This window comes from Nerophis ophidion, linkage group LG24, assembly GCF_033978795.1.
Source record: "Nerophis ophidion isolate RoL-2023_Sa linkage group LG24, RoL_Noph_v1.0, whole genome shotgun sequence".
In the NCBI taxonomy this organism is placed as follows: Eukaryota; Metazoa; Chordata; class Actinopteri; order Syngnathiformes; family Syngnathidae; genus Nerophis; species Nerophis ophidion.
This window is the reverse complement of record NC_084634.1, coordinates 4,893,085-5,760,584: the sequence shown is the minus strand read 5'-3', so window position 1 is coordinate 5,760,584 and position 867,500 is coordinate 4,893,085. Positions and strand designations below refer to the sequence as shown.

The window sequence follows — 867,500 nt, the reverse complement described above, 5'->3', positions numbered from 1 at the left end:
TTTTGCAAATAATAATTAACTTAGAATTTCATGGCTGCAACACGTGCCAAAGTAGTTGGGAAAGGGCATGTTCACCACTGTGTTACATCACCTTTTCTTTTAACAACACTCAAGAATGGGAACTGAGGAAACTAATTGTTGAAGCTTTGAAAGTGGAATTCTTTCCCATTCTTGTTTTATGTCGAGCTTCAGTCGTTCAACAGTCCGGGGTCTCCGCTGTCGTATTTTATGCTTCATAAAGCACCACACATTTTCCATGGGAGACAGGTCTGGACTGCAGGTGGGCCAGGGAAGTACCCGCATTTTTTTTTTTTTTACGAAGCCACACTGTTGTAATGCTTGTCTTGCTGAAATAAGCAGGGGCGTCCATGATAACGTTGCTTGGATGACAACATATGTTGCTCCAAAAACCTGTATGGACCTTTCAGCATTAATGGTGCCTTCACAGATGTGTAAGTTACCCATGCCTTGGGCACTAATACACCCCCATACCATCACACATGCTGGCTTTTCAACTTTGCGCCTATAACAATCCGAATGGTTATTTTCCTCTTTGTTCTGAAGGACACCACGTCCTCTGTTTCCAAATATAATTTGAAATGTGGACTTGTCAGACCACAGAACACCTTTCCACTTTGCATCAGTCCATCTTAGATGAGCTCGGGCCCAGCCAAGCCGGCAGCATTTTGGGATATTGTTGATAAATGGGTTTTGCTTTGCATAGTAGAGTTTTAACTTGCACTTACAGATGTAGCGACCAACTTTAGTCACTGACAGTGGTTTTATGGAGTGTTCCTGAGCCCTTGTGGTGATATCCTTTACACACTGTTGGTTTTTGATGCCGTACCGCCTGAGAGATCAAAAGTCCGTAATATCATCGCTTACGTGCAGTGATTTCCCCTGATTTTCTGAACTTTTTGATAATTTTACAGACCATAGATGGTAAAATCCCTAAATTCCTTGCAATAGCTCGTTGAGAAATGTTGTTCTAAAACTGATCGACAATTTGTTTACAAAGTGGTGATCCTCGCCCCATCCTTGTTTGTGAATTACTTAGCATTTCACGGAAGCTGCTTTTATACCCAATCATGGCACCCACCTGTTCCCAATTAGCCTGCACACCTGTGGGATGTTCCATTCTGTCAGACCTGGACATGGATTGTTTGTGCTCCTTCGACGCAGAGGGATTACAGGACGAGCCAGGCGTGAATTCAGGTACATGTTTGTTTTTATTTACACTCAAAATACAAAAAAAAGGCAAAACCAAAAGCACGGCGGATAATAATCTATACTAAAACTTAGAACAAAAACAGCACAATGGCAATACTATCTACAAACAAACAAAAGATACTATCAAAGGCATAAATACAAACAAAAACTTACCTGGCGTGGATGAATCGAAAAGCATGGCATGAAGTATGAAAGGCAATGAAAGCGAAGTTCCCAGACTGATGAACAGAAAGAAAGTGACTTAAATGCTGGCTGTGATAATCAGGAACAGGTGCGGGACTGAGGGCAGGGGCGTGACAAGGTGGGAACTAATGCGTTGACAAAGGCAAACCAGGAAGTGCAAAATGGAACAAGAGTCCAGAAAACAAAACAAAACATGAACATAAAACCAGATTTATAGGCGTGACACATTCAAGTGTTTGATGAGCATTCCTCAACTTTATCAGTATTTATTGCCACTTTTCTCAACTTCTTTGTCACGTGTTGCTGGCATCAAATTCTAAAGTTAATGATTATTTGCAAAAAAAATAAATGTTTATCAGTTTTAACATCAAATATGTTGTCTTTGTAGCATATTCAACTGAATATGGGTTGAAAAAGATTTGCAAATCATTGTATTCCGTTTATATTTACATCTAACACAATTTCCCAACTCATATGGAAACGGGGTTCGTACTTGACTGAAATAAACGCACTAATCTGAAGTGTCTAATCTATAAATGTTAGAATCATATTAACAAGATTGTGTTACACACACAACAATGATGTCACACATGTTATATGTGCTGATGTTGTTAGAAAGTCAAAGTTCAAGTTTTGACAGTTTATTTCAAATCCTGCATCTTCATTTGCTGCTGCTGTTCTCACCAGCACACTTGTGTTTCTTACACTGGTACTTAGAAGGGAATCTTTCACCACACACACTGCAACTCAACACTTTCTCACCTGTGTGTGTTCTCATGTGTACTTTAATAGATCTAAGGTGACATAAGCTTTTGTTGCAGCTTGAACAGGAGTATGGTTTTTCACCAGAGTGCGTTCTCTCGTGTGATTTTAATCGCTGTCTTTCCATATAACTTTGACCACACACTGAACATATAAAAGGTTTTTCACCAGTGTGTGTTCTCATGTGTACTTTTAATCTTTGATTTACCACAAAACTTTTACCACATTCTGAGCAGGAAAAAGGTTTTTCTCCTGTGTGTATTCTCATGTGTATTTTTAACCTTTGATTTGTTTCAAAGTTTTTGCCACATTCGGAGCAGGAATGAGCTTTTTCTCCAGTGTGTATTCTCATGTGTGTTTTGAAATATTGCCTTCTAGTAAAATCTTTATTGCAGATTGAACATGAAAAAGGTTTTTCCCCTGTGTGTGTTCTCATGTGTGTTTTCAAAGTTTGCCTTCGAGTAAAATCTGTACCACAGATTGAACATGAAAAAGGTTTTTCTCCAGTATGTGTGCTCATGTGTCCTTTGAAATGGTGCTTTTGAGCAAAACATTTGCCGCAGATTGAACATGAAAAAGGTTTTTCTCCTGTGTGTGTTCTCATGTGTGTTTTCAAATTTTGCCTTCGCGTAAAATCTGTACCGCAGATTGAACATGAAAAAGGTTTTTCTCCAGTGTGCGATCTCATGTGTCTTTTCAAATAACTATGGTATTTAAACGTTTTGTCGCAGTGAGAACATGTGAAGTGTGTGTTGTCAGTGTGACATGTCTTATCATCTTTAGAGTCTTCATCATCAGTGTCAGGAGAGTGTGACGTTGTGTCCTCACTATCTGATAGTGGAGCTAAGAGCTTGTCTGCTTGTGATCCTCCACAGTGGTCTCCATCAGCTTCTGTTGTCATGTGTTGAGTTGAGCTGCTGCTTGGAGGCTCCCCCCCTCCCCTCTCCTCACTCTCACCTTTGACCTCATCATCTTCACTCTTCACAATCACATGGAACTCCTCCAACCATTGCTGACTGATGCTGTGTTCCTCCTCTTCCTCTTTAAAATGGGAGGTCAGTGGGTTATTTTCTTCCCTTTGCATTTGCAATGTATGTGGCGCCTCTTCTTCCTCCTTAATGTGGAAGGGCTGTGGCTCCTCCTTGCTCATCTTGAAGCTCCGCTTCTGTTGCTTAGAGAGAAGATGTTCTTCACAGACGTCTGCAGGACACAAGAAGACAAACATGCTTGAGAGGAATCCATCTTTGTTAAGTCACATGTTAGGAGCGATATCGATAAGATTTGACCAATTCAGGTTTCATTTTCAATTCTGCTTTACGATTTGGTTCTTTGTGGACTCACTTTTGCTTTCAAATTTGGTAAAAAGGAGAAGAAACAGGTCAATTAGCACCAACAGTGAGGTTTTAAGAGGCCCAGACCTTACGGTTACCGAATGGGTGCCAGAAGGCTCTAAGCCCAATATTCTGCTTTGAGAGTATCCATAAAATAAAAATTTTTTGGCTATAAATCAACAAGACACTACACGTTATTTTTTTGTATTTCACATAACTTTCCTCCAGAAGGTATTTTCTTTTTCCATGTGAGGTCAGATGAAACTCAAATCGAGCTTTTTGGCCACAATACCCAGTAATATGATTGGAGGAGAAAAGGTGAGGCCTTTAATCCCAGGAACACCATTACCACCGTCAAGCATGGTGGTGGTAGTATTATGCTCTGGGCCTGTTTTGCTGCCAATGGAACTGGTGCTTTAAATGGGACAATGAAAAAGGAGGATTACCTCCAAATTCTTCAGGACAACCTAAAATCATCAGCCCGGAGGTTGGGTCTTGGGCGCAGTTGGGTGTTCCAACAGGACAATGACCACAAACTAGAGATGTCCGATAATATCGGCCGATAAATGTTTTAAAATGTAATATTGGAAATGATCGATATCGGTTTCAAAATTTTTGGTATTGGTTTCAAAAAGTAAAATGTACGACTTTTTAAAACGCCGCCGAGTACACGGACGTAGGGAGAAGTACAGAGCCCCAATTAACCTTAAAGGCACTGCATTTGCGTGCCGGCCCAATCACATGATATCTACGGCTTTTCACACACACAAGTGAATGCAATGCATGTTTGGTCAACAGCCATACAGGTCACACTGAGGGTGGCCGTATAAACAACTTTAACACTGTCAGAAATATGCGCCACACTGTGAACCCACACCAAACAAGAATGACTAACCTATCGGGAGAACATCCGCACTATAACACAACATGAACAAATACCCAGAACCCTTTGCAGCACTAACTCTTCCGAGATGCTAAAATATACACCCCCCGAATTAAGGTTTTAGAAAGGCCTTCCCAAAGTACCGACATAAACGTATGGACAATGCTAAAGAAACAAGTCCATGTCAGAAAACCAGAAGCTTGTGGATGGCTACCAAAAGTGCCTTATTGCAGTGAAACTTGCCAAGGGACATGTAAGCAAATATTAACATTGCTGTATGTATACTTTTGACCCAGCACATTTGCTCACATTTTCATAAAAGAACCAAACTTCTGTGATGAGGTGGCGACTTATCCACCCAAATGCAGCTAAGATACATACATCGCGCTTCCGACTAGATCCTGTTCTTTCTCGAGTTAACAAGAAAAGGAGAAAGCAATATCTGCGTCATTTCATTTTTCTCAAAATACTTTCCACTGTGTTTGTTAGAAAGTTCCACAACTGTTCACGTTATTCCAGGCTTGTGCTACAGCACTCATCTCATTGTGCAACATGTGAATGTTTGAAGTGGAACTAAACCTGATCTCTGAAATTATTTCCCAAGCAGGGCCCCCATCCACATATACAATACTAGAACATATCTGATGAAAACCAACATTATTTTGTTATTTTAATTATAAGTGGCCCATACCACCTATTAGGGTTGTTTAGTATAGTACAAAATGAATCGTTCTTAGTACTATGCCGTCATTGAAACGTACCCCCCTTTCCCACGTCAAAGTGACGTTGTGACATTGCTGGTTTACGAGCAGACGAGCATGTTCGGCAGCACACAATCAAAGAGTACTTACAAGCAGACACAGTGTGGAGACAGAAAAGGGGAGAATGGATGCATTTTGGCTAAAAAACTAACAATAAGGGTGAAGTTCAATCAATCAATGAATCAATGTTTACTTATATAGCCCTAAATCACTAGTGTCTCAAAGGGCTGCACAAACCACTACGACATCCTCGGTAGGCCCACATAAGGGCAAGGAAAACTCACACCCAGTGGGACGTCGGTGACAATGATGACTATGAGAACATGATACTGTGAAAGATCAATCCATAATGGATCCAACACAGTCGCGAGAGTCCAGTCCAAAGCGGATCCAACACAGCAGCGAGAGTCCCGTTCACAGCGGAGCCAGCAGGAAACCATCCCAAGAGGAGGCTGATCAGCAGCGCAGAGATGTCCCCAGCCGATACACAGGCGAGCAGTACATGGCCACCGGATCGGACCGGACTCCCTCCACAAAGGAGAGTGGGACATAGAAGAAAAAGAAAAGAAACGGCAGATCAACTGGTCTAAAAAGGGAGTCTATTTGAAGGCTAGAGTATACAAATGAGTTTTAAGGTGAGACTTAAATGCTTCTACTGAGGTAGCATCTCGAACTGTTACCGGGAGGGCATTCCAGAGTACTGGAGCCCGAAATGAAAACGCTCTACAGCCCGCAGACTTTTTTTGGGCTTTGGGGATCACTAATAAGCCGGAGTCCTTTGAAGGCAGATTTCTTGCCGGGACATATGGTACAATACAATCGGCAAGATAGGATGGAGCTAGACCGTGTAGTATTTTATACGTAAGTAGTAAAACCTTAAAGTCACATCTTAAGTGCACAGTTATAACACTGAAACACCCTCAGGAAGGGGTGCTTTAAGACATGGCTAGCTAGCTAGCGGCTAACGTCCATCCGCCGTCGGCAGTGTTTTAGCTAAATCTAAATCACTAATCCTGGTCTCCATGGCGACAGATAAAGTAAGTTTCTTACAAGTAACATTATCACTGCAGGACGAAGAACAGCTAAAGATTCTTCACTACACACCGTAGCTCACCGGCTTCAAAATGTAAACAAACGCCAAGTAGTCGATACTACTATGATTATGTCTATTTTTTGGCATCACAACGTCTTTTGTTTTTTAAAATGTATATTCTATTTATAAACTTAGGAATTATGTCCCTGGACACATGAGGACTTTGAATACGACCAATGTATGATCCTGTAACTACTTGGTATCGAATTGATACCCACATTTTTGTGGTATCACCAAAAACTAATGTAAAGTATCAAAACAACAGAAGAATAAGTGATTAGTACATTTTCACAGAAGTGTAGACTGAATATTAACAGTAAATGAACAAGTAGATTAATAATTCAACATATGTTGCTCCAAAACCTGTATGGACTATTCAGCATTAATGGTGCCTTCACAGATGTGTAAGTTACCCATGCCTTGGGCACTAATACACCCCCATACCATCACACATGCTGGCTTTTCAACTTTGCGCCTATAACAATCCGGGTGGTTATTTTCCTCTTTATTCCGGAGGACACCACGTCCACAGTTTCCAAATCTAATTTTAAAGGTGGGCTCCTCAGACCACAGAACACTTTTCCACTTTGCATCAGTCCATCTTAGATGAGCTCGGGCCGAGCTAAGCCAGCGGCGTTCCTTGGTGTTGTTAATAAATAGGTTTTGCTTTGCACAGCAGAGTTTTAACTTGCGCTTACAGATGTAGCAACAGACTGTAGTTACTGACAGTGGTTTTATGAAGTGTTCCTGAGCCCATGTGGTGATATCCTTTACACACTGATGTCGGTTTTTGATGCAGTACCGCCTGAGGGTTCAAAGGTCCGTAATATCATCGCTTACGTGCAGTGATTTCTCCAGATTCTCTGAACTTTTTGATGATTTTACGGACCGTAGATGGTAAAATCCCTAAATAGTTTGCAATAGCTTGTTGAGAAATGTTGTTCTAAAACTGTTCCAGTTTGCTTACAAAGTGGTGACCCTCACCCCATCCTTGTTTGTGAATTACTTAGCATTTTTTGGGAAGCTGCTTTTATACCCAATCATGGCACCCACCTGTTCCCAATTAGCCTGCACACCTGTGGGATGTTCCAAATAAGTGTTTGATGAGGACTCCTCAACTTTATCAGTATTTATTGCCACCTTTCCCAACATCTTTGTCACGTGTTGCTGGCATCAAAATCTAAAGTTAATGATTATTTGCAACAAAAAAACAAACATTTATGAGTTTGAACATCAAATATGTCGTCTTTGTAGCATATTCAACTGAATATGGGTTGAAAAGGATTTGCAAATCATTGTATTCCGTTTATATTTACACTAAACACAATTTCCCAACTCATATGGAAACGGGGTTTGTACTATTAAAATAAACAAAAACATAACAAAAGCGAAATAGAAAAGCTCGAAGGTTAAATGTAATTTAGCAAAAGTTGCAATGTTGACTAATAAAACAAAGCTGTTTTGTTTTCTTTCAAACTGTCATTGCTCAAAACCTAATATTGAATCAAAATCAATGTTATTATGAATTATTGACCTATCCAAGGTTCCCATTACTTCACACCAAATATTCCACTAAGAAAAATATTTTTGGTGGAAGATTTTGCAAATTTGGTAAATAAATAACCAAAAAAAATTGCTCTGCCTCAGTTATTAAGATTACTTTATTTAGTGTGTTTTATTTCCGAGTCATTTCAGTTGGTTGTGTTAAGTGAGCTGTACCTTTTTAAGAAACACGTGGGTAGGTCACGTGTTTAGACTCCGGTGCACACAACTCCGCTTTACTCCTCGTGTTTCAGCAAACAATCATCACATCTTATGCTGTTCGAGGCATCGTTGGCATGTACCCATCTTTAATGTTTGTAGTATACAATGAATCATATTTAGCTGTGAAATGTGCGTGTTTTATGATGTTAGACGATCTCTGATTACATCGCTTGTCCACTAACTTTCATTTGTTATCTGCCGCCATCTAGTGGACGTTTGTTGTACTGTTACTTAAGACAATTTAAACGGTTGAAGGCTCATCTGTCACTGGTATTATTAATCATAACAACACATACAGTGGTGTGTGACAAAGTTAAACTTACAAGTGGGTATGGAAAGTATTCAGACCCCCTTATTTTTTTACTCTTTGTTAAATAGCAGCCATGTGCTAAAATCATTTAAGTTAATTTTTTTCCCTTTTAATGTACACACAGCACCCCATATTGACAGAAAAACATAGAATTGTAGACATTTTTACGGATTTATTAAAAAAGAAAAACTGAAATATCACATGGACATAAGTATTCAGACCCTTTCTGTGACACTTCTTATATTTATCTCAGGTACTGTCCATTTCTTCTGATCATCCATGAGATGGTTCTACACTTTCATTGGAGACCAGCTGTGTTTAATTCTAATGATTGGACTTGATTAAGGAAGCCACACACCTGTCTATATAAGACCTTACAGCTCACAGTGCATGTCAGAGCAGATGAGAATCGTGAGGTCGAAGGAACTGCCTGAAGAGCTCAGAGACAGAATTGTGGCAAGGCACAGATCTGGCCATGGATGCAAAAAAAAATTCTGCTGCACTTTAAGTTCCCGAGAGCACAGTGGCCTCCATAATCCTTAAATGGAAGACCTATGGGATGACAAGAACTCTTCCAAGAGCTGGCCGTCCAACCAAACTGAGCAATCGGGGGAGAAGAGCCTTGGTGAGAGAGGTAAAGAAGAACCCAATGATCACAGTGGCTGAACTCCAGAGATGCAGTGAGGAGATGGGAGAAAGTTCAAGAAAGTCAACCATCACTGCAGCCCTCCACCAGTCAGGGCTTTATGGCAGAGTGGCCCGACGGAAGACTCTCCTCAGAGTAAGACACATAAAAGCCCACATAGAATTTGCCAAAAAACACATGAAGGACTCCCAGACTATGATAAATAAAATTCTCTGGTCTGATGAGACAAAGATAGAACTTTTTGTCCTTAATTCTGAGCGGTATGTGTGGAGAAAACCAGGCACCGCTCATCACCTGCCCAACACCATACCTACTGTCAAGTGTGGTGGTGGCAGCATCATGCTGTGGGGGTGTTTTGCAGCTGCAGGGACACGACGACTGCTTGCAATTGAAGGAACGATGAATGTGGCCAAGTACAGAGATATCCTGGACGAAAACCTTTTCCAGAGTGCTATGGACCTCAGACTGGGCCGACGGTTCACCTTCCAACAAGACAATGACGAAGGAGTGGCTTCGGAACAACTCTGTGACTGTTCTTGAATGGCCCAGCCGGAGCCCTGACTTGAACCCAATTGAGCATCCCTGGAGAGACCTCAAAATGGCTGACCACCAACGTTCACCATCCAACCTGACAGAACTGGAGAGGATCTGCAAGGAGGAATGGCAGAGGATCTCCAAATCCAGGTGTGAAAAACTAGTTGCATCATTCCCAGGAAAACTCACGGCTGTATTAGCTCAAAAAGGTGCTTCCACTCTATACCGAGCAAAGGGTCTGAATACTTATGTCCATGTGATATTTCAGTTTTTCTTTTTTATTAAATCTGTAAAAATGTCTGCAATTCTGTGTTTTTCTGTCATTATGGGGTGCTGTGTGTACTTTAATGAGGAATAAAATTAACTTAAATGATTTTAGCACATGGCTGCAATTTAACAAAGAGTAAAAAATTTAAGGGGGTCTGAATACTTCCCGTACCCATTGTAGATTTAATTCAAACAGAATACTTGATCATCTGTGGTCTGTGATATGACATTAAGCTCATTTAATTCATCCATCCATCCATCCATCTTCCGCTTATCCGAGGTCGGGTCGCGGGGGCAACAGCCTAAGCAGGGAAACCCAGACTTCCCTCTCCCCGGCCACTTCGTCTAGCTCTTCCCGGGGGATCTCGAGGCGTTCCCAGGCCAGCCGGGAGACATAGTCTTCCCAACGTGTCCTGGGTCTTCCCCGTGGCCTCCTACCGGTTGGACGTGCCCTAAACACCTCCCTAGGGAGGCGTTCGGGTGGCATCCTGATCAGATGCCCGAACCACCTCATCTGGCTCCTCTCGATGTGAAGGAGCAGTGGCTTTACTTTGAGTTCCTCCTGGATGGCCGAGCTTCTCACCCCGGCCAACCCGGCGGAGGAAACTCATTTCGGCCGCTTGTACCCGTGATCTTATCCTTTCGGTCATGACCCAAAGCTCATGACCATAGGTGAGGATGGGAACGTAGATCGACCGGTAAATTGAGAGCTTTGCCTTCCGGCTCAGCTCCTTCTTCACCACAACGGATCGGTACAACGTCCGCATTACTGAAGACGCCGCACCGATCCGCCTGTCGATCATTTAATTCATGCATTTACATTTACAATGTTTGTGTCCTACAGTTTCACCCTTGCAATTTTCAATAAATCTAACCTCCATCAGTCAACTTGGTGTTCAGAGTTTTGATGAGCGGAAGGTGTTGAATTTACTGCCTTCGTGTACAAGTGTGCTTAAGCAAGGCAGGATAAAAAAAATTATATTTTGTTTTCTTACTGTACCAAAAATAAACCGAACCGTGGCCTCTAAACCGAGGTACGTACCAAACCGAAATTTGTGTACCGTTACACCCCTAACCGGTAGCAAAATATTAGTATTGTTACAACACTTAATTTCCCCTCGGGGATTATTAAAGTATTTCTGATTCTGATTGCGTATTTATTGGCCGTCTTCAAAGTAATGAACTTTCCGGAACAATTTCTTACATTTTGATTCACAGAAAGTTTCATCAGTCAAAAATAGTTTGCACTCGGACAACTTTACCAGGAGGGGGCTGACAAAATAAAGACTTTAGAAAGACAAGAAAACTTTGCTAATTAGTACTAATAAAATAGATTAATTGAGACATTGCTGGACAGCAGAAAAGTAACTAAATCCAAACAAACGTTGAATATATTTTTTTAAGATATCTGGCTTGTATCTTCAGTAGGGATATAAATCGTTGGGAATTTATCGATATGATACCCTAATCGATACTCCTTATCGATACCGGCAGTTATCGGTACTACATGTCATTTGTGGGAATAAAAAAGTGGAAAAAAGGCATTTTAAATAGCATTCCTATTAGCAGAAGAGGTTGAACACCTCCAACATGATGTTCTGTAACATCTCAGAGCAGGGAAGTCTTTTATCAGCAGCTGTTTATTTGAAGTCTTAAAGAAGTCAACTATGTGTGCAGTGCAAGGTGAAATGTAGTTATGTCATCTTCTTCTCAATAACACACACATCAAACTTGTGCGTGTGGTTGCTTCCTTATTTGTCATTATTCAAAGCTGATTTTAATGTGTATCGGGGGCAGCTGAACTCAATGTGACAACGTGTCATAGTTATGTCAGTCAGCTGGAATTAAAAATACAAATAGTTGTGTCGTTAGTCCAGAATCTTCACGGTCCTCATGGACGACATAATTAGGAACCAGTACTAAAAAAAAAAAAAATGTTCTTGGTATACATCTCTTATCTTAACCACTAAACTTTTGAAATATGCTGACATATGTGCTGCTAAAGGTAAATAAACAGTAGCCATATTGAATGTTTGCCTTCATTTGACCAGGTGAGGTAAGGAGGACGGCCTCTAGGTCACATGGTTACACCCCAGCAATTACACTGTTGATGATTGATGAGCATTCATTTTTAAATGGTGGTGTTAAAAAGCAAATATATCTCCATCTTTAGTGATAAATGTGGCCCCCGGATGAACATGTGTCACAAACATTGTATTAGATGATATGTGGATGTTGTGCTTACTTGGACTGTGATGAAGCTGTGAGGACTCAGGTGGTTTGTCTTCATGCTCTTCAGTCTTCACAGAGACAACAGTCAGTGGAAACTTGCTGAGATCAGCCTCCTCCTGCCCTACAGGACACTCTCCCTCCTCTTCCTCTTTAAAATAAGATGGTTGTGGATCCTCCTTGTCCCCTTCAAAATATGAGGGCTGTGGATACTCTGAAGTGAAACTGTCCCCCTGCAGATGAGGGAGACATTCTTCTTGGTGTCCAATCAGCTGATGGATGTCTACAGGACACAAACAAAACACATTTTAGCTCATACATACTAAATATTAAATTGTACATGAAATATAGGGCTGTGGCTATTGACAATTTTATCAATCAAGTGTTCAACTGGAAATATTTTCGATTAGTCGAGTAACTAGATAAAACATAGTGTTGCTTGGTTGAAGAAAAATTTAAGCGACTTTAAGACATTTCACTTAATAATGAACGGCCAATTGGTTTGAGATGGTATGAGATCAAGATGTCATCTTTAGATCAGGCTTTGTTTTTTGTCGAAAAGGTTAAAGTATCAATGACTGTCACACACACACTAGGTGTGGTGGGATTATTCCCTGCATTTGACCCATCACCCTTGATCACCACCTGGGAGGTGAGGGGAGCAGTGAGCAGCAGCAGTTGCCACGCCCGGGAATATTTTTTATGGTGATTTAACCCCCAATATTAACTCTTGATGCTCAGTGCCAAGCAGGGGGTAATGGGTCCCATTTTTATAGTCTTTGGTATGACTGGATCTGGGTTTGAAATCACAACCTACCGATCTCAGGGCGGACACTCTAACCACTAGGCCACTGAGTAGGTGGATGTAGTAGGTTAATGGCTGCACCAATGTGAAGGAAATAACAGGTCAGTATAGCTTTTACACACATATACAACTTGTCAAACCTGCCAGCTAGCAGGCTAGGTTTAGGGTCAGTTACCATGGTAACTGACTCTGACTTTGTCTTACCTCTCTTATTTGTGCAGGTAAAACTCATGAGCTTTACATGCTCAAGACTTTGCACTTAACCTGCTCTCTGGAATATTCCCCCGCTGACTGTGTGAGTTTTGTGTAAACATGTTGATACACATTGTTACAAACTGAGAGGAACATCAACCTCTCATAAATATTGTGTGTCTGACACTGTCTCGATTTTATGAACAATGTAAAACAATCAGTGCATCATCCTCACATGACAATTAATCTTCCTATAGACAATATATTAGAGAATAGCGTTAATAATAAATATAAAGTTAGTAAAGATGTGAGAGTAAGAAGTAAACAAACCTGTTCTGTGTAACACAACTTGATGTTTTTGATGTTGTCGCTCCTTCTCCTCTTTTGTTGGACAAAGTTCCTCCTCGTACTCTGCTATGGTTCTTTCGCACATTGTCACACAATCACAACACTTTACACTCACACTTGATCTCTGCTTAGCGATGTGTTTTGATCACTTCCGCCTCTCTTTGTTAGCAGCTAACAAGCTAAGCTAACTAGCAAGCTAAGCTAGCTGGAGAAGCATCAAAGTGCGCTCAGACTAATATAACCGGATGCAAACAGTTATGTTTACTCTATTTACTAGAGTGTAATAAAGGACATATATGTGTACATGGAGGCACAGATTAAGAACACTGAACTGTGACGACTGCAATAACGTCTTCACCGTCAGACGCCATCTTGCTTTATCCTCGCCGTGTTTGGTTCGCGCGCAGTGTTGTCAGATCTCGCGAGAGAAACAAGTAAGAAGCTCTTTTCCAAATCTCGCGAGAGGAATAAGCACAACCAGCTTTTCTAATTTATTATATACTATTTACTTATTCTGAAAATGAAGTCAACTCCTCCATTAAAAATTTACAAAAAAAGGCAAAAAACCTATTTCTGTAAATATATTCAACTATTTAACAATGTATTGAAACAACAGTAGCAGAATGTAGGTGCACATGTTTCTTTATGCATCTCTAATAACCTGAGATCCCTCAACACGTTTTCACCCAATCGCATCCAGGACCTTGGTAATAGACTCGGCCAATCAGCGACTCGCTGGCTGGCGGACTGGCGAATGAGAGGAGAGGAGGGGCGGGACAAGAGGAGAGCGGGAAAAAAAGAGAAAGAAACGAGAGATGGCGGCACCGGAAGAGCTCCGAGGCTGACGGAGATTTGCGGTAGAAGTAACGGTAAATAACAGTTTAGCTCTTAGTTACCGCGTGTGTGACAAAGTAATCTGGGCTACGGAACTGTTAAGGGTTGATTGGCGTGTGTAAGAGCGGAAGACTCCATGTTAAGGACGCTGAAGACATCGTCCGCCATTATACATAGTTCTCACCATCCCATGATGCTTTGCGGGCGGCCATTTTGAGAGGCAAGCTTTTATCGTTTACTCTCTTTGCTGCATTCCACTGCACAAAACCGCTTCTAATATCTAATATCAGTAATCTTACAAAACCAACGCAGATAGGCAGTAAACCACCAAAGAAGCGGTACAGAGATGGTTTGGATAAACAAACGAGACAAAGATACGACACCAAGACAGAATGCATCGGTATCGATCCGTACGAAGTTTGTAAAACTAAAATGACTTCTGACCACAAATGCCTTCCTGCTATAACATACATAGTCTTTCTAAATTATCTGGTTTGTTCCAAGAGTGATAATACTATGGAAGAGTTAAAGGGGAACATCATCACAATTTCAAAAGGGTTAAAAACAATAAAAATCAGTTCCCAGTGGCTTGTTGTATTTTTTGAAGTTTTTTTCAAAATTTTGCCGCTCCCCGAATAGCCCTAAAAAAAGCTTTAAAGTGCTTGATTTTCGTTATTTGCGATGCGACCATCCATTTCCCTGTGACGTCATACAGTGCTGCCAATGTAAACAAACAATAGCAAATACCACAGCAAGATATAGCGACATTAGCTTGGATTTCAGCGGTTTAAGCGATTCAACAGATTATGCATGTATTGAAACGGATGGTTGGGGGTATGAAAGTATTGAAGAAGAAACTGAAGCTATTGAGCGAATAGCTATTGACGCTATTCATAGCCATAGCATGGCCGAATAGCTACGTTAGCATCGCCGGTAAAATGTGCGGACCGAACGGTAAGGACTTTCGCATCTCTTGACACTGGAGCAACTTAAATCCGTCGATTGGTAAGTGATTTTTTCGCATTAAATATGGGTGGAAAGAAACGTGATATAGTTGCAAATGCATCTGCAGGTTATCCATACATCTCTGTGCCATGTCTGCTTTAGCACCGTCGGTAAATAGCATGTTAGCATCGATTAGCGTAGCATCTTAGCATCGATTAGCATAGCATTTTAGCATCAATTAGCTGGCAGTCAACATCAACAAAACTCACCTTTGCGATTTAGTTGACTTTATAGTTGCAAATGCATCTGCAGGTTATCCATACATGTCTGTGCCATGTCTGCTTCAGCACCGCCGGTAAATAGCATGTTAGCATCGATTGGCGTAGCATGTTAGCATCGATTAGCTGGCAGTCACGCCGCTACCAAATATGCCTGATTAGCACATAAGTCAACATCAACAAAAGTCACCTTTGTGATTTAGTTGATTTTATCGTTGCAAATGCATCTGTAGGTTATCCATACATCTCTGTGCCATGTCTGCCTTAGCATCGCCGGTAAAATGTGGAGACACTTTGGTACATTCAATGGGGGTCTGGCGGCAGACACTTTCGCATCTTCGGGCCAGTGGTGCAACTTGAATCCCTCCCTGTTAGTGTTGTTACACCCTCCGACAACACACCGACGAGGCATGATGTCTCCAAAGTTCCAAAAAATAGTCAATAAAACGGAAAATAACAGAGCTGAGACCCGGTGTTTGTAATGTGTTGAAAATGAAAATGGCTGGTGTGTTACCTCGGCGATGTCACATTCTGACGTCATCACCACATGAGTGGTAAACAGAAAGGCGTTTAATTCGCCAAAATTCACCCATTTAGAGTTCGGAAATCGGTTAAAAATATATATGGTCTTTTTTCTGCACCATCAAGGTATATATTGACGCTTACATAGGTCTGGTGATAATGTTCCCCTTTAAAGGCTTTCAAATCACTCGAGGCGTACAACCAGTTCGTGAATGGTTGGGTGAAAGATGTGTACAGCATGACGACGAATGGGAAAGTCTTGGTGACAGGCAGGGTATTTAAATCTATACCGTATTTATTTTAACTAGTAAGAAAGGCAATTTATACTCATTACTGTATTACAAATTCTTTCCTAGTACTGTGTATACTAGAGATGCGCGGTTTGCGGTCTCATCCGCGGAGTCTGCGGATAAACCGCGGGTCCGGCAGGTGACATGACGAATAAATAGATTTTAAATAGATTCGGGCAGGTGGCGGTTGAACCATTCGGGAATATTTAATATACATAATTAAGGGATCGGCAACCTTTATCACTCAAAGAGCCATTTTGACCCGTGTCTCAAAGTAGAGAAGACAATAGGAGCCGCATAACATTCTCGCGAATATCTGCTGGTGGTCACCAGGTTAACGAGAATAAGGGCGTGCTATGAAGCCACTGTTTTTGACACCTTCTACAACATGTTGTAAGTAGCCTCCGCAGACACACGCACACGACTGCAAGGCGTACTGGATAACACAGAGTACACTGAAGGTTGTGATATAAACAATTTTAACACTCTTACTAATATGCACCACACTGTGAAGCCACACCAAACAAGAATGACAAACACATTTCGGCAGAACATCCTCACAGTAACACAACATAAACGCAACATAACAATTACCCAGAATCCTTTGCATCCATGACCCCAATAAGTTTTTCAACTTGTTTAAGTCGGATTCGACGTGTGACGGTCACGTGACCACCTGGCTCTGTTTGATTGGTCCAACGTCACCAGTGACTGCATTTGGTTGGTGAAACTTTGGCATGCGTAGATCCTACTTTGAATGCGTGTCTGACAAAATCAAAACAAACAAAGCGTGCATTAACAGATCGATAAAAAAAAGTAGCGAGTAGCGAGCTGAATGTAGATAAATGGAGCGGAGTAAAAGTAGCGTTTCTTCTCTATAAATATACTCAAGTAAAAGTATGTTGCATAAAAACTACTCTTAGAAGTACAATTTATCCCAAAAGTTTCTCAAGTAGATGTAACGGAGTAAATGTAGCGCGTTACTACCCACCTCTGCACATAACTCCACCATTTGGACCAGACATTTTTGGTTTTTAACGGTCGTCACAAACGGAACGCTGCGTTGGATGACCCAACCCAAAGGGAACTTTGAACTGAATGTGAACAATGAGAGGACATTGTATACTGTGAAAACTGTGTGAGACTGTTTTTGGGTTTGCTATTAATAGCAAGGTTACTGTGTGTGCATTGTGTTCACAAGCATACAACTGCTATTTGCTATGTGGGATTTTTGCTGGGGTTTTTGTGTGTTATTGTGCCACTCTAGTGAAGTGAAGGTGAACACGTTTTGAGTTTCTTATAGTGGTTACAGATTATTATAGAAATCAATACTATAAGTCTATATCTTGTTTATATATATTTTTCGACTTTTCTCCCTTATTTAGTATTGGAGTACTAATACTAGTTTAAAGGCCTACTGAAAGCCACTACTACCGACCACGCAGTCTGATAGTTTATATATCAATGATGAAATATTAACATTGCAACACATGCCAATACGGCTTTTTTGGTTTACTAAATTACAATTTTAAATTTCCCGGGAGTTTCGTCTTAAAACGTCGCGTAATGATGACGTGTACGCAAGACGTCACGCGTTTTTAGGAAGTATGAGCGCTACGCACACACACACAGCTAAAAGTCGTCTGCTTTAACGGCATGATTACACAGTATTTTGGAGATCTGTGTTGCTGAATCTTTTGCAATTTGTTCAATTAATATTGGAGAAGTCACAATAGAAAGATGGATTTGGGAAGCTTCAGCCTTTAGCCACACAAACACACGGTGATTCCTTGTTTAAAATTCCCAGAGCTGAAACTTTCCTATGGATCAGAGCGCGGTCAAGCAGACATGGATCTCAACCGAATGTCAAACAGCAGGTTTCGGTGAGAAAATGGTGTTTAAAAAGTCTGTTTTTACCGGAGAAAAGCTGAGCTTGTGCCGTCCATGAAGCTGCCGTCGACTTCCCTGAGACACTGCGTGTCAAGACACCCGTGGAGACACACCTCTGACTATCAGGTACTATTTAACTCACTAAAACACTAGCAACACAATAGAAAGATAAGGGATTTTCCAGAATTATCCTAGTAAATGTGTCTAAAAACATCGGAACCCGTCCCAATGCTATCGCGGGTTGTTTTTTTTAACTCTTTTTTTTTTTTTTTCTTTTTTTTTCTAGTTCGTCTCTATCAATATCCTCAAACACAAATCTTTCATCCTCGCTCAAATTAATGGGGAAATTGTCGTTTTCTCGGTCCGAATAGCACTTTTTGTTGGAGGCTCCCATTAGAAACAATGTGAATATGTGAGGAGCCATCAAACATGTGAGGTCATCGTCTGCGACTTCCGGTAAAGGCAGGGCTTTTCTCTTAAAAGGGAACATTATCACAATTTCAAAAGGGTTAAAAACAATAAAAATCAGTTCCCAGTGGCTTGTTGTATTTTTTGAAGTTTTTTTCAAAATTTTACCAGTCTCGGAATATCCCTAAATAAAGCTTTAAAGTGCCTTATTTTCGCTCTCTGTGAAGACACTGGCCATTTCCCTGTGACGTCATACAGTGCTGCCAATGTAAACAAACAATGGGAATACCACAGCAAGATTTAGTGACATTAGCTCGGATTCAGACTCGGATTTCAGCGACTTAAGCGATTCAACAGATTACGCATGTATTGAAACAGATGGTTGGAGTATGAAAATATTGAAGAAGAAACTGAAGCTTTTGAGCGAATAGCTATTGACGCTATTCATAGATTTTTAAAAACAAAACTATCCTTCACAACCTTCCACATATAATGTTCAATCAATCAATGTTTATTTATATAGCCCCAAATCACAAATGTCTCAAAGGACTGCACAAATCATTACGACTACAACATCCTCGGAAGAACCCACAAAAGGGCAAGGAAAACTCACACCCAGTGGGCAGGGAGAATTCACATCCAGTGGGACGCCAGTGACAATGCTGACTATGAGAAACCTTGGAGAGGACCTCAGATGTGGGCAACCCCCCCCCTCTAGGGGACCGAAAGCAATGGATGTCGAGCGGGTCTAACATGATACTGTGAAAGTTCAATCCATAGTGGCTCCAAGACAGCAGCGAGAGTCCCGTCCACAGGAAACCATCTCAAGCGGATCAGCAGCGTAGAGATGTCCCCAACCGATACAGGCGAGCGGTCCATCCTGGGTCCCGACGAGCGGTCCATCCTGGGTCTTGACTCTGGACAGCCAGTACTTCATCCATGGTCATCGGACCGGACCCCCTCCACAAGGGAGGGGGGGGACATAGGAAAAAGAAAAGAAGCGGCAGATCAACTGGTCTAAAAAGGAGGTCTATTTAAAGGCTAGAGTATACAGATGAGTTTTAAGGTGAGACTTAAATGCTTCTACTGAGGTAGCATCTCGAACTGTTACCGGGAGGGCATTCCAGAGTACTGGAGCCCGAACGGAAAACGCTCTATAGCCCGCAGACTTTTTTTGGGCTCTAGGAATCACTAATAAGCCGGAGTCTTTTGAACGCAGATTTCTTGCCGGGACATATGGTACAATACAATCGGCAAGATAGGATGGAGCTAGACCGTGTAGTATTTTATACATAAGTAGTAAAACCTTAAAGTCACACCTTAAGTGCACAGGAAGCCAGTGCAGGTGAGCCAGTATAGGTATATATGTATGTATATATGTATATAAAGGTATATACAGTATAGGTATATATGTATGTACATATGTATATAAAGGTATATACAGTACAGGTGTAATGTGATCAAACTTTCTTGTTCTTGTCAAAAGTCTAGCAGCCGCATTTTGTACCAACTGTAATCTTTTAATGCTAGACATGGGGAGACCCGAAAATAATACGTTACAGTAATCGAGACGAGACGTAACAAACGCATGGATAATGATCTCGGCGTCTTTAGTGGACAAAATGGAGCGAATGTTGCCATTTTCTCTCATCTACAAATTGCATAAAGGGGACATACATATAAAACAATATTCATATAACAAAAGAGAGTAATAAAGGTAATTAAAAGAATGGATTATTGTGACCAAACAAAAGTCACACATTTTAAAAGTAAATGATCTTGTATAAAAGACAACTGTTCAAATGATGTATAAAGTAAATAATAATATGCTTCCAGAAGTGGTCCAGAAGATGTTTCAGATGTGAACCAGTAAATATGAACTAAGAGGGATTTATGTGTACTCAAAAGCAAAGGTATGAACACATGTAAAACAAATATGTACATCATATAAAGGAGTTCATATATACATCATTAAAAATGTAAAATGATTTCTGAATATCTCTATACACATAAAAAGTATTTGTAACATGTTTTGTCCTGTTTATTCTCACCTTTACAGGCAAAGTGTTGTGTTCATTTTTAAATAAAAGTACACCATGTTGTATATTGATTGAAATATTTATTTCAAACCTGCACAATACAACAAAACACTTTTATTTATTTATTTTTTTTACACTTTGGAAGAGATAAGGGGTTGGATGAAGCAGATGCTTATAATATCCCAACCCCTCTCACTCATTCCACATTTAGCATGAACAATATAATACAAGAACAATACTATATGAACAAAAACAAGAAAAAAACTCTTGTACACTAACAATACGATAGTACCACTGTTACTATGAAACAAGACAAGACGAGGCAAAACACACACACACACACTCTCTGACCATTTACCTCTCTCCCATGGCTCTGTGCTGAGGGCATCACTCTCTTTCCTCCTCGTACTTCTTCAGTACTTCTTTCTTAAACAGTGTTTTAAATTGAATCATGCTAGAACACGTCTTTAACTCGTCCCCTAAGTTGTTCCACAGACTGACTCCACACACTGAAATGCACATTGATTAAACATGTACTTGACTGAAAATAGCAATAAACTAAAATATGTAATCTATTGTTTGAATCTATGTGCTGGTGTTGTTAGAAAGTTCAAGTTTTGACAGTTTATTTCAAATCCTGCATCTTCATTTGCTGCTGCTGTTCTCACCAGCACACTTGTGTTTCTTACACTGGGACTTAGAAGAGAATCTTTCACCACACACACTGCAACTTTACACCTTCTCTCCTGTGTGTGTTTTAATGTGTCTTTTCAAATGCGTACTTTGTATAAAACTTTTACAACATACTGAACATGTATAAGGTTTTTCTCCAGTGTGTGTACTCATGTGTGATTTGAAATAGTCCCTTCGAGTAAAATCTTTACCACAGATTGAACATGAAAAAGGTTTTTCTCCAGTGTGTATTCTCATGTGTGTTTTGAAATGCTCACTTCGAGTAAACTCTTTACCGCAGATTGAACATGAAAAAGGTTTTTCTCCAGTGTGTGTTCTCATGTGTGTTTTGAAATGCTCCCTTCGAGAAAACTCTTTACTGCAGATTGAACAAGAAAAAGGCTTTTCTCCAGTGTGTGTTCTCATGTGTACTTTCAAATGTGGCCTATGAGTAAAATCCTTACCGCAGATTGAACATGAAAAAGGTTTTTCTCCAGTGTGTGTTCTCATGTGTACTTTTAAACTTTGATTTATGATGTAACTTTTACCACATTCTGAGCAAGAAAAAGGTTTTTCTCCAGTGTGTATCCTCATGTGTACTTTCAAATGTTGCCTATGAGTTAAACCTTTACCGCAGATTGAACATGAAAAAGGTTTTTCTCCAGTGTGTGTTCCCATGTGTGCTTTTAAAGTTTGATTTGTTACAAAACTTTTACCACATTCTGAGCAGGAAAAAGGTTTTTCTCCAGTGTGTATTCTCATGTGTATTTTCAAATCCTGCCTATGAGTAAAATCTTTACCGCAGATTGAACATGAACAAGTTTTTTCTCCAGTGTGTGTTCTCATGTGTCTTTTCAAATAACTAGGATATTTAAAAGTTTTGTCACAGAGAGAACATGTGAAGTGTGTGTTGTCAGTGTGACATGTCTTATCATCTTTAGAGTCTTCATCATCAGTGTCAGGAGAGTGTGACGTTGTGTCCTCACTATCTGATAGTGGAGCTAAGAGCTTGTCTGCTTGTGATCCTCCACAGTGGTCTCCATCAGCTTCTGTTGTCATGTGTTGAGTTGAGCTGCTGCTTGGAGGCTCCCCCCCTCCCCTCTCCTCACTCTCACCTTTGACCTCATCATCTTCACTCTTCACAACCACACTAATCACTGCGAACTCCTCCTGTCCTACAAGATGCTCTCCCTGCTGACTGATGCTGTGTTCCTCCTCTTCCTCTTTAATGTGAGGGCTCAATGGGTCCTCCTCTTCATCCTTAATGTGAGGGATTAGTGGATCCACCGCTTCCTCTTTAAAATGGGGTGTCAGTGGGTCCTTCTCTTCCTTTTTAAAGCGGGGGATCAGTGAGTATTCCTCTTCCTTAATGTGGGAGGGCTGTGGCTCCTCCATCGGCATCCTGAAGCTCCACTTCTGTTGCTCAGGGTGAAGATGTTCTTCACAGACGTCTGCAAGACAAACACACCATCTCTGCTCAGTCACACAATGCATTCAGTACTTTTACATGCACTTAGGAAAAACAAGTTATCGTATGAACTGTCTTGAAATCTCAGTGACGCACAAACACGCTGCTCTTTACAACATTATTCACAGGAAAAGAAAAAAAACCAGGACGACACGACTTTTCTACTATGGATAGACGATATGGTTTAAAATAAGATTTTGCGATATATTATTTCATACAGAGTTACTAATAGAACCATTTTAAAACAGACTGTACAGGCTCCTAATTTAGTTGCTGAGAGATCCAGTAAAATATTACATAATTTCCAGTATTATATTTTCAGTTAAAGTAACCAGATATTAACAGTAAATAAACAAGTACATTAATAATAATTGTTTCGACAAAATAATACAATTAGAAATGACACAATATGTTACTGCATATGTCAGCTGCCAAATTAGGAGCTTTTGTAACCCGCTTTGAGATTATTCTATTACCAATAATATACAAAATGATATATCGTGACATATATTGTTATTAGGATATAGATCTTAGGTCATATCGCCCATACCAAACATTGGATCGCCGAGTTCTTTTGTTTGGCCCACCAAATATATTTATTTTTATAATCTTCAGATGTGTGTGTATGTTTAAAATGTTAGAATATAATATCTGTATTGTCATTGCATAACAAAATTGCGAGCAAACTATTTTAGTGCAAATTCATAATAACACAGAAACATAAGAACATGGTACTCAGATAAATAGATAAAACTACATAAAAATACCAAGCACACAGCTCACATGCACAGTCATTCTTTTTCATGCTTTGTGTTCAGCGACACTATTGCTCTCGGGTAAAAAGTGTTCTTAAATCAGTTTGTCCGGCATTTTATTGTCCTGTTTCTCCTGCCTGAGGCCAACAGTTCAAAAAGTTTATGTCCGGGGTAAAATGGGTCCCTTATGATGGGCCTTTTTGAGGCACCTGGCACTAGGGATGATACTCGAATCCGGTTTTCCCGGTTGTTCGATAAGAAAAGAACCGAGTCCTCGGACTCGAACCCCTTTTTGATAACCGGTACCAGTTATCGAGACCACTATAGTAAAGAAAAAGAGTTGGTTCTTTATTCGAATCCGTCCCGACCAGAAATGCTCCGTGAGACATCACAAGAAAGGACGTCACGTAGCTCAGTCATTAGGCGCAGATAACGAAAGCAGGAAAACAACGGACGGGAAAAAGCGCTCCAAGGTGTAATAAAGTTCAAAACAAAAGACATAATCCAATGAATAACTTTACTGAGAGATTTGAGCAGGGTACAAACACATGAGCAACACTTTTACCACCAACCAGGGTAGCAACGCACCTTCTTTACGGCAACTGTGGCAACCTTCTTAAAGGGGAACATTATCAGCAGACCTATGTAAGCGTCAATATATACCTTGATGGTGCAGAAAAAAGACCATGTATTTTTTTAACCGATTTCCGAACTCTAAATGGGTGAATTTTGGCAAATTAAACGCCTTTCTGTTTATCGGTCTTTTATAGATGACGTCAGAACGTGACGCCACCGAGGTAACACACCCGCCATTTTCATTTTCACATTACAAACACCGGGTCTCAGCTCTGTTATTTTCCGTTTTTTCGACTATTTTTTGGAACCTTGGAGACATCATGCCTCGTCGGTGTGTTGTCGGAGGGTGTAACAACACTAACAGGGAGGGATTCAAGTTGCACCACTGGCAAGAAATCTGCCGCCAGACCCCCATTGAATGTACCAGAGTGTCTTCACATTTGACCGGCGATGCTAAAGCAGACATGGCACAGAGATGTATGGATAACCTGCAGATGCATTTGCAACGATTAAGTCAACGAAATCACAAAGGTGAGTTTTGTTGATGTTGTTGACTTATGTGCTAATCAAACATATTTGGTCAAGGCTAATCGATGCTAAAATGCTATGCTAATTGATGCTAACATGCTATTTACGCTAGCTGTATGTACATTTGAAACTAGATACCCACATTTAATGCCAAACAAACACTTACCAATCGACGGATTTAAGTTGCTCCAGTGTCACAAGATGCGAAAGTCCTGATCGTTTGGTCCGCACATTTTTCCGGCGATGCTAATAAGGCACCCATGCTATGGGCCACTTCATTAGGTACACCCATGCTATGGCCGAATAGCGTCAATAGCTATTCGCTCAATAGCTTCAATTTCTTCTTCAATTTCGTTTTCGCCATCTGCCTCCATACTCCGACCATCTGTTTCAATACATGCGTAATCTGTTGAATCGCTTAAGTCGCTGAAATCCGAGTCTGAATCCGAGCTAATGTCGCTATATCTTGCTGTGGTAACCGCCATGTTGTTTGTATTGGCAGCCCTGTATGACGTCACAGGGAAATGGACAGTCGCATCGCAAATAGTGAAACTCAAGAACTTTATGTAAACAGCCGTTAGCATGACAACATTAAACTCCCGTGGAAGGTAGATGGGTCTGCATTTCATAGTAACGTACTCCAAATCTGATGAGCAGTGACTGGTAACAGTCTTGGTGTTGGTGCACCAGCTGTTGTTGACGTAGATGCATAGCGCCCCTCCTCTGCTCTTACCAGAGTCTTTGCTTCTGTCATGCCGATGTGCTCGATAGCCGTGTCCGGGATGAGCAGAATGCAGCTGTCCCCGTCCATTTTATTTGTCACAATCTACAGCTTCAGCTCGTCCAGCTTGTTGCTAAATGAGCATCTTGCCGTGTCTTCCTAGCGACGTCTTTGGGTTTAAGGGGAACATTATCACAATTTCAAAAGGGTTAAAAACAATAAAAATCAGTTCCCAGTGGCTTGTTGTATTTTTTGAAGTTTTTTTCAAAATTTTACCGGTCCCGGAATATCCCTAAATAAACCTTTAAAGTGCCGTATTTTCGCTATCTTCGAAACCAATATCCATTTCCCTGTGACGTCATACGGGGCTGCCAATGTAAACAAACAATGGGAATACCAGAGCAAGATATAGCGACATTAGCCCGGATTCAGACTCGGATTTCAGCGGCTTAGGCGATTCAACAGATTACGCATGTATTGAAACGGATGGTTGGAGTATGGAGGCAGATCGCGAAAACGAAATTGAAGAAGAAATTGAAGCTATTGAGCGAATAGCTATTGACGCTATTTGGCCATAGCGTGGGTGTACCTAATGAAGTGGCCCATAGCATGGCTGCCTTATTAGCATCGCCGGTAAAATATGCGGACCAAACGATCAGGACTTTCGCATCTTAGTGATTTAGGGCTATATAAGTAAACATTGATTGATTGATTGATTGATTGATTGTGACACTGGAGCAACTTAAATCTGTCGATTGGTAAGTGTTTGTTTCGCATTAAATGTGGGTATCTAGTTTCAAATGTACATACAGCTAGCGTAAATAGCATGTTAGCATCGATTAGCTGGCAGTCATGCAGTGACCAAATATTTCTGATTAGCACACAAGTCAACAACATCAACAAAACTCACCTTTGTGATTTTGTTGACTTAATCGTTGCAAATGCATCTGCAGGTTATCCATACATCTCTGTGCCATGTCTGTCTTAGCATCACCGGTCAAATGTGAAGACACTCTGGTACATTCAATGAGGGTCTGGCGGCAGATTTCTTGCCAGTGGTGCAACTTGAATCCCTCCCTGTTAGTGTTGTTACACCCTCCGACAACACACCGACGAGGCATGATGTCTCCAAGGTTCCAAAAAATAGTCGAAAAAACGGAAAATAACAGAGCTGAGACCTGGTGTTTGTAATGTGAAAATGAATATGGCGAGTGTGTTACCTCGGTGACGTCGCTAAATGACCGATAAACAGAAAGGCGTTAATTTGCCAAAATTCACCCATTTAGAGTTCGGAAATCGGTTTAAAAAAAATACATGGTCTTTTTTTCTGCAACATCAAGGTATATATTGACGCTTACATAGGTTTGGTGATAATGTTCCCCTTTAAAACTAATTTGACCATTTTCTCGGTGTGCTATTAGACAATCAACTGTCATGGTCCGATCATATCGATAGTATTTGAATGAGAATGGGAAGAGGTTTAGCCATGGTCAGAAAGTGCTCCACCTTCTTGACATCCTCAACAATGGGTCAAGTTATACAGTCCTTGGTTTTCTGTCATCTTCATTACTGTCCTATAATATGGTCCGCTACAACTAAGTCTGACCTGAACAGACTTCAACTCGTTCAAAACCGAGCGGCTAGACCAGGGGTAGGGAACCTATGGCTCTAGAGCCAGATGTGGCTCTTTTGATGACTGCATCTGGCTCTCAGATAAATCTTAGCTGGCATTGCTTAACACGATAAGTCAGTGTTTTTCAACCTTTTTTGAGCCAAAACACATTTTTTTCATTGAAAAAATTCTGAGTCGCACCACCAGCAGAAAACATTAAAAAAATTAAACCCAGTAGCCGATATTGACAAAAAAAAATTGTTCATGCAATAGCTCTTGTCTCTATGTAGGTGTACTGTCAAGCCGTAACTTATTTTGAGTTTTTTCGGTGTTTTCCTGTGTGAGTTGCGCTCCTATTTAGGTGGCTTTTCTTCTTTTGTTGGTATTTTCCTGTAGCAGTTTCATGTCCTCCTTGAATGCTATTCATCGCACCTGCTTTGTTTTTACAATCAAGACTATTTAAGTTGTGCGGACGCACTCCTTCTTTGTGTGGACATTGTTGATTGTCATTCCATGTACGGATGTACTTTGTGGACGCCGTCTGCTCCCCACACTGTAAGTCTTTGCTGTCGTCCAGCATTCTGTTTTTGTTTACTTTGCAGCCAGTTCAGTTCTAGTTTTGTTTTGCTTCAATGCCTTTTCTTAGCGGCACTCGCCTTTTGTTTATTTTTAGTTTAAGTGTTGGATACCTTTTTACCTACATGCTGCCTCCCGCATATTGTGATCACGACATACCATGTTCCCGACATCTACAAAAGCAATTAGCTACCTGCTGCCACCTACTGATATGGAAGAGTATTACAAGCTTACTCTGCCGAGCTCTAGACAGCACAGACACTCAATAACAGCACATTTTTTAATTATAGTTACAGGTTTGCAAAAAATATTATCAACCCAACTAGGTGACATTACATAATCTCTCCCACGACACAGCACAGTGGTTGAAAAACACAGCGATAAGTAATGAATAATTCCGCTGGTAATCACAGTGTTAAAAATAACGTTCAAAATATAAAACATTCTCATGCATTTTAATCCATCCATCCGCTTTCTACCGTTCCTGTTCAAGAAGTCGCATTAATGGTAAGAACTATTTTATTCATTAGCTTCAGAATAACAATGTTATTAAAAAAGAAGAAGATACTTATTATATTCTTAAAATGTTGGTCTTACTTAAAAATGCACACATTTATTTGTATTCAGTGTTAAAAATTATTATATGGCTCGGAAATACATTTTATAATATTTTGCTTTCATGGCTCTCTCAGCCAAAAAGGTTCCTGACCCCTGGGCAAGACTTTTACTTAAATGTTCATTGCGCACTAATATTTCATTTATGCATCAGGGTATCTGCAGGTTTCAGCAAGTCAAATCTAAGACTTTTTAAGACCTTTTTAATGCCACCTTGAATGAAATTTAAGACAGAAAAAAATCTATAAATATAAGCGATGGTTGGGGATCCCACTGTACTACAACCTCAATGACAATCAGTCAAGTTTACTTTTGGTATGTTTATTAATAAACCAACTGATAAGCACCACTCTGCCAAACAGCTTATCAAAAATATTGAGGGATCCAAAAACTTTGACATCCAAAACAAACAAACCCACACCAACGCCAGTAAAAACATAATAACCGAGGTGAGGGTAAAAATAAATTACATTCGGTCAATAATAGTGCAAAATAGTATTATAACATCAACAACAAAACACTGAACACACACTCTAATGAGCTTCAGTTGAGCTTCAGCTGGCTCTTCTCATTCACAAGTTCTGCCTCAATTTTTTTCAGCTCACTTATTTTTTATTTATATCTCTAGAAGAGATACAAAGTAAAAAAATAAGTGAGCTGAAATCACTCACTTTTACTCAAAGACGTACCGTAACTTTTACTCAAAGACGTGCCCCGAAAAAAAACCCAAAAAACTGGCCGGACAATTTAAGACCATTGAGTACTGAATTTAAGACCATTTTAGGAATTTCTAATAAACGTAATACTTTGTGAAGTGAAGTGAATTATATTTATATAGCGCTTTTTCTCTAGTGACTCAAAGCGCTTTATATCAACCCAATATCTATTTTTTTTTACATTTAAACCAGTGTGGGTAGGTAAAGTGTCTTGCCCAAGGACACAACGGCAGTGACTAGGATGGCGGAAGCGGGGGATCGAACCTGCAACCCTCACCCTGCCGGCACGGCTGCTCTACCAACCGAGCTATATATACTAATTAAGGCCTTAATTTTAGATACATGAATTTAAGACTTTTTAAGGATCCGCGGATACCCTGTGCATTCACGCCTGTCCTGGTTGTCTGTTGAACAAAAGATGTAGTGTAGTCTCCTTATGTTCTTTAGAACTATCGTTTTAGATCAATCACCAGATTACTTTTACAAACAGTTTTTAATATCAACTAACACACATACTTATGACACTAGGAATGCCAGCAATGGCTATTTGTCACTTCCTGCTCCCAGGACCAATCTCCTTAAAGGGGAACATTATCACAATTTCAAAAGGGTTCAAAACAATTAAAATCAGTTCCCAGTGGCTTGTTGTATTTTTTGAAGTTTTTTTCAAAATGTTACCGGTCTCGGAATATCCCTAAATAAAGCTTTAAAGTGCCTTATTTTCGGCTCTCTGCGAAGACACTGGCCATTTCCCTGTGACGTCACACAGTGCTGCCAATGTAAACAAACAATGGGAATACCACAGCAAGATATAGCGACATTAGCTCGGATTCAAACTCGGATTTCAGCGATTTAAGCGATTCAACAGATTACGCATGTATTGAAACAGATGGTTCTCATAGTCATCATTGTCACCGATGTCCCACTGGGTGTGAGTTTTCCTTGCCCTCATGTGGGCCTACCGAGGATGTCGTGGTGGTTTGTGCAGCCCTTTGAGACACTAGTGATTTAGGGCTATATAAGTAAACATTGATTGATTGATTGATTGATGGTTGGAGTATGAAAGTACTGAAGACGAAACTGAAGCTATTGAGCGAATAGCTATTGACGCTATTCATAGCCATAGCATGGCCGAATAGCTGCGTTAGCATTGCCGGTAAAATGTGCGGACCAAACGATCAGGACTTTCGCATCTTGTGACACTGGAGCAACTTAAATCCGTCGATTGGTAAGTGTTTGTTTCGCATTAAATGTGGGTGGAAGGAAACGTAATATAGTTGCAAATGCATCTACAGGTTATCCATACATCGATTTGCGTAGCATGTTAGCATCGATTAGCTGGCAGTCAACATCAACAAAACTCACCTTTGTGATTTCGTTGACTATCGTTGCAAATGCATCTGCAGGTTATCCATACATCTCTGTGCCATGTCTGTCTTAGCATCGCCGGTCAAATGTGGAGACACTCTGGCACATTCAATGGGGGTCTGGCGGCAGACACTTTGGCATCTTCGGGCCAGTGGTGCAACTTGAATCCCTCCCTGTTAGTGTTGTTACACCCTCCGACAACACACCGACGAGGCATGATGTCTCCAAGGTTCCAAAAAATAGTCGAAAAAACGGAAAATAACAGAGCTGAGACCCGGTGTTTGTAATGTGTTGAAAATGAAAATGGCGGGTGTGTTACCTCGGCGACGTCACATTCTGACGTCATCGCCTCCAGCGCGATTAACAGAAAGGCGTTTAATTCGCCAAAATTCACCCATTTAGAGTTCGGAAATCGGTTAAAAAAAAAAAGATGGTCTTTTTTCTGCACCATCAAGGCATATATTGACGCTTACATAGGTCTGGTGACAATGTTCCCCTTTAAACATGCAGTCATGTATAGATGTATGTCATTCTGGAATATATTGCCATCACACATTAATCTCTCACAAAGTAAATTGTCATTCAAGACAGCTTTGAAGATACACCTACTGCAGCTGCCCACATGACGTGAAATTGTAATACTAGTTTTAACTAGCTTTTTTTTAATCTCATGTTGTCTTTTTCCATTGTATAATGTTTGGTAATGCATGTATTCTTTGTATTTCGATTTTGTATGCTCTTATATGGACCCCAGGAAGACTAGCAGTCGCCTTGGCGTCAGCTAATGGGGATCCATTCAATAAGCGTGAGGCATGATTTATAAATCGAGAACAAACTTTTACCAACTCAGAGGCGATGCAGCAAGGAGAAGTTTGACTGAAAGTAGTTCCTCGAAGTTAGCTTTTACAATTACAATGCTGCTAATACTTGGTTAATATACAGGTCACTACAAGTAAATGGAGTAATGTTGGTGGTTTTAAAGGGGCTTTAAAGGCACAATAGAGGACTACCATTACCTATAATGTTAGCCGCCTTGTACTAGCAGTTTTTTACTATTTAGCATACATATTGGATGACATCAGTATGTTGTGCTTACTTGGACTGTGATGAAGCTGTGAGGACTCAGGTGGTTTGTCTTCATGCTCTTCAGTCTTCACAGAGACAACAGTCAGTGGAAACTTGCTGAGATCCGCCTCCTCCTGCCCTGGAAGAAACTCTTCCTCCTGAGTAACCCAGAGATCCTCCTCTTCCTCTTTAATGTGGGGGGGCTGTGGATCCTCCTGCTGCTGAAGGGGACGTTCTTCTTGACCAGCGTTCATCTGTTGGACGTCCGCAAGAAAACTTCAGCTCAGATGTGCCAAATATTTTTTAGTCTATCAAATACAATATTTTCCAAGTGGACTGACAGCACTTTGTGGTGATGTTCTTCTACACATGGAATAATCATCAGTTATTGATTATTAGGAATTGTGTGATTGCTCTTGTTTTCTGCATTTACATTAATTATTGATAAAAAGTAACAACTTATAGAAAACCTCCTGCTGGGATTTTAATACCGTCATGACTGCATGAAGTCAGTCTGCACGTATAAAAGTTTCATTGTGCTGCAGCATCAAGTGACGCCAACTGGCTCCTCCCACTACCAACCTACCAGCAAACCTTGACGTGCACCTCCAAAATAGTCCCACCTCACGTCAACGGTGACCAGGACTACAGAGCTGTGATTAGTTGGCTTTACTTTTACGTGCAATATGCTCTCCTCGTTCTTCCTCCTGCGAAAGCAAAATTTTAAACCAACAGAAAACAAACAGAAGTGCAGCGCAGCACGAGTGTGGCCGTGGGTTGAACCTCACTCTAACCTTAAGAAATGTGCTGGCGTGAGAATATATATATATATATATATATATATATATATATCCATCCATCCATTTTCTACCGCTTATTCCCTTTTGGGGTCACGGGGGGCGCTGGCGCCTATCTCAGCTACAATCGGGCGGAAGGCGGGGTGCACCCTGGACAAGTCGCCACTTCATCGCAGGGCCAACACAGATAGACAGACAACTTTCACACTCACATTCACACACTAGGGCCAATTTAGTGTTGCCAATCAACCTATCCCCATGTGCATGTCTTTGGAAGTGGGAGGAAGCCGGAGTACCCGGAGGGAACCCACGCATTCACGGGGAGAACATGCAAACTCCACACAGAAAGATCCCGAGCCTGGATTTGAACCCAGGACTGTTGGAACTTCGTATTGTGAGGCAGACGCACTAACCCCTCTGCCACCGTGAAGCCCATATATAATATATATATATATATATATATATATATATATATATATATATATATATATATATATATATATATATATATATATATATATATATATATACACATATATACATATATGTATATATATATATATATATATATATATATATATATATATATATACACACATATATACATATATGTATATATGTATATATATATATATATATATATATATATATATATATATATATATATATACATATATGTATATATATATATACGGGCGGCATAGCTCGGTTGGTAGAGTGGCCGTGCCAGCAACTTGAGGGTTGCAGGTTCGATTCCCGCTTCCGCCATCCTAGTCACCGCTGTTGTGTCCTTGGGCAAGGCACTTTACCCACCTGCTCCCAGTGCCACCCACATTGGTTTAAATGTAACTTAGATATTGGGTTTCACTATGTAAAGCGCTTTGAGTCACTAGAGAAAAGCGCTATATAAATATAATTCACATATATATGCATCTATATTTTTTCTTAATAGAATAATTGGGTACGTCATGATTCGAGTACAAACAAAATATTGATGCATATTCAATTTGTGTTCAGTATATTAAAGCCATTTTTCATAATCAACATTTATTTCGTTAAATATTTTAGTCAGACTGAATAAGCATTAATCGCTTACAATTGTGCAAATACTGTACTCGTAATAAAAAAAAAAAAACATCAGTTGATGTAATTTCCATGATATGTCTGCCCGAATGCAGCTGAGATAGGCTACATCCCCTCCCCCCCACCCCGCAAACCCAAATAAGGACAAGCGGTACAAAATGGATGGATGTTATCAAGGTAAAAGAAGTGCGTGCAAACATCATTTGTATTTATTGCTAATAACGTTGACACCAACACAAAGCAGATCACTGTAATAATACATTATATTACACTGTCATTACAGTAACAATAATAATTGTATTTGATTTTTATCTTGTAAAGCATCTTTGAGTACACTGAAAAGTGCTATACCAAATAAAATGTATTATTATTATTATTATACCATGTGACTTATTCCAGACTTAAATTACGAGACGTTCGTTCCTTTCGAGTAAAAAATATTTAATGATGTTAAGCGTGACTGTAATATACAGCAAAAACATTGTTAAAGTATTAAATAAGTCGATATAATTCTCATAGAGAACATATAAAATACACTCCTCCAAAAAAAAACGCTCGCATTTGCTACAAAGGCCTGCTAGCGGGCTAACGCTAGCACGTTAGCTTGGAACAACATATCAGGTAAATAAGATAAATAATATGAAAATATATAATGTATATTACCTCATAAGCCGCGTGTACAAGAGAGGAGTGGAATATATTCTTCCTATTGTTACACCAGCAACTCTTTTTGTTGTTCTGTGGCCGGGCGAAGGAAGTGTGCACCACTCACTATTGTCCCACTGAAACACGTGTTTGGCCAACATTTGTTCCGCGGTGGAGAACACTTCAATGACGTCACACAGGAGGAAGAACAAAACAAGATGGCGTCTGGCGGAGAATACGTTGTTTTGGTTATTATGGTTTCTAGGTCTTAATTACGACGTACATGTGCACATGTGTGTCGCTTAACAGAGTAAACGTCGTTATTAATTGTTTGTATGCGGATACATTAGTCTGAGTGCACTTATACGTGCTAGCCTAGCTTAGCTTGTTAGCTGCTAACAAAGAGAGGCGGAAGTGATCGACACATCAAAGCAGAGATCCAATGTAAGTGTAAAGTGTTTTTATTGTGTGAACATGTCTACATTACAAATGATGTGAGTGTTGCTGACTCAGCGACTAACTGCTGCCGAAAATAAATATTTGTGATGTTAGAAAAAAACAAAAAACGATAGCAGAGTACGAGGAGGAACTTTGTCCGACAAAAGAGGAGAAGGAGCGACAACATCAACGACTGGACGCTGTTTTCAAGAAACATAAAATTGTGTTACACTTCCATCCTTCCATCCATCTTCTTCTGCTGATCTGAGGTCGGGTCGTGGGGGGAACAGCCTAAGCAGGGAAGCCCAGCCTTTACTCTCCCCAGCCGCTTTGTTCAGCTCTTCCCGGGGGATCCCGAGGTGTTCCCAGGCCCGCCGGGAGACATAGTTTACCCGACCTGTCCTGGGTCTTCCCCGTGGCCTCCTACCGGTTGGACGTGCCCTAAACACCTCCCTGGGGAGGCGTTTGGGTGGCATCCTGACTAAATGCCCGAACCACCTCATCTGGCTCCTCTCCATGTGGAGGAGCAGCGGCTTTACTTTGAGCTCCTCCCGGATGACAGAGCTTCTCACCCTATCTCTAAGTAGAGCCTTATTTCGGCCGCTTGTACCCGTGATCTTGTCCTTTCAGTCATGACCCAAAGCTCATGACCATAGGTGAGGATGGGAACGTAGATCGGCCTTCCAGCTCAGCTCCTTCTTTACTGCAACGGATCGATACAGCGTCCGCATTACTGCACCAATCCGCCTGTCGATCTCACAATCCACTCTTCACTCACTCGTGAACAAGACTCCGAGGTACTTGAACTCCTCCACTTGGGGCAGGGCACTCCACCCTTTTCCGGACGAGAACTTTGGACTCGGACTTGGAGGTGCTGATTCTCATCATAGTCGCCTCACACTCAGCTGCAAACCAATCCAGTGAGAGCTGAAGATCCTGGCTAGTTGAAAAGATCAGGACCACATCATCTGCAAAAAGCAGAAACCTAATCCTGTAGCCACCAAACCGGATCCCCTCTACGCCCTGACTGCGCCTACAAATTCTGTCCATAAAAATTGCAAACCCCATTTCCATATGAGTTGGGAAATTGTGTTAGATGTAAATATCAACGGAATAAAATTATTTGTGAATAATTTTCAACCCATATTCAGTTGAATATGCTACAAAGACAACATATTTGATGTTAAAACTGGTAAACATTTTTTTTGTTTCAAATAATCATTAACTTTAGAATTTAATGCCAGCAACACGTGACAAAGAAGTTGGGAAAGTGGCAATAAATACTGATAAAGTTAAGAAATGCTCATCAACACTTATTTGGAACATCCCACATGTGTGAAGGCTAATTGGGAACAGGTGGGTGCCATGATTGGGTATAAAAGCAGCTTCCATGAAATGCTAAGTAATTCACAAACAAGGATAGGGTGAGGGTCACCAATTTGTAAGCAAATTGTTTGAACAGTTTTAGAACAACATTTCTCAACGAGCTATTGCAAGGAATTTAGGGGTTTTACCATCTACGGTCCGTAAAATCATCAAAAGGTTCAGAGAATCTGAAGAAATCACTGCACGTAAGCGAGGATATTACGGACCTTTGACCCCTCAGGCGGTACTGCATTAAAAAGCGACATCAGTGTGTAAAGGATATCACCACATGGGCTCAGGAACACTTCATAAAACCACTGTCAGTAACGTCGCTACATCTGTAAGTGCAAGTTAAAACTCTACTATGCAAAACAAAAGCCATTCATCAACAACACCCAGGAACGCCGCTGGCTTCGCTGGGCCCGAGGTCATCTAAGATGGACTGATGCAAAGTGGAAACGTGTTCTGTGGTCTGACGAGTCCACATTTTAAATTATATTTGGAAACTGTGGACATGGTGTCCTCCAAATCAAAGAGGAAAATAACCATCTGGATTGTTATAGGCGCAAAGTTCAAAAGCCAGCATGTGTGGTGGTATGGGGGTGTATTAGTGCCCAAGATATGGGTAACTTACACATCTGTGAAGGCACCATTAATGCTGAAAGGTCCATACAGGTTTTGGAGCAACATATGTTGTCATCCAAGCAACTTTATCATGGACGCCCCTTCTTATTTCAGCAAAACAATGCCAAGCCACGAGTTACAACAGGGTGGATTCGTAGTAAAAGAGTGTGGGTACTTTCCTGGCCCGCCTGAAGTCCAGACATGTCTCCCATTGTAAATGTGTCGCGTATTATGAAGCGTAAAATACGACAACAAGTCCCCGGACTGTTGAACAACTTAAAGGGGAACATTATCACAATTTCAAAAGGGTTAAAAACAATAAAAATCAGTTCCCAGTGGCTTGTTTTAATTTTTCGAAGTTTTTTTTCAAAATGTTACCTTATTATCCCGAAAAACTGCTTCAAAGTGACTGATTTTTACCATCGCTATATCCACCCGTCCATTTCCCTGTGACGTCATACAGGGCTGCCAATACAAACAACATGGCGGTTACCACAGCAAGATATAGCGACATTAGCTCGGATTCAGACTCGGATTTCAGCGGCTTAAGCGATTCAACAGATTATGCATGTATTGAAACAGATGGTCGGAGTATGGAGGCAGATAGCGAAAACGAAATTGAGGAAGAATTTAAGCTATTGAGCGAATAGCTATTGACGCTATTCGGCCAAAGCATGGGTGTACCTAATGAAGTGGCTCATAGCATGGCTGCCTTATTAGCATCGGCGGTAAAATGTGCAGACCAAACGATCAGGACTTTCGAATCTTGTGACACTGGAGCAACTTAAATCCGTCGATTGGTAAGTGTTTGTTTCGCATTAAATGTGGGCATCTAGTTTCAAATGTACATACAGCTAGCGTAAATAGCATGTTAGCATCGATTAGCATAGCATGTTAGCATCAATTAGCTGGCAGTCATGCCTTGACGAAATATGTCTGATTAGCATAAGTCAACAACATCAACAAAACTCACCTTTGTGATTTCGTTGACTTAATCGTTGCAAATGCATCTGCAGGTTATCCATACATCTCTGTGCCATGTCTGTCTTAGCATCGCCGGTCAAATGTGAAGACACTCTTGGAACATTCAATTTGTGGTCTGGCGGCAGATTTCTTGCCAGTGGTGCAACTTGAATCCCTCCCTGTTAGTGTTGTTACACCCTCCGACAACACACCGACGAGGCATGATGTCTCCTAGGTTCCAAAAAATAGTCGAAAAAACGGAAAATAACAGAGCTGAGACCCGGTGTTTGTAATGTGAAAATGAAAATGGCGGGTGTGTTACCTCGGTGACGTCACGTTTTGACGTCATCGCTGAAAGACCGATAAACAGAAAGGCGTTTAATTTGCCAAAATTCACCCATTTCGAGATCGGAAATTGGTTAAAAAAATAGATGGTCTTTTTTCTGCACCATCAAGGTATATATTGACGCTTACATAGGTTTGGTGATAATGTTCTCCTTTAAGCTCTACATCAAGCAAGAATGGTAAAGAAATCCACTTTCAAAGCTTCAACAATTAGTTTCCTCAGTTCCCAAACGTTTATTGAGTGTTGTTAAAAGAAAATGGGATGTTCCACAGTTCCACAGTTCCACGACCAGGACGAAAACCACACTGTTCCTCCTGAATCCGAGGTTCGACTATGCGGCATAAACTCCTCTCCAGTACATCTGAATAGACCTTCCCGGGAAGGCTGAGGATGATTATACATATTGACACAAATATAAAAAACACACTGTCCTTATAACGGATGCTTTTGCAATAGTTTGATTTGATCTTTCACAACACCTAGTGGCCACAATAATTCATGAAGTCAAGCTCATGGCAAAGAACGTTGAATGATGCGGACACGTTTGTTACTGGATACTTTCTATCAGACTTCTGTTTTGGAGACTTTGTGTACGTAATAAGCAACTATAATTATTTGATATGCTTAAATGTGCTGTTTTAGCTTAGCTGTTGTGTAGCTGCTAGCTCCTGGTGTGTCCAAAGTGCAGCCCATAGCTATGTTTTTTAAATGGGGAGTGTTGAAAATGTGGGATTTGTGTGTCTGTCCAATCAGCGGCAGCTACGCCCTGTTTTGTCATTGGACCTAAGTCTTTGGTTTGGTAGGCAGTACAGAGAGCAAGGGAACAATGTGAGACAGCAATGCTGTCCATCTCACACCATGCTAGTTGTTGCAATGAAAGGTCAACATGATCAGCCACACCCTGAGTTCCAACATATATAGGAGTCAAAGGATGAGTCGTCTGACTGGTGATCAGGTCGGGTGGCGGTACATACGGACACAGCTCAGTCAGCCAGGGTTCCACTGATGGAACAGTTGGAGCAGTCCTTGTCCTTCACTCCTTCAGGCTGTGGTACGAGCATGGAGGAGCCTTTGCAGTGGTGTCGCAGCTTGGTGGTCGTGCCGTCAGGTAACTCCAGGAAGGTTCCTTCTGTGCGATATTGACTGGTGCTCCGACTTCATATCTGGTGTTGTCCTTCAGACCTCGGCCAAGAAGCCAGGTAAACAGTGGCAAGAATGTGGGCGATAAGAGTGTATGTGCGTGGGCATGAACTTGCACCCACTTTCAACTGGAACTCAGGACATATGATTAGTTGCACGGCCTATTCTAATCTATATTAAACATTTCTTAATCACTTCATCCTTCATTATATTAATTATATCCCAACTTTAGCTACCTGTAAAAATTAGTGAGTCATCCTAGTCCATTTGTAAATAAATTATTTTCCTAAATTATAGTCTCCTCACTTTAACCAGACAGTCATTAGGACAAAAGACCCTGCGAGGACTTTGCCCTTTAAAGGGGAAAGCCCCAAAAAGGACAGTATTAAGATGAATTTGTCACATTTGCTATGAGGCATTTTATTATTAAAATATTCTGTTCTTATTTTTTGGGGTGGTATAGCTTGATTGGTAGAGTGGCCGTGCCAGCAACTTGATGGTTCCTGGTTCGATCCTAGCTTCTGCCATCCTCACCACTGTCAATGTGTCCTTGGGCAAGACACTTTACCCACCTGCTCCCAGTGCCGCCCACATTGGTTTAAATGTAACTTAGATATTGGGTTTCACTATGTAAAGCGCTTTGAGTCACTAGAGAAAAGCGCTATATAAATATAATTCACTTCACATGATATCTTGTTGTTCTATTTTCTCATTTCAAGGGGAATTGCACTTTTTGGAATCATTCACAGTCTCTATGTAAGATAAAGTTAAGGTCCCAACGGTAGTCACACACTAGGTGTGGTGAAATGATCCTCTGCATTTGACCCATCCCCAAGTTCACCCCCTGGGAGGTGAGGGCAGCGGAGGCCGCGCTCGGGAATCATTTGGTGATTTAACCCCCAACCCTTGATGCTGAGTGCCAAGCAATGAGGCAATGGGTCCCGTTTTTATAGTCTTTGGTATCACTCTGCCAGGATTTGAACTCACGACTTTCCAGTCTCAGGGCAGACACTCTAACCACAAGGCCACTGAGCAGGTCGATGGTTAATGCATCCTCAATAGAAAATAAACCTTAGCAAAAGTTAGCTAACAATTGAGTCACTGGTAGCCGCTCTATTCTGCCTATAAAGTGCTCTAAATAACATCCTAAAACCCCCTTCAACATTTTAAATACACACTGTAAGTATATATGTAATGTAGTAACATTCTTAATAACATCAATCAATCAATCAATGATTATTTATATAGCCTTAAATCACTAGTATCTCAAAGGGCTGCACAAACCACAACGACATCCTCGGTAGAGCCCACATAAGGGCAAGGAAAACTTGACAATGATGACTATGAGAAACCTTGGAGAGGACCCTATATGTGGGCATTCCCCCCCTAGAATGCACTACAAAGACAAGATATGTGATGTTCAAACTCATAAACATATTTTTTTTGCAAATAATAATTAACTTAGAATTTCATGGCTGCAACACGTGCCAAAGTAGTTGGGAAAGGGCATGTTCACCACTGTGTTACATCACCTTTTCTTTTAACAACACTCAATAAACGTTTGGGAACTGAGAAAACTAATTGTTGAAACTTTGAAATCTTCCCCATTCTTGTTTTAAGTAGAGCTTCAGTCGTTCAACAGTCCGGGGTCTCCGCTGTCGTATTTTACGCTTCATAATGCGCCACACATTTTCGATGGGAGACAGGTCTGGACTGCAGGCGGGCCAGGAAAGTACCCACACTCTTTTTTTTTTTACGAAGCCACGCGGTTGTAACACGTGCTGAATGTGGCTCGGCATTGTCTTGCTGAAATAAGCAGGGGCGTCCATGAAAAAGACGGTGCTTAGATGGCAGCATATGTTGTACCTAAACCTGTATTTACCTTTCAGCATTAATGGTGCCTTCACAGATGTGTAAGTTACCCATGCTTTGGGCACTATTGCACCCCCATACCATCACAGATGCTGGCTTTTGACCTTTGCGTCAATAACAGTCTGGATGGTTTGCTTCCACTTTGGTCCTGATGACACAGTCGAATATTTCCAAAAACAATTTGAAATGTGGACTCGTCAGACCACAGAGCACTTTTCCACTTTGCATCAGTCCATCTTAGATCATCTCGGGCCCAGAGAAGGTGGCGGCGTTTCTGGATGTTGTTGATAAATGGCTTTCGCTTTGCAAAGTAGAGCTTTAAGTTGCACTTACAGATGTAGCGACGAACTGTACAGGTGCTGTTCATATTATTAGAATATCATGAAAAAGTGGATTTATTTCAGTAATTATATTCAGAACGTGAAACTTACATATTATATCAATTCATGACACACATAGTGATATATATTTGAAATGTTTATTTCTTTAAATTTTAATGATTAGTACTGACAATTACTGAAAATCCCAAATTCAGTATCTCAGAAAATTAGAATATTAGTTACGACTAGTACCAAAAAATATTTTTTAGAAATGTGGGCCAACTGAAAAGTATGAACATGGAAACTTTCAGCATGTACAGCAATCAATATTTAGTTGCAGCTCCTTTTTGCCTGAATTGCTGCAGCAATACGGCGTGGTATGAAGTCCACCAGTCTGTTGCACTCCTCAGGTCTTATGAGAGCCCAGCTTGCTTATGCCCGGTTGGTAGAGCGTCGTGCCAGCAACTTGAGTGTTGCAGGTTCGATCCCCGCTTGTACCATCCTAGTCACTGCCGTTGTGTCCTTGGGCAAGACACTTTACCCACCTGCTCCCAGTGCCACCCACACTGGTTTTAAATGTAACTTAGATATTGGGGTTTCACTATGTAAAGCACTTTGAGTCACTTGAGAAAAGCGCTATATAAATATAATTCACTTCACAATTCACTTTAATAGTGGCCTTCAGCTCTTCAGCATTGTTGGGTCTGGCATCTGGCATCTTCCGCTTCACAATACCCCATAGCTTTTCTATGGGGTTAAGGTCAGGTGAGTTTGCAGGCCAATCAAGAACAGGGAGACCATGGTCCTTAAACCAGGTACTGGTAGATTTGGCACTGTGTGCAGGTGCCAAGTCATGTTGGAAAATGAAATCTTCACCTCCATAAAATTGGTCCGCGGCAGGCAGCATAAAGTGTTCTAAAACCTCCTGGTAGACTGCTGCATTGACCCTAGACCTCAGGAAACACAGTGGACCAACACCAGCAGAGGACATGGCACCCCAGACCATTACCCATTGTGGAAATTTGACACTGGACTTCAGGCAACGTGGATTCTGTGCCTCTCTTGTCTTCCTCCAGACTCTGGGACCTTGATTTCCAAAGAAGATACAAAATTTACTTTCATCTGAAAACATAACTTTGGACCACTCAGCAGCAGTCCAGTCCTTTTTGTCTTGAGCCCAGGCGAGACGCTTTTGACGTTGTCTCTTATTCAAGACTGGCCTTACACAAGGAATGCGACAGCTGAAGCCCATATCTTGCATACGTCGGTGCGTGGTGGTTCTTGAAGCACTGACTCCAGCTGCAGTCCACTCTTTGTGGATCTCCCCCACATTTTTGAATTGGTTTTGTTTGACAATCCTCTCCAGGGCGCGGTTATCCCTCCTGTTTGTACACTTTTTTCTACCACATCTTTGTCTTCCCTTGGCCTCTCTATTAATGTGCTTGGACACAGAGCTCTGGGAACATCCAACCTCTTTGGCAATGACATTTTGTGTCTTGCCCTCCTTCTTTAAAGTATCAATGGTCATCTTTTGGACAGTTGTCAAGTCAGCAGTCTTCCCAGGATTGTGTGTCATACAGAATCAAAACGAGAGACCATTTAAAGGCTTTTCCAGGTGTTTGGAGTTAGTTAGCTAATTAGATTGTGGCACCAGGTGTCTTCAATATCTGACCTTTTCACCATATTCTAATTTTCTGAGATGTTGAATTTAGGGTTTTCATTGGTTGTCAGCTATAATCATCTCCTTTTTGTCAAAAAGAACACTTGAAATGTATCAGTCTGTTTGGAATGAATGTATACATTCTACAAGTTTGCCTTTCTAAATGGAATTAATGAAATAAATCCACTTTTTCATGATATTCTAATAATATGACCAGCACCTGTATTTAGTGACAGTGGTTTTCTGAAGTGTTCCTGAGCCCATGTGGTGATATCTTTTAGAGCTTGATGTCGGTTTTTGAAACAGCGCCGTCTGAGGGATGGAAGGTCACGGTCATTTAATGTTGGTTTCCGGCCATACCGCTTACGTGGAGTGATCTTTCCAGATTTTCTGAACCTTTTGACGATATTATGGACTGTAGATGTTGAAATCCCTAAATTTCTTGCCATTGCACTTTGAGAAATGTTGTTCTTAAACTGTTTGACTATTTGCTCACGCAGTTTTTTTCTGCACCATCAAGGTATATATTGACGCTTACATAGGTCTGCTGATAATGTTCCCCTTTAAACACATAACTGGGTATTGTGGCCAAACAGTTAAATTTTTGTTTCATATGACATCACATGGACAAAGACAAGACGTTCTGGAGGAAAGTTTAGTGTAATACCACAAAAATAACGTGTAGTATTTTATTAACTTGTAGCCAAAACTATTTTTTTATTGATATTTTCAAAGCAGACGATTGTCCTTAGGGCCCTCTGGCCCCCCATGGGGTAACCATAAGGTCTGGGCCTCTTATGACCTCACTGTTGGTGCTAATCGACCTGTTTCTTCTCCTTTTTACTGAATTTGAAAGCAAAAGTGAATCCACAAATAACAGAATCTTAAAGCAGAATTGAAAAGGAAATCTGAATTGGTAAAATCTTATCTATATCGCTCCTAACATGTGACTGAACAAAGATGGATTCCTCTCGAGCATGTTTGTCTTCTTGTGTCCTGCAGACTTCTGTGAAGAACATCTTCTCTCTGAGTAACAGAATTGGAGCTTCAGGATGGACAAGGAGGAGCCACAGCCCTTCCACATTAAGGAGGAAGAAGAGGCGCCACATACATTGCAAATGCAAAGGGAAGAAAATAACCCACTGACCTCCCATTTTAAAGAGGAAGAGGAGGAACACAGCATCAGTCAAGAATGGTTGGAGGAGTTCCATGTGATTGTGAAGAGTGAAGATGATGAGGTCAACAGTGAAAGTGAGGAGAGGGGTGGGGGGGAGCCTCCAAGCAGCAGCTCAACTCAACACATGACAACAGAAGCTGATGGAGACCACTGTGGAGGATCACAAGCAGACAAGCTCTTAGCTCCACTATCAGATAGTGAGGACACAACGTCACACTCTCCTGACACTGATGATGAAGACTCTAAAGATGATAAGACATGTCACACTGACAACACACACTTCACATGTTCTCTCTGTGACAAAACTTTTCAATATCCTAGTAAATTGAAAAGACACATGAGAACACACACTGGGGAAAAACCTTTTTCATGTTCAATCTGTGGTAAAGATTTTACTCAGAGGCACGATTTAAAAAGACACATGAGATCACACACTGGAGAAAAACCGTTTACATGTTCAATCTGTTGTAAAGATTTTACTCGAAGGGCCTATTTCAAAGTACACATGAAAATACACACCGGAGAAAAACCCTTTACGTGCTCAATTTGCGGTAAAAGATACACCCAACAAAAGTATTTGGAAAGACACACAAAAATTCACTCTGGTGAAAAACCTTTTATCTGTTCAGAATGTGGTAAAGCGTTTTCGCTAAGTGTCTATTTGAAAGTACACATGAGAATACACACTGGAGAAAAACCTCTGTCATGTTCAGTCTGTCATAAAGGTTTTATACAACGTGGTGAGTTGAAAAGGCACATGAGAACACACACTGGTGAAAAACCTTTTACATGTTCAGTATGTTGTAAAAGTTTTATACAAAGACAGCATTTGAAAGTACACATGATAACACACACGGGTGAGAAAGTGTGGAGTTGCAGTGTGTGTGGTGAACGTTTCTCTTATAAGTCCCAGTGTAAGAAACACAAGTGTGTTGGTGAGAACAGCAGCAGCAAATAAAGATGCAGGATTTGAAATAAACTGTCAAAACTTAACTTTGACCTTCTGACATCAGCACATAGATTCTAACATTTATAGATTAGATATAGATTATTACTTTTTCAGTCAAGTACATGTTTCAATATACAACATTGTGTACTTTTATTTAAAAATGAACACAACACTTTGACTGTAAAGGTGAGAATAAACAGGACAAAACATGTTACAAATACTTTTTGTGTCTTCAGAGATTTTCAGAAATAATTTGTAATATTAATGATGTTATAGATGATTTTCTTTATATGATGTACATATTTGTTTTACATGTGTTCATACATTTTCTATTGAGTACACATAAATCCCTCTTAGTTCATATTTACTGGTTCACATCTGAAACATCTTCTGGACCACTTCTGGAAGCATATTATTATTTACTTTATACATCATGTGAACAGTTGTCTTTTATACAAGATCATTTACTTTTGAAATGTGTGACTTTATGAATCATTTGTTGGGTCTCAATAATCCATTCTTTTAATTATCTTTATTACTCTCTTTTGTAATATGAACATTGTTTTATATGTATGTCCCCTTTATGCAATATGTAGATGAGAGAAAAATGGCAACATTATATGTGGAAAGTTATGAAGGATTGTTTTGTTTTTAATAATCTACATTTCTTATTAAAAAACTACACATGACAATTTTCTTTCAAAGTTTATGATTTTTTTTCACCCTTTTTAAAATACCTCAAACATTATCAATTTCAGAAAACATAAAACACTTTGGAATGTTAGGGAAAAGTCAATAATGTACATCATCCCACAGAGCTTTACTGTACATCCATCCATTTTTTTTACCACTTGTCCCTTTCATTTTATATGTATAGCCTTTAATCACAAACTTGTCCGCCAAGGGGTGTTGCGTTTTGGAGAAACTCCTTCTGTCAGAGTGCTGTTCAACACAGAGGAATCCAAGGATGCACAGGATGCTGAGTAAAACACTTCTTTTACTGCGGAAATCTACTCACAAAAACAATCCAAACAGGAAGTAACAAAAATCAACGGTGCGAAAAAGAGAAGACAAAATGTGCATCGTGGAAAAAAGAACAAAAGCTACTTATATACACAAATAAACTTAACTTAGTTTGGAGTTACAATATGTGCACACTACAAAACAACACCAAGATGGATGGCACTGGGAACGGCCAAGGTAGCAAAATACTGGAAGCACAGAATCAACTGGCGTGGAGTGGAATCGCCGAGTGCCATCCAGCTGTCAAGGTGCTGCTTAAGTAGCACCAGGGTCAATTGGAAGCAGCTGTGCACGTCCCACAACTCCGCCCACAAGGGCAACACAGGGACTCTAGGAAGAAGGAGAAATGTAAGAACAAGGTCAACTGCACCAAAAGAGGAAAACTGACAATACAAACCACAAGGTGGCAGCAGGCGGTGACAACTTCCCTCAAATTAATTTGGAAAAAATTGGACTGAGCATAAGAGATAAATCATCACAAATAAAGTTCTATCATTCAAAAAGTTTAACTTTGTAACTAACTTCTATCCAAATTCATCCAGGATGTTTCTCCAGAATTTTCCGTTGGAGAATGCTGTCAAACTGTTATGTCTACTAGGAAAATGTAAACCAAATATTTTTTGGTTAATTTCTGTCACAATATATATATATATATATATATATATATATATATATATATATATATATATATATATATATATATATGTATATGTGATGCCAAAGGAAATTTAAGGCAAGGCAACTTTGTTTAGCACTTTTCATACACAAGGCAGACTCAAAGTGCTTTACAGACAACAAAGTGAAATGAAAGAGTATAAAAGCAAAATTAAAATGCGGACAATAAAAATAAAAACCGTGCGGACGTTAAAGTTAAAAGTTTGGGGAGTTCCAGTGACGTCATCAAGCTGAATGGCAGCTTAGAGTAACATCTCCCTCGTGAGAAAAGTTATTTCTCCCCGTGAGCGGAGGCGTGGTTTGGGGGCGTGGTTGGGGTGGGGGGCGTGGTTAAGAGGGGAATAATATATTTACATCTACAATTCACCAACTCGAGTATTTCATATATATATATATATATATATATATATATATATGAAATACTTGACTTTCAGTGAATTCTAGCTATATATATATTTGTTTTATTATATATATAAATATAATAAATAGTTAAATTTCAAACGGCACGTACCTATCAAATACACAGTAATAAAAACACAGTTGTTCTACTAACTGTACTGTGCTTGCTGGTTACTAAAAAAAAAACACTTACCTTTCACTATTTGAGTAACCTTTGTTCTGCCATTTATTTCTTCATTTTGCTCGTTGACGGTGTAATATATTGGGTTGGAGTCCATAACCAGGTGAGGTGATGAAGTTATGTCTCTTTACTGTGGGCTTCGGAACAGACTCCCTCACTTGCCGTCAGGTGCCCAGCACCCAGTAAATCGTTGGCCAATCAAAAAGCAACCCCATAACACTATAGCCAACATTCACCAGGAGATGGCAACAGACAACAAAGAATCACTCTATTACAGACCTCGTCTGGCTGTAACTTCCTCGTTCTTCTGCTTCATCTCCTTGTGTGTGCAGTTTTTTATTCAAATCCATAGATGTTGTAACGTGATTGGGCAGGCAAGCTGTTTATATAGTGGGAAAGCGGACGTGAAAAGAGACTGTCCCCACTCATGTCCGCAAGGAGCTGGAGGGGGCGTGGCCTCCAGCTCCGGCTGAATTTCGGGTTATTTTCGGGAGAAATTTTTTTCCGGGAGGTTTTCGGGAGAGGCGCTGAATTTCGGGAGTCTCCCGGAAAATCCGGGAGGGTTGGCAAGTATGCCGAAGGAGCCGAGGGGCCGTCCATGCCAGAGTTTGTGGAAAAACTGCTGCGGGACATGTTGGAGATTCCTGTAGCTACGCATCTCGACATCGAAAGAGCGCACGGCGCGTTGGCGCCAAGACCCGCCGGAGACGGAGAAGACAATAGTCAATAATAGTCAAATTCCTCCACTACAAAATGAAAGAAGAGGTCATGCGCAAAGCCTGGGGAAAGAAGAAGATTTTCTTAGATGGTAGACTGATATACTTTGACCAGGATTACCCCCCAGCAGTCCTGCAAAAGAGGAAAGAATATACTGAAGCGAAGCGAGTGTTAAAGCAAAGAAATATTCGCTTCCAGACTACGTTCCTGGCAAAACTACGAGTGTTTTATGAGAACGGCACACAGTTGTACTGGACAGCAGAGGAGGTGACAAGAGACATGAAGGACAGAGGACTACAGAGGAGGTGACAAGAGACATGAAGGGCAGAGGACTACAGAGGAGGTGACAAGAGACATGAAGGACAGAGGACTACAGAGGAGGTGACAGGAGACGTGAAGGACAGAGGACTACAGAGGAGGTGACAGGAGACGTGAAGGACAGAGGACTACAGAGGAGGTGACAAGAGACGTGAAGGACAGAGGACTACAGAGGAGGTGACAAGAGACATGAAGGACAGAGGACTACAGAGGAGGTGACAAGAGACATGAAGGACAGAGGACTACAGAGGAGGTGACACGAGACGTGAAGGACAGAGGACTACAGAGGAGGTGACAAGAGACATGAAGGACAGAGGACTACAGAGGAGGTGACAAGAGACATGAAGGACAGAGGACTACAGAGGAGGCGACAAGAAACATGAAGGACAGAGGACTACAGAGGAGGCGACAAGAGACATGAAGGACAGAGGACTACAGAGGAGGTGACAAGAGACATGAAGGACAGAGGACTACAGAGGAGGTGACAAGAGACATGAAGGACAGAGGACTACAGAGGAGGTGACAAGAGACGTGAAGGACAGAGGACTACAGAGGAGGTGACAAGAGACATGAAGGACAGAGGACTACAGAGGAGGTGACAAGAGACATGAAGGACAGAGGACTACAGAGGAGGTGACAAGAGACATGAAGGACAGAGGACTACAGAGGAGGTGACAAGAGACATGAAGGACAGAGGACTACAGAGGAGGTGACAAGAGACATGAAGGACAGAGGAGGCGACAAGAGACATGAAGGACAGAGGAGGCGACAAGAGACATGAAGGACAGAGGACTACAGAGGAGGCGACAAGAGACATGAAGGACAGAGGACTACAGAGGAGGTGACAAGAGACATGAAGGACAGAGGACTACAGAGGAGGTGACAAGAGACATGAAGGACAGAGGACTACAGAGGAGGTGACAAGAGACGTGAAGGACAGAGGACTACAGAGGAGGTGACAAGAGACATGAAGGACAGAGGACTACAGAGGAGGTGACAAGAGACGTGAAGGATAGAGGACTACAGAGGAGGTGACAAGAGACATGAAGGACAGAGGACTACAGAGGAGGTAACAAGAGACATGAAGGGCAGAGGACTACAGAGGAGGTGACAAGAGACATGAAGGACAGAGGACTACAGAGGAGGTGACAAGAGACGTGAAGGACAGAGGACTACAGAGGAGGTGACAAGAGACATGAAGGACAGAGGACTACAGAGGAAGTGACAAGAGACGTGAAGGATAGAGGACTACAGAGGAGGTGACAAGAGACATGAAGGACAGAGGACTACAGAGGAGGTGACAAGAGACATGAAGGACAGAGGACTACAGAGGAGGTGACAAGAGACATGAAGGACAGAGGACTACAGAGGAGGTGACAAGAGACGTGAAGGACAGAGGACTACAGAGGAGGTGACAAGAGACATGAAGGACAGAGGACTACAGAGGAGGTGACAAGAGACATGAAGGACAGAGGACTACAGAGGAGGTGACAAGAGACATGAAGGACAGAGGACTGCAGAGGAGGTGACAAGAGACATGAAGGACAGAGGACTACAGAGGAGGTGACAAGAGACATGAAGGACAGAGGACTACAGAGGAGGTGACAAGAGACATGAAGGACAGAGGACTACAGAGGAGGTGACAAGAGACATGAAGGACAGAGGACTGCCAGTCAGCGTGATTACGCCAAGGAAGAGCCTGCCTGATCAGCTGTCCTGTTTCGCCTGGAAGACCACGGGAGGAAGGAGCCAGGAGGGGACAGTTGAGGAGCCAGAGAAAAGCACCATGGAGAGACTACAAGCTTTCAGAAGATAAACATCGCCTTCTCCAGAGGACCTGTTAATCTTAACTGACTTCTTAAAGGGAACATTATCACCAGACCTATGTAAGCGTCAATATATACCTTGATGGTGCAGAAAAAAGACCATATATTTTTTTAACCGATTTCCGAACTCTAAATGGGTGAATTTTGGCGAATTAAACGCCTTTCTGTTTATCGCTCATGTGGTGATGACGTCAGAACGTGACGTCGCCGAGGTAACACAGCCGCCATTTTCATTTTCAACACATTACAAACACCGGGTCTCAGCTCTGTTATTTTCCGTTTTTTCGACTATTTTTTGGAACCTTGGAGACATCATGCCTCGTCGGTGTGTTGTCGAAGGGTTTAACAACACTAACAAGGAGGGATTCAAGTTGCACCACTGGCCCCAAGATGCCAAAGTGTCTGCCGCCAGACCCCCATTGAATGTGCCAGAGTGTCTCCACATTTGACCGGCGATGCTAAGACAGACATGGCACAGAGATGTATGGATAACCTGCAGATGCATTTGCGACGATAAAGTCAACAAAATCACAAAAGTGAGTTTTGTTGATGTTGACTGCCAGCTAATCGATGCTAACATGCTACGCTAATCGATGCTAACATGCTATTTACCGGCCGTGCTAAGGCAGACATGGCACAGAGATGTATGGATAACCTGTAGATGCATTTGCAACTATATTACGTTTCCTTCCACCCACATTTAATGCGAAAAAAACACTTACCAATCGACAGATTTAAGTTGCTCCAGTGTCACAAGATGTGAAAGTCCTGATCGTTTGGTCCGCACATTTTACCGGCGATGCTAACGCAGCTATTCGGCCATGCTATGGCTATGAATAGCGTCAATAGCTATTCGCTCAATAGCTTCAGTTTCTTCTTCAATATTTTCATACTCCAACCATCTGTTTCAATACATGCGTAATCTGTTGAATCGCTTAAGTCGCTGAAATCCGAGTCTGAATCCGAGCTAATGATAAATGATAAATGGGTTGTACTTGTATAGCGCTTTTCTACCTTCAAGGCACTCAGAGCGCTTTGACACTACTTCCACATTTACCCATTCACACACATATTCACACACTGATGGAGGGAGCTGGCATGCAAGGCGCCAACCAGCACCCATCAGGAGCAAGGGTGAAGTGTCTTGCTCAGGACACAACAGACGTGACGAGGTTGGTACTAGGTGGGGATTAAACCAGGGTACCCTCAGATTGCGCACGGCGACTCTTCCAATGCGCCACGCCGTCCCTAATGTCGCTATATCTTGCTGTGCTATTCACCATTGTTTGTTTACATTGGCAGCACTGTGTGACGTCACAGGGAAATATAAATTGGTTTCGAAGGGAGCGAAATAAGGCACTTTAAAGCTTTATTTAGGGATATTCCGAGACCGGTAAAATTTGGAAAAAAAACTTCCGAAAATACAACAAGCCACTGGGAACTGATTTTTATTGTTTTTAACCCTTTTGAAATTGTGATAATGTTCCCCTTTAAGTGTCCAAAGCCTAATCAGCTCTGTTATTTTTCCGTTTTTTCCACTGTTTTCCGGTACTTTGGAGACATCATGCCTCGTCGCTGTGTTGTCGGAGGGTGTAACAACACCAACAGAGACGGATTCAAGTTGCACCAGTGGTCAAAAGACGCGAAAGTCCCTCGTTTGTTCCGCACACTTTACCGACGACAGCTATGCTACGACAGAGATGGCAAGAATGTGTGGATATCCTGCGACACTCAAAGCAGAAGCATTTCCAACGATAAAGTCAACGAAATCACAAAGGTGAGTTTTTTTAATGTTATTGATTTATGTGGAGTGTGCTAATCAGACATATTTGGTCACGGCATGACTGTAAGCTAATCGATGCTAACATGCTATTTAGGCTAGCTGAATGTACTTGTTGCATCATCATGCCTCATTTGTAGCTATATTTGCATCCAGCCTTTCCCTCCACCCACATTTAATGCCAAACAAACACATACCGATCGTTGGTTGGAAGGCGATCGCCGAATTCGTCCGCGCTTCCTCCCGTGCCGCGCTGTCTGTCGTGATATGGCTCAAAAGCTTCTTTTTCTTCTTTAATTTCATTTTCGCTACCTGCCTCCACACTCCAACCATCCGTTTCAATACATGCGTAATCTGTTGAATCGCTTACGGCGCTGAAATCCGAGTCTGAATCTGAGCTAATATCGCTATACCTTTCTGTACTATTTGCCATGTTTGTTTCTGTGTGGTCACGCTGTGACATCACAGGATAATTAACAAGTGGATATAACGACGGTTAAATGAGGCACTTTGAAGCCATTTTTCGGGATATTGCGTGTTGGGTAAAATTTTGAGAAAAACTTCGATAAAAAAATAGGGCCACTGGGAACTGATTTTTATTGGTTTCAACCCTTCAGAAATTGTGATAATGTTCCCATTTAAATGTAACTCATCTCAACAATATGCAGAGTTGTGGTATTTCAATTAACTGGAATCCAGTGTGCTTTGGGGCCCTATTCTAGTGAATCACACATTGGAAAGTTATCTTGCCGTCTGAGAAGTGTTGTATCCCAAATAGCTGCAATGGCTTTCTATTAAAGGGGAACATTATCAGCAGACCTATGTAAGCGTCAATATATACCTTGATGTTGCAGAAAAAAAGACCATCTATTTTTTTAACCGATTTCCGAACTCTAAATGGGTGACAGTCTCAGCGTTGTCCACCGCGTCGTTGAACAGTGCGAGTTTTCACTGTAACTCCCTCCAAATAGCACAGAAACAATGGCTTTCTTGAACTGATTTATTCGAAGGCTTCCTTTCCTTTCAAATTCACCGTGAAAACTGTAATAAATAAAGCACGTTACAAATGTAAAAATAACAACATGCACAGCATGTGGATCAAACATTTTACCGCGGTAAAATACCAACAAATGACAAACAAATACCTTGATGGCCTGCATGCTTCTTTTAGGAGGGAATTGTGATCTTCTGGCTCTTATAGCCCGAATGCTGAAAGGCCTTGTGACACTTTTTAGTCTTTGTTATGATCAGTCGCTCTCTTTCTCCCTTCTCATTGCATCAAAAAATGTTTTCTCCTACCCGGAAGTAACTTCCCTACATCCGACGACAGACCAAACAAGACCAAACTTAAGAAAAAGGCATGAAAGGACATTTTTAACCACAGTAACTAAATAAAGCCTTCTTATGAACTTTTATGCATTTGATTTGAATTCCCTTTTATGAACTTAACTTATCCTGTTTTTAGAGAAATAAAACAAATTATAATAATTATTTTAGCAACAGTTACAAAATATGTACATCATATAAAGGAGTTCATCTATACAATTAATAGTTAAAGTGATTTCTGAATATCTCTATACACAAATAAAATTATTTGCAACATGTTTTTCCTGTTTATTCTCACCTTTACAGTAAAAGTGTTGTCTTTATTTTTAAATAAAAGTACACAATGTTGTATGTTAAAACATGTACGTGACTGAAAAAAGCAAAACTCTATATCTAATCCATAAATGTTAGACTCTATGTGCTGATGTTGCTAGAAGGTCAAAGTTCAAGTTTTGACAGTTTATTTCAAATCCTGCATCTTCATTTGTTGCTGCTGTTCTCACCAGCACACTTGTGTTTCTTACACTGGGACTTAGAAGAGAATCTTTCACCACACACACTGCAACTCAACACTTTCTCACCTGTGTGTGTTCTCATGTGTCTTTTCAAATGCTGTCTTTGTATACAACTTTTACGACATACTGAAGAAGTATGAAGTTTTTCTCCAGTGTGTGTTTCTCATGTGTTTTTTTAAATAGCCCCTTCTGGTAAAATCTTTACCGCAGATTGAACATGAAAAAGGTTTTTCTCCAGTGTGTGTTCTCATGTGTCTTTTCAAATGTGGACTATGAGTAAAATCTTTACTGCAGATTGAACATATGAAAGATTTTTCTCCAGTGTGTGTTCTCATGTGTGCTTTTAAACTTTGATTCCTTACAAAACTTTTACCACACTCTGAGCAGGAAAAAGGTTTTTCTCCAGTGTGTGTTCTCATGTGCATTTTAAATCGTGCCTTTGAGTAAAATCTTTACCGCAGATTGAACATGAAAAAGGTTTTTCACCAGTGTGTGTTCTCACGTGTTCTTTTAAACTTTGATTTCTTACAAAACTTTTACCACATTCTGAGCAGGAAAAAGGTTTTTCTCCAGTGTGTATTCTCATGTGTATTTTCAAATCCTGCCTCTGAGTACTACCTTTACCGCATATTGAACATGAAAAAGGTTTTTCTCCAGTGTGTGTTCTCATGTGTCTTTTCAACTTACTAGGATATTTAAAAGTTTTGTCACAGTGAGAACACGTCAAGAGTTTGTTGTCAGTGTGACATGTCTTATCATCTTTAGAGTCTTCATCATCAGTGTCAGGAGAGTGTGACGTTGTGTCCTCACTATCTGATAGTGGAGCTAAGAGCTTGTCTGCTTGTGATCCTCCACAGTGGTCTCCATCAGCTTCTGTTGTCATGTGTTGAGTTGAGCTGCTGCTTGGAGGCTCCCCCCCTCCCCTCTCCTCACTCTCACCTTTGACCTCATCATCTTCACTCTTCACAGGGACACCAGTCACTGGCATCTTGGTGACATCAACCTCCTCCAGTCCTTCAAGATGCTCTCCCTGCTGACTGATGCTGTGTTCCTCCTCTTCTTCCTTAATGTGAGGTTTCAGTGGGTCCTCCTCTTCCTCCTTTATGTGAGGGATCAGTGGATCTACCGCTTCCTCTTTAAAATGGGGTGTCAATGTGTCCTCCTCTTCCTTTTAAAATGGGGGATCAGTGGGTATTCCTCTTCCTTCTTTATGAGGTTGTGCTGTGGCTTCTCCGTCTGCATTCTGAAGCTCCACTTCTGTTGCTCAGGGTGAAGATGTTCTTCACAGACGTCTGCAAGACAAACACACCATCTCTGCTCAGTCACACAATGCATTCAGTACTTTTACATGCACTTAGGAAAAACAAGTTATCTTATGAACTGTCTTGAAATCTCAGTGATGCACAAACACGCTGCTCTTTACAACATTATTCACAGGAAAATAAAAACCAACCAGGACAACAGGACTTGTTACTATGAATAGAGGATATGGTTGAAAATTGATTTTACGATATATTATTTCGTATTGAATTACTAATAGAACCATTTTAAAACAGGCTACACAGGTTCCTAATTTAGTTGCTGAAATATTACATCATTTCCAGTATTATTTTCTCAAATAAAGTAACGATAACCAGATAATAACAGTAAATAAACAAGTACATTAATAATAATTGTTTCGACTAAATAATACAATAACAAATGACACAATATGTTACTGCATATGTCAGCTGCCGAATTAGGAGCTTTTGTAACCCGCTTTAAAATTATTCTATAATCAATCATATACCAAATGATATATCGTGACATATATTGTTATTAGGATATAGATTATAGGTCATATCGCCCATACCAAACATTGGTTCGCCGAGTCGTTTTGTTTGGCCCACCAAATATATTTGTTTGATATTCTTCAGATGTGTGTGTATGTTTAAAATGTTGTACTCCTGTTCTACATCACGTGGAAGTGTCATGTCATGGGGATGGTGTGCTTTTAACTAAGGGTGTGACGATACGGTCAGCTCACCAAAGGATACTCGATATTGGCTTTAGGAGAACGAGACAATATTTTGGTGGTTAACATGATTCTTACACATATGTGTACTTCATGTGTATATGAATGTACTTTCCCTTGTGTGCTTAGTTTTACTGTAACTTCATAGTGGATAATATCTATAAACAACCTCACTTGTTTTACATCTTTAATTTGAAGGACTGTTTACTTATTTGACAAATTCAAAGGAAACTGCACTTTTTTTAAAATGTCGCCTATCTTTCACAATACTTTTGTAAGACATATGTTTTTAATTTTCATGAATTTTATTTCGTAAATAAATGTGAGCAAAAGTCAGCTAATATTGGAGTCAATGGGAGCTCCTCTATTAGACCCACAAAGTCCTCCAAAAAAACATCCGGAAGCTGCCAACAATACTCCATTTACATTTTGTGACCTGAATATTAACCAAGTATTAGCGATATTGTTATTATAAGTGCTAACGCTAAGGACCTACTTTTAGCGCCGCATTGATCACAGAAGTAACTAGCTTATGCTGCTATATTGACATACTGAGCTGCTTTCTCGCCTCTAAGATGGTGAAAGCTAATTCTAGATTATAAATCATGCTTCTCACTTATGTAGTAGAAGGTTGTGGACATAAACAGAGAACTTGGTCAACTTTGACTTCCAACTTAGACCTGGAGATGGCAAGAAAGATACGATAATAAGCTCTTTTGCACCCACCCTTTTTAACCCTTTGCAAGGATTAATTCTTCATCCAAACGGGAAGATATGAACATCCCATCAGTCGGCATCCCAGTGAGAGCAGACATTGTATGCTTAAAATGAGCAAGATATGTAAATATGACATGTTATTAAGAATGTTACTACATTACATATATACTTACAGTGTGTATTTAAAATGTTGAAGGGGGTTTTAGGATGTTATTTAGAGCAGTGGTCCCCAACCACCCGATTGGTATCGGGCCGCAGAAGAATTTTTAATTCATTTTTATATTAAAAAATTTTTTTAAAAAAAGTTTAATTAAATCAACATAAAAAACACAATATACACTTACACTTATTGCACCAACCGCAAAAACCTCCCTTTTTCATAACAAAGAAAAAAAAAAAAAAGTTCATGCCCACGAACATACACTCTTATCGCCCACATTCTTGCCACTGTTTACCTGGCTTCTTGGCCGAGGTCTGAAGGACAACACCAGGTATGAAGTCGAAGTCCAGGGAGAAAAAAAGCACCTGTCAATATCGCACAGAAGGAACCTTCCTGGTGTTACCTGACGGCACGACCACTAAGCTGCGACACCACTACAAAGGCTCCTCCATGCTCGTGCTGGTACCACCTGGCTTGGTAGGCTCGTACCCGCCTACCAAGTCAAAGACTTAGGTCCAAAGATGAAACAGGGCGTAGCTGCCGCTGATTGGACAGACATGCAAATACCAGATATTCAGGTGTACTGGAGAGGAGTTTATGCCGGATAGTCGAACCTCGGATTCAGGAGGAACAGTGTGGTTTTCGTCCTGGTCGTGGAACTGTGGACGAGGTCTATACTCTCGGCAGGGTCCTTGAGGGTGCATGGGAGGTTGCCCAACCAGTCTACATGTGCTTTGTGGATTTGGAGAAGGCATTCGACCGTGTCCCTCGGGAAGTCCTGTGGGGAGTGCTCAGAGAGTATGGGGTATCGGACTGTCTTATTGTGGCGGTCCGCTCCCTGTATGATCAGTGTCAGAACTTGGTCCGCATTGCCGGCAGTAAGTCGGACACTTTTCCAGTGAGGGTTGGACTCTATCAAGGCGCCGATTCTGTTCATAAATTTTATGGACAGAATTTCTAGGCGCAGTCAAGGTGTTGAGGGGATCCGGTTTGGTGGCTGCAGGATTAGGTCTCTGCTTTTTGCAGATGATGTGGTCCTGATGGCTTCAACCGGCCAGTATCTTTAGTTCTCACTGGATTGGTTCGCAGCCAATTGTGAATCGACTTGGATGAGAATCAGCACCTCCAAATCCGAGTTCAAGAGAAGGGTGGAGTGCCCTGCCCCAAGTGGAGGAGTTCAAGTACCTCGGAGTCTCGTTCACGAGTGAAGGAAGAGTGGATTGTGAGATCAACAGGCGGATCGGTGCGGCGTCTGCAGTAATGCGGACGCTGTATCGATCCATTGTGGTAAAGAAGGAGCTGAGCCGGAAGGTAAAGCTCTCAGTTTACCGGTCGATCTACGTTCCCATCCTCACCTATGGTCATGAGCTTTGGGTTATGACTGAAAGGACAAGATCACGGGTACAAGCGGCCAAAATAAGGCTCCACTTAGAGATAGGGTGAGAAGCTCTGTCATCCGAGCTCAAAGTAAAGCCGCTGCTCCTCCACATGGAGAGGAGCCGGATGAGGTCGTTCAGGCATTTAGTCAGGATGCCACCCAAACGCCTCCCGAGGGAGGTGTTTAGGGCATGTCTGACCGGTAGGAAGCCACGGGAAAGACCCAGGACACGTTGGGTAGACTATGTCTCCCGGCTGGCCTGGGAACGCCTCGGGATCCCCCGGTAAGTGAGCTGGACGAAGTGGCTGGGGAGAGGAAAGTCTGGCCTTCCCTGCTTAGGCTGCTGCCCCCGCGACCTAACTTCAGATAAGCAGAAGAAGATGGATAGAAGGATGGATGTGTAACACAACTTGATGTTTCTTGAAAACAGCGTCCAGTAGTTGATGTTGTCGCTCCTTCTCCTCTTTTGTTGGACAAAGTTCCTCCTTGTACTCTGCTATGTTTTTTTTTTTTCTCTAACATCACAAATATTTCTTCTATGGCAGCAGTTAGTCGCTGATTCAGCAACACTCACATCATTTGTAATGTAGACATGTTCACACAATAAAAACACTTTACACTTACATTGGATCTCTGCTTTGATGTGTCGATCACTTCCGCCTCTCTTTGTTAGCAGCTAACAAGCTAAGCTAACCAGCAGGCTAGGCTAGCACGTATAAGTGCACTCAGACTAATGTATCCGCATACAAACAATTAATAACGACGTTTACTCTGTTAAACGACACACATGTGCACATGTACGTTGTAATTAAGACCTAGAAACCATAATAACCAAAACAACGTATTCTCCGCCAGACGCCATCTTGTTTTGTTCTTCCTCCTGTGTGACGTCATCGAGGTGTTCTCCACCGCGGAACAAATGTTGGCCAAACACGTGTTTCACTGGGACAATAGTGAGTGGTGCACACTTCCTTCGCCCGGCCACAGAACAACAAAAAGAGTTGCTGGTGTAACAATAGGAAGAATATATTCCACTCCTCTCTTGTACACGCGGCTTATGAGGTAATATACATTATATATTTTCATATTATTTATCTTATTTACCTGATATGTTGTTCGAAGCTAACGTGCTAGCGTTAGCCCGCTAGCAGGCTTTTGTAGCAAATGCGAGCTTTTTTTTGAGGAGTGTATTTTATATGTTCTCCAGAGGTGGGTAGAGTAGCCAGAAATTGTACTCAAGTAAGAGTACAGTTACTTTATAGATTTATTACTCAAGTAAAAGTAAGGAGTAGTCACCCAAATATTTACTTGAGTAAAAGTAAAAAGTATGTTGTGAAAAACTACTCAAGTACTGAGTAACTGATGAGTAACCTGTTTGTTTAATGATTACGGCAACAAATAATGCACAAAAACATAAAAATAGCAATGAGCAAATTCAGAGCCAGGAATATCTCTTAAACAACTAAAACAATATTATATATTAAATAATAATACATTGAAATTAATAAAAAATTAAGGCAAATTGAGCCACAATAACTTAACAGCACCATAGGCTCAGTAGGCATTCATTGATTGATTGATTGATTGAAACTTGTATTAGTAGATTGCACAGTACAGTACATATTCTGTACAATTGACCACTAAATGGTAACACCCCAATAAGTTTTTCAACGTTAATCAATTACTTAATAAATGACCAAGTCGAGGTGATCTACCTCATATATATATATCGTATATAATTTATAGTTATTTATTTGCCGCTTTTGTTGACATGTTAAAGGTGTTTTAATGAATATACATGCATTTTTAACATATAGATTCCTATCTTTCATGAAGACAAGAATATAAATTGGTGTATTACCTGATTCTGATGACTTGCATTGATTGGAATCAGACAGTATAGTGCTGATAACGTCCACGTTTTCAATTGGAGGACAACAAAAGTTCCTCCTTCCTGTCTAATACCACATGAAAGTCGTTGGTTTTTGGCATCTTATTTGTCCAGCTTCCATATTCGTTTTTATACACTTTACAAGAAATACATTGGCGGCAAACTCCGTAGCTTGCTAGCTTGTTTGCGCTGGCTTTCGGAGACTCTTATTTTGTTAGCGCAGGCGCGATGGAGCGGCACTTTTATTGTGAAGACAGGAACTGTGCGATCAGTCTTTCGGCTTTTGACGGGAAGTACGGTTGAAATAAAAAGTGTCTTTTTTCCTTTACACTTTTGATTGATTGATTGAAACTTTTATTAGTAGATAGCACAGTACAGTACATATTCCGCACAATTGACCACTAAATGGTAACACCCCAATAAGTTTTTCAACTCTTTTTGGTCGGATTCGACGTGTGACGGTCACGTGACCGCCTGGTTTTGTTTGATTGGTCCAACGTCACCAGTGACTGCATTTGATTGGTGAAACGCAGGCATGCGTAGATCCTACTTAGAATGCGTGTCTGACAAAATCAAAACAAACAAAGCGTGCATGAACAGATCGATTAAAAAAAAGTAGCGAGTAACGAGCTGATTGTAGATAAATGGAACGGAGTAAAAGTAGCGTTTCTTCTCTATAAATATACTCAAGTAAAAGTAAAAGTATGTTGCATAAAAACTACTCTTAGAAGTACAATTTATCCCTAAAGTTACTCAAGTAGATGTAACGGAGTAAATGTAGCGCGTTATGTTCTCTATGAGAATTATATTGACTTATTTCATACTTTAACTGTTTTTTTGTAGTATATTACAGTCACGCTTAACATCATTAAATATTTGTTACTAAAAAGGAACAAACTTTATCGTAATTTAAGTCTGGAATAAGTCACATGGTATAATAATAATAATAATACATTTGGTATAGCGCTTTTCAGTGTACTCAAATACGCTTTACAGGATAAAAAATATAATTATTAAAATTATTATTATATTCACCCATCTTTTTCCTACCGCTTATTCCTTTTTGGGGTGCTGGAGCCTTACTCAGCTGCATTCGGGCGGACATATCATGGAATAAATCAACTCCATCCATTTTTCCATCCATTCTCTACCGCTTATTCCCTTTCGGGGTCGCGGGGGGCGCTGGCGCCTATCAGCTACAATCGGGCGGAACGGGTGTTTACAAAACTTTTATTTTGAAGGGGTAATTTTTAACTTCCTGTTGATTTTTCTGCAGGATTTCAAATATCAAATTGTAGGTCTAAGTGAGACCTACATAGCGGTTTTTGTTTCATGTCTGTCCGACATTCCTACTGGAAGTTACAAGCAGTTTTGTCTGTTTTCTCTTCCTAGGAGCAGTTTTTTCTGTGTTTTACCCCCTTAATAAATAATAAATAAATACAGATAGACAGACAACATTCACACTCACATTCACACACTAGGGACCATTTAGTGTTGCCAATCAACCTATCCCCAGGTGCATGTCTTTGGAGGTGGGAGGAAGCCGGAGTACCTGGAGGGAACCCACGCATTCACGGGGAGAACATGCAAACTCCACACAGAAAGATCCCGAGTCTGGATTTGAACCCAGGACTGCAGGAACTTCGTATTGTGAGGCAGACGCACTAACCCCTCTGCCACCGTGAAGCCCAGGAATAAATAAATAATAAATAAATCAACTGATGCTTGTTATTACGAATACACTATTTTCACAATTGTAAGCGATTAATGCTTATTCAGTCAGACTAAAATAAATATTTAATGAAATAAATGTTAAATATGAAAAATGGCTTTAATACACTGAACACAAATTGGACTTGCGTCAATATTTTGCAGAAAACAAGAGCAATTACAGAATTCATTATAATCAATAACTGATGATTATTCCATGTGTAGAAGAACATCACCACAAAGTGCTGTCATTCCACTTGGAAAATATTATATTTGATAGACTAAAAAATATTTGACACATCTGAGCTGAAGTTTGTTTGTGTTGTCTTGCGGACGTCCAACAGATGAACGCTGGTCAAGAAGAACGTCCCCTTCAGCAGCAGGAGGATCCACAGCCCCCCCACATTAAAGAGGAAGAGGAGGATCTCTGGGTTACTCAGGAGGAAGAGTTTCTTCCAGGGCAGGAGGAGGCTGATCTCAGCAAGTTTCCACTGACTGTTGTCTCTGTGAAGACTGAAGAGCATGAAGACAAACCACCTGAGTCCTCACAGCTTCATCACAGTCCAAGTAAGCACAACATCCTGATGTCATCCAATATGTATGCTAAATAGTAAAAAACTGCTAGTACAAGGCGGCTAACATTATAGGTAATGGTAATCCTCTATTGTGCCTTTAAAGCCCCTTTAAAATCACCAACATTACTGTATTTACTTGTAGTGACCTGTATATTAACCAAGTATTAGCACAGGGGTCGGGAACATTTTTGGCTGAGAGAGCCATGAAAGCCAAATATTTTTAAATGTATTTCTGTGAGAGCCATATAATATTTTTCAACACTGAACAAAACTAAATCCGTGCATTTTAAAGTAAGACCAACATTTTTAGAGTATAATAAGTCTCTTATTCTTTTTAATAACATTGTAATTCTGAAGCTAATCAAGAATAAATTAAATACTTCTTCTTGAACAGGTGGGGTAGAAAACAGATGGATGGATTAAAATGCATGGGTGTTTTATATTTTGAACGTTATTTTTAACACTATCACTACCAGCGGAATTATTCATTACTTATCGTGTTAAGCAATGTCAGCTAAGGTTTATCAGATGATACAAATGTATATTGTTCAGGAGAAGACTTGAAGGAAGTGTTGAGGATAAAAGAGGTTGAGTTAATTCAGCTAAAAAAATGGTTTGATATTATTAAGTTATCATTAAATGATAAGACAACTAAATGTATGGTGTTTAGTGGTGCAAGGACAAATTCTGAAGCAAAATTAAAATTAAATCAAGTGGAAATTGATAGAGTATATGAAACTAAATTCTTGGGAATAATAATTGATCATAAACTATGTTGGAAACCGCATATTGAATATAGAGAAGGAAAAATACCCAAATTTATTGCTATTCTTTATAAAGTAAGACACATGCTGAATAAGACATGCCTGCATATGTTGTATTATTATTTTATTTTTCCATATTTAACGTATTGTGTTGAAATTTGGGGAAATGTTTATAAAACAAACATAGACCCAATCATAAAACTTCAAAAAAGGGTCATTAGAATAATACACAAAGCCTGCTACTATGAACATACCAATCCATTATTTATGAGTTCAAATGTGTTAAAATTTTCAGACATTGTGTTTTTAAAAACAATGGAAATTATGTTTGGAGTAAAGAACAACAGCCTTCCAGCTTGTATTCACAGGCTATTTCATTTAAGAGGAGAAAACTGTAATTTACGGGGGATATCGATTTTTGAAATGGGTAAAGCGAGAACGAATATAAAATACAAATGTATTACAGTTTTAGGAGTTAAATGGTGGAAGAAGCTTGAAAGGTGAAATAATTGAAAATGATAAAATATAGTAAAAATTACTTTCATCCCATTATTTTTTTATTTTTTTGTTTTTTTATGTTGATGTTCCAGACAATCTAATCTTCTGTGAAGGTATAGGATAGGCAAATATAAGCTTTGGCTTCAGCTTATTCCTTTTTTGGTCATTCTTTTTCTTTTCTTTCGTGTGTAAATGTGCATTATTGTATACATATAACATGGACTGTAAAACTGATCACACAAAATGGTTGATTGATTTGATTGATTATATGACCGAAATAAACTTATTTCATTCATTCATTCATACCTGGGATCTGAACTGAGGATGTTGTTGTGGCTTGTGCAGCCCTTTGAGACACTTGTGATTTAAGGCTATACAAATAAACATTGATTGATTGATTGATTGATTATCAGAGAGCCAGATGCAGTCATCAAAAGAGCCACATCTGGCTCGAGAGCCATAGGTTCCCTACCCCTGTATTAGCAGCATTGTAACTGTAAGAGCTAACTTCGAGGAACTACTTTTAGTCAAACGGCTGCTTGCTCGCAGAGAGGTGGACTAGCTACTGCAGGGGTGCCCATTACGTCGATCGCGAGCTACCAGTCGACCGCGGGGGGTGTGTCAGTCGATCTCGAGCCGGGCTTTTAAAAAAAATAGACCTAAAAATGAGTGATCATCAATCTTCACCAAGACGTCACTTAAATGACATTCACGGTACCGGAGGGTCTTGTGAGATGACGCTGGCTGCTGCAAGATCATTATTAGGAAAATATGACCGAGAGGAAGGCGAGAAACACTTTTTATTTCAACAGACTTTCGCGCCGTCCCTTCCGTCAAAACTCTAAAGGCCGACTGCACATTTCCTATCTTCACAATAAAAGCTCTGCTTCATGCTGCCTGCGCTAACAAAATAAGAGTCTCGGAAAACTGGCGTGCACAAGCGATCCCTCAGAAGGTGTGCACATCAGGGATGTGCACGCCGAGACTCCGAGACTCTTATTTTGTTAGCGCAGGCAGCATGAAGCAGGGCTTTTATTGTGGAGATAGGAAATGTGCAGTCGGTCTTTAGAGTTTTGACGGAAGGGACGGCGCGAAAGTCTGTTGAAATAAAAAGTGTTTCTCGCCTTCCTCTCTGTCATTTTTTCATAATAATGAACTGGCAGCTGCCAGCGTCATCTCACAAGACCCTCGGGTGCCGTGAATGTCAATCAAGCAAGCTACGGAATTTGCCGCCAATGTTTTTCTTGTAAAGTGTATGGAAGCTGGATGAATTAGATGCCAAAAACCTACCACTTTCATGTGGTATTGTACAGAAAGGACAACTTTTTTTCTCCTCCATTTGAAAATGTGGGCGTTATCATCATTACTGTCTGATTCCAATCAATGCAAGTCATCAGAATCAGGTAATACACCAACTTATATTCTTGTCTTCGTGAAAGAAAGACATCTATATGTGTTACACATGCTTGTATTATCATTAAACACATTTAACTTGTTTACAAAAATGTCTCTTTCATAAATAAATAAATATAAATGATATATATAAATGAGGTAGATCCCCTCGAGTTGGTCAATTGAAAAGTAGCTCGCCTGCAGAAAAAGTGTGGGCACCCCTGAGCTACTGAGCTGCTGCTGCATCGCCTCCGAGTTGGTAAAAGTTTGTTCTGGATTATAAATCATGCCTCACGCTTGTATCGGCGAAGGTCGTGGTCATACACCGAGAAGTTGGTCGAATTAGTTTTAAACCCAAAGACGTCGCTAGGAAGACATGGCAAGATGCTCATTTAGCAACAAGCTGGACGAGCTGAAGCTGCAGATTGCGACAAATAAGATGGGTCGGGGACAGCTGCATTCTGCTCATCCCGGACACGGCTATCGAGCTAGCGGGCCGCACAACACATCGGCATGACAGAAGCAAAGTCTCCGGTAAGAGCAGAGGAGGGGGGCTATGCATCTACGTCAACAACAGCTGGTGCACCAACACCAAGACTGTTACCAGTCACTGCTCATCAGATTTGGAGTACGTTACTGCGAAATGCAGACCCATCTACCTTCCACGGGAGTTTAATGTTGTCATGCTAACGGCTGTTTACATACTAGCACGGCCCTCAGGGTGTTACATGACTCCATTAGCAGTCAACAAAGCGCGTAATACCCATCATTGCTGGGAACTTTAGTCATGCAGAATTGAAAACTGTGCTCCCTAAAATCCACCAGAAGCCTCACCAAACATGAGCGTTCGGCCGCCCATATTTAAAGCTAGATTGCGCTAAAAATGTTTGGGATGAGGAGGATAGACTTGGCTTTGGATGAACAGCGGCGACTCAACATCAGTGTCCACAATGCTAAGGTAAAAGAGAACCGAGAGATTTGAAAAGATGTCATCAACGCGACCTGCTTCCTCGCCAAACAGCAGTTCGCATTTCGTGGAAACGAGAGTAGGAGCTCTGCTAATCGCGGCAACTATGTTGAACTCTTATAAGACTTTTAAAACTGAAGGAAGTGAAGGAGGACTTTTACCAGAAAGTGACGGCTATTTTTATCCAGAAGGATATTTATAAAGGTAAGACGGCGTTAACATTATTTTTGTTTCGTTTTTAAGGAAATGCACATTTTGTGGCGACAGTTTGCATGTGTAAAGAATGCGGAAATGAAACATAACCCGTAAACTGCTGCACATCAAATTGAAAATAATCAGCGCAGAGCACATACTGTATATTTGTAAATCTGAGTCTGATTATGTCAGTTCCTCACCAGCTATGAACCTCACCACACGTCACTGAGTTGAAGCACACATTGTTTATTGCAGGGGTAGGGAACCTAAGGCTCTAGAGCCAGATGTGGCTCTTTTGATGACTGCAACTGGTTCTCAGATAAATCTTAGCTGACATTGCTTAACACGATAAGTAATGAGTAATTTTGCTGGTAATCAGTGTTAAAAATAACGTTCATAATGTAAAATAATCTCATGCATCTTAATCCATCAAACCGTTTTCTTCCGCACGTGTTCATTAGAAGTATTTTATTTATTATTGGTTAACTTCAGAATAACAATGTTATTAAAAAGAATAAGAGACTTATTATACGCAAAAAATGTTGGTCTTACTTAAAAATGCACACATTTAGTTGTAGTCAGTGTTATAAAATATTGTACGGCTCCACGGAAATACATTTTAAGATATTTGGCTTTCATGGCTCTCTCAGCCAAAAAGGTTCCCGACCCTTGGTTTATTGCATAAAGGTCTGGGGACATACATATAAAACAATCACAAAACAATATTCATATTACAAAAGAGAGTAAAAGACAACTGTTCAAATGATGTATAAAGTAAATAATAATATGCTTCCAGAAGTGGTCCAGAAGATGTTTCAGATGTGAACCAGTAAATATGAACTAAGAGGGATTTATGTGTACTCAAAAGCAAAGGTATGAACACATGTAAAACAAATATGTACATCATATAAAGGAGTTCATCTATGGAAATCATCCACAATTAGAAAATAAAATATGTAACATTTCATTATTTCAAAAACATACATAAGACACTAATATGAATAAGTATACAAGTGAATTATGAATATCTACAAATATGTAACATGTTATGTACTGTTTATTCACACCTTCTCAAACAAATTGTTCCGTTCATATTAAAAAATACACAAATGTGTATATTAACTCATGTACTTGACTGAAATAAAAGCACTAATCTGAAGTGTCTAATCTATAAATGTTAGAATCATCAAAACAATGATGTCACACATGTTATATGTGCTGATGTTGTTGGAAAGTTTGTTTCAAATCCTGCATCTTCATTTGCTGCTGCTGTTCTCACCAGCACACTTGTGTTTCTTACACTGGGACTTAGAAGAGAATCTTTCACCACACACACTGCAACTCCACACTTTCTCACCTGTGTGTGTTCTCATGTGTACATTCAAATGATGTCTTAGTTTAAAACTTTTACAACACACTGAACATGAAAAAGGTTTTTCTCCAGTGTGTGTTCTCATGTGTACTTTCAAACCCTGATTTACTACAAAACTTTTACCACATTCTGAGCAGGAGAATGGTTTTTCTCCAGTGTGTATTCTCATGTGTACTTTCAAATGTTGCCTATGAGTTAAACCTTTACCGCAGATTGAACATGAAAAAGGTTTTTCTCCAGTGTGTGTTGCCATGTGTGCTATTAAGTTGTGATTTGTTACAAAAATTTTACCACATTCTGAGCAGGAAAAAGGTTTTTCTCCAGTGTGTATTCTCATGTGTAATTTCAAATTGTTCCTTTGGGTAAAATCTTTACCGCAGATTGAACATGAAAAAGGGGTTTCACCGGTGTGTGTTCTCATGTGTACTTTTAAACTATGATTTATTGCAAAACTTTTATCACATTCTGAGCAGGAAAAAGGTTTTTCTCCAGTGTGTATTCTCATGTGTACTTTCAAATGTTGCCTATGAGTTAAACCTTTACCGCAGACTGAACATGAAAAAGGTTTTTCTCCGGTGTGTGTTGCCATGTGTGTTATTAAGGTATGATTTGTTGCAAAACTTCTACCACATTCTGAGCAGGAAAAAGGTTTTTCTCCAGTGTGTGTTCTCATGTGTACTTTCAAATATTTCCTTTGAGTAAAATCTTTACAACAGATTGCGCATGAAAAGACTTTTCCTCCAGTGTGTGTTCTCATGTGTCTTTTCAAATTACCAGGAGATTTAAGAGTTTTGCCACAGAGAGAACATGTGAAGTGTGTGTTGTCAGTGTGACATGTCTTATCATCTTTAGAGTCTTCATCATCAGTGTCAGGAGAGTGTGACGTTGTGTCCTCACTATCTGATAGTGGAGCTAAGAGCTTGTCTGCTTGTGATCCTCCACAGTGGTCTCCATCAGCTTCTGTCGTCATGTGTTGAGTTGAGCTGCTGCTTGGAGGCTCCCCCCCTCCCCTCTCCTCACTCTCACCTTTGACCTCATCATCTTCACTCTTCACAGGGACAACAATGACTGGGAACTCCTCCAACCAATCAAGATGCTCTCCCTCCTGACTGATGCTGTGTTCCTCCTCTTCCTCTTTAATGTGAGGGCTCAGTTGATCCACTGCTTCCTCTTTAAAACGTGGTGTCAGTGGATCCTCCTCTTCTTTTTTTAAATGGGGGCTCAGTGGGTCCTCATCTTCCTCTTTGATGTCAGTGGTCCGTGGGTCATCCTCTTCCTCTTTAAAATGGGGGATCAGTGGGTGTTCCTCTTCTTTTTTAATGTGGGAGGGCTGTGGCTCCATCCTGAAATTCCACTTCTGTTGCTCAGGGAGAAGATGTTCTTCACAGACGTCTGCAGGACACAAGAAGACATACACGTTTTAGAAAAATCCATCCCTGCTCAGTCACACAATGCATTCAGTACTTTAACATAAACAAAACCTGTTTCCATGAGTTGGGAAATTGTGTTAGATGTAAATATAAACGGAAAACAATGATTTGCATTTTCAAGCCATATTCAGTTGAATATGCTACAAAGACAACATATTTGATGTTCAAACTGATAAACATTTTTTTTTTTTGCAAATTATCATTAACTTTAGAATTTGATAATAGCAACACGTGACAAAGAAGTTGGGAAAGGTGGCAATAAATTCAGATAAAGTTGAAGAATGCTCATCAAAGCATTCCTCCATGCTCGTGCTGGTACCACCTGGCTTGGTAGGCTCGTACCCGCCGACAAAGCCAAAGACTTAGGTCCAAAGACAAAACAGGGCGTAGCTGCCACTGATTGGACCGACACGCAAATACCACATGTTCAACACTCCCCGTTGTCGGTTAAAAACATAGCTATGGGCTGCACTTTGGACACACCTGCTGTCGGCTATGAGGAGCTAGCAGCTACACAACAGCTAAGCTGAAACAGCACATTTAAGCATATCAAATAATTTTAGTTGCTTAATACGTACACAAAGTCTCCAAAACAGAAGTCTGATATAAAGTATCCAGTAACAAACGTGTCCGCATCATTCAACGTTCTTTGTCATGATCTTGACTTCATGAATTATTGTGGCCACTAGGTGTTGTGAAAGATCAAATCAAACAATTGCAAAAGCAGCCGTCATAAGGATAGTGTTTTTTTTATATTTGTGTCAATATGTATAAGCATCCTCAGCCTTCCCGGGAAGGTCTATTCAGGTGTACTGGAGAGGAGTTTATGCCGCATAGTCGAACCTCGGATTAGGGAGGAACAGTGTGGTTTTCGTCCTGGTCGTAGAACTGTGGACCAGGTCTATACTCTCGGCAGGGTCCTTGAGGGTGCATGGGAGGTTGCCCAACCAGTCTACATGTGCTTTGTGGACTTGGAGAAGGCATTCGACCGTGTCCCTCGGGAAGTCCTGTGGGGAGTGCTCAGAGAGTATGGGGTATCGGACTGTCTGATTGTGGCGGTCCGCTCCCTGTATGATCAGTGTCAGAGCTTGGTCCGCATTGCTGGCAGTAAGTCGGACACTTTTCCAGTGAGGGTTGGACTCCACCAAGGCACCGATTCTGTTCATAACTTTTATGGACAGAATTTTGAGGCGCAGTCAAGGCGTTGAGGGGATCTGGTTTGGTGACTGCAGGATTAGGTCTCTACTTTTTGCAGATGATGTGTTCCTGATGGTTTCAACCGGCCAGGATCTTCAGCTCTCACTGGATCGGTTCGCAGCCGAGTGTGAAGCGACTGGGATGAGAATCAGCACCTCAAAGTCTGAGTCCAAGGTTCTTGTCCGGAGAAGGGTGGAGTGCCCTGCCCCAAGTGGAGGAGTTCAAGTACCTCGGAGTCTTGTTCATGAGTGAGTGAAGAGTGGATCGTGAGATTGACAGGCGGATCGGTGCGGCGTCTTCAGTAATGCGGACGTTGTATCGATCCGTTGCGGTGAAAAAGGAGCTGAGCCGGAAGACAAAGCTCTCAGATTATCAGTCGATCAATGTTCCCATCCTCACCTATGGTCATGAGCTTTGGGTTATGACCAGAAGGACAAGATCACGGGTACAAGCGGCCAAAATGAGGCTCTACTTAGAGATACGGTGAGAAACTTTGTCATCCGAGAGGAGCTCAAAGTAAAGCCGCAGCTACTCCACATTGAGAGGAGCCAGATGAGGTGGTTCGGGCATTTAGTCAGGATGCCACGTCCGACCGGTAGGAGGCCACGGGGAAGACGCAGGACACGTTGGGTAAACTATGTCTCCCTGGGAACGCCTCGGGATCCCCCGGGAAGAGCTGGACGAAGTGGCTGGGGAGTAGAAAGTCTGGGCTTCTTTGCTTAGGCTGCTGCCCCCGTGACCCGACCTCAGATAAGCAGAAGAAGATGGCTGGAAGGATGGATGTGTAACACAACTTGATGTTTCTTGAAAACAGCGTCCAGTAGTTGATGTTGTCGCTCCTTCTCCTCTTTTGTTGGACAATATTCCTCCTCGTACTCTGCTATCGTTTTTTTTTTTTTTCCTAACATCACAAATATTTCTTCAACGGCAGCAGTTAGTCGCTGATTCAGCAACACTCACATCATTTGTAATGTAGACATGTTCACACAATAAAAACACTTTACACTTACATTGGATCTCTGCTTTGATGTGTCGATCACTTCCGCCTCTCTTTGTTAGCAGCTAACAAGCTAAGCTAACCAGCAGGCTAGGCTAGCACGTATAAGTGCACTCAGACTAATGTATCCGCATACAAACAATTAATAACGACGTTTACTCTGTTAAACGACACACATGTGCACATGTACGTTGTAATTAAGACCTAGAAACCATAATAACCAAAACAACGTATTCTCCGTCAGACGCCATCTTGTTTTGTTCTTCCTCCTGTGTGACGTCATCCACCGCGGAAAAAATGTTGTCCCAACACGTGTTTCACTGGGACAATAGTGAGTGGTGCACACTTCCTTCGCCCGGCCACAGAACACCAAAAAGAGTTGCTGGTGTAACAATAGGAAGAATATATTCCACTCCTCTCTTGTACACGCGGCTTATGAGGTAATATACATTATATATTTTCATATTATTTATCTTATTTACCTGATATGTTGTTCCAAGCTAACGTGCTAGCGTTAGCCCGCTAGCAGGCCTTTGTAGCAAATGCGAGCGTTTTTTTTGAGGAGTGTATTTTATATGTTCTCTATGAGAATTATATCGACTTATTTAATACTTTAACAATCTTTTTGTTGTATATTACAGTCACGCTTAACATCATTAAATATTTGTTACTAGAAAGGAACGAACGTCTCGTAATTTAAGTCTGGAATAAGTCACATGGTATAAAAATAATAATAATACATTTTATTAAGTAAAGTGCTTTTCAGTGTACTCAAAGACGCTTTACAGGATAAAAAATACAGATATTTAAATTATTATTATATCCACCCATCTTTTTTCTACCGTTTGTTCCTTTTTGCACAATTGTAAGCGATTAATGCTTATTCAGTCAGACTAAATACAGATTTAATGAAATAAATGTTAAATATTAAAAATGGCTATAATATATTGTACACAAATTGAACATGCATCAATATTTTGTTTGTAATCGAATCATGAGGTACCCAAATATTGTAAAATATATACATATCTATTTGTTTGTATATATATATATATATATATATATATATATATATATATATATTCTCAACCAACATACTATCACACGGCCACACTCGCTGGCACTTGTTACACGTGCTTCGCTGCACTTCTGTTTGTTTTCTGTTGGGTTAAAAATGTTGCTTTCTCAGAAGGAAGAACAAGAAGAGGATATTGCGTGTAAAAGTAAAGCCAACTAATCACAGCTCTGTAGTCCTGGTCACCGTTGACGTGAGGTGGGACTATTTTGGAGGTGCACGTCAAGGTTGGCTGGTAGGTTGGTAGTGGGAGGAGCCAGTTGGCGTCACTTGATGCTGCAGCACAATGAAACTTTTATACGTGCAGACTGACTTCATGCAGTCATGACGGTATTAAAATCCCAGCAGGAGCTTTTCTATAAGTTGTTACTTTTTTATATGCAGAAAACAAGATCAATTACACAATTCATAATAATCAATAACTGATGATTATTCCATGTGTAGAAGAACATCACCACAAAGTGCTGTCAGTCCACTTGGAAAATATTATATTTGATAGACTAAAAAATATTTGACACATCTGAGCTGAAGTTTGTTTGTGTTGTCTTGCGGACGTCCAACAGATGAACGCTGGTCAAGAAGAACGTCCCCTTCAGCAGCAGGAGGATCCACAGCCCCCCCACATTAAAGAGGAAGAGGAGGATCTCTGGGTTACTCAGGAGGAAGAGTTTCTTCCAGGGCAGGAGGAGGCGGATCTCAGCAAGTTTCCACTGACTGTTGTCTCTGTGAAGACTGAAGAGCATGAAGACAAACCACCTGAGTCCTCACAGCTTCATCACAGTCCAAGTAAGCACAACATCCACATATCATCTAATATGCTGTCGTCCAGCATTCGGTTTTTGTTTACTTTGGTGCCCGTTCATTTTTAGTTTCATTCTGCATTGCCTTCCTTCAATGCCTTTTCTTAGGGGCACTCACCTTTTGTTTGTTTTTGCTTTAAGCATTAGACACCTTTTTACCGCCTGCCACCTACTGATATGGAAGAGTATTACACGGTTACTCTGCCGAGCTCTAGACAGCACCGACACTCAACAACAACACATCATTTACAGACAATAATTACTGGTTTGGAAAAAACTTTTTTTTACCCCAAATAGGTGAAATTAGATCATCTCCCACAGCACAGCAGACTGTATCTCACAGCACACTCACCAAGTGTGCCGTGAGATACAGTGGTTGAAAAATACTGTTACTGGACGCTATCGGTGAGAGAGATACATACTGTAGCAAAGATACTTTATTAGGGATGTCCCGATCAAGGTTTTTGCACTTCCGATCCGATACCGATGTTGTTTTTGCACTTTCGATCCGATACCGATTCTGGCCGTATATCCATCCATTTTCTACCGCTTATTCCCTTTCGGAGTCGCGGGGGGCGCTGGCGCCCATCTCAGCTACAATCGGGCGGAAGGCAGGGTACACCCTGGACAAGTCGCCACCTCATCGCAGGGCCAACACAGATAGACAGACAACATTCACACACTAGGGCCAATTTAGTGTTGCCAATCAACCTATCCCCAGGTGCATGTCTTTGGAGGTGGGAGGAAGCCGGAGTACCCGGAGGGAACCCACGCATTCACGGGGAGAACATGCAAACTCCACACAGAAAGATCCCGAGCCTGGATTTGAACCCAGGACTGCAGGAACTTCGTATTGTGAGGCAGACGCACTAACCCCTCTGCCACCGTGAAGCCCTCTGGCCGTATATGTTAAAGTTTAAAGTTATTTAGCCTACTTAGTTGTCACATTCATGTTGAAAATGGTTTTAGTACTCTTGATAACAACTAGCGGGCTTCACGGTGGCAGAGGGGTTAGTGCGTCTGCCTCACAATACGAAGTTCCTGCAGTCCTGGGTTCAAATCCAGGCTCGGGATCTTTCTGTGTGGAGTTTGCATGTTCTCCCCGTGAATGCGTGGGTTCCCTCCGGGTACTCCGGCTTCCTCCCACTTCCAAAGACATGCACCTGGGGATAGGTTGATTGGCAACACTAAATGGTCCCTAATGTGTGAATGTGAGTGTGAATGTTGTCTGTCTATCTGTGTTGGCCCTGCGATGAGGTGGCGACTTGTCCAGGGTGTACCCCGCCTTCCGCCCGATTGTAGCTGAGATAGGCGCCAGCGCCCCCCGCGACCCCAAAAGGGAATAAGCGGTAGCAAATGGATGGATGGATAACAACTAGCCAGCTGAATTAGGTGAGTTTGAATAATACACAATGGTTGGTTACAAGAAACTGACCTGTTTATTCAGGGATAAACACAAAATTATACATGACAAACAGAAATGACATTGAACAGTGAAAAAGTGAACAGTATAAAGTGCAAATAATGCTGTAAACATTATTTAAAAACAGCAAAAACACACAAACAACCTGAGTGGGATATAATGTCTGTAACTCATCGTCAATACTTTCTCTTGAACAAGTGTAAACTTAAAGGGGAACATTATCAGCAGACCTATGTAAGCGTCAATATATACCAAAGTGTCTGCCACCAGACCCCCATTGAATGTGCCAGAGTGTCTCCACATTTGACCGGCGATGCTAAAGCAGACATGGCACAGAGATGTATGGATAACCTGCAGATGCATTTGCAACGATAAAGTCAACAAAATCACAAAGGTGAGTTTTGTTGATGTTGACTGCCAGCTAATCGATGCTAACATGCTGCGCTAATCGATGCTAACATGCTATTTACCGACGGTGCTAAAGCAGACATGGCACAGAGATGTATGGATAACCTGTAGATGCATTTGCAACGATTAAGTCAACAAAATCACAAAGGTGAGTTTTGTTGATGTTGACTGCCAGCTAATTGATGCTAACATGCTACGCTAATCGATGCTAACATGCTATTTACCGACGGTGCTAAAGCAGACATGGCACAGAGATGTATGGATAACCTGTAGATGCATTTGCAACTATATTACGTTTCCTTCCACCCACATTTAATGCGGAAAAAACACTTACCAATCGACGGATTTAAGTTGCTCCAGTGTCACAAGATGCGAAAGTCCTGATCGTTTGGTCCGCACATTTTACCGGCGATGCTAACGCAGCTATTCGGCCATGCTATGGCTATGAATAGCGTCAATAGCTATTCGCTCAATAGCTTCAGTTTCTTCTTCAATACTTTCATACTCCAACCATCTGTTTCAATACATGCGTAATCTGTTGAATCGCTTAAAGGGGAACATTATCACAATTTCAAAAGGGTCAAAAACAATACAAATCAGTTCCCAGTGGCTTGTTGTATATTTTGAATTTTTTTTCAAAATTTTACCAGTCCCGGAACATCCCTAAATAAAGCTTTAAAGTGCCTTATTTTCGCTATCTTCCAAACCACTATCCATTTCCCTGTGACGTCATACAGTGCTGCCAATATAAACAACATGGCGGTTACCACAGTAAGATATAGCGACATTAGCTCGGATTCAGACTCGGATTTCAGTGGCTTAAGCAATTCAACAGATTACGCATGTATTGAAACAGATGGTCGGAGTATGGAGGCAGATAGCGAAAACGAAATTGAAGAAGAAACTGAAGCTATTGAGCGAATAGCTATTGACGCTATTCGGCCATAGCATGGGTGTACCTAATGAAGTGGCCCATAGCATGGCTGCCTTATTAGCATCGCCGGTAAAATGTGCGGACCAAACAATCAGGACTTTCGCATCTTGTGACACTGGAGCAACTTAGGTCCGTCGATTGGTAAGTGTTTGTTTCGCATTAAATGTGGGTATGTAGTTTCAAATGTACATACAGCTAGCGTAAATAGCATGTTAGCATCGATTAGCGTAGCATGTTAGCATCAATTAGCTGGCAGTCACGCCGTGACCAAATATGTCTGATTAGCACATAAGTCAATAACAGCAACAAAACTCACCTTTGGGATTTCGTTGACTATCGTTGCAAATGCATCTGCAGGTTATCCATACATCTCTGTGCCATGTCTGTCTTAGCATCGCCGGTCAAATGTGAAGACACTCTGGTACATTCAATGGGGGTCTGGCGGCAGATTTCTTGCCAGTGGTGCAACTTGAATCCCTCCCTGTTAGTGTTGTTACACCCTCCGACAACACACCGACGAGGCATGATGTCTCCAAGGTTCCAAAAAATAGTCGAAAAAACGGAAAATAACAGAGCTGAGACCCGGTGTTTGTAATGTGAAAATGAAAATGGTGGGTGTGTTACCTCGGTGACGTCACAATCTGACGTCATCGTTACAAGACCGATAAACAGAAAGGTGTTTAATTCGCCAAAATTCGCCGATTTAGAGTTCGGAAATTGGTTTAAACAATACATGGTCTTTTTTCTGCACCATCAAGGTATATATTGACGCTTACATAGGTCTGCTGATAATGTTCCCCTTTAAATGGCAAAAGAGCTCTCTGCAGTGTTGTCATATTTCATTGGCAAACTTTGAAATACTTGAGAGGTGTTCTCTGATATGTGTAAGACTAGACCTCTCATGTATCAACACTGTTGTTGTACACTAGGACCAAAAGTGCACTTAGAGCGGCATAGCTCGGTTGGTATAGCGGCCGTGCCAGCAACTTGAGGGTTACAAGTTCGATCCCCGCTTCCGCCATCCTAGTCACTGCCTTTGTGTCCTTGGGCAAGGCACTTTACCCACCTGCTCCCAGTGCCACCCACACTGGTTTAAATGTAACTTAAATATTGGGTTTCACTATGTAAAGCGCTTTGAGTCACTAGAGAAAAGCGCTATATACATATAATTTACTTCACTTCACTTCTTATGGCCATCATGTGCCATCTTGCACATTTATTTGTATTTATTGATGTTTTTTTAGTTTCTGCCGTATTACTTTGTGCTTTCATATGCACATTTAATTTCCACTGGAGTTACATGTGATGTTATCTACAGTAATGTTTCTTCTACAAAGTACATTGTTTTGAATGTGTTATTTTTAAAGGGGAACATTATCAGCAGACCTTTGTAAGCGTCAATATATACCTTGATGGTGCAGAAAAAATATCATTTATTTTTTTAACCGATTTCCGAACTCTAAATGGGTGAATTTTGGCGAATTAAACGCCTCTCTGTCTATCGCGCTGGAGGCGATGACGTCAGAATGTGACGTCACCGAGGTAACACACCCACCATTTTCATTTTCAACACAGTACAAAAACCGGGTCTCAGCTCTGTTATTTTTCGTTTTTTTGACTATTTTTTGGAACCTTGGAGACATCATGCCTCGTCGGTGTGTTGTCGGAGGGTGTAACAACACTAACAGGGAGGGATTCAAGTTGCACCACTGGCAAGAAATCTGCCGCCAGACCCCCATTGAATGTGCCAGAGTGTCTCCACATTTGACCGGCGATGCTAAGACAGACATGGCACAGAGATGTATGGATAACCTGCAGATGCATTTGCAACGATAGTCAACGAAATCACAAAGGTGAGTTTTGTTGATGTTGACTGCCAGCTAATCGATGCTAACATGCTACGCAAATCGATGCTAACATGCTATTTACCGGCGGTGCTAAAGCAGACATGGCACAGAGATGTATGGATAACCTGCAGATGCATTTGCAACTATATTACGTTTCCTTCCACCCACATTTAATGCGAAACAAACACTTACCAATTGACGGATTTAAGTTGCTCCAGTGTCAAAAGATGCGAGAGTCCTGATCGTTTGGTCCGCACATTTTACCGACGATGCTAACGCAGCTATTCGGCCATGCTATGGCTATGAATAGCGTCAATAGCTATTCGCTCAATAGCTTCAGTTTCTTCTTCAATACTTTCATACTCCAACCATCTGTTTCAATACATGCGTAATCTGTTGAATCGCTTAAATCGCTGAAATCCGAGTTTGAATCCGAGCTAATGTCACTATATCTTGCTGTGGTATTCCCATTGTTTGTTTACATTGGCAGCACTGTGTGACGTCACAGGGAAATGGCCAGTGTCTTCGCAGAGAGCGAAAATAAGGCACTTTAAAGCTTTATTTAGGGATATTCCGAGACCGGTAAAATTTTGAAAAAAACTTAAAAAAATACAACAAGCCACTGGGAACTGATTTTTATTGTTTTTAACCCTTTTGAAATTGTGATAATGTTCCCCTTTAAATAAAACTTGTTAAAAAAAGTACTTTTAGTTTGAAAATATCACGATAATAATGAGAACCGGAATAAGAAATGTTCATAATGTGACATCCCTAGTGTCTATGTTTGTGTGGGTGTATATGTATGTATGTATGTATAGTAGCGATCAAAAGTTTACATACACTTGTAAAGGACATAATGTCATGGCTGTCTTGAGTTTCCAATCCTTTTTACAACTCTTGTTTTTTTGTGATAGAGTGATTGGAGCACATACTTGTTGGTCACTACAAACATTCTTGATGTTTGCTTCTTTTGTGAATTTATTATGGCTCTACTGAACATGTGAACAAATGTGCTGGGTCAAAAGTATACATACAGCAATGTTCATATTTGCTTACATGTCCCTTGGCAAGTTTCACTGCAATAAGGCACTTTTGGTAGCCATCCACAAGCTTCTGGTTGGATTTTTGACCACTCCTCTTGACACAATTGGTGCAGTTCAGCTAAATTTGTGGTTTTTCTTTTGACGTGGACTTTTTTCTTCAGCATTGTCCACACAATTAAGTCAGGACTTTGGGAAGGCCATTCTAAAATCTTGATTTAGCCATTCCTTCACCACTTTTGATGTGTGTTTGTGGTCATTGTCCTGTTGGAACACCCAACTGTGCCCAAGACCCAACCTCCGGGCTGATGATTTTAGGTTGTCCTGAAGAATTTGGAGGTAATCCTCCTTTTTCATTGTCCCATTAAAAGCACCAGTTCCATTGGCAGCAAAACAGGCCCAGAGGATAATACTACCACCACCATGCTTGATGGTGTGGATGGTGTTCCTGGGATTAAAGGCCTCACCTTTTCTCTTCCAAACATATTACTGGGTATTGTGGCCAAACAGCTCCATTTTAGTTTCATCTGACATGGACGAAGCTAAGACCTTCTGGAGGAAAGCTCTGTGAAATACCACAAAATAACTTGTAGTGTCTTTTTAATTTATAGCCAAAAATATTTTTATTTTATAGATATTCTCAAAGCAGAATATTGTCCTTGGGGGCCTCTGGCACCCCATAGGGTAACCGTAAGGTCTGGGCCTCTTAAAGGGGAACATTATCACCAGACCTATGCAAGCGTCAATATATACCTTGATGGTGCAGAAAAAAGACCATGTATTTTTTCAACCGATTTCCGAACTCTAAATGGGTGAATTTTGGCGAATTAAAAGCCTTTCTCTTATTTGCTCTCGGAGCGATGACGTCAAAACGGGACGTCACCTAGGCAGTCAGTCCGCCATTTTCTCAAACACATTAGAAGCACCAAGTCAAATCAGCTCTGTTATTTTCCGTGTTTTCGACTGTTTTCCCGTACCTTGGAGACATCATGCCTCCTCGGTGTGTTGTCGGAGGGTGTAACAACACGATCAGGGATGGATTCAAGTTAAACTACGTAGAATGTGCATCGATTAGCACAGCATGCTAATCGATGCTAACATGCTATTTAGGCTAGCTGTATGTACATATTGCATCGTTATGCCTCATTTGTAGCTATATTTGCATCCAGCCTTTCCCTCCATCCACATTTAATGCCAAACAAACACTTACCAATCGACGGATTTAAGTTGCTCCAGTGTCAAGAGATGCGAAAGTCCCTCGTTTGGTCCGCACATTTTACCGGCGATGCTACGACAGACATGGCACGGAGATGAATGGATACCCTGCGACACTCAAAGCAGATGCATATCCAACGATAAAGTCAACGAAATCACAGAGGTGAGTTTTGTTGATGTTATTGACTTATGTGCTAATCAGACATATTTGGTCGCGGCATGACTGCCAGCTAATCGATGCTAACATGCTATTTAGGCCAGCTGTATGTACATTTGTAGCTGTATTTGCATCCAGCGTTTCTCTCCACCCACATTTAATGCCAAACAAACACTTACCAATCGACAGATTTAAGTTGCTCCAGTGTCACAAGATGCGGAAGTCCCGATCATTTGGTCTGCACATTTTTACCGGCGATGCTAAAGCAAACATGGCCGAATAGCGTCAATAGCTCGTCGCTCAATAGCTTCAGTTTCTTCTTCAATTTCGTTTTCGCTATCTGCCTCCATACTCCGACCATCTGTTTCAATACATGCGTAATCTGTTGAATCGCTTAAGCCGCTGAAATCCGAGTCTGAATCCGAGCTAATGTCGCTATATCTTGCTGTGGTAACCGCCATGTTGTTTGTATTGGCAGCACTGTATGACGTCACAGGGAAATGCACGTTGGCTTCGCAGATAGCGAAAATCAGGCACTTTAAAGCCATTTTTTGGGATATTCCGGGACGGGTAAAATTTTGAAAAAAACTTCAAAAAATAAAATAAGCCACTGGGAACTGATTTTTATTGGTTTTAACCCTTCTGAAATTGTGATAATGTTCCCCATTAAGACCTCACTGTTGGTGCTAATCGACCTGTTTCTTCTCATTTTTACCGAATTTGAAAGCAAAAGCGAGTCCACAAATAACCGTATCAAAAAGCAGAATTGAAAATGTAATCTGAGTTGGAAAAATCTTATCAATATCGCTCCTAACATGTGACTGAACAAATATGGACTCTTCTCGAGCATGTTTGTCTTCTTGTGTCCTGCAGACGTCTGTGAAGAACATCTTCTCTCTGACCCAAAGAAGTGGAGCTTCAGAATGGACAAGGAGGAGCCACAGCCCTTCCACATTAAGGAGGAAGAAGAGGCGCCACATACATTGCAAATGCAAAGGGAAGAAAATAACCCACTGAAATCCCATTTTAAAGAGGAAGAGGAGGAACACAGCATCAGTCAAGAATGGTTGGAGGAGTTCCATGTGATTGTGAAGAGTGAAGATGATGAGGTCAAAGGTGAGAGTGAGGAGAGGGGAGGGGGGGAGCCTCCAAGCAGCAGCTCAACTCAACACATGACAACAGAAGCTGATGGAGACCACTGTGGAGGATCACAAGCAGACAAGCTCTTAGCTCCACTATCAGATAGTGAGGACACAACGTCACACTCTCCTGACACTGATGATGAAGACTCTAAAGATGATAAGACATGTCACACTGACAACACACACTTCACATGTTCTCACTGTGACAAAACTTTTAAATATCGTAGTTATTGGGAAGTACACGTGAGAACACACACTGGAGAAAAACCTTTTTCATGTTCAATCTGTGGTAAAGATTTTACTCAAAGGCCAAATTTGAAAGTACACATGAGAACACACACTGGAGAAAAACCTTTTTCATGCTTAATCTGCCGTAAAGATTATACTGGAAGGCAATATTTCAAAGCGCACATGAAAATACACACTGGAGAAAACCATTTTTCCTGCTCAGAATGTGGAAAAAGCTTTGTAACAAATCAAAGGTTAAAAATACACACGAGAATACACACTGGAGAAAAACCTTTTTCCTGCTCAGAATGTGGAAAAAGCTTTGTAACAAATCATAGTTTAAAAATACACATGAGATCACACACTGGTGAAAAACCTTTTTCATGTTCAATCTGCGGTAAAGATTTTACTCATAGGCCCCCTTTCAAATCTCACATGAGGACGCACTCTGATGAAAAACCATACTCCTGTTCAAGATGCAACAAAAGCTTTTGTCACCGACAATCTTTTACAGTACACATGAGAACACACACAAGAGAGAAAATGTTGAGTTGCAGTGTGTGTGGTGAAAGATTCTCTTCTAAGTCCCAGTGTAAGAAACACAAGTGTGCTGGTGAGAACAGCAGCAGCAAATGAAGATGCAGGATTTGAAATATACTGTCAAAACTTGAACTTTGACTTTCTAACAACATCAGCACATATAACATGTGTGACATTATTGTTGTGTGTATAACACAATCTTGTTAATATGATTCTAACATTTATAGATTAGACACTTCAGATTGGTGTGTTTATTTCAGTCAAGTACATGAGTTAATATACACATTTGTGTACTTTAAAATGAACACAACAATTTGACTGAAAAGGTGAGAATAAACAGTACATAAAATATGTTACATTCAATAAACATTGTATGTGTAGTTATCGATAATTCACTTTTATACTTATTCATAATAGTGTTTTATATGTTTTTTGAATAATGAAGTTTTTCTAATAGTAGATGATTCCATAGATGAACTCCTTTATATGATGTACATATTTGTTTTACATGTGTTCATACCTTTGCTTTTGAGTACACATAAATCCCTCTTAGTTCATATTTACTGGTTCACATCTGAAACATCTTCTGGACCACTTCTGGAAGCATATTATTATTTACTTTATACATCATTTGAACAGTTGTCTTTTATACAAGATCATTTACTTTTAAAATGTATGACTTTATGAATCATTTGTTGGGTCTCTATGATCCATTCTACTAATTATCTTTATTACTCTCTTGTGTGATATGAATATTGTTTTATATGTATGTCCCCAGACCTTTATGCAATAAACAATGTATGCTTCAACTAAAGTTGGTTACAATAATTGTAGTTAAAGGCCTACTAAAATGAGATTTTCTTATTTAAACGGGGATAGCAGGTCCATTCTATGTGTAATACTTGATCATTTCGCGATATTGCCATAATTTTGCTGAAAGGATTTAGTAGAGAACATCCACGATAAAGTTCGCAACTTTTGGTCGCCAATAAAAAAGCCCTGCCTGTACCGGAAGTAGCAGACGATGTGCGTGTGACATCACAGGTTGTGGAGCTCCTCACATCCTCACATTGTTTACAATCATGGCCACCAGCAGCAAGAGTGATTCGGACCGAGAAAGCGACGATTTCCCCATTAATTTGAGCGAGGATGAAAGATTTGTGGATGAGGAAAGTGAGAGTGAAGGACTAGAAAAAAGAAAAGGCGAGGGCAGTGGGAGCGTTTCAGATGTTATTGGACTCATTTACTAGGATAATTCTGGAAAATCCCTTATCTGCTTGTTGTGTTACTAGTGTTTTATTGAGATTATATGGTCGTACTTGTAGAACCTGAAAGTCGGAGGGGTGTGGCCACAGGTGTGGTGACCACCAGTGTCTCAGAGGGAAGCCACGTTTCTTCTACGAGGCTGAGAGTTTTTTGAGACACTAGTGATTTAGGGCTATATAAGTAAACATTGATTGATTGATTTTCTTCCCCCTCCTCCACGTTGTAAGCATCCGACGGTCGGGGGCAGTTGGTGGGAGGAGGCAAGAGAGTCAGCAGCCGCAAGAGGAACGACGCAAGCTCTCCGCTCATGTCTACGGTAAGAGCCGACTTAATACCACCATTTTCTCACCGAAATCTGCCTGTTGACATGTAGTAGGGAACCATGTTCGCTTGACTGCTCTGTTCCATAGTAAAGCGTCACCGTCATCTTTCAGGAATGTAAACAAGGAAACACCGGCTGTGTTTGTGTCGCTAAAGGCGGCCACAATACACCGCTTCCCACCTACATCTTTCTTCTTTGACGTCTCCATTATTAATTGAACAAATTGCAAAAGATTCAGCAACACAGATGTCCATATTACTGTGGAATTATGCGATAAAAATAGACGGCTTGTAGCTGTGAACGGTGCTGGAATAAAATGTCCTCTACAATGTGTGACGTCACGCGCACACGTCATCATACCGCGACATTTTAGCAGGATACTTCCGCGCTAAATTTAAAATTGTAATTTAGTAAACTAAAAAGGCCGTATTGGCATGTGTTGCAATGTTAATATTTCATCATTGATATATAAACTATCAGACTGTGTGGTGGGTAGTAGTGGCTTTCAGTAGGCCTTTAATATTTGTATGTATGTTTTTTATTCTATTTAGTATTGCACTCCATTTTTTTATTGTTTTCTTTATATGATTTATGTGTAGTGTCCAGCTTACTTCATCATCCACAAACCCCGTTTCCATATAAGTTGGGAAATTGCGTTAGATGTAAATATAAACGGAATACAATGATTTGCAAACCCCTTTCAACCCATATTCAGTTGCATGCACTACAAAGACAAGATATTTGATGTTCAAACTCATAAACTTTATTTTTTTTTTTTTCGAATTTCATGGCTGCAACACGTGCCAAAGTAGTTGGGAAAGGGCATGTTCACCACTGTGTTACATCACCTTTTCTTTTAACAACACTCAAAAAATGTTTGGGAACTGAGGAAACTAATTGTTGAAGCTTTGAAAGTGGAATTCTTTCTCATTCTTGTTTTATGTAGAGCTTCAGTCCTTCAACAGTCCGGGGTCTCCGCTGTCGTATTTTACGCTTGATAATGGCCCACACATTTTCCATGGGAGACAGGTCTGGACTGCAAGCGGGCCAGGAAAGTACCCGCACTCTTTTTTTACGAAGCCACGCTGTTGTAAGACTTGTCTTGCTGAAATAAGCAGGGGCGTCCATGATAACGTTGCTTGGATGACAACATATGTTGCTCCAAAACCTGTATGGACCTTTCAGCATTAATGGTGCCTTCACAGGTGTGCAAGTTACCCATGCCTTGGGCACTAATACACCCCCATACCATCACAGATGCTGGCTTTTCAACTTTGCGCATATAACAATTTGAATGGTTATTTTCATCTTTGTTCCGGAGGACACCATGTCCTCTGTTTCCAAATATAATTTGAAATGTGGACTCGTCAGACCACAGAACACCTTTCCACTTTGGATCAGTCCATCTTAGGCGAGCCCGAGCTCACCTAAGATGGTCGTTCCACGACCAGGACGAAAACCACACTGTTCCTCCTGAATCCGAGGTTCGACTATCCGGCGTATCCTCCTCTCCAGTACACCTGAATAAACCTTACCGGGAAGGCTGAGGAGTGTGATCCCACGCTAGTGGGAACACACCCTCCGGTCCCCCTTCTTAAAGAGAGGAACCACCACCCCGGTCTGCCAATCCAGAGGTACCGCCCCCGATGTCCACCAAGGGGTTTTAGGATTGCCGCCCCGACAGGCACCAACTACCTTGCGGCCACAGCTCCGATCTGCCGCCTCGACAATAGAGGTGCGGAACATGGTCCACTCGGACTCAATGTCCAGCACCTCCCTCGTGACATGTTCGAAGTTCTTCCGGAGGTGGGAATTGAAACTTTGTCTGACAGGAGACTCTGCCAGACGTTCCCAGCAGACCCTCACAATGCGTTTGGGCCTGCCAGGTCTGTCCGGCATCCTCCCCCACCATCGCAGCCAACTCCCCACCAGGTGGTGATCGGTAGAAAGCTCCGCCCCTTTCTTCACCCGAGTGTCCAAAACATGAGGCCGCAAATCCAATGACACAACTACAAAGTCGATCATGGAACTGCGGCCTAGGGTGTCCTGGTGCCAAGTGCACATATGGACACCCTTATGTTTGAACATGGTGTTTGTTATGGACAATCTGTGACAAGCACAAAAGTCAAATAACAAAACACCACTCGGGTTCAGATCCGGGCGGCCATTCTTCCCAATCACGCCTCTCCAGGTTTCACTGTCGTTGCCAACGTGAGCGTTGAAGTCCCCCAGTAGGACAAGGGAATCACTTTCCAGTACTCCCTCGAGTGTACCCAAAAAGGGTGGGTACTCTGAACTGCTGTTTGGTGCGTAAGCACAAACAACAGTCAGGACCCGTCCCCCCACCCGAAGGCGGAGGGAAGCTACCCTTTCGTCCACCGGGTTGAACTCCAACGTGCAGGCTTTGAGCCGGGGAGAAACCAGAATTGCCACCCCAGCCCATCGCCTCTCACTGTCGGCAACGCCAGAGTGGAAGAGGGTCCAATCCCTCTCGGGAGAACTGGTTCCAGAGCCCTCGCTGTGCGTCGAAGTGAGTCCGACTATATCCAGCCGGAACTTCTCCCCCTCGCGCACTAGCTCAGGCTCTTTCCCCCCAGTGAGGTGACGTTCCATGTCCCAAGAGCTAGCTTCTGTAGCCGAGGATCGGACCGCCAAGTGCTCTGCCTTCGGCTGCCGCCCAGCTCACATCGCACCCGACCTCTATGGCCCCTGCTATGGGTGGTGAGCCCATTGGAGGGGGGACCCACGTTGCCTCTTCGGGCTGTGCCCGGCCGGGCCCCATGGGAACAGGCCCGGCCACCAGGCGCTCGCCATCGTGCCCCAACTCCGGGCCTGGCTCCAGAGGGGGGCCCCGGTGACCCGCGTCCATGTTTTGTCTTCTTCATAGAGGTCTTCGAGCTGCTCTTTGCCTGATCCCTTACCTAGAACCTGTTTGCCTTGGGAGACCCTACCGGGGGGCATAAAGCCCCCGGACAACATAGCTCCTAGGATCATGGGGACACGCAAACTCCTCTACCACGGTAAGGTGGCAGCTCAGAGAGGAGGCTCTGTGGGATGATGTACATTATTGACTTTTCCCTAACATTCCAAACTTTCCCATGTTTTCTGATGTTGATGTTTGAGGGATTTTATAAAAGAGGAAAAAAAAACATATTTGGACAAGAATTGTCATGTAGTGTTTTAATAAAAAATGTTGATTATTAAAAACAAAACTATCCTTCACAACCTTCCACATATAATGTTGCCATTTTCTCTCATCTACATATTGCATAAAGGGGACATACATATAAAACAATATTCATATTACAAAAGAGCGTAATAAAGATAATTAAAAGAATGGAATATAGAGACCCAACAAATGATTCAGAAAGTCACACATTTTAAAAGTAAATGATCTTGTATAAAAGACAACTGTTCAAATGATGTATAAAGTAAATAATAATATGCTTCCAGAAGTGGTCCAGAAGATGTTTCAGATGTGAACCAGTAAATATGAACTAAGAGGGATTTATGTGTACTCAAAAGCAAAGGTATGAACACATGTAAAACAAATATGTACATCATATAAAGGAGTTCATTTATTGCATCATTACTAATAAAAAATGATTTCTGAATATCTCTATACACAAAAAAGTATTTGCAACATGTTTTGTCCTGTTTATTCTCACCTTTACTGTCAAAGTGTTGTGTTAATTTTTAAATAAAAGTAAGTTTAATAATAAAACATGTACCTGACTGAACAAAACAATAATCTATATCTAATCTATAAATGTTAGAAACTATGTGCTGATGTTGCTAGAAGGTCAAAGTCAAGTTTTGACAGTTTATTTCAAATCCTGCATCTTCATTTGCTGCTGCTGTTCTCACCAGCACACTTGTGTTTCTTACACTGGGACTTAGAAGAGAATCTTTCACCACACACACTGCAACTCAACACTTTCTCTCATGTGTGTGTTCTCATGTGTCTTTTCAAATATGTCGTTTGTATAAAACTTTTACAACATACTGAACACGTGTAAGGTTTTTCTCCAGTGTGTATTCTCATGTGTGTTTTGAAATAGTCCCTTCGATTAAAATCTTTACCACAAATTGAACATAAAAAAGGTTTTTCTCCAGTGTGTATTCTCATGTGTGTTTTGAAATTCTCACTTCGAGTAAAATCTTTACCGCAGATTGAACAAGAAAAAGTTTTTTCCCCGGTGTGTGTACTCATGTGTGTTTTGAAATAGTACCTTCGAGTGAAATCTTTACCACAGACTAAACATAAATAAGGTTTTTCTTCTTTGTGTGTTTCCATGTGGGCTTTTAAGGTTTGATTTGTTATAAAACTTTTATCACATTCTGAGCAGGAAAAAGGCTTTTCTCCGGTGTGTATTCTCATGTGTACGTTCAAATTGTACCTTTGAATAAAACCTTTACCGCATTCCGAGCAGGAAAAAGGTTTTTCTCCAGTGTGTATTCTAATGTGTATTTTCAAATCGTGCCTATGAGTAAAATCTTTACCGCAAATTGAACACGAAAAAGGTTTTTCTCCAGTGTGTGTTCTCATGTGTGTTTTGAAATAGTACCTTCGAGTAAAACCTTTACCACAGATTGAACATAAAAACGGTTTTTCTTCAGTGTGTGTTCCCATATGTGCTTTTAAGGTTTTATTCGTTACAAAACTTTTACCACATTCTGAGCAGGAAAAAGGTTTTTCTCCAGTGTGTGTTCTCATGTGTATTTTCAAATCGTGCCTATCAGTAAAATCTTTACCGCATATTGAACATGAAAAAGTTTTTCCTGCAGTGTGTGTTCTCATGTGTATTTTCAATTTACTAGGATATTTAAAAGTTTTGTCGCAGTGAGAACATGTGAGGTGTGTGTTGTCAGTGTGACATGTCTTATCATCTTTAGAGTCTTCATCATCAGTGTCAGGAGAGTGTGACGTTGTGTCCTCACTATCTGATAGTGGAGCTAAGAGCTTGTCTGCTTGTGATCCTCCACAGTGGTCTCCATCAGCTTCTGTTGTCATGTGTTGAGTTGAGCTGCTGCTTGGAGGCTCCGCCCCTCCCCTCTCCTCACTCTCACCTTTGACCTCATCATCTTCACTCTTCACAGGGACAACAATGACTGGGAACTCCTCCAACCAATCAAGATGCTCACCCTCCTGACTGATGCTGTGTTCCTCCTCTTCCTCTTTAATGTGAGGGCTCAGTGGGTCTTCCTCTTTAATGTGAGGGCTCAGTGGGTCCTCCTCTTCCTCCTTAATGTGAGGACTCAGTTGATCCACTACTTCCTCTTTAAAACGGGGTGTCAGTGGGTCCTCCTCTACCTTTTTGATGTCAGTGGTCTGTGGGTCATCCTCTTCCTCTTTAAAATGGGGGATCAGTGGGTGTTCCTCTTCTTTTTTATCGTGGGAGGGCTGTGGCTCCGTCCTGAAATTCCACTTCTGTTGCTCAGGGAGAAGAAGTTCTTCACAGACATCTGCAGGACACAAGAAGACAAACACGTTTTAGAAAAGTCCATCCCTGCTCAAATATAAGGTTTACAAAAAACAAATTGATAACAATAATGAGACAAGCTAAAAAAGAATATTACAATAACTTATTAGACAAAAATAAAAACAATATTAAAGGAACTTGGAATATTCTGAACAAGGTAATAGGAAAAACATCGGGGCCTACAAACCCACCAAGCTATTTTATCAATGAGGATAATAAGATGATAACAAATATGAAAGAAGTGGCAAATGGATTCAATTCTTTTTTTGTGAATGCTGGACCCAAATTGGCAGAGAGTATTGAAGAATATAAAGATATACAGAATGGATGGAGAGGGAGAAGAAAATTGCTACAGTCCATGCTTTTAGGAGAAATACTATCGGTAGTAACCAAACAGAAAAATAAGGCATCAACAGACAGTGATGGTATTGACATGATAATTGTAAAAAAAGACTATTGACTGTATCATCAAACCTCTATGTTATGTTTTTAATCCCTCTTTTCAAACAGGGACTTTTCCAAATAGAATGAAGGTAGCAAAGGTAAGTCCACTCTATAAAACGGGAGATAAACATATATTTACTAATTACAGACCAGTGTCACTGCTGTCACTATTTTCTAAAATAATTGAAAAGATATTTGTAGAAAAATTTGACAGTTTTATTGAGAAGAACGTGCTGCTGAGTGAGAGGCAGTATGGATTCCGAACTAATAGATCCACTGCTTCAGCTGTAATGAATATAATGGAGGATATAACAACAGTAACTGATAATTGGTAATACACTATCGGGGTGTTTATCGATCTTAAAAAAGCATTTGACACTATAGATCAGGGGTGTCAAACTCAAATACAGAGTGGGCCAAAATTATAAACGGAACAAAGCCGCGGGCCAAGGTTGAACAAATTAACCTTTTAATAGGGACCCAAACAAGTTTTGCAATAAATATTGAACAAGCAAGGCTTATATAACTTTAGTGACATGCAAAATCCAGTTTCAAATAATAATGATAATAATTAAAAAAATATCAAATAAAATTTAAATAAAAAATGTATGCCTTTTTTTCTATTTGCAATCTTCTGAGGTTAAAATTAAATTTTTTCCACAGGCTAGTAATACATTTGAAAATAAAATAACAATATTGAATGAACCAAACATTCAAGCCTTGAAGTAGCAAGAGAAAATGCATGAATAAAACGTTAATTATTGGTCAGTTTGCTGGAAGTTTCCCTGAAGAGATAGTGCTGCAAGGGGTTCTGGGTATTTATTCTGTTGTGTTACGGTGCGGATGTTCACCCGAAATGTGTTTGTCATTCTTGTTTGGTGTGGGTTCACAGTGTGGCGCATATTTGTAACAGTGCTAAAGTTGTTTATACGGCCACCCTCAGTGTGACCTGTATGGCTGTTGACCAAGTATGCCTTGCATTCACTTGTGCATGTGTAAAAGCCACAAATATTATGTGACACGCTGTTAGTATGGAGGAAAAGCAGACGTGACAACAGGTTCTAGAGAACGCTAAAGGCAGTGCCTTAAATGCACGCCCCCAATATAGTTGTCCAGGTGGAAACCGGTAGAAATTCGGGAGAATGGTTGCCCCGGGAGATTTTCGGAAGGGGCACTGAACTTCGGGAGTCTACCAGGAAAATTAGGAGGGTTGGCAAGTATGAGTATTAGCGGTGAATGCGGTGTTACAGCAGCACCGGGCCAGCTCTAATGCTAAATTGATATTGCCTCAAGGGCCAAATTAAATTACACGGCGGGCCAGATTTGGCCCGCGGGCCAGAGTTTGACACCCATGCTATAGATCATTCTATATTATTGTCCAAGTTGCATTCACTTGGTGTGAGAGGAATAGTTTTAGAATGGCTAAGAAGTTATTTAGATAAAAGACAAGAGTTTGTGGATTTTTTGGGTAATACATCTGAACAAATGAGGATTGAATGTGGAATTCCACAAGGTTCGGTTTTGGGACCTAAATTGTTTATCTTGTATATTAAAGATATATGTGAGGAATCAAAGTTATTGAAATTTGTTTTATTTGCGGAAGACACCAAGTTTTATAGTTCGGGACATGATTTAAAAGCGTTATCAATCCTTATTGAACAGGAAATGATTAAACTGAAAGGGGAACATTATCACCAGACCTATGTAAGCGTCAATATATACCTTGATGGTGCAGAAAAAAGACCACGTATTTTTTTAACCGATTTCCGAACCCTAAATGGGTGAATTTTGGCAAATTAAACGCCTTTCTTTTTATCGCTCTTTTAGCGATGACGTCAGAACGTGACGTCACCGAGGTAACACACCCGCCATATTCATTTTCACATTACAAACACCGGGTCTCAGCTCTGTTATTTTCCGTTTTTTCGACTATTTTTTGGAACCTTGGAGACATCATGCCTCGTCGGTGTGTTGTCGGAGGGTGTAACAACACTAACAGGGAGGGATTCAAGTTGCACCACTGGCCCGAAGATGCCAAAGTGGCAAGAAATCTGCCGCCAGACCCCCATTGGGGCGGCATAGCTCGGTTGGTAGAGTGGCCGTGCCAGCAACTTGAGGGTTACAGGTTCGATTCCCTCTTGTGCCATCCTAGTTACTGCCGTTGTGTCCTTGGGCAAGACACCCACCTGCTCCCAGTGCCACCCACACTGGTTTAAATGTAACTTAGATATTGGGTGTCACTATGTAAAAAGCGCTTTGAGTCACTTGAGAAAAGCGCTATATAAATATCACGATACGATTGAATGTGCCAGAGTGTCCCCACATTTTACCGGCGATGACAGACATGGCACAGAGATGTATGGATAACCTGCAGATGCATTTGCAACTATAAAGTCAACGAAATCACAAAGGTGAGTTTTGTTGATGTTGACTTAAGTGCTAATCAGACATAATTGGTTGCGGCGTGACTGCCAGTTAATCGATGCTAACTTTCTACGCTAATCGATGCTAACATGCTATTTACCGGCGATGACAGACATGGCACAGAGATGTATGGATAACCTGCAGATGCATTTGCAACGATAAAGTCAACGAAATCACAAAGGTGAGTTTTGTTGATGTTGACTGCCAGCTAATCGAGGCTAACATGCAGATGCATTTGCAACTATATTACGTTTCCTTCCACCCACATTTAATGTGAAAAAAACACTTACCAATCGACGGATTTAAGTTGCTCCAGTGTCACGAGATGCGAAAGTCCTGATCGTTTGGTCCGCACATTTTACCGGCGATGCTAACGCAGCTATTTGGCCATGCTGTGGCTATGAATAGCGTCAATAGCTATTCGCTCAATAGCTTCAGTTTCTTCTTCAATACTTTCATACTCCAACCATCCGTTTCAATACATGCGTAATCAGTTGAATCGCTTAAACCGCTGAAATCCGAGTCTGAATCCGAGCTAATGTCGCTATATCTTGCTGTGGTATTCCCATTGTTTGTTTACATTGGCAGCACTGTATGACGTCACAGGGAAATGGATAGTTGCATCGCAAATAGCGAAAATCAAGCACTTTAAAGCTTTGAAATTGTGATAATGTTCCCCTTTAAGAGATGGTTTGATGTCAACAAATTATCATTAAATGTAAAAAAAACAAAGTTTATGATTTTTGGTAAGAAGAAAAGAAAGGACACCATCAAACTGTCAATAGATGGAATTGATATTGAAAGGGTTTCTGAACTTAGATTTTTAGGAGTGATACTGGATGACGGTCTGACATGGAAATCTCATATTACACATGGACGAAAAAAGATGTCGAAGAGTATTTTTGTATTAAACAAGGTAAAATATGTGTTACAATGTATTGTGCACTTATATTGCCATATATCAGCTACTGTGTGGAAGTGTGGGGGAACACTTATAAGAGGAACATAAAGGCATTTTATCAACCACATAAAAGAGCTATAAGGATTATTCATAAAGTAGATTACTTAGAACACACTAACATATTATTTATTAACTCTGGACTATTGGAACTACAGGAGCTAGTAAAGCTACAGACATTGTGTGTCATGTTTAAGGCTAGAAGTAAAACATTACCAGCACATTTACAAAAAATGTTTGTCATCACTTCCGAGAATACAGAGCATAGAAGAAAAGGTCATTTCAAACAACAATATTCAAGGACAACTTTAAAGCAAATGTGTACATCAGTGGTGGGGGTAAAATTGTGGAATTCTCTTTACAACGAGATAAAAAACTTTAAAAATATATTCCAATTGAAAAAAATATATAAAGATAGAACAATAAGATCAAATGGACAACCATAAGTGTTTACATTTTGCTTTTTATTTATTATTCTACTTATTTTTTTGTCTGGTTTTGTATTTGCTCTGTATCATTCCGTGAGGTATATATTATTATTATTATTATTATTATTTTCTCTGTTTGGTTTATACTTTATGAAGTTTTGCACTCGTTGTGTTTTTCTTGTGTTTTTTTTTTTGATTGTTTCATTACGTGTCGGTTTAAATGATATTCATGAAGTAAGATAATGTATCATGTCAAAGGGGGCAAAAAATTATAAGATTTTCTTCATCCTGCTCCTTCTCAGGCATTGTTGTGTGAATTTAAATGGTATAATTGAGGTATAATTATGCATCGTTCAAAATGCACATCAATGAAGGAGATAAATAAAAAATGAATGAATGAAAATGAACATGAATTACATGAATTAGTCAATTTATCATGAAGTGATTAACGTGGACCCCGACTTAAACAAGTTGAAAAACTTATTGGGGTGTTACCATTTAGTGGTCAATTGTACGGAATATGTACTGTACTGTGCAATCTACTAATAAAAGTTTCAATCATTCAATCAATCAAAACAACGTTTCTCAAAGTGCAATTGCAAGAAATTTAGGGATGTCAACATCTACGGTCCATAATGTCATCAAAAGGTTCAGAGAATCTGGAGAAATCACTCCACGTAAGCAGCATGGCCCGAAACCAACATTGAATGACCGTAATCTCAGATCCCTCAGATGGCACTGTATTAAACACCGACATTAATCTCTAAAGGATATCACCACATGGGCTCAGGAACACTTCAGAAAACCATTGTCACTAAATACAGTTTGTCGCTACATCTGTAAGTGCAAGTTAAAGCTCTACTATGCAACGCGAAAGCCATTTATCAACAACATCCAGAAACGCCACCGGCTTCTCTGGGTCCGAGATTATCTAAAATGGACTGATGCAAAGTGGAAAAGTGTTCTGTGGTCTGATGTGTCCACATTTCAAAGTGTTTTTGGAAATATTCGACATCGTGTCATCCGGACCAAAGGTGGTTGGGGCGGGGGGCGTGGTTAAGAGGGGAGGAGTATAATTTACCAACTCGAGTATTTCATATATATATATAAATATGTATGAAGTACTTGACTTTCAGTGAATTCTAGCTATATATATTTATTTTATTATATATATAAATAAAAGAAATAGTTGAATTTACAACGGCACCTATCAAATACACAGTTCTTCTACTAACTGTACTGTGCTTGCTGGTTACTAAAAAAAACCCAAAAAACAACATTTACCTTTCACTATTTGAGTAACCTCTGTTCTGCCATTTGCGTATTGGCGAGCGATCTCCGAATCCGGGAACATATCTTTCACGGATTTGTTGATAGCTTCCAGCTATCAGCATAGCCATCTTTGTCTCAGCATAAGTTACACCATCGGGTTTCCATTTTGCGAGGTGGGCCATAATACTGGGTTGTGAACGATGCTGCGCTGCGGACGCTTTGTGCTTCGCGGACCGTTCATGGCTGAGTATATCCGTTCGGCCGCCGTGTTCAATGGAGAAGTCTGTTCTACAAAATTTACAGGCAACATACCCCTTCGAACTCTCCTGGATAAACTGAAATTCTTGTTTCCAATCGTTCTGGAACTTGCAAGCGTATTTCTTCATTTTGCTCATCGATGGTGTAATATATTGGGTTGGAGTCAATAACCAGGCGACGTGATGAAGTTACGTCTCTTTACTGTGGGTTTCAGAACAGACTCCCTAATGCATATGTTCCTTGACTGCACTTAAATGTAGAGTATATTTACATTCTATTCTATTGTATGGACAGTTGATGGCAGTATTGTCCTGTTTAAGAGGGTCACAACATTGCTGTTTGTCCCAGGGGGTTTTCGACAGAGGCGCTGAATTTCGGGAGCCTCCCGGAAAATCCGGGAGGATTGGCAAGTATCCGCTGCCCTCACCTCCCAGGGGGTGAACTTGGGGATGGGTCAAATGCAGAGGATCATTTCACCACACCTAGTGTGTGACTACCGTTGGGACCTTAACTTTAACTTACATAGGGACTGTGAATGATTCCAAAAAGTGCAGTTCCCCTTGAAATTAGAAAATAGAACAACAAGATACCATGTGAAGTGAAGTGAATTATATTTATATAGCCCCTTTCTCTAGTGACTCAAAGCGCTTTACATAGTGAAACCCAATATCTAAGTTACATTTAAACCAATGTGGGTGGCACTGGGAGCAGGTGGGTAAAGTGTCTTGCTCAAGGACACAATGGCAGTGACTAGGATGGCAGAAGCTGGGATTGAACCTGGAACCCTGAACTTGCTGGCACGGCCACTCCCCCAACCGCGCCACGCTGTCCCCTAAATGAAATCCAAATAAACGTTCAAATTATTTTGTTAAGATAAATGGCTTGTATCTTCAGTATGGAAATAAATCGTTAAGAATTTATCGATATGATACCCTAATCAATACTAGATACTACATCTAATTTGAGGAAATAAAAATGTAAAAAAAAAAAAGGCATTTTAAATAGCATTCCTATTAGCAGAAGAGGTTGAACACCTCCAACATGATGTTCTGTAACATCTCAGAGCAGGGAAGTCTTTTATCAGCAGCTGTTTATTTGAAGTCTTAAAGGGGAACATTATCACAATTTCAAAAGGGTTAAAAACAATAAAAATCAGTTCCCAGTGGCTTGTTGTATTTTTCGAAGTTTTTTTCAAAGTGTTACACCTCCCGGAATATCCCTAAAAAAAGCTTTAAAGTTCTTGATTTTCGCTATTTGCGATGCGACTGTCCATTTCCCTGTGACGTCATACAGGGCTTCCAATGTAAACAACATGGCGGTTACCACAGCAAGATATAGCGACATTAGCTCGGATTCAGACTTGGATTTCGCAACTTAAGTGTTTCAACAGATTACGCATGTATTGAAACAGATGGTCGGAGTATGGAGGCAGATAGCGAAAACGAAATTGAAGAAGAAATTGAAGCTATTGAGCGAATAGCTATTGACGCTATTCGGCCATAGCATGGGTGTACCTAATGAAGTGGCCCATAGCATGGCTGCCTTATTAGCATCGCTGGTAAAAATCTGCGCACCAAACGATCAGGACTTTCGCATCTTGTGACACTGGAGCAACTTAAATCTGTCGATTGGTAAGTGTTTGTTTCGCATTAAATGTGGGTATCTAGTTTCAAATGTACATACAGCTAGCGTAAATAGTATGTTAGCATCGATTAGCGTAGCTTAGCTGGCAGTCATGCCGTGACCAAATATGTCTGATTAGTACATAAGTCAACAACATCAACAAAACTCACCTTTGTGATTTCGTTGACTTAATCGTTGCAAATGCATCTGCAGGTTATCCATACATCTCTGTGTCATGTCTGTGTTAGCATCGCCGGTAAAATGTGGAGACACTCTGGCAAATTCAATGGGGGTCTGGCGGCAGATTTCTTGCCAGTGGTGCAACTTGAATCCCTCCCTGTTAGTGTTGTTACACCCTCCGACAACACACCGACGAGGCATGATGTCTCCAAGGTTCCAAAAAATAGTCGAAAAAACGGAAAATAACAGGGCTGAGACCCGCTGTTTGTAATGTGAAAATGAAAATGGCGGGTGTGTTACCTCGGTGACGTCATCGCTAAAAGACCGATAAACAGAAAGGCGTTTAATTTGCCAAAATTCAACCATTTAGAGATCGGAAATCGGTTAAAAAAATACATGGTCTTTTTTCTGCAACATCAAGGTATATATTGACGCTTGCATAGGTCTGCTGATAATGTTCCCCTTTAAGGAAGTCAACCATGTGTGCAGTGCAAGGTGAAATGCAGTTATGTCCTCTTCTTGTCAATAACACACACATCAAACTTGTGCGTGTTGTTGCTTCCTTATTTGTAGGGGTGTAACGGTACACAAAAATTTCGGTTCGGTACGTACCTCGGTTCAGTTCATTTTCGGTACAGTAAGAAAACAACAAAATCTACAATTTTTGATTATTTATTTAACACATTTGCTAAATCCTGCACCAAAAATAGTAATCGGAAACTTGGATAGGTCAATAATTCATAATAACATTGATTTTGATTCATTATTATGTTCTGAGCAATGACAGTTTGAAGGAAAAAAAACAGCTTTGTTTTATTAGTCAACGTTGCAACTTTTTCTAAATTACATTTAGCCTTAAAGCTTTTTTATTTCACTTTTGTTTATGTTTTTGTTTTTATTTTAATAGTGTTTATAGAATGTGCCGTGGGCCTTTAAAACATTAGCTGTGGGCCGCAAATGAACTCCGGGGCACACTTTTGCTATAAATAATAAAAAGTAAAATCTGATAAATCTATGAGTAAAAAGCAGAGCCTGGCGACGCATGCGCGTTTATCATAACTCTCTCGCTCTCTCTGTCTCTGCCCCTTCCTCACGAATGTTGCTGCGTGCAGCACTTTTTTTATTTTTAACCCCTTCTTAACCTTGAACGTACATTGAAAATACACGCAACCATAACTCAAAATGCCGGACATTCGAGGCATTTAAGAAACTCCACCTGGACGGCTCCGCAAAGACGACATAACCCGTGAAAAGAGGAGGTGTTGTCAGTCTATCAAAGCCCAGTCGTTGCTAGCATGCCCCGCGTTGTTTTTAGATTGATTGAAACTTTTATTAGTAGATTGCACAGTACAGTACATACTCCGTACAATTGACCACTAAATGGTAACACTCCAATAAGTTTTTCAACGTGTTTAAGTCAGGGTCCACGTAAATCAATTCATGGTGCCTCGGTGTGCATTGTTTACACAACATGCGCTACTTAATATGTCCGTGTCGTTCGGTACACATCTGAACCGAACCGAAACCCCCGTAACGAAACGGTTCAATACAAATACACGTACCGTTACACCCCTCCTTATTTGTCATTATTCAAAGCTGATTTTAATGTGTAGCAGCGGCAGCTGAACTCAATGTGACAACGTGTCATAGTTACGTCAGTCAGCTGGAATTAAAAATACAAATAGTTGTGTCGTTAGTCCAGAATCTTCACGGTCCTCATGGACGACATAATTAGGAACCAGTACTAAAGAAAGAAAGTCTCTTATCTTCACCACTAAACCTTTGAAATATGCTGACATATGTGCTGCTAAAAGTAAATAAACAGTAGCCATATTGAATGTTTGCCTTCATTTGACCAGGTGAGGTAAGGAGGACGGCCTCTAGGTCACATGGTTACACCCCAGCAATTACACTGTTGATGATTGATGAGCATTCATTTTTAAATGGTGGTGTTAAAAAGCAAATATATCTCCATCTTTAGTGATAAATGTGGCCCCCGGATGAACATGTGTCACAAACATTGTATTAGATGATATGTGGATGTTGTGCTTACTTGGACTGTGATGAAGCTGTGAGGACTCAGGTGGTTTGTCTTCATGCTCTTCAGTCTTCACAGAGACAACAGTCAGTGGAAACTTGCTGAGGTCAGCCTCCTCCTGCCCTACAGGACACTCTCCCTCCTCTTCCTCTTTAAAATAAGAGGGCTGTGGATACTCTGAAGTGAAACTGTCCCCCTGCAGATGAGGGAGACATTCTTCTTGGTGTCCAATCAGCTGATGGATGTCTACAGGACACAAACAAAACACATTTTAACTACTACATGCTAAATATTAACTTATACATGAAATATAGATAGGGCTATGGCTATTGAAAAATTTTATTAATCGAGTGTTCTACTGGAAATGTTATCGATTAATCGAGTAACTGGATAAAACATAGCGTTGCTTGGTTGAAGAAAAATTTAAGCGACTATAAGACATTTCACTTAATAATGAATGGCCAATTGGTTTGAGATGGTATGAGATCAAGATGTCATCTTTAGATCAGGCTTTGTTTTTTCGACAATCAGTGCCATATTAAAAAGTTAAAGTACCAATGATTGACTCACACACACTAGGTGTGGCGAGACAAACTGAGAGGAACATCAACCTTTCATAAATTGTGTGTGTCTGAAACGGTTTCTTTTTTATGAACAATGTAAAACTGTGGTCCCCAACCACCGGGCCGATTGGTACCGGGCCGCAGAAGAATTTTTAATGAATTTTTATTTAAATTTTTTTTTTTTTTTTAATTAGATCAACATAAAAAACACAATATACACTTACAATTAGTGCACCAACCACAAAAACGTCCCTTTTCATGACAAAGAAAAACAATAAAAATAAATAAATACATAAAAAAGGACCCCCCCTGGGCCGCGGGACAAATTATTAAGCGTTGACCGGTCCACGAATACAAAAAGGTTAGGGACCACTGATGTAAAACAATCAGTGCATCATCCTCACATGATAATTCATCTTCCTATAGACAATCTATTCAAGAATAGTGTTAATAATAAATATAAAGTGAGTAAAGATGTGAGAGTAAGAAGTAAACAAACCTGTTCTGTGTAACACAACTTGATGTTTTTGATGTTGTCGCTCCTTCTCCTCTTTTGTTGGACAAAGTTCCTCCTCGTACTCTGCTATGGTTCTTTCGCACATTTTCACACAATCACAACACTTTACACTCACACTTGATCTCTGCTTAGCGATGTGTTTTGATCACTTCCGCCTCTCTTTGTTAGCAGCTAACAAGCTAAGCTAACTAGCAAGCTAAGCTAGCTGGAGAAGCATCAAAGTGCGCTAAGTTATTAACGATGTTTACTCTATTTACTAGAGTGTAATAAAGGACATATATGTGTACATGGAGGCACAGATTAAGAACACTGAACTGTGACGACTGCAATAACGTCTTCACCGTCAGACGCCATCTTGCTTTATCCTCGCCGTGTTTGGTTCGCGCGCAGTGTTGTCAGATCTCGCGAGAGAAACAAGCAAGCAGCTCTCTCTTCCAGATCTCGCGAGAGAAACATGAACCCTGCTCTTTCCCCTCCCACCCACGATACAACTATTTCAACATTCTAAAAATAAAAGTAAAATTGTCCATTTTACATTTTCAAAACAAAGACATACAACTTGTTTCTGTAAACGTATTCAAATATTTAACAAAGTATTGAAACGGCAGTAGCATAAGGAAATAAAAAAAATAAAAATAAAACTATTACATGCATGATATTATTTTTGTGTTTGATGCTAATCGGTTTTATAATGTATTTTAGAATGGGGGAGGTTTTCATGTTATTTTTAAATTTCCTTTGGCATTATGTATATTATATCTATATCTATAGATACAAATACATATATATATATATATATATATATATATATATATGTATATATATATATATATATATATTTTTTTTTTTTTTCTTTGATTAGCCATCCATCCATCCATTTACTACCGCCTGTCCCTTTTGGGGTCACAGGGGGTTGCTGGAGCCTATCTCAGCTGCATTTCGGAGGAAGGTGGTTTACACCCTGGACAAGACGTCAAGACAGTGTCAGACACACAATATTTAAGGAGAGGTTGATGTTCCTCTCAGTTTGTAACAATGTGTATCAACATGTTTACACAAAAGTCCCACAGTCACCGGGGGAATATTCCAGAGAGCAGGTTAAGTGCAAATTCCTGAGTATGCAAAATGAAGTGTTTTAATGAACTCATATCATGTTCTACACTTGGTGAATGTTGACATTCATCTCGGAGAAAGCAAAGCATCAGGTTTGAGTAAACAGTGGTATTTCAGTTTGAGCACATGATAAGATAAGGTCCCTTAGTTTGATATTGGCAGGTGAATTGGATCACTTCTCGTAGGAAAAGAGGCCCTAATTGGGACTTCTGAATGCAAAAGTGACAACAATATCCTTGAAAGGAGACTACCTGTCCAGCTCAAACGGCAACCTTGAAGTCCTGACTTAAAGCAGTTGTTTTACAGACACTTACACACCAACATTTCCTTCCGTGGTCAGGTGGTGCTGTTTAGCTTTAGTGCACACCCAGACAGTGAAAGAAGGAATATATAAAACCATGGTTTGGTTTCTCCGGGAGAGGAGTCCTCCATATTTGACCTGACCCCCTCCCAGGAACTGCAGTCCTGTGTAAATGACACTCGCTGGTAATAAAGCGACATCTCTTTTGATCCAGCCGCACTGCCGTGTCGCCCTTCTGTCCGGACCAGGATGACAAGACCAGAAATACACTTCAAAAGCTCCAGAGTTTTACCTCCAAAAATAGAGAGGTAAGTGTAACGCAGGTGTCAAATACATTTGCGGAGACTATTAGGCTCTTGCCTTTCTATTTACTCTTTGAGCACTTCCTAGTCACGTGACCGCCACAGTCCAATCAGCTGTAGTTATATACCTGTAGCCGAAAGTGACTGGTATGCTCTTGCTGTAGTTAATCTTCGGCAACTCGGCGCACGCCTCCTTTGTCACGTGACCGCCGTGGTCCAATTAGTGGTGCTTATAAGCCGATAGCAGGAAGTAGCCAGGAGACAGGACATGAGAGATCGATTGCATTTCTGCTCGAGGTAGGTTTTAAACCTTGTTTACACCTGAAATATTGTGCTGACGGTTTTTTAAACTACATGCTTATTTTGTCATTAAGCTGTGTTTGACTGTAGAAGCTGAGTTGGTGAGTCCATATTTATGACAATAGCATTTTAAGCATTAATCTTTCTTCATTGCAACAGTCAGTGTGGCATATTCTCAATCCTCCATATAAAAGGTTTATGCTTTGAACTAATGATTACATTTGTGTATTGAATGTACTTTTGTGTTTAGATCATAAGCACATTTAGTGCACTGACTGCTTTGTATAGCTCATAATTATGCTCATAGTTTAGCATTTTATTGCATATTGTGATTCTGATTTTTATTGAGTTATATTGTACAATATTGAGGAAAGAACTAGAAATTATTGAATATTTGTTATGAATACTTGATAATATATTATTGAATATTATGAATACTTGATGGTATATTGTTGGATAATATATTATGAATACTAGATAGCACATTTTAGTGTTATTTAATGAAGATTTGTGTACACATGGATTTATAAGAATGGTTCTGGCTCTTACACAGACCAGGCTTCTCTTTTTGATGGCGAACTAAGGAAAATAATCACCTAGTCCAAGGATGGGTTTTGGAAGATTCCAGCCGGGAAGCTCACCACCTCCTCTGTCTGGGCTGGTAGGAGGCTTTTCAGCCAACCCTTTACAATTCTCACGTTACTTGCAACACATGGACTGTACTGCCATCCTTTTCCCCCCAAGAACAACTATTTGAACTGCGATTCAAACAAGATCCAGAAACACCGATTTAGTTAAATGGAATTGTATATAGTACTTGTGTTTTTCTCTTTAAATTACTTTCATGTTGAATGGCCGTTCAGCTCATTGTGTGTATATATCTGCTGTCTATCACTAATTCTCTAATACACGGTGTCAACCAAACTACAATTCAAGCCATGCCTCTCTCTACGAGTTGAAACTAGTCTTCTGTTCCTAGCCCAAAACACCCCATATATATATTTATTGCATTGCTTTGTAGCACGTATAGGTTACATAATTAGTGGCGAGCTAGAAGATTCTAGGTTTGACTCCTGGCTAGGTCAATAGAAAGACAAGAGCCTAATAGTCTCCGCAAATGTATTTGACACCTGCATTACATAAGACAAAGTCAGAGTCAGCTGCACAAAACACTGAAAGGGATTGGCAAGGTTGGGAGAGTGGCCGTGCCAGCAACCTGAGGGTTCCTGGTTCGATCCCCACCTTCTACCAACCTCGTTGTGTCCTTGGGCAAGACACGTCACCTTTGATCCTGATGAGTGGTGGTTATTGCCTTGCATGGCAGCTCCCGGCATCAGTGTGTGAATGTGTGTGTGAATGTGGAAATAGTGTCAAAGCCCTTTGAGTACCTTGAAGGTATAGCAGTATGAACCTTTCAAGTCATGGCTGCAAACTGCCAGTAAGAAGAAGAAGTAATAGAGCTGGTTGCTTGTTTCTCTGGCCAGATCTGACAACATGTTTAAATAGAACAATTGACAGCTTGACAACATCCAAACAAACCAAGTCATCTCCAATACATCTCAACATTACACACATCCTCCAGGCTGAGTTAGTCTTGATGATGAATTAGGCTGGAAACTAAATCTAAGATGTATAAAGAAAACATTTAAAACATTGACTGTGATGATAAAATACAAACCCACAAATATTAACTACATTTATTGTACCAAACTTTAGTTGAAGCATACATTGTTTATTGCATAAATGTCTGGGGACATACATATAAAACAATCACACAACAATATTCATATTACACAAGAAAGTAATAAAGACAATTAATAGAATGGACCATTGAGACCCAATAAATGATTCATGAAGTCACACATTTTAAAATTGTATAATAGAATAGATAGAATAGAAAGTACTTTATTGATCCCTGGGGGAAATTCAGCACCACAAAGACAACTGTTCAAATGATGTATAAAGTAAATAATAATATGCTTCCAGAAGTGGTCCAGAAGATGTTTCAGATGTGAACCAGTAAATATGAACTAAGAGGGATTTATGTGTACTCAAAAGCAAAGGTATGAACACATGTAAAACAAATATGTACATCATATAAAGGAGTTCATCTATGGAATCATCTACAATTAGAAAATAAAATATGTAACACTTCATTATGAATAAGTATAAAAGTGAATTGTGAATATCTACACATAAAATGTTTATTGTATGTAACATATTTTATGTACTGTTTATTCTAACCTTGTTCTGTTCATTTTAAAGTACACAAATGTGTATATTAACTCATGTACTTGACTGAAATAAAAGCACTAATCTGAAGTGTCTAATCTATAAATGTTAGAATCATATTAACAAGATTGTGTTACACACACAACAATGATGTCACACATGTTATATGTGCTGATGTTGTTAGAAAGTCAAAGTTCAAGTTTTGACCGTTTATTTCAAATCCTGCATCTTCATTTGCTGCTGCTGTTCTCACCAGCACACTTGTGTTTCTTACACTGGTACTTAGAAGAGAATCTTTCACCACACACACTGCAACTCAACACTTTCTCACCTGTGTGTGTTCTCATGTGTACTGTAAGTAGGGGTGTGGGAAAAAAATCGGTTCGAATACGAATCAGAATCGATTCTCTCTCTTTTTTTAATCAATCCAACAAAACAATACACAGCAATACCATAACAATGCAATCCAATTCCAATACCAAACCTGACCCAGCAACACTCAGAACTGCAATAAACAGAGCAATTGAGAGGAGACACAAACACCACACAGAACAAACCAAAAGTAGTGAAACAAAAATGAATATTATCAACAACAGTATCAATATTAGTTATAATTTCAGCAGAGCAGTGACTAAAAATCCCTCACTGACATTATCATTAGACATTTATAACATTTTTGAAATAGAACAAGAGTGTCACAGTGGCTTACACTTGCATGGCATCTCATAAGCTGGACAACACACTGTGTCCAATGTTTTCACAAAGATAAAATAAGTCATATTTTTGGTTTGTTTAATAGTTCAAACGAACATTATTGCAATCAGTTGACAAAACATTGTCCTTTACAATTATAAAAGCTTTTTTTTTTAAATCTACTACTCTGCTAGCATGTCAGCAGACTGGGGTAGATCCTGCTGAAATCCTGTGTATTGAATGAATACAGAATCCTTTTGAATCGGAAAAATATCGTTTTTGAATAGAGAATCGCATTGAATCGAAAAAATAGATATATTATCGAATCGTGACCCCAAGAATCGATATTGAATCGAATCGTGGGACACCCAAAGATTCGCATCCCTAACTGTAAGTGTAGGTGACAAAATCTTTGGTTGCAGCTCGAACGGGAGTCTGTTTTTCCACCAGAGTGCGTTCTCATGTGTGATTTTAATTGCAGACTTTCTATTTAACTTTTAACACATACTGGACATATAAAAGGTTTTCCACCAATGTGTGTTTTCATGTGTACGTTTAACCTTTGACGAGTTACAAAACCTTTACCGCATTCTAAACAGGAAAAATTTATTTCTCCAGTGTGTATTTTTATGTGTGTTTTGAAAGGGTCCCTTCGAGAAAAATCTTTACCGCAGATTGGACACGAAAAAAGTTTTTCTCCAGTGTGTGTTATCATGCGTAATTTTAAACTTTGAGTTAATACAAAACTTTTACCACATTCTGAGCAGGAAAAAGGTTGTTCTCCGATGTGTCTTCTCATGTGTTTTTTCATCTCTCGATTTTCAATAAAACCTTTACTACAGATTGAACACGAAAAAGGTTTTTCTCCAGTGTGTCTTTTCATGTGTACTTTCAAATAACCAGAATATTTAAAAGTTTTGTCACAGACAGAACATGTGAAGCGTCTGTTGTCAGTGTGACATGTCTTATCGTCTTTAGAGTCTTCATCATCAGTGTCAGGAGGGTGTGACATTGTGTCCTCACTATCTGATAGTGGAGCTAAGGGCTTGTCTGCTTGTGATCCTCCACAGTGGTCTCCATCAGCTTCTGTTGTCATGTGTTGAGTTGAGCTGCTGCTTGGAGGCTCCGCCTCTCTCTCACCTTTGACCTCATCATCTTCATTCTTCACAGGGACACCAGTCACTGGCATCTTGGTGACATCAACCTCCTCCAGTCCTTCAAGATGCTCTCCCTGCTGACTGATGCTGTGTTCCTCCTCTTCCTCTTTAATGTGAGGGATCAGTAGGTTCCCCCCTTCCTCTTTGAAATGGGTTATGAGTGGCTTCTCCTCTTCCTTTTTAAAATGGGGGGTCAACTGGTCCTCCTCTTCCTCTTTAATGTGAGAGATCAGTAGGTTCCCCTCTTCCTCTTTGAAATGGGTTATGAGTGGTGTCTCCTCTTCCTCTTTAAAATGGGGGATCAACTGGTCCTCCTCTTCCTCTTTAATGTGAGGGCTCAGTAGGTCCCCCTCTTCCTCTTTGAAATGGGTTAAGAGTGGCTTCTCCTCTTCCTTTTTAAAATGGGGGGTCAACTGGTCCTCTTCTTCCTCTTTAATGTGAGGGATCAGTAGGTTCCCCTCTTCCTCTTTGAAATGGGTTATGAGTGGTGTCTCCTCTTCCTCTTTAAAATGGGGGATCAACTGGTCCTCCTTTTCCTCTTTAATGTGAGGGCTCAGTGTATTCACCGCTTTCTCTTTAAAATGAGGTGTGAGTGGATCTTCCTCCTCCTCTTTAAAATGGGGGATCCGTTGGTGTTCCTCTTCATTTTTGAAATTGGGGATCAGTGGGTATTCCTCTTCCTTCTTAATGAGGTTGTGCTGTGGCTCCTCCATCTGCATCCTGAAGCTCCACTTCTGTTGCTCAGGGTGAAAATGTTCTTCACAGACGTCTGCAAGACAAACACACCATCTCTGCTCAGTCACACAATGCATTCAGTACTTTGACATGCACTTAGGAAAACAAGTTATCGTATGAACTGTCTTGAAATCTCAGTGACGCACAAACACACTGCTCTTTACAACATTATTCACAGGAAAATAAAAACCAACCAGGACAACAGGACTTTTTACTATGGATAGACGATATGGTTTAAAATTGATTTTACGATATATTATTTCGTATTGAGTTACTGATAGAACCATTTTAAAACAGGCTACACAGGCTCCTAATTTAGTTGCTGAAATATGCAGTAAAATATTACATCATTTCCAGTATTATTTTCTCAAATAAAGTAACCAGATATTAACAGTAAATAAACAAGTACATTATTAATAATTGTTTCGACAAAATAATAAAATTAGAAACGACACAATATGTTACTGCATATGTCAGCTGCCAAATTAGGAGCTTTTGTACCCAGTTTTGAAATTATTCTGTTATCAATCATATATTATCGTGACATATATTATTAGGATATAGATTTGAGGTCATATCGCCCATACCAAACATTGGTTCGTCGAGTCGTGTTGTTTGGCCCACCAAATATATTTATTTTTTAATATTCTTCAGATGTGTGTGTATGTTTAAAATGTTGTACTCCTGTTCTACATCACGTGGAAGTGTCATGTCATGGGGATGGTGTGCTTTTAACTAAGGGTGTGACGATACGGTCAGCTCACCAAAAGATACTCGATATTGGCTTTAGAAGTGCTGGGAGCCGGTGGGTAAATTGTCTTCCCCAAAGACAGATCGGATGTGACTAGGATGGCGGAAGCTGGGATCGAACCAAGAACCCTAAAGTTGCTGGCAAGCCCACTCTACCAACTGAGCTATACCGCCCCAAGTAACAGGAACATAATATAATAATAATAAAATGCCTCATAGCAAATGTGATGAATTAATCTTACTGTACTTTTCCTGGCTGCCAGCTAATCGATGCTAACATGCTATTTAGGCTAGCTGTATGTACATTAGAAAATATATTTGCATCCAGCGTTTCCCTCCACCCACATTTAATGCCAAACAAACACTTACCAATCGACGGATTTAAGCTGATCCAGTGTAACAAGATGCGACACTTCCGATCGTTGGTCTGCACATTTTATCGGCGATGCTAAGGCAAACATGGCTGAATAGCGTCAATAGCTATTCGCTCAATAGCTTCAGTTTCTACTTCAACTTCGTTTTCGCTATCTGCCTCCATGCTCCAACCATCCGTTTCAATACATGCGTAATCTGTTGAATCGCTTAAACCGCTGAAATCCGAGTCTGAATCTGAGCTAATGTCGCTATATCTTGCTGTGCTATCCGTATTGGCATCACTGGAAGACGTCACAGGAAAATGGACGATGGCTTCACAGATAGCGAAAATCAGGCTCTTTAAAACTTTTTTTAGGGATATTCCGGGATGGGTAAAATTTGGAAAAAAACTTCAAAAAATAAAATAAGCCACGGGGAACTGATTTGTATTGGTTTTAACCCTTCTGAAATTGTGCTAATGTTCCCCTTTAAGCTGCTGCCCCCGTGACCAGACCTCAGATAAGCAGAAAAAGATGGATGAATGTGTAACACAGCTTGGTGTTTTTTTGAAAACAGCGTCCAGTAGTTGATGTTGTCGCTCCTTCTCCTCTTTTGTTGGACAAAGTTCCTCCTCGTACTCTGCTAACGTTTTTTTTTTTTTTTTTTTTCCAACATCACAAATATTTCTTCAACGGCAGCAGTTAGTCGCTGATTCAGCAACACTCACATCATTTGTAATGTAGACATGTTCACACAATAAAAACACTTTACACTTACATTGGATCTCTGCTTTGATGTGTCGATCACTTCCGCCTCTCTTTGTTAGCAGCTAACAAGCTAAGCTAACCAGCAGGCTAGGCTAGCACGTATAAGTGCACTCAGACTAATGTATCCGCATACAAACAATTAATAACGACGTTTACTCTGTTAAACGACACACATGTGCACATGTACGTTGTAATTAAGACCTAGAAACCATAATAACCAAAACCACGCATTCTCCGCCAGACGCCATCTTGTTTAGTTCTTCCTCCTGTGTGACGTCTTCGAGAAGTTCTCAACCGCGGAACAAATGTTGGCCAAACACGTGTTTCACTGGGACAATAGTGAGTGGTGCACACTTCTCTTCCCTTGTACACGTGGCTTATGAGGTAATATACATTATATATTTTCATATTATTTCTCTTATTTACCTGATATGTTGTTCGAAGCTAACGTGCTAGCGTTTTTTTTAGGAGTGTGTTCTATATGTTCTCTATGAGAATTATATTGACTTATTTAATACTTTAAAGGTTTTTTTGTTGTATATTACAGTCACACTAAACATCATTAAATATTTGTTACCAGAAAGGAACGAACGTCTCGTATTTTAAGTCTGGAATAAGTCACATGGTATAATAATAATAATGATAATAATAATAATACATTTAATTTGGTACAGCGCTTTTCAGTGTACTCAAAAACGCTTTAGAGCAGGGGTCCCCCACCACTTTTTTTTTTTTTTTTTTATTAAATCAACATAAAGAACACAATATACAAATAGTGCACCAACCACAAAAAAAACCTCCCTTTTTCATGACAAAAACGTCCCTTTTTCATGACAAAGAAGAAAGAAAAAAAAAAGGACACCCCCCCCCCCCCCCCCCCCCCCCCCACCGGGCCGCGGGACAAATTATTAAGCGTTGACCGGTCCGCGGATACCAAAAGGTTTTACAAACAGTAAAACAGTGGAGTGTTGTAAGTCTCGTCTTAAGACCCACTTTTATTCTTTGGCTTTTAACACTACGTGAGTTGTGTGGTCCTCTGTCCTCTGTTGTCCTCTGTGTTTTTTATACACTTTGAATTCTATTTTACTGTTTTAATTGATTTTACCCTTTAAAATAGTTTTTAATCATATTTGTTTTTATATTGTTTTTATTGGTTTTGTATTTATTTTTTATTTTTTTTATTCAGTCATTGGTGGAGCATAATATATATATATACTTTTTTTATTTGATTTTATTTATTTATTTATTATTATTTTTTTTTACAATTGTTTTTAACATGGCTGTGCAGCACTTTGGAAACGTTATTGTTGTTTAAATGTGCTATATAAATAAAGTGGATTGATTGATTACAAGATACAAATGAAAAGGTTCAACCAACATACTATCACACGGCCACACCCGCTGGCACTTGTGATAGAACTGGGGCGGTTTAGCTCGGTTGGTAGAGTGGCCGTGCCAGCAACTTGAGGGTTGCAGGTTCGATTCCCGCTTCTGTCATCTTAGTCACTGCCGTTGTGTCCTTGGGCAAGACACTTTACCCACCTGCTCCCAGTGCCACCCACACTGCTTTAAATGTAACTTAGATATTGGGTTTCACTATGTAAAGCGCTTTGAGTCACTAGAGAAAAAGAGCTATATAAATATAATTCACTTCACTTCACACGTGCTTCGCTGCACTTCTGTTTGTTTTCTGTTGGGTTAAAAATGTTGCTTTCGCAGAAGGAAGAACGAGGAGAGGATATTGCACGTAAAAGTAAAGCCAACTAATCACAGCTCTGTAGTCCTGGTCACCGTTGACGTGAGGTGAGACTATTTTGGAGGTGCACGTCAAGGTTGGCTGGTAGGTTGGCGTCACTTGATGCTGCAGCACAATGAAACCTTTAAAGGCCTACTGAAATGAGATGTTCTTATTCAAACGGGGATAGCAGGTCCATTCTATGTGTCGTACTTGATCATTTCGTGATATTGCCATATTTTTGCTGAAAGGATTTAGTAGAGAACATCCACGATAAAGTTCGCAACTTTCGGTGCTAAGAGAAAAGCCCTGCCTCTACCGGAAGTAGCAGACGATGACGTCACATGTTTGATGGCTCCTCACATATTCACATTGTTTTTAATGGGAGCCTCCAACAAAAAGTGCTATTCGGACCGAGAAAACGACAATTTCCCCATTAATTTGAGCGAGGATGAAAGATTCGTGTTTGAGGATATTGATAGCGACGGACTAGTGAAGTGAAGTGAATTATATTTATATAGCGCTTTTCTCTAGTGACTCAAAGCGCTTTACATAGTGAAACCCAATATCTAAGTTACATTTAAACCAATGTGGGTGGCACTGGGAGCAGGTGGGTAAAGTGCCTTGCCCAAGGACACAACGGCAGTGACTAGAATGGCGGAAGCGGGAATCGAACTCGCAACCCTCAAGTTGCAACCCACTCTACCAACCGAGCTATGCCGCCCCACTAGAAAAAAAGAAAAAGAAAACGCGATTGCATTGGGACGAATTCCGATGTTTTTAGACACATTTAGTAGGTTAATTCTGGAAAATGCCTTATCTTTCTATTGTGTTACTAGTGTTTTAGTGAGTTTAATAGTACCTGATAGTCGGAAGGATGTCTCCACGGGTGTGTTCACGCCAATGTCTCAGAGAAGTCCACGGCAGCTATGGACGGCACAAGCTCAGCTTTTATCCGGTAAGAACTGACTTTTTAACCACAATTTTCTCACCGAAACCTGCTGGTTGACATGTGGTCGGGATCCATGTCTCTTTTGACCGCGCTCTGATCCATAGGAAAGTTTTACCTCCAGGAATTTTAAACAAGGAATCACCGTGTGTTTGTGTGGCTAAAGGCTAAAGCTTCCCAACTCCATCTTTCTACTGTGACTTCTCCAATATTAATTGAACAAATTTCAAAAGATTCAGCAACACAGATGTCCAAAATACTGTGTAATTATGCCGTTAAAGCAGCCGACATTTAGCTGTGTGTGTGTGCAGCGTTCATACTTCCTAAAAACCTGTGACGTCTTGCGTACACGTCATCATTACACGACGTTTTGAAGACAAAACTCCCGGGAAATTTAAAATTGTAATTTAGTAAACTAAAGCGGCCGTATTGGCATGTGTTGCAATGTTAATATTTCATCATTGATATATAAACTATCAGACTGCGTGGTCGGTAGTAGTGGCTTTCAGTAGGCCTTTAATAAATCAGAAACTGATGACATAGTGCTGTATTTTAGTTCTTTATCTCTTTTTTTTCAGCCAAAAATGCTTTGCTCTGATTAGGGGGTACTTGAATTAAAAACATTTTCACAGAGGGTACATCGCTGAAAAAATGTTCAGAATTACTGCCCTAAAGAGTATCTTATTCACCATTTGATTGGCAGCAGTTAAGGGGTTATGTTTAAAGGGGAACATTATCACAATTTCAAAAGGGTTAAAAACAATAAAAATCAGTTCCCAGTGGCTTGTTTTATTTTTCGAAGTTTTCTTTTTTTTTAATTTTACACCTCCCGGAATATCCCTAAATAAAGCTTAAAAGTTCTTGATTTTCCCTATTTGCGATGCGACTGTCCATTTCCCTGTGACGTCATACAGTGCTGCCAATACAAACAACATGGCGGTTACCACAGCAAGATATAGCGACATTAGCTCGGATTCGGACTCAGATTTCAGCGGCTTAAGCGATTCAACAGATTATGCATGTATTGAAACAGATGGTCGGAGTATGGAGGCAGATAGCGAAAACGAAATTGAAGAAGAAATTGAAGCTATTGAGCGAATAGCTATTGACGCTATTCGGCCATAGCATGGGTGTACCTAATGAAGTGGCCCATAGCATGGCTGCCTTATTAGCATCGCCGGTAAAATGTGCGGACCAAACGATCAGGACTTTCGCATCTTGTGACACTGGAGCAACTTAAATCCGTCGACTGGTAAGTGTTTGTTTCGCATTAAATGTGGGTATCTAGTTTCAAATGTACATACAGCTAGCGTAAATAGCATGTTAGCATCGATTAGCGTACCATGTTAGCATCGATTAGCTGGCAGTCATGCCGTGACCAAATATGTCTGATTAGCACATAAGTCAACAACATCAACAAAAGTCACCTTTGTGATTTCGTTGACTTAATCGTTGCAAATGCATCTGCAGGTTATCCATACATCTCTGTGCCATGTCTGTCTTAGCATCGCCGGTCAAATGTGCAGACACTGGCAAATTCAATGGGGGTCTGGCGGCACATTTCTTGCCAGTGGTGCAACTTGAATCCCTCCCTGTTAGTGTTGTTACACCCTCCGACAACACACCGACGAGGCATGATGTCTCCAAGGTTCCAAAAAATAGTCGAAAAAACGGAATATAACAGAGCTGAGACCCAATGTTTACAATGTGTTGAAAATGAAAATGGCGGCTGTATTACCTCAGTGACGTAACGTTCTGACGTCATCGCAAAAAGAGCGATAAACAGAAAGGCGTTTAATTTGCCAAAATTCACCCATTTAGAGTTCGGAAATCGGTTAAAAAAATACATGGTCTTTTTTCTGCAACATCAAGGCATATATTGACGCTTGCATAGGTTTGGTGATAATGTTCCCCTTTAAAAGCTCATATCAGCATTCTTTACACTTACAAACTGTAGCACACAAAAAAAGCACATTTAATAAAAAAAAACGTTATTATGGTCTTACCTTTACTTATAAATGAAGTCCATATTCCGCTCCTTCTGAACAAAAACATCGATAACTTGTTTATAGAAGTATTCCTTATCTTTTTTCGGTTTTAAAAGTCTCTCTGTCTTGATGGAGATCACTGTCTTAAGCAAACCTTTTAGCTCCCGTGTTGGTCTTTAATTATTACCTCCGGCTTCGATTGAAAGTCCAGTTTAGAAAACTGTTTTTTTTTTAGATATGGACTCATCCATGTTAAAAGAGGACAAAATAAGCGATCGCTAACTGTAGTTTGTCACTTCCTCTGAAGCCTATAGTATTCGCAAGAATGATCTCTGGGATCACTACCGCCCTCCACCACCAGGGGGCGGGATTACTGCGAGCCTCACAAAGTACGTCTTCGCAGGCGTTTTATGATTGCCTGGCACAAGAAATACGTTACACACATACAGTTGTTGACAAAATACACTGTACATTATTTACTTCAGCTAACTCAACTATGGAAATGTATAATATAATTCATATAGCAATAGGTCTCACTGCACAGCAGCCAGCAGTTAGCCGAGTCATGTTGCCATGGTGACCGGGAGGCTCAACTGGCTGCTGATTCACCGCAAGTAATGCTCAGGTTTTGAACAGCAAATGTGAAAATTCGGCGATTTTGAATGAAAATAGTCTAAATCTGGTGAAGTTAAATGGAAAATAACTTTATAAAGTATAATCACTGGATACATGTGTCACACCCCGCCTCGGTTGGAGGATCGTTTGAGCTCAGGAGTTTTTAAAGCAGTCACTTTTGTCCACAGTGTATTCAGGTTTAGACAACACAACTTTCAAATGTCCCTCAGCAACACCCAGCTCCTGACAAACATGGTTTGGCCCAAATTAGGCCTAATTAGTCAAAGCAGGTGTGCTCAGCTACATAAAGCCTTCAGCCCCACCCTGACTCTTTTAGCCAGACATGCAGAGCCATGGTGAGTGACAGCTTACAATTTGTTTGTTGAGCATGTTTTCCACTGACTAAAAAAAAATGTGCATGGTTTGAGAGGAAGACAAAGGTCAAACAGTGACAGTGTGGGGTCAAACTGTCCCATTTTGTGTGAATGGGTGAATGTGGAAATAGTGTCAAAGCCCTTTGAGTACCTTGAAGGTATAGCAGTATGAACCTTTCAAGTCATGGCTGCAAACTGCCAGTAAGAAGAAGAAGTAATAGAGCTGGTTGCTTGTTTCTCTGGCCAGATCTGACAACATGTTTAAATAGAACAATTGACAGGTTGACAACATCCAAACAAACCAAGTCATCTCCAATACATCTCAACATTACACACATCCTCCAGGCTGAGTTAGTCTAGATCAGGGGTGTCAAACTCAAATACAGAGTGGGCCAAAATTCTAAACTGAACAAAGCCGCGGGCCAAAGTTGAACAACTTAACCTTTTAATAGGGACCCAAACAAGTTTTGCATTGAATATTAAACAAGCAAGGCTTATATAACTTTAGAGTGACATGCAAAATTGAGTTTTCTTGGTAGCGGGGGTGTATATTGTAGCGTCCCGAAAGAGTTAGTGCTGCAAGGGGTTCTGTGTATTTGTTCTGTTGTGTTTATGTTGTGTTACGGTGCGGATGTTCTCCCGAAATGTGTTTGTCATTCTTGTTTGGTGTGGGTTCACAGTGTGGTGTAACAGTGTTAAAGTTGTTTATACGGCCACCTTCAGTGTGACCTGTATGGCTGTTGACAAAGTATGCATTGCATTCACTTGTGTGTGTGTAGAAGCCGCATACATTACGTGACTGGGCCGGCACGCTGTTTGTATGGAGGAAAAGCGGACGTGGCGACAGGTTGTAGAGGATGCTAAAAGCAGTACCTTTAAGGAACGCCCCCAATATTGTTGTCCGGGTGGAAATTCAGGAGAAGATTAGATAGTACTTTATTTATGGTTGCCCCGGGAGATTTTCAGGGGGGTGGGGGGGCACTGAAATTCGTGATTCTCCTGGAAAGATCGGGAGGGTTGGCAAGTATGAGAATTAGCGTTGAATGCGGTGATACAGCGGCACCGCCACTGTATAATACCGGCGGGCCAGCTCTAATTTTAATTTATTATTGCCTCAAGGGCCAAATGAAATTACACGGCGGGCCAGAGTTTGACACCCATGGTTTAGATGATGAATTAAGCTGGAAACTACATCTAAGTCATATAAAGAAAACATTTAAAAAATTGACTGTGATAATAAATAAAATAAAATACAAACCCACAAATATTAACTACATTTATTGTACCCAACTTTATTTGATGCATACATTGTTTATTGCATAAAGATCTGAGGACATACATATAAGACAATCACACAAAAATTTTCATATTACATAAGAGAATAATAAAGACAATTAATAGAATAGACTATAGAGACCCAATAAATGATTCATAAAGTCACACATTTTAAAATTGTAAAAAAGACAACTTTTTAAATTATGTATAAAGTAAATAATAATATGCTTCCAAAAGTGGCCCAGAAGATGTTTCAGATGTGAACCAGTAAATATGAACTAAGAGGGATTTATGTGTACTCAAAAGCAAAGGTCTGAACACATGTAAAACAAATATGTACATCATATAAAGGAGTTCATCTATGAATCATCTACAATTACAAAATAAAATATGTAACGCTTCATTATTTCAAAAAGCATATATAAAACACTATTATGAATAATTATAAAAGTAAATTATGAATGTCTACACATAGAAAGTTTATTGTATTTAACATATTTTATTTATTGTTTATTCTCACCTTTTCAGTCAAATTGTTCTGTTCATTTTAAAGGCCTACTGAAATGAGATTTTCTTATTCAAACGGGAATAGCAGGTCCATTCTATGTGTCATACTTGATCATTTCGCGATATTTCCACATATTTGCTGAGGATTTAGTAGAGAACATCGACGATAAAGTTCGCAACTTTTGGTCGCTAATAAAAAAGCCTTGCCTGTACCGGAAGTAGCAGACGATGTGCGCGTGATGTCATTGGTTGTAGAGCTCCTCACATCCTTACATTTTTTACAATAATGGCCACCAGCAGCGAAAGCGATTCGGACCGAAAAAAGGGACGATTTCCCCATTAATTTGAGCGAGGATGAAAGATTCGTAGGGCTTCACGGTGGCAGAGGGGTTATTGCGTCTGCCTCACAATACGAAGTTCCTGCAGTCCTGGGTTCAAATCCAGGCTCGGGATCTTTCTGTGTGGAGTTTGCATGTTCTCCCTGTGAATAAGTGGGTTCCCTCCGGGTACTCCGGCTTCCTCCCACTTCCAAAAACATGCACCTGGGGATAGGTTGATTGGCAACACTAAATTGGCCTTAGTGTTTGAATGTGAGTGCGAATGTTGTCTGTCTATCTGTGTTGGCCCTGCGATGAGGTGGCGACTTGTCCAGGGTGTGCCCCGCCTTCCGCCCGATTGTAGCTGAGATAGGCGCCAGCGCCCCCAGTGACCCCAAAAGGGAATAAGCGGTAGAAAATGGATGGATGAAAGATTCGTGGATGAGGATACTGAGAGTGAAGGACTAGAAAGAAAAAAAAAAAGACAGGGCAGTGGGAGCGATTCAGATGTTATTAGACACATTTACTAGGATAATTCTGGGAAATCCCTTATCTGCTTACTAGTGTTTTAGTGGGATTATATATTTGTACCTGAAAGTCTGAGGGGTGTGGCCACGGGTGTGGTGACCGCCAGTGTCTCAGAGGGAAGCCACGTTTCTCAACGAGGCAAAGCGAAGGCAGCCGGTCGGGCCGGGCTGAGCTTTTTTTGCCCTTCCTCCACGGTGGAAGCATCCCACGTTCAGGGGCGGCCGGTCGGGTGAGGCAAGAGAGTCCGTAGCTGCCTATTTGACAGGTGCACGAGGAACGACACAAGTTCTGCTCATGTCTACGGTAAGAGCCGACTTATTACCACAACTTTGTAACCTAAACCTGCCGGTTGACATCTGGTAGAGAACCATGTTCGCTTGACCGCTCTGTTCCATAGTAAAGCTTCACCTTCGGGAATGTAAACAAAGAAACACCGGCTGTGTTTGTGTTGCTAAAGGCAGCTGCAATACACCGCTTCCCACTGACATCTTTCTTCTTTGACGTCTCCATTATTAATTGAACAGATTGCAAAAGATTCAGCAACACAGATGTCCAGAATATTGTGTAATTATGCGATTAAAGCAGACGACTTATAGCTGGTATCGGTGCTGGAACAAAATGTCCGCTACAATCCATGACGTCACGCGCACGCATCATCATACCGCGACGTTTTCAACAGGATACTTCGCGCGAAATTTAAAATTGCAATTTAGTAAACTAAAAAGGCCGTATTGGCATGTGTTGCAATGTTAATATTTCATCATTGATATATAAACTATCAGACTGCGAGGTTAGTAGTAGTGGCTTTCAGTAGGCCTTTAAAGGGGAACATTATCACAATTACAAAAGGGTTAAAAAAAAAATTAAAATCAGGTCGCAGTGGGTTGTATTTTTTTTGTTTTAAAAATGTTACCGGTCCCGGAATATCCCTAAATAAAGCTTTAAAATGCCTTATTTTCGCTATCTACAAAACCACTATCCATTTCCCTGTGACGTCATACAGTGCTGCCAATGTAAACAAATAATTGCGAATACCACAGCAAGATATAGCGACATTAGCTTGGATTCAGACCCGGATTTCAGCGGCTTAAGCGATTCAACGGATTATGCATGTATTGAAACAGGTGGTTGGAGTATGAAAGTATTGAAGAAGAAACTGAAGGTATTGAGCGGATAGCTATTGACGCTATTCATAGCCATAGCATGGCCGAATAGCTGCGTTAGCATCGCCGGTAAAATGTGCGGACCAAACGATCAGGACTTTTGCATCTCTTGACACTGGAGCAACTTAAATCTGTCGATTGGTAAGTGTTTTTTTCGCATTAAATGTGGGTGGAAGGAAACGTAATATGGTTGCAAATGCATCTGCAGGTTATCCATACATCTCTGTGCCATGTCTGCTTTAGCACCGCCGGTAAATAGCATGATAGCATCGGTTAGCGTAGCATGTTAGCATCGATTAGCCGGCAGACACGCCCCAACCAAATATGTCTGATTAGCACATAAGTCAACAACAAAACTCACCTTTGTGATTTAGTTGACGTTATCGTTGCAAATGCATCTGCAGGTTATCCATACATCTCTCTGCCATGTCTGTCATCGCCGGTAAAATGTGGAGACACTCTGCCACATTCAATGGGGGTCTGGCGGCAGACACTTTCGCATCTTCGGGCCAGTGGTGCAACTTGAATCCCTCCCTGTTAGTGTTGTTACACCCTCCGACAACACACCGACGAGGCATGATGTCTCCAAGGTTCCAAAAAATATTCGAAAAAACGGAAAATAACAGAGCTGAGACTCGTGTGTGTAATGTGTAGAAAATGAAAATGGCTGCTGTATTACCTCGGTGACGTCACATTCTGACGTCATCGCCACCAGAGCAATAAACAGAAAGGCGTTTAATTCGCCAAAATTAACCCATTTAGAGTTCGGAAATCGGTTAAAAAAATAAAAATTTGTCTTTTTTCTGCACCATCAAGGTATATATTGACGCTTACATATACCTTGATGTTGCAGAAAAAAGACCATATGTTTTTTTAACCGATTTCCGAACTCTAAAAGGGTGAATTTGGCGATTTAAACGCCTTTCAATTGATAGCTGTCACGTCTGTAAATCTGGTTTTATGTTTGATCATGTTTTGTTTTGTTTTCCGTACTCTTGTTCCGTTTTTTCACTTCCTGGTTTGTTTTGTTTCCATGACAACTCATTGCTTTTCACCTTGCCCTCCTAGTCACGCCCATGCCCTCAGTCCCGCACCCGTTCCTAATTATTCACAGCCACTATTTAAGTCAATTTCTTCCTGTCCATCAGTCTGGGAACATCAACTTTCATTACCCATGCCGTTCTAACTTTCATTGTACTCTACGACCTTGCTGCTCATTCTCCACGCCCACGATCACCTGCCACGCACCTTGCTATTCTTGCCTCCTGTTTTTGTTGTCACAGTAAGTGTTTTGTTTTAGTTGTTTATAGTCATGCCATCGTGCTCTTTTTGTTCATAGTTCATTCATGCTATTGTGCAAGTGTTTTTGTTTCCTGTTTATATTTTGTAGCCAAGTTTTATACCTCCTTGTGAGCGCCCTTAGTTTGTTTATTTTTGTATTTAGAATTCCAAATAAAACATCATGTACCTTAATTCACGCCTGGCTCGTCCTGTAATCCCGCTGCGTCGAAGGAGCACACACAATCCATGTCCAAGCCTGACAATAGCCTGTCGACCCGTGACGTCACAACATGAAGCAAGCCGCCATTTTCTCAATCTCATTACACGCACCAAGTCAAATCAGCTCCGTTATTTTCCGTTTTTTCGACTGTTTTCCCGTACCTTGGAGACATCATGCCTCGTCGGTGTGTTGTCGGAGGGTGTATCAACACCAACAGAGACGGATTCAAGTTGCACCACTGGCCAAAAGATGCGACAGTCCCTCGTTTGTTCCGCACACTTTACCGACGACAGCTATGCTACGACAGAGATGGCAAGAATGTGTGGATATCCTGCGACACTCAAAGCAGATGCATTTCCAACAATAAAGTCAAAGAAATCTGCAATATTGGAAAATAGACCACTACTGAATCTAACGGAGTACGTGAGCTATTCAGGGACGACGGCCGTCTGTTCCCGCAGACAAGCGAGGTAAACCCCCTGGATGTCTTGGCTAAGACGTGATTTATGCCACTTCTTTTTGTCTCATTTTGTTCACCAAATTTATAACGTGCATGAATGCACAAAGGTGAGTTTTGTTGATGTTATTGACTTATGTGGAGTGTGCTAATCAGACATATTTGGTCACGACATGACTGCAAGCTAATCGATGCTAACATGCTATTTAGGCTAGCTGTATGTACATATGGGGATGCAAAACAATAACAGTGCAATACGTTTTCATAACATGGTCACTACTGCTTACTTTGTCTTGTTATATTCTTATTTTACTGTTATATTTTTATTCCCATTGTTGCTTTTTATTTTTTATTCTTATTGTAATATTTCTCTATTTTGTTTCCATTTAAACCCCCATTATTTACTTTTATTTAAATTGATCTCAACTCTGTACACTGCTGCTGGAATTTAAATTTTCCTAAAGGAACTCTCCTGAAGGAATCAATAAAGTACTATCTATCTATCTATCTATCTATTTTGCATCATTATGCCTCATTTGTAGCTATATTTGCATCCAGCCTTTCCCTCCACCCACATTTAATGCCAAACAAACACATACCAATCGTTGGTTAGAAGGCGATCGCCGAATTCGTCCTCACTTCCTCCCGAGCCGCTGTCTGTCGTGATATGGCTCAAAAGCTTCAGTTTCTTCTTCAATTTCGTTTTGGCTACCTGCCTCCACACTCCAACCATCCGTTTCAATACATGCGTAATCTGTTGAATCGCTTACGGCGCTGAAATCTCAGTCTGAATCCGAGCTAGTATGCTATACCTTTCTGTGCTATCCGCCATGTTTGCTTCTGGTGGTATACGCAGTGACGTCACAGGATAATGATAATGGACGGGTGGATATACCGATGGTGAAAATCAGGCACTTTTAAACCCTTTTTCGGGATATAGCGCGATGGGTAAAATTTCGAGAAAAACTACGAAAAATAAAATAAGCCACTGGGAACTGATTTGTATTGGTTTTAACCCTTCTGAAATTGTGATAATGTTCCCCTTTAACCTGGGTTCGATCGAACCCTAGGGCAGTGGTTCTCAAGTGGGGTTACGCGTACCCCTGGGGGTACTTCAAGGTATGCCAAGGGTTACGTGAGATTTTTTTAAAATAACAAGTCAAAAATCCTTTATAAATATATTTATTGAATAATAGTTCAAGAAAATATGAATGTAAGTTCATAAACTGAAAAAAAATACAACAATGCAATATTCAGTGTTGACAGCTAGATTTTTTTGTGAACATGTTACATAAATATTGATGTTTCTTTTTTTGTGAAGAAATGTTTAGAATTAAGTTGAAGAATCCAAATGGATCTCTATTACAATCCCCAAAGAGAGCACTTTAAGTTGATGATTACTTCTATGTGTAGAAATCTTTATTTATAATTGAAGCACTTGTTTATTTTTCAACAAGTTTTTAGTTATTTTCATATCTTTTTTTCCAAATAGTTCAAGAAAGACCACTACAAATGAGCAATATTTTGCACTGTTATACAATATAATAAATCAGAAACTGATGACATAGTGCTGTATTTTACTTCTTTATCTCTGTTTTTCAACCAAAAATGCTTTGCTCTGATTAGGGGGTACTTGAATTAAAAAAAATGTTCACAGGGGGTACAGCACTGAAAAAAGGTTGAGAACCACTGCCCTAGGGGTTCAGTGAGTCGGCCTCAGGGGTTCGGCGGAGCCTCCGCCGCAGAGTTCAACACACACCCGACTCATTGTGTAAATAAAAACTTCTCCCTATCGGCGTATAATAGATACCTTCAAACAATGTTCCCCCTATGCGTGAGCAAACGCAAAAACTCCTTGAGCATTCAGTGGAGCACATGTAAGCACACCTATCCCAAACCTGACTAAATAACAAATTAAATGTTTTATTATTATAATCAAATAACAGCTGTCATTTCCATGTGATTATTTTCTAATCTAAGTTGTTTGGCCCACTAACAATGACAATAACAACAAATATTGTTTTTCATGAGCTGTGTACTAGCAGGGTTTCCCACACATTCATTTATTTGTGGCGGCCCGCCACAAAAGAATTACGGCCGCCACAAAAAATAAAACATTTATTTGTATTTCTTTTCAGCTTTTGACTCGCTCGACCGCTCATAAAAACAATGGGGCTCTGTCTGTGAATGGAGCTTGTAGTTACATATTATATAAATATGTACATAAAGTGTTGTAATTATATTCCAACTCCCTGTTCTTCTTGGTCATCGCCACCCCCAGCCCCGCCGCTCGACCACACCACCACAAATAGATGTGCCTGACCTGTGGGAAACACTGACTACTAGTATTGTATGTCTGGGTGGAAAACGAAGAAAAGGAACAGACTTTGCTGTGAAAATGAATACATGATTTTATTTGCCGGGGTGAAGTCACGGATATCTGAACTGGTCTCTCAAAGGCAACAGCAGAAGTCACACTGATTTGCAGGTGTGTTATTTGTTGTGAGTTCATACACTGTGTTGGTTTTGTTCTTTGAACAAAGTGATGTTCATGCACGGTTCATTTTGTGCACAAGTAAAAAACATTGAACTTTGCCTTGAATTTGAAAACATTTGTATTTGTATTTTTCACTACAGAAGGGTTCGGGAAATGCGCATATGAAACTGGTGGGGTTCGGTACCTGCAACAAGGTCAAGAACCACTGGTGTAGATGATGAATTAAGAGGTAAACTACATATCTAAGTCATATAAAGAAAATATTTTAAAAATGGACTGTGATAATAAATAGAATAAAATACAAACCCACAAGTATTAACTACATTTATTGTACCCAACGTTAATTGAAGCAAATATTGTTTTTTTGCAAAAAGGTCTGAGGACATACATATAAAACAATCACACAAAAATTGTCATACTACATTAGAGAGTAATAGAGACCTTTAATAGAATGGACTAGAGAGACCCAACAAATGATTCGTGAAGTCACACATTTTAAAATTGTAAACAAGACATCTGCTCAAATGATGTATAAAGTAAATAATAATATGCTTCCAGAAGTGGTCCAGAAGATGTTTCACATGTGAACCAGTAAATATGAACTAAGAGGGATTTATGTGTACTCAAAAGCAAAGGTATGAACAAATGTAAAACAAATATGGACATCAAATCCTGCATCTTCATTTGCTGCTGCTGTTCTCACCAGCACACTTGTGTTTCTTACACTGGGACTTAGAAGAGAATCTTTCACCACACACACTGCAACTCAACATTTTTTCACCTGTGTGTGTTCTCATGTGTACTGTACAAGATTGTCGGTGACGAAAGCTTTTGTTGCAGCTCGAACAGGAGTATGGTTTTTCACCGGAGTGCGTTCTCATGTGTACTTTTAAATTTTTATTTATTACAAAACTTTTACCGCATTCTGAGCAGGTAAAAGGTTTTTTTCCGGTGTGTATTTTCATGTGTGCTTTGACATTGTGCTTTTGACTAAAATCTTTACCGCATATTGAACATGAAAAAGGTTTTTCTCCAGTGTGTGTTCTCATGTGTATTTTTAAACTTCGGTTTATTGCAAAACTTTTAAAACATTCTGAGCAGGAAAAAGGTTTTTCACCAGTGTGTATTCTCATGTGTGCATTCAAATCCTGCCTTTGAGTAAAATCTTTACTACAGATTGAACAAGAAAAGGGTTTTTCACCAGTGTGTATTCTCATGTGTACTTTCAAATTCTGACTTTCTGTAAACCCTTTACCACAGATTGAACATGAAAAAGGTTTTTCACCAGTGTGCGTTCTCATGTGCACTTTCAAATTGTTACTTTGTGCAAAACCTTTACTACAGATTGAACAGGTAAAAGGTTTGTCTCTAGTGTGTCTTCTCATGTGTGTTTTCAAATAACTATGGTATTTAAAAGTTTTGTCACAGACAGAACACGTCAAGCGTGTGTTGTCAGTGTGACATGTCTTATCATCTTTAGAGTCTTCATCATCAGTGTCAGGAGAGTGTGACGTTGTGTCCTCACTATCTGATAGTGGAGCTAAGAGCTTGTCTGCTTGTGATCCTCCACAGTGGTCTCCATCAGCTTCTGTTGTCATGTGTTGAGTTGAGCTGCTGCTTGGAGGCTCCCCCCCTCCCCTCTCCTCACTCTCACCTTTGACCTCATCATCTTCACTCTTCACAGGGACACCAGTCACTGGCATCTTGGTGACATCAACCTCCTCCAGTCCTTCAAGATGCTCTCCCTGCTGACTGATGCTGTGTTCCTCCTCTTCCTCTTTGATGTGAAAGGTCAGTGGGTCTTCCTCTTTGATGTGAAAAGTCAGTGGGTCTTCCTCTTTGATGTGAGGGCTCAGTGGATCCACCGCTTCCTCTTTAAAATGGGGTGTCAGAGGGTCTTCCTCCTCCTCTTTAAAATGGGGGATCCGTTGGTATTGCTCTTCATTTTTGAAATTGGGGATCAGTGGGTATTCCTCTTCCTTCTTAATGTGGGAGGGCTGTGGCTCCTCCGTCCGCATCCTGAAGCTCCACTTCTGTTGCTCAGGGTGAAGATGTTCTTCACAGACGTCTGCAAGACAAACACAAGTTTGAGAAACATCCATCTCTGCTCATTCACACAATGCATTCAGTACTTTTACATGCACTTAGTAAAAACAAGTTATCGTATGAACTGTCTTGAAATCTCAGTGACGCACAGACACACTGCTCTTTACAACATTATTCACAGGAAAATAAAAACCAACGAGGACAGCAGGACTTGTTACTATGCATAGAGGATATGGTTTAAAATTGATTTTACCATATATTATTTCGTATTGAATTACTAATAAAACCATTTTAAAACAGGCTTCACAGGCTCCTAATTTAGTTGCTGAAATATGCAGTAAAATATTACATAATTTCTAGTATTATTTTCTTAAATAAAGTACCGGTAACCAGATAATAACAGTAAATAAACAAGTACATTAATAAGAATTGTTTGACGAAATAATACGATAACAAATTAGACAATATGTTACTGCATATGTCAGCTGCCAAATTAGGAGCTTTTGTAACCACTTTGAAATGATTCTATTATCAATCATATACCAAATTGTATATTATTATTATTATTATCTGACAAATTCAAAGGAAACTGCACTTTTTTAAACTGTTGCCTATCATTCACAATCCTTATGTAAGACAAATGTTTAGAATTTTTATGAATTTTATTTCCTAATTAAATGTGAGCAAAAATCAGCTAATATTGTAGTCAATGGGAGCTCCTCTATTAGACCCACAAAGTCCTCCAAATAACCATTCAAAAACTGGCAAAAATACTCCATTTACATTTTGTGACCTGAATATTAACCAAGTATTAGTGATATTGTTATTATAAGTGCTAACGTTAAGGACCTACTTTTAGTGGCGCATTGATCACAGAAGTAACTAGCTTATGCTGCTATATTGACATACTGAGCTGCTTTCTTGCCTCTAAGATGGTGAAAGCTAATTCTAGATTATAAATCATGCTTCTCACTTATGTAGTAGAAGGTTGTGGACATAAACCGAGAACTTGGTCAACTCCGACATCCAACTTAGACCTGGAGATGGCAAGAAAGACAAGAAAATACGCTCTTTTGCACCCACCCTTTTTTTTAACCCTTTGCGAGGATTAATTCTTCATCTAAACGGGAAGATATGAACATCCCATCAGTCGGCATCCCAGTGAGAGCAGACATTGTATGCTTAAAATGTGCAAGATATGTAAATATGAAATGTTATTAAGAACATTACTACATTACATATATACTTACCGCTAAACTTCCCTGATACCGAAGTACTGTACATGTCAAACTACTTCCTTAATGAACACCATAACCACAACACCAGGGGGAGCTCCACAAACCACGTTAAACCCAGATTCCGATCCAACAAAGGTCTTAACTCATTCTCTTTCTATGCCACATCAATGTGGAATGCACTCCAATCAGGTATAAAAGTAAGTGCATCTCTATATTCCTTCAAAAGCGCTCTAAAACAACACCTCCAGGCAACTTCAACCCTTTACTAATACCCTCCTCCATTCACATCCCATGTCCCAGGATTATAAATACCTAATGTAAAAAATCTAATTTACTTCTAATGTAGATACTTGTTCTTATGCTCTGTGAACTCACTATGTTCTCTGCTGGCTGTACATATCCTGCTAAGTAAGACCTACACTGTTTCAATGTCCATTTCTCTGTTGATGCAATTGTTGATGACTGAAGTACTGATATCAACCAAAGCTCCTCATCCCACCCCCCGGATTGTAAATAATGTAAATAATTCAATGTATATACTTTGATGATTAACCTGTGTGATGACTGTATTATGCTGATAGTATATATTTGTACCAGGAATTGATTAACGTGGACCCCGACTTAAACAAGTTGAAAAAACTTATTGGGGTGTTACCATTTAGTGGTCAATTGTACGGAATATGTACTGAACTGTGCAATCTACTAATACAAGTATCAATCAAAAAAATCAATTAATCAAAAACAGTGTGTATTTAAAATGTTGAAGGGGGTTTTAGGATGTTATTTAGAGCACTTTATAGGCAGAATAGAGCGGCTACCAATGACTCAATTGTTAGTTCACTTTTGCTAAGGTTTATTTTCTATTGAGGATGCATTAACCATCGACCTGCTCAGTGGCCTTGTGGTTAGAGTGTCTGCCCTGAGACTGGAAAGTCGTTAGTTCAAACCCGGGGCCGAGTCATACCAAAGACTATAAAAACGGGACCCATTGCGTCCTTGCTTGGCACTCAGCATCAAGGGTTGGGGGTTAAATCACCAAATGATTCCCTACAGTTGGGACCTTAACTTTAACTTACATAGGGACTGTGAATGATTCCAAAAAGTGCAGTTCCCCTTGAAATTAGAAAATAGAACAACAAGTGAATTATATTTATATAGCGATTTTCTCTAGTGGGCTTCACGGTGGAAGAGGGGTTAGTGCGTCTGCCTCACAATACGAAGTTCCTGCAGTCCTGGGTTTAATCCCAGGCTCGGCATCTTTCTGTGTGGAGTTTGCATGTTCTCCCCGTGAATGCGTGGGTTCTGTCACGCCAAATTTCTTCTCCCTACAACCCCCCACTCACTTCCGGGGTCATGATTAATACAGACGTTTTGTTAACGCTATATTATAAAAAAAATTTAATAACAATTTACAAACACAAGCTATGGGATGACATAAGAGGAAACGTGACCCCGGAAGTAAATGCGTCATCCCATAGCTTGTGTTTGTAAATTGTTTTTTAATTTTTTTTTATAATATAGCGTTAACAAAACGTCTGTATTTTTATAATATAACGTTAACAAAACGTCTGTATTAATCATGACGCCGGAAGTAAATGGGGGGGGAAGGTTTTTGTAGGGGGGAAGAAATTTGGCGTGACAGTACTCCGGCTTCCTCCCACCTCCAAAAACATGCACCTGGGGATAGGTTGATTGGCAACACTAAATTGGCCCTAGTGTGTGAATGTTGTCTGTCTATCTGTGTTGGCCCTGCGATGAGGTGGCGACTTGTCCAGGGTGTACACCGCCTTCCGCCCGATTGTAGCTGAGAAAGGCGCCAGCGCCCCCCGCGACCCCAAAAGGGGAATAAGTGGTAGAAAATGGATGGATGGATGGATGGATTTTCTCTAGTGACTCAAAGCGCTTTATATAGTGAAACCCAATATCTAAGTTACATTTAAAACAATGTGTGTGGAACTGGGAGCAGGTGGGTAAAGTGTCTTGCCCAAGGACACAATGGCAGTGACGAGGACGGCAGAACCTGGGATCGAACCTGGAACCCTCGACTTGCTGGCACGGCCACTCTCCCAAACGCACCACGCCGTCCCCTAAATTAAAGCCAAATAAACATTGAAATTATTTTGTTAAGATATCCGGCTTGTATCTTCAGTAGGGATATAAATCGTTAAGAAATTATCGATATGATACCCTAATCAATATTCCTTATCGATACCAGTATTTATCGGTACTACATGTAATTTGTGGAAGTAAAAAAGGCATTTTAAATAGCATTCCTATTAGCAGAAGAGGTTGAACACCTCCAACATGATGTTCTGTAACATCTCAGAGCAGGGAAGTCTTTTATCAGCAGCTGTTTATTTGAAGTCTTAAAGAAGTCAACTATGTGTGCAGTGCAAGGGGAAATGCAGTTACCGTATTTCCTTGAATAGCTACCGGACATGTAATATGCGCCTGCCTGGAATTACGGTCGGGCAACACTCGCTCCCCAAATTAATAAGCGCAAGCTTACTTTTACCGCCGGGTCAAATTTGTGACGTCACAAGTGACCCTTCCCTTTCCGTCATTACAAAACGGCAGAGGAGTTTTTTTGCAATTACTGTATGTAAACCAGGGGTCTTGTTCCACAGCCATACAGATCACACTAACGGTTGTGATATAAAACAACTTCAACACTCTTAATAATATGCGCCACACTCTGTGAACCTGCACCAAACAAATTTCTGGAGAACATAGGCCCTGCAAAACACCACAAACGCAACACAACACCTACCCACAATGCACTGCATCCACGACACCTGGCTACAACGTCCTTACCCCCCCAGTGCGCTGGTTGAGGTGGGTGGGGTTGGGGGCTCGTGTAAAATAGCCCAGAGTCACGGATACACGGCATTATGGGTAATCCCTATGCTGCGTTTTTAACGTGGCACAGAGCCTACGCTCTCCGGAAATGTGCTTGGTGGGGGTTTACAGAGTGTGGCGCATATTAGTAAGAGTTTTACAGTTGTTTATATCACAAACATCTGTGTAAAAGGTATGGCTGTTGACCAAGTATGCATTGCAATCTCGCCTAAGATGCAGCGAAATGCACGTGTCCGGCCGGCACGCAGACAGCATGGTGTAAAAGTGGGCGCGAAGACATGCTGTAGAGCAGTGGTCCCCAAACACCGGGCCGCGGACGCAGAATATGTATATATTTTTTTATCACACTCAATTTTTTTACTGCATGCCATTGGTAAGCGCAGGGGTGAGAAGAGGTTTTAAAATTATTAGCGGCTGCTTACTTTTACCGCATGCTTTGAATAAGCGCAGGAGTGAGAAGAGGTTTTAAATTAATTAGCGCCCCGGCGGCTATTCAAGGAAATACGGTACGTCATCTTCTTGTCAATAACACACACATCAATCTTTCACATGTTGTTGCTTCCTTATTTGTCATTATTTAATGCTGATTTTAATGTGTAGCAGCGGCAGCTGAACTCAATGTGACAACGTGTCATAGTTACGTCTGTCAGCTGGAATTAAAAATACAAATAGTTGTGTCGTTAGTCCAGAATCTTCACGGTCCTCATGGACGACATAATTAGGAACCAGTACTAAAAAAAATGGTACTTGGTATACATCTCTTATCTTCCCCACTAAACCTTTGAAATATGCTGACATATGTGCTGCTAAAGGTAAATAAACAGTAGCCATATTGAATGTTTGCCTTCATTTGACCAGGTGAGGTAAGGAGGACGGCCTCTAGGTCACATGGTTACACCCCAGCAATTACACTGTTGATGATTGATGAGCATTCATTTTTAAATGGTGGTGTTAAAAAGCAAATATATCTCCATCTTTAGTCCTAAATGTGGCCCCCGGATGAACATGTGTCACAAACATTGTATTAGATCAGCGGTCACCAACCTTTTTAAAACCAAGAGCTACTTCTTGGGTACTGATTAATGCGAAAGGCTACCAGTTTGATACACACTTAAATAAATTGCCAGAAATAGCCAATTTGCTCAATTTACCTTTAATAAATAAATCTATACATATATAAAAAATGGGTATTTCGTATTTTTTTTTTTCCTTTTATGGAAGGTTTTTTGTAGAGAATAAATGATGAAAAAAAACTTAATTGAACGGTTTAAAAGAGGAGAAAACACACAAAAAAATTTAATTTAATTTTGAAACAGTTTATCTTCAATTACGACTCTTTAAAATTCTAAATTAAATCGAAAAAAATAAAGAAAAAAACTAGTTAATTCGAATATTTTTAAAAAAAAATAAAACATTTTATGGATTATCATTAGTAATTTTTCCTGATTAAGATTAATTTTAGAATTTTGATGATATATTTTACATAGGTTAAAATCCAATATGCACTTTGTTATAATATATAACAAATCGGACCAAGCTATATTTCTAACAAGGACAAATCATTACGTCTTCTAGATTTTCCAGAACAAAAATTTAAAAATAAATACTAAAGACTTTAAAATAAGATTTAAATTTGATTCTACAGATTTTCTAGATTTGCCAGAATATTTTTTTTGAATTTTAATCATAATAAGTTTGAAGAAGCTAAAATTAAGAATTAAATTAAAATGTACGTATTATTGTTTACAGTAGTAAAAAAACCCAATACTTAAACATTGATTTAAATTGTCAGGAAAGAAGAGGAAGGAATTTAAAAGGTAAAAAGGTATATGTGTTTGAAAATCCTAAAATCATTTTTAAAGTTGTATTTTTCTCTAAAATTGTCTTTCTGAAAGTTATATGAAACAAATTTAAGCGACTATAAGACATTTCACTTAATAATGAGCGGGCGATTGGTTTGAGATGGTATGAGATCAAGATGTCATCTTTAGATCAGGCTTTGTTTTTTCGACAATCACTGCCACGTTAAAAAGTTAAAGTACCAATGATTGTCACACACACACTAAGTGTGGCGAGACAAACAGAGGAACATCAACCTCTCATAAATATTGTGTGTTTGAAACTGTCTCGTTTTTATGAACAACATAAACAATCAGTGCATCATCCTCACATGACAATTCATCTTCCTATAGACATTATACTTAAGAATAGTGTTAATAATGAAATATAAAGTCAGTAAACATGTGAGAGTAAGAAGTAAACAAACCTGTTCTGTGTAACACAACTTGATGTTTTTGATGTTGTCGCTCCTTCTGTTGTTATTTTTGTTCCATTTGTATATCACTCTGCGGTTTGACATACTTAGTTCCTGTTTTGTTCGTTTCCATGGTCACTCATTAGTTTCAGCTGCTACTCTCTTTTCCAGCACACCTGACTTTACTAATCACCACCTGTTTATAAGCCAGCGTTTTCTGTTCACTGATTGTCGGATCTTAGTTTGTTCACATACATCTGTTTATGACTTGTCTCTCACTCTCGGTTTCGCTAGCTCTCACGCTAAGCTTTATTTTATTCCTAGCTTTCACGCTAGTTGTTTTGTGTTTCCTTTTGTGTGCCTTTGTGCTTCGGTTTGTTTGTCCTAGCTTTCCATGCTAGCGCTTTTATTTGCCTTTTCTATTAGCATCAGTGTTTTTGTTCATAGCTCCTTTTGTTTAATAAATCCCTTAGTTCTTATCTTTTTGCTGTGTTCTTGCTGACGCATCCACGGAGGACCGAATCCGGCATTACAATGCCACACAAGCGTAACACCTTCTCCTCTTTTGTTGGACAAAGTTCCTCCTCGTACTCTGCTATGGTTCTTTCGCACATTTTCACACAATCACAACACTTTACACTCACACTTGATCCCTGCTTAGCGATGTGTTTTGATCACTTCCGCCTCTCTTTGTTAGCAGCTAACAAGCTAAGCTAACTAGCAAGCTAAGCTAGCTGGAGAAGCATCAAAGTGCGCTCAGACTAATATAACCGGATGCAAACAGTTATTAACGATGTTTACTCTATTTACTAGAGTGTAATAAAGGACATATATGTGTACATGGAGGCACAGATTAAGAACACTGAACTGTGACGACTGCAATAACGTCTTCACCGTCAGACGCAGTGACGTGCGGTGATGTTCATGGCTGGTGAGGCACTGACGTGACTCACCATTCTCTAGAATGACTACCGGCAGTCACCCAGATAATAAGTATTAGGGCGTGCTATGAAGTCATTGACTTTGTCGCCTACTACAACATGTACTATCTGCTTGTCAGTCCACCAACATGTTGTGTGTGGCTTCCGCGGCAACACGCACATGACTGCAAAGCATACTGGGTGACACAGAGTACACTAATGGGTGTGATATAAACAATTTTAACACTCTTAGTAATATGCGCCACGCTGTGAAGCCACACCAAACAAGATTGACAAACACATTTCGGGAGGACATCCTCCACGCACACAACCTAAACACAACACAAATACCCAGAATCCTTTGTATCCATGGTACCCCTGACTATTTTATTCATTGGATTATGTCTTTTTTTTTTAATACTACCACCACCATGCTTGACGGTAGGCATAATGTTCCTGGGATTAAAGACCTCACCTTTTCTCCTCCAAACATATCGCTGGGTTTTGTTGCCTAACAGCTCCATTTCCGTTTCATCCGACCACAGAACTTTCCTCCAGAAGGTCTTATCTTTGTCCTTGTTATGTCAGATGAAACAAAATTTGAGCTGTTTGGCCGCAAAACTGTGTTTGTTATCAAGTTCCACAACTGTTCATGTTATCCCACGCTTCATGTGTCGAAGTCACGTTGTGACATTGGTGGTTTACAAGAAGACGAGCATGTTCGGCGGCACAAAATCACGGAGTACTTACAAGCAGATACAGTGTGTAGACAGAAAAAGGGAGAACGGACGCATTTTGGTGTAAAAACTAAAAATAAAGGTGAAGTTATGACACAAACTCCCTCAGGAAGAGGTGCGTTAAGACATGGCTAGCTAGCGGCTAATGTCCATCCACCGTCGGCAGTATCTAGTCGATACTACTATGATTACGTCGTTATTTTTTGGCATCACATCTTCTTTTTTTTTTTTTAAATGTATATTATGTTTATAAACTCAGGAAATATGTCCCTGGACACGTGAGGACTTTGCAGATGACCAATGTATGATCCTGTAACTACTTGGTATCGGATTGATACCCAAATGTGTGGTATCATCCACAAACTAATGTAAAGAATCAAACAACAGAAGAATAAGTGACTATTACATATTAACAAAAGTGTAAATAGAACATATTAAAAGAGAAAGTAAGCAGATATTAACAGTAAATGAATAAGTAGATTAATAATTCATTTTCTACCACTTGTCCTTAATAATGTGTACAAAATAATAGCTGTATAAATGACACAATATGTTACTGCATATGTCAGCAGACTAATTAGGAGTCTTTGTTTGTTTACTTACTACTAAAAGACAAGTTTTCTAATATGTTCACTATTTTAATTAAGGACTTAACTGCAATAATAAGAGGAGGCTTGTCTAACACTCAGAGGTAGGTCGTTCCAGAGCTTGGGAGCAGCAGCAGCGAAAGCTCTGTCACCTCTAAGCTTCAGCCTTGTGTCAGGGACCGTCATTAGCAGCTGATGGGCCAATAATGCCATTTTTGTGGTCCACTTTATTGAGAAAAGTACCAAACATTTTTTAGTACCGGTACTAAAATATTGGTATGGTAACACTACCACCTATATTTGAATATTGTCTAATGGAAATGACTGCTGTCTGATAATCACATTAATAACCAGTGTTGGCGATAACACACTTTTTATGTCTTTTTACGCATTGAAATCAAAAAGGACGTGCATTTCCGTAAATCGTGTCCCTGGTATGCAGAGTTTTAGTTTTTTTTAACCGACCTGCCTTCTCCGGGTCAAAACTCCAATTTGCTTGTTTTTTTTAATCTATTATTGCTTTCCGCCGGTGTTTTGTGTTGTTTGTTGTGACGGTGCGCTCTTATCACGCCGTCACTTGAGGACCGACACGTCAGCGGGAGCAAGCGTGCTGTCGGTTGGTATAGTGGCCGTGCCAGCAACTTGAGGGTTCCAGGTTCGATCCCCGCTTCCACCATCCTAGTCACTGCCGTTGTGTCCTTGGGCAAAACACTTTACCCACCTGCTCCCAGTGCCACCCACACTGCTTTAAATGTCACTTAGATATTGGGGTTCACTATGTAAAAACGCTTTGAGTCACTTCAGAAAAGCGCTATATAAATATAATTCAGTTCCCTAATTCACACGATTGATGAGCATTCATTTTTAAATGGTGGTGTTAAAAAGCAAGTATATCTCCATCTTTAGTGATAAATGTGGCCCCCGGATGAACATGTGTCACAAACATACATATTAGATGATATGTGGATGTTGTGCTTACTTGGACTGTGATGAAGCTGTGAGGACTCAGGTGGTTTGTCTTCATGCTCTTCAGTCTTCACAGAGACAACAGTCAGTGGAAACTTGCTGAGATCCGCCTCCTCCTGCCCTGGAAGAAACTCTTCCTCCTGAGTAACCCAGAGATCCTCCTCTTCCTCTTTAATGTGGGGGGGCTGTGGATCCTCCTGCTGCTGAAGGGGACGTTCTTCTTGACCAGCGTTCATCTGTTGGACGTCCGCAAGACAACACAGACAAACTTCAGCTCAGACGTGTCAAATATTTTTTAGTCTATCAAATATAATATTTTCCAAGTGGACTGACAGCACTTTGTGGTGATGTTCTTCTACACATGGAATAATAATCAGTTATTGATTATTAGGAATTGTGTAATTGATCTTGTTTTCTGCATTTACATTAATTATTGATAAAAAGTAACAACTTATAGAAAACCTCCTGCTGGGATTTTAATACCGTCATGACTGCATGAAGTCAGTCTGCACGTATAAAAGTTTCATTGTGCTGCAGCATCAAGTGACGCCAACTGGCTCCTCCCACTACCAACCTACCAGCCAACCTTGACGTGCACCTCCAAAATAGTCCCACCTCACATCAACGGTGACCAGGACTACAGAGCTGTGATTAGTTGGCTTTACTTTTACGCGCAATATTCCTCTCCTTGATCTTCCTTCTGCGAAAGCAACATTTTTAACCCAACAGAAAACAAACAGAAGTGCAGCGAAGCACGTGTAACAAGTGCCAGCGAGTGTGGCCGTGTGATAGTATGTTGCTTGAACCTCACTCACACCTTAAGAAATGTGCTGGTGTGAGAATATATGTACACTATATTGCCAAAAAGAATTTGGCCAACCATCCAAATGACGAGAATCAGGTGTTCTAATCACTTATAAAATCAAGCACTTAGGCATGGAGACTGTTTCTACAAACATTTTGTGAAAGAATGGGCCGCTCTCAGTGATTTTCAGCGTGGAACTGTCATAGGATGCCACCTGTGCAACAAATCCAGTCGTGAAATGTCCTCGCTCCTAAATATTCCAAAGTCAACTTTATTATAAGAAAAGTGAAGAGTTTGGGAACAACAGCAACTCAGCCACCAAGTGGTAGGCCACGTAAACGGACAGAGAGGAGTCAGCGGATGCTGAAGTGCATAGTGCAAAGACTTTCTGCACAGTCAGTTGCTACAGAGCTCCAAACTTCATGTGACCTACCAGTTAGCCCACGTACAGTACGCAGAGAGCTTCATGGAATGGCTTTCCATGGCCGTTCAGCTGCATCTAAGCCATACATCACCAAGTCTAATGCAAAGCGTGGGATGCAGTGGTGTAAAGCACGTCGCCACTGGACTCTAGAGCAGTGGAGACACCTTCTCTGGACTGAGGAGTCACGCTTTTTCCTTCTGGCAATCTGATGGACCAGTCTGGGTTTGGAGGTTGCCAGGAGAACGGTACATTTCCGACTGCATTGTGCAGAGTTTGAAATTAGGTGGAGAAGGAATTATGGTGTTGGGTTGGATTTTCAAGAAATGGGCTTGGCCCCTTTGTTCCAGTGAAAGGAACTTTGAATGATCCGGTATACCAAAACATTTTGGACTATATATATATATATATATATATATATATATATATATATATATATATATATATATATATATATATATATATATATATATATATAATATTTGGGTACATCATGCTTTGATTACAAACTAAATATTGATGCATGTTCAATTTGTGTGCAGTATATTAAAACCATTTTTAATATTTAAAATGTATTTCATTTTTGCACAATTGCTTACAATTGTGCAAATAGTGTGTTCGTAATAATAACCATCAGTTGATTAACACTTCACCCTTGCTCCTGATGGGTGCTGGTTAGCGCCTTGCATGGCAGCTCCCTCCATCAGTGTGTGAATGTGTGTGTGAATGGGTAAATGTGGAAGTAGTGTCGAAGCGCTTTGAGTACCTTGAAGGTAGAAAAGCGCTATACAAGTACAACCCATTTATTTATTTAATTTCCATGATATGTCTGGCCGAATGCAGCTGAGATAGGCTCCAGCACCCCCCCCCCCCCCTCCCCCTCAACCCCAAAAAGGGACAAGCAGTAGCAACCTGGATGGGTGGATGTCATCAGGGTAATAGAAGTGCGTGCAAACAACATTATTTGTATTTATTGCGAATAAAGTTAGCACCAACACAAAGTAGACTACTGCAGTGTATGTGTAATACATTATATTACACTGTCATAAAAAGTTATATTTTATTTTTTATCCTGTAAAACGTTTTTGAGTACACTGAAAAGTGCTATGCCAAATAAAATTTATTATTATTATTATTATTATTATTAATATACCATGTGACTTATTCCAGACTTAAATTACGGAACATTCGTTCCTTTCTGGTAACAAATATTTAATTATGTTAAGCGTGACTGTAATTTACAAAAATAAACAAACAGTAAAAGTATTAAATGAGTCACTATAATTCTCATAGAGAAGATATGAAATACACTCCTCCAAAAAAAAAAAAAACGTTCGCATTTCCAACAAAAGCTAGCATGTTAGCTTGGAACAACATATCAGGTAAATAAGATAAATAATATGAAAATATATAATGTATATTACCTCATAAGCCGCGTGTACAAGAGAGGAGTGGAATATATTCTTCCTATTGTTACACCAGCAACTCTTTTTGTTGTTCTGTGGCCGGGCGAAGGAAGTGTGCACCACTCACTATTGTCCCAGTGAAACACGTGTTTGGCCAACATTGTTCCGCGGTGGAGAACACTTCAATCACGTCACACAGGAGGAAGAACAACACAAGATGGCGTCTGACGGAGAATACGTTGTTTTGGTTATTATGGTTTCTAGGTCTTAATTACAACGTACATGTGCACATGTGTGTCGTTTAACAGAGTAAACGTCGTTATTAATTGTTTGTATGCGGATACATTAGTCTGAGTGCACTTATACGTGCTAGCCTAGCCTGCTGGTTAGCTTAGCTTGTTAGCTGCTAACAAAGAGAGGCGGAAGTGATCGACACATCAAAGCAGAGATCCAATGTAAGTGTAAAGTGTTTTTATTGTGTGAACATGTCTACATTACTAATGATGTGAGTGTTGCTGAATCAGTGACTAACTGCTGCCGTAGTAGAAATATCTGTGATGTTAGAAAAAAAAAAAACGATAGCAGAGTACAAGGAGGAACATTGTCCAACAAAAGAGGAGAAGGAGCGACAAAATCAACGACTGGACGCTGTTTTCAAGAAACATAAAATTGTGTTACACTTCCATCCTTCCATCCATCTTCTTCTGCTTATCTGAGGTTGGGTCGCGGGGGCAGCAGCCTAAGCAGGGAAGCCCAGCCTTTCCTCTCCCCAGCCGCTTCGTCCAGCTCTTCCCGGGGGGTTCCCGAGGCGTTCCCAGGCCCCCCGGGAGACATAGTCTACCCAACGTGTTCTGCGTCTTCCACGTGGCCTCCTACCGGTTGGACGCGCCCTAAACACCTCCATAGAGAGGCATTTGGGTGGCATCCTGACTAAATGCCCGAACCACCTCACCTGGCTCCTCATTTCAATGTGGAGGAGCTGCGGCTTTACTTTGAGCTCCTCCCGGATGACAGAGCTTCTCACCCGATCTTTAAGGGAGAGCCCTATTTCAGCCACTTTTACCGGTGATCTTGTCCTTTTGATCATAACCCAAAGCTCATGACCATAGGTGAGGATGGTAACGTAGATCGACCGATAAACTGAGAGCTTTGCCTTCCGGCTCAGCTCCTTCTTAACCGCAACGGATCGATACAGCGTCCGCATTACTGCAGACGCCACACCGATCCGCCTGTCGATCTCACAATCCACTCTTCCCTCACTCGTGAACAAGACTCACTTGGGGCAGGGCACTCCACCCTTTTCCGGACGAGAACCTTTGACTCAGGTGCTGATTCTCATCCCAGTCGATTCACACTTGGCTGCGAACCAATCCGGTGAGAACTAAAGATACTGGCCGGTTGAAGCCATCAGGACCACATCATCTGCAAAAAGCAGAGACCTAATCCTGCAGCCACCAAACCAGATCCCCTAAACGCCTTGACTGCGCCTAGAAATTCTGTCCATAAAAGTTATGAACAGAATCGGCGCCTTGGCAGAGTCCAACCCTCACTGGAAAAGTGTCCGACTTACTGCCGGCAATGCGGACCAAGCTCTGACACTGATCATACAGGGAGCGGACCGCCACAATCAGACAGTCCGATACCCCATACTCCCTGAGCACTCCCCACAGGACCTCCCGGGGTACGCGGTCGGATGCCTGATCCAAGTCTACAAAGCACATGTAGACTGGTTGGGCAACCTCCCATGCACCCTCAAGAACCCTGCCGAGAGTATAGACCTGGTCCACAGTTCCATGACCAGGACGCAAACCACACTGTTCCTCCCTAATCCGAGGTTCGACTATCCGGTGTAAACTCCTCTCCAGTACACCTGAATAGACCTTCCCGGGAAGGCTGAGGATGCTTATACATATTGACACAAATATAAAAAAAACACTAAACTTATGACGGATGCTTTTGCAATTGTTTGATTTGATCTTTCACAACACCTAGTGGCCACAATAATTCATTAAGTCAAGCTCATGGTGCAGAACGTTGAATGATGCGGACACGTTTGTTACTGGATATTTTCTATCAGACTTCTGTTTTGGAGACTTTGTGTACGTAGTAAGCAACTATAATTATTTGATATGCTTAAATGTGCTGTTTTAGCTTAGCTGTTGTGTAGCTGCTAGCTCCTGGTGTGTCCAAAGTGCAACATAGCTATGTTTTTAAAACGGGGAGTGTTGAAAATGTGGGATTTGCATGTCGGTCCAGGCAGTGGCAGCTACGCCCTGTTTCGTCATTGGACCTAAGTCTTTGGCTTGGTCGGTGGGACAGACAGCAAGGGAACAATGTGGGACAGCAATGCTCTCCATTTTATACCATTGTACGGGAGCCTATAAAGGACTGTATTTTTACCTTAGGGCGGATGTTCGGATTATTCAGTATTTACGTAAGAATCTAATCTTAAAAGAGAGTGAGAGGAGACGGCTTATACAGTTTAACAATTTACTATACAATAACCAGATAAACATACAATAATCAGACATTAATTACACTCATACAGTCTTCCCCACTCACACGTTACCTCCCCAATAGAACAACCCACATTAAACCAATCACACAACACACACACACAGTCCAACCTGGGCCCCTTGACTGGGCCAGAAGATTGTCTGTTGCGGTCCTGATGAATTGGTGGTGCACTTAGGGGTGGGGGGGTGAGTTGAAACTGCTGGTTACAAAGGGGGCGTTGGAGAGGGGGTCACGTCCCGTTGTGGAGTAGAGATGGGGGGGGGGGATAGCACGGGCGTGCTTCCTTTACCACGCCTCAGGAGGTCCAGTCTGGAGCGAGAGAAGAACCAGCCTCGTCCTGGGTCACCTTTCTGTCGACTAGTCCGTGAGCGCGTGCAATGGACACGCCAACCTCGCGCTGTCCACGTCCCTCGCAGCAACTTAGCAACCGTAACCCATAACTAACTCTCTAAATTGTCCCACACTCGCTCTCCAAATTATACAGTCACCGGGGAGAGGGTCTATATAACGAACTTAAGTCAAACGTGACTAAACCTGCCGTTGGTGAAGTCACGCAAGTCCGAGCTGCTGTTGTTAGCTTACTAAGCGGAGCCTAAATGCCTCTGTTATCAACAACTACAGACCAATTTCAAATCTACCATTCATAAGTAAAATAATTGAGAAAGTTGTCCTCCAACAACTAAATCAATCAATCAATGTTTACTTATATAGCCGTAAATCACTTCTTGGCTTCTACTGGCTGCCACAACAACTTCCAGTCAGGATTTCGACCTCTTCACAGCACAGAGACGGCCCTTCTTAAAGTTCTAAATGACATCCGTCTAAACACAGACTCTGGCAAAACTTCAGTATTAATGTTATTGGACCTCAGTGCTGCATTTGACACTGTCGACCACTCTATACTTTTGGACAGGTTGGAAAACTGGGTGGGGATCTCAGGCACAGTTTTAAGCTGGTTCAAGTCATATCTACAAGATAGAAACTATTTTGTTTCCATTGGTGACTTTGTATCAGAACCAACCATTGTAACATGTGGAGTCCCCCAAGGTTCAATCTTGGGGCCGACTTTATTTAACATCTATATGCTCCCACTAGGACAAATCGTGCAAAATAATAAAATTGACCCTCATTGCTATGCCGATGACACCCAAATCTATGTAGCGCTGTCACCAAATGACTCTCGCCCCATAGATCTTCTGTGCCAGTGCATTGAGCAAGTCAAACACTGGATGTGTCAAAATGTCCTACAACTAAATGAAGATAAAACTGAGATAATTGTTTTTGGTGCTAAAAAAGAAAGGTTTAAAGTAATCTAACACCTTCAATCACTGTCCCTGAAAACCTCAAATAAAGCCAGAAATCTTGGGATTATTTTAGATTCTGGTTTAAATTTCGACAGTCACATCAAATCAGTAACAAAATCGGCCTACTATCACCTCAAAAATGTAACAAGACTTAGAGGGCTCATGTCAGCTCATGACTTAGAAAAACTTGTACATGCCTTTATTACCAGTAGGCTGGACTATTGTAATGGTCTCCTTGCAGGTCTTCCCAAAAAAACTGTCAGGCAGCTACAGCTTGTTCAGAACGCTGCTGCTAGTATAGAATAGTTGTAGTGAAAAACAAATGCTATAAATGAACTCGGGATCATTAAAAAAACCTAGTTTGACCCCTCACAAGTTACTTAAGGCCTAATTAAGCATTTTCAAATTTTCAAAAATCGGTTATTGGTACCCCGACTTTGTGCAGTTTTTTATGAGGTTTCCCCCAGGAGTTGAGTTTCAACTTTTTAGGACATGTTATTAGACACCTTTAGAAACCCATTGGTGAAGAGATTTCTTGGTAACAATTTAGTTCCCAGATTTTCAGATGCTTCCCTCACTATAGAGTTGTAACAAAGACCAAAAAATGTGAGCACATTACACCAATTCTTAAAGGGGAACATTATCACACTTTCAAAAGGGTTAAAAACAATAAAAATCAGTTCCCAGTGGCTTGTTGTATTTTTTGATTTTTTTTTTCAAAATTTTACCGGCCTCGGAATATCCCTAAATAAAGCTTTAAAGTGCCTTATTTTCGCTCTCTGCGAAGACACTGGCCATTTCCCTGTGACGTCACACAGTGCTGCCAATGTAAACAAACAATGGGAATACCACAGCAAGATATAGTAACATTAGCTCAGATTCAAACTCGGATTTCAGCGACTTAAGCGATTCAACAGATTACGCATGTATTGAAACAGATGGTTGGAGTATGAAAATATTGAAGAAGAAACTGAAGCTATTGAGCGAATAGCTATTGATGCTATTCATAGCCATAGCATGGCCGAATAGCTGCGTTGGCATCGCCAGTGAAATGTGCGGACCAAACGATCAGGACTTTCGCATCTTTTGACACTGGAGAAACTTAAATCCGTCGATTGGTAAGTGTTTTTTTTCACATTAAATGTGGATGGAAGGAAACGTAATATAGTTGCAAATGCATCTGCAGGTTATCCATACATCTCTGTGTCATGTCTGCTTTAGCACCGCCGGTAAAATGTGCAGACACTCTGGCAAATTCAATGGGGGTCTGGTGGCAGATTTCTTGCCACTTTCGCATCTTCGGGCCAGTGGTGCAACTTGAATCCCTCCCTGTTAGTGTTGTTACACCCTCCGACAACACACCGACGAGGCATGATGTCTCCAAGGTTCCAAAAAATGGTCGAAAAAACGGAAAATAACAGAGCTGAGACCCGGTGTTTGTAATGTGAAAATGAAAATGGCGGGTGTGTTACCTCGGCGACGTCACATTCTGACGTCATCGCCTCCAGAGCGATAAACAGAAAGGCGTTTAATTCGCCAAAATTCACCCATTTAGAGTTCGGAAATCGGTTAAAAAAATAGATGGTCTTTTTTCTGCACCATCAAGGTATATATTGACGCTTACATAGGTTTGGTGATAATGTTCCCCTTTAAACAAAATAAACACATTACAATTTATTCTGTAGGATTTTGCAACGCAACTCTATGAGTGACAAGTGACACAGTTCAATTATCGTCTGTCGAGACACTTTACGGACAGGAATTCCATCAATCACTTTATTGAGCAAAACTGTTTGTAACCACACCAAAAACATGAGTAAAAAAAACTTTTATCCATTAAAACTGGTAATTTTCTGCCATACAAACCAGGCTTAAAGGGGAACATTATCACCAGACCTATGTAAGCGTCAATATATACCTTGATGTTGCAGAAAAAAGACCATCTATTTTTTTAACCGATTTCCGAACTCTTAAAGAGTGAATTTGGCGATTTGAACGGCTTACAATTGATAGCATTTCAGAGCGATGACTTTTTGACCCGTGACGTCGCAATCTCATTACACGCGCCAAGTCAAATCAGCTCTGTTATTTTCCGCTTTTTCGACTGTTTTCCCGTACCTTGGAGACATCATGCCTCGTCGGTGTGTTGTCGGAGGGTGTAACAACACCAACAGGGAGGGATTCAAGTTGCACCACTGGCAAAAAGATGCGAAAGTGGCAAGAAATTGGACGAAATTTGTTCAAAATACGAGGGTGTGGGGAAAGCAGACGAAATGGTCCCTCGTTTGTTCCGCACACTTTACCGACGACAGCTATGCTATGACAGAAATTGCAAAAATGTGTGGATATCCTGCGACACTCAAAGCAGATGCATTTCCAACGATAAAGTAAAAAAAATCTGCTATATTGGAAAATAGACCACCACTGAATTTGCCGGAGTGCGAGTTATTCAGGGACGACAGACCTCGGAAGCACAGCAAGCACTTTTTTTTTCAATCATTCGAGTACATTCGGGTAGTCTTGTGTAATGCAGTATTTTGTGTCTAACGTGATAAGAGACTATGGAAAATAAAGTCAACCCGATAATCGTACATTGCGGATATCACCCAGAGCCCAGTTTTCAACACCAGATCATCCCACAAAAATGCGCAGAAAACCGAAGCAAACAAATTACAAAGAATGTAAACCTAGTTCATAGTTGTTAGTTTGTTTCCTTTAATGCCAAACAAACCCATACCAATCGTTGGTTAGAAGGCAATGGCTGAATTCGTCCTCGCTTCCTCCCGTATCGCTGTCTTTCGTGTCGTTTTTGTCGTTTTCGCTTGTATACGGTTCAAAGCGATATGGCTTAATAGCTTCAGTTTCTTCTTCAATTTCGTTTTCGCTAACTGCCGCGACAATCTAACTATTCATTTCAATACATGCGTAATCTGTTGATTCGCTTACGCCTACTATCGCTATACCTTTCAGTGTTATCCGCCATGTTTGTTTCTGGTGGTTTCACGCTGTGAAGTCACAGGATAATTAAAGGGGAACATTATCACCAAACCTATGCAAGCGTCAATATATACCTTGATGTTGCAGAAAAAAGACCATGTATTTTTTTAACCGATTTCCGAACTCTAAATGGGTGAATTTTGGCAAATTAAACGCCTTTCTGTTTATCGCTCTTTTAGCGATGACATCAGAACGTGACGTCACCGAGGTAACACACCCACCATTTTCATTTTCACATCACAAACACCGGGTCTCAGCTCTGGTATTTTCCATTTTTTCAACTATTTTTTGGAACCTTGCAGACATCATGCCTCGACGGTGTGTTGTCGGAGGGTGTAACAACACTAACAGGGAGGGATTCAAGTTGCACCACTGGCAAGAAATCTGCCGCCAGACCCCCATTGAATTTCCCAGAGTGTCTGCACATTTTACCGGCGATGCTAAGACAGACATGGCACAGAGATGTATGGATAACCTGCAGATGCATTTGCAACGATTAAGTCAACGAAATCACAACGATGAGTTTTGTTGATGTTGTTGACTTATGTGCTAATTAGAAATATTTGGTTGCAGCATGACTGCCAGCTAATCGATGCTAAAATGCTACGCTAATCGATGCTAACATGCTATTTACGCTAGCTGTACGTACATTTGAAACTAGATACCCACATTTAATGCGAAACAAACACTTACCAATCGACAGATTTAAGTTGCTCCAATGTCACACGATGCGAAAGTCCTGATCGTTTGGTCCGCACATTTTACCGGCGATGCTAATAAGGCAGCCATGCTATGGGCCACTTCATTAGGTACACCCATGCTATGGCCGAATAGCGTCAATAGCTATTCGCTCAATAGCTTCAATTTCTTCCTCAATTTCGTTTTCGCTATCTGCCTCCATACTCCGACCATCTGTTTCAATACATGCGTAATCTGTTGAATCGCTTAAGCCGCTGAAATCCGTGTCTGAATCCGAGCTAATGTCGCTATATCTTGCTGTGGTAACCGCCATGTTGTTTGTATTGGCAGCACTGTATGACGTCACAGGGAAATGGATAGTGGTTTCGAAGATAGCGAAAATAAGGCACTTTAAAGGGGAACATTATCACAATTTCAAAAGGGGTAAAAACAATAAAAATCAGTTCCCAGTGGCTTGTTGTATTTTTTGAAGTTTTTTTCAAAATTTTACCAGTCTCGGAATATCCCTAAGTAAAGCTTTAAAGTGCCTTATTTTCGCTCTCTGCGAAGACACTGGCCATTTCCCTGTGACGTCACACAGTGCTGCCAATGTAAACAAACAATGGGAATACCACAGCAAGATATAGCGACATTAGCTCGGATTCAAACTCGGATTTCAGCGACTTAAGCGATTCAACAGATTACGCATGTATTGAAACAGATGGTTGGAGTATGAAAGTATTGAAGAAGAAACTGAAGCTATTGAGCGAATAGCTATTGACGCTATTCATAGCCATAGCATGGCCAAATAGCTGCGTTAGCATCGCCAGTAAAATGTGCGGACCAAACGATCAGGACTTTCGGATCTTTTGACACTGGAGCAACTTAAATCCGTCGATTGGTAAGTGTTTTTTTCGCATTAAATGTGGGTGGAAGGAAACGTAATATAGTTGCAAATGCATCTGCAGGTTATCCATACATCTCTGTGCCATGTCTGCTTTAGCACCGCCGGTAATTAGCATGTTAGCATCGATTAGCGTAGCATGTTAGCATCGATTAGCTGGCAGTCAACATCAACAAAACTCACCTTTGTGATTTCGTTGACTATCGTTGCAAATGCATTTGCAGGTTATCCATACATCTCTGTGCCATGTCTGCTTTAGCACCGCCGGTAAATAGCATGTTAGCATCGATTAGCATAGCATGTTAGCATCGATTAGCTAGCAGTTACACCGGGACCAAATATATATCTGATTAGCACATAAGTCAACATCAACAAACTCACCTTTGTGATTTAGTTGACTTTATCGTTGCAAATGCATCTGCAGGTTATCCATACATCTCTGTGCCATGTCTGTCTTAGCATCGCTGGTCAAATGTGGAGACACTCTGGCACATTCAATGGGGGTCTGGCGGCAGACACTTTGGCATCTTCGGGCCAGTGGTGCAACTTGAATCCCTCCCTGTTAGTGTTGTTACACCTTCCGACAACACACCGACGAGGCATGATGTCTCCAAGGTTCCAAAAAATAGTCGAAAAAACGGAAAACAACAGAGCTGAGACCCAATGTTTACAATGTGTTGAAAATGAAAATGGCGGCTGTGTTACCTCGGTGACGTCACGTTCTGACGTCATCGCCAAAAGAGCGATAAACAGAAAGGCGTTTAATTCGCCAAAATTCACCCATTTAGAGTTTGGAAATCGGTTAAAAAATATATATGGTCTTTTTTCTGCAACATCAAGGTATATATTGACGCTTACATAGGTCTGCTGATAATGTTCCCCTTTAAAGCTTTTTTTAGGGATATTCCGGGACTGGTAAAATTTTGAAAAAAACTTCAAAACATAAAACAAGCCACTGGGAACTGATTTTTATTGTTTTTAACCCTTTTGAAATTGTGATAATGTTCCCCTTTAACTGGTTGATATACTGATGGTGAAAATCAGGCACTTTGAAGTCGTTTTTCGGGATATCGCGTGATGGGTAAAATTTTGAGAAAAACTTGGAAAAATAAAATATGCCACTGGGAACTGATTTTTATTGGTTTTAACCCTTCAGAAATTGTGATAATGTTCCCCTTTACACCAACTTTGTCATCCGTCGTTTCAACAGAAGCCGCTCGCTCTCTCACCAACACAAGCACTCATGGCACTTAGCCAGTGTTGCGTTTATGGCCAGACAAAAAGTCGGATAACCCCAGCGCCACACAATGTGGGAATGCCAGGTTGTAACACTCTGACTCCTCAATCAGATGTGTCCTTATTTTACTCCCATTTATTAAGAATGTTAATCTAAGGATATTATTCATGAAATATTGTCACTAGATTTCATAAATGCTAATAAAAAGATGTATTTTACAGACCGAAAGTTACAGGAACTAAAGGTAATCTCTGAAAGGGGTAACATTTCTTTTAAAGGCAGGACCAGCAGCCAGACATACAATACTAGCACATAGTTCATGAAAAACATGTTTTTTTGTTATTGTCATTGTAAGAGGGCAAGATCACTTATATCAGAAAATTATTTTAATAAAACTTTGAAATTGTTATGATGTCATGTTTGGGACTGGTGTGACACTGGTGTGCACGTCTAATGTTGCTCACATGTGCTCCACTGAATGTTCAGGGAGTTTGTGCGTTTGCTAACACACATGAAAAATTAGAGGGAACATTGGTCCTTAGCGTTAGCACTTATAATAACAATATTAAAGATGGCGGCGCCCGGACGGGCTGCGACACTGCGGTGCTCTTGCTAAAGATGGAACATTTGGCGGAAATGCCGGACAGTTCTGCATACTTCATGGCTGGCTCGCATCGTGGTCACTCCGTGATCACGTACGACCGCCAGACACTTCTGGATATGGACATATTGGGCCGTTTTGGACTGATAGACGCGGGCGTGCTAAACATGCTAACTAGCATGGGGATACATCGGCGGCTACATCCAGCGGCCTGTGAAGCAGGGGAGTCTAGTAGCAGCGGGGGCCGTCTACGGAGCAGACGCCAGCGGTGTGATCGGAAACGCGGATGTCGAGCGGGGCTAAAAACAAAGCAGAAGGCTAATCCCCACAGTACACCACTTCCCTCCACCCTGAAGACGGATTTAGATGGAAAGTGCGAGACTACTGGTCTGGGTAAGGAGTCTGTTAAATTAGAACAAGTTTTTTCTGCTTTGAGTGTTTCAGAGTTGGACATGTGTTTTACTGAGGTGGCTAACTATGATGCGTGCAGTTTATCAAAGCAACAAACAAACAATCGGAAAATCCCCGTTACTGAGGAGGCTAACTATGATGCGTGCAGTTTATCAAAGCAACAAACAAACAATCGGAACATCCCCGTTACTGAGGTGGCTAACCATGATGCGTGCAGTTTATCAAAGCAACAATCAAACAATCGGAACATTCCCGTCGTATCAATTCCTAGATATGGTCGTAATTATACTGAATGCACTGGGCATAATAAACACAACATTATTAATATTGCTACTACGGATAATTTGATCAAAAATTCCCTAAAACAGCCCACTACCTATAATGTAGGTTTTTTAAACATAAGATCATTGTCTCCCAAAACGTTGTTAGTTAATGATATTATCAGAGACAACAATCTTAACGTCATCGGTCTCAGCGAAACCTGGCTTAAACCAAACGACTTTTTTGCGCTAAATGAGGCATGTCCTCCTAACTTTACACATGCGCATATTGCCCGTCCGCTTAAAAGGGGTGGAGGGGTCGCACTAATATACAACGAAAACTTTAACCTTAGTCCTAACATAAATAATAAATATAAATCGTTTGAGGTGCTTACTATGAGGTCTGTCACACCGCTGCCTCTACACCTGGCTGTTATCTACCGCCCCCCAGGGCCCTGTTCGGACTTCATCAATGAATTCTCAGAGTTCGTTGCTGATCTAGTGACACACGCCGATAATATAATCATAATGGGGGACTTTAATATCCACATGAATACCCCATCGGACCCACCGTGCGTAGCGCTCCAGAGTATAATTGATAGCTGTGGTCTCACACAAATAATAAATGAACCCACGCATCGCAACGGTAATACGATAGACCTAGTGCTTGTCAAGGGGATCACCGCTTCCAAAGTTACGATACTCCCGTATACTAAAGTATTGTCCGATCATTACCTTATAAAATTCGAGGTTCAGACGCATGTTCGTCAAACTAATAATAAAAATAACTGCTATAGCAGCCGCAACATTAATACGGCCACAACGACAACTCTTGCTGACCTACTGCCCTCGGTAATGGCACCATTCCCAAAGTATGTGGGCTCTATTGATAACCTCACTAACAATTTTAACGACGCCCTGCGCGAAACCATTGATAACATAGCACCGCTAAAGTTAAAAAAGGCTCCAAAAAAGCGCACCCCGTGGTTTACAGAAGAAACTAGAGCTCAGAAATTATTATGCAGAAAGCTGGAACGCAAATGGCGCACGACTAAACTTGAGGTGCACCATCAAGCATTTAGTGATGGTTTAATAACTTATAAACGCATGCTTACCTTAGCTAAAGCTAATTATTACTCAAATCTCATCCACCGTAATAAAAACGATCCTAAATTTTTGTTTAGTACGGTAGCATCGCTAACCCAACAAGGGACTCCTTCCAGTAGCTCCACCCACTCAGCTGATGACTTTATGCAATTCTTTAGTAAGAAAATTGAAGTCATTAGAAAGGAGATTAAAGACAATGCGTCCCAGCTACAACGGGGTTCTATTAACACTGACACGATTGTATATACGGCGGATACTGCCCTCCAAAATAGTTTCTCTCGTTTTGAGGAAATAACATTAGAGGAATTGTTACAACGTGTAAATGGAATAAAACAAACAACATGTTTACTTGACCCTCTTCCTGGGAAACTGATCAAGGAGCTCTTTGTATTATTAGGTCCATCAGTGCTAAATATTATAAACTTATCACTTTCCTCGGGCACTGTTCCCCTAGCATTCAAAAAAGCGGTTATTCATCCTCTCCTTAAAAGACCTAACCTCGATCCTGACCTCATGGTAAACTACCGACCGGTGTCTCACCTTCCCTTCATTTCAAAAATCCTCGAAAAAATTGTTGCGGAGCAGTTAAATGAACACTTAGCGTCTAACAATCTATGTGAAACCTTTCAATCCGGTTTCAGGGCAAATCACTCGACGGAGACAGCCCTCGCAAAAATGACTAATGATCTATTGCTAACGATGGATTCTGATGCGTCATCTATGTTGCTGCTCCTCGATCTTAGCGCTGCTTTCGATACCGTCGATCATAATATTTTATTAGAACGTATCAAAACACGAATCGGTATGTCAGACTTAGCCCTGTCTTGGTTTAACTCTTATCTTACTGATAGGATGCAGTGTGTCTCCCATAACAATGTGACCTCGGACTACGTTAAGGTAACGTGTGGAGTTCCCCAGGGTTCGGTCCTTGGCCCTGCACTCTTCAGCATCTACATGCTGCCGCTAGGTGACATCATACGCAAATACGGTGTTAGCTTTCACTGTTATGCTGATGACACCCAACTCTACATGCCCCTAAAGCTGACCAACACGCCGGATTGTAGTCAGCTGGAGGCGTGTCTTAATGAAATTAAACAATGGATGTCCGCTAACTTTTTGCAACTCAACGCCAAAAAAACGGAAATGCTGATTATTGGTCCTGCTAGACACCGAACTCTATTTAATAATACAACTCTAACATTTGACAACCAAACAATTAAACAAGGCGACACGGTAAAGAATCTGGGTATTATCTTCGACCCAACTCTCTCCTTTGAGGCACACATTAAAAGCGTTACTAAAACGGCCTTCTTTCATCTCCGTAATATCGCTAAAATTCGCTCCATTCTGTCCACTAAAGACGCTGAGATCATTATCCATGCGTTTGTTACGTCTCGCCTCGACTACTGTAACGTATTATTTTCGGGTCTCCCCATGTCTAGCATTAAAAGATTACAGCTGGTACAAAATGCGGCTGCTAGACTTTTGACAAGAACAAGAAAGTTTGATCACATTACGCCTGTACTGGCTCACCTGCACTGGCTTCCTGTGCACTTAAGATGTGACTTTAAGGTTTTACTACTTACGTATAAAATACTACACGGTCTAGCTCCATCCTATCTTGCCGATTGTATTGTACCATATGTCCCGGCAAGAAATCTGCGTTCAAAGGACTCCGGCTTATTAGTGATTCCCAAAGCCCAAAAAAAGTCTGCGGGCTATAGAGCGTTTTCCGTTCGGGCTCCAGTACTCTGGAATGCCCTCCCGGTAACAGTTCGAGATGCCACCTCAGTAGAAGCATTTAAGTCTCACCTTAAAACTCATTTGTATACTGTAGCCTTTAAATAGACTCCCTTTTTAGACCAGTTGATCTGCTGTTTCTTTTCTTTTTCTTCTATGTCCCACTCTCCCTTGTGGAAGGGGTCCGGTCCGATCCGGTGGCCATATACTGCTTGCCTGTGTATCGGCTGGGGACATCTCTGCGCTGCTGATCCGCCTCCGCTTGGGATGGTTTCCTGGTGGCTCCGCTGTGAACGGGACTCTCTCTGCTGAGTTGGACCCGCTTTGGACTGGACTCTTGCGACTGTGTTGGATCCATTGTGGATTGAACTTTCACAGTATCATGTTAGACCCGCTCGACATCCATTGCTTTCCTCCTCTCTAAGGTTCTCATAGTCATTATTGTCACCGACGTCCCACTGGGTGTGAGTTTTCCTTGCCCTTATGTGGGCCTACCGAGGATGTCGTGGTGGTTTGTGCAGCCCTTTGAGACACTAGTGATTTAGGGCTATATAAGTAAACATTGATTGATTGATTGAATATCGCTAATACTTGGTTAATATTCAGGTCACAAAATGTAAATGGAGTATTGTTGGCAGTTTTTGGATGTTTTTTTGGAGGACTTTGTGGGTCTAATAGAGGAGCTCCCATTGACTCCAATATTAGCTGATTTGTGCTCACGTTTATTTACTAATTAAGATTCATAAGAGTTTAAAACATATGTCTTACATAAGGATTGTGAATGATAGGCGACATTTTAAAAAAGTGCAGTTTCCTTTGAATTTGTCAGATAAGTAAACAGTCCATCAAATTAAAGATGAAAAACAATTGAGGTTGTTTATAGATATTATCCACTATGAAGTTACAGTAAAACTAAGCACACAAGGGAAAGTACATTCATATACACATGAAGTACACATATGTGTAAGAATCATGTTAACCACCAAAATATTGTCTCCTTCTCCTAAAGCCAATATCGAGTATCCTTTGGTGAGCTGACCGTATCGTCACACCCTTAGTTAAAAGCACACCATCCCCATGACATGACACTTCCACGTGATGTAGAACAGGAGTACAACATTTTAAACATACACACACATCTGAAGAATATAAAACAATTAATATATTTGGTGGGCCAAACAAAATGACTCGGCGAACCAATGTTTGGTATGGGCGATATGACCTCAAATCTATATCCCAATAACAATATATTGTCACGATTAACAGTGGGGCAAAAAAGTATTTAGTCAGCCACCGATTGTGCAAGTTCTCCCACTTAAAATGATGACAGAGGTCTGTAATTTTCATCATGGGTACACTTCAACTGTGAAAGACAGAATGTGAAAAAAACATCCAGGAATTCACATTGTAGGAAGATTTTTTTTGTAAATTATGGTGGAAAATAAGTGTTTGGTCAACCATTCAGAGCTCTCACTGATGGAAGGAGCTTTTGGCTCAAAATCTCACGATACATGGCCCCATTCATTCTTTCCTTAACACGGATCAATCGTCCTGTCCCCTTAGCAGAAAAACAGCCCCAAAGCATGATGTTTCCACCCCCATGCTTCACAGTAGGTATGGTGTTCTTGGGATGCAACTCAGTATTCTTCTTCCTCCAAACACGACGAGTTGAGTTTATACTAAAAAGTTCTATTTTGGTTCCATCTGACCACATGACATTCTTCCAATCCTCTGCTGTATCATCCATGTGCTCTCTGGCAAACTTCAGACGGGCCTGGACATGCACTGGCTTAAGCAGGGGGACACGTCTGGCACTGGAGGATTTGATTCCCTGTCGGCGCAGTGTGTTACTGATGGTAACATTTGTTACTTTGGTCCCAGCTCTCTGCAGGTCATTCACCAGGTCCCCCCGTGTGGGTCTGGGATTTTTGCTCACTGTTTTCATGATCATTTTGACCCTACGGGATGAGATCTTGCGTGGAGCCCCAGATCGAGGGAGATTATCAATGGTCTTGTATGTCTTCCATTTTCTGATAATTGCTCCCACAGTGGATTTTTTTTCACACCAAGCTGCTTGCCTATTGTAGATCCACTCTTCCCCAGCTGGTGCAGGTCTACAATTATTTTCTTGGTGTCTTTTGACAGCTCTTTGGTCTTGGCCATAGTGGAGTTTGGAGTCTGACTGTTTGAGGCTGTGGACAGGTGTCTTTTATACAGATAACGAGTTCAAACAGGTTCCATTAATACAGGTAACGAGTGGAGGACAGAAGAGCTTCTTAAAGAAGAAGTTACAGGTCTGTGAGAGCCAGAGATCTTCCTTGTTTGAAGTGACCAAATACTTATTTTCCACCGTAATTTACAAATAAATTCTTTAAAATTCCTACAATGTGAATTCCTAAATTTTTTTTTCACATTCTGTCTCTCACAGTTGAAGTGTACCTATGATGACAATTACAGACCTCTGTCATCATTTTAAGTGGGACAACTTGCACAATCGGTGGTTGACTAAATACTTTTTTGCCCCACTGTATTTATATATTTGGTATAGGATTGATAATAGAATAATTTCAAAACTGTTTACAAAAGCTCCTAATTTGGCAGCTGACATATGCAGTGTTGGTACTTTTAATTTAACATATTGTGCCATTTCTGATTGTATTATTTTGTCGAAACAATTATGATTAATATATGATATATATCACGATATATCATTTGGTATATGATTGATAATAGAAGAATTTCAAAACTGTTTACAAAAGCTCCTAATTTGGCAGCTGACATATGCAGTAACATATTCTAATCATTTCTTATTTTATTATTTTGTCGAAACAATTATTATTACTGCACTTGTTTATTTACTGTTAATATCTGGTTACTTTATTTGAGAAAATAATACTGGAAATGATGTAATATTTGACTGCATATTTCAGCAACTAAATTAGGAGCCTGTGTAGTCTGTTTTAAAATGGTTCTAGCTGTAATTCTATATGAAATAATATATCGCAAAATCCCTTTTAAACCATATCGTCCATCCATAGTACAAAGTCCTGTCGTCCTGTTTTTTTAAATTGTCCTGTGAATAATGTAAAGAGCAGCGTGTGTGTACGTCACTGAAATTTCAAGACAGTTCATACGATAACTTTTTTTTCCTAAGTGCATGTTAAAGTACTGAATGCATTGTGTGACTGAGCAGAGATGGATGTTTCTCAAACTTGTGTTTGTCTTGCAGACGTCTGTGAAGAACATCTTCACCCTGAGCAACAGAAGTGGAGCTTCAGGATGTGGACGGAGGAGCCACAGCCCTCCCACATTAAGAAGGAAGAGGGACACCCACGTATCCCCCATTTTAAAAAGGAAGAGGAGGACACACTGACACCCCTTTTTAAAGAAAAATCGGTGGATCCACTGACCCCTCACAGTCAAGAGGAAGAGGTGGATCCACTGACCCCTCACATTAAAGAGGAAGAGGAGGAACACAGCATCAGTCAAGAATGGTTGGAGATGTTCCATGTGATTGTGAAGAGTGAAGATGATGAGGTCAAAGGTGAGAGTGAGGAGAGGGGAGGGGGGGAGCCTCCAAGCAGCAGCTCAACTCAACACATGACAACAGAAGCTGATGGAGACCACTGTGGAGGATCACAAGCAGACAAGCTCTTAGCTCCACTATCAGATAGTGAGGACACAACGTCACACTCTCCTGACACTGATGATGAAGACTCTAAAGATGATAAGACATGTCACACTGACAACACACACTTTACATGTTCTCTCTGCGACAAAACTTTTAAATCTCCTAGTAAATTGAAAAGACACATGAGAACACACACTGCAGAAAAACCCTTTTCATGCTCAGAATATGGTACAGATTTTAGACTTAAACAAATGATGAAAGACCACATGAGAATGCACACTGGAGAAAAACCTTTTTCATGTTTAATCTGTGGTAAAAAATTTACTCTTAGGCAAAATTTGAAAACACACATGACAATACACACTGGAGAAAAACCTTTTTCATGTTCAATCTGCGGTAAAGGTTTGACTCATAGACAACATTTGAAAGTACACATGAGAGTACACACTGGAGAAAAACCTTTTTCCTGCTCAGAATGTGGTAAAAGTTTTGTATTGAATGAACATTTAAAAGTACACATGAGAACACACACTGGAGAAAGACCTTTTACCTGCTCGGAATGTGGTAAAAGTTTTGCAATAAATCAAACGTTAAAAGCACACATGAGAATACACACTGGAGAAAAACCCTTTTCCTGCTTAGAATGTGGCAAAAGTTTTGTAATAAATGAAAGTTTAAAAGTACACATGAGAACACACACTGGTGATAAACCTTTTACATGTTCAGTGTGTGGTAAAGGTTGTATAGAAAGCCGACAATTAAAATTACACATGATAAAGCACTCTGGTGAAAAACCATACTCTTGTTCAAGCTGCAACAAAAGCTTTCTTCATCGACAATCGTGTACAGTACACATGAGAACACACACAGGTGAGAAAATGTTGAGTTGCAGTGTGTGTGGTGAAAGATTCTCTTCTAAGTACCAGTGTAAGAAACACAAGTGTGCTGGTGAGAACAGCAGCAGCAAATGAAGATGCAGGATTTGAAATAAACTGTCAAAACTTGAACTTTGACTTTCTAACAACATCAGCACATATAACATGTGTGACATCATTGTTGTGTGTGTAACACAATCTTGTTAATATGATTCTAACATTTATAGATTAGACACTTCAGATTAGTGCTTTTATTTCAGTCAAGTACATGAGTTAATATACACATTTGTGTACTTTAAAATGAACACAACAATTTGACTGAAAAGGTGAGAATAAACAATACATAAAATATGTTACATACAATAAACATTTTAGGTGTAGATATTTATAATTCACTTTTATACTTATTCATAAGTGTTTTGTATATGTTTTTTCGAACAATGAAGTGTTACATATTTTGTTTTCTCATTGTAGATGATTCCGTGGATGAACTCCTTTATATGATGTACATATTTGTTTTACATGCGTTCATATCTTTGCTTTTGAGTACACATAAATCCCTCTTAGTTCATATTTACTGGTTCACATCTGAAACATCTTCTGGACCACTTCTGGAAGCATATTATTATTTACTTTATACATCATTTGAACAGTTGTCTTTTATACAAGATCATTTACTTTTATAATGTGTGACTTTATGAATCATTTGTTGGGTCGCTATAATTCATTCTTTTAATTACATTTATTACTCTCTTGTGTAATATGAATATTGTTGTGTGATTGTTTTATATGTATGTCCCCAGACCTTTATGCAATAAACAATGTATGCTTCAACTAAAGTTGGGTACAATAATTGTAGTTAATATTTGTACGTATGTATTTTATTCTATTTAGTATTGCACTCCATTTTTTTTATGTTTCTTAATAACATTTACTGTAGTGTCCAGCTTACTTCATCATCTATATTAACTCCTAAAAATGTGATTACCTTTATTCCTTTCATTTCAATATTATCCCTCATTATTTGTATTTTACATTTTTACAATCTCCAAATATGATATATTTAGTTTTATTGAAGTTTAGTGACAGTTTATTGATGTGCAGCCAACATTTTTATGGTCAAGTTCTCTCTGGATAAAATAAGATGAGAGTTAAATCAAGCGGTAATGAAGGTGAAGAATGGAAGATTATTATATACATAATTATATATAATTACACTCAGTAGTGACAATTAAAGACACTTTCATCCTGTTCATTTGAGCAAAGAAATAGTAAAGTTTAATATTCCAAACAATAGAAGAATATTAATATCAGCAGTCAATATTCCAACATTGTGAAGCTGAGCTATGGTTAAAAAAAAAACATTCAGCTTTAAAGGCTTTATGAGAGTGATGTAATTATCAGAATCAGAAATACTTTATTAATCCCCGAGGGGAAATTAAAATGTTCAGCACTGTTATAAACCTGTGAATATTCAATGTAATAAAGTATGATATTAATACCATAATAAAGTGGTACGTTTGGGGATGTGTAATATTGTTTGTATGAACATCCTGAATGTTTTTATGGTAGAACAGTTTTAATTAGTAGAGAGTGAAAAACAAATGAGGCAGTAATGATAATAATGGTTTGTTTTAGATTAGATGAGATTAGATAGTACTTTATTCATCAAAGCCTGTTTATGAATAATTAAAGATAATTAAAATACCAAAATGGAGCTTACATCCTCAGTGAGCTGAACTCCAGCAGTAAAGATGAGATAAACAATGTGGAAAGGTCAGAAGTCAAATGTTTCTTCAGGTAATACATGAAGCCTCTGCTGCCACCCAGCGGCCGTTGGAAAGAATGCATGCATTTTGTTTTCCATCCATCCATTTTCTACCGCTTATTCCCTTTCGGGGTTTTGATGTCCTTAAAGCTGCTTTTTACTTTCTGTCCTGTTTTTGTCCAAGTCTGTAGTGTGGGACATAGGACAGAAGGAGGACATTTTGTTAATAGCCTGTGGAAGGCAGCAATACACCTAAGATGTTCTACTAGTCTGCTGGAAATAGAAAGAAGAAGAAGAAGGAGGAGGAAAAAACAAGATGGCGTTTGAAAGAGAAAGTCTAAACGTGGGCATTATAGTTCTGTATTTTTAATCAGTGCATACATGTGCACATATATGTCCTTTAATAGAGTAAACAACAATAATTGTTTGTATCTGAATACACTTCATATTTATTTATTACCACCATTCTTAAATATGTTGTATGTAAGAATGTGGGTGTTGTTGATAAGATGATGCAGGTGTTCGGTCAAATTTACCTATCTGTAAAAATGTGCCACTTATTCTAGTCTATTTGTAAAATAAATGGTTTTCCTATATTATAGTCTCCTCACTTTATCCAGACAGTCATTAGGACAAAAGACCCTGGGAGGAATTTGCCCTTTAAAAGGGAAACCTATTCACTGTGGCAGGACAGTATCAAGATGAATTGATCACATTTGTATAATCGGCTATGAGGCATTTTATTCTCATTGTCCAGCCCTTACCTTTGGGCTGATACTGAGGGCGACTGTGTTGACCAGTTTGACGCCTGCAAATGATTGAATGTCCAGTACTGTAGAAATGTGTTTGGATATGACAATCCCTTTATTCCAAGCTATCAAAATGAAATGAAATGTAGCTTCTAGAACATGATGTATGCTGACCTTGAATGGCACATTGTCACAGCAGTGAGACCTGACCACACACCACACCACACGCTCCAAAACTGTTTGTCCTCCATGCAATCGCCCCCCGAGTCTTCCCAGCTGAACACAATTAAAGGAGGCTACCATGGCAACCGCACCATAGCAACAGTCCCATACCTGTCCACACTTCCTTGTTCTCATCGGGGAAGTGGGCGGAGCAATCTGCTGAAAGAGAAATTCAGCATGAACTGAAGCCAGCAATCAATTAGAGAAAACAAAATTAAAAACAAAATAAACAAGATAGGAAATTTGGCTCCAACAGTCAGTTTTCCTCTTTTGGTGCAGTTGACCTTGTTCTTACATTTCTCCTTCCTCCTAGAGTCCCTGTGTGTCCGCAACATGCACAGCTGCTTCCAATTGACCCTGGTGCTACTTAAGCAGCACCTTGACAGCTGGATGGCACTCGGCGATTCCACTTTACTATAGTTGACTCTATGCTTTGAGTATTTTGCTACCTTGGCCATTCCCAGTGCCATCCATCTTGGTGTTGTTTTGTCGTGTGCACGTCTTGTAACTCCAAACCAAGTTGAGTTTATTTTTGTATGTGAGTAGCTTTTGTTTTTTTTTCCCGCAATGCACATTTTGTCTTCTCTCTTTCGCACCGTCGCTTTTTGTTACTTCCTGTTTGGATTGTTTTGGTGAGTAGATTTCCGCAGTAAAAGAAGTGTTTTACTCAGCGTCCTGCGCATCCTTGGGTTCCTTTACTGTGTTGAACAGCACTCTGACAGAAGGAGTTTCTCCAAAACTCTGACAAGTTTGTGATTAAAGGCTATACGTATAAAATGAAAGGGACAAGCGGTAGAAAATGGATGGATGTACAGTAAAAGTCTGTGGGATGATGTACATTATTGACTTTTCCCTGAAATTCCAAACTTTCCCATGTTTTTTGATATTGATAATGTTTGAGGGATTCTAAAAAAAAGGGGGGAAAACTACTATAAAAAACAATTGTCATGTGTAGTTTTTTAATAAGAAATGTAGATTATTAAAACAAAACTATCCTTCATAACCTTCCACATATAATGTTGCCTTTTTCTCTAATCTACATGTAGGAGCCTAAATACTGTTTAAGTTAATTTACATTTTATGGAAGGTGCTTTATGTTTATTCAGCCAAAAAGGTACTATTTACTTTATTTGCATGATAAGAAAATTGATATATTGAATGCTTAGAGTAATTATATAAAGCTCACTTTAATTGTAATTATTACATTTGTCAAAATTTGATAAATGTAATATTTACAAATAAAGTGAGATTTATATAATTACTGTCAAAATGATTTGATGGCTTCATGGTGGCAGAGGGGTTAGTGCGTCTGCCTCACAATACGAAGTTCCTGCAGTCCTGGGTTCAAATCCAGGCTCGGGATCTTTCTGTGTGGAGTTTGCATGTTCTCCCCGTGAATGCGTGGGTTCCCTGAGTACTCCGGCTTCCTCCCACCTCCAAAAACATGCACCTGGGGATAGGTTGATTGGCAACACTAAATGGGCCCTAGTGTGTGAATGTTGTCTGTCTATCTGTGTTGGCCCTGCGATGAGGTGGCGACTTGTCCAGGGTGTACCCCGCCTTCCGCCCGATTGTAGCTGAGATAGGCGCCAGCGCCCCCCCGCCACCCCAAAAGGGAATAAGCGGTAGAAAATGGATGGAAATGATTTGATGACGTAACTGTTTTAAGTGCATATATGGCGGAAGGATCTGGGGGGTAAGGGGGTTTTTGGACGTAAGGTGTTATGGGTAATTGCTGTCAGGTGCGGTGGAATCGAGCCACACAGTTTTTTTTACCTCAGTCATACTTATTCTCATTCATACTTTTTCTAACTCGTACTGCAACAAACTCTCTTTATTTTGTCATTCATTTGTTCCCACACCCAGATTGTTATATGTTTTGAATTATTAATATCACAAGTAAACCATACAAACCAAGAAGAACGTCTGGAGTTTTGTTTTGTTGTTGCCGCAAGAAGCGGAGTGAATGTGATAATAGAGGAGCGTCTTTAGGAATCCATCCATCCATCCATTTTCTACCGCTTATTCCCTTTCGGCGTCACGGGGGGCGCTGGCGCCTATCTCAGCTACAATCGGGCGAAAGGCAGGGTACACCCCTGGACAAGTCGCCACCTCATCGCAGGGCCAACACAGATAGACAGACAACATTCACACACTAGGGCCCATTTAGTGTTGCCAATCAACCTATCCCCAGGTGCATGTCTTTGGAAGTGGGAGGAAGCCGGAGTACCCGGAGGGAACCCACGCATTCACGGGGAGAACATGCAAACTCCACACAGAAAGATCCCGAGCCTGGATTTGAACCCAGGACTGCAGGAACTTCGTATTGTGAGGCAGACGCACTAACACTCTACACTACATATTGCATAAAGGGGACATACTTATAAAACAATATTCATATTACACAAGAGAGTAATAAAGACAATTAAAGGAATGGATTCTAGAGGCCCAACAAAGGATTCATAAAGTCACACACTTTAAAAGTAAATGATCTTGTATAAAAGACAACTGCTGAAATGATGTATAAAGTAAATAATAATATGCTTCCAGAAGTGGTCCAGAAGATGTTTCAGATGTGAACCAGTAAATATGAACTAAGAGGGATTTATGTGTACTCAAAAGCAAAGGTATGAACACATGTAAAACAAATATGTACATCATGTAAAGGAGTTCATCTATAACATCATTATTATTACAAATTATTTCTGAATATCTCTAAAGACACAAAAAAGTATTTGTAACATGTTTTGTCCTGTTTATTCTCATCTTTATGTAACCCACAATGTCACTGCCTCTCGACACACCCTTGGACTGTGCGTTGTGTTTTTAGTGTTTATAAGGTGGGTTGTTGTGCGGAGAGATTGGACACTGGACACAGTGGTTCTGGATTGTGGATGAGACCTTGTGGCATTTATTTGCTCACAGTAGTGGTCCTCTCTGGCTCTGGTCATTAAGCTTTTCAGTGGAAAAGAAAAACATTCTCCTTTACAAATGTGTCTCAATGCAAAAGAACACATTAACATATGTCAACAAAAATATATAAATCTTTCTCATATTCAATATGCCCAAATGCTAAATAACAATAAATCACAAATCAGTAGTTCAAACACAGTGACCAGAATAGACATGTAAAAAAGCCATCCTTCACAACCCCATTCAATTCAGACTCTACTAATTGTTAATCACACTGGCCAACTTACATCAAACATTTAAGTACAAAAACGGAATTGCACATTTCTTCAAAACACATCAAAATGTAAGTAAACACCTTAGCTAACACTGTATTGCAACAAATTCGCTGGATGGGCATTTTTAACTCTAATATCTTATAAAGTGTTCAGACAGTCATAAAACAAGTCTCCCCTTTTCAGTGGAAAAAAAAAACATTGTCAAAGATGGCGCCTAGACTATGGTGTCCACTGAGGGACAAAAAGGTGAGGTGTGCTGAACCCACAGGTAAAAATCAACAGAATAGCGACATCCAGTGCTCATAAAGAGGTACTGTCTTATACATTAACAGGCTACTGCCTTACATTTACAGTCGAAGTGTTGTGTTCATTGTTAAATAAAAGTACACAATGTTGTATATTAAAACATGTTTTGTTTGTGGGTTTGTTTATGTGTTTTAGATCGGATGCTAAGTTTAAATAAAACTGAGTTGAGGATCAGCAGTCTAAAACCGAAGTGTCTCTTTAAGAGAGGCCCAGCTGATCGGCGTCAGGACTGTTAAAAATGGCGTCGCAGTTCATTCAGTCTCGGTAAGTTCCCGTTTGCTTTGTTTTATGTTGTCACCATGCTCATCTGTATTATGTTGTGTCCGCTGCTTTTTAAACTCCACTATAACGCTCTTGTAGCTCCGGGCGCTTAGATAAATGTTTGTTTATCGCGGCACCTGTCTTAGCGTAGGTATCGCTACTTCCTGGTTTGCCGTGGTGCATTTTGGGAGTTGTAGTCATTTACTAAAATGCACTTTACAGAGGCTTGTAAATGGTAAATAGAATGTTTGATAGATGAAACGTGCTCATGAATGATATCCCTTTATTATAATTGTATTGTATATGATCAACATGAGTTTATAAATGGTTGATATTTATTATAGATATTGATTAGTATTATTATTATTATTTATTAGTAAGGGCATTGATTTTGGTACGAAAATGATGCACTGAATTCTTCCTTACAGATTTATTACCTAACTAACTGATTGACCAAAACTAACTAACCAACTAAGAACCAGCCACCAAATAATAACAACTACTGCTGCTGTTCTCCTGCTTGGAAAATAAATAAATGAAAAATATACACACTGGAAATCTTGAGTAATAATCTGTGCACACTTGGTTGCCCTTTCCGTGGGGAAAACGGAACACCTGTAGTTGCCTGAAAAAAAGCAATCATTTGAAATATGTAATCTATAAATGTTAGAATATATGTGCTGATGTTGTTAGAAGTTTTGACAGTTTATTTCAAATCCTGCATCTTCATTTGCTGCTGCTGTTCTCACCAGCACACTTGTGTTTCTTACACTGGGACTTAGAAGAGAATCTTTCACCACACACATTGCAACTCAACACTTTCTCACCTGTAAGTGTTCTCAAAATACGGACTTTGTATAAAACTGTTGCAACTTACTGGACATGTTTAAGGGTTTTCTCCAGTGTGTGTACCCATGTGTGCTTTGAAATGGTGCTTTTGAGTAAAATCTTTACCGCAGATTGAACATGGAAAAGGTTTTTCTCCAGTGTGTGTTATCATGTGTCTTTTCAAATGCTGTCTTTGTATAAAACTTTTACAACATACTGAACATTTATAAGGCTTTTCTCCAGTGTGTGTACTCATGTGTGTTTTGAAATGGTCCCTTCGAGTAAAATCTTTACCGCAGATAGAACATGAAAAAGGTTTTTCTCCAGTGTGTGTTCTCATGTGTGCATTTAAATGTTGACTTCTTACAAAACTTTTAGCACATTCTGAGCAGGAAAAAGGTTTTTCACCAGTGTGTATTCTCATGTGTGCATTCAAATCCTGCCTTTGAGTAAAATCTTTACCACAGATTGAACAAGAAAAGGGTTTTTCACCAGTGTGTATTCTCATGTGTACTTTCAAATTCTGACTTTCTGTAAACCCTTTACCACAGATTGAACATGAAAAAGGTTTTTCACCAGTGTGTGTTCTCATGTGCACTTTCAAATTGTTACTTTGTGCAAAAGCTTTACTACAGATTGAACAGGTAAAAGGTTTGTCTCTAGTGTGTCTTCTCATGTGTGTTTTCAGATCACTATGGTATTTAAACGTTTTGTCACAGAGAGAACATGTGAAGTGTGTGTTGTCAGTGTGACATGTCTTATTATCTTTAGAGTCTTCATCATCAGTGTCAGGAGAGTGTGACGTTGTGTCCTCACTATCTGATAGTGGAGCTAAGAGCTTGTCTGCTTGTGATCCTCCACAGTGGTCTCCATCAGCTTCTGTTGTCATGTGTTGAGTTGAGCTGCTGCTTGGAGGCTCCCCCCCTCCCCTCTCCTCACTCTCACCTTTGACCTCATCATCTTCACTCTTCACAATCACACTAATCACTGCGAACTCCTCCAGTCCTACAAGATGCTCTCCCTGCTGACTGATGCTGTGTTCCTCCTCTTCCTCTTTAATGTGAGGGCTCAGTGGGTCCTCATCTTCCTCCTTTATGTGAGGGATCAGTTGATCCACCTCTTCCTCTTTAAAATGGGGTGTCAATGTGTCCTCCTCTTTCTCTTTAAATTGGGGGATCAGTGAGTGTTCCACTTCCTTCTTTATGTGTGGGGGCTGTAGCTCCTCCGCCCGCATCCTGAAGCTCCACTTCTGTTGCTCAGGGTGAAGATGTTCTTCACAGATGTCTGCAAGACAAACACACCATCTCTGCTCAGTCACACAATGCATTCAGTACTTTTACATGCACTTAGGATAAACAAGTTATTGTAGGAAATGTCTTGAAATCTCAGTGACGCACAAACACGCTGCTCTTTACAACATTATTCACAGGAAAATAAAAACCAACCAGGACGACAGGACTTTTTACTACGGCTGGACGATATGGTTTAAAATTGATTTTGTGATACATTATTTCATACAGATTTACTAATAGAACCATTTTAAAACAGGCCACACAGACTCCTAATTTAGTTGCTGAAATATGCAGTAAAATATTACATCACTTCCAGTATTATTTTGCCAAATAAATAAACCAGATATAAACAGTAAATAAACAAGTACATTAATAATAATTGTTTTGACAAAATAATACAATAACAAATGACACAATATGTTACTGCATATGTCAGCTGCCAAATTAGGAGCTTTTGTAACCCGCTTTGAAATTATTCTGTTATCAATCATATACCAAAATATATATCGTGACATATATTGTTATTAGGATATAGATTTGAGATCATATCGCCCATACCAAACATTGGTTCGCCGAGTCATTTTGTTTGGCCCACCAATTATATTTGTTTAATATTCTTCAGATGTGTGTGTATGTTTAAAATGTTGTACTCCTGTTCTACATCACGTGGAAGTGTCATGTCATGGGGATGGTGTGCTTTTAACTAAGGGTGTGACGATACGGTCAGCTCACCAAAGGATACTCGATATTGGCTTTAGGAGAAGGAGACAATATTTTGGTGGTTAACATGATTCTTACACATATGTGTACTTCATGTGTATATGAATGTACTTTCCCTTGTGTGCTTAGTTTTACTGTAACTTCATAGTGGATAATATCTATAAACAACCTCAATTGTTTTTCATCTTTAATTTGAAAGACTGTTTACTTCTCTGACAAATTCAAAGGAAAATGCACTTTATAAAAATGTCGCCTGTCATTCACAATCCTTATGTAAGACATATATATAAATTCTTTATGAATACAAATTAGTAAATAAACGTCAGCAAAAATCAGCTAACATTGGAGTCAATGGGAGCTCCTCTATTAGACCCACAAAGTCCTCCAAAAAAACATCCAAAAACTGCCAACAATACTCCATTTACATTTTGTGACCTGAATATTAACCAAGTATTAGTGATATTGTTATTATAAGCGCTAACGTTAAGGACCTACTTTTAGCGGCGCATTGATCACAGAAGTAACTAGCTTATGCTGCTATATTGACATACTGAGCTGCTTTCTCGCCTCTAAGATGGTGAAAGCTAATTCTAGATTATAAATCATGCTTCTCACTTATGTAGTAGAAGGTTGTGGACATAAACCGAGAACTTGGTCAACTTTGACTTCCAACTTAGACTTGGAGATGGAAAGAAAGACAAAAAAATACGCTCTTTTGCACCCACCTATTTTTAACCCTTTGTGAGGATTAATTCTTCATCTAAACGGGAAGATATGAACATCCCATCAGTTGGCATCCCAGTGAGAGCAGACATTGTATGCTTAAAGGCCTACCGAAACTCACTACTAGCGACCACGCAGTCTGATAGTTTATATATCAATGATGAACTATTAACATTGCAATACATGCCAATACGGCCTTTTTAGTTTACTAAATTGCGATTTAAAATTTTGCGCAAAGTATCCTGTTGAAAACGTCGCGGTATGACGACGCGTATAATGACGCGTACGCGTGACATCACGTATTGTAGCAGACATTTTGTTTCAGCCCCGATCCACGTGAGGTAAGGAGGACGGCCTCTAGGTCACATGGTTACACCCCAGCAATTACACTGTTGATGATTGATGAGCATCCATCCATCCATCCATCCATTTTCTACCGCTTATTCCCTTTCGGGGTCGCGGGGGGCGCTGGCGCCTATCTCAGCTACAATCGGGCGGAAGGCGGGGTACACCCTGGACAAGTCGCCACCTCATCGCAGGGCCAACACAGATAGACAGACAACATTCACACTCACATTCACACACTAGGGCCAATTTAGTGTTGCCAATCAACCTATCCCCAGGTGCATGTCTTTGGAAGTGGGAGCATTCATTTTTAAATGGTGGTGTTAAAAAGCAAATATATCTCCATCTTTAGTGATAAATGTGGCCCCCGGATGAACATGTGTCACAAACATTGTATTAGATGATATGTGGATGTTGTGCTTACTTGGACTGTGATGAAGCTGTGAGGACTCAGGTGGTTTGTCTTCATGCTCTTCAGTCTTCACAGAGACAACAGTCAGTGGAAACTTGCTGAGATCAGCCTCCTCCTGCCCTACAGGACACTCTCCCTCCTCTTCCTCTTTAAAATAAGATGGCTGCGGATCCTCCTTGTTCCCTTTAAGATGTGAGGGCTGTGGATACTCTGAAGTGAAACTGTCCCCCTGCAGATGAGGGAGACATTCTTCTTGGTGTCCAATCAGCTGATGGATGTCTACAGGACACAAAAAAAACACATTTTAACTCCTACATGCTAAATATTAAATCGTACATGGAATTTAGGGCTGTAGCTATTGAACACTTTATTAATCAAGTGTTCTACTGGAAATATTTCCGATTAGTTCAGTGACTGGATATAACATAGTGTTGCTTGGTTAAAGACACATTTAAGCGACTATAAGACATTTCACTTAATAATGAACGGCCAATTGGTTTGAGATGGTATGAGATCAAGATGTCATCTTTACATCAGGCTTTGTTTTTCGACAATCACTGCCAAGTTAAAGTACCAATGATTCTCACAAATGACACACACACTAGTTGTGGCGAGATTATTCTCTACATTTGACCCATCGCCCTTGATCACCCCCTGGGAGGTGAGGGGGGCAGTGAGCAGCACTGGTGATTTAACCCTCAATTCCAACCCTTGATGCTGAGAGCCAAACAGGGGGTAATGGGTACCATTTTAATAGTCTATATGTCTATTTGAAGGAAATAACAGGTCAGTACAGCTTTTACACACATATATAACTTGTCAAACCTGCCAGCTTGCAGGCTAGGTTTACAGCGTCAGTTACCATGGTAACTGACTCTGACTTTGTCTTACCTCTCAATTTTTGGAGGTACAACTCTCAAGTTTTACATTCTCAGGACTTTGCACTTAACCTGCTCTCTGGAATATTCCCCCAGTGACTGTGTGAGTTTTGTGTAAACATGTTGATACACATTGTTACAAACTGAGAGGAACATCAACCTCTCATAAAAATTGTGTGTCTGAAACTGTCTCGTTTTTATGAACAACATAAAACAATCAGTGCATCATCCTCACATGACAATTCATCTTCCTATAGACAATCTATTCAAGAATAGTGTTAATAATAAATATAAAGTGAGTAAAGATGTGAGAGTAAGAAGTAAACAAACCTGTTCTGTGTAACACAACTTGATGTTTTTGATGTTGTCGCTCCTTCTCCTCTTTTGTTGGACAAAGTTCCTCCTCGTACTCTGCTATGGTTCTTTCGCACATTTTCACACAATCACAACACTTTACACTCACACTTGATCTCTGCTTAGCGATGTGTTTTGATCACTTCCGCCTCTCTTTTTTAGCAGCTAACTAGCTAAGCTAACTAGCAAGCTAAGCTAGCTGGATAAGCATCAAAGTGCGCTCAGACTAATATAACCGGATGCAAACAGTTATTAACGATGTTTACTCTATTTACTAGAGTGTAATAAAGGACATATATGTGTACATGGAGGCACAGATTAAGAACACTGAACTGTCTTCACCGTCAGACGCCATCTTGCTTTATCCTCGCCGTGTTTGGTTCGCGCGCAGTGTTGTCAGATCCCGCGAGAGAAACAAGTAAGCAGCGCTTTTCCAAATCTCGCGAGAGGAATAAGTACAACCAATTTTCCACAAACTATTTTATTATATACTATTTACTTGTTGTGAAAATGAAAGTAAACTTGTCCATTTCAAAATTTCAAAACAAAGACATAAAACGTATTTCTGTAAAAAGACTTCTACTGGAACAGCTGAGACCCCTGGTGGCTCCTTCCCTGGATCCTCTACAGCAGGGGTCGGGAACCTTTTTGGCTGAGAGAGCCGAGAAAGCCAAATATTTTAAAATGTATTTCCGTAAGAGCCATATAATTGTTTTTTTTAGCACTGAACACAACTAAACGTGTGCATTTTTAAGTAAGACCAATGTTTCTAGAGTATAATAGGTCTCTTATTCTTTGTCATAACATTGTTATTTCTGAAGCTAACCGTGGAGGGGCGTGGCCTGCGGGCCTGCAGCGAAGCAGGGAGTTGCCAGAACCGGCCTCGAAATCAGCGACAGGTGCGTAGATCGCCCACCTGCGCCTTGTTATCTAATTCACTGTCGCTCTGTTATAAGCAGCAGCCAGGAGGAGAGACGGGGTTGGGGCTGGAGCCAAAGTGTGAGCAAGAACAAAAGAGAAATATACAATTGCTGGAAAGCAACTGAGAGACTTATTGAAAAATAAAACAATATTGTAACCCTGAAACAGGCTCTCATGTCGGTGCTTGGTGGTCTGAAGAACCCCCAGGAGGGCAAGCCCCACACTAACCAATAATAAATAAGTATCTTCTTACCATTAACGCAACTTCTTGAACATAAAAAAGCATGAGAATGTTTTATATTTTAAACGTTATTTTTAACAAGTGGAATTATTCATTATTTATCGTGTCAAGCGATGTCAGCTCAGATTTATCCGAGAGCCAGATGCAGTCATCAAAAGAGCCACAACTGGCTCGCGAGCCATAGGTTCCCTACCCCTGCTCTACAGTTTGCGTATCAGCCCCATGTTGGAGCGGATGGTGCTGCATCGTGCTCACTCTCACCTGGATGGTGGGAAGGGAACTGTGAGGATCATGTTCTTTGATGTCTCCAGTGCCTTTAACACCATTCAGCCAATTCTGATGAGTGACAAGTTGCTCAGGATCGGTGTCAGTTCATCCATTGTCTCCTGGATCACTGATTACTTGTCTGACGGGCCCCAGTTTGTGCGACTGGGGAGCTCCCTGTCAGATACTGTGGTCAGTGGTGTAGGTGCTCCACAGGGAACTGTCCTGTTCACCCTGTACACCTCAGACTTCCAGTACAGTTCCAGGTTCTGCCACCTGCAGAAATATTCTGATGACTCTGCTGTGTGTCAGAGAGGGACCGGAATTGGAGTATAGGACACTGATTGCTGACTTTGTGGAGTGGTCTCAGGCGAACCATCTGGTCCTTAACGTGGACAAGACCAAGGAGCTGGTCATCGACTTCAGGAAGTGTATGACCCCAGTGGAGCCCATCAAGATCCAGGGCCGAGAGGTGGCAGTGGTGGGGCAATATAAGTACCTGGGAGTTAATTTGAACAGCAGACTGGACTGGAAGGACAACTGCAATGCTGTTTACAGGAAGGGAACGAGCAGACTCTTTTTCCTGAGGAAGCTTAGGTCCTTTAATGTGTGCAGCAAGCTGTTGGAGATCTTCTATCAGTCTGTTGTGGCCAGTGCCCTTCACTTCGCTGTGGTTTGTTGGGGGAGCAGCACCAGCAGAAGGGACTCAAACCGGATTGATAAACTGATACGGAAAGCCGGTCAAACTATTGGCTCGCAGTTGGAGGCGTTTGTGTCAGTGAGGGACAAGAGGACAAACTGCTGGCCATCATGGACAATCCTTCCCACCCACTCCACCAGACAATTTAGGGACAGCGGAGTTCATACTCCAACAGGCTCCTTCAGCTTCCTTCCCGCACTCCATCCAGCTGTATAATCACTCCCCATACAGCAACAGATAATATCCGCCTATTACCTGACACCTTCTATGTCAGCTACTTCTTGTTTTTTTTAATGTCTATATTCTATTTTCTGCTGGACTTACTCTCTTTTTAATGCTGGGGCTGCCAAATATACTGTGATAGTGTACATAGCATTTGGTGTATATTGTGTATATGTTATAGACATATTATATCTGTATATATAATATACTGTACACATATTAAGTATACATTGTATATATTCGCAGATATGTTATATTTTACATTGCTATACCTAGTCTATTTATGCCTGCATTGTCCTTTCCGTCCTTACACTTTCCATCATTGTAACCAAGCTACTGTGTTGAACAATTTCCCCTTGTGGATCATTAAAGTTTGTCTATTTAGTTTTTAGTATCTGAATGTATTTTGTGTGTACGCTCTAGAAAATTGACTGGTCCTGCCCTTGTTGTACAGGCTATGTTGGATGGCGAGCTAGAGCCTGAACTAGAGTCTGAAGCTTTATGCCTGGAACCGAACCAACCGAACTGAATCCACCCAACCGAGCCCCGGGCGGGTAGGAGGCTCCTCAGCAGCCGCTCTGTTTTTTCCCTTTGTCTACCATAACGCAATGTGTTCATTTCTGTCCTCCTGAACTTTCACATTTACCCCGTTACCTGGACTAAAACCCCTCTGGACACTGCCACCACAACGTGAACTTTATCCATACATCTCTGTGCCATGTCTGCCTTAGCATCGCCGGTGAAATGTGGAGACACTCCGGCACATTCAATGGGGGTCTGGCGGCAGACACTTTGGCATCTTCGGGCCAGTGGTGCAACTTGAATCCCTCCCTGATAGTGTTGTTACACCCTCCGACAACACACCGACGAGGCATGATGTCTCCAAGGTTCCAAAAAATAGTCGAAAAAACGGAAAATAACAGAGCTGAGACCCGGTGTTTGTAATGTGTTGAAAATGAAAATGGCGGGTGTGTTACCTCGGCGACGTCACATTCTGACGTCATCGCCTCCAGCGCGATAAACAGAAAGGCGTTTAATTCGCCAAAATTCACCCATTTAGAGTTATGAAATCGGTTAAAAAAATACATTGTCTTTTTTCTGCACCATCAAGGTATATATTGACGCTTACATAGGTCTGGTGATAATGTTCCCTTTTAATGAACTGTCCTGTTGCGCTTATACCCTCTTTGGTAAAAAACAAGGACTGAATCAAGTACTGTATCACATTGTAAATATTGAACGTTCTGTAACTTATGTTGAAAATGTGAATGGCCATTCGAATTTATATGTCTGTTTATTTTTCCTATAATTCTTTAATATAATTTGGTACCATCTAAAATTAAAACCTGTGTTCAGTCTTCATTACTTTCCATTCCTAGAGCTGAATTTAGTTTCTTCTGATCTAGCCCAGTTATATAATTAATCGTTTACTTAGTACTTGTACAGTGCTTTACTTAAGTAACATACAGGATATATATATATATATATATATATATAAAAATGTTTTGTTAATATATTTGGTTCACATTTTCCTCGTAGACCGTTGGACAGCATTCTACAATGGAATATTCTGGAAAAACATCCTGGATGAATTTAGATCGAAGTTAGTTACAAAGGTAAACTTTTTGAATGATTTGACTTTATTTGTGATGATTTATCTCTTATGCTCAGTCCATCCATCCATCCATTCATCCATTTTCTACCGCTTATTCCCTTTTGGGGTCGCGGGGGGCGCTGGCGCCTATCTCAGCTACAATCGGGCGGAAGGCGGGGTACACCCTGGACAAGTCGCCACCTCATCGCAGGGCCAACACAGATAGACAGACAACATTCACACACTAGGGCCCATTTAGTGTTGCCAATCAACCTATCCCCAGGTGCATGTCTTTGGAAGTGGGAGGAAGCCGGAGTACCCGGAGGGAACCCACGCATTCACGGGGAGAACATGCTCAGTCCATTTTTTTGCAAATAAATTTGAGGGAAGTTGTCACCTCCCTGCTGCCACCTTGTGGTTTGTATTGTCAGTTTTCCTCTTTTGGTGAAGTTGACCAGCGCCCCCCGTGACCCCGAAAGGGAATAAGCGGTAGAAAATGGATGGATGGATGGACCTTTTTTTTTAAAATTAAATCAACATAAAATAGACAATATCTTTCAATTAGTGATTCAACCCCCCCCCCCCCCACCCCCCCCAAAAGAAAAAAAAACTCCCTCCCCCATTCACACTCATCCACACCCACTCACACAAAAAGGAGTTGTTTCTTTCTGCTACCAAAATTCTGGTTCCCACAACATATATAACACAGTCTGCAAGGGACACAGTCCCTGAAACACACATGATTGTGTGTGCCACTAACATTATCATTAATTACTATTTTTTATGTAATTGTTTTTATATTATTTTACTTTGTTTTTTATCCAAGAAAATGTATTTATTTATTTATTTATCTTATTTTATTTTATTTTATTTATAAAATAAAAAAAGGACCTTATCTTCACCAGACCAGGTTGTTAATGAAATTAGACTTGTCTAAAAGGTTTTTAAAACCAGGTCCAGTCCAGAAAATGTCCAAGTTGGGCTCAGCAACACACACCCTCATCCATGTACAACAAAAAATTAGGGGAAACAACAGATTGCATATAATTTATAAACAAAATTACATTTTCATAAAAAGCATTTGTGTATAGTCCACATTATGTCCAAGTCAGACTCAACACACACATTCATTTTGTACACTCAAAAATAGGGAACACAACAACAGATAGCATATATGTTGATGTTGTTGCATATTTATACACATTCTTACATTTTCACAATAAGCCTTTAAGGATTTCCCATCTTTTGAATGGAATAATATTCGACAAAACAGACTTAAGTGGTGTAGCCAAACATTTTGCCAGTATCTTAGCATCATAACACTGAAGTGTTATCGGTCTCCAATTTTTTAGATGAACTGGGTCTTTATGCTGACCATTTATTTCCTGTTTTAACAATAAAGAAATACTACCTTCTGTTTGAGTGTTAGACAAAGAACCTATTTTATATGAGTAATTAAAACTTGAAAGAAATAGTTTCTTAATCTCTTCATAAAATACTTGATAAACCTCAATAGGTATTGCATCTAATCCTGGGGTTTTCCCTGGATGAAAAGATTTAACAGCTTCCACAAGTTCTTCCTCTCTAATGAGGCCTTCACATAAATGGCTTTCTTCTGGATTCAATTTTCTTTCATAATGTTCTGGAAAAAAATGTGTCGTTTCAGGAAGAATTACCGGATTAGAAAAACTATTTTTAAAGTAAAGTTCCATTTCTTTCAACAACTTGGTGTGTGTATCCAATACCTTTCCATTTGTTTTAATAAGCTTGGAAATGTTCTTTTTAGAACGATTTTTTGTTTGGATATTTAAGAAGAATTTTGAACACTTCTCACCTTTTTTCATCCAGATTGCTCTGTTGCAGTCATGACTTTTCAATAATTATTTTTTCAACTAAGTCTTCTTATTTGGCTGTAAAGGAATTTAGTTGCTCACTAGTTGGATCATCATTACTATCTATATATTTTTTTTAAATCCTCCATTTCTTTTTTTAATTCCTGTTCTGCCATTTTAAGTTGTTTTTTTCCACTAAGAGTACGACATTGCATATCCCCTAAAACAGAGGTTCTCAAATGGGGGCACGTGTACCTCTGGGGGTACTTGAAGGTATGCCAAGGGGGTACGGGAGATTTTTAAAAGAATATTCTAAAAAATAGCAGCAATTAAAAAAAAATCATAAATATATTTATTGAATATTACTTTAACAAAATATCAATGATTATTTATATAGCCCTAAATCACTAGTGTCTCAAATGGTTGCACAAAACAAAACACAAACCACAACAAAATCCTCGGTAGAGCCCACATATGAATGTAAGTTCATAAAGTGTGAAAAGAAATGCAATATTCAGTGTTGACAGCTAGATTTTTTGTGGACATGTTCCATAAATATTGATGTTAAAGATGACTTTTTTTGTGAAGAAATGTGTAGAATCCAGATGGATCTCTATTACAATCCCCAAAGAGGGCACTTTAAGTTGATGATTACTTCTACGTGTAGAAATTTTAATTTATAATTGAATCACTTGGTTATTTTTTAACAACTTTTTAGTTCAAGAAAGACCACTACAAATGGGCAATATTTTGCACTGTCATACAATTTAATAAAACAGAAACTGATGACATGGTGCTGTATTTTGCATCTTTATCTCTTTTTTTTTCAACCAAAAATACACTGCTCTGATTAGGGGGTACTTGAATTAAAAGAATGTCCACAGGGGGCACATCACTGAAGAAAGGTTGAGAACCACTGCGCAACAACATTTGAAAACTTCCCAAACGTTTTGCAGATTTGATGACCCTACATTATTTAAAAAAAAGTCAATAATAAATTGCTTTGTTTTTTCAAGAAATGTATTAACCTGTAGAAGCATCCGATTAAAGAGCTGGTAAATTGTTTCTCTCGCGAGATCTCGAAAAGACCTGTTGTTTCTCTCGCGAGATCTGACAACACTGCGCGCGAACCGAACACGGCCGGGATAAAGCAAGATGGCGTCTGACGGTGAAGACGTTATTGCAGTCGTCACAGTTCAGTGTTCTTAATCTGTGCCTCCATGTACACATATATGTCCTTTATTACACTCTAGTAAATAGAGTAAACATCGTTAATAACTGTTTGCATCCGGTTATATTAGTCTGAGCGCACTTTGATGCTTCTCCAGCTAGCTTAGCTTGCTAGTTAGCTTAGCTTGTTAGCTGCTAACAAAGAGAGGCGGAAGTGATCAAAACACATCGCTAAGCAGAGATCAAGTGTGAGTGTAAAGTGTTGTGATTGTGTGAAAATGTGCGAAAGAACCATAGCAGAGTACGAGGAGGAACTTTGTCCAACAAAAGAGGAGAAGGAGCGACAACATCAAAAACATCAAGTTGTGTTACACAGAACAGGTTTGTTTACTTCTTACTCTCACATCTTTACTCACTTTATATTTATTATTAACACTATTCTTGAATATATTGTCAATAGGAAGATGAATTGTCATGTGAGGATGATGCACTGATTGTTTTACATTGCTCATAAAAAGGAGACAGTTTCAGACACACAATATTTATGAGAGGTTGATGTTCCTCTCAGTTTGTAACAATGTGTATCAACATGTTTACACAAAACTCACACAGTCACCGGGGGAATATTCCAGAGAGCAGGTTAAGTGCAAACTCCTGAGTATGTAAAGTTCGAGAGTTTTACCTCCAAAAATAAAAAAGGTAAGACAAATTTAGAGCCAGTTACCATGGAAACTGATGCTGTAAATCTAGCCTGCTAGCTGGCAGGTTTGACAGGTTATTTATGTGTGTAAAAGCTATACTGACCTGTTATTTCTTTCATATCAACGTTCGTTGGTGCAGCCATCAATGTGGCAGTGATTGTCGAAAACAAAAAGCCTGATCTAAAGATGACATCTTGATCTCATACCATCTCAAACCAATCGGCCGTTCATTAATAAGTGAAATGTCTTATAGTCACTTAAAATGGTGTTTAGCCAAGCAACACTATGTTTTATCCAGTTATTCAATTAATCAAAAATATTTCCAGTAGAACACTTGATTAATATTATTTCCAATAGCCACAGCCCATTATTTCATGTACGATTTAATATTTAGCATGTAGGAGTTAAAATGTGTTTTGTTTGTGTCCTGTAGACATCCATCAGCTGATTGGACACCTAGAAGAATGTCTCCCTCATCTGCAGGGGGACAGTTTCACACATCCACAGCCCCCCTTTTTCAAAGAGGAAGAGGAGGGAGAGTGTCCTGTAGGGCAGGAGGAGGCTGATCTCAGCAAGTTTCCACTGACTGTTGTTGTCTCTGTGAAGACTGAAGAGCATGAAGACAAACCACCTGAGTCCTCACAGCTTCATCACAGTCCAAGTAAGCACAACATCCACATATCATCTAATACAATGTTTGTGACACATGTTCATCCGGGGGCCACATTTATCACTAAAGATGGAGATATATTTGCTTTTTAACTCCAGCATTTAAAAATGAATGCTCATCAATCATCAACAGTGTAATTGCTGGGGTGTAACCATGTGACCTAGAGGCCGTCCTCCTTACCTCACCTGGTCAAATGAAGGCAAACATTCAATATGGCTACTGTTTATTTACCTTTAGCAGCACATATGTCAGCATATTTCAAAGGTTTAGTGGTGAAGATAAGAGATGTACACCAAGTACCATTTTTTTAGTACTGGTTCGTAGTTATGTCGTCCATGAGGACCGTGAAGATTCTGGACTAACGACACAACTATTTGTATTTTTAATTCCAGCTGACTGACGTAACTATGACACGTTGTCACATTGAGTTCAGCTGCCGCTGCTACACATTAAAATCAGCGTTGAATAATGACAAATAAGGAAGCAACCACACGCAAAAGTTTGATGTGTGTGTTATTGAGAAGAAGATGACATAACTGCATTTCACCTTGCACTGCACACATAGTTGACTTCTTTAAGACTTCAAATAAACAGCTGCTGATAAAAGACTTCCCTGCTCTGAGATGTTACAGAACATCATGTTGGAGGTGTTCAACCTTTAGTGCTAATAAAGATTCTAATGAAATTGCTTTTTTTTTCAATTTATATTTCCACAAATTACATATAGTACCAATAAATACTGGTATTGATAAGGAATATCAATTGGGGTATCATATCGATAAAATCTTAACAATTTACGTCCCTACTTGAAGATACAAGCCAGAAATCTTAAAAAAATTATATCATTGTTTATTTGGATTTAGTTACTTCTCTGCGGTCCAGCAATGTCTCAACACCTATGAGAGATGAATTAATGTAGTTTATTTTTACCAATTAGCCATGTTTTCTTAATATTAAACATTGCAGCATACAAGCTACAACAACACACAAATCCATTGTAAGTGAAAGTTTCCTAAAGGAAACTGTTGATATGTAAATAAGTTGAGTAAGTAAATCATAAACAGGATTTTACAGTTTGAATGCAAATGTCGATGCTCCTCTTAGACACGCGTAAAAATGGTGTTTGTGAAATCCCCTGATGTCTTTTTGGTGCTAAATTAACCAAAACATTAGCGCCGCATAAAACACCATGTTGCTATTGGTTCGACATTTCAGGAAAACAAGTAAAAAAAAAATACTTTGTAGCCTTATCCAGCTATTTACTGATGTAAACTAGTCATGTTTACCCAAATTCTAAAAGAAAATGTGCAGTCCCCCTTTAAAGTCCTACTGAAAGCCACTACTAGCGACCACGCAGTCTGATAGTTTATATATCAATGATGAAATATTAACATTGCAACACATGCCAATACGGCCTTTTTAGTTTACTAAATTGCAATTTAAATTTTCCCGGGAGTTTCTAGTTGAAAACGTCGCGTAATGATGACGTGTACGCGTGACGTCACGGACTGTAAGGAAATATTAGCGCAGCGCACACACACAGCTAAAAGTTGTCTGCTTTAACGGCATAATTACACAGTATTTTAGACATCTGTGTTGCTGAATCTTTTGCAATTTGTTCAATTAATATTGGAGAAGTCAAAGTAGAAAGATGGAGTTGGGAAGCTTTAGCCTTTAGCCACACAAACACACTGTGATTCCTTGTTTAAAATTCACGGAGGTGAAGCTTTCCTATGGATCAGAGCGGTCAAGCGAACATGGATCCCCACCAAATGTCAACCAGCAGTTTTCGGTGAGAAAATTGTGGTAAAAAGTCGCCTCTTACCGGAGATCAGCTGAGCTTGTGCCGTCCATACAGCTTCCGTCGACTTACCTCAGACACTGGCCTCAAGACACCCGTGGACACACCCCTCCGACTATCAGGTACTATTTAACTCACTAAAACACTAGCAACACAAAAGAAAGATAAGGGATTTCCCAGAATTATCCTAGTAAATGTGTCTAAAAACATCTGGATCCGTCCCAATGCAATCGCCTTTTTTTTGTTTTAACTTGATTTTTTTTTTTTCTAGCCCTTCGCTTTCAAAATCCTCAAACACGAATCTTTCATCCTCGCTCAAATTAATGGGGAAATTGTCGTTTTCTCGGTCCGAATAGCTCTTTTTGTTGGAGGCTTCTATTAAAAACAATGTGAGGAGCCCTCACACGGGTGACGTCCTCGTCTGCTACTTCCGGTACAGGCAAGGCTTTTCTATTAACGACCAAAAGTTGCGAACTTTATCGTGGATGTTCTCTACTAGATCTTTTCATCAAAAATATGCCAATATCGCGAAATGATCAAGTATGACACATAGAATGGACCTGCTATCCCCGTTTAAATAAGAAAATCTCATTTCAGTAGGCCTTTAAACTAACACAGAACTAATGCAAACAGGTCCCACTTCAGTGGCGCCATTAATACAAACGGCTACAAAAGTATAACACAAGTTAAACACGTAAATGTGGCAAATATAAACATTTGCTTGTGAACCACTATCACAAACATATTTGAGCCAGGCCTCAGGTTTCTGAAAAGCAGGTTTTTTTTTTTTTTTAGTCCTGTTCTTTGTTGTCTTTTGGGTATACAAGCAGCTGTCTTGTTTGTATGTATGTGTTTTACTGCTGATGGCCGCCGTGAGCAACGTGAGCTGAGACCGTCTCTACACAAGTCCCAGTATGTAATGTTATAAATACCAAACGTGCCAGTGACACAAGATTTTGAAGTCTGTATCGAAGAAGGAAAATGCGGTATTGGCATTTTTTTGGATCTGTCCAAGGCCTTTGACACAATAGACTTTGAGATCTTATTGTATAAGCTATATCACTATGGTGTCAGAGGGGTACCTCTCGATTGGTTCCGTTCTTACCTTTATGAAAAGCAACAATGTGTATTCGTCAATGATCACAACTCACCCTGTACGACCTTAAAGTATGGGGTTCCCCAGGGATCTATCTCTGGGCCTCTCCTTTTTATTCTATACATAAATGATTTCGTTAACTCCTCCGAAACTTTTCATAAAATAATTTTTGCTGGTGACACAAATTTGTTTACTTCACACAGGAGCCTACACGATCTACAAGAAACTGTCAATTCAGAGCTTGTGAAAGTAGATTCCCGGTTCAAATGCAATAAGCTCTCACTTAATGTAAATAAAACAAATTTTATTCTATTTCGTTCTGATAAAAAACGGACAAATACTGAGCACTGCCATATCAACATTAACGGGCAGGAAATACAGAGAGTATACTCCACAAAATTCCTGGGGGTCATCCTTGACGAATACCTCAATTTTAAATGTGAAGTGAAGTGAAGTGAATTATATTTATATAGCGCTTTTCTCAAGTGACTCAAAGCGCTTTACATAGTGACACCCAATATCTAAGTTACATTTAAACCAGTGTGGGTGGCACTGGGAGCAGGTGGGTAAAGTGTCTTGCCCAAGGACACAACGGCAGTAACTAGGATGGCACAAGCGGGAATCGAACCTGCAACCCTCAAGTTGCTGACACGGCCACTCTACCAACCGAGCTATGCCGGCCCCAGATGGCTAATGTCACGTTAGCCATCTGTTAAACAAATTATCCAAATATGTTGGCCTGTTCTTTCACCTTCGTCATTATCTTCCTCTTTATGCTCTACTTACCTTATACAAAACTCTCTTTGAACCACATCTTAACTACTAGGGACGGCGTGGCGCAGTGGGGAGAGTGGCTGTGCGCAACCCGAGCGTCCCTGGTTCAATTCCCACCTAGTACCAACCTTGTCACGTCCGTTGTGTCCTGAGCAAGACACTTCACCCTTGCTCCTGATGGGTGCTAGTTGGCGCCTTGCATGGCAGCTCCCTCCATCAGTGTGTGAATGTGTGTGTGAATGGGTGAATGTGGAAGTAGTGTCAAAGCGCTTTGAGTACCTTGAAGGTAGAAAAGCGCTATACAAGTACAACCCATTTATTTACTGTAATATCATCTGGTGTAACACCTTCCCTACCTACCTTCACAAATTAGAATCCATGCAAAAGAAAATTATACGGCCCCTGTCATGCTGTTCACGAGTGAGGGAAGAGTGGATCGTGAGATCGACAGGCGGATCGGTGCGGCGTCTTCAGTAATGCGGACGTTATACCGATCCGTTGTGGTGAAAAAGGAGCTGAGCCGGAAGGCAAAGCTCTCAATTTACCGGTCGATCTACGTTCCCATCCTCACCTATGGTCATGAGCTTTGGGTCATGACCGAAAGGATAAGATTACGGGTACAAGCGGCCGAAATGAGTTTCCTCCGCCGTGTGGCGGGGCTCTCCCTTAGAGATAGGGTGAGAAGCTCTGCCATCCGGGAGGAACTCAAAGTAAAGCCGCTGCTCCTTCACATCGAGAGGAGCCAGATGAGGTGGTTCGGGCATCTGGTCAGGATGCCACCCGAACGCCTCCCTAGGGAGGTGTTTACGGCACGTCCAACCGGTAGGAGGCCACGGGGAAGACCCAGGACACGTTGGGAAGACTATGTCTCCGGGCTGGCCTGGGAACGAGCTAGACGAAGTGGCTGGGGAGAGGGAAGTCTGGGTTTCCCTGCTTAGGCTGTTGCCCCCGTGACCCGACCTCGGATAAGCGGAAGATGATGGATGGATGGATGGACGTCATGGTCCAAGTTTAATGCCCCAACACGTCATCTATTTCATAAATATCATCTCTTAAGACTGACAGAGTTCAATATTTATCAAAAAGCTTGTTTCACCTATCAAGTCATTTACAGGCTGAATCTTAGGCTCTGTAGTTTGGTTCCTATTTACCATCCTCAGCATGTCCACAACACTCCTAACTTAGATCTGATAACAGGTAAACATCGTTTACTGGCTTGTTCCGCTCACAGTGTCGTATGCAGGGGACCAAAGATTTGGAACCCGCTTAATGAGAGCCTCAAGATGCTGTATCCATTCTCCAACCTCAAAAAGAAACTGAAAACTTGCCTTTTAACCACATATCTTTAATGCCCCATGTGGGGTAGACTACTGTTGGGTTTTGCATGGTTGAATGAATGAATGTATGTATGTATGTGTATGCTTGCTTTAGTACTATTATCTTGTGTTTATCATATAGCGTTGTTGTTGTTTTGTTTTTGTTGTTGTGCTTGCTACCATGTTTCATCTTTCCATGTACATATTGTCCTTTGGACCCCCTGTTAAAATCTTCTTCTAGCTTATTTGGGGGACCCTCTCACGTACCAACATCTTTAAATGATGATATTCACCATTATTGTATTTGTTATATTGTATTGTGAATAAACTTGTAAACTTGAAACTTATTACTGACTTTTTTAAAAACAATGTAGGATCATCAAATCCCCAAATAGTTTGGGAAGCCTTCAAATGTTGTTTTAGGGGGTATTCAATTGCGTATTCTTCATGGAAAACAACTTAAAATGGCAGAACAGGAATTAAAGAAAGAAATTGAGGATTTACAAAAAAATATAGATCGTATTGATAATCCAACTAGTGAGCAATTAAATTCCTTTACAGCCAAACAAGAAGAGTTAGCAGACTTAGTTGAAAAAAAAATATTGAAAAGTCATGACTGCAACAGAGCAATCTGGATGAAAAAAGGTGAGAAGTGTTCAAAATTCTTCTTAAATATCCAAACAAAAAAATTGTTCTAAAAATAACATTTCCAAGCTTATTAGAACAAATGGAAAGGTATTGGATACACACACCACATTGTTGAAAGAAATGGAACATTACTTTAAAAATATTTTTTCTAATCCGGTAATTCTTCCTGAAACGACACATTTTTTTCCAGAACATTATGAAAGAAAATTGAATCCAGAAGAAAGCCATTTATGTGAAGGCCTCATTAGAGAGGAAGAACTTGTGGATGCTGTTAAATCTTTTCATCCAGAGAAAACCCCAGGATTAGATGGAATACCTATTGAGGTTTATAAAGTATTTTATGAAGAGATTAAGAAACCATTGCTTTCTAGTTTTAATTACTCATATAAAATAGGTTATTTGTCTAACACTCAAGCAGAAGGTATTATTTCTTTATTGTTGAAACAGGAAATAAATGGTCAGTATAAAGACCCAGTTTATCTTAAAAATTGGAGACCAATAACACTTCAGTGTTATGATGCTAAGATACTAGCAAAATGTTTGGCTACACTACTTAAGTCTGTTTTGTCAAATATTATTCACCAAATCAATCAGGTTTCCTACAAGGAAGAAACATAGGAAAAAATATTAGACAGTTATTAGAAATTATAGAAAATTATAATACGGAAAATAAAAGAGGATTCATTTTTGTAGGAGAAGGCTTTTGACAAAATTACCGTGGCTTAGATGTTATTTGTAAAAACTTAATTTTTTTTCAATTTTGGCAACTCTCAAGACGCTATATAATAAAACTAACTGTAGATTTATCAATAATGGATACATCTCTGGGACAATACCTCTATTAAGAGGTCTAAAACAAGGGTTGTCACGCTTTGGTAAAAGGATTTGGACTCAGATGCAGATTTGGGACTTTAGACAGGCTTTTATTTTGACAATTTCCTTTTACCTCCCGAGTCAAGAAAAAACATCTATAATCACAAAAATAAACTACTCGGCGAAAAGGTTCCAGAAAAAGAAGGAACAACCAAAAATCACTCCGAACGGAGGAAAACACAAAAGTAAAGACGAACTATAAACAGTATTTAACAAAAAGCGCTCCAACAGGAGGACCAAAACAACATCTATGAAAATTTCTACACTAACTAATCTAATAAAGTATTTAACAAAAATAGTCACTCAAAAAGTTGAGGTACGAATGAAAAACTTAACTGAAACTTACCACTGCGGCTGATTCACTAAATAATCAAAAATCACTCTGCTGAGGAGGAAGAAAGGAAAACTCAAAATATTCATAAAGGGGTTCAGGATCAAGGGACATAGGCACAAGACAAGGCAAGGCATGGACAAAGACATGAATAAACGAGACGATCTGGCACAGAACAAAGGAAGGAGTGAGCTTATAAACACATGCAGGTAATAGGGAACAGCTGGAAACAATCAGAGAACAGGGATGACGTCAGACTGATGACACAAAAGGAAGGGCAAGTGACCTGAAACGAGAGGAGAGTTACTTTTCAAATTAAAACCATAAGACAAAAAACCCAAAACAAGACATCCCTCACTGCGGTGTGACAAGGGTGCCCTTTGTCTCCATACTTATTTATTATTGCTATGGAAATATTAGCGATTAAAGTTAGATTCTTTGGACTGGACTCTCGCGACTGTGTTGGATCCATCTTTCACAGTATCATGTTTTCATATGTTCTCATAGTCATCAGTATCATCAGTATCATGTTCTCATAGTCATCATTGTCACCGACGTCCCACTGGGTGTGAGTTTTCCTTGCCCTTATGTGGGCCTACCGAGGATGTCGTAGTGGTTTGTGCAGCCCTTTGAGACACTAGTGATTTAGGGCTATATAAGTAAACATTGATTGATTCAATAGAAATATTGAAGGGCTCAGCAATAATAATATTGAAAGTAAGATAATAGATAGATAGATAGATAGATAGATATATGGATAGTACTTTATTGATTCCTTCAGGAGAGTTCCTTCAGGAGAATTAAAATTCCAGCAGCAGTGTACAGAGTTGAGATCAATTTTTAAAAAAGTAAAAAGTAAATAATGGGGGTTTAAAAGGAAACAAAATAGAGAAATATTACAAAAAGAATAAAAACAATGGGAATAACAATACAACAGTAAAATAAGAATATAACAAGACAAAGTAGGCAGTAGTGACCATGTTATGAAAACGTATTGCACTGTTATTGTTTTGCATCCCCTGTCATCCTAATAACCCCCGTCCCCCGCCCCAGAGAGGAGTTGTACAGTCTAATGGTGTGTGGGACAAAGGAGTTCTTGAGTCTATTAGTCCTGCACTTGGGATGAAGCAGTCTAGCACTGAACAATGATAACAATGTATGCAGACGATACAAGCTTCTTTATCAGCACCAATCCTCATTGATTGCGGAACCTCTTTGATCTTTTGGATATATTTTCACAACAATCTGGGCTTTAGCTTAATTATGATAAATGTGAAATTTTAAGGATCGGAAATCTAAAGGGAACGTCCTTCCGAATGGAATGCAAAGTGCCTGTTTTGTGGACAGACGGACCAGTTAACATACTTGATGTTGTTGAACCAGAGAATCTGGAAGATCTATGCTCAGTAAATTATGATAATCAACTAAGAAAGCTGGACAAAATTTTGCAATTATGGAAAGGGAAATCCTTAACCTTGTATGGTAAAATATCTATTATCAACTCGTTAATTGTTCCTCAGTTTATTTATTTGTTTTTGTCATTACAAGTTCCATCACAAAACTTTTTTAAGATTTATGAACGGAGGGTCTTCGATTTTGTCCGGGACGGCAAACCAGGAAAGATTAAAAGAAAGGTTTTTGTAGATTGAGTATGAAAATGGGGGCCTGAAACTTCTCAGCCTTGAAGCTATGTGTCTATCGTTAAAAGCATCAATTGTTCCAAAGATGTATTTAAACACTGAGTGGTACACAAGTGTGCTGTTGGACAGAAAACATGTACTGTATCAAAAGAAATTGTATCCGTTTTTACAAGTGATCCCCTCCCATTTTTTTTTTTATGTAGAGAGTCTGCTGGGAAACATGGAGGGATTCATAAAGGGAACAGTCCACTCATGGTGGTGTTTAAAATGTTATGTGCCAAAAAAAAGAGACGATATTTTGCAGCAGATAACATGGATGAACTATAATATTTTAATAGATGGAAAGCCCTTCTTTTGGAAAGATATATATGAAAGAGGAATCATTTTTGTCAATGATATCAATGAGAATGGTAAAATTACGAAGTATGATGAATTTGGATTTATGTATGGTGATGTTTGTTCAAGCTTTTCTTTTAATCAACTAATTGGAGTAATTAGGAAAAGATATGGAAACAATTAATTATGGAACTACTAAATTACTAGTTTGTAAACCTCTAATAAGAAATTATATTTGGCAAAAAGGAACTAAAATAAATTAAAGTAAATATAATTTTTATTTAATAAAGAAATCTTTGAAGGCTGTCCCATACAACACATATGGAAAATGGGAGGACTTTTTTGACTGCCCGTTGCCGTGGGATACCATATTCAAACTAATCTACAAAACTACCATCGATGTGCAAAATTGTTATTTTCAAATTTAAATTATTTATAACTTCTTACCCACGGGGAAAATGTTAAAACTATGGAATATGACTGAGTCAGACGATTGCCGCATTTTTTTGTCAGGAATCTGAATCCACCCTGCATTTGTTTTGGTATTGTCATATTGTGTCTTCTTTTTGGGTGGGAGTTGACAAAATGTGTTCAAGGATTGGTTTGTTTATGAAGCTTGATGTAGTTTCTGTTATTTTAGGAGAGTTCATTGACAATTATAGTACTCGGTAAAAGGTTTATTTTTAAACCAAAAATAGATATTACTTTCTTTAAAACATTTATTCAGTATTTTTTAACTTTAGAAAGATACATAATTGACAACGATAATGATGCCAAAAAACATGAAAAAAGATGGGAAATCCTTAAAGGCTTATTGTGAAATTGTAATAATGTTTGTAGATATGCAACAACAGCAACATGTATGCTATCTGTTGTTGTGTTCCCTATTTTTGAGTGTAGAAAATGAAGGTGTGTGTTGAGTCTGACTTGGACATAATGTGGACTATACACAAATGCTTTTTATGAAAATGTAATTTTGTTTATAAATTATATGCAATCTGTTGTTTACCTATTTTTTTTTTTTTTTTGTACATGGATGAGGGTGTGTGTTGCTGAGCCTGACTTGGACATTATCTGGACTGGACCTGGTTTTAAAGGGGAACATTATCACCAAACCTATGTAAGCGTCAATATGATGGTGCAGAAAAAAGACCATGTATTTTTTTAACCGATTTCCGAACTTTAAATGGGTGAGTTTTGGCAAATAAACGCCTTTCTGTTTATCGGTCTTTTAACGATGACGTCAGAACGTGACGTCACCGAGGTAATAAACCCGCCATTTTCATTTTCACATTACAAACACCGGGTCTCAGCTCTGTTATTTTCCGTTTTTTCGACTATTTTTTGGAACCTTGGAGACATCATGCCTCGTCGGTGTGTTGTCGGAGGGTGTAACAACACTAACAGGGAGGGATTCAAGTTGCACCACTGGCAAGAAATCTGCCACCAGACCCCCATTAAATTTGCCAGAGTGTCTGTAAATTTTACCGGCGATGCTAAGACAGACATGGCACAGAGATGTATGGATAACCTGCAGATGCATTTGCAACGATTAAGTCAACTAAATCACAAAGGTGAGTTTTGTTGATGTTGTTGACTTATGTGCTAATCAGACATATTTGGTTGCAGCATGACTGCCAGCTAATCGATGCTAACATGCTACGCTAATCAATGCTAACATGTTATTTAAGCTAGCTGTATGTACATTTGAAACTAAATACCCACATTAAATGCGATGCTAATAAGGCAGCCATTCTATGGGTCACTTCATTAGGTACACCCATGCTATGGCCCAATAGCGTCAATAGCTATTTGTTCAATAGCCTCAATTTCTTCTTCAATTTCGTTTTTGCTATCTGCCTCCATACTCCGACCATCTGTTTCAATACATGCGTAATCTGTTGAATCGCTTAAGCCGCTGAAATCCGAGTCTGAATCCGAGCTAATGTCGCTATATCTTGCTGTGGTAACCGCCATGTTGTTTGTATTGGCAGCACTGTATGACGTCACAGGGAAATGGATAGTCGTACCGCAAATAGGGAAAATCAAAAACTTTAAAGCTTTTTTTAGGGATATTCGGGGAGGTGTAAAATTTTGAAAAAAACTTCGAAAAATACAACAAGCCACTGGGAACTGATTTTTGTTGTTTTTAACGCTTTTGAAATTGTGATAATGTTCCCCTTTAAAAACCTTTAGACAAGTCTAATTTCATTAACAACCTGGTCTGGTGAAGATAAGGTCCTTTTTTTATTTTATAAATAAAATAAAATAAGATGACTAAAAAAAAGAAATAAATAAAAAATTCTTGGATAAAAAAAGAAAGTAAAATAATAGGGCGGTATAGCCCGGTTGGTAGAGTGGCCGTGCCAGCAACTTGAGGGTTGCAGGTTCGATTCCCGCTTCCGCCATCCTAGTCACTGCCGTTGTGTCTTTGGGCAAGACACTTTACCCACCTGCTCCCAGTGCCACCCACACTGGTTTAAATGTAACTTAGATATTGGGTTTCACTATGTAAAGCGTTTTGAGTCACTCGAGAAAAGCGCTATATAAATATAATTCACTTCACTTCACAATAGAAAAACAATTACATAAAAAATAGTAATTAATGATAATGTTAGTGGACCGGCGGCACACACAATCATGTGTGTTGCAGGGACTGTGTCCCCTGCAGACTGTGTTATATATGTTGTGGGAACCAGAATTTTGGTAGCAGAAAGAAAAAACCCTTTTTTGTGTGAGTGGGTGTGGATGAGTGTGAATGGTGGAGGGAGGGGTTTTTATGGGGAGGGGTTTAATAAAAAAAAAAAGTGTTTTACTGCAGTTTTTTTTTTCATGAGTTTTTTTTTTTACTGCTTCCCTTATGTACGGTATGGTTTTTGACATCTTGAAAGTCAACGTGGTGACTGATGAGATCCTCAGAGACATTATCAGAACATATAATGGTGCAGGACAATGTGTCATGTGACTGGGTAAATCTGGACTTTTCTAAAGCATTTGTTTGTATAAGTTGTGTATTGAAGAACATCTCTCTGAGCAGCAAGAGCCGACCTCAAGGATGGGGGAGAATCAGTCACAACCCCCCTATATTAAAAGGAAAAGGAGGAGCTCCAGTCCAGATTGAAGAGGAGTCAAAGCAACCCCACATTAAAGTGAAGGAGGAGCCACATACCTCTCACATTAAGGAGAAAAATGAATCCCAGCCCTCTACAGAGAAAGAGGAGTCACAGCTCCGCTCACAAAAAAGAGGAAGATGAGGACCCACTGACCCCCAATTTCGCAGGGCCAACACAGACAGACAGACAGACAACATTCACACTCACATTCACACACTAAGGCCAATTTAGTGTTGCCAATCAACCTATCCCCAGGTGCATGTCTTTGGAAGTGGGAGGAAGCCGGATTACCCGGAGGGAACCCACGCATTCACGGGGAGAACATGCAAACTCCACACAGAAAGATCCCGAGCCTGGATTTGAACCCAGGACTGCAGGAACTTTGTATTGTGAGGCAGACGCACTAACCCCTCTTCCACCGTGAAGCCCCTATGCTCAACTCATCATGCTTTATTTATTACAGTATTTGATAAGCCTGTAGTTGATTTTTATTATGTAATTGTTATATTGTTATCAACATGTGATAGCAGGGACCCTGCCATTCAAAACTAAGCTGCTACATTACTAATGATTAATGTAACATTAGCTGAAAAAATAGTACAATAGCAATAGTTCATGTAGGCTTTATGATGCAGTTACATTATTATATCAACTAACAGAGACAGAAGTTCTTCATTTAACACAATGTCCTTTTTTGCTGCTTCAACACAGAAAAAGGTTAAGTGAAATAACTTAGATGTTAACTGTAGGTCAATAATGCTTGTCTTTCTCTCAGACAGACAGGGCTTTGCTGTCCATAACACATGCACACATTGCAAAATGAGCCAACGTTACGCTAAAAGCTAATTAGCGTTCACCTCAAGGACTGTGAGCGAGCTGAGCTGCCGCTTATATTTCTGGAACATTAACGGTTCTTACAGTGATGTTACAAGTAGTTGACTGGGAGGTGTTTATTATAATTGGGGGAGTGTCCGCTGCCTTATGCTCACGTGCTAAACACCTTTCTGCTAACTTGCACTGTCTCCCCTCTCTGCCTGCCTTTGCCTCCATGCGCTCTAAATACGCACTCCTGATTGGCTGTTATCGCTCTGCGTGTAACCAATCAGATGGTTGTGTGGGTGGGACAATCCTGGGTGCTGCAGAGACGTAGTGACAGAGGCAGTACGAAGCGGAGCAGCTTGTTAAAAGCCTACTGAAATGAGATTTTCTTATTTAAACGGGGATAGCAGGTCCATTCTATGTGTCATACTTGATCATTTCGTTATATTGCCATATTTTTGCTGAAAGGATTTAGTAGAGAACATCGACGATAAAGTTCGCAATTTTTAGTCGCTAATAGAAAAGCCCTGCCTTTACCGGAAGTATGTGCGCGTGACGTCACGAGTTGCAGGGCTCCACACATATTCACATTGTTTATAATGGGAGCCACCAGCAGTAAGAGCAATTCGGACCGAGAAAGCGACAATTTCCACATTAATTTGAGCGAGGATGAGAGATTCGTGAATTAGGATATTGATAGTGAAGGACTAGGTAAAAAAAAAGCGACGGCTCCGGGCGGCGGCAGTGGTAGCGTTTCAGATGTAATTAGACACATTTACTAGGATCATTCTGGAAGATCCCTTATCTGCTTATTGTTTTATTAGTGTTTTAGTGAGATTTTAAAGATTGTAAAAGATTGTAAAGACATACCTCGAGGTCAGATGGCTGCGGTGAACACGCAGTGTCTCAGAGAGAAGCCGAGGAGCCAAGCTCACAGCTGCCTTTTTTGACAGCTGCTGCAGTACGACGAATAATCCACTGATGTCTCTGGTAAGATATATATCACAATTTCCCCATCCAAAAACATGCTGGTTGACGTAGAGAAAACATGTTCGCTTGACCGCTCTGTGTTAAAGCTTCACAACAAACAAAGAAACACCGGCTGTGTCTCGGTGCTAAAGACAGCTGCAATCCACCGCTTTCCACCAACAGCATTCTTCTTTGACGTCTCCATTATTAAATGAACAAATTGCAAAAGATTCAGCAACACAGATGTCCAAAATACTGTGTAATTATGCCGTTAAAGCAGACGACTTTTAGCCGTAACTGGTGCTGAGCTAATATTTCCTGACAGTCCGTGACATCACGCGTAGTTTTCAACAAGAAACTCGCAGGAAATTTAAAATTGCAATTTAGTAAACTAAAGCGGCCGTATTGGCATGTGTTGCAATGTTAATATTTCATCATTGATATATAATCTATCAGACTGCGTGGTCGCTAGTAGTGGCTTTCAGTAGGCCTTTAAGACTTTAGTTTAGCACCAAATGATAATATCAATACATTTAATAAAGTCAAATACAAATATGGCAAAAAGAGAAGTATCCTACACTTCTTCAATTATATGATTTGCCTGAGAAGCTGGACAGGACAAAAAAAATTTAAAATTGTATTTAGTTTATGCGGTGGGTAATGTGTTGGTGTTTTTAAGGTAGGCCTAGCGGTATAGCTCGGTTGGTAGAGTGGCCGTGCCAGCAACTTGAGGGGTTCCAGGTTTGATCCCAGCTTCTGCCATCCGAGCCGTTGTGTCTTTGGGCAAGACACTTTACCCACCTGCTCCCAGTGCCACCCACAATGGTTTAAATGTACACTTCCATGTGATGTAGAACAGTAGTCCCACATTTTAAACATACACACACATCCGAAGAATATATAAAACAAATATATTTGGTGGCCCAAACAAAACGACTCGGCGAACCAATGTTTGGTATGGGCGATATGACCTCAGATCTATATCCTAATAACAATATATGTCACGATATATCATTTTGTATATGATTGATTATAGAAGAATTTCAAAGCGGGTTACAAAAGCTCCTAATTTGGCAGCTGACATATGCAGTAACATATTGTGTCCTTTCTAATTGTATTATTTTGTCGAAACAATTATTATTAATGTACTTGTTTATTTACTCTTAATATCTGGTTACTTTATTTGAGAAAATACTAGAAATGATGAAATATTTTACCGCATATTTCATCAACTAAATTAGTAACTTGTGTAGCCTGTTTTAAAATGGTTCTATTAGTAATTCTATATGAAATAATACATCACAAAATCAATTTTAAACCATCAACCGTCTATTTATAGTATAAAGTCATGTCGTCCTGGTTTGTTTTTCTTTTCCTGTGAATAATGTTGTAAAGAGCAGTGTGTTTGTGCGTCACTTTCATACGATAACTTGTTTTTCCTAAGTACATATAATAGTACTGAATGCATTGTGTGACTGAGCAGAGATGGAATTTTTTAAAACGTGTTTGTCTTCTTGTGGCCTGCAGACGTCTGTGAAGAACATCTTCTCCCTGAGCAACAGAAGTGGAGCTTCAGGATGAAGCCACAGCCCTCCCACATTAAAAAGGAAGAGGAACACCCACTGACCCCCCATTTTAAAGCGGAAGAGGGTGACCCACTGACCACTCACATCAAAGAGGAAGAGGAGGACCTATTGACCCCCCATTTTAAAAAGGAAGAGGAGGAGCCACTGATAACCCATTTCAAAGAGGAAGAGGGGCACCCACTGAGCCCTCACATTAAAGAGGAAGAGGAGGAACACAGCATCAGTCAGCAGGGAGGACATCTTGAAGGACTGGAGGAGGTTGATGTCACCAAGATGCCAGTGACTGGTGTCCCTGTGAAGAGTGAAGGTGATGAGGTCAAAGGTGAGAGTGAGGAGAGGGGAGGGGGGGAGCCTCCAAGCAGCAGCTCAACCCAACACATGAAAACAGAAGGTGATGGAGACCACTGTGGAGGATCACAAGCAGACAAGCTCTTAGCTCCACTATCAGATAGTGAGGACACAACGTCACACTCTCCTGACACTGATGATGAAGACTCTAAAGATGATAAGACATGTCACACTGACAACACACACTTCACATGTTCTCACTGCGACAAAACTTTTAAAGACGGTCGCAATATGAAAAGACACATGAGAACACACTTTGAAGAAAAACCTTTTTCATGTTCAATCTGCAGTAAAGATTTTACTCAAAGGGGCCATTTCAAGGCACACATTAGAACACACACAGGAGAAAAACCTTTTTCGTGCTCAATCTGTAGTAAAGGTTTTGTTGTAAGTCAACAGTTGAAAGTACACATGAGAAGACACACTGGAGAAAAACCTTTCTCCTGCTCCGAATGTGATAAAAGTTTTGTATTAAATCACAGTTTAAAATTACACATGAGAACACATACTGGAGAAAAACTTTTTTCATGTTCAATCTGCGGTAAAGATTTTGCTCTAAAGGTCTATTTCAAGGCACACATGAGAAGACACACTGGAGAAAAACCTTTTTCGTGTTCGATCTGTAGTGAAAGTTTTGTTGTAAATCAACAGTTGAAAATACACATGAGAAGACACACTGGAGAAAAACCTTTCTCCTGCTCAGAATGTGATAAAAGTTTTGTATTAAATCAAAGTTTAAAATTACACATGAGAACACACACTGGAGAAAAACCTTTTTCATGTTCAATCTGCGGTAAAGATTTTACTCGAGGGTACCATTTCAAAACACACATGAGAATACACACTGGGGAAAAAAAATTTCCCTGTTCAGAATGTGGTAAAAGTTTTCTAAGAAATCAAAGTTTAAAAGAACACATGAGAATACACACTGGAGAAACAACTTTTTCCTGTTTAGAATGTGGTAAAAGTTTTGTAAGAAATCACAATTTAAAAGTACACATGAAAACACACAATAGAGCAAAACCTTTTTCATGTTCAATCTGCGGTAAAGATTTTACTCGAAAGGACCATTTCAAAAAACACATGAGAATACACACTGGAGACAAAACTTCTTCCTGCTAAGAATGTGGTAAACGTGTTGTAATAAATCAAAGTTTAAAAGTACACATGAGAACACAAACTGGCGAAAAACCTTTTGTATGTTCAGTATGTGGTAAACATTAAATAGAAAGACAGCAATTAAAATCACACGTGAGAACGCACTCTGGTGAAAAGCCAGAGTGCAACAAAAGCTTTGGTCACCTAAACACTCTTACAGTACACATGAGAACACACACAGGTGAGAAAGTGTTGAGTTGCAGTGTGTGTGGTGAAAGATTCTCTTCTAAGTCCCAGTGTAAGAAACACAAGTGTGCTGGTGAGAACAGCAGCAGCAAATGAAGATGCAGGATTTGAAATAAACTGTCAAAACTTTGACTTTCTAACAACATCAGCACATATAACATGTGTGACATCATTGTTGTGTGTGTAACACAATCTTGTTAATATGATTCTAACATTTATAGATTAGACACTTCAGATTAGTGCTTTTATTTCAGTCAAGTACATGAGTTAATATACACATTTGTGTACTTTAAAATGAACAGAACTATTTGACTGAAAAGGTGAGAACAAACAGTACATAAAATATGTTACATACAATAAACATTTAATATGTAGATATTCATAATTCACTTTTATACTTACTCATAATGCTTTATATATGTTTTTTGAATAATGAAGTGGTACATATTTTATTTTGTAATTGTAGATGATTCCATAGATGAACTCCTTTATATGATGTACATATTTGTTTTACATGTGTTCATACCTTTGCTTTTGAGTACACATAAATCCCTCTTAGTTCATATTTACTGGTTCACATCTGAAACATCTTCTGGACCACTTCTGGAAGCATATTATTATTTACTTTATACATCATTTGAACAGTTGTCTTTTATACAATTTTAAAATGTGTAACTTTCTGAATCATTTGTTGGGTCTCTATAATCCATTCTATTATCTTTATTACTCTCTTTTGTAATATGAATATTGTTTTTTGAGTGTTTTATATGTATGTCCCCAGACCTTTATGCAATACACAATGTATGCTTCAACTAAAGTTGGGTACAATAAATGTAGTTAATATTTGTGAGTATGTATTTTATTTTATTTTGTATTGCACACAATTTCTGAAATGTTTTCTTTATATGATTTTTATGTAGTTTCCAGCTTAGTTTTTATGTTGTATTCCAAAAATGTGATTAACTTTACTCTTTTCATAATTTTTGTTTGACATTTTTATAAGATCCAAAAATGACCTATTTAGTTTTATTGGAGTTTAGAGATAGTTTATTGATGTGCAGCCATCTTTTTATGGTCTAGTTCTCTCCGGATAAAATTAGATGTGAGTTAAATCAAGCAGTGAAGAATGGAAGGTTATTATATACATAATTATATATAATTACACTCAGTAGTGACAATTAAAGACACTTTCATCCTGTTCATTTGAGCAAATAAAAAGAGTAAAATGTAATGTTATAAACAATAGAAGAATATTAATATCAGCAGTCAATATTCCAACATTGTGAAGCTGAGCTATCTTGATGGAGGAAAGATGACAGCACATGTACCAGAGCAGCAAAAGCATTAAGAGGAAACATTTCAAATGTACTTCTAGAAATGTCAATGAAGTGAAAAAAAAGAGTAAAGTGTGACAATCAAAGACTTCAGACTAATAGAGGAGTGAAAACATGTATTAAATAATGTTATGTGTTCGATAAAACAATGGCTGCTGAGCTGTGAATGTGATGTATGAATTACAAAGTGAGGGAATATATCCCACAACCACTACGCTGTTTTCTCTCTGCTGACTTTCTGGATAAATCTGCCAACTTTTAAGAACTACCGAATCAACAGAAGATAGTTGATTTCCAGTTTGAATCAAACTTATTTTTGAACCACTTTTGATTTCTATGGATTATGTTGGATTTATTATGTGTATTTGTTATGTTTATATTTATTTATGGCGGGCTTGCTTGGGAGTTTTAAGATGGGCGTGGCTACCACTGTCAGGTGTCTACTTAGGTAGCTTTTAAAAATGGCGTCATTGTTCGTTTGGTAAAAAACAGCGTGCTTCGTCACCGGCATACTTCACTGGTAAGATCATTTTATGTCCGCTTTTCTTGGTTAGATTAACTGAAATATTGTTTAAAATCCATGTTTGCTCGCTTTTTTTCTTTTTTGTTTGTTGTGTGTTCGCTAAGTCCGCGGCTGGCTGGCTGTTTGACAGCCAGAGCAAACACGCGCTGTTTTAGCTTTTCAACGACGTGGGCAAAATGATTAAGTTAAAAAGCTACAACTGCAGTAATGTGCGGATTGAAAAGTGTTGTATTAGTGTGTTGTCACTTTGTGTGTTTCCGGCTGAATTTAAGTGATCGTAGGTTTATTCTTGGCTTGAGTTCGAAAATACCGGCACTTTACTTCCTGGTTTGGCTGATGGGATTTGTAGTTCTCTAATGTAGTTCTGCTTAAATGTATAATGTGTGGCTCAAACAGAGCACCTGTGTTTATGTTTTGTTTTAGTCTGCTTGTCCATGAATCATGGCGACATTAGAAATGATTCTGATCACATTTAAAATAAAATAGATACATTGTTTTGTTGTGTTCATGTTTACTTTTAGCTGCTGCTGCTTCTATTGCTACTACTGCTGCTGCTATTGTTACTGCTGCTATTGCTATTGCTATTGCTGCAGCTGCTACTGCTGCTACTATTGTTACTGCTGCTATTGTTACTGCTGCTATTTTAGCTGCTGCTGCTTCTATTGCTACTACTGCTGCTGCTATTGCTACTGCTACTATTGCTACTGCTGCAGCTGCTACTGCTGCTATTGTTACTGCTGCTATTGCTATTGCTACTGCTGCTATTGCTACTGCTGCTGCTATTGCTACTACTGCTACTATTGCTACTGCAGCTACTATTGCTGCAGCTGCTATTGCTACTGCTGCTATTGCTACTGCAGCTGCTATTGCTACTGCTGCAGCTGCTACTATTGCTACTGCTACTATTGCTACTGCTGCTGCTATTGCTACTATTGCTACTGCAGCTACTATTGCTGCAGCTGCTATTGCTACTGCTGCTATTGCTACTGCTGCTGCTGCTATTGCTACTACTGCTACTATTGCTACTGCAGCTGCTATTGCTACTGCTGCTATTGCTGCAGCTGCTACTGCTGCTACTATTGCTACTGCTACTATTGCTACTGCTGCTATTGCAACTGCAGCTGCTATTGCTACTGCTGCTATTGCTACTGCAGCTGCTATTGCTACTGCTGCAGCTGCTACTATTGCTACTGCTACTATTGCTACTGCTGCTGCTATTGCTACTATTGCTACTGCAGCTACTATTGCTGCAGCTGCTATTGCTACTGCTGCTATTGCTACTGCTGCTGCTGCTATTGCTACTACTGCTACTATTGCTACTGCAGCTGCTATTGCTACTGCTGCTATTGCTGCAGCTGCTACTGCTGCTACTATTGCTACTGCTACTATTGCTACTGCTGCTATTGCAACTGCTGCTGCTATTGCTACTACTGCTACTATTGCTGCAGCTGCTATTGCTACTGCTGCTGCTGCTATTGCTACTACTGCTACTATTGCTACTGCAGCTGCTATTGCTACTGCTGCTATTGCTGCAGCTGCTACTGCTGCTACTATTGCTACTGCTACTATTGCTACTGCTGCTATTGCAACTGCTGCTGCTATTGCTACTACTGCTACTATTGCTACTGCTGCTATTGCAACTGCTGCTGCTATTGCTACTGCTGCTACTATTGCTACTGCAGCTGCTATTGCTACTATTGCTACTGCTGCTATTGCTGCTGCTGCTATTGCTACTGCTGCTGCTATTGCTACTGCAGCTACTATTGCTGCAGCTGCTATTGCTACTGCTGCTATTGCTACTGCTGCTGCTGCTATTGCTACTGCTGCTACTATTGCTACTGCAGCTACTATTGCTACTGTAGCTACAATTGCTGCAGCTGCTATTGCTACTGCTGCTGCTGCTATTGCTACTACTGCTACTGCTGCTACTATTGCTACTGCTGCTATTGCTACTGCTGCTGCTATTGCTACTACTATTGCTACTGCAGCTACTATTGCTACTGCTGCTGCTATTGCTACTGCTGCTGCTGCTATTGCTACTGCAGCTACTATTGCTGCAGCTGCTATTGCTACAGCTGCTATTGCTGCAGCTGCTATTGCTACTACTGCTGCTATTGCTACTACTGCTGCTATTGCTACTGCTGCTGCTATTGCTACTATTGCTACTGCTGCTACTATTGCTACTGCTGCAATTGATGCAGCTGCTATTGCTACTGCTGCTATTGCTACTACTGCTGCTATTGCTACTGCTGCTGCTATTGCTACTGCTGTTATTGCTACTGCTGTTGCTATTGCTGCTACTGCTGTTGCTACTGCTGTTATTGCTACTGCTCCTATTGCTACTACTGCTACTATTTATACTGCAGCTACTATTGCTGCAGCTACTATTGCTACTAGTGCTGCTGCTGCTATTGCTACTATTGCTACTGCTGCTATTGCTATTGCTGCAGCTGCAGCTGCTATTACTACTGCTGCTATTGCTACTACTGCTACTGTAACTGTTGCTGCAATAGTACCAAATAAAACAAGTGCACAGCGAGTAATTCCTTTTATGCTGAGTGACGACCCCTATTCAGAGGGCCAATACGGAACTAACTGTACAGTAATAACCAGCGAGGTATGCCGGTGACGAAGCACGCTGTATTTTCCCAAACGAACAATGACACCATTTTTAAAAGCTACCCAAGTAGTCACCTGACAGTGGTAGCCACGCCCATCTTAAAACTCCCAAGCAAGCCCGCCATAAATACATATAAACATAACAAACACACATAATAAATCCAACAGATTATGTAAACCAGGCGATGTCGTCTTCTAGGACAGCCAATAGCTGCGTTCCTTACTGAGGAGTTGGCAACACTGATGGACCTCTACTTATATATCCTCTAGAAAACTGGGATTGTCTTTAAAGGGGAACATTATCAGCAGACCTATGTAAGCGTCAATATATACCTTGATGGTGCCGAAAAAAGACCATATGTTTTCTTAGCCGATTTCCGAAGTCTAAAAAGGCGAATTTGGCGATTTAAACGCCTTTCAATTGATAGCCTGTCAGAGCGATGACCTTTGACCCGTGACATATGACAACGTGAAGCGATCCGCCATTTTCTCAATCTCATTACACGCACCAAGTCAAATCAGTTCTGTTATTTTCCATTTTTTCGACTGTTTTCCTGTACCTTGGAGACATCATGCCTCGTCGGTGTGTTGTCGGAGGGTGTAACAACACCAACAGACGGATTCAAGTTGCACCACTGGCCAAAAGGTGCGAAAGTCCCTCGTTTGTTCCGCACACTTTACCGACGACAGCTATGCTACGACAGAGATGGCAAGAATGTGTGGATATCCTGCGACACTCAAAGCAGATGCATTTCCAACGATAAAGTCAAAGAAATCTGCAATATTGGAAAATAGACCACCGCTGAATCTGCCGGAGTGTGCGAGCTATTCAGGGACGACGGCCGTCTGTTCCCGCAGACAAGCGAGGTAAACCCCCGGGATATGATTTATGCCACTTCTTTTTCTGTCTCATTTTGTCCACCAAACTTATTATGCTGTGCATGAATGATTTATGACTTATGTGGAGTGTGCTAATCAGACATATTTGGTCACGGCATGACTGCAAGCTAATTGATGCTAACATGCTATTTAGACTACCTGTATGTACATATTGCATCATTATGCCTCATTTGTAGCTATATTTGAGCTCATTTAGTTTCCTTTAAAGGGGAACATTATCACAATTTCAAAAGGGTTGAAAACAATAAAAATCAGTTCCCAGTGGCCTGTTGTATTTTTTGACATTTTTTTCAAAATTTTACCGGTCCCTGAATATCCCTGAAAAAAACTATAAAGTGCTTGATTTTCGCTATTTCGACTATCCATTTCCATGTGACGTCATTCAGTGCTGCCAAAGTAAACAAACAAAGGCGAATACCACAGCAAGATATAGCGACATTAGCTCGGATTCAGACTCGGATTTCAGCGGCGTAAACGATTCAACAGATTACGCATGTATTGAAACAGATGGTTGGAGTATGAAAGTATTGAAGAAGAAACTGAAGCTATTGAGCGAATAGCTATTGACGCTATTCATAGCCATAGCATGGCCGAATAGCTGCGTTAGCATCGCCGGTAAAATGTGCGGACCAAACGATCAAGACTTTCGCATCTCGTGACACTGGAGCAACTTAAGTACTTTGATTGGTAAGTGTTTGTTTCGCATTAAATGTGGGTGGAAGGAAACGTAATATAGTTGCAAATGCATCTACAGGTTATCCATACATCTCTGTGCCATGTCTGCTTTAGCACCGCCGGTAAATAGCATGTTAGCATCAATTAGCATATCATGTTAGTATCGATTAGCTGGCAGTCAACATTAACAAAACTCACCTTTGTGATTTAGTTGACTTTATAGTTGCAAATGCATCTACAGGTTATCCATACATCTCTGTGCCGTGTCTGTCTTAGCACCGCCGGTAAATAGCATGTTAGCGTCGATTAGCGTAGCATGTTAGCATCGATTAGCTGGCAGTCAACATTAACAAAACGCACCTTTGTGATTTAGTTGACTTTATAGTTGCAAATGCATCTGCAGGTTATCCATACCTCTCTGTGCCATGTCTGCTTTAGCACCACCGGTAAATAGCATGTTAGCCTCGATTAGCTGGCAGTCACGCCGCAACCAAATATGTCTGATTAGCACATAAGTCAACAACATCAACAAAACTCACCTTTGTGATTTCGTTGACTTTATCGTTGCAAATGCATCTGCAGGTTATCCATACATCTCTGTGCCATGTCTGTCATCGCCGGTAAAATGTGGAGACACTCCCGCACATTCAATAGGGGTCTGGCGGCAGATTTCTTGCCTGTGGTGCAACTTGAATCCCTCCCTGTTAGTGTTGTTACACCCTCCGACAACACACCGACGAGGCATGATGTCTCCAAAGTTCCCAAAAATAGTCGAAAAAACGGAAAATAACAGAGCTGAGACCCGGTGTTTGTAATGTGTTGAAAATGAAAATGGCGGGTGTGTTACCTCGGTGACGTCACGTTCTGACGTCATCGCAAAAAGAGCGATGAACAGAAAGGCGTTTAATTTGCCAAAATTCACCCATTTAGAGTTCGGAAATCGGTTAAAAAAGTAGATGGTCTTTTTTCTGCACCATCAAGGTATATATTGACGCTTACATAGGTCTGGTGATAATGTTCCCCTTTAAGTGGGAACCTCTTACCGCACATTGAACAACTCAATGGTTTTCCTCCAGTGTGTGTTTTCATGTGTTGAGTTAATTTTCTCTTGACACATAAGCTTTTGCCACAAACTGAACAACTAAATGGTTTTTAACCTGTGTGTGTTCTCATGTGTTTAGACAAAATGCTATTCCGAGAAAATCTGTCACCACAAACTGAACAATTATATGGCTTTTCTCCTGTGTGTGTTCTCAGGTGTACGGTCAAAACGCTATTTCGAGAAAAACTTTTGCCACAAACTGAACAATTACATGGTTTTCCTCCTTTGTGTGTTTTCATGTGTTGACTCAAAGAGCTTTTTTGAGAAAAGCTGTTGCCACAAACTGAACAATAGAACGGTTTTTCACCTGTGTGTGTTCTCATGTGTTGAGTCAAATAGCTATTTCTGGAAAAGCTTTTGCCACAAACTGAACACGTAAATGTTTTTTCACCTGTGTGTGTTCTCACGTGTCGAGTCAAAGAGCTATTTCGAAAAAACCTTTTGCCACAAACTGAACACTTAAATAGATTTTCACCTGTGTGTGTTCTCATGTGTTGAATCAAATAGCTACCTAGAGAAAAGCTTTTGCCACAAACTGAACAATTAAATGTTTTTTCTCCTGTGTGTAATCTCTTGTGTTCAGTCAAAGAGCTATTTCGAGAAAAGCTTTTGCCACAAACTGAACACTTAAATGTTCTTTCTCCTGTGTGTGTTCTCATGTGTTCAGCCAAATGGCTATTTTGAGAAAAGCTTTTGCCACACAACGAACAATTACATGGTTTTTCTCCTGTGTGTGTTCTCATGTGTACAGTCAAAATGCTAATTCGAGAATAGCTTTTGCCACAAACTGAACAGTTAAATTTTTTCTCTCCTGTGTGTGTTGTCATGTGTCGAGTCAAAGAGCCATTTTGAGAAAAGCTGTTGCCACAAACTGAACACTTGAATGGTTTTTCACCTGTGTGTGTCCTCGTGTGTTGAGTCAAAGAGCTCATTTGAGAAAAGCTTTTTCCACAAACTGAACAATTGAAAGGTTTTTCTTCTGTGTGTGTTCTCATGTGTTCAGTCAAATGGCTCATTTTAGTAAAACTTTGAACACAAACTGAGCAGCTCAAACATTTTTTACCTCTCTTCTTTGTTGAGCATTCAGAGTGTTTGTTGTCAGTGTGAGTCCTTATATCGCCTTCAAAGTCTGTATCGCTGCTCAAAGTTACTTCAACCTCGTCTTCAGCCTCACTATCGGATAGTGGAGCTAAGAGGTTGCCTACTTGTGGTTTCTCTTCATCATCTTCAGTCTTCACAGAGAGAATCCTCAGTGGAAACTTGGTGTAATCAGCTTCCTCTCGTCCTAGAAGAAACTCTCCCTCCTGAGTGAGGCAGAATTCCTCCTCTTCCTTTTTAATGCAGGGTGGTTGTGGAGTCTCCTGCTTCAAAGTGGAGCTCCCCCCTGACTGAGGGGAAACTCCATCTGGATTACCCATCAGCAGCTGGACGTCTGCAGGACACAAACAACAAAAACACACTTTATTCTATGTACTGTACGTGTGTGTAGTGGGGTTGTACAGTCTACTGCTACTAATAAAGTATCGTGGTACTAATCAATTGAAATCGGTACTATACCACCTTTGAAAAGTACTGGTACCGTTCTACTGCTTTAAAACATGCCTCGCCATATGTGGTGATTAGTATTACCACCTTTGCTTCAGACTTAGGTCAACATTTAATTAATAAGCATTCAGATTTGCACAAGGAGTTTAAATAGTGACAGGTATAATGTAGTTGTTACACCTGTCCTGCTCCTCTCTCTCTACTCGCCCGCTCACTCACAATGACAACACGTGGACATTGTCACAAACACACATAGTACTCTCAGAAGTTAACCAGCTCCCCTGCTGTGCACATGTACAAACCCCGTTTCCATATGAGTTGGGAAATTGTGTTGTATGTAAATATAAACGGAATACAATGATTTGCAAATCATTTTCAACCCATATTCAGTTAAATATGCTACAAAGACAATATATTTAGGGTCCGATTTTTTCTGCAGGATGTCAATTATTAAAATGTAGGTCTAAGTGAGACCTACATAGAGGTATTTGTTTCATGTCTGTCCGGCATTACTACTGGAAGTTACAAGCAGTTTTGTCTGTTTTCTCTTCCTAGAAGCATTTTTTTCTGTGTTTTATTCAAGGATCCAAGGACCCTATTGAAACTGTAAGGTTTTATTATTATTCCGCTCATTCGCACCCTAATTTGACCCCCTTAACATACGTCAAAACTCACCAAATTTGACACACACGTCGGTGTGGCAAACCTTCCCAACTTATTAAGTAACCAAACCCAAAAAATGAAAATTGCGCTCTAGCGCCCCCTAGAAAAAAAAACAAAAAACAGACTGTTCGTAACTTCCGTTAGGAATGTCGTAGAGACATGGAACAAAAACCTCTATGTAGGGCTGACAGACCTAGATTTCATAATTGTATCTTCTAGGGCAAAAATCAACAAAATTTTGCAAAAACCCATTCAAAGCAAAATTTTTGCTAAAAAAATGCTATTTTTGCCTCTTTGAGCTGTTATTTGACCCCCTTAAAATGCTTCAAAACTCACCAAACTTGGCACATACATCAGGACTGGCAAAAATTGCGATTTAATGAAAAAACTAAACCCGGAAATTAAAAAATGTGCTCTAGCGCATTTTTTGAATAAAACACAGAAAAAACTGCTTCCAGGAAGAGAAAACACACAAAACTGCTTGTAACTTCCAGTAGGAATGCCGGACAGACATGAAACAAATACCTCTATGTAGGTCTCACTTAGACCTACATTTTAATAATTGACATTCTGCAGAAAAAAATCAACAGGAAGTTGGCAATTACCCCTTCAAAATAAAAGTTTTGTAAAAACCCGTCACCTTTTTCAAACGTAAACTCCTCCGAGTGCGTTTGTCGTTTCGGCTTCAAACTCGCATAGAAGAGAGATTGAACCCTTTTGATTAAAACTGTCCAACAAAGTTTTGATTACTGCTCCGGTTTTGATTTTATGACCCTTCAAAGAACCACTGCGCTGATGTTGTCTCAAGATGGCTGCTTAAAAGCAGGAAGCACTAACGTGCCCACACATTGCATAGAAGGCAGGTACACAAGACAAAAGTATTGGGACACTTAGGTCTACCACTGTACCAAAGTATTGGGACACTTAAGACTAACACTAGGCAAAAGTATTGGGACACTTAAGACTAACACTAGGCAAAAGTATTGGGACACTTACGACTATCACTGGGCAAAAATATTGGGACACGTACGACTTACACTAGGCAAAAGTATTGGGACACTTAGGACTAACAGTAGACGATGTGAAATGGAATTAATTCTTTTTTTGTCCTCAAAATTCTACACACAATACCTTATAATAATAGTAGCTACTATCCATCCATCTTCTAACGCTTATCGGAGTTTGGGTCGCGGGGGCAGCAGCCAAAGGCGGACCCGACCAACGCTGCTTGCAGCTTTAATTGATGTTCAAACTGATAAAAAAAATGTTTTTGCCAATAATCATTAACTTTAGAATTTGATGCCAGGAACACGTGACAAAGAAGTTGGGAAAGGTGGCAATAAATACTGATAAAATTGAGGAATGCTCATCCAGGGTATCTGCAGGTTACAGCAAGTCAAATTTAAGACTTTTTAAGAACTTTTTAATGCCACCTTGAGTGAAATTTAAGACCGAAAAAAATAAAACATCTATAAATATAAGCGATGGTTGGGGATCCCACTGTACTACAACCTCAATGACAATCAGTCAAGTTTACTTTTGGTATGTTTATTAATAAACAAACTGATAAGCACCACTCTGCAAAACAGCTTATCAAAAATCTTGAGGGATCCAAAAACTTTGACATCCAAAACAAACAAACCAACACCCACGCCAGTAAAAACATAATAACCGAGGTGAGGGTAAAAAATAAATGACATTTGGTCAATAATAGTGCAAAACAGTATTATAACATCAACAACAAAACACTGAAAACACACTCTAATGAGCCTCAGTTCTCATTCACGAGTTCTCCCCCCTATTTTTTTCAGCTCACTCATATTTTCTTTATATCTCATCCTGAGGAGGTTTGACTTTGTTACGAGCTGTGCCATCAATGTGCCAGACTTCTCTTCCGCTTGCTCAGCAAACATGTCTGCATCTTTCTCCAGACTCTCACATACATCCAGGAGAGTTTTCTTCTTTTTTTTTAAGCTCAGAGATGTGGTGTTCTGCAGCTTTTCTCTTCTGCATTTGTTCAGCGCTCTGCCTCTTCCTCCTCTCCGGGTCAAGGTGTTCTCTGTATCTTGATCTTGCTGATCCCACTGAGGTCAGCAGCTCCTTAGTGAGAGGGATATGGGCAACCCGCCCATAAACAGCAACATAGTCACATACCAGTCTCTGGGCGATGAGCGTGTCCTCCTGAAGGTTAAAGGGGAACATCATCACAATTTCAAAAGGGTTAAAAACAATATTAATCAGTTCCCAGTGGCTTGTTGTATTTTTTGAAGTTTTTTTCAAAATTTTACCGGTCTCGGAATATCCCTAAATAAAGCTTTAAAGTGCCTTATTTTCGCTCTCTGCGAAGACACTGTCCATTTCCCTGTGACGTCATACAGTGCTGCCAATGTAAACAAACAATGGGAATACCACAGCAAGATATAGCGACATTAGCTCGGATTAAAACTCGGATTCAACAGATTACGCATGTATTGAAACAGATGGTTGGAGTATGAAAGTATTCAAGAAGAAACTGAAGCTATTGAGCGAATAGCTATTGACGCTATTCATAGCCATTGCATGGCCGAATAGCTGCGTTAGCATCGCCGGTAAAATGTGCGGACCAAACGATCAGGACTTTCGCATCTTTTGACACTGGAGCAACTTAAATCCCTCGATTGGTAAGTGTTTGTTTCGCATTAAATGTGGGTGGAAGGAAATGTAATATAGTTGCAAATGCATCTGCAGGTTATCCATACGTCTTTGTTCCATGTCTGCTTTAGCACCGCCGGCAAATAGCATGTTAGCATCGATTAGCGTAGCATGTTAGCATCGATTAGCTGGCAGTCAAAATAAAAAAAACTCACCTTTGTGATTTCGTTGACTATCGTTGCAAATGCATCTGCAGGTTATCCATACATCTCTGTGCCATGTCTGTCTTAGCACCGCCGGTAAAATGTGGAGACACTCCAGCACATCCAATGGGGGTCTGGCGGCAGACACTTTGGCATCTTCGGGCCAGTGGTGCAACTTGAATCCCTCCCTGTTAGTGTTGTTACACCCTCCGACAACACACCGACGAGGCATGATGTCTCCAAGGTTCCAAAAAAAAGTCGAAAAAATGGATAATAACAGAGCTGAGACCCAATGTTTACAATGTGTTGAAAATGAAAATGGCGGGTGTGTTACCTCGGCGACGTCACATTCTGACGTCATCCCCTCCAGAGCTATAAACAGAAAGGCGTTTAATTCGCCAAAATTCACCCATTTAGAGTTCGGAAATCGGTTAAAAAAATAGATGGTCTTTTTTCTGCACCATCAAGGTATATATTGACGCTTACATAGGTCTGGTGATAATGTTCCCCTTTAATGGGAAGACCGAGGACTTGGTGATGGCGAAGTCATCCCTCCTTGCTGGTGCACAGTAGAAAAGGAAGTGCATCGCCCTCAGCACCTAGGTGGGAGAGAGGATCATTTGTTACTCATTTATGATGGAGAATGACTTTTACCCATCCATGCAAAATACTGATGGCCCTTTTGTGAAAAAGCTCCTTCACTAGAAGCATGTAAAGGAGCAATATTGTAGACCAGACACATTGACACATTAGCAGAGCTTGACAGAACAACTGAACTTATGTGTAAACAGTGTGAAACATCTTTAATAATTGAAATCAAATCCATGCTCCCCTTTTAACCACTGTCAACTGTCCACTTACTGTAATATTCCAATTTCCCTTGTGGGACTAATTAAAGATTACTTTTCTTAAGTTTTAATTATCTTACCTTCTCCACTTGCCACAGTGTGAAGGCCACAGCTACCCACAACCATACTGCTCAGCGTGCTCTTGCTGTAGAAGCTCAAAGAACTTCCAATTCACATCGGGCCCATCCATGGAGATGGACACCATATCCCTGAGGTTCAGTTTCTGCGCACACTCCTGAGAATGACATGGATATGAACATAATTGCTCGACTGTCAAATAGTTCAGTGTAATTTAACATTCTGTCCGCACGCATTTCTCAGATTACGTTTAAGTTTCTTTCTTCCTCGCTCATCTAGTCCAGGGGCCGGCAACCTTTACCACTCAAAGAGCCATTTCGACCCGTTTCACAAAATGAGGAAGACAATGGGAGCCGCAACTATTCTCGCTAATATCTGCTGGTGGTCACCCAGATGACAAGAATAAGGGCGTGCTATGAAGCCAATCGCCTTAAACACCTTTTACAACATGTACAAACTGCTTGCCAGTCCAGCAACATGTTGTGAGAGGCTTCCGCAGACGCACGCACATGACTGGAAGGCAGAGTACACTGACGGTTGTGATATAAACAACTTTAACACCTACTAATATGCGCCACATTGTGAACCCACACAAAAGAAGAATGACAAACACAGTTCGGGAGAAAATCCTCACAGTAACACAACGTAAACGCAACACAACAAATACCCAGAATCCTTTGCATCCATAACACGTGGGCGACATAGCTCGGTTGGTAGCAACTTGAGGATTGCAGGTTCGATTCCCGCTTCCACCATTCTAGTCACTGCCGTTGTGTCCTTGGGCAAGGCACTTTACCCACCTGCTCCCAGTGCCACCCACACTGGTTTAAATGTAACTTTGATATTGGGTTTCACTATGTAAAGCGCTTTGAGTCACTAGAGAAAAGCGCTATATAAATTCACTTCACATCCTGACTATGTTATACACCCCGCGAGCACCAAACCCCGCCCACCTCAACCAGGCAGGGAAGGGGGGAGTGGGGTTTGGTGCTCACAGGTGTATAACATAGTCAGGATGTGTCATGGAAGCAAAGGATTCTGGGTATTTGTTGTGTTGCGTTTAAGTTGTGTTACTGTGAGGATTTTCTCCCGAAATGTGTTTGTCAATCTTCTTTTGTGTGGGCTCACAATGTGGCGCATATTAGTAGGAGTGTTAAAGTTGTTTATATCACAACCGTCAGTGTACTCTGTGTCACCCAGTATGCCTCGCAATCTCATACATGTGCCGATAGAAGCAGCGAAATGCATGTGTCCGGTCGGCACGCAAATGGCATTCCGTGAATGGCGTGCGTGATGAGGTTCAAGAGGACGCAAATAGCATTCCGTGAATGGCGGGCGCGATGACGTTCAAGAGGACGTTAAGGGTAATATCATCACGGCACGCCCTTGATATTGTAGTCCGAGTGAAAATTGGAGAACGTTGACTCCGGGTGATGTCCGGGAGAGGCATTGAATTCCGGAATCTCCCCGCAACAATCTGGGGGGGTCGGCGATTGTGCAGCTGAGTCGCATCAGAGTTGCCAAAGAGCTGCATGCGGCTCCGGAGCCGCGGGTTGCCGACCCCCGATCTAGTCCCTCCATCTCCCCACCTGCTCCTGCTCTCCTGTTTCACCCCTCTCTATGGCTCTCTATATTGATCACTAATCACAGGAGGGAGTAATATGTATAAATAACATGTTTATTTACTATACCTATGCACTGTTCACTGAGTATTGACGAGAGTATGCTTGTCTGAGATGCAAAGCTTAAACATCAATGACCACTAAAGGGTGTTCATACCACAGAAATATTTGTTTGTGACCGACGGATTAAAAAAAACAACAACTTTATTGTCCGTCACAGAGTGACAGGGCTCAACACAAACACCATACAGACGTAAAAGCACACTTAAACCAATCAGATTTGGATTTTTCACAATTCACAATATATTGTGTAATATTAAATATAGCCTATTACTTACTTTGAAGTGGTGCCGTAAATCTTTGCCTGTTGAATTTCCCAGGAATTGAGAATCCAGGTAACGGGAAAGTACTTGATCTCCAACCCAATATCGAACATTGACATCCAGTTGTTTCTTCTTCGTGCTGGGATTCAGTGTTTCATCGAACATTAACACATACCGAGACCCGTTGACTTGGTCGAAGAGCAGGTTTTGGATGAGAGGTGCTAATCCATGTCTCGTAATATATGCTGTTTTTTCCGCAGGAAAATGTATTAGCAACCTGAGAATCAGGGAACATCACACGAAAAAGATCGCCAATGAGGTGTAAAATTGATGTTTCACCACAGTGTGCAAGATCCATAACACCTCAGATTTTAATGTTACTGTCCCGCCGAAGATTAGTGTCAGGTCAGTGCTGCTAGCGGCAGTTGTTGCTAGCTGGGGGTGCGTTGGCGCTGGACCTACGCAGAACTGGGAGATGCCTGGTGTTTGTTTTTGGCTCTCTGCCGCGATTTTATGCTTACCGCACTGCATGTGCGATTTGACTGCTCTAATTCCCATGATGCCAAGTTTGAAATCCCTCTAACAAAGTATGCACCTGGCCTCCTTGGGATTGGCAACAGGCTTAAACCAGCTTTTAAACCGGCTGTCCTGTCGATATTTTTTGGCCACACAACGTCTTATTTCGTTTTTTTAAATGTATATTATATTTATAAACTCAGGAAATATGTCCCTGGACACGTGAGGACTTTGAATACGACCAATGTATGATCCTGTAACTACTTGGTATCGGATTGATACCCAAACTTGTGGTATCATCCAAAAACTAATGTAAAGTATCAAAGAAGAGAAGAATAAGTGATTGTCACATTTTAACAGAAGTGTAGATATAATATGTTAAAAGAGAAAGTAAGCAGATATTAGCAGTAAATGAACAAGTAGATTAATAATTCATTTTCTACCACTTGTCCTTAATAATGGTGAGAAAATAATAGGTGTATAAATGACAGAATATGTTACTGCATATGTCAGCAGACTAATTAGGAGTCTTTGTTTGTTTACTTACTACTAAAATAAAAGTTGTCTAGTATGTTCAACATTTTATTTAAGGGCTTAACTCCAATTATAAACATATGTTTAATGTACCCTAAGTTTTTTTGTTAAAATAAAGCCAATAATGCCATTTTTGTGGTCTCCTTTATTTAGAAAAGTACCAAAATAATTTTAGTACCGATACCAAAATATTGGTATCGTTACCACACTTAATTTCCCCTCTGGGATTATTAAAGTATTTCTGATTCTGATTGCGTTTTTATTGGCAGTCTTCAAAGTAATGAACTTTCCGGAACAATTTCTTCAATTTTGATTCACCGAAAGTGTTATCAGTCACAAATGGTTCACACTCAGACAACTTTACCATGAGGGGGCTGACAAAATAAAGAATTTTGAAAGACAAGAAAACTTTGCTAATTAGTACTAATAAAATAGATTGATTGAGACATTGCTGGACAGCAGAGAAGTAACTAAATCCAAACAAACCTTGAAATAATTTTTTAAAGATATCTGGCTTGTATCTTCAGTAGGGACATAAATCATTAGGAATTTATGGATATGATACCCTGAACGATTCTCCTTATTGATACCAGTATTTATCGGTACTCTTATCGGTACTACATGTCATTTGTGGAGACAAAAAAGTGGAAAAAAAGGCATTTTAAATAGCATTCCTACTAGCAGAAGAGGTTGAACACCTCAGACATGATGTTCTGTAACATCTCAGAGCAGGGAAGTCTTTTATCAGCAGCTGTTTATTTGAAGTCTTAAAGAAGTCAACTATGTGTGCAGTGCAAGGTGAAATGCAGTTATGTCATCTTCTTCTCAATAACACACACATCAAACTTGTGCGTGTGGTTGCTTCCTTATTTGTCATTATTCAAAGCTGATTTTAATGTGTAGCAGCGGCAGCTGAACTCAATGTGACAACGTGTCATAGTTACGTCAGTCAACTGGAATTAAAAATACAAATAGTTGTGTCGTTAGTCCAGAATCTTCACGGTCCTCATGGACGACATAATTAGGAACCACTAATAAAAAAATGGTACTTGGTATACATCTCTTATCTTCACCACTAAACCTTTGAAATATGCTGACATATGTGCTGCTAAAGGTAAATAAACAGTAGCCATATTGAATGTTTGCCTTCATTTGACCAGGTGAGGTAAGGAGGACGGCCTCTAGGTCACATGGTTACACCCCAGCAATTACACTGTTGATGATTGATGAGCATTCATTTTTAAATGGTGGTGTTAAAAAGCAAGTACCGTATTTTCCGCACTATAAGGCGCACCTAAAAACCTCAAATTTTCTCAAACGCTGGCAGTGCACTTTATAATCCGGGGCGCCTTATATATGGACCAATATTGAGCCACAATAAGCGGTACAAAGGGATGGATGGAGGTCTTGCAAACTACAGTAAGCAGCCGCCAACTTCATTTTCCCCTGTAGAAGAAAAAGTGCGCTTCTTCTTCTACGCTGCTTCTTCTTCTTCTACAGCTGCCGAGCATATTTTCCCCCGTAAAAGGAAGAAGCGCGCGGTGCATGCTGGGATATATGACCGCTGGAGGCGTGCCGTTTCTGTGTGTAAAGACCCCAAAATGGCTCCTACGACGCAGAGTTTAAAGGCCTACTGAAAGCCACTACTACCCACCACACAGTCTGATAGTTTATATATCAATGATGAAATATTAACATTGCAACACATGCCAATACGGCCTTTTTAGTTTACTAAATTGCAATTTTAAATTTCCCAGGAGTTTTGTCTTGAAAACGTCCTGTAATGATGACGTGTACATAAGACGTCACGGGTTTTTAGGAAGTATGAGCGCTACGCACACACACAGCTAAATGTAGTCTGCTTTAACGGCATAATTACACAGTATTTTGGACATCTGTGTTGCTGAATCTTTTGCAATTTGTTCAATTAATATTGGAGAAGTCAAAGTAGCAAGATGGAGTTGGGAAGCTTTAGCCTTTAGCCACACAAACACACGGTGATTCCTTGTTTAAAATTCAGGGAGTTGAAACTTTGCTATGGATCACAGCGGACATGGATCCCGACCACTTGTCAACCAACAGGTTTCGGTGAGAAAATTGTGTTTAAAAAGTCGCCACTTACCGGACTTACCGGATATCAGCTGAGCTTGCGCCTCCCGTACAGCTGCCGTCGACTTCCCTGAGACACTGCGCGTCAACACCCGGCCGTGGACGTACACTTCCGACTATCAGGTACTGTTAAACTCACTAAAACACTAGCAAGACAATAGAAAGATAAGGGATTTCCCAGAATTATCCTAGTAAATGTGTCTAAAAACATATTAATCCGTCTTAATGCAACGCGATTGCAATCGCGTTTTTTTTTTCCCTAGTCTGTCGCTATCAATATCCTCAAACAGGAATATTTCATCCTCGCTCAAATTAATGGTGAAATCGTCGCTTTCTCGGTCCGAATAGCACTTTTTGTTGGAGGCTCCCATTAAAAACAATGTGAATATGTGAGGAGCCCCCACACTTGCGACGTCATCGTCTGGGACTTCCAGTAGAGGCAGGGCTTTTATCTGTTGCGAACTTTATCGTGGATGTTCTCTACTAAATCCTTCCAGCAAAAATATGGCAATAACGCAAAATGATCAAGTATTACACATAGAATGGACCTGATATCCCCGTTTAAATAAGAAAATCTCATTTCAGTAGGCCTTTAAACTCAAGGCGATCAGTCACACAGTAGAAGACGGGAATAGAGCAGCAGCGAGAGAATTGAACATTAACAGCAGCGACTCTGACTCTTTTAGTGACGACTTGGACGAGCCGGACATGTTGGATGCCGTATTCGCCCAACTGTTTGATTCGAACACTGAAGAAGAAGAATTTGAGAGATTCGTGGATGAGGAATAACTTAATTAAGTGAGCTTTACATGTTTATTTTGTGTGTTGTGTTACATTATCGTTTGAGCAACGTTGAGTTACTGATATATTATTGCTCTGCACTATTTCCAGTGTTACTATATTGTAATTGCACTAACGTTTGATTTACCGTAACAGTATCAGACTGTTTTTTAACGTGTTTATTGAATCGGGGAAAATAATAAAACAGCTGTTTATTCATTTTGGGAGTGAACGGAGTTGTCAGAACGCTGGTTTGTAATCTATTAATAAAGTTTGACTGACTGTTTTGTTGACATTCCCTGTAACGCAGCTCCATCTAAAGGATGCATGACGTAACCCCAGCCTCTACTGTAGCATCTATTCTACGCGCCTTATAATGCGGTGCGGCTTATATATGAACAAAGTTTTAAAATAGGCCATCCATTGACGGTGCGCCTTATAGTGCGGAAAATACGGCATATCTCCATCTTTAGTGATAAATGTGGCCCCCGGATGAACATGTGTCACAAACATTGTATTAGATGATATGTGGATGTTGTGCTTACTTGGACTGTGATGAAGCTGTGAGGACTCAGGTGGTTTGTCTTCATGCTCTTCAGTCTTCACAGAGACAACAGTCAGTGGAAACTTGCTGAGATCAGCCTCCTCCTGCCCTGGAAGAAACTCTTCCTCCTGAGTAACCCAGAGATCCTCCTCTTCCTCTTTAATGTGGGGGGGCTGTGGATCCTCCTGCTGCTGAAGGGGACGTTCTTCTTGACCAGCGTTCATCTGTTGGACGTCCGCAAGACAACACAAAAAAAAAACCTCAGCTCAGATGTGTCAAATATTTTTTAGTCTATCAAATATAATATTTTCCAAGTGGACTGACAGCACTTTGTGGTGATGTTCTTCTACACATGGAATAATCATCAGTTATTGATTATTATGAATTGTGTAATTGATCTTGTTTTCTGCATTTACATTAATTATTGATAAAAAGTAACAACTTATAGAAAACCTCCTGCTGGGATTTTAATACCGTCATGACTGCATGAAGTCAGTCTGCACGTATAAAAGTTTCATTGTGCTGCAGCATCAAGTGACGCCAACTGGCTCCTCCCACTACCTACCTACCAGCCAACCTTGACGTGCACCTCCAAAATAGTCCCACCTCACGTCAACGGTGACCAGGACTACAGAGCTGTGATTAGTTGGCTTTACTTTTACACGCAATATCCTCTCCTTGATCTTCCTTCTGCAAAAGCAACATTTTTAACCCAACAGAAAACAAACAGAAGTGCAGCGAAGCACGTGTAACAAGTGCCAGCGAGTGTGGCCGTGTGATAGTATGTTGGTTGAACCTCACTCACACCTTAAGAAATGTGCTGGCGTGAGAACATATATATATATATATATATATATATATATATATATATATATATATATATATATACACAAATACATATATATACACACATATACATATATATATCCATTTTCTACCGCTTATTCCCTTTTTTGGGGTAGCAGGGGGCGCTGGCACCTATCTCAGCTACAATCGGGCGGAAGGCAGTGTACACCCTGGACAAGTCGCCACCTCATCGCAGGGCCAACACAGGTAGACGGACAACATTCACACTCACATTCACACACTAGGGCCAATTTAGTGTTGCCAATCAACCTATCCCCAGGTGCATGTCTTAAATATATATATATATATATATATATATATATATATATATATATATATATATATATATATATATATATATATATATATATATATATATATATACATATATACATACATATATATATATATACATACATATATATATATAATTTTTAGAATATTTGGGTACCTCATGATTCGATTACAAACAAAATATTGGTGCATATTCAATTTGTGATCAGTAAATTAAAGCCATTTTTAATATGTAACATTTATTTCATGAAATATTTATTTCAGTCTGACTGAATAAGCATTAATCGCTTACAATTGTGCAAATAGTGTCTTCATAATAACAAGCCTTAGTTGATTTAAATTCCATGATATGTCAGCCCGAATGCAGCTGAGATAGGCTCCAGCACACCCTCCACCCCTTGCAACCACAAAAAGGGACAAGCGGTAGAAAAATTTATGTATGGATTATATCAAGGTAATAGAAGTGCGTGCAAACAACATAATTTGTATTTATTGCGAATATAGTTAGCACCAATCCAAAGTAGACTACTGCAATGTATGTGCAATACATTATATTACACTGTCATAAAAAGTTATATTTTATCTTTCATCCTGCAAAGCGTTTTTGAGTACACTGAAAAGTGCTATGCCAAATAAAATGTATTATTATTATTATTATAACATGTGACTTATTCCAGACTTAAATTACGAGACGTTCGTTCCTTTCTAGTAACAAATATTTAATGATGTTAAGTGTGACTGTAATATACAACAAAAACATTGTTAAAGTATTAAATAAGTCAATATAATTCTCATAGAGAACATATAAAATACACTCCTCAAAAAAAAAACGCTCGCATTTGCTACAAAGGCCTGCTAGCGGGCTAACGCTAGCAGGTTAGCTTGGAACAACATATCAGGTAAATAAGATAAATAATATGAAAATATATAATGTATATTACCTCATAAGCCGCGTGTACAAGAGAGGAGTGGAATATATTCTTCCTATTGTTACACCAGCAACTCTTTTTGTTGTTCTGTGGCCGGGCGAAGGAAGTGTGCACCACTCACTATTGTCCCAGTGAAACACGTGTTTGGCCAACAATTGTTCCGCGGTTGACAACATTTCGATGACGTCACACAGGAGGAAGAACAAAACAAGATGGCGTCTGGCGGAGAATACGTTGTTTTGGTTATTATGGTTTCTAGGTCTTAATTACAACGTACATGTGCACATGTGTGTCGTTTAACAGAGTAAACGTCGTTATTAATTGTTTGTATGCGGATACATTAGTCTGAGTGCACTTATACGTGCTAGCCTAGCCTGCTGGTTAGCTTAGCTTGTTAGCTGCTAACAAAGAGAGGCGGAAGTGATCGACACATCAAAGCAGAGATCCAATGTAAGTGTAAAGTGTTTTTATTGTGTGAACATGTCTACATTACAAATGATGTGAGTGTTGCTGAATCAGCGACTAACTGCTGCCGTAGAAGAAATATTTGTGATGTTAGAAAAAAAAAAACGATAGCAGAATACGAGGAGGAATTTGTCCAACAAAAGAGGAGAAATAGCGACAATATCAACGACTGGACGCTGTTTTCAAGTTGTGGTACACATCCATCCTTCCATCCATCTTCTTCTGCTTATTCGAGAGCGGGTCACAGGGGCAGCAGCATAAGAAGGGAAGCCCAGACTTTCCTCTCCCCAGCCACTTCGTCCAGCTCTCCTACCGGGGGATCACGAGGCGTTCCCAGGCCCGCCAGGAGACATAGTCTAGCCAACGTGTCCTGGGTCTTCCCTGTGGCCTCCTAACGGTCGGACGTGCCCTAAACACCTCCCTGGGTTCGCCTTTGGGTGGCATCCTGACTAAATGCCCGAACCAATTCATCTGGCTCCTTTCCATGTGAAGGAGCAGCGGCTTTACTTTGAGCTCCTCCCGGATGACAGAGCTTCTCACCCTATCTCTAAGTAGAGCCTTATTTTGGCCGCTTGTACCCGTGGTCTTGTCCTTTCGGTCATAACCCAAAGCCCATGACCGTGGGTGAGGATGGAAATGTAGATCGACCGGTAAACTGAGAGCTTTGCCTTCCGGCTCAGCTCCTTCTTCACCGCAACGGATCAATACACAGTCCACATTACTGAAGACGCCGCACCGATCCACCTGTCAATCTCACAATCCACTCTTCCCACGTCACCTGGGGCCTAGCAGACACTCCGGAGTACCTCGTGAACAAGACTCCGAGGTACTTGAACTCCTCCACTTGGGGCAGGGCACTCCACCCTTTTCTGGATGAGAACCTTGGACTCGGACTTGGAGGCGCTGATTCTCATCACAGATGCTTCACACTCGGCTGCGAACCGATCCAGTGAGAGCTGAAGATCCTGCCCAGTTGAAATCATCAGGACCACATCGTCTGCAAAAAGCAGAGACCTAATCCTGCAGCCACCAAACCAGATCCCCTCAACGCCTTGACTGCGCCTACAAATTCTGTCCATAAAAGTTATGAAAAGAATCATTGCCTTGACAGAGTCCAACCCTCACTGGAAAAGTGTCCGACTTACTGCCGACAATGTGGACCAAGCTCTGACACTGATCATACAGGGAGCGGACCGCCACAATCAGACAGTCCGATACCCCATACTCTCTGAGCTCTCCCCACAGGACTTCCCGAGGGACACGGTCGAATGCCTTCTCCAAGTCCACAAAGCACATGTAGACTGGTTGGGCAACCTCCCATGCACCCTCAAGGACCCTGCCGAGAGTATAGAGCTGATCCACAGTTCTACGACCAGGACGAAAACCACACTGTTCCTCCCTAATCCGAGGTTCAACTATCCGGCATAAACTCCTCTCCAGTACACCTGAATAGACCTTCCCGGGAAGGCTGAGGATGCTTATACATATTGACACAAATATAAAAAAAACAGTAAACTTATGACGGATGCTTTTGCAATTGATGGATTTGATCTTTCACAACACCTAGTGGCCACAATAATTCATGAAGTCAAGCTCACGGCAAAGAACGTTGAACGATGCGGACACGTTTGTTACTGGATACTTTTTTATCAGACTTCTGTTTTGGAGACTTTGTGTACGTATTAAGCAACTATAATTATTTGATATGCTTAAATGTGCTGTTTTAGCTTAGCTGTTGTGTAGCTGCTCGCTCCTCGTATCCTACAGCAGGTGTGTCCAAAGTGCAGCCCATAGCTATGTTTTTAACCGACAACGGGGAGTGTTGAACATGTGGTATTTGCGGCATCTATGCCCTGTTTTGTCTTTGGACCTAAGTCTTTGGCTTGGTCGGCGGGTACGAGCCTACCAAGCCAGGTGGTACCAGCACGAGCATAAAGGAGCCTTTGCAGTGGTGTCGCAGCTTGGTAGTTATTGACTGATGCTTTTTTTCTTCCCTGGGCTCCGACTTCATATCTGGTGTTGTCCTTCAGACCTCGGCCAAGAAGCCAGGTAAACAGTGGCAAGAATGTGGGCGATAAGAGTGTATGTGCGTGGGCATGAACTTGCACCCACTTTCAACTGGAACTCAGGACATATTAGTTGCACGACCTATTCTAATCTATATTAAACATTTCTTAATCACTTCATCCTTCATTATATTAATTATATCCCAACTTTAGCTACCTGTAAAAATGAGTAACTTTTTCTAGTCCATTTGTAAATAAAATGTTTTCCTAAATTATAGTCTCCTCACTTTAACCGGACAAAAAAGACAGTATTAAGATGAATTCATCGCATTTGCTATGAGGCATTTTATTATTGATATATTATGTTCTTATTACTTGGGGCGGTATAGCTCCGTTGGTAGAGTGGCCGTGCCAGCAACTTGAGGGTTGTAGGTTTGATCCCAGCTTCTGCCATCCAAGTCACTGCTGTTGTGTCCTTGGGCAAGACACTTTACCCACCTGCTCCCAGTGCCACCCACATTGTTTTAAATGTAACTTAGATATTGGGTTTCACTATGTAAAGTGCTTTGAGTCACTAGAAAAAAGCGCTATATAAATATAATTCACTTCACATGATATCTTGTTATTCTAATTTCAAGGGGAACTGCACTTTTTGGAATCATTCACAGTCCCTATGTAAGTTAAAGTTAAGGTCCCAACGGTAGTCACACACTAGGTGTGGTGAAATGATCCTCTGCATTTGACCCATCCCCAAGTTCACCCCCTGGGAGGTGAGGGCAGCGGAGGCCGTGCTCGGGAATCATTTGGTGATTTAACCCCAAACCCTTGATGCTGAGTGCCAAGCAAGGAGGCAATGGGTCCCGTTTTTATAGTCTTTGGTATCACTCTGCCAGGATTTAAACTCCCAACTTTCCAGTCTCAGGGCAGACACTCTAACCACAAGGCCACTGAGCAGGTCGATGGTTAATGCATCCTCAATAGAAAATAAACCTTAGCAAAAGTTAGCTAACAATTGAGTCATTGGTAGCCGCTCTATTCTGCCTATAAAGTGCTCTAAATAACATCCTAAAACCTTCTTCAACATTTTAAATACACACTGTAAGTATATATGTAATGTAGTAACATTCTTAATAACATGTCATATTTACATATCTTGCTCATTTTAAGCATACAATGTCTGCTCTCACTGGGATGCCGACTGATGGGATGTTCATATCTTCCCGTTTAGATGAAGAATTAATCCTTGCAAAGGGTTAAAAAAGGATGGGTGCAAAAGAGCGTAATTTCGTGTCTTTCTTGCCATCTCCAGGTCTAAGTTGGATGTAAAAGTTGACCAAGTACTTGGTTTGTATCCACAACCTTCTACTACATAAGTGAGAAGCATGATTTATAATCTAGAATTACAAACCATATGAGTTGGTAAATTGTGTTAGGTTTAAATATAAACGGAATTCAATGATTTGCAAATCCCTTTCAACCCATATTCCATTGAATGTACTACAAAGACAAGATATTTGATGTTCAAACTCATAATTTTTTTTTTTTTTTTTGCAAATAATAATTATCTTTGAATTTCATGGCTGCAACACGGGCCAAAGTAGTTGGGAAAGGGCATGTTCACCACTGTGTTACACCACCTTTTCCTTTAACAACACTCAAAAAACGTTTGGGAACTGAGGAAACTAATTGCTGAAGCTTTGAAAGTGGAAATCTTTCCCGTTCTTGTTTTATGTAGAGCTTCAGTCGTTCAACAGTCCGAGGTCTCCACTGTCGTATTTTACGCTTCATAATGCGCCACACATTTTCGATGGGAGACAGGTCTGGACTGCAGGCTGGCCATGAAAGTACCCGCACTCTTTTTTTACGAAGCCACGCGGTTGTAACACGTGCAGAATGTGCTTGGCATTGTCTTACTGAAATAAGCAAGGGCGTCCATGAAAAAGACGGTGCTTAGATGGCAGTATATGTTGTACCAAAACCTGTATGTACCTTTCAGCATTAATGGTGGCTTTACAGATGTGTAAGTTACCCATGCCTTGGGCACTATTGCACCCCCATACAGCCAGCATCTGTGATGACAGATGCTGGCTTTTGAACTTTGCATCGATAACAGTCTGGATGGTTCGCTTCCCCTTTGATCCTGATGACACAATGTCGAATATATCCAAAAACAATTTGAAATGTGGACTCGTCAGACCACATAACACTTTTCCACTTTGGATCAGTCCATCTTAGATGATCTCGGGCCCAGAGAAGCCGCCGGCATTTCTGGATGTTGTTGATAAATGGCTTTCGATTTGCATAGTAAAGCTTTAACTTGCACTTACAGATGTAGCGACACACTGTATTGAGTGACAGTGGTTTTCTGGAGTGTTCCTGAGCCCATGTGGTGATATCCTTTAGAGATTGATGTCTGTTTTTGAAACAGTGCCGTCTGAGGGATCGAAGGTCACGGTCATTCAATGTTGGTTTCCGGCCATACCGCTTACGTGGAGTGATTTCTCCAGATTCTCTGAACCTTTTGATGATGTTATGGAGCGTAGATGTTGAAATCCCTAAATTTCTTGCAATTGCATTTTGAGAAATGTTATTCTTAAACTGTTTGACTATTTGCTCACACAGTTGTGGACAAAGGGGTGTACCTCGCCCCATCCTTTCTTGTGAAAGACTGAGCATTTTTTGGGAAACTGTTTTTATACCCAATCATGGCACCCACCTGTTCCCAATTAGCCTGCACACCTGTGGGATGTTCCAAATAAGTATTTGATGAGCATTCCTCAACTTTGTCAGTATTTATTGCCACCTTTCCCAACTTCTTTGTCACGTGTTGCTGGCATCAAATTCTAAAGTTAATGATAATTTGCAAAAAAACAAGTGTTTTATCAGTTTGAACATCAAATATGTTGTCTTTGTAGCATATTCAACTGAATATGGGTTGAAAAGGATTTGCAAATCATTGTATTCCGTTTATATTTACATCTAACACAATTTCCCAACTCATATAGAAAAGGGGCTTGTAGTTTACAACATCACTACGTCAGTTTTTGTCAACCTTCTTTCACCTTTCACCAAGTGCCACCTCAGAAAATACTTGGATCTCCAAGTACCACCTCACTGAACTGTCAGGTTCAAACATCGATGACATCCATTAAAACAGACAAGAAGCAAAGAATCAAACAGAGACAGAATTCAATCTGGTTCAGTGAGGAGAAAGATGTACAGTACATCTGTACCTTTGTGCAGTGTCATTATCCCATCCATCCATTTTCTACCGCTTATTGCCCTTTGGGGTCGCGGGGGGCGCTGGTGCCTATCTCAGCTACAATCAGGCGGAAGGCGGCGTACACCCTGGACAAGTCGCCACCTCATCGGAGGGCCAGTGTCATTATGCTCTAACAAAAAAGGTTTACGTCTCCTCCTTTATTTGGATTCTCCCTGTTTACATAACAACAGCTGTTCCTAAAGGAATGGGGGGTTATGTAAACAGCCATTGTTTTCGGTCACATTAACACAAAAGAAAATGATGCCTCGGGCTTGGACTGGTCCTGGATCGAGCTTGGGCAGGTCTTGGATGACATTGGAAAACCCCTCCCGTTTTAATGGAGGTCCAGAAGCAAAAGTACTTGTTGTCAATGACATCAAGGACCTGGACAAATTATAAATTTACACAGCTTCCACAAACAAAATGATAATGGACTCTAACAGAAAACAAGCACCTAAATTCAACATCAACACGACTATGCTCCAAGGGACGACTAAAAAAGAAGACCAAAATTCAGGAATGCATCCACCTACACTTATAGAGATTATTGAAACAACATCAAAGATTGGTGAACAAGAAAATATGGAACTAAACATTTTCTGCAACAAAGATCACAAAAACCAGGATTTGGAAAACGATATAGATCCAGATACAATTTTTTTCTCCCACATCAGTAATATCTGTTTTTATTACACAGATGAGCAATACAATAGCATCATTAGAAGTGATAACAAATTGTCAATTATTCATTTTAACAGCAGAAGCTTGTATGCAAACTACAACAACATTAAAGGGGAACATTATCTTAATTTCAAAAGGGTTAAAAACAATAAAAATCAGTTCCCAGTTGCTTGTTTTATGTTTCAAAGTTTTTTTCAAAATTTTACACCTCCCGTAATATCCTGAAAAACTGCTTCAAAGTGCCTGATTTTCACCATCGCTATATCCACCCGTCCATTTCCCTGTGACGTCATACAGTGCTGCCAATACAAACAACATGGCGGTTACAACAGCAAGATATAGCGACATTAGCTCGGATTCAGACTCGGATTTCAGCGGCTTAAGCGATTCAACAGATTACGCATGTATTGAAACAGATGGTCGGAGTATGGAGGCAGATAGCGAAAACGAAATTGAAGCTATTGAGCGAATAGCTATTGACGCTATTCGGCCATAGCATGGGTGTACCTAATGAAGTGGCCCATAGCATGGCTGCCTTATTAGCATCGCCGGTAAAATGTGCGGACCAAACGATCAGGACTTTCGCATCTTGAGACACTGGAGCAACTTAAATCCGTCGATTGGTAAGTGTTTGTTTCGCATTAAATGTGGGTATCTAGTTTCAAATGTACATACAGCTAGCGTAAATAGCATGTTCGCATCGATTAGCGTAGCATGTTAGCATCGATTAGCTGGTAGTCATGCCGTGACCAAATATGTCTGATTAGCACATAAGTCAACAACATCAACAAAACTCACCTTTGTGATTTCGTTGACTTAATCGTTGCAAATGCATCTGCAGGTTATCCATACATCTCTGTGCCATGTCTGTCTTAGCATCGTCGGTCAAATGTGAAGACACTCTGGCAAATTCAATGGGGGTCTGGTGGCAGATTTCTTGCCAGTGGTGCAACTTGAATCCCTCCCTGTTAGTGTTGTTACACCCTCCGACAACACACCGACGAGGCATGATGTCTCCAAGGTTCCAAAAAATAGTCGAAAAAACGGAAAATAACAGAGCTGAGACCCGGTGTTTGTAATGTGAAAATGAAAATGGCGGCTGTATTACCTCGGTGACGTCACGTTCTGACGTCATCGCTAAAAGACCGATAAACAGAAAGGCGTTTAATTTGCCAAAATTCACCCATTTAGAGTTCGGAAATCGGTTAAAAAAAATCTATGGTCTTTTTTCTGCAACATCAAGGTACATATTGACGCTTGCATAGGTTTGGTGATAATGTTCCCCTTTAAGAACTTTTAGGAACACATCAACGAACCCTTCAAAGTGATCACCGTCACAGAAACATGGATTGATGATAAAAAAGGAATAGATTTTGATCCGGAAGGATATGAACTAAACTACATCAACAGAACTAACAAAAATGGAGGAGGAGTCGCTGTGTATGTGATGAAGAACCTGAACTACAAAGTGGTAAAAAACATGTCATTTGCTATAGATAATATCTTAGAATGTATTGCCATTGAAATATGTCAGGCAAAAAAGCCAAAACATGTTCATCAGTTGTATATACAGATCACCTAAGTCAAGTATAGAAACATTTGAAGAATGGATTAAGGCAACTTTCATGGACAATGGTAAAAAAAAATAATTTTCTTATGCGGTGACTTTAATATTGACTTATTGAACCTTAACAAGCAAACGTCTACAATGTACAGCATCAGTTTATATCCTAAAATCACAAAGCCAAGCAGAATCACAAGACACTGTGCCACGCTTATTGATAATATTTTTACCAATGACTGTGATAATAACACTACAAGTGGTCTGCTTATAACCGACGTTAGTGATCATCTGCCAGTTTTTACAATATATGATGGAAACTGCAAAAAGAACATGGAAGACAAAAGGACATTTCCAAGACTGTGCACAGAGAAGAGGATGATTGCTTTCAAAATTGAGCTACAAAAGCAAGATTGGGACAATGGGTACAATGAAGAAGAGGTTGATGAAGCATATGAGCATTTCTTAAACAAGTTCATAATACTTTATTACAAACATTGTCCATGGACACAACTCAGTAGTAAGCAGAAAAAGAATAATCAACCATGGATGACAAAATTATTTAAAAATGCTTGTAAGAAGAAGAATACACTATATAGAAAATTTATAGCACAAAGAACTGCAGAGGCAGAAGTTAAGTATAAAAAGAAGTTAACAAATATACTACGATCATGTAGAAAAGAATATTACAGTGAATTATTGGACAGGAACAAAAATAATATGAGAGCAACATTAATAGCATTATTAAAAATGGCACTAAGAGGGATTACCCTCAATACTTCTTAGACGGAAACAAACATAATGACAACATAAAGGAAGTTGTTGAAAGCTTTAATAGTTACTTTGTAAATATTGGACCAAAATTGGAAGAAAGGATTCCAGACCCAGTTTCAATTGAGGACTATAATGAAACCATAGAGCAAAATCCCAACTCCATGTTCCTCAGAAATGTGACACAGGAGGAAATAGTAACAATCGTGAAAAAATGTCAATCTAAGACTTCAACTGATTGTAACGGAATTGATACGTATATTAGTAACCTATCATTTCAAACAGGTACATTTCCAAACAAAATGAAAATAGCTGAAGTTGCACCAATTTATAAGACTGGAGACTAACACCAATTGACAAATTATAGACCTGTTTCTTTACTTCCCCAATTTTCTAAAATCATTGAAAAACTGTTCAATAACAGATTAGAGTTTCATAAATAAATATACAATACTCAAAGAGAACCAATATGGATACAGAGCTAATGTTTCAACTTCAATGGCTTTAATTGAAATTACAGAAGAAATTACCAATGCAATAGATAGTAAAAAAAATGTGTGGCAGCAGTGTTTATGGATCTAACTAAAGCCCATCCATCCATCTTCTTCCGCTTATCCGAGGTCGGGTCGCGGGGGCAGCAGCCTAAGCAGGGAAGCCCGGACTTCCCTCTCCCCAGCCACTTCGTCTAGCTCTTCCCGGGGGATCCCGAGGCGTTCCCAGGCCAGCCGGGAGACATAGTCTTCCCAACGTGTCCTGGGTCTTCCCCGTGGCCTCCTACCGGTTGGACGTGGCCTAAACACCTCCCTCGGGAGGCGTTCGGGTGGCATCCTGACCAGATGCCCGAACCACCTCATCTGGCTCCTCTCGATGTGGAGGAGCAGCGGCTTTACTTTGAGTTCCTCCCGGATGACAGAGCTTCTCACCCTATCTCTAAGGGAGAGACCTGCCACACGGCGGAGGAAACTCATTTCGGCCGCTTGTACATGTGATCTTATCCTTTCGGTCATTACCCAAAGCTCATGACCATAGGTGAGGATGGGAACGTAGATCGACCGGTAAATTGAGAGCTTTGCCTTCCGGCTCAGCTCCTTCTTCACCACAACAGATCGGTACAACGTCCGCATTACTGAAGACGCCGCACCGATCCGCCTGTCGATCTCACGATCCACTCTTCCCCCACTCGTGAACAAGACTCCTTGGTACTTGAACTCCTCCACTTTGGGCAGGGTCTCCTCCCCAACCCGGAGATGGCACTCCACCCTTTTCCGGGAGAGAACTATGGACTCGGATTTGGAGGTGCTGATTCTCATTCCGGCCGCTTCACACTCGGCTGCGAACCGATCCAGTGAGAGCTGAAGATCCCGGCCAGATGAAGCCAACAGGACCACATCGTCTGCAAAAAGCAGAGACCTAATCCCGCGGCCACCAAACCGGAACCCCTCAATGCCTTGGCTGCGCCTAGAAATTCTAAAGCATTTGACACAATTAATCACAATATTTTAATCCAAAAACTAGAACGATATGGCATCAGAGGGTTAGTCTTAAACTGGATAAGAAGTTATTGTCAGTCTTGGACATGGATTGTGTGTGCTCCTTCGACGCAGCGGGATTACAGGACGAGCCAGGCGTGAATTCAGGTACATGATTTATTAAATAAACAAACACACTACAAAAAGGCAAACCAAGGACGCACTCTGTGGCGGATAATAATCTATACTAAACTTAAGAAACAAAACAGCACAATGGCATGACTATATACAAACAAAACAAAACTAGCACTGTGGCATAAATACACAAATTTACACGGCATGGAACTGTGGACGAGGATGTGAAGGTTTGAACAGCATGGGTAGGGTGCGTGCGAGTGTGTGGATCCCAGAATGATGAACAGAAAGAAAATTACTTAAATACTGGCTGTGATAAATCAGGAACAGGTGTGGGACTGAGGACAGGCGCGTGACAAGGTGGGAACTAATGCGTTGGCATGGAAACAAACAAAACCAGGAAGTGAAAAACGTGACTGAATGTCCAAAAACTAAACATAGCATGACCAAAACCAAAACATAACTTACAGGCGTGACAGTTATCTAACGAACAAAAACAATACGTGAAACTAGGAGAACAAACTTCTACAACGCTAAAAATAACCTGTGGTGTACCTCAGGGATCAATACTAGGACTTAAATTATTCAATCTCTATATAAATGACATTTGTAAAGTTACAAAAGATTTAAATTAGTATTATTTGTGGATGATACAACAGTGTTTTGTTCAGGAGAGAACATCCAGAAGATAATACAAATAATAACAGAAGAAATTAACAAATTGAAAAAATGGTTTGACAAAAACAGACTATCATTGATTCTCAGTAAAAATAAAATAATGCTATTTGGTAATAGTAGAAGAGAAAGTCAAACACAAATACAAATAGACGGAATAGAAATTGAAAGAGTAAAGGAAACCAAATTTCTAGGAATAATGACTGATGATAAATTGAACTGGAAATCTCATGTAAAAAATATACAATATAAAGTAGCAAGAAACATCAATAATGAACAAAGCCAAATATGTCCTAGACCCAAAATCACTTCATATTCTCTACTGCTTACTAGTGTTACCATATCTGAGTTGTTGTGCAGAAATATGGGGAAATAATTACAAAAGTACACTTCATTCACCAACAGTGTTACAAAAAAGATCAGTTAGAATAATACATAATGTTGGATATAGAGAACATACAAATCCTTTATTTATTGAATCCATCCATCCATCTATCCATCATCTTCCGCTTATCTGAGGTCTGGTCGCGGGGGCAGCAACCTAAGCAGGGAAGCCCAGACTTCCTTCTCTCCAGCCAAAGATACTGAAATTCCACAACATAGTGAATTTGCAAACAGCTATAATTATACACAAAACAAACTATAACCTGCTACCCAAGAATATTCAACAATTCTTCTCAACAAAAGAGGAGAAATATATTCTTAGAGAAAAATGTAACTTAAAACATTTGTTTGCACGTACAACACTTAAGACCTTCAGTGTATCAGGATGTGGAATTAAACTATGGAATTGTTCAAGCAAAGCAATCAAACAATGTACTAATATGATCCACTTCCAGAAACTCTTCAAACTTAAAGTGTTTACAAAGTACAAAAAAGAAGAACCATGATAAACATTCTGAATTTATTCACCCATTCATTCTCAAAATAATCTTACTTATCTCATCGTATGGAATAAAATTTACTTCAACAATTATTTATTTATTTTTATTGTGATTACTTATGGAGTATATTGTGAAGACCTTGAGAACAGGAAGTGAACAAAAGTTTAGCAACTGTTATGTAAAAGAAAAGGAGTAGGATTAAATAAGCTCTGCTTCTGCATACTCCTTTTCAAACTTGTTGAAAAGAGAAACCGGAATTTGTGATGTATTATGTTGTATGCTTGCATGTTCCAAATAAACTCAAACTTAACTCAACTGTTGGTGCTAATCGACCTGTTTCTTCTCCTTTTTACTGAATTTGAAAGCAAAAGTGAATCCACAAATAACAGAATCGTAAAGCAGAATTGAAAATGAAATCTGAATTGGTGAAATCTTATCTATATCGCTCCTAACATGTGACTGAACAAAGATGGACTCCTCTCGAGCATGTTTGTCTTCTTGTGTCCTGCAGACGTCTGTGAAGAACATCTCTCTGAGCAACAGAAGTGGAGCTTCAGGATGGACGAGGAGGAGCCACAGCCCTTCCACATTAAGGAGGAAGAAGAGGCGCCACATGCATTGCAAATGCAAAGGGAAGAAAATACCCCACTGACCTCCCATTTTAAAGAGGAAGAGGAGGAACACAGCATCAGTCAAGAATGGTTGGAGGAGTTCCATGTGATTGTGAAGAGTGAAGATGATGAGGTCAAAGGTGAGAGTGAGGAGTGGGGAGGGGGGGAGCCTCCAAGCAGCAGCTCAACTCAACACATGACAACAGAAGCTGATGGAGACCACTGTGGAGGATCACAAGCAGACAAGCTCTTAGCTCCACTATCAGATAGTGAGGACACAACGTCACACTCTCCTGACACTGATGATGAAGACTCTAAAGATGATAAGACATGTCACACTGACAACACACACCTGACATGTTCTCACTGTGACAAAACTTTTCAATATCCTAGTAAATTCAAAAGACACATGAGAACACACACTGGAGAAAAACCTTTTTCATGTTCAATCTGCTGTAAAGATTTTACTCAGAGGCACGATCTGAAAAGACACATGAGAACACACACTGGAGAAAAACCATTTACATGTTCAGTCTGTGGTAAAGATTTTACTCGAAAGTACTATTTCAAAGTACACATGAAAATACACACCGGAGAAAAACCCTTTACGTGCTCAATTTGCGGTAAAAGATACACCGCAGAAAAGTATTTGGAAAGACACACAAGAATACACACCGGTGAAAAACCTTTTATCTGTTCAGAATGTGGTAAAGGGTTTTCACTAAGTGTCTATTTGAAAGTACACATGAGAACACACACTGGAGAAAAACTTTTGTCTTGTACAGTCTGTCATAAAAGTTTTATACAACGTGGTGAGTTGAAAAGGCACATGAGAACACACACTGGTGAAAAACCTTATACATGTTCAGTATGTTGTAAAAGTTTTATACAAAGACAGCATTTGAAAGTACACATGATAACACACACAGGTGAGAAAGTGTGGAGTTGCAGTGTGTGTGGTGAACGTTTCTCTTATAAGTCCCAGTGTAAGAAACACAAGTGTGCTGGTGAGAACAGCAGCAGCAAATGAAGATGCAGGATTTGAAATAAACTGTCAAAACTTAACTTTGACCTCTGACATCAGCACATATATTCTAACATTTATAGATTAGATATAGATTGACTTTTTCAGTCAAGTACATGTTTTAATACACAACATTGTGTACTTTTGTTTAAAATGAACACAACACTTTGACTGTAAAGGTGAGAATAAACAGGACAAAACATGTTACAAATACTTTTTGTGTCTTTAGAGATATTCAGAAATAATTTTTTTAATATTAATGATGTTATAGATGAACTCCTTTATATGATGTACATATTTGTTTTACATGTGTTCATACCTTTGCTTTTCAATCAATCAATGTTTATTTATATAGCCCCAAATCACAAATGTCTCAAAGGACTGCACAAATCATTACGACTACAACATCCTCGGAAGAACCCACAAAAGGGCAAGGAAAACTCACACCCAGTGGGCAGGGAGAATTCACATTCAGTGGGACGCCAGCGACAATGCTGACTATGAGAAACCTTGGAGAGGACCTCAGATGTGGGCAACCCCCCCCCTCTAGGGGACCGAAAGCAATGGATGTCGAGCGGGTCCAACATGATACTGCGAAAGTTCAATCCACAGTGGCTCCAAGACAGCAGCGAGAGTCCCGTCCACAGGAAACCATCTCGAGCGGATCAGCAGCGTAGAGATGTCCCCAACCGATACAGGCGAGCGGTCCATCCTGGGTCCCGACGAGCGGTCCATCCTGGGTCTCGACTCTGGACAGCCAGTACTTCATCCATGGTCATCGGACCGGACCCCCTCCACAAGGGAGGGGGGGACATAGGAGAAAGAAAAGAAGCGGCAGATCAACTGGTCTAAAAAGGAGGTCTATTTAAAGGCTAGAGTATACAGATGAGTTTTAAGATGAGACTTAAATGCTTCTACTGAGGTAGCATCTCGAACTGTTACCGGGAGGGCATTCCAGAGTACTGGAGCCCGAACGGAAAACGCTCTATAGCCCGCAGACTTTTTTTGAGCTCTAGGAATCACTAATAAGCCGGAGTCTTTTGAACGCAGATTTCTTGCCGGGACATACGGTACAATACAATCGGCAAGATAGGCTGGAGCTAGACCGTGTAGTATTTTATACGTAAGTAGTAAAACCTTAAAGTCACATCTTAAGTGCACAGGAAGCCAGTGCAGGTGAGCCAGTATAGGTATATATGTATGTATATATGTATATAAAGGTATATACAGTACAGGCGTAATATGATCAAACTTTCTTGTTCTTGTCAAAAGTCTAGCAGCCGCATTTTGTACCAACTGTAATCTTTTAATGCTAGACATTGGGAGACCCGAAAATAATACGTTACAGTAATCGAGACGAGACGTAACAAACGCATGGATAATGATCTCGGCGTCTTTAGTGGACAAAATGGAGCGAATTTTAGCGATATTACGGAGATGAAAGAAGGCCGTTTTAGTAACGCTTTTAATGTGTGACTCAAAGGAGAGAGTTGGGTCGAAGATAATACCCAGATTTTTTGAGTACACATAAATCCCTCTTAGTTCATATTTACTGGTTCACATCTGAAACATCTTCTGGACCACTTCTGGAAGCATATTATTTACTTTATACATCATGTGAACAGTTGTCTTTAATACAAGATCATTTACTTTTAAAATGTGTGACTTTATGAATCATTTGTTGGGTCTCTAGAATCCATTATTTTAATTATCTTTATCATTCTTTTGTAATATAAATATTGTTTTATATGTATGTCCCCTTTATGCAAAATGTAGATTAGAGAAAATGGCAACATATGTGGAAGGTTATGAAGGATTGTTTTGTTTTTAATTATCTACATTTCTTATTAAAAAACTAAACATGACAATTTTTTCTCAGTTTATGATTTTTTTTTCACCCTTTTTAGAATACCTCAAACAATATCAATTTCAGAAAACATGGGAAAGTTTGGAATGTTAGGGAAAAGTCAATAATGTACATCATCCCACAGAGCTTTACTGTACATCCATCCATTTTTCCACCACTTGTCCCTTTCATTTTATATGTAAACCCTATCATCACAAACTTGTCCACCAAAGGGTGTTGTGTTTTGGAGAAACTCCTTCTGTCAGAGTGCTGTTCAACACAGTAGAGGAACCCAAGGATGCACAGGACCCTGAGTAATACACTTCTTTTACTGCGGAAATCTACTCACAAAAACTATCCAAACGGGAGGTAAAAAAAACTAACGGTGCGAAAAAGAGAAGACAAAATGTGCAGCGTGGAAAAATGAACAAAAGCTACTTATATACACAAATAAACTTAACTTAGTTTGGAGTTACAAGACGTGCACACTACAAAACAACACTGTGACGTGTCTCCTGCCTTCACTGTGTGGGTTGCAGTGCCGATTGATAAAAGACGCATCGTAGCAGGTTTGACTCTGATTTATTATTTCAATAATCATGTCTTCTGGCCATTTGGTCGCGCCACTTTCTAGCACGTGGGCTCTTCCTGCTGGTCGCGGTGTCCAGTGTCTGCGTCTGCTGCGGGGGCTGATCTCGCTCTGGGTCTCGCTCGTCATTCTCGTGGTCGTTGGTTGCCGTGGTTTCCTCATGTACTTCTGCGCCGATCGTTCCTCCCTCTCCCCTTTTATACTGCAGCAGGAGATTAAAAGATTGAGCGCAGGTGTGTCGTGTACGCACCTGACTTGGATGGCTGCAGCGTCGCTCCGAGTGCGTCCCGCCTCTTCTCTCCGCCACATGCCCCGCCTCCTGGCCGCCATCTCGGGTAGGACCGGCGTTTGTCCTATCCCGCTGTCGGCTCCGTCCCTCCACAAACACCAAGATGGATGGCAAAGGGAGCAAAATACTCAAAACATAGAATCAACTGGCATGGAGTGGAATCGCCGAGTGCCATCCAGCTGTCAAGGTGCTGCTTAAGTAGCACCAGGGTCAATTGGAAGCAGCTGTGCACGTCCCACAACTCCGCCCACAAGGGCAACACAGGGACTCTAGGAAGAAGGAGAAATGTAAGAACAAGGTCAACTGCACCAAAAGAGGAAAACTGACAATACAAACCACAAGGTGGCAGCAGGCGGTGACAACTTCCCTCAAATCAATTTGGAGAAAAATGGACTGAGCATAAGAGATAAATCATCACAAATAAAGTTAAATCATTCAAAAAGTTTATCTTTGGAACTCACTACGATCCAAATTCATCCAGGAATTTTCTCCGGAATCTTCCGTTGGAGAATGCTGTCAAACTGTTATGTCTACTTGGAAAAATCATCCATCCATTTTCTACCGCTTATTCCCTTTTGGGGTCGCGGGGGGCGCTAACACCTATCTCAGCTACAATCAGGCAGAAGGCGGGGTACGCCCTGGACAAGTCGCCACCTCATCACAGGGCCAACACAGATAGACAGACAACATTCACACACTAGGGCCAATTTAGTGTTGCCAATCAACCTATCCCCAGGTGCATGTCTTTGGAAGTGGGAGGAAGCCGGAGTACCCGGAGGGAATCCACACATTCACGGGGAGAACATGCAAACTCCACACAGAAAGATTCCGAGCCTGGGCTTGAACCCAAGACTGCAGGAACTTTGTATTGTGAGGCAGACGCACTAACCCCTCTGCCACCGTGAAGCCCTACTAGGAAAATGTAAACCAAATATTTTTTTGTTAAATTCTGTCACGCGATATATATATATATATATATATATCTCCTACGTGTCTGTGTCCGTGACGTAAACAAGTTGACAGATAGTTAACGTGAAGATCCCAAGGAAATGGAAGAAAGAGTCCAGGCCTTTTATCTTTAAGAAGCTTTAGTGGTTTTTACAGAGAATGCACTTTTCCTTTCTTCTTGTCTAATTGGTCATTTCTTTTTTTGATTTCTCTTTTCCTTGTATTGATTTGTTTTCGTTTTTGTTTTTCTTTTGTTTTTAAAACTGTATAAAGAGACACAAACTATATGTCAAATAAACACTACTAAGTAACAACATGTCCATAAATGTTTGCTGCATAACATGTTTTCACACACACACACACAGCCCATAAACAGTGCTCATAAATGTATGTAAATAGTCTTAACACTCAAAGCCACACATGGATGAGATTTACATATGGAATGCTTGTAAACAACACAGGATAACATACATTATATACTGAAGAGGAGAGACACAAACATTGCACCCTCCTTTAGAGGATTGAGCTAGCGAGCAAAGAAGCTAAATGCTAAGTAGCAACAAGCTAAAACAGGAGAACAAGCTATCTTCACACAATACTATTTTTTTTACATTTACACGCACACACAACGTCTTCATGTTACTCGTAAAACTGACACAAGACTTCCAGACAATGTTTCCAAGGCACTTCGTGGGAAGAAACTACAAACTTTGAGCGCTGAAATAAGTAAATACGTCTCGTGTGTAAAGAAGTGAGCATCAGACTGTCAAGATAAAAGTCCTTTCTTAATACCGAATAATGTTACATCATATATATATATATATATATATATATATATATATATATATATATATATATATATATGTATATATATATATATGTATATATATGTATATATATATATATGTATATAGGGCTTCACGGTGGAAGAGGGGTTAGTGCGTCTGCCTCACAATACAAAGTTCCTGCAGTCCCGGGTTCAAATCCAGGCTCGGGATCTTTCTGTGTGGAGTTTGCATGTTCTCCCCGTGAATGCGTGGGTTCCCTCCGGGTACTCCGCCTTCCTCCCACTTCCAAAGACATGCACCTGGGGATAGGTTGATTGGCAACACTAAAATTGGCCCTAGTGTGTGAATGTGAGTGTGAATGTTGTCTGTCTATATGTGTTGGCCCTGCGATGAGGAGGCGATTTGTCCAGGGTGTACCCCGCCTTCCGCCCGATTGTAGCTGAGATAGGCGCCAGCGCCCCCCGCGACCCCGAAAGGGAATAAGCGGTTGAAAATGGATGGATGGATATATGTATATATTGGGAGGGTGGGAAAAAGTCAATTCGAATACGTTGTGCGATTCAGAATCGATTGTCACTTGTAAAAAAATCGATTTATTTTTTCTTTTGTATTTTTTATTTTGTATTTTTTTATTTTTTTTATCAATCCAACAAAACAATACACAGCAATACCATAACAATGCAATCCAATTCCAAAACCAAACCTGACCCAGCAACACTCAGAACTGCAATAAACAGAGCAATTGAGAGGAGACACAAACACCACACAATACAAAACAAAAGTAACAAAAATGAATGTTATCAACAACAGTATCAATATTAGTTATCATTTCAGCATAGCAGTGATTAAAAATCCCTCATTGACATTATCATTAGACATTTATAAAAATAATAAAAAAAAGAACAATAGTGTCACAGTGGCTTACACTTGCATCGCATCTCAAGCTTGACAACACACTGTGTCCAATGTTTTCACAAAGATAAAATAAGTCGTATTTTGGGTTTGTTTAATAGTTAAAACAAATTTACATTATTGCAATCTGTGTGAGGACTCTTCTTCGGCATGGTAATGCCGGTGTGGTTCTTCCAAGGATGCGTCGAAGCAGAACACAGCAAAGGTAAGATAGAAGATAGAAGGCTAGGAACAAAAACACTGGTGTAAAGAGAAGGCAAACAAAAGACGCTAGCGTGAAAGCTAGGATAACACTATGAAACTAAAACTTGGCTCGAGAGCACAAACGAGAAAACAAATCATCAGTATGAAAACTGGAATAAACAAGTGGCATAGCATGAGAGCTAGCGAGAAAATACATACAGTAGAAGGATGAGAGTCGTCACGGTTGCACGTAGGCTAATTAGGATCCGAGGAAGACTGAACAGAAAAGGCTGGCTTAAGAAGGAGGGTGATTGGCTGAAGCAGGTGTGCGGGACCGAGTGTAGCAGGTGACCTAATGAGTAACCATAGTGATGAACAAAACAGGAAATAAACAGGTCAGACCGAGAATGAAAACGCAGATGGAAAAATAAACAACATGGGAAGATCCGAGTCATGGATCGCAACAATCAGTTGATAAAACATTGTCCTTTACAATTATAAAAGCTTTGTTTTAAAAAAATCTACTACTCTGCTAGCATGTCAGCAGACTGGGGTAGATCCTGCTGAAATCCTATGTATTGAATGAATACAGTATCGTTTTGAATCGGAAAAATATCGTTTTTGAATCGAGAATCAAATCGAATTCAAAAAATCGATATATTATCGAATCGTGACCCCCAAGGATCGATATTGAATCGAATCGTGGGACACCCAAACATTCACAGCCCTAATATATATATATACATCCTATATATATATATATATATATATATATATATATATATATATATATATATATATATATATATATATATATATATATATATGTATACATAGCAAACATTGATTGATTGATTGATATATATATATATATGTATACATATATATATATGTGTATATATATATGTATATACATATATATATATATGTATACATATATGTATGTATGTCTGTATATATACATATAAATCATACATATATATAAGTAAAGGCATTTTAAAAATAACATGAAAACCTCCCAAATTCAAAAATACATTAAAAAAAAGGATTAACATCAACGACAAAAATAATATCATGAGTGTAATATTTATTTATTTTCTTTTTTTTCTGTCCTTATGCTACTGTTGTTTCAATACATTGTTAAACATTTGAATATTTTTACGAAAATAAGTTTTATGTCTTTGTTTTGAAAATTTGAAATGGAAAAGTTTACTTTTATTTTCACAATAAGTAAATAGTATATGATAAAATAGTTTTACCGGGCTTGGAAAGCTGGTTTACTTATTCCTCTTGCGAGATTTAGAAAAGAGTTTCTTACTTGTTTCTCTCGCGAGATCTGACAACACTGCGCGCGAACCAAACACGGCGAGGATAAAGCAAGATGGCGTCTGACGGTGAAGACAGTTCAGTGTTCTTAATCTGTGCCTCCATGTACACATATATGTCCTTTATTACACTCTAGTAAATAGAGTAAACATCGTTAATAACTGTTTGCATCCGGTTATATTAGTCTGAGCGCACGTTGATGCTTCTCCAGCTAGCTTAGCTTGCTAGTTAGCTTAGCTTGTTAGCTGCTAACAAAGAGAGGCGGAAGTGATCAAAACACATCGCTAAGCAGAGATCAAGTGTGAGTGTAAAGTGTTGTGATTGTGTGAAAATGTGCGAAAGAACCATAGCAGAGTACGAGGAGGAACTTTGTCCAACAAAAGAGGAGAAGGAGCGACAACATCAAAAACATCAAGTTGTGTTACACAGAACAGGTTTGTTTACTTCTTACTCTCACATCTTTACTCACTTTATATTTTATTATTAACACTATTCTTGAATAGATTGTCTATAGGAAGATGAATTGTCATGTGAGGATGATGCACTGATTGTTTATGTTGTTCATAAAAACGAGACAGTGTCAGACACAATATTTATGAGAGGTTGATGTTCCTCTGTTTGTAACAATGTGTATCAACATGTTTACACAAAAGTCACACAGTCACCGGGGGAATATTCCAGAGAGCAGGTTAAGTGCAAACTCCTGAGTATGTAAAGCTTGAGAGTTTTACCTCTAAAAATAAGAGAGGTAAGACAAAGTCAGAGTCAGTTACCATGGTAACTGATGTTGTAAACCTAGCCTGCTAGCTGGCAGATTTGACAGGTTATATATGTGTGTAAAAGCTATACTGACCTTTTATTTACTTCATGTCGGCGTTCGTTGGGGCAGCCATTAATGAGGCAGTGATTGTCGAAAAAACAAAGCCTGATCTAAAGAGGACATCTTGATCTCATACATCTCAAAACAATTGCCTGTTCATTTTTAAGTGAAATGTCTTATAGTTGCTTAAATTTGTCTTTAAAGGAGAACATTATCAGCAGACCTATGTAAGCGTCAATATATACCTCGATGGTGCAGAAAAAATACCATATATTTTTTAACCCATTTCTGAACTCTAAATGAGTGAATTTTGGAGAACTAAACGCCTTTCTGTTTATTGTTCTGGTGGCGATGACGTCAGAACGTGACGTCACCGAGGTAATACAGCCGCCATTTTCATTTTCTACACATTACACACACGGGTCTCAGCTCTGTTATTTTCCGTTTTTTCAACTATTTTTTGGAACCTTGGAGACATCATGCCTCGTCGGTGTGTTGTCGGAGGGTGTAACAACACTAACAGGGAGGGATTCAAGTTGCACTGAAGATGCGAAAGTGTCTGCCGCCAGACCCCCATTGAATGTGCGGGAGTGTCTCCACATTTGACCGGCGATGACAGACATGGCACAGAGATGTATGGATAACCTGCAAATGCAATTGCAACGATAAAAGTAAAAAAAATCACAAAGGTGAGTTTTGTTGTTGACTTATGTGCTAATCAGACATATTTGGTCACGGCGTGACTGCCAGCTAATCGATGCTAACATGCTACGCTAATCGATGCTAACATGCTACCTACCGGCGATGACAGACATGGCACAGAGATGTATGGATAACCTGCAGATTTATTTAAATTGATAAAGTCAACGAAATCACAAAGGTGAGTTTTGTTGATGTTGACTTATGTGCTAATCAGACATATTTGGTCGCGGCGTGACTGCCAGCTAATCGATGCTAACATGCTATTTACCGGCGGTGCTAAAGCAGACATGGCACAGAGATGTATGGATAACCTGCAGATGCATTTGCAACTAAATTACGTTTCCTTCCACCCACATTTAATGCGAAAAAAAACTTAACAATTGAAGGATTTAAGTTGCTCCATTATCACAAAATGCGAAAGTCCTGATCGTTTGGTCTGCACATTTTACCGGCGATGCTAATGTAGCTATTCGGCTAGCTATGGCTATGAATAGCGTCAAAAGCTATTCGCTCAATAGCTTCAGTTTCTTCTTCAATACTTTCATACTCCAACCATCTGTTTCAATACATGCGTAATCTGTTGAATCGCTTAAGCCACTGAAATCCGAGTTTGAATCCGAGCTAATGTCGCTATATCTTGCTGTGGTATTCCCATTGTTTGTTTACATTGGCAGCACTGTATGACGTCACAGGAAAAGGGATAGTGGTTTCGAAGATAGCGAAAATAAGGCACTTTAAAGCTCTATTTACGGATATTCTGGGACCGGTAAAATTTTGAAAAAAAATTCAAAAAATACAACATGCCACTCGGAGCTGATTTTTGTTGTTTTTAACCCTTTTGAAATTGTGATAATGTTCCACTTTAACCAAGCAACAATGTTGTTTCCAGTTTTTCAACTAATCGGAAACATTTCCAGTAGAACACATGATTAATAAAATGTTCAATAGCTGCAGCCGTAAATTCCATATACGATTTAATATTTAGAATAGAATAGAATAGAACAGAAAGTACTTTATTGATCCCTGGGGGAAATTCAGCACCACAGTTCACTCACAATAAACAATAATAATAATAAATAATATATAACATTTATTATATGAATAATATAAATATATTCTACATATATTCTACATTTAAGTGCAGTCAAGAAGGAACATATGCATTATACAGTCTGATGGCTGTCGGTATGAAGGACCTCCTGTGTCGTTCCGTGTTACATTTTGGGAGTCTGAGTCTTCCACTGAACGTGCTCATTCTCTCCGCAAGGTCCGAGTGTAGTGGGGGAGGTGTTCGCCATAATGGCTAGGAGTTTTGCTAGACTTCTCCTCTCTGACACCACCGCCAGAGAGTCTAGCTCCACTCCCACCACGTTACTGGCCTTCTCTACCAACTTGTCCAGTCTGTATGCGTCCTTTGCTCTCAGCCACGGCCCCAGCAAGCCACGGCGTACAGGAGCTTGTCGGAGCCACTGTGTCAAACCTGTTAAAGAACTGGTTTAGCTCATTGGCCCTCTCTTTGTCTCCGTTCACCCCCCTACCCCCCGACGGTTTGAGGCCGGTGATGGTCTGCATGCCTCTCCAAACCGCCTTCATGTTATTGTCCTTCATCTTCCCTTCCAGCTTCCTCCTGTAGTTCTCTTTGGCCTCCTTTAGTTTGGTCTTCAGCAGCACCTGAACTCTTTTCACCTCCTCCCTGTTACCAGCATTGAATGCCCTCTTCTTCTCATTCAGTATGGCTTTGGTCACCCACGGCTTATTGTTTGGGTAGAAGGAGATGGGACATTGGAGTCAACACAGAAGTTGATATAGTCTGTGGTGCACTCTGTGAGCCCGTCAATGTCCTCACCATGAGGCTCCATGAGCACCTGCCAGTCAGCTACCTCAAAACAGCCTTGTAGTGTCTCTTGGACCCCTTCTGACCACCTTCTCATAGTTTTTTTGGTTACAGGCAGTCTTTTGACCAGAGGTACATAACAGGGGTTGAGGTAAACAAGGTTGGGGTCTGACCGGCCAAGCTCTGGGAGTGCTATGGAGCTATATGCATCTTTGATGTTTGCGTACAGCAGGCCCAGGATCTTATTTCCCCTGGTGTGGCAGTTGACATACTGAGTGAAGTTGGGTAGTGATTTGTCCATAGTAACATGGTTAAAATCCCCTGAGATGAGGATGAAAGCTTTCGGGTGCTGGGTTTGTAGTCTGACTATGGCGCTGTGGATGACGTCACTGGCAGCTGCAGCGTTAGCAGAGGGGGGGATGTATACTGCCATCACGATAACAAGCGGAATCTCCCTGGGCAAATAATATGGTCTGAGTCCTACAGCTAACCTCTCTATAGTCGGGTCACAGTGACGCTCTTTTATTGTAATATGACCGGGATGACAATATTTCTTATCAACAAACAAAGCCAGCCCCCCTCCTTTCCGCTTGCCGTCGGTTCGGTCCCGGTCAGCGCGCATAATTTCTAAGCCGTTTATAGAGACGTTACTATCCGGAACATCCTCGTGCAGCCACGTCTCAGTAAAACAAATAAGGCTACACTCACAATATTATTTCTGACTACCGGCAAGCACCGGTAACTCATCCATTTTTTTTGCCAAAGAGCGCACGTTACCTATGATGACGGAAGAAATATATATATATATATATATATATATATATATATATATATATATATATATATATATATATATATGTATATATGTATATATATATATATATATATATATATATATATATATTATATATATATCAATCAATCAAACAATGTTTTTTTATATAGCCCTAAATCACAAGTGTCTCAAAGGGCTGCACAAACGACTACGAAATCCTCGGAAGAACCCACATAAGGGCAAGGAAAACTCACACCCAGTAGACATTTATAAAAATTAAAAAAAGAACAATAGTGTCACAGTGGCTTACACTTGCATCGCATGTCATAAGCTTGACAACACACTGTGTCCAATATTTTCACAAAGATAAAATAAGTCATATTTTTGGTTCGTTTAATAATTAAAATAAATTTACATTATTGCAATCAGTTGATAAAACATTGTCCTTTACAATTATAAAAGCTTTTTTTTTTATAAATCTACCACTCTGCTAGCATGTCAGCAGACTGGGGTAAATCCTGCTGAAATCCTATTTGTTGAATGAATACAGAATCGTTTTGAATCGGAAAACTATCGTTTTTGAATCGAGAATCGTGTTGAATCGAAAAAATTGATTTATAATCGGATCGCGACCCAAGAATCGATATTGAATCGAATCGTGGGACACCCAAAGATTCGCAGCCCTAACATACATATATATGTATATATATATATATATATATATATATATATATATATATATATATATATATATATATACATGTATATATATATATATATATATATATATATACATGTATATGTATGTATATATATATATATATATATACATACATATATATATGTGTACGTATATTTTATAAATATACATATGTATCTATATATATATATTATATATATATATATATATATATATATATATAAATAGATAGATAGATATAATATATATTATGCCAAAGGAAATTTAAAAAGAACATGAAAACCTCCCACATTCTAAAATACATTATAAAAACGATTAACATCAAAGACAATAATATTATAATGAGTGTAATATTTATTTTGTTTCTTTTTTTTTCTTTCCTTATGCTGTACTGTTGTTTCAATACATTGTTAAATGTTTGAATATTTTTACGAAAATAAGTTTTATGTCTTTGTTTTGAAAATTTGAAATGGACAAGTTTACTTTTATTTTCACAACAAGTAAATAGTATATAATAAAATAGTTTTACCGGGGTTGGAAAGCTGGTTTTACTTATTCCTCTTGCGAGATTTGGATAAGTGCTGCTTACTTGTTTCTCTCGCGAGATTTGACAACACTGCGCGCGAACCAAACACGGCGAGGATAAAGCAAGATGGCGTCTGACGGTGAAGACGTTATTGCAGTCGTCACAGTTCAGTGTTCTTAATCTGTGCCTCCATGTACACATATATGTCCTTTATTACACTCTAGTAAATAGAGTAAACATCGTTAATAACTGCTTGCATCCGGTTATATTAGTCTGAGCGCACTTTGATGCTTTTTGAGCTAGCTTAGCTTGCCAGTTAGCTTAGCTTGTTAGCTGCTAACAAAGAGAGGCGGAAGTGATCAAAACACATCGCTAAGCAGAGATCAAGTGTGAGTGTAAAGTGTTGTGATTGTGTGAAAATGTGCGAAAGAACCATAGCAGAGTACGAGGAGGAACTTTGTCCAACAAAAGAGGAGAAGGAGCGACAACATCAAAAACATCAAGTTGTGTTACACAGAACAGGTTTGTTTACTTCTTACTCTCACATCTTTAGTCACTTTATATTTATTATTAACACTATTCTTGAATATAGATTGTTTATAGGAAGATGACTTGTCATGTGAGGATGATGCACTGATTGTTTTATGTTGTTCATAAAAACGAGACAGTTTCAGACACACAATATTTATGAGAGGTTGATGTTCCTCACAGTTTCCTCTGAGTATGTAAAGCTCAAGAGTTTTACCTCCAAAAACAAGAGAGGTAAGACAAAGTCAGAGTCAGTTACCACGAGGCTGTAAACCTAGTCTGCTAGCTGGCAGGTTTGACAAGTTATTTATGTGTGCAAAAGCTATATGATGATGATTTAATTATCCAGCATGATCCGGCACCTGCCCACAGGGCCAAAACCACCAGTAACTGGTATTGTAGAACAACGCAGAAACGAATGAGTATAACAATAGCAGGGGTTAAAATATGGAACTGTTTAAAGGATGAAATAAAACACAGCACCAACATAAACCAGTTTAAAAAGCTTTTTAAATCATTTATCATTAGTAAATATAAGAAAGAAGAGCAAACATTGTTTTAGAAAGACAATAATATATAATATGTATATAAATACAATACATATAGGTTATATTAAGTGTACAAATGTATATATTTGATTTAAATGTTAAACTGTGTATATGAGACGTGTGCTACATATATGTTGCTTATATATTGTTTAAAAAAAAGTAATATAAGTGAAGCATATTTTAGATTTAATATATATTTTGAACCTTGTTCTTGTTGTGATGGGGTAGGTTTATATAAGCGTTGTTTCAATCTACACCCTTTCAGCTCAATCATTGCTCAAATTAGTATTTTTTTTTTCTTTTTTCTTTTTTTGTTGTTGTTCTTTGTTTTGTGTGAAGATTGCCAAAATAAATTAAAAAAAAATACTGACCATGGCATTACTGTCCTCGATTGGCCTCCCAACTCCCCTGACCTGAACTCCATAGAGCAGGGGTCACCAACCTTTTTGAAACCAAGAGCTGCTTCTTGGGTACTGATTAATGCGAAGGGCTACCAGTTTGATACACACTTATAAAAATTGCCAGAAATAGCCAATTTTCTCAATTTACCTTTAACTCTATGTTATTATTAATAATTAATGATATTTGTCTTTGTGGAAACTTAATGATTTCTCACAATTAATGTATATTTTTGATGACATGTTTTCAATAGGTTAAAATCCAATCTGCACTTTGTTAGAAAATATAACAAATTGGACCAAGCTGTATTTCTAACAAAGAGAAATCATTATTTCTTCTAGATTTTCCAGAGCTAAAATTTTAAAAGAAATTCAGAAGACTTTAAAAATAATATTTAAATTTGATTCCACAGATTTTCTAGATTTGCTAGAATATTTTTTTTTAATTTTAATCATAAATTTGAAGAAATATTTCAAATATTCTTCATTGAAAAAACAGAAACTAAAATGAAGAATTTAATTAAAATGTATTTATTATTCCTTATAAAAATAAAAAAAAACTTGAACATTGATTTAAATTTTCTGGAAAGAAAAGGAAGGGATTTAAAAGGTAAAAAGATATATGTGTTTAAAAATCCTAAAATAATTTTTAAGGTTGTATTTTTTCTCTAAAATTGTGTTTCTGAAAGTTATAAGAAGCAAAGTAAAAAAATAAATACATTTATTTAAACAAGTGAAGACCAAGTCTTTAAAATATTTTCTTGGATTTTCAAATTCTATTTGAGTTTTGTCTCTCTTAGAATGAAAAATGTCGAGCAAAGCGAGACCAGCTTGCTAGTAAATAAATACAATTCGAAAAATAGAGGCAGCTCACGGGTAAGTGCTGCTATTTGAGCTATTTTTAGAACAGGCCACCGGGCTACTCATCTGGTCCTCACGGGCACCGCGTTGGTGACCCCTGCCATAGAGAATGTTTGGGGTATTGTGAAGAAGAAGCTGAAAGACACCAGACCCAATAATGCAAATAAGCTGAAAGTTGCTATTGAAGCATCCTGAGCATCCATAACACCTCAGCAATGCCACAGGCTGATTGATGCAGTAATCCATCTGTTCACAAGGATTCCCAACCAAGTACTGAGTACATTAATTGATATTTTCAAATGTTTGATTTTGTTTTGCTCTTATTTTTTTTACTTGGTTTGAGGAAATATTTTACTTTTTTGAGATAGGATTTTTGAGTTTTTTTTAAGTTGTATGCCATTATCAGCAATATTAAAATAATAAAAGGCTCGCAATATTTCAGTTGGTGTGTAATGAATCCAGAATGTATGACATGTTCATGTTTTTAGTTGCATTAAAGAAAAAAAAGAACTTCATCACAATATTCCAATTTTCTGAGACAGTCTGTAGTAGTTAAAATGTGTTTTGTTTGTGTCCTGTAGACATCCATCAGCGGATTGAACACCGAGAAGAATGTCTCCCTCATCTGCAGGGGGACAGTTTCACACGTCCACAGCCCTCACATTTTAAAGAGGAAGAGGAGGGAGAGTGTCCTGTAGGGCAGGAGGAGGCTGATCTCAGCAAGTTTCCACTGACTGTTGTCTCTGTGAAGACTAAAGAGCATGAAGACAAGCCACCTGAGTCCTCACAGCTTCATCACAGTCCAAGTAAGCACAACATCCACATATCATCTAATACAATGTTTGTGACACATGTTCATCCGGGGGCCACATTTATCACTAAAGATGGAGATATATCTACTTTTTAACACGGCCATTTAAAAATGAAAGCACCTCTTCCTGAGGGTGTTTCAGTGTTATTACTTCACCTTTATTGTGAGTTTTTAAGCCAAAATGCGTCCGTTCTCCCTTTTCTGTCTCCACACTCTGTCTGCTTGTAAGTACTCCGTGATTGTGTGCCGCCGAACATGCTCGTCTGCTCGTAAACCAGCAATGTCACAACGTGACTTCGATGCGGGAGAGGGGGGTGCGGGGCCGGTACGTTTCAGAGATGGCATAGTACCGAAAGTTAATCATTAGCGGTACTATAGCGGTATACTGTACAACCCTAATAGGTGGTATGGCCCCTATTTATAATTAAAATAACAAAAAAATGTTAGATTTCATCAGATATGTTCTAGTATTGTATATGTGGATGGGGGCCCTGCTTGGGAAATAACTTCAGAGATCAGGTTTAGTTCCACTTCAAACATTCACATGTTGCACAATGAGATGAGTGCTGTAGCACAAGCCTGGGATAACGTGAACAGTTGTGGAACTTTCTAACAAACACAGTGGAAAGTATTTTGAGAAAAATGAAATGACGCAGATATTGCTTTCTCCTTTTCCTGTTAACTCGAGAAAAAACAGGATCTTGTCGGAAGCGCGATGTATGTATCTCAGCTGCATTTGGGTGGATAAGTTGCCACCTCATCACAGAAGTTTGGTTCTTTTATGACTTTATTATGGGTCTACTGAAAATGTGAGCAAATGTGCTGGGTCAAAGTATACATACAGCAATGTTAATATTTGCTTACATGTCCCTTGGCAAGTTTCACTGCAATAAAGCGCTTTTGGTAGCCATCCACAAGCTTCTGGTTTTTTGACATAGACTTGTTTCTTTAGCATTGTCCATACGTTTATGTCGGGACTTTGGGAAGGCCATTCTAAAACCTTAATTCGGGGGGTGTATATTTTAGCATCTCGGAAGAGTTCCTGCCGCAAGGGGTTCTGGGTATTTGTTTTGTTGTGTTTATGTTGTGTTACGGTGCGGATGTTCTCCCGAAATGTTAGTCATTCTTGTTTGGTGTGGGTTCACAGTGTGGCGCATATTTGTGACAGTGTTAAAGTTGTTTAAACGGCCACCCTCAGTGTGACCTGTATGGCTGTTGACCAAGTAGGCGTTGCATTCACTTGTGTGTGGGAAAAGTCGTAGATATCATGTGATTGGGCCGGCACGCAAAGGCAGTGCCTTTAAGGTTTATTGGCGTGCTGTACTTCTCCCTACGTCCGTGTACACAGCGGCATTTTAAAAAAATCGTACTGTGGAGAGACGGAGCCGACGAGCCGACAGCGGGCTCGGACAAACGATGGCGGTGAGAGGGCGGAGCGTGGGGCGAAGCGGAGAGGTGGGGCGCGCCTGGAGCGAGACTGCAGCCATCGGCGTCAGGTGCGTACACCACACCTGCGCTCAATCGCTACATCTTCTGCTGCAGCACAAAAAGGGCGAGGGAGGAACGATCAGGGGAGAAGTAGGAGAGGAACCATCCGATCACAACAACCACGATAGCGACGAGCGAGACCAAGAGAAAGATGAGCCCCCGCGGCAGACGCAACCGCCGGCCACCGAAAGGTGCGCCGCCGCGACCAGCAGAAAAAGCCGGCGCGCTAGCAATTGGCGCGACAGACAGGCAAGAAGACAAATGTGTCATGCACCGAGTGTCACTGCAAGCCACACGGGGACGGCTGGTGTCCCGTCACACATACATTTTACTATTTGAAACTGATACCAATAATTTAGAAACCGATACCGTTCATTTCCGATATTACATTTTAAAGCATTTATCTGCGGATAATATCAGCAGTCCGATATTAGCGGACATCTATAGTTTGTGGTCATTGTCCTGTTGGAACACCCAAATGCGCCCAAAACCCAACCTCCGGACTGATGATTTTAGGTTGTCCTGAAGAATTGGGAGGAAATCCTCCTCTTTCATTGTCCCATTTGAAGCACCAGTTCTATTGGCAGCAAAACATGCCCAGAGCATAATACCACCACCACCATGCTTGACGGTGGGGATGGTGTTCCTGTGATTAAAGTCCTCACCTTTTCTCCTCCAATTATATTACTGGGTATTGTGGCCAAACAGCTCAATTTTTGTTTTATCTGACATCACATGGACAAAGAAAGACTTCTTCTGTAGGAAAGTTGTGTGAAATACCCAAAAATAACGTGTAGTGTGTTGTTAATTTATAGCCAAAAATATTTTTATTTTAAAGAAATTTTCAAAGCAGAATAGTCTCCTTAGGGCCTTCTGGCACCCCATGGGGTAACCGTAAGGTCTGGGCCTCTTAAAGGGGAACATTGAAGAAGAAGAATAATCATTTTTATTTGTCCGTTCCAACATGTACAAGACACATCAGAACTGAAATTACATTTTCGGCACAGTCCCGATAAGAGCAGACGCACGTTACAGGGGGGGGGGGGGACAAGACGAGACCGCCGACGGATCAGCCGGTTACAGCGCTCCTTAAAAAGATAAGAAAAGGGTGACATTAGGAAAGGGGGGCTGAGTAAAAAAATATCAGTCCAAGGCTAGACCCTCAGCAGAGGTCTAGTCTGAGTCCAAGGAAAAAACCTCACATAGCATGGCACACATTAAACATACATATATCACACCAACTTGCAACAGAGGGAGGGGGTGGGTTTGCGCAGGCCCGCTGTTCGCTCTGTAGCGCCGCTCAGCCATTTCACAACCCCATGGGAAATAAGCGTTGGTGAGGGTGTTGATTTAAGGGTCATGTGTGTGCGTATGCCCAATTAACTCGGGAGAGGTGAAGTGTTTTTGTATGGCTGAGGCCGATAAAGTTCGGCTACAGATGTTGTTGACAAAAAGGAAGGTCAAAAGCGTCTCTCTTTGAGAAGTCTTCGGGAGATTTTCTTCAGAACAGCCTGCTCCATGCCAAGGCCATTCAAGAAGTCCAAATCGTAGATAAAAAGTTGTTTTGTTGTTGTCTTCTTAACTGTCTATGCGACGTCAAGGCTTGGTTAGCCCAGAATTTTTTAATAATGAATGAGGGAAAAACGGAAATTGTAGTTTTTGGTCCGGCCCTCACTGACTTGGGACCATTGCAAAATTATGTGCGTCCCAAAGTCACCAGCCTATAGACAGCCATTTTAAACTAGACAAACAAGTCAATGGCGTTTTAAAATCGTGTTTTTATCACCTTCGTCTTTTAGTAAAGGTTAAACCGTTTTTATCTTTTAACCTTTTTGAACAAGTGGTGCATGCTTTTATTTCAAGTGGCCTGGACTACTGCAATGCACTTTATGCTGGCATTAGCCAAAAAGCTCTCTCCCGGTTGCAGTTAGTCCAGAACGCGGCAGCAGGACTTTTAACAGGGGCCAGGAAACGCCAGCATATAACCCCAATTCTTCAGAGTTTGCACTGGCTCCCTGTTCATTTTAGAATTGATTTTAAAACATTGCTGTTTGTTTTTAAATCTTTACATGGACTGGCACCTCAATATATCTCGGACCTCATCCAAATTTACATTCCTGCGCGCGCTCTGAGGTCCGAGAGCCAGCTCCAGCTCGTGGTGCCCAAGACCAGACTTAAGACCAGGGGAGACAGGGCCTTCTCTGTGGTCGGCCCTAAGCTCTGGAACAATCCATGTCCAAACTGCTTCCACAGTGGAATGTTTTAAGTTTCGTCTTAAGACCCACTTTTATTCTTTGGCTTTTAACACTACGTGAGTTGTGGGGTCCTCTGTTGTCCTCTGTGTTTTTTTATACACTTTGATTTCAATTTTACTGTTTTAATTGATTTTACCCTTTAAAATAGTTTTTAATCATATTTGTTTTTATATTGTTTTTATTGGTTTTATATTTATTTTTTGTTTTTATTCAGTCATTGGTGGAGCATAATATATATGTATATGTTTTTATTTTTTTTATTTTTTATTTTTTTACAATTGTTTTTAACATGGCTGTGCAGCACTTTGGAAACGTTATTGTTGTTTAAATGTGCTATATAAATAAAATGGATTGGATTGGATTACAGATGTTGTTGACAAAAAGGAAGGTCAAAAGCGTCTATCTTTGAGGAGTCTTCGGGAGATTCTCTTCAGAACAGCCTGCTCCATGGCAAGACCATTCAGGGAGTCCAAATCGTAGATAAAAAGTTGTTTTCCTTCGAGAAGACAAAATATTAACTTGTCTTCTCTGCTTGTCCATGCTGCACCTCTTTTAGTTCCAATTAATTATTCCTTCTCCGCAAACTTTTCTAAGATGAGATCCATTTGCGATTCAACTCAGAAATCACACAAGTCTGTGTTCCCACAGCCCGACCCAATCCTTCCATTGCGTTGAACAGCCGTTGGGCCCCTTGAGTGGCTGCCATCGTCTTCAGAATTTGTCGATACACCAGAGCAATGCCCAGCCCAATCAGCAAGTGCCCCGTGATCACAGCTCCAAATAGGTAGATGTCTTCGACGTCCTCGATGGAAAGAGCTGAGAGGCACATGATCCTCCATGAGTTCCAGGAGTCCCGCACGTAACCTGCAGCGATGGTTCTATCAGGGCAGCCAGGCTCCCCAGAACCTCTTTTTCTTGTCGAAAAAACTGTGTTAATAGCGTCAAGAGTCCAGCTGATCATATTCATAATGAAATTTGGATTAGAGGACAGCGCAAAGAAAGAGGCATTATCAGCAGACCTATGTTAGCGTCAATAAATACCTTGATGTTGCAAAAAAAAGACCATATGTTTTTTTAACCGATTTCCGAACTCTAATAGGGTGAATTTTGCGATGTAAACGCCTTTCTATTGATAGCCTGTCGGAGCGATGACCTTTCACCCGTGACGTCACAACGTGAAGCGATCCGCCATTTTCTCAAACACATTACACGCACTAAGTCAAATCAGCTCTGTTATTTTCCATTTTTTCGACTGTTTTCCCGTACCTTGCAGACATCATGCCTCGTCGGTGTGTTGTCGGAGGGTGTAACAACACCAACAGAAACGGATTCAAGTTGCAACAGTGGCCAAAAGATACGAAAGACCCTCGTTGGTTCCGCACACTTTACCGACGACCGCTATGCTACGACAGAGATGGCAAGAAAGTGTGGATATCCTGCGACACTCAAAGCAGATGCATTTCCAACGATAAAGTCAAAGAAAATCTGCAATATTGGAAAATAGACCACCACTGAATCTGCCGGAGTGTGCGAGCTATTCAGGGAAGACGGCAGTCTGTTCCCGCAGACGAGCGAGGTAAATCCCCTGGATGTCTTGGCTAAGACGTGAATTATGCCACTTCTTTTTCTGTCTCATTTTGTCCACCAAACTTATAACGTTGTGGATGAATGCACAAAGGTGAGTGCGTAGCGATCCAGACTATAATGGATAGCTGTGGTCTTACACAAATAATAAATGAACCCACGCATCGGTAATACGATAAACCTAGTGCTTGTCAGGGGTATCACCGTTTCCAAAGTTATGATACTCCCGTATACTAAAGAAATTTGTCCAATCATTACCTTACAAAATTCGAGGTTCAGACTCATGTTCGTCAAACTAATAATAATAACTGCTATAGCAGCCGCACCATTAATGCTGCCACAACAACAACTCTTGCTGGCCTACTGCCCTCGGTAATGGCACCATTCCCAAAGTATGTGGGCTCTATCGATAACTTCACTAACAACTTTAACGACGCCCTGCGCAAAACCATTGATAGTATAGCACCGCTGAAGTTAAAAAAGGCTCCAAAAAGGCGTACCCCATGGTTTACAGAAGAAACTAGAGCTCAGAAATTATGTAGAAAGCTGGGACGCAAATGGCACACGACTAAACTTGAGGTGCACCATCAAACATGGAGTGATAGTTTAATAACTTATAAACGCATGCTTACCTTAGCTAAAGCTAAATATTACTCAAATCTCATCCACCTTAAATAAAACAATCCCAAATTTATGTTTAGTACGGTAGCATCGCTAACCCAACCAGGGACCCCTTCCAGTAGCTCCACCCACTCAGCTGATGACTTTATGCAATTCTTTAGTAAGAAAATTGAAGTCATTAGAAAGGAGATTAAAGACAATGCGTCCCAGCTACAACTGGGTTCTATTAACACTGACACGATGGTATATACGGCGGATACTGCCCTCCAAAATAGTTTCTCTTGTTTTGAGGAAATAACATTAGAAGAATTGTTACAACGTGTAAATGGAATAAAACAAACAACATGTTTACTTGACCCACTTCCTGGGAAACTTATCAAGGAGCTCTTTGTATTATTAGGTCCATCAGTGCTAAATATTATAAACTTATCACTTTCCTCGGGCACTGTTCCCCCAGCATTCAAAAAAGCGGTTATTCATCCTCTTCTTAAAAGACCTAACCTCGATCCTGACCACATGGTAAACTACCGACCGGTGTCTCACCTTCCCTTTATTTAAAAAATTCTCGAAAATATTGTTGCAGAGCAGCTAAATGAACACTTAGCGTCTAACAATCTATGTGAAACCTTTTAATCCGGTTTCAGGGCAAATCACTCCACGGAGACAGCCCTCGCAAAAATGACTAATGATCTATTGCTAACGATGGATTCTGATGCGTCATCTATGTTGCTGCTCCTTGATCTTAGCGCTGCTTTCGATACCTCGATCATAATATTTTATTAGAACGTATCAGAACACGAATTGGTATGTCAGACTTAGCCCTGTCTTGGTTTAACTCTTATCTTACTGACAGGGTGCAGTGCGTCTCCCATAACAATGTGACCTCGGATTATGTTAAGGTAACGTGTGGAGTTCCCCAGGGTTCGGTCCTTGGCCCTGCACTCTTCAGCATCTACATGCTGCCGCTGGGTGACGTCATACGCAAATACGGTGTTAGCTTTCACTGTTATGCTGATGACACCCAACTCTACATGCCCCTAAAGCTGACCAACACGCCGGACTGTAGTCAGCTGGAGGCGTGTCTTCATGAAATTAAACAATGGATGTCCGCTAACTTTTTGCAACTCAACGCCAAAAAAACGGAAATGCTGATTATCGGTCCTGCTGGACACCGACCTCTATTTAATAATACAACTTTAACATTTGACAACCAAACAATTAAACAAGGCGACTCGGTAAAGAATCTGGGTATTATCTTCGACCCAACTCTCTCCTTTGAGTCACACATTAAAAGCGTTACTAAAACGGCCTTCTTTCATCTCTGTAATATCGCTAAAATTCGCTCCATTTTGTCCACTAAAGACGCTGAGATCATTATCCATGCGTTTGTTACGTCTCGCCTCGATTACTGTAACGTATTATTTTCGGGTCTCCCCATGTCTAGCATTAAAAGATTACAGTTGGTACAAAATGCTGCTGCTAGACTTTTGACAAGAACAAGAAAGTTTGATCACATTACGCCTATACTGTATATACCTTTATATACATATATACATACATATATACCTATACTGTATATACCTTTACATACATATATACATACATATATCCCTATACTGTATATACCTTTATATACATATATACATACATACCTATACTGTATATACCTTTATATACATATATACATACATATATCCCTATACTGTATATACCTTTATATACATATATACATACATACCTATACTGTATATACCTTTATATACATATATACATACATATATACCTATACTGGCTCACCTGCACTGGCTTCCTGTGCACTTAAGATGTGACTTTAAGGTTTTACTACTTACGTATAAAATACTACACGGTCTAGCTCCATCCTATCTTGCCGATTGTATTGTACCATATGTCCCGGCAAGAAATCTACGTTAAAGGGACTCCGGCTTATTAATGATTCCTAAATCCCCCCAAAAAAGTCTGCGGGCTACAGAGCGTTTTCCGTTCGGGCTCCAGTACTCTGGAATGCCCTCCCGGTAACAGTTCGAGATGCTACCTCAGTAGAAGCATTTAAGTGTCACCTTAAAACTCATTTGTATACTCTAGCCTTTAAATAGACTCCCTTTTTAGACCAGTTGATCTGCCGTTTCTTTTCTTTTTCTCCTCTGTCCCACTAGAGGGGGTCTGGTCCGGTGGCCATGGATGAAGTGCTGGCTGTCCTGAGTCGGGACCCAGGATGGACTGTTCGTCCGGAATCGGGACCCAGGATTGACCGCTCGTCTGTGTATCGGCTGGGACGTCTCTGTGCTGCTGACCCGCCTCCGCTTGGGATGTTTTCCTGCTAGCTCCACTGTGGACGGGACTCTCTCTGCTGTGTTGGATCCACTTTGGACTGGACTCTCACGGTTGTGCTGGATCCACTATGGATTGAACTTTCACAGTATCATGTTAGACCCGCTCGACATCCATTGCTTTCGGTTCCCCTAGAGAGGGGGGGTTGCCCACATATGCAGTCCTCTCCAAGGTTTCTCATAGCCCTCATTGTCACCGACGTCCCACTGGGTGTGAGTTTTCCTTGCCCTTATGTGGGTTCTACCGAGGATGTCGTGGTTTGTGCAGCCCTTTGAAACACTAGTGATTTAGGGCTATATACAGTAAATAATCATTGATTGATTGATTTTGTTGATGTTATTGACTTATGTGGAGTTTGCTAATCAGACTTATTTGGTCACGGCATGACTGCAAGCTAATTGATGCTAACATGCTATTTAGGCTAGCTGTATGTACATATTGCATCATTATGCCTCATTTGTAGCTATATTTGCATCCAGCCTTTCCCTCCACCCACATTTAATGCCAAACAAACACATACCAATCGTTGGTTAGAAGGCGATCGCCGAATTCGTCCTCGCTTCCTCCCGTGCCGCTGTCTGTCGTGATATGGCTCAATAGCTTCAGTTTCTTCTTCAATTTCGTTTTCGCTACCTGCCTCCACACTCCAACCATGCGTTTCAATACATGCGTAATCTGTTGAATCGCTTACGCCGCTGAAATCCGATACTGAATCTAAGCTACTATCGCTATACCTTTCTGTGCTATCCGCCATGTTTGTTTATGGTGGTTTCACGCTGTGAAGTCACAGGATAATGGACGGCTGGATATACTGATGGTGAAAATCAGGCACTTTGAAGCCGTTTTTCGGGATATTGCGTGATGGGTAAAATTTTGAGAAAAACTTCTAAAAAATGAAATAAGTCACTGGGAACTGATTTGTATTGGTTTTAACCCTTCAGAAATTGTGATAATGTTCCCCTTTAAGACCTCACTGTTGGTGCTATTTTCTATTTCTATTTTTTTCTCCTTTTTACCGAATTTGAAAGCAAAAGTGAGTCCACAAATAATTGTAAAGCAGAATTGAAAAGGAAATCTGAATCGGTAAAATCTTACCTATATCGCTCCTAACATGTGACTGAAAAAAAGATGGACTCCTCAAGCATGTTTGTCTTTGTGTGTCCTGCAGACGTCTGTGCAGAACATCTTCTCTCTGAGCAACAGAAGTGGAGCTTCAGGATGGACAAGGAGGAGCCACAGCCCTTCCACATTAAGGAGGAAGAAGAGGCGCCACATACATTGCAAATGCAAAGGGAAGAAAATAACCCACTGACCTCCCATTTTAAAGAGGAAGAGGAGGAACACAGCATCAGTCAAGAATGGTTGGAGGCGTTCCATGTGGTTGTGAAGAGTGAAGATGATGAGGTCAAAGGTGAGAGTGAGGAGAGGGGAGGGGGGGAGCCTCCAAGCAGCAGCTCAACTCAACACATGACAACAGAAGCTGATGGAGACCACTGTGGAGGATCACAAGCAGACAAGCTCTTAGCTCCACTATCAGATAGTGAGGACACAACGTCACACTCTCCTGACACTGATGATGAAGACTCTAAAGATGATAAGACATGTCACACTGACAACACACACTTCACATGTTCTGTCTGTGACAAAACTTTTAATCACCGTCGCAATATGAAAAGACACATGAGTACACACACTGAAGAAAAACCCTTTTCATGTTCAGTCTGCGGTAAATATTTTACTTATAGGCACGATATGAAAAGACACATGAGAACACACACTGGAGAAAAACCCTTTTCATGTTCAATCTGCGGTAAATATTTTACTCGAAGGCCAAATTTGAAATCACACATGAGAACACACACAGGAGAAAAACCTTTTTCATGTTCAATCTGTGGCAAATATTTTAATCAAAGGAACCATTTCAAAGGACACATGATCTTACACACTGGAGAAAAACCTTTTTCATGTTCAATCTGTGGTAAATATTTTAATCAAAAGAACCATTTCCAAGGACACATGAGCATACACACTGGAGAAAAACCTTTTTCATGTTCAATCTGTGGTACAGATTTTACTCGAAGGCAAAATTTGAAAACACATATGAGAACACACACAGGAGAAAAGCCTTTTTCATGTTCAATCTGCAGTAAAGATTTTACTATAAGGAAATATTTCAAAAAACACATGAGAATACACACTGGAGAAAAACCTTTTTCCTGCTCAGAATGTGGTAAAAGTTTTGCAGTAAATGAAAGTTTAAAAATACACATGAGAATACACACTGGAGAAAAACCTTTTTCCTGCTCAGAATGTGATAAAAGTTTTGCAATAAATCAAAGTTTAAAAATACACATGAGAACACACACTGGTGAAAAACCTTTTTCATGTTCAATCTGCGGTAAAGATTTTACTCATAGGCCCCCTTTCAAATCTCACATGAGAACGCACTCTGATGAAAAACCATACTCCTGTTCAAGATGCAACAAAAGCTTTTGTCACCGACAATCTTTTACAGTACACATGAGAACACACACAAGAGAGAAAATGTTGAGTTGCAGTGTGTGTGGTGAAAGATTCTCTTCTAAGTCCCAGTGTAAGAAACACAAGTGTGCTGGTGAGAACAGCAGCAGCAAATGAAGATGCAGGATTTGAAATAAACTGTCAAAACTTGAACTTTGACTTTCTAACAACATCAGCACATATAACATGTGTGACATCATTGTTGTGTGTGTAACACAATCTTGTTAATATGATTCTAACATTTATAGATTAGACACTTCAGATTAGTGCTTTTATTTCAGTCAAGTACATGAGTTAATATACACATTTGTGTACTTTAAAATGAACACAACAATTTGACTGAAAAGGTGAGAATAAACAGTACATAAAATATGTTACATACAATAAACATATTAAGTGTAGATATTCCTAATTCACTTTTATACTTATTCATAAGTGTTTTGTATATGTTTTTTTGAACAATGAAGTGTTACATATTTTATTTTGTAATTGTAGATGATTCCATAGATGAACTCCTTTATTTGATGTACATATTTGTTTTACATGTGTTCATACCTTTGCTTTTGAGTACACATAAATCCCTCTTAGTTCATATTTACTGGTTCACATCTGAAACATCTTCTGGACCACTTCTGGAAGCATATTATTATTTACTTTATACATCATTTGAACAGTTGTCTTTTTTACAATTTTAAAATGTGTGACTTTATGAATCATTTGTTGGGTCTCTATAATCCATTCTCTTAATTACCTTTATTACTCTCTTGTGTAATATGAATATTGTTGTGTGTTTGTTTTATATGTATGTCCCCAGACCTTTATGCAATAAACAATGTATGCTTCAACTAAAGTGGGGGTACAATAATTGTAGTTAATATTTGTACGTATGTATTCTATTCGATTTTGTATTACACCCCATTTTTTTCATGTTTCTTAATAACATGTACATGTAGTGTCCAGCTTACTTCATCATCTATATTAACTCCTAAAACTGTGATTACCTTTATTCCTTTCATTTCAATATTATCCATTATTATTTGTGTTTTAAATTTTTACAACCTCCAAATATGATATATTTAGTTTTATTGAAGTTTAGTGACAGTTGATTGATGTGCAGCCAACTTTTTTATGGTCAAGTTCTCTCTGGATAAAATAAGATGAGAGTTAAATCAAGCGGTAATGAAGGTGAAGAATGGAAGATTATTATATACATAATTATATATAGTTACACTCAGTAGTGACAATTAAAGACACTTTTTTGTTGTTCATTTGAGCAAAGAAAAAGTAAAGTAATATTCTAAACAACAGAAGAATATTAATATCAGCAGTCAATATTCCAACATTGTGAAGCTGAGCTATGGTAAAAAACATATTCAGCTTTAAAGGCTTTATGAGAGTGATGTTATTATCAGAATCAGAAATACTCGAGGGGAAATAAGAAATTTCAGCACTATTATAAATATGTGAATATTAAGTGTAATAATGTATGATATTAATACAATAATAAAATGGTACGTTTGGGAATCTTTAATATAGTTTGTATGAACATCCTGGGTGTTTCCATGCTAGAATAGTTTTAATTAGTAAAGAGTGAAAAACAAATGAGGCAGTAATGATAATAATGGTTTGTTTTAAGCCTGTTTATGAATAATTAAAGATAAATAAAATATCAAAATGGAGCTTACATCCTCAGTGAGCTGAAATCCAGCAGTAAAGATGAGCTAAATAATGTGGAAAGGTCAGAAGTCAAATGTTTCTTCAGGTAATACATGGAGCCTCTGCTGCCACCCAGCGGCCGTTGGAAAGAATGCATACATTTTGTTTTGACGTCCTTAAAGCTGCTTTTAACTTTCTGTCCTGTTTGTGTCCAAGTCTGTAGTGTGGGACATAGGACAGAAGGAGGACATTTTGTTAATAGCCTGTGGAGGGCAGCAATACACCTAAGATGTTCTACTAGTCTGCTGGAAATAGAAAGAAAACTTATGTAATAAACTGTACAGAACAGGCAAGAAATAAGAGTGAGAAGATCAAAAATAATCGTCAAAGCAGCAGCAAAATTTTTAAATGTAAAAGAACTATCTTGGGAACAGGTGCAAGGTGAACTACAGAGAGGAGACGAAACAGAGTCATGTGACCACAATCCAACACCATGTTGATTGTTCAGTGGAATGTCAGAAGTCTAATAGCAAACAGACGGGAACTAAAATGATATGTTGGAGCCAACTTTCCTTATTTGTTTATATTGTTTTTATTTTGTTTTCTCTGATTGATTGCTGGCATCAGTTTATTCTGAATTTCCCTTTCAGCAGATTGCTCCGCCCACTTCCTGTTGAGAACCGGAAAGTGTTGACAGGGATGGGGCTGTTGCCATGGTAGCCTCCTTTAATTGGGTTCAGCTGGGAAGACTTGCATGGAGGACAAACAGTTTTGGAGCGTGTGGTGTGGTGTGTGGTCAGGTCTCGCTGCTGTGACAATGTGCCATTCAAGGTCAGCATACATCATGTTCTAGAAGCTACATTTCATTTCATTTTGATAGCTTGGAATAAAGGGATTGTCATATCCAAACACATTTCTACAGTACTGGACATTCAATCATTTGCAGGCGTCAAACTGGTCAACACAGTCGCCCAAAGGTAAGGGCTGGACAATGAGAATAAAATGCCTCAAATGTGATGAATTCATCTTGATACTGTCCTGCCACAGTGAATAGGTTTCCCTTTTAAAGGACAAAATCCTCCCAGGGTCTTTTGTCCTTAATGACTGTCTGGATAAAGTGAGGAGACTATAATTCAGGAAAACAATTTATTTTACAAATGGACCAGAATAAATAACACATTTTTACTGGTAGATAATAAATTCGACATTCAATAAAACTAAATATATCATATTTGGAGATTGTAAAAATGTAAAACACAAATTATGATGGATAATATTGAAATGAAAGGAATAAAGGTCATCACATTTTTAGGAGTTAATATAGATGATGAAGTAAGCTGGACACTACATGTAAGTCATATAAAGAAAATAATAAAAAAATGGAGTGCAATACTAAATAGAATAAAATACGTACTTACAAATATTAACTACAATTATTGTACCCAACTTCAGTTGAAGCATAGATTGTTTATTACATAAAGGTCTGGGGACATACATATAAAACAATCACAAAACAATATTCATATTACACAAGAAAGTAATAAAGGTAATTAAAATAATGGATTATAGAGACCCAACAAATGAGTCATAAAGTCACACATTTTAAAAGTAAATGATCTTGTATAAAAGACAAGTGTTCAAATGATGTATAAAGTAAATAATAATATGCTTCCAGAAGTGGTCCAGAAGATGTTTCAGATGTGAACCAGTAAATATGAACTAAGAGGGATTTATGTGTACTCAAAAGCAAAGGTATGAACACATGTAAAACAAATATGTACATCATATAAAGGAGTTCATCCATGGAATCATCTACAATTACAAAATAAAATAGGTAACACTTCATTAATTCAAAAAACATATATAAAACATTGTTATGAATAAGTATAAAAAGTGAATTAGGAATATCTACACATTGTTTTTTGTATGTAACATATTTTATGTACTGTTTATTCTCACCTTTTCAGTCAAATTGTTGTGTTCATTTTAAAGTACACAAATGTGTATATTAACTCATGTACTTGACTGAAATAAAAGCACTAATCTGAAGTGTCTAATCTATAAATGTTAGAATCATATTAACAAGATTGTGTTACACACACAACAATGATGTCACACATGTTATATGTGCTGATGTTGTTAGAAAGTCAAAGTTCAAGTTTTGACTTTATTTGAACCAGGAACCCTCAAGTTGCTGGCACGCCTACTCTACCAACCGAGTTACACCTGTTGCGATCCGTGACTCGGATCTTCACATATTATTGTTTGTTTTTCCATCTTTGTTCTCATTCTCCGTTTGTTCCGTGTATTTCCCGTTTAGTCCATCACCATGGTTACTTATTAGTTTCAGCTGTTACTTCCGGTTCCTGCACACCTGTTCTCTGTTAATCACCTTCCCTTTATAAGCCGTCCTCTTTTCATTTTTCTGCCTGGGACTCGAGTTTGTTTTCACACAACGGTACGTCTGCTTTGCACTTTTGCTTGCATGCAATTCCTGTATTATTCTCGCGAGGTCTCACGCTGCGCAATTTTATTCATTTTTAGCTCTCATGCTAAATGTTTTGTTTTCCCCTTTGTGTGCCTTAGTGCCAGTTTAGTTTACTATTTGTTTATCCTAGCTTTCATGCTAGCGTCTTTTGTTTGCCTTTTCTTAGCTCCAGTATTTTTGTTTTGTGGCACCTTTTGTTATTCAAATAAATAGTTAAACCTTACCTTTGCTGTGTACAATTTCGATGCATCCTCGAGGGAATCGAACCCGGCACCACGATGCCGAACAGACGTAACAATACCGCCCCAAGTAACCGGAACAGAATATAATAATAATAAAATGCCTCATAGCAAATGTGATGAATTCATCTCAATACTGTCCTTTTTTGGAGATTTCCCTTTTAAAGGGCAAAGTCCTCGCAGGGTCTTTTGTCCTAATGACTGTCTGGTTCAAGTGAGGAGACTATAATTTAGGAAAACTATTTATTTACAAATGGACTAGAATAAGTCACACATTTTTACAGATAGCTAAAGTTGGGACATAATTAAGATAATGAAGGATGAAGTGATTAAGAAATGTTTAATACAGATTAGAATAGTCCGTGCAACTAATCATATGTCCTGAGTTCCAGTTGAAAGTGGGTGCAAGTTCATGCCCACGCACATACACTCTTATCGCCCACATTCTTGCCACTGTTTACCTGGCTTCTTGGCCAAGGTCTGAAGGACAACACCAGATATGAAGTCAGAGTCCAGGATAAAAAGCACTAGTCAATATCGCACAGAAGGAACCTTCCTGGTGTTACCTGACGGCACGACCACCAAGCTGCGACACCACTACAAAGGCAATGGCTGACATCTACTGGGTACGCCTCCTCCTGGGTAGGAGTGAAGGACAAGGACTGCTCCAACTGTTTCATCAGTGGAACCCTGGCTGACTGAGCTGTGTCCGTATGTACCGCCACCCGACCTGATCACCAGTCAGACGACTCATACCAGGAGGCCTTTGACTCCTATATATGTTGGAACTCAGGGTGTGGCTGGAAGGTTGCCCAACCAGTCTACATGTGCTGTCCTGTGGGGAGTGCTCAGAGAGTATGGGGTATCGGACTGTCTGATTGTGGCGGTCCACTCCCTGTATGATCAGTGTCAGAGCTTATGTAGAATAAATATATTCTACATATATTCTACATTTAAGTGCAGACAAGGAACATATGGATTAGGGAGTCTGTTCTGAAGCCCACAGTAAAGAGACGTAACTTCATCACCTCGCCTGGTTATTGACTCCAACCCAATATATTACACCGTCAACGAGCAAAATTAAGAAATAAATGGCAGAACAAAGGTTACTCAAATAGTGAAAGGTAAGGTTTTTTTTTTTTTAGTAACCAGCAAGCATAGTACAGTTAGTAGAACAACTGTGTTTTTATTACTGTGTATTTGATAGGTGCCGTCGGAAATTCAATTAGTTATTTTATTTATATATATAATAAAATAAATATATAGAGCTAGTATTTTATACATATGTATATATATATATGTGTATATATATATATATATGTTAAATATATATGAAATACTCCATCCATCCATCCATCCATCCATTTTCTACCACTGGCGCCTATATCAGCTACAATTGGGCGGAAGGCGGGGTACACCCTGGACAAGTCGCCACCTCATCGCAGGGCCAACACAGATAGACAGACAACATTCACACTCACATTCACACACTAGGGACCATTTAGTGTTGCCAATCAACCTATCCCCAGGTGCATGTCTTTGGAGGTGGGAGGAAGCCGGAGTACCCGGAGGGAACCCACGCATTCACGGGGAGAACATGCAAACTCCACACAGAAAGATCCCAAGCCTGGGATTGAACCCAAGACTGCAGGACCTTCGTATTGTGAGGCAGACGCACTAACCCCTCCACCACCGTGAAGCCCATTATATATATATCCATCCATCCATTTTCTACCGCTTATTCCCTTTTGGGGTCGCGGGGGGCGCTGGCGCCTATCTCATCTATATACATATATATATATATATATATATATATATATATATATATATATATATATATATATATTTATATATATATATATATATGTTATGTATATATAAGTGGCAGCAGAGGCTCCATGTATTACCTGAAGAAACATTTGACTTCTGACCTTTCCACATTATTTATCTCATCTTTACTGCTGGAGTTAACCTCACTAAGCATACAAGCTCTGTTTTTATATTTTAATTATCTTTAATTATTCATAAACAGGCTAAAAATAATCCATCATTATCAGTACTTCCTCATTTGTTTCACTCTCTACTAATTAAAACTATTCCAGCATGAAAACAGTCAGGATGTTCATACAAACAATATTACACATCCCCAAACGTACCACTAACCCCTCTGCCACCGTGAAGACTTGTAGATGTAAATATATTCCTCCCCTCTTAACCACGCCCCCGTTTAAACCACGCCCCCAATCACGCCTCCACCCCACCCTCGACCGCGCTCCCCACTCCCGACACCCTCCACCTATGGTGCACTCAGACTAATGTATCCGCATACAAACAATTAATAACGACGTTTACTCTGTTAAACGACACACATGTGCACATGTACGTTGTAATTAAGACCTAGAAACCATAATAACCAAAACAACGTATTCTCCGCCAGACGCCATCTTGTTTTGTTCTTCCTCCTGTGTGACGTCATCGAGGTGTTCTCCACCGCGGAACAAATGTTGGCCAAACACGTGTTTCACTGGGACAATAGTGAGTGGTGCACACTTCCTTCTACCAGCCACATAAAAAAAAACAAGTCCCATTTAAGAGTTGCTGGTGTAACAATAGGAAGAATATATTCCACTCCTCTCTTGTACACGCGGCTTATGAGGTAATATACATTATATATTTTCATATTATTTATCTTATTTACCTGATATGTTGTTTCAAGCTAACGTGCTAGCGTTAGCCCGCTAGCAGGCCTTTGTAGCAAATGCGAGCGTTTTTTTTTGAGGAGTGTATTTTATATGTTCTCTATGAGAATTATATTGACTTATTTCATACTTTAACTTTTTTTTTGTATATTATAGTCACGCTCAACATCATTAAATATTTGTTACCAGAAAGGAACGAACGTCCCGTAATTCAAGTCTGGAATAAGTCACATGGTATAATAATAATAATAATACATTTTATTTGGTGTAGCACTTTTCAGTGTACTCAAAAACGCTTTACAGGATACAAATTAAACGGTTCAAGCAACATACTATCACACGGCCACACTCGCTGGCACTTGTTACACGTGCTTCACTGCACTTCTGTTTGTTTTCTGTTGGGTTAAAAATGTTGCTTTCGCAGAAGGAAGAATAAGGAGAGGATATTGCACGTAAAAGTAAAGCCAACCGACCACAGCTCTGTAGTCCTGGTCACCGTTGACGTGAGGTGGGACTATTTTGGAGGTGCACGTCAAGGTTGGCTGGTAGGTTGGTAGTGGGAGGAGCCAGTTGGCGTCACTTGATGCTGCAGCACAATGAAACTTTTATACCTGCAGACTGACTTCATGCAGTCATGACGGTATTAAAATCCCAGCAGGAGGTTTTCTAAAAGTTGTTACTTTTTATCAATAATTAATGTAAATGCAGAAAACAAGATCAATTACACAATTCCTAATAATCAATAACTGATGATTATTCCATGTGTAGAAGAACATCACCACAAAGTGCTGTCAGTCCACTTGGAAAATATTATATTTGATAAACTAAAAAATATTTGGCACATCTGAGCTGAAGTTTGTTTGTGTTGTCTTGCGGACGTCCAACAGATGAACGCTGGTCAAGAAGAACGCCCCCTTCAGCAGCAGGAGGATCCACAGCCCCCCCACATTAAAGAGGAAGAGGAGGATCTCTGGGTTACTCAGGAGGAAGAGTTTCTTCCAGGGCAGGAGGAGGCGGATCTCAGCAAGTTTCCACTGACTGTTGTCTCTGTGAAGACTGAAGAGCATGAAGACAAACCACCTGAGTCCTCACAGCTTCATCACAGTCCAAGTAAGCACAACATCCACATATCATCTAATACAATGTTTGTGACACATGTTCATCCGGGGGCCACATTTATCACTAAAGATGGAGATATACTTGCTTTTTAACACCACCACTTAAAAATGAATGTTCAGCAATCTTGTGAATTAGGGGAAGTGAATTATATTTATGTAGCGCTCTTCTCTTGTGACTCAATGCGTTTTTACATAGTGAAACCCAATATCTAAGTGGGAGCAGGTGGGTAAAGTAACTTGCCCAAAGACACAACGGCAGTGACTAAGATGGTGGAAGCAGGGATCGAACCTGGAACCCTCAAGTTGCTGGCACGGCCACTCTACCAACCGCGCTTGCTCCCGCTGACGTGTCGGTCCTCAAGTGACGGCGTGATAAGAGCGCACCGTCACAATAAACAAAACAAAACACCGGCGGAAAGCGATAAATCCATAAAACAAACAAGCAATCTGGAGTTTTGACCCGGAGAAGGCAGGTCGGTTAAAAAAAAAAAAAACTCCGCATCCCAGAGACGCGCGGACTTACGGAAATGCACGTCCTTTTCTATTTCAATGCGTAAAAAGACATAAAAAGTGTGTTAACGCCAACACTGGTTATTAATGTGATTATCAGACAGCAGTCATTTCCATTAAACAATATTCAAATATAGGTGGTAGTGTTGTAACCATACCAATATTTTGCTACCGGTACTAAAATTATTTTGGTACTTTTCTAAATAAAGGGGACCACAAAAATGGCATTATTGGCTTTATTTTAACAAAAAAAAACTTAGGGTACATTAAACAAATGCAGTTAAGTCCTTAAATAAAATAGTGAACATACTAGACAACTTGTCTTTTAGTAGTAAGTAAACAAACAAAGACTCCTAATTAGTCTGCTGACATATGCAGTAACATATTGTGTCATTTATACACCTATTATTGTGTACACATTATTAAGGACAAGTGGTAGAAAATGAATTATTAATCTACTTATTAATATACTGTTAATATTTGCTTACTTTCTCTTTTAACATGTTCTATCTACACATATGTTAAAATGTAATAATCACTTATTCTTCTCTTCTTTGATACTTTACATCAGTTTTTGGGTGATACCAAAAATTTGGGTATCAATCCGATACCAAGTAGTTACAGGATCATACATTGGTCGTATTCAAAGTCCTCATGTGTCCAGGGACATATTTCCAGGGTTTATAAACATAATATACTTTTTTTTTTAAATGAAAGAAGATGTTGTGATACCAAAAAATATCTACGTAATCATAGCAGTATCGGCTAGATACGTGGCGTTTGTTTACATTTTGATGCCGGTGAGCTACGGTGTGTAGTGAAGCATGTTTAGCTGTTCCACTTCCTGCAGTGATGATACTTGTAAGAAACATACTTTATTTGTCGCCATGTAGACCAGGATTAGTGATTTAGAAGTAGCTAAAACACTGCCGAGGGCGGATGGATGTTAGCCGCTAGCTAGCTAGCCATGTCTTAAAGGGGAACATTATCACCAAACCTATGCAAGTGTCAATATATACCTTGATGTTGTTGAAAAAAGACCATGTATTTTTTTAACCGATTTCCGAACTCTAAATGGGTGAATTTTGGCAAATTAAACGCCTTTCTGTTTATCTGTCTTTTAGCGATGATGTCAGAACGTGACGTCACCGAGGTAACACACCCACCATTTTCATTTTCACATTACAAACACCGGGTCTCAGCTCTGTTATTTTCCGTTTTTTCGACTATTTTTTGGAACCTTGGAGACATCATGCCTCGTCGGTGTGTTGTCGGAGGGTGTAACAACACTAACAGGGAGGGATTCAAGTTGCACCACTGGCAAGAAATCTGCCGCCAGACCCCCATTGAATGTACCAGAGTGTCTTCACATTTTAGCGGCGATGCTAAGACAGACATGGCACAGAGATGTATGGATAACCTGCAGATGCATTTGCAACCATTAAGTCAACGAAATCACAAAGGTGAGTTTTGTTGATGTTGTTGACTTATGTGCTAATCAGACATATTTGGTCACGGCATGACTGCCAGCTAATCGATGTTAACATGCTATGCTAATCGATGCTAACATGCTATCTACTCTAGCTGTATGTACATTTGAAACTAGATACCCACATTTAATGCTAAACAAACACTTACCAATCGACGGATTTAAGTTGCTCCAGTGTGACAAGATGCGAAAGTCCTGATCGTTTGGTCCGCACATTTTACCGGCGATGCTAATAAGGCAGCCATGCTATGGGCCACTTCATTAGGTACACCCACGCTATGGCCGAATAGCGTCAATAGCTATTCGCTCAATAGCTTCAATTTCTTCTTCAACTTCGTTTTCGCTATCTGCCTCCATACTCTGACCATCTGTTTCAATACATGCGCAATCTGTTGAATCGCTTAAGCCGCTGAAATCCGAGTCTGAATCCAAGCTAATGTCGCTATATCTTGCTGTGGTAGACGCCATGTTGTTTGTATTGGCAGCACTGTATGACGTCACAGGGAAATGGATAGTGGTTTTGAAGATAGCGAAAGTAAGGCACTTTAAAGTTTTATTTAGGGATATTCCGGGACTGGTAAAATTTGGAAAAAAACTTCAAAAAATTCAACAAGCCACTGGGAACTGATTTTTATTGTTTTTAACGCTTTTGAAATTGTGATAATGTTCCCCTTTAAAGCACCTCTTCCTGAGGGTGTTTCAGTTTTATTGTTATTGTTAGTTTTTAAGCCAAAATGCGTCCGTTCTCCCTTTTCTGTCTCCACACTGTGTCTGCTTGTAAGTACCGTATTTTCCGCGCTATAAGCCGACCCGTGTTATAAGCCGCACCTTCAATGAATGGCATATTTAAAAACTTTGTTCACCTATAAGCCGCACCGGGTCATAAGCCGCGCCTACGCTGCGCTAAAGGGAATGTCAAAAAAACAGTCAGATGGATCAGTCAAACTTTAATAATACAAACCAGTGTGCAAATGTGCAATCACAACAATAGTAACACTCCAAATATTGCAGAGCAATAGCAACATCAATAACTCAACGTTGCGCGAACATTAATCAATCAATCAATCAATCAATCAATGTTTATTTATATAACCCTAAATCACAAATGTCTCAAAGGACTGCACAAACCATTACGACTACAACATCCTCGGAAGAACCCACAAAAGGGCAAGGAAAACTCACACCCAGTGGGCAGGGAGAATTCACATCCAGTGGGACGCCAGTGACAATGATGACTATGAAAAACCTTGGAGGGGACCTCAGAAGTGGGCAACCCCCCCCCCCTCTAGGGGACCGAAAGCAATGGATGTCGAGCGGGTCTAACATGATACTGTGAAAGTTCAATCCATAGTGGATCCAACACAGCCGCGAGAGTTCAGTTCAAAGCGGATCCAAGACAGCAGCGAGAGTCCCGTCCACAGGAAACCATCGCAAGCGGAATCGGATCGGCATCGTAGAGATGTCCCCAACCAATACACAGGCGAGCGGTCCATCCTGGGTCTCGACTCTGGACAGCCAGTACTTCATCCATGGTCATCGGACCGGACCCCCTCCACAAGGGAGAGTTAGACATAGGAGAAAAAGGCAAGAAGCGGCAGATCCACTGGTCTAAAAAGGAGGTCTATTTAAAGGCTAGAGTATCCAGATGAGTTTTAAGGTGAGACTTAAATGCTTCTACTGAGGTGGCATCTCGAACTGTTACCGGGAGGGCATTCCAGAGTACTGGAGCCCGAACGGAAAACGCTCTATAGCCCGCAGACTTTTTTTGGGCTCTAGGAATCACTAATAAGCCGGAGTCTTTTGAAGGCAGATTTCTTGCCGGGACATATGGTACAATACAATCGGCAAGATAGGATGCAGCTAGACCGTGTAGTATTTTATACGTAAGTAGTAAAACTTTAAAGTCACATCTTAAGTGCACAGGAAGCCAGTGCAGGTGAGCCAGTATAGGTATATATGTATGTATATATGTATATAAAGGTATATACAGTATAGGTATATATGTATGTATATATGTATATAAAGGTATATACAGTATAGGTATATATGTATGTATATATGTATATAAAGGTATATACAGTATAGGTATATATGTATGTATATATGTATATAAAGGTATATACAGTATAGGCGTAATGTGATCAAACTTTCTTGTTCTTGTCAAAAGTCTAGCAGCCGCATTTTGTACCAACTGTAATCTTTTAATGCTAGACATGGGGAGACCCGAAATAATACGTTACAGTAATCGAGACGAGACGTAACAAACGCATGGATAGTGATCTCGGCGTGTCACAGCACACAAAATAAACATTTAAAGCTCACTTTCAGAAGTTATTCCTCATCCATAAATCCCTCAAATTCTTCTTCTTCGGTGTCTGAATTAAAAAATTGGGCGAATACGGCATCCAAAATGGCGGGCTCCGTCTCGTCGAAGTCATCAGAGTCAGTGTCGCTGTTGTTGTCCGGCAGTTCCATGATTTTTTTTTTTTTTTGTGAATTTTATTTATATGGCGCTTTTCTCGAGTGACTCAAATAACTTCACATAGTGAAACCCAATATCTAAGTTACATTTAAACCAGTGTGGGTGGCACTGGGAGCAGGTGAGTAAAGTAACTTGCCCAAGGACACAACGGCAGTGACTAGGATGGTGGAAGCGGGGATCGAACCTGCAACCCTCGAGTTGCTGGCACGGCCATTCTACAAACCGAGCTATGCCTTCCTGGCCGAATCTTTTTTTCAGCTAACTTGTTTTTACAATATGCGCGGAAAGTAGCCAGCTTTTCTTGAAAGTCTTTTGGCAGTTGCTGTGAAATAGTAGTCCGTGTGCGGATGGAGAGATTCAACCGGAAACACCAAGAAGCAGCACCTTTTAAAGGGGAACATTATCACAATTTCAAAAGGGTTGAAAACAATAAAAATCAGTTCCTAGTGGCTTGTTGTATTTTTTGAAGTTTTTTTTCAAAATTTTACCGGTCACGGAATATCCCTAAAAAAAGCTTTAAAGTGCCTTATTTTCGCTATCTTTGAAACCACTATCCATTTCCCTGTGACGTCATACAGGGCTGCCAATACAAACAACATGGCGGTTACCACAGCAAGATATAACGACATTAGCTCGGATTCAGACTCGGATTTCAGCGGTTTAAGCGATTCAACAGATTACGCATGTATTGAAACAGATGGTCGGAGTATGGAGGCAGATAGCGAAAACGAAATTGAAGAAGAAATTGAAGCTATTGAGTGAATAGCTATTGACGCTATTCGGCCATAGCGTGGGTGTACCTAATGAAGTGGCCCATAGCATGGCTGCCTTATTAGCATCGCCGGTAAAATGTGCGGACCAAACGATCAGGACTTTCGCATCTTGTGACACGAGCAACTTAAATCCGTCGATTGGTAAGTGTTTGTTTTGCATTAAATGTGGGTATCTAGTTTCAAATGTACATACAGCTAGCGTAAATAGTATGTTAGCATCGATTAGCATAGCATGTTAGCATCGATTAGTTGGCAGTCATGCTGCGACCAAATATGTCTGATTAGCACATAAGTCAAAAACATCAACAAAACTCACCTTTGTGATTTCGTTGACTTAATGGTTGCAAATGCATCTGCAGGTTATCCATACATCTCTGTGCCATGTCTGTCTTAGCATCGCCGGTCAAATGTGAAGACACTTTGGTTCATTCAATGGGGGTCTGGCGGCAGATTTCTTGCCAGTGGTGCAACTTGAATCCCTCCCTGTTAGTGTTGTTACACCCTCCGACAACACACCGACGAGGCATGATGTCTGCAAGGTTCCAAAAAATAGTCGAAAAAACGGAAAATAACAGAGCTGAGACCCAATGTTTGTAATGTGAAAATGAAAATGACAGCTGTATTACCTCGGTGACGTCACGTTCTGACGTCATCGCTAAAAGAGCGATAAACAGAAAGGCGTTTAATTTGCCAAAATTCACCCATTTAGAGTTCGGAAATCGGTTAAAAAAATACATGGTCTTTTTTCTGCACCATCAAGGTATATATTGACGCTTACATAGGTCTGGTGATAATGTTCCCCTTTAAAGGGTGTATTACCTTTTCAACTTTCCCTTGAGGTACTTGTCTTCTATCGGTCTCGTGCCGGTATTTAGCCTTAGATGGAGTTTACCATCTAAGGCTAAACTACCCTTTAAAGGGGAACATTATCACCACACCTATGTAAGCGTCAATATATACCTTGATGTTGCAGAAAAAAGACCATATATTTTTTTAACCGATTTCCGAACTCTAAATGGGTGAATTTTGGTGAAATAAACGCCTTTCTATTTATCGCTCTCGGAGCGATGACGTCAGAACGTGACGTCACCTAGGTAGTCAATCTGCCATTTTGTCAAACACATTACACACATTGAGTAGAATCAATTCAATTATTTTCTATTTTTTCGACTGTTTTCCGTACGTTGGAGACATCATGCCTCGTCGGTGTGTTGTCGGAGGGTGTAACAACACGATCAGGGACGGATTCAAATTGATTTACGTAGAATGTGCATCGATTAGCACGGCATGCTAATCGATGCTAACATGCTATTTACCGGCGGTGTTAAGGCAGACATGGCTCAGAGATGTATGGAAAACCTGCAGATGCATTTGCAACAATAAAGTCAACGAAATCACAAAGGTGAGTTTTGTTGATGTTGACTGCCAGCTAATTGATGCTAACATGCTACGCTTATCGATGCTAACATGCTATTTACTGGCGGTGCTAAAGCAGACGTGGCACAGAGATGTATGGATAACCTGTAGATGCATTTGCAACTATAAAGTCAACTAAATCACAAAGGTGAGTTTTGTTGATGTTGTTGACATATGTGCTAATCAGACATATTTGGTGGCGGCATGACTGCCAGCTAATCGATGCGAACATGCTATTTAGGCTACGTTTGAAACTATATTTACATCCAGCGTTTCCTTCCACCCACATTTAATGCCAAACAAACACATACCAATCGACGGATTTAAGTTGATCCAGTGTCATAAGATGCGAAAGTCCTGATCGTTTGGTCCGCACATTTTACTGGCGATGCTAAGGAAAACATGGTCGAGTAGCGTCAATTGCTTATTCGCTCAATAGCTTCAGTTTCTTCTTCAATTTCGTTTTTGCTATCTGCTTCCATACTCCAACCATCCGTTTCAATACATGCGTAATCCGTTGAATCGCTTAAAGGGGAACATTATCACAATTGCAAAAGGGTTAAAAATAATAAAAATCAGTTTCCAGTGGCTTGTTGTATTTTTTGAAATTTTTTTTCAAAATTTTACCGGTGCCGGAATATCCCTAAAAAAAGCTTTAAAGTGCTTGATTCTTGCTATTTGCGATGCGACTATCCATTTCCCTGTGACGTCATACAGTGCTGCCAATGTAAACAAACAATGGCGAATACCACAGCAAGATATAGTGACATTAGCTCGGATTCAGACTCTGATTTCAGCAGTTTAAGCAATTCAACAGATTATGCATGTTTTGAAACAGATGGTTGGAGTATGAAAATATTGAAGAAGAAACTGAAGCTATTGAGCGAATAGCTATTGACGCTATTCATAGCCATAGCATGGCCGAATAGCTGCGTTAGCATCGCCGGTAAAATGTGCGGACCAAACGATCAGGACTTTCGCATCTTTTGACACTGGAGCAACTTGAATCCGTCGATTGGTAAGTGTTTGTTTCGCATTAAATGTGGGTGGAAGGAAACTTAATATAGTTGCAAATGCATCTGCAGGTTATCCATACATCTCTGTACCATGTCTGCCTTAGCACCACCGTTAATTAGCATGTTAGCATCGATTAGCATAGCATGTTAGCATCGATTGGCTGGCAGTCACGCCGCAACCAAATATGTCTGATTAGCACATAAGTCAACATCAACAAAACTCACCTTTGTGATTTTGTTGACTTTATCGTTGCAAATGCATCTGCAGGTTATCCATACATCTCTGTGCCATGTCGTCGGTAAAATGTGGAGACACTCTGGCACATTCAATGGGGGTCTGGCGGCAGACACTTTGGCATCTTCGGGCCAGTGGTGCAACTTGAATCCCTCCCTGTTAGTGTTGTTACACCCTCCGACAACACACCGACGAGGCATGATGTCTCCAAGGTTCCAAAAAATAGTCAAAAAAAACGGAAAATAACAAAGCTGAGACCCAATGTTTGCAATGTGTTGAAAATGAAAATGGCAGCTGTGTTACCTCGGAGACGTCACATTCATTGCCACCAGAGCGATAAACAGAAAGGCGTTTAATTGGCCAAAATTCACCTATTTAGAGTTCGGAAATTGGTTAAAAAGATATATGGTCTTTTTTCTGCACCATCAAGGTATATATTGACGCTTACATAGGTCTGGTGATAATGTTCCCCTTTAAGCCGCTGAAATCCGAGTCTGAATCCGAACTAATGTCGCTATATCTTGCTGTGGTAATTGCCACGTTGTTTGTATTGGCATCGCTATGTGACGTCACAGGAAAATGGACAGTGTCTTCGCAGATAGCGAAATCAGGCACTTTAAAGGTTTTTTTAGGGATATTCAGGCGGGTAAAATTTTGAAAAAAAATAAAATAAGCCACTTGGAACTGATTTTTATGGGTTTTAACCCTTTTGAAATAGTGATAATGTTCCCCTTTAATTCGGGGGGTGTATATTGTAGTGTCTCGGTAGAATTAGTGCTGCAAAGGGTTCTGGGTATTTGTTCTGTTGTGTTTATCTTGTGTTATGGTGCGGAAATGTTTGTCATTCTTGTTTAGTGTGGGTTCACAGTGTGGCGCATATTTGTAACAGTGTTAAAGTTGTTTATACGGCCACCCTCAGTGTGACCTGTATGGCTGTTGACCAAGTAGGCCTTGCACTCACTTGTCTGTGTGAAAAGCCGTAGATATTATGTGATTGGGCCGACACGCAAAGGCAGTGCCTTTTAAGGTTTATTGGCACTCTGCACTTCTCCCTACGTCCGTGTACACAGCGGCGTTTAAAAAAAATCATACATTTTTACTTTTTGAAACAGATACCAAAAATTTAGAAACCGATACCAATAATTTCCGATATTACATTTTAAAGCATTTATCTGCAGATAATATCGGCAATTTGATATTATCGGACATCTCTAGTTTGTGGTCATTGTCCTGTTGGAACACCCAACTGCGCCCAAGACCCAACCTTCGGGCTGATGATTTTAGGTTGTCCTGAAGAATTTGGAGGTAATCGTCCTTTTTCATTGTCCCATTTAAAGCAGCAGTTCCATTGGCAGCAAAACAGGCCCAGAGCATAATACTACCACCACCATGCTTGACGGTGGGAATGGTGTTCCTGAGATTAAAGACCTCACCTTTTCTCCTCCAATCATATTACTGGGTATTGTGGCCAAACAGCTCCATTTGAGTTTCATCTGACATCACATGGACAAAGAAAAGACCTTCTGGGGGAAAGTTCTGTGAAATACCCAAAAAATAATGTGTAGTGTGTTGTTAATCTATAGCCAAAAAGATTTTTATTTTTATAGATATTTTCAAAGCAGAATATTGTCCTTAGGGCCCTCTGACACCCCATGGGGTAACCGTAAGGTCTGGGCCTCTTAAGACCTCACTGTTGGTGCTAATCGACCTGTTTCTTCTCCTTTTTACTGAATTTGAAAGCAAAAGTGAGTCCACAAATAACTGAATCGTAAAGCAGAGTTGAAAATTAAATCTGAATTGGTAAAATCGTATTAATATCTCTACTAACATGTGACTGAACAAATATGGACTCCTCTCAAGCATGTTTGTCTTCTTGTGTCCTGCAGACGTCTGTGAAGAACATCTCTCTGAGCAACAGAAGTGGAGCTTCAAGATGAGCAAGGAGGAGCCACAGCCCTTCCACATTAAGGAGGAAGGAGAGGCGCCACATACATTGCAAATGCAAAGGGAAGAAAATACCCCACTGACCTCCCATTTTAAAGAGGAAGAGGAGGAACACAGCATCAGTCAAGAATGGTTGGAGGAGTTCCATGTGATTGTGAAGAGTGAAGATGATGAGGTCAAAGGTGAGAGTGAGGAGAGGGGTGGGGGGGAGCCTCCAAGCAGCAGCTCAACTCAACACATGACAACAGAAGCTGATGGAGACCACTGTGGAGGATCACAAGCAGACAAGCTCTTAGCTCCACTATCAGATAGTGAGGACACAACGTCACACTCTCCTGACACTGATGATGAAGACTCTAAAGATGATAAGACATGTCACACTGACAACACACACTTCACATGTTCCCTCTGTGACAAAACTTTTAAACCTCTTAGTAAATTGAAAAGACACATGAGAACACACACGGGAGAAAAACCTTTTTCATGTTCACTCTGCGGTATAGATTTTAGTCATAGGCACCATTTGAAAGAACACGTCAGAATACACACTGGAGAAAAACCTTTTTCATGTTCAATCTGCGGTAAACATTTTACTAAAAGACAAAATTTGAAGGCACACATCAGAACACACACTGGAGAAAAACCTTTTTCATGTTCAATCTGTGGTGCAGATTTTAATCAAAGGCAAAATTTGAAAACACACATGCGAACACACACAGGAGAAAAACCTTTTTCATGTTCAATCTGCAGTAAAGATTTTACTGGAAGCCAATATTTTAAAACACACATGAGAATACACTCTGGTGAAAAACCTTTTTCCTGCTCAGAATGTGGCAAAAGTTTTGTAACAAACCAAAGGTTAAAAGTACACATGAGAACACACACTGGTGAAAAACCTTTTTCATGTTAAATCTACAGTAAATAGTTTACTCTAAGGCCCCATTTCAAATCACACATGAGAACACACTGGGGAAAAACCATACTCCTTTTCAAGATAAAACAAAAGCTTTCGTCACCGACAGTCTTTCACAATACACATGAGAACACACACAGGGGAGAAAGTGTTGAGTTGCAGTGTGTGTGGTGAAAGATTCTCTTCTAAGTCCCAGTGTAAGAAACACAAGTGTGCTGGTGAGAACAGCAGCAGCAAATGAAGATGCAGGATTTGAAATAAACTGTCAAAACTTGAACTTTGACTTTCTAACAACATCAGCACATATAACATGTGTGACATCATTGTTGTGTGTGTAACACAATCTTGTTAATATGATTCTAACATTTATAGATTAGACACTTCAGATTAGTGCTTTTATTTCAGTCAAGTACATGAGTTAATATACACATTTGTGTACTTTAAAATGAACAGAACAATTTGACTGAAAAGGTGAGAATAAACAGTACATAAAATATGTTACATACAATAAACTTTTAATATGTAGATATTCATAATTCACTTTTATACTTACTCATAATGCTTTATATATGTTTTTTGAATAATGAAGCGTTACATATTTTATTTTCTAATAGTAGATGATTCCATAGATGAACTCCTTTATATGATGTACATATTTGTTTTACATGTGTTCATACCTTTGCTTTTGAGTACACATAAATCCCTCTTAGTTCATATTTACTGGTTCACATCTGAAACATCTTCTGGACCACTTCTGGAAGCATATTATTATTTACTTTATACATCATTTGAACAGTTGTCTTTTATACAAGATCATTTACTTTTAAAATGTGTGACTTTATGAATCATTTGTTTGGTCTCTATAATCCATTTTATTATCTTTATTACTCTCTTTTGTAATATGAATATTGGTTTATATGTATGTCCCCAGACCTTTATGCAATAAACAATGTATGCTTCAACTAAAGTTGGGTACAATAATTATAGTTAATATTCGTATATATGTATTTTATTACATTTTGTATTGCACTTAATTTTTGTATGTTTTCTTTATATGACTTACATTTAGTGTCCAGCTTACTTCATCATCTATATTAACTCCTAAAAATGTGATTACCTTTATTTCTTACATTTCAATATTATCCATCATAATTTGTGTTTTACATTTTTACAACCTCCAAATATGATGTATTTATTATTATATATATTGTGAAGCTAAGCTACGGTAAAAAAAAAAAAACATTTTCAGCTTTAAAGGCTTTATGAGAGTGATGTAATTATCAGAATCAGAAATACTTTATTAATCCCTGAGTGGAAATAAACATTTTCATTAACATGTGAATATTCAATGTAATAATGTATGATATTAAAACCATAATAAAGTAGTACTTTTGGGGATGTGTAATATTGTAATAATGTTTTTGTGCTAGTATATTTGTAATTAGTAGAGTGGAAAACGGTATAGCTCGGTTGGTAGAGCGGCCGTGCTACCAACTTGAGGGTTGCAGGTTCGAACCCCGATTCCGCCATTCTAGTCAATGCCGTTGTGTCCTTGGGCAAGACACTTTACCCACCTGCTCCCAGTGCCACCCACACTGCTTTAAATGTAACTTAGATGTTGGGTTTCACTATGTAAAGCGCTTTGAGTCACTAGAGAAAAGCGCTATATAAATATAATTCACTTCAAAACAAATGAGGCAGTAATAATAATAATGATTTGTTCTAAGCCTGTTTATGCATTTAATTAAAATACCAAAACGGAGCTTACATCCTCAGTGAGCTGAACTCCTGCAGTAAAGATGAGATAAATCATGTGGAAAGGTCAGAAGTCAAATGTTTCTTCAGGTAATACATGGAGACTCTGCTGCCACCCAGCGGCCGTTGGAAAGAATGCATACATTTTGTTTTGACGTCCTTAAAGACCTACTGAAAGCCACTACTACCCACCACGCAGTCTGATAGTTTATATATCAATGATGAAATATTAACATTGCAACACATGCCAATACAGCCTTTTTAGTTTACTAAATTGCAGTTTTAAATTTCCCGCGAGTTTCTTGTTGAAAACGTCGCGTAATGATGAGGCGTACGCGCGACGTCACGAACTGTCAGGAAATATTAGCTCAGCACCACTAGCGGCTAAAAGTCGTCTGCTTTAACCGCATAATTACACAGTATTTTGGACATCTGTGTTGCTGAATCTTTTGCAATTTGTTCATTTAATAATGGAGACTATAAAGAAGAATGCTGTTGGTGGAAAGCGGTGGATTGCAGCTGTCTTTAGCACCGAGACACAGTCTTTGTTTGTTGTGAAGCTTTAACACAGAGCGGTCAAGCGAACATGTTTTCTCTACGTCAACCAGCATGTTTTTGGATGGAGAAATTGTGATATATATATCTTACCGGAGACATCATTGGATTATTCGTCGTCCCGCAACAGCTGTTTAAAAGGCAGCTGTGAGCTTGGCTCCTCGGCTTCTCTCTGAGACACTGCGTGTTCTACCGCAGCCATCCGACCTCAAGTGATGTCTTTACAATCTTTAAAATCTCACTAAAACACTATTAAAACAAGAAGCAGATAAGGGATCTTCCAGAATTATCCTAGTAAATGTGTCTAATTACATCTGAAAAGCTCACACTGCCGTCGCCCAGAGCCGTCACTTTTTTTTTTTCTTTTTACATTTGTTTACTATCAATATCCTAATTCACGAATCTTTCATCCTCGCTCAAATTAATGGGGAAATTGTCGCTTTCTCGGTCCGAATTGCTCTTACTGCTGGTGGTTCCCATTATAAACAATGTGAATATGTGTGGAGCCCTGCAACTCGTGATGTCACACGCACATACTTCCGGTAAAGGCAAGGCTTTTTCTATTAGCGACCAAAATGAGCGAACTTTATTGTCGATGTTCTCTACTAAATCCTTTCAGCAAAAATATGGCAATATCGCGAAATGATCAAGTAGGACACATAGAATGGACCTGCTATCCCCGTTTAAACAAGAACATCTCATTTCAGTAGGCTTTTAAAGCTGTTTTTTACTTTCTGTCCTGTTTGTGTCCAAGTCTGTAGTGTGGGACATAGGACAGAAGTAGGACATTTTGTTAATAGCCTCTGGAGGGTGTATTGGCAAAATTACTTATACTCATTTAAATAGATGATGTTCTTTGATTTGGGTACCAAAAGTTGTTTATTGGGCTCAGGAATGTGACACTAAACAAGAGATCTCTTATCTGATCAAGCTCTGTCTCCTGTGTCTTTGATGTGACACGTGGACTATAGTTGACCTGGGCATGTGTGTTTCCTCTTCCTGACCCCCAACAGAGCTAAATTGTTCCCCTTTCCTGAGCGACCCCCTCCCCCCCTGGGCAAACGACACCCTCTTCCCTTCACAGGACTTTGGGTATTCATCCCACTGGTGTACTGTATGTAAATGAGCATGGAGGCTGGGACTTCTGAGCATGTATAATTGTCATGTCAAATTCTAAAGGGGTTAGAACAAGCTGGAACGAACGGATGTGTCGGTCTGGTTTGGTCTCGCTTTGCAAAGCTTGTTATTATTTGTTTGTTACTTTAATAAATAATTTTGAAGCTATTTGTCACTAAAGGATCGTCTTTAAGAAATGTCCACGACAAGGGCAGCAATACACCTAAGATGTTCTACTAGTCTGCTGGAAATAGAAAGAAGAAGGAGGGGAAAGCAAGATGGCGTTTGATGGAGAGAGTCTAAACGTGGGCATTATAGTTCTGTATTTTTAATCCGTGCATACATGTGCACATATATGTCCTTTAATAGAGTAAACATCAACAATAATTGTTTGTCTCTGAATACACTTCATATTTATTTATTACCACCATTCTTAAATATGTTGTATGTAAGAAAGTGGGTGTTGTTGATAAGATGATGCAGGTGTTCTGTCGAATTTAGCTACCTGTAAAAATGTGTTACTTATTCTAGTCCATTTTTAAAACAAATTGTTTTCCTATATCATAGTTTCCTCACTTTATCCAGACAGTCATTAGGACAAAAGACCCTGGGAGGACTTTGCTCTTTAAAAGTGAAACCTATTCACTGTCAGGCAGTCATTAGCACAAAAGACCCTGGGAGGACTTTGCTCTTTAAAAGTGAAACCTATTCACTGTAGCAGGACAGTATCAAGATGAATTCATCCCATTTGAGGCATTTTATTCTCATTGTCCAGCCCTTACCTTTGGGCTGATACTGAGGGCGACTGTGTTGACCAGTTTGACGCCTGCAAATGATTGAATGTCCAGTACTGTAGAAATGTGTTTGGATATGACAATCCCTTTATTCCAAGCTATCAAAATGAAATGAAATGTAGCTTCTAGAACATGATGTATGCTGACCTTGAATGGCACATTGTCACAGCAGCGAGACCTGACCACACACCACACCACACGCTCCAAAACTGTTTGTCCTCCATGCAATCGCCCCCCGAGTCTTCCCAGCTGAACCCAATTAGAGGAGGCTACCATGGCAACCGCACCATGGCAACAGTCCCATCCCTGTCCACACTTCCTGGTTCTCAACAGGAAGTGGGCGGAGCAATCTGCTGAAAGGTAAACTCAGCATGAACCGAAGCCAGCAATCAATCAGAGAAAACTAAATTAAAACAATACAAACAAATAAGGACATTTGGCTCCAACAGTCAGTTTTCCTCTTTTGGTGCAGTTGACCTTGTTCTTACATTTCTCCTTCCTCCTAGAGTTCCTGTGTTGCCCTTGTGGGCGGAGTTGTGGGACGTGCACAGCTGCTTCCAATTGACCCTGGTGCTACTTAAGCAGCACCTTGACAGCTGGATGGCACTCGGTGATTCCACTCCAGTTGGTTCCGTGCTTCCAGTATTTTGCTAGGTAAATGCCTATATCAAAGTACATGTGTGTAACAGCAAGGTACATGCCTATATCAAAGTACATGTGTGTAACAGTAAGGTACATGCCTATATCAAAGTACATGTGTGTAACAGCAAGGTACATGCCTATATCAAAGTACATGTGTGTAACAGCAAGGTACATGCCTATATCAAAGTACATGTGTGTAACATCAAGGTACATGCCTATATCAAAGTACATGTGTGTAACAGCAAGGTACATGCCTGTATCAAAGTACATGTGTGTAACAGCAAGGTACATGCCTATATCAAAGTACATGTGTATAAGAGCAAGGTACATGCCTATATCAAAGTACATGTGTGTAACAGCAAGGTACATGCCTATATCAAAGTCTGTTTATAATGCAAGGTACATGCCTATATCAAAGTCTATGTTTAAAATGCAAGGTACATGCCTATATCAAAGTACATGTGTGTAACAGCAAGGTACATGCCTATATCAAAGTACATGTGTGTAACAGCAAGGTACATGCTTATAGCAAAGTACATGTGTGTTACATCAAGGTACATGCCTATATCAAAGTACATGTGTGTAACAGCAAGGTACATGCCTATAGCAAAGTACATGTGTGTTACATCAAGGTACATGCCTATATCAAAGTACATGTGTGTAACAGCAAGGTACATGCCTATATCAAAGTACATGTGTGTAACAGCAAGGTACATGCCTATATCAAAGTACATGTGTGTAACAGCAAGGTACATGCCTATATCAAAGTACATGTGTGTAACAGCAAGGTACATGCCTATATCAAAGTACATGTGTGTAACAGCAAGGTACATGCCTATATCAAAGTACATGTGTTTAACAGCAAGGTACATGCCTATATCAAAGTACATGTGTGTAACAGCAAGGTACATGCCTATATCAAAGTACATGTGTGTAAGAGCAAGGTACAGGCCTATATCAAAGTACATGTGTGTAACAGCAAGGTACATGCCTATATCAAAGTACATGTGTTTAACAGCAAGGTAAATGCTTATATCAAAGTACATGTGTGTAACAGCAAGGTGCATGCCTATATCAAAGTACATGTGTAACAGCAAGGTACATGCCTATATCAAAGTACATGTGTGTAACAGCAAGGTACATGCCTATATCAAAGTACATGTGTGTAACAGCAAGGTACATGCCTATATCAAAGTACATGTGTGTAACAGCAAAGTACATGCCTATATCAAAGTACATGTGTGTAACAGCAAGGTACATGCCTATATCAAAGTACATCTGTGTAACAGCAAGGTACATGCCTATATCAAAGTACATCTGTGTAACAGCAAGGTACATGCCTATATCAAAGTACATCTGTGTAACAGCAAGGTACATGCCTATATCAAAGTACATGTTTATCATGCAAGGTGCATGCCTATATCAAAGTACATGTGTGTAACAGCAAGGTACATGCCTATATCAAAGTACATGTGTGTAACAGCAAGGTACATGCCTATAGCAAAGTACATGTGTGTTACATCAAGGTACATGCCTATATCAAAGTGCATGTGTGTAACAGCAAGGTACATGCCTATATCAAAGTACATGTGTGTAACAGCAAGGTACATGCCTATATCAAAGTCTATGTTTATCATGCAAGGTACATGCCTATAGCAAAGTACATGTTTATCATGCAAGGTGCCTTCAGGACCAGTGAACTTTAAAGACAATCCCAGTTTTATACAGGATATATAAGTAGAGGTCCATCAGTGTGGGCGGTATAGCTCGGCCAGCAACTTGAGGGTTGTAGGTTCGATCCCCGCTTCTGCCATCCTAGTCACTGCCGTTGTGTCCTTGGGCAAGACACTTTACCCACCTGCTCCCAGTGCCACCCACACTGCTTTAATTGTAAAAATTAGATATTGGCTTTCACTATGTAAGGCGCTTTGAGTCACTTTGAGAAAAAGCGCTATATAAATATAATTCACTTCACTTCACTTCACTTCAGTGTTGCCAACTCCTCAGTAAGCAACGCAGCTATTGGCTGTCCTAGAAGACCACATGGCCTGGTTTACATAATCCATTACAATGGCGGCTGGAGGAGAGAAGAATAATGTCACCCGAGAGATCAAAAGTGGTTGAAAAATAAGTTTGATTCAAACTGGAAATCAACTATCTTCTGTTGATTCGGTAGTTCTTAAAAGTTGGCAGATTTATCCAGAAAGTCAGCAGAGAGAAAACAGCGTAGTGGTTGTGGGATATATTCCCTCACTTTGTAATTCATACATCACATTCACAGCTCAGCAGCCATTGTTTGATCAAACACATAACATTATTTAATACATGTTTTCACTCCTCTATTAGTCTGAAGTCTTTGATTGTCACACTTTACTCTTGTTTTTTCCACTTCATTGACATTTCTAGAAGTACATTTGAAATGTTTCCTCTTAATGCTTTTGCTGCTCTGGTACATGTGCTGTCATCTTTCCTCCATCAAGATAGCTCAGCTTCACAATGTTGGAATATTGACTGCTGATATTAATATTCTTCTATTATTTATAACATTACATTTTACTCTTTTTATTTGCTGAAATGAACAGGATGAAAGTGTCTTTAATTGTCACTACTGAGTGTAATTATATATAATTATGTATCTAATAACCTTCCATTCTTCACTGCTTGATTTAACTCTCATTTAATTTTATCCAGAGAGAACTTGACCATAAAAAGATGGCTGCACATCAATAAACTGTCACTAAACTTCAATAAAACTAAATATGTCATTTTTGGATCTTATAATAATGTCAAACACAAATTATGAAAAGAGTAAAGGTAATCACATTAGTGGAATATAACATAAAAACTAAGCTGGAAACTACATATAAATCATATAAAGAAAACATTTCAGAAATTGTGTGCAATACTAAATAGAATAAATTACATACTCACAAATATTAACTACATTTATTGTACCCAACTTTAGTTGAAGCATACATTGTTTATTGCATAAGGTCTGGGGACATACATATAAAACACTCAAAAAAAGATATTCATATTGCAAAAGAGAGTAATAAAGATAGTAGAATGGATTATAGGGACCCAACAAATGAGTCATAAAGTCACACATTTTAAAAGTAAATGATCTTGTATAAAAGACAACTGTTCAAATGATGTATAAAGTAAATAATAATATGCTTCCAGAAGTGGTCCAGAAGATGTTTCAGATGTGAACCAGTAAATATGAACTAAGAGGGATTTATGTGTACTCAAAAGCAAAGGTATGAACACATGTAAAACAAATATGTACATCATATAAAGGAGTTCATCTATGGAATCGTCTACAATTAGAAAAAAAAAATGTACCAGTTGAGTAATTCAAAAAACCTATACAAAAACACTATTATGAATAAGTGAAGAGTTCATACGCAAAAACCGATAAACGCCATTTTGATAAAGTTTAGCCCAGCCTCGGTAATATATAGTCCACCACTTCTATTGTGGTATACCAAAATCAATTTGTTTGCAAATGCAGACAAATGCCGCTTTTAACGTCATTTAGTTCAGCGATTTATTGCAAAGGCCGATAAGCGCCATGGATCATTTATCACAAAAGCCGATATATCCGTTTGCCCAACCAGCGCTGCAGTACGGGATCACGTGACAAACAAAATGGCAGCGCTCGGACTCACTCAGTGTTGTTATCCACGCATGAATCATTTGGAAGCTTCTCCTGTGAACACTGTTAAGCCAGCGAAAAAAACTGACGTGTTGAAGTTATTATTTGATGTTGGCGCTAGCACGTGTGTCCGTGAGTTTTACACCGCTGCGTTAAACGATGTTGTCGAGCATGGAGCTAATGTCGATAGCGATGATGAGTGAGCTGTTATCTGCACAGGAGTGTTTTTGATGGGCAAACCAGGTTGAGCATTTGTGCTTGTTTTTATTAATAAAACATTGTCTTCATTGCAACACTGTTTTTTTGTTTTTTCATTTTGTGCTGAAAAGCACGAGGTAAATATGTGAGGTCACAGTTCCAAAAAAGCATGTCCGGTTAGCAAGTATGAAAAAACAATGTTCGCAGGGACAGCTAGATTTATACCTACCAAGGGATCGAAACTGTTAAATAATGAAGTAAAGAAATGTGAACAGTTGTTACCTTGAAATGTGGCTTTCGATAAATTTCACGTTCTGTTTTTCTCTCTATCTTTATCTTGAATATTATGCGAAATAACGACCGCAAAGAAAACGATTTTGGAGATATCTGTTTTTGCAACATATCATAATTTGGATATATCTGCTTTTGACGTAAAACCACATCAAACACTCTTATTTGAAAGCCATTCATTACATCAGCATTTCTTAAAAGTTTAGGCTTTCATGACTTGCTTATGTTGATATTAAATAAACCATTGTATGCTTGTATATGTACCGGCAACACCAGCAGGCAGAAAATCGTTAATATACAGAATCGGTCAAAATGGATTTATCTGCTTTTGCATATGAACTCTTCAAGTATAAAAGTGAATTATGAATATCTACACATTAAATGTTTATTGAATGTAACATATTTTATGTACTGTTTATTCTCACCTTTTCAGTCAAATTGTTGTGTTCATTTTAAAGTACACAAATGTGTATATTAACTCATGTACTTGACTGAAATAAAAGCACTAATCTGAAGTGTCTAATCTATAAATGTTAGAATCATATTAACAAGATTGTGTTACACACACAACAATGATGTCACACATGTTATATGTGCTGATGTTGTTAGAAAGTCAAAGTTCAAGTTTTGACAGTTTATTTCAAATCCTGCATCTTCATTTGCTGCTGCTGTTCTCACCAGCACACTTGTGTTTCTTACACTGGGACTTAGAAGAGAATCTTTCACCACACACACTGCAACTCAATACTTTCTCACCTGTGTGTGTTCTCATGTGTACTGTGAGAGCTTTTAATGCAGTTCAAACGGGAGTATGGTTTTTCACCAGCGTGCGTTCTCGTGTGTGATTTTAATTGCTGTCTTTCTATTAAATTTTTACCACATACTGAACATATAAATGGTTTTTCATCAGTGTGTTCTCATGTGTACTTTTAAACTACAATTTACTGAAACACGTTTACCACATTCTTAGCAGGAAAACGTTTTTTCTCCAGTGTGTATTCTCATGTGTTTTTTGAAATGGTCCCTTCGAGTAAAATCTTTACCGCAGAAAGAACATGAAAAAGTTTTTTTTCCGGTGTGTGTTCTCATGTGTACTTTTAAATTGTGATTTCTTACAAAACTTTTACCACATTCTGAGCAGGAAAAAGTTTTTTCTCCAGTGTGTATTGCCATGTGTGTTTTCAAATATTGCCTTTGAGTAAAATTTTTACCACAGATTGAACATGAAAAAGGTTTTTCTCCAGTGTGTATTCTCATGTGTTTTTTGAAATCGTCCCTTCGAGTAAAATCTTTACCGCAGATTGAACATGAAAAAGGTTTTTCTCCAGTGTGTGTTCTCATGTGTACTTTTAAATTGTGATTTCTTACAAAACTTTTACCACATTCTAAACAGGAAAAAGTTTTTACTCCAGTGTGTATTCGCATGTGTTCTATTAAACTTTGATTTCTTATAAAACTTTTACCACATTCTGAGCAGGAAAAACTGTTTTCTCCAGTGTGTATTGTCATGTGTGTTTTCAAACATTGCCTTTGAGTAAAATTTTTACCACAGATTGAACATGAAAAAGGTTTTTCTCCAGTGTGTGTTCTCATGTGTACTTTTAAATTTGGCCTGTGAGTAAAATTTTTACTACAGAATGAACATGAAAAAGGCTTTTCTCCAGTGTGTGTTCTCATGTGTACTTTTAAATTTGGCCTTTGAGTAAAATCTTTACCGCAGATTGAACATGAAAAAGGTTTTTCTCCAGTGTGTATTCTCATGTGATCTTTCAGCATTTGTTTTAGTCTAAAATCTCTACCACATTCTGAGCAGGAAAAAGGTTTCTCTGCGGTGTGTGTACTCATGTGTGCTTTAAAATTGTGCTTTTGAGTAAAATCTTTACCACAAACTGAACATGAAAAAGGTTTTTCTCCAGTGTGTGTTCTCATGTGTCTTTTCATATTGCGACGGTGATTACAAGTTTTGCCACAGTGAGAACATGTGAAGTGTGTGTCGTCAGTGTGACATGTCTTATCATCTTTAGAGTCTTCATCATCAGTGTCAGGAGAGTGTGACGTTGTGTCCTCACTATCTGATAGTGGAGCTAAGAGCTTGTCTGCTTGTGATCCTCCACAGTGGTCTCCATCAGCTTCTGTTGTCATGTGTTGAGTTGAGCTGCTGCTTGGAGGCTCCCCCCCTCCCCTCTCCTCACTCTCACCTTTGACCTCATCACCTTCACTTTTCACAATCACATGGAACTCCTCCAACCATTCTTGACTGATGCTGTGTTCCTCCTCTTCCTCTTTAATGTGAGGGGTCAAGGGAGTAATCGCTTCCTCTTCAAAATGGGGTGTCAGTGGGTCCTCCTCTTTAAAATGGGGGATCCGTTGGTGTTCCTCCTTATTTTCAAAATGGGGAATCATCGGGTATTCCTCTTCCTTCTTAATGTGGGAGGGCTGTGGCTCCTCCGTCCGGATCCTGAAGCTCCACTTCTGTTGCTCAGGGTGAAGATGTTCTTCACAGACGTCTGCAAGACAAACACACCATCTCTGCTCAGTCACACAATGCATTCAGTACTTTTACATGCACTTAGGAAAAACAAGTTATCGTATGAACTGTTTTTCACTATCAATATCCTAATTCACACATTTTTCATCCTCGCTCAAATTAATGGGGAAATTGTCGCTTTCTCGGTCCGAATTGCTCTTACTGCCGGTGGCTCCCATTATAAACAATGTGAATATGTGTGGAGCCCTGCAACTTGTGACGTCAGGTAAAGGCAGGGCTTTTTATTAGCGACCTGAAGTTGCAAACTTTATCGTAGATGTTCTCTACTAAATCCTTTCAGCAAAAATATGGCAATATCGCCAAATGATCAAGTATGACACAGAATGGACCTGCTATCCCCGTTTAAATAAGAAAATCTCATTTCAGTAGGCCTTTAAGGACCTACTTTTAGCGGCGCATTGATCACAGAAGTAACTAGCTTATGCTGCTATATTTCAGTTCAGTTCAGTTTATTTTCAGTCTAACAAAAACATATTCAAACATAGATCACGATTCAAAAATGAATAACATGACTGAAACAGGCAGAAGCAAAAAAGCTTATATGCCCAACATAACATTTTTTACATTCAATTAAGTTACCTTTTCTAATAATTCTGCAACACAAAAAGAAATATAGTCATTCAGCATCCACATTCAGGCTGCCCCCCAACAAATAATACAAAAATATGTACTTACACACATGCACTTTTTTGTAAATAGACAAACATACATACCTTCTAAATACAACATTTAACCAAACAAACATAAATTTCTAGTTCACATAACTTTTAAAAATACATTGTGACATGTTCTTTTTGAAATTAAATACTGAGTCACTCATTTTTATTTCTTTACCAACAGAATTCCCCAAATTAACGCCGAGAACAGATAAACATCGACGTTTAACAACTAATCTTGCTTTTGGTCAAATAAACTTAGATTCATCTCTTAGATTGTATTTGCTGGTCTGTAGAGAGAAGTATTTTTGAATTCCTTCTGGAAGAGGATTTATTTTTGCTTTGAACATTATCTGTGTTATTTTATAATAAACAATATCTTGAAATTTCATAAGTTTTGATTTGACAAATAATGGATGGGTATGGTCATAATATCCTGCTTTGTTTATTAGCCGTACAGCTTTTTTTTTTTTGCAGCAAAACAATATCATTAGTTATGGTTTTAAAAGTGGTTCCCCAGAGTTCTACACAGTATGGAAGTATCAAAGTATAATAAATTGTTAACAAAGAATTATAATTAAGTAATTCTTTAGTTTTATACAAAACACCAAGTGTTTTTGATATTTTTGTTTTTATATCATTTCCATGTTGTCTCCATGATAATTTATAGTCAATTAAAACTCCCAAAAACTTAGTATCAAAGACACGCTCAATTTTATCTCCATTTATTTTAATATTTACTTCCTTAGATACCTCAGTTTTGGTACCAAATATCATAAATTTAGTTTTAGCAATATTAAGTGATAATTTATTCATATCAAACCAGTTTTTAAGCACTGTCATTTCTTGTTCTATTTTTACCAAAAGTTCATTAAAATTTTTTCCAGAACAAAGGATGGTTGTATCATCAGCAAACATAAAAAATGTTAAGAAACTTGATGCATTACAAAAATCATTAATGAACATTGTAAATAACTTAGGGCCAATTATAGAACCCTGAGGAATTCCACAAACTATATTTTTAAATCCATATATTGTATTATCCACCTCAACACATTGTTTTCTATTTTCTAGATAGCTCTTGATCCAGGACAGAGCTGGCCCTCGGATGCCGTACTTATCCAACTTATTTATTAACTGTCTGTGGTCAATGGTATCGAAGGCCTTTTTTAAGTCAATATAGATGGCTATTGTAAATTCATCATTATCCATAGCAGTACTAACCTCCTCTAGCATATGCATTACTGCATACGTAGTTGTTCGATTTTCCCTAAAACCATACTGCTGCTGCTTAAGCAAGGTGTTTTTTTTCCAGAAAATTATTTAACTGTTTTGTAAAAAGCTTTTCTAAAATTTTTGAAAATTGAGTGAGTATTGAGATCGGTCAATAATTTTCCATAAGATGCTTATTTCCGTTTTTAAAAACAGGAATAACCTTTGCTATCTTCATATCATCTGGGAAGTATCCACACTGGAATGATTGATTACGTATGTGAGCCAATGGCTTAGCAATTAAATGAATACATTCTTTAATAATGACCATATCTATGTGATGTATGTCTGTAGATGTTTTACTTTTAAAGGCTCTTACTGTTTGAATTATATCCACTTCTGTTACTCCACTCAAAAACATTGATTTTAAATGAGGGTTTATTGTGTTTTTAGTCAAGCCTGTGTCCTCATAAACAGGTATTTTTTCTGCAAGTGCAAGGCCCATATTAACAAAATAGTCATTAAATTCTTCCACTATCATTTCTTTTTTGTTTAGTTTTATATTATTATCATTTATAAAGTAGCTCGGAGTCTCATAATTTTTACATCTATTACCTAAAACCTGGTTGATTGTGTTCCACGTTTGTTTAATATTATTTTTGCTATCTTCAAATTTCTCGTTATAATAACTTTTCTTTTGCTTTCGTAGAATAGAAGTCAACTTATTTTTATAAATTTTATACTCCCTTTCATTTTGTTCAGTTTTATTTTTTAAGTAACTATCATACAGAACATTTTTTCTATTGGAGGCCATTACTAGACCCTTCGTCATCCAAGGCTTATTTTTACTCACTTTCTTTAGTGTGGACTTCACGACTGGACAGCAGGAATTATAAAGTTCTAACCATTTAAACAGAAATGCCCTGTATGAATCATTACAATTTTCAACATACACCCCTTCCCAGAAACATTTTGAAAGCTCATTCTTAAATGCTTGTATTCTTTCAGGTGTCCTTAATCTTGTTAATTTGAACAATGTTTTTTGTGCTATATTATTTACAATCATACTTTGAATATTCACAAACACTGGAAAATGATCTGTGATGTCACTAAGGAGTATTCCACCTGTAGTTATGTCATGGATATTTGTAAAAATATTGTCAATGAGGGTAGCAGATTCTCGCGTTATTCTGCTTGGTTTATCAATTATTGGTTGCAAACCATAAGTAAACATTTCGTTCATAAAGTCATTAGTTGGTTTATGGGTTCTCCATTTTAATAAATCAAAATTGAAATCTCCACACACAAAGACACATTTCTTGTTAGCTAGTTTTCCAAGTACTTTTAGTAGGCTGTCATGGAAAAGCTCCACATGTGACCCAGGTGTCCTATAAATACAACTCAAATATGCACTACGTTCGTTGTTTATTTGTATTTTTATAGTCATACTCTCCATAACATCATCTATAACTAGACTGTCGATAATTTCACAGTAATATTTTTTTTGTAAATAGAACGCAACACCACCTCCTTTTTTATTTTTTCTATTTATATTATAAAAATCATAACCTTCTAATATAAACATATCATTAATTTCATCTGTCAACCATGTCTCTGAGATGGCAATTGCTTGGAATGTTGATTTTAAAGATTCCAAACACTCTTGTATCTTCTCAAAATTAGCCCTGAGACTTCTACTATTAAAATGAATAAGCGAAAAACCCTTTAAATCCACATTTTTAAAACTATCCACTGAGTAATATGAAACATTTATGTTATGTAATCCACGTAAATTAATTTCTGGATCAATGTCATTACAAAATTCTCCTACTTTATCATCATTCATTTTTAAACAACTTAAATTTAGTTCCTTACAGCTTATCCTGTCTTGAATATCTTCTTGCCCAGCTATACTGCTTTTTTCCTCATCAGAAATATAAAAGTCAAACTCCTTATTAGTCATCCTCCAAAGAAGTTTAACCAAAATATCAATAATGTACTAAAATGTACGATATAACTTAAAAAAACACACATTATCCATAATCCTAATGTCCATATACCATGTGTACCATACATTTTCATTGTCCACATACCATTTGTTGTCCTGATTCAACAAGTTATTTAAATTGTTCCAAGTCTTTCACGTTTTTAATCCATATTGGCTTCATTTGATCCGATTCATTTGGCTTTATGTAGACTTTGCCATGTCTCGTCCATGTAGATTGAATCTTATTTTCTTTCCTGAGAATGCGGCCACTTCTTGCAATTTCACCATTTTTCTTTGTCAGGTGCTCATTCAGATAAATTCCAGTGCCCTTTAGCTTTTTGGACTGTCTCAGCAGCTCCATTTTGTGTTTCTGGTTAACCATCTGCATCACTATTATTGGTCTTGCTTTAACATTCTTGTTTGGAAATGAATAGCATGTTGATATGTTTTGTTTCTCAACGATGATGTTTTTACCTCTGAAAAAGTCCAGGAGTTTTTGCTCAAGAGTTTCTCCGTAGGAGCATCTTCACCTTGGTTCAGCCCAGCTGTAACTCGAGCATAACTGCGGTGTTTCAGCTCTAGTCCTGTGACCACAATGTCATTGACAAGTGATTGTTGCTCCAAATCCTCACATCTCTGCTCCAAAAGTTCAATCCTTTTGTCTCTCTGGATCACATTCTCCTTCAGCTCCTTCACTTCCTCCATGAGGCCCATGATGTTTCCTTGTTGCTTTAGAACCTTGGCAATCTCTTCACTAATGAAGTTTAGAGATTTCTTTATCTCTTCAAGTTACTCTGACAACTTTTTAATTGTTATTGTCATCTTTTCAAGTAATTTTACACAGGTATTTTAGGTAACTTGATGAGCTGCACTGAAGTTTTCAGAAGGCCTGTTTGGGCCTTGATTTGATACTCTTAAAATACCTTTTTCAGAGTCCAATGTTGTTGCAATATCCCCAAAGTAGTGAAGTAAAGTATTCCTTCACCATCAGCAATGGAGCATTTCAAGATATTTGTCTCAGATTCCAGATATATTTGATGAATTGTAGAGAGACTCTGAGCAGGGAGAAGCATTGGCAGCCATCTTTTTTTTTTTTTTTTTTTTTTTTTTTTATATTGACATACTGAGCTGCTTTCTCGCCTCTAAGATGGTGAAAGCTAATTCTAGATTATAAATCATGCCTCTCACTTATGTAGTAGAAGGTTGTGGACATAAACCGAGAACTTGGTCAACTTTGACTTCCAACTTAGACCTGGAGATGGCAAGAAAGACACAAAAATACGCTCTTTTGCACCCACCCTTTTTTAACCCTTTGCGAGGATTAATTCTTCATCTAAACGGGAAGATATGAACATCCCATCAGTCGGCATCCCAGTGAGAGCAGACATTGTATGCTTAAAATGAGCAAGATATGTAAATATGACATGTTATTAAGAATGTTACTACATTACATATATACTTACAGTGTGTATTTAAAATGTTGAAGGGGGTTTTAGGATGTTATTTAGAGCACTTTATAGGCAGAATACAGCGGCTACCAATGACTCAATTTTTTGCTAACGTTTGCTAAGGTTTATTTTCTATTGAGGATGCATTAACCATCGACCTGATCACTGGCCTTGTGGTTAGAGTGTCTGCCCTGAGACTGGAAAGTCATGAGTTCAAACCCTGGCCGAGTCATACCAAAGACTATAAAAACGGGACCCATTGCCTCCTTGCTTGGCACTCAGCATCAAGGGTTGGGGGTTAAATCTCCAAATGATTCCCGAGCGCGGCCTCTGCTGCCCTCACCTCCCAGGGGGTGAACTTGGGGATGGGTCAAATGCAGAGGATCATTTCACCACACCTAGTGTGGGACTACCGTTGGGACCTTAACTTTAACTTACATAGGGACTGTGAATGATTCCAAAAAGTGCAGTTCCCCTTTAAATTAGAAAATAGAACAACAAGATATCATGTGAAGTGAATTATATTTATATAGCGCTTTTCTCTAGTGACTCAAAGCACTTTACATAGTGAAACCCAATACCTAAGTTACATTTAAACCAATGTGGGTGGCACTGGGAGCAGGTGGATAAAGTGTCTTGCCCAAGGACACAATCGCAGTGACTAGGATGGCAGAAGCTGGGATCGAACCTGTAACCCTCAGGTTGCTGGCACGGCCACTCTCCCAACCCCACCACGCCGTCCCCTAAATTAAATCCAAATAAACATTGAAATTATTTTGTTAAAGTATCTGGCTTGTATCTTCAGTATGGAAATAAATTGTTAAGAATTTATCAATATGATACTTGATACTTTTATTAGTAGTACAGTACATATTCCGTACAATTGACCACTAAATGGTAACACCCCAATAAGTTTTTCAACTTGTTTAAGTCCACGTTAATCAATTCATGGTAAATATTCCTTATTGATACTTGTATTTATCAGTATTACATGTAATTTGTGGAAATTGTTGCCCTCTGAGTTTTAAAATTGTGATTTGTATTTACTGTTTTAATTGGTTTCACCCTTAAAATCGTTTTTAATCATATTTATTTTATATTGTTTTTGTATTGGTTTTATTTTTATTTATTTTTTTCAGTCATTGGTGGAGCTCAGGAGAGTTTTTAAATGTTGTTTTTAATATTATTGTGCAGCACTTTGGAAACGTTTTGTTGTTTAAATGTGCTATATAAATAAAGTGGATTAGATTGGATTGGATTGAAATAAAAAAAGGCTGTTTTGTCTTGTTTGTTGAATTAATAGATAGTATATGTAAAGTCAGTGTTTTTAAAGGGGAACATTACTACAATTTCTGAAGGGTAGAAACCAATAAAAATCAGTTCCCAGTGACTTATTTTATTTTTCAAAGTTTTTCTCAAAATTTTACCCATCACGCAAAATCCCGAAAAACGGCTTCAAAGTGCCTGATTTTCACGATCAGTATATCCAACTGTCCATTATCCTGTGACGTCACAGCGTGAAACCACCATAAACAAACATGGCGGATAGCACAGAAAGGTATAGCGATAGTAGCTCGGATTCAGACTCGGATTTCAGCGGCGTAAGCGATCCAACAGATTACGCATGTATTGAAACGGATGGTTGGAGTATGGAGGCAGGTAGCGAAAACGAAATTGAAGAAGAAACTGAAGCTATTGAGCCATATCACGACAGACAGCGGCACGGGAAGAAGCGAGGACAAATCCGGCAATCGCCTTCTAACCAACGATTGGTATGTGTTTGTTTGGCATTAAATGTGGGTGGAAGAAAAGGCTGGATGCAAATATAGCTTCAAATGTGGCATAATGATACAATATGTACATACAGCTAGCCTAAATAGCATGTTAGCATCAATTAGCTTGCAGTCATGCCGTGACCAAATATGTCCGATTAGCACACTCCACATAAGTCAATAACATCAACAAAACTCACCTTTGCGCATTGACGCACAACATTAAAAGTTCGGTGCATCTGCTTTGAGTATCGCAGGATATCCACACATTTTTGCCATCTCTGTCGTAGCACAGCTGTCGTCGGTAAAGTGCGCGGAACAAACGAGGGACTTTCGCATCTTTTGGCCAGTGGTGCAACTTGAATCCGTCTCTGTTGGTGTTGTTACACCCTCCGACAACACACCGACGAGGCATGATGTCTCCAAAGTACCGGAAAACAGTCGAAAAAACGGAAAATAACGGAGCTGATTTGACTCGGTGCGTGTAATGAGATTGAGAAAATGGCGGATTGCTTCATGTTGTGACGTCACGGGTGAAAGGTCATCACTCGACAGGCAATCAATTGGAAGGCGTTTGAATCGCCAAATTCACCTTTTTAGACTTCGGAAATCGGTTAAAAAAATATGGTCTTTTTTCTGGAACATCAATGCATATATTGACGCTTACATAGGTCTGCTGATAATGTTCCCCTTTATCACCAAACCTATGTAAGCGTCAATATATACCTTGATGTTGCAGAAAAAAGACCATGTATTTTTTCAACCGATTTCCGAACTCTAAATGGGTGAATTTTGGCAAATCAAACGCCTTTCTGTTTATCGGTCTTTTAGCGATGACGTCACCGAGGTAACACACCCGCCATATTCGTTTTCACATTACAAACACCGGGTCTCAGCTCTGTTATTTTCCGTTTTTTCGACTATTTTTTGGAACCTTGGAGACATCATGCCTCGTCGGTGTGTTGTCAGAGGTTGTAACAACACTAACAGGGAGGGATTCAAGTTGCACCACTGGCAAGAAATCTGCCGCCAGACCCCTATTGAATGTACCAAAGTGTCTCCACATTTGACCGGCGATGCTAAGACAGACATGGCACAGAGATGTATGGATAACCTGCAGATGCATTTTCAACGATTAAGTCAACGAAATCACAAAGGTGAGTTTTGTTGATGTTTTTGACTTATGTGCTAATCAGACATATTTGGTCACGGCATGACTGCCAGCTAATCGATACTAACATGCTACGCTAATCGATGCTAACATGATATTTACGTTAGCTGTATGTACATTTGAAACTAGATACCCACATTTAATGGGAAACAAACACTTACCAATCGACGGATTTAAGTTGCTCCAGTGTCACAAGATGCGAAAGTCCTGATCGTCTGGTCCGCACATTTTACCGGCGATGCTAATAAGGCAGCCATGCTATGGGCCACTTCATTAGGTACACCCACGCTATGGCCGAATAGCGTCAATAGCTATTCGCTCAATAGCTTCAATTTCTTCTTCAAATTCGTTTTCGCTATCTGCCTCCATACTCCGACCATCTGTTTCAATACATGCGTAATCTGTTGAATCGCTTAAGCTGCTGAAATCCGAGTCTGAATCCGAGCTAATGTCGCTATATCTTGCTGTGGTAACCGCCATGTTGTTTGTATTGGCAGCCCTGTATGACGTCACAGGGAAATGGATAGTGGTTTTGAAGATAGTGAAAATAAGGCACTTTAAAGCTTTATTTAGGGATATTCCGGGACCGGTAACATTTTGAAAAAAATTACAAAAAATACAACAAGCCTCTGGGAACTGATTTTTATTGTTTTTAACCCTTTTGAAATTGTGATAATGTTCCCCCTTTAACTTCGCTTTGGAATTCAAGATTGAGGTGCACTTCCTCCTTTAGACAGCAAGGGGGCAGCATTGCTTAGTTTACAGTAATGTCCATGTTAACAGGAGACAACAAGGAGTTCCTTTCAAGTCTACCTTTCAAGCTAGCTCGGTGACGATTGCAAACGTGTTCTTCTGCTCGAATCTCATGCCAAACAAAGTATCTTCGCTATGTATCATTGAGTAGTATGTTAATATTTGATTGAGTTGTATTATTTGTTGGCTGTGATGTAATTTGGGACGTTTTATGGCCAAAAGTCAGTCTTGCTAATTTTCGTAATTTATACAGTGAAGAGAATGTTAGCATAGTAAAATAGATTGCTGTAGAGCACTTAGATTACATCTTTTGTGGCGTTTATCTATCTATTTAAGTTCATTACACAGCATATTTAATGCTTTATTGTAGCATGCTTGTGTGTTTAAGTGGCTGTGTGTGCATGTTTATAATATAAGCATCCTTTCTGCTTGTATGCTTTCAGTTTGACCCTTTTTAAGGTCAATAAACCTGTGGACTAGAAGACGTATTTCAGAGTGTTTGATCAAGAAAAGGTGTTAGGGTAAAGCCAAGATTTTTGTATTTATCGAGGGCTGCACAAAGGCATTTTAAATAGCATTCCTATTAGCAGAAGAGGTTGAACACCTCCAACATGATGTTCTGTAACATCTCAGAGCAGGGAAGTCTTTTATCAGCAGCTGTTTATTTGAAGTCTTAAAGAAGTCAACTATGTGTGCAGTGCAAGGTGAAATGCAGTTATGTCATCTTCTTCTCAATAACACACACATTAAACTTTCACGTGTGGTTGCTTCCTTATTTGTCATCATTCAAAGCTGATTTTAATGTGTAGCAGCGGCAGCTGAACTCAATGTGACAACGTGTCATAGTTACGTCAGTCAGCTGGAATTAAAAATACAAATAGTTGTGTCGTTAGTCCAGAATATTATCGGTCTTCATGGACGACATAATTAGGAACCAGTACTAAAAAAAATGGTACTTGGTATACATCTCTTATCTTCACCACTAAACCTTTGAAATATGCTGACATATGTGCTGCTAAAGGTAAATAAACAGTAGCCATATTGAATGTTTGCCTTCATTTGACCAGGTGAGGTAAGGAGGACGGCCTCTAGGTCACATGGTTACACCCCAGCAATTACACTGTTGATGATTGATGAGCATTCATTTTTAAATGGTGGTGTTAAAAAAGCAAATATATCTCCATCTTTAGTGATAAATGTGGCCCCCGGATGAACATGTGTCACAAACATTGTATTAGATGATATGTGGATGTTGTGCTTACTTGGACTGTGATGAAGCTGTGAGGACTCAGGTGGTTTGTCTTCATGCTCTTCAGTCTTCACAGAGACAACAGTCAGTGGAAACTTGCTGAGATCAGCCTCCTCCTGCCCTACAGGACACTCTCCCTCCTCTTCCTCTTTAAAATAAGATGGCTGTGGATCCATCTTGTCCCCTTCAAAATGTGAGGGCTGTTGATACTTTAAAGTGAAACTGTCCCCCTGCAGTTTAGGGAGACATTCTTCTTGGTGTCCAATCAGCTGATGGATGTCTACAGGACACAAACAAAACTCATTTTAACTCCTACATGCTAAATATTAAATCGTACATGAAATATAGGGCTGTGGCTATTGAAAATTGTATTAATCAAGTGTTTTACTGGATATGTTTTCGATTAATCGAGTAACTGGATAAAACAGTGTTGCTTGGTTAAAGACACATTTAAGCGACTATAAGACATTTCACTTAATAATGAACGGCCAGTTGGTTTGAGATGGTATGAGATCAAGATGTCATCTTTAGATCAGGCTTTGTTTTTTCGACAATCACTGCCACATTGATGGCTGCACCAACGAACGCCGACATGAAGGAAATAACAGGTCAGTACAGCTTTTACACACATATATAACTTGTCAAACCTGCCAGCTAGCAGGCTAGGTTTACAGCATCAGTTACCATGGTAACTGTCTCCAACTTTGTCTAACCTCTCTTATTTCTGGAGGTAAAACTCTTGAGCTTTACATACTCAGGACTTTGTACTTAGCCTGCTCTCTGGAATATTCCCCCGGTGACTGTGTGACTTTTGTGTAAACATGTTGATACACATTGTTACAAACTGAGAGGAACATCAACCTCGCATAAATATTGTGTGTCTGATACTGTCTCGTTTTTATGAAGAACATAATCAGTGCATCATCCTCACATGACAATTCATCTTCCTATAGACAATCTATTCAAGAATAGTGTTAATAATAAATATAAAGTTAGTAAAGATGTGAGAGTAAGAAGTAAACAAACCTGTTCTGTGTAACACAACTTGATGTTTTTGATGTTGTCGCTCCTTCTCCTCTTTTGTTGGACAAAGTTCCTCCTCGTACTCTGCTATGGTTCTTTCGCACATTTTCACACAATCACAACACTTTACACTCACACTTGATCTCTGCTTAGCGATGTGTTTTGATCACTTCCGCCTCTCTTTGTTAGCAGCTAACAAGCTAAGCTAACTAGCAAGCGAAGCTAGCGCTCAGACTAATATAACCGGATGCAAACAGTTATTAACGATGTTTACTCTATTTACTAGAGTGTAATAAAGGACATATATGTGTACATGGAGGCACAGATTAAGAACACTGAACTGTGACGACTGCAATAACGTCTTCACCGTCAGACGCCATCTTGCTTTGTCCTCGCCGTGTTTGGTTCGCGCGCAGTGTTGTCAGATCTCGCGAGAGAATAAAACAACCAGCTCTTTTCCAAATCTTTTCTTTTCTTAGTTTATTTCGAACATGACATACATACAACATTATACATCAGGTAATTTCATAATTTTTGCAATACACATCATGTCCAAAAAGGAGTAGGAAGAAGCAAAGCTTATTTAATCCTACTCCTTTTCCACTTCAGAGCACCCACAAATATTCACTGACCTTCTTTACAGCAAAATATCAAAATAGCAAAATGACATCTGTGAGTGAGTAACACAGCAGTTTTATAACCTGTCCCTAATTATTTCAGTCATTATTAACATACTAAGATGAAGAATATATTTTTTTCAATAAGTTTGAAAGTGTTTCTCATAATACTTCTTCTTTGTACTTTGTAAGCACTATTAATTTAAACATCCTCTTAAAGTGGGTCATATCAGTACAATGTTTAACTTCTTTACTTAATCCATTCCATAATTTAATTCCACATACTTATATGCTAAAAGTTTTAAGTGTTGTACGGGCATACAAATGAAGCATATGATACATTCCTGGATATATTTCTGACACTTTATGACCATCATTGTCCATTGAGAGAATATAAGCAAAATACTAAAACGAGGGGAAAACCATGGATAACAAGGGGTTTAGTAAAAGCCTGTAAAAAAAAAAAAATAGACTTTACAAGGAATTTATTAAGAATCGAACAAAGGAAAATGAGGAAAAATATAAAAAGTATAAAAACAGATTGACATCTATCATGAGGCTGCAACAAAAAAACTATTATGAACAATTGCTGCATAAACATAAAAATAATATCATTGAAACCTGGCATGTGCTTAATACTATGATTAAAAAATCTAGCAATAAGGATTTTACAGCATATCTGGTAAAAGATGACAACTCAATTATTGAAAATATAGAAGAAATAGCTGAGGAATTCAATAAGTTTTTTGTGAATGTTGGCCCAAATTTGGCAAAAAATATTAATTTAAAAATCAAGCATGAGAAAAAGTTAAAGCCTATATCTCACATAAACAATTCAATGTTTCTTGGTGGAGTTTGTGAAAGTGATGTGTCAGAAGTGGTCAGAAAGTTTAAAAATAAAAAATATGTGGATGGTAACAACGTGGATATGTCACTTGTTAAGGAAGTGATGGATTGTGTCCTGAAGCCATTTACTTATATATGCAATAAATCTTTATCAACTGGAATTTTTCCTGACAAAATGAAAATCGCAAAAGTTATTCCAATTTATAAAAATGGTGATAAACATATGGTCTCAAATTACAGACCTGTGTCCTTACTACCTCAATTTGCAAAAATTCTTGAGAAATTATTTGTAAATAGACTTGATAAGTTTATTGACAAACATGAGCTATTGAATGACCATCAGTATGGGTTCAGGAGTAATCCATTTACATCTCTAGCGGTGATTGACTTTGTAGAAAACATAGCTACAGCAATAGAAAAAAAGCAACACACCGTTGGAGTATTTATGGACTTATGTAAAGCTTTTGACACAATCCATCATTCCTTACTTCTGCAGAAATAGGAAAAATATGGCATAAGAGGTGTTTCGCAACAGTGGTTAAGTAGTTTTTTAAGTAACAGATCTCAATATGTGGAAATTAATAAGATTAAATCACAGCCAAGAAGAGTAACTTGTGGGGTTCCACAAGGCTCGGTATTGGGACCTAAGTTATTTATACTCTACCTAAATGATATTTGTTCAGTATCTAATAAATTGAAATTTATTATGTTTGCAGATGATACAAATGTATATTGTTCAGGAGAAGACTTGAAGGAAGTGTTGAGGATAAAAGAGGTTGAGTTAATTCAACTAAAAAAATGGTTTGATATTAATAAGTTATCATTAAATGATAAGAAAACTAAATTTATGGTGTTTAGTGGTGCAAGGACAAATTGTGAAGCAAAATTAAAGTTAAATCATGTGGAAATTGATAGAGTATATGAAACTAAATTCTTGGGAATAATAATTGATCATAAACTGTGTTGGAAACCGCATATTGAATATAGAGAAGGAAAAATATCCAAATTTATTGCTATTCTTTATAAAGTAAGACACATGCTGAATAAGACATGCCTGCATATGTTGTATTATTCTTTTATTTTTCCATATTTAACGTATTGTGTTGAAATTTGGGGAAATGTTTATAAAACAAACATAGACCCAATCATAAAACTTCAAAAAAGGGTCATTAGAATAATACACAAAGCCTGCTACTATGAACATACCAATCCATTATTTATGAGTGCAAATGTATTAAAATTTTCCGACATTGTGTTTTTAAAAAGAATGGGAATTATGTTTGGAGTAAAAAACAACGGCCTTCCAGCTTGTCTTCTTAGGTTATTTCATTTAAGAGGAGAAAACTATAATTTACGGGGGAAATCGATTTTTGAAACAGGTAAAGCGAGAACAAATATAAAATACAAATGTATTTCAGTTTTAGGAGTTAAATGGTGGAAGAAGCTCAGGGATGAACTGAAGACATGAACTTCTTTGGTAAGGTTTAAGAAAACATTGATAGGTGAAATAATTGAAAATTATAAAATATAGTAACAATTACTTTCATCCCATTGATTTTTTATTTTTTTAATGTTGATTTTCCAGGCAATCTAATCTTCTGTGAAGGTTTAGGATAAGCAAATATAAGCTTTGGCTTCAGCTTATTCCTTTTTTGGTCATTCTTTTTCTTTTCTTTCGTGTGTAAATGTGCATTATTGTATACATATAACATGGACTGTAAAACTGATCACACAAAATGGTTGATTGATTTGATTGATTATATGACCGAAATAAACTTATTTCATTCAGTCATTCATTAATTTTCCTCTAAGGTTATATTTCTCCTCTTTAGTTGAGAAGAATTGTTGTACATTCCTTGGTAGCAGGTTATAATTTACTTTGTACATCAATTTAGCTGTTTGCAATTTTATCAAGTCATCGAGCTTTAATATTTTTGACTCAATAAATAAAGGGTTTGTATGTTCTCTATATCCAACATTGTGTATTATTGTAATCGATCTTTTTTGTAACACAGTTAACAAATTTAGCGCACATTTGTAGTTGTTTCCCCATATTTCTGCACAATAACTCAGATATGGTAACACTAGCGAGCAGTAGAGAATATAAAGTGATTTTTGGCCCAGGACGTATTCTGCTCTATTCATTATTGAAATGTTTTTTGCCACTTTATGTTGTATGTTTTGTATATGAGATTTCCAGTTCATTTTGTCATCTATTAAAGGGGAACATTATCACAATTTCAAAAGGGTTAAAAACAATAAAATCAGTTCCCAGTGGCTTGTTATATTTTTTGAAGTTTTTTTTCAAAATTTTACCGGTCTCGGAATATCCCTGAATAAAGCTTTAAAGTGCCTTATTTTCAGCTCTCTGCGAAGACACTGGCCATTTCCCTGTGACGTCACACAGTGCTGCCAATGTAAACAAACAATGGGAATACCACAGCAAGATATAGCGACATTAGCTCGGATTCAAACTCGGATTTCAGCGACTTAAGCGATTCAGCAGATTACGCATGTATTGAAACGGATGGTTGGAGTATGAAAATATTGAAGAAGAAACTGAAGCTATTGAGCGAATAGCTATTGACGCTATTCATAGCCATAGCATAGCCGAATAGCTGCGTTAGCATCGCCGCTAAAATGTGCGGACCAAACGATCAGGACTTTCGCATCTTTTGACACTGGAGCAACTTAAATCCGTCGATTGGTAAGTGTTTTTTTCGCATTAAATGTGGGTGGAAGGAAACGTAATATAGTTGCAAATGCATCTGCAGGTTATCCATACATCTCTGTGCCATGTCTGATTTAGCACCGCCGGTAAATAGCATGTTAGCATCGATTAACTGGCAGTCAACATCAACAAAACTCACCTTTGTGATTTCCTTGACTTTATCGTTACAAATGCATCTGCAGGTTATCCATACATCTCTGTGCCATGTCTGCTTTAGCACCACCGATAAATAGCAGGTTAGTGTCGATTAGCGTAGCATGTTAGCATCGATTAGCTGACAGTCACGCCTCAACCAAATATGTCTGATTAGCACATAAGTCAACATCAACAAAACTCACCTTTGTGATTTCCTTGACTTTAACGTTGCAAATGCATCTGCAGGTTATCCATACATCTCTGTGCCATGTCTGCTTTAGCACCGCCGGTAAATAGCATGTTAGCATCGATTAACTGGCAGTCAACATCAACAAAACTCACCTTTGTGATTTCCTTGACTTTATCGTTACAAATGCATCTGCAGGTTATCCATACATCTCTGTGCCATGTCTGCTTTAGCACCACCGATAAAGAGCAGGTTAGTGTCGATTAGCGTAGCATGTTAGCATCGATTAGCTGACAGTCACGCCTCGGCCAAATATGTCCGATTAGCACATAAGTCAACATCAACAAAACTCACCTTTGTGATTTCGTTGACTTTATCGTTGCAAATGCATCTGCAGGTTATCCATACATCTCTGTGCCATGTCTGTCATCGCCGGTAAAATGTGGAGACACTCTGGCACATTCAATGGGGGTCTGGCGGCAGACACTTTGGCATCTTCGGGCCAGTGGTGCAACTTGAATCCCTCCCTGTTAGTGTCGTTACACCCTCCGACAACACACCGACGAGGCATGATGTCTCCCAGGTTCCAAAAAATAGTCGAAAAAACGGAAAATAACAGAGCTGAGACCCAATGTTTACAATGGGTTGAAAATGAAAATGGCGGGTGTGTTACCTCAGCGACGTCACATTCTGACGTCATCCCCTCCAGAGCGATAAACAGAAAGGCGTTTAATTCGGCAAAATTCACCCATTTAGAGTTCGGAAATCGGTTAAAAAAATATATGGTCTTTTTTCTGCACCATCAAGGTATATATTGACGCTTACATAGGTCTGCTGATAATGTTCCCCATAGCTATGGGCTGCAATTTGGACACTCGTGCTGTAGGCTACGAGGAGCCAGCAGCTACACAACAGTTGAGCTAAAATGAGCTGAAATAACATATTTAAGCATATCAAATAATCATAGTTGCTTATTACATACACAAAGTCGCTTAGAGACAGAAGTCCGCCAGAAAGTATTCAGTAACAAACGTGTCCACATCATTCAACTTCCTACAACAGGAACCATGCTGAAGAAATCCAGCAGTTACTGTCAGACTCTAATCTGGGGTACCTTTGTCTATCAGAGACATGCATAAAACCTGCAACACTTTTTGTTCTAATTAATGTCAAGATTACAGAAAAAAAAAATAGCTCAAGTGACAAAGGGGGGAGGAGTTATGATTTATGTAAGGGATAAAGTTAAAAGTCAACAAATAACCCTTCCAGTAGATCATCTTGAGTGTGTTGGAATTAAAATCACATTTTCCTCCGAAATGTATTTGAAGGTAATCATAGCATACCGACCACCCACAGCTTAAGACATTTTTCTCAATTAATTTTTAGACATCCTCAAACAGCACAGTATGAAAGAGTTGGAAGTTATGGGGGACGTTAATCTTGACTGATTAAATAAGACACGTAGAAAGAAACTTAAGGATATTTTAAACGGCTTCTGCATGACACAAATGATAAGCAGCCCCTACTAGAATTACATTGGATACAAAAATCAAAGAGATCATCTGTAAATACACTAAAACAAAACACAGAAAGAAAAGTGCTAAAATAAAAATACCTTGGATTAATGAAACAATTTTGGATTCTGATGAAAAATCGGGACTCAACTCTCAAAAGAGCAATTAAAACAGGTCTGAATACGGATCGTATGATTTTTAAAAGTTTGAGGCACAAAGTTACAATGCTTATGCGGAAGTTCAGGGCTGACTTTCACTTAGAATTAATCAAAGCTGCTCACACGGTCAATAAGGTGGACATAATGTGTATTATATTTATCCATGAGAGCATTTTTGTTGTAAATTGTGAGGTATGTCTGTTAAAATCATGGTTGTTTTTACAAATGATGACAGATGTGAACAAGAGCATGTATTGTCTTTGTGTGATGATGTAAATAAGGTGTGGTTGTATTGAATATTAAGTATGTGTCCATGAAAGGGCATTTTATGACTTCTTAATTTGATTACATGCTATACTATAATTATGATTAATTACTGTAGTGTCGTAATTTTATTGCATGATTGTGTATTCCTTTAATTTAGGTAGCCAGGGACTGCAGATGGAAAGTAGCTATTTAGATATAATCTGGCACAGAACATCTTTGTTTTTGAACTTAATCTTTCTGTAGATTGTCCTATCATATAAAGACTAAATTAAATAAACCACTGAGTGAATTATTGAGGCCACAATAATTCACTATGTGTTGTAAAATATCAAATTACTATTGCAAAAGCAAACTTTGTGTTAAGATCCGTACTCCGATCTTCCCATATTATGGTTTGTTGCATTTTTATTCACTCTGTCGTTCTACCCTCATACTTCCTGTTTAGTATGTTTTGTGGGTTCTTCCGAGGATGTTGTAGTCGTAATGATTTGTGCAGTCCTTTGAGACATTTGTGATTTGGGGCTATATAAATAAACATTGATTGTTGATTAGTCATTACCATGGTCACTCATCAGTTCACCTGCTGCTCACGGCCCCGCACACCTGCTACAGATAATCACCGTCACTTTATAAGCCGTCCTCTTTTGTTTGTTCAGCCTGGGTTCATAGTTTGTTTTCTCGCAACGTAACGTCAGGTATGCTTTTCTCGCTAGCTCATTAGCTCAGCCACCTAGTCATCTTTAGCTCACATGCTAATCATCTTTTTTTTAACTTTTTATGCCTTCATGTCAAGTCTTAGTTCTTTATATTTCCTAGCTTTCACGCTAGCGTCTTTTGTTTCCCTTTTTATTAGCTCCAGTGTTTTTGTTCAGAGCTCACCTTTTGTTAATAAATTTGTTAGATCCTACCTTTGTTGTGTTCTTCGTTTGACGCATCCACGAGGGAATCGAACCCGGTACCACGATGCCGAACCGGCGTAACACATTGACCTCAAACATGACCTGTATTCCGCCTCTGCTCTTGCTGCGCTTGACTATCAGCTGCCTTTTCTTTTTCTTGGATGTTTCTGAAAGTGCTACTACTACCACTACTACTACTATGACTAACATTGTCCCTTTTTCAAGGATAGAGGGGTTGAGTTGGGATTGTGTCAAGTTTGAGCGCATCGAGGTTTTATTTAATTGATAATTACAGTGGTTGGCGGAAGCAACCCCAACCTCAAAGGACGATGGCAATTCAGTAATTAAATGTTTTTACCCCGACATGGTTTCCCCAAAAAGATTAGGTCAAACAACGGCACCCATTTTAAGAAAGCAGGTTCATCCTCAGTCCCAAGGTTATGTTGAAAAGGATGAACCAGAACATCAAAACAAACTGGCCAAAATCTGTGCACAGACCAAATTGAATTTGATTGACAAGTTTCCATTAGCATTAATGATCATTTAAATGTCCCTGAATACAACTGTTTTTGCGCTTTTGAATTTTTCATCCTGTAAGCTACGTACATACAGATCGGCCTTTCCCAGGACCAGCAGACCCCTTGAAAGGAGGAATCAGCATGAGACCAAAAAGGTATTTATACAATAAAAAAGATGCAGAATTTGTGTGTCAGTTCCTCTGTGCAGATTTGAGGATGACAGCCCGCCACTCCAGATTCCCTTCCACCCACCGAGAGGGTTAAGGTCAAAGCCGGATCCCAGACCTCTTCCCGAGACCAGAGAAGAGAAAACAACTTGCCAGCGATGACGAGAACGACTAAGGTTGCCAGCCACGATGTGTCCGTCGGACCTCCAGCAGCTGTGGAAGGAGGCGTCGGGAGTACCAAACGGCGAGGAGGCCTTGAAGCAAGCCGAGGACCTGGACTTGAGCACCAACAGCTCCAACTCCCCCCTCAGCCTTCCCCATACACTGTGCCACTGCACAGTCTGCCCAATGGACAGAGCCACGCCCCAAAGAGAGACAGAGCCGGACTGTTTGAGTGGATCTCCTTCTCCACCAAGGCAGCCAAGGGCTACCAAGGAATCTACACGAGTATGGACTCATACGAAATTCAGTTTTTGTTCAAAATCAATCACATAACAATCATATTGGTAACTACATTCATTGCAAATGCCGGAGAAAGAATTCTGCAACAGCTTACAGTCATAAGTTTATATTCATTTTTAAACATATTTTGTTTGATTGATCATTAATATGAAATACATCTGAATAAGCATATACATATATATATATATATATTCATCTAATTATGTTCATGATCAAAGTATTCTGTTATTCCATTGTACTAAATTGTGTTCCGTGAGATGGTTTTACTGCAGGCTGATAACAGAGATCGCTCAGTGAGGGTCATAGAGGAATTTTCGCCCCGCATAATAACATTGGGGTTTTCCCCTCTATCTGTGGTAGAGATTTTATGTAAGTGGCCTAGGTCAGAAATCATTATGGTCCAGGGTTCTAGAACCCTGGAAGGGGTTATGTAGTGGAATTTCTGACCTTTTGGACCATATTTGGTGTCTGTCGAAGTCCGAAAAGAAAGTCTGTCAAAAAGCCTTAAAGGGGAACATTATCACAATTTCAAAAGGGTTAAAAACAACAAAAATTAGTTCCCAGTGGCTTGTTGTATTTTTTTGTTTTTTAAATTTCTCCAAATTTTACCGGTCCCGGAATATCCCTAAATAAAGCTTTAAAGTGCCTTATTTTCGCTATCTTCGAAACCACTATCCATTTCCCTGTGACGTCATACAGGGCTGCCAATACAAACAACATGGCGGTTACCACAGCAAGATATAGCGACATTAGCTCGGATTCAGACTCGGATTTCAGCGGCTTAAGCGATTCAACAGATTACGCATGTATTGAAACAGATGGTCGGAGTATGGAGGCATATAGCGAAAATGAAATTGAAGAAGAAATTGAAGCTATTGAGCAAATAGCTATTGACGCTATTCGGCCATAGCGTGGGTGTACCTAATGAAGTGGCCCATAGCATGGCTGCCTTATTAGCATCGCCGGTAAAATGTGCGGACCAAACGATCAGGACTTTCGCATCTTGTGACACTGGAGCAACTTAAATCCGTCGATTGGTAAGTGTTTGTTTCACATTAAATGTGGGTATCTAGTTTCAAATGTACATACAGCTAGCGTAAATAGCATGTTAGCATCGATTAGTGTAGCATGTTAACATCGATTAGCTGGCAGTCATGCCGTGACCAAATATGTCTGATTAGCACATAAGTCAACAACATCAACAAAACTCACCTTTGTGATTTAGTTGATTTAATCGTTGCAAATGCATCTGCAGGTTATCCATACATCTCTGTGCCATGTCTGTCTTAGCATCGCCGGTAAAATGTGAAGACACTCTGGTACATTCAATGGGGGTCTGGCGGCAGATTTCTTGCCAGTGGTGCAACTTGAATCCCTCCCTGTTAGTGTTGTTACACCCTCCGACAACACACCGACGAGGCATGATGTCTGCAAAGTTCCTAAAAATAGTCGAAAAAACGGAAAATAACAGAGCTGAGACCCGGTGTATGTAATGTGAAAATGAATATGGCGGCTGTGTTACCTCGGTGACGTCACGTTCTGACGTCATCGCTAAAAGACCGATAAACAGAAAGGCGTTTAATTTGCCAAAATTCACCCATTTAGAGTTCGGAAATCGGTTAAAAAAATACATGGTCTTTTTTCTGCGACATCAAGGTATATATTGACGCTTACATAGGTTTGGTGATAATGTTCCTCTTTAAGAATGTCTGCTCGTTTCTTTTTTTTATTCTGAACCACTGGAAGAGCATACGTGGGTTAAAGTTGAATTTGTGGTCGGTCTGACCATTCTACAAAATGTTTTGTCTATTATGGCTAAAGGATTCAAGGATGGTGCAGAACAAACAGGTCCAAAACAACGGGACCTTGACACATGAAGAAAACATATAAATGGCTAGTAGACCAATGCTGCGTGTGAGTCGCATGATTCCCGATTCATCCAACGCCTCCGGAGGACGTTGTCCGTCTGCATGGGCAATTCAATCCAACTATGTACTTTTTGATTAAGGGTAAAAAAAAAACTTTGTACTAAATTCACTTTGTTTGCTGTTTAAGCTTCGGACACTCCACCACAATGTAACACTTCATTATTTCAAAAGCATACATAAAACACTATTATGATTAAGTTTAAAAGTGAATTATGAAGACTTGAAATGTTTATTGTATGTAACATATCTCATGTACTGTTTATTCTCACCTTTTCAGTCAAATTGTTCTGTTCATTTTAAAGTACACAAATGTGTATATTAACTCATGTACTTGACTGAAATAAAAGCACTAATCTGAAGTGTCTAATCTATAAATGTTAGAATCATTTTAACAAGATTGTGTTACACACAACAATGATGTCACACATGTTATATGTGCTGATGTTGTTAGAAAGTCAAAGTTTACAAAGTTTTGACAGTTTATTTCAAATCCTGCATCTTCATTTGCTGCTGCTGTTCTCACCAGCACACTTGTGTTTCTTACACTGGTACTTAAAAGAGAATCTTTCACCACACACACTGCAACTCAACACTTTCTCTCCTGGGTGTGTGCTCATGTGTGTATTCAAATGATGTCTTTGAATAAAACCTTTACCGCAGATTGAACATGTAAAAGGTTTTTCTCCAGTGTGTGTTCTCATGTGTACATTCAAATTTTGAATTATTGCAAAACTTTTATCACATTCTGAGCAGGAAAAAGGTTTTTCTCCAGTGTGTATTCTCATGTGTGCTTTGATTTGGTGCGAATGATTAAAATCTTTACCGCAGATTGAACATGAAAAAGGTTTTTCTCCAGTGTGTGTTCGCATGTGTGCTTTTAAGTTTTGATTTCTTACAAAACTTTTACCACATTCTGAGCAGGAAAAAGGTTTTTCTCCAGTATGTATTCTCATGTGTATTTTAAAATCCTTTCTATGAGAAAAATCTTTACCACAGATAGAACATGAAAAAGGTTTTTCTCCAGTATGTGTTCTCATGTGTTCTTTCATCATATCTTTTAGTCTAAAATCTCTACCGCATTCTGAGCATGAAAATGGTTTCTCTCCAGTGTGTATTCTCATGTGTCTTTTCAATTCACTAGGGTATTTAAAAGTTTTGTCACAGTGAGAACATGTGAGGTGTGTGTTGTCAGTGTGACATGTCTTATCATCTTTAGAGTCTTCATCATCAGTGTCAGGAGAGTGTGACGTTGTGTCCTCACTATCTGATAGTGGAGCTAAGAGCTTGTCTGCTTGTGATCCTCCACAGTGGTCTCCATCAGCTTCTGTTGTCATGTGTTGAGTTGAGCTGCTGCTTGGAGGCTCCCCCCCTCCCCTCTCCTCACTCTCACCTTTGACCTCATCACCTTCACTCTTCACAGGGACACCAGTCACTGGGAACTCATCCAACCATTCAATATGCTTACCCTCCTGACTGATGCTGTGTTCCTCCTCTTCCTCTTTAATTTGAGGGGTCAGTGGGTCCTCCTCTTCCTCTTTAAAATGGGGTGACAATCGGTCCCCCTCTTCCTTTTTAAAGTGGGGGATCAAGGGGTATTCCTCTTCCTTCTTAATGTCTTCCTCCGTCTGCATCCTGAAGCTCCACTTCTGTTGCTCAGGGTGAAGATGTTCTTCACAGACGTCTGCAAGACAAACACACCATCTCTGCTCAGTCACACAATGCATTCAGTACTTTTACATGCACTTAAGAAAACAAGTTATCGTATGAAACGTCTTGAAATCTCAGTGACGCACAAACACGCTGCTCTTTACAACATTATTCACCGGAAAAGATAAAAGACAAGGACGACAGGACTTTTTACTACGGATGGACGATTCGGTTTAAAATTTAATTAGCGATATATTATTTCATACAGAATTACTAATAGAACCATTTTCAAACAGACTGTACAGGCTCCTAATTTAGTTGCTAAAAGATGCAGTAAAATATTACATCATTTCAAGTATTATTTTCTCAAATAAAGTAACCAGATATTAACAGTAAATAAACAAGTACATTAATAATAATTGTTTCGACAAAATAACACAATTAGAAATGACACAATATGTTACTGCATATGTCAGCTGCCAAATTAGGAACTTTGAGATTATTCTATTATCAATAATATACCAAATGGTATATCGTGACATATATTGGTTCATTGGTTCGCCGAGTCATTTTGTTTGGTCCACCAAATATATTTATTATCTTCTTCAGATGTGTATGTTTAAAATGTTAGAATATAGAATATAATATATCTTTTTTGTCATTGTACAACAAAACTGAAAGCAAACTAATTTAGTACAAATTCATAATAACACATAGAAACATAAGAAAATGGTACTCAGATAAATAGATAAAAAAAATATAAAATACATAAAACACCAAGCACACAGCTCACATGCACAGTCGTTCTTTTTCATGCTTTGTGTTAAGCGACACTATTGCTCTCGGGTAAAAAGTGTTCTTAAATCAGTTTGTCTGGCTTTTTATTGTCCTGTATCTCCTGCCCGAGGGCAGCAGTTCAAAAAGTTTATGTCCGGGGCAAAATGGGTCCCTTATGATGGGCCTTTTTGAGGCACCTGGCACTGTACAGTTCATCTAGGGAGGGGAGAGAGCAGCCAGTGATCTTCATGGCAGTTTTTATGAGCCTCTGAAGTGTGTTTCTCTCTGCCGCCGTGCAGCTGGCATACCACACACACATGCAGTATGTCAGCACACTCTCTATTGAGCAGCGATAGAAAGACAAGCAGTTTTTGTGACAGGTGGTTCTTTTTGAGGAGTCTCAGAAAGTAAAGTCTCTGCTATGCCTTTTTGATGCTCACTGAGGTGTTCGCACTCCACGGCAGGTCTTCCTCGATCTGGATGCCCAGGAACCTGAAGTTAGAGACCCTTTCCACATAGTCACCATTGATGTACAGTGGTTGGATGTTTATCGTTTTTTACTTCCAGAAGTTCATGATCAGCTCCATCGTCTTGGTGGTGTTAAAGGCCTACTGAAAGCCACTACTACCGACCACACAGTCTGATAGTTTATATATCAATGATGAAATATTAACATTGCAACACATGCCAATACGGCCTTTTTAGTTGACTAAATTACAATTTTAGATTTCCCAGGAGTTTCGTCTTAAAAATGTCGTGTAATGATGACGAGTACGCAAGACGTCACGCGTTTTTAGGAAGTATGAGCGCTACGCACACACACAGCTAAAAGTCGTTTGCTTTAACGGCATAATTACACAGTATTTTGGACATCTGTGTTGCTGAATCTTTTGCAATTTGTTCAATTAATATTGGAGAAGTCAGAGTAGAAAGAAGAAGTTGGGAAGCTTTAGCCTTTAGCCACACAAACACACTGTGATTCCTTGTTTAAAATTCCATCCATCCATCCATCCTTCCACCCATCTTCTTCCACTTATCCAAGGTCGGGTCGCGGGGGCAGCAGCTTAAGCAGGGGAGCCAAGACTTCCCTCTCCCCAGCCACTTCGTCTTCGAGGCGTTCCCAGGCCAGCCGGGAGACATAGTCTTCCCAACGTGTCCTGGGTCTTCCCCCTGGCCTCCTACCGGTTGGACGTGCCCTAAACACCTCCCTAGGGAGGCGTTCGGGTGGCATCCTGAGCAGATGCCCGAACCACCTCATCTGGCTCCTCTCCATGTGGAGGAGCAGCGGCTTTACTTTGAGTTCCTCCCGGATGGCAGAGCTTCTCACCCTATCTCTAAGGGAGAGACCCACCACACGGCGGAGGAAACTCATTTTGGCCGCTTGTACCCGTGATCTTATCCTTTCGGTCATGACCCAAAGCTCATGACCATAGGTGAGGATGGGAACGTAGATCGACCAGTAAATTGAGAGCTTTGCCTTCCGGCTCAGCTCCTTCTTCACCACAACGGATCGGTACAACGTCCGCATTACTGAAGACGCCGCATCGATCCGCCTGTCGATCTCACGATCCTCTCTTCCCCCACCCGTGAACAAGACTCGTAGGTACTTGAACTGCTCCACTTGGAGCAGGGTCTCTTCCCCAACCCGGAAATGGCACTCCACCCTTTTCCGGGCAAGAACCATGGACTCGGACTTGGAGGTGCTGATTCTCATTCCGGTCGCTTCACACTCGGCTGCGAACCGATCCAGTGAGAGCTGAAGATCCCGGTCAGATGAAGCCATCAGGACCACATCATCTGCAAAAAGCAGAGACCTAATCCCGCGGCCACCAAACCGGAACCCCTCAACGCCTTGACTGCGCCTAGAAATTCTGTCCATAAAAGTTATGAACAGAATCTGTGACAAAGGACAGCCTTGGCGGAGTCCAACCCTCACTGGAACAGTGTCCGACTTACTGCCAGCAATGCGGACCAAGCTCTGACACTGATCATACAGGGAGCGGACCGCCACTATCATACAGTCCGATACCCCATACTCTCTGAGCACTCCCCACAGGACTTCTCGAGGGACACGGTCGAATGCCTTCTCCAAGTCCAGAAAGCACATGTAGACTGGTTAGGCAAACTCCCATGCACCCTCAAGAACCCTGCCGAGAGCATAGAGCTGGTCCAAAGTTCCACGACCAGGACGAAAACCACACTGTTCCTCCTGAATCCGAGGTTCGACTATCCGGCGTAGCCTCCTCTCCAGTACACCTGAATAAACCTTACCGGGAAGGCTTTTTAAAATTCGCGGAGGTGAAAATTTACTATGAATCAGAGCGCGGTCAAGCAAACATGAATCAAGACGGAATGTCAACCAGCAGGTTTCGGGGAGAAATTTGTGGTTAAAAAGTTGCTTCTTACCGGAGAAAAGCTGAGCTTGGGCCGTCCATGAAGCTAAAGTGAACTTCCCTTGGACACTGCGCGTCAAGACACCCGTGGAGACACCCTTCCGACTATCAGGTACTATTAAACTCACTAAAACACTAGCAACACAATAGAAAGATAAGGGATTTCCCAGAATTATCCTAGTAAATGTGTCTAAAAACATCGGAATCCGTCCCAATGCATTTGCGTTTTTTTTTTTCGTTTTTTTTGTCTAGTTCGTCGCTATCAATATCCTCAAACACAAATCTTTCATCCTCGCTCAAATTAATGGGGAAATTGTCGTTTTCTCAGTCCGAATAGCACATTTTGTTGGAGGCTCCCATTATAAACAATGTGAATATGTGAGGAGTCCCCACACTTGCGACGTCATCGTCTGCGACTTCCGGTAGAGGCAGGGGATTTTGGCTTAGCACCGACAGTTGAGAACTTTATCGTGGATGTTCTCTACTAAATCCTGGCAATATCAGAAATGATCAAGTATGACACATAGAATGGACCTGCTATCCCCGTTTGAATAAGAAAATCTCATTTCAGTAGGCCTTTAAGGACCAGGTAGTTTTCCCTGCACCACCCAATCAGCCGCTCTACTTCATTGCTGTCGGCAGAATCATCCCTCTCAGAAATGAGTCCCACTACTGTGGTGTCGTCTGCAAATGAAATAGTGGTATTGCTGGCATGAGTGTGGAGGGTGTGGAGTAGGGGGCTTAGCACGCAGCCCTGGGGGGAGCCGGTGCTGATGCTGATGGATGTTTAAAGGTGGGAGCCTACTCTCACCCATCCATCCATCCATCCATTTCTACCGCTTATTCTCTTAGGGGTCGCGGGGGGTGCTGGTGCCTATCTGAGCTACAATCTGACGGAAGGTGGGGTACACCCTGGACAAGTCGCCACCTCATCGCAGGGCCAACACAGATAGACAGACAACATTCACACTCACATTCACACACTAGGGACCATTTAGTGTTGCCAATCAACCTATCCCCAGCTGCATGTCTTTGGAAGTGGGAGGAAGCCCTACTCTCACACTTTGAGAGCAATTCTTTAGGAAGTCCAGGATCCAGTGGCAGATGGAGGAAGACAGTCCCAGCCCCGTCAGTTTGGGCACCAGTCTGTGGGGGAGGATGGTATTGAACGCAGAGCTAAAATCAACAAAGAGTAGCCTTGCATAGCTCCCCTGCTGCTTTAAGCGGCTCAGATCTGTAGATCTGTTGGCCCCCTATGCAAACTGGGAGAGTCCACTACAGGTGGCAGATTTGAGGTGATGTGCCCCCGAACCAGAGTTTCAAAGCACTTCATAATGATTGGTGTAAGTGCCACTGGACGGTAATCATTCAAGCTGTTTACTGCAGTTTTTTTGGCAGTGGGACAATAACAGAGTCCTTTAGACAGGGTGGGACGATGCACTGAGACAAGGACTGGTTGAAAATCCTGGTAAAGGCAACAGCCAGCTGGTCTGCACAGGTCTTTAGTACACGTCCAGGTACGCCATCTGGTCTAGCAGCTTTCCTCGGGTTCACCCTCCTTAGTGTGCGCTGCACCTCATGTTCCTCCAACATGAGGACGTTGTCACGGGTTGAAGGTTGTGATGCGACTGCATGTGGTTGCTTCACCCCGAAGCGAGCAAGATGTTCAGTTCCTCCGCCAGCGAGGCGTCTCCGTCAGCCACAGCGAGGTTGTTGGATTTGTAGCTGGTGATGTGCTGCACCCCCTGCCTGTTGCTGCTGAGGTGTCCCTCTATTTTCTTCTGATAAGATGTCTTGGCCTCTCTAATGCCTCTCCTCAGGCTGGCTCTGGCAGCTCTCTACTGTGCCCCAACACCACACCTACATTCCTTGTTCCTCTCCTTCAGCAGGGTCCTGACCTCACCAGTCATCCAGGGCTTTTGGTTTGGATAGACCCGGATGCGCTTCTCGGTCATAGCAATATCCGTGCAGAACTTGATATAGCTCAGCACGGATAAAGTGTGGTCCTCCAGGTCCTGCTGTTCTAAGATGCCCCAGTTTGTTCTTTAAAGGGGAACATTATCACAATTTCAAAAGGGTTAAAAACAATAAAAAAATCAGTTCCCAGTGGCTTGTAGTATTTTTTGAAGTTTTTAAAAAAATGTTACCGGTCTCGGAATATCCCTAAATAAAGCTTTAAAGTGCCTTATTTTCGCTCTCTGCGAAGACACTGGCCATTTCCCTGTGACGTCACACAGTGCTGCCAATGTAAACAAACAATGGGAATACCACAGCAAGATATAGCGACATTAGCTCGGATTCAAACTCTGATTTCAGCAATTTAAGCGATTCAACAGATTATGCATGTATTTAAACAGATGGTTGGAGTATGAAAATATTGAAGAAGAAACTGAAGCTATTGAACGAATAGCTATTGACGCTATTCATAGCCATAGCATGGCCGAATAGCTGCGTTAGCATCGCCGGTAAAATGTGCGGACCAAACGATCAGGACTTTCGCATCTTTTGACACTGGAGCAACTTAAATCCGTCGATTGGTAAGTGTTTTTTTCGCATTAAATGTGGGTGGAAGGAAACGTAATATAGTTGCAAATGCTTCTACAGGTTATCCATACATCTCTGTGCCATGTCTGCTTTAGCACCGCCGGTAAATAGCATGTTAGCATCGATTAGCGTAGCATGTTAGCATCGATTAGCTGGCAGTCAACATCAACAAAACTCACCTTTGTGATTTCGTTGACTATAGTTGCAAATGCATCTGCAGGTTATCCATACATCTCTGTGCCATGTCTGCCTTAGCATCGCCGGTCAAATGTGGAGACACTCTGGCACATTCAATGGGGGTCTGGCGGCAGACACTTTGGCATCTTCGGGCCAGTGGTGCAACTTGAATCCCTCCCTGTTAGTGTTGTTACACCCTCCGACAACACACCGACGAGGCATGATGTCTCCAAGGTTCCAAAAAATAGTCAAAAAAACGGAAAATAACAGAGCTGAGACCCAGTGTTTGTAATGTGTTGAAAATGAAAAGGGCGGGTGTGTTACCTCGGCGACGTCACGTTCTGACGTCATCCCTTCCAGCGCGATAAACAGAAAGGCGTTTAATTCGCCAAAATTCACCCATTTAGAGTTCGGAAATCGAATCGGTTAAAAAAATAGATGGTCTTTTTTCTGCACCATCAAGGTATATATTGACGCTTACATAGGTCTGCTGATAATGTTCCCCTTTAAAATCAATCCTGGAGCTGCTGAGAGGCGCCCTCAGGCCAGATTTTAACAGTCTTAGTTGTCGGGGGAGCACTTTTCCTGAGGGGTGTGTATGCCGGGATTAACAACACTGACAGGTGGTCAGACTGGCCCAAGTGTGGTGGTGACTTAGCCCTGTAGCTACTCTTAATATTAGAGTATGCCTTGTCCAGAGTGTTTTTTTCCCCCTAGTTGCACATTTAATGTGTTGGTGGAATTTAGGGAACACAGTTTTCAATTCTGTGTGATTAAAGTCCCCAGCAATGATGTGCACCGCCTCAGCGTACGCGCTTTGTTGACTGCTAATGGAGTCATGTAACACCCTGAGGGCCGTGCTAGTACAAACCCTGTTTCCATATGAGTTGGGAAATTGTGTTAGATGTAAATACAATGATTTGAAAATAATTTTCAACCCATATTCAGTTGAATATGCTACAAAGACAACATATTTGATGTTCAAACTGATACTTTTTTTTTTTTTTTTTGCAAATAATCATTAACTTTAGAATTTGATGCCAGCAACATGTGACAAAGAAGTTGGGAAAGGTGGCAATAAATACTGATCAAGTTGACGAATGCTCATCAAACACTTATATGGAACATCCCACAGGTGTGCAGGCTAATTGGGAACAGGTGGGTGCCATGATTGGGTATAAAAGCAGCTTCCAAGAAATGCTAAGTAATTCACAAACAAGGATGGGGTGAGGGTCACCACTTTGTAAGCAAATTGTCGAACAGTTTTAGAACAACATTTCTCAACCAGCTATTGCAAGGAATTTAGGGATTTTACCATCTATGGTCCATAAAATAATCAAAAAGTTCAGAGAAGCTGGAGAAATCACTGCACGTAAGCGATGATATTACGGACTTTTGATCCCTCAGGCGGTACTGCATCAAAAACCAACAGTGTGTAAAGGATATCACCAAATGGGCTCAGGAACACTTCATAGAACCACTGTCAGTAACTACAGTTGGTCGCTACATCTGTAAGTGCAAGTTAAAACTCTACTATGCAAAGCCAAAACCGTTTATCAACAATATCCTGAAACACCGCCGGCTTGGCTGGGCCCGAGCTCAACTAAGATGGACTGATGCAAAGTGGAAAAGTGTTCTGTGGTCTGACGAGTCCACATTTCAAATTATATTTGGAAACAAAGGACGTGGTGTCCTCCAGAACAAAGAGGAAAATAACCATCCGGATTGTTATAGGCGCAAAGTTGAAAAGCCAGCATCTGTGATGGTATGGGGGTGTATTAGTGCCCAAGGTATGGGTAACTTACACATCTGTGAAGGCACCATTAATGCTGAAAGGTCCATACAGGTTTTGGAGCAACATATTTTGTCATCCAAGCAACGTTATCATGGACGCCCCTGCTTATTTCAGCAATACAAGTGTTACAACTGCGTGGCTTTGTAGTAAAAGAGTGCAGATACTTTCCTGGCCCGCCTGCAGTCCAGACCTGTCTCCCATCGAAAATGTGTGGGGCATTATGAAGATACGACAGCGGAGACTACAGGACTGAAGGACTGAAGCTCTACATAAAACAAGAATGGTAAAGAATTCCACTTTCAAAGCTTCAACAATTAGTTTCCTCAGTTCCTAAACATTTATTGAGTGTTGTTAAAAGAAAAGGTGATGTAACACAGTGGTGAACATGCCCTTTCCCAACTACTTTGGCACGTGTTGCAGCCATGAAATTGTAAGTTAATTATTATTTGCAAAAAAAAAAAAAAAAAGTTTATGAGTTTGAACATCAAATATCTTGTCTTTGTAGTGCATTCAATTGAATATGGGTTGAAAAGGATTTCTAAATCATTCTATTCCGTTTATGTTTACATTTAACACAATTTCCCAACTCATATGGAAACGGGGTTTGTATGTAAACAGCCGTTAGCATGACAACATTAAACTCCCGTGGAAGGTAGATGGGTCTGCATTTCACAGTAACGTACTCCAAATCTGATGAGCACTGACTGGTAACAGTCTTGGTGTTGGTGCACCAGCTGTTGTTGACGTAGATGCATAGCCCCCCTACTCTGCTCTTACCGGAGACTTTGCTTCTGTCATGCCGATGTGTTGTGCGGCCCGCTAGCTCGATAGCCGTGTCCGGGATGAGCGGGTGAAGCCACGTCTCGGTGATGAGCAGAATGCAGCTGTCCCCGACCATCTTATTTGTCGCAGTCTGCAGCTTCAGCTCGTCCAGCTTGTTGCTAAATGAACATCTTGCCGTGTCTTCCTAGCGAAGTCTTTGGGTTTAAAACTAATTTGACCAACTTCTCGGTGTATGGCCACAACCTTTGCCGATACAAGCGTGAGGCATGATTTATAACCGAGAACAAACTTTTACCAACTCAGAGGCGATGCAGCAGCAGCTCAGTATCTAGTCTACCTCTCTGTGAGCAAGGAGCCGTTCGACAAAAAGTAGTTCCTTGAAGTTAGCTCTTACAATTACAATGCTGCTAATACTTGGTTAATATACAGGTCACTACAAGTAAATGGAGTAATGTTGGTGATTTTAAAGGGGCTTTAAAGGCACAATAGAGGACTACCATTACCTATAATGTTAACCACCTTGTACTAGCAGTTGTTTATTATTTAGCATACATATTGGATGACATCAGGATGTTGTGCTTACTTGGACTGTGATGAAGCTGTGAGGACTCAGGTGGTTTGTCTTCATGCTCTTCAGTCTTCACAGAGACAACAGTCAGTGGAAACTTGCTGAGATCCGCCTCCTCCTGCCCTGGAAGAAACTCTTCCTCCTGAGTAACCCCGAGATCCTCCTCTTCCTCTTTCATGTGGGGGGACTGTGGATCCTCCTGCTGCTGAAGGGGACATTCTTCTTGAGGAGCGTTCATCTGTTGGACGTCCGCAAGACAACACAAACAAACTTCAGCTCAGACGTGTCAAATATTTTTTTGTCTATCAAATATAATATTTTCCAAGTGGACTGACAGCACTTTGTGGTGATGTTCTTCTACACATGGAATAATCATCAGTTATTGAATATTATGAATTGTGTAATTGATCTTGTTTTCTGCATTTACATTAATTATTGATAAAAAGTAACAACTTATACAAAACCTCCTGCTGGGAATTTAATATCGTCATGACTGCATGAAGTCAGTCTGCACGTATAAAAGTTTCATTGTGCTGCAGCATCAAGTGACGCCAACTGGCTCCTCCCACTACCAACCTACCAGCCAACCTTGACGTGCACCTCCAAAATAGTCCCACCTCACGTCAACGGTGACCAGGACTACAGAGCTGTGATCAGTTGGCTTTACTTTTACGCGCAATATCCTCTCCTTGTTCTTCCTTCTGCGAAAGCAACATTTTTAACCCAACAGAAAACAAACAGAAGTGCAGCGAAGCACGTGTAACAAGTGCCAGCGAGTGTGGCCGTGTGATAGTATGTTGGTTGAACCTCACTGACACCTTAAGAAATGTGCTGGTGTGAGAATATATATACACTATATTGCCAAAAAGAATTTGGCCAACCATCCAAATGACGAGAATCAGGTGTTCTAATCACTTATAAAATCAAGCACTTAGGCATGGAGACTGTTTCTACAAACATTTTGTGAAAGAATGGGCCGCTCTCAGTGATTTCCAGCGTGGAACTGTCATAAGATGCTGCCTGTGCAACAAATCCAGTCGTGAAATGTCCTCGCTCCTAAATATTCCAAAGTCAACTTTATGATATGAAAAGTGAAGAGTTTGGGAACAACAGCAACTCAGCCACCAAGTGGTAGGCCACGTAAACGGACAGAGAGGAGTATGTGGATGCTGAAGTGTATAGTGCAAAGACTTTCTGCACAGTCAGTTGCTCCAGAGCTCCAAACTTCATGTGACCTTCCAGTTAGCCCACATACAGTATGCAGAGAGTTAATGGAATGGCATTTCATGGCCGTGCAGCTGACTCTAAGCCATACATCACCAAGTCCAATGCAAAGCGTGGGATGCAGTGGTGTAAAGCACGTCGCCACTGGACTCTAGAGCAGTGGAGACACCTTCTCTGGACTGATGAGTCACACTTTTTCCATCTGGCAATCTGATGGACCAGTCTGGGTTTGGAGGTTGCCAGGAAAACGGTAAATTTCCGACTGCATTGTACCGAGTGTGAAATTTGGTGGAGGAGGAATTATGGTGTTGGGTTGGATTTTCAGCAGTTGGACTTGGCCCCTTTGTTCCAGTGAAAGGAACTTTGAATGCTCCTGGATACCAACACATTTTGGACTAATATATATATATATATATATATATATATATATATATAAGAATATTTGGGTACCTCATGCTTTGATTACAAACAAAATAATGATGCATGTTCAATTTGTGTGCAGTATATTAAAGCCTTTTTATATATTTAACATTCATTTCATTAAATATTTATTTTTGTCTAACTGAATGAGCATTAATTGCTCACAATTGTGCAAATAGTGTATTCGTAATAATAAGCATCAGTTGATTTAATTTCCATGATATGTCTGGCCGAATGCAGCTGAGATAGGCTCCAGTACCCCCTGCAACCCCAAAAAGGGACAAGCGGTAGGAACCTGGATGGGTGGATGTCATCAAGGTAATAGAAGTGCGTGCAAACAACATCATAAAGTTAGCACCAATCCAAAGTAACTACTGCAATGTATGTGTAATACATTATATTACACTGTCATAAAAAGTTATATTTTAATCTTTATGATGTAAAGCGTTTTTTAGTACACTGACAAGCGCTATACCAAATAAAATGTATTATTATTATTATTATTATACCATGTGACTTATTCCAGACTTAAATTACGGGACGTTCGTTCCTTTCTAGTAACAAATATTTAATGATGTTAAGCATGAGTGTAATATACAACAAAAAAACATTGTTAAAGTATTAAATAAGGCAATATAATTCTCATAGAGAACATATAAAATACACTCCTCAAAAAAAAAACGCTCGCATTTGCTACAAAGGCCTGCTAGCGGGCTAACGCCAGCACGTTAGCTTGGAACAACATATCAGGTAAATAAGATAAATAATATGAAAATATATAATGTATATTACCTCATAAGCCGCGTGTACAAGAGAGGAGTGGAATATATTCTTCCTATTGTTACACCAGCAACTCTTTTTGTTGTTCTGTGGCCGGGCGAAGGAAGTGTGCACCACTCACTATTGTCCCAGTGAAACACGTGTTTGGCCAACATTTATTCCGCGGTGGAGAACACCTCGATGAGGTCACCCAGGTGTTGTCCTTCAGACCTCGGCCAAGAAGCCAGGTAAACAGTGGCAAGAATGTGGGCGATAAGAGTGTATGTGCGTGGGCATGAACTTGCACCCACTTTCAACTGGAACTCAGGACATATGATTAGTTGCACGGCCTATTCTAATCTATATTAAACATTTCTTAATCACTTCATCCTTCATTATATTAATTATATCCCAACTTTAGCTACCTGTAAAAATGATTAACTTATTCTAGTCCATTTGTAATTAAAATGTTTTCCTAAATTATAGTCTCCTCACTTGAACCAGACAGTCATTAGGACAAAAGACCCTGCGAGGACTTTGCACTTTAAAAGGGAAAGCCCAAAAAAGGACAGTATTAAGATGAATTCATCACATTTGCTATGAGGCATTTTATTATTTATATATTCTGTTCTTGTTACTTGGGGCGGTATAGCTCGGTTGGTAGAGTGGCCGTGCCAGCAACTTGAGGGTTCCAAGTTCGATCCCATCTTCTGCCATCCGAGCAGTTGTGTCCTTGGGCAAGACACTTTACCCACCTGCTCCCAGTGCCACCCACATTGGTTTAAATGTAACTTACATATTGGGTTTCACTCTGTAAAGCGCTTTGAGTCATTAGAGAAAAGCGCTATATAAATATAATTCACTTCACATGATATCTTGTTGTTCTATTTTCAAATTTCAAGGGGAACTGCACTTTTTGGAATCATTCACAGTCCCTATGTAAGTTAAAGTTAAGGTCCCAACGGTAGTCACACACTAGGTGTGGTGAAATGATCCTCTGCATTTGACCCATCCCCAAGTTCACCCCCTGGGAGGTGAGGGCAGCGGAGGCCGTGCTTGGGAATCATTTGGTAATTTAACCCCCAACCCTTAATGCTGAATGCCAAGGAAGGAGGCCATGGGTCCCATTTTTATAGTCTTTGGTATGACTCGGCCAGGATTTAAAATCACGACTTTCCAGTCTCAGGGCAGACACTCTAACCACAAGGCCACTGAGCAGGTCGATGGTTAATGCATCCTCAATAGAAAATAAACCTTTGCAAAAGTGAGCTAACAATTGAGTCATTGGTAGCCGCTCTATTCTGCCTATAAAGTGCTCTAAATAACATCCTAAAACCCCCTTCAACATTTTAAATACACACTGTAAGTATATATGTAATGTAGTAACATTCTTAATAACATGTCATATTTACATATCTTGCTCATTTTAAGCATACAATGTCTGCTCTCATTCGGATGCCAACTGATGGGATGTTCATATCTTCCCGTTTAGATGAAGAATTAATCATGAGAAAAAGGGTTAAAAAAGGGTAGGTGCAAAAGAGTGTATTTTTGTGTCTTTCTTACCATCTCGTGGTCTAAATTGGATGTCAAAGTTGAGCAAGTTCTCGGTTTATGTCCACAACCTTCTACTACATAAGTGAGAATCATGATTTATAATCTAGAATTAGCTTTCACCATTTTAGAGGCGGGAATGCAGCTCAGTATGTCAATATAGCAGCATAAGCTAGTTACTTCTGTGATCAATGCGCCGCTAAAAGTAGGTCCTTAGCGTTAGCGCTTATAATAACAATATCACTAATACTTGGTTAATATTCAGGTCACAAAATGTAAATGGAGTATTGTTGGCAGGTTTTGGATGTTTTTTGGAGGACTTTGTGGGTCTAATAGAGGAGCTCCCATTGACTCCAATGTTAGCTGATTTTTGCTCACGTTTATTTACTAATTAAAATTCATAAAAGTTTAAAACATATGTCTTACATAAGGATTGTGAATGATAGGCAACATTTTAAAAAAGTGCGGTTTCCTTTGAATTTGTCAGATAAGTAAACAGTCCTTCAAATTAAAGATGAAAAACAATTGAGGTTGTTTATAGATATTATCCACTATGAAGTTACAGTAAAACTAAGCACACAAGGGAAAGTACATTCATATACACATGAAGTACACATATGTGTACGAATCATGTTAACCACCAAAATATTGTCTTGTTCTCCTAAAGCCAATATCGAGTATCCTTTGGTGAGCTGACCGTATCGTCACACCCTTAGTTAAAAGCACACCATCCCCATGACATGACACTTCCACGTGATGTAGAACAGGAGTACAACATTTTAAACATACACACACATCTGAAGAATATAAAACAAATATATTTGGTGGGCCAAACAAAATTACACGGTGAAACAATGTTTGGTATGGGCGATACGACCTCAAATCTATATCCTAATAACAATATATGTCACGATATATCATTTGGTATATGATTGATTATAGAATAATTTTAAAGCGGGTTACAAAAGCTCCTAATTTGGCAGCTGACATATGCAGTAACATCATTGTTGTGTGTGTAACACAATCTTGTTAATATGATTCTAACATTCATAGATTAGACGCCTCAGATTAGTGCTTTTATTTCAGTCAAGTACATGAGTTGATATACACATTTGTGTACTTTAAAATGAACAGAACCATTTGACTAATAAGGACTGTTGAACGACTGAAGATCTACATAAAACAAGAATGGGAAATAATACCACTTTTAAAGCTTCAACAACTAGTTTCCTCAGTTCCCAAACGTTTCTTGAGTGTTGTTAAAAGAAAAGGTGATGTAACTCAGTGGTGAACATGCCCTTTCCCAACTACTTTGGCACATGTTGCAGCTATGAAATTCTAAGTGAATCAATATTTGCAAAAAAAAAAAAAAGTTTATGAGTTTGAACATCAAATATCTTGTCTTTGTAGTGCATTCAACTAAATATGTGTTGAAAAGGATTTGCAAATCATTGTATTCTGTTTATATTTACATCTAACACAATTTCCCCAACTCATATGGAAACGGGGTTTGTATGTGGAAGGTTATGAAGGATAGTTTTTTTTTTTATAATCTACATTTCTTATTAAATAGCTACACTTGACAAGTATTTTTTAAAGTTGTTGATGATTTTTTCCCCCCCTTTTTTAGAATCCCTCAAACATCAATGTCAGAAAACATGGGAAAGTTTGGAATGTTAGGGACAAGTCCATAATGTACATCATCCCATAGAGTTTTACTGTACATCCATCCATTTGTTCCACCACTTGTCCCTTTCATTTTATATGTATAGCCTTTATCACAAACTTGTCCACCAAAGGGTGTTGCGTTTTGGAGAAACTCCTTCTGTCAGAGTGCTGTTCAACACAGTAAAGAGGAACCCAAGGATGCACAGTAAAACACTTCTTTTACTGCGGAAATCAACTCACAAAAACCATCCAAACAGGAGGTAACAAAAAGCGACGGTGCGAAAAAGAAAAGACAACATTTGCATTGCGGAAAAAAGAACAAAAGCTACTTATATTCAAACTATATATTTCAACTTGGTTTGGAGTTACAAGACGTGCACACTACAAAACAACACCAAGATGGATGGCACTGGGACTGGCCAAGGTAGCAAAATACTCAAAGCATGTAATCAACTGGCGTGGAGTGGAATCACCGAGTGCCATCCAGCTGTCAAGGTGCTGCTTAAGTAGCACCAGGGTCAATTGGAAGCAGCTGTGCACGTCCCACAACTCCGCCCACAAGGGCAACACAGGAAAGGAGAACTGTAAGAACAAGGTCAACTGCACCAAAAGAGGAAAACTGACAATACAAACCACAAGGTGGCAGCAGGCGGTGACAACTTCCCTCAAATTAAATTTGGAAAAAAAAATGCACTGAGCATAAGAGATAAATCATCACAAATAAAGTTAATTCATTCAAAAAGTTTACCTTTGTAACTCACTTCTATCCAAATTCATCCAGGATGTTCCATTGGAGAATGATGTCAAACTAGTATGTCTACTAGGAAAATGTAAACCAAATATTTTTTATATATATAAGTGTTTCCCACACACTGATTTATTAGTGGCGGCACGCCACGGAAGAATTACAGCCGCCACAAATAAAATAAAAAAATAAAAAATTATTTGTATATATATTGTATATATATTTGTATATATATAGGGACGGCGTGGCGCAGTGGGAGAGTGGCCGAACGCAACCCGAGGGTCACTGGTTCAAATCCCACCTAGAACCAACCTCGTCACGTCCGTTGTGTCCTGAGCAAGACACTTCACCCTTGCTCCTGATGGGTGCTGGTTGGCGCCTTGCATGGCAGCTCCCTCCATCAGTGTGTGAATGTGTGTGTGAATGGGTGAATGTGGAAGTAGTGTCAAAGCGCTTTGAGTACCTTGAAGGTAGAAAAGCGCTATACAAGTACAACCCATTTATCATTTATTATTTATATATTTTTTTCTGACTTTTGACTCGCTCGACCACTCATAAAAGCCATTTGACTCTGTCTGTGAATGGAGCTTGTAGTTACATATTATGTACATATGTAAATATTATATAAATATGTATATGGATATGTACATAAAGTGTTGTAATTATATTCCAACTCCGCGTTCTTCTTGGTCATCGCCGCCGAAGCATACATTGTTTATTGCATAAAGGTCTGGTGACATACATAAAAAACAATCACACAACAATATTCATATTACACAAGAAAGTAATAAAGACAATTAAATGAATGGATTATAGAGACCCAACAAATGATTCATAAAGTCACACATTTTAAAATCGTGTACAAGACAACTGTTCAAATGATGTATAAAGTAAATAATAATATGCTTCCAGAAGTGGTCCAGAAGATGTTTCAGATGTGAACCAGTAAATATGAACTAAGAGGGATTTATGTGTACTCAAAAGCAAAGGTATGAACACATGTAAAACAAATATGTACATCTTATAAAGGAGTTCATCTATGGAATCATCTACTATTAGAAAATAAAATATGCAACACTTCATTGTTCCAAACACATATGAATAAGTATAAAAGTGAATTATGAACACTTAAAATGTTTATTGTATGTAACATATTTTATGTACTGTTTATTCTCACCTTTTCAGTCAAATTGTTCTGTTCATTTTAAAGTACACAAATGTGTATATTAACTCATGTACTTGACTGAAATAAAAGCACTAATCGGAAGTGTCTAATCTATAAATGTTAGAATCATATTAACAAGATTGTGTTACACACTAGAGATGCGCGGTTTGCGGTCACAACTGTGGAGTCCGCGGATAAACTGCAGGTCGGGCGGGTGACATGACGAAAAAATTGATTTTAAATAGAGTCAGGCAGGTGGCGGTTGAACCAATTCGGAAATATATATTGTAATAATCCCAGGAATGTAGGCTCATAAAACTTCTTGGTTTGTCTTGTCTTTATTGCACAAGATGTAATACAACCACACAGCAGCTCTCATATCTTTAACGCTTTTACCGGGACAACTCGAACTCTCACTTCCTGCAGTCAACGTCACTTACCTATCTATCCCGGAAGTCCCGCCCCCCAGCCAAAGTCATTGGCTAACACCCCGTAGCCAGCCGCTACATTATACGTAGTTAAATGTTATGTTGAAGAGGTTCATTTAGCCTGCTGACGTGTATTTATAAATGGTTGATTTATAGAGGCTAGTACAGGGGTAGGGAACCTATGGCTCTAGAGCCAGATGTGGCTCTTTTGATGACTACAGCTGGCTCTCAGATTATTCTTATTTTACATTGCTTAACACAATAAGTAATGAATAATTCCACTGGTAATCAGTGTTAAAAATAACGTTCAAAATGTAAAAAAAATTCTCATGCATTTTTATCCCTCCATCCGTTTTCTACCGCAGTGTTTTTCAACCTTTTTTGAGCCAAGGCACATTTTTTTGCGTTTAAAAAATCCGGAGGCACACCACCAGCAGAAATGTATTAAAAACGAAACTCAGTTGACGGTAAAAAGTCGTCGTCACAATTGTTGGATACGACTTTAAAGCATAACCAAGCATGCGTCAATATAGCTCTTGTCTCAAAGCAGACGTACTGTCACCATTATTTTGAGTTGTTTGCTGTTTTCCTGTGTGTAGTGTTTTAATTCTTGTCTTGTGCTCCTATTTTGGTTGCTTTTTCTCTTTTTTTTGGTATTTTCCTGTAGTGCTACTTCCCGCATCTACTTTGTTTTAGCATTCAAGAGTATTTCAGTCGTTTTTATCCTTCTTTGTGGGGACATTGTCGGATATACATTGTCTTTGCTCCACAGTAAGTCTTTGCTGTCGTCCAGCATTTTGTTTTTCTGTTTACTTTGTAACCAGTTCATTTTTAGTTTTGCTCTGCATAGCCTTACCTAAGCTTTAATGCCTTTTCTTAGGGGCACTCACCTTTTGTTTATTTATGTTTTAAGCATTAGACACCTTTTTTTTTTTACCTGCACCCTGCCTCCCGCTGTTTCCGACATCTACAAAGCAATTAGCTCTAGACAGCACCGACCACTCAACAACACCACATCGTTTTCAGACTGTAATTATTGGTTTGCAAAAAACTATTTTAACCCATATAGGTGAAGTTAGATAATCTCCCACGGCACACTAGACTGTATGTCACGGCACAGTGGTTGAAAAAGACTGTTCTACCGCACCTGTTCAAGAAGTCAAGAATGGTAAGAAGTATTTTATTCATTATTAGTTAGCTATAGAATAAACATTTTATTAAAAAGAATAACAGATGTTATACCTTAATGTTGGTTTTACATAAAAATGCACACATTTAGTTGTATTCAGTGTTTAAAAAACATTATATGGCTCTCACGGAAATACATTTTAAAATATTTGGCTTCCATGGCTCTCTCAGCCAAAAACGTTCCCGACCCCTGGGCTAGTAGGTAAAGTGTACCTGACAACTCTTGATGGTACAATCCATATATCACGTCACGGACAACGTCACGCTAACATCACGTGACACCTCTGATGAAGGCTGCAGAAGCAAGGTAGCCCAAACTTGTCAGCTGCAACCCTTTACCTTACTAGCCTATAGAAATCAAACATTTATAAATAGTTAAAGGGGAACATTATCACAATTTCAAAAGGGTTAAAAACAATAAAAATCAGTTCCCAGTGGCTTGTTGTATTTTTTCAAAATGTTTTCAAAATTTTACCGGTCCCCGAATAGCCCCAAAAAAAATCTTTAAAGTGCTTGATTTTCGCTATTTGCGATGCGACTATCCATTTCCCTGTGACGTCACACAGTGCTGCCAATGTAAACAAACAATGGGAATACCACAGCAAGATATAGTGACATTAGCTCGGATTCAGACTCGGATTTCAGTGACTTAAGCGATTCAACAGATTACGCATGTATTGAAACAGATGGTTGGAGTATGAAAGTATTGAAGAAGAAACTGAAGCTATTGAGCAAATAGCTATTGACGCTATTCATAGCCATAGCATGGCCGAATAGCTGCGTTAGCATCGCCGGTAAAATGTGCGGACCAAACGATCAGGACTTTCACATCTCTTGACACTGGAGCAACTTAAATCTGTCGATTGGTAAGTGTTTTTTTTTGCATTAAATGTGGGTGGAAGGAAACGTAATATAGTTGCAAATGCATCTACAGGTTATCCATACATCTCTGTGCCATGTCTGCTTTAGCACCGCCGGTAAATAGCATGTTAGCGTCGATTAGCATAGCATGTTAGCATCGATTAGCTGGCAGTCACGCCGCGACCAAATATGTCTGATTAGCACATAAGTCAAGATCAAGAAAACTCACCTTTGTGATTTCCTTGACTTTAACGTTGCAAATGCATCTGCAGGTTATCCATACATCTCTGTGCCATGTCTGTCATCGCCGGTAAAATGTGGAGACACTTTGGTACATTCAACGGGGGTCTGGCGGCAGACACTTTGGCATCTTCGGGCCAGTGGTGCAACTTGAATCCCTCCCTGTTTGTGTTGTTACACCCTCCGACAACACACCGACGAGGCATGATGTCTCCAAGGTTTAAAAAAATATTCGAAAAAACGGAAAATAACAGAGCTGAGACCCGGTGTTTGTAATGTGTTGAAAATGAAAATGGCGGCTGTTACCTCGGAGACGTCACGTTCTGACGTCATCACCACATGAGCGATAAACAGAAAGGCCTATAATTCGCCAAAATTCACCCATTAAGAGTTCGGAAATCGGTTAAAAAAAATATAGGGTCTTTTTTCTGCACCATCAAGGTATATATTGACGCTTACATAGGTCTGCTGATAATGTTCCCCTTTAAATGTTGTTACCCACATACGTAAAACGAGCAGCACTCTTTGAAACAGTATGTGGGCATACTTTTATTTTGACGTGTCTCGTTTGGTCTGTCGACCAAGGGCGTAGAATTGGGTAGGGACTCTAGGGACACGTCCCTACCAATATCCAGCCGCTACTGTGTAGTCACGATCAATACAAGCGCTGCCCGTAATGTTTAGTCAATGATTATGGTACAGAAAGGGTTAAATGTCGGTCTCTGCTAGAAGTCCCGCCTCTAACTTAAATATCGCTCCCTGATTGGTTGCTGGTTTCATGCTAACTTACGTGTGATTGGCTGTCCCCGCTGTCACTCCTTCTGCTTATAAAAGCTAGCCTACATGCTAGTTGCTAGCGACCGCACGAGAGGCGGTGCAACTGTCAGTGTAAGTTGTCAACATGTTCGGCATTTCTTGTTCCTGCCACACGGTAGCTAGATGGATTTTAATATCAGTGCTGTGATTTACATTGTGTTTGTGTCTGTTTGCGTGCGTGTGTGCTGTAGGTTTCGAAGGATGTCATTGAACAGAAAACTGGATATAAGAGACTTCTTTAGGAGTCAAATTGTAAGTTACTTCAAGGGTGTGTAGAGGCTCAACAATATTGAATAATTCAACAATATATCACTCCAGGCACGCCCCTTAGAGTGCTATAATGAGCATATACCATGGACTGGAGTCATATATTGCTTTTATAAAACGGTTATCAATAAAGGCAATATGAAATAGGAATACTCAATCAATTTAATGTAGTTTTATTCAACTAGAAATACATATTATCCAATAAAATAGCCTCACTGTGGAAAAAATAGTCCCACCTATCCAGACGTTAGCTCCAAATTAGCACTGCATCTTGTCTTTTCCTCCGCTTTTTTTTCAGGTGAAAGTCAATGCTCAGTCCCCTCTACCATTGTTAACCCTCCCCGGAGGTGAAAGTTAACCTTAAACATGTGAATTCAACTACTTAAAGGGGAACATTATCACAATTTCAAAAGGGTTAAAAACAATAACAATCAGTTCCCAGTGGCTTGTTGTATTTTTTGAATTTTTTTTCAAAATTTTACCGGTCTCGGAAAATCCCTAATTAAAGCTTTAAAGTGCCTATGTTCGAAACCACCATCCATTTCCCTGTGACGTCATACAGTGCTGCCAATGTAAACAAACAATGGGAATACCACAGCAAGATATAGCGACATTAGCTCGGATTCAGACTCGGATTTCAGCGGCTTAAGCGATTCAACAGATTACGCATGTATTGAAACAGATGGTTGGAGTATGAAAGTATTGAAGAAGAAACTGAAGCTATTGAGCGAATAGCTATTGACGCTATTCATAGCCATAGCATGGCCGAATAGCTGCGTTAGCATCGCCGGTAAAATGTGCGGACCAAACGATCAGGACTTTCGCATCTTTTGACACTGGAGCAACTTAAATCCGTCGATTGGTAAGTGTTTTTTTCGCATTAAATGTGGGTGGAAGGAAACGTAATATAGTTGCAAATGCATCTGCAGGTTATCCATACATCTCTGTGCCATGTCTGCTTTAGCACCGCCGGTAAATAGCATGTTAGCATCGGTGAGCTAGCATGTTAGCATCGATTAGCTGGCAGTCAACATCAACAAAACTCACCTTTGTGATTTCGTTGACTATCGGTGCAAATGCATCTGCAGGTTATCCATACATCTCTGTGCCATGTCTGCCTTAGCATCGCCGGTCAAATGTGGAGAAACTCCAGCACATTCAATGGGGGTCTGGCGGCAGACACTTTGGCATCTTCGGGCCAGTGGTGCAACTTGAATCCCTCCGTTAGTGTTGTTACACCCTCTGACAACACACCGACGAGGCATGATGTCTCCAAGGTTCCAAAAAATAGTCAAAAAAACGGAAAATAACAGAGCTGGGACCCGGTGTTTGTAATGTGTAGAAAATGAAAATGGCGGGTGTGTTACCTCGGCGACGTCACATTCTGACGTCGTCGCCTCCAGCGCGATAAACAGAAAGGCGTTTAATTCGCCAAAATGCACCCATTTAGAGTTCGGAAATCGGTTAAAAAAATAGATGGTGTTTTTTCTGCACCATCAAGGTATATATTGACACTTACATAGGTCTGGTGATAATGTTCCCCTTTAAGTCCGTTTTTTGACATCGTAAAAACATCAGCTGTCTTTTTCTACGGACTGCAACAGTCTGTTGTCATGGATACATGACAACAACTTCCATTCATACCAGTCATGCGTGCCTGAGGCGGAGTGATAGCCTGCGCTGTGATAAGGCTTTAGAATATTTAAACCACGGTTAACAGCCAATCAGATCGCCGTATTTCACCTTTCCGTTTTATTTTTTAATTTTTTTTTAGTTTCATGTAACATATTTACAGTACAAAAGCACCAATAGAAAGAAGTAGATGAAGGGAAATATTGTGAGTGATTTAAACACAAATTGGGGAAAAGATTATTACAGTTCATTTATGTTTATTTACAATGTTGTATTGCATGAATGTATTTTTGATGTTGTTGATGGACAGTAGGCTATGTTGATTGACAGTATGATGCACTACAGCCCTACACTAAAGAGTAAAGATGAGAACTCTTCCAAGTTGTCTCCTTTGCTTTCATTTTAGTTACTTTACCCTATAACAGGGGTAGGGAACCTATGGCTCTAGAGCCAGATGTAGCTCTTTTGATGACTTCATCTGGCTCTCAGATAAATCTTAGCAGACATTGCTTAACACAGGGCTGTCCAAAGCGCGGCCCATGGGTCATTTTTTAACGGCCCCACGGCACATTTTTAGAATACAATAAAAAAAAATGAAAAACATAAAAAGTGGTATAAAAGAGCAAACAGGTGAAATGTAACAAGAAATTGTTGCAATGCTTACTCTTATAACACAAAGCTGCCATGCAGGCTGTTTCTTTCTTTAAAAAAGAATAATGAATCAAAATCAATGTCATTTTGAATTATTGACCTATACAAGGCTTCGATTAGATCACATTAAATATTCCACTTTGAGATATTTTTGCGGGAAAATGTTGCATATTTTGTGTTTTACCAAATAAAAAACTGAGCTGTTTTTTTTTTAAAGAAACAAACAACAACATAAACAACAATAAAACTTAAATTGACGGATATATCTGAAGTTGATCTCGAGATTATTGTGCTAAAAGTAATCAGTAAAAAAAATGTGTAATTTATTGTTTAACACTTTAATAAATAGGACACTTTAGGATCCCCAATTATTTTAGTGTGATTTGTTTTTAAGTGTCATTGCTCAAAAAATAATAATGAATCAAAATCCAAAATTAAGCCTCCAATTATTATATAATCTCAAATATCCCACCTAAAAAAATTATTGGGTGAAAATATTGCATATTTTGTGTTTTTTTTTCTTTTCTTTTTTTTCCTAATGTTGATCTAGAGATTTAAAACTTGCATAATAATAAAAATTATAATACTGAATAATGACACATTTTTAATATTTTTTTTGACCAAAACCCTTTGGGGTCCCCGGGATTATAATTAAGTGGAGGCCTAAATGTATATTTTTTATACATATATTATATTGGTTTTTAAAATAAAAATGATGAAAATGGCCCCCGCTTGCTGATTTTTCAGTGTGCGGTGGACACCCCTGGCTTAACACGATAATTATGAATAATTCCGCTAGTAAGCACAGAGCTAAAAATAACGTTTAAAATACAAAACATTCTCATGCATTTTATCCATCTATCCGTTTTCTACCAGACTTGTTCAAGAAGCCGCATTAATGGTAAGAAGTATTTGATTTATTATTGGTTAACTTCAGAATAAGAATGTTATTAAAACGAATAAGGGATATATTATACTCTAAACATGTTAGTCTTACTTAAAAATGCACACATTTAGTTGTATTCAGTGTTAAAAAATATTATATGGCTCTCATGGAAATACATTTTTAAATATTTGGCTTTCATGGCTCTCTCAGCCAAAAAGGTTCCCGACCCCTGCCCTATAACATCTGCATGACGTGAAATTATGATTGCTAATGTAAAAAAAAAAAAAAAAAAGGAAACTTTCAGAGTGCTGCCTTGGAGCACTTTTGTGTCCCCACCAATCTCAAAATCAAACCTACTCCCTTGCTGTCGACGGATGTAAGGAAGCTACTTCCGGGTATGGCCAACGAGGTATTTGTCATTTGTTGGTATTTTGATCCACATGCTGTGCATGTTATTATTTTTACGTTTGTAACGCGCTTTATTTATTACAGTTTTCACAGTGAATTTGAAGGGAAAGTAAGCCTTCAAATAAATCAGTTCAAAAGAGCCATTTTGTCTGTGCTATTTGGAAGGAGTTACACTTTCTAACCTCGCTAATGCCTTGCATCGTCTATATTAGATATATAACAACGGGCGGGTGTGGCTTTGATGAAATGTTGGTTCGGGTGAGTGGCGGGTGGATGACGACTTTAATCATGCGGTTGCGGATGAGATAATTGCCTATCCGCGCATCTCTATTACACACACAACAATGATATCACACATGTTAAATGTGCGGATGTTGTTAAAAAGTCAAAGTTCAAGTTTTGACAGTTTATTTCAAATCCTGCATCTTCATTTGCTGCTGCTGTTCTCACCAGCACACTTGTGTTTCTTACACTGGTACTTAGAAGAGAATTTTTCACCACACACACTGCAACTCAACACTTTCTCACCTGTGTGTGTTCTCATGTGTACTGTGAAAGATTGTCGGTGACGAAAGCTTTTGTTGCATCTTGAACAAGAGTATGGTTTTTCACCAGTGTGTGTTCTCATGTGTGCTACTAAGGTTTGATTTGTTACAAAACTTCTACCACATTCTGAGCAGGAAAAAGGTTTTTCTCCAGTGTGTATTCTCATGTGTGTCTTCAAATCGTGCCTATGCGTAAAAGCTTTACTGCAGATTGAACATGAAAAAGGTTTTTCTCCTGTGTGTGTTCTCATGTGTCTTTTCAAATTTTGCCTTTGATTAAAATCTGTACCACAGATTGAACATGAAAAAGGTTTTTCTCCAGTGTGTGCTCTCTTGTGCACTTTTAAACTTTGACTTATTACAAAACTTTTACCACATTCTGAACAGGAAAATGGTTTTTCTCCAGTGTGTATTCTCATGTGTACTTTCAAATTTGGCCTATGTGTAAAATCTTGACCGCAGATTGAACATGAAAATTTTTTTTCTCCAGTGTGTATTCTCATGTGTGTTTTCAAATTTTTCCTTTGAGTAAAACCTTTACCACAGATTGCGCATGAAAAGGCTTTTTCTCCAGTGTGTGTTCTCATGTGTCTTTTCAACTTACTAGGATATTTAAAAGTTTTGTCACAGTGAGAACACGTGAAGTGTGTGTTGTCAGTGTGACATGTCTTATCATCTTTAGAGTCTTCATCATCAGTGTCAGGAGAGTGTGACGTTGTGTCCTCACTATCTGATAGTGGAGCTAAGAGCTTGTCTGCTTGTGATCCTCCACAGTGGTCTCCATCAGCTTCTGTTGTCATGTGTTGAGTTGAGCTGCTGCTTGGAGGCTCCCCCCCTCCCCTCTCCTCACGCTCACCTTTGACCTCATCACCTTCACTCTTCACAGGGACACCAGTCACTGGCATCTTGGTGGCATCAACCTCCTCCAGTTCTTCAAGATGCTCTCCCTGCTGACTGATGCTGTGTTCCTCCTGTTCCTCCTTAATGTGAGGGGTTAGTGGGTACTCCTTTTCCTGCTTAATGTGAGGGCTCTGTGGATCCACCTCTTCCTCTTTAAAAGGTGGTGTCAGTGGGTCCTCCTCTTCGTCTTTAAAATGGGGGTTCTGAAGGTATTCCTCTTCCTTCTTAATGTGGGAGGGCTGTGGCTTCTCCAGCCGCATCCTGAAGCTCCACTTCTGTTGCTCAGGTTGAAGATGTTCTTCAAAGACGTCTGCAAGACAAACACACCATCTCTGCTCAGTCACACAATGCATTCGGTCTCATTACATGCACTTAGGAAAAACAAGTTATCGTATGAACTGTCTTGAAATCTCAGTGTCGCACAAACACGCTGCTCTTTACAACATTATTCACAGGAAAATAAAAACCAAACAGGACAACAGAACTTATTAGTATGAATAGACGACATGGTTTAAAATTATTTTGCAATATATGATTTCATATAGAAATACTAATATAACTCTCTTAAAACAGGCTATACAGGCTCCTAATCTAGTAGCTGAAATATGCAGTAAAATATTACATAATTTCCAGTTTTTCTTTCTCAAATAAAGTTACTAGATATTAACAGTAAATAAACAAGTACATTAAAGGCCTACTGGAATGAGATTTTCTTATTTAAACGGGGATAGCAGGTCCATTCTATGTGTCCTACTTGATCATTTCGCGATATTGCCATATTTTTGCTGAAAGGATTTAGTAGAGAACATCCACGATAAAGTTCGCAACTTTCGGTGCTAAGAGAAAAGCCCTGCCTCTACCGGAAGTCGCAGACGATGACGTCACATGTTGATGGCTCCTCACATATTCACATTGTTTATAATGGGAGCCTCCAGCAGAAACAGCTATTCGGATCGAGAAAACGACAATTTCACCATTAATTTGAGCGAGGATGAAAGATTTGTGTTTAAGGATATTGATAGCGTAGGACTAGAAAAAAAAAAAAAAAGAGTTTTAGTGAGTTTAACAGTACCTGATAGACGGAAGTGTACGTCTACGGGTGTGTTGACGCGCAGTGTCCCAGGGAAGTTGACAGCAGCTGTATGGACGGCACAAGCTCAGCTGATCTCCGGTAAGTGGCGACTTTTTACCACAATTTTCTCACCGAAACCTGCTGGTTGACATTCGGTTGGGATCCATGTTCGCTGTGATCATAGGAAAGTTTCACCTCCGTGAATTTTAAACGAGGAATCACAGTGTGTTTGTGTGGCTAAAGGCTAAAACTTCCCAACTTCATTTTTGTACTTTGACTTTTTCAATAATAATTGAACAAATTGCATAAGATTCAGCAACACAGATGTCCAAAATACTGTGTAATTATGCCGTTAAAACAGACGACTTTTAGCTGTGTGTGTGTGCAGCGCTCATACTTCCTAACAGTCCGTGACGTCAAGTGTACACGCCAACATTACGCGACGTTTTCAAGAAAAAACTCCCGGGAAATTTAAAATTGCAATTTAGTAAACTAAAAAGGCCGTATTGGCATGTGTTGCAATGTTAATATTTCATCATTGATATATAAACTATCAGACTGTGTGGTCGCTAGTAGTGGCTTTCAGTAGGCCTTTAATAATAGTGATTGTTTCGGCAAAATAATACAATTAGAAATGACACAATATGTTACTGCATATGTCAGCTGCCAAATTAGGAGCTTTTGTAACCCGCTTTAAAATGATTCTATTATCAATCATATACCAAATGATATATCGTGACAATATTTGTTATTAGGATATAGATTTGAGGTCATATCGCCCATACCAAACATTGGTTCACTGAGTCATTGTGTTTGGCCCACCAATTATATTTATTTTTTAATATTCTTCAGATGTGTGTGTATGTTTAAAATGTTGTACTCCTGTTCTACATCACGTGGAAGTGTCATGTCATGGGGATGGTGTGCTTTTAACTAAGGGTGTGACGATACGGTCAGCTCACCTGAAGATACTCGATATTGGTTTTAGGAGAAGGAGACAATATTTTGGTGGTTAACATGATTCTTACACATATGTGTACTTCATGTGTATATGAATGTACTTTCCCTTGTGTGCTTAGTTTTACTGTAACTTCATAGTGGATAATATCTATAAACAACCTCAATTGTTTTACATCTTTAATTTGAAGGACTGTTTACTTAAAAGGCCTACTGAAATGAGATTTTCTTATTAAAACGGGGATAGCAGGTCCATTCTATGTGTCATACTTGATCATTTCGCGATATTGCCATATTTTTGCTGAAAGGATTTAGTAGAGAACATCCACGATAAAGTTCGCAACTTTTGGTTGGTCGCTAATAAAAAAAGACTTGCCTTTAACGGAAGTAGCAGACGATGTGCGCGTGACGTCACGGGTTGTGGAGCTCCTCACATCCTCACATTGTTTATAAAGTGAGCCTCCAGCAGCAATAGCTATTCGGACCGAGAAAGCGACAATTTCCCCATTAATTTGAGTGAGGATGAAAGATTCGTGGATGAGGAAATTTAAAAGTGACGGACTAGAAAAAAAAAAAGTAAAATAAAGGCGATTGCATTGGGAGCGATTCAGATGTTTTTAGACCAGGGGTGCCCATTACGTCGATCGCGATCGACTGGTCGATCTCGGAGGGTGTGTCAGTCGATGTCAAGCCAGGCATTAAAAAATAGACATAAAAATGAGCAATCATCAATCATACCAAGACTTCACTTTCGTCAGTTGTTTGACATTCTCGGCACCCGAGGATCTTGTGAGATGACGCTGGCTGCTGCGAGCTCATATTTAAGAAAAAAATCACTAACAGGGCGGACGCAGAGAAACACATTTTATTTCTAGAGACTCCGTACCTACTGTCAAAACTCTAAAGACCGACTGCACAGTTCCTGTCTTCACCATAAAAGACCTGTTTCATCCTGCCTGTGCTAACAAAATAAGAGTCTCAGAAAGCTAGCGTGCACAAGCTAGCAAGCTACGGAGTTTGATGCCAATGTATTTCTCCCCCGCCCTCAACGACCACTTTCTCACTTGCTTGCCCACCCGCACACTCACTGACGTCACTCACCTGCTGCCAGACATTAAAGGGCCACACACATATGCTACTCTCATAACACAGTGTTTAAAAAGGAGTATGCAAGTTGGACAAATGAGATGCCAAATCCAACCACTTTCATGTGGTATTGGACAGAAAGGAGGACTTTTTTTTTTCCTCCATTTGAAAATGCGGACGTTATCAGCACCACTGTCTAATTCCAATCAATGCAAGTCATCAGAATCAAATACACCAACTTATATTCTTGTCTTCATGAAAGAAAGGAATCTATGTGTGTTAAACATGCTTGTATTATCATTAAACACCATTAACTTGTTAACAAAAATGTCTCTTTCATAAATAAATAAATATAAATTATAAATAGGAATGAGGTAGATCTCCTCGACTTGGTCAATTGAAAAGTAGCTCACCTGGTTTACAGCCATATCCTATTTAAAAACAACAGGAACTATATATATTGTCACTTTAGTAGGTAGACATATTCACGTTGCACTTTACTGTTGTGTTTTCTTTTCTTTTTGTCTACGCATGGGAGAGTGAGAAACAAAAGTGTGAGCGCCCCTGTTTTAGACACATTTACTAGGATAATTCTGGGAAATCCCTTATCTTTCTACTGTGTTGGTAGTGTTTTAGTGAGTTAAATAGTACCTGATAGCCGGAGGGGGTGTGTCCACTGGTGTCTTGACGCCAGTCTCTGAGGGAATAAATCACGGCAGCTGCAGCACGACAGAAGCTCCGCGTCTCCGGTAAGAGCCGACTTATTACCACCATTTTCTCACCGAAAACTGCCGGTCGACATGTAGTCGTGATCCATGTTCGCTTGACCGCTCTGATCCATAGTAAAGCTTCACCTCCGGGAATTTTAAACAAGGAAACACCGTGTGTTTGTGTGGCTAAAGGCTAAAAGCTTCCCACCTCCATCTTTCTACTTTGTAGTCTCCATTACTAATTGAGCAAATTGCAAAATATTCAGCAACACAGATGTCCAGAATACTAAGTAATTGCGCGATGAACAGAGACGACTATTAGCCGCAAGTGGTGCTGCGCTAATATGTCCCCTCCAACCTGAGACGTCACGCGTACGCGTCATCATTCCGCGACGTTTTCAACAAGAAACTCTGCGGGAAATTAAAAATTGTAATTTAGCAAACTCAACCGGCTGTATTGGCATGTGTTGCAATGTTATAAATAAATGATAAATGGGTTGTACTTGTATAGCGCTTTTCTACCTTCAAGGTACTCAAAGCGCTTTGACACTACTGGGGGGCGGCATAGCTCGGTTGGTAGAGTGGCCGTGCCAGCAACTTGAGGGTTGCAGGTTCGATTCCCGCTTCTGCCATCCTAGTCACTGCCGTTGTGTCCTTGGGCAAGACACTTTACCCACCTGCTCCCAGTGCCACCCACACTGGTTTAAATGTAACTTAGATATTGGGTTTCACTATGTAAAGCGCTTTGAGTCACTTGAGAAAAGCGCTATATAAATATAATTCACTTCACTTCCACATTTACACATTCACACACGCATTCACACACTGATGGAGGAGCTGCCATGCAAGGCGCTAACCAGCACCCATCAGGAGCAAGGGTGAAGTGTCTTGCTCAGGACACAACGGACATGACGAGGTTGGTACTGGGTTGGGATTGAACCAGCGACCCTCGGGTTGCGCACGGTCACTCTCCCTCTGCGCCACACCGTCCCCTGTTAATATTTCATCATTGATATATAAACTATCAGACCGCGTGGTCGGTACTAGTGGGTTTCAGTAGGCCTTTAATTGACAAATTCAAAGGAAACTGCACTTTTTAAAATGTCGCCGATCATTCACAATCCTTATGTAAGACATATGTTTCAAACTTTTACGAATTTTAGTTTGTAAAAAAAAAACATGGCCAAAAAAAATCAGCTAACATTGGAGTCAATGAGAGCTCAAGTGAATGATTCCAAAAAGTGCAGTTCCCTTTGAAATTAGAAAATACAACAACAAGATAGCATGTGAAGTGAATTATATTTATATAGCGCCTTTCTCTAATGACTCAAAGCGCTTTACATAGTGAAACCCAATATCTAAGTTACATTTAAACCAATGTGGGTGGCACTGGGAGCAGGTGGGTAAAATGTCTTGCCCAAGGACACAACGGCAGTGACTAGGATGGCAGAACCTGGGATCGAACCTGGAATCCTCAAGTTGCTGGCACGGCCACTCTCCCAACCGTGCCATGCCGTCCCCTAAATTAAATTTAAATAAACGTTGAAATTATTTTGTTAAGATATCCGACTTGTATCTTCAGTAGGGATATAAATCATTAAGAATTTATCGATATGATACCCTAATCGATATTCCTTGTCTATACCAGTATTTATCAGTACTACATATATCCATCCATCCATCCATTTTCTACCGCTTATTCCCTTTGGGGCAGCGGGGGGGCTGGTGCCTATCTCAGGTACAATCGGGCGGAAGGCAGTGTACACCCTGGACAAATCGCCATCTCACCGCAGGGGTACTACATGTAATTTATTTTCAAATGAAAAAGGCTTTTCAGGCTAATAGCATTCCTATTAGCAGAAGAGGTTGAACACCTCCAACATGATGTTCCGAAACATCTCAGAGCAGGGAAATCTTTTATCAGCAGCTGTTTATTTGAAGTCTTAAAGAAGTCAACTATGTGCGCAGTGCAAGGTGAAATGCAGTTATGTCATCTTCTTCTCAATAACACACACATCAAACTTTCACGTGTGGTTGCTTCCTTATTTGTCATTATTCAAAGCTGATTTTAATGTGTAGCAGCGGCAGCTGAACTCAATGTGACAACGTGTCATAGTTACGTCAGTCAGCTGGAATTAAAAATACAAATAGTTGTGTCGTTAGTCCAGAATCTTCACGGTCCTCATGGACGACATAATTAGGTACTAAAAAAAAATGGTACTTGGTATACATCTCTTATCTTCACCACTAAACCTTTGAAATATGCTGACACATGTGCTGCTAAAGGTAAATAAACAGCAGCCATATTGAATGTTTGGCTTCATTTGACCAGGTGAGGTAAGGAGGACGGCCTCTAGGTCACATGGTTACACCCCAGCAATTACACTGTTGATGATTGATGAGCATTCATTTTTAAATGCTGGTGTTAAAAAGCAAATATATCTCCATCTTTAGTGATAAATGTGGCCCCCGGATGAACATGTGTCACAAACATTGTATTAGATGATATGTGGATGTTGTGCTTACTTGGACTGTGATGAAGCTGTGAGGACTCAGGTGGTTTGTCTTCATGCTCTTCAGTCTTCACAGAGACAACAGTCAGTGGAAACTTGCTGAGATCAGCCTCCTCCTGCCCTACAGGACACTCTCCCTCCTCTTCCTCTTTAAAATAAGAGGGCTGTGGATACTCTGAGTGAAACTGTCCCCCTGCAGATGAGGGAGACATTCTTCTTGGTGTCCAATCAGGTGATGGATGTCTACAGGACACAAACAAAACACATTTTAACTCCTACATGCTAAATATTAAAATGTACAAGAAATAATGGGCTGTGGCTATTGGAAATTTTATTAATCAAGTGTTCTACTGGAAATGTTTTGATTAATCGAATAGCTGGATAAAACATAGTGTTGCTTGGTTGAATACGAGTTTAAGCGACTATAAGACATTTCACTTAATAATGAATGGCCAATTGGTTTGAGATGGTATGAGATCAAGATCTTTAGATCAGGCTTTGTTTTTTCAACAATCACTGCCACATTAAAAAGTTAAAGTACCAAAGATTGTCACACACACTAAGAGTGGCGAGATTATTCTCTGCATTATGCCCATTACCCTTGATCAGCCCATGGGAGGTGAGGGAGCAGTGAGCAGCAGCGGCGACCGCGCCCAAGAATAATTTCTATGGTGATTTAACCCCCAATTCCCACCCTTGATGCTGAGTGCAAAGCAGGGGGTAATGGGTCCCATTTTTATAGTCTTTGGTATGACTGGATCAGGGTTTGAACTCACAACCTACCATTCTCAGGGCGGACACTCTAACCACTAGGCCACTGAGTAGGTCGACGTAGTAGGTGTTGTAGTACTTTAATGGCTGCACCAATATGAAGGATAGGTTAGTATACCTTTTACACACATAGATAACTTGTCAAACCTGCCAGCAAGAGGCTAGGTTTACAGTGTCAGTTACCATGGTAACTGACTCCGACTTTGTCTGGGGGGGGGGGGTTTGCCCACATTTGAGGTCCTCTCCAAGGTTTCTCATAGTCAGCATTGTCACTGACGTCCCACTGGGTGTGAATTCTCCTGCCCACTGGGTGTGAGTTTTCCTTGCCCTTTTGTGGGTTCTTCCGAGGATGTTGTAGTCGTAATGATTTGTACAGTCCTTTGAGATATTTGTGATTTAGGGCTATACGAATAAACATTGATTGGTTGATTGATGAACTTCTCTATTTTTGGAGGTAAAACTTTCAAGCTTAACATACTCAGGACTTTGCACTTAACCTGCTCTCTGGAATATTCCCCCGGTGACTGTGTGAGTTTTGTGTAAACATGTTGATACACATTGTTACAAACTGAGAGGAACATCAACCTCTCATAAATATTGTGTGTCTGAAACTGTCTCGTTTTTATGAACAATGTAAAACAATCAGTGCATCATCCTCACATGACAATTCATCTTCCTATAGACAATATATTCAAAAATAGTGTTATTAATAAATATAAAAGTTAGTAAACATGTGAGAGTAAGAAGTAAACAAACCTGTTCTGTGTAACACAACTTGATGTTTTTGATGTTGTCGCTCCTTCTCCTCTTTTGTTGGACAAAGTTCCTCCTCGTACTCTGCTATGGTTCTTTCGCACATTTTCACACAATCACAACACTTTACACTCACACTTGATCTCTGCTTAGCGATGTGTTTTGATCACTTCCGCCTCTCTTTGTTAGCAGCTAACAAGCTAAGCTAACTAGCAAGCTAAGCTAGCTGGAGAAGCATCAAAGTGCGCTCAGACTAATATAACCGGCTGCAAACAGTTATGTTTACTCTATTTACTAGAGTGTAATAAAGGACATATATGTGTACATGGAGGCACAGATTAAGAACACTGAACTGTGACGACTGCAATAACGTCTTCACCGTCAGACGCCATCTTGCTTTATCCTCGCCGTGTTTGGTTCGCGGGCGTTTTGTCAGATCTCGCGAGAGAAAAAAGTAAGCAGCTCTCTCTTCCAGATCTCGCGAGAGAAGCAACTTACCAGCTCTTCCCCCCCACCCCACGTACAACTATTTCAACATTCTGAAAATAAAAGTAAACTTGTCCATTCAAAATTTTCAAAACAAAGACAGAGACTTTCGTAAAAGAATAATTGACAGGTTGACAACATCCAAGAAAACCAAGTCATCTCCAATACATCTCAACATTACACACATCCTCCAGGCTGAGTTAGTCTATTAAGTAGGCTGGAAACTACATGAAGTCATATTAAGAAAACATTTTAAAAATCGACTGCATTAATAAATAGAGTAAAATATAAACCCACAAATATTTACTACAATTATTGTACCCAACTTTAGTTGAAGCATACATTGTTTATTGCATAAAGGTCTGGGGACATACATATAAAACAATCACACAACAATATTCTTATTACACAAGAGTGTAATAAAGACAATTAATAGAATAGATTATAGAGACCCAACAAATGATTCATAAAGTCACACATTTTAAAAGTAAATGATCTTGTTTAAAAGACAACTGTTCAAATGATGTATAAAGTAAATAATAATATGCTTCCAGAAGTGGTCCAGAAGATGTTTCAGATGTGAACCAGTAAATATGAACTAAGAGGGATTTATGAGTACTTAAAAGCAAAGGTATGAACACATGTAAAACAAATATGTACATCATATAAACCATCTACAATTAGAAAGCAAAATATGTAACACGTCGTTATATCAAAAAACATATAAAACACTATTATGAATAAGTATAAAGTGAATTAGGAATAGCTACAAATAAACTGTTTATTGTATGTAACATATTTTGTGTACTGTTTATTCTCACCCTTTCAGTCGAATTGTTGTGTTCATTTTAAAGTACACAAATGTGTATATTAACTCATGTACTTGACTGAAATAAAAGCACTAATCTGAAGTGTCTAATCTATAAATGTTAGAATCATATTAACAAGATTGTGTTACACACACAACAATGATGTCACACATGTTATATGTGCTGATGTTGTTAGAAAGTCAAAGTTCAAGTTTTGACAGTTTATTTCAAATCCTGCATCTTCATTTGCTGCTGCTGTTCTCACCAGCACACTTGTGTTTCTTACACTGGTACTTAGAAGAGAATCTTTCACCACACACACTGCAACTCAACACTTTCTCTCCTGTGTGTGTTCTCATGTGTAAATTTAAGTGGTCTCTTTTTATATAACTTTTACCACATACTGAACATATAAAAGGTTTTTGTCCAGTGTGTGTTCTCATGTGTGCTTTTAAACTTTGTTTTATGACAAAACTTTTACCACACTCTGAGCAGGAAAAAGGTTTTTCTCCAGTGTGTATTCTCATGTGTATTTTAAAATGGTTCCTTCGAGTAAAATCTTTACCACAGATTGAACATGAAGCATTTTTTTCTCCAGTGTGTATTCTCATGTGTGTTTTGAAATTGTGCTTTTGAGTAAAATCTTTACCGCAGATTGAACATGAAAAAGGCTTTTCTCCGGTGTGTGTTCTGATGTGTACTTTTAAACTTCGATTCGTTACAAAACTTCTACCACATTCTGAGCAGGAAAAAGGTTTTTCTCCAGTGTGTTTTCTCATGTGTGTTTTCAAATGCTCCCTTCGAGTAAAATCTTCACCGCAGATTGAACATGAAAAAGGTTTTGTTCCAGTGTGTGTTCTCATGTGTCTTTTCAAATTGTGCCTCTGAGTAAAATCTTTGCAGCAGATTGAACAGGAAAGTGACGTTGTGTCCTCACTATCTGATAGTGGAGCTAAGAGCTTGTCTGCTTGTGATCCTCCACAGTGGTCTCCATCAGCTTCTGTTGTCATGTGTTGAGTTGAGCTGCTGCTTGGAGGCTCCCCCCCTCCCCTCTCCTCACTCTCACCTTTGACCTCATCACCTTCACTCTTCACAACCACACTAATCACTGCAAAGTCCTCCAGTCCTTCAAGATGCTCTCCCTGCGAACTGATGCTGTGTTCTTCCTCTTCCTCTTTAATGTGAAGGGTCAGTGGGTCATCCTCTTCAACCTTAATGTGAGGGCTCAGTGGATCCACAGCTTCCTCTTTAAAATGAGGTGTCAGTGGGTCTTCTTCTTCCTCTTTAAAATGGCATGTCAGTGAAACCTCCTCTTCCTTTTTAAAGTGGGGAATCAGTGGGTCCTCTTCTTCCTTTTTAAAATGGGGGATCATTGGGGATTCCTCTTCCTTCTTAATGTGGGAGGGCTGTGGCTCCTCCGTCCGCATCCTGAAGCTCCACTTCTGTTGCTCAGGGTGAAGATGTTCTTCACAGACGTCTGCAAGACAAACACACCATCTCTGCTCAGTCACACAATGCATTCAGTACTTTTACATGCACTTAGGAAAAACAAGTTATTGTATGAACTGTCTTGAAATCTCAGTGACGCACAAACACGCTGCTCTTTACAACATTATTCACAGGAAAAGAAAAACAAAACAGGACGCCGGGACTTTTTACTATGGATGGACGATATGGTTAAAAATGGATTTTGCGATATATTATTTCATATAGAATTACTAATAGAACCATTTTATAACAGACTACACAGGCTCCTAATTTAGTTGCTGAAATATGCAGTAAAATATTACATCATTTCCTGTATTATTTTCTCAAATAAAGTAACCAGATAATAACAGTAAATAAACAAGTACATTAATAAAAATTGTTTCTACAAAATAATACAATAACAAATGACACAATATGTTACTGCATATGTCAGCTGCCAAATTAGGAGCTTTTGTAACCAGTTTGAAATTATTCTATTATCAATCATATACCAAATGATATATCGTGACATATATTGTTATTAGGATATAGATTTGAGGTCATATCGCCCATACCAAACATTGGTTCGTCGAGTCGTTTTGTTTGGTCCACCAATTATATTTATTTTTTATATTCTTCAGATGTGTGTGTATGTTTAAAATGTTGTACTCCTGTTCTACATCACGTGGAAGTGTCATGTCATGGGGATGGTGTGCTTTTAACTAAGGGTGTGACGATACGGTCAGCTCAACAAAGGATACTCGATATTGGCTTTAGGAGAACAAGACAATATTTTGGTGGTTAAAATGATTCGTACACATATGTGTACTTCATGTGTATATGAATGTACTTTCCCTTGTGTGCCTAGTTTTACTGTAACTTCATAGTGGATAATATCTATAAACAACCTCAATTGTTTTACATCTTTAATTTAAAGGGTTGTTTAATTATCTGAAAAATTCAAAGGAAACTGCACTTTTTTAAAATGTTGCCTTTCATTCACAATCCTTATGCAAGACATGTTTTAAACTTTTATGAATTTTAATTAGTAAATAAACGTGAGCAAAAATCAGCTAACATTGGAGTCAATGGGAGCTCCTCTATTAGACCCACAAAGTCCTCCAAAAAAACATCCAAAAACTGCCAACAATACTCCATTTACATTTTGTGACCTGAATATTAACCAAGTATTAGTGATATTGTTATTATAAGTGCTAACGTTAAGGACCTACTTAACTACTTATTCTAAAGTTAATGATTATTTGCAAAAAAAAAATGTTTATCAGTTTTAACATCAAATATGTTGTCTTTGTAGCATATTCAACTGAATATGGGTTGAAAATGATTAGCAAATCATTGTATTCCGTTTATATTTACATCTAACACAATTTCCGTACTCATATGGATACGGGGTTTGTAGAATACACTTTTACCAACTCAGAGGCGATGCAGCAGCAGCTCAATATCTAGTCTACCTCTCTGCGAGCAAGGATTCGTTTGAATTAAAGTAGTTCCTCGAAGTTAGCTCTTACAATTACAATGCTGCTAATACTTGGTTAATATACAGGTCACTACAAGTAAATGGAGTAATGTTGGTGATTTTAAAGGGGCTTTAGGTAAAATAGAGGACTACTATTACCTATATTGTCAGCCGCCTTGTACTAGCAGTTTTTTACTATTTAGCATACATATTGGATGACATCAGGATGTTGTGCTTACTTGGACTGTGATGAAGCTGTGAGGACTCAGGTGGTTTGTCTTCATGCTCTTCAGTCTTCACAGAGACAACAGTCAGTGGAAACTTGCTGAGATCCGCCTCCTCCTGCCCAGGAAGAAACTCTTCCTCCTGAGTAACCCAGAGATCCTCCTCTTCCTCTTTAATGTGGGGGGGCTGTGGATCCTCCTGCTGCTGAAGGGGACGTTCTTCTTGACCAGCGTTCATCTGTTGGACGTCCACAAGACAACACAAACAAACTTCAGCTCAGATGTGCCAAATATTTTTTAGTCTATCAAATATAATATTTTCCAAGTGGACTGACAGCACTTTGTGGTGATGTTCTTCTACACATGGAATAATCATCAGTTATTGATTATAAGGAATTGTGTAATTGATCTTGTTTTCTGCATTTACATCAATTATTGATAAAAAGTAACAACTTATAGAAAAGCTCCTGCTGGGATTTTAATACAGTCATGACTGCATGAAGTCAGTCTGCACGTATAAAAGTTTCATTGTGCTGCAGCATCAAGTGACGCCAACTGGCTCCTCCCACTACCAACCTACCAGCCAACCTTGACGTGCACCTCCAAAATAGTCCCACCTCACGTCAACGGTGACCAGGACTACAGAGCTGTGATCAGTTGGCTTTACTTTTACGCGCAATATCCTCTCCTTGTTCTTCCTTCTGCGAAAGCAACATTTTTAACCCAACAGAAAACAAACGGAAGTGCAGCGAAGCTGTCATGATCCACGTCTTGGATCATGGCATATTCTGGTTTTGGTTCTGTTTATCACATTCTGTCAGTAATTGTCTTCCTCGGTTCTTTGTGGCACTTCCTGGTTTTGTTTCCGTTGTCATAGTTACCCATTTAGTGTCACCTGTCTCTGCTTTGATCACACGCACCTGCCCTTGATTATTTATCTCCCTATATATGCCCGCCTCTGTTTGACATTCAGTCTTGGACTCTTGTTTGCTCCCACGCAACAGATGACGTCACATTCCAGCATTGTGGTAACTATTACAACCCATATATTAGCGCTCGATTAGCTTCCACGCTATTTTGTTTGTTCTTTTCCCTAGTTCTCATGCTAGCGCTTTCTCTTCTTCCTAGCTTCCACGCTAGTTCTGTTGTTTTGTTTGTTAGTGCCTTCATGCAAAGTGTTTTGTTTCCTAGTCTGTTTTATAGTGTTCTTTAGTGTGTGAATAATCAATCAATGTTTATTTATACAGCCCTAAATCACAAATGTCTCAAAGGACTACACAAATCCTTACGACTACAACATCCTCGGAAGAACCCACAAAAGGGCAAGGAAAACTCACACCCAGTGGGCAGGGAGAATTCACATCCAGTGGGACGCCAGTGACAATGCTGACTATGAGAAACCTTGGAGAGGACCTCAGATGTGTGGCCGTGTGATAGTATGTTGGTTGAACCTCACTCACACCTTAAGAAATGTGCTGGCGTGAGAATATATATATATATATATACTGTATATATTCAAACAAATAGATATGTATATTTTTTAGAATATTTGGGTACCTCATGATTCGATTACAAACAAAATATTGATGCATGTTCAATTTGTGTACAATATACAATAGCCATTTTTAATATTTAACATTTATTTCATTACATTTTTATTTAGTCTGACTGAATAAGCATTTATTGCTTACAATTGTGCAAATAGTGTACTCGTAATAACAAGCATCAGTGGATTTAGTCCATGATATGTCCGCCCGAATGCAGGTGAGATAGGCTCCAGCACCCCCCCCCCTCCCTAAAAAGAAACAAGCGGTAGAAAAGATGGATGGATGTTGACAAGGTAATAGAAGTGCATGCAAACAACATAATTTGTACTTATTGCTGAGAAAGTTAGCACCAACACAAAGCAGACCACTGCAATGTTTGTGTAATACATTATATTACACTGTCATAATAATAATATTTTAATAATTGTATTTTTTATCCTGTAAAGCGTATTTGAGTACACTGAAAAGCGCTATACCAAATAAAATGTATTATTATTATTATTATTATTATACCATGTGACTTATTCCAGACTTAAATTACGTTCCTTTCTAGTAACAAATATTTAATGACGTTAAGGGTGACTGTAATATAGAACAACAAAAAAACAGTTAAAGTATTAAATAAGTAAATATAATTCTCATAGAGAACATATAAAATACACTCCTAAAAAAAAAACCTCTCGCATTTGCTACGAAGGCCTGCTAGCGGGCTAACGCTAGCACGTTAGCTTGGAACAACATATCAGGTAAATAAGATAAATAATATGAAAATATATAATGTATATTACCTCATAAGCCGCGTGTACAAGAGAGGAGTGGAATATATTCTTCCTATTGTTACACCAGCAACTCTTTTTGGTGTTCTGTGGCCGGGCGAAGGAAGTGTGCACCACTCACTATTGTCCCAGTGAAACACGTGTTTGGCCAACATTTGTTCCGCAGTTGAGAACACCTCGATGACGTCACACAGGAGGAAGAACAAAACAAGATGGCGTCTGGCGGGGAATACGTTGTTTTGGTTATTATGGTTTCTAGGTCTTAATTACAACGTACATGTGCACATGTGTGTCGTTTAACAGAGTAAACGTCGTTATTAATTGTTTGTATGCGGATACATTAGTCTGAGTGCACTTATACGTGCTAGCCTAGCCTGCTGGTTAGCTTAGCTTGTTAGCTGCTAACAAAGAGAGGCGGAAGTGATCGACACATCAAAGCAGAGATCCAATGTAAGTGTAAAGTGTTTTTATTGTGTGAACATGTCTACATTACAAATGATGTGAGTGTTGCTGAATCAGCGACTAACTGTTGCCGTTGAAGGAATATTTCTGATGTTAGAAAAAAAAAAAAAAAACATAGCAGGGTATGGGGATGAACTTTGTCCAACAAAAGAGGAGAAGGAGCGACAACATCAACTACTGGACGCTGTTTTCAAGAAACATCAAGTTGTGTTACACATCCATCCTTCCATCCATCTTCTTCTGCTTGTCCGAGGTCAGGTCGCGGGGGCAACAGCCTAAGCAGGGAAGCCCAGCTTTTTTCCCCAGCCGCTTCATCCAGCTCTTCCCGGGGGATCCCGAGGCGTTCCCAGGCCCGCCGGGAGACAGACTCGGATTTCAGCGGCTTAAGCGATTCAACAGATTACGCATGTATTGAAACGGATGGTTGGAGTGTGGAGGCAGATAGCGAAAACAAAATTGAAGAAGAAACTGAAGCTATTGAGCTATATCACGACGGACAAAGGCAACGCAGACGAATTTGGCGATCGCCTTTTAACCAACGATTGCATCTTTTGACCACTGGTGCAACTTAAATCCGTCGATTGGTATGTGTTTGTTTGGCATTAAATGTGGGTGGAGGGAAAGGCTGGATGCAAATATAGCTACAAATGTACATACAGCTAGCCTAAATAGCATGTTAGCATCGATTAGCTGGCAGTCATGCCGTGCGCAAATATGTCTGATTAGCACATAAGTCAATAACATCAACAAAACTCACCTTTGTGATTTCGTTGACTTTATTGTTGTAAATGCATCTGCTTTGAGTGTCGCAGGATATCCACACATCTCTGTCATAGCATCGCTATCGTCGGTAAAATGTGCAGAACAAACGAGGGACTTTCGCATCTTTTGACACTGGTGCAACTTGAATCCGTCGATTGGTATGTGTTTGTTTGGTCTGAAATGTGGGTGGAAGAAAAGGCTGGATGCAAATATAGCTACACATGCACATACAGCTAGCCTAAATAGCATGTTAGCATCGATTAGCTGGCAGTCATGCCGTGCGCAAATATGTCTGATTAGCACATAAGTCAATAACAACCAAACTCACCTTTGTGATTTCGTTGACTTTATCGTTGGAAATGCATCTGCTTTGAATGTCGCAGGATATCCACACATCTCTGTCGTAGCATCGCTATCGTCGGGAAAATGTGCAGAACAAACGAGGGACTTTCGCATCTTTTGACACTGGTGCAACTTGAATCCGTCGATTGTATGTGTTTGTTTGGCCTGAAATGTGGGTGGAGGAAAAGGCTGGATGTAAATATAGCTACAAATGAGGTATATTGATGCAATATGTACATACAGCTGGCCTAAATAGCTTGTTAGCATCAATTAGCATGCCGTGCTAATCGATGCACCCTTCACGTAAGTTAACTTGAATCCGTCTCTGTTGGTGTTGTTACACCCACCGACAACACAGCGACGAGGCATGATGTCTCCAAGGTACGGAAAAACAGTCGAAAAAACGGAAAATAACAGAGCTGATTTGACTTAGTGTCTGTAATGTGTTTGAGAAAAAGTGCGGATTGCTTCCCTTTGTAACGTCACGGGTGAAAGGTTATTGGTCCGACAGCGAACAATTGAAAGGCGTTTCAATCGCCAAATTCACCTTTTTAAAGTTCGGAAATCGGTTAATAAAACATATGGTCTTTTTTCTGCACCATCAAGGCATATATTGACGCTTACATAGGTCTGCTGATAATGTTCCCCTTTAAGTCAAGTTCATAGCAAAGAACATTGAATGATGCGGACACGTTTGTTACTGGATACTTTCTATCAGACTTCTGTTTTGGAGACTTTGTGTACGTATTAAGCAACTATAATTATTTGATATGCTTAAATGTGCTGTTTTAGCTTAGCTGTTATGTAGCTGCTAGCTCCTCATAGCCTACAGCAGGTGTGTCCAAAGTGCAGCCCATAGCTATGTTTTTAACCGACAACGGGGAGTGTTGAAAATGTGGTATTTGCGTGTCGGTCCAATCAGTGGCAGCTACGCCCTGTTTTGTCTTTGGACCTAAGTCTTTGGCTTGGTAGGCAGGTACGAGCCTACCAAGCCAGGTGGTACCAGCATGGAGAGCCTTTGTAGTGGTGTCGCAGCTTGGTGGTCGTGCCGTCAGGTAACACCAGGAAGGTTCCTTCTGTGCGATATTGACTGCTGCTTTTTTCTCCCTGGACTCTGACTTCATATCTGGTGTTGTCCTTCAGACCTCGGCCAAGAAGCCAGGTAAACAGTGGCAAGAATGTGGGCGATAAGAGTGTATGTGCGTGGGCATGAACTTGCACCCACTTTCAACTGGAACTCAGGACATATGATTAGTTGCACGGACTATTCTAATCTATATTAAACATTTCTTAATCACTTCATCCTTCATTATCTTAATTATATCCAACTTTAGCTATCTGTAAAAATGAGTAACTTATTCTAGCCCATTTGTAATTAAAATGTTTCCTAAATTATAGTCTCCTCACTTGAACCAGACAGTCATTAGGACAAAAGACCCTGCGAGGACTTTGCACTTTAAAATGGAAAGCCCAAAAAAAGGACAGTATTAAGATGAATTCATCACATTTGCTATGAGGCATTTTATTATTAATATATTCTGTTCTTGTTACTGGTTCGATCCAGCTTTTGCCATCCTAGTCACTGCCATTGTGTCCTTGGTCAAGACACTTTACCCACCTGCTCCCAGTGCCACGCACGTTGGTTTAAACGTAACTTAGATATAGGGTTTTACTATGTAAAGTGCTTTGAATCACTAGAGAAAAGCACTACATAAATATAATTCACTTCACATGATATCTTGTTATTCTAATTTCAAGGGGAACTGCACTTTTTGGAATCATTCACAGTCCCTATGTAAGTTAAAGTTAAGGTCCCAACGGTAGTCACACACTAGGTGTGGTGAAATGATCCTCTGCATTTGACCCATCCCCAAGTTCACCCCCTGGGAGGTGAGGGCAGCGGATTTCGCGCCTCGGGAATCATTTGGTGATTTAACCCCCAACACTTGAGGCTGAGTGCCAAGCAAGGAGGCAATGGGTCTGTTTAAAAATGGTTCTATAAGTAATTCTATATGAAATAATATATCGCAAATCAATTTTAAACCATATCATCCATCCATACTAAAAAGTTCTGTTGTCCTGGCTTGTTTTTCTTTTCCTGTGAAAAATGTTGTAAAGAGCAGCGTGTTTGTGCGTCACTGAGATTTTAAAGGGGAACATTATCAGCAGACCTATGTAAGCGTCAATATATACCTTGATGGTGCAGAAAAAAGACCATATATTTTTTTTAACCGATTTCCGAACTCTAAATGGGTGAATTTTGGCGAATTAAACGCTTTTCTGTTAATCGCTCATGTGGCGAGACGTCAGAACTTGACGTCTCCGAGGTAATACAGCCGCCATTTTCATTTTCAACACATTGCAAACACCGGGTGTCAGCTCTGTTATTTTCCGTTTTTTCGACTATTTTTTGGAACCTTGGAGACATCATGCCTCGTCGGTGTGTTGTCGGAGGTGTAACAACACTAACAGGGAGGGATTCAAGTTGCACCACTGGCCCGAAGATGCCAAAGTGTCTGCCGCCAGACCCCCATTGAATGTGCCACAGTGTCTCCACATTTTACCGGCGATGCTAAGGCAGACATGGCACAGAGATGTATGGATAACCTGCAGATGCATTTGCAACGATAAAGTCAACAAAATCACAAAGGTGATTTTTGTTGACGTTGACTTATGTGCTAATCAGAAATATTTGGTCGCGGCGTGACTGCCAGCTAATCAATGCTAACATGCTATGCCAATTGATGCTAACATGCTACGCTAATTGATGCTAACATGCTATTTACCAGCGGTGCTAAAGCAGACGTGGCACAGAGATGTATGGATAACCTGCAGATGCATTTGCAACGATAAAGTCAACGAAATCACAACGGTGAGTTTTGTTGATGTTGACTGCCAGCCAATCGATGCTAACATGCTACGCTAATCGACGCTAACATGCTATTTACCGGCGGTGCTAAGCTGACATGGTACAGAGATGTATGGATAACCTGCAGATGCATTTGCAACTATATTACGTTTCCTCCCACTCACATTTAACGCAAAAAAAACACTTACCAATCGACGGATTTAAGTTGCTCCAGTGTCAAAAGATGCGAAAGTCCTGATCGTTTGGTCCGCACATTTTACCGGCGATGCTAACGCAGCTATTCGGCCATGCTATGGCTATGAATAGCGTCAATAGCTATTTGCTCAATAGCTTCAGTTTCTTCTTAAATAGTTTCATACTCCAACCATCTGTTTCTATACATGCGTAATCTGTTGAATCGCTTAAACCGCTGAAATCCGAGTCTGAATCCGAGCTAATGTCGCTATATCTTGCTGTGGTATCTGCCGTTGTTTGTTTACATTGGCAGCACTGTATGACGTCACGGGGAAATGGATAGTTGCATCGCAAATAGCGAAAATCAAGCACTTTAAAGCTTTTTTTAGGGATATTCCGGGACCGGTAAAATTTTGAAAAAAACTTCAAAAAATACAACAAGCCACTGGGAACTGATTTTTATTGTGTTTAACCCTTTTGAAATTGTGATAGGTTCCCTTTTAAGACAGTTCATACTTTAACTTGTTTTTCCTAAGTGCATGTAAAAGTACTGAATGCATTGTGTGACTGAGCATAGCTGGTGTGTTTGTCTTGCAGACGTCCGTGAAGAACATCCTCACCCTGAGCAACAGAAGTGGAGCTTCAGGATGCAGACGGAGGAGCCACAGCCCTCTCACATTAAGATGGAAGAGGAATACCCACTGATCCTCCATTTTAAAAAGGAAGAGGAACACCTATTGATACCCCATTTTAAAGAGGAAGAAGAGGACCCGCTGACACCCCATTTTAAAGAGGAAGCGCTGGATCCACAGAGCTCTCACATTATGGAGGAAGAGGAGGACCCACTTACCCCTCACATTAACTGGGATAGTGATGTAGGGGAAGAGATTTCAGAAACAGAGGATTTTTCAGAGACAGAGGACATTGTTATTGTTGATCCAGATTGTCAATTTTCCTATGATGAGGAGGATTCAGAGGACGAGTCTGCCGTTGTTCCTCCAACAGATGAAAACCAAGGAATGCAGCAATCATCATGCACAGAGGGGACATGGGCATCTAAGGACGGTAATATAAAATGGTCAACGTCACCACACCCAAGCCGAGGCAGACTATCATCTTCCAACGTGATCCAAATGACTCCCGGTCCCACAAGATTTGCTGTCACACGAGTTGATGAGATTCAATCCGCATTTCAGCTCTTCATATCCCCACCGATAGAGAGGATTATTCTGGAAATGACCAACTTGGAGGGGAGACGTGTGTTTCGAGAGAAATGGAAGCCACTGGATCAGACCGACTGGCATGCTTACATTGGAGTTCTGCTATTAGCTGGAGTGTACAGGTCAAAGGGAGAAGCCACTGCGAGTCTGTGGAATGAAGAGAATGGAAGGCCAATCTTTCGTGCAACAATGTCTCTGGAGACATTCCACATGATATCTCGTGTAATCTGCTTTGACAACCGCGACACCAGAGCTGGTCGTCGTGAAAGAGACAAACTAGCCGCGATCAGAGACGTGTGGGATAAATGGGTTGAGAATTTACCTTTGTTGTACAATCCTGGTCCCCACGTTACCGTAGATGAGCGCCTTGTTCCATTCAGGGGGCGCTGTCCTTTCTTACAGTACATGCCCAAGAAGCCCGCCAAGTACGGCATCAAAATATGGGCAGCCTGTGATGCAAAATCCAGCTATGCATGGAATATGCAAGTATACACCGGAAAGCTACCCGGAGGAACATCTGAGAAGAATCAGGGGATGCGTGTGGTGCTGGAAATGAGTGAAGGGCTGCAAGGTCATAACATCACATGTGACAATTTCTTTACTTCCTACCGCCTTGGAGATGAACTTCAGAAGAGAAGGCTGACCATGTTGGGAACAGTCAGCAGAAATAAGCCGGAACTTCCCACGGAAATTCTGAAGATGCGGGGCAGACCTCTGCATTCCTCAATATTTGCTTTCACTGAGAAAGCAACAATTGTTTCATACTGCCCGAAGAGAGACAAGAATGTTCTTGTAATGAGTACAATGCACACGGAGGCATCTCTGAGCACGAGAGAAGACATGAAGCCACAAATGATCCTGGATTATAACTCCACCAAAGGAGGAGTGGACAATCTGGACCAAGTCACAGCAACATACAGCTGCCAGCGCAAGACAGCCCGTTGGCCTTTGGTGATTTTCTACAACATTGTGGACGTGTCTGCTTACAATGCCTATGTCCTGTGGACTGCAATCGACCAGAAATGGAATGCCGGCAAATTGTACAGACGTCGGCTTTTCCTGGAAGAACTCGGCAAAGCGCTTGTCACTCCCAAGATCCAGACGCGGGCCAGGCCAGCTCGATCCCCGGCGGCTGCAGCTGTCATTGAAAGGGTCAGACTCAGGTCACCCAACCAACATCCAGTGGACACAGGTGGGAAGAAAAGGAAACGATGCCAGGTGTGTCCCACCCGAGTGGACAGTAAAACAAGTACCTCTTGTGTGAAATGCAAGAATTACATCTGCAGAAAGCACACAGTAACATTCTGTCCATCATGTGGAGAGCATTGAAAATTTGGAGAACATTGAAAATGTTGAAGTTCGCTGGGAGGAAGTTAAAGTTAAAGTATTTCTTAAATATAGTGTTGGAATTAAACATTTATTGTATGTCACTTTTTTAAATGTGTATATAACCTAAAATAAAAGTTGTATTTACTCTATTTGTCTTATAAGCATAATAACAAGATTGTGTTACACACACAACAATGATGTCACACATGTTATATGTGCTGATGTTGTTAGAAAGTCAAAGTTCAAGTTTTGACAGTTTATTTCAAATCCTGCATCTTCATTTGCTGCTGCTGTTCTCACCAGCACACTTGTGTTTCTTACACTGGGACTTAGAAGAGAATCTTTCACCACACACACTGCAACTCAACACTTTCTCACCTGTGTGTGTGCTCATGTGTACTGTAAGAGTGTCTAGCTTTTGTTGCATCTTGAACAGGAGTATGGTTTTTCACCAGAGTGCGTTCTCATGTGTGATTTTAATTGCTGACTTTCTGTATAACTTTTACCACATACTGAACATATAAAATGCTTTTCACCAGTGTGTGTTCTCATGTGTACTTTTAAACTACAATTTATTACAACACTTTTGCCACATTCTTAGCAGGAAAAAGTTTTGTCTCCAGTGTGTATTCTCATGTGTTTTTAGAAATGGTCCCTTCGAGTAAAATCTTTACGGCAGATTGAACATGAAAAAGGTTTTTCTCCAGTGTGTGTTTTCATGTGTACTTTTAAATTGTGATTTCTTACAAAACTTTTACCACATTCTAAACAGGAAAAAGTTTTTTCTCCAGTGCGGCCCGCTAGCTCGATAGCCGTGTCCGGGATGAGCGGGTGAAGCCACGTCTCGGTGATGAGCAGAATGCAGCTGTCCCCGACCATCTTATTTGTCGCAATCTGCAGCTTCAGCTCATCCAGCTTGTTGCTAAATGAGCATCTTGCCGTGTCTTCCTAGCGACGTCTTTGGGTTTAAAACTAATTTGACCAACTTCTCGGTGTATGGCCACAACCTTCGCCGATACAAGCATGAGGCATGATATATAACCGAGAACAAACTTTTCCCAACTCAGAGGCGGTGCAGCAGCAGCTCAGTATCTAGTCTACCTCTCTGCGAGCAAGGATTCGTTTGACTAAAAGTAGTTCCTCGAAGTTAGCTCTTACAATTACAATGCTGCTAATACTTGGTTAATATACAGGTCACTACAAGTAAATGGAGTAATGTTGGTGATTTTAAAGGCAAAATAGAGGACTACCATTACCTATAATGTTAGCTGCCTTGTACTAACAGTTTTTTACTATTTAACATACATGTTGGATGACATCAGTATGTTGTGCTTACTTGGACTGTGATGAAGCTGTGAGGACTCAGGTGGTTTGTCTTCATGCTCTTCAGTCTTCACAGAGACAACAGTCAGTGGAAACTTGCTGAGATCAGCCTCCTCCTGCCCTGGAAGAAACTCTTCCTCCTGAGTAACCCAGAGATCCTCCTCTTCCTCTTTAATGTGGGGGGGCTGTGGATCCTCCTGCTGCTGAAGGGGACGTTCTTCTTGACCAGCGTTCATCTGTTGGACGTCCGCAAGACAACACAAACAAACTTCAGCTCAGATGTGTCAAATATTTTTTAGTCTATCAAATATAATATTTTCCAAGTGGACTGACAGCACTTTGTGGTGATGTTCTTCTACACATGGAATAATCATCAGTTATTGATTATTATGAATTGTGTGATCGATCTTGTTTTCTGCATTTACATTAATTATTGATAAAAAGTAACAACTTATAAAAAACCTCCAGCTGGGATTTTAATACCGTCATGACTGCATGAAGTCAGTCTGCACGTATAAAAGTTTCATTGTGCTGCAGCATCAAGTGACGCCAACTGGCTCCTCCCACTACCAACCTACCAGCCAACCTTGACGTGCACCTCCAAAATAGTCCCACCTCACGTCAACGGTGACCAGGACTGCAGAGCTGTGATTAGTTGGTTTTACTTTTATGCGCAATCTCCTCTTCTTATTCTTCCTTCTGCGAAAGCAACATTTTTAACCCAACAGAAAACAAACAGAAGTGCAGCGAAGCACGTGTAACAAGTGCCAGCGAGTGTGGCCGTGTGATAGTATGTTGCTTGAACCTCACTCACACCTTAAGAAAGGTGCTGGTGTGAGAATATATATATATATATATATATATATATATTGCCAAAAAGAATTTGGCCAACCATCCAAATGATGAGAATCAGGTGTTTTAATCACTTATAAAATCCAGCAATTAGGTATGGAGATTGTTTCTACAAACATTTTGTGAAAGAATGGGCCGCTCTCAGTGATTTCCAGCGTGTAACTGTCATAGGATGCCACCTGTGCAACAAATCCAGTCGTGGAATGTCCTCGCTCCTAAATATTCCAAAGTTTGGGAACAACAGTAACTCAGCCACCAAGTGGTAGGCCACGTAAACGGACAGAGAGGAGTCAGCGGATGCTGAAGTGCATAGTGCAAAGACTTTCTGCACAGTCAGTTGCTACAGAGCTCCAAACTTCATGTGACCTTCCAGTTAGCCCACATACAGTACGCAAAGAGCTTCATGGAATGGCTTTCCATGGCCGTGCAGCTGAATCTAAGCCATACATCACCAAGTCCAATGCAAAGCGTGGGATGCAGTGGTGTAAAGCACGTCACCACTGGACTCTAGAGCAGTGGAGACACCTTCTCTGAACTGATGAGTCACGCTTTTTCCATCTGGCAATCTGATGGACCAGTCTGGGTTTGGAGGTTGCCAGGAGAACGGTATATTTCCGAAGGCATTGTGCGGAGTGTGAAATTTGGAGGAGGAATTATGGTGTGGGGTTGGGTTTCCAGGAGTTGGGCTTGGCCCCTTTGTTCCAGTGAAAGGAACTTTGAATGCTCCGGGATACCAAAACATTTTGGACAATTCCATGGGATGGCACTTCAAGTTCATATGTGAGTAAAGGCAGGTGGCCAAATACTTTTGGCACAATAATGTATATATATATATATATCAGAATATTTGGGTACCTCATGCTTTGATTACAAACAAAATATTGATACATGTTGAATTTGTGTGCAGTATATTAAACCCATTTTAAATATTTAACATTTATTTCATTAAACATTTAATTTTGTCTAACTGAATGAGCATTAATTGCTTACAATTGTGCAAATAGTGTATTTGTAATAATAAGCATCAGTTGATTTAATTTCCATGATAAGTCAATCAATCAATCAATGTTTACTTATATAGCCCTAAATCACTAGTGTCTCAAAGGGCTGCACAAACCACTACAACATCCTCGGTAGGCCCACATAAGGGCAAGGAAAACTCACACCCAGTGGGACGTCGGTGACAATGATGACTATGAGAACCTTGGAGAGGAGGAAAGCAATGGATGTCGAGCGGGTCTAACATGATACTGTGAAAGTTCAATCCATAATGGATCCAACACAGTCGCAAGAGTCCAGTCCAAAGCGGATCCAACACAGCAGTGAGAGTCCCGTTCACAGCGGAGCAAGCAGGAAAACATCCCAAGCGGAGGCGGATCAGCAGCGCAGAGATGTCCCCAGCCGATACACAGGCAAGCAGTACATGGCCACCGGATCGGACCGGACCCCCTCCACAAGGGAGAGTGGAACATAGGAGAAAAAAAAAGAAAAGAAACGGCAGATCAACTGGTCTAAAAAGGGAGTCTATTTAAAGGCTAGAGTATACAAATGAGTTTTAAGGTGAGACTTAAATGCTTCTACTGAGGTGGCATCTCGAACTGTTACCGGGAGGGCATTCCAGAGTACTGGAGCCTGAACGGAAAACGCTCTATAGCCTGGCCGAATGCAGCTGAGATAGGCTCAAACACCCCCCCCCCCCCAACCCAAAAAGGGACAAGCGGTAGGAACCTGGATGGGTGGATGTCATCAGGGTAATACAAGTGCGTGCAAACAACATCATTTGTATTTATTGCTAATAAATACAATACTAATAAATAAATAAATAAATAAATAAATAAATAAATACTGCGTGGCGCAGTGGGAGAGTGGCCGTGCGCACCCCGAGTGTCCCTGGTTCAAATCCCACCTGGTACCAACCTCGTCACGTCCGTTGTGTCCTGAACAAGACACTTCACCCTTGCTCCTGATGGGTGCTGGTTGGCGCCTTGCATGGCAGCTCCCTCCATCAGTGTGTGAATGTGTGTGTGAATGGGTAAATGTGGAAGTAGTGTCAAAGCGCTTTGAGTACCTTGAAGGTAGAAAAGCGCTATACAAGTACAACCCATTTATCATTTATTATTTAAAGTTAGCACCAACACAAAGTAGACTACTGCAATGTATGTGTAATACATTATATTACACTGTCATAAAAAGTTATATTTTAATGTTTTATCCTGCAAAGCGTCTTTGAGTACACTGACAAGTGCTATACCAAATAAAATGTATTATTATTATTATTATACCATGTGATTTATTCCAGACTTAAATTACGAGACGTTCGTTCTTTTCTGGTAACAAATATTTAATTATGTTAAGTGTGACTGTAATATACAGTTAAAGTATTAAATAAGTCAATATAATTCTCATAGAGAACATATAAAATACACTCCTCCAAAAAAAAAAACGCTCGCATTTGCTACAAAGGCCTGCTAGCGGGCTAACGCTAGCACGTTAGCTTGGAACAACATATCAGGTAAATAAGATAAATAATATGAAAATATATAATGTATATTACCTCATAAGCCGCGTGTACAAGAGAGGAGTGGAATATATTCTTCCTATTGTTACACCAGCAACTCTTTTTGGTGTTCTGTGGCCGGGCGAAGGAAGTGTGCACCACTCACTATTGTCCCAGTGAAACACGTGTTTGGCCAACATTTGTTCCGCGGTGGAGAACACTTCAATGACGTCACACAGGAGGAAGAACAACACAAGATGGCGTCTGGCGGAGAATACGTTGTTTTGGTTATTATGGTTTCTAGGTCTTAATTACAACGTACATGTGCACATGTGTGTCGTTTAACAGAGTAAACGTCGTTATTAATTGTTTGTATGCGGATACATTAGTCTGAGTGCACTTATACGTGCTAGCCTAGCCTGCTGGTTAGCTTAGCTTGTTAGCTGCTAACAAAGAGAGGCGGAAGTGATCGACACATCAAAGCAGAGATCCAATGTAAGTGTAAAGTGTTTTTATTGTGTGAACATGTCTACATTACAAATGATGTGAGTGTTGCTGAATCAGCGACTAACTGCTGCCGTTGAAGAAATATTTGTGATGTTAGAAACCACCAAAAGAGGAGAGCAGAGTGCGAGGAGGTAAGAGTATGGTGCGGTGCATTATAAAGATGAGAAGAGTCCTGCTGTGGCTCAGTACCGTGTATTCAGGCTGCATGTAGGAAGTACAACTCAGGTAAACACACCTGACGCAGGGATATGTTATAGGTGCGGGCACCGTGGCTGCCACAGGGTGGCGCAGTATGTCAATACAACCACCCTGTAACACCTCCCTGACTTCTTTCATGAAGTACTTTTTCCTAGCCTCGTCTAGCGTTTTATTTTGTACTTTGTTTTCTCTGTTTCACTTTTACTCATTCCGTATAATCCATTGAATCTCGCGCTTTTGGTTTAGTTTTTGTTATTATTGGTGTAGTTTTTTTCATGGTGTGTTTTTTTGAGCCTCCACCATCGCCTTTGTTTTGGCTCCGTCCACCTTCTACCAAAATAAAAGGATGAACTTTTGTTCTCCTAACAAAAACATCTCTGCATCCTTGGGATCCACCAACCAGTTCCTAACATTCTACACATAGAAGTAATCATCAACTTAAAGTGCCCTCTGTGGGGATTGTAATAGAGATCCATCTGGATTCACCAACTTCATTCTAAACATCTCTTCACAAAAAAAAAAATCTTTAACATCAATATTTATGGAACATATCCACAAATTAATGTAGCTGTCAACACTGAATATTGCATTGTTGCATTTCTTTTCACAGTTTATGAACTTACATTCATATTTTGTTGAAGTATTATTCAATAAATATATTCATAAAGGATTTTTGAATTGTTATTTTTAGAGTGGGCCAAAATTTTAAACGGAAGAAAGCCGCGGGCCAAGGTTGAACAAATTAACCTTTAAATAGGGACCCAAACAAGTTTTGCAATAAATATTGAACAAACAAGGCTTTTATAACTTTAGTGACATGCAAAATCCAGTTTCAAATAATAATAATTAAAAATATATCAATGGCAGTTCAAATAAAATTTAAATAAAAATGTTATGCCTTTTTTTCTATTTGCAATCTTCTGAGGTAAGTATCAATTTGTTTTCCACAGGCTAATAATACATTTGAAAATAAAATAACAATAAAGAATGAACCAAACATTCAAGCCTTGAAGTAGCAAGAGAAAATGCATGAATAAAACGTTAATTATTGGTCAGATTGCTGGAAGTTTGCCGGAAGAGTTAGTGCTGCAAGGGGTTCTGGGTATTTGTTCTGTTGTGTTACGGTGCGGATGTTCACCCGAAATGTGTTTGTCATTCTCGTTTGGTGAGGGTTCACAGTGTGGCGCATATTTGTAACGGTGCTAAAGTTGTTTCTACGGCCACCCTCAGTGTGACCTGTATGGCTGTTGACCAAGTATGACTTGCATTCACTTGTGCGTGCGTGCGTGCGTGCGTGCGTGTGTGTGTGTATGTGTGTGTGTGTGTGTGTGTAAAAGCCACAAATATTATGTGACACGTTGTTAGTATGCGTATTAGCGGTGAATGCAGTGTTACAGCAGCACCGACGCTGTACAACACCGGCGGGCCAGCTCTAATGCTACATTGATATTGCCTCAAGGGCCAAATTAAATTACACGGCCGGCCAGAGTTTGACACCCATGCTTTAGGGCCTACCGAAATGAGATTTTCTTATTCAAACGGGGATAGCAGGTCCATTCTATGTGTCATACTTGATCATTTTGCGATGTTGCCATATTTTTGCTGAAAGGATTTAGTAAAGAACACCGACGATAAAGTTCGCAACTTTTGGTCGCCAATAAAAAAAGCCTTGCCTGTACCGGAAGTAGCAGACAATGTGCACATGACGCGACGGGTTGTAGGGCTCCTCACATCCTCACATTGTTTATAATGTGAGCCTTCAGCAGCAAGAGCTATTTGGACCGAGAAAGCTACGATTTCCCCATTAATTTGAGCGAGGATGAAAGATTCGTGGATGAAAAAAGTTACAGTGAGGCACTAAAAAAAAAAAAAAAAAGCGGCGGCAGTTTGTGCGTTTCAGATGTAATTAGACACATTTACTAGGATAATTCTGGAAAATCCCTTATCTGCTTACTGTGTTAGTATTTTAGTGCGATTACACTGTCATACCTGAAAGTCGGATGGCCAGTGTCTCTGAGAGAAGCCGAGGAGCCACGATCACAGCTGCCTTTTTGACAGCTACAGGAGGAGGTCCCATAGTACACTGAAGTCTCCGGTAAGAGCTGACTTAATATCACAATTTTCCCATCCAAAAACTGGCTGGTTGATGTAGAGAAACATGTTCGCTCTGTGTTAAAGGTTCACAACAAACAAACAAACACCGGCTGTGTCTCGGTGCTAAAGACAGCTGCAATCCACCGCTTTCCACCAACATCATTCTTATTTGACGTCTCCATTATTAATTGAACAAATTGCAAAAGATTCAGCAACACAGATGTCCAAAGTACTGTGTAATTATGCGATGAAAAGAGACGACTTTTAGCCGTAAGTGGTGCTGGGCTAAAATGTCCGCTACAACCCGAGACGTCACAAACACGCGTCATCATTCCGCGACGTTTTCAACAACTTGGACTGTGATGAAGCTGTGAGGACTCAGGTGGTTTGTCTTCATGCTCTTCAGTCTTCACAGAGACAACAGTCAGTGGAAACTTGCTGAGATCCGCCTCCTCCTGCCCTGGAAGAAACTCTTCCTCCTGAGTAACCCAGAGATCCTCCTCTTCCTCTTTAATGTGTGGGGGGCTGTGGATCCTCCTGCTGCTGAAGGGGACGTTCTTTTTGACGAGCGTTCATCTGTTGGACGTCCGCAAGACAACACAAACAAACTTCAGCTCAGACGTGTCAAATATTTTTTTGTCTATCAAATATAATATTTTCCAAGTGGACTGACAGCACTTTGTGGTGATGTTCTTCTACACATGGAATAATCATCAGTTATTGATTATTAGGAATTGTGTAATTGATCTTGTTTTCTGCATTTACATCAATTATTGATAAAAAATAACAACTTATAGAAAACCTCCTGCTGGGATTTTAATACCGTCATGACTGCATGAAGTCAGTCTGCACATATAAAAGTTTCATTGTGCTGCAGCATCAAGTGACGCCAACTGGCTCCTCCCACTACCAACCTACCAGCCAACCTTGACGTGCACCTCCAAAATAGTCCCACCTCACGTCAACGGTGACCAGGACTACAGAGCTGTGATTAGTTGGTTTTACTTTTATGCGCAATCTCCTCTTCTTATTCTTCCTTCTGCGAAAGCAACATTTTTAACCCAACAGAAAACAAACAGAAGTGCAGCGAAGCACGTGTAACAAGTGCCAGCGAGTGTGGCCGTGTGATAGTATGTTGCTTGAAACTCACTCACAACTTAAGAAATGTGCTGGCATGAGAATATATGTACACTATATTGCTAAAAAGTATTTGGCCAACCATCCAAATGATGAGAATCAGGTGTTCTAATCACTTATAAAATCCAGCACTTAGGTATGGAGATTGTTTCTACAAACATTTTGTGAAAGAATGGGCCGCTCTCAGTGATTTCCAGCGTGGAACTGTCATAGGATACCACCTGTGCAACAAATCTAGTCGTGAAATGTCCTTGCTCCAGAATATTCCAAAGTTTGGGAACAACAGCAACTCAGCCACCAAGTGGTGGGCCACGTAAACGGACAGAGAGGAGTCAGCGGATGCTGAAGTGCATAGTGCAAAGACTTTCTGCACAGTCAGTTGCTACAGAGCTCCAAACTTCATGTGACCTTCCAGTTAGCCCACGTACAGTACGCAGAGAGCTTCATGGAATGGCTTTCCATGGCCGTGCAGCTTCATCTAAGCCATACATTACCAAGTCCAATGCAAAGCGTGGGATGCAGTGGTGTAAAGCATGTCGCCACTGGACTCTAGAGCAGTGGAGATGCCTTCTCTGGACTGATGAGTCACGCTTTTTCCATCTGGCAATCTGATGGACCAGTCTGGGTTTGGAGGTTGCCAGGAGAACGGTATATTTCCGAAGGCATTGTGCCGAGTGTGAAATTTGGTGGAGGAGGAATTATGGTGTGGGGTTGGTTTTCCAGGAGTTGGGCTTGGCCCCTTAGTTCCAGTGAAAGGAACTTTGAATGCTCCGGTATACCAAAACATTTTGGACAATTCCATGGGATGGCACTTCAAGTTCATATGTGAGTAAAGGCAGGTGGCCAAATACTTTTGGCATAATAATGTAGATATATATATATATATATATATATATATATATATATATATATATATATATATATATGTCTTGATTGGATTATCCGGAGAATAGTGCTCGATACTGTGGTAGAGCGCAATATGTAGGTGTGGGAAAAAATCACAAGACTACTTCATCTCTACAGATCTGTTTCATGAGGGGTTCCCTCAATCATCAGGAGATTTTCTCCTGATGATTGAGGGGAACCCCTCATGAAACAGATCTGTAGAGATGAAGTAGTCTTGTGATTTTTTCCCACACCTATATATATATATATATATATATATATCAGAATATTTGGGTGCCTCATGCTTTGATTACAAACAAAATATTGATACATGTTGAATTTGTGTGCAGTATATTAAACCCATTTTAAATATTTAACATTTATTTCATTAAACATTTAATTTTGGCTAACTGAATGAGCATTAATTGCTTACAATTGTGCAAATAGTGTATTCGTAATAATAAGCATCAGTTGATTTAATTTCCATGATAAGTCAATCAATCAATCAATGTTTACATATATAGCCCTAAATCACTAGTGTCTCAAAGGGCTGCACAAACCACAACACAAACCACTACGACATCCTCGGTAGGCCCACATAAGGGCAAGGAAAACTCACACCCAGTGGGACGTCGGTGACAATGATGACTATGAGAACCTTGGAGAGGAGGAAAGCAATGGATGTCGAGCGGGTCTAACATGATACTGTGAAAGTTCAATCCATAATGGATCCAACACAGTCGCGAGAGTCCAGTCCAAAGCGGATCCAACACAGCAGCGAGAGTCCCGTTCACAGCGGAGCCAGCAGGAAACCATCCCAAGCGGAGGCGGATCATCAGCGCAGAGATGTCCCCAGCCGATACACAGGCAAGCAGTACATGGCCACCGGATTGGACCGGACCCCCTCCACAAGGGAGAGTGGGACATAGAAGAAAAAGAAACGAAACGGCAGATCAACTGGTCTAAAAAGGGAGTCTATTCAAAGGCTAGAGCATACAAATGAGTTTTAAGGTGAGACTTAAATGCTTCTACTGAGGTGGCATCTCAAACTTTTACCGGGAGGGCATTCCAGAGTACTGGAGCCCGAAATGAAAACGCTCTATAGCCTGGCCGAATGCAGCTGAGATAGGCTCCAGCACCCCCCCGCCCCCCAACCCAAAAAAGGACAAGCGGTAGGAACCTGGATGGGTGGATGTCATCAGGGTAATACAAGTGCGTGCAAAAAACATCATTTGTATTTATTGCTAATAAAGTTAGCACCAACACAAAGTAGACTACTGCAATGTACGTGTAATACATTATTTTACACTTTCATAAAAAGTTATATTTTAATGTTTATCAAGTAAAGCGTTTTTGACTACAGCCCCCCCCCCCGTGATCCCGAAAGGTAATAAGCGGTAGAAATGCCCCCCGTGACCCCGAAAGGGAATAAGCGGTAGAAAATGGATGGATGGATGAAAAGTGCTATACCAAATAATATTTTTTTATTATTATACCATGTGACTTATTCCAGACTTAAATTACGAGACGTTCGTTCCCTTTCTAGTAACAAATATTTAATGATGTTAAGCGTGACTGTAATATAGAACAACAACAAAACAGTTAAAGAATTAAATAAGTCAATATAATTCTCATAGAGAACATATAAAATACACTCCTAAAAAAAAAACGCTCGCATTTGCTACAAAGGCCTGCTAGCGGGCTGACGCTAGCACGTTAGCTTCGAACAACATATCAGGTAAATAAGATAAATAATATGAAAATATATAATGTATATTACCTCATAAGCCGCGTGTACAAGAGAGGAGTGGAATATATTCTTCCTATTGTTACACCAGCAACTCTTTTTGTTGTTCTGTGGCCGGGCGAAGGAAGTGTGCACCACTCACTATTGTCCCAGTGAAACACGTGTTTGGCCAACATTTTGTTCCACCTCGATGACGTCACACAGGAGGAAGAACAAAACAAGATGGCGTCTGGCGGAGAATACGTTGTTTTGGTTATTATGGTTTCTAGGTCTTAATTACAACGTACATGTGCACATGTGTGTCGTTTAACAGAGTAAACGTCGTTATTAATTGTTTGTATGCGGATACATTAGTCTGAGTGCACTTATACGTGCTAGCCTAGCCTGCTGGTTAGCTTAGCTTGTTAGCTGCTAACAAAGAGAGGCGGAAGTGATCGACACATCAAAGCAGAGATCCAATGTAAGTGTAAAGTGTTTTTATTGTGTGAACATGTCTACATTACAAATGATGTGAGTGTTGAAGAAATATTTGTGATGTTAGAAAACACCAAAAGAGGAGAGCAGAGTGCGAGGAGGTAAGAGTATGGTGCGGTGCATTATAAAGATGAGAAGAGTCCTGCTGTGGCTCAGTACCGTGTATTCAGGCTGCATGTAGGAAGTACAACTCAGGTAAACACACCTGACGCAGGTATATGTTATAGGTGCGGGCACCGTGGCTGCCACAGGGTGGCGCAGTATGTCAATACAACCACCCTGTAACATCTCCCTGACTTCTTTCATGAAGTACTTTTTCCTAGCCTCGTCTAGCGTTTTATTTTGTACTTTGTTTTCTCTGTTTCACTTTTACTCATTACGTATAATCCCTTGAATCTCGCGCTTTTGGTTTAGTTTTTGTTATTATTGGTGTAGTTTTTTTCATGGTGTGTTTTTTTGAGCCTCCACCATCGCCTTTGTTTTGCCTACGTCCACCTTCTACCAAAATAAAAGGATGAACTTTTGTTCTCCTAACAAAAACATCTCTGCATCCCTGGGATCCACCAACCAGTTCCTAACATTCTACACATAGAAGTAATCATCAACTTAAAGTGCCCTCTGTGGGGATTGTAATAGAGATCCATCTGGATTCATCAACTTCATTCTAAACATCTCTTCACAAAAAAAGAAATCTTTAACATCAATATTTATGGAACATGTCCACAAATTAATGTAGCTGTCAACACTGAATATTGCATTGTTGCATTTCTTTTCACAGTTTATGAACTTACATTCATATTTTGTTGAAGTATTATTCAATAAATATATTCATAAAGGATTTTTGAATTGTTGTTATTTTTAGAGTGGGCCAAAATTTTAAACGGAACAAAGCCGCGGGCCAAGGTTGAACAAATTAACCTTTTAATAGGGACCCAAACAAGTTTTGCATTAAATATTGAATAAGTAAGTCATTTATAACTTTAGTGAAGTGCAAAATCCAGTTCCAAATAATAACAATAATAATTAAAAAAAATATCAATGGCATATCAAATACAATTTAAATAAAAATGTTATGCCTTTTTTTCTATTTGCAATCTTCTGAGGTAAGTATCAACATTTTTCCACAGGCTAATAACAAATTTGAAAATAAAATAACAATAATGAATGAACCAAACATTCAAGCCTTGAAGTAGCAAGAGAAAATGCATGAATAAAACGTTAATTATTGGTCAGTTTGCTGGAAGTTTCCCGGAAGAGTTAGTGCTGCAAGGGGTTCTGGGTATTTGTTCTGTTGTGTTACGGTGCGGATGTTCACCCGAAATGTGTTTGTCATTCTTGTTTGGTGTGGGTTCACAGTGTGGCGCATATTTGTAACGGTGCTAAAGTTGTTTATACGGCCACCCTCAGTGTGACCTGTATGGCTGTTGACCAAGTATGCTTTGCATTCACTTGTGCGTGTGTGTGTGTGTGTGTGTGTGTGTGTGTGTGTGTGTGTGTGTGTGTGTGTGTGTGTGTGTAAAAGCCACAAATATTATGTGACACGTTGTTAGTATGCGTATTAGCGGTGAATGCAGTGTTACAGCAGCACCGACGCTGTATAACACCGGCGGGCCAGCTCTAATGCTACATTGATATTGCCTCAAGGGCCAAATTAAATTACACGGCGGGCCAGAGTTTGACACCCATGCTTTAGGGCCTACTGAAATGAGATTTTCTTATTCAAACAGGGATAGCATGTCCATTCTATGTGTCATACTTGATCATTTCGCGATATTGCCATATTTTTGCTGAAAGGATTTAGTAGAGAACATCGACGATAAAGTTCGCAACTTTTGGTCGCTAATAAAAAAGCCTTGCCTGTACCGGAAGTAGCAGACGATGTGCATGTGACGTCACGGGTTGTAGGGCTCCTCACATCCTCACATTGTTTATAATGTGAGCCTCCAGCAGCAAGAGCTATTCGGACCGAAAAAGCGACGATTTCCCCATTAATTTGAGCGAGGATGAAAGATTCGTGGGTGAGAAAAGTTACAGTGAGGCTCTAAAAAAAAAAAAAAAAGCGTTGGCAGTTGGTACGTTTCAGATGTAATTAGACACATTTACTAGGATAATTCTGGAAAATCCCTTATCTGCTTATTGTGTTAATAGTATTTTAGTGCGATTACACTGTCATACCTGAATGTTGGATGGCCAGTGTCTCTGAGAGAAGCCGAGGAGCCACGATCACAGCTGCCTTTTTGACAGCTACAGGAGGAGGTCCCATAGTACACTGAAGTCTCCGGTAAGAGCTGACTTAATATCACAATTTTCCCATCCCAAAACTTGCTGGTTGACGTAGAGAAACATGTTCGCTTGACCGCTCTGTGTTAAAGGTTCACAACAAACAAACAAACACCGGCTGTGTCTCGGTGCTAAAGACAGCTGCAATCCACCGCTTTCCACCAACATAATTCTTATTTGACGTCTCCATTATTAATTGAACAAATTGCAAAAGATTCAGCAACACAGATGTCCAAAGTACTGTGTAATTATGCGATGAAAAGAGACGACTTTTAGCCGTAAGTGGTGCTGGGCTAATATGTCCGCTACAACCCGAGACGTCACAAACATGCATCATCATACGCGTCATCATTCCGCGACGTTTTCAACAAGAAACTCCGCGGGAAATTTAAAATTGTAATTTAGTAAACTTAACCGGCCATATTGGCATGTGTTGCAATGTTAATATTTCATCATTGATATATAAACTATCAGACTGTGTGGTCGCTAGTAGTGGATTTCAGTAGGACTTTAAAGTAAAGTATCCAGACTGGAACAATGCTGCCTGTAAATCAACTGTAGACCATCAACATACTAGTAACACCAGATTCAACCTCAGATTGCAATACCTGCTTCAACATCCAGTATCAAATATATAGCAATAGAACGTAACATTACATAGTAGCAGGATAAGAACACACCTGTCATCAAATCACAATCAATCAGAATATCACTTCTTTTTTTTTTCAACAAAATTCACAGTCCATGTGTGTTTGAAAGTGCAAACAGTCCATGCATGTTTATTTGTGTGTGTGTGTGTGCGTGTGTGTGTGTGTGTGTGTGTGTGTGTGTGTGTCATGGTCCATGTGTGACCTAGAGCAGTAGTCCCCAACCACCGGGCCCGGTACTGGGCCGTGGCCCGATTGGTACCGGGCCGCAGAAGAATTTTTTATTAAAAAAATAAATAAAATAAAAAAATTGTAATTAAATCAACATAAAAAAACACAATATACACTTACAATTAGTGCACCAGCCAAAAAAAACATCCCTTTTTCATGACAAAGAAGAAAAAAGAAAAAAAAAGGGCACCTCCCCCGGTCAACGCTAAATAATTTGTCTCGCGGCCCGGGGTGGGGTGTCCTTTTTTCTTCATTTTTTTTTCTTCTTCTTTGACATGAAAAAGGGACGTGTTTGTCATGAAAAAGGGAGTTTTTTTGAGGTTGGTGCACTTTTTGTAAGTGTATATTGTGTTTTTTATGTTGATTTAATAAAACATTTTTTTATTATTATTTTATTTATTTTTTTTTTAAATAAAAAATTCTTCCCAGTACCAATCGCCCAGTGGTTGGTGACCACTGCACTAGACGGTAGTATTGTAATGAGGCTTGGTGTCCACTAGACGGTAGTGTTGTAATGAGGCTTGGTGTCCACTAGACGGTAGTGTTGTAATGAGGCTTGGTGTCCACTAGACGGTAGTGTTGTAATGAGGCTTGGTGTCCACTAGACCAGTGGTCCCCAACCACCGATTGGTACCAGGCCGCAGAAGAATTTTTTATTTAAAAAAAATAAATAAATAAATACAAATATTAAATCAACATAAAAAACACAATATACACTTACAATTAGTGCAAAACCCACAAAAACCTCCCTTTTTCATGACAAAAACGTCCCTTTTTTATGACAAAGAAGAAAAAATGAATACAAAAATAGGCAAATGGGCATGGAAGTAGCAGGTATGGCGAGGTAGTGCCTGGCTAACTTGGCAGTAAGAGGATATGTGGGCTCATTTTTCTTCCACCATAGAAGTGGGTCAAAATCTAGTTTTTAACTCAATATGGTCTTAAGTCTGGGCACGGAAGTAGCAGGTATGGCGAGGTAGTGCCTGGCTAACTTGGCAGTAAGAGGATATGTGGGCTCATTTTTCTTCCACCATAGAAGTGGGTCAAAATCTAGTTTTTAACTCAATATGGTCTTAAGTCTGCTGCTGTAAAAACACCAACGGGATTTGTTATTGCTTTAGCCCTGCCTGAGTCACCGAATACAGTGGGAGCTGTTTTTGTTCGTCTTTCTCTTCGTTGAAGCGATGTTATCCATTGTTGTATCGCACTGCGAAGCCGAAGTGTTCCCAAACGGGCGATGTTAACGAGGCAGGAGAGTCTTCCAGCTCTGGCTTTTACATGTTGTAGTAGCTTGGTCGTTGCTAGCATGCCGTGTGTTGTGCCTCAGTGTGCATTGTTTACACAACGTGCGGTGCGCTACTTAATATGTCCGTGGAGAAACCTAACCGAACCGAAACCCCCGTACCGAAATGGTTCCATACAAATACACGTACCGTTACACCCTTAATACACTCACATCTGTCAATTATAAAAAAATTAAGATATTTGGTGGGCCAAACAAAATTAATCGGCGAACCAATGTTTGTTATGAGCGATATGACCTCAAATCTATATCCTAATAACAATATATGTCTCGATATATAATTGGGTATATGATTGATGATAGTAGAAATTCAAAACTGTTTACAAAGGCTCTTAATTTAGCAGCTGACATATGCAGTAACATATTGTGTCATTTCTAATTGTATTATTTTGTCGAAACAATTATTAATGTAATTGTTTATTTACTGTTAATATCTGGTTACTTTATTTGAGAAAATAATACTGGAAATTATGTAATATTTTACTGCATATTTCAGCAACTAAATAAGAAGCCCGTGTAGTCTGTTTTAAAATGGTTCTATTATTAATTCTATATGAAATAATGTATCACAAAATCAATTTTGAACCATATCGTCTATCCTGTGAAAAATGTTGTAAAGAGCAGCGTGTTTGTGCGTCACTGAGATTAAGACAGTTCATACGATAACTTGTTTTTCCTAAGTGCATGTAAAAGTACTGAATGCATTGTGTGACTGAGCAGAGATGGTGTGTTTGTCTTGCAGACGTCTGTCAAGAACATCTTCAACCTGAGCAACAGAAGTGGAGCTTCAGGATGCAGACGGAGGAGCCACAGCCCTCCCACATTAAGAAGGAAGAGGAATACTTTCAGATCTCCCATTTTAAAAATGAAGTGGAACACCCACTAATCCCTCATTTTAAAGAGGAAGAGGAGGATCCACAGAGCTCTCACATTAAGGAGGAAGAGGAGGAACACAGCATCAGTCAGCATCTTGAAGGACTGGAGGAGTTTGATGTCACCAAGATCCCAGTGACTGGTGTCCCTGTGAAGAGTGAAGATGATGAGGTCAAAGGTGAGAGTGAGGAGAGGGGAGGGGGGGAGCCTCCAAGCAGCAGCTCAACTCAACACATGACAACAGAAGCTGATGGAGACCACTGTGGAGGATCACAAGCAGACAAGCTCTTAGCTCCACTATCAGATAGTGAGGACACAACGTCACACTCTCCTGACACTGATGATGAAGACTCTGAAGATGATAAGACATGTCACACTGACAACACACACTTCACATGTTCTTTCTGTGACAAAAATTTTAAATATTCTGGTGATTTGAAAAGACACATGAGAATACACACTGGAGAGAAACCCTTTTCCTGCTCAGAATGTGGTAAAGATTTTAGACTAATACAAACAATGAAACATCACATGAGAATACACACTGGAGAAAAACCTTTTTCATGTTCAATCTGCGGTAAAGATTTTAAGCAAAGGCCACATTTGAAAGTACACATGAGAATACACACTGGAGAAAAGCCTTTTTCCTGCTCAGAATGTGGTAAAAGATTTGTATTGAATGACAATTTAAAAGTACACATGAGAACACACACCGGAGAAAAGCCTTTTTCATGTTCAATCTGTGGTAAAAATGTTACTCAAAGGCAAAATTTGAAAAAACACATGAGAATACACACTGGAGAAAAAACATTTTCATGTTCAATCTGTGGTAAAAATTTTACTCAAAGGCAATATTTGAATACTCACATGAGAACACACACTGGAGAAACTTTTTCCTGCTCAGAATGTGGTAAAAGTTTTGTAAGAAATCAAAGTTTAAAAGAACATATGAGAAAACACACTGGAGAAAAAACTTTTTCCTGTATAGTATGTGGTAAAATTTTTGTAAGAAGTCACAATTTAAAAGTACACATGAGAACACACACTGGAGAAAAACCTTTTTCATGTTCAATCTGCAGTAAAGATTTTACTCGAAGGGACCATTTCCAAAAACACATGAGAACACACACTGAAGAAAAACCGTTTTCATGCTAAGAATGTGGTAAACGTGTTGTAATAAATTGTAGTTTAAAAGTACACATGAGAACACACACTGGTGAAAAACCCTTTATAAGTTCAGTATGTGGTAAAAGTTAAATAGAAAGACAGCAATTAAAATCACACATGGGAACACACTCGTGTGAAAAACCATACTCCTGTTCAAGCTGCAACAAAAGCTTTTGTCACCGAAAATCTTGTAGAATACACATGAGAACACACACAGGTGAGAAAGTGTGGAGTTGCAGTGTGTGTGGTGAAAGATTCTCTTCTAAGTACCAGTGTAAGAAACACAAGTGTGCTGGTGAGAACAGCAGCAGCAAATGAAGATGCAGGATTTGAAATAAACTGTCAAAACTTGAACTTTGACTTTCTAACAACATCAGCACATATAACATGTGTGACATCATTGTTGTGTGTGTAACACAATCTTGTTAATATGATTCTAACATTTATAGATTAGACACTTCAGATTAGTGCTTTTATTTCAGTCAAGTACATGAGTTAATATACACATTTGTGTACTTTAAAATGAACAGAACAATTTGACTGAAAAGGTGAGAATAAACAGTACATAAAATATGTTACATACAATAAACATTTAATGTGTAGATATTCATAGATCACTTTTTATAATTATTCATAAGTGTTGTATATATGTTTTTTGAATAATGAAGTGTTACATATTTTATTTTCTAATTGTAGATGATTCCATAGATGAACTCCTTTATATGATGTACATATTTGTTTTACATGTGTTCATACCTTTGCTTTTGAGTACACATAAATCCCTCTTAGTTCATATTTACTGGTTCACATCTGAAACATCTTCTGGACCACTTCTGGAAGCATATTATTATTTACTTTATACATCATTTGAACAGTTGTCTTTTATACAAGATCATTTACTTTTAAAATGTGTGACTTTGTGAAACATGTGTTGGGTCTCTATAATCCATTCTATTAATTATCTGTATTACTCTCTTTTGTAATATGAATATTGTTTTTTGAGTGTTTTATATGTATGTCCCCAGACCTTTATGCAATAAACAATGTATGCTTCAACTAAAGTTGGGTACAATAAATGTAGTTAATATTTGTGAGTATGTATTTTATTCTATTTCGTATTGCACACAATTTCTGAGATGTTTTCTTTATATGATTTATATGTAGTTTCCAGCTTAGTTTTTATGTTATATTCTAGAAATGTGATGACCTTTACTCTTTTCATAATTTGTGTTTGACATTTTAATCAGTTCCAGAAAGGACATGTTTAGTTTTATTGGAGTTTAGTGACAGTTTATTGATGTGCAAACATCTTTTTATGGTCAAGTTCTCTCTGGATAAAATAAGATGAGAGTTAAATCAAGCAGTGAAGAATGGAAGGTTATTAGATACATAATTATATATAATTACACTCAGTAGTGACAATTAAAGACACTTTCATCCTGTTCATTTGAGCAAACAAAAAGAGTAAAGTTTAATATTCTAAACAATAGAAGAATATTAATATCAGCAGTAAATATGCTTGACTCTGTGTCCAAAGAACTTTCCACTTCCACGTGTACGCCTCTTATCGTCAAGCAAGTAAAAATGAGGCCATGCCTCTTTACTATGGTCCTGATCCTTTTCATTTCAGATGGACCGAAGTAGTCCACGGGGGGGAGCATCTGGCTCATCTTCAATTCCTTCTTCATCTTCTTCATCTCCATCCTCTTCCAAAATGTTTTCAATTATTTCTTCTTCTTTAACATAAATTGTATCCTCATCATAATCTTCCTCATTGTCATAATCTTCATCCTCTTCCAAAATTTCTTCAATTATTTCTTCTTCTTTAAAGGGGAACATTATCAGCAGACCTATGTAAGCGTCAATATATACCTTGATGTTGCAGAAAAAAGACCATCTATTTTTTTAACCGATTTCCGAACTCTAAATGGGTGAATTTTGGCAAATTAAACTCCTTTCTGTTTATAGGTCTTTTAGCGATGACATCAGAACGTGACGTCACCGAGGTAACACACCCGCCATTTTCATTTCCACATTACAAACACCGGGTCTCAGCTCTGTTATTTTTCGTTTTTTGGACTATTTTTTGGAACCTTGGAGACATCATGCCTCGTCGGTGTGTTGTCGGAGGGTGTAACAACACTAACAGGGAGGGATTCAAGTTGCACCACTGGCAAGAAATCTGCCGCCAGACCCCCATTGAATGTACCAGAGTGTCTCCACATTTTACCGGCGATGCTAAGACAGACATGGCACAGAGATGTATGGATAACCTGCAGATGCATTTGCAACGATAGTCAACGAAATCACAAAGGTGAGTTTTGTTGATGTTGTTGACTTATGTGCTAATCAGACATATTTGGTCACGGCATGACTGCCAGCTAATCGATGCTAACATGCTACGCCAATCGATGCTAACATGCTATTTACGCTAGCTGTATGTACATTTGAAACTAGATACCCACATTTAATGTGAAACAAACACTTACCAATCGACGGATTTAAGTTGCTCCAGTGTCACAAGATGCGAAAGTCCTGATCGTTTGGTCCGCACATTTTACCGGCGATGCTAATAAGGCAGCCATGCTATGGGCCACTTCATTAGGTACACCCAAGCTATGGCCGAATAGCGTCAATAGCTATTTGCTCAATAGCTTCAATTTCTTCTTCAATTTTGTTTTCGCTATCTGCCTCCATACTCCGACCATCTGTTTCAATACATGCGTAATCTGTTGAATCGCTTAAGCCGCTGAAATCCGAGCTAATGTCGCTATATCTTGCTATGGTAACCGCCATGTTGTTTGTATTGGCAGCCCTGTATGACGTCACAGGGAAATGGATAGTGGTTTCGAAGATAGCGAAAATAAGGCACTTTAAAGCTTTATTTAGGGATATTCCAGGACCGGTAAAATTTTGAAAAAAACTTTTAATTGTTTTTAACCCTTTTGAAATTGTGATAACGTTCCCCTTTAACATAACTTTTATCCTCATCGTAATCTTCTTCATCTTCATAATCTTAATCCTCTTCCAGAATTTCTTCAATTATTTTTTCTTCTTTAACATAAATGTTATGCTCATCATCATAATCTTCATCGTCAATGTAAATTTCCTCCTCAAAATTAACTCCTTCAACGCAATTTCTTTATCATAAACTTCTTCTTCCTCTTCATCCATCTTGTCCACTACATCTTCCAGCTTCTTGTTTTCTGGTTCTTCCTTATTGGCTACTTTCTCTGCTGCCTTTTTATTGTCAGCAGGTGGCGCCTCTTCTGCTTTGCCGTTCTTACTGTCTGGCCGGGCGCCTTCATCCTCTCTCTTCTTGGCCCACAGATCGCCTTGGTGGCCTGCGGATGCTACCGCCGTCTGCCCGGCTCCGCCCCCGAGGCGGAGGGTCTTCATTCCGTCTTCATCGACTTCTTCTTCGGCAGGGCACTCGTCCTCCTTGCTCTGGTGGTCGGCCTGCTCCAACAGCCCTTCCAGTCTCTGAGTCTCCTGGCGCTTCTCTTCGAGCAGTCTGGTGTAACTCGCCACGAGAACCCAGATGACGTCATCGTCCTCCGCTTCCAATGATGTCTCCCAGTTGGGCGCCAATGTGACGGACTTCCTACCTTCCGTGTGTGGGTTGCTGTGACATTGGATACACGACACATCGTAGCAGGTTTGATTCTGATTTATTGTTTCAATAAACCTCTCTTCTGGCCAGTCGGGCGCGCCCATTTCTAGTGCGCCGGCACCAGAGGTGGGTAGAATAGCCAGAAATTGTACTCAAGTAAGAGTACTGTTACTTTAGAGATTTATTACTCCAGTAAAAGTAAGGAGTAGTCACCCAAATATTTACTTGAGTAAAAGTAAAAAGTATATGTTGTGAAAAAAATACTCAAGTACTGAGTAACTGATGAGTAACCTGTTTGTTTAATGATTACGGCAACAAATAATGCACAAAAACATAAAAATAGCAATGAACAAATTCAGAGCCAGGAATATCTCTTAAGCAACTAAAACAATAATATATATTAAATAATAATACATTAAAATAAAAAGAAATTAAGGCAAATTGAGCCACAATAACTTAACAGCACCATAGGCTCAGTAGGCATTGATTGATTGATTGATTGATTGAAACTTGTATTAGTAGATTGCACAGTACAGTACATATTCCGTACAATTGACCACTAAATGGTAACACCCCAATAAGTTTTTCAACGTTAATCAATTATTTAATAAATGACCAAGTCGAGGTGATCTACCTCATATATACATACACACACATATCATATATATATACATTTATATATACAGTATATAATTTATATTTATTTATTTTGCCGTTTTTGTTGACATGTTAAAGGTATTTTAATAAATATACATGCATGTTTAACATATAGATTCCTATCTTTCATGAAGACAAGAATATAAGTTGGTGTATTACCTGATTCTGATGACTTGCATTGATTGGAATCAGACAGTATAGTGCTGATAACGTCCACGTTTTCAAATGGAGGAGAAAAAAGTTCCTCCTTCCTGTCTAATACCACATGAAAGTCGTTAGTTTTTGGCATCTTATTTGTCCAGCTTCTATATTAGTTTTTATACACTTTACAAGAAATACATTGGCGGCAAACTCCGTAGCTTGCTAGCTTGTTTTCGCGTGCTTTCGGAGACTCTTATTTTGTTAGCGCAGGCGCGATGGAGCAACACTTTTATTGTGAAGACAGGAACTGTGCGATCAGTCTTTAGGCTTTTGACGGGAAGTACGGTTGAAATAAAAAGTGTCCTTTACACTTTTGATTGATTGATTGATACTTTTATTAGTAGATTGCACAGTACAGTACATATTTTGTACAATTGACCACTAAAAGGTAACACCCCAATAAGTTTTTCAACTTTTTAAATCGGATTTGACATGTGACGGTCACGTGACCGCCTGGTTCTGTTTGATTGGTCCAACGTCACCAGTGACTGCATTTGATTGGTGAAACGCAGGCATGCGTAGATCCTACTTTGAATGTGTGTCTGACAAAATCAAAACAAACAAAGCGTGCATTAACAGATTGATTGAAAAAAAGTAGCGAGTAGCGAGCTGAATGTAGATAAATGGAGCGGAGTAAAAGTAGCGTTTTTTCTCTATAAATATACTCAAGTAAAGGTAAAAGTATGTTGCATAAAAACTACTCTCAGAAGTACAATTTATCCCAAAAGTTACTCAAGTAGATGTAACGGAGTAAATGTAGCGTGTTACTACCCACCTCTGGCCGGCACCTCCTGCTGGTCGCGGTACACCTTTCGGTGTTCGCTTGCTGCGTCTGTGGCGGGGACTCATCTTTGGTCTGGTGTCTTTCATCGCTCTCGTGGTCGTTCGTGCCGGGTTGTTCCTCTCCTACCTCTGCCACCATAGTTCCTCCTTCGCCCCTTTTATGCAGCAGGAGAAGATGCAGGGATTGAGCACAGGTCTGTCGTGTACGCACCTGACTCTGATTACTGCAGTCTCGCTCCAGGCGTGCCCCACCTCTCCGTCTCGCTGCACGCTCCGCTCTCTCGCCACCATCTTGGTCCGGACCATCATTTGTCCGAGCCCGCTGTCAGCTCATCGGCTCAGTCTCTCCACAATCACACATTATAAAAGTAAACTATTTTGTATAAAAGACAACTGTTCAAATGATGTATAAAGTAAATAATAATATGATTCCAGAAGTGGTCCAGAAGATGTTTCAGATGTGAACCAGTAAATATGAACTAAGAGGGATTTATGTGTACTCAAAAGCAAAGGTATGAACACATGTAAAACAAATATGTACATCACATAAAGGAGTTCATCTATGGAATCATCTACAATTAGAAAATAAAATATGTAACAGGTCATTATTTCAAAAACATAAATAAAACACTATAATGAAAAAGTATAAAAGTGAATTATGAATATATACACATTAAATGTTTATTGTATGTAACATATTTTATGTACTGTTTATTCTCACATTTTCAGTCAAATTGTTGTGTTCATTTTAAAGTACACAAATGTGTATATTAACTCATGTACTTGACTGAAATAAAAGCACTAATCTGAAGTGTCTAATCTATAAATGTTAGAATCATATTAACAAGATTGTGTTACACACACAACAATGATGTCACACATGTTATATGTGCCGATGTTGTTAGAAAGTCAAAGTTCAAGTTTTGACAGTTTATTTCAAATCCTGCATCTTCATTTGCTGCTGCTGTTCTCACCAGCACACTTGTGTTTCTTACACTGGGACTTAGAAGAGAATCTTTCACCACACACACTGCAACTCAACACTTTCTCACCTGTGTGTGTTCTTATGTGTACTGTAAGAGTGTTTATGTGACCGAAGCTTTCGTTGCAGCTGGAACAAGAGTATGTTTTTTCACCAGTTTGTTCTCATGTGTAATTTTAATTGCTGTCTTTCTATACAACTTTTACCACATACTGAACATAAAAAATGTTTGTCACCAGTGTATATTCTCATGTTTACTTTTAAACTTTGTATTATGACAAAACTTTTATCACATTATGAGCAGGAAAAAGTTTTTTCTTCAGTGTGTATTCTCATGTGTGTTTTCAAAAGGACCTTTCGAGTAAAATTTTCTGCGCAGATTGGACATGAAAAGGGTTTTTCTCCGGTGTGTATTCTCATGTGTGCTTTGAAATGCTCCCTTTGAGTAAAATCTTTACCACAGATTGAACATGAAAAAGGTTTTTCTCCAGTGTGTGTTCTCATATGTACTTTTAAACTTTGATTTGTTGCAAAACTTTTACCACATTCTGGGCAGGAAAAAGGTTTTTCTCCAGTGTGTATTCTTATGTGTACTTTCAAATAGTGACTATGAGTAAAATCTTTACCGCAGATTGAACACGAAAAAGGTTTTTTTCCAGTGTGTGTTCTCATGTGTGTTTTCAAATGGTGCTTTTGAGTAAAATCTTTACCGCAGATTGAACATAAAAAAGGTTTTTCTCCAGTGTGTGTTCTCATGTGTACTTTCAGCATGTGTTTTAGTCTAAACTCTCTACCACATTCTGAGCAGGAAAAAGGTTTCTCTCCGGTGTGTGTACTTATGTGCCTTTTCAGATTACTATGGTCTTTAAACGTTTTGTCACAGAGAGAACATGTGAAGTGTGTGTTGTCAGTGTGACATGTCTTATCATCTTTAGAGTCTTCATCATCAGTGTCAGGAGAGTGTGACGTTGTGTCCTCACTATCTGATAGTGGAGCTAAGAGCTTGTCTGCTTGTGATCCTCCACAGTGGTCTCCATCAGCTTCTGTTGTCATGTGTTGAGTTGAGCTGCTGCTTGGAGGCTCCGCCCCTCTCTTCTCCTCACTCTCACCTTTGACCTCATCATCTTCACTCTTCACACTGATGAGGTGTCTCTTGTCTTCCTCTATAAAGTGGGGGGACAGCCGCAGTTTTTCTTCATCTTTAAAGTGAGGGGGCTGTGGCTCCTTTTCTTTCACGTGGAGGCGCTGTGACCTCTTCTGCTCCATAGTGGAGGAACCCTCCCGCTGCTCAGGTGGACGATGTTTTTCACAGACGTCTGCAGGACACAAGAAGACAAACACATGCTGGGATGGAAATAGATAATATTTTACCAATTCAGATTTAATTTTCGATTCTGCTTTACGATTCGCTTATCTGTGGACTCACTTTTGCTTTCACATTCTGTAAAAGGAGAAGAAACAGGTCGTGTCAGAAAGTGATTTAGTCTTATCTTATTCTGACGCAGTTTTGAGATGTTAGATTTCCTGGGCTCTTAATTCGGCGATCTAGTCTGAGACATCATTTCCTGTAGCGTTTCTGCATAGTATGGGCTATTGCAGGGGTAGGGAACCTATGGCTCTAGAGCCAGATGTGGCTCTTTTGATGACTGCATCTGGCTCTCGGATAAATCTGAGCTGACATTGCTTAACACGATAAGTAATAAATAATTCCACTTGTAATCACAGTGTTAAAAACAACGTTCAAAATATAAAACATTCTCATGCATTTTTATGTTCAAGAAGTTGCGTTAATGGTAAGAAGTAATTTATTTCTTATTGGTTAGTGTGGGGCTTGCCCTCCTGGGGGTTCTTCAGACCACCAAGAGCCTGTTTTAGGGTTACAATATTGTTTTATTTTATTTTTCTCTCAGTTGCTTTACAGCAATTGTCTTTTTCTCTTTCGTCCTCACTCGCGCTCTGGCTCCAGCCCCAACCCTGTCTTTTCTACTGGCTGCAGCTTATAACAGAGCGACAGGTGATTAGATAAAAAGGCCCAGGTGGGCCATCTACGCATATGTCGCTGATTTTGAGGCCGGTCTTGGCAACATCCCGCTTTGCTGCAGGCCACGCCCCCTCCACAGTTAGCTTCAGAATAACAATGTTATTACAAAGAATAAGAGACTTATTATACTCTGGAAATGTTGGGCTTACTTAAAAATGCACGCGTTTGGTTGTGTTCAGTGTTAAAAAAAATATATTATAAGACTCTTAGTGAAATACATTTTAAAATATTTGGCTTCTTGGCTCTCTCAGCCAAAAAGGTTCCCGACCCCTGGGCTATTGGGTGATTGTGTAAACAGCATTGTGTGCGTTCCTGACTAAAATATAAGTATTCATCGAATATAGCACGGTTATCAATGCTAAAATGCCTATAATGTGTTAAATGTAGCCTTAAAGGCCTACTGAAATTAGATTTTCTTATTTAAACGGGGATAGCAGGTCCATTCTATGTGTCATACTTGATCATTTCGCGATATTGCCATATTTTTGCTGAAAGGATTTAGTAGAGAACATCCACGATAAAGTTCGCAACTTTTGGTCGCTAATAAAAAACCGGAAGTAGCAGACGATGACATCACAAGTGTGACATCACATTGTTTATAATGGGAGCCTCCAGCAGCAAGAGCTATTCGGGCCGAGAAAACGACAATTTCCCCATTAATTTGAGCGAGGATGAAAAATTTGTGGATGGCGATATTGATAGCGAAGGACTAGAAAAAATAAATAAATAAAGTTTTTAAAAAAAGGCGATTGCATTGGGACAGATTCAGATGTTTTTAGACACATTTACTAGGATAATTCTTAGAAATCCCTTATCTTTCTATTGTGTTGCTAGTGTTTTAGTGAGATTAAATAGTACCTGATAGTCGGAGAGGTGTGTCCACGGGTGTGTTGACGCCAGTCTCTGAGGGAAGTCGACGGCAGCTGCATGGACGGCGCAAGCTCTGCTGATCTCCGGTAAGAGGCGACTTTTTACCACGATTTTGTCACTGAAACCTGCCGGTTGACAAGTGGTCGGGATCCATGTTCGCTTGACTGCTCTGATCCATAGTAAAGATTCACCTCCGGGAATTTTAAACAAGGAATCACCGTGTGTTTGTGTGGCTAAAGGCTAAAGCTTCCCACCTCCATCTTTCTACTTTGACTTCTCCATTATTAATTGAACAAATTGCAAAAGATTCAGCAACACAAATGTCCAGAATACTGTGTAATTGCGCGATGAAAAGAGACGACATTTAGCCGTAAGTGGTGCTGCGCTAATATGTCCCCTCCAACCTGAGGCGTCACGCGCTCGCGTCATCATTCTGCGACGTTTTCAACGAGAAACTCCGCGGGAAATTTAAAATTGCAATTTAGTAAACTAAAGCGGCCGTATTGGCATGTGTTGCAATGTTAATATTTCATCATTGATATATAAACTATCAGACTGCGTGGTGGGTAGTAAGTAGTGGCTTTCAGTAGGCCTTTAATACTTCTTGTTACACAGTAGTTACCCTATCCTACCACTAGAGGGAGACACAGACCACGTTTAAAGCACTGTCTAAATGAACAGTGCTTATTTTCCATTCATCTCCATTGGACTGCTTTAATAGTCTATGTACATTTATTTGTATATTTGTTTTATAAGACATTGCAGAGTATATTATATTAGATATAATATTATACATAGCCTGTTATATTATTGCATATGATAGTGCCTAAATGTATCCTAATCATTCTTTGTATGTGTTCCCTTTAAACCACACATACACACACGCACACATACCTACACACACATAAATCACACTTGACAACTTCACCATTAAATAGTGCCCGAAAGCATCTCTGTGGCCTACTCTCTGACCGGAGTCCTTGTCCGAAGAAGATATTTTAGACCAGCATTCCACATCCAGAGTAACCTACTCTATCACAGGTCGATTAGCATCAACTTTGACTAGTTGAGAAGTAACATGAGCGTACAAAGCTTGACATTCCGTCGCGATTCATGTTGGCTTGACCACGCTCTGATCCATATTAAAGTTTCACCTCCAGGAATTTTAAAGGGGAACATTATCACAATTTCAAAAGGGTTAAAAACAATAAAAATCAGTTCCCAGTGGCTTGTTGTATTTTTTGAAGTTTTAAAAAAAATGTGACCGGTCTCGGAATAACCCTAAATAAAATAAAGCTTTAAACTGCCTTATTTTTGATCTCTGCGAAGACACTGGCCATTTCCCTGTGACGTCACACAGTGCTGCCAAAGTAAACAAACAATGGGAATACCACAGCAAGATATAGCGACATTAGCTCGGATTCAAACTCAGATTTCAGCGACTTAAGCGATTCAACAGATTACGCATGTATTGAAACAGATGGTTGGAGTATGAAAATATTGAAGAAGAAACTGAAGCTATTGAGCGAATAGCTATTGACGCTATTCATAGCCATAGCATGGCCGAATAGCTGCGTTAGCATCGCCGGTAAAATGTGCGGACCAAACGATCAGGACTTTCGCATCTTTTGACACTGGAGCAACTTAAATCCGTCGATTGGTAAGTGTTTGTTTCGCATTAAATGTGGGTGGAAGGAAACGTAATATAGTTGCAAATGCATCTGCAGGTTATCCATACATCTCTGTGCCATGTCTGCTTTAGCACCGCCGGTAAATAGCATGTTAGCATCGATTAGCTGGCAGTCAACATCAACAAAACTCACCTTTGTGATTTCGTTGACTTTATAGTTGCAAATGCATCTGCAGGTTAGCCATACATCTCTGTTCCATGTCTGCTTTAGCACCACCGGTAAATAGCATGTTAGCATCGATTAGCATAGCATGTTAGCATCGATTAGCTGGCAGTCAACATCAACAAAACTCACCTTTGTGATTTCGTTGACTATCGTTGCAAATGCATCTGCAGGTTATCCATACATCTCTGTGCCATGTCTGCCTTAGCATCGCCGGTCAAATGTGGAGACACTCTGGCACATTCAATGGGGGTCTGGCGGCAGACACTTTGGCATCTTGGGGCCAGTGGTGCAACTTGAATCCCTCCCTGTTAGTGTTGTTACACCCTCCGACAACACACCGACGAGGCATGATGTCTCCAAGGTTCCAAAAAATAGTTAAAAAAACGGAAAATAACAGAGCTGAGACCCGGTGTTTGTAATGTGTTGAAAATGAAAATGGTGGGTGTGTTACCTCGGCGACGTCACATTCTGACGTCATCGCTTCCAGCGCGATAAACAGAAAGGCGTTTAATTCGCCAAAATTCACCCATTTAGAGTTCGGAAATCGGTTAAAAAAATAGATGGTCTTTTTTCTGCACCATCAAGGTATATATTGACGCTTACATAGGTCTGCTGATAATGTTCCCCTTTAAACAAGGAATCACCGTGTGTTTGTGTGGCTAAAGGCTAAAGTTTCCCAACTCCATCTTTCTACTTTGACTTCTCCATTATTAATTGAACAAATTGCAAAAGACTCAGCAACACAGATGTCCAAAAAACTGTATAATTATGCCGTTAAAGCAGACGACATTTAGCTGTGTGTGTGCAGCGCTCATACTTCCTAAAAACCCGTGACATCACGCGTACACGTCATCATTACACGACGTTTTCAAGACGAAACTCCCGCGAAATTTAACATTGCAATTTAGTAAACTAAAAAGCCGTATTGGCATGTGTTGCAATGTTAATATTTCATCATTGATATATAAACTATCAGACTGCGTGGTGGGTAGTAGTGGCTTTCAGTAGGCCTTTAAGGACTTAACTGCAATAATAAACATATGTTTAATGTACCCTTATTTTTTTTTTGTTAAAATGAAGCCAAAAATGCCATTTTCTGTGGTCCCCTTTATTTAGAAAAGTACCAAAATAATTTTAGTACCGGTAGCAAAATATTGGTATGGTTACAACACTACCACTTATATTTGAATATTGTTTAATGGAAATGAGTGCTGTCTGATAATCACATTAATAACCAGTGTTGGCGTTAACACACTTTTTATGTCTTTTTACGCATTGAAATCAAAAAGGACGTGCATTTCCTTAAGTCCGCGCGTCTCTGGGATGCAGAGGTTTGGTTTTTTTTAACCGACCTGCCTTCTCCGGGTCAAAACTCCAGATTGCTTGTTTGTTTTATGGATTATTGCTTTCCGCCGGTGTTTTGTTTTGTTTATTGTGACGGTGCGCTCTTATCACGCCGTCACTTGAGGACCGACACGTCAGCGGGAGCAAGCGCGGTTGGTAGAGTGGCGGTGCAAGCAACTTGAGGGTTCCAGGTTCGATACCTGCTCCCACCATTCTAGTCACTGCCGTTGTGTCCTTGGGCAAGACACTTTACCCACCTGCTCCCAGTGCCACCCACACTGGTTTAAATGTCACTTAGATATTGGGTTTCACTAAGTAAAAACGCTTTGAGTCACTAGAGGAAAAACGCTATATAAATCTAATTCACTTCCCTAATTCACATGATTGATGAGCATTCATTTTTAAGTGGTGGTGTTAAAAAGCAAGTATATCTCCATCTTTAGTGATAAATGTGGCCCCCGGATGAACATGTGTCACAAACATTGTATTAGATGATATGTGGATGTTGTGCTTACTTGGACTGTGATGAAGCTGTGAGGACTCAGGTGGTTTGTCTTCATGCTCTTCAGTCTTCACAGAGACAACAGTCAGTGGAAACTTGCTGAGATCCGCCTCCTCCTGCCCTGGAAGAAACTCTTCCTCCTGAGTAACCCAGAGATCCTCCTCTTCCTCTTTAATGTGGGGGGGCTGTGGATCCTCCTGCTGCTGAAGGGGACGTTCTTCTTGACCAGCGTTCATCTGTTGGACGTCCGCAAGACAACACAAACAAACTTCAGCTCAGATGTGTCAAATATTTTTTAGTCCATCAAATATAATATTTTCCAAGTGGACTGACAGCACTTTGTGGTGATGTTCTTCTACACATGGAATAATCATCAGGTATTGATTATTAGGAATTGTGTAATTGATCTTGTTTTCTGCATCTAAATAGTAACAACTTTTAGAAAACCTCCTGCTGGGATTTTAATACCATCATGACTGCATGAAGTCAGTCTGCACGTATAAAAGTTTCATTGTGCTGCAGCATCAAGTGACGCCAACTGGCTCCTCCCACTACCAACCTACCAGCCAACCTTGACGTGCACCTCCAAAATAAAATAAAAAAATAAAATAAAATAAAAAAGGCAGTGAATAGGTATATATATGTATACACATATATATATATATATATATATATATATATATATATAAATATATATATATATATATATATACACATATATATATATATAAATACGTACACATATATATATACAAACATAAATGTATACATACAAATGTATATATATACATATACATACATATATATATATATATATATATACATATATATACACATATGCATACATATATATACATACATAAATGTATATATATACATACATATATACACACACACACACATATATACATATACACACATATATATATATATATATATATATATATATATATATATAGATATATATATATATATATATATATATATATATCCCCGTGAATGCGTGGGTTCCCTCCGGGTACTCCGGCTTCCTCCCACCTCCAAAGACATGCACCTGGGGATAGGTTGATTGGCAACACTAAATGGTCCCTAGTGTGTGAATGTGAGTGTGAATGTTGTCTGTCTATCTGTGTTGGCCCTGCGATGAGGGGGCAACTTGTCCAGGGTGTAACCTGCCTTCCGCCCGATTGTAGCTGAGATAGGTACCAGTGCCCCCCGCGACCCCAAAGGGAATAAGCGGTTTAAAAAAATTTATATATATATATATATTTTCTTTTTTTTTTTTGAATATTTGGGTACTCCATGAATTGATTACAAACAAAATATTGATCCATCCATCCATTCATTTTCCGGAATTGAACCCAAGACTACTCACGACCTTCGTATTGTGAGTCAGACGCACTAACCCCTCTTCCACCGTGAAGCCCCAAAATATTGATGCATATCTAATTTGTGTACAGTATATTGAAGCCATTTCTCATATTTAACATGCATTTCATTAAATATTTATTTTAGTCTGACTGAATAAGAATGAATCGCTTACAATTGTGCAAATAGTGTCTTCGTGATAACAAACATCAGTTGATTTAATTTCCATGATATGTCCGCCTGAATGCAGCTGAGATAGGCTCCAGCACCTCCTGCGCCACCCCAAATAGGGAAAAGCGGTAGGAACATGGATGGATGGATGTTATCAAGGGAATAGAAGTGCGTGCAATCATCATTTGTATTTATTGCTAATAAAGTTGACACCAACAAAAAATAGACCACTGCAATAAGACATTATATTCCACTGCCATTATAATAATAATAATATTGTTAATTATTAGTTTAATCCTGTACACTGAAAAGCGCTATACCAAATAAAATGTGTCAATATTATTATTATTATACCATGTGACTTATTCCAGATTTAAATTACGAGACGTTTGTTCCTTTTTAGTAACAAATATATAATGATGTTAAGCGCAACTGTAATATACATAAAAAACAGTTAAAGTATTAAATAAGTCAATATAATTCTCACAGAGAACATATAAAATACACTACTCAAAAAAAAAAACGCTCGCATTTGCTACAAAGGCCTGCTAGCGGGCTAACGCTAGCACGTTAGCTTGGAACAACATATCAGGTAAATAAGATAAATAATATGAAAATATATAATGTATATTACCTCATAAGCCGCGTGTACAAGAGAGGAGTGGAATATATTCTTCCTATTGTTACACCAGCAACTCTTTTTGATGTTCTGTGGCCGGGCGAAGGAAGTGTGCACCACTCACTATTGTCCCACTGAAACACGTGTTTGGTCAACATTTGTTCCGCGGTTGAGAACACCTCGATGACGTCACACAGGAGGAAGAACAAAACAAGATGGCGTCTGGCGGAGAATACGTTGTTTTGGTTATTATGGTTTCTAGGTCTTAATTACAACGTACATGTGCACATGTGTGTCGTTTAACAGAGTAAACGTCGTTATTAATTGTTTGCATGCGGATCAAAAGTCATTCAAAAATGAATTTGATTCAAACTGTAAATAAACTATCTTCTGTTGATTCGGTAGTTCTTAAAAGTTGGCAGATTTATCCAGAAAGTCAGCAGAGAGAAAACAGCGTAGTGGTTGTGGGATATATTCCCTCACTTTGTAATTCATACATCAGATTCACAGCTCAGCAGCCATTGTTTTATCAAACACACAACATTATTTAATACATGTTTTCACTCCTCTATTAGTCTGAAGTCTTTGATTGTCACACTTTACTCTTTTTTTTCCACTTCATTAATATTTCCAGAAGTACATTTGATGAGTATGTATTTTATTCTATTTAGTATTGCACACAATTTCTGAAATGTTTTCTTTATATGATTTATATGTAGTTTCCAGCTTAGTTTTTATGTTATATTCCACTAATGTGATGACCTTTACTCTTTTCATATTTTGTGTTTGACATTTTTACCAGTTCCAGAAAGGACATGTTTAGTTTTATTGAAGTTTAGTGACAGTTTATTGATGTGCAGCCATCTTTTTATGGTCAAGTTCTCTCTGGATAAAATTAGATGAGAGTTAAATCAAGCAGTGAAGAATGGAAGGTTATTATATACATAATTATATATAATTACACTCAGTAGTGACAATTAAAGACACTTTCATCCTGTTCATTTCAGCAAATAAGAGTAAAGTGTAACATTCTAAACAATAGAAGAATATTAATATCAGCAGTCAATATTCCAACATTGTGAAGCTGAGCTATCTTGATGGAGGAAAGATGACAGCACATGTACCAGGAGCAGCAAAAGCATTAAAAAAATGTATTGTACCCAACTTTTGTTGAAGCATACATTGTTTGTTGCATAACGTACTGGGGACATACATATAAAACAATCAAAAAACAATATTCATATTACAAAAGAGAGTAATTTAGATAATAAAATGGATTATAGAGACCCAACACATGATTAAAAGTAAATGATCTTGTATAAAAGACAACTGTTCAAATGATGTATAAAGTAAATAATAATAAGCTTCCAGAAGTGGTCCAGAAGATGTTTCAGATGTGAACCAGTAAATATGAACTAAGAGGGATTTATGTGTACTCAAAAGCAAAGGTATGAACACATGTAAAACAAATATGTACATCATATAAAGGAGTTCATCTATGGAATCATCTAGAATTCGAAAATAAAATATGTAACGCTTCAGTATTAAAAAAAAAACATATACAAAACACTATTATGAGTAAGTATAAAAATGAATTATGAATATCTGCCCTTAAAATGTTAATTCTATGTAACATATTTTATGTATTGTTTATTCTCACCTTTTCAGTCAAATTGTTGTGTTCATTTTAAAGTACACAAATGTGTATATTAACTCATGTACTTGACTGAAATAAAAGCACTAATCTGAAGTGTCTAATCTATAAATGTTAGAATCATATTAACAAGATTGTGTTACACACACAACAATGATGTCACACATGTTATATGTGCTGATGTTGTTAGAAAGTCAAAGTTCAAGTTTTGACAGTTTATTTCAAATCCTGCATCTTCATTTGCTGCTGCTGTTCTCACCAGCACACTTGTGTTTCTTACACTGGTACTTAGAAGAGAATCTTTCACCACACACACTGCAACTCAACACTTACTCTCCGTTGTGTGTTCTAATGTGTGCTTTAAGAGTTTTTAGGTAACGAAAGCTTTTGTTGCAGGTTGAACAGGAGTATGGTTTTTCACCAGAGTGTATTCTCATGTGTTCTTTTAAACTTTGATTTATTGCAAAACTTTTACCACATTCTAAGCAGGAAAAAGGTTTTTCCCCAGTGTGTATTCTCATGTGTGTTTTGATGTAATGCCTTCGACTAAAATCTTTACCGCAGATTGAACATGAAAAAGGTTTTTCTCCAGTGTGTGTTCTCATGTGTACTGTAAGATTGTTTTGGTGACGAAAGCTTTTGTTGCAGCACGAACAGGAGTATGTTTTTTCACCAGAGTGCATTCTCATGTGTGAGTTTAATTGCTGTCTTTCTATATATCTTTTACCACATACTGAACATATAAAAGGTTTTTCTCCAGTGTGTGTTCTCATGTGTACTTTGAAATGGTCCCTTTGAGTAAAAGCTTTACCGCAGATTGAACATGAAAAAGGTTTTTCTCCAGTGTGTACTATCATGTGTCGTTTCAAATGGTGCCTTTGATTAAAATCTTTACCACAGATTGAACATGAAAAATGTTTTTCTCCAGTGTGTATTCGCATGTGTCTTTTCACGTTGCCACGGTCTTTAAAAGCTTTGTCACAGACAGAACATGTGAAGTGAGTGTTGTCAGTGTGACATGTCTTATCATCTTTAGAGTCTTCATCATCAGTGTCAGGAGAGTGTGACGTTGTGTCCTCACTATCTGATAGTGGAGCTAAGAGCTTGTCTGCTTGTGATCCTCCACAGTGGTCTCCATCAGCTTCTGTTGTCATGTGTTGAGTTGAGCTGCTGCTTGGAGGCTCCCCCCCTCCCCTCTCCTCACTCTCACCTTTGACCTCATCATCTTCACTCTTCACAGGGACACCAGTCACTGGCATCTTGGTGACATCAACCTCCTCCAGTCCTTCAAGATGCTCTCTCTGCTTACTGATGCTGTGTTCCTCCTCTTCCTCTTTGATGTGAGGGGTATGTGACTCCTCTTCTTCCTCTTTAATGTTACGGGTCTGTGGGTCCTCCTCTTCCTCTTTAATGTGAGTGGTCAGTGAGTCATCCTCTTCCTCTTTAAAATGGGGGATCAGTGGGCATTCCTCTTCATTTTTAATGTGGGAGGGCTGTGGCTCCATCCTGAAGCTCCACTTCTGTTGCTCAGGGTGAAGATGTTCTTCACAGACGTCTGCAAGACAAACACACCATCTCTGCTCAGTCACACAATGCATTCAGTACTTTTACATGCACTTGGGGAAAAAAAAAGTTATCGCAGGAACTGTCTTGAAATTTCCGTGACGCACAAACAAGATGTTCTTTACAACATTATTCACAGGAAAAGAAAAACAAAACAGGACAACAGGACTTTTTACTATGGATGAACGACATGGTTTAAAATACATTGTGTAATATATTATTTCATATAGAAATACTAATAGAACCATTTTAAAACAGGCTCCTAATTTAGTTGCTGAAATATGCAGTAAAATATTACATCATTTGCAGTATTATTTTCTCAAATAAAGTAATTATATATTAACAGTAAATAAAAAAGTACATTTATAACAATTGTTTGACAAAATAGTACAATTAGAAATGACACAGTATGTTACTGCAACTGTCAGCTGCCAAATTAAAAGCCTTTGTAACCCATTTTGAAGTTCTTCTATTATCATTCATATACAGCGGAGTTTGCGAAAAACTGAAAATTCTGTAAAACGATTGTCAGTCTGAAGGATGGCGGAGTCCGCAAAAACTGAAAATTTCGTAAAACGAGAGTGCGAGTCCGAAGGGAAGTGAAGTGAAGTGAATTATATTTATATAGCGCTTTTCTCTAGTGACTCAAAGCGCTTTACATAGTGAAACCCAATATCTAAGTTACATTTTTTAAACCAGTGTGGGTGGCACTGGGAGCAGGTGGGTAAAGTGTCTTGCCCAAGGACACAACGGCAGTGGCTAGGGTGGCAGAAGCGGGAATCGAACCCGCAACCCTCAAGTTGCTGGCACGGCCACTCTACCAGGACGGTGGAGTCAGCAAAAACTGAATTTTCCGTAAAACGAGTGTGAAAGTGGTGAACATGGGAGTGTGTGGGAGTGATCGCTAATAGGCTATCACTCCATACTAAAAGTTTTGCGAAACAAATAGTGGGTTATTGTGGAAGATCTAGGCAAAACACCTACCCTGTGGGGCGGCATAGCTCGGTTGGTAGAGCGGCCGTGCCAGCAACTTGAGGGTTGCAGGTTCGATCCCCGCTTCCGCCATCCTAGTCACTGCCGTTGTGTCCTTGGGCAAGACACTTTACCCACCTGCTCCCAGTGCCACCCACACTGGTTTAAATGTAACTTAGATATTGGGTTTGACTATGTAAAGCGCTTTGAGTCACTGGAGAAAAAGCGCTATATAAATATCATTCACTTCACTTCACTGGTGGGCAACAACCAGTAGAAGCGACGTGTACGGCAATAATACATTCAACCACTACCTTACAACAAAGACAAAAGTAATCCTTATGTGTTCGGCTCTGTATGGGATCAATCATCAATCAATGTTTACTTATATAGCCCTAAATCACTAGTGTCTCAAAGGGCTGCACAAACCACCACGACATCCTCGGTAGGCCCACATAAGGGCAAGGAAAACTCACACCCAGTGGGACATCGGTGACAATAATGACCCAGAGGGACGTCGGTGACAATAATGACTATGAGAACCTTGGAGAGGAGGAAAGCAATGGATGTCGAGCGGGTCTAACATGATACTGTGAAAGTTCAATCCACAATGGATCCAACACAGTCGCGAGAGTCCAGTCCAAAGCGGATCCAACACAGCAGCGAGAGTCCCGTTCACAGCGGAGCCAGCAGGAAACCATCCCAAGCGGAGGCGGATCAGCAGCGCAGAGATGTCCCCAGCCGATACACAGGCAAGCAGTACATGGCCACCGGATCGGACCGGACCCCCTCCACAGGGGAGAGTGGGACATAGAAGAAAAAGAAAAGAAACAGCAGATCAACTGGTCTAAAAAGGGAGTCTATTTAAAGGCTAGAGTATACAAATGAGTTTTAAGGTGAGACTTAAATGCTTCTACTGATGGTGAATTACTCTATACACTCAAAACGGGAAGAGAGACAAGTAAACCAAAGGTTCGTCCAAAAGATGAGTTAAAATGTAAAGACTGGAAAGCAGTAGAAAAAACAAACCCAGACTTGCTGAAATTTCTCGATGACTTAATCTCAAAACATGAGTTTACTGGATGCCTCAAAGTAGGTGATGTACTAAAACTGCGGGAATAAATTGTACAAAAATGTGGGAACAACAGTAAGAAACTTGCCAGAATGGGGTGGGATCAGACTGAGTGCTTGATGAGGATGGCTCAAAGTAGAGAAGACGAGGAACGAAAGAAAAGAAAGGAAGAACAGGAAGAAAGGGAAAGAAACAGAGAAGGAGAGGAAAAAAGAAAGGGCGATGAGAGACAAAAAGCGTATGCTTCATAGAGCAGAAGATGATGAGACAGGCCCAGTTAGGAGAATAAATAGGCAAGTTGTAAGGGAAGACGGTGAGGAAGAGTCAAGTGAGGAAGAAGTACGGACAGAAGCCTCCACACCCAGCGCTCCAACAACAACAAAAAAACCTAGATCAGCGTTTTTGTTTTTTTTTGTTTTTTTCCCAAGATGGCGCTGCTGTAGTGGCTGCTGTTGGCAGGAGCTCTGTGCTCTTGTGTCATCCTTTTGTGTTTCCCTCTTGTTTTCATGTGGTATTATATTTTTTTGCATTTTGGTCCGGGACCCTTTGGGACTGTGTGACAAGGGGTGGCACTTTCGTGACCTCTGTGGTGCTTTTTTTGTGGACTTCTGGATCTGCCTCCCGGGAGCCTTTTGGCCATGGAGACCAGCTGCAGGGTCTCTGCTACACCAGAGTCTGTTTGGATGTACTGGAGGAGATGCGGATGAGGGGACAGGACTGCGGAGCTGGCACTGAGCGCTGGGACGGAGAGGCTTCGCGGTAACTTGACTGGGCGAGCAGGTGTCGGACACCTCAGTCACCTTGGACGTATCCTCGCTCATCCATGCGGACTGGACACTGGCCGAGAGTGGAGTCGGCTGTCTTGGTTGCTTTGTTGGGTCTGCTCCTGTCTCTGGCCATGCTCCCTCCACCCCAGCAGACGATGGCGTGGAACACCGCAGAGGCCACCACAGTGGATATGTTTCTTTTACTTTTTATTCATAGCTGTATGTAGAAGTGTCTGCTTGTATCTGCTGCTTTAATGTCTTTAATGTCCTCTGTGTTCTTTGATGTTTGATGTCTCCCTCTTACACACATGGAAGAGGGATGTGTAGTATGGCTATGAGTTGTTGTTGGTTTTTGGTTTTTTTTCCCTTGGCCTCAGTCTGCACCTCCACTCCAGGGCCTAGGCTAAGACCGATTTTTTTAATTTTATTTTAATCTTCTATTTTTTCTCCCCCCCCTGTTTACCTGTATGTCATCTTTTTTGTAAGGGGCGCTGGAAGCCGGCAGACCCGTCAGCGATCCTGTTCTGTCTCCCTGTAATGTTTGTCTGATCTTGAATGGGATTGTGCTGAAAATTGTAATTTTCCTGAAGGAACTCTCCTGACGGAATAAATAAAGTACTATCTATCTATCTATTTATCTATCTATCTATCTATCTATCTATATCCAGACCTAAACAAATTACAAAATCCCCTGCCATACAATGAAAGTGTATCGGAACAACCAACAGTAAGATCAAAAAGGGACCCAAAAAACTCAAGACCTAAAATGGTCCAGAAAGCAAGGGGTAGTGTGTTCGCCCAAAACTAAAACGCCAACTCGAAACTACAATCCTGACAACGGAGAATTATATCCATTAATTGAAGTGGCTAATCCACATGCAGGAGAACAAGGACAAGACCCAAGACTGTTAGTACACAGGACACGGACATTGGTAGATGTTTAAAAAAGCATTAGAAGAGATAACACCATACACCGAGGACATAACACAGTTCCTGGAGGGAATGGAAAAACCTCTGCATATCCTATCACCTTTACGGGAGAGAAACACAGAATACCTGTTTGACTGCAATGGGGCCGACATGGCAACAAGTATCAATCAATCAATCAATCAATGTTTACTTATATAGCCCTAAATCACTAGTGTCTCAAAGGGCTGCACAAACCACAACACAAACCACTACGACATCCTCGGTAGGCCCACATAAGGGCAAGGAAAACTCACACCCAGTGGGACGTCGGTGACAATGATGACTATGAGAACCTTGGAGAGGAGGAAAGCAATGGATGTAGAGCGGGTCTAACATGATACTGTGAAAGTTCAATCCATAATGGATCCAACACAGTCGCGAGAGTCCAGTCCAAAGCGGATCCAACACAGCAGCGAGAGTCCCGTTCACAGCGGAGCCAGTAGGAAACCATCCCAAGCGGAGGCGGATCAGCAGCGCAGAGATGTCCCCAGCCGATACACAGGCAAGCAGTACATGGCTACCGGATCGGACCGGACCCCCTCCACAAGGGAAGGGGGGACATAGGAGAAAACGGCAGATCAACTGGTCTAAAAAGGGACAATTGGGTCCCCATGGTTCTAGACATGCAAGACGGAAGAAGAATACCATTAGAGCATGACCGTGACAAACTAAGAAATAGAGTGCTGGACGCAATGGCACGAGTTGAAGAAAGGTTCCAAAAGAGTGCGAATTACACTAAATTGGGAAGAACAAAACAAAAAGATGAAAAAACATTTGAAGAATATAAACTAAGACTGGAAAAAACTTTTAAACAACACAGTGGACTAAATGAAAGTTCTACCAACAACAACTAAAACACGTTCTGCATGCAAACTCCAGACAAGCCATACAGTTGTGATCAGAATTATTCAACCCCCACACAATTTTGGTGTTTTAGCAAGTTGGACATTTATTCCGTATTTTGTTTATAGTCATATCAAATAAAGATGTGTCAAATCGACAAATGCAACTTAAATTGTAACACCGTATTTTACAAAATACCAAAAAAGGACATTTTTGTTAATATTTCATTGACAAAATGATTCAACCCCCTAGTTCCATGCATCTTTAGTACTTAGTAGAACACCCTTTGGCAGTAATGACATCCTTCAAAGGTGATACATAAGCTTCTTGCAAGCATCTGCAGGTATTTTAGCCCATTCCTCTTGGGCAAAGGCCTCCAGTTCCTTCATATTCTTGGGCTTGTGTGCTGCAACTGCCTTCTTCAAGTCCCACCACAGCTTTTCTAGTGGATTTAGGTCTGGCGACTGTGAAGGCCACTCCAGAGTCTTCCAACCCTTCTTCTGCAACCACTCTGATGTTGATTTGGAGGTATGCTTGGGATCCTTGTCCTGTTGGAAGGTCCAACGTCTCCCAAGCCTCAGCTTCCTCACTGACTTCATGACATTTGCAGCTAATATATCCTGCTAGGAAATAGAATTCATAATGCCTTGAACGCGCTGGAGATTCCCGGTACCTGAGGCAGAGAAACAGTCCCAGAGCATGATTGACCCCCCACCATGCTTAACAGTAGGAAAGGTGTTCTTCTCTTTGTAAGCTTAATTTTTTCTCCTCCAGACATAACGTTGATTCAAAGGACCAAAGAGTTCCAGTTTTGTCTCATCACTCTATAGAACAGTTTCCCAAACCTTTGGAGTTTTTTCCAGATGATTTTTGGCATACTGGAGTCAATTTTTTTTCTTGTGCCTGGTAGTCAGAAGTGGGGTGCGCCTGGGAGTTCTGGCATGGAGGCCTTCATCTCGTAATGCGCGCCTTATTGTCTGGGACGAAACCTGCGTTCCCCCCTCTGCAATGTCCTGTTGTAGTTCCTCAGCTGTTACCCGGGAGTTTTTCACCACTGTACGCAAACAGCATCCTCTTTCTACCACGCCCAGGTAGTTTTTCCACTGTGCCTTTAGCTTTAAACTTGTGAATTATGCTCCCAACTGTGTGTCTTGGAATGTGTAATGTCTTTGCTATTTTCTTATATCCATATCCTTTCTTATGAAGAGAAATGACCTCCTCTCCTGACTTCTTTGACCACTCCCTGGACTTCACCATGTTGCAAACACACCATTGACCATCTACAAGAAGCTGAGCGTCACAGTCTTTTTCAATCAGTTTAATTGTTGCTCGTTTTGGTTCTAATCACATCTACAGGTGTTGTCAACACCTGATTGAAAAGCCCTTATTCAAATTTTGTTCTTAAGAGTTGTGATCTTCAAGAGGTTGAATAATTTTGTCAATGAGATATTAAGAGAAATGACACTGTTTGGTATGTTACAAAATATAATGTTGTAATTCAAGTTGCATTTGTCTATTTAATGCATCTTTATTTGATATGACTATAAACAAAATACGGAATAAATGTCCTACTTGCTAAAACACCAAAATTGTGTGGGGGTTGAATAATTTTGATCACAACTGTACATGAGTGGGTGGACAAAAATGACATTGGTTTCCCCACAGGAACATCGGATGAATACATAAATCATGCATTACATGCAGAAAAAGTTTCAAATAGAAAGAAAGCCAAAGCAGGCACTGACACATTCTACCACAAGCAGGAAAATAGTGAAATATATTACAACCAAAATAGAGGACGCGGTAGAGGATAGTTTAGAGGACGAGGACAACCAGGTCGAGTTGGAAGACACTTAGATAGAGGACAACAACAACAACAACAGTTACACTACACTGCAGGTTGGTGCTGCAGCAAAGAAGGACATTTCGCACGAGACTGTCCTTAAAGGGGAACATTATCAGCAGACCTATGTAAGCGTCAATATATACCTTGATGGTGCAGAAAAAAGACCATATATTTTTTTAACCGATTTCCGAACTCTAAATGGGTGAATTTTGACGAATTAAACGCCTTTCTGTTTATTGCTCTTTTTGCGATGACGTCAGAACGTGACGTCGCCGAGGTAACACACCCGCCATTTTCATTTTCTACACATTACAAACACCGGGTCTCAGCTCTGTTATTTTCCGTTTTTTGGACTATTTTTTGGAACCTTGGAGACATCATGCCTCGTCGGTGTGTTGTCGGAGGGTGTAACAACACTAACAGGGAGGGATTCAAGTTGCACCACTGGCCCGAAGATGCCAAAGTGTCTGCCGCCAGACCCCCATTGAATGTGCCAGAGTGTCTCCACATTTTACCGGCGATGCTAAGACAGACATGGCACAGAGATGTATGGATAACCTGCAGATGCATTTGCAACGATAGTCAACGAAATCACAAAGGTGAGTTTTGTTGATGTTGACTGCCAGCTAATTGATGCCAACATGCTATGCTAATCGATGCTAACATGCTATTTACCGGCGGTGCTAAAGCAGACATGGTACAGAGATGTATGGATAACCTGTAGATGCATTTGCAACTATATTACGTTTCCTTCCACCCACATTTAATGGGAAAGAAACACTTACCAATCGACGGATTTGAGTTGCTCCAGTGTCAAAAGATGCGAAAGTCCTGATCGTTTGGTCCGCACATTTTTCCGGCGATGCTAACGCAGCTATTCAGCCATGCTATGGCTATGAATAGCGTCAATAGATATTTGCTCAATAGCTTCTCTTTCTTCTTCAATACTTTCATACTCCAACCATTCGTTTCAAAACATGCGTAATCTTTTGAATCGCTTAAGTCGCTGAAATCCGAGTTTGAATCCGAGCTAATGTCGCTATATCTTGCTGTGGTATTCCCATTGTTTGTTTACATTGGCACCACTGTATGACGTCACAGGGAAATGGATAGTGGTTTCGAAGAGAGCGAAAATAAGGCACTTTAAAGCTTTTTTTAGGGATATTCCGGAAGGTGTAAAATTTTGAAAAAAAATTCGAAAAATAAAATAAGCCACTGGGAACTGATTTGTATTGTTTTTAACCCTTTTGAAATTGTGATAATGTTCCCCTTTAATAAAGTGTAACTAAAAGAATGTTTAAACTGATTTTAATAATAATAATGGCTTCGATTTTATATAGCGCTTTTCTATTATTAGATACTCAAAGCGCTCACAGAAAAGTGAGAACCCATCATTCATTCACACCTGGTGGTGGTAAGCTACATCTGTAGCCACAGCAGCCCTGGGGTAGACTGACGGAAGCGAAGCTGACAGTTTGCGCCTACGGCCTCTCCCACCACCACCTATTCATTCGCCAGTGTGAGCGGCACCGAGGGCAAGGGTGAAGTGTCCTGCCCAAGGACACAACGGCAGCGATTTGGCTGTCAAGAGGCCGGGAGCGAACCTGCAACCCTCAGGGTTTTGGCACGGCAGCTCTACCCACTACCCCAGGGGTGTCAAACTCAAAGACAGAGTGGGCCAAAATTTTAAACGGAACAAAGCCGCGGGCCATGGTTGAACAAATTAACCTTTTAATAGGGACCCAAACAAATTTTACATGAAATATTGATCAAGTAAGGCTTATATAACTTTAGTGACATGCAAAATCCAGTTTCAAATAATAAAAATAATAATTAAAAAAAATATCAATGGCATATCAAATAAAACTTAAATAAAAATGTTATGCCTTTTTTTTACTATTTGCAATCTTCTGAGGTAAATAGCAATTTTTTTCCACAGGCTAATAATACATTTGAAAATAAAATAACAATAATGAATGAACCGAACATTCAAGCTTTGAAGTAACAAGAGAAAATGCATGAATAAAACGTTAATTATTGGTCAGTTTGCTGGAAGTTTCCCGGAAGAGTTAGTGCTGCAAGGGGTTCTGGGTATTTATTCTGTTGTGTTACGGTGCGGATGTTCACCCGAAATGTGTTTGTCATTCTTGTTTGGTGTGGGTTCACAGTGTGGCGCATATTTGTAACAGCTAAAGTTGCTTATATGGCCACCCTCAGTGTGACCTGTATGACTGTTGACCAAGTATGCCTTGCATTCACTTGTGTGTGTGTGTGTGTGTGTGTGTGTGTGTGTGTGTGTGTGTGTGTGAAAGCCACAAATATTATGTGAGACGCTGTTAGTATGGAGGAAAAGCGGACGTGACGACAGGTTGTAGAGAACGCTAAAGGCACGCCCCCAATATAGTTGTCCAGGTGGGAATCGGTAGAAATTCAGGAGAATGGTTGACCCGGGAGATTTTTGGGAGGGGCACTGAACTTCGGGAGTCTACCAGGAAAATTAGGAGGGTTGGCAAGTATGAGTATTAGCGGTGAATGCAGTATAACACCGGCTGGCCAGCTCTAATGCTAAATTGATATTGACTCAAGGACCAAATTAAATTAAACGGCGGGCCAGATTTTGACACCCATGCACTACGCCATGCCGCCCCTAAACGATGACATGTTCATTTTCGCCGCTGTAGAGGCTGCTGGTGGCATGAGCTCTGTGCTCTTGTGTCATTCTTTTGTGTTCCGGATGTTTCCCTCTTGTTTTCATGAGGGTTTTTTTGCCTTTTGGTTGGGGACCCTTTGGGACTGTGTGACAAGGGGTGGCACTTTGGTGACTTCTGCAGAGCTTTTTTGTGAACTTCTGGATATGCCTCCCGGAAACCTTTCGGCCATGGAGACCAGCTGCTGGGTCTCTGGCACACCAGAGTCCGTTTGGAGAGACTGGAGGAGATGCGGATGAAGAGACAGGACTGCGGAGCTGGCGCTGAGAGCCGGGACTGACAAGCTTCACAGTGTCTTGGCTGAATGAGCAGGTATCGGACACCTCGGTCTCTTTGGACGTATCCATGCGGACTGGACACTGGCCGGGAGTTGGTGGGCGGCCGAGGGTGGAGTTGGCTCTCTTGGTACTTGGTATACATCTCTTATCTTCACCACTAAACCTTTGAAATATGCTGACATATGTGCTGCTAAAGGTAAATAAACAGTAGCCATATTGAATGTTTGCCTTCATTTGACCACGTGAGGTAAGGATGACGGCCTCTAGGTCACATGGTTACAGCCAAGCAATTACACTGTTGATGATTTGACCGGGCCGGTATAGCTCGGTTGGTATTGTGGCCGTGCCAGCAACTTGAGGGTTCCAAGTTCGATCCCCGCTTCCCCCATCCTTGCCACTTCCGCAAGGCACTTTACCCACCTGCTCCCAGTGCCACCCACACTGGTTAAAATGTAACTTAGATATTGGATTTCACCATGTAAAAGAGCTTTGAGTCACTACAGAAAAGCGCTATATAAATATAAATATAATTCACATCACTAATTCACATGATTGATGAGCATTCATTTTTAAATGGTGGTGTTAAAAAGCAAATATATCTCCATCTTTAGTGATAAATGTGGCCCCCGGATGAACATGTGTCACAAACATTGTATTAGATGATATGTGGATGTTGTGCTTACTTGGACTGTGATGAAGCTGTGAGGACTCAGGTGGTTTGTCTTCATGCTCTTCAGTCTTCACAGAGACAACAGTCAGTGGAAACTTGCTGAGATCAGCCTCCTTCTGCCCTACAGGACACTCTCCCTCCTCTTCCTCTTTAAAATGTAAGGGGTGTGGATACTCTGAAGTGAAACTGTTCCCCTGCAGATGAGGGAGACATTCTTCTTGGTGTCCAATCAGCTGATGGATGTCTACAGGACACAAACAAAACACAATTTAACTCCTACATGCGAAAAATCAATCGTACATTAAATAATGGGCTGTGGCTATTGAACATTGTATTAATCAAGTGTTCTATTGGAAATGTTTTCAATTAATCAAATAACTGGATAAAACATAGTGTTGCTTGGTTAAAGACAAATTTAAGCGACTATAAGACATTTCATTTAATAATGAATTGGTTTGAGATGGTATGAAAAAGGTTAAAGTACCAATGATTGTCATACACACACTGGGTTTGGCGAAATTATTCCCTGGATTTGACCCATCACCCTTGATCACCCCCTGGGAGGTGAGGGGAGCAGTGAGCAGCAGCGGTGAGCACGCCCGGGGATAATGTTTATGGTGATTTAACCCCAAATTCCCACCCTTGGTGCTGAGTGCCAAGCAGGGGGTAATGGGTCCCATTTTTATAGTCTTTGGTATGACTCAGTAAGGGTTTGAACTCACAACCTACCGATCTCAGGGCGGACACTCTAACCACTAGGCCACTGAGTAGGTCGATGTAGTAGGTGTAGTAGTAGGTTAATGGCTGCACCATTATGCAGAAAAAACAGGTCAGTACAGCTTTTACACACATATATAACTTGTCATACCTGCCAGCTAGCAATGGTAACTGACGCTGACTTTGTCTTACCTCTCTTATTTGTGCACGTAAAACTCTCAAGCTTTACATACTCAGGAGTTTGCACTTAACCTGCTCTCTGGAATATTCCCCCGGTGACTGTGTGAGTTTTGTGTAAACATGTTGATACACATTGTTACAAACTGTGAGGAACATCAACCTCTCATAAATATTGTGTGTCTGATACTTTCTCCTTTTTATAAACAATGTAAAACAATCAGTGCATCATCCTCACGTGACAATTCATCTTCCTATAAACAATCTATTCAAGAATAGTGTTAATAATAAATATAAAGTTAGTAAACATGTAAGAGAAAGAAGTAAAAAAACCTGTTCTGTGTAACACAACTTGATGTTTTTGATGTTGTCGCTCCTTCTCCTCTTTTGTTGGACAAAGTTCCCCCTCGTACTCTGCTATGGTTCTTTCGCACATTTTCACACAATCACAACACTTTACACTCACACTTGATCTCTGCTTAGCGATGTGTTTTGATCACTTCCGCCTCTCTTTGTTAGCAGCTAACAAGCTAAGCTAACTAGCAAGCTAAGCTAGCCGGAGAAGCATCAAAGTGCGCTCAGACTAATATAACCGGATGCAAACAGTTATTAACGATGTTTACTCTATTTACTAGAGTGTAATAAAGGACATATATGTGTACATGGAGGCACAGATTAAGAACACTGAACTGGGACGACTGCAATAACGTCCTCACCGTCAGACGCCATCTTGCTTTATCCTCGCCGTGTTTCGTTCGCGCGCAGCGTTGTCAGATCTCGCGAGAGAAACAAATAACCAGCTCTTTTCCAAATCTCGCGAGAGAAAATGGTAAAATCAGCTTTCCACCACCGGTAAAACTACTTTATTATATACTATTTACTTATTGTGAAAATAAAAGTAAACTTGTCCATTTCAAATTTTCAAAACAAAGACATAAAACTTATTTTCGTAAAAATACTCTAATATTTAACAATGTATTGAAACAACAGTAGCATAAGGAAAGAAAAAAATAAGAAACAAAATAAATATTACACTCATGATATTGTTTTTGTCTTTGATGTTAATTGTTTTTATAATGTATTTTAGAATGAGGGAGGTTTTCATGTTCTTTTAAAATTTCCTTTGGCATTATAATATCTATATATATATATATATATATATATATATATATAGATTATGTATATATAAGTGGCAGCAAAGGCTCCATGTATTACCTGAAGAAACATTTGACTTCTGCCCTTTTCACATTATTTATCTCATCTTTACTGCTAGAGTTCAACTCACTGAGGATATAAGCTCTGTTTTTGTATCTTTAATCATTCATAAACAGGCTAAAAATAAACCATCATTATCAGTACTTCCTGATTTGTTTCACTCTCCACTAATTGAAACTATTCCAGCATGAAAACATCCAGGATGTTCATACAAACAATATTTCACATCCCCAAACGTACCACTTTATTATGGTTTTAATATCATACATTATTATATTGAATATTCACATGATTAAAACAGTGCTAAAAATGTTAATTTTCCCTCAGGGATTAATAAATTATTTCTGATTCTGGTAATTACATCACTCTCATAAAGCCTTTGAAGCTGAATGTTTTTTTTACCATAACTCAGCTTCACAATGTTGGAATATTACACTTTACTCTTTTTCTTTGCTCAAATGAACAGTGTCTTTAATTGTGACTACTGAGTATAACTATATATAATTATGTATATAATAATCTTCCATTTTTCCCCTTCATTACTGCTTGATTTAACTCTCATCTTATTTTATCCAGAGAGAACTTGACCATAAAAAGATGGCTACACATCAATAAACAGTCACTAAACTTCAATAAAAACTAAATATACCATATTTAGATAGTACTTTATTTATTCCGTCAGGAAAATTAAAATTTTCAGCACAATCCCATTCAAGATAAGACAAACATTACAGGGAGACAGAACAGGATTGCTGACGGGTATGCCGGCTTCCAGCGCCCCTTACAAAAAAGATGAGATACTGGTAAACAAGGGGGAAATTGAAGATTAAAATAAAATTAAAAAATCGGTCTTAGTCTGGGCCCCGGAGAGGGGGTGCAGACTGAGGCCAAGGGAGAAAAAAAACAACAACTCATAGCCATAGAACACATCCCTCTTACATGTGTGTAAGAGGGAAACATCAAACATCAAATACATTAAAGCAGCAGATACAACCAGACACTTCTACATACAGCTATGAATAAAAAGTAAAAGAAACATCCATTTGGAGGTTGTAAAAATGTAAAACACAAATTATGATGGATAATATTGAAATGAAAGGAATAAACGTCATCACATTTTTAGGAGTTAATATAGATGATGAAGTAAGCTGGACACTACATGGAAATATTATAAAGAAAACATTAAAAAATGGAGTGCAATACGAAATAGAATAAAATACATACTTACAAATATTAACTATAACTATTTTACCCAACTTCAGTTGAAGCATACATTTTTATTACATAAAGGTCTGGGGACATACATATAAAACAATCACACAACAATATTCATATTCAAGAGTGTAAAAAGGACAATTAATAGAATGGATTATAGAGACCCAAAAAATGATTCATAAAGTCACACCTTTTAAATGTAAATGATCTTGTATAAAAAACAATTGTTCAAATGATGTATAAAGTAAATAATAATATGCTTCCAGAAGTGGTCCAGAAGATGTTTCAGATGTGAACCAGTAAATATGAACTAAGAGGGATTTATGTGTACTCAAAAGCAAAGGTATGAACACATGTAAAACAAATATGTACATCATATAAAGGAGAGTTAATCCATGGAATCATCTACAATTAGAAAAAAATATATGTAACTCTTCATTATTACAAAAAACATATATGAAACACTATTATGAATAAGTATTCAAGTGAATTATGGATATCTACACCTAAAATGTGTACTGTAAGTAACATATTTTATGTACTGTTTAATCTCACCTTTTCAGTCAAATTGTTTCTTTTCATTTTAAAGTACACAAATGTGTATATTAACTCATGTACTTGACTGAAATAAAAGCACTAATCTGAAGTGTCTAATCTATAAATGTTAGAATCATATTAACAAGATTGTGTTACACACACAACAATGATGTCACACATGTTATATGTGCTGATGTTGTTAGAAAGTCAAAGTTCAAGTTTTGACAGTTTATTTCAAATCCTGCATCTTCATTTTCTGCTGCTTTTCTCACCAGCACACTTGTGTTTCTTACACTGGGACTTAGAAGAGAATCTTTCACCACACACACTGCAACTCAACACTTTCTCTCCTGTGTGTGTTCTCATGTGTACTGTAAGAGTGTTTAGGTGACAAAAGCTTTTGTTGCAGCTTGAACAGGAGTATGTTTTTTTTTTTTACCAGAGTGCGTTCTCATGTGTGATTTTAATTGCTGACTTTCTATTTAACTTTTAACACACACTGGACATATAAAAGGTTTTTCACCAATGTGTGTTCTCATGTGTACTTTTAAAGTTTGATTACTTACAAAACCTTTACCACATTCTAAACAGGAAAAAGGTATTTCTCCAGTGTGTATTCTCACGTGTGTTTTGAAAGTGTCCCTTCGAGTAAAATCTTTACCGCAGATTGAACACGAAAAAACTTTATCTCCGGTGTGTGTTCTCATGCGTAATTTTAAACTTTGATTTAATACAAAACATTTACCACATTCTGAGCAGGAAAGAGGTTTTTCTCCAATGTGTCTTCTCATGTGTATTTTCAACTGTCGATTTACAACAAAACATTTACTACAGATTGAACACGAAAAAGGTTTTTCTCCAGTGTGTATTTTCATGTGTCTTTTCATATTGCAACGGTTACTGAAAGTTTTGTCGCAGAAAGAACATGTGAAGTGTGTGTTGTCAGTGTGACATGTCTTATCATCTTTAGAGTCTTCATCATCAGTGTCAGGAGAGTGTGACGTTGTGTCCTCACTATCTGATAGTGGAGCTAAGAGCTTGTCTGCTTGTGATCCTCCACAGTGGTCTCCATCAGCTTCTGTTGTCATGTGTTGAGTTGAGCTGCTGCTTGGAGGCTCCCCCCCTCCCCTCTCCTCACTCTCACCTTTGACCTCATCATCTTCACTCTTCACAACCACATGGAACTTCTCCAGCCATTCTTGACTGATGCTGTGTTCCTCCTCTTCCTCTTTAAAATGGGAGGTCAGTGGGTTATTATCTTCCCTTTGCATTTGCAATGTATGTGGCGCCTCTTCTTCCTCCTTAATGTGGAAGGGCTGTGGCTCCTCCTTGTCCATCCTGAAGTTTCACTTCTGTTGCTCAGAGAGAAGATGTTCTTCGCAGACGTCTGCAGGACACAAGAAGACAAACATGGTTGAAAGGAGTCCATATTTGTTCAGTCACCTGTTAGGAGCGATATTGATAAGATTTTACCAATTCAGATTAAATTTTCAATTCTGCTTTACGATTCAGTTATTTGTTGACTCACTTTTGCTTTCAAATTCGGTAAAAAGGAGAAGAAACAGGTCAATTAGCACCAACAGTGAGGTCTTAAGAGGCCCAGACCTTACCGTTACCCCATGGGGTGCCAGATGGCCCTAAGGACATTATTCTGCTTTGTGAATATGTATAAAATAAAAATATTTTTGGCTATAAATTAACAAGACACTACAAGTTAGTTTGTGGTATTTCACAGAACTTTCCTCCAGAAGGTCTTAGCTTTGCCCATGTCTGATGAAACTAAAATTGAGCTGTGTGGCCACGATCCCCAGCAATATGTTTGGAGGAGAAAAGGTGAGGCTGTCTCACGCTGCTGGTAGGGTGGGCTTGCAACAGTTTCATTGCTTGTGGCTGGTGAGACTCTCACTACACAGTAGCAGGAGTTGACTGGGCTTGACGTGCCGAGACAGCTTGTACATTAGATGGATTAGATTAGATAGTACTTTATTTATTCCGTCAGGAGAGTTCCTTCAGGAAAATTGAAATTTTCAGCACAATCCCATTCAAGATCAGACAAACATTACAGGGAGACAGAACAGGATCGCTGACGGGTCTGCCGGCTTCCAGCGCCCCTTACAAAAAAGATGAGATACAGGTAAATAAGGGGGGGGGAATGGGAGAAAAAAATAAAAGATTAAAATAAAATAAAAAATATCAGTCTTAGCCTGGGCCCTGGAGAGGGGGTGCAGACTGAGGCCAAGGGAAAAAAACAACAACTCATAGCCATAGAACACATCCCTCTTACATGTGTGTAAGAGGGAAACATCAAACATCAAAGAACACAGAGGACATTAAAGACATTAAAGCAGCAGATACAACCAGACACTTCTACATACAGCTATGAATAAAAAGTAAAAGAAACATATCCACTGTGGTGGCCTCTGCGGTGTTCCACGCCATCGTCCACTGGGGTGGAGGGAACATGGCCAGAGACAGGAGCAGACCCAACAAAGCAACCAAGACAGCCGACTCCACTCTCGGCCAGTGTCCAGTCCGCATGGATGAGCGAGGATACGTCCAAGGTGACTGAGGTGTCCCAACACCTGCTCACCCAGCCAAGACACCGCGAAGACTCTCCATCCCAGCGCTCAGTGCTAGCTCCGCAGCCCTGTCCCCTCATCCGCATCTCCTCCAGTCCCTCCAAACCTACTCCGGTGTGGCAGAGACCCTGCAGCTGGTCTCCATGGCCAAACGGCTCCCGGGAGGCAGATCCAGAAGTCCACAAAAAAGCACCACAGAGGTCACGAAAGTGCCACCCCTTGTCACACAGTCCCAAAGGGTCCCGGACCAAAAGGCAAGAAAAAATAATAACACATGAAAACAAGAGGGAAACACAAAAGGATGACACAAGAGCACAGAGCTCCTGCCTACGGCAGCCACTACAGCAGCGCCATCTTGGAAAAAAAACACGACCCTATTACCTGGAAGACAATAGACAAGGCGAGGGGACTAACAAGTCAACTCCACAAGTTCCCGAAACCAGAAATGGTGGAAGGTTAGGCTTGGGGCTAGCAAGCCCAACCCATAAAAACTCCTTGCTACAGAAACGTTGACGAAAACCAAAAAATCCAAAAGTCTTGGAAAGAAAGTCTCTTCAGTTACACAAACCAAAGAGAAAATGTCGACGCACACGGAAAACCGTAAGGAGACGGTGCGTCCGATTCTTCTGACCCCTAGACACTCCACTAACATCGCAACATGGAACTTCAGGACCATGTATCAATCAATCAATGTTTATTCATATAGCCCTAAAACACAAGTGTCTCAAAGGGCTGCACAAGCCACAACGACATCCTTGGTTCAGAGCCCACAAAAGGGCAAGGAAAAACTCACAATCCGATGGGACGTCAATGTGAATGACTGTGAGAAACTTTCACTAATGTGAAAGTCCAGTCCATAGTGAATCTAACATAATAGTGAGAGTCCAGTCCATGGTCTTCCTGATTGGCCTTGCCTATAATAACAGCTGATAGGCACCGGGTCACAGTGGTCGGGTCTGAAGAAGACATGTTAGGCAAAAATTCCATCTAACATACCAAAACAAATTGTTCGATTACAAGAACATTTAAAAAGTAGCCAACATTCTACCTCTGGGGTGTCAAACTCACAAGGGCTGGACTATTAAAATAATGGCATTATAATTAAAAAAAATATCTTTAGCTTGTTGTCTTTGTCTTACTTTGGCCAAAAATAGAACAAACACTTTTTGAAAATATTACAAAAAAAAAAAAAATCCAGGAATTTACATTGTAGGAATTTTAAAGAATTTATTTGTAAATTATGGTGGAAAATAAGTATTTGGTCAATAACAAAAATTCAACTCAATACTTTGTGATATAATCTTTGTTGACAATAACAGAGGTCAAACGATTACTATAGGTCTTTACCAGGTTTGCACATACCGTAGCTAGTATTTTGGCCCATTCCTCTATGCAGATCTTCTCGAGAGCAGTGATGTTTTGGGGCTGTCGCCGAGCAACACAGACTTTCAACTCCCTCCACAGATTTTCTATGGAGTTAAGGTCTGGAGACTGGCTAGGCCACTCCAGGACTTTCAAATGCTTCTTACGGAGCCACTCCTTCTTGCCCGGGCGGTGTGTCTGGGGTCATTGTCATGCTGGAAGACCCAGCCAAGTTTCATCTTCAAAGCTCTCACTGATGGAAGGAGGTTTTGGCTCAAAATCTCACGATACATGGCCCCATTCATTCCTTCCTTAACACGGATCAGTCGTCCTGTCCCCTTAGCAGAAAAACAGCCCCAAAGCATGATGTTTCCACCCCCATGCTTCACAGTAGGTATGGTGTTCTTGGGATGCAACTCAGTATTCTAATTCCTCCAAACACGATGAGTTGAGTATATACCAAAAAGTTCTATTTTGGTTTCATCTGACCACATGACATTCTCCCAATCCTCTGCTGTATCATCCATGTGCTCTCTGGCAAACTTCAGACAGGCCTGGACATGAACTGGCTTTTGCAGGGGGACACGTCTGGCACTGCAGGATTTGATTCCCTGTCGGCGTAGTGTGTTACTGATGGTAACCTTTGTTACTTTGGTCTCAGCTCTCTGCAGGTCATTCACCAGGTCCCCCCGTGTGGTTCTGGGATGTTTGCTCACCGTTCTCATGATCATTTTGACCCCACGGGATGAGATCTTGTGTGGCGCCCCAGATCGAGGGAGATTATCAGTGGTCTTGTATGTCTTCCATTTTCTGATAATTGCTCCCACAGTTGATTTTTTTCACACCAAGCTGCTTGCTTATTGTAGATTCACTCTTCCCAGTCTGGTACAGGTCTACAATTCTTTTCCTGGTGTCCTTCGACAGCTCTTTGGTCTTGGCCATATTGGAGTTTGGAGTCTGACTGTTTGAGGCTGTGGACGGGTGTCTTTTATACAGATAACGAGTTCAAACAGGTTCCATTAATACAGGTAAAGAGTGAAGGACAGAAGAGCTTATTAAAGAAGAAGTTACAGGTCTGTGAGAGCCAGAGATTTTCATTGTTTGAAGAGACCAAATACTTATTTTCCACCATAATTTACAAATAAGTTCTTTAAAATTCCTACAATGTGAATTCCTGATTTTTTTAGTTTTTTTTTTTACATTCTGTCTCTCACAGTTGAAATTACAGACCTGTGTCATAATTTTAAGTGGGAGAATATGCGCAATTGGTGGCTGACTAAATACTTTTTGCCCCACTGTATTAACTGTGTTAGATGTAAATATAAACGGAAAACAATGATTTGCAAATCTTTTTCAACCCATATTCAGTTGAATATGCTACAAAGACAAAATATTTGATGTTCAAACTGATAAACTTTTTTTTTTTTTTCAAATAATCATTAACTTTAGAATTTGAGGCCAGCAATTTGCAACAAAGAAGTTGGGAAAAGTGGCAATAAATACTGATAAAGTTAAGGAATGCTCATCAAACTCTTATTTGGAACATCGCACAGGTGTGCAGGCTAATTGGGAACAGGTGGGTGCCATGATTGGGTATAAAAACAGCTTCCCAAAAAAATGCTCAGTCTTTCACAAGAAAGGATGGGGCAAAGTACACCTCTTTATCCACAACTGCGAGAGCAAATAGTCAAACAGTTTAAGAACAACGTTTCTCACAGTGCAATTGCCAGAAATTTAGGGATTTTAACATCTACGGTCCATAATATCATCAAAAGGTTCAGAGAATCTGGAGAAATCACTCCACGTAAGCGACATGGCAGGAAACCAACATTGAATGACCGTGACCTTCGATCCCCTAGACGGCACTCTATCAAAAAACCAACATCCATCTCTAAAGGGGCTCAGGAACACTTCAGAAAACCACTGTCACTAAATACAGTTCGTTGCTACATCTGTAAGTGCAAGTTAAAGCTCTACTATGCAAAGCGAAAGCCATTTATCAACAACACCCAGAAACGCCACCGGCTTTTTCTGGGCCTGAGATCATCTAAGATGGACTGATGCAAAATGGAAAAGTGTTCTGTGGTCTGACGAGTCCACATTTCAAATTGTTTTAGGAAATATTCGACATTGTGTCATCCGGACCAAAGGCAAAGCGAACCACCCAGACTGTTATCGACGCAAAGTTCAAAAGCCAGCATCTGTGATGGCATGGGGGTGCATTAGTGCCCAAGGCATGGGTAACTTACACATCTGTGAAGGCACCATTAATGCTGAAAGGTACATACAGGCTTTGGAACAACATATGCTGCCATCCAAGCACCATCTTTTTCATGGACGCCCCTGCTTATTTCAGCAAGACAATGCCAGGCCACGTTACAACAGCGTGGCTTCATAAAAAAAAAGAGTGCGGGTACCTTCCTGGCCCTCCTGCAGTCCAGAACTGTCTCCCATCGAACATGTGTGGCGCATTATGAAGCGTAAAATACGACAGCGGAGACCTCGGACTGCTGAACGACTGAAGCTCTACATAAAACAAAAATGGGAAATAATTCCACTTCAACAATTAGTTTCCTCAGTTCCCAAACATTTATTGAGTGTTGTTAAAAGAAAATGTGATGTAACACTGTGGTGAACATGCCCTTTCCCAACTACTTTGGCACGTGTTGCAGCCATGAAATTCTAAGTTATTTATTATTTGCAAAAAAAAAAAAATAAGTTTATGAGTTTGAACATCAAATATCTTGTCTTTGTAGTGCATTCAATTGAATATGGGTTAAAAATGATTTGCAAATCATTGTATTCCGTTTATATTTACATCTAACACAATTTTCCAACTCATATGGAAATAGGGTTTGTGTATTTGAGGTCATATCGCCCATACCAAACATTGGTTTGTCGAGTCATTTTGTTTGGCCCACCAAATATATTTATTTTTTAATATTCTTCGGATGAGTGTGTATATTTAAAATGTTGTACTCCTGTTCTACATCACGTGGAAGTGTCATGTCATGGGGATGGTGTGCTTTTAACTAAGGGTGTGACGATACTGATGAGCGCTATACCAAATAAAATGTATTATTATTATTATTATTATTATTATACCATGTGACTTATTCCAGACTTCAATTACGAGACGTTCGTTCCTTTCTAGTAACACATATTTAATGACGTTAAGCGTGACTGTAATATAAAAAAAACAACAGTTAAAGTATGAAATAAGTCAATATAATTCTCATAGAGAACATATAAAATACACTCCTCAAAAAACAAAAACGCTCGAATTTGCTACAAAGGCCTGCTAGCGGGCTAACGCTAGCACGTTAGCTTGGAACAACATATCAGGTAAATAAGATAAATAATATGAAAATATATAATGTATATTACCTCATAAGCCGCGTGTACAAGAGAGGAGTGGAATATATTCTTCCTATTGTTACACCAGCAACTCTTTTTGGTGTTCTGTGGCCGGGCGAAGGAAGTGTGCACCACTCACTATTGTCCCAGTGAAACACGTGTTTGGCCAACATTTGTTCCGCGGTTGAGCACACCTCGATGACGTCACACAGGAGGAAGAACAAAACAAGATGGCGTCTGGCGGAGAATACGTTGTTTTGGTTATTATGGTTTCTCTGTCTTAATTACAACGTACATGTGCACATGTGTGTCGTTTAACAGAGTAAACGTCGTATTAATTGTATGCGGATACATTAGTTTGTATCTGTATCAACTACTGGACGCTGTTTTCAAGAAACATCAAGTTGTGTTGCACATGCATCCTTCCATCCATCCTTCCATCCAACCATGCGTCCATCTTCTTCTGCTTATCTGAGGTTGGGTCGCGGGGGCGGAAGCCTAAGTAGGGAAGCCCAGCCTTTCCTTTCCCCAGCCGCTTCGTACGAATATATATATATATATATATATATATATATATATATATATATATATATATATATATATATATATATATATATATATATATATATATATATATATATATATATATATATATATATATATTAGCGGTGGGCAAATGAATGCGTTAATTACGAGTTAACTCATCAATCTATTAACGTCGACAATTATTTTATCGCACATTTGCGTATGTTGTTTACATGCTTTTATTTTGTTAACGCCTTTTCTTAACAAGATGGCGTCGTGGGAGAATATTCCAATAAAGGTGCACTACACACTACTTTTGAATTCATTATTGGGCTTCGTGTATACAATGCAGTTAATCGCGATTAATCTGAGAAATAGTGCGATTAACTTTGATTAAAATGTTTAATCGTTGCCCAGCCCTAATATATATATATATATATATATATATATATATATATATATATATATATATACCCACCCATATATATATATCCACCCATCTATAAATATATAGGCGCTAGTGCCTATATATATATATATATATATATATATATATATATATATATATAACCTCCCACATTCTAAAATACATTATAAAACTGAATAGCATCAAAGAAACAAATAATAACATAGGTGTAATATTTATTTAGTTTCGTGTTTTTCTTTCCTTAGGCTACTGTTGTTTCAATACATTGTTAAATATTAGAATATTTTTACGAAAATAAGTTTTATGTCTTTGTTTTGAAAATTTGAAATGGACAAGTTTACTTTTATTTTCACAATAAGTAAATAGTATATAATAAAACTGTTTTACCGGTGGTGGAAAGCTGATTTTACTTTTTTCTCTCGCGAGATTTGGAAAAGAGCTGGCAATATGTTTCTCTCGCGAGATCTGACATCACTGCGCGCGAACCAAACACGGCGAGGATAAAGCAAGATGGCGTCTGACGGTGAAGACGTTATTGCAGTCGTCACAGTTCAGTGTTCTTAATCTGTGCCTCCATGTACACATATATGTCCTTTATTACACTCTAGTAAATAGAGTAAACATCCTTAATAACTGTTTGCATCCGGTTGTATTAGTCTGAGCGCACTTTGATGCTTCTCCAGCTAGCTTAGCTTGCTAGTTAGCTTAGCTTGTTAGCTGCTAACAAAGAGAGGCGGAAGTGATCAAAACACATCGCTAAGCAGAGATCAAGTGTGAGTGTAAAGTGTTGTGATTGTGTGAAAATGTGCGAAAGAACCATAGCAGAGTACGAGGAGGAACTTTGTCCAACAAAAGAGGAGAAGGAGCGACAACATCAAAAACATCAAGTTGTGTTACACAGAACGGGTTTGTTTACTTCTTACTCTCACATCTTTACTCACTTTATATTTATTAGTAACACTATTCTTGAATAGATTGTCTATAGGAAGATAAATTGTCATGTGAGGATGATGCACTGATTGTTTTACATTGTTCATAAAAACGAGACAGTTTCAGACACACAATATTTATGAGAGGTTGATGTTCCTCTCAGTTTGTAACAATGTGTATCAACATGTTTACACAAAACTCACACAAAGAGCAGGTTAAGTGCAAAGTCTTGGATACGTAAAGCTCGATAGTTGTACCTCACAAAATAAGAAAGATAAGACAAATTTAGAGTCAGTTACCATGGTAACTGATGCTGTAAACCTAGCCTGCTAGCTGGCAGATTTGACAAGTTATATATGTGTGTAAAAGCTATACTGACCTGTTATTTCTTTCATATCGGCGTTCGTTGGTGCAGCCATCAATGTGGCAGTGATTGTCGAAAAACAAAGTCTGTTCTGAAGATGACATCTCTATCTCATACCATCTCAAACCAATTGGTCGTTCATTATTAAGTGAAATGTCTTATACTCGCTTACATGTGTCTTTAACCAAGCAACACTATGTTTTATCCAGTTACTCGATTAATCGAAAACATTACCAGTAGAACACTTGATTAACAACCTTTTCAATAGCCACAGCCCATTATTTCATGTACGATTTAATATTTAGCATGTAGGAGTTAAAATGTGTTTTGTTTGTGTCCTGTAGACATCTATCAGCTGATTGGACACCAAGAAGAATGTCTCCCTCATCTGCAGGGGGACAGTTTCACTTCAGAGTATCCACAGCCCTCACATTTTAAAGGGGACAAGGAGGATCCACAGCCCTCTTATTTTAAAGAGGAAGAGGAGGGAGAGTGTCCTGTAGGGCAGGAGGAGGCTGATCTCAGCAAGTTTCCACTGACTGTTGTCTCTGTGAAGACTGAAGAGCATGAAGACAAACCACCTGAGTCCTCACAGCTTCATCACAGTCCAAGTAAGCACAACATCCACATATCATCTAATACAATGTTTGTGACACATGTTCATCCGGGGGCCACATTTATCACTAAAGATGGAGATATATTTGCTTTTTAACACCACCACTTAAAAATGAATGCTCATCAATCATCAACAGTGTAATTGCTGGGGTGTAACCATGTGACCTAGAGGCCGTCCTCCTTACCTCACGTGGTCGACATTTTAAAAAAGTGCATTTTCCTTTGAATTTGTCAGATAGTTAAACAGTCCTTCAAATTAAAGATGAAAAACAATTGAGGTTGTTTATAGATATTATCCACTATAAAGTTACAGTAAAACTAAGCACACAAGGGAAAGTACATTCATATACACATGAAGTACACATATGTGTACGAATCATGTTAACCACCAAAATATTGTCTCGTTCTCCTAAAGCTAATATTGAGTATCCTTTGGTGAGCGGACCGTATCGTCACACCCTTAGTTAAAAGCACACCATCCCCATGACATGACACTTCCACGTGATGTAGAACAGGAGTACAACATTTTAAACATACACACACATCTGAAGAATATAAAACAAATATATAATTGGTGGGCCAAACAAAATGACTCCGTGAACCAATGTTTGGTATGGGCGATATGACCTCAAATCTATATCCTAATAACAAATATTGTCACGATATATATCATTTGGTATATGATTGATAATAGCGTACTTTCAAAACTGGTTACAAAAGCTCCTAATTTGGCAGCTGACATATGCAGTAACATATTGTGTCATTTGTTATTGTATTAAAATATTATTAATGTACTTGTTTATTTACTGTTATTATCTGGTTACTTTACTTGAGAAAATAATACTGGAAATTATGTAATATTTTACTGCATATTTGAGCCACTAAATTAGGAGCCTGTGTAGTCTGTTTTAAAATGGTTCTTTAGTAATTCAATACGAAATAATATATCGTAAAATAAATTTTTAACAATATCGTTTATCCATAGTAAAAAGTTCTGTCGTCCTGGTTTGTTTTTATTTTCCTGTGAATAATGTTGTATAGAGCAGCGTGTTTGTGCGTCACTGAGATTTCAAGACGGTTCATACGATAACTTGTTTTTTCAAAGTACAAACCCTGTTTCCATATGAGTTGGGAAATTGTGTTAGATGTAAATATAAACGGAATACAATTAATTGACAATCCTTTTCAACCCATATTCAATTGAATGCACTACAAATACAAGATAATTGATGTTCAAACTCATAAACTTCATTTTTTTTTTTTGCAAATAATAATTAACTTAGAATTTCATGGCTGAAAAACGTGACAAAGTAGTTGGGAAAGGGCATGTTCACCACTGTGTTACATCACCTTTTCTTTTAACAACACTCAATAAACGTTTGGGAACTGAGGAAACTAATTGTTGAAGCTTTGAAAGTGGAATTCTTACCCATTCTTGTTTTATGTAGAGCTTCAGTCGTTCAACAGTCCGGGGTCTCTGCTGTCGTATTTTACGCTTCATAATGCGCCACACATTTTCGATGGAAGACAGGTCTGGACTGCAGGCGGGCCAGGAAAGTACCCACACTCTTTTTTTTATAAAGCCATGCCGTTGTAACACATGCTCAATGTGGCTTGGCATTGTCTTGCTGAAATAAGCAGGGGCGTCCATGAAAAAGACGGCACTTAGATGGCAGCATATGTTGTTCCAAAACCTGTATGTACCTTTCAGCATTAATGGTGCCTTCACAGATGTGTAAGTTACCCATGCTTTGGGCACTAATGCACCCCCATACCATCACACATGCTGGCTTTTCAGCTTTGCGTCGATAACAGTCTCGATGGTTCACTTTCCCTTTGGTCCAGATGACACGATGTCGAATATTTCCAAAAACAAATTTGAAATGTGGACTCGTCAGACCACAGAACACTTTTCCACTTTGCATCAGTCCATCTTAGATGATCTCGGGCCCAGAGAAGCCGGCGAGTTTCTGGATGTGGCTGATAAATGGCTTTCGCTTTGCATAGTAGAGCTTTAACTTGCACTTACAGATGTAGCGACCAACTGTATTTAGTGACAGTGGTTTTCTGAAATATTCGTGAGCCCATGTGGTGATATCCTTTATAGATTGATGTCGGTTTTTGATACAGTGTCGTCTGAGGGATGGAAGGTCATGGTCATTCAATGTTGGTTTCCGGCCATGCCGCTTACGTTGAGTGATTTTTCCAGATTATCTGAACCTTTTGATGATATTATGGAGCGTAGATGTTGAAATACCGAAATTTCTTGCAATTGCACTTTTAGAAACTTTGTTCTTAAACTGTTTGACTATTTGCTCACGCACTTGTGGACAAAGGGGTGTACCTCGCCCCATCCTTTCTTGTGAAAGACTGAGCAAGTTTTTCATAAGCTGTTTTTATACCCAATCATGGCACCCACCTGTTCCCAATTAGCCTGCACACCTGTGGGATGTTCCAAATAAGTGTTTGATGAGCATTCCGCAACATTATCAGTATCTATTGCCACCTTTCCCAACTTCTTTGTCGCGTGTTGCTGGCATCAAATTCTAAAGTTAATGATTATTTGCACAAAAAAAAACATGTTTATCAGTTTGAACATCAAATATGTTCTCTTTGTAGCATATTCAACTGAATATGGGTTGAAAAGGATTTGCAAATTATTGTATTCCATTCATATTTTGTTAATTTCTTGCCAAAAATACTTTTACTTAATAGATATTTTCAAAGCAAAATATTGTCCTTGGGCCCTGTGGCCCCCCCATGGGGGACCTGTAAAATATGTGTCCCTTAAGACTTTAATGGTGGCTTTGTATGCTCATGTTATTTCTCAACTAGTCAAAGTTGATGCTAATCAACCTGTTTCTTGTCTTTTTTACAGAATGTGAAAGCAAAATGTAAAAGCAGAATTGAAAATGAAATCTGAATTGGTAAAATCTTATCTACTTTCTTATCTTCTTGTGTCCTGCAGACGTCTGTGAAAAATATCGTCCACCTGAGCAGCAGGAAGGGTCCTCCAGTATGGAACAGAAGAAGTCACAGCACTTCCACGTGAAAGAAGAGGAGCCACAGCCCCCCCACTTTAAAGATGAAGAAAAACAGCGGCTGTCCCCCCACTTCATAGAGGAAGACAAGAGACACCTCATCAGTGTGAAGAGTAAAGATGATGAGGTCAAAGGTGAGAGTGAGGAGAAGTGGAGCTTCAGGATGCTGACGGAGGAGCCACAGCCCTCCCACATTAAGAAGGAAGAGGAACACCCACTGACACCCTATTTTAAAGAGGAAGAGGAGGATCCACTGAGCCCTCACATTAAAGAGGAAGAGGAGGAACACAGCATCAGTCAGCAGGGAGAGCATCTTGAAGGACTGGAGGAGTTTACAGTGATTAGTGTGATTGTGAAGAGTGAAGGTGATGAGGTCAAAGGTGAGAGTGAGGAGAGGGGAGGGGGGGAGCCTCCAAGCAGCAGCTCAACTCAACACATGACAACAGAAGCTGATGGAGACCACTGTGGAGGATCACAAGCAGACAAGCTCTTAGCTCCACTATCAGATAGTGAGGACACAACGTCACACTCTCCTGACACTGATGATGAAGACTCTAAAGATGATAAGACATGTCACACTGACAACACACACCTCACATGTTCTCTCTGTGACAGTACTTTTAAATACCATTGTCATCTGAAAGTACACATGAGAACACACACTGGAGAAAAACCCTTTTCATGTTCAATCTGCGGGAAAGGTTTTGTTATAAGTCAGTGTTTAAAAGTACACATGAGAATACACACTGGAGAAAAACCTTTTTCATGTTCAATCTGCGGTAAAGATTTTACTCAAAATCACCATTTCAAAGTACACATGAGCATACACACTGGAAAAAAACCTTTTTCCTGCTCAGAATGTGGTAAAAGTTTTGTAAAAAATCAAAGTTTAAAAGTGCACATGAGAACACACACTGGAGAAAAACCTTTTTCATGTTCAATCTGCGGTAAGGATTTCACTCAAAGGCACAGTTTAAAAGTACACATGAGAACACATACTGGAGAAAAACCTTTTTCATGTTCAAACTGCAATAAATATTTCACTCATAGGCCAGATTTAAAAGTACACATGAGAACACACACTGGAGAAAAACGTTTTTCATGTCCTATCTGCGGTAAAGATTTTACTCAGAGGCCACATTTGAAAGTACACATGAGAACACACACTGGAGAAAAACCTTATACATGTTCAGTATGTGGTAAAGGTTTTATACAAAAACAGCATTTGAATGTACACATGAGAACGCACACAGGTGAGAAAGCGTTAAGTTGCAGTGTGTGTGGTGAAAGATTCTCTTCTAAGTCCCAGTGTAAGAAACACAAGTGTGCTGGTGAGAACAGCAGCAGCAAATGAAGATGCAGGATTTGAAATAAACTGTCAAAACTTGAACTTTGACTTTCTAACAACATCAGCACATATAACATGTGTGACATCATTGTTGTGTGTGTAACACAATCTTGTTAATATGATTCTAACATTTATAGATTAGACACTTCAGATTAGTGCTTTTATTTCAGTCAAGTACATGAGTTAATATACACATTTGTGTGCTTTAAAATGAACACAACAATTTGACTGAAATGGTGAGAATAAACAGTACATAAAATATGTTACATACAATAAACATTTTAAGTGTAGATATTCATAATTAACTTCCATACTTAATCACAAAAGTGTTTTTGTATAGGTTTTTCGAAATAATCAACTTACATATTTTACTGAACAGGTGAGAAAAAACAGTATATAAAATATGTTACATACAATAAACATTTTATGTTTAGATAGTCATAATTCACTTTTATACTTATTCATAATAGTGTTTTATATATGCTTTCTGAAATAATGAAGTGTTACATTTTTTATTGTCTAATAGTAGATGATTCATAGATGAACTCCTTTATATGATGTACATATTTGTTTTACATGTGTTCATACCTTTGCTTTTGAGTACACATAAATCCCTCTTAGTTCATATTTACTGGTTCACATCTGAAACATCTTCTGGACCACTTCTGGAAGCATATTATTATTTACTTTATACATCATTTGAACAGTTGTCTTTTATACAAGATAATTTTCTTTTATAATGTGTGACTTTATGAATCATTTGTTGGGTCTCTATAATCCATTCTATTAATTATCTTTATTACTCTCTTGTGTAATATGAATATTGTTGTGTGATTGTTTTATATGTATGTCCCCAGACCTTTATGCAATAAACAATGTATGCTTCAACTAAAGTTGGATACAATAATTGTAGTTAATATTTGTAAGTATGTATTTTATTCTATTTAGTATTGCACTCCATTTTTTTATGTTTTCTTTATATGACTTACATGTAGTGTCCAGCTTACTTCATCATCTATATTAACTCCTAAACATGTGATTACCTTTATTCCTATAATTTCAATATTATCCCTCGTAATTTGTGTAAAAAACATACTTTTGTTCAAGCTGCAACAAAAGCTTTTGTCACCTAAACACTCTTACAGCCCACATGAGAACACACACAGGAGAGAAAGTGTTGAGTTGCAGTGTGTGTGGTGAAAGATTCTCTTCTAAGTACCAGTGTAAGAAACACAAGTGTGCTGGTGAGAACAGCAGCAGCAAATGAAGATGCAGGATTTGAAATAAACTGTCAAAACTTGAACTTTGACTTTCCAACAACATCAGCACATATAACATGTGTGACATCATTGTTGTGTGTGTAACACAATCTTGTTAATATGATTCTAAATTGATTGCACGGATATGGTGTTGTTTCTGCTGGGCAAGTATGCCTGACTTGCCTTGGGTCAGCTGCAGGCTCATCAGCCGGGGACCACCGCTCATTGGCGGTTTAGCTCGGTTGGTAGAGTGGCCGTGCCAGCAACTTGAGGGTTGCAGGTTCGATTCCCGCTTCTGCCATCCTAGTCACTGCCGTTGTGTCCTTGGGCAAGACACTTTACCCACCTGCTCCCAGTGCCACCCACACTGGTTTGAATGTAACTTAGATATTGGGTTTCACTATGTAAAGCGCTTTGAGTCACTAGAGAAAAAGCGCTATATAAATATAATTCACTTCACTTCACTTCACTCTTTAACCCCAGAACGCCTCCTGGTGCCGGAGCGGTGGCAGGGACGTCTCCCTGCCCCCCCCCTGCAGCTGACCCATCTTATTGCCTCGACCCCCAGTACTTATCCCTCCTCCTCAGCCACAACCAGAAACTTCCCTTTTCTGCTTCCTCAGCAAGGGCCCTTGTTTCCCTTTGGAGCTTAGCCCCAGTCAATCCCACATCTCGGAACAGCCTTATGGTTGAAGTACCGACGAAGCTCCGACAGCCTACTTCCACAGGGTAGATGGTATTGGACCAGCCTGCCTCTCTGCACTCAGCAGCCAGATCTGCATACTTGGCTGCTTCTGCGCTCGTAGGCTGCCTGGATTCCCTCCTCCCAGGGGATGGTAAGCTCAACCAGCATGGCAGACTTGGTAACAGCAGACCACAGCACAATGTCTGGGTGGAGTGAAGTGGTGGTGATCTCACGGGGGAATTGCCAATGTCAGCCCTCATACTCCAGTCCCTTGCCAGAGAGAGGACACTGCGGGGGCCTCTTCGGCTGGTTTCATGACAGGAAGTTGCTTGGCTATGGGTTGGCTGTTGGCTTCTCGTCTACTGCTCTCCGGGATTTCTGCCAGTTTCAACAGGACTTGATCATGCCGCCATCTGAAGCGACCCTGTGTCAGCGCATTCTTGCAGCCTGATAGCAAGTGCTGCAGGCTGGCTTTGGGAGCACCACACAGGGGACAGCTCTCCTCCTGGCCGTACCACTGGTGGAGGTTTCTGGGGCATGGCAAGGTGTCATTACTTGACCTGAGTAGGAAGCTGAGTCTGGCTTGTGGCATCTTCCATAGGTCGGCCCAGCTGATGGGTCTGCTGATGGTACCTTCCCAAGTGGTCCGTCTTCCTTGACGACCTTGAGACACGGCCTTGATAGTATATTGCTCCTGGTTTGCCCTTGAGACCTCCTCCACAACCATGGCTCTGCATTCCCTCTTTGTGGCCTTGGACCAGAGGCGTGGAGAATCTCCCCAGCCAAGCCCCGCTCTTCCTACTTGCACCCTGCCAACTATCTCCTGGTGTTGGAGCCTGCCAATGGTCTTGGCAACCTCTGGCCCTGCTTGGATTGGTACATGTGCATTCCTCACTGTAGGATCTGAGGATTCTTCCAGCTCGAGAACCAGTCTGGCCTTCTCCTGCTTGTAGCCCAGGGCGATGGACTGAATCGGCAGATGCAGTAAAGTTGCCCCAAATAAGCCGGTGTCGGAGAAGCAACGCGGTAGGCCCAGCCACTTTCGGATGTAGGAGTTGGCTAATCCATCCAACCCGTTGGCTGTTGAGGATGGAATCTCGCACATCTTCAGTGGCCACATAACCCTTTGGTACAGTGTGAAGTTGTAGCACCACAACTTGTACTTTCCGGGGAGCTGGATCTTGTTGATACTCGCTGGGCCTTCTGAGAGTTGTTTCCGTGCTGCCTTGCCTGCGTGCTTGTCCGACAGGTCCGCATTCTACTGATGGAGTGGTTGACCAGTAGAGGGATTTGCTCACCTCCTGCAACAAAGATGGTTTTGTCGTTACTGGTGCCTTTGCGCAAGGAGAGGCTTCGTGACTTGGAGGGTTTCATCTTCATCCGTACTCTCTTCAGACACCTTCTCATGCAAGGGGCTGTTTGCAGTACCACAGTGACGTCGTCCGTGTAGCTTCGGAGTGGTGGAAGCCTCTGCCCTGTCTGCAGCCTCATCCCACCTACAGACTGGCGGGCTCCGCGGAGGATGATTTCAAAAGCTGCGACACAGAGGACTGGGGGAGATGGAACACTCCATGGCTATACCTACTTCCAGACGCTACCATCCTGTTGTAAAATCTTGGTGGCTAAAACACATCTGGAAGTCCCTGAAGTAGCTGGTTACCAGGTTGATGATGGAAACAGGGACGTGGAAGAATTCCAATGCAAACTGGATGAGTTTGTGAGGGACAGAACCATAAGCGTTGGCAAGGTCAAGCCACACCACATGGAGGTCGTTCTTCTCCTGCTTGGCCCTCTGGATCTGTGCCCAAATCATAGAAGAATGCTCCACGCATCCTGGAAAACCTGGGACTCCTGCTTTCTGGCAGCTGGTGTCAATATAGCCTTTCGCTGTGAGATAAGATGTTAGTCTCTTGGCCATGACTGCAAAGAAGATCTTTCCCTCGACATTCAACAGAGCAACGCTCCTGAATTGATTGAAGTTATGGGACTCCTGTTCCTTCGGAATAAACACCGCCACAGCTCTCTGCCACTCGGACGGAATGAGTAGTTTCTTCCATGCTGTGCTCATTAGCTTCCACAAGCATTTCAGCACTTGGGGGCAGTTCTTGTATAGCTTGTAGGGGATTCCGTTAGGCCCAGGAGCTGATGCTGACCTCGCTTTCTTGACCACTGCTCTTACCTCGCTCAGTCGAGGAGGGAAGCTGTCAAACCGCGTGGTTGGAGGTGGAGGAGGAGGGACGTATCCTGGTTGAACCTAACGGATCGTTCCTCTTTGAGTCGCTGAATTGGCCCCTGATGTACTGCTCAAGCTCCTCCTTGGTGGCTTCCAGTTTCCCGTTTCTTTTCTCCTCCAGAAGCTGGCGGGCATGCTTGAAAGGATTCCTCATGAAGCTAGACCCTTCTTTCTCCTTTCTTTTCTTGCGTCTGCGAATACGCTCTGCTCTTCGCCTGCTGCCCAGCTTCTGTCTCACCTCGTCCCATAACACCTTCAGGCCTTCTTTCTCCTCTGCAGTTGCTTTCCTCCATCTCCTGCGGAGCTGGCGCCGATCTTGCACCAGGGCGTCGATCTCAGCCTCCCTCCTGCCCTTTCTTGGGTGGAGATTGTTCTGCATCTTGGTGAGGCTACCGAATCTAGCTTTGCACTCCTCGTACAGGATGTTCCCAAGAAGGTTGAGTTTCTTGTCCACTTTACCACGTAGTGCGTTCTCCAGCAGTAGACTGAGGTCTGAGTCCAGTTTCTGCCATGTCTTCACATCACTTGCCCTAGGCCACTTGATGGTGCCCTTCCTTCCTGGTTCCCTCTTTTCTGTTTGCTGGGTGACTGGCGGGTCTACCTTCAGCATGCTCACATGCCAGGGGGGTACTGCTCCGCTCGGGGGGTTCTTCCTCTACCGTCCGCATATCAACAATGTTTGGACCCTCGGCTCTGTGGTTCTCTCCCCGGCTGGGGGTCCTGCTTGTCTTATCTGCCGGAGCAGTGCAAGAACAAGAAAGTTTGATCATATTACGCCTGTACTGGCTCACCTGCACTGGCTTCCTGTGCACTTAAGATGTGACTTTAAGGTTTTACTACTTACGTAGAAAATACTACACGGTCTAGCTCCATCCTATCTTGCCGATTGTATTGTACCATATGTCCCGGCAAGAAATCTGCGTTCAAAAGACTCCGGCTTATTAGTGATTCCTAGAGCTCAAAAAAAGTCTGCGGGCTATAGAGCGTTTTCCGTTCGGGCTCCAGTACTCTGGAATGCCCTCCCGGTAACAGTTCGAGATGCTACCTCAGTAGAAGCATTTAAGTCTCATCTTAAAACTCATCTGTATACTCTAGCCTTTAAATAGACCTCCTTTTTAGACCAGTTGATCTGCCGCTTCTTTTCTTTCTCCTATGTCCCCCCCTCCCTTGTGGAGGGGGTCCGGTCCGATGACCATGGATGAAGTACTGACTGTCCAGAGTCGAGACCCAGGATGGACCGCTCGTCGGGACCCAGGATGGACCGTTCGCCTGTATCGGTTGGGGACATCTCGACGCTGCTGATCCGCTTGAGATGGTTTACTGTGGACGGGACTCTCACTGCTGTCTTGGAGCCACTATGGATTGAACTTTCACAGTATCATGTTAGACCCGCTCGACATCCATTGCTTTCGGTCCCCTAGAGGGGGGGGGGGGGGGGGGGGGGGGGTGCCCACATCTGAGGTCCTCTCCAAGGTTTCTCATAGTCAGCATTGTCACTGGCGTCCCACTGGGTGTGAATTCTCCCTGCCCACTGGGTGTGAGTTTTCCTTGCCCTTTTGTGGGTTCTTCCGAGGATGTTGTAGTCGTAATGATTTGTGCAGTCCTTTGAGACATTTGTGATTTGGGGCTATATAAATAAACATTGATTGATTGATTGATGTTGCATGCCTTTCTTCTCGCTCTCCTTTTTCTTCCTCCCCTGATGAATCCGTAAGCCCCTGTATGTGGTCACTTCCCCCCCATCCACACCTGCACAATCGGAAGGTCTTCATCTCGTTGTCCATGTCGGTTCCAGTCGTTACCGAGGAGTCAGTCCTGTTAGGCCCATCTTCCACCCCGCCTCTCGGAGGGCCTTCGGGTTGTTTTTCCTTATTCGTTTTCGTGGTTAAAGGTTGGGTGTCTCCTGGCTAGGAGGTTTTGGCTCAAAATCTCACGATACGCGGCCCCATTCATTCTTCCCTTAACACGGATCAATGGGGCGGTATAGCTCGGTTGGTAGAGTGGCCGTGCCAGCAACGTGAGGGTTGCAGGTTCGATTCCCACTTCCGCCATCCTAGTCACTGCCGTTGTGTCCTTGGGCAAGACACTTTACCCATGTGCTCCCAGTGCCACCCACACTGGTTTAAATGTAACTTAGATATTGGGTTTCACTGTGTAAAGCGGTTTGAGTCACTAGAGAAAAGCGCTATAGAAAAAATTAATAAAATATAAAAATATAATTCACATCCTGTCCCCTTAGCAGAAAAACAGCCTCAAAGCATGATGTTTCCACCCCCATGCTTCACAGTAGGTATGGTGTTCTTGGGATGCAACTCACTATTCTTCTTCCTCCAAACACGACGAGTTGAGTTTATACCAAAATGGATACATGGATGATACAGCAGAGGATTGGGAGAATGTCATGTGGTCAGATGAAACCAAAATAGAACTTTTTGGTATAAACTCAACTTGTCGTGTTTGGAGGAAGAAGAATAGTAGACTTGAAAGGAACTCCTTGTTGTCCCCTGTTAACATGGACATTACTGTAAACTAGGCAATGCTGCCTCCTGCTGTCTAAAGGAGGAAGTGCACCTCACTGTTGAATTCCAAAATGAAACCTAAAACACTGGTTTTACATATAAATTCAACAAACAAGACAGAACACCGCTATCCATCCAGTAATTCAAACTGACAACATGTTTAAATAGAACAATTGACAGGTTGACAACATCCAAACAAACCAAGTCATCTCCAATACATCTCAACATTACACACATCCTCCAGGCTGAGTTAGTCTAGATGATGAAGTAAAATGGAAACTACATATAAGTCATATAAAAGAAAACATTTAAGGATTGACCACGATAATAAATAGAATAAAATACATACCCACCAATATTAACTACATGTATTGTACCCAACTTTAGTTGAAGCATACATTGTTTATTGCATAAAGGTCTGGGGACATACATATAAAACAATCACACAACAATATTCATATTACACAAGAGAGTAATAAAGACAATTCATAGAATGGACTATAGAGACCCTATAAATGATTCATAAAGTCACACATTTTAAAATTGTATAAAAGACAACTGCTCGAATGACGTATAAAGTAAATAATAATATGCTTCCAGAAGTGGTCCAGAAGATGTTTCAGATGTGAACCAGTAAATATGAGCTAAGAGGGATTTATGTGTACTCAAAAGCAAAAGTATGAACACATGTAAAACAAATATGTACATCATATAAAGGAGTTCATCTATGGAATCATCTACAATTAGAAAACAAAATATGTAACACTTCATTGTTTCAAAAAACATATAAAACACTATTATGAATAAGTATTAAAGTGAATTGTGAATACCTCCACTTAAAATGTTTATTGTATGTAACATATTTTATGTATTGTTTATTCTCACCTTTTCAGTCAAATTGTTCTGTTCATTTTAAAGTACATAAATGTGTATATTAACTCATGTACTTGACTGAAATAAAAGCACTAATCTGAAGTGTCTAATCTATAAATGTTAGAATCATATTAACAAGATTGTGTTACACACACAACAATGATGTCACACATGTTATATGTGCTGATGTTGTTAGAAAGTCAAAGTTCAAGTTTTGACAGTTTATTTCAAATCCTGCATCTTCATTTGCTGCTGCTGTTCTCACCAGCACACTTGTGTTTCTTACACTGGTACTTAGAAGAGAATCTTTCACCACACACACTGCAACTCAACACTTTCTCTCCTGGGTGTCTTTTCATGTGTACTGTGAAAGATTGTCGGTGACGAAAGCTTTTGTTGCATCTTGAACAGGAGTATGGTTTTTCATCAGAGTGCGTTCTCATGTGTGATTTGAAATGCGGCCTTAGAGTAAAATCTTTACCGCAGATTGAACATGAAAAAGGTTTTTCACCAGTGTGTGTTCTCATGTGTCTTTTTAAACTTTGATTTATTGCAAAACTTTTATTACATTCTGAGCAGGAAAAAGGTTTTTCTCCTGTGTGTATTCTCATGTGTGCTTTTAAACTTTGACTTATTACAAAACTTTTGCCACATTCTGAGCAGGAAAAAGGTTTTTCTCCAGTGTGTATTCTCATGTGTGTTTTGAAATATTGCCTTCCAGTAAAATCTTTACCGCAGATTGAACATGAAAAAGCTTTTTCTCCAGTGTGTGTTCTCATGTGTTCTTTTAAACATTGATTTCTTACAAAACTTCTGCCACATTCTGAGCAGGAAAAAGGTTTTTCTCCAGTGTGTATTTTCATGTGTGCTTTCAAATCGTGCCTACGCGTAAAATCATTACCGCAGATTGAACATGAAAAAGGTTTTTCTCCAGTGTGTGTTCTCATGTGTATTTTCAATTTACTAGGATATTTAAAAGTTTTGTCACAGTGAGAACACGTGAAGTGTGTGTTGTCAGTGTGACATGTCTTATCATCTTTAGAGTCTTCATCATCAGTGTCAGGAGAGTGTGACGTTGTGTCCTCACTATCTGATAGTGGAGCTAAGAGCTTGTCTGCTTGTGATCCTCCACAGTGGTCTCCATCAGCTTCTGTTGTCATGTGTTGAGTTGAGCTGCTGCTTGGAGGCTCCCCCCCTCCCCTCTCCTCACTCTCACCTTTGACCTCATCACCTTCACTCTTCACAGGGACACCAGTCACTGGCATCTTGGTGACATCAACCTCCTCCAGTCCTTCAAGATGCTCTCCCTGCTGACTGATGCTGTGTTCCTCCTCTTCCTCTTTAATGTGAGGGCTCAGTGGATCCACCGCTTCCTCTTTAAAATGGGGTGTCAGTGGGTCTTCCTCTTCCCGTTTAAAATGGGGTGTCAGTGAATCCATCTCTTCCTCCTTAATGTGAGGGCTCAGTGGATCCACCGCTTCCTCTTTAAAATGAGGTGTCAGTGGGTCCTCCTCTTTCTTTTTAAAATGGGGGATCATTGGGGATTCCTCTTCATTCTTAATGTGGGAGGGCTGTGGCTCCACCGTCCACATCCTGAAGCTCCACTTCTGTTGCTCAGGGTGAAGATGTTCTTCACAGACGCCTGCAAGACAAACACACCATCTCTGCTCAGTCACACAATGCATTCAGTACTTTTACATGCACTTAGGAAAAACAAGTTATTGTATGAACTGTCTTGAAATCTCAGTGACGCACAAACACGCTGCTCTTTACAACATTATTCACAGGAATATAAAAACAAAACAGGACGACAGGACTTTTTACTATGGATGAACGATATGGTTTGAAATGGATTTTGCGATATATTATTTCATATAGAATTACAGCTAGAACCATTTTAAAACAGGCTACACAGGCTCCTAATTTAGTTGCTGAAATATGCAGTAAAATATTACACCATTTCCTGTATTATTTTCTCAAATAAAGTAACCAGATATTAACAGTAAATAAACAAGTGCATTAATAATAATTATTTCGACAAAATAATACAATTAGAAATGACACAATATGTTACTTCATATGTCAGCTGCCAAATTAGGAGCTTTTGTAAAGTGTTTGGAAATTCTTCAATTATCAATCATATACCAAATATATAAATATATCGTGACAATATTTGTTATTAGAATATACAAACCCTGTTTCCATATGAGTGGGGAAATTATGTTAGATGTAAATATAAACAGAATACAATGATTTGCAAATAATTTTCAAGCCACATTCAGTTGAATATGCTACAAAAGACAACATCTTTGATGTTCAAACTGATAAAACTTTTTTTTTGTTGCAAATAATCATTAACTTTAGAATTTGATGCTAGAAACATGTTACAAAAGAAGTTGGGAAAGGTGGCAATAAATACTGATAAAGTTGAGGAATGCTTATCAAACACTTATTTTGAACATCCTACAGGTGTGCAGGCTAATTGGGAACAGGTGGGTGCCATGATTGGGTATAAAAGCAGAGTCCATGAAATGCTAAGTAATTCACAAACAAGGATGGGGTGAGGGTCACCACTTTGTAAGGAAATTGTCTAACAGTTTGAGAACATTTGTCAACGAGCTATTGCAAGGAATTTAGGGATTTTACCATTTATGGTCTGTAAAATCCTCAAAAGGTTCAGAGAATCTGGAGAAATCACTGCATGTAAGCGGTGATATTACAGACCTTTGATCCCTCAGGCGGTTCTGCATCAAAAACCAACCTCAAAGTGTAAAGGATATCATCACATGGGCTCAGGAACACTTCAGAAAACCACTGTCAGTAACTACAGTTGGTCGCTACATCTGTAAGTGCAAGTTAAAACTCTACTATGCAAAGCAAAACCCATTTATCAACAACACCTAGAAACGCCGCCGGCTTCGCTTGGCCCGAGCTCATCTAAGATGGACTGATGCAAAGTGGAAAAGTGTTCTGTGGTCTGATTGCTATGGCTTTGGTTGCTATGGTTTCCGGTTGCTATGGTTACGGGCAGTTCCGTTTCCGCCGGCAGGTAGAAAAAAAGTGTTAAAAGAGCTGCGGCAGCAACGCAGCGTCGGTAATACTACACGGGAGATAGTTCACCACGATTGCAGATCGGAGAAATAACCACAGTAAGCTTCCTATTTCAGTGTGTTATAAGTGACAGTTTATAAGTTGCACTAGTTAAAGTTTAGGACGTTTGGGCGCTCCACGTTGCCAGTATATGTATTAATTGGCGTGTTAATTGCACGCGCTCACGGACTAGTCGACAGAGAGGTGACCCAGGACGAGGCTGGTTCTCCTCTCGCTCCAGACTGGACTCCTGAGGCGTGCTAAAAGAAGCACGGCCGTGCTCCTCCCACCCCCCCATCTCTACTCCACAACGAGAGGTGTCCCCCCTCTCCAACGCCCACTTTGTATCCAGAAGTTTCAACTCACCACCCCACCCCTAAGTGCACCACCGATTCAGCAGGACCACAACGGACAATCTTCTGGCCCAGCCAAGGGGTCCAGGTTGGACTGTGTGTGTGTGTTGTGTGATTGGTTTAGTGCGGGTTGTTCTATTGGGGAGGTAACGTGTGAGTGGGGAAGAGTGTAATTAATGTCTGGTTATTGTATGTTTATGTGGTGTATATAGTAAATTGTTAAAGGGGAACATTATCACCAGACCTATGTAGGCGTCAATATATACCTTGATGGTGCAGAAAAAAGACCATCTATTTTTTTAACCGATTTCCGAACTCTAAAGTGGTGAATTTTGGCGAATTAAACGCCTTTCTGTTTATCGCGCTGGAGGCGATGACGTCAGAATGTGACGTCGCCGAGGTAACACACCCACCATTTTCATTTTCAACACATTACAAACACCGGGTCTCAGCTCTGTTATTTTCCGTTTTTTTGACTATTTTTTGGAACCTTGGAGACATCATGCCTCGTCGGTGTGTTGTCGGAGGGTGTAACAACACTAACAGGGAGGGATTCAAGTTGCACCACTGGCCCCAAGATGCCAAAGTGTTTGCCGCCAGACCCCCATTGAATGTGCCAGAGTGTCTTCATATTTGACCGGCGATGCTAAGACAGACATGGCACAGAGATGTATGGATAACCTGCAGATGCATTTGCAACGATTAAGTCAACGAAATCACAAAGGTGAGTTTTGTTGATGTTGACTGCCAGCTAATCGATGCTAACATGCTACGCTAATCGATGCTAACATGCTATTTACCGGCGATGCTAAATCAGACATGGAACAGAGATGTATGGATAACCTGTAGATGCATTTGCAACTATATTACGTTTCCTTCCACCCACATTTAATGCGAAACAAACACTTACCAATCGACGGATTTAAGTTGCTCCAGTGTCACGAGATGCGAAAGTCCTGATCGTTTGGTCCGCACATTTTACCGGCGATGCTAACGCAGCTATTCGGCCATGCTATGGCTATGAATAGCGTCAATAGCTATTCGCTCAATAGCTTCAGTTTCTTCTTCAATCTGTTGAATCGCTTAAGTCGCTGAAATCCGAGTTTGAATCCGAGCTAATGTCACTATATCTTGCTGTGGTATTCCCATTGTTTGTTTACATTGGCAGCACTGTGTGACGTCACAGGGAAATGGCCAGTGTCTTCGCAGAGAGCGAAAATAAGGCACTTTAAAGCTTTATTTAGGGATATTCCGAGACCGGTAAAATTTTGAAAAAAACTTCAAAAAATACAACAAGCCACTGGGAACTGATTTTTATTGTTTTTAACCCTTTTGAAATTGTGATAATGTTCCCCTTTAACTCTATAAGCCGTCTCCTCTCACTCTCTCTTAAGTTAGATTTATTGCGTGAATAGTGAATAATTCGAGCATCCCCCCCCCCCCAAGGTAAAATACATTCCTTTACAGGCTCACGTACAGTGTGTGTGTGTGTGTGTGTGTGTGTGTGTATGTATATAATAATATTTGGGTACCTCATGATTTGATTACACACAAAATATTGATGCATGTTCAATTGTGTGCAGTATATTGAACCCATTTTTAATATTTAACATTTATTTCATTAAATATTTATTTTTGTCTAACTGAATGAGCATTAATTGCTTACAATTGTGCAAATAGTCCATCCATCCATCCATCCATCCTTATTCCCTTTTGGGGTTGCGGGGGGCGCTGGCGCCTATCTCAGCTACAATCGGGCGGAAGGCGGGGTACACCCTGGACAAGTCGCCACCTCAGTGTATTCGTAATAATAAGCATCAGTTGATTTAATTTCCATGATATGTCTGGCCGAATGCAGCTGAGATAGGCTCCAGGGAATACAAAACAAAAAAACAGTTAAAGTATTAAATAAGTCAATACAGTTCTCATAGAGAAAATATAAAATACACTTCTAAAAAAAAAACGGTCGCATTTGCTACAAATGCCTGCTAGCGGGCTAACGCTAGCACGTTAGCTTGGAACAACATATCAGGTAAATAAGATAAATAATATGAAAATATATAATGTATATTACCTCATAAGCCGCGTGTACAAGAGAGGAGTGGAATATATTCTTCCTATTGTTACACCAGCAACTCTTTTTGTTGTTCTGTGGCCGGGCGAAGGAAGTGTGCACCACTCACTATTGTCCCACTGAAACACGTGTTTGGCCAACATTTGTTCCGCGGTTGAGAACACATCGAAGACGTCACACAGGAGGAAGAACAAAACAAGATGGCGTCTGACGGAGAATACTTTTTTTGGGTTATTATGGTTTCTAGGTCTTAATTACAACGTACATGTGCACATGTGTGTCGTTTAACAGAGTAAACGTCGTTATTAATTGTTTGTATGCGGATACATTAGTCTGAGTGCACTTATACGTGCTAGCCTAGCCTGCTGGTTAGCTTAGCTTGTTAGCTGCTAACAAAGAGAGGCGGAAGTGATCGACACATCAAAGCAGAGATCCAATGTAAGTGTAAAGTGTTTTTATTGTGTGAACATGTCTACATTACTAATGATGTGAGTGTTGCTGAATCAGCGACTAACTGCTGCCGTTGAAGAAATATTTGTGTTGTTAGAAAAAGAAAAAAAACGATTGAGTACAAGGAGGAATTTTGTCCAACAAAAGAGGAGATTGAGCGACAACATCAACTACTGGACCAGGGGTCGGCAACCCAAAATGTCAAAAGAGCCATGTTGGACCAAAAATACAAAAACAAATCTGTCTGTAGCAGCAAAAAATTAAAAGCCACATTATAAAAAGGGTGGAGTGCCATCTCCGGGTTGGGGAGGAGACCCTGCCCCAAGTGGAGGAGTTCAAGTACCTAGGAGTCTTGTTCACGAGTGAGGGAAGAGTGGCTCGTGAGATCGACAGGCGGATCGGTGCGGCGTCTTCAGTAATGCGAACGTTGTTGTATCGATCCGTTGTGGTGAAGAAGGAGCTGAGCCGGAAGGCAAAGCTCTCAATTTACCGGTCGATCTACGTTCCCATCCTCACCTATGGTCATGAACTGTGGGTTATGACCGAAAGGATAAGATCACGGGTACAAGCGGCCGAAATGAGTTTCCTCCGTCGTGTGGCGGGGCTCTCCCTTAGAGATAGGGTGAGAAGCTCTGCCATCCGGGAGGAACTCAAAGTAAAGCCGCTGCTTCTCCACATCGAGAGGAGCCAGATGAGGTGGTTCGGGCATCTGGTCAGGATGCCACCCGAACACCTCCCTAGGGAAGTGTTTAGGGCACGTCCAGCCGGTAGGAGGCCACGGGGAAGACCCAGGACACGTTGAGAAGACTATGTCTCCCGGCTGGCCTGGGAACGCCTCGGGATCCCCCGGGAAGAGCTAGACGAAGTGGCTGGGGAGAGGGAAGTCTGGGCTTCCCTGCTTAGGCTGTTGCCCCCGCGACCCGACCTCGGATAAGTGGAAGATGATGGATGGATGGATGGATTATAAACAGATAGTGTGTCAAGAGATATGTATTGAATAAAGATGACTTAAAGGAGGAAACTAAATGAGCTCAAATATAGCTACAAATGAGGTTCAATGATGCAATATGTACACATAGTTAGCCTAAATAGCATGTTAGCATCAATTAGCTCGCAGTCATGCAGGGACCAAACATGTCTGATAAGCACTCCACACAAGTCAATAACGTCAACAAAACTCACCCTTGTGCCTTCACGCACAACGTTAAACGTTTGGTGGACAAAATGTAACAGAAGAAGAAGTGGTATAAAACATGTCCGAGAAAGTTGTACGTTTAAACAAGCTACGGTGAGTTCAAGGACCGCCAAAGTTAGTAGGACAAAACAGCGCTCGCCAAATACTCAAATCAGTGAAGCATGTTTAATATAAACAGTGTGCTTTATAACAGTTAGGGAGCTTTGTGTCATGTTTGTCCTCCTACAGAAACCATATTAAAACAAAACATCTATTTTTGGTGGGGCGGTTTAGCTCGGTTGGTAGAGTGGCCGTGCCAGCAACTTGAGGGTTGCAGGTTCGATTCCCGCTTCCGCCATCCTAGTCACTGCCGTCGTGTCCTTGGGCAAGACACTTTACCCACCTCCTCCCAGTGCCACCCACACTGGTTTGAATGTAACTTAGATATTAGGTTTCACTATGTAAAGCGCTTTGAGTCACTAGAGAAAAAGCGCTATATAATTCACTTCACAATTTTTTTTTCCCCATTTTTCATATATTTTTGAAAAAGCTCCAGAGAGCCACTAGGGCGGCGCTAAAGAACAGCATGCGGCTCTAGAGCGTACTGGACGCTGTTTTCCAGAAACATCAAGTTGTGCTACACATCCATCCATCCATCTTCTTCTGCTTATCTGAGGTCGGGTCGCGGGGGCAGCAGCCTAAGCAGGGAAGCCCAGACTTTCCTCTCCTCAGCCGCTTCGTCCAGCTCTTCCCGGGGGATCCCGAGGCGTTCCCAACGTGTCCTGGGTCTTCCCCGTGGCCTCCTAACGGTCGGACGTGCCCTAAACACCTCCCTAGGGAGGCGTTTGGGTGGCATCCTGACTAAATGCCCGAACCACCTCCCCCTGGCTCCTCTCGATGTGGAGGAGCAGCGGCTTTACTTTGAGTTCCTCTCGGATGACAGAGCTTCTCACCCTAAGTAGAGCCTTATTTCCATTCTGAGTTGTTCCTGTTGTTTTTGCGAATCCTGTTTTTTTCTCCAATGCAGCATGAATTGAATAAACGTGGACCCCGACTTAAGTTGAAAAACGTATTCGGGTGTTACCATTTAGTGGTCAATTGTACGGAATATGTACTGAACTGTGCAATCTACTAATAAAAGTATCAATCAATCAATCAAAAGCAGCCTCTGCCGTGAGAGCAGCCTTTTCAGCCTGGGCTCGAATGCGAGCAGATGAGGTAGAAGAGGTTCTAGACCAGGGGTAGGGAACCTATGGCTCTAGAGCCAGATGTGGCTCTTTTGATGACTGCATCTGGCTCTCGGATAAATCTGAGCTGACATTGCTTAACACGATAAGTAATGAATAATTCCACTTGTAATCACAGTGTTAAAAATAACGTTCAAAATATAAAACATTCTCATGCATTTTTATTCCATCCATCCGTTTTCTACCGCACCTGTTCAAAAAGTTGCGTAATGGTAAGAAGTTATTTATTTAATATTGGTTAGTGTGGGGCTTGCCCTCTGGGGGTTCTTCAGACCACCAAGCAACGAAATGAGAGCCTGTTTCGGGGTTACAATATTGTTTTAATTTGTAATAAGTCTCTCAGTTGCTGTCCAGCAATTGTATTTTTGTCTTTCGTTCTTGCTCGCGCTCTGGCTCCAGCTCCAAACCCCGTCTCTCCTACTGGCTGCTGCTTATAACAGAGCGACAGGTGATTAGATACCAAGGCCCAGGTGGACCATGTACCCACCTGTCGCTGATTTCGAGGCCTGTCCTGGCACACCCCAGTTCGCTGCAGGCCCGCAGGCCACGCCCACACACACAGTTAGCTTCAGAATAACAATATTATTACAAAGAATAAGAGACCTCTTATACCCTAGAATAGTTGAGCTTACTTAAAAATGCACACGTTTAGTTGTGTTCAGTGTTAAGAAAAATATTATATGGCTCTTACGGAAATACTTTTTGACATATTTGGCTTTTTGGCTCTCTCAGCCAAAAAGGTTCCTGTCCCCTGTTCTAGATTTTATGATAATGTTCCACTTTAACAAACTGGCAGGGTGAATGAAAACATACCAGGGATTATTGCAGTGATATTGTGTTCTATGTTCTCCTGCCTGTTGCTGTCTGCAGTTGGTAAGAACGGTTTGTGCTCCCACACCTGAGTCCTTTTTAATCAGCTCACCTGTGCTCCTATATATGCCTTCCCCCCTGCACTGCTCAGCCAAAAAGCCCGCCACCTAGTGACTAGGGCTGGGTATCATCAGGTACCTGGCGATACGATAATATCACGATATTTTGAACTTCTATGTAATCATGGACACATCAGTGCTTAACAATTCAAATCAAATTGTTTTATGAAAACTGGCACTTCACTGTATATAAAAAAATAAACATTTTCAGTCAGTGCATTACATCATCAACTACTGGGTGGTCTCATGAAAACCTGAGAACACATTTTAAGATACTATATGGTCTAAGATCTTTACAAATTAAGCAAACAATGGACTTTGTAATGCTGGCAGCCCTGGGGGATGCAGAAGGGAGCTTTGCTCTAAATACGGTGTTGATTGTAGCCTGGCTAACAGAAACGTTAGCATTAGCGTCGCTACTCGCCCTTTCCTCCGTGGCAAGCTCAGGATGATGGCGGACAAGATGGTTGTGGATGTTCGTTGTGTCGCCCGTGTACTTGACCTTCGCGAGACAGTTGTTGCAGATTGCAAACTCTTTATCAAGTGTTGTTCCATTGTCTGTAGGGTAAAAGCCGAAGTGGGCCCAGACTTTAGATTTAAAATTCGCCGGTGCATCTTTCACATGTTTTTCTTTGCTATTCGCTCCTCCGCTTTGCGCCATTCCCTCCATCTGCTGCTGCTGCTTCTTCTTCTTCTTTCCTTTCAAAGAGTACTCTACTAGAGTACTGCGCTAGAGCGCCATAATGTGGAGGCTCGAAGTAGTGACTCCATAAATCAAACAGGTTTTTGTGGGCGAATCTGTTTAAAACGGCTGTATCCATCCATCCATTTTCTACCGCTTATTCCCTTTGACAGGTTGACAACATCCAAACAAACCAAGTCATCTCCAACACATCTCAACATTACACACATCCTCCAGGCTGAGTTAGTCTAGATCAGGGGTCGGGAACCTTTTTGGCTGAGAGAGCCCTGAAAGCCAGATATTTTAAAATGTATTTCTGTGAGAGCCATGTCATATTTTTTAACACTGAATAGAATACAATAGAATACAATAGAATATACTTGATTGTCATTATATTTGCATATAACGAGATTAAAGACTCCAATTTAAGGTGCGGTTGTGGGAACAAATATGGGGTAAAATAACACGAGGTAATAATAAAGGAAAACTAACAATTGAAATAAACAGACTACTATCTATTAAAAATAACAAGCAATCCTGTACAATATAAAAAACACTATAAAAATACAAAATACTGTACAATATACAGAAAAAGACAAGAGTGCCAAAGTAATAATACAACTAAATGCGTGCATTTTTAAAGTAAGACCAACATTTTTAGAGAATAATAAGTCTCTCATTCTTTTTTAATAACATTGTTATTGCTTGAACAGGTGCGGTAGAAACGTTATTTTTAACATCGTGAATTACTCATTACTTATCGTGTTAAGCAATGTCAGCTAAGGTTTATCTGAGAGCCAGATGCGGTCATCAAAAGAGCCACATCTGGCTCTAGAGCCATAGGTTCCCTACCCCTGGTCTAGATGATGAAGTAAGCTGGAAACTACATGTAAGTCATATAAAGAAAATACTTACAAATTTGACTGCGATACTTAATACAATAAAATACATACACACAAATATTAACTACATTTATTGTACCCAACTTTAGTTGAAGCATACATTGTTTATTGCATAAAGGTCTGGGGACATACATATAAAACAATCACACAACAATATTCTTATTACACAAGAGAGTCCATCCATCCATTTTCTACCGTTTATTCCCTTGTGGAGTCGCGGGGGGCGCTGGCGCCTATCTCAGCTACAATCGGGCGGAAGGCGGGGTACACCCTGGACAAGTCGCAGAAAACGGCTGTATGTTTGTGTTAATAAATATCGATATTTGACGCATGTGTATCGATAACGTGCCGCAAGAGGAAATATCGCGATATATCGTAGTATCGATGTTTTGGCACACCCCTACTGGTGACAAAAGAAAGTAATGCCAACTCAAAATAAGGATGCCTAAAATCTCTTTTGTAAAGTAAATCTGAACATGCGATATGGGCAACTACATCAACTATATGATTTGCCTGAGAAGCTGGACTGGACAAAAAAAAAAAAAAAAAATGTTGGTTTTTTTTTTTAAGACTTTAGTTTAAGCGGTGGGTAATGTGTTGGTGTTTTTAACGCGGCCTGGCGGTATAACTCGGTTGGTAGAGAGTCCGTGCCAGCAAATTGAGGGTTCCAGGTTCTATCCCAGCTTTTGCCATCCAAGTTGTTGTGTCCTTGGGCAAGACACTTTACTACCCACCTGCTCCCAGTGCCACCCACATTGATTTTAATGTACACTTCCACGTGATGTAGAACAGAAGTACCACATGTTAAACATACACACACATCTAAAGAATATAAATAATAAATATATTTGGTGGGCCAAACAAAATGACTCGGCGAACCAATGTTTGGTATGGGCGATATGACCTCAAATCTATATCCTAATAACAATATATGTCACGATATATCATTTGGTATTTGATTGATAATAGAATAATTACAAAACGGGTTACAAAAGCTCCTAATTTGGCAGCTGACATATGCAGTAACATATTGTGTCATTTCTAATTGTATTATTATTAATGTACTTGTTTATTTACTGTTAATATCTGGTTTATTTATTTGAGAAAATAATACTGGAAATTATGTAATATTTTAGTGCATATTTCAGCAACTAAATTAGGAGTCTGTGTGGCCTGTTTTAAAATGGTTCTATTAGTAAATCTTTATTAAATATTATATCACAAAATCTATTTTAAACCATATCGTCCATCCGTAGTGAAAAGTCCGGTCGTCCTGGTTTGCTTTTCTTTTCCTGTGATTAATGTTGTAAAGAGCAGCGTGTTTGTGCGTCACTGAGATTTCAAGGCAGTTCATACGATAACTTGTTTTTCCTAAGTGCATGTAAAAGTACTGAATGCATTGTGTGACTGAGCAGAGATGGTGTGTTTGTCTTGCAGACATCTGTGAAGAACATCTTCACCCTGAGCAACAGAAGTGGAATTTCAGGATGGAGCAACAGACCTCCCACATTACAAAAGAAGAGGAACACCCACTGATCCCCCATTTTAAGGAGGAAGAAGATGACCCACACACCACTGACATCAAAGAGGAAGAGGAGGACCAGCTGAGCCCCCATTTTAAAAAAGAAGAGGAGGACCCACTGACACCCCATTTTAAAGAGGAAGAGGAAGACCCACTGACACCTCGTTTTAAAGAGGAAGCATTATATCAACTGAGCCCTCACATTAAGGAGGAAGTGGATGAACCACTGACCCATCACATTAAAGAGGAAGAGGAGGACCCACTGACCCCTCCCATTAAAGAGGAAGAGGAGGAACACAGCATCAGTCAGCAGGGAGAGCATCTTGAAGGACTGGAGGAGTTTACAGTGATTAGTGTGATTGTGAAGAGTGAAGGTGATGAGGTCAAAGGTGAGAGTGAGGAGAGGGGAGGGGGGGAGCCTCCAAGCAGCAGCTCAACTCAACACATGACAACAGAAGCTGATGGAGACCACTGTGGAGGATCACAAGCAGACAAGCTCTTAGCTCCACTATCAGATAGTGAGGACACAACGTCACACTCTCCTGACACTGATGATGAAGACTCTAAAGATGATAAGACATGTCACACTGACAACACACACTTCACATGTTCTCTCTGCGACAAAACTTTTAATGACCGTCGCAATATGAAAAGACACATGAGAATACACACTGGAGAAAAACCTTTTTCATGTTCAGTCTGCGGTAAAGGTTTTACTCTAAGTGACCATTTCAAAGCACACATGAGAAGACACACTGGAGAAAAACCTTTTTCGTGTTCAATCTGTAGTAAAGGTTTTGTTCTAAATCAACAGTTGAAAGTACACATGAGAAGACACACTGGAGAAAAACCTTTTTCCTGCTCAGAATGTGGTAAAAGTTTTGTATTAAATCAAAGTTTAAAATTACACATGAGAACACACACTGGAGAAAAACTTTTTTCATGTTCATGCTGCGGTAAAGATTTTACTCGAAAGGACCATTTCAATATACACATGAGAATACACACTGGAGAAAAAACGTTTTCCTGCTCAGAATGTGGTAAAAGTTTTGTAAGAAATCAAAGTTTAAAAGAACACATGAGAATACACACTGGAGAAAAAACATTTTCCTGTTTAAAATGTGGTAAAAGTTTTGTAAGAAATCAAAATTTAAAAGTACACATGAAAACACACACTGGAGAAAAACCTTTTTCATGTTCAATCTGTGGTAAAGATTTTACTCGAAGGGACCATTTCAAAAAACACATGAGAATACACACTGGAGACAAAACTTTTTCCTGCTAAGAATGTGGTATAAGTGTTGTAATAAATTGTAGTTTAAAAGTACACATGAGAACACACACTGGTGAAAAACCTTTTATATGTTCAGTATGTGGTAAAAGTTAAATAGAAAGGCAGGAATTAAAACCACACATGAGAATGCACTCTAGTAAAAAAAACATACTCCTGTTCAAGCTGCAACAAAAGCTTATGTCACTTAGACACTCTTACGGTACACATGAGAACACACACAGGTGAGAAAGTGTTGAGTTGCAGTGTGTGTGGTGAAAGATTCTCTTCTAAGTCCCAGTGTAAGAAACACAAGTGTGCTGGTGAGAACAGCAGCAGCAAATGAAGATGCAGGATTTGAAATAAACTGTCAAAACTTGAACTTTGACTTTCTAACAACATCAGCACATATAACATGTGTGACATCATTGTTGTGTGTGTAACACAATCTTGTTAATATGATTATAGATTAGACACTTCAGATTAGTGCTTTTATTTCAGTCAAGTACATGAGTTAATATACACATTTGTGTACTTTAAAATGAACACAACAATTTGACTGAAAAGGTGAGAATAAACAATACATAAAATATGTTACATACAGTGTAGATATTCATAATTCACTTTTATACTTATTCATAATAGTGTTCCATATATGTTTTTGTAATAATGAAGAGTTACATTTTTATTTTCTAATTGTAGATGATTCCATAGATGAACTCCTTTATATGATGTACATATTTGTTTTACATGTGTTCATACCTTTGCTTTTGAGTACACATAAATCCCTCTTAGTTCATATTTACTGGTTCACATCTGAAACATCTTCTGGACCACTTCTGGAAGCATATTATTATTTACTTTATACATCATTTGAGCAGTTGTCTTGTTCACAATTTTAAAATGTGTGACTTTATGAATTATTTGTTGGGTCTCTTTAATCAATTCTTTAAAATTTTCTTTATTACTCTCTTGTGTAATATGAATATTGTTGTGATTTTTTTTATATGTATGTCCCCAGACCTTTATGCAATAAACAATGTATGCTTCAACTGAAGTTGGGTACAATAAATGTAGTTAATATTTGGGGGTATGTATTTTTATTCTATTTTTTATCACAGTATATTTTGTAAATATTTTCTTTATATGACTTACATGTAGTTTCCAGTTTACGTCATCATCTAGACCAGTGGTTCCCAAATGTGGGTACTTGAAAGTATGCCAAGGGGTACGTGAGATCTTTTTAAAATATTGTAAAAATAGCAACAATTCAAAAATCCTTTATAGATATATTTATTGAATAATACTTCAACAAAATATGAATAAAAGTTCATAAACTGTGAAAAGAAATGCAACAATGCAATATTCAGTGTTGACGGCTACATTTTTTTGTGGACATAGCAAAAGAAAATATTAGGTTAGCAGTGGAAGATATATTAGGATTGCATTCAGAACACATAGGATATAAAGCAATAAACACATATTTAAAAAACACTGGGTTAAATAAAAGAATATACAGTAGGTGGCGGTAATGCGCACCAGAAGGTTGCTTGCCAACAGCCATAAAAAAAAAAATTAAAAAAAAGAAGAAGAAAAGTGCAGTTGTCGACCGGAAGTTGCACACTTCTGGCGCATGCGCAAACACATCGAACAGTAGCAAAGCGGAAAATCCAAGATGGCGGACTAAGCGGCGTGGCTTTCTGGAGAAGTTTCACATTTACGATCTTATAGATTCAAAAATAGCATCAAATACCTCAACTATTCACTTTTTCTTAAGCGCACCGCGCGGACTTTGAGTGCGGAGCGACGGCGTGTTACCCGAAGTGAAGATTGAAGACGTGATAGAAGATGGACGACTACTGCTATGCTAAGATGGCGACGTCACGTCAAAGAGAAAGTGAAAGAGAATCAGCGCCACCAACGGGGAACAATCTGAAAAGCGAAGATGAAGGTGATTGTGTTGCGTTCCCTACTTTGAAAGTTATTTGAATTCCAAGCCTTTAAAGTAGAAATTAACCGACTTTGTTGAACAATGTAAACAACGAACCTCGATCCAAAATGGCGGAAATGTCTGTTTGAAGGTACCGCAGTAGTAAACAGTAGGCAACACATGGGTGTGGGTAAAAAAATCGATTCGAATACGAATAGTGATTCTCACGTTGTGCGATTCAGAATTGATTCTCATTTTTAATAAAATCACTTTTTTTTTAATCCAACAAAACAATACACAGCAATACCATAACAATGCAATCCAATTCCAAACCCAAACCTGACCCAGCAACACTCAGAACTGCAATAAACAGAGCAATTGAGAGGAAACACAAACACCACACAGAACAAACCAAAAATTGTGAAAAAAAAATCAATCAATCAATGTTTACTTATATAGCCTTAAATCACTAGTGTCTCAAAGGGCTGCACAAACCACAACACAAACCACTACGACATCCTTGGTAGGCCGACATAGGGCAAGGAAAACTCACACCCAGTGGGACGTCGGTGACAGTGATGACTATGAGAACCTTGGAGAGGAGGAAAGCAATGGATGTCGAGCGGGTCTAACATGATACTGTGAAAGTTCAATCCACAATGGATCCAACACAGTCGCGAGAGTCCAGTCCAAAGCGGATCCAACACAGCAGCGAGAGTCCCGTTCACAGCGGAGCCAGCAGGAAACATCCCAAGCGGAGGCGGATCAGCAGCGCAGAGATGTCCCCAGCCGATACACAGGCAAGCAGTACATGGCCACCGGATCGGACCGGACCCCCTCCACAAGGGAGAGTGGGACATAGAAGAAAAAGAAAAGAAACGGCAGATCAACTGGTCTAAAAAGGGAGTCTATTTAAAGGCTAGAGTATACAAATGAGTTTTAAGGTGAGACTTAAATGCTTCTACTGAGGTGGCATCTCAAACTGTTACCGGGAGGGCATTCCAGAGTACTGGAGCCCGAAATGAAAACGCTCTATAGCCCGCAGACTTTTTTGGGGCTTTGGGAATCACTAATAAGCCGGAGTCCTTTGAAGGCAGATTTCTTGCCGGGACATATGGTACAATACAATCGGCAAGATAGGATGGAGCTAGACCGTGTAGTATTTTATACGTAAGTAGTAAAACCTTAAAGTCACATCTTAAGTGCACAGGAAGCCAGTGCAGGTGAGCCAGTATAGGTATATATGTATGTATATATGTATATAAAGGTATATACAGTATAGGTATATATGTATGTATATATGTATATAAAGGTATATACAGTATAGGTATATATGTATGTATATATGTATATAAAGGTATATACAGTATAGGTATATATGTATGTATATATGTATATAAAGGTATATACAGTATAGGTATATATGTATGTATATATGTATATAAAGGTATATACAGTATAGGTATATATGTATGTATATATGTATATAAAGGTATATACAGTATAGGTATATATGTATGTATATATGTATATAAAGGTATATACAGTATAGGTATATATGTATATAAAGGTATATACAGTATAGGTATATATGTATATAAAGGTATATACAGTATAGATATATATGTATGTATATATGTATATAAAGGTATATACAGTATAGATATATATGTATGTATATATGTATATAAAGGTATATACAGTATAGGTATATATGTATGTATATATGTATATAAAGGTATATACAGTATAGGTATATATGTATATAAAGGTATATACAGTATAGGTATATATGTATGTATATATGTATATAAAGGTATATACAGTATAGGTATATATGTATGTATATATGTATATAAAGGTATATACAGTACAGGCGTAATGTGATCAAACTTTCTTGTTCTTGTCAAAAGTCTAGCAGCCGCATTTTGTACCAACTGTAATCTTTTAATGCTAGACATGGGGAGACCCGAAAATAATACGTTACAGTAATCGAGGCGAGACGTAACAAACGCATGGATAATGATCTCGGCGTCTTTAGTGGACAGAATGGAGCGAATTTTTATGATATTACGGAGATGAAATCGATTCGAATACAAATCGTGATTCTCACGTTGTGCAATTCAGAATCGATTCTTTTTTTTTTTTTTTTTTTAATCCCACAAACCACTACACAGCAATACCATAACAATGCAATCCAATTCCAAAACCAAACCTGACCCAGCAACACTCAGAACTGCAATAAACAGAGCAATTGAGAGGAGACACAAACACCACACAGAACAAACCAAAAATAGTGAAACAAAAATGAATATTATCAACAGAATCAATATAATTTCAGCATAGCAGTGATTAAAAATCCCTTATTGACATTATCATTAGACATTTATTAAAAAATTTAATAAAAAGAACAATAATGTCACAGTGGCTTACAATTGCATCGCATCTCATAAGCTTGACAACACACTGTGTCCAATGTTTTCAAAAAAGATAAAATAAGTCATATTTTTGGTTCGTTTAATAGTTAAAACAAATTTACATTATTGCAATCAGTTGATAAAACATTGTCCTTTACAATTATAAAAGGTTTAAAAAAAAAAAATCTACTACTCTGCTAGCATGTCAGCAGACTGCGGTAGATCCTGCTGAAATCTATGTATTGAATGAATACAGAATCCTTTTGAATCGGAAAAATATCGTTTTTGAATCGAGAATCGCGTTGAATCGAAACAGTGGTAAATGCTAAATGGGTTGTACTTGTATAGCGCTTTTCTACCTTCAAGGTACTCAAAGCGCTTTGACACTACTTCCACATTCACCCATTCACACACACATTCACACACTGATGGCGGGAGCTGCCATGCAAGGCCCTAACCACGAACCATCAGGAGCAAGGGTGAAGTGTCTTGCTCAAGGACACAACAGGCGTGACGAGGTTGGTAGAAGGTGGGGATTGAACCAGGAACCCTCAGGTTGCTGGCACGGCCACTCTCCCAACTGCGCCACGCCGTCCCCAATCAATATATAATCGAATCGCGACCCCAAAATATTCGACACAATGTCGAATATTTCCAAAAACAATTTGAAATGTGGACTCGTCAGACCACAGAACACTTTTTCACTTTGCATCAGTCCATCTTAGATGATCTCGGACCCAGAGAAGCCGGCGGCGTTTCTGGATGTTGTTGATAAATGGCTTTCGCTTTGCATAGTAGAGCTTTAACTTGCACTTACAGATGTAGCGACCAACTGTATTTAGTGACAGTGGTTTTCGGAAGTGTTCCTGAGCCCATGTGGTGATATCCTTTAGAGATTGATGTCGGTTTTTGATACAGTGCCGTCTGAGGGATCGAAGGTCACGGTCATTCATTGTTGATTTCTCCAGATTCTCTAAAACCTTTTGATATTATGGACCGTAGATGTTGGAATCCCTTAATTTCTTGCAATTGCACTTTGAGAAATGTTGTTCTTAAACTGTTTGACTATTTGCTCACACACTTGTGGACAAAGGGGTGTACCTCGCCCCATCCTTTCTTGTGAAAGACTGAGCATTTTTTGGGAAGCTGTTTTTATACCCAATCAAGGCACCCACATGTTCCCAATTAGCCTGCACACCTGTGGGATGTTCCAAATAAGTGTTTGATAAGCATTCCTCAACTTTAGCAGTATTTATTGCCACCTTTCCCAACTTCTTTGTCACGTGTTGCTGGCATCAAATTCTAAAGTTAATGATTATTTGCAAAAAAAAATGTTTATCAGTTTGAACATCAAATATGTTGTCTTTGTAGCATATTCAACTGAATATGGGTTGAAAATGATTTGAAAATCATTGTATTCCGTTTATATTTGCATCTAACACAATTTCCCAACCCATATGGAAACATGGTTTGTATCTGGTTACCGGTACTTTATTTGAGAAAATAATGCTGGAAATGAAGTAGTATTTTACTGCATATTTCAGCAACTAAATTAGGAGCCTGTGTAGCCTGTTTTAAAATAGTTCTATTAGTAATTCAATACGAAATAATATATCGTAAAATCAATTTTAAACCGTATCGTCTATCCATAGTAAAAAGTCCTGCTGTCCTGGTTGGTTTTTATTTTCCTGTGAATAATGTTGTAAAGAGCAGCGTGTTTGTGCGTCACTGAGATTTCAAGACAGTTCATACGATAACTTGTTTTTCCTAAGTGCATGTAAAAGTACTGAATGCATTGTGTGACTGAGCAGAGATGGTGTGTTTGTCTTGCAGACGTCTGTGAAGAACATCTTCACCCTGAGCAACAGAAGTGGAGCTTCAGGATGCGGACGGAGGAGCCACAGCCCTCCCACATTAAGAAGGAAGAGGAATACCCACTGATCCCCCATTTTAAAGAGGAAGAGGCGGATCCACTGAGCTCTCACATTAAGGAGGAAGAGGAGGAACGCAGCATCAGTCAGCAGGGAGAGCATCTTGAAGGACTGGAGGAGGTTGATGTCACCAAGATGCCAGTGACTGGTGTCCCTGTGAAGAGTGAAGATGATGAGGTCAAAGGTGAGAGTGAGGAGAGGGGAGGGGGGGAGCCTCCAAGCAGCAGCTCAACTCAACACATGACAACAGAAGCTGATGGAGACCACTGTGGAGGATCACAAGCAGACAAGCTCTTAGCTCCACTATCAGATGGTGAGGACACAACGTCACACTCTCCTGACACTGATGATGAAGACTCTAAAGATGATAAGACATGTCACACTGACAACACACACTTCACATGTTCTCACTGCGACAAAACTTTTAAATATCCTAGCGATTTGAAAAGACACATAAGAACACACACCGGAGAAAAAACTTGGACATGCTCAATCTGTGGTAAAGGTTTTATACTAAGTGGTTATTTGAAAACACACATGGGAACACACACTGGAGAAAAAACTTTTTCCTGCTCAGAATGTGGTAAAGGTTTTGTAAGAAATCAAAGTTTAAAAGTACACATGAGAACACACACTGGAGAAAAACCTTTTTCATGTTCGATCTGTGGTAAAGATTTTACTCAAAAGCACAGTTTCAAAGCACACATGAGAGTACACACTGGAGAAAAACCCTTTTCCTGTTCAGAATGTTGTAAAACTTTTGTACTACATCAAAGTTTAAAAGTACACATGAGAACACACACTGGAGAAAAACCTTTTATTTGTTCAGTATGTTATAAAGGTTTTATAGAAAAACAGCAATTGAAATTACACATGAGAAGGCACTCTGATGAAAAACCATACTCCTGTTCAAGCTGCAACAAAAGCTTTCTTCATCGACAATCTTGTACAGCACACATGAGAACACACACAAGTGAGAACGTGTTGAGTTGCAGTGTGTGTGGTGAAAGATTCTCTTCTAAGTACCAGTGTAAGAAACACAAGTGTGCTGGTGAGAACAGCAGCAGCAAATGAAGATGCAGGATTTGAAATAAACTGTCAAAACTTGAACTTTGACTTTCTAACAACATCAGCACATATAACATGTGTGACATCATTGTTGTGTGTGTAACACAATCTTGTTAATATGATTCTAACATTTATAGATTAGACACTTCAGATTAGTGCTTTTATTTCAGTCAAGTACATGAGTTAATATACACATTTGTGTACTTTAAAATGAACAGAACAATTCGACTGAAAGGGTGAGAATAAACAGTACATAAAATATGTTACGTATTACAATGAACATTTTAAGTGTAGATATTCATAATTCACTTTTATACTTTTTCATTATAGTGTTTTATTTATGTTTTTGAAATAATGACATGTTACATATTTTATTTTCGAATTCTAGATGATTCTATAGATGAACTCCTTTATATGATGTACATATTTGTTTTACATGTGTTCATACCTTTGCTTTTGAGTACACATAAATCCCTCTTAGTTCATATTTACTGGTTCACATCTGAAACATCTTCTGGACCACTTCTGGAAGCATATTATTATTTACTTTATACATCATTTGAGCAGTTGTCTTTTATACAATTTTACAATGTGTGACTTTATGAATCATTTGTTGGGTGTCTATAATCCACTCTATGAATTGTCTTTATTACTCTCTTGTGTGGCTTCACGGTGCCAGAAGGGTTAGTGCGTCTGCCGCAGTCCTGGGTTCAATCCCATGCTCGGGATCTTTCTGTGTGGAGTTTGCATGTTCTCCCCGTGAATGCGTGGGTTCCCTCCGGGTACTCCGGCTTCCTCCCACTTCCAAAGACATGCACCTGGGGATAGGTTGATTGGCAACACTAAAATTGGCCCTAGTGTGTGAATGTGAGTGTGAATGTTGTCTGTCTATCTGTGTTGGCCCTGTGATGAGGTGGGGACTTGTCTAGGGTGTACCCCGCCTTCCGCCCGATTGTAGCTGAGATAGGCGCCAGTGCCCCCCGCGACTCCACAAGGGAATAAGCGGTAGGAAATGGATGGATGGACTCTCTTGTGTAATATGAATATTGTTGTGTGATTGTTTTATATGTATGTCCCCAGACCTTTTTGCAATAAACAATGTATGCTTCAACTAAAGTTGGGTACAATAAATGTAGTTACTATTTGTGGGTGTATATTTTATTGTATTAAGTATCACAGTCAAATTTGTAAGTATTTTCTTTATATGACTTAAATGTAGTTTCCAGCTTACTTCATCATCTAGACCAGTGGTGTCAAACTCAAACACAGAGTGGGCCAAAATTTAAAACTGAACAAAGCCGCGGGCCAAGGTTGAACAAATTAACCTTTCAATAGGGACCCAAACAAGTTTTGCATTGAATATTGAACAAGCAAGGCTTATATAACTTTATTGTGACATGCAAAATCCAGTTTCAAATAATAATAATAATTGAAAAATGTCAATGGCAAATCAAATAAAATTATACTAAAAATTGTATGCCTCTTTTCTATTTGCAGCCCTCTGACATAAAGATCAAAATAAACTTTTTCAACAGGCTAATAATAAATTTGAAAATAAAATAATGAATGAATCAAACATTCAAGCCTTGAAGTAGCAAAAGAAAGTGCATGAATAAAACGTTAATTATTGCTCAGTTTGCTACACTGATTTGCTTTAACACTGAATATGGAACAAGCAGCGCGTATATAACTTAATTGTGCAAAATCAACTTTCAAAAAACAAACGAAAAAATATCAATGGCAGAATAAAGAAAATTTAAATTAAAAAATGAATGCCTCTTTTCTATTTGCAGCCTTCTGAGGTAAATATCAACATTAACTTTTTCCACAGGCTAATACATTTTGAAATAAAATTGTTGTTTTGTTGGTATTTTGTGGTGTCCTGGAAGAGTTAGTGCTGCAAGGGATTCTGGGTATTTGTTCTGTCGTGTTTATGTTGTGTCACGGCGCGGATGTTCTTCCGAAATGTGTTTGTCATTCTTGTTTGGTGTGGGTTCACAGTGTGGCGCACACTTGTAACAGTGTTAAAGGTGTTTATAAGGCCACCCTCAGTGTGACCTGTATGGCTGTTGACCAAGTATGCTTTGCATTCACTTGTGTGTGTGAAAAGCCGCATATATTACGTGACTCGGCCGGCACGCTGTTTGTAAGGAGGAAAAGCGGACGTGATGACAGGTTGTAGAGGACGCTGAAGGCAGTGCCTTTAAGGCACGCCCCCAATATTGTTGTCTTGGTGGAAATCGGGAGAAATTCGGAAGGGGCACTGAAAAAAACGTGAGTCTACTGGGAAAATTGGGAGGGTTGGGAAGTATGAGTATTAGCGATGAATGCGGTGTTACAGCGGCACTAACCTAACCCTAACCCTAACCCAAATTTGGCCCGCGGGCCAGAGTTTGACACCCATGATCTAGAGTAACTCAGCCGGGAGGATGTGTGTAATGTTGAGATGTGTTGGAGATGACTTCAATCAATCAATCAATCAATCAATGTTTATTTATATAGCCCCAAATCACAAATGTCTCAAAGGACTGCACAAATCATTACGACTACAACATCCTCGGAAGAACCCACAAAAGGGCAAGGAAAACTCACACCCAGTGGGCAGGGAGAATTCACATCCAGTGGGACGCCAGTGACAATGCTGACTATGAGAAACTTTGGAGAGGACCTCAGATGTGGGCAACCCCCCCTCTAGGGGACCGAAAGCAATGGATGTCGAGCGGGTCTAACATGATACTGTGAAAGTTCAATCCATAGTGGATCCAACACAGCCGCGAGAGTTCAGTCCAAAGCGGATCCAAGACAGCAGCGAGAGTCCCGTCCACAGGAGACCATCTCAAGCGGAGAGATGTCCCCAACCGATACACAGGCGAACGGTCCATCCTGGGTCTCGACTCTGAACAGCCAGTACTTCATCCATGGTCATCGGACCGGACCCCCTCCACAAGGGAGGGGGGGACATAGGAGAAAGAAAAGAAGCGGCAGATCAACTGGTCTAAAAAGGAGGTCTATTTAAAGGCTAGAGTATACAGATGAGTTTTAAGGTGAGACTTAAATGCTTCTACTGACTTGGTTTGTTTGGATGTTGTCAACCTGTCAATTGTTCTATTTAAACATCAATCAATCAATCAATCAATGTTTACTATTATAGCCCTAAATCACTAGTGTCTCAAAGGGCTGCACAAACCACTACGACATCCTGGGTAGGCCCACATAAGGGCAAGGAAAACTCACACCCAGTGGGACATCGGTGACAATAATGACCCAGTGGTACGTCGGTGACAATGATGACTATGAGAACATGATACTGATGATACTGATGACTATGAGAACATATGAGAACATGATACTGTGAAAGATCAATCCATAATGGATCCAACACAGTCGCGAGAGTCCAGTCCAAAGCGGATCCAACACAGCAGCGAGAGTCCCGTGCACAGCGGAGCCAGTAGGAAACCATCCCAAGCGGAGGCTGATCAGCAGCGCAGAGATGTCCCCAGCCGATACACAGGCGAGCAGCACATGGCCACCGGATCGGACCGGACTCCCTCCACAAAGGAGAGTGGGACATAGAAGAAAAAGAAGAGAAACGGCAGATCAACTGGTCTAAAAAGGGAGTCTATTTAAAGGCTAGAGTATACAAATGAGTTTTAAGGTGAGACTTAAATGCTTCTACTGAGGTGGCATCTCGAACTGTTACCGGGAGGGCATTCCAGAGTACTGGAGTCCGAAATGAAAAAGCTCTACAGCCCGCAGACTTTTTTTGGGCTTTGGGGATCACCAGATCTCGCGAGAGAAGCAAGAAATAAACTATTACTTCTTCTTCTTACTGGCAGTTTGCAGCACTTGAAAGGTTCATACTGCCACCTACCGGACTGAAGAGTGTAGTGTGGGCCGTAGGACAGAAGGAGGAAATCCTATTAAGAACCTGTGGAGGGCAGCAATACACCTAAGATGTTCTACTAGCCTGCTGGAAATAGAAAGAAGAAGAAGAAGGAGGGGAAAGCACAATGGGGTTTGATGAAGAAAGTCTAAACGTGGGCATTATAGTTCTGTATTTTTAATCAGTGCATACACATATATGTCCTTTTATATAGGCTACCTTTTATTTTGTTTCCAGAGTATCCTGGTTCCTTGAATTTTGTAAATAAAAATAATCTTCAATCTCGCTGCTTGATGAGTTTGAATTACTAGATGGATAGCGGGAAAAGGAACAATATGTGACAAGGAAGGCTGTGCATGTTACTGTTGTGTTTTTGTTATTTCCCCATCTTCTCTGTGTTGCTTTTCGTGTCAGTTTCTTCTCTTTTCATTAGTGCCAGCGAGGCACACCTGCTACTAATCAGTACCCGGCAATATATAAGTTCATCACAGCCAGCTGCACCTTGCCGGTTAATGACACCTGTGCTCTACACTCGCTCATGCCTGCCTTGCATCCAGAATACTCGGTCCGTACTTTCTCTTTTTATCATCATTCCTGACTTCTGGTGTTTTTTTGTTCCCTAGTTCCTCAGTAATTGAGAGAAGCTTTCTTTGGAACCTTTTGCTGACTCCGAGAGTTCCCCTTCTGTTTAGTTCTTTCCATGGAGTGCACTTTTGCCCCATCGCCTTGAGTTATACCTTTTGTACTTATTAAAGACTATCTATCTTTGTGATTCAACCTTGCCTCCCATCTCTGCATCCTGGGGTCAAATCCCAGCTCAAGGCTTAACAATGATATTAATATTATTCTTTTGTTTAGAATATTATACTTTAGTCTTTTTCTTTGCTCAAATGAACAGGATGAAAGTGTCTTTAATTGTCACTACTGAGTGTAACTATATATAAACATGTATATAATGATCTTCCATTCTTCACCTTTATTACCGCTTGATTTAACTCTCATCTTATTTTATCCAGAGAAAACTTGACCATAAAATCGATGGCTGCACCTCAATAAAATTTCACTGAACTTCAATAAAACTAAATATATCATATTTGGAGATTTCTAAAAATGTAAAACACTAATTATGATGGATAATATTGAAATGTAAGGAATAAAGGTAATCAAATGTTTAGGAGTTAATATACAAACCCCGTTTCCATATGAGTTGAGAAATTGTGTTAGATGTAAATATAAACGGAATACAATGATTTGCAAATCATTTTCAACCCATATTCAGTTGAATATGCTACAAAGACAACATATTTGATGTTCAAACTGATTAATATTTTTTATTTTGCAAATAATCATTAACTTTAGAATTTGATGCCAGCAACACGTGGCAAAAAAGTTGGGAAAGGTGGCAATAAATACTGATGAAGTTGAGGAATGCTCATCAAACACTTATATGGAACATCTCACAGGTGTGCAGGCCAATTGGGAACAGGTGGGTGCCATGATTGGGTATAAACGCAGCTTCCATGAAATGCTAAGTAATTCACAAATAAGGATGGGGTGAGGGTCACCACTTTGTAAGCAAATTGTCGGAACAGTTTTAGAACAACATTTCTCAACGAGCTATTGCTAGGAATCTCATCTACGGTCCGTAAAATCATCAAAAGGTTCAGAGAATCTGGAGAAATCACTGCACATAAGCGATGATAATACGGACCTTTGATCCCTCATCAAAAACCGCCATCAGTGTGTAAAGGATATCACCACATGGGCTCAGGAACACTTCATAAAACCACTGTCAGCAACTACAGTTGGTTGTTACATCTGTAAGTGCAAGTTAAAACTCTACTATGCAAAGCCAAACCCATTTATAAACAGTATCCTGAAACGCTGCCGGCTTCACTGGGCCCGAACTCACCTAAGATGGACTGACGCAAAGTGGAAAAGTGTTCTGTGGTCTGACAAGTCCACGTTCAAAATAATATTTGGAAACAGAGGACGTGGTGTCCTCCGTAACAAAGAGGAAAATAACCATCCGGATTGTTATAGGCGCAAAGTTGAAAAGGCAGCATCTGTGATGGTATGGGGGTGCATTAGTGCCCAAGGCATGGGTAACTTACACATCTGTGAAGGCACCATTAATGCTGAATGGTCCATTAAGGTTTTGGAGCAACATATGTTGTCATCCAAGCAACGTTATCATGGACGCCCCTGCTTATTTCAGCAAGACAATGCCAAGCCACGTTACAACAGTGTGGCTTCATAGTAAAAGAGTGCGAGTACTTTCCTGGCCCGCCTTCAGTCCAGACCTGTCTCCCATCGAAAATGTGTGGCGCAATACGACAAGACCCCGGACTGTTGAACGACTTAAGCTGTACTTATAACAAGAATGGTAAAGAATTGCACTTTTAAATCTTCAACAATTAGTTTCCTCAGTTCCCAAACATTTATTGAGTGTTGTTAAAAGAAAAGGTGATGTAACACAGTGGTGAACATGCAGCCATGAAATTCGAAGTTAATTATTATTTGCAAAAAAAAAAAAAGTTTATGAGTTTGAACATCAACTATGTTGTCTTTGTAGTGCATTCAACTGAATATGGGTTGAAAATGATTTGCAAATCATTGTATTCTGTTTATATTTACATCTAACACAATTTCCCAACTCATATGGAAACGGGGTTTGTAGATGATGAAGTAACCTGGACACTACATGTAGGTCATATTAAGAAAACATAAAACAAATGGAGTGAAATACTAAATAGAATAAAATACATACTTACAAATATTATTTGCAATTATTGTACCCAACTTTAGTTGAAGCATACATTGTGTATTGCATAAAGGTCTGGGGACATACATATAAAACACTCACACAACAATATTCATATTACACAAGAGAGTAATAAAGATAATTAATAGAATGGATTATAGAGACCCAACACATGATTCACAAAGTCACACATTTTAAAAGTAAATGATATTGTATAAAAGACAACTGTTCAAATGATGTATAAAGTAAATAATAATATGCTTCCAGAAGTGGTCCAGAAGATGTTTCAGATGTGAACCAGTAAATATGAACTAAGAGGGATTTATGTGTACTCAAAAGCAAAGGTATGAACACATGTAAAACAAATATGTACATCATATAAAGGAGTTCATCTATGGAATCATCTACAATTACAAAATAAAATATGTAACACTTCATTATTTCAAAATCATATATAAAACACTATTATGAATAAGTATAAAAGTGAAATATGAATATCTACACATAAAATGTTTATTGTATGTAACATATTTTATGTACTGTTTATTCTCACCCTTTTCAGTCAAATAGTTCTGTTCATTTTAAAGTACACAAATGTGTATATTAACTCATGTACTTGACTGAAATAAAAGCACTAATCTGAAGTGTCTAATCTACCACATTCTTAGCAGGAAAAAGTTTTTTCTCCAGTGTGTATTCTCATGTGTTTTTTGAAATGGTCCCTTCGAGTAAAATCTTTACCGCAGATTGAACATAAAAAGGTTTTTCTCCAGTGTGTTTTCATGTGTACTTTTAATTGTGATTTCTTACAAAACTTTTACCACATTCTAAACAGGAAAAAGTTTTTACTTCAGTGTGTATTCTCATGTGTTCTTTTAAACGTTGATTTCTTACAAAAGTTTTACCACATTCTGAGCAGGATAAGGTTTTTCTCCAGTGTGTACTGTCATGTGTGTTTTCAAACTTTACCTTTTAGTAAATTTTTTACCACAGATTGAACATGAAAAACGCTTTTCGCCAGTGTGTGTTCTCATGTGTACTTTTAAATTTGGCCTTTGAGTAAAATCTTTACCGCAGATTGAACATGAAAAAGGCCAAAACACCAGTGTGTGTTCTCATGTGTGCTTTTAAGTTTTTATTTATTACAAAACTTTTACCACATTCTGAGCAGGTAAAAGGTTTTTCTCCAGTGTGTATGCTCATGTGTTTTTTGAAATCCTCTCTTCGAGTAAAATCTTTACCGCAGATTGAACATGAAAAAGGTTTTTTCCAGTGTGTATTCTCATGTGTACTTTTAAATTGTAATTTCTTACAAAAATGTTACCACATTCTAAACAGCAAAACGTGTTGTTACTACAGTGTGTATTCTCATGTGTTCTTTTAAACTTTGATTTCTTACCAAACATTTACCACATTCTGAGCAGGAAAAAGTGTTTTCTGTAGTGTGTATTGTCATGTGTGTTTTCAAATGTTGCCTTTGCGTAAAATTTTTACCACAGATGGAACATGAAAAAGGTTTTTCTCCAGTGTGTGTTCTCATGTGTCTTTTCATATTGTGACAGTGATTAAACGTTTTGTCACAGAGAGAACATGTGAAGTGTGTGTTGTCAGTGTGACATGTCTTATCATCTTTAGAGTCTTCATCATCAGTGTCAGGAGAGTGTGACGTTGTGTCCTCACTATCTGATAGTGGAGCTAAGAGCTTGTCTGCTTGTGATCCTCCACAGTGGTCTCCATCAGCTTCTGTTGTCATGTGTTGAGTTGAGCTGCTGCTTGGAGGCTCCCCCCCTCCCCTCTCCTCACTCTCACCTTTGACCTCATCATCTTCAGTCTTCACAGGGACACCAGTCACTGGGAACTCATCCAACAATTCAATATGCTCACCCTCCTGACTGATGCTGTGTTCCTCCTCTTCCTTCTTAATGTGAAGGCTCAGTGAGTCCTCCTCTTCCGTTTTAAAATGGGGGATCAGTGGGTATTCCTCTCCCTTTTTAATGAGGTTGTTTTGTGGCTCTTTCGTCTGCATCCTGAAGCTCCACTTCTGTTGCTCAGGGTGAAAATGTTCTTCACAGACGTCTGCAAAACAAACACAAGTTTGAGAAACATCCATCCGTGCTCAGTCACACAATGCATTCAGTACTTTGACATGCGCTTTGTAAAAACAAGTTATTGTATGAACTGTCTTGAAATCTCAGTGATGCACAAACACGCTGCTCTTTACAACATTATTCACAGGAAAAGAAACACAAACCAGGACGACAGGATATGGATAGACGATATGGTTTAAAATTGATTTTACGATATATTATTTCGTATTGAATTACTAACAGAACCATTTTATAACAGGTTACACAGGCTCCTAATTTAGTTGCTGAAATATGCAGTAAAATATTACACCATTTCCAGTATTATTTTCTCAAATAAAGTAACTAGATAATAACAGTAAATAAACAAGTACATTAATAAGAATTGTTTTCAATTGCTTTCACCTTCGTCATTATCTTCCTCTTTATGCTCTACTTACCTTATACAAAACTCTCTTTGAACCACATCTAAACTACTGTAATATCATCTGGTGTAACACCTTTCCTACCTACCTTCACAAATTAGAATCCATGCAAAAGAAACGTATACGGGCCCTGTCAGGGTCCAAGTTTAATGCCCCCACTCGTCATCTATTTCATAAATATCATCTCTTAAAGGGGAACATTATCAGCAGACCTATGTAAGCGTCAATATATACCTTGATGGTGCAGAAAAAAGACCATCTATTTTTTTAACCTATTTCCAAACTCTAAATGGGTGAATTTTGGCGAATTAAATGCCTTTCTGTTTATCCCGCTGGAGACGATGACGTCAGAATGTGACGTCGCCAAGGTAACACACCCACCATTTTCATTTTCAACACATTACAAACACCGGGTCTCAGCTCTGTTATTTTCCGTTTTTTTGACAATTTTTAGGAACCTTGGAGACATCATGCCTCGTCGGTGTGTTGTCGGAGGGTGTAACAACACTAACAGGGAGAGATTCAAGTTGCACCACTGGCAAGAAGATGCCAAAGTGTCTGCCGCCAGACCCCCATTGAATGTGCCAGAGTGTCTCCACATTTGACCGGCGATGCTAAGACAGACATGGCACAGGTGATGTATGGATAACCTGCAAATGCATTTGCAACGATAGTCAACGAAATCACAAAGGTGAGTTTTGTTGATGTTGACTGCCAGCTAATCGATGCTAACATGCTACGCTAATCAATGCTAACATGCTATTTACCGGCGGTGCTAAAGCAGACATGGCCCAGAGATGTATGGATAACCTGCAGATGCATTTGCAACTATATTACGTTTCCTTCCACCCACATTTAATGCAAAAAAAACCACTTACCAATCGATGGATTTAAGTTGCTCCAGTGTCAGGAGATGCGAAAGTCCTGATCGTTTGGTCTGCACATTTTACCGGCGATGCTAACGCAGCTATTCGGCCATGCTATGGCTATGAATAGCGTCAATAGCTGTTCGCTCAATAGCTTCAGTTTCTTCTTCAATACTTTCATACTCCAACCATCTGTTTCAATACATGCGTAATCTGTTGAATCGCTTAAGCCGCTGAAATCCGAGTCTGAATCCGAGCTAATGTCACTATATCTTGCTGTGGTATTCCCATTGTTTGTTTACATTGGCAGCACTGTGTGACGTCACAGGGAAATGGATAGTCGTATCGCAAATAGCGAAAATCAAGCACTTTAAAGCTTTTTTTTGGGGCTATTCGGGGACCGGTAAAATTTTGAAAAAAATTTCAAAAAATAAAACAAGCCACTGGGAACTGATTTTTATTGTTTTTAACCCTTTTGAAATTGTGATAATGTTCCCCTTTAAGACTGAAAGAGTTCAATATTTATAAAAATGCTTGTTTCACCTATCAAGTCATTTATAGGCTGAATCTTAGGCTCTGTAGTTTGGTTCCTATTTACCATCCCCAGCATGCCCACAACACTCCTAACTTAGATCTGATAACAGGTAAACATCATTTACTGGCTTGTACCGCTCGCAGTGTCGTATGCAGGGGACCAAAGATTTGGAACCAGCTTAATGAGAGCCTCAAGATGCTGTATCCATTCTCCAACTTCAAAAAGAAACTGAAAAATGACCTATTAACCACATATCTTTAATGCCTCATGTGGGGTGGACTACTGTTGGGTTTTGCATGGTTGAATGTATGTATGTATGTGTATGCTTGCTTTAGTACTATTATCTTGTGTTTCTCATATAGCATTGTTGTTTTGTTTTTGTTTTTTGTTGTTGTGCTTGCTACCATGTTTCATCTTTCCATGTATATATTGTCCTTTGGACCCCCTGTCAAAAGCTTCTTCTAGCTTATTTGGGGGACTCTTTCACGTACCAACATCTTTAAATGATGATATTCACCACTATTGTAAATGTTATATTGTATTGTGAATAAACTTGTAAACTTGAAACTTGACGAAATAATACAATTAGAAATGACACAATATGTTACTGCATATGTCAGCTGCCAAATTAGGAGCTTTTGTAACCCGCTTTAAAATTATTCTATAATCAATCATATACCAAATGATATATCGTGACATATATTGTTATTAGGATATAGATTTGAGGTCATATCGCCCATACCAAACATTGGTTCGCCGAGTCATTTTGTTTGGCCCACCAATTATATTTGTTATATTCTTCAGATGTGTGTGTATGTTTAAAATGTTGTACTCCTGTTCTACATCACGTGGAAGTGTCATGTCATGGGGATGGTGTGCTTTTAACTAAGGGTGTGACGATACGGTCAGCTCACCAAAGGATACTCGATATTGGCTTTAGGAGAAGGAGACAATATTTTGGTGGTTAACATGATTCGTACACATATGTGTACTTCATGTGTATATGAATGTACTTTCCCTTGTGTGCTTAGTTTTACTGTAACTTCATAGTGGATAATATCTATAAACAACCCCACTTGTTTTTCATCTTTAACTTGATGGACTGTTTACTTATCTGACAAATTCAAAGGAAACTGCACTTTTTTAAAATGTTCCCTATCATTCATAAGTCTTATGTTTTTAATTTTTATGAACTTTATTTCATAAATACATGTGAGCAAAACTCAGCTAACATTGGAGTCAATGGGAGCTCCTCTATTAGACCCACAAAGTCCTCCAAAAAAACATCCAAAAACTGCCAACAATACTCCATTTACATTTTGTGACCTGAATATTAACCAAGTATTAGTGATATTGTTATTATAAGCGCTAACGCTAAGGACCTACTTTTAGCGGCGCATTGATCACAGAAGTAACTAGCTTATGCTGCTATATTGACATACTGAGCTGCTTTCTCGCCTCTAAGATGGTGAAAGCTAGTTCTAGATTATAAAGCATGCCTCTCACCTATGTATTAGAAGGTTGTGGACATAAGCCGGGAACTTGGTCAACTTTGACTTCCAACTTAGACCTGGAGATGGCAAGAAAGACACAAAAATAAGCTCTTTTGCACCCACCCTTTTTAACCCTTTGCAAGGATTAATTCTTCATCTAAACGGGATGATATGAACATCCCATCAGTCGGCATCCCAGTGAGAGCAGACATTGTATGCTTAAAATGAGCAAGATATGTAAATATGACACTAATCGATGCTAACATGCTATTTACCGACGGTGCTAAAGCAGACATGGCACAAGATGTATGGATAACCTGCAGATGCATTTGCAACTATATTACGTTTCCTTCCACCCACATTTAATGCGAAAAAAACACTTACCAATCGACGGATTTAAGTTGCTCCAGTGTCAAAAGATGTGAAAGTCCTAAACGTTTGGTCCGCACATTTTACCGGCGATGCTAACGCAGCTATTCGGCCATGCTATGGCTATGAACAGCGTCAATAGCAATTCGCTCAATAGCTTCAGTTTCTTCTTCAATATTTTCATACTCCAACAATCTGTTTCAATACATGCGTAATCTGTTGAATCGCTTAAGTTGCTAAAATCCGAGTTTGAATCCGAGCTAATGTCACTATATCTTGCTGTGGTATTCCCATTGTTTGTTTACATTGGCAGCACTGTGTGACGTCACAGGGAAATGGCCAGTGTCTTCGCAGAGAGCCGAAAATAAGGCACTTTAAAGCTTTATTTAGGGATATTCCGAGACCGGTAAAATTTTGAAAGAAACTTCAAAAAATACAACAAGCCACTGGGAACTGATTTTTATTGTTTTTAACCCTTTTGAAAATTGTGATAATGTTCCCCTTTAAAAGTCTTCCTCCACTCCACTGTATTATCCTGAATCAGATGCACCTGTGTGAGGTCGTTGGCTGCATAAAGACACCTGTCCACCCCATACAATCAGTAAGACCCAAACATTCAGCATGGCTAAGTGCAAAGAGCTGTCCAAAGACTCCAGAGACAAAATTGTACAACTCCATAAGGATGGAAAGGGTTACGGAGAAATTGCCAAGCAGCTTGGTGAAAAAAAAATCCACTGTTGGAGCAATCATTAGAAAATAGAAAAAGCTAAACATGACTATCAATCTCAATCGGAGTGGAGCCCCATGTAAGATATCACCTCGTGGGGTTTTAATGATGCTAAGAAAGGTGAGGAATCACCCCAGGACTACACGGCAGGACTTGGTCAATGACCTAACAAGAGCTGAGAACCACTGTTTCCATGGTCACTGTTGCAAATACACTAAGACGTCATGGTTTGAAATCTCGCATGGCACGGAAGGTTCCCCTGCTTAAACCAGCACATGTTAAGGCCCGTCTTAAGTTTGCCAATGACCATTTAGATCAGGGGTCGGGAACCTTTTTGGCTGAAAGAGCCATGACAGCCAGATATTTCAAAATGTATTTCCGTGAGAGCCATATAGGCGGCGACTTGTCCAGGGTGTACTCCACCGTCTGCCCTATTGTAGCTGAGATAGGCACCAGCGCTCCCCACAACCCCAAAGGGAATAAGCGGTAGAAAATGAATGAATGGATGGATGAATACAACTAAATGCGAGCATTTTTAAGTAAGACCAACATTTTTAGAGTAGAATAAGTCTCTTATTCTTTTTAATAACATTGTTATTCTTAAGTTAACCAATAATAAATACAATACTTCTTACCATTAATGTAACTTCTTGAACATGTGCGATAGAAAATGGATGGTTGGATTAAAATGCATGAGAATGTTTTATCATTTCAACGTTATTTTTAACACTGTGATTACCAGCAGAATTATTAATTACTTATCGTGTTAAGCAATGTCAGCTAAGATTTATCTGACAACCAGATGCAGTCATCAAAAGAGCCACATCTGGCTCTAGAGCCATAGGTTCCCTACCCCTGATTTAGATGATCCAGAGGAGTCATGGGAGAAAGTTTTGTGGACAGATGAGACCAAAATTGACCTTTTTGGTCATAATTCCACTATGCGTGTATGGAGGAAAAAGAATGATGCGGACCATCCCAAGAACACCATCCCTACTGTGAAGCAAGGAGGTGGTAGCATCATGATTTGGGGGTGTTTTTCTGCTCATGGTACAGGACGACTGCACTGTATTAAGGAGAGGATGACTGCAGTCATGTATTGTGAGATTTTGAGCCAAAAACCTAATTCCCTCAGTCAGATCATTGAAGATGAGTCGTGGCTGGATCTTCCAACATGACAATGACCCAAAGCACACAGCCAGGAAAACCAAGAAGTGGCTTCGTAAGAACAATATCAAGGTTCTGGAGTGGCCTAGCCAGTCTCCAGACCTAAATCCAATTGAACATCTTTGAAGGCAGCTGAAAGTCTGTGTTACTCAGCGACAGCCCCGAAACCTGACTGATCTAGAGAAGATCTGTGTGGAGGAGTGGGCCAAAATCCCTCCTATAGTCTGTGCAAACTTGGTGAAGAACTACAGGAAACATTTGACCTCTGTATTTGCAAACAAAGGCTACTGTACTGTTCATGGCGAAGTTGGTAGAGTGGCTGTGCCAGTCATCTGAGGGTTACTAGTTCAATCCCCACCTTCTACCATCCTAGTCACATCCGTTGTGTCCTTGGGCAAGAAACTTCACCCTTGCTCCTGATGAGCGCCTTGCATGGCAGCTCCCGCCGTCAGTGTGTGAATGTGTGTGTGAATGGGCGAATGTGGAAATACTGTCAAAGTGCTCTGGGCTCCTTAAAGCGCTATACAAGTACAACCCATTTACCATTTTTCAAATACTTATTTTCAGCTTTATCACACAAATAAATTGTTAAAAAAATGGTAGATTGTGATTTCTGGATTTTTTCTTTTTAGGTTCTCTCTCATACAGTGGTCATGCACCTACCGTGAAAATTTCAGACCCCTCCATGATTTCTAAGTGGGAGTACTTGCAAAATAGCAGGTTGTTCAAATACTATATATATATATATATATATATATATATATATATATATATATATATATATATATATTTTTTTTTTTTTTTTATATATATATATTTTCAATATTTGGGTACCTCATGATTCCATTACAAACAAAAATGTATGCATATTCAATTTGTGTGCAGCATATTAAAGCCATTTTTCATATTTAATATTTATTTCATTAAATTTTTATTTTAGTCAAACTGAATAAGCATTAATCGCTTACAAGTGTGCAAATAGTGTATTCGTAATAACAAGCATCAGTTGATTGATTTAAGTTCCATGATATGTCCACCCGAATGCAGCTGAGATAGGCTCCAGCACCCCCCCCCCCCAAGGGTGGATATAATAATAATTTTAATAATTGTATTTCTTATCCTGTAAAGCGTCTTTGAGTACACTGAAAAGCGCTATACCAAATAAAATGTATTATTATTATTATTATTATACCATGTGACTCGGTTGGTAGAGCGGCCGTGCCAACAACTTGAGGGTTGCAGGTTCGATTCCCGCTTCCGCCATCCTAGTCACTCCCGTTGTGCCCTTGGGCAAGACACTTTACCCACCTGCTCCCAGTGCCACCCACACTGGTTTAAATGTAACTTAGATATTGGGTTTCACTATGTAAAGCGCTTTGAGTCACTAGAGAAAAGCGCTATATAAATATAATTCACTAATTCACATTACAGAATTAAATCACGAGACTTTCGTTCCTTTCTAGTAACAAATATATAATGATGTTAAGCGTGACTGTAATATAAAAAACAACAGTTAAAGTATTAAATAAGTCAATATAATTCTCATAGAGAACATATAAAATACACTCCTAAAAAAGAACGTCGCATTTGCAACAAATACCTGCTAGTGGGCTAACGCTAGCAAGTTAGCTTGGAACAACATATCAGGTAAATAAGATAAATAATATGAAAATATATAATGTATATTACCTCATAAGCCGCGTGTACAAGAGAGGAGTGGAATATATTCTTCCTATTGTTACACCAGCAACTCTTTTTGTTGTTCTGTGGCCGGGCGAAGGAAGTGTGCACCACTCACTATTGTCCTAGTGAAACACGTGTTTGGCCAACATTTTTTCCGCGGTGGAGAACACCTCGATGACGTCACACAGGAGGAAGAACAAAACAAGATGGCGTCTAGCGGAGAATACGTTGTTTTGGTTATTATGGTTTCTAGGTCTTAATTACAACGTACATGTGCACATGTGTGTCGTTTAACAGAGTAAACGTCGTTATTAATTGTTTGTATGCGGATACATTAGTCTGAGTGCACTTATACGTGCTAGCCTAGCCTGCTGGTTAGTTTAGCTTGTTAGCTGCTAACAAAGAGAGGCGGAAGTGATCGACACATCAAAGCAGAGATCCAATGTAAGTGTAAAGTGTTTTTATTGTGTGAACATGTCTACATTACAAATGATGTGAGTGTTGCTGAATCAGCGACTAACTGCTGCCGTTGAAGAAATATTTGTGATGTTAGAAAAAAACGACAGGAGAGTACGAGGAGGGACTTTGTCATGACCATAGGTGAGGATGGGAACGTAGATCGACCGGTTAACTGAGAGCTTTGCCTTCCGGCTCAGCTCCTTCTTCACCGCAACGGATCGATACAGCGTCCGCATTACTGAAGACGCTGCACCGATCCGCCTGTCGATCTCACAATCCACTCTTCACTCACTCGTGAACCAGACTGTGAGGTACTGGAACTCCTCCACTTGGGGCAGGGAACTCTACCCTTTTCCGGACGAGAACCTTGGACTCGGACTTGGAGGTGCTGATTCTCATCACAGATGCTTCACACTCCGCTGCGAAACGATCCAGTGAGAGCTGAAGATCCTGGCCAGTTGAAACCATCAGGACCACATCATCTGCAAAAAGCAGAGACCTAATCCTGCAGCCACCAAACCAGATCCCCTCAACGCCTTGACTCCGCCTAGAAATTCTGTCCATAAAAGTTATGAACAGAATCTGCGCCTTGGTGGAGTCCAACCCTCACAGGAAAAGTGTCCGACTTACTGCCGACAATGCGGACCAAGCTCTGGCACTGATCATACAGGGAGTGGACCGCCACAATCAGACAGTCCGATACCCCATACTGTCTGAGCACTCCCCACAGGACTTCCCGAGGGACACGGTCGAATGCCTTCTCCAAGTCCACAAAGCACATGTAGACTGGTTCGGCAACCTCCCATGCACCCTCAAGAACCCTGCCGAGAGTATAGACCTGGTCCACAGTTCCATGACCAGGACAAAAACCACACTGTTCCTCCTGAATCCGAGGTTCGACTATGCAGCGTAAACTCCTCTCCAGTACACCTGAATAGACCTTCCCGGGAAGGCTGAGGATGTTTATACATATTGACACAAATACAAAAAAAAAAACTATCCTTATAACGGATGCTTTTGCAATAGTTCGATTTGATCTTTCACAACACCTAGTGGCCACAATAATTCATGAAGTCAAGATCATGGCGCAGAACGTTGAATGATGCGGACACGTTTGTTACTGGATACTTTCTATCTGACTTCTGTTTTGGAGACTTTGTGTATGTATTAAGCAACTATAATTATTTGATATGCTTAAATGTGCTGTTTTAGATAAATGATAAATGGGTTGTACTTGTATAGCGCTTTTCTAACTTTAGCTTAGCTGTTGTGTAGCTGCTAGCTCCTGGTGTGTCCAAAGTACTGCCCATAGCTATGTTTTCAAAACGGTGAGTGTTGAAAATGTGGTATTTGCTTGTCGGTCCAGGCAGCGGCAGCTACGCCCTGTTTCGTCATTGGACCTACGTCTTTGGTTTGGTAGGCAAGACACAGAGCAAGGGAACAATGTGGGACAGCAATGGTGTCCAAATCTTATACCATGCTGGTTGTTGCAATGAAAGAGTAGAGAATAGAATAGAATAGAAAGTACTTTATTGATCCCTGGGGGAAATTCAGCACCACGGTTCGCTCACAATAGACAATAATAATAATAAATAATATATAGCATATATTATTTATATAATATATAATATATGAATAGTATAAATATTCCACATACCGTATTTCCTTGAATAGCCGCCGGGCATGTAATATGCGCCTGCTTTGAATTACTGCCGGGTCAAACTCGCTTACCAAATGCATCATGCTTACTTTTACCGCCCGGTCAAATTCGTGACGTCACGAGTGACGCTTCCCCTGTCATCATTTTCAAAATGGCGGAGGAGTTTGTTTTTGCTTTTACTATGTGTAAACCAGGGGTCTTGTTTCACAGCCATAAAGATCACACTGATGGTAGTGATAGAAAACAACTTTAACACTCTTACTAATGTGCGCCACACTCTGCGAACCCACACCAAACAAGAATAACAAACATTTCGGTAGAACATCGGCTCTGTAACACATTCTAAACGCAACATAAGAATTACCCAGAATGCCATGTCCAAAATAATGTGTAATTACGCCATGAACAGAGACGACTTTTAGCCGCGTTTGTTGCTACGCTAATATGTTCCCTCCAACACGTGACATCACGCGAATGCGTCATCATTCCGCAACATTTTCAACAAGAAACTCGCGGGAAATTTAAAATTGCAATTTAGTAAACTAAAAAGGCCGTATTGGCATGTGTTGCAATGTTAATATTTCATCATTGATATATAAACTATCAGACTGCGTGGTGGGTAGGGTTGGGTATCGTTTGAATTCGAACGATTCCGATTCTTTGTTTCAATTCCGATTCCTGATGATTCTCGATTCCGATTCTTCTTGTATCATGCCGGGATCAATGTGTTTTCCAGGTAGTCCCTGGAAGGTGGTATGTATTTTGGGTTAAGAGTTTTCACCATATCCCTGCAAACATAAACACACATGTAATGTTGTTGTTACTGTTTAGCCCAGTATCAATTAGCTTAGCTCTAACGTTATTGCTTAACTAACCTAAATGTTGGAGATTCCACCTCTGAAAAGGGATGCAGTCTTTTAACTGTGTGTGCAGTGACCTTTCTGTGGCACTCTTCCATCTGTGGCACCGACATCTTCCCCATTGCCGCTACGGTGAACGGAGTACGCTGAGCACATGGCGGAGCCTGGCTAGCAGGTTGTAAATTGTCTATGAAAAAATACGCAAGCTAATTTGTTCGCTGCCTCAACGTTGGCGCAAAACACATTATTTATTGCATATATATATATATTGTTTTACTTCCCGGATTCGGACTGCAGTGCAGTCTCCGAGGTGCCAGGCTGGGCGTCGGAGCCAGAGCCAGAGGAAGAGGCAGAGGAGGACGGTCGGCGCAGCTCGTCGAAAACGAGACACGCATTTATTTGTACTCCATGAACTCGGAGGTGCTTCATCATGTTCGACGTGCACGCACCTAAGCACGAAACAGTCCTGTCACACGTGTTATATTTCGCCGATATTTAATTTTTTTTAGTAAAATAAAGCCACACTTTTGACCGCCGACGCCCGCTATCCATGCTTGACTGACTCATAGGCTCGGCTATGCTAACACTTTCCGCGGTGGGCGCTTCTTCGTTGGTGTTCAGCGGCTTCTTCTTCCGGTCGGCAGACTTATTCTTTTTATCCGGTCGGCGGACTGGGTATCGAAACTAGGAATCGAAATTACAACTTTTGAACGATTCCGGTAGAATCGGAAAGTTAGTCCCGGTTCCGATCGATACTCGATACTCAATGCCCAACCCTAGTAGTGGGTTTCAGTAGGCCTTTAAGTGAAATGTCTTATAGTCGCTTTAATTTGTCTTTAACCAAGCAACATTGTTTTATCCAGTTACTCGATTATTTGAAATCATTTACATTAGAACACTTGATTAATAATATTTTCAAAAGCCACAGTCCTATATCTCATGTATAATTTAATATTTAGCATGTAGGAGTTAAAATGTGTTATGTTTGTGTCCTGTAGACATCCATCAGCTGATGGAACACCAAGAAGAATGTCTCCCTCATCTGCAGGGGGACAGTTTCACTTCAGAGTATCCACAGCCCTCACATTTTAAAGGGGACAAGGAGGATCCACAGCCCCCCTATTGTAAAGAGGAAGAGGAGGGAGAGTGTCCTGTAGGGCAGGAGGAGGCTGATCTCAGCAAGTTTCCACTGACTGTTGTCTCTGTGAAGACTGAAGAGCATGAAGACAAACCACCTGAGTCCTCACAGCTTCATCACAGTCCAAGTAAGCACAACATCCACATATCATCTAATACAATGTTTGTGACATTGTATTAGATGAGTTAGTGATGCAAGGGGTTCTGGGTATTTGTTCTGTTGTGTTTATGTTTTGTTACGGTGCGGATGTTCTCCCGAAATGTGTTTGTCATTCTTTTTTTGGTGTGGGTTCACAGTGTGGCATATATTTGTGACAGTGTTAAAGGCCTACTGAAATGAGATGTTCTTGTTTGAACGGGGATAGCAGGTCCATTCTGTGTCATACTTGATCATTTCGCGATACTGCCAGATTTTTGCTGAAAGGATTTAGTAGAGAACATCCACGATAAAGTTTCGCAACTTTTGGTCGCTAATAGAAAAAGCCTTGCCTTTACCGGAAGTATGTGTGCGTGACATCACGAGTTGCAGGGCTCCACACATATTCACATTGTTTGTTATGGGAGCCACCAGCAGTAAGAGCAATTTAGACCGCGAAAGCGACAATTTCCCCATTAATTTGAGCGAGGATGAAACATTTGTGAATTAGGATATTGATAGTGAAGGACAAGAAAAAAAGCGGCAGCAGTGTGAGTGTTTCAGATGTAATTAGACACATTTACAAGGATAATTCTGGAAGATGTCTCATCTGCTTATTGTTTTAATAGTGTTTTAGTGAGATTTTAAAGATTGTAAAGGCATACAACAAGGCCGGATGGCTGCGGTGCACACGCAGTGTCTCAGAGAGAAGCCGAGGAGCTGCAGGACGAAGAATAATCCACTGATGTCTCCGGTAAGATATATATATCACAATTTCCCCATCCAAAAACATGCTGGTTGACGTAGAGAAAACATGTTCGCTTGACCGCTCTGTGTTAAAGCTTCACAACAAACAAAGAAACATCGGCTGTGTCTCGGTGCTAAAGACAGCTGCAATCCACCGCTTTCCAACAACAGCATTCTTCTTTATAGTCTCCATTATTAAATGAACAAATTGCAAAAGATTCAGCAACACAGATGTCCAAAATACTGTGTAATTATGCGGTTAAAGCAGACGACTTTTAGCCGCTAGTGGTGCAGCGCTAATATTTCCTGACAGTCCGTGACATCACGCGTACGCGTCATCATTACGCGACGTTTTCAAAAAGAAACTCGCAGGAAATTTAAAATTGCAATTTAGTAAACTAAAAAGGCCGTATTGGCATGTGTTGCAATGTTAATATTTCATCATTGATATATAAACTATCAAACTGCGTGGTGGGCAGTAGTGGCTTTCAGTAGGCCTTTAAGTGCTCTACAGCAAACTAGCTTACTATGCTAACATTCACTTCACTGTATGATTTATGAAAATGAGCATGACTGACTTTTGGCCATAAAACGTCCCAAATTACATCACAGCCAACAAATATTACAGCTCAATAAAATATTAACATACTACTCAACGATAGATACTTTGTTGAAAAGATGAACACGTTTGCAATCATCACCGAACTAGCTCAAAGTAGACTTGAAAGGAACTTCTTGTTGTGCCTTGTTAATATGGACATTACTAGGCAATGCTGCCTCCCGCTGTCTAAAGGGGGAAGTGCACCTCAATGTTAAATTCCAAAATGAACTTAAAGGGGAACATTATCAGCAGACCTATGTAAGCGTCAATATATCCCTTGATGGTGCAGAAAAAAGACCATGTATTTTTTTAACCGATTTCCGAACTCTAAATGGGTGAATTTTGGCGAATTAAACGCCTTTCTGTTTATCTCTCTTTTTGCGATGACGTCAGAACGTGACGTCGCCGAGGTAATACAGCCGCCATTTTCATTTCCTCGAACACATTGCAAACACCAGGTCTCAGCTCTGTTATTTTCCGTTTTTTCAACTATTTTTTGGAACCTTGGAGACATCATGCCTCGTCGGTGTGTTGTCGGAGGGTGTAGCAACACTAACAGGGAGAGATTCAAGTTGCACCACTGGCCCGAAGATGCTAAAGTGTCTGCCGCCAGACCCCCATTGAATGTGCTGAAGTGTCTGCACATTTTACCGGCGATGACAGACATGGCACAGAGATGTATGGATAACCTGCAGATGCATTTGCAACGATAAAGTCAACGAAATCACAAAGGTGAGTTTTGTTGATGTTGACTTATGTGCTAATCAGACATATTTGGTTGCGGCGTGACTGCTAGCTAATCGATGCTAACATGCTATTTACCGGCGATGACAGACATGGCACAGAGATGTATGGATAACCTGCAGATGCATTTGCAACTATAAAGTCAACGAAATCACAAAGGTGAGTTTTGTTGATGTTGACTGCCAGCTAATCGATGCTAACATGCTATATACCGGTGGTGCTAAAGCAGACATGGCACAGAGATGTATGGATAACCTGCAGATGCATTTGCAACTATATTACGTTTCCTTCCACCCACATTTAATGCGAAAAAAACACTTACCAATCGACGGATTTAAGTTGCTCCAGTGTCAAAAGATGCAAAATTCCTGATCGTTTGGTCCGCACATTTTACCGGCGATGCTAACGCAGCTATTCGGCCATGCTATGGCTATGAATAGCGTCAATAGCTATTCGCTCAATAGCTTCAGTTTCTTCTTCAATATTTTCATACTCCAACCATCCGTTTCAATACATGCGTAATCTGTTGAATCGCTTAAACCGCTGAGATCTGAGTCTGAATCCGAGCTAATGTCACTATATCTTGTTGTGCTATTCGCCATTGTTTGTTTACATTGGCAGCACTGTGTGACGTCACAGGGAAATGGATAGTGTCTTCGCAGAGAGCGAAAAAAAGGCACTTTAAAGATTTTTTTAGGGATATTCCGGGACCGGTAAAATTTTGAAAAAAACTTCAAAAAATACAACAAGCCACTGGAAACTGATTTTTATTGTTTTTAACCCTTTTGAAATTGTGATAATGTTCCCCTTTAAAGGCCTACTGAAACCAACTACTACTGACCACGCAGTCTGATAGTTTATATATTTTATTATTATTTTATATGATATTATTATTATTTATTATATAGGAACGGCTTCAAGGTACTCAAAGCGCTTTGACACTACTTCCACATTTACCCATTCACACACACATTCACACACTGATAGAGGGAGCTGCCATGCAAGGCGCCAACCAGCACCCATCAGGAGCAAGGGTGAAGTGTCTTGCTCAGGACACAACGGACGTGTCGAGGTTGGTACTAGGTGGGAATTGAACCAGGGACCCTCGGATTGCGCACGGCCACTCTCCCAAAAGCGCTATACAAGTACAACCCATTTATCATTTATATATCAATGATGAAATATTAACATTGCAACACATGCCAATACGGCCTTTTTAGTTTACTAAATTGCAATTTTAAATTTTCCGGGAGTTTCGTCTTGAAAACGTTGTGTAATGATGACGTGTACGCAAGACGTCACGGGTTTTTAGGAAGCATGAGCTCTGCACACACACACAGCTAAAAGTCGTCTGCTTTAACGGCATAATTATACAGTATTTTGGAGATCTGTGTTGCTGAATCTTTTGCAATTTGTTCAATTAATATTGGAGAAGTCATAGTAGAAAGATGGAGATGAGAAGCTTTAGCCTTTAGCCACACAAACACACGGTGATTCCTTGTTTAAAATTCCTGGAAGTGAAACATTTACTATGGATCACAGCGCGATCAAGCGAACATGAATCGCGACGGAATGTCAACCAGCAGGTTCTGGTGAGAAAATTGTGGTAAAAAGTCGCTTCTTACCAGAGAAAAGTTGAGCTTGTGCCGTCCATAGCTGCCGTCGACTCCCCTGAGACACTGCGCGTCAGGACACCCGTGGAGACACCCTTCCGACTATCAGGTGCTATTTAACTCACTAAAACACTAGCAACACAATAGAAAGATAAGGGATTTCCCAGAATTATCCTACTAAATGTGTCTAAAAACATCGGAATCCGTCCCAATGCAATCGCGTTTTTTTTTGTTTGTTTTTTCTAGTCCGTCGCTATCAATATCCTCAAACACAAATCTTTCATCCTCGCTCAAATTAATGGGGAAATTGTCGTTTTCTCAGTCCGAATAGCTCTTTTTGTTGGAGGCTCCCATTAGAAACAATGTGAATATGTGAGGAGCCATCAAACATGTGACGTCATCGTCTGCTACTTCCGGTACAGGCAAGGCTTTTCTCTTAGCACCGAAAGTTGCAAACTTTATCGTGGATGTTCTCTACTAAATCCTTTCAGCAAAAATATGGCAATATCGCGAAATGATCAAGCATGACACATAGAATGGACCTGCTATCCCCGTTTAAATTAGGAACATCTCATTTCAGTAGGCCCTTAAAGGCCTACTGAAAGCCACTACTATCGACCACACAGTCTGATAGTTTATATATCAATGATGAAATATTAACATTGCAACACATGCCAATACGGCCTTTTTAGTTTACTAAATTACAATTTTAAATTTCCCGCGGAGTTTCTTGTTGAAAACGTCGCGGAAAAAGATGACGTGTGTTTGTGACGTTATTGGTTGGAGGGGACATTCTAGCTCAGCACCACTTACGGCTAAAAGTTGTCTATTTTCATCACATAATTACACAGTAATTTGGACATCTGTGTTGCTGAATCTTTTGCAATTTGTTCAATAATTAATGGAGACTATAAAGAACAATGCTGTTGGTGGAAAGCGGTGTATTGCAGCTGTCTTTAGCACCGAGACACAGCCGGTGTTTCTTTGTTTGTTCTGAAGCTTTAACACAGAGCGGTCTCTACGTCAACCAGCATGTTTTCGGTTGGGAAAATTGTGATATATATATCTTACCGGAGACATCAGTGGATTATTCATCCTCCTGCAGTAGCTGTCAAAAAAGGCAGATGTGAGCTTGGCTCCTCGGCTTCTCTCTGAGACACCGGCGTGTTCACCGCAGCCATCCGACTTTGAGGTATGTCTTTACAATCTCACTAAAACACTATTAAAACAATAAGCAGATAAGGGATCTTCCAGAATTATCCTAGTAAATGTGCCTAATTACATCTGAAACGCTCACACTGCTGCCGCCCGGAGACGTCGCTTTTTATTTTATCTGATATATTTTTTTCTTTCTAGTCCTTCACTATCAATATCCTCATCCACGAATCTTTCATCCTCGCTCAAATTAATGGGGAAATTTTTGCTTTCTCGGTCCGAATTGCTCTTACTGCTGGTGGCTCCCATTATAAACAATGTGAATATGTGTGGAGCCCTGCAACTCGTGATGTCACGCACACATACTTCAGGTAAAGGCAAGGCTTTTCTATTGGAGACCAAAAGTTGCAAACTTTATCGTCGATGTTCTCTACTAAATCCTTTCAGCAAAAATATGGCAATATCGCAAAATGATCAAGTATGACCCATAGAATGGACCTGCTATCCCCGTTTAAATAAGAAAATCTCATTTCAGTTGGCCTTTAAACACTGGTTTTACATATACTAGCTATAAATCCAACAAACAAGACAGAACAATATATATATATATATATATATATATATATATATATATATATATATATATATATATATATATATACACACACACACACACACATACAGTCGTGAACATAATGTCATGGCTGTCTTGAGTTTCCAATCATTCCTACAACTTTTACTTTTTGTGATAGAGTGATTGGAGCACATACTTGTTGGTCACAAAAAACATTCATGAAGTTTGCTTCTTTTATGAATGTATTATGGCTCTACTGAACATGTGAACAAATGTGCTGGGTCAAAAGTATACATACAGCAATGTCAATATTTGCTTACATGTCCCTTGGCAAGTTTCACTGCAATAAGGCACTTTTGGTAGCCATCCACAAACTTCTGCTTGAATATTTTGACTACTCCTCTTGACAAAATTGGTGCAGTTCAGCTCAATTTGTTGTTTTTTTTTTACGTGGACTTGTTTCTTCAGCATTGTCCACACGTTTAAGTCAGGACTTTGGGAAGGCCATTCTAAAACTTTGATTTAACCATTCCTTCACCACTTTTGACGTGTGTTTGTGGTCATTGTCCTGTTGGAACACCCAACCGCGCCCAAGACCCAACCTCCGGGCTGATGATTTTAGGTTGTCCTGAAGAATTTGGAGGTAATCCTTCTTTTTCATTGTCCCATTTAAAGGGCCATTTCCATTGGCAGCAAAACAGGCCCACAGCATCATACTACCACCACCATGCTTGACGGTGGGAATGGTGTGCCTGGGATTAAAGGCCTCACCTTTTCTCCTCCAAACATATTAATGGGTATTGTGTCCGAACAGCTCCATTTTAGTTTCATCTGACATGGACGAAGCTAAGACCTTCTGGAGGAAAGTTCTGTGAAATACCACAAAATAACTTGTAGTGTCTTTTTAATTTATAGCCAAAAATATTTTTATTTTATAGATATTTTCAAAGCAGAATATAGTCCTTAGGGCCCTCTTGCACCCCATTAGGTAACCGTAAGATCTGGGTCTCTTAAGAACTCACTGTTGGTGCTAATTGACCTGTTTCTTCTCCTTTTTACCGAATTCGAAAGCAAAAGTGAGTGCACACATAACCGAATCGTAAAGCAGAATTGAAAATTAAATCTGAATTGGTAAAATCTCATCAATATCGCTCCTAACATGTGACTGAACAAATATGGACTCCTCTCAAGCATGTTTGTCTTCTTGTGTCCTTCAGACGTCTGTGCAGAACATCTTCTCTCTGAGCAACAGAAGTGGAGCTTCAGGATGGACAAGGAGGAGCCACAGCCCTTACACATTAAGGAGGAAGAAGAGGCGCCACATACATTGCAAATGCAAAGTGAAAAAAATAACCCACTGACCTCCCTTTTTAAAGAGGAAGAGGAGGAACACAGCATCAGTCAAGAATGGTTGGAGGAGTTCCATGTGATTGTGAAGAGTGAAGATGATGAGGTCAAAGGTGAGAGTGAGGAGAGGGGAGGGGGGGAGCCTCCAAGCAGCAGCTCAACTCAACACATGACAACAGAAGCTGATGGAGACCACTGTGGAGGATCACAAGCAGACAAGCTCTTAGCTCCACTATCAGATAGTGAGGACACAACGTCACACTCTCCTGACACTGATGATGAAGACTCTAAAGATGATAAGACATGTCACACTGACAACACACACCTCACATGTTCTCACTGCGACAAAACCTTTAAATATCCTAGTGCCTTGGAAAGACACATGAGAACACACACTGGAGAAAAACCTTTTTCATGTTCAATCTGCGGTAAAGATTTTACTCAAAAGTACCATTTCAAAGCACACATGAGAATACACACTGGAGAAAAAGCTTTTTCCTGTTCAGAATGTGGTGAAAGTTTTATAAGAAATCAAAATTTAAAAGAACACATGAGAGTACACACTGGAGAAAATCCTTTTTCATGTTCAATCTGCGGTAAAAATTATACTCGAAGCCAATATTTCAAAACACACATGAGAATACACACTGGAGAAAAGCCTTTTTCCTGCTCAGAATGTGGTAAAAGTTTTATAATTAGTCAAATTTTAAAAGTACACATGAGAACACACACCGGAGAAAAACCTTTTTCATGTTCAATCTGCGGTAAAGATTTTACTCAAAAGTACCATTTCAAAGCACACATGAGAATACACACTGGAGAAAAACCTTTTTCCTGCACAGAATGTGGTAAAAGCTTTGTAAAAAATGAACATTTAAAAGAACACATGAGAAGACACACTGGAGAAAAACCTTTTTCATGTTCAATATGCGGTAAAGATTTTTCTCAAAAGCGCAATTTCAAAACACACATGAGAATACACACTGGAGAGAAACCTTTTTCCTGCTCAGAATGTGGTAAAAGTTTTGTAAGAAATCTAACTTTAAAAGAACACATGAGAACACACACTGGAGAAAAACCTTTTATATGTTCCGTATGTGGTAAAGGTTACATAAAAAAAAGCTGCTTAAATTTACACATGAGAACACACACTGGTGAAAAACCATTCTCCTGTTTAAGCTGCAACAAAAGCTTTCGTCACCAACAATCTTGTAAAGTGCACATGAGAACACACACAGGAGAGAAAGTGTTGAGTTGCAGTGTGTGTGGTGAAAGATTTTCTTATAAGTACCAGTGTAAGAAACACAAGTGTGCTGGTGAGAACAGCAGCAGCAAATGAAGATGCAGGATTTGAAATAAACTGTCAAAACTTGAACTTTGACTTTCTAACAACATCAGCACATATAACATGTGTGACGTTGTTGTGTGTGTAACACAATCTTGTTAATATGATTCTAACATTTATATAGATTAGACACTTCAGATTGGTGATTTTATTTCTGTCAAGTACATGAGTTAATATACACATTTGTGTACTTTAAATGGAACAAAAAAATAATTTGACTGAAAAGGTGAAAATAAACACTACATAAAATATGTCACATACAATAAACATTTTCATTTTAGGTATTCATAATTCACTTTTATATTTATTCATAATAGTGTTTTTTTAAATAATGATATGTTGCATATTTTGTTTTCTAATTGTAGATTCCATAGATGAACTCCTTTATATGATGTACATATTTGTTTTACATGTGTTCATACCTTTGCTTTTGAGTACACACAACTCACCTACTCAGTGGCCTAGTGGTTAGAGTGTCCGCCCTGATATCGGTAGGTTGGGAGTTCAAACCCCGGCCGAGTCATACCAAACACTATAAAAATGGGACCTATTGCCTCCCTGCTTGGCACTCAGCAGCAAGGGCTGGAATTGGGGGTTAAATCACCATACATGATTCCCGGACGCGGCATTGCTGCTGCCCACTGCTCCCCTCACTTCCCAGGGGGTGATCTAAGGGATGGGTCAAATAAAGAGGACAAATTTCACCACACCTAGTGTGTGTTTGACAGTCATTGTGACAATCATCGATTCCATAGATGAACTCCTTTATATGATGTACATATTTGTTTTACATGTGTTCATACCTTTGCTTTTGAGTACACATAAATCCCTCTTAGTTCATATTTACTGGTTCACATCTGAAACATCTTCTGGACCACTTCTGGAAGCATATTATTATTTACTTTATACATCGTTTGAACAGTTGTCTTATGCAATTTTAAAATGTGTGACTTTATCAATCATTTGTTTGGTCTCCTTAGTCCATTCTATTAATTGTGTTTATTACTCTCTTGTGTAATATGAATATTGTAGTGTGATTGTTTTATATGTATGTCCCCAGACCTTTATGCAATAAACAATGTATGCTTCAACTAAAGTTAGGTACAATAAATGTAGTTAATATTAATACACTTCATTTTACATACTCAGGAGTTTGCACTTAACCTGCTCTCTGGAATATTCCCCCGGTGACTGTGTGACTTTTGTGTAAACATGTTGATACACATTGTTACAAACTGAGAGGAACATCAACCTCTCATATAAATATTGTGCGTCTGAAACGGTCTTGGCGGCCTGCTGATAATATCGGCCGATAAATGCTTTAAAATGTAACATAGAAATTTATCGGTATCGGTTTCAAAAAGTAAAGTTAATGACTTTTTAAAACGCCGCCGTACCTATCGGTACATATCCAGTAAAACACGGTTGCAGGGAATGTTTGCCATATCGGGAACTTGCCAACCCTCCCAATTTTCACGGGAGACCCCAGAATTTCAGTGCCCCACACGAAAATCTCCCCGGGTAACCATTCTCCCGAATTTCTACAGATTTCCACCGGAATATACCGGCGGGGTGCCTTAAAGGCACTGCCTTTAGCGTTGCCTACAACCTGTTTCCTCCATACAATAAGCGTGCTGGCCCAGTCACATAGTACATGCATTCTTACACACACTTAAGTGAATGTAAGGCATACTTGGTCAACAGCCATACAGGTCACACTGAGGGTGGCCGTATAAACATCTTTAAAGGCCTACTGAAACCCACTACTAACGACCATGCAGTCTGATAGTTTATATATCAATGATGAAATATTAACATTGCAACACATGCCAATACGGCCTTTTTAGTTTACTAAATTGCTATTTTAAATTTCCTGCGAGTTTCTTGTTGAAAACTGTCAGGAAATATTAGCGCTGCACCACTTGAGGCTAAAAGTCGTCTGCTTTAACCGCATAATTACACAGTATTTTGGACATCTGTGTTGCTGAATTTTTTGCAATTTGTTCATTTAATAATGGAGACGTCAAAGAAGAATGCTGTTGGTGGAAAGCGGTGGATTGCAGCTGTCTTTAGCACCGAGACACAGCCGGTGTTTCTTTGTTTGTTGTGAAGCTTTAACACAGAGCGGTCAAGCGAACATGTTTTCTCTACATCAACCAGCATGTTTTTGGATGGGGAAATTGTGATATATATCTTACCGGAGACATCGGTAGATTATTCGTCGTACTGCAGTAGTTGTCAAAAAAGGCAGCTGTGAGCTTGGCTTCTCTCTGAGACACTGCGTGTTCACCGCAGCCATCCGACCTCGAGGTATGTCTTTACAATCTTTAAAATCTCACTAAAACAATATTAAAACAATAAGCAGATAAGGGATCTTCCAGAATTATCCTAGTAAATGTGTCTAATTAGAACTAAAACGCTCACACTGCCGCCACCCGTCGCTTTTTTATTTTTTTCCTAGTACTTCACTATCAATATCCTAATTCACGAATCTTTCATCCTCGCTCAAATTAGTTGGGGAAATTGTCGCTTTCTCGGTCCAAATTGCTCTTACTGCTGGTGGCTCCCATTATAAACAATGTGAATATGTGTGGAGCCCTGCAACTCGTGACCTCACGCGCACATACTTCCGGTAAAGGCAGGGCTTTTCTATTAGCGACCAAAAGTTGCAAACTTTATCGTCAATGTTCCCTACTAAATCCTTTATGCAAAAATATGGCAATATCGCGAAATGATCAAGTATGACACCTAGAATGGACCTCTACTAAATCATTTCAGCTAAAGTATGCCAATATTGCAAAATGATCAAGTATGACAGCTAGAATGGACCTGCTATTCCCGTTTAAATGAGAAAATCTCATTTCAGTAGGCCTTTAACACTGTCACAAATATGTGCCACACTGTGAACCCACACCACAACAAAAATGACAAACACATTTCGGGAGAACATCCGCACCGGTGGCAGAGGGGTTAGTGCGTCTGAATACGAAGGTCCTGCAATCCTGGGTTCAAATCCAGGCTCGGGATCTTTCTGTGTGGAGTTTGCATGTTCTCCCTGTGAATGCGTGGGTTCCCTCCGGGTACTCCGGCTTCCTCCCACTTCCAAAGACATGCACCTGGGGATAGGTTGATTGGCAACACTAAATTGGCCCTAGTGTGTGAATGTGAGTGTGAATGTTGTCTGTCTATCTGTGTTGGCCCTGCGATGAGGTGGCGACTTGTCCAGGGTGTACCCCGCCTTCCACCCGATTGTAGCTGAGATAGGCGCCAGCGCCCCCCGCGACCCCAAAAGGGTATAAGCGGGTAGAAAATGGATGGATGGATGGATGGATCCGCACCGTAACAAAACATAAACACAACAGAACAAATACCCAGAAGCCCTTGCAGCACTAACTCTTCGGGGACGCTACACAATGCTCCCCTGCTGCAACCCTATCCCTATATCCCGAAGTTGGAGGTCTCAAGTTTGGCAAGTATGCTCTAGTATACTTTGGAATGAAGCTGTGTGCCTTTATTGTTTTTGTAGCTGTTGTTTTGAGGCATTCTAAAAAAATAATAATAATAAAAAGAATGCACTTTGTGAAAGTCAAAGTATAGTATTTCCCATAGTTGTAATGGCTATTAGGATTATCTCAGGGAGAGCATGTCCCAAATTCCAAGCTGCTGTTGAGGCATCCATCCATCCATTTTCTACCGCTTATTCCCTTTGGGGCCGCGGGGGGCGCTGGTGCCTATCTCAGATACAATCGGGCGGAAGGCGGGGTACACCCTGGACAAGTCGCTACCTCACTGCAGGGCCAACACAGATAGACAGACAACATTCACACACTAGGGCCAATTTAGTGTTGCCAATCAACCTATCCCCAGGTGCATGTCTTTGGAAGTGGGAGGGGCCTATCCCCAGGTGCATGTCTTTGGAAGTGGGAGTGGCCTATCCCCAGGTGCATGTCTTCGGAGGTGGGAGGAAGCCGGAGTACCCGGAGAGACACTAACCCCTCTGCCACTGTGAAGCCAATAATATATATATATATATATATATATATAATGCCAGAGGAAATGTAAAAAGATCATGAAAACCTCCCACATTCTAAAAACGATTAGCATCAAAGACAAAAATAATATCATGAGTGTAATATTTTTATTTATTTGTTTTTCTTTCATTATGCTACTGTTGTTTCAATACATTGTTAAATATTTGAATACTTTTACATAAATAAGTTGTATGTCTTTGTTTTGAAAATGTAAAATGGACAAGTTTACTTTTATTTTCAGAATAAGTAAATAGTATATTATAAAATAGTAGTACCGGGGGTGGGGAACTGGTTGTACTTATTTTTCACGCGAGATCTGGAAAAGAGCTGCTTACTTGTTTCTCTCGCGAGATCTGACAACACTGCGCGCGAACCAAACACGGCGAGGATAAAGCAAGATGGCGTCTGACGGTGAAGACGTTATTGCAGTCATCACAGTTCAGTGTTCTTAATCTGTGCCTCCATGTACACATATATGTCCTTTTTTACACTCTAGTAAATAGAGTAAACATCGTTAATAACTGTTTGCATCCGGTTATATTAGTCTGAGCGCACTTTGATGCTTCTCCAGCTAGCTTAGCTTGCTAGTTAGCTTAGCTTGTTAGCTGCTAACAAAGAGAGGCGGAAGTGATCAAAACACATCGCTAAGCAGAGATCAAGTGTGAGTGTAAAGTGTTGTGATTGTGTGAAAATGTGCGAAAGAACCATAGCAGAGTACGAGGAGGAGCTTTGTCCAACAAAAGAGGAGAAGGAGCGACAACATCAAAAACATCAAGTTGTGTTACACAGAACAGGTTTGTTTACTTCTTACTCTCACATCTTTACTCACTTTATATTTATTATTAACACTATTCCTAAATAGATTGTCTATAGGAAGATGAATTGTCATGTGAGGATGATGCACTGATTGTTTTACATTGTTCATAAAAACGAGACAGTTTCAGACACACAATATTTATGAGAGGTTGATGTTCCTCTGTTTGTCTCGCCACACCTAGTGTGTGTGTGACAATCATTGCTACTTTAACTTTTTAACGTGGCAGTGATTGTCGAAAAAACAAATCCTGATCTAAAGATGACATCTTGATCTCATACCATCTCAAACCAATCACCCGCTTATTATTAAGTGAAATGTCTTATAGTCGCTTAAATTTGTCTTTAGTCAAGCAACACTATGTTTTATCCAGTTACTCGATTAATCGAAAACATTTCCAGTAGAACACTTGATTAGTAACATTTTCAATAGCCACAGCCCTATATTTCATGTACGATTTAATATTTAGGATGTAGGAGTTAAAATGTGTTTTGTTTGTGTCCTGTAGACATCCATCAGCTGATTGGACACCAAGAAGAATGTCTCCCTCATCTGCAGGGGGACAGTTTCACTTCAGAGTATCCACAGCCCTCACATTTTAAAGGGGACAAGGAGGATCCGCATTCATCTTATTTTAAAGAGGAAGAGGAGGGAGAGTGTCCTGTAGGGCAGGAGGAGGCTGATCTCAGCAAGTTTCCACTGACTGTTGTCTCTGTGAAGACTGAAGAGCATGAAGACAAACCACCTGAGTCCTCACAGCTTCATCACAGTCCAAGTAAGCACAACATCCACATATCATCTAATACAATGTTTGTGACACATGTTCATCCGGGGGCCACATTTATCACTAAAGATGGAGATATACTTGCTTTTTAACACCACCATTTAAAAATGAATGCTCATCAATCATCAACAGTGTAATTCTGGACTAACGACACAACTATTTGTATTTTTAATTCCAGCTGACTGACGTAACTATGACACGTTGTCACATTGAGTTCAGCTGCCGCTGCTACACATTAAGATCAGCTTTGAATAATGACAAATAAGGAAGCAACCACACACAAAAGTTTGATGTGTGTGTTATTGAGAAGAAGATGACATAACTGCATTTCACCTTGCACTGCACACATAGTTGACTTCTTTAAGACTTCAAATAAACAGCTGCTGATAAAATCAATCAATCAATCAATGTTTATTTATATAGCCCCAAATCACAAATGTCTCAAAGGACCGCACAAATCATTACGACTACAACATCCTCGGAAGAACCCACAAAAGGGCAAGGAAAACTCACACTCAGTGGGCAGGGAGAATTCACATCCAAGGGACGCCAGTGACAATGCTGACTATGAGAAACCTTGGAGAGGACCTCAGATGTGGGCAACCCCCCCCCCCCCCCCCTCTAGGGGACAACATCAAAGACTTCCCTGCTCTGAGATGTTACAGAACATCATGTTGGAGGTGTTCAACCTCTTCCACTAATAGGAATGCTATTTAAAATGCCTTTTTTCTACTTTTTTGTTTCCACAAATGACATGTAGTACTGATAAGAGTACCGATAAATACTGGTATCGATTAGGGTATCATATCGATAAATTCTTAACGATTTATATCCCTACTGAAGATACAAGCCAGATATATTAAAAAAAAATAATTTCAACGTTTGTTTGGATTTAGTTACTTCTCAGCTGTCCAACAATGTCTCAATCAATCTATTTTATTAGTACTAAATAGCAAATGTTCTTGTCTTTCTAAAGTCTTTCTTTTGTCAGCCCCCTCGCGGTAAAGTTGTCCGAGTGTAAACTATTTGTGACTAATAAAACTTTCGGTGAACCAAAATTGAAGAAACTGTTCCGGAAAGTTAATTACTTTGAAGACGGCCAATAAAAACTCAATCAGAATCAGAAATACTTTAATAATCCCCGAGGGGAAATTAAGTGTTGTAACCATACCGACATTTTGCACCGGTACTAAAATTATTTTGGTACTTTTCTAAATAAAGGGGACCACAAAAATGGCATTATTGGCTTTATTTTGAGAAAAAAACTTAGGGTACATTAAACAAATGCAGTTAAGTCCTTAAATAAAATAGTGAACATACTAGACAACTCGTCTTTTAGTAGTAAGTAAACAAACAAAGACTCCTAATTAGTCTGCTGACATATGCAGTAACATATTGTGTCGTTTATACACCTATTATTTTGTACACATTATTAAGGACAAGTGGTAGAAAATGAATTATTAATCTACTTGTTCATTTACTGTTAATATCTGCTGACTTTCTCTTTTAACATGTTCTGTCTACACTTCTGTTAAAATGTGACAATCACTTATTCTTCTGTTGTTTGATACTTTACATTAGTTTTTGGATGATACAACAAGTTTGGGTATCAATCCGATACCAAGTAGTTACAGGATCATACATTGGTCGTATTCAAAGTCCTCATGTGTCCAGGGACATATTTCCTGAGTTTATAAACATAATATACATTTAAAAAAAACGAAAGAAGACGTTGTGATGCCAAAACATATCGATGTAATCATAGTAGTATCGGTTAGATATGTGGCGTTTGTTTACATTTTGATGCCAGTGAGCTACAGTGTGTAGTGAAGCATGTTTAGCTGTTCCACGTCCTGCAGTGATAATGTTACTTGTAAGAAACTTACTTTATCTGTCGCCATGGAGACCAGGATTAGTGATTTAGAAGTAGCTAAAACACTGCCGATGGACGTCAGCCGCTAGCTAGCTAGCTAGCCATGTCTTAAAGCACCTCTTCCTGAGGGTGTTTCAGTGTTACAACTTCACTTTTATTGTGAGTTTTTAAGCCAAAATGCATCCGTTCTCCCTTTTCTGTCTCCACACTGAGTCTGCTTGTAAGTACTCGGTGATTGTGTGCCGCCGAACATGCTCGTCTGCTCGTAAACCAGCAATGTCACGACGTGACTTTGACGCGGGAGAGGGGGGGGGGACCGGTACGTTTCAGAGATGGTATAGTACCGAAAATGATTCATTAGAGGTACTATACTAATACTGGTATACTGTACAACCCTAATAGGTGGTATGGCCCACTTATAATTAAAATAACAAAATAATGTTTTTCATCAGATATGTTCTAGTATTGTATATGTGGATGGGGGCCCTGCTTTGGAAATAACTTCAGAGATCAGGTTTAGTTCCACTTCAAACATTCACATGTTGCACAATGAGATGAGTGCTGTAGCACAAGCCTGGGATAACGTGAACAGTTGTGGAACTTTCTAACAAACACAGTGGAAAGTATTTTGAGAAAAATGAAATGACACCGATATTGCTTTCTCCTTTTCCTGTTAACTCGAGAAAAAAACAGGATCTCGTTGGAAACGCAATGTTTGTATCTCAGCTGCATTCGGGCGGACAAGTTGCCACCTCATCACAGAAGTTTGGTTCTTTTATGACTTTATTATGGGTCTACTGAAAATGTGAGCAAATGTGCTGGGTCAAAAGTATACATACAGCAATGTTAATATTTGCTTACATGTCCCTTGGCAAGTTTCACTGCAATAAAGCGCTTTTGGTAGCCATCCACAAGCTTCTGGTTTTCTGACATGGACTTGTTTCTTTAGCATTGTCCATACTTTTAAGTCGGGACTTTGGGAAGGCCATTCTAAAACCTTAATTCGGCGGGTGTATATTTTAGCGTTATGTTGTGTTACAGTGCGGATGTTCTCCCGAAATGTTTGTCATTCTTGTTTGGTGTGGGTTCACTGTGTGGCGCATATTTGTAACAGTGTTAAAGTTGTTTAAACAGCCACCCTCAGTGTGACCTGTATGGCTGTTGACCAAGTAGGCCTTGCATTCACTTGTGTGTGAAAAGCCGTAGATGTCATGTGATTGGGCTGGCACGCAAAGTCAGTGCCTTTAAGGTTAATTGGGGCTCTGTACTTTCTCCTTACGTCCGTGTACACAGCGGCATTTAAAAAAATCTTACATTTTAGTTTTTAAAACCGATACCAATAATTTGGAAACAGATACCGATAATTTCCGATATTACATTTTAAAGCATTTATCTGCCGATAATATCGGCAGTCCGATATTATCGGACATCTCTAGTTTGTGGTCATTGTCCTGTTGGAACACCCAACTGCGCCCAAGACCCAACCTCCGGGCTGATGATTTTAGGTTGTCCTGAAGAATTTGGAGGTAATCCTCCTTTTTCATTGTCCCATTTAAAGCACCAGTTCCATTGGCAGCAAAACAGGCCCAGAGCATAATACTACCACCACCATGCCTGACGGTTGGCTTGGTGTTCCTGGGATTAAAGACCTCACCTTTTCTCCTCCAAACATATTACTGGGTATTGTGGCCAAACAGCTCGATTTTTGTTTCATCTGACATCACATGGACAAAGATAAAACCTTCTGGGGGAAAGTTTTGTGTAATACCACAAAAATAACGTGTAGTATCTAATTAATTTATAGCCAAAAATATTTTTTATAGATATTTTCAAAGCAGAATATAGTCATTAGGGCCCTCTGGCACCCCATGGGGTAACCGTAAGGTCTGGGCCTCTTAAGACCTCACTGTTGGTGCTAATTGACCTGTTTCTTCTCCTTTTAACCGAATTTGAAAGCAAAAGTGAGTCCACAAATAACTGAATTGTAAAGCAGAATTGAAAAGGAAATCTGAATTGGTAAAATCTTATCAATATCGCTCCTAACATGTGACTGAAAAAAAGATGCACTCCTCTCGAGCATTTTTGTCTTCTTGTGTCCTGCAGACGTCTGTGAAGAACATCTTCACTCTGAGCAACAGAAGTGGAGCTTCAAGATGGACAAGGAGGAGCCACAGCCCTTCCACATTAAGGAGGAAGAAGAGGCGCCACATACATTGCAAATGCAAAGGGAAGAAAATAACCCACTGACCTCCCATTTTAAAGAGGAAGAGGAGGAACACAGCATCTGTCAGGAGGGAGAGCATCTTCAATGGTTGGAGGAGTTCCCAGTGACTGGTGTCCCTGTGAAGAGTGAAGATGATGAGGTCAAAGGTGAGAGTGAGGAGAGGGGAGGGGGGGAGCCTCCAAGCAGCAGCTCAACTCAACACATGACAACAGAAGCTGATGGAGACCACTGTGGAGGATCACAAGCAGACAAGCTCTTAGCTCCACTATCAGATAGTGAGGACACAACGTCACACTCTCCTGACACTGACAACACACGATTCAAATGTTCTTTCTGTGACAAACCTTTTAAATACCATTGTCGTCTAAAAACACACATGAGAATACACACTGGAGAAAAACCTATTTCATGTTCAATCTGTGGTAAAGATTTTACTCGAAGGGACCATTTCAAAACACACATGAGAATGCACACTGGAGAAAAACCTTTTTCCTGCTCAGAATGCGGTAAAAGTTTTGTAATAAATCAAAGTTTAAAAGAACACATGACAACACACACTGGAGAAAAACCATTTTCGTGTTCAATCTGCGGTAAAGATTTTACTCGAAAGGACCATTTCAAAGCACACGTGAGATTACACACTGGAGAAAAACCTTTTTCCTGCTCAGAATGTGGTAAAAGTTATGTAATACATCGAAGTTTAAAAGTACACATGAGAACACACATTGGAGAAAAACCTTTTTCCTGCTAAGAATGTGGTGAAAGTTTTGTAATAAATCAAAGTTTAAAGCACACATGAGAACACACACTGGTGAAAACCCTTTTATATGTTCAGTATGTGGTAAAAGTTATATTAGAAAGTCAGCAATTAAAATCACAAATAAGAATGCACTTTGGTTAAAGAAAAAAAAACATGCTCCTGTTCAAGCTGCAACAAAAGCTTTTGTCACCTAAACACTCTTACAGTACACGAGAACACACACATGAGAGAAAGTGTTGAGTTGCAGTGTGTGTGGTGAAAGATTCTCTTCTAAGTACCAGTGTAAGAAACACAAGTGTGCTGGTGAGAACAGCAGCAGCAAATGAAGATGCAGGATTTGAAATAAACTGTCAAAACTTGAACTTTGACTTTCTAACAACATCAGCACATATAACATGTGTGACATCATTGTTGTGTGTGTAACACAATCTTGTTAATATGATTCTAACATTTATAGATTAGACACTTCAGATTAGTGCTTTTATTTCAGTCAAGTACATGAGTTAATATACACATTTGTGTACTTTAAAATGAACACAACAATTTGACTGAAAAGGTGAGAATAAACAGTACATAAAATATGTTACATACAATAAACATTTTATGTGTAGATATTCATATTTCACTTTTATACTTATTCATAATAGTGTTTTATATATGATTTTGAAATAATGAAGTGTTACATATTTTATTTTCTAATTGTAGATGATTCCATAGATGAACTCCTTTATATGATGTACATATTTGTTTTACATGTGTTCATACCTTTGCTTTTGAGTACACATAAATCCCTCTTAGTTCATATTTACTGGTTCACATCTGAAACATCTTCTGGACCACTTCTGGAAGCATATTATTATTTACTTTATACATCATTTGAACAGTTGTCTTTAATACAATTTTAAAATGTGTGACTTTATGAATCATTTGTTGGGTCTCTATAATCCATTCTATTAGTTATATTTAATTACTCTCTTGTGTAATATGAATATTGTTGTGTGATTGTTTTATATGTATGTCCCCAGACCTTTATGCAATAAACAATGTATGCTTCAACTAAAGTTGGGTACAATAATTGTAGTTAATATTTTATAAGTATGTATTTTATTATAATCTATTTTTATGCACTCCATTTTTTTTATGTTTTCTTTATAATATTTACATGTAGTGTCCAGCTTACTTCATCATCTATATTAACTCCTAAAAATGTGATGACCTTTATTCCTTTCATTTCAATATTATCCAACATAATTTGTTTTTTATTTTTACAATCTCCAAATATGATATATTTAGTTTTATTGAAGTTTAGTGACAGTTTATTGATGTGCAGCCATCTTTTTATGGTCAAGTTCTCTCTGGATAAAATAAGATGAGAGTTAAATCAAGCGGTAATGAAGGTGAAGAATGGAAGATTATTATATACATAATTATATATAATTACACTCAGTAGTGACAATTAAAGACACGTTCATCCTGTTCATTTGAGCAAAAAAAAAGAGTAAAGTGTAATATTCTAAACAATAGAAGAATATTAATATCAGCAGTCAATATTCCAACATTGTGAAGCTGAGCTATGGTAAAAAAACATATTCAGCTTTAAAGGCTTTATGAGAGTGATGTAATTATCAGAATCAGAAATACTTTATTAATCCCTGAGTGGAAATAAACATTTTCATTAACATGTGAATATTCAATGTAATAATGTATGATATTAAAACCATAATAAAGTGGTACGTTTGGGGATGTGTAATATTGTTTGTATGAACATCCTGGATGTTTTTGTGCTAGAATTGTTTTAATAAGTAGACAGTGGAAATAATGAGGCAGTAATGATAATAATGGTTTGTTTTAAGCCTGTTTGTGAATAATTAAAGATAAATAAAATACAAAAATGGAGCTTACATCCTCAGTGAGCTGAACTCCAGCAGTAAAGATGAGATAAATCATGTGGAAAGGTCAGAAGTCAAATGTTTCTTCAGGTAATACATGGAGCCTCTGCTGCCACCCAGCGGCCGTTGGAAAGAATGCATACATTTTGTTTTGACGTCCTTAAAACTGCTTTTTATTTTCTGTCAACGCGGATTAAGAAGACAACATTAGTGATCAACACATCGCTTAGTTAGGATCAAGTGTGAGTGTAAAGTGTTGTGATTGTGTGAAAATGTGCGAAAGAACCATAGCACAGTACGAGGAGGAACTTTGTCCAACAAAAGAGGAGAAGGAGCGACAACATCAAAAACATCAAGTTGTGTTACACAGAACAAGTTTGTTTACTTCTTAATCCAATTTTTTTACTAACTTTATATTTTTTTGTTACCACCATTCTTAAATATGTTGTATGTAAGAATGTGGGTGTTGTTGAGAAGATGATGCAGGTGTTCTGTCGAATTTAGCTACCAGTAAAAATGTGTTATTTATTCCCGTCTATTTGTAGAATAATTTGTTTTCCTGAATTATAATCTCCTCACTTTATCCAGACAGTCATTAGGACAAAAGACCCTGGGAGGAATTTGCCCTTTAAAAGGGAAACCTATTCACTGTGGCAGGACAGTATCAAGATGAATTCATCACATTTGTATATTTTGGGAAGAGTGGATTGTGAGATCGACAGGCGGATCGGTGCGGCGTCTTCAGTAATGCGGACGTTGTACCGATCCGTTGTGGTGAAGAAGGAGCTGAGCCGGAAGGCAAAGCTCTCAATTTACCGGTCGATCTACGTTCCCATCCTCACCTATGGTCATGAGCTTTGGGTCATGACCGAAAGGATAAGATCACGGGTACAAGCGGCCGAAATGAGTTTCCTCCGCCGTGTGGCGGGGCTCTCCCTTAGAGATAGGGTGAGAAGCTCTGCCATCCGGGAGGGACTCAAAGTAAAGCCGCTGCTCCTTCACATCGAGAGGAGCCAGATGAGGTGGTTCGGGCATCTGGTCAGGATGCCACCCGAACGCCTCCCTAGGGATGTGTTTAGGGCACGTCCAGCTGGTAGGAGGCCACGGGGAAGACCCAGGACACGTTGGAAAGACTATGTCTCCCGGCTGGCCTGGGAACGCCTCGGGATCCCCCGGGAAGAGCTAGACGAAGTGGCTGGAGATAGGGAAGTCTGGGCTTCCCTGCTTAGGCTGCTGCCCCCGCGACCCGACCTCGGATAAGCGGAAGATGATGGATGGATGGATGGATGTATATTTTGTTGTTGTCAATATATTCTCTTCTTGTTACATTTTATCTGTTTTCTAAGTTTAACAGGAACTGCACTTTTTTTGGACATGATTAGTTGCACGGCTTATTTTAATCTTGTTACGACTTGGAATTTCAGCTTTTTTTTGTGCTGACTTCCATTAAATAGAGGGACTTTTTTCATGTTTCTTAACCGGGTGTTGATCCAAGGCCGGTGGGCCTTCTGGAAGCGACACCCTCCTTGACACTCTGTCATATTTTCAGCTTTTTTGTGCTAATAATGAGAGGACCCAGATGCAGACAGGAAGTTCCAAAAAACACAGCTTTTATATTGAAATAACTTTTTACCTCCGCCAAAAGTATATCACAAGAATTAAAGCGACGCATTAAAGCGAGGATAACCAAGTAAATCAAAATCACTCCAAAATAATAGGAGGAATGCTATTTCTAGGAAAAAACTAACAAAAAAATAGAATAGCAATATGAGTAACAAAAGGCGCTCCAACAGGAGGAAAACAACTAATGATCTATATATATATATATATATATATATATATATATATACACTAACTATGAATAAACAAAAATCACACAATCCATGAGGCAATAAAACGAAATTTGGTCGACGAAAAATAACATTCTCATTGTCCGGCCCTTACCTTTGGGCTGATACTGAGGGCGACTGTGTTGACCAGTTTGACGCCTGCAAATGATTGAATGTCCAGTACTGTAGGAATGTGTTTGGATATGACAATCCCTTTATTCCAAGCTATCAAAATGAAATGAAATGTAGCTTCTAGAACATGATGTATGCTGACCTTGAATGGCACATTGTCACAGCAGCGAGACCTGACCACACACCACACCACACGCTCCAAAACTGTTTGTCCTCCATGCAAGTCTTCCCAGCTGAACCCAATTAAAGGAGGCTACCATGGCAAGGTGCGGTTTACCATGAATTGATTAACGTGGACCCCGACTTAAACACGTTGAAAAACTTATTCGGGTGTTACCATTTAGTGGTCAATTGTACGGAATATGTACTGTACTGTGCAATCTACTAATAAAAGTATCAATCAATCAATCAATCAATCAATCAACCATAGCAACAGTCCCGTACCTGTCCACACTTCCTGGCTCTCAACAGGAAGTGGGCGGAGCAATCTGCAGAAAGGGAAATGCAGCATGAACTGAAGCCAGCAATCAATCAGAGAAAACAAAATAAAAACAATATAAAAAAATAAGGAAATTTGTCTCCAACATATCATTTTTTTGTGCAAATATATTTTATTAGATTTTACAGTTAAAATGACAAACAGTCACATCCACTCATACACACACACATACACACTTGAGGAGAGAGGTGCACATGAACTTTAACAACTCAAGGTTTACAGTACAGACATTATTAGAAAATATACCCATATATTGTATATATATATACATACACACACACACATATATATCCATACATATATATATATACATATATATCCATCCATCCCGCTGCGGCTCACGATCAGCAGGCTATCGAGATCACAGCAAAATAGATGAACATACCTCGGCATCAAGGATCCTCAGGAAGTGTTCACAAGATCACCTCCCGAGGGCCTGTCCACCGTACACACTTAGAGGGGAAAAAAGGAAAAGTTACAGGGCTTGATCAATACAAAACAATAATCACAAAAAAAAAAAAAAACAGAACAAAAAAGCAAGTAAACCATGACAAAACCATATCAGAAGTGACACAAGAAAAACAAATGTAGTGTTGAATCAGTACAAAAGATAATAACAATAAAAATAAAAAATAAAAAAGGAATACAACTACAAAAAAATGGCAGTTTAGTTTTCCTTTAAATGTCTATAAGTTATGCTTCAATATATGTCAGTAAAGGTTTCCAGGTTAATTCCCATTTATTCATATTTGTAGAGTTTATAAATCTTATTTTTTCAAGAGTCATTACATTCACAAGTTCATTTAACCAGTTCCTGAAGTTGGGTGCAGATAGAGTATAGCAACAGTCCCATACCTGTCCACACTTCCTGGTTCTCAAAAGGAAGTGGGCGGAGCAATCTGTCGAATAGGAAATTCAGCATGAACTGAAGCCAGCAATCAATCAGAGAAAACAAAATAAAAACAATATAAAAAAATAAGGAAATTTGGCTCCAACATATCATTTTAGTTCCTGTCTGTTTGCTATTAGACTTCTGGCATTCCACTGAACAATCAACATGGCGTTGGATTGTGGTCACATGACTCTGTTTCGTTCACCTTGCACCTGTTCCCAAGATAGTTCTTTTACATTTAAAAACTTTCCTGTTGCTTTGACGATTATTTTGATCTTCTCACTCTTATTTCTTGCCTGTTCTGTACAGTTTATTACGTATGTCTTCTTTCTAGTTCCAGCAGACTAGTAGAACATCTTAGGTGTATTGCTGCCCTCCACAAATTGCAAAAGATTCAGCAACACAGATCTCCAAAATACTGTGTGATTATGCCGTTAAAGCAGACGACTTTTAGCTGTGTGTGCAGCGCTCATATTTCCTAAAAACCTATGACGTCACGCGTACCGTCATCATTACGCAACGTTTTCAAGAAAAAACTCCCGGGAAATTTAAAATTGCAATTAGTAACAGAATGTCCTCCTTCTGTCCTATGTCCCACACTACAGACTTGGACACAAACAGGACAGGAAGTAAAAAAAAACTGCTTTTAGGACGTCAAAACAAAATGTATGCATTCTTTCCAACGGCCGCTGGGTGGCAGCAGAGGCTCCATGTATTACCTGAAGAAACATAAGAGGGGACGTTAGGGACATTATTCAGAATTACCTCTTACATACACTACTGAAATGCTCTCAAATATTTAACTGAAATGTTTTTCTCTCACACACACTACTGAAACACTCTTATACACACTACTGAAATGCTCTCACATACAAACCCCGTTTCCATATGAGTTGGGAAATTGTGTTAGATGTAAATATAAACGGAATACAATTATTTGCAAATCCTTTTTCAACCCATATTCAGTTGAATATGCTACAAAGACAACATATTTGATGTTCAAACTCATAAACTTTTTTTTTTTCAAATAATCATTAACTTTAGAATGTGATGCCAGCAATAAAGGTGGCAATAAATACTGATAAAGTTGAAAAATGCTCATCAAACACTTATTTGGAACATCCCACAGGTGTGCAGGCTAATTGGGAACAGGTGGGTGCCATGATTGGGTATAAAAGCAGCTTTCATGAAATGCTAAGTAATTCACAAACAAGGATGGGGCGATGGTCACCATTTTGTCAACAAATGTGTGAGCAAATTGTTGAAAATTTTAAGAAAAACCTTTCTCAACGAGCCATTGCAAGGAATTTAGGGATTTTAGCATCTGCGGTCCGTAAAATCATCAAAAGGTTCAGAGAATCTGGAGAAATCACTGCACATAAGCGATGATATTACGGACTTTTGATCCCTCGGGCGGTACTGCATCAAAAACCGACATAAGTGTGTAAAGGATATCACCACATGGGCTCAGGAACACTTCATAAACTCACTGTCAGTAACTACAGTTGGTTGCTACATCTGTAAGTGCAAGTTAAAACTCTACTATGCAAAGCCAAACCCATTTATCAACAACACCAAGGAACGCCGCTGGCTTATCTGGGCCCGAGCTCATCTAAGATGGACTGATGCAAAGTGGAAAAGTGTTCTGTGGTCTGACGAGTCCACATTTCAAGTTATATTTGGAAACTGTAGACGTGGTGTCCTCCGGAATAAAGAGGAAAATAACCATCCGGATTGTTATAGGCACAAAGTTCAAAAGCCAGCATGTGTGATGGTATGGGGGTGTATTAGTGCCCAAGGCATGGGTAACTTACACATCTGTGAAGGCACCATTAATGCTGAAAGGTCCATACAGGTTTTGGAACAACATATGTTGTCATCCAAGCCACGTTATTATGGACGCCCCTGCTTATTTCAGCAAGACATGGCCAAGCCACGTGTTACAACAGCGTGGTTTCGTAGTAAAAGTGTGCAGGTACTTTCCTGGCCCACCTGCAGTCCAGACCTGTCTCCCATGGAAAATGTGTGAAGCGTAAAATCCGACAGCGGAGACCCCGGACTGTTGAAGGACTGAAGCTCTACATAAAACAAGAATGGGAAAGAATTCCACTTTCAAAGCTTCAACAATTAGTTTCCTCAGTTCCCAAACGTTTATTGAGTGTTGTTAAAAGAAAAGGTGATGTAACACAGTGGTGAACATGCCCTTTCCCAACTACTTTGGCACGTGTTGCAGCCATGAAAGTCTAAGTTAATTATTATTTGCAAAAAAGCTTATGAGTTTGAACATCAAATATGTTGTCTTTGTAGTGCATTCAACTGAATATGGGTTGAAAATGATTTGCAAATCATTGTATTCTGTTTATATTTACATCTAACACAATTTCCCAACTCATATAGAAACTGGGTTTGTAGTTCTGTATTTTTAATCAGTGAATACATGTACACATTTATGTCGTTTAATAGAGTAAACATCGTCAATAATTGTTTGTATCTGGAAACATTAGTCGGAGCGCATTTTGACGTTTTTTTCGCTTGTTAGCTGCTAACAAAGACGCGACACATTCATACAACTACGCGTGGATTAAGAACACAAAATTAATGATCAAAACACAGCGCTGAGCAGGGATCAAGTGTGAGTGTAAAGTGTTGTGATTTTGTGAAAATGTGCGAAAGAACCATAGCAGAGTACGAGGAGGAACTTTGTCCAACAAAAGAGGAGAAGGAGCGACAACATCAAAAACATCAAGTTGTGTTACACAGAACAGGTTTGTTTACTTCTTATGCTCACATGTTTACTAACTTTATATTTATTATTAACACTATTCTTGAATGGATTGTCTACAGCAGGGGTCGGGAACCTTTTTGGCTGAGAGAGCCATGAAAGCCAAATATTTCAAAATGTATTTCCGTGAGAGCCATATCATATTTTTTAACACTGAATACAACTAAATGCGTGCATTTTTGAGTAAGATCAACATTCTTAGAGTATAATAAGTCTCTTATTATTTTTCATAACATTGTTATTCTGAAGCTAACCAATAATGAATAAAATGTCATGTCTGTTGATCATGTTTTTGTTTGGCCATGTGCTGTTTGTCCTTTGGACTCTTTAAGTTCCTGTTTTTTTTCCACTCCCTTGTCTGGTTTCCTTGGTTACTCATTTTGTCCACCTGTCTCTGGTGGACAAAATCCCCGCTCACCTGCTTCCCGAGCACTAATCAGAGGTAGTATTTAAGCTCGTCTTTGCCAGTCAGTCGCCCTGTGCTGACTTGTTTCATGCCTTGCCATAGTTTCGTGCTTCATGCCATGCCAAGTAAGTTCTGTTTGATTCATGTTCTTAGTCTGTTTATGCGTTAGCTGTGTTCTTTAGCCCAAGTTATGCCTCCACTGTGAGCGATTTTTGTTTGTATATTTTTTTTAGTTAAAATTAAATCATGTTTTTACCTAAATGCCATGTCCCGAGTAGTCCGTCTGCCTTCCTGGGAGAACGACCCCGCAGCAAGCTGCAACCCACCCCCCCCATCGTGACATAAAATACTTCTTACCATTAATGCGACTTCTTGAACAGGTGCGGTAGAAAACGGATGGATGGATATAAATGCATGAGAATGTTTTATATTTTGCAGGTTATTTTTAGCACTGTGATTACTAGCGAAATTATTCATAATTATCGCGTTAAGCAATGTCAGCTAAGATTTACCCGAGAGCCAGATGCAGTCATCAAAAGAGCCACATCTGGCTCTAGAACCATGGGTTTCTTACCCCTGGTCTACAGCATGGGTCTCAAACTCAATGTACCTAACGGGCCACTGGATGCAAAGACTGGGTGAGGTTGGGCTGCAAGAAAAGATTTCTTAAAAAAAATATTTTTTAAACGTCTTTATTTTTATTTTCAACACAAAAAAAATCTAAATATAAAAACGAACAAAATGAGAATTAAGTAAATAAATCAGTCATAAGTAGTAATAATATTAATTCAATTTCTCCACGTCTTAATTTCCCCCTCGTTCTTCTTTTTTCTTTCTATTTCCAGCAGACTAGTAGAACATCTTAGGTGTATTGCTGCCCTCCACAGGCTATTAACAAAATGTCCTCCTTCTGTCCTATGTCCCACACTACATTCTACAGTCCGGTAGGTGGCAGTATGAACCTTTCAAGTCATGGCTGCAAACAGAATCAGCTACAATTAGAAAATAAAATATGTAACACTTCATTATTCAAAAAAACATATATAAAACACTAGTATGAATAAGTATAAATGTGAATTATGAATATCTACACATTAAATGTTTATTGTATGTAACATATTTTATGTACTATTTATTCTCACCTTTTCAGTCAAATTGTTGTGTTCATTTTAAAGTACACAAATGTGTATATTAACTCATGTACTTGATTGAAATAAAAGCACTAATCTGAAGTGTCTAATCTATAAATGTTAGAATCATATTAAAAAGATTGTGTTACACACACAACAATGATGTCACACATGTTATATGTGCTGATGTTGTTAGAAAGTCAAAGTTCAAGTTTTGACAGTTTATTTCAAATCCTAGATCTTCATTTGCTGCTGCTGTTCTCACCAGCACACTTGTGTTTCTTACACTGGTACTTGGACAAAATATTTTTATCCTGTGTGTGTTCTCATGTGTCTTTTCAATTGTGTCGTAAAAGTAAAATCTTTGCCGCAGATTGAACATAAAAAAGGTTTTTCTCCAGAGTGTGTTCTCATATGTACGTTTAAACTGTGATTTCTTACAAAACTTTTACCACATTCTGAGCAGGAAAAAGGTTTTTCTCCAGTGTGTATTCTCATGTGTATTTTCAAAACGTGCCTATGAGTACAATCTTTACCACAGATTGAACATGAAAAAGGCTTTTCTCCAGTGTGTACTTTCATATGTGTTTTAAAATGTTGCCTATGAGTAAAATCTTCACCGCAGATTGAACATGAAAAAGTTTTTTCTCCAGTGTGTGTTCTCATGTGTTTTTTCAGTTGTGGGGTATAAGTAAAATCTTTACCGCAGATTGAACATATAAAAGGTTTTTCTCCAGTGTGTGTTCTCATGTGTATATTCAAATGATATCCTTGTATAAAACTTTTACAACATACTGAACATGTAAAAGGTTTTTCTCCAGTATGTGTTCTCATGTGTACTTTTAAACTTTGATTTGTTACAAAACTTTTACCACATTCTGAGCAGGGAAAAGGTTTTTCTCCAGTGTGTATTCTCATGTGTACTTTCAAATCATGCCTATGAGTACAACTTTTACCGCAGATTGAACATGAAAAAGGTTTTTCTCCAGTGTGTGTTCTCATGTGTCTTTTCAATTTACTAGAATATTTAAAAGTTTTGTCACAGAGAGAACATGTGAAGTGTGTGTTGTCAGTGTGACATGTCTTATCATCTTTAGAGTCTTCATCATCAGTGTCAGGAGAGTGTGACGTTGTGTCCTCACTATCTGATAGTGGAGCTAAGAGCTTGTCTGCTTGTGATCCTCCACAGTGGTCTCCATCAGCTTCTGTTGTCATGTGTTGAGTTGAGCTGCTGCTTGGAGGCTCCCCCCCTCCCCTCTCCTCACTCTCACCTTTGACCTCATCATCTTCACTCTTCACAATCACATGGAAGTCCTCCAACCATTCTTGACTGATGCTGTGTTCCTCCTCTTCCTCTTTAATGTGAGGGGTCAGTGGGTCCTCCTCTTCGTCTTTAATGTGAGAGGTCAGTGGATCCACCGCTTCTTCCTCTTTAAAATGGGGTGTCAGTAGGTATTCCTCTTCCTTCTTAATGTGAGAGGGCTGTGGCTGCTCTGTCCGCATCCTGAAGCTCCACTTCTGTTCACTCTCACCTTTGACCTCATCATCTTCACTCTTCACACTGATCAGGTGTCTCTTGTCTTCCTCTATGAAGTGGGGGGACAGCCGCTGTTTTTCTTCATCTTTAAAGTGGGGGGGCTGTGGCTCCTCTTCTTTCACGTGGAGGTGCTGTGACCTCTTCTGCTCCATACTGGAGGAACCGTCCTGCTGCTCAGGCGGACGATATTTTTCACAGACGTCTGCAGGACACAAGAAGACAAACACATGCTGGGATGAAAATAGATAAGATTTTACCAATTCAAATTTCATTTTCGATTCTGCTTTACGATTCGGTTATCTGTGGACTCAATTTTGCCTTCACAATCAGTAAAAAGGAGAAGAATCAGGTCGATTAGCATCAACTTTGACAAGTTGAGAAGTAACATAAGTGTACAAAGCCAATACTGAGGTCTTAAGATGCACAGATTTTATAGGTCCCCCATGAGGTGCCAGAGGGCCCTAAGGACAATATTCTGCTTTGTAAATATCTATAAAATAAAAATATTTTTGACAAGAAATTAACAAAATACTACACGTTATTTTGTGGCATTTACAAAAGAATGTTCAGCACAATTCTCAGGGCATTCAATCAATCACAACTGGACTGTTAAACTGAACATATATACATATATATATACATATATATATATATATATATATATATATATGTATATATAGTATATATACATAAATACACCCTAGGCCGCAGTTCCATGATCGACTTTGTAGTTGTGTCATCGGATTTGCGGCCTCATGTTTTGGACACTCGGGTGAAGAGAGGGGCGGAGCTTTCTACCGATCACCACCTGGTGGTGAGTTGGCTGCGATGGTGGGGGAGGATGCCGGACAGACCTGGCAGGCCCAAACGCATTGTGAGGGTCTGCTGGGAACGTCTGGCAGAGTCTCCTGTCAGAGAGAGTTTCAATTCGCACCTCCGGAAGAACTTTGAACATGTCACGAGGGAGGTGCTGGACATTGAGTCCGAGTGGACCATGTTCCGCACCTCTATTGTCGAGGCGGCTGATTGGAGCTGTGGCCGCAAGGTTGTTGGTGCCTGTCGTGGCGGTAATCCCAGAACCCGTTGGTGGACACCAGCAGTGAGGGATGCCGTCAAGCTGAAGAAGGAGTCCTATCTGATTCTTTTGGCTCATAGGACCCCGGAGGCAGTGGACCGGTACCGACGGGCCAAGCGGTGTGCAGCTTCAGCGGTCGCGGAGGCAAAAACTCGGACATGGGAAGAGTTCGGGGAAGCCATGGAAAACGACTTCCGGACGGCTTCGAAGCGATTCTGGACCACCATACGGCGCCTCAGGAAGGGGAAGCAGTGCACTATCAACACCGTGTATGGTGCGGATGGTGTTCTGCTGACCTCAACTGCGGATGTTGTGATTAGGTGGAAGGAATACTTCGAAGACCTCCTCAATCCCACCAACACATCTTCCTATGAGGAAGCAGTGCCTGGGGAATCTGTGGTGGTCTCTCCTATTTCTGGGGCTGAGGTTGCTGAGGTAGTTAAAACGCTTCTCGGAGTTCCTTAAGGTTCTGGATGCTGTTGGCCTGTCTTGGTTGACAAGACTCTGCATTATCGCGTGGGCATCGGGGGCGATACCTCTGGATTGGCAGACCGGGGTGGTGGTCCCCCTCTTTAAGAAGGGGGACCGGAAGGTGTGTTCCAACTATCGTGGGATCACACTCCTCAGCCTTCCCGGTAAGGTTTATTCAGGTGTACTGGAGAGGAGGCTACGCCGGATAGTCGAACCTCGGATTCAGGAGGAACAGTGTGGTTTTCGTCCTGGTCGTGGACGAAATCCCTCCCTGTTAGTGTTGTTACACCCTCCGACAACACACCGACGAGGCATGATGTCTCCAAGGTTCCAAAAAATAGTCAAAAATAACGGAAAATAACAGAGCTGAGACCCGGTGTTTGTAATGTGTTGAAAATGAAAATGGCGGGTGTGTTACCTCGGCGACGTCACATTCTGACGTCATCGCTTCCAGCGCGATAAACAGAAAGGCGTTTAATCCTCCAAAATTCACCCATTTAGAGTTCGGAAATTGGTTAAAAAAATAGATGGTCTTTTTTCTGCACCATCGAGGTATATATTGACGCTTACATAGGTCTGCTGATAATGTTCCCCTTTAAACATTGTAAACACTGCCTGGACTGTGCTGTCCATTCCTGTGATCCAGAAGAACCCAAGCACGAGCATTGCTACAGTGGCACCCAACTTAAACAGATCACGTAAGGATGTCGGCACCAACCCCCCCTGGAAGCGCTGGGCCAAGTCTTGGCTGAAGTGTCCGCGGCAAGCCGACAGCAGACCCAGCTACTACAGGCCTTGATGAACCGAGCAGAGACAGCGGGTGGGTCATCCTCCATGAAGCGCATGGTGGAGGTGGAGGACCCAAAAACTTTCCTGGATGTCTTCGAGGCCACGGCGACGTCATGCAAGTGGCCGGAGGAAGAATGGGGCACGAGGCTTCTGCCGCTCCTGGTGGGGGAGGCGCAGCGGGCGGCGTTGAGTCTCCCGGCGTCGGCCCGCACGCACTACGCCAACCAACGGCGTGCCATCCTGGACCGGGAAGGCAGTAGCCCCGAAGATCACCGCCGACAGTTCTGGGCCATGAAGCTGGTGTTCTCACACCGGCTGAGGGATGCGGCGACCCGGTGGCTCCAACCCGACGGGCAGGACCCCAAAATGTTGGAATCAATCGTGTCGGAGCAGTTCCTGGACGGCATCCCGGCGAGGACCTCCACGTGGGTGCGATACAACAGTCCGCCGGACGTGAAGACAGCGGTGAGACTGGCGGAGGAGCACTTGGCGGTTCACCGGTAGGCAACAACGGCAACAGTCGGGAAAACCGCCCCGGCACCCCGACGAGGACTCGCCCCGCTATGGGGTTTGGGGAACAAGACATCCCTCGAGACGCAAAGAAACATGGCCCAACTACCGGGGGCCAACGAGCAGGTTTCCCACACAAACAGCCAACAGCACAACACACACACACACACCCAGACATAAACATCACGGGGGATAATGTGATGTCTTCCTGTGTATTCCAGGGTCCCGGCGCTGCTGAGAGTGGTCTTCCCTCACTGAGTACACCTCAAGTACCAGGGCCGCTGTGCTGGGGGTGCGGACAACCTGGGCACATACGCCGGGAGTGCCCTGTGATGGAGGTGGGGGAGGTGTTGTGGGTTGTCGGGCCTCCAGCACCCGCCCCCCGATCTGGGAGAGACGTACTGCATACCGGTAAGGATACAAGGAAATACATACCGGGCGATGGTGGATTCGGGCTGCAGGCAGTCCATGATCCACCCAAACCTGGTTCGACCCGGGGCTTTGGGGCATGCAACACGAATAAAAATTAGGTGTGTCCATGGGGATATAAACGAATATCCGACTGTGTCAGGGGAAATTTCTATATGAAATCCAAAAGTATAAAGTTAAGGTTGCCGTAAGCGCGCAACTTACGCACCTTATAATTTTGGGAAGAAATTGGCCGGGATTCAATCCTTTGGTGACACAATGTGTGGGGGTGTGTTCACGGACAGTAGGCAGGGGAGTATCCGCGCCGTTCTCATCTGGGAGTGCAGTACCGGTCTAGCGTTATTATGACGCCATCAAGCCAGTCACCATACAGAGCGACTCCAGTCAGACAGGCCTGGGCTGCTGTCTGCTACAGGAAGGGCAGCCTGTCAATTTTGCCTCCCGCGCCCTGACCCACAGGGAAGAAAATTACGCACGGATAGAAAAGGAGTGCCTGAGCATCGTGTTCGCCTGTCAACGCTTCCATGGGGTGATGTGACAGCAGAGACCGACCACCGCCATTTAGTGTCCATCCTCAGTAAGCCCAAGCGCCTACACAGCATGCTCCTGACACTTCAGCCTTACAGTGGTGTACAAGCCAGGCACTGAAATGTACATAAGTGACACACTTAGTAGAGCCACCACCCGCCACGGAAAACAGACACTCTGTACCAACGAGAAATGGTCTGCAGCAAGCAACAGGAGCAGTGTGACGCAGCGGCCATTCAGCAGGCAGACTACCTCAATGTCAGCAGCCAACGCTTGGCACAGATCCGAGCACACACAGAGGAGGATGCGTGTCTCCAAACGCTCAAGGCAGTCGTACTGCAGGGATCAATCAATCAATCAATCAATGTTTATTTATATAGCCCCAAATCACAAATGTCTCAAAGGACTGCACAAATCATTACGACTACAACATCCTCGGAAGAACCCACAAAAGGGCAAGGAAAACTCACACCCAGGGGGCAGGGAGAATTCACATCCAGTGGGACGCCAGTGACAATGCTGACTATGAGAAACCTTGGAGAGGACCTCAGATGTGGGCAACCCCCCCCCCTCTAGGGGACCGAAAGCAATGGATGTCGAGCGGGTCTAACATGATACTGTGAAAGTTCAATCCATAGTGGCTCCAAGACAGCAGTGAGAGTCCCGTCCACAGGAAACCATCTCAAGCGGATCAGCAGCGTAGAGATGTCCCCAACCGATACAGGCGAGCGGTCCATCCTGGGCCAGAACACAAAGAGGAGGCCCCCGTATTCATCAGGGACTACTGGGCCATCAGAGATGAAATAAGCGCACAGGATGGCGTGCTTTTCAGCGGCCAGCGCGTCATTATTCCGAAAGCCATACGTCCGGAAATGCTGAGGAGGATCCACTACAACCATGTGGGTGGTGAAGCATGTTACAGACATGCCCGCGATACATTGTACTGGCCCGGCATGCAAGGGGAAGTCAAAGACTATGTACAGCAGTGCTCTGTGTGTAACGAGTATGCGCACGAACAACAAAAAGAGACTATGATGTCACACCCGCTCCCACACGTCCATGGCAGCTGGTAAGCATGGACTTGTACAGCTACGCAGGAAATAACTTTTTGCTCGTGGTGGACCACTACTCCGACTTCTGGGAGATAGACCTGCTCCCTGACTTGTCGGCCGACACCACAATCCGACGAATCAAGGCACAGTTTCCACGTTATGGCGTCCCGGACAGAGCCATCTCGGATGGGGGAAGCCAGTTTGCGAGCAGTGAATTCCGGGCATTTGCAAGGGAGTGGGGCTTCGAACATGTCATGTCCTCACTGCGGCACCCAAAAGCTAATGGCAAAGCAGAGTCAGCAGTAAAGATTGTGAAAGGCTTATTCAAAAAGTGCCAAAGAGGACCCCTGGAAGGCCAATCTGCGTTGGCGAAACACGCCCACTGAGGGCATACATTGCAGCCCAGCACAGCGTCTCATGTCACGAAGGCTGAGAACACTTCTTCTAGTGACCGACCAGCTCCTTGCACCTCTACTTTCCTGACAATTTAAATCATTGTTCAACTACATCTATTTTTTTTATTGTAAATTAAAATAAATACATTTTAATTTAATTCTTCATTTTAGCTTCTGTTTTTTCAACGAAGAATATTTGTGAAATATTTCTTCGAACTTATGATTAAAATTCAAAAAAAATTATTCTGGCAAATCTAGAAAATATGTAAAATCAAATTTAAATCTTATTACAAAGTATTTTGAATTTCCTTAAAAAAAATTGTTCTGAAAAATCTAGAAGAAATAATGAGTTGTCTTTGATAGAAATATAGCTTGGTCCAATTTGTTATTTCTAACAAAGTGCAGATTGGATTTTAATCTATTTAAAACATGTCATCAAAAATATATATTTATTGTGAGAAATCATTAAAGGGGAATATTATCACCAGACCTATGTAAGCGTCAATATATACCTTGATGGTGCAGAAAAAACACCATCTATTTTTTAACCGATTTCCGAAATGGGTGAATTTTGGCGAATTAAACGCCTTTTTGTTTATCGCTCTGGAGGCGATGACGTCAGAATGTGACGTCGCCGAGGTAACACACCCGCCATTTTCATTTTCAACACATTACAAACACCGGGTCTCAGCTCTGTTATTTTCCGTTTTTTTGACTATTTTTTGGAACCTTGGAGACATCATGCCTCGTCGGTGTGTTGTCGGAGGGTGTAACAACACTAACAGGGAGGGATTCAAGTTGCACCACTGGCAAGAAGATGCCAAAGTGTCTGCCGCCAGACCCCCATTGAATGTGCCAGAGTGTCTCCACATTTGACCGGCGATGCTAAGACAGACATGGCACAGAGATGTATGGATAACCTGCAGATGCATTTGCAACGATAGTCAACGAAATCACAAAGGTGAGTTTTGTTGATGTTGATTGCCAGCTAATCGATGCTAACATGCTACGCTAATCGATGCTAACATGCTATTTACCGGCGGTGCTAAAGCAGACATGGCACAGAGATGTATGGATAACCTGTAGATGCATTTGCAACTATATTACGTTTCCTTCCACCCACATTTAATGCGAAAAAAACACTTACCAATCGACGGATTTAGGTTGCTCCAGTGTCAAAAGATGCGAAAGTCCTGATCGTTTGGTCCGGACGCACATTTTACCGGCGATGCTAACGCAGCTATTCGGCCATGCTATGGCTATGAATAGCATCAATAGCTATTCGCTCAATAGCTTCAGTTTCTTCTTCAATATTTTCATATTCCAACCATCTGTTTCAATACATGCGTAATCTGTTGAATCGCTTAAGTCGCTGAAATCCGAGTTTGAATCCGAGCTAATGTCACTATATCTTGCTGTGGTATTCCCATTGTTTGTTTACATTGGCAGCACTGTGTGACGTCACAGGGAAATGGCCAGTGTCTTCGCAGAGAGCCGAAAATAAGGCACTTTAAAGCTTTATTTAGGGATATTCCGAGACCGGTAAAATTTTGAAAAAAACTTCAGAAAATACAACAAGCCACTGGGAACTGATTTTTATTGTTTTTAACCCTTTTGAAATTGTGATAATGTTCCCCTTTAAGTTGATCAGTGTTTCCACAAAGATAAATATAATCAATTATTAATAATAACGGAGTTAAAGGTAAATTGAGCAAATTGGCTATTTCTTGCAATTTATTTAAGTGTGTATCAAACTGGTAGCCCTTCGCATTAATCAGTACCCAAAAAGTAGCTCTTGGTTTCAAAAAGCTTGGTGACCCCTGCTGTATTGACATACTGCGCCACCCTGTGGCAGCCACGGTGCCCGCACCTATAACATATCCCTGCGTCAGGTGTGTTTACCTGAGTTGTACTTCCTACATGCAGCCTGAATACACGGTACTGAGCCACAGCAGGACTCTTCTCATCTTTATAATGCACCGCACCATACTCTTACCTCCTCGCACTCTGCTCTCCTCTTTTGGTGTTTTCTAACATCACAAATATTTCTTCAACACTCACATCATTTGTAATGTAGACATGTTCACACAATAAAAACACTTTACACTTACATTGGATCTCTGCTTTGATGTGTCGATCACTTCCGCCTCTCTTTGTTAGCAGCTAACAAGCTAAGCTAACCAGCAGGCTAGGCTAGCACGTATAAGTGCACTCAGACTAATGTATCCGCATACAAACAATTAATAACGACGTTTACTCTGTTAAACGACACACATGTGCACATGTACGTTGTAATTAAGACCTAGAAACCATAATAACCAAAACAACGTATTCTCCGCCAGACGCCATCTTGTTTTGTTCTTCCTCCTGTGTGACCTCATCGAGGTGTTCTCCACCGCGGAACAAATGTTGGCCAAACACGTGTTTCACTGGGACAATAGCGAGTGGTGCACACTTCCTTCCACAAGCCACATAACAAAAAAACAAGTCCCATTTAAGAGTTGCTGGTGTAACAATAGGAAGAATATATTCCACTCCTCTCTTGTACACGCGGCTTATGAGGTAATATACATTATATATTTTGATTTTATTTCTCTTATTTACCTGATATGTTGTTCGAAGCTAACGTGCTAGCGTTAGCCCGCTAGCAGGCCTTTGAAGCAAATGCGACGTTTTTTTTTGAGGAGTGTATTTTATATGTTCTCTATGAAAATTATATTGACTTATTTAATACTGTAACTGTTTTTTGTTGTATATTACAGTCAGGCTTAACATCATTAAATATTTGTTACTAGAAAGGAACGAACGTCTCGTAATTTAAGTCTGGAATAAGTCACATTGTATAATAATAATAATTATAAAACATTTGATTTGGTATAGCGCAGGGGTAGGGAACCTATGGCTCTAGAGCCAGATGTGGCTCTTTTGATGACTGCAGCTGGCTCTCAGATAAATCTTAGCTGACATTGCTAAACACGGTAAGTAATGAATAATTCTGCCGGCAATCACAGTGTCAAAAATAACGTTCAAAATATAAAAGATTCTCATGCATTTTAATCCATCCATCCGGTCTCTACCGCACCTGTTGAAAAAGTCGCATTAATGGTAAGAAGTATTTTATTTATTGTTGGTTAGCTTCAGAATAACAATGTTATTAAAAAGAATAAGAGACTTATTATACTCTAAAAATGTTGGACTTACTTAAAAAAGCATGCATCATCATCATTTGTTATTATTCCTTTCATGAAAAAGCATATATACAAGCCACGTACAATTGACACTTTCATTGTTTTTTTTTTGTTTCTTATACATTTCCATGATCAGAAAGGAGCAGATGGAAGAATAATATTCTTTTATTTATCTGCCCCCTTTTTAACACTAATTATATTCGATGACTTTATAACTGTTCCCTCCAACAACACCCGAACTCCAACATACTTTTCAATTTTCCTTTAAGCATTTTCACAATGACACGTCCAATCTAAATCAAAACTCAGTTTGATATAATTTCAGTTTTCTCTTTTTATAACTCTTTTTAAATACAAATATATTCTTACAGCTTTTTAAGTCTTTGTTTAGAGAATTCCATGCTTTCACACCAACAACAGACAAGCACATTTGTTTCAAATTTGTTGGCACTCTTGGATGTTTGAAGTCATACGGCCTTCTGTGGTTCTCATCTTCAGATGTGAACACAAATAACTTTTGTATGTCCTTCGGAAGAGTTGTATTTCTCGCTTTGAACATCATTAATAGAGTATTCAATTCTACAATGTCTTTTAGTTTTAGTAATCCTGACCTAATGAAGAGTGGATTTGTGTGGTCTCTATATCGTACTTTAAAAATGATACAAATTGCTCTTTTTTGTGAAATAAAGGCATTATGTTGCTATGATATGTATTTCCCAATATTTCTGCACAATAATTGAAATAAGATAGAATAATAGTTGTATTCAGTCTTAAAAATATATTCTAATATTTTAAAATATTTGGCTTGTATGGCTCTCTCAGCTAAAAAGGTTCCCGACACCTGGTATAGCGCTTTTCAGTGCACTCAAAGATGCTTTACAGGATAAACATTTAAATATACATTTAATATATAAAATTTAAATGTCCATTTTTATGACTGTAATACAGTGGTTCTTAACCCGAGTTTGATCGAACCCTAGGGGGTTCGGTCACAAACCTGACTAAATAACAAGTTCAATGTTTTATCATTTCCATGAGATTATTTTCTAATATAAGTGTTTTGGCACACTTACAATGACAAAAAACAACGACATAGTTTTTCATGAGCTCTGTACAAGGTGGGGTTGGAGATAATTTGTACCCCTTTCAGTTGTCGCATTTAGGTCCCACTAAAACATTCACATGTTGCACAATGAGATGTAAACATGGGATCATGTGTACTTTCCTGTAACTTTCTGTTTGTAAGCTATATCTTTATTAGTATTTCTTTAATATAATAACATCATTAATTTAAGAAAAAACATTTTATTTTACACTAAAGAAGGGTTCTGTGAATGCGCACATGAAACTGCCGGGGTTCGGTACCTCCAACAAGGTTAAGAACCACTCCTGTAATATAATGTATTACACGTACATTGCAGTAGTCTACTTTGTGTTGGTGCTAACTCTATTAGCGATAAATACAAATTATGTTGTTTGCACGCACTTTTAGTACCTTGATGAAATCCACCCATCCGTGTTCATACCGCTCGTCCCTTTTTGGGTGTCAGCTGCATTCTGGCGCACATATCCTGGAAATTAAATCAACTGATGCTTGTTATTACTATTTGTACAATTGTAAGCAATTAATGCTCATTCAATCAGACAAAAATAAATATTTAATGAAATAAATGTTAGATATTAAAAATGGCTTTAATATACTCCACACAAATTGAACATGCATCAATATTTTGTTTATAATCGAAGCATGAGGTACCCAAATATTATTTAAAAAAAATTATATATATATATATATTTTATATTGCCAAAAGTATTTGGCCACCTGCCTTTGCTCACATATGAACTTGAAGTGCAAGATCAATTACACAATTCATAATAATCAATAACTGATGATTATTCCATGTGTAGAAGAACATCACCACAAAGTGCTGTCAGTCCACTTGGAAAATATTATATTTGATAGACTAAAAAATATTTGACACATCTGAGCTGAAGTTTGTTTGTGTTGTCTTGCGGACGTCCAACAGATGAACGCTGGTCAAGAAGAACGTCCCCTTCAGCAGCAGGAGGATCCACAGCCCCCCCACATTAAAGAGGAAGAGGAGGATCTCTGGGTTACTCAGGAGGAAGAGTTTCTTCCAGGGCAGGAGGAGGCGGATCTCAGCAAGTTTCCACTGACTGTTGTCTCTGTGAAGACTGAAGAGCGTGAAGACAAACCACCTGAGTCCTCACAGCTTCATCACAGTCCAAGTAAGCACAACATCCACATATCATCTAATATGTATGCTAAATAGTGAAAAACTGCTAGTACAAGGCGGCTAACATTATAGGTAATGGTAGTCCTCTATTGTGCCTTTAAAGCTCCTTTAAAATCACCAACATTACTCCATTTACTTGTAGTGACCTGTATATTAACCAAGTATTAGCAGCATTGTAATTGTAAGAGCTAACTTCGAGGAACTACTTTTAGTCAAACGGCTCCTTGCTCGCGGAGAGGTGGACTAGCTACTGCGGTTCTGCTGCATCGCCTCCGAGTTGGTAAAAGTTTGTTCTAGATTATAAATCATGCCTCACGCTTGTATCGGCACGAGAAGTTGGTCAAATTAGTTTTAAACCCAAAGATGTCGCTAGGAAGACACGGCCAGATGCTCATTTAGCAACAAGCTGGACGAGCTGAAGCTGCAGATTGCGACAAATAAGATGGTCGGGGACAGCTGCATTCTGCTCATCACGGAGACGTGGCTTCACCCGCTCATCACGGACACGGCTATCGAGCTAGCGGGCCGCACAACACATCGGCATGACAGAAGCAAAGTCTCCGGTAAGAGCAGAGGAGGGGGGCTATGCATCTACGTCAACAACAGCTGGTGCACCAACACCAAGACTGTTACCAGTCACTGCTCATCAGATTTGGAGTACGTTACTGTGAAATGCAGACCCATCTACCTTCCACGGGAGTTTAGTGTTGTCATGCTAACGGCTGTTTACATACTAGCACGGCCCTCAGGGTGTTACATGACTCCATTAGCAGTCAACAAAGCGCGTACGCTGAGGACTTTAATCATGCAGAATTGAAAACTGTGCTCCCTAAATTCCACCAACACATTAAATGTGCAACTAGGGGAAAAAACACTCTGGACAAGGCATACTCTAATATTAAGAGTAGCTACAGGGCTAAGTCACCACCACACTTGGGCCAGTCTGACCACCTGTCAGTGTTGTTCATCCCAGCATACACACCCCTCAGGAAAAGTGCTCCCCCGACAACTAAGACTGTTAAAATCTGGCCCGAGGGCGCCTCTCAGCAGCTCCAGGATTGATTTTAAAGAACAAACTGGGGCATCTTTGAACAGCAGGACCTGGAGGACTACACTTTATCTGTGCTGAGCTATATCAAGTTCTGAGAGGCATTAGAGAGGCCAAGACAGCTTATCAGAAGAAAATAGAGGGACACCTCAGCAGCAACAGGTAGGGGGTACAGCACATCACCAGCTACAAATCCAACAACCTCGCTGTGGCTGACGGAGACGCCTCGCTGGCGGAGGAACTGAACATCTTCCTCGCTCGCTTCGAGGTGAAGCAACCACATGCAGTCACATCACAACCTTCAACCCGTGACAACGTCCTCATGTTGGAGGAACATGAGGTGCAGCGCACACTAAGGAGGGTGAACCCGAGGAAAGCTGCTAGACCAGATGGCGTACCTGGACGTGTACTAAAGACCTGTGCAGACCAGCTGGCTGTTGTCTTTACCAGGATTTTCAACCAGTCCTTGTCCCAGTGCATCGTCCCACCCTGTCCAAAGGACTCTGTTATTGTCCCACTGCCAAAAAAACTGCAGTAAACAGCTTGAATGATTACCGTCCAGTGGCACTTACACCAATCATTATGAAGTGCTTTGAAACTCTGGTTCGGGGGCACATCACCTCAAATCTGCCACCTGTATTGGACTCTCCAGTTTGCGTACAGGGCCAACAGATCTACAGAAGATGCTGTCGCAACAGCCCTCCACACTGCTCTGAGCCAGGGGAGCTATGCAAGGCTACTCTTTGTTGATTTTAGCTCTGCGTTCAATACCATCCTCCCCCACAGACTGGTGCCCAAACTGACGGGGTTGGGACTGTCTTCCTCTATCTGCCACTGGATCCTGGACTTCCTGACAAATTGCTCTCAGAGGGTGAGAGTAGGCTCCCACCTTTAAACATCCATCAGCACCGGCTCCCCCCAGGGCTGCGTGCTAAGCCCCCTACTCTACACCCTCCACACTCATGCCACCAATACCACTATTAAATTTGCAGACGACACCACGGTAGTGGGACTCATTTCTGGGAGGGATGATTCTGCCTACAGAAATGAAGTAGTGCGGCTGACTGGGTGGTGCAGGGAAAACAACCTGGTCCTTAACACCACCAAGACGTTGGAGCTGATCATGGACTTCCGGAAGTAAAAAAACGATAAACATCGAACAACTGTACATCAATGGTGACTATGTGGAAAGGGTCTCTAACTTCAGGTTCCTGGGCATCCAGATCGAGGAAGACCTGCCTCAGTGACCATCAAAAAAGCATAGCAGAGACTTTACTTTCTGAGACTCCTCAAAAAGAACCACCTGTCACAAAAACTGCTTGTCTTTCTATCGCTGCTCAATAGAGAGTGTGCTGACATACTGCATGTGTGTGTGGTATGCCAGCTGCACGGCGGCAGAGAGAAACACACTTCAGAGGGTCATAAAAACTGCCATGAAGATCACTGGCTGCTCTCTCCCCTCCCTAGATGAACTGTACAGTGCCAGGTGCCTCAAAAAGGCCCATCATAAAGGACCCATCTCACCCCAGACATAAACTTTTTGAACTGCTGCCCTCGGGCAGGAGACACAGGACAATAAAATGCCGGACAAACTGATTTAAAAACACTTTTTACCCGAGAGCAATAGTGTCGCTGAACACAAAGCATGAAAAAGAATGACTGTGCATGTGAGCTGTGTGCTTGGTATTTTATGTATTTTATTTATTTATCTGAGTACCATGTTCTTATGTTTTTATGTGTTATTATGAATTTGCAGTAAATTAGTTTGCTTGCATTTTGTTGTACAATGACAATAAAGATATTATATTCTAACATTTTAAACATACACACACATCTAAAGAATATAACAATAAATATATTTGGTGGGCCAAACAAAATGACTCGGCTAACCAATGTTTGGTATGGGCGATATGACCTCAAATCTATATCCTAATAACAATATATGTCACGATATATCATTTGGTATATGATTGATAATAGAAGAATTTTAAAGCGGGTTACAAAAGCTCCTAATTTGGCAGCTGACATATGCAGTAACATATTGTGTCATTTCTAATTGTATTATTTTGTAGAAACAATTATTATTAATATACTTGTTTATTCACTGTTAATATCTAGTTACTTTATTTGAGAATAAAATACTGGAAACAATGTAATATAGCAGCCAAATTAGGAGCCTGTACAGTTTGTTTTAAAATGGTTCTATTAGTAATTCTATATGAAATGATATATCGCAAAATCAATTTTAAAACATATTGTCCATTCATAGTAAAAACTTGTGTCGTCCTGGTTTGTTTTTCTTTTCCTGTGACTAATGTTGTAAAGAGCAGTGTGTTTGTGCGTCAGATATTTCAAGACACTTCATACGATAACTTGTTTTTCCTAAATGCATGTAAAAGTACTGAATGCAATGTGTGACTGAGCAGAGATGGTGTGTTTGTCTTGCAGACGTCTGTGAAGAATATCTTCACCTTGAGCAACAGAAGTGGAGCTTCAAGATGCAAACAGAGGTGCGACAGCCCTCCCACATTAATAAGGAAGAGGAATACCCACTGATCCCCCATTTTAAAAAGGAAGAGGAGGACCGACTGACACCCCATTTTAAAGAGGAAGCGGTGGATCCACTGAGCCCTCACATTAAAGAGGAAGAGGAGGAACACAGCATCAGTCAGCAGGGAGAGCATCTTGAAGGAATGGAGGAGTTTACAGTGATTAGTGTGATTGTGAAGAGTGAAGGTGATGAGGTCAAAGGTGAGAGTGAGGAGAGGGGAGGGGGGGAGCCTCCAAGCAGCAGCTCAACTCAACACATGACAACAGAAGCTGATGGAGACCACTGTGGAGGATCACAAGCAGACAAGCTCTTAGCTCCACTATCAGATAGTGAGGACACAACGTCACACTCTCCTGACACTGATGATGAAGACTCTAAAGATGATAAGACATGTCACACTGACAACACACACATCACATGTTCTCTCTGTGACAAAACTTTTAAATATCCTAGTTATTTGAAAAGACACATGAGAACACACACTGGAGAAAAAACTTGTTCATGTTCAATCTGCGGTAAAAATTTTACTCAAAAGCACAACTTCAAAGTACACATGAAAACACACACTGGCGAAAAACTTTTTTCATGTTCAATCTGCTGTAAAGATTTTACTCGAAGGTACCATTTGAAAATACACATGAGGATGCACACTGGCGAAAAACCTTTTTCATGTTCAATCTGCGGTAAAAATTTTGCTCAAAAGCACAATTTCCAAACACACATGAGAACACACACTGGAGAAAAATGTTCATGTTCAATCTGCGGCAAAGATTTTACCCGAAGGGACCATTTAGAAACACACATGAGAATACACACTGGAGAAAAACCTTTTTCCTGCTCAGAATGTGGTAAAAAATTTGGAGTAAATCAAAGTTTAAAAGTACACATGAGAACGCACACTGGCGAAAAACCATTTTCATGTTCAATCTGCGGTAAAAATTTTACTCAAAATTACTATTTCAAAAGACACATGAGAACACACACTGAAGAAAAACAATGTTAATGTACAATCTGCGGTAAAGATATTACTCGAAGGGACCATTTCAAAACACACATGACAATATACACCTCAAACCTTTTTCCTGCTCAGATTGTGGTAAATGTTTAATAAGAAATCAAAATCTGAAAGTACACATTAGAACACACACTGGTGAAAAACATTTTCAATGTTCAGTATGTGGTAAAAGTTATATAAAAAGACGGCAATTAAAATCACACATGAGAACACACTCTGGTGAAAAACCATACTTCTGTTCAAGCTGCAACAAAAGCTTTCGTCGCCGTCAATCTTGTAAAGTGCACATGAGAACACACACAGGAGAGAAAGTGTTGAGTTGCAGTGTGTGTGGTGAAAGATTCTCTTCTAAGTCCCAGTGTAAGAAACACAAGTGTGCTGGTGAGAACAGCAGCAGCAAATGAAGATGCAGGATTTGAAATAAAGTTTCTAACAACATCAGCACAAATAACATGTGTGACATCAGTGTTAATTTTGACAGCAAAATTTTATTTAGTTTTAGTCATAGTCTTTCGACTAAAATGTAATTTAGTTTTAGTCATAATTCAATTATTTAAATTGTTTTAGTTTTAGTTGATGAAATATAAGATTATAGTCGACGAAAACTACAGTAGATTTAGTCGACTAAAGGGTAATATGTAAACTTTCCCTTCAATTTCTGAAAGTCATTACATTCACCTAGACTAAATGAAACCTCTATGAATGTGTTAAGGAATGTTATGAATGTGTTAGGGAATGTAAAAGTACTGCAATTTATACACAGACACAGATTAACTTATTTGCAACAAACATTTATTTACCTGTAATACTGTAAAATCAGCAGTGCCATTTGTGCAAAAATAAACAAACATGTAGGAAAAGTGCATAGGCTATAACGCCATCAGGCCTGCTCTCTCCAAATCAGTGTAACTGAACTATTAAAAAGACGAAAAAATGGTTCAGCTCACCGTTAAATACTCAGATTTCACTTCAAATCACATCAGGATTTAAACCTATTAACAGGAAAGAAAAACATTCAAAAGTGCTATCAGTGGCAGGAACTGCAACCATTCCATTATAACATTTTCAACTTCAAAATAACAAGCAAACGAATGAATAAACGGAGCTATACCATAGATAACAGAAAAACTCAAATCTGTACCATAAATTGTGCATACAAGCATTGTCAGTAGACCACAGATTTATTTGGGCCGATTCATTTTAAGGAAAGCCCTTCGTGCCAGCATGACCCTTCTTGCTGTGTTGCGCTTGCCTCTGGTGAGGTCACCTGTGACGCTGAAAACCCTTTCTGCGAAAGCTTGAGAAGCTGGAATAGCCAATAAGTCTAACGCGAAAGGTTTTAAACTGTGATTAAAAAGTGTCACAGCAGAAAAATCACCGATACAAGTCGTATTTTGATGAAAATCATGTCTCAAATTTAGTATTTCACGAGTAAGCCGTGTATTACTGTAACGTATTATTTTTGGGTCTCCCCATGTCTAGCATTAAAAGATTACAGTTGGTACAAAATGCGGCTGCTAGACTTTTGACAAGAACAAGAAAGTTTGATCACATTACGCCTGTACTGTATATCAATCAATCAATGTTTACTTATATAGCCCTAAATCACTAGTGTCTCAAAGGGCTGCAAAAAACCACTACGACATCCTCGGTAGGCCCACATAAGGGCAAAGACAACTCCCAGTCAGTACCCAAGAAGTAGCTCTTGGTTTCAAAAAGCTTGGTGACCCCTGCTGTATTGACATACTGCGCCACCCTGTGGCAGCCACGGTGCCCGCACCTATAACATATCCCTGCGTCAGGTGTGTTTACCTGAGTTGTACTTCCTACATGCAGCCTGAATACACGGTACTGAGCCACAGCAGGACTCTTCTCATCTTTATAATGCACCGCACCATACTCTTACCTCCTCGCACTCTGCTCTCCTCTTTTGGTGTTTTCTAACATCACAAATATTTCTTCAATGGCAGCAGTTAGTCGCTGATTCAGCAACACTCACATCATTTGTAATGTAGACATGTTCACACAATAAAAACACTTTACACTTACATTGGATCTCTGCTTTGATGTGTCGATCACTTCCGCCTCTCTTTGTTAGCAGCTAACAAGCTAAGCTAACCAGCAGGCTAGGCTAGCACGTATAAGTGCACTCAGACTAATGTATCCGCATACAAACAATTAATAACGACGTTTACTCTGTTAAACGACACACATGTGCACATGTACGTTGTAAGTAAGACCTAGAAACCATAATAACCAAAACAACGTATTCTCTGTCAGACGCCATCTTGTTTTGTTCTTCCTCCTGTGTGACGTCATCGAGGTGGAACAAATGTTGGCCAAACACGTGTTTCACTGGGACAATAGTGAGTGGTGCACACTTCCTTCGCCCGGCCACAGAACACCAAAAAGAGTTGCTGGTGTAACAATAGGAAGAATATATTCCACTCCTCTCTTGTACACGCGGCTTATGAGGTAATATACATTATATATTTTCATATTATTTATCTTATTTACCTGATATGTTGTTCCAAGCTAACGTGCTAGCGTTAGCCCGCTAGCAGGCCTTTGTAGCAAATGCGAGCGTTTTTTTTTTGAGGAGTGTATTTTATATGTTCTCTATGAGAATTATATTGACCTATTTAATACTTTAACTGTTTTTGTTCTATATTACAGTCAGGCTTAACATCATTAAATATTTGTTACTAGAAACGAACGAACGTCTCGTAATTTAAGTCTGGAATAAGTCACATGGTATAATAATAATAATAATAATAATAATAATAATAGGAGGCCACGGGGAAGACCCAGGACACGTTGGGAAGACTATGTCTCCCGGCTGGCCTGGGAACGCCTCGGGATCCCCCGGGAAGAGCTAGACGAAGTGGCTGGAGATAGGGAAGTCTGGGCTTCCCTGCTTAGGCTGCTGCCCCCGCGACCCGACCTCGGATAAGCGGAAGATGATGGATGGATGGATGGATAAAAATAATAATACATTTTATTTGGTATAGCGCTTTTCAGTGCAATCAAATATGCTTTACAGGATAAGAATTTAAATATACATTTTTATATAAAATTTAAATGTACTATTCTACTAAATGACTATAATACAGTGGTTCTTAACCTGAGTTCGACCGAACCCCCTAGGGTTCGGTCACAAACCTGACTAAATAAGTTCAATATTTTATTATTATAATCAAATGACAGCAATCATTTCCATGAGATTATTTTCTAATATAAGTGTTTTGGCACACTTACAATGACAAAAAACAACAACATAGTTTTTCATGAGCTCTGTACAAGTTGGGGTTGGAGATAATTTGTACCCCTTTCAGTTGTCGCATTTAGGTCCCACTAAAACATTCACATGTTGCACAATGAGATGTAAACATGGGATCATGTGTACTTTCCTGTAACTTTCTGTTTGTAAGATATATCTTTATTGGTATTTCTTTAATATAGTAACATCATTAAATTAAGAAAAAACATTGTATTTTACACAAAAGAAGGGTTCGGTGAATGCGCACATGAAACTGCCGGGGTTCGGTACCTCCAACAAGGTTAAGAACCACTCCTGTAATATAATGTATTACACGTACTATTGCAGTAGTCTACTTTGTGTTGGTGCTAACTCTATTAGCAATAAATACAAATTATGTTGTTTGCACGCACTTTTAGTACCTTGATGAAATCCACCCATCCGTGTTCATACCGCTCGTCCCTTTTAGGGTGTCAGCTGCATTCGGGCGCACATATCCTGGAAATTAAATCAACTGATGCTTGTTATTACTATTTGTACAATTGTAAGCAATTAATGCTCATTCAATCAGACAAAAATACATATTTAATTAAATAAATGTTAAATATAAAAAATGGCTTTAATATACTCCAAACAAATTGAACATGCATCAATATTTTGTTTGTAATCGAAGCATGAGGTACCCAAATATTATTTAAAAAAATTTGTATATATATATATATATAGCCAAAAGTATTTGGCCACCTGCCTTTGCTCACATATGAACTTGAAGTGCAATCCCATTGAATTGTCCAAAATGTTTTGGTATACCGGAGCATTCAAAGTTCCTTTCACTGGAACAAAGGGGCCAAGCCCAACTCCTGAAAAACCAACCCCACACCATAATTCCTCCTCCACCAAAATTTCACACTCGGCACAATGCCGTCGGAAATGTGCCGTTCTCCTGGCAACCTCCAAACCCAGATGCCAGATGGAAAAAGCGGGACTCATGAGTCCAGAGAAGGTGTCTCCACTGCTCTAGAGTCCAGTGGCGACGTGCTTTACACCACTGCATCCCACGCTTTGTATTGGACTTGGGAATGTATGGCTTATATAAAGCTGCACGGCCACGGAAAGCCATTCCATGAAGCTCTCTGCGTACTGTACGTGGGCTAACTGGAAGGTCACATGAAGTTTGGAGCTCTGTAGCAACTGACTGTGCAGAAAGTCTTTGCACTATGCACTTCAGCATCCGCTGACTCCTCTCTGTCCCTTTACGTGGCCTACCACTTGGTGGCTGAGTTGCTGTTGTTCCCAAACTTTGGAATAAGGAGTGAGGACATTTCACGACTAGATTTGTTGCACAGGTGGCATCCTTTGGCAGTTCCACGCTGGAAATCATTGATAACGGCCCATTCTTTCACAAAATGTTTGTAGAAACAGTCTCCATGCCTAAGTGCTTGATTTTATAAGTGATTAGAACACCTGATTGTCATCATTTGGATGGTTGGCCAAATACTTTTTGGCAATATAGTGTATATATATTCTCATGCCAGCACATTTCTTAAGGTGTGAGTGAGATTCAAGCAACATACTATCACACGGCCACACTCGCTGGCACTTGTTACACGTGCTTCGCTGCACTTCTGTTTGTTTTCTGTTGGGTTAAAAATGTTGCTTTCGCAGAAGGAAGAACAAGGAGAGGATATTGCGTGTAAAAGTAAAGCCAACTAATCCCAGCTCTGTAGTCCTGGTCACCGTTGACGTGAGGTGGGACTATTTTGGAGGTGCACGTCAAGGTTGATTGATTGATACTTTTATTAGTAGATTGCACAGTTCAGTACATATTCCGTACAATTGACCACTAAATGGTAACACCCCAATAAGTTTTTCAACTCGTTTAAGTCGGGGTCCACGTGACTGGCTGGTAGGTTGGTAGTGGGAGGAGCCAGTTGGCGTCACTTGATGCTGCAGCACAATGAAACTTTTATACGTGCAGACTGACTTCATGCAGTCATGACGGTATTAAAATCCCAGCAGGAGGTTTTCTATAAGTTGTTACTTTTTATCAATAATTAATGTAAATGCAGAAAACATGATCAATTACACAATTCATAATAATCAATAACTGATGATTATTCCATGTGTAGAAGAACATCACCACAAAGTGCTGTCAGTCCACTTGGAAAATATTATATTTGATAGACTAAAAAACATTTGACACATCTGAGCTGAAATTTGTTTGTGTTGTCTTGCGGACGTCCAACAGATGAATGCTGGTCAAGAAGAACGTCCCCTTCAGCAGCAGGAGGATCCACAGCCCCCCCACATTAAAGAGGAAGAGGAGGATCTCTGGGTTACTCAGGAGGGAGAGTGTCCTGTAGGGCAGGAGGAGGCGGATCTCAGCAAGTTTCCACTGACTGTTGTCTCTGTGAAGACTGAAGAGCATGAAGACAAACCACCTGAGTCCTCACAGCTTCATCACAGTCCAAGTAAGCACAACATCCACATATCATCCAATATGTATGCTAAATGGTAAAAAAACTGCTAGTACAAGGCAGCTAACATTATAGGTAATGGTAGTCCTCTATTGTGCCTTTAAAGCCCCTTTAAAATCACCAACATTACTCCATTTACTTGTAGTGACCTGTATATTAACCAAGTATTAGCAGCATTGTAATTGTAAGAGCTAACTTCGATGAACTATTTTAAGTCAAACGAATCCTTGCTCACAGAGAGGTAGACTAGATACTGAGCTGCTGCTGCATCGCCTCTGAGTTGGTAAAAGTTTGTTCTCGGTTATAAATCATGCCTCACGCTTGTATCGTCAAAGGTCGTGGCCATACACCGAGAAGTTGGTCAAATTAGTTATAAACCCAAAAACGTCGCTAGGAAGACACGGCAAGATGCTCATTTAGCAACAAGCTGGACGAGCTGAAGCTGCACACTGCGACTAATAAGATTGTCGGGGACAGCTGCATTCTGCTCATCACGGAGACGTGGCTTCACCCGCTCCTGTGGCACTGACATCCATCATCGTGAAAAGCTTCGAACGGTTGGTCATGTCACATATCAAATCCATCCTTCCCCCCCACCTTGGACCCATTCCAGTTTGCATACCGAGCCAGATGATCTACAGAGGATGCAATCTGCTCTGCCCTCCACCCAGCCCTCACCCACCTGGATCAGAAACACTCATATGTGAGAATGCTGTTGATCAATCAATCAATGTTTATTTATATAGCCCCAAATCACAAATGTCTCAAAGGACTGCACAAATCATTACGACTACAACATCCTCGGAAGAACCCACAAAAGGGCAAGGAAAACTCACACCCAGTGGGCAGGGAGAATTCACACCCAGTGGGACGCCAGTGACAATGCTGACTATGAGAAACCTTGGAGAGGACCTCAGATGTGGGCAACCCCCCCCCCTCTAGAGGACCGAAAGCAATGGATGTCGAGCGGGTCTAACATGATACTGTGAAAGTTCAATCCGTAGTGGTTCCAACACAGCCGCGAGAGTTCAGTTCAAAGCGGATCCAAGACAGCAGCGAGAGTCCCGTCCACAGGAGACCATCTCAAGCGGAGGCGGGTCAGCAGCGTAGAGATGTCCCCAACCGATACAGGCGAGCGGTCCATCCTGGGTCCCGACGAGCGGTCCATCCTGGGTCTCGACTCTGGACAGCCAGTACTTCATCCATGGTTATCGGACCGGACCCCCTCCACAAGGGAGGGGGGGACATAGGAGAAAGAAAAGAAGCGGCAGATCAACTGGTCTAAAAAGGAGGTCTATTTAAAGGCTAGCGTATATACAGATGAGTTTTAAGGTGAGACTTAAATGCTTCTACTGAGGTAGCATCTCGAACTGTTACCGGGAGGGCATTCCAGAGTACTGGAACCCGAACGGAAAACGCTCTATAGCCCGCAGACTTTTTTTGGGCTCTAGGAATCACTAATAAGCCGGAGTCTTTTGAAGGCAGATTTCTTGCCGGGACATATGGTACAATACAATCGGCAAGATAGGATGGAGCTAGACCGTGTAGTATTTTATACATAATTAGTAAAACCTTAAAGTCACATCTTAAGTGATAGATTTCAGTTCAGCATTCAACACCATAATACCACAACAACTCACCTGCAAACTTGGAAAACTGGGCCTCAGCATCTCACTCTGCAATCGGCTGCTCGACTTCCTTAGTCAGAGGCCACAAGCAGTACGTGTTGGTAACAACACCTCAAGCACCATCCCCCGGAGCACAGGGGCCCCACAAGGCTGTGTGCTCAGTCCTCTGCTCTTCACTCTACTGACACATGACTGCACACCAACCTACAGCTCCAACCACCTCGTCAAGTTTGCGGACGACACAACTCTGGTGAGTCTCGTCACCAAGGGGGACGAGACTCACTACAGGAAAGAGGTGGACCTCCTGACCAGGTGTTATCTCTGGCTGAATGTCAGCAAGACAAAAGAGATTGTTGTCAATTTCCAGAGAGGCCACACTCAACACCTGCCACTGACCATCGGTGGTGCTGCAGTGGAGAGAGTAAGGGACACCAAATTCCTGGGGGTGCACATCAGTGAGGACCTGTCATGGACCACCAACACCGCATCACTGGTGAAGAAGGCCCAACGGCGCCTTTACTTCCTGCGAAAACTAAAGCGGGCAAGTGCTCCACTTTTTACAGAGGCACCATTGAAAGCATCCTTTCTAGCTGCATCACTGTGTGGGGCGGGAGCTACACTCAACACAACAGAAGAGACCTGCAGCGCGTCGTGAAAACAGCCGGGAAAATCATTGGTGCGCCACCCCCGTCTCTTCAGGACTCATACACCACCTGCAGAGCACTCACAATTGTGAGTGACGCAAGCCACCCTGCACACAACCTGTTCAGCCTCCTTCCCTCTGGAAGAAGATACAAGAGCCTCCGCTCTCGCACCACCAGACTCACCAACAGCTTTTACCACCAGGCTGTTAGGCTGCTGAACTCTCTCCCCCCCCTGCGCCACCCCCTCAATCCTCAGCCCGCTCCAACAGGCTGTCAGGACTTTGAAATCCCCCTCCCCGGAACAACCTGAACTCTAAACCCCATGACCCACAGAAAAATGACTATGCAAAATTGCACACATCTGCTGCGAAGTATATCAAGAGTATATCGATTGGGGACATCTCTACACTGCTGATCCGCCTCCGCTTGAGATGGTCTCCTGTGGACGGGACTCTCGCTGCTGTCTTGGATCCGCTTTGGACTGAACTCTCGCGGCTGTGTTGGAGCCACTATGGATTGAACTTTCACAGTATCATGTTAGACCCGCTCGACATCCATTGCTTTCGGTCCCCTAGAGGGGGGTGGGTGCCCACATCTGAGGTCCTCTCCAAGGTTTCTCATAGTCAGCATTGTCCCTGGCGTCCCACTAGATGTGAATTCTCCCTGCCCACTGGGTGTGAGTTTTCCTTGCCCTTTTGTGGGTTCTTCCGATGTTGTAGTCGTAATGATTTGTGCAGTCCTTTGAGACATTTGTGATTTGGGGCTATATAAATAAACATTGATTGATTGAAGAGTATTTGCACTACTGATGAAACACTCATTGTTTACAGCAGGGGTGGGCATTGCGTCGATCGCGATCGACTGGTCGATCTCGGAGGGTGTGTCAGTCGATCTCAAGCCAGGCATTAAAAAATAGACATAAAAATGAGCAATCATCAATCATACCAAGACTTCACTTTCGTCAGTTGTTTGACATTCTCGGCACCCGAGGATCTTGTGAGATGACGCTGGCTGCTGCGAGCTCATATTTAAGAAAAAAATCACTAACAGGGCGGACGCAGAGAAACACATTTTATTTCTAGAGACTCCGTACCTACTGTCAAAACTCTAAAGACCGACTGCACAGTTCCTGTCTTCACCATAAAAGACCTGTTTCATCCTGCCTGTGCTAACAAAATAAGAGTCTCAGAAAGCTAGCGTGCACAAGCTAGCAAGCTACGGAGTTTGATGCCAATGTATTTCTCCCCCGCCCTCAGCGACCGCTTTCTCACTTGCTTGCCCACCCGCACAGTCACTGACGTCACTCACCTGCTGCCAGACATTAAAGGGCCACACACATATGCTACTCTCCTAACAAAGTGTTTAAAAACGAGGATGCAAGTTGGACAAATGAGATGCCAAATCCAACCACTTTCATGTGGTATTGGACAGAAAGGAGGACTTTTTTTTTTCCTCCATTTGAAAATGCGGACGTTATCAGCACCACTGTCTAATTCCAATCAATGCAAGTCATCAGAATCAGGTAATACACCAACTTATATTCTTGTCTTCATGAAAGAAAGGAATCTATGTGTGTTAAACATGCTTGTATTATCATTAAACACCATTAACTTGTTAACGAAAATGTCTCTTTCATAAATAAATAAATATAAATTATAAATAGGAATGAGGTAGATCTCCTCGACTTGGTCAATTGAAAAGTAGCTCACCTGCAGAAAAAGTGTGAGCGCCCCTGGTTTACAGCCATATCCTATTTAAAAACAACAGGAACTATATATATTGTCACTTTAGTAGGTAGACATATTCACGTTGCACTTTACTGTTGTGTTTTCTTTTCTTTTTGTCTACGCATGGGAGAGTGAGAAACAAAATTTCGATTCCTTTGTATGTCTTTACATTTTAATAAATTGACAAATAAAGCTGACTTGACTTGACTTGACTCATCCCGGACACGGCTATCCAGCTAGCGGGCCGCACAACACATCGGCATGACAGAAGCAAAGTCTCCGGTAAGAGCAGAGGAGGGGGGCTATGCATCTACGTCAACAACAGCTGGTGCACCAACACCAAGACTGTTACCAGTCACTGCTCATCAGATTTGGAGTACGTTACTGTGAAATGCAGACCCATCTACCTTCCACGGGAGTTTAATGTTGTCATGCTAACGGCTGTTTACATACTAGTACGGCCCTCAGGGTGTTACATGACTCCATTAGCAGTCAACAAAGCGCGTACCCTGAGGCGGTGCACATTATTGCTGGGGACTTTAATCATGCAGAATTGAAAACTGTGCTCCCTAAATTCCACCAACACATTAAATGTGCAACTAGGGGAAAAAAACACTCTGGACAAGGCATACTCTAATACCAAGAGTAGCTACAGGGCTAAGTCACCACCACACTTGGGCCAGTCTGACCACCTGTCAGTGTTGTTAATCCCAGCATACACACCCCTCAGGAAAAGTGCTCCCCCGACAACTAAGACTGTTAAAATCTGGCCTGAGGGCGCCTCTCAGCAGCTCCAGGAATGATTTTAAAGAACAAACTGGGGCATCTTTGAACAGCAGGACCTGGAGGACTACACTTTATCTGTGCTGAGCTATATCAAGTTCTGAGAGGCATTAGAAAGAGCCAAGACAGTTTATCAGAAGAAAATAGAGGGACACCACAGCAGCAACAGGCAGGGGGTGCAGCACATCACCGGCTACAAATCCAACAACCTCGCTGTGGCTGACGGAGAAAAAGAATGACTGTGCATGTGAGCTGTGTGCTTGGTATTTTTTATGTATTTTTATGTATTTATCAGAGTACCATCTTCTTATGTTTTTATGTGTTATTATGAATTTGCATTAAATTAGTTTGCTTGCAATTTGGTTGTACAATGACAATAAAGATATTATATTCTAACATTTTAAACATACACACACATCTAAAGAATATAACTATAAATATATTTGGTGGGCCAAACAAAATGACTCGGCTAACCAATGTTTGGTATGGGCGATATGACCTAAGATCTATATCCTAATAAAAATATATGTCACGATATATCCTTTGGTATATGATTGATAATAGAATAATCTCGAAGGGGGTTACAAAAGCTCCTAATTTGGGAGCTGACATCTGCAGTAACATATTGTGTCATTTCTAATTGTATTATTTTGTCGAAACAATTATTATTAATGTACTTGTTTATTTATTGTTAATATCTGGTTACTTTATTTGAGAATAAAATACTGGAAATGATGTAATATTTTACTGCATCTTTCAGCAACTAAATTAGGAGCCTGTACAGTTTGTTTTAAAATGGTTCAATTAGTAATTATGTATGAAATAATATATCGCAAAATCAATTTTAAACCTTGTTGTCCGTCCATAGAAAAAAACTCCTCTCGTTCTGGTTTGTGTTTCTTTTCCTGTGAATAATGTTGTAAAGAGCAGCGTGTTTGTGTGTCACTGAGATTTCAAGACAGTTCATACGATAACTTGTTTTTCCTTCGTGCATGTAAAAGTACTGAATGCAATGTGTGACTGAGCAGAGATGGTGTGTTTGTCTTGCAGACGTCTGTGAAGAACATCTTCACCCTGAGCAACAGAAGTGGAGCTTCAGGATGCAAACAGAGGTGCCACAGCCCTCCCACATTAAGAAGAAAGAGGAATACCCACTAATCCCCCATTTTAAAGACCCACTGACACGCCATTTTAAAGAGGAAGTGGTGGATCCACTGAGCCCTCACATTAAAGAGGAAGAGGAGGAACACAGCATCAGTCAGCAGGGAGAGCATCTTGAAGGACTGGAGGAGTTTACAGTGATTAGTGTGATTGTGAAGAGTGAAGGTGATGAGGTCAAAGGTGAGAGTGAGGAGAGGGGAGGGGGGGAGCCTCCAAGCAGCAGCTCAACTCAACACATGACAACAGAAGCTGATGGAGACCACTGTGGAGGATCACAAGCAGACAAGCTCTTAGCTCCACTATCAGATAGTGAGGACACAACGTCACACTCTCCTGACACTGATGATGAAGACTCTAAAGATGATAAGACATGTCACACTGACAACACACACATCACATGTTCTCTCTGTGACAAAACTTTTAAACACCATTGTCGTCTGGTAAGACACATGAGAACACATACTGGAGAAAAACCTTTTTTATGTTCAATCTGCGGTAAAAATTTTACTCAAAAGCACAATTTCAAAACACACATGAAAACACACACTGGCGAAAAACTTTTTTCATGTTCAGTCTGCAGTAAAGATTTTACTCGAAGGTACCATTTGAAAATACACATGAGAATGCACACCGGCGAAAAACCTTTTTCATGTTCAATCTGCGGTAAAGATTTTACTCAAAAGCACAATTTCCAAACACACATGAGAACACACACTGGAGAAAAAAAATGTTCATGTTCAATCTGCGGTAAAGATTTTACCCGAAGGGACCATTTAGATACACACATGAGAATACACACTGGAGAAAAACCTTTTTCCTGCTCAGAATGTGGTAAAAAATTTGTAATAAATCAAAGTTTAAAAGTACACATGAGAATGCACACTGGCGAAAAACCTTTTTCATGTTCAATCTGCGGTAAAAATTTTACTCAAAAGCACAATTTCAAACGACACATGAGAACACACACTGAAGAAAAAAAATGTTAATCCGCGGTAAAGATATTACTCGAAGGGACCATTTCAAAACACACGAGAATACACACCTCAAACCTTTTTCCTGCTCAGATTGTGGTAAAAGTTTTGTAACAAATCAAAATTTAAAAGTACCCAGAACACACACTGGAGAAAAACATTTTCAATGTTCAGTATGTGGTAAAAGTTATATAAAGTATGGTGAAAAACCATACTTCTGTTCAAGCTGCAACAAAAGCTTTCGTCGCAGTCAATCTTGTAAAGTACACATGAGAACACACACAGGTGAGAAAGTGTTGAGTTGCAGTGTGTGTGGTGAAAGATCCTCTTCTAAGTCCCAGTGTAAGAAACACAAGTGTGCTGGTGAGAACAGCAGCAGCAAATGAAGATGCAGGATTTGAAATAAACTGTCAAAACTTTTAATTTTGACTTTCTAACAACATCAGCACATATAACATGTGTGACATCAGTGTTAATTTTGACAGCAAAATTTGATTTAGTTTTAGTCATAGTCTTTTGACTAAAATGTAATTTACTTTTAGTCATAATTTAGTTATTTAAATTGTTTTAGTTGACGAAATATAAGATTATAGTCGACGAAAACTAAAGTAGATTTAGTCGACTAAAGGGTAATATGTAAACTTTCCCTTCAATTTCTGAAAGTCATTACATTCACCTAGACTAAATGAAACCTCTATGAATGTGTTAAGGAATGTTATGAATGTGTTAGGGAATTTAAAAGTACTGCAATTTATACACAGACACGGATTAACTTATTTGCAACTTTTGACAAGAACAAGAAAGTTTGATCACATTGCGCCTGTACTGTATATACCTTTATATACATATATACATACATATATACCTATACTGTATATACCTTTATATACATATATACATACATATATACCTATACTGTATATACCTTTATATACATATATACATACATATATACCTATACTGTATATACCTTTATATACATATATACATACATATATACCTCTACTGTATATACCTTTATATACATATATACATACATATATACCTATACTGTATATACCTTTATATACATATATACATACATATATACCTATACTGTATATACCTTTATATACATATATACATACATATATACCTATACTGGCTCACCTGCACTGGCTTCCTGTGCACTTAAGATGTGACTTTAAGGTTTTACTACTTACGTCTAAAATACTACACGGTCTAGCTCCATCCTATCTTGCCGATTGTATTGTACCATATGTCCCGGCAAGAAATCTGCGTTCAAAGGACTCCGGCTTATTAGTGATTCCCAAAGCCCAAAAAAAGTCTGCGGGCTATAGAGCGTTTTCATTTCAGGCTCCAGTACTCTGGAATGCCCTCCCGGTAACAGTTCGAGATGCCACCTCAGTAGAAGCATTTAAGTCTCACCTTAAAACTCATTTGTATACTCTAGCCTTTAAATAGACTCCCTTTTTAGACCAGTTGATCTGCCGTTTCTTTTCTTTTTCTCCTATGTCCCACTCTCCCTTGTGGAGGGGGTCCGGTCCGATCCGGTGGCCATGTACTGCTTGCCTGTGTATCGGCTGGGGACATCCCTGCGCTGCTGATCCGCCTCCGCTTGGGATGGTTTCCTGCTGGCTCCGCTGTGGACGGGACTCTCACTGCTGCGTTGGATCCGCTTTGGACTGGACTTTCGCGGCCGTGTTAGATCCACTATGGATTGAACTTTCACAGTATCATGTTAGACCCGCTCGACATCCATTGCTTTCGGTCCCCTAGAGGTGGGGGGAGGGGGGGGGGGTTGCCCACATATGTGGTCCTCTCTAAGGTTCTCATAGTCATCATTGTCACCGACGTCCCGCTGGGTGTGAGTTTTCCTTGCCCTTATGTGGGCCTACCGAGGATGTCGTAGTGGTTTGTGCAGCCCTTTGAGACACTAGTGATTTAGGGCTATATAAATAATCATTGATTGATAGTTCATATTTACTGGTTCACATCTGAAACATCTTCTGGACCACTTCTGGAAGCATATTATTGTTTACTTTATACATCATTTGAACAGTTGTCTTTTATACAATTTTAAAATGTGTGACTTTATGGATAATTTGTTGGGTCTCTATAATCTATTCTATGAATTATCTTTATTACTCTCTTGTGTAATATGAATATTGTTGTGTGATTGTTTTATATGTATGTCCCCAGACCTTTAGGTAATAAAAAAAGTATGCTTCAACTAAAGTTGGGTACAATAAATGGAGTTAATATTTTGGGGTTTGTATTTTATTGTATTGAGTATCGCTGTCAATTTTGTAAATGTTTTCTTTATATGACTTACATGTAGTTTACAGCTTACTTCATTATCTAGACCAGGGGTGTCAAACGTGAGGCCCGCGGGCCGGATCTGGCCCTAGAACAGGTTTTATCCGGCCCGCGGGATGATTTTGCTGAGTATAAAAATAAGGCCAAATTTTTGAATGAAAGAAACTGCCGTTCTAAATGTGTCCACTAGATTTCAAAATAGCAATTCTTTGTATCTTTGTATATGATGCTACATACCGTATTTTTCGCACCATAAGTGCCAGTTTTTTTTCATAATTTGGCCAGGGGTGCAACTTATACTCAGGAGCGACTTATGTGTGAATTTATTAACACATTTCCGCAAAATATCAAACAGTCACTTAAGAGACTAGACGTATAAGATTTCATGGGATTTAGACAGATTATTTGGTAAAGGTATAGCATGTTCTATATGTTATAGTTATTTGAATGACTCTTACCATAATATGTTAGGTTAACATACCAGGCACCTTCTCAGTTGGTTATTTATGTGTTATATAATGTACACCAGGGGTCACCAACCGTTTTGAAAGCAAGAGCTACTTCTTGGGTACTGATTAATGCGAAGGGCTACCATTTTGATACACACTTAAATAAATTGCCAGAAATAGCCAATTTGCTGAATTTACCTTTAATAAATAAATCTATATATGTCTAAAAATGGATATTTCTGTCTGTCATTCCGTCGTAAATTTTTTTCCTTTTACGGAAGGTTTTTTGTTGAGAATAAATGATGAAAAATACACTTAATTGAACGGTTTAAAAGAGGAGAAAACGCGAAAAAAATGAAAATGCAATTTTCAAACATAGTTTATCTTCAATTTCGACTCTTTAAAATTCAAAATTATACCGAAAAAAATTACAAGAAAAATTAGCTAATTTGAATCTTTTTGAAAAAAATTATTTATGGAACATCATTACTAATTTTTCCTGATTAAGATTAATTTTACAATTTTGATGACATGTTTTAAATCCAATCTGCACTTTGTTAGAATATATAACAAACTGGACCAAGCTTTATTACTAACAAAGACAAATAATTATTTCTTCTAGATTTTCCAGAACAAAAATTTTAAAATAAATTCAAAAGACTTTGAAATAAGATTTGAATTTAATTCTACAGATTTTCTAGATATGCCAGAATATATATTTTTTAATTTTAATCATAAGTTTGAAGAAATATTTCACAAATAGTCTTCGTCAAAAAAACTTAAGCTAAAATGAAGAATTAAATTAAAATTACTTTATTATTCTTAAAGAAAAGAAAGGAATTTAAAAGACAAAAAGGTATATGTGTTTAAAAATCCTATAATCATTTTTAAGGTTGCATTTTTTTCTCTAAAATTGTCTTTCTGAAAGTTATAAGAAGCAAAGTAAAAAAAACAAATGGAGACAGAGTCTTTAAAATATTTTCTTGGATTTTCAAATTCTATTTGAGTTTTGTCTCTCTTAGAATTAAAAATGTCGAGCAAAGCGAGACAAGCTTGCTAGTAAATAAAAAAATTTTAAAAAAATAGAGGCAGCTCACTGGTAAGTGCTGCTATTTGAGCTATTTTTAGAACAGGCCCGCGGGCGACTCGTTGGTGACCCCTGACGTAGACTTATTCAGCCTGTTGTTCACTATTTTTAATTTATTTTAAACTGCCTTTCAAATGTCTATTCTTGGTGTTGAGTTTTGGCAAATAAATTTCCCCCAAAAATGCGACTTATCCTCCAGTGCGACTTTTATATGTTTTTTTTCCCTTCTTTATTATGCATTTTCGGCAGGTGCGACTTATACTCTGGAGCGACTTACACTCCGAAAAATACGGTGTGTTAAAAAAGGTTTCTCATAATCATCATTGTCACTGGGTGTGAGTTTTCCTTGCCCTTGTGTGGGTTCTTCCGAGGATGTCGTAGTCGTAGTGATTTGTACAGTCCTTTGAGACATTTGTGATTTAGGGCTATATAAATAAAAATTGACTGATTGATTAATAATGTACATGTTTATTTACTATTATTGAATATTTGGTTACTATATTTGAGAAAATAATACTGGAAATGATGTAATATTTTTGTCACACCTATGGATCATGTTTTGTTTTGTCATGTTATGTTTTGATTTTGGACATTCAGTCACGTTTTGCACTTCCTGGTTTTGTTTGTTTCCATGCCAACGCATTAGTTCCCACCTTGTCACGCCCTTGCCCTCAGTCCCGCACCTGTTCCTGATTATCACAGCCAGTATTTAAGTAATTTTCTTTCTGTTCATCATTCTGGGATCTTCACACTCGCACGCACCCTACCCATGCTGTTCCAACCTTCACGCCCTCGTCCACAGTTCCATGCCGAGTAAGTTTGTGTATTCATGCCACAGTGCTAGTTTTGTTTTGTTTGTATATAGTCATGCCATTTGGCTGTTTTGTTTTGAGTTTAGTATAGATTATTATCCGCCACAGAACGCGTCCTTGGTTTGCCTTTTTGTAGTTTGTTTGTTTATTTAATAAATATCATGTACCTGAATTCACGCCTGGCTCGTCCTGTAATCCCTCTGCGTCGAAGGAGGACACACGATCCATGTCCAGGTCTGACAATTTTACTGCATATTTCGGCAACTAAATTAGGAGCCTTTGTAGCCTGTTTTAAAATGGTTGTATTAGTAATTCTATATGAAATAATATATTGCAAAATCTATTTGAAACCATATTGTCCATCCATAGTAAAAAGCCCTGTCGTCCTGGTTTGTTTTTATTGTCCTGTGAATAATGTTGTAAAGAGCAGCGTGTTTGTGCGTCACTGAGATTTCAAGACAGTTCATACGATAACTTGTTTTTACTAAGTGCATGTAAAAGTACTGAATGCATTGTGTGACTGAGCAGAGATGTGAATTAGTGAATTATATTTATATAGCGCTTTTCTCAAGTGACTCAAAGCGCGTTACATAGTGACACCCAATATCTAAGTTACATTTAAACCAGTGTGGGTGGCACTGGGAGCAGGTGGGTAAAGTGTCTTGCCCAAGGACACAACGGCAGTAACTAGGATGGCACAAGCGGGAATCGAACCTGCAACTCTCAAGTTGCTGGCACGGCCACTCTACCAACCGAGCTATGCCGCCCCATGTTGGATGTTTCTCAAACGTGTGTTTGTCTTGCAGACGTCTGTGAAAAAACTCTTCACCCTGAGCATCAAAAGTGGAGCTCCAGGTTGCCGTCAGAGGAGCCATAGCCCTCCCACATTAAGAAGGAAGAGGAATACCCACTGATCCACCATTTTAAAAAGGAAGAGGAGGACTCACTGACCCCTCACATTAAAGAGGGAAAGGAGGAACACAGCATCAGTCAGCAGGGAGAGCATCTTGAAGGACTGGAGGAGGTTGATGTCACCAAGATGCCAGTGACTGGTGTCCCTGTGAAGAGTGAAGATGATGAGGTCAAAGGTGAGAGTGAGGAGAGGGGAGGGGGGGAGCCTCCAAGCAGCAGCTCAACTCAACACATGACAACAGAAGCTGATGGAGACCACTGTGGAGGATCACAAGCAGACAAGCTCTTAGCTCCACTATCAGATAGTGAGGACACAACGTCACACTCTCCTGACACCGATGATGAAGACTCTAAAGATGATAAGACATGTCACACTGACAACACAAAACTTTTAAACACCCTAGTAATCTGAAGAGACACATGAGAACACACACCGGAGAGAAACCTGGTTTGCTCTAAGCCTGTTTATGAATAATTAAAAATAATTAAAATACCAAAATGGAGTTTACATCCTCAGTGAGCTGAACTCCAGCAGTAAAGATGAGATAAATAATGTGCAAAGGTCAGAAGTCAAATGTTTCTTCAGGTACATGGAGCCTCTGCTGCCACCCAGCGGCCGTTGGAAAGAATGCATACATTTTGTTTTGACGTCCTTATAAGCTGCTTTTTACTTTCTGTCCTGTTTCTGTAGTGTAGGACATAGGACAGAAGGAGGACATTTTGTTACTAAATTGCAATTTTAAATTTCCCGGGAGTTTTTTCTTGAAAACGTTGCGTAATGATGACGTGTTACAAACTGTTACATTGTTACAAATTGAGAGGAACATAAAACCCTCGATCACTATGGCAGGGCATCTGTCGCTTCATCCTGGACAATATTTATGACAAATTTGTGCTTTACTTTAAAGATGTGATTTTTGGTTTTACACAGTATGAACAAAAATTTGAAAAGGAATTCTACCTTTGCAACCTCATTATTTTATTGGCTAAGTTTTATATTCATAAATGTAAGTTTCTTAATACCCGACCTATCTTTTGTGCCTTTAAAAAAGATCTGGAACTTTACATTAAAACGCTCTCTACCTCTAACAACAAAAAAGCTGTGAAAACGATGATGCTGTGTTCCAAATTTGAGTTTTTTGATGGATCTGAATAAGCCTACGGCTTTGCATTTTGTTTATTATATATACATATATATTTTTGTATTCTATATTTATTATTTTGAACTTACAACCCCCTGGCGCTGTTTTGTACTGTGTTCATAATGTTTCATAATGTTGTATATTGTTGTTTGTCTTACTGTTTGTAATTGTTGAAATTTATAAATAAACATTTAAAAAAATATATATAAGAAAAAATAAAAAAAGAGGAACATCAACCTCTCATAATTATTGTGTGTCTGACACTGTCTCGTTTTTATGAACAATGTTAATAACAAAGTATAAACAGTGTTAATGATGAAATATAAAGTGAGTAAAGATGTGAGAGTAAGAAGCAAACAAACCTGTTCTGTGTAACACAACTTGATGTTTTTGATGTTGTCGCTCCTTCTCCTCTTTTGTTGGACAAAGTTCCTCCTCGTACTCTGCTATGGTTCTTTCGCACATTTTCACACAATCACAACACTTTACACTCACACTTGATCTCTGCTTAGCGATGTGTTTTGATCACTTCCGCCTCTCTTTGTTAGCAGCTAACAAGCTAAGCTAACTAGCAAGCTAAGCTAGCTGGAGAAGCATCAAAGTGCGCTCAGACTAATATAACCGGATGCAAACAGTTATTAACGATGTTTACTCTATTTACTAGAGTGTAATAAAGGACATATATGTGTACATGGAGGCACAGATTAAGAACACTGAACTGTCTTCACCGTCAGACGCCATCTTGCTTTATCCTCGCCGTGTTTGGTTCGCGCGCAGTGTTGTCAGATCTCGCGAGAGAAACAAGTAACCAGCTCTTTTCCAGATCTCGCGAGAGAAACAAGTAACCAGCTCTTTTCCAAATCTCGTGAGAGAAATAATTACAATCAGACGGTTGACAGTATCTTATCATAACTATTTACTTATTCTAAAAATAAAAGTACGCTTTTCAATTCCAAATTTTCAAAAGAAAGACATACAGTTTTATTTTCGTAAAAATATTCAAATATTTATCAATGTTATGAAAAGATCTCTTTTGAAACAATTGCTTTCCTTATGTTACTGTCGACAGTAACATAAGGAAAAAAAACATGTTTTTATGTTTATTAATTCCGTTTTTATAATGTATTTTAGAATGTGGAAGGTTTTTAAATTTCCTTTTGGCATTATATATATATATATATATATATATATATATATATATATATATATATATATATATATATATATATATATATATATATATAGATATATATATATATAGATATATACATATATATATATGTATATATATATATATATATATATATGCATCCATTATATATATGCATCCATTATATATATATATATATATATATATATATATGTATATATATATATATATATATATATATATATATATATATATATATATATAAATAGATATATACATATATATATATGTATATATATATATATATATATATATATATATATATATATATATATATAAATTCACCCCATATTCTAAAATACATTCTAAAAACTATTAGCATCAAAGAAAAAAAATATCATGTGTGTAATACTTATTTTGTTTCTTTTAAATATATATATATATATGTATATATATATATATATATATATATATATATATATATATATATATATATATATATATATATATATACACATATATATGGTGGAAGAGGGGTTAGTGCGTCTGCCTCACAATACGAAGGTCCTGCAGTCCTGGGTTCAATCCCAGGCTCGGGATCTTTCTGTTTGGAGTTTGCATGTTCTCCCTGTGAATGCGTGGGTTCCCTCCGGGTACTCCGGCTTCCTCCAAAGACATGCACCTGGGGATAAGCCCCTCCCACTTCCAAAGACATGCACCCGGGGATAGGTTGATTGGCAACACTAAATGGGCCCTAGTGTGTGAATGTGAGTGTGAATGTTGTCTGTCTATCTGTGTTGGCCCTGCGATGAGGTGGCAACTTGTCCAGGGTGTACCCTGCCTTCCGCCCGATTGTAGCTGAGATAGGCGCCAGCGCCCCCCGCGACCCCGAAAGGGAATAAGCAGTAGAAAATGGATGGATGGATGGAAGTAAACGTAAGGAAGAAGACACAAGCGCTGTTTTAATCCCCTGCGCATCCACTCAGCGCAGACGTGATCCCATACACAAATATAGCGACATGCTAATTTAGCCACTATTACTGCTGATTTAATTTCAACAATTAAAAATACGAACTTGATAGTAATTAAAACCCACATTTCCACGGTTGGATGCTGTTTTCAACCGTGTTGATGATGTTTTAATGTTTAGGGACGTGCTTTGATGAAATAAATAAAATATTCTGGTGGTGGTCAATGTCACTACTCGATAGGTACCGGAAGACTACGTCACTTCCTGGGCTTACAATTGTTTTTACAAAGGTGATTTTGAAACCTCACATTCTGTGATATTTGAATATTTTATCAATGTTTGCTAAAAATCTAGCTTACCTAGGAGTAAAAGGGAACATTATTATAAACATGAACAAGGAGTGGATTTAAAAAAATCAGGGAGTATTATGGCCACAATTCCAATCACTTTCACTCTTCTGTCATTGCAATGAATGACGCAAGGGGGCGCCACTGACTCCCATCATGTCATTTATTTTTTTAAATGTTGATTTTTTTTTTTTTAAACAAGCCACTTACTAATTTTTAAATGATCAGTATGTCATCTTTTATATGACATTGTTATTCAAATAAAGATTACAAAAAAGCAAACAATGGCAGTGACAACATGCAGGAACAAAACTGACGTAAAACAAGTAAAAAGGAAGTGACGTTGTTTTTGCGCACGGGTGCATTGATCATGTCTTCCTGAACCGATCGTGCAGGGAATTAAAAACTGCGGTACTTGTACCACTAGTGGTACAGGGGCATCACATAGATATACGCCAAATATTTCATTATTTAAGTATAGTGTTTTATTTTCCTACATGCAAACACAGTGTTACTGTTCAAACTGTGTGTAATGCTACATTAACTAAAAATATTAAATATACTTGTTAAATAACATGTCCTCCTTGCTTTTTATGAATAATTAAGGCCTACTATGCTACTGTATTTTAAAGGGGAACATTATCACAATTTCAAAAGGGTTGGAAACAATAAAAATCAGTCCCCAGAGGCTTGTTGTATTTTTTGAATTTTTTTTCAGAATTTTACCGGTCTCGGGTTATCCCTAAATAAAGCTTTAAAGTGCCTTATTTTCGCTCTCTGTGAAGACACTGGCCATTTCCCTGTGACGTCACACAGTGCTGCCAATGTAAACAAACAATGGAAATACCACAGCAAGATATAGCGACATTAGCTCGGATTCAAACTCGGATTTCAGCGATTTAAGCGATTGAACAGATTACGCATGTATTGAAACAGATGGTTGGAGTATGAAAATATTGAAGAAGAAACTGAAGCTATTGAGCGGATAGCTATTGACGCTATTCATAGCCATAGCATGGCCGAATAGCTGCGTTAGCATCGCCGGTAAAATGTGCGGACCAAACGATCAGGACTTTCGCATCTTTTGACACTGGAGCAACTAAAATCCTTCGATTGGTAAGTGTTTTTTTCGCATTAAATGTGGGTAGAAGCAAACGTAATATAGTTGCAAATGCATCTACAGGTTATCCATACATCTCTGTTCGATGTCTGCTTTAGCACCGTCGGTAAATAGCATGTTAGCATCGATTAGCGTAGCATGTTAGCATCGATTAGCTGGCAGTCAAAATCAACAAAACTCACCTTTGTGATTTCGTTGACTATCGTTGCAAATGCACCTGCAGGTTATCCATACATCTCTGTGCCATGTCTGCCTTAGCATCGCCGGTCAAATGTGGAGACACTCTGGTACATTCAATGGGGGTCTGGCGGCAGATTTCTTGCCAGTGGTGCAACTTGAATCCCTCCCTGTTAGTGTTGTTACACCCTCCGACAACACACCGACGAGGCATGATGTCTCCAAGGTTCCAAAAAATAGTCAAAAAAACGGAAAATAACAGAACTGAGACCCGGTGTTTGTAATGTGTTGAAAATGAAAATGGCGGGTGTGTTACCTCGGCGACGTCACATTCTGACGTCATCGCCTCCAGCGCGATAAACATAAAGGCGTTTAATTCGCCAAAAATCACCCATTTAGAGTTCGGAAATCGGTTAAAAAAATATATGGTATTTTTTCTGCACCATCAAGGTATATATTGACGCTTGCATCGGTCTGGTGATAATGTTCCCCTTTAATGCTGTTCATGATGGGGGTACTTGGTGATCCAAGTATTTTCTGAGGTGCTACTTGGTGAAAAAAGTTTGACAACTACTAACGTAGTGACATTATAAACAACATTGGCAGACACCATTTTGTTATACCCAAACGGCGTCTGCTCATACATCGCACTTCTAACGAGATCCCGTTTTTTCCCCGAGTTAGAAAGTTCCACAACTGTTCACGTTACACCATCTCATCTCAATGTGGATCATGTGAATGTTTGAAGTGGAACTAAATGTGATCTCTGAAAGGGGTACACATTATTTCCAAAGCAGGGCTCCCATCCACATATACAATACTACTACATATCTGATGAAAAACAACACTATTTTTTGTTATTTTAATTATAAGTGTGCCAAATCAGCTATATTTGAACACTATCTAATGGAAATGACTGCTGTTTGATAATCACATTAATAACACAATAACAATCATGTGTCTGACTACACCAATTAATCAAAATTAATCTAACACGTCATGTTCTTGTTAATGATGAGATATAAAGTTAGTAAACATGTGAGAGTAAGAAGTAAACAAACCTGTTCTGTGTAACACAACTTGCGGTTTCTTGAAAACAGCGTCCAGTAGTTGATGTTGTCGCTCCTTCTCCTCTTTTGTCCGAGAAAGTTCCTCCTCGTACTCTGCTATCGTTCTTTCGCACATTTTCACAAAATCAAAACACTTAACACTCACACTTCATCTCAACTAAGCGATGTGTTGATCAAATCAACACATCGCTTAGTTCAACACATAAAGTTTGCAACATTTGGTCGCTAATAAAAAAGCCTTGCCTGTACCGGAAGTAGCAGACAATGTGGGCGTGACGTCACGGGTTGTAGGGATCCTCACATCCTCACATTGTTTACAATCATGGCCACCATCAGCAAGAGCGATTCGGACCGAGAAACCGACGATTTCCCTATTAATTTGAGCGAGGATGAAAGATTCGTGGATGAGGAAAGTGAGAGTGAAGGACTAGAAAGAAAAAAGACGAGGGCAGTGGAAGCGATTCAGATGTTATTAGACATATTTACTGGGATAATTCTTGAAAATCCCTTATCAGTCAATCAATCAATCAATGTTTACTTATATAGCCCTGAATCACTAGTGTCTCAAAGGGCTGCACAAACCACAACACAAACTACTACGACATCCTCGGTAGGCCCACATAAGGGCAAGGAAAACTCACACCCAGCGGGACGTCGGTGACAATGATGACTATGAGAACCTTGGAGAGGACGAAAGCAATGGATGTCGAGCGGGTCTAACATGATACTGTGAAAGTTAGATCCATAATGGATCCAACACAGTCGCGAGAGTCCACTCCAAAGCGGATCCAACACAGCAGCGAGAGTCCCGTTCACAGCGGAGCCAGCAGGAAAACATCCCAAGCGGAGGCGGATCAGCAGCGCAGAGATGTCCCCAGCCGACACACAGGCTGCTTATTGTGTTACTAGTATTTTAGTGAGATTATAAGGTCATACCTAAAAGTCGGATGGGTGTGCTGACCGCCAGTGTCTCTGAGGGAAGCCATGGAGGAGCAGAGAAAGTCGCAGCTGCCTCTTTGACAGCTGCAGGAAGAACGACACAAGCTCCGCTCATGTTTACGGTGAGAGCCGACTTATTACCACAATTTTCCCACCGAAACCTGCCAGTTGACATGTGGTAGAGAAACATGTCCGCTCGACCGCTCTGTTCCATATTAAAGCTTCACAACAAACAAAGAAACACCGGCTGTGTTTCGGTGCTAAAGACAGCTATAATCCACCGCTTTCCACCAACAGCATTCTTCTTTGACGTCTCCATTATTAATTGAACAAGTTGCAAAAGGTTCAGCAACACAGATGTCCAGAATACTGTGTAATTATGCGATTAAATCAGACCACTTTTAGCCGTGAGTTTGGCTGGGATAAAATGTCCGCTCCAACCAATAACGTCACAAACATGCGTCTGTCTATGGATCATGTTTTGTTTTGTCATGTTATGTTTTTGATTTTGGACAATCAGTCACGTTTTGCACTTCCTGGTTTTGTTTGTTTCCATGCCAACCTCATTAGTTTCCACCTGTCACGTCCCTGTTCTCAGCCTCACCTGTTTTCACTAATCATCACAGCTATTTAAGTCACTCTTTTTCTTGTCTTCGTCCTGGAATCTTCACACTCGCACGCACCCTACCCACGCTTTTCAAATCTTCACGTCTTAATCCACCGTTCCATCCATCCATCCATTTTCTACCGGGGTGCGGGGGGCGCTGGCGCCTATCTCAGCTACAATCGGGCGGAAGGCGGGGTACACCCTGGACAAGTCGCCACCTCATCACAGGGCCAACACAGATAGACAGACAACATTCACACTCACATTCACACACTAGGGCCAATTTAGTGTTGCCAATCAACCTATCCCCAGGTGCATGTCTTTGGAAGTGGGAGGAAGCCGGAGTACCCGGAGGGAACCCACGCATTCACGGGGAGAACATGCAAACTCCACACAGAAAGATCCCGAGCCTGGGATTGAACCCAGGACTGCAGGACCTTCGTATTGTGAGGCAGACGCACTGACCCGTCTTCCACCGTGAAGCTTATACTTACAAATATTAACAACAATTATTGTACCCAACTTTAGTTGAAGCATACATTGTTTATTGCATAAAGGTCTGGGGACATACATATAAAACAATCACAAAACAATATTCATATTACACAAGAGAGTAATAAAGATAATTACAAAAATGGATTATAGAGACCCAACAAATGATTCATTAAGTCACACATCTTAAAAGTAAATTATCTTGTGTATAAGACCTATGCTAAAATGACGTATAAAGTAAATAATAATATGCTTCCAGAAGTGGTCCAGAAGATGTTTCAGATGTGAACCAGTAAATATGAACTAAGAGGGATTTATGTGTACTCAAAAGCAAAGGTATGAACAAATGTAAAACAAATATGTACATCATATAAAGGAGTTCATCTAGAATTACAAAATAAAATAAGTAACACTTCATTATTCAAAAAAACATATAAAACTATTATGAATTAGTATAAACGTGAATTATGAATACCTACAGATTAAATGTTCATTGTATGTAACATATTTGTAATTTATTGATTCTCACATTTTCAGTCCAAATTTTCTGTTCATTTTAAAGTACACAAATGTGTATATTAACTCATGTACTTGACTGAAATAAAAGCACTAATCTGAAGTGTCTAATCTATAAATGTTAGAATCATATTAACAAGATTGTGTTACACACACAACAATGATGTCACACATGTTATATGTGCTGATGTTGTTAGAAGGTCAAAGTTCAAGTTTTGACAGTTTATTTCAAATCCTGCATCTTCATTTGCTGCTGCTGTTCTCACCAGCACACTTGTGTTTCTTACACTGGTACTTATAGGAGAATCTTTCACCACACACACTGCAACTCAACGCTTTCTCACTTGTGTGTGTTTTCATGTGTACTGTATAAGCTTGTCGGTCATGAAAGCTTTTGTTGCATCTTGAACAGGAGTATGGTTTTTCACCAGAGTGCATTTTCATATGTGATTTGAATTGGGGCATATAAGTAAAATATTTACCGCAGATTAAACATGAAAAAGGTTTTTCACCAGTGTGTGTTCTCATGTGTATTTTTAAACTTTGATTCATTGTAAAACTTTTACCACATTCTGAGCAGGAAAAAGGTTTTTCTCCAGTGTGTATTCTCATGTGTATGTTTAACCTTTGATTTGTCTCAAAGCTTTTTCCACATTCTGAGCAGGAAAAAGGTTTTTCTCCAGTGTGTATTCTCATGTGTCTTTTGAAATATTGCCTTGCGGTAAAATCTCTACCGCAGATTGAACATGAAAAAGGTTTTTCTCCTGTGTGTGTTCTCGTGTGTGTTTTCAAACTTTGCCTTTGAGTAAACTCTGTACCACAGATTGAACATGAAAAAGGTTTTACTCCAGCGTGCATTCTCATGTGTCCTTTGAAATGGTGCTTTAGAGTAAAACGTTTATTACAGATTGAACATGAAAAAGGTTTTTCTCCAGTGTGTGTTCTCATGTGTCTTTTCAAGGCACTAGGATATTTAAAAGTTTTGTCGCAGTGAGAACATGTGCGGTGTGTGTTGTCAGTGTGACATGTCTTATCATCTTTAGAGTCTTCATCATCAGTGTCAGGAGAGTGTGACGTTGTGTCCTCACTATCTGATAGTGGAGCTAAGAGCTTGTCTGCTTGTGATCCTCCACAGTGGTCTCCATCAGCTTCTGTTGTCATGTGTTGAGTTGAGCTGCTGCTTGGAGGCTCCCCCCCTCCCCTCTCCTCACTCTCACCTTTGACCTCATCATCTTCACTCTTCACAATCACATGGAACTCCTCCAACCATTCTCGACTGATGCTGTGTTCCTCCTCTTCCTCTTTAAAATGGGAGGTCAGTGGGTTATTTTCTTCCCTTTGCATTTGCAATGTATGTGGCGCCTCTTCTTCCTCCTTAATGTGGAAGGGCTGTGGCTCCTCCTTGTCCATCCTGAAACTCCACTTCTGTTGCTCAGAGAGAAGATGTTCTTCACAGACGTCTGCAGGACACAAGAAGACAAACATGCTCGAGAGGAGTCCATCTTTTTTTCAGTCACATGTTAGGAGTGATATTGATAAGATTTTACCAATTCAGATTTCCTTTTCAATTCTGCTTTACAATTCAGTTATTTGTGGACTCACTTTTGCTTTCAAATTCGGTAAAAAAAAACAGGTCGATTAGCACCAACAGTAAGGCCTAAAGGGGAACATTATCACAATTTCAGAAGGGTTAAAACCAATAAAAATCCGTTCCCAGCGGCTTATTTTTTTTTTTTCCAAAATTTTACCCATCCCGGAACATCTCTAAAGAAAGCGTTAAAGTGCTTGATTTTAGCTATGTGCGAAGCCACCGTTCATTTTCCTGTGACGTCACACAGTGCTGCCAATACAAACAACATGGCGGTTACCACAGCAAGATATAGCGACATTAGCTCGGATTCAGCCTCGGATTTCAGTGGCTTTAGTGATTCAACAGATTACGCATGTATTGAAACAGATGGTTGGAGTATGGGGACAGATAGGGAAAACGAAATTGAAGAAGGAACTGAAGCAATTGAGCGAATAGCTATTGACGCTATTCGGCGATGTCTGCGTTAGCATCGCCGGTAAAATGTGCAGACCAAACAATCAGGACTTTCGCAACTTGTGACACTGGAGCAACTTAAATCTGTCGATTGGTAAGTGTTTGTTTGGCATTAAATGTGGGTGGAAGGAAACGCTGAATGTAAATATGGTTTCAAATGTACATACAGCTAGCCTAAATAGCATGTTAGCATCGATTAGCTGGCAGTCATGCCGCGACCAAATATGTCTGATTAGCACATAAGTCAATAAAATCAACAACACTCACCTTTGTGATTTTGTTGACTTTATCGTTGGAAATGCATCTGCTTTGAGTGTCGCAGGATATCCAGACTTTCTTGCCATCTCTGTCGTAGCATCACCGGTAAAAACCAAACGAGGGACTTTCGCATCTCTTGACGCTGGAGCAACTTAAATCCATCGATTGGTAAGTGTTTGTTTGGCATTAAATGTGAGAGCGATAAACAGAAAGGCGTTTAATTTGCCAAAATTCACCCATTTAGAGTTCGGAAATCGGTTGAAAAAATATATGGTCTTTTTTCTGCACCATCAAGGTATATATTGACGCTTACATAGGTCTGATGATAATGTTCCCCTTTAAGGACAATATTCTGCTTTGAAAATATCTATAAAATAAAAAATATTTTTGGCTATAAATTAACAACACACTACACATTATTTTTTGGTATTTCACAGAACTTTCCTTCAGAAGGTCTTTTCTTTGTCCATGTAATGTCAGATGAAACAAAAATTGAGCTGTCTGGCCACAATACCCAGTAATATGATTGGAGGAAAAAAGGAACACCATACCCACCGTCAAGCATGGTGGTGGTCGTATGATGCTCTGGGCCTGTTTTGCTGCCAATAAAACTGGTGCTTCAAATGGGACAATGACAAAAGAGGATTACCTCCAAATTCTTCAGGACAACCTAAAATCATCAGCCCGGAGGTTGGGTCTTGGGCACAGTTGGGTGTTCCAACAGGACAACGACCACAAACTAGAGATGTCCGATAATATCGGACTGCCGATACCATCAGCCGATAAATGTTTTAAAATATCGGAAATTATCGGTATCAGTTTCTAAATTTTAGGTATCGGTTTCAAAAAGTAAAATGTACGACCTTTTAAAACGCCGCTGTGTACACGGATGTAGGGAGAAGTGCAGAGCGCCAATAAACCTTAAAGGCACTGCCTTTGTGTGCCGGCCCAATCACATGATATCTACGGCTTTTCACACACACACACAAGTGAATGCAACGCATACTTGGTCAACAGCCATAAAGTTCACACTGAGGTTGGTCGTATAAACAACTTTAACACCGTTACAAATATGCGCCATACTGTGAACCCACACCAAACAAGATTGACTAACATTTCGGGAGAACATCCGCACCTTAACACAACATTAACACACAGAACCCCTTGCAGCACAAACTCTTCCGAGACGCTAAAATATACACCCGCTAAATTAAGGATTTAGGGGAATAAAAATAGAAGATTAAAATAATAATAAAAAAAATCGGTCTTAGCCTGGGCCCTGGAGAGGGGGTGCAGACTGATACCCAAATGTGTGGTTTCATCCAAAAACTAATGTAAAGTATCAAACAACAGAAGAATAAGTGATTATTACATTTTAACAGAAGTGTAGATAGAACATGTTAAAAGAGAAAGTAAGCAGATGTTAACAGTAAACGAACAAGTAGATTAATAATTCATTTTCTACCACTTGTCCTTAATAATGTGTACAAAATAATAGGTGTATAAATGACACAATATGTTACTGCATATGTCAGCAGACTAATTAGGAGTCTTTGTTTGTTTACTTACTACTAAAAGACAAGTTGTCTAGTATGTTCACTATTTTATTTAAGGACTTAAATGCAATAATAAACATTTGTTTAATGCACCCTAAGTTTTTTTGTTAAAATAAAGCCAATAATGCCATTTTTTGTGGTCCCCTTTATTTAGAAAAGTACCAAAATAATTTTAGTACCGGTACCAAAATATTGGTATGGTTACAACACTACCACCTATATTTGAATATTGACTAATGGAAATGACTGCTGTCTGATAATCACATTAATAACCAGTGTTGGCGTTAACACACTGATGACCGGGCGGTTTAGCTCCGTTGGTAGAGTGGCCGTGCCAGCAACTTGAGGGTTGCAGGTTCGATTCCCGCTTCCGTCATCCTAGTCACTGCCGTTGTGTCCTTGGGCAAGACACTTTACCCACCTGCTCCCAGTGCCACCCACACTGGTTTGAATGTAACTTAGATATTGGGTTTCACTATGTAAAGCACTTTGAGTCACTAGAGAAAAAGCGCTATATAAATATAATTCACTTCACTTCACTTTTTATTTCTTTTTACGCATTGAAATCAAAAAGGACGTGCATTTCCGTAAGTAAGCGTGTTTCTGGGATGAAGAGTTTTTGTTTTTTTAACCGACCTGCCTTCTCAAAACTCCAGTTCGCTTGTTTTTTTTTTATGGATCATTGTTTTCCGCCGGTGTTTTGTTTTGTTTATTGTGACGGTGCGCTCTTATCACGCCGTCACTTAAGGACCGACACGTCAGCGGGAGCAAGCGCGCTGTCGGTTGGTTGAGTGGCCGTGCCAGCAACTTGAGGGTTCCAGGTTCGATCCTCGCCACCGCCATCCTAGTCACTGCCGTTGTGTCCTTGGGCAAGTTACTTTACCCACCTGCTCCCAGTGCCACCAACACTGCTTTAAATGTCACTTAGATATTGGGTTTCACTATGTAAAAACGCTTTGAGTCACTAGAGAAAAGCGTTATTTAAATCTAATTCACTTCATTAATTCACACGAATGATGAGCATTCATTTTTAAATGGTGGTGTTAAAAAGCAAGTATATCTCCATCTTTAGTGATAAATGTGGCCCCCGGATGAACATGTGTCACAAACATTGTATTAGATGATATGTGGATGTTGTGCTTACTTGGACTGTGATGAAGCTGTGAGGACTCAGGTGGTTTGTCTTCATGCTCTTCAGTCTTCACAGAGACAACAGTCAGTGGAAACTTGCTGAGATCCGCCTCCTCCTGCCCTGGAAGAAACTCTTCCTCCTGAGTAACCCAGAGATCCTCCTCTTCCTCTTTCATGTGGGGGGGCTGTGGATCCTCCTGCTGCTGAAGGGGACGTTCTTCTTGACCAGCGTTCATCTGTTGGACGTCCGCAAGACAACACAAACAAACTTCAGCTCAGACGTGTCAAATATTTTTTAGTCTATGAAATATAATATTTTCCAAGTGGACTGACAGCACTTTGTGGTGATGTTCTTCTACACATGGAATAATCATCAGTTATTGATTATTATGAATTGTGTAATTGATCTTGTTTTCTGCATTTACATTAATTATGGATAAAAAGTAACAACTTATAGAAAACCTCCTGCTGGGATTTTAATACCGTCATGACTGCATGAAGTCAGTCTTTTTTTTTTTTAAATGTTTATTTATAAATGTCAACAATTACAAACAGTAAGTCAAACAACAATATAAAACATTAGCAAACATTATGAAAACAGTACAAAACAGCGCCAGGGGGTTGTTAATTCAAAATAACAAAAATAGAATACAATATATATATATATATATATATATATATATATATATATATATATATATATAATAAACAAAGTGCAAAGCCATAGGCTCACTCAGATTCATTAAATAAATTAAATTTGGAACACAGCATCATCATCACAGCTTTTTTGTTGTTAGAGGTAGAGAGTGTTTTAATGTAAAGGTCAAAGTCTTTTTTAAAGGCACAAAAGATAGGTCGGGTATTGAGAAACTTACATTTATGAATATAAAACTTAGCCAATAGAATAATGAGGTTGCAAAGGTAGAATTCCTTTTCAAATTTTCAAACCCAAAAATCACATCTTTAAAACAAAGCCCAAATTTGTCATGAATATTGTCCAGGATGAAGCAACAGATGCCCTGGCTTAGTGATCGAGTGTTTTCACAAGTCCAAAACAAGTGGTTAAAGACCTACTGAAAGCCACTACTACCCACCACGCAGTCTGATAGTTTATATATCAATGATGAAATATTAACATTGCAACACATGCCAATACGGCCGCTTTAGTTTACTAAATTGCAATTTTAAATTTCCCGTGACTTTTTTCTTGAAAACGTCGTGTAATGACGACATGTACACGTGACGTCATGGGCTGTTATGAATATGAGCGCTGCACACACACACATCTAAAAGTCGTCTGCTTTAACGGCATAATTACACAGTATTTTGGAGATCTGTGTTGCTGAATCTTTTGCAGTTTGTTCAATTAATATTGGAGAAGTCAAAGTAGAAAGATGGAGTTGGGAAGCTATAGCCTTTAGCCACACAAGCACATGGTGATTCCTTGTTTAAAGGGGAACATTATCAGCAGACCTATGTAACCGTCAATATATACCTTGATGGTCCAGAAAAAAGACCATCTATTTTTTTAACCGATTTCCGAACTCTAAATGGGTGAATTTTGGCGAATTAAACGCCTTTCTGTTTATCGCGCTGGAAGCGATGACGTCAGAATGTGACGTCGCCGAGGTAACACACCCACCATTTTCATTTTCAACACATTACAAACACCGGGTCTCAGCTCTGTTTTTTTCCGTTTTTTCGACTATTTTTTGGAACCTTGGAGACATCATGCCTCGTCGGTGTGTTGTCGGAGGGTGTAACAACACTAACAGGGAGGGATTCAAGTTGCACCACTGGCCCGAAGATGCCAAAGTGTCTGCCGCCAGACCCCCATTGAATGTGCCAGAGTGCCTCCACATTTGACCGGCGATGCTAAGACAGACATGGCACAGAGATGTATGGATAACCTGCAGATGCATTTGCAACGATAGTCAACGAAATCACAAAGGTGAGTTTTGTTGATGTTGACTGTCAGCTAATCGATGCTAACATGCTATTTACCGGCGGTGCTAAAGCAGACATGGAACAGAGATGTATGGATAACCTGCAGATGCATTTGCAACTATATTACGTTTCCTTCCACCCACATTTAATGCGAAACAAACACTTACCAATCGACGGATTTAAGTTGCTCCAGTGTCAAAAGATGCGAAAGTCCTGATCGTTTGGTCCGCACATTTTACCGGCGATGCTAACGCAGCTATTCGGCCATGCTATGGCTATGAATAGCGTCAATAGCTATTCGCTCAATAGCTTCAGTTTCTTCTTCAATACTTTCATACTCCAACCATCTGTTTCAATACATGCGTAATCTGTTGAATCGCTTAAGTCGCTGAAATCCGAGTTTGAATCCGAGCTAATGTCACTATATCTTGCTGTGGTATTCCCATTGTTTGTTTACATTGGCAGCACTGTATGACGTCACAGGGAAATGGCCAGTGTCTTCGCAGAGAGCCGAAAATAAGGCACTTTGAAGCTTTATTTAGGGATATTCCAAGACCGGTAAAATTTGGGAAAAAATTTCAAAAAATACAACAAGCCACTGGGAACTGATTTTTTTATTGTTTTTAACCCTTTTAAAATTGTGATAATGTTCCCCTTTATAATTCCCGGAGGTGAAACTTTAGTATGGATCACAGCCGACATGGATCCCGACTACAAGTCAACCAGCAGGTTTTGGCGAGAAAATTGTGGTTAAAAAGTTGACACTTGCCGGATATCAGCTGAGCTTCTGCCTCCCGTACAACTGCCGTCGACTTCCCCGAGACACTGCGCGTCAACACCCGGCCGTGGACGTACACTTCCGACTATCAGGTACTGTTAAACTCACTAAAACACTAGCAAAACAATAGAAAGATAAGGGATTTCCCAGAATTATCCTAGTAAATGTCTCTAAAAACATCCGTCTCAATGCAACGCGATTGCAATCGCGTTTTTATTTTTTTAACTTGTTTTTTTTTCTAGTCCGTCACTATCAATATCCTCAAACACGAATCTTTCATCCTCGCTCAAATTAACGGGGAAATTGACGTTTTCTCGGTCGGAATGGCTGTTTTTGTTGGAGGCTCCCATTAAAAACAATGTGAATATATGAGTAGCCATCAACTTGTGACGTCATCGTCTGCGACTTCCAGTAGAAGCAGGGCTATTCTCCAGTTGCGAACTTTATCGTGGATGTTCTCTACTAAATCCTTTCAGCAAAAATATGGCAATATCGCGAAATGATCAAGTATGACACATAGAATGGACCTGCAATCCCCGTTTAAATAAGAAAATCTAATTTCAGTAGGCCTTTAACAGTCTGTGGACGCATGTTGCAAAAGGTGCAGGTAACATCAATGTCCTTCTTGTATCTAACCATTACAGTCTTTACAGGGTAAGAACGATGAATGATTTTAAAAGATATCTCTTTGACTTTGTTAGTAAGTAAATACCTGTTAGGAAGGGACCACGTTTTGACCCAACAGATGTCCTTTACAACATTATTCCGGAGGGCAATTACATAGGAGACAGACACACTATAATTTTGGAATAAGCTGCAGATTTTTCTGTTATTTTTCTGATCAAAGCAAAGTTTCCCCACAGGAGTGTCAAGTGGGTCATTCACAATTTTTACAGCAGAAAGAGGAGGTGTGTAAGCCCTGTACAACATAATAACACCTGTTGGAATGGCATCAAATACAATGGCAAATTGTTTGGGGTTCACAGGTATTTTAAAGGGGAACATTATCACAATTTCAAAAGGGTTAAAAACAACAAAAATCAATTCCCAGTGGCTTGTTGTATTTTTTGAAGTTTTTTTCAAAATTTTACCGGTCCCGGAATATCCCTGAATAAAGCTATAAAGTGCCTTATTTTCGCTATCTTCGAAACCACTATCCATTTCCCTGTGACGTCATACAGTGCTGTCAATGTAAACAACATGGCGGTTACCACAGCAAGATATAGCGACATTAGCTCGGATTCAGACTCGGATTTCAGCGGCTTAAGCGATTCAACAGATTACGCATGTATTGAAACAGATGGTCGGAGTATGGAGGCAGATAGCGAAAACGAAATTGAAGAAGAAATTGAAGCTATTGAGCGAATAGCTATTGAGGCTATTCGGCCATAGCGTGGGTGTACCTAATGAAGTGGCCCATAGCACGGCTGCCTTATTAGCATCGCCGGTAAAATGTGCAGACCAAACGATCAGAACTTTCGCATCTTGTGACACTGGAGCAACTTAAATCCGTCGATTGGTAAGTGTTTGTTTCGCATTAAATGTGGGTATCTAGTTTCAAATGTACATACAGCCAGCGTAAATAGCATGTTAGCATCGATTAGCGTAGTATGTTAGCATCGATTAGCTGGCAGTCGTGCCGTGACCAAATATGTCTGATTAGCACATAAGTCAACAACATCAACAAAACTCACATTTGTGATTTCGTTGACATAATCCAGGGCTGTCAAACTCAAATACAGAGTGGGCCAAAATTTAAAACCGAACAAAGCCACGGGCCGAGGTTGAACAAATTAACCTTTTAATAGGGACCCAAACAAGTTCAGCATTGAATCTTGAACAAGCAAAGCTTACAGTATATAACTTTATAGTGACATGCAAAATCGAATTTCAAATAATAATAATTCAAAAATATCAATGGCATATCAAATAAAATTTAAAGAAAAATGGAATGCCTCCTTTTGGCGGCGAGGTTGAGATGGATGGGGTTTGGTAATAGCGGGGGGTGTATATTGTAGCGTCCCGGAAGAGTTAGTGCTGCAAGGGCTTATGGGTATTTGTTCTGTTGTGTTTATGTTGTGTGACGGTGCGGACGTTCTCCCGAAATGTGTCATTCTTGTTTGGTGTGGGTTCACAGTGTGACGCATATTTGTAACGGTGTTAAAGTTGTTTATACGGCCACCCTCAGTGTGACCTGTATGGCTGTTGACCAAGTATGCGTTGCATTCACTTGTGTGTGTGTATAAGCCGCATATATTATGTGACTGGGCCGGCACGCTGTTTATATGGAGGAAAAGCGGACGTGGCGACAGGTTGTAGAGAACGCCAAAGGCAATGCCTTTAAGGCCCACCCCCAATATTGTTGTCCGGGATGAAATTTGGGAGGCGCACTGTACTTTGGGAGTCTTCCGGGAAAATTGGGAGGGTTAGCAAGTAAAAGCATTAGCGGTGTTACAGCGGCGGGCCAGCTCTAATGTTAATTTGACATTGCCTCAAGGGCCAAATTAAATTACACGGCGGGCCAGAGTTTTACACCCATGACTTAATCGTTGCAAATGCATCTGCAGGTTATCCATACATCTCTGTGCCATGTCTGCATTAGCATCGCCGGTCAAATGTGGAGACACTCTGGCACATTCAATGGGGGTCTGGCGGCAGATTTCTTGCCAGTGGTGCAACTTGAATCCCTCCCTGTTAGTGTTGTTACACCCTCCGACAACACACCGTCGAGGCATGATGTCTCCAAGGTTCCAAAAAATAGTCGAAAAAACGGAAAATAACAGAGCTGAGACCCGGTGTTTGTAATGTGAAAATGAAAATGGCGGGTGTGTTACCTCGGTGACGTCACGTTCTGACGTCATCGCTAAAAGACCGATAAACAGAAAGGCGTTTAATTTGCCAAAATTCACCCATTTGGAGGTCGGAAATTGGTTAAAAAAAATAGATGGTCTTTTTTCTGCAACATCAAGGTATATATTGACGCTTACATAGGTTTGGTGATAATGTTCCCCTTTAAAATGGCTGAGAAATTTGTGGTAATTAAAAAGTTGACCTTCCTCATTGAAAAGCTGACTCACTAAAATAATGTTATTGTTGAACCAATCGTTGAGGAAAAGAGATTTCCTTTTGTAACATATGTCTTAAAGGTTTCATTGTGCTGCAGCATCAAGTGACGCCAACTGGCTCCTCCCACTACCAACCTACCAGCCAACCTTGACGTGCACCTCCAAAATAGTCCCACCTCACGTCAACGGTGACCAGGACTACAGAGCTGTGATCAGTTGGCTTTACTTTTACGCGCAATATCCTCTCCTTGTTCTTTCTTCTGCGAAAGCAACATTTTTAACCCAACAGAAAACAAACAGAAGTGCAGCGAGTGTGGCCGTGTGATAGTATGTTGGTAGAACCTTTTCATTGTTATCCTGTAAAGCGTTTTTGAGTACACTCAAAAGCGCTATACCAAATAAAATGTATTATTATTATACCATGTGACTTATTCCAGAGCTACATTACGAGACGTTCGTTCCTTTCTAGTAACAAATATTTAATGATGTTAAGCGTGACTGTAATATACAACAAAAAAACAGTTAAAGTATTAAATAAGTCAATATAATTCTCATAGAGAACATATAAAATACACTCCTCAAAAAAAAACGCTCGCATTTGCTACAAAGGCCTGCTAGCGGGCTAACGCTAGCACGTTAGCTTGGAACAACATATCAGGTAAATAAGATAAATAATATGAAAATATATAATGTATATTACCTCATAAGCCGCGTGTACAAGAGAGGAGTGGAATATATTCTTCCTATTGTTACACCAGCAACTCTTTTTGGTGTTCTGTGGCCGGGCGAAGGAAGTGTGCACCACTCACTATTGTCCCTGTGAAACACGTGTTTGGCCAACATTTGTTCCGCGGTGGAGAACACCTCGATGACGTCACACAGGAGGAAGAACAAAACAAGATGGCGTCTGGCGGAGAATACGTTGTTTCGGTTGTTATGGTTTCTAGGTCTTAATTACAACGTACATGTGCACATGTGTGTCGTTTAACAGAGTAAACGTCGTTATTGTTTGTATGTGCATACATTAGTCACATTAGTGTGTGAATGGGTGAATGTGGAAATAGTGTCAAAGCCCTTTGAGTACCTTGAAGGTATAGCAGTATGAACCTTTCAAGTCATGGCTGCAAACTGCCAGTAAGAAGAAGAAGTAATAGAGCTGGTTGCTTGTTTCTCTCGCCAGATCTGACATGTTTAAATAGAACAATTGACAGGTTGACAACATCCAAACAAACCAAGTCATCTCCAATACATCTCAACATTACACACATCCTCCAGGCTGAGTTAGTCTAGAAAGTAAGCTGGAAACTACATGTAAGTCATATAAAGAAAACATTTACAAAATTGACCGCGATACTTAATACAATAAAATACATACGTACAAATATTAACTACATTTATTGTACCCAACTTTAGCTGAAGCATACATTGTTTATTGCATAAAGGTCTGGGGACATACATATAAAACAATCACACAACAATATTCATATTACACAAGAGAGTAATAAAGACAATTCATAGAATAGATTATAGAGACCCAACAAATGATTCATAAAGTTACACATTTTAAAATTGTATTAAAGACAACTGCTCAAATGATGTATAAAGTAAATAATAATATGCTTCCAGAAGTGGTCCAGAAGATGTTTCAGATGTGAACCAGTAAATATGAACTAAGAGGGATTTATGTGTACTCAAAAGCAAAGGTATGAACACATGTAAAACAAATATGTACATCATATAAAGGAGTTCATCTATGGAATCATCTACAATTAGAAAATAAAAATGTAACACGTCATTATTTCAAAAAACGTATATAAAAAACTATTATAAATAAGTATAAAAATGAATTATGAATAACTACACTTAAAATGTTTATTGTATGTAACATATTTTATGTACTGTTTATTCTCACCTTTTCAGTCAAATTGTTGTGTTCATTTTAAAGTACACAAATGTGTATATTAACTCATGTACTTGACTGAAATAAAAGCACTAATCTGAAGTGTCTAATCTATAAATGTTAGAATCATATTAACAAGATTGTGTTACACACACAACAATGATGTCACACATGTTATATGTGCTGATGTTGTTAGAAAGTCAAAGTTCAAGTTTTGACAGTTTATTTCAAATCCTGCATCTTCATTTGCTGCTGCTGTTCTCACCAGCACACTTGTGTTTCTTACACTGGGACTTAGAAGAGAATCTTTCACCACACACACTGCAACTCAACACTTTCTCACCTGTGTGTGTTCTCACGTGTATTGTACAAGATTTTCGGTGACGAAAGCTTTTGCTGCAGCTTGAACAGGAGTATGGTTTTTCACCAGTGTGCGTTCTCATGTGTACATTTAAGTAGTCTCTTTTTATATAACTTTTACCACATTCTGAACATACAAAAGGTTTTTCTCCAGTGTGTGTTCTCATGTGTACTTTTAAACTTCGTTTTATGACAAAACTTTTACCACATTGTGAGCAGGAAAAAGGTTTTTCTCCAGTGTGTGTTCCCATGTGTACTTTCAAATGTGGCCTCTGAGTAAAATCTTTACCGCAGATAGAACATGAAAAAGGTGTTTCTCCAGTGTGTATTCTCATGTGTCTTTTCAAATGGTGCTTTTCAGTAAAATCTTTACAGCAGATTAAACATGAAAAACTTTTTTCTCCACTGTGTCTTCTCATGTGTCTTTTCATATTTGGCCTTTGAGTAAAATCTTTACCACAGATTGAACATGAAAAAGGTTTTTCTCCAGTGTGTGTTATCATGTGTCTTTCCAATTTACTAGGAGATTTAAAAGTTTTGTCACAGAGAGAACATGTCAGGTGTGTGTTATCAGTGTGACATGTCTTATCATCTTTAGAGTCTTCATCATCAGTGTCAGGAGAGTGTGACGTTGTGTCCTCACTATCTGATAGTGGAGCTAAGAGCTTGTCTGCTTGTGATCCTCCACAGTGGTCTCCATCAGCTTCTGTTGTCATGTGTTGAGTTGAGCTGCTGCTTGGAGGCTCCCCCCCTCCCCTCTCCTCACTCTCACCTTTGACCTCATCATCTTCACTCTTCACAATCACATGGAACTCCTCCAACCATTCTTGACTGATGCTGTGTTCCTCCTCTTCCTCTTTAAAATGGGAGGTCAGTGGGTTATTTTCTTCCCTTTGCATTTGCAATGTATGTGGCGCCTCTTCTTCCTCCTTAATGTGGAAGGGCTGTGGCTCCTCCTTGTCCATCCTGAAGCTCCACTTCTGTTGCTCAGAGAGAAGATGTTCTTCACAGACGTCTGCAGGACACAAGAAGACAAACATGCTTGAGAGGAGTCCATATTTGTTCAGTCACATGTTAGGAGCGATATTGATAAGATTTGACCAATTTAGATTTAATTTTCAAGTCTGCTTTACAATTCCGTTATTTGTGGACTCACTTTTGCTTTCGAATTCGGTGAAAAGGAGAAGAAACAGGTCGATTAGCACCAACAGTGAGGTCTTAAGAGGCCCAGATCTTACGGTTACCCCATGGGGTGCCAGAGGGCCCTAAGGACAATATTCTGCTTTGAAAATATCTACTGTATAAAATAAAAATATTTTTGGCTATAAATAACAAGCCACTACATGTAATTTGGTGGTATTTCACAGAACTTTCCTCCAGAAGGTCTTATCTTTGTCCATGTGATGTCAAATTAAAAATTGAGCTGTTTGGCCACAATACCCAGTAATATGTTTGGAGGAGAAAAGGTGAGGCCTTTAATCCCAGGAACACCATTCCCACCGTCAAGCCTGGTGGTGGTAGTATTATGATCTGGGCCTGTTTTTCTGCCAATGGAACTGGTGCTTTAAATGAGATAATGAAAAAGAAGGACAACCTAAAATCATCAGCCCGGAGGTTGGGTCTTGGGCACAGTTGGGTGTTCCAACAGGACAATGACCCCAAACTAGAGATGTCCGATAACATCCGACTGCCGATATTATCGGCCGATAAATGTTTTAAAATATAATATTGGTTTCAAAATTTTGGGTATGCTTTCAAAAAGTAAAATGTATGACTTTTTAAAACGTTGCTGTGTACACGGACGTAGGGAGAAGTGCAGAGCGCCAATAAACCTTAAAGGCACTGCCTTTGCGTGCCGGCTCAATCACATGATATCTACGGCTTTCCACACACACAAGTGAATGCAAAGCATACTTGGTCAACAGCCATACAGGTCACACTGAAGGTGGCCGTATAAACAACTTTAACACTGCCAGAAATATGCGCCACACTGTGAACCCACACCAAACAAGATTGACTAACATTTCGGGAGAACATCCGCACCGTAACACAACATAAACACAACAGAACCAATACCCAGAACCCTTTGCAGCACTAACTCTTCCAAGACGCTACAGTATACACCCCCCGAATTAAGGTTTTAGAAAGGCCTTCCCAAAGTCCCGACATAAACGTGTAGACAATGCTGCAGAAACAAGTCCATGTCAGAAAACCAGAAGCTTGTGAATGGCTACCAAAAGCACCTTATTGCAGTGAAACTTGCCAAGGGACATGTAAGCAAATATTAACATTGCTGTAAGTATACTTTTGACCCAGCACATTTGCTCACATTTTCAGTGGTTGCAGTTGGTTGTGTTAAGTGAGCTGTACCTTTAAGAAACACGTGGGTAGGTCACGTGTTTGGACTCCGGTGCACACAACTCCGCTTTACTCCTCGTGTTTCAGCAAACAATTATCACATCTTATGCTGTTCGTGGCATCGTTGGCATGTACCCATCTTTAATGTTTATAGTACACAATGAATCATGTTTAGCTGTGAAATGTGTGTGTTTTATTATGTTAGATTCTCTGATTACATCACTTGTCCACTAACTTTCATTTGTTGTCATCTGCCACCATCTAGTGGACGTTTGTTGTACTGTTACTTAAGACAATTTAAAAGGTAGAAGGCTCATCTGTCACTGGTATTATTAATCATAACAACACATACAGTGTTGTGTGACAAAGTTAAACTTAGATTTAATTCAAACGGAATACTTGATCATCTGATGTCTGTGATATGACATTATTAAGTTCATTTAATTCATTAAATTTACATTTACCATGTTTGTGTCCGACAGCTTCACCCTTGCAATTGTCAGTAAATCTAACCTCCATCAGTCAACTTGGTGTTCAGAGTTTTGATGAGCGGAAGGTGTTGAACTTACTGCCTTCGTGTACAAGTGTGCTTAAGGAAGGCAGGATAAAAATGATATTTTGTTGTTTTCTTACTGTACCGAAAATAAACCGAACCGTGGCCTCTAAACCGAGGTACGTACCGAACCGAAATTTTTGTGTACCGTTACACCCCTGACCGGTGGCAAAATATTGGTATTGTTACAACACTTAATTTCCCCTCGGGATTACTAAAGTATTTCTGATTCTGATTGGCCGTCTTCAAAGTAATGAACTTTCCGGAACAATTTCTTAAATTTTGATTCACCGAAAGTTTCATCAGTCACAAATAGTTTGCATTCGGACAACTTTACCACGAGGGGGCTGACAAAATAAAGACTTTAGAAGGACAAGAAAACTTTGCTAATTAGTACTAATAAAATAGATTACTTGAGACATTGCTGGACAGCAGAGAAGTAACTAAATCCAAACAAACGTTGAAATTATTTTTTAAAGATATCTGGCTTGTAGCTTCAGTAGGGATATAAATCTTTAGGAATTTATCAATATGATACCCTAAACAATACTCCTTATCGATACCAGTATTTATCGGTACACTTATCGGTACTACATGTCATTTGTGGGAATAGAAAAATGGAAAAAAAGGCATTTTAAATAGCATTCCTATTAGCAGAAGAGGTTGAACACCTCCAACATGATGTTCTGTAACATCTCAGAGCAGGGAAGTCTTTTATCAGCAGCTGTTTATTTGAACTCTAAAAGAAGTCAACTATGTGTGCAATGCAAGGTGAAATGCAGTTATGTCATCTTCTTCTCAATAACACACACATCAAACTTTCACGTGTGGTTGCTTCCTTATTTGTCATTATTCAAAGCTGATTTTAATGTGTAGCAGCGGCAGCTGAACTCAATGTGACAACGTGTCATAGTTACGTCAGTCAGCTGGAATTAAAAATACAAATAGTTGTGTCGTTAGTCCAGAATCTTCACGGTCCTCATGGACGACATAATTAGAAACCAGTATTAATAAAAAAATGGTACTTGGCATACATCCCTAATCTTCACCACTAAACTTTTGAAATATGCTGACATATGTGCTGCTAAAGGTAAATAAACAGTAGCCATATTGAATGTTTGCCTTCATTTGACCAGGTGAGGTAAGGAGGACGGCCTCTAGGTCACATGGTTACACCCCAGCAATTACACTGTTGATGATTGATGAGCATTCATTTTTAAAATGGTGGTGTTAAAAAGCAAGTATATCTCCATCTTTAGTGATAAATGTGTCACAAACATTGTATTAGATGATATGTGGATGTTGTGCTTACTTGGACTGTGATGAAGCTGTGAGGACTCAGGTGGTTTGTCTTCATGCTCTTCAGTCTTCACAGAGACAACAGTCAGTGGAAACTTGCTGAGATCAGCCTCCTCCTGCCCTGGAAGACACTCTCTCTCCTCTTCCTCCTTGTCCCCTTCAAAATGTGAGGGCTGTGGATACTCTGAAGTGAAACTGTCCCCCTGCAGATGAGGGAGACATTCTTCTTGGTGTCCAATCAGCTGATGGATGTCTACAGGACACAAACAAAACACATTTTAACTCCTACATGCTAAATATTAAATCGTACATGAAATAATGGGCTGGTGCTAATGAAAATTTGATTAATCAAGTGTTCTACTGGAAATGTTTTCGATGAATCGAATAACTGGATAAAACATACTGTTCCTTGGTTGAAGACAAATTTAAGCAACTATAAGACATTTCACTTAATAAAGAACGGCCAATTGGTTTGAGATGGTATGAGATCAAGATGTCATCTTTAGATCTGGCTTTGTTTTTTCGACAATCACTGCCACATTAATGGCTGCACCAACGAATGCGGATATGAAGGAAATAACAGGTCAGTACAGCTTTTACACACATATATAACTTGTCAAACCTGCCAGCTAGCAGGCTACGTTTACAGCATCAGTTACCATGGTAACTGACTCGGACTTGGTCTTACCTCTCTTATTTTTGGAGGTACAACTCTCAAGCTTTACATACTCAGGACTTTGCACTTAACCTGCTCTCTGGAATATTCCCCCGGTGACTGTGTGAGTTTTGTGTAAACATGTTGATACACATTGTTACAAACTGAGAGGAACATCAACCTCTCATAAATATTGTGTGTCTGAAACTGTCTCGTTTATATAAACAATGTAAAACAATCAGTGCATCATCCTCACATGATAATTCATCTTCCTATAGACAATCTATTCAAGAATAGTGTTAATAATAAATATAAAGTGAGTAAATATGTGAGAGTAAGAAGTAAACAAACCTGTTCTGTGTAACACAACTTGATGTTTTTGATGTTGTCGCTCCTTCTCCTCTTTTGTTGGACAAAGTTCCTCCTCGTACTCTGCTATGGTTCTTTCGCACATTTTCACACAATCACAACACTTTACACTCACACTTGATCTCTGCTTAGCGATGTGTTTTGATCACTTCCGCCTCTCTTTGTTAGCAGCTAACAAGCTAAGCTAACTAGCAAGCTAAGCTAGCTAGAGAAGCATCAAAGTGCGCTCAGACTAATATAACCGGATGCAAACAGTTATTAACGATGTTTACTCTATTTACTAGAGTGTAATAAAGGACATATATGTGTACATGGAGGCACAGATTAAGAACACTGAACTGTGACGACTGCAATAACGTCTTCACCGTCAGACGCCATCTTGCTTTATCCTCGCCGTGTTTGGTTCGCGCGCAGTGTTGTCAGATCTCGCGAGAGAAACAAGTTACCAACTCTCCCCCCGGTACAACTATTTCAACATTCTGAAAATAAAAGTAAACTTGTCCATTTAAAATTTTCAAAACAAAGACAAACAACTAGTTTTCGTAAAAGTATTCAAATATTTAACAATATATTGAAACAACTAACGAAAGAAAAAAAAAATATTAGACTCATGATATTATTTTGTCTTTGATGATAATCGTTTTTATATATATATATATATATATATATATATATATATATATATATATATATATATATATATATATATATATATATATATATATATATATATATATATATATATATATGCACATATAGATATAAATATAATATAGATAACGCCAAAGGAAATTTAAAAAGAACATGAAAACCTCCCACATTCTAAAACACATTATGTGTTTTAAAAGAAGTCAACTATGTATATATATATATATATATATATATATATATATATATATATATATATATATATATATATATATATATATATATATATATATATATATATATATATATATATATATATATATATATATATATATATATATATATATATATATATATATATACACACACACACACACACACACACGGCGTGGCGCAGTGTGAGAGTGGCCATGTGCAACCCGAGGGTCCCTGGTTCGATCCCCACCTAGTACCGACCTCGTCGCGTCGGTTGTGTCCTGATGGGTGCTGGTTAGCGCCTTGCATGGCAGCTCCCTCCATCAGTGTGTGAATGTGTGTGTGAATGGGTGAATGTGGAAGTAGTGTCAAAGCGCTTTGAGTACCTTGAAGGTAGAAAAGCGATATACAAGTACAACCTTTTTTTGTAACCGCCATGTTGTTTGTATTGGCAGCCCTGTATGACATCACAGGGAAATGGACAGTCACATCGCAAATAGCGAAAATCAAGAACTTTAAAGCTTTTTTAGGGATATTCCGGGAGGTGTAAAATTTTGAAAACATTTTCGAAAAATAAAACAAGCCACTGGGAACTGATTTTTATTGTTTTCAACTAGGGACGCACCGAAATGAAAATTTGTGGCCGAAGCCGAAGCCGAATAAAATTTAAATGCTTGGCCGAAGGCCGAATACCCTAATAATGAATGCAGTTTTTCACAATTTTTTAAATATTGCATAAATAGCCTAGAATAAATATTTAGACATGTTTTTCAAATAAAGTAATTTTTTATTGAATATTGACATTGTTTTAATATTCCAGTAGTCTTTGCTTTTCAAAAAAAGCACAAAGTTTTTCATTTATATTAGGCCTTCAAACAAAACATGCATTCCAAAAAAAAAAAATAAAGTGCATTAAAGTGGATAAACCCACAACAAATGAATTATTGTCCTTTTGGCAAAAGTCTGCTTAGCCACAGTAGATATGCTAATAATGTAAACAGAAGGCTCAAGTAAATCTCAATTAAGTGTGTGCTTGTAACCTCATACACTTATACAGGTAGCCTACACAACAGGCTAATAATGTAAACAGAAGGCTTAAGTAAATCTCAATAAGTGTGTGCTTGTAACCTCATACACTTATACAGGTAACCTACAAAACATGCTAATAATGTAAACAGAAGGCTCAAGTAAATCTCAATTAAGTGTGTGCTTGTAACCTCATACACTTATACAGGTAGCCTACACAACAGGCTAATAATGTAAACAGAGGCCCCACTAAATCTCAATAAGTGTGTGCTTGTAACCTCATACACTTATACAGGTAGCCTACACAACAGGCTAATAATGTAAACAGAAGGCCCAAGTAAATCTCAATTAAGTGTGTGCTTGTAACCTCATACACTTATACAGGTACACAACATATCCCAACGTCACTGCACGTTGGTTGATTGCGTCACCGCGTCAAAAAATTGCGTCACACGCCACTATTCGGCCTTGTTTTTAACTCATTCCACCGAAGGCCGAATGTGGCTTTTTTTTGCCATATTTGGCCGAATATGTTCGGTTACCGATTAATCGGTGCATCCCTATTTTTAACCCTTTTGAAATTGTGATAATGTTCCCCTTTAATGCTGGAATTACAACAAAATTAACTCCCTATATTACAAATAACGGTGCTCTACGGTTGCCATTCAACAATACACATATTTAAGTTGCGGATATAAAATGACATAGGAATATAACTCCACTACATACAATCACTGAATTATACTACTAACTAAATTTACATCCCATCACACTAGCAGCTACACAACAGCTAAGCTAAAACAGCACATTTAACCATATCAAATAATTATAGTTGCTTAATACGTACATAAAGTCTCCAAAACAGAAGTCTGATAGAAAGTATCCAGTAACAAACGTGTCCGCATCATTCAACGTTCTTTGCCGTGAGCTTGACTTCATGAATTATTGTGGCCACTAGGTGTTGTGAAAGATCAAATCAAACTATTGCAAAAGCATCCGCCATAAAATTAGTGTTTTATTAATATTTGTGTCAATATGTATAAGCATCCTCAGCCTTCCCGGGAAGGTCTATTCAGGTGTACTGGAGAGGAGTTTACGCCGGATAGTCGAACCTCGGATTCAGGAGGAACAGTGTGGTTTTCATCCTGGTCATGGAACTGTGGACCAGGTCTATACTCTCGGCAGGGTTCTTGAGGGTACATGGGAGGTTGCCCAACCAGTCTACATGTGCTTTGTGGACTTGGAGAAGGCATTTGACCGTGTCCCTCGGGAAGTCCTGTGGGGAGTGCTCAGAGAGTATGGGGTATCGGACTGTCTGGTTGTGGTGGTCCGCTCCCTGTATGATCAGTGTCAGAGCTTGGTCCGCATTGTCGGCAGTAAGTCGGACACGTTTCCAGTGAGGGTTGGACTCCACCAAGGCGCCGATTCTGTTCATAACTTTTATGGACAGAATTTCTAAGCGCAGTCAAGGCGTTGAGGGGATCCGGTTTGGTGGCTGCAGGATTAGGTCTCTGCTTTTTGTAGATGATGTGGTCCTGATGGCTTCAACTGACCAAGATCTTCAGCTCTCACTGGATCGGTTCGCAGCCAAGTGTGAAGCGGCTGTTTTGAGAATCAGCACCTCCAAGTCCGGGTCCAAGGTTCTCGTCCAGAAAAGGGTGGAATGCTCTGCCCCAAGTGGAGGAGTTCAAGTACCTCGGAGTCTTGTTCACGAGTGAGGGAAGAGTGGATTGAGAGATCAACAGGCGGATCGGTGCGGCGTCTTCAGTAATGCGGACGCTGTATCGATCCGTTGCGGTGAAGAAGGAGCTGAGCCGGATGGCAAAGCTTTCAATTTACCGGTCGATTTACGTTCCCATCCTCACCTATGGTCATGAGCTTTGGGTTGTGACCGAAAGGACAAGATCACGGGTACAAGCGGCCAAAAAAAGGCTCTCCCTTAGAGATAGGGTGAGAAGCTCTGTCATCCGGGAGGAGCTCAAAGTAAAGCCGCTGCTCCTCCACATGGAGAGGAGCCAGATGAGGTGGTTCGGGCATTTAGTCAGGATGCCACCCAAACGCCTCCCTAGGGAGGTGTTTAGGGCACGTCCGACCGGTAGGAGGCCACAGGGAAGACACAGGACACGTTGGGTAGACTATGTCTCCTGGCGGGCCTGGGAACGCCTCAGGATCCCCCAGTAAGAGCTGGACGAAGTGGCTGGGGAGAGGAAAGTCTGGGCTTCCCTGCTTAGGCTGTTGCCCCCGCAACCCGACCTCAGATAAGCAGAAGAAGATGGATGGATGGATGTGTAACACAACTTGATGTTTCTTGAAAACAGCGTCCAGTAGTTGATGTTGTCGCTCCTTCTCCTCTTTTGTTGGACAAAATTGCTCCTTGTACTCTGCTATCATTTTTTTTTTTCTAACAACACAAATATTTCTTCAACGGCAGCAGTTAGTCGCTGATTCAGCAACACTCACATCATTTGTAATGTAGACATGTTCACACAATAAAAACACTTTACACTTACATTGGATCTCTGCTTTGATGTGTCGATCACTTCCGCCTCTCTTTGTTAGCAGCTAACAAGCTAAGCTAACCAGCAGGCTAGGCTAGCACGTATAAGTGCACTCAGACTAATGTATCCGCATACAAACAATTAATAACGACGTTTACTCTGTTAAACGACACACATGTGCACATGTACGTTGTAATTAAGACCTAGAAACCATAATAACTAAAACGTGTGACGTCATGGAGGTGTTCTCAACCGCGGAACAAATGTTGGCCAAACACGTGTTTCACTGGGACAATAGTGAGTGGTGCACACTTCCTTCGCCCGGCCACAGAACAACAAAAAGAGTTGCTGGTGTAACAATAGGAAGAATATATTCCACTCCTCTCTTGTACACGCGGCTTATGAGGTAATATACATTATATATTTTCATATTATTTATCTTATTTACCTGATATGTTGTTCCAAGCTAACGTGCTAGCGTTAGCCCGCTAGCAGGCCTTTGTAGCAAATGCGAGCGTTTTTGTTTTTTTTGAGGACTGTATTTTATATGTTCTCTGTGAGAATTATATCGACTTATTTCATACTTTAACTGTTTTTTTGCTGTATATTACAGTCACGCTTAACATCATTAGATATTTGTTACTAAAAAGGAACGAACGTCTCGTAATTTAAGTCTGGAATAAGTCACATGGTATAATAATAATACATTGTATTTGGTTATTTGGTATAGAGCTTTTCAGTGTACTCAAAGATACTTTACAGGATGAAAGAAAAATATATTATTATTATTGTAATGACAGTGTAATATAATGTATTATTGCAGTGGTCTGCTTTGTGTTGGTGTCAACTTTATTAGCAATAAATACAAATTGTCTAATAAATACAAATAGTCTAATCACAAATTGTGTTTGCACGCACTTCTATTACCTTGATAACATCCATCCATTTTCTACCGCTTGTCCCTATTTGGGGTTGCGGGGGGTGGGGGGTGTTGGAGCCTATCAGCTGCATTCGGGATAGACATATCATGGAAAATAAATCAACTGACGTTTGTTATTACGAATACATTATTTGAACAATTGTAAGCGATTAATGCTTATTCAGTCAGACTAAAATAAATATTTAATGAAATACATGTTAAATATGAAAAATGGCTTTATTATACTGTACACAAATTGAATATGCATCAATATTTTGTTTGTACTCAAATCATGAGGTACCTTAATATTCTAGTATATATATATATATATATATATATATATATATATATATATATATATTCTCATGCCAGCACATTTCTTAAGGTGTGAGTGAGGTTCAACCAACATACTATCACACGGCCACACTCGCTGGCACTTGTTACATGTGCTTTGCTGCACTTCTGTTTGTTTTCTGTTGGGCTAAAAATGTTGCTTTTGCAGAAGGAAGAACAAGGAGAGGATATTGCGCGTAAAAGTAAAGCCAACTAATCACAGCTCTGTAGTCCTGGTCACCGTTGACGTGAGGTGGGACTATTTTGGAGGTGCACGTCAAGGTTGGCTGGTAGGTTGGTAGTGGGAGGAGCCAGTTGGCGTCACTTGATGCTGCAGCACAATGAAACTTTTATACGTGCAGACTGACTTCATGCAGTCATGACGGTATTAAAATCCCAGCAGGAGGTTTTCTATAAGTTGTTACTTTTTAATCAATAATTGATGTAAATGCAGAAAACAGGATCAATTACACAATTCATAATAATCAATAACTGATGATTATTCCATGTGTAGAAGAACATCACCACAAAGTGCTGTCAGTCCACTTGGAAAATATTATATTTGATAGACTAAAAAATATTTGACACATCTGAGCTGAAGTTTGTTTGTGTTGTCTTGCGGACGTCCAACAGATGAACGCTGGTCAAGAAGAACGTCCCCTTCAGCAGCAGGAGGATCCACAGCCCCCCCACATTAAAGAGGAAGAGGAGGATCTCTGGGTTACCCAGGAGGAAGAGTTTCTTCCAGGGCAGGAGGAGGCGGATCTCAGCAAGTTTCCACTGACTGTTGTCTCTGTGAAGACTGAAGAGCATGAAGACAAACCACCTGAGTCCTCACAGCTTCATCACAGTCCAAGTAAGCACAACATCCACATGTCATCTAATATGTATGCTAAATAGTAAAAGTACAAGGCGGCTAGCATTATAGGTCATCGTAGTCCTCTATTTGTTGCGATCTGCTACTTGGATCACCACATATAGTTTATACTTCCAGTTGTTGTATCACTGTTGTTCTACACTCTTACTTCCTGTTTAGTCAGTCACCATGGTTGCTCATTGATCCCACCTGATAATCACGGTTTCTGCACACCTGTCCCTTTTTGATTACTCCCCTATTTAAGCCCGTCCCTTTTCGTTATTCTTTCTGGGACTTTAATTTGCCTTCGAGCAACATTCACGACTGTCTACTACCCGTATGTATCTTCTCGCTAGCTCTTACGCTATGCCACTCGATATTCCAGCTTTCATGCTGAATGTTTTTGTTTACTCTTTTGTGTGCTTCGTCACAAGTATAGTTTTTGTATTTTCTATTCCTAGCTTTCATGCTAGCGCCCTTGGTTTATTTTTGTCTGTTAGCTCCAGTGTTTTTATTCATAGTCTGTTTTTGTTAAGTGTAATAAATCATTCAAACTTACCGTTGCTGTGTTCATGCCGACGCATACACGAAGGGACCAATTTGGCATCACTATGCCAACCAGTCGTAACACTATTGAGCCTTTAAAGCTCCTTTAAAATCACCATTTTTACTCCATTTACTTGTAGTGACCTGTATATTAACCAAGTATTAGCAGCATTGTAATTGTAAGAGCTAACTTAGAGGAACTACTTTTAGTCGAACGGCAGATACTGAGCTGCTGCTGCATCGCCTCAGAGTTGGTAAAAGTTTGTTCTCGATTATAAATCATGCCTCACGCTTGTATCGGCGAAGGTCGTGGTCATACACCGAGAAGTTGGTCAAATTAGTTTTAAACCCAAAGACGTCGCTAGGAAGACACGGCAAGATGTTCATTTAGCAACAAGCTGGACGAGCTGAAGATGCAGACTGCGACAAATAAGATGGTTGGGGACAGCTGCATTCTGCTCTTCACCCGCTCATCCCGGACACGGCTATCCAGCTAGCGGGCCGCACAACAGATCGGCATGACAGAAGCAAAGTCTCCGGTAAGAGCAGAGGAGGGGGGCTATGCATCTACGTCAACAACAGCTGGTGCACCAACACCAAGACTGTTACCAGTCACTGCTCATCAGATTTGGAGTACGTTACTGTGAAATGCAGACCCATCTACCTTCCACGGGAGTTTAATGTTGTCATGCTAACGGCTGTTTACATACTAGTACGGCCCTCAGGGTGTTACATGACTCCATTAGCAGTCAACAAAGCGCGTACATCATTGCTGGGGACTTTAATCATGCAGAATTGAAAACTGTGCTCCCTAAATTCCACCAACACATTAAATGTGCAACTAGGGGGAAAAAACACTCTAGACAAGGCATACTCTAATATTAAGAGTAGCTACAGGGCTAAGTCACCACCACACTTGGGCCAGTCTGACCACCTGTCAGTGTTGTTAATCCCAGCATACACACCCCTCAGGAAAATTTCTGCAACACAAATGCAACACAACACCTACCCACAATGCAATGCATCCACGACTCCTGGCTACACCGTCCATAATAGCCATGCGTCACGGATACACGGCACTATGGGTAATCCCTATGCTACGTTTAGAATGTGCCACAGAGCCAATGCTCTCCAGAAATGTGCTTGGTGTGGGTTCACAGAGTGTGCCGCACACTAGTAAGAGCCCCAAAGCCGTCCACATCACAAACAGTGTAAAAGGTACGGCTGTTGACCAAGTATGCATTGCAATCTCCTATGAGAAGCAGCGAAATGCATGAGTCAGGCCGGCACGCAGACATCATGCTGTAAAAGTGAGCGCAATGACAATCTGTAGAGCAGTGGTCCCCAACCACCGGGCTGCGGACGCAGAATAATTTATTTCTTTTTTCTTTTTTTTTCCCCACACTCAATTTTTTGCTGCATGGCATTGGTAAGCGCAGAGGTGAGATAAGATTTTAAAATGATTAGCGTCTGCTTACCTTTACCGCATGCTTTGAATAAGCGCAGGAGTGAGAAGAGGTTTAAAGGGGAACATTATCACCAGACCTATGTAAGCGTCAATATATACCTTAATGGTGCAGAAAAAAGGCCATCTATTTTTTTAACCGATTTCCGAACTCTAAATGGGTGAATTTTGGCGAATTAAACGCCTTTCTGTTTATTGCGCTGGAGGCGATGACGTCAGAATGTGACGTGGCCGAGGTAACACACCCGCCATTTTCATTTTCAACACATTCCAAACACCGGGTCTCAGCTCTGTTATTTTCCGTTTTTTGGACTATTTTTTGGAACCTTGGAGACATCATGCCTCGTCGGTGTGTTGTCAGAGGGTGTAACAACACTAACAGGGAGGGATTCAAGTTGCACCACTGGCCCGAAGATGCCAAAATGTCTTCCGCCAGAGCCCTATTGAATGTGTCCGGGTGTCTCCACATTTTACCGGCGATGGTAAGACAGACATGGCACGGAGATGTATGGATAACCTGCAGATGCATTTGCAACGATAGTCAACAAAATCACAAAGGTGAGTTTTGTTGATGTTGACTGCCAGCTAATCGATGCTAATCGATGCTAACATGCTATTTACTGGCGGTGCTAAAGCAGACATGGCACAGAGATGTATGGATAACCTGTAGATGCATTTGCAACTATATTACGTTTACTTCCACCCACATTTAATGCGAAACAAACACTTACCAATCGACGGATTTAAGTTGCTCCAGTGTCAAGAGATGCGAAAGTCCTGATCGTTTGGTCCGCACATTTTACCGGCGATGCTAACGCAGCTATTCGGCCATGCTATGGCTATGAATAGCATCAATAGCTATTCGCTCAATAGCTTCAGTTTCTTCTTCAATACTTTCATACTCCAACCATCTGTTTCAATACATGCATAATCTGTTGAATCGCTTAAATCACTGAAATCCGAGTTTGAATCCGAGCTAATGTCGCTATATCTTGCTGTGGTATTCCCATTGTTTGTTTACATTGGCAGCACTGTGTGACGTCACAGGGAAATGGCCAGTGTCTTCGCAGAGAGAGAAAATAAGGCACTTTAAAGCTTTATTTAGGGATATTCCGAGACCGGTAAAATTTTGAAAGAAACTTAAAAAAATACAACAAGCCACTGGGAACTGATTTTTATTGTTTTTAACCCTTTTGAAATTGTGATAATGTTCCCATTTTAAATTAATTAGCGCCCCTTCGGCTATTCAAGGAAATGCGGTATTTGATGTATTTTGATGTATTTATCTGAGTACCATGTTCTTATGTTTTTATGTGTTATTATGAATTTGCACTAAATTAGTTTGCGTGCAATTTCGTTGTACAATGACAATAAAGGTATTATATCCCAACATTTTAAACATACACACACATCTGAAGAATATAACAATAAATATATTTGGTGGGCCAAACAAAAGGACTCGGCTAACCAATGTTTGGTATGGGCGACATGACCTCAAATCTATATCCTAATAACAATATATGTCACGATATATAATTCGGTAAATGATAGATAATAGAAGAATTTCAAAGCGGGTTACAAAAGCTTCTAATTTGGCAGCTGACATATGCAGTAACATATTGTGTCATTTTTTTATTGTATTATTTTGTAGAAACCATTATTATTAATGTACTTGTTTATTTACTGTTAATATCTGGTTACTTTATTTGAGAATACCGGAAATTGTGTAATATTTTACTGTATTTTTCAGCAACTAAATTAGAGAGCCTGTCCAGTCTTTTTTTAAATGGTTTTATTAGTAATTCAATACAAAATAATATATTGTAAAAGAAATGTTAAACCGCATCGTACATCCATAGTAAAAAGACATGTCGTCCTCGTTAGTTTTTTTCTTTTCCTGTGAATAATGTTGTAAAGAGCAGCGTGTTTGTGTGTCACTGAGCTTTCAAGACAGTTCATACGATAACTTGTTTTTACTAAGTGCATGTAAAAGTACTGAATGCATTGTGTGACTGAGCAGAGATGGTGTGTTTGTCTTGCAGACGTCTGTGAAGAACATCTTCACCCTGAGCAACAGAAGTGGAGCTTCAGGATGCAGACGGAGGAGCCACAGCCCTCCCACATTAAGAAGGGAGAGGAATACCCACTGATCCCCCATTTTAAAGAGGAAGACGAGGACTCACTGACACCCCATTTTAAAGAGGAAGCGGTGGATCCACTGAGCCCTCACATTAAAGAGGAAGAGGAGGAACACAGCATCAGTCAGCAGGGAGAGCATCTTGAAGGACTGGAGGAGTTTACAGTGATTAGTGTGATTGTGAAGAGTGAAGGTGATGAGGTCAAAGGTGAGAGTGAGGAGAGGGGAGGGGGGGAGCCTCCAAGCAGCAGCTCAACTCAACACATGACAACAGAAGCTGATGGAGACCACTGTGGAGGATCACAAGCAGACAAGCTCTTAGCTCCACTATCAGATAGTGAGGACACAACGTCACACTCTCCTGACACTGATGATGAAGACTCTAAAGATGATAAGACATGTCACACTGACAACACACACTTCACATGTTCTCTCTGTGACAAAACTTTTAAATATCGTAGTAAATTGAAAAGACACATGAGAACACACACTGGAGAAAAATCCTTTTCATGCTCAATCTGCGGGAAAGGTTTTATACTAAGTGGTTATTTGAAAAAACACATGAGAACACACACTGGTGAAAAACCTTTTATTTGTTCAATCTGTGGTAAAGGTTTTACAGAAAGTCAGAATTTGAAAAGACACATGAGAATACACACTGGTGAAAAACCTTTTATTTGTTCAATCTGTGGTAAAGATTTTACTCAAAGGCAGGATTTGAAAACACACATGAGAATACACACTGGTGAAAAACCTTTTTCTTGCTCAGAATGTGCGAAAAGTTTTGTAAGAAATCAACGTTTAAATGTACACATGAGAACACACACTGGAGAAAAACCTTTTTCATGTTCAATCTGCGGTAAAGATTTTTCTCGAAGGGACCATTTCAAAACACACATGAGTACACACACGGGAGGAAAACCTTATACATGTTCAGTATGTTGTAAAAGTTTTATACAAACTAGGTATTTGAAAAGACACATGAAAACACACACAGCAGAGACAGTGTTGAGTTGCAGTGTGTGTGGTGAAAGATTCTCTTCTAAGTCCCAGTGTAAGAAACACAAGTGTGCTGGTGAGAACAGCAGCAGCAAATGAAGATGCAGGATTTGAAATAAACTGTCAAAACTTGCACTTTGACTTTCTAACATCAGCACATATAGTCTTACATTTATAGATTAGATATAGATTTTTGCTTTTTTCAGTCAAGTACATGTTTTAATATAAAACATTGTGTACTTTTATTTAAAGATCAACACAACACTTTGACGGTGGATGAGCTGGGAAGGAGTCGAGAGGAGAAAGCTCTCATGGAGGGAGCTGTTGGGCATGGAGGCAGGTCACATCAGCTTCATCTTACGCTCCACTTATGATGTCCTTCCCTCTCCCTCCAACCTCAAACTGTGGTATGGAGAGGACCCTACATGCCCCCTCTGTCCATCTCCAGCTAACCTCAAACACATTCTCGTTGGCTGCAAGACAAGTCTGTCACAAGGGCGGCACAACCAGGTTCTGAAGTGCCTAGCAGCCACGTTAGAGGCCAGAAGAGCGAAGATCAATGCCCTGCCCCCGCCAAAAGTACATCCTACAGCCACAAGAGAGTTCATCCGAGAAGGTGCAGAGTCCACCAAAGGCCATATACCAGACATAGGCCAGCTCGGAAGGGCTCGGTGGATCTTGATCAAAAGCTCTGCTTTCCTTCAGAGATAGCCATGTCAAACCTCAGACCAGACATTGTGCTCTGGTCCTCCTCACTGCGTATTGTGTATATAATAGAACTCACGGTTCCCTGGGAGGCTGCTGTGGAGGAGGCATTCGAACGCAAAAGCCTTAAGTACACCGAACTGGCAGCTGGTGCTGAGCAGAATGGATGGAAAGCCAAGGTCTGCCCAGTGGAAGTTGGCTGCAGAGGTTTTGTGGGCCAGACAACAATCAGGCTGCTTAAGGACATCGGAGTTTGAGGCCAAATCCTGCGAAACACCATCAAAGCCTTCTCAGGAGCAGCAGAGACAGCCAGTCGGTGAAGAGGAGAGACACATTCTGTGGATGTAGTAAGACCTACATCACATAATGGTTAAAAGCAGAGGGGGGCTCACCTGGGACGCCAGGTGTTGCCGATGAGCCCTCTGGAGGTGTCATTGAAACGCCGGTGAAGGAGGGTGCCCACCTGATGACCCCAATGAAGCTAACAACCATTATAGTGATTCCCAAAGCCCAAAAAAAGTCTGCGGGCTATAGAGCATTTTCCGTTCGGGCTCCAGTACTCTGGAATGCCCTCCCGGTAACAGTTCGCGATGCCACCTCAGTAGAAGCATTTAAGTCTCACCTTAAGACTCATTTGTATATTCTAGCCTTTAAATAGACTCCCTTTTTAGACCAGTTGATCTGCCGTTTCTTTTCTTTTTCTTCTATGTCCCACTCTCCCGTGTGGAGGGGGTCCGGTCCGATCCGGTGGCCATGTACTGCTCGCCTGTGTATCGGCTGGGGACATCTCTGCGCTGCTGGTCCGCCTACGCTTGGGATGGTTTCCTGCTGGCTCCGCTGTGAACGGGACTCTTGCTGCTGTGTCTTGGATCCTCTTTGGACTGGACTCTCGCGACTGTGTTGTATCCATTGTGGATTGAACTTTCACAGTATCATGTTAGACCCGCTCGACATCCATTGCTTTCCTCCTCTCTAAGGTTCTCATAGTCATCATTGTCACTGACGTCCCACTGGGTGTGAGTTTTCCTTGCCCTTATGTGGGCCTACCGAGGATGTCGTGGTGGTTTGTGCAGCCCTTTGAGACACTAGTGATTTAGGGCTATATAAGTAAACATTGATTGATTGATTGATTAACCTTCCTCCTCTCTGCCCCCCATCTTGCAATCCCACCCAACCAGGTCCAACACCACAACCGCTCTGAGGCAGCGCTGAAGGAGGTAGCCTATTATTTCCACTCTACTCAGGTTATTTTGTATAATGGGATTGTTCTATCTTGTCCTAAAATTGAACTGACTGTAAAGGTGAGAATAAACAGGACAAAACATGTTGCAAATACTTCTTATGTGTCTAGCGATATTCAGAAATCATTATTGATTATTAATGATGTTACAGATGAACTCCTTTATATGATGTACATATTTGTTTTACATGTGTTCATACCTTTGCTTTTGAGGGCACATAAATCCCTCTTAGTTCATATTTACTGGTTCACATCTGAAACATCTTCTGGACCACTTCTGGAAGCATATTATTATTTACTTTATACATCATTTGAACAGTTGTCTTTTATACAAGATAATTTACTTTTAAAATGTGTGACTTAATGAAGGTTTTTTTGGGTCTTAATAATCCATTCTTTTAATTATCTATATTACTCTCTTTTGTAATATGAATATTGTTTTATATGTATGTCCCCTTTATGCAATATGTAGATGAGAGAAAATGGCAACATTATATGTGGAAGGTTATGAAGGATAGTTTTGTTTTTAATAATCTACATTTCTTATTAAAAAACTACATGAAAATTGCTTTTTAAAGTTGTTCATGATCCCCCCCCCCCCCCCTTTTTTTTAGAATACCTCAAACATTATCAATTTCAGAAAACATGGCAGAGTTTGGAATTTTAGGGAAAAAATCAATAATGTACATCATCCCACAGAGCTTTACTGTACATCCATCCATTTTTTTTTTGCCACTTGTCCCTTTCATTTTAAACGTATAGCCTTTAATCACAAACTTGTCCACCAAACGGTGTTGCGTTTTGGAGAAACTCCTTCTGTCAGAGTGCTGTTCAACACAGAAGAACCCAAAGATGCAGAGGACGAGTAAAACACTTCTTTTACTGCGGAAATCTACTGAGAAAAACAATCCAAACACGAGGAAACAAAAAGCGACGGTGGGAAAGAGAGAACACAAAATGTGCATCGTGGACAAAAAACAAAAGATACTTATATACAAAAATAAACTCAACTTGATTTGGAGTTACAAGACGTGCACACTACAAAACAACACCAAGATGGATGGCACTGGGAATGGCCGAAGTAGCAAAATACTGGAAGCATAGAATCAACTGGCATGGAGTGGAATCACCGAGTGCCATCCAGCTGTCAAAGTGCTGCTTAAGTAGCACCAGGGTCAATTAGAAGCAGCTGTGCACGTCCCACAACTCCGCCCACAAAGGCAACACAGGAACTCGAGGAGGAAGGAGGAATGTAAGAACAAGGTCAACTGCACCAAAAGAGGAAAACTGACAATACAAACCACAAGGTGGCAGCAGGCGGTGACAACTTCCCTCAAATTAAATTTGGAAAAAAACTGACTGAGCATAAGAGATAAATCATCACAAATAAAGTTAAATCATTCAAAAAGTTTACCTTTGTAACTCACTTCTATCCAAATTCATTCAGGATGTTCCATTGGAGAATGATGTCAAACTGAACTGTTATATCTACTAGTGTAAACCAAATATGTTTTGTTAAATTCTGTCATTTAATATATATACATATATATATATATAAATATATATATATGTTTGGGAAAAATCACAAGACTACTTCATCTCTACAGAACTGTTTCATGAGGGGTTCCCTCGATCATCAGGAGATTTTAATGGAAGCATTCACATACAATGGTTTATATAGGGCACAGAGTGGGTGGGTACAGGCAGGTGTAGGGTGTGGTGATTGGCTCATGTGTTACCTGGGAGGTGTTTCTGTCTGTGACGGCATGTTGACATGATTTCACTGGGCTTGTTGAGGGATGACAGGTCTGGATGATGTATAATAAACAGTTTCTATTTTCAGCATAGGTTGCATCTTTTATTACCACTGTTGTAAGGTGTGCTGGATGCAAGAATTTGCCATGTTATTGAATATTCAACATTATTGTCTTTGAGGTTCCAAATGTGCTTACTGAGTTCTGTAGAATTCCGCAAGGTCTGGTTTCTAAAGGAGGCCTTGTGGTTATTCCATCTTGTTTTGAACGCTCTTTCGGTTAATCCTACGTACGTGTTGGATGTGCTAATGTCCTTGAGTGTTACCTTTGCTTGGTGATGTATTTGACCTGACCTCCTCCCAGGAACTGCAGTCCTGTGTAAATGACACTCGCGGGTAATAGGGCAACTTTTGTTTCAGTAGGTTGACGGCCCTGCGATGAGCTGGCGACTTGACCAGGGTGTACACCGCTTTCCGCCCGATTGTAGCTTAGATAGGCACCAGCGCCCCCCGCGACCCCAAACGGAATAAGCGGTAGAAAATGGACGGATGGATGACAGGCCCTTATGAGGGCCTACCGAGGATGTTGTAGTGGTTTGTGTTGTGGTTTGTGCAGCCCTTTGAGACACTAGTGATTTAGGGCTATATAAGTAAACATTGATTGATTGATCTCCAATACATCTCGACAATACACACCTCCAGACTGAGTTAGTCTAGATCAGGGGTCACCAGTGTGGTGCCCACGGGCACCAGGTCGCCCGTAAGGACCAGATGAGTCCTCGCTGGCCTATTCTAAAAATAGCTCAAATAGCAGCACCTACCAGTGAGCTGCCTCTATTTTTTAAAATTGTATTTATCGACTAGCAAGCTGGTCTCGCTTTGCTGGACATTTTTAATTCTAAGAGAGACAAAACTCAAATAGAATCTGAAAATCCAAGAAAATATTTTAAAGACTTGGTCTCCATTTGTTTTTTTTACATTGCTTCTTAGAACTTTCAGAAAGACAAGTTTTGAGAAAAAATAAGACCTTAAAAATGATTTTAGAATTTTTAAACACAAATACCTTTTTACCTTTTAAATATCTTCCTCTTCTTTCCTGACAATTTAAATAAATGTTCAAGTACATTTGTTTTTATTGTAAAGAACAATAAATAGATTTTAATTTAATTCTTCATTTTAGCTTCTGTTTTTTCGACGAAGAATATTTGTGAAATATTTCTTCAAACTTATTATGAATAAAATTCCCCAAAAATATTCTGGTAAATCTAGAAAATCTGTAGAATCAAATTAAAATCTTATTTCAAACTCTTGAATTTATTTTAACATTTTTGTTCTGGAAAATCTAGAAGAAATAATGATTTGTCTTTGTTAGAAATATAGCTTGGTCCAATTTGTTATATATTCTAACAAAGTGCAGAATGGATTTTAACCTATTTAAAACATGTCATTAAAAATATATATTTATTCCACAAAGATAAATAGCAGTAATTATTAATAATAACATAGAGTTAAAGGTAAATTGAGCAAATTGGCTATTTCTGGCAATTTATTGAAGTGTGTATCAAACTGGTAGCCCTTCGCATTAATCAGTACCCAAGAAGTAGCTTTGGGTTCAAAAAGGTTGGTGACCCCTGGTCTAGATGATGAAGTAAGCTGGACACTAAATGTAAATCATATAAAGAAAACATTTAAAACATTGACTGTGATAATAAATAGAATAAAATACATACTTACAAATATTAACTACAATTATTGTACCCAACTTTAGTTGAAGCATACATTGTTTATTGCATAAAAGTCTGGGGACATACATATAAAACAATCACACTACAATATTCATATTACACAAGAGAGTAATAAAGACAATTCATAGAATGGATTATAGAGACCCAACAAATGATTCTTAAAGTCACACATTTTAAAATTGTATAAAAGACAACTGCTCAAATGATGTATAAAGTAAATAATAATATGCTTCCAGAAGTGGTCCAGAATATATTTCAGATGTGAACCAGTAAATATGAACTAAGAGGGATTTATGTGTACTCAAACGCAAAGGTATGAACACATGTAAAACAAATATGTACATCATATAAAGGAGTTCATCTATGGAATCATCTACAATTAGAAAATAAAATATGCAACATTTCATTTTTCAAAACACATATATAAACACTAATGATGTTAATTCTATGTAACATATTTTATGTACTGTTTATTCTCACCTTTTCAGTCAAATTGTTCCGTTCATATTAAAAAGTACACAAATGTGTATATTAACTCATGTACTTGACTGAAACAAAAGCACTAATCTGAAGTGTCTAATCTATAAATGTTAGAATCATATTAACAAGATTGTGTTACACACACAACAATGATGTCACACATGTTATATGTGCTGATGTTGTTAGAAAGTCAAAGTTCAAGTTTTGACAGTTTATTTCAAATCCTGCATCTTCATTTGCTGCTGCTGTTCTCACCAGCACACTTGTGTTTCTTACACTGGGACTTAGAAGAGAATCTTTCACCACACACACTGCAACTCAACATTTTCTCTCCTGTGTGTGTTCTCACATGTACTTTAAAAGATTTTGGGTTACGAAAGCTTTTGTGGCAGCTTGAACAGGAGTATGAATTTTCGCCAGAGTGCGTATTCATGTGTAATTTTAATTGGTGTCTTTCTGTATAACTTTTATCACATACTGAACATATAAAAGGTTTTTCTCCAGTGTGTGTCCGCATGTGGACTTTTAATCTTTGATTTAATACAAAGCTTTTACCACATTCTGAGCAGGAAAAAGGTTTTTCTCCAGTGTGTATTCTCATGTGTATTTTGAAATGGGATCTTTGATTAAAATCTTTACCGCAGATTGAACATGAAAATGGTTTTTCTCCAGTGTGTATTCTCATGTGTGTTTTGAACTGGGATCTTTGAGTAAAATCTTTAATGCATATTAAACATGAATAAGGTTTTTCTCCAGTGTGTATTCTCATGTGTGCTGTGAGATGGTGCCTTCGATTAAAATCTTTACCGCAGATTGAACATGAAAAAGGTTTTTCACCAGTGTGTGTTCTCATGTGTACTTTTAAACTTTGATTTCTTTCAAAACTTTTACCACAGTCTGAGCAGGAAAAATGTTTTTCTCCAGTGTGCATTCTCATGTGTCCTTTGAAATGGGACCTTTGAGTAAACTCGTTACCGCAGATTGAACATGAAAAATGTTTTACTCCAGTGTGTGTTTTCATGTGTTCTTTCAGCATGTGTTTTAGTCTAAAATCTCTACTACATTCTGAGCAGGAAAAAGGTTTCTCTCCTGTGTGTGTACTCATGTGTCTTACCAGACGACAATGGTATTTAAAAGTTTTGTCACAGAGAGAACATGTGAAGTGTGTGTTGTCAGTGTGACATGTCTTATCATCTTTAGAGTCTTCATCATCAGTGTCAGGAGAGTGTGACGTTGTGTCCTCACTATCTGATAGTGGAGCTAAGAGCTTGTCTGCTTGTGATCCTCCACAGTGGTCTCCATCAGCTTCTGTTGTCATGTGTTGAGTTGAGCTGCTGCTTGGAGGCTCCCCCCCTCCCCTCTCCTCACTCTCACCTTTGACCTCATCATCTTCACTCTTCACAGGGACACCAGTCGCTGGCATCTTGGTGACATCAACCTCCTCCAGTCCTTCAAGATGCTCTCCCTGCTGACTGATGCTGTGTTCCTCCTCTTCCTCTTTGATGTGAGGGCTCAGTGGGTCCTCCTCTTCATCCTTAACGTCAGGTGTCAGTGGAGCCACTTCTTCCTCTTTAAATCGGGGTGTCAGTGGGTCCTTCTCTTCCTTTTTAAAATGGAGGATCAGTGGGTATTCCTCTTCCTTCTTAATGTGGGAGGGCTGTGGCTCCTCCGTCCGCATCCTGAAGCTCCAGTTCTGTTGCTCAGGGTGAAGATGTTCTTCACAGACGTCTGCTAGATAAACACACCATCTCTGCTCAGTCACACAATGCATTCAGTACTTTTACTTGTACTTAGGAAGTTATCGTATGAACTGTCTTGAAATCTCAGTGACGCACAAACACGCTGCTCTTTACAACATTATTCACAGGAAAAGAAAAAAACAAACCAGGACGACAGGACTTTTTACTATGGATTGACGATATGGTTGATTTTGCGATACATTATTTCATACAGAATTACTAATAGAACCATTTTAAAACAGACTACAAAGGCTCCTAATTTAGTTGCTGAAATACGCAGTAAAATATTACATCATTTCCAGTATTATTTTCTCAAATAAAGTAACCAGATATTAACAGTAAATAAACAAGTACATTAATAATAATCATTTCGACAAAATAATACAATTAGAAATGACACAACATGTTACTGCATATGTCAGCTGACAAATTAAAAGCCTTTGTAAACAGTTTTGAAATTCTTCTGTCATCAATCATATACCAAATGATATATGGTGACATATATTGTTATTAGGATATAGATTTGAGGTCATATCGCCCATACCAAACATTGGTCCGCCGAGTCATTTTGTTTGGCCCACCAAATATATATATATTTTTTTATAATCTACAGATGTGAGTGTATTAAGGGTGTAACGGTACGTGTATTTGTATTGAACCGTTTCGGTACAGGGGTTTCGGTTCGGTTAGGAGGTGTACCGAACAAGTTTCCACATGGACATATTAAGTAGCGCACCGCACATTGTGTAAACAATGCACACTGACGCACAACACACGGCATGCTTGCAACTACAACATGTAAAAGCCAGAGCTGGTAGACACTCCTGCCTCATTAAAATATCCTGTTTGGGAACACTTCGGCTTCGCAGTGCGATACAACAATGGATAACATCGCTTCAAAGAAGAGAAAGACAAACACTGCATTCAAGCAGCTTCTCCTCGGTGAGTCAGGCAGGGCTTAAGCAATAAAAATGCCGTTGGTGTTTTTATAGCAGCAGATTTAAGACCATATTGCATTAAAAACTAGAATTTGACCCACTTCTATGGTGGAAGAACAATGAGCCCACATATCCTCTTACTAACAAGTTGGCCAGGCACTACCTCGCCATACCTGTTACTTCCGTGCCCAGCGAAAGGGTATTTTTCACAGCTGGAGACATTGTAACTGCAAGCAGGTCTGCTCTTTCTGCAGACAATGTGGATAGACTGATTTTTCTGGCAAAAAACATGAGGATTGAGTGAAAGTCACCAGGGTTAAAGGGTGGGGAGGGGGGGGGGGGGGGAGTTAATCTGAGGCTGAGTTGACCTGAAACTGTTGCACTTTTTGTATGTAGAAGAAAAGTTTTGTCATTTTATTTAATCTGAGCAACAACTTGAGGCCGTTTAATGTTGCACTTTATATGTGGAAATGTTGCACTTGGTATGTAGATAGGGTTTGTTAAGAAACCAATTCTGAGCCTTATCTTATTTAGTTTTTATTGTGCATATATATATATATCTGCCCAGAGTCGGGACCTGGGGTGAACCGTCCGCTTGTGCTTCGGTTGGGGACATCTCTGTGTTGCTGACCTGTCTCCACTCGGGATGGTCTATGGACTGGACTCTCACTATTATGTTAGAAACTGGCTGGCCTGGGAACGCCTCTGGATCCCCCAGGAAGAGCTAACGAAGCGGCTGGGGAAAGGCAAGGCTGGGCTTCCCTACTTAGGCTGCTGCCCCCGCGACCCGACCTCAGATAAGCAGAAGAAGATGGACGGATGGTTGGATGGATAGATGGAAGGATGGATGTGTAACACAACTTGATGTTTCTTGAAAACAGTGTCCAGTAGTTGATGTTGTCGCTCCTTCTCCTCTTTTGTTGGACAAATATCCTCCTCTTACTCTGCTGTTGTTGTTGTTTTTTTTGTAACATCACAAATATTTCTTCAACGGCAGCAGTTAGTCGCTGATTCAGCAACACTCACATCATTTGTAATGTAGACATGTTCACACAATAAAAACACTTTACACTTACATTGGATCTCTGCTTTGATGTGTCGATCACTTCCGCCTCTCTTTGTTAGCAGCTAACAAGCTAAGCTAACCAGCAGGCTAGGCTAGCACGTATAAGTGCACTCAGACTAATGTATCCGCATACAAACAATTAATAACGACGTTTACTCTGTTAAACGACACACATGTGCACATGTACGTTGTAATTAAGACCAAGAAACCATAATAACCAAAACAACGTATTCTCCGTCAGACGCCATCTTGTTTTGTTCTTCCTCCTGTGTGACGTCATCGAAGTGTTCCCCACCGCGGAACAAATGTTGGCCAAACACGTGTTTCACTGGGACAATAGTGAGTGGTGCACACTTCCTTCGCCCGGCCACAGAACAACAAAAAGAGTTGCTGGTGTAACAATAGGAAGAATATATTCCACTCCTCTCTTGTACACGCGGCTTATGAGGTAATATACATTATATATTTTCATATTATTTATCTTATTTACCTGATATGTTGACATGACATTTACATGTAGTGTCCAGCTTACTTCATCATCTATATTAACTCCTAAAAATATGATTACCTTTATTCCTATCATTTCAATATTATCCATCATAATTTGTGTTTTACATTTTTACAATCTCCAAATATGATATATTTAGTTTTATTGAAGTTTAGTGACAGTTTATTGATGTGCAGCCAACTTTTTATGGTCAAGTTCTCTTTGGATAAAATAAGATGAGTTAAATCAAGCGGTAATGAAGGTGAAGAATGGAAGATTATTATATACATAATTATATATAGTTACACTCAGTAGTGACAATTAAAGACACTTTCATCCTGTTCATTTGAACAAGGAAAAAGAGTAAAGTGTAATATTCTAAACAATAAAAGAATATTAATATCAGCAGTCAATATTCCAACATTGTGAAGCTGAGCTATGGTAAAAAACATATTCAGCTTTAAAGGCTTTATGAGAGTGATGTAATTATCAGAAACAGAAATACTTTATTAATCCCTGAGTGGTAATTAAAATTTTCAGCCCTGTTATAAACATGTGAATATTCAATGTAATAATGTATGATATTAAAACCATAATAAAGTGGTCTGTTTGGGAATGTGTAATATTGTTTGTATGAACATCCTGAATGTTTTTGTGCTAGAATTGTTTTAATTAGTAGACAGTGAAAAAAAAAAGAGTTCAGTAATGTTAATAATGGTTTGTTTTAACCCTGTTTATGAGTAATTAAATATAATTAAAATACCAAAATGGAGCTTACATCCTCAGTGAACTGAACTCCAGCAGTAGAGATGAGATAAATAATGTGGAAAGGTCAGAAGTCAAATGTTTCTTCAGGTAATACATGGAGCCTCTGCTGCCACCCAGCGGCCGTTGGAAAGAATGCATACATTTTGTTTTTACTTTCTGTCAACGCGGATTAAGAACACAACATTAGTGATCAAAACATCGCTTCTTTAAGATCAAGTGTGAGTGTAAAGTGTTGTGATTGTGCGAAAATGTGTGAAGGAACGATAGCAGAGTACGAGGAGGAACTTTGTCCAACAAAAGAGGAGAAGGAGCGAAAACATCAACTACTGATTGATTGATTGATACTTTTATTAGTAGATTGCACAGTACAGTACATATTCCGTACAATTGACCACTAAATGGTAACACCCCAATAAGTTTTTCAACTTGTTTAAGTCGGGGTCCACGTTAATCACTTAATGGTACATAAATATACTATCAGCATAATACAGTCATCACACAGGTAATCATCATAGTATATAAATTGAATTATTTACATTATTTACAATCCGGGGGGTGGGATGAGGAGCTTTGGTTGATATCAGTACTTCAGTCATCAACAATTGCATCAACAGAGAAATGTGGACATTGAAACAGTGTAGGTCTTATTTAGTAGGATATGTACAGCCAGCAGAGAACATAGTGAGTTCACATAGCATAAGAACAAGTATATACATTAGAAGTACATTTGAGTTGTTTATAATCCGGGGAGATGGGATGTGAATGGAGGAGGGTATTAGTAAAGTGTTGAAGTTGCCTGGAGGTGTTGTTTTAGTGCGGCTTTAAAGAAGGATAGAGATGCACTTTCTTTTACACCTGTTGGGAGTGCATTCCACATTGATGTGGCATAGAAGGAGAATGAGTTAAGAGCTTTTTTAGATCGGAATATGGGTTTAACGTGGTTTGTGGAGCTCCCCCTGGTGTTGTGGTTATGGTGGTCATTTACGTTACGGAAGTAGTTTGACATGTACTTCGGTATCAGGGAGGTATAGTGGATTTTATAGACTAGGCTCAGTGCAAGCTGTTTTACTCTGTCCTCCACCCTGAGCCAGCCCACTTTGGAGAAGTGGGTTGGAGTGAGGAGTGATCTGGGGTGGAGGTCTAAAAGTAACCGGACTAGCTTGTTCTGGGATGTTTGGAGTCTAGATTTGAGGGTTTTGGAGGTGCTGGAGTACCAAGAGGTGCAAGCGTTATCGAAAAAGGGTTGAATGAGAGTTCCTGCTAGTTGACCAGAGAGGAGATTCTGTAGAGGAATCTCGTTCTTTGGTTGATCTTTTTGATTTCCTTGGTTGCCATTTTATCACAGGAAAGATTGGCCTCTAGAATGGAACCTAGGTAGGTGATCTCATCTTTCCTGGTGATAACAATGTCACCCACTTTTATAGTAAAGTCACTGACTTTCCTAAGGTTTATGTGGGACCCAAGTAGGATGGATTCCGTTTTAGCAAAGTGTATGGATAGCTTATTGTCAGCGAGCCAGGTGCAAATTCTACAGAATTCAGCACTGAGGATTTTTTCCACCTGTGATTTGTCCTTGCCGGATACCAGCAGGGCCGAGTCATCCGCAAACAGGAACAATTCACAGTGGCATGCTGATGACATTTCGTTTACATTTATTAGGAACAGTTAAGGCCCTAATATACTGCCTTGGGGGACTCCACTGCTTACCTGTTCCCTTCCCTCCAAGTAAGAATGCATCCAGCTCAATGAGGTTTTATCAAATTCGATTGCTTTAAAGGCTAACATTATCACAATTTCAGAGGGGTTAAAACCAATAAAAATCAGTTCCCAGTGGCTTATTTTTTTATTTTACCCACGGGGCCACGGGGAAGACCCAGGACACGTTGGGAAGACTATGTCTCCCGGCTGGCCTGGGAACGCCTCGGGATCCCCCGGGAAGAGCTTGACGAAGTGGCCGGGGAGAGGGAAGTCTGGGCTTCCCTGCTTAGGCTGCTGCCCCCGCGGCCCGACCTCGGATAAGCGGAAGAAGATGGATGGGATGGATGGAAATTTTACCCATCCCGGAACATCCCTAAAAAAAGTTTTAAAGTGCCTGATTTTCGCTATCTGTGAAGCCATCGTCCATTTTCCTGTGACGTCATCCAGTGATCCCAATACGGATAGCACAGCAAGATATAGCGACATTAGCTCAGATTCAGACTCGGATTTCAGCGGTTTAAGCGATTCAACAGATTACGCATGTATTGAAACGGATGGTTGGAGTATGGAGGCAGATAGCGAAAACGAAATTGAAGAAGAAACTGAAGCTATTGAGCGAATAGCTATTGACGGTATTCGGCCATGTTTGCCTTCGCATCGCCAGTGAAATGTGCAGACCGACAATCGGAAGTTCTGCATCTTGTGACACTGGATCAACTTAAATCCATCAATTGGTAAGTGTTTGTTTGGCAATAAATGTGGGTGGAGGGAAACGCTGGATGTACATATAGTTTCAAACGTACATACAGCTAGCCTAAATAGCATGTTAGCATCGATTAGCTGGCAGTCATGCCGTGACCAAATATGTCTGATTAACACATAAGTCAACAACATCAACAAAACTCACTTTTGTGATTTTGTTGACTATCGTTGCAAATGCATCTGCAGGTTATCCATACATCTCTGTGTCATGTCTGTCTTAGCATCGCCGCTAAAATGTGAAGACACTCTGGTACATTCAATGGGGGTCTGGCGGCAGATTTCTTTGACTTTATCGTTGGAAATGCATCTGCTTTGAGTGTCGCAGGATATCCACACAATCTTGCCATCTCTGTATTAGCATAGCTTTCGTCGGTAAAGTGTGCGGGACAAACGACAGCATTTTGTCGGCTTTCCCCACATCCTCGTATTTTGAACAAATTTCGTCCAATTTCTTGCCACGTTCGCATCTTCGGGCCAGTGGTGCAACTTGAATCCCTCCCTGTTAGTGTTGTTACACCCTCCGACAACACACCGACGAGGCATGATGTCTCCAAGGTTCCAAAAAATAGTCGAAAAAAAAACGGAAAATAAGAGACGCGGTGTTTGTAATGTGTTTGAGAAAATGGCGGGTGTGTTACCTAGGTGACGTCACGTTCTGACGTCATCGCCTCCAGCGCGATAAACAGAAAGGCGTTTAATTTGCCAAAATTCACCCATTTAGAGTTCGGAAATCGGTTAAAAAAATAGATGGTCTTCTTTCTGCAACATCAAGGTATATATTGACGTTTACATAGGTCTGCTGATAATGTTCCCCTTTAAGCTTAACCAACATTATAGCGTGGTTTTAGGTGTCAAAGGCCTTCTGAATGTCCAGCATGACCATACCGCAGTATTTGCCCGCATCCACCTCATGTTTGATGTGGTCGCTCAGATACAGAAGGCATGTGTCAGTGGAGTGGTTAGTTCTGAAGCCGGATTGGAATTTGTACCTGAGTTTTTTAGTGGCAAGGTAGCTATTGACCTGTTCATAAACAATTTTATCCTTTACTTTCGAAATGGAACTGAGAATAGAAACAGGTCGGTTGTTACCAGGTTCTAATTTGCGTCCTTTTTTAAAAAGGGGAGTTAATAACAATATATGTCACGATATATCATTTGGTATAATAATTGATTATAAAATAATTTCAAAGCAGGTTAAAAAAGCTCCTAATTTGGCAGCTGACATATGCAGTAACATATTGTGTCATTTCTAATTGTATTATTTTGTCGAAACAATTATTATTAATGTACTTGTTTATTTACTGTTAAAGGGGAACATTATCACCAAACCTATGTAAGCGTCAATATATACCTTGATGTTGCAGAAAAAAGACCATCTATTTTTTTAACCGATTTCCGAACTCTAAATGGGTGAATTTTGGCAAATTAAACGTCTTTCTGTTTATCGGTCTTTTAGCGATGACGTCAGAACGTGACGTCACCGAGGTAACACACCCGCCATTTTCATTTTCACATTACAAACACCGGATCTCAGCTGTTATTTTCCGTTTTTTCGACTATTTTTTGGAACCTTGGAGACCTCATGCCTCGTCGGTGTGTTGTCGGAGGGTGTAACAACACTAACAGGGAGGGATTCAAGTTGCACCACTGGCAAAAAATCTGCCGCCAGACCCCCATTGAATGTACCAGAGTGTCTCCACATTTGACCGGCGATGCTAAGACAGACATGGCACAGAGATGTATGGATAACCTGCAGATGCATTTGCAACGATTAAGTCAACAAAATCACAAAGGTGAGTTTTGTTGATGTTGTTGACTTATGTGCTAATCAGACATATTTGGTCACGGCATGACTGCCAGCTAATCGATGCTAACATGCTACGCTAATAGATGCTAACATGCTATTTACGCTAGCTGTATGTACATTTGAAACTAGATACCCACATTTAATGCGAAACAAACACTTACCAATCGACGGATTTAAGTTGCTGCAGTGTCACAAGATGCGAAAGTCCTGATCGTTTGGTCCGCACATTTTACCGGCGATGCTAATAAGGCAGCCATGCTATGGGCCACTTCATTAGGTACACCCACGCTATGGCCGAATAGCGTCAATAGCTATTCGCTCAATAGCTTCAATTTCGTTTTCGCTATCTGCCTCCATACTCCGACCATCTGTTTCAATACATGCGTAATCTGTTGAATCGCTTAAACCGCTGAAATCCGAGTCTGAATCCGCGCTAATGTCGCTATATCTTGCTGTGGTAACCGCCATGTTGTTTGTATTGGCAGCCCTGTATGACGTCACAGGGAAATGGATAGTGGTTTCGAAGATAGCGAAAATAAGGCACTTTAAAGCTTTATTGAGGGATATTCCAGGACCGGTAAAATTCTGAAAAAAACTTCAAAAAATACAACAAGCCACTGGGAACTGATTTGTATTGTTTTTAACCCTTTTGAAATTACGATAATGTTCCCCTTTAATATCTGGTTTATTTATTTGAGAAAATAATAGTGGGAATGATCTAATATTTTACTGCATATTTCAACAACTAAAATAGGAGCTTGTGTAGCCTGTTTTAAAGTCCTACTGAAAGCCACTACTACCGACCACGCAGTCTGATAGTTTATATATCAATGATGAAATATTAACATTGCAACATATGCAAATAGGGCCTTTTTAGTTGACTAAATTACAATTTTAAATTTCCGCGGAGTTTCTTGTTGAAAACGTCGCGGAATGATGACGCGTGAGGGTGACGTCCCGGGTTGGAGGGGACATATTAGCGCAGCACCATTTGCGGCTAAAAGTCGTCTCTTTTCATCGCATAATTACACAGTATTCTGGACATGTGTTGCTGAATCTTTTGCAATTTGTTCAATTAATAATGGAGAAGTCAAAGTAGAAAGATGGAGGTGGGAAGCTTTAGCCTTTAGCCACATAAACACACGGTGTTTCCTTGTTTAAAATTCCCGGAGGTGAAGCTTTACTATGGATCAGAGTGGTCAAGCGAACATGGATCCCGACTCCATGTCAACCGGCAGGTTTCCGTGAGAAAATTGTGGTAAAAAGTCGCCTCTTACCGGAGATCAGCGGAGCTTGCGCCGTCCATGCAGCTGCCGTTGACTTTCCTCAGAGAGTGGCGTCAACACACCTGTGGACACACCCCTCCAAATATCAGGTACTATTTAATCTCACTAAAACACTAGCAACACAATAGAAAGATAAGGGATTTCCCAGAATTATCCTAGTAAATGTGTCTAAAAACATCTGAATTTTTTTATTTATTTTTTTATTCTAGTCCTTCGCTATCAATTTCATCATCCACAAATCTTTCATCCTCGCTCAAATTAGTGGGGAAATTGTCGTTTTCTCGGTCCGAATAGCTCTTGCTGCTGGAGGCTCCCATTATAAACAATGTGAGGAAGGGAGGAACCCTCTCACACCGGTGACGTCATCGTCTGCTACTTCCGGTACAGACAAGGCTTTTTTATTAGCGACCAAAAGTTGCAAACTTTATCGTCAATGTTCTCTACTTAATCCTTTCAGCAAAAATATTGCGATATTGCGAAATGATCAAGTATGACTAGGTGTACTGGAGAGGAGAGTACGCCGGATAGTCGAACCTCAGATTCAGGAGGAACAGTGTGGTTTTTGTCCTGGTCTCTGAACTGTGGACCAGGTCTATACTCTCGGCAGGGTCCTTGAGGGTGCATGGGAGTTTGCCCAACCAGTCTACAAGTGCTTTGTAGACTTGGAGAAGGCATTTGATCGTGTCCCTCGGGAAGTCCTGTGGGGAGTGCTCAGAGAGTATGGGGTATCGGACTGTCTGATTGTGGCGGTCCGCTCCCTGCATGATCAGTGTCAGAGCTTGGTCCGCATTGCCGGCAGTAAGTCGGTTACTTTTCCAGTGAGGGTTGGACTCTGCCAAGGCACCGATTCTGTTCATAACTTTTATGGACAGAATTTCTAGGCGCAGTCAAGGGGTTGAGGGGATCCGGTTTGGTGACTGCAGGATTAGGTCTCTGCTTTTTGCAGATGATGTGGTCCTGATGGCTTCAATCAGCCAGTATCTTTAGTTCTCACTGGATTGGATCGCAGCCAAGTGTGAATCGACTGGGATGAGAATCAGCACCTCCAAGTCTGAGTCCAAGGTTTTCGTCCAGAAAAGGTTGGAGTACCATCTCCGGGTTAGGGAGGAGACCCTGCCCCAAGTGGAAGAGTTCAAGTACCTCTGAGTCTTGATCACGAGTGAGGGAAGAGTGGATTTTGAGATCGACAGGCGGATCGGTGCGGCGTCTTCAGTAATGCGGACGCTGTATCGATCCGTTGTAGTGAAGAAGGAGCTGAGCCGGAAGGCAAAGCTCTCAATTTACCGGTCGATCTACGTTCCCATCCTCACCTATGGTCATGAGCTTTGGGTTATGACCGAAAGGACAAGATCACGTGTACAAGTGGCCGAAGCAGTCTGTTTATTTCAATTGTTAGTTTTCCCTTATTACTTCTTGTGTTATTTATTTTACCCCATATTTGTTCCCACTACCGCACCTTAAGTTGGAGTCTTTAATTTCGTCACATGCAAATATAATGACAATAAAGTCTATTCTATTGTATTCTATTCCATATGAGATTCCTCCGTCGGATGGTGGGTCTCTCCCTTACAGATAGGGTGAGAAGCTCTGTCATCCGGGAGGAGCTCAAAGTAAAGCCGCTGCTCCACCACATCGAGAGGAGCCAGATGAGGTGGTTCGGGCATTTAGTCAGGATGCCACCCAAACGCCTCCCTAGGGAGGTGTTTAGGGCACGTCCGACCGGTAGGAGGAAACGGGGAAGATCCAGGACACTTTGGGTAGACTATGTCTCCCGGCGGGACTGGGAACGCCTCGGGATCCCCCAGGAAGAGCTGGATGAAGCGGCTGGAGATGAGGGAAGTCTGGGCTTCCCTGCTTAGGCTGCTGCCCCCGCGACCCGACCTCGGATAAGCAGTAAAAGATAGCTGGAAGGATGGATGTGTAACACAACTTGATGTTTATTGAAAACAGCGTCCAGTAGTTGATGTTGTCGCTCCTTCTCCTCTTTTGTTGGACAACATTCCTCCTTGTACTTTGCTATTGTTTTTTTCTAACATCACAAATATTTCTTCAACGGCAGCAGTTAGTCGCTGATTCAGCAACACTCACATCATTTGTAATGTAGACATGTTCACACAATAAAAACACTTTACACTTACATTGGATCTCTGCTTTGATGTGTCGATCACTTCCGCCTCTCTTTGTTAGCAGCTAACAAGCTAAGCTAACCAGCAGGCTAGGCTAGCACGTATAAGTGCACTCAGACTAATGTATCCGCATACAAACAATTAATAACGACGTTTACTCTGTTAAACGACACACATGTGCACATGTACGTTGTAATTAAGACCTAGAAACCATAATAACCAAAACAACGTATTCTCCGCCAGGCGCCATCTTGTTTTGTTCTTCCTCCTGTGTGACGTCATCGAGGTGTTCTCCACCGCGGAAAATATGTTGGCCAAACACGTGTTTCACTGGGACAATAGTGAGTGGTGCACACTTCCTTCTACCAGCCACAGAACAAAAAAACAAGTCCCATTTAAGAGTTGCTGGTGTAACAATAGGAAGAATATATTCCACTCCTCTCTTGTACACGCGGCTTATGAGGTAATATACATTATATATTTTGATTTTATTTCTCTTATTTACCTGATATGTTGTTCCAAGCTAACGTGCTAGCGTTAGCCCGCTAGCAGGCCTTTGAAGCAAATGCGACGTTTTTTTTGAGGAGTGTATTTTATATGTTCTCTATGAAAATTATATTGACTTATTTAATACTTTAACTGTTTTTTTGTTGTATATTACAGTCACCCTTAACATCATTAAATATTTGTTACTAGAAATGAACGAATGTCTCGTAATTTAAAGGCCTACTGAAATGAGATGTTCTTATTTAAACGGGGATAGCAGGTCCATTCTATGTGTCATACTTGATCATTTCGCGATATTGCCATATTTTTGCTGAAAGGATTTAGTAGAGAACATCGACGATAAAGTTCGCAACTTTTGGTCGCTAATAAAAAAGCCTTGCCTGTACCGGAAGTAGCAGATGTAGTTCCTCACATCCTCACATTGTTTATAATAGGAGCTTCCAACAAAAAGAGCGATTCAGACCGAGAAAACGACAAGTTCCCCATTAATTTGAACGAGGATGAAAGATTTTTGGCTGAGGATATTGATAGCAAAGGATTATAAAAATTAATAATAATAAAATAAAGTTTTTAAAAAAAGGGTGATTGCATTGGGAGCGATTCAGATGTTTTTAGACACATTTACTAGGATACATATGGGAAATCCCTTATCTTTATATTGTGTTGCTAGTGTTTTAGTGAGTTAAATAGTACCTGATAGTTGGAGGGGTGTGTTGACGCCAGTATCTGAGGGAAGTCACGGCAGCTGCATGGACGGCGCAAGCTCCGCAGATCTCCGGTAAGAGGCGACTTTTTACCACAATTTTCTCACCGAAACCTGCCGGTTGACAAGAGATTGGGATCAATGTTCGCTTGACCGCTCTGATCCATAGTAAAGCTTCACCACTGGGAATTTTAAACAAGGAAACGCCGTGTGTTTGTGTGGCTAAAGGCTAAAGCTTCCCACCTCCATCTTTCTACTTTGACTTCTCCATTATTAATTGAACAAATTGCAAAAGATTCAGCAACACAGATATCCAGAATACTGTGTAATTGCGCGATGAAAAGAGACGACTTTTAGCCGCAAATGGTGCTGCGCTAATACGTCCCCTCCAACTTGAGACGTCACGCGGACGCGTCATCATTCTGCAACTTTTTCAATAAGAAACTCCGCGGGAAATTTTAAATTGCAATTTAGTAAACTAAAGCGGCCGTATTGGCATGTGTTGCAATGTTAATATTTCATCATTGATATTTAAACTATCAGACTGTGTGGTCGCTAGTAGTGGCTTTCTGTAGGCCTTTAAGTCTGCAATAATTTACATGGTATAATAATAATAGATTTTATTTGGTATAGCGCTTTTCAGTGTACTCAAAGATGCTTTACATGATAAAAATTAAAATATAACTTTTTATGACAGTGTAATATAATGTATTACACATAGATTGCAGTAGTCTACTTTGTGTTGGTGCTAACTCTACTAGCAATAAATACAAATTATGTTGTTTGCACGCACTTCTATTACCCTGATGACATCCACCCATCCGTTTTCCTACCGCTTGTCCCTTTTTGGGGTTGCAAGTGGGGGGTGGGGGTGCCGGAGCCTATCTCAGCTGCAAATCTCAGCTGCATTCGGGCAGACATATAATGGAAATTAAATCAACTGATGTTTGTTATTACGAATACACTATTTGCACAATTGTAAGCAATTAATGCTCATTCAGTTAGACAAAGATAAATATTTAATTGAATAAATGTTAAATATGAAAAATGACTTTAATATATTGTACACAAATTGAATATGCATCAATATTTCTGTTTGTAATCAAATCATGAGGTACCCAAATATTCTAAAATATATGTATATATTTATTTTTGGGTTATTGTTGGGTTAAAAATGTTGCTTTCGCAGAAGGAAGAACAAGGAGAGGATATTGCGCGTAAAAGTAAAGCCAACTAATCACAGCTCTGTAGTCCTGGTCACCGTTGATGTGAGGTGGGACTATTTTGGAGGTGCACTTCAAGGTTGGCTGGTAGGTTGGTAGTGGGAGGAGCCAGTTGGCGTCACTTGATGCTGCAGCACAATGAAACTTTTATACGTGCAGACTGACTTCATGCAGTCATGACGGTATTAAAATCCCAGCAGGAGGTTTTCTATAAGTTGTTATTTTTTATCCATAATTAATGTAAATGCAGAAAACAAGATCAATTACACAATTCATAATAATCAATAACTGATGATTATTCCATGTGTAGAAGAACATCACCACAAAGTGCTGTCAGTCCACTTGGAAAATATTATATTTGATAGACTAAAAAATATTTGACACATCTGAGCTGAGGTTTTTTTTTTGTGTTGTCTTGCGGACGTCCAACAGATGAACGCTGGTCAAGAAGAACGTCCCCTTCAGCAGCAGGAGGATCCACAGCCCCCCCACATTAAAGAGGAAGAGGAGGATCTCTGGGTTACTCAGGAGGAAGAGTTTCTTCCAGGGCAGGAGGAGGCTGATCTCAGCAAGTTTCCACTGACTGTTGTCTCTGTGAAGACTGAAGAGCATGAAGACAAACCACCTGAGTCCTCACAGCTTCATCACAGTCCAAGTAAGCACAACATCCACATATCATCTAATACAATGTTTGTGACACATGTTCATCCGGGGGCCACATTTATCACTAAAGATGGAGATATACTTGCTTTTTAACACCACCATTTAAAAATGAATGCTCATCAATCATCAACAGTGTAATTGCTGGGGTGTAACCATGTGACCTAGAGGCCGTCCTCCTTACCTCACCTGGTCAAATGAAGGCAAACATTCAATATGGCTACTGTTTATTTACCTTTAGCAGCACATATGTCAGCATATTTCAAAGGTTTAGTGGTGAAGATAAGAGATGTATACCAAGTACCATCTTTTTTATTAGTACTGCTTCCTAATTATGTCGTCCATAAGGACCGTGAAGATTCTGGACTAACGACACAACTATTTGTATTTTTAATTCCAGCTGACTGACGTAACTATGACACGTTGTCACATTGAGTTCAGCTGCCGCTGCTACACATTAAAATCAGCTTTGAATAATGACAAATAAGGAAGCAACCACACGCAAAAGTTTGATGTGTGTGTTATTGAGAAGAAGATGACATAACTGCATTTCACCTTGCACTGCACACATAGTTGACTTCTTTAAGACTTCAAATAAACAGCTGCTGATAAAAGACTTCCCTGCTCTGAGATGTTACAGAACATCATGTCGGAGGTGTTCAACCTCTTCTGCTAACAGGAATGCTATTTAAAATGCCTTTTTTCCACTTTTTTGTTTCCACACATGACATGTAGTACCGCTAAATACTGGTATCAAAAAGGAGTATCGATTAGGGTATCATATCGATAAATTGTTAACGATTTATATCCCTACTGAAGATACAAGCCAGATATATATATTTTTTTTAAATGTCAATGTTTGTTTGGATTTAGTTACTTCTCTGCTGTCCAACAATGTCTCAATCAATCTAGTTTATTACCACTAAATAGCAAAGTTTTCTTGTCTTTCTAAAGTCTTTCTTTTGGTAAAGTTGTCCGAGTGCAAACTATTTGTGACTGATAACAATTTCGGTGAATCAAAATTGAAGAAATTGTTCCGGAAAGTTCATTACTTTGAAGATGGCCAATAAAAATGCAATCAGAATCAGAAATGCTTTAATAATCCCAGAGGGGAAATTAAGTGTTGTAACGATACCAATATTTTGGTACCGGTACTAAAATTATTTTGGTAATTTCCTCGATAAAGGGGACCACAAAAATGGCATTATTGGCTTTATTTTAACAACAAACTTAGGGTACATTAAACATATGTTTATTATTGCATTTAAGTCCTTAAATAAAATGTTGAACATACTAGACAACTTGTCTTTTAGTAGTAAGTAAACAAACAAAGACTCCTAATTAGTCTGCTGACATATGCAGTAACATATTGTGTCATTTATACACCTATTATTTTGTACACATTATTAAGGACAAGTGGTAGAAAATGAATTATTAATCTACTTGTTCATTTACTGTTAATATCTGCTTACTTTCTCTTTTAATATGTTCTATCTACACTTCTGTTAAAATGTAATAATCACTTATTCTTCTCTTCTTTGATACTTTACATTAGTTTTTGGATGATACCACAAATTTGGGTATCAATCCGATACCAAGTGCTTACAGGATCATACATTGGTCGTATTCAAAGTCCTCATGTGTCCAGGGACACATTTCCTGGGTTTATAAACATAATATACATTTGAAAAAACACAAGAAGACGTTGTGATGCCAAAAAATATCGACGTAATCATAGTAGTGTTGACTAGATACGTGGCGTTTGTTTACATTATTTGTCGCCATGGAGGCGAGGATTAGTGATTTAGAAGTAGCTAAAACACTGCAGACGGCGGATGGACGTTAGCCGCTAGCTAGCTAGCCATGTCTTAAAGCATCTCTTACTGAGGGTGTTTCAGTGTTATAACTTCACCTTTATTGTTTGTTTTTTAGCCAAAATGCGTCCATTCTCCCTTTTCTGTCTCCACACTGTGTCTGCTTGTAAGTACTCTGTGATTGTGTGCTGCCAAACATGCTCGTCTGCTCGTAAACCAGCAATGTCACGACGTGACTTTGATGCGGGAGAAGGGGGGTACGTTTCAGAGAACGGTATAGTACCGAAAATGATTCATTCGTATCGCGGTACTATGCTAATACTACTCAAAATGTGAGCAAATGTGCTGGGTCAAAAGTATACATACAGCAATGTTAATATTTGCTTACATGTCAGACAAGTTTCACTGCAATAAGGCACTTTTTGGTAGCCATCCACAAGCTTCTGGTTTTCTGACATGGACTTGTTTCTTTAGCATTGTCCATACGTTTAAGTCAGGACTTAAGGAAGGCCATTCTAAAATGGGGTGTATATTGTAGCGTCTCGGAAGAGTTAGTGCTGCAAAAGGTTCTGGGTATTTGTTCTGTTGTGTTTATGTTGTGCTACAGTGGGGATGTTCTCCCGAAATGTTAGTCAATCTTGTGTGGTGTGGGTTCACAGTGTGGCGCATATTTGTAACAGTGGTAATGTTGTTCATACGGCCACCCTCAGTGTGACATGTATGGCTGTTGACCAAGTTTGCATTGCATTCAACAGTGTGTATGAAAAGCAGTAGATATTATGTGATTGGGCCGGCACACAAAGGCAGTGCCTTTAAGGTTCATTGGCGCTCTGCACTTCTCCATACGACCGTGGACACAGCGGCGTTTTAAAAAATCATTTTAATTTTTGAAACTGATCCCTAAAATTTTGAAACCAATACCAATAATTTCCGATATTACATTTTAAAGCATTTATCGGCCGATAATATCGGACTGCCGATTTTATCGGACATCTCTAGTTTGTGGTCATTGTCCTGTTGGAACGACCAACTGTGCCCAACACCCAACCGGGCTAATGAAGAATTTGGAGGTAATCATCCTTTTTCATTGTCCCGTTTAAAGCACCAGTTCCATTGGCAGCAAAACAGGCCCAGAGCATAATACTACCACCACCATGCTTGACGGTGGGAATGGTGTTCCTGGGATTAAAGGCTTCACCTTTTCTCCTCCAAACATATTACTGGGTATTGTGGCCAAACAGCTCAGTTTTTGTTTCATCTGACATCACATGGACAAAGATAAGACCTTCTGGAGGAAAGTTTTGTGTAATACCTAAAAAATAACGTGTAGTATCTTCTTAATTTATAGCCAAACATATTTTTTTATAGATATTTTCAAAGCAGAATATTGTCCTTAGGGCCCTCTGACACCCCATGGGGTAACCGTAAGGTCTGGGCCTCTTAAGACCTCACTGTTGGTGCTAATCGACCTTTTTCTTCTCCTTTTTACTGAACTTGAAAGCAAAAGTGAGTCCACAAATTGTAAAGCAGAATTGAAAAGGAAATCTGAATTGGTAAAATTTTATATATATCGCTCCTAACATGTGACTGAAAAAAAGATGGACTCCTCTCGAGCATGTTTGTCTTCTTGTGTCCTGCAGACGTCTGTGCAGAACATCTTCTCTCTGAGCAACAGAAGTGGAGCTTCAAGATGGACAAGGAGGAGCCACAGCCCTTCCACATTAAAGAGGAAGAAGAGGCGCCACATACATTGCAAATGCAAAGGGAAGAAAATAACCCACTGACCTCCCATTTTAAAGAGGAAGAGGAGGAACACAGCATCAGTCAAGAATGGTTGGAGGAGTTCCATGTGATTGTGAAGAGTGAAGATGATGAGGTCAAAGGTGAGAGAGAGGCGGAGCCTCCAAGCAGCAGCTCAACTCAACACATGACAACAGAAGCTGATGGAGACCACTGTGGAGGATCACAAGCAGACAAGCTCTTAGCTCCACTATCAGATAGTGAGGACACAACGTCACACTCTCCTGACACTGATGATGAAGACTCTAAAGATGATAAGACATGTCACACTGACAACACACACTTCACGTGTTCTCACTGCGACAAAACTTTTAATCACCGTCGCAATATGAAAAGACACATGAGAACACACACTGGAGAAAAACCTTTTTCATGTTCAATCTGTGGTAAAGATTTCACTCAAAAGCACAATTTCAAAGCACACATGAGTACACACACCGCCGAGAAACCTTTCTCCTGCTCAGAATGTGGTAGAGCTTTTAGACTCAAACAAATGATGAAGGATCACATGAGAATACACACTGGAGAAAAACCTTTTTCATGTTCAATCTGCTGTAAAGATTTTACTCAAAGGCCACATTTGAAAGTACACATGAGAATACACACTGGAGAACAACCTTTTTCCTGCTCAGAATGTGGTAAAAGATTTGTATTGAATGACAATTTAAAAGTACACATGAGAACACACACTGGAGAAAAGCCTTTTTCATGTTCAATCTGTGGTAAAAATTTCACCCAAAGGCAAAATTTGAAAACACACATGACAATACACACTGGAGAAAAACCTTTTTCATGTTCAATCTGTGGTAAAAATTTTACTCAACGGCAATATTTGAAAACACACATGACAATACACACTGGAGAAAAAACTTTTTCCTGCTCAGAATGTGGTAAAAGTTTTGTCAGAAATCAAAGTTTAAAAGAACACATGAGAATACACACCGGAGAACAAACTTTTTCCTGTTTAGAATGTGGTAAAAGTTTTGTAAGAAATCACAATTTAAAAGTACACATGAGAACACACACTGGAGAAAAGCTTTTTTCATGTTCAATCTGCGGCAAAGATTTTACTCGAAGGGACCATTTCCAAAAACACATGAGAACACACACTGGAGAAAAGACTTTTTCCTGCTAAGAATGTGGTAAACATGTTGTAATAAATTGTAGTTTAAAAATACCCATGAGAACACACTTGTGAAAAATCTTTTATATGTTCAGTCTGTGGTAAAAGTTAAATAGAAAGACAGCAATTAAAATCACACATGAGAACGCACTCTGGTGAAAAACCATACTTGTGTTCGAGCTGCAACAAAAGCTTTGTTCACCTAAACACTCTTACAGTACACATAAGAAAAAGTGCCTATTTTTTAACTAACACAACTACGAAGCAAGTTATACAATCTCTTATATTGTCACATACTGACTACTGCCCAGCAATCTGGTCTAATGCATCTAAACAAGATCTAAATAAAATCCAGCTTACCCAAAACAGAGCTGCCAGACTAGCTCTCCATTGCTTCTTTTAGGACCGGCATTGAGATCACGCATCATGAATTGTCATGAATGAAAGACTAGCGTGTAGTTTGATTCTATTTTTAAAAAAAAACATCTATACACACCATAAAGCTTCATATCTGTATTCTCAGTTGCTTGCCAGTGACTTGACAGTCACAACTACGGTACCAGGCTAGTCCTAAGAGGTGCTCTCACACCTCTTAAACCCAAACGTGATGTTTTGAAAAAGACTGTAATGTATCAGGGAATCACTTACTGGAATCCACTTCCACAATATCTGCTATCAATCACCAGCATTGTGGGCTTTAAGAATAGACTAAGAGGAGAAGTATTGTGGAAAGAGATTATTCTAGATCAGGGGTCGGGAACCTTTTTGGCTGAAAGAGCCATGAAAGCCAAAATGTATTTCCGTGAGAGCCATAAAATATTTTTTTAACACTGAACACAACTAAACGCGTGCATTTTAAGTAAGACCAGCATTTTTGGAGTATAATAAGTCTCTTATTCTTTTTAATAACATTGTTATTCTGAAGCTAGTAATAAATAGTAATAGTAAATAGTAAACCAGTAATAAATCAAATAATTCTACAATTAATGCAACTTTTTGAACAGGTGCGGTAGAAAACGGATGAATGGATTAAAATGCATGAGAATGTTTAATATTTTGAACGTTATTTATATTTTGAGCGTAATTATTCATTACTTATCGTGTTAAGCAATGTCAGCTAAGATTTATCTGAGAGCCAGATGCAGTTAAAAAAAGAGCCACATCTGGCTCTAGAGCCATAGGTTCCCTACCCCTGTTCTAGATTGTACCTAAAGTCATGACTGTTTTTATTGACTATTGACTATTTTATTGATTATGGGATAAGTAGTAGAAAATGAATGGATGGTACTTTTTCGTCACTTGTTGATTGTCTTTGGTACATTAATGTGCATATTTTAGGCCATTGGTTCTTTGTTTTATTTTGGTAAAAAAAATCAATCAATCAATCATTCAATGTTTACTTATATAGCCCTAAATCACTAGTGTCTCAAAGGGCTGCACAAACCACAACAACATCCTCGGTAGGCCCACATAAGGGCAAGGAAAACTCACACCCAGTGGGACATCGGTGACAATAATGACTATGAGAACCTTGGAGAGGAGGAAAGCAATGGATGTCGAGCGGATATATACATATCTATTTTTATATTGCTATTTTTATCTTTGGTATGAAAATTATGTACCATAAGTTATTTTATTTTATTATTGGATCATGTTGTACTGCATTTTAATCTTTTGTTTTGTGATTGTGTGATGTTTTTTGCCTGGATCCCAGGAAGAATAGTCTCCACTGCGGTGTAGATTAATAAACTAAACTACACATGAGAACACACACAAGTGAGAAAGTGTTGAGTTGCAGTGTGTGTGGTGAAAGATTCTCTTCTAAGTCCCAGTGTAAGAAACACAAGTGTGCTGGTGAGAACAGCAGCAGCAAATGAAGATGCAGGATTTGAAATAAACTGTCAAAAGTTGAACTTTGACTTTCTAACAACATCAGCACATATAACATGTGTGACATCATTGTTGTGTGTGTAACACAATCTTGTTAATATGATTCTAACATTTATAGATTAGACACTTCAGATTAGTGCTTTTATTTCAGTCAAGTACATGAGTTAATATACACATTTGTGTACTTTAAAATGAACACAACAATTTGACTGAAAAGGTGAGAATAAACAGTACATAAAATATGTTACATACAGTGTAGATATTCATAATTCACTTTTATACTTTTTCATTAGTGTTTTATTTCTGTTTTTTGAAATAATGACTTGTTACATATTTTGAGTTCTAATTGTAGATGATTCCATAGATGAACTCCTTTATATGATGTACATATTTGTTTTACATGTGTTCATACCTTTGCTTTTGAGTACACATAAATCCCTCTTAGTTCATATTTACTGGTTCACATCTGAAACATCTTCTGGACCACTTCTGGAAGCATATTATTATTTACTTTATACATCATTTGAACAGTTGTATTTTATACAATTTTAAAATGTGTGACTATGAATCATTTGTTGGGTCTCTATAATCCATTCTATTAATTGTCTTTATTACTCTCTTGTGTAATAAGAATATTGTTGTGTGATTGTTTTATATGTATGTCCCCAGACCTTTATGCAATAAACAATGTATGCTTCAACTAAAGTTGGGTACAATAAATGTAGTTAATATTTGTAAGTATGTGTTTTATTCTATTTAGTATTGCACTCCATTTTTTTTTATGTTTTCTTTGTATGACTTACATGAAGTGTCCAGCTTACTTCATCATCTATATTAACTCCTAAAAATGTGATTACCTTTATTCCTTTCATTTCAACATTAGCCATCAAAATATGTGTTTTACATTTTTGTACAGTGGCCTACTGGTTAGAGTGTCCGCCCTGAGATCGGTAGGTTGTGAGTTCAAATCCCGGCCAAATCATACCAAAGACTATAAAAATGGGACCCATTGCCTCCCTGCTTGGCACTCAGCATTAAGGGTTAGAATTTGGGGTTAAATCACCATAAATGATTCCTGGGCGTGGCACCGCTGCTGCCCACTGCTCCCCTCACCTCCCAGGGGGTGATCAAGGGTGATGGGTCAAATGCAGAGAATAATTTCGCCACATCTAGTGAGTGTGTGATAATCATTGGTACTTTAACTTTAAAATCTCCAAATATGATATTTTTTGTTTTATTGAGGGGGGGTTGGAGGTCTGGTAGCCCCCGAGGGGAAAAACAAGTGCTGGTGAAGGCGTGGGGTGGGGGAGGGGTTGTGTGTGCCCAATTGTTTTGGGTGTGATGGTGTAATGTTTTTGTAGACTGAGGCCGATCTGAAAAAGTTCAACTCCAGGTGTTGTTGAGAAAGGAGGCAGGTTAAAAGCGTCCATCATTGAGTTGTCCTCGGGGATGCTTTTCAGAACAGCCTGGTCCTAGCGTCAAGGCCATTCGGGGGAGTCAATTTGTAGATTAGGATGTTTGTTTTTCGAGAACAGACCAAACAATGACTCGTCTGTTCTTAGTCCACGGCTCTCTCAAATTCAATTCAATCATCCTTTTCAGCAAACTTCTTCATGATGTGATCCATCTAGCGATTTAGTTCAGAAATCGCCACAGTCTGTGTTCCCACAGCCCTGCCCAAACCATCCATTGCGACGAACAGCCTTGGGGCTCCTTGAGTGGCTGCCATTGTCTTACGAATTTGACGATACACCAGAGCAATGCCCAGCCCAATCAACAGGTGCCCCACGATCACGGTTCCAAATAGGTAGATGTTTTCCACGTCCTTGATGGAAAGGACTGAGAGGCACATAATTCTCCATTTATCCCAGGAGTCTCTCACGTACCCCACAGCAATGGTTCCATCCGGGCAGCCAGAATACCCCGAACTTCTTTTCCTTGTCGAAAAGACTTTGTCAATTGCATCGAGAGTCCAGCTGATCAAATCCATGTCTGATATTTAGATTTGAGGACAGCGCAAAGAAAGAGGCTTCAAAAAAGTTTAGACAAGACAAAAACAAAGAGAACAAGCTGGGAAAGGAAGGAGCGGAGAAAAATGCGACCACCCTCACCAGAGGCAAGACAGAAAAAAAAATATATATATACATACTTACATATATATTGAAGAAATATAAAATTATTCTGGTCCATTTGTAAAATAAATTGTTTCCCTGAATTAAAGTCTCCTCACTTTATCCAGACAGTCATTAGGACAAAAGATCCTGGTAGGAATTTTCTCTTTAAAAGGGAAACCTATTCACTGTGGCAGGACAGTATCAAGATGAATTGATCACATTTGTATAATCGGCTATGAGGCATTTTATTCTCATTGTCCAGCCCTTACCTTTGGGCTGATACTGAGGGCGACTGTGTTGACCAGTTTGACGCCTGCAAATGATTGAATGTCCAGTACTGTAGAAATGTGTTTGGATATGACAATCCCTTTATTCCAAGCTATCAAAATGAAATGAAATGTAGCTTCTAGAACATGATGTATGCTGACCTTGAATGGCACATTGTCACAGCAGCGAGACCTGACCACACACCACACCACACGCTCCAAAACTGTTTGTCCTCCATGCAATCGGCCCCCCGAGTCTTACCAGCTGAACCTAATTAAATGACATTACCATGGCAACCGCACCATAGCAACAGTCCCAACCCTGTCCACACTTCCTGGTTCTCAACAGGAAGTGGGCGGAGGAATCTGCCGAAAGGGAAACTCAGCATGAACTGAAGCCAGCAATCAATTAGAAAAAACTAAATTAAAGCAATACAAACAAATAAGGAAATTTGGCTCCAACAGTCAGTTTTCCTCTTTTGGTGCAGTTGACCTTGTTCTTACATTTCTCCTTCCTCCTAGAGTTCCTGTGTTGCCTTTGTGGGCGGAGTTGTGGGACGTGCACAGCTGCTTCCAATTGACCCTGGTGCTACTTAAGCAGCACCTTGGCAACTGGATGGCACTCGGTGATTCCACTCCACGCCAGTTGATTCTATGCTTCCAGTATTTTGCTACTTCGGCCATTCCCAGTGCCATCCATCTTGGTGTTGTTTTGTAGTGTGCACGTCTTGTAACTCCAAATCAAGTTGAGTTTATTTTTGTATATAAGTAGCTTTAGTTCTTTTTTCCACAATGCACATTTTGTTTACTCTTTTTGCACCGTCGCTTTTGGTTACCTCCTGTTTGGATTGTTTTTGTGAGAAGATTCCCGCAGGAAAATAAGTGTTTTTTTCAGCGTCCTGCGCATCCTTGGGTTCCTTTTTACTGTGTTGAACAGCACTCTGACAGAAGGAGTTTCTCCAAAACGCGACACCCTTTGGTGGACAAGTTTGTGATTAAAGGCTATACATATAAAATGAAAGGGACAAGTGGTAGAAAAAAATGGATGGATGTACAGTAAAGCTCTGTGGGATGATGTACATTATGGACTTTTCCCTAAAATTCCAAACGTTCCCATGTTTTCTGAAATTGATGTTGTTTGAGGGATTCTAAAAAAGGGTGGAACAAAAAACTTTAAAAACAATTGTCATGTGTTGTTTTATAATAAGTGTAGATAATGTTGCTATTTTCTCTCATCTACATATTGCATAAAGGAGACATACATATAAAATAATATTCATATTACAAAAGAGAGTAACAAAGACAATTAAAAGAATGGATTATTGAGACCAAACAAATGATTCTTTAAGTCACACATTTTAAAAGTAAATGATCTTGTACAAAACACAACCGCTCAAATGACGTATAAAGTAAATAATAATATGCTTCCAGAAGTGGTCCAGAAGATGTTTCAGATGTGAACCAGTAAATATGAACTAAGAGGGATTTATGTGTACTCAAAAGCAAAAGTATGAACAAATGTAAATCAAATATGTACATCTATAACATCATTAATAATTACAAATTATTTCTGAATATCTCTATAGACACAAAAAATATTTGTAACATGTTGTGTCCTGTTTACGCTCACCTTTACAGTCAAAGTGTTGTGTTGATTTTTAAATAAAAGTACAAAATGTTTTATATTAAAACATGTACTTGACTGAAAAAAAGCAATAATCTAAAACATCTACCCTATAAATGTTAGAATCTATGTGCTGATAGTGTTAGAAAGTCAAAGTTCAAGTTTTGACCGTTTATTTCAAATCCTGCATCTTCATTTGCTGCTGTTGTTCTCACCAGCACACTTGTGTTTCTTACACTGGGACTTAGAAGAGAATCTTTCACCACACACGCTGCAACTCAACACTTTCTCACCTGTGTGTGTTAGCATGTGTTTTTTCAAATGTGGGCTTTGTATAAAACTTTTACAACATACTGAACATGTATAAGGTTTTTCTCCAGTGTGTGTTCTCATGTGTACTTTCAAAGGGGTTTTTTGAACAAAACCTTTACCACATTCTGAGCAGGAGAAAGGTTTTTCTCCAGTGTGTGTTCTCATGTGTACTTGGACATTTTGCCTTTGAGTAAAATCTTTACCGCAGATTGAACATGAAAAAGGTTTTTCTCCAGTGTGTGTTCTCATGTGTTCTATCATCATTTGTTTTAGTCTAAAATCTCTACCACATTCTGAGCATGAAAAGAGTTTTTCTCCAGTGTGCGTTCTCATGTGTATTTTCAAATAACTAGGATATTTAAAAGTTTTGTCGCAGTGAGAACATGTGAAGTGTGTGTTGTCAGTGTGACATGTCTTATCATCTTTAGAGTCTTCATCATCAGTGTCAGGAGAGTGTGACGTTGTGTCCTCACTATCTGATAGTGGAGCTAAGAGCTTGTCTGCTTGTGATCCTCCACAGTGGTCTCCATCAGCTTCTGTTGTCATGTGTTGAGTTGAGCTGCTGCTTGGAGGCTCCCCCCCTCCCCTCTCCTCACTCTCACCTTTGACCTCATCATCTTCACTCTTCACAATCACATGGAACTCCTCCAACCATTCTTGACTGATGCTGTGTTCCTCCTCTTCCTCTTTAATGTGAGGGCTCAGTGGATCCACCGCTTCCTCTTTAAAATAAGGTGTCAGTGAGTCCTCCTCTTCCTTTTTACAATGGGGGATCAGAGGGTATTCCTCTTCCTTCTTAATGTGGGAGGACTCCGTCGGCATCCTGAAGCTCCACTTCTGTTGCTCAGGGTGAAGATGTTCTTCACAGACGTCTGCAAGACATATACATCCTCTGTGCTCAGTCACACAATATATTCAGTACTTTTACATGCACTAAGGCAAGGGTCCGCAACCTTTACCACTCAAAGAGGCATTTTGACCCGTTTCATATAATAAAGAAGACAATGGGAGCCGCAACCATTCTTGCGAATATCTGTTGATGGTCACCCAGATAACAAAAATAAGGGCGTACTACGAAGCCATTGCCTTTGACGCCTTCTACAACATGTACAAATAGTTTGCCAGACTTCCGCATATACACGTATACGACTGCAAGGCATAGTTGTTCAACAGCCATACAGTTTACACTGAAGGTTGAAATATAAATTGTTCAACCCATCCTTCTGTACTGTTCAACATGTTTTTTCACCATGCTTTCTGTAACCAACCGGACTAAACTCACACGCATTACAAACATTGCAGCTAAAATCATCGGCCTACCCACACCCAACATTTCAGACTTAAACCACAGGTCCATCACTCGACTGGCAAACACAATAGTCCAGGATATCAGTCACCCACTACACAAATACATCAATCAATCAATCAATGTTTATTTATTTAGCCCCAAATCACAAATGTCTCAAAGGACTGCACAAATCATTACGACTACAACATCCTCGGAAGAACCCACAAAAGTGCAAGGAAAACTCACACCCAGTGGGCAGGGAGAATTCACATCCAGTGGGACGCCAGTGACAATGCTGACTATGAGAAACCTTGGAGAGGACCTCAGATGTGGGCAACCCCCCCCCTCTAGGGGACCGAAAGCAATGGATGTCGAGCGGGTCTAACATGATACTGTGAAAGTTCAATCCATAGTGGCTCCAACACAGCCGCGAGAGTTCAGTTCAAGCGGATCCAAGACAGCAGCGATTGTCCCGTCCACAGGAAACCATCTCAAGCGGAGGCGGATCAGCAGCGTAGAGATGTCCCCAACCGATACAGACGAGCGGTCCATCCTGGGTCTCGACTCTGGACAGCCATAATCTCACTACCATCAGGGCGCAGGTACTATGGATGAACGATACGGTTTAAAGTTGATTTTGCGATACATTCTTTTTTTTATAGAATTACTAATAGAAACATTTTAAAACAGGCCACACAGGCTCCTAATTTAGTTGCTGAAATATGCAGTAAAATATTACAACATTTCCAGTATTATTTTCTCAAAGAAAGTAACCAGATATTAACAGTAAATAAACAAGTATATTATTAATAACTGATTCGGAAAAAAAATACAATTAGAAATGACACAATATGTTACTGCATATGTCAGCTGCCAGATTAGGAGCTTTTGTAACTAGTTTTGAAATTATTCTATTATCAATCATATATCAAATTTTAAAGTGTGACATAGTTTTATTAGGATATAGATTTGAGGTCATATCGCCCATACCAAACATTGGTTCGTCGAGTCGTTTTGTTTGGCCCACCAAATATATTTATTTTTTAATATTCTTCAGATGTGTGTGTATGTTTAAAATGTTGTACTCCTGTTCTACATCACGTGGAAGTGTCATGTCATGGGGATGGTGTGCTTTTAACTAAGGGTGTGACGATACGGTCAGCTCACCAAAGGATACTTGATATTGGCTTTAGGAGAACTGTTGCGATCCGTTACTTGGATCTTCACATGTTGTTGTTTATTTTTCCATCTGTGTTTTCATTCTACGTCTGACCCGCTTACTTCCCGTTTAGTCCATCACCATGGTTACCTATTAGTTTCAGCTGCTACTCCCGGTCCACGCACACCTGTTTTTCTAATCACCTTCACTATATAAGCCTGCCCCTTCTGTTCTTTCTTCCTGGGTTCATAGCTTACTTTTACGCAACATTACGTCTGGTATGTATTGTTTCTCGCTAGCTCTTACGCTAAGCCATCTTGTCATCTTTAGCTCCCATGCTAATCATCTTTGTTTTTACATTTATGTGCCCACGTGCCAAGTCTTTGTATTTTTGTATATCCTCACTCTCACACTAGCATCTTTTGTTTCCCTTTTATTAGCTCCAGTGTTTTTGTTTCATAGATCCCTTTTGTTAAATAAATTTGTTAAAATCTTACCTTTGTTGTGTTCACATGTTGACACATCCTCGAGGGAATTGAATCCGGCACCACGATGCCAAACAGGCGTAATAAGAACGAGAGAATATTTTGGTGGTTAACATGATTCTTACACATATGTGTACTTCATGTGTATATGAATGTACTTTCCCTTGTGTGCTTAGTTTTACTGTAACTTCATAGTGGATAATATCTATAAACAACCTCACTTGTTTTACATCTTTAATTTGAAGGACTATTTACTTATCTGACAAATTCAAAGAAAACTGCACTTTTTAAAAATGTTGCCTGTCATTCACAATCCTTATGTAAGACATGTTTTAAACTTTTATTAATTTTAATTGGCAAGTAAACGTGAGCAAAAATCAACTAACATTGGAGTCAATGGGAGCTCCTCTATTAGACCCACAAAGTCCTCCAAAATAATATCCAAAAACTGCCAACAATACTCCATTTACATTTTGTGACCTGAATATTAACCAAGTATTAGTGATATTGTTATTATAAGTGCTAACGCTAAGGACCTACTTTTAGCGGCGGATTGATCACAGAAGTAACTAGCTTATGCTGCTATATTGACATACTGAGCTGCTTTCTCGCCTCTAAGATGGTGAAAGCTAATTCTAGATTATAAATCATGCTTCTCACTTATGTAGTAGAAGGTTGTGGACACAAACAGAGAATTTGGGTCAACTTTGACATCCAACTTAGACCTGGAGATGGCAAGAAAGACACAAAAATACGCTCTTTTGCACCCACCCTTTTTTAACCCTTTGCAAGGAATAATTCTTCATCTAAACGGAAAGATATGAACATCCCATCAGTCGGCATCCCAGTGAGAGGAGACATTGTATGCTTAAAATGAGCAAGATATGTAAATATGACATGTTATTAAGAATGTTACTACATTACAAATATACTTACAGTGTGTATTTAAAATGTTGAAGGGGGTTTTAGGATGTTATTTAGAGCACTTTATAGGCAGAATAGAGCGGCTACCAATGACTCAATTGTTAGCTCACTTTTGCTAAGGTTTATTTTCTATTGAGGATGCATTAACCATCGACTTGCTCAGTGGCCTTGTGGTTAGAGTGTCTGCCCTGAGACTGGAAAGTTGTGAGTTCAAACCCTGGCCGAGTCATACCAAAGACTATAAAAACGGGACCCATTGCCTCCTTGCTTGGCACTCAGCATCAAGGGTTGGGGGTTAAATCACCAAATGATTCCCGAGCGCGGCCTCCACTGCCCTCACCTCCCAGGGGGTGAACTTGGGGATGGGTCAAATGCAGAGGATCATTTCACCACACCTAGTGTGTGACTACCGTTGGGACCTTAACTTTAACTTACATAGGGACTGTGAATGATTCCAAAAAGTGCAGTTCCCCTTGAAATTAGAAAATAGGACAACAAGATATCATGTGAAGTGAATTATATTTATATAGCGCTCTTCTCTAATGACTCAATGCGCTTTACATAGTGAAAGCCAATATCTAAGTTATATTTAAACCAATGTGGGTGGCACTGGGAGCATGTGAGTAAGGTGTTTTACCCAAGGACACAATGGCAGTGACTAAGATGGCAGAAGCTGGGATCGAACCTGGAACCCTCAAGTTGCTGGCACGGCCACTCACCCAACTTCGCCACGCCGTCCCCTAAATTAAATCCAAATACACGTTGAAATCATTTTGTTAAGATATCTGGCTTGTATCTTCAGTAGAGATATAAATCGATAAGAATATATCGATATGATACCCTAATGGATATTCCTTACCGATACCAGTATTTATCGGTACTACATATAATTTTTGGAAATAAAAAAGGCATTTTAAATAGCATTCCTATTAGCAGAAGAGGTTGAACACCTCCAACATGATGTTCTGTAACATCTCAGAGCAGGGAAGTCTTTTATCAGCAGCTGTTTATTTGAAGTCTTAAAGAAGTCAACTATGTGTGCAGTGCAAGGTGAAATGCAGTTATGTCATCTTCTTCTCAATAACACACACATCAAACTTTTGTTGCTTCCTTATTTGTCATTATTCAAAGCTGATTTTAATGTGTAGCAGCGGCAGCTGAACTCAATGTGACAACGTGTCATAGTTACGTCAGTCAGCTGGAATTAAAAATACAAATAGTTGTGTCGTTAGTCCAGAATCTTCACGGTCCTCATGGACGACATAATTAGGAACCAGTACTAAAAAAATGGTACTTGGTATACATCTCTTATCTTCACCACTAAACCTTTGAAATATGCTGACATATGTGCTGCTAAAGGTAAATAAACAGTAGCCATATTGAATGTTTGCCTTCATTTGACCACGTGAGGTAAGGAGGACGGCCTCTAGGTCACATGGTTACACCCCAGCAATTACACTGTTGATGATTGATGAGCATTCATTTTTAAATGGTGGTGTTAAAAAGCAAGTATATCTCCATCTTTAGTGATAAATGTGGCCCCCGGATGAACATGTGTCACAAACATTGTATTAGATGATATGTGGATGTTGTGCTTACTTGGACTGTGATGAAGCTGTGAGGACTCAGGTGGTTTGTCTTTATGCTCTTCAGTCTTCACAGAGACAACAGTCAGTGGAAACTTACTGAGATCAGCCTCCTCCTGCCCTACAGGACACTCTCTCTCCTTGTCCCCTTTAAAATGTGAGGGCTGTGGATACTCTGAAGTGAAACTGTCCCCCTGCAGATGAGGGAGACATTCTTCTTGGTGTCCAATCAGCTGATGGATGTCTACAGGACACAAAAAATACACGTTTGAACTCCTACATGCTAAATATTAAAATGTACAAGAAATATAGGGCTGTGGCTATTGAAAATGTTATTAATCGAGTGTTCTACTGGAAATGTTTTAGACGAATTTAAGCGACTATAAGACATTTCACTTAATAATGAACGGCCAATTGGTTTGAGATGGTATGAGATCAAGATGTCATCTTTAAATCAGGCTTTGTTTTTTCGACAATCACTGCCACGTTAAAAAGTTAAAGTACCAATGATTGTCTCACACACTCACCAGATGTGGAGAGATTATTCTCTATATTTGACCAGTCATCCTGGGAGGTAAGGGGACAAAGAGGAATCATTTGTATGGTAATTTAACCACCCAATTGCAACCTGAAGTGCTAAGCAGGAAGGTAAAGGGTCTCATTTGTATAGTCTTTGGTATGACTGAGTCAGGGTTTGTTTAACCTCTCTTATTTTTGGAGGTAAAACTCTCAAGCTTTACATAATCAGGACTTTGCACTTAACCTGCTCTCTGGAATATTCCCCCGGTGACTGTGTGAGTTTTGTGTAAACATGTTGATACACATTGTTACAAACTGAGAGGAACATCAACCTCGCATAAATATTGTGTGTCTGACACTGTCTCGTTTTTATGAACAATGTAAAACAATCAGTGCATCATCCTCACATGACAATTCATCTTCCTATTTTCATCTTCCTATTGACAATCTAGTCAAGAATAGTGTTAATAATAAATATAAAGTGAGTAAAGATGTGTGAGTAAGAAGTAAACAAACCTGTTCTGTGTAACACAACTTGATGTTTTTGATGTTGTCGCTCCTTCTCCTCTTTTGTTGGACAAAGTTCCTCCTCGTACTCTGCTATGGTTCTTTCGCACATTTTCACACAATCACAACACTTTACACTCACACTTGATCTCTGCTTAGCGATGTGTTTTGATCACTTCCGCCTCTCTTTGTTAGCAGCTAACAAGCTAAGCTAACTAGCAAGCTAAGCTAGCTGGAGAAGCATCAAAGTGCGCTCAGACTAATATAACCGGATGCAAACAGTTATTAACGATGTTTACTCTATTTACTAGAGTGTAATAAAGGACATATATGTGTACATGGAGGCACAGATTAAGAACACTGAACTGTCTTCACCGTCAGACGCCATCTTGCTTTATCCTCGCCGTGTATGGTTCGCGCGCAGTGTTGTCAGATCTCGCGAGAGAAACAAGTAACCAGCTCTTTTCCAAATCTCGTGAGAGAAATAAGTACAACCAGCTCCCACCTCCGGTACAACTATTTTATTATATACTATATACTCATTCAGAAAATAAAAGTAAACTTGTCCATTTCAAATTTTCAAAACAAAGACATAAAACTTATTTTCGTAAAAAAAATTCAAATATTTAACAATATATTGAAATTGAAATTTCCTAGTAGACATAATAGTTTGACATCATTCTCCAATGGAACATCCTGGATTTATTTGGATAGAAGTGAGTTACAAAGGTAAACTTTTTGAATGATTTAACTTCATTTGAGATGATTTATTTCTTATGCTCAGTCTTTTTTAATTTGAGGGAAGTTGTCACCGCCTGCTGCCACCTTGTGGTTTGTATTGTCAGTTTTCCTCTTTTGGTGCAGTTGACCTAGTTCTTACATTTCTCCTTCCTCCTAGAGTTCCTGTGTTGCCCTTGTGGGCGGAGTTGTGGGACGTGCACAGCTGCTTCCAATTGACCCTGGTGCTACTTAAGCAGCACCTTGACAGCTGGATGGCGCTCGGTGATTCCACTCCACGCCAGTTGATTCTATGTTTCGAGTATTTTGCTACCTTGGCCATTCCCGGTGCCATCCATCTTGGTGTTGTTTTGTAGTGTGCACGTCTTGGAACTCCAAACCAAGTTAAGTTTGTGTATATAAGTAGCTTTTGTTCTTTTTTCCACGATGCACATTTTGTAACTGTTGCTACGACTAGTAATTATTATAATTTGCTTTATTCCTCTAAAAACAGAGTAAGGAATATAAATCAAAATGCATAAAAGTTCATAAGAAGGCTTTATTTAAGTTAATATGGTTAAAATGTCATTTCATGCCCTTTTGTTAAGATTGTGGGCATATTTTTATTTTGAAGTGTCTCGTTTGGTCTGTCACGGATATAAGGAAGCTACTTCCGGGTATGAGTGAACATTTGTTTGATGCAATGAGAAGGGAGAAAGAGAGCGACTGATCATAACAAAGACTAGATAAGTGTCACAAGGACTTTCAGCGTTTGGGCTATAAGAGCCAAAAGATCACAATTTCCTCCGAAAAGAAAAATGCAGGCCAACGAGGTATTTGTCATTCCTGTTTGTATTTTACTTCGGTAAAATGTTTGATTCACATGCTGTGCATGTTATTTTTACGTTTGTAACATGCTTTATTTTATTAAAGGGGAACATTATCACCAGACCTATGTAAGCGTCAATATATACCTTGATGGTGCAGATAAAAGACCATCTATTTTTTTAACCGATTTCCGAACTCTAAATGGGTGAATTTTGGCGAATTAAACGCCTTTCTGTTTATCGCGCTGGAGACGATGACGTCAGAATGTGACGTCGCCGAGGTAACACACCCGCCATTTTCATTTTCACATTACAAACACCGGGTCTCAGCTCTGTTATTTTCCGTTTTTCTGACTATTTTTTGGAACCTTGGAGACATCATGCCTCGACGGTGTGTTGTCGGAGGGTGTAACAACACTAACAGGGAGGGATTCAAGTTGCACCACTGGCCCGAAGATGCCAAAGTGTCTGCCGCCAGACCCCCATTGAATGTGCCAGAGTGTCTCCACATTTGACCGGCGGTGCTAAGGCAGACATGGCACAGAGATGTATGGATAACCTGCAAATGCATTTGCAACTATAAAGTCAACGAAATCACAAAGGTGAGTTTTGTTGATGTTGACTGCCAGCTAATGGATGCTAACATGCTACGCTAATCGATGCTAACATGCTATTTACCGGCGGTGCTAAAGCAGACATGGGACAGAGATGTATGGATAACCTGTAGATGCATTTGCAACTATATTACGTTTCCTTCCACCCACATTTAATGCGAAACAAACACTTACCAATTGATGGATTTAAGTTGCTCCAGTGTCAAAAGATGCGAAAGTCCTGATCGTTTGGTCCGCACATTTTAGCGGCGATGCTAACGCAGCTATTCGGCCATGCTATGGCTATGAATAGCGTCAATAGCTATTCGCTCAATAGCGTCAGTTTCTTCTTCAATATTTTCATACTCCAACCATCTGTTTCAATGCATGCGTAATCTGTTGAATCGCTGAAATCCGAGTTTGAATCCGAGCTAATGTCACTATATCTTGTTGTGGTATTCCCATTGTTTGTTTACATTGGCAGCACTGTATGACGTCACAGGGAAATGGCCAGTGTCTTCGCAGAGAGTCAAAAATAAGGCACTTTAAAGCTTTATTTAGGGATATTCCGAGACCGGTAAAATTTTGAAAACAATTTCAAAAAATACAACAAGCCACTGGGAACTGATTTTTATTGTTTTTAACCCTTTTGAAATTGTGATAATGTTCCCCTTTAACAGTTTTCATGGTGTATTGAAGGGAAAGAAAGCATTCAATAAATCAGTTCAAGAAAGCCATTGTGTCAGTGCTATTTGGAGGGAGTTACACATTTTGTCTTCTCTTTTTCGCTCCGTTGATTTTTGTTACCTCATGTTTGGATTGTTTTTGTAAGTAATTTTCAGCAATAAAAGAAGTGTTTTACTCAGCATTCTGCGCATCCTTGGGTTCCTCTTTACTGTGTTGAACAGCACTCTGACTGAAGGAGTTTCTCCAAAACGCAACACCCTTTGGCGGACAAGTTTGGGATTAAAGGCTATACATAAAAATGAAAGGGACAAGTGGTAGAAAAAAGTGGATGGATTTACAGTAAAGCTCTGTGGGATGATGTACATTATTGACTTTTCCCTAACATTCCAAACTTTCCCATGTTTTCTGAAATTGATAATGTTTGAGGTATTCTAAAAAGGGTGAAAAAAAATCATAAACTTTAAAAAAGATTGTCATGTGTGTTTTTTTAATAAGAAATGTAGATTATTAAAAACAAAACTATCCTTCATAACCTTCCACATATAATGTTGCCATTTTCTCTAATCTACATATTGCATAAGAGGGACATTCATATACGACTTTATTCATATTACAAAAGAGAGTAATAAAGGTAATTAAAATAAAGGATTATTGAGACCCAACTAATGACTCATAAAGTCACACATTTTAAAAGTAAATGATCTTGTATAAAAGACAACTGATGTATCAAGTAAATAATAATATGCTTCCAGAAGTGTGATGTGAACCAGTAAATATGAACTAAGAGGGATTTATGTGTACTCAAAAGCAAAGGTATGAACACATGTAAAACAAATATGTACATCATATAAAGGAGTTCATCTATAACATCATTAATATTACAAATTATTTCTGAATATCTCTAAAGACATAAAAAGTATTTGTAACATGTTTTGTCCTGTTTATTCTCACCTTTACAGTCAAAGTGTTGTGTTAATTTTTAAATAAAAGTACACAATGTTGTATATTAGAACATGTACTCGACTGAAAAAGCAATAATCTATATCTAATCTATAAATGTTAGAATCTATGTGCTGATGTTGTTAGAAAGTCAAAGTTAAGATTTGACAGTTTATTTCAAATCCTGCATCTTCATTTGCTGCTGCTGTTCTCACCAGCACACTTGTGTTTCTTACACTGGGACTTATAAGAGAAACTTTCACCACACACACTGCAACTCCACACTTTCTCACCTGTGTGTGTTATCATGTGTACTTTCAAATGCTGTCTTTGTATAAAACTTTTACAACATACTGAACATGTATAAGGTTTTTCGCCAGTGTGTGTACTCATGTGTTTTTTGAAATGGTCCCTTCGAGTAAAATCTTTACCACAGATTGAACATGTAAAAGGTTTTTCTCCAGTGTGTGTTCTCATGTGTCTTTTCAAATCGTGCCTCTGAGTAAAATCTTTACAGCAGATTGAACATGAAAAAGGTTTTTCTCCAGTGTGTGTTCTCATGTGTCTTTTCAATTTACTAAGATGTTTAAAATTGTTGTCGCAGTGAGAACATGTGAAGTGTGTGTTGTCAGTGTGACATGTCTTATCATCTTTAGAGTCTTCATCATCAGTGTCAGGAGAGTGTGACGTTGTGTCCTCACTATCTGATAGTGGAGCTAAGAGCTTGTCTGCTTGTGATCCTCCACAGTGGTCTCCATCAGCTTCTGTTGTCATGTGTTGAGTTGAGCTGCTGCTTGGAGGCTCCCCCCCTCCCCTCTCCTCACTCTCACCTTTGACCTCATCATCTTCACTCTTCACAATCACATGGAACTCCTCCAACCATTCTTGACTGATGCTGTGTTCCTCCTCTTCCTCTTTAAAATGGGAGGTCAGTTGGTTGTTTTCTTCCCTCTGCATTTGCAATGTATGTGGCGCCTCTTCTTCCTCCTTAATGTGGAAGGGCTGTGGCTCCTCCTTGTCCATCTTGAAGCTCCACTTCTGTTGTTCAGAGAGAAGATGTTCTTCACAGACGTCTGCAGGACACAAGAAGACAAACGTGTTCGAGAGGAGTCCATATTTGTTCGGTCACATGTTAGGAGCCATATAGATAAGATTTTACCAATTCAGATTTCATTTTCAATTCTGCATTACGATTGGGTTATTTGTGGACTTACTTTTGCTTTCAAATTCGGTAAAAAGGAGAAGAAACAGGTCGATTAGCACCAACAGTGAGGTTTTAAAAGGCCCAGACCTTACGGTTACCCCATGGAGTGCCAGAGGGCCCTAAGGACAATATTCTGCTTTGAAAATATCTATAAAAAAATATTTTTGCTATAAATTAATAAGATACTACACGTTATTTTTGTGGTATTACACAAAACTTTCCTCCAGGAGGTCTTATCTTTGTCCATGTGATGTCAAATGAAACACAAATTGAACTTTTTGGCCACAATACCCAGTAATATGTTTGGAGGAGAAAAGGTGAGGTCTTTAATCCCAGGAACATCATGCTAACCGTCAGGCATGGTGGTTGTAGTATTATGCTCTGGGTCTGTTTTGCTGCCAATGGAACTGCTGCTTTAAATGGGACAATGAAAAAGGAGGATTACCTCCAAATTCTTCAGGACAAACTAAAATCATCAGCCTGGAGGTTGGGTCTTGGGCGCAGTTGGGTGTTCCAACAGGACAATGACCTCAAACAAACGTCAAAAGTGGTCAAGGAATGTCTAAATCAGGCTACAATTAAGGTTTTAGAATGGCCTTCCCAAAGTCCCGACATAAACGTGTGGACAATGCTGAAGAAACAAGTCCATGTCCGAAAACCAACAAATTTAGCTGAACTGCACCAATTTTGTCAAGAGGAGTGGTCAAAAATTCAAGCAGAAGCTTGCTGATGGCTACCAAAAGCGCCTTATTGCAGTGAAACTTACCAAGGGACATGTAAGCAAATATTAACATTGCTGTAAGTATACTTTTGACCCAGCACATTTGCTCACATGTTCAGTAGAGCCACAATAAATTCATAAAAATAAAAAAAACTTCATGAATATTTTTAGTGACCAACAAGTATGTGCTCCAATCACTCTATCACAAAAAAAAAAATAAGACTTGTAGAAGTGATTGGAAACTCAAGACAGCCATGACATTATGTCCTTTACATTATATACTGTATATATATATATATATATATATATATATATGCACACACACACACAACTGATGTAAGTGTACCACTAGTGATACACCAAATATTGGTTCATTATTTAAGTACAGTGTTTTATTTTCCTATATTCAAACACAATGTTACTTTTTAAACTGTGTGTCATAAAACAGTGACTAAAATATTAAATTTACTTGTTAAATAAAGTGCCCTCCTTGTTTTTAATGAATAATTAAGGCCTACTATGCTCCTTTATTTTAATAGTGTCCATGTCAGAAAAATTGTATGCAAACTATCAAAAATATTTCTGTTCTCCGAGTTCCCAGTGAACAGACAAAAGCTGTCTTATTTGCACCAACCCAAAGGCTTGGAAAATTACGCTTTGTACAATGGGAAGAGATGGGAGGGGTTATACTTTGTCACCCAAGACCTGCCCAAGCTCGATCCAGGACCAGTCCAAGCCATCTTTTTCTTGTGTTAATGTGACCAAAAACAATGGATGTTTACATACCCCTCCCCCCATTCCTTTAGAAACAGCTGTTGTTATGTAAACCGGGAATATCCAAATAAAGGAGGAGACGTGAACCTTTTTAGTTAGAGCACAATGACACTGTACAAGGGTACAGATGTACATGTTTCTCCTCACTGAGCCAAATTGAATTCTGTCTCTCTTTGATTCTTTGCTTCTTGTCTTTTTTAATAGATATCGTCGATTATTGAACCTGAGAGTTCATTGAGGTGGTACTTGGAGCTCCAAGTACTTTCTGAGGTGGTACTTGGTGAAAGGTGAAAAAAGGTTGACAACAACTGATTTAGTGACGTTGTAAATTACAAACCCCATTTCTATATGAGTTGGGAAATTGTGTTAGATGTAAATATAAACAGAATACAATGATTTGCAAATCCTTTTCAACCCATATTCAGTTGAATATGCTACAAAGACAACATATTTGATGTTCAAACGCATACATTTTATTATTATTATTTTCAAATAATAATTAACTTAGAATTTCATGGCTGCAACACATGCCAAAGTAGTTGGGAAAGGGCATGTTCACCACTGTGTTACATCACCTTTTCTTTTAACAACACTCAATAAACGTTTGGGAACTGAGGAAACTAATTGTTGAAGCTTTGAAAGTGGAATTCTTTCCCATTCTTGTTTTATGTGGAGCTTCAGTCGTTCAACAGTCTCCGCAGTCGTATTTTATGCTTCAAAATGCGCCACACATTTTCGATAAGAGACAGGTCTGGACTGCAGGCAGGCCAGGAAAGTACCCACACTCTTTTTTTATGAAGCCACGCTGTTGTAACACGTGCTGAAGGTGGCTTGGCATTGTCTTGCTGAAATAAGAAGGGGCGTCCATGAAAAACACGGCGCTTAGATGGCAGCATATGTTGTTTCAAAGCCTGTATGTACCTTTCAGCATAAATGGTGCCTTCACAGATGTGTAAGTTACCCATGCCTTGGGCACTATTGCACCCCCATACCATCACAGATGCTGGCTTTTGAACTTTGCGTGGAGAACAGTCTGGATGGTTCGCTTCCCCTTTGGTCCGGATGACACGATGTCGAATATTTCCAAAAACTATTTGAAATGTGGACTCGTCAGACCACAGAACATTTTTCCACTTTGCATCAGTCCATCTTAGATGATTTCGGGCCCAGAGAAGCCGGCGGCGTTTCTGGATGTTGTTGATAAATGGCTTTTGCTTTGCATAGTAGAGCTTTAACTTGCACTTACAGATGTAGCGACAAACTGTATTTAGTGACAGTGATTTTCTGAAGTGTTCCTGAGCCCATGTGGTGATATCCTCTAGAGATTGATGTCGGTTTTTGGTACAGTGCCGTCTGAGGGATCGAAGGTCACTGTCATTCAATGTTGGTTTCCGGCCATGTTGCTTACGTGGAGTGATTTTTTTTAGATTCTCTGAACCTTTTGATGATATTATGGACAGTAGATGTTGAAATCCCTAAATTTCTTGCAATTGCACTGAGAAACGTTGTTCTTAAAGGCCTACTGAAATTAGATTTTCTTATTTAAACGGCTATAGCAGGTCCGTTCTATGTGTCATACTTGATCAATTCGCGATATTGCCATATTTTTGCTGAAAGGATTTAGTAGAGAACATCGACAATAAAGTTCGCAACTTTAGGTCGCTGATAAAAAAGCCGTGCCTTTACCGGAAGTAGCAGACGATGTGCACGTGATGTCACGGGTTGTAGGGCTCCTCACATCCTCACAGTGTTTATAATCATAGCCAGCAGCAGCTAGAGCTATTCAGACCGAGAAAGCGACATTTTCCCCTCTAATTTGAGCGAGGATGAAAGATTCGTGGATGAGGAAATTTAGAGTGATGGCCTAGAAAAAAAAAAGGCGAGGGCAGTTAGAGCGATTCAGATGTTTTTAGACACATTTACTAGGATAATTCTGAGAAATCCCTTATCTGCCTATTGTATTGCTAGTGTTTTAGTGAGTTAAATAGTACCTTAGAGTCGAAAGGGTGTGGCCATGGGTGTGTTGACGCCAGAGTCTCTGAGAGAAGTCACGGCAGCTGCAGGAGGACACTGGCTCCGCTGATCTCCGGTAAGAGGCGACTTATTTCCACAATTTTCCCACCGATAACTGCCGGTTGACATGGAGTCGGGATCCATGTTCGCTTGACCGCTCTGATCCATAGTAAAGCTTCACCTCCGGGAATTTTAAACAAGGAATCACCGTGTGTTTGTGTGGCTAAAGGCTAAAGCTTCCCACCTCCATCTTTCTACTTTGACTTCTCCATTATTAATTGAACAAATTGCAAAAGATTCAGCAACACAGATGTCCAAAATACTGTGTAATTGTGCGATGAAAAGAGACGACTTTTAGCCGTAAGTGGTGCTGGGCTAATATGTCCCCTCCAACCAATAACGTCACAAACACGTGTCATCATTCCGCGACGTTTTCAACAGGAAACTCTGCGGGAAATTTAAAATTGTAATTTAGTAAACTAAAAAGGCCGTATTGGCATGTGTTGCAATGTTAATATTTCATTATTGTTATATAAACTATCAGACTGCGTGGTCGCTAGTAGTGGCTTTCAGTAGGCCTTTAAAGGGGAACATTATCACAATTTCAAAAGGGTTAAAAACAATAAAAAATCAGTTCCTAGTGGCTTGTTGTATTTTTTGAAGTTTTTTTCAAAATTTTACCGGTCTCGGAATATCCCTAAATAAAGCTTTAAAGTGCCTTATTTTCGGCTCTCTGCGAAGACACTGGCCATTTCCCTGTGACGTCATACAGTGCTGCCAATGTAAACAAACAATGGGAATACCACAGCAAGATATAGCGACATTAGCTCGGATTCAAACTCGGATTTCAGCGACTTAAGCGATTCAACAGATTACGCATGTATTGAAACAGATGGTTGGAGTATGAAAGTGTTGAAGAAGAAAGAGATGCTATTGAGCAAATAGCTATTGACGCTATTCATAGCCATAGCATGGCCGAATAGCTGCGTTAGCATCGCCGGTAAAATGTGCAAACCAAACGATCAGGACTTTCGCATCTTTTGACACTGGAGCAACTTAAATCCGTCGATTGGTAAGTGTTTTTATTGCATTAAATGTGGGTGGAAGGAAACGTAATATAGTTGCAAATGCATCTGCAGGTTATCCATACATCTCTGTTCCATGTCTGCTTTAGCATCGCCAGTAAATAGCATGTTAGCATCGATTAGCGTAGCATATTAGCATCGATTAGCTGGCAGTCAACATCAACAAAACTCACCCTTGTGATTTCGTTGACTATCGTTGCAAATGCATCTGCAGGTTATCCATACATCTCTGTGCCATGTCTGCCTTAGCATCGCCGGTCAAATGTGGAGACACTCTGGCACATTCAATGGGGGTCTGGCGGCAGACACTTTGGCATCTTCGGGCCAGTGGTGCAACTTGAATCCCTCCCTGTTAGTGTTGTTACACCCTCCGACAACACACCGACGAGGCATGATGTCTCCAAGGTTCCAAAAAATAGTAAAAAAAACGGAAAATAACAGAGCTGAGACCCGGTGTTTGTAATGTGTTGAAAATGAAAATGGCGGGTGTGTTACCTCGGCGACGTCACATTCTGATGTCATCGCTTCCAGCGCGATAAACAGAAAGGCGTTTAATTAAGTTTGGAAATCGGTTAAAAAAATAGATGGTCTTTTTTCTGCACCATCAAGGTATATATTGACGCTTACATAGGTCTGCTGATAATGTTCCCCTTTAAGCATTACACACCTTTTTACCTTCACATTGCCTCACGCTGTGGCCTGCATATTTTGATCATCACAAACCTTTGTTCCTGACATCTACAAAACAATTAGCTACGTGCTGCCACCTACACATATGGAAGAGTATTGCACAGTTATACTGCCGAGCTCTAGACAGCACAGACACTCAACAACGGTACATTATTGGCAGACTATAATTACTGGTTTGCAGAAAATATTTTTAACTCAATTACGTGAAACTACATAATTTCCCACGGCACACTAGTGTGCTGCGGCACAGTGGTTGAAAAACACTGCTCTAACCACTCGGCCACTGAGTAGATGGATGTAGTAGGTGTTGTAGTAGGTTAATGGCTGCACCAATATGAAGGAAATAACAGGTCAGTATAGCTTTTACACACATAGATAACTTGTCAAACCTGCCAGCTTGCAGACTAGGTTTAGTGTCAGTTACCATGGTAACTGACTCTGTCTTAGTCTTACCTCTCTTGTTTTTTTGAAGGTACAACTCTCGAGCTTTGCATAATCAGGACTTTGCACTTAACCTGCTCTCTGGAATATTCCCCCGGTGACTGTGTGAGTTTTGTGTAAACATGTTGATACACATTGTTACAAACTGAGAAGAACATCAACCTCTCATAAATATTGTGTGTCTGACACTGTCTCGTTTTTATGAACAATGTAAAACAATCAGTGCATCATCCTCACATGACAATTCATCTTCCTATTGACAATATATTCAAGAATAGTGTTAATAATAAATATAAAGTGAGTAAAGATGTGAGAGTAAGAAGTAAACAAACCTGTTCTGTGTAACACAACTTGATGTTTTTGATGTTGTCGCTCCTTCTCCTCTTTTGTTGGACAAAGTTCCTCCTCGTACTCTGCTATGGTTCTTTCGCACATTTTCACACAATCACAACACTTTACACTCACACTTGATCTCTGCTTAGCGATGTGTTTTGATCACTTCCGCCTCTCTTTGTTAGCAGCTAACAAGCTAAGCTAACTAGCAAGCGAAGCTAGCGCTCAGACTAATATAACCGGATGCAAACAGTTATTAACGATGTTTACTCTATTTACTAGAGTGTAATAAAGGACATATATGTGTACATGGAGGCACAGATTAAGAACACTGAACTGTGACGACTGCAATAACGTCTTCACCGTCAGACGCCATCTTGCTTTATCCTCGCCGTGTTTGGTTCGCGCGCAGTGTTGTCAGATCTCGCGAGAGAAACAAGTAACCAGCTCTTTTCCAAATCTCGCGAGAGGAATAAGTACACCAAACTTTCCACCCCCGGTAAAACTATTTTATTATATACTTTTTACTTATTGTGAAAATAAAAGTAAACTTGTCCATTTCAAAATTTCAAAACAAAAACATACAATTCATTTTCGTAAAGATATTCAAATATTTAACAATGTATTGGAACAACAGTAGCATAAGGAAAGAAAAAAATCATCAAAATAAATACTACACTCATGATATTATTTTTGTCCTTGATGCTAATCGTTTTTTTAATTGATTTTAAAATGTGGGAGGGTTTCTTGTTCTTTTTAAATTTCCTTTGGCATTTTATATATGATGCCATATAAGTCTGGGACCCTGGAGAGGGGGTCCAGACTGACACCGAGGGGGAAAAAAACAACTCATAGCCATAGCACACATCCCTCTTACATGTGTGTAAGAGGGAAACATCAAAGAACACAATGGACATTAAATACATTAAAAGAGAACTGATGCAACCAGCTACTTCTACATATACATATATATATGTATATATATATGTGTATATATATATATATATATATATATATATATATATATGTATATATATATATGTATATATATATATATACTTAGAAGACACTAGTGTTGCAGAGGAATTAAAAATATATGTTGTACTTTTTTAAAAACACTTTTATTTCTTCAATTAGTAGAACTGTAGAGGCAGGGATTCGTTTCTCACTTGTCACCTGGGGTGGTGTGTGTGGGCGGAGTGTGAGTGTGTGTGGGCGGAGTGTGAGTGTGTGTGGGATTGTTGAATGAAAATCACCTGCACTTGTCTGGGAATTGTTTGGCTTGTATGGAGAGAGTGTGAACCTGGGTGCCGTTACTTCTGTTGGCCGCAAAAGGACTGCAAAGGAACAACAAAGGAACAACAAACCATCTGAATTTAATCAATCAATCAATCAATGTTTATTTATATAGCCCTAAATCACAAATGTCTTAAAGGGCTGCACAAACCACTACGACTACAACATCCTCGGTAGAACCCACATAAGGGCAAGGAAAACTCACACCCAGTGGGCAGGGAGAATTCACATCCAGTGGGACGCCAGTGACAATGCTGACTATGAGAAACCTTGGAGAAGACCTCAGATGTGGGCAACCCAAACCCAAGCAATGGATGTCGAGCGGGTCTAACATGATACTGTGAAAGTTCAATCCATAGTGGATCCAACACAGTCGCAAGAGTCCAGTCCAAAGCGGATCCAACACAGCAGCGAGAGTCCCGTTCACAGGAAACCATCCCAAGCGGATTCGAATCAGCAGCGTAGAGATGTCCCCAACCGATACACAGGCGAGTGGTCCATCCTGGGTCTCGACTCTGGACAGCCAGTACTTCATCCATGGTCATCGGACCGGACCCCCTCCACAAGGGAGGGTGTGACCGAGGAGAAAAAGAAAAGAAGCGGCAGATCAACAGGTCTAAGAAGGAGGTCTATTTATACAAATGAGTTTTAAGGTGAGACTTACATGTTTTTACTAAGGTAGCATCTCGAACTGTTACCGGGAGGGCATTCCAGAGTACTGGAGCCCGAAAATGAAAACGCTCTATAGCCCGCAGACTTTTTTTGGGCTTTGGGAATCACTAATAAGCCGGAGTCTTTTGAACGCAGATTTCTTGCCGGGACATATGGTACAATACAATCGGCAAGATAGTATGGAGCTAGACCGTGTAGTATTTTATACGTAAGTAGTAAAAGCTTAAAGTCACATCTTAAGTGCACAGGAAGCCAGTGCAGGTGAGCCAGTATAGGTATATATGTATGTATATATGTATATAAAGGTATATACAGTATAGGTATATATGTATGTATATATGTATATAAAGGTATATACAGTATAGGTATATATGTATGTATATATGTATATAAAGGTATATACAGTATAGGTATATATGTATGTATATATGTATATAAAGGTATATACAGTATAGGTATATATGTATGTATATATGTATATAAAGGAATATACAGTATAGACGGAATGTGATCAAACTTTCTTGTTCTTGTCAAAAGTCTAGCAGCCGCATTTTGTACCAACTGTAATCTTTTAATGCTAGAAATGGGGAGACCCCAAAATAATACGTTACAGTAGTCGAGATGAGACGTAACAAACGCATGGATAATGATCTCTGCATCGTTAGTGGACAAAATGGAGCGAATTTTAGCGATATTACGGAGATGAAAGAAGGCCGTTTTAGTAATGCTTTTAATGTGTGCCTCAAAGGAGAGAGTTGGGTCGAAGATAATACCCAGATTCTTTACCGAGTCGCCTTGTTTAATTGTTTGGTTGTCAAATGTTAAAGTTGTATTATTAAATAGAGGTCGGTGTCTAGCAGGACCGATAATCAGCATTTCCGTTTTTTTGGGGTTGAGTTGCAAAAAGTTAGCAGACATCCATTGTTTAATTTCATTAAGACACGCCTCCAGCTGACTACAATCCGGCGTGTTGGTCAGCTTTAGGGGCATGTAGAGTTGGCTGTCATCAGCATAACAGTGAAAGCTAACACCGTATTTGCGTATGATGTCACCTAGCGGCAGCATGTAGATGCTGAAGAGTGCAGGGCCAAGGACCGAACCCTGGGGAACTCCACACGTTACCTTAACGTAGTCCGAGGTCACATTGTTATGGGAGACACACTGCATCCTATCAGTAAGATAAGAGTTAAACCAAGACAGGGCAAAGTCTGACATACCAATTTGTGTTTTGATACGTTCTAATAAAATATTATGATCGACGGTATCGAAAGCAGCGCTAAGATCGAGGAGCAGCAACATAGATGACGCATCAGAATCCATCGTTAGCAATAGATCATTAGTCATTTTTGCGAGGGCTGTCTCTGTAGAGTGATTTGCATAGATTTCACATAGATTGTTAGACACTAAGTGTTCATTTAGTGGTGCGGTTAGCCTGTCGTACGTATTTTCTTGGCCTGTTGCGAGTTAGCTCCCTAAGATTAGCTTCAATGTCAAGTGCTCTGGCCCCGGGAATACACTTAATAGTGGCTGGTTTGCTAAGCTTTATGTTTCGGGTGATGGAGTCCCCTATGACTAAAGTGTGATGCCCGGTAGACTGGGGTGTAGGACTAGCTAAAGGGCTAAATCTATTATGCGTCTCAACCGGTACACCGTAGCTTGTAGGCCGCTTAGGGCTGCTACAAGCTGGGCTAGTTAGCTCGCCACAGCTAATGCTAGCAGATGTGTCCGCAACATCTAAAGTTACAAAATTACACTGCTCTAACTGGCCTTCCTCCTAGAGTCCCTGTGTTGCCCTTGTGGGCGGAGTTGTGGGACGTGCACAGCTGCTTCCAATTGACCCTGGTGCTACTTAAGCAGCACCTTGACAGCTGGATGGCACTCGGTGATTCCACTCCACGCCAGTTGATTCTAGGCTTGGAGTATTTTGCCACCTTGGCCATTCCCAGTGTCATCCATCTTGGTGTTGTTTTGTAGTATGCACGTCTTGTAACTCCAAACCAAGTTGAGTTCATTTTTGTTTATAAGAACTTGTTCTTTTGTCCACGATGCACATTTTGTCTTCTCTCTTTCGCACCGTCGCTTTTTGTTTCCTCCTGCGTCCTGCGTATCCTTGGTTTCCTCTTTACTGTGTTGAACAGCACTCTGACTGAAGGAAATTATCGAAAAAACATCCTTTGGCGGACAAGTTTGTGATTAAAGGCGATACTGTTACGATTTGGTGGGCGCATTGTGATGCGCGGAGGTGTCGGCCCCAAGATGCCAAAGACGGGAGCAAGCAGGAGTGGAGGTAGGAACCAGATTTAATAATAAAACACAACAAAACACTTGACAAAGGAAAAGAAAAGGCGTGTCACCGCACGGAAAGCTAAATGCTACAAGGGTAGAGTTCAAAAGTCCATAAGCAACGCGAGCCGAGCGCGCGGAAAACTAAGCTAAAACTTAGCAGAGTAAAAACAATGAAGAATAACAGATCGTAACTTGTTGCGTGAGCAAACAAAACAGCCAGGCTGAACTAAGGTAACAGGTGGGCCTAAATACAGAGAACGTAATAACAAACCGGTGTGTGGACGGAGCGTGCAGGAGGAGCAAATTAAGTTGTCATGGTGATGAATGTAAATAAGGAAGTGCGCTAACAAACGGGATCGGTAGAGTCCAAAACATGATCAAAACATAGTAGGACAATACAAAAAAGACAAACATGCTAGAGATGTGTGATCCGGAAGCCGGATCACAACAGATACATATAAAATGAAAGGGACAAGGGGTAGAAAAAAATGGATGGCTGTACAGTAAAGCTCTGTGGGATGATGTACATTATTGACTTTTCCCTAACATTCCAAATTAACGTTCCAAATTTTCCCATGTTTTCTGAAATTGCTCATGTTTGAGGGATTCTAAAAAAAAGGGGGGGGGGGGGGGGATCATGAACCACTTTAAAAAAAGTCTTTAATAAGAAATGTAGATTAGTAAAAACAAAACTATCCTTCATAACCTTCCATGTTTAATGTTGCTATTTTCTCTCATCTACATATTGCATAAAGGGGACAAATACAAAACAATATTCATATTACAAAAGAGAGTAATAAAGGTAATTAAAAGAATGGATTATTGAGACCCAACAAATGATTCATAAAGTCACACATTTTAAAAGTAAATGATCTTGTATGAAACACAACTGCTGAAACGATGTATAAAGTAAATAATAATATGCTTCCAAAAGTGGCCCAGAAGATGTTTCAGATGTGAACCAGTAAATATGAACTAAGAGGGATTTATGTGTACTCAAAAGCAAAGGTATCAATCAATCAATGTTTATTTATATAGCCCTAAATCACAAATATCTCAAAGGATTGTACAAACCACTACGACTACGACATCCTTGGAAGAACCCACATAAGGGCAAAGAAAACTCATACCCAGTTTGACGCCAGTGACAATGACTATGAGAACCTTGGAGAGGACCTCATATGTGGGCAACCCCCCATGAACAAATGTAAAACAAATATGTACATCATATAAAGGAGTTCCCTATAACATCATTAATAATTAAAAACGATTTCTGAATGTCTCTATACACATAAAAAGCATTTGCAACATGTTTTGTCCTGTTTATACTCACCTGTTTATGCTCGGATTCCAGAAAACACAGAGTGAGATGTTCTACCTCTTATGCGAAACACAAATGCATAAAATGACATAACACATTAAAGGGGAACATTATCAGCAGACCTATGCAAGCGTCAATATATACCTTGATGTTGCAGAAAAAAAGACCATGTATTTTTTTAACCGATTTCTGAACTCTAAATGGGTGAATTTTGGCGAATTAAACGCCTTTCTGTTTATCGCTCATGTGGTGAGGACGTCAGAACGTGACGTCTCCGAGGTAACACACCCGCCATTTTCATTTTCAACACATTACAAACACCGGGTCTCAGCTCTGTTATTTTACGTTTTTTCGACTATTTTTTGGAACCTTGGAGACATCATGCCTCGTCGGTGTGTTGTCGGAGGGTGTAACAACACTAACAGGGAGGGATTCAAGTTGCACCACTGGCAAGAAATCTGCCGCCAGACCCCCATTGAATGTACCAGAGTGTCTTCACATTTGACCGGCGATGCTAAGACAGACATGGCACAGAGATGTATGGATAACCTGCAGATGCATTTGCAACGATTAAGTCAACGAAATCACAAAGGTGAGTTTTGTTGATGTTGTTGACTTATGTGCTAATCAGACATATTTGGGTGCAGCGTGACTGCCAGCTAATCGATGCTAACATGCTACGCTAATCGATGCTAACATGCTATTTACGCAAGCTGTATGTACATTTGAAACTAGATACCCAGATTTAATGCGAAACAAACACTTACCAATCGACGGATTGAAGTTGCTCCAGTGTCACAAGATGCGAAAATCCTGATCGTTTGGTCCGCACATTTTACCGGCGATGCTAATAAGGCAGCCATGCTATGGGCCACTTCATTAGGTACATCCATGCTATGGCCGAATAGCGTCAATAGCTATTAGCTTCAATAGCTTTAATTTCTTCTTCAATTTCGTTTTCGCTATCTGCCTCCATACTCCAACCATCTGTTTCAATACATGCGTAATCTGTTGAATCGCTTAAGCCGCTGAAATCCGAGTCTGAATCCTAGCTGATGTCACTATATCTTGCTGTGGTAACCGCCATGTTGTTTGTATTGGCAGCACTGTATGACGTCACAGGGAAATGGATAGTGGTTTCGAAGATAGTGAGAATAAGGCACTTTAAAGATTTATTCAGGGATATTCCGAGACCGGTAAAATTAAAAATAAAAAATAAAAAAAATACAACAAGCCACTGGGAACTGATTTTTATTGTTTTTAACCCTTTTGAAATTGTGAAAATGATGATGTTCCCCTTTAAAATGAGTACTAAAACATTTAAAACACCACAAACAACTTCCAAAACATTAAAAATGACTCTAAAACACATAAAATGACTCCTAAGAGATGCACATTTAAAACATAAATTACTCCTGAAACACGTAACAAGACTCCTAAAACACAAAAGACTCCTAAACCATGCAAAAAAAAAAAAAACTCCTAAAACACTTAAAATTAAAGACAGAATGAGCTGTTTGCATCCTTTGCTAGCACATACACTTGGTGGCCTTGTAGGTGAACAGCGAACGTGAATGGAAGACCTGAAGGATAAAATAATTTACCGATGCGCATCATCAGTGGTTTTCTTCTGGGTCAGGGGTAGGGAACCTAGGGCTCTAGAGCCAGATGTGGCTCTTTTGATGACTACACCTGGCTCTCAGATAAATCTTAGCGGACATTGCTTAACACGATAATTATGAATGATTTCGCTGGTAATCACAGTGCTAAAAATAACGTGCAAAATATAAAACATTCTCATGCATTTAAATCCATCCATCCGTTTTCTACCGCACCTGTTCAAGAAGTCGCACTAATGCTAAGAAGTATTTTATGTCACGATGGGGGGGGGCGGGGGGAGTCGCAGTCCCAGAAAGGCAGACGGACTACTCGGGACATAGCATTTAGGTAAAAACCTGATTTAATTTAAACTAAAAAAAATATACAAACAAAAATTGCTCACAGTGGAGGCACAACTTGGGCTAAAGAACAAAGGTAACGCATAAACAGACTATGAACATGAATCAAGCAAAACTTACTTGGCATGGCATGAAGCACGAAACTATGGCAAGGCAAGTTAGCATGGAGCAAGAAAAGATCACATTGAGGCCAGGGCGACTGACTGGCAAAGACGAGCTTAAATACTGCCTCTGATTAGTGCTCGGGAAGCAGGTGAGCGGGGATTTTGTCCACCAATAAGTAACCAAGGAAACCAGACAAAAAAAACAGGAACTTAAAGAGTCCAAAGGACAAACAGCACATGGCAAACAAAAACATGATCAACAGACATGACATTGTATTTATTATTGGTTAGCTTCAGAATAACAATGTTATTAAAAATAATAAAATACTTATTATACTCTAAAAATGTTGGTCTTACTTAAAAATGCACACATTTAGTTGTATTCAGTGTTAAAAAATATGATATGGCTCTCACTGAAATAAATTTTGGCTTTCATGGCTCTCTCAACCAAAAAGGTTCCCGACCCCTGCTCTGGGTCATTGGGTGTTTCAGCCTTTAACACTATACACCCTCTCCAGAGGCGGCCAGCTTGCGACCCAAGCCCAATTAGCCAAGAGTCAACGTGTTGTGTTCATTTTAAAATAAAAGTACACAATGTATATTAAAACATGTACTTAACTAAAAAAAGCAATAATCTAAAATATCTAATCTATAGATGTTAGACTCTATATGCTGATGTTGTTAGAAGGTCAAAGTCAAGTTTTGATAGTTTATTTCAAATCCTGCATCTTCATTTGCTGCTGCTGTTCTCACCAGCACACTTGTGTTTCTTACACTGGGACTTAGAAGAGAATCTTTCACCACACACACTGCAACTCAACACTTTCTCTCCTGTGTGTGTTCTCATGTGTGCTTTCAGAATGCTACTTCGTACAAAAGCCTTACCACATTCTGAGCAGGAAAAAGGTTTTTCTCCAGTGTGTGTAATCATGTGTCTTTTCAAAGTGCCTCTTCGTAGAAAAGCGTCACCACATTCTGAGCAGGAAAAAGGTTTTTCTCCAGTGTGTGTACTCATGTGTCTTTTCAAAGTGCCTCTTTGTACAAAAGCTTTACCACATTCTGAGCAGGAAAAAGGTTTTTCTCCAGTGTGTGTACTCATGTGTTTTTTTAAATGTTCCCTGCGAGTAAAATCTTTACTGCAGATTGAACATGAAAAAGGTTGTTCTCCAGTGTGAATTCTCATGTGTGTTTTGAAATGGTTCCTTCGAGTAAAATCTTTACCACAGATTGAACATGAAAAAGGTTGTTCTCCAGTGTGTGTTCTCATGTGTGCTTTGAAATGCTCCCTTCGAGAAAACTCTTTACTGCAGATTGAACATGAAAAAGGTTTTTCTCCAGTGTGTGTTCTCATGTGTACTTTCAAATGTGGCCTCTGAGTAAAATCTTTACCGCAGATTGAACATAAAAAAGGTTTTTCTCCAGTGTGTGTTCTCATGTGGTCTTTTAAAGTTAGATTTCTTACAAAACTTTTACCACATTCTGAGCAGGAAAAAGGGTTTTCTCCAGTGTGTATTCTCTTGTGTATTTCCAAATGCTCCCTTCGAGTAAAATCTTTACCGCAGATTGAACATGAAAAAGGTTTTTCTCCAGTGTGTGTTCTCATGTGTGCTTTTAAACTTAGACTTTTTACAAAACTTTTACCACATTCTGAGCAGGGAAAAGGTTTTTCTCCAGTGTGCATTCTTATGTGTATTTTCAAATGACCACTTTGTTTAAAACCTTTACCACAGATTGAGCATGAAAAGGGGTTTTCTCCCGTGTGTGTTCTCATGTGTCTTTTCAAAGAATCACTTTGTATAAAACCTTTATCACAGATTGTGCATGAAAAGGGTTTTTCTCCAGTGTGTGTTCTCATGTGTCTTTTCAAATCACTAGGATACTTAAAAGTTTTGTCGCAGTGAGAACATGCAAAGTGTGTGTTGTCAGTGTGACATGTCTTATCATCTTTAGAGTCTTCATCATCAGTGTCAGGAGAGTGTGACGTTGTGTCCTCACTATCTGATAGTGGAGCTAAGAGCTTGTCTGCTTGTGATCCTCCACAGTGGTCTCCATCAGCTTCTGTTGTCATGTGTTGAGTTGAGCTGCTGCTTGGAGGCTCCCCCCCTCCCCTCTCCTCACTCTCACCTTTGACCTCATCATCTTCACTCTTCACAGGGGACACCAGTCACTGGCATCTTGGTGACATCAACCTCCTCCAGTCCTTCAGATGCTCTCCCTGCTGACTGATGCTGTGTTCCTCCTCTTCCTCTTTAATGTGAGGGGTCAGTGGGTCCTCCTCTTCATCCTTAATGTGAGAGCTCAGTGGATCCACCTCTTCCTCCTTAATGTGAGGGCTCAGTGGATCCACCTCTTCCTCTTAAATCTGGGTGTCAGTGGGTCCTCATCTTCCTCTTTAAAATGGGGGATCAGTGGGTATTCCTCTTCCTTCTTAATGTGGGAGGGCTGTGGCTCCTCCGTCCGCATCCTGAAGCTCCACTTCTGTTGCTCAGGGTGAAGATGTTCTTCACAGACGTCTGCAAGACAAACACACCATCTCTGCTCAGTCACACAATGCATTCAGTACTTTTACATGCACTTAGGAAAACCAAGTTATCGTATGAACTATCTTGAAATCTCAGTGACGCACAAACACGCTGCTCTTTACAACATTACTAACAGGAATAGAAAAACAAACCAGGACGACGGGACTTTTTACTACGGATAGAAGATATGGTTTAAAATTAAATTTGCGATACATTATTTCATATAGAATTACTAATAAAACCATTTTAAAACAGGCTACATGTCAGGTTCAAACACTGATGACATCTATTAAACAAGACAAGAAGCAAAGAATCAAACAGAGACATAATTCAATTTGGATTCAATTGTGGAGAAACGTGTCGACCTGGAACCTCTTACAGTGTCACCCACGCTCCGGCGAAAGATTGTACTTCCCCCCTTCTTTCTTTTACTTTCTCCGACCACATGACCACAGCTGCTTTGAGAGGGAAGTGGGTCGTAAACAGCGTTGCATTTGGTTATGGAACAGTTTAAAAGAAAAAGTCGTAATCACTTCACAAAAAAGGTTGTAAATGAGTTCAAAAAGAGGTTCGTGAAACAATTCAAAAAGACGTCCGTAAAACAGTTGAAAAAGGAGGTTTAAAAAGAGGTCGCCTGGAGTGGAGACTGGTCCTGCTTCCTCTTCGCTTTTGTAGTACTTGGGTCAGACCATAGCTTTCTGTTTGATTATAATACATGAAAGAAAACAGGAACACCTTCATCTTGCTTCCCCCTACACAGTGGAGTTTTACGAGGCTTACTCTTGGTAGGTTTCAAAGACAGCTTTTGCTTCTCAGCCGTCACTCAATGCAACACAAAGTTTTTGTGATAACTTAGAAACAATTATTCTAACACTACATAGGCTCCTAATTTAGTTGCTGAAATATGCAGTAAAATATTACATAATTTCCAGTATTATTTTCTCAAATAAATAAACCAGTTTTTAACAGTAAATAAACAAGTACAATAATAATAATTGTTTCGACAAAATAATACGATTAGAAATGACACAATATGTTACTGCATATGTCAGCTGCCAAATTAGGAGCTTTTGTAAACAGTTTTGAAAATCTTCTATAATCAATCATATACCAAATGATATATCGTGACATATATTGTTATTAGGATATAGATTTGAGGTCATATCGCCCATACCAAACATTGGTTCGCCGAGTCGTTTTGTTTGGCCCACCAAATATATCGATTTTTTTATAATCTTCAGATGTGTGTGTATTAAGGTTGTAACGGTACGTGTATTTGTATTGAACCATTTCGGTACAGGGGTTTCGGTTCGGAGGTGAATCGAACGAGTTTCCACACGGACATATTAAAGGGGAACATTATCACCAGACCTATGCAAGCGTCAATATATACCTTGATGTTGCAGAAAAAAGACCTCATATTTTTTTAACCGATTTCCGAACTCTATATGGGTGAATTTTGGCGAATTAAACGCCTTTCTGTTTACCGCTCTTTTTGCGATGACGTCAGAATGTGACGTCGCCGAGGTAACACAGCCGCCATTTTCATTTCCTCGAACACATTGGAAACACCGGGTCTCAGCTCTGTTATTTTCCGTTTTTTCGACTATTTTTTGGAACCTTGGAGACATCATGCCTCGTCGGTGTGTTGTCGGAGGGTGTAACAACACTAACAGGGAGGGATTCAAGTTGCACCACTGGCCCGAAGATGCCAAAATGTCTGCCGCCAGACCCCCATTGAATGTGCCAGAGTGTCTCCACATTTGACCGGCGATGCTAAGACAGACATGGCACAGAGATGTATGGATAACCTGCAGATGCATTTGCAACTATATTACGTTTCCTTCCACCCACATTTAATGCGAAAAAAAAACACTTATCAATCGACGGATTTAAGTTGCTCCAGTGTCAAGAGATGCGAAAGTTCTGATCGTTTGGTCCGCACATTTTACCGGCGATGCTAACGCAGCTATTCGGCCATGCTATGGCTATGAATAGCGTCAATAGCTATTCGCTCAATAGCTTCAGTTTCTTCTTCAATATTTTCATACTCCAACCATCTGTTTCAATACATGCGTAATCTGTTGAATCGCTGAAATCCGAGTTTGAATCCGAGCTAATGTCGCTATATCTTACTGTGGTATTCCCATTGTTTGTTTACATTAGCAGCACTGTGTGACGTCACAGGGAAATGGCCAGTGTCTTCGCAGAGAGCCGGAAATAAGGCACTTTAAAGCTTTATTTAGGGATATTCCGAGACCGGTAAAATTTTGAAAAAAACTTCAAAAAATACAACAAGCCACTGGGAACTGACTTTTATTGTTTTTAACCCTTTTGAAATTGTGAAATGTTCCCCTTTAATGGACACCTGGAAGAAGAAATCTACATGGAGCAGCCAGAGGGCTACATCAAACCAGGACAGGAACATCTGGTATGCAAACTAAAAAAAAATCAATCTATGGACTGAAGCAGTCTCATCGCTGCTGGAGCAAACCTTTCACAGAGTTCATGATGGAAATCGGATTCAAGCAGAGCACATCAGATCCCAAAAGGAGCTTGAGATACTCGCAGTTTACGTCGATGATTTGATTCTGATAACAGAGTCAACTGAGAGCATGAACGAGCTCAAAGTGGCTCTGAAGGAGCGCAACAAGATGGAAAGACATGGGAGGGCTGTCCTATATCCTGGGCATCTCTGTGATCCAAGATAAAGAGAATAAACGTGTAATTCTTCATCAGAAGCATTACATTGAAGCCATACTTCAGAAATATGGAATGGATAATGCAAACTCCTGCTGATGCCAATGTCAAATCGAGAGAGAGCGATGGTGTCAGTAAGCAAGTGGACCAGAATACCTATCAATCAATAGTGGGAAGTCTACTTTATGCTGCAATGGCTACACGACCAGACATAGCTCAAGCGGTGAGAGCTGTGTCAAAGTTCAACGCAAATCCAGATGCCGCACATCTGACCGCTGTGAAGAGGATATTTCGATACTTGAAAGGGGAAAGTGAACCTTGCTCTCAAGTATGAGCAATCAGACTCTGGAGCTTCGATTGGATTCTCAGATGCTGACTGGGCTGGAGATCAGGATGACCGACGCTCAACAACAGGCAACGTTTTTCTACTGAGTGGAGAAACAAGCAACAGTTGCACTTTCAACATCCCACTCAGTCAAGCCGCTCAAGAAGGAATCTGGCTGAAAAGATTACTGAGTGATCTCGGAGTGAAAACTGCATCCACAGTGATCCTGGAAGACAACCAACGAGCCATCGCAATCGCGAAGAATCCTGTGAACCACTCCAGAACCAAACACATAGACATCCGCTATCACTACATCCGTGAAGATGTGTGCAGAACGGACAAATATAACTGCAATATTTCTTACGTCTGTTCGGCATTGTGGTGCCGGGTTCGATTCCCTCGAGGATGCGTCGAAATAGAACACAGCAAAGGTAAGGTTTAACTATTTATTTGAATAACAAAAGGTGCTAGAAAACAAAAAATACTGGAGCTAAGGAAAGCAAACAAAAGAGGCTAGCATTAAAGCAATGGTTCCCAAACTTTTGCAGGCTGGCGCCCCCTTGGCTCCCCAGTGAATTCCTAGCGCCACCCCCCCCCCCCCCCACCCCCCCCTCCCCCCCCCCCCCAGACGCATATGGAAACAAACACCTCTTTCTTGATATTTGGTATGCTGCAATTTGAAAAGAGAAAGGTTAAACACAAATGTGTATTTCACAAATAAAACACAATTAGTAAACCAATTTATTTTTTAGCAGTTTTAACTGTTTCAGCAACATAGAATGGTAAATAAACATTCCACCAGTAACCTTCATTGTCTCACACTTAATATTAATGGGATGGATGTGCTTGGTGCAGGGACATAAGCTTCTCAACATCAGGCTGGAACTCACTAAGAAGAAGTCGTAGATCCCCATCCATCCATCCATCATCTTCCGCTTATCCGAGGTCGGGTCGCGGGGGGGCAGCAGCCTAAGCAGGGAAGCCCAGACTTCCCTATCTCCAGCCACTTCGTCTAGCTCTTCCCGGGGGATCCCGAGGCGTTCCCAGGCCAGCCGGGAGACATAGTCTTTCCAACGTGTCCTGGGTCTTCCCCGTGGCCTACTACCAGCTGGACGTGCCTAAACACCTCCCTAGGGAGGCGTTCGGGTGGCATCCTGACCAGATGCCCGAACCACCTCATCTGGCTCCTCTCGATGTGGAGGAGCAGCGGCTTTGCGTTGAGCTCCTCCCGGATGGCAGAGCTTCTCACCCTATCTCTAAGGGAGAGACCTGGAAACTCATTTGGGCCGCTTGTACCCGTGATCTTATCCTTTCGGTCATGACCCAAAGCTCATGACCATAGGTGAGGATGGGAACGTAGATCGACCGGTAAATTGAGAGCTTTGCCTTCCGGCTCAGCTCCTTCTTCACCACAACGGATCGATACAACGTCCGCATTACTGAAGACGCCGCACCGATCCGCCTGTCGATCTCACCATCCACTCTTCCCCACTCGTGAACAAGACTCCTAGGTACTTGAACTCCTCCACTTGGGGCAGGGTCTCCTCCCCAACCGGAGATGGCACTCCACCCTTTTCCGGGCGTAGAATCCCCGCGGTCAGTAATTTTCAGTCGGTTTCTTTGCTTGGAAAGAAGCAAGGCGCCTGCACCGAAGCCCCGTTCTACTAAATATGATGTTGGGAAGGCAATAAAGTACATCTTGACCCTGTTCCACAGCATTTGATAGCAGTCAGAGATTTTTTTTGTAACCAAAAATCTTGATACGACTTTTTGAAAATTCTGAACATTACAAGCTTGAAATTACAAACCTGAGCTTTTGCTTTTGTAGTCTATGCTGTCGGATCTGACTGGGCCGGAGCGGCGTGTGGTAACCGGACCCTGATGCGTCGTCCACTGACTCGTCCTGCTGCACGTGTTGTGTACAAATCGTCAAACAAACGTTCGAACTTCTGACTTCGACTTCGGACTGCCGCCCCCCTACCGCCCCCTTCTTCCTCACCGCCCCCCCCAGATATTTCCACCGCCCCCAGGGGGGCAGTACCGCCCACTTTGGGAACCACTGCATTAAAGCTAGGATAAACAAATAGTAAACTAAACTGGCACTAAGGCACACAAAGGGGAAAACAAAACATTTAGCATGAGAGCTAAGAATAAATAAAATTGCGCAGCGTGAGAGCTCGCGGGAATAATACAGGAATTGCATGTAAGCAAAAGTGCAAAGCAGGCGTACCGTTGTGTGAAAACAAACTCGAGTCCCAGGCAGAAGAATGAAAAGAGGACGGCTTAACAGAACAGGTGTGCAGGAACCGGGAGTAACGGCTGAAACTAATAAGTAACCATGGTGATGGACTAAACGGGAAATAAACGGATCAAACGGAGAATAAGAACAAAGATGGAAAAATAAACAATAAAATGCGAAGATCCGAGTCACGGATCGCAACAATATTGTCCAACAAATGGCATGAAAGCGGATATCTTTACCAAACCACAGCCTAGACAGAAGTTTGAATATCTCAGGGGTGAGATTGGACTTTTCCCCCTTTAGATAAAATGGTTAGTTGTGGTTGACAGGAGTACGCCGGACGCTGCCTGATCAAAGCAAGTCAAAAAAGTGTGTGAAATCTGAAAGAGTTTCAGTGAAATTATTGTAAACAAAGTAAAAGAGTTCCTGTGAAAACAATGTAATAAAACAAAAAAATATTTTGTTGTTGTTGTTTGACATATCGTGAAGGAGAGCACGGCTCTGTAATATTATTTAAAGGGACTTGGATGTTTTTGAAAAACTAAATGGGAGTGTTGTAATGCAGTAGTTTTTCCAATAGATGGCACTGTTGTACTGTTTATATTTTTTCATTCCACTTTGTGTGTGGACTTGCTGCTCTGCTGTTAGTTAATAAAAAAAAAACTCTGCCAAAGAACAATAACACCCCATACCTAAATATTGCATTGATTTGTATCACCTATAGGTTACACAGCACTTACCAGTGAGCTGCCTGTGAGCAAGCTGGTCTTGCTTGGCTTGACCTTTTTAATTCAAAGAGAGACAAAACTCAAATAGAATTTGGAAAATCCAAGAAAATATTTTAAAGACTTGGTCTTCATTTGTTTGATTGAATTCATTAATTTTTTTTTACTTTGCTTCTTATAACTTTCAGAAAGACAATTTTAGAGAAAAAATACAACCTTTAAAAATGATTTTAGGATTTTTAAACACATTTACCTTTTTTTCCTCTACTTTCCTGACAATTTAAATCAATGTTCAAGTACTTTTTTTTTTTTTGTTGGGGCGGCATAGCTCGGTTGGTAGAGTTGCCGTGCCAGCAACTTGAGGGTTGCAGGTTCGATTCCCGCTTGTGCCATCCTAGTTACTGCCGTTGTGTCCTTGGGCAAGACACTTTACACACCTGCTCCCAGTGCCACCCACACTGGTTTAAATGTGACTTAGATATTGGGTTTCACTATGTAAAGCACTTTGAGTCACTTGAGAAAAGCGCTATATAAATATAATTCACTTCACTTATTGTAAAGAAAAACAAATACATTTTAATGGTATTCTACATTTTAGCTTCTGTTTTTTCGACGAAGAATATTTGTGAAATATTTCTTCAAACTTATGATTAAAATTCAAAAAATGTATTCTGGCAAATTCTAGAAAATCTGTAGAATCATATTTAAATCTTATTTCAAAAAGTCTTTTGAATTTCTTTAAATGGGTTGTACTTGTATAGCGCTTTTCTACCTTCAAGGTACTCAAAGCGCTTTGACACTACTACCACATTTACCCATTCACACACACATTCACACACTGATGGAGGGAGCTGCCATGCAAGGCGCCAACCAGCACCCATCAGGAGCAAGGGTGAAGTGTCTTGTTCAGGACACAACGGACGTGACGAGGTTGGTACTAGGTGGGATTTGAAGCAGGGACCCTCGGGTTGCGTACGGCCACTCGCCCACTGCGCCACGCCGTCCCTTAAAAAAAATTCTTCTGAAAAATCTAGACGAAATAAGGAGTTGTCTTTGAAAGAAATATAGCTTGGTCCATTTTTGTTATTTCTAACAAAGTGCGGATTGGATTTTAACCTATTTAAAACATGTCATCAAAAATATATATTTATTGTGAGAAATCATTAAGTTGATCAGTGTTTCCACAAAGATAAATATCATTAATTATTAATAATAACAGAGTTAAAGGTAAATTGAGCAAATTGGCTATTTCTTGCAATTTATTCAAGTGTGTATCAAACTGGTAGCCCTTCGCATTAATCAGTAGCTCTTGGTTTCAAAAAGGTTGGTGACCCCTGCTGTATTGACATACTGCGCCACCCTGTGGCAGCCACGGTGTCCGCACCTATAACATATCCCTGCGTCAGGTGTGTTTACCTGAGTTGTACTTCCTACATGCAGCCTGAATACACGGTACTGAGCCACAGCAGGACTCTTCTCATCTTTATAATGCACCGCACCATACTCTTACCTCCTCGCACTCTGCTCTCCTCTTTTGGTGTTTTCTAACATCACAAATATTTCTTCAACGGCAGCAGTTAGTCGCTGATTCAGCAACACTCACATCATTTGTAATGTAGACATGTTCACACAATAAAAACACTTTACACTTACATTGGATCTCTGCTTTGATGTGTCGATCACTTCCGCCTCTCTTTGTTAGCAGCTAACAAGCTAAGCTAACCAGCAGGCTAGGCTAGCACGTATAAGTGCACTCAGACTAATGTATCCGCATACAAACAATTAATAACGACGTTTACTCTGTTAAACGACACACATGTGCACATGTACGTTGTAATTAAGACCTAGAAACCATAATAACCAAAACCACGCATTCTCCGCCAGACGCCATCTTGTGTTGTTCTTCCTCCTGTGTGACGTCATCCACCGCGGAACAAATGTTGGCCAAACACGTGTTTCACTGGGACAATAGTGAGTGGTGCACACTTCCTTCGCCCGGCCACAGAACAACAAAAAGAGTTGCTGGTGTAACAATAGGAAGAATATATTCCACTCCTCTCTTGTACACGCGGCTTATGAGGTAATATACATTATATATTTTCATATTATTTATCTTATTTACCTGATATGTTGTTCCAAGCTAACGTGCTAGCGGTAGCCCGCTAGCAGGCCTTTGAGGAGTGTATTTTATATGTTCTCTATGAGAATTATATTGACTTATTTGATACTTTAACTGCTTTTGTTGTTGTATATTACAGTCAGGCTTAACGTCATTAAATATTTGTTACTAGACAGAAACGAACGTCTCGTAATTTAAGTCTCGAATAATTCACTAATAATAATAATACATTTTATTTTGGTATAGCGCTTTTTAGTGCACTCAAAGACTCTTTAAAGGATTAAAAAATACAATTATTAAAATATTATTATTATGACAGTGTAATATAATGTATTACACGTACATTGCAGTAGTCTACTTTGTGTTGGTTCTGACTTTATTAGCAATAAATACAAATGATGTTGTTTGCATGCACTTCTATCACCTTGATAACATCCATCCATTTTCCTACTGCTTGTCCCTATTTGGGGATGTGTGTGTGTGTGTGTGTGTGGGGGGGGGGGGGGATGGGTGCTTGAGCCTATCTCAGCTGCATTCGGGTGGACATATCATGGAAATTAAATCAACTGATGCTTGTTATTACGAATACACTATTTGCACAATTGTAAGTGATTAATGCTTATTCAGTCAGACTAAAATAAATATGTAATGAAATAAATGTTAAATATGAAAAATGGCTTTAATATACTGTACACAAATTGAATATGCATCAATGTTTTGTTTGTAATCAAATCATGAAGTACGCAAATATTCTAATATATATATATATATATATTCCTGCAGTTCTGGGTTCAAATCCAGGCTCGGGATCTTTCTGTGTGGAGTTTGCATGTTCTCCCCGTGAATGCGTGGGTTCCCTCCGGGTACTCCGGCTTCCTCCCACTTCCAAAGACATGCACCTGGGGATAGGTTGATTGGCAACACTAAATTGGCCCTAGTGTGTGAACGTGAGTGTGAATGTTGTCTGTCTGTGTTGGCCCTGCGATGAGGTGGCGACTTGTCCAGGGTGTACCCTGCCTTCCGCCCGATTGTAGCTGAGATAGGCGCCAGCGCCCCCCGCGACCCCGAAAGGGAATAAGCGGTAGAAAATGGATGGATATATATATATATATATATATATATATATATATATGCACACACACACACATATTCACAGGCCAGCACATTTCTTAAAGGGGAACATTATCACAATTTCAAAAGGGTTAAAAACAATAAAAATCAGTTCCCAGTGGCTTTTTGTATTTTTTGAAGTTTTTTTCAAAATGTTACCGGTCCCTGAATATCCCTAAAAAAAGCTATAAAGTGCTTTATTTTCGCTATTTGCAGTGCGACTATCCCTTTCCCTGTGACGTCACACAGTGCTGCCAATGTAAACAAACAACGGCGAATACCACAGCAAGATATAGCGACATTAGCTCGGATTCAGACTCGAATTTCAGCGCCTTAAGCGATTTAACAGATTACGCATGTATTGAAACAGATGGTTGGAGTATGAAAATATTGAAGAAGAAACTGAAGCTATTGAGCGAATAGCTATTGACGCTATTCATAGCCATAGCATGGCCGAATAGCTGCGTTAGCATCGCCGGTAAAATGTGCGGACCAAACGATCAGGACTCTCGCATCTTGTGACACTGGAGCAACTTAAATCTGTCGATTGGTAAGTGTTTTTTTCGCATTAAATGTGGGTGGAAGGAAACGTAATATAGTTGCAAATGCATCTGCAGGTTATCCATACATCTCTGTTCCATGTCTGCTTTAGCACCACCGGTAAATAGCATGTTAGCATCGATTAGCGTAGCATGTTAGCATCGATTAGCTGGCAGTCAACATCAACGAAACTCACCTTTGTGATTTCGTTGACTTTATCGTTGCAAATGCATCTGCAGGTTATCCATACATCTCTGTGCCATGTCTGTCTTAGCATCGCCGGTCAAATGTGGAGACACTCTGGCACATTCAATGGGGGTCTGGCGGCAGACACTTTGGCATCTTCGGGCCAGTGGTGCAACTTGAATCCCTCCCTGTTAGTGTTGTTACACCCTCCGACAACACACCGACGAGGCATGATGTCTGCAAGGTTCTAAAAAATAGTCGAAAAAACAGAAAATAACAGAGCTGAGACTCGGTGTTTGTAATGGGCTGAAAATGAAAATGGCGGCTGTATTACCTTGGAGACGTCACGTTCTGACGTCATTAAAAAAGAGCGATTAATAGAAAGGCGTTTAATTCGCCAAAATTCACCCATTTAGAGTTCAAAAATCGGTTAAAAAAATATATGGTCTTTTTTCTGCACCATCAAGGTATATATTGACGCTTACATAGGTCTGCTGATAATGTTCCCCTTTAAGGTGTGAGTGAGGTTCAAGCAACATACTATCACACGGCCACACTCGCTGGCACTTGTTACACGCGCTTCGTTGCACTTCTTTTTTCTTTTCTGTTGGGCTCAAAATTTTGCTTTCGCAGAAGGAAGAACAAGGAGAGGATATTGCGTGTAAAAGTAAAGCTAACTGATCACAGCTCTGTAGTCCTGGTCACCGTTGACGTGAGGTGGGACTATTTTGGAGGTGCACGTCAAGGTTGGCTGGTAGGTTGGTAGTGGGAGGAGCCAGTTGGCGTCACTTGATGCTGCAGCACAATGAAACTTTTATACGTGCAGACTGACTTCATGCAGTCATGACGGTATTAAAATCCCAGCAGGAGGTTTTCTATAAGTTGTTACTTTTTATCCATAATTAATGTAAATGCAGAAAACAAGATCAATTACACAATTCATAATAATCAATAACTGATGATTATTCCATGTGTAGAAGAACATCACCACAAAGTGCTGTCAGTCCACTTGGAAAATATTATATCTGATAGACTAAAAAATATTTGACACGTCTGAGCTGAAGTTTGTTTGTGTTGTCTATTGTCTTTAGGGTTGGGTATCGTTTGAATTCGAACGATTCCGATTCCTTGTTTCGATTCCGATAAATGACGATTCCGATTATTTTAAGAGGCAGGGTCAAAAAAAAGTTTAGGATATTTTAAATGAGCTAGCTAACCTACAGTCTTTCTGAATGAAATGGTCTGACATTCTCCATCAATTTTAATTCTATTAACTTTTTATGAACTTTACTATAAATTCCTCACAGGGCTGTTTTCAACTAGAATATAAATATCAATGCTATCAACATGAAATTTATGAACGGGCTTCACGGTGGCAGAGGGGTTAGTGCGTCTGCCTCACAATACGAAGTTCCTGCGGTCCTGGGTTCAAATCCAGGCTCGGGATCTTTCTGTGTGGAGTTTGCATGTTCTCCCCGTGACTGCGTGGGTTCCCTCCGGGTATTCCGGCTTCCTCCCACTTCCAAAGACATGCACCTGGGGATAGGTTGATTGGCAACACTAAAATGGGCCCTAGTGTGTGAAGGTTGTCTGTCTATCTGTGTTGGCCCAGCGATGGGGTGGCAACTTGTCCAGGTTGTGCCCCGCCTTCCGCCCGATTGTGACTGAGATAGGCGCCAGCGACCCCAAAAGGGAATAAGCGGTAGGAAATGGATGGAAGGATGGACATTTATGAACTTGAATATAAATATTATAAATTATGAATACATTTTCATAGGGGTACACTTTCCTCAAGAGAGCTTTATTTTTGAAAACCTCATGAAAACACATTTACACACACAAGTGTATGACGCTGCAGGAAACTTCATGAAAACACATTTACACACACAAGTGTATGATGCTGCAGGTACTTAAACATGTTACCGTGCTCCCACTGATGGTCTAACCTCGTGCAGAAAAGCAAATAAACAATAAGAAACAACTTGCAAAACCCAGTCCTGATTAGCAGCAGGTACAGTATAAAATCAGAGACAGTTCTTGTTTAGGAAAATGAGCATATCCGCCTTCTCAGACAGGATGCGTGAGCGTTCTGGACAGATAGTGTCTCCTGTCCAAGAGGGGACACGCATTTATTTGTACTCCATGAACTCGGAGGTGCTTCATCATGTTCGACGTGCACGAAACAGTCCTGTCGCACGTGTTACATTTCGCCGATATTTCATTTTTTTTAGTAAAATAAAGCCACACTTTCGACCGCCGATCCATACTTGACTGATTCGCTCGGCTACATATGCTAACACTTCCGGCAGTGGGCGCTTCTTCGTTGGTGTTCTTTTTTTACGGTCGGCGGACTGGGTATCGAAACTAGGAATCGAAATGTAAACTTTTGAACGATTCCGGGAGAATCGGAAAGTTAGTCCCGGTTCCAATCGATACTCGATACCTAACCCTTGTTGTCTTGCGGACGTCCAACAGATGAACGCTGGTCAAGAAGAACGTCCCCTTCAGCAGCAGGAGGATCCACAGCCCCCCCACATTAAAGAGGAAGAGGAGGATCTCTGGGTTACTCAGGAGGAAGAGTTTCTTCCAGGGCAGGAGGAGGCGGATCTCAGCAAGTTTCCACTGACTGTTGTCTCTGTGAAGACTGAAGAGCATGAAGACAAACCACCTGAGTCCTCACAGCTTCATCACAGTCCAAGTAAGCACAACATCCTGATGTCATCCAATATGTATGCTAAATAGTTAAAAACTGCTAGTACAAGGCGGCTAACATTATAGGTAATGGTAGTCCTCTATTGTGCCTTTAAAGCTCCTTTAAAATCACCAACATTACTCCATTTACTTGTAGTGACCTGTATATTAACCAAGTATTAGCAGCATTGTAATTGTAAGAGCTAACTTCGAGGAACTACTTTTAGTGAAATGGCTCCTTGCTTGCAGAGAGGTGGACTAGCTACTGCGCTGCTGCTGCATCGCCCCTGAGTTCATAAAAGTTTGTTCTAGATTATAAATCATGCCTCACGTTGGTCAAATTAGTTTTAAACCCAAAAACGTCGCTAGGAAGACACGGCAAGATGCTCATTTAGCAACAAGCTGGACGAGCTGAAGCTGCAGACTGCGACAAATAAGATGGTCGGGGACAGCTGCATTCTGCTCATCACCGAGATGTGGCTTCACCCACGGCTATCTATATGTATTATGGATTTATTTATCTGAGTATCATGTTTTTATGTGTTATTATGAATTTGCACTAAATTAGTTTGCTTGCAATGACAATAATGATATATTACATTCTATATTCTAACATTTTAAACATACACACACATCTGAAGAATATAAAAATAAATATATTTGGTGGACCAAACAAAATAACTCGGCTAACCAATGTTTGGTATGGGCGATATGACCTCAAATCTATATCCTAATAACAATATATGTCACGATATATCATTTGGTATATGATTGATTATAGAATCATTTCAAAGCGGGTTACAAAAGCTCCTAATTTGGCAGCTGACATATGCAGTAACATATTGTGTCATTTGTTATTGTATTATTTTGTCGAAACAATTATTATTAATGTACTTGTTTATTTACTGTTAATATCTGGTTACTTTATTTGAGAAAATAATACTGGAAATGATGTAATATTTTAATGCATATTTCAGCAACTAAATTAGGAGCCTGTGTAGCCTGTTTTGTGAATTATATTTATATAGCGCTTTTCTCTAGTGACTCAAAGCGCTTTACATAGTGAAACCCAACATCAAAGTTACATTTAAACCAGTGTGGGTGGCACTGGGAGCAGGTGGGTAAAGTGTCTTGCCCAAGGACACAACGGCATTTACTAGAATGGTGGAAGTGGGGATCGAACCTGCAACCCTCAAGTTGCTGGCACGGCCGCTCTACCAACCGAGCTATGCCGAGCTATATAAAATGGTTCTATTAGTAATTCTGTATGAAATAATGTATCGCAAAATCAGAGGTGGGTAGTAACGCGCTACATTTACTCCGTTACATCTACTTGAGTAACTTTTGGGATAATTTGTACTTCTAAGAGTAGTTTTTATGCAACATACTTTTACTTGAGTATATTTATAGAGAAGAAACGCTACTTTTACTCCGCTCCATTTATCTACATTCAGCTCACTACACGCTACTTTTTTTTTAATCGATCCATTAATGTTTGTTTTGGTTTTTCAAAGAAAGATCTACACATGCCTGCGTTTCACCAATCAAATGCAGTCACTGCTGACGTTGGACCAATCAAACAGAGCCAGGCGGTCACATGACCGTCACACGTAAAACCCGACTTAAACAAGTTGAGGTGTTACCATTTAGTGGTCAATTGTACGGAATATGTACTGTACTGTGCAATCTACTAATAAAAGTTTCAATCAATCAATCAATCAAAAGTGTAAAGGACACTTTTTATTTCAACCGTACTTTCCGCCAAAAGCCTAAAGACTGACCGCACAGTTCCTGTCTTCACAATAAAAGTGCCGCTCCATCGCGCCTGCGCTAACAAAATAAGAGTCTCCGAAAGCCAGCGCAAACAAGCTAGCAAGCTACGGAGTTTGCCGCCAATGTATTTCTTGTAAAGTGTATAAAAACGAATATGGAAGCTGGACAAATAAGATGCCAAAAACCAACGACTTTCATGTGGTATTAGACAGGAAGGAGGAACTTTTCTGTCTAATACGGCAAAACGTGGACGTTATCAGCACTACTGTCTGATTCCAATCAATGCAAGTCATCAGAATCAGGTAATACACCAACTTATATTCTTGTCTTCATGAAAGATAGGAATCTATGTGTTAAACATGCATGTATATTCATTAAAACACCTTTAACATGTCAACAAAAACGGCTAAATAAATAAATATAAATTATATACTGTATATATAAGGGTATGTATATTATATATATGATATGTGTGTATGTATAGATGTATATATGAGGTAGATCCCCTCGACTTGGTCATTTATTAAGTAATTGATTAACGTTGAAATACTTATTGGGGTGTTACCATTTAGTGGTCAATTGTACGGAATATGTACTGTACTGTGCAATCTACTAATAAAAGTTTCAATCCATCAACCAATCAATCAAAAGTGTAAAGGAAAAAAGACACTTTTTATTTCAACCGTACTTCCCGTCCTAAGCCTAAAGACTGATCGCACAGTTCCTGTCTTCACAATAAAAGTGCCGCTCCATTGCGCCTGCGCTAACAAAATAAGAGTCTCCGAAAGCCAGCGCAAACAAGCTAGCAAGCTACGGAGTTTGCCGCCAATGTATTTCTTGTAAAGTGTATAAAAACGAATATGGAAGCTGGACAAATAAGATGCCAAAAACCAACGACTTTAATGATGTATTAGACAGGAAGGAGGAACTTTTTTTCTCCTCCATTTGAAAACGTGGACGTTATCAGCACTATACTGTCTGATTCCAATCAATGCAAGTCATCAGAATCAGGTAATACACCAACTTATATTCTTGTCTTCATGAAAGATAGGAATCTATATGTTAAACATGCATGTATATTCATTAAAACACCTTTAACATGTCAACAAAAACGGCTAAATAAATAAATATAAATTATATACTGTATATATAAAGGTATGTATATATATGATATGTGTGTATGTATATATGAGGTAGATCACCTCGACTTGGTCATTTATTAAGTCATTGATTAACGTTGAAAAACTTATTGGGGTGTTACCATTTAGTGGTCAATTGTACGGAATATGTACTGTACTGTGCAATCTACTAATAAAAGTTTCAATCCATCAACCAATCAATCAAAAGTGTAAAGGAAAAAAGACACTTTTTATTTCAACCGTACTTCCCGTCCTAAGCCTAAAGACTGATTGCACAGTTCCTGTCTTCACAATAAAAGTGCCGCTCCATCGCGCCTGTGCTAACAAAATAAGAGTCTCCGAAAGCCAGCGCAAACAAGCTAGCAAACTACGGAGTTTGCCGCCAATGTATTTCTTGTAAAGTGTATAAAAATAAATATGGAAGCTGGACAAATAAGATGCCAAAAACCAAAGACTTTCATGTGGTATTAGACAGGAAGGAGGAACTTTTTTTCTCCTCCATTTGAAAACGTGGATGTTATCAGCACTATACTGTCTGATTCCAATCAATGCAAGTCATCAGAATCAGGTAATACACCAACTTATATTCTTGTCTTCATGAAAGATGGGAATCTATGTGTTAAACATGCATGTATATTCATTAAAACACCTTTAACATGTCAACAAAAACGGCAAAATAAATAACTATAAATTATATACTGTATATATATGTATGTGTATATATATATACACATATATATATATATATGTGTATGTTATGTGTATGTTATGTGTATGTATGTGTATGTATAGATGTATATATGAGGTAGATTACCTCGACTTGGTCATTTATTAAGTCATTGATTAACGTTGAAAAACTTATTGGGGTGTTACCATTTAGTGGTCAATTGTACGGAATATGTACTGAACTGTGCAATCTACTAATACAAGTTTCAATCAATCAATCAATCAATCAATCAATCAATGCCTACTGAGGCTATGGTGCTGTAAAGTTATTGTGGCTCAATGTGCCTTAATTTTTATTTTATTTTAATGTACTATTATTTAATATATATTATTGTTTTAGTTGCTTAAGAGATATTCCTGGCTCTGAATTTACTCATTGCTATTTTTATGTTTTTTTTGCATTATTTGTTGCCGTAATCATTAAACAATCAAGTTACTCATCAGTTACTCAGTACTTGAGTAGTTTTTTCACAACATACTTTTTACTTTTACTCAAGTAAATATTAGGGTGACTACTCCTTACTTTTACTTGAGTAATAAATCTGTAAAGTAACTGTACTCTTACTTGAGTACAATTTCTGGCTACTCTACCCACCTCTGCGCAAAATCAATATTAAACCATATCGTCCATCTATAGTAAAAATTTGTGTCGTCCTGTTTTTTTTTCTTTTCCTGTGAATAATGTTGTAAAGAGCAGCGTGTTTGTGCGTCACTGAGATTTCAAGACATTTCATACGATAACTTGTTTTTCCTAAGTGCATGTAAAAGTACTGAATGCATTGTGTGACTGAGCAGAGATGGTGTGTTTGTCTTGCAGACGTCTGTGAAGAACATCTTCAACCTGAGCAACAGAAGTGGAGCTTCAGGATGCAGACGGAGGAGCCACAGCCCTCCCACATTAAGAAGGAAGAGGAATTCCCACTGATCCCCCACTTTAAAAAGGAAGAGGAGGACCGACTGACCCCTCAAATTAAAGAGGAAGAGGAGGAACACAGCATCAGTCAGGAGGGTGAGCATATTGAATGGTTGGAGGAGTTCCCAGTGACTGGTGTCCCTGTGAAGAGTGAAGATGATGAGGTCAAAGGTGAGAGTGAGGAGAGGGGAGGGGGGGAGCCTCCAAGCAGCAGCTCAACTCAACACATGACAACAGAAGCTGATGGAGACCACTGTGGAGGATCACAAGCAGACAAGCTCTTAGCTCCACTATCAGATAGTGAGGACACAACGTCACACTCTCCTGACACTGATGATGAAGACTCTAAAGATGATAAGACATGTCACACTGACAACACACACTTCACGTGTTCTCTCTGTGGCAAAATGTTTAAATATCCTAGTAAAATGAAAAGACACATGAGAACACACACTGGAGAAAAACCTTTTTCATGCTCAATCTGCTGTAAAGATTTTACTCAGAGGCACAATTTGAAAAGACACATGAGAACGCACACTGGAGAAAAACCTTTTTCATGTTCAATCTGTGGTAAAGATTGTGCTCAAAGGCAAAATTTGAAAACACACATGAGCATACACACTGGAGAAAAACATTTTTCTTGCTCAGAATGTGGTAAAAGTTTTGGCCTAAAACAAAGTTTAAAAGTACACATGAGAACACACACTGGAGAAAAGCCTTTTATATGTTCAATATGTGGTAAAAGTTACATAAAAAGAGACCGCTTAAATTTACACATGAGAACGCACACTGGTGAAAAGCCATACTCCTGTTCAAGCTGCAACAAAAGCTTTCTTCACCCAAAATCTTTTACAGTACACATGAGAACACACACAGGAGAGAAAGTGTTGAGTTGCAGTGTGTGTGGTGAAAGATTCTCCTATAAGTACCAGTGTAAGAAACACAAGTGTGCTGGTGAGAACAGCAGCAGCAAATGAAGATGCAGGATTTGAAATAAACTGTCAAAACTTTGTAAACTTTGACTTTCTAACAACATCAGCACATATAACATGTGTGACATCATTGTTGTGTGTGTAACACAATCTTGTTAATATGATTCTAACATTTATAGATTAGAGCAGGGGTCACCAACCTTTTTGAAAGTAAGAGCTACTTCTTGGGTACTGATTAATGCGAAGGGCTACCAGTTTGATACACACTTAAATAAATTGCCAGAAATAGCCAAATTGCTCCATTTACCTTTAATAAATATATATATATATATATATATATATATATATATATATATATATATATATATATATATATATATTTTAAAAAAGGGTATTTCTGTCTGTCATTCCGTTCTACATTTTTTTTCCTTTTACGGAAGTTTTTTTGTAGAGAATAAATGATGAAAAAAAGCATTTAAAGGGAAACATTATCACAATTTCAAAAGGGTTAAAGCCAATAAATATCAGTTCCCAGTGGCTTATTTTATTTTTTGAAGTTTTTTTCCAAATGTTACCCGTCCCGGAATATCCCTGAAAAAAGCTTTAAAGTGCCTTATTTTCGCTATCTGCAAAGACACTATTGGTATCGCTATGTGACGTCACAGGAAAATGGACAAACAACGTGGCGGTTGCCACAGTAAGATATAGCGACATTAGCTCGGATTCAGACTCGGATTTCAGCGGCTTAAGCGATTGAACATATTACGCGTGTATTGAAACGGATGGTCGGAGTATGGAGGCAGATAGCGAAAACGAAATTGAAGAAGAAACTGAAACTATTGAGCGAATAGCTATTGACGCTATTCGACCATGTTTGGTTTAGCATCGTCGGTAAAATGTGCGGACCAACGATCGGAAGTTTCGCATCTTGTGACACTGGATCAACTTAAATCCGTCGATTGGTAAGTGTTTGTTTGGCATTAAATGTGGGTAGAGGGAAACGCTGGATGCAAATATAGCTACAAATGAGGCATAATGACAGCTAGCCTAAACAGCATGTTAGCATCGATTAGCTGGCAGTCACGCCGCGACCAAATATGTCTGATTAGCACATAAGTCAACAACATCAACAACACTCACCTTTGTGATTTCGTTGACTTAATGGTTGCAAATGCATCTGCAGGTTATCCATACATCTCTGTGCCATGTCTGTCTTAGCATCGCCGTTCAAATGTGGAGACACTCTGGTACATTCAATGGGGGTCTGGCGGCAGATTTCTTGCCAGTGGCGCAACTTGAATCCCTCCCTGTTAGTGTTGTTACACCCTCCGACAACACACCGACGAGGCATGATGTCTCCAAGGTACGGAAAACAGTCGAAAAAATGGAAAATAACAGAGCTGATTTGACTCGATGTGTATAATGTGTTTGACAAAATGGCCGATTGACTACCTGGGTGACGTCACGTTCTGACGTCATCACTCCGAGAGCAAATAATAGAAAGGCGTTTATTTCGCCAAAATTCACCCATTTAGAGTTCGGAAATCGGTTAAAAAAATATATGGTCTTTTTTCTGCACCATCAAGGTATATATTGACGCTTACATGGGTCTGCTGATAATGTTCCCCTTTAATTGAACGGTTTAAAAGAGGAGAAAACAGGAAAAAAAATGAAAATTAAATTTTTAAACATAGTTTATCTTCAATTTCGACTCTTTGAAATTCAAAATTCCACCGAAAAAAAGAAGAGAAAAATTAATTAATTCGAATCTTTTTGAAAAAATAAAAGAAAATAATTTAATGAACATCATTAGTAATTTTTCCTGATTAAGAATAATTTTTGAATTTTGATGACATGTTTTAAATAGGTTAAAATACAATTTGCACTTTGTTAGAATATATAACAAATTGGACCAAGCTATATTTCTTCTAGATTTTCCAGAACAAAAATTTAAAAAGAAATTCAAAAGACTTTGAATTAAGATTTAAATTTGATTCTAAAGATTTTCTAGATTTGCCATAATAATTATTTTTAATTTTCATCATAATAAGTTTGACGAAATATTTCACAAATATTCTTTTTCGAAAAAACAGAAGCTAAAATGAAGAATTACATTAAAATTGATTTATTATTCTTTACAATAAAAAAAAAATTACTTGAACATTGATTTAAATTGTCAGGAAAGAAGAGGAAGGAATTTAAAAGATAAAAATGTATATGTGTTTAAAAATCCTAAAATCATTTTTCAAGATGGCATTTTTTCTCTAAAATTGTCTTTCTGAAAGTTATAAGAAGCCAAGTTAAAAAATAAATAAATTTATTTAAACAAGTGAAGAACAAGTCTTTGAAATATTTTCTTGGATTTTCAAATTCTATTTGAGTTTTGTCTCTCTTAGAATTAAAAATGTCCAGCAAAGCGAGACCAGCTTGTTAGTAAATTAATTCAATTTTTAAAAAAATTGAGGCAGCTCACTGGTAAGTGCTGCTATTTGAGCTATTTTTAGAACAGGCCAGCGGGCGACTCATCTGGTGACCCCTGGATTAGACACTTCAGATTAGTGCTTTTATTTCAGTCAAGTACATGAGTTAATATACACATTTGTGTACTTTAAAATGAACACAACAATTTGACTGAAAAGGTGAGAATAAACAGTACATAAAATATGTTACATACAATAAACATTTTATGTGTAGATATTCATAATTCACTTTTATACTTATTCATTATAGTGTTTTGTATATATATTTTTTTTAATAATGAAGGGTTACATATTTTATTTTGTAATTGTAGATGATTCCATAGATGAACTCCTTTATATGATGTACATATTTGTTTTACATGTGTTCATACCTTTGCTTTTGAGTACACATAAATCCCTCTTAGTTCATATTTACTGGTTCACATCTGAAACATCTTCTGGACCACTTCTGGAAGCATATTATTATTTACTTTATACATCATTTGAACAGTTGTCTTTTATACAAGATCATTTACTTTTAAAATGTGTGACTTTATGAATCATTTGTTGGGTCTCTATAATCCATTCTATTAATTATCTTTATTACTCTCTTGTGTAATATGAATATTGTTGTGTGATTGTTTTATATGTATGTCCCCAGACATTTATGCAATAAACAATGTATGCTTCAACTAAAGTTGGGTACAATAATTGTAGTTAATATTTGTAAGTATGTATTTTATTCTATTTAGTATTGCACTCCATTTTTTAATTGTTTTCTTTACATGACTTACATGTAGTGTCCAGCTTACTTCATCATCTATATTAACTCCTAAAAATGTGATTACCTTTATTCCTTTCATTTCAATATTATCCATCATATTTTGTGTTTTACATTTTTACAATCTCCAAATATGATATATTTAGTTTTATTGACTGTCGAATTTATTAGCTACCAGTAAAAATGTGTTACTTATTCCAGTCTATTCGTAAAATAAATAGTTTTCCTATATTATAGTCTCCTTACTTTGTCCAGACAGTCATTAGGACAAAAGACCCTGGGAGGAATTTGCCCTTTTAAAAGGGAAACCTATTCACTGTGGCAGGACAGTATCAAGATGAATTCATCCCATTTGTCTAATCGGCTATGAGGCATTTTATTCTCATTGTCCAGCCCTTACCTTTGGGCTGATACTGAGGGCGACTGTGTTGACCAGTTTGACGCCTGCAAATGATTGAATGTCCAGTACTGTAGAAATGTGTTTGGATATGACAATCCCTTTATTCCAAGCTATCAAAATGAAATGAAATGTAGCTTCTAGAACATGATGTATGCTGACCTTGAATGGCACATTGTCACAGCAGCGAGACCTGACCACACACCACACCACACGCTCCAAAACTGTTTGTCCTCCATGCAAGTCTTCCCAGCTGAACCCAATTAAAGGAGGCTACCATGGCAACCGCACCATAGCAACAGTCCCATACCTGTCCACACTTCCTGGTTCTCAACAGGAAGTGGGCGGAGCAATCTGCCGAAAGGGAAATTCAGCATGAACTGAAGCCAGCAATCAATCAGAGAAAACAAAATAAAAACAATACAAACAAATAAGGAAATTTGGCTCCAACATATCCTTTTAGTTCCTGTCTGTTTGCTATTAGACTTCTGGCATCCCACTGAACAATCAACATGGTGTTGGATTGTGGTCACATGACTCTGTTTCGTTCACCTTGCACCTGTTCCCAAGATAGTTCTTTTACATTTAAAAACTTCCCCGTTGCTTTGACGATTATTTTGATCTTCTCACTCTTATTTCTTGCCTGTTCTGTACAGTTTATTACGTATGTTTTCTTTCTATTTCCAGCAGACTAGTAGAACATCTTAGGTGTGTTGCTGCCCTCCACAGGCTATTAACAAAATGTCCTCCTTCTGTCCTATGTCCCACACTACAGACTTGGACACAAACAGGACAGAAAGTCAAAAAAAGTAGCTTTAAGGACGTCAAAACAAAATGTATGCATTCTTTCCAACGGCCGCTGGGTGGCAGCAGAGGCTCCATGTATTACCTGAAGAAACATTTGACTTCTGACCTTTCCACATGATTTATCTCATCTTTACTGCTGGAGTTCAGCTCACTGAGGATGTAAGCTCCATTTTGGTATTTTATTTATCTTTAATTATTCATAGAACAAACCATTATTATCACCACTGCCTCATTTTTTTCACTATCTAATACTTAAAACAATTCTAGCACAACAACATTCAGGATGTTCATACAAACAATATTACACATCCCCAAACGTACCACTTTATTATGGTTTTAATATCATACATTATTACACTGAATATTCACATATTAATGAAAATGTTTATTTCCCCTCGGGGATTAATAAAGTATTTCTGATTCTGATAATTACATCACTCTCATAAAGCCTTTAAAGCTGAATATGTTTTTTACCATAACTCAGCTTCACAATGTTGGAATATTGACTGCTGATATTAATATTCTTCTATTGTTTAGAATATTACACTTTACTCTTTTTCTTTGTTAAAATGAACAGGATGAAAGTGTCTTTAATTGTCACTACTGAGTGTAACTATATATAATTATGTATATAATAATCTTCCATTCTTCACCTTCATTACCGCTTGATTTAACTCTCATCTTATTTTATCCAGAGAGAACTTGACCATAAAAAGATGGCTGCACATCAATAAACTGTCACTAAACCTCAATAAAAATAAATATATCATATTTGGAGATTGTAAAAATGTAAAACACAAATTATGATGGATAATATTGAAATGAAAGAAATAAAGGTAATCACATTTTTAGGAGTTAATATAGATGATGAAGTAAGCTGGACACTACATGCAAGTCATGTAAAGAAAACAATTAAAAAATGGAGTGCAATACAAAATTGAATAAAATACATACTTACAAATATTAATTACAATTATTGTACCCAACTTTAGTTGAAGCATACATTGTTTATTGCATAAAGGTCTGGGGACATACATATAAAACAATCACAAAACAATATTCATATTACACAAGAGAGTATCAAAGACAATTAAAATAATGGATTATAGAGACCCAACAAATGATTCATAAAGTCACACATTTTAAAAGTAAATGATATTTTATAAAAGACAGCTGCTCAAATGATGTATAAACTAAATAATAATAAGCTTCCAGAAGTGGCCCAGAAGATGTTTCAGATGTGAACCAGTAAATATGAACTAAGAGGGATTTATGTGTACTCAAAAGCAAAGGTATGAACACATGTAAAACAAATATGTACATCTTATAAAGGAGTTCATCTATGGAATCATCTACAAGTAGAAAATAAAATATATAACACTTCATTATTCAAAAAACATATATAATACACTATTATGAATAAGTATAAAAGTGAATTATGAATATCTACACATTAAAAGTTTATTGTATGTAACATATTTTATGTACTGTTTATTCTCACCTTTTCAGTCAAATTGTTGTGTTCATTTTAAAGTACACAAATGTGTATATTAACTCATGTACTTGACTGAAATAAAAGCACTAATCTGAAGTGTCTAATCTATAAATGTTAGAATCATATTAACAAGATTGTGTTACACACACAACAATGATGTCACACATGTTATATGTGCTGATGTTGTTAAAAAGTCAAAGTTCAAGTTTTGACAGTTTATTTCAAATCCTGCATCTTCATTTGCTGCTGCTGTTCTCACCAGCACACTTGTGTTTCTTACACTGGTACTTATAGGAGAATCTTTCACCACACACACTGCAACTCAACACTTTCTCTCTTGTGTGTGTTCTCATGTGTACTGTGAAAGATTGTCGGTGACGAAAGCTTTTGTTGCATCTTGAACAGGAGTATGGTTTTTCAACAGAGTGTGTTTTCATGTGTGATTTTAAAAGGGGCCTTAGAGTAAAATCTTTACCGCAGATTGAACATGAAAAAGGTTTTTCACCAGTGTGTGTTCTCATGTGTGCTTTTAAGGGTCGATTTGTTGCAAAACTTTTACCACATTCTGAGCAGGAAAACGGTTTTTCTCCAGTGTGTATTCTCATGTGTACTTTTAACCTTTGATTTGTTACAAAACGTTTGCCACATTCTGAGCAGGAAAAAGGTTTTTCACCAGTGTGCATTCTCATGTGGGTCTTCAAATCGTGCCTCTGCGTAAAATCTTTACTGCAGATTGAACATGAAAAAGGTTTTTCTCCTGTGTGTGTTCTCATGTGTGTATTCAAATTTTGCCTTACATTAAAATCTGTACCACAGATTGAACATGAAAAAGGTTTTTCTCCAGTGTGTGTTCTCATGTGTACTTTTAACCTTTGATTTATTACAAAACCTTTGCCACATTCTGAGCATGAAAAAGGTTTTTCACCAGTGTGTTTTCTCATGTGTGTCTTCAAATCGTGTCCATGGATAAAATCTTTACTGCAGATTGAACATGAAAACGTTTTTTCTCCAGTGTGTAATTTCATGTGTGCTTTGAAATTGGGCTTTTGAGTAAAATCTTTACCGCAGATCGAACATGAAAAAGGTTTTTCTCCAGTGTGTGTTCTCATGTGCACTTTTAAACTTTGATTTATTACAAACCTTTTACCACATTCTGAGCAGGAAAAGGGTTTTTCTCCAGTGTGTATTCTCATGTGTACTTTCAAATTTGGCCTATGTGTAAAATCTTTCCCGCAGATTGAACATGAAAAAGGTTTTTCTCCAAAGTGTATTCTCATGTGTGCTTTGAAAGAGGGCCTTCGAGTAAAATCTTTACCACAGATTGCGCATGAAAAGGCTTTTTCTCCAGTGTGTGTTCTCATGTGTACTTTCAATTTACTAGGAGATTTAAAAGTTTTGTCACAGAGAGAACATGTGAAGTGTGTGTTGTCAGTGTGACATGTCTTATCATCTTTAGAGTCTTCATCATCAGTGTCAGGAGAGTGTGACGTTGTGTCCTCACTATCTGATAGTGGAGCTAAGAGCTTGTCTGCTTGTGATCCTCCACAGTGGTCTCCATCAGCTTCTGTTGTCATGTGTTGAGTTGAGCTGCTGCTTGGAGGCTCCCCCCCTCCCCTCTCCTCACTCTCACCTTTGACCTCATCCTCTTCACTCTTCACAGGGACACCAATGACGGGGGACTCCTCCAACCAATCAGTATGCTCACCCTGCTGACTGATGCTGTGTTCCTCCTCTTCCTCCTTAATGTGAGGGCTCAGTTGATCCACCTCTTCCTCTTTAAAATGGGGTGTCAGTGGATCCACCTTTTCCTCCTTAACGTAAGGACTTAGTGGATCCACTGTTTCCTCTTTAAAATGCGGTGACAGTGGGTCATCCTCTTCCTCTTTAAAATGGAGGATCAGTGGGTATTCCTCTTCCTTCTTAATGTCTTCCTCCGTCTGCATCCTGAAGCTCCACTTCTGTTGCTCAGGGTGAAGATGTTCTTCACAGACGTCTGCAAGACAAACACACCATCTCTGCTCAGTCAGTACTTTGACATGCTCTTAGTAAAAACAAGTTATCGTATGAACTGTCTTGAAATCTCAGTGACGCACAAACACGCTGCTCTTTACAACATTATTCACAGGAAAAGAAACACAAACCAGGACGACAGGAGTTTATATGGATAGACGATATGGTTTAAAATTGATTTTGCGATATATTATTTCGTATTGAATTACTAATAGAACCATTTTAAAACAGGCTACACAGGCTCCTAATTTAGTTGCTGAAATATGCAGTAAAATATTACATCATTTCCAGTATTATTTTGTCAAATAAACCAGTAAATAAACAAGTAAATTGATAAGAATTGTTTGACGAAATAATACAATAACAAATGACACAATATGTTACTGCATATGTCAGCTGCCAAATTAGGAGCTTTTGTAACCCGCTTTAAAATTATTCTATAATCAATCATATACCAAATGATACATCGTGACATATATTGTTATTAGGATATAGATTTGAGGTCATATCGCCCATACCAAACATTGGTTCGCCGAGTCATTTTGTTTGGTCCACCAATTATATTTGTTTTATATTCTTCAGATGTGTGTGTATGTTTGAAATGTTGTACTCCTGTTCTACATCACGTGGAAGTGTCATGTCATGGGGATGGTGTGCTTTTAACTAAGGGTGTGACGATACGGTCAGCTCAACAAAGGATACTCGATATTGGCTTTAGGAGAACGAGACAATATTTTGGTGGTTAACATGATTCGTACACATATGTGTACTTCATGTGTATATGAATGTACTTTCCCTTGTGTGCTTAGTTTTACTGTAACTTCATAGTGGATAATATCTATAAACAACCTCAATTGTTTTTCATCTTTAATTTGAAGGACTGTTTACTTATCTGACAAATTCAAAGGAAACTGCACTTTTTTAAAATGTTGCCTATCATTCACAATCCTTATGTAAGACATGTTTTAAACTTTTATGAATTTTAATTGGCAAATAAACGTGAGCAAAACTCAGCTAACATTGGAGTCAATGGGAGCTCCTCTATTAGACCCACAAAGTCCTCCAAAAAAACATCCAAAAACTGCCAAAAATACTCCATTTACATTTTGTGACCTGAATATTAACCAAGTATTAGTGATATTGTTATTATAAGCGCTAACGTTAAGGACCTACTTTTAGCAGCGCATTGATCACAGAAGTAACTAGCTTACGCTGCTATATTGACATACTGAGCTGCTTTCTCACCTCTAAGATGGTGAAAGCTAATTCTAGATTATAAATCATGCTTCGCACTTATGTAGTAGAAGGTTGTGGACATAAACCGAGAACTTGGTCAACTTTGACATCCAACTTAGACCTGGAGATGGCAAGAAAGATATGATAATACGCTCTTTTGCACCCACCCTTTTTAACCATTTGTGAGGATTAATTCTTCATCTAAACGGGAAGATATGAACATCCCATCAGTCGGCATCCCAGTGAGAGCAGACATTGTATGCTTAAAATGAGCAAGATATGTAAATATGACATGTTATTAAGAATGTTACTACATTACATATATACTTACAGTGTGTATTTAAAATGTTGAAGGGGGTTTTAGGATGTTATTTAGAGCACTTTATAGGCAGAATAGAGCGGCTACCAATGACTCAATTGTTAGCTAACTTTTGCTAAGGTTTATTTTCTATTGAGGATGCATTAACCATCGACCTGCTCAGTGGCCTTGTGGTTAGAGTGTCTGCCCTGAGACTGGAAAGTCGTGATTTTAAATCCTGGCAGAGTGATACCAAAGACTATAAAAACGGGACCCATTGCCTCCTTGCTTGGCACTCAGCATCAAGGGTTAGGGGTTAAATCACCAAATGATTCCCGAGCACGGCCTCCACTGCCCTCACCTCCCAGGGGGTGAACTTGGGGATGGGTCAAATGCAGAGGATCATTTCACCACACCTAGTGTGTGACTACCGTTGGGACCTTAACTTTAACTTACATAGGGACTGTGAATGATTCCCAAAAGTGCAGTTCCCCTTGAAATTAGAAAATAGAACAACAACATATCATGTGAAGTGAATTATATTTATATAGCGCTTTTCTCTAGTAACTTAATGCGCTTTACATAGTGAAACCCAATATCTAAGTTACATTTAAACCAATGTGGGCGGCACTGGGAGCAGGTGGGTAAAGTGTCTTGCCCAAGGACACAACTGCTAGGATGGCAGAAGCTGGGATCGAACCAGGAACCCTCAAATTGCTGGCACGGCCACTCTAACAACCGAGCTATACCGCCCCAAGAAACAAGAACAGAATATATTAATGATAAAGTTCGTCATGGCAAATGTGATGAATTCATCTCAATACCGTGCTTTTTTGGGATTTCCCTTTTAAAGTGCAAAGTCCTCGCAGGGTCTTTTGTCCTAATGACTGTCTGGTTCAAGTGAGGAGACTAGAATTTAGAAAAACTATTTATTAAAAAATGGACAAGGATAAGTCACTCATTTTTACAGGTAGCTAAAGTTGGGATACAATTAAGATATTGAAGGATGAAGTGATTAAGAAATGTTTAATATAGATTAGAATAGGCCGTGCAACTAATCATATGTCCTGAGTTCCAGTTGAAAGTGGGTGCAAGTTCATGCCCACGCACATACACTCTTATCGCCCACATTCTTGCCACTGTTTACCTGGCTTCTTGGCCGAGGTCTGAAGGACAACACCAGATATGAAGTCGGAGTCCAGGGAGAAAAAAAGCAGCAGTCAATATCGCACAGAAGGAACCTTCCTGGTGTTACCTGACGGCACGACCACCAAGCTGCGACACCACTACAAAGGCTCCTCCATGCTCGTACCACAGCCTGAAGGAGTGAAGGACAAGGACTGCTCCAACTGTTCCATCAGTGGAACCCTGGCTGACTGAGCTGCGTCCGTATGTACCGCCACCCGACCTGATCACCAGTCAGACGACTCATCCTTTGACTCCTATATATGTTGGAACTCAGGGTGTGGCTGATCATGTTGACCTTTCATTGCAACAACTAGCATGGTGTAAAATGGACACCATTGCTGTCCCACGTTGTTCACTTGCTCTCTGTCCCGCCTACCAAGCCAAAGACTTAGGTCCAATGACGAAACAGGGCGTGGCTGCCGCTGCCTGGACCGACATGCAAATCCCACATTTTCAACACTCCCCGTTTTGAAAACATAGCTATGGGCTGTACTTTGCACCTCCTGGTACCCCAGCACCTCCAAAACCCTCAAATCTAGACTCCAAACATCCCAGAATAAGCTAGTCCGGTTACTTTTAGACCTCCACCCCAGATCACACCTCAATCCAACCCACTTCTCCAAAGTGGGCTGGCTCAGGGTGGAGGACAGAGTCAAACAACTTGCACTGAGCCTAGTCTATAAAATCCGCTACACATCCTTGATAACGAAGTACATGTCAAACTACTTCCTTAACGTAAATGACCACCATAACCAAAACACCAGGGGGAGCTCCACAAACCACGTTAAACCCAGATTCCGATCTAACAAAGGTCTTAACGCATTCTCTTTCTATGCCACATCTATGTGGAATGCACTCCCAACAGGTATAAAAGTAAGTGCATCTCTATATTCCTTCAAAAGCGCTCTAAAACAACACCTCCAGGCAACTTCAACACTTTACTGATACCCTCCTCCATTCACATCCCATCTCCCCGGATTATAAACAACTCAAATGTACTTCTAATGTATATACTTGTTCTTATGCTATGTGAACTCACTATGTTCTCTGCTGGCTGTACATATCCTACTAAATAAGACCTACACTGTTTCAATGTCCACATTTCTCTGTTGATGCAATTGTTGATGACTGAAGTTCTGATATCAACCAAAGCTCCTCATCCCACCCCCCGGATTGTAAATAATGTAAATAATTCAATGTATATACTATGATGATTAACTTGTGTGATGACTGTATTATGTTGATAGTATATATTTGTACCATGAATTGATTAACGTGGACCCCGACTTAAACAAGTTGAAAAACTTATTGGGGTGTTACCATTTAGTGGTCAATTGTACGGAATATGTACTGTACTGTGCAATCTACTAATAAAAGTATCAATCAATCAATCAATCACACCAGGAGCTAGCAGCTACACAACAGCTAAGCTAAAACGGCACATTTAAGCGAATCAAATATTCATAGTTGCTTAAAGGGGAACATTATTACAATTTCAAAAGGGTTAAAAACAATAATAATCAGTTCCCAGTGGCTTGTTGTATTTTTTGAAGTTTTTTTCAAAATTTTACCGGTCCCGGAATATCCCTAAATAAAGCTTTAAAGTGCCTTATTTTCGCTATCTTCGAAACCACTATCCATTTCCCTGTGACGTCATACAGTGCTGCCAATACAAACAACATGGCGGTTACCACAGCAAGATATAGCGACATTAGCTCGGATTCAGACTCGGATTTCAGCGGTTTAAGCGATTCAACAGATTACGCATGTATTGAAACAGATGGTCGGAGTATGGAGGCAGATAGCGAAAACGAAATTGAAGAAGAAATTGAAGCTATTGAGCGAATAGCTATTGACGCTATCGGTAAGTGTTTGTTTTGCATTAAATTTGGGTATCTAGTTTCAAATGTACATACAGCTAGCGTAAATAGCTATTGACGCCATTCGGCCATAGCATGGATGTACCTAATGAAGTGGCCCATAGCATGGCTGCCTTATTAGCATCGCCGGTAAAATGTGCGGACCAAACGATCAGGACTTCCGCATCTTGTGACACTGGAGCAACTTAAATCCGTCGATTGGTAAGTTTTTGTTTCGCATTAAATGTGGGTATCTAGTTTCAAATGTATGTACAGCTAGCGTAATAGCATGTTAGCATCGATTAGCGTAGCATGTTAGCATCGATTAGCTGGCAGTCATAACGTGACCAAATATTTCTGATAAGCACATAAGTCAACAACATCAACAAAACTCACCTTTGTGATTTCGTTGACTTAATCGTTTCAAATGCATCTGCAGGTTATCCATACATCTCTGTGCCATGTCTGTCTTAGCATCGCCGGTCAAATGTGCAGACACTTTGGTACATTCAATGGGGGTCTGGCGGCAGATTTCTTGCCAGTGGTGCAACTTGAATCCCTCCCTGTTAGTGTTGTTACATCCTCCGACAACACACCGACGAGGCATGATGTCTCCAAGGTTCCAAAAAATAGTCGAAAAAACGGAAAATAACAGAGCTGAGCCACTGTGTTTGTAATGTGAAAATGAAAATGGCGGGTGTGTTACCTCGGTGACGTCACGTTCTGACGTCATCGCCACATGAGTGATAAACAGAAAGGCGTTTAATTTGCCAAAATTCACCCATTTAGAGTTCGGAAATCGGTGAAAAAAATACATGGTCTTTTTTCTGCAACATCAAGGTATATATTGACGCTTACATAGGTTTGGTGATAATGTTCCCCTTTAATACGTACACAAAGTCTCCAAAACAGAAGTCTGATAGAAAGTATCCAGTAACAAACGTGTCCGCATCATTCAACGTTCTGCGCATGATCTTGACTTCATGAATTATTGTGGCCACTAGGTGTTGTGAAAGATCAAATCGAACAATTGCAAAAACATCCGTCATAAAATTAGTGTTTTATTAATATTTGTGTCAATATGTATAAGCAACTTCAGGACAAGATCACGGGTACGAAATAAGGCTCCCCCTTAGAGATAGGGTGAGAAGCTCTGTCATCCGGGAGGAACTCAAAGTAAAGCCACTGCTCCTCCACATGGAGAGGAGCCAGATGAGGTGGTTCGGGCATTTAGTCAGGATGCCACCCAAACGCCTCCATAGGGAGGTGTTTAGGGCACGTCCAACCGGTAGGAGGCCATGGGGAAGACCCAGGACACACGTTGGGTAGACTATGTCTCCCAGCCGACCTGGGAAGAGCTGGACGAAGCTGCTGGGGAGAGGAAAGTCTGGGCTTCCCTGCTTAGGCTGCTGCCCCCGCTACCCAACCTCGGATAAGCAGAAGAAGATGGATGGATGGCTAGATGGATAAATGTGTGACACAACTTGATGTTTCTTGAAAATAGCGTCCAGTAGTTGATGTTGTCGCTCCTTCTCCTCTTTTGTTGGACAAAGATCCTCCTCTTACTCTGCTGTTGTTGTTTTTTTCTAACATCACAAATATTTCTTCAACGGCAGCAGTTAGTCGCTGATTCAGCAACACTCACATCATTTGTAATGTAGACATGTTCACATAATAAAAACACTTTACACTTACATTGGATCTCTGCTTTGATGTGTCGATCACTTCCGCCTCTCTTTGTTAGCAGCTAACAAGCTAAGCTAACCAGCAGGCTAGGCTAGCGCGTATAAGTGCACTCAGACTAATGTATCCGCATACAAACAATTAATAACGACGTTTACTCTGTTAAACGACACACATGTGCACATGTACGTTGTAATTAAGACCTAGAAACCATAATAACCAAAACAACGTATTCTCCGCCAGACGCCATCTTGTTTTGTTCTTCCTCCTGTGTGACGTCATCGAGGTGTTCTCAACCGCGGAACAAATGTTGTCCAAACACGTGTTTCACTGGGACAATAGTGAGTGGTGCACACTTCCTTCGCCCGGCCACAGAACAACAAAAAGAGTTGCTGGTGTAACAATAGGAAGAATATATTCCACTCCTCTCTTGTACACGCGGCTTATGAGGTAATATACATTATATATTTTCATATTATTTATCTTATTTACCTGATATGTTGTTCGAAATAAAGTGGTAGCGTTAGCCCGCTAGCAGGCCTTTGTAGCAAATGCGAGTGTTTTTTTTTAGGAGTGTATTTTATATGTTCTCTATGAGAATTATATTGACTTATTTAATACTTTAACTGTTTTTTTATTTATATTACAGTCACGCTTAACGTAATTTAATATTTTTTACTAAAAAGGAACGAACGTCTCGTAATTTAAGTCTGGAATAAGTCACATGGTATAATAATAATAATAATAATAATACATTTTATTTGGGGCTTCACGGTGGCAGAGGGGTTAGTGCGTCTGCCTCACAATAAGAAGTTCCTGCAGTCCTGGGTTCAAATCCAGGCTCGGGATCTTTCTGTGTGGAGTTTGCATGTTCTCCCCGTGAATGCGTGGGTTCCCTCCGGGTACTCCGGCTTCCTCCCACTTCCAAAGACATGCACCTGGGGATAGGTTGATTGGCAACACTAAATGGTCCCTAGTGTGTGAATGTGAGTGTGAGTGTTGTCTGTCTATCTGTGTTGGCCCTGCGATGAGGTGGCGACTTGTCCAGGGTGTACCCTGCCTTCCGCCCGATTGTGGCTGAGATAGGCGCCAGCGCCCCCCGCGACCCCGAAAGGGAATAAGCGGTAGAAAATGGATGGAAAAATGGACATTTTATTTGGTATAGCGCTTTTCAGTGTACTCAAAAACGCTTTACAGGATATAAAATACAATTTTTTAAATTATTATTATATCCACCCATCTTTTTTCTACCGCTTGTTCCTTTTTGTAGGGGGGGTGGGTGCTGGAGCCTATCTCAGCTGCATTTGGGCGGACATATCATGAAAATTAAATCAACTGATGTTTGTTATTACAAATACACTATTTGCACGATTGTAAGCGATTATTGCTTATTCAGATTTAGGTTTATTGTAATAATAATAATAATAATGGATTAGATTTATATCCCTCTTTTCTATTGTTAGATACTCAAAGCGCTCACAGAGAAGTGGGAACCCATCATTCATTTACACCTGGTGGTGGTAAGCTACATCAGTAGCCACAGCTGCCCTGGGGTAGACTGACGGAAGCGTGGCTGCCACTTTGCGCCTCCGACCACCACCAATCATTCATTCATTCATCATTCATTCACCAGTGTGAGCGGCACCGGGGGCAAAGGGGGAAGTGTCCTGCCCAAGGACACAACGGCAGCGATTTTTTTGGGATGTTAATAGGTGGGAAGCGAACCTGCAACCCTCAGGTTTCTGGCACGGCCGCTCTACCCACCACGCCATGCCGCCCCTATTGGTCCCCGTTGGGGAAATTCATTTTCACTGCCGTACATTTAAGCATATAGACATTACACATCACAAAACAAAAATAACAAAAAGACATCATACATGACCAACACATTTACAGGCTTTATCAGACGGGTCGGCCGGGCCTGCTGTTAAGGGTGGCTTTAGCTGCAGGGGTAAGGCTTTTCCTGAGGCGGGCCCTCCGGAATTTGATGGTTCTGTACCTGAGCCCTGATGGTGGTGGGATTATGTATTTGTGTAGTGGGTGACTGATATCCTGGACCAGGGGTCGGGAACCTTTTTGGCTGAGAGAGCCAAGAAGCCAAATATTTTAAAATGTATTTCCATAAGAGCCATATAGTGAAGTGTGAAGTGAATTATATTTATATAGCGCTTTTCTCTAATGACTCAAAGCGCTTTACATAGTGAAACCCAATATCTAAGTTACATTTAAAGCAGTGTGGGTGGCACTGGGAGCAGGTGGGTAAAGTGTCTTGCCCAAGGACACAACGGCAGTGACTAGGATGGCGGAAGCGGGAATCGAACCTGCAACCCTCAAATTGCTGGCACGGCCACTCTACCAACCGAGCTATTTTTTTTTTACACTGAACACAACTAATCACATGCATTTTTAAGTAAAAACAACATTTATAGAGTATAATAAGTCTGTTATTCTCTGTAATAACATTGTTATTCTGAAGCTAACTGTGGAGGGGATGTGGCCTGCGGGCCTGCAGCGAAGCTGGGTGTTGCCAGGACCGGCCTTGAAATAAGCGACAGGTGCGTAGATGGCCCACCTGGGCCTTGTTATCTAATCACCTGTCGCTATGTTATAAGCAGCAGCCAGGAGGAGAGACGGGGCTGGGGCTGGAGAAAGAGTGCAATCGAGAACGAAAGAGAAAAAGACAATTGCTGGAAAGCAACTGAGAGACTTATTGAAAAATAAAACAATATTGTAACCCTGAAACAGGCTCTCATGTCGGTGCTTGGTAGTCTGAAGAATCCCCAGGAGGGCAAGCCCCACACTAACCAATAATAAATAAATAACTCTTTACCATTAACGCAACTTCTTGAACAGGTGCGCTAGAAAACGGATGGATGGATTAAATAGACTCCCTTTTTAGACCAGTTGATCTGCTGTTTCTTTTCTTTTTCTTCTATGTCCCACTCTCCCCTGTGGAGGGGGTCCGGTCCGATCCGGTGGCCATGTACTGCTTGCCTGTGTATCGGCTGGGGACATCTCTGCGTTGCTGATCCGCCTCCGCTTGGGATGGTTTCCTGCTGGCTCCGCTGTGAACGGGACTCTCGCTGCTGTGTTGGATCCGCTTTGGACTGGACTCTCGCGACTGTGTTGGATCCATTATGGATTGAACTTTCACAGTATCATGTTAGACCCGCTCGACATCCATTGCTTTCCTCCTCTCCAAGGTTCTCATAGTCATCATTGTCACCGATGTCCCACTGGGTGTGAGTTTTCCTTGCCCTTATGTGGGCCTACCGAGGATGTCGTGGTGGTTTGTGCAGCCCTTTGAGACACTAGTGATTTAGGGCTATATAAGTAAACATTGATTGATTGATTGATTGATTAAAATGCACGAGAATGTTTTATATTCTGAATGTTATTTTTAACACTGTGATTACAAGCGGAATTATCCATTACTTATCGTGTTAAGCAATGTCAGCTCGGATTTATCTGAGAGCCAGATGCAGTCATCAAAAGACCCACATCCGGCTCTAGAGCCATAGGTTCCCTACCCCTGTCCTGGACTATTGTGTTTGCCAGTTGAGTGATGGACCTGTGGTTTGAATCTGAAATGTTGGGTGTGGGTAGGCCGAGTATTTTAGCTGCTTTGTTTGTAATGCGTGTTGGTTACAGAAAGCATGGTGAAAAAACATGTGGAACAGTACAGAAGGATGGGTTGAACAATGCTTTGGTACAGTTATAGGAGATGAGGTCCTTTGAGTTTCCGGATGGCTGACAGTCTTTGTTGACACGCCAGCACATTTCTTAAGGTGTGAGTGAGGTTCAAGCAACATACTATCACACGGCCACACTCGCTGGCACTTGTTACACGTGCTTCGCTGCACTTCTGTTTGTTTTCTGTTGGGTTAAAAATGTTGCTTTCGCAGAAGGAAGAACAAGGAGAGGATATTGCGCGTAAAAGTAAAGCCAACTGACCACAGCTCTGTAGTCCTGGTCACCGTTGACGTGAAGGGGGACTATTTTGGAGGTGCACGTCAAGGTTGGCTGGTAGGTTGGTAGTGGGAGGAGCCAGTTGGCGTCACAAGGAAACGTTTATACGTGCAGACTGACTTCATGCAGTCATGACGGTATTAAAATCCCAGCAGGAGGTTTTCTATACGTTGTTACTTTTTATCAATAATTAATGCAGAAAACAATATCAATTACACAATTCATAATAATCAATAACTGATGATTATTCCATGTGTAGAAGAACATCACCACAAAGTGCTGTCAGTCCACTTGGAAAATATTATAGTTGATAGACTAAAAAATATTTGACACATCTGAGCTGAAGTTTGTGTTGTCTTGCGGACGTCCAACAGATGAACGCTGGTCAAGAAGAACGTCCCCTTCAGCAGCAGGAGGATCCACAGCCCCCCCACATTAAAGAGGAAGAGGAGGATCTCTGGGAAGAGTTTCTTCCAGGGCAGGAGGAGGCTGATCTCAGCAAGTTTCCACTGACTGTTGTCTCTGTGAAGACTGAAGAGCATGAAGACAAACCACCTGAGTCCTCACAGCTTCATCACAGTCCAAGTAAGCACAACATCCACATATCATCTAATACAATGTTTGTGACACATGTTCATCCGGGGGCCACATTTATCACTAAAGATGGAGATATACTTGCTTTTTAACACCACCACTTAAAAATGAATGCTCATCAATCGTGTGAATTAGGGAAGTGAATTATATTTATATAGCGCTTATCTCTAGTGACTCAAAGCGTTTTTACATAATGAAACACAATATCTAAGTTACATTTAAACCAATGTGGGTGGCACTGGGAGCAGGTGGGTAAAGTGTCTTGCCCAAGGACACAACGGCAGTGACTAGGATGGTGGAAGCGGGCATCGAACCTGGAACCCTCTACCAACCGAGCTATAAAGCCCCAGGCAAATCATCCACAGTGTAATTGCTGAGGTGTAACCATGTGACCTAGAGGCCATCCTCCTTACCTCACGTGGTCAAATGAAGGCAAACATTCAATATGGCTACTGTTTATTTACCTTTAGCAGCACATATGTCAGCATATTCCAAAGGTTTAGTGGTGAAGATAAGAGATGTATACCAAGTACTAGGGATGCACCGATTAATCGGTAACCGAACATATTCGGCCGAATATGGCAAAAAAAAGCCACATTCGGCCTTCGGTGGAATGAGTTAAAAACAAGGCCGAATAGTGGCGTGTGACGCAATTTTTTGACGCGGTGACGCAATCAACCAACGTGCAGTGACGTTGGGATATGTTGTGTACCTGTATAAGTGTATGAGGTTACAAGCACACACTTATTGAGATTTAGTGGGGCCTCTGTTTACATTATTAGCCTGTTGTGTAGGCTACCTGTATAAGTGTATGAGGTTACAAGCACACACTTAATTGAGATTTGCTTGAGCCTTCTGTTTACGGGCGGTTTAGCTCGTTTGGTAGAGTGGTTGTGCCAGCAACTTGAGGGTTGCAGGTTCGATTCCCGCTTCCGCCATCCTAGTCACTGCCGTTGTGTCCTTGGGCAAGACACTTTACCCGCCTGCTCCCAGTGCCACCCACGCTGGTTTGAATGTAACTTAGATATTGGGTTTCACTATGTAAAGCACTTTGAGTCACTAGAGAAAATGTGCTATATAAATATAATTCACTTCACTTCACATTATTAGCATATCTACTGTGGCTAAGCAGACTTTTGCCAAAAAGGACAATAATTCATTTGTTGTGGGTTTATCCACTTTAATGCACTTTATTTTTTTTTGGAATGCATGTTTTGTTTGAAGGCCTAATATAAATGAATAACTTTGTGCTTTTTTTTGAAAAGCAAAGGCTACTGGAATATTGAAAAAATGTCAATATTCAATAAAAAAATTACTTTATTTGAAAAATAAGCTATTTATGCAATATTTAAAAAATTGTGAAAAACTGCATTCATTATTCGATATTCGGCCTTCGGCCATGCTTTTAAATTTTATTCGGCTTCGGCCACAAATTTTCATTTCGGTGCATCCCTACCAAGTACCAAGAGAGCCAACTCCACCCTCGGCCGCCCACCAACTCCCGGCCAGTCTCCAGTCCGCACGGATAAGCGAGGATACGTCCAAGGAGACCGAGGTGTCCGATACCGGCTCATTCAGCCAAGACACTGTGAAGCTTGTCCGTCCCGGCTCTCAGCGCCAGCTCCGCAGTCCTGTCTCTTCATCCGCATCTCCTCCAGTCTCTCCAAACGGACCCTGGTGTGGCAGAGACCCAGCAGCTGGTCTCCAAGGCCAAAAGGCTCCCGGGAGGCAGATCCAGAAGTCCACAAAAAAACTCTGCAGAAGTCACACAGTCCTAAAGGGTCCTCAACCAAAAGAAAAAAAAAACCCGCATGAAAACAAGAAGGAAACATCCGGAACCCAAAAGGATGACACAAGAGCACAGAGCTCCTGCCACCAGCAGCCACTACAGCGGCGCCATGTTGGGGAGAAAAAAAACCGGGGACGGAAATTTGACCCGGTTATCTAAGAGCGCACCGTCACAATAAACAAAACAAAACACCGGCGGAAAGCAATGATCCATAAAATAAACCAAGCAAACTGGAGTTTTGACCCAGAGAAGGCAGGTCGGTCACAAAACCCAAAAACTCTGCAACCCAGGAACGCGCTTACTTACGGAAATGCACGTCCTTTTTGATTCCAATGCGTAAAAAGACATAAAAAGTGTGTTAACGCCAACACTGGTTATTAATGTGATTATCAGACAGCACTCATTTCCATTAGACAATATTCAAATATAGGTGGTAGTGTGGTAACCCTACCAATTAAGGCTGTTTTTTTAAATATCGCAATATTTTTAGGCCATATCGTGATATACGATATATATTACGATATTTTGCCTTGGCCTTGAATGAACACTTGATGCATATAATCACAGCAGTATGATGATTATACGTGTCTACACTAAAACATTCTTCTTCATACTGCATTAATATATGCTACTTTTAAACTTTCATGTAGAGAAGGAAATCACAACTAAGTCAATTAACCAAAAATGTATTTATTAAAGTTTTTAAGCAATGGCACAAACATTCGAGTCATTTCCAAAACATAAAGTGCAAGATTGTCAGAGACATTTTAAGTGTCAAATAAAAATGAGCTGCATAATAGGAAATCAAATAGTATCCGTCCTTCACTATGTGGTGTTTTACTAAGGTTATGAAATTCTCTTCATTCTCTGGCGAGTGACTTTTCAAATGATGCTACAATGCTTCAACATTTTAAATACACACTGTAAGTATATATGTAATGTAGTAACATTCTTAATAACATGTCAGATTTACATATTTTGCTCATTTTAAGCATACAATGTCTGCTCTCACTGGGATGCCGACTGATGGGATGTTCATATCTTCCCGTTTAGATGAAGAATTAATCCTCGCAAAGGGTTAAAAAGGGTGGATGCAAAAGAGCGTATTTTCTTGTTTTTCTTGCCATCTCCAGGTCTAAGTTGGATGTCAAAGTAGACCAAGTTCTCGGTTTATGTCCACAACCTTCTACTACATAAGTGAGAAGCATGATTTATAATCTAGAATTAGCTTTCACCATCTTAGAGGCGAGAAAGCAGCTCAGTATGTCAATATAGCAGCATAAGCTAGTTACTTCTGTGTAGGGATGATGTTTGATAAGAAATTATTGAGTTTGAGCCTATTATCGAACCGATTCCTTATCGATTCACTTATCGAGTCCAGATAGGTTGTTGTACATGGGAAAAAAAACAATATTTGGTTTAACAAAAGCTCACTTTTATTATAAAAGAAAAACATAAAATCTAACAAATATTGACTGTTACCCCCCCTAAAAAAAAAATCCATCCATCCATCCATTTTCTACCGCTTATTCCCTTTCGGGGTCGCGGGGGGCACTGGCGCCTATCTCAGCTACAATCGGGCGGAAGGCGGGGTACACCCTGGACAAGTCGCCACCTCATCGCAGGGCCTAAAAAAATAAAATAAAATAAAAAAAGATTGACTGTTGTTACCCAAAGTATATTAAGTGGGATTTTTCAGAAAAACAAATATATACAGTAACACAAAAACAACCTGTCTCTGTGATCACTATAGGTGTATAAATAATAATATAGTCTTAAATAAAATCAGTCCCTTGGGCACAAAACTGAAAATAATACAGCTCTCCAAAAAGTGCACTTCTGCTACTATTTGACATGACTGTTTGTTATGATGCTTTGACATTTTTGCACTTTATTTCTTGATTGAAAGAAAATTCTATGAAGAGAAAAGTTGTTTGCAAATGTGGTTACAATGCTAAAATATGAAAAGTTAAAGCTAAAAAAAGAAATACACTTCTTTGAGTTAACATTATTTCTTTATGAGCTAGGGCAGGGGTCGGGAACCTTTTTGGCCGAGAGAGCCAAAAAGCCAAATATTTCAAAAAGTATTTCCGTAAGAGCCATATAATATTTTTCTTAACACTGAACACAACTAAACGTGTGCATTTTTAAGTAAGATCAACTATTCTAGGGTATAAGAGGTCTCTTATTCTTTGTAATAATATTGTTATTGTGGAGGGGGCGTGGCCTGCGGGCCTGCAATGAACTGGGGTGTGCCAGGACAGGCCTCGAAATCAGCGACAGGTGCGTAGATGGTCCAGCTGGGCCTTGATATCTAATCACCTGTCGCTCTGTTATAAGCAGCAGCCAGTAGGGGAGGCGGGGTTGGGGCTGGAGCCAGAGCGCGAGCAAGAACGAAAGACCAAAATAAAATTGCTGGACACCAACCGAGAGACTTATTAAAAAACAAAACAATATTGTAACCCTGAAACAGGCTCTCATTTCGGTGCTTGGTGGTCTGAAGAACCCCCAGAGGGGCAAGCCCCACGCTAACCAATATTAAATAAATAACTTCTTAACATTACGCAACTTTTTGAACAGGTGCGGTAGAAAACGGATGGACGGAATACAAATGCATGAGAATGTTTTATATTTTGAACGTTATTTTTAACACTGTGATTACAAGTGGAATTATTCATTACTTATCGTGTTAAGCAACGTCAGCTCAGATTTATCCGAGAGCCAGATGCAGTCATCAAAAGAGCCACAGGTTCCCTACCCCTGAGCTAGGAAATATAACAACTAAACTACCCAGCATGCAACGGGAGTGACGAGCATGCGCGGTAGCCCCGAAAAGTGTTGTTGCATGTCGTCACCCGGCAGTAAACATCAAGAAGTCATTCAACACGCCTTGTCTGCATTATTTATAATTAGACTGACAACACATATACAGTGTGATTTTGCTTTGTTTACAAGGAAAGAAAAACAAAAGTAAAAAAAGTGGGATATGTTGTATTTATATGTATGTGCTGCGGTTGCTTTAAAGGGGAACATTATCACCAAACCTATGTAAGCGTCAATATATACCTTGATGGGGCAGAAAAAAGACCATATTATTTTTTCAACCGATTTCTGAACTCTAAATGGGTGACTTTTGGCGACTTAAACGCCTTTCTGTTTATCGCTCTTTTTGCGATGACGTCAGAATGTGACGTCGCCGAGGTAATACACCCGCCATTTTCATTTTTACATTACAAACACCGGGTCTCAGCTCTGTTATTTTCCGTTTTTTCGACTATTTTTTGGAACCTTGGAGACATCATGCCTCGTCGGTGTGTTGTCGGAGGGTGTAACAACACTAACAGGGAGGGATTCAAGTTGCACCACTGGCCCGAAGATGCCAAAGTGTCTGCCGCCAGACCCCCATTGAATGTGCCAGACTGTCTCCACATTTTACCGGCGATGACAGACATGGCACAGAGATGTATGGATAACCTGCAGATGCATTTGCAACGATAAAGTCAACGAAATCACAAAGGTGAGTTTTGTTGATGTATACTTATGTGCTAATCAGACATATTTGGTTGCGGCGTGACTGCCAGCTAATCGATGCTAACATGCTACGCTAATCGATGCTAAAATGCTATGTACCGGCGGTGCTAAAGCAGACATGGCACAGAGATGTATGGATAACTTGCAGATGCATTTGCAACTATAAAATCAACAAATTCACAAAGGTGAGTTTTGTTGATGTTGACTGCCACCCAATCGATGCTAACATGCTGCGCTAATTGATGCTAACATGCTACGCTAATCGACGCTAACATGCTATTTACCGGCGGTGCTAAAGCAGACATGGCACAGAGATGTATGGATAACCTGAAGATGCATTTGCAACTATAAAATCAACAAATTCACAAAGGTGAGTTTTGTTGATGTTGACTGCCAGCTAATCGATGCTAACATGCTATGCTAATCGATGCTAACATGCTACGCTAATCGACGCTAACATGCTATTTACCGGCGATGCTAAAGCAGACATGGCACAGAGATGTATGGATAACCTGCAGATGCATTTGCAACTATATTACGTTTCCTTCCACCCACATTTAATGCAAAAAAACACTTACCAATTGACGAATTTAAGTTGCTCCATTATCACAAAATGCGAAAGTCCTGATCGTTTGGTCCGCACATTTTACCGGCAATGCTAACGCAGCTATTCGGCCATGCTATGGCTATGAATAGCGTCAATAGCTATTCGCTCAATACCTTCAGTTTCTTCTTCAATACTTTCATACTCCAACCATCTGTTTCAATACATGCGTAATCTGTTGAATGGCTTGAGTCGCTGAAATCCGAGTTTGAATCCGAGCTAATGTCGCTATATCTTGCTGTGGTATTCCCATTGTTTGTTTACATTGGCAGCACTGTGTGACGTCACAGGGAAATGGCCAGTGTCTTCGCAGAGAGCCGAACATAAGGCACTTTAAAGCTTTATTTAGGGATATTCCGAGACCGGTAAAATTTTGAAAAAAAATACAAGCCACTGGGAACTGATTTTTATTGTTTTTAACCCTTTTGAAATTGTGATAATGTTCCCCATTAAGAACGTTGCGACAGCTGCCGTAAAGGAGGTGCGTTGCTAGCCTGGTTGCTATGTTTCCGGTTGGTGGTAAAAGTCTTGCTCATGTGTTTGTACCCTGCTCAAATCTCTCAGTAAAGTTATTCATTAGATTATGTCTTTTGTTTTGAACTTTATTACACCTTGGAGCGCTTTTTCCCGTCCGTTGTTTTCCTGCTTTCGCTATCTGCGCCTAATGACTGAGCTACGTGACGTCCTTTCTTGTGATGTCTCACAAAGCATTTCTGGTCGGGACGGATTCGAATAAAGAACCAACTCTTTTTCTTTACTATAGCGGTCTCGATAACAGGTACCGGTTATCAAAAAGGGGTTCGAGTGTGAAAACTCGGTTCTTTTCTTATCGAACAACCGGGAAAACCGGTTTCGAGTATCATCCCTACTTCTGTGATCAATGCGCCACTAAAAGTAGGTCCTTAACGTTAGAGCTTAAAATAACAATATCACTAATACTTGGTTAATATTCAGGTCACAAAATGTAAATGGAGTATTGTTGGCAGTTTTTGGATGTTTTTTTGGAGGACTTTGTGGGTCTAATAGAGGAGCTCCCATTGACTCCAATGTTAGCTGATTTTTGCTTACATTTATTTACGGAATAAAATTCATACAAATTAAAAACATATGTCTTACATAAGGATTGTGATAGATAGGCCACATTTTTAAAAGTGCAGTTTCCTTTGATTTTGTCAGATAAGTAAACGGTCCTTCAAATTAAAGATGAAAAACAATTGAGGTTGTTTATAGATATTATCCACTATGAAGTTACAGTAAAACTAAGCACACAAGGGAAAGTACATACATATACACATGAAGTACACATATGTGTACGAATCATGTTAACCACCAAAATATTTTCTCCTTCTCCAAAAGCCAATATCAAGTATCCTTTGTTGAGCTGACCGTATCGTCACACCCTTAGTTAAAAGCACACCATCCCCATGACATGACACTTCCACGTGATGTAGAACAGGAGTACAACATTTTAAACATACACACACATCTGAAGAATATTAAAAAATAAATATATTTGGTGGGCCAAACAAAATGACTCGGCGAACCAATGTTTGGTATGGGCGATATGACCTCAAATCTATATCCTAATAACAAATATTGTCACGATGTATCATTTGGTATATGATTGATTATAGAATAATTTTAAAACTGGTTACAAAAGCTTCTAATTTGGCAGCTGACGTATGCAGTAACATATTGTGTCGTTTGTTATTGTATTATTTCGTCAATAAATTCTTATTAATTTACTTGTTTATTTACTGTTATTATCTGGTTACCGTTACTTTATTTGAGAAAATAATACTGGAATCGATGTAATATTTTACTGCATATTTCAGCAACTAAATTAGGAGCCTGTGTAGCCTGTTTTAAAATGGTTCTATTAGTAATTCAATAGGAAATAATATATCGTAAAATCAATTTTAAACCATATCGTCTATCCATAGTAAAAAGTCCTGCTGCCCTGGTTGGTTTTTATTTTCCTGTGAATAATTTAAAGAGCAGCGTGTTTGTGCGTCACTGAGATTTCAAGACAGTTCATACGATAACTTGTTTTTCCTAAGTGCATGTAAAAGTACTGAATGCATTGTGTGACTGAGCAGAGATGGTGTGTTTGTCTTGCAGACGTCTGTGAAGAACATCTTCACCCTGAGCAACAGAAGTGGAGCTTCAGGATGCGGACAGAGGAGCCACAGCCCTCCCACATTAGGAAGGAAGAGGAATACCCACTGACATGCCATTTTAAAGAGGAAGAGGAGGACTCACTGATACCACAATTTAAAAAGGAAGTGGTGGATCCACTGACCTCTCACATTAAGGATGAAGAGGAGAAACACAGCATCAGTCAGCAGGGAGAGCATCTTGAAGGACTGGAGGAGTTTACAGTGATTAGTGTGATTGTGAAGAGTGAAGATGATGAGGTCAAAGGTGAGAGTGAGGAGAGGGGAGGGGGGGAGCCTCCAAGCAGCAGCTCAACTCAACACATGACAACAGAAGCTGATGGAGACCACTGTGGAGGATCACAAGCAGACAAGCTCTTAGCTCCACTATCAGATAGTGAGGACACAACGTCACACTCTCCTGACACTGATGATGAAGACTCTAAAGATGATGAGACATGTCACACTGACAACACACACTTCACATGTTCTCTCTGCGACAAAACTTTCAAATACCATTGTCGTCTGGTAGGACACATGAGAACACACACTGGAGAAAAACCTTTTTCATGTTCAATCTGCAGTAAAGATTTTACTGGAAGGCAATATTTCAAAACACACATGAGAATACACACTGGAGATAAACCTTTTTCCTGCTCCGAATGTGGTAAAAGTTTTTTAAGAAATCAAAGTTTGAAAGAGCACATGAGAATACACACTGGAGAAAAAACTTTTTCCTGTTTAGAATGTGGTAAAAGTTTTGTAAGAAATCACAATTTAAAAGTGCACATGAGAACACACACCGGAGAAAAAGTTTTTTCATGTTCAATCTGCGGTAAAGATTTTGCTCGAAGGGACCTTTTTAAAACACACATGAGAACACACACCGGAGAAAAACCTTTTTCCTGCTCAGAATGTGGTAAACGTTTTGTAATAAATCGAAGTTTAAAAGTACACAAGAGAACACACACTGGTGAAAAACCTTTTATATGTTCAGTATGTGGTAAAAGTTTTATAGAAAGACGACAATTAAAATTACACATGATAAAGCACTCTGGTGAAAAACCATACTCCTGTTCAAGCTGCAACAAAAGCTTTGGTCACCTAAACACTCTTACAGTACACATGAGAACACACACAGGTGAGAAAGTGTTGAGTTGCAGTTAGGGACGATACTCGAAACCGGTTTTCCCGGTTGTTCGATAAGAAAAGAACCGAGTCCTTGGACTCGAACCCCTTTTTGATAACCGGCACCCGTTATCGAGACCGCTATAGTAAAAGAAAAAGAGTTGGTTCTTTATTCGAATCCGTCCCGACCAGAAATGCTCCACAACGGACGGGAAAAAGCGCTCCAAGGTGTAATAAAGTTCAAAACAAAAGACATAATCCAATGAATAACTCAACTGAGAGATTTGAGCGGGGTGCAAACACGACCAAGCAGGCTCGCAACGCACCTCCTTTACGGCACCCCCAAGGGAGTAGGTTTGATTTTGAGATTGGTGGGGACACAAAAGTGCTCCTAGGCAGCACTCTGAAAGTTTACTTTTTTTTTTTTTTTACATTAGCAATCATAATTTCACATCATGCAGATGTTATAGAGCAGGGGTGTCAAACTCAAATACAGAGTGGACCAAAATTTAAAACTGAACAAAGGTTGAACAATTTGACCTTTTAAATAGGGACCCAAACAAGTTTTGCAATGAATATTGAACAAGCAAGGCTTAAATAGGTTCAGCACGGTGGACCAGAGGTTAGTGCATCTGCCTGACAATACGAAGGTCCTGAGTAATCCTGGGTTCAATCCCGGACTCGGGATCTTTCTGTGTGGAGTTTGCATGTTCTCCCCGTGACTGTGTGGGTTCCCTCCGGGTACTCCGGCTTCCTCCCATGGAACAGGCAGAGCTTATATAACGTAATAGTGCAAAATCAACTTTCAAAAAAACAAACGAAAAAACATCAGCGGTATATTAAATAAAATGTAATTAACAAAATGAATGCCTCTTTTCCATTGGCAGCCTTCTGAGGTAAATATCAACATTAACTTTTTCCACAGGCTAATAAATTGGAAAATAAAATAAAATATTAGGTGGGCGGGCTTTGGTGTATATTGTAGCATTCCGGAAGAGTTAGTGCTGCAAGGGGATCTGGGTATTTGTTCTGTTGTGTTATGGTGCGGGTGTTCTCCCGAAATGGGTTTTGTCATTCTTGTTTGGTGTGGGTTCACATTGTGGCGCATATTTTTTAACAATGTTAAAGTTGTTTATACGGCCACCCTCAGTGTGACCTGTATGGCTGTTGACCAAGTATGTGTGTGTGTGAAAGCCGCATATATTATGTGACTTGGCCAGCACGCTGTTTATATGGCGGAAAAAAGGACGTGACGACATGTTGTAAAGGACCGTGCTCCCAATATTGTTGTCCGGGTGGAAATCAGGAGAATGGTTGCCCAGGGAGATTTTCGGGAAGGGCGCTAAACTTCGGGAGTCTCCCGGGAAAATCGGGAGGGTTTGAACTTGTAAGTGTAGAATGTAGGCTAGCTTTTAAAAGCAGAATGAGTGACAGTGGGGACAGCCAATCACACGTAAATTAGCATGAAAGCGGCAACCAATCAGGGAGCGATATTTAGGTTAGAGGCGGGACTTCTAGCAGAGACCGACATTGAACCCTTTCTGTGCCATAATCATTGACTAAACATTACGGGCAGCGCTTGTATTGATGGTGACTACACAGTAGCGGCTGGATATTGGTAGGGAAGTGTCCCTAGCGTCCCTACCCAATTCTACGCCCTTGAACATATCCCCCTTTTTTAACTTTTGTTTGTCTTTCCTTGTAAACAAAGCAAAATCAAACTGTATATGTGTTGTCAGTCTAATTATAATGCAGAGGAGGCGTGTTGGCTGACTTCTTGAGGTTTACTGCCGGGTGACGACATGCAACAACACTTTGCATGCTCGTCACTCCCGTTGCATGCTGGGTAGTGTAGTCGTTATATTCCCTAGCTCATAAAGAAATAATGTTAACTCAAAGAAGTGTATTTCTTTTTTTAGCTTTAACTTTTCATATTTTAGCATTGTAACCACATTTGCAAACAACTTTTCTCTTCATAGAATTTTCTTTCAATCAAGAAATAAAGTGCAAAAATGTCAAAGCATCATAACAAACAGTCATGTCAAATAGTAGCAGAAGTGCACTTTTTGGAGAACTGCATTATTTTCAGTTTTGTGCCCAGGGGACTGATTTTATTTAACACTATATTATTATTTATACACCTATAGTGATCACAGAGACAGGTTGTTTTTGTCTTACTGTATATATTTGTTTTTCTGAAAAATCCCACTTAATATACTTTGGATAACAACAGTTAATATTTATCTATTTTATTTTTTTTTTTTAGGGGGGTAACAGTCAATATTTATTAGATTATATGTTTTTCTTATATAATAAAAGTGAGCTTTTGTTAAACCAAATATTGTTTTTTTTCCCATGTACAACAACCTATCTGGACTCGATAAGTGAATCGATTCGATAAGAGGATTCGATAATAGGCTCGAACTCAATAATTTCTTATCAAACATCATCCCTACACAGAAATATCTAGCTTATGCTGCTATATTGACATACTGAGCTGCTTTCTCGCCTCTAAGATGGTGAAAGCTAATTCTAGATTATAAATCATGCTTCTCACTTATGTAGTAGAAGGTTGTGGACATAAACAGAGAACTTGGGTCAACTTTGACTTCCAACTTAGACCTGGAGATGGCAAGAAAGACACAAAAATACGCTCTTTTGCACCCACCCTTTTTTAACCCTTTGTGAGGATTAATTCTTCATCTAAACGGGAAGATACGAACATCCCATCATCCCTAGTTGCAGTGTGTGTGGTGAAAGATTCTCTTCTAAGTCCCAGTGCTTCCCAGTCCCACACTTGTGTTTCTTCACAAGTGTGCTGGTGAGAACAGCAGCAGCAAATGAAGATGCAGGATTTGAAATAAACTGTCAAAACTTGAACTTTGACTTTCTAACAACATCAGCACATATAACATGTGTGACATCATTGTTGTGTGTGTAACACAATCTTGTTAATATGATTCTAACATTTATAGATTAGACACTTCAGATTAGTGCTTTTATTTCAGTCAAGTACATGAGTTAATATACACATTTGTGTACTTTAAAATGAACACAACAATTTGACTGAAAAGGGGAGAATAAACAGTACATAAAATATGTTACATACAATAAACATTTTATGTGTAGATATTCATAATTTAATTTTATACTTAATCATAATAGTGTTTTTATATAGGTTTTATTACTCAACTGGTACATATTTTATTTTGTAATTTTCCAATATATGATGTACATATTTGTTTTACATGTGTTCATACCTTTGCTTTTGAGTATACATAAATCCCTCTTAGTTCATATTTACTGGTTCACATCTGAAACATCTTCTGGACCACTTCTGGAAGCATATTATTATTTACTTTATACGTCATTTCAGCAGCAAGATCATTTACTTTTAAATATATGTGACTTTATGTATCATTTGTTGGGTCTCTATAATCCATTCTATAATCTTTATTACTTTCTTTGTGTAATATGAATATTGTTGTGTGATTGTTTTATATGTATGTCCCCAGACCTTTATGCAATAAACAATGTATGCTTCAACTAAAGTTGGGTACAATAATTGTAGTTAATATTTGTAAGTATGTATTTTATTCTATTTAGTATTGCACACAATTTCTGAAATGTTTTCTTTACATGTAGTGTCCAGCTTACTTCATCATCTATATTAACTCCTAAAAATGTGATGACCTTTATTCCTTTCATTTCAATATTATCCATCTTAATTTGTGTTTTACATTTTTACAATCTCCAAATATGATATATTTAGTTTTATTGAAGTTTAGTGACAGTTTATTGATGTGCAGCCATCTTTTTATGGTCAAGTTCTCTCTGGATAAAATAAGATGAGAGTTAAATCTGTCACGCCTGTAATTTATGTTTTGGTCATGCGATGTTTAGTTTTTGGACAATCAGTCACGTTTTGCCCTTCCTGGTTTTTTTTTGTTTCCATGTCAACGCATTAGTTTTCACCTTGTCACGTCCCTGTTCTCAGCCTCACACCTGTTTTCACTAATGATCATAGCTATTTCAGTCACTCTTTTTCTTGTCTTCGTCCTGGGATCTTCTCACACACTCGCACGCACCCTACCCATGCTGTTCAAACCTTCACGTCCTCGTCCACAGTTCCATGCCGAGTAAGTTTGTATATAGTCATGCCATTGTGCTGTTTTGTTTTAAGTATAGTATAGATTATTATCCGCCACAGAGCGCGTCCTTGATTTGCCTTTTTGTAGTTTGTTTGTTTATTTAATAAATCATGTACCTGAATTCACGCCTGGCTCGTCCTGTAATCCCGCTGCGTCGAAGGAGGACACACAATCCATGTCCAGGTCTGACAAAATCAAGCGGTAATAAAGGTGAAGAATGGAAGATTATTATATACATAATTATATATAGTTACACTCAGTAGTGACAATTAAAGACACTTTCATCCTGTTCATTTGAGCAAAGAAAAAGAGTAAAATGTAATATTCTAAACAATAGAAGAATATTAATATCAGCTGTCAATATTCCAACATTGTGAAGCTGAGCTATGGTAAAAAAAAACATATTCAGCTTTAAAGGCTTTATGAGAGTGATGTAATTATCAGAATCAGAAATACTTTATTAATCCCCGAGTGGAAATAAACATTTTCATTAACATGTGAATATTCAATGTAATAATGTATGATATTAAAACCATAATAAAGTGGTACGTTTGGGGATGTGTAATATTGTTTGTATGAACATCCTGGATGTTTTTGTTCTAGAATTGTTTTAATAAGTAGACAGTGAAAAAAATGAGGCAGTTTGTTTTAAGCCTGTTTATGAATAAATAAAGATAATTAAAATACCAAAATGGAGCTTACATCCTCAGTGATCTGAACTCCAGCAGTAAAGATGAGATAAATAATGTGGAAAGGTCAGAAGTCAAATGTTTCTTCAGGTAATACATGGAGCCTCTGCTGCCACCCAGCGGCCGTTGGAAAGAATGCATACATTTTGTTTTGACGTCCTTAAAGCTACTTTTTTTACTTTCTGTCCTGTTTGTGTCCAAGTCTGTAGTGTGGGACATAGGACAGAAGGAGGACATTTTGTTAATAGCCCGTGGAGGGCAGCAATACACCTAAGATGTTCTTCTAGTCCGCTGGAAATAGAAAGAAGAAGAAGGAGGAAAAAACAAGATGGCGTTTGATGGAGAAAGTCTAAACGTGGGCATTATAGTTCTGTATTTTTAATCAGTGCATACATGTGCACATATATGTCCTTTAATAGAGTAAACTTCAACAATAATTGTTTGTATCAGAACACACTTTGTATTTAACACCACGACCATTCTTAAATATGTTGTAAGAATGTGGGTGTTGTTGAGACGATGATGCAGGTGTTCCGTCAAATTTAGCTACCTGAAAAAATGTGTTACTTATTCTAGTTTATTCGTAAAATAAATTGTCTTCCTAAATTAAAGTCTCCTTATTTTATCCAGACAGTCATTAGAACAAAAGACCCTGGGAGGACTTTGCCCTTTAAAAGGGAAACCTATTCACTGTGGCAGGACAGTATCAAGATGAATTCATCACATTTGTATAATGGGCTATGAGGCATTTTATTCTCATTGTCCAGCCCTTACCTTTGGGCTGATACTGAGGGCGACTGTGTTGACCAGTTTGACGCCTGCAAATGATTGAATGTCCAGTATCAATCAATCAATCAATGTTTACTTATATAGCCCTAAATCACTAGTGTCTCAAAGGGCTGCACAAACCACTACGACATCCTCGGTAGGCCCACATAAGGGCAAGGAAAACTCACACCCAGTGGGACATCGGTGACAATGATGACTATGAGAACCTTGGAGAGGAGGAAAGCAATGGATGTCGAGCGGGTCTAACATGATACTGTGAAAGTTCAATCCATAATGGATCCAACACAGTCGCGAGAGTCCAGTCCAAAGCGGATCCAACACAGCAGCGAGAGTCCCGTTCACAGCGGAGCCAGCAGGAAACCATCCCAAGCGGAGGCGGATCAGCAGCGCAGAGATGTCCCCAGCCGATACACAGGCAAGCAGTACATGGCCACCGGATCGGACCGGACTCCCTCCACAAAGGAGAGTGGGACATAGGAGAAAAAGAAAAGAAACGGCAGATCAACTGGTCTAAAAAGGGATTCTATTTAAAGGCTAGAGAATACAAATGAGTTTTAAGGTGAGACTTAAATGCTTCTACTGAGGTAGCATCTCGAACTGTTACCGGGAGGGCATTCCAGAGTACTGGAGCCCGAAATGAAAAAGCTCTACAGCCCGCAGACTTTTTTTGGGCTTTGGGAATCACTAATAAGCCGGAGTCCTTTGAAGGCAGATTTCTTGCCGGGACATATGGTACAATACAATCGGCAAGATAGGATGGAGCTAGACCGTGTAGTATTTAATAATAAGTAGTAAAACCTTAAAGTCACATCTTAAGTGCACAGGAAGCCAGTGCAGGTGAGCCAGTATAGGTGTATATGTATGTATATATGTATATAAAGGTATATACAGTATAGGTATATATATGTATATAAAGGTATATACAGTATAGGTATATATGTATGTATATATATATATATATAAATAAAGGTATATACAGTACAGGTATATATGTATGTATATATGTATATAAAGGTATATACAGTACAGGTATATATGTATGTATATATATATATAAAGGTATATACAGTACAGGTATATATGTATGTATATATGTATATAAAGGTATATACAGTATAGGTATATATGTATGTATATATGTATATAAAGGTATATACAGTACAGGCGTAATGTGATCAAACTTTCTTGTTCTTGTCAAAAGTCTAGCAGCCGCATTTTGTACCAACTGTAATCTTTTAATGCTAGACATGGGGAGACCCGAAAATAATACGTTACAGTAATCGAGACGAGACGTAACAAACGCATGGATAATGATCTCAGCGTCTTTAGTGGACAGAATGGAGAGAATTTTAGCGATATTGCGGAGATGAAAGAAGGCCGTTTTAGTGACGCTTTTAATGTGTGCCTCAAAGGAGAGAGTTGGGTGGAAGATAATACCCAGATTCTTTACCGTGTCGCCTTGTTTAATTGTTTGGTTGTCAAATGTTAGAGTTGTATTATTAAATAGAGTTCGGTGTCTAGCAGGACCGATAATCAGCATTTCCGTTTTTTTGGCGTTGAGTTGCAAAAAGTTAGCGTACTGTAGAAATGTGTTTGGATATGACAATCCCTTTATTCCAAGCTATCAAAATGAAATGAAATGTAGCTTCTAGAACATGATGTATGCTGACCTTGAATGGCACATTGTCACAGCAGCGAGACCTGACCACACACCACACCACACGCTCCAAAACTGTTTGTCCTCCATGCAATCGCCCCCCGAGTCTTCCCAGCTGAACACAATTAAAGGAGGCTACCATGGCAACCGCACCATAGCAACAGTCCCATACCTGTCCACACTTCCTGTTTCACAAAAGTAAAGTGGGCAGAGCAATCTGCTGAAAGGGAAATTCTGCATAAAGTGATGCCAGCAATCAATCAGAGAAAACTAAATAAAAACAATACAAACAAATAAGGAAATTTGGCTCCAACAGTCAGTTTTCCTCTTTTGGTGCAGTTGACCTTGTTCTTACATTTCTCCTTCCTCCTAGAGTTCCTGTGTTGCCCTTGTGGGCGGAGTTGTGGGACGTGCACAGCTGCTTCCAAGTGACCCTGGTGCTACTTAAGCAGCACCTTGACAGCTGGATGGCACTCGGTGGTTCCACTCCACGCCAGTTGATTCCGTGCTTCCAGTATTTTGCTACCTTGGCCATTCCCAGTGCCATCCATCTTGGTGTTGTTTTGTAGTGTGCACGTCTTGTAACTCCAAACCAACCTGAGTTTATTTTTGTACACAAGTAGCTTTTTTTTCCCCCACAATGCACATTTTGTCTTCTCTCTTTCGCACCGTCGCTTTTTGTTTCTTCCTGTTTGGATTGTTTTGGTGAGTAAATTTCCGCAGTAAAAGAAGTGTTTTACTCAGCGTCCTGTGCATCCTTGGGTTCCTCTACTGTGTTGAACAGCACTCTGACTGAAGGAGTTTCTCCAAAACGCAACACCCTTTGGTGGACAAGTTTGTGATGAAAGGCTATACATATAAAATGAAAGGGACAAGTGGTAGAACAAATGGATGGATGTACAGTTAAGATCTGTGGGATGATGTACATTAATGACTTTTCCCTAACATTCCAAACTTTCCCATGTTTTCTGAAATTGATGTTTGAGGGGTTCTAAAAAAAGGGGGGGGGGACACTTTAGAAAACAATTGTCATGTGTAGTTTTTTAATAAGATATGTAGATTATTAAAAACAAAACTATCCTTCATAACTTTCCACATATAATGTTGCCATTTTCTCTAATCTACATATTGCATAAAGGGGACATACATATAAAACTTTATTCATATTACAAAAGAGAGTAATAAAGACAATTAAAACAATGGATTATTGAGACCCAACAAATGATTCATAAAGTCCAACATTTGAAAAGTAAATTACTTTGTAAAAAAGATAACTGCTCAAATGATGTATAAAGTAAATAATAATATGCTTCCAGAAGTGGTCCAGAAGATGTTTCAGATGTGAACCAGTAAATATGAACTAAGAGGGATTTATGTGTACTCAAAAGCAAAGGTATGAACACATGTAAAACAAATATGTACATCATATAAAGGAGTTCATCTATAACATCATTAAAAATTAAAAATGATTTCTGAATACCTCTATACACAAAAAGAGTATTTGTAACATGTTTTTTCCTGTTTATTCTCACCTTTACAGTCAAAGTGATGTGTTTATTTTTAAATAAAAGTACACAATGTTGTATATTAAAACATGTACTTGACTGAAAAAAGCAATAATCTAAACTACATAATCTATAAATGTTAGAATCTATGTGCTGATGTTGTTAGAAAGTCAAAGTTAAGATTTGACAGTTTATTTCAAATCCTGCATCTTCATTTGCTGCTGCTGTTCTCACCAGCACACTTGTGTTTCTTACACTGGTACTTAGAAGAGAATCTTTCACCACACACACTGCAACTCCACACTTTCTCACCTGTGTGTGTTCTCATGTGTCTTTTCAAATGCTGTCTTTGTATAAAACTTTTACAACATACCGAACATGTTTAAGGTTTGTCTCCAGTGTGTGTTCTCATGTGTCTTTTCATATGCGCAATTTGTATAAAACTTTTACAACATACCGAACATGAAAAAGGTTTTTCTCCAGTGTGTGTTCTCATGTGTACATTTAAAAGTTGATGTCTTACAAAACTTTTACCACACTCTGAGCAGGAAAAAGGTTTTTCTCCAGTGTGTCTTCGCATGTGTCTTTTCAAATCATTCTGATGCGTAAAACTTTGACCACATTCTGAGCAGGAAAAAGGTTTTTCTCCAGTGTGTGTTCTCATGTGTGTTTTCAAATAGTCTCTTCGAGTAAAAGCTTTACCACAGATTGCGCATGAAAAGGCTTTTTCTCTGGTGTGTGTTCTCATGTGTCTTTTCAAATCGTGGTTATGCGTAAAACTTTTGCCACATTCTAAGCAGGAAAAAAGTTTTTCTTCAGTGTGTATTCTCATGTGTATTTTCAAATAGTCACTTCGAGTAAAGCCTTTACCACAGATTACACATGAGAAAGCTTTTTCTCCAGTGTGTATTCTCATGTGTCTTTTCAAATCGCTAGGATATTTAAAAGTTTTGCCGCAGAGAGAACACGTGATGTGTGTGTTGTCAGTGTGACATGTCTTATCATCTTTAGAGTCTTCATCATCAGTGTCAGGAGAGTGTGACGTTGTGTCCTCACTATCTGATAGTGGAGCTAAGAGCTTGTCTGCTTGTGATCCTCCACAGTGGTCTCCATCAGCTTCTGTTGTCATGTGTTGAGTTGAGCTGCTGCTTGGAGGCTCCCCCCCTCCCCTCTCCTCACTCTCACCTTTGACCTCATCATCTTCACTCTTCACAGGGACACCAGTCACTGGCATCTTGGTGACATCAACCTCCTCCAGTCCTTCAAGATGCTCTCCCTGCTGACTGATGCTGTGTTCCTCCTCTTCCTCTTTGATGTAAGAGGTCAGTAGATCCACCTCTTCCTCTTTAAAATGGGGGATCAGTGGGTATTCCTCTTCCTTCTTAATGTGGGGGGGCTGTGGCTCCTCTGTCCGCATCCTGAAGCTCCACTTCTGTTGCTTAGGGTGAAGATGTTCTTCACAGACGTCTGCAAGACAAACACACCATCTCTGCTCAGTCACACAATGCATTCAGTACTTTTACATGCACTTAGGAAAAACAAGTTATCGTATGAACTGTCTTGAAATCTCAGTGACGCTGCCGGGAGACATAGTCTTCCCAACGTGTCCTGGGTCTTCCCTGTGGCCTCCTACCGGTTGGACGTGCCCTAAACACCTCCCTAGGGAAGCAATCAGGTGGCATCCTGACCAGATGCCCGAGCCACCTCATCTGGCTCCTCTCCATGTGGAGGAGCAGCGGCTTTACTTTGAGTTCCTCCCGGATGGCAGAGCTTCTCACCCTATCTCTAAGGGAGAGACCCGCCACCCGGCGGAGGAAACTCATTTCGGCCGCTTGTACCCCTGATCTTATCCTTTCGGTCATGACCCAAAGCTCATGACCATAGGTGAGGGTGGGAACGTAAAACAACCGGTAAATTGAGAGCTTTGCCTTCCGGCTCAGCTCCTTCTTCACCACAACGGATCTGTACAACGTCCGCATTACTGAAGACGCCGCACCGATCCGCCTGTCGATCTCACAATCCACTCTTCCCTCACTTGTGAACAAGACTCCTAGGTACTTGAACTCCTCCACCTGTAGTAGAAGGTTGTGGACATAAACCGAGAACTTGGTCAACTTTGACTTCCAACTTAGACCTGGAGATGGCAAGAAAGACACAAAAATACACTCTTTTGCACCCACCCTTTTTAACACATCGTGAGCATTAATTCTTCATCTAAACGGGAAGATATGAACATCCCATCAGTCGGCATCCCAGTGAGAGCAGACATTGTATGCTTAAAATGAGCAAGATATGTAAATATGACATGTTATTAAGAATGTTACTGCATTACATATATACTTACAGTGTGTATTTAAAATGTTGAAGGGGGTTTTAGGATGTTATTTAGAGCACTTTATAGGCAGAATAGAGCGGCTACCAATGACTCAATTGTTAGCTAACTTTTGCTAAGGTTTATTTTCTATTGATGATGCATTAACCATCGACCTGCTCAGTGGCCTTGTGGTTAGAGTGTCTGCCCTGAGACTGGAAAGTCAGGAGTTCAAACCCGGACCAAGTTATACCAAAGACTATAAAAACGGACCCCATTGTGTGCTTGCTTGGCACTCAGCATCAAGGGTTGGGGGTTAAATCACCAAATGATTCCCGAGCGCGGCCTCCACTGCCCTCACCTCCCAGGGGGTGAACTTGGGGATGGGTCAAATGCAGAGGATCATTTCACCACACCTGGTGTGTGACTACCGTTGGGACCTTAACTTTAACTTACATAGGGACTGTGAATGATTCCAAAAAGTGCAGTTCCCCTTGAAATGAGAAAATAGAACAACAAGATATCCTCTGAAGTGAATTATATTTATGTAGCGCTTTTCTCTAGTGACTCAAAGGGCTATACATAGTGAAACCCAATATCTAAGTTACATTTAAACCAATGTGGGTGGCACTGGGAGCAGGTGGGTAAAGTGTCTTGCCCAAGGACACAATGGCAGTGACGAGGATGGCAGAAGCTGGGATCGAACCTGGAACCCTCAGGTTGCTGGCACGGCCACTCTCCCAACCGCGCCACGTCATCCCCTAAATTAAATCCAAATAAACGTTTAAATTATTTTGTTAAGATATCTGGCTTGTATCTTCAGTATGGAAATAAATCGTTATGAATTTATCTATATGATAACCTAATCGATATTCCTTACCAGTATTTATCGGTACTACATGTAATTTGTGGAAATAAAAAAGGCTGATTTGTCTTGTTTGTTGAATTTATACACAATATATGTAAAACCAATGTTTAAAGGGGAACATTATCACAATTTCAAAAGGGTTAAAAACAATAAAAATCAGTTCCCAGTGGCTTGTTGTATTTTTTTAAGTTTTTTTCAAAATGTTACCGGTCTCGGAATATCCCTAAAAAAAGCTTTAAAGTGCTTGATTTTCGCTATTTGCGATGCGACTATCCATTTCCCTGTGACGTCACACAGTGCTGCCAATGTAAAATAAACAACGGCGAATACCACAGCAAGATATAGCGATATTAGCTCGGATTCAGACTCGGATTTCAGCAGCTTAAGCGATTCAACAGATTACGCATGTATGAAACAGATGGTTGGAGTATGAAAGTATTGAAGAAGAAACTTAAACTATTGAGCGAATAGCTATTGACGCTATTCATAGCCATAGCATGGCCGAATAGCTGCGTTAGCATCGCCGGTAAAATGTGCGGACCAAACGATCAGGACTTTCGCATCTCTTGACACTGGAGCAACTTAAATCCTTCGATTGGTAAGTGTTTTTTTCGCATTAAATGTGGGTGGAAGGAAACGTAAAATAGTTGCAAATGCACCTGCAGGTTATCCATACATCTCTGTACCATGTCTGCTTTAGCACCGCCGGTAAATAGCATGTTAGCATCGATTAGCATAGCATGTTAGTATCGATTAGCTGGCAGTCAACATCAACAGAACTCACCTTTGTGAATTCGTTGACTTTATAGTTGCAAATGCATCTGCAGGTTGTCCATACATCTCTGTGCCATGTCTGCTTTAGCACCGCCGGTAAATAGCATGTTAGCGTCGATTAGTGTAGCATGTTAGCATTGATTAGCTGGCAGTCACGCCGCAACCAAATATGTCTGATTAGCACATGTCAACTTCAACAAAACTCACCTTTGTGATTTTGTTTAATTTATCCTTGCAAATGCATCTGCAGGTTATCCATACATCTCTGTGCCATGTCTGTCATCGCCGGTAAAATGTGGAGACACTCTGGCACATTCAATGGGGGTCTGGCGGCAGACACTTTGGCATCTTCAGGCCAGTGGTGCAACTTGAATCCCTCCCTGTTAGTGTTGTTACACCCTCCGACAACACACCGACGTGGCGTGATGTCTCCAAGGTTCCAAAAAATAGTCGAAAAAACGGAAAATAACAGAGCTGAGACCCGGTGTTTGTAATGTGTTGAAAATGAAAATGGCGGCTGTATTACCTCGGAGACGTCACATTCTGACGTCATCGCCTCCAGCGAGATAAACAGAAAGGCGTTTAATTCGCCAAAAATCACCCATTTAGAGTTCAGAAATCGGTTGAAAAAATATATGGTCTTTTTTCTGCACCATCAAGGTATATATTGACACTTACATAGGTCTGATGATAATGTTCCCCTTTAAGTTCACTTTGGAATTCAACTGTGAGGTGCACTTCCTCCTTTAGACAGCAAGGGGGCAGCATTGCTTAGTTTACAGTAATGTCCATGTTAACAAGAGACAACAAGGAGTTCCTTTCAAGACTACTTTACAAGCTAGCTCGGTGAGGATTGCAAATGTGTTCATCTGCTCGAATCTCGTGCCAAACAAAGTATCATCGCTATGTATCATTGGGTAGTATGTTAATATTTGATTGAGTTGCATTATTTGTTGGCTGTGATGTAATTTGGGACGTTTATGGCCAAAAGTCAGTCATGCTCATTTTCGTAATTTATACAGTGAAGTGAATGTTAGCATAGTAAGCTAGTTTGCTGTAGAGCACTTAAATTACATATTTTGTGGCGTTTAAGTTCATTACACAGCATAATTCATGTTTTATTGGAGCATGCTTGTGTGTGTAAGTGGCTGTGTGTGCATGTCTGTAATGTAAGCATCCTTTCTGCTTGTATGCTTTCAGTTTGACCCTTTTTAAGGTCAATAAACCCGTGGACTAGAAGACGTATTTCAGAGTGTTTGATCAAGCCAATATTTTTATACACAACGAGGGCGGCACAAAGGCATTTTAAATAGTGTTAAATATTAACACTATTGAAGAATAATGTTAATAATAAATATAAAGTGAGTAAATATGTGAGAGTAAGAAGTAAACAAACCTGTTCTGTGTAACACAACTTGATGTTTTTGATGTTGTCGCTCCTTCTCCTCTTTTGTTGGACAAAGTTCCTCCTCGTACTCTGCTATGTTTCTTTCGCACATTTTCACACAATCACAACACTTTACACTCACACTTGATCTCTGCTTAGCGATGTGTTTTGATCACTTCCGCCTCTCTTTGTTAGCAGCTAACAAGCTAAGCTAACAAGCTAAGCTAAGCTAGCTGGAGAAGCATCAAAGTGCGCTCAGGCTAATATAACCGGATGCAAACAGTTATTAACGATGTTTACTCTATTTACTAGAGTGTAATAAAGGACATATATGTGTACATGGAGGCACAGATTAAGAACACTGAACTGTGACGACTGCAATAACGTCTTCACCGTCAGACGCCATCTTGCTTTATCCTCGCCGTGTTTGGTTCGCGCGCAGTTTTGTCAGATCTCGCGAGAGAAACAAGTAAGCAGCTCTCTCTTCAAGATCTCGCGAGAGAAACAAGTAACTTTCCCCCACTACCCCGGTACAACTATTTCAACAGTCTGAAAATTTCTTCTTTCAAGAGAAAAAGCACTATATAAATATAATTCACGATAAAAAAAAATTAAAAATTTGTTTTTATTAAATCAACATAAAAAACACAATATACACTTAGAAATAGTGCACCAACCACAAAAAACTGCCTTTTTCATGACAAAAACGTCCCTTTTTCATGACAAAGAAGAAAAGAAAAAAAAAGGACACCCCCCCCCCCGGGCCGCGGGACAAATTATTAAGCTTTGACCGGTCCGCGGATACAAAAAGGTTGGGGACCACTGCTCTAAACAACAACAAGAAAGGCTAAAACAACAACATTCCAATCAAACCGTTTAAATTATGAGACTGTATTGTCTTCACTATATATCAACATTGACATCAACATAAAAATGTTTTGACCTGTGGATCGGACTGGTCGGCGGATGACATCTTGTTAGCATTGAAGCCTGTTGGTCCGATGGATCAAGTTCGATTGCTTCTGTCTGAGCACAAGTACTACACACTCCACTCGATATTAGCCAAAAAAAGGCCGATAATGACCTCGTGGGTCATTCATTGAAGACACTTTCACTGTACTACATATTATTTAAATATGTTTACTTTAAACTGATTAATATGTAAACATATATACTGATATACGTGTTCTTTGGATACAGTTTAAGTCGAGTTCCGTGTTTACAACTACATTACCCGTCGTTCCTTTCGCCACCGTTGTTTCGTATTTGAAACTGCTAAACCGCAAAAGACCAACCAGGATTCGCCTTGCCTTCTTCTGTGTTGTCTTGTTAAAAATAACATTTTACTCCTTATTACCATCAAACTATCTACGTATTCGTCGGATACAGTTTGAGAGTTCCGGTCGCAGTGTCCGCAAGGTGAAATACACCACTTCACGGGGCTACCGCGCATGCTCGTCACTACTGTTGCATGCTGGGTAGTGTAGTTCTTATGCTCCCTAGCTCAAACCATCACAAGTATGACTCTTTGGCCGCCCATAAGTACGCATGCGTGGAGGACATGTGCTCTACAGCAAAGTCGTCCTTTACTCCACACACACTTCTAAGCCTCGGCACATCTCCTAACTACACTTTATTCCTCCTCCGTGTCAGGATAAACTCCTCTCGTCTCAGCCAACTTTGGAGATTATTTGGCCCGCTTAGCTTGCTAGTTTGTTTTAGCGCGCTAGTTAGCTTAGCATGCTAGTTAGCTTAGCTTGTTAGCCGCTAACAAAGAGACGCAGATTTGATCAACACGTCGCTTAGTTAAGATCAAGTGTGAGTGCAAAGTGTTGCGATTGTGTGAAAATGTGCGAAAGAACCATAGCAGAGAACAAAGACGAACTTTCTCGGGCAAAAGAAAAGAACAAGAGACTATGTCAACTATTGGAGGCTGTTTTCAAGAAACCTCAAGTTGTGTTACACAGAACAGGTTTGTTTACTTCGCACTCTCACATCTTTACTAACTTTATATTTCATCATGAACATGACGTGTTTTCAGCAGTCATTTCCATTAGATCAGGGGTGTCCAAACTTTTTCCACAGAGGGCCAAACACGGAAAAATTTAAGCATGCGGGGCCATTTGGATATTTTTTTTTTACATTTTCAAACCATAACAAAATATATGGATTTTTTTAATCCTTAAGGCTCCTGGGGAGCATAGAGTCAGTCACTAAAATGTTAAAAAATAAGTCAAATTAATATTTTTTATTTAATGATTACAGTAAATCTCTATATCTACTTGAAGTTGATATAAAGTAAAATAAATAAGGTTTTATGCCTTTTCTGTCAAAGACAACTTTGTTTTTTTATAGTAAAACTGAAATATGCAGTATTTAGAAAGAAAACTTTGTTTTTTATAGTAAAACTGAAATATGCAGTATTTAGATAGATTAGATTCGATTAGATAGTACTTTATTTATTCCATCAGGAGAGTTCCTTCGGAAAAATTAACAATTTCCAGCACAATCCCATAGATATTACTTTATTGATTCCTTCAGAAGAGTTCCTTTATTTAGCAATTAAAGCCCTCAAAGATGAATAATGCAGGACACCATTGATTTTAATTATTTAATATTTTTGGTTAATCACAGTGAAAAGTTAAATAAAATCCTACTAAATATATTTGAGATCCGAAAGGTTCCCCGCTCATAAAGTGATGCATTTTTATTAGATTTTTTTTTTTTTTAACTTTTAACACTTAAATTTCAAGATCAACTTCCGATATATCTGTCGATTTTAAGTTTGAACTATTATTTCGTTTATTTTATGCTCTTTTGTCAAAACTTTGATGTTTTTTAATGGCAACCACACAACATATGCAATATTTTTTTCCACATAAAACATTTTAAAGTGATGATTTATAAGTAATAATTCATTATAACGTAGATTTTTTTCGTCCTTTTTTTTTCTTGAGCAATGGAAAAAAAGAAAATAAAGACAAAAGGGAGAAAAAAAACTGCCTGTATGGCAGCTTTGTGTCAACATTGCCACTTTTTCTCATTAGATTTCACCTCATTTTCCTTTTTTTTAAATGTTTTATTTTTTATTTTTGCAATACTATCAATTTTGCAATTTTTGCAGAATGTGTGGCGGGCCGGTAAACGATTAAATGGCCCCCGGTCCGCACTTTGGACACCCCTGCATTAGATAATGTCCAAATAGAGGTGATTTGGCACACTTATAATTAAAAAAACAAAAATAATGTTGTTTTTCATCAGATATGTACTAGTATTGTATATGTGGATGGGGGCCCTGCTTTGGTAATAATGTGTACCCCTTTCAGAGATCACATTTAGTTCCACTTTAAACATTCACATGATCCACAATGAGATGAGATGGTATAACATAAACAGTTGTGGAACCGTTTGGGTATAACAAAATGGTGTCTGCCAATGTAGTTTACAATGTCACTACGTAAGTACTTTTTTCACCAAGTAGCACCTCAGAAAATACTTGGATTTCCAAGTACCCCCATCATGAACAGCAATGAAATACAGTAGCATAGTAGGCCTTAATTATTCATTAAAAACAAGGAAGACACATTATTTAACGAGTATATTTAATAATTTTAAATACTGTTGCAGTACCCACAGTTTGAACAGTAACACTGTTTGCATGTAGGAAAATAAAATACTGTACTTAAAGGGGAACATTATCACAAATTCAAAAGGGTTAAAAACAATAAAAATCAGTTCCAGTAGCTTGTTGTATTTTTGGAAGTTTTTAAAAAATTGTTACCTGTCCCGGAATATCCCTAAATAAAGCTTTAAAGTGCCTTATTTTCGCTATCTCCGAAACCACTTTCCATTTCCCTGTGACGTCATACAGGGCATCCAATACAAACAAACAATGGGAATACCACAGCAAGATATAGTGACATTAGCTCGGATTCAGACTCGGATTTCAGCGGCTTAAGCGATTCAACAGATTACGCATGTATTGAAACAGATGGTCGGAGTATGGAGGCAGATAGCGAAAACGAAATTGAAGAAGAAATTGAAGCTATTGAGCGAATAGCTATTGACGCTATTCGGCCGTAGCGTGGGTGTACCTAATGAAGTGGCCCATAGCATGGCTGCCTTATTAGCATCGCCGGTAAAATGTGCTGACCAAACGATCAGGACTTTTGCATCTTGTGACACTGGAGCAACTTAAATCCGTCGATTGGTAAGTGTTTGTTTCGCATTAAATGTGGGTATCTAGTTTCAAATGTACATACAGCTAGCGTAAATAGCATGTTAGCATCGATTAGCGTAGCATGTTAGCATCGATTAGCTGGCAGTCATGCCGTGACCAAATATGTCTGATTAGCACATAAGTCAACAACGTCAACAAAACTCACCTTTGTGATTTCGTTGACTTAATGGTTGCAAATGCATCTGCAGGTTATCCATACATCTCTGTGCCATGTCTGTCTTAGTATCGCCGGTAAAATGTGCAGACACTCTGGCACATTCAATAGGGGTCTGGCGGCAGATTTCTTGCCAGTGGTGCAACTTGAATCCCTCCCTGTTAGTGTTGTTACACCCTCCGACAACACACCGACGAGGCATGATGTCTCCAAGGTTCCAAAAAATAGTCGAAAAAACGGAAAATAACAGAGCTGAGACCCGGTGTTTGTAGTGTGAAAATAAAAATGGCGGGTGTATTACCTCGGTGACGTCACGTTCTGACGTCATCGCTAAAAGACCGATAAACAGAAAGGCGTTTAATTTGCCAAAATTCACCCATTTAGAGGTCGGAAATCGGTTAAAAAAATACATGGTCTTTTTTCTGCACCATCAAGGTATATATTGACGCTTGCATAGGTCTGCTGATAATGTTCCCCTTTAAAGGCCTACTGAAATGAGATGTTCTTATTCAAACAGGGATAGCAGGTCCATTCTATGTGTCATACTTGATCATTTCGCGATATTGCCATATTTTTGCTGAAAGGATTTAGTAGAGAACATCGACAATAAATTTCGCAACTTTCGGTCGCTAATAAAAAAGCCTTTGCCTGTACCGGAAGCAGCAGCCAATGTGCGTGTGAGGGCTCCTCACATCCGCACATTGATTACAATCATAGACACCAGCAGCGCGAGCGATTCTGACTGAGAAAGCAACAATTTCCCCATTAATAGCAGCGAGGATGAAAGATTCGTGGATGAGGATAGTGAGAGTGAAGGACTAGAAGAAAAACAAAAATAAAGACGATGGCAGTGGGAGCGATTCAGATGTTATTAGACACATTTACTAGGTTAATTTTGGAAAATCCCTTATCTGATTATTGTGTTACTAGTGTTTTAGTGAGATTATAAAGTCATACCTGAAAGTCGAAGGGGTGTGGTGACCGCCAGTGTCTCTGAGTGAAGCCATGGAGGAGCCAAGAAAGTCGCAGCTGCCTCTTTGACAGCTGCTGCAGGAAGAACGACACAAGCTCCGCTCATGTTTACGGTAAGAGACGACTTATTACCACAATATTTTTTGAACCGAAACCTGCCGGTTGACATGTGGTAGAGAAACATGTTGGCTTGACCGCTCTGTTCCATGTTAAAGCTTCACAACAATCAAAGAAACACCGGCCGCTTTCCACCAACAGCATTCTTCCTTGACGTCTCCATTATTAATTGAACAAGTTGCAAAAGATTCAGCAACACAGATGTCCAAAATACTGTGTAATTTTGCGATTAAACCAGATGACTTTTAGCCGTGAGTGGTGCTGGGATAAAATGTCCGCTACAACCAATAACGTCACAAGCAGGCGTCATAAAAAACGTCATCATTCCGCGACATTTTCAACAGGAAACTTCGCAGGAAATTTAAAATTGCAATTTAGTAAACTAAAGCGGCCGTATTGGCATGTGTTGCAATGTTAATATTTCATCATTGATATATAAACTATCAGACTGTGTGGTGGGTAGTAGTGGCTTTCAGTAGGCCTTTAAATAATATGCAGTGCACACCAGATATATTCTAGGATGCAGCTTCCTCAGTTGACCTCTGACCTGGTCCACAGAGATGACTATTGTCTGGTTGAGGAGGAGTAGGGGGGTGCAGTCATGGCTGGCGGGGAGATCCAGAGGGGGTGACTACGATGAGGAGTGTGAGTGGGGAGGACACATGCTGGTTGAACCGGTTGAAAAATATATTCATCTCATTGGCCTTCTCTATTGTCCCCCCTACTGCTCTGGTCTTTGTCTTGTGGCCTGTGATGGTTTTAACACCTTCCCAGGCCTCCCTCATGTTGTTCTGCTCCAGCTTCTGACTGTAGAAGCAGAGATGAATATATATCTATCTCAGATTATATCTTCTAACTGTAACAACCCCAGAGTTCTGTTCAAAACTATTAACACTGTCATTGATGCTCCCAAGTCTGTTGGTTTTGACGCTTCTTTGGAATTCTGTGAAAATTGTCTCCATTTTTTCACTGACAAAATTGTGTCAACGAGAGCCAGTTTATCCCAGCCTTCATATGAGCCTTCTGTTCCTCTGCATTTATCTTCTGTTTTCCATCAGTTTGAGCCGGTGTCCTTTTCTTTTCTTTCAAAAGACTTTGAAATAAGGTTTAAATTTGATTCTACAGATTTTCTAGATTTGCCATTATAATTTTTCTGAATTTTAATCATAATAAGTTTGAAGAAATATTTCACAAATATTCTTCGTCGAAAAAACAGAAGCTAAAATGAAGAATTAAATTAAAATGTATTTATTATTCTTTACAATAAAAAAAAAATAATTACTTGAACATTGATTTAAATTGTCAGGAAAGAAGAGGAAGGAATTTAAAAGGTAAAAAGGTATATGTGTTTAAAAATACTAAAATCATTCTTAAGGTTGTATTTTTTCTCTAAAATTGTTCATCTCAAAGTTATAAGAAGCAAAGTAAAAAAAAATAAATGAATTTATTTAAACAAGTGAAGACCAAGTCTTTAAAATATTTTCTTGGATTTTCAACTTCTATTTGAGTTTTGTCTCCCTTAGAATTAAAAATGTAGAGCAAAGCGAGACCAGCTTGCTAGTAAATAAATTCAATTTAAAAAAAAATAGAGGCAGCTCACTGGTAAGTGCTGCTATTTGAGCTATTTTTAGAACAGGCCAGCGGGCGACTCATCTGGTCCTTACGGGCGACCTGGGTTGGTGACCCCTGGTTTACATTTTCAGGGACGGCGTGGCGCAGTGGTAGAGTGGCCGTGCGCAACCCGAGGGCCCCTGGTTCAAATCCCACCTAGTACCAACCTCATCATGTCCGTTGTGTCCTGAGCAAGACACTTCACCCTTGCTCCTGATGGGTGCTGGTTAGGGCCTTGCATGGCAGCTCCCCCCATCAGTGTGTGAATGTGTGTGTGAATGGGTAAATGTGGAAGTAGTGTCAAAGCGCTTTGAGTACCTTGAAGGTAGAAAAGCGCTATACAAGTACAACCCAATGTATAATATTGTGTTTTCGAAAAATGCTTTGACATTTTTGTCAGGTTCAAACACCGATGACATCTATTAGACAAGACAAGAAGCACATAAATCAGAGACTGGTTTCAATTTAGCTCATGAGGAGAAACGTCTGGGCTGCAACTTCGTACAGTTTCCCACCACGCTTTGACGAGGGAGTTCCACGCGTCCTCTTTTATTTGGGCCTTTTCTGATTACATAGCTGCAGCTGTTTCTAAAGGGAAGGGGGTCGTAAATAATGTCGCACTCGATCACAAACAGTTCAAAGAAAATGTGCCTGGAGCTGCGTCGGGTCTGCACCCTCTCCGCTTTGTAGATCTCAGGTCAGGAAAGGGTCTTCCTGTGGCTGTCAATAGATCAAAGAAACCGACACCTACATGTCGCATCCCATTGCATACAGTGGAGTTTTACAAGTCTTTTGTTTGATTAGATGAAAGACAGCTTTTGTCTTCTCGCAGGGAACCTGAACTCAAAGGAACACAAAGTTGTGTTATAACTTATATACAATTATTCTGACAATTTTGTTATTATTGTTAATATTATCTGGAATCAATTTTTGGCAGCAGCAAAGTGGCAATTAGGGTAATTTGTAGCTTTAAAATGGGTATTTTAACAAGTAAACAGTACAGAAGGGACTTGATTTATATACAAACCCCGTTTCCATATGAGTTGGGAAATTGTGTTAGATGTAAATATAAACAGAATACAATGATTTGCAAATCCTTTTCAACCCATATTCAGTTGAATGCACTACAAAGACAAAATATTTGATGTTCAAACTCATAAGTTTTTTTAATTTTTTTGCAAATAATAATTAACTTCGAATTTCATGGCTGCAACACGTGCCAAAGTAGTTGGGAAAGGGCATGTTCACCACTGTGTTACATCACTTTTTCTTTTAACAACACTCAATAAATGTTTGGGAACTGAGGAAACTAATTGTTGAAGCTTTGAAAGTGGAATTCTTTACCATTCTTGTTTTATGTAGAGCTTCAGTCCTTCAACAGTCCGGGGTCTCCGCTGTCCTATTTTACGCTTCACACATTTTCCATGGGAGACAGGTCTGGACTGGAGGCAGGCCAGGAAAGTACCCGCACTTTTTTTTTTACGAAGCCACGCTGTTGTAACACTTGTCTTCCTGAAATAGAAATAAGCAGGGGCGTCCATGATAACGTTGCTTGGATGACAACATATGTTGCTCCAAAACCTGTATGTACCTTTCAGCATTAATGGTGCCTTCACAGATGTGTAAGTTACCCATGCCTTGGGCACTAATACACCCCCATACCATCACAGATGCTCACAATGCTAACAATCCGAATGGTTATTTTCCGCTTTGTTCTGGAGAACACCACGTCCTCTGTTTCCAAATATAATTTGGAATGTGGACTCGTCAGACCACAGAACATCTTTCCACTTTGCATTAGTCCATCTTAGGTGAGCTCGGGGCCCGGCGTTTCAGGATATTGTTGATAAATGGGTTTTAACTTGCACTTACAGATGTAGCGACCAACTGTAGTTGCTGACAGTGGTTTTATGAAGTGTTCCTGAGCCCATGTGGTGATATCCTTTACACACTGATGTCTGTTTTTGATGCAGTACCGCCTGAGGGGATCAAAAGTCCGTAATATCATCGCTTACGTGCAGTGATTTCTCCGGATTCTCTGAACTTTTTGATGATTTTACGGACCGAAGATGGTAAAATCCCTAAATTCCTTGCTATAGCTCGTTGAGAAATGTTGTTCTAAAACTGTTCGACAATTTGCTCACAAAGTGGTGACCCTCGCCCCATCCTTGTTTGTGAATTACTTAGCTTTTCATGGAAGCTGCTTTTATACCCAATCATGGAACCCACCTGTTCCCAATTAGCCTGCACACCTGTGGGATGCTCCATATAAGTGTTTGATGAGCATTCCTCAACTTTATCAGTATTCATTGCCACCTTTTCCAACTTTTTTGTCACGTGTTGCTGGCATAGAATTCTGAAGTTAATGATTTTTTGCACAAAAAAATATATTTATCAGTTTGAACATCAAATATGTTGTCTTTGTAGCATATTCAACTGAATATGGGTTGAAAAGGATTTGCAAATCATTGTATTCTGTTTATATTTACATCTAACACAATTTCCCAAGTCATATGGAAACAGGGTTTGTATATACTGCATATTTATGTATACATGTTCAGTTTAACAGTCCAGTTGTGATTGATTGAATGCCCTGAGAATTATACTGGACATTCTTTTGTAAATGCCACAAAAGAAACGTGTAGTGTTTTGTTAATTTCTTTCCAAAAATACTTTTATTTTATAGATATTTTCAAAGCAGAATATTGTCCTTGGGCCCTCTGGCCCCCCATGGGGGACCTGTAAAATATGTGTCTCTTAAGACTTTAATATTGGCTTTATATGCTCATGTTATTTCTCAACTAGTCAAAGTTGATGCTAATCGACCTGTTTCTTCTCTTTTTTGCAGAATGTGAAAGCAAAATGTAAAAGTAGGATCGAAAATGAAATCTGAATTGGTAAAATCTTATCTACTTTCCATCCCAGCATGTGTTTGTCTTCGTTTGTCTTGCAGACGTCTGTGAAAAATATGATCCACCTGAGCAGCAGGAGGGTTCCTCCAGTATGGAGCAGAAGTCACAGAACCTCCACGTGAAAGAAGAGGAGCCACAGTCCCCCCACTTTAAAGATGAAGAAAAACAGTGGGTCATCAGTGTGAAGAGTGAAGATGATGAGGTCAAAGGTGAGAGTGAGGAGAAGTGGAGCTTCAGGATGCGGACGGAGGAGCCACAGCCTTCCCACATTAAGAAGGAAGAGGAAGACCCACTGACACCCCATTTTAAAGAGGAAGCGGTGGATCCACTGAGCCCTCACATTAAAGAGGAAGAGGAGGAACACAGCATCAGTCAGCAGGGAGAGCATCTTGAAGGACTGGAGGAGTTTACAGTGATTAGTGTGATTGTGAAGAGTGAAGATGATGAGGTCAAAGGTGAGAGTGAGGAGAGGGGAGGGGGGGAGCCTCCAAGCAGCAGCTCAACTCAACACATGACAACAGAAGCTGATGGAGACCACTGTGGAGGATCACAAGCAGACAAGCTCTTAGCTCCACTATCAGATAGTGAGGACACAACGTCACACTCTCCTGACACTGATGATGAAGACTCTAAAGATGATAAGACATGTCACACTGACAACACACACTTCACATGTTCTCTCTGTGACAAAACTTATAAATATCCTAGTAGTTTGAAAGTACACATGAGAACACACACTGGAGAAAAAACTTTTTCATGTTCAGTCTGCGGGAAAGGTTGTACTCAGAGGCACAATTTGAAAATACACATGAGAATACACACTGGAGAAAAACCTTTTTCATGCTCAGAATGTGGTAAAAGTTTTGCAAGAAATCAACGTTTAAAAGAACACATGAGAACACACACTGGAGAAAAAACTTTTTCATGTTCAATCTGCAGTAAAGATTTTACCCAAAAGCACAATTTCAAAGTACACATGAGAACGCACACTGGAGAAAAACCTTATACTTGCTCAGAATGTGGTAAAAGTTTTGTAATAAATCAAAGTTTAAAAGTACACATGAGAACACACACTGGAGAAAAACCTTTTATATGTTCAGTATGTGGCAAAAGTTGTAAAGAAAGACAGCAATTAAAATCACACATGAGAACGCACTCTGGGGAAAAAACATACTCCTGTTTAAGCTGCCACAAAAGCTTTTGTCACCTAAAACACTCTTACAGTACACATGAGAACACACACAGGAGAGAAAGTGTTGAGTTGCAGTGTGTGTGGTGAAAGATTCTCTTCTAAGTCCCAGTGTAAGAAACACAAGTGTGCTGGTGAGAACAGCAGCAGCAAATGAAGATGCAGGATTTGAAATAAACTGTCAAAACTTGAACTTTGACCTTTCTAACAACATCAGCACATATAACATGTGTGACATCATTGTTGTGTGTGTAACACAATCTTGTTAATATGATTCTAACATTTATAGATTATCAATCAATCAATCAATGTTTATTTATATAGCCCCAAATCACAAATGTCTCAAAGGACTGCACAAATCATTACGACTACAACATCCTCGGAAGAACCCACAAAAGGGCAAGGAAAACTCACACCCAGTGGGCAGAGAGAATTCACACCCAGTGGGACGCCAGTGACAATGCTGACTATGAGAAACCTTGGAGAGGACCTCAGATGTGGGCAACCCCCCCTCTCTAGGGGACCGAAAGCAATGGATGTCGAGCGGGTCTAACATGATACTGTGAAAGTTCAATCCATAGTGGCTCCAACACAGCCGCGAGAGTTCAGTTCAAAGCGGATCCAAGACAGCAGCGAGAGTCCCGTCCACAGGAAACCATCTCAAGATTAGACACTTCAGATTAGTGCTTTTATTTCAGTCAAGTACATGAGTTAATATACACATTTGTGTGCTTTAAAATGAACAGAACAATTTGACTCAAAGGGTGGGAATAAGCAGTACAAAAAAATATGTTACATACAATAAACATTTGTGAAGTGAAGTGAATTATATTTATATAGCGCTTTTCTCTAGTGACTCAAAGCGCTTTACATAGTGAAACCCAATATCTAAGTTACATTTAAACCAGTGTGGGTGGCACTGGGAGCAGGTGGGTAAAGTGTCTTGCCCAAGGACACAACGGCAGTGACTAGGATGGCGGAAGCGGGAATCGAACCTGCAACCCTCAAGTTGCTGGCACGGCTGCTCTACCAACTTCATTATTCATTTTTATGAATAATGAAGTGTTACATATTTTATTTTGTAATTGTGGATGATTCAATAGATGAAGTCCTTAACAGGTGCTGGTCATATTATTAGAATATCATGAAAAAGTGGATTTATTTCATTAATTCCATTTAGAAAGTCAAACTTGCAGAATGTATACATTCATTCCAAACAGACTGATACATTTAAAGTGTTTTTTGCCAAAAAGGAGATGATTATAGCTGACAACCAATGTTGTGACAGTTTGACCCCACACTTTCACAGTTTGAACTTTGGCTTCCTCTCAAACCATGCACATTTTTTTTTAGTCAGCTCTGCATTTCTTTATGTAGCTGAGCACACCTGCTTTGACTAATTAGGCCTAATTTGGGCCAAACCATGTTTGTCAGGAGCTGGGTGTTGCTGAGGGACATTTGAACCTGAATACACTGTGGACAAAAAGTGACTGCTTTAACAATGCAAAAGTACTATGTGAATACTTTTTAGACATCTGATGGTTACATTTATAAAAAGAAGTGTTTTCTTAATTTCCCCTGTCAAATTGGTCCCAGCTAGTGGGCGGGGCTATGGGCTATTTAAGTGGGGGAAAATGCCATTTTTCTGCCAGTCTGCTGCCTGTCACTGCCAGAGGAGGTTCTCTGTCCTGACCAAGAGTTTCTTGTCGTCATACATCAAACAACTACTGAGGTGATTATTTTGATGATGAGATTATGTTGTGATGTAACCGGTTAAATCAATCAATGTTGACTTATATAGCCCTAAATCACTAGTGTCTCAAAGGGCTGCACAAACCACTACGACATCCTCGGTAGGCCCACATAAGGGCAAGGAAAACTCACACCCAGTGGGACGTCGGTGACAATGATGACTATGAGAAACCTTGGAGAGGAGGAAAGCAATGGATGTCGAGCGGGTCTAACATGATACTGTGAAAGTTCAATCCATAATGGATCCAACGCAGTCGCGAGAGTCCAGTCCAAAGCGGATCCAACACAGCAGCGAGAGTCCCGTTCACAGCGGAGCCAGCAGGAAACCATCCCAAGCGGAGGCGGATCAGCAGCGCAGAGATGTCCCCAGCCGATACACAGGCGAGCAGTACATGGCCACCGGATCGGACCGGACCGGACCCCCTCCACAAGGGAGAGTGGGACATAGGAGAAAAAGGAAAGAAACGGCAGATCAACTGGTCTGAAAAGGGAGTCTATTTAAAGGCTAGAGTATACAATGAATTTTGTTGATTGCTCATTTATTTTGCTAAATCTGTTTTGTCATTTAATTCTTTACTTTGATATGTTTGACCTTTTGATTGTAAATATATGTATTTTGATATAATGGATGGTTTATATTTTGATTATTTTTAATATGCTTATTTTGATTAATTATATATACTGTAGGCCTATTTAACGCACTCAACTTTGAAATATATGTAGAATATAAATGTAATATAATACACGATACTAATATTGCCTTTATTACTGTTACAGATTGTTGGTGCTTTGTCTTCCTGTTTTGTTCACTTTTTGGGATTCAAATAAATGTTTGTAAACTGTTACCAACTGCGTGCCTTGCCATCCCTGATTTAAAGTCCGGTTTGCAAAGGTCACATTACCTTCACCCGAGGTGTGACAATACGGTTTAAAATTGATTTTGCGATATTTCATACGGAATTACTAATAGAAGCATTTTAAAACAGGCTCCTAATTTAGTTGCTGAAAGATGCAATCCAATCCAATCCACTTTAATTATATAGCACATTTAAACAAGAACATTTCCAAAGTGCTGCACAGCCATGTTAAAAACAACATTAAAAACCAAGATTAAGCTCCACCAATGACTGAAAAAAAACAAAAAATAAATAAATATAAAACCAATATAAAAAACCCCAATGCAATTGCAATTTTTTATAAAAATATAACGCTATATTATAAAAAATACAGACGTTTTGTTAACGCTATATTATAAAAAAAAAGTTAAAAAAAACAATTTACAAACACAAGCTATGGCAGGGGTCGGGAACCTTTTTGGCTGAGAGAGCCATGAAAGCCAAATATTTCAAAATGTATTTCCGTGAGAACCATATCATATTTTTTTTAAGACTGACTACAACTAAATGTGTGCATTTTTAAGTATGACCAACATTTTTAGAGTATAATAAGTCTCTTATTCTTTTTAATAACATTGTTATTCTGAAGCTAACCAATAATAAATAAAATGTCATGTCTGTTGATCATGTTTTTGTTTGGCCATGTGCTGTTTGTCCTTTGGACTCTTTAAGTTCCTGTTTTTTTCCACTCCCTTGTCTGGTTTCCTTGTGTTACTCATTTTGTCCACCTGTCTCTGGTGGACAAAATGCCCGCTCACCTGCTTCCCGAGCACTAATCAGAGGCAGTATTTAAGCTCGTCTTTGCCAGTCAGTCGCCCTGTGCTGACTTGTTTCATGCCTTGCCATAGTTTTGTGCTTCATGCCGTGCCAAGTAAGTTTTGTTTGATTTATGTTCTTGGTCTGTTTATGCGTTAGCTTTGTTCTTTAGCCCAAGTTGTGCCTCCGCTGTGAGCGATTTTTGTTTGTATCTTTTTTTAGTTTAAATTAAATCATGTTTTTACCTAAATGCCCGAGTAGTCCGTCTGCCTTCCTGGGAGAACGACCCCGCAGCAAGCTGCGACCCCCCCCCCCCATCGTGACATAAAATACTTCTTACCATTAATGCGACTTCTTGAACAGGTGCGGTAGAAAACGGATGGATGGATATAAATGCATGGGAATGTTTTATATTTTGCACGTTATTTTTAGCACTGTGATTACCGGCGAAATTATTCATAATTATCGCGTTAAGCAATGTCAGCTAAGATTTATCTGAGAGCCAGATGCAGTCATCAAAAGAGCCACATCTGGCTCTAGAGCCATAGGTTCCCTACCCCTGAGCTATGGGATGACGCATTTACTTCCGGGGGTCACGTTTCCTCTTATGTCATCCCATAGCTTGTGTTTGTAAATTGTTTTTTTACATTTTTTTATAATGTAGCGTTAAAAACGTCTGTATTTTTATAATATAGCGTTATATTTTTATAATACAGCGTTAACAAAACGTCTGTATTAATCACGACCCCGGAAGTAAATGAGGGGGTGGGGGGGGGAGTTGTAGGGGGCAGAAATTTGGTGTGACAGAGCCATCAACATGTGACGTCATCGTCTGCGACTTCCGGTACAGGCAAGGCTTTTTTATTAGTGACCAAAAGTTGCAAAAAGTTGTTGAGTAAATGTGATCTCATTGTTATTAATGCTGTTTCTGTGTATCAAGAGAGAGGCTTGCTGTTGTTGTTTTGCGCCTCCAACAGGTTATATAAGGTAGTGCAGGCTCGCCTGTGTTATCATCACGTGATCTCTTCCGGTTCACTTCGCGCGAGAGAATATGAGAGACTCACAGAAAGAAGCGCGATGAAGTTGTGTTCTATTTTCCACAGTTACCGATGTTTTGTTTCCCGGTGCTGTGAGGCATTGTACTGAACCATCCTTAAAATAAGCCATCATCTTTCTTTTATATTCAACTGGAGTATTCATTGAAGATGAGTGAAGAAAGAAGAAACCCAACAATTTTCGATGTTCTCTACTAAATCCTTTCAGCAAAAATATGGCAATATCGCGAAATGATCAAGTATGACAGATAGAATGGACCTGCTATCCCCGTTTAAATAAGAACATCTCATTTCAGTAGGCCTTTAATCAAGTATAAGGAACTTCTGTTTTCTACACCATTACATATATAATGTATATTACCTCATAAGCCGCGTGTACAAGAGAGGAGTGGAATATATTCTTCCTATTGTTACACCAGCAACTCTTTTTGTTGTTCTGTGGCCGGGCGAAGGAAGTGTGCACCACTCACTATTGTCCCAGTGAAACACGTGTTTGGCCAACATTTGTTCCGCGGTGGATGACGTCACACAGGAGGAAGAACAAAACAAGATGGCGTCTGGCGGAGAATACGTTGTTTTGGTTATTATGGTTTCTAGGTCTTAATTACAACGTACATGTGCACATGTGTGTCGTTTAACAGAGTAAACGTCGTTATTAATTGTTTGTATGCGGATACATTAGTCTGAGTGCACTTATACGTGCTAGCCTTAGCTTAGCTTGTTAGCTGCTAACAAAGAGAGGCGGAAGTGATCGACACATCAAAGCAGAGATCCAATGTAAGTGTAAAGTGTTTTTATTGTGTGAACATGTCTACATTACAAATGATGTGAGTGTTGAAGAAACATTTGTGATGTTAGAAAACACCAAAAGAGGAGAGCAGAGTGCGAGGAGGTAAGAGTATGGTGCGGTGCATTATAAAGATGAGAAGAGTCCTGCTGTGGCTCAGTACCGTGTATTCAGGCTGCATGTAGGAAGTACAACTCAGGTAAACACACCTGACGCAGGGATATGTTATAGGTGCGGGCACCGTGGCTGCCACAGGGTGGCGCAGTATGTCAATACAATCACTCTGTAACAAGCTTTGTCCAACAAAGGAGAAGGAGCGACAACATCAACTACTGGACGCTGTTTTCAAGAAACATCAATTTGTGTTACACATCCATCCTTCCATCTTCTTCTGCTTATCCGAGGTCGGGTCGCGGGGGCAGCAGCCTAAGTAGAGAAGCCCAGCCTTTCCTTTCCCCAGCCGCTTCGTACAACTCTTCCCAGGGGATCCCGAGGCGTGCCCAGGCCAGCCAGTTTCTAACACAATAGTGAGAGTCCAGTCCATAGTGGGACCATCCCGAGCTGAGACAGGTCAGTAACGCAGAGATGTCCCCAACAGATGCACAGGCGAGCGGTCCACCCCGGGTCCCGACTCTGGATATATATATATATATATATATATATATATATATATATATATATATGTATATGTATGTATATGGCAGAGGGGGTTAGTGCGTCCGCCTCACAATACGAAGTTCCTGCAGTCCTGGGTTCAAATCCAGGCTCGGGATCTTTCTGTGTGGAGTTTGCATGTTCTCCCCGTGAATGCGTGGGTTCCCTCCGGGTACTCCGGCTTACTCCCACTTCCAAAGACATGCACCTGGGGATAGGTTGATTGGCAACACTAAATTGGCCATAGTGTGTGAATGTGAGTGTGAATGTTGTTTGGCCATGCGATGAGGTGCAGACTTGTCCAGGGTGTAACCCGCCTTCCGCCCGATTGTAGCTGAGATAAGCGCCAGCGCCCCCCGCGACCCCAAAAGGGAATAAGCGGTAGAAAATGGATGGATGGATGGATGTATATATATACATATGTATATGTATATGTATATGTATATATATATATATATATATATATATATATATATATATATATATACACAATAAAAACTAAACAAGATAAGGCTCAGAATTGGTTTCTTAACAAAACCTTTCTACATATAAAGTGCAACATTTCCACATATAAAGTGCAACATTAAACTGCTTCAAGTAGTTGCTCAGATTAAATAAAATGACAAAACTTTTCTTCTACATACAAAAAGTGCAACATTAAACAGTTTCAAGTCAACTCAGCCTCACATTAACTGCCAGAAAAATCAGTTTATCCACATTGTCTGCAGAAAGAGCAGACCTGTGAAAAATACCCTTTCGCTGGGCACGGAGGTAGCAGGGATGGCGAAGTTGTGCCTGGCTAACTTGGCAGTAAGAGGATATATGGGATCATTGTTCTTCCACCATAGAAGTGGGTCAAAATGTAGTTTTTAATGCAATATGGTCTTAAATCTGCTGCTACAAAAACACCAACAGCATTTGTTATTGCTTTAGCCGAGGAGAAGCTGCTTGAATGCAGTGTTTGTTCATTTTTCTGTTCGTTGAAGCGATGTTATCCATTGTTGTATCGCACTGCGAAGCCGAAGTGTTCCCAAACGGGAGATCTTAACGAGGCAGGAGTGTCTTCCAGCTCTGGCTTTTACATGTTGTATTAGCCCGGTCGTTGCAAGCATGCCGTGTGTTGTGCCTCAGTGTGCATTGTTTACACAACGTGCGGTGCGCTACTTAATATGTCCGTGTGGAAACTCGTTCGATACACCTCCGAACCGAAACCTCTGTACAGGAGTACAACATTTTAAACATACACACACATCTGAAGAATACAAAACAAATATAATTGGTGGGCCAAACAAAATGACTCAGCGAACCAATGTTTGGTATGAGCGATATGACCTCAAATCTATATCCTAATAACAATATATGTCACCATATATCATTTGGTATATGATTAATAATAGAAGAATTTCAAAGTGGGTTACAAAAGCTCCTAATTTGGCAGCTGACATATGCAGTAACATATTGTGTCATTTCTAATTGTATTATTTTGTAGAAACAATTATTATTAATGTACTTGTTTATTTACTGTTAATATCTGGTTTGTTTATTTGAGAAAATAATACTGGAAATTATGTAATATTTTACTGCATATTTCAGCAACTAAATTAGGAGCCTGTGTAGTGTTAGAATAATTGTTTCTAAGTTATCACAAAAACTTTGTGTTGCATTGAGTGACCGGTGAGAACCAAAAGCTGTCTTTGAAACCTACAGAGAGTAAGGCTAGTAAAACTCCACTGTGTAGGGGGAAGCAAGATGAAGTTTTCTTTCATGTATTATAAACAAACAGAAAGCTACGGTCTGACCCAAGTACTACAAAAGCGAAGAGGAAGCAGGACCAGTCTCTACTCCAGGTGACATCTTTTTCAACCTCCTTTTTCAACTGTTTTACGAAGTCTTTTTGAACTGTTTTACGAATGTCTTTTTGAACTCGTTCACGACCTTTTCTTTTTAACTTTTCCGTAACCAAAGGCCACGCTGTTTACGACCCACTTCCTTCTCGAAGCAGCTGTGGTCTTGTGGTCGGAGAAAGTAAAATAAAGAAGGGGGAGTAAAATCTTTTGCCAGAGTGTGGGTGACACTGTAAGAGGTTCCAGGTCGACACGTTTCTCCACAATTGAATCCAAATTGAATTATGTCTCTGTTTGATTCTTTGCTTCTTGTCTTGTTTAATCGATGTCGTCAGTGTTTGAACCTGACATGTAGCCGGTTTTAAAATGGTTTTATTAGTAATTCTATATGAAATAATGTATCGCAAAATCAATTTTAAACCATATCGTCTATCCGTAGTAAAAAGTCCTGTCGTCCTGGTTTGTTTTTTCTTTTCCCGTTAATAATGTAAAGAGCAGCGTGTTTGTGCATCACTGAGATTTCAAGACAGTTCATACGATAACTTGTTTTTCCTAAGTGCATGTAAAAGTACTGAATGCATTGTGTGACTGAGCAGAGATGGTGTGTTTGTCTTGCAGACGTCTGTGAAGAACATCTTCACCCTGAGCAACAGAAGTGGAGCTTCAGGATGCAGACGGAGGAGCCACAGCCCTCCCACATTAAGAAGGAAAAGGAATACCCACTGATCCCCCATTTTAAAGAGGAAGAAGAGGACCCACTGACACCACAATTTAAAAAGGAAGCGGTGGATCCACTGAGCCCTCGTATTAAGGATGAAGAGGAAGACCCACTGAGCCCTCACATCAAAGAGGAAGAGGAGGAACACAGCATCAGTCAGCATGTAGAGCATCTAGAAGGACTGGAGGAGGTTGATGTCACCAAAATGCCAGTGACTGGTGTCCCTGTGAAGAGTGAAGGTGATGAGGTCAAAGGTGAGAGTGAGGAGAGGGGAGGGGGGGAGCCTCCAAGCAGCAGCTCAACTCAACACATGACAACAGAAGCTGATGGAGACCACTGTGGAGGATCACAAGCAGACAAGCTCTTAGCTCCACTATCAGATAGTGAGGACACAACGTCACACTCTCCTGACACTGATGATGAAGACTCTAAAGATGATAAGACATGTCACACTGACAACACACACTTCACATGTTCTCTCTGTGACAAAACATTTAAAGACCATAGTAATCTGAAAAGGCACATGAGTACACACACTGGAGATAAAACTTTTTCATGTTCAATTTGCGGTAAAGATTTTACTAATAGGCACGATTTGAAAATACACATGAGAATTCACACTGGAGAAAACCCTTATTCCTGCTCAGAATGTGGTAAAAGTTTTGGAAGAAATCGGAGTTTAAAAGAACACATTAGAACACACACAGGAGAAAAACCTTTCGAATGTTCAATCTGCGGTAAAGATTTTACTCATATTCAACATTTGAAAAGACACATGAGAACACACACTGGTGAAAAACCTTTTTCATGTTCGACCTGCGGTAAAAAGTTTACTCAAAAGCACCATTTCAAAGCACACATGAGAATACACAGTGGAGAACAACCTTTTTCATGCTCAATCTGCGGTAAAGATTTTATGCAGAGGGACCATTTCAAAAAACACATGAAAACACACACTGAAATACCAACTTGTTCATGTTCAATCTGCGGTAAAGATTTTACTCGAAGGGACCATTTCAAAAAACACATGAGTACACACACTGGAGAAAAACCTTATACGTGTTCAGTATGTGGTAAAAGTTTTATACAAAGACAGCATTTGAAAAGACACATGCTAACACACACCGGAGAAAAACCTTTTCCATGTTCAATCTGCGGTAAAGATTTTACTCATAAGCACGATTTGAAAAGACACATGAGAACACACTCTGGTGAAAAGCTTTATGCATGTTCAGTGTGTTGCAAAAGTTTTATACAAAGCCAACATTTGAAAAGACACATGCTAACACACACAGGTGAGAAAGTGTTGAGTTGCAGTGTGTGTGGTGAAAGATTCTCTTCTAAGTCCCAGTGTAAGAAACACAAGTGTGCTGGTGAGAACAGCAGCAGCAAATGAAGATGCAGGATTTGAAATAAACTGTCAAAACTTGAACTTTGACCTTCTAACAACATCAGCACATAGATGAGATATTTTAGATTATTGCTTTTTTCAGTCAAGTACATGTTTTAATATACAACATTGTGTACTTGTATTTAAAAATGAACACAACACTTTGACTGTAAAAGTGAGAATAAACAGGACAAAACATGTTGCAAGTACTATTTATGTGTATAGAGATGTTATAAATCATGGGTGTCAAATTCTGGCCCAAATTTGGCCCGCCGTGTAATTTCATTTGGCCCTTGAGGCAACATCAAAATAACACTGCATTCACCACTGATACTCGTACTTGCCAACCCTCACGATTTTCCCGGGAGACTCCTAAAGTTCAGTGCCCCTCCCAAAAATCTCCCTGGGCAACCATTCTTCCGAACTTCTCCCGATTTCCACCCGGACAACAATATTGGGGGCGTGCCTTGAAGGCACTGCCTTTAGCGTCCTCCGTAGCCTGTCGTCACGTCCGCTTTTCCACCATACGAAAAAACGTGCCGGCCCAGTCACATAATACATGCAGTTTTAACACACGCAAGTGAATACAAACATACTTGATCAACAGCCATAAGGGTCACACTGAGGGTGGCCTTATAAACAACACTTAAAGGGGAACATTATCAGCAGACCTATGTAAGCGTCAATATATACCTTGATGTTGCAGAAAAAAGACCATGTATTTTTTTAACCGATTTCCGAACTCTAAACGGGTGAATTTTGGCAAATTAAACGCCTTTCTGTTTATCGGTCTTTTAGCGATGACGTCAGAACGTGACGTCATCGAGGTAACACACCCGCCATATTCATTTTCACATTACAAACACCGGGTCTCAGCTCTGTTATTTTCCGTTTTTTCGACTATTTTTTGGAACCTTGCAGACATCATGCCTCGTCGGTGTGTTGTCGGAGGGTGTAACAACACTAACAGGGAGGGATTCAAGTTGCACCACTGGCAAGAAATCTGCCGCCAGACCCCCATTGAATGTACCAGAGTGTCTTCACATTTGACCGGCGATGCTAAGACAGACATGGCACAGAGATGTATGGATAACCTGCAGATGATTAAGTCAACGAAATCACAAAGGTGAGTTTTGTTGATGTTGTTGACTTATGTGCTAATCAGACACATTTGGTCACGGCATGACTGCCAGCTAATCAATGCTAACATGCTACGCTAATCGATGCTAACATGCTATTTACGCTAGCTGTACGTACATTTGAAACTAGATACCCACATTTAATGCGAAACAAACACTTACCAATCGACGGATTTAAGTTGCTCCAGTGTCACAAGATGCGAAAGTCCTGATCGTTTGGTCCGCACATTTTACCGGCGATGCTAATAAGGCAGCCATGCTATGGGTCACTTCATTAGGTACACCCACGTTATGGCCGAATAGCGTCAATAGCTATTCGCTCAATAGCTTCAATTTCGTTTTCGCTATCTGCCTCCATACTCCGACCATCTGTTTCAATACATGCGTAATCTGTTGAATCGCTTAAGCCGCTGAAATCCGAGTCTGAATCCGAGCTAATGTCGCTATATCTTGCTGTGGTAACCGCCATGTTGTTTGTATTGGCAGCACTGTATGACGTCACAGGGAAATGGAAAGTGGTTTCGAAGACAGCGAAAATAAGGCACTTTAAAGCTTTATTTAGGGATATTCCGGGACCGGTAACATTTTGAAAAAAACTTCAAAAAATACAACAAGCCACTGGGAACTGATTTTTATTGTTTTTATTGTTTTTAACCCTTTTGAAATTGTGATAATGTTCCTCTTTAAGTAGCACCAGGGTCAATTGGAAGCAGCTGTGCACGTCCCACAACTCCGCCCACAAGGGCAACACAGGGACTCTAGGAGGAAGGAGAAATGTAAGAACAAGGTCAACTGCACCAAAAGAGGAAAACTGACTGTTGGAGCCAAATTTCCTAATTTGTTTATATTGTTTTAATTTAGTTTTCTCTGATTGATCGCTGGCTTCAGTTCATGCTGAGTTTACCTTTCGGCAGATTGCTCCGCCCACTTCCTGTGGAGAACCAGGAAGTGTGGACAGGTATGGGACTGTTGCTATGGTGCGGTTGCCATGGTAGCCTCCTTTAATTGGGTTCAGCTGGGAAGACTTGCATGGAGGACAAACAGTTTTGGAGCGTGTGGTGTGGTGTGTGGTCAGGTCTCGCTGCTGTGACAATGTGCCATTCAAGGTCAGCATACATCATGTTCTAGAAGCTACATTTCATTTCATTTTGATAGCTTGGAATAAAGGGATTGTCATATCCAAACACATTTCTACAGTACTGGACATTCAATCATTTGCAGGCGTCAAACTGGTCAACACAGTCGCCCTCAGTATCAGCCCAAAGGTAAGGGCTGGACTATGAGAATAAAATGCCTCATAGCCGATAATACAAATGTGATTAATTCATCTTGATACTGTCCTGCCACAGTGAATAGGTATTGACGCTATTCGGCCATAGCATGGGTGTACCTAATGAAGTGGCCCATAGCACGGCTGCCTCATTAGCATCGCCGGTGAATGTTTTTTTGTGTTTTTAGGGTTGACATGTATTCTGCAAATCCTTACTAACTTCAAATGTCTATCAAACTTCCCAAAAAAAAGGACTCAAAATTGCCCACTTGAACATCTGTAGTCTGAAAAACAAGGCAATTGAGTTAGGTAAAATCATGTTTGATAATGATCTACATATAGTAGCAATTTCTGAAACTCATTTGGATGATTCAATTGACAATACTGAAATATTTATACAAGGTTACTGTAACAGTTTGCGATGCCACCTCAGTAGAAGCATTTAAGTCTCACCTTAAAACTAATTTGTATACTCTAGCCTTTAAATAGACTCCCTTTTTAGACCAGTTGATCTGCCGTTTCTTTTCTTTTTCTTCTATGTCCCACTCTCCCGTGTGGAGGGGGTCCGGTCCGATCCGGTGGCCATGTACTGCTCGCCTGTGTATCGGCTGGGGACATCTCTGCGCTGCTGGTCCGCCTACGCTTGGGATGGTTTCCTGCTGGCTCCGCTGTGAACGGGACTCTCGCTGCTGTGTCTTGGATCCTCTTTGGACTGGACTCTCGCGACTGTGTTGTATCCATTATGGATTGAACTTTCACAGTATCATGTTAGACCCGCTCGACATCCATTGCTTTCCTCCTCTCTAAGGTTCTCATAGTCATCATTGTCACTGACGTCCCACTGGGTGTGAGTTTTCCTTGCCCTTATGTGGGCCTACCGAGGATGTCGTGGTGGTTTGTGCAGCCCTTTGAGACACTATCAATCAATGCAATCAATCAATGTTTATTTATATAGCCCCAAATCACAAATGTCTCAAAGGACTGCACAAATCATTACGACTACAACATCCTCGGAAGAACCCACAAAAGGGCAAGGAAAACTCACACCCAGTGGGCAGGGAGAATTCACATTCAGTGGGACGCCAGCGACAATGCTGACTATGAGAAACCTTGGAGAGGACCTCAGATGTGGGCAACCCCCCCCCCTCTAGGGGACCGAAAGCAATGGATGTCGAGCGGGTCTAACATGATACTGTGAAAGTTCAATCCATAGTGGCTCCAAGACAGCAGTGAGAGTCCCGTCCACAGGAAACCATCTCAAGCGGATCAGCAGCGTAGAGATGTCCCCAACCGATACAGGCGAGCGGTCCATCCTGGGTCTCGACTCTGGACAGCCAGTACTTCATCCATGGTCATCGGACCGGACCCCCTCCACAAGGGAGGGGGGGACATAGGAGAAAGAAAAGAAGCGGCAGATCAACTGGTCTAAAAAGGAGGTCTATTTAAAGGCTAGAGTATACAGATGAGTTTTAAGATGAGACTTAAATGCTTCTACTGAGGTAGCATCTCGAACTGTTACCGGGAGGGCATTCCAGAGTACTGGAGCCCGAATCACTAGTGATTTAGGGCTATATAAGTAAACATTGATTGATTGATTGATTGAATTAGACTTGATAGAGACAGATACGGGGGAGGAGTAGCCTTTTATGTACAAGACCACATTCCAATAAAGCAAAGAGGAGATGTCAACTTGACAGATGTAGAGGCAATCTGGATCCAGGTTCACTTGCCACATCTAAAGCCATTACTAATCTGCTGCTGCTATAGACCACCTTCCTCTGATGCAGCACATCGTGAAAAAATATGTGCAATGCCTCAGAATGTTTCTGACACAAACAGAGACATTTTTTTCTTAGGAGACTTAAATATTGACTGGCTCTCAAAAAACTGCCCTATGAAAAGAAAGCTTGATGACACTGCTACTGTATGTAACCTAGCTCAAATGATAAATCTACCAACCAGAATGAATATGAACAATTCTGGTGTATTATCTTCAACTTGCATTGATCATCTTTTTACTAATTCAGTAGATAAATGCTCAAAGGTTGTTTCAGTGCCAATTGGATTTAGTGATCATAACATGATTGCAATGGCAGGAAAAGTGAAAGTCCCCAAAGTTGGACCTACAATTATATACAAGAGACTCTACAAACATTTCAGTGATAATGCCTTTATTGAAGATGTACATAACATACAGTGGGACAGTGTATTTGAGTCAAAGCATACTGAAGCAGCTCTGCATGAAGTCATTTTCTTCTGTCTGTGATAAGCATGCACCCATCAAGAAAGTCACCGTCAGATCCGTCAAAGGCTTGACTCTGACCTGAGACACTTGATGAAAGATAAGAGATAAATGGAAAAGAGTTGCTGTAGATTCAGGTAGCTCAGAGGACTGGCTAGCATATCGCTCTTTAAGAAACAAAGTGACCAAATTAAATAAACAGGAAAAAAAAGGGTGTACTACCAATCTAGAATTGAAGAAGTTAAACATGATCAATCAAATCATGGGTAGAGATAAAATGGGAAAAACACCAGCATTTATAGAATCAGGTGAAGGATTTATCACCAAGCCCAAATCCATCCATCCATCCATCATCTTCCGCTTATCCGAGGTCGGGTCGCGGGGGCAGCAGCCTAAGCAGGGAAGCCCAGACTTCCCTATCTCCAGCCACTTCGTCTAGCTCTTCCCGGGGGATCCCGAGGCGTTCCCAGGCCAGCCGGGAGACATAGTCTTTCCAACGTGTCCTGGGTCTTCCCCGTGGCCTCCTACCAGCTGGACGTGCCCTAAACACATCCCTAGGGAGGCGTTCGGGTGGCATCCTGACCAGATGCCCGAACCACCTCATCTGGCTCCTCTCGATGTGGAGGAGCAGCGGCTTTACGTTGAGCTCCTCCCGGATGGCAGAGCTTCTCACCCTATCTCTAAGGGAGAGACCCGCCACCCGGCGGAGGAAACTCATTTCGGCCGCTTGTACCCGTGATCTTATCCTTTCGGTCATGACCCAAAGCTCATGACCATAGGTGAGGATGGGAACGTAGATCGACCGGTAAATTGAGAGCTTTGCCTTCCGGCTCAGCTCCTTCTTCACCACAACGGATCGATACAACGTCCGCATTACTGAAGACGCCGCACCGATCCGCCTGTCGATCTCACGATTCACTCTTCCCCCACTCGTGAACAAGACTCCTAGGTACTTGAACTCCTCCACTTGGGGCAGGGTCTCCTCCCCAACCCGGAGATGGCACTCCACCCTTTTCCGGGCGAGAACCATGGACTCGGACTTGGAGGTGCTGATTCTCATTCCAGTCGCTTCACACTCGGCTGCGAACCGATCCAGTGAGAGCTGAAGATCCCGGCCAGATGAAGCCATCAGGACTACATCATCTGCAAAAAGCAGAGACCTAATCCCGTGGCCACCAAACCGGAACCCCTCAATGCCTTGACTGCGCCTAGAAATTCTGTCCATAAAAGTTATGGACAGAATCGGTGACAAAGGACAGCCTTGGCGGAGTCCAACCTTCACTGGAAATGTGTCCGACTTACTGCCAGCAATGCGGACCAAGCTCTGACACTGATCATACAGGAAGTGGACCGCCACAATAAGACATTCCGATACCCCATACTCTCTGAGCACTCCCCACAGGACTTCCCGAGGGACACGGTCAAATGCCTTCTCCAAGTCCACAAAGCACATGTAGACTGGTTGGGCAAACTCCCATGCACCCTCAAGGACCCTGCCGAGAGTATAGAGCTGGTCCACAGTTCCACGACCAGGACGAAAACCAAGCCCAAAGAAATTGCTAATTACTTCAACAATTATTTCATAAGTAAAGTTGATACTATAAGAAATGGCATGCTGCCTGTAAGCGGTATTCTATCTGAGTCACTTATTAAAAATGATATCATGCAGGACAAAGAATGTACATTTGAATTCTCAGTCACCAAGGTATTGGAAATTGAGAATCTATTGTCTGAATTGAAATCTGACAAACCTTGTGGTCATGATAATATAGATAGTAGACTTTTAAAGTTGTCAGCTGGAATAATAGCCAGTCCGATATGCTATATTTTTAACTTAAGTTTTAAAGAAGGAATCTATCCTCAAGTATGGAAGGTCGCAAGAGTGACTCCTCTACCAAAAAATAGGAAAGAAGCATTCACTGGATTAAATAGTAGGCCCATTAGCATTTTACCAGTATTAGGAAAATTAATGGAAACAATTATATTTAAGCAAATTCAACAGTATTTCTCTATAAATAACATTCATTCAGACTTTCAACATGCATATAAAACTGGCTATTCAACATGCACAGCTCTCACACAAATAACAGAAGACTGGCTAAAACAAATTGACAGTAAATTATTAGTTGGCACAGTGCTACTAGATTTTAGTGCAGCTTTTGATATTATTGATCACAAACTACTACTTATAAAACTGTCTGCTTATGGTTTTAAACTCTCAGCGATTAACTGGATGAAAAGCTACCTAGTCAACAGACAGCAATGTGTCATGTTCAATGGAACCCTTTCAAATATTAAAACATTATATTGTGGTCCACCAACGGGTTCTGGGATCTGCTTTTTGCAGATGATGTGGTCCAGATGGCTTCATCTGGCCGGGATCTTCAGCTCTCACTGGATCGGTTCGCAGCCGAGTGTGAAGCGACCGGAATGAGAATCAGCACCTCCAAGTCCGAGTCCATGGTTCTCTCCCGGAAAAGGGTGGAGTGCCATCTCCGGGTTGGGGAGGAGACCCTGCCCCAAGTACCTAGGAGTCTTGTTCACGAGTGAGGGAAGAGTGGATCGTGAGATCGACAGGCGGATCGGTGCGGCGTCTTCAGTAATGCGGACGCTGTATCGATCCGTTGTGGTGAAGAAGGAGCTGAGCCGGAAGGCAAAGCTCTCAATTTACCGGTCGATCTACGTTCCCATCCTCACCTATGGTCATGAGCTTTGGGTCATGACCGAAAGGATAAGATCACGGGTACAAGCGTTTGGGTCTCTCCCTTAGAGATAGGGTAAAAAGTTCTCCCATCCGGGAGGAACTCAACGTAAAGCCGCTGCTCCTCCACATGGAGAGGAGCCAGATGAGGTGGTTCGGGCATCTGGTCAGGATGCCACCCGAACGCCTCCCTAGGGAGGTGTTTAGGGCACGTCCAGCTGGTAGGAGGCCACGGGGAAGACCCAGAACACGTTGGGAAGACTATGTCTCCCGGCTGGCCTGGGAACGCCTCGGGATCCCCCGGGAAGAGCTAGACGAAGTGGCTGGAGATAGGGAAGTCCGGGCTTCCCTGCTTAGGCTGCTGCCCCCGCGACCCGACCTCGGATAAGCGGAATATGATGGATGGATGGATATATTGTGGTATTCCACAGGGAAGTTGCCCTGGGACCTTTTATTATACTCAATATTTGTAAATGATATGTCATGTATTTTAAAGAACAGTTGCTGTGCAATTTACGCAGATGACACAACAATATATGCACATGCAGATAATTGCACCCACCTGAGCACTATACTACAAGATGAGGTCATGCGGATTTCAAAATGGGTTACAGAAAATAAGATGAAACTTAATATTTCCAAAACAAAATGTCTTGTTATTTGCTCAAAACATGCTCATAGAAAGGAACGCATATTAAATGTTTCTCTGAACGGAGTTCATGTTGAATAAGTTAAAGAGGCCAGGTTGCTGGGAGTTACAATAGATGAAAGACCATCTTGGGCCACTCACATTAAAAACATCAATCAATCAATCAATCAATGTTTATTTATATAGCCCCAAATCACAAATGTCTCAAAGGACTGCACAAATCATTACGACTACAACATCCTCGGAAGAACCCACAAAAGGGCAAGGAAAACTCACACCCAGTGGGCAGGGAGAATTCACATCCAGTGGGACGCCAGCGACAATGCTGACTATGAGAAACCTTGGAGAGGACCTCAGATGTGGGCAACCCCCCCCCCTCTAGGGGACCGAAAGCAATGGATGTCGAGCGGGTCTAACATGATACTGTGAAAGTTCAATCCATAGTGGCTCCAAGACAGCAGTGAGAGTCCCGTCCACAGGAAACCATCTCAAGCGGATCAGCAGCGTAGAGATGTCCCCAACCGATACAGGCGAGCGGTCCATCCTGGGTCTCGACTCTGGACAGTCAGTACTTCATCCATGGTCATCGGACCGGACCCCCTCCACAAGGGAGGGGGGGACATAGGAGAAAGAAAAGAAGCGGCAGATCAACTGGTCTAAAAAGGAGGTCTATTTAAAGGCTAGAGTATACAGATGAGTTTTAAGATGAGACTTAAATGCTTCTAGTAACATAGTAACAAAAATGAGCAGAAGCATTTCAATCATAAGAAGAAGTGCCTATTTTTTAACTAACACAACTACGAAGCAAGTTATACAATCTCTTATATTGTCACATATTGACTACTGCCCAGCAATCTGGTCTAATGCATCTAGACAAGATCTGAATAAAATCCAGCTTACCCAAAACAGAGCTGCCAGACTAGCTCTCCATTGCTTCTTTTAGGACCGGCATTGAGATCACGCATCATGAATTGTCATGAATGAAAGACTAGCGTGTAGTTTGATTCTATTTTAAAAAAAAAACATCTATACAAACAATGAAGCTTCATATCTGTATTCTCAGTTGCTTGCTAGTGACTTGACAGTCACAACTACGGTACCAGGCTAGTCCTAAGAGGTGCTCTCACACCTCTTAAACCCAAAAGTGATGTTTTGAAAAAGACTGTAATGTATCGGGCTATCATTTACTGGAATCCACTTCCACAATATCTGCTATCAATCACCAGCATAGTGGGCTTTAAGAATAGACTAAGAGGAGAAGTATTGTGGAAAGAGATTATTCTAGATTGTACCTAATGTCATGACTGTTTTTATTGACTATTGAGTATTTTATTGATTATGGGATAAGCAGCAGAAAATGGATGGATGATACTTTTTCGTCACTTATTGTTTGTCTTTGGTACACTAATGTGTGTATTTTAGGCCATTGGTTCTTTGTTTTATTTTTGCAAAAATGTATACAGTATATCTATTTTTATATTGCTATTTTTATCTTTGGTATGAAAATTATTATGTAACAACATTTATTAGTATTTTTTGGTTCTTTGTTGTTGCTATTTTTGTATTATGACAATTTATTATTGGATCATGTCGTATTGCATTTTAATCGTTTGTTCTGTGGTTGTGTGATGTTTTTTGCCTGGACCCCAGGAAGAATAGTCTCCACTGCGGTGTAGACTAATGGGGATCCTTAATAAACTAATAAACTAATAGGTTTCATTTTTGAAGACCAAATTCCTCCCAGGGTTTTTTGTCCTAATGACTGTCTGGATAAAGTGAGGTGACTTTAATTTAGGAAAACATTTTATTTTACAAATAGACTGGAATAAGTAACACATTGTTACTGGTAGCTAATAAATTCGACATTCAATAAAAACTAAATATATCATATTTGGAGGTTGTAAAAATGTAAAACTCAAATTATAATGGATATTATTGAAATGAAATAAAGGTAATCACACTTTTAGGAGTTAATATAGATGATGAAGTAAGCTGGACACTACATGTAAGTCATATAAAGAAAACAAAAAAATAGAGTGCAATACTAAATAGACTAAAACACATACTTACAAATATTAACTACAATTATTGTACCCAACTTTAGTTGAAGCATACATTGTTTATTGCATAAAGGTCTGGGGACATACATATAAAACAATCACACAACAATATTCATATTACACAAGAGAGTAATAAATATAATTAAAAGAATGAATTATAGAGACCCAACAAATGATTAATAAAGTCACACATTTCAAAATTGTATAAAAGACAACTGTTCAAATGATGTATAAAGTAAATAATAATATGCTTCCAGAAGTGGTCCAGAAGATGTTTCAGATGTGAACCAGTAAATATGAACTAAGAGGGATTTATGTGTACTCAAAAGCAAAGGTATGAACACATGTAAAACAAATATGTACATCATATATTGGAAAATTTGAAAATAAAATATGTTAAAGTTGATTATTTCGAAAAACCTATACAAAAACACTTTCATAATTAAGTATGAAATTGAATTATGAATATCTACACATAAAATGTAACATATTTTATGTACTGTTTATTCTCACCTTGTTGTGTTCATTTTAAAGTACACAAATGTGTATATTAACTCATGTACTTGACTGAAATAAAAGCACTAATCTGAAGTGTCTAATCTATAAATGTTAGAATCATATTAACAAGATTGTGTTACACACACAACAATGATGTCACACATGTTATATGTGCTGATGTTGTTAGAAAGTCAAAGTTCAAGTTTTGACCGTTTATTTCAAATCCTGCATCTTCATTTGCTGCTGCTGTTCTCACCAGCACACTTGTGTTTCTTACACTGGGACTTAGAAGAGAATCTTTCACCACACACACTGCAACTCAACACTTTCTCACCTGTGTGTGTTCTCATGTGTACTGTAAGAGTGTTTAGGTGACAAAAGCTTTTGTTGCAGCTTGAACAGGAGTATAGTTTTTCACCAGAGTTTGTTCTCATGTGTGATTTAATTGCTGTGTTTCTATACAACTTCTACCACATACTGAACATTTAAAATGTTTTTCACCAGTGTATGTTCTCGTTTACTTTTAACCTTTGTAGCATGACAAAACTTTTACCACATTATGAGCAGGAAAAAGTTTTTTCTCCAGCGTGTATACTCATGTGTGTTTTTACATGGTCCCTTCGAGTAAAATTTTCACCACAGATAGGACATGGAAAGGGTTTTTCTCCGGTGTGTATTCTCATGTGTGCTTTGAAATGCTCCCTTTGAGTAAAATTTTTACCACAGATTGAACACGAGAAAGGTTTTTCTCCAGTGTGTGTTCTCATGTGTACTTTTAAACTTTGATTTATTACAAAACCTTTACCACATTCTGGGCAGGAAAAAGGTTTTTCTCCAGTGTGTATTCTGATGTGTATTTTCAAATAGTGACTATGAGTAAAATCTTTACCGCAGATTGAACACGAAAAAGGTTTTTTTCCAGTGTGTGTTCTCATGTGTGTTTTCAAATGGTGCTTTTGAGTAAAATCTTTACCACAGATTGAACATAAAAAAGGTTTTTCTCCGGTGTGTGTTCTCATGTGTACCTTCAGCATGTGTTTTAGTCTAAAATCTCTACCACATTCTGAGCAGGAAAAAGGTTTCTCTCCGGTGTGTGTACTCATGTGCCTTTTCAGATTACTATGGTCTTTAAACGTTTTGTCACAGAGAGAACACGTGAAGTGTGTGTTGTCAGTGTGACATGTCTTATCATCTTTAGAGTCTTCATCATCAGTGTCAGGAGAGTGTGACGTTGTGTCCTCACTATCTGATAGTGGAGCTAAGAGCTTGTCTGCTTGTGATCCTCCACAGTGGTCTCCATCAGCTTCTGTTGTCATGTGTTGAGTTGAGCTGCTGCTTGGAGGCTCCCCCCCTCCCCTCTCCTCACTCTCACCTTTGACCTCATCATCTTCACTCTTCACACTGATGAGGTGTCTCTTGTCTTCCTCTATGAAGTGGGGGGACAGCCGCTGTTTTTCTTTATCTTTAAAGTGAAGGTGCTGTGACCTCTTCTGCTCCATACTGGAGGAACCCTCCTGCTGCTCAGGTGGACGATAGTTTTCACAGACGTCTGCAGGACACAAGAAGACAAACACATGCTGGGATGGAAATAGATAAGATTTTACCAATTCATAGCTGAGATAGGCGCCAGCGACCCCCGCGACCCCAAAAGGGAATAAGCGGTAGAAAAAGGATGGATGGATGGATTTAATTTTCGATTCTGCTTTACGATTCGGTTATTTTGCTTTCACATTTTGTAAAAAGGAGAAGAAACAGGTCGTGCTCAAAAGTGTTTGGGTCTTATCTTATTTTGACGCAGTTGTGAGATATTATATTTGAGATGCTACCTGAGTAGAAGCATTTAAGTCTCACCTTAAAACTCATCTGTATACTCTAGCCTTTAAATAGACCTCCTCTTTAGACCAGTTGATCTGCCGCTTCTTTTCTTTCTCCTATGCCCCCCCCTCCCTCGTGGAGGGGGTCCGGTCCGATGACCATGGATGAAGTACTGGCTGTCCAGAGTCGAGACCCAGGATGGACCGCTCGCCTGTGTATCGGTTGGGGACATCTCTACGCTGCTGATCCGTCTCCGCTTGAGATGGTTTCCTGTGGACGGGACTCTCGCTGTCGTCTTGGATCCGCTTTGAACTGAACTCTCGCGGCTGTGTTGGAGCCACTATGGATTGAACTTTCATAGTATCATGTTAGACCCGCTCGACATCCATTGCTTTTGGTCCTCTAGAGGGGGGGGGGGTGTTGCCCATATCTGAGGTCCTCTCCAAGGTTTCTCATAGTCAGCATTGTCACTGGCGTCCCACTGGGTGTGAATTCTCCCTGCCCACTGGGTGTGAGTTTTCCTTGCCCTTTTGTGGGTTCTTCCGAGGATGTTGTAGTCGTAATGATTTGTGCAGTCCTTTGAGACATTTGTGATTTGGGGCTATATAAATAAACATTGATTGATTGATTGATATTTCCTGGGCTCTTAATTTGGCGATGTAGTCTGAGACGTCATTTCCTGTTTGTAGCGTTTCTGCGTAGTATGGGTTCTTGGGTGATTGTGTAAACAGCATTGTGTGCGTTCCTGACTAAAATGTAAGTATACATCGAATATAGCACGCTTATCAATGCTAAAATGCCTATAATGTGTTAAATGTAGCCTTAAAGGCCTACTGAAATGAGATGTTCTTATTTAAACGGGGATAGCAGATCCATTCTATGTGTCATACTTGATCATTTCGCGATATTGCCATATTTTTGCTGAAAGGATTTAGTAGAGAACATCCACGATAAAGTTTGCAACTTTTGGTCGCTAATAAAAAAGCCTTTGACTGTACCGGAAGTAGCAGACGATGATGTCACAAGTGTGAGGGCTCCTCACATCCTCACATTGTTTATAATGGGAGCCTCCAAACAACAAATTCCCCGTTAATTTGAGCGAGGATGAAACATTTGTGGATGATGATATTGATAGCGAAGGACTAGAAATAAATAAATAAATAAATAACGGGGGGAGAAAAAAAAAGGCGATTGCATTGGGACGGCGGATTCAGATGTTTTTAGACACATTTACTAGGATAATTCTGGGAAACCCCTTATCTTTCTATTGTGTTGCTAGTGTTTTAGTGAGATTAAATAGTACCTGATAGTCGGAGGGGTGTGTCCACGGGTGTCTTGACGCCAGTCTCTGAGGTAAGATAAGCTCCGCCTATCTTTGGTAGGAGGCGACTTTTTACCACAATTTTCTCACCGAAACCTGCCGGTTGACAAGTGGTCGGGAACCATGTTCGCTTGACCGCTCCGATCCATAGTAAAGCTTCACCTCCGGGGAATTTTAAACAAGGAATCACCGTGTGTTTGTGTGGCTAAAGGCTAAAGCTTCCTACCTCCATCTTTCTACTGTGACTTCTCCATTATTAATTGAACAAATTGCAAAAAGATTCAGCAACACAGATGTCCAAAATACTGTTTAATTGCGCGATGAAAAGAGACGACTTTTAGCTGTGTGTGTGTGCAGCGCTCATACTTCCTAAAAACATGTGACGTCTTGCGTACACGTCACCATTACACGACGTTTTCAAGACGAAACTCCCAGAAAATTTAAAATTGCAATTTAGTAAACTAAAGCGGCCGTATTGGCATGTGTTGCAATGTTAATATTTCATCATTGATATATAAACTATCAGACTGCGTGGTGGGTAGTTGTGGCTTTCATCTGGACTTTAACCGAGTGTTTGTTTGCCACAATGTTTCTGCTTGATGATATAATTCGCCAGCTCAACTTTCGCCCTGTTAATACTTCTTTTTACACGGTAGTTACCCTATCCTGCCACTAGAGGGCGACACAGACCACGTTTAAAGCACTGTCTAAATCAACAGTGCTTATTTTCCATTCATCTCTATTGGACTGCTTTATCGTCCATGTATTTGTATATTTGTTTTATAAGACATTGTAGAGTATCGTATTTTCTTGAATAGCCACCGGGGCACTAATTCATTTAAAACGTCTTAGTAAGCAGGCGCTAAAAATTTTAAAACCTCTTCTCACCCCTGCGCTTACCAATGGCATGCAGTATAAAATTGAGTGTGATGTAAGGATACCATCATGAAAAGCACATTTTTAAAAAAATTATTAAAAATTCTTCTGCAGCTTGGTACCAATCGAGCCGCGGCCCGGTGGTTGAGGACCACTAATCTAAAACATGTCTTCGCGCCCGCCTTTACACCATGCTAACTGAGTGCCGGCTGGACGCATGCATTTCGCTGCTCTTCGTACGAGATTGCAAGGCATACTTGTTCAACAGCCATACTGGTTACACTGAAGGTTGTGATATAAAATAACTTTAACACTCTTACTAATATCCGCCACACTCTGTGAACCCACACCAAACAAGAATGACAAACATTTCTGGAGAACATCGGCTCTGTAACACATTATAAACGCAACATAACAATTACCAAGAATGCCATGCATTCATGAAGTGAAGTGAAGTGATGTGAAACATATTTATGTAGCGCTTTTCTCTAGTGACTCAAAGCGCTTTACATAGTGAAACCCAATATCTAAGTTACATTTAAACCAGTGTGGGTGGCACTGGAAGCAGGTGGGTAAAGTGTCTTGCCCAAGGACACAACGGCAGTGACTAGGATGGCGGAAGCGGGAATCGAACCTGCAACCCTCAAGTTGCTGGCACGGCCACTCTACCAACCGAGCTAAACCGCCCATGACTCTTACCGGCTATAATATACACCCCGCTAGCACCAAACCCCGCCCACCTCAACCGACGCACAGAGGGGGGGTGCTAGCGGGGTGTATAATATAGCCGGTAAGAGTCATGGATGCATGGCAGTCTGGGTAATTGTTATGTTGCGTTTACAATGTGTTACAGAGCCGACGTTCTCCAGAAATGTGTTTGTCATTCTTGTTTGGTGTGGGTTCACAGAGTGTGGCGCATATTAGCAAGAGTGTTAAAGTTGTTTTACATCACAACCTTCAGTGTGATCTGTATGGCTGTTGAACAAGACCCCTGGTTCACACATAGAACAAACAAAAAACTTTCCTCCGCCATTTAGAAAATGACGACAGAGGAAGAGTCACTCGTGACGTCACGATTTCGACCCGCCGGTAATACTAAGCATGCGCTAATAATTTTGGGAAGCGAGTTTGACCCGGCAGTAATTCAAGGCAGGCGCGTATATTATATTATCCATCCATCCATTTTCTACCGCTTATTCCCTTTTGGGGTCGCGGGCGCCTATCTCAGCTACAATCGGGCGGAAGGCGAGGTACACCCTAGACAAGTTGCCACCTCATCGCAGGGCCAACACAAATAGACAGACAACATTCACACTCACATTCACACACTAGGGACTATTTAGTGTTGCCAATCTAACGGTATATTATATTAGATATAATATTATACACATCCTGTTATATTATTGCATATGATATTGCCTAAATGTATCCTTATCATTCTTTGTATGTGTTCCCTTTAGACCACACACACACGCACACATACCTACACACACAAATCACACTTGACAACTTCACCATTAAAGAGTGCCTGAAAGCCTCTCTGTGGCCTACTCTCTGACCGGAGTCCTTGTCCGAAGAAGATATTTTAGACCAGCATTCCACATCCAGAGTAACCTACTCTATCACAGGTCGATTAGCATCAACTTTGACTAGTTGAGAAGTAACATTAGCCTACAAAGCCAACTGTGAGGTCTTAAGAGGCCCAGATTTTACAGGCCAGAGGGCCCTAAGGACAATATTCTGCTTTGAAAATATCTGTAAAATATAAATATTTTTGGCACGAAATTAACAAAATACTACACGTTATTTTGTGGCAATTACAAAATGATGTCCCGTATAATTCTCAGGGCTTTCAATCAATCACAACTGGACTGTTAAACTGAACATATACACACACATATATATATGTGTATATATGGTGTATAATATAGCCAGTAAGAGTCATGGGTGCATGGCATTCTGGGTACTTGTTATGTTGCGTTTACAATGTGTTACAGAGCCGAGTTCTCCCGAAATGGGTTTGCCATTCTTGTTTGGTGTGGGTTCACAGAGTGTGGCGCATATTAGTAAGAGTGTTAAAGTTGTTTTATATCACAACCTTCAGTGTAACCAGTATGGCTGTTGAACAAGTATGCCTTGCAATCTCGTACAAAAACAGCGAAATGCATGCGTCCAGATATAAAACAGTTAGCATGGTGGAAAGGCGGACGCGAAGACATGTTGTAGAGCAGTGGTCCTCAACCACCGGGTCGCGGCTCGATTGGTACCGGGCTGCAAAATAATTTTTTTATCAATTTTTTAAAATTTGCTTTTCATGACGGTATCCTTACATCACACTCAATTTTATACTGCATGCCATTGGTAAGCGCAGGGGTGAGAAGAGGTTTTAAAATTTTTAGCGCCTGCTTACTTTTACCGCATGCCTTGAATAAGCGCAGGAGTGAGAAGAGGTTTTAAATTATATATATATATATATATATATATATACACACATTCCCCACCTTCCACCCGATTGTAGCTGAGACAGGCTCCAGCACCCCCCGCGACTCCGAAAGGGATAAGCGGTAGGAAATGGATGGATGGATATATATACATATATACAGTCAGGATCTAAAGTTTACATACACTTGTAAAGAACATAATGTCATGGCTGTCTTGAGTTTCCAATCATTTCTACAACTCTTAATTTTGTTGAGATGTAGTGATTGGAGCACATACTTGTTGGTCACTAAAAACATTCATGAAGTTTGCTTCTTTTATGAATTTATTGTGGCTCTACTGAAGATGTGAGCAATCAAAAGTATACATACAGCAATGTTAATATTTGCTTACATGTCCCTTGGCAAGTTTCACTGCAATAAGGCACTTTTGGTAGCCATCCACAAGCTTCTGCTTGGATTTTTGACCACTCCTCTTGACAAAATTGGTGCAGCTCAGCTAAATGTGTTGGATTTCTGACATAGACTTGTTTCTTCAACATTGTCCACATGACTTTGGGAAGGCCATGCTAAATTCCTAATTCTAGTCAGATTTAGACATTCCTTGACCACTTTTGATGTGTATTTGGGGTCATTATCCTGTTGGAACACCCAACTGTGCCCAAAACCCAACCTCCGGGCTGATGATTTTAGGTTGTCCTGAAGAATTTGGAGGTAATCCTCCTTTTTCATTGTCTCATTTAAAGCACCAGTTCCATTGGCTGCAAAACAGGCCCAGAGCATAATACGACCACCACCATGTTTGACGGTAGGTATGATGTTCCTAGGATTAAAGACCTCACCTTTCCTCCTTCAAACATATCGCTATATTGTGGCCCAAGAGCTCCATTTTTTTTTCATCTGACCATAGAACTTTCCTCCAGAAGGTCTTATCTTTATCCTTGTGATGTCACATGAAACAAAAATGGAGCTTTTTGGCCACAATACTGTGTTTGTTAGAAAGTTCCACAACTGTTCACGTTATCCCAGGCTTGTGCTACAGCACTCATCTCATTGTGCAACATGTGAATGTTTGAAGTGGAACTAAACCTGATCTCTGAAGTTATTTCCAAAGCAGGGCCCCCATCCACATATACAATACTAGAACATATCTGATGAAAACTAACATTATTTTGTTATTTTAATTATAAGTGGGCCATACCACCTATTAGGGTTGTACAGTATACCAGTATTAGTATAGTACCGCGATACTAATGAATCATTTTCGGTACTACACCGTCTCTGACACATACTGGTCCCGCACCCCCCCTCTCCCACGTCAAAGTCACGTCGTGACATTGCTGGTTTACGAGCAGACGAGCATGTTCGGCGGCACACAATCACCGAGTACTTACAAGCAGACACAGTGTGGAGACAGAAAAGGGAGAAAGGAAGAAAGGACGCATTTTGGGGTAAAAAGTACAGATAAAGTTGAAGTTATAACACTGAAACACCCTCAGGAAGGGATGCTTTAATACATGGCTAGCTAGCTAGCGGCTAACGTCCATCCGCCGTCGGCAGTTATTTAGCTACTTCTAAATCACTAATCTGGGTCTCCATGGTGACAAATAAAGTAAGTTTCTTCCAAGTATCATCACTGCAGGACGAGGAACAGCGAAACATGCTTCACTACACACCGTAAGCTCACCGGCTTCAAAATGTAAACAAACGCCACGTATCTAGCCGATACTACTATGATTATGTCGATATTTTTTGGCATCACATCTTTCGTTTTTTTTTTATTTATATTACGTTTATAAACTCAGGAAATATGTCCCTGGACACATGAGGACTTTGAAGATGACAAATGTATGATCTTGTAACTACTTGGTATCAGATTGATACCCAAAATTTGTGGTATCACCCAAAAACTGAAGTAAAGTATCAAAAAACAGAAGAATAAGGGATTATTACATTTTAATAGAAGTGTAGATAGAACATGTTAAAAGACGATGTAAGCAGATAAATGAACAAGTAGATTAATAATTCATTTTCTACCACTTGTCCTTAATAATGTGTACACAATAATAGGTGTATAAATGACACAATATGTTACTGCATATGTCAGCAGACTAATTAGGAGTCTTGGTTTGTTTACTTACTACTAAAAGACAAGCTGTCTTGTATGTTCAACATTTTATTTAAGGACTTAACTGCAATAATAAACATATGTTTAATGTACCCTTAGTTTTTTTTGTTAAAATAAAGCCAATAATGCCATTTTTGTGGTCCCCTTTATCTAGAAAATTACCTAAATAATTTTAGTACCAGTACCAAAATATTGGTATCGTTACAACTTTTAATTTCCCCTCGGGGATCATTAAAGTATTTCTGATTCTGATTGTGTTTTTATTGGCCGTCTTCAAAGTAATGAACCATTTCTTCAATTTTGATTCACCGAATGTTTTATGAATCACAAATAATTTGCAATCGGACAACTTTACCATGAGGGGGCTGTCAAAAGACAGTTGTCTAGTATGTTCACTATTTTATTTAAGGACTTAACTGCAATAATAAACATATGTTTAATGTACCCTTAGTTTTTTTGTTAAACTAGAGCCAATAATGGCATTTTTGTGGTCCCCTTTATTTAGAAAAGTACTGTCAAGTCAAAAGACAGAGCAGAAAAAACAGCACTGATTTGCAGAGCACACTCCAGGCCTGAAGGGGCAACAGTGAGAGCTGAGGGCTGAACATCTCCACCTGCTTCCACCAGATTGGCTTGATTGAGTTCACCTGTTCACCTGCTCAGAGCACATGCTTAAAAATGTTTGAGCTTCAGTCAGTCACCCTTTTTGACATCCTGCTAAGAGGAAGGAAGACAACTCTTGTGTGGACTCAGAAGACGCAACTGGTGAGAAAACCAAAGAAAAAGTGTTTGTTTGGACTGAGGGGAATGTTTCAAGAAAATAATTTCACTGGGGAAAATGTTTAAAGGAGATAATTTCACTGATGTTTACAAATTGTTTAAGTTGACTGAAAGTAAATTTAAAAGTTATCAGTGATGTTTAAGTTTATTCTTGGTTTGTTTGAATTTGATTTCATTCATATAATTGGAAATATTTAAGTTTATTCTTAAAGCTAGTCCCTATTAGTGGAAATTAATTTTGTTTGGATTGATTTAAAAAGAAAGCAAAGCATGTAAATGGAATAAAACAAACATGTTTACTTGACCCTCTTCCTGGGAAACTGATCAAGGAGCTCTTTGTATTATTAGGTCCATCAGTGCTAAATATTATAAACGTATCACTTTCCTCGGGCACTGTTCCCCTAGCATTCAAAAAAGCGGTTATTCATCCTCTTCTTAAAAGACCTAACCTCGATCCTGACCTCATGGTAAACTACCGACCGGTGTCTCACCTTCCCTTTATTTCAAAAATCCTCGAAAAAATTGTTGCGGAACCGTTAAATGAACACTTGGCGTCTAACAATCTATGTGAAACCTTTCAATCCGGTTTCAGGGCAAATCACTCCACGGAGACAGCCCTCGCAAAAATGACTAATGATCTATTGCTAACGATGGATTCTGATGCGTCATCTATGTTGCTGCTCCTCGATCTTAGCGCTGCTTTCGATACCGTCGATCATAATATTTTATTAGAACGTATCAAAACACGAATTGGTATGTCAGACTTAGCCCTGTCTTGGTTTAATTCTTATCTTACTGATAGGATGCAGTGTGTCTCCCATAACAATGTGACCTCGGACTACGTTAAGGTAACGTGTGGAGTTCCCCAGGGTTCGGTCCTTGGCCCTACACTCTTCAGCATCTATATGCTGCCGCTGGGTGACATCATACGCAAATACGGTGTTAGCTTTCACTGTTATGCTGATGACACCCAACTCTACATGCCCCTAAAGCTGACCAACACGCCGGACTGTAGTCACCTGTAGGCGTGTCTTAATGAAATTAAACAATGGATGTCCGCTAACTTTTTGCAACTCAACGCCAAAAAAACGGAAATGCTGATTATCGGTCCTGCTAGACACCGAACTCTATTTAATAATACAACTCTAACATTTGACAACCAAACAATTAAACAAGGCGACACGGTAAAGAATCTGGGTATTATCTTCGACCCAACTCTCTCCTTTGAGGCACACATTAAAAGCGTTTTCCTTGCCCTTATGTGGGCCTACCGAGGATGTCGTAGTGGTTTGTGCAGCCCTTTGAGATACTAGTGATTTAGGGCTATATAAGTAAACATTGATTGATTGATGTATTTTGATGTATGTTTATGAAACACTGTGTTCTTTTTTTTCTGTTTGATTAAGGTTATCAACCTAATCGCCTATCCTACTATCCCACTAATCGGCTATTCTACAATTCAGCTAATCAACCCACCACTAATCAACTATTCTACTATTTAACTACCGACTATTCGACTATTCATTCATTTCATCCATTCATTTACGCCGATAACCCAGTTTATTTGATTGCTTCAAATCAAATATCAATAAATCACAAGGAAAGACGATTGAGTTGTCCCTTTGTGTCCTTTTTGAGTCCCACTGGCCCTTTCAAGTTTGGGCACAGCTGCGAAAAAACCTGAAGAACTTGACAAGTACCAAAATATTTTTAGTACCGGTACCAAAATATTGTTATGGTTACAACACTACCACTTATATTTGAATATTGTCTAATAGAAATGAGTGCTGTCTGATAATCACATTAATAACCAGTGTTGGCGTTAACACACTTTTTGTCTTTTTACGCATTGGAATCAAAAAGGACGTGCATTTCCGTAAGTAAGCGCGTTTCTGCGATGCAGAGTTTTTTTGTTTTTTTTTAACCGACCTGCTTTCTCCGGGTCAAAACTCCAGTTTGCTTGTTTGTTATTTTTAACGATTATTGCTTTCCGCCGGTGTTTTGTTTATTGTGACGGTGCGCTCTTATCACGCCGACACTTGAGGGAGCAAGCGCGCTGTCGGTTGGTAGTGGCCGTGCCAGCAACTTGAGGGTTCCAGGTTCGATCCCTGCTTCCACTGTCCTAGTCACTGCCGTTGTTTCCTTGGGCAAGACACTTTACCCACCTGCTCCCAGTGCCACCCACACTGCTTTAAATGTCACTTAGATATTGGGTTTCACTATGTAAAAACGCATTGAGTCACTAGAGAAAAGCGCTATATAAATATAACCCACTTCCCTAATTCACACGATTGATGAGCATTCATTTTTAAGTGGTGGTGTTAAAAAGCAAGTATATCTCCATCTTTAGTGATAAATGTGGCCCCCGGATGAACATGTGTCACAAACATTGTATTAGATGATATGTGGATGTTGTGCTTACTTGGACTGTGATGAAGCTGTGAGGACTCAGGTGGTTTGTCTTCATGCTCTTCAGTCTTCACAGAGACAACAGTCGGTGGAAACTTGCTGAGATCCGCCTCCTCCTGCCCTGGAAGAAACTCTTCCTCCTGAGTAACCCAGAGATCCTCCTCTTCCTCTTTAATGTGGGGGGGCTGTGGATCCTCCTGCTGCTGAAGGGGACGTTCTTCTTGACCAGCGTTCATCTGTTGGACGTCCGCAAGACAACACAAACTTCAGCTCAGATGTGTCAAATATGTTTTAGTCTATCAAATATAATATTTTCCAAGTGGACTGACAGCACTTTGTGGTGATGTTCTTCTACACATGGAATAATCATCAGTTATTGATTATTAGGAATTGTGTAATTGATCTTGTTTTCTGCATTAATTATTGATAAAAAGTAACAACTTATAGAAAAGCTCCTGCTGGGATTTTAATACCGTCATGACTGCATGAAGTCAGTCTGCACGTATAAAAGTTTCATTGTGCTGCAGCATCAAGTGACGCCAACTGGCTCCTCCCACTACCAACCTACCAGCCAACCTTGACGTGCACCTCCAAAATAGTCCCACCTCATGTCAACGGTGACCAGGACTACAGAGCTGTGATCAGTTGGCTTTACTTTTACGCGCAATATCCTCTCCTTGTTCTTCCTTCTGCGAAAGCAACATTTTTAACCCAACAGAAAACAAACAGAAGTGCAGCGAAGCACGTGTAACAAGTGCCAGCGAGTGTGGCCGTGTGATAGTATGTTGGTTGAACCTCACTCACACCTTAAGAAATGTACAAACCCCGTTTCCATATGAGTTGGGAAATTGTGTTAGATGTAAATATAAACAGAATACAATGATTTGCAAATCCTTTTCAACCCATATTCAGTTGAATATGCTACAAAGACAACATATTTGATGTTCAAACTCATAAACTTTTTTTTTTTCTTGCAAATAATCACTAACTTTAGAATTTGATGCCAGCAACACGTGACAAAGAAGTTGGGAAAGGTGGCAATAAATACTGATAAAGTTGAAAAATACTCATCAAACACTTATTTGGAACGTCCCACAGGTGTGCAGGCTAATTGGAAAACGGTTGGGTGCCATGATTGGGTATAAAAGCAGATTCCACGAAATGCTAAGTAATTCACAAACAAGGATGGGGTGAGGGTCACCACTTTGTTAGCAAATTGTCGAACAGTTTTAGAACATTTCTCAACGAGCTATTGCAAGGAATTTAGGGATTTTACCATCGACGGTCCGTAAAATCATCAAAAGGTTCAGAGAATCTGGAGAAATCACTGCACGTAAGCGATGATATTACGGACCTTTGAACCCTCAGGCGGTACTGCATCAAAAACCGACATCGGTATGTAAAGGATATCACCACATGGGCTCAGGAACACTTCAGAAAACCACTGTCGGTAACTACAGTTGGTCGCTACGTCTGTAAGTGCAAGTTAAAACTCTACTATGCAAAGCCAAACCCATTTATCAACAACACCGGCTTCGCTGGGCCCGAGCTCATTTAAAATGGACTGATACAAAGTGGAAAAATGTTCCGTGGTCTGACGAGTCGTGGCTTCATGGTGGCAGAGGGGTTAGTGCGTCTGCCTCACAATACAAAGTTCCTGCAGTCCTGGGTTCAAATCCAGGCCCGGGATCTTTCTGTGTGGAGTTTGCATGTTCTCCCCGTGAATGCGTGGGTTCCCTCCGGGTACTCCGGCTTCCTCCCACTTCCAAAGACATGCACCTGGGGATAGGTTGATTGGCAACACTAAATGGTCCCTAGTGTGTGAATGTGAGTGTGAATGTTGTCTGTCTATCTGTGTTGGCCCTGCGATGAGGTGGCGACTTGTCCAGGGTGTACGCCGCCTTCCGCCCGATTGTAGCTGAGATAGGCCCCAGCGCCCCCCGTGAGCCCAAAAGGGAATAAGCGGTAGAAAATGGATGGATGGACTGACGAGTCCACATTTCAAATTATACTTGGAAACTGTGGACGCGGTGTCCTCCAGAACAAAGAGGAAAATAACCATCCGGATTGTTATAAACGCAAAGTTCGAAAACCAGCATGTGTGATGGTATGGGGGTGCATTAGTGCCCAGGGCATGGGTAACTTACACATCTGTGAAGGCACCATTAATGCTGAAAGGTACATACAGGTTTTGGAGCAACATATGTTGTCATCCAAGCAACTTTATCATGGACACCCCTGCTTATTTCAGCAAAACAATGCCAAGCCATGTGTTACAACAGTGCGGCTTTGTAAAAAAAAAGAGTGCGGGTACTTTCCTGGTCCGCCTGCAGTCCAGACCTGTCTCCCATGGAAAATGTGTGAAGCTTAAAATACGACAGCGGAGACCCCGGACTGTTGAACGACTGAAGCTCTACATAAAACAAGAATGGGAAAGAATTCCACTTTCAAAGTTTCAACAATTAGTTTCCTCAGTTCCCAAACGTTTATTTAGTGATGTTTAAAGAAAAGGTGATGTAACACAGTGGTGAACATGCCCTTTCCCAACTACTTTGGCACGTGTTGCAGCCATGAAATTTTAAGTTAATTATTATTTGCCAAACAAAAATAAAGTTTATGTGTTTGAACCTCAAATATCTTGTCTTTGTAGTGCATTCAACTGAATATGGGTTGAATGCAAATCATTGTATTCCGTTTATATTTACATCTAACACAATTTTCCAACTCATATGGAAACAGGGTTTGTATATATATATATATATATATATATATATATATATTAGAATATTTGGGTACCTCATGCTTTGACTACAAACAAAATATTGATGCATGTTCAATTTGTGTATATTAAACTCATTTTTAATATTTAACATTAATTTCATTAAATATTTATTTTAGTCTGACTGAATAAGCATTAATCGCTTACAAGTGTGCAAATAGTGTATTCGTAATAACAAACATCAGTTGATTTATATTCCATGATATGTCCGCCGGAATGCAGCTGAGATAGGCTCCAGCACCCCACTGCAATCCCAAATAGGGACAAGCGGTAGAAAAATGGATGTATGGATGTTATCAAGGTAATAGACGTGCGTGCAAACATCATTTGCGTTCAAAAAACTCCGGCTTATTAGTGATTCCTAAAGCCCAAAAAAAGTCTGCAGGCTATAGAACATTTTCCGTTCGGGCTCCAGTACTCTGGAATGCCCTCCCGGTAACAGTTTGAGATGCTACCTCAGTAGAAGCATTTAAGTCTCACCTTGAAACTCATCTGTATACTCTAGCCTTTAAATAGACCTCCTTTTTAGACCAGTTGATCTGCCGCTTCTTTTCTTCCTCTCCTCCCTTGTGGAGGGGGTCCGGTCCGATGACCATGGATGAAGTACTGGCTGTCCAGAGTCGGGACCCAGGATGGACCGCTCGCCTGTATATGGGTTGGGGACATCTCTACGCTGCTGATCCGACTCCGCTTGGGATGGTTCCCTGTGGACGGGACTCTCGCTGCTGTCTTGGATCCGCTTTGAACTGAACTCTTGCGGCTGTGTTGGAGCCACTATGGATTGAACTTTCACAGTATCATGTTAGACCCGCTCGACATCCATTGCTTTCGGTCCCCTAGAGGGGGGGGTGTTGCCCACATTTGAGGTCCTCTCCAAGGTTTCTCATAGTCAGCATTGTCACTGGCGTCCCACTGGATGTGAATTCTCCTTGCCCTTATGTGGGTTCTTCCGAGGATGTTGTAGTCGTAGTGGTTTGTACAGTCCTTTGACACATTTGTGATTTAGGGCTATATAAATGAACATTGATTGATTGATTTGTATTTATTGCTAATAAAGTTGACACCAACACAAAGCAGACCACTGCAATAATACATTATATTACACTGTCATTACAATAATAACATATATTTTTTTATCCTGTAAAGCGTCTTTGAGTACACTGAAAAGCGCTATACCAAATAAAATGTATTATTATTATTATACCATGTGACTTATTCCAGACTTAAATTACGAGACGTTCGTTCCTTTCTAGTAACAAATGTTTAATTATGTTAAGCCCATCCATCCATCCATTTTCTACCGCTTTCTCCCTTATGGGGTCGCGGGGGGCGCTGGCGCCTATCTCAGCTACAATCGAGCGGAAGGCAGGGTACACCCTGGACAAGTCGCCACCTCATCGCAGGGAATTATGTTAAGCCTGACTGTAATATACAACAAAAAAACAGTTAAAGTATTAAATAAGTCAATATAATTCTCATAGAGAACATATAAAATACACTCCTCAAAAAAAACGCTCGCATTTGCTACAAAGGCCTGCTAGCGGGCTAACGCTAGCACGTTAGCTTGGAACAACATATCAGGTAAATAAGATAAATAATATGAAAATATATAATGTATATTACCTCATAAGCCGCGTGTACAAGAGAGGAGTGGAATATATTCTTCCTATTGTTACACCAGCAACTCTTTTTGGTGTTCTGTGGCCGGGCGAAGGAAGTGTGCACCACTCACTATTGTCCCAGTGAAACACGTGTTTGGCCAACATTTGTTCCGCGGTGGAGAACACTTCGATGACGTCACACAGGAGGAAGAACAAAACAAGATGGCGTCTGGCGGAGAATACGTTGTTTCGGTTATTATGGTTTCTAGGTCTTAATTACAACGTACATGTGCACATGTGTGTCGTTTAACAGAGTAAACGTCGTTATTAATTGTTTGTATGCGGATACATTAGTCTGAGTGCACTTATACGTGCTAGCCTAGCCTGCTGGTTAGCTTAGCTTGTTAGCTGCTAACAAAGAGAGGCGGAAGTGATCGACACATCAAAGCAGAGATCCAATGTAAGTGTAAAGTGTTTTTATTGTGTGAACATGTCTACATTACAAATGATGTGAGTGTTGCTGAATCAGCGACTAACTGCTGCCGTTGAAGAAATATTTGTGATGTTAAGAAAAAAAAAAACGACAGCAGAGTAAGAGGAGGAACTTTGTCCAACAAAAGAGGAGAAGGAGCGACAACATCAACTACTGGACGCTGTTTCAAAGAAACATCAAGGTGTGTTACACATCCATCCATCCATCCGTATTCTGTGGCTTATCTGGGGTCGGGTCGCGGGGGCAGCAGCCTAAGTAGGGAAGCCCAGCCTTTCCTTTCCCCAGCCGCTTCGTCCAGCTCTTCCCAGGGGATCCCGAGGCGTTCCCAGCCCAGCCAGTTTCTAACATAATAGTGAGACCATATAGGGCGGTATAGCTCGGTTGGTAGAGTGGCCGTGCCAGCAACTTGGGGGTTGCAGGTTCGATTCCCACTCCCGCCATCCTAGTCACTGCCGTTGTGTCCTTGGGCAAGACACTTTACCCACCTGCTCCCAGTGCCACCCACACTGGTTTAAATGTAACTTAGATATTGGGTTTCACTATGTAAAGCACTTTGAGTCACTAGAGAAAAGCGCTATATAAAATATAATTCACTTCACCATCCCGAGCGGCGACAGGTCAGTAACGCAGAGATGTCCCCAAACGAGCGGTCCCGGGTCCCGACTCTGGACATATATATATATATATATATATATATATGTATATATATATATATATATATATGTATATATATATATATGTATATATATATATATGTATATATATATATATATTAGGGCTGCAAATCTTTGGGTGTCCCACGATTCGATTCAATATCGATTCTTGGGGTTGCGATTCGATTATGTATCAATTTTTTTCGATTCAACGTGATTCTCGATTCAAAAACGATATTTTTGCGATTCAAAACGATTCTGTATTCATTCGATACATAGGATTTCAGCAGGATCTACCCCAGTCTGCTGACATGCTAGCAGAGTAGTAGATTTTTTTAAAAAGCTTTTATAATTGTAAAGGACAATCTAATTATCAGTGAAGGTTTAGTGTAGGCAAATATAAGCTTTGGCTTCAGCCTATTCCTTTTTCGGTCATTCTTTTTCTTTTCTTTTGTGTGTAAATGTGTATGATTGTTTATGTATAACCTGTACTGTAAAACTGATCACACAAAAAGTATTTGGCCACCTGCCTTTACTCACATATGAACTTGAAGTGCCATCCCATGGAATCGTCCAAAATGTTTTTGTATCCCGGAGCATTCAAAGTTCCTTTCACTGGAACAAAGGGGCCAAGCCCAACTCCTGGAAAACCAACCCTACACCATAATTCCTCCTCCACCAAATTTCCCACTTGTTCAGTCCGAAATGTGCCGTTCTCCTGGCAACCTCCAAACCCAGACTGGTCCATCAAATAGCCAGATGGAAAAAGCGTGACTCCTCAGTCCAGAGAAGGCGTCTCCACTGCTCTAGAGTCCAGTGGCGACGTGCTTTACACCACTGCATCCCACGATTTGCATCAGACTTGGTGATTTATGGCTTAGATGGAGCTGCACGGCCATGGAAAGCCATTCCATGAAGCTCTCTGCCTACTGTACGTGGGCTAACTGGAAGGTCACCTGAAGTTTGGAGCTCTAAGACTGCAGAAAGTCTTTGCACTATGCACTTCAGCATCCGCTGACTCCTCTCTGTCCGTTTACGTGGCCCACCACTTGGTGGCTGGGTTGCTGTTGTTCCCAAAATCTTCACTTTTCTTATAATAAAGTCGACTTTGGAATATTTAGGAGCGAGGGTATTTCACAACTGGATTTGTTGCACAGGTGGCATCCTATGACAGTTCCACGCTGGAAATCACTGAAAGCGGCCCATTCTTTCACAAAATGTTTGTATAAGTGCTTGATTTTATAAGTGATTAGAACACCTGATTCTCATCATTTGGATGGTTGGCCAAATACTTTTCGGCAATATAGTGTATATATATTCTCACGCCAGCACATTTCTTAAGGTGTGAGTGAGGTTCAACCAACATACTATCACACACGTGCTTCGCTGCACTTCTGATTGTTTTCTTTTGGGTTAAAAATGTTGCTTTGGCAGAAGGAAGAACGAGGAGAGGATATTGCGCGTCAAAGTAAAGCCAACCGACCACAGCTCTGCAGTCCTGGTCACCGTTGACGTGAAGTGGGACTATTTTGGAGGTGCACGTCAAGGTTGGCTGGTAGGTTGGTAGTGGGAGGAGCCAGTTGGCGTCACTTGATGCTGCAGCATTAGGGGTGTAACTGTACGCGTATTTGTATTGGAACCGTTTCGGTACAAGGGTTTTGGTTCGGCACGCGGGCATACCGAACGAGTTTGTAAGAATAAGTCTTCACAAGCTGCTCTGCTTTCTGCCTCTGTCTGAGCAGCAAGCATTGTCCCGCCCACACAACCATCTGATTGGTTACATACAAAGCCAATCAGCAGGGTGTATTCAGTGTGATGTAGTCAATGCTTCAGCATTGAGCAGATGTTCGTTTAGCTGGGGAGCAGCGGTTTCTCCCCAAATAATAAAAAAACACTTCCGAGTCACAACTATTACAAACATCACTATGAGCCCGTTGACCTTCTAGAACAGGGGTCGGTAATCTTTTTGGCTGAGAGAGCCAAGAAGCCAAATATTTGAAAATGTATTTCCGTAAGAGCCATATAATATTTTTCTTAACACTGAACACAACTAAACGCGTGCATTTTTAAGTAAGACCAACATTTCATGTCTCTTATTCTTTCTAAAAACGCTAAATGTGGAGGGGGCGCGGCCCGCGGGCCTGCAGCGAGACAGGGTGTTGCCAGGACCGGCCTCGAAATCGGCGACAGGTGCGTAGATGGCCCAGCTGGGCCTTGATATCTAATCACTTGTCGCTCTGTTTATAAGCAGCAGCTAGGAGGAGAGAAGGGGTCGCGGCTGGAGCCGGAGTGCGAGCGAGAACGGAAGAGAAAAATACAAATGCTGGAAAGCAACTGAGAGACTTACTGGAAAATAAAACAATATTGTAACCCTGAAACAGGCTCTCATGTCAGTGCTTGGTGGTCTGAAGAACCCTCAGGAGGGCAAGCCCCACACTAACCAATAATAAATAACTTCCTTCTTACCATTAAGGCAACTTCTTGAACACAAAAATGCATGAGAATGTTTTATATTTTTGAACGTTATTTTTCATTACAAGTGGAATTATTCATTACTTATCGGCGTGGCGCAGTGGGGAGAGTGGCTGTGCGCAACCTGAGGGTCCCTGGTTCAATCCCCACCTAGTACCAATCTCGTCACATCCGTTGTGTCCTGAGCAAGACACTTCACCCTTGCTCCTGATGGGTGCTGGTTAGCGCCTTGCATGGCAGCTCCCTCCATCAGTGTGTGAATGTGTGTGTGAATGGGTAAATGTGGAAGTAGTGTCAAAGCGCTTTGAGTACCTTGAAGGTAGAAAAGCGCTATACAAGTACAACCCATTTATTATTTATTTTATTTATAAGCAGCGTCAGCTCAGATTTATCTGAGAGCCAGATCTGGCTCGCGAGCCATAGGTTCCCTACCCCTGTTCTAGAAACTTAAACTGCAGCTCAGCTCGCTCGCAGTTCTGGCTTAAGGTGAAGGCCAATTAGCTTTTAGCGTAACGCAGGGTCCCTGCTATCACATGTTGATACAAATACAACATTTACATAATAAAAGTCAACTACAGGCTTCCCAAATGCTGTAATAAATTAAGCATGATGAGTGTACTTGAAATTAGCTTTTAGCGTAACGTTAACTCATTTTGCGGTGTGTGTGTGTGTGTGTGTGTGTGTGTGTGTGTGTGTGTGTGTGTGTGTGTGTGTGTGTGTGTGTGTGTGTGTGTGTGTGTGTGTGTGTGTGTGTGTGTGTGTGTTAGGGGCAGCAAAGCCCTGTATGTTATTTCATTGAACTCAATTGTGTTGCTATATTACTATTTTTTCAGCTATAGTTACATGAATCATTAGTAATGTAGCAGCCTAGTTTTGAATAGCAGGGTCCCTGCTATCACATGTTGATACAAATACAACATTTACATAATAAAAGTCAACTACAGGCTTCCCAAATGCTGTAATAAATTAAGCATGATGAGTGTACTTGAAATTAGCTTTTAGCGTAACGTTAACTCATTTTGCGGTGTGTGTGTGTGTGTGTGTGTGTGTGTGTGTGTGTGTGTGTGTGTGTGTGTGTGTGTGTTAGGGGCAGCAAAGCCCTGTCTTGTTATTTCATTGAACTCAATTGTGTTGCTTTATTTCTATTTTTTCAGCCTTAGTTACATGAATCATTAGTAATGTAGCGGCCTAGTTTTGAATGGCAGGGTCCCTGCTATCACATGTTGATACAAATATAACATTTACATAATAAAAGTCAACTACAGGCTTCCCAAATGCTGTAATAAATTAAGCATGATGAGTTGACTTGAAACTGTTAAATGTTGCACTTTTTTTATGTAGAAGAAAGGTTTTGTCATTTGATTTAATCAAAGCAACAACTTGAGGCATTTAATGTGGATTAAAGAAGGCCGAATTATTATAGTGTTCCCAATGTTAAAAGGATAAAGCCGTTGTTTACAAATTTGGTAAATAAATAACCAAAAAATGTATATTTTGTTGTTTTCTTACTGTACCGAAAATGAACCGAACCCTGACCTCTAAACCGAGGTACGTACCAAACCGAAATTTTCGTGTACCGTTACACCCCTATGCAGCAAAATAAAACTTTTATACGTGCAGACTGACTTCATGCAGTCATGACGGTATTAAAATCCCAACAGGAGGTTTTCTATAAGTTGTTACTTTTTATCAATAATTAATGTAAATGCAGAAAACAAGATCAATTACAAAATTAATAATAATCAATAACTGATGATTATTCCATGTGTAGAAGAACATCACCACAAAGTGCTGTCAGTCCACTTGGAAAATATTATATTTGATAGACTAAAAAATATTTGACACATCTGAGCTGAAGTTTGTTTGTGTTGTCTTGCGGACGTCCAACAGATGAACGCTGGTCAAGAAGAACGTCCCCTTCAGCAGCAGGAGGATCCACAGCCCCCCCACATTAAAGAGGAAGAGGAGGATCTCTGGGTTACTCAGGAGGAAGAGTTTCTTCCAGGGCAGGAGGAGGCGGATCTCAGCAAGTTTCCACTGACTGTTGTCTCTGTGAAGACTGAAGAGCGTGAAGACAAACCACCTCAGTCCTCACAGCTTCATCACAGTCCAAGTAAGCACAACATCTAGATGTCATCCAATATGTATGCTAAATAGTTAAAAACTGCTAGTACAAGGCAGCTAATGGTAGTCCTCTATTGTGCCTTTAAAGCTCCTTTAAAATCACCAACATTACTCCATTTACTTGTAGTGACCTGTATATTAACCAAGTATTAGCAGCATTGTAATTGTAAGAGCTAACTTCGAGGAACTACTTTTAGTCAAACGGCTCCTCGTTTGCAGAGAGGTGGACTAGCTACTGAGCTGCTGCTGCATCGCCTCTGAGTTGGTAAAAGTTTGTTCTCGGTTATAAATCATGCCTCACGCTTGTATCGGCGAAGGTTGCGGCCATACACCAAGAAGTTGGTCGAATTAGTTTTAAACCCAAAGACGTCGCTAGGAAGACACGACAAGATGCTCATTTAGCAACAAGCTGGACGAGCTGAAGCTGCACACTGCGACAAATAAGATGGTCGGGGACAGCTGCATTCTGCTCATCCCGGACACGGATATCGAGCTCGCCATGACAGAAGCAAAGTCTCCGGTAAGAGCAGAGGAGGGGGGCTATGCATTTACGTCAACAACAGCTGGTGCACCAACACCAAGACTGTTACCAGTCTCTGCTCATCAGATTTGGAGTACGTTACTGTGAAATGCAGACCCATCTACCTTCCACGGGAGTTTAATGTTGTCATGCTTTGATAAAAGGATTTGGACTCAGATGCAGAGTTGGGACTTTAGACAGGCTTTTATTTTGACGATTTCCTCTTACCTCCCAAGTCAAGAAAAAACATTATCTATAATCACCAAAATAAACTACTCGGCGAAAAGGTTCCAGAAAAAGAAGGAACAACCGAAAATCACTCCGAACGGAGGAAAACACAAAAGTAAAGACGAACTATAAACAGTATTTAACAAAAAGCGCTCCGACAGGAGGACCAAAACAACATCAATGAAAATTTCTACACTAACTAATCTAATAAAGTATTTAACAAAAATAGTCACTCAAAAAGTTGAGGAATGAATGAAAAACTTTTAACTGAAACTTACCACTGCGGCTGAATAACTAAATAATCAAAAATCACTCTGCTGAGGAGGAAGAAAGGAAAACTCAAAATATTCACAGAGGGGTTCAGGATCAAGGGACATAGGCACAAGACAAGGCAAGGCATGGCCAAAGACATGGACGCCAGAGAGCACGAATAAACGAGACAATCTGGCACAGAACAAAGGAAGGACAAGGCAAGGCATGGACAAAGACATGGACGCCAGAGAGCACGAATAAACGAGACAATCTGGCACAGAACAAAGGAAGGACAAGGCAAGGCATGGACAAAGACATGGACCCTGGAGAGCACGAATAAACGAGACAATCCGGCACAGAACAAAGGAAGGACAAGGCATGGACAAAGACATGGACGCCAGAGAGCACGAATAAACGAGACAATCTGGCACAGAACAAAGGAAGGACAAGGCAAGGCATGGACAAAGACATGGACGCTAGAGAGCACGAATAAACGAGACAATCTGGCACAGAACAAAGGAAGGACAAGGCAAGGCATGGACAAAGACATGGACGCTAGAGAGCACGAATACACGAGACAATCTCGCACAGAACAAAGGAAGGACAAGGCAAGGCATGGACCAAGACATGGACGCCAGAGAGCACGAATAAACGAGACAATCTGGCACAGAACAAAGGAAGGACAAGGCAAGGCATGGCCAAAGACATGGACGCTAGAGAGCACGAATAAACGAGACAATCTGGCACAGAACAAAGGAAGGACAAGGCAAGGCATGGCCAAAGACATGGACGCTGGAGAGCACGAATAAACGAGACAATCTGGCACAGAACAAAGGAAGGACAAGGCAAGGCATGGACAAAGACATGGACGCCAGAGAGCACGAATAAACGAGACAATCTGGCACAGAACAAAGGAAGGACAAGGCAAGGCATGGACAAAGACATGGACGCTAGAGAGCACGAATAAACGAGACAATCTGGCACAGAACAAAGGAAGGACAAGGCAAGGCATGGACAAAGACATGGACGCCAGAGAGCACGAATAAACGAGACAATCTGGCACAGAACAAAGGAAGGACAAGGCAAGGCATGGACAAAGACATGGACCCTGGAGAGCACGAATAAACGAGACAATCTGGCACAGAACAAAGGAAGGACAAGGCATGGACAAAGACATGGACGCCAGAGAGCACGAATAAACGAGACAATCTGGCACAGAACAAAGGAAGGACAAGGCAAGGCATGGACAAAGACATGGACGCTAGAGAGCACGAATACACGAGACAATCTGGCACAGAACAAAGGAAGGACAAGGCAAGGCATGGACAAAGACATGGACGCTAGAGAGCACGAATAAACGAGACAATCTGGCACAGAACAAAGGAAGGACAAGGCAAGGCATGGACAAAGACATGGACGCCAGAGAGCACGAATAAACGAGACAATCTGGCACAGAACAAAGGAAGGACAAGGCAAGGCATGGACAAAGACATGGACGCCAGAGAGCACGAATAAACGGGACAATCTCGCACAGAACAAAGGAAGGACAAGGCAAGGCATGGACAAAGACATGGACCCTGGAGAGCACGAATAAACGAGACAATCTGGCACAGAACAAAGGAAGGACAAGGCAAGGCATGGACAAAGACATGGACGCTAGAGAGCACGAATAAACGAGACAATCTGGCACAGAACAAAGGAAGGACAAGGCAAGGCATGGACAAAGACATGGACGCTAGAGAGCACGAATACACGAGACAATCTCGCACAGAACAAAGGAAGGACAAGGCAAGGCATGGACCAAGACATGGACGCCAGAGAGCACGAATAAACGAGACAATCTGGCACAGAACAAAGGAAGGACAAGGCAAGGCATGGCCAAAGACATGGACGCTAGAGAGCACGAATAAACGAGACAATCTGGCACAGAACAAAGGAAGGACAAGGCAAGGCATGGCCAAAGACATGGACGCTGGAGAGCACGAATAAACGAGACAATCTGGCACAGAACAAAGGAAGGACAAGGCAAGGCATGGACAAAGACATGGACGCCAGAGAGCACGAATAAACGAGACAATCTGGCACAGAACAAAGGAAGGACAAGGCAAGGCATGGACAAAGACATGGACGCTAGAGAGCACGAATAAACGAGACAATCTGGCACAGAACAAAGGAAGGACAAGGCAAGGCATGGACAAAGACATGGACGCCAGAGAGCACGAATAAACGAGACAATCTGGCACAGAACAAAGGAAGGACAAGGCAAGGCATGGACAAAGACATGGACCCTGGAGAGCACGAATAAACGAGACAATCTGGCACAGAACAAAGGAAGGACAAGGCATGGACAAAGACATGGACGCCAGAGAGCACGAATAAACGAGACAATCTGGCACAGAACAAAGGAAGGACAAGGCAAGGCATGGACAAAGACATGGACGCTAGAGAGCACGAATACACGAGACAATCTGGCACAGAACAAAGGAAGGACAAGGCAAGGCATGGACAAAGACATGGACGCTAGAGAGCACGAATAAACGAGACAATCTGGCACAGAACAAAGGAAGGACAAGGCAAGGCATGGACAAAGACATGGACGCCAGAGAGCACGAATAAACGAGACAATCTGGCACAGAACAAAGGAAGGACAAGGCAAGGCATGGACAAAGACATGGACGCCAGAGAGCACGAATAAACGGGACAATCTCGCACAGAACAAAGGAAGGACAAGGCAAGGCATGGACAAAGACATGGACCCTGGAGAGCACGAATAAACGAGACAATCTGGCACAGAACAAAGGAAGGAGTGAGCTTATAAACACATGAAGGTAATAGGGAACAGCTGGAAACGATCAGAGAACAGGGATGACGTCAGACTGATGACACAAAAGGAAGGGCAAGTGACCTGAAACGAGAGGAGAGTTACTTTTCAAATTAAAACCATAAGACCAAAAAAACCCAAAACAAGACATCCCTTAATGTTGTCATGCTAACGGCTGTTTACATACTAGCACGGCCCTCAGGGTGTTACATGACTCCATTAGCAGTCAACAAAGTGCGTACCCTGAGGCGGTGCACATCATTGCTGGGGACTTTAATCATGCAGAATTGAAGACTGTGCTCCATAAATTCCACCAACACATTAAATGTGCAACTAGGGGGAAAAAAACACTTTGGACAAGGCATACTCTAATATCAAGAGTAGCTCCAGGGCTAAGTCACCACCACACTTGGGCCAGTCTGACCACCTGTCAGTGTTGTTGATCCCAGCATACACACCCCTCAGGAAAAGTGCTCCCCCAACAACTAAAACTGTTAAAATCTGGCCTGAGGGCGCCTCTCAGCAGCTCCAGGATTGATTTTAAAGAACAAACTAGGGCATCTTTGAACAGCAGGACCTGGAGGACTACACTTTATCTGTGCTGAGCTATATCAAGTTCTACACAACAAGTCAACAACCTGGCCCTGAACACCTCCAAGACCAAGGAGCTGGTCATAGACTTCAGGAGGAAAAAAACGGACATCCTGCCCCTGATCATCAGTGGTGACTGTGTGGAAAGGGTCTCCGACTTCCGCTCCCTGGGAGTCCACCTGGCCGACGACCTATCCTGGAGCACCGACACCACGGCTACCATCAAGAAGGCACACCAGAGACTGCACTTCCTGAGAATACTCAGGAACAACCACCTCTCACAGGAACTGCTGGTGTCCTTCTACCGGTGCTCCATTGAGAGCATCCTGACCTACTGCATCTGCGTGTGGTTCAGCAGCTGCACGGCCGCAGAGAGAACGGCGCTCCAGAGAGTCATAAAGTCCGCCCAGAAGTTAATCGGATGCCCCCTCCTCCCCCCTGGCTGACCTGTACAGCTCCCGCTGTCTCAGGAAAGCACAGATCATCCTGAAAGACCCATTCCACCCCGGGCACAGCCACCTGGAACTGCTACCCTCAGGCAGACGCTACAGGGTGCTAAAAGCGAGCACCAATAGACTAAAAAATAGCTTTTACCCAAGAGCCATAGTAGCACTAAACAGGCCCTGAGTGAGCACAATATGTCCATCATGTCCTCATGTGTAATGTTTAAATGTTTTTCTATTTTTTCGGACTACAATGTGCAATAATGTTTTATGTATGTGTGTATATGTATTCATATGCATCTGCGTGGATACATATACATATACATATACATCTGTCATCTCTATCTTTTTTTTTTTTACTATTTATATTACCATATTGTATATGCACCTTAGGAGGAGCTGCTCCAATTTCGTTGTTCTTTGAACCTGTTCATTGCAATAATGACAATAAAACTATTCTATTCTATTGCTATGACCGAGAAGCGCATCCGGGTCTATCCAAACCAAAAGCCCTGGATGACTGGTGAGGTCAGGACCCTGCTGAAGGAGAGTGTCAGGTCTATTTTACGTTAAGACGGCTGAGATTGCCCCGACTGAATGTTTCTAGCAAGGTAACTCAGGTCAGGCACCCTAAAGGTAAACTAGGAGTCCCCAGGATAGAGTGGATAACCATCTGCAGCTAGGAGAGAATCACCAAAAGAAAAGAGACAGTCAATCAATCAATCAATTTTTTACTTATATAGCCCTAAATCACTAGTGTCTCAAAGGGCTGCACAAACCACCACGACATCCTCGGTAGGCCCACATAAGGGCAAGGAAAACTCACACCCAGTGGGACATTGGTGACAATGATGACTATGAGAACCTTAGAGAGGAGGAAAGCAATGGATGTCGAGCAGGTCTAACATGATACTGTGAAAGTTCAATCCACAATGGATACAACACAGTCGCGAGAGTCCAGTCCAAAGAGGATCCAAGACACAGCAGCAAGAGTCCCGTTCACAGCGGAGCCAGCAGGAAACCATCCCAAGGGTAGCGGACCAGCAGCGCAGAGATGTCCCCAGCCGATACACAGAGGGACATAGAAGAAAAAGAAAAGAAACGGCAGATCAACTGGTCTAAAAAGGGAGTCTATTTAAAGGCTAGAGTATACAAATGAGTTTTAAGGTGAGACTTAAATGCTTCTACTGAGGTAGCATCGCGAACTGTTACCGGGAGGGCATTCCAGAGTACTGGAGCCCGAACGGAAAATGCTCTATAGCCCGCAGACTTTTTTTGGGCTTTGGGAATCACTAATAAGCCGGAGTCCTTTGAACGCAGATTTCTTGCCGGGACATATGGTACAATACAATCGGCAAGATAAGATGGAGCTAGACCGTGTAGTATTTTATACGTAAGTAGTAAAACCTTAAAGTCACATCTTAAGTGCACAGGAAGCCAGTGCAGGTGAGCCAGTACAGGTGTAATGTGATCAAACTTTCTTGTTCTTGTCAAAAGTCTAGCAGCCGCATTTTGTACCAACTGTAATCTTTTAATGCTAGACATGGGGAGACCCGAAAATAATACGTTACAGTAGTCGAGGCGAGACGTAACAAACGCATGGATAATGATCTCAGCGTCTTTAGTGGACAGAATGGAGCGAATTTTAGCGATGTTACGGAGATGAAAAAAGGCCGTTTTAGTAACGCTTTTAATGTGTGCCTCAAAGGAGAGAGTTGGGTCGAAGATAATACCCAGATTCTTTACCGTGTCGCCTTGTTTAATTGTTTGGTTGTCAAATGTTAGAGTTGTATTATTAAATAGAGTTCGGTGTCTAGCAGGACCGATAATCAGCATTTCCGTTTTTTTGGCGTTGAGTTGCAAAAAGTTAGCGGACATCCATTGTTTAATTTCATTAAGACACGCCTCCAGCTGACTACAATCCGCAACAGCAGTCAAGATTCTGTTGGTATGTTCCGAAGAGATGCTTCAGTGGTGGGTATTTATTGAAAGCAGACGCCGCCCACAGGACCTGTCGAAATATGAGCTGGGCGACTCGGTGAAATGGGCTATGTTTTGCAAACACACATTCCTGTAACACAAGGTTGTGTTGTCTTCTTGTATGAGACTTGGTACAGTTGTATGGTCTTCTTGTCAGCCGTCCAAAGGACGTTGGCTCCTTACATTGTTCTAGTGAGTATCGAGGCAGATTACAACGTGAGAACTATTCTAATAAGGTGAGACAAGTCAGCGTGAACTAAAGCATATCTTAGAGAGAGGAACAAGGAATGTAGGTGTGGTGATGGAGCACAGTAGAGAGCTGCCAGAGCCAGCCTGAGGAGAGGCATTAGAGAGGCCGAGACAGCTTATCAGAAGAAAATAGAGGGACACCTCAGCAGCAACAACACAAGGCAGGTGTGGCAGGGGGTGCAGCACATCACCGGCTACAAATCCAACAACCTCGCTGTGGCTGGCGGAGGAACTGAACATCGTCCTCGCTCGGTTTGAGGTGGAGCAACCACATGCAGTCGCATCACGACCCTCAGCCCAAGATGGAGCTGCTGTAGTGGTTGCTGTTGGCAGGAGCTCTGTGCTCTTGTGTCATCATTTTGTGTTTCCCTCTTGTTTTTCATGTGTTGTTATATTTTCTTGCCTTTTGGTCCGGGACCCTTTGGGACTGTGTGACAAGGGGGTGGCACTTTCATGACCACCGTGGTGCTTTTTTTGTGGACTTCTGGATCTGCCTCCCGGGAGCCTTTTTGGCCATGGAGACCGACTGCAGGGTCGGTTTGGAGGGACTGGAGGAGATGCGGATGAGGGGGACAGGGCTGCGGAGCTAGCACTGAGCGCCGGGACGGAGAGGCTTCGCGGTGTCTTGGCTGGGTGAGCAGGTGTCGGACACCTTAGTCACCTTGGACGTATCCTCGCTCATCCATGCGGACTGGACACTGGCCGAGAGTGGAGTCGGCCGTCTTGGTTGCTTTGTTGGGTCTGCTCCTGTCTCTGGCCGTGCTCCCTCCTCCCCAGCGGACGATGGCGTGGAACACCGCAGAGGCCACCACAGTGGATATGTTTCTTTTAGTTGTTATTCATAGCTGTATGTAGAAGCATTTAAGTCTCACCTTAAAACTCATTTGTATACTCTAGCCTTTAAATAGACTCCCTTTTTAGACCAGTTGATCTGCCGTTTCTTTTCTTTTTCTCCTATGTCCCTCTCTCCCTTGTGGAGGGGGTCCGGTCCGATCCGGTGGCCATGTACTGCTTGCCTGTGTATCAGCTGGGGACATCTCTGCGCTGCTGATCCGCCTCCGCTTGGGATGGTTTCCTGCTGGTTCCGCTGTGAACGGGACTCTCGCTGCTGTGTTGGATCCGCTTTGGACTGGACTCTCGCGACTGTGTTGGATCCATTATGGATTGAACTTTCACAGTATCATGTTAGACCCGCTCGACATCCATTGCTTTCCTCCTCTCCAAGGTTCTCATAGTCATCATTGTCACCGACGTCCCGCTGGGTGTGAGTTTTCCTTGCCCTTATGTGGGCCTACCGAGGATGTCGTAGTGGTTTGTGTTGTGGTTTGTGCAGCCCTTTGAGACACTAGTGATGTAGGGCTATATAAGTAAACATTGATTGATTGAAGTGTCTGGTTGTATCTGCTGCTTTAATGTCTTTGATGTCCTCGGTGTTCTTTGATGTTTGATGTTTCCCTCTTACACACATGTAAGAGGGATGTGTTCTATGGTTATGAGTTTTTTTGTAAGGGGTGCTGGAAGCCGGCAGACCCGTCAGCGATCCTGTTCTGTCTCCCTGTAATGTTTGTCTGATCTTGAATGGGATTGTGCTGAAAATTTAAATTTTCCTGACGGAATAAATAAAGTACTATCTAATCTAATCTAATCCAACCCGTGACAACGTCCTCATGTTGGAGGAACATGAGGTGCAGCGCACACTAAGGAGGGTGAACCCGAGGAAAGCTGCTGGACCAGATGGCGTACCTGGACGTGTACTAAAGACCTGTGCAGACCAGCTGGCTGTTGCCTTTACCAGGATTTTCAACCAGTCCTTGTCCCAGTGCATCGTCCCACCCTGTCTAAAGGACTCTGTTATTGTCCCACTGCCAAAAAAACTGCAGTAAACAGCTTGAATGATTACCGTCCAGTGGCACTTACACCAATCATTATGAAGTGCTTTGAAACTCTGGTTCGGGGGCACATCACCTCAAATCTGCCACCTGTATTGGACTCTCACCAGTTTGCATAGAGGACCAACAGATCTACAGATCTGACCCGCTTAGAGCAGCAGGGGAGCTATGCAAGGCTACTCTTTGTTGATTTTAGCTCTGCGTTCAATACCATCCTCCCCCACAGACTGGTGCCCAAACTGACGGGGCTGGGACTGTCTTCCTCCATCTGCCACTGGATCCTGGACTTCCTGACAAATTGCTCTCAGAGGGTGAGAGTAGGCTCCCACCTTTTAAACATCCATCAGCATCAGCACCGGCTCCCCCCAGGGCTGCGTGCTAAGCCCGCTACTCTACACCCTCCACACTCATGCCAGCAATATCACTATTAAATTTGCAGACGACACCACGGTAGTGGGACTCATTTCTGGGAGGGATGATTCTGCCTACAGGAATGAAGTAGGGCGGCTGACTGGGTGGTGCAGGGAAAACAACCTGGTCCTTAACCCCACCAAGACGAAGGATCTGATCATGAACTTCCGGAAGTAAAAAAACATCCAATCACTGTACATCAACGGTGACTATGTGGAAAGGGTCTCTAACTTCAGGTTCCTGGGCATCCAGATCGAGGAAGACCTGCCTTATTGAGCATCAAAAAGGCATAGCAGAGACTTTACTTTCTGAGACTCCTCAAAAAGAACCACCTGTCACAAAAACTGCTTGTCTTTCTATCGCTGCTCAATAGAGAGTGTGCTGACATACTGCATGTGTGTGTGGTATGCCAGCTGCACGGCGGCAGAGAGAAACACACTTCAGAGGCTCATAAAAACTGCCATGAAGATCACTGGCTGCTCTCTCCCCTCCCTAGATGAACTGTACAGTGCCAGGTGCCTCAAAAAGGCCCATCATAAAGGACCCATCTCACCCCGGACATAAACTTTTTGAACTGCTGCCCTCGGGCAGGAGATACAGGACAATAAAATGCCGGACAAAACTGATTTAAGAACACTTTTTACCCGAGAGCAATAGTGTCGCTGAACACAAAGCATGAAAAAGAACGACTGTACATGTGAGCTGTGTGCTTGGTGTTTTTATCAATCAATCAATCAATGATTATTTATATAGCCCTAAATCACTAGTGTCTCAAAGGGCTGCACAAACCACTACGACATCCTCGGTAGGCCCACATAAGGGCAAGGAAAACTCACACCCAGTGGGACGTCGGTGACAATGATGACTATGAGAACCTTGGAGAGGAGGAAAGCAATGGATGTCGAGCGGTTCTAACATGATACTGTGAAAGTTCAATCCAAAGTGGGTCTAACACAACCGTGAGAGTCCAGTCCAAAGTGGATCCAACACAGCAGAGAGAGTCTCGTCCACGGTGGAGCCAGCAGGAGACCATCCCAAGCGGAGGCGGAGCAGCAGCGCAGAGATGTCCCAAGCCGATACACAGGCGAGCGGTCCATCCTGGGCACTGACTCAGGACAGCCGGCACCTCATCCATGGCCACCGGATCGGACCCCTTCCAGTGGGACATAGGAGAAAAAGAAAAGAAGCGGCAGATCAACTGGTCCAAAAAGGAGGTCTATTTAAAGGCTAGAGTATACAAATGAGTTAAATGCTTCTACTGAGGTAGCATCTCGAACTGTTACCGGGAGGGCATTCCAGAGTACTGGAGCCCGAAATGAAAACGCTCTATAGCTCGCAGACTATTTTTGGGCTTTGGGAATCACTAATAAGCCGGAGTCTTTTGAACGCAGATTTCTTGCCGGGACATATGGTACAATACAATCGGCAAGATACTTTATGTATTTTTATCTATTTATCTTAGTACCATGTTCTTATGTTTCTATGTGTTATTATGAATTTTCACTAAATTAGTTTGCTTGCAATTTCGTTGTACAATTAAAATAAAGATATTATATTCTATAATTTTAAACATACACACACATCTGATACACACACGTCTGAAGAATATTAAAAAATAAATATATTTGGTGGGCCAAACAAAATGACTCGGCGAACCAATGTTTTTTATGGGCGATATGAGCTAAGATCTATATCCTAATAACAATATATGTCACGATATATCATTTGGTGTATTATTGATTATAGAATAATCTCAAAGCTCCTAATTTGGCAGCTGACATATTGTGTCATTTCTATTCGTATTATTTTGTCGAAACAATTATTATTAATGTACTTGTTTATTTACTGTTAATATCTGGTTACTTTATTTGAGAGAATAATACTGGAAATTATTTCATATTTTCCTGCATATTTCAGCAACTAAACTCGGAGCCGGTGTAGCCTGCTTTAAAATGGTTCTATTAGTAATTCTGTATGAAATAATGTATCGCAAAATCAATTTTAAACCACATCATCTATCCAAAGTAAAAAGTCCTGTCGTCCTGTTTGGTTTTTATTTCCTGTGAATAATGTTGTAAAGAGCAGCGTGTTTGTGTGTCACTGAGATTTCAAGACAGTTCATACGATAACTTGTTTTTCCTAAGTGCATGTAAAAGTACTGAATGCATTGTGTGACTGAGCAGAGATGGTGTGTTTGTCTTGCAGACGTCTGTGAAGAACATCTTCACCCTGAGCAACAGAAGTGGAGCTTCAGGATGCGGACGGAGGAGCCACAGCCCTCCCACATTAAGAAGGAAGAGGAATACCCACTGATCCCCCATTTTAAAGAGGAAGAGGAGAACCCACTGAACCCCCTTTCTAAAGATGAAGCGGTAAGTCCACTTAAAACTAATTTTAAAGAGGAAGAGGAGGACCCGCTGACACCCCATTTTAAAGAGAAAGCGGTGAATCCACTGAGCCCTCACATTAAAGAGGAAGAGGAGGAACACAGCATCAGTCAGCAGGGAGAGAATCTTGAAGGACTGGAGGAGGTTGATGTCACCAAGATGCCAGTGACTGGTGTCCCTGTGAAGAGTGAAGATGATGAGGTCAAAGGTGAGAGTGAGGAGAGGGGAGGGGGGGAGCCTCCAAGCAGCAGCTCAACTCAACACATGACAACAGAAGCTGATGGAGACCACTGTGGAGGATCACAAGCAGACAAGCTCTTAGCTCCACTATCAGATAGTGAGGACACAACGTCACACTCTCCTGACACTGATGATGAAGACTCTAAAGATGATAAGACATGTCACACTGACAACACACACTTCACATGTTCTCTCTGCGACAAAACTTTTAAATACCATAGTGATCTGAAAACACACATGAGAAGACACACTGGAGAAAAAACGTTCACCTGTTCAATCTGTGGTAAAGGTTTCGCACAAAGTAACAATTTGAAAGTGCACATGAGAACGCACACTGGTGAAAAACCTTTTATCTGTTCAATCTGCGGTAAAGGTTTTACCGAAAGTCAGAATTTGAAAAGACACGAGAGAATACATACCGGTGAAAAACCTTTTTTGTGTTCAATCTGTGGTAAAGATTTTACTCAAAGGCAGGATTTGAAAGTACACTTGAGAATACACACTGGAGAAAAACCCTTTTCCTGCTCAGAATGTGCTAAAAGTTTTGTAAGAAATCAACGTTTAAATGTACACATGAGAATACACACCGGAGAAAAACCTTTTTCATGTTCAATCTGCGGTAAAGATTTTACCAGGAGGGACCATTTCAAAACACACATGATTACACACACTGGGGAAAAACCTTATACATGTTCAGTATGCCGTAAAAGTTTTATACAAAGTGCGTATTTGAAAAGACACATGCTAACACACACAGGTGAGAAAGTGTTGAGTTGCAGTGTGTGTGGTGAAAGATTCTCTTCTAAGTCCCAGTGTAAGAAACACATGTGTGCTGGTGAGAACAGCAGCAGCAAATGAAGATGCAGGATTGGAAATAAACGGTCAAAACTTGAACTTTGACTTTCTAACAACATCAGCACATAGATGAGTTATTTTGGAGTACATGTTTTAATATACAAAATTGTGTACTTGTATTTTTAAAATGAACACAACACTTTGACTGTAAATGTGAGAATAAACAGGACAAAACATGTTACAAATACTTTTTATGTGTATAGAGATATTCAGAAATAATTTTTAATTTTTAACGATGTTCTAGAACAGGGGTAGGGAACCTACGGCTCTAGAGCCAGATGTGGCTCTTTTGATGACTGCACCTGGCTCTCAAATACATCTGAGCTGACATTACTTAACACGATTCGTAATGAATAATTCCGCCAGTAATCGGTGTTAAAAATAACGTTTAACATATAAAACATTCCTATGCATTTTAATCCATCCATCCGCTTTTCAACCGCACCTGTTCAACAAGTCACATCAATGGTAAGAAGTCCATCCATTTATTCTCTACTGCTTGTCCCTTTTGGGGTCGTGGGGGTTGCTGGAGCCTATCTCAGCTGCATTTGGGTGAAGGCGGTGTACACCCTGGACAAGTCGCCACCTCATCACAGGGCCAACACAGACAGACAGACGACATTCACACTCACATTCACACACTAGGGACCATTTAGTGTTGCCAAAGAAGTATTTTATTTATTATTGGTTAGCTTCAGAATAAAAATTATGTAAAATATAAGACTGTAAAAATGTAGGTCTTACTTAAAAAAATGCATGCATTTAGTTGTATTCGCTGTTAAAACATATGATACGGCTCTCATGCTAATACACTTTAAAAAATGTGGCTTTCTTGGCTCTCTCAGCCAAAAAGGTTCCCGACCCTTCTTCTAGATGAACACCTTTATATGACGTGGGAACGGCATGGCTAAGTTGGTAGAGTGGCTGTGCCAGCAATCTGAGGGTTACTGGTTCAATCCCCACCTTCTACCATCCTAGTCACGTCCGTTGTGTCCTTGGGCAAGAAACTTCACCCTTGCTCCTGATGAGTCCTGGTGAGCTCCTTGCATGGCAGCTCCCTCCGTCAGTGTGTGAATGGGTGAATGTGGAAATACTGTCAAAACGCTTTGGGCTCCTTAAAAAGGGGTAGAAAAGCGCTAAACGAATACCATGTACATATTTGTTTTACATGTGTTCATACTTTTGCTTTTGAGTACACATAAATCCCTCTTAGTTCATATTTACTGGTTCACATCTGAAACATCTTCTGGACCACTTCTGGAAGCATATTATTATTTACTTTATACATAATCCTTTACTTCTGCGATGAGGTGGCGACTTGTCCAGGGTGTACCCTGCCTTCCGCCCGATTGTAGCTGAGATAGGCGCCAGCGCCCCCCGCGACCCCGAAAGGGAATAAGCGGTAGAAAATGGATGGATGGATGGATAATCCTTTACTTTTAAAATGTGTGATTTTATGAACCATTTGTTGGGTCTCTATAATCCATTCTATTAATGATCTTTATTACTCCATTTTGTAATATGAATATTGTTTTATATGTATGTCCCCTTTATGCAATATGTAGATTAGTTAAAATGGCAACATTATATGTGGAAGGTTATGAAGGATAGTTTTGTTTTTAATAATCCACATTTCTCATTTAAAAAACTACACAAGTGTTTTTGAAAGTTGTTCATGATTTTTTTCCCCCTTTTTTAGAATCCCTCAAACAATGTCAGAAAACATGGGAAAGTTTGGAATGTTAGGGAAAAGTCAGTAATGTACATCATCCCACAGAGCTTTACTGTACATCCATCCATTTTTTTCTACCACTTCTCCCTTTCATTTTATATGTATAGCCTTTCATCACGAACTTGTCCGCGTTTTGGAGAAACTCCTTCTGTCAGAGTGCTGTTCAACACAGTAAAGAGAAACCCAAGGATGCGCAGGACGCTGAGTAAAACGCTTCTTTTACTGCGGAAATCTACTCACAAAAACAATCCAAACAGGAGATAACAAAAAGCGATGGTGTGAAAAAGAGAAGACAAAATATGCGTTGTGAAAAAAAAGGAACAAAAGCTACCCATAGAAGTGCACACGACAAAACGGCACCAAGATGGACGGCACTGAAAATGGCCAAGGTAGCAAAATAATCAAAGCATGGAATCAACTGGCGTGGAGTGGAATCACCGAGTGCCATCCAGCTGTCAAGGTGCTGCTTAAGTAGCACCAGGGTCAATTGGAAGCAGCTGTGCACGTCCCACAACTCCGCCCACAAGGGCAACACAGGAACTCTAGGAGGAAGGAGAAATGTAAGAACAAGGTCAACTGCACCAAAAGAGGAAAACTGACTGCTGGAGCCAAATTTCCTTATTTGTTTGTATTGTTTTAATTTTGTTTTCTCTGATTGATTGCTGGCTTCAGTTCATGCTGAATTTCCCTTTCGGCAGATTGCTCCGCCCACTTCCTGTTGAGAACCAGGAGGTGTGGACAGGTATGGGGCTGTTGCTATGGTGCGGTTGCCATGGTAATGTCATTTAATTGGGTTCAGCTGGGAAGACTCAGGGGCGATTGCATGGAGGACAAACAGTTTTGGAGCGTGTGGTGTGGTGTGTGGTCAGGTCTCGCTGCTGTGACAATGTGCCATTCAAGGTCAGCATACATCATGTTCTAGAAGCTACATTTCATTTCATTTTGATAGCTTGGAATAAAGGGATTGTCATATCCAAACACATTTCTACAGTACTGGACATTCAATCATTTGCAGGCGTCAAACTGGTCAACACAGTCGCCCTCAGTATCAGCCCAAAGGTAAGGGCTGGACAATGAGAATAAAATGCCTCAAATGTGATGAATTCATCTTGATACTGTCCTGCCACAGTGAATAGGTTTCCCTTTTTGCAGGCCACATTTTATCCTAATGAATGTCTGCTTAAAGTGAGGTGACTATAATGTAGGAAAACAATTCATTTTAAAAAAGGGCCAGAACAAGTAACACATTTTTCCAGGTAGCTAAATTCGAGAGAACACCTGCATCATCTTATCAACAACACCCACATTCTTACATACAACATATTTAAGTGTGTTCTGATACAAACAATTATTGTTGAAGTTTACTCTAATAAAGGACATATATGTGCACATGTATGCACTGATTAAAAATACAGAACTATAATGCCCACGTTTGGACTTCCTCCATCAAACGCCATCTTGCTTTCCCCTCATTCTTCTTTCTATTTCCAGCAGACTAGTAGAACATCTTAGGTGTATTGCTGCCCTCCACAGGCTTTTAACAAAATGTCCTCCTTCTGTCCTATGTCCCACACTACAGACTTGGACACAAACAGGACAGAAAGTAAAAAGCAGCTTTAAGGACGTCAAAACAAAATGTATGCATTCTTTCCAACGGCCGCGGGGTGGCAGCAGAGGCCTGAAGAAACATTTGACTTCTGACCTTTCCACATTATTTATGTCATCTTTACTGCTGGAGTTCAGCTCACTGAGGATGTAAGCTCCATTTTGGTATTTTATTTATCTTTAATTATTCATAAACAGGCTTAAAACAAACCATTATTATCATTACTGCCTCATTCGTTTCACTTTCCACTACTTAAAACTATTCTAGCATGAAAACATTCAGGATGTTCATACAAACAATATTACACATCCCCAAACATACCACTTTATTATGGTTTTAATATCATACATTATTACATTGAATATTCACATGTTAATGAAAATGTTTATTTCCACTCGGGGATTAATAATATTGAAATGAAAGGAATAAAGGTCATCACATTTTTAGGAGTTAATATAAATGATGAAGTAATCATCTTCACTCTTCACAGGGACACCAGTCACTGGCATCTTGGTGACATCAACCTCCTCCAGTCCTTCAAGATGCTCTCCCTGCTGACTGATGCTGTGTTCCTCCTCTTCCTCTTTAATGTGAAAAGTCAGTGGGTCCTCCTCTTCCTTTTTAAAATGGGGGATCGGTGGGTATGCCTCTTCCTTCTTAATGTGGGAGGGCTGTAACATCTCAGAGCAGGGAAGTCTTTTATCAGCAGCTGTTTATTTGAAGTCTTAAAGAAGTCAACTATGTGTGCAGTGCAAGGTGAAATGCAGTTATGTCATCTTCTTCTCAATAACACACACATCAAACTTGTGCGTGTGGTTGCTTCCTTATTTGTCATTATTCAAAGCTGATTTTAATGTGTAGCAGCGGCAGCTGAACTCAATGTGACAACGTGTCATAGTTACGTCAGTCAGCTGGAATTAAAAATACAAATAGTTGTGTCGTTAGTCCAGAATCTTCACGGTCCTCATGGACGACATAATTAGGAATCAGTACTAAAAAAATGGTACTTGGTATACATCTCTTATCTTCACCACTAAACCTTTGAAATATGATGACATATGTGCTGCTAAAGGTAAATAAACAGTAGCCATATTGAATGTTTGCCTTCATTTGACCAGGTGAGGTAAGGAGGACGGCCTCTAGGTCACATGGTTACACCCCAGCAATTACACTGTTGATGATTGATGAGCATTCATTTTTAAATGGTGGTGTTAAAAAGCAACTCCATCTTTAGTGATAAATGTGGCCCCCGGATGAACATGTGTCACAAACATTGTATTAGATGATATGTGGATGTTGTGCTTACTTGGACTGTGATGAAGCTGTGAGGACTCAGGTGGTTTGTCTTCATGCTCTTCAGTCTTCACAGAGACAACAGTCAGTGGAAACTTGCTGAGAGCTTCAGTCGTTCAACAGTCCCGGGTCTCCACTGTCGTATTTTACGCTTCATAATGCGCCACACATTTTCCATGGGAGACAGGTCTGGAATGCAGGCGGGCCAGGAAAGTACCCGCACTCTTTTTTTTAATGAAACCATGCTGTTGTAACACATGCTGAATGTGGCTTGGCATTGTCTTGCTGAAATAAGCAGGGGCGTCCATGAAAAAGACGGCACTTAGATGGCAGCATATGTTGTTCCAAAACCTGTATGTACCTTTCAGCATTAATGTTGCCTTCACAGATGTGTAAGTTACCCATGCCTTGGGCACTAATGCACCCCCATACCATCACACATGCTGGCTTTTACACTTTGCGTTGATAACAGTCTGGATGGTTCGTTTCCCCTTTGGTCCGGATGACACGATGTCTAATATTTCCAACAACAATTTGAAATGTGGACTCGGCAGACCACAGAACACTTTTCCACTTTGCATCAGTCCATCTTAGATGATCTCGGGCCCAGAGAAGCCGGCGAGGTTTCTGGATGTTGTTGATAAACGGTTTTCGCTTTACATAGTAGAGCTTTAACTTGCACTTACAGATGTGGCGACCAACTGTATTTAGTGACAGTGGTTTTCTGAAGTGATCCTGAGCCCATGTGGTGATATCCTTTAGAGATTGATGTCGGTTTGTGGTACAGTGCCGTCTGAGGGATGGAAGGTCACGGTCATTCAATGTTGGTTTCCGGCCATGCCGCTTACGTGGAGTGATTTCTCCAGATTCTCTGAACTTTTTGATGATATTATGGAGCGTAGATGTTGAAATCCCTAAATTTCTTGCAATTACACTTTGAGAAACATTGTTCTTAAACTGTTTGACTATTTGCTCACGCAGTTGTGGACAAAGGGGTGTACCTCGCCCCATCCTTTCTTGTGAAAGACTGAGCATTTTTTTGGGAAGCTTGTTTTTATACCCAATCATGGCACCCACCTGTTCCCAATTAGCCTGCACACCTGTGGGATGTTCCTAATAAGTGTTTGATGAGCATTCCTCAATTTTATCAGTATTTATTGCCACCTTTCCCAACTTCTTTGTCACGCATTGCTGGCATCAAATTCTAAAGTTAATGATTATTTGAAAGTAAAAAAAAAGTTTATGAGTTTGAACATCAAATATGTTGTCTTTGTAGCATATTCAACTGAATATGGCTTGAAAAGGATTTGCAAATCATTGTATTCCGTTGAGGGGCTTCACGGTGGGGGAGGGGGTTAGTGCGTCTGCCTCACAATACAAAGGTCCTGAGTAGTCAGGATTCAATCCCGGGCTCGGGATCTTTCTGTGTGGAGTTTGCATGTTCTCCCCGTGAATGCGTGGGTTCCCTCCGGGTACTCCGGCTTCCTCCCACCTCCAAAGACATGCACCTGGGGATAGGCCCCTCTCACCTCCAAAGACATGCACCTGGGGATAGGCCCCTCCCACCTCCAAAGACATGCACCTGGGGATAGGCCCCTTCCACCTCCAAAGACATGCACCTTGGGATAGGCCCCTTCCACCTCCAAAGACATGCACCTTGGGATAGGCCCCTCCCACCTCCAAAGACATGCACCTGGGGATAGGCCCCTTCCACCTCCAAAGACATGCACCTTGGGATAGGCCCCTTCCACCTCCAAAGACATGCACCTTGGGATAGGCCCCTCCCACCTCCAAAGACATGCACCTGGGGATAGGCCCCTCCCACCTCCAAAGACATGCACATGGGGATAGGCCCCTCCCACCTCCAAAGACATGCACCTGGGGATAGGCCCCTCCCACCTCCAAAGACATGCACCTGGGGATAGGCCCCTCCCACCTCCAAAGACATGCACCTGGGGATAGGCCCCTCCCACCTCCAAAGACATGCACCTGGGGATAGGTTGATTGGCAACACTAAGTGAGTGTGAATGTTGTCTGTCTATCTGTGTTGGCCCTGCGATGAGGTGGCGACTTGTCCAGGGTGTACCCCGCCTTCCGCCCGATTGTAGCTGAGATAGGCACCAGCGACCCCAAAAGGGAATAAGCGGTAGAAAATGGATGGATGGATATATATATTAATTATTTTTTTTTTTTTTGATTAGCCATCCATTTTCTACCGAATACATAATATCATTTTGGGTGGCTTTCCCCCAAAAAAGTTACTTTTTTAAGAAATCTTTTCTCGCGGCCCAGCCTCACCCAGTTTCTGCATCCAGTGGCTCCCAGGTACATTGAGTTTGAGACCCGTGGTCTAGATGATGAATTAAGCGGGAAACTACATCCAAGTCGTATAAAGAAAACATTTTAAAACAATTGACGGCAATAATAAATAGAATAAAACACAAACCCAACTTTAATTGAAATTTATTGCATAAGGTCTGAGGACATACATATAAAACAATCACACAACAATATTCATATTACACAAGAGAGTAATAAAGACAATCAATAGAATGGACGATGAAGACCCAATAAATGATTCATGAAGTCACACATTTTAAAATTGTATAAAAGACAACTGTTCAAATGATGTATAAAGTAAATAATAATATGCTTCCAGAAGTGGTCCAGAAGATGTTTCAGATGTGAACCAGTAAATATGAACTAAGAGGGATTTATGTGTACTCAAAAGCAAAGGTATGAACACATGTAAAACAAATATGTACATCATATAAAGGAGTTCATCTATGGAATCTTCTACAATTACAAAATAAAATATGCAACACTTCATTGTTCAAAACACATATGAATAAGTATAAAAGTGAATTATGAACACTTAAAATGTTTATTGTATGTAACATATTTTATGTACTGTTTATTCTCACCTTTTCAGTCAAATTGTTGTGTTCATTTTAAAGTACACAAATGTGTATATTAACTCATGTACTTGACTGAAATAAAAGCACTAATCTGAAGTGTCTAATCTATAAATGTTAGAATCATATTAACAAGATTGTGTTACACACACAACAATGATGTCACACATGTTATATGTGCTGATGTTGTTAGAAAGTCAAAAGTTCAAGTTTTGACAGTTTATTTCAAATCCTGCATCTTCATTTGCTGCTGCTGTTCTCACCAGCACACTTGTGTTTCTTACACTGGGACTTAGAAGAGAATCTTTCCCCGACACTTTCTCTCATGTGTGTGTTCTCATGTGTACTGTGAAAGATTGTCGGTGACGAAAGCTTTTGTCGCAGCTCGAACAGTAGTATGGTTTTTCACCAGAGTGAATTCTCATGTGTGATTTTAATTGCTGTTTTTCTATATAACTTTTTCCACACACTGAACACTGAAAAGGTTTTTCACCAGTGTGTGTTCTCATGTGTACTTTTAAATTTTCATTTATTACAAAACTTTTGCCACATTCTGAGCAGGTAAAAGGTTTTTCTCCAGTGTGTACCCTAATGTGTGTTTTGAAATGGTCCCTTCGGGTAAAACCTTTACCACAGATTGAACATGAAAAAGCTTTTTCTCCGGTGTGTATTTTCATGTGTGCTTTGAGATTGTGCTTTTGAGTAAAATCTTTACCGCAGATTGAACATGAAAAAGGTTTTTCTCCAGTGTGTGTTCTCATGTGTAATTTTAAAGTTTGATTTTTTACAAAACTTTTGCCACATTCTGAGCAGGAAAAAGGTTTTTCTCCAGTGTGTTTTCTCATGTGTGCTTTGAAATTGTGCTTTTGAGTAAAATCTTTTCCGCAGATTGTACATAAAAAAGGTTTATCTCCAGTGTGTGTTCTCAAATGCTCTTTTAAACTTTGATTTCTTACAAAGCTTTTACCACATTCTGAGCAGGGAAAAGTGTTTTCTCCAGTGTGTATTCTCATGTGTATTTCCAAATGTTGTTTATGAGTAAAATCTTTACCGCAGATTGTACATGAAAAAGGTTTTTCTCCAGTGTGTGTTCTCATGTGTGCTTTTAAATTTTGATTTCTTACAAAACTTTTACCACATTCTGAGCAAGAAAAGGGTTTTTCTCCAGTGTGTATTCTCATGTGTATTTTCAAATCGTGCCTATGAGTTAAACATTTACCGCAGACTGAACATGAAAAAGGTTTTTCTCCGGTGTGTGTTCTCATGTGTCTTTTCAAATTACTAGGAGATTTAAAAGTTTTGTCGCAGAGAGAACATGTGAAGTGTGTGTTGTCAGTGTGACATGTCTTATCATCTTTAGAGTCTTCATCATCAGTGTCAGGAGAGTGTGACGTTGTGTCCTCACTATCTGATAGTGGAGCTAAGAGCTTGTCTGCTTGTGATCCTCCACAGTGGTCTCCATCAGCTTCTGTTGTCATGTGTTGAGTTGAGCTGCTGCTTGGAGGCTCCCCCCCTCCCCTCTCCTCACTCTCACCTTTGACCTCATCATCTTCACTCTTCACAGGGACACCAGTCACTGGCATCTTGGTGACATCAACCTCCTCCAGTCCTTCAAGATGCTCTCCCTGCTGACTGATGCTGTGTTCCTCCTCTTCCTCTTTGATGTGAAAGGTCAGTGGGTCCTCCTCTTCCTTCTTAATGTGGGAGGGCTGTGGCTCCTCCGTCTGCATCCTGAAGCTCCTCTTCTGTTGCTCAGGGTGAAGATGTTCTTCACAGACGTCTGCAAGACAAACACACCATCTCTGCTCAGTCAGTACTTTTACATGCACTTAGTAAAAACAAGTTATCGTATGAACTGTCTTGAAATCTCAGTGACACACAAACACACTGCTCTTTACAACATTATTCACAGGAAAATAAAAACCAACCAGGACCACAGGACTTTTTACTATGGATAGACGATATGGTTTAAAATTGATTTTACGATATATTATTTCCTATTGAATTACTGATAGAACCATTTTAAAACAGGCTACACAGGCTCCTAATTTAGTTGCTGAAATATGCAGTAAAATATTACATCATTTCCAGTATTATTTTCTCAAATAAAGTAACCAGCTAGTAACAGTAAATAAACAAGTACATTATTAATCATTTTTTCAACAAAATAATACAATAACAAATAAAATCACGTGGAAGTGTCATGTCATGGGGATGGTGTGCTTTTAACTAAGGGTGTGACGATACGGTCAGCTCACCAAAGGATACTCGATATTGGCTTTAGGAGAAGGAGACAATATTTTGGTGGTTAACATGATTCGTACACATATGTGTACTTCATGTGTATATGAATGTACTTTCCCTTGTGTGCTTAGTTTTACTGTAACTTCATAGTGGATAATATCTATAAACAACCTCAATTGTTTTACATCTTTAATTTGCAGGACTGTTTACTTATCTGACAAATTCAAAGGAAAATGCACTTTTTTTTAAATGTTGCCTATCATTCACAATCCTTATGTAAGACATATATTTTAATTTTTTATGAATTCTAATTAGTAAATAAACGTGAGCAAAACTCAGCTAACATTGGAGTCAATGGGAGCTCCTCTATTAGACCCACAAAGTCCTCCAAAAAAACATCCAAAAACTGCCAACAATACTCCATTTACATTTTGTGACCTGAATATTAACCAAGTATTAGTGATATTGTTATTATAAGCGCTAACGCTAAGGACCTACTTTTAGCGGCGCATTGATCACAGAAGTAACTAGCTTATGCTGCTATATTGACATACTGAGCTGCTTTCTCGCCTCTAAGATGGTGAAAGCTAATTCTAGATTATAAATCATGCTTCTCACTTATGTAGTAGAAGGTTGTGGACATAAACCCAGAACTTGGTCAACTTTGACTTCCAACTTAGACCTGGAGATGGCAAGAAAGACACAAAAATACGCTCTTTTGCACCCACCCTTTTTAACCCTTTGTGAGTATTAATTCTTCATCTAAACGGGAAGATATGAACATCCCATCAGTCGGCATCCCAGTGAGAGCAGACATTGTATGCTTAAAATGAGCAAGATATGTAAATATGACATGTTATTAAGAATGTTACTACATTACATATATACTTACAGTGTGTATTTAAAATGTTGAAGGGGGTTTTAGGATGTTATTTAGAGCACTTTATTGGCAGAATAGAGCGGCTACCAATGAATCAATTGTTAGCTCACTTTTGCTAAGGTTTATTTTCTATTGAGGATGCATTAACCATCGACCTGCTCAGTGGTTAGAGCAGGAGTCACCAACGCGGTGCCCACGGGCACCAGGTAGCCCTTAAGGACCGGATGAGTCGCCCTCTGGCCTGTTCTAAAAGTAGCTCAAATAGCAGCACTTACCAGTGAGCTGCCTGTATTTTTTAAATTGTATTTATTTACTAGCAAGCTGGTCTCGCTTTGCTGGACATTTTTAATTCCAAGAGAGACAAAACTCAAATAGAATATGAAAATCCAAGAAAATATTTTAAAGACTTGGTCTTCACTTGTTTAAATAAATGCATTTATTTTTTGTACTTTGGTTCTTATAACTTTCAGAAAGACAATTTTAGAGAAAAAATACAACCTTAAAAATGATTTTAGGATTTTTAAACTCATACTGTATTACCTGGAATTGCCGCCGGGGCGCTAATTAATTTAAAACCTCCTCTCACTCCTGCGCTTACCAAAGGCAAGTTGGATTAATGACTTCCTGACGGACCGAAGACAGCACGTGTGAAGTGAAGTGAATTATATTTATATAGCGCTTTTCTCTAGTGACTCAAAGCGCTTTACATAGTGAAACCCAATATCTAAGTGACATTTAAACCAATGTGGGTGGCACTGGGAGCAGGTGGGTAAAGTGTCTTGCCCAAGGACACAACGGCACTGACTAGGATGGCGGAAGCGGGAATCGAACCTGCAACACTCAAGTTGCTGGCACGGCCACTCTACCAACCAAACTTGGATTCAGACTCGGATTTCAGCGGCTTAAGCGATTCAACAGATTACGCATGTATTGAAACGGATGGTTGGAGTATGAAAGTATTGAAGAAGAAAGAGAAGCTATTGAGCGAATAGCTATTGACGCTATTCATAGCCATAGCATGGCCGAATAGCTGCGTTAGCATCGCCGGTAAAATGTGCGGACCAAACGATCAGGAATTTCGTTACTCTTGACACTGGAGCAACTTAAATCCGTCGATTGGTAAGTGTTTGTTTCGCATTAAATGTGGGTGGAAGGAAACGTAATATAGTTGCAAATGCATCTACAGGTTATCCATACATCTCTGTGCCATGTCTGCTTTAGCACCGCCGGTAAATAGCATGTTAGCATCGATTAGCGTAGCATGTTAGCATCGATTAGCTGGCAGTCAACATCAACAAAACTCACCTTTGTGATTTCGTTGACTATCGTTGCAAATGCATCTGCAGGTTATCCATGCATCTCTGTGCCATGTCTGTCTTAGCATCGCCGGTCAAATGTGGAGACAATCCGGCACATTCAATGGGGGTCTGGCGGCAGACACTTTGGCATCTTCGGGCCAGTGGTGCAACTTGAATCCCTCCCTGTTAGTGTTGTTACACCCTCCGACAACACACCGACGAGGCATGATGTCTCCAAGGTTCCAAAAAATAGTCGAAAAAACGGAAAATAACAGAGCTGAGACCTGGTGTTTGTAATGTGTTGAAAATGAAAATGGTGGGTGTGTTACCTCGGCGACGTCACGTTCTGATGTCATCGCTTCCAGAGCGATAAACAGAAAGGCGTTTAATTCGCCAAAATTCACCCATTTAGAGTTCGGAAATCGGTTAAAAAAATATATGGTCTTTTTTCTGCACCATCAAGGTATATATTGACGCTTACATAGGTCTGGTGGTAATGTTCCCCTTTAAGCTAGCTCGGTGACGATTGCAAACGTGTTCATCCGCTCGAATCTCATGCCAAACAAAGTATCATCGCTATGTATCATTGAGTAGTATGTTAATATTTGATTGAGTTGCATTATTTGTTGGCTGTGATGTAATTTGGGACGTTTTATGGCCAAAAGTCAGACATGCTCATTTTCGCAATTCATACAGTGAAGTGAATGTTAGCATAGTAAGCTAGTTTGCTGTAGAGCACTTAGATTTCTTCTTTTGTGGTATTTATTAATCTATTTAAGTTCAATACACAGCATAATTAATGTTTTATTGTAGCATGCTTGTGTGTGTTAGTGGCTGTGTGTGCATGTCTGTAATGTAAGCATCCTTTCTGCTTGTATGCTTTCAGTTTGACCCTTTTTACGGTCAATAAACCTGTGGACTAGAAGACGTTTTTCAGAGTGTTTGATCAAGAAAAGGTGTTAGGGTAAAGCCAAAATATTTCTACATATCGAGGGCGGCACAGTAAAACGATGTCTTTAAAGGGGAACATTATCAGCAGACCTATGTAAGCGTCAATATATACCTTGATGTTGCGGAAAAAAGACCACGTATTTTTTTAACTGATTTCCGAACCCTAAATGGGTGAATTTTGGCAAATTAAACGCCTTCCTGTTTATCGGTCTTTTGGCGATGACGTCAGAACGTGACGTCACCGAGGTAACACACCCGCCATATTCATTTTCACATTACAAACACCGGGTCTCAGCTCTGTTATTTTCCGTTTTTTTGACTATTTTTTGGAACCTTGGAGACATCATGCCTCGTCGGTGTGTTGTCGGAGGGTGTAACAACACTAACAGGGAGGGATTCAAGTTGCACCACTGGCAAGAAATCTGCCGCCAGACCCCCATTGAATGTACCAAAGTGTCTTCACATTTGACCGGCGATGCTAAGACAGACATGGCACAGAGATGTATGGATAACCTGCAGATGCATTTGCAACGATTAAGTCAACGAAAGGTGAGTTTTGTTGATGTTGTTGACTTATGTGCTAATCAGACATATTTGGTCACGGCATGACTGCCAGCTAATCGATGCTAACATGCTACTCTAATCAATGCTAATGCTATTTACGCTAGCTGTATGTACATTTTAAACTAGATACCCACATTTAATGTGAAACAAACACTTACCAATCGATTTAAGTTGCTCCAGTGTCACAAGATGTGAAAGTCCTGATCGTTTGGTCCGCACATTTTACCGGCGATGCTAATAAGGCAGCCATACTATGGGCCACTTCATTAGGTACACCCACGCTATGGCTGAATAGCGTCAATAGCTATTCGCTCAATAGCTTCAATTTCTTCTTCAATTTTGTTTTCGCTATCTGCCTCCATACTCCGACCATCTGTTTCAATACATGCGTAATCTGTTGAATCGCTTAAACCGCTGAAATCCGAGTCTGAATCCGTATTGGCAGCACTGTATGACGTCACAGGGAAATGGATAGTGGTTTCGAAGATAGTGAAAATAAGGCTCTTTTAAAGCTTTATTTAGGGATATTCCGGGACCGGTAACATTTTGAAAAAAACTTCAAAAAATACAACAAGCCACTGGGAACTGATTTTTATTGTTTTTAACCCTTTTGAAAATGTGATAATGTCCATGTTAACAGGGGACAACAAGTAGTTCCTTTGAGTCTACTTTAAGCTAGCTCGGTGACGATTGCAAATGTGTTCATCCGCTCGAATCTCATGCCAAACAAAGTATCATCGCTATGTATCATTGAGTAGTATGTTAATATTTGATTGAGTTGTATTATTTGTTGGTTGTGATGTAATTTGGGACGTTTTATGGCCAAAAGTCAGGCATGCTAATTTTCGAAATGTATACAGTGAAGTGAATGTTAGCATAGTAAGATAGTTTGCTGTAGAACACTTAGATTACATATTTTGTGGCATTTGTTTATCTATTTAAGTAAGTTCAAGTGGCTGTGAGTGCATGTCTGTAATGTAAGCATCATTTCTGCTTGTATGCTTTCAGTTTGACCCTTTTTACGGTCAATAAACCCGTGGACTAGAAGACGTATTTCAGAGTGTTTGATCAAGAAAAGGTGTTAGGGTAAGGCCAAGATTTTTCTCCATAGAGGGCGGCACAGCAGGAGACTACAGTCCATCCAGACCCACACCTCCCGCCACCTGAACAGTTTTTTCCCTTCTGCCATCAAACACATGAAAAATACCAAGATCTGATAGCTCAATTACAGCTCATGTTATTCTATTCTGTGTTATATGTTGTTTATGTTGCACGATTGCGGCAGGTAAAATTCCTAGTTTGTGAACCCGTTCTCAAACAATGGCTATAAAAACTTTTCTGATTCTGATTCTAAAAGTAAGCATGTTCTAATTATTTTAAAAACTCTTCTCACTCCGGCATTTACCAAAGGCATGCGGTAAAAATTTGAGTGTGATGTAAACTTGGAGCTTAAATCCTACTGAATAGCTCTTAAACTTCTTCCCTTTAAAAGGGGAACATTATCACAATTTCAAAAGGGTTAAAAACAATAAAAATCAGTTCCCAGTGGCTTGTTGTATTTTTTGAAGTTTTTTTCAAAATTTTACCGGTCTCGGAATATCCCTAAATAAAGCTTTAAAGTGCCTTATTTTCGGCTCTCTGCGATGCAACTATCCATTTCCCTGTGACGTCACACAGTGCTGCCAATGTAAACAAACAATGGGAATACCACAGCAAGATATAGCGACATTAGCTCGGATTCAAACTCGGATTTCAGCGACTTAAGCGATTCAACAGATTACGCGTGTATTGAAACAGATGGTTGGAGTATGAAAATATTGAAGAAGAAACAAACTATTGAGCGGATAGCTATTGACGCTATTCATAGCCATAGCATGGCCGAATAGCTGCGTTAGCATCGCCGGTAAAATGTGCGGACCAAACGATCAGGACTTTCGCATCTTTTGACACTGGAGCAACTTAAATCCGTCGATTGGTAAGTGTTTGTTTCGCATTAAATGTGGGTGGAAGGAAACGTAATATAGTTGCAAATGCATCTACAGGTTATCCATACATCTCTGTGCCATGTCTGCTTTAGCACCGCCGGTAAATAGCATGTTAGCATCGATTAGCATAGCATGTTAGCATCGATTAGCTGGCAGTCAACATCAACAAAACTCACCTTTGTGATTTCGTTGACTATCGTTGCAAATGCATCTGCAGGTTATCCATAGATCTCTGTGCCATGTCTGTCTTAGCATCGCCGGTCAAATGTGGAGACACTCTGGCACATTCAATGGGGGTCTGGCGGCAGACACTTTGGCATCTTGGGGCCAGTGGTGCAACTTGAATCCCTCCCTGTTAGTGTTGTTACACCCTCCGACAACACACCGACGAGGCATGATGTCTCCAAGGTTCCAAAAAATAGTCAAAATAACGGAAAATAACAGAGCTGAGACCCGGTGTTTGTAATGTGTTGAAAATGAAAATGGCGGGTGTGTTACCTCGGTGACGTCACGTTCTGACGTCATCGCTTCCAGCGCGATAAACAGAAAGGCGTTTAATTCGCCAAAATTCACCCATTTAGAGTTCGGAAATCGGTTAAAAAAATAGATGGTCTTTTTTCTGCACCATCAAGGTATATATTGACGCTTACATAGGTCTGGTGATAATGTTCCCCTTTAAGCGATTTCAAATTACCGGTATTGAAATCAGCCTCCTCCATTTTGAAAATGATGACAGGGGAAGTGACACTCGTGACATCACGAGTTTGACCAGGCGGTAATACTAAGCATGCGCTAATTATTTTGCGAAACCAGTTTGATTCGGCAGTAATTCAAGACAGGTGCATACTATTTGCCCTGCGGCAATTCAAAGAAATACGGTATACCTTTTATATTCCTTCCTCTTCTTTCCTGACAATTTAAATCAATGTTTTGTTTTTTTGTTTTTTCATTTTAAAGAATAATAAATACATTTTAATTTAATTCTTCATTTTAGCTTCTGTTTTTTCAACGAAGAATATTTGTGAAATATTTCTTCAAACTTATTACGATTAAAATTCCCAAAAATTATTCCGGCAAATCTAGAAAATCTGTAGAATCAAATTCAATTTTATTTTAAAGTGGATTTTAACCTATTTAAAACATGTCGTCAAAATTTGAAAATTGACCTTTATCAGGAAAAATTCCTAATGATGTTCCATAAATACTTTTTTAAAATTTTCTCAAAAAGATTCGAATTAGATCGTTTTTCTCTTCTTTTTTTTCGGTTGAATATTGAATTATAAGAGTCGAAATTGACGATAATTTATGTTTCAAAATTTAATTTTCATTTTTTTCGTGTTTTCTCTTCTTTTAAACCGTTCTATTAAAGTCCTACTAAAAACCCACTACTACCGACCACACAGTCTGATAGTTTATATATCAATGATGAAATATTAACATTGCAACACATGCCAATACGGCCGCTTTAGTTTACTAAATTACAATTTTAAATTTCCCGCGGAATTTCCTGTTGAAAACGTCGCGGAATGATGACGTGTGTTTGTGACGTTATTGGTTGGAGGCGACATATTAGCCCAGCACCACTTACGGCTAAAAGTCGTCTCTTTTCATCGCACAATTACACAGTATTCTGGACATCTGTGGTGCTGAATCTTTTGCAATTTGTTCAATTAATAATGGAGACGTCAAAGTAGAAAGATGGAGGTGGGACGCTTTTAGCCTTTAACCACACAAACACACGGTGTTTCCTTGTTTAAAATTCCCGGAGGTGAAGCTTTACTATGGATCAGAGCGGTCAAGCGAACATGGATCCCGACTCCATGTCAACCGGCTGTTTTTGGTGAGAAAATTGTGGAAATAAGTCGCCTCCTAATGGAAATCTGCGGAGCCAGCGTCCTCCTGCTGCCGTGACTTCCCTCAGAGACTCTGGCGACTATTTAACTCACTAAAACACTAGCAACACAATAGACAGATAAGGGATTTCCCAGAATTATCCTGGTAAATGTGTCTAAAAACATCTGAATCACTCTCACTTGCCCTCGCCTTTTTTTTTTTTTTACGTACGTCCACGGGTGTCTTGACGCCAGTGTCTCACGGGTGTCGACGGCAGCTGTACGGACGAAACAAGCTCAGCTGATATCCGGTAAGTGGCGACTTTTTAACCACAATTTTCTCACCGAAAGCTGCTGGTTGACATTTGGTCTGGATTCATGTCTGCTTGACCGCGCTCTGATCCATAGTAAAGTTTCAGCTCCGGGAATTTTAAACAAGGAATCACCGTGTGTTTGTGTGGCTAAAGGCTAAAGCTTCCCAACTCCATCTTATTAATTGTCTTATTAATAATACAACTTTAACATTTGACAACCAAACAGTTAAACAAGGCGACTCGGTAAAGAATCTGGGTATTATCTTCCACCCAACTCTCTCCTTTGAGGCACACATTAAAAGTGTTACTAAAACGGCCTTCTTTCATCTCCGTAATATCGCTAAAATTTGCTCCATTCTGTCCACTAAAGACGCTGAGATCATTATCCATGCGTTTGTTACACCTCGTCTCGATTACTGTAACGTATTATTTTCGGGTCTCCCCATGTCTAGCATTAAAAGATTACAGTTGGTACAAAATGTGGCTGCTAGATTTTTGACAAGAACAAGAAAGTTTGATCACATTACGCCTGTACTGTATATACCTTTATATACATATATACATACATATATACCTATACTGTATATACCTTTATATACATATATACATACATATATACCTGTACTGTATATACCTTTATATACATATATACATACATATATACCTATACTGTATATACCTTTATATACATATATACATACATATATACCTATACTGTATATACCTTTATATACATATATACATACATATATACCTATACTGTATATACCTTTATATACATATATACATACATATATACCTGTACTGTATATACCTTTATATACATATATACATACATATATACCTATACTGTATATACCTTTATATACATATATACATACATATATACCTATTCTGTATATACCTTTATATACATATATACATACATATATACCTATACTGTATATACCTTTATATACATATATACAGACATATATACCTATACTGTATATACCTTTATATACATATATACATACATATATACCTATACTGTATATACCTTTATATACATATATACACACATATATACCTATACTGTATATACCTTTATATACATATATACATACATATATACCTATACTGGCTCACCTGCACTGGCTTCCTGTGCACTTAAGATGTGACTTTAAGGTTTTACTACTTATGTATAAAATACTACACGGTCTAGCTCCATCCTATCTTGCCGATTGTATTGTACCATATGTCCCGGCAAGAAATCTGCCTTCAAAGGACTCCGGCTTATTAGTGATTCCCAAAGCCCAAAAAAAGTCTGCGAGCTATAGAGCGTTTTCATTTCGGGCTCCAGTACTCTGGAATGCCCTCCCGGTAAAAGTTTGAGATGCCACCTCAGTAGAAGCATTTAAGTCTCACCTTAAAACTCATTTGTATACTCTAGCCTTTAAATAGACTCCCTTTTTAGACCAGTTGATCTGCCGTTTCTTTTCTTTTTCTCCTATGTCCCACTCTCCCGTGTGGAGGGGGTCCGGTCCGATCCGGTGGCCATGTACTGCTTGCCTGTGTATCGGCTGGGGACATCTCTGCGCTGCTGATCCGCCTCCGCTTGGGATGTTTTCCTGCTGGCTCCGCTGTGAACGGGACTCTCGCTGCTGTGTTGGATCCGCTTTGGACTGGACTCTCGCGACTGTGTTGGATCCATTATGGATTGAACTTTCACAGTATCATGTTAGACCCGCTCGACAGCCATTGCTTTCCTCCTCTCCAAGGTTCTCATAGTCATCATTGTCACCGATGTCCCACTGGGTGTGAGTTTTCCTTGCCCTTATGTGGGCCTACCGAGGATGTCGTAGTGGTTTGTGCAGCCCTTTGAGACACTAGTGATTTAGGGCTATATAAGTAAACATTGATTGAATGATTGATTGATTGATCTTTCTACTGTGACTTCTCCAATATTAATTGAACATATTGCAAAAGATTCAGCAACACAGATGTCCAAAATACTGTGTAATTATGCCGTTAAAGCAGACGACTTTTAGCTGTGTGTGTGTGCAGCGCTCATACTTCCTAAAAACCCTGTGACGTCCTGCGTACACGTCATCATTACACGACGTTTTCAAGACGAAACTCAGGGGAAATTTTAAAATGTAATTTAGTAAACTAAAAAGGCCGTATTGGCATGTGTTGCAATGTTAATATTTCATCATTGATATATAAACTATCAGACTGCGTGGTGGGTAGTAGTGGCTTTCAGTAGGCCTTTAAGAATGGTGGGATTAAATAAATATAAAGTTAGTAAACATGTGAGAGTAAGAAGTAAACAAACCTGTTCTGTGTAACACAACTTGAAGTTTCTTGAAAACAGCGTCCAGTAGTTGATGTTGTCGCTCCTTCTCCTCTTTTGTTGGACAAAGTCCCTCCTCGTACTCTCCTGTCGTTTTTTTCTAACATCACAAATATTTCTTCAACGGCAGCAGTTAGTCGCTGATTCAGCAACACTCACATCATTAGTAATGTAGACATGTTCACACAACAAAAACACTTTACACTTACATTGGATCTCTGCTTTGATGTGTCGATCACTTCCGCCTCTCTTTGTTAGCAGCTAACAAGCTAAGCTAACCAGCAGGCTAGGCTAGCACGTATAAGTGCACTCAGACTAATGTATCCGCATACAAACAATTAATAACGACGTTTACTCTGTTAAACGACACACATGTGCACATGTACGTTGTAATTAAGACCTAGAAACCATAATAACCAAAACAACGTATTCTCCGCCGGACGCCATCTTGTGTTGTTCTTCCTCCTGTGTGACGTCATCGAAGTGGTCTCCACCGCGGAACAAATGTTGGCCAAACACGTGTTTCACTGGGACAATAGTGAGTGGTGCACACTTCCTTCTACCAGCCACATAACAAAAAAAAACAAGTCCCATTTAAGAGTTGCTGGTGTAACAATAGGAAGAATATATTCCACTCCTCTCTTGTACACGCGGCTTATGAGGTAATATACATTATATATTTTCATATTATTTATCTTATTTACCTGATATGTTGTTCCAAGCTAACGTGCTAGCGTTAGCCCGCTAGCAGGCCTTTGTAGCAAATGCGAGCGTTTTTTTTTTGAGGAGTGTATTTTATATGTTCTCTATGAGAATTATATTGACTTATTTAATACTTTTTTTTTGTTGTATTTTACAGTCACGCTTAACATCATTAAATATTTGTTACTAGAAAGTATTGATGGGTTGATGGGGCTTCATGTATCGTTTCGACACATTGCAAAACTGCATTGATACTGTGTCGATACTGTGTCACTAAATACTGACATCTGCTGGACATTAAAAATCCCTACAGGCAGCCTATGGACCTACTCAACTGACACTGATTTTATGACCTAGTATCTACAATAATAAAAACCAAATCATTGGCGAAAATTGCGATCTAATAAATAAACCAAACTTCAAAACTCAAAATTGCGCTCTAGCGCCCCCTAGGAGTACAACACAGACAAACTGCTCCTAGGAAGAAAAGACAGACAAAACTGCTTGTAACTCCCGGGAGGAATGTCAGAGAGATATGAAAAAAAAATCCTCTATGTAGGTCTCACTTAGACCTACATTTTATTAATTGACATCCTTCAGCAAAAGTAAACAGGAAGTCTGCTATTCCCACTTCAATACAACAACTGCAGTCCTTTCACAATGCATTAGAGTCTCAAAATGGCGGCACCAAGGCGTCCTTATAAAATGCCCAAGCCACTTTATAACTGTTGTTACTATGAGACTGATGTATAACACATGTGTATACAACTGTTTCTCTGTGTAATAATCCATCCATCCATCTCCTACCGCAGGGGTCACCAACCTTTTTGAAAGCAAGAACTACTTCTTGGGTACTGATTAATGCGAAGGGCTACCAGTTTGATACACACTTAAATAAATTGCCAGAAATAGCCAATTTGCTCAATTTACCTTTAATAAATACATTTATATATATAAGAAAAAATGGGTATTTCTGTCCGTCATGCCGTCGTACATTTTTTTGCCTTTTACGGAAGTTTTTTTGTAGAGAATAAATGATGCAAAAACACTAAATTGAACGGTTTAAAAGAGGAGAAAACACGAAAAAAATGAAATTTTAATTTTGAAACATAGTTTATCTTCAATTTCGGCTCTTTAAAATTCAAAATTCAACCGAAAAAAAATGAAGAGAAAAACTAGCTAATTCGAATCTTTTTGAAAAAATTCAAAAAATTATTTATGGAACATCATTAGGAATTTTTCCTGATTAAGATTAATTTTAGAAATTTGATGAGATGTTTTAAATAGGTCAAAATCCAATCTGCAGTTCGTTATAAATTGAACCAAGCTATATTTGACGTGAATTATATTTATATAGCGCTTTTCTCTAGTGACTCAAAGCGCTTTACATAGTGAAACCCAATATCTAAGTGACATTTAAAGCAGTGTGGGTGGCACTGGGAGCAGCTGGGTAAAGTGTCTTGCCCAAGGACACAACGGCAGTGACTAGGATGGTGGAAGCGGGAATTGAACCTGCAACCCTCAAGTTGCTGGCACGGCCGCTCTACCAACCGCTCTACCAAATAATGATTTGTCTTTCTAACAAAGACAAATCATTATTTCTTCAAGATTTTCCAGAACAAAAATTTTAAAAGAAATTCAAAAGACTTTGAAATAAGATTTAAATTTGATTCTACAGATTTTCCAGAATATATTTTGGGAATTTTAATCATAAATTTGAAGAAATATTTCACAAATATTCTTCGTCGAAAAAACAAGCTAAAATGAAGAATTAAATTAAAATGTATTTATTATTCTTTACAATAAAAAAAAAAATACTTGAACATTGATTTAAATTGGCAGGAAAGAAGAGGAAGAAATTTAAAAGGTAAAAAGGTGTTTAAAAATTCTAAAATCATTTTTAAGGTTGTATTTTTTTCTCTAAAATTGTCTTTCTGAAAGTTATAAGAAGCAAAGTCAAATAATAAATGAATTTATCCAAACAAGAGAAGACCAAGTCTTTCAAATATTTTCTTGGATTTTCAAATTCTATTTGAGTTTTGTCTCTCTTAGAATTAAAAATGTCAAGCAAAGCGAGACCAGCTTGCTAGTAAATAAATACAATTTAAAAAATAGAGGCAGCTCACTGGTAAGTGCTGCTATTTGAGCTATTTTTAGAACAGGCTAGCGGGCGACTCATCTGGTCCTTACGGGCGACCTGGTGCCCGTGGGCACCGCGTTGGTGACCCCTGTTCTACCGCTTGTTCACCGGTAAAATGTGCGGACCAAACGATCAGGACTTTCGCATCTCTTGACACTGGAGCAACTTAAATCCGTCGATTGGTAAGTGTTTTTTTCGCATTAAATGTGAGTGGAAGGAAACGTAATATAGTTGCAAATGCATCTGCAGGTTATCCATACATCTCTGTGCCATGTCTGCTTTAGCACCGCCGGTGAATAGCATGTTAGCATCGATTAGCGTAGCATGTTAGCATCGATTAGCTGGCAGTCAACATCAACAGAACTCACCTTTGTGAATCGTTGACTATCGTTTCAAATGCATCTGCAGGTTATCCATACATCTCTGTGCCATGTCTGCTTTAGCACCGCCAGAAAATAGCATGTTAGCGTCGATTAGTGTAGCATGTTAGTATTGGTTAGCTGGCAGTCACGCCACGACCAAATATGTCTGATTAGCACATGAGTCAACATCAACAAAACTCACCTTTGTGATTTCGTTGACTCGTTGCAAATGCATCTGCAGGTTATCCATACATCTCTGTGCCATGTCTGTCTTAGCATCGCCGGTCAAATGTGGAGACACTCTGGTACATTCAATGGGGGTCTGGCGGCAGATTTCTTGCCAGTGGTGCAACTTGAATCCCTCCCTGTTAGTGTTGTTACACCCTCCGACAACACACCAACGAGGCATGATGTCTCCGAGGTTCCAAAAAATAGTCGAAAAAACGGGAAAAAAACAGAGCTGAGACCCAATGTTTACAATGAGTTGAAAATGAAAATGGCGGCTGTGTTACCTCGGCGATGTCACATTCTGACGTCATCGCTTCCAGCGCGATAAACAGAAAGGCGTTTAATTCGCCAAAAATTCACCCATTTAGAGTTGGGAAATCGGTTAAAAAAATAAATGGTCTTTTTTCTGCACCATCAAGGTATATATTGACGCTTACATAGGTCTGCTGATAATGTTCCCCTTTAAATATGAAAAATGGCTTTAATATACTGTACACAAATTGGACTTGCATCAATATTTTTTTTGTAATCGAATCACGAGGTACCCAAATATTCTTAAAAATATATATATATTTATACTCTCACGCCAGCACCTTTCTTAAGGTGTGAGTGAGGTTCAACCAACATACTATCACACGGCCACACTCGCTGGCACTTGTTACACGTGCTTCGCTGCACTTCTGTTTGTTTTCTGTTGGGCTAAAAATGTCGCTTTCTCAGAAGGAAGAACAAGGAGAGGATATTGCGCGTTAAAGTAAAGCCAACTGATCATAGCTCTGTAGTCTTTATACGTGCAGACTGACTTCATGCAGTCATGATGGTATTAAAATCCCAGCAGGAGGTTTTCTATAAGTTGTTACTTTTTATCAATAATTAATGCAGAAAACAAGATCAATTACACAATTCATAATAATCAATAACTGATGATTATTCCATGTGTAGAAGAACATCACCACAAAGTGCTGTCAGTCCACTTGGAAAATATTATATTTGATGGACTAAAAAATATTTGACACATCTGAGCTGAAGTTTGTTTGTGTTGTCTTGCGGACGTCCAACAGATGAACGCTGGTCAAGAAGAACGTCCCCTTCAGCAGCAGGAGGATCCACAGCCCCCCCACATTAAAGAGGAAGAGGAGGATCTCTGGGTTACTCCGGAGGAAGAGTTTCTTCCAGGGCAGGAGGAGGCGGATCTCAGCAAGTTTCCACTGACTGTTGTCTCTGTGAAGACTGAAGAGCATGAAGACAAACCACCTGAGTCCTCACAGCTTCATCACAGTCCAAGTAAGCACAACATCCACATATCATCTAATACAATGTTTGTGACACATGTTCATCCGGGGGCCACATTTATCACTAAAGATGGAGATATACTTGCCTTTTAAAGGCCTACTGAAATGACATTTTCTATTTAAACGGGGATAGCAGGTCCATTCTATGTGTCATACTTGATCATTTGCTGAAAGGATTTAGTAGAGAACATCGATGATAAGGTTCGCAAGTTTTGGTCGCTAATAAAAAAGCCTTGCCTCTACCGGAAGTAGCTGATGATGTGCGCGTGACGTCACGGGTTGTAGGGCTCCTCACATCCTCACATTGTTTATAATCATAGCCACCAGCAGCAATTTCCCCATTAATTTGAGCGAGGATGAAAGATTCGTGGATGAGGAAAGTTAGAGTGAAGCACTAGAAAGAAAGAAAAAAGGCGACGGCAGTGGGAGCAATTCGGATGTTATTAGACACATTTACTAGGATAATTCTGGAAAATCACTTATCTGCTTATTGCGTTACTAGTGTTTTAGTGAGATTATAAAGCCATACCTGAAAGTCGGAGGGCTGCGGTGACCGCCAGTGTCTCTGAGAGAAGCCAATGGAGGAGCCAAGATCACAGCTGCCTTTTTGACGGCTGCTGCAGGAGGACGCTAACTCCGCTCAAGTCTCCCGTAAGGAGGGGCGTCAAACTCAAATACAGAGTGAGCAAAAAAATTTTAACTGAACAAAGCCGCGGGCCAAGGTTGAACAAATTAACCTTTTAATAGGGACCCAAACATGTTTTGCATTGAATATTGAACAAGCGAGACTTATATAACTTTATAGTGACATGCAAAATCGAGTTTCAAATAATACTAATAATTTAAAAATAGCTATGGCATATCAAATCGAATTTAAATAGAAATTAAATGCCTCTTTTCCATTTGCAGCCTTCTCAGGTAAATATCAAAATAAAATTTTCCCACAGGCTAATGATACATTTTTATATTGTAGCGTCCAGGTAGAGGTAGTGCTGCAAGGGGTTCTGCGTATTTGTTCTGTTGTGTTTATGTTGTGTTACAGTGCGGATGTTCTCCCGAAATTTGCTCGTCATTCTCGTTTAGTGTTGGTTCACAGTGTGGCGCATATTTGTAACAGTCTTAACGTTGTTTATACGGCCACCCTCAGTGTGACCTGTATGGCTGTTGACCAAGCTTGCATTGCATTAGCGTGTGTGTGTAAAAGTCACATATATCATGTGACTAGGCCGGCACGCTGTTTCTACGTGGGAAAAGCGGACGTGACGAAAGGTTTTACACACACACACACACGCACAAGTGAATGCAAGCATACTTGGTCAACAGCCATACAGGTCACACTGAGGGTGGCCATATAAACAACTGTTACAAATATGCGCCACACTGTGAACCCACACCAAACAAGAATGACAAACACATTTCGGGTGAACATCCGCACCGTAACACAACAGAACAAATACCCACAAACCTATGCAGTACTAACTCTTCCGGGAAACTTCCGGCAAAATGACGAATAATTAACGTTTTATTCATGCATTTTCTCTTGCTACTATAAGGCTAGAATGTTTGGTTCATTCGTTATTGTTATTTTATTTTCAAATGTATTATTAGCCTGTGGAAAAAATGTGATATTTACCTCAGAAGATTGCACATAGAAAAAAAGGCATAACATTTGTATTTAAATTTTATTTGATATGCCATTGATATTCTTTTAATCATTATTATTATTATTTGAAACTGGATTTTGCATGTCACTAAAGTTATATAAGCCTTGCTTGTTCAATATTTAATGCAAAACTTGTTTTGGTCCCTATTAAAAGGTTAATTTGTTCAACCTTGGCCCGCGGCTTTGTTCCGTTTAAAATTTTTCCCCACTCTGTATTTGAGTTCGACACCCGTGTCTTAAAGCATCTCTTCCTGAGTGTGTTTCAGTGTTACAACCTCACATTTATTCTTAGTGTCGCGGTAAAGTCCTAAACTATTACTGCTACTGGTTGCTGAATATAAATGAAGCCAGAATAGTGTCCATGTTTAACCAAAATATTTATTAACATAAAGTCACATTTATAAAACTCACTCTGTAACACAATAGAAAAAAAAACGGGAGCAAACAATTACTACCTGGGACATTATAAAACTGTTGCCCCTCCACTCAGCAACACCTGAGCAAGATCCAAACTCCTCCCTAAGTCGACTGGCACTTGGCCTTGAGCCAACCCCTTTTTGACGGACAGAAAGAGTATATGACTCTAACACTTACTTTTTTAGCCCAAATGCGTCCGTTCTCCCTTTTCCGTCTCCACACTATCTCTGCTTGTAAGTACCAGTATTAATTTTGACAGCAAAATTTGATTTAGTTTTAGTCATAGTCCTTTGACTAAAATGTAATTTAATTTTAGTCATTGATTGATTGATTGATACTTTTATTAGTAGATTGCACAGTACAGTACATATTCCGTACAATTGACCACTAAATGGTAACACCCCAATAAGTTTTTCAACTTGTTTAAGTCGGGGTCCACGTTAATCAATTCATGGTACAAATATATACTATCAACATAATACAGTCATCACACAAGTTAATCATCATAGTATACATTGAATTATTTACATTATTTACAATCCGGGGGGTGGGATGAGGAGCTTTGGTTGATATCAGAAATTCAGTCATCAACAATTGCATCAACAGAGAAATGTGGACATTGAAACAGTGTAGGTCTTATTTAGTAGGATATGTACAGCCAGCAGAGAACATAGTGAGTTCACATAGCATAAGAACAAGTATATACATTAGACGTACATTTGAGTTGTTTACAATCCGGGGAGATGGGATGTGAATGGAGGAGGGTATTAGTAAAGTGTTGAAGTTGCCTGGAGGTGTTGTTTTAGAGCAGTTTTGAAGGAATATAGAGATGCACTTACTTTTATACCTGTTGGGAGTGCATTCCACATTGATGTGGCATAGAAAGAGAATGACTTAAGACCTTTGTTAGATCGGAATCTGGGTTTAACGTGGTTTGTGGCGCTCCCCCTGGTGTTGTGGTTATGGTGGTCATTTACGTTAAGGAAGTAGTTTGACATCTACTTCGGTATCAGGGAGGTGTAGCGGATTTTATAGACTAGGCTCAGTGCAAGTTGTTTTACTCTGTCCTCCACTCTGAGCCAGCCCACTTTGGAGAAGTGGGTTGGATTGAGGTGGGATCTGGGGTGGAGGTCTAAAAGTAACCGGACTAGCTTGTTCTGGGATGTTTGGAGTCTAGATTGGAGGGTTTTGGAGGTGCTGGAGTACCAGGAGGTGCAAGCGTAATCGAAGAAGGGTTGAATGAGAGTTCCCGCTAGAATCCTCAAGGTGTTTTTGTTGACCAGAGAGGAGATTCTGTAGAGGAATCTTGTGCTTTGGTTGACCTTTTTGATCACCTTGGTTGCCATTTTATCACAGGAAAGATTAGCCTCTAGAATGGAACCTAGGTAGGTGATCTCATCCTTCCTGGTGATAACAATGTCACCCACTTTTATAGTGAAGTCACTGACCTTCTTAAGTTTGATATGGGACCCAAATAGGATGGATTCCGTTTTACCTAAGTGTATGGATAGCTTGTTGTCAGCGAGCCAGGTGCAAATATTGAGGAGTTCAACACTGAGGATTTGTTCCACCTGTGACTTGTCCTTGCCGGATACCAGCAGGGCCGAGTCATCCGCAAACAGGAACAATTCACAGTGGCATGCTCATAATTTAGTTATTTAAATTGTTTTAGTTTTAGTTGACGAAATATCATAAGATTATAATCGACGAAAACTACGGTAGATTTAGTCGACTAAAGGCTAATATGTCAACTTTCCCTTCAATTTCTGAAAGCGGAAAAATCACCGATACAAGTCGTATTTTGATGAAAATCATGTCTCAAATTTAGTATTTGACGAGTAAGCCGTGTGATAAACGGGATAACGTCGAGTGAGTTGTATGTTGTGGAAAATGCTTACCTGGGTGTGGATTTCGGGGTGATTGGACTGTAAATGTCGCTTCAAGTTTGTTGTGTTTTTCCCCGTAATCCTCATTTCTTACACTGCGTATTCCGTCCTACGTGTCTGTGTCCGTGACGTAAGCAAGTTGACAGATAGTTAACATGAAGATCCCGAGGAAATGGAAGAAAGAGTCCAGGCCTTTTATCTTTAAGACGCTATAGTGGTTTTCACAGAGAATGCACTTTTCCTTTCTCCTTGTCTAATTGGTCATTTCTTTCTTTGTTTTCTTGTATTGATTTTGTTTTTGGTTATCTTTTTTGTTGTAAAACTGTATAAAGAGACACAAAATATATGTCAAATAAACACTATTAAGTAAGAACATGTCCATACATTTTTGCTGCATAACATGTTTTCACACATACACACACAGCCCATACAATAGCATGTAAACCAGGGGTGCCCACACTTTTTCTGCAGACGAGCTACTTTTCAATTGACCAACTCGAAGGGATCGAACTCATTTATATATATCATTTATATTTATTTATTTATGAAAGAGACATTTTTGTCAACAAGTTAAATGTGTTTAATGATAATACAAGCATGTGTAACACATATAGATGTCTTTCTTTCACAAAGACAAGAATATAAGTTGGTGTATTACCTGATTCTGATGACTTGCATTGATTGGAATCAGACAGTAATCATGATAACGCCCACATTTTCAAATGGAGGAGAAAAAAAGTTGTCCTTTCTGTACAATACCACATGAAAGTGGTTGGTTTTTGGCATCTAATTCATCCAGCTTCCATACACTTTACAACAAAAACATTGGCGGAGAATTCCGTAGCTTGCTTGATTGACATTCACGGCACCCGAGGGTCTTGTGAGATGACGCTGGCTGCTGCCAGTTCATTATTATGAAAAAATGACAGAGAGGAAGGCGAGAAACACTTTTTATTTCAACAGACTTTCGCGCCGTCCCTTCCGTCAAAACTCTAAAGGCCGACTGCACATTTCCTATCTTCACAATAAAAGCCCTGCTTCATGCTGCCTGCGCTAACAAAATAAGAGTCTCGGAAAGCTGGCGTGCACAAGTGATGTGCACGCCAGCTTTTAGTCAAGTTTAGCCAGTTTTCCGAGACTCTGTATTTATTTTGGCACAGAGATGTATGGATAACCTGCAGATGCATTTGCAACGATTAAGTCAACGAAATCACAAAGGTGAGTTTTGTTGATGTTGACTTATGTGCTAATCAGACATATTTGGTCACGGCATGACTGCCAGCTAATCGATGCTAACATGCTATGCTAATCGATGCTAGCATGCTATTTACGCTAGCTGTTTGTACATTTGAAACTAGATACCCACATTTAATGCAAAACAAACACTTACCAATCGACATATTTAAGTTGCTCCAGTGTCACAAGATGCGAAAGTCCTGATCGTTTGGTCCGCACATTTTACCGGCGATGCTAATAAGGGAGCCATGCTATGGGCCACTTCATTAGGTACACCCACGCTATGGCCGAATAGCGTCAATAGCTATTCACTCAATAGCTTCAATTTCTTCTTCAATTTCGTTTTCGCTATCTGCCTCCATACTCCAACCATCTGTTTCAATACATGCGTAATCTGTTGAATCGCTTAAGCCGCTGAAATCCGAGTCTGAATCCGAGCTAATGTCGCTATATCTTGCTGTGGTAACCGCCATGTTGTTTGTATTGGCAGCACTGTATGACGTCACAGGGAAATGGATAGTGGTTTCGAAGACAACGAAAATAAGGCACTTTAAAGCTTTATTTAGGGATATTCCGGGACCGGTAAAATTTTGAAAAAAACTTCACAAAATACAACAAGCCACTGGGAACTGATTTTTATTGTTTTTAACCCTTTTGAAATTGTGATAATGTTCCCCTTTAAGTTGGAGTCTTTAATCTCGTTATATGCAAATATAATGACAATAAAGTTCATTCTATTCTATTCTATTCTAAAAAAAATTCAAGCAGAAGCTTGTGGATGGCTACTAAAAGCGCCTTATTGCAGTGAAACTTACCAAGGGACATGTAAGCAAATATCAACGTTGCTGTATGTATACTTTTGACCCAGCACATTTGCTCACATTTTCAGTAGAGCAACTTTGACAAGAACAAGAAAGTTTGATCATATTACGCCTATACTGTATATACCTTTATATACATATATACATACATATATACCTGTACTGTATATACCTTTATATACATATATACATACATATATACCTATACTGTATATACCTTTATATACATATATACATACATATATACCTATACTGTATATACCTTTATATACATATATACATACATATATACCTATACTGTATATACCTTTATATACATATATACATACATATATACCTATACTGTATATACCTTTATATACATATATACATACATATATACCTATACTGTATATACCTTTATATACATATATACATACATATATACCTATACTGTATATACCTTTATATACATACATATATACCTATACTGGCTTCCTGTGCACTTAAGATGTGACTTTAAGGTTTTACTACTTGTGTATACTTACGGGGCGGCATAGCTCAGTTGGTAGAGTGGCCGTGCCAGCAACTTGAGGGTTGCAGGTTCGATTCCTGCTTCCGCCATTCTAGTCACTGCCGTTGTGTCCTTGGGCAAGGCACTTTACCCACCTGCTCCCAGTGCCACCCACACTGCTTTAAATGTCACTTAGATATTGTGTTTCACTATGTAAAGTGCTTTGAGTCACTAGAGAAAAGCGCTATATAAATATAATTCACTTCACTTCGCTATAAAATACTACACGGTCCATCCTATCTTGCCGATTGTATTGTACCATATGTCCCGGCAAGAAATCTGCGTTCAAAAGACTCCGGCTTATTAGTGATTCCTAAAGCCCAAAAAAAGTCTGCGGGCTATAGAGCGTTTTCCGTTCGGGCTCCAGTACTCTGGAATGCCCTCCCGGTAACAGTTCGAGATGCTACCTCAGTAGAAACATTTAAGTCTCACCTTAAAACTCATTTGTATACTCTAGCCTTTAAATAGACCTCCTTTTTACACCAGTTGATCTGCCGCTTCTTTTCTTTTTCTCCTCTGTCCCCCCCTCCCTTGTGGAGGGGGTCCGGTCCGATGACCATGGATGAAGTACTGGCTGTCCAGAGTCGGGACCCAGGCTAGACTGCTCGTCGGGACCCAGGATGGACCGCTCGCCTGTGTATCGGTTGGGGACATCTCTACGCTGCTGATCCGCCTCCGCTTGGGATGGTTTCCTGTGGACGGGACTCTCGCTGCTGTCTTGGGTCCGCTTTGAACTGAACTCTCGCGGCTGTGTTGGAGCCACTATGGATTGAACTTTCACAGTATCATGTTAGACCCGCTCGACATCCATTGCTTTCGGTCCCCTAGAGGGGGGGGTTGCCCACATCTGAGGTCCTCTCCAAGGTTTCTCATAGTCAGCATTGTCACTGGCGTCCCACTGGGTGTGAATTCTCCTTGCCCACTGGGTGTGAGTTTTCCTTGCCCTTTTGTGGGTTCTTCTGAGGATGTCGTAGTCGTAATGTACAGTCCTTTGAGACATTTGTGATTTAGGGCTATATAAATAAACATTGATTGATGACAAATTCATAAAAGAACCACAAATAACCGAATCGTAAAGCAGACTCGAAAATGAAATCTGACTTGGCAAAATCTTATCTATTTCGATCCCAGCATGTGTTTGTCTTCTTGTGTCCTGCAGACGTCTGTGAAAAACATCGTCCACCTGAGCAGCAGGAGAGTTCCTCCAGTATGGAGCAGAAGAGGTCACAGCACCTTCACTTTAAAGATGAAGGAAAACAGCGGCTGCCCCCCCACTTCATAGAGGAAGACAAGAGACACCTCATCAGTGTGAAGAGTGAAGATGATGAGGTCAAAGGTGAGAGTGAGGAGAGGGGAGGGGCGGAGCCTCCAAGCAGCAGCTCAACTCAACACATGACAACAGAAGCTGATGGAGACCACTGTGGAGGATCACAAGCAGACAAGCTCTTAGCTCCACTATCAGATAGTGAGGACACAACGTCACACTCTCCTGACACTGATGATGAAGACTCTAAAGACGATAAGACATGTCACACTGACAACACACACTTCACATGTTCTCTCTGCGGCAAAACGTTTGGTAACCGTCGCAATATGAAAAGACACATGAAAATACACACCGGAGAGAAACCTTTCTCGTGTTCAATCTGTAGTAAATGTTTTGTTGTAAATCGACAGTTAAAAATACACATGAGAAGACACATTGGAGAGCAACCTTTTTCCTGCTCAGAATGCGGTGAAAGTTTTGTATTAAATCAAAGTTTAAAACTACGCATGAGAACACACACTGGACAAAAACTTTTTTCGTGTCCAATCTGCGGTAAAGATTTTACTCGAAGGGACCCTTTTAAAACACACATAAGAATACACACTGGAGAAATACATTTTTCCTGTTTAGAATGTGGTAAAGGTTTTATAAGTCATCAAACTTTAAAAGTACACATGAGAACACACATTGGTGAAAAACCTTTTATATGTCCAGTATGTGTTAAAAGTTAAATAGAAAGTCAGCAATTATAATCACACATGAGAACGCACTCTGGTAAAAAAAACATACTCCTGTTCGAGCTGCAACAAAAGCTTATGTCACCTAAAATCTATTAAAGTACACATAAGAACACACACAGGAGAGAAAGTGTTGAGTTGCAGTGTGTGTGGTGAAAGATTCTCTTCTAAGTCCCAGTGTAAGAAACACAAGTGTGCTGGTGAGAACAGCAGCAGCAAATGAAGATGCAGGATTTGAAATAAACTGTCAAAACTTGAACTTTGACTTTCTAACAACATCAGCACATATAACATGTGTGACATCATTGTTGTGTGTGTAACACAATCTTGTTAATATGATTCTAACATTTATAGATTAGACACTTCAGATTAGTGCTTTTATCTCAGTCAAGTACATGAGTTAATATACACATTTGTGTACTTTAAAATGAACACAACAATTTGACTGAAAAGGTGAGAATAAACAGTACATAAAATATGTTACATACAATAAACATTTTAAGTGTAGTTATTCATAATTCATTTTTATACTTATTTATAATAGTGTTTTATATACGTTTTTTGAAATAATGACGTGTTACATTTTTATTTTCTAATTGTAGATGATTCCATAGATGAACTCCTTTATATGATGTACATATTTGTTTTACATGTGTTCATACCTTTGCTTTTGAGTACACATAAATCCCTCTTAGTTCATATTTACTGGTTCACATCTGAAACATCTTCTGGACCACTTCTGGAAGCATATTATTATTTACTTTATACATCATTTGAACAGTTGTCTTTTTTACAAGATCATTTACTTTTAAAATGTGTGACTTAATGAATCATTTGTTGGGTCTCTATAATCCATTCTATTAATTATCTTTAATTACTCTCTTGTGTAATATTAATATTGTAGTGTGATTGTTTTATATGTATGTCCCCAGACCTTTATGTAATAAACAATGTATGCTTTAACTAAAGTTGATACCATAATTATAGTTAATATTTGTAAGAACGTATTTTATTCTATTTCGTATTGCACTCCATTTTTTTAATGTTTTTTTTATATTTACATGTAGTGTCCAGCTTACTTCATCATCTATATTAACTCCTGAAAATGTGATTACTTTTATTCCTTTCATTTCAATATTATCCATCATAATTCGTGTTTTACATTTTTACAATCTCCAAATATGATATATTTAGTTTTATTGAAGTTTAGTGACAGTTTATTGATGTGCAGCCAACTTTTTTATGGTCAAGTTCTCACTTGATAAAATAAAATGAGAGTTAAATCAAGCGGTAATGAAGGTGAAGAATGGAAGATTATTATATACATAATTATATATAGTTACACTCAGTAGTGACAATTAAAGACACTTTCATCCTGTTCATTTGAGCAAATAATAAGAGTAAAGTGTAATATTATAAACAAAAGAAGAATATTAATATCGGCAGTCAATATTCCAACATTGTGAAGCTGAGCTATGGTAAAAAAAAACATTAACTTTAAAGGCTTTATGAGAGTGATGTAATTATCCCAATCAAAAATACTTTTTTAATCCCAGAGTGGAAATAAACATTTCCATTAATAAGAGATAAATAATGTGGAAAGGTCAGAAGTCAAATGTTTCTTTAGGTAGTACATGGAGCCTCTGCTACCACCTATATATACATATATACATACATATTATGTGTGTATATATGTATATATATATATATATATACTGTCAAAGGAACTTTAAAAAGAACAAGAAAGCCTCCCACATTCTAAAATGCATTAAAAAAAAGATTATATCATGAGTGTAATATTTATTTATTTTTTCTTTCCTTATGCTATTGTTGTTTCAATACATTGTTAAATATTTGAATATTTTTACGGAAATAAGTTTTATGTCTTTGTTTTGAAAATTTGAAATGGACAAGTTTACTTTTATTTTCACAATAAGTAAATAGTATATAATAATATAGTTTTACCGGGGTTGGAAAGCTCGTTGTGCTTATTCCTCTCGCGAGATTTGGAAAAGAGCTGGTTACTTGTTTCTCTCGCGAGATCTGACAACACTGCGCGCGAACCAAACACGGCGAGGATAAAGCAAGATGGCGTCTGACGGTGAAGACAGTTCAGTGTTCTTAATCTGTGCCTCCATGTACACATATATGTCCTTTATTACACTCTAGTAAATAGAGTAAACATCGTTAATAACTGTTTGCATCCGGTTATATTAGTCTGAGCGCACTTTGATGCTTCTCCAGCTAGCTTAGCTTGCTAGTTAGCTTAGCTTGTTAGCTGCTAACAAAGAGAGGCGGAAGTGATCAAAACACATCGCTAAGCAGAGATCAAGTGTGAGTGTAAAGTGTTGTGATTGTGTGAAAATGTGCGAAAGAACCATAGCAGAGTACGAGGAGGAACTTTGTCCAACAAAAGAGGAGAAGGAGCGACAACATCAAAAACATCAAGTTGTGTTACACAGAACAGGTTTGTTTACTTCTTACTCTCACATCTCTACTAACTTTATATTTATTATTAACACTATTCTTGAATAGTTTTTCTACAGGAAGATGAATTGTCATGTGAGGAAGATGCACTGATTGTTTTATGTTGTTCATAAAAACGAGACAGTTTCAGACACACAATATTTATGAGAGGTTGATGTTCCTCTTCAGTTTGTAACAATGTGTATCAACATGTTTACACAAAACTCACACAGTCACCGGGGGAATATTCCAGAGAGCAGGTTAAGTGCAAAGTCCTGAGTATGTTAAACTCGAGAGTTTTACCTCCAAAAATAAGAGATGTAAGACAAATTTAGAGTCAGTTACCATGGTAACTGATGCTGTAAAACTAGTCTGCTAGCTGGCAGGTTCGACAAGTTATATATGTGTGTAAAAGCTATTCTGACCTGTTATTTCCTACATATTGGTCCAGCCATTAAACTACTACAACACCTACTCAGTGGCCTAATGGTTAGAGTGTCCGCCCTGAGATCGGTAGGTTGTGAGTTCAAACCCCGACCCAGTCATACCAACGACTATAAAAATGGGACCCATTACCACCCTGCTTGGCACTCAGCATCAAGGGTTGGAATTGGGGGTTAAATCACCATAAGAATTATTCCCGGGTGTGGCCACTGCTGCTGCTCACTGCTCCCCTCACCTCCCAATGGTGGATCAAGGGTGATGGGTCAAATGCAGAGAATAATCTTGCCACACTTAGTGTGTGTGTGACAATCATTGGTACTTTAACTTTCTAATGTGGCAGTGATTGTCGAAATCTAAAGATGACATCTTGATCTCATACCATCTCAAACCAATTGGCCGTTCTTTATTAAGTGAAATGTCTTATAGTCACTTAAATGTGTCTCTAACCAAACAGTATGTTTTATCCAGTTACTCGATTAATCGAAAACATTTCCAGTACAACAATTGATTAATAATTTACGATTTAATATTTAGCATGTAGGAGTTAAAATGTGTTTTGTTTGTGTCCTGTAGACATCCATCAGCTGATTGGACACCAAGAAGAATGTCTCCCTCATCTGCAGGGGGACAGTTTCACTTCAGAGTATCCACAGCCCTCACATTTTAAAGAGGAAGAGGAGGGAGAGTGTCCTGTAGGGCAGGAGGAGGCTGATCTCAGCAAGTTTCCACTGACTGTTGTCTCTGTGAAGACTGAAGAGCATGAAGACAAACCACCTGAGTCCTCACAGCTTCATCACAGTCCAAGTAAGCACAACATCCACATATCATCTAATACAATGTTTGTGACACATGTTCATCCGGGGGCCACATTTATCACTAAAGATGGAGATATACTTGCTTTTTAAAGGGGAACATTATCACCAAACCTATGTAAGAGTCAATATATACCTTGATGGTGCAGAAAAAAGACCATCTATTTTTTTAACTGATTTCCGAACTCTAAATGGGTGAATTTTGGCAAATTAAACGCCTTTCTGTTTATCGGTCTTTTAGCGATGACGTCAGAACGTGACGTCACCGAGGTAACACACCCACCATTTTCATTTTCACATTACAAACACCGGGTCTCAGCTCTGTTATTTTCCGTTTTTTCGACTATTTTTTGGAACCTTGGAGACATCATGCCTCGTCGGTGTGTTGTCGGAGGGTGTAACAACACTAACAGGGAGGGATTCAAGTTGCACCACTGGCAAGAAATCTGCCCCCATTGAATGTACCAAAGTGTCTTCACATTTGACCGGCGATGCTAAGACAGACATGGCACAGAGATGTATGGATAACCTGCAGATGCATTTGCAACGATTAAGTCAACGAAATCACAAAGGTGAGTTTTGTTGATGTTGTTGACTTATGTGCTAATCAGACATATTTGGTCACGGCATGACTGCCAGCTAATCGATGCTAACATGCTACGCTAATCGATGCTAACATGCTATTCACGCTAGCTGTATGTGCATTTGAAACTAGATACCCACATTTAATGCGAAACAAACACTTACCAATCGACGGATTTAAGTTGCTCCAGTGTCACAAGATGCGAAAGTCCTGATGGTTTGGTCCGCACATTTTACCGGCGATGCTAATAAGGCGGCCATGCTATGGGCCACTTCATTAGGTACACCCATGCTATGGCCGAATAGCGTCAATAGCTATTCGCTCAATAGCTTCAATTTGTTCTTCAATTTCGTTTTCGCTATCTGCCTCCATACTCCGACCATCTGTTTCAATCAATCAATCAATGTTTACTTATATAGCCCTAAATCACTAGTGTCTCAAAGGGCTGCACAAACCACTACGACATCCTCGGTAGGCCCACATAAGGGCAAGGAAAACTCACACCCAGTGGGACGTCGGTGACAATGATACATGCGTAATCTGTTGAATCGCTTAAACCGCTAAAATCCGAGTCTGAATCCGAGCTAATGTCGCTATATCTTGCTGTGGTAACCGCCATGTTGTTTGTATTGGCAGCCCTGTATGACGTCACAGGGAAATGGACAGTCGCATCGCAAATAGCGAAAATCAAGAACTTTAAAGCTTTTTTTAGGGATATTCCGGGAGGTGTAAAATTTTGAAAAAAAAATTTGAGAATAAAACAAGCCACTGGGAACTGATTTTTATTGTTTTTAACCCTTTTGAAATTGTGATAATGTTCCTCTTTAACAAAATCATTTCAAAGTTTATTTGGATTTAATTTAGGGGACGGCGCGGCGCGGTTGGGAGAGTGGTCGTGCCAGCAACTTGAGGGTTCCAGGTTCGATCCCAGCTTCTGCCATCCTAGTCACTGCCGTTGTGTCCTTGGGCAAGACACTTTACCCACCTGCTCCCAGTGCCACCCACATTGGTTTAAATGTAACTTAGATATTGGGTGTCACTATGTAAAGCGCTTTGAGTCACTAGAGAAAGGCGCTATATAAATATAATTCACTTCACATGATATCTTGTTGTTCTATTTTCTAATTTCAAGGGGAACTGCACTTTTGGGAATCATTCACAGTCCCTATGTAAGTTAAAGTTAAGGTCCCAACGGTAGTCACACACCAGGTGTGGTGAAATGATCCTCTGCATTTGACCCATCCCCAAGTTCACCCCCTGGGAGGTGAGGGCAGCGGAGGCCGTGCTCGGGAATCATTTGGTGATTTAACCCCCAACCCTTGATGCTGAGTGCCAAGCAAGGACGCAATGGGTCCCGTTTTTATAGTCTTTGGTATGACTCGGCCGGGATTTGAACTCACGTTTTTCCAGTCTCAGGGCAGACACTCTAACCACAAGGCCACTGAGCAGGTCGATGGTTAATGCATCCTCAATAGAAAATAAACCTTAGCAAAAGTTAGCAAACAATGGAGTCATTGGTAGCCGCTCTATTCTGCCTATAAAGTGCTCTAAATAACATCCTAAAACCCCCTTCAACATTTTAAATACACACTGTAAGTATATTTGTAATGTAGTAACATTCTTAATAACATGTCATATTTACATATCTTGCTCATTTTAAGCATACAATGTCTGCTCTCACTGGGATGCCGACTGATGGGATGTTCATATCTTTCCGTTTAGATGAAGAATTAATCCTCACAAAGGGTGGGTGCAAAAGAGCGTAATTTTGTGTCTTTCTTGCCATCTCCAGGTCTAAGTTGGATGTCAAAGTTGACCAAGTTCTGGGTTTATGTCCACAACCTTCTACTACATGAGTGAGAAGCATGATTTATAATCTAGAATTAGCTTTCACCATCTTAGAGGCGAGAAAGCAGCTCAGTATGTCAATACAGCAGCATAAGCTAGTTACTTCTGTGATCAATGCGCCGCTAAAAGTAGGTCCTTAGCGTTACCGCCTATAATAACACGCCTATAATAACAATATCACTAATACTTGGTTAATATTCAGGTCACAAAATGTAAATGGAGTATTGTTGGCAGTTTTTGGATGTTTTTTTGGAGGACTTTGTGGGTCTAATAGAGGAGCTCCCATTGACTCCAATGTTAGCTGAGTTTTGCTCACATTTATTTACGAAATAAAATTCATACAAATTTAAAACATATGTCTTACATAAGGATTGTGAATGACAGGCAACATTTTAAAAAAGTGCAGTTTCCTTTGAATTTGTCAAATAAGTAAACAGTCCTTCAAATTAAAGATGTAAAACAATTGAGGTTGTTTATAGATATTATCCACTATGAAGTTACAGTAAAACTAAGCACACAAGGGAAAGTACATTCATATACACATGAAGTACACATATGTGTACGAATCATGTTAACCACCAAAATATTGTCTCCTTCTCCTAAAGCCAATATCGAGTATCCTTTGGTGAGCTGACCGTATCGTCACACCCTTAGTTAAAAGCACACCATCCCCATGACATGACACTTCCACGTGATGTAGAACAGGAGTACAACATTTTAAACATACACACACATCTGAAGAATATTAACAATAAATATATTTGGTGGGCCAAACAAAATGACTCGGCTAACCAATGTTTGGTATGGGCGATATGACCTCAAATCTATATCCTAATAACAACATATGTCACGATATATCATTTGGTATATGATTGATTATAGAATCATTTTAAGTGGGTTACAAAAACTCCTAATTTGGCAGCTGACATATGCAGTAACATATTGTGTCATTTGTTATTGTATTATTTTGTTGAAAAAATTATTAATAATTTACTTGTATATTTACTGTTAATATCTGGTTACTTTATTTGAGAAAATAATACTGGAAATGATGTAATATTTTACTGCATATTTCAGTAAATAAATTAGGAGCCTGTGTAGCCTGTTTTAAAATGGTTCTATTAGTAATTCAATACAAAATAATATATCGTAAAATCAATTTTAAACCATATCGTCTATCCATAGTAAAAAGTCCTGCTGCCCTGTTTGGTTTTTATTTTCCTGTGAATAATGTTGTAAAGAGCAGCGTGTTTGTGCGTCCCTGAGATTTCAAGACAGTTCATACGATAACTTGTTTTTCCTAAGTGCATGTAAAAGTACTGAATGCATTGTGTGACTGAGCAGAGATGGTGTGTTTGTCTTGCAGACGTCTGTCAAGAACATCTTCACCCTGAGCAACAGAAGTGGAGCTTCAGGATGCGGACGGAGGAGCCACAGCCCTCCCACATTAAGAAGGAAGAGGAATACCCACTGATCCCCCACTTTAAAAAGGAAGAGGAGGACCGACTGACACCCCATTTTAAAGAGGAAGCGGTGGATCCACTAATTCCTCACATTAAGGATGAAGAGGAGGAACACAGCATCAGTCTGCAGGGAGAGCACATGGAATGGTTGGAGGAGTTCCCAGTGACTGGTGTCCCTGTGAAGAGTGAAGATGATGAGGTCAAAGGTGAGAGTGAGGAGAGGGGAGGGGGGGAGCCTCCAAGCAGCAGCTCAACTCAACACATGACAACAGAAGCTGATGGAGACCACTGTGGAGGATCACAAGCAGACAAGCTCTTAGCTCCACTATCAGATAGTGAGGACACAACGTCACACTCTCCTGACACTGATGATGAAGACTCTAAAGATGATAAGACATGTCACACTGACAACACACACTTCACATGTTCTCACTGTGACAAAACTTTTAAATACCCAAGTCTTCTGAAAGAACACATGAGAACACACACTGGAGAAAAACCTTTTTCATGTTCAATCTGCGGTAAAGATTTTACTCAAAGCCACAATTTCAGAGCACACATGAGATCACACACTGGAGAAAAACCTTATTCCTGCTCAGAATGTGGTAAAAGTTTTGTAATAAATCAAAGTTTAAAAGTACACATGAGAACACACACCGGAGAAAAACCTTTTTCATGTTTAATCTGCGGTAAAGATTTTACTCGAAGGTACCATCTCACAACACACATGAGAATACACACTCGAGAAAAACCTTTTTCATGTTCAATCTGCGGGAAAGATTTTACCCGAAGGGACCATTTCAAAACACACATGAGGATGCACAATGGAGAAAAACCTTTTACCTGCTCAGAATGTGGTAAAAGTTTTGTAAGAAATCAAGGTTTAAAAGTACACATGAGAACACACACTGGAGAAAAACCTTTTATTTGTTCAGTATGTGGCAAAAGTTATACAGGAAAAGAACAATTAATATCACACATGAGATTGCACTCTGGCGAAAAACCATACTCCTGTTCGAGCTGCAACAAAAGCTTTCGTCACCGACAATCTTTCACAGCACACGTGAGAACACACACAGGTGAGAAAGTGTTGAGTTGCAGTGTGTGTGGTGAAAGATTCTCTTCTAAGTCCCAGTGTAAGAAACACAAGTGTGCTGGTGAGAACAGCAGCAGCAAATGAAGATGCAGGATTTGAAATAAACTGTCAAAACTTGAACTTTGACTTTCTAACAACATCAGCACATATAACATGTGTGACATCATTGTTGTGTGTGTAACACAATCTTGTTAATATGATTCTAACATTTATAGATTAGACGCCTCAGATTAGTGCTTTTATTTCAGTCAAGTACATGAGTTAATATACACATTTGTGTACTTTAAAATGAACACAACAATTTGACTGAAAAGGTGAGAATAAACAGTACATAAAATATGTTACATACAATAAACATTTTAAGTGTAGATATTCATACTTCACTTTTATACTTATTCATAATAAGGTTTTATTTATGTTTTTTTTAATAAAGAAGTGTAACATGTTTTATTTTCTAATTGTAGATGATTCCATAGATGAACTCCTTTATATGATGTACATATTTGTTTTACATGTGTTCATACCTTTGCTTTTGAGTACACATAAATCCCTCTTAGTTCATATTTACTGGTTCACATCTGAAACATCTTCTGGACCACTTCTGGAAGCTTATTATTATTTACTTTATACATCATTTGAGCAGTTGTCTTTTATACACTTTTAAAATGTGTGACTTCATGAACCATTTATTGGGTCTCTATTGTCCTTTCTATTAAAGGTCTTTATTACTCTCTTATGTAATACGAACATTTTTATGTGTTTTATATGTATGTCCCCAGACTTTTATGCAATAAACAATGTATGCTTCAACTAAAGTTGGGTACAATAATTGTAGTTAATATTTGTAAGTATGTATTTTATTCTATTTATTATCGCAGTCAATTTTTTTAATGCTTTCTTTATACGTCTTAGATGTAGTTTCCCGCTTAATTCATCATCTAGAGCAGGGGTCGGGAACCTTTTTGGCTGAGAGAGCCATGAAAGCCAAATATTTCAAAATGTACTTCCGTGAGAGCCATATCATATTATTTAACACTGAATACAACTAAAAGCGTGCATTTTTAAGTATGACCAAAATTTTTAGAGTATAATAAGTCTTTTATTCTTTGTATTAACATTGTTATTCTGAAGCTAACCAATAATAAATAAAATGTCATGTCTGTTGATCATGTTTTTGTTTGGCCATGTGCTGTTTGTCCTTTGGACTCTTTAAGTTCCTGTTTTTTTCCCACTCCCTTGTCTTGTTTCCTTGGTTACTCATTTTGTCCACCTGTCTCTGGTGGACAAAATGCCCGCTCACCTGCCTGTTTCCTGAGCATTAATCAGAGGCAGTATTTAAGCTCGTCTTTGCCAGTCAGTCGCCCTGTGCTGACTTGTTTCATGCCTTGCCATAGTTTCCTGCTTCATGCCATGCCAAGTAAGTTTTGTTTGATTGAGCGTCATTTACACAGGACTGCAGTTCCCGGGAGGAGGTCAGGTCAAATATGGAGGACTCCTCTCCCGGAGAAACCAAACCATTGTTTTATATATTCCTTCTTTCACTGTCTGGGTGTGCACTAAAGCTAAACAGCACCACCTGACCACGAAAGGAGATGTTGGTGTGTAAGTGTCTGGAAAACAACTGCTTTAAGTCAGGACTTCAAGGTTGGCCTTTGAGCTAGACAGGTAGTCTCCTTTCAAGGATATGGTTGTCACTTTTGCATTCAGAAGTCCCATTTAGGGCCTCTTTTCCTACAAACCCTGTTTCCATATGAGTTGGGGAATTGTGTCAGATGTAAATATAAACGGAATAAAATTATTTGCAAATCCTTTTCAAGCCATATTCAGTTGAATGCACTACAAAGACAACATATTTGATGTTCAAACTCGTAATTGTATTTTATTTTTTGCAAATAATAATTAACTTACAATTTTATGGCTGCAACACGTGCCAAAGTAGTTGGGAAAGGGCATGTTCACCACAGTGTTACATCACCTTTTCTTTTAACAACACTCAATAAACGTTTGGGAACTGAGGAAACTAATTGTTGAAGCTTTGAAAGTGGAATTCTTTCCCATTCTTGTTTTATGTAGAGCTTCAGTCCTTCAACAGTCCGGGGTCTCCCCTGTCGTATTTTACGCTTCACACATTTTCCATGGGAGACAGGTCTGGACTGCAGGCGGGCCAGGAAAGCACCCACACTCTTTTTTTATGAAGCCACGCTGTTGCAACACTTGTCTTGCTGAAATAAGCAGGGGCGTCCATGATAACGTTGCTTGGATGACAACATATGTTGCTCCAAAACCTGAATGTACCTTTTAGCCTTAATGGTGCCTTCACAGATGTGTAAGTTACCCATGCCTTGGGCACTAATACACCTCCATACCATCAAAGATGGCTTTTTAGACCAGTTGATCTGCCGTTTCTTTTCTTTTTCTCCTATGTCCCACTCTCCCTTGTGGAGGGGGTCCGGTCCAATCCGGTGGCCATGTACTGCTTGCCTGTGTATCGGCTGGGGACATCCCTGCGCTGCTGATCCGCCTCCGCTTGGGATGGTTTCCTGCTGGCTCCGCTGTGAACGGGACTCTCGCTGCTGTGTTGGATCCGCTTTGGACTGGACTCTCGCGACTGTGTTGGATCCATTATGGATTGAACTTTCACAGTATCATGTTAGACCCGCTCGACATCCATTGCTTTCCTCCTCTCTAAGGTTCTCATAGTCATCATTGTCACTGACGTCCCACTGGGTGTGAGTTTTCCTTGCCCTTATGTGGGCCTACCGAGGATGTCGTGGTGGTTTGTGCAGCCCTTTGAGACACTAGTGATTTAGGGCTATATAAGTAAACATTGATTGATTGAAAGATGCTGGCTTTTGAACTCTGCACCTCCAACAATCCGGATGGTTATTTTCCTCTTTGTTCCAGAGGACACCATGTCCACAGTTTCCAAATATAATTTGAAATGTGGACTCGTCAGACCACAGAACACTTTTCCACTTTGCATCAGTCCATCTTAGATGAGCTCGGGCCCAGCGAAGCCGGCTGCGTTCCTGGGTGTTGTTGATAAATGCCTTTCGCTTTGCATAGTAGAGTTTTAACTTGCACTTACAGATGTAGCGACCAACTGTAATTACTGACAGTGGTTTTCTGAAGTGTTCCTGAGCCCATGTGGTGATATCCTTGACACACTGATGTCGGTTTTTGATGCAGTACCGCCTGAGGGATCAAAGGTCCGTAATACCATCGCTTACGTGCAGTGATTTCTCCAGATTCTCTGAACCTTTTGATGATTTTAGGGACCATAGATGGTAAAATCCCTAAATTCCTTGCAATAGCTCGTTGAGAAATGTTGTTCTAAAACTGTTCAACAATTTGCTTACAAAGTGGTGACCCTCACCCCATCCTTGTTTGTGAATTACTTAGCATTTCATGGAAGCTGCTTTTATACCCAATCTTGGCACCTGACCCACCTGTTCCCAATTAGCCTGCACACCTGTGGGATGTTCCAAATAAGTGTGTGATGAGCATTCTTCAACTTTATTGCCACCTTTCCCAACTTCTTTGTCACGTGTTGCTGGCATCAAATTCTAAAGTTAATGATTATTTGCAACAAAAAATAAAGTTTATCAGTTTGAACATCAAATATGTTGTCTTTGTAGCATATTCAACTGAATATGGGTTGAAAAGGATTTGCAAATCATTGTATTCTGTTTATATTTACATCTAACACAATTTCCCAACTCATATGGAAACGGGGTTTGAACAAAAAGTGATCCAATTCACCTGCCAATATCAAACTAAGGGACTTTATCTCTAACTGAAATACCACTGTTTACTCAAACCTGATGGTTGGTTTTCTCCGAGATGAATGTGAACATTCACCAAGTGTAAAACACGATATGAGTTCATTAAAACACTTCATTTTACATACTCAGGACTTTGCACTTTACCTGCTCTCTGGAATATTCCCCCGGTGACTGTGTGACTGTGTGAAGTGAAATGAATTATATTTATATAGCGCTTTTCTCTAGTGACTCAAAGCGCTTTTACATAGTGAAACCCAATATCTAAGTTACATTTAAAGCAGTGTGGGTGGCACTGGGAGCAGGTGGGCAAAGTGTCTTGCCCAAGGACACAACGGCAGTGACTGGGATGGCGGAAGCGGGAATCGAACCTGCAACCCTTTAAGTTGCTGGCACGGCCACTCTACCAACCGAGCTATGCCGCCCACATTGTTACAAACTGAGAAGAACATCTACCTCGCATAAATATTGTGTGTCTGAAACTGTCTTGGCGTCTTGTCCAGGGTGTACGCACCCTTCCGCCCGAATGCAGCTGAGATAGGCTCCAGCACCCCCCGTGACCCCAAAAGGGACAGGCGGTAGAAAATGGATGGCTGATCAAAGAAAAATAAATGAATAAATAATGCATATATATATATATATATATATATATATATATATATATATATATATATATATATATGTATGTATGTATATATATATATATATATATATATATATACACATTAAATGACGAGTAAAACATTTACAAACACAACATTCCAAATTCTAAAACATTAAAACCGACTCCAAAACACATCAAATGACTCCGAAGAGATGCACAGTGACATCTAAAACCTAAATTACTCCTAAAACTCATAATAAGACTCCTAAAACACATTAAGACTCCTAAAACACGTTAAAAACTCATAAAACACGGAAAAATATTCCTAAAAACATGTAAAAAAAGACTCCTAAAACAAATTTAAAAACAGATCCTAAAACACGTTAAAAAAAAAACTCATAAAACACGTAAAAATACTCCTAAAAACATTATGAGCATTATATATATATATATATATATATATATATATATATATATATATATATATATATATAAAGGAAATTAAAAAAAAACATGAAAACCTCCCACATTCTAAAATACATTCTAAAAATGATTAGCATCAGAGACAAAAATAATATCATATGTGTAATATATATATATATATATATATATTTTTTTTTTTTCTTTCCTTGTGCTACTGTTGTTTCAATACATTGTTAAATATTAGAATATTTTTTTACGGAAATAAGTTGTATGTCTTTGTTTTGAAATTTTGAAATGGACTAGTTTACTTTTATTTTCACAATAAGTAAATAGTATATAATAAAATAGTTTTACCGGGGGTGGAAAGCTGGGTTTACTTTTTTCTCTCGCGAGATTTGGAAAAGAGCTGGTCACTTTTTTTCTCTCGCGAGATCTGACAACACTGCGCGCGAACCAAACACGGCGAGGATAAAGCAAGATGGCGTCTGACGGTGAAGACAGTTCAGTGTTCTTAATCTGTGCCTCCATGTACACATATATGTCCTTTATTACACTCTAGTAAATAGAGTAAACATCGTTAATAACTGTTTGCATCCGGTTATATTAGTCTGAGCGCACTTTGATGCTTCTCCAGCTAGCTTAGCTTGCTAGTTAGCTTAGCTTGTTAGCTGCTAACAAAGAGAGGCGGAAGTGATCAAAACACATCGCTAAGCAGAGATCAAGTGTGAGTGTAAAGTGTTGTGATTGTGTGAAAATGTGCGAAAGAACCATAGCAGAGTACGAGGAGGAACTTTGTCCAACAAAAGAGGAGAAGGAGCGACAACATCAAAAACATCAAGTTGTGTTACACAGAACAGGTTTGTTTACTTCTTACTCTCACATCTTTACTCACTTTATATTTATTATTAACACTATTCTTGAATAGATTGTCTATAGGAAGATGAATTGTCATGTGAGGATGATGCACTGATTGTTTTACATTGTTCATAAAAACAAGACAGTGTCAGACACACAATATTTATGAGAGGTTGATGTTCCTCTCAGTTTGTAACAATGTGTATCAACATGTTTACACAAAAGTCACACAGTCACCGGGGGAATATTCCAGAGAGCAGGTTAAGTGCAAAGTCCTGAGTATGTAAAGCTCGAGAGTTTTACCTCCAAAAATAAGACAGGTAAGACAAACCCCGACTCAGTCATACCAAAGACTATATAAATGAGACCCATTGCCTCCCTGCTTAGCACTTCAGGTTGGAATTTGGGGGTTAAATCACCATAAAAATGAACCCCCTTTGTCCCCTTACCTCCCAGGACGACTGGTCAAATGTAGAGAATAATCTCGCCACACCTGGTGTGTATGAGACAATCATTGGTACTTTAACTTTTTAATGTGAATGAATGAAAAAAGTTTATTTCGGTCATATAATCAATCAACCATTTTGGGTGATCAGTTTTACAGTCCATGTTATATGTGTACAATAATGCACATTTACACACGAAAGAAAAGAAAAAGAATGACCAAAAAAGGAATAAGCTGAAGCCAAAGCTCATATTTGCTTATCCTAAACCTTCACAGAAGATTAGATTGCCTGGAACATCAACATTAAAAAAAAAAAAAATCAATGGGATGAAAGTAATTGTTACTATATTTTATAATTTTCAATTATTTCACCTTTCAAGGTTTTCTTGAACCTTACCAAAGAAGTTCATGTCTTCAGTTCATCCCTGAGCTTCTTCCACCATTTAACTCCTAAAACTGAAATACATTTGTATTTTATATTTGTTCTCGCTTTACCTGTTTCAAAAATCGATTTCCCCCGTAAATTATAGTTTTCTCCTCTTAAATGAAATAGCCTGTGAATACAAGCTGGAAGGCTGTTGTTTTTTACTCCAAACATAATTCCCATTGTTTTTAAAAACACAATGTCTGAACATTTTAATACATTTGAACTCATAAATAATGGATTGGTATGTTCATAGTAGCACACTTTGTGTATTATTATAATGACCCTTTTTTGAAGTTTTATTATTGGGTCTATGTTTGTTTTGTAAACATTTCCCCAAATTTCAACACGATACGTTAAATATGGAAAAATAAAAGAATAATACAACATATGCAGGCATTTCCTATTCAGCATGTGTCTTACTTTATAAAGAATAGTAATAAATCTGGATATTTTTCCTTTTATATATTCAATATGCGGTTTCCAACACAGTTTATGATCAATTATTATTCCCAAGAATTTAGTTTCATATACTCTATCAATTTCCACTTGATTTAATTTTGCTTCAGAATTTGTCCTTGCACCACTAAACACCATAAATTTAGTTTTCTTATCATTTAATGATAACTTATTAATATCAAACCATTTTTTTAGCTGAATTAACTCAACCTCTATTATCCTCAACACTTCCTTCAAGTCTTCTCCTGAACAATATACATTTGTATCATCTGCAAACATAATACATTTCAATTTATTAGATACTGAACAAATATCATTTAGGTAAAGTATAAATAACTTAGGTCCCAATACCGAGCCTTGTGGAACCCCACAAGTTACTCTTCTTGGTTGTGATTTAATCTTATTAATTTCCACATATTGAGATCTGTTACTTAAATAACTACTTAACCACTGTTGCAAAACACCTCTTATGCCATATTTTTCCAATTTCTGCAGAAGTAAGGAATGATGGATTGTGTCGACGAAAACTCAAAAAGGTTTTAGTCTAGTTTTAGTCCCCAAAAAAAGAATAAAAAGTATAATATAAGTATATAAGTATAGTCTTTTAACAAATTAATTTAGGTCAGTAAGTATTGGAGATTGCTGTTGGGCCGTGTCACACAGCTGATCTAGAAGTTCAACCCAATTTTAAGCTTGAAGATCTGCTATTTTCACAAATAACAACAATAAAGGGATGGTTTTAGACATGTAAGGTTTCCACCCAACAGCAAATTTCTGATCCAAAGATTGTGTATTACACACAGATAAAGTGGTAACGGGGGAATCAACGTTCATTACTCCCAAAAAGCCCCAAAAAACTAAAACATTCTACTTCAGCAATTGTGGCTTTATTTCTCAGAATTTGTTAAAGTACAATGAACATAAACATGCCCAAAATATGAGTGATGGATGAGGAAGACATGCTCAACTTGGCTTTCGTCATCAGAGAGACATGTTTATCTCGTCACCGTCTCGTTATCGTCATGAAAAAAAGTGGCGTCAACTAAATTATTTTGTCATCGTCATCGTTGACGAAAACAACACTGGTTATTAGACACATTAATAAGATAATCCTGGAAAATCCCTTATCTGCTTATTGTGTTAATAGTGTTTTAGTGAGATTATAAAGTCATACCTGAAAGTCGGAGGGCTGCGGTGACCGCCAGTGTCTCTGTTTATCGCGCTGGAGGCGATGACGTCAGAATGTGACGTCACCGAGGTAACACACCCACCATTTTCATTTTCAACACATTACAAACACCGGGTCCCAGCTCTGTTATTTTCCGTTTTTTTGACTATTTTTTGGAACCTTGGAGACATCATGCCTCGTCGGTGTGTTGTCGGAGGGTGTAACAACACTAACAGGGAGGGATTCAAGTTGCACCACTGGCCCGAAGATGCCAAAGTGTCTGCCGCCAGACCCCCATTGAATGTGCCAGAGTGTCTTCATATTTGACCGGCGATGCTAAGGCAGACATGGCACAGAGATGTATGGATAACCTGCAGATGCATTTGCAACGATAGTCAACAAAATCACAAAGGTGAGTTTTGTTGATGTCGACTGCCAGCTAATCGATGCTAACATGCTATTTACCGGCGGTGCTAAAGCAGACATGGTACAGAGATGTATGGATAACCTGTAGATGCATTTGCAACTATATTACGTTTCCTTCCACCCACATTTAATGCGAAACAAACACTTACCAATCGACGGATTTAAGTTGCTCCAGTGTCAAAAGATGCGAAAGTCCTGATCGTTTGGTCCGCACATTTTACCGGCGATGCTAACGCAGCTATTCGGCCATGCTATGACTATGAATAACGTCAATAGCTATTCGCTCAATAGCTTCAGTTTCTTCTTCAATACTTTCATACTCCAATCATCTGTTTCAATACATGCGTAATCTGTTGAATCGCTTAAGTCGCTGAAATCCGAGTTTGAATCCGAGCTAATGTCGCTATATCTTGCTGTGGTATTCCCATTGTTTGTTTACATTGGCAGCACTGTGTGACGTCACAGTGAAATGTCTTCGCAGAGAGCAAAAATAAGGCACTTTAAAGCTTTATTTAGGGATATTCCGAGACCGGTACAATTTTGAAAAAGACTTCAAAAAATACAACAAGCCATTGGGAATTGATTTTTATTGTTTTCAACCCTTTTGAAATTGTGATAATGTTCCCCTTTAAGTCTTCAGAGAGGAAGTGCCGCAGTGCTAACCAGCGACGCATTCCAGCCCCCTCATACTCTCCTGGTCAACAAGTTCTACTACGGGCCAAAGATCTTCATATCGAGGTACCATCCCGTAAACTCGCACCCCGATTTGTTGGTCCATACACTATAGAGGCCGTAATTAACCCAGTGGCAGTAAGACTGTCTCTACCCCGCTTTGTTTCTCAAATTAAGCCTGTTGCTAGCTCTCCACTCTCTTAACTACAATTATTGTACCCAACTTTAGTTGAAGCATACATTGTTTATTGCAGGGGTGCCCATTACGTCGATCGCGAGCTACCAGTCGACCGCGGGGGGTGTGTCAGTCGATCTCGAGCCAGGCTTTAAAAAAAAATAGACCTAAAAATTAGTGATTATCAATCTTCACCAAGACGTCACTTAAATGACATTCACGGTACCGGAGGGTCTTGTGAGATGACGCTGGCTGCTGCAAGATCATTATTATGAAAATATGACCGAGAGGAAGGCGAGAAACACTTTTTATTTCAACAGACTCTTGCGCCGTACCTACCTTCCGTCAAAACTCTAAAGGCCGACTGCACATTTCCTATCTTCACAATAAAAGCCCTGCTTCATGCTGCCTGCGCTAACTAAATACAGAGTCTCGGAAAACTGGCGTGCACAAGCGATCCCTCAGAAAGCTGGTGTGCATAAGTGACACTTATTTTGTTAGTGCAGGCAGCATGAAGCAGGGCTTTTATTGTGAAGATAGGAAATGTGCAGTCGGCCTTTAGAGTTTTGACGGAAGGGACGGCGCGAAAGTCTGTTGAAATAAAAAGTGTTTTTCTCGCCTTCCTCTCTGTCATTTTTTCATAATAATGAACTGGCAGCAGCCAGCGTCATCTCACAAGACCCTCGGGTGCCGTGAATGTCAATCAAGCAAGCTACAGAATTTGCCGCCAATGTTTTTCTTGTAAAGTGTATGGAAGCTGGATGAATTAGATGCCAAAAACCAACCACTTTCATGTGGTATTGTACAGAAAGGACAACTTTTTTTCTCCTCCATTTGAAAATGTGGAGGTTATCATCACTACTGTCTGATTCCAATCAATGCAAGTCATCAGAATCAGGTAATACACCAACTTATATTCTTGTCTTTGTGAAAGAAAGACATCTATATGTGTTACACATGCTTGTATTATCATTAAACACATTTAACTTGTTTACAAAAATGTCTCTTTCATAAATAAATAAATATAAATGATATATATAAATGAGGTAGATCCCCTCGAGTTGGTCAATTGAAAAGTAGCTCGCCTGCAGAAAAAGTGTGGGCACCCCTGGTTTATTGCATAAAGGTCTGGGGACATACATATAAAACAATCACACAACAATATTCATGTTACACAAGAGAGTAATAAAGATAATAGAATGGATTATAGAGACCCAACAAATGATTCATAAATTCACACATAATAAAAGTAAATGATCTCGTATAAAAGACAACTGCTCAAATGATGTGTAAAGTAAATAATAATATGCTTCCAGAAGTGGTCCAGAAGATGTTTCAGATGTGAACCAGTAAATATGAACTAAGAGGGATTTATGTGTACTCAAAAGCAAAGGTATGAACACATGTAAAACAAATATGTATGTTACGTAATTGGAGAGTGGATCCCAGAGACGTAGTTTGGTTATAGTTAAGTTCTTCCTTTATTTTGGTGGAAGTGGTACGTAGCCAAAACAAAAGGCGATGGTGGAAATACATGAAGAATAACTATATCAAACAACCAAAAATAGAACGGAAAACGCTAGACAAAGCTAGGAACAATACAGGCTGGGGAAAATACAAAACAGGAGTACAAAGTACAAAATAAGGATGCTAGACGAAGCTAGGATAATTTACTTCAAAAACGAAGTAAAACAAAGAAACAAAATGTTAACTAAAGGCGCTAGACAAGGCTAGGGTATAAATAGGCAAACCTGAGAGGTGCACAAGACGGGACTAGAAAGACTGCGAGTGTGAAGGAGGCCAAGGCACATGCGAGTGAACTTGCAGTGGACACAAAGTTCTGGCACTGACAGGCCGTCAGTACCCAGACTAAATAGGCCACCTTAATCAACTTTCAGGTGTGCGACTGTGGGCGAGAGCGAGAGTAAACATGACGTGCAAACCAACACAGAAAAAACTAGGAAAATTCAGTTCACCACAGTGTACATCATATAAAGGAGTTCATCTATGGAATCATCTACAATTAAAGCTGCAAGCAGCGTTGGTCGGGTCCGCCTTTGGCTGCTGCCGCTGCTACTCAAGCCCTGTTCTAAGTCAGACCAACATAGAGGTTTTAATTTCATGTCTCTACGACATTTCTAACAGAAGTTACATGCAGTTTTGTCTAGGTTTTTTCCTAGGGGGCGCTAGAGAGCAATTTAAATTTTTAGGGTTTGGTTTTTTTATTAGATGGCAATTTTCGCCAGTCCTGATGTGTGAGTAAAATTTGGTGAGTTTTAAAGCATGGTAAGGGGGTCAAATTACAGATCGGCGTTTCTGGATGTTGTCGATAAATGGCTTTCGCTTTGTATAGTAGAGCTTTAACTTGCACTTTGAAGCATTTTAAAGGAGTCAAATTACAGCTCAAAGAGGCAAAAATGACATTTTTTAGGTAACTTTGCGCAGGGGTTCTTTGAAGGCATGTTAAGGGGGTCAAATTACAGCGCATAGGCGAGTATAGGTGCGGAAGAAAGAAAGAATAATAAAACGCACCAGTTTCAATAGGGTCCTTGGCCCATTGCAAAGGACTCCTTTTCAATGGGCCTGCGGACCCTAAATATGTAATAGTTGATTATTTCGGGGGGAAAAAAAACCTATACAAAAACACTATTATGATTAAGTATGAAAGTGAATTATGTATATCTAAACATAAAATGTCTACTGTAACACTTTTTATGTACTGTTTATTCTCACCTTTTCAGTCAAATTGTTCTGTTCATTTTAAAGGGGAACATTATCATAAAATTCAGTTCCCAGTGGCTTGTTGTATTTTTTGAAGTTTTTTTCAAAATTTTACCGGTCTCGGAATATCCCTAAATAAAGCTTTAAAGTGCCTTATTTTTGACTCTCTGCGAAGACACTGGCCATTTCCCTGTGACGTCATACAGTGCTGCCAATGTAAACAAACAATGGGAATACCACAGCAAGATATAACGACATTAGCTCGGATTCAAACTCGGATTTCAGCGACTTAAGCGATTCAGCAGATTACGCATGTATTGAAACAGATGGTTGGAGTATGAAAATATTGAAGAAGAAACTGAAGCTATTGAACGAATAGCTATTGACGCTATTCATAGCCATAGCATGGCCGAATAGCTGCGTTAGCATCGCCGGTAAAATGTGCGGACCAAACGATCAGGACTTTTGCATCTTTAGACGCGGGAGCAACTTAAATCCGTCGATTGGTAAGTGTTTGTTTCGCATTAAATGTGGGTGGAAGGAAACGTAATATAGTTGCAAATGCATCTACAGGTTATCCATACATCTCTGTGCCATGTCTGCTTTAGCACCGCCGGTAAATGGCATGTTAGCATCGATTAGCTGGCAGTCGACATCAACAAAACTCACCTTTGTGATTTCGTTGACTTTATAGTTGCAAATGCATCTACAGGTTATCCATACATCTCTGTGCCATGTCTGCTTTGGCACCGCCGGTAAATAGCATGTTAGCATCGATTAGCTGGCAGTCGACATCAACAAAACTCACCTTTGTGATTTCGTTGACTTTATCGTTGCAAATGCATCTGCAGGTTATCCATACATCTCTGTGCCATGTCTGCTTTGGCACCGCCGGTAAATAGAATGTTAGCATCGATTAGCGTAGCATGTTAGCATCGATTAGCTGGCAGTCGACATCAACAAAACTCACCTTTGTGATTTCGTTGACTTTATCGTTGCAAATGCATCTGCAGGTTATCCATACATCTCTGTGCCATGTCTGCTTTGGCACCGCCGGTAAAATGTGGAGACACTCTGGCACATTCAATGGGGGTCTGGCGGCATATTTCTTGCCACTTTGGCATCTTCGGGCCAGTGGTGCAACTTGAATCCTTCCCTTTTAGTGTTGTTACACCCTCCGACAACACACCGACGAGGCATGATGTCTCCAAGGTTCCAAAAAATAGTCAAAAAAAACGGAAAATAACAGAGCTGAGACCCGGTGTTTGTAATGTGTTGAAAATGAAAATGGCGGGTGTGTTACCTCGGCAACGTCACATTCTGACGTCATCGCCTCCAGCGCGATAAACAGAAAGGCGTTTAATTCGCCAAAATTCACCCATTTAGAGTTCGGAAATCGGTTAAAAAAATAAATAGTATTTTTTCTGCACCATCAAGGTATATATTGACGCTCACATAGGTCTGCTGATAATGTTCCCCTTTAAAGTACACAAATGTGTATATTAACTCATGTACTTGACTGAAATAAAAGCACTAATCTGAAGTGTCTAATCTATAAATGTTAGAATCATATTAACAAGATTGTGTTACACACACAACAATGATGTCACACATGTTATATGTGCTGATGTTGTTAGAAAGTCAAAGTTCAAGTTTTGACAGTTTATTTCAAATCCTGCATCTTCATTTGCTGCTGCTGTTCTCACCAGCACACTTGTGTTTCTTACACTGGTACTTATAGGAGAATCTTTCACCACACACACTGCAACTCAACACTTTCTCACCGGTGTGTGTTCTGGTGTGTACCGTAAGGGTTTTTAGGTGACGAAAGCTTTTGTTGCAGCTCGAGCAGGGGTATGGTTTTTCGCCGGAGTGCGTCCTCATGTGCGCTTTCAAGTGATGCCTTTGTATAAAACTTTTCCCGCACGCTGAACATATATAAGGCTTTTCGCCGGTGTGTGTCCTCATGTGTCTTTTCAACTGCGGACTCTGTATGAAACCTTTACCGCAGAGTGAACAGGAAAAAGGTTTTTCACCGGTGTGCGTCCTTGTGTGCTTTATCAAATGTCCCTTCTGGCTGAATTTTTTACTACAAATTGAGCAGGTTAATGTTTTTTCCCCAGTGTGTGTTCTCATGTGTACTTTTAAACTTTGGTTCGTGACAAAACTGTTCCCACATTCTGAGCAGGTAAACGCTTTTTCCCCGGTGTGCGTTCTCATGTGTAATTTCAGATACCAACGGTATTTAAAGGTTTTGCCGCAGTGAGAACACGTGAAGCGAGTGTTGTCAGTGTGACGTGTCTTATCGTCTTTAGAGTCTTCATCATCAGTGTCAGGAGAGTGTGACGTTGTGTCCTCACTATCTGATAGTGGAGCTAAGAGCTTGTCTGCTTGTGATCCTCCACAGTGGTCTCCATCAGCTTCTGTTGTCATGTGTTGAGTTGAGCTGCTGCTTGGAGGCTCCGCCCCTCCCCTCTCCTCACTCTCACTTTTGACCTCATCATCTTCACTCTTCACAATCACAGCAATCACTGGGAACTCCTCCAGTCCTTGAAGATGCTCTCCCTCTTCACTGATGATGTTTTCTTCCTCTTCCTCCTTAATGTGGGAGGGCTGTGGCTCCTCCTTCGCCACCCTGAAGCTCCACTTCTGTGGCTCAGGGAGAAAATGTTCTTCACAGACGTCTGCAGGACACAAGAAGACAAACACGTTTTTGAAACATCTAGCTTTGCGCAGTAAAATGATGCATTCAGTCTTAGGCCCATAGGGGTGTCTTAAGTGCGGCCCGCCAACATCTTCAAATCGTCATTAAATAAGAAATCTTGCACGCATTAATTTAAATATAACATTTTAAATGCTGAGATTTTGACTCAAACTCGTGGACAACATTAGTTTTTTCCTGGTCAATGACTTTTTATGTTTGGAATGTGCAGCATCTATTTATGCAAACAACCTTGCCTAGTCATGGTGCAAAAAAAAAAAAAAATCCACCCAATACAAAATGTAAACAGACAAGGTCACTGAACTTTGTGGATATTATAAAAAAAAAGTCCAATTACCATAAAAAAAATAATAATAAATTACACCCATCCAGGGCTTCACGGTGGCAGAGGGGTTAGTGCGTCTGCCTCACAATACGAAGGTCCTGCAGTCCTGGGTTCAAATCCAGGCTCGGGATCTTTCTGTGTGGAGTTTGCATGTTCTCCCCGTGACTGCGTGGGTTCCCTCCATGTACTCCGGCTTCCTCCCACTTCCAAAGACATGCACCTGGGGATAGGTTGATTGGCAACACTAAATTGGCCCTAGTGTGTGAATGTTGTCTGTCTATCTGTGTTGGCCCTGCGATGAGGTGGCGACTTGTCCAGGGTGTACCCCGCCTTCCGCCCGATTGTAGCTGAGATAGGCGCCAGCGCCCCCCGTGACCCCGAAAGGGAATAAGCGGTAGAAAATGGATGGATGGATACACCCATCCATTACAAAGTGTGATGAGAAAATTACCAGTATTTTTTAGAGGCGGTATGGTACCGAATATGATTCAATAGTATCGCGGTACTATACTAATACCGATATACCGTAAAACCCTAATATACATACATATATATATATATAGTTACTCTAAATCATTATTTCTTCTAGATTTTCCAGAACAACATTTTTAGAAGAAATTCAAAAGACTTTGAAATAAGTTTTAAATTTGATTCTAAAGATTTTCTAAATTTGCCAGAATATTTTTTATTTTTATTTTAATCATAATAAAATTTAAGAAATATTTCACAAATATTCTTCGTCGAAAAAACAGAAGCTAAAATGAAGAATTTAATTAAAATGTATTTATTATTCTTTACGATAAAAAAAATAAATTTACTTGAACATTGATTGAAATTGTCAGGAAAGAAGAGGAAGGAATTTAAAAAGGTAAAAAGGTATATATATGTTTAAAAATACTAAAATAATTTTTAAGGTTGTATTTTTTCTATAAAATTGTCTTTCTAAAAGAAGCAAAGTAAAAAAAAAAAAAAATTCAAACAAGTGAAGACCAAGTCTTTAAAATATTTTCTTGGATTTTCAAATTCCATTTGAGTTTTGTCTCTCTTAGAATTAAAAATGTCGAGCAAAGTGAGACCAGCTTGCTAGTAAATAAATACAATTTAAAAAATAGAGGCAGCTCACTGGTAAGTGCTGCTATTTGAGCTATTTTTAGAACAGGCCAGCGGGCGACTCATCTGGTCCTTACGGGCACCACGTTGGTGACCCCTGATATATAACTTTATATACATATATATATCCGATTGTATTGTACCATATGTCCCGGCAAGAATTCCGCCTTCAAAGAACTCCAGCTTATTAGTGATTCCCAGAGCCCAAAAAAAGTCTGCGGGCTGTAGAGCGTTTTCTATTGGGTCTCCAGTACTCTGGAATGCCCTCCCGGTAACACTTCGAGATGCCACCTCAGTAGAAGCATTTAAGTCTCACCTTAAAACTCATTTGTATACTCTAGCCTTTAAATAGACCCCCCTTTTTGACCAGTTGATCTGCCGTCTCTTTTCTGCGCTGCCCCCCTCTCCTTCGTGGAGGGTGAGGGCACAAATTCGGTGGTCATAGATGAAGTGTTGGCTGTCCAGAGGCGGACCGCTCGCCTGTGCATTGGTTGGTGACATCTCTGCGCTGCTGACCCGTCTCGGCTCGGGATGGTCGCCTGCTGGCCCCACTATGGACTGGACTCTCACTATTATGTTAGATCCACTATGGACTGGACTCTCACTATTATGTTAGATCCACTATGGACTGGACTCTCACTATTATGTTAGATCCACTATGGACTGGACTCTCACTATTATGTTAGATCCACTATGGACTGGACTCTCACACTACTATGTTAGATCCACTATGGACTGGACTCTCACACTACTATGTTAGATCCACTATGGACTGGACTGTCACACTATTAACTAGATCCACTATGGACTGGACTCACACTATTATGTTAGATCCACTATGGACTGGACTCTCACACTATTATGTTAGATCCACTATGGACTGGACTCTCACACTATTATGTTAGATCCACTATGGACTGGACTCTCACACTATTATGCTAGATCCACTATGGACTGGACTGTCACTATTATGTTGGATCCACAATGGACTGGACTCTCACTATTATGTTAGATCCACTATGGACTGGACTCTCTCTATTATGTTAGATCCACTATGGACTGGACTCTCACTATTATGTTAGATCCACTATGGACTGGACTCTCACACTATTATGTTAGATCCACTATGGACTGGACTCTCACTATTATGTTAGATCCACTATGGACTGGACTCTCACACTATTATGTTAGATCCACTATGGACTGGACTCTCACTATTATGTTAGATCCACTATGGACTGGACTCTCACAATATTATGTTAGATCCACTATGGACTGGACTCTCACGCTATTATGTTAAATCCACTATGGACTGGACTCTCACTATTATGTTAGATCCACTATGGACTGGACTCTCACTATTATGTTGGATCCACTATGGACTGGACTCTCACACTATTATGTTGGATCCACTATGGACTGGACTCACACTATTATGTTAGATCCACTATGGACTGGACTCTCACAATATTATGTTAGATCCACTATGGACTGGACTCTCACGCTATTATGTTAAATCCACTATGGACTGGACTCTCACTATTATGTTAGATCCACTATGGACTGGACTCTCACTATTATGTTGGATCCACTATGGACTGGACTCTCACACTATTATGTTGGATCCACTATGGACTGGACTCACACTATTATGTTAGATCCACTATGGACTGGATTTTCCAAATATTATGCTAGATCCACTATGGACTGGACTCACACTATTGTGTTAGATCCACTATGGACTGGACTGTCACTATTGTGTTGGATCCACTATGGACTGGACTCTCACTATTATGTTAGATCCACTATGGACTGGACTCTCACACTATTAACTAGATCCACTATGGACTGGACTCTCACACTATTATGTTAGATCCACTATGGACTGGACTCTCACTATTATGTTGGATCCACTATGGACTGGACTCTCACTATTATGTTAGATCCACTATGGACTGGACTCTCTCACTATTATGTTAGTTCCAATATGGACTGGACTCTCACTATTATGTTAGATCCACTATGGACAGGACTCTCACACTATTATGTTAGATCCACTATGGACTGGACTCTCACTATTATGTTAGATCCACTATGGACTGGACTCTCACACTATTATGTTAAATCCACTATGGACTGGACTCTCACACTATTATGTTAGATCCACTATGGACTGTACTCTCTCACTATTATGCTAGATCCACTATGGACTGGACTCTCACACTATTTTGTTGGATCCACTTAGGACTGGACACTCACTATTATGTTAGATCCACTATGGACTTGACTCTCACTCTTATGTTAGATCCACTATGGACTGGACTCTCACACTATTATGTTAAATCCACTATGGACTGGACTCTCACACTATTATGTTAAATCCACTATGGACTGAACCCTCTCACTATTATGTTAGATCCACTATGGACTGGACTCTCACAGTACTATGTTAGATCCACTATGGACTGGACTCTCACACAATAACCAGATCCACTATGGACTGGACTGTCACACTATTAACTAGATCCACTATGGACTGGACTCACACTATTATGTTAGATCCACTATGGACTGGACTCTCACTTTTAAGTTAGATCCACTATGGACTGGACTCTCACTATTATGTTAGATCCACTATGGACTGGACTCTCACTATTATGTTAGATCCACTATGGACTGGACTCTCACTATTATGTTAGATCCACTATGGACTGGACTCTCACTATTATGTTAGATCCACTATGGACTGGACTCTCACTATTATGTTAGATCCACTATGGACTGGACTCTCACTATTATGTTAGATCCACTATGGACTGGACTCTCACACTATTATGTTAGATCCACTATGGACTGGACTCCCACTATTATGTTAGATCCACTATGGACTGGATTTTCCAAATATTATGCTAGATCCACTATGGACTGGACTCACACTATTATGTTAGATCCACTATGGACTGTCACACTACTATATTAGATCCACTATGGACTGAACTCTCACACTATTAACTAGATCCACTATGGACAGGACTCTCACACTATTATGTTAGATCCACTATGGACTGGACTCTCACTATTATGTCAGATCCACTATGGATTGGACTTTCACAATATTATTTTAGACCCACTCGACATCCATTGCATCCAGGTCTCCCCTAGATGGGGGTGGGTCACCAACATCTGCGGTCCTCTCCAAGGTTTCTCATAGTCATCCACATTGACGCCCCACTAGGTTGTGAGTTTTTCCTTGCCCTCTTGCGGGCTCTGGACCGAGGACATCGTTTTGGCTTGTGCAGCCCTTTGTGACACTAGTGATTTAGGGCTATATAAGTAAACGTTGATTGATTGACAGACTTGTTGAGAGACAACAAAAACTACTTTGAGACAAATCATAATCCAGAAACTTATTTTTGGAGAATGAGCTACAAGATTTTATAGCTGATTGTTGAACAGATGCAGCTTTAGAGGAAGCACTTTGGCTGGACTTTTAGAACATAGTTTGGTTCTGTAACTAGAATACAGCCTGATTGAGCCAAATTGAACTCTTGTCTCTGCATGATTCCTTGCTGCTAACCTGTTTAATACAGGGGTGTCCAAACTTTTTCCACTTTGCGCCGCAGACTAAAAAATCAAAGCAAGCGGGGGCCATTTTGACATTTTTTTTTATTTTAAAAACCAATACAATATATGTATAAAAAATATACATTTAGGCCTCCACTCAGGCTTGATCGCCAAAAGTTTTTGGTCAAAAAAAAATATTAAAAATGTGTCATTATTCAGTATTATTTTGTTTTATTATTATTCAAGTTTCAAATCTCCATCTGTCAAAATAATGACTTAAAATAATTAAGTTGTATGCTGTTTTTGTCAAAGAAAACCCTGTTTTTTGATGGGAAAAAAAACACAAAATATGCAATATTATCACCCAATATTTTTTTAAGTGGAATATTTCAGATTATATAATAATTGAAGCCTTAAAAAAAGTCAATAACTAATAACACCATTGATTTGAATTCATTATTATTTTTTGAGCAATGACACTTAAAAACAAATCACACTAAAATAATTGGGGATCCAAAATTAAAGTGTTAAAAAAAAAATGTTACTGTTTACTTTTAACACAATAATCTCAAGATCAACTTCAGATCTATACGTCAATTCTAACTTTTATTGTTGTTTATGTTTTTTGTTTGTTCATTTTAGGCCCTTCTTAATAAAAAAAAAACAGCCTAGTTTTTTATATGGCAAATACAAAATATGCAACATTTTCCCAAAAAAATATCTCAAAGTGGAAAATTTTACGTAATTGGAGCCTCGAATAGGTCAATAATTGCTAATGACATTGATTTTGATTCATTATTATTTTTTAAAGAAAGAAACAGCCTGCATGGCAGCTTTGTGTGATTAGAGTAAACATTGCAACATTTTCTTGTTACATTTCACCCGTTTTGCTCCTTTATATCACTTCTTCCGTTGAAAAAATTTTTCAATCGTATTTTTGGAATTTGCCGTAGGGCCGTTAAAAAAAAAAATCACCTGCGGGCCGTACTTTGGACACCCCTGGTTTTAATAGATGTCATCAGTGTTTGAAACTGACACAATAGAGGACTACCATTACTTGTAATGTTAGCCGCCTTGTACTAGCAGTTTTTTACTATTTAGCATCCATATTGGATGATATGTGGATGTTGTGCTTACTTGGACTGTGATGAAGCTGTGAGGACTCAGGTGGTTTGTCTTCATGCTCTTCAGTCTTCACAGAGACAACAGTCAGTGGAAACTTGCTGAGATCCGCCTCCTCCTGCCCTGGAAGAAACTCTTCCTCCTGAGTAACCCAGAGATCCTCCTCTTCCTCTTTGATGTGGGGGGGCTGTGGATCCTCCTGCTGCTGAAGGGGACGTTCTTCTTGACCAGCGTTCATCTGTTGGACATCCGCAAGACAACACAAACAAACTTCAGCTCAGATGAATCAAATATTTTTTTTTAAGTCTATCAAATATAATATTTTCCAAGTGGACTGAGAGACTTTGCGGTGATGTTCTTCTACACATGGAATAATCATAGTTTATTGATTATTGTGAATTGTGTACGTGATCTTGTTTTCTACATTTACATTAATCAATGATAAAAAAGTAACAGTTTACAGGTACGACCATATAATCCCACTAAAACACTAATAACACAACAAGCAGATAAAGGATTTTCCAGAATTATCCTAGTAAATGTGTCTAATAACATCTGAATCGCTCCCACTGCATAGTCTTTTTTTTTCTTTCTAGTCCTTCACTCTCACTTTCCTCATCCACGGATCTTTCATCCTCGCTCAAATTCATGGGGAAATCGTCGCTTTCTCGGTCCGAATCGCTCTCGCTGCTGGTGGGCATGATTGTAAACAATGTTCAGATGTGAGGAGCTCCACAACCCGTGACGTGACTCTAAAGTAGTGGTTCTTAACCTGGTTGGAGGTACCGAACCCCACCAGTTTCATTTGCACATTCACCGAACGCTTCTTTAGTGACACGTTTCCAGTGAGAGTCGGACTCCGCCATGGCACCGATTCTTTTATGGACGGAATTTCAAGGCGTTGAAGGGATCAGGTTTGGTGACTGCAGGATTAGGTCTCTGCTTTTTGCAGATGATGTGGTCCTGATGGCTTCATCCGGCCAAGATCTTCAGCTCTTACTGGATCGGTTCGCAGCGGAGTGTGAAGCGACCGGGATGAGAATCAGCACCTCCAAGTCCGAGTCCATGGTTCTCGCCCGGAAAAGGGTGGAGTGCCATCTCCAGGTTGGGGAAGTGACCCTGCCCCAAGTGGAGGAGTTCAAGTACCTAGGAGTCTTGTTCACGAGTGAGGGAAGAGTGGATGGTGCGGCGTCTTCAGTATTGCGGACGCTGTATCGATCCATTGTGGTGAAGAAGGAGCTGAGCCGGAACGCAAAGCTCTCAATTTACCGATCGATCTACGTTCCCATCCTCACCTATGGTCATGAGGGAGGTGTTTAGGGCACGTCCGACCGGTAGGAGGCCAGGCGGAAGACGCAGGACACGTTGGGAAGACTATGTCTCCCAACTGGCCTGAAAATGCCTTGGGATCCCCCGGGAAGAGCTAGACGAAGTGGCTGGGGAGAGGGAACTCCGGGCTTCCCTGCTTAGGCTGTTGCCCCCGCGACCCGACCTCGGATAAGCGGAAGAAGATGGATGGATGGATGGTGTGTAATTTGTTGTGAGTTTGTGCACTGTCTTAGTTTTGTTGCTTGAACAAGGTGATGTTCATTTTGTGCACCAGTAAAAAAAAAATATGGTATCACTTTAGTGTGGGGAACATATTCACCATTAATTAGTTGCTTATCAACATGCAAATTAGTAACATATTGGCTCTTAACTAGTCAATAGGTACTAATTAATAATGCCTTATTCAGCAAGGCCTTATTATAACCCTAACCCTGACCCTAACCAAATAACTCTGAATTAAGTCTTTATTACTTAGAATATGTTCCCCTAGTTTACAAATAACTCTAAATTAAGTGTTTATTACTTAGAACAGGGGTAGGGAACCTATGGCTCTAGAGCAGGGGTCGGGAACCTTTTTGGCTGAGAGAGCCAAGAAGCCAAATGTTTTAAAAGGTATTTCCGTAAGAGCCATATAATATTTTTTTTTTACACTGAACACAACTAATCACATACATTTTTAAGTAAAACCAACATTTGTAGAGTATAATAAGTCTGTTATTCTCTGTAATAACATTGTTATTCTGAAGCCAACTGTGGAGGGGGTGTGGCCTGCGGGCCTGCAGCGAAGCGGGGTGTGCCAGGACCGGCCTCGAAATCAGCGACAGGTGCGTAGAAGGCCCACCTGGGCCTTGTTAGCTAATCACCTGTCACTATGTTATAAGCAGCAGCCAGGAGGAGAGACAGGGTTGGGGCTGGAGCCGGAGTGTGAGCGAGAATGAAAGAGAAAAAGACAATTGCTGGATAGCAACTAAGAGACTTATTGAAAGATAAAACAATATTTTAACCCTGAAACAGGCTCTCATGTCGGTGCTTGGTGGTCTGAATAAACCCTAGGAAGGCAAGCCCCACACTAATCAATAATAAATAAATAACTTTTTACCATTAACGCAACTTCTTTCAAAATATAAAACATTCTCATGCATCTTTAATCCATCCATCCGTTTTCTACCGCACCTGTTCAAGAAGTTGCGTTAATGGTAAGAAGTTATTTATTTATTAATGGTTAGTGTGGGGCTTGCCCTCCTGGGGGTTCTTCAGACCACCAAGCACCGACTTGAGAGCCTGTTTCAGGGTTACAATATTATTTTATTTTTCAATAAGTCTCTAAGTTGCTTTCCAGCAATAGTATTTCCAGCCCCCAACCCAGTCTCTCCTCCTGGCTGCTGCTTATAACAGAGCGACAGGTGATTAGATAACAAGGCCCAGCTGGGCCATCTATGCACCTGTCGCTGCAGTCCCGCAGGCCACGCCCCCTCCACAGTTAGCTTCAGAATAACAATGTTATTACAAAGAATAAGAGACCTATTATACTCTAGAAATGTTGGTCTTAATTAAAAATGCACGTGTTTAGTTGTGTTCAGTGTTAAAAAAATATATTATATGGCTCTTACGGAAATACATTTTAAAATATTTGGCTTTTTGGCTCTCTCAGCCAAAAAGGTTCTCGACCCCTGACTTAGAATATGTTCCCCTAGAGTCCAAATAACTCTAAATTAAGTCTTTGTTACTTAGAATATGTTCCCCATATTCTAGGGACGGCGTGGCGCAGTGGGGAGAGTTGCTGTGCGCGACCCGAGGGTCCCTGGTTCAATCCCCACCTAGTACCAACCTCGTCACGTCCGTTGTGTCCTGAGCAAGACACTTCACCCTTGCTCCTGATGGGTGCTGGTTAGCGCCTTGCATGGCAGCTCCCTCTGTCAGTGTGTGAATGGGTCAATGTGGAAGTAGTGTCAAAGCGCTTTGAGTACCTTGAAGGTAGAAAAGCGCTATACAAGTACAACCCATTTATTATTTAAAGTGTTACCAAAAACATACAAGTTTGTCTTGAATTTGAATAAAATAAACATTTTATTTTTCACTAAAGAAGGGTTCGGTGAATGCGCATATTAAACTGGTGGGGCTCGGTACCTCTAACAAGGTAAAGAACCACTGAGCTAGACAAAGTGGCTGGGGAGAGGAGAGTCTGGGATTCCCTGCTTAGGCTGCTGCCCCCACGACCCGACCTCGGTAAGCGGAAGAAGATGGATGGATACACTGGCATAAAAAGTTAAATTTTTATCCCGTAAGGCGTCTTTGAGTACACTGAAAAGCGTTATACCATATAAAATGTTTTATTATTATTATACCATGTGACTTATTCCAGACTTAAATTACGAAACGTTCGTTCCTTTCTGGTAGCAAATATTTAATGACGTTAAGCGTGACTGAAATATACAACAAAAAAATAGTAAAGCATTAAATAAGTCAATATAATTCTCATAGAGAACATATAAAATACACACCTAAAAAAAAACGCTCGCATTTGCTACAAAGGCCTGCTAGCGCTCTAACGCTAGCACGTTAGCTTCGAACAACATATCAGGTAAATAATATAAATAATATGAAAATATATAATGTATATTACCTCATAAGCCGCGTGTACAAGAGAGGAGTGGAATATATTCTTCCTAAAAAAAAAAGTATCAATCAAAAATTGTTACACCAGCAACTCTTTATTTTGTTCTGTGGCCGGGCGAAGGAAGTGTGCACCACTCACTATTGTCCCAGTGAAACACGTGTTTGGACAACATATGTTCCGCGGTGGATGACGTCACACAGGAGGAAGAACAAAACAAGATGGCGTCTGGCGGAGGATACGTTGTTTTGGTTATTATGGTTTCTAGGTCTTAATTACAACGTACATGTGCACATGTGTGTCGTTTAACAGAGTAAACGTCGTTATTAATTGTTTGTATGCGGATACATTAGTCTGAGTGCACTTATACGTGCTAGCCTAGCCTGCTGGTTAGCTTAGCTTGTTAGCTGCTAACGAAGAGAGGCGGAAGTGATCGACACATCGAAGCGGCGATCCAATGTAAAGTATTATTATTATTATTGTTATTATTGTGTATACGTTACAAATGATGTGAGCCTTGTACTTGTTTGGGTCCAGATACATTAGTTTAAGCGCACCGTGTTGCTTCCCGTACTAGCTAGTTAGCTTAGCTTGTTAGCTGCAAAAAAAACAGGCGGAAGTGATCAAAACACATTGCTTAGTTAAGCTCAAGTGTGAGTGTAAAGTGTTGCGATTGTGTGTGAAAATGTGCAAAAGAACGACAGCAGAGTACGAGGAGGAACTTTGTCCAACAAAAGAGGAGAAGGAGCGACAACATCAACTACTGGACGCTGTTTTCAAGAAACATCAAGTTGTGTTACACAGAACAGGTTTGTTTACTTCTTACTCTCACATGTTTACTAACTTTATATTTATTTAATACCGTCATTCTTAAAGACCTACTGAAAGCCACTACTAGCGACCGCACAGTCTGATAGTTTATATATCAATGATGAAATATTAACATTGCAACACATGCCAATACGGCCGCTTTAGTTTACTAAATTGCAATTTTAAATTTTGCGCGGAAGTATAATGCTAAAACGATGACCAGTGCGCGTGACGTCACGCATTGTAGAGGACATCTTGTTCCAGCACAGTTCCTAGCTATAAGTCGTCTGTTTTTATCGCATACTTCCACAGTTTTATGGGCATCTGTGTTGCTGAATCTTTTGCAATTTGTTCAATGAATAATGGAGACGTCAAAGAAGAAAGCTGTAGATGGGATGCGGTGTATTGCGGCCGCCTTTAGCAACACAAACACAGCCGGTGTTTTATTGTTTACATTCCCGAAAGATGACGGTGAAGCTTTACTATGGAACAGAGCGGTCAAGCGAACAGGGTTGGATTGGACCACACACTCAAAGTACAGTGTATTATGCAGCGATCATTTCAAAAGATCGTGTTTCGAAGAGGGTACCTTGCAAAGGGTAGAGATGGGCATCGCCACTACCCGTCAACTGGTGCTGAAGAAAGATGCGGGGCCGACCTTCAGGTTGTACAGGTACGACCATATAATCTCACTAAAACACTAGTAACACAATAAGCATATAAGAGATTTTCCAGAATTATCCTAGTAAATGTGTCTAATAACATCTAAATCTCTCCCACTGGATAGTCACTCTCACTTTCCTCATCCACGAATCTTTCATCCTCGCTCAAATTAATGGGGAAATCGTCGCTTTCTCAATCCGAATCGCTCTCACTGCTGGTGGCCATGATTGTAAACAATATTCAGATGTGAGGAGCTCCACAACCCGTGACGTCACGCGCACATCGTCTGCTACTTCCGGTACAGGCAAGGCTTTTTTATTAGCGACCAAAAGTTACGAACTTTATCGTGGATGTTCTCTACTAAATCCTTTCAGCCAAAATATGGCAATGTCGCGAAATGATCAAGTATGACACATAGAATGGACCTGCTATCCCCGTTTAAATAAGAACATCTCATTTCAGTAGGCCTTTAATATGTTGTATGTAAGAATGTGGGTGTTGTTGATGCACATACGTCTGGTACTTGAGACCACGTGGTTGACGGCATTCTGTCGAATTTATCTACTTGTAAAAAATGTGTCACTTATCTTAGTCCATTCGTAAAATAAATGGCTTTACTTAAATTATAGTCTCCTCACTTTATACAGTCATTAGGACAAAAGACCATGGGAGGACTTTTCCCTTTAAAAGGGAAACATATTCACTGTGGCAGGACAGTATCAAGATGAACTAATCACTCAATTTATTATCAATATATCCTGTTCTTGTTACATGATACACATATGTTTTTCTTTATTTTATGCATTCTGAATCGTAAATAAGCACTAACAAAAGTCAGCCAACGGTTGAGTCAATGGCAGTCGCTCTGTTTTGCCTATAAAGTGCTCTAAATCAGTGTTTTTCAACCACTAGTGTGCTGTGAGATACAGTCTGATGTGCCGTGGGAGATGATCTAATTTCACCTATTTTTGGTTAATTAAAAATATGTTTTGCAAACCAGTAATTATAGTCTGCAAATGATGTGTTGTTGTTGAGTGTCGGTGTTGTCTAGAGCTCGGCAAAGTAACCGTGTAATACTCTTCCATATCATTTGGTGGAAGCCGGTAGCTTATTGTTTTGTGGATGTCGAAAACAGCGGGAAGCAGTGTGCAGGTAAAACCTGATCTAATGCTTTAACCAAAAATAAACAAAAGGTGAGTGCCCTTAAGAAAAAGTATTGAAGCTTAGGGAAGGCTATGCAGAATGAAACTAAAACTGAACTGGCTACAAAAACAGAATGCTGGACGACAGCAAAGACTTACCGTTGAGCAAAGACGACATCCACAATGTACATGACAATCAACCATGTCCCCACAAAGAAGGATGAAAACAACTGAAATAGTCTTGATTGCTAAAACTAAGAAGATGCGGGAAATATCGCTTAAAAGGAAGACATGTAACTGCTACAGGAAAATACCAAAATAAAAGAAAAAAACACCAAAATAGGAGTGTCAGACAAGAACTAAAACACTACAGACAGGGAAACAGCAAAAAAAAAAGTCCAAATAAGTCAGGGTGTGATGTGACAGGTGATGACAGTACACCTACTTTGAGACAAGAGCTACAGTGATGCATGCTTGGTTATGCTTTAAAGTTGTATCCAACAATTGCAAAAAACGACTTTTTACTGTCAACCGAGTTTCATTTTTTTAATAATTTCTGCTGGTGGTGTGCGTCCGCATTTTTTCAACGCAAAAACTGTGCCTTGGCTCCAAAAATATTGAAAAACACTGCTCTAAATAACATCCTCAAACCTCCGTCATCATTTCATATACACGCCGTAAGTATATATGTCATGTAGTAACAATCATGACAACATGTAATATATACATGACGTATGTATATATGTAGTATCTAGTAACATTCATAATAACATGTAATATATACATGTCAGTATATATGTAGTATCTAGTAACATTCACAATAACATGTAATATATATAATACGTAAGTATATATATGTCATGTAGTAACAATCATGATAACATGTAATATATACATGATGTAAGTATATATGTAGTATCTAGTAACATTCATAATAACATGTAGTATATACATGATGTAAGTATATATGTTATGTAGTAACAATTATAACAACATGTAATATATACATGATGTAAGTACATATGTAGTATCTAGTAACATTCATAATAACATGTAGTATATACATGATGTAAGTATATATGTAGTATCTACTAACATTCATAATAACATGTAATATATACATGATGTAAGTATATATGTTATGTAGTAACATTCATAATAACATGTAATATACACATGATGTAAGTATATATGTCATGTAGTAACATTCATAATAACATGTAATATATACATGATGTAAGTATATATGTAGTATCTAGTAACATTCATAATAACATGTAGTATATACATGATGTAAGTATATATGTTATGTAGTAACAATTATAACAACATGTAATATATACATGATGTAAGTACATATGTAGTATCTAGTAACATTCATAATAACATGTAGTATATACATGATGTAAGTATATATGTAGTATCTACTAACATTCATAATAACATGTAATATATACATGATGTAAGTATATATGTTATGTAGTAACATTCATAATAACATGTAATATACACATGATGTAAGTATATATGTCATGTAGTAACATTCATAATAACATGTAATATATACATGATGCAAGTCTATATGTAGTATCTAGTAACATTCATAATAACATGTAGTATATACATGATGTAAGTATATATGTTATGTAGTAACAATTATAACAACATGTAATATATACATGATGTAAGTATATATGTAGTATCTAGTAACATTCATAATAACATGTAGTATATACATGATGTAAGTATATATGTAGTATCTACTAACATTCATAATAACATGTAATATATACATGATGTAAGTATATATGTTATGTAGTAACATTCATAATAACATGTAATATACACATGATGTAAGTATATATGTCATGTAGTAACAATCATGATAACATGTAATATATACATGATGTAAGTATATATGTAGTATCTAGTAACATTCATAATAACATGTAGTATATACATAATGTAAGTATATATGTTATGTAGTAACAATTATAACATGTAATATATACATGATGTAAGTATATATGTAGTATCTAGTAACATTCATAATAACATGTAGTATATACATGATGTAAGTATACATGTAGTATCTAGTAACATTCATAATAACATGTAATATATACATGATGTAAGTATATATGTTATGTAGTAACATTCATAATAACATGTAATATACACATGATGTAAGTATATATGTCATGTAGTAACATTCATAATAACATGTAATATATACATGATGTAAGTCTATATGTAGTATCTGGTAACATTCACAATAACATGTATTATATACATGATGTAAGTATATATGTCATGTAGTAACATTCATAATAACATGTAATAAATACATGATGTAAGTATACATGTCATGTAGTAACATTCATTATAACATGTAATATGTACATGATGTAAGTATAAATGTAGTATCTAGTAACATTCATAATAAAATGTAATATATACATGATGTAAGTATATATGTCATGTAGTAACATTCATAATAACATGTTATATATACATGATGTAAGTATATATGTAGTATCTAGTAACATTCATAATAGCATGTATTATATACATGATGTAAGTATATATGTCATGTAGTAACATTCATAATAACATGTAATATATACATGATGTAAGTATATATTTAGTATCTAGTAATATTCATAATAACATGTAATAAATACATGATATAAGTATATATGTCATGTAGTAACATTCATTATAACATGTAATATATACATGATGTAAATATATATGTAGTATCTAGTAACATTCATAATAACATGTAATATATACATGATGTAAGTATATATGTAGTATCTAGTAACATTCATAATCACATGTAATATATACATGATGTAAGTATGTATGTCATGTAGTAACATTCATAATAACATGTAATATATACATGATGTAAGTATATATGTAGTATCTAGTAACATTCATAATAACATGTAATATATACATGTCAGTATATATGTAGTATCTAGTAACATTCACAATAACATGTAATATATACAATACGTAAGTATATATATGTCATGTAGTAATATTCATAATAACATGTAATATATACATGATGTAAATATATATGTAGTATCTAGTAACATTCACAATAACATGTAATATATACAATATGTAAGTATATATATGTCATGTAGTAACATTCATAATAACATGTAATATATACATGATGTAAATATATATGTAGTATCTAGTAACATTCACAATAACATGTAATATATACAATATGTAAGTATATATATGTCATGTAGTAACATTCATAATAACATGTAATATATACTTGATGTAAGTATATATGTAGTATCTAGTAACATTCATAATAACATGTAATATATACATGTCAGTATATATGTAGTATCTAGTAACATTCACAATAACATGTAATATATACAATACGTAAGTATATATATGTCATGTAGTAATATTCATAATAACATGTAATATATACATGATGTAAATATATATGTAGTATCTAGTAACATTCACAATAACATGTAATATATACAATATGTAAGTATATATATGTCATGTAGTAACATTCATAATAACATGTAATATATACATGATGTAAATATATATGTAGTATCTAGTAACATTCACAATAACATGTAATATATACAATATGTAAGTATATATATGTCATGTAGTAACATTCATAATAACATGTAATATATACATGATGTAAGTATATATGTCATGTAGTAACATTCATAATAACATGTAATATATACATGATGTAAATATATATGTAGTATCTAGTAACATTCACAATAACATGTAATATATACAATATGTAAGTATATATATGTCATGTAGTAACATTCATAATAACATGTAATATATACATGATGTAAGTATATATGTCATGTAGTAACATTCATAATAACATGTAATATTTACTTATTTTGCTCATTTTAAGCATACGCCGCATATTAATTTCATAGCGCGCCTTTTCTTCCAAATTAACATCACTGCCAATCACGGCAGACCTCATGAGAGAGAACAAACATAATAAAACAATCACTTACTGTATAATGTCTGCTCTCACTGCGATGCCGTCTGATGGGATGTTTACATCCAATAACCAATATCCTCACACCCCTAACGAGTTAAAATTAGTCAGCTGACATATGCAGTAACATATTGGGTCATTTCTCATTTTATCATTTTGTCAAAACTATTATTATTAACATACTTGTTAATTTACTGTTAATATCTGCTTACTTTCTGTTGTAACACATTTCTATCTACACTTCTGTTAAAATGTGATAATCACTTATTCTTCTCTTCTTTGATACTTTACATTAGTTTTGAATGATACTACTTACTTGGGTATGGATCCGATACCAAGTAGTTAGTTAGAGGGTCACTATGCATTTTGTTTTTGATTTTCAAGACCATTTTGACCACAGTTATAATCAGACAAATTATATACAATAACAATTAAATATTCTGATAGAAATCATTTGGGTTTTTTTGCCCTTAAAGTCTTCCTGTGTCCTGGGACTTATTTCTTTGTTTACAATAACAAATACTGCAAAATATGTTGTGCTAATAACGAATATCAGTTTCATCACTGTAGTATCGTCTATAAACTACTTCTATACTTGGTATCGTTGCTATCAATCCGCCCATTTTTGTTTACATTCTACAACACATGTTTAGTTATTCCTTGTCCTCCAGTAAGAAACCATAGTGGCTCCAACACAGCCGCGAGAGTTCAGTTCAAGCGGATCCAAGACAGCAGCGAGTGTCCCGTCCACAGGAAACCATCTCAAGCGGAGGCGGATCAGCAGCGTAGAGATGTCCCCAACCGATACACAGGCGAGCGGTCCATCCTGGGTCTCGACTCTGGACAGCCAGTGCTTCGTCCATGGTCATTGGACCGGACCCCCTCCACAAGGGAGGGGGGGACATAGGAGAAAGGAAAGAAGCGGCAGATCAACTGGTCTATAAAGGAGGTCTATTTAAAGGCTAGAGTATACAGATGAGTTTTAAGGTGAGACTTAAATGCTTAAATTCATAATTCGACCCGGTAAATATAAACAAAACAAAACACGGGCGGAAAGCAATAATCGGTAAAAAAAATTTAAAAATCCGTGTCCTGAGGATGCACGGAATTCCGGAATTTCGCGTCTGTCCTGATTTCGATACGTAAAAAGACACATAAAGTGAATTAACGCCATCACTGACACCTTTTGCAGCTATGAAAGCTTCAACTCTTCAGGGAAGGCTGCCCACAAGGCTGCGGAGTGTGTTTATAGGAATTTTCTTCCAAAAGTGCATTGGTGAGGTCACACGCTGACGTTGGTCGAGAAGGCCTGTCCCTCTGTCAAATTCATCCCAAAAGTGTTCTATCGGGTTCAGGTCAGGACTCTGTGCAGGCCAGTCAAATTCATCCACACCAGACTCTGTCATCCATGTCTTTATGGACCTTGCTTTGTGCGGGGATGCACAGTCATGTTGGAAGAGGAGGGGGCCCTTTCCAAACTGTTCCCACAAAGTTGGGAGCATGGAATCGTCCAAAATGTTTTGGTATCCTGGAACATTCAAAGTTCCTTTCTCTGGAACTTAAGAGCCAAGCCCAACTCCTGAAAAACAACCCCACCGCTGAGCCCTCTGTCAGTTTACGTGGCCTACCACTTCATGGCTGAGTTGCTGTTGTTCCCAAACTGATAAAGCTGTTCAGATGCACTTTTCTGGCGGACGACAAGGAAGATGAATCTGATGACGAGGATACCTACCTGGATGGTGTTCCTGATCTGTTTCCAGACCTGAGTAGCTATGAGAGGAAAATTGATGTTGAACTCTGAGTGTAAACATAACTTGGCCCTAGGGAATTGAACCATTAAGTATAAAAGAAATCGCAAGAAGAAGTTATTGGGGATGGGGAGATTCTGGGTAAGTTATGTGATAAACAGGAGGGAAATGTCAGAATAATTGTATGCAAGTTATCACAACACTTTGTGTTGCCATGAGTTCCCGGCGAGAGGACAAAAGCTGTCTTGGATCCTACCAAGCAAAAGGCTTGTAAAACTCCACTGTGTACGATCGGAGGAGACAGGCGGGATTCAGTTTCTTTGATCTATTTTGATCCACAGAAAGATCTTATCTTGACCCGAGATCTACAAAGCAGAGAGAAAGCAGGACCTGCCCAAGCTCCAGGCATCTTTTTGTTGAACTTTTTTTGTGACCAAGGGCATTAGCTGTTTACGACCTCCGTCCCTTTAGAAACAGCTGTTGCTACGTAATCAGGGAAAGTCCAAACAAAAGAGGTGGCGTAGAATTCTCTGCAAGAGTACAGCCCAGACCTTTCTCCTCATTTGAGCTGAATTGAATCATGTCTCTGTTTAATTCCTTGCTTCTTGTCTGTTTAATAGATGTCATTGAAGTTTCGAACTCTTCCATTTTCTTATAAGAAAGCCGACAGTTGACTTTGGAATATTTTTAGGAGCGAGGAAATGTTGCGACTGGATTTATTGCACAGGTGACATCCTGTGACAGTTCCATGCTGGAAATCACTGACAGTGGCCCATTTTTTTCCCCAAATGTTTGTAGAATTTGCTGGCAGTAAGTCGGACACGTTTCCAGTGAGGGTTGGACTCCGCCAAGGCTGTCCTTTGTCACCGATTCTGTTCATAACTTTTATGGACAGAATTTCTAGGCGCAGTCAAGGCGCGGTTTGGTGACCACGGGATTAGGTCTCTGCTTTTTGCAGATGATGTAGACCTGATGGTTTCATCTGGCCGGGATCTTCAGCTCTCACTGGATCGGTTCGCAGCCGAGTGTGAATCAACACCTCCAAGTCCGAGTCCATGGTTCTCGCCCGGAAAAGGGTGGAGTGCCATCTCCGGGTTGGGGAGGAGACCCTGCCCCAAGTGGAGGAGTTCAAGTACCTAGGAGTCTTGTTCACGAGTGAGGGAAGAGTGGATCGTGAGATCGACAGGCGGATCGGTGCGGCGTCTTCAGTAATGCGGACGTTGTACCAATCCGTTGTGGTGAAGAAGGAGCTGAGCCGGAAGGCAAAGCTCTCAATTTACCGGTCGATCTACGTTCCCATCCTCACCTATGGTCATGAGCTTTGGGTCATGACCGAAAGGATAAGATCACGGGTACAAGCGGCCCAAATGAGTTTCCAGGTCTCTCCCTTAGAGATAGGGTGAGAAGCTCTGCCATCCGGGAGGAACTCAAAGTAAAGCCGCTGCTCCTCCACATCGAGAGGAGCCAGATGAGGTGGTTCGGGCATCTGGTCAGGATGCCACCCGATTGCCTCCCTAGGGAGGTGTTTAGGGCACGTCCAACCGGTAGGAGGCCACGGGGAAGACCCAGGACACGTTGGGAAGACTATGTCTCCCGGCTGGCCTGGGAACGCCTCGGGATCCCCCGGGAAGAGCTAGACGAAGTGGCTGGGGAGAGGGAAGTCTGGGCTTCCCTGCTTAGGCTGCTGCCCCCGCGACCCGACCTCGGATAAGCGGAGATGATGGATGGATGTTTGTAGAAACAGTCTCCATGCCTAAGTGCTTCATTGTATACACCTGTGGCAGGCCTAGTGATTAGGACACCTGATTCTCATCATTTGGATGGGTGGCTAAATAATTTCGGCAATATAGTGTATCAAACAAGAGAAGGATAAGTAATTATTACATTTTAACAGAAGTGTAGATAGAAACATGTTACACTATAAAGTCAACAAATAGATTAAAGACCTATTGAAACCCACTACTAGCGACCACACAGTCTGATAGTTTATATATCAATGATGAAATATTAACATTGCAACACATGCCAATACGGCCTTTTTAGTTTATTACTAAATTGCAATTTTAAATTTCGCGGGAGTTTCGTCTTGAAAACGCCGTGTAATGACGACGTGTACGCAAGACGTCAGGGGTTTTAGGAAGTATGAGCCCTGCACACACACACACAGCTAAAAGTCGTCTGCTTTAACGGCATAATTACACAGTATTTTGGACATCCGTGTTGCTGTATTTTTTGCAATTTGTTCAATTGATATTGGAGAAGTCAAAGTAGAAAGATGGAGGTGGGAAGCTTTAGCCTTTAGCCACACAAACACACGGTGATTCCTTGTTTAAAATTCACGGAGGTGAAACTTTGCTATGGATCACAGCGGACATGGATCCCGACCGAATGTCAACCAGCAGGTTTCGGTGAGAAAATTGTGGTTAAAAAGTCGCCGTCGACTTTCCCGAGACACCTGACTATCAGGTACTATAAAACTCACTAAAACACTAGCAACACAATAGAAAGATAAGGGATTTTCCAGAATTATCCTAGTAAATGTGTCTAAAAACATACCAATCCGTCTCAATTCATTTTTATTTTTTTTCTAGTCCGTCGCTATCAATATCCTCAAACACGAATCTTTCATCCTCACTCAAATTAATGGGGAAATTGTCGTTTTCTCGGTCCGAAATAGCGCTTTTTGTTGAGGCTCCCATTAAAAACAATGTGATTATGTGAGGAGCCATCAACTTGTGACGTCATCGTCTGCGACTTCCAGTAGAAGCAGGGCTTTTCTCCAGTTGCGAACTTTTTCGTGGATGTTCTCTACTAAATCCTTTCAGCAAAAATATGGCAATATCGCGAAATGATCAAGTATGACAAAGAATGGACCTGCTATCCCCGTTTAAATAAGAACATCTCATTTCAGTAGGCTTTTAAGGATACTGCAATAATTAATTATAAAGTTAGTAAACGTGAGAGTGAGAGGTAACGAACCTGTTCTGTGTGACACAACTTGATGTTTCTTGAAAACAACCTCCAGTAGTTTGGCTCCAGAAAGTTCCTCTTCGTACTCTATCGTTATTTCGCACATTTTCACACAATCACAACACTTTACACTCACACTTGATCTTAACTAAGCCATGTGTTTTGATCACTTCCGCCTCTCTTTGTTAGCAGCTAACAAGCTAAGCTAACTAGCATGCTAAGCTAATGCGCGCTTAAAAACTAGAGGATGTTGTCGCTTTTGTTGGACAAAGTTCCTCTTCGTACTCTGCTATGGTTCTTTCGCACATTTTCACACAATCACAAGACTTTACACTCACACTTGATCTTAACTAAGCCATGTGTTTTGATCACTTACACCTCTCTTTGTTAGCAGCTAACAAGCTAAGCTAACTAGCATGCTAAGCTAATTAGCGCGCTTAAAAACTAGAGGATGTTGTCGCTTTTGTTGGACAAAGTTCCTCTTCGTACTCTGCTATGGTTATTTCGCACATTTTCACACAATCACAACACTTTACGCTCACTTTTTATTTCTACTTAGCGATGTGTTTTGATCACTTCCGCCTCTCTTTGTTAGCAGCTAACAAGCTAAGCTAACTAGCATGCTAAGCTAATTAGCGCGCTTAAAAACTAGATGATGTTGTCGCTTTTGTTGGACAAAGTTCCTCTTCGTACTCTGCTATCGTTTTTTCGCACATTTTCACACAATCACAACACTTTACGCTCACTTTTTATTTCTACTTAGCGATGTATTTTGATCACTTCCGCCTCTCTTTGTTAGCAGCTAACAAGCTAAGCTAACTAGCATGCTAAGCTAATTAGCGCGCTTAAAAACTAGAGGATGTTGTCGCTTTTGTTGGACAAAGTTCCTCTTCGTACTCTGCTATGGTTATTTCGCACATTTTCACACAATCACAACACTTTACGCTCACTTTTTATTTCTACTTAGCGATGTGTTTTGATCACTTCCGCCTCTCTTTGTTAGCAGCTAACAAGCTAAGCTAACTAGCATGCTAAGCTAATTAGCGCGCTTAAAAACTAGATGATGTTGTCGCTTTTGTTGGACAAAGTTCCTCTTCGTACTCTGCTATCGTTTTTTCGCACATTTTCACACAATCACAACACTTTACGCTCACTTTTTATTTCTACTTAGCGATGTATTTTGATCACTTCCGCCTCTCTTTGTTAGCAGCTAACAAGCTAAGCTAACTAGCATGCTAAGCTAATTAGCGCGCTAAAAAACTAGATGATGTCGCTTTTGTTGGACAAAGTTCCTCTTCGTACTCTGCTATGGTTATTTCGCACATTTTCACACAATCACTGACTTTTTATCTCTACTTAGCGATGTGTTTTGATCACTTCCGCCTCTCTTTGTTAGCAGCTAACAAGGTAACCTAACTAGCATGCTAAGCTAATTAGCACGCTAAAAAAACAGATGATGTCGCTTTTGTTGGACAAAGTTCCTCTTCGTACTCTGCTATTATTTCACACATTTTCACACAATCACAACACTTTACGCTCACTTTTTATTTCTACTTAGTGATGTGTTTTGATCACTTCCGCCTCTCTTTGTTAGCAGCTAACAAGCTAAGCTAACTAGCATGCTAGGCTAATGCGCGCTTAAAAACTACATGATGTCGCTTTTGTTGGACAAAGTTCCTCTTCGTACTCTGCTATGGTTATTTCGCACATTTTCACACAATCACTCACTTTTTATCTCTGCTTAGCGATGTGTTTTGATCACTTCCGCCTCTCTTTGTTAGCAGCTAACAAGCTAAGCTAACTAGCGAGCTAAGCGTAGTACGGGCAGCAACGAGGTGCGCTTGAACTAACGTCTCCAAAATCAAACAATTATCAACATGTGTGTACGTGTAGGTGGAGTTTATGAAAAAAACAAGCACCATGAAAAACCACAATAACGTCTTTTCGTACCAAACGCCATTTTGTTTTTCTTGGTCCCGGCTGGAAATGATGTAATATGTCACCGCATATTTCAGCAAATACATTACTAGCCTTAACCTGATTTTTTAATTGTTTCATTATCAATTCTGAGTAAAATGATATATTGCAATATGGATTTCGAGCCGTATCGCCGATTCCATGTAAAAAGTCCTACTTGAGTCTTCTTTCCTGTGAATAATGTTGTAAAGAGCGGCGTGTTTGTCCCCCACAGAGGATTTCAGGCCCGTTCGCACAACTGTTTGGTTTTCTTTAGTGCAGGGGTCGGGAACCTTTTTGGTGGGAGAGAGCCATGAAAGCCAATATTTCAAAATGTATTTCCGTAAGAGCCGTATAGTATTTTTTAAACACTGAATACAACTAAATGCGTGCATTTTTAAGTAAGACCTGTCATTTCTTTATGTTCTGTTTTGTTTTTGACTCCATTAGTTCCTGTTTTTGCGCACCCTGGTTTGTTTTTGTTTCCATGACTACCAATCAGTTCACCTGTTTTCACGACTCACACACCTGATTCACTTGAACTCATGTACCTGTTGTCAATCACCACATCACCATTTAAGCCTGCAGTTGCCAGGCAGTCCGCCTGGCGACATCACCTTCTACTCACCCTCTATCACCTCCTATGTTATCCATGCCGATGATCCATGCTCTTTCTCGGTCCAAGTAAGTTTTTCATGCCATAGTTTGTAAGTTTTATTTTATGTTCATAGCTCTCCGATTGTGCGAATTTTAGTTTTCATAGCCTTTTCTTTATACCCTTTGTTTTTTGTAATATTTTGGAGTTAAGATTAAAGATGTCATTACCTTCACGCCATGTCCGTTCCGATCGCTTTGCACCACGGGAAAACAAACCACACCATAGTCCAGGTCTTGACAAGACCAACATTTTTAGAGTATACTCAGTCCCTTATTCTTTTTAATAACATTGTTATTTTAAATTTAACCAATAATAAAATGCGACATCTTGGACAGGTGCGATAGAAAACGGATGGTCGGATTAAAATGCATGAGAATGTTTTATAATTTTGAACGTTATTTTAACACTGTGATTACCATCGTAATTATTAATTACTTATATTGTTAAGCAATGTCAGCTAAGATTTATCTGAGAGCCAGATGTAGTCATCAAAAGAGCCTCATCTGGCTCTAGAGCCATAGGTTCCCTACCCCTGCTTTAGTGCATGTAAACGTACTGAACGCATCATTTTATTGAGCAAAGCTGGATGTTTCAAAACATGTGTTTGTTTTTTCGTGTCCCACAGACGTCTCTGAAGAATATCGTCTCCCTGAGCAGCAAGGGTGGCGCTTCAGGATGGAGCAGGAGGAGCCACAGCCCTCCCGCATTAAAGAGGAAGATGAGGCGCCGCAGTCCCTGCACATTAAAGAGGAAGAAGAGAGCCCACTAAACCCCCACGTTAAAGAAGAAGAGGAGGACCCGCCGCCCCTTCACATTAAAGACGAAGAGGAGGAACACAGCATCAGTCAGGAGTTCCCGGTCATTGTTGTGATTGTGAAGAGTGAAGATGACGAGGTCACAGGTGATGGAGACCACTGTGGAGGATCACAAGCAGACAAGCTCTTAGCTCCACTATCAGATAGTGAGGACACAACGTCACAACTCTCCTGACACTGATGATGAAGACTCTAAAGACGATAAGACACGTCACGCTGACAACACGCGCTTCACGTGCTCTCTCTGCGACAAAACCTTTAAATACCGTTGCCGTCTGCTAAGACACATGAGGACGCACACCGGAGAAAAACCTTTCCCCTGCTCAGAATGCGACAAAAGGTTTGCGCGGAAAAAACGAGTTGAAAGTGCACACCAGAACGCACACCGGGGAAAAACCGCATTTATGTTCAATATGCGGTAAAGATTTCACCCGGAAGCACCATTTGAAAAACACACATCCGGATACACACCGGGGAAAAACCTTTTTCCTGCTCCGAGTGCGGCAAACGGTTCGTGACGAACAAATACCTGAAATTACACATGAGAAGGCACACGGGAGAAAAACCATTCATGTGTTCAATTTGCGGCCGGAGATTCACCCAGAAGGCATATTTATTAAGACACACACGGATACACACCGGCGAAAAACCCTTCGTATGTTCAGTTTGTGGTAAAGGTTTTATACAAAGTCCGCATTTGGCCGTACACATGAGAACACACACGGGAGAGAAAGTGTTGAGTTGCAGTGTGTGTGGTGAAAGATTCTCTTCTAAGTACCAGTGTAAGAAACACAAGTGTGCTGGTGAGAACAGCAGCAGCACATGAAGATGCCATCCATCCATTTTATACCGCTTGTCCCGTTAGGGGTGGCAGGGGGGTGAAGATGCAGGACTGTCCAAACTTTGACTTTCTAACAACATCAGCACATATAACATGTGTGACATCATTGTTGTGTGTGTAACACAATCTTGTTAATATGATTCTAACATTTATAGATTAGACACTTCAGATTAGTGCTTTTATTTCAGTCAAGTACATGAGTTAATATACACATTTGTGTACTTTAAAATGAACACAACAATTTGACTGAACGGGTGAGAATAAACAGTACATAAATATGTTACATAGAGTAAATACCACAATAGTGTTTTTATGGACGTTTCGTTAAATAATGAAGTTTTATATATTGTAATTTCTATTTGTGCATGATTCCATGGATCAACTCCTTTATATGATGTACATCTTTGTTTTACATGTGTTCATACCTTTGATTTTGAGTACACATAAATATATGGGCGGTACTTGTATAGCGCTTTTCTACCTTCAAGGTACTCAAAGCGCTTTGACACTACTTCCACATTCACCCATTCACACACACATTATCAATCAATCAATCAATGTTTACTTATATAGCCCTAAATCACTAGTGTCTCAAAGGGCTGCACAAACCACTACGACATCCTCGGTAGGCCCACATAAGGGCAAGGAAAACTCACACCCAGTGGGACGTCGGTGACAATGATGACTATGAGAACCTTGGAGAGGAGGAAAGCAATGGATGTCGAGCGGGTCTAACATGATACTGGGAAAGTTCAATCCATAATGGATCCAACACAGTCGCGAGAGTCCAGTCCAAAGCGGATCCAACACAGCAGCGAGAGTCCCGTTCACAGCGGAGCCAGCAGGAAACCATCCCAAGCGGAGGCGGATCAGCACCGCAGAGATGTCCCCAAGCCGATACACGGGCAAGCAGTACATGGCCACCGGATCGGACCGGACCCCCTCCACAAGGGAGGGGGGGACATAGGAGAAAAAGAAAAGAAACGGCAGATCAACTGGTCTAAAAAGGGAGTCTATTTAAAGGCTAGAGTATACAAATGAGTTTTAAGGTGAGACTTAAATGCTTCTACTGAGGTGGCATCTCGAACTGTTACCAGGAGGGCATTCCAGAGTACTGGAGCCCGAAATGAAAACGCTCTATAGCCCGCAGACTTTTTTTGGGCTTTGGAATCACTAATAAGCCGGAGTCCTTTGAAGGCAGATTTCTTGCCGGGACATATGGTACAATACAATTAGACACTGATGGAGAGACCAAGGGTGAAGTGTCTTGCTCAAGACACAACGGACGGTTTAGTTCTTTGGTTAAACTGTTTTTAGCAACAAAAAAATCAACACATTTCGTTATTAGATGTAGATTTACACAAATAATACAGCATTGTTCAGAATTATTCTGAAATAATGGCTATAATGTTTTTCTAATATTCTTACTCGGATCTTCAGGAGTCGTTCAATTCAAAGAGTCGTTCAAAACACTGGCTCGTTATTATGATTAGCTCTTTTTTAAATTGTTTTTAGCAACAAAAAAATCAACACATTTCGTTATTAGATGTAGATTTACACAAATAATACAGCATTGTTCAGAATTATTCTGAAATAATGGCTATAATTGTTGTTGTAATATTCCTACCCGGCTCTTCAGGAGTCGTTCCATTCAAAGAGTCGTTCAAAACACTGGCTCGTTATTATCATTAGCTCTTTTTTAAACTGTTTTTAGCAACAAAATAATCAACAGTAATAATACTGTATTGTTCAGGATCATTCTGAAATAATGGCTATAAATTGGGTTGTAATATTCCTATTCGGATCTTCAAGAGTCGTTCAAAACACTGGCTCGTTATTATGATTAGCTCTTTTTTAAACTGTTTTTAGCAACAAAAAAAATCAACACATTTCGTTATTAGATGTAGATTTACACAAATAATACAGCATTGTTCAGAATTATTCTGAAATAATGGCTATAATTGTTTTTTTAATATTCCTACTCGGATCTTCAGGAGTCGTTCCATTCAAAGAGTCGTTCAAAACACTGGCTCGTTATTATGATTAGCTCTTTTTTCAACTGTTTTTAGCAACAAAATAATCAACAATAATAATACTGTATTGTTCAGGATTATTCTGAAATAATGACTATAAATTGGGTTGTAATATTCCTATTCGGATCTTCAAGAGTCGTTCAATTGAAAGAGCCGTTCAGAACACTGGCTCGTTATTATGATTAGCTATTTTTTAAACTGTTTTTAGCAACAAAATAATCAACACATTTCGTTATTAGATGTAGATTTACACAAATAATACAGCATTGTTCAGAATTATTCTGAAATAATGGCTATAATTGTTTTTGTAATATTCCTACTCGGATCTTCAGGAGTCGTTCCATTCAAAGAGTCGTTCAAAACACTGGCTCGTTATTATGATTAGCTCTTTTTTAAACTGTTTTTAGCAACAAAATAATCAACAGTAATAATACTCTATTGTTCAGGATCATTCTGAAATAATGGCTATAAATTGGGTTGTAATATTCCTATTCGGATCTTCAAGAGTCGTTCAATTCAAAGAGCCGTTCAAAACACTGGCTCGTTATTATGATTAGCTCTTTTTTAAACTGTTTTTAGCAACAAAATAATCAACAATAATAATACTGTATTGTTCAGGATTATTCTGAGATAACGGCTATAAATTGGGTTGTAATATTCCTATTCGGATCTTCAAGAGTCGTTCAATTGAAAGAGCCGTTCAAAACACTGGCTCATTATTATGATTAGCTCTTTTTTAAACTGTTTTTAGCAACAAAATAATCAACAGTAATAATACTGTATTGTTCAGGATCATTCTGAAATAATGGCTATAAATTGGGTTGTAATATTCCTATTCGGATCTTCAAGAGTCGTTCAATTCAAAGAGCCGTTCAAAACACTGGCTCGTTATTATGATTAGCTCTTTTTTAAACTGTTTTTAGCAACAAAATAATCAACAATAATAATACTGTATTGTTCAGGATTATTCTGAGATAACGGCTATAAATTGGGTTGTAATATTCCTATTCGGATCTTCAAGAGCCGTTCAATTCAAAGAGCCGTTCAAAACACTGGCTCGTTATTATGATTAGCTCTTTTTCAACTGTTTTTTAGCAACAAAATAATCAACAGTAATAATGCTGGTATTGTTCAGGATCATTCTGAAATAATGACTATAAATTGGGTTGTAATATTCCTATTCGGATCTTCAAGAGTCGTTCAATTGAAAGAGCCGTTCAGAACACTGGCTGGTTATCTGTCAAACATAGTGGCCACCTTATTGACCGTGTGAGCAGCTTCGATTGCTCCAAAGCCACTTTGTAACTTCAATTGTAGAAGAAGAGCCACCTGTTGGACTTTTCAAGTTTGCTGTGAGTTTGTTCCATTCCTTTACGGCTTTATATGAAAAGGCTGATTGTGCAAAATATGTTTTACATCTAGTGAATAAGCGGTAGAAATTGGATGGATGGATGTTTTACATCTGGGTGCACTACACTGCCCCCTGGTGGAGGCTCCTGTGTTTCTCGTTGTCACAGCAGATGCAAACTGGACAAAGTGCTTAAGTGGCGCTGGTGCCGTGTTATTTGGGATTCAATGGGCCATTCGTATTGGTGCTAATCTCTTTGTGTTTCCATGAGTTCCCGGCCAAAAGACAAATCCCTCTTAGTTCATATTTACTGGTTCACATCTGAAACATCTTCTGGACCACTTCTGGAAGCATATTATTGTTTACTTTATACATCATTTGAACAGTTGTCTTTTTTACTATTTTAAAATGTGTGACTTTATGAATCATTTGTTGGGTCTCTATAATCCATTCTATGAATTATCTTTATTACTCTCTTGTGTAATATGAATATTGTTGTGTGATTGTTTTATATGTATGTCCCCAGACCTTTATGCAATAAACAATGTATGCTTCAACTAAAGTCGGGTACAATAATTGTAGTTAATATTTGTGAGTATGTATTTTATTCCATTTAATATTGCACTCATGTTTTTAAAATGTTTTCTTTCTATGATTTATATGTATTTTCCAGCTTAGTTTTTCATTTAATAACTCCAAAAATGTAATTATTATATTAGCCATGATTTGTTTTCCGTCCTTTTTTTTGTCAAGCAAAACTTTGTTTTGTTTTTTATGGCAAACACACAAAATATGTAAAATCTTCCACCAATATTATTTTTCAAAGTGGAATATTTAATGTGACATAATCGGGGTTTCGCGTGTATATTGTAGCGTTAGTGCTGCAAGGGGTTCTGGGTATTTTTTCTGTTGTGTTACGGTGCGGATGATCTCCCGAAATGTGTTTTGTCATTCTTGTTTGGTGTGGGTTCACAGTGTGGCGCATATTTGTAACATTATCAAAGTTGTTTATATGAAGCGAAGTGAAGTGAATTATATTTATAGAGCGCTTTTCTCCAGTGACTCAAAGCGCTTTACATAGTAAAACCCAAAAATCTAAGTTAATTTTTTTTTTTTTAAACCAGTGTGGGTGGCACTGGGAGCCGGTGGGTAAAGTGTCTTGCCCAAGGACACAACGGCAATGACTAGGATGGCAGAAGCGGGAATCGAACCTGCAACCCTCAAGTTGCTGACACGGCCGCTATGACCACCCTTATGAATTAATTAACGTGGGCCCCGACTTAAACGAGTTGAAAAACGTATTCGGGTGTTACCATTTAGTGGCCAATTGTATGGAAAATGTACTTTACTGTGCAATTTACTAATAAAAGTTTTAATCAATCAATCAGTGAATCAGTGTGACCTGTATGACTGTTGACCAAATATGGCTGTTGACCAAATATGCCTTGGTTAACACTCAAGCTACTTTTTCACTCCCTTGCTCCTCAGTCTTTACCCCTCCCTCACAAATTCTGCTCCATGAGCACAACGTCAAAATTTGTTTTGTTTTTAACTCCTTCTAAACCCTGTACATGTAAGCAACCCTGACTCAAAACGCCGGACATTTGAGGCATTTAAGAAACCCCGCCCGGACAGCCCCGCAAAAGAGGACATGTCCGGGGAAAAGAGGACGTATGGTCAGTTATATCATATCTGATGAAAAACAACATTTCTATTTGAATTATAGGTGTGCCAAATCACTTATATTTGGACATTATCTAAAGGAAATGACCGATGTCTGATAATCACATTAAAACCTCTAAAGGTTTCGTGGCCACATGCGTGGACAGCAGCACCTTTTGGCTCTAATTTCAAAACTGTACACACTGCTGAATTGGGGTCTTATGGCCACTTATGTGGACACTTATACTGCCATCTGCTGGTGTCAGAAGAGTATAACATACGCTGGAAAAAAGTATAAAAATAAGAATAAGCATGTCACCATACTTGCCAACCCTACCAGATTTTCCGGGAGACTCACAATATTCAGCTCCTCTCCCGACAACAAATTTTCTTCAGCACTTACCAGTGAGCTGCTTCATTTTTTTTAAATTGTATTTATTTACTAGCAAGCTGGCCTCGCTTTGCTCGACATTTTTTATTCAAAGAGGGACAAAACTCAAACAGAAGTTGAAAATCCAAGAAAATATTTTATACGACTTGGTCTTCACTTGTTTAAATAAATTCTTTTTTTTTTTTACTTTGCTTCTTATAACTTTCAGAAAGACAATTTTAGAGATAAAATACACCTTAGAAATGATTTTAGGATTTTTAAACACATATACCTTTTTACCTTTTAAATTCCTTCCTCTTCTTTCCTGACAATTTAAATCAATGTCAAGTATTTTTTTATTTTTTTTGTAAAGAATAATCATACATTTTAATCTAATTCTTCATTTTAGCTTCTGTTTTTTTCGATGAAGAATATTTGTCAAATATTTCTTCAAACTTATTATAATTAAAATTCAAAAAAATATTCTGGCAAATCTAGAAAATCTTTAAAATCAAATTTAAATCTTATTTCAAATTATTTTGAATTTATTTAAAAAAAAAATTGTTCTGGAAAATCTAGAAGAAATAATGATTTGTCTTTGTTAGAAATATAGCTTGGTCCAATTTGTTATATATTCTAACAAAATGCAGATTGGATTTTAACCTATTTAAAACATGTCATCAAAATTCTAAAATGAATCTTAATCAGGAAAAATGACTAATGATGTTCCATAAATTATTTTTTTTATTTTTTCAAAAAGATTCGAATTAGCTAGTTTTTCTCTTCATTTTTTTCGGTTGAGTTTTGAAATTTAAAGAGTCAAAATTGAAGATAAACTATGTTTCAAATTGTAATTTTCATTTTTTTGTGTTTCTCCTCTTTTAAACCGTCCGATTAAGTGTTTTTTCATCATTTATTCTCTACAAAAAACCTTCCGTAAAAGGAAAAAAAATGGAATGACAGACAGAAAATACCCATTTTTTTATATAAATGATATAGATTTATTTATTAAAGGTAAATTGAGCAAATTGGCTATTTCTGGCAATTTATTTAAGTGTGTATCCAACTGGTAGCCCTTGGCATTAATCAGTACCCAAGAAGTAGTTCTTGCTTTCAAAAAGGTTGCTGACCCCTGCTTCAGATTGTTCACACATTCCTGAAGGGTGTTTCCCAATTAAAAACAATTCTTTTTACATTCTATTTTCTATATCAGGACTCCTATGGCCCTGCACTACTTTCCACAGCCCAGTAGATGGCAGTATGAACCTTTCAAGTCATGGCTGCAAACTGCCAGTAAAGAAGAAGAAGTAATAGATCCAAGCGCCTTGTTTCTCTCGCGAGATCTGACAACACTGCGCGTGAACTGAGCGGGACCAAGAAAAACAAAATGGCGTTTGGTACGAAAAGACGTTATTGTGGTTTATTATATTGATTTTTTTCATAAACTCCACGTACACGTACACATATGTGTTTTTATAGAGTAAACGTCGTTAATAATTGTTTGGTTCTGGAGACTTTAGTTCAAGCGCACCTCGTTGCTGCCCGTACTAGCTTAGCTCGGTAGTTAGCTTAGCTTGTTAGCTGCTAACAAAGACAGGCGGAAGTGATCTAAACACATCGTTAAGCAGAGATCAAGTGTGAGTGTAAAGTGTTGTGATTGTGTGAAAATGTGCGAAAGAACGACAGCAGAGTACGAGGAGGAACTTTGTCCAACAAAAGCGACAACATTGTCTATTTTTTTGGCGCGCTAACTAGCTTAGCATGCTAGTTAGCTTAGCTTGTCAGCTGCTAACAAAGCGAGGCGGAAGTGATCTAAACACATCGCTTAGTTAAGATCAAGTGTGAGTGTAAAGTGTTGTGATTGTGTGAAAATGCGAAAGAACGACTGCAGAGTACGAGGAGGAACTTTGTCCAACAAAAGCGACAACGTCGTCTAGTTTTTTTTAGCGCGCTAACTAGCTTACCTTGTTAGCTGCTAACAAAGAGAGGCGGAAGTGATCTAAATACATGGCTTAGTTAAGATCAAGTGTGAGTGTAAATTGTTGTGTGAAAATGTGCGAAAGAACAATGGCAGAGTACAAAGAGGAACTTTCTGGAACCAAACTACTGGACGCTGTTGCCAAGAAACATCAAGTTGTGTCACACAGAACAGGTTTGTTTACTTCGCACTCTCAGATGTTTACTAACTTTGTAATGAGTAATTGGCAGTATCCTTAAATATATAATGTTTGTCGGCTCAGTGGTTAAAGCAGGGGTCAGCAACCTTTTTGAAAGCAAGAGCTACTTCTTGGGTACTGATTAATGCCAAGGGCTACCAGTTTGATACACACTTAAATAAATTGCCAGAAATAGCCAATTTGCTCAATTTACCTTTAATAAATAAGTTTATATACACATATATATGTATATATATATATATATATATATATATATATATATATATGAAAAAAATGGGTATTTCTGTCTGTCTTTCCGTCGTACATTTTTTTTCCTTTTACGGAAGGTTTTTTGTAGAGAATAAATTATGAAAAAAACAATTAATTGAACGGTTTGAAAGAAGAGAAAACAGGAAAAAAATTAAAATTGAATTTTGAAACATAGTTTATCTTCAATTTCGACTCTTTAAAATTCAAAATTCAACCGAAAAAAGGATAACAAAAACTAGCTAATTTAAATCTTTTTGAAAAAATTAAAAAAATAATTTATGGATCAACATTAGTCATTTTTCCTGATTAAGATTGATTTTAGAATTTTGGTGACATGTTTTAAATAGGTTAAAATCCAATCTGCACTTTGTTAGAATATATAACAAATTGGACCAAGTTACATTTCTAACAAAGACAAATCATTATTTCTTCTAGATTTTATAGAACAAAAGTTTTAAAATAAATTCAAAATACTTTGAAATAAGATTTAAATTAGATTCTAAAGATTTTCTAGATTTGCCAGAATAATTTTTTTGAATTTTAATCATAACAAGTTTGAAGAAAGATTTCACAAATATTCTTCGTCGAAAAAACAGAAGCTAAAATGAAGAATTAAATTAAAACGTATTTATTATTCTTTACAACAAAAAAAAGAAATTGTCAGGAAAGAAGAGGAAGGAATTTAAAAGGTAAAAAGGTATAAGTGTTTAAAAAATTCTAAAATCATTTTAAGGTTGTATTTTTTCTCTAAAATTGTCTTTCTAAAAGTTATAAGAAGCAAAGTAAAAAAATAAATTAATTTATTTAAACAAGTGAAGACCAAGTCTTTGAAAAATTTTCTTGGATTTTCAAATTCTATTTGAGTTTTGTCTCTATTAGAATTAAAAATGTCCAGCAAAGCGAGACCAGCTTGCTAGTAAATAAATACAATTTTAAAAATAGATGCAGCTCACTGGTAAGTGCTGCTATTTGAGCTATTTTTAGAACAGGCCAGCGTTGGTGACCCCTGATGTAGAGAAATGCCATCTTTCTACCAATTTTCCCAGGAGATTTGCCATGTGTTGAAAGCAAATGTCGTTGCTCCTCTTAGACTCACTAGTAAAGGTGTTTTTTGTAAAACCCTGGTGTTCAGGTTCAAACACCGATGACATCTATTAGACAAGACAAGAAGCAAATAATCAAACAGAGACAGGATTCAATTTAGCTCAATGAGGAGAGCGCATGTGTGCCTTCACCCTCGTACAGCGTCACCCCACCGCTCTGAAGAGGGAGCTCCACCCTTCCTCCTTTATTTGGGCATTTCCTGATTACATGGCTGCAGCTGTTTCTAAAGGGAGGGGGGGTCATAAACACCTGCTGCACTCTGATCATAAACAGTTTAAAGAAAAGATGCCTGGAGCCGTGTCAGGTTCTGCTCCCTCTCTGCTTTGTAGATCTCGACAGGTCTTCCTGTGGCTGTCCAATAGATCAGGGAAACCGACACCTCCACGTCGCATCCCATCGCACACCGTGGAGGTTTACAAGCGGCAGGCCTTGTGCTTGATAAGGACAAAGACAGCTTTTGTCTTCTCGCATGGGACCTTTTCTAGATTTTTACTGACGTATAGTATGTGTCATGTCACGTATTTAAAGTGTCTTCATTGGGAACATTCGGTCTCTTATTGGATGGGTAGATTTTTATTTGATCATATACTTAGTCAAATACAAATAGACGGAGTAGATATTGAAAGGGTAAAAGAAAACATACCGTCACAATCAAAGTCTTCGTTAAGATACTTGAGGTCCGCCCTTGGTTTTTTTATCAGAATGAAACTGCTGCTGCGAGGCAACTTGCAGTGGAAGATAACAAGTTGTGTGCCTTTGCACCAAAAGAGAAGCACAACTTGAGCTCAATAGATAATAACTATAGCAACGGCCTTTAAGCATAAAAGTAGTGTGATAACTTAAACATAATTATTCTAACGAGTTCACACAACTGTTTGGTTTTCTTTGGTGCATGTAAACCAGGGGTCGGGAACCTTTTTGGCTGAGGGAGCCAAAAAGGCAAATATTTTAAAATATATTTCCGTAAGAGCCATATAATATATTTATTTTAACACTGAACACAACTAAACGTGTATTTTTAAGTAAGACCAACATTTCTAGAGTATAATAGGTCTCTTATTCTTTGTAGTAACATTGTTATTCTGAAGCTAAATGTGGACGGGGCGCGGCCTGCGGGCCTGCAGCGACAGGTGCATAGATGGCCCAGCTGGGCCTTTTTTATCTAATCACTTGTCGCTCTGTTATAAGCAGCAGCCAGGAGGAGAGACAGGGTTGGGGGCTGGAAATACTATTGCTGGAAAGCAACTGAGCGACTTATTGAAAAATAAAACAATATCGTAACCCCGAAACAGGCTCTCATGTCGGTGCTTGGGGGTCTGAAGAACCCCCACACTAACCAATAATAAATAAATAACTTCTTACCATTAACGCAACTTCTTGAACAGGTGCGGTAGAAAACGGATGGGTGGATTAAAAATGCATGAGAATGTTTTATATTTTGAACATTATTTTTAACACTGATTACAAGTGGAATTATTCATTACCTATCGTGTTAAGCAACGTCAGTTCAGATTTATCACAGAGCCAGATGCAGTCATCAAAAGAGCCACATCTGGCTCTAGAACCATAGGTTCCCCTACCCCTGATGTAAACTGTCAGGTTCAAACACTGATGACACCTATTGAACAAGACAAAAGGCAAGGAATCAAACAGAGACAGAAATCAATTCAGACTCAGATCTGAGAAGAGACATGGCCACTGTACTCTCTGTACAGTCCTGCACCACGCTCTGACAAAAAAGGTTTACGTCTCCTCTTTTATTTAGATATTCAATATTTACGCAACAACACATGTCACAACGGAAATGGGGAGTATGTAATTAGTCATTGTTTTCGGTCACATTGAAGACAAAAGAAGAAGATGCCTCAGGCTTGGGCTCGTCCTGGATTCAGCTTTGGCTTTGAGGACAATAGATAACCCCTCCCGTCTCATTCCAACGTACGCGGCGGAATCTTCCAAGACTTTGCTTGGTGCAAAAAAGCCAGCTCTCATCTGTTCACTGGAAACTCAGAGTGGAAAGTTTTTTGGATAATTTACATATGAAATGAAATGAATTATATTTATATAGCGCTTTTTTCTAGTGACTCAAAGCGCTTTACATAGTGAAACCCAATATCTAAGTTACATTTTTAAACCAGTGTGGGTGGCACTGGGAGCAGGTGGGTAAAGTGTCTTGCCCAAGGACACAACGGCAGTGACTAGGATGGCAGAAGCGGGAATCGAACCTTCAACCCTCAAGTTGCTGACACGGCCACTCTACCAACCGAGCTATGCCGCACAATTTTTCTAACATAAACCTACTGAATGCCTCATGTGCCTGAGAAAAAGCCGGACGTTTCTAAAGCGAGTGTTTGTCTTCTCGTGTCCCGCAGACGTCTGGGAAGAATATGGTCTCCCTGAGCAGCAAGGGCGGCGCTTCAGGATGGAGCAGGAGGGGCCACAGCCCTCCCGCTTTAAAGAGAGCCCGCTGACCCCCCACGTTAAAGAAGAAGAGGAGGCACCGCAGCCCCCTCCCATTAAAGACGAAGAGGAGGAACACAGCATCAGTCAGGAGTTCCCAGTGATTGTTGTCACTCAACTTGTTGAGCATCTTGAAGGACTGGAGGAGGTTGATGTCACCAAGATGCCAGTGACTGGTGTCCCTGTGACGAGTGAGGATGACGATGAGCATCTTCCTGAGCAGCAGAAGTGGAGCTTCAGGATGGCGACGGAGGTGCCACATCCCTCCCACATTAAGGAGGAAGATGCGGCGCTACAGACCCTGCACATTAAAAAGGAAGAGGAGGAACACAGCACAGTGACTGGTGTCCCTGTGACGAGTGAGGAGGACGATGAGCATCTTCCTGAGCAGCAGAAGTGGAGCTTCAGGATGGCGACGGAGGTGCCACATCCCTCCCACATTAAGGAGGAAGATGCGGCGCTACAGACCCTGCACATTAAAAAGGAAGAGGAGGAACACAGCACAGTGACTGGTGTCCCTGTGACGAGGGAGGAGGACGATGAGCATCTTCCTGAGCAGCAGAAGTGGAGCTTCAGGATGGCAACGAAGGAGCCACATCCCTCCCACATTAAGGAGGAAGATGCGGCGCTACAGACCTTGCGCATTAAAAAGGAAGAGGAGGAACACAGCACAGTGACTGGTGTCCCTGTGACGAGTGAGGATGATGATGAGCATCTTCCTGAGCAGCAGAAGTGGAGCTTCAGGATGGCGACGGAGGTGCCACATCCCTCCCACATTAAGGAGGAAGATGCGGCGCTACAGACCCTGCACATTAAAAAGGAAGAGGAGGAACACAGCACAGTGACTGGTGTCCCTGTGACGAGTGAGGATGATGATGAGCATCTTCCTGAGCAGCAGAAGTGGAGCTTCCGGATGGCGACGGAGGTGCCACATCCCTCCCACATTAAGGAGGAAGATGCGGCGCTACAGACCCTGCACATTAAAAAGGAAGAGGAGGAACACAGCACAGTGACTGGTGTCCCTGTGACGAGTGAGGATGATGATGAGCATCTTCCTGAGCAGCAGAAGTGGAGCTTCAGGATGGCAACGAAGGAGCCACATCCCTCCCACATTAAGGAGGAAGATGCGGCGCTACAGACCTTGCGCATTAAAAAGGAAGAGGAGGAACACAGCACAGTGACTGGTGTCCCTGTGACGAGTGAGGATGATGATGAGCACCTTCCTGAGCAGCAGAAGTGGAGCTTCAGGATGGCGACGGAGGTGCCACATCCCTCCCACATTAAGGAGGAAGATGCGGCGCTACAGACCCTGCACATTAAAAAGGAAGAGGAGGAACACAGCACAGTGACTGGTGTCCCTGTGACGAGTGAAGGTGATGGGGTCAAAAGTGAAAGTGAGGGGAAGAGAGAGGCGGGTGATGAAGACTCTAAAGATGACAAAGCACGCTTCAAATGTTCTCACTGCGACAAAACCTTCAGGTTCCGTTGCGCTCTAACAACGCACGTGCGAAAACACACCGGAGAAAGACCATTCGTGTGCTCAGTTTGCAGCGGGAGATTCTCTACCAAGTCCAATTTGGAAAAGCACAAAACGGTACACACCGGGGAAAAACCTTTCATCTGTTCAGTCTGCTTTAAGGGTTTCAGACTGAGACAGGACTGGAAAGCCCACATGAGAACACACACAGGCGAGAAAGCCTTCAGTTGCAGTGTTTGTGGTGAAAGATTCTCTTCCAAGTACCAGTGGAAGAAACACAAGTGTGCTGGTGAGAACTGCGGCAGTCAGGGGGGCACCGGGACTCAGACGTGCCAGCCCACCCAGGGTTGCTGGTTCGTAACAGGCTTCCATCATCCGAGTCCCAGTGTCCAGACTTTGTACGCAACCGCTGGGCCCCCTGGTGCTCTCGGTGTCGGGGGTCAACTCCTACTCTTGCCGGTGAAACAAAAAGCTCCGGTCCACGAGGAGGACCTGATGTTTTTAATTTGCTCAACAGCATCAGTGTTAGAGTAATTGTTTCTAAGTCATCACAAAAAACTATGTGTTACATTAAAGGGGAACATTATCACGATTTCAAAAGGGTTGAAAACAATAAAAATCAGTTCCTAGTAGCTTGTTGTATTTTTTTAAGTTGTTTTCAAAATTTTACCGGTTTCGGAATATGACTAGGATGGCACAAGCGGGAAACGAACCTGCAACCCTCGAGTTGCTGGCACGGCCACTCTACCAACCGAGCTATGCCGGTTGGTAGAGTGGCATACCAGCTTGCTAGTAAATAAATAACATTTTAAAAAATAGAGGCAGCTCACTGGTAAGTGCTGCTGTGACGGACTCACGCCGTCGTCCTGCGGGTTGCATGGACCACCAAGGAAGGACGTGACTTCGAGCAGGTTCGACTTGCTTTATTTTCCCACACAAGCTTGTGTGCGGTCGTGTCGCTCTTCCGCTGCATCTCCCGTCTCCCTCTGCTGCTTTTCAGCAGCACTTACTTCAGTCCGCCTCGTCTCCGTCGTTGTATGTGTTTTTCTCGCTCCGCACCATCACCAGCCCCGTTTTCTCTTCCTTCTCCCCTTTTACACAGCGAGAGGAGATACATTAACCGTGTAGAGGTGCGCCATCCACACACCAGGTGTTGTTCGTGGCGTCGCTCCCGGAACGCCCCGCCTCTTCGCCACCATCTTGGGCCGGGCTCCAGCGTGCCCTGCCTCTCTGTCATACCGTAGGCTCCGCCTCTCCACAGCCATTATTTGAGCTATTTTTAGAACAGGCCAGCGTGTGACTCATCTGGTCCTGGTTCCAAATTGCGGGAGGGTCTTTCAAATAGTGTCTTGTCCAATTCATCTTGAAGGGGTTGTTTAGTGTAGTGAAATCCAGAAAGTTTACACCACCCTGATTGCAAGTTTAGGGTTGAATTGTCCAATTCTCTGTCCTTATCTTTCTTTGGACATTACTACTTGCCGTAGTTTCTCAAGTGCGGAGAAATTGGTGAGAACGGTGGTCCCGGGAGATTTTTGGGAGAGGCACTGACATTCGGGAGTCTGACCGGAAAATTTGTGAGGATTGGCAAGTATGTTGTTGACAGAAGTGTTGGCGCTAGGAATTGTTAAAATGGGGTCCCAGGGACCCCTTCAAGTCGTAAAAATGGGGTCCTAAGGTACATTTTTGGGGTCCCATGTAAGCATTTTGAAAACAAATGATAAATGTATGCATTTTCCTCTTATATCTCACATTCTATGTTGTATATTCCAGTGGTTCTCAACCTTTTTTCAGTGATTTTTTTTCTTAATTCAAGTACCCCCTAATCAGAGAAAATCATTTTTGGTTGAAAAAAAGAGATAAAGTAGTAAAATACAGCACTATGTCACCAGTTTCTGTTTCATTAAATTGTATAACAGTGCAAAATATTGCTCATTTGTAGTGGTCTTTCTTGAACTATTTGTCAAAAAAAGATGTAAAAATAAATAAAAACTAGTTGAAAAATAAACAAGTGATTCAATTATAAATAGAGATTTCTACACATAGAAGTAATCATCAACTTAAAGTGCTCCTTTTGTAAACATTTCTTCACAAAAAAAGAAATCTTTAACATCAATATTTATGGAACATGTCCACAGAAATGAATATTGCAATGTTGCATTTATTTTCACAGTTTATGAAATTACATTCATATTTAGTTGAAGTATTATTCAATAAATATATTTATAAATTATTTTTGAATTGTTGCTCTTTTTAGAATATTTGTGGAAAATCTCACATAGCTTCAAGTACCCCCATTTGAGAACCACTGATATATTCTATAATAGGACTCCTATGGCCCCGCACTACTTCCCACAGCCCAGTAGATGGCAGTATGAACCTTTCAAGTCGTGGCTGCAAACTGCCGGTAAAGAAGAAGAAGTAATAGATCGAAGCCCCTTGTTTCTCTCGCGAGATCTGACAACACTGCGCGTGAACTGAGCGGGACCAAGAAAAACAAAACGGCGTTTGGTAGGAAAAAACGTTATTGTGGTTTATTATATTGATTTTTTTCATAAACAGCACGTACACGTACATATATGTGTTTTTAATATAGTAAACATCGGTGATAATTGTTTGGTTCTGGAGACTTTAGTTCAAGCGCACCTCGTTGCTGCCCGTACTAGCTTAGCTCGCTAGTTAGCTTAGCTTGTTAGCTGCAAACAAAGACAGGCGGAAGTGATCAAAACACATCGCTAAGCAGAGATCAAGTGTGAGTGTAAAGTGTTGTGATTGTGTGAAAATGTGCGAAAGAACCATAGCAGAGTACGAGGAGGAACTTTGTCCAACAAAAGCGACAACATCGTCTAGTTTTTTTTAGCGCGCTAACTAGCTTAGCATGCTAGTTAGCTTAGATTGTTAGCTGCTAACACAGAGAGGCGAAAGTGATAAAAAAACATCGCTCAGTTAAGATCAAATGTGAGTGTAAAGTGTTGTGATTGTGTGAAAATGTGCGAAAGAACGACTGCAGAGTACGAGGAGGAACTTTGTCCAACAAAAGCGACAACATCGTCTAGTTTTTTTTAGCGCGCTAGTTAGCTTAGCTTGTTAGCTGCTAACAAAGAGAGGCGGAAGTGATCCAAACACATGGCTTAGTTAAGATCAAGTGTGAGTGTAAATTGTGTGAAAATGTGCGAAAGAACGACGGCAGAGTACAAAGAGGAACTTTCTGGAACCAAAGTACTGGACGCTGTTGCCAAGAAACATCAAGTTGTGTCACACAGAACAGGTTTGTTTACTTCGCACTCTCACATGTTTACTAACTTTGTAATTAGTCATTGGCAGTATCCTTAAATATATAATGTTTGTCGGCTCAGTGGTTAGAGCAGGGGTCAGCAACCTTTTTGAAAGCAAGAGCTACTTCTTGGGTACTGATTAATGCCAAGGGCTACCAGTTTGATACACACTTCAATAAATGGCCAGAAATAGCCAATTTGCTCAATTTACCTTTAACTCTATGTTATTATTAATAATTAATGATATTTATCTTTGTGGAAACACTGATCATCTTAATGATTTCTCCCAATAAATATATATTCTTCATGACATGTTTTAATAGGTTAAAATCCAACCTGCACTTTGTTAGAATATATAACAAATTGGACCAAGCTATATTTCTAACAAAGACAAATCATTATTTCTTCTAGATTTTCCAGAACAAAAATTTGAAAATATATTCAAAAACTTTGAAATAAGATTTACATTTGATTTGACCGATTTCCTACGTATGCCAGGATAATGTTTTTGAATTTTAATAATAATAAGTTTGAAGAAATAATTCACAAATATCCTTCGTATAGCTCGGTTGGTAGAGCTGCCGTGCCAGCAACTTGAGGGTTGCAGGTTCGATCCCTGCTTCCGCCATCCTAGTTACTGCCGTTGTGTCCTTGGGCAAGACACTTTACCCACCTGCTCCCAGTGCCACCCACACTGCTTTAAATGTAACTTAGATATTGGGTTTCACTATGTAAAGCGCTTTGAGTCACTAGAGAAAAAGCGCTATATAAATAAAATTCACTTCACTTCACTTCGTCGAAAAAACAGAAGCTAAAATGAAGAATTAAATTAAAATGTATTTATTATGCTTTACAATAAAAAAAAATGTATTTACTTGAAAGAAGAGGAAGAAATTTAAAAGGTAAAAAGGTATATGTGTTTAAAAATCCTAAAATCATTTTTAAGGTTGTATTTTTTCTCTAAAATTGTCTTTCTGAAAGTTATAAGAAGCAAAGTAAAAAAAATAAATGACTTTATTCAAACAAATGAAGACCAAATCTTCAAAATATGTTCTTGGATTTTCAAATTCTATTTGAATTTTGGTCTTTCTTGGAATTAAAAATGTCGAGCAAAGCGAGACCAGCTTGCTAGTAAATAAATAACTTTTAAAAAATAGAGGCAGCTCACTGGTAAGTGATGTTGCTAGTAGTTGACTGGGGGGTGTTTATTATTATTTGTGGAGAGTACGCCGCTTTATGCTCACCTGCTAAACACCTATCTGCTCGACGCTGAAGCATTTACTACATGTGCTCTGAATACTCACTGCTGATTGGCTGTTACAGCTATATATGCAACCAATCAGATGCTTGTGTGGGTGGGACAAAGCTGGGTGCTCAGACAGAGGCAGAAGAAGCAAAGCGGCTTGTTGAGACTTTAGCTTAGAAACTCGTTCGGTACACCCAAGTACCGAAAAGGTTCAATACGAATACACGTACCGTTACACCCCTAATATTACAACTCCATTGTTATAGTACATGCGGAAAATGCACATTAATGGATATATAACATTTTAATGTGCCAGATTGTGGGCAAAGGCTAATTTACAAGTACAAAGCCGGTCCTTGAAAATAATGCATATATTAAACCGGTCCCTGGTGGAAAAAAGGTTGTGGAACACTTGCTCTAAAGAGGAATAGTTGATGGCGATATTCCATAAAAACACCACATAGTAAAACATGTTTGGGCAAGATAAACAAAATGACCATGAAGAAAAGTGGTTTGTATCATTCATGACGAAAATTATAGTATAACAGGTTTTTTTTAAGTAGTTTTGTTTATTATTATTATTAATTATATACAGCATTGTTCACATGTGAATAATGCTGTATTTATGTTATTCACATGTGAATAATGCTCTATAACAGACAGTATTTATATTATTCACGTGTGATAAGTGCCGTGTAATAAGGTCCTGCTTCTTATCCGCTTTGTACATCTCGGGTCAAAACAGGATCTTCCCATGGATCACAATAGATCCGAGAAACCGACACCGTCATGTCGCTTCCCATCGTACACAGTGGAGTTTTTACGAGCCTTTTCCTTGGTAAAATCACAGCTTTTGTCTCCTCGCCGGGAACTCATGGGAACAGAGAGTTTTGTGATAACTTGCATACAATTATTTTGACGGTGAGTTTCAGTTTTTCTTACAGTTCTTCTTTTTCCTCAATTCTTTGAGTGACATTTTTTGGTAGCTATTTTTCTAGGTAAGCAAGAGTTATGAAGTTTTACAGCCATTGTTTCTCTCTCCCTTTAAAACGTCTTGTGTTATTGATAAGTTTCACAGATTATGTCCTGCGCTAAGTAATAATAGATTTGATTTTTAAAAAAGCACTTTACATTGAGCAAACAATCTCAATGTGCCACAGTTTAAAAAAATAGTACTAATAAAAAGATAATAAAAATAAATCAAATATAAAACTAGAATAAGCCCAATAGCTAGAACCAGCATGCATATCTATAAAAAGGCTTTTCTTTAAAAAAGAAAGGTTTTTAAGCCTTTTTTAAAAGCATCCACAGTCTGAGGTGCCCTCAGGTGGTCAGGGAGAGCATTCCACGGACTGGGAGCAGCGGAGCAGAAAGCCCGGTCTCCCATAGTCAGCAGCTTTGTCCTTGGAGTTTCGGAGGAAGTTAGCCTGTTTAGTATCGTGATACATATTTTTGTTTCCTCCTTTCAAAGTGATTTTCGGTTGTTCCTTTTTCAGATTGTAGTCTAGGTTGTATTGCCCTGATTCAGGAGGTGAAACGCAGCTGTCAAAATAAAAACCTGCCGGATTGTTCCCTACTCTGCATCTGAGTTCTATTTGTGACCAAGCCTGACATTTAGGACCTGCAACTAGCGAGGACGACACAAAAAAAGCACTTGTTATGGTTAGAAAAATTGTACGTAAATGATCAAAAAAACTTTCCTATCTCTGAGTGCCCAGTGAAAAGACAAAAGCTGTCTTTGTTGCACCTGGCCAAAGGCTTGGGAAATCCCGCTGTGTGCGATGGGAAGAGACGGGAGGGGTTATCTATTGGCATCCCAAGAACTGTCCAAGCTTGATCCAGGACCAGTCAAAGCCCAAGGGATTTTTTTGTTTGGGTTAATGTGACCGAAAACAATGGCTGTTTACGGATTCGGACTGCAGTGCAGTCACCCAGGTGCCAGGCTGGGCGTCGGAGCCGGAGCCAGAGGAAGAGGCAGAGGAGGACGGTCGGCGCAGCGCGTCGCACGTGTTAGATTTCGCCGATATTTCATTTTTTTAGTATAATAAAGCCACACTTTCGACCGCCGACGCCCGCTATCCATGCTTGACTGACTCGCTCGGCTACATAGGTTCGGCTATGCTAACACTTCTGGTAGTGGGCGCTTCTTCGTTGGTGTTCAGCGGCTTCTTATTCCGGTCGGCGGACTTATTCTTTTTTTCCGGTCTTCTGACTGGGTATCGAAACTAGGAATCGAAATTTAAACTTTTGAACGATTCCGGGAGAATCGGAAAGTTAGTCCCGGTTCCAATCGGTACTCGATACCCAACCCTAGTTACAGGTCGACACGTTTCTCCTCAATTGAGCCAAATTTAATTCTGACATTTTAGTTCCTATCTTCTTGTCTGTTTTAATAGATGTCATCGATGTCTAAACCTGACAATTATGGTTCAGGTTAGAGATAAGGTTTGGGTGTACTAGGTCAACAAGTGTTCAGAAAAAATGGGTATGCGCTTTACGCCGGTGACTATTGACGGAGATAGATTTCTACATATATCCATATTTCCGAGTTATTTCTTTCTATAGTCATATTTGAAATAGCTAGTGTTTTCCATTTGTACTCTTTCTATTTTATGATCTCATGTCCATGGTACACTGCAAGTTAACCTTGTCTTTAGGAATGTAAGGAGTAGCAATACTCCCTTCTTATCTCATCCTGTGCCCAGCTAAGGAGGACAATAAACATGTGTATTCGTTCTGGAGGGTGGGGGGCGAGGGACATATTGAAAAAGACAACACGTCTGTAATGTTTTCAGATCAACTAGGTGACGCGATTTGAATGTGTTGTGTTTAGGTTGGGCTCTCCAAAGCTTTGGAATAAATTGCAAAATACTGTTCTGGGTGATCATTTAAACTCAGTTTATGTATCATCAAAAGAACTTGGGATTGACCAGCAATTTAAATTCCCTTGGTCCAAACTCAACACTATAAAGTTACAAATGCGTACATATGTACTTACGATGGGTTTTGAAAACCTTTATAAGCCCCCTAATATGTCCAAGCCTTACTCACTATTAAGGTCATTTTAGTGGCTGGAACAAAAATAATTCTTTACGTACACACTTGTAACAAAAGAACGTAAACAATTTCATTGTGTTGACAGTGTCAGTCAAACTATGTCTTCTTCTCTATTATTTGTATTTACTTATCAACCCAACAGACAACCCCCACATTAAAGAGGAAGAGGAGGAAGTGTGGATTACTCAGGTGGGGGATGATCTCACCAAGTTTCCACTGACTGTTGTCTCTGTGAAGACCGAAGACCATGAAGACAAACCACCTGAGTCCTCACAGCGTCATCACAGTCCAAGTAAGCGCAACATCCACATATCATTTTATTCTCGGGGCATTCAGTCCATCACAACTGAACTGTTCAGTTTGGCATCTCATCAGTTCATGCTCATAGACTTCAAGTCTTAAAATCTAATGATCAACTCTAAGGTCTCAGGCAGCAGCCTAAGCAGGGAAGGCCAGACTGTCCTCTCCCCAGCCTCTTGGTCCAGCTCCTCCCGGGCGATCCCAGGCCAGCCGGGAGACATAGTCTTCCCAACGTGTCCTGGGTCTTCCCCGTGGCTTCGGGTGGCATCCTGACCAGATGCCCGAACCACCTCATCTGGCTCCTCTCCATGTGGAGGAGCAGCGGCTTTACTTTGAGTTCCTCCCGGATGGCAGAGCTTCTCACCCTATCTCTAAGGGAGAGACCCTCCCCCTGGCCCCTCGTACCCGTGATCTTGTCTTTTCGGTCATAACCCAAAGCTCATGACCACAGGTGAGGATGAGAACGTAGATCGACCGTTAAATTGAGAACTTTGCCTTCCAGGATCTGCTGATGTCTTTGCATGGTCCAAGTTCCTCTGTACAACAGGAGCACTCTGGTGTTCTTAGGAGGTTGCTGCAAAAAATGTTTTGAACTGAACTCGGGGGGGCCGAAGTGGTCATCAAAAACCAAAACATTCAAAACAGACCCAATAGCAAGAAATAGTTAGAATGTTTAAATTAGTATTGCGACACCACCGTCCTGTGTTTTTGTCTGATTAATAATAGTTGTGGTTGAAAAATCCTGAATAAGTATCAGCATTGGTATTACCAATATTGCCCCTATAATTAGGGACCAAAGTCCCTTTGGTACAGAGGACCCTATTGAATTTCTAGCGTTTTATTATTATTATTATTCTTTATTATTATACCCCTGCCGTTTTGACCTGTAATTTGTCCCCCTTAACATGCTTCAAAACTCACCAAATTTGACACACACATCAGGACTGGCAACAATTGCGATCTAATCAAAAAAACAAACCCCAAAACTCAAAATTGCGCCCCCTTGGGAGAAAACACAGACCAAACGGTCTCTATCTCCCAGTAAGAATGTCATAGAAACATGAAACATAAACATCTATGTAGGTCTCACTTAGACCCATATTTCATCCACTGACACCCCCCGGCTAAAATCGACAGGAAATTTGTAATTCCCCCTTCAATACAAAAGTTGGCTAAAAAATGTAGCTTTTTTTCAAACATTATCTCCTTTGCGGCCGTTTGTCATTTCGGCTTCAAATAAACACAGAAGAGAGATTGAACCCTTCTGATTAAAAGTTAATGAAAAAGTTTTAATTACTACCCCAGTTTGGATTTTATGAGCCCGCAAAGAACCTGTGCGCTGGTACTGTTGTGCTACTTCTGTCACAAAATGGCGGCTTCCTGCTCAGACAAAACTGCTTCTAACTCACTGTAGGACTGTTATACACACATGAAACAAAAACCTCAATATAGGTCTCAGTGAGACCTACATTTCATACATTGACCACCCCTAACTAAAATCAACAAGAAGTTTGCTATTCCCACTTCAATACAACAAGTGCATTCCATTCACAATGCATTAGAGTCTCAAAATGGCGGCACCAAAGCGTCCTTATAAAATGCCCAAGCCACTCTACAACTGTTATTACTATGAGACTGATGTATAATACATGTGTATACAACTTTTTCTTTGTGTAATAATCCATCCATCCATCTTCTACCACTTGGGCAGCAGCCAAAGCGGTCCCGTCCATCGCTGCTTGCAGCTTTAATTAATTACTTCTTATTGGATCGATACCCAAATGTGTAGTATCACCAAAACTAATGTAAAGTATCAAACACCAGAAGTGTAGATAGAACATGTTCAAACAGGCAATATTGACAGTAAATGAACAAGTAGATAAATAATAGTTTCGACAAAATATTCCAACTAATAAGTAACTGCATATTTCAGCAATTCCAAAATAAATAATGCAATTCATATTTTAGACCACGTCGCCCATCCCATGTAAAAATTCCTTCCGCCCTGGCTTGGTCTTATTTTCTGTGATTAATGTCGTAAAGAGTGGCGCGTTTGTCCCCCACAGAGATTTCCGGCCATTTCTGTCAGGTTCAAACACCGAACTATCTATTAAACAGGACAAGAAGCAAGGAATCAAACAGAGACAGGATTCAATTCAGCTCATGAGAAGCACAACCTTATCTTGGTTGAGGTACTTGAGGTCCTCCCCTGGTTGTTTATCACGCTGAAAGACAGAAACCGCTGCTGCGAGTCAACTTGCACTGGAAGACAACAAGTTGTGTGCCTTTGCACCAAAAGTAAAGCACAACTTGAGCACAATAGATAATAACCATAGGAACGGCCTTTAAGCATAAGAGTTGTGTGATAACTTAAACATAATTATTCAAACAACTTCACACAGCTATTTGGTTTTCTTTGGTGCATGTAAACATACCGAATGCTTCATGTTATTGAGAAAAGCTGGAAGTTTCTAAAGCATGTGTTTGTCTTTCTCGTGTCCTGCAGACGTCTGGGAGGAACATCTTCTCCCTGAGCAGCAAGAGCGGCGCTTCAGAATGGAGCAGGAGGGTCCACAGCCCTCCCGCATTAAAGAGGAAGATGAGGCGCCACATTCCCTGCGCATTAAAGAGGAAGACGAGAGCCCGCTGACCCCCCACGTTAAAGAAGAAGAGGAGGCCCCGCAGCCCCCTCCCATTAAAGACGAAGAGGAGGAACACAGCATCAGTCAGGAGTTCCCAGTCATTGTTGTCACTCAACTTGCTGAGCATTTTGAAGGACTGGAGGAGGTTGATGTCACCAAGATGCCAGTGACTGGTGTCCCTGTGAAGAGTGAAGATGACGATGAGCATCTTCCTGAGCAGCAGAAGTGGAGCTTCCGGATGGCGACGGAGGTGCCACATCCCTCCCACATTAAAGAGGAAGATGAGGCACCACAGACCCTGCACATTAAAAAGGAAGAGGAGGAACACAGCATCAGTCAGGAGTTCCCAGTGATTGTTGTCACTCAACTTGTTGAGCATTTTGAAGGACTGGAGGAGGTTGATGTCACCAAGATGCCAGTGACTGGTGTCCCTGTGACGAGTGAGGATGACGATGAGCATCTTCCTGAGCAGCAGAAGTGGAGCTTCAGGATGGCGACGGAGGTGCCACATCCCTCCCACATTAAGGAGGAAGATGCGGCGCTACAGACTCTGCACATTAAAAAGGAAGAGGAGGAACACAGCACAGTGACTGGTGTCCCTGTGAAGAGTGAAGATGACGATGAGCATCTTCCTGAGCAGCAGAAGTGGAGCTTCAGGATGGCGGCGGAGGTGCCACATCCCTCCCACATTAAGGAGGAAGATGCGGCGCTACAGACCCTGCACATTAAAAAGGAAGAGGAGGAACAGAGCCCAGTGACTGGTGTCCCTGTGAAGAGTGAAGGTGATGGGGTCAAAAGTGAAAGTGAGGGGAAGAGAGAGGCGGGTGATGAAGACTCTAAAGATGACAAAGCACGCTTCAAATGTTCTCACTGCGACAAAACCTTTAGGTTCCGTTGCGTTCTAACAACGCACGTGCGAAAACACACCGGAGAAAGACCATTCGTGTGCTCAGTTTGCAGCGGGAGATTCTCTACCAAGTCCAGTTTGGAAACGCACAAAACGGTACACACCGGGGAAAAACCTTTCATCTGTTCAGTCTGCTCTAAGGGTTTCAGACTGAGACAGGACTGGAAAACACACATGAAGATACACACCCGGGAGAAAGTGTGGAGTTGCGGTGCGTGCAGTGAAAGATTCTTTTCCAAGTTCCAGCGGAAGAGACACAAGTGTGCTGGTAAGAACATCCTCAGTAGGGCGGGCAACGTGGCTCCGATATTACCGCGGCCGTGCCAGCCGACCCAGGGTTGCTGCTCCGTAACAGGCTCTGGTGTCCCTGTTCCCAGTGTCCCGACTTTGTACGCAACCGCTGGGCCTCTGATGCTCTCGGTGTCGGGGGTCAACTCTTACTCTTGCCGGTGAAACAAAAAGCTCCAGTCCACGAGGAGGACCTGATGTTTTTAATTTGCTCAACAGCATCAGCAAGTAACATTTGTTCAGGACTTTTTCTGTGACATTCTAACTCCAAATAACACGCATGACGTCTTCTCTGCTGGCCTAACATCACCAGAATCTTTCGTCATAATTAAAGATACAAGTCTTGTTTTATTGACGTTCCCTAAATATCGAAAAGTATTCATATTCTCTTCATGTCACGTTATGTTCCTTTCAGTGCTGTTCTTATTAGGTTAGAGTTTTTATCCAATCAGAATTCAGCTAGCTTCTGTTGCCATGCTCTATGAAATCTGCCCCAGGCCTTCAGAATCGACAATGTCTGTGCACTGTCGGTGAACGGACACAAATATTATTTCGCTTTGCATAATACAGCTTTAACTTGCACTTACAGATGTAGCGACCAACTGTATTTAGTGACAGTGGTTTGCTGAAGTGTCCCTGAGCCCATGTGGTGATATCCTTTAGAGATTGATGTGGGTTTTTGATACGGTGCCATCTGAGGGATCATTCAATGTTGGTTTCCGGCCACGCCGCTTACGTGGAGTGATTTCTCCAGATTCTCTGGACCTTTTGATGATATTATGGACTGTTGCGTTTTGACCGGATGTACCTCAGAGGGAATTTAAGCTGCTGGTCACCCCCAAAGTTCTTTTGATGACACATAAGCTGATTTTAAATGAATCCCAGACAGACATTTTATACCAAAGCTTTGGAGAGACCAATCTATCAACAACACATTCCAGAAATCGCCCAAGTTGATCTGGAAACATTACGGAAGCGCTGTCTTCTTCAATATCTCCCCCGCCTTCACCTACCGCAGGGGTAGATAACCTATGGCTCTAGAGCCAGATGTGGCTCTTTTGATGACTGCATCTGGCTCTCAGATAAATCTTAGCTGACATTGCTTAACACGATAATTATGAATAATTCCGCTGGAATTCACAGTGCTAAAAATAACGTTCAAAATATAAAACATTCTCATGCATTTAAATCCATCCATCCGTTTCCAACCGCACCTGTTCAAGAAGTTGCATTAATGGTAAGAAGTATTTTATGTCATGATTGTCGTTCTCCCAGGAAGGCAGACGGACTACTAGGGACATGGCATTTAGGTAAAAACATGACTTAATTTAAACTAAAAAAAGATACAAACAAAAATCGCTCACAGCGGAGGCCTAACTTGGGCTAAGGAACAAAGCTAACGCATAAACAGACTATGAAAATAAATCAAACAAAACTTACTTGGCATGGCATGAAGCACGAAACTATGGCAAGGCATGAAACTAGTCAGCACAGGGCGACTGACTGGCAAAGACAAGCTTAAATACTGCCTCTGATTAGTGCTCGGGAAGCAGGTGAGCGGGCATTTTGTCCACCAGAGACAGGTGGACAACATGAGTAACACAAGGGAGTGGAAAAAAACAGGAACTTAAAGAGTCCAAAGGACAAACAGCACATGGCCAAACAAAAACATGATCAACAGACATGACATTTTATTTATTATTGGTTAGCTTCAGAATAATAATGTTATTAAAAAGAATAAGAGACTTATTATACTCCAAAAATGTTGGTCTTACTTAAAAATGCACACATTTAGTTGTATTCAGTGTTAAAAAATATGATATGGCTCTCACGGAAATACATTTTGGCTTTCATGGCTCTCTCAGCCAAAAAGGTTCCCGACCCCTGCTCTACCGGAACGAATACACTTACCTGTTGTCCTGCTTATCCTGGGACAGGAAGTTATGGCTACTCCTTACATTCCTAACGCTTCAAGGTTTAACACACGCAAGAACCTTAGCGGACAACCAAGAAGAGACCAAATGGAAAAACACTAGCTGTTTTCAAATGTGACAATGGAGAAAAGAAATAACTCTTGAATATGAATATTTGTAGATATCTATCTGCGACAGGACCGTAGACGTTGAAATCCCTAAAATTCTTGCAATTGCACTTTGGGAAACGTTGTTCTTAAAGAGGAGCATTATAACAATTTCAAAAGGGTTAAAAACAATAAAAATCAGTTCCCTGTGGGTTATTTTATTTTTTGAAGTTTTTTACAAAATTTTACCCGTCCCGGAATATCCGTAAAAAAAAAGCTTTAAAGTGCCTTTTTTTCGCTCTCTCGAAACCACTATCCATTTCCCTGTGACGTCATACAGTGCTGCCAAAACAAACAAACAATGGCGGTTACCACAGCAAGATATAGCGACATTAGCTCGGATTCGGACTCAGATTTCGGCGGCTTAAGCGATTCAACAGATTACGCATGTATTGAAACGGATGGTTGGGGTATGGAGGCAGATAGCAAAAGCGAAATTGAAGAAGAAACTGAAGCTATTGAGCGAATAGCTATTGATGCTATTCGGCCATGTCTGCGTTAGCATCGCCGGTAAAATGTGCAGACCAACGATCGGAAGTTTCGCATATTATGACACTGGATCAACTTCAATCTGTCGATTGGTAAGTGTTTGTTTGGCATTAAATGTGGGTGGAAGGAAACGCTGGATGTAAATATAGTTTCAAATGTACATACAGCTAGCCTAAATAGCATGTTAGCATCGATTAGCTGGCAGTGATGCCGCGACCAAATATGTCTGATTAGCACATAAGTCAACAACATCAACAAAACTCACCTTTGTGATTTTAGTTGACTTGATGGTTGCAAATGCATCTGCAGGTTATCCATACATCTCTGTGCCATGTCTGTCTTAGCATCGCCGGTCAAATGTGCAGACCAACAATCGGAAGTTTCGCATCTTGTGACACTGGATCAACTTAAATCTGTCGATTGGTAAGTGTTTGTTTGGCATCAAATGTGGGTGGAGGGGAACGCTGAATGTAAATATTGTTTCAAATGTACATACAGGTAGCCTAAATAGCATGTTAGCATCGATTAGCTGGCAGTGATGCCGCGACCAAATATGTCTGATTAGCACATAAGTCAACAACATCAACAAAACTCACCTTTGTGATTTTAGTTGACTTGATGGTTGCAAATGCATCTGCAGGTTATCCATACATCTCTGTGCCATGTCTGTCTTAGCATCGCCGGTCAAATGTGCAGACCAACAATCGGAAGTTTCGCATCTTGTGACACTGGATCAACTTAAATCTGTCGATTGGTAAGTGTTTGTTTGGCATCAAATGTGGGTGGAGGGAACGCTGAATGTAAATATTGTTTCAAATGTACATACAGGTAGCCTAAATAGCATGTTAGCATCGATTAGCTGGCAGTGATGCCGCGACCAAATATGTCTGATTAGCACATAAGTCAACAACATCAACAAAACTCACCTTTGTGATTTTAGTTGACTTAATGGTTGCAAATGCATCTGCAGGTTATCCATACATCTCTGTGCCTTGTCTGTCTTAGCATCGCCGGTCAAATGTGCAGACCAACAATCGGAAGTTTCGCATCTTGTGACACTGGATCAACTTAAATCTGTCGATTGGTAAGTGTTTGTTTGGCATCAAATGTGGGTGGAGGGGAACGCTGAATGTAAATATTGTTTCAAATGTACATACAGGTAGCCTAAATAGCATGTTAGCATCGATTAGCTGGCAGTGATGCCGCGACCAAATATGTCTGATTAGCACATAAGTCAACAACATCAACAAAACTCACCTTTGTGATTTTAGTTGACTTGATGGTTGCAAATGCATCTGCA

At 40.0% G+C, this 867,500-nt stretch overlaps 42 protein-coding genes and 2 long non-coding RNA genes across 112 annotated transcripts; 23 read left to right on the top strand and 21 right to left on the bottom strand.

Annotated features, from left to right (window-relative positions):
• Positions 1–1,210: 1,210 nt before the first annotated feature.
• LOC133542464 (oocyte zinc finger protein XlCOF22-like) lies at positions 1,211–33,865 on the bottom strand. 4 transcript variants are annotated; one of them, XM_061886623.1, is made up of 4 exons: positions 33,760–33,865; positions 31,803–31,923; positions 31,248–31,470; positions 20,673–22,667 (listed from the first exon to the last, which is right to left on the bottom strand). In XM_061886623.1, exons 1-4 carry the CDS (start codon positions 33,762–33,764, stop codon positions 21,277–21,279), a joined length of 1,740 nt encoding a protein of 579 aa, XP_061742607.1. In that variant the 5' UTR covers positions 33,765–33,865; the 3' UTR covers positions 20,673–21,276. The 4 variants fall into 4 exon arrangements, with proteins under 4 accessions (XP_061742608.1, XP_061742610.1, XP_061742609.1 ...); XM_061886624.1 differs by lacking the exons at positions 20,673–22,667; positions 31,248–31,470; positions 31,803–31,923; positions 33,760–33,865 and adding exons at positions 1,211–3,375; positions 12,010–12,276; positions 13,321–13,732; XM_061886626.1 differs by lacking the exons at positions 20,673–22,667; positions 31,248–31,470; positions 31,803–31,923; positions 33,760–33,865 and adding exons at positions 8,491–9,611; positions 12,010–12,276; positions 13,321–13,732.
• Positions 33,866–33,923: 58 nt separating this feature from the next.
• On the top strand, positions 33,924–45,287 carry LOC133542527 (gastrula zinc finger protein XlCGF17.1-like). The gene is made up of 2 exons (XM_061886745.1): positions 33,924–34,185; positions 43,472–45,287. The coding sequence occupies exon 2, from the start codon at positions 43,522–43,524 to the stop codon at positions 44,602–44,604; it is 1,083 nt and encodes a 360-aa protein (XP_061742729.1). The 5' UTR covers positions 33,924–34,185; positions 43,472–43,521; the 3' UTR covers positions 44,605–45,287.
• A 13,234-nt stretch (positions 45,288–58,521) lies between these two features.
• Positions 58,522–228,693, top strand: LOC133542457 (gastrula zinc finger protein XlCGF57.1-like). Of its 7 annotated transcripts, none has more exons than XR_009804162.1 (3): positions 58,522–58,686; positions 61,570–61,792; positions 68,045–70,591. XR_009804162.1 is itself a non-coding variant. In XM_061886607.1 (3 exons), the coding sequence occupies exons 2-3, from the start codon at positions 61,570–61,572 to the stop codon at positions 81,515–81,517; spliced, it is 1,356 nt and encodes a 451-aa protein (XP_061742591.1). In that variant the 5' UTR covers positions 58,533–58,686; the 3' UTR covers positions 81,518–82,235. The 7 variants fall into 7 exon arrangements, 6 of the variants coding, with proteins under 6 accessions (XP_061742591.1, XP_061742589.1, XP_061742588.1 ...); XM_061886607.1 differs by lacking the exon at positions 68,045–70,591 and adding an exon at positions 80,385–82,235 and having other exon boundaries at positions 58,533–58,686; XM_061886605.1 differs by lacking the exon at positions 68,045–70,591 and adding an exon at positions 189,913–192,513 and having other exon boundaries at positions 58,534–58,686.
• LOC133542496 (gastrula zinc finger protein XlCGF57.1-like) lies at positions 66,244–98,261 on the bottom strand. Of its 2 annotated transcripts, none has more exons than XM_061886693.1 (2): positions 98,133–98,261; positions 66,244–68,380 (listed from the first exon to the last, which is right to left on the bottom strand). In XM_061886693.1, the coding sequence occupies exon 2, from the start codon at positions 68,328–68,330 to the stop codon at positions 66,873–66,875; it is 1,458 nt and encodes a 485-aa protein (XP_061742677.1). In that variant the 5' UTR covers positions 68,331–68,380; positions 98,133–98,261; the 3' UTR covers positions 66,244–66,872. The 2 variants fall into 2 exon arrangements, with proteins under 2 accessions (XP_061742677.1, XP_061742676.1); XM_061886692.1 differs by lacking the exon at positions 98,133–98,261 and adding an exon at positions 70,626–70,901.
• On the bottom strand, positions 86,175–99,573 carry LOC133542458 (gastrula zinc finger protein XlCGF57.1-like). Its single transcript, XM_061886610.1, has 3 exons — positions 99,180–99,573; positions 98,133–98,363; positions 86,175–88,475 (listed from the first exon to the last, which is right to left on the bottom strand). The coding sequence occupies exons 1-3, from the start codon at positions 99,280–99,282 to the stop codon at positions 86,953–86,955; spliced, it is 1,857 nt and encodes a 618-aa protein (XP_061742594.1). The 5' UTR covers positions 99,283–99,573; the 3' UTR covers positions 86,175–86,952.
• LOC133542502 (zinc finger protein 771-like) lies at positions 102,925–108,201 on the bottom strand. Its single transcript, XM_061886701.1, has 2 exons — positions 107,912–108,201; positions 102,925–106,064 (listed from the first exon to the last, which is right to left on the bottom strand). Exon 2 carries the CDS (start codon positions 106,012–106,014, stop codon positions 104,629–104,631), a length of 1,386 nt encoding a protein of 461 aa, XP_061742685.1. The 5' UTR covers positions 106,015–106,064; positions 107,912–108,201; the 3' UTR covers positions 102,925–104,628.
• LOC133542462 (oocyte zinc finger protein XlCOF22-like) lies at positions 122,231–166,739 on the bottom strand. 3 transcript variants are annotated; one of them, XM_061886617.1, is made up of 3 exons: positions 166,331–166,739; positions 165,135–165,401; positions 122,231–123,875 (listed from the first exon to the last, which is right to left on the bottom strand). In XM_061886617.1, exons 1-3 carry the CDS (start codon positions 166,431–166,433, stop codon positions 122,488–122,490), a joined length of 1,758 nt encoding a protein of 585 aa, XP_061742601.1. In that variant the 5' UTR covers positions 166,434–166,739; the 3' UTR covers positions 122,231–122,487. The 3 variants fall into 3 exon arrangements, with proteins under 3 accessions (XP_061742601.1, XP_061742603.1, XP_061742604.1); XM_061886619.1 differs by lacking the exons at positions 165,135–165,401; positions 166,331–166,739 and adding exons at positions 133,428–133,650; positions 136,065–136,216; XM_061886620.1 differs by lacking the exon at positions 122,231–123,875 and adding an exon at positions 159,520–162,914.
• LOC133542510 (oocyte zinc finger protein XlCOF6.1-like) lies at positions 136,231–155,147 on the top strand. The gene is made up of 2 exons (XM_061886713.1): positions 136,231–136,501; positions 153,032–155,147. The coding sequence occupies exon 2, from the start codon at positions 153,082–153,084 to the stop codon at positions 154,402–154,404; it is 1,323 nt and encodes a 440-aa protein (XP_061742697.1). The 5' UTR covers positions 136,231–136,501; positions 153,032–153,081; the 3' UTR covers positions 154,405–155,147.
• On the bottom strand, positions 196,052–213,427 carry LOC133542475 (zinc finger protein OZF-like). 6 transcript variants are annotated; one of them, XR_009804166.1, is made up of 5 exons: positions 206,745–209,208; positions 204,787–204,941; positions 204,345–204,457; positions 203,871–204,230; positions 202,506–203,205 (listed from the first exon to the last, which is right to left on the bottom strand). XR_009804166.1 is itself a non-coding variant. In XM_061886653.1 (3 exons), the coding sequence occupies exons 2-3, from the start codon at positions 211,434–211,436 to the stop codon at positions 198,867–198,869; spliced, it is 1,605 nt and encodes a 534-aa protein (XP_061742637.1). In that variant the 5' UTR covers positions 213,294–213,427; the 3' UTR covers positions 196,052–198,866. The 6 variants fall into 6 exon arrangements, 4 of the variants coding, with proteins under 4 accessions (XP_061742637.1, XP_061742640.1, XP_061742638.1 ...); XR_009804165.1 differs by lacking the exon at positions 203,871–204,230 and having other exon boundaries at positions 202,514–203,205; positions 206,745–209,207; XM_061886653.1 differs by lacking the exons at positions 202,506–203,205; positions 203,871–204,230; positions 204,345–204,457; positions 204,787–204,941; positions 206,745–209,208 and adding exons at positions 196,052–200,248; positions 211,214–211,436; positions 213,294–213,427.
• Positions 228,694–238,936: 10,243 nt separating the features above from the next.
• On the top strand, positions 238,937–253,876 carry LOC133542459 (gastrula zinc finger protein XlCGF57.1-like). 4 transcript variants are annotated; one of them, XM_061886614.1, is made up of 4 exons: positions 238,937–239,585; positions 239,775–239,825; positions 241,980–242,204; positions 243,752–244,631. In XM_061886614.1, the coding sequence occupies exons 1-4, from the start codon at positions 239,483–239,485 to the stop codon at positions 243,823–243,825; spliced, it is 453 nt and encodes a 150-aa protein (XP_061742598.1). In that variant the 5' UTR covers positions 238,937–239,482; the 3' UTR covers positions 243,826–244,631. The 4 variants fall into 4 exon arrangements, with proteins under 4 accessions (XP_061742598.1, XP_061742595.1, XP_061742596.1 ...); XM_061886611.1 differs by lacking the exon at positions 243,752–244,631 and adding an exon at positions 251,675–253,876 and having other exon boundaries at positions 239,151–239,585; XM_061886612.1 differs by lacking the exons at positions 239,775–239,825; positions 243,752–244,631 and adding an exon at positions 251,675–253,876 and having other exon boundaries at positions 239,153–239,585.
• A 6,038-nt stretch (positions 253,877–259,914) lies between these two features.
• LOC133542523 (zinc finger protein 135-like) lies at positions 259,915–273,604 on the top strand. Its single transcript, XM_061886737.1, has 3 exons — positions 259,915–260,065; positions 260,996–261,218; positions 271,034–273,604. Exons 2-3 carry the CDS (start codon positions 260,996–260,998, stop codon positions 271,999–272,001), a joined length of 1,191 nt encoding a protein of 396 aa, XP_061742721.1. The 5' UTR covers positions 259,915–260,065; the 3' UTR covers positions 272,002–273,604.
• Positions 273,605–279,796: 6,192 nt separating this feature from the next.
• Positions 279,797–295,224, bottom strand: LOC133542452 (gastrula zinc finger protein XlCGF57.1-like). Its single transcript, XM_061886595.1, has 3 exons — positions 294,836–295,224; positions 293,823–294,089; positions 279,797–283,520 (listed from the first exon to the last, which is right to left on the bottom strand). Exons 1-3 carry the CDS (start codon positions 294,936–294,938, stop codon positions 281,980–281,982), a joined length of 1,911 nt encoding a protein of 636 aa, XP_061742579.1. The 5' UTR covers positions 294,939–295,224; the 3' UTR covers positions 279,797–281,979.
• Positions 295,225–305,728: 10,504 nt separating this feature from the next.
• LOC133542487 (gastrula zinc finger protein XlCGF57.1-like) lies at positions 305,729–365,519 on the bottom strand. 6 transcript variants are annotated; one of them, XM_061886676.1, is made up of 4 exons: positions 365,385–365,517; positions 361,935–362,158; positions 355,448–355,670; positions 340,977–342,936 (listed from the first exon to the last, which is right to left on the bottom strand). In XM_061886676.1, the coding sequence occupies exons 2-4, from the start codon at positions 361,977–361,979 to the stop codon at positions 341,702–341,704; spliced, it is 1,503 nt and encodes a 500-aa protein (XP_061742660.1). In that variant the 5' UTR covers positions 361,980–362,158; positions 365,385–365,517; the 3' UTR covers positions 340,977–341,701. The 6 variants fall into 6 exon arrangements, with proteins under 6 accessions (XP_061742665.1, XP_061742664.1, XP_061742660.1 ...); XM_061886681.1 differs by lacking the exons at positions 340,977–342,936; positions 355,448–355,670; positions 361,935–362,158; positions 365,385–365,517 and adding exons at positions 305,729–306,942; positions 315,961–316,183; positions 346,966–347,074; XM_061886680.1 differs by lacking the exons at positions 340,977–342,936; positions 355,448–355,670; positions 361,935–362,158; positions 365,385–365,517 and adding exons at positions 305,729–306,942; positions 315,961–316,183; positions 318,382–318,510.
• On the bottom strand, positions 331,249–340,579 carry LOC133542485 (oocyte zinc finger protein XlCOF6.1-like). Of its 2 annotated transcripts, XM_061886673.1 has the most exons (3): positions 340,168–340,579; positions 338,654–338,883; positions 331,249–332,612 (listed from the first exon to the last, which is right to left on the bottom strand). In XM_061886673.1, exons 2-3 carry the CDS (start codon positions 338,850–338,852, stop codon positions 331,285–331,287), a joined length of 1,527 nt encoding a protein of 508 aa, XP_061742657.1. In that variant the 5' UTR covers positions 338,853–338,883; positions 340,168–340,579; the 3' UTR covers positions 331,249–331,284. The 2 variants fall into 2 exon arrangements, with proteins under 2 accessions (XP_061742657.1, XP_061742658.1); XM_061886674.1 differs by lacking the exons at positions 338,654–338,883; positions 340,168–340,579 and adding an exon at positions 333,375–333,553.
• LOC133542453 (piggyBac transposable element-derived protein 4-like) lies at positions 345,619–354,649 on the top strand. Its single transcript, XM_061886596.1, has 2 exons — positions 345,619–345,658; positions 352,160–354,649. Exon 2 carries the CDS (start codon positions 352,210–352,212, stop codon positions 354,109–354,111), a length of 1,902 nt encoding a protein of 633 aa, XP_061742580.1. The 5' UTR covers positions 345,619–345,658; positions 352,160–352,209; the 3' UTR covers positions 354,112–354,649.
• Positions 365,520–365,526: 7 nt separating the features above from the next.
• Positions 365,527–373,420, top strand: LOC133542520 (oocyte zinc finger protein XlCOF6.1-like). Its single transcript, XM_061886733.1, has 2 exons — positions 365,527–365,811; positions 371,029–373,420. Exon 2 carries the CDS (start codon positions 371,079–371,081, stop codon positions 372,312–372,314), a length of 1,236 nt encoding a protein of 411 aa, XP_061742717.1. The 5' UTR covers positions 365,527–365,811; positions 371,029–371,078; the 3' UTR covers positions 372,315–373,420.
• A 5,075-nt stretch (positions 373,421–378,495) lies between these two features.
• Positions 378,496–432,276, bottom strand: LOC133542507 (gastrula zinc finger protein XlCGF57.1-like). 6 transcript variants are annotated; one of them, XM_061886708.1, is made up of 3 exons: positions 432,171–432,276; positions 385,189–385,411; positions 378,496–379,878 (listed from the first exon to the last, which is right to left on the bottom strand). In XM_061886708.1, the coding sequence occupies exons 2-3, from the start codon at positions 385,409–385,411 to the stop codon at positions 378,857–378,859; spliced, it is 1,245 nt and encodes a 414-aa protein (XP_061742692.1). In that variant the 5' UTR covers positions 432,171–432,276; the 3' UTR covers positions 378,496–378,856. The 6 variants fall into 6 exon arrangements, 4 of the variants coding, with proteins under 4 accessions (XP_061742692.1, XP_061742693.1, XP_061742691.1 ...); XM_061886709.1 differs by lacking the exon at positions 432,171–432,276 and adding an exon at positions 411,865–411,975; XM_061886707.1 differs by lacking the exon at positions 432,171–432,276 and adding an exon at positions 387,349–387,466.
• LOC133542483 (zinc finger protein 391-like) lies at positions 388,471–402,314 on the bottom strand. The gene is made up of 3 exons (XM_061886670.1): positions 401,903–402,314; positions 400,689–400,919; positions 388,471–390,542 (listed from the first exon to the last, which is right to left on the bottom strand). Exons 1-3 carry the CDS (start codon positions 402,003–402,005, stop codon positions 389,317–389,319), a joined length of 1,560 nt encoding a protein of 519 aa, XP_061742654.1. The 5' UTR covers positions 402,006–402,314; the 3' UTR covers positions 388,471–389,316.
• Positions 413,275–420,411, top strand: LOC133542460 (oocyte zinc finger protein XlCOF22-like). The gene is made up of 3 exons (XM_061886615.1): positions 413,275–413,692; positions 414,425–414,691; positions 417,664–420,411. The coding sequence occupies exons 1-3, from the start codon at positions 413,590–413,592 to the stop codon at positions 419,088–419,090; spliced, it is 1,797 nt and encodes a 598-aa protein (XP_061742599.1). The 5' UTR covers positions 413,275–413,589; the 3' UTR covers positions 419,091–420,411.
• A 77-nt stretch (positions 432,277–432,353) lies between the features above and the next one.
• On the top strand, positions 432,354–477,162 carry LOC133542512 (gastrula zinc finger protein XlCGF28.1-like). Of its 2 annotated transcripts, XR_009804170.1 has the most exons (3): positions 432,354–432,608; positions 438,992–440,913; positions 476,293–477,162. XR_009804170.1 is itself a non-coding variant. In XM_061886715.1 (2 exons), exon 2 carries the CDS (start codon positions 439,042–439,044, stop codon positions 440,359–440,361), a length of 1,320 nt encoding a protein of 439 aa, XP_061742699.1. In that variant the 5' UTR covers positions 432,354–432,608; positions 438,992–439,041; the 3' UTR covers positions 440,362–441,403. The 2 variants fall into 2 exon arrangements, 1 of the variants encoding a protein (XP_061742699.1); XM_061886715.1 differs by lacking the exon at positions 476,293–477,162 and having other exon boundaries at positions 438,992–441,403.
• On the top strand, positions 441,963–448,836 carry LOC133542516 (oocyte zinc finger protein XlCOF6.1-like). The gene is made up of 2 exons (XM_061886721.1): positions 441,963–442,297; positions 446,527–448,836. Exons 1-2 carry the CDS (start codon positions 442,195–442,197, stop codon positions 447,696–447,698), a joined length of 1,275 nt encoding a protein of 424 aa, XP_061742705.1. The 5' UTR covers positions 441,963–442,194; the 3' UTR covers positions 447,699–448,836.
• Positions 463,878–487,603, top strand: LOC133542466 (gastrula zinc finger protein XlCGF57.1-like). 3 transcript variants are annotated; one of them, XM_061886635.1, is made up of 4 exons: positions 463,878–464,132; positions 467,666–467,932; positions 481,420–481,686; positions 485,672–487,603. In XM_061886635.1, exons 2-4 carry the CDS (start codon positions 467,680–467,682, stop codon positions 486,541–486,543), a joined length of 1,392 nt encoding a protein of 463 aa, XP_061742619.1. In that variant the 5' UTR covers positions 463,878–464,132; positions 467,666–467,679; the 3' UTR covers positions 486,544–487,603. The 3 variants fall into 3 exon arrangements, with proteins under 3 accessions (XP_061742619.1, XP_061742617.1, XP_061742618.1); XM_061886633.1 differs by lacking the exons at positions 481,420–481,686; positions 485,672–487,603 and adding an exon at positions 474,592–477,162; XM_061886634.1 differs by lacking the exons at positions 463,878–464,132; positions 467,666–467,932; positions 481,420–481,686; positions 485,672–487,603 and adding exons at positions 471,666–471,754; positions 474,592–477,162.
• On the bottom strand, positions 485,260–490,689 carry LOC133542540 (uncharacterized). 2 transcript variants are annotated; one of them, XR_009804181.1, is made up of 4 exons: positions 490,545–490,689; positions 490,386–490,453; positions 485,817–485,908; positions 485,260–485,695 (listed from the first exon to the last, which is right to left on the bottom strand). It is a non-coding gene; the product is annotated as an uncharacterized LOC133542540 (long non-coding RNA). The 2 variants fall into 2 exon arrangements; XR_009804182.1 differs by lacking the exon at positions 490,386–490,453.
• A 4,968-nt stretch (positions 490,690–495,657) lies between these two features.
• LOC133542468 (gastrula zinc finger protein XlCGF28.1-like) lies at positions 495,658–706,244 on the bottom strand. Of its 5 annotated transcripts, XM_061886643.1 has the most exons (4): positions 551,196–551,338; positions 544,719–544,941; positions 497,651–497,850; positions 495,658–497,389 (listed from the first exon to the last, which is right to left on the bottom strand). In XM_061886643.1, the coding sequence occupies exons 2-4, from the start codon at positions 544,939–544,941 to the stop codon at positions 496,421–496,423; spliced, it is 1,392 nt and encodes a 463-aa protein (XP_061742627.1). In that variant the 5' UTR covers positions 551,196–551,338; the 3' UTR covers positions 495,658–496,420. The 5 variants fall into 5 exon arrangements, with proteins under 5 accessions (XP_061742627.1, XP_061742625.1, XP_061742624.1 ...); XM_061886641.1 differs by lacking the exon at positions 551,196–551,338 and adding an exon at positions 706,150–706,244 and having other exon boundaries at positions 495,658–497,850; XM_061886640.1 differs by having other exon boundaries at positions 495,658–497,850.
• On the top strand, positions 505,331–514,910 carry LOC133542509 (oocyte zinc finger protein XlCOF8.4-like). Its single transcript, XM_061886712.1, has 3 exons — positions 505,331–505,459; positions 508,113–508,335; positions 511,840–514,910. The coding sequence occupies exons 2-3, from the start codon at positions 508,113–508,115 to the stop codon at positions 512,943–512,945; spliced, it is 1,329 nt and encodes a 442-aa protein (XP_061742696.1). The 5' UTR covers positions 505,331–505,459; the 3' UTR covers positions 512,946–514,910.
• Positions 507,116–533,106, bottom strand: LOC133542537 (uncharacterized). 2 transcript variants are annotated; one of them, XR_009804177.1, is made up of 3 exons: positions 532,691–533,106; positions 531,226–531,332; positions 507,116–508,281 (listed from the first exon to the last, which is right to left on the bottom strand). It is a non-coding gene; the product is annotated as an uncharacterized LOC133542537 (long non-coding RNA). The 2 variants fall into 2 exon arrangements; XR_009804178.1 differs by lacking the exon at positions 507,116–508,281 and adding an exon at positions 517,996–518,633.
• Positions 515,295–527,874, top strand: LOC133542511 (zinc finger protein 135-like). Its single transcript, XM_061886714.1, has 3 exons — positions 515,295–515,432; positions 518,465–518,687; positions 524,526–527,874. The coding sequence occupies exons 2-3, from the start codon at positions 518,465–518,467 to the stop codon at positions 525,620–525,622; spliced, it is 1,320 nt and encodes a 439-aa protein (XP_061742698.1). The 5' UTR covers positions 515,295–515,432; the 3' UTR covers positions 525,623–527,874.
• Positions 551,904–558,402, bottom strand: LOC133542492 (oocyte zinc finger protein XlCOF6.1-like). 2 transcript variants are annotated; one of them, XM_061886687.1, is made up of 3 exons: positions 557,972–558,402; positions 556,979–557,218; positions 551,904–553,770 (listed from the first exon to the last, which is right to left on the bottom strand). In XM_061886687.1, the coding sequence occupies exons 1-3, from the start codon at positions 558,072–558,074 to the stop codon at positions 552,638–552,640; spliced, it is 1,476 nt and encodes a 491-aa protein (XP_061742671.1). In that variant the 5' UTR covers positions 558,075–558,402; the 3' UTR covers positions 551,904–552,637. The 2 variants fall into 2 exon arrangements, with proteins under 2 accessions (XP_061742671.1, XP_061742672.1); XM_061886688.1 differs by lacking the exon at positions 556,979–557,218 and having other exon boundaries at positions 557,972–558,401.
• LOC133542484 (oocyte zinc finger protein XlCOF22-like) lies at positions 562,637–569,743 on the top strand. The gene is made up of 4 exons (XM_061886672.1): positions 562,637–562,762; positions 563,778–563,898; positions 564,242–564,464; positions 568,518–569,743. Exons 1-4 carry the CDS (start codon positions 562,758–562,760, stop codon positions 569,708–569,710), a joined length of 1,542 nt encoding a protein of 513 aa, XP_061742656.1. The 5' UTR covers positions 562,637–562,757; the 3' UTR covers positions 569,711–569,743.
• On the bottom strand, positions 575,073–588,484 carry LOC133542498 (gastrula zinc finger protein XlCGF28.1-like). 3 transcript variants are annotated; one of them, XM_061886694.1, is made up of 3 exons: positions 588,224–588,484; positions 586,077–586,147; positions 575,073–577,265 (listed from the first exon to the last, which is right to left on the bottom strand). In XM_061886694.1, exon 3 carries the CDS (start codon positions 577,210–577,212, stop codon positions 575,767–575,769), a length of 1,446 nt encoding a protein of 481 aa, XP_061742678.1. In that variant the 5' UTR covers positions 577,213–577,265; positions 586,077–586,147; positions 588,224–588,484; the 3' UTR covers positions 575,073–575,766. The 3 variants fall into 3 exon arrangements, with proteins under 3 accessions (XP_061742678.1, XP_061742679.1, XP_061742680.1); XM_061886695.1 differs by having other exon boundaries at positions 575,073–577,262; XM_061886696.1 differs by lacking the exons at positions 586,077–586,147; positions 588,224–588,484 and adding an exon at positions 579,288–579,552.
• LOC133542451 (gastrula zinc finger protein XlCGF8.2DB-like) lies at positions 575,073–776,749 on the bottom strand. Of its 9 annotated transcripts, XR_009804161.1 has the most exons (4): positions 737,910–738,052; positions 733,521–733,743; positions 653,965–655,951; positions 575,073–575,534 (listed from the first exon to the last, which is right to left on the bottom strand). XR_009804161.1 is itself a non-coding variant. In XM_061886591.1 (3 exons), exons 2-3 carry the CDS (start codon positions 733,741–733,743, stop codon positions 612,671–612,673), a joined length of 1,104 nt encoding a protein of 367 aa, XP_061742575.1. In that variant the 5' UTR covers positions 737,910–738,052; the 3' UTR covers positions 612,636–612,670. The 9 variants fall into 9 exon arrangements, 8 of the variants coding, with proteins under 8 accessions (XP_061742575.1, XP_061742576.1, XP_061742578.1 ...); XM_061886591.1 differs by lacking the exons at positions 575,073–575,534; positions 653,965–655,951 and adding an exon at positions 612,636–613,551; XM_061886594.1 differs by lacking the exons at positions 575,073–575,534; positions 653,965–655,951 and adding an exon at positions 629,711–629,889.
• On the top strand, positions 588,548–598,662 carry LOC133542486 (zinc finger protein OZF-like). Its single transcript, XM_061886675.1, has 3 exons — positions 588,548–588,674; positions 591,077–591,299; positions 594,759–598,662. Exons 2-3 carry the CDS (start codon positions 591,077–591,079, stop codon positions 596,051–596,053), a joined length of 1,518 nt encoding a protein of 505 aa, XP_061742659.1. The 5' UTR covers positions 588,548–588,674; the 3' UTR covers positions 596,054–598,662.
• LOC133542534 (gastrula zinc finger protein XlCGF17.1-like) lies at positions 598,515–605,473 on the bottom strand. Of its 2 annotated transcripts, XR_009804173.1 has the most exons (3): positions 605,192–605,473; positions 600,474–603,119; positions 598,515–600,382 (listed from the first exon to the last, which is right to left on the bottom strand). XR_009804173.1 is itself a non-coding variant. In XM_061886757.1 (2 exons), the coding sequence occupies exon 2, from the start codon at positions 603,067–603,069 to the stop codon at positions 602,128–602,130; it is 942 nt and encodes a 313-aa protein (XP_061742741.1). In that variant the 5' UTR covers positions 603,070–603,119; positions 605,192–605,473; the 3' UTR covers positions 600,392–602,127. The 2 variants fall into 2 exon arrangements, 1 of the variants encoding a protein (XP_061742741.1); XM_061886757.1 differs by lacking the exon at positions 598,515–600,382 and having other exon boundaries at positions 600,392–603,119.
• On the bottom strand, positions 627,431–629,518 carry LOC133542508 (gastrula zinc finger protein XlCGF57.1-like). Its single transcript, XM_061886711.1, has one exon. The coding sequence runs from the start codon at positions 629,442–629,444 to the stop codon at positions 628,107–628,109; it is 1,338 nt and encodes a 445-aa protein (XP_061742695.1). The 5' UTR covers positions 629,445–629,518; the 3' UTR covers positions 627,431–628,106.
• LOC133542515 (zinc finger protein 25-like) lies at positions 637,819–648,103 on the top strand. The gene is made up of 3 exons (XM_061886720.1): positions 637,819–637,970; positions 642,321–642,543; positions 646,992–648,103. The coding sequence occupies exons 2-3, from the start codon at positions 642,321–642,323 to the stop codon at positions 648,062–648,064; spliced, it is 1,296 nt and encodes a 431-aa protein (XP_061742704.1). The 5' UTR covers positions 637,819–637,970; the 3' UTR covers positions 648,065–648,103.
• LOC133542440 (zinc finger protein 180-like) lies at positions 662,545–852,551 on the top strand. 9 transcript variants are annotated; one of them, XM_061886554.1, is made up of 6 exons: positions 738,073–738,347; positions 738,458–738,561; positions 740,468–740,551; positions 743,396–743,618; positions 755,219–755,544; positions 850,591–852,551. In XM_061886554.1, the coding sequence occupies exons 4-6, from the start codon at positions 743,396–743,398 to the stop codon at positions 852,451–852,453; spliced, it is 2,412 nt and encodes an 803-aa protein (XP_061742538.1). In that variant the 5' UTR covers positions 738,073–738,347; positions 738,458–738,561; positions 740,468–740,551; the 3' UTR covers positions 852,454–852,551. The 9 variants fall into 9 exon arrangements, with proteins under 9 accessions (XP_061742541.1, XP_061742539.1, XP_061742543.1 ...); XM_061886551.1 differs by having other exon boundaries at positions 740,468–740,588; XM_061886555.1 differs by lacking the exons at positions 738,073–738,347; positions 738,458–738,561 and adding an exon at positions 706,255–706,565 and having other exon boundaries at positions 740,468–740,588.
• LOC133542524 (oocyte zinc finger protein XlCOF20-like) lies at positions 683,221–690,561 on the bottom strand. The gene is made up of 2 exons (XM_061886738.1): positions 690,144–690,561; positions 683,221–686,261 (listed from the first exon to the last, which is right to left on the bottom strand). Exons 1-2 carry the CDS (start codon positions 690,244–690,246, stop codon positions 685,177–685,179), a joined length of 1,188 nt encoding a protein of 395 aa, XP_061742722.1. The 5' UTR covers positions 690,247–690,561; the 3' UTR covers positions 683,221–685,176.
• Positions 691,680–701,522, top strand: LOC133542505 (zinc finger protein 180-like). Its single transcript, XM_061886705.1, has 2 exons — positions 691,680–692,106; positions 700,182–701,522. The coding sequence occupies exons 1-2, from the start codon at positions 691,983–691,985 to the stop codon at positions 701,417–701,419; spliced, it is 1,362 nt and encodes a 453-aa protein (XP_061742689.1). The 5' UTR covers positions 691,680–691,982; the 3' UTR covers positions 701,420–701,522.
• On the top strand, positions 702,471–713,508 carry LOC133542499 (gastrula zinc finger protein XlCGF28.1-like). Its single transcript, XM_061886698.1, has 2 exons — positions 702,471–703,061; positions 709,692–713,508. The coding sequence occupies exon 2, from the start codon at positions 709,742–709,744 to the stop codon at positions 711,185–711,187; it is 1,446 nt and encodes a 481-aa protein (XP_061742682.1). The 5' UTR covers positions 702,471–703,061; positions 709,692–709,741; the 3' UTR covers positions 711,188–713,508.
• Positions 763,578–823,548, bottom strand: LOC133542467 (gastrula zinc finger protein XlCGF57.1-like). Of its 3 annotated transcripts, XM_061886638.1 has the most exons (4): positions 823,410–823,548; positions 819,473–819,695; positions 764,358–765,821; positions 763,578–764,233 (listed from the first exon to the last, which is right to left on the bottom strand). In XM_061886638.1, exons 2-3 carry the CDS (start codon positions 819,693–819,695, stop codon positions 764,365–764,367), a joined length of 1,680 nt encoding a protein of 559 aa, XP_061742622.1. In that variant the 5' UTR covers positions 823,410–823,548; the 3' UTR covers positions 763,578–764,233; positions 764,358–764,364. The 3 variants fall into 3 exon arrangements, with proteins under 3 accessions (XP_061742622.1, XP_061742620.1, XP_061742623.1); XM_061886636.1 differs by lacking the exon at positions 763,578–764,233 and having other exon boundaries at positions 764,241–765,821; XM_061886639.1 differs by lacking the exons at positions 763,578–764,233; positions 764,358–765,821 and adding an exon at positions 811,591–813,298.
• On the top strand, positions 776,952–790,716 carry LOC133542529 (zinc finger and SCAN domain-containing protein 2-like). The gene is made up of 3 exons (XM_061886747.1): positions 776,952–777,106; positions 780,938–781,160; positions 788,904–790,716. Exons 2-3 carry the CDS (start codon positions 780,938–780,940, stop codon positions 789,740–789,742), a joined length of 1,062 nt encoding a protein of 353 aa, XP_061742731.1. The 5' UTR covers positions 776,952–777,106; the 3' UTR covers positions 789,743–790,716.
• LOC133542474 (zinc finger protein 25-like) lies at positions 791,786–799,275 on the top strand. Its single transcript, XM_061886652.1, has 3 exons — positions 791,786–792,215; positions 793,232–793,462; positions 797,268–799,275. The coding sequence occupies exons 1-3, from the start codon at positions 792,113–792,115 to the stop codon at positions 798,542–798,544; spliced, it is 1,611 nt and encodes a 536-aa protein (XP_061742636.1). The 5' UTR covers positions 791,786–792,112; the 3' UTR covers positions 798,545–799,275.
• Positions 803,697–842,982, top strand: LOC133542536 (cardiomyopathy-associated protein 5-like). 6 transcript variants are annotated; one of them, XR_009804174.1, is made up of 3 exons: positions 803,697–804,126; positions 807,680–807,784; positions 819,527–820,017. XR_009804174.1 is itself a non-coding variant. In XM_061886762.1 (2 exons), the coding sequence occupies exons 1-2, from the start codon at positions 804,024–804,026 to the stop codon at positions 838,371–838,373; spliced, it is 468 nt and encodes a 155-aa protein (XP_061742746.1). In that variant the 5' UTR covers positions 803,697–804,023; the 3' UTR covers positions 838,374–842,982. The 6 variants fall into 6 exon arrangements, 3 of the variants coding, with proteins under 3 accessions (XP_061742746.1, XP_061742745.1, XP_061742747.1); XR_009804175.1 differs by lacking the exons at positions 803,697–804,126; positions 807,680–807,784; positions 819,527–820,017 and adding exons at positions 823,378–823,859; positions 824,097–824,209; positions 838,009–842,982; XM_061886762.1 differs by lacking the exons at positions 807,680–807,784; positions 819,527–820,017 and adding an exon at positions 838,009–842,982.
• A 1,802-nt stretch (positions 852,552–854,353) lies between the features above and the next one.
• On the top strand, positions 854,354–863,982 carry LOC133542463 (chorion transcription factor Cf2-like). Of its 2 annotated transcripts, XM_061886621.1 has the most exons (3): positions 854,355–855,184; positions 859,637–859,786; positions 862,301–863,982. In XM_061886621.1, the coding sequence occupies exons 1-3, from the start codon at positions 855,085–855,087 to the stop codon at positions 863,794–863,796; spliced, it is 1,746 nt and encodes a 581-aa protein (XP_061742605.1). In that variant the 5' UTR covers positions 854,355–855,084; the 3' UTR covers positions 863,797–863,982. The 2 variants fall into 2 exon arrangements, with proteins under 2 accessions (XP_061742606.1, XP_061742605.1); XM_061886622.1 differs by lacking the exon at positions 859,637–859,786 and having other exon boundaries at positions 854,354–855,184.
• Positions 863,983–867,500: the final 3,518 nt, after the last annotated feature.

Bases quoted from the DNA above. Each gene is read 5' to 3' on its own strand.
- LOC133542468 (XM_061886641.1), bottom strand. From the start codon at position 544,941: ATGAACGCTGGTCAAGAAGAACGTCCCCTTCAGCAGCAGGAGGATCCA. The intron at 497,851-544,718 runs GTAAGCACAACA...TGTGTCCTGCAG, and splicing joins ACAGCTTCATCACAGTCCAA to ACGTCTGTGAAAAATATCGT.
- LOC133542508 (XM_061886711.1), bottom strand. From the start codon at position 629,444: ATGACAACAGAAGCTGATGGAGACCACTGTGGAGGATCACAAGCAGAC.
- LOC133542492 (XM_061886687.1), bottom strand. From the start codon at position 558,074: ATGTGCGAAAGAACCATAGCAGAGTACGAGGAGGAACTTTGTCCAACA. The intron at 557,219-557,971 runs GTTTGTTTACTT...TGTGTCCTGTAG, and splicing joins AGTTGTGTTACACAGAACAG to ACATCCATCAGCTGATTGGA. The intron at 553,771-556,978 runs GTAAGCACAACA...TGTGTCCTGCAG, and splicing joins ACAGCTTCATCACAGTCCAA to ACGTCTGTGAAGAACATCTT.
- LOC133542507 (XM_061886706.1), bottom strand. From the start codon at position 428,245: ATGTGGACGGTGGAGCCACAGCCCTCCCACATTAAGAATGAAGAGGAA.
- LOC133542536 (XM_061886761.1), top strand. From the start codon at position 824,086: ATGTGCAAAAGAACGACAGCAGAGTACGAGGAGGAACTTTGTCCAACA. The intron at 824,210-838,008 runs GTTTGTTTACTT...CGTGTCCCACAG, and splicing joins AGTTGTGTTACACAGAACAG to ACGTCTCTGAAGAATATCGT.
- LOC133542512 (XM_061886715.1), top strand. From the start codon at position 439,042: ATGGAGCAACAGACCTCCCACATTACAAAAGAAGAGGAACACCCACTG.
- LOC133542520 (XM_061886733.1), top strand. From the start codon at position 371,079: ATGCAGACGGAGGAGCCACAGCCCTCCCACATTAAGAAGGAAGAGGAA.
- LOC133542523 (XM_061886737.1), top strand. From the start codon at position 260,996: ATGAACGCTGGTCAAGAAGAACGCCCCCTTCAGCAGCAGGAGGATCCA. The intron at 261,219-271,033 runs GTAAGCACAACA...TGTGTCCTGCAG, and splicing joins ACAGCTTCATCACAGTCCAA to ACGTCTGTGAAGAACATCTC.
- LOC133542483 (XM_061886670.1), bottom strand. From the start codon at position 402,005: ATGTGCGAAAGAACCATAGCAGAGTACGAGGGGGAACTTTGTCCAACA. The intron at 400,920-401,902 runs GTTTTTTTACTT...TGTGTCCTGTAG, and splicing joins AGTTGTGTTACACAGAACAG to ACATCCATCAGCTGATTGGA. The intron at 390,543-400,688 runs GTAAGCACAACA...TTTGTCTTGCAG, and splicing joins ACAGCTTCATCACAGTCCAA to ACGTCTGTGAAGAACATCTT.
- LOC133542485 (XM_061886673.1), bottom strand. From the start codon at position 338,852: ATGTCTCCCTCATCTGCAGGGGGACAGTTTCACTCAGAGTATCCACAG. The intron at 332,613-338,653 runs GTAAGCACAACA...TTTGTCTTGCAG, and splicing joins ACAGCTTCATCACAGTCCAA to ACGTCTTTGAAGAACATCTT.
- LOC133542460 (XM_061886615.1), top strand. From the start codon at position 413,590: ATGTGCGAAAGAACCATAGCAGAGTACGAGGAGGAACTTTGTCCAACA. The intron at 413,693-414,424 runs GTTTGTTTACTT...TGTGTCCTGTAG, and splicing joins AGTTGTGTTACACAGAACGG to ACATCTATCAGCTGATTGGA. The intron at 414,692-417,663 runs GTAAGCACAACA...TGTGTCCTGCAG, and splicing joins ACAGCTTCATCACAGTCCAA to ACGTCTGTGAAAAATATCGT.
- LOC133542487 (XM_061886676.1), bottom strand. From the start codon at position 361,979: ATGAAGACAAACCACCTGAGTCCTCACAGCTTCATCACAGTCCAA. The intron at 355,671-361,934 runs GTTGTTGAAAAC...GACGTCCAACAG, and splicing joins ACAGCTTCATCACAGTCCAA to ATGAACGCTGGTCAAGAAGA. The intron at 342,937-355,447 runs GTAAGCACAACA...TTTGTCTTGCAG, and splicing joins ACAGCTTCATCACAGTCCAA to ACGTCTGTGAAGAACATCTT.
- LOC133542529 (XM_061886747.1), top strand. From the start codon at position 780,938: ATGAACGCTGGTCAAGAAGAACGTCCCCTTCAGCAGCAGGAGGATCCA. The intron at 781,161-788,903 runs GTAAGCACAACA...TGTGTCCTGCAG, and splicing joins ACAGCTTCATCACAGTCCAA to ACGTCTGTGAAAAACATCGT.
- LOC133542516 (XM_061886721.1), top strand. From the start codon at position 442,195: ATGGACGACTACTGCTATGCTAAGATGGCGACGTCACGTCAAAGAGAA. The intron at 442,298-446,526 runs GTGATTGTGTTG...TTTGTCTTGCAG, and splicing joins TCTGAAAAGCGAAGATGAAG to ACGTCTGTGAAGAACATCTT.
- LOC133542452 (XM_061886595.1), bottom strand. From the start codon at position 294,938: ATGTGCGAAAGAACCATAGCAGAGTACGAGGAGGAACTTTGTCCAACA. The intron at 294,090-294,835 runs GTTTGTTTACTT...TGTGTCCTGTAG, and splicing joins AGTTGTGTTACACAGAACAG to ACATCCATCAGCTGATTGGA. The intron at 283,521-293,822 runs GTAAGCACAACA...TTTGTCTTGCAG, and splicing joins ACAGCTTCATCACAGTCCAA to ACGTCTGTGAAGAACATCTT.
- LOC133542451 (XM_061886586.1), bottom strand. From the start codon at position 733,743: ATGAACGCTGGTCAAGAAGAACGTCCCCTTCAGCAGCAGGAGGATCCA. The intron at 655,952-733,520 runs GTAAGCACAACA...TTTGTCTTGCAG, and splicing joins ACAGCTTCATCACAGTCCAA to ACGTCTGTGAAGAACATCTT.
- LOC133542467 (XM_061886638.1), bottom strand. From the start codon at position 819,695: ATGAACGCTGGTCAAGAAGAACGTCCCCTTCAGCAGCAGGAGGATCCA. The intron at 765,822-819,472 runs GTAAGCACAACA...TTTGTCTTGCAG, and splicing joins ACAGCTTCATCACAGTCCAA to ACGTCTGTGAAGAACATCTT.
- LOC133542462 (XM_061886617.1), bottom strand. From the start codon at position 166,433: ATGTGCGAAAGAACCATAGCAGAGTACGAGGAGGAACTTTGTCCAACA. The intron at 165,402-166,330 runs GTTTGTTTACTT...TGTGTCCTGTAG, and splicing joins AGTTGTGTTACACAGAACAG to ACATCCATCAGCTGATTGGA. The intron at 123,876-165,134 runs GTAAGCACAACA...TTTGTCTTGCAG, and splicing joins ACAGCTTCATCACAGTCCAA to ACGTCTGTGAAGAACATCTT.
- LOC133542464 (XM_061886623.1), bottom strand. The intron at 31,471-31,802 runs GTAGGTTGGTAG...GACGTCCAACAG, and splicing joins GTGCACGTCAAGGTTTGCTG to ATGAACGCTGGTCAAGAAGA. The intron at 22,668-31,247 runs GTAAGCACAACA...TTTGTCTTGCAG, and splicing joins ACAGCTTCATCACAGTCCAA to ACGTCTGTGAAGAACATCTT.
- LOC133542459 (XM_061886611.1), top strand. From the start codon at position 239,483: ATGTGCGAAAGAACCATAGCAGAGTACGAGGAGGAACTTTGTCCAACA. The intron at 239,586-239,774 runs GTTTGTTTACTT...TGTTCCTCACAG, and splicing joins AGTTGTGTTACACAGAACAG to TTTCCTCTGAGTATGTAAAG. The intron at 239,826-241,979 runs GTAAGACAAAGT...TGTGTCCTGTAG, and splicing joins TACCTCCAAAAACAAGAGAG to ACATCCATCAGCGGATTGAA.
- LOC133542496 (XM_061886693.1), bottom strand. From the start codon at position 68,330: ATGGAGCCACAGCCCTCCCACATTAAAAAAGAAGAGGAACACCCACTG.
- LOC133542499 (XM_061886698.1), top strand. From the start codon at position 709,742: ATGCAGACGGAGGAGCCACAGCCCTCCCACATTAAGAAGGAAAAGGAA.
- LOC133542440 (XM_061886555.1), top strand. From the start codon at position 743,396: ATGAACGCTGGTCAAGAAGAACGTCCCCTTCAGCAGCAGGAGGATCCA. The intron at 743,619-755,218 runs GTAAGCACAACA...TTTGTCTTGCAG, and splicing joins ACAGCTTCATCACAGTCCAA to ACGTCTGTGAAGAACATCTT. The intron at 755,545-850,590 runs GTTGATGTCACC...GGACTGGAGGAG, and splicing joins ATCTTGAAGGACTGGAGGAG to GTTGATGTCACCAAGATGCC.
- LOC133542498 (XM_061886694.1), bottom strand. From the start codon at position 577,212: ATGCGGACGGAGGAGCCACAGCCCTCCCACATTAAGAAGGAAGAGGAA.
- LOC133542474 (XM_061886652.1), top strand. From the start codon at position 792,113: ATGTGCGAAAGAACCATAGCAGAGTACGAGGAGGAACTTTGTCCAACA. The intron at 792,216-793,231 runs GTTTGTTTACTT...TGTGTCCTGTAG, and splicing joins AGTTGTGTTACACAGAACAG to ACATCCATCAGCTGATTGGA. The intron at 793,463-797,267 runs GTAAGCACAACA...TTTGTCTTGCAG, and splicing joins ACAGCTTCATCACAGTCCAA to ACGTCTGTCAAGAACATCTT.
- LOC133542486 (XM_061886675.1), top strand. From the start codon at position 591,077: ATGAACGCTGGTCAAGAAGAACGTCCCCTTCAGCAGCAGGAGGATCCA. The intron at 591,300-594,758 runs GTAAGCACAACA...TGTGTCCTGCAG, and splicing joins ACAGCTTCATCACAGTCCAA to ACGTCTGTGCAGAACATCTT.
- LOC133542463 (XM_061886621.1), top strand. From the start codon at position 855,085: ATGTGCGAAAGAACGACGGCAGAGTACAAAGAGGAACTTTCTGGAACC. The intron at 855,185-859,636 runs GTTTGTTTACTT...TCAACCCAACAG, and splicing joins AGTTGTGTCACACAGAACAG to ACAACCCCCACATTAAAGAG. The intron at 859,787-862,300 runs GTAAGCGCAACA...CGTGTCCTGCAG, and splicing joins ACAGCGTCATCACAGTCCAA to ACGTCTGGGAGGAACATCTT.
- LOC133542534 (XM_061886757.1), bottom strand. From the start codon at position 603,069: ATGCCGACGGAGTCCTCCCACATTAAGAAGGAAGAGGAATACCCTCTG.
- LOC133542524 (XM_061886738.1), bottom strand. From the start codon at position 690,246: ATGTGCGAAAGAAACATAGCAGAGTACGAGGAGGAACTTTGTCCAACA. The intron at 686,262-690,143 runs GTTTGTTTACTT...TTTGTCTTGCAG, and splicing joins AGTTGTGTTACACAGAACAG to ACGTCTGTGAAGAACATCTT.
- LOC133542484 (XM_061886672.1), top strand. The intron at 563,899-564,241 runs GTAGGTTGGTAG...GACGTCCAACAG, and splicing joins GTGCACGTCAAGGTTGGCTG to ATGAACGCTGGTCAAGAAGA. The intron at 564,465-568,517 runs GTAAGCACAACA...TTTGTCTTGCAG, and splicing joins ACAGCTTCATCACAGTCCAA to ACGTCTGTGAAGAACATCTT.
- LOC133542466 (XM_061886633.1), top strand. From the start codon at position 467,680: ATGGAACACCAAGAAGAATGTCTCCCTCATCTGCAGGGGGACAGTTTC. The intron at 467,933-474,591 runs GTAAGCACAACA...TGTGTCCTTCAG, and splicing joins ACAGCTTCATCACAGTCCAA to ACGTCTGTGCAGAACATCTT.
- LOC133542457 (XM_061886603.1), top strand. From the start codon at position 173,577: ATGTGCGAAAGAACCATAGCAGAGTACGAGGAGGAACTTTGTCCAACA. The intron at 173,680-174,432 runs GTTTGTTTACTT...TGTGTCCTGTAG, and splicing joins AGTTGTGTTACACAGAACAG to ACATCCATCAGCTGATTGGA. The intron at 174,661-189,912 runs GTAAGCACAACA...TGTGGCCTGCAG, and splicing joins ACAGCTTCATCACAGTCCAA to ACGTCTGTGAAGAACATCTT.
- LOC133542511 (XM_061886714.1), top strand. From the start codon at position 518,465: ATGAATGCTGGTCAAGAAGAACGTCCCCTTCAGCAGCAGGAGGATCCA. The intron at 518,688-524,525 runs GTAAGCACAACA...TTTGTCTTGCAG, and splicing joins ACAGCTTCATCACAGTCCAA to ACGTCTGTGAAGAACATCTT.
- LOC133542527 (XM_061886745.1), top strand. From the start codon at position 43,522: ATGGACAAGGAGGAGCCACAGCCCTTCCACATTAAGGAGGAAGAAGAG.
- LOC133542475 (XM_061886653.1), bottom strand. From the start codon at position 211,436: ATGAACGCTGGTCAAGAAGAACGTCCCCTTCAGCAGCAGGAGGATCCA. The intron at 200,249-211,213 runs GTAAGCACAACA...TGTGTCCTGCAG, and splicing joins ACAGCTTCATCACAGTCCAA to ACGTCCAGCTGCTGATGGGT.
- LOC133542453 (XM_061886596.1), top strand. From the start codon at position 352,210: ATGCAGACGGAGGAGCCACAGCCCTCTCACATTAAGATGGAAGAGGAA.
- LOC133542510 (XM_061886713.1), top strand. From the start codon at position 153,082: ATGTGGACGGAGGAGCCACAGCCCTCCCACATTAAGAAGGAAGAGGGA.
- LOC133542509 (XM_061886712.1), top strand. From the start codon at position 508,113: ATGAACGCTGGTCAAGAAGAACGTCCCCTTCAGCAGCAGGAGGATCCA. The intron at 508,336-511,839 runs GTAAGCACAACA...TTTGTCTTGCAG, and splicing joins ACAGCTTCATCACAGTCCAA to ACGTCTGTGAAGAATATCTT.
- LOC133542502 (XM_061886701.1), bottom strand. From the start codon at position 106,014: ATGCAGATGGAGGAGCCACAGCACAACCTCATTAAGAAGGAAGAGGAA.
- LOC133542458 (XM_061886610.1), bottom strand. From the start codon at position 99,282: ATGTGCGAAAGAACCATAGCAGAGTACGAGGAGGAACTTTGTCCAACA. The intron at 98,364-99,179 runs GTTTGTTTACTT...TGTGTCCTGTAG, and splicing joins AGTTGTGTTACACAGAACAG to ACATCCATCAGCTGATTGGA. The intron at 88,476-98,132 runs GTAAGCACAACA...TGTGTCCTGCAG, and splicing joins ACAGCTTCATCACAGTCCAA to ATGTCTGTGAAGAACTTCTT.
- LOC133542505 (XM_061886705.1), top strand. From the start codon at position 691,983: ATGTGCGAAAGAACCATAGCAGAGAACAAAGACGAACTTTCTCGGGCA. The intron at 692,107-700,181 runs GTTTGTTTACTT...TTTGTCTTGCAG, and splicing joins AGTTGTGTTACACAGAACAG to ACGTCTGTGAAAAATATGAT.
- LOC133542515 (XM_061886720.1), top strand. From the start codon at position 642,321: ATGAACGCTGGTCAAGAAGAACGTCCCCTTCAGCAGCAGGAGGATCCA. The intron at 642,544-646,991 runs GTAAGCACAACA...TTTGTCTTGCAG, and splicing joins ACAGCTTCATCACAGTCCAA to ACGTCTGTGAAGAACATCTT.